The sequence below is a fragment of the Somniosus microcephalus genome, chromosome 29 (assembly GCF_052327205.1).
Source record: "Somniosus microcephalus isolate GS21.2 chromosome 29, FLI_Smic_1.0, whole genome shotgun sequence".
NCBI lineage: Eukaryota > Metazoa > Chordata > Chondrichthyes > Squaliformes > Somniosidae > Somniosus > Somniosus microcephalus.
In genome coordinates this window covers 21,536,253-22,649,089 of record NC_141015.1, presented here as the reverse complement: position 1 = coordinate 22,649,089, position 1,112,837 = coordinate 21,536,253, and the positions used below count along the sequence as shown (strand labels likewise).

General features: G+C 47.0%; 2 protein-coding genes and 1 long non-coding RNA gene across 9 annotated transcripts in view; 1 reads left to right on the top strand and 2 right to left on the bottom strand.

The window, feature by feature from the left end:
• The window catches only part of mapk8a (mitogen-activated protein kinase 8a), a 115,250-nt gene extending 15,516 nt beyond the window's left edge, over positions 1–99,734 (bottom strand). The window contains 9 exon segments of the mRNA XM_085970361.1: positions 6,183–6,307; positions 8,490–8,672; positions 11,609–11,680; positions 13,361–13,526; positions 19,463–19,601; positions 19,854–19,912; positions 24,988–25,117; positions 28,328–28,503; positions 99,536–99,734. Of these exon segments, the coding sequence (XP_085826487.1) occupies positions 6,183–6,307; positions 8,490–8,672; positions 11,609–11,680; positions 13,361–13,526; positions 19,463–19,601; positions 19,854–19,912; positions 24,988–25,117; positions 28,328–28,449 (996 nt within the window). The 5' untranslated portion in view covers positions 28,450–28,503; positions 99,536–99,734.
• Positions 99,735–140,652: 40,918 nt separating this feature from the next.
• Positions 140,653–645,869, top strand: ptpn20 (protein tyrosine phosphatase non-receptor type 20). 7 transcript variants are annotated; one of them, XM_085970355.1, is made up of 49 exons: positions 140,653–141,006; positions 218,488–218,628; positions 246,511–246,671; positions 280,098–280,163; positions 283,333–283,518; positions 320,959–321,088; positions 324,048–324,446; positions 360,033–360,111; positions 377,298–377,463; positions 383,734–383,805; positions 387,321–387,495; positions 399,949–400,099; positions 409,323–409,461; positions 415,090–415,242; positions 416,021–416,206; positions 420,552–420,714; positions 422,367–422,577; positions 425,969–426,069; positions 430,046–430,138; positions 435,890–435,997; positions 436,100–436,216; positions 439,704–439,894; positions 443,481–443,582; positions 449,109–449,202; positions 452,058–452,143; positions 457,694–457,868; positions 469,429–469,640; positions 477,429–477,527; positions 479,084–479,409; positions 499,654–499,984; positions 506,671–506,841; positions 517,355–517,529; positions 530,471–530,681; positions 546,873–546,910; positions 563,402–563,446; positions 564,893–564,967; positions 566,063–566,124; positions 566,425–566,589; positions 585,479–585,644; positions 588,560–588,670; positions 593,339–593,415; positions 595,492–595,592; positions 596,763–596,920; positions 599,822–599,970; positions 610,137–610,227; positions 616,916–617,247; positions 620,515–620,730; positions 635,905–635,967; positions 642,704–645,869. In XM_085970355.1, exons 2-49 carry the CDS (start codon positions 218,505–218,507, stop codon positions 642,791–642,793), a joined length of 7,092 nt encoding a protein of 2,363 aa, XP_085826481.1. In that variant the 5' UTR covers positions 140,653–141,006; positions 218,488–218,504; the 3' UTR covers positions 642,794–645,869. The 7 variants fall into 7 exon arrangements, with proteins under 7 accessions (XP_085826481.1, XP_085826482.1, XP_085826480.1 ...); XM_085970354.1 differs by having other exon boundaries at positions 140,654–141,006; positions 383,731–383,805; positions 566,428–566,589; XM_085970353.1 differs by having other exon boundaries at positions 140,654–141,006; positions 383,731–383,805.
• LOC147098540 (uncharacterized) lies at positions 263,533–304,664 on the bottom strand. Its single transcript, XR_015074190.1, has 2 exons — positions 304,579–304,664; positions 263,533–263,971 (listed from the first exon to the last, which is right to left on the bottom strand). It is a non-coding gene; the product is annotated as an uncharacterized LOC147098540 (long non-coding RNA).
• Positions 645,870–1,112,837: the final 466,968 nt, after the last annotated feature.

Here is a 1,112,837-nt window from a genome sequence, read left to right as displayed (position 1 = left end):
GGGAAGAGAGAGAGGGGCGGGGGGAAGAGAGAGAGGGGCGGGGGGAAGAGAGAGAGGGGCGGGGGGAAGAGAGAGAGGGGCGGGGGGAAGAGAGAGAGGGGCGGGGGAAGAGAGAGAGGGGCGGGGGGAAGAGAGAGAGGGGCGGGGGGAAGAGAGAGAGGGGCGGGGGGAAGAGAGAGAGGGGCGGGGGAAGAGAGAGAGGGGCGGGGGAAGAGAGAGAGGGGCGGGGGGAAGAGAGAGAGGGGCGGGGGGAAGAGAGAGAGGGGCGGGGGGAAGAGAGAGAGGGGCGGGGGGAAGAGAGAGAGGGGCGGGGGGAAGAGAGAGAGGGGCGGGGGGAAGAGAGAGAGGGGCGGGGGGAAGAGAGAGAGGGGCGGGGGGAAGAGAGAGGGGCGGGGGGAAGAGAGAGAGGGGCGGGGGGAAGAGAGAGAGGGGCGGGGGGAAGAGAGAGAGGGGCGGGGGGAAGAGAGAGAGGGGCGGGGGGAAGAGAGAGAGGGGCGGGGGGAAGAGAGAGAGGGGCGGGGGGAAGAGAGAGAGGGGCGGGGGGAAGAGAGAGAGGGGCGGGGGGAAGAGAGAGAGGGGCGGGGGGAAGAGAGAGAGGGGCGGGGGGAAGAGAGAGAGGGGCGGGGGAAGAGAGAGAGGGGCGGGGGGAAGAGAGAGAGGGGCGGGGGGAAGAGAGAGAGGGGCGGGGGGAAGAGAGAGAGGGGCGGGGGGAAGAGAGAGAGGGGCGGGGGGAAGAGAGAGAGGGGCGGGGGGAAGAGAGAGAGGGGCGGGGGGAAGAGAGAGAGGGGCGGGGGGAAGAGAGAGAGGGGCGGGGGGAAGAGAGAGAGGGGCGGGGGGAAGAGAGAGAGGGGCGGGGGGAAGAGAGAGAGGGGCGGGGGGAAGAGAGAGAGGGGCGGGGGGAAGAGAGAGAGGGGCGGGGGGAAGAGAGAGAGGGGCGGGGGGAAGAGAGAGAGGGGCGGGGGGAAGAGAGAGAGGGGCGGGGGGAAGAGAGAGAGGGGCGGGGGGAAGAGAGAGAGGGGCGGGGGGAAGAGAGAGAGGGGCGGGGGGAAGAGAGAGAGGGGCGGGGGGAAGAGAGAGAGGGGCGGGGGAAGAGAGAGAGGGGCGGGGGAAGAGAGAGAGGGGCGGGGGGAAGAGAGAGAGGGGCGGGGGGAAGAGAGAGAGGGGCGGGGGGAAGAGAGAGAGGGGCGGGGGGAAGAGAGAGAGGGGCGGGGGGAAGAGAGAGAGGGGCGGGGGGAAGAGAGAGAGGGGCGGGGGGAAGAGAGAGAGGGGCGGGGGGAAGAGAGAGAGGGGCGGGGGAAGAGAGAGAGGGGCGGGGGAAGAGAGAGAGGGGCGGGGGGAAGAGAGAGAGGGGCGGGGGGAAGAGAGAGAGGGGCGGGGGGAAGAGAGAGAGGGGCGGGGGGAAGAGAGAGGGGGGCGGGGGGAAGAGAGAGGGGGCGGGGGAAGAGAGAGGGGGGCGGGGGGAAGAGAGAGGGGGGCGGGGGGAAGAGAGAGGGGGGCGGGGGGAAGAGAGAGGGGGGCGGGGGGAAGAGAGAGGGGGGCGGGGGGAAGAGAGAGGGGGGCGGGGGGAAGAGAGAGGGGGGCGGGGGGAAGAGAGAGGGGGGCGGGGGGAAGAGAGAGGGGGGCGGGGGGAAGAGAGAGGGGGGCGGGGGGAAGAGAGAGGGGGGCGGGGGGAAGAGAGAGGGGGGCGGGGGGAAGAGAGAGGGGGCGGGGGGAAGAGAGAGGGGGGCGGGGGGAAGAGAGAGGGGGGCGGGGGGAAGAGAGAGGGGGGCGGGGGGAAGAGAGAGGGGGGCGGGGGGAAGAGAGAGAGGGGCGGGGGGAAGAGAGAGAGGGGGCGGGGGGAAGAGAGAGAGGGGGCGGGGGGAAGAGAGAGAGGGGGCGGGGGGAAGAGAGAGAGGGGCGGGGGGAAGAGAGAGAGGGGCGGGGGGAAGAGAGAGAGGGGCGGGGGGAAGAGAGAGAGGGGCGGGGGGAAGAGAGAGAGGGGCGGGGGGAAGAGAGAGAGGGGCGGGGGGAAGAGAGAGAGGGGCGGGGGGAAGAGAGAGAGGGGCGGGGGGAAGAGAGAGAGGGGCGGGGGGAAGAGAGAGAGGGGCGGGGGGAAGAGAGAGAGGGGCGGGGGGAAGAGAGAGAGGGGCGGGGGGAAGAGAGAGAGGGGCGGGGGGAAGAGAGAGAGGGGCGGGGGGAAGAGAGAGAGGGGCGGGGGGAAGAGAGAGAGGGGCGGGGGGAAGAGAGAGAGGGGCGGGGGGAAGAGAGAGAGGGGGCGGGGGAAGAGAGAGAGGGGCGGGGGGAAGAGAGAGAGGGGCGGGGGGAAGAGAGAGAGGGGCGGGGGGAAGAGAGAGAGGGGCGGGGGGAAGAGAGAGAGGGGCGGGGGGAAGAGAGAGAGGGGCGGGGGGAAGAGAGAGAGGGGCGGGGGGAAGAGAGAGAGGGGCGGGGGGAAGAGAGAGAGGGGCGGGGGGAAGAGAGAGAGGGGCGGGGGGAAGAGAGAGAGGGGCGGGGGGAAGAGAGAGAGGGGCGGGGGAGAGAGGGGCGGGGAAGAGAGAGAGGGGCGGGGGGAAGAGAGAGAGGGGCGGGGGAAGAGAGAGAGGGGCGGGGGGAAGAGAGAGAGGGGCGGGGGAAGAGAGAGAGGGGCGGGGGGAAGAGAGAGAGGGGCGGGGGGAAGAGAGAGAGGGGCGGGGGAAGAGAGAGAGGGGCGGGGGGAAGAGAGAGAGGGGCGGGGGGAAGAGAGAGAGTGGCGGGGGAAGAGAGAGAGGGGCGGGGGGAAGAGAGAGAGGGGCGGGGGGAAGAGAGAGAAGGGGCGGGGGAAGAGAGAGAGGGGCGGGGGGAAGAGAGAGAGGGGCGGGGGGAAGAGAGAGAGGGGCGGGGGGAAGAGAGAGAGGGGCGGGGGGAAGAGAGAGAGGGGCGGGGGGAAGAGAGAGGGGCGGGGGAAGAGGGAGAGGGGCGGGGGGAAGAGAGAGAGGGGCGGGGGGAAGAGAGAGAGGGGCGGGGGGAAGAGAGAGAGGGGCGGGGGGAAGAGAGAGAGGGGCGGGGGAAGAGAGAGAGGGGCGGGGGGAAGAGAGAGAGGGGCGGGGGGAAGAGAGAGAGGGGCGGGGGGGAAGAGAGAGAGGGGCGGGGGGGAAGAGAGAGAGGGGCGGGGGGGAAGAGAGAGAGGGGCGGGGGGGAAGAGAGAGAGGGGAGGGGGGAAGAGAGAGAGGGGCGGGGGAAGAGAGAGAGGGGCGGGGGGAAGAGAGAGAGGGGCGGGGGGGAAGAGAGAGAGGGGCGGGGGGGAAGAGAGAGAGGGGCGGGGGGGAAGAGAGAGAGGGGCGGGGGGAAGAGAGAGAGGGGCGGGGGGAAGAGAGAGAAGGGCGGGGGGAAGAGAGAGAAGGGCGGGGGGAAGAGAGAGAAGGGCGGGGGGAAGAGAGAGAGGGGCGGGGGGAAGAGAGAGAGGGGCGGGGGGAGAGAGAGAGAGAGAGGGGCGGGGGGAAGAGAGAGAGGGGCGGGGGGAAGAGAGAGAGGGGCGGGGGAAGAGAGAGGGGCGGGGGGAAGAGGGAGAGGGGCGGGGGGAAGAGAGAGAGGGGCGGGGGGAAGAGAGAGAGGGGCGGGGGGAAGAGAGAGAGGGGCGGGGGGAAGAGAGAGAGGGGCGGGGGGAAGAGAGAGAGGGGCGGGGGGAAGAGAGAGAGGGGCGGGGGGGAAGAGAGAGAGGGGCGGGGGGGAAGAGAGAGAGGGGCGGGGGGGAAGAGAGAGAGGGGCGGGGGGGAAGAGAGAGAGGGGCGGGGGGGAAGAGAGAGAGGGGCGGGGGGGAAGAGAGAGAGGGGCGGGGGGGAAGAGAGAGAGGGGCGGGGGGGGAAGAGAGAGAGGGGCGGGGGGGAAGAGAGAGAGGGGGTGGGGGGAAGGGAGAGAGGGGGTGGGGGGGAGAGAGGGGGTGGGGGGGAGAGAGGGGGTGGGGGGGAGAGAGGGGGTGGGGGGGAGAGAGGGGGTGGGGGGGAGAGAGGGGGTGGGGGGGAGAGAGGGGGTGGGGGGGAGAGAGGGGGTGGGGGGGAGAGAGGGGGTGGGGGGGAGAGAGGGGGTGGGGGGGAGAGAGGGGGTGGGGGGGAGAGAGGGGGTGGGGGGGAGAGAGGGGGTGGGGGGGAGAGAGGGGGTGGGGGGGAGAGAGGGGGTGGGGGGGAGAGAGGGGGTGGGGGGGAGAGAGGGGGTGGGGGAAGAGAGAGAGCGCGAGTGGGGGAGAGAGAGCGGGGGTGGGGGAAGAGAGAGAGCGCGAGTGGGGGAAGGGAGAGAGAGCGGGGGTGGGGGAAGAGAGAGAGCGCGAGTGGGGGAAGAGAGAGAGCGCGAGTGGGGGGAGAGAGAGAGCGCGAGTGGGGGGAAGAGAGAGGGGGGTGGGGGGGGGGAAGAGAGAGGGGGGTGGGGGGGGAAGAGAGAGGGGGGTGGGGGGGGAAGAGAGAGGGGGGTGGGGGGGGGAAGAGAGAGGGGGGTGGGGGGGGAAGAGAGAGGGGGGTGGGGGGGGAAGAGAGAGGGGGGTGGGGGGGGAAGAGAGAGGGGGGTGGGGGGGGGGGGAAGAGAGAGGGGGTGGGTGAAAGAGAGGGGGGTGGGGGGGAAGGGCGAGGGGGGGTGGGGGGGGAAGAGAGAGGGGGGTTGGGTGAGAGAGAGGGGTGGGGGTTAGGGAGGGAGTGGGAGAAAGAGGAGCTGTGCGTTAGACAATTGGGCTTTTCCAGCACCTCCTATATGACGAGAGACGAGAGAAACTGGGAATCTTTTCATCAGAAAGAGAAGGTTAAGAGGAGACCTGATAGAGGTGTTCAAAAAGTTGAGGTTTTGACAAAGCGAGTTAGGCAAAACTGTTTCCGCTGGCCAGTAAGTTGGTAACTAGAAGGTAGAAATTTAAGATCATCACCAAAGGAACAAGGGCAGAGGTTAGGAGAATTTATTTTTTATGCTGAAGGTTGTTAAAACATGGAATGCCCCAACAGAAACAGTGGTGGAAGCAGAATTCATAACTGCTTTTCAAAGAGAAGTGTATACATATTTAAAAATGAAAAATGTACAAGGGCTTGGGAAAAGGATAGGGGAACGAAACTGTGTGGAATGCTTTTTCCAGGAACTGGCAAAGGTTCAGTGCACTAAATGCATCGTTCCATGCTGTAAACCTCGGGGATTCTATTAATGCCAGGGGATCTCAGTCTACTAGAACAAGCCAAGTTTAGTATCTCACTCAAGAGATGTGCCTACCAACACAGCATCTTTGGAATTCTCCGTCCCAGAGGGCTGTGGATGCTCAGTCGTTGAGTATATTCAAGACTGAGATCGTTAGATTTTTGGACTCTCGGGGAATCGAGGGATGTGGAGATCGGGCGGGAGAGTGGAGTTGAGGTCGATGATCAGCCATGATCTTATTGAATGGCGGAGCAGGCTCGAGGGGCCATATGGCCTACTCCTGCTCCTATTTCTTATGTTATGACGTTCTTGAGGTGGTATCCAATCTGATCACTAGGACCCATAAGCAGGTGAAATAGATTTTTAAATTCTGGACTGATGAGATAAGAACATAAGAAGTAGGAGCAGGAGTCGGCCATACGGCCCCTCGGGCCTGCTCCGCCATTCAATAGGATCATGGCTGATCTGAATCTAGACTCACGTCCACTTCCCTGCCCTCTCCCCGTAACCCCTAATTCCCTTATCTGCTAGGACAATGTCTATCTCCATTTAAAATTTATTTAATGTTGCAGCTTCCACAGCTCTCTGGGGTAGCAAATTCCATAGATTTACTACCTTCTGAGTGAAGAAGTTTCTCCTCATCTCAGTTCTGAAAGGGCAGCCCCTTATTCTAAGATTATGCCCCCTAGTTCTAGTCTCACCCATCAGTGGAAACATCCTCACCGCATCCACCCGATCAAGCCCCCTCACAATCTTATATGTTTCGATAAGATCGCCTCTCATTCTTCTGAACTCCAATGAGTAGAGGCCCAACCTACTCAACCTTTCCTCATACGTCAACCCCCTCATCTCCGGAATCAACCGAGTGAACCTTCTCTGAACTGCCTCGAGAGCAGGTATATCTTTTCTTAAATATTGCTCACATTTCAGAAATTTTGCTCACATTTCAGAAATAAGTTTTAAATTGTTGACTTCATGTTCAACGCTACTCAAGTTGCACATTTACATTGACCAATTATCTGCTCAAGATAACAGTGCATAAAAAAACCAAATAAAACACTTACAGCTTCTACTTCCGCAGGATCATACCAAACATTAATGTAAGGGTGTTGCAGAGCATCATCCACAGAGATCCTCTTCGATGCATCTATTACAAGCATTTTACATAACAAATCTCTGGCTTGACTTGCTGTAACACAGAAGGGAAGCCTCCAGATAAGTATTGCATAGATCATTAACCTGAATATCTGTAACCATAACGTACATCGTGTAATAAGCATAATGAAAAAGTGATTTCAGAACTGAATTGCTTTGCTCGTCAGTAACCAGCCAGACACACCGGGATCCAAATACCTGTAGCTGGTGCTTCGGACACAAAAGAGCAATCATTATATTTGTCCAAACACATGCATGAAACTAAGTTAGTGGTGTGCAACTTAATTTCTTCAACTTGGAAAGAAGAACAAATTAACCTGCATTCATATAGTGCCTTTCATGGCCTCAGGAAGTAGCCAATTAAATACTTGTTGAAGTGTAGTCACTGCTATAATGTAGGAAAACATGGCAGCCAATTTGCACACAGCAAGGTGCCACAAAAATCAGATAAAAAGTCACACAGATTCTGTTTTTTGTTAAATAAATCGATTGAGGGCACTAGGAGAACGCCACCGCTCTTCAAAAAGGGCCATTGGGTTCTTTTACGCCCACCTGATAGAGGAAGAGTGTTTAACGTCTCAGCCAGCAGTGCAGCACTCCCTCGGGACTTTATTGGAGCATGAGCCCAGATGATAGAAACATAGAAGATAGGAGCAGGAGTAGGCCATTCGGCCCCTCAAGCCTGCTCCGCCATTCAATGCGATCATGGCTGATCATCCAAATTCAGTACCCGGTTCCTGCTTTCTCCCCATATCCCTTGATCCCTTTAGCCTTAAGAAATATATCCAACTCCTTCTTGAATATATTTAATGTATTGGCCTCTACTGCCTTCTGTGGTAGAGAATTCCACAGGTTCACCACTCTCTGGGTGAAGAAATTCCTCCTCATCTCTGTCCTAAATGGCTTACCCCTTATCCTTAGACTGTGACCACTGGTTCTGGACTCCCCCGCCATCGGGAACATCCTTCCTGCATCTAGTCTGTCCAGTCCTGTCAGAATTTTATAAGTTTCAATGATGTGCTCAAGTCTCTGGAAGGGGGCTGGAACCTATGACCTTCTGACTCAGAGTTGAGAGCGCGATCACTGAGCCAAGGCCAACACCAATTTAGAGGCACAAATTTCAGTCAACAAGCTAGGTCATCAGCTACATGGACTGTGCACACGCTAAAAGGACAGGAGAATGGGACCAAGTGGATTGGTTTTCAAAGAGCCAACACAGGTATACTGGGCTCAAAGGCCTCCTTCAGTGCTGTAAAATGTTATAATTACTCGGCATCATTTGGAATCACTGCGACTGTAGCTGCTTCAGGTCAAGCGGCTCTCACTTAAATAAGAGCTGCCATACACAATGGTCTTTCTTTGAAACTGGATAGAAAATACTGAGAAATAAAGGGTTTGCTTTTTATTAATCTATTTGGGGAGGTTACTTGGTTGCCAAGATCTCTACAAAAGTCCAACTTTTAAGATATTTTGTCTGATGTTATATCAATGGACAGGGCTCACGTGTGAACGGGGTGCTGGATGTTTCAACAGTGGAACCAACAGAACCTAGACAACAAAACAATACCAATTTAACAGCCCAGTATCTGAAATGTTACATAGTGCAGTGGCACTGTGGATGCTGCTGAAGGCATCCTAGTAGTTCAATAATTAAATGCACAATTTGCAAACAATCCAGAATTTGAGTTCTGGGCCACTGTACGAACATACCATCACCTGGGTGAATTCGGTTACTTCTCAGGCAGGCTATAAAGACTGGCCAAACAGAAGTGCGGGGTTTCGACTCCACGGAGGGACGGCGGTCAGTCAGGGCTGAGTCTACAGCACTGTGGGCTAGAAGTTCGTCTCGGGCGGTGGTGCAGGAACAGGAGGTATCGATCGGCCGCCCGTTATACGCAGAGCCTGATATAATGTTCCATTGCAGTCAATGCAACTGAATGTCAGGTGCAGCGTATAACGGGCCGCCGATCCGACACCGCCCGAGACAAATTTCTACCCCTCCCCTAAATGTTCTGATCATCTGGCTGTTGAACACTTGGGAAGAAGTGTATTTATTGGAGCCCAGGTCTACTGGGGTGACCTATATGAGCTTTGGGAGAAGTATTATTCTCTCTAAACAGTGCACTTTATTCTGGTGAGCAGCAATGCAAATATACCAATATAAAAACAGCATCTCCCCACCCCCCGAGACTGTAAAAACAAAACATTTCCATTACCTTTCAGTTTATTGTGCTCAGAGTCGGCAGGGAAGAGGACGTCTGGAAAGAGTTTCTCAAAACTGTAGCCTGTGTACTTGGGCCTGTTCTCAACGTATGTCCGAACTGTAGGCTGCAGCTTCTTCATGAACTCAGAGGCTGGCGTTCCTAATTGTTCAATCACTTTGTTCCATTGATCAATATCTAGTTAGGTAGCTGAGAAAAATACTGCAGATGTGGCACACAGGAAAAAACAGCTGAGCTGTTTCAATAACTTTAGCATTGTCACTTTGAAGTTACTTGGGTAATATTTGCTTATTCGGAACTTTAAAATATGAATTTGAAACCATTATATTAAACTGTTAAAGCATGGGACTTGATGAAATACCTCTTTTCTAAAATTAAGAGACACTGTCTCTTTTTCTTGGCTATATAGAATCTCAAAGGTTCTTAAAATGGACGAATAAAAAGCAAAATACTGCAATTACTGGTAATTTAGATATATACTTACTTTTAACCAGTTTGAATGCTGCAGTGTCATATTGAAAGGTTATACAAACAAGCTGGAAATTTCCACCGATTCAATCATCTTAAGTTTACTGTTAGCACCTTGGAAAGTTACAACCCGGGTGGTACACCGAATACAGAAACGTACGTGTTTCAAAGTTCACCACAGAAATTTCAATTAACAAAAGGGACACTGTAGCTTTAAACATGGGTTTGGCTTAGATCCCAACTAAATTACAGCTGCATTTAAATCACAGGCGTCACTAAAGCACCTAAAAACAGGAGGGCGAATGAAGTGGGAATAAAGGCGATCCAATGCAGTGACACACAACATGCAATAATGAAACAGGACAGGTTTAATATCAATACAATCGGTTTAAATTCAGAGGCTGCCTCTTTAAATTGTAAAATGTTAATACTGGCCATAAATGTTTTAGTGTATTACTGAGGTGAAGACACTTTTAAAACGATTATTCATCAGTGAACATAGAACTACAGTATATTCATAACAATTTTTCAGCTAATCTGAGAACGTGATTTGGTATTATGTCATTCTGATTAAGCACAACTGTCAGTTTTCTGGTTTATTCATTCCTGTTTGAGGAGTCCATTTAGACACATTCAATGTGCATTTAACTGCTGGTGTCAAATAGATTAAGTACCAACTGAAATAAATTCACAAGCTACATAGTTACCCTGATGGCTCAACAAGATTACAGTGAGTAGTATGTAACAGCAGGATGGTCTCGAGCTCAATCTCCGGCCCGGTCTGTGCAGAGTTCACTGATCTTAGTTGCGTGTGTTTGTGTGAGAGAGATCTCAGTCAGGGCAGTTGCAGGGTTACGACAATTGGTTTCTAAGTTCATGGATTATTAATCTTCGCTGGTTCTGTGCAAGAAAGACAGACAGATTCATGTCTGCGATACACCGGGCCTACAGTAGAGAGTCAGGGCTCAAGGATTCACGTTGGGGAAAGCACGGTTGCCTATGGAACGGCATCTCAGTGAGAAGTCAGTGTCTCTTGCGGAGGAGGCAAGGTGAGGAGAGGGAGAAAAAAATATTCATGAGGTACTGGATACCAAGAAGTTAAATCCGATTTTTAAAAAAAATGGAAATATTCCATGTTCTCAAATGTCTTGCGCTCAGGCATCTCTTAGGGCTGCTCTGTAATTGGTCAATTGCTGTTGCCAAAAAAGACGTGTGGGGAATGGCTTTGACTCCACTTGCATCGCCCCACAATAACATGGCTGAGACCAGAACAACAAACTCTTGGGGAGAGGGGAGATCAGGAACATAGGCCATGTCCTACCATTGTGTAAAACCATGTAATGGAATTTCAATGCTAAACCTGAATTTTAAATCACTTCATTGTATCAACAGAAATGCAAGATGGATTAATGACACATGCAAGGAAAATCGGATAATGCTCTAAACAGGCTGAATGTGCTATACAACTGCTTCATCCATGCAACATCCTAGCACAGGAAGGAAGAAAACAAGTACAATGGCTTGCAAACACAAGGGATTCTGGTCTACTAAACTGGACCTTTGAACACTATGCTCAAGGTCAAAGGGAAGGATACGATCTGTACCAGGGAACAACACACCACCTCTGATCATTTCTCCCATGATGCACCCAACTGACCAGATATCAACTGAAAACAAAATGCAATGACATGAAATTAACATGCAGAAATTGGATTCAAAGGAAAAGATAAAACAGACAAACAAGGACAAGTTGTGATATGACTGATACATGTTGACGAATGCTGGAGAAAGAGGCTGTTTGTGTCTGGCTCCTGAACAGCAATCTTGAATTACAAGAGCGGATCGAGGTTTACTCAAATCCTGTTCAAAAATGTCAATCTTGTGATTCTGTCCATGCAATCATCAGCTATTTCTTACCAGTGAAGACCTGCTTCAGGTTAATGTTTCTGAATGTGGTCATAAAACAGTAACCTTTAATTACATACATAGGATATACGGCACAGAAACAGGCCATTGAGTCCATGCCAGCGTTTATGCTCCACACGAGCCTCCTCCCGTCTTTCCTCATCTAAATCTATCAGCATAACCCTCTACTCCCTTCTCCCTCATATGCTTGTCTAGCCTCCCCTTAAATGCATCTACACTATTTGCTTCAACCACTCCCGGTGGCAGCGAGTGGTTTGTGGTAATGATTCCCATGAGCAAGTGGAACTTCAAGGCGAGACATCACTAAAAGTTAATAGGAATTTTACAAAAAAAAAGTTTCTTTATTGCAGCACTAACATTCTTTTGTTAGATTCTGTGGAACTGCATGGGCCAGACACATACTAGCAATGTAGGGCTTCAGGAATATGGTCACAACAGATTTAGCATAGATGGTCAGTACATATAAACTTGGAAACATCGTCAAATTAACCAGCAGAGACTGTATGTCCCATCGCCAGATGCAGCCTCTCCAAAAGAGAGATTTGCAATTAAGAAAAAACGACAGGTCCTACCTGGGTAATTTGAAATCAAGGAAAGAAAGAGCAATTTAAAACTCTTATAAAGTTAAAAAAAACTGTATCAATTGTCGAGGGCTTTGGTTTCAAATGGCAAAATGCAAGTTGCCTTAACACAACCACTGCAAGCAGCATTAAGGATACAGTCCCTTCCTGGAAAGAGGATTTTGTGACGAACCATTTCTCCCATTATGCACCCAACAGACCATAAATCCACTACAAGTTTGTAGCATAAAAGAAGGGAAAGTTATTTTGTTGCAGCAGGTTTTACCAAAATTACTGTTTAGAATCAAAACACGACAAGTCTTACATGTACTGAGTGTGCGGGACACCCAGAAACATTACACAGCTGAAAAATCATATGACATATTAATGTAGCTCCCAATACAACTCCCCCCCCCCCCCCCACCCCACACCCAACTTTGTAACTATAACAAATGCAGTAATGACGCTATGTGATGGAGCACATTTACAGCACATACAGATGGATTAATAAAAAGAACACATCTATGCTCAGCACGTCAAATTCAATGTTACCATAAAATATACATTCATTTTACATATAGCGTCCCTCAATCCACGTGCTCTGCTCTGGCAGACTTTCCTTTACTACCAATGTTCATTAAGGATTAAGAACCTCTTCAGCATTTACTGGAAATGACTTTCATGAATTTCACTAAACATATTTTAGCATCAAAACATAGTAGATTGGCAAAATACAGCACTGTGGAAATATCCGTTATTAAAATGTAGCTTCTGTTGATGCATATTTCTGGAATTCTCTACGTATAAATTGCAGATAATAAAGTAATTCATATACTTAAGATACCACTGATGACACCGCTATATTAAAATGCACTTTCCCCACACAGAATGCTGATGTTAATCTCCCTCACTTTTAAGGAGCAAACTTGTGGAAGCTGTTTAGCCGCTGCTTTCTTTTTCAGGATTAAACACTTCCATATTTCAATCGAGCTGGCCCCAAACACTCATTTCCAGGTTTTATCTCGTTAGTCTGGAATAAATTTCAACTCAGGACCCAGAGGTGAAAGGTCCATGTACTTTGCAACCCAGTGCCTGTGCCTAGATTAACAAAAAGTCACCACTAACAACAGGTCCTACATGGAGCCATCCAGGACAACACAACTTCAGTATTTTTTTTTTGTTGAAAAAAGACTGACTGCAAGCTGAAGCTTTAAGTAGTTGCTGTTGGGGATAGTGTGGAAAGGTGGAGTGGAGGTAGAAATCATCCATGATCTTACTGACTGGCAGAGCAGGCTCGAAGAGTCAAATGACCTACTCCTATTTCTTATGTTTTGCTCCAAGCTGTGCTGTATTAAATAGGACAGAGGAGTCTTTTAAACATGGCTACAAAATTAAATCTGCAAAAATGGTCTAAAATTATATAATTCTTTGGTTACTAACCAAATTCTTTCTGAAGGGAATTTTAATTAGTTGCACAATTCAATTAAGGAAAGGAGTAAGAGTTCTTAAACTAGAAAAAACATAGCCATTTTTACTGAAGTTTGGAACCAGTTTACAGCTCCTACAGAATCTTACCGATAAGAACAAGCTTGCAGTAAGTTGGTGTGTCCTTATAACCAAATACTCCTTATCCCAACACTGCAGGACACATCAAGAATTTATCTTCACCTACTCACATATTCCCATTAGCTATAATTAAATCTACATTAGAAATTATTCAAATTAAGAACACAGATGGAAAGACTGGATGAGATTAAAACCTTTCTTTTGAATTTACAGTCAGAAATGTAATTGCAGTAATTTTATCCAGAATGATTCAATAGGGTGAGGACACTACCAATTCACTGGATCCAAAGAAACAAGCTTGTCTTCTGTCCCTCCAGTTATGCACATACTTTAGTATACACTAACCATTTTCTTTATATCCCATTCCTAGAATGACCTCTGGAGCACGATAGTATCGTGTAACCACATAAGGCGTCATCAGGAAACTAGTTCCTGCTGTTCTTGCTAGTCCAAAATCTAAGATCTTCAGCGTGCAGTCTGCTTTCACTACTATGTTACTTGGCTTCAGGTCCTAAAAGTTAGAAACAAAATCAAGTTTTTATTTGGTTGTGGGGGCACAAATTCTAGCCCATTCCTAACAGCATCAAAGTACAAATGAATTGAAAACACAGAACTAGTGGTAGAATTTAATAAAAGACAAACACAATATAGTACAGTAATATGACAGAGAGGCCTGGCTAAAGAGACACTAAAGGTACAGATATCAGGCTGTTGAGTGTGATGTGAAATCAGATCAGAGTTATACTGCTGGTTGCATGTCACTCCCTGCCTAGCAACAAAGGAGCTCTGTGAATGCATGCAAATGCACATATGCAGAGCTCTGCTCACCATCTTGTTAAATTTCAAGGTCAGGACTGTGGGCTCCCGCCTAACATTAGGAGGTAAATTTTGGTTTAGAAAGTTCCCAGGTGATCCAGCTGACCACCACAAAACCTGGCTTCAGTTGTGCTGCAGCCAATCCGAAACCCAAGCAACAACGAGACTACCTACTGGGGTTGGTCTCACATCTCCTGGCTTTAGTAAACTTGGGATCAAGATTGTAGACCTAACTCCAGAGTTACACGAGTGCGTTTGCATTGATACATATCTAAAGCCACTTCACACTGAATGCAGCAGCACAGAATGCCCCTTGTATTTAAGTATTCTTCTAATTTCTGTTTCATAGGAATAGCTCTCATTAGTTGTACTATCTTACAAGTAACAATGGGCTCAGAGAGGGTGTTGCATGCATCCCTGCTGCTGTGCAGTAATTCTATCTGTTCGACTGGAAGAAAAAAGTAAAAATCATACAACTAATAATTTTCGTTAATATTCACCAAAGCCAAATTATATTTTCTTATCAAATGTTGTCCAAACACTAGAATTTAATTTACAAAGCACAGAGAGATGATTTATTATCTCAGTGGGAAGGATCTGAGCGAGGATTCAGCTGCACTGTAATTAGTTCCTTTCCTACTAGAGAAATAGCAAATATATTCAGGAAGGGGAAAGTGTTTGGAACAGCTGAAATGATTGCAAACAGGACCTACTGATAAAGCCTATGCATTGTGTTTTGCCTTTCCTTGTGCAACAGAGACTTTATCAGAGAAGTGGACAAGCTACTTTATGAACTCCCCATAGAGTCTGAATAGAGGGATACGGGGGCAGGGTGGGAAGTAGTAATTAGTGGGAGGAGGCTTGTGTGGAATATAAACACAAGCATAGACCAGTTGGGCCGAATGGCCTGTTTCCGTGCTGTACATTCTATGTATAGACCATCTTCGACCCATATAGGTCAAGAAGGGACACAAGTTCAATCCTTGGTTTGTGCCGAGTTGGCTGATCTCCCAAAGGGTTCCAGAGCGGAAAGGATCAGGTTCAGCTATAATATCCTGTAGACTGATGAGGCTCACATGGGAATAATGGGCACATTGCCAGGGCACCTGAAGGCAACCTCTGCCTATGGAACTGTACCTCAGGAAGTGAGTCACCCATTCAGAAGGAAGGAGAAAATTGCTCAGAAAATGGGAAAGGAGAAACACAACTCACAGGCTTGATCAATGTGTCCTGTTCAATCAGTCCTTGTGAAGAACATTTAAGCTGTCCCAAACACTTTCTCCGACATTTCCCCCATCCTTCCTGAAAACAGCGGCCATTCATCCAGCGGCCACTTGGCACCTCAACCAAATGATCCTTCATTTGAATCTAGAAAGTGAATGTTGGTGGACCGATTGTGGATGCAGCACAGCCAATCCTATTCTTTCCACTAACACTTACAGCAGGGATCATTAGATATCAATCAAGGGAACCCAAGCTGCATTCCCCATCCTAGCCTAGAACTGAAGTCATAGTGTCTCCACCACTCTTGTAAATGCTTCCCTCCTTATCTGTGGGACTTAGTGCCACACAATGTATTTACATAATAAGCAATGGGCAGCTCGCTCTCCAAATGGTGCAGTTCCAGAACCAAGACATTTTGGATCAACAGATAAATACTATTTTCCACTATGAGTTTATAACGATATTCTGGCATCTGTTCAGCATTCAGTGTACTTCCAAGGACATTGCCTTAATGGATCTGTTTGCTGTAGCATAATGTCTGTGCATATCTGTTCAGGAACTTATAAGCACGAGACTCTTTCAGGTAGGATTTCAGAGAAATAGCTACAGTCAGCTTTTATTTAAAAAAAGATGCAAAAAATATGCTGCAATTACAACGATAGGAGTACAGCAAACACTAACGGAGACATTAAGGAAAAGCTGTAAGAGAAATGTTTTACTCAAGTCAGCTACAGTACTTTAATCCAAAATGTAATTCATTCTCAAATGACCGGTTGTTGTAGGCGGTGTGTGGAGTTGTGCTAGTGATATTTATAAAGAATCTGACACCTTCTAGTGTAGTAAAGGTCATTCGTAATTGGGCAGAAATGATGCAAGGATTAACATCAGTACTGGTAGAGGTCCAGCATATCATCTGGGAGCAGGGGAGAAAGAGGGGCAACTAAAAGAGGCAGGACAAAATACACCTGTATCAATAGGCTTGGTCTTCAACATGGATCGAAATATCAACTGCATCGATATATGGCATGAACAACAAGATTGTGTGTTAATAAGATGCTTATTTCAAAATCAGTTTGCACAAGGTAATGTGATCTTGGGAATCATATTCACTAGGACCAGGCCAGGAATTAATTTTAACTACAACTTTTGACAACCATCAGTTGGAACATGGGAGTAAAGGCAAGAGTGCAGTTTGGGCAACACAGCGGTTTCCGTTGTACGACACTGAGGTTGATGCTAGAGGTCTCCAAGCGAATCGCACTGGAGCTGAAGCGCAACCCTCCGGGGCAGAGGTTTTCATGGCCGAACAACCGATCCCAGACCACAGTGTACTGTAGTTGGTATCAAAAGTACAGCAAGGGCACGGCTGAAACTTTGCTGACAAGTCAGGCAAAAATGGAAATTTCAGTAAATAAAAAAAATCTTTCATTAATTTTTTTTTCCTCCAGGGGGAATAAATGTAGGAAATCTTCCTATTTGCTTGTCAATCTAAGTGTTATGCATGCACACATCATGATGCAAGATCAGTCTTCACAGCGATTTAAACCCAGAAAGCAAGATTGAGTTTTGGAGCAGCCAGTGTAAATCAGCTGTCCAAACCCGAAGCCATCTCAGGTGTGATCTGCTCTCATTCGCTTTGTGCGCTACCGCTGCACCCAACAGTTCAATGGCGGAGTCTGTACTCTGCAGATAATCAGCTGCACAGGCACATCGTGCAATGCCATTCCTCATTTTTAAAAATCTGGGTCTACTTTCCAACCCGTAGGAAAGGGCACCCTCCAGTCGATGGCATGTCCTTTTACAACCCTGGGTTAAATATAACTGTATATTGCACAGAGTACAATGATAGAAGAGCCCCAAAAATAAATCTTCTGCTAAAGTCCTCGGATAATTTGCAAAGGGATTGCAAAAATAAAATTGGCTTAAGGCACTATGAATGCTTTAATATATGTTTTAAAGCACTAGGCCGTGAATTTTTCCAACAGAACTGTTCAGTTCATCGACCATCAACCTGCTTTATCACAAAGAAAACAGAGTGTTTCAAGCTGTTTTTCTATATTATCAGCAAACCTCAAGTTTCTATTGAGTTGTTACTGAAATGTACTTCCACCAAACACTGGTGAGCTGCTCCACAGAAAGGCACTGACAGGTATTAATTGTACTTCAGCTTAGAAAGACTGTTATCTTTCTATTTCTCAAGCAGCTGTCGCTCTGTGTTACTTGGCTTTATCCCACATGAACTCCCATATAGTGACTGCAGAGCACAGATTGTGTTTCAAACAAATGCGCGCACAATCCATTTTCCTATTTTAGAACTGCTGCTCTCCTAGGTTCTTTGGACATAGAGTGGAGTGGTCACCTTTTACCACGATAAAAAGGAGCTGCTTTGCTGAGAAATCTATTGATTTATCAGAGAATGTGCAAGGCTGTAGCTCCCTTAAAATAATTTCAGCAACAAAATCTTGTACTTTTTTCCCCTCTGCATTTCCTGCTATCAAACTTAGAGCCATTTTGTTTAGAAACTGGGAGAACAAGTTCAAGGCTAAAAGAATCTTTGTGATGTTACAATTAAATCTACTCATCAGCTGAATTTTAAACAGATATAACGCAATGTATAATACACCAATGAGATTCATTGTTATTTTCAAGTGCTATAATGCCAAAGTACATTTTTCTAGGTCTTATTGTGCGTAAGAGATTTGTGAAGATGGTACCAGGGATGAGGGACTTCCGTTAGGTGGACAGACTAGTGAAGCTGGGATTGTTCTCCTTAAAGCAGAGAAGGTTAAAGGGAGATTTCATAGAGGTGTTCAAAATCAAAAAAGGGTTTTGGTAAGAGTATTTCTGGAGAAACTGCTTAAAGTGGCAGAAGGGTCGGTAACCAGAAGACACAGATTTAAGGTCATTGGCAAAAGAACCAGAGGCGACATGAGGGGGAAAAAAATGTATGCAGCAAGTTGTTGTGATCTGGAACGCGCTGCCTGAAAGGGCGGTGGAAGCAGATTCAATAGTAACTTTCAAAAGGGAATTGGATCAATACTTGAAGGCGGGAACATTTTCAGAGCTTTTGAGGAAAGAGCAGGGGAGTGGGACGAATTGGATCGCTCATTCAAAGAGCCGTCACAGGCACGATGGGCCGAATGGCCTCCTTCGGTGCTGTATCATTCTATGATTCTAATTCTATTCCACAAACACACAATCTGCTCATGTTTAAAATCTTTGAAGCAAAAATGGCTGCGGCATTTCAAATAGTTTCAATGCCAGTGTCCTTCACCACTGTAAACCAGTCAGGCCCATTATAGGATGCATAACTAAAACCTTAGCCTAGATTCATTTCAGCATCTGCACTGAGCATTCTGTCTTGCAAGAAAAAGCAGAGATCAGAATTCAACCCATACTGCAGGTTTGCATTTCAACAATCGTGTAACAAGCAACAGCCATGACCTTTCCTCTCCCACCTCCAAAACAAGTGCACCACTGTTAGTTACAAAACACATTCATCCAATATATAATGCAACTGAAGAGGAGGGAACTAAAGAGGTTTGCTTTTTAAAAAAAAAATTTCAAACAGTAAATCTGTTCCAAAACAATCTGAAATCGCTTTAGATAACCCCAAAAAGTCATTTGTTTCCATAGCAAAGCCGCTTCCCTCATCAGACAACTAGCTGTTAACTTAGAGCACAAGAGTGTCTCTAGTTGTCAAATAATTCTTCCATCCCTCCTACCCTGTGGGGAGGGATTCCACCTCCCTCCACCAGTCTTAAAAGAAAGAATTGCATTTATATAGCGCCTTTCACGACCTCAGGGCATCCCAAAGCGCTTTACAATCAATGAAGTACTTTTTGGAGTGTAGTCACTGTTGTAATGTAGGAAACACGGCAGCAAAATTGTGCACAGCAAGCTCCCACACACAGCAATGAGATAATGACCAGATAATCTGTTTTAGTGATGTTGGTTGAGGGATAAATATTGGCCAGGACACCGGGGAGAACTCCCCTGCTCTTCTTCAGAATAGCGCCATGGGATCTTTTACATCCACCTTAGAGAGAAGACGGGGCCTCGGTTTAACGCCTCATCCGAAAGGCGGCACCCTCCGACGGTGCAGCACTCCCTCAGTACTGCACTAGAGTGTCAGCCTGGATTTTCGTGCTTAAGTCGCTGGAGTGGACAACCTTCTGACTCAGAGGCGAGAGTCTTAGGGAAATAAATCAATGTGGAAGATTGGTACAAACCTGCAGCTTGGGGATGCGCCTTCATAACACACTGCACCACAGCGGAACACCACCCAAAATATCGTTGCTGCCAAAATTATTTTGCCAATGGTTGGTTTCCTGGTGACCTTAACTGGTTAAATCTAGATTTAGCACAATACAAAATTCAGAAGACTCAACAATAAACATTACTTACCCGGTGTATAATGCCAGCTGAATGAAGGTGCTTGATGCCACACAGCATCTGATACAGTAGATAAGACATTCGCTCGTGGTCCAGCTCCATCTGAATCACCTGACAGAGATTGGCATCCATGAGCTCCATCACTATGTAACTGTCAGCAAGAAGTCATTCAGGGGGGGGAAAAAAATCACATTCATATGTCATTATGGACAATAATAAGGATGCATCAGAAAATTTAAATATATTGTTTCATTTAGTATCAAACTATTGTCACCATAACTAACTGCACTGCAAAAAAATTCACTAAGTGAAATGCTTTGGGACATTTCGGAAAGGTGTGATACAGTGCTACTTAAAAGTAAGCTTTCCTTCTTTATACTGCAATGGTAAATAAAATACTTACACATCTTGAAATTCCTCAAGTGATTTTTGTGGCGTAAATACATTCAGCAAACCAATTATCTGGAAGAAATTGAATATCCTGCAGTTAATGCAACAAACGTTCAATCCATGATAATTCTTAAGTTTATTTCTGTTTCATAGTCTATAATAAGGAAGAGCGTTATTAAATTTCATTGCTTAAGACATTTAAATTTAATTGCTAATAGTCATTAAGAAAACCGGCAAGCAGAACATATCACATAAAAATCATTTGCACTTCTCAAATTAGCATTTAATTAGTTAGAAAAATTGATTCCAATCAAGGAAATTGGGGAAGGTGGAGAACTACGATATATAAGACAGTCCCACCATGTCCTGTCAGAAAGGCCAGAAAACCTGAACAGGCAAAACAAGATGTTTGCAATATGGTATAATTGTTTTGGGGGGGGGAATTCCACAGCAGTATCCTTTGAAGCAGTATCCTTTGATTACTAAAGCTATTTAAGGCTTTGAATTACTTTATGCGGAGAAGCTTTAAAATGATCATGGGACGAACAGGACTTCAATCGGGTAAGAGCTTCGATGAATTCATGCAACCTACAGAACAGCTGATGTCAATTCGTTTCGAAAGCAGGTGGGAGCGTGCGTTTCTAACATGAGAAATATATGATTCTCATCTGATTTGCTGTTTCTATTATATGTTTTTTATTACAGTGGGCCAGCAATCCATTATTTTGCTGTTCCAGTAATTCCAAAGCTCAAGGCAAGAACAGAATTTATATTTTTTTAAATAGTGATTCATGGCCTTGTGGGAGAAAGGATGCCTGCTGTGATACTAAAACATGCCTGCTGTGATACTAAAACATACAGATAAGAAGGTCTCACATTTGATTCCTGGTCTATTCAACTATACTCAGCTGCTTCCTTGAGGCTTGTTTCAGAAGATCAGTGAAGAAACAAAATATTTACATGTTAAAGTTCAAGTGGGAAAAATTCGGTATTGACCATTTTAGGGCGCGAACATCACCTGGGCGCTAACTTTAGCGCCGGCGACCACAAAATTGAGTTTTAGCGCCCAAGAAGGAAGTGGAGCGCTAAATCAAGCATTCCACCTCCTTCTTAGAGCGCTAACATCAGAGCGCGGGGCAGAGACTTCAGCAGCGCTGCACACTGGGCCGTGCAGCGCTGCCACGTTCAAAGGCTCCTTCCCTCCCTTAAAAGGGCCATTGCTGCAGGCTCTGCAATTTAAAAAGTACCTACCTGGACCACCAAGGCAGCCGTGATCCCGCACGATCAGCCCGGCACTCAAGCAGAGTGCCGTGCTGATCGATCGCGGGCAGAAACCCGCGAAAAAAACTAGAACAGGAAAGTTAAGGTTTTTTTTTTCCCACTTAACTCGGCCACCTCGCCTTTAATCATCGCCCACAAAGCGGTCGGTCGCCCGATGCACGCCTCCTGCAGCTGTCGGTGTTTTTGACCTGCGCTGCTGCAGGGGGCGGAAGTCAATTTCGGGCCCGGGGCACTGCGCACAGCGATGACGTCACGATCTGCGGGCGAAGGAGATGGAGCGCAACGCTGTAGCACCACCCCAAAACTCCCGCCAAATATGGTGGGACGCGATGTCAGCGCCGCGCCCGGTCGCAAAGCCACCCAATTTCACCCCCCAAAACCTTTGTCCTTTGGGGTGATTTAATATACCACTAGAAATGGATTTCTCTTAACTGTTCATTCCTTCATAACTATTTCAGTCTCTGGAAATCTGAAGAGATGTTCATGATTTCCAGTTTAATTTGCAACACTGCATCGCATATATAGATCAAGAGAGGTTTGCTTGTGTTTACAGTTTGTGCTTTTTTCATGTAACTTCAGCACTCTTGGAGGACGAACTGAAAGTCAAAATTTAAATGTTCCAGAAAAATTGCAAACTTGACTGCTCATTTTTCATGTGTGAAACACACAGAAAGATGGAATTGTGCATTTACATTCATCGCTCTAGGATATCAGATGCATGAGATTTTTGACTATGGTTCTCAACTCATTCAGGCACAGTAAAGAATTTCCTCCAACGACTATTCCAGGCGGACTGGACACACTGAATCTTAGCTTTTTCTTTAATTGTAATTAGACCTCAAACCTAAACTTCGGGATGCTATCCAAGGAATGCCACTCGTCATTTTATGAAGCGTTAAGTTAAATTCCTGCATTTAATTCAGCATTTCTCTTGACTTAACAATCGTACTTTGTTGAATGTTAGAAGTTTTTCCAGTACTGGATTTTAAAAAAATAACTTTTAAATATAAAATATTGATTCCAAAACTTCCTATTTCTCCTCATAAAATCTTTTGAATTCAAACAGCTAATTATACAGCATTCATAAGATTTAGGTGAAAGGGAATTTTTTTTTTTTTTTTTTTTTTTTTTTTTTTTTTTAAAGTTGTTGAATCCAAAATGACTTGTATGTAAAAAGAAAAAGATTAATGAAGACAAATGTCGGTCCCTTACAGTCAGAAACAGGAGAATTTATAATGGGGAACAAGGAAATGGCAGAGCAATTAAACAAATACTTGGTTCTGTCTTCACGAAAGAGGACACAAATAACTTCCCAGAAATGCTAGTGAACCAAGAGTCTAATGAGAAGAAGAAATTAAAGGAAATTAGTATTAGTAAACAAATAGTGCTGGAGAAATTAATGGGACTGAAAGCTGATAAATCCCATGGGCCTGATAATCTGCATCCCAGAGTACTAAAAGAGGTAGCCATGGAAATAGTGGATGCATTGGTTGTCATCTTCCAAAACTCTATAGATTATGGAACAGTTCCTGCAGTTTGGAGGGTGGCAAATGTAACCCCACTATTCAAAAAAGGAGGTAGAGAAAACAGGGAACTACAGACCAATTAGCCTAACATCAGTAGTAGGGAAAATGCTAGAGTCTATTATAAAGGATGTGATAACAGAACACTTAGAAAATATCAACGGGATTAGACAAAGTCAACATGGATTTATGAAAGGGAAATCGTGTTTGACAAACCTGCTGGAGTTTTTTGAGGATGTAACTGGTAAAATAGATAAGGGAGAACCAGTGGATGTGGTGTATTTGGATTTTCAGAAGGCCTTTGATTAACCTCTTATGTGGGACTTTGTGTGCAAAATTAAAGCACATGGGATTGGGGGTAATATACTGGCATGGATTGAAAATTGGTTAACAGACAGGAAACAGAGAGTAGGAATAAATGGGTCTTTTTCAGGGTGGCAGGCGGTGACTAGTGGGGTACCGCAGGGATCAGTGCTTGGGCCCCAGCTATTCACAATATATAATGGGCAGCACGGTGGCATAGTGGTTAGCACTGTTGCCTCACAGCACCAGGGACCCGGGTTCAAATCCGGCCTCGGGCGACTGTCTGTGTGGAGTTTGCACATGCTCCCCGTGTTTGCGTGGGTTTTCTCCGGGTGCTCCGGTTTCCGCCCACAGTCCAAAGATGTGCGGGTTAGGATGATTGGCTATGATAAATTGACCCTTAGTGTTAGGGGGGTTAAATACGTGGGGTTACGGGGATCGGGTGGGATATGTGTCGGTGCAGGCTCGATGGGCCGAAATGGCCTCTATCTGCACTGTGGGGTTTCTGTGATATCAATGATTTGGATGAGGGAACCAAATGTAATATTTCCAAGTTTGCTGACGACACGAAACTAGGTGGGATTGTGAGTTGTGAGGAGGATGCAAAGAGGCTTCAAGGCGATTTAGACAAGTTGAGTGAGTGAGTAAATACATGGCAGATGCAGTATAACGTGGATAAGTGTGAAGTTATCCACTTCGGTAGGAAAAACAGAAAGGTAGAGTATTATTTAAATGGTGATAGATTGGGAAATGCTGATGTACAAAGGGACCTGGGTGTCCTTGTACACCAGTCACTGAAAGCAAACATGCAGGTGCAGCAAGCAGTTAGGAAGGCAAATGGTATGCTGGCCTTCATTGCAAGAGGATTTGAGTACAGGAGCAAGGATGTCTTACTACAGTTGTACAGGGCCTTGGTGAGACCACACCTGGAGTACTGTGGTTTTGGTCTCCTTACCTAAGAAAGGATATACTTGCCATAGAGGGAGTGCAGCGAAGGTTCACCAGGCTGATTCCTGGGATGGCAGGACTGTCGTATGAGGTGAGATTGGGTTGACTAGGCCTGTATTCACTAGAGTTTAGAAGAATGAGAGGGGAATCTCATTGAAACGTATAAAATTCTGACAGGGCTAGACAGACTAGATGCAGGGAGGATGTTTCCCCTGGCTGGGGGGTCTAGAACGAGGGGCCACAGTCTCAGGATACGGAGTAGGTCATTTAGGACTGAGATGAGGAGAAATTTCTTCACTCAGAGGGTGGTGAACCTGTGGAATTCTCTACCCCAGAGGGCTGTGGAGGCCAAGTCACTGAATATAGTTAAGAAGGAGATAGATAGATTTCTAGACACAAAAGGCATCAAGGTGTATGGGGAGAGAGCGGGAATATGGGATTGAGATAGAGGATCAGCCATGATCGTGTTGAATGGCGGAGCAGGCTCGAAGGGCCGAATGGCCGACTCCTGCTCCTATTTTTCTATGTTCTATGTTTCTATGACTTGTAGGTTTGAATTTTCCTCCTGTCACCAGAAGTGCATCAGGACAGGACTTCAACAGCAAGTGTGGTCATCAGCAGGAGATGGAAGTCTGCACAGGAGTCTGTTAGCCATTTGCTTACACCCTAAACTGTACAGGTTACATGAATAAGCAAGACCAATGGGAAAAATACTGCAAAGATTTGCTTTCAAATCAACTTATAAATATTTTGTAGATGTTAAAGGTTTTCTAAAAAAAAATTAAAAACAAAAATCAAACAATGTGCACTGGTGACATTACTGGGAAGGCGTTCGAGAAGTTACTGAATTAACATCTACTCGTCTATAGCACCCTGAATTAGATCACTCCATGTTAGGCGACCTTCCATTTACATGGTCAAAGGACTGTTTAAACAATATTCAAGAAATAGGGGGGGAAAATCAAAACATGTTCAAGTTAGTCATAAGCCTCTAATGGTTTTTTTGTAAAGAGAGGTTCTAATAGCAGGGCTCATTGGTCAACAACTTTGCCGTGACTTTGCAGGATAAAGTAACATATCAGAGCGGCTTACATTTTTATGGTTGACACACTTCATGAGGACTAATTCTCTGTAAGCCCTTTTTGCATGGGTCTGGTTTTGAAATGGTCGGCTGAGTTTCTTGATAGCCACATTCCTGTCAAGAATCGCATCGTAGGCTGCACTGTAATAGGAAAATAAAATGCCCAGAAAGACGGCGTAAGAAACAGCAGCGCACAGAAACATACTCGACTCAAATCTGGAAGTTTTCATACAACGCACGTGCTAACAGTGGACATCATGAAGGTATACTGATGCACAATACAATACTAAATTAACCACTACATACTGAAGAGAATAAAAATTGGTTGTTGTAACTTGAAGCCTTCGAACATTTCAAACAGTTCTTCAGTTACAACTTTCTCAATCATACAGAGTACTACACAATGATGTCAAAATATCTTTGTCATAGAAACTCTTGATAGACCAAAATTAAAAACAGATTTAAGTTAGCTGTATTCTGAAAATAGTTCCTTTGTCTGTGTGTAGGAAGAGAAACAACACAGGAATACCATCTGGACATCGCTATTGCTTTCAAAGGGAAGTGGCACTTTGGTCTTGGGACTATTTAATCATAAACTAATCGGATCAAATTTTTTTGGCTGGTACTTGCGGCTTGAAACAATAACATATGCGCATTTGCAACTGTGGGAGAAGGTGAACTCTTGCATGCTGATCCCATCAAAGGAATGTCACACCAGATGAACTTGCAATCAGCTTTTTTGTTTCGGCCTGGTAAACAACCAATGCCAGCCTAGGTGCTGCTATTTACACTTTATCCATTTGAGTGGTAGAAATAAACATTCAGATACCAGAAATCTGAGAAATAATCTGGTACAGGAAAAACTCAACCGGCAAAATTCCGGAGTAGGTTCAGGTAAGTTTTACTATATATTAGTGGCCATGTAACCGGGGTTCCTGCACCTGTGGCCGTGCAACAGGGACTCCTGGATCTGTAGCCATGTAACCGGGACTCCTGCACAAGTGCCGTGTAACCGGGGCTCCTGCACAAGTGGCCGTGTACGGGGCTCTCGTACCTTGGTAAGTATACCTCTCTGTAATCCGGACTTTTTGATCAACCGGCACCACGCTGGCCCCGTCGGTGCCGGATAAAAATGAGTTTTCTGTCGTTAGTTAGCCTGTCAAGAGAACATCTGGATAGCTGTCCTAGTGTGTTTGCCTGTATCCACCTTGTGGTAGTGGAAGGGGCTATATGGAGCTGAAATGCCCAAATTATATTCATCCAAGCTCAGTTAAATGATTCTGAAAGGACACAGATATCTTGGAGTTTAGATACAGTTTATTGTGCAATTCAAGCATTTTATTGCTGACTATTTTGTTTCTGTGCAATCATATTTCCTGTAAATAAATTCTACTATTTTAGACTGAATATTATGGTCCATCAGCATGGTGATTCCTGTTTTTCAGAGCGGGCAGATGTGTGCGGTGGGCAGGCTGCATAATCTCCTGTGCGAAAGACTCCAATAAAAGGGTAATTATGGTTAGGCATGTGGCACAAAGTTACAAATTTCAGATGGTAGGAGATGTGGGCTTGGTTGTGAAATCTTTCTGCTGTGAACACAAATAAAAAGAGCTAGGAACTGTGAACAGATATTTTTGTAAATCAGTTGGGGGGGGGGGGGCGGGGGTGGTGGAAACTGCCATAGCAAATTAATCTTGGGCAAAAGCTATTTAGCTATTTCTTCTACCAATTTGCTACACCAGTAGAGAGTGCTTACTGTGAAATCCCTTTTGGACTTCTACCTACAAGACCCTACGTAAGGCAGCGTGTTAGCAGCTTGACTGAGAACTATGAAAACTTGCTCTGCACATGTGATGAACTTGATTTTTTAGCTACTGCTAGAGACCAAACCTAAAGTTAACCCGCTATGGTATGTAGCCCAAACAAATGTTCTGTTCCATGTCACTGTTGCAAAAAATGTGTCAACTTCCTTCTAGAAACCTTTCTCACACTACAGGAAACTTTGTGCTATCCGGCACCGACGGGACCGAGCTGTTGCCGTTCCCTCAAAACTGCCAGACAAACCAGCGCTAATGTTGAAGCATACGGAGATTTTCAGCTCCGTATCTGGCAACAAACCCAGCTTCTAAACAGTCGGCCGTACCTTGGAAGCGTCTCTGTAGCTTAGCAACAGCTTCAGAGAGACTTTGCAGAACCTGACTGTTGAAAGAAAAGCCACGAGAAGAAAAAAAACCTAACAAAACGGCTCCTGATTTTTGCCGGTGGCTCGAGCTTGCCGGACATTTAGCCTCCGGATAACACAAAGTTTCCTGTAAATGCAGAATGCTTACAAGACAGTAAACTAATTAAGGGGTTCAGAAGGCTGCGTCTATTTGCAACACAAGTGGGTTGGACAGGTCAAAGCCGTTTGAGCTTTTTTCTTGTGGCTTGACATATCCTCAACCTCAATTAGATTATTGGAATTACTCCCAAGTCCTTTAAAACCCAGAATACCACTTCAATTCCAAGGGGGCGATTTCATTGTGCTTAAATGTGGTTTTACATCGACATAATGTTGCCGAAGGCAGGTACGTGATACTCTTCATCAACAGCCGCTATAATATAAGTGACCCAACACCGGAGACCCACATTTTTGAGAGTCTCACCAGTTGCCGCTGCAACTTTAATCAACAGTAAAGGCATGGCACAGGATTGTCTCCCTCTTAGCAATAGTAACTGCCGATCTTCGGCTTTGACTTCAAGAAAAGCAAATGGGGAGAGTGGGTCAAGGAAGTGGTGGTTCTGTATGAGCACTGCTCCCCCAGAACCGCTTCCAAAACACAGACATGCCGGTAGTCTGTTTTTGCGCCCCATTAACCTTAATGTGGGATAACACATGGGAAAAGGTTGAACCGGAGCAATAACACAATCGTATTTTGCAATAGTTTGCGGTAAGTTCACTGGACATTCTTCCTTTCTACTTGGCTCACTTTAAGGCAAATGCTGCTTGCTTGTTCTGTGCATCAGGTCTATGTTATGTGCAATGTGAAACCTAATCTGCATAATCTCACAGCGTTACCACTGACCAGAGATCAGCATTAATCAATGCAGCTACTTTCTATGCTGGCTGAATCAGTTCTAACTGGATATTTCCTACTTTATCAATTTGCTATCAGATAAGGAGCACTGCAAGAGCAAAATATTGTTTCTTTTAAAAAAGAATAATGACCGATCTAATAAAGGGAAGAAGCATAATCCCATTCTGACAACAACAGGTGGGAAGGTAGATCTGAATTAAACACTAGAGAGGCTTATGTGTGTCTGTTTTTGCCTTGCAGTGATTGAATGCAGATGTCAAAACTGCTAACTCACCATACAATCCCCTGTGCTCCCGAACCAATAGGCTTCAAGTTCTGATAGCGCTTCAGGACGGTGAAGGTTGAATCCCCAACTTCCACGCTGTAGAACTGGTTGTCGCGTTTGTTTCTGTTCATGATGTCTGAATTGGTTTGACAATATGCATTCACATATAATTGCTTCCCTCCAACCTGCAGGGATTTAAAAAGTAAATAATTAAAATGGAATAAGGAAATGATGAAAATAATTTAAATTGATCAGATATCACACTTGTTACAGGCTTCGTGTGAATCCTGAAGCAAGTTTACAGTAGTCAAGATACTCCAACTGGAATTGAAGCTATTGAACGAACGTGAAAGACTAGACTGGCTCCTGCAATTAAGCAATGCCTCAATTTAAAAATTCTCATCCTTGTTTTCAATTCCCTCCATGGCCTTGCCCCTCCCTATCTCTGTAATCTCCTCCAGCCCAACAATCCCCCTGCGCTCCTCTAATTCTGGCCTCTTGAACATCCCCGATTTTAATCACTCCACCACTGGCGGCCGTGCCTTCATCTCCCTAGGTCCTAAAGCTCTGGAATTCCCTCCTTAAATCTCGCTACCTCTCTTTCCTCCTTTAAGACGCTCCTTAAAACCTACCTCTTTGACCAAGCTTTTGGTCACCTGCCCTAACGTCTCCTCATATGGTTCGGTGTCAAATTTTGTTTTTTTGATTTCGCTCCTGTGAAGCGCCTTGGGGCAATTTTACTATGTTAAAGGCGCTATATAAATGCAAGTAGCTGTTGTTGCAATGGCTCAGCAGCTTCACACACCGAGCAGCTGAGCCAAACACACCTCGAAGGTTTACGGTTCAATACTCGGTCTGTTGTGTTCAGCACCCCCTGACTAATAGCAGAAACACAGTGAAGAATGTTCTTGCATTTCCCTCCTGTGCCTTTAAAGTTAGAAAAAGCAATTGGGAAATATAAATATAATGTATTGAAAATCTCACACCTGCACACACTTAGCTACAAAACTTTACTTCCGGTTGCCACATTTTTGTCACACTATTGTGTCAACTTTTCCCATTATAAATTCCTATATCCTCCCGATAATGGAAACTGCTCAGCTGCAAGCGAACAAGCTAAGATCAGGAGTAGGCTCATCGACAATTTTAACAGACAGTTCGAGCAAAGCAAGTGGAGAGTTATGCCCAGGCTTGGGTTGGGGGGGCACAGTTTAAATCTGTTTTAAAAATTTCTTCCTGCTTCACCAAAAGTCTAATTAATAACAGCAGCAATAATAAAAGAATAGTGTAACTGTGCCCTCTCACCAATGCTGGCAATGGAGCACTTGTTTTGCACGTTCCAGCTCCTCAGCCTGAACTGCAGAGAAATTCCTACGCTCCAACCAATTCTACGCTTCCCAAATTGCCGTCCATTTTGCTATTTCAGTATAAATAATATGAAATCAAAATATGCAAAACCAAGATCAGACTATAACTTTAAAATGGAGACTGAATTACATCTGTGCACGCTAGTCCAAATATACCCTTATCGCCTGTCACTTCAATTCTCCGCTCCACTCCGACCTCTGTCCTCCGCCTCCTACATGGTTCCAATGAAGCTCAACGTAAGCTCGAGGAACAGCACCTCATCTTTCAATTAGGCACTTTACAGCTTTCCGGACTCAACATAGAGTTCAACAACCTCTGCCCCCATTTTTTGGGACAGCAGCTGTTGATTCTGCTATTCCCATTTACACCTCCTTTAGACCCATCTTTTGTTTCTTTACTTGTCCCATTACCACCCACTTTTGCCTTGCACCATCACCCGTTTTGTCATTCAATCTCTCCTGCCTTCCACCCTATCACAGACCTTCCCTTTTGTTCTTCCCGCCCCTCCTCCTTTCCCTGCCCCTACACCTGTTTAAAACCCGTTTCATCTCTAACATTTTCCAGTTCTGATGAAAATTCATCGACCTGAAACATTAACTCTGTTTCTCTCTCCACAGATGCTGCCTGACCTGCTGAGTATTTCCAGCATTTTCTGTTTTTATTCCAAATATACCCGTGTCTTCTACATTTAGCCTCGACTCCTCCATGTGCAACACTTCAGGAGATCGAGAATTAATATGACTAATTTATGTATATATTTATATCATTGGCAAGGTAAAAGACTAGATTGGTAAGCCAGTGCATGCACTCTACAAGGTACAGCAGGCACCTAACTTTAAATCCAAGGACCGCAAGCTGGAAGTGCAAGTTAGAAAAGTAGTCAGCAAAACTAGTAGGGAGCAGAAACAAAGGCCAACAGTAAAGAGGGTCAAAGTGCAGAAAAATATTAAACAGGCAAAGTTGAAGGCACTTTATCTAAATGCACATTGTATTCACAACTAGATGGATGAATTAATGGCACTAATAGAAGTAAATGGGTATGATGTAATTGCCATTACAGAGACATGGTTGCAGGGTAACCAAAGCTGGGAACTGAATGTTCCAGGGTACTCAACATTTAGGAAGGACAGACAAAAAGGAAAAGGAGGTGGCGTAGCGCTGTCAATAAGGGATGAGATCGGTACGGTAGAGATAAAAGATCTTGGCTCGGCAGATCGTGATGTAGAACTGGAATCAGTTTAGGTGGAGCTAAGAAACAGCAAAAGGCGGAAAACATTGGTGGGAGTTGTGTATAGGCCATCAAACAGTAGTGGCAATGTAGGGCACAGTATCAATCAAGAAATTAGAAGTGCATGTAACAAAGGCAATACGGTAATCATGGGGGACTTTAATCTATATATTGACTGGGCAAATCAAATTACCACTAATGGTGTGGAGGATGAATTCTTGGAATGCATGCAAGATGGTTTCCTGGATCAGTATGTGGAAGAACCAACCAGGGAACAGGCTATTCTGGATCTGGTGCTGTGTAATGAGAAAGGACTAATCAATAATCTTGTGGTAAAGGGGCCTTTAGGGACAAGTGATCATAATATGATTGAATTTTACATTAAGTTTGAGAGTGATGTAGTCCAATCTAAACAGAGAAAACTATAAGGGTATGAGGGACAAGTTGGCCATGGTAGATTGGGAGACTACACTAAAAGGTATTAAGGTGGACATACAATGGCTAACATTCAAGGAAATAATGCATAATTTGCAACAAACATACACTCCTTTAGGGCATAAAATCCCAAAAGGAAAAGTGATCCAACCATGGCCAACAAAAGAAATTAAAGCTAGTATTAAGTCAAAGGAAGAAGCTTATAAAGTTGCCAGAAAAAGCAGTCAGTCTGAGGATTGGGATCTTTTTAGAAATCAGCAAAGGGGGACCAAGAAATTGATAAAGAAAGGGAAAATGGAATATGAGCACAAACTAGCAAAAAATATAAAAATGGATTGTAAAAGCTTCTATAGGTATGTAAAAAGGAAAAGACTGGCAAAGGTAAATGTAGGTCCTTTACAGTCAGACGGGAGAATTTATAAATGGGGAATGAGGAAATGGCAGAGAAATTAAATAAATACTTTGTTTCTGTCTTCACGGAGGAAGACACAAAAAACCTCCCAGAAATACAAGAAAACCAAGGGTGCGGTGAGAATGAGGAACTTAAAGAAATTACTATTAGTAAAAAAAACAGTACTAGCAAAATTAATGGGACTAAAAGTCGATAAATCCCAAGGACCGGATGACCTACATTCTAGGGTTTTAAAAGAGGTGGCCTTTAGGATAGTGGTCGCATTGGTTGTCATCCAAAATTCTATAGATTCTGGAACGGTTCCTGCAGATTGGAGGATAGCAATTTAAAGAAAGGAGGGAGAGAGAAAATGGGGAACTACAGACCTGTTAGCCTCACATCAGTAGTTGGGAAAATGCCGGAATCTATTATAAAAGATGCAATAACTTGTCATTTAGAAACTAAAGATTGGGCAGAGTCAACATGGATTTATGAAAGGGAAATCCTGTTTAACAAACCTATTGGGAGTTCTTTGAGGATGTAACTAGTGGAGCAGACAAAGGGGAACCGGTAGATGTGGTGTATTTGGATTTTCAGAAGGCCTTCGATAAGGTCCCACACAAGAGATTGGTGAACAAAATTAGGGCACATTGAATTGGGGGTAATATACTAGCATGGATTAAGAATTGGTTAACAGACAGAAAACAAAGAGTAGGGATAAACAGGTCTTTTTCAGGATGGCAGGCTGTGACTAGTGGGGTACTGCAAGGATCGGTGCTTGGGCCCCAGCGATTCACAATCTATATCAATGATTTGGATGAGGGGACTAAATGTAACATTTCCAAATTTGCTGATGATTCAAAGCTAGGTGGCAGTGTCAGTTGTGAAGAGGCTTCAAGGGGATCTCAACAGGCTTAGTGAGTGGGCAAGAACATGGCAGATGGAAATATAACGTGGATAAATGTGAAGTTATCCACTTTGGTAGAAAAAACAGAAAGGCAGAGTATTTCCTAAATGGTGAAAGATTGGAGAATGCAGATGCTCAAAGGGACCTGGGTGTTCTTGTACATGAGTCACTGTAAGTGAATGTGCAGGTGCAGCAAGCCATTAGGAAGGCAAATGGTATGCTGGCCTTCATTACAAGAGGATTTGAGTACAGGAGTAAAGAAGTCTTACTCCAATTATATAGGGCTTTGGTGAGACCACACCTGGAGTACTGTGTACAATTTTGGTCTCCTTACCTAAGGAAGGATATACTTGCCATAGAGGGAGTGCAACAAAGGTTCACGAGATTGATTCCTGGGATGGCGGGACTGTCGTATGAGAAGAGATTGAGTAAACTAGGCCTGTATTCTCTTGAATTCAGAAGAATGAGAGGGGATCTCATTGAAGCATACAACATTATTACAGGGCTTGATAGGGTGAATGCTGGGAGAATGTTTCCCTTGGCTGGGGAGTCTAGAACCAGGGGCCACAGCCTCAGGATAAAGGGTAGGCCATTCAGGACTGAGACGAGAAGAAATTTCTTCACAGAGGGTGGTGAATCATTGGAATTCTCTACCCCAGAGGGCTGTGGAGGCTCAGTCATTGGTATATTCAAAACAGAAGTCGATAGATTTCTGACTAGTAAAGGCATCAAGGGATATGGCGATAGGGCCGGTGAATGGAATTGAGGCAGAAGATCAGCCATGATCGCATTGAATGGCGGAGCAGGCTCGAAGGGCCAAATGGCCGACTCCTGCTCCTATTTCTTATATTCTTGTGTATATGGCTCAAGACCAGCCTAAATTTCCATCACCAGATTTGGCTATACCACCTCAAACTACAATTCTTCTCCCAGTTATGGCCAAATGCTATGACTCCAGGATCATTTTGGAGACCAAACACAAGCCCAAACTCCTCCTCTCAACCACAATCCACTTTATTTGTGCTCCTGCCCACCCATTCCTTAACTTTGCCATGCACAAAGCACGTGGACTTCTCGCTTCCAAAACTGAGGCTATTGGCTCAGTTGCCCTCGTTTCCTTTGGCCTTAGGATAGACGTATTTAAAATATTTACTGCTTATATCAAAAGTGCTCTGAAGCTTTTAGAATTATAAAAATGAGATGTGTTACAATAAGCTGCACTATCTGAATAGAGCAATGGTGCTTCTAAAGGTTGTATCTGCTGCACTGCACCACTTTCAGCTGGTTGCAATAGATGGAGTTTAAACAAGCCAACAAAAAAATACCGCTTTATATTCATATCGTCAGCTACTGGTGGTACATTGTTAAAAGCACCTTAGCGTAAAATGCTACAACAGCTAGAAATACCGCAAGCAGCATTAGGGCTTCCAAAGAATCCTAAGAGCTGCAGGTATAATTATATCACTTGAATCTACAGCAATTTAACAAACAGGCTGAACGATAATGGATAGTTGGCACCATGAAAAATGGGATCTGCTTGTTCACCACTCAAATTTTTTGTGACTGATAATGACAAAGATGCCGCATATCATATTAAGTCATGAGCCCGTAGAACCACACAGCACAGACGGAGGCCTTCAGCCCATGATGCGAGCTCCTGCATTTTGTTACAGCAAATCGAAAACCAAAACCACTCTGATCTTTCCCCATAGCCCTGCGTCTTCCTCAGCTTCAAGTAAGTATCTACAGATCTCTTAAATGATGCAATGGTCTTTGGCTCAACTATTCCCTGTGGCAAAGTATTTATCAGAATCAATCAGTCCTAAAAGATACGCCATCTTCACATCACGAGCTCCAACTGCTTAGAAACCTGAAGCTGCTGGTTCTCTCAACAGGAACTACACACAATTTCCATTGTTTTGGAGTCAGTGAGATACACTGATGAGTGAGCACCTATAACAAGAGCGGATTCTATGCAGGAGAGCACGACTTACACTGTCAATTTACAGAACCGTGACACCATCCACTGCAGAGGTCAGCCACAGAGCTGCTCAGACACCACCACTTTACACAAGTCAGGAGACCGATTCAAACTCCAGAGTGCTTGCTCCAAATGTCATTATTATAAAACGAAAGCTTGCTTGCAGCTGGTTAGAAGGCCATCTTAACTGAAATGACAGGGTCTTCACTATTGTATACTCGCACGCAATGTGCTTTCTGCCAAGACATCAATTTTATCAGCCACAACTGTCATTGGTTAACAAATGCTGCTTTCAACATTCGAACTCTGGATCTCAAACTTAGCTAAATATAGAAGCTAAATATTTGACGTTCTATTAGTAGTAGGCTATGGACAATGGTGTAGAAATTTAACAATCCACAGCTGAGTGATGGCCAAAGTGCTAGAACAATTGAACACGAGATTGAGTGATAACCAGAACTGTGCCTAGAAAACCACGGCAGCATGAGAAAACAGGAGGAGGAGAGAGAAAGCTGGCCGGCTGCAACTTGCCCCCTGTAATCCCCTGGGTTAAACAGAAAATATTTTAAAATAGTGCACTGGGCCATGCAATAACTTATGCTGGGAGGACGTACTTGAACAAAATACCGACTGGGACCAACTAAGCACAGAAGAAAGTCACTTGTTGAATAAGTTGAAGATCAGACATCAACCTACCAAAGTTGAACAGAACACACAAGGCGAAAAGGTACCCGTCAACTCTACCTGTACACAACTACAAGCCCACATCTATGCTCTCTTATATAAGCGCTCACCTTAATGAAAAGTTTTCCCCTCCATCCTGTTCTAACCTTTGGAAACCAATAAAGACCGTCAAAAAGAAACTTGCTGTGCGCCTCCTAACTTAGTGAATGGATTAGCAATCCATCACTCGATCAGGCTGAACCACATCAAGCGCCATCGGGTCTCACTCGTCTTTGCCAAGATGAACTTTGGCTTCTTTTCTCCTCTACCAACCACTCCTTTAACCCTTCTCCCCGCCCCCCCTCCACCCTCACCTCCAACAAGGAGTTCATGAGTTCATCACCAAGATTGAAACCATCCATTCAACTACCTCTGTCACGACCCTCACTCCTCCTTTTCCACCAAACCAAATCTTCCCCCAGGCTCCTGCTGCCCTATCCCTGAACGTCCGTCTTTCTCGAGTGTTGTTTCCATCTCCCCATATCCATTCTCCAAGCTTATTTTGTCCACGAGACCAAACTCCTGCTCCCTAGACTTCACTATACTGCTGACCACGCAACTTTCCTTCCTGGTCACATGCCAGCTGGCATTGGAAATGGTTCCCCCTCTCCTCAGGTACTGACCCCTCCTTAAAAACCCACTATAGACTTTGAAAACTACGACCCCATTGCCAAAGTCCTTGAACATGTTGGTGCCTCCCAAATCCAAGCTCTTTCCCACAACTCCCTGTTTGTATCTCTCCAATTAGGTTTCCGCCCCTGTCACAGCACCGAAACAGCCCAACCAAAGTCACAAACGTCATCTTCTGTGACCGTGGTGCATTATCCCTCCTGGGTTATGAGACATTGCTTGAGTGACCTCAATGCTTATATTACCATCTGGTCTTTTGCAAAGTCACATGTTGACCAAGTTTAGATAGGCAGTTCCTGATTGCATTTAAGTAGCAATGAATAGTACCAAAATATGTCTCTGAAGATGGAAGAGACCTATATTCCAAAAGATCAACTGAGGAGTTCTACAGTTAGAGCAAACCTACTGACTTGTAAATCATTACTTCATGGTTCAACAGAACATTTACTTATTGCCCTACATGGAAGCAGAACAGTTGAGAGAAAAAGGTACTGATGAAAGAGGTGCAAAGTAATGTTGTATAGCTTTTCTTTGACTAAACTGGATAGATTAAAGCCAAGACTCTGGTCTGTCCAAAAACATTTCTAACACTTCCAGACACCATCAAGCTAAGAGCCAGCCTCACAAATATCTGATCAGTTTAATTTAAATACAGCAAGGTTTTCTCTCGCTGTAGTATTCTGACTGTTTGAGCTTTTAGAATATGTGTCTCTTCCATCTTCAGAACCACGATCGGTGCCTTGCCAAGAATCATTCACTTTGTGTAGTTTATTAATACAGAAAAACATAAGAATGAGCAGAATGTGTACAAATATTGCAGAAAATGAATTAGAAAGTAAGGGGACGAAAGCACGTCTCTCCAAACTGCGACGTGCTACAGCTCTGCAAATTCGCAAATTCACTAACGCAGGACGGTAAATAGTGGTTTAAAGTTCATTGTTGAACTGCTTCGCCACTGGTGCTTCTATAATCACAAAAACACTAAAAAAAACCTTTTAGATTCAGATGCTTTAAAAATAAAAGATACATTTCCTCGAATAAAACATAAATGGCAAGCCAAGTTGCTTACAGAAATGACTGTCAGGTATCCCATGTGTATACGGCCTGGGGAGAGCAGGAGGATGCCACTCGCAGCTGAATGTGCTTCTCCTGAAGTTAGCTCCACCTGACAACGCAACAATGGAAGGGACCGCGTACAAAAGAAGAACAGAGCCCTGCTGGTCAGACAGCAGGATGATCGAAGTGGGTGAAAGCAGGAGGCCCACGCCAGAAGCTTCCATCCTTTAACGGTTCATTATGTCCTGAAAGAATTCATATTGCAGTGTTATAATTAGGCTATTTTAAGATACTAGTACAACTACAGAAATAGTAAGTCACTCTAAAGCCAACATGCTGGTGCGCGATTTTCAACTCATCACCTCAAAATACTACCCCCACAACAACTGCCATCGGACCTGTAATCACCACAACTTTGCCTTTGTGTTACACGCTGTGGCTCAAACAGCTCTACCCAGACACAACCCACATATAAAAGACTGAAGCCTATACTCATTAACACACTGGATATTTTCCACAATTCACGTGAATACAAGACAAAAAGTTCACACAAGCCACCATTCCGTTTTACTGGACTCCATTTGGTTTGGGGGGGGGGGGGGGTAAAGAGAGGTTGTGTTCAATGTAGAAATATGAACACATGCTCATCATGTTTTGCTGATCTGATTGACAAGAAATGCTCGATACAAAGTATGATTTGATGAAGGGATAACATTGCTGGTTAATACTGATTGTCGCTAGTCTATAACTAGAACAAGTAAAATAATAGAAAGTATTTTAAGGCAGGAATGTCCAAGCTTTACTCCATTGTACCATGGTCTCTTGAAGCCAGGTATAAAGTTTAAATCCATGTTCCCATTAATTTGCACAAACCAAGTTGGTGCAACTAACAGACCTTGATATTTGTCCTGTAAACATCCCTTTCCAAACCTCCAGCCCCAGAAAGTTCAAACAGGACAAACCAACAGATAAGAAATACGAGAAATATGGAGGACCGAGTTGCCTGGGCTTCAGGGGCCTATTGTCAGGGCTCGGGGCCACTTCTAAGGGGCAAGATGGAGAAGCATTTGAACAGTAACAGCCAGCACGGATTTAAAAGGGAAAGATACTGTCTGACCAACCTCAGCAACCTTCAAGGCCATACAGGTGGATAATGCAATGTTGTGACCTAGTTTACAGTAACTCCATTCAACCAAACCCATCAGAAATGAAACCTGAATGGAAGATGCTTCCCCGACCCGTTCTGCTAAATCTTGTTTGACTAATATCCTGAAACTAGTTTTCTTCATCACAGACTGAAAACAATTTAGTAGTTATCCTTGGATAGTTTTCTGACTGGATATAAAACGCACTTGTGACTTGAGTAATGTACAAGTGAAATTGAAGTTGCCACTTACGAATTTGACAAGAACTTTGTGTGGGTTGAACTGCAGCTATTGATGGCTACCTACAGGACTCGGATTGATCATTTGTCAGCCCCCTGTCGATAGCCATCAACATGTAATTATGCCATACAATTTCACAAGTACCTCTGCATAGATTCCATTCTAGTCCATTTTAAAGGGAAGCTTGGATTTCAGCTACATTGTAGCTCCAGTTATGTACCTTTTTTTAATAAATTAGATTGAAAACCGATTTAGGGATAACCACTAATCGAGAGATTGGAACGGTTTGGAACATAAAACCCCTCTATTGTCTCTCGGCTTATGTGTCAGCTGTGGCTCAGTGGACAGCACCCTCGCCTCTGACTCAGAAGGTTGTGGGTTCAAGTCCCACCCCAGAGACTTGAACACATAAATCTAGGCTGACACTCCAGTGCAGTGCTGAGGGAGTGCTGCACTGTCGGAGGCCCCGTCTGCTCTCTCAGGTGGACGTAAAAGATCCCATGGCACTATTTCGAAGAAGAGCAGGGGAGTTATCCCCGGTGTCCTGGCCCAATATTTATCCCTCAACCAACAGAACAAAAACATAACAAAAAAAAAGTTTATCTGGTCATTATCACATTGCTGTTTGTGGGAGCTTGCTGTGCGCAAATTGGCTGCCGCGTTTCCCACATTACAACAGTGGCTACACTTCAAAAGTACTTCATTGGCTGTAAAGTGCTTTGAGATGTCCGGTGGTCATGAAAGGCGCTATATCTATGCAATTCTTTCTTTCGTAGCTCCATCAGATATTTTCCCAGTTCATTCTGTAGATCGCATTTAGAATGTGACAAAAGAGTTTTTCTATACCTGTAGGAGCTCAACACAAGCGATGTACAGTGAAAGCAGTTGATCCAAACTCCTGTTCAACCAATTTATTTTACTTGAAATTTTTTGGCCAAATGAGGTTTTGCTGTAATTGCTAAAAGCTTTCTGAAAATCCAAAGTCCAACAAGAAATACACAGAATTAAAATAAAGACCACGGGGAATCCAGGATAGCATACGGGACGGGATAAGAAGTTGGTTAAAAAATTGGAAGCAAAGTACTTGTGAGAAGTGCAACGTCAGATTGGGGAGAGAGCGGAGTGAAACTCTGATTGGACCGCTGCTGTTTCTACTCTACATTTAGGGGCCAGATACCAAAACCAAATGGAATCAAATTTGCTGCTAACATTAAAATAGGGAGGGCAGTAAAGATTCACAGAAGGCTTTAGTTATACCACTGGACAGAAAACTGGCAAATGACATTTAATGTTGAACTGTAAAGTATTGCACATTTATTTTCAACCAACGTGCAAAATAACTAGAAAATAAGCAATAAATTGGCAGAGGGAAGCTTAGCAAGGAAGCTGGGAGCGACATTACACTTTCAGTATCCGGGCAATATAGAAAAGCAACACGAGTCAATAGAATGCTAGGATATATGGTGTGAAAGTCTCCAGAGGTTATGCTTGGGCTTAGCAACATAATGGCCCAGAAATTCGGGTCCCAACGGGTGAGTACGCGCTGGGTACTCGCGCGTCGGCCCAATGAAAGTGCCGGTTTCGTGCATGCGCGGGAAACCGGCACTTCTGTTCCCCTGAAACAAGGGGTTGACAGGTGGAACACATGCGCCGGAGAGGCAGCGCGTGCGCATCGAACTCACGTTTATTTCCCAGGTTTTTCCGGGAGGGTAAGTCTCCAGCAGTTACACTTTTAAAAAGCAGGCGCAAGGCCTGCTTTTAACAAGATAAGTGGTGAATTAATTAAAATTAAAACATTTTTTCCACAGGTTTATTATTTTTAAATACTTTAAAGAAAGGTAAGTTTATTTTTAGCCCCGTTAGAAAATGTAATTAATTTTTTCAAAAATTTAAATTATTGTTTAAAAGTTATTTCATGTAATTTATTGTTTATTTTAAAAATGTGATTAAAAAAAAAAATTATTTGAAGTTTTAGTGATGTTTTGGGGCTTATAGTATTTATAGGTTTGACAGCTCTTCCTGTCAAACTTATGAATGAAGCATTCCCTGCTACCATTGGCTCTCCATGGCCCACGTGATCCCAGGGAATGCTTCGAACTAACAGCGCCCCTGGGATACGCAAGCACTGCGCGCCGGCAGTTGGAGGAGGCCCAGGATCGGAATCCCACGGGGGCCCACAGCTCAACGGCCGGCGCGCAAGGTAAGTGCAGGTCAGGGGCTTGCACCCGCAGGAAGCCTCTGACCCGAATTTCTGGGCCATTGATCAGACCACACTTACACTGCCTACTGTGTTCAATTCACAACACCATAAAAAACGTACAAGGATGCAGAGAAAGGGCAAGACTGGTCCCAGGTGGAAAGGGGTTAAGGAAGGAGGATGAATGAAATTCAAGTTCTACAGTCAAGAAATGTGGCAGTGAAGACAAACGCACCAAAATAAACAAAATAATAAATAGCAGGTAAACCCAGAATATTACTTTAAATTAAAAATAATATATTGCTGGTTATGTAAAATTATTTGAGGGCACTGCAACCCTCCATGGCCCTCAGCAGCAGTTGCGCAATTAAAAACTATGCCCCATTTGGACAGTATCCCAAATACCCAGGTCATTTGAATGCTGTGACGTTTAATGTAAAGTACAAGATTTTCTGACATGAGCAAATGTACAATATTGATCGAATGACTGATTAAGTATCTCTTTGTGCATGTATTTAACCATGTAGGATGAAAAATTTATTCACAACTGTGTTTAATAAAATGAGATATATATTTTTAAATCATAAATATATATATCCGTAATTTATGGTTGTCTAATTTCCAGATAATGACAACAAATTACTTTTTAAAATTAAATTCTTCACACTATATGTACCTACTTCATTGCAAGAGTTACATGGGAATGCAAAGCATCTTTAAGCATGACTTAACATTTCGCTTCATGCTTCAGCAGATATTCGCTTTCTAATGCTATGACAACACTGCTTTAGCTGATCTAACTTTACCAGCCTATAAACCACCAAACCAATCAGGCTTTCGGCCCGTAACAATGCACATGGATGACTACAAACTACAGGCCAATAAATCCCACTGTTTTAGTGGGACACTCCAGGAAGCAAGAGGAACATCAAATGTACTATCTGGAGACACACCGGAAGGGTCGTATTCCAGAATCTCTTTTGCCTGCTGTCCTTTCCTAGTCTAATCATCGTCCTAATGTCTGACCACGGGACAGCACAGATGTCAGTCAAAGAGGAAAAAAAGTTTTTTTAATGAATACACTAATATCATTGTGTTACAGTATTTAATGAGCTAGGTCTCCAATCTCAACATAATGAACCAGATCTCAGAGAATTACTGAATGACCTCTATTGGTTTGTTGCATCAATTAACACAGCTTATGGACAATACAACCAGACTGGCATTTCCACTTAAGCAGTTAATGAACTGAGCAAACCATTAAACAGCTGCCCCAAACCCAAATGACTTCACAAAATACAAATCATTCAAGGTCATGCTTACTTGACTAGCTCCCAATATCTATACTCAATTTAGAGATGCCAATTTACTGTATCTTTGATATATGAACCTTCAACGAGTTTTATACAAGCAAAGATCAGCCCTGCTTTTATTATACCAGGGCAGTGTCCTTCAACCAGCAGTTGCCAGTTGGAGGCGCAGAGATTCAGCAGCGACTGCTTGACTCTGCAATCGAATCAGGATAGGCCTCAGACCCTGGACACATGAATGCACATTCACATGACGAACCTTCAGGTAATGCTTCCCAGCAGCTCTTGTCCCAAGCCTCAGAATTTCCTCGTCAACTATATGACGGTCAGCTTCTCGAGGGCAATTAGGGATGGGCAATAAATGCCGGCCTTGCCAGCGACGCCCACATCCCACAAACAAATTTTAAAAAGCTACTTTCAGGGTGGTGCAAGGAGTTTGGAACATAGGAATGACCAGACCAAAAACAGAAGTCTAGTTCACCTTCCACCATCCTTGTAGTCGCATGCGTTGTTAACTAATCATAGCGATCAATCTCGATCAATTAGTCTACAACAGATCCAGACATGACACAAAGAAAACCCCAGTGGTGGAGAGCTTTGGGAACCATAGGAGGAACAGGTGACTTTGAACCTAAGAATGCTACACTTACCACGTCATCTCCCAAACTGGTCATATCCTGTATCCCAGGCTATGAGCAACAGAGGACACCTGGGGATGTGACATCCACCTTGATATCTTGGAGAAAACTAAGGATCATAATTATAAGATAGTCACTAATAAATTCAATAAGGAATTCCAGAGAAATGTCTTTACCCAGGGAATGATGAGAATGTGGAACTCGATACCGCTTGGAGCAGTTGAGGTGAATAGCATAGATGAATTTAAGGAGAAGCTAGATACAGTAAGTACACGAGGGAGAAGCAAATAGAAGGATGTGCTGATAGGTAGGGTGGGGAAATGCTGGAGCATGGACCAGTTGGGCCGAATGGCCTGTTCCTGTGCCATAAATCCGACGTAATTCTATATCCAAGTACATTGCTGCATACCAGGCACATTAACTGCTTAATCCAAGTGCTCACGAGAAGTTTTAGAAGAGATCTGCCTGCCGTAAAGCCTCCTCCCCCGCTAGGGTGTTCAGCCACAGGTCAGTGTAAGCTGGAGTCCTTCCTCCCTCGAAGAGTTTCGGCATTTTGCTTTAAATCCTCCTCACAGCTTGGTCATGGATCTCACACGTGGGCTGAAGAATGCCCCTCTGTCACTAGCCTAGGAGTTCTGAACAATAAAAGGCAACTGCAGTGTGTAGACCAACAATATATTTTCGAGCACACCAAGTCCTCACACAACACAAAAACAGTCAGCATTTGGAACAGCTGAACTGCAGCCTCAGACTAGCCTACAGACAACAGCCTCAGTGAAGTCCTCACATCAGGAGCACTCAACTCCAAACTTAGTCAGATCCAACCACTGTACTTCTCCACAACTCAGGTTTACATTAGGCTTGGTTTGGGTTTATACACTAGGCTTGGTTTGGGTTTATACACTAGGCTTGGTTTGGGTTTATACACTAGGCTTGGTTTGCGTTTATACACTAGGCTTGGTTTGCGTTTATACACTAGGCTTGGTTTGCGTTTATACACTAGGCTTGGTTTGCGTTTATACACTAGGCTTGGTTTGGGTTTATACACTAGGCTTGGTTTGCGTTTATACACTAGGCTTGGTTTGGGTTTATACACTAGGCTTGGTTTGCGTTTATACACTAGGCTTGGTTTGGGTTTATACACTAGGCTTGGTTTGGGTTTATACACTAGGCTTGGTTTGGGTTTATACACTAGGCTTGGTTTGGGTTTATACACTAGGCTTGGTTTGCGTTTATACACCAACGGAACAAACTCAAATCACTTCGCCCTAGTTTTAGATATCATCACATTTTAGCAACGGAAAGATTCACTTTGCGTGGGTGCAGAGGTTAGTTTCATTTGTCTAAATACTATTTACACTGGAATCCATGTGATAGATTCTATTTATCAAAGGATCCAGCAATAATATCAATACAATAGAAATTCCAGTATAACATACATGTTGCCAAAGGACCTGAAGAATATAATTCGATACCTGATTGGCATATAAGCAGCTGGAAACCACTTAATTTGTGAACCATAAAATTACCTTTTGGTTTTTCTTTACATTGTAATCAGATTGAATGCAATGTCACAATATCAACAACCAGCTCTTTGACCAAGCTTTCAGTCACTACTCACTCCGAATACTACTTCTTGACTCGAGATGCATTTTTGCCCAATTACTCTTCTATAAAGTGCCTGGGCACATTTCTTCACATTAAAAGCATAGATAATTGCAATCTGTTGCTGAAGGAATTCCAGAGTACAGAAGCATGAAGACTGAAGGTTCTATTACTGATGGGGAAGCAGAGAGTAGGCATGCATAGGCCGCCAGATACAGAAAAGATCAGAGTGTGAGCTGGTACAGGAAACTTTGGTTTATCCGGAGGTTAACTGTCCTGAATGCTCGAGCCACTGGCAAAAATCAGGAGCCGTTTAGTTAGGTTTTTTTTCTTTTCGTTGCTTTTTTTTCCACCAGTCAGGCTCTGCAAGGTCTCGCTGAAGCTGTTGCTAAGCTACAGAGACACTTGCAAGGTACGGCCGACAGTTTAGAAGCTGTTGCTAAGCAACAGGGTTTGTTGCCAGATATGGAGCTCAAAATCTCCGTATGTTTCAACATTAGTGTTGGTTTGTCCGGCAGTTTTGATGGGACGACAACAGCTCAGTCCCGTCGGTGCCGGATAGCACAAAGTTTCCTGTACATTGAGCTGGAGGATGTTGAGGAAGGGTGAAGCAAGGCCACAGAATATTTTCCACTTGCCTGGATGAGTATAGCTGCAACAACACTCAAGAAGCTTGACACCATCAAGGACAAAGCAGACCGCTTGATCGGCACTTCACCCACTAGCCTAAACATCCACCACCTGCGCACCGCGGCTGCAGTGTGTACTATCTACAGGATGCATTACAGCAACTTGGCAAGGCTTCTTCGGCAGCACCTCCCAAACATGGAAGCTCCACCACACAAGGGCAGCAGGTGCATGGGAACACCATCACCTCCAAAGTTCCCCGCCACATCACACACCAGCTTGACTTGGTCATATAATCACTGCTCCTTCATAGTCACTGGGTCAAAATTCTGGAACTCCCTACCTAACAGCACTGTGGGAGTACCTTCACCACACAGAATGGCGATATATTTCCAATCAGGATGGTATGTGACTTGGAGGTGGTGGTGTTCCCACGCGCCTGCTGCCCTTGTCCTTCGAGGTGGAAGAGGTCCCGGGTTTGGGAGGTGCTGCCGAAGAAGCCTTGGCGAGTTGCTGCTGTGCATTCTGTAGATGGTACACACTGCAGCCATGGCACGCTGGTGGTGGAGGGAGTGAATGCTTAAGGATAGAGGAAGAGAGATAAAGCTGGGTGTCATCAGCAGACTTATCTAAAATGGCCCATACGTGTAGATGTTGTCACCGAGAGTCAGCTTATAAACAAAGGATAGGAGAGGCTTGTACTGAATCTTGGGGCATGCTGGAGGAGATGACTGTGCAGGCGTAGGAGGTGAACCCTTTGAAGGAAACGTGCTGGCTATTTTGGGTAAAATAGAAACAGAACCATGATATGGCAGTATCAGAGAGGTAGACCACAGAGGGATTCGGTGGAGGCAGATTGAATGCTCAACTGTGTTGAAGGTCACAGGGAGGGCAAGAACAGGAGGAGATTGCATTTGCACAAACCATCGTTAGTGAATTGCTCGTTATTATGGGTGGGACAGAGACCAAACTGAAAGAACTGAAACAAGGAATTAAGGGAGAAGTGAGTGATTGAGATGAGGTAGTAGAATGGTGATGATGTTTGAGACATTAAAGAGGAAGAAGTTAGAGATGGGTAGTTGATGAGAACCGAGCAATCAGGGTGAACGTGAATAAAGAAGGGAACTGATGGTGGCAGTTTCGAAGATAGTGGGAAACACAGCCAGAGAAGAGAGTACACGTAGTTGACGATGTCGATAAGCATTACGAGACTCGTTGGGTGATCAGGAGTGGAACTGGAAGGGGGACAAGGGAAGCAGGTAGTGGATATAAGATGAGTTTGATAAAGACTGAAGGAGGAGAAGATACAAAGTGCTGAGGAGTGGGGGAGCAAGAGGCAGAGGCTAAACAAAAAAAAACAGATTTTGGACTCCATTTTGGAGATGAAGTCCATAAAGCTCCTTACCATTGGCACCAAAGGCGAAGTTGGAGAAGTGGGGGAGGGAGGTTAAAAGGAGGCAGTTTGTGGTTCTTTGTAGTGAAAGGATTTGATCTTTGTTTGAGATGGCTTTCTAGCCAGATCTAGCAGTAGAGGATCAGTCTGCTTATACAGTACATCACATCCCCACTCATTAGCACACTGGACGGCGTTTCCCTCTCCCGACGGCGTTTCCCTCTCCCGCCGCCGGCGTTTCCTCTCCCGCCATTGAGGACGTTTCCTCTCCCGCCGTTGATGCAGTTTCCCAGTCCCGCCATTGATGCCGTTTCCCAGTCCCGCCATTGGATACCGGTTCCTACTCCCACCATTGGATACCATTTTCCACTCCCCCACCGTGTCTCAATACCCCTGCTTCTTACTCTCTGTCACTATTATTCAGTGTTGTGTACATACGTCTTGAGACTGCCCAACTAGCAGGCTACTGTCAGTACAGAAAAGAAAGACTTGCATTTATACAGCGCCTTTCATGACCACCGGACGTCTCAAAGTGCTTTACAGCCAATGAAATACTTTTGAAGTGTTGTAATGTGGGAAACGCAACAGCCAATATGCGCACAGCAAGGTCCCACAAACAGCAATGTGATAATGACCAGATAATCTGTTTTTAGTGATGTTGGTTAATCAGCGGGGCGGTTGGGGGGGGGGAGCTGCACATTGCACGACAGGCAACTTAAACACAGGGGAAAAGAGCTACACTGGAGAGTGAACTGCAGTTCAAGTGTCGAGGATTAGACGATAACTGCATTTACCGCAGTAACACACGGTCTGATCTTGCTGTCACATGATGGGCACTGCGCAAGTGGCTGGATCCTTCACAGGTTCTTTCTGACTGGCAATCACTATGGGAATACAGTCTGTTGTTGACGCTGGCAATGTGGGATGTAAATTACTTTTGAAATTTATTCATGAGAACTGCTCAGAATCCAGTAGTGCAGCTTTCTGGTGCAAAATTAAATACACCAATAGACATTACTACAAAACAAATATATGCGTACTAGTCAATCCAAACATATTACACTCCCACATTTCTCTGAAATGCCACCCTGTTTCAGCAGAGGTTGCAACCATTCATTTTAAACAAGTTAATGGCTCTGCTAAAATAGAAGAGAGCAGTTTCAGACAAATGCTTCAAGAGTCTGTAGGCTGGTATAATTTTGAAGCTACAGCAATTACAAATTTCTATCCTTATGTTCTACATTTTTGGTGAACTTTTCATGCTCATCAGAGAGGAGGGCTGTCAGCGCTGGAGCACCCAGTGTCAGCGTGGAGTGTGCCTAGATCAATTACAGCACAGCCTGATGTAGAGCAATGTTCCAGTACTCTGTCCCAACAGGAGTATTGCAACACCACCTATTGATCCAGTGGTTTGCACACACCAGCACACTCCAGTCTATTTTGTGCTTATACTTCTTACTTTTGGGCTACTCTTGGTGAGGTTGCCTGGAGGGTGAATAAATCCTAAATAAGGACACCAAGATCGGTTTGTGTCAACAACTTAAGGTATAGACAAAATAATTGGTTTATGAGGCTCATACCCATAAGCTTGGGAACCTTTGTTACAAGTGGCACTAATGCCAATTTTTATACTGTGTGCAGGGTGCAAACTGACCAAATACATTTTACATAGAGTCCTTAAAGATGGCAGAACATGGGAATTTTCATCCCAGCAAGACTGGATTTTAACCCATGTCCTAGAATTTAAAAGTCAGCGTGTGCAAACTAACCCACTACATTATCCAGCTCCCCAATTATTATTATAATATATATATATATACACATACATACAGGTAGACTATCCTTTATCCGAAAACCTCGGGACCAGCCGTGTTTCGGTTTTCGGAAAATTTCGGATTTCAGAAGGTATTTTATAAGACTGGGAAATTTGTCGGGGGTCGGGGTCGTCGGCGGGGGGGTCGGCGGGGGTCGGGGTCTTGCGCACGACTTACGCTGAACAAAAAAACTTTCGGTTTTTAGAAGGTTTCGGTTTTCGGAAGTTCGGATAAAGGATAGTCTACCTGTATATATATATATATTTTTTTAAGAATGCAGCGTACAGAGAAATTCCCCATGCTCCGTAATCTTTCTCTTCTATATTTCTTATAGTCAAGGCCACTCAATTCTGTAGTTCCTACAAAAAAAAACTGTAAGCTTATGAAAATGGATGCAATCGTAAAACCGTGATCCCCGAGACATCAGAAAGAAACCCGTGTACGATAAACAGTCATTGTGTCGTGGTAAAGCAGTGTTCTCCATTATGGGGGAACAGCAGTAGGCAGGGCAATCGATTTTCACACAAAAACAAATGGAATTAGAAAATGCAATCCCCCACATCACAAGTAAAATTCCAGGTTCCCATTCAATCAAGAGAGAATCTGACTTATTCAGTCACGGCAAACCAGGGGCCTTGCTTAGAATATTGAACTTTGCCAGACAATGCCTCCTGCAGATTTTCAAATTATTTTCAGAAAGCTACAGAAGGTAAATCAATCTCCACTGAAGGGATTAAAATAAGATTGGAGCTCTGCAGCTCTCTGCACCCACTGAACATCTTTGCAGCAAAAAGGATAATGTGACCAAGACCAGACTTTCTGGAAAACAGAATCTTCAATTAAGTGGAGCCCTTTGGCTGGAAAGAATCCTTAAACAAACAGGGTCGAGTTCACAACTGAAAGCAAATCGAGAGCAGGAAATCAATGTATTGATATTACACCGTTTTTCCTTCGGGCGTATTTCCTGGCACAATAATTTGCAGATTTTTACTACCTTAGATCAATGCAGACAAGGGAACGGATTGCCAAGATTAATGGAGACAAGTTATATTTTTCTTGAAACCAAGTACTAACAATGTCATTTCAATTCACCGCTCCATTCCCACTCAGACCTCACCGTCTGCGGCCTCTTGCATTGTTCCACGGAAGCTCAGCGTAAGCTCGAGGAACAGCACCTCATCTTCCGATTAGGCACTTTACAGCCTTCCGGACTCAATATCGAGTTCAACAATTTCAGATCAGAACCTCGGCCCCTATTAGATTTTCATATTTTTTATCCACACTTTTGGTTTGTGCCTTTTCCTTTCTCTCTCCCACATGGCAGCTGTCTCTCACTCTGCCAGCGCATTTCACACTTCATCTAGAGCCATTGTCTGTTTCTTTACCTGTCCTATTACCATCTCGTCTCACCTTGAATATCTCTTAATGTCTCTTCTTTCATCCCCTCCCCCATTTCCCAGCCCCCAAACTGCCTTTTAATCTTTTCATTTCCTGCCTTTTCTCTCAGTTCTGTAGAAGGGTTTCGACTCGAAACATTGACTCTGTTTCTCTCTCCACGGATGTTGCCTGGCCTGCTGAGTTTTTCCAGCGTTTTCTGTTGTTATTTCGGATTTCCAGCATCCGCAGTATTTTGCTATCGTACTAACAGTGGATATTTAGCATGAGATACAAAGTTATCTTGTTAATTCCTTTGATACACCAATATATTAAAAATCTTGTGTATGCACGCACTTCTTGTCCAACAACCGGTTATGATTTTTGCTCACGCTTTTATGCCCCAACATTTAATATTGAGAGTTCCAAGCATTCAGAGTGGAATTCCTGCATGTAAAAAGTTGTCTTTAACAATGTAGTTGCAAGCTCTGGCCAGTAGGTGGTGTCGGGGAGCTAGTTTCTTAAGTGTCTCTCCCAGCTCTGCGGCCATCTTGTATGGAGAAGAGCACATTCATCAACTGGCTATGGGCAACACCACGAGCAATTTGCTACTATTGTATTAGATATGCAGCCCTAGACATAGGCAGACTGGTGAAATGGGCAGACACATGGCAGATGAAATTTAACACAGAGAAGTGTGAAGTGATACATTTCAGTAGGAAGAATGAGGAGAGGCAATATAAACTAAACGGTACAATTTTAAAGGGGGTGCAGGAACAGAGAGACCTGGGGGTGTACGTACACAAGTCTTTGAAGGTGGCAGAAGAAGTTGAGAAGGCTGTTAAAAATGGCATATGGAATCCTTGGCTTTATTAATAGAGGCATAAAGTACAAAAACAAGGAAGTTATGATAAAGCTTTATAAATCACTGGTTAGACCTCAGCTGGAGTATTGTGTTAAATTCTGGGCACTGCACTTTAGGAAGGATGTCAAGACCTTAGAGAGGGTGCAGAAGGGATTTACTAGAATGGAACCAGGGATGAGGGACTTCAGTTATGTGGAGAGACTGGAGAAGCTGGGGTTGTTCTCCTTAGTGTAGAGAATGTTAGGAGATTTGATAGAGGTGTTCAAAATCATGAATGATAGAGTAAATAAGGAGAAACTGGTTCAAGTGGCTGAAGAGTCGGTAACCAGCGGACACAGATTTAAGGTGATTGACAAAAGAATCAGAGGCGACACGAGGAACAGTTTGTGTGATCTGGAATGCACTGCCTGTAAAGGTGGTGGAAGCAGATTCAATAGTAACATTCAAAAGGGAACTGGATAAATACTTGAAGGGAAAAAAATTACAGGGCTATGGGGAAAGAGCAGGGGAGTAGGATTAATTGGAGAGCTCGTTCAAACAGCCAGCACAGGCACGACGGGCCGAATGGAATCCTTCTGTGCTGTATCATTCTATAACTTCTAATCTGCAACTTTAGGAGCCATTTGTTATTACTACAGGGTGGTCGTGTTAAAAGTGGAAAAGCAGACAACTTGGTTAACAGTTCGAAATATACTGTGACAACAGATATTACAGTAAATCATGGTAATGTCCAAATCTATATTATGTATTACATTTGTTTTGTAGGTTAGGCACTCTTCATTTGGCCATTAGCGTCTCGATAGAATTTTCCCATTTTAAAACTGATTGTCGCAGTCTTGCCTACAGCTGCACCCTTCTACTTGATGGAGCTTCACAAACTCCAGATCCCACACCTGTATCTGCAGCATCACTGGTGTACTCTGGAGCAAGTTCACTTTGTCCTGACTAACCATTTCCAACACCACAGGCATAGTGGTTAGCACTGTTGCCTCACAGTGCCAGGGACCCGGGTTCGAATCCGGCCTCGGGCGACTGTCTGTGTGGAGTTTGCACATTCTCCCCGTGTTTGCGTGGGTTTCCTCCGGGTGCTCCGGTTTCCTCCCACAGTCCAAAGATGTGCGAGTTAGGTTGATTGGCTATGATAAATTGACCCTTAGTGTTAGGGGGATTAAATACGTGGGGTTACGGGGATAGGGTGGGATATGTGTTGGTGTAGGGGTTACGGGGATCAGGTGGGATATGTGTCGGTGCAGGCTCGATGGGCCGAAATGGCCTCTATCTGCACTGTGGGGTTTCTGTGATTTCTGTGATCTGTGACCACAGGAGATTCAATAATTACCACATAAAAATGTCAAATCCATAACAGAACTGTCAACTTGAAATAACAACAGAAAACGCTGGAAAAACTCAGCAGGCCAGGCAACATCGGTGGAGAGAGAAACGGAGTCAACGTTTCAGATCGATGACCTTTCGTCAGAACTGGAAAAAAAGCAGGAAATGGAAAGCAAGTTTGGGGGCTGGGAAAAGGGGGAGGGGGTGAAAGAACAAAAGGGAAGGGCAGTGATAGGATAGAAAGCTTGAACTCATACTGACCGATAAGGTATTTTTAAAACACCATAATCTATAAGTAACAGTATCACAATTATTCATTATATTTACTCTGTGTAACTTATGGATCCATATAATATAATTTGGGCAATTACATTAAAACTTAAAACTAAACCACTTACCTTTAGTGCTTTCCACAACAGAATCCTCTTTTCCGTTTTGTTAGATAAAATTACAAAGTTTACACTAAAATACATGGGGATAATACAACTGGAAATCCAATTCCAAAATGGCTCCCTGGCCAAGATTAGGGAAAGATTGGGCCTACAATCTTTCTTACAATAACTACTAGTTTTATTGACAATTATCTTTTAGTGATTACAGTCATTTAACAGCTAAAGCTGACATTTTGAATTATGTATTTTGCAGCACTAGGTGAAGTAACCAATCACAATACAATGTTTGCATATGAATTTCTGTTACCTTCCCCGATTGTAGGAAGACGTCCCAAAGCACTTTACACGGAGGTAAAACAGTAAATGTTGTGCAGAGGGTTGGGGGGGAAAGAGGAGGAAAAATGGAAAATGGAGAGGGTTACAGTGGGCCCTGATGAATGCCTGTTCAATGAGAAGGGTTTTGAGGAGCTTTTTGAAAAGTATGGAGGAAGGTGGCCAAGCGGGGGAACTTGGGAAGCGTTCCAGAGGGCAGCAGTGAAATGACTGAATGAGCAGCTACCAATGGTGAATCAAAGCGATCGGGGGGGACAAGGACTAGCCTGGTTTAAAAGCACCATTCCGTGGATTTTCTTTATCAACCTGATGAGATGGTAGTGAATTTGAAATGTATACTGCCACTATGATGAGATAAACCAGACAACAACTTAAATTTATACGGTGTTTTTAATGAAGAAAGGCATCCCAAGGCTGTTCACAAAGGTGCAAGGAAACAATAGACATTGAGCTAAAGAAGGAAATATTAGGAGTGGTGACTAAAGGCGAAGTCAAATAAATGGGTTTTAAGGAAGTTCTTAAAAGGAGGAGCACGAGATGGAGAGGTAGAAAATGCAGGAGCAAGGAGCTTAGACGGTTCAAGGAATGGTTACCAATGGTAGGACGAATGGAGGGGGTGGGGGATACACAAGGTAGTGCACATAAATGATTATACAAAATGTCTGATTTCAGAAAGAATCAATTCTCTTGATGATAAATTCCGACACATTGATGGACAATAATAGCATGATGTAAAATTCCAAGTTTGCAGACGACACAAAGCTGGGTGGGCGTGTGTGCTGTGAGGAGGATGCAGAGGAACTCCAGTATGATTTGGACAGGTTGGGTGATTGGGCAGATGCAGGATAATGTGGATAAATGCAAGGTTATCCACTTTGGTGGCAAAAACAGGAAGGCAGATTATCTGAACGGCAACAGATTCATCCAGACTAGAGTCGTCGTTGGCTTGTTCGCTCTACACAGATGCGGCCGGACCTGCTGTGATTTCCAGCAAAAAAAATGTTTTTTTGTCTGTTTTTTGTTTTTCATACAGACCCCAGCATCTGCAACATTTCACCCCTTGTGACCCCACCTCATTGTTCTTTGATGTAATGTTTTCCTGACTGACCTGTTTGGACACCATTCACACCTTTGATTGTTGTGATTATCTCTCTGCCGAGGTGTGATAAATGGCAGTTAGAAAGATTACCTGTAATCATCTGGCATTATTCTCTGACTATATAAGCTGTGTCTTTATGCATCTCTCCACTTCACCTGACGAAGGAGCAGCGCTCCGAAAGCTTGTGATTTCAAATAAAACTGCTGGACTATAACCTGGTGTTGTGTGACTTCTTACATTTGTCCACCCCAGTCCAACACCGGCATCTCCACACCATGGCAATAGATTGGTGAAGGGAAAGTGCAACGAGACCTGGGTGTCCTTGTGCACCAGTCGCTGAAGGTAAGCATGCAGGTGCAGCAGGCGGTTAAGAAGGCAAATGGTATGTTGGCCTTCATAGCGAGAGGATTCGAGTACAGGAGCAAAGATGTCTTGCTGCAGTTGTACAGGGCCTTGGTGAGACCACATCTTGAGTATTATGTGCAGTTTTGGTTGCCTTATCTGAGGAAGGATGTTCTTGCCATGGAGGGAGTGCAGCGAAGATTCACCAGGCTGATACCTGGGATGGCAGGTTGACATATGAGGAGACAGTGGGTCGATTGGGCTTATATTCGCTGGAGTTCAGAAGAATGAGAGGGGATCTCATTGAAACTTATAAAATTCTAACAGGACTGGACAGACTAGATGCAGGAAGGTTGTTCCCGATGGCGGGGAGTCCAGAACCCGGGGTCACAGTCCAAGGATAAGGGGTAAGCCATTTAGGACTGAGATGAGGAGGAATTTCTTCACCCAGAGAGTGGTGAACCTGTGGAATTCTTTACCACAGAAGGCAGTGGAAGCCAATTCATTAAATATATTCAAAGGAGGAGTTAGATAGATTTCTTAAAGCTAAAGGGATCAAGGGATATGGGGAGAAAGCAGGGACAGGGTACTGAATTTGGATGATCAGCCATGATCTCATTGAATGGCGGAGCAGGCTCAAGGGGCCGAATGGCCTACTCCTGCTCCTATCTTCTATGTTTCTATGATGCTTGCTAGGAGTTCAATTCAAGCCAGTGATAGGTAGAGCAAGTTACATTAGTACTCAACTTCTGTGTGCCTTACGATGGTGACATTTTCAAGGTTAGTAATTCCAGGACACAAACTTCGATTCCAATAGGAAAACACAGATTTGAATAACAAAGTACCAGCATGCTGAAGCCCGAATTCAACTCTGTCCTTGGCTATATGAATCATTTGGCACTGGATGTTGCTGTGTATTGTCATCAATATGTATGAAACTATTGCATTCAATTATTTTTAAAAAGTTGACAATTTTTACTTAGACAGAGAAGATTATTGAAGGTGGGCAGTCACCCAATTGGCAAAATCCTCTTTCTTTAATGAAGTGCTCAGATGCACATCAAGGGTAACGATTCAAAGACTGCAAAATGGCACAGCCCGAAAGGAAGCTTAGGGATTTTGTAGTCTCTTATTTTCTACTTAAGGCAACAGGTATCAGTACTGGGAGCCGGTATGCATTTTTCAGAGCACCTGTTGCCAAGTCAGGTGCATCTAGGCTTAGATTCAAGGCGGAGGTCCTCTAACCCAAGGGTAGGTGACTTGAGGAAAAACCAGCAATTCAAAGTGGTTTAAGATCACTGATTGACAATTAGAAAATGGATCGATATTCCTCCCCCCAAAAAACTTTCACTTTGGTATGACTGCAGCTTACCTGGGCAGCATCTGAATCCAGGTCCAGATCTCACCATCAGCTGCCCAACTGCTCACTGTCCCTTTAACAGCACAAGTGCATGTGGTGCTTCCATCTCGCGTACCAGACTAGGCTTCTCACACACAATTCATTTCAGGAAGCAGAACCACATTAGGTAAAGCAAACAGACGGGGCGGAGGTGTCCTAATAATGGGAACCAATTGCGCTGGGCTGCAAAGATTCACAGCCATTAATCCTTGAACTGAAGTGTACTTTTACAGAGACTGAAATCCACCAGATGAAAAAGTGTCAGGGGTTTCTCGATATTGAGGAGAAAGGTCCCATTAATTAATTAATTATTCAATCCTATCTACAAGACTATGCACAATAGAGAGCATCCTGATGAACTGTATCACAGTATGGTATGGCAGCTGTAGCTACTATGACTGGAAAGGCCTGCAGCGGGTAGTCAAAACTGCCCAATGCATTACCGGCACCCGGCTACCGACCATATAGAGCACATATACCAGAAACGCTGTTTACGGAGGTCACGGACCATCATCAAAGACCCTACCCACCCCAGCCACAGTCTGTTCGCCCTCCTGCCATCTGGGAGACGCTACAGATGCATTTGCACCCGAACGACCAGATTTAGGAACAGCTTCTTTCCCAGGGCTGTCATCCTACTGAACCCCACAAATAAACTCTAAAGCCTGCACATCTACCAATGCACTTTATTATGGTTATGTTTATGTTAATGTATTACAAGCCAAATGAATGTTGAATGTTTAAATGTCTTAATCTAAATGTACACTCTCGGGAGCCGCAAGCCTACATTTCGTTGTACTGCACTTGTGCACTAACAATGGCAATAAAGTTGATTATTATTATTACAAGACTTGGATCCTTTCTCGTCCAATTGAGGAATTGTTTTACTTTACAAGAGTACTTAGTTGCCATAAGGGGTGGCGAGAAAGGAGAGTGATCCCATGAACCGCAAAGGGAGAAGGGAGTTAAATCACCAATTTAAACATTGAATTAAATAATTATGAAACATTTTAAGCAGATTTAGCAATAGATCCACACAAGGGACCACAACTCCTTCACAAGATACGAGGGAAGATCCTCAGAATTTTGCCATGCAGTGCATTACTCAGGAGTAAAACATTCCACGGCGGCAGGAAGTATTTGGAAAAGCGCAAACACAATGGTGCTCACGGACTATCATTCCTTCTAGCATCGCCTCCAGTTCATTTCAACTCCCTCCACTGGCTTCTGATCTGAAAGTCACATATTTATTGCCAAGTGAAATGAAATGCCTTGATACATAGAGTGCAATTTTCTTGTCACTTCAGGTTAGACATCAAAAGAAGTGTAGCTGCTCCACTGGGAGTTCCATTTTCAAATCAAGTTGGCGTTAACGGGATTATCTCCATTTTGAGACCGGCGAGGCTCACGAGGGAACAGATGAGAAATTAAAGAAATGGCAGACTGCTCGAAGATGAAAGTCCAGCGGGTTGGATGTGGTCATTGTTTGCAGTTATCTCAGCTCAGTTTTTGCGCAATGCTTTCCTATGAAAGCAAGAATATATTTTTCTTACATTATCCGCCGGTTTAAATGGATCAGTGTTCACATCGCCCTCCAAATGGGCGAGAAAGCTGGACTTGTGAGGAAGATTTTCATAAGCACTTTACTGACGCGAACAGAAGGTTATTTGGGTAAAGTCTTCTACTGCCGGGATGCCTCTCGGGTCACTCAGAAAAGTGACAAATTGTGGGTTCGGAGGGGGAGGGAGGGAGGGGAAGGCACGTGTCCCCCAACCATTCAGTAAACTCCCCTTGATAGACAGGAAACTTTACAGGATTGCTCACTTAATACAATGCCTGCCTCTACAACAGCAGAAACACTCAGCATTGTTGTAAAAGAATGTTATATCTATCAAAAATGAAAGAAAGAGTTTATGGTCCTGACACATTCTACAACTGTTCACCAGAAACTTACAGCGACCGAGTACTTTACGCTGCATCTTGAAATCCTTAAGTAGTTATTAAGTTGAAAAGTATCCTATTCCACAGCACTGATGTTCCTCACCTTCCACAAAAAAGTTATCCAAAAACAGAATGAAAATACAGAAAGCTTCTTCCTCTCTTTTTTTTTACTAAAAGGGAAACGTTGCGCGTCACTTGCCATACATGTCTGCAACTCTTCTCGTCTTTTTCAGCATGTGACATTTAGCCACAACAGGACGGTCTAGACAATGGCGGCAGACCCACGATATATGCTCCGCGAATGTTTCTTTAAAAAAAAAATCTAGCTCATTGATTAATATGCCCCAGGAAACATAAATCATGGCCGACATCACCAAGGTTAACAGGCCTCTGCTTGAAACATGAATTTGATCAGCAAAAGAATTAGAGGGGAAAGAAGGGGAAATTTCTTCACACAGAGGGTTAAGATCTGGAACGCACTTACTTGAAAGGGCGGTGGAATCAGATTCCATAGTAACGTTCAAAAGGTAATTGGGCATGCACTTGAAGAGGAATAATTTGCAGGGTTATGGAGAAAAAACTGGCGTGGGACTACATTCGACAGCTCTTTTAAATAGCCGGCAAATGCATGACGGGTCGAATGGTCTCCTGTGCTGTAAGATTCCACGATTAATTTTTTAGATTTTACATAAAAAGAGTGTAGATCAAAGAGGTTTTGTAAATGCCAAGTATTGCTCAAATAACTAACTTGCGCAGCATTACCGCAAGAGGGAATCGTACCAGGCTACTTCAATGTCTTAAAGTGAGAGAAGCATTTCAAACACTGAGCTGGGAATGGTGACTCTGGAGAGCAGTATCCCACATAACTCAGTCTCCTTTCAAATAGTGGAAAGTCATACTGTATCTACACATACTGTAGATGGCTGCAGATGATGAATTGGAGGCAGGCAATCTGCATAGGATGTACTTAGCTTTCAACAAACAGGTAGAAATAGTGCACTCAAAGCACTAACAGTTCAGGAAAATCAATAAACTTTACCTTTAAATTCCACTCTCCACAAAACTGTTGAAACGCCAAATGCCGCAATGCATGCAAAGGGGATTAAAAAGTTGCAACTGTCAGCTAGGTTACAGCCTAGTACCTCATTGTGGAGGTACCCATTATAATAACCGAGATCCATATGCTAAGTACAGGTGACATTCTACAATATCTTCAACATCTTTCATATAAAAACATCTCAATATGCTTAACAAAGTGGTGGTTACTCAGCAGGAAGTGAAATTTGGGGACCAAATGCATAGTTAAAAAAAAAAAAAGAGATGTTTGAGGAGAAAAGGAGCTAGCAAGATATTGGCCTGAATTTTGCGGTCAGCGGCGAAGGAACGGTGCTCGCCGTTCCCTACACTGACAGCTACCCACAGAGCTTGTGAGTGGAGACTCGCTGTCATCGGGTGTCTGATCCAGCGCAGCGCCCTCTACAGGGGATCTGTGGCGTGTGCGAGCAGGTCAAGCAACAGCGAGGCTCTTCAACCAATCAGATCGAAGAATCCTCACAGACACGCAGAGCCTCAACCAGGAAGTATAAATTAGATTTAAATCATGTACAGAAAGCGAAATAAAGGTTGGGAAAGGAAGATGGGTTGGGACACTGGACACTGGGTTACCCCAGGGTCGCCAAACAAGAATCATCATGACAAGTGCTCCTTTTAGGGCACCACTAATTTAGGTTGGTCCAATCAAACTAAAAGATGCCAAAATCAGCATCAAGTCCCACCAATAAGAGAGATGCCTTCCCAACTAAATCATAACGTTATTATCGATGTCTACAAGACACTCTGTACCCTGCGGTGCCCACCGGTCGCAGAAGGCATCAAACGCACCAGCGGACACCTCATACTCCCTCTCCAGGGCCGCGGAAGAGAGGCAGGCAGCCAGAGCGACCCCCGCTTCCTTTTGCTCGCTGCACCTGGTATTCCTAGGCAGTCTCCCATCCAAGTACTAACCAAGCCTAAATCTGCTTAGCTTCCGAGACCCAACCGGAACGGGCGCAATCGGAGCACCGTGGAACGAGGACAAGCTAAAAACAGCATAACCACGCTCTGAAAACAATGGAGAAAGCAGCAGGCAGACAGGATGGGTAATAAGGCAATTACACAAGACCGTCAAAATAAAGCAATTACTTAAGTAGGTCTCGTTGATACCAAATCAGACAAACTGTCTGGGTTTCCTAAACTGTTATGCATCAATAAACAGAACCATTTTCTGCAAGAGCACCTGCTTTCTTTTAACCCCACATACAGTATATGGTCACAAAAGAAAAAGAAAATAGGCTACAGACAAAAAAAAAGCTTCCATCCCAGAAGACTTCAGCCTGGACAGTGAAGCGAGTATTTTTTGATTCATTCTTGGAAATTAATTTTGGGTTTCCTTACCCACTACAGTTACAAAAATAAATCCTTGCGTAAACAAACAGTTTCAAATTCTCAGTATATAAACATAAAGCACAGGTGCTTTAAATCGTGCTCACCCCCTCGGTTTATCTCTCTGAACCAGCCTGTCAATTAATAGGCTTCCTGTGAAACCTTAGCTGGAAAAAGGATCTAAAATTCTAATTTCTGTAAAAAGAACCTCCACACAATGCGCTTCAGACTGCAGCATCCTGGGAATTGCAGGCATTGGAATAGTTGATAGTTCGAGCCTTCTGGCTCACTGCCAGAGGGCTAGCTCTGGGTAGAATATCAATTACAAGCCAGGCCATCGAGAGCGGCTGAGGCCTTGGAGTAAAAATGTTAATACTAAAGATACAATAGATAACTTTAAAGGCAACTTCAATCACATTACTGTGAGAAATGTAATTTATCTTTGTGTTTCAAACTTATTTTCGCCCCTAGGTACTTGAAAGAAAACCAAAGATCTTTTAAAACTTGATCTGATTGCATCAGTTTATTTACTGGTAATTTTCATTACAGTTGGAGTTTTGATTTGTCGCCCTTTTCTGAATACAAGATTTGAGCTGGGTAGGTGCAAAAAAACTGCCAATGCCAATTGTGACATCCATTTTCATCACATTACTGTCAAATCTCCCGTGGCACTGCTCACAGCGTTAGACTCTCCTCTGAGACGAGGAGTGCTATAGCACGCAGTGCACAATGTAATATTCTGCTGAGATGGAGTCGGACCTCTTTAAAAGGAACAAAGTCAAACTTAAACAAATGAAATCCAGACCATTCAGAATTTAACCGCCATTTGATCCGGGAACTAGGTCAGAATGTGCTGGCCAATATCCAGAGGTTAGACATGGTCAGAAGCATCCAGCATTTCAAGATGGCTTAGGACCTGTAACGTGTGCACTTAAGTGATGTATCATTTTTAATAAATTACATTAGATCTCCCACAGCACTGCCCACAGCAGGTACATTAGTTTTTTTTTAAAGGGTATGCAATGAAATGTATCTTTTTTTTTTTTTTTGAGGGTCAGGATACACAGCAAGATGGAAGGGAACGATAGCAAAATACTGCAGATGTTGGAAATCCGAAATAACAACAGAAAATGCTGGAAAAACTCAGGTGGTCAGGCAACATCCGTGGAGAGAAATTTGAGTTGACGTTTCGGGTTTGACCCTTCTTCAAAACTGGAGAGAAAAGGAACTAGATCGAAGGCAGGGCTGCGATCGGACAAAAGAATAAAAGAACCAAAAGAAGTAAAAGAGATTAGAAGCTAGACGAGATGGTAATAGGCTGGGATTAGGTGTAAAGTGTACTGGCAGGGCAAAAGATAGCTGCCAGGTGTGAGAGAGAAACAAAAGGAAAGGGGGGGGGGGGGGGGGGAGGAAAGGAGTGGAAAGATATAAGTAAAAATGAAATAGGGGCCGAGGTTATGATCTGAAATTGTTGAACTCGATATTGAGACCGGAAGGCTGCAAAGTGCCTAATCGGAAGATGAGGTGCTGTTCCTCGAGTTTACGTTGAGCTTCCGTGGAACAGTACAAGAGGCCAAGGACGGTGAGGTCCGAGTGGGAATGGAGCGGTGAATTGAAATGACAGGCGACCGGAAGCTCGGGGTCACCCTTACGGACTGAACGGAGGTGTTCCGCAAAGCGGTCACCCAATCTGCGTTTGGTCTCCCCAATGTAGAGGAGACCGCATCGTGAGCAGCGAATACAGTATACTAGATTGCGAGAAGTACAAGTAAATCGCTGTTTCACCTGGAAGGGGTGTTTGGGGCCCTGGACAGTGGGGAGGTATAGGGGCAGGTGTTACATCTCCTCCGCTTGCACGGGAAGGTGCCTTCGATCTAGTTCCTTTTCTCTCCAGTTTTGAAGGGTCAAACCCGAAACGTCAACTCAAATTTCTCTCCACGGATGTTGCCTGACCTGCTGAGTTTTTCCAGCATTTTCTGTTGTTAAGATGGAAGGGAAGTTGTTCCACCTTGCAGGGAGAGAGGAGGCAATAATAGTATTGGAATGTTTTAGCAGTGGTGGAAGACTTATGGAGTAGTCTGGGAGCAAGAGGAGGGATTGGTGGGATCTGGGGGGGCATTCTGGTGTCCGTGTATATTGCAGAAGGGGATCCACAGGTCTGGAGAGGGAGTTGTGGGTCTGGGAATGGTAGGCTGCAGATGTGACAGTGGTTGAGGGGTGGAGGGATGCTGTGAGGATGGGTGTGGGAAACTGGAAGTAGCAGAGTCCTGCGTGAGAACTGGGGAGGAGTAGGGGGGGGGGTCACTGGGTGTTGGAATAGCATGCAAGGGGTTCTATCGCCCAAGAGTAATTCTAGAGGGGAGCCATGGAATGTGTCGTTCGGGTGTATCACAGATGGTCCAGGATGCAGGAGTACTGTAAAATGCAGTGCCAACATGAGAGGTTTGGGGAGAGGGGGCCTGGGACAATATGGGATCTATAAAATTCAGGTAGAGGTGCGTGTGTTTGAGGAGGAGCTAATAGCCAACAGATCAGCTGATTTATTAGCAAGATCAGATGGCAGTAAAAGTTGAAAGAAGAACTGCTCAAATGCTGGCAGCAGCGACTCCTGCTGGTCTCCCATTATCCATGAAAATTCCAGTGGATAATTGAAGAGCATAGGTAATGGGCGCTTGGGTAATCAAGGTTCCACTGCATGTCCACTTGAATTGAAAACATCCAACAGTGCAATTATACCTTCTGTCCTTCCAAACTTAAGTTATTCCTGGAGAGAGAAGTTTGGGCAATGCCACATTAGTGGGGGGAGTAATCTTTTGCCAGCAAGATCAGATGGCACTAAAAGCTAATAACGCAGCTGATCTGTCAGCTACTAGTTTTTCCATCATATACATATGCAGCTCTACCCCCCGAATTATCCATATCTCACATTGTCACAAACCCCCAGACCTGGGGAAGTGATGAATTAACATAAAACAAGAAACTATTGGTTGAAGTTTTATTTTTTCTATAGCAGAGGTTTCCAAACTTTATCGCTGAGCCCCCCCTTTGGAGATTCATGCCGCATTTGTGCCCCCCTTTTTTCAAAGAATCAGTATTTTATAGTCCACAAGAAGATGGCAGAGTTCAATCCGACTGCTTTCAAAAAGTGTGGGGAAAAATTGAGTTCAAAATGCTCACCTTGCCTTCAGTCGTGTTGGGATTGTGTACCTCAAATAGAGAACGGCTTCAGGCATCTGTACTTTTACGCAGCAATCACGAGATGCCACAGAAAGGTCTTTCTCTTTAACTAATGCAGCCCCGCAGAGCCAGTGGAGGCACATTATAGGGAGATCTCAGCACAGCGCACGATATTTGAATCCCACCAGTTTCGAGATTCAGACATTAGACCCACTTCTGGTGTATAGCAACAGATTCTTCACTGGCAGATGATGTTCGGGTTCCAGTTAACTACAACCCTTTTTACACTGCTTGGCTCCTGCCTGGATGAAAGTTTATCTACCCTGTTTAGGAGAGAGCTCTGTGCATTCCTGGGTACGTGCATATGGAGAGTTCTGTCACAACAGTTAAACGCTTGAAGAGCAGAGGGGGGAGAATCCCTGTTGTCTAAACAAACTGAGTTAAGTTCAGTTTACAAAGTGCTCATGGGGGTCCGACAAACCCTCCGCCACTTTATAAATTCAGGTTTGATACCACACTGGATTTAAACTCCATGCATTGTCAACCTTGAGACTCCCCCTCCAGGGAGTCTGGCACCAAATTTACAGTAAAACAAAAAGGCAAAAACATCAGATGCTGGAAATCTGAAATAAAAACAGAAAATGCTGGAAATACTCAGCAGGTCAGGCAGCATCTGTGGAGAGAGAAACAGAGTTAACGTTTCAGGTCGATGACCTTTTGTCAGAATGCAGGCTCACAGAGCCAGTGGGGAGGTGCATTATGGGGCGATCTCAGCACAGCGCAGGATGTTTGAACCTTTTGCCAGTTCTGATGAAAGGTCATCGACCTGAAACGTTAACTCCGTTTCTCTCTCCACAGATGCTGCCTGACCGGCTGAGTATTTCCAGCATTTTTTAAGCTTTTAATTCCAAATTTATACTGCACATTTAGTTCCCATGAGAAGTACAAATAGCTTTGCATTGATGCTAAACCTGCAGTGCAAATGCATTCTAAGTGGAATTTTTACATTTGCCACTTCAGTGATGTAGGTCGCAAGAAAGCGACCTTCACTTCCATTACTAAAGATAGTTCCCTTATCCAAAGGCAGAGCAGCAAACCCACAATAATGCACATCTGTGATTGTACTGTTGGGATAAGAGGTTTCAATAATGTAGATGCAAGGAATCAACTCACGGGGTCACTCTTCTGCATTCCAAACCACAAAAACATCTGGGGAGCAGAAACCGTGCACCATCCTTTTTAACATATTTTAAAATTTATGCGCAATGTCTTTTTCTTATGAAATGCTAGACACGCCAACGTATTGTGAATTTAAAATGGAACTGTCAGCTGCCTTATGAAAAGAATTCGGTTTCTTCTGTGGAGGAAGCGAGACAATATTCAAATCTGTCCAGAGGTATTTATGGGTTTCAGTGCAGAAGCTGCCAATTGGTTCCCCACAGTGCTGTCAATTTGCTATACTTACAAGTTAATTGCATTGGCAATTCGCTCATGTTCTTGAGATGCTCATGCAGTAAGCCTGCAATCTCATCAGTGTTAAGCCATCTGAAACCAACCAAGTTATTTAATAGGTAAATCGGGTGTCAAAACACCCAAATTTATCGAAGGTCAGAAGGCTACAGGACCACGCGCCAGCCAACGTGCTGAAAGATAACATTGATATAATAAATTATTTACACGAGAGGACAACTTTTAGATCTGGGCTATGAAAAATATGCCTACAGCAGAACAAGTGTTTCTGGCTTTCACTATTTGGCAGTCCCTTGTGGCAAAGAGGCATGGAGCAAGAGGGTAACACCGCTATGTTCCAAATGTCTGAAAGGACTAAGATTTCAGAAATTATTACTTTTGAAACAATTTGAAATATTGAGCAAATCATACATTATACTGATGATTATCTGCTGTATTTCTTTTATACTTCAGTGTAATGATCAATCTTAAATACATTGAATAATAAGTTTTAGCCTGAACAATGTGGTCTGATAGTTTGCATTCTTCCTTCGCGGTAGACAGGAGTACTCAATACAACCTCCGGTGCAAAATATTGCAGTAAAAAGGTCAGCAATTAATCCTGTGGCATGATATTCCTATTCATGGCAAGCACAAATGCGCAAGTTTTGGATCATAGGAGACCAAGATCTGCCTACGGAAAAGGCACTTTGCTTGAGAACACAAATAAAGAAAGCTGGCAGAGAGCCTGAAATGTAACAGTGCCGAATGTAAAAATGTCAAACGTTAAAGTGCCTACAGTACCTTGGATGAACATTCCAAATTCACTTTCCATGCAGGACATTCAGATTTCAAAGAAAATATTACATTCATCTATTGTAACACATGCCTTTAGTATTAAACAGTAACAATACACATTGCAGACTGCATTGTAATACTGCAGCTGAAGCAGAAATGATCCTATATACTGGATATGATTTAAGCATCGAGTATCCAAATAGTTAAGGTGGCCCAAACCCATTGCTTCTGAGCACCCCTACTGAGAATATGATAGCACTGCCCTCTACTCAGTCACACATTCATGCCATGTTATCCAATCCTGTATTTCCATTTTTATTTTCAAGAAAATCAGATGCTACTTGGCAATTTTTCATACAATTCTATTATATTCACTCAATGGCTTGCAGTAAAACTGATCCATAATAAGATTTAATTGATCATTTTCCGCCCCATTTCTGAATTCATACCAGAGTACAATACAAAGGTGACGTAATAAAACTCACTACGCACTTGGTTCGAGTATAAAGCAAGGCTTTAATCAACTTGTGTCAAAACATGGAGGTCTCGTTATCTTTCACTAGTTCCTGTTTACAAAGGCCTAGAAATTCGGTGGGCTGCGCCACCAGTTAGCGCCCAAAGAGGGCACTTAGTGGGTTTAGCGCCACTGGCCACGCCTCCCGTGAAATTTAGCGGGGCGCTAATGGCGGCGCTAGCCGTTAGCGCTGCGCCGCCACCGATGACTTCATTGGTGTGCGCAGCGCCCTGCTACCGCCCCGATCGCGAAATTTGGTAGCGCCCCCTGCTGTAACGCCGGTCGCAATTTGTGACCGGTTCAGGGGGGCCTACCTGCGGCGGTAGAGGCGCTGAGGTGCGGGGCGGCCATTTTTTTTGCTGGCCGCCTGCCAGCACCTCTTCACGCAGTCGTCCCCGGCCTTCTGAGCCGCCCCCCCCCCCCCCGCCGCCCCCGCCCCCGCATTGTGCCGGCTGTGTCCCAAGAGCCCGACACTTCTCCTCGATGCCAGGCTCTTTTGCCGGCACTCGCGATCTTAGATCGCACTGCAGCAGGCCCCTCCCCTTTAAGGGGAGGAAGGCCTGCAGTACCGCAGCGTGTGGCACATTGCGCTGCGAACTTCAGTTGCAGCGCCCCAAGATGGATGTGGGGCGCCTCGAGTAGCGCTGCGCTTCCATTTGGGGCGCTCAAACTGAATTTCCGGCGGGCGCTCACGACTCCTTCCGGGGCGGTACTTCCGGCACCTGGCGCTCCAGGGCGCCACCGAATTTCTAGGCCAAAATGTCCTGGGAAAGCTGGGCCCACGCCCGAGTATTTATACTCCTTGGACAGCGCCACCAGCTGGCAGTCCAGTGTTATTTCATGAGTCTTTCTTCATGGATCATAAGATTCATAACAAAAGGTAAGGAGCTAATGCTGGCCTTGTTCAAGATTTTAGTTAGTCTGCAGGAGTTTTTGTGGCTTTAGATACACCATTATGGGAAGGATATAAAAGCAATGGAAAAGGTGCAATGTAGACTCACCAGTGTAGATATTGCCAGAGCCGAGTTCTGAAGAGAGACTACAGATTATGGCTTTATCCCCACTGGAGCGGAGAAGGTTAAGGGTTGACCTGATAGCGAGCTTGAAGATTATGAAAGGCCATGAGAAACTAAAGAGTGACAGATTTATTTCAAGTGGTTGGCAGGACAGCAATGAGAGGGTCCAAATGTAAGAAGAATTAAAAGGGAGGTTAGAAAAATCATCTTTATACAGAAAGGGGTTAGAAGGTGGAATTCTCCGCCACAAACTATTGTTCAGCTACATCCATAATTTTTAAAAAAATAGGAATTAGATAGTTGCTTGTAAAAGAGAAATATCAAACAGTATGGAGAGCGAATGGGATATGACTAGATGGCAAGTGGAGAAAAACACCAGTGTAGAATTGATGCGACAAATGGCCTGTTTCTATGCTGTAACATTAAGAAGACATTTCTAATATTTTGGTCTCATAGCATGCAAGAAATATTTTTCATTCATCTGTGTGTTGTATTACAATAACACATTGCTGTCTATTAACCCAGTTAGAGTATGTGTGTCATTGTTTTCCCTCAATTAAAATATTGAAATTGAAAGGGCGCGTGGTTCAATTTGGTTACTGTACCACACAGCTACATCTCTTTATTATACTAATATTTGCATCGTGATAACAATCCCCTCCCCCTCTATTCAGAGATATTTGCAGTAGAAAGTTAAGCTTTCCAAATTCCACTGATTTCCCATTACAGTTGAGTTCTTTCACTTTCCTTAATCACAGAATCACAGAAACCCCACAGTGCAGATAGAGGCCATTTCGGCCCATCGAGCCTGCACCGACACATATCCCACCCGATCCCCGTAACCCCACGTATTTAATCCCCCTAACACTAAGGGTCAATTTATCATAGCCAATCAACCTAACCCGCACATCTTTGTGTGCTTTAAGTTAGGCAAGAAGTCTCCCCCAGGGTCAGTGCCGGTAGTCCCACAGTATTCACAGGGTTAGAAGTACAAACCCGACTGCACTTACACAAACAACACTGGAAACAGCCTGCTCACAAGTAAATTCTTTAACTGCTAGCCTTTCATATCCAATGCCGCATTAATACTGCACAGAAACTAACAGTGCAATGATCCCACAAGCAGGGCAAGTTGGTTATACTGAAGTTGGTATCCTCGACTGAAGAAAGCAGGTTGAGTTTGGCACACAATTTAAGCACCATTTCCCTACATTTTGTACTTCCATTTTGTTTTTTTTACTTTGTTTTTAGGATGTAAGTGATCAAGAGTCAACTACATGGCGTGGGTCTGGAGTTACATGTTGGCCAGACCCCGGGGGGGGGGGGGGGGGGGGGTTGCAGGTTAACGACATTAGCGAACCAGTTGGGTTCTTTTACGACAATTTGGCAGATTTCATGGTTATTTTCTGGTGTTAGCCCAGATGTATTGGGATCAATCCATTTTACAACTTGCCGTGATGGGATTGGAATTGAACCTCTGGGCTGCTCCTTGCCGCACTAGGCTATCATACCTGTTGATTTATGATATTTGATAACAGATAATCAAACAGAAAATAAGGTACATAGTCCAGGTCTACATTAATGCCGAGTGTTGGTATACTGCAATCCAATTTGTAACACTACATTCAATAGGAGTTGGATTTCTCCAAATTAAATTCCCTTGGCGCAATGCTGTCCATTTCTTTTTTGGAGACAGTGTATGGCATTCAATTATTTTTCAAAAACCAGTCAAAATATGCTCGATAAAATAGAAATAAAAGAAATTCAGGATAAAAAGGTTAAATCTTTGCAGTAATGAGGGTTTCAAATCTGATTGAGACATCATTCCTTTGCACCTCTGTCGTAATAGCTGAGCCACGATCTGACCTTCCATCAAGTAATGTCAAAGAGAGAATATTAACACAGTCAGCGAGGGTTCGTGATGACATTATGCATTATAGAAAATTCCATGGTAATGAACTACTAGAAAGTAATCATTAGGTTTCACTTAAAAAGAATAATACTATGCCACTCAAAGCACAAATTATTCCAGCAATCTGCAGTGATGTCCTTCCAGAACTCCTTTGCATATCAGAATATGACTCTTTTGCTAGATGTAATATGCAAAATCACAAGTTGCTCAACTCACAGAATCAAAGTTTCCATCTCACTCAGAAATTGTCTTCCTCCCTATTCTTTCACTACACCATTTTTTAAATGCATTCACAAAATAGTCTCAAATTTAAAAGCCCACTTTCCCCAAGTACATTATTAGTACTTATTTATGGCTAGTATGAATCTGAATCATCAAGGTTCTGCAGCGTATTATGAAAATACCAAAGGCAATACGTACCGGAAATGCAATGGTTTGTGAATATGAAGGACAATATATTCAGGCACCTGAATTATAGGCAACAGCAGATACCCTCAGTATAGGAAACAAAAAATGTAGGTCTGAAATACACAGCATGCGTATAAATGTTTATAGGGAACATGATGACGCCATGTAAACACCACGACAAAAGTATCACCAAAGTGACAATCAACAGGTCATCGTCACTTCGGTCAATTGTCTTGCTAGGCACCTGAACAGGTCTATAAACCAAGGGAAGCGTGATGATACACGCTTTATTAAACAAAAAATATAAAGAGGTTAGTCTTACTGGATAAAATTAAGCCGAAATAAAGAGATTAAAATACAAACCAATTTTCTTCTGCCTCCCAGGTACAGGAAACTTTGTGCTATCCGACACCGTCGGGACCGAGCTGTTGCCGTCCCATCAAAACTGCCAGACAAACCAGCGCTAATGTTGAAACATACGGAGATTTTGAGCTCCGTATCTGGCAACAAACCCTAACAGCTTCTAAACAGTCGGCCGTACCTTGCAAGTGTCTCTGTAGCTTAGCAACAGCTTCAGCGAGACCTTGCAGAGCCTGACTGGTGAAAAAAAAGCAACGAAAAGAAAAAAAACCAAACGAAACGGCTCCTGATTTTTGCCGGTGGCTCGAGCATTCCAGACAGTTAACCTCCGGATAAACCAAAGTTTCCTGTACCACTATGCATTCTGGAGGTGGGAGCAACAGCCAAACAAAATTACCCCCAGCTGAAACAGAATTCAAGAGCCTGTTTTTCAGTCAATGGAGGCTTAGGGTTGTACAGATTGATGCAACTAGGCCAGTCTTCATTGAGAATTTGTTACATCAAATACTCAAGAACTAGTGTTGAACAGATTACCTTGTCTGTGGTGTGGCTGGCCGGATTGCACCAGGACAAGGTAACTCAGCTTAGGTACAGAAGGGTTAAAATAAGTTAGAACTAAAAACAGAAAATGCTGGAGATACTCAGCAGGTCAGGCAAAAGAGAGAAACAGAGTTAACGTTTCAGGTTGATGGCCTTTTGTCAGAACTGGAAAAAAGCAGGAAATGGAACAGATCATTAAGCAAGTGAAGAGGCTGGGAAATGGGGAGGGGATGGAGGAACAAAAGGGAAGGTCTGTGATAGGATGGAAGGCGGGAGAGGTTAAGAGACATTAAGAGATATTCAAGGCAAAAGGAGATGGTAATGGGACAGGTTAAGAAACAAAGGATGGCTCTAGATGAGGTGTAAATTGCGCTGGCAGAATGAAAGACAGCTGCCATGTGGCGGAGAAGAAAGACCTCCCCCCTTCCCACTGCCCAGGGCCCCAAACACCCCTTCCAGGTGAAACAGCAATTTACTTGTACTTCTCGCAATTTAGTATACTCTATTCGCTGGTCATGATGTGGTCTCCTCTACATTGGGGAGACCGCTTTGCAGAACACCTCTGTTCAGTCCGTAAGGGGGACCCCGAGCTTCCAGTTGCTTGATATATATATATATATATTTTTTTTTTTGTCCACACTTTTTGTCTGTGTCTTTTCTTCTCTCCCACATGGCAGCTGTCTTTCATTCTGCCGGCGCATCTTCATCTAGAGCCATCTTTTGTTTCTTAACCTGTCCCATTACCATCTCCTTTTGTCTTGAATATCTCTTAATGTCTTTTAACCTCTCCCGCCTTCTATCCTATCACAGACCTTCCCTTTTGTTCTTTCATCGCCTCCCCCATTTCCCAGCCCCTAAACTTGCTTAAAAATCTGTTCCATTTCCTGCTTTTTTCCAGTTCTGACGAAAGGTCATCGACCTGAAACATTAACGCTGTTTCTCTCTTCACAGATGCTGCCTGACCTGCTGAGTATTTCCAGCATTTTCTGTTTTTATTTCAGATTTCCAGCATCCGCAGTATTTTCTTTTTTGATAAATAAGTTAGCGTGGCTTGACTTTTATACTGATCTGCATGGGGACAATTGCATACTTTCACCTATATAAGCCTTGGGTAGCTAACTAAACCTTGATCCTAATGGGATCCAAGATGTAATGTCCCACTGCAGAGATTTACAACTACAGTAAACTTTAGGAAAACTTGTAATTTCCCTGCACCTGCCAGCAGCCTACGGTTAAACTGCAATCAATAATATAATGTGATACTAACATTACTGAATTACTTGTATTAAATGTACCTACTGCACAGGTGACACATCTGCAACACCAAACTTCCCACTGGCACTATTTAGTTCAACATGCTTTCTCCAGATGAACTGTGAAAAATGCCAGTAGTTTAAGAGAGTCTAGAATCATAGAATAGTACAGCACAGGAGGCCGCCATTCGGCCCATCGAGCCTGTGCCAGCTCTTTCGAAGAGCAATCCAGTTAGTCCCACTCCCCCGCTCTTTCCCCAGATCCCTTCAATTTTTTCTCCTTCAAGTATTTATCAAATTCCCTTTTGAAGGCTACTATTGACTCTGTATCCACCACCCGGTCAACCAGTACAATCCAAATCCCAACCACTCGTTGCGTAAAGAAGTTTTTCCTCATGGCGCCTCTGGTTCTTTGGCCAATCACCTTAAATCTGTGTCCTCTGGTTATCGACCCTCGATGGGCCGAATGGCCTCCTCCTTTTCTGTATTATTCTATGATTTTAATGCCTTCTCACAAAAAAAAAGAAAGAGTTTTATAATAGAAGGGACAGAGCATATAAACATATATAAACTACATCTACATTACAGTTGTCATGTGCTAACTGGAGCAGGGACAACTTCTACATGAATGTTGGAGCCCTGAAGACAATCAACGTTGGCCAATTGGAACTTACAAACCTTTTAAAGTATAAACCAATCAATCCGTGAAGGATCTATTCCCGGCAGTAACAAATACAATCGAGAGGAAAGGAGGACAACTGCTCACGTGTCACAAGATATTCCCTATGCACCTCAGCACAGTGGTCCACACAAGCTTTATCCCTGTGGCGAATACCTACATGAACAGAATTTATTCAACACTTTACTGGCTTGTGAGTTTGATACTGCCAATAATATGACACTAAATGTCTAACAGAAAGCAGCACTGCACCATACATTTCCCATTAGAGTCTGGCAATGTTACAACCTAGTTTTTGGAGGATATTTGCTGCACTCTTATTGTTTGAGAACTGTATACCAGAATTACAGGTAGTGTCCAGCTTGTGCCTCGAATGAAGTACAGGAAACTCTTCTTTATCCGGCACCAACGGGACCGGCGTGGTGCCGGTTTATCAGAAAGTCCGGATTACAGAGAGGTATAGTTAAAGGGTACGAGAGCCCCGTACACAGCAACAGATCCAGGCGTCCCTGTTGCTTAGCAACAGCTGCAGGAACCCCGGTTACACAGCCACAGATCCAGGAATGGCCACTAATATGAAGTAAAACTTACCTGAACCTACTCCTGAATTTTGCCGGTTAACAGAGATTTCCGGTTATTTAGGTGCCAGTAAATCGAGAGTTTCCTGTACTATAGTTTATATTTCAGAATTTGGCCTTTGCTTCATTATTAAATATTGAAGTTATTCTGATTAACTCAATGGAAATGGGTTGCACATCCAAAAGCTCATCTGATACAAACACCTGCACATTCCATCCCACTGATTAATTCTAAGAGTATTTTACAACTTGACAATATTTATCTAACCTCCAATTAACCCAAATTGCACCAACTTGACCGTCTGCTAGTGCTGTCTCGCTGCAGCATTAAACATTCAGGTGACAGCAGACCTATAAATATTTTCAATCAAACGAAGTCCCTTAGCTCAATATACTCCCAGCTACAGGCTGTAAATTTCAGCGATCAGGCTTGTCATACTAAACCTGTTGAAATAGTGAAAGCTTCTCAACCAAGCCGTGCAGTGCCACGTAAATCAGCTGTGGCAGTTAGTCTTCCAGTTGGCCACTTGTTTTTAAATGAATGATGATTGCAGAATTCCACTACTAAAATCAGCCTAAAACACAAGCAAACTCTGGTATTGGAACTTACAAAACTTGGAGAAACTGGAGAAATTGTATGTATCTACTTAACTCGCCCTTCAACTTGCAAAAACATTGGTTTTAGCAAGTCCACCAGCAGTGGCCAGTGAAACTATGGCCCAGAAATTTGGGTCTCCACGGGTGAGTACGCACGGGGTACTCACGTGTAGGCCCAATGGAAGTGCCGGTTTCATGCATGCACTGCACATGCGCGGGAAACCGGCACTTCCGTTCCCCTGAAAGAAGGGGTTCAGAAGTCGAACGCATGCGCAGGAGAGGCAGCGCGTGCGCATCGAACTTACCTTCCCGGGAAAACCTGCAAAAAAAAAGTAAGTCTCCAGAAGTTAGACATGTAAAAAGCAGTCGCAAGGCCTGCTTTTTACAAGGTAAGTGGTGAATTAATTAAAATTAAAACATTTTTTCCACAGGTTTATGATTTTTAAATACTTTAAAGAAAGGTAAGTTTATTTTTAGCCCCGTTAAAAACTGTAATTAATTTTTTCAAAAATTTTAATTATTGTTTAAAAGTTATTTCATGTAATTTATAGTTTATTTTAAAAATGTGATTTTTTAAAATTTATTTGAAGATTTAGTGATGTTTTGGGGCTTACAGTATTTATAGGTTTGACAGGCCTGTCAAACTTATGAATGAAGCATTCCCTGCTACCATTGGCTCTCCGTGGCCCACGTGATCCCAGGGGACGCATCGAACTAACTGCGCCCCTGGGATACGCAAGCACTGCGCGCCGGCAGTTGGAGGCGGCCCAGGATCGGAATCCCACGCGGGCCCACAGCTCAACGGCCGGCGCGGTAGCTAAGTGCAGGTCGGAGGCTTGCACCCGCGGGAAGCCACCGACCAGAATTTCTGGGCCTATATCTTTCCTGAAACGTACTGCCTTTACTATTCAAACGGAGACAAAGAAATACCTTTTTAAATTTCAATGATCTTGCTTGCAAAAGTGAGTTAAATTTTTACAATGCTGAGAACAGGCCTAATGGTTATGATCACATTTACATCATCAGTTGCATAATGCTGGTCCTGAAAAATGAATTGGCCTGTGTACCTACCCGAGGAGACAAAACAGAGCTGTGGGATAATGACATCAGTTCTCTTAATCAGCACCGGATCACAATCTAAAGAATGTGCTAAGGAGTCATGGAGAGATGACAAAGCAACAATTCATCCAATTAAAAAAAAAAGTGAACTTTAAGCAGTTTTATAGCGGGTCTGTGGATCAATGCGAGACGGGCAGAGTTGAAATTAGCACGAGTGATTTCTTGCAGTGCTCTGAAGTAAGGTGTGGTATTTGAGAAAGTAAAAAACACCGCCATACATTTTCCAAGACTGTTAAAATGAAGATATAATGTACACAATCTCACATGTGTTTGTGGAGCTAGATACTAAATTACTGCAGCAATACAGGAAACTTTCATTAACCGGAGGTTAAAAGTCCGGAAAGCTCTATCTACCGGCAAAATTCAGGAGCCGTTTTCTATAAGTTTTTTTTACTTCTCGTTGCTTTTTTTTCCCCCCCCAGTCAGGCTCTGCAAGGTCTGTAGCTAAGCAACAGCTTCAGCTAGAGACGCTTGCAGCTGCAGCTGACTGTTTTGAAGCTGTTGCTAAGCAACAGGGTTTGTTGATTCTCACGGAGCTGAAAAGCTCTATGTTTTAACATTAGCGCTGGTTTATACGGCAGTTTTGATCTAATGGCACCAGCTCGGTCTAGTCAGTGCCGGATACCAGAAAGTTTCCTGTACTTAGTGAGAAATTCTTTAACCAATACCAGTCACCAGATTCTGAACAAGACTGGCAGAACAGCGAGGCGTTTAATTCTGGCCAACGACGCATATTTATCAGGTCTATGATAGAAATATTTCCATACTCTCGGCGAGAGATGCAAGGAAATGATACAACAATAAACTTACCCATCCTTTACGATGAGCTCCAATGTATATCTTTGTAAGATACCATGGTTAAGAGAAGTCATCACTAACACGCAAGACCTCCCAAACAGAACTGTCATATTGTCATACCAATAAATCTGGTGGCATGAAGATTTGAAGTGAATCCTGGCAGCTTCCTAACCAGTTCTATTGTAACAAGTTACTATTTCTTTGCAGTTCATACAACTCGGGTGGTGTCACAACCCATACAGGGAAGAAGTGTGTAAGCTTCTAAAGCATTTAAAGCAACTTTCAAACCAATTTCATATGTAAAATGGTCACTTGTTCTTCAGGAAAGTGGCAAAATTTTCTCCACGCCCACCAGCACTTTAGATAAATTGACTCATACCTCTCTCTTTTTTGTAACAGAGCCTGTACAAATATTACAACAACTTACATTCAATAGAGTGCTTCTCATGTAACAGAATGTCTCCGAGCTCTCTGCAAGGGGGAAAGAGGTGAACTCAGGAGGCAGGGAGACAGTTAACAATGCAGAATGATTTTCAAAGAGTTCCAGAGGGCAGGCGTATTGTTGGCTGAATGATCAGCCTTCGATGGTGGAGCAGAGAGCGCAGGGAACCTGCAATAACCCGGAATCAGATGAATACAGAGAGTGTGAAGTCGACCGCATGGCTAGAAAAAATGATCTAAACAGGGTTGGATGAGGCAATGGCGAGAGACTGGTGAAGAGCACATTAAAGAAACCAATCCTCCCGCTGAGAGAGGCATGTATAAGGGTTATAGCAATGGCAAGTGTTGAGTAGGAATTAAGTAGGCAATGTTCCAGAAATGGAAGGCGGCAGCCTTGATGATAGAGCAGACATGAAAGCTCAGTTTATGGTCCAAGGTTACACATCAAAGAATTCAGTTTGAGTGAGGAGCCAGCAAGGTTGATGGAGTTGAAGCCATATGCATGTAGGTACGTACTGGTGAGAGCTGGATATCCTGTTTCATTGTGGAAAGTTCTGACTAGTTTCAGTTCAGATCTACCAAAGATCACTCGTTTAGACTGATGATCACACAATCTAACACGGATATGTCTTTGCAGGGATAAATCTCACACCTGGCATTTTTATTTAATTTCAAAAAAGGATATTTCTATAAGCTGTACCAATGGGACGGGCTCCACCTGAACCAGAATGGGACCAGTGTCCTAGCGGAATGGAAAATAGGGAGGTAGCAAAGGCTTTAAACTAGTAAGATGAGGGGAGGGATAAACTAGTAAGATGGGGGGAGGGATCTACAAGAAATGAAACAATTTTAAATATAAATGAAACAGGAAAGGTAAAATGGGACAGATTAAACTGAGGACATAAATGGCCAGGGAATAAATAGATTTACAGAACAGGAGTGTAAAAAGATGCTTAAAAAAGTGACAGGGATGGCTATTAAAAATGAGTTAAACTGTCTGTACAGCAATGCACACAGTGCCCATAATAAAACAGGGGAACATCAGGGCTGGGAATTAAACACTTGGACATTGGAATCAAAAGCACAGTTTCTAAACTCGCTACCACAGGGAGCAGTTGAGGCAAATAGTATAGATGCATGTAAGGGGAAGCTGGATAAGCATATGAGGGAGAAGGGAATAGAGGGTTATGCTGATTGAGTTAGATGAGGAAGGATGGGAAGATGCGCGAGTGGAGCATAAACGCCGGCATGGACTGGTTGGGCCGAAAGGCCTGAATCTGTGCTGTATATTCTACGTAATTCTAAGCTCCTTTAACACAGCCATCTCGAATTTAACACTGCATTCCAAACAGTGCTACAACCTGTGTCAAACCCAATGAGATCCAGTCTTCATTTTGCTTGTACAACAGTGCAAAGAAGGAGTGCAAGGAGAAATCAGCACTGCTGGAGACATGTTTATTCACTCAAACAGCAAAACAATTTAAAAGAAACCCGAAGTGCATGATTCATTTTGATTAAAGTGAAAACATTAATAAATTAGGCCAATTTAATCAAGCTCATGTATGCTAATTATGATAATTAAACATAGGCCTGCTCATACAATGAAAAACTGCAAGTCCTGTAGCTGTTAACACAATTATGAATCTTGATGTACCATGCTAAAAACCACATATCTTTGCTCTTTGAAATGCTGATGTGCAGTCTTATATAAGTTCTGCTGTAAATACATGAATGGAGTACAGTAGACTATTTAACATCTGTTTTATAAATCAGATCTAAAGAAACAAGCCTGCATTTATATAGCCCCCTTCACATCCTCAAAACATTCCAAAGTGCTTCACAACTAATGGATTATTACAGTCCCTGTAGTCATGCAGGCAAATGTGGCAACCCATTTGTACACATTAACAAACCACAATTTCCGTCTTTCGGATGAGACGTTAAACCGAGGCCCCGTCTGCTCGCTCAGGTAGGCATGAACGATCCCGTGGCAATATTCTGAAGAAGAGCAGGGGAGTTCTCCCCGGGGTCCTGGGGCCAATATTTATCCCTCAATCAACATCACTAAAAAACAGATTATCTGGTCATTATCTCATTGCTGTTTGTGGGAGCTTGCTGTGCGCAAATTGGCTGCCGCGTTTCCCACATTACAACAGTGACTACACTTCAAAAAATACTTCATTGGCTATAAAGCGCTTTGGGACGTCCGGTGGTCGTGAAAGGCGCTATATAGATGCAAGTCTTTCCTTCTTTCCAAATGAATGAATGACCAGATAATGTGGGGGGTTTTTTTGGTGGTGTTGGTTAACAGACACTGGGAGAACTCTCCATATCTCACGGGCCCACAAATTAAGCTGGGAAAATCTTCTATGCAAAGGTTTGCTTCATTGAAGATTCTGAACCCTTGAGCAAAATATGCAAGCAGTGATCAACTGGCAAATCTAGATAGACTGCAGGGTATGTGTGGCTATACAGCTCAAAACTGGTCATTGACTACAACACTATTCTGCAAAAAATCATTGTTCATTTTGTTTGATAACCCCCACATAAGTAAATTCGAAGTACAGGGTCTCACCTACAGCTGACTATTTGCAACAGTACCCGTTGCAGAAAGATACAATGAAATTAACCCCAAATCAATGTCTTCAAACCAGCTTCCAGTCCCACCCACGTCATTTTTCCCTTGTCCCCCGCAAAACACTTTCTTCGCCATCTTGTAAGCATTTGGACATTCCTCGACACGAGGGCTGCTATTCCAATGCAAGCTTTGTTCTTCTTGTGATAGAGTATCTTGCAAAACTCAACTATAGCCGAGTCCTACAGGCCAGAAGATCCCACGTTCCATTCCCGGCCTCTGCTGAGTTGACCAATGTGGTCTCAGCATCTCTCTGGGCTGGAGAGGAGAAAACCAGCCCAAGTTCCTAACAGAGACTCCGACTGGAATGTGCGTGTGTGGACAGTAGCGAGCTCAGATGAAATAATCCCCACAGTTAAATATCCTGCAGGCACTAAGTTCGCATATGAAGAATAGGCGAGGTATCAGAAGGCAATAGGCAGTCATGAAGCTTGAACGCTTTCAAGAGACAAAATAGAAGTAATTGAAGAAAAAAAACTTGCTTATAAACTGCAATTATCAAAGATAGTGATAACTTGCTTCAAAGCAACAGCTACAGGTATAGTACTACTACAGGAAACTCTTTAGTATCCGGCACCGACGGGACCGGGATGGTGCTGGTTGATTCAAAATTCCGGATGACGGAGAGGATTATCTACCGAAGCTATTTTTAACAAACAAAAATAAAAAAACTCAAGAAAGGTGCAGTATACAGTAATTGGGTACTCACCTACAGAATGTTGTGTTAAATGGATGGTGGAAGATGCTTGATCAAGTACAGTACTGCTGGTTGAGGGGAATCCATAACTCTCTAATGACTTCCGACAGCGCCAAGAAGCTGAGTAGTGGCAGTTTGGAGAACTACCCCCACTGACTGACTCGGCCACCACGGGAGACGCGGACTCGGCAACATTGCCGGTTTTTGAGGTGCTGTTTTCGGAGTATGAATTCTGTCGGTTAATAGAGAATTCCGGATATTTAGGTGCAGTTTAAACAAGAGTTTCCTGTAGTTAGCAGGACACTTGTAGGAAGATGGCAGCAGCTTCTCCAGAGTAAGGGTCCCCAATATTTAACTTTCATTTCATACCCAAAAGCTGCAGTTTCAAATTCAGATGTTGCAAATGATTCATTTTGAAATTTCACACACAAAACCTATTGCCATAATATGAAACGTTGAGGATTTATTCTCAACAAGTCATCCTCACTTCACACTGTCCATGCAAAGTAAAAGCATACATGTCTAAACAAGAGCTTCCCTCAGATAAGGAAACAAATTCTCTGCATCACTGAAATTAGGTGTAAAATAGAGGCACAAAAATAAAATAAGTGTGGGAGTGGTGATGCTCTCTTCTTAAAAATCCTTTGAATGAACAAGTGACTGTGAAACACCAACTATTTTAAAACCGGACATCAAATCAAAATCTCAGGATCCATTCTTACACGTTGAATCATAAGTTAAATGGGAGCATTTAATAAAGGCGATTGTACAGAGGGCTTTTTACTGTTTCACACTTGCTCAACTGAAGCTGCCACAAGTGGTCTGAACTTCCAACTGCTTTTAGATTGTGCAAAGACCCATGTTAGTAGCGCTGGCTCCCAGCACAAGAGCTTGCCACCATTGGCTGCAGCCCAAATGCAAACTGGCCGCGATTTGCTAAGGCACATGGCCGGGAAGACCATTTTGTTTTGTATAAACAGTGTTGTTCTGGTCGTTGACTATAATGAACTCCGGCAAGTTTATCGGAGGGCTTCAGCTGGCTGTATGACTGGACCTGAGGAGCCAACATCACTACCATTGGCGTCACCATAATATAAACGCAGCTTATGTTACTGAAAGCGGACTTGCGATCTATTGCTGCGTACACGTGAATTCAATTCAGGATAGAAGATGCCTAGCTGTTTTAAAGAAATGCATCTCATCCCTCGACGCAACAGTATGTGCTTTAACCCAGGGCGCTACTCGTACTTGGGTCACTTTTCTCCATTTATGTCCACCGGCTGAAATTCAGCCGTTCTTTGATTTGTCAAGTCTTTCATTTATTATCACGTTCTGCAGTTATTTGGTTCGCTGGATACAAAGTTAGAAAAGCCAGATGGGAGGATTTAAAAAAATAAAAACTTGAGATTGCTTGCATCTTCATTTCTCACAGGTTCATTAATTCCGCTCATGCCAGAAATGTTCCTGTTGTCTGCAAAAAAAACTCACTGCTGTTGAAGATGCAAAGAAAAACAGCAGAGTTCAAAGGTCTGTGATGTCAATCAGCCGACCTACAATAAGTGCACTCTGCATTTCTTGCAAAAATCCGTCACCTCAGCCACCCACCCCCCCATCTGCATTACAACGTATTATAATTAAATTTGACACAAAGCATTCACCCACTGAGTAACGGTATAATTGCACATTTTCCAAATCCAGTGTGCGTAGTTTATACAGCAATGGTTTTACATATTTCAACTAGCTGTCAAAAATCACAAGAATAATACTTCCCAAAAAAAGTACATTGTGCACACAGAATGCACTAGTTGAAGGAATAAAAAGATTGGAGAGAATCAAGATGGCATGGTAACACAAGAGTATATTCTAGAAAAAGAAACACTACACAAACGGAAATTACATACTAGACGGCTCTCCTACAATTTTTCATTACATTCCGGGGGTGAACGTAAATGTTTTATGTGGTTTCGCTTACTAATGAAAATCATAAATATTATCCAGAAGTCACAATGAATTAGAGTGCATTATAACAAATGGCTACTGCATGTACTGAATAATCGTGGCATCCCCGTGATGACAAGTGGCATGTTCCTGGGTGGAGGAATAGATAGTGCCCTTTATCAAGTGGAGGAAAAAAAAAGTGCCAATATGCCAAGAATAAAAAGGTTGTTAGATTAAAAATAGATTGGTATAGAGAACACACAACAACTGAATGCGTTGAGAATCGTACAGTAGCTGGACACCAGATTGTATTTATATGCTGAAAAATATCTCCAATTTACTTCAATGAATGCAACAACAATTGAATGCACGATGACCTAGTGCGATCTAAATCTCTTTCCCACACCAAGAGTCTAGCCCCTGATCGAACTGTCTGCTGTATGATAATAGAACATCGATCTGAGCGGATATTAAATCAGTCACAGAGTACGATAGTATAGTGGTTATGTTACTGGACTAATAAACTAGAAGCCTGGGCTAATGATCTGGAGACACAAGTTCAAATCTCACCAGTTATTTAAATAAATCTGGAATAAAAAGCTAGTATCAGTAATAGTGACCATGTAACTACTGTTGCTTGCTGGTGACGCCCACATCCCGTGAATAAAAAGTCACGGTGAGGGTTTTTTTTCAATAAAAGACAAGACCTGTAACATCAAAAACGCTGAAGTTGCTGTTGTAACATGTTGTACCACTGAGTGACTGTGATATGGTGTATTTCAACTCAGCTGACCCAAGAGGGCAAGGAGGTGCCATGCAGAACGTTGCGCAGAGAGAAGAAAAAGGCAGAGTCATAGAGTTATACAGCACAGAAAGAGGCCCTTCGGCCCATCGTGTCCGCGTCGGCCATCAGGCCCTGTCTAATCTAATCCCATTTTCCAGCACTTGGTCCGTAGCCTTGTATGCTATGGCATTTCAAGTGCTCATCTAAATGCTTCTTGAATGTTGTGAGGGTTCCTGCCTCTACCACCCTTTCAGGCAGTGAGTTCCAGATTCCAACCACCCTCTGGGTGAAAAGGTTTTTCCTCAAATCCCCTCTAAACCCCCTGCCCCTTACCTTGAATCTATGCCCCCTTGTTATTGACCCCTCTACTAAGGGAAAAAAGTTCCTTTCTATCCACCCTATCTATGCCCCTCATAATTTGGTACACCTCAATCAGGTCCCCCCTCAGCCTTCTCTGCTCCAAGGAAAACAACCCCAGCCTGTCCAGTCTCTCTTCATAGCTGAAGCGCTCCAGCCCAGGTAACATCCTGGTGAATCTCCTCTGCACCCTCTCCAAAGCAATCACATCCTTCCTATAGTGTGGCGACCAGAACTGTGCACAGTATTCCAGCTGTGGCCTAACTAGCGTTTTGTACAGCTCCATCATAACCTCCCTGCTCTTATATTCTATGCCTCAGCTAATGAAGGCAAGTATCCCATATGCCTTTTTAACCACCTTATCCACCTGTTCTGCTGCCTTCAGGGATCTATGCACCTAGTGACACACACAAATGGCAAAGGTTGCAAAATGATGTGTGGGGTTGGGGAGAATTTGAAAAAGGGGAAACTAATAGAGTGGGGGGGGGGGGAAAGACTTTAATAAAATCAAAAATGTCCTTGCTGAAAAAAGCACCAAAATTTAACAGATGAGTTCATGGAAAATATGATATAAAATGTAGATGAGGCAGCTCAGTTGAAGCACACCAAGATAAAGTAAATGCACCAGTACAAAGAGTGAGGTGATGTCACTATGTTGCACATTGAAAGCAAACACACTGCCCGTCATAGAATAGCTACTGTGGACATCATCTCAAGGTCAGACAGAACAGTTTGCTTAACCAAACATGGGGAAATAGATCTCAAGTACTGAATAAAGATGGGTCAGCGACTGAAATTAACGTGAAACTGAATGGCAAATTTTGGCCATGCCAATATTTCGAACCATAGTTTTAATGCACAAGAACTATATTCAGATGAAAACAGAGAACAGATAAATCTTGATATGGTTAATCGCCAGGGTGAAGTATGACAGGCAACTCTGGATTGACTACGCCATACAGTATCTATAGGTGGTACAAGTGTGTGCCTTATTTCTACCATAAACATAACATAAGAAAGCATAGAGCATAAAAAGGTCATTCAACCCATCAAATTTCCCCAAGTTTACACACCAGTGTCGTCTACCCCATTATGGATCCTACCCCATCCATTTAACCAATTGAGGGGAAAGTGCTGCATAAATATTCCCTGTCCCCAAAGGTAATGAAGCAAAATTCTAGAACATTCACATCGACATCATTTAATCTTGGTTTCCACAAGATGACCTCACACCTGCTCCAATAGCATAAATACCACCCGTGAGTATTTGATCATTCCAGGCTATCCTGATTCCATAACCTGCAACCCCATTCCAAACCAGGTTTTTATCCAGCTCTTTTTTGTTTGAAGGAGTTGTTCAACACAGCACCAACAGCATTTGCTGGGATCTGTTTCACAGTTCCATTCTTTTGTGTGTTGGAGGTACAAGGCAGAAGAGAATGGTTTCTGAGCTTTCGTCTTGATTCAAGCTTCTGAATATTAAACCCAGAATCATCATGTATACATCAGTATTATCCTTTCTGTCCATTTTAAAGACCTGCACTACGAATCCTCTCAAATCACTTCTTTCTTCCCCCACCAAAATTTTTTAATCTCTGCAGGTCGTGCCACATACAGGAAACTTTCGATTTACCGGCACCTAAATAACCGGAAATCTCGGTTAACCGGCAAAATTCAAGAGTAGGTTCAGGTAAGTTTTATTACTTGCCTTCCTCCATCTGTTGCTGTGCAAGGGTGTGGCTGCAACTGTTGCTAAGCTACAGAGACGCTGGGAACTTTTGGCCATTGTTCTGAACCTGTTGCTAGGGTTTGTTGCTTTATACGGAGCTCTCAGCTCCGTATCTTTTACTATAGCTTTCGGTTATCTGGAATTTTTGATGAACCGGCACCATGTCGGTCCCAGATAAAAAAAAGGTTTCCTGTAATTTAGAGTCCCAAGTCCAAGAACCATCTTTGTCACTCTTCTCTGAACCTTCTCCAATGTGCCAATTTTCTGTTGACTGCAGGACACCTAAAGTTGCATATAATATCCCAAAAGCAGCTTGTTGACGTATCCCTACACAAAGGGACCATTTCAAAATAGGGCCTCCTTGTCTACGTCTTGTCCATTTCCTTATGTTTATCTACATTAAAATCCATCTGTCATTCCTTACGCCATTCTATTCATCACCTTTATATTTGTCACTTGGTCACGTAGCTTAACAAAAAACTGTTTTTACATGTCTCCTTCAAGTCATTTATGGTTTCATAAAAAGGTCATGTCTTACAAATCTAATTGTATGTTTTGAAGAAGTTACAAAGTCTACTTAGACTTCCAAAAAGCTTTTGATAACGTACCGCACAAGAGGCTTCTATAAGATTAAAGCGTCTGGTATTAGTGGCAATACATTGAGCTGGATTGAGAACTGGCTAGCAGGACGTAGGGAAAAAGTTGTTATAGATGGATCTAGGTGTAGGTGTTGGGGACATGATCTGCAAATTTACAGATGACACCAAGTGCGAGTGTTAGGACTGTAGACAATGCTCGTCTGCCTCAGGCAGATCTTAATGTGTTGGGAGAGCGGGCTCATGACTGGCCAATGATGTATAACTTGGAGAAGTGCGGCGTTATGCAAGTGGGCAGGGCGAACACTCAACATTCATACACCCTTCAGGGAAAAGCATTAAAGGTGGAGAAAGAACGATCTGGGCATACATCTCCAAAGGTACATGAGCAATGCCATGAAGGGATAACTAGAATGGGGTGCATTCATAGAACAATTGAGTACAAGACAAGGCATGCTACTTAGTCCTTGTACAAGACTTTGGTCAGGCCTTACTTGGAATACCGTGCTCAGTTTTGATCTCCTCACATGGTGGGTGATCTTGAGGCTTTGGAAAGAGTGCAGAAGAGGACCACTAATCTAATTCCCAGTATAAAGCCTTAGGCTAAAAGAGTTGGGATTCTACACTTTGAGAAGCGTAGACTTAGGGTGATCTGATTGAGGTTTATAAGACGATGAAGGGAATAGACTGTGTTCCAATTGACAATTTGTTCTGATTTAATAGGTTAGGGAGGACCAAGGGTCACAATTATAAGTGGTGTAAGGCCAGGTCTAGGATAGGTGTCAGGAAGTGGTTCTTTTCCCAGAGAGTGGACCTCTGGAACAGGCTGTCGTGTCGTGCTGTGGACGCCGATTCGCTGAATTCCTCCTTTCTCTAGAAAAGCTGAGCGGTGACTGGATAGCGGTGTTTAAAATTATGAAGGAGTTCGATAGGGTAGACATAGAGAAGATGATTCCATTTGCGGGAGGATCCAAAACTAGGGGCCATAAATATAAGATAGTCACTAATAAATCCAATAAGGAGTTCAAGAGAAACTTCTTTACTCAGAGAGTGGTGAGAATGTGGAACTTGCTGCCACAAGGAGCGGTTGAGGCGATTAGCTCTGATGTATTTAAGGGGAAGCTAGCTAAGTACATGAGGGACAAAGGAATACAGTAGAAGGATATGCTGATAGGATGAGATGAGGAAAGGTACGGTACGAGGAGGCTCGTGTGGAGCATAAACACCTGGCCTGTTTCTGTGCTGTAAAATTCTATGTAATTCTTCATATTTATTGACATGCTATATCTGCAAGTTATTAAATGAATCGGATTAAATAAATTTGGAAAACACTGAAACCTACTTCAATAAACTTCAGATGTAAGACAGTGTGAGGTATGAACCTGGCAATTATACAGCAGTTAGCTTAATTTCTGTCATAGGGAAAATACTTAATTGCGTTATGTGGGATACTATCAGTGATCATTTAATGAACTGGGAGACCATACGGTGTAGTCAGCATGGATTTAGAAGTGGCGGGTGATGCTTCTCTAATCTGCCAGAATTCTTATGCGGCAGTAACTAAACTTGTGGATGAGTGCTGGCCAGTGGACCTAATTTGCTCTTGGATTTTCAGAAGGCATTTAATGAAAGTTAAGGTTTGTGGAATTAATGACAAATTAGCGAGCTAGATTGAAATCTAGTTTGGCAGTGGACACAGAAGGCGATAATGAATGGAAATAATGCTGCCCGGGAGCAGTAACTGGTGGATTTCCACAGGTGTGTAATGTGGGTCCCTTGCTGTTACGAACAATGACGGACAAGTAAAGACCCTCTGGTTCATCCAGCCTGTCCTGTCCATTCTTCTACTTGTAACCTGACGCCACATGCTCTGACTTTAGTCATGAGCAATGTTCTGTTTAAAAAAAATTTCCCTGCGCGGGCCCTTTAAATGTGCTGCGCAGCAGCAGCAGCGCATGCACGGTATCTCATCCAGCGGCAGTAGCTGGTGACCAGCCTGCACGGGACCTCGTGATTGGTGCGCGCCCACGCACCTTAGGGAGAACATTGGTCATGAGTCTACTATGTCAGTGTCTACTTAGTGTCAGCCGTGGCTCAGTGGGTAGCACACTCGCCTCTGCGTCAGAAGGTTGTGGGTTCAAGTCCCACTTCAGGGACTTGAGCACAAAAATCTAGGCTGACGCTCCAGTGCAGTGCTGAGGGAGCGCTGCACTGTCGGAGGTGCCGTCTTTCAGATGAGATGTTAAACCGAGGCCTCGTCTGCTCTCTCAGGTGGACATAAAAGATCCCATGACACTATTTCGAAGAAGAGCAGGGGAGTTCTCCCCGGTGCCCTGGCCAATATTCATCCCTCAATCAACATAACAAAAACAGATGATCTGGTCATTATCACATTGCTGTGTGTGGGAGCTTGCTGTGCGCAAATTGGCTGCCGTGTTTCCCACATTACAATAGTGACTACAATCCAAAACTACTTCATTGATTGTAGAGCACTTTGAGACGTCCGGTCGCGAAAGACGCTATATAAGTACAAGCCTTTCTCTCTTTCTATGCGGTACCTTATCGAAGGCCTTTTAAAAGTTCATGTATATTACATCTATTGCATTATCCTCATCTACTCTGTTACTTCAATAATTCAATAACAATGGTCACAGCATAACCTTTCCTTTTGAAATCCGTGCTGACTATCCTTTATTATATCATCGGTTTCTATATGTTTTTCGATTACATCTTTGAGTAAAGATTCCAATATCTTTCCTACCACTGACATTAAGCTAACTGGTCTATAGTTCCCTGGATTTGTCCTATCTCCTTTTTTGAATATAACATTAATTGCCAATCCTCTGGCACTATTCCCTTTTTATCCTGGTGCCTCTGTTACCTCTTCATTAGATTCTTTGAGTATGTGTGTATGTAATCCATCCAGACCAGGGTTTTATCTTCTCTAAGTTTGTCTAGTTTATCAATTATCTCCCTCCTTTCTATCTTAAATGTCTTGATATCCTTTTTGATCGCTTCTTCTAATGTCATGTCCACCTCGTTAGTCTCCCTGGCAAAGACTGAGGCAAAGTAACTATTCAATATTTCTGTCATTACCCGTGAGTTTATTTTGTGCATCCCTTAATGGCACTAGCCCTATCTTAATTTTCCTTGTGTTATTTATATGTCTATAGAATGCTTTACTATTTCTATTCTTTGATAATTTCATTTTGTAATTCCCGTTTGCCTTAACAATTGTTTTCTTGACTTCTTTCCGTATCTTTTCGTATTCCTTTGTCATCCTCTCCTTTATTGTCTATATGTACTTAGTATTTCGCTTTCTTTAGTTTCAAATTTACCTTTTCTCTTTATTCATCCATGGTGTCTCATTATTGGCTGATCTGTTCTTGGTTTTTTAAGCAGAATATATTGATCAACTTTTTAAAATATTTCCCACTGCTATCTCTGTCAATATTTTTTCCCAGTTTACTTTCCCTAGTTCCATCCTCAACGCTTCATAATTAGTTTTTTCCCAATCTATTACTTTGGTCTTTAGCTTACTTATGTCTCTCAAATCATTATCTTAAACCTTATTATGTTGCGATCATTATTGCCTATATGTTCCCCCACGATTCCCTATATCCTCCCCTACCTATGCAAATAGATCATAGTCCTGCAGTAAACAAACATAATCATCTTCTCCTCCCTCAAACTGAAAGGAAAGAAGATCTTAAGCACATTTTTTTACTAACAGACACTACTTGGGACCAACATTAGTACGATAGCAAAATACTGCGGATGCTGGAAATCCGAAATAACAACAGAAAATGCTGGAAAAACTCAGCAGGCCAGGCAACATCCGTGGAGAGAGAAATAGAGTCAACGTTTCAGGTCGAAACCCTTCGTCAGGACTGAAAAAACACAGGAAATGAAACAGATTAAAAGGCCAGTTTGGGGGCTGGGAAATGGGGATGAGAGAACAAAAGAGAAGTGAAGAGACATTAAGAGGTATTCAAAACCAGACGAGATGGTGATAGGACTAGTAAAGAGACAAAAGACGGCTCTAGATGAGGTGTGAAACGCGCTGGCAGAATGAGAGACAGCTGCCATGTGGGAGAGAGAAAAAGGGGGAAGGGCACAAAACAAAGGTGTGGATAAAAAATATATATAAAAATGTAATAGGGGCCGAGGTTATGCCCGCTTCTGCCCTCACCCCTGCCCCTCCCTCCCGGAACCACGATAGGGTTCCCCTTGTCCTCACCTTTCACCCCACCAGCCTCCACATTCAACGGATCATCCTCCGCCATTTCCGCCACCTCCAGCGTGATCCCACCACCAAATGCATCTTCCCCTCCCCTCCCAGCATTCCGTAGGGGCCGCACCCTCCGAGACACCCTAGTCCACTCCTCTATCACCCCCAGCACCCTTTCCCCTTCGCCCGGCACCTCCCCGTGCAAGCGCAGGAGATGCAACACCTGCCCTTATACCTCCCCCTTTCCCACTGTCCAGGGCCCCAAACACCACTTCAAGGTGAAACAGCAATTTACTTGTACTTCTTGCAATCTAGTATACTGTATTCGCTGCTCACGATGTGGTCTCCTCTACATTGGGGAGACCAAACGCAGATTGGGTGACCACTTTGCGGAACACCTCCGTTCAGTCCGTAAGGGTGACCCCGAGCTTCCAGTTGCCTGTCACTTTAATTCACCGCCCCATTCCCACTCCGACCTCACTGTACTCGGGATCTTGCATTGTTCCACAGAAACCCAGCGTAAGCTCGAGCAACAGCACCTCACCTTCCGATTAGGCACTTTACAGCCTTCCGGACTCAATATCGAGTTCAACAATTTCAGATCATGACCTCGGCCCCTATTACATTTTTATATATATTTTTTATCCACACCTTTGTTTTGTGCCCTTCCCCCTTTTTCTCTCTCCCACATGGCAGCTGTCTCTCATTCTGCCAGCGCGTTTCACACCTAATCTAGAGCCGTCTTTTGTCTCTTTACTAGTCCTATCACCATCTCGTCTGGTTTTGAATACCTCTTAATGTCTCTTCACTTCTCTTTTGTTCTCTCATCCCCATTTCCCAGCCCCCAAACTGGCCTTTTAATCTGTTTCATTTCCTGTGTTTTTTCAGTCCTGACGAAGGGTTTCGACCCGAAACGTTGACTCAATTTCTCTCTCCACGGATGTTGCCTGGCCTGCTGAGTCTTTCCAGCATTTTCTGTTATTTCACTGCAACAACATTACCACAGAAGTAAACTGAAGAACTGGTATACCCCTTGTCCATTATGTCCTGCCTTCAGCAATTTCTATAAGAACATAAGAAATAGGAGGAGTGGGCCATACAGCCCCTTGAGCCTGCTCCGCCATTCAATAAGATCATAGCTGATCATCAACCTCAACTCCACTTTCCTGCCTGATCTCCATATCCCTTGATTCCCCATGAGTCCAAAAATCTATCGATCTCAGCCTTGAATATAATCAAAGACTCGGCATCCACAGCACTCTGGGGCAGGGAATTCCAAAGATTCACAATCTCGGAGTGAAGAAATTCCTCCTCATCTCAGTCTTAAATGGCCGACCCCTTATCCTGAGACTATGCCCCCCTGGTTCTAGACACTCCAGCCAGGGGAAACAACCTCTCAGCATCTACCCTGTCAATCCTCCTCAGAATCTTGTATGTTTCAATGAGATCACCTCTCATTCTTCTAACTTCCAGAGAGTATACCCATTCTACACAATCTCTCATCATAGGTCAGCCCTCCAAGCCCAGGAATCAATCTCGTGAACCTTCGTTGCATCGCCTCCAAGGCAGGTATATCCTTCCTTAGATAAGGAGACCAAAACTGTGCACAGTACTCCAGGTGTGGTCTCACCAAGGCCCTGTACAATTGTAGCAAGACTTCCTTACTCTTATACTCCAACTCCCTTGCAATAAAAGCCAACATGCCATGTGCCTTCCTTATTGCTTGCTGTACCTGCATGCTAGCTTTCTGTGTTTCTTGCACGAGGACACCCAAATCTCTCTGAACACCAACAGTTAAAAGTTTCACACCATTTAACAAATATTCTGTTTTTATATTCTTCCTACCAAAGCAAATAACCTCACATTTCCCTACATTATACTCCATCTGCCACCTTGCTGCCCACTCAGTCTATCTATATCCCTTTGCAGACTCTGCGGCCGCAAATTTAATAGCGCTGAGGGGGCGGGTTTGGAGGCAGGTCCACTGTCAAAATAGCAAAGATTGACAGCGGTTAGGAAACCCGCTGTCAACCCGCCTCCATGCGAGTCTCCCAGGTGTCAGCGGAGGACTGACCCGACACCAAGTGGCGAGGGATACAATTCAGCTATTTAAATGGCTTGTTAAGAGACAATTTAAGAGTACAGGAAGCTTTCTGGTATCCGGCACTGACGGGACCGAGCTGGTGCCGGTCGATCAACACTGCCGGAGAAACAAGCGCTAATGTTAAAACATACGGAGCTTCTGAGCTCCGTGCTTAGCAACAGCTTCAAAACAGTCGGTGCAGCTTGCAAGCGTCTCTGTAGCTAAGCAACAGCTTCAGCTAGACGCTTGCAGAGCCAGGAATGGAGGAAAAAAAAGCAACGAAAAGTAAAAAAAGTATCTGAACCGACTCCTGAATTTTGCCAGTGGATAGAGCATTCCGGAGATTTAACCTCCGTTTAAGCGAAAGTTTCCTGTATTTTGAGGCTTACTTCTAATTTTACCTTTTCCCCCACTGGTTACCCGCTGCTTGGGGAACACGCCAGCTCAACCTGCCGTGTTTTGAGTCTGCTCTGATGTTTGTGAAAAGCTGACAGCTGCAGAAGTGGTGTCAAGGATGCCATGTTGCAGATGGTGAGTTTCAGAGTGCAGAAAATGTTGGTTACTGCATTTTTAATACATTTGGAGATTTCTTTAGCTTACAAGTTTTTAGATTCAACTGTATGTCCACTGCCACCTCATTGGGAGAAGCTCTCTCGCCACTGACAGATCGCTTCTGTCATCTCACCTGCAGCTGCCATCTACTGCAGCAATATCGGAGACAATGAAACAATCAGACATCCGAATCCTTCCACGATCAGCCCCAACACCAACATCACCAGGCACACCAACCTCATATTCAACCTTCTCCACCATCACCTGATGCTGCACTGGACACAGGGCATCAAACCCCAACAAAATTGCTGCCCGGGACGCCAGCGATGGCATCACCATGGCCAGATTTTCTTCACTTGACGCTGTAAACCCTGGCTGCCACATGATGCGCCAGGTTGACACCATCCAACACCAGCACCGTGAAGCATCCCTTCAATGTCCAAGTCATTCCATCCATGCACACTCAGCACTATAGCCGGGGGGGGGGGGGGGGGCGGGGGAGAAGAGTTATGACTGAACAATCACTGGAACGCAGTAAGACACTTCTCAAGGTGCACTCAGATCTGTCCAATAAGGGGCACTTTTTGAAAAAGAGATTTCACTGTATGACAACACACCGGAAACTTCACATGGACATTGGCTAAACCTCTCAAGTGCCTACCCTTGTGTGTTGTTAGTTGGTATGTTTGCAGTAAGATGAGGGGGAGTGTGAGGGGTGGCTAGTGAGATGGGGAAGTGATAAAGTAGATAGACAGGGTTGGGTGGAGGTGCAAGCTAAGTTGGTGTCCTGAGGAGGTCTCTTCCGCCCTTGGAAGGGAAGACAACCTCCCTGCGTGCATATGGAGTCATTGGAGAGCCTGGGTGCAAGCGTTCACCTTTGTGCAGTGATTGTCAGTGTTTACAGCACCTCAATGCTGTCAAACACTAACAGAACAACTGTTAAACTCCATGTGGACGTGCTCCCTTTAAGGAAACCGGCGGATGACGCGTCATCAAATGACATCATCAGACCCGCTTCCCGTTAATTGGGCGGGCTTAACAAGGCCCATCAAGGGAAAATCATGTCTGCAGAGCGGACGCAGCTGGGAGCGGGACCGGAACCCGGAAACCAGTTGTCCCGCCCCCATCCATTAAATTTGCGGCCTGTGTTCTCCTCACAGCTTACTGTCCCACCTGGCTTTGTATTGTCATCAAACTTGGATACATTACACTCGGTCCCTTCATCTAAGTCATTAATATAGATTGTAAATAGCTGAGGCCCCAGCACTGATCCTTGTGGCACCCTACTAGTTACACCCTGCCAACCTGAAAAAGACCCGTTTATCCCAACTCTCTGTTTTCTGTCTGTTAACCAATCCTCTATCCATGCTACTATATTACCTAAACCCCATGAGCCCCTATCTTGTGTAATAACCTTTTATGTGGCACCTTATCGAATGCCTTTTGGAAACCCAAATATACTATATCCACTGGTTCCCCTTTATCTACCCTGCTAGTTACATCCTCAAAAAACTCTGCCAAACACGATTTCCCTTTCATAAAACCACGTTGACTCTGCCTAATCATGTTATGATTTTCTAGGAGCCCCGATGCCACTTCCTTAACAATGGATTCCAGCATTTTACCAACGACTGATGTCAGGCTAACTCGCCCTCCCTTTTTTGAACAGCGGTGTTACATTTGCTACCTTCCAATCCACTGGGACCGTTCTAGAAGCTAGGGAATTTTGGAAGATCAAAACCAATGCATCCAGTATCTCTGCAGCCATCTCTTTTAGAACCCTAGGATGTAGGCCGTCAGGTCCAGGGGATTTGTTGGCTTTTAGTCCCATTAGTTTCTCTACTTATATTAATTACGTTAAGTTCCTCACCCTCATGAGACCCTTGGTTCCCCACCATCTTTGGTATGCTTTTTGTGTCTTCTACTGTGAAGACAGATGCAAAATATTTGTTTAATGCTTCTGCCATTTCCTTATTCCCCATAATAATTTCTCCTGTCTTAGCCTCTAAGGGACCAACGTTTACTTTTGCTACTCTCTTCCTTTTTACATACTTGTAGAAGCTCTTACAATCTGTTTTTATATTTCTTGCTAGTTTTCTCTCATTCTATTTTTTCCCTTAGCATCAATGTTTTGGTCATCCTTTGCTGGTTTCCGAAACTCTCCCAATCTTCGGGCTTACTACTATTCTTTGCAACATTATAAGTTTCTTCTTTCAATCTAATGCTATCCTTAACTTCTTTAGTTAGCCATGGATGGATCACTTTTCTCTTGGAGTTTTTGTTTCTCAATAGAAAGTATTTTTGTTGAGAATTATGAAATATTTCTTTAAATGCTAGCCACTGCTTATCTACCGCCATACCTTTTAATCTATTTTTCCAATCTACCTTAGCCAACTCGCCCCTCATACCTATGTAATTGGCTTTATTTAAGTTTAAGACTCTAGTTTCGGACTTAGGCAAGTCACTCTCAACTTAATGTAAAATTCTACCATATTATGATCACTCTGTCCCAGAGGATCCTTTACTATGAGATTGCTAATTAACCCTGTCTCATTACATAATACAAGATCTAAAATAGCCTATTCCCTGGTTAGTTCCATAACGTATTGTTCTAGGAAACTGTCCCGAATGCATTCCATGAACTCGTCCTCCAGACTAACTTTGCCAATTTGATTTGTGCAGTCTATATGAAGATTAAAGTCCCCCACAATTATTGCATTACCTTTGTTACAAGCTCCTACTATTTCTTGATTAATATTCTGTCCAACAGTATAGCTACTGTTAGGGGGCCTATACACTACTCCCACCAGTGTTTCCTGCCCCTTATTATTCCTTATCTCCACCCATACCGATTCTACTTCCTGATATTCCGAGCTAAGATCCTTTCTCTCTACTGTCGTTATGTCATCCTTTATTATCAGGGCTATCCCCTCCTCCTTTTCCATTCTGCCTGTCTTTTCGAAACATCAAGAACCCTGGAACATTTAGTTCCCAACCTTGGTCACCTTGCAACCACGTGTGGTTATTAGATCAAATTCATTTATCTCTATTTGTGCCACTAGTTCATCTATCTTGTTACAAATGCTTTGTGTATATTCAGATAAAGAGTCTTTAATTTAAATGTTTTACCATTATTCCCTGCTTTGACCTCTGCTGCACTGCTTCCGTTTGTCACACACTGCTTATTTTTACCCAAATCGCTACACTGCTCTACTGCCTTGACCTTTCTCTTTAGACTTCTGAATTTACCCTTCACCTGGCCCCTCCCCCCACTTTTTTTAAAGTTTAAAGCCTTATGCTGGGGTAGAAGAATCAACCTGCAAATCTTTTCTGCTAAAACGTGGCCTCTGGTTTAGGGCCCTAAATACAGCGATGTCAGTCTTTATTATGCACAATCGATGCCGCCTACTCTTCATCAAATGGCAACAGCACATCACAAAATAGATCATCTGTCAACATACTAACACTGATCTATTACCTGCAATGCTAGCCAACTGGTTTGGGCATACTACTCAACAACCCAGAAGCAATGCTTAGGCAGATCTCCTTTGTGCTTCGCCAACCCAAAGCCACCAGATGAGAATAGATAGAATAATTGCGGTCTCACTGGGCTGATCAACAGCACAAAAGTCATCTCAAATGCCAACAAGGTTATTCTTTGAACCATCTGATCCACGTGTTTCCCAGTTCATGTAGATTAATTGATTCTACTAATGCACTATACAGTAGCAAAGCAGAGCGTCATTTAGTCTTCAAATTGCATTAGGAATGGCTTAAATATTAAAATAATTGAAATCCCTTGTTGAATACCAAAGCTACACATCAAGGGCAGGAACAAAATTAATACACAAGACATTACATTGCCTTTTATATTAGTGACGTACAAGTCAGGAACACCATTTTCTTCTGAATTGTCATTATTATCCAAGTTAGAAACGAAACAAAGGTTAAGATGGGTTCTACTTTGAAATAGTCAAACTCTACAGTGACATCTTTGGGCGCACTCCAGGTGAAAGACAGCCAAAAACCAGGCAAGCTGTTGCTCGATCAATCAGGGTATTACTCATACTTTGCACACTTATAGACGCATACGACAAAGCGCCTGCTCCACAACATTTTTGCACCTTATTGGCTTACTAAAGTTCAAATGCGAAATGCTTACATTTGCAGCAAAAAATGAAAGCACATGGGTTCCAAAGTACCCCCGCATTCTGGAAAGATACATTTTATGTTTATGAGCATCTGCAATACAGCCTTTAAACAAACTGAAAGCTGACACTTTTATGGCCATTTTTCCATATTCATTTAGTTGCTCTGTGGGCTCAATCTTTTTACAAAGTTCAAGCTGTTCTATCTCGAATAACAATCCTTTTCCTTTAAAGAGCTGTAGTGCTACATAGCTATTTGTTTTATGAAACCAATTCAAAAATTCTGCGCAAATGCAAAATTGTCACACCCCACCTGTCCAGAGACTAGCTGGATTTAAAAAACATGCATCACTCTGCCTCTATTGGAAAATTTAAGGTAGACTAGTTCATGAATACCTCACGTATTGATTCATCTCAAGTCACCACAACCCCCACTCTTATCTGTACTGATCATTATACAGTATTTCAAAAATATTCAGAAAGTCCAATGTTTTGAAGAATTTATTTACTTTACTGCTAACGTACAAAGGTGAAATCACAACTGTAAAAGGTACGGTAGAAATGTGTCAGACGTGTCTCAGTTGGTAGCACACTCTCGCCTCCGAGTCAAAAGGCCATAGGTTCAAGTCCCACTCCAGAGACTTGAGCACACAAATCTAGGCTGACACTCCAGTGCAGTACTGAGGGAGTGCTGCACTGTTGGAGGGGCCGTCTTTCGGATGAGACATTAAACGTCTGCTCTCTCGGGTGGATGTAAAAGATCCCATGGCACTATTTCCAAGAGAAGGGGAGTTCTCCCCGGTGTCCTGGGGCCAATATTTGTCCCTCAATCAACATCACTAAAACAGATTTTGGGTCATTATCACATTGCTGTTTGTGGGAGCTTGCTGTGTGCAAATTGGCTGCTGCGTTTCCTACATTACAACAGTGACTACACTTCAAAAGTACTTAATTGGCTGTAAAACGCTTTGGGACATCCGGTGGTCGTGAAAGGTGTTATATAAATGCAAGTCTTTTTTTTTTTTGCATTCACTCAAGGTGCAGATATAAGCAATTTGTGATAAAGCACCTCTGTACCATACATTTAATACAGCCCATTAATCTTTCACACCCCAAAAGGTCTCAAATTGGATTTATTGCAGAAACTACTCTACTATGGTCAGCAATACCAAGAACCTCAAATGCAAGCTTTGTTTACAAATGGGAAACGGACTCTCCTCCAGCAATCATGGAGCCAGTCACTCGCAGTGCAGAGTGCAATTCCACACCGCGTTAAAAACAAAAGCTGTATTAAAAAAGACCTGACAACACCTATAAACATGGTTCTGAAAAAAGACAGATGGCATTTGAAATCCACTGTAAGTCAGGAAATATTAGTGGAACGAATACTTCACACAATCAGAGGCTGCCAGCACTTTCTTGCACGAGAGAGATGGGGCAAATTTATGTTTGCAGTCAAATTAAATTTGCAGAAAATTAAATAAACAAATTCTAAATTGGACAGGGAGAATTTCCTGATGTACAGTTTTTTAAGGGGAACGTAACATAACCATCACCGTTATGACAAGACATTCAATAGCTATACAGTTCACTATAAAAAGGTCAATCAATGTCCCAGAACGTGTTATTAAAATATACATAAAATTAAAGTCTGCAGCCAAATTCTATTTGCCTTAAAACAAATAACATTAAACTTTCAACCTACAATATTTCTGGACCACTGCCTTTTTTAAACACCAAAATGAAACAGAATTGTAACTCAATTAAAAGCTAGGACTGAATCTGTCATTGCATTTTCCACGAGTTAAAACTCAACTAACTACCTGTAAAACACCACCTTCTGGGATAAACCACCTTTTATCATTTCTACCTCCACACAACCTGAGTAAAGATATAATTCTCCTACATTGCTGATCGCTGTATTACAGGCAACACTAAAAACCGCAAACAAAGGAATTGGGGGCGGGGGGGGGGGGGGGGGGGGAGAGACAGAGAGGGAGGAATGGAGTAAATATGACAACTCAACCGTGTAACGTTTACATCGAAGAGAAGCTGGAAAGCAACCTCCATCAAGAAAATCGTCTCCATTCGCGTCTCAACAACCAAGAAGGAATTTGAAATAAGATCGGCCATCTATTCCAAGTGTTAACATGAAAATAAATATCTGCACACTACGTATACAAAAACAGCGATTCCTTTGCAATTATGGATACTGTCAGAATCAAAAGGTTCTACAATACCACTTTTCATTGAAACAGTGTCTACGTCGCAGAATGACATTCGCTGTGCACCGAGGCTCTGTTGTCGGTCTCCTAAAATATGTTTGAATTGGAGACACTGCCGAAATTCGAGCTTTCGCTTTTACCTTCCCATCAGATCGCAAGTGACACAAACAAAAGAATCTCTCAAAATGATGGGGGCCGGAGCAGGAGAAATACTGAGCAACAATAACCAGAGGAGGGACTGTCAAGATGTAGATAATAAGGCAAGACTCCAACAACCAAATATCAAAGAACAAAGCAAAGCAACTCATGAGTTTTACTGAGCCCAAATGTATATATGAATATAGGTTATAAAAACAAGGGTTTAATCGTGCACAATTCCAATAAAAGATCATATCACTGTGAAAACCTCTTGCTGTGTCCTTGGATTGTGGCGAGAGGGTTATGTGCTGCCCCAAAACACAAGGCTGCTTGGATTGAGGCCAGTTCACACAATTACTGCACAGAGTAAACATGTTGCAAGCAATATAGACAAACCGAACTCCACTGGAATCAATCGCACGAGTGCTCTGGACCTCCAGCTCATTGCAGCTGGGGGCAAACTCGGGGGAGAGCGCCCCGGGGCTGGGAGAAAAGGGGAGAGAGTCCGACACACTGCCCGGGAGCGCTGCCGAGCAACAGGAAAAACACCCGGGAGAGGAGGAGATAAACACCCGGGGGAGAGAGGGGTCGGATAAACACCCGGGGGGGAGAGGGGATAAACACCCGGGGGAGAGGGGGAATGATCCCGGGGATAAACACCCGGGGGAGAGGGGGGGATAAACACCCGGGGGAGAGGGGGGGCAATGATCCCGGGGATAAACACCCGGGGATAAACACCCGGGGGAAGAGGGGGGTCGGATAAACACCTGGGGGAGAGGGGGAATGATCCCGGGGATAAACACCCGGGGGAGAGGGGGAATGATCCCGGGGATAAACACCCGGGGGAGAAGGGGTCGGATAAACACCCGGGGGAGAGGGGGGGGATAAACACCCGGGGGAGAGGGGGGGGGATAAACACCCGGGGGAGAGGGGGGGGGATAAACACCCGGGGGAGAGGGGGGGGGATAAACACCCGGGGGAGAGGGGGGGGATAAACACCCGGGGGAGAGGGGGGGGGGATAAACACCCGGGGGAGAGGGGGGGGATAAACACCCGGGGGAGAGGGGGGGATAAACACCCGGGGGAGAGGGGGGGATAAACACCCGGGGGAGAGGGGGGGGGGATAAACACCCGGGGGAGAGGGGGGGATAAACACCCGGGGGAGAGGGGGGGGGATAAACACCCGGGGGAGAGGGGGGGTGGATAAACACCCGGGGGAGAGGGGGGGTGGATAAACACCCGGGGGAGAGGGGGGATAAACACCCCCAGGAGAAGGGGGGGGGGATAAACACCCCCAGGAGAAGGGGGGGGATAAACACCCCCAGGAGAAGGGGGGGGGATAAACACCCCCAGGAGAAGGGGGGGGATAAACACCCCCAGGAGAAGGGGGGGGATAAACACCCCCAGGAGAAGGGGGGGGGGGGGATAAACACCCCCAGGAGAAGGGGGGGGGGATAAACACCCCCAGGAGAAGGGGGGGGGATAAACACCCCCAGAAGAAGGGGGGGGGATAAACACCCCCAGAAGGGGGGGGGGGGGAGATAAACACCCCCAGGAGAAGGGGGGTGGGGGGAGATAAACACCCCCAGGAGAAGGGGGGGATAAACACCCCCAGGAGAAGGGGGGGGGGGATAAACACCCCCAGGAGAAGGGGGGGGGGGATAAACACCCCCAGGAGAAGGGGGGGGGATAAACACCCCCAGGAGAAGGGGGGGGATAAACACCCCCAGGAGAAGGGGGGGGATAAACACCCCCAGGAGAAGGGGGGGGATAAACACCCGCAGGAGAGGGGGGGGATAAATACCCCCAGGAGAGGGGCAATGACCCCAGCAATAAACATCCGGGAAAGGGAGGGATAAACACCCGGGAGAGGGGGAATGATCTCGGGAATAAACACCCGGGAGAGGGGGAATGATCTCGGGAATAAACACCCGGGAGAGGGGGGAATGATCACGGGAATAAACACCCGGGAGAGGGGGAATGATCTCGGGAATAAACACCCGGGAGAGGGGGAATGATCTCGGGAATAAACACCCGGGAGAGGGGGGAATGATCACGGGAATAAACACCCGGGAGAGGGGGAATGATCTCGGGAATAAACACCCGGGAGAGGGGGAATGATCTCGGGAATAAACACCCGGGAGAGGGGGGGGGATAAACACCCGGGGATGGGCCACTCTCCCGGGGCCCGGCGATGTCCAGCTGTAAACGGAGCCCGGTTGTCGGGATAAAAGCCGGGCCTGAGGTAACCGCCACTGGCTCGCTGTCTCCTCACTCACCTCTCCTACTCCTCCTCCGGCCCCGCTCCGCTATCCCCCGGCACGACTGAAAGGTGAGGCGAGGAGGAGGCGGCGGCCCCGGTTCTGCGGGAGGGGAAACAAACACCACAACAACACTCGAGCGGCGGCGTATCCCCACCGGCAGCTCAGCTCAGCTCCGCTCCCTCTCAGCAACTGCGCAAAGACAGCGTCAGTCCAGCGTGCGCGCCCCCCCTCACCGCCGTGCGCGCCCCGCCGTCCCCCGTGCGCGCGCCTGCCACTCGCCGGGAGCGCGCGCTGGCCCCCTCAAGAGATTCCCTCCCTCTCCGCCTTCCCTCCTAATATGTGAAAGCCCCGTGTTTACTCGGAGCACACTCAGTGTTGGGGAGTAGGATTTGTGAGGCAACCAAATTATCAACAGATTTTTTTATATATACTCGTTCCTCCTGGGATGTGGCCAGCATTTATTGCCCATCCCTAACTGCCCCTTGAGAAGGTGGTGGTGAGCTGCCTTCTTGAACTGCTGCAGTCCGTGTGGTGAAGGTACTCCCACAGTGCTGTTAGGGAAGGAGTTCCAGGATTTTGACCGAGCGACGATGAAGGAACGACAATGGGCCAGAAATTCGGGTCCCCACGGGTGAGTACGCGCTGGGTACTCATGCGTAGGGACAACGAAAGTGCCGGTTTCGTGCATGCGCTGGAAACCGGAATTTCCCTTCCCTTGAAGGAAGGGATTCACAGGTCGAACGCGTGCGCCGGAGAGGCAGCACGTGCACCTGGAACTTCCGTTTTTTTTTTTTTTTTTTTAAACAGGTTTCTCCGGGAGGGTAAGTCTCTAGCAGCTGTGCGTTTAAAAAGCAGGCGCAAGGCCTGCTTTTAACAAGGTAAGTGGTGAATTAAGTAAAATTAAAACATTTTTTCCCCACAGCTTTAAAGAAAGGTAAGTTTATTTTTAGCCCCGTTAAAAACTGTAATTAATTATTTCAAAAATTTAAATTATTGTTTAAAATAGTTATTTTATGTAATTTATAGTTATTTTAAAAATGTGATTAAAAAAAAATTCTTTGAAGTTTTAGTTAGGTTTTGGGGGCGATCTCTATTCATAGATTTGACAGGTCTTCCTATCAAATTTATGAATGGAGATTCCCTGCTACCATTGGCATTCCATGGCCCACGTGATCCCAGGGGACGCTTCGAACTAACTGCGCCCCTGGGATACGCAAGCAGCTGGCAGCTGGAGGAGGCCCAGGATCGGAATCCCACGCGGACCCACAACACAACGGCAGGCGCGCTGGGTAAGTGCAGGTTGGGGGCTTGCACCCGCGGGAAGCCTCCGACCCGAATTTCTGGGCCATTAATATATTTCCAAATGAGGATGGTGTGTAACTTGGAGGGGAACTTGGAGGTGGTGGTGTTCCCAATACTCTCTGTTTTCTTTCTATCTTTCTATTATTCTTTCTCTCTAAATCTCCCTCCAAATCACGTCCCTCACTCTCACTCCCATATCAAATCATTCCTCTCAACCTGGCAAAATAAAAGAACAGAAAGAAAGAACTTGCATTTATATAGCGCCAATTGTTGTGTATGTACCTTTAAGAGAAGAACTGATTTTATACTGCAGTACCGGCAGTGACCACACCAGTATAAAAAAACCATTGCAGGCTTCTGTACGTCAGTCTTAAGTTTACCCTCTGTTTAGTAAATACCTGTTTTATTGTTCTCCTGCAGTCCGTGTATTATTGATACTCGGACACTACACTGGCGACGAGCAGGTTCGAACTCACCTGCAGTACTGCATCACCTCACGGGGATCTTTCCCTGAGAAGAAGCTTCTTGGAGGTCGAAGTCAGAGCAACGGGCGTCGACCGCGGGCCACCGCCCAAGGATCCATCGGTGTTCGGAGAATTGCAGGAGAGGCTGTGGCGAGCTGGGCTTGGCTCCCCAGTCAAGGTGTTCCAGCAAATAGTGCTGGTAGCAGGTAGTGCGCTGACCCTTCCGGACTGCGGCGGGCTCGAGCTCGATCGAGCGGCTCTGCAACGGGGCCGCGCAGCGTCGTCGGGAGGAAAGAGAGAGAGAGAGAGAGGGTGGAGCGCACAGGGCGCGGTCGGTGCTCAAGAACCGGGCAGCGTAGAGAAAATAAAACGAGGGGAAGGAAAAGTGAGACGCGCCGAAGCCGCGGGTCGCCGCCAATACCCTGTAGAACGCTAGGAGCAGCGTGGCAGCAAGGGGAAGAAGGAAAAGCGCGGGAGGCGCCATTTTATTCCATTGGGAAAGAAGGAAAAAGCGCGGGAGGCGCCATTTTAAATCACCCAAGATGCCGAAGAGTGGCAGTATCACTGCTTTCGACAACGAGGTAAAAGACTGGACCACGTATGTGGAAAGAATTGAAGTGTACTGCAATGCCAATGAGGTGGCCAATGGAAAGAAGGCGTCGGTATTATTAAATTTGGTGGGCGCGAGAACATACGGCCTATTGCGGAATTTAATTACCCCAGCTAAACCAATGGAGAAAAGTTTTGAAGAGATTGTTAATATCTTACAGGAACACCTAAATCCTACACCGCTGCTGATAGCAGAAAGATTCAAGTTCCAGAAAAGAAACCAGCACAAAGATGAGAACAATGCTGACTATCTTACGGAACTACGCAAGTTATCGAAGCACTGCCAGTTCGGAGCAGGACTGGCAGACACCTTACGGGATAAGTTTGTCTGCGGGCTCCAGAGTGAAGGAACCCAGAAACTATTACTTTCGGAAAAGGACCTGACGCTAGAACAGGCTTTCAGCGTGGCAGTATCCTACGAAGCAGCAGCACGGGGAGCTGCGGAAATACAACAGAAACCACAAGAATACAGCGCTAACGAAATGGCGTATGGAGCAGAAAAGTGCTATCGCTGCGGCAGAACAACCCATGATCAGAAGGACTGCTGGTTTAAGGACAAAGTATGCAGGCAATGTGGGAAAATGGGACATATAGCAAGAGTCTGCAGGTCGGGAAAGAAAACCAACACTACAAGAACTACTAAGGAAAAGTACAAGAAAGAAAAAAAAATGACAGACAGTAGTTCGGAAGATCAGGAGAGTGATAATGACTCCGGGAGCAGGAGACTAAGTTGTCTAAAGTTACACAACGTGATCGCAAAGGAGGATCACCGAACTATTTGGGTCACCCTCATGATAGCAGGGTCCCAAGTAAAGATGGAATTGGATACAGGATCAGCCCTAACTGTCATGAATCGACGCGACTATGAGCGGCTATTCTCACACATACCCTTGAAGGACACGTCCATTGTATTGAAGACATACACGGGGCAAAAAGTCTACCCCAGAGGAAAAATAAGGGTGCCAGTTAAATACAACGGCATGGAAACACAGAAACTGTATCTATATATACTACAAGATGGAGGACCACCATTATTGGGACATGAATGGATCCGAAAAATACAATTGGATTGGCATTCCATTCAGGCGCTAACTGTGACTGACAAAAAGGATGATGACGTCACACCTGGACGACTGTCAAAAATTCTAACTGACGCGAAAGAGGTGTTCCAACAAGGACTTGGGACTCTAAAAGGAGTAAAGACAACGATAAAAATCGAAGATAACGCAAACCCTGAATTTTTTAAGGCCAGGCCGGTACCGTACGCGATCCGCCCAGCCGTTGAAGCAGAACTGGAGAGTCTGGAGCGTTTGGGTGTGCTGTCCAAGGTGGACTGGAGCGAGTGGGCCACACCCATCGTTCCTGTAATGAAGAAATCATTGAGCAGCACGCCTGGGGAGCAGAAGAAGGTTCGCATCTGTGGGGACTTCAAGGTAACTGTGAACCCAGTTCTGCACACAGTACAATATCCACTTCCATGGATAGAAGATATTTTCGCCTCGCTATCTGGAGGGAAACGCTTTACGAAGATTGATCTGGCCCAAGCGTATCTACAAATGGAGGTGGAAGAAGCATCTAAGAAATACCTCACGATAAACACTCACAAAGGCATTTACCAGTACAATCGACTGGTATTCGGGGTAGCATCAGCCCCGGCTATTTGGCAGAGGGCGATGGAACAAGTCCTGCAAGGGATCCCGGGGACCCAGTGTTATTTGGACGACATCCTGGTTACGGGCGAAAATGACAGTGAACACCTTGCCAACCTGGAGCAGGTGCTCACTAGATTGCAGGAATATGGGCAACGAGCCAACTGCCCCAAATGCGAGTTCTTCAGGAGACAAATCTCGTATTGTGGCCACATGATTGAGGAGGAAGGGTTGCATAAGTCACCAGACAAGATTGAGGCTGTAGTCAAGGCTCCAGCACCGGAAAATGTGTCGCAACTGAGGTCGTTTCTCGGGTTGGTGAACTACTACCATAAGTTCTTGCCAAATTTATCTACAATTCTGCACCCACTGAACGCCCTGCTGCAAACTGGAGTAACATGGAAATGGAGTGATGAGTGTAAGCGTGCCTTTCAGAAATGTAAATGCCTAATCACTTCAAAAGAAGTATTGGCCCACTACAACCCAACACTACCAATTCGGTTGGCATGTGATGCGCCTCCCTACGGCATTGAAGCGGTGCTGTCACACAAATTCCTTGACGGTTCAGAGAGGCCAATAGCCTTTGCGTCACGCTCGTTAACCTCAGCCGAGCGTAACTACGCCCAGATTGACAGGGAGGCCCTCAGCCTGGTGTGGGGGGTGAAGAAGTTCAATCACTATCTGCACGGGCAGAAATTCACCCTACTGACTGATCATCAGCCCCTGGTCTCCATTTTTAACCCAAAGAAGGTCGTTCCGGTGATGGCGCAACGGCTGCAAAGATGGTCACTTTTTCTAGGGGCACATCAGTACGACATAGAGTACAAGGGTACGAAACAGCATGGAAACGCTGATGGGCTGTCGCGCCTACCGTTGCCTATGGTAGAGGAAGCACCTGCAGTGGACCCTGTTGAGATATCCCATGCGACCATCGTCGAATGCCTACCTGTTACAAACTCAAGTATAGAGAAGGAAACCCGAAATGACCCGACACTCTCTCGGGTCTATGATTTGACGGTGAAGGGATGGCCAGCACATGGCGACTCACTGTTGCCAGCATTCTCGCCAAGGAGAGAACAGCTGTCAGTGTGCCGGGGGACCTTGATGTGTGGATCCCGAGTGGTAATTCCACCCAAGTTGAGAGACAGAGTGCTCAATGAGCTTCATGACGGTCATCTGGGAGGGGTAAAAATGAAAAGCCTAGCCAGGGCTTATGTGTGGTGGCCGGGAATCGATAAACAAATCGAGGACCTGACCAAGAGCTGCTCAGGATGCCAGAAAGTCCAAAATGCACCACCACAGGCCCCTCTACACCCATGGGAGTGGCCCTCATCTCCATGGCAATGGGTACACATTGATTTTGCTGGTCCATTTATGGACTCAATGTTTCTAATCGCCATGGATGCCCATTCGAAATGGTCAGAGGTCATCAAAATGCCCTCCACCACCACGGAGAAAACTATTGCAGTCCTACGGACCATCTTCGCCAGGAATGGCTTGCCAGAACAGATTTGCTCAGACAATGGGCCACAGTTTGTGTCCGAGGATTTCCGGAGGTTTCTGAGGAATAATGGGGTGAAACATTACACATCTGCCCCATATCATCCAGCCACAAATGGATTGGCTGAGAGGTTAGTTCAGACCTTTAAAAAGGCAATAAAGGCGATGTATAATGACGACATACCACTACAACACAAGGTAGATAATTTCTTGTTTGCTTACCGGAATGCGACACATGCAGTCACCAACCAAGCTCCAGCCATAATGTTTTTCAACCGAAGGCTAAGATGTCGCCTGGATTTGCTCAAACCAAACATAAGACGAGATGTTGAGGATAAGCAATTCCAGCACATCAATGAGAAGCCAACCAGGAGCTTCAAGATAGGGCAACCAGTCTTGGCCCGCGACTACCAAACAGAAAAATGGCAGCCAGGAACGATATGCACACAGCAGGGACCACTAATGTACACAGTGGACGTTGGAGAGAGCATCGTGAGACGCCATGCTGACCAGATTCTAGAGTCACAGGAACAAGCCAAACCCATACCACGAGCATGTGCACCTGGTAATGAACCCGAAGTACAGATTGCGTCTACCTCAGAAGCAGTGGTATTGGAAGCTGACGAACCAACCAATGACAATGAGCCAGAATCGACTCCGCTGCAAGATAGGATACTCGAGAAAGGCGCTATCCAGTCAGGATCAGGAAGCCTCCTCAAAGACTGAACTTATAAATAATTATTTAGTTGTTAAATGAATGTTATGTACTGTTTATCTAAAAGGGGAGGAATTGTTGTGTATGTACCTTTAAGAGAAGAACTGATTTTATACTGCAGTACCGGCAGTGACCACACCTGTATAAAAAAGCCATAGCAGGCTTCTGTACGTCAGTCTTAAGTTTACCCTCTGTTCAGTAAATACCTGTTTTATTGTTCTCCTGCAGTCCGTGTATTATTGATACTCGGACACTACACCTTTCACAACCTCAGGACGTCCCAAAGCACTTTACAGCCAATGAAGCACTTTTTCAATGTGTAGTCACTATTGTAATTTTGGAAACGCCGCAGCCAATTTGTGCACAGCAAGCTCCCACAAACAGCAATATGATAATGACCAGATCATCTGTTTTTATTATGTTGATTGAGGGATAAATATTGGCCAGGACACTGGGGAGAACTCCCCAGCTCCTCTTCTTTTACATTCACCTGAGAGAGTAGACGGGATCTCGGTTTAGCGTCTCATCCAAAAGGCAGCACCTCCGACAGTGCAGCACTCCCTCAGCACTGCAGCATCAGCCTAGATTTTTGTGCTCAAGTTTCTGGAGTAGGACTTGAACCCACAACCCACAACCTTCATGACTCAGAAGCAAGATTGCTACCAACTGCCACAGCTCTAGTGTGTAAAATTACCATACACAATTCCATGTTAATAAGCAATGCTATTAAAAGGATGGTAGATGGTTTAAAGGGGAGTTGAGGAGAATTGTTTTCACCCAGAGGGTGGTGGGGGTCTGGAACTCACTGCCTGAGAGGGTGGTAGAGGCAGAAACCCTCACTACATTTAAAAAGTACTTGGATATGCACTTGAAGTGTTGTCACCGACAAGGCTATGGACCAAGAGCTGGAAAGTACGATTAGATTGGATAGCTCTTTTTCTGCCGGCATAGACATGATGGGCCGAATGGCCTCCTTCTGTACCGTAAATTTCTATAATTCGATTAAAAAAAAGCCAACTAACATTTAGGGTAAACTATGAATTCATCCCTTCAAAAGGTGCACAGACTTTTATTACAAAAGCATTTGGGAAATTTTGCATTCAAACAAAGAGTCTGCATTTAAAACACGAATCCATTTTTCTCTTTCCATGAAAAGGGTAGAAAATAATAGTTAAACCCTATATGAGAAATGAATCACCCAACAGTAACTGAACAGCACCTCATCTTCTGATTAGGCACTTTACAGCCTTCCGGACTCAATATTGAGTTCAACAATTTCAGATCATAACCTCGGCCCCTATTACATTCTTACATATATTTTTTATCCACACCTTTGTTTTGGCCCTTCCCTCTTTTTTCTCTCTCCCACATGGCAGCTGTCTCTCATTCTGCCAGCGCATTTCACACCTAATCTAGAGCCGTCTTTTGTCTCTTTACTTGTCCTATCACCATCTTGTCTGGTTTTGAATACCTCTTAATGTCTCTTCACTTCTCTTTTGTTCTCTCATCCCCATTTCCCAGCCCCCAAACTGGCCTTTTAATCTGTTTCATTTCCTGTGTTTTTTCAGTCCTGACGAAGGGTTTCGACCTGAAACGTTGACTCTAAACATAGAAGATAGGAGCAGGAGTAGGCCATTCGGCCCCTCGAGCCTGCTCCGCCATTCAATGCGATCATGGCTGATCATCCAAATTCAGCACCTTGTCCCTGCTTTCTCCCCATATCCCTTGATCCCTTTAGCCTTAAGAAATATATCCAACTCCTTCTTGAATATATTTAATGAATTGGCCTCTACTGCCTTTTGTGGTAGAGAATTCCACAGGTTCACCACTCTCCTTAATTCCTCCTTATTTCTGTCCTAAATGGCTTACCCCTTATCCTTAGACCTAAATGGCTCTATTTCTCTCTCCACGGATGTTGCCTGGCCTGCTGAGTTTTTCCAGCATTTTCTGTTGTTATTTCGGATTTCCAGCATCCGCAGTATTCTGCTATAATAACTGTTGAGTGCTGCAGTGAAAATAGATAAAAACAGGAATCAACTTCTGCAGAGAAAATTTCACTGAGCAGAATCCATTAAAAAGAGGTGGATCTGCTTGGCCTTAGCCCAGAGCCATTCTCATCTGAAGCATGGCTCCTGTTGTAATTGGCCTTTTTTCCCAGAAAGGAGATAGAGTCAGGACTCAAAGTCAAATGCCACAATAATAGAAAAAAGGAATAATAACTGAAGAAGATGTCACCTATGATGGAAAACGAGAGAGAGAAATGGATGTATATAGATAGATAAATAGATGGATGCAAGTAAAAATAGAGATAAAATAACATTTGACTGTGTTTATAATTTGCTTCACTCCTGTTGGGAACATAGGAACAGGAGTAGGCCATTTAGCCCCTCGAGCCTGTTCCACCGTTCAATGGGATCATGGCTGATCTGTGACCTAACTCCAACTTTATGTTGAACATAAAGAGAAAGCCCAGCTCTTATTCCTGGACTCAATACAGTCCAATTCAGTTGACTAGATGGGGATGGGCTGCCTCATGCACACCAGCACATTCTACAGTTTGAACTGAACCTTAGAATCTAGCACCTATGACAGAATGGTGTAAACATTAACAAAAGGATTCAGACTTTCTCACTCCCGTAAGTAAAATTATTTAAACACAAATTATGTCTTTAGCAGTGCAGACCAGGGGAGCCCTATGTTCATTTCCTAATCTATGCAAAGTTAGCTGGTCGCAGCAGTTGGGTGCATTCAAATTGAGCTCAATGTTCTTGCGTGTGGGAGGGGGAAAATTCAACCAGGCCTCCTGCGTCTTCTAACCCGGAACCTCTTCCACCTAGAAGGGCAAGGGCAGCAGGCGCATGGGAACACCACCACCTCCAAGTTCCCCTCCAAATCCCATATCATCCTGACTTGGAAATATGTCGCCATTCCTTCATCATCGCTGGGTCAAAATCCTGGAACTCCCTCCCTAACAGCACTGTGGGAGTACCTCCACCACACGCCAGGTTAAATAGTATTGATACTCTCAATCACACATGAAAAAGGCCAGCTGGATGAGATACCAAAGGGGTGATGAAGCATTTGAAGGCCTAGTACAGCCGGAGTCAGTACCTTCGGGAGGGGACAACAGAAACTTGAAGAAAAATGTCTCATCGTTTATCTCGTAAGGGCAGCCACTCAGCATAATGAGGGGTACGTGTCTCCCCTCCACCCACCAACCTGTTTAGCATGGTTTATGCCCCCTTCCTCCCCCAATTGCTCCAACTTCCCTACCCCCAACTCTCTGTACATGATTCGGACTCTGGTTCATTTTTACTGGTTCAAGGCAGAGGTAATCCAATTCATTTAAATCGGTACACTATCCTATTTATACATTGCTTTTTTCAAGGTTTGTGTAATTGTAAATATTTGAACGGTGAAGATTTATGTGATTTCGTAATTTCCTTGTGATTTTGTAATTTTTACGTCTATTCACCAAGGGAATACTAACATACAGGAGTAGCTTTCTTGCCAAACCCAATTTGATATCTTGCTTTGCTTTAACCCATGTTCCTATTAAATTGCAATTATATATTTCTCTTCTGATTTCTCTTGAACCACACACACAGGGGAAACAATACACTAGCACTCTGTAATGAAATCTGTTTGTCTTGATCCTGTATTCGTTTTGCACTCATGTATATTACCCTCCCCCACTGTGTATAGTTTCACTTCCTCTTTCCCGACTAACCTGGGAGGTTCCAGGTCTTGGCTCTTGGCTCCGCCCCTGACTTCTCTTACATAAAGATCCCAGGATCTGTATGACTCATTCCTGTGAACCAGTCGGCGTGTTGAGATGTTAGCTCTGATCTTAGTGATTAAAAGCCAACTTGTTTAAGTCTATAACTTCTAGTTTTGTGGTTATTGAAGGCCCATCAATTTTAATCACTAAAGAATACTAGGATGGATCGACTCCTAAAACCAGAGCGTCTGGACTTGGATCCACATTCTGCTGAAGCATCAAATCAATTTGGACACTGGCTCAAATGCTTCGAACTCTTCGCAGGGGCCTCATCCGCTAGCGAGGTAGATAAACTGAGTCTACTGACTACTCACGTAAGTCATCGGATTTATTCATTCATCCGGGACGCCACCTCTTACACGGAGGCCATCACTATCCTGAAGGCCCAATACCAGAGGCCGGTAAACGAAGTGTACGCCAGACATCTGCTGGCTACACGCAGGCAGTGACCAGAGGAATCAATGGACGATTTCTTACAGGGCCTAAAGGACCTGGTCTGGGACTGTAACTGCAAGGCCGTGACGGCCAACGCGTACTCTGACGAATTGGTCCGCGATTCCTTCATCACGGGCCTCAAATCGAATTATATCCGGCAGAGACTGCTGGAGAAGGAGGTCCTGGACTTAAAAAAAGGCAGTGGCCACTGCGCGATCGCTGGACGTGGCCCAGAGAAACTCTGACTCTGACTCTTATTCTTCCGGCCATGCGGCCCTCACCGCCTCGTGCGCGCCGAGGGGGCCGCCATCTTGGAATCAGCCATCTTCCCCATCCAGGTCTCAGACCAGCTCTACGCCGCCGGAGTCCCCACACAGAAGTTCACCCAGGAGTCCTACTACAGCGGCAATGTCTCGAGGCCCGAAATGCTACTTCTGCGGCCAGGCCAAGCACCCCAGACAACGATGCCCAGCGAAGGACGCTACATGCTTCAAATGTAAGAAAAAGGGGCATTTTAGCAAAGTCTGCAGGGGGAATCCAATTTCCAACTCCGTCACCGCCTCGTGCGTGCTGTGCGGGCCGCCATCTTGGGATCCGCCATCTTTTCCCGACTCAACGGCCGCCCAGGGCCCAACAGTGGCTTCGATCACGGTGGATCAATCCAGGCCACACCCGTTGACAAAATCCATGATGGACATACAGGTAAATGGGAATTTAACGAAATGTTTAATTGACTGTGGGAGTACCGAGAGTTTTATCCACCCTAGCCTGGTACGGCGGCACTCATTAACGGTAACCCCTACACGGAGCAGAATTGCTATGGCTGCTAAGCCCCACACTTCGGACATTTTGGGCTACTGTGTGGTAACACTGACTGTAAAAGGCACGGACTACAAGGATTTTAAACTCTTCGTGATGCCAGAACTCTGTGTTAATGTAATCTTGGGCCTGGACTTCCAGTGCCACCACAAAAGTGTCTCTGTAATCTATTCTGCATGTTTGGCATGCCGAACTACATACACAGCGATAGGGGGACGTCATTCATGAGTGACGAGCTGCGCCAGTTCTTGCTCTCGAAGGGGATAGCCACTAGCAGAACCACTAGCTACAACCCCCGGGGTAATGGGCAAGTGGAAAGGGAGAATGCTACTGTTTGGAAGGCTGTCACGTTAGCCTTAAAGTCAAAAGGCCTTCCGACCTCCCGCTGGCAGGAAGTCCTCCCAGACGTGCTCCACTCCATAAGGTCTCTGTTATGTACTGCCACTAACGCTACCCCTCACGAAAAGATGTTCGTTTTCCCCCGGAAATCCACCTCGGGCATATCTACCCGCGTGGCTGACGTCTCCGGGGACAGTACTATTGCGGAAGCACGTGAGAGGCCATAAAACGGACCCCCTTGTGGAAAAGGTACAGCTCCTCCATGCAAACCCTCAGTACGCCTATATCGAATACTCTGACGGGCGAGAGGACACTGTTTCCATAAAAGACCTCGCTCCCTCGGGGAGCGGAGAGAACGATGGGAGACTACCCGATGAAGACCTACACTACAAAGAGACAGGACGCCCAGAGGTATCAATACCCAACTTTAACCTGGAGGACACTGCAGATAACCTGGAAGACACTGCGGAGGCCCGGACAGCGGAGGAACCAGAATCCACTCCCCTAGAGGCACCCCAACCGGCTTTGCGCCGATCACGGAGAACTGCAAAACCTCCTGACAGACTCACTTATACCAACTTTTAAGAAACATCACCCCGATGGACTAAATCTATAGAAGGGGTGAATGTAATGAAATCTGTTTGTCTTGATCCTGTATTCGTTTTGCACTCATGTATATTACCCTCCCCCACTGTGTATAGTTTCACTTCCTCTTTCCCGACTAACCTGGGAGGTTCCAGGTCTTGGCTCTTGGCTCCGCCCCTGACTTCTCTTGCATAAAGATCCCAGGATCTGTATGACTCATTCCTGTGAACCAGTCGGCGTGTTGAGATGTTAGCTCTGATCTTAGTGATTAAAAGCCAACTTGTTTAAGTCTATAACTTCTAGTTTTGTGGTTATTGAAGGCCCATCACACTCAAACTAGTAAACGGTAATTTCAGGAAATTCTTCTTCACATAAAGAAAGACTTGGGGGGAAAAATTCGGTTGCTTTGCGCCTCCCGTTAGCACCCTAAGAGGGCACTAATGGGGTGCAAAGCAACTTGCGCCCGGGCGCGGTGCCACCAACGCCTCCCACGAAATTCAGCGGGAGGTTAGTGGCGGTGGTAACCGTTAGTGCCCCGGCCGTGATCTTCGGTAGCGCCCCCGGCTTACCGCTGGACGCTATGTCCAACGGGGTCAGGGGGGCCTACCTGCGGCCGGGGCAGCACTATTTAAAGACGAGGTGCTGGGCGGCACTTGCCTCCGCTCCCGTCCCCGGCCCCCTCTGCAGCACCCCCCCGCGGAGTGCCGGCTGCGCTCCATGAGCCTGGCACTTTTCTTGAGTGCCGGGCTATTTTGCTAGCACTCCGATCCTCAGTGGCCCAGCTGGGCCCCAGGTCACGCTGCGCAAGGCCCCTCCTTTAAGAAGGGGAGGAAGGCCTGCAATACCGTGGCACGTAGCCCCGCTCCCCTCTTGGGGTGCTACCACTCAATTTTGGCCGCGGGGGCGCTAATATTTCCAGGGCGCTAAAAGTAGCACGACTCAATTTTTCCCCCTTACATTTTTATAGCGCCTTTCATGACCTCAGGATGTCCCATAGCACTTTACAGCCAATGAAGTATTTTTGAAGTGTAGTCACTGTTGTAATGTAGGAAACACAGCAGCCAATTTGCGCACAGCAAGCTCCCACAAGCAGCAATGTGATAATGACCAGATCGTCTATTTTTGGTGATGTTGATTGAGGGATAAATATTGGCCAGGACACCGGGGATAACTCTGCTGTTCTTCTTTGAAATAGTGCCGCGGGAGCTTTTACGTCCACCTGAGAGGGCAGACTGGACCTCGGTTTAGCGTCTCATCCAAAAGACGGCACCGCTGACAGTGCAGCACTCCCTCAGTACTGCCCTGGAGTGTCAGCCTAGATTTTTGTGCTCAAGTAGTGGGACTTAGAACCCACAACCATTCTGAGTCAGAGGCGAGTGCGCTACCCACTGAGCCACGGCTGAATGATAAACATGCAGAATAGATTCCAGATGGAGTAGCAGAGGCAGAAACTCTGAAACCCTTTAGAAAACAATTGAATGTTACAATGGGGAGCCTTTAGGGTCTTTCTGGATGGACAGATTTAGGATGGGCTGAACAGCCTTTCTCATCTATAATGATCTTACCGTCAGAAAATTGAAGCTGTGCTGCACAAATATTGCTTTTTACCATTTTCTTTTATCTGTTATGGTTGCACTGAGCTGAATATTAGTGTTGGTAACAATCAAAGAACTCACTAGTGGGCTGTCGTCTGTCTACTACTCTTTGCAAAAACAGACCACACCGGCTGGCCTTTGTTTATCAGTTTTCAAGTTCTAAAACTAGCTATTTGTATCACAATAATAATCATGCAAGAACCCAAAACAATCTAAAAACAGAAAAATGTAATCAAATAAACCAAAATTATTGTTTGAATTCTACAATTAAATAAAACACATTTCACCACAGCTGCTCATTAAATGCAATACATTTCCTCCTTGAATTTCTTTACATAAATCACAATTGTTTTCCCAAAGGAGTTTAATTTTAGATTGTTTAATTTTAATCAGCATGCAACTCTGTTCACATGGCAGTCCACTTCTTGCTAAATTGGGGTTGCGTAAAGAGTGCTTAGCTGCACTTTGACCTGTCTAATCACTAACAATATTGCCCCCATGAGTGATCACAAATGTTTAACTTTATATACGTTACAAAACGTAAAGTGTGACATGAATCAACTGAGTGGCCTGCGGGTGGCGCTGTCCAGGGAGAGTATAAATACTCGGGCACGGGCCCAGCTTGCGCAGGACATTCTTAACAGGAACTAGTGAAGGACACAACTAGACCTCCATGTTGTAAAACAGTTGATTAAAGCTTTGTTTAACGCTTAGACCAAGTGCCTAGTGGTTTTCTTACGTCAAAGTGTTTATTACAAAATGCATCCATTGGTGAGTAATGTGATACTTCAGTGAAGTACTGAGTGAGTATCGGATTGTTACTGGGGTCGTCTGTCAGTTGGAGACGTTAAACTTAAGCACTGTCTCTCTGTTTAGTTGGATGTAAAAGGTCCCATGATACTATTCAAGGAAGAGCAGAGATGTCTTGCCAACATTTATCCTTCAACCAACATCACCAAAACAGATTAATAGGTCACTTAACTCATTGATGTTTAGGGGATCTTCCTGTGCGCAAATTGGTTGCCACGTTTGTCTACAAAACAACAGTGACTTCACTTCAAAAAGCAAGTGGTTGGCTATGAAGCACTTTGGGATGTCATGAAAGGCACTCAATAAAGGCAAGATCTTTCTTTCTTAACGATTCTTATTATTTCTGTTGAGAAAGACATGCTGTGATGTTACCCACCCACCTCTAGTCTATAAAGGCACGAAGTTCTTTTCAGTTACAAACATCAGCTCCTTGGCTTCTCCCTAATTAGCAGTAATCCATGTAAAATTAATGGATATTCTAGAAACGCTAAGAGAGTGCAAAAACAAATAAATGCTTAGAGATGGATGGTATTGATCCCCAAGAACTAGGACAGACAAGGGATAAGATTTGTAAGGTATTGATGGCTATAGTGCAGAAATCACTAAAAAGTGGGCAGGTCTTAGTAGAGTAGAAATGGATTAATGTAATGCCCACTTTCAAAAGGGTGAAAGAACAGATACAGGCAACCACAGACTTACTAGTCTTACATCTAGCGGATAAAATAATGGAATCAATTATCAGGCTTAAACCTAAGGATTACATGTATGATAATCTAATAAGCAGTGGCCAACATAGGTAGAAGGAGAAGATCTTTGACTTTTTTTTTGAGGATCTGTCATTCAAAGTGAACCGGGGAGAGCCTTACAGTATAGTGTGACATAGACTCCAAAAAGCACCTGCCAAAGTTCCTCATGAAACTTTAAGCTTATAATGGCAAAGGTTCAGAAGAAAACTTGGGAATGGATAAGAAATTGGTTGAAGGATAGGAAGCAGTGGGTACTTGTCAGAGGAGTTAAGTCAGGATGGGGCAAGTTGCTGAGTGGGGCAAGTGGTGGAAGGTATAGCCTGGCGGGGAGACTGCATTAAGGAGAAGGTGTCATCACCCGTCAGTCATTCCCTGTTTAAAGATATTATTGAATCTGCTTCCACCATCCTCTCCTCTCAGGCAATGCATTCCAAATCCTAACAACTTGCTGAATACAAAAAATTCTCCTCATCTCTCCCCTGGTTCTTTTGTCAATTATCTTAAATCTGTGGCCTCTGTTACTGACAGTGGAAACAGTTTCTCCCTACCTACTCTATCAAAAGCCCTCATAATTTTGAATACCTCTATTAAATCTCCCCTTAAACTTCTCTGCTCTAAGGAGAGCAATCCCAGCTTCTCTAGTCTCTCCATATAACTGAAATCCCTCAACCCTGGTACCATTCTGGCGAATCTCCTCCACACTATCTCCAAGGCCTTAGCATCCTTCCTAAAGTGTGGTGCCTAGAACTGGACACAATACTCTAGCTGTGGTCTAACCAGTGATTTGTAAAGGTTTACCGTAACTTTCTTGCTTTTGTACTCTATGCCTTTATTTATAAATGTAAGAAGTCACACAACACCAGGTTATAGTCCAACTGCTTTATTTGAAATCACAAGCTTTCGGAGCGCTGCTCCTTCGTCAGGTGAAGTGGAGAAATGCATAAAGACACAGCTTATATAGTCAGAGAATCATGTCAGATGTTTACAGGTAATCATTCCAACTGCCATTTATCACACCTCGGCAGAGAGATAATCACAGCAATCAAAGGTGTGAATGGTGTCCAAACAGGTCAGTCAGGAAAACATTACATCAAAGAACAATGAGGTGGGGTCACAAGGGGTCAAATATTGCAGATGCTGGGGTCTGTATGAAAAACAAAAAAAGACAAAAAACATTTTTTTTTGCTGGAAATCACAGCAGGTCCGGCCGCATCTGTGTAGAGAGAACAAGCCAATGTCGACTCGAGTCTGGATGACCCTACATCAGGTGGGGTTACATGTAGCGTGACATGAACCCAAGATCTCGGTTGAGGCCGTCCTCATGGGTGCGGAACTTGGCTATCAGTTTCTGCTCGACGATTTTGCGTTGTCGTGTGTCTCGAAGGCCGCCTTGGAGAATGCTTACCCGAAGATCGGAGGCTGAATGTCCTTGACTGCTGAAGTGTTCCCCGACTGGGAGGGAACACTCCTGCCTGGTGATTGTTGCGCGGTGTCCGTTCATCCGTTGTCGCAGTCTCTGTATGGTCTCGCCGATGTACCATGCTCCGGGGCATCCTTTCCTGCAACGTATGAGGTAGACAACATTGGCCGAGTCACATGAGTATGTACCATGTACCTGGTGGGTGGTGTCCTCACGTGTGATGATGGTATCTGTGTTTATTTATAAAGCCCAGGAACCTGTAGACTTTTTTTTTTTTAAAAACAGCTTTATCAACTTGTCCTGCCATCTTCAAAGATTTGTGTATGTCCTTTACCTTTGCCAATAGACACACTTACGGTTCTATGATGACCCTTGGACCCAGCAAATTCTACTTTTCATAGATCCAGATGGCTTCTCTGACCGTTTGCCGAAGTTTACAGCTTTGGTTTGTGCCATGTTACCTTGGAGCACCAACATTCAGGGTCCACCGGATCACTGAATGTCTTCCACAGCCACTGCACAGTTCGGTCTGTTTGATTTCCTGTGATTTTATCATTTAAATGTAGTTATTGTTTTTGCTTTGCTTCAAATCTCACAACAGCCTATTGCAAAATAGCACTCAATCATTGCGGACTTATTTCATGCACCAATAAGCAATATCCAATTAAGTGGGGAGGCTCAGGAATAACAGATGGATTTAGTGTGAACATAAGGGTAAGATAAGCTACAGAAATTCATTACATCGTCAGAACTCGTGGACTGCATTACAAAACTTCCAGCTGTCGATTGTGCTCTGTATCTTGTGTGCGCGTTTTTGGTACATGATAAATATCATCATCCAAAAACACGCCGTCAGTTTCCACATGTACGCTGACGACACCCAGCTCTACCTCACCACCACTTCTCCTGACCCCTCCACGGTGTCTAAATTGTCAGACTGCTTGTCCGACATACAGTTCTGGATGAGCAGAAATTTTCTCCAATTAAATATTGGGAAGACCGAAGCCATTGTCTTCAGGCCCCGCCACAAACTCCGTTCCCTAGTCACCGACTCCATCCCTCTCCCTAATATCTATCTGAGGCTGAACCAGACTGTTCGCAACCTTGGTGTCATATTTGACCCTGAAATGAGCTTCCGACCACATATCCGTGGCATAACTAAGACCGCCTATTTCCACCTCCGTAACATCGCCCGTCTCCGCCCTTGCCTCAGCTCATCTGCTGCTGAAACTCTCATCCATACCTTTGTTACCTCTAGACTTGACTAGTCCAACACACTCCTGGCTGGCCTCGCATATTTTACCCTATGTAAACTTGAGGTCATCCAAAACTCGGCTGCCTGTGTCCTAACTCGCACCGAGTCCCGTTCACCCATCACCCCTGCGCTCGCTGATCTACATTGGCTCCCGGTTAAGCAACGCCTTGATTTCAAAATTCTCATCCTTGTTTTCCAATCTCTCTATGGCCTCGCCCCTCCCTATCTCTGTAATCTCCTTCAGCCCCACAACCCCTCCCACACCACCCCCCCACCCCGAGATATCTGCACTCCTCTAATTCTGCCCTCTTGAGCATCCCCGATTTTAATTGCTCAACCATCGGTGGCCGTGCCTTCAGCTACCTAGGCCCTAAGCTCTGGAACTCCCTCACTAAACCTCTCCGCCTCTCTACCTCTCTACCTCTCTTTCCCCCTTTAAGACGTTCCTTAAAACCTACCTCTTTGACCAAGCTAATTTCTTATGTGGCTCGGTGTCAATTTTTTAAATCTTATTACGCTCCTGTGAAGCGCCTTGGGACGTTTTACTATGTTAAAGGCGCTATATAAATACAAATTGTTGTTGTTATATATAATTATGTATTGTGTTTTACTATATGATAGAAATACACTGTATAATGTGCAATGTATCTAAGAAAAGTCATAGAAGAGGAAAGGTCATTCAGCTTCTCAAAGCTCATCTTCCAACATAGCAACCAACTGGACAAACCCAATAAATCTGCCTCCATTATTCTGCCTGGAAAGATTATTCTAACTTTGCAGAATGATAGTCATAGAGTTATACAGCACAGAAAGAGGCACTTCGGCCCATCGTGTCTGCGCTGGCCATCAAGCCTTGTCTATTCTAATCCTATTTTCCAGCACTTGGTCCGTAGCCTTGTATGCTATGGCGTTTCAGGTGCTCATCTAAATGCTTCTTGAATGTTTCAGGCAGTGAGTTCCAGATTCCAACCACCCTCTGGGTGAAAAAGTTTTTCCTCAAATCCCCTCTAAACCTCCTGCCCTTTACCTTGAAGTTATTGACCCCTCTACTAAGGGGAAAAGTTCCTTTCTATCTACCCTACCTATGCCCCTCATAATTTTGTACACCTCAATCAGGTCCCCCCTCAGCCTTCTCTGCTCTAAGGAAAACAACCCCCAGCCTGTCCAGTCTCTCTTCATAGCTGAAGTGCTCCAGCCCAGGTAACATCTTGGTGAATCTCCTCTGCACCCTCTCCAATGCAATCATATCCTTCCTATAGTGTGGTGACCAGAACTGCACACAATATTCCAGCTGAATCACGATGATTCTCTCTAATACCTGTTTAATCATTAATATAACTTTGATATAACAGTACAAACTTTCAGTGCAATATAATTTCTAATAAAACTCATTCATTTTAAATGAATATCATGTAAGTCAACTCTTGTATCCCAAGAATATTAACTTAAACAAATATGAGTACAAGTTCTTTCTTTCTGCCCATTTTGGGAAATACTTTGTATTTAATACTAGCTGGGGGGGCCTGGCGTTGCCAGGGCAGTTTAGAGGGCCGCGCGGTTGACGGCCGGCCGCTACCATTCCCCCGCTGTGTGTCTCGGGCCGCGCAGTTGATGGCCGCCCGCTGCCGCTCCCCCGCTCTGTGTCTCAGGCCGAGCGGTTGTGAGGCCCGGCCCGAGTGACCCCAACTCACCTCCCACTCCGGCGGGCCAATGCAGCTGCCCCGCTCGCTGTTGAGGAAAAGCAGGGGAAAAAATGGCAGCGAGGTTTCGGGAGGCTGCAGGATTAGGTCCCGCCCATGACGCACTGATTGGTCAACCATCAGGTCACTGAACTGTAGGATTGGTCAACCATCACGTCACTCAACGCTAATGAGCGGTAGGATTGGTCAACCGCTAATGAGCGGATTTTTGAACTTTTTTGTATACTGTCCGAACAATATTTGTCTGACCAAAAAGTAAATACGCCTATGACACTCCCCTGATCATCAGCTTTCTTTTGATATAACATATGTGTAGGTACGCTCTATAACTTGAGTGTATAGCGGACAGACAGACATATAGACAGACATACATACAGACGGACAGACAAACCAACTGCTTTATATATATATAGATACAGACAGACGGACAGACAAACCAACTGCTTTTTTATTATATATATAATAATAAAATTACTTTACATTAATAGGGTATATTTTATTGTCACAGTGCTTTGGGTGCCGGTGAGCTTCACACTTGGCCACTTGCTGACCGTACCTCCCAACCCCCTGAATCTTCCACATTTGGCGCAAATTAGATATGCAGGCCAATGACAGCTTGTGGCCTTTTGGACAGGTGAGGTACAGCTATACATGCCTAACCAAGCCAGCGTGTTACCATGGCAATAGGACCTTCGCATCTGCGCAGCGTGCTTTATTTTCTTGTCTAGAGGTATCTTTCAATATAAGGTCTAGAGGTATCTTTCGATATAAGGCCAAAGAAAAGTGAGAGGGGAACCAGTAAACAGCTGGGAGGAGCTGGGAAGCCAATCTTCACTTTGACAATGCCAGCTCCTTTTCTTGAACTCGTCGGGGTTAAATACATTAGCCCCCCGAAATGGGCTGCGGGGATCGCGATGCGGGATTAACCCGCGCTCGTTCAGTGGAATGCAGGCAGGATGCCAACTTCGTGCTGCCTGCTAATTCTAATGATTTCTGCATGCAGCCAGCGCTAGCCGTGCTGTTCATTGGCTGCACGCATCAGCAGGCGGCCCAATATCATTATTAACTTGCACTACTTAAAGCTAGCCTACACTACTTAAAGTTAGCCTGCACCTCTTAAAGGGGAGGTACATTGTGGCTGGAGCAGGTGTTGGGAGTCATTCTGTAACTAAATCTGACCTGGGAAAGAGAGAAGAATGGCTGACCATGGGAGAGCGCGGGCACCCTGGTTTTCGGACGCTGCACTGGAGGTCTTGGTGGAGGAGGTGGAAAGGAGGAGAGATGTCCTGTATCCACAGGGGGGCAGGAGGCTCTCCAGACACACGATGAGAAGGGAATGGGAACAGGTAGCCGTGGAGGTCAATGCCAGGAGTTTAGCCCCAAGGACCTGGATGCAGTACTGCAAAAAGTTTAATGACCGTCTGGTTAAGGTCAGTGAATACATTTTCAAACGCCATATCCTACCAACTGCATCATTAGCCTCAGCCACTGCTCAAATCACCACACCCGGATCATTCACCTACCAAGAATTTCTATCAATCAGGACTCATAACTAACATTCATATGCTTCACCTCACCCACACACACACTTAGCATTGTTGCAAGCCTCACACTCACATCTCACAGCTTGTACACACTGCCAGCTATTCAACCACGACAGCCACACCAGCCAAACAGATTGCACGACACTCACTGACACACTTCCCTCTCTCTTGCAGGAGAAAGTGGCGCATAACCAGAGGCAGCAGGAACTAACCGGAGAGGCGCGCCTGCATGTTCTAACCCACATAGAGGAGATGGTGCTGGCCATTATGGGAAGGGCCATTGTTGAGGCCGTGGCCACTGGCGCAGCTGAAGCCATTGACAATGACAGTATCCTCATACCCAGTCCTCCTTCTCACATCCCACTTCTCCTTCATCCATTACTCTCTTCTGACTTACAAGCTGCAGATGGTGTAAGCATGCACTTCTTACTTTCTCCTCTCCCCTCACTACAACCCAGCTCTTAAACTCCTTTTCATTTCAGACACCCAAGAACTGCAACCTGCCCAGGCAATGGTGGAAAAGCATGAAGACAGTGATGATGAAGACAAACCATCACTCGCTTTCACACTCGCAGCCACCAGGTCAGATACTGATGCTGCGAGCATTTTTGAGGATGGCAGAGAGGTGGGATCGGCACGTGGTGAGACACCGGGCAACAGTGCGCCGCAGCCAGGGCAGGGGGAATGGATAGCACACCTGCCAGCTCGCCGGAGGGTGAGGTCGCACATGAGTTCTGCTGCAGGGGGCTCAGATGAGGACTTTGATGGGCCAGGCTACAGGAAAAAGCTGACAGGTGTACACACCGAAATGCTTGGTGCATTGGGAAGCCTGACAGAAAGCATGTGTTCAATGTCAAGGGGCATGGAGAAGTCCGGCACCAATTTAGCACAGGGCTTGGAGCCCATCCTTTCCAGCACGGAACTGGTGGCCAACTCCATCAACACACTTGTGGAACCAACATCTGATGGCCGATGTCTCAGCTTCCATTGCAGCAGCCACCCAACATCCGAGTGCTGCAGTGACTGCCACCATGGCTGCGGTTACCAGTGTCCTCCAGCAGATTACCGGGATTGCTGAGGCGCCATCCCAGGAGAGCGGCACTGGCTCCATGGAGCACGAACCTGCTGTTCTCTCTCAGGATGCCGAAATGGTGCAGTCTGAAGCCCAGCCTTCTAGGCCCAGAGATGTTCAAAGTCGTCCTCCAAGGCCATTGCAGTCACCTCCACTGAAAGTCAGCAGCCTTCCACCAGCCATGCTACAGACACTGGGGTAGCACCTCGTAGGAGCACTAGGACAGGGAAAGGCACACAGAAGATAGGCACTAAGGGAATGCACAAGGGTGATTAGTTTATTTTTGTATGCATTATGGCATGATTTAATTTATACATTTGAATTGGAATGTATATTTTGTGTTGGCTTTTATTTTTGCATTGTGGGCAAGAGGACAATGCGATGGTCAGTGCCAGAAGGTAGGTAAGGCGTGTGGGACTGTTGGGGAATGGGGAATTGGGGTTGAGGTTACTGGCACACTTGAATTAGTTGCTCACATACAGCCTGAGCAGAAAGGAGCTGTTTAGGTTGCAGCCTCCCTTTCTCTTCCTCCTCTTCCGCCTCCTCCTCTTCTGCCTCCTCATGCTTCTGCTCCTCAGCTTCTCACCTGATAGGTGGTGGCAAAGGCTGTTCCCTCATAATGGCAAGGTTGTGCAGCATGCAGCATACCACCACAAATCTCGAGACCCACTCAGCTGAGTACTGCAGGGCTCCTCCAGAGCGGTCCAGTCAGCAGAATCATTGTTTCAGGACACCAATGGTCTGCTCTATCAGGTTCCTTGTGGCAGTATGTAGGCCTGCAGGGCATGTGTGCATGGGTTGCGGACCAGTGTCATGAGCCATGTCCTCAGCGGATAGCCCTGGTCGCCCAGGAGCTATCCTTTGGTTTGCCGTGGTGGTTGAAGTACAGCTGGCACAGAGGACTGCCGCAGAATGAATGCATCATGACTGCTGCCAGGTTACCGGGCATTGACCTGCATGATGCACTGCCTGTGGTCACACACCAGCTGCACATTGAGGGAGTGGAATCCCTTTCAGTTCAGGTACATGGCAGGCAATGAGGCGCACGCAAAGCAATGTGCGTTCAGTCAAGGGCACCCTGCACCATGGGGAAGCCTGGAATCCTTGCAAACCCTTACACTCGCTCCATCTGCTTTTCTCTGGCGAAAGGGAATGAAATGAAGTTACCTCTCTTTGCATAGAGAGTCTCAGTGACCTCCCTTATGCAGCAGTGCACTGCAAACTGCGAGATGTTGCTAATATCTCCCGCAGCAGCCTGGAAGGAGCCAGACGCATAAAGGTTCATAGCCATGGTCACCTTCACAGCCACTGGCAATTCGGTTCTTGTGCTGCTCTGAGGTTGGAGTTGTGGCTGCAGCAGTTGGCTGATTTCAGTGATGACCTCCTTAGTGGAGCGCAGACATCTCACACATTGGTCATCGCCGAAGTTCAGGTTGGAGAATCGCTCCCTGACCACCGTGGGCGGGTATGGCCTCCTGCTGAGCGCTCTTCTCCCCCCCCCCCTCCTCCTCCTCCTCCTCCTCCTCCTCCTCCTCCGTCTTCTAGCAGCTTGTCCTGCTCTGCGTGGCCTCTGCTCATGCTCGATTCCAAGGGGAAGGCCGACTAGTGCACCCATATCTGGGAGCAACTGATTTGTGCAGAAGCCTTGAAGTCAGCAAAAGGTACTTCAACACCTGCCATGCCACTCCCTGTAGACTTTTAAAACTTGAAGCAACTATAGAAAGCGCCCAAAATGTGTAGAATTGTAGCAACAACCAGAAGAAATAAACCAGCAACTAACCTGTAAGTAGTTGATGATCCCTTTAAATAATGCTGGTGGTGGGGGGGATCCTTCATTCTGCTTAACCTCGTGGTCAGCTGTGCAAGGTTAACAGAGGGCGTAGGCTGGAGCGTGGAGCTCTAAAATAGCAGCACACACTGATTGACATCATGATCTACCTGCTTCTGGTGGACATTAGGTGTGCAAGTGCTAACCCCTTTACCAATACGGCGTCCGGTGCACTTCGCGTCAGAAGTGTGCGTGCGCATCATGGGCGCCATTTTGGAACCTTAAGGGGCCTCGTAGCGCCCAGAAAACGGGCGCTACCGAGCCCGATTTCATCCCCATTCTTCCTGATATGCATATTGTAAACCTCCATCCCTCCCTCTAATATCTCAGCCCAGGCCTCTCTCTGTCACAGTTCAAACTTACAACCGAAAACCCTGGCACATTGACATCTTATAACGGTTTCCCAAACCATCATTGAAACACAACCTAACATGCTCATGCTCATATACTGACACACAGGATGGGCTGTAGACTAGGCACACGTCTGTCACTGTATATCTCCTCCTTCAACTTACAATATGTCAAGATGACGCCTCTGCTTGAATGATATGATAGCGTACAAGATACTTGAACAGACCCAAACTAGTGGAAGGCCTTGAAACTGTAAGCTCTTGACTCCCTTTAAGGAGGCCACCCTGGACAATCATCATTCCTATAAGAGTACTAAGGATAGAACCATTCTGCTCTTATGTCTTGTTCCCTTCTCACTGACCCACACACAGTCATACAATCACCATACACAGTATCCTGCAATGTAAGCTATGTTTGAATGTGTGTCTTGGATCCAACCGTAAGAATATAGGTATGTTTATACAATGTTTTTTTAAAGACAGTAGAGGTAATGTAGCAATTGTGGTTGGTTAAACCACATGAGTAAATCAAAATTGGTTTGACCTGTATACTGGCAGAGCTTATCTTTTGAAAACAGTGACTCTCCAGGGCAAAAGCCCATAGTACAGAAATAGCAAAGATAGAAAGCTAAGGTTGCTGACCGATGAAACCTTAGACAATGTAACAGGATATTGACCAATATATGCCCCTATCTTTGTGTGCACTGAGAAATCTGTTTGATGACCTAAGGGTCATAAAACACCCAACAAAGTTAAAACTCATTGACATGAATCTTGTCATTCATGGGAAATGATTTATGAAATAATACTGGGTGGCCTGCTGGTGGCACTGTCCAGGGAGAGTATAAATACTCGGGCACGGGCCCAGCTTGCTCAGGACATTCTTTAACAGGAACTAGTGAAGGACACAACTAGATCTCCATGTTGAAAAACAGTTGATTAAAGCCTTGTTTAATACTCAGACCAAGTGCCTAGTAGTTTTCTTACGTCACTCATCAAGAATGGGACAATGAAAGTTTGCTTTTAGAATAATACACAGGACAGATACAGAGCAAAATTTGGAACTTTAGCTGGCTTCAAGGAGAACTACCTTGAACGGCCTGGCTAGGTATTGCTCACGACTCCCAGGAAGTTCTTTAAACATGTGTTTCTAGACGCAGGACTGTGTGTACTGCTCTGTATGTCGTCTTCTGGTGAATGTTTTGAAACAATAACAAATGTAATTAATTGTCAGACAGATTACTGTTTCTGTTTTCAAATCTGTTATTAAAATGGATAAAGGAAATATCCAACGCCAACATTTTAACGTGTTCTTTTTCTATAATTGTGGATGTAGAAGCACTGCCAGTGGACCAGAACAAGACAGCAGCTTACAGCACCTTGCCTCCCCTTTGCCAATGTTTTCAAGCAACAGCACAGCTACGCACATCCTAGAGTGAGCTTGAGGAAGTAGCACAGTGCACAGGTGAGTAAGAACAACTAGTGGTGACAAAGGAGGAGCAGGACCCTTCTGCTTGATGGCTTCATGGCTGCCATCAACCACTCCCTGTGCTTTGCAAAATGCAGCAGTGCAGGAAAATTGTGGAGTCGCATAAAGTGCTGGCCATGCTACAGTCGCACGTTTGGCACATGTGTGGACAGCACATTGACTGATACTACAGGTGATCCCTACGCTAACCTGGAAGGAGGCAGAAACAGAAAAGTTGAAGGCACTGGTGGCTCTGTCTTCCACTGGTAGTGCCATCCCTATGGGGCTGCAGGTATCCTTGCAATAGATGGCAGTAGTTTACAACTCACACCGTGCTGTCAGGGAGCCTTTGGAGGCAGATGTCCTCAATTGTTGCCAGATAGGTGTGCCAGTCCCTGGAGATACAGTTGGTGCCACAACGGTGGAAACCAGCAATTTGATCCCGCTGCCTACAGATTTCTTTAGAATCTTGTATTTTTCCAAACATGAAATAATTTAATAATTTTAAAGTAACCTCCATAATTAATTTTATGTTGACTTGCCATCTGGCACGAGACTCACTAGCTTACAGTCAGATACTTTGGCCGCGATTTTGCCGGCGCTCAGAGGGCGGATTTGGAGGCGGGTCAGGAGTGAAAATCTAAATGATTGACGGCGGGTTGCAAACCCGCCTCCACGCAACTTTGCAAAGTGTCGGGTCTGCGAGTCCTGATCAGAACCGACACCAAACGGCGGGAGAGGCACTTAATGCAATTAACAGCTTGTTAACTGCCTCGATAATCCGATTTTAAGAGGCTCTTCCCATTTTACTACATTTTCAATGTGCAACAAACACGCCAGATCATTGTGCCGGGTTCAGCAACTAGCTGAATACTTGACAGCTGCACTTGTAGCATAAAAGCGGACCTGTAACATTGCTGACTTTCAGATGTCAGAACTTTCTGTTTTGAGGTTTTGGAACACATTTTGCAGATCTATTGAGCTTGTAAGTGTTTTTAAGCTGAGATCCATATGCACTGTGACCTCCTTGGAAAACCCTCTCCCCACATTGACTGAGCGCTTATAACATCTCTTCCTCAACTGAGATATATACCAGCGGGATGGGAACCATTTATACTCTCTCATCCTGGTCCGCAGAATCGGAGGAAGAGCAGCCACGGCAGCGGCAGAACCAGGCACAACAGCAGCAGCAACAACAGGAGCGCCAACCTCCTCCTCACCCACCTGATGCTGCACAGGGCAGAGGGCGTCAGCGCAGGGCTGCACTGCGCCACAGGAGATACCCCCAACACAGGGTTTACAGGCCGAGGATGAGCTTCCTCAACATGACTGAGCAGAAGTGCCAAAGGAGGCTGAGACTTTCGTGAGAGGTAGTCACTGACATCTGTACAATGCTGCACCAACACCTGGAGCCCAGAGGAGTGGGTGGACACTCCTTACCAGTGGCTGTCAAAGTCACCACCGCACTCAGCTTCTTTGCTTCAGGGTCCTTCCAGGGATCAGCAGCAGACATCAGCGGCATCTCCCAGTCGGCCGCGCACACTTGCATCACGCAGGTTACAGATGCCCTCTTTGCAATGTCGCACAATTACATCCACTTCTCCACGGATGAAGCAAGTGTAACCACCTGTGCAGTTGGCTTTGCAAATATGGCAGGCTTCCCAAGGGTGCAGGGCGTTGTAGACTGCACACATGTGGCCATTAGGGCACCCCATCACAACCCAGCTGTATTTGTGAACCGCACGGGCTTCCACTCGCTTAACGTCCAGCTGGTGTATAACCACAGGAAGAACATTATGCATGTTTGCGCTAAGTACCCTGGCAGTTGCTGTGACTCGTTCATCCTGCAGCAGTCTACTGTGCCTCAGCTGTTCAATCCGCCAACACAACTTTCCGGATGGCTACTTGGAGTCAAGGGCTATCCTGTGAAGATGTAGCTAATGACACCGATGAGGTGGCCATCAAACGAAGCTGAGGAGAGCTACAATGTGAGCCACATTTCCACCAGAAGCATCATAGAGCAAACCATCGGCTTGTTCAAAATGCAATTCAGCTGCCTCGACAGATCTGGTGGAGCCCTACAGTACTCACCAGCCAGGGTCTCCAGAATCATCGTGGTCTGCTGTGCACTGCACAACATCGCACAGCAGCGTGGATTACCGCTGCCTGAGGAACAAGCGGCTCAGTGCACAGCCTCCTCCTCCTCAGAGGAGGAGGAGGAGGAAGACCTTGCGGAGGCGGATGTGCCAGTTCCACCAGCACGTGAGCACATTGCTGGCCGTGAGGCAAGGGATGCACTAATCCATGCCAGATTCGCGTAAGTTTATGCAGCAAACACATGTGGCTGGCACATGTAAATGAGTGTCTGGCCGACCTTCTTAACACACCATGCAGCACCTGTACAAAAAACTGTCGGTTCCTATCACTCTCACCACCATCATTACAGATAAAAGACGCCCTGACCCCTCACTGTGACACTTCCATTTCTGAGCATACATAGGCCAACTCTTTGAATCTTTGCCATCGCATTTCTTTATTACAATTGAAATAACGATGAGAATCTTCACTTTGTATTAGGTCAAAACACCCAAGTGACTACCTTTGTGATTTTGTGTGCTAACTTTCTCTTACGCGTGCTTCTATGTGGTGCTTCCCTTGCGGCTTCAGCAGATGTTGAACCATCTTGCTCACTTCCATGCTGCGCCTGCTTTGACGCCTTTGGCGGGCGTCCTCTGGGTTTGGGAGCCTGGGAGGGCTCAGCAACAGTCTGCTCCTCCTGCGGCTGTGCAGGGGCTGAGATGGCCATCTCAGTTGGGTGAGGAATCTGGGGCTCTGACGGAGGGCTCCGGAGTGTGAGCGCTTGGAGAGGAGCCTACACTTCCTTGATGTCGACCACCAACATCCCTCCCATGGGTCACCTGCACTTCACTGCTAACAAGTAGCTGGAGAGCACCTTGCTGCACATCAGTGGGGCCATGAGGACCTGTCTCTGTATTGACAGTCCTCATAATGGGGACGTCCATGTCCCCTCAATCTTTGCAAATCTATCCTCCATAGCAGACCATCTATTTAGAAGAGTCACCATGTTGGTTTGTGTCTGGTGATTTATGTCCTCCATGGAGGTTGCCATCCTTTCCATGGCGGCACCTACATTTGCCATTGAGTGCACCACCGCATTGCTCATGCTTGAGATGGACTCCACCATTCTCTGCACACTTGCAGTTACAGTGGTTGCAAACCCTGTGATAGACTCCTGCACTTGTTCCTGAAGCTCCAACACTGCTCTCGTTCTGGATGGACCCAGAGGCACAGCATCCACATGCAGGAGCTAGGAGCGTCCTACACCCTCCAATGAGGACTCTCCACTGCTGTCCCTGTCGCCACCATCTGCTGATGCTCACTTGTGAGCTGTGATACACCAGGTGACAACACTAATCTATCTCGCGAATGACCCACCGAGGTGCGTGTCTCTGCGCTGGTGCTGGCTGCGCTCAATTCTGCTGATACTGCACCCTCAGAGGTTGCAGCTTCCTCTGAGGAGTCTTCTGGCTCTTCCTCCTGGACAGTGGGGAGGGGGGCTCTCGATGGTTCTGTGGTGGAGTAAAGGCATTAGTTAGACATGTGATATTAATGTAGCAGACACATCCAATTGTGCAGATGATCAGAACTCAATCTGTATGAACATCAGATGCCATATAGTCACTCATGCTATCTAAACAAGAGGGTTGCAAATCTATTCTGTCACCAGCTTGCTCTACTGCGCCTGTCTCTCCGCCCCCCACTTCCAGCTCCTCAGCACCTCCGACGATGTCGATAGCAGCCTCCTCAACGGTGGTCAAGTGGGCAATCGAAGGTGGGTTTTTTATTGGGTTTCTTAGCTGGTTTTTCGCCTCTCCCGGGAGATCACGTGGGTTCGGGTGGGATGGAGAGTGATAGTAGATTTGAGGTTAGGATCAGATCAGCCATGATCTTATTGAATGGTGGAGCAGGCTCGAGGGGCCGATTGGCCTACTCCTGCTCCTATTTCTTATGTTCTTATGTGGCCCTCCTCCTGTCCTCCCCCTCTCCCTCTTATTGTGGGCTTTCTGGATTGGAATCTGGAACTCACTGCCTGAAAGGGTGGTAGAGGCAGGAACCCTCACAACATTCAAGAAGCATTTAGATGAGCACTTGAAACGCCATAGCATACAAGGCTATGGACCAAGTGCTGGAAAATGGGATTAGAATAGACAGGGCTTGATGGCCGGCGCGGACATGATGGGCCGAAGGGCCTCTTTCTGTGCTGTATAACTCTATGACTTTCTTTTCCTGCAATGAGGGACACAAGTGGAGTTTGAGCGAGAATGTGGGAGTGAGTGTAGAGAATACATAGCATAGATGCTTAGAGGGAGACAAAGATGGAGTGAGGTGCCAGTACCAAGGGCCCTTCCTGTGCGTTGTTAGTTGTTGCCATTGTATAGCAGTGAGAGCGAGTGTGAGGGGTGCTGCCACTTTAAGAGGAACGTACCGCTGGGCGGCCAGAACGCCTGCCTGTTTCAGGTGATAGGCCCCTTTTAAGATGCAAATCGTGGCATACATTGCCATTTCAGGATAGAACGGGTCGGATTCTGTCAGTTTTACTGCCGATAGAGCCAAAGAGGCCCTGGTAGGGTAAGTTTTAAACTATTGTGTTCGGGCCAGGAACGGTCCCCAGGGCCCCCCCAAAAATAATCTGGGCTGCTGCCAGCCCGGGACTCCCTCCCTCCCGCCTCCCCTAATCGCGTCACCCCCCTTCCCCTGGACTTGCTTTGCTGCCGGCCCGGCGGCCTCTGGGCTGCCCGGTATCGGGCCGGCTGAATCCAGTGAGTTGCGTCGGGAGGTCCGTTTGACGCCCGCAACTCGCCGGTTCGCCGGTCAACTGCGCAAAGGTTAAAATCAAGCCCAGCTTCCGCCTAAGCTTTGCACAATATGATGTTTAATGAAAGGGATTAATAACTGTCGGTCCATCCATTGTGCTCTGCTCCTAGGGCAGCTTCTAACTCGAGTCTCACACGTGAGATACTTGAGCCACTCAATGAGGAAGAGTAGCTGAGGTGGTTTCCCATTGCCTTCCTCGGGGTTTTTATCTTTAGAATACTTTCTCCTAGGTGGGCTGTAACCAATGGCTAAAGTGACCCATATACCGGGTGGACACCCTAACCCAACCCAAGTACCTCGTTGGATGTCAGCCCAGTATTTAGAGACCATATTCTAATCTCTGCTAGCTGGGGCGGTATGGAATGGGATGTAAACCCTTCAGCCTCTGACTAAGCCAGAGGCTCACTCCTCAACTACTATACAACTAAAGACATTGGGGGCAAAATTGGGTCGCGCCCCCTTTGGGGCGCTAACTTCGCTGGGGCGCTACGAAAAAGTTAGCGCAACCGCGCCCAAAATTCACTGGTAGTGCCCCAAGAGGGAGGTGGGGCTGCTGGAAGTGCTCCCTGACGTAAGAAAACTACTTGGCACTTGGTCTAAGCATTAAACAAAGCTTTAATCAACTGTTTTACAACATGGAGGTCTAGTTGGGTCCTTCACTAGTTCCTGTTAAGAATGTCCCTGCGCAAGCTGGACCTGTGCCCGAGGATTTATACTCTCCCTGGACAGCGCCACCCGCAGGCAGCTCAGCATCACTTCACAAGTCTTTCTTTCATGAATGGCCGATTCATGTCACTCCCCCTCCCTCTTGGGGCGCTGAGAGTGAATATCGCGGCGTTACATGCAGCAGCGCCATGCGCTGCGGTATGTCGCACCGCGGTACTGCAGGCCTTCCTCCCCTTATTAAAAGGGATGGGCCTAGTGAAATGCGACCTGGTGCCCAGCTGGGCCACCAGGGATCGGAGTGCCGGCAAAAGTGCACGGAGCGCAGCAGGCAACCCGCGGGGGGGCTTCACAGGAGGCCGGGAACAGCAAGGCGGCCAGCAACAAAAATGGCTGCCCGGCACCTCCCCTTTAAATAGCGCCGCCCCGGCTGCAGGTAGGCCCCCTTGACCCAGTCGGACATGGCGTCCGGCGACATGTCAGGGGGCGCTGCCGAAGATCACGGCCGGGGCGCGGGCGGGGCGCTGCGCACGGTGATGACGTCATCGGCGGAGGCGCAGCGCCGCGGATGCTAACCGCCGCCGCTAACCTCCTGCTGAATTTCGCGGGAGGCGTTAGCGGCGCCGCGCCCAGGCGCTAGTTGCTTTGTGCCCCGTTAGCACCCTCTTAATGGGAGGCGCAAATCAACCGAATTTTTCCCCTTTTAACTTGCTCGGAAAAATCCATGTCGACCTAACCAGACACTTGGCACATTTACTTTGTTTATCTTTACATTCTGTAAGATGTGAGCAAATATAGTACAGTGTGAGGATGCTGTGTACTTGTGAGCAAAGTAACTGGGAAATGGATTAGAATTAGGTTGAACCAATTTATCCACAGGCTCAGTTGCATGGTTGATTCCTGGCATCCAACAATTCACATTTCCAAAAATGGCAGCCCTTGAAGAATTTATCAAATGTAACTGTCGCAGTATTAAAACCACGCGAACAAACCAGTGTTCCTTTGAAAATTGGCGACTGAAGAATCAAAGCAAGGCGATCTGAGGCACATAATGCTTATTATAGTAATTAAGCTTTTAAAAATTATTAAAGGTATTGCGGCAGGATATCCCAATAAAGCTTGAAAGCTTGTTTACAATGGGTTCCTGCCCCAGGGCAGTCAGCTGACACTACACAGTGCAGGAGACAACACAGATACATATAATTATAAATGGTTGGATGAAGTTTGGAAAAATGCAGTACTCAATTTTAAATAGCATCAAAGCAGTTGTAACTAAACAAGCTGTATAAACAGAGCACAGAAACAGTACATAACAATTAGAATGACTAACACAAGTAAAAGGAAATAAACCCACTGGTGAAGTCAGCTTGCCTTTCTAGGACACACATTGCTCTCCCTTTTTAACTGAATTATTTATCCTTTGAATGCTTAAGGCACTCAGGCTGTTTTACCAGCTGCGGCAGTGCCCAAGTGGTCATTCTTCATGCATGAGCCTTGACAGCCAGTGTTGGCTATTCAACCATGAAGGGCACCACTAAAAACTTGCACTTACGCAGCACTCCTCACACCAAAGAATCACTTGGAATACTTTGAATGGGACACCGAGCAAGAAAAAGAAGGACATTTAGAGACGGAGACCGAAAGCATGGTCGAGGAAGTAGGTTTTTAGAAGGCTTTTGAAAGCCAATAGGAAGGTAGCCAGATAAAGAGCAGGAGCATCACGCAGTGGGGGCCTCAAACAGATGTTAGGCCCCTTATTTGCATATTTGCTTAACGCCTGTTTCAGGCTTGGGCACTGCGCGACGATTTCTATACTTTGCCTATATGGCGGGCGGCGAACTCTGGCCGGAAATGCCCACGCGCTTCCTGCCTGCCATATTGGTGGTGGCTTAGTAGGCCGGTTAGCGCCCGAGAAACGGGAGCTGCGTGGCTAAATTTATCGGCCTGCCTCCGCGTATTGGCGATTCGGCTTGACTTGCTGGGGCTGCTGGAGAACTGGTGCAGTTGTCAGAGTGTCTGGCGAAATTGGCAGACGCTAGCTGGGTAAGCTGAGAGCAGCAGCGCGGAAACCAGGTCATACGATGTCACTCAAACTGATGGAAAGCCTTCCTGTGGAATCACACTGGTACTATTGTAGTGCTCTAGAAACCACTGCGATTGTTTAAAAGACTTCACCCAAAGTTGATACTTTTAAACTCTGCCAAAAAAAAAGCACCGTATTGCAAAAATCACGTGGAATGTTCATCATGGCCGCCATCTTTTACTTGTTGCTATGGTAACAGCTGAGCCTGCCACAGCTCTTTTCTTCCCAGGCTCCGAATTTTTAAAAAACGAAACTGCGACCCATGCCTTGGCAATCTTTTGTTAATTTTAAAGGAACGAAATATTCCTTAACGTGGCATTGTTGGCAGCCCAATCACTAACATCGTCTGGCTTCTCAGACGTATGGCTGAATCTAAAAATACCTATTTAAAGAAACGATTATTTGGAGAGAAAAAAAAAGAGCAGAACTCCTGCGACTCTGCCACAACAACCGTGCATTTGAATTTTTGGCTGGTCTGCGAAGACTCCTGCGGTACATTTCCACCCAGGTGCAGTCTGATCCGTTTCCAAGGCAACACATGGTTCGGTAACAGATGCAATAGGCTCTATCTGGTGTCTCTCAACGTACGTCAGCAGGGTTCAGTTATTGATTTCCTAACCCATTTAAAAAAAATTATCCAATATTACCCTGAGGGCAACTAAAATTATGTTTAAAAAAAAAATACAGTGCAGTTCTATCAGGCTTCAGAAAAATATATCATTCCTTTAAAAATGAGTCATTGTACTGAAAAACGTAGATGTCTTCCCTTAAGCTAATTATTTGTTAATTTTATTACAAGTATTCAAATGAAATAGTGCACATTATGTTTTTAATTAGGTTTTTATTGTGCATTTCAACTACAGAAAAGGCGCGGGATTCTCACAGAAGGAGGTGCCAATAAATCAGTCCTATCGGAATCATTCACCAGGGCACCATAATCAATTAATCATAGAATCATAGAACAATGCTGCACAGGCGGAGGCCATTCGGCCCATCGTGCCTGTGCCGGCTCTTTGAAAGAGCTGTCCATTTAGTCCCACTCCCCCCTGCTCTTTCCCCAGGGCCCTGCAAATGTTTTCTCTTCAAGTATTCATCCAAGTTACATTTGAAAGTTATTATTGAATCTGCTTCCACCACCTTTTCAGTCAGTGCGTTCCAGATCGTAAGTGAGCTAAATACACAAATACTGTCCGTTAGTTTCAAATGGATGTAGCCTGCCTCTATTAATGAGACTGCTTGTAATTAAAAGCTAATCAAATCAAGTTTGTTTGGCCAGTACTTTCAGGTTGGTGAAGTGATAATATATGTGCAAGTTTCCCACGGTGGAGGTAGAAGTGTCCTCATTGTCTGTGATTGCTGCAATCATTAAGTGGGGGCAATAAGAGGCAGTGGGGTAAATTTTAATCCTGGCTGGTCTTTGGTCAGCGGGCAGGCGAAGCGTTCATTCCACCCCGCCAAAGTCCCTGGGGTGAGGCCCGAGCCATTTTGAGGCCTTGCCTCATTTCCATATCCAGCTCATTTGGCATTTATTTTGTGAGTCATTAAAAGCCTCACATGTGGAACATTATCAAGTGCCTTCTGAAAATCCAAGGAAGTTCGATCTACCAAGTAGCTGCCGTCCCCATGTTTAGTTACCCCCTCAAAGAATTTCTGTGGATTCATAAAACACAACTATTATGTCTAAAGGTAGCCTGGGTAAAAGATATGTGGAGAATTACCAAATTAGGTAGCGAGATAGATTGTTTGCCATTAGTTATAGTCCATTAGTCATCACTATCTGCAATAAAAGCCTTCACCTGAAATAAAACTAGTCTCTTCTCCTAAGGGCCTGAGGGGACTTTCCACAGATGGCTATTCACAGGTCTAGGGTCATGGGCAAGGTCGCTCTGGCTGTCTGCCTCTCTTCCACAGTCTTGTCCATGCTCATGTGGCCCTGGAGAGGGAGCCTGGGGTGCCCACTGGTACACTTGAGGCCTTGCCTGAGCAATGGGCTCTGAAAAGAATAGAGTGTCTGGTGGACACAGACAACAATATTATGATTTAGATTCTGAGTTTCCTTTTGTTTTGTTCCACACTAAACTTATGTCTAAATTATGTTATTAGTTGTGCCTCCTAAATATAAAGGGGGCACTTGTAGAATTGTTTTTTTTTCAGCGGCTGACACTGGGCCAACACTAGAGCATTAGAACATAAGACATAGGAGCAGGAGTCGGCCATTCGGCCCCTCGAGCCTGCCCCGCCATTCAATAAGATCATGGCTGATCTGATCTTGGCCTCAACTCCACTTTCTCGCCCGCTCCCCGTAACCCTTGACTCCCCTGTAGCTCAAATATCTGTCCATCTCCGCCTTGAATATATTCAATGACTCCGCCTCCACAGCTCTCTGGGGTAGAGAATTCCAAAGATTCACGACCCTCTGAGAGAAGAAATTCCTCCTCATCTCCGTTTTCAATGGGCGACCCCTTATTCTGAAACTATGCCCCCAAGTTCTAGATTCCCCCATGAGGGGAAACATCCTCTTAGCATCTACCCTGTCAAGCCCCCTCAGAATCTTATACGTTACAATAAGATCACCTCTCGTTCTTCTAAACTCCAATGAGTATAGACCCAACCTGCTCAACCTTTCTTCATAAGACAACCCCTTCATCCCTGGAATCAACCTTGTGAACACTCTGACGAAAGGTCATCAACTTGAAACAATAAATTCTGTTTCTCGCTCCACAGATGCTGGCAGACCTGCCAAGTGTTACATAGAAGATAGGAGCAGGAGTAGGCCATTCGGCCCCTCGAGCCAATGTTCTTCAGCATTGTCTGCTTTCATCACAGCATCACTCTTAATTGGTCAGACGAAAATAGGCATGGGTAAAGGGAAAGCACAGGTTAGCATTCCAGGTGTACAGCTTGACCTGAAGTAAGGTGTTCTCTGGTGGCCTAGTTCAGTTGGCATTTACTGGGTGTGTGAGTTTTGTCTGGATATTAGCTGGAATATTACACTGCAGTGTTGGTTTTCATAGGGAAGGGGGAGAAGCAATCAAAATTTTAGGGGAAAATAAATAGGTAAAATGCATGTAGAGTGTATAATATTCACCTGTGATCAGTTGGTATTTCCCAAAGCAAAGTGAGACTCGGCTTTGCAGAACACCTCCATTCAGTCCGTAAGGGGGACCCCGAGCCAGTCGCCTGTCACTTTAATTCACCGCCCCATTCCCACTCAGACCTCACCGTCCTTGGCCTCTTGCACTGTTCCACGGAAGCTCAGCGTAAGCTCAAGGAACAGCACCTCATCTTTCGATTAGGCACTCTACAGCCATTTGGGCTCAACATAGAATTCAACAATTTCAGATCATAACCTCGGCCCCTATCACATATATATATATATATATATTGTTCGATCCGTGTGTTAATGGAGTGGTCACATAGAAACATAGAAACATAGTGGCATGGTGGCATAGTGGTTAGCAAAATAACAACAGAAAATGCTGGAAAAACTCAGCAGGTCAGGCAACATCCGTGGAGAGAAATTTGAGTTGACGTTTCGGGTTGGACCCTTCTTCAAAACTGGAAAGAAAAGAAACTAGATCGGAGGCAGGGCTGCGATCGGACAAAAGAATAAAAGAAACAAAAGAAGTAAAAGAGATTAGAAGCTAGACGAGATGGTAATAGGCTGGGATTAGGTGTAAAGTGTACTGGCAGGGCAAAAGATAGCTGCCAGGTGTGAGAGAGAAACAAAAGGAAAGCGGGGGGGGGAAAGGAGTGGAACAATTACAAGAGAAAATGAAATGGGGGCCGAGCTTATGATCTGAAATTGTTGAACTCGATATTGAGTCCGGAAGGCTGCAGACTGCCTAATCGGAAGATGAGGTGCTGTTCCTCGAGTTTACGTTGAGCTTCCGTGGAACAATACAAGAGGCCAAGGACGGTGAGGTCCGAGTGGGAATGGAGCGGTGAATTAAAATGACAGGCGACCGGAAGCTCGGGGTCACCCTTACGGACTGAATGGAGGTGTTCCGCAAAGCGGTCACCCAATCTGCGTTTGGTCTCCCCAATGTAGAGGAGACTGCATCGTGAGCAGCGAATACAGTATACTAGATTGCGAGAAGTACAAGTAAATCGCTGTTTCACCTGGAAGGGGTGTTTGGGGCCCTGGACAGTGGGAAGGGGGGAGGTATAGGGGCAGGTGTTACATCTCCTCCGCTTGCACGGGAAGGTGCCAGGCGAAGAGGAAGGGCTGTTTGGGGTGATAGAGGAGTGGACTAGGGTGTCTCGGAGGGAGCGGTCCCTGCGGAATGCTGAAAGGGGAGGGGAGGGGAAGATACGTTTGGTGGTGGGATCACTTTGGAGGTAGCGGAAATGCCGGAGGATGGTCCGTTGAATGTGGAGGCTGGTGGGGTGAAAGGTGAGGACAAGGGGAACCCTATCGTGGTTCCGGGAGGGAGGGGCAGGGGTGAGGGCAGAAGTGCGGGAGATAGAACTGACACGGTCGAGGGCAGTGTCAACCACAGTGGAGGGGAATCCTCGGTTGCGGAAAAAGGAAGACATGTCTGAAGCACTGGTGTGGAAGGTGGCGTCGTCGGAGCAGATACGGCGGAGGCGGAGAAACTGGGAGAATGGAATAGAGTCCTTACAGGAAGTGGGGTGGGAGGAAGTGTAGTCCAGGTAGCTGTGGGAGTCAGTGGGCTTGTAGTAAATATTGGTCGATAACCTATCCCCAGAGATGGAGACGGAGAAGTCGAGGAAGGGAAGGGAAGAGTCCGAGATGGACCATGTGAAGGTGAGGGAAGGGTGGAAATTGGAGGCAAAGTGAATGAAATTGTCAAGTTCGGGGCGAGAGCAGGAAACGGCACCGATACAGTCATCAATGTATCGGAAAAAGAGGTGAGGGAGGGGACCCGAGTAGGACTGGAACAAAGATTGTTCCACATAGCCCACGAAAAGGCAGGCATAGCTAGGACCCATGCGGGTACCCATGGCAACACCTTTGATTTGGAGGAAATGAGTGGAGTTAAAGGAGAAGTTGTTCAATGTGAGAACAAGTTCAGCCAGGCGGAGGAGGGTCGTGGTGGATGGGGACTGGTCGGGCCTCTGTTCAAGGAAGAAGCGGAGCGCCCTCAGGCCATCCGGGTGGGGGATGGAGGTGTAGAGGGATTGTACGTCCATGGTGAAAAGGAAGCGGTTGGGGCCAGGAAACTGTTAAAGTGGCGGAGGGCGTCCGAAGAGTCGCGGATGTAGATGGGAAGAGACTGGACAAGGGGAGAAAAGATAGAGTCAAGATAGGAAGAGATAAGTTCTGTAGGGCAAGAACAGGCTGAAACGATGGGTCTACCAGGGCAGTCCTGTTTGTGGATCTTGGGAAGGAGGTAGAAGCAGGCTGTGCGGGGTTGGGGAACTATGAGGTTGGTGGCAGCAGGGGGAAGATCTCCAGAGGAGATGAGGTCAGTGACAGTCTTGGAAACGGTGGTTTGATGTTCGGTAGTGGGGTCATGGTCCAGGTGGAGGTAGGAGGAGGTGTCGGAGAGTTGGCGTTCAGCTTCCGCTAGGTAGAGGTCAGTACGCCAAACAACAACAGCACCACCCTTGTCAGCGGGTTTAATGACAATGTCAGGGTTGGATCTAAGAGAATGGAGTGCTGCAAGTTCAGAGGGAGGTAGGTTGGAGTGAGTGAGGGGAGCAGAGAAATGGAGACGGCCGATGTCACGGCGGCAGTTAGCGATGAAAAGATCTAGAGAGGGTAAGAGGCCAGGGGGAGGGGTCCAGGTAGAACGGGAATTCTGCAAGCGGGAGAAAGGGTCAGTTGTGCGGGGGGAAGACTCCTGGCCAGTGAAGTGGGCACGGAGACGAAGGCGGCGGAAAAAGAGCTCAACATCGTGCCGAGCTCGAAATTCATTGAGGTGGGGGCGTAAGGGGATGAAGCTCAGGCCTTTGCGGAGGACTGATCGTTCAGGGTCAGAGAGTGGAAGGTCAGAGGGGATAGTGAAAACGCGGCAGGGGGTGGGATTGGGAGAAGGGGGGTCAGAGGAAAGTGAAGGGGAAGAAGGTTCCGGAGGGGCGTTGGTGTCCAAGAGTTGATGAAGCTTGCGATCCTTGACATCGGAAAGGAAGAAGAAAAGTTTTTTGTTGAAGCGTCGGATGAGTCGAAGGATGAAATGGAACTGTGGACCCGGACAGCTTTGAGATAGAGTGCGCCGGTGTTGCTGAAGAGAGAAGTCGAGTGTGTTCATGTGGCGCCGCATGGCGTTGAGCGTGGATCTCAGGATGTGGCGAGAGCAGTAGTTCGAGGAACGATGAATATCTTGGAGATATTTGTAATCCTGGGTGGATCCGAAGCACGAAGGGTGGAAGTTTAGTTGGAATCCACGTGGAGTAAGTCGGAACCGGAGACAGTTGCTGAGGAAAATGATGTGGCTGTGAAACCGAGTCTTGGCAGATACCTGATCAAACACGAGAAGGGAAACTGAAAGTAATGAAGATGAACAAGGTTGAAGAGCCAAACGGAGATCCCGTCGAAGAGAAGAGCAGAACTTCTTCAAGGTAGGCATTCCTAGAAGAGGTGTGGCAGTGAACCAAACACTAGTACGATAGCAAAATACTGCAGATGCATAGTGGTTAGCAATGTTGCCTCACAGCGCCAGGGATCCGGGTTCAAATCCAGCCTCGGATGACTGTCTGTGTGGAGTTTGCACATTCACCCCGTGTTTGCGTGGGTTTTCTCCGGGTGCTCCGGTTTCCTCCCACAGTCCAAAGATGTGCAGGTTAGGTTGATTGGCCATGATAAAAATTGGCCCTTAGTGTTAGGGGGGGGATTAAATATGTGCGGTTACGGGGATAGGGTTTGGGTGGGATGGCTGTTGGTGTAGGGACCAGGTGCTAGGGTTTGGTTGATCAGCCATGATCTCGTTGAATGGCGGAGCAGGCTCGAAGGGCCGAATGGCCTACTCCTGCTCCTAGTTTCTATTCTTACAGTGCCATTCACACTTCATCCAGATCCATCCTTTATTCCTTGAATATGTCTTTCAATGTCTCTTAATCTCTCCTGCTTTCTATCCTGTCGCTGACCTTCCCTTTTGTTCTTTCATCCCTCCCCCTTTTCCCAGCTCCTACTTGCTTTAAAATCTATCCCCTTTCCTGTTTTTTTTTCCCAGTTCTGACGAAGGGTCTTCGACCTGAAACTCTGTTTCTCTCTCCACGGATGCTGCCTGGCCTGCTGAGTTTTTCCAGCGTTTTCTGTTGTTATTTGAGTCTTGGCATCGCGGTCTGGTCTTTTATTCCTGTTCTGTTTGTCAAATGCATCTGCTTGGGGAACTTGCACCAACTCTTCCTTGAACTCTGCGAAGTCCCCAAAGCCAAGCTCAGGCTCTCCGACTATTGGTGCTTTGGCAGAACTGAGCGTCCCATCGCCTAGGTTACTGGCCCCGCCCTTGTTTTATTTTGTCGGGGGGGGACGGCGGCGGCGGTGCCAATCAAACCCTGCCGAGAGCTGGATTGGTGGGGAGGGTGGCTGCTGCCCAGCTCGGGGGAATGGAATCGGGCGAAGTTCTCGAAGCAGGATCGCGCGTTAAGTGGCGAAGTTAAAGGGTTCGCCAGTTAGCAGGGGAAATAAGAAAGGGGGGACCAAAAAAAAACACCCCAATATGCTGGGGGATTTGGCAGGGATTTTAACACAGACTGTGCTCGGATTGAACTCCACCGGGTGGTCAAGATGAAATATCAGTGTTGGAATTTCACCTGCCAACCAGCACTTGGTTACCGTGCACAGACTGATCGGTCAGTCGTGACAAGCGCTTGGCTGGGAACCTAACCACGGTCATAAAAGACGGAGTTTGGACTGCTCGACAGGGACAGAGCGCTGCTGCAAACTCAAGTAAGACAATCCTTTCTCCTCCGTCCCTCTATTTTAACTGTTACGTGTTTCTGGTGTAAGTTGTTTGTTGCTTTGATGTGGCATTTGATCGGCGGTGGAGATCGGCTGCAATCAGTTGTGTTCGGATTGTGTTCTGCACCGTGCATGGGATGGGGGGGGGGGCCGGGCCTGAGGAGCCGAAAGAAGCTGGTGGGTGAGTGGGTGGGGGGGCCAGGTTGGAGAAGGCGACTCCTTCAAGAGGTCGTTCGGGGGTGTCTAGCTGGGAGGACGGGTTTGATGCACCCAATATTGATCCGCAGCGGTCTCCCACCTAACTTCGAATCGTGCACTCCAATTGCACAGTCATTGGCAGGGTCAGGCTGAGAGAACACAAAGGAACTGCATTTTTTTGTCAAATGTTTTTGTCTTACAATGCTCCCGTTGCAGCGCCTTGGGTCGTTTTACTGCGTTAAAGGCGCTGTATAAATACAAGTCGTTGTTGTTGTTGACTCAATTGTGTTTGCCTAAAATTGCTGCAGTTTGCCTGACTCCTGGGCTAAGGAGAAAGTTCACTTTCCTGAATGCACGTGTGAAGTTGGTGGCGATACAGCTGGGATGTGTCTTTGCTTTGTGATCTCCCACAGCATTCGCATTCCCCTCAATCCTTGGACAGAATAAGGGGGTTGGAGTGGCGGTGAAACACGCTGGGGGGGGGGATGAGGTTTTTTTTTGCACAAAGGCGACTGTGTTGCATTCTAAAACTGGAATGCTACTTGAACAGGATTAGACTTCCATTGGAAACCAACTCCGTGCTGTGGGCTTGCTGCTGGGTTTGATGCACGAATCAGTACCAGCTTCCCTTCAACAATTACTTGCCAATTTTCAATTCACTCAATGCGGATTGGAAGACCACCAAAAAAAATCCCAATATCTGCGAATGGTGTGCTGCAGAATCCTGTTCTCTAAACAACAGGTCGGCATCAGGGTAAACGCAGACTGGAATGGACCTGTGCTGTCAGTACGAATATTGGTACAGGGAGGGGGGGAAAAAGTAACAACCACCTCACAACAGGGTTGGTTCATGTTGGTTCCGCTCCTTGTGAAACTTAGCTGAGGATGCAAATGTTGGAAATCTGAAACAAGGGCAGGAAATGCTGGAAATACACCACAGGCTGCTCAGCATCTGAAAAGAGGTAAAATATGTTAATATCTGGGGTAAAGGCATTGCAAAGGGGAAGACAAGTTACAAGATGGACCAAAACAAAGAGGGAGAGGGAATAACAGATAAAGACAGATATTGTGTTAAATATGCTTGGCCTTTTGTTTTACATTTGAGGTAAGGTGTGTATTTAAAGTGTTGTTCAATGTTCTCGACCATTTCTTAAAAGATTTAAAAGACATTCTTAAAGGACGTTATTTTATTTCTTCAACTGGCTGTTTGCAAGTATGAATTTGCTCATTAACTACACCATTGCCTTGCCCAATACGGGCAACTCAAGGTGCTTGATTTTCCATGTATATTCCACGCAATCGAGTGAAAGGCAGTTTTTGGTCTTTTCATTAATTTTTTAAAAATATGTTGAGGGACTGTAGGAGATATAATTCAATGAGACATTTGTATCGTCTTTATACAGTCTCTGCTGATGTGGACTTGGTGAACAGCTCCCTCCGTCCCAAACCACCACTGCACCCTCCTTCTCCATGCAAGGCACTGATTTGTGTTGGGGTGTGATTCCACAGCATTGCTCGCCCTCCAGTAACCTTGCCCAAGTGACCTTTCTTCGCGTATGAGCTGAGAGTGCGCGGCACCAAATTATTCAACCGTTGGATGCATCACAGCTGATCCTGTTGTCAGACAACATCTAGATAAACACTCATATACCTGCGCACTTTTTAGTCGGGGCCACTGTGATCAGGAGCAGGAGCTGCAGCTGATTTTTCCCTTCGCTGGCCCAGGGTACTGAGGCCATTGCAGCATCCGTACTGCTAGTCTCATGTATATATATATTCATTCAAGAAGGAGTTAGATATATTTCTTAAGGTTAAAGGGATCAAGGGATATGGGGAGAAGGCAGGAACAGGGTACTGAATTTGGATGATCAGCCATGATCGCATTAAATGGCGGAGCAGGCTCGAGGGGCCAAATGGCCTACTCCTGCTCCTATTTTCTAAGTTTCTAGCTGAGAACAGCTAACTCGCCAGAGACTAGGGATTAGGCTGGGGCTCTCCTCATCGGTATCACTCTTGATGTCCCTTTTACTCGCTGACCCATTATGGAAGCCTAAAACAGTTCCTTAAGAAAGGGTGACTCTTCTTTCTTGGAGGAAACATTTTCCGAACAGCCGTAAAAAAACATTTTTTTTAAAAATCCATTTACATTCTTTGGCCGTATGCTTTTCAATATTAGAAGATTGAGAGGGTGATCTAATGGAGGTGTTTAAAACGTTAAGAGGATTCAATAGGGTAGATGGAGAGAAACTGTTGCCTCTGGTGGGGGAATCAGTAACAAAAGGGACATAATCTTAAAATTAGTGCTAGGTCGATCAGGAGGGAAATCAGGAAGCACCTTTTCATTCAAAGGGTAGCAGAAATCTAGAATTCTCTTCCCCAAAAGACTGTGGATACAGGGACAATTGGAGTGTTCAAGACTGAGATCGATAGATTTTTGTTGGTTAAGGGTATCAAGGGATATGGAGCTAAGGTGGGTAAATGGAGTTGAGGTACCATAATCTCATTGAACGGCAGAGCAGTTTCGAGGGGCTGAATGGCCTGCTCCTGTTCCTATGATATATTGGGTCTATTGCTGTACTGTACTCCTTTGCACATTCAGTTCGCTTCTTGGCCCATGCCAGGAGCTCATATCAAGAAATTGCGCTTGCCCACCAAGTGACTTTATGACCAATAAAATGCATGGAAGGAAATGAGGGGCTAGGCATACAGAATTGCCCGATCTGCACTCCTAGCATGCACAAGGAGTGTAAAAGTGGATATCCCTGGCCTCAGTGTTTTCCTTTTGTATGCAAGCTGATGCATCTAACAGGAAATGTGATCTCTACATTATTATCCCCATTCATTGCTATGTAAACCCAAGTTGTTTCTCTTATATGACTTTTCTGTAAGTGCTTTAATGTGCCATCATGAATTGTATCCATTTTGTTTCTGTCGTAAGCACAATCATGCAATAATTACCCAGAGTTATATCACAAACACCAAGGATGTATTCATATCGAATGTCATTTTTTTACTGGCATACACCATTTCCTACATTACAACAGTGACTACACTTCAGGAGTACTTCATTGGCTGTAAAGCGCTTTGGGACGTCCTGAGGTCGTGAAAGGCGCTGTAGAAATGCAAGTCTTTTCATTATACTTTCATTTAACTTATGAGGTGTACAGTTGCGAGCTAGGTAATTTTTCAAAAATCTGTTTTTATTCTCTCGACCTCATTACTTTCCCCAGGCTGAGCCCCTGAGCCAAGCATTGGGAGAGTGGAACAGGAGTCCATTTGCCCCATTTGGTCTTTGCTCATTTCCTCCCTGTGGGGAAACACCCCGCCTCTGCTCAGTGCCACATCTTTATGACATGGATAAGATTAGGTGCTCTCTGTGTGATTTAGGGACTTTTCCATAGCTCAATACCCAGTGCCGCAGGTAAGGTTGTCACCAGTCTTCCCTCTAAGCTGCGCTTTGTTTTTGCGCAGCCTGTTTATTTCAATGCGCTGTCCCTTTAAATTTCCAATGGAAAAGCTTGCAAGCGGCCTCCGCGGTACCTTGCAGATTACTGCGCGGCCGCGCACGCACACAGCTTCGAGCGAACATTGGTTGTCACCTTCCCACTTCTGGACTAGGCAGCCCTGTTTTTGCACACAATAAAAAGGAAAAACTGCAAATCGGAAATAAAAACAAAAAATGCTGCAGGTGCACAGCAGGTCAGTAAAGAGAAAAGGCAGGTTACAGGTGTAATGCCTACATCAGAACGCGTGAATGCTACACCTCTGACATATTAATAACTTGCTTTTCCTCTTTACAGATGCTGACTGACCCATTGCCTATTCCCAGCATTGTTTCAGTTTTTGATTAATGTGTCCATTAATTTCTGAATTTTCATTATCAGTAAAGCCGGTATCTAAACTGAAACTACGATCCCACCCCTATGATATGTTAACTCTGTCCCACATCTGGTTTTGGATCAGCCAAAAGTCTCACACCTAGACACAGAATATTAGTGCAACATTGTGCTGTTGTAAAGAGTGTCAGCCATGGCTCAGTGGGTAGCACTCTCACCTCTGAGTCAGAAGGTCGTGGGTTCAAAGTCCCCATCCAGAGATTTGAGCACAAAAATCTAAGCTGACACGCCAGTGCAGTGCTGAGGGAGTGCTGCACTGTCGGAGGTGCTGTATTTCAGATGAGACGTTAAACTGAGGCCCCATCTGCCCTCTCAGGTGGATGTAAAAGATCCCATGGCACTATTTGGAAGAAGAGCAGGGGAGTTCTCCCTGGTGTCCTGGCCAATATTTATCCCTGAATCAATATCACTAAAACAGATTATCTGGTCATTAACACATTACTGTTTGTGGGAGCTTGCTGCGCATAAATTGACTGCTGCGTTTCCTACATTATAACAGTGCCTACACTTCATAAAAGTACTTTATTGGCTGTAAAGCGCTTTGGGACGTCATGAAGGGCATTATATAAATGCAAGTCTTTCTTTTTAACAGTGCAAAGGGCATTGCACTACACTTTGCTCTGGTTTTCTAAAGTTTATTGTGCAGTGTCTTACAAGTTGCTCAAGCAGCTTATCACTCAGTATTAGCAAATACTGATATTTTAAAATGCTTCTGCTTATTGTGTGCTGCATGCATAGCAACTGGAAGGAAATAAATTGACTACGCTCGTCGAAGCAGCACATTAATTGCCTGTTGACACTTTCTATTGTGATATTAAAAGTTACTCATTTAAACTGGAAATCGATGCGCAAAACAATAACACTTCATCATAAACGTTTCAATGAAATGTGGCTCCAATATCCCAGTGAGCAGTGAGAAAGGAATGTGGGGTGGGGCAGTGACCTGATATAAAAGTTATAGGCTGAAAGCTGAATGCTCTAAACAGGGCCAACTTCTCTGTTAGCCTCTTTGAAATGCTATTTGATTGACATTTTTCTTCCATTGTTTAGCACGCTTATTCCTGCTTTGCTTTGAATAATTTGTAAGACACAGTACAGTAAACTTTAGAAAACCAGAGCAAAGTGTCGTGCCATGCCCTGCGTGGCATTAGCACAGCACACAGGTGTACCAGTGTCCCGTGGTGTCTTACCGTGCCACTCTTGGCTGGTCCCAAAACAAGTGGGCCCCACCCAGTCGTACATACAGTGCAGATCTCTCGAGTCTCAATCATCTGGAGCGAGACATTCATTTTGGTTGAAGAATGTCGCCTATTTTGATGTGCCTCACTCGACTCGTAAAATATAAACACATCTCTCCAAGTTTAAATGGGTTGTCAATGTGCCTTGAGCTTGTTTTACCATAAATCTCACTGATAACCTTTCTCACATGTTTGCAGTCCTATTATTGCCACAAGTAGATTGCTTGGGCTGCTCCATTTTTCTGATTATGTTGGAGCATAATTTTCATTAAGATTATGCTGTTAGTTAGAATGTGCCAATTCAGTTGCACTGGTGATATTAATAGAAAACATGTTAACTTCAGTTGGCAAGGACGTTCTTGCCTGCTATTTTAACAATGGTGCTAGACTTTTAAGAATAAATGGATAATACCTTCATTAAGAAGGCAGAGAAAGACATTTTTGTACAAATATATTAACCATGAACACATTTGTGCCTCGTCCCTCCTTATCTCCTCCTGCTCTACAACCCTCCGAAAACTCTGCGTTCCTCCAATTCTGGCCTCTTGTGCACCCCTGACTTCCTTCAACCTTCACTCCACGATTGGCGGTCGTGCCTTCAGCTGTCTCAGCCCTAAGCTCTGGAATTCTGACCCTAAACCCCTCTCTCTCCTCTCTACACACATGTGTGCACTTTCCAGCAATGGCGGGTTGGGGGTGGGGGGCGGGGGTGGTCACTGAATAACAATCGGGAGTGAAAGCCCCAGGATGATTTTATTTTCCCTCTTGCCAGACACCACTACACCACCACTGCATTGGCCGAGATCAGTTAACGAAGCACTGACCAGGGAATCGAAAGTGGAACTTTCCTGATCTGCATAGCGCCTTACCAATTGGTACATTTGCCTTCCAAACCACAGGATGGCAGGGGGAGAGGGCAGTATTGGGTTATCACTCTATTCAACAACTGCCTACCCGATGGGTTTCTAGCCTCATGGTGGTGGGGGGCGGGGTAAAAGTAAAGATAAATGGGCCGTATTTTCCGATCGGAGGCTTCCCGTGTGCGGACACCTCCGATCTGGAAAAAATCTACGCACTTACTTGAGGGCTCCCGAGGTGCTTATAGTTCTGATCCTGGGCCTCTTGCACTCCAAGTGCGCAGGGCCCACATATCCCAGGGGCGCAGGCGGTTCGCAAGCATCCCTGGGATCACGTGGGCCATGGGGAGCCAATCCAAGAAGGGAATCTCCCTTCATACACTTGACAGATAGACCTGTCAAATATATGAATGGAGATCAGCCCAAAAACATTTCAAAACATTAAATACATTTTTTTTTAAATCACATTTTTAAAATTAGTTGTAATTACAATAAATTAAATATTTTAAACAAAAATTTAAGTTTTTGAAAAAAAATTAAAGTTTTTTACAGGGCTAAAAATAAACATATCATTTTTAAATGATATGTAAATGGCTGAAATTAAAAAAATTTCTTTAACTTTTTTCAACTCTTATCCTGGTAAAAGCAGGCCTTACGCCTGCTTTTACCAGGCGTAAGATTTCTAAGGGTTTTCTGCGGGCGGAGGTTCTCCAGAAAGCGGAACTCTCCCCCCGCAGAGGCCCTTCTCCAGGGCAGGCGTCCGATCTGTCCAGAGCATTCTTGGCAGAATGGAAATGCCGGATTTTAGCGCATGCGCTTGGCGTGCCTGAAACCTGTTCATTGCGATCGTTGGTGGAGAGAGTTGGGGAGCTACTGTGGAGCAGAGTTTTTGGAATTTAGCATTAGATTACTTGGGACCCTCAAACCTGTCCGGAGCAGTTGGAGCACTAGACCTAACAGCCTTTTGACCAACTGGCATCGGAATGGGAGATGCTTTGGAGGGCCACGGCCTCATGGCTGAACACTATGAAGGGGCAGAAAGACAGCGGGAGAGAGGGCCGGGATTGACCAGAAGGAGGAGGGGCAATGGAGGTCGCCCAATCCGAGGGTATGCTGTGAGGGTCTTCAGGGGTCATACCTTGACATGTGTGTGTGCGAAGGCTTCGAATCGGGATGGACGTTGTTACTGAGCTGTGCCACCTGCTTACTGAGGATCTGCAGCCGCGTCTACGGTGCATGAGCTCTCTGTCGGTGGCGGCTAAACTGACTGTTGGCCTCAATTTTTATGGCAACGGATCCTTTCAGTGAGCCATTGGGGACATCGCAAATATTTCTCAGGTTGCAGTCCACTGCTGCATCCGGCAAGTTACAGCTGCCCTTTATAGGCGAAGGCGCCAATTCATCACCTTCCCTCTGACCCTGGAGAAGCAGGCGGAGGAGGAGGAGGAGCATGCGGACGAGGAGGAGGAGGAAGATGGAAGGGCTCCTGAAAGTGGAAGGGCCATCCGTCACTGGCTCATGAGGACTCGTATCGAGGCCCCTCTGGCGGAATGATGAGTGTCTTAACTGCTGCGCACTTTGGATGTTTGAAAGCATCTGAAGGCCAGCATCACTGTAATTATTCACGTACACCATAGCACATTTAAACTTCTCTTTATTGTCACAAAAGTCTTTCATTACAGCAAAACAACGTCATGTCAACAGAAACCATAACTAACAAAATAACAGTTAACTCTTCGGCAAAGCCGCCAAACTAAACAAACTATTTCCAACAATTCCAACAGGTGAGGGTCTCCTTGATTTTGGCCAAAGAAACGTCTCAGTACCTCCCTCTACTGCTGGCCCCTTGATGGAGAACGACTTCTCTTTCGCGCTCGGCCCCTTTCCTCCCTGCGGCTCCTACGTAATTGAACCCCAGTGGCGGGGTGAAGGCTGGGGGACGCCTGCTGACTGCCTGGAAGCGCAGAAGCCCCTGAGGGACGGCCTGGCCGACCTCTGGGCTTGGAGGGTGCGGACGCAGGATGCTTGATCTGAGCATGGCTGGAAGCAGTGTGCCCTGCAGGTGGTGGCAGCTGCACTGCAGACGTGCCAGCGCTGGCATGTGGAATGGTCACCTGCCGAGAGAGGACACCTGCACCATTGTCGGACGACACACTGGCTCTCTGAGGGGACCGGCTCGGCTCATCCGCCACAATCGCATGCTCCACTGATTCCTGGCCTTGTATGGGACTGGACGGGCACGGGGTGATCCTAGCTGATGCAGATAGGGTGGCTGCAGTGAGAGTTCGCGTTGCCTCAATCTGGGTGTGGACGAGGCCGGCAAGTGATTGCATGGCAGCAGTGAGGACCTGTGAGCCAGGTGCCAGTGCTTCGGAGAAGCCCTGGACAGTTCTTTCCATTGCTTCGGACAAGGCCGGTGCTGACCGCTCCACTGCCTCGGACAAGCCCTGGACAGACCTTTCCAGGGATTGTCCGAAGCCCTGAACAGTCCTTTCCATAGCGGCCTCGAAGCCCTGGACAGTCCTCTCCATTGTTGGTCCAAAGCCCTCGACAGACCTCTCCATAGTTGCCCTGAAGCCCTGGAGAGTCCTCTCCATTGTTGCCCCGAAGCCCTGGAGAGTCCTGTCCATTGTTGCCCCGAAGCCCTGGAGAGTCCTCTCCATTGTTGCCCTGAAGTCCAACACACTCTTTGCCAATGTATCTATTGACTGAGGCATCCTCCCCACTGCAGCCATCAGCTCAGTGTGCATGAGCCGGGCCTGGGTGCTCATTTCAGCCAGGCGACGGACCTCCTCTGCACTCTGTGCAGCAGTCATCACTACCTGCCTTGCCCTCTGGGGAGATGGTGGCCGAACTTGCCTACCCTCCTTGCGTTGCTGCATGCCGCTTGGTCCGGCAACTGCCTGATCCTCAGAGCCTCCCTCCCCCCCCCTCCCCTCCAGGGAACTACTATCCCCAGTCTGTACATGTGTATGCTCCTCTGAGATTGGAGCGGATGGTCCGGCTTCCTCCTGATCCTCACCTCCGGAGGCACTGGCACTGGCAGCTTCAGGGCGTGGAGCCCCAGTTGGTGATGCATCATCTGAAAGCAGGGAGGTGGAAGAGTGGCTTTAGCAAAAGGACAGGTTGGCGGGAAGGCATGGCAGATTGCAGCACACTGAGAAAGCATGCTGGCGGGGGGACCAAGTGGAAGGAGACAGCTGCAAAAGGTGAGAGCCTTACCCTCGCTGTCGAACATGGGGTCGGCAGCTGCAGTGGTCACAGGACCAGACATGCGTCCTCCAAGAATCTGGTGCACTCTCTCCTCGAGATCTGTGAGAGTGACCACTTGTGGAGGTCTGCCACCGGTTCGACGCTGGTCCTTTCGCATCGTCGCCAGCTTGGACTGCAGGGGAAAGAAGGGGAAGTTCTGTAACATGATGCCTTCTGAGATCATCTCATGCCCCCCATGGTGCAAGAGCCCTTACATGATGCCTTGAGAGATAATCTCATGCCCCCCATGGTGCAAGAGCCCTTACATGTGGCCTTGTGAGATCATCTCATGCCCCCCATGGTGCAAGAGCCCATACATGTGGCCTTGAGAGAAATGTCCATGTGTGTGCCCAGAAAGGGCCATGGGTGCTTGCTGACAGATGGTCATTGGGGCATCATGGCAACAGGGTCCTCGAAGTTAGGTGCAGATGGAGGGAATCAGAAGTTTGCATAATCAACGCTCACCCTAACGACCCGAGTGAGGTCGTTGAATTTCTTCCTGCACTGAACAGGGGTCCTGGTCGCCAAGCTGTTGGAGTTGACCCTCTGAGAAACCTCCCTCCAAGATCGCTGGTAAGCCTTTTGATTCGGCCTCTTGCCATTGTCAGGATACAGAACATCTCGACGGCGCTCAACTGCAGACACCAAGTGGTCCAGAGCCTCAGTGCTGAAGCGCTCTGCTCTCTGTCTCACCTTCTCCGTCCTCACCAAGTTTCTTGCGCCAGAGAAGGGCGAGCGCCGATTCTGAGGCCTACAGGGCGTTGAGTGTAGCAGCTCAGGCTGACTGACCCACCCCTTTAAGAGCCGGCCGGCGCCTGGAAGTCTCGTGGTCTCCGGTAATTGAGATCACCTGCGCTGCGCCCATCCGTGCCGATATTGGGTAGCGCCTGAACTTTTGCGCCTTAGGAGCCCCGTGCAACGTCTGAGTTAGCGCCTCAATCCCCTTTGGGGGCGATGCAACCCAATATCTCGCCAGGCAGCGATAAGTTTCGTCTGGCTATAAACTTTGCGCAGCGCCAGTTCTAACGCCTCAAGCGGGGCTATACCCAATTTCTAGGCCAACAGGTTTTAAGCAAGTACAGGAAACTTTGTGATATCTGGCACCGACGGGACCGAGCTGTTGCCGTCCCATCAAAACTGCCGGACAAACCAGTGCTAATGTGGAAACATACGGAGCCGTATCTGGCAACAAATCCAGCTTCTAAACAGTTGGCTGCACCTTGCAAGTGTCTCTGTAGCTTAGCAACAGCTTCAGCGAGACCTTGCAGAGCCAGACTGGTGAAAAAAAAGCAACGAAAAGAGAAAAAAACTAACGAAACGGCTCCTGATTTTTGCCGGTGGATTGAGCATTCCGGACAGTTAACCTCCGGATAAACCAAAGTTTCCTGTATAGAGGCAGCGATAGGGGAGGGGAGGAAAGAATAAAAGGGAAGGTCTGTGATCGGGTGGAAGGCAGGAGAGGTTAAGTGACAAAAGGGATGATGGTGCAAGGTAAAAGGGGCTGATAATGGAACAAGTAAAGAAACAAAATAAGGGTCTAGAGGAACTGTAAACGTAACAGTAGAACCATTACCAGCATCTGCTGTCTGGAAAAATTGCGGGTAGGGGTTATTATCTGAAATTGTTGAACTCGATGTTGCGTTCGGAAGGCTGTAAAGTGCCTAATCGAAAGATGAGGTGCTGTTCCTCGAGCTTCATTGGAACAGTGTAGGAAGCCGAGGACAGAGAGGGATTGGGACAAAGAATTAAAATGGCAAGCGACCGGTAGCTCAGGGTCACGCTTGCGGACTGAACGAGGTGTTTAGCAAAGCGGTCACCCAATCTGCGTTTGGTCTCTCCAATGTAGAGGAGACCGCATCGTGAGCAGCGAATACAGTATACTAAATTGAAAGAAGTGCAAGTAAATCGCTGATTCACCTGGAAGGAGTGTTTGGGGCCTTGGATGGTGGGAACGCAGTTTGTCAATGTTTCCTGATGAAAGGTAGAGTGGAAGGTCTCTTATTTCAGAGTTTTGCAGCCCCCTCCTCCTGCCATCCTCTGGCTTGGAAGGCAAATGTGCCACATGGTATGGCGCTAAGTCATGCAGATCTGGAAGGCTCCAGTTTCGATCCTTTAGTCTGTGCTTAGCTAGCTGATCTCAGCCAATGTAGTGGTGCCTGGACCCCTGCGCTGGCAAGAGGGAAAATAAAATCAATGTGGGGCTTTCACTCCTGATTGTTATTCAATGGCCCCAAGCTGGAAAGTGTACACATTTGCATATTGACTGTATCAAGGTGCACAGATAAAGAATGGCCTACTGGATGAGCTGTTAAGTCCTGTGTACATCCATGGCACCATATCCCAGCACTTCCAGTTTTCTCCCTTCCTCTACTGAAAGGGAAAGTATCCGATGAATTCATAATAAAATTGGGAACTTGCATTTGTATAGCGCCTTATTACATCCTCAAGACATCCCAACAGCCAACGAATTACTTAAAAAAAATTTGTATATGGAATGTGAGCGTTGCTGGCAAGACCAGCATTTATTGCCCATCCCTAGTTGCCCTTGAGAAGGTGGTGGTGAGCCGCCTTCTTGAACCGCTGCAGTCCGTGTGGTGAAGGTACTCCCACAGCACTGTTAGGGAGGGACTTCCAGGATTTTGACCCAGCGACAATGAAGGATCGGCGATATACTTCTCTAAGTCAGGATGGTGTGTGACTTGGAGGGGAACTTGGAGGTGGTGGTGTTCCCATGCGTCTGCTTCCCTTGTCCTTCTAGGTGGAAGAGGTTGCGGGTTTGGGAGGTGCTGCCGAAGAAGCCTTGGCGAGTTGCTGCAGTGCATCTTGTAGCCACGGTACGCCGGTGGTGGAGGGAGTGAATGTTTAAGGTGGTAGATGGGGTGCCAATCAAGCGGGCTGCTTTATCCTGGATGGTGTCGAGCTTCTTGAAATCTAATCACTTGTTATGTGAGCAGACATTGCAAATGAGACAATTCACCAGTTAGTCTGATTTTGGTGCTGCTAGTTGAAAGAGAAATAATTGGCCAGAACATCAGGAAAACTCACTCCTTATCTTCAAATACTGCAGTGCCATAGGATCTCTTCTGTCCCCTTGCAGGCAGACAGGTCCTTGGTTTAATGTCTCATCCACTCCATCAGCACTACACTGAAGTGAAGCCTAGATTATCTACTCAAGCCCTGGTACTTGAATTAGACGGCTTTGATTTCCGAAATCAAAGTTGCATTTTTACTTCTGTCTATTTTCCATTGATTCCTTTACCTTTGTAGATTTTAACAGTTTGATAGATCTTACATATGAACATGTAAGAGATGCCCTGCCAGTACACTTTACACCTAATCCCAGCCTATTACCATCTCGTCTAGCTTCTAATCTCTTTTACTTCTTTTGTTTCTTTTATTCTTTTGTCCGATCGCAGCCCTGCCTCCGATCTAGTTTCTTTTCTTTCCAGTTTTGAAGAAGGGTCCAACTCGAAACGTCAACTCAAATTTCTCTCCACGGATGTTGCCTGACCTGCTGAGTTTTTCCAGCATTTTCTGTTGTTATTTCGGATTTCCAACATCTGCAGTATTTTGCTATCGTACTAGTGTTTGGTTCACTGCCACACCTCTTCTAGGAATGCCTACCTTGAAGAAGTTCTGCTCTTCTCTTCGACGGGATCTCCGTTTGGCTCTTCAACCTTGTTCATCTTCATTACTTTCAGTTTCCCTTCTCGTGTTTGATCAGGTATCTGCCAAGACTCGGTTTCACAGCCACATCATTTTCCTCAGCAACTGTCTCCGGTTCCGACTTACTCCACGTGGATTCCAACTAAACTTCCACCCTTCGTGCTTCGGATCCACCCAGGATTACAAATATCTCCAAGATATTCATCGTTCCTCGAACTACTGCTCTCGCCGCATCCTGAGATCCACGCTCAACGCCATGCGGCGCCACATGAACACACTCGACTTCTCTCTTCAGCAACACCGGCGCACTCTATCTCAAAGCTGTCCGGGTCCACAGTTCCATTTCATCCTTCGACTCATCCGACGCTTCAACAAAAAACTTTTCTTCTTCCTTTCCGATGTCAAGGATTGCAAGCTTCATCAACTCTTGGACACCAACGCCCCTCCGGAACCTTCTTCCCCTTCACTTTCCTCTGACCCCCCTTCTCCCAATCCCACCCCCTGCCGCGTTTTCACTATCCCCTCTGACCTTCCACTCTCTGACCCTGAACGATCAGTCCTCCGCAAAGGCCTGAGCTTCATCCCCTTACGCCCCCACCTCAATGAATTTCGAGCTCGGCACGATGTTGAGCTCTTTTTCCGCCGCCTTCGTCTCCGTGCCCACTTCACTGGCCAGGAGTCTTCCCCCCGCACAACTGACCCTTTCTCCCGCTTGCAGAATTCCCGTTCTACCTGGACCCCTCCCCCTGGCCTCTTACCCTCTCTAGATCTTTTCATCGCTAACTGCCGCGTGACATCGGCCGTCTCCATTTCTCTGCTCCCCTCACTCACTCCAACCTACCTCCCTCTGAACTTGCAGCACTCCATTCTCTTAGATCCAACCCTGACATTGTCATTAAACCCGCTGACAAGGGTGGTGCTGTTGTTGTTTGGCGTACTGACCTCTACCTAGCGGAAGCTGAACGCCAACTCTCCGACACCTCCTCCTACCTCCACCTGGACCATGACCCCACTACCGAACATCAAACCACCGTTTCCAAGACTGTCACTGACCTCATCTCCTCTGGAGATCTTCCCCCTGCTGCCACCAACCTCATAGTTCCCCAACCCCGCACAGCCTGCTTCTACCTCCTTCCCAAGATCCACAAACAGGACTGCCCTGGTAGACCCATCGTTTCAGCCTGTTCTTGCCCTGCAGAACTTATCTCTTCCTATCTTGACTCTATCTTTTCTCCCCTTGTCCAGTCTCTTCCCATCTACATCCGCGACTCTTCGGACGCCCTCCGCCACTTTAACAGTTTCCAGTTTCCTGGCCCCAACCGCTTCCTTTTCACCATGGACGTACAATCCCTCTACACCTCCATCCCCCACCCGGATGGCCTGAGGGCGCTCCGCTTCTTCCTTGAACAGAGGCCCGACCAGTCCCCATCCACCACGACCCTCCTCCGCCTGGCTGAACTTGTTCTCACATTGAACAACTTCTCCTTTAACTCCACTCATTTCCTCCAAATCAAAGGTGTTGCCATGTGTACCCGCATGGGTCCTAGCTATGCCTGCCTTTTCGTGGGCTATGTGGAACAATCTTTGTTCCAGTCCTACTCGGGTCCCCTCCCTCACCTCTTTTTCCGATACATTGATGACTGTATCGGTGCCGTTTCCTGCTCTCGCCCCGAACTTGACAATTTCATTCACTTTGCCTCCAATTTCCACCCTTCCCTCACCTTCACATGGTCCATCTCGGACTCTTCCCTTCCCTTCCTCGACTTCTCCGTCTCCATCTCTGGGGATAGGTTATCGACCAATATTTACTACAAGCCCACTGACCCCCACAGCTACCTGGACTACACTTCCTCCCACCCCGCTTCCTGTAAGGACTCTATTCCATTCTCCCAGTTTCTCCGCCTCCGCCGTATCTGCTCCGACGACGCCACCTTCCACACCAGTGCTTCAGACATGTCTTCCTTTTTCCGCAACTGAGGATTCCCCTCCACTGTGGTTGACACTGCCCTCGACCGTGTCAGTTCTATCTCCCGCACTTCTGCCCTCACCCCTGCCCCTCCCTCCCGGAACCACGATAGGGTTCCCCTTGTCCTCACCTTTCACCCCACCAGCCTCCACATTCAACGGACCATCCTCCGGCATTTCCGCTACCTCCAAAGTGATCCCACCACCAAACGTATCTTCCCCTCCCCTTTCAGCATTCCGCAGGGACCGCTCCCTCCGAGACACCCTAGTCCACTCCTCTATCACCCCAAACAGCCCTTCCTCTTCGCCTGGCACCTTCCCGTGCAAGCGGAGGAGATGTAACACCTGCCCCTATACCTCCCCCCTTCCCACTGTCCAGGGCCCCAAACACCCCTTCCAGGTGAAACAGCGATTTACTTGTACTTCTCGCAATCTAGTATACTGTATTCGCTGCTCACGATGCGGTCTCCTCTACATTGGGGAGACCAAACGCAGATTGGGTGACCGCTTTGCGGAACACCTCCGTTCAGTCCGTAAGGGTGACCCCGAGCTTCCGGTCGCCTGTCATTTTAATTCACCGCTCCATTCCCACTCGGACCTCACCGTCCTTGGCCTCTTGTATTGTTCCACGGAAGCTCAACGTAAACTCGAGGAACAGCACCTCATCTTCCAATTAGGCAGTCTGCAGCCTTCCGGACTCAATATCGAGTTCAAGAATTTCAGATCATAAGCTCGGCCCCCATTTCATTTTCTCTTGTAATTGTTCCACTCCTTTCCCCCCCCCCCTTTCCTTTTGTTTCTCTCTCACACCTGGCAGCTATCCTTTGCCCTGCCAGTACACTTTACACCTAATCCCAGCCTATTACCATCTCGTCTAGCTTCTATTCTCTTTTACTTCTTTTGTTTCTTTTATTCTTTTGTCCGATCGCAGCCCTGCCTCCGATCTAGTTTCTTTTCTTTCCAGTTTTGAAGAAGGGTCCAACCCGAAACGTCAACTCAAATTTCTCTCCACGGATGTTGCCTGACCTGCTGAGTTTTTCCAGCATTTTCTGTTGTTATTTCGGATTTCCAACATCTGCAGTATTTTGCTATCGTCATGTAAGAGATTATGCTGCCTAGTAGAATGCAGAAAGGATTAGCTGGGCTTGCTGCATACATTCTTAGCTGAGGTGTATCCAGATTCTGGGGGAACCATGTCCTCAATGGCCACACAGTAAATGCTATAGGATGCCAAACCATAGGTGTCTTCTATACCTGTTTGCATTCTCTGCATACAGGCATCTTATGTTGGAAGTAGTTCAAGATGAAACCACCTCTTGTGATGGTATGCACAGCCTCCAGTGATGGGAGTGAGCCCTCGTTTACACTGCTGGTTTGCCAATCTACTCCAGTGTTGCTGCCACCAATGCCAAGGTGGTGCTAGTTTTCTGAAGTCATCATGCTGGGCAAGATTTCACTTGAATTCTTGAAAGCTGTGGTGAACCCGGAATAAGTAAAACTGGTGATTAATATTTTTAATATTCAGCCTACAAAATTGGACACAGTCTTTTCAAAATGGACAGTGAAAGGGATATATTTGCACACTTGTGAGTGCCACTCACTCTTTCAGAATTACTGGTTTCCAAAACTCACCATCTTGCAATATCATGAAGGTTTATTCTGAGAACAACACCAACTTGCATTTATATAGCGCCTTTAACGTAGTAAAACGTCCCAAGGCGCTGCACAGGGGCGTTATCAGACAAAATTTGACACCGATCCACACAAGGAGATATGAGGATAGGGCTTGGTCAAAGAGGTAGATTTTTAAGGAGTGTCTTAAAGGAGGAGAGAGAGGTGGAGAGGTTTAGGGAGGGAATTTCAGAGCTTAGGGCCCAGGCAGCTGATGCCATGGCCACCAATAGTGGACAGTGTGAATAGGCACAGTGAATCGTGGGTAGTGATTCCATGCACAAAGTCAATCAACCAAACCTAGATGATAAAGACAGAACCTGCATTTATATAACGCCTTTAATGTCCTCAGGACATCCCAAAGCATTTCAAACCCAATATAATAATTCTGAAGTAAAGTCACTGTTATTTCGGAGGCAAATTATGTCATGGTGTCAGTGAGGCAAATCTGATATATAGCAAAAAAATAATGATACTTTGACATTGAAGAGTTATTAGAATTTTGTTTTTATCTAATAATTTGAGTTTCTGTAAATTTGCTGCTGAGAGAAGTCATAAACTAGTATATTACCACTCAATGCCAGATACCATCAGTGCCTTTATTACCTTCTTATGTTTACCATGTTTCACTTACGTCACTATACCTCTTCCATGCTGTTTACCTACTTGTGCAGTGCTAATATTAGCTTCATGCTGCAATTTATGGTGTCATCCGAATTGCTTATTTACAGTTCAACTAGTGTAGCCTGTTGTCCATTGCTATCTGCTGTCAAATGCAAAGAGAATATTTTAATGAATAAGAGGAGCAGGACTGAAACTAACTTTCTACCTCTATACCTGTATCCAAATCTAGCCACCTAACTATCCATCAATGCATCTGTCAAACCTTTTGTGCCAATAAGTTCATAAAGTCATGGGGAGAAAAATTCAGTTGGTTAGCACCTGGCAGGGGTGCTAACGGGGTGCTGATGCAGTAGCGCCGGGGTGAGGCGAATCCAGCGACGCTCGCCAAATCCACCCCCCACCCCGTAGTGCTGCCGCTATGAGTTACCGCCAGGGACCTCAGCGCCAGGCAGATCATGACGTCAGTGAGTGTGCAACGCTCACTGGGCGCCCGATCTGCAAAATTCATTGTCGCCCCCCCCTGCTTTAGCGCCTCGCCCCAACAGCACTACTTAAAGGAATCATGAGTAATGAGTCGCAGCTGTCAGGTTAGTGCTGTTTCACTGCTTCCTTGTCAGTTTAACATTATGCAACAGTTTCATTCAGTCATTTAAAGGTTGTTTAGTATCAGGAGTGTTGTGGCTACTAAGCATTAGTTACATTTATTCTCACAATATATCAAAGTGCTACACTTGGTTACATTAATGGGGGGCTGTACTGGCAGTCGACCTCGCCCTCCAAGATCTATGGTGGAGGGAGCGGAGGCAGTGAGAAAGATTGGAACGTGTGACCAGAGGGAGGAGAAGGGCAATGAGGGCTCTCAACAGGTGGCCTTACCCTCCGAGGGTATTCCAAGAGCACTTCTCCTACCTCCAATTAAGCGAGGAGCAGTGTGTTAGAAAGCTCCGCTTCAGTAAGAAGGTGGTCACACAACTCTACCACTTCCTGCAACCAGATCTCGAGCCTCAGATCAGGGCGATCACTGCTCTCTCAGTGGCAGTCAAGGTCACCATCTAACTCAATTTATTCGCCAGCGGATCCTTCCAGTCTGCAACAGGAGATATAGCTAACATCTCGCAGTTTGCCGTCCATCGCTGCATCCGGGAGGTCACAGAGGCTCCCTACAGTAGGAGAAGGGACTACATTTCCTTCCCCATCACCAGAGAGAAGCAGGACAAGCGTGCATGTGGCTTTACTAGTATAGCGGTATTCGCCATGGTGCAGGGCACCATTGACTGCACCCACATGGCTTTGCGGGCACCGCATAACAATCCTGACATCTTCCTTAACCACAGAGGCTACCACTCACTTAATGTGCAGTTGGTGTGCAACCGCAGACAGCGAATCCTCAATGTGAATGCCCGTTATCCTGGCAGCAGCCATGATGCCTTCATCCTGCGCCAGCACTCTTCCAGCCACCACGTCAAGCTCACGGCTGGCTGGTGAGAGACAAGGGCGATCCACTCTCCATCTGGCTCATGACTCCCCTCCGCAACCCCAACACTCCTGCCCAACACTCATATAATGAGAGCCATGCTGTCACCAGGAACATCATTGAGCAGACCATCGGGGTGCTCAAGCAATGATTCTGCTGCCTTGACCGCTCGGGAGGAGCCCTCCAGTACTTAGCTGAGCGGGTGTCCCATTTCGTGGCGGTCTGCTGCATGCACCACAACTTGGCCATCATGAGGTCCCAGCCCTTGCCACCAGGGATTGTGGGACCACCTCAGGAGGAGGAAGAGGGAGAGGAGGAGGAGGAAGAAGGTGAAGATGAGGAGGAGGAGGACAAGGAACAGGAGCGAGAGAGGAGGCAGCCACTCAATCGGCCTTTTGGAAGGGCGGTCTGTGATCACCTCATCAGACTGTGGTTCCAATAAATTAAACCCCAGATCCCCGTTGCTCACCACATTCCCATCATTCCATCCCTGTCGCAGGCCATATCACAGCGCAAAGCTGAAATGAGAGACAGCACAAAATAATGCAAACTGAATGAATAAATTCATCAATAATCAGTGAACACATATTTACAGCAACAGTATTACCGATTCACCCTTGTGTAATCCCTTAGTGCCTCTCGTTACTGTGCCTTTGCCTACTCTAGTGCTCCTACGAAGTGTTGGCCCAGTGGCTGCAGCACAGCTGGTGGAAGGCTGCTGAGTGTCCATGTGGGAGACTTCAGATGGCCTTGCAGGACGCCCTCGACCAGCTCTCAGCCTGGAAGGCCCGGCTGTAGACTGCTCCACCTCAGTCTGGGCTGGCTGGTTGTCGGGCAGCGACAAGGACAATGGCGGAATGCCAGTGCTGGGAGCAGGAATGCTGTCATCCTGAGAGAGGACGGCAGCTTCCTGCTCCACTGACCCACTGCCACTTCCCTGGGGCAGCACCTCAGCATCCCTAGCAATCTGTTGGAGCATAGATTGCTGGCCTGCTGCGACACCATGAAAGCCCCAGTCGACAGTGGCAGCAGTCAGAGCTTGCGATGCGTCAAGCTGAGACTGCATGAGAGCAGTTTGAGATTGAATTCCACAAAGCATAGACTGCATTACAGCACTAAGAAGTTGCGTTGCTTCTGCCTGTGCTGCAATGGAAGCTGCCAGATCGCCCATCACACGCGGCATCAGGTCTGGGTTGCCACGGCCTCTCTGGGAGTCTACCATCCTTTGCAGACTGGAAATGATGGGCTCCATGGTGCGCGCAGAGCTTTGTGCAATGTTGGAGACGGACTCCTCCATGCTCCTTACCATTGCCGAGAGCTCTCGAGCACCCTTGCCATTGCACCTATCATCTCCGTGTGCATGCCCATTACCCTTCTTCTAAAAGCCTCCCCATCGAGATCCTCATCTGAGTCCTGTGCAGCAGAACTCGCACGCGAACTCGCCCTCCGAGGAGCTGGCCCCCGAGCTACCCTTTCCCCCTGGCCTTGCTGTAGCCCACACGTTCCCAGTGCATCACCCTGTGCAGATCCTGCTACAATACTAGACTCTAAAGAATGTGTAGTTCCAGTATCTGAGCTGTTGCCTGCGGGTGAGACATGCAGGTGTCTTCTTCCTCCTTCTCTTCTGCCTCGCTCTCTACGGTACCCTCAGGGACAGGTTGCTCAGGTGCTTGTTCATTATCTGAAAGCATAAAGGCACAAGAGTCGCGTTAAGGTGAGGGGAGGGGGGCAGGAAGGGAGAAATGCAGCATACAGCATGATTAGCTGGAAAGTGCGAAACGCTTCTGGGGTGAGGGGGAAGTGGGATGTGAGAAGAAGGAGTAGGGATGAACATACCGTTGTTGTTCCCAAGGGGGTCAACGTCGCCGGTGGCCATGGTGCCCACCACCTGCCGCCCAATAATCTGCAGCACTCGAGTTTCTAGTTCAGACAGTGGTTGGGTGTCCCCTGACTGTGCGCTCCTGCTCCCTCCTGTTGTGAGACACCTTGGCCTGCAAGAGAAAGGAAAGTGTGGGAGTGAGTGAGGAGCAATGTGTTTGGGTGTGAGTGTTGGTAGGTGGAGATTGTTGGTGGGTGAGTGCTGGGGGTGTGGTGCTTTGGGCACCAGAGTGTGAAGAGTGTGGTTCAGATGGTGGTATGTAGCATCTGTTGAAGCATTGACTCACCCATACCACCCGAGTGAGGTCGTTAAATTTCTTCCTGCTCTGTGTGTGGGTCCTGGGGACCACAGTGCTGCCCGAGACGTGCTGGGCTCCCTCGAGTTTAACGCCACTGAGCTCGGCCATTAGCGCTTGATTTAGCGCTCCACTCCTTTCTTTGTGCAATGAGACTGAATTTTGCAAGCAGTCTGAAGTATTAGCGCCTGGCGTTAATTCTCAAAGTTTTCAAAAGTTACCGCCCATTCCTGGGCTATCATGAATTTCTCCCCCATAGATATTTCAGCACGGAGGAGGCCATTTGGTCACTTATGCCTGTTGTTCAGATGTTGGTGCCATATCAGAGCATAACGGGGAGATTAGATGGTAAAGGTTATTAGAATATGGAATGAGTTGCCAGAAATGGCCACTGAAGTGGAGGCATTTATGAATATAGGAATTGCTAGATGCAAAAAGACCAAGGTCCATCTTGTTCGCCTTCTACCATCCTGGTAGTCGCATGAAACAATATTAATGTATTTGTTGATTAATCATAGTAATCAATCTCTATCAATTAGTCTACAACAGACCCAGATAGAAGAACATAAGAATATAAGAAGTAGGAGCAGGAATAGGCCACTTGGCCCCTCGAGCCTGCTCTGCCATTCAATATGATCATGGCTGATCTTGGGCTCAAAGCCACTTCCCCGCCCGCTCCCCATAACCCTTCACTCCCTTATCTTGCAAAAATTTGTCTATCTCCACCTTAAAGTTATTTAATGACCCAGCCTCCATGGCTCTCTGGGGCAGAGAATTCCACAGATTTACGACCCTCTGAGGGAAGAAATTCCTCCTCATCTCAGTTCTAAAAGGGCGACCTTATATTCTGAAACTATGCCCCCGAGTTCTTGATTTCCCCACGAGGGGAAACATCCTCTCTGCATCTACCTTGTCGAGCCCCCTCAGTATTTTATATGTTTCAATAAGATCACCTCTCATTCTTCTAAATTCCAATGAGTATAGGCCCAACCTTTTTTCATAAATTAACCCCCTCATCTCTGGAATTAACCTAGTGAATTGTCTCTGAACTGCCTCCAGTGCATGTATATCCTTCCTTCAAATAAGGAGACCAAAACTGTACGCAGTACTCCAGGCGTGGTCTCATTAATACCCTGTACAGTTGTAGCAGGACTTCCTTGCTTTTACACTCCAGCCCCCTTGAAATAAAGGCCAAATTCCATTTGCCTTTTTGATTACTTGCTGTACCTGTATGCTAACTTTTTGTGTTTCATGCACAAGGGCCCCCAGGTCCCTCTGAACTGTAGCATTTTGTAATCTCTCTCCATTTAAATAATAATTTGCTTTTTTATTTTTCCTGCCAAAGTGGATAACCTCGCACTTGTCCACATTATACTCCATCTGCCAAATGTTTGCCCACTCACTTAGCCTGTCTATATCCGTTTGCAGATTCTTTGGGCTGGATTTTATGAATGGAGACGTGTTGGAGGCGGGACTGCTGCTTGCCTGGTTTCAGTCCTGCCTCCATCATCCTTTGGCCAACCAGCGGGATTTTCCCTTGATTGACCTTGTTAAGCCCGCCCGGTGGGCTCAGCAGGCCAACTGGGGGGAAGTCAGTGCCAGAGCACGTCAATGTATGACATATCATCTGTCAATTTTTGAAAGAAGAAATGTCATCGTTTGACAGCTCTGTGAAGCTGTCAAACACTGACATTCTGTGTAGTTTGATGAGTCCTTGTGTTCAGGACTCATCAAACCTTTCTACTTTGTAGAAATCAGATGATTGTTGGATTGGAGGATCCATCAGCCAGTCTGTGATCTCTACAATGGAGATGTCGGGACGCCGGCTCCACAGTGGCTGAAGGCTGTAGGCAGAAACAAAGGTAAGTTAACATTTTCTAACACTTTACACTCACCTCACATACTTATCACTCCACACTTGCACCCATCGCTCACCTCTACATTACACTTTCAGATCCCTCCAACCCCCGCAGACCTCCTACTCGGCTCTTACAACCTGGTGGGGTTCCCCCAGGTTGGGAAGCCCGCACTTTGGAACGAAAAATGTGGATAATCCTATTTTCTGCCTGTTAACAGGCAGTTAATAGGCTTTAATCCCACCCCGCCTCCAAAAAATTTCCCAATCCTCTGGCCTCCCACCAATCTTGGCAACATCGTATGCCTTCATTTTCAATTTGATACCAGCCTTTACTTCCTTAGTTAGCCACGGATGGTGCTCCCTTCTCTTAAAATCTTTCTTTCTCACTGGAATATATTTTTGTTGAGAGTTATGGAATATCTCCTTCAATGTCCCCCACTGCATCAACTGTCTTACCCTTTAATTTATTTTTCCAGTCCACTTAGCCAGTTCTGCCCTCATGCCATTGTAATTGCCTTCGTTTAAGATCAGGACACTGGTTTGAGATACAACTTTCTCACCCTCCAACTGAATTTGAAATTCAACCATGCTATGATCACTCTTTCCTAGAGGATCCTTTTACTATGAGATCATTTATTAATTCTGTCTCATTACATAGTACCAGATCCAAGATAGCCTGCTCCCTGGTTGGTTCCATTACATACTGTTCAAGGAAATTATCCCGAATGCACTCTATGAACTCCTCCTCAAGGCTACCATGGCCAATTTGATTTGTCCAATCAATATGGAGATTAAGATCACCCATGATTATTACCGTACCTTTTTTACAGGCCTCCATTATTTGCTGATTTATACTCTGTCCAACAATATTGCTACTGTTCGGGGGCCTGTAGACTACGCCCACCAGAGACTCTTTCCCCTTATTATTTTTTACCTCCACCCAAACCGATTCTACATCTTGATCTTCTGAGCCAATATCACTTCTCACCACTGCACTAATCCCATCCTTTACCAACAATGCCACCTCACCCCCCCTTTCCTTTCTGTCTATCCTTCCGAATTGTCAAATACCCTGGAATATTCAGTTCCCAGCCCTGGTCACCTTGCAACCACGTCTCTGTAATGGCGATCAGATCATACCCATTTGTATCTATTTGTGCCGTCAACTCATCTATCTTGTTACGAATGCTGCGTGCATTCAGATATAGAGCTTTTAACTTTGTCTTTTTACCATTTCTCCTTGTTTTGGCCCCATTTTCTGTTGCACTCTTATTTTTAAACATTCCGTCCCTCCCTGTCACACTCTGGTTATTATTTCCCCCATCTCTATCCTGCTCTAGTTGTTTCTCATTTCTCATTGACATGAGGGAAACCCAGTGGTGGAGAGCTGTGGGACCCATAGATCCCAAATCACCTGATCCTCCCAAGCGTATTATACTTACCACATGTCATATCTCAAATTACTCATATCCTGTATTCTTAAATGTTAAGAAATAATTAGATAAACACTTCCTATTGCCTGGCTGTTAATACCCTGTTGCTTATTCTCAGGCTTTCTGCTCTCTTTCCTGCCTTGGTTTTGCCCTCCTGCTTTCTCTTGGGTTTCCCCATCCACCAAATTTTGCCAGGCCTCCTACTCAGCGATACTATTGGAGACGTAACATTAGTGTAGTAAAGAATAACAAAAGCCGGAGTGGGCTTTAAGGACACAATCCATCTCAGGGTTCAGATAACATTGCTAAAGTATTAAGCTTTGCTTTTGTGGTTTATAAATTTCCTAAAGGCCTGTGTGCTACTGCCTTGTTACACATTGCAGCCTTTGTGTTATGTGTTATCCTGGATGTGACTCAACCCTAGCCATCTCTTATCTTGCATTTACTGTTAATGTTGCTAAAATGCTCTGACTCCCATTTAAGATGTTTGACTTGGAAAATTCTACCTTAAAGTAAAAATCAGATTACACTGCCCAATTTTGACTGTGTGCTCTCTACCTGCCCATGTTACTCACTGGTATTGACGTAATCCTTCTCTCGCCTCTAGGCGCCAACATCTTTCTGCTCGATACAGTTTTTCATGGCTTTCTCTATTTTATTGAATGACTGTGGTTACTGCTGCTCTGAACTTTCTTCGCTTGTTCCTCCTATACTGTCCTTCACTATGTTCTACCTTCCTACATCCTCATTGTGCTGAAATAAAGAGTCATCACACCATCTTCTGCTCCAACTCAGTCTTTCCCAAGACCTCAGAAATATTGAACTCCTTGCTCTCTTCACTCTTCCCTTCCTCCAGGTTTCAAAACCTAAGGTTGGAATCATCTAACTGCTACTTCTTGACAGATCCAATCGTTAGTTCTAATATTTTCAACCTTGGTAGACATCAGGTGCGTGGGTCTTGGCCCTTCACCAATGTTTCGCCAACATATGCAACAAGAATACGTTTTAACCCTGGCTCTCCAAAATTACCATACAGGCGCTCCAAAATCATCATACAGTCCAGGCCTCCTGTAAAACAACAAAAATTAATTAATGATGACTCGTCAATTGGTATGGTGTAGTTATATTGCTATGTGGCACACTGTGCACGGGCAGTGCACAGTGCAGCGTCGGACATCTTGTATCACTCCGCACCATGCGGCAGCACTGTAACAAAGCAGAAATACAGCTGAGTAAAAGCACTAACTAAAATGAACTAAAAGTGTCTGTAATATATATAGTATATAAGAACACAAGGAGACACAACATGGTGACAGCGGTATAAGTGAGTACAAAATTGTGCTATGCGAACTACGAATAAGATGAAAAGTGATTTTATGAGCTGATTGTGAGTGCCGGTGTCTGCGGGGATTTGCACTGACTGTGCAAATGCAACCCCTCATGAACTGGGAAGCCGACGATATAGTAGAAGCATTCCGCAAGTTCAAACAGAAATGTGAGCTTACATTCCAAAGCTTCCTGAAGGGTACTACCAACGAGGGAAAGGTTAGTTACATTCTGTTGTGGACAGGAGAAAAAGGTCTAGATTTGTATAATAGCTGGAGTTTGACTGAAGAGGAAAAGGAAAACCCTGCGAAAATTTTTGATAAATTCAGCAACCATCTAGAGCCTAAATCCAATCACCGTATACACAGATACAAATTCCAGAGTCTAAGACAGGAACCCGGTGAAACAGCTGACAATTTCCTGACAAGGCTGAGAAATGAAGCCAGCAAGTGTAAATTTAAGGAAATGGAGGAAAGGCTTGTGGACCAGCTAATATGGGGGTCAGCGCATGTAGAGGTACAAAAAGCCCTGATAGGAAAAGAAAAGCTTGGAATAACAGAGGCTATAGATACTGCAAGAGCTCATGAAGCCATGAAGCAGCAAATGAAAACGCTGATTTCTCAAACGGCTGACATGCGGACGGCTTCTGAGACGGACAACAGAGTGGATGCAGTGAGAGAAAGTACAACACACAAAGACATGCACATGACAACGGGGGAAACGTGCAGAAATTGTGGAAGACCGCACGATTACACAGACAAGAGGAAATGTCCAGCATATGGAACAAGCTGCAATGCATGTGGCAAACTAAATCACTGGGAAAAGAGGTGTAGAATGAAGAAAGAAGGAACATACATCAAAAACAAAGGCGGACAGCAGAACCAGAGAAAGAAACACAATATCCATGCCATGGATGAGTAGGATGATGATGATGATCACGACAATGCACTAAACATCGAAACCATAAAGATACAGCTTCATGATATGTCCAGAGCGGAAAATACTCCGAGGACAGAATTGCACACCATCATCCAAATCAAAAAAAAGGTCAAAGGTCGGCCCACAACCATCAACTTAAAGTTGAAGCTGGACACAGGGGCTCAGAGCAACATTCTCCCATTGAGACTGTACCAGCAGGTCTTTCCCGAAAACCTGACAGAAGATGGCTACCCGAAAAATGGTTGTTTAAAGGCAAGTAATGTCACGCTGACAGCATACAGGGGGAGTGAGATTAAACAACTCGGAATAACCTTTATCAAAGGGACACATAAAAGAAAGAACATCAACTGCATGTTCTATGTCACCGACACTGAGGGGCCAGTGATCCTGGGATTAAACAGCTGCGAGAAGTTGAGATTGATCTCAGTGCATCACGAGCTGACGGAAACACCACTGAAGATAGACAGCAACACCCCACTGGAGAACCGCCCACAAATCAAGAGTAAAAAAGACTTGATAGACATGTATCCGGAATGTTTCGATGATACAGTGGGATATTTCGGAGATTTCCAATACCACATCACCATCGATCCAGAGGTAAAGCCCGTTATCCATGCTCCACGAAAAGTACCCATCGAGCTGAAGACAAAGCTTGAAAGAGAGCTAAAGGAGATGGAAGAAAAGGGAGTGATCATTAAGGTCACTGAACCCACAGACTGGGTAAACTCAATTGTGGTACGAGAAAAGCCAAACGGGCGTCTCAGAATATGTTTGGACCCCAAAGATCTAAACCAGGCGATAAAGAGGGACCACTATCCCACCCCAACGCTAGAGGAGATTACGCCATCACTGGCAGGAGCCAAGGTTTTCTCAAAACTAGATGCCAGAAATGGATATTGGAATGTGAAGTTGGATGAGGAATCAACAACACGGACAACATTCAACACACCATTTGGGTGTTACAAATTCCTGCGACTACCAGTCGGGCTAAAGGTCAGTCAAGATATCTTTCAACAGAAAATAGACGAGACATACAGAGGCTGTAAAGGAGCTATAGGAATAGCTGATGATATTCAGATCTATGGAGCAGATGAAAGAGACCATGACATGCACCTACATGAGGCCATGGAGAGTACCAGGAAGGCAGGCATCAAGTTAAATGCAGATAAGTGCATAGTTAAAGTCAAGGAATGCCAATTCTTCGGTATGATTTATACACCAGAGGGAGTCAAGCCAAATCCAGAGAAGATTGCAGCGATTGCTGAAATGAAACCACCCAAAGACAAGAAAGAGCTGGGGCGTTACCTCGGCTTGGTCCAATACATGAGTTCTTTCATCCCACACATGTCGGAACATACAACAAATCTCAGAGAGCTATTGAAAGAAGACGCCGAATGCCAGTGGTCTGAATCACATGAAAGGAATTTCAAACAACTTAAAGAACTGTTGTGCAAAGAAACAAGTATGACAGAAGAAAACCAGTCACTCTGCAAGTAGACGCTTCTACCAGAGGACTAGGGGCAGCTCTGGTGCAGGAAGGAAAGCCGATAGCTTTCGCATCAAAGGCCTTGACGTCAGCCGAGACGAGATACGCCAACATAGAAAGAGAACTATTAGCAGTAGTGTACGGATGAGAGAAATTCCATACATACCTATATGGCAGGCGATTTACAATCGAGAGTGACCATCGTCCACTAGAACAGATCTATAAGAAGAATCTGTGCAAAGCGCCTGCAAGACTGCAAAGACTACTTCTAAGGATCCAAAGCTATGACTTCACGCTTAAATATAAGCCAGGAAAGGAAATGGTGCTAGCAGATGCGTTGTCTCGATTGTCACCATATGAGAAACACGAGGTAGAGGGCCTAACAGTAAAAATCCACCACCTAGTGAATGTTACCCCTACAAAGCTCAGTCAAATCAGAGATGAGACTAGCAAAGATGAGGAGTTGCAACTACTCACACAACAAGTAATACAGGGGTGGCTGGAGAGAATCCAGCAGGTACAGGCGACAATTCGTCAATACTGGACGATTAAAGACGATATTGCAGTAGAAGACAGTATTCTCCTTGCTGGATCGAGGATCATCGTGCCAAAGACGATGCAGACACAACTTCTCCATCTCATACATGAAGGCCACATAGGAATGGAGAAATGCAAGCTGAGAGCCAGATCAGCTGTATACTGGATAGGCATGTACAAAAATATTGAACAGATGGTCTCTGCATGTGGTATATGCCAGAAATACAGAAATGCACAACAGAAAGCGGAGATGATACCTAGCGAAATACCGTCAAGACCATGGCACGCTGTTGGGGCAGATCTCTTCATGTGTAATCAAGAATGGTATCTCATAGTGGCAGATTACTATTCCAAGTTTCCTTTTGTGAGAAGGATGAAAGACTTGAGAGTCACAACTACCACCAGGATTGCAAAGAGCTTGTTTGCTGAACAAGGAATCCCGGAAAAGGTAATCTGTGACAATGGAACCCAGTTCACATCGATTGAATTCAGAGCTCTGGCAGAAAAGTATGGGTTCAAAATAGTAACCTCATCCCCACGTTTCCCAAGGGGACACGGGTTCATCGAAAGACAGATCCAGACTGTCAAGAGAACTCTCATCACAAGTAGTGAGATGGGGGAAGACCAAGACCTTGCCCTCCTATCACTCAGATCAACACCACTGAAAGCAGACATGAAATCACCTGCGGAATTGCTGAATGGGAGGAAGTTTAAGACTACACTACCAGCAAAAATACACCCTCCCCAGGACCAGGAGGACTTCAGACAAAAGCTGGCAGAAGCACAAATCGTAGGAAGCAAACATTACGATAAACATGCAAAGACGCTACCAGAATTGCTGAATGGACAATCAGTGCATGTGCAAGACCCGGTGTTGAAAACCTGGAATCCAGCCAAGGTCATTGGAAAAGCTGATACTCCAAGATCCTACTTCGTAGAGACTGAACCTGGTAACCAATACAGACGGAACAGACTCCACATCAGACCTTCACCTGAACTGGATAAGCAGCAGACAACATCAGCAACATTGACAACACCAGTTACCACAAGCAGTACAACACCAGAGACAAGCGCTACAAATCAAAAAACCACGAGCATGCACACTCCAACTCCAAAGGCAACAGCAACAACAACAACGAGAGCGGAACACACCAAAACACCGCAGAGAGGAATGGTCACCACCAAATCCACAAGATGGAGGGACAACATCCAACCACCTGAGCGATACCGCGAATAAAAAAAACCTCACGATTCTTTGTAGTTGATAATATTTTAGATATAATATTTGTTAATTTGTTAAATTTCATGTTTTAGTTTTTTGAGAAAGAGGGATGTTACATTGTTATAGTATCACATCGTTAAATGGAACTACTTTGGTATGGAACTACTTTGGTATGGTGTAGTTATATTGCTATGTGGCACACTGTGCATGGGCAGTGCACAGTGCAGCGTCAGACATCTTGTATCACTCCGCACCATGCGGCAGCACTGTAACAAAGCAGAAATACAGCTAAGTAAAAACACTAACTAAAATGAACTAAAAGTGTCTGTAATATATATAGTATAAGAACACAAGGAGACACAACAGCTCTTCTAAACTGCATTTTGCAAATAGTGTGCAGCAGGCAGTATAACTGGGTTCCAGTGGGCTCAAAATAACACATGGCAGGCACAGGTGTTATAGCACTGGTACCTGTGCTATAAAGGCAGTATTTTTCAATCTCCATCAGCTGCCCAATGCATTTGGAGGGTGATGCCATTACTATTGTTCCTCAATTGCTTTAAGCAGCAGTACACTAAAATGATGTGGGCTGGCTTGTGACTGCTGGATAACGAGCGCCTTTCCCCTTGAACTCAGTCCTGTGACAAGCAGTGTGCCACCCTTTCAGAGGCCAGTCTACTAACGTAACACACAAAGATCATTTTAGTTAAGGAATGGACAGTTACTCGGGTCAGAATCACAAATACATTTTTGAGGTTTTTTTTTCACTTAAATTTGAAACCTGCTTCAGTTAATATGGAGAACAGATTTAGTGTTACACAGTCTATGCTTGTTAATTAAAAGTCCTTTATGCTGGAAAAAAAATTAAATTATCTGGCCCTCCATTTGCCACAATACTTCTACAGCCATTGATTTGCTCAACAACTCCCTCATCTCCACCTGTGATGCCCCTGGTCCCAGCAAAACCATTACTGTCTCCCATCCCGGTCATTACCCCTGGCAAGAACCCAGCCGCCCCCCCTAACACATAGACACATAGAAGATAGGAGCAGGAGTAGGCCATTCGGCCCTTCGAGCCTGCTCCGCCATTCAATGAGATCACGGCTGATCATCCAAATTCAGTACCCTGTCCCTGCCTTCTCCCCATATCCCTTGATCCCTTTAGCCTTAAGAAATATATCCAACTCTTTTTTTTGAACCCTGCCATCTTCACTCCCTGAAGTCCAAGGGATGCAGACTTGAGCATATTTGGTCGAGAACTGGTTTATTCGTCCATCACTAGATCTGGTTGGACTACATCAATGCTATCAGGCCTCACTCTCCTTTGTCAAAACCATCCATACTCCAGGATCATCTTAGAGAGCAAAGATAACCCCTGGTTTCTTTTCTCCATAACCAACCATCTCCTTAAACCCCTCTCCACCTTCACCTCCAACAAGTACAAGGAGCTCATGGACTCCTTTGTTAGCAAGATTGAGACCCCCTATTTAGCTGCATCTGCTGTTTCCACCCTTTCCCCTTTCCCACGGTCAAACCTACCCTCAGGCTCTCCCTTGCCCGAGCCCTGAACCCGCATCTCTCTTTAGTTTCTCTCCCATTTCTCGCCATGCTCTCTCTGAGCTTATCTCGTCCATGAGCCTCACCTTCTGCTCCCTTGACCCCACGCCCACTAAACCTCTGACCACCCAACTTTCCTTCCTTTGACCCCCATGCTAGCTGATACTGTAAATGGTTCCCTCTCCTTAGGTTCTGTCCCTTTCAAAACTGCTGCCATTACCCTCCTCAAAAAATGTACCCTTGGCCCCTCTGTCCTTGTGGACTACTGTCCTATCTCCAAACCTCCTTTTCTCTTCCAATGTTCTTGAACATGATCACCTCCCAAATCCATGCCCATCTTTCCTGCAACTTCCTGTTTGAATCTCTCTAATCAGGTTTCTGCCCCTGCCACTTCACTGAATCAGCCTTAACCAGAGTCACAAACAACATTCACTATCCCTTCTCTTTGCAGCCTCTTGTAATGATCAGTAACCTGTCATTCTGGAATGGGACACTAGGTGGTGCTGTATGTATATAAGAGTGGGCTACCCAGGATGCACTAGGCTACCCACAAGGCAGCAGTCAAGATGGAGGCCTCTACAGATACTGTGCCTAGTCCACATGTGCTCAATAAAGAGTCTAGCAAAAGCTAGCTGTTCGTAACAAAAATGACTAGTTATTAATGAACATAACATGGTACCAGGATTGGTAAGATCTGCTGAATATTATGCAACGCGACATGGAGAATTTGAAGCCACCAGAGCGTTTGAAACTCAGGAAATGTCGACTATAATTGGCAGACTTTTAAACAACAATTCGAACTCTGCATTGCTGCCATCGGGTACGGTACGAAGCCAGACGCAAGGAAAATAGCGTTGCTGCTCACGGTTGCAGGCCCACAGGCGATAGAGGTATTTAATACATTTGTATTTAATCCAGAGGAGAACAGAGAAAATTTAGACGATGTGCTAAAGAAATTTGATACACATTGTTCTCCCAAAAAGAATGAAACCTATGAAAGATACATGTTCTGTTCAAGGACACAGCAGCAAAATGAGACTTTTGATAGCTTTGTGACTGATCTGAAACTGAAAGCACAGACATGTAATTTCTCTGAGCTGAAAGCATCCATGATTCGTGACCAAATTGTGTTTGGTATTCATGATAAAAAGGTCAGGGAACGTCTGTTGAGAGAAACCAAACTGACACTGGCTTTGTTGAGCTTTAGTCCATTCCGGCGTATGCTCTGTAGCACTTTAGTCAGTCTCTCATTGTGTTCTTTCAGTGTGGAGCCCTAGATGATGATGTCATCAACATAGACCCGAACTCCTTCCAGACCTTCAATTATGTGTTCCATCGCTCTATGAAAGATTTCAGATGCAGATATTATCCCGAAAGGCATTCTGAGGAAACAATACCTGCCAAATGGTGTGTTGAAGGTACAGTATAAGTCGAAGAGCCAACAGACTGGGTTAACTCCATGGTATGTGTAAAGAAAAAGAACAATGATCTAAGAATATGCATGGATCCAAAGGACTTAAATGCAAACATAAAACGTGAACACTACCAGATTCCCAAGCGAGAAGAAATCACCAGTGAAATGTCAGGTGCCAGATACTTTACAAAGCTCGATGCCTCACAAGGATTTTGGCAACTAAAACTGGATGGCGAGCACCAAATACTGTACCTTCAACACACCATTTGGCAGGTATTGTTTCCTCAGAATGCCTTTCGGGATAATATCTGCATCTGAAATCTTTCATAGAGCGATGGAACACATAATTGAAGGTCTGGAAGGAGTTCGGGTCTATGTTGATGACATCATCATCTGGGGCTCCACACTGAAAGAACACAATGAGAGACTGACTAAAGTGCTACAGAGCATACACCGGAATGGACTGAAGCTCAACAAAGCCAAGTGTCAGTTTGGCGTCCAGGAAGTCACTTTCCTAGGAGATAATCTATCTGGTAAAGGAATAGAGCCAGATATGGAAAAAGTAAACGCCATACTCAAAATGCCCCGACCCACTGACAAAAAAGGAGTGCTACGCATCATGGGGATGATAAACTTCATTGGAAAGTTCATTCCTAACTTGTCAGCCAAGACAGCCTGTCTGCGAGACCTGCTACATAAAACAAATGAGTTCGCATGGACAGAAAGACATGAACAAGAGTGGATAAACCTCAAAACAGTGCTGACAACCACACCTGTACTCACCTTCTTTGACCCAACAAAAAGAATCAAAGTGTCAACGGATGCATCAAAAGATGGCCTAGGTGCGGTCTTGCTACAAGCAGAGGGTGAAGATTGGAAGCCTGTTGCCTATGCCTCCAGGTCTATGACTGATACTGAGTGTCGATACGCCCAGATTGAAAAGGAATGTCTAGGCTTGGTAGTTGGACTAGAAAAGTTTCATGGCTACATATATGGACTTCCCACCTTCACAGTTGAGACAGCCCACTGGTTGCCATCATAAAAAAGAACCTGAATGAGATGTCTCCAAGGATTCAACGACTCATGATGAAGCTGCAAAGATATGACTTTGAACTGATCTACACACCAGGCAAATACATAGGCCTAGAAATTCAGTTGCTTGCGCCAGCCGCTAGCGCCTTAGGAGGAGGAGATGTGGGGTGCTAAGCGGCTAGCGGCCGGGCGCAGCACGATCTGCGCCTCTCGCGAACTTCAGTTAAGATTTAGCGGCGGCGCAAAACCTTTGCGCGCGCTCAGCTGCGCGCGCAGATCCTGACGTCATTTCATGGTGCAACGCCCTTTGTGCGCCCCAAACCGGAAATTCAGTGGCGCCGGCCTATTGTGCACCTGGCGCCCCTAGCGACTGGTAGAGGGGAACGGTTCCCAGTCGCTGCGGGGCACAGGGGGCGCTAATTAAAGGGCACGCCTCCTGCAGTATAAATGGCAGCCATTTTGCACCACTCCTTTGTGAGAGACGGATCTTTGGAGAGAGACAAAGGTAGAGAGCTTTCTGGTTTGGCTCAACACTCGCACAGGTACTTGTGGCTTCAGGCCACAGCTTTGCACTTGTCTTTAACTTCAGAGCCATAGCATTGATTGGAAACATATAATGGGGGCTGCAATGGGTGGAAACGTTGGGCTTCTCCATTGTATTCAAAGGGCTCAGAGACGCCGTGAGAGAGTGCCAGTCATGGCCAGATGGAGAAGGGGCAACAGGCATCGGCAAAGGAGGCCTTACCCACCCAGGGTATACCGCCAGCAGTTCTCATATCTGAACATGTCTGAGGAGCAGTGTGTTCGGAGGCTGCGATTCAGAAGGGCGGTGGTCACTGAGATCTGCCACCTGCTTCGCGGAGATCTGCAGCCACAGCTGAGGAGCAGGACGTCTCTGTCGGTGGCAGTGAAGGTGACGGTGGCGCTCAACTTCTATGCCACCGGCTCCTTCCAATCCGCTACTGGGGACATTTCCAACATCTCCCAGTTTGCGGTACATTGCTGCATCCGCCAGGTGGCCAATGCCCTTTTCAGAATGAGACGTCAGTTCATCTGCTTCTCCGTGACCGTTGACAAGCAGCAACAGCGTGCAATGGGCTTTGCAGCATTAGCGGGCTTCCCCATGGTGCAGGGCGCCATTGACTGCACGCATGTGGCTTTGCGGGCACCTCTAGAGAATGCCGAGGATTACCGCAACCGGAAGGGCTACCATTCGCTCAACGTGCAGTTGGTGTGTGACCACAGGCAGCTCATCCTAGCTGTCAATGCCCGTTTTCCAGGCAGCAGCCACGATGCCTTCATCCTGCGCCAGACTTCTGTGGCAGACATGTTCGAGGCCCAGCCTCACCCACGAGGATGGCTTCTCGGGGACAAAGGCTATCCTTTGTGCACCTGGCTGATGACCCCGCTCCGTGCGCCCAGCACCCCTGCTGAAGAGGGATACAATGACAGCCATCAAGCAACCAGGAACATCATTGAGCAAACAATCGGCGTGCTGAAGCAACGGTTCCGCTGTCTGGATCGTTCCGGAGGAGCCCTACAGTACTCGCCTGAGCGAGTCTCCCATTTCATTGTTGTGTGCTGCATGCTGCACAACCTGGCTATCCGCAGGACTCAGCCACTGCCAGCAGACATTGGAGGACCACCAGAGGAGGAGGAGGAGGAGGAGGACCAGCACAGGAGGGAGGCAGAAAGTGCAAGGGCCGCCCGTCGGCGGCTTATTGCAAGTCGGTTCTAGGCCCCCTCTCAGGGAATGGCTTGTGCCAATGGCAGAAGATGAATGTAGCCGCTCCACAAGCCCTCAGCCGAGCAGGGCAACCAGGACTTCTAAAAGAAAGCATGGACAGTGCGATTTCAGAAATTTTTTTACTATGATACCTCTGTGCCCTTCCCACATGACAAACTAATGGAGAGAAGCCCCCCCCAAAAACACAAATACACCAGTCTCGGCCTTTACAAGTAAAACAAATAGACCAGTCTTGGCCTTTACAAGTAAAACAAATAGACCAGTCTCGGCCTTTACAAGTAAAACAAATACACCGGTCTCGGCCTTTACAAGTAAAACAAATAGACCAGTCTCGGCTTTTATAAGTAAAACAAAACATTTGGCCACACCTTCTACTTTTTCCCTTGCGAGGGTGATCCGTTTCGCTTCCATGACGGGCCCCTACCCGCCCTGCAGCTCCTCCTCAATGGGACCCCAGTGGCTGCAGCAAGGCTGGGGGAAGGCTGCTGAGGGTCAGATGGTGAGATGGCAGATGCCTTTGGGGGACGGCCTGGACCAGCTCTGGGCCTGGAGGGGTCGGCTGCTGACTGCTCCAACTCTGCTTAGGCGGCAGCAGTCTGTCCAACAGCTGGTGGCAGCTGCAATGGAGGAGTGACAGTGTTGGCTGCAGGAATGCTGCCAACCTGACAGATCACAGGCACTCCCTGGTCGGCTGATACATTGGCACGCGCACGGGCCAGCACTGCAGCATGCGCAGCAATCTGCTGAGGCACAGACTGCTGGGCTGCTGCGGCACAGCGAGTGCCCCGGCGATGCCTGGCCGATCCAGCGAGTGTGGCAGCAGTTAGTGCCCGTGTGGCCCTGGTCTGTGTGTGCATGACAGCAGCCAGTGAATGCACAGCACGACTGAGCACTTGGATAGAAGCCGCCTGTGAAGCAGCGAAGTCCTGCTGACTCCTAGCCTGTGCTGCACCGAATTCCTGCACACTCCTTGCCAGTGACTCTATGGAGTCAGGCATCCTTGCCACTGCAGCCATGAGCTCAGTGTGCCTGCGCTCAGCCTGGGCGCCCATTTCCGCTAGGATCCGCACCTCCTCTGCGCTCACCGTAGCAGGACTGGAGGCCGCACTCACCCTCTGGGGAGAAGGCCGCCGAGCTTCCCCACCCCTCCCGCGTTGCTGCAGCCCGCTGTTCCCCGGAGCTTCACTATCCTCCGAACCTTCCCCCCTGCTCCCCGCCAGGGAAGACGTGTCGTCATCATGGCCATGGGCTGCCTCGGCTGAGGGTGTCCCTGATGGTCTGGCTTCCTCTTCCTCCTCCTCTATGTCTGACTCGGACACAGTGCCAGCTTGAGGGGCCGCCTCCTCACCTGGCGAGTCACCATCTGAAAGCAGGGAGGCACAAGAGTTGCTTTAGAGTGAGGACAGGGCGGCAGCGAGGGAGGCATGAGTGCTGCTATGCACTGCATTGGTCCGACAGTGGCAAAGGATGCTGGTGTGAGGCGCAAGTGGAAAGAGAGAGGTCAAAAAGGTAATGCCCTTACCATTGGGGCCCACAACAGGGTCGGCATCTCCACTGGCGACGGGGCCAATCAGCCGGCCTGACATAATGCGCTCCACACGCTGCTCCAGGTCGCTGAGCTGTTTGCGGTCAGGATGGCCTCCCCCGGTCTGACGCTGCTGCCTTCGGTTGTGCGCCAGCTTGCCCTGCAAGAGAAAGGACGGCCTCTAAGTACAGTGTGAAGCCCTGATCTTGCCTGCACTGCCTCCCATGGTGGAATAGCTCTGACAGTGTGTAAAGTCCTGAATGTGCAAGTGATTTTCATGACAGTCCCATAGCTGCTGGATGAGGGCTGGGCATTAGGGCTTTCAGGTCCCTTTGCCCATAAAGTGAGGTGCACATGCAGGGATGAGGAGGACACTGGAAAGGGTACTCACCCTGACAACCCGAGTGAGGTCGTTGAACTTTTTTCGGCATTGTACAGGAGTCCTGGCAACCATGCTGTTGGAGGTCACCCTGTTTGACACCTCCCTCCAGGCTTTCCGATAGGCGCTGGGCAGCGGCCTCCTGCCACCTTCAGGGAACAGAACATGGCGCCTGCGCTCCACTGCGCCAACCAGCACCCTCAGGTCACCCTCGCTGAAGTGCTGCACTCTCTCCCTGGCCTTCTCCATTGTCCTGGGCGTTGAACAGTTCAAGCAGCCGTGGTCAGGCCTTGCTTCAGGGCTGCAGTGTGCAGGGCGTGGCAGCCAAACAATTCCACCCTCCTCCTTTAAGAGCTGACCGGCGCCAGAGTGTCTGCCTTCAATCAGCAACTCGCCGCACCTGCGCTGCGCCCGCCCTCGGGGGTAGCGCCCTGGACCGCCGGCTTAGCGCCTAATGATAGTCGTGCATCGCCTGTTTTAGCGCAGCAGCAACCTCTTGGGGCGATGCAACTGAATATTGGCGAAGGTGGCGCTAAGTTGCGCCGGGCGCAAACTTTAGCAGCCGCCCGGCTGTAACGCCCCAAACGTGGCTATACTGAATTTCTAGGCCATAGCGTTAGCAGATGCACTATCCCGAGCACCCACAATGAGTCATGTGAGCTCTACTGAAGAAGACGTGGATGTTCATGTGAGTATGGTCACTGCTGCGCTGCCTGTGTCAGACACAAAATCAAAGCAAATAGCAGAAGAAACAGTAAAAGATACAGTATTACAAACAGTAATAGAGAACATTCATCATGGTTGGCCAAAAGGTTCCTGTCCAAAATATTTTCACATAAGGTCAGAATTGAGTGTCGCAAGTGGACTATTACTAAAACAGAACACAATAGTCATTCCACAGGCTTTACGTCAAGACATGCTCAAAAGGATTCATGAGGGACACCTCGGAATTGAAAAATGCAAAAGGAGAGCAAGAGACACTGTTTATTGGCCTGGCATAAATAAGGACATTGAGAACATGATAGGCAAATGTGAGGCATGTCAGAAACACCAAAACAAACAAGCAAAGGAACGAATGATAGTAGCTGACATACCAACAGCACCATGGCAAAAGGTTGGTATGGACCTTTTTCATTTAAATGGTAAAGACTATCTAATAGTGATTGACTACTATTCTAACTATCCTGAGATGGCGCTGCTCTCAAGCACCACAGCAAGCAGTGTCATAATGCATGTGAAATCCATCTTCGCCAGACATGGAATTCCCAGGATTGCCGTTAGCGACAATGGTCCGTGCTTCAACTGTAAGGAGTGGCAACAGTTTGCAGCACATTATGACTTTCAACACATCACATCCAGTCCTTTGTATGCTCAGTCGAATGGTAAGGCAGAGAAAGGTGTTCAAGTTCTCAAGCAGCTACTGAAGAAAGCGACAGAAAGCAAGTCTGATCCTTATCTCGCCCTGCTGAGCTACCGAGCCTTACCTTTAGACTCTGGTTCTTCACCTGCTGAACTCCTAATGGGTCGCAAGTTGCACACCACGCTACCCTGCTGTGCAAAAGAAAAGCAGAGTAAGGAACTGAGACAGAGACTTCAACTGTTAAAGCTGAAACAGAAATCATACTATGACAAGTCATCCAAAACTCTGAAACCATTGACAAGGGATGATGTTGTCAGGATTGAGGATCCAGATGCATGGAACAGGAAAGCTACAGTTCTTGAGGAAGTAGGACCAAGGTCATACACTGTCAGAACTGAGGAAGAACAGATTCTCAGGAGGAACCGCCGTTCCCTCCTAAAAACACAAGAGACTATCGAAGAGCAAATCGATGACACTGCCGCAACTGAATCTTGTCACTCACCACCAGAACAATCTAACACAAATACACATACAGGCTCTCATGAAAACACATCAGACTTACCTGTGCTGAGAAGATCCACACGTGAAGTAAAAAAGAAAACTACATTGAAAATGTATTGACTGTTGAAGATGTTTATGTTGTTATTGATTGATATTGATTGATACTGATTTTGTTTAACCTCAAAGAAAGTGGGATGTAATGATCAGTAACCTGTCATTCTGGAATGGTACACTAGGTGGTGCTGTATGTATATAAGAGTGGGCTACCCAGGATGCACTAGGCTACCCACAAGGCAGCAGTCAAGATGGAGGCCTCTACAGATACTGTGCCTAGTCCACATGTGCTCAATAAAGAGTCTAGCAAAAGCTAGCTGTTCTTAATAAAAATGATTAGTTATTAATGAACATAACACCTCTGACATGGTCGCACACACCAGCCTCCTACAATGCCTTTCCTCTGCTGCTCAGCTCAGTGACTCTGCTTTCGTTTGGTTCCACTGTTACCTATTTGATCATAGCCAGAGCATGTCCAGCTTCTCTTTCTGCCCCTGGATGGTTACATCTGAAGTCCCTCAAGGATCTATCCTTGGCGTTCTACTCTTCCTCTTCAAATCATCTGCAGATGTCAAGCAAACTTCTACATGTATGCTGATTATACCCAGCTCTACCTCTCCATCATCTTTCCATCCCTCTTTTGCCTCAGCATTGTCTGACTGTTTGTCAAACATTCAGTTTTGGATAAGCCACAATTTCCTCCAGCTAAATATTGTGAAAACTGAAGAGACTTGGCCCCCGCTACAAACTCCTTACCCTTGTCACCGGAACCATCCAGCTGTCTCGGGCTGAACTAGACTGTTTGCAACCTTGGCATCCTAATTTGATTAAAGGCGAGCTTCCGACCTTCCATCTTCTCCATCACAAAGACCGGCTACTTCCACCTCCGTAACATTACTCACCTCCGTCCCTGCCTCTGCCCATCTGCCACTGAAACTCTCGTCCATGCCTTAGCCACCTCTCCACTCGACTATTCCATTGCTCTCTTTACTGTCCTTCCACCCTCCATCCTCAGTAAACTTCAGCTCATCCAAAACCCTGCTGCCTATATCCTATCACGCACCAAGTCCCGCTCTCCCATCACCCCTATCCTTACTGACCTACATTGGCACTTGGCTCCCCAAAAATTCAAATCTAATGTCCTCACGTTTAAACCCCTTCACGGCCTCATCCCTGACTATCTCTATAACCTCCTCCAGCCCTACAACTGATCCCAAACTTTCTCATCCTGCAACTCTGACCACTTTTGCAACGCCCTCCCTTCACCCCACCATTGGCAGATGTGCCTTCAGCCATGTAGGCTCCACGCTCTGGAATTCCCTCCCTAAACCTCTCTACCTCCTTTTCCTCCTTTTAAGGCCCTTCTTGAAGCCCACCTGTCTGACCAAGCTTTTGGTCTCCCCTTCTAATGTCTCTTTTGGCTCGTTGTCCATTTTTTCATTGTGCCTCTGTGAAACACTTTGGGACATTTTTCTATGTTAAAGGATCCATTGAATCCAAATTTTTGTTGTTGTCATAGTTCCAATTAGTCATTTAATAAAGCAACACCGGAGGCTTTTATATACAACTTCAATTTGAATAAACAGATATTTCAAATTAAGCAACTTCGAATTAAGAGTACAGGAAACTTTCGATTTATCGGCACCTAAATAACCGGAAATCTCGGTTAACCGGCAATATTCAGGAGTAGGTTCAGGTAAGTTTTACTTCATATTCTACTTGCCTTCCTCGATCTGTTGCTGTGCAAGGGTGTGGCTGCAGCTGTTGCTAAGCTACAGAGACGCTTGGAACTTGTGGCCATTGTTCTGAACCTGTTGCTAAGCAACAGGGTTTGTTGCTTTATACGGAGCTCTCGGCTCCGTATCTTTTACTATAGCTTTCGGTTATCCGGAATTTTTGATGAACCGGCACCACGTCGGTCCCGTCGGTGCCAGATTAAAAAAAAGTTTCCTGTAGATTGAAATGTGTTTTTTTTAAAGTTTGTAATATTTGTTTTTCTAAAGAATGGCATTAGATCATTTGGCAAGTAATGTCACAAGGTTTCTTTAAATTAATAACACACTGCATATAAATGAACCTTATCACATGCTCTCTTAGATTATCTGTGCAAATAGATTTCAGTGGGTTAGGCTGTATGACTTAGCACTGGAACAGCACAACCTAGTAAGAGATTTACTGAGGTTTGCCAGCTCATTTATTGTTTCAAGTTGCAAGAAACAGGTAGGATTCTTATTGCATTAGTATATAAATTACTCAAAAACAGCAACAAACATCAAAAGGGGAGGGAGTCGAGTTCTACCCTGTCTGAAAATGAATTTATCAAACCAGGGGACACGTGGGTGGGGGCAGGAGATAACACTTTCACAAAGTTAGTTGAGGAAGGAAAATATCTCAATTTTTTTCCTCTGCAATATTCTCACCTTACAACTTCTCTCTTGATGTTGGCACCTCATACTGGGCATAGCACCATGATTGGTGGCAGCCTGGTGAGACGTTGCCCAAAGAATTTTTTTTTTTGCATGAGCGTGGACAGTGATCGCTGGCTGTCCATCACACCTTCAGCACAGTCATGTATGAGTTCACTTGACTTCTACACATACACACTTCCACCAAAGAATCACCGGATGGCAATCAGAGCCAGGAACCTTGATGGATTGTCTCACCCATCCCTAACCCGTGGCGGCTGACACACCTACAGAACTCCCATTAACCTCAAGTGAGATCTAACTCGGCACGTGTCATAAACTGAATCCCGGACTGTCCTGGTTGATACGGTCATCAATAGGCAGTGCATTTATCACTGATTCATTGGGGAGGTATCACTCAGATCCTTAACTCCTGTGTACTGCTGTTTCTTAACCTATCATTACATAGCATTTTTTAAATTCGTTTGTGGGATGTGGGCATCACCAGCAAGGCCAGCATTTATTGCCCATCCCTAGTTGCCCTTGAGAAGGTGATGGTGAGCTGCCTTCTTGAACCGCTGCAGTCCGTGTGGTGAAGGTATTCCCACAGTGCTGTTAGGGAGGGACTTCCAGGATTTTGTCCCAGCGACGATGAAGGATCGGCGATATATTTCTAAGTCAGGATGGTGTGTGACTTGGAGGAGAACTTGGAGGTGCCCTGCTGCCCTTGTCCTTCTAGGTGGCAGAAGTCACGGGTTTGGGAGGTGCTGCCGAAGAAGCCTTGGCGAGTTGCTGCAGTGCACGGTACGCCGGTGGTGGAGGGCGCGAATGTTAAAGGTGGTGGATGGGGTGCCAATCAAGCGGGCTGCTTTGTCCTGGATGGTGTTGAGTTTCTTGAGTGTTGTTGGAGCTGCACTCATCCAGGCAAGTGGAGAGTATTCCATCACACTCCTTACTTGTGCCTTGTAGATGGTAGAAAGGCTTTTGGGAGTCAGGGGGTGAGACACCACAGAATACCTAGCCTCTGACCAGCTGTTGTGGCCACAGTATTTATGTGGCTGGTCCAGTTAAGTTTCTGGTCAATGGTGACCCCCAGGATGTTGATGGTGTGGGATTCGGCGATGGTAATAATTTACATCACAGAACCAGGCTACTCGGTCCAACAGGTTGATGCCGGTGTTTATGCTCCACACGAGCCTCCTCTCACCATACTTCATCTCACCCCATCAACATATCCTGATATTCCTTTCTCCCTCATGTACTTAGCTAGCTTCCCCTTAAAACAGTTCAACTTTTGAATAACTTTCTTCAACGAGTTCCTAACTTAATATGACCTCCCAATCGACCAGGAGCAAAAGTTACTCATCCTGGTAGCCTGAATTCTCACAACCATAGGCCAGTGATATAAGAACCCATCTAGATTGGATGAAGGAGCAGAGAGAAAAATCATCTACAAGTAAGAAAATAAGCAAATTTACATGACTTTTACAAAAAGTTTTGGATGTATTTAATCAGTAAAAACCAATGTGTTCATTCATAAATTAAGTTCATATTGCCAGCAGCAAGATTTCACTGTCTATGACTTCCTCCTACAATACAGAATAACTTAACTAATACTTTGAAGCTTCCAGTGCACTCAATCTTGTCTTGAAAAGAAAGAGTGTGACCCTCTTTTCGACATGGCCAATAGATAACCGTATACCAGGTTGGCCACAACAGCTTGCACTTTATCTTTTGCATTTTGCCAGATTGAATCTTTAGCTGGCATTTGGATAACTGGCTAATAGCAATTTGTGTGCTAGTTATTGAAATACGAGTAAATGGCCCATGGCTGATGAATGTGTGGTTATTTTTAAATACTAGGTGGCAATGGAGAGACTTCATGGAGATACCTACTGACCAGAGCCTGTAACTATATCCTTACAGACAACTTTCCATTCTAAATGTTTACATAAGTAAATTCAATGCTAAATGTTGACATAAAAACATAACCAAAAATCTTGACAACAGGAAGCTGGACAGGAAGTCCATGCATACACAAGATCTTTAATAATATAGAAACATAGAAAAATAGGAGCAGGAGATGGCCATTCGGCCCTTCGAGCCTGCTCCGCCATTCAATATGATCATGGCTGACCCTCTATCTCAATACCATATTCCTGCTCTCTCCCCATACCCCTTGACGCCTTTTATGTCTAGAAATCTATCTATCTCCTTCTTAAATATATTCAGTGACTTGGCCTCCTCAGCCTTCTGTGGTAAAAAATTCCACAGGTTCACCACCCTCTGAGTGAAGAAATTTCTCCTCATCTCAGTCCTAAATGTCCTACCCTGTATCCTGAGACTGTGACCCCTCGTTCTAAAGCCCCCAGCCAGGGGAAACATCCTCCCTGCATCCAGCCTGTCTAGCCCTGTCAGAATTGTGTACATTTCAATGAGATTCCCTCTCATTCTTCTAAACTCTTGATGTGTTTCAATGAACTTTATTATTATAGTGCAGCTATATAACCTGACGGCTGTCCTTGCAAATCCTTTTGCTTAACCTCCAGTAAAATATTCACTGACATCAATAAACAAGGGTTGGCTCCAGCCTGTTAGCTCTGAACCTGGATGTAGGTTTTGAGCAGTATTGAAGTGGGTGAGTAGAGCTAGCGGAAACATTGCAGTAGGGTTCCTGGCATTGTGCTGCTCGTTCCCACCTTTGTGATTGAAGGGAACCAGTTGCAAATGGCGGTGGTCCATTCGATAAGTTTACAAAACTACATGCCTCCCAGCATCTGTGACGGAAAATAAAATCGTTTCAAACGGACCGATCTGCAAAGTAAGAGGTTACAATGGTCTAAATTGGAAGAGGTTTGAGTTTAAGTGTAACCTGATGCCATTCAGAGAACAAAAAACAAATCAAAAGAGAGAGCACAATACTGACGGGTTTCTCAAGCAGCATGTTCAATGCAACACTCTCCTGCAATACATAGTTCGATATTTCCTACCGTTAGACATGTGCGAGTACACTCTGTTCTTGCTCTTACAAAGTACCATTGTGACATCGGTCACTCTGAAAACACACTCCAGGCTGGACGCAAGGATCTATTTGAAACGTCTGTTTTACCGTGACATCAGTACTTGTGGCAAAGGAGGGAGGGGAATGAGTTTTTAGGTCTTAATCAAGAATGAAAGTCTAAGGAGTTGGGGTTTTTGTTTAGTGTACATTTGAGGAGATTTGATAGAGGTGTTTAAAATCATGAAGGATTTAGTTAGAGTAAATAAAGAGAACCTGTTTCCAATGGCTGAAGGGTCGATAACCAGAGGGCACAGATTTAAGGTGATTGGCAAAAGAACCAGAGGCGACATGAGGAAAAACTTCTTTACTCAACGAGCGGTTAGGATTTGGACTGCACTGCCTGGCAGGGCAGTAGAAACAGATTCAATCATAGCCTTCAAAAGGGAATTGGATAAATAATTGAAGGAGAAGAAACTGCAGGGATATGGGGAAAGAGCGGGGGAGTGGGACTAACTGGACTGCTCTTCAAAAGAGCCGGCGCAGACTCGATGGGCCGAATGGCCTCCTTCTGTGCTGTACTATTCTATGATAGCACGGTGGCATAGTGGTTAGCACTGTTGCCTCACAGCGCCAGGGACCCGGGTTCGAATCCGGCCTCGGGCGACTGTCTGTGTGGAGTTTGCACATTCTCCCCGTGTTTGCGTGGGTTTACTCCGGGTGCTCCGGTTTCCTCCCACAGTCCAAAGATGTGCAGGTTAGGTTGATTGGCTATGATAAATTGATCCTTAGTGTTAGGGGGATTAAATACGTGGGGTTACGGGGATAGGGTGGGATATGTGTTGGTGTAGGGGTTATGGGGATTGGGTGGGATATGTGTCGGTGCAGGCTCGATGGGCCGAAATGGCCTCTATCTGCACTGTGGGGTTTCTGTGATTTCTGTGATTTCTGTGATTTACAAGGAAGCCACGTGCCAGCAGTAGGTTTTGCGGTATTGAGCAGGGTTGAAAAACAACATCACTGAAAGCACTATGGCAGCACTGGGAAGCTTCTTCTTATAATTAATTCAAAATACTCTGAGAATGGTTAATGCGTGAAACACAGATTTGACATTCCTCTTATCCAGTGATGTTTGTACAAATACCGCATTCATGTTACAAGACAGTCCTTTCAGCCTGCCATTTAAGGGATTTACAATGTCAGCTTGGGTCGCTTGGCATTTTTGCCTCTGAGTCAGAAGCTTATGGGTTCAGGCCCCACTACAGAAGGGAATACGTAATCCAGGCTGGCACTTCAGTGAATGCTGCATTGGTGGAGGTGCTGCCCTTTGGATGAGACTTTAAACTAAGGCCATGTCTGTCTGTTCAAGTGGATGTAAAAGCTGTCATTGCATTACTCGAAGAAGAGTAAGGAGTCTCCTGGTGTCCGGGCCAACATTTCTCCTTCCACTATCACCAAGTTTCTAATATTGTGCTAAGGATAATGAACTCCTCAGATAATGAAGCAGTCCATGCCCACATGCAACAAGACCTGGACGACGTTCAGGCTTGGGCTGATAAGTTCAGGTAACATACGCACCACAGAAGTGCCAGGCAATCTCCAACAAACGAGAGTCTAACCACCGCCCCTTGACATTCAACGGCATCACCATCGCCAAATCCCCCACCATCAACATCCTGAGGTCACCATTGACCAGAAACTTAACTGGACCAGCCACATAAATACTGTGGCAACAAGAACAGGTCAGAGGCTAGGTATTCTGCGGCGAGTGTCTCACCTCCTGACTCCCCAAAGCCTTTCCACCATCTACAAGGCACAAGTCAGGAGTGTGATGGCATACTTGCCACTTACCTGGATGAGTGCAGCTCCAACAACACTCAAGAAGCTCAACATCATCCAGGACAAAGCAGCCGGCTTGATTGGCACCCCATCCACCACCTTAAACATACACGCCCTCCACCACCGGCGCATCGTGGCTGCAGTGTGTATCATCTACAAGATGCACTGCAGCAACTCGCCAAGGCTTCTTCGGCAGCACCTCACAAACCTGCGACCTCTTCCACCTAGACGGACAAGGTCAGCAGGCGCATGGGAACACCACCACCTCCAAGTTCCCCTCCAAGTCACACACCATCCCGACTTAGAAGTATATCGCCGATCCTTCATCGTCGCTGGGTCGAAATCCTGGAAGTCCCTCCCTAACAGCACTGTGGGAGCACCTTCACCACACGGACTGCAGCGGTTCAAGAAGGCGGCTCGCCACCTCCTTCTCAAGAGCAGTTAGGGATGGGCAATAAATGCTGGCCTTGCCAGCAACGCCCACATCCAAGGAATGAATAAAAAAAAACAGAAACCCTTTCTGTTTATTACTTCAGGTACTGGATCTATCCTGTCCCTCCACAGGAATTGTCTCCTGTCTTTGAAACATTGGAGAACAACATCAGACAACTCATTTTAAGTTTTGAATTATTAAACAAGTTTATTGAACAGAAGATCAAGAAATGAATATATTAAAGGGACATTATACTGCTGTGAAGTGTGTCATGCTGTATACTAAGCATTTAAGGGAACTATTACCTGTGGAGACCCCCAAGGATCTAACCTTGGCCCCCTCGGCGACATCATCCGAAAACACGACGACAGGTTCCACAAACACTGGCGACACCACCGCCTCTGTTGACCTCTTCACTGCCTATGAATTGTCATGTGGCTTGACCAACATCCAGTAGTGGATGAGCAGAAATTTCCTCCAATTAAATATTGGGAAGACCGATTCCATTTTCTTCGGTCCCGCCACAAACTACATTCCCTAGCCACTGACTCCATCGCTCTCCTTGGCCACTGTCTGAGGCTGGACCAGACTGTTCACAACCGTTGTCCCTGAGTTGAGCTTCTGACCCCCATATCCTCTCCATCACCAAGACTGCCTACTTCCACCTCTGTAATATTGTCTGTCTCCGCCCCGCCTCAGCTCATCAGCTGCTGAAACCCTCATCCATGCCTTTGTTACCTCTAGACTTGACTATTCCAATGCTCTCCTGGCCGATATCCCATCTTGTACCCTCTGTAAACCTGAGCTCATTTAAAACACTGATGCCCTTATCCTAATTCAGACCAAGTCCCGTTCACCCATCACCCCTGTGCTCACTGACCTGCATTGGCTCCCGGTCCGGCAACACTTCGATTTTAAAATTCTCATCCTTGTTTTTTCAAATCCCTCCATGGCCTTGCCCTTCCCTATCTTTGTAACCTCCTCAGGGCCTACAACCTTCCGAGATCTCTGCACTCCTCTAATTCTGGCCTTTTCCGCATCCCCGATTGTCTTGGCTCCACCATTGACGGCTGTGCCGTCAGCTGCCAAGGCCCTAAGCTCTGGAATTCCCTCCCTAAACCTTTCTTCCTCGCCACCGCTTTCTCCTATTTTAAGACGCTCCTTAAAACCTTCCTCTTTGACCAAGCTTTTGGGCACCTGTCCTGATATCTCTTTGAGACTCGGTGTCAGATTCTGTTTGATAATCGCTCCTGTGAAGCACCGTGGGACATTTTACTACTTAAAGGTGCTATATAAATGCAAGTTATTGTTGTTGTATTTAGAACAATGTAAGACTGCGAGTGGGAGGTAGCTCTAGTTACATAGCACTAATATAAGGTTACAGATGGGTCTCCTTCTTGGCACACCTGGTGAGGTCATTAAACTATGTTATGGCACTGCAGCCATGGTGCAGTTCGCATGTCCACTTGATAACATCTCCTGACAAACATTACATAGGCTTATCTAGGATATATGGCACAGAAACAGGCCATTCGGCCCAACCAGTCCATGCCGGCGTTTATGCTCCACTCGAGCATCCTCCCGTCTTTCTTCATCTGACTCTATCAGCATAATTTGTATCAGTCTTCATGGTAGAAGACACTAAAACCATCCCAATAACATATAATCAAGGGGCTATAGGGAGGGGGGAACTTAAAACAATCATTTTCTCTAGAGAAAAAGTACTCGGTAAAATAATGGGACTAAAGGTGGACAAGTCCCCTGGACCAGATGTCCTGCATTCTAGGGTCTTAAAAGAAGTGGCTGCAGAGATAGTGGATGCATTGGTTGTAATCTACCAAAATTCCCTGGATTCTGGAGAGGTCCCAGCGGATTTGAAAACCGCAAATGTAATGCCCCTATTTAAGAAGGGAGGGAGACAGAAAGCAGGAATCTATAGACCAGTTAGCCTAACATCTGTCATTGGGAAAATGCTGGAGTCCATTATTAAGGAAGCAGTAGCAGGACATTTAGAAAATCATAATACAGTCAAAACGAGTTAGCATGGTTTTATGAAAGGGAAATCATATTTGACAAATTTGCTGGAGCAGGGTGGATAAAGGGGAACCAGTGGATGTGGTGTATTTGGATTTCCAAAAGACATTCAATAAGGTGCCACATAAAAGGTTACTGCACAAGATAGGAGCTCACAGGGTTGGGGGTAATATATTAGCATGGATAGAGGATTGGCTAACGAACAGAAAACAGAGAGTCAGGATAAATGGATCATTTTCCAGTTGGCAAACGGTAACTAGTGGGGTGCCATAGGGATCAGTGCTGGGGCCTCAACTATTTACAATCTACATTAATGACTTGGATGAAGGGACCGAGTGTAATTTAGCCAAATTTGCTGATGATACAAAGATAGGTGGGAAAGCAAGTTGTGAAGAAGACACAGAGAATCTGCAAAGGGATATAGACAGGCTAAGTGAGTGGGCAAACATTTGGCAGATGGAGTATAATGTGGGAAAGTGTGAAGTTACCCACTTTGGCAAGAAAAATAAAAAGTAAAATCATTATTTAAATGGAGAGAGTTTACAAAATGCTGCAGTACAGAGGGACCTGGGGGTCCTTGTGCATGAAACACAAAAAGTTAGCATGCAGGTACAGCAAGTAATCAGGAGGGATATACTTGCATTGGAGGCAGTTCAGGGAAGGTTCACGAGGTTGATTCCGGAGATGAGGGGGTTGACTTATGAAGAAAGGTTGAGCAGGTTGGGCCTATACTCATTGGAGTTTAGAAGAATGAGAGGTGATCTTATTGAAACATATAAGATACTGAGGGGGCTCGACAAGGTAGATGCAGAGAAGATGTTTCCCCTCGTGGGGGAATCTAGAACTCGGGGGCATAATTTCAGAATAAAGGGTCACCCATTTAAAACTGAGATGAGGAGGAATTCCTTCTCTCAGAGGGTCGTAAATCTGTGGAATTCTCTGCCCCAGAGAGCTGTGGAGGCTGGGTCGTTGAATGTATTTAAGGTGGAGATAGACAGATTTTTGAACAATAAGGGAGTCAAGGGGTATGGGGAGCGGGCAGGGAAATGGAGCTGAGGCCAAGATCAGATCAGCCATGATCTCATTAAATGGTGGAGCAGGCTCGAGGGGCCGAATGGCCTACTCCCGCTCCTATTTCTTATGTTCTTCTGTTCATAACCCTCTATTCCTTTCTCCCTCATATGCTTGTCTAACTGCCCCTTAAATGCATCTATACTATTTGCTTCAACCACTCCCTGTGGTAGCGAGTTCCACATTCTCCCCACTCTCTGGGTAAAGAAGTTTCTTCTGAATTCCCCATTTGATTTCTTGGTGACTATCTTATATTGATGGCCTCTATTTATGCTCTTCCCCACAAGTGGAAACACTCTCTCTGTGTCTACTTTTTCATAACCTTTCATAATTTTAAAGACCTCGATTAGGTCACCCATCAGCCTTCTCTTTTCAAGAGAAAAGAGACCCAGCCTGTTCATCCTTTCCTGATATGTATACCCTCGCATTTCTGGTATCATCCTTGTAAATCTTCTCTGCACCATCTCCAGTGCCTCTATATCCTTTTTATAATATGGCGACCAGAATTGTACACAGTACTCCAAGTGTGGTCTAACCAAGGTTTGATACATCTTTAACCACTGACTTTGAGTCTTGCCATCCATCAGTTTAAAAAATGTCTTCCGTCCTCTGGCACTGTCTCCAGTAAGATGTCCAAAGCTCATCAAAAAACCTGCAAGCAATTCCGCTATTGGGCGAGTTTCCAGTGTCATTCTAATGCCTTTTCGCTCCCTGACTGAGATGATCTTTGTACATCATCCAGCACTTGTCCACCTTTTAAAAACCTATTCTCAGGCTATTAGACCCCCTAATTATTTCTTTACGATATTGATTAGCAGACACGACTCTTGACGTAGTGCTTGCTATCCCTTCCCCTCTTTGTTTTGTTCAGGCAGACTGTGAATGAAGGCCCACATGCACATGACTGGCTGAAGGATGTTAGTTGAGCTTCAAAATGAGCCTTGGATATCATTGTCTTAACTACAGGAAACTCTCATTTAAACGGCACCTAAATATCCGGAATTCTCTATTAACCGGCAAAATTCATACTCCGAAAACAACACCTCAATAACCGGAAATGTTGCCGAGTCCGAGTCTCCCGCGGTGGCCGAGTTAGTCAGTGGGGATAGTTCTCCAAACTGCCACTACTCTGCTTCTTGGCGCTGTCGGAAGTCCGAACACCTCAATACCCCTGTAACAGGAGTCTGACTCTTTGATGGTTAAAAATAGCCTCGGTAGATAACCCTCTCTGTCATCCGGAATTTTTAATCAACCGGCACCATTCCGGTCCCTTCGGTGCCGGATACCAGAAAGTTTCCTGTATATGTACCAAAAAGCCATTCAGCAGTGATGAGCTACAACATGTTAATGATGTCAAGGCCTTGGAAAGGGTGCAGAGAAGATTTACTAGAATAGTACCAGGGATGAGGGACTTCAGTTATGTGGAGAGACTAGAGAAACATAGAAACATAGAAGATAGGAGCAGGAGTAGGCCATTCGGCCCTTCGAGCCTGCTCCGCCATTCAATGTGATCATGGCTGATCATCCAAATTCAGTACCCTGTCCCTGCCTTTTCCCCATATCCCTTGATCCCTTTAGCCTCAAGAAATATATCCAACTCTTTCTTGAATATATTTAATGAACTAGCCTCCACCGCCCTCTGTGGCAGAGAATTCCACAGGTTCACCACTCTCTGGGTGAAGAAATTCCTCCTCATTTCAGTCCTAAATGGCTTACCCCTTATCCTTAGACTATGACCCCTGGTTCTGGACTCCCCGGCCATCAGAAACATCCTTCCTGCATCGAGTCTGTCCAGACCTGACAGAATTTTATAGGTTTCGATGACATCCCCTCTCAATCTTCTAAACTCCAGTGAGTATAAGCCCAATCGACACAATCTCTCCTCATACGTCATTCCTGCCATCCCAGGTATCAGCCTGGTGAATCTTCGCTGCACTCCCTCCATGGCAAGAACGTCCTTCCTCAGGTAAGGTGACCAAAACTGCACACAATACTCAAGGTGCGGTCTCACCAAGGCCCTGTACAACTGTAGCAAGACATCCTTGTTCCTGTACTCGAACCCTCTTGCTACGAAGGCCAACATACCATTTGCCTTCTTAACCGCCTGCTGCACCTGCATGCTTACCTTCAGCGACTGGTGCACAAGGACACCCAGGTCTCTTTGCACTTCCCCTTCTCCCAATCTATTGCCATTCAAATAATAATCTGCCTTCCTGTTTTTGCCACCAAAGTGGATAACCTCACATTTATCCACGTTATAGTGCATTTGCCATGTTTCTGCCCAATCACCCAACCTGTCCAAATCGTACTGGAGTTTCCCGACATCCTCCTCGCAGCTTACCCTCCTGCCCAGCTTTGTGTCATCTGCAAATTTGGAGATATTATATCCAATTCCCTCGTCCAGATCATGAATATATATTGTGAACAGCTGGGGTCCTAGGACCGATCCTTGCGGTACCCCACTAGTCACTGCCTGCCACTCGGAAAACGACCCGTTTATTCCAACTCTTTGCTTTCTGTCCGCCAACCAGTTCTCTATCCAAGTCAATACCTTGCCCCCAATCCCATGTGCCTTAATTTTGCACGCTAATCTCTTATGTGGGACCTTATCGAAAGCCTTCTGAAAGTCCAAATACACCACATCCACTGGTTCTCCCTTATCTATTTTACCAGTTACATCCTCAAAAAATTCCAGTAGATTAGTCAACCGTGATTTACCTTTTGTAAATCCATGTTGACTTTGTCCGATCCTGTCACTGCTTTCCAAGTGCTCTGCTATTACATCTTTTATAATGGACTCTAGCATTTTCCCCACTACCGATGTCAGGCTTACCGGTCTATAATTCCCCGCTTTTTCTCTACCACCTTTTTTGCAGAGCAGAGAAGGCTAAGGGGAGATTTAATAGAGGTGGTCAAAATTATGAGGGGTTTTGATATAGTAGATAGGTAGTGACTGTTTCCATTGGCAGGAGGGTCGGTAACCAGAGGACACAGATTTAAGATAATTGGCAAAAGAACCAGGGGGAAGATGAGGGGAATTTAAATTTTTTTACGCAGCGCGTTATGAGCTGGAATGCACTGCTCTAAAGGGTGGTGGAAGCAGATTCAATAGTAACTTTCAAAAAGGGAATTGGATAGAGACAGTATTTGAAAAGGAAAATTTTACATGGCTGTGGGGAAAGGGCGGGACTAATTGGAGAGCTCTTTCAAAGAGCCGGCACAGGCACGTTGAGCTGAATGGCCTCCTTCTGTGTTTGGGGAACCAAGGGTCTAGAGAGAATGAGGAACTTAAAGAAATCAGTATAAGTAAAGACATAGTACTGGAGAAATTAATGGGACTAAGTGGCGACAAATCCCCTGGACTTGACGACCTGCATCCTAGGGTTTTAAAAGAGGTGGCTGCAGAGATAGTGGATGCACTGGTTTTAATCTTCCAGAATTCCCTAGATTCTAGAATGGTCCCCAAGGATTGGAAGGTAGAAAACATAACCCCGCTATTTAAGAAAGGAGGACGAGAAAAAACGGGGAACTATAGGCCAGTTAGCCTAACACCAGTAGTAGGCAAAATGCTAGAATCTATTGACGTGGTAACAGGGCACTTAGAAAATCAAAATATGATTAGGTAGATGGTATGTTAGCTTTTGTTACAAAGGGATTAAAGTATAAGATGTAAGAAGTTTTAGACAGGGCATTGGTGAGGCCACAACTGGAGTACTGTGTCCTGTTCTGGTCTACTTACCTAAGGAAAGGCATACTTGCCTTAGAGGGAGTGCAGCGAAGGTTCACTGGACTGGTTCCTGGGATGAGGGGATTGCCCTATGAGGAGAGATTGAGTAGACTAGGCCTATATTACTTGGAGTTTAGAAGAATGAGAGGTGATCTAACTGAAACATACAAAATTCTTAAGGGGCTTGACAGGGTTAATGCTGGGAAAATGCTTCGCCTGGCTGGGGAATCTAGAACACGGGATCACAGTCACAGAATAAGGGGTCGGCCATTTAGGACTGAGATGAGGAGAATTTTCTTCACTCAAAGGGTTGTGAATCTTTGGAATTCTCTACCCCAGAGGGCTGTGGATGCTCAGTCATTGAGTATGTTCAAGACAGAAGTTGATAAATTTTTGGGAACTAAGGGATATGGGGGTAGTGCAAGAAGGTGGAGTTGAGGTAGAAGATCAGCCATGATCTTATTGAATGGCAGAGCAGGCTTGAAGGGCCAAATGGCCGACTCCTGCTCTTATTACTTATGTTCTTATGTACAGACATGGAAGAAGCATATTTCTTTATTTACATGCTGAGGAACAGCAAAAGAAGGTGGAGAAAGACATCACAATTCAAAACGTGTACTGAATCGGATTTTAACATGAATATATTCATTATATTCTGGCATTGAAATAGAGCTGTTGATTACATCGAGTCATAGAGTCATAGGGGGGAAAATTGAGTCACTCCCCGTAGCGCCCTGAAAAAATTAGCGCCCCTGCGGCCGAAATTCACCAGTAGCGCCCCAAGAGGGAAGTGGGGTGCTACTGGAAGCGCCCCGCCTCCCTCTTGGGGTGCTGCGAGTGAATATCACGGTGCTGCGGCACGTCGCGCCACGGTACTGCAGGCCTTCCTCCCCTTCTTAAAGAGGAGGGGCCTAGCATAGCGCGTCCCGGCGGCCAGCTGGGCCACCAGGGATCAGAGTGCCGGCAAAAGAGCCCGGCACTCGAGAAGTGCCGGGCTCATGGAATGCAGCCGGCACTCCGCGGGGGGGCTGCTCAGGAGGCCGGGGACGGCAACAGGGGCAGGTGTTGGCAGGCAGCCAGCAACAAAAATGGCTGCCCGGCACCTACCCTTTAATTAGCGCCGCCCTGGCTGCAGGTAGGCCCCCCCGACCCCGTCGTTCATAGCGTCCGGTGGTAAGTCATGTGGCGCTATCCAAGATTGCGGCCGGGGCGCGAGTGGGGCGCTGCGCACGGTGAAGATGTCATCCCCGGTGGTGCAGCGCCGCGATGCGTTAACAGTTACCGCCGCCGTTAACCTCCCGCTGAAGTTCGTGGGAGGCGTTGGCGACGCTGCGCCCGGGCGCTAGTTGCTTTGCGCGCCATTGGGCGCTAACGGGAGGCGCAAAGCAACTGAATTTTTAGGCCATAGAGTCATAATGGCACAGCAGGAGGCCATTTGGCCCATCGAGTCCGTGCCAGCTCTTTGTAGAGCAATCCAGTCAGTCCCATTCCCCCGCTCTATCCCCGTAGCCCTGCAAGTTTATTTCCCTCAAGTGCCTATCCAGTCTCCCCTTGAAAACATTGAGTGTCTCCGCTTCCACCACTTCCGTCGGCAGCGAGTTCCAGGTCCTCGCCACTCACTGCATAAAAAAGTTTTTCCTCACGTCCCCCCTGTATCTCTTGCCCAAAACCTTAAATCTGTCTCCCCCAGTCCTTGTACCATCAACTAGTGGAAACAGCCTTCCCCCGTCTAGCCTATCCAAACCCGTCATAATCTTGTACACCTCTATCATATCACTCCTCAATCTCCTTTGCTCTAATGAAAACAAATCCAGCTTCTCCAGCCTGTCCTTGTAACTAAGATCCCCCATCCCCAGGACCATTCTGGTAAATCTCCTCTGCACCCTCTCAAGGGCTTTATCATCCTTCCTAAAGTGTGGTGACCAGAACTGGATGCAATACTCCAGCTGTGTCCTAACCAGCGCTTTATAAACATTTTCTCTTGGTTGACCTACAGAATGATTTGCACTTGGCCTGACCACTTGTGAAGACTCCAGTCGTGAGGGGAGCAATTCCAAACCCAACGGTTTCTGCGACCATATCTGGAGAGACTTGACAGGCCAGAATGACTGGATAGACAAACTATGACAAATACCACTACAGGGCAGACCTTGTGCTCTGTAGCATTTACGAGATGCTTTGTGAGTCCCTGTTGCCTGGCTATTCTTTGCCTGTCTGATGAATGCTGGCCAGGTTCTTGGAACTTTTGTCCAATTGCTCAGGCATATTTCGTGTGTCACCATGGACTGTGCCAAGCCTATACTTGTTACAGCCTAGAAAATTTGGAGCTAGTATGCGTCATCCCTGAAAACTTGAGCCATGTTCTGAAGTTTTGAGTAAATGCTCATTGTCCTTGGGTTTGCTTTCGAATGCTTGTGTAACAATCACAGAGAATTGAAAGGGGAAAGAAGGAAAGAACATGTTTTTATAGAATTCTTTTCATGTCCTCAGGCAGTCCCAAAGTACTGCACAGCCAATGAAGTACTTTTAAAGCGTAATCACTGTTGGAATGTAGGCAACCATGACAACCAATTTGCACACAGCAAAGTCATAGGGGGAGAAATTCAGTGTGGTAAACCACTTTTATCGTTCACTATCGTTACACTATAGTTATCACTGTTGTATTGTTCTCACTGTTCTCACTGTTGTATCACTATACGAGGTCGCCTCTTGTCGCGCTGTTATACCTGGGCTGACCACCTCCGACTCCGCCCATGGCTCCACCTACCTGCCCAGGTATAAAGGTAGTCGACTGGCTGGTATTCCTCCTTGTTGGACCCGATCACCCACGAGGGTGGGCTCTGTTATTTAGTCAATAAAAACCTTTAGTTACGTTCCTAACTCGTCGCTTTTTATTGGACGAATTGATAGGTATATCAATTTTATTGACTAAATTTTAAAGATGTCTACTACTGGCCAGCCAGAAGCCCTCCCAGAAGCACAGCCACAGCAGCTTTCAGACACCGGGCTACACCAGCCACACCAGCCGGCTTGGCTGCAAGCCCTCAAACCACCGTACCTGGATCTAAACCCACAGGCAGCAAACTCAGCCCTCGACTTCAAACACTGGCTGGGCTGCTTCGAATCCTACCTGGAAGAATCCGGCGTCCCTCAGAGATCCAAACTAAGAGTTCTGAACGCCCAAGCGAGCCCGAGAGTATACGCACTCATCCAGGACACGACTACATACGAGGCCGCTATCAACCTACTGAAACAGCAGTACCGGAGCCCGGTAAATTACATGTACACCAGGCACCTCCTAAGATCCCGCCCGCAACAGCCAGGAGAGTCTGTAGCTGAATTTTTACGGGCGCTAAGAGCACTCGGCAGGAACTGTGACTTTAAAGCGGTGACGGCTGTTGAAAATACGGAAGATAATATCCGCGATGCCTTTGTGAAAGGCCTACGGTCCGACCACTCACGGCAAAGACTGCTTGAAGCTAAAGACCTTGACCTGGACAAAGCTGAAGCCCTCGCTCTCTCCCTAGAGGTGGCCCATCAGGACCAGGAGGCGTTTTCCAGGTACTGCTCGCGACCCTGGGACTCGGGCCCGACCCCTACCGCAATACCCTTCGCAGCGCCGCCCCCGGGACCTACCTCAGCGTCGGCGTCCCGGACCCGACCGGGACCGCCACCCCCGGTACCGGCTCCGACATCGGGCACCCGCGATCGGGCTGCCGGCTGCTTCTTTTGCGGCCAGGAGAAGCACCCGAGGTCGCGCTGCCCAGCCAGGAACTCTACCTGCTCAACCTGCAGGAAGAAAGGCCACTTCTCTAAGGCCTGCAGGAGCGGATCTTCAGAGGCCAGCAGTGCCTCATGCGAACTGTGGGGTCGGCCATCTTCTTTCAAGGCAACTGAGGCCAGCATCCCCACACGTGAGTCATGGGGGCGGCCATCTTTGATCAAGGCAACCGACCCCAATAGTGCCTCATGTGAGTTATGGGAGCAGCCATCTTCTCCGCCATTTTGTCCTACCTCGTGGGAGACGCCATTTTACCCACCACGCCCGACTGCCACCGGGCCTCCGGACCCGACGACCGCCTCGCCCGCAGACGACAACGACTCGCTTACCTACACACTAGCCTCCGTCACTCTGGATCAAGCCCGCCCACACCACCTGTCCAAGTCGATGATGGACATCAAAGTAAACGGCCACGCCACGACCTGCCTGTTCGACAGCGGAAGCACGGAGAGCTTCATCCACCCAGACACGGTGAGCCACTACTCCCTCCCTGTCCTGCCAACGCGCAACCGAATCTCGATGGCATCGAGGTCCCACGCCACGGACATTAGCGGCTACTGTGTTGTGACCTTGTCGGTTAAGGGTACGGAGTATAAAAATTTTAAACTCCTCGTCCTCCCCCAGCTCTGCGCTGCCGTCCTACTGGGGCTGGACTTCCAATCCCACCTCCAAAGTGTAACCCTAGCATACGGTGGACCCCTCCCCCCACTCACAGTCGACAACCAGCGAATGTTAAACCGCCCACCGCGTAACACCTGCAGCCTATCCACCCTCAAGGTGCCGCCACCTTCCCTGTTCGCTAACCTCACCCCCGACTGCAAACCCGTCGCTACCAAGAGCAGGCGGTACAGCGCTGGGGACAGAGCCTTCATTAGCTCTGAGGTGCGGCGCCTCCTGAAAGAGGGCATTATCGAGGGGAGCAACAGCCCCTGGCGTGCCCAGGTCGTGGTCGTTAAGACCGGCGATAAAAATCGCCTGGTCATCGACTACAGCCAGACCATAAACAGATACACCCAGCTGGACGCATACCCCCTTCCCCGCATATCTGACATGGTCAATCAGATTGCACAATACCGCGTATTCTCGACCATCGACCTTAAGTCGGCCTACCACCAACTCCCTATCCACCCCGAGGACCGCCAGTACACCGCCTTCGAGGCGAATGGGCGCCTATACCACTTCCTTAGGGTCCCCTTCGGTGTCACCAACGGGGTCTCGGTCTTCCAAAGGGAGATGGACCGGATGGTTGACCAGAACGGACTGCAGGCCACATTCCCCTATCTAGATAACGTCACCATCTGCGGCCGCGACCGGCAGGACCATGACGTGAATCTGGAGAAATTCCTCCGTACGGCACAACGGCTGAACCTCACCTACAATAAGGAGAAATGTGTGTTTAACACCTCGCGCCTTGCCATCCTTGGCTGTGTAGTAGAGAACGGACTCATCGGCCCCGACCCCGAAAGAATGCGCCCCCTCATGGAGCTACCCCTCCCCCACTGCCCTAAGGCACTTAAGAGAACCCTGGGGCTCTTCGCCTACTATGCCCAATGGGTGCCCAATTATGCAGACAAAGCCAGACCCCTCATGAAGTCCACATCCTTCCCCCTCACGGAGGAAGCGTGCGCGGCCTTCTCCCTCATCAAGGGAGACATAGCCAAGGCCACAATGCACGCAGTGGATGAGTCCATCCCCTTCCAAGTGGAGAGCGATGCATCCGACTTCGCCCTAGCCGCTACCCTTAACCAGGAGGGGAGGCCAGTGGCCTTCTTCTCAAGGACCCTACAGGGCCCCGAGATCCGACACTCGTCGGTCGAGAAGGAAGCCCAGGCAATTGTGGAGGCGGTACGGCGCTGGAGGCATTACCTGGCAGGCAAACGATTTACCCTCCTCGCCGACCAACGTTCGGTTGCTTTCATGTTTAATAACAAGCTGAGGGGCAAAATCAAGAATGACAAGATCTTGAGGTGGAGAATCGAGCTATCCACCTACGATTATGATATCTTGTACCGGCCAGGTAAGCTGAACGAACCCCCTGATGCTCTTTCACGAATTACATGCGCCAGCGCGCATATTGATAGACTTCAGACCCTCCACAACGACCTCTGCCACCCCGGGGTCACCAGACTTTACCATTTCATTAAGGCCCGCAACCTGACCTACTCCATCGAGGAGGTCAGGACCATGACCAGGAACTGCCAGACCTGCGCCGAGTGCAAACAGCACTTCTATAGGCCGGACAGAGCAAGCCTGATCAAGGCCACCCGCCCCTTCGAGCGCCTGAGCATCGACTTTAAGGGGCCTCTACCGTCATCTGACCGCAATGTGTACTTCCTCAACATCGTTGATGAGTACTCCCGTTTCCCTTTTGCCTTCCCCTGCCCAGACATGACCAGTACCACGGTCATCAAGTGCCTGAACGACCTCTTCGCCTTGTTCGGGTTCCCGAACTATATACATAGTGACCGGGGCTCCTCCTTCATGAGCGAGGAACTCCGTCAGTTCCTACTAGCGAGAGGTATTGCAGCAAGTAGGACCACCAGCTACAACCCCCGAGGGAACGGCCAGGTGGAAAGAGAGAACGCGACGGTATGGAAGGCCGTCCTCTTAGCCTTAAAGTCTAAGGGCCTCCCAACCTCCCGCTGGCAGGAAGTCCTCCCGACAGCGCTGCACTCCATCCGGTCACTACTTTGCACTGCCGTTAACGCCACCCCCCATGAACGAATGTTTGTTTTCCCCAGGAAGTCGACTACGGGAACCACTCTACCAACCTGGCTGACCTCTCCGGGGCCCGTCTTGCTGCGAAAGCACGTGAGGGCCCATAAAACGGACCCCCTGGTCGAGAGGGTGAACCTCCTGCACGCCAACCCCCAGTACGCCTACGTGGCTTACCCAGACGGGCGGGAGGACACTGTCTCCTTACGAGACCTCGCACCCTCGGGCACTCCGGAGACACCACCTTTACCCCCCCCCACCACCCCCCCAATTCCAGCCCAGGTAGACGGCATGCCGGAACCCCACGAGCCTTCGCCGACCACGCAGACACCAGCATTAACACCGGATAATGCAGCACCGCCGCTGCGACGATCGGAGAGGCTTACGAGGCCTCCGGACAGACTGACATACCAGAACTGGTAGTACACTTCACCCCGCCGGACTCAAATCTAAACAAGGGGTGAATGTGGTAAACCACTTTTATCGTTCACTATCGTTACACTATAGTTATCACTGTTGTATTGTTCTCACTGTTCTCACTGTTGTATCACTATACGAGGTCGCCTCTTGTCGCGCTGTTATACCTGGGCTGACCACCTCCGACTCCGCCCATGGCTCCACCTACCTGCCCAGGTATAAAGGTAGTCGACTGGCTGGTATTCCTCCTTGTTGGACCCGATCACCCACGAGGGTGGGCTCTGTTATTTAGTCAATAAAAACCTTTAGTTACGTTCCTAACTCGTCGCTTTTTATTGGACGAATTGATAGGTATATCATTCAGTATCGCCCCGTTTGGGGCGTAAGTATCGACCGGGCGCGAAATTTTGCGCCCAGCGCAAATTATCTCCACCTACTGGTAAATTGACCTGCTTCGCTCCAGGAGGTGCTTGGAGCGCTAAAACATGCGCTGCACGACTGTCTTAAGGCGCTAAGCCTGAGAAGCGAGGCGCTACCACCGAGGGCGGGCGCAGCGCAGGTGCGGCCAGTTAGCGATTGCACGCAGACACGCTGGCGCCGGTCAGCTCTTAAAGGGGAGGTTCGATCTTGGATTGCAGCCACACCCTGCGCAGCGGAGCCCTGATTCTCGGCCTGGACAGACCTGCTGCCACATTCTTACGCCTAGGACCATGGAGAGGGCCAGGGAGCGAGCGCAGCAGTTCAGCGAGGGGGCCTTGCAGGTTCTGGTTGGCGCGGTGGAGCGCAGGCGATCTATCCTGTTCCCGGACAGTGGCAGGAGGCCGCTGCCCAACGACTATCGCAAAGCTTGGAGGGAGGTGGCTCACCGAGTGACCTCCAGCAGCATGGTGCCTCGGACCCCTGTGCAATGCAGGAAGAAGTTCAACAACCTCACTCGGGTCATCAGGGTGAGTACCCTTTTCAGAATCCTCTTCATCCCTGCATGTCGACCTCACTTTATGGCCAAAGGGTCCTGAAAGCCCCAATGCCCAGCCCTCATCCAACACCTATGGGCCTTTCATGAAACTCGCACGCACATTCAGCACTTTACACACTGTAAGGGCTAATCGACCATGGGAGGCAGTGCAGCCAAGATCAGGGCTTCACACTGTAAGGGCTAATCGACCATGGGAGGCAGTGCAGCCAAGATCAGGGCTTCACACTGTAAGGGCTAATCGACCATGGGAGGCAGTGCAGCCAAGATCAGGGCTTCACACTGTGAGGGCTATTCCACCATGGGAGGCAGTGCAGCCAAGATCAGGGCTTCACACTGTACTCCGAGCCCGTCCTTTCTCTTGCAGGGCAAGCTGGCCCATAACAGGAGATAGCAGCATCGGACCGGGGAGGCTGGCCTCACCTTCAAGCCCTCACCGATCTGGAGCAGCGAGTCCAGCGGATTATGGCAGGCCGGATGATTGGCCCTGTCGCCACTGGAGATGCTGACCCCGTTCTGGACAGCAATGGTAAGGTTGTCACCTTTTTGACCTCTCTCCTTCCACTTGTGCCTCACACCAGCACCCTTTGCCACTATCGAACCAATACAGTACATTGCAGCACTCATGCGTCCCTCACTGCCACCCTGTCCTCACGCTAAAGCCACTCTTGTATCTCCCTGCTTTCAGATGCTGATTCGCCAGGTGAGGAGGCGGGCCCTCAAGCTGCCACTGTGAGTGACTCTGAAGGTGACGACGAGGAGGAAGCCGGACCATCAGTGCCACCCTCAGCCGAGGCAGCCCATGGCCATAATGGGGACACGTCTTCCCTGGAGGGGAGCAGGGGGGAATGGTCTGAGGAGGGTGAAGCTCCGGGGCCCAGCGGGCTGCAGCAACGCGAGGGGGGGTAGGGAAGCTCGGCGACCTTCTTCCCTGAGGGAGAGTCCGGGCTCGAGTCCTGCTACAGTGAGCGCAGAAGAGGTGCGGCTCCTCGCTGAAATGAGCGCCCAGGCGGAGCACAGGCACACTGAGCTCATGGCTGCAGTGGCAAGGATGCCCGAATCCATTGAGTCACTGGCAAGGATTGTCCAGGACTTCGGCGCAGCACAGGCAAGGAGTCTCCAGGACTTCGGCGCAGCACAGGCAAGGAGTCTCCAGGACTTCGGCGCAGCACAGGCGGCTGCCACACAAATGCTTAGTGCTGCAATGCAGTCAGTGGCTGGTCTCATGCAGACGCAGATTGAGGCCACACGAGCACTGACTGCTGCCACCCTCGCTGGATCGGGCACGAATCGCCGGGGCCCTCGCTGCGCTGCAGCAGGCCAGCAGTCTGTGCTTCAGCAGATTGCTCCGTATGCTGCAGTGCTGCCCCGTGGGAGTGCCAGTGTGTCGTCTGAACAGGGAGTTACTGTCCTCTGTCAGGATGACAGCATTCCTGCTGCCATCACTGTCACTTCTCCACTGCAGCTGCCACCACCTGTAGGACAGACTGCTGCCGCCCATGCAGAGTTGGAGCAGTCAGCAGCCGAGTGCTCCAGGCCCAGAGCTGGTCCAGGCCATCCCTCAAGGGCATCTGCAGTCTCAGTTTCTGTGAGGTTATGCACTTTGGCAGGAAAAATCGTAGAGCAAGTTATTATCTTAATGGCAAGAAACTGGAAAGTACTGAAGTACAAAGGGATCTGGGGGTCCTGGTGCACAAAACTCAAAAGGTTAGTATGCAGGTGCAGCAAGTGATTAAGAAGGCCAATGGAATGTTGGCTTTCATTGCTAGGAGGATAGAATATAAAAATAGGGAGGTATTGCTTCAGTTGTACAAGGTATTGGTGAGACCGCACCTGGAATACTGCGTACAGTTTTGGTGTCCATACTTAAGAAAAGACATACTTGCTCTCGAGTCAGTACAAAGAAGGCTCACTCGGTTAATCCTGGGGATGAGGGGATGGACATATGAGGAGAGGTTGAGTAGATTGGGACTCTACTCATTGGAGTTCAGAAGAATGAGAGGCGATCTTATTGAAACATATAAGATTGTGAAGGGGTTGGATCGGGTGGATGCGGGGAGGATGTTCCCGATGATGGGTGAAACTAGAACTAGGGGGCATAGTCTTAGAATAAGGGGCTGCTCTTTCAAAACTGAGATGAGGAGGAACTACTTCACTCAGAGGGTGGTAGGTCCATGGAATATGCTGCCCCAAAAAGCTGTAGAAGCTACATCATTACATAAATTTAAAACAGAAATAGACAGTTTCCTAGAAGTAAAGGGAATTAAGGGTTACGGGGAGCGGGCAGGAATTTGGACGAGTCTTGGTTCGGATCGGTCATGGCCCTGTGGGTAGCGGAGCGAGCCCAGGGGCCGTGTAGCCTGATCCTGCTCCTATTTCGTGTGTCTAATTCTGTTAGATTCAGGAGATGGTTCTGTGATAGTGGATTGGCGGTTAGGATCAGATCAGCCATGATCTTATTGAATGGCGGAGCAGGCTCGAGGGGCCGATTGGCCTACTCCTGCTCCTATTTCTTATGTTCTTATGACACTCAGCAGCCTTCCCCCAGCCTTGCTGCAGCCACTGGGGTCCCATTGCGGAGGAGCTGCAGGGTGGGAAGGGGCGAACCTCGCAAGCGAAGCAGATCATCCTCGAAGGGCAAAAAGTAGGAGGTGGCAAAATGCTGTTAAATGTTTTATTGAAGGCCGAGGATCGTGGTCATTTTTTGGTTACTGTTTTGTTCATTGTCTCCAGGTTGTGAGAGCCAGTTATGTGACTGACTGCTTTTTTTGGGGCTTCTCTTTATCACTTTGTCATGCGGGAAGGGCACACAGTTTATTAAATAAAGAAGTGTCTTTATTCAGAATGTGCATGTTTGCTCTTTGAAGTATTTGTTGCCTTGACCGGCTTAGGGGTTGCGGCACGGTTCCATTCATGTTCTTTGAATGGCAGAAGCCATTCCCTCAGAGGGGGCCGAGAACCGACTTGCTATAAGCAGCTGACGGACGGCCCTTGCACTTTGTGCCTCCCTCCCGTCTTGGTGCTCCTCCTCCTCCTCCTCCTCCTCCTCTGCTGGTGCTCCAATGTCTGGTGGCAGTGGCTGAGTCCTGAGGCTTGCCAGGTTATGCAGCATGCAGCACACAACAACGAAATGGGAGACTCGTTCAGGTGAGTACTGAATGGCTCCTCCGGAATGGTCCAGGCAGCGGAACCGTTGCTTGAGCACGCCGATTGTGTGCTCAATGATGTTCCTGGTCGCTTGATGGCTCTCATTGTATCGTTCTTCAGCAGGGCTGCTGGGCGAACGGAGCGGGGTCATCAGCCAGGTGCACAGAGGATAGCCCTTGTCCCTGAGAAGCCAACCTCCTGGGTGAGCCGGGGCCTCAAAAGGTCTGCCACAGAAGTCTGGCGCAGGATGAAGGCGTCGTGGCTGCTGCCTGGAAAGTGGGCATTGAGAGCGACTATCAGCTGTCTGTGGTCACAGACCAACTGGACGTTCAACGAATGGAACCCCTTCCGGTTGCGGTAATCCTCGGCATTCTCTTGTGGCGCCCGCAAAGCCACATGCGTGCAATCAATGGCGCCCTGGACCATGGGGAAGCCCGCTATTCTTGCAAATCCCATTGCGCGCTCTTGCTGCTTGTCCGGGGTCATGGGGAAGGAAATGTACTGACGTCTCCTTTTAAAGAGGGCATTCGTGACTTGACGAATGCAGCAATGCACCGCGAACTGGGAGATATTGGCAATGCCCCCAGTAGCGGATTGAAAGGAGCCGGTGGCATAGAAGTTGAGAGCCACTGTGACCTTCACTGCCACCGACAGAGACGTCCTACTCCTCAGTTGAGGCTGCAGATCTGGCTGAAGCAGGTGGCAGAGCTCAGTGACCACCTCCCTGCTGAATCGCAGCCTCCGAAAACACTGCTCCTCAGACATGTTGAGGTATGAAAAATGTTGGCGGAAAACCCTGGGACGGTAAGGTCTCGTGTGCTGACGCCTGTTGGTCCTCCTCCGTCTGGCCATGATTGGCACTCTCTCTCTCGGCGTCTCTGTGCCCTCTCAATGTAATGGAGAAGCCCAACGTTCCCACCCATTGCAGCCCCCACAGGCCACTCAAGGTTATGCCAGTGAAAAAGCAAACCAACTACAAAGTTCTGGTCAGAAGCCAAAAGTACCTCTGCGAGCGCTGACTCAATGCAGAAAGCTCTCTCCCTTTGTCTCTCTGCAAAATCTCTCTCTCTCTCTCTCACAGAGTGGTCCAAAAATAGCTACCACAAAGAAGCCAGGAAGAGCCCCCTTTAAATAGCGCCCCCCCAGCCCCACAGCAACTGGGAACCGTTCCAGTCAACCAGTCGCTGGGAGCGACAGGCGGCAAGGAGGGGGGCGCCACTGAATTTCCGGTTCGGGGCGCCCCAAGGGCGTTGCACCATAAAATGACGTCAGGATCTGCGCGCGCAGCTGAGCGGGCGTTGCGGTTTAACGCTGCCGCTAAATGTCCGCTCAATTTCGCGAGAGGCGCAGGACTCGCCGCGCCCGGGTGCTAGCTGCCTCGCGCCCCACTTATCGCCCTCTTAAGGCGCTAACGGGTGGCGCAACCAACTGAATTTCTCCCCCATAGAGTCATAACGGCACAGAAGGAGGCCATTCGGCCCATCGAGTCCGTGCTGGCTCTCTGTGGAGCAATCCAGTCAGTCTCATTCCCCTGCTTAATCCCCGTAGCCCTGCAAGTTTATTTCCCTCAAGTGCCTATCCAGTCTCCCCTTGAAAGCATTGAGTGTCTCCGCTTCCACCACTTCCGTCGGCAGCGAGTTCCAGGCCCTCACTACTCGCTGCGTAAAAAAGTTTTTCCTCATGTCCCCCCTGTATCTTTTGCCCAAAACCTTAAATCTGTCTCCCCTAGTCCTTGTACCATCAACTAGTAGGAACAGCCTTTCCCCGTCAACAGCCTTTCCCCGTCTAGCCTATCCAAACCCAAGTCCCACCAGCAATGACCAGATCCTTTATTTTAGTGGTATCGGTTAGATAAATAACGGCCAGGACACCAGGAGAACAGCCCAGCTCTTCTTCGAATAGTGTCATGGGATATTTTACGCTCGCTCACCTTAGAGGGCAGTGCGGCTTCAGTTTACCATCTCACCTGAAAGACGGCACTTCTGACTTTTATGTTTGTGTTTGTGTCTCTGGTGCAGGTGCTGAGCCCGTAACCTTCTGACTCCGAGGTGAGGGAGTGCTACATCTGAGCCAAGGTTGACACTAAGAACCATTTATGCGGAGGAAAAGTAATATTATGGCCTAGGCATGTGTGTGGTGGTGGAGGAGAGGGAATCAGAGCGATGGAGGGGCCAGGTGGGGAAAATAGCAAAGAGATAATGTCATTGCCTATTATGGTCTCCTCCGGTTAATTACTTAAATTCCAGGGTTCAAAAGTTTGCTTCTGTTACTGTACCATGTATCTACGTAAAGTACCGCTCCCGAATATTACTGTAATAGGAGAACATGGTTGAATATTGTGATGAAGGCAGTGCCCATGATTAATAAAAGTTAACATTGAACCCTGCTGTTTGATCATTAGTTTAGTAACAGGGAATGCTGTGCTACTGTATCATCACGGTAGGAACAGGCCTCGATCACCATGATCTAGTTAACATAATATAAGAACATAAGAAATAGGAGCAGGAGTCGGCCATTCGGCCCCTCAAGCTTGCTCCGCCATTCAATAAGACCATGTCTGATCTTCTACCTCTACTCCACTTTCCTGCACTATCCGCATATCCCTTGATTCCCTTAATATCCAAAAATCTATCAATCTCTGTCTTGAATATACTCAATAACTGAGCCTCCACAGCCCTCTGGGGTAGAGAATTCCAACGATTCACCACCCTCTGAGTGAAGAAATTTCTCCTCATCTCAGTCCTAAATGGCCGACCCCTTACTGTATTCTGAGACTGTGACCCCTGGTTCTAGACTCCCCAGCCAGGGGAAACATCCTCCATAGTGTCCGGCGGTAAGTCAGGGGGCGCTACCAAACATCGTGGCCGGGGCGCGAGCGGGGTGCTGCGCACGTCGATGACGTCATAGCCAGCGGTGCAGCGCCGCGGGGCGCTAACGGTTACCGCCCCCGCTGAATTTCGCGGGAGGCGTTGACGGCACTGCGCCCGGGCGCTAGTTGCTTTACACCCTGTTTAGGCGCTAACGGGAGGCGCAAAGCAATCGAATTTTTCCCCCTAGGAATCTTGTTTCATGGAAGTTTATTCTCCGAGGAACTTGCCAGAATTATTAGATCGTGTGGCAGGGCAACAGGGCATCAGTCACAGGAATTTTTCCTGAAATTAATTTCCACAACAGCAGCTTGCATTTATATAGCGCCTTTAAAGTCTCAAGGCACTTCACAGGAGCGTTATCAAACAAACTTGATAACGAGCCACATAAGGAAGTGTTAGGAGCCTCTTTAAGGAGGAGGGAGAGGCGGAGAGGTTTAGGGAGGGATTCCAGACACAAGAGGTTCAAATTCCTTTTATAATGTAACATGGGCTAATGCCAGTCTTTCTCCATAATTAATAAATTGCTAAAGAAAGTCACTTTCCCAGAAATTGCATGTTTGAAAGCCATGCGTTCTCAGTTACATTAGTGGGTGCTTAATGATGGGCATTCGTCTTTTTTTTGCCAAAATAAAAAGAAGAATCGGGCTGAAAATGGTTGAAGTGTCAGTTTAGCCCTTTCACTGGAGTTTTTTTCTGGAGTCAGTTCAGTGACGGTGACAGCCACAGCGGGAGTCAATCGGAGTCTAAGGGGGTTAAATTGGGCCGAGCAGTGCCCGTTTTTGTAGGTGCTACGCGGCCTCCTAAGGCACCAAAATGGCGGGCAGAAAGCGTGCGCACATTTGCGACTGGACGTCGTATCGGGAAAGGACAAATAAGTGGCGTCCTTTACCCACACCTGAAGCAGGCATTAGTTCGTTTGCATATGTTAATCTGGGGCCTAACACCTGCTTCAGGCCCCTGCTTAATGCCTCAAAAATGAGACTCCAGAATTTAATCCCGCAAGGTCTTAAACAAAGAGAAAAAACCTCGAATTTCTTGTAATTGTGATATACCGGGGGACGGTAGTTTTGTTGCTATGTTACTGTTAATCCAGAAGGCCTGGACTAATGATCTGGAACATGAGCTGAACATCCCAGCATGGTAGTTGTGGAATTTAAAATCAGTTAATTAAATAAATCTGGAATAAAAAGCTAGTATCAGTAATGGTAATTGTAAAAACCCGTCTAGTTCACTAATACCCTTTTAGGGAAGGAAATCTGTTGTTAGGGAAGGCCTATACGTGACTCCAGACTCACATTGACTCTTAACTGCCCTCTGGAATTTCATAGCAAGCCACTCATTTGTAGAAGGCGGCTCACCACCACCTTCTCAAGGGCACCGAGGGATGGGCAATAAATGCTGGCCTTACCAGCGACGCCCACATCCAATGAATAAAAAAAGGAAGAATTTCTCACAGAAAGACCGAAAAAAACATTCATTGCGAATGTCTCTTGCCAAAAGGAGATCATCACAGTCTAGTCCATCTGCTAGTTGTCAGGAGTGCCTTTGGACATTTTACTATGTATAAGGCGCTATATAAATACAAGTTGTTGTGGTTGTTGTTGTTGTTGCCCTTCTGGATCTCCTGCTCAGTAAAGTTCAGCAGATTGTTGTCAAGCAGAACAGGGATTGGCTTCCTTCCTGGCCCAGATCGCCAAACCCAGATCGGATTTAGCCAGTAGAGGGAAGGAGGCAAAACCGTTGGCGACAGAAGTTGGAGATAAATAGGGGTGGAGGGAAAACAGAAGGCGAGAAAAAATTTAACATCAGAAAGAAACGAGAGCCAAAAGCAGTTGGAAAAATTTCTCTTCGCTTCTCAGGAGAGATTTACACAAAGTAAAGATTTAAAGAGATAAAGGAGTCGGCAAAGGGATAGAGACAGGTTAAGTGAGTGGGAAAGAAGGTGGCAGATGGAGTATAATGTGACTTTGGTAGGAGGACTAGAAAAACAGAATACTTTTAAAATGGTGAGAAACAAATGCTGTTGTTCAAAGGGATTTGGATGTCGTTGCACGTGGAACACAGGAAGTTAACATGCAAGTACAGCAAGCAATTAGGAAGGCAAATTGCCTTTATTGCAAGGGGGTGGAGTACAAGAGTAAGGAAGTCTTGCTGCGATTATATAGGGCCTTGGTGAGGCCACACCTGGAGTACTGTGCACAGATTTGGTCTCTGTACCTAAGGAAGGACATACTTGCCGTAGAGGGGGTACAACAAAGGTTTGATTGATTCCTGGGATGAGAGGGTTGTTCTATGAGGAAAGATTGAGTAGATTGGGCCTAAACTTGGGGGTTTAGAAGAATGAGAGGTGATCTCATTGAAACATATAAGATTCTGAGAGGGCTTGACAGGGTAGATGCTGAGAGGCTGTTTCCCCTGGCTTGAGTGTCGAGAACTAGGGGGCATAGGGCCAATTTTGTGAATGGGGACGTTGGAGGTGGGACTGCTGCTTGTCGGGTTTCAGTCCCGCCTCCGTCGATTTGTGGCCAACCCACGCTATTTTCCCTTGATTGACCTTGTTAAGCCAGCGGGCTTAGCAGGCCAATCAAGGGAAAGCCGGTTACAGAGAACGTCAACGTATGACCTTTCATCTGTCAAAAATTTTTGACAGATGAATTGTCATCGTTTGACAGATCTGTGAAGCTGTCAAACACTGACATTCTCTGTAGTTTGATGAGGTCTTGAGTACAAGACCCCATCGACCTTCTTTCCTTTACAGAAATGAGATGTTTGTTGCATCTGAGAATGCAACGGACATCTCTCATCTACAACACGGAGGTGCGAGACTCTCCGCATACAAACCGACTGAAGCCTGCAGGAAGAAACAAAGGTAAGTATACTTTTAAAAACACTTTGCACTTACCTCAGATACTCACCGCTACACTCTTGCATCCATCACTTACCTTCACACCACACTTTTGCACCCCCCCGACCCCCGCAGACCCAGTATTCGCCTCGCTGAGCTGGAGTGTTTTGGAGCCTTCGGGAAGCCCACACTTGTGAGGGCAAAAAGGGGATAATCCTATTTTCAGCCTGTTAACTACCTGTTGATGGGACCTGGCGCGGGATGGCTACCCGCCTCCTGGGAAGATGGCATGGAGGCGGGTTGGGCACCTGCTCCCAAATTCTGCCATTTTCCCAGCAGTCCCACCTCCATACCCGCCTCCCCAGGGCTGGCAAAATTGCCCCCATAGTCTCAGGATAAGGGACGGCCATTTTAGACTGAGATGAGGAGTAATTTCTTCACTCAGAGGGTGGTGAACCTTTGGAATTCTCTACCCCAGAGAGCTGTGGATGCTCAGTCATTGAGTATATTCAAGGCTGAGATCGATAGATGTTTGGACACTAAGGGACTTGAGGGATATGCGGGTAGGGTGGGACAGTGGAGTTGAGGTGGAGGATCAGCCATGATCTTATCGAAATACGGAGCAGGCTCGAGGGGCCGTATGGCCGACATCTGCTTTTATTTCTTGTGTTCTTAAAAGAGACTCACAGCTGGAAAATAGTGCAGCAGACTCCAGGTGCAACCCAAATACCGAGCAATGACCTGAAATAGGGTATGGAAGTGATAGGTACTGGTACATTATAGCGACCACAATCAGAAGAGAATATTCTGTTACATAAGAACATAAGAACATAAGAAATAGGAGCAGGAGTAGGCCAATCGGCCCCTCGAGCCTGCTCCGCCATTCAATAAGATCATGGCTGATCTGATCCTAACCTCAAATCTTCTATCACAGAACCATCTCCTGAATCGAACAGAATTAGACACACGAAATAGGAGCAGGAGCAGGCTACACGGCCCCGGGGCCCGCTCCGCTACCCACAGGGCCATGTCCGATCCGAACCTAGACTCATGTCCAAATTCCTGCCCGCTCCCCGTAACCCTTAATTCCCTTTACTTCTAGGAAACTGTCTATTTCTGTTTTAAATTTATGTAATGATGTAGCTTCTACAGCTTTTTGGGGCAGCATATTCCATGGACCTACCACCCTCTGAGTGAAGTAGTTCCTCCTCATCTCAGTTTTGAAAGAGCAGCCCCTTATTCTAAGACTATGCCCCCTAGTTCTAGTTTCACCCATCATCGGGAACATCCTCCCCGCATCCACCCGATCCAACCCCTTCACAATCTTATATGTTTCAATAAGATCGCCTCTCATTCTTCTGAACTCCAATGAGTAGAGTCCCAATCTACTCAACCTCTCCTCATATGTCCATCCCCTCATCCCCGGGATTAACCGAGTGAACCTTCTTTGTACTGACTCGAGAGCAAGTATGTCTTTTCTTAAGTATGGACACCAAAACTGTATGCAGTATTCCAGGTGCGGTCTCACCAATACCTTGTACAACTGAAGCAATACCTCCCTATTTTTATATTCTATCCCCCTAGCAATGAAAGCCAACATTCCATTGGCCTTCTTAATCACTTGCTGCACCTGCATACTAACCTTTTGAGTTTCGTGCACCAGGACCCCCAGATCCCTTTGTACTTCAGTACTTTCCAGTTTCTTGCCATTAAGATAATAACTTGCTCTACGATTTTTCCTGCCAAAGTGCATAACCTCACACTTTCCAGTATTGTATTCCATCTGCCAAATCTCTGCCCACTTACTTAGCCTGTCTATGTCCCCTTGCAGGTTTTTTATGTCCTCCTCACTCACTACTTTCCCTCCCATCTTCGTATCATCTGCAAACTTTGATATGTTACACTCGGTCCCCTCCTCCAAATCGTTAATATAGATTGTAAAGAGTTGGGGACCCAGCACTGACCCCTGCGGAACACCACTAGTTACTGATTGCCAGTCTGGGAATGAACCATTTATCCCAACTCTCTGCCTTCTGTTAGATAGCCAATCCTCTATCCATGCCAGAATATTACCCCCAATCCTGTGATTTTTTATCTTAAGCAATAATCTTTTGTGTGGCACCTTGTCAAATGCCTTTTGGAAGTCTAAATACACTACGTCCACTGGTTCCCCTTTAGCCACCCTATATGTTACTTCCTCAAAGAACTCCAGCAAATTTGTCAAACATGACTTCCCCTTCATAAAACCATGCTGACTTTGTCCTATTAAATTATGATTATCCAAATGTCCTGTTACTGTCTCCTTAATAATGGACTCCAAAATTTTACTTACCACAGATGTTAGGCTAACCGGTCAGTCTATAGTTTCCAGCCTTCTGTCTACTGCCCTTTTTAAATAAGGGTGTTACATTAGCAGTTTTCCAGTCTGTCAGGACCTTTGCTGAGTCCAGGGAGTTTTGGAAAATTATTACCAATGCATCCACAATCCCTACCGCCACTTCCCTCAAGACCCTAGGATGTAAGCCATCAGGTCCAGGTGATTTATCCGCCTTGAGTCCCACTATTTTACCGAGTACCACTTCCTTAGTGATTTTGATCGTGTTAAGCTCCTCCCCCCCTATAGCCCCCTGTTTGTCCAGTGTTGGGATATTCTTAGTGTCCTCTACTGTAAAGACTGATACAAAATATTCATTCAGTGTTTTTGCCATCTCCATATTTCCCACCATTAATTTCCCGGTCTCATCCTCTAAGGGACCAACATTTACTTTAGCCACCCTTTTTCTTTTTATATAACTATAAAAACTCTTACTATCTGTTTTTATATTTTTTGCTAATTTACTTTCATAATCTATCTTCCCTTTCTAAATCAATCTTTTTGTTATTTTTTGCTGTCTTTTAAAGTTTTCCCAATCCTCTATCCTCCCACTAGATTTGGCTACCTTATATGCCCTTGTTTTTAGTCGAATACTATCCTTAATTTCTTTACTTAGCCACGGATGGCTGTCTTTTCTTTTACACCCTTTTCTTCTCAGTGGTATATATATTTTTTGGAAGTTGTAAAATAACTCCTTAAATGTACACCACTGATCATGTATCGTCTTACCCTTTAATCTATTTTCCCAATCCACTCTACTCAATTTCACTCTCATACCTTCATAGACTCCTTTATTCAAGCTTAGCACGCTTGTTTGAGATCCAACCTTCTCACCCTCTAATTGAATATGGAATTCAACCATGTTATGGTCACTCATTCCAAGGGGATCCTTTACTAGGACATTTTTAATTAATCCTGTCTCGTTACACAGGACCAGATCTAAGGTTGCTTGCCCCCTGGTCGGTTCAGCTACATACTGCTCAAGAAACCCATCCCTAATACACTCAATGAACTTACCCTCAAGGCAGCCCTGCCCAATTTGATTTGCCCAATTAATATGATAGTTAAAATCCCCCATAATTATAGATGTTCCCTTATTACAAGCCTCAACTATTTCCTGATTGATACTCCGTCCAACAGAGTTGCAACTGTTCGGAGGACTATAGACTATGCCCACTAGTGTTTTTTTCCCCTTATTATTCCTTACCTCAACCCAAACTGTTTCATTATCCTGATCTTTTGATCCAATATCATTTCTCTGTATTACAGTGATTCCTTCCTTTATTAACATAGCCACCCCACCTCCCCTTCCTGCCTGCCTGTCCTTCCTGATCGTTAAATAACCTGGTATGTTTAATTCCCAGGCATTGTCACCCTGCAGCCATGTTTCTGTAATGGCCACAAGATCATACCCATATGTAGTTATTTGTGCCATTAACTCGTCTATTTTGTTACGAATGCTACGTGCATTCAGATAGAGAACTTTCAAAGATGTTCTGTGACACTTAGTTCCTGCTTTTGCCCTTTTTATTACTTTACCTTTTACTCCATACCTTCTGCCCCTTCCTGACATGCTCTGGTTTTTAATTTCCCCACTGCTACCTAAGTCTATGACCTTCTCTGTTGTCATTTTTATTATTTGCTCTCTAGGAAACTCCCCCCCCCCCCCCCCCACTAGTTAGTTTAAAGCCCTCTCTACAGCCCTAGTTATATGATCCGCCAGGACTCTAGTCCCAGCACTGGCCAAGTGAAGTCCGTCCCAACGGAACAGCTCCCTCCTGCCTCAGTCCGGTGGCATAGTGGCATAGTGGTTAGCACTGTTGCCTCACAGCGCCAGGGACCCGGGTTCAAATCCGGCCTCGGGTGACTGTCTGTGTGGAGTTTGCACATTCTCCCCGTGTTTGCGTGGGTTTTCTCCGGGTGCTCCGGTTTCCTCCCACAGTCCAAAAATGTGCGGGTTAGGTTGATTGGCCATGATAAAAATTGGCCCTTATTGTTAGGGGGGATTAAATATGTGGGGTTACGGGGTTATGGGGATAGGGCTTGGGTGGGATGGCTGTCGGTGTAGGGACCGGGTGCTAGGGTTTGGATGATCAGCCATGATCTCGTTGAATGGCGGAGCAGGCTCGAAGGGCCGAATGGCCTACTCCTGCTCCTAGTTTCTATGTTTCTATGTACTGGTGCCAGTGTCCCAGGAAGCAAAACCCATTTCTCCCACACCAGTCTTTGAGCCACGCATTTAACTCTCTAATTTTATTCTTCCTAGCCAAATTCGCTCGTGGCTCAGGTGATTATTACCCTTGAGGTTCTGTTTTTTAATTTGACCCCTAGCTGCTCAAAGTCCCTTAACAGAACTGGCTTCCTAGTCCTATCTACGTCGTTTGTACCAACATGGACCACGACAACTGGATCCACCCCCTCCCACTGCAAGTTTCTTTCCAGCCCAGAGATGTCCTTAACCCTGGCACCGGGTAGGCAACACAGCCTACGGGACTCTCCCTCTCGGCTGCAGAGAACTCTATCTATCCCCCTAATAATACTATCCCCTACCACTACAACATTTCTATTTACTCCCCCCTCTCGAATGGCCCCCCGTTCCACGGTGCTGTGGCCAGGTTGCTCATCCTCCCTGCAGACCCCGCTCCTGTCCCCACAGGGAGTAAGAACCTTGAACCTGTTGGACAAGAGCAAGGGCTGCGGCTCCTCCAGCTCTACCTCCTGGATCCTCGTACCTGCCTCACTCGTAGTCGCACCGTCCTGTCCCTGACCATGGGCTACATCTGAATTAATTAACTTCATAGGTGTGACCACCTCCTGATACACAGAGTCCAGGTACTTCTCCCCCTCCCTGATGTGTCGCAGTGTCTGAAGCTCAGACTCCAGCTCATCAACACGGAGCTGGAGTTCCTGTAGCAGCAGACACTTGTCACAGACGTAATCACTGTGAGCCTCAATGGGGTTCACCGGCTCCCACATCTCGCAACAGTAACACATCACACAGCACACCAGCTGTCTCACAAACTGCTTTCTACGTGACTGGACCAAAATGAATAAATTGACACCAAAGTAATCCTTCCCAGTAAATAAAATTATTTCTTCCCAGATAGATTTTTGTTAGGCAAGGTATTAAGGGTTATGGAACCAAGGCGGGTAGATGGAGTCAAGACACAGATCAGCCATGATCTCATTGAATGGCGGAACAGACTCGAAGGACTGAATGGCCTCCTCCTGCTCCGAACCAGTGTCAGCTGTGGCTCAGTGGGTAGTGCCCTTGCCTCTGAGTCAGAAGGTTGTGGGTTCAAGTCCCACTCCAGGGACTTGAGCACATAAAGCTGGGCTGACACTCCAGTGCAGCGCTGAGGGAGTGCTGCACTGTCGGAGGTGCCGTCTTTCGGATGAGACATTAAACCGAGGTCCCGTCTGCCCTCTCAGGTGGACGTAAAAGATCCCATGACACTATTTCGAAGAAGAGCAGGGGAGTTATCCCCGGTGTCCTGGCCAATAGTTATCCCTCGATCAACATAATAAAAACAGATTATCTGGTCATTATCACATTGCTGTTTGTGGGAGCTTGCTGTGTGCACATTGGCTGCCGTGTTTCCCACATTACAACAGTGACTCCACTTCAAATAGTCCTTCATTGGCTGTAAAGCACTTTGAGACGTCCAGCGGTCGTGAAAGGCGCTATATAAATGCAAGTCTTTCTTTCTTTTAACCAGTTTCCAAAAGATAGGAGATGTAGATTCTGGAGCTGGAAAGCAATGGCCTTAAGTAAGGAGTTCAAACTCCCAGAGATAGTTGTGCCTTTACAAAGAGCCACGGCCACCTCTGTGTTTTGTCATTATTTTCAGGGATATATCATGTGCAAATAATCAACATTGCCTGTGGGTTCTAGGGTTTCACCTGTTTCAGTTCTGATGTTTGCAGTCTCACTAATTTGCTGAAGGGCTAAATAATTTATACTCCTTGTGGCCGTGCAATACCTGCGCTCGCGCTGTTTTGGATTGCTGACAAAGGCACAAGCACATACTGTACTTTGAACTCAGGCACATGAACGACAGAGACCGGGAGAGTGGGGGAAACTCTTTCCACTGGCAGGAGGGTCGATAGCCAGAGGACACAGATTTAAGATAATTGGCCAAAAGAACCAAGGGGGAGATGAGGAGACATTTTTTCACACAGCGAGTTGTTACGATCTGGAATGCGCTGCCTGAAAGGATGGTGGACGTAGATTCAATGGTAACTTTCAAAGGAAAATTGGATAAATACTTGAAGAGGAAAAATTTGCAGGGCTATGGGGAAAGAGCAGGGGAGTGGGACTAGTTGAATAGTTCTTTCAAAGAGCCGGCACAGGCACGATGGGCCGAATGGCCTTCTTCCGTGCTTTATCATTCTGTGATTTTTAGGCTATTACCAATAGCACCTATTTATGTCCACCGTTTTCTTTCTTTTCAGGGTCTCCCAGTTCAGCCATGAGTAATTCTTTTGTGACTCTGGCTGAGGTCCTGGAGGCAAGAGGAGCTCCTATAGAAGACAATGAAATCTGGGCCTTGTTATTGCAAGCCACTGAGGTCTTGCAGGAGAATGCAGTGGAAGGTAATTTCTTCTCAAATTACTGGTTCATTTACGACTTGTGTTTATATTGTGCCTTGAATGTAGAAAAACTTCTCAAGGGCTTCACCGAAATGAGAGGAAAATCACAAACATGTCTTTTGCTTCTCGTGGTTTGGGTAATTTGGGAACAGCCCTTTCACAACTGAAGCTGAGAGAGTTAATTTGTCTTCAGCACTGCGTCATAATCATCCCATTCAGCTGGAACTCAGGAAATCATCTCTTTGTCATTGTTTCTTGTGTAATATCTCAGTAAAGCTTCTAGGAGCATGATGTGTCGGATTCTGTCAAAGGTTGGGATTAGGCAAGATTCAGGTACAATTATTCCCACTGCACTCCACAGAAGTGAAAAATAAGCAGACACCAAGCAGTGTTAGGGCTGGTGGTCAAAGAGGTAGGTTTTGAAGAGATGTTGTAAGAAGGGGAGAAAAGATGGGTGGTGTTCAAGGGCAGTGTTCTAGGTTGTGGGGTCAAGATGGCTGAAAGCTCGACAGCTGATTCTGGATTGGAGCGAGAGGAGGATGGTAAGGAGGCCAGAATTGGAAGAGCTGCGAGGACATTACGAAAACTTAGAGTTGAAAGAGTTTGCAAGGGTGGAGAAGGGCAAGGTGTTGGAGAGACTTGTAGATAATGACACGGATTTTGAAAATGATGTGTTGGGGGATAGGGAGCTCATGAAGGTCTGCAACGACAGGGTGATGGGAGAATGGGATTCCTAGCTCCTATCACCCTCACTAGGGTTAGGGCATGGGCAGCGGAGCTTTATAAAGGATGAAACTTAGGAAGCCATCAAGGAGAACTTTGGAGATTGGAACTGACAAAGGTGTGGTTAAGCATTATGTTAAAAGTTTATAGTGCAAGTTGTTGTTGCTTTCTCAATACAAAGTTTGAGCCAATTAGGAAATTTGCATATATATATATAAGTATGACATCTGAAGTGTGACATAGCAAATGAGATGTGTTCGAAAAATAGTGTGTCAGACAAACGACTTATTGTACAAAATTTCTGATCAGTCTTAATATTTAAATATGTATGAAGTATGAAATGTTTCTGAACTCTTTGTCCTTCATATAGCCTGCATACAATTGTCAGTCATCTATCATACATTAAATAAACACTCTTAAAAGGCTTCAGCCCCGCATTTCCTCAAATTATCTGTCACTCTGCCGCCATAACTTTGCTGGCCAGTGTTTATTATAATGAAGAGCTTGGGAGAATTTTAACATGGGTGAGAGGGTGGGGGTGGGCGGGAGTTAAATGGGCAACAAATCGAATCGTGTTGGGAATCCGGCTCCAACTCGCTGACTTCTGGGTTTTACTGAGGCGGGACAAGGGGCGGGCAGCCAACCCGCTGCCAGGAGGCGGGTTAGCATTTTAAATATGTTAATGAGGCTGGCCGCCTCGGATTTAGCCTGCTTTGCAGGTTTTACTGTGGCCGGCCGGGTTTCCCGGGCAGGGTCGTGGAGCACTCCTTGTGGGCCAAGAGTAGCAGGAGTGCTTCCTCTCGACCCCTTGGGATTGGACCGGCCCCCCCACCAGGGTGGAGATCTCAACCTCCCCCAGCCCCCCACCCCCGGGGTCAGGGATCAGACCCTCCTTGGGATTGGATTCCCCCAGGAACGCACCCCCACCGCTGGGGTCGGGGACCAGACCCTCCTTGGGATTGGATTCCCCCAGGAACACACCCCCATCCCTGGGGTCGGGGATCAGACCCTCTTTGGGATTGGATTCCTCCAGGAACGCACCCCCACCCCCAGGGTTGGGGATAGGACCCTCCTTGGGATTGGATTCCCCCAGGAACGCACCCCCACCCCCAGGGTTGGGGATAGGACCCTCCTTGGGATTGGATTCCCCCAGGAACACACCCCCACCCCCAGGGTTGGGGATAGGACCCTCCTTGGGATTGGATTCCTCCAGGAACGCACCCCCACCCCCAGGGTTGGGGATAGGACCCTCCTTGGGATTGGATTCCCCCAGGAACGCACCCCCACCCCCAGGGTTGGGGATAGGACCCTCCTTGGGATTGGATTCCCCCAGGAACGCACCCCCACCCCCGGGGTTGGGGATCGGACCCTCATTGGGATTGGATTCCCCCAGGAACGCTCCCCCATCCCTGGGGTCGGGGATCGGACCCTCCTTGGAACAGGAAGCGAAGCGTGTCAATCCGGCTGACTTCCGGGCGGGGGACCTGTCACTGACAGAAGATGCACGCTGTGGATTTAAATCTCCCCAGCGTGGGGGAAAGGGTTCCGTGCACTACAGATCCCCCCGCTCCCAGCGTGTCGGGAAGTAAATATCACCCCGCCCCCCGCCTTTAGATTGCACTGCAACATTGGCGATTAAAAATATAAAGGCCCAAATACTACAAATTGCTTGTCACAAATAGAAATTCCAGGTATGGTATAATATTTCTTAGTAAAATAATTATGCCTGCATTGATCAGGGTTGAACTGTACAATGTACTTTGTCCATAAGATCTTTGCAACTTACCCCTCGGATTATCAGCATGTTTCTGGAGACTCCTGTCTGCCTGGGCTGACTGGTTGTGTTTGTTCTCAGGTCACACATTGTTACACTGAAAATAGTACAAATATATTACACTGCTAAAGCTACTCCAATATCAGGGGTAGCTCCCTCAGTGTGGTAGGAACTTTAAGCTTTCAAAAACATTTTTACGTAAAAATAAAGAATATTTTGACCCCGAGAACCTGCTTCACTGCCATTGCACCACTTGCTTACACGCCCAAACTAGCATCTCGGAATTCCCAGGGTCAGGCAATCGCTACACCGTGGGCAGGCACCAGTGTCAGTATTGGGACAGCTGGGGTGCCAACTGCTGCAAGGAAACCGGCTTTAAACTATCTTGCAGGGATACCTTCCGCCTTCTTCAAAGCACAGGCGCAGAGTAGGCTGGGGAGAGCCATGGCATCTTCTGCACTCAGTTAAAATGGCACCGGGGTCCTGTTGACGCAACGGGACCCCGATTACCGTTTACGCTCGAGGCTGGCGCCTGGTTCCAGTGGCCACCTCTTCGCCGCCAAAACCAACTGCGTTAAAAATCAGCGGCAACGGATAGGGAAATGGAGCCACTCTGCCACCGTAACCTCGTTAGTCATTTTTATTATAATGAAGAGCTTGCCTTTAGACTCCACTGCAGCATTGGCCATTAAAAGCACAAAGGCCCAAATACTACAAATTGGTTGTTACAAATAGAAATTCCAGATAAGGTTTTTAGCTGTTTGCCTGCTCAAAATTCTATCTGAAATCTGGTTTAATCAGCTAATTGAATGGCAAAAACTTGAACTTTGACAGGGTCACATCTGTTCAGCGTCTCGATTTGAAAATTCTCATCCTTGTTTTCAACTCCCCCCCCCATGGCCTCGCCCCTCCCTATCTCTGTAATCTCCTCCAGCCCCACAACCCTCCCGAGATATCTGTGCTCCTCTAATTCTGCCCTCTTGAGGATCCCTGATTATAATCGCTCAACCATTGGTGGTCGTGCCTTCTGTTGCCTGGGCCCTAAGCTCTGGAATTCCCTCCCTAAACCTTTCCACCTCACTACCTCTCTCTCCTCCTTTAAGACGCTCCTTAAAACCTACCTCTTTGACCAAGCTTTTGGTCACCTGCCCTAATTTCTCCTTATGTGGCTCGGTGTCAAATTTTTTGTCTTAAAATACTCCTGTGCAGCGCCTTGGGACGTTTTACTACGTTAAAGGTGCTATATAAATACAAGTTGTTGTTGTTGTTGTCATACCTGTGAAGGAGAGCGGCTCCCTGTGAGTACACTAGAAGGGAAGGGGGAGGGGGGAGGCTTGCGACAACTAGATCAGCATTGATCCAGCTTCACCACATAAACCTGACATTTTGAACAAATGCATTCAGCTGCATTGTCGTTGTCAAGTTAAGCGCTTCAAGTAGGCTGTGAAAGAAAATGTTTATTTTAACATATATACTGGCTGACTCTTGCTCACTTCATCATCTTCTGCTGAATTTTATTGATTGGTTACATCATCAGGCCTCACTCTATCGAAAAATGCCTTCGTAATCCACAACACAACAAGCTAGCCCGTGTTTGAAGATTACAGGAGAAAACAACTTCACAGACATCCCTTCCCCCTAGTTTATAAATGGGTAGCTCCAATGTCCTCAATTCTTTTGTGCCGTATACCTTCTCTCAACGGAGGAAGCAGGCATGCCACCTGTTCCTTAGTTTCTGTTAGATATTCAGACAGATAGCTAAGTGTTACCTGAGAGGAAAAGAAAAACTTGCATTTCTATAGCGCCTTTCATGCTCACCAGACATCTCAAAGTGCTTTACAGCCAATGAAGTACTTTTGGAGTGTAATCGCTGTTGTAATGTGGGAAACGCGGCAGCCAATTTGCGCAGCAGCCAATGTGCGCGGCAGCATGCCACCACAAACAGCAATGTGATAATGACCAGATAATCTGTTTTTGTTCTGTTGATTGAGGGTTAAGTATTGGCCAGGACACCAGGGAGAACTCCCCTGCTCTTCTTCGAAATAGCGCCATGGGATCTTTTACATCCACCTGAGAGAGCAGACGGGGCCTCGGTTAGACGGCATCTTCAGCAGTGCAGCATGAATTCATTCAATTCCTGAGTTCCCTTCCCCATCTCAGGAGAGGTTTCCATCTTCCATTAGGCAGCTCGCTGGGATGATTTGGCTGAGATGAGGAATTCACCGTGTGGAGGGGAATTGTAACCCATTACCGACAGAGTGGTGCAGTGCAGCAGTAAAACAGCTCACTAAGGATCCACGATGCTTGGGACCTTGATCCCACTGTGCCTTTTAAGTCAAAGTATTAAATTGGAAATGGCTGTTAGGACCCAATGACCTTTTCCTGTTCCTAAAAATTGTTATCCTGGCCCCAATGTTTCTCAGGTCATGAGTCATAGAAACATAGAAACATAGAAGATAGGAGCAGGAGTAGGCCATTTGGCCCTTCGAGCCTGCTCCGCCATTCAATGAGATCATGGCTGATCATCCAAACTCAGTACCCTGTCCCTGCCTTCTCCCCATATCCCTTGATCCCTTTAGCCTTAAGAAATATATCCAACTCTTTTTTGAATATATTTAATGAACTGGCCTCCACCGCCCTCTGTGGCAGAGAATTCCACAGGTTCACCACTCTCTGGGTGAAGAAATTCCTCCTCATTTCAGTCCTAAATGGCTTACCCCTTATCCTTAGACTATGACCCCTGATTCTGGACTCCCCGGCCATCATAAACATCCTTCCTGTATCTAGTCTGTCCAGGCCTGACAGAATTTTATAAGTTTCGATGAGATCCCCTCTCAATCTTCTAAACTCCAGTGAGTATAAGCCCAATCGACACAATCTCTCCTCATACGTCATTCCTGCCATCCCAGGTATCAGTCTGGTGAATCTTCGCTGCACTCCTTCCATGGCAAGAACGTCCTTCCTCAGGTAAGGCGACCAAAACTGCACACAATACTCAAGGTGTGGTCTCACCAAGGCCCTGTACAACTGTAGCAAGACCTCCTTGGTCCTGTACTCGAACCCTCTTTCTACGAAGGCCAACATACCATTTGCCTTCTTAACCGCCTGCTGCACCTGCATGCTTACCTTCAGCGACTGGTGCACAAGAACACCCAGGTCTCTTTGCACTTCCCCTTCTCCCAATCTATTGCCATTCAAATAATAATCTGCCTTCCTGTTTTTGCCACCAAAGTGGATAACCTCACATTTATCCACATTATAGTGCATTTGACATGTTTCTGCCCAATCACCCAATCTGTCCAAATCGTACTGGAGTTTCACGACATCCTCCTCACAGCTTACCCTCCCACCCAGCTTTGTGTCGTCTGCAAATTTGGAGATATTACATCCAATTCCCTCGTCCAGTGGCTATGCTGGCCTCGTGCCCAATGCTCCCCTAATTTTAAATTTGGGTGCGCTGTCCCTTTAACGTGCTGCACGGCCCATTCTAAGTTTCGCGAGTGCACGAAACCTCACATTGGAAAAGCCGGTCCTGGGCTGTGCGGGACCAGCCGACAGTCGTGCGTCTGCGCAGCTTAGAGGGAACATAGCTCATGCCTAATGGTGGCTGACCCTGCTAGAGATTATGGGGTCATAGAAACATAGAAGATAGTAGCAGGAGTAGGCCATTCGGCCCCTCGAGCCTGCTCCGCCATTCAATGAGATCATGGCTGATCATCCAAACTCAGTACCCTGTCCCTGCCTTCTCCCCATACCCCTTGATCCCTTTAGCCTTAAGAAATATATCTAACTCCTTCTTGAATATATTTAATGAATTGGCCTCAACTGCCTTCTGTGGTAGAGAATTCCACAGGTTCACACTCTCTGGGTGAAGAAATTCCTCCTCATCTCTGTCCTAAATGGCTTACCCCTTATCTTTAGACTGTGACCCCTGGTTCTGGACTCCCCCGCCATCGGGAAGATCCTTCCTGTATGTAGTCTGTCTAGTCCTGTTAGAATTTTATAAGTTTCGATGAGATCCCCTCTCAATCTTCTAATCTCCAGCAAGTATAAGCCCAATCGACCCAATGTCTCCTCATACGTCATTCCTGCCATCCCAGGTATCAGCCTGGTGAATCTTCGCTGCACTCCCTCCATGGCAAGAACATCCTTCCTCAGATAAGGCGACCAAAACTGCACACAATACTCAAAATGTGGTCTCACCAAGGCCCTGTACAACTGCAGCAAGACATCCTTGCTCCTGTACTCGAATCCTCTCGCTACGAAGGCCAACATACCATTTGCCTTCTTAACCGCCTGCTGCACCTGCATGCTTACCTTCAGCGACTGGTGCACAAGGGCACCCAGGTCTCGTTGCACTTCCCCTTCTCCCAATCTATTGCCGTTCAGATAATAATCTGCCTTCCTGTTTTTGCCACCAAAGTGGATAACCTCTCATTTATCCAATGGAGAGAATCCCATTTGCATGGCGCAGGCGGGTGCAAGCAACTCTTTGGGTGCATCTCTGGTGTCTGCCTGCCTCATGCCCACAGAAGTCTGCCCCTGGGGTGGTTGGGAGGTGGAGGGCGGGGCGGTGGTCAGGCCTCTTCCGCTCCTTGGCCATGTTCACCTCTGCCCTCTGAGCAAGTGGCCAATTTGGCTTTCCTGCCCTACACGCCATCGCTGGGGCCCACATGTGGAGGTCGGTATACCCTTCACTCTCTCACTGTGTCAGCCATTACTGCAACACAGGGTCCCAAATGAGAATCAGAAGACCTGGCTTAAGGAGTCTCTACCCTTGGCTATGACAAAAATCAGAGAGTCGGAATAAATGGGTCATTTCCAGGTTGGCAAACTGTAACTAGTGGGGTGCGACAGGGATCAGTGCTGGGGCCTCAACTATTTACAATCTATATTAATGATTTGGATGAAGGGACCGAGTGTACTGTTGCCAAATTTGCTGACGATACAAAGATAGGTGGGAAAGCAAGTTGTGAGGAGGACACAGAGAGTCTGCAAAGGGATATAGACAGGTTAAGTGAGTGGGCAAACATTTGGCAGATGGAGTATAATGTGGGAAAATGTGAGGTTATCCACTTTGGTAGGAAGAATAAAAAAGCAAAAATGTTATTTAAATGGAGAAAGACTACAGAATGCTGCGGTACAGAGGGATCTGGGTGTCCTCGTACATGAAACACAAAAAGTTAGCATGCAGGTACAGCAAGTAATTAGGAAGGCAAATGGAATATTGGCTTTTATTGCAAGGGGGATGGAGTATAAAGGTAGGGAAGTCTTGCTACAACTCTACAGGGCATTGGTGAGACCACATCGGGAGTACTGCATACAATTTTGGTCTCCTTATTTAAGGAGGGATATACTTGCATTGGAGGATGTTCAGAGAAGGTTCACGAGGTTGATTCCTGAGATGAAGGGGTTGTCTTATGAGGAAAGGTTGAGCAGGTTGGGCCTATACTCATTGGAGTTTAGAAGAATGAGATGTGATCATTTTGAAACATATAGGGGGGAAAAATTCAGTTGGTTTGCGCCTCCCGTTAGAGCCTTAAGAGGGCGCTAATGGGGCGCAAAGCAACTAGCACCCGTGGGCGGCGATGTTTGCGCCGCTTATGAAATTAACTAGATATTTTGCGGCGGCGCTAAGCACTACCGCCACAATCTCCTGCGCTGGCAGATCGTGACGTCAGTTGAGTGCGCAACACCCCAGTAGCACCCCGGACCGGACTTTGAGTGGCGCCCCCTGCCTTACCGCCTGCCGCTAGCAACGACAGGTTGAGGGGAGCGTTTTGCAGTCAGGAAGGGACTGGGGGAGCGCTATTTAAAGGCGGCCGTTTCCTGCCCTTTTTTGTTGGTGGCGTTTTTGCACCACGCATTCTGAGAGAGAGAGAGAGAGAGAGAGACTTCTGGAGAGATTCAACGCTGTGTGAAGGAGTTTTGGGTACTGAGCAGCACTTTGCAGGTTCATTTTGATTTGCCCTTCCTTGTATCGATTTAGAAGAGACTTTGGGGGCTGCACTCTGAGCTCTTTCCCTGGGCCTCTCCATTGTTCTTTCCAGCAGAATTGATGTACAGGTCTCTCCAGGCCGAGATTCAAGGCTGCAATGAGCAGGGTGTGGATGGAGAGCAAGATCGACCCTCCCCTTTAAGAACTGGCCAGCGCCAGTGTGTCTGTGTTCCATTCCTATCTGACATCACATGAGCTTCGCCAGTGCTCTGAGGTAGCGCCTCGCTCCTCGGCCTTTGCACCTTAAGAGAGGTGTGTAGCGCCTGATTTAGCGCTCCAATCATCTCCAGGGGCGATAAAAGCCAAGTTTACAGTTGGAGGCAATAATTAGCGGCAGGCGCTAAACTTTGTGCACGGCCGATAATCGCACCCCAACCGGGGCGATACTGAATTTTTCCCCCATAAGATTCTAAGGGTGCTTGACAAGGTAGATGCAGAGAGGAAGTTTCCCCTCATGGGGGAATCTAGAACTAGGGGGCATAGTTTCAGAATAAGGGGTCGCCCGTTTAAAACGGAGATGAGGAGGAATTTCTTCTCTGAGGGTTGTGAATCTTTGGAATTCTCTGCTCCAGAGAGCTGTGGAGGCGGGGTCATTGAATATATTTAAGGTGGAGATAGACAGATATTTGAAAAATAGGGGAATCGAGGGTTACGGGGAGCGGGCAGGGAAGTGGAGTTGAGGCCAAGATCAGATCAGCCATGATCTCATTGAATGGCGGAGCAGGCTCGAGGGGCCGAATGGCCTACTCCTGCTCCTACCTTTTATGTTCTAATGCTCTTATGTTCTCTCATCTGTTTGCAAGAGGCAGATGGAAGTCCCACTCCTTACAAGGCATTGAGGAAACACCTGGAAACGGCAACAAGACCCGACCCACATGTTGATGGGGTTAGATGTGGGAGGAGGCGCGAGTGGAGCATAAACCCCAGCATGGACCTGTTGGGCCGAATAGCCTATTTCGGTGCTGTAAATACTATGTCATACTTATGTACCATGTAACTGGATCTCCGACATATTCCTGGGGGTTCTGCTGGGAAACCGGGAGAAGATCTGCAGAATTTCAGGGCCATTAGTTCTAAAGTTCAAAGTACCTCTCTGTGGAATGAAGTACATGTTGTTTTCTTCAGCAGAGGTAAGATTTAACAAACGTGCAGGTAAATTATTAACACATTGATACCAAACTAATCTGTGTAAAACATAAGGGTTAGGGTTCAGTGGATGTGGAAAGAAGATGCTACGATCATCACGATTATGATTGGGTTAAATAATATTCCTCAACAATTCTCCTTCCCAGGCACCAGATTGAAGCTCGTTTTCACTGTTGGATCCAACTTCCCTCCAATTTTTTGCCACAGTTTGTGTGTTATTACCGAGATTAGCACCAACTGCAGGAAGCGAGAAATCAAAGACAAACCTTAGTGGGAAGCTTTCTGTTAAGTGCAGTAAGGAGCAATCAAGAGGGGAAAATAAGCACTAGGCTGTTTAAAAGGGGAAATGAGAAACCCTGTCCTCGGCAACCCTTCTGGGTCACAGTGATTGCCTGGCGCTTTACTCGTGAGATAGAACATTGTTAATAATACCAGCATTTGCAGCCAGACCTATCTGACCATTCTCTGATGATCTGAGGAGCCGCCTGTTGTTATTAATAATGCATGCCGCATTTGCTTTGAGCACAATGCACAGTTCAGAATTAAATGTACTGTGGCAATTATTCACAGAATTCAAGACAATACATTATTTAATACACAGTTGACACATTGGAATTGGCAATGAATCAGATGTTCCAGTAATGCATGGAATTGGCCTCCACATTACAAAAAGGGTATAAAAGCACTGGAGAAAGTGCAAAAAAGAAATATAAGCATGATATCAGAACTGAGAGGATACAACTATCAGGAAAGACTGAACAGTGTGGGGCCCTTTTCTCTAGAAAAGAGAAGATCTGATGGAGGCCTTTCAAATTATGAACGAGTTTGATAGGGTAGACGTAGAGAAGATACTTTCACTTGTGGGGGAGTCCAAAACTAGCGGCCATAAATATAAGGGCCCAGAAATTCGGGTCGGAGGCTTCCCGCGGGTGCAAGCCCCTGACCTGCACTTACCTAGCGCGCCGGCCGTTGAGCTGTGGGTCCGCGTGGGATTCCGATCCTGGGCCTCCTCCAACTGCTGGCGCGCAGTGCTTGCGTATCCCAGGGGCGCAGTTAGTTCGAAGCATCCCCATGGATCACGTGGGCCATGGAGAGCCAATGGTAGCAGGGAATGCTTCATTCATAAATTTGACAGGAAGAGCTGTCAAACCTATAAACTTACCTTTCTTTAAAGTATTTAAAAATAATAAACCTGTGGGAAAAAATGTTTTAATTTTAATTAATTCACCACTTACCTTGTTAAAAGCAGGCCTTGCGTCTGCTTTTTAAAAGCGTAGCTGCTGGAGACTTACCCTCCTGGAGAAAGCTGCAAAAAAAACGTAAGTTCGATGCGCACACGCTGCCTCTCCGGTGCACACGTTCCACCTGTCAACCGCTTCTTTCAAGGGAACGGAAGTTCCAGTTTCCCGCGCATGCGTAGTGCATGCACGAAACCGGCACTTTTGTTGGGCCTACGCGTGAGTACACAGCACGTACTCACCCGTGGGGACCCGAATTTCTGGGCCATTATAGTCACTAATAAATCCAATAAAGAATTCAGGAGAAACTTCTTTACCAAGAGAATGGTGAGAATGTGGAACGAATGTTGAGGCGAATAGTATGTAAGGGGAAGCTAGATAAGTACATGAGGGAGAAAGGAATAGATGTATATGTGGATAGGCTGAGATGAAGTAAGGTGGGAGGAGGCTCATGTGGAGCATAAACACCGGCATAGACCAGTTGGGCTGAATGGCCTGTTTCTGTGCTACAAAATTCTATGTAATTACTATATGAACCCTTAAAAGCACCATGCAAAATACACACTTTCTATCTTGCACCACCTAAAGCCCATTCCAGGGCTTCAATGTGTAAGCTGGGCTGACGCTTCAGTGCAGCACTGAGGGAATGCAGTCTTGTTGGAGGTGCTGTCTTTCAGATGAGATGCTACGCCGATGCCCCTGTTCAGGTGGATGTAAAAGATGGCACGACACTCTTCAAGAAAGAGAGGGAGGTTCCTCGGTGTCCGGGCCAGAATTTATCCCTCAATCAGCATCACTAAAACAGATTAACTGGTCACGTATCTCATTTTCTCTTCGTGGGATCTTGCTGTGAGCAAATTGGCTGCTGCATTTGCCTACATTGCAACAGTGCTAACACTTCAGAAGTAATTAATTGGTTGTGAAGCACTTTGGGATGTGTATGAAAGGCACTATATAAATATAATTTTTTGTTTCTTTTTCCTTCCTTTAAAAGGAAGATTTTATTTTGGATGCTACAAGAGAAAATTAGGAATAACACAAAATGCAGAATATTTGTATTTCAGAACAACTCTTTAAAAGCTCTCCTGTTTACATAGGAATTACACAGTTGTGTTTTAAGCCTGTATTTGTAGATGTGATATGGAGCTTGATTCCAGTGCAACATCTTCTGACTATTAAGTAATGTTTCCTGTGGGAACAAACTTACTGTTACACAAAGAGGAAGTTGCATACGGAAAAGACTCCTTCCCCGTCTTGCCTTAGGTGCCAGTGCAGAAAACAGAGGTGCAGTGCAATTATTTTCACGGTTTAGTTATCACTCATGGGTGCACTGATACTGTAGGAATGTCTAGTTCCTATCAAGAGACTGAGGTCGACTCAGGCGACCAAACAAACGATGTTTAATGTGAAACAAACTGAGTTCAACAAACAAATGCGCGAGAACTACAAATACAGGTCTAGTCAGTTCAGAGGCTCCACGAGGACTGCTTGGGCTGTCCTGTGGCTGGCGTCATGACGTCATCACGTTTTCCCCGCCGGTCGGGGATCACGTGATGAACGGCGTGACGTCATCGCATTTGCCCGCGCTCTTAAAGGGACCGCGCTCTGTACATGCAATCAGTATATACAAAGATGCAGACTCAGGCTGCAGCTAACATGTTGTTAAAGGGAATTATATACATTTGATCGGAGTCCCTTAGTGGCTCCGCCACAATACAACACAAGTTTTACAGTGAACAGGAGACACAAACTAGCATCCAAAGACTGGAGCATCCCAGATCCAATCCCCAATTTGTGCGGGGTTAAATGATCTCAAATAACAACAGAAAATGCTGGAAAAACTCAGCAGGCCAGGCAACATCCGTGGAGAGAGAAACAGAGTTAACGTTTCAGGTTGAAACCCTTCTTCAGAACTGAGAATAAAGCAGGAAATGAAACAGATTAAAAGGCAGTTTGGGGGCTGGGAAATGGGGGAGGGGATGAAAGAACAAAGGGGAAGGTCTGGGAGGGGGGAGGAGACATTAAGAGATATTCAAGGGGGGACGAGATGGTAATAGGACAGGTAAAGAGACAAAAGACGGCTCTAGATGAAGTGTGAAATGCGCTGGCAGAGTGAGAGACAGCTGCCATGTGGGAGAGAGAAAAAAGGAAAAGGCACAAACCAAAGGTGTGGATAAAAATATATTAAAAATATAAATGATCTCAGTTGGGCTCGGTGTTCCTGGACTAGGAAGGTGGTGGCGGGGCGGGCGGAGGGGTGGAAGGGAGGAGGGGGAACGGAAATCCAGTGACGCTTGTTGGAAAGTGTGCTTGTAAGGACTTCTGGTGCAGACAGGATCAGGCTTGGCTGTGATGCTTTATCGAAGAGGGAACCACTGATTAGTGTATGCCTTTCAATGAATTAGAACGTTTAAATGAGAGGAAAATGGCTAGTTGTTGCTCTTCATTATCCAGCAAGGAGTCAGCTGAAACGTTGAGTATTCAGGTCATACTTTAAGCGTTGAGTGGACCTTTCTACACTTGCATTTCGACTGAAGATTTTTGAAATTGATAGTTTTTTTTCATTTCTCCCCTCATGGGGGTTTCATAAGCACCAATAGCCCATCATATTCTCACCAGTATGGTCAATCTTCATGTACTGACAGCCTATTAGACTTTGGGGAGGGAGAATCACAGCCAAACCCAATCCTATCAACAGCTTGTCGGCCTTGACCCAGAAGCCATTACAAGCACACGTTCCAACAAGCACTCTTGCTCTGAGTCAGAAGGTTGTGGGTTCAAGCCCCTCTCCAGAGACTTGAGCACATAAAGCTAGGCTGACTCTCCAGTGCAGTGCTGAGAGAGTGCTGCACTGTCGGAGGTGCCGTCTTTCGGATGAGACGTTATCCGAGGCCCCGTCTGCTCTCTCAGATGGACGTAAAAGATCCCATGGCACTATTTCGAAGAAGTGCAGGGGAGTTCTCCCCGGTGTCCTGGCCAATATTTATCCCTCACACAACACCCAAAACACAAAATATGGTCATTTATTTAATTATTATTTGTGAGACCTTGCTGTGTGCAAATTGGCCATCCTATTTCCTACATTATAAAAGTGACAACACTTCAGAAGCATTGTAAAGCGTTTTGGGACATCCTGAGGTTGTGAAAGGCGCTATATAAATACAAGTTCTTTCTTTCATTATCCTTAACTTATGTCCACATGTGAGCGCTTCCAGGAGGGATCATTGGATAAGAATCTGGAGCAGGCACCCCAGCTAATACTTTCGTAGAATCATAGAAATTTACAGCATGGAAGGGGGCCATTCGGCCCATCATGTCCGCGCCGGCTGACAAAGAGTTCTCCAGCCTAATCCCACTTGCCAGCTCTCGGTCCGTAGCCCTGTAGGTTACGGCACTTCAAGTGCACATCCAAGTACTTTTTGAATGTGGCGAGAGTTCCTGCCTCTACCACCCTTTCAGGCAGTGAGTTCCAGACCCCCACCACCCTCTGGGTGAAAATGTTTTCCCCTCAAATCCCCTCTAAACCTCCAACTTTTACTTTAAATCTATGCCCCCTGGTTTTTGACCTCTCTGCTAAGGGAAACAGTTCCTTCCTATCCACTCTATCTGGGCCCCTCATAATTTTATACACCTCAATTAGGTCTCACCTCAGCCTCCTCTGTTCCAAAGAAAACAACCCCAGCCTATCCAATCTTTCCTCACAGCTAAAATTCTCCAGTCCTGGCAACATCCTCGTAATTCTCCTCTGTACCCTCTCTAGTGCAATCACATCTTTCCTGTAATGTGGTGACCAGAACTGCACGCAGTATTCTAGCTGAGGCCTAACTAGTGTTTTATACAGTTCAAGCATAACCTCCCTGCTCTTATATTCTATGCCTCGGCTAATAAAGGCAAGTATCCCGTATGCCCTCTTAACCACCTTATCTACCTGTTCTGCTACATTCAGGGATCTGTGGACATGCACTCCAAGGTTCTTCTGTTCCTCTACACTTCTCAGTATCCTACCATTTATTGTTAATTCCCTTGCCTTGTTAGCCCTCCCCAAATGCATTACCTCTCTAGCCCTGGAACACTGAGAACAATTGTAACATGTTGACCATCAACCCTGACTGAGATTGGCTAACTCAGCATAAACTAGAAACTGAACTAGCATGAGTCCTAGCTATGCTTGCCTTTTCGTGGGATATGTGGAACATTCTTTGTTCCAGTCCTACTCAGGTCCCCTCCCTCACCTCTTTTTCTGGTACATTGATGACTGTATCGGTGCTGTTTCCTGCTCTCGCCCTGAACTAGAAAATTTCATTCACTTTGCTTCCAATTTCTACCCTTCCCTCACCTTCACATGGTCCATCTCCGACTCTTCCCTTCCTCGACTTCTCTGTCTCCATCTCTGGGGATAGGCTATTGACAAACATTCACTATAAGCCCACTGACTCCCACAGTTATACTTCTTCCCACCCCGCTTCCTGTAAGGACTCTATTCCATTCTTACAGTTTCTCCGTCCCCGCCGCATCTGCTCTGACGATGCCACCTTCCATACTAGTGCTTCCGACATGTCGTCCTTTTTCCTTAACTGAGGATTCCCTTCTACCGTGGTTGACACGGCCCTTGACCATGTCCATTCTATTTCCCGCACTTCTGCTCTCACGCCTTCCCCTCCCTCCTGGAACCACGATAGGGTTCCCCTTGTCCTCACCTTTCACCCCACCAGCCTCCACATTCAACGTATCATCCTTCGCCATTTCCGCCACTTCCAGCGTGATCCCACCACCAAACACATCTTCCCCTCACCTCCCCTTTCAGCATTCCGAAGGGACCGCTCCCTCCGCGACCCCCTGGTCCACTCCTCTATCACCCCCAACACCCCTTCCTCTTCACCCGGCACCTTCACATGTAAGCGCAGGAGATGCAACACATGCCCTTTTACCTCCTCCCTTCCCACTGTCCAGGGCCCCAAACACCCCTTCCAGGTGAAACAGCGATTTACTTGTACTTCTTGCAATCTAGTATACTGTATTTGCTGCTCACGATGCGGTCTCCTCTACATTGGGGAGACCAAACGCAGTTTGGGTGACCGCTCTGCGGAACACCTCAGTTTAGTCCGTAAAGGTGACCCCGAACTTCCGGTCACCTGTCACTTTAATACTCTGCTCCACTCCCACTCTGACCTCTCTGTCCTCGGCCTCTTACTGTTCCAGTGAAGCTCAACGTAAGCTCGAGGAACAGCACCTCATCTTTCAATTAGGCACTTTACAGCCTTCTGGACTCAACATCGAGTTCAACAATTTCAGACCATAACCTCTGCCCCATATCTTTTTATTCTCTTTTTTCTCTCTCTCTCTCACATGGCAGCTGTCTTTCATTCTGCCATCGCCATGTACACTTTATCTAGAGCCATCTTTTGTTTCTTAACTTGTCCCATTACCATCTCCTTTTGCTTTGCACCATCATCCGTTTTGTCATTCAATCTCTCCTGCCTTCCATCCTATCACAGATCTTCCCCTTTGTTCTTTCCTCCCCTCCCCCCTCTCCCTGTCTCTGCACCTGCTCACAAACCTGTTCCATCTCCAACTTTTTCCAGTTCTGACGAAGGGTCATTGACCTGAAACGTTAACTCTGTTTCTCTCTCCACAGATGCTGCCTGACCTGCTGAGTATTTCCAGCATTTTCTATTTTTATTTTAGATAATCTTCCTGGTTTGTTTGGTTCAATACCATGCTGGATAGGGAATTAACCCAATGGGGAGCTTATATTTAACCAATCAGATCTGTCCGCCGTAGGTTTATCGTATTAAAGTTGTTTTGCCCCATGTTATGATAGATTGATATGTTGGTTTGCTTCTACAGCACTTGAAGTAAACTCTTAGAAACATTTCACAAAGAAACACTCACAAACTAGATGGAAGGGAAACCATTCGAGCACACACTTAGCTTTGTGCATTTAATCACAGTCCAATAACCAGGGTCAAAAATTTATGGCAGATTTTATTACTGTGAAAGCTTAGAAACATAAAATGGAATCGCATTTGGAAATATTGCTGTCACAAGACTAAGTGTTCCGAAGCATGAAAATGGCAACCCTGCAACCAATACAATACGATTCGTAAAATTACCATCTATTAAATTCAAGTACAAGCTGTCACACTATAAAGAATAAGGTCATTTAGCAATGCTGAAAAGCATCTTACAGCCTTTATTGCATAAGCTACAGGATCTCATTTGAGCCAACAAGGCTTAATCAACAATTTGCATGGGGTTTTCCAAGTCCCTTCAGGATTAAAGGCATTTTATTGCTAACAGTCTATGCATTGTCACTGCTGCGATGGCATTCCAAGGATCTGTGATCTCTGCTGTCCGCTTTCCTGCTTCCTCCAAGAAGATTCAAAAGGGATCTTTCTCTTCTTAAATGACAGCCCAACTACCATCAAATGCAGAGTGACCCAGGTCATCTTTTCACGCTTGCAATATGATCCATGGAACGTCAAGACAACAACCCTCTCTGAATATGTTCCTGAGGACTCCGTATGTGCAGCGTGGTATAACAATCGAAATCAGCTTGTGGGTGAATAAAGAAGAAATGAAAAGAACTCCTTGGAAAATCTCCAAAGGTCCAGTCACAGAGCGATTTTTGTGTCAAGTTGGTGTGAAAACTATAATGCAATGGGTAATACCCTGTCAGCACATCAAACTCTTGCAAGACCCAGCTGTTCTGACACTGCAACCAGGCAAAGAGAGGAAAGAAATAACTAAACGGCTTCAGAATTACTTGTGAAGTGTCGGCACTGTTGCTATACAGGCAAAGCCATCTCTTCAAAGCCTAGAAAAAGCTCTCGAATGATTCGCTGGGGAAGTCCACTCTTCACTAACATTTAATCATCATCCTGAGCAGCGCTGCCCCACTAGGCACAGAAACACTGAGCTTCAGTGGGTAGCACCTTTGCCTTTGAGTCAGAAGGTTGTGGGTTCAAGTCCCCACTCCAGAGACTTGAGCACAAAAATCCACTGCAGTACTGAGGGAGTGCTGCACTGTCGGAGGTGCCGTCTTTCGGATGAGACGCTAAACCGAGGCCCCGTCTGCCCTCTCAGGTGGATGTAAAAGATCCCATGGCACTATTTCGAAGAAAAGCAGGGGAGTTATCCCCAGTGTCTTGGCCAATAGTTCTCCCTCAATCAACATCACTAAAAAAAAACAGATTATCGGGTCATTATCACATTGCTGTTTGTAGGAGCTTGCTGTGCGCAAATTGGCTGCTGCGTTTCCTACATTACAACAGTGGCTACACTTCAAAAAGTACTTCATTGGTTGTAAAGCGTTTTGGGACACTATAAAAGGCGCTATATAAATGCAAGTCTTTCTTTCTTTCACTTCACCTGAGGAGAGAAGGGTCTGGGATTGGCAGCATAATTCGGTGTGGCTCTGAAACAAATGGCCACAGCAGCACTTGCACTGTAAGTGAGGTACAATCAGCACAGTTTAATAGTCTTATACTTTAATTAGCGGTGTTCATGGAAAAATGGATGGACTTGGGAATTCGATCCCAAAAATACCGCTAAAAATGCCATGGAATAGAACGGAATTTCATGTATTCAGTCAGTGGGCCTCACGAGCCGGGATATTCAGCAGCACGGGGTAAATTATTCCCATCACCGCCTGGGCAGTATTCTGCTGGCCAGGTTCCCCGCCCCATTGTAGAACCCGTCCAATTTCCATTCTAGTGAAGTCAGGCAGTGAAGATGAACCTTTACGCTATATTTTTCTGTAAAAGAGGATCCAGAATGCTCATTAGGTTTTAGTCAATGAAAAGCAGGAGATGCCTAATTGGTTAGAATACAATGAGCTCTGTTTGGATCTAGATTGGAAAGTGCGCATGTGTGTACAACTGGTGGGGGGAGGATTGGGCTTGGATGTGATGCCACCCCTGGTCGGACCACCTCTTGAAACTGTTCAGGTTCTCACGCACAGAGAGAAAGACCATTGGGATGAGGCAGCAGATGGCAATTGGCAGCCCTGTAACTCTACCACCGGAAAGGAGTCGGTGCTTTCAGGAGAGAGCAAAGGGGAGGGAGAAAAAGAGAATGACTGGGAAACATTGGGCGCCATGTGTCTCGCATGGAGTGGACAGCGAATCACTAAAAGGTATTGTAGGAGATCCTGCTCAGCCAGGGGCAGCTGCGATCAAAGGAGGCCTAGGTCGGAGAATTGGCACTACGGAGTCGTAGCCCCAATTCGCTTTCAGCGCAGTTGCCTGTGGGGAGCATGGGATCACTACGTCTACCAGAGCATGACAACGAGGCATTTTTTGAGTTTGCGCTCCCAACAGGGAGCCTTGACCACCAGGAGAGCGGGAGCAGCACGCGCCCCATTCCCAGCATGCACGGCCAGCAGTTCAGGCTTCCTGTTGGAATCACAAAGCCGAAAAAAATGGCCCCTTAAATGGTATTTACACAAGAAGCAAGCAAGAGATGGACGGGGCTTCTTAACTGATGTTAGTTGTACTTCTCCAATCTATGAGAAGGACAGGCCTGTGCAGAATGTGACCTCCAGAGTTTACAGTGAGTCTTTCCAGCACTCTTTACTGCTGGAACATACCGTTGTAAATAAATGTGATCCATTAACCAGAAAACATTTTCCAAGAGAGCTGGGTCAGGCCTCACAAATGATTACTTAACCATACTGACAACATCTTCACACAATCAAATACATTCTTCCGAGAGCCAGCTACAGGACTGCTTATTTTGCTAAGCCCTTTGCCTTTCCTTTGGATGCTGTTACATAACCACTGGACATTGCGATTTGGTGATAAGTCAAAATAAAAATAGTTTCTCGAAACTAGAACGGGTAAGCTCTGCGCAGCACATAAAAATATAACAACATAATAATTAGGAGCAGGAGTCGGCCATACGGCCCCTCGAGCCTGCTCTGCCATTCAGTGAGATCATGGCTGATCTTTGACTACAACTCCACTTCCCTGCCCGATCGGGAAAGTGCATCATAGAATCATAGAAGGATACGGCTCAGAAGGGGGCCATTCGGCCCATTGGGACTGTGCCAGCTCTTTGAAAGAGCTAAAGAAAAAAAAAGACTTGCATTTATACAGCGCCTTTCACGACCACCGGACGTCTCAAAGCGCTTTACAGCGAATGAAGTACTTTTGAAGTGGAGTCACTGTAGTAATGTGGGAAATGCAGCAGCCAATTTGCGCACAGCAAGGTCCCACAAACAGCAATGTGATAATGACCAGAAAATCTGTTATTTTTGTTATTGTAGGAGTCTCTGCACTCCTAACAAAGAATCTATAACTTACTGGAAGTTAACAAACTGAATTTATTGTCTAAGAACTTTACAAAACAAGAAACTACAGGAGAAGCTCAAAACAGGTCTTTTCTCTTTCAATCCACACGAGGACTGGCTGGCCCCGCCCTCTACCTCTGACGTCATGACGTCGTCACGTTTCCCGCCAAAGGGGATGTCACATGACCCATGTGATGACGTCATCGCGTCAGATCGCGATGTTGTCGATCTAGCTCTGTTTAACCAGAGCCAACTTGAAAGATAATAACATTGGTTACAGACAATTAATGCTAGAGGTAATAACATTGGTTACAGACAATTATGTAAGTCACTGTAAGAGTCTCTTAGTGGTTTTGCCACATTATGTTGATTGAGGGATAAATATTGGCCAGGACACCAGGGATAACTCCCCCCTGCTCTTCTTCGAAATAGTGCCCATGGGATCTTTTACATCCACCTGAGAGAGCAGACGGGGCCTCGGTTTAACGTCTCATCCGAAAGACGGCACCTCCGACAGTGCAGCACTCCCTCAGCACTGCACTGGAGTGTCAGCCTAGCTTTATATGCTCGAAGTCCCTGGAGTGGGACCCATAACCTTCTGACTCAGAGGCGAGTGTGCTACCCACTGAGCCCCAGCTGACAGTGTCCAATTAGTCCCACTCCCCTGCTCTTTCCCCGTAGGACGAAAGGCAGGTAGACCCCAGGGGTGTTGACCACCCCACTGGCTGTGCCCCAGTCAGTGTCATGGTCAAAATTCCTCAGCCAACACCCCCAGAACAGATTATTGCTCTCCGTGGAACCTTGCTGTGCATCATTTGGCTGCCATGTTTGCGTATAAAGCACTATTGACTGTACTTCAAAAGTATTTAATTTACTGTGATATGTTTAGGGGTACCCTAATGATGTGAAAATGCTATAAAAATTATTTTAATGGACTGGTTCTTGTCCTCTCCCCCGAAACATTGGCTCTTGTTGCCAGTACAACAGTGACTAAATTTCAGAATTACTTCATTGGCTGTAAAGCGCTTTGGCCCGCCTTGAGGTCGTGAAAGGCGCAATATAAATTCGAGTCTTTCTATTCTGTCCTAGTGTAATTTTTTTTTCCAGTCGGAGGGTGTTGATTTAGGCCAAGGCTTGTCTCGGGGGGGAATTTTCATCTGGCCTCTTGTTTCTCGCCTGAAAAACGGAAAAATCTGCTGGGGCCTCTGTGCCTGTGACTGCCTGATTCAATTTTTAGGCAGGCCTTTAAATGAGGGCCCAGCATGGCCTGCCCAAAACAGGCGGGAAGTTGTTTAAATACGCAAATCAACAACAACAGCAGCAGCAGCAGCCTCCGCTCTCAGCCTTTCCCCAGCCTCGCCCTACCCCCATCTCTCTCAGCCTCTCCCTCTCGGTATCCTTTCCCCGCCCTTGCTCTGCTGCCTCCTCGGCATGTAATTACCGCGATTAACGCGCATTAAAACAAAAATCAATCGCCAAAAAAAATTGAATGCGATTAACGAACTGGCATATTTTTGATCCCATGTTATATAATTCAACTGTGGTGCTGTATCACGAGGAGAGATTTCACAAACTAGGGTTGTATTCCCTGGAATTTAGAAGGTTGAGGGGTGATCTGATCGAAGTTTTCAAGATATTAAGGGGAACAGATAGGGTAGATAGAGAGAAACTATTTCCGCTGGTTGGGGATTCTCGGACTGGGGGGCATAGTCTAAAAATTAAAGCCAGGCCTTTCAGGAGTGAAATTAGGAAACACTTCTACACAGAAAGGGTGGTTGAAGTTTAGAACATAAGAACATAACATAAGAAATAGGTGCAGGAGTAGGCCAATCGGCCCCTCGAGCCTGCTCCGCCATTCAATAAGATCATGGCTGATGGAACTCTCTTCCGCAAATGGCAATTGATGCTTTTGTTAATTGTTAATTTTAAATTGGACATTGATAGCTTTTTATTAACCAAAAAGACTTGCAGTTATATAGCGCCTTTCACGACCACCGTCTAGCGAATATAAACCTAATCGACCTAATCTCGCCTCATACGTCATTCCTGCCATCCCAGGTATCAGTCTGGTGAATCTTCGCTGCACTCTCTCCATGGCAAGAACATCCTTCCTCAGATAAGGTGACTAAAACTGCACACAATACTCAAGGTGTGGTCTCACCAAGGCCCTGTACAACTGCAGCAAGACATCCTTGCTCCTGTACTCAAACCCTCTCGCTATGAAGGCCAACATACCATTTGCCTTCTTAACCGCCTGCTGCACCTGTATGCTTACCTTCAGCGACTGGTGCACAAGGACACCCAGGTCTCGTTGCACTTCCCCTTTTCCCAATCTATTGCCATTCAGATAATAATCTGTCTTCCTGTTTTTGCCACCGAAGTGGATAACCTTACATTTATCCACATTATATGCATTTGCCATGCATCTGCCCAAGCACCCAACCTGTCCAAATCATACTGGAGTTTCTCTGCATCCTCCTCACAGCACACACGCCCACCCAGCTTTGTGTCGTCTGCAAACTTGGAGATATTACAGTCTAGATCATTTATATATATATTGTGAATAGCTGGGGACCTAGCACCGATCCCTGTGGTACCCCACTAGTCACTGCCTGCCACTCAGAAAAAGACCCGTTTATTCCAACTCATTGCTTCCTGTCTGCCAACCAGTTCTCTAGCCAAGACAGTACCTTACCCCCAATCCCGTGTGCTTTAACTTTGCACGCTAATCTCTTATGCGGGACCTTATCGAAAGCCTTCTGAAAGTCCAAATACACCACATATGGAGTTAGGTCGCAGATCAGCCATGATCTCATTGAATGGCGGAACAGGCTGGAGGGGCTGAATGGCCTCCTCCTGTTCCTATGTTCCTTCACACCCTCCCATTAACTACTGAAGAGGAATAGGCACCTGCTAGCATTGCCAACTCTGATTTGCTGCAGCTTTCACCACATGACCTCCCGCCCAGTCAAACACTTTTTTTTTCCATCGCCAATATTTGTTATCACTAATAAACACAAGTGTTCAAAGTAAATAAAATCTAATGTGGAGATATGGGGGGAAAAATTCAGTTGTTTGCGCCTTCCGTTAGTGCCTTAAGAGGGCGCTAATGGGGCGCAAAGCAACTAGCACCCGGGCGCGGTGATGTTTGCGCCGCTCGCGAAATTAACTGGACATTTTGCGGTGGCGCTAAACACTACCGCCACAATCTCCTGCGCCGGCAGATCGTGACATCAGTCGCGTGTGCAACGCCCCGGTAGCGCCCCGGACTGGATATTGAGTGGCGCCCCCTGCCTTACCGCCTGCTGCTAGTAACGACAGGTTGAGGGGAGCGTTTTGCAGTTAGGAAGAGACTGGGGGAGCGCTATTTAAAGGCGACCGCTTCCTGCCTTTTTTTGTTGGTGACATTTTTGCACCACGCATTCTGAGAGAGAGAGACTTCTGGAGAGATTCAACGCTGTGTGAAGGAGTTTTGCATACTGAGTAGCACGTTGCAGGTTCATTTTGATTTGCCCTTCCTTGTACCTATTTAGAAGAGACTGTGGGGGCTGCCGAGAAACTCCAGTGTGATTTGGACAGGTTGGGTGATTGGGCAGAAACATGGCAGATGCAATATCACGTGGATAAATGCGAGGTTATCCACTTTGGTGTCAAAAACAGGAAGGCAGATTATTATCTGAATGGCAATTGATTGGGAGAAGGGGAAGTGCAACAAGACCTGGGTGTCCTTGTGCACCAGTCGCTGAAGGTAAGCATGCAGGTGCAGCAGGCGGTTAAGAAGGCAAATGGTATGTTGGCCTTCACAGCGAGAGGGTTTGAGTACAGGAACAAGGATGTCTTGCTGCAGTTGTACAGGGCCTTGGTGAGACCACATCTTGAGTATTGTGTGCAGTTTTGGTTGCCTTATCTGAGGAAGGATGTTCTTGCCATGGAGGGAGTGCAGCGAAGATTCACCAGGCTGATACCTGGGATGGCAGGAATGACATATGAGGAGAGATTGGGTCGATTGGGCTTATACTCGCTGGAGTTTAGAAGAATGAGAGGGGATCTCATTGAAACTTATAAAATTCTAACAGGACTAGACAGACTAGATACAAGAAGGATGTTCCCGATGGCTGGGGAGTCTAGAACCAGGGGTCACAGTCTAAGGATAAGGGGTAAGCCATTTAGGACAGAGATGAGGAGGAATTTCTTCACCCAGAGAGTGGTGAACCTGTGGAATTCTCTACCACAGAAGGCAGAAGAGGCCAATTCATTAAATATATTCAAGAAAGAGTTGGATATATTTCTTGAGGCTAAAGGGATCAAGGGATATGGGGAGAAGGCAGGGACAGGGTATTGAATTTGGATGATCAGCCATGATCTCATTGAATGGCGGAGCAGGCTCGAGGGGCCGAATGGCCTACTCCTGCTCCTATCTTCTATGTTTCTGTTTTCTGACAGTGCTGTAAATTGATTACTTCTTTTACTCCTCCCTGGGAATCAGTCTAGCGTGAGCAACTGCAGGAATAACAACCTCCTGCACATTGTCCCAGCAATGGTCTGGAACCCTTGCCTTGGAAAAGTACTTCACCTCCCCCTCACCTCTCCCTTCTCCCCCATCATTGGGATTTGCACTGCCTGTACTCTTGGGGGTCCCCCCGGTCCCCCAGCTTGAAGCACTGAGCCGTGAGCCAGATGCAATGGAGAGCAACCATCCTGGATCATTTGAACCCTGCTAGGTGGTGACCGAGCGAGAGAGAGAGATAAGCATCCCAGCCAACTGTGCTACCAAGCTGTTGGAAACAAGTAGATTAAGTGTTAAAAAAGAGAGGCCCTCAACCATCTGCAACTGGAGTTAATGAATTGATTTTTAAACGGCTGTGTCTTGAGTGACAGAGGCCGGAGAGTTAGGATGTTGTCAGTGTTTAGAATAGGCTCAGCCGTTATTACAGACATACCCGCCTAAGATTCACAGCATCAAACTTGGTCGTAGCAAAGGTGAAGGCAGTGAATTCAGTTTATAAACTTCTTTCTCCATGGTCACTCCTTACTCACCATTTGTGTTAAAGGCAGGGAGGGTAATTTTGACTTTGTGCGATAGTGTGACTGGGCGATAGCAGCCCGTTTGACACCTCTCCCGATGTTGAAGTCAACGGAAAGAAATTCAGGAGAGATGTAAATCAATTAATTATCGGCCAAAGTCAAAATTACAGCAAGCTCCCACAAACAGCAATGAGATACTGTAATGACCAGTTTTTTTTTTTGTTGATGTTGGTTGAATGATAAATGTTGGAAAGGACACCGGGGAGAACAAAGTACTTGGATATGCACTTGAAGTTGATATACCTATCAATTCCTCCAATAAAAGGCGAAGAGTTACGAAGGTGACTAAAGGTTTTTATTGACTAAATAACAGAGCCCACTCTCGTGGGTGATCCGATCCAAGCAGGAGGAATACCAGCCAGTCGCTCACCTTTATACCTGGCCTGGTGGGTGGAGCCAAGGCGGAGTCGGCAGTGGTCATCCCAGGTATAGCAGTGTGGCAAGAGGCGACCTCGTACCGTGATACAATAGTGGTCAGTGATACAGTTATAACGAACAGTGGTGAACAGTGCTAACTACTAACAGTGATACGATAGTGAACGTGGTTTACCACATTCACCCCTTGTTTAGAATTAAGTCCGGCGGGGTGAAGTGTACTACCAATTCTGGTAGGTCAGTCTGTCCGGAGGCTTCGTAAGCCTCTCCGATCGCCGCAGCGGTGGTGTTGCCTTATCCGGTGCTGGTGCCTTATCCGGTGTTGATGCTGGTGTTTGCGTGGTCGGCGAGGGCTCGTGGGGTTCCGGCATGCCGTCTACCTGGGCTGGGGTTGGGGGGGGTGGTGGCGGTGTTTCCGGATCGGCTGAGGGTGTGAGGTCTCGTAGGGAGACAGTGTCCTCCCGCCCGTCTGGGTACGCCACGTAGGCGTACTGGGGGTTGGCGTGCAGGAGGTTCACCCTCTCGACCAGGGGGTCCGTTTTATGGGCCCTCACGTGTTTCCGCAGCCAGACCGGCCCCGGGGCGGTCAGCCAGGTTGGTAGAGTGGTTCCCGTAGTCGACTTCCTGGGGAAAACGAACATTCGTTCATGGGGGGTGGTGTTAGTGGCCGTGCAAAGTAATGACCGGATGGAGTGCAGCGCTGTCAGGAGGACTTCTTGCCAGCGGGAGGTTGGGAGGCCCTTAGACTTTAAGGCTAAGAGGACGGCCTTCCATACCGTCGCGTTCTCTCTTTCCACCTGACCGTTACCTCTGGGGTTGTAGCTGGTGGTCCTGCTTGCTGCAATACCTCTCTCTAGGAGGAATTGCCGGAGTTCCTCGCTCATGAAGGAGGAGCCCCGGTCGCTGTGTATATAGTTCGGGAACCCGAACAAGGCGAAGAGGGCATTCAGGCACTTAATGACCGTGCTACTGGTCATGTCGGGGCAGGGGAAGGCAAAGGGGAAACGGGAGTACTCATCAACGATGTTGAGGAAGTACACATTACGGTCAGAGGACGGGAGGGGCCCCTTAAAGTCGATGCTCAGGCGCTCGAAGGGGCGGGTGGCCTTGATCAGGCTTGCTCGGTCCGGCCTATAGAAGTGCGGTTTGCACTCCGCACAGGTCTGGCAGTTCCTGGTCATGGTCCTGACCTCCTCGATGGAGTAGGTCAGGTTGCGGGCCTTAATGAAATGGTAGAGTCTGGTGACTCCGGGGTGGCAGAGCTGGTCGTGGAGGGTCTGAAGCCTATCGATATGCGCGCTGGCGCATGTCATTCGTGAAAGGGCATCAGGGGATTCGTTCAGCTTGCCTGGCCGGTACAAGATCTCATAATCGTAGGTGGAGAGCTCGATTCTCCATCTCAAAATCTTGTCATTCTTGATTTTGCCCTTCAGCTTGTTATTAAACATGAAAGCCACCGAACGCTGGTCGGTGAGGAGGGTAAATCGTTTGCCTGCCAGGTAGTGCCTCCAGCGCCGTACTGCCTCCACGATCGCCTGGGCCTCTTTCTCGACCGACGAATGTCGGATCTCGGGGCCCTGTAGGGTCCTTGAGAAGAAGGCCACTGGCCTCCCCTCCTGGTTTAGGGTGGCGGCTAAGGCGAAGTCGGATGCGTCGCTCTCCACCTGGAAGGTGATACGATACGATAGTGAACGTGGTTTACCACAGAAGTGTTGTGACCAACAGGGCTATGGACCAAGAGCTGGATAGTGGGATTCGGCTGGATCGCTCTTTTTCGGCCGGCACAGACACGATGGGCTGAATGGCCTCTTTCTGTGCCGTAAATGTCTATAATTCTATGATCGTGATCATTCCATTGTACCGCACAATCGCCATTCACCAGTTTCCAGCAACAGAAACAAAGTCATGACTGCGACATAAACAAGCTCACCACCATTCCGCCACCCTGCGCAGTCATTCCTCCAACACTTATTAGCATCGAGTTTAGTTTGTCTCCCTTGACGCATTAATCTATTGAGAGGCGAGAGTGTTACCACTGAGCTATGGCTGACACCCTAACACTCGCAGGGCATTGTGATGTTGCAATCATCCCATCAGCCTCAAAGTTTCATTCTGATTGCTTATCTAAACTCAGGGTCTTGGTGTGCAGAGCAGAGCCTGCTGATGACAGAGTCCCATTAACTGATTTACAAGGTTACATTACTTCATTAAAAGAGATTTCATTGCTGTTTTCATTTTCTGCATTACTTTACAGACGCTCCCTTCAGTTACATTATCAGTCCCTGGTCAGTGCTGCTGTCGGCTAGTGGTGGACTGTCTTTTAGAAGCAATGCCTCGGGTGGGGACCTTTACACCTTTACTGCGCCAGAAATGCTCCAGGGGAGAGGCTCGAGCTCACAAGTTGGGAGAGAAAAGGTAAGTGGAAATCCTTTATTTGATGGCATTAGCAGAAAGAGCTTTCTCATGCTCCCTCATGACTTATTGGTACACGTGCTCCCAGTGATTGGGTTTACAGATCTGGGACCCAGGTTTGATACCTGTCTGGTTTGAGGTAGCTCATGTCACTTGGTGAAGGGTCTGCAATGTCCTCCACATAAGAACATAAGAATTAGGAGCAGGAGTAGGCCATACGGCCTTCGAGCCTGCTCCGCCATTCAATAAGATCATGGCTGATCTTCTACAGCAACTCCACTTTCCCGCCTGATCCCCATATCCCTTGATTCCCTTAGTGTCCAAGAATCTATTAATCTCAGCTTTGAATATACTCAATGATTCAGCATCCACAGCCCTCTGGGTTAGAGAATTCCAAAGATTCACCACTCTCTGAGTGAAGAAATTCCTCCTCATCTCAGTCTTAATTGGCCGACTCCTTATTCTGAGACTACGTCCCCTAGTTCTAGACACTCCAGCCAGGGGAAACAACCTCTCAGCCTCTACCCTGTCAATTCCCCCTCTAGTACCGTTGTGTGAGAAAATCAGCCAAGGTTCCCATTTGCAATCCAGTGATTCTACTGGAAAGTGCATGTGTGGGGATGTCAAATGAAGGCAAGGTTGTCTCAGTTGTGATGCCCCTACCGGTCCAATGTCCCACGGTCACTCATTGATTAAGCTCACGTGTGGAAAATGGCCACATGGGTGCGATCATGGAGGGCTGCTGGTGCCCATGGAACTCGACCCCAGCGGGAGTCAGCACCTACAACAAAGGAGGGGAGAAAACTGGAGGCAGCGGGGAACTGATTTAAATGGAGGGGGAGGGGAAAGAACTGTTTAGGACATTAAGCGGAATTGTATTCCTGTTACACCACTGCTTTGTAGCATTACTATGTTGATGGTGACACTGTTGCTGTGCCCAGGTTGTGTCTTGTATTAATATAGGGTATAGTAGTGGGCTGGTTATGGTACTAGACTCGTAGCCCACAGATTGTGAGTGCAGATACCACCGTATAATATGTGAGATTTGAATTCAATTAGTTTATGACTGTGGAGGTGTTGCCCACATCCTCTGCCAGTTTGTTGCAGGAGTTCCTTGTGGTGTATGTGCCTTTAAGAGCAATTATGGTGTATGTGCCTTTAAGAGCCCCAGGTGTGCGTAATGCCGGTAATTGCCACTTGGGCTATATAAGCCTGTGTATTGTGTATATCCTTTAGAAACCCCCCCCCAGACTTGCTTAGTAAATACCTATGAACCAACTCCTGTCTTCAGTGTCTTTATCTACACACGGACACTACAGTGGCGACGAAGTGGAAACGGACTTACCTGCAATTCGGCAGCACCTCAAGGACATCGATTCCTCCAGCGTCCAGAAGACTCAAGGAAGTAAGAGAAACTGTGGTTTCACCAGCTGGCCAAGCTGGTGACAGGTACTGCGCTAATCCTTCCTGGGCATCAGGCTGGAGCTCCAGCGGCGGGCTCTACAGCTGAGACAGGCAGCAAAATCAGAGGCAAGCAATAACGGACTGGGAGGGTGCACTCGAGAGACGGCCGGCGCGGCAAGCAGGTCAGCGTTTAGACTTCCATCGGGAACGAGTCTCCAACAGTGAATAAACGGAAACCACAGTAAAACAGCATTGTTATCGGTTATCGTTGCTACAGAGGGAAAAAAAAGCGCGGGAAGCGCCATATCTTTTCTGAAATGCCTAAATCTGGTAATATTGAGGCTTTTGATGGCGAAATAGAAGATTGGACCACATACGTGGAAAGAGTAGAGGTTTATTGCACTGCAAATGGAATAACAGATGAAAAAAAAGCTTCAGTACTTCTGAACTTAATGGGCGCGAAGACATACGGGCTGTTACGAAATTTAATCACTCCAGCCAAACCAAAGGACAAGACTTTTAAAGAAATTGTTGATACCCTGCAGGAGCATTTAAACCCAACACCGCTGCTGATAGCGGAACGATTCAAGTTCTTCAAGAGAAATCAACACAAGAATGAAAGTAACGCTGATTACCTAAACGAATTAAGAAAGCTATCAAAGTACTGCCAATTCGGAGCAGGACTATCGGATTATCTTCGAGACAAATTTGTTTGCGGTCTCTTAAGTGAAGGAACACAAAAAAGACTGCTTTCTGAAAAAGATTTAACATTGGACAAAGCTTTCAGTATGGCTGTATCATACGAAGCAGCAGCAAAAGGAGCTGCAGAGATACAACAAGAGACACAGGACTTCGGCACCCATAAAATGACACAGGAGTTCGGAAGATGTTATCGCTGCGGCAGATCCACCCATAACCAGAGGGACTGCTGGTTCAAGGGCAAAGCATGCAAGCAATGTGGTAAGATTGGACACATTGCACGGGTATGCCAATCTGGACAAAATAAATCCACTGACAGAAAACAAAAAATCAATAAAGAAAAGTACAGGAAGGTACAAATGATGACGGACAATAGCTCCGAAGACCAGAATAGCGATAGCGACTCCGGAAACAAGAGACTAAGCTGTCTCAAATTACATAATGTACTTGCCAAAGAGGATTACCAAACCATTTGGGTTACCCTCACAATAGCAGGGTCCCCAGTTAAAATGGAGCTAGATACAGGATCAGCTCTAACCGTAATAAATCGACGAGATTACGAGAGGCTATTTTCGCATATACCTCTAAAAGACACATCCATTATCTTAAAAACATATACGGGGCAGAAAGTCTACCCCAAAGGAAAAATAAGGGTGCCTGTGGTATACAACGGCAAAGAAATACAAAAGTTGTATTTATACATTCTACAAGATGGTGGTCCACCGTTGTTGGGACGTGAATGGATAAGGAAGATACGTTTAGACTGGCACTCCATTCAGGCACTGACGGTGACCAGTAAGAAAAAAAACAATGATGACATCATACCTGAACGATTAAAAGACATCTTGGCCAACGCCAAAGAAGTGTTTCAAGAGAAACTAGGAACCTTGAAAGGCATCACCGCCTCAATAAAAGTGGAAGATACAGCAATTCCAAAATTTTTTAAGGCAAGACCGGTGCCATACGCAATACGTCCGGCAGTCGAGGCAGAGCTGAAGAATTTGGAAAAGGCAGGCGTATTATCCAAAATAGATTGGAGCGAATGGGCAACACCCATCGTTCCAGTCATGAAAAAAACATTGAAAAATAACTCTGAGGAACAGAAAAAAATTCGCATCTGTGGGGACTTTAAGGTGACTGTAAACCCGGTCCTTCACACGGTACAGTATCCTCTTCCGAGGATAGAAGATATTTTCGCCTCACTATCCGGAGGGAAACGTTTCACAAAAATTGACTTGGCACAAGCATATCTACAGATGGAGGTTGAGGAGACCTCTAAAAAGTATCTCACAATAAACACACACAAAGGCCTGTACCAGTACAATCGACTGGTTTTTGGAATAGCATCAGCTCCAGCTATCTGGCAAAGAGCTATGGAGCAAGTCCTGCAAGGGATTCCGGGGACTCAATGCTACCTAGACGACATCCTTATAACAGGAGAAAATGACAACGAGCACCTTGCCAATTTGGAGCAGGTGCTCACTAGGCTGAAAGAACGGGGCCTACGAGCAAATCGCCCCAAGTGCGAATTTTTCCAAAATCAGATATCATATTGTGGCCACATAATTAATAAGGAAGGGTTGCATAAGTCACCTGAAAAAATTGAAGCAGTTATAAAAGCCCCAGCACCTGAAAATGTTTCACAATTAAGGTCATTCCTGGGATTAATAAATTACTATCATAAATTTTTACTGAACTTATCAACTATTCTACACCCTCTTAATGATCTTCTACAGACAGGAGTGATTTGGAAATGGAACGAAGACTGTAAACGTGCCTTCCATAAATGTAAAGACTTAATCACATCCGAGAAAATTTTGGCTCATTACAACCCATCACTACCAATCAGACTGGCGTGCGATGCATCCCCTTACGGCATAGGAGCGGTATTGTCCCATAGATTCCCTGATGGCTCGGAACGGCCGATAGCTTTTGCGTCACGCTCATTGAACTCAGCTGAGCGTAACTATGCCCAGATAGACAGGGAAGCACTCAGCCTGGTATGGGGAGTGAAGAAATTCAACCATTACCTACACGGACAAAAATTTACCTTGCTGACTGACCATCAACCCCTCATCTCCATATTCAACCCTAAAAAAGGTGTCCCCATTATGACGGCACAAAGACTACAGAGGTGGTCCCTTTTTCTAGGGGCACACCAATACAACATTGAATACAAAGGGTCAAAACAGCATGGGAATGCTGACGGTTTATCACGCCTACCGTTGCCAACGATAGAAGAGGCACCTACAGTAGACCCAGTAGAGATATTCCACTCTACCATAGTGGAATGTCTACCGGTGACAAATTCTGCCATTGAAAGGGAGACAAGAAATGACCCTACTCTCTCACGGGTCTACGATTTAACAGTGAAGGGATGGCCAGCACATGGCGAACCACTGTTGCCAGCATTCTCGCAAAGAAGAGAACAGCTGTCAGTGTGCCGAGGAACCTTGATGTGTGGATCCAGAGTGGTGATTCCACCCAAACTCCAGGATAAAGTACTAAAGGAGCTTCACGAGGGGCATCTGGGTGGAGTGAAAATGAAGAACCTAGCTAGGGCGTTTGTATGGTGGCCAGGTATCGATGGAGACATCGAAGACATGACCAAGAGCTGCCTAGGATGCCAGAAGGTCCAAAATGCTCCGCCACAGGCCCCTCTACATCCATGGGAGTGGCCCTCATCTCCCTGGCAAAGGGTGCACATCGACTTTGCTGGTCCATTTATGGACTCAATGTTCTTAATCGCAGTTGATGCACACTCCAAGTGGCCGGAGGTAATAAAGATGTCCTCCACCACCACGGAAAAAACCATCACAGTATTAAGGACCATATTTGCCAGGAATGGGCTGCCGGAGCAGATATGTTCTGATAATGGACCGCAATTTGTGTCCGAAGAATTCAGAAAGTTCTTAAAGAACAATGGGGTAAAGCACTACACGTCCGCCCCATACCATCCCGCCACCAATGGATTGGCTGAAAGGTTTGTCCAGACCTTCAAGAAGGCCATCAAGGCCATGGGTAATGAAGACATAAAACTTCAGCACAAGGTGGATAACTTCTTAGTTGCATATAGGAATGCAATGCATATGGTTACTAACCAAACTCCCGCCATGATGTTCTACAATAGAAACCTAAGATGCCGGCTGGATTTGGTCAAGCCCAACATCCGAAGGGACGTGGAGAACCGACAGTTTCAGGGCATGAATGAAAGGCCAACTAGGGCCTTCCAGATAGGCCAACCGGTTTTGGCCCGGGACTACCGTACCGAGAAATGGCAGCCTGGAACTATCTGCACACGACTAGGACCACTGATGTATACCGTGGACATCAGAGACAGCATAATAAGGCGCCGTGCTGACCAAATCATCAAGTCATCCGAAAAGGGACAACCTACACCACCACTCTATACATCTAACGATGAAGTAGAGATACCCATATCTACCTCCGATCCGGTGATACTGGAGCCCGATGAACCCGACACTGGCCTTCAAGCCGAATCAGCCTTGCCAGAAGAACCTACTACACCACCAGAAACTACTACACCCCCGAGGCGTTATCCGGACCGAGTCAGGAAGCCTCCTGAGAGACTAACTTATAATTAATTAATACAGCAATGTATATTATTTTGCATATAACATGTAATTAATAATTACTTAAAATATGATGTACTAGAAGGGGAGGAATTGTGGTGTATGTGCCTTTAAGAGCAATTATGGTGTATGTGCCTTTAAGAGCCCCAAGTGTGCGTAATGCCGGTAATTGCCACTTGGGCTATATAAGCCTGTGTATTGTGTATATCCTTTAGAAACCACCCCCCCCAGACTTGCTTAGTAAATACCTATGAACCAACTCCTGTCTTCAGTGTCTTTATCTACACACGGACACTACATTCCTCACTGTGGTGAAGGTGGAAGAGGATTGGGGAAATTACCCTGAGTGCAGCTGACTAAATTGCCTTCTACCTGGCACCACTAATAATGCCATCTCGAGGGCATCATGGTGATAATGCTACACTCCAATTCATTATTAAATCGTGGAATTATAGAATGATGCTGCACAGAAGGAGGCCATTCGGCCCATTGTGCCTGTGGTGATTCCTTGAAAGAGCTATCCAATTAGTCCCACTCCTCTGCCCTTTTCCCAATAGCCCTACAATTTTTTCCTCCTTCAAGTATTTATCCAATTCCCTTTTGAAAGTTATTTTTGAATCTGCTTCCTCCACTGTTTCAGACAGCGCATTCCAGATCTTAACAACTCACTGCGTAAAAAAAATTCTCCTCATCTCACCTCTGATTCTTTTGCCAATTACCTTCAATCTGTGTCCTCTGGTTACCGACCCTTCTGCCACTGGAAACAGTTTCTCCTTGTTTACTCTATCAAAACCCTTCATGATTTTGAACACCTCTATCAAATCTCCTAAATAATTTTGGGATAATATTTAGGATAATTATGTCCTTATCTGGTCTTACTCAGTGACTGAAAGCTGCTGTGTGAGTCTCAATGCAAAAGGGCATTTTCTTGTCTAAATTAAGTTTTTTGTGTTATGATATAATTTACATGTATAGCTCTTATTATCAAACCCCAGATGTGTCAATAAAGACAACTGCAAGAAGCATTAACCTGTAGACCCTCGATATAAAACTGTCTTTGGGTGTGTGTGTTTTACGTTAGTAAGGGAGTCTTAATTGATATGCAAGAGAGGTTGACATATAGTGGAGATACAAACCTAGAAATAACTCCTGTGTAACATAGTGTACGTTTGTATGAAATTATTTTGCTAGCCCATTTATTTTAATACTTCTGTTAAAACAGCAGACAAACTAATTTTAATGAGGGAGTAATTTTAACGTGCCTTCAGCTGCCAAGGCCCTAAGCTTTGGAATTCCTTCCCTAAACCTCTCTACCGCGCTACCTCTCTCTCCTCCCTTAAAAAGCTCCTTAAAACCAATTTCTTTGACTAAGACTGTCCCAATATCTCCTTATGTGGCTGGGTGTCAAATTTTGTCTGATAACGCTTCTGTGAAGTGCCTTGGGATGTTTTACTACGTTAAAGGCGCTATATAAAGGCAAGTTGTTGTTTAGCAGTATTTTACAGTAATTTTGCATATTCACAAAATTCTTACACTCAACTTTTTAAACTGCTGCTTTCTGTTTTTTCTGCTCTGAGTAACTTTTCCAAGGCTAAAACCCTTGGGGGTCATTTTGACTTTGGCCGATAGTGTAAAAAGAGGTGATGTCAGATCGCACCCTTCCTGTTTAACACCTCTCCCGCGATTTACATTATCATCCGATGTCAAAACTACCCCTCGGGTTATTTTGCACATGTTCCTTTTAGATTATAAAGAAAATAAGAGCATCTCATTTTGAAAATAACAATGAAAAGTGCAGACTAAACACTTGCTTCTGGTGAGGGAGTCTTGTTAATTCTTGTCCAGGTTGATGGGCTCAGCTCAGTGTGGAGTCAATGGGAATGATCTTGGCTTTGTGCAGTAGTGTAAAGCAGGTGATAGTGAGTCGTCAACCTGTTTTACATCTCTCTCATTGGGGGTGATTTTATCAATGGGGACGTGATGGAGGTGGGACCGCTGCTTGTCGGGTTTTAGTCCCGCCTCCATCGATGTCCAGCCAACCCACGCTATTTTCCCTTGATTGACCTTGTTAAGCCTGCCCAGTGGGCTTAGCAGGCCGATTAAGGGAAAGCCGGTGACAGAGAGCGTCAGCGTATGACATTTCATCTGTCAAAAATTGAGAAGCTGTCAAACACTGACAGTCTCTGTTCTTTGGTGAGTGCTTGTACTCAAGACTCACCAAACCTCTTTCCTGAGCAGAAATCAGATGGCTGTTGTATCGGAGAATGCAGCAGCCATTCTGCTTTCTCTGCTGGTGAGATGAGGCGGCTCCACAGCCTAAAGGGATGAACAAATGTAGGAAGTCACACAACACCAGGTTATAGTCCAACAGCTTTATTTGAAATCACAAGCTTAGTTAGGCAATGCACGCGGCCTTTTTCCTTGCTTCTTGGTCTGGTCTGTAGAGGGAGAGCTTCTTGTTCTTCTGCGTGGTTGTCGAGAGAGACCTCTCCACACTTGCACCTATCACTCACCTGCACAGTGCACTTTTCGGCCCCTCTGACCCCCGCAGACTCGCCTCGCTGACCCTGGCGAGGTTCGCAGCTGTCGAGATGCCCGCACTTTAGGGCTCATAATAGGGATCAGCCAAAAAACTGCCTGTTAACAGTCAGTTAAGTGGCTGTAATTCCCTTCCCGCCTACAGGAGACGGGACCCGGCGCGGGTCGGGTACCCGCCTCCTGGGAAAATGGCACGGAGGCAGGCTGGGGGCAGGATGGGTACCCGCTCCCAGATTCTGCCATTTTCCCGGCAGTCCCACCTCCATACCTGCCTCCCCAGGGCTGGCAAAATCGCCCCCACTGACTGTAATAGAAATAAAAATCAGGAGAGATGTAAAATGGGCTGGCGATTTGCTATCACCTGTTTTACACTATAGCACAAAGTCCAAATTACCCCCTTTCGGTTTTAATGTGGGAACGGTAGTCTTGAAAGCTTAAAGTGACGTGAGAGGTCCTCCTATTTATTACATTAGTTGCAGGTGTGCAGTTCCTGTTATCGCAAGGCGAGAGGATAAAGTGCGAGCTTTGAAATGCCAGAGGCACTTGCATGTTTAACTGGAATAATGAAGAATATACAATGTCACTGAACAAGGATCTGGTCACAATGGATTGATGAGGTCAAATGTGAGGCCAGGAGAGCATCTTGGAGTACCAAGACATAATGGCCCAGAAATTCGGGTCTCCACGGGTGATGTAGAATTCGCAAAATTGAACATTGTCCTATAAGGGTCTATTGGCAGAAAAGGCCTTAATTTTAAAGACGGTTTTAAAAGAAGCCCAGAAAAAGGGGACACACAAAATGGCCACCAGACCCCGTGACCAGCTTTTGGGACACTTTAAAATGGTTCCTGCAGTCCTCAGACAGCTTTTGTGGATTCAGCCCACAGTAGGTTCTGGAAGGCAGTTTCAGGGAAAACGAAACCAGACAGAGCCCCATACATATAGATTGGATGCAGATCCGATCAGATCGGCCTGTAGATAAAGGCCACCTAAATGTTTACCCAGACAAAGGGGAACAGATTCAAGTTCGAAGAGGGACATTAAAGACAATACAGGGTCGTTCCAGACCAAAGATGGCAGTTACCGGCCATCCCGAAGATACTTTAAAAACAAAGACTACCCTGCTGTGCTACAAGCCCGCCAAAAGTTAAATAAAGACTAACCTTGATTTGGCGGGAGATAAGGGCCTCTTTGAGAAGTATAACTGGAGTCCCGGGGTAGCCATCGGGAGCTTTTTGCAGCTTTCGGCGCGCTTCTTAGCCTTCCGTTCCCTTGAAAGAAGGGGTTCAGAGGTCGAACATGTGCGCAGGAGAGGCTGCGCTGTGCACATCGAACCCCGGGAGGGTAAGTCTCCAGAAGTTAGACATGTAAAAAGCAGTCGCAAGGCCTGCTTTTTACAAGGTAAGTGGTGAATTAATTAAAATTAAAACATTTTTTCCACAGGTTTATTATTTTTAAATACTTTAAAGAAAGGTAAGTTTATTTTTAGCCCCGTTAGAAAATAAAATTATTGTTTTCAAAAATTTAAATTATTGTTTAATATAGTTATTTCATGTAATTTATAGTTTATTTAAAAAATGTGATTTAAAAAAAAAATTATTTGAAGATTTAGTGATGTTTTGGGGCTTATAGTATTTATACGTTTGACAGCCCTTCCTGTCAAACTTATGAATGAAGCATTCCCTGCTCCGATTGGCTCCCCATGGCCCACGTGATCCCAGGGGACGCATCGAACTAACTGCACCCCTGGGATACGCAAGCACTGCGCGCCGGCAGTTGGAGGAGGCCCAGGATCGCAATTCCACGGAGGCCCACAGCTCAACGGCCGGCGCGCTAGGTAAGTGCAGGTTGGGGGCTTACACCCGCGGGAAGCCCCTCCCCCATTTCCCAGCCCCCAACTTGCTTTTTCATCTGTTTCATTTCCTGCTTTTTTCTCAGTTCTGAAGAAGGGTTTCGACCTGAAACGTTAACTCTGTTTCTCTTTCCATGGATGTTGCCTGGCCTGCTGAGATTTTCCAAGTATTGATTCTATTGTCTTAAGTGGCTATTGTCAGCAGTAGCACTCTTGTCTTTCGATCAGAAGCTTGTGGCTTCAAGTCCCACTCCAGTGAGCTGAGCACAGAAATCTAGACCAAGACTTCAGTGCTGTACCGAGGGAGTGCTGCACTGTCTTTGGTGCCGTCTTTCAGATGAAATGTTAAACTAAGGCCACTCTCTGCCCTCTCAGGTGGGCATAAAAGTTATATTACTGGCCAATATTTATCTCTCAACCAACATCACTAAAAAAATGTATTATTGGCTGCTGAGTTTCCCTACATTACAACATGTCATGTCTGGGCCTGTTGTAGACTAATTGGTAGCGATTGATTGCTATTGTCGGTCAACAACACCATTATCGTTGTATTATGCAACAACCAGGATGGTAGAAGACGAACTGGATGGACCTTGCTCTTTTTTTGTCTAGCGATTCCTATGACTACATTTCAAAATACTTAATTGGCGGCAAAACGTTTTGGGACATCCTGACATTGTTTTTAAATGGCGCTATATGAATACAAGTTCTTTCCTTGTTTCTTTCTTTCATTTGCTGCTCACAGTGTGGTCTCCTTTACATACAGGAGTCCAAAACTAAATCAGGTGTTTGCTTTACCGAATACCTCCATTCTGTCTGCAAGTGTGACTCAGACCTCCCTGTGATTTACCACTAATTCTTGCCACCGCCCCTACCCCCACCCCCACCCCCATTCCCAACCTCATTCCCAGATCTTCAGCTTTGGCTTCCTACACTGCTCATCTTTCTGCTGAGCTATTTGAACCCCTCTGATCTGACCATTGACTTTGGTAACTTCAAATCTTAGCTATAGTCTCAACTTTCACTACAACAGGGGGTGTAGGGGATGTGCAGGGACGTGGCGGGGGTGGGGGAAGTGGAGCTGTTGGTGTCCAGGTGAAGGGAAGTGGATTAATGATATGGTTGTAGACCCTTTGGCAGAGCACACTTCTGGCCAGTTGGAATCTGTGCTCAGACTTTTGCCTGTGCCGATGGACCTACCGTGAATTTCCAGCATCTTGCTGTCTCATTTCACACCTCCTGAAGGCTTTTAAGTTTTTTTCCAATTTGCCCATTTTTCACCTTTTCCCTGTGTCTTTTCACCACCTTAGCCACTTGAACATAGAAACATAGAAGATAGGAGCAGGAGTAGGCCATTCGGCCCCTCGAGCCTGCTCTGCCATTTAATGAGATCATGGCTGATCATCCAAATTCAGTACCCTGTCCCTGCTTTCTCCCCTTAGCCCTTGATACCTTTAGCCTTAAGAAATACATCTAAATCCTTCTTGAATATATTTAATGAATTGGCCTCAACTGCCTTCTGTGGTAGAGAATTCCACAGGTTCACCACTCTGGGTGAAGAAATTCCTCCTCATCTCTGTCCTAAATGGCTTACCCCTTATCCTTAGACTGTGACCACTGGTTCTGGACTCCCCCGCCATCAGGAACATCCTTCCTGCATCTAGCCTGTCTAGTCCTGTTAGAATTTTATAAGTTTCAATGAGATCCCCTCTCATTCTTCTAAACTCCAGCGAATATAAGCCCATCATCCCAATCTCTCCTCATACGTCATTCCTGCCATCCCAGGTATCAGTCTGGTGAATCTTCGCTGCACTCCCTCCATGGCAAGAACACCCTTCCTCAGATAAGGTGACCAAAACTGCACACAATACTCAAGGTGTGGTCTCACCAAGGCCCTGTACAACTGCAGCAAGACATCCCTGCTCCTGTACTCGAATCCTCTCGTTATGAAGGCCAACATACCATTTGCCTTCTTAACCACCTGCTGCACCTGCAAGCTTACCTTCAGCGATTGGTGCACAAGGACACCCAGGTCTCGTATCACTTCCCCTTTTCCCAATCTATTGCCGTTCAGATAATAATCTGCCTTCATGTTTTTCCCCCAAAGTGGATAACCTCGCATTTATCCACATTATATGCATCTGCCATGCATCTGCCCAATCACCCAACCTGTCCAAATCATACTGGCGTTTCTCTGCATCCTCCTCACAGCACACACGCCCACCCAGCTTTGTGTCATCTGCAAACTTGGAGATATTACATCTAGTTCCCTCGTCTAGATCATTAATATATATTGTGAATAGCTGGGGTCCTAGCACCGATCCCTGCGGTACCCCACTAGTCGCTGCCTGCCACTCGGAAAAAGACCCGTTTATTCCAACTCTTTGCTTCCTGTCTGCCAACCAGTTCTCTATCCAAGTCAGTACCTTACCCCCAATCCCATGTGCATTAACTTTGCACGCTAATCTCTTATGTGGGACCTTATCGAAAGCCTTCTGAAAGTCTAAATATACCACATCCACTGGTTTTCCCTTATCTATTCTACCAGTTACATTCTCAAAAAATTCCAGTAGATTAGTCAAGCACGATTTACCTTTTGTAAATCCATGTTGACTTTGTCTGATCCTGTCACTGTTTTCCAAGTGCTCTGCTATTACACCTTTTATAATGACTCTAGCATTTTCCCCACTACCGATGTCAGGCTTACCAGTCTATAATTCCCCGTTTTCTCTCTACCACCTTTTTTGAATAGTGGGGTAACATTAGCTACCCTCCAATCCATGGGTACAGTTCCAGAGTCTATCGAATTTTGGAAGATGACCAGCAATGCATCTACTATTTCAAGGGCCACTTCCTTAAGTACCCTAGGATGTAGATTATCAGGCCCAGGGGATTTATCGGCCTTCAATCCCATCAATTTCCCTAACACCATTTCCCTACAAATATTGATTTCATTCAGTTCCTCCCTCTCATTAGACCCTATGTTCCCCGACATCTCTGGGAGGTTATTTGTGTCCTCCTTTGTGAAGACAAAACCAAAGTATGTATTTAATTGGTCAGCCATTTCTTTGCTCCCCATTATAAATTCCCCTGATTCTGGCTGCAAGGGACCTACGCTTGACTTCACCAATCTTTTTCTTTTCACATAATTATAGAAGCTTTTACAGTCAGTTTTTATGTTGCCAGCAAGCTTACTCTCATACTCTATTTTCCCCCTCTTAATTAATCCTTTTGTCCTCCTTTGCTGAATCCTAAAGTGCTCCCAATCCTCAGGTTTGCTGCTTTTTCTGGCCAATTTAAATGTCCTCTCCTTGGATCTTATGCTATCCCTAATTTCCCTTGTTAGCCACGGTTGCGCCACCTTTTTTGTTTTATTTTTATGCCAGTCAGGGATGAACAAATTCTGTAGTTCATCCATGCAATCTTTAAATGTTTGCCATTGCCTCTCCACCTTCAACCCTTTAAGTAACATTCCCCAATCCAAGCTAGCCAACTCGTGGCTCATACCATCGTAGTTTCCTTTATTTAAATTCAGGACCCTAGTCTCTGAGTCAACTACTTCACTCTCCATCTATCATATTATGATCGCTCCTCCCCAAGGGGCCTCGCACAACAAGATTGCTGATCAATCCTTTCCCATTACATAATACCCAGTCTAAGATGGCCTGATCTCTAGTTGGTTCCTCGACATATTGGTCCAGGAAACCATCCTGTATACACTCTAGGAATTCCTCCTCCCCACACAGTATTGTAACTAATTTGGTTAGCCCAATCTATATGTAGATTAAAGTCACCCATGATAACTGGTGTGTTCTTATTGCATGCGTCTCTAATTTCCCATTTAAAGCCATCCCCAACCTTAGCATTACTGTTTGGGGTGTGTATACAACTCCCACTAACGTTTTCTGCCCCTTGGTATTTCTCAGCTCTACCCATACAGATTCCACATCATCAGAGCTAATATCCTTCCTTACTATTGTGTTAATCTCTTTAACCAGCAATGCTACCCCACCTCCTTTTCCTTTCTTTCTGTCCTTCCTGATTATTGAATACCCCGGTTGTTGAATTCCCAGCCTTGGTCACCCTGGAGCCATGTCTCCGTAATCCCAATTATATCATATCCGTTTACATCTATTTGCACAGCTAATTCATCCACGTTATTACAAATGCTCCTCGCATTAAGACACAAAGCCTTCAGGCTTGTTTTTTTAACAGTCTTAGTCCTTTTAGAATTATTATTTACTGTGGCCCTGTATCATTTACACCCTTGATTTCTCTGCTTGCCACTTTTGCTTTTCTCCTTCCTGTCTTTTGCTTCTATCCTTGCTTCCCTTTCCTCTGTCTCACTGCACAAGTTCCGAACTCCCTGCCATTTTAGTTTAAACCCTCCCCAACAGCACTAGCAAACACTCCCGCTAGGACATCGGTCCTGCTCCTGCCCAGGTGCAAACCGTCCAGTTTGTACTGGTCCCACCTCCCCAGAACCGGTTCCAATGTCCCAGGAATTTGAATCCCTCCCCCTTGCACCATTCCTCTAGCCATGTATTGATCTGCAATATCCTTCTATTTCTACTCTGACTGACACGTGGCACTGGTAGCCATCCTGAGATTACTACCTTTGAGGTCCTATTTTAAAATTTACCTCCTAACTCCCTATATTCAGCTTTTAGGACCTCATCCCATTTTTTACCTATATCGTTGGTACCTATATGCAACATGACAGCTGGCTGTTCACCCGCCCCCTCCAGAATGCCCTACAACTGCTCCAAGACATCCTTGACCCTGGCACCAGGGAGGCAACATACCATCCTGGAGTCTCGTTTGCGGCCGCAGAAACGCCTATCTATTCCCCTTCCAACATAATCCCCTATCACTATAGCTCTCCCGCTCTTTTTCCTCCCATCCTGTGCAGCAGAACCACCCATGGTGCCAGGAAGTTGGCTACTGCTGCCTTCCCCCAATAAGCCATCTCCCCCAACAATACCCAAAGCGGTATATCTGTTTGAGAGGGGGGTGGCCACAGGGGACCCCTGTACTCCCTGCCTGCACCTACTACTCTGCCTGGCCGTCACCCAGTCCCTTCCTGCCTGTGCAGCCTTTACCTGCGGTGTGACCAACTCCCTAAATGTACTATCCACAATGTCCTCAGCATCGTGAATGCTCCAGTATGTATCCATTCGCAGCTCCAGTGCCGCAATGCAGTCTGCCAGTAGCTGCAGCTGGATACACTTCCCGCACATATGGTCGTCAGGGACACAGGAAGTGTCCCTGATTTCCCACGTAGTGCCGGAGGAGCATGCCATGGGGCGGAGCTGTGCTGCCATGACTTACCCTTTAATTAATTCAAATTAAATTAAATCAAATCAATACCACTAATTACACTACAATTAAATGATATACTCAAGGGCCCTTGTTTACTAGCACTCCCCGCTACACAACAGACCTTAGAAACTATAAACCACAAAAATTAAGTTTGGAAATAAGCGAGAAAGAGAGAAATACTCACCAACCAATCACTTACCTGATTTCTGGTGATGTCACACTTCGATTACTTTTTATTTCTTTACACTCACCGGTCCGTTGTAGCCCCGGCTCACCTTGGAAATCTCCCGAGGTTTGGCGCTCTCCAGCCGCTCTCGCTCACCTTTGAAGTCTCCCGAGGTTTGGCGCTCTCCAGCCTCTCTCGCTCACCTTTGAAATCTCCCGAGGTTTGGTGCTCTCCAGCCGCTCCCGCTCACCTTTGAAATCTCCCGAGGTTTGGTGCTCTCCAGCCGCTCCCGCTCACCTTTGAAATCTCCCAAGGTTTGGCACTCTCCAGCCACTCTCGCTCACCTTTGAAATCTCCCAAGGTTTGGCGCTCTCCAGCCGCTCTCGCTCACCTGTGAAATCTCCCGAGGTTTGGCGCTCTCCAGCCGCTCTCGCTCACCTGTGAAATCTCCCGAGGTTTGGCGCTCTCCAGCCACTCTCGCTCACCTTTGAAATCTCCCGAGGTTTGGTGCTCTCCAGCCGCTTCCGCTCACCTTTGAAATCTCCCGAGGTTTGGCGCTCTCCAGCCGCTCTCGCTCACCTTTTTAAAAATTATTTTCATCTTTTCTCCTCTCACTGAGATGACCTTCTGTCTCATTTACCAGCTTCGTACTTTTCCAATAAGCAGTTGGAAGGTCACTGAGCACATTAACTTCGTCTCTGAGACTGGGGACTTCTAAGGGATTCATTCCGCACCCGAAGCATCAACCTATCTGTTCTCTTTTTAGATGGGCTTGCTGTGTATTTCCAGCATTTTATTTTAGATTTCCAGCATCTACAATTTTTCTTTTCTTGCATTTATATCGCACCTTTTTCAAGGACGTCACAAAGCACTTTACAGACAATGACGTAATTATTGAAGTGTGGTCACTGTTGTAATGTAGGAAACGCAGCAGCCAATTGGTGCACAGCAAGCTCCCACAAACAGCAATGTGACAAGGACCAGATCATCTGTTTTAATGATGGTGGTTGAGGGATAAATATTGATCAGGACACCAGGGATAACTCCCCTACTTTACTTTGAAATAGTGCCGTGGGATCTTTTACATCCACCTGAGAGAGCAGACGGGGCCTCGGTTTAACAGCTCATCTGAAAGATGGCACCTCCGACAGAGCAGCGCTCCCTCAGCACTGCACTGGAGTGTCAGCCTAGATTTTGCACTCACGTGTCTGGACTTGGATTAGATAGACAGACAGTCCTTAATGAATTGATCCACACTCTATAAATGTCCTAACTGGTCAGAGGATTCCATACAGCTATTAACATTTAATAGTACATGTATATTACAGTCAAAGCAGTTCTTTGATAGCTTGGCCCTTTTTACTGTTTTGGAATTCTGCCCCGATTGACACTGCAGGGCAGATTTCATCACACCAGCCACAGCAGGGCATGTACACAGGCTGCATCACCGTCACCCATACCTGGGAATGATCCATACTGGGAAGCTATATTGCTGGCCTGTGTAGATCGCCTCAGCACTTCGCCTGGCTGTGACCGAACAAAATGGCGGCTGTCCCTGTCGGATGCATTGTTGACTCAGTGGCGCCATCTCTGGAGGCTCAGGGTAATGCCGCCTCTTCCTGTGGGCCTTTGATGTCTTCTGAGAAAGCAATTTACTTCAAAGTAGGGCCTTCATGTGTTGAGCACAAATTAAGTGCGCAGAGTTTTTGCTTATTTAGTGGCACCAAGTCTGAAAGTAAAATTAGAAGACAATTAAATGTCAAGCAGAAGTTGGAGTCACACAGCGATCTGCCACAGAGGCCAACTCATCATTATATTTCTGACAGTAAAAAGGCCAATTCATAGTACAGTAAGTGGTAATTGCAGTAAATCTCATAATAAACACATTTGGTCTAGCAGGATTAAAAGATTGAAATAAATCAGGAATTATCACAAATATTAGATAGGATAATCCCTACCAAGGCTTTGTTTACAGGCAGTCCTGACCAATTTGGATGTACTTACCTACACGGGGATTCTAATCCTTGCATGTCTTCCTGAGGTAAAGTGCCTTAATGACATGAAGTTGAAAGTCACAGCTGTGACTGAATTTCAGGCACTATTTTGATGAAGTACTTGATTGTGGCCCCAAAACAGGAGCTTCCAGTTTGATAAAATTTGGACTTTTGAGGCTGCATTGTTGTAGCCCTCATTCCAACCCACGTTCCATACAGGGATGGTGTTCCTTCCTTAAGAGCGTTGAATTGTGGAATACCCCCTAAAGGTGTAAATTACTCCAAGACCTTAACATCAGAAAGTACTTCATTGGCTGTAAAGCGCTTTGGGACGTCCGGTGGTCGTGAAAGGCGCTATAGAAATGCAAGACTTTATTTATTTTCTTTAATAAGCACAACAGCAACAACTTGCATTTATACAGCACCCTTAACGTAGAAAAATGTCCCTTAACCTGCTCTTTTTAAATTTGTTCTTGGCACAATGGCAAGGCCATGGGGGAAAAATTCGGTTGCTTGATGCAAAGCAGCTCGTGCCCAGGCGCTAATTAAAGGCGAGGGGCCGGGCGGCCATTTCTGTTGCTGGCCGCCTGCCAGCACCTGCCCCCGTTGCCGTCCCCGGCCTCCTCTGCAGCCCCCACACGGGGTGCCGGCTGCGTTCCATGAGCCCGGCACTTCTCTTGGGTGCCGGGCTCTTTTGCCGGCACTCCGATCCGTGGTCGCGCTGCGCAAGGCCCCTCCCCTTTAAGAGGAAGGCCTGCAGTACCGCAGCGCGTGGTGCTGTGGCACGTAGCTTCATGACATTCCCTCGCAACGCCCCAAGGAGGAGGCGGGGCGCTGCTAGAAGCACCCCGCTTCCCTCCTGGGGCACTACTGATGAATTTCAGCCGCGGGGGTGCTCATTTTTTCGGGGCGCTATAAGTAGCACCCTGGCGAAGTTAGCACCCCAAAGGGGGCACAACTCAATTTTTCCCCCCATATTTATTATCCATGAGAAGGTGTGGTAGCCATTGTTTTTTTGTAATACAGGAAACGTTGTGATATCTGGCACCGACAGGACCGAGCTGTTGCCGTTAGATCAAAACTGCCGGACATGTTGAAACATACGGAGATTTTCAGCTCCGTGTGAATTAACAAACCCTGTTGCTTAGCAACAGCTTCAAAACAGTCAGCTGCAGCTTAAAAGCGTCTCTAGCTGAAGCTGTTGCTTAGCTACAGACCTTGCAGAGCCTGACTGGGAAAAAAAAGCAACGAGAAGTAAAAATACTTATCGGAACGGCTCCTGAATTTTGCCGGTAGATAGAGCTTTCCGGACTTTTAACCTCCGGATAAACCAAAGTTTCCTGTAAGTAGCTTGCTGGGCCACTTCAGAGGGCATTACATGTCAACCATATCGTGTGGGACTGGAGTCATGTGTAGGCCAGACCGGGTAGGGGCAGCAGATTCCCTTCCTTGAAGGGCATTAGTGAACCAGTTGGGTTGTGACGACCATCCGGCATCTTTCGTGGTCATTGTTTTCTGCTGCCAGCCCACAAGCGACCAGATTCATTGAATTCAGTTAAATCACGGCTCACCATGGGAGAGCTGACCTCACGACCTGCTGGTTTGCAAATAACTATTCCATCTATGTCAAAGAGTGCACAAGGCCAAATGGTGGATGTTCTTCATCATGCTACTTCCTGTAGATGAAACTACTCTCGAGCCTTAATAAAAGACCATTCTCCCCTTCAAGCCCATTTCTTTCATAGATCAACAACAACACCCTGCATTTATATAGCAACTTTAACGTAGTAAAACGACTCAAGGCGCTTCACAGGAGCGTTATCACACAAACTTTGATCATGTACAATTTACCTTAAAATGGACTCTACCTATGAAGAGAAACTGCTGATTAAATACTGCTTGAGCCTCAAAGGTAACCAAGCCAAACTCCAAGATATTGATCCATCCCGATGTCTCCATTAGGTAACAATGGTTTCCGCATACCCCAGACAATACCAGACCAAATAGTGCAGCAACCATGATATACCATGGAGCATTAATCATTATCAGTCTATACCAAGCCTCCATCCCAATCCCAATCCCAATCAAGTAGCTATCCAACTCCTTTTTGAAGGAATGAGCACAGTGCCATCTGCTTCAGCTTGTCCTAAAGAGTACGAAGTGCGTGCATTTTAATGGCAGTAGTCCTCATTGACAGCTCCTCACTTTAGGGGAAAATTGCACTCGCATGGTAAAGAGTGGCGAAAGCAAGACCATCTGCTATTTAGACTTATGTGCTGCGTGCCCCTTAGTGTTACTGGAAATGTTCATTAATAGAGGAGTTTCACCCAGGCTAATGAGCTGGCATAATGGGCCGAGGGAGCTGAAGTGAATGCACCTTTGCTCATAAAGCAGCTCTCATTATAACCGAGGATTTGGCAGTCTCCCAGGCACCTCTTTATAACGAGGGCTTGCTGCATCTGCTTGTGTTCAGTGTTTCCTATTGTCTCGGTTTGGATTGAGTGTCTGAACGAATGACGAGATCGGCTGTGATGTAAAGAGGTACCATGCACTGCGGTGTAAAAATGTGCAAATCGGCAATTTTAATCAGAAGACGGAATCCTCAGCCCGATAACAACATTTCTTTGCAAACTAAAAATGTATTTATTAGGATTCAACTGCATTTATATATGCTAATTAAATCCAAGAGTTAATGAATGCAGATCAACAAGGCAGATCCCTCTTTATTTTGAGGCTATAAGGATAGTTCACCCTTTGTTTCGGCCGTGCTATTGACTGTAATCCCCATATTGACATGCACAGCATTCTAAAGAAAGAAAGACTTGTATTTATATAGCGCCTTTCACGACCACCGGACATCTCAAAGCGTTTTACAGCCAATGAAGTACTATTTGAAGTGGAGTCACTGTTGTAATGTGGGAAACGTGGCAGCCAATTTGTGCACAGCAAGCTCCCACAAACAGCAATGTGATAATGACCAGATCATCTGTTTTAGTGATGTGGATTAAGGGATAAATATTGGCCAGGACACCGAGGATAACTCCCCTGCTCTTCTTCAAAATAGTGCCATGGGATCTTTTACGTCCACCTGAGAGAGCAGATGGGGCCTCGGTTTAACGTCTCATCCAAAAGACGGCACCTCCGACCGTGCAGCACTCCCTCAGCACTGCACTGGAGTGAGTGCCTGGATTTAAGTGCTCAAGCTGCTGGAGTGGGACTTGAACCCACAACCTTGTGACTCAGCCTTGGCAATATATACAAGTACCTCGGACTGCATTGGCATAAATTAACAATTGATTAATAAGTGATTAAATATGGTTATAGGATGGGACGCTAGTATAATAGGCAGTCTTTAACTTCCGTTCCCCCAGTTTTCTTCCCCTCCTGTTATGTAGGTACTGACTCAGTTGATGCCATCAGCCCCTTCAACACCTCACCCTTCAACACCTCACCCATGTTGCATTCAATTCCATGGGTGAGCCTCGATGGTGAATGAGATCATCGAGCATGCAGGGCATTATAACCAAACACAATTCTGTCCTCGCATAATGTCCGCATGTTCCAGCAAGGGTCACTGGATAGTAACTATAGGGGGGGAATCATGGCGGTGTTATTCCATTCTATAGCCCAGTGGTGCGAAAGCCAATTGTAGTACGCCACGCATTTCCCCTCTGCAGTTAGCTCATTCTAGGTATCGAACCACGAGCCAACTGGGACTCTTCGGGGGACAATTTTAACCGAATTCATTCGTTGGTAAACTGACGCTGGTTTTTCACCTCACCCGATTTTAATATTGGGCGTGATGTAAAACTGACGATCCACCTAAACCCGTCAGTTTCCTGCTAGGCAGCTTAGGTTAAAATGACCCCCTTTGAGCTCATTGCAAAGTGGGAGAGGGGGGCAGTGAGAGTCAGCACCTTCAGGAGAGGAGGGGACCCATACCCCAGTGAGAGTCTGCACCTTCAGGAGAGGAGGGGACCCATACCCCAGTGAGAGTCAGCACCTTCAGGAGAGGAGGGGACCCCTACCCCAGTGAGAGTCAGCACCTTCAGGAGAGGAGGGGACCCATACCCCAGTGAGAGTCAGCACCTTCAGGAGAGGAGGGGACCTGTACCCCAGTGAGAGTCAGCACCTTCAGGAGAGGAGGGGACCCGTACCCCAGTGAGAGTCAGCACCTTCAGGAGAGGAGGGGACCCGTACCCCAGTGAGAGTCAGCACCTTCAGCAACGGAGGGAACCCATACCCCAGTGAGAGTCTGCACCTTCAGGAGAGGAGGGGACCCGTTCCCCAGTGAGAGTCAGCACCTTCAGGAGAGGAGGGGACCCATACCCCAGTGAGAGTCTGCACCTTCAGGGGAGGAGGGGACCCGTACCCCAGTGAGAGTCTGCACCTTCAGGAGAGGAGGGGACCCGTTCCCCAGTGAGAATCAGCACCTTCAGCAACGGAGGGAACCCATACCCCAGTGAGAGTCAGCACCTTCAGGAGAGGAGGGGCCCCGTACCCCAGTGAGAGTCAGCACCTTCAGGAGAGGAGGGGACCCATACCCCAGTGAGAGTCAGCACCTTCAGGAGAGGAGGGGCCCCGTACCCCAGTGAGAGTCAGCACCTTCAGGAGAGGAGGGGACCCGTACCCCAGTGAGAGTCAGCACCTTCAGGAGAGGAGGGGACCCATACCCCAGTGAGAGTCAGCACCTTCAGGGGAGGAGGGGCCCCGTACCCCAGTGAGAGTCAGCACCTTCAGGGGAGGAGGGGCCCCATACCCCAGTGAGAGTCAGCACCTTCAGGGGAGGAGGGGCCCCGTACCCCAGTGAGAGTTTGCACCTTCAGGGGAGGAGGGGACCCGTACCCCAGTGAGAGTCAGCACCTTCAGGAGAGGAGGGGACCCATACCCCAGTGAGAGTCAGCACCTTCAGCAACGGAGGGAACCCATACCCCAGTGAGAGTCAGCACCTTCGGGAGAGGAGGGGACCCATACCCCAGTGAGAGTCAGCACCTTCAGGAGAGGAGGGGACCCATACCCCAGTGAGAGTCAGCACCTTCAGGGGAGGAGGGGACCTGTACCCCAGTGAGAGTCAGCACCTTCAGGAGAGGAGGGGACCCGTACCCCAGTGAGAGTCAGCACCTTCAGGAGAGGAGGGGACCCATACCCCAGTGAGAGTCAGCACCTTCAGGGGAGGAGGGGCCCCGTACCCCAGTGAGAGTCTGCACCTTCAGGAGAGGAGGGGACCCGTACCCCAGTGAGAGTCTGCACCTTCAGGAGAGGAGGGGACCCGTTCCCCAGTGAGAATCTGCTCCTTCAGCAACGGAGGGAACCCATACCCCAGTGAGAGTCAGCACCTTCAGGAGAGGAGGGGACCCATACCCCAGTGAGAGTCAGCACCTTCAGGAGAGGAGGGGACCCATACCCCAGTGAGAGTCAGCACCTTCAGCAACGGAGGGAACCCATACCCCAGTGAGAGTCAGCACCTTCAGGAGAGGAGGGGACCCATACCCCAGTGAGAGTCAGCACCTTCAGCAACGGAGGGAACCCATACCCCAGTGAGAGTCAGCACCTTCGGGAGAGGAGGGGACCCATACCCCAGTGAGAGTCAGCACCTTCAGGAGAGGAGGGGACCCATACCCCAGTGAGAGTCAGCACCTTCAGGGGAGGAGGGGACCTGTACCCCAGTGAGAGTCAGCACCTTCAGGAGAGGAGGGGACCCGTACCCCAGTGAGAGTCAGCACCTTCAGGAGAGGAGGGGACCCATACCCCAGTGAGAGTCAGCACCTTCAGCAACGGAGGGAACCCATACCCCAGTGAGAGTCAGCACCTTCAGGGGAGGAGGGGCCCCGTACCCCAGTGAGAGTCTGCACCTTCAGGAGAGGAGGGGACCCGTACCCCAGTGAGAGTCTGCACCTTCAGGAGAGGAGGGGACCCGTTCCCCAGTGAGAATCTGCTCCTTCAGCAACGGAGGGAACCCATACCCCAGTGAGAGTCAGCACCTTCAGGGGAGGAGGGGCCCCGTACCCCAGTGAGAGTCTGCACCTTCAGGAGAGGAGGGGACCCGTACCCCAGTGAGAGTCTGCACCTTCAGGAGAGGAGGGGACCCGTTCCCCAGTGAGAATCTGCTCCTTCAGCAACGGAGGGAACCCATACCCCAGTGAGAGTCAGCAACTTCAGGAGAGGAGGGAACCCATACCCCAGTGAGAGTCAGCACCTTCGGGAGAGGAGGGGACCCATACCCCAGTGAGAGTCAGCACCTTCAGGAGAGGAGGGGACCCATACCCCAGTGAGAGTCAGCACCTTCAGGGGAGGAGGGGACCTGTACCCCAGTGAGAGTCAGCACCTTCAGGAGAGGAGGGGACCCGTACCCCAGTGAGAGTCAGCACCTTCAGGAGAGGAGGGGACCCATACCCCAGTGAGAGTCAGCACCTTCAGGGGAGGAGGGGACCCCTACCCCAGTGAGAGTCAGCACCTTCAGGAGAGGAGGGGACCCCTACCCCAGTGAGAGTCAGCACCTTCAGGAGAGGAGGGGACCCATACCCCAGTGAGAGTCAGCACCTTCAGGAGAGGAGGGGACCTGTATCCCAGTGAGAGTCAGCACTTTCAGGAATGGCGGGAACCCATACCCCAGTGAGAGTCTGCACCTTCAGGAGAGGAGGGGACCTGTATCCCAGTGAGAGTCAGCACCTTCAGGAATGGCGGGAACCCATACCCCAGTGAGAGTCAGCACCTTCAGGAGAGGAGGGGACCCCTACCCCAGTGAGAGTCAGCACCTTCAGGAGAGGAGGAAATTAAGGGATATGGGGATAGGGCTGGAAAATGGAGTGGATGTAGAAGAACTGCCATGATCTTATTGAGTGGTGCAGCAGGCTCGAGGGGCTGTATATAACCTACTCCTGCTCCTATTTCTTATGTTTGGCTCAGTCCCACACCAGGTGGAGTATTTACGTCCTATTATGTTTTGTTTTAACTTCAATTCTGCCCCTCTACAAGGGCGACTTTTCAGATTGCGGACTCCTGGCACAGAGCCTCACCCAGGGAGCGAGCAATCGGAAAATTTACCCCGCGCTGCCGTATTCAGTGGCTTAAAAGATGCCTGCTTGCCAGCGCTGCACAATCTAATAATGATCTTAGTGGACTGAAGGCAGTTGTTGAAAATCACCGCTCTCTTTATCTACAGTATGGGCAAAATCTACATCACGGCCATCCATCAGGTTAGTAGTAGTGTACCGAAACCCAGATGTGTTGCAACAGCTGTGGTAGATATGTCTATCTGCGTTCAAATTGCATGCCCTCGCTCTTGAATGGGGTGCCCTGGGCCACAGGATAAAATGTTACTCACGCACTGCAACGGGGCCTGCCACGCATACAAAACAGGCAAAAGGTAAAATTTAAAAAATAACGGCAATTTCCTTCAAAAGGAAAGATTTTTCAGGGCTATATTGTTTTTACTCAGCGAGTTAAAGAAGGACTCGCATTTATATAGCGCCTTTCACGACCACCGGGCGTCCCAAAGCGCTTTACAGCCAATGAAGTATTTTTTGAAGTGTAGTCACTGTTGTAATATAGGAAGTGCGCAGCCAATTTGTGCATAGCAAGCTCCCACAAACAGCAATGTGATGATGACCAGATAATCCTGTTTTACTGACGTTGATTGTTCCGATCTGGAATGCTCTGTCTGAAAGGGCGGTGGAAGCCGACACAATAGTAAAAGGGAATTGGATAAATACTTGCAAAGGAAAAAAATTGCAGGGCTATGGGGAAAGAGCAGGGGAGTGGGACTAATTGGATCGCTTTTTCAAAGAGCCGGCACAGGCACGATGGGCCGAATGGCCTCCTTCTGTGCTGTCAGTTTCTGTGATTCAGTTTCATACTTTAAGAAGGCGGAAAGAACACTTTCAAAAAGAAGCTAAATTGAAATAAAATTGAAAATTTATCAAAGAGGAATGAAACGATTACAAGAGAATGGGATGTGATATTAATTCAGTAGCAATTAGTGCTAAATCACAAATATTTTTATGCTGTGAACCAGCACCTGGGTTAAGACTGACCACATTAAGTTTCATTTATTATTTTAACTATTTTGTCTGCCAGGTTTTTTTTCTCCCTTCCACGCCTCTTTTAGAGGCACTGGCTCCTTACAGTGATCTGATTCCGGGAGTGCCGGTCTCCCTCCAGTAAGACAGACAGAGCAAACTTGTCTTTATATAACACCTTTCACAACCGCAGGATTTCTCCAAGTGCTTCCTAGCCAATGAAATAATTCTGAAGCGCAGCCACTGTTGTAAGGCAGGGAAACCCTGCAGCCAGTTTGTTCACAGCAAGGTCCAAGAAACAGCAATGAGATAAATGACCACATAGAAACATAGGAGCAGGAGTAGGTCATTCGGCCCTTCTAGCTTGCTCCGCCATTCAGTATGATCATGGCTGATCCTCTATCTCAATACCATATTCCCGCTCTCCCCATACCCCTTGATGCCTTTTGTGTCTAGAAATCTATCTATCTCCTTCTTAAATATACAGGTAGACTATCCTTTATCCGCACTTCTGAAAACCGAAAACCTCTGAAAACCGAAAGTTTTTTTGTGGAGCGTAAGTCGTGCGCACGACATAACCCGAGTGGCGCCAAACATGACCCGACGCGGCCGATGCTTTTCTGACCTGATTTGCGGGCCAGCTTAGCGTAGGAGTCAGCCGATGTCCGGCTTTCCCACAACTGGCGGCGGCAGTCGAGCCCCAGACCCCCGCTAAGTCAAGGAATTCAGACACGGAGCAGGGGGAGCTGTAAACAGACTGTGAGCGGCAGCACAGAGAAGCAGGAAGGGGAATGAGACACGGAACAGTCGCAAGAGGTAGCCTGAACTTTTAAAATTTATATTAAATACAAATACTAATTACCAAATTAATTTAATGTTCAGAGTTTCCCAGTCTGAAATAATACCTTCTGAAATCTGAAAACCGAAACACAGCTGGTCCCAAGGATTTTGGATAAGGGATAGTCAACCTGTATTCAGTGACTTGGCCTCCACAGCCTTCTGTGGTAGAGAATTCCACAGGTTCACCACCCTCTGAGTGAAGAAATTTCTCCTCATCTCAGTCCTAAATGTCCTACCCTGTATCTTGATACTGTGACCCCTCGTTATAGACCCCCCAGCCAGGGGAAACATCCTCCCTGCATCCAACCTATCAGAATTTTATACATTTCAATGAGATCCCCTCTCATTCTTCTAAACACTAGTGAATACAGGCCTCGTCGACCCAATCTCTCCTCATACGACAGTCCAGATGATCTGTTTTACTGATATTAGTCGTGGGTTAAATGGTGGCTAGGACACTGGAAGAACTCCCCTGCTCTTCTTCAAAGAATGCCATGGGATCTTTAACGACCAACTGGGAGGACAGACGGGGCCTCGGTTTAGCATCTCATCTGAAGGACAGCGCCTCTGACAATGCAGCACTCCCTCACTCAGCCCTGCACCTAAGTATCAGCCTGGATTACACATAGGCGCACACACATATACATATACACAAACACATAGATATACACACACATATTTTTTATTCGTTCATGGGATGTGAGCGTCGCTGGGCAAGGCCAGCATTTACTGCCCATCACTAACTGCCCTGGAGAAGGTGGTGGTGAGCCGCCTTCTTGAACCGTTGCAGTCCGTGTGATGAAGGTACTCTCAGTGTTGTTAGGGAGGGAGTTCCAGGATTTTGACCCAGCGACGATGAAGGATCGGTGATATATTTCCAAGTCAGGATGGTGTGTGACTTGGAGGGCAACTTGGAGGAGGTGGTGTTCACACACAGACACACACACCCACACACACACACTCACACACACACCATGAAGGGAGTGTCTGAAGATCTGAATTTTTGTTATAAATTCAGAGCTGTTCAGTGAGGTGGGGAAGAATAAAAGAATCAGATGCCAAAAGAAAGCAGAGCAACAGTGAGATGGCAAAGAAACAGGGATAAATGTGCTGACGTTAATCACAAGTTGATGAGTTACTTTGTATTTCTGCTTGACTCTGTGATAGGCGAGTGGTGTGTGATAATGTTCTCAAGAGTCAAAGCCTCCTCAGTTTTACTCCAGACTGAATTCTGTAATGTAAGTTCCTCTTAATTAAAAGTTGTTTCATTCATCTTATCTGATCCTTTGAATTGAGATCATGCAACAACAAAAATGCTGGATAATTTTAATTTCCCTTGGAGAAAAATAACTTTGAATTAACAGCAGTGGACTGTAATGTCACTTTGAGAATGCTACACATATCACGGAATATAAATAGATCAGCAAGAACACAGTAAAGGCACCTTTGCCCACAATGTGTTTCACGGTGGAGTAAATCTGTGGTGCAGTCCACTCCTGATAGTGCAAGGTCTTTTTCTACAGGATAAATTTCAAACTATCCAGTACTTCAAATTAACAAGTGAATTATCACAGATTTAAGGCGACATGAGGAAAAACTTTTTTTACACAGCGAGTGGTTAGGATCTGGAATGCACTGCCTGAGAGGGTGCTGGAGGCAGACTCAATCGTGGCTTTCAAAAGGGAATTGGATAAGCACCTGAAGGAAAAACAATTGCAGGGCTACGGGGAAAGGGCGGGTGGAGTGAGACTAGCTGAAGTGCTCTTGCAGAGAGCCGGCATGGGCTCGACGGGCCGAATGGCCTCCTTCCGTGCTGTAACCATTCTATGATTCTATCCAATAATTCATGTTAACTAGAAAAGAAAGACTTGCATTTATATAGTGCCTTTCACAACCAGCAGATGTCCCAAAGCGCTTTACAGCCAATGAAGTACTTTTTGAAGTGTAGTCACTGTTGTAATGTAGGAAACGCGGCAGCCAATCTGCACACAGCAAGCTCCTACAAACAGCAATGTGATAATGACCAGATTATCTGTTTTAAGTGATGTTGATTGAGAGATAAATATTGGCCAGGACACCTCAGGTGGATCTTTTACATCCACCTGAGAGCGCAGACGGGGCCTTAGTTTAACGTCTCATCCGAAAGACAGCACCTCCGACAGTGCAGCACTCCCTCAGCACTGCACTGGAGTGGCAGCCTAGATTTTTGTGCTCAAGTCCCTGGGGTGGGACTTGAACCCACAACCTTCTGACTCAGAGGCAACTGAGCCACAGCTGACCCTGAACTTACCTTCATCTGTACATCCTGATCACCACCAAGACTCCCTATATCAATCTGCACAACATTGTCTGCCACTATCTCACCCCACTAATACTCTAATTAATTAAAGCTGACTTTGCCCCCTCAAAGCTCAACTACTTCAACATGCTCCTTGCCAGTTTGCTGAATTTCACCTTGCATAAATTGCAATTGATCCAAAAATCTGTCACCTATATGCTATTGCACAATACGTTCCAGTCCCCTATCACCCTGTCTGTGCCAACCTCCATTGGCTACTCATCGTGAAAGGATAATTACAAGTCCTAGCCCTTTTCGGGCTACCCCAGATCAGGCGTATTCCCCAGACGTTCACCTTCAACTAAAGTTAGAGATAGCCAAATTCTACAAGACGCTTAATTGGGTCTAAAGGTCCAGGCTATCTTCCAGATAGCACTTTTAATAAGTTTAACTAGGCTGTAACCTTCTGGATATTATGAGGGTCCGGAAACCCCCCCCCCACAGAATTCTGCAACTCCTCACAAAAGAGTGTACAGAAATTGAGTTTGCGAGTTTGATACAGAAATACTATTTGAGACAATTCTAAAAATATATAGATTTATTAAAGAGCCGACATACAGCTAACAGTTGGTGATTCAATCGCGACTTTAACAGTTCAAAATACAAATAGCTTACATTTCTTATTCTCAGAGATCCTTATTCTTAAATCTTAACTTCGTTACATTTTTACATTTCTTATTATTTCTTAATCCAGTATATCCACCAAAATCAAATAAGAGTATCCTTTGATCCCCGAGACTCAAAGAGTTAAAAACTTAGAGCCTGCTTCTGAAGTTGAGAATCACTTGCCCCTTCCAGCAACTTCTGACTTTTTGTCTGAAAGCTCTATAGTTTATATCCTTTTTGCAGTGGTAAATCCTTTGAAGTTTTCTACTGATGTAAGCTAATTATCTCTAGTCATTCTCGGCTGACTTCTTTCTACTCTTACTGTCAATTCAGCTGTTAACTTTCAGAATCTTGTCTGCTGTATAGGTGTTTCAAAACCTATAATAAAATATGGTTATGACCGATGTATCTATTTGATGCCATTCTTACGAAGTTCTTCTATTGAATTCTAAATCACCTTAGCTGGTTATAAGCAGACGTCATGTCTCCTAACTGTTCCATTTTCAATACAAACACAATGTGATTACTTGGTGCATCTATGGATGTCATATTTACAAGGTCTTCTGTAGGTATCTTTTACAACGTGTAAATTAAAAACACTTCAACTAGGGTGTTCTATGCATTTTTTAGCTACTTCAATTGGTTGTATTACAGACTTCGGGACTCCTTGTTTCATTTGATGTTACTTTTACAAAGGCACATGGTTTTTTAATGTTCTGTGTTTCTGTCCAAAGTGTTAGTTTATAACACTTGGGCATTACTATTGTGTTTCTTCCAATGTTCAGGCATAGAGGAACCTCCAACCTGCTGTTTCAACAGGGCTATTGTCTTAGTATTAACAACCAATTCCCATTTCAAAAGCTTGTGTGGTGTTTACAACTTTTGTGTTAACACTTCATCTTATCTCAGAAGCCTGTATTCACAGCTTGTGTCGTTGAGGCTTTTTAGATTTTTAAACACAGTTTATCATGTATTAATAAAGTCAGAATTCTGTTCATAGGATGGTGTATTTTTCTGAAATATGGCTTTTCCTTTACAATCGCCCAACACATTGAATTCAGAATCCTTGTCCTTATCTACAACTCCCGCCACAGACTTGCTCTTCCCAGCTCTGCAACCTCCTGCATGAGCCAGCATGCAATTTCAGCTCTTATGTTTCTGGCCTCCTTTGCCTCTTCCCTCCCTCTGTTCCAACTTTGGTTGCAGGCCCTTGAGCCATCTTGGCCTCATACTCTGGACTGCTCCTCCTATAACCCTCTGCCCTGCCACCTCTCTTCTCTCCTTCAAAACCTACCTCTTTGACCTTGTCACATTCACAAGCCTTATCCCATCTCTTCTTGGTGTCAATTTGTCATTAACTATAGAAATTTGGAACATTTTATTATGTTTACGGAGCTACATAAATGCAACTTCTTGTTGTCGTCTTTGGCTATCCAGCCGCCCACACATCCGTTCTGTTTTGGGATCAGCTCTGAGTTTTCTTGCCTTATGACTACTGACTTCATTCATTTGCATGCATACTCTCTGGAGTTTAGAAGAATGAGAGGTGATCTCATTGAAACATATAAAATTCTGAGGGCAGTTGACAGGGTAGATGCTGAGAGGTTGTTTCCCCTGGCTGGAGAGTCTAGAACTAGGGGGCATAGTCTCAGGACAAGGGATAGGCCAATTAAGGCTGAGATGAGGAGGAATTTCTTCACTCAGAGGGTGGTGAATCTTGGGAATTCTCTGCCCCAGAGATCTGTGAATGCTGAGACTTTGAGTATATTTAAGGCTGAGATAGATAGATTTTTGGACTCTAGGGGGATCAAGGGATATGGAAATCGAGCAGAAAAGTGGAGTTGAGGTTGATGATCAGCCATGATCTTATTGAATGGTGGGGCAGGCTCGAGGGGCTGTGTGGCCTACTCCTACTCCTATTTCTTATGTTCTTATGACGCAACACAACCTTTCAAGCTTGGTGTACTTTCCAAGCAGGAGCTTGGCTTACAGGTGTTAAACCAGATCAGTTCCTTTCGTGGCAATCGGAACAATCTCAGAATTATCTACGGAACGATTTCCAATGGGAGCATGACGATTTTCAGGAGACAGCCAGAGAGTTGCCTCAGGATTGAGAGTGGGGGGGAGGGAAGAAGGATGGGAAAGAGCATCCCGTCCCACAATTCTTACAGTAATGCTGTGGCAGTCATTTCCTGGGAAGCATATATAATGAATATATTGCCCTTCTGAAAAAAACCCTCACAATTTTATTTCAGTTGGGACGTAATGTCGCCTTGCTGACACTCTTGATAGCCACTGATTCTGGCAGAGCCTATTAATATCAACCAATGAGAGAGACTCCTTTTGGAATGGTGAAGGTACAAGAGAGAGCTTTCTCCACTGCATGCGGAGTGTGAATGGCAGCGGACTAAAGCTCATGGTCTCCAATGGCTCCCGGCATCAAAATGACAAACACTCAAGCTCTTCAGCTAATGCCAGGGTTGGTATTCCGTTGCCTCGGCAACCACAGGGTTCAGTACACAAAAAGCTGTCGGAGCTAATAAGAGCGGCGTGCCAGACTTTATCTAAATTAGGCGGAGTGTGTGAACGTGAACGCAATCTGTGGCGGTGCTTCAGGAAAAGGCAAAACGGCGAAGAAAGCTTTGATTTTCTAATGCCTGCTGGATCTGAAATTCTGTTAAAACAGCTTTTCTGGTCTCCGTCATAATCATGAAGAAAGACCACGAATGGGTTATTTTTTGCAAATTCACTGCTGTCAAACATTTCATCAAAAAACCCTTGCAGAATATTTTTTAAGAAACACTCAAGGCCTCTTGCTGAAGTAACCCTGCTTGATAAATGATTTCCAAAATAGTGCAAAACTGCAGCTGCACATTATCAAAGACCCAGTGTTGTCCCACTGGAGAGGAAACTTAAGTTTTTTTTAATTTGTTTTTATGGGATGTGTGCGTCGCTGGCAAGGCCGGCATTTATTGCCCGTCTCTAATTGCCCCTTGAGAAGATGGTGGTGAGCCGCCTTCTTGAACCGCTGCAGTCCGTGTGGTGAAGGTACTCCCACAGTGCTGTTAGGAAGGGAGTTCCAGGATTTTGACCCAGCGACGATGAAGGGTCGGCGATATACTTCCAAGTCAGGATGATGTCGCCTTAATCAGTCAATGCAGGCCAAAGATTACGGAAAAAATCTGAGGCTACATCATTACAATATTTCAATTTTTGTCTCCATATATACAGGTGCCAAGGATGCCATTTAATATATTGTGCCCTTCAGATTTGCAAAATTAAATTTCCCCAGTTACATGAGTGCTCTTGTATACTAATGTAAAATGCTGCATACCATCCCTGCTTTTTATAGGGGAAAAGGGGTTTGCGATTTGGATATAGAATGATCCAAATATATATTTTCCCTTGGAAGGTGATAGTTCAACTGGATGTCAAGTGATGGCATGCGGAAGGGTTGCACGTCTTGGAAGGCTCCTGCTTTTCATGGTCCAAGTTCACTCAGTAGTACCGCAAGCTACTCGACACAGAGCCAATCTTGGGGGCCATCGCGTTACCCCGGCCAAATGGAAGCATCGAACTCCTGGATCCCGCTTTCCGCCCCCCGCTCTCCTCTCGGCTCTCTGGTTATGGTTGTGACCGAGGGTGGCACGGTGGCATAGTGGTTAGCACTGTTGCCTCACAGCGCCAGGGACCCGGGTTCAAATCCGGCCTCGGGTGACTGTCTGTGTGGAGTTTGCACATTCTCCCCGTGTTTGCGTGGGTTTCCTCCGGGTGCTCCGGTTTCCTCCCACAGTCCAAAGATGTGCGGGTTAGGTTGATTGGCCATGATAAAAAAAAAAAATTAAAAATTGACCCTTAGTGTTAGGGGGGATTGGTTGCGGGGATAGGGCTTGGGTGGGATGGCTGTCAGTGTGGGGACCGGGTGCTAGGGTTTGGATGATCAGCCATGATCTCGTTGAATGGCGGAGCAGGCTCGAAGGGCCGAATGGCCTACTCCTGCTCCTATCTTCTATGTTTCTATGTGACTGCTGCTTCACCAGGTTTATCCTTTGTTTTCAGATGCACGTGTACTCACTGGGAATGACTCTGTACTGGACAGCAGACTATCGGCTTCCTCAAACGCAGGTGAGAAGCCGCGGATTTTATCTTATTGAAACATGTAAGATTCTGAGGGGGATTGACAGGGTGGATGCTGAGAGGATGTTGCCCCTAGTGGGGGTATCTAGAACTAGGGGGCATAGTTTCAGAATAAGGGGTCGCCCATTTAAGACGGAGATGAGGAGGAATTTCTTCTCTCGGAGGATTGTCCACAATGTTCCCTCTAATTTTTGGGGGGCCTCGCAGCCCCTTTAACAGGCTGCACAGGCCATTCAAATTTCCGCGCATGCACGGTATTCTATTTAAAAGCCGGCTCACCCGCTGCGGGGGCCGCGCAGCTTATAAGGAATGTTGGTTGTAGGGCTGGAGGAAGGTTACCGAGATAGGGGAACGTGAGGCCCTGGAGTGATTTGAAAACAAGGATGAAAATTTAAAAATCGAGGTGTTGCCGAACTGGGAGCCAATGTAGGTCAGCGAGCACAGGGGTGATGGGTGAACGGGACTTGGTGCGAGTTAGGACACGGGCAGCAGAGGTTGGGCTGAGCTTAAGTTTACGGAGGGTGGAAGTGGGGAGGCTGGCCAGGAGAGCTTGGGAATAGTCACGTCTGAATGAGGGTTTCAGCAGCAGATGGGCTGAGGCGGGGACGGAGACGGGCGATGTTACGGAGGTGGAAATAGGCGGTCTTAGTGATGGAGAGGATATGGGGTTAGGAGCTCATCTTAAGGTCAAATAGGATGCTGAGGTTGCTAAAGGTCTGGTTCAACCTTAGACAGTGGCCAGGAAGAGGGATGGAGTGGTGGCTAGGGAACGGAGTTTGTGGTGGGGACCAAAGGCAATGGCTTCGGTCTTCCCACTATTTCATTGAAGGCAATTTCTGCTCATCCAATACTGGATGTTGGACAAGCAGTGTGGCAAATCAAAGGCAGTGGAGGGGTCGAGAGAGGTGATAACGAGGTAGAGCTGAGTGTCGTCAGCGTACATGTGGAAACTGACCATGTGTTCTCGGATGCTGAAGCTGAGGGGCAGCATGTAGATGAGATGTAAGAGGGGGGACAGATCCTTGGGGGAGTCCAGAGGTAACGGTGCGGGAGCAGGAAGAGAAGCCATTGCAGGTGACTCACTGGTTATGACTGGATAGATAGGAATGGAACCAGGCGAGGGCAGTCCCACCCAGCTGGACATTGGAGGAGGATGTTGTGGTCTACCGTGTCAAAGGCTGGAGACAGATTGAGAAGGACGAGGAGGAATAGTTTACCACAGTCACATTCACATAGGATGTCATTTGTGACTTTGATAAGGGCTGTTTCGGTATGGTGGCAAGGGCGGAAACCTAATTTTCACAAAGCATCATAATGAGAAAAGTGCCTTTTTGCCTGATTGAACAAATGGAATACAAATCAGCTCCGATTTCAGTCCTGCACATCTCTGTGATTACTCAACTGTCCACGAACCCATCTTCTGTCGACAAGTTTGAGTTATACCAGCTGTGTGAATGTATTTTCACTCCTTGACGCTCTGATATATTAAATAATTACAGCTTTCAGCTCAACACTCTCAGTTTCTCAGTCTGTTACTCTATAACATCCTCCATGTTTATACTGTTTAAATTGAACACTAAATCAAACTGGACCGTTTGCTCAATCCACAACTCGGGAGTGGAATTAATGTTTCTAAAATATACAAGTAAGTAATGTAAAGTTACATCGTCCCTTCCATTTCCAATCAAAACCTAATGTTCTATGAGATTCCATATCTTTTTGTGTCACTACCCTGATGTTACACACATTTAAAAAAAACGACTAGCCTTTTTTTTTTATTCGTTCATGGGATGTTGGCATCACCAGCATTTATTGCCCATCCCTAAGCCTATAACAACCTCAGGATATCCCAACACGCTTTACAGCCAATGAAGTACTTTTGAAGTCAAGCCACTGTTGTAATGTAGGAAAGGCAGTAGCTAATTTGCGCACAGCAAGCTCCCACAAACAGCAATGATATACATGACCAGATAACCATTTTTTTTTAGGTGTTGGTTGAGGGATGACTGTTGGCCAGGAGAACACCCCTGCTCTTTTTCGAAATAGTGCCACGGGACCTTTTACGTCCACCTGAGAGAGCAGGCGGGGCCTCGGTTTAACGTCTCACCTCCGGCAGTGCAGCACTCCCTCAGTACTGCCCTGGGAGTGTCAGCTTCGATTAGGTGCTCAAGTCCCTGGAGTGGGACTTGAACCTACGACCTTCTGACTACCCACTGAGCCATGGCTGGCACAGTCAAACTAGCACCCCTTTGAAAAGTCCTAAATCTTCTATTAGTAGCAGAAACCAAATGTTGCAGTATTACCACCCATGACTTTCACCTCTGCCGGGTGATCGTTCCCCTCACTAAGCAAATTTTCTCAGTAGCATTGCTTCTGAGGTGTGTTATCATTTTAAAAAGACACACACACACGAAAATCAATGCTTTTATATAAGAAAGCGTCTAAGCTTGTCTGGAATGATTATCCCTGTGTTTGCATATCCTCTTTCTTTTGTCCTTGGAGCATATGAACACATGGAAATGATGGGCAGCAACGTTCTCTATAAGCTGCGTGGATGTGCGTCTCTCTGCCGGTCCTGCACAGCCCGGGACCGGCTTTTTCCAATGTTAAGTTTTGTGCATGTTGTGAATAGAGCCCCTTAAAGGGCCGCGCACCCCCCCCCAAAAAAAGAGGGAACATTGATGGGCAGGTAAAGACCATATGGTCCATCAAGCCTGCCCAACAGAGGCAGGAAAAGGAAAACTGCGCTACTCTGTGGGGAAAGAGCAGAGGAGTGGGACTAATTGGAGAGCTCTTTCAAAGAGCCGGCACAGGCATGATGGGCCGAATGGCCTCCTTCTGTGCTGTAAGATTCTAGGATTCTTTACCACCATTACAATGGCATTTTGTTTTACAGGGAACCACAATGTATCATCAAAGGAATAGCAGGGATTTTTTAATGCAAAGTTTTTGAAGTGTGTAATTGTTCTCTTGTCAAGCATAAAAGATCCCGCTAATCACGATTCGCCACCTTCTCTCTTTTGAGAGCTGAAGATCATTATACCAAGTGCTATAGTAATCAGAGGACTCCGCAGGCTTACCGTACTGTGAATTTAACGCTTGCATTTTGAGTCCCTTGTTTTTTTTCGCTCAATCTTTTCTGTTGTGCCCTTGACAGCCAGTCCAGCTTAATGATCGGCTGAACCACCTCCTGCTGAGCATGTGCGAGGAGCTTCCGCAGAGGAGAGTCTCCTTGGAGACCATTTTAAACATCTGCAAAACGCACTGGCAGAGCTCAGGACTGCCCCCAACAAGCACGTACCTGAGGAAACTAGTGCAACTGGTGCTGGGAAGCACGGCAGAGGTTAGTAACATAAAATCAATGCTTTGCACTTATCCTTGTGTGGCTGACTGCATCCTGCCCGCATCCAACAATTGAATTGTGCCGAGCTCTGGGCTGTTTGGCGGCACACTCTAATTACCTTACAGCATTGGCGTGCTTTGTATTGGGTTATATAATTAAAACTGAAACCCAGAGGTTTGATTTAATTAGTACATTCACTAAGTACAGTGCAAGGAGGCTCCTGGTAAAACATTACGGCCACTGTGAAATGTTTTCCTCATTACTTACACTGTGTATTTATAACCGTAATTTTACTGAAGTAATGGGATTATATGTCAGTCACAGAGTTTACCTGTTATTAAAAAGCGATAATAGGTTCAAACTGCTTGGCATGGCTTGTCTTCCCCAACAGCTGGTCAGAGGTCCCTACAGGCAGTAAGTCTGCCCGTCCATGGTTTGATGAATTCTTCACTGCTGGCAGTAATTGGCAAGATCAAATGTGGGAATGGCTACCCAGGAGGGCAGTCGCTGCTGGTGGTACAGAAAGGGCAAGGGGCGGGAAAAAGGACAAGTCAGGAGTGTGATGGAATACCCTCCACTTGCCTGGATGAGTGCAGCTCCAACAACAACCAAGAAGCTCGACACCATCCAGGACAAAGCAGCCCGCTTGATCGGCACCCCGTCCACCACCTCAAACATTCACTCCCTCCACCACCAGCGTACCATGGCTGCAGTGTGTACCATCTACAAGATGCACTGCAGCAACTCGCCAAGGCTTCTTCGGCAGCACCTCCCAAACCCGCGTCCTCTTCCATCTAGAAGGACAAGGGCAGCAGGTGCATGGGAACTCCACCACCTCCCAAGTTTCCCTCCAAGTCACACGCCATCCTGACATGGAAATATATCAGCCGATCCTTCATCGTCGCTGGGTCAAAATCCTGGAACTCCCTCCCTAACAGCACTGTGGGAGTACCTTCACCACACGGACTGCAGCGGTTCAAGAAGGCGGCTCACCACCACCTTCTCAAGGGCAATTAGGGATGGGCAATAAATGCTGGCCTTGCCAGCGGCGCCCACATCCCATAAATGAATAAAAAAAGTCACAACAAGGGGAAAAATTCCTTGATGTTATAACTGTCCCCTCCCCTCCTCCGTGCTGCGAGTACAGGTGACCACAGTTCAGCTGTGCTGATGGCAGAATTCCAGCTGGTTTGGAGAGCTAACAAGCCTACACCCCCCCACATCTCTCCCCTCCTTTAAGACGCTCCTTAAAACTTATCTCTTCCTGTCCTAATATCTCCTTATGTGGCTCGGTGCCAAATTTTGTCTGATAATCGTCCCTGTGAAGCGTCTTGGGACATTTTACTACGTTAAAGGTCCTACATAAGTGCAAGTTGTTGTTGTTAGGTGAATTTAGATCGCAGAAGATCTTTGACATGAATCAGTCATTCATGAAAGAAAGACTTATGAAATAATACTGAGTGGCCTGCGGGTGGTGCTGTCCAGGGAGAGTATAAATACTCGGGCACGGGCCCAGCTTGCGCAGGACATTCTTAACAGGAACTAGTGAAGGACACAACTAGACCTCCATGTTGTAAAACAGTTGATTAAAGCTTTGTTTAACACTTAAACCAAGTGCCTAGTAGTTTTCTTACATCAATCATCCCAGTGCCTTCAGGATGGGAAAGGAAAAGACTGAAAAAAGAAGGGTCCAGTGACACTGCAATCAGTTTACATCATCTTGCTTGAGTTTTGACCGTGACCCTGCAGCTGTTGTATATTTTTCTAAAGAATCTTTTTCTTCCTTGCCAAATGAGTTTCCTCCCCTGCTTTCCTGAAGGTGTTAACTCCTTGCTCAGGTCCATGGGCACTGGGTGTCCCCACTCCCTCCAGTACTTTGCCCAAATAGCCATTATTTGCTTATGAGCCTTGACAATGGGTGTGAGCGGGTTATTTGACCATGGAGTCATCCCGTCATCATCCACCAGCCATCCGAGTAGGCAGCATGGTGGCTATGGTACTAGACTAGCAACCCAGGGGTTATGAGTTCAAATTCCTACCATGGTGAAATTTGAATCTATTATATCTAATAATATGGATTAAAAAGGGGGGAAAAACTACCATAAATACTGCTGAAATGTAAAAACCCTTCTGGTTCACCAATTCCTTTCAGGGAAGGGAACTTTTTATTCTTGGTCCTTAACTCTAGTCCATGTTATATTGTTGACTCTCAGCGGCCTAACCCTCATTCATTGAAAAAAAAAGAAAGACTTGCGTTCATGTAGCGCCTTGCATGACCTCTGGACATCCCAAAGCGCTTTACAGCCAATGAAGTAGCGTTTGAAGTGTGGTCACTGTTGTAATGTAGAAAACGTGGCAGACAATTTGCGCACAGCAAGCTCCCACAAACAGCAATGTGATGATGACCAGATAATCTGTTTTAGTGATGTTGATTGAGGGATAAATATTGGCCCCAGGACACCGGGAATAACTCCCCTGCTCTTCTTCGAAATAGTGCCATGGGATCTCTTACATCCATCTGAGAGAGCAGACGGGGCCTCGGTTTAACATCTCATCCGAAAGACGGCACCTCCGACAGTGCAGCACTCCCTCAGAACTGCACTGGAGTGTCAGCCTGGATTTTTGTGCTCAAGTCCCTGGAGTGGTTAAATCTCTAGTTTATATCAAGTAGGGATGGGCAATAAATGTGGGGATATCCTGAGAGCAAATTTTTAAAAAAACAACTGCAGGTATCGCTGGAAAATGATGAGAAGTGGGATGGACCCCTGGCCGATTTCCCTCCCCACTCTGACTTTGGAGCTCCTGAGGGCAACTATGGCATTCTTACTGTTGTCAAGGATTGAACCTTGGGAATGTTCTGTTTTCTTGTGGCTCAGCTACTCATTGGATGAACTCGCAGAGCCAATGGGGAAGCCGTGAATGCAGTAGACCATAAAAGGAACTGTGCGCAAAGCATAGAATGGTGGGAGTTGTTGACCTTAATGTGATCCCATCCCATCCATTTGTAAAGTGACGATGACGCAGTTATGTATATAACGGGAAAGGACAATCTGTTCAAAGTACTTCCTTGAGGTATATGAGCGGTTTTCAATGGCGTATTTTGCTGGTAGTCTCCCTTGGGGTTAAGCAGCTCTGGGTTCCTTTCCAGGCTGGTCCAAAGTTGAAGCTCTCATTAACACAGGAGCCCTTCCCTTTTTGTTTGACCTAAATAAAGCCTCTGTATTTAATTGAACACTTTGAATTAAATCTTACTTTCATCTTTTTTTCCATACTGCCCTGGTTACCTTTATAATTTTATTTATAGTATAAAAACTTTGAACTGCACCAATATGGAATACTGTGCGCACTTTTGGGTTCCTCGCTATTGGAGGGAGAAGGTGCAGTGTGTATTTACAAGGGTGACGCCAGGGATGAATTGTCTGGGTTGTGAGCAAAGGCTATAGCAAGTAGACCTGTATTCTCTGGAACTGAGGAGATTGAAAGGGGATTTTACAAAGATGGGAAAGGGAATGAACAAGATAACTGCTGGAATAACAACAGAACATGCTGGAAACACTTAGCAGGCCAGGCAGCATCCGTGGAGAGAGAAACAGAGTTAACGTTTCAGGTCTGTGAGCCTTCGTCAGAACTGGAAAAAGTTAGGGATGTAACAGGTTTTAAGCTAGTACAGAGGCAGGGAAAGGGGGGAGGGGAGGAAGGAACAAAAGGGACGGTCTGTGATAGGGTGGGAGGCAGGAGGGATTAAATGTTGCAAATGGGGATGGCAGAATCATCAACAGCTGCCGCCTGAGAAAATGGGGGCAGGGGTTATAGTCTGAAATTGTTGAACTCAATGTTGAGTCCAGAAGGCTGTAAAGTGCCTAATCGAAAGATGAGGTGCTGTTCCTCGAGCTTACGTTGAGCTTCATTGGAACAGTGTAAGAGGCCAAGGATGGAGATAAGATAACTACTGGATTCATTATTTCCATTCATTCAGTCAAAGGCAGCAGGTAATGATCTCAAGATAAGCAGTAGGACCATAAAGGGGGAAAGATTAGAAGAAACATTTTCACTCAAAGAATTATTGGAAGGCGGTCGCTCTCTGGCTTCGGTACCTCGCCCAAATGGCCGTACTTCAGTTATGGGTGTTGCGGGGTTATTCAGTAGTGGAGAAAGCTAATCTGCACACTTCATGGCAAGGGTCGCTAGATAGCGATGAGAAATGACAACACTGGCTAATTTTCCTCTCCCCAGACACGGAAACACAGAGGATATCTATAGTGCCTCTACAGGTCAGGGATCACATTTGGAACTGTTCTGGCCTGTACGGATGAGTGAGCCACTGGGAGAGCAGGTGGTTGCGATCAGTAAAATAGTCTCTAACAGTTTACGTCAATGCAATGATGCAGTGCAAGAGCATCATGGCTGGTGCCTCAGCATCACAGAGATGGAATATGGACGAGGGGGCAAAGTCCTTTCCCAAGGTCCTTAAAAATATATTTAATACATTAACAGATAAAGAGCTGATTAGAATTTTTCTTTGGGTAGGCTTTCATGAAGGTAGCGCAGTCGAGTGAGCACTGGGCTCAGAGCCAGTAAGTCTTGGATTCAGATCCTGGCACAGTTCACACAGCCTTCCCATTTTCTGAAGTACATCAAGCGAATAGCATCTGGGTAGAAAACTTGACAACTGCAAGGACCGAACAGGAGCTCCAGTGTATTTGGCAATGAAACAGGAATCAGCGTTCCATTCCTAATAAAGACCACCATCCCACATGTAATCTCTCTTTGTGATGCGTGTCTCAATATCAATACACTTTCTGTCCAGTGACAGTGCTGATTGCTTTAAGCACCTTTCTCTGAGTTGAATTCATGCAACCAGTTGAAACACTCTGCAGTTTACCAGCTGCGGAGGGGGATGGGTATACATCTGAGCATTAGCAATTCCAATTTAATTCTCCTGAACACAACTTTCCTTAATCTAAAGAGCCTAGTCTATGGCTAACATCACATCAAAGTGAAGGCACTCCAATAAAACCGTCATAAATTATACATTTGTTGCCTTCCTGTGTGCCATCTGTGATAATGAGACACAAGCTCAATGGCTAATGGTTGTTCTCTGCCATCAAGCCGCGAACACCATCTTGAGTCATTATTGCTGCAAGGTCTCGTCAAATCCCACGGGCGGACTGCTGCAGTTCACTGAGAAGTCCCCTTTCTCCTGAGAGTTGGACTGTTGTTATTAATTACAGAAGAGCTTGCTGAGAAATTTGGAAAAGATTTAAAAGATGGGTTTTCAGGAAGGGAAAAGCTATTTGCTTGTTTCTTGGTGTTCAATAAATGAAAGCCTTGAACCCACTTGGGATGACCCCTTAAGGTAATGCAAAACCATTAAAGGGACCCTGGTTGTCGGTCTTCCCACTGGCAAGTGGTAGCTGACAAACCACTGAATTTTGTCAGTGGTATTGTCAGTGTGAATTTTCCCAGCGTTGGAAATCCCAGGCTAGAATAAGGTATATTTCAGCATTAGCCGTTACCAAAAACTTACCAGGAAGTAGCATGTGGTATCTTTGCATGGGTGCGAGGATTTAGAAAAAGATTAACGATGTCCGTCACTTGGTGGAGGGTGACAGCACCTCACAGCAACTACTGTGGTGGCCCAGGGAAGAAAAGTTTTAGGCAGCAGTAACAGTAACATCCGCCATCTTCTCATGCCCTTCTTCTTCTCTTCTTAGGCAGTCCCTGGGAACCGAGGATGACTTGCTTCCACACTAAAAATGAGTTCTCAGGTGACTGATGAGTCCAGTGCGGGACCTACAGTCTCTGTCACAGGTGGGGCAGATGGTGGTTGAAGGGGTGGGTGGGTGGGGTGCTTGGGTTGACGTGCACTCCTTGCGCTGCTTGCGCTTGGCTTCCGCTTGCTCCCGGCCAAGAGACTTGAGGTGTGCGGCGCCTTCCCGGATGCTTCTCCTCCACTTTGTGCAGTCTTAGACCAGGGATTCCCAGGTGTCGGTGGGGATGCTGCACTTTTTCCAAGGAGCCTTTGAGGGTGTCCTTGAAGCATTTCCTCTGCCCGCCTGGGTCTCTCTTGCCGTGTCGGAGCTCCGAGTAGAGCGCTTGTTTTGGGAGTCTTGTATCGGGCATGCGGACGATGTGACCCATCCATCGGAGCTGATCGAGCGTGGTCAAAGCTTTGATGCTGGGGATGTTGGCCTGAGTGAGAACACTGACATTGATGCGCCTATCCTGCCAATGGATTTGCAGGATCTTGCGCAGTGCTTTGAGGTGCCTGCTGTACATGGTCCATGTCTCTGAGGCATACAGGAGGGCAGGTATCACTGCTGCCCTGTAGACCATGAGCTTAGTGCCAGGTTTGAGGTCCTGGTCTTCAAACACTCTCTTCCTCAGGCGACCGAAGGCTGCGCTGGCACACTGAAGGCGGTGTTGGACTTCATCATCGATGTCTGCCCTTCTTATTCGTACTTCAGCATGGTACCTCCTTCACCTCTTTCCTTCTCTTTAACGCCATTTATGTCGAATGAACGCCATTAGTGCCAGGCACATGTTTAATCCTCTCGCTGATACTAACCTACATTTAAATTTCAACAAAGCGCACATCTGCTTTTCATTTTGTATCTAAGCAATATAATTTAAAGCGTTCAACTTTCTGCGAATGAAGTGGACACTTAAGCACACCAAGTCATTTCTGTATTATGTGGTCATTGCCACAAGCTGTTTAAACGTGACATTCCACAGAGACTCGTTCAGTAACCCCATTCCCCCCACAACCATTTTTAGCTACCCCTTCCTCTTGCATCTTCTTGTCTCACACATCATCCCTCACTTTCAATTTTGGTTGGAGCTGTGATTTCAGGTCTCTGCCAGTCCCATCGTATAAAGTCACAACACAAAAACAGGCCATTCGGCCCAACCAGTCCATGCCACTCTCCATGGAAGCAAATAACTGGGAGGTTATGCTTGAACTGTATAAAGCACTGCAGCGTGCAGCTCTGGCCACCACATTACAGGAAAGATGTGATTGCACTAGAGAGGGTACAGAGAAGATTTACGAGGATGTTGCCTGGGCTGGGGGACGTTCGCTATGAGGAAAGATTGGATAGGTTGGGTCTGTTTTCTTTGGAACAGAGGAGGCTGAGGGGAGACCAAATTGAGGTGTATAAAATTATGAGGGGCCTAGATAGAGTGGATAGGAAGGACCTATTTCCCTTAGCAGAGGGGTCAATAACCAGGGGGCACAGATTTAAAGTAATTGGTAAGAGGTTCAGAGGGGAGTTGAGGAGAAATTTCTTCACCCAGAGGGTGGTGGGGGTCTGGAACTCACTGCCTGAAAGGGTGGTAGAGGCAGAAACCCTCATCATATTTTAAAAGTGCTTGGATGTGCACTTGAAGTGCCGTAACCTACAGGGCTACGGACCAAGAGCTGGAAAGTGGGATTAGGCTGGAGAGCTTTTTGTCGGCTGGCCGGCACGGACACGATGGGCCGAAACAGCCTCCTTCCATGCTGTAAATTTCTATGATTCTATGAAACAGTCCTAATCACGTTTTACCTGCCCTGTCCCCATATCTTCATCTACCCACCCAATCTAATCTTCAATGTTGACAACGTTTCTGCCTCAATCGCTAACCCTGGACGTGAATCCCACAGCCTCAAACTCCCTGTGTAAAGAAGTTTCACTTGCTCTCTGTTCTACATTTAATCTTGTATCTTTGGCCTCTCGTTCTCGACTCCACAACCATTGTTCCTTCTTATTTGTTTTTTTGGTGCGTGGTCCCTTTAAGTGGCTGCGCGGCCCATTCAAATTTTTGCGTTTTCGCAGTTACTCTCCTAAAAGCCGGAGAGCAGCCTGCACGGGATCGCTAGACCGCTGCGTGGCTGCACAGCTTAAGAACATAACATAAGAACATAAGAAATAGGAGCAGGAGTAGGCCATACGGCCCCTCGAGCCTGCTCCGCCATTCAATAAGATCATGGCTGATCTTTTACTTCATCTCCACTTTCCTGCACTATCCCCATATCCCTTGATTCCCTTAATATCCAAAAATCCATCAATCTCTGTCTTAAATATACTCAACGACTGCGCCTCCACAGAGGGAACGTTGCCCACAACGATTGGAAACAGTCTGTTTCTATCTCCCCTGATGCAGCCTTTCATAATTTTAAACACTTCTATCATATTGCTCCCTAATTTGCATTGTTCTAATGAAAAAACACAATCTTTCAAATCTTTTGTTGTATTTGTATTTCCTTATACCAGGCGGCATCTTAGTGAATCCGTATTGTACCCTTTTGAAAGCCTCACTATCCCTCCTATAGTGTGGAACTCCAGTATTGCACACAGTACAGTAACTGAGGTCTTATTAAGGTTTTATATAGGCTCATTATCGTCATTACCTCTTGTGATAAAACCAAGCTTTTTTTTTAAGGCCTTATCAGCCGGAGGTGCTATGAGCCTACAGACCCACATCCCCCTGATCATCCGCAGTTCCGAGCCTACTTCCATGAAGAACATAAAGACTGCTGTTACTTTTTTAACCAAAAAATATCACCTCACACTTACTGATATTGAATTCTATCTGGCACTTTTTAACCTATTTCCATTTTATCACTCTCCCTTTGTAGCTTTCTGTGGTATTATTAATAATTAACTGTACTTCCTATTTTGGTATCATATGCAAAGTTTGATACTACACCCTCTAGGCCCATGTTCAAATCAGAGGAAAGGACTGTGGTAAACCACTGTTATACCTGCCTGTATGAGTGTTTGTATTCCACTGTGTACATGTCTGTACATGCCTCGGCTGACTCCTCCCACGAGTCCAGGTATAAAGGTGACTGCTCCACAGTCCCTCTGTATTCTGGACTGGTCGACCACTCGAGGCACACCTTCATTCTCTTGTTAATAAAAGCCTGTTAGTTACTCGCTTAACCTCAGTCTTTTGAGTAATTGATAGCGCATCAATTTTATTAACAAGATTTTTTATAATGGAGGAGATCCTCACACCAGCATGCCTGGACTTAGACCATCGGGAGGCGGATGCATCCACCAAGTTTGCTCACTGGCTTAAGTGCTTTGAAAAATTCCTGATCGCCTCCGCTGCAACGGTCAAATCGGATGAGGACAAATTGGATGTCCTGATCTCCAAAGTGAACCACCGAGCGTACTCGGTCATCCAGGACGCGACCTCGTACACGGCTGCTCTCAAGCTCCTCAAGGACCAGTACACGCGCCCAGTGAACGAGGTGTACGCCAGGCACCTCCTGGGGAGTCGTAAACAACAACCTGGGGAATCGACCGAGGAATACCTTCAGGCACTGTCTGTGCTTGGCGGGCCTGTGGTTGTAAGGATGTAAAGGCCGCCGTGTACACAGAGGAACTTATCCGGGACGCTTTTGTGGCGGGCCACAGGTCCAATTACACCCGACAGCGACTGTTGGAGCAGAATGACCTCGACCTCAACAAGGCCTCTGAACTCGCACTATCATTGGACGCAGCCTACCGGGGCATGGATGCCTACTCCTCTGCACCGTGGACGCCGCGGGGAACGACAGCCTGGGACACGGTAGGACCGTCTCATAGCGCCGTGCCACCCCAGCCACATCCCAGCAACGGCCCAACTACTGCAGCAGTGTCCCAAGGCCAGAAATGCTACTTCTGTGGCCAGGCGAAACACCCCAGAGCGCGCTGCCCGGCGAAAAATGCGATCTGCTCGGGCTGCGGGAAGGGGGGACACTACGCCAGCATCTGCAGGGCCAAAGCCACCCCGAATCCCAGCAGCGCCACGTGTGGGCCGTGCGGGCCGCCATCTTGGGCCTCCCCAGCCATGTGCGAACCACTGGAACAGCAGCCATTTTGGACGCCTCCAGCCACATGGGGATCATGGACGCCGCCATCTTGGACGCCAGCCGCCATCTTGGCCTCCAACACCGCCTCATCTGATACCCGCAACAACACACCGACCCCTACGCTGGCCTCCGTTACGCTGGACCAAGCGAGACCGCACCAACTGGCCCGGTCCACAATGGACATTAAGGTAAATGGTCACGAAACAATCTGCCTTTTTGACTCTGGGAGCACGGAGAGCTTCAACCACCCCGACACGGCGCGGCGTTGCTCTCTCCCAGTCCTGCCTGCGCACCAGCGGATTTCTATGGCCTCCGTGTCCCAGTCGGCGGACATTGGCGGCTACTGCGTGGTGACACTCTTAGTAGACGGGACTGTGTACGATGATTTTAAACTTCTGGTCCTGCCCCACCTCTGCGCTGCCGTCCTACTGGGGTTAGATTTCCAGTGCCACCTTAAAAGTGTTACGATGGCGTACGGTGGACCCCTCCCCCCACTCACAGTCCGCAGCCAGCAGCTTCCAAATTGCCCGCTGCGCACCAGGTGCAACCTCTCCACACTCAGAGTCACCCCCCCCCCAACTGTTTGCTAACCTCACCCCCGACTGTAAGCCCATCGCCACAAAGAGCAGGCGATACAGTGCCGGGGACAGGGTTTTCATTAAAACCGAAGTGGAGCGGCTCCTGAAGGAGGGGATTATTGAGGGCAGCACCAGCCCCTGGCGAGCCCAGGTTGTGGTCGTTAAGACCGGCGAGAAGCAGCGCCTGGTCATCGACTACAGCCAGACAATAAATCGCTACACCCTGCTGGACGCTTACCCACTCCCCCGCATAGCTGATATGGTCAACCAGATCGCGCAGTACCGCGTCTTCTCGACCATTGACCTGAAAACAGCGTACCACCAGCTCCCTATCCGCCCTGAGGACCGCCAGTATACTTGTACCGGCCCGGGAAGCTCAATGAACCCCCGGATGCTCTATCGCGTGGCACCTGCGCCAGCGCGCAGATCGATAGACTGCGGGCCCTCCACAATGACCTCTGCCACCCGGGGGTCACCAGGTTCTTCCACTTCATCAAGGCCCGCAACCTGCCTTACTCCATTGAGGAGGTCAGGACCATGACCAGGAACTGCCAAGTCTGTGCTGAGTGCAAACCACACTTTTATAGACCAGACAGGGCTCACCTGATAAAAGCCACTCGCCCCTTCGAGCGCCTGAGCGTTGATTTTAAAGGGCCTCTCCCCTCCTCCGACCGTAATGTGTACTTTCTCAACATTATTGATGAGTACTCCCGTTTCCCGTTCGCCATCCCCTGCCCGGACATGACCAGTGCCACGGTCATTAAATGTCTAAACGACCTCTTCACCCTGTTCGGTTTCCCCAGCTATATCCATAGCGACCGGGGCTCATCGTTTATGAGCAACGAACTCCACCAGTACCTGCTCGCTAGGGGTATTGCCACAAGCAGGACCACCAGTTACAACCCCCGGGGGAACGGGCAGGTGGAAAGAGAGAATGCGACAGTTTGGAAGGCCGCCCTGCTAGCCTTAAAGTCTAGGGGCCTTCCGACCTCCCGCTGGCAGGATGTGCTCCCCGATGCGCTCCACTCTATTCGGTCACTGCTCTGCACTGCCACTAACTCCACCCCTCATGAGAAAATGTTTGTCTTCCCAAGGAAGTCCACATCGGGGACATCGCTACCGCCATGGCTGACGTCCCGAGGGCCGGTCCTACTGAGAAGATACGTGAGGACCCATAAAATGGACCCCCTGGTCGAGAGGGTCGACCTCCTCCACGCCAACCCCCAGTACGCTTACATTGCGTACCCGGACGGGCAGGAGGACACAGTCTCCATACGAGACCTCGCACCCTCGGGGGCCCCAGTAACCCACTACCCACTACCACCACCCCCACGATCCAATATCCAACCCCAGCAGCCTGGGCCCTGCGACCCGCTCGACACCCACGGGGACTACACACCAGTGCCCCAGCCTACGCGGGACTCGACGCCGGAAGCTTCACTATCCCTGCCGTCACCACGTCGATCACAGCGGCAGACAAGACCTCCGGAGGGACTCCAATACACAAACTTTTAATACACTTCACCCTGCCGGACTCATTTTTAAACCAGGGGTGAATGTGGTAAACCACTGTTATACCTGCCTGTATGTATGTTTGTATTCCACTGTGTACATGTCTGTACATGCCTCGGCTGACTCCTCCCATGAGTCCAGGTATAAAGGTGACTGCTCCACAGTCCCTCTGTATTCTGGACTGGTCGACCACTCGAGGCACACCTTCATTCTCTTGTTAATAAAAGCCTGTTACTCGCTTAACCTCAGTCTTTTGAGTAATTGATAGCGCATCAAGGACTTGCAATGATATCGCGCCTTTCACAATCTCAGGATGTCCCAAAGCACTTACAGCTAATTAAGTATTTTTTGAAGTGTAGTCATCGTTGTAATGTAGGGAAACAGCAGCCAATTTGTGCACAGCAATCACCCACAAACAGCAATGAGATACAGATAATCTGTATTAGTGATGCTGGCTGAGGGATAGGTATTGGCCAACACACCAGGAGAACTTCCCCTGCTCTTCTTCAAAAGTGCCATGGGATCTTTTACACCCGAGAGGGCCTCAGTTTTAACATCTCTTCCAACAGTGCAGCACTCCCTCAGCACTGCACTGATGTCAGCCTAGATTTTTGTGCTCAGGTCTCTGAAATGGGGCTTGAACCCACAACCTTCTGACTCAGAGGCAAGGGTGCTACCAACTGAACCTAGTGTCCACAGTGAACCGTCTGGCCCCAGAACTGAACCCTGTCAGACACCAACAATTCTGAAAAACTGCCCTTAACTCCTATTCGGTTTTCTCCATTCTAACCAATTTTAATCGAGGTTGCTATCCTCCCCCATGTTCCATACCTCTTAATTTTCCTGAATAATCTTCCGTGTGGTACCCTGTCAAAGGATTTCCTAAAGTCCATGTACACTACATCCATTTCAGTTCCTCCACTTACCATGTGTCTCCTCAAAGAATTCTATGAGGATTGTCACGCACATTCGTCCTTTTCTAAAATCCATGCTTGCTAGTTCTAAATATTTTTGTTTTACCTCAATATTTGGCAATTGAATCATTAAAGACTGGAAAATTTTCCCGACCACAGACCTGTAATTTCCTGAATTAGCTCCATCCCCCTTTTTTTTAAATGGGTGCTGCGTTGCACCCATCTTCAGCCAGAAGTGCCGAGTGGATGGTCCATATCGGCTTCCTCCTGAGGACCCCACCATCACAGAAGCCATTCTTCAGCCAATTCGATTCACTCCACGTGATATCAAGAAACGGCTGAGCGCACTGGATACAGCAATGGCTGTGGGCCCCAACAACATCTCGGATGTCGTGCTGAAGACTTGTGCTCCAGAACTAGCCGCGCCTCTAGCCAAGCTGTTCCAGTACAGCTACAACACTGGCATCTACCCGGCAATGTGGAAAACTGCCCAGGTATGTCCTCTCCACAAAAAGCAGGACAAATCCAACCCGGCCAATTACCGCCCCATCAGTCTACTCTCAATCATCTGCAAAGTGATGGAAGGTGTCATCAACAGTGCTATCAAGCGACACTTACTCACCAATAACCTGCTCACTGATGCCCAGTTTGGGTTCCTCCAAGACCACTCGGCTCCCTACCTCATTACAGCCTTGGTCCTAACATGGACAAAGCAGCTGAATTCCAGAGGTGAGGTGAGAGTGACTGCCCTTGACATCAAGGCAGCATTTGAACAAGTCTGGCATCAAGGAGCCCTAGTAAAACTGAAGTCAATGGGAATCAGGCTGGAGTCATACCTAGCACAAAGGAAGATGGTTGTGGTGGTTGAAGGTCAATCATCACAGCCGCAGGACATCGCTGAGGAGTTCCTCAGGGCAGTGTCCTAGGCCCAACCATCTTCAGCTGCTTCATCAATGACCTTCCCTCCAACATAAGGTCAGAAATGGGGATGATCGCTGATGACTGCACAGTATTCAGCACCATTCGCAACTCCACAGATAATAAAGCAGTCCATGCCCGCATGCAACAAGACCTGGACAACATTCAGGCTTGGGCTGATAAGTGGCAGGTAACATGCGTGCCACAGAAGTGCCAGGCAATGACTATCTCCAACAAGCGAGAGTCTAACCACCTCCCCTTGACATTCAATGGCATTACCATCGCCGAATCCCCCACTATCAACATCCTGGGGGGTCACCATTAACCAGAAACTTAACTGGACCAGCCATATAAATACTGCGGCAACAAAAGCAGGTCAGAGGCTAGGTATTCTGCGGCGAGTGTCTCACCTCCTGACTCCCCAAAGCCTTTCCACCATCTACAAGGCACAAGTAAGAAGTGTGATGGAATACTCTCCACTTGCCTGGATGAGTGCAGCTCCAACAACACTCAAGAAGCTCGACATCATCCAGGACAAAGCAGTCCGCTTGATTGGCACCCCATCCACCACCTTAACATTCACTCCCTCCGTCACCGGTGTACCGTGGCTGCAGTCTGTACCATCTACAAGATGCACTGCAGCAACTCACCAAGTCTTCTTCGGCAGCACCTCCCAAACCCACGACCTCTTCCACCTAGAAGGACAAGGGCAGCAGACGCATGGGAACACCACCTACTCCAAGTTCCCCTCCAAGTCACACACCATCCTGACTTAGAAGTATATCGCCGATCCTTCATCGTCGCTGGGTCAAAATCCTGGAACTCCCTACCTAACAGCACTGTGGGAGTACCTTCACCACACAGACTGCAGCAGTTCAAGAAGGCGGCCTCTGACACACATCCACACCCAGTTGAGCCCTGAAAAATGCGGCAGGAATTTCCTTGGTCATTCTTTCAATTAGCTGCCGTAACTTTGGTGGAAAATTGGCGGAAACCCCAATTATGCGTCAATGCAGGTTTTCTGCTGAAGTTACAGTGGCTGGTTGGGAGAATCCTGGAGGAAAGTCCTGGTGGTAAAAGTATTAGGGCCTCAGCAATTTCCCTCGTGATCCTACAATGTATCTCACTGGGCGCTGGCACCCTGTCTCTGTTTATCCTAACTAACTTATCTAGAATTTTCCTTTTATCCAACATAGTAATCGCTCATCTGGCTCTCAACCACCTCAAGGTGCATCTTCTTTCTGATATCCTTTTAGTAAAGACCGAGGAAAATGCTTATTAAATACCTCTGCCATTGTTTGATCATCTTCTACAGATTGACAAACCTCACATCTCAGGAGTCCCAGCTTGCTTTAAGAATGTATCTTGTAAAATACGTTACTGTTCCTTTTGATCTTTCTTTGAATTTGTTTCCTCTTACTCCCTCTTGGCTTTCCTTATCCCACACTTATTTTCTCATATTCTCCTTTAGCTGTATCATTATTATTATTCTCATGATACCGAGAGTGTGGGTCACTGGGCTCTTTATTTATCCGTGGCATCCTAAAGTGACTAGTAGTGTCCTTCTTTTGGAAAGGAGTTTATTTAGTCGAAAGCTTGGCATTCATTTCCTAAAAAGATCCCATTGTTGCTCTGCAGTCCTGACAACACACAGCAACTACCTGGGGTCAGTTTGCCCTGTAATGTTTGCCACCTTGGCAACAAGTCTAGGGCCCACCTTGCCTTGGCCTACATACCAAGGGAACTGGAGGCACTGACCCAAATCTGCTCGCTGGCACGACAGCTTACAAACCAAATCTACTGGGCCAACCGGCCGTCCATGGAAGTTTTTTTTTTAGGTTGGGCCTATAATGAACAGTGTCTGGACAGGGGTCTGGATGCATTCATTTCCAGGATCGCTCGTCTTGTTTTTTAGAAAGGCAACCGATTGCCACAGGGTTGTCAACCCTCCAGGATTGTCGTGGAATCTCCAGGTATTAACGACTGATCTCCAGACGGGAGAAAAACCACGGGGCATTAAAAAAAAAGTTTTTATTAAAGTTTCTTTGAACACTTTTGTTTACCAGTTATAACAATATGGGGCTTGGGAAAAAGGCTGTTTGACTGACAGTCAAGAATCATTCAATCGAACAATAAAGCATCTATTCACTTTCCAATTGGTCGCGGGAAGGCAATGTATCGCGCGTCGGGCGACCAATGACAGGAGTGTGGAGGAGGGGCAGTTGGAGGCTAAAGGTCATGTGATGACACCGCCAGGCATATTTCCAATCACGGTTGGCTTACAATTCAAAATGTTGATGAAAGCTGGATCATTCTTAGGAATGCTGCACATAGATACATTATCACTCCTGTAATTTTTACATAAAATTTACAGCTCAGAAACAGGCCATTCGGCCCAACTGGTCTGTGCCGATGTTTATGCTCCTCACGAGCCTCCTCCCACCCCTCTTCATCTCAGCCTATTAGCAGAATCTTCTATTCCTTTATCCCTCCTGTGCTTATCTAGCTTCCCCTTAAATGCATCTATGCTACTCCCCTCCCCTACTTGTGGCAGCGAGTTCCACATTCTCACCACTCTTTGGGTAAAGTAGTTTCTCCTGAATTCCTGATTGGATTTATGAGTGGCTATCTTATACTTACAGCCCGAGTTATGGTGTTACCTGTATCACTACCCCTTCCTGGTCACATGACACGATGTACCTTCCTCATCCTGTCACATGAGAGTACCAGAGTCACAGGCGGGGGTGGGGGGGGGCGTTCAGGCAGTTAAAACACCCTCAGACTTTCGATGATTTGTTTTACCGCACCGCTCCTTCCTTCGAAAGAATGTGCCTGCGATCGCTTGATAGAAACACGGAAACAACTGATGTTCTTCCAGAGCTGGTCAGTCCTGCAATTCAACCATTGAAACCAATAAGTTGGCCGTACACTTCGAAATGTTCACTGGGATATTGCAGTGAATGGTAGGGAAGTTATTGATAGACCAGCGACACATAACCGGCACTGGGACTTCACGCTTTAGAGTTTATGTCCAACAGACTGTTTTTTCTTTCATTTGCTTTATTTGAATTGTTAGTTTAAGGGAAGTAATAACATTTCTATTTGAACCTTATTACGAAATTCCTATTTAAAAGAATAGGGGGGAAAATTGGCTCGCCCTGAAAAATTTAGCGCCACCCACGCCCGAAATTGAGTGGTAGCGCCCCAAGCAGGAGGCAGGGAGCTACTGAAACTGCTCAACAGGAGTGCCGGGCTGCCCGATCGTGGCCGGCATCCTGCGTGGAGGTGAAAGGGGGCAGGTGCTGGCAGGTGGCCGAAAAAGAATGACCGCCCGGCACCTGCCCATTAATTATTGCCCCGGCCGCAAACACGGCCCCCTTACCCTGTCAGACACAGCGTCTGGCGGTAGGTCAGGGGGCGCGAGCCAAGTTTGCGGCCGGGGCACGAGCCGTGCGCTGTGCATGGGGATGAAATTGCCGGAGGCGCAGCGCCGCCGGGCATTACCGGCTAGCACTGCCGCTAACCTCGCGCTGAATTTCGCGGGAGGCGTCAGCGGCGCTGTGCCCGGGTGCTAGTTGCTTTGTGCAAAGCAACCAAATTTTTCCCCTTAGTTCTTTTGAAGTGCTTTTGTTTGGTCTGACAAGTTCATGCTAGAAGGCCGCAGTAGGGGACCGGAGAGAAGGGAGGGAGGGGGGGATTGATCGGGGGTTGGCCTGGAGAGCGAGGGGGGGGGAAGCCTTGTGATCGGGGGTGGGGAGCGGCCTGCTAATCGGGGTGGGGTGGGGTGGCCGGCCTGGATATTGGGAGGATCGACCTGGATATCAGGGGTTGGCCTGGACATAGGGGCTGGGGGGGTTATCGGATCGAGAGTGGGGATCCAGCGGATCACAGGGAGTGAGGCCGGCCGTGGCAGGGTAACTCGGGGGGGCCACGGGAGAATCACTCCTGCTCCTCCTGGCTCACAGGCAGTGCTGGAAAAGCATTTAACTGCTGGATCTGGCCGTTCTCGCCTCCCTTCAGCTGCCGGGTTTCCCGAGCCCTGGGAAACCCGGGCCGCAGCCATTAAATCTAAAAGTCTGCTAAAATCTGAGGCATGCCACCTCATTAACACATTTAAATGACTGGTCCGCCTCTCAAGGGCCGGTTACCCACCCGCCCCGCCCAACCCGCCACGGTTAAACCAGAAGTAGGCACGTTCGTGGCGGATTGGGGTCGAGTTTCAGTTTTTTAAGAATTTAGCCCCCTGTCCCTCTCCCACCCATCCTGATGGGGAGGGGGGCGGCGGGGGGGATGGGGGGCTAAAATTCCCTCCCCACCCCACAGCCTGTTGGGTTTCTAGTGAAACGCTGGAGCTGGTGGTTCCATCCTTTTCCAGTTGGATGCTGTGCCATTTTTTCAATGAGTAAGGGGAAAACCCGTTGAGACTCAGAGGCGGACTCGGCCGCAATGCTACACGAGCAAGCGTTAGCCAGTATGCTATGGTACAAAGTGCCTAATAGCCCACTTATTCACAAGCCTGCGCTGCATATCTGCAATAAATTGTCCTTCAGCCAAGGCTTTTAAAGTGCGTCCGGTTACAAATACAACTTGCTGAAGCCCACATGCACCGGGGAGACACAATCTGAAACTGTCACACTGTCATTGACACAAACTTTGAAAATGCGACCTGTGTGAGCCGCAAGAAATCAGTTCAACGGTGCGTGGCTTCAGCATTCGGTGGCAGAATCAGGCGGAGTCCCCAACACTTGAGTAGCTCATCGCTGATGCTCAGTGTCGAGGTTCCCACATGAGGAATTAGCCCCTTGAGCGAGGTATCAGAGGGTGGCCGGTATTTGTCAAACCACAAGACACGTTGAGTCAGTGCCTTCAGGAAATGAGGGGAAAAAATAGTAATTGGCTTTCGATTTCCTGATCAATATCTTGTCGAGGGTCAAATTTCCCTCGATAAATGCAAGTCTTATTATTTCTTTCTTTCAATCATAACCGACGGAGGAAAATGTGTCCAGTTCATGTCCCGATCAAATAATCTAATATGTTTAGTCCTATTAACTCCACAACGTTTCAAGAATGTAAATTAAAGAGGGTTTATACATGTCAGCATATGTTAGTGTCCATTGGACTCTGTCCATGTCACTCCCAGGACTCAAGCAATGTTTGGTCATTCGTTCAGGCCCTAGCATTATCGCAGCAGCCATTTCTGTTTAATTCAGGGTCTTTAATTCTGTTCCGAGGTCATCTTTACTTAAATGTGTTACTCTGCCCATGTCACTCCCTCCTGCCGATCCATTGTTCTCTGTGTATCAGATTAATATAAGATGGCGTCAATATCAGAGGACAGACCAACTCATTATTACTGTGCTATTGTTTCCGCTAATGCTGCATTGAAGCAATGATACGATTGCCAAGATATAACTGATATCAGCCTTGTTAAAAGCACAGTCTGATCTCTGGCCACTCTTGTCCATGTGAACTACCCTAATGTGCAGTTCATAATATATCTGTCTTGTGACATCAGTGGCAAAAATATCATACCTTTGTAAATAAAATGTAGCAATATATTGAGTCATAGGGGGTGATTTTCTCAATGGGGAGCTTTTGGAGGCGGGACTCCCACTTGTCGGGTTTCAGTTCAGTCCCGCCTCCATCAGCTTCTGGCCAACCAGCGGGATTTTCCCCTGATTGACCTCGTTAAGCCCGCCCGGCAGGCTTAGCAAGCCAATTAGGGCGGAGCTGGTTGCAGAGAACGTCAACGTATGATGTGTCATCTGTCAAGAATTTTTGAAAGAAGAAATGTCATTGTTTGACAGCTCTGTGAAGCTGTCAAACACTGACATTCTGTGTAGTTTGATGCGGTCTTGCATACAAGACCTCATCAACCTTCTTTCTTTTACAGAAATGAGATGTTTGTTGCATCTGAGAATGCAACGGCCATCTCTCATCTGCAACACGGAGGTCCGAGAGTCTCCGTATAGAAACCGACTGAAGCCTTCAGGAAGAAATAAAGGTAAGTACACTTTTACTAACAGTTAGGACTTACCTGTTAGGACTTACAGACTCACCTTTCCACTCTTGCACCCATCACTTAACTTCACAGCACACTTTTGCACCCCATCCCGCCCGACCCCCGTAGACCCAGTACTCGCCTCGCTGAGCTGGCGGGTTTTGCAGCCGTCGGGAAGCCCGCACTTGTGAGGGCAAAAAGGGGATAATCATATTTCCTGCCTGTTGACTACCTGGCGAAGGACGGCAACCCACCTCCTGGGAAGATGGCATGTGTAATGTATATACCTTTAAGGGGGGAACTACTTTTTACAGCTCATGTATACTGCAGTACCGGCAGTGACCACACCTGCATATAGCACTGAGTAGTAATCTGTACAGACCAGTTCCCGTGTGAGCCACGTTGAGTAAACACCTGTTATACCATTCTCCTGCAGTCTGTGTCTTATTATACACAGACACAACAGCGTGGAGGCGGGTAGGGGGGCGCGTTTGCCACCCGCCCCCAAATTCTGCCATTTTCCCGGCAGTCCCGCCTCCATACCCGCCTCCTCGGGGCTGAGAAAATCACCCCCATAGAGTCATAACGGCACAGAAGGAGGCCACTCGGCCCATCGAGTCCGTGCCGGCTCTCTGAAGAGCAATCCAGTCAGTCCCATTTCCCCCGCTCTATCCCCGTAGCCCTGCAAGTTTATTTCCCTCAAGTGTCTATCCAGTCTCCCCTTGAAAACATGGAGTGTGTCCGCTTCCACCACTTCCATCGGCAGCGAGTTCCAGGTCATCAGCATTCGCTGCGTAAAAAAGTTTTTCCTCGTATCTCCCCTGTATCTCCTGCTCAAAACCTTAAATCTGTGTCCCCTAGTCCTTGTACCATCAACTAGTAGGAACAGCTTTTTCCCGTCTAGCCTATCCAAACCTGTCATAATCTTGTACACCTCTATCAAATCACCCCTCAACCTCCTTTGCTCTAATGAAAACAAATCTAACTTCTCCAGCCTGTTCTTGTAGCTAAGATCCCCCATCCCCGGAACCATTCTGGTAAATCCCATATAACACAGCACAGGGTCCACACACAAATCAACGAGGTGTAGAAGGTATTGAGGAAGATTTGTGTGCTGCAAAATTAGGTATGTATTAATGATTTTGAAGAAAGACTTATATTTCTATAGCGCCTTTCATGATCACCGGATTTCCCAAAGCACTTCACATGTGCACTCACGATGCACCAATAACATTGGCCCAGAAATTCGGGTCGGGGGCTTCCCGCGGGTACAAGCCCCCGACCTACACTCACCTAGCGCGCCGGCCGTTGAGGCCTGGGTCTGCGTGGATTTCCTGTCTGGCCCGGTCCAGCTCCCGGCGCGCTGTGCTTGCGTGACCCAGCAGCGTAGTTAGTGCGATGTGTCGGCTGGGATCACGTGAGCACTGGGCAACCAATCGGAGGAGGGAAAAGTCCATTCATGAGTTTGACAGAAAGACCTGTCAAACTCATGAAAACTCCGGGCGCCCAAAACAGTACTTAACCTTAAAATAAATTTGAAAAAAACATCACACTATTTAAATCAACTATAAATAACATTAAATAACTATTTTAAACAATAATTTTAATTTTTGAAAAAAATAATTTTATAAAAAATCGGGGCTAAAAATACACTTACCTTACTGTAAAGTATTTAAAAATAATAAACCTGTGGAAAAAATGTTCTAATTTTAATTAATTGACCACTTACCTTTTAAAATGAAGTCCTTACGTCTGGTTTTTAAATGTGCAAAAAGTCGAGGCCTTCACGCACGGGCAAACCTGTAAAAAAAGAGGAAGTTCAACGCGCACGCGCAGACTCCTGCGCGCACGCATTCGACCTCTGAACCCCTTGGTTCAGAGGATCGGAAATGCCGGTTTCCCGCGCATGCGTAGTGCATGCAAGAAACCGACACTTCTATCGGGTCCACGCGTGAGTACTCCGTCCGTACTCACGCGTTGGGACCCGAATTTCTGGGCCATTATTACTTCAGATCATTGCCCTGTTAGGGTGCAGAGAACAATGGAGCCTGTACCCCTTAGTCTACTGGGTGAAGGATACAATGGACCCTATGTCCCTGGGCCTATGGGTGGAGGGTACAATAGCACTTGTGTCCCTTTTCCTGTGAGTGGAGATTACAATGGACCTGTGCCCCTTGGCCTGTGAGTGGATGGTACAATGGAGTTTGTGCCTCTTGGCCTTTGGGTGGAGGACACAATGGAGCTGTGCCCCTCGGCCTATCATGTGAACAGCACTGTATGATCTGTGGGCTTTTGAGTGTCAGTTGGAGGGCACCTTTGGGATCTGTGTCCTTCTGCCCCAGTTACTACTTCAAGTGGTTAGCAGATGGAACCTGTTTTTTGGTCAGTTTGTTCAGAATACAATATTTACCTGTTGTGTCCTTCTCTGAACTCTGGTTTTTTAATAAGATTACATGTACTGAAAGTAAGCACAATTCACCCTGTACATTGTCATAATTATTATATATTATTTGTTACACTTTAAACTACAAGTGAGACAGTGGTACTCCAACACTTACTGCTAGTAACATACCTTCCATTCCCCAAACAGTGAATTCTCAATCTCAACTGTGTCACCAGGGGAATGAGAGGGTGTAAGCAAGGGATTTCCCACGGGGAAAGAGGGAAAATCAATGGGCAGGTCAACCCTGGGTTCCTCCTAGTGTTGGGTAACGGAGCAATGTGACCTGCCTGCAGCCTGGACCAGGAGTAAAATACAACATGGAGACAGCCAGAAATGGAGAGGGAAAATAGCTAAAAAAAATAGGAAGACTTGCATTTCCATAGCGCCATTCACGACCTCAGGACGTCGCAAAGTGCCTTACAGCCAATGAAGTACTTTTTGAAGTGTTGCAATGTAGGAAACGCAGCAGTCAGATTGCGCACAGCAAGCTCCCACAAACAACATTGAGGTAAATGGCCTGTTAATTTGTTTTAGTGATGTTGGCTAATGGATAAATGTTGGGCCAGGACACCGGGAGAACTCCCCTGCTCTTCCTTGAATAGTGCCGTAGGGTCTTTGGTATCCGCCCGAGAGGACAGATCGGTTCAACGTCTCATCGGAAAGACGGCACCTCCGACAGTGACTTCTGCTGTTCTGGCAACATTCCTCCCTCAATCAACACCACCAAAAAGAGATTAACTGGCCGTTGATCTTATTTGCTGTCTGTGTGATTTTGCTGTGTGCAAATTGCCAAAAACAACAAATGGCTTCACTTCAAAAGTAATTCAGTGTCTGTGAAGCAGCTTGGGACATCTGATGGAAGTGAAAGGTGCTATATAAATGCACATTCATACTTTCTTTAGCATTGCAGGAAACCACCCAGGGATCCCATCAGTGTGCAGGGGGCGCTGCCGATTTGTATTATAACGAGAGGGTTTATTTAGCAACAAAAGGTATTTTCAGAGATTTTGAGCTGGATTTTGCCAGTGTGGGCGGGCTGGAGCATGTCAGGTGGAAATCGTGTCAGGACCCCGACTCCTAAGTGAAGTATTGAAAAAGTGGGATTTTCCCCTAATTGGGCAATTGATTTCCTGCGTGTGGGAACCCCTGGCCCAATGAGTCTTTTCAGACAGAAAGTCGCCTCCGATGACGTCATCAATGCTGCTGGATTTAAGGCCTGCAAGCAGTCTTGCTTCTTCTGGAGACTGCAAAGGCTCTGCAATTTATATGAAGGAGTTGATTTCCCGACAATGTCAACGATCAAGCAAAAGTGTGCACCTCGGTTTGATGAGCTCTCCCTCCAAGCTCTGGTGCACGGAGCCAGATGTAATAAGGAGGTGCTGTTCCCTTCCTCAGGGAGAAAAAAAGCCACCCCAGCAGACAAAAGCTGTGCGGCTGCAAGTCGCTGAGGAGGTCAACTCCATTTTGCTGAGCCGCAGAACCTGGCTGCAAATCAGGAAGAGGTTTCATGACCTTCTCCGCACAGGAAAAGTGAGTATGACTTTCCCATCACCCTCAATCTGATCCCCATCACCTCTCCTCACCAGCACTCTGCTTTGCCAACCTCTTCCTCCACATCCCACTTGACACTTACATCCCTGCACCCTTACCCATTCCCTCTCTCTCTATGGTCACATTCACTTAACTATTCGACCATGCAGCCCTCACACTCTCTCACTGTGATGCAATGACAACAACAACTTACAACACACAGGGAGGGTCCTTTGTATCCTTCTAAGCATCGATGCTATGGATTCTCTACACTCACTCTTTCATTCTCATCAAACCCCACTTGTGTCCCTCATTGCAGGAAAAGAGAGCCCACAAAAAGAGGGAAAGAGCCATGACAGGAGGAGGGCCACCCTCAGTAGCCCAGCTCACCCCCTGGGAGGAGGCGGCCCTGGAAATCACTGGGATCGAGGACGATATCCAAGTGGGGGATGGACAGATGGGCGCATCACAGCAAGCTGGTGACAGAATAGTTTGGCATCTCTCTCATTGACATTGCATAAGTCACTGATAATGATTCTGATGCTCTAACAGATTGACTTATGATCATCTGCACTATTCAATATGCGTGTAACCTTGACCTCACATCTCTAACTCTTTCCTTTACTCCCCCACAGGACCATCGAAAGCCCCCGTCCCCACTGTCCAGGAGGAACAGCCTGAGCTTCCAGACTCCTCAGAGGAAGCTACAACCTCTGAGGGCGCAGCGTCAGCAGAATTCATCGCACCCAGCACCAGCGCAGACACTCACACCTCGGTGGGACCTTCGCGAGATAGAGTAGTGTTGCCACCTGGTGTATCACAGCTCACAAATGAGCATCAGCAGATTGTGGAGACAGGGTCAGCAGTGGAGAAACCTCATCGGAGGGTGCAGGGCGCTCCCAGCTCAGCTCAGCTGCATGTCGACCCTGTGCCTCCGGATCCACCCAGAAGGAGAGTGGTGCTGGAACTCCAGGAACAGGTGCAGGAGTCTCTGGCAGGTTTTGTCTCCAGGGTCACTGCGAGTGTGGAGCGAATGGAGGAGTCCATCGCAAACATGAGCAGAGCCTTTGTGGAGGCATTGGCGCATGAACGCATCACCGCAGAAAGGATGGCAACCTCCGTGGAAAGGATGGCTAACTCCGTGGTAAGGCTGGCTACTGTAGAGGAGAGGATGGCTACGGTAGAGGAGAGGATGGCTACGGCCATGGAGGAGCTTAGTCACCAGGGTATGGAAAACATGGTAATTGTTCAGACTAGAATGACATCTCTTGAGGAGCGATGATCAGACATTGAGCATACAAACCAGACCTTCATGGAAATCCTCTAGAGTAGGACTTCCAGTGCAGAAACGGGTCCTCATGGGCCCCCTGAAGTACAGCAAGGTGCTGTCAAACCACTTGCTAGCTCTGAAGTGGGGCTGACCCACGAGAGGGATGTTGGTGGCAGAGAACAAGGAAGTGGGGGCTCCTCTCCAAGCACTCACATGACCATGCCACTGCGGTGCCCTCGCTCAGAGCCCCACCAGAGTCCCCACCCAACTGAGATGGGCGTCTCAGCCCCTGCACAGCTGCAGGAGCAGCAGACTGTTGCCGAGCCCTCACAAGTTCGCCACCCCAGAGGACGGCCGCCAATGGCGTCGAGACAGGAGCAGCAAGAAAGTGAGCAAGGAGCCTCCACATCTGCTGAAGCCACAGGGGAAGCACCATGTAGGAGCATGTGTAAGAGGAAAATAAAGCATAAGTAGTCACAAGGGTAGTCACTTGGGTGTTCTGTTGTATTTTTTTTGACAAGCCATCCATGTAATGTTATAAACAGATTTGATGGCAAACTGTTGCAGTTGTGGCCTGTGTCATTTCACAAATGGGACTCTCACATTGAGGGCTTAGGGTGCCTTGCAATTGTCAGTATGGTGGTCAGAGCGATAGGAATCCGCAGGCTCTTGTCCATTGTGGATGCTCTGGTAAGAAGGTGCGAGATAAAAGTGTTTGATTGTGCAGGCTCACCAAATCTGGCCAAGATGAGTGCGTCCCTTGCATCCCGGGCAGCAATGTTGTCGCACGCTGGCACCTTCTGGCCTGTGCAGCTTCAGGTGGGTGACTAGCAGCTTGGCGCTCCTGTTGTTGCTCCTGCTGTTGGTGGTGCTGTTGTTCAGGGTTCTGCTGCTGCCGCAGCTGGTCTTTGTCCGAATCTGATGTCCAGGAGGAAAGGAATTAAATAGTCGTCATGCTTCTGGTATATGCCTCAGTTGAGGAAGCGCTCAGTCAAGGTAGGGAAAGGGGTTTCCCAGGAGTCCACACTGGAGATGGGTGTCAGGCTCCAAACTTCCACAACAATGAGTAGGCCTGCTAAAAGCTCGTCCAGACCTGAGACAACAAAGTTCTGCCACCTGCAAATGATCATCGGTGAAAACTCCTTTGTAATGGTGAAGCTGCAGCTGTTAGTAAGCAATCCAATTGTGAGGCCGCCAGGATTACCTGGCGTGTTCCAGAGGAGGCGTGTAGGATGGGGGGAAATGTCTAAAAATCGGAAAGGCCTCTCAAAATGGGATAATAGAGGCAATTAAGGGGCTGTTAAGGGCCTTAAGGGCCTATCCCACCTCTTGGAGGTGGGATGGAAAGGGGGTCAGAAAACACGCATTTGGGAAAATTGCTCAGAGGCGGGATCGGGCCCGCCCGCCATTTTTGGTGATTTTACCACCTTGCACGCCTCCAAACCTGCCTCCTTGCGCTTGGCAAAATCGAGCCCTTTATTTAAAAGTTAAAAAAAAAACAAGCACTGGATCTCTGCAGTTGGCCTCATCATTCCTGCGTTAGGGAGGGGAGAATCAGCCAGGGTTCCTGCTCCTGATCGCTAGCCAGTGGCTTCTGCTGCTAAAGTGCACCTGTGTGGACCCAGGATGAGAACAGGATTGGGTTGAAAGAAAAAGAAAGAAAGACTTGCATTTATATAGCACCTTTCACGATGACCGGACGTCCCAAAGTGCTTTACAGCCAATGAAGTACTTTTGAAGTGTAGTCACTGTTGTAATGTGGGAAATGCAGCAGCCAATTTGCGCACAGCAAGCTCCCACAAACAGCAATGTGATAATGACCAGATAATCTGTTTTTGTTATGTTGGCTGAGTGATAAATATTGGCCAGGACACCAGGGAGAACTCCCCTGCTCTTCTTTGAAATAGTGCCTTGGGATCTTTTACGTCCACCTGAGAGAGCAGACGGGGCCTTGGTTTAACGTCTCATCCGAAAGACGGCACCTCCGACAGTGCTGCACTCCCTCAGCACTGCACTGGAGTGTCAGCCTAGATTTTTGTGCTCAAGTCTCTTGGAGTGGGACTTGAACCCACAGCCCTCTGACTCAGAGGCAAGCGTGCTACCCACTGAGCCACAGCTGACACACTTTGGGCAGTGATGCCCTCTATGTTCGAAGAGCCAAGGTAAGTGCAAATGAATGAATACATGGGCAAGGTGCCGAGTAGCTGGCAGCACCCATGTACCACACCACTGCATGGACTGAGTGCCTTCAGGAGAGAAAATTCACAGAAAAAAAGCCCCAAAAGAAACCAACACCGAGCACTTTTTTGGACACATCACGGTTACATCTTATACTCAGCGTCTGCGTATGGTTTTTATCAATGTCCGCAACCAATTAACTTGATTTATTATGCTACTGGCACAGACTTCCTTCACATGTCATGTGGTTTCTCTCTACTGTAAACATTAATACAGAACGCAGGCACTCCTGTTTGTAACTGTATTCATCTCGGAGTGAGGGCGGTAATCCATCAGTTGGCACAAGGGAGAGTTTTTTTTAAGCCTGGAGGACTCCAACTGGGAGAGAATTCCTTCATAAAGGAAGTAACATAAGGTCCAGTAACTCCGTGTGGGATAGTTCCTGATGTAGGAAAGAGGTCAAAAAGCATTTTATTTTAATAATGAAAAAATATTGTCCATGGAAAGGTCACACATCTTAACTGTGGTTAAAATCCAGAGTTATCGAACCATCTCTTAGTCATTCTTTCTATGGGGAGAGTGCTGAGAGAGTGGGAATAATTGGACAGCTCCTTCAAAGAGCCGGCACAGGGATGATGGGCCGAATGGCCTCCTTCTGTGTTGTGAGATTAGATGATTTTCCTGGACCTCCATTCCCCTTATAACCAACAAGCTTTTAAAAGCCAAGCTTGTCATTCTCTTAAACTGATAACGGGATTCGATAGGGTAGCTACAGAGAAACTATTTCCTCTGGTGGGGGAATCCAGAACAAAGGGGTATAATCTTCAAATTAAAGCTAGGCCATTTAGGAGTGAAATCAGGAAGAATTTTTTTCCCACACATAGGGCAGTGGAAATCTGGAGCTCTCTCTTCCAAAAGGCTGTGGATGTTTTTTCTAGACTGAAATTGTGATATCCGAGTGGTAAGGTCAGAAACTGAGAGAAGCGAGATATTAGGAACAAAACCCAACTGTTTATTTACACGGTGTAGCAGAGAGACATAGCTCTTACAAGCTGGAGGCAAGCACACAATTCTTACTGCACGAGCCAAGATGGAGGATGAACCTCTGAGTCATACCCATAATGCAATGCCACATTACCGTATAAACTGGTGTACCAGGACATTGAATACATGACCCATTACCTTAAATACTGGTGAATGGGAACCCTTAATATTTGGCTCCATCTGGTGGATAACTTAAACATTACATCCCAGATTACTATATCCCTCCCCTCTTAAGTTGAACATTAATTTCTTAACAACATTCTTAAAAAGTCCCATAAGGAAACTCCTTTAACGATAGTCCATACTGAACGAATCTAGCAGGTCGTTATCAATCTCTCTGGCGGCTTGTGAGTCCTTGGTGAACGTCTTACAGTCAAGTCCCTGCTTGGTTGTGGTAGAGCCACCTGCTGCTCCTGAGCAGTACTCAGAGTATCTGACTCTGCTACGATGGTTTCCTCTTGACGAAGGGGTCCAGGTGGAACTGGCTCTGTTCGTGGTGGTGGTACCACCGATGCATTTGGATAATTGGGGGCCAACTTGTCCTCCGACATCTCCTCTGGAACCTCCAGTTCAATTTCCCCTTGTCTGGTCAGTATCTGATCTACATGTCTGCGTACTACCTGACCAGTTCCCACCATGACCGTATATGATACTGGACCGGTCATTGAGTCTATGACGCCAGGAATCCATTTTGGACCATAACTGAAATTCCTGGTAAGGACCACATCTCCTTCTCCAAAACTGCGGCTCTTTGTCCTTCTGTCATGGTTCTCCTTTTGTTTGATTTGTCGGTTTTCCACCTTCCTTTTTAGGTCTGGGTGAACCAGGTCAAGAGTGGAGCGTAGTCGATGTCCTAACAACAGCTCAGCAGGAGAGAGTCCTGTGGTAGATTGAGGTGTTATTCTGTAGCTGAACAGAACTCGTGACACCTTGGCTGCCAAACTCCCTTCCACACTTTTTTTCATCACCTCCTTAAATGTTTGTACGGCTCTCTCCGCAGGTCCATTTGAAGACAGATGATATGGAGCTGAGGTCACGTGCACTATGCCATTGTTTCTCATGAATTATTTTGTTTCTGTACCCACAAAACACGTGGCATTGTCACTTACTACGATCTCCAGCAGCCCTTGATTACTAAAACTCCTACGCAGGCAGTCTATAGTAACAGTAGATGAAGCAGAATTTACAGGATAAACATCCATCCATTTGGAATGGGCATCAATGATTATAAGGAACATCTTTCCCATGAATGGACCTGCATAATCTACATGTAATCTTCTCCATGGTTTATCCGGCCACTCCCAGGGGTGGAGAGGAGCCGCTGCTGGTGCCTTCCTGTGTACTTGACAAGTGCTGCATGTCTTGACTAGATTTTCTATCTCCTCATCTAGCTTTGGCCACCACAAGTAACTCCTTGCCAAGGCTTTCATACGCAAAACTCCAGGATGACACTGATGTAGTTGCCCTAGGATAGACTGTTGTGCTGGCTGTTGAATAATCACTCGTGCTCCCCACAACACGCAACCATCCTGCACACCCAGCTCTGTCTTCCTGACACTGTAAGGTATGAAATCAGTCCCTTCCGGATGCTGTGGCCAACCCCTCATCACATATTCTCGGACTCTAGACAGTACTGGATCTTTACCGGTCCATGTCCTTACTTGTTCCGCGGTCACAATTGCCGTGTCCGTGTCCTCCAACATCAAAACTCTGTCCTCTGGAGCTGCACGGATAGGTGTACCTGGCAGTGGAAGACGACTCAAGGCATCTGCGTTCCCATGGTACTTGCCCGCCTTGTAAACGATGACATACTCATATGCCCTCAATGTCACTGCCCACCTCTGGATCCGGGGTGACACCATCTGTGGTACTACTTTCATTTCATTAAAAAGAGATAGAAGAGGTTTATGATCAGTGCATATGGTGAATTTCCTGCCATATATGTACTTGTGAAACCTCTGTAACCCAAACATTACTGCTAACCCCTGTTTATCTAACTGGGAATAGTTTATTTCCGCCGGTGTCAGAGTTCGAGACATAAACCCTATTGGTCTTTCTGTTCCATCTTCCAAGCTGTGTGACAGAACCGCCCCCACCCCGTGAAGCATCACAAGAGAGAATGATGTCTTTCTCTGCATTGTAGTGAACCAGCACATCCGAGGACAGCATCAGTTTCTTGGACTGTTCAAATGAAACCCTCTGCTCCTCTTCCCACTGCCACTGTGTCTCCTTGTGCAGAAGTTTGTGAAGAGGTGCTAACACTGTTGCCAAGTTTGGTAAAAATCTGTTATAATAGTTTAGCAGTCCCAGGTAAGCTTTTAACTCAGTCACATTGGTAGGAGCTGGGGCCTCCTGCAGTGCTTGTACCTTCTCTTTGATTGGATGGAGCCCGGTGGTGTCCACTCTGTGTCCCAGGAACACGGCCTCATTCCCCAGGAAAGTGCACTTACTCCTCTTGAGCCGTAACCCTGCCCTCTCCAATCTTTGTAGTACCTCTCTCAGAGTGCTCAGATGCTCCTGGTCAGTTCTTCCCGTCACCAGAATGTCATCCAGATAGATTGAAACATGTGGGATCCCTTGCAGTACACCCTCGATAGTCCTCTGGAAAATAGCTGGACTAGATGAGACACTGAATGGTAAGCGGTTATAGGTAAACAAACCCTTCTGTGTATTTATGGTTACATACTTCTTGGATTCCTCATCTAGTGTAATCTGCAAGTATGCATGACTCATATCCAGCTTCGTGAATTTCTTCCCTCCAGCCAGGTTTGCAAAGAGATCCTTTGTTTTGGGAATAGGATACTGTTCTAGTTTAGACACCCTATTTACTGTCAATTTATAATCTCCACAGAGTCTTACCGAATTGTCCGGTTTTAAAACAGGTACAATGGGAGCTGCCCATTCTGAACATTTCACGGGTTCCAGTATGTTCTCTCTCAAAAGACGGTCAAGCTCAGCCTCTACCTTTGGCTTCATGGCATAAGGCACAGGTCGTTGTTTAAAAAACCTTGGCAGTGCCTCCTTGTCTACATAAATCTTAGCTGGGGGGCCATTAAATGTGCCAAGTTCTTCCTTGAACACGTTCTCATGTTCAATCAACACTTCTTGCAAAGACAACTGTTTGCCTCCCTCTATTTGATTTATTGCTCCCCAATCTAATTTAAGTTCTTGTATCCAGCCCCGACCTAACAGGTTTGGTCCGGAACCCGATACTACAACTACAGGTAGCTGTTCCACGGTGTCCCTGTGTTGCACAGTTACAGTAGCTGTACCCAATGTCGCCACTCGTTCACCAGTATATGTTTTAAGCTGCATAGAGCAAGACTTTAACTCTGGAACTTTTGCACGGTTCCACAATTTTGAGTACTCCTCCCTGTTCATTATGGTTACCCTGCATCCTGTATCCATTTCAAAGTTGACCTTAGAGTCATTTACTGTCAGTTGCAAAGTGATAGGATCCACTTTTGGAATGTTCTCTACCATACTATGCATTATGAACATGTCGTCGTCTTTCTCAGCTTCTCCGCTGATGTGATGTGCTCCCTGTTTTTTCACTTCTCTTCCTAGGTTTTGCTTTCCTCTCCCTTTTGGTTTGTATTCCTCCACGGTTGCCTTTGCCCTGCATGCACATTTTATATGTCCTTTTTTCCCACACTTGTGGCACTTTTCCTCCAGAAACCTGCATTCCCTCGCCAGGTGATCGCCATTGCATCTATAACATGCCTTTACATGCTCACGTTGTGGTTTCTGATGCATGTTTAACTTGTGCACAGTAACCTGACCTGCAACTTGCTTTGTAGCAGCCCAGTCTGAACCTTGTATTTCTTTTACATCTCGGTTCGCTGTCTCTATGGCTTGAGCAAATTCCAATGCTTTTTCATATGTAAGCCCAGTCTCGGACAATAATCTCCTCTGCATTCGATCAGCCATTATCCCGCAAACTAGCCTATCTCTCAGCATGTCTTTCGGGTTGTTGCCGTAATTGCAACCGTGTGCCAATTTTCGCAACACCGCTACATAATCCAATACAGTCTCTCCCGGTTTTCTGTTCCGTGAATTAAATTTGAAACGCTGTAGAATCTCACTCGGTCTGGGATTGAAATGGTCCTTCAGCAAGGCCACTAAGTTAGCAAATGATCTGTCTCTAGGCTTTGCAGGACTGCATAAGTTTCTCATTAAACTATACGTCTGACTTCCCACGGAAGTGAGCAAAATAGCTCTCCTTTTTCCAACATCATTTATATCATTTGCGTCAAAGAAATGCATCAACACCTCGCAGTATTCATCCCAGGTCTGCGTCTGAACATCAAAAGCAGAGATCTTTCCTACCGTAGCAGCCATGATCCGTTATTCAGTGCTCTTTTTTTTTCTTCGTCAAGATGTGATCTGTTTATCCTCGTCGCCAATATGTGATATCCGAGTGGTAAGGTCAGAAACTGAGAGAAGCGAGATATTAGGAACAAAACCCAACTGTTTATTTACATGGTGTAGCAGAGAGACATAGCTCTTACAAGCTGGAGGCAAGCACACAATTCTTACTGCACGAGCCAAGATGGAGGATGAACCTCGGAGTCATACCCATAATGCAATGCCACATTACCATATAAACTGGTGTACCAGGACATTGAATACATGACCCATTACCTTAAATACAGGTGAATGTGAACCCTTAATATTTGGCTCCATCTGGTGGATAACTTAAACATTACATCCCAGATTACTATAGAAATCAATAGACTTTTGTTCGGTAAGGGTGTCATAGAAACATAGAAGATAGCAGCAGGAGTAGGCCATTCGGCCCCTCGAGCCTGCTCCACCATTCAATGAGATCATGGCTGATCATCCAAACTCAGTACCCTGTCCCTGCCTTCTCCCCATATCTCTTGATCCCTTTAGCCTTAAGAAATATATCTAACTCCTTCTTGAATATATTTAATGACTTGGCCTCAACTGCCTTCTGTGGTAGAGAATTCCACAGGTTCACCACTCTCTGGGTGAAGAAATTCCTCCTCATCTCTGTCCTAAATGGCTTACCCCTTATCTTTAGACTGTGACCCCCCTGGTTCTGGACTCCCCCGCCATCGGGAACATCCTTCCTGCATCTAGTCTGTCTAGTCCTGTTAGAATTTTATAAGTTTCAATGAGATCCCCTCTCATTCTTCCAATCTCCAGCGAGTACAAGCCCAATCGACCCAATCTCTCCTCATCAAGGTCTCCTTATTTAAGGAAGGATATACTTGCATTGGAGGCAGTTCAGAGACGATTCACATGGTTAATTCGAGATGAGGGGGTTAACTTATGAAGAAAGGTTGAGCAGAGTGGGCCTATACTCATTGGAATTTAGAAGAATAAGAGGTGATCTTATTGAAACATATAAGATACTGAGGGGGCTCGACAAGGTAGGTGCAGTGAGGATGTTTCCCCTCATGGGGAAATCTAGAACCCGGGGGCATAGTTTCAGAATAAAGGGTCGCCCTTTTAGAACTGAGATGAGGAGGAATTTCTTCTCTCAGAGGGTCATAAATCTGTGGAATTCTCTGCCCCAGAGAGCCATGGAGGCTGGGTCATTTAATACATTTAAGGTGGAGATAGACAGATCTTTGCAAGATAAGGGAGTGAAGGGTTATGGGGAGTGGGCAGGGAAATGGCTTTGAGCCCAAGATCAGCCATGATCTTATTGAATGGCGGAGCAGGCTCGAGGGGCCAAGTGGCCTATTCCTGCTCCAATTTCTTATGTTCTTATGTTCTAAGGGCGAGATAATGAAGTTGAGTTGCTGATCTGCCTTGATCTAATAGAATGGCGGAACAGGCTCGAGGGGCTGAATGGCCGTCGCCTGATCCTATCTTCCTATCTAACCACTCTTTCCTGATTTGCCTTGACATGGGCCTTAGCTCTAACCTAGGTTTCTCAGTTTAAAAAACAAATTGGTCTGACTAAGGTTTCTCACTTTTTCTGACGGGGAGGGCAGAGGTTTTGGAAAGTTACACACTTTGTGACAACATGATCCCAGCAAACAATGACCCAGAAATTCGGGTCGGGGGCTTCCCGCGGGTGCAAGCCCCCGACCTACACTTACATATCGCGCTGACATTTGAAGACTGGGCCTGCGTGGATTTCCGATATGTGGCTCGGTTCAGCTCCCAGCGCGCTGTGCGTGCGTGATCCAGCGACGTACTTAGTGCGATGAGCCGGCTGGGATCACGTGAGCACTGGGCAACCAATGGGAGTTTACAAAAGTCCATTCATGAGTTAGACATAAGACCTGTCAAACTCATGAAAAGTACGGGCACCCAAAACACTATTTAAACTTTAAATAAAAGTTTAAAAAAATTCCAATAATTAAATTAACTATTAATAACTTTAAAAAACTAATTTAAACAATTATTCAAATTTCTGCCAAAAAATTTTTTTCAAGAAATCGGGTCCAAAAATACACTTACCTTACTGTAAATTCTTTAAAAATAATAACCTGTGGAAAAAAATTTCTAACTTTAATTATTAGACCACTTACCTTTTAAAACTAAGTCCTTACGTCTGCTTTTTACATTCGTAAAAAGTGGAGGCCTTCACGCACGGACAAACCTGTCAAAAAAAACGAAGTTCAACGCGTACGCGCTGCCTCCAACGTCGCAAGGGAACCGCCTCTTAACCCCTTGGTTCAGAGGAGAGGAAATGCCGGTTTTCCGCGCATGCGCTGCGCATGCTGAAATCCGGCACTTCCAACGGGCCCACGCGTGAGTACCCCGTCCGTACTCAAGCGTTGGGACCGGAATTACTGGGCCAGTATAGCGTTGCAAAAATGTCATCTATTGCTCGTGCTTGATATCATGATACTGTACATGTCACCAATGTTCCCTGTCATTTTTTGTTTTTTGGTGCGCGGGCCCTTTAACTGGCTGTGCGGCCCATTCACTTTTTCACGCATGCGCGGTTATTTACATTGAAAAGCCCGTGAGCGGCCTGCGCGGGACCTCCAAACCGCTATGTGGCCGCGCTGCTTAGCGGGAACGTTGCATGTCACCCTGACCTCTTCTAGGCACTTTTCCTTCCCCTTGAACAATGATTCCCTTTAATTTTAGTAACCCCCCACCACCCCCCCGCTACAATTTCCTACCCACCCTTTCTGAAGGTGCTGACCCACACTGGGTTATGGGCCCACAGGCACTGGTTGCCCCCTCATGGTTTAGCAGCATGGCCACTCTTCATGCATGGACCTGGAGGTGAGGTGTCAGCAAGATTTTTACCTCATGCAGGGAATCGCAGCCAAGCCCAATCCTGTCCTCGCTGATGTTCACACGTGCAGGCATTCTGGTAGAAGCCACCTTGGCCAATTCTATACCCTTCTAATCCCGGGGTGCTGAAGCTAATTGTCTGAGAGCAGCCAACTCAGCACAGACCAGAGGTCATAGAATCATAGAAGTTTACAGCACAGAAGGAGGCCATTCGGCCCATCGTGTCTGTGCTGGCCGAAAAAGAGCGATCCAGCCGAATCCCATTTTCCAGCTCTTGGTCCGTAGCCCTGTAGGTTACGGCACTTCAAGTGCATATCCAAGTACTTTTTAAATGCGATGAGGGTCTCTGCCTCTACCATCCTTTCAGGCAGTGAGTTCCAGACCCCCACCACCCTCTGGGTGAAAAAGGTTCTCCTCAACTCCCCTCTAATCTTTCAACCAGTTACTTTAAATCTATGCCCCCTGGTTATTGACCCCTCTGCTTAGGGAAACAGTTCCTTCCTATCCACTCTATCTGGGCCCCTCATAATGTTATACACCTCAGTTAAATCTTCCCTCAGCCTCCTCTGTTCCAAAGACAACAACCCCAGCCTATCCAATCTTTCCTCATAGCTAAAATTCTCCAGTCTAGGCAACATCCTCGTTACCCTCTGTACCCTCTCTAGTACAGTACAATATGGTGACCAGATCAAACTGGGATGTACCTATGTCGCTCCGTTCAACACTGAACAGTGCATTTAGCCACCAGAGCTTCAATGATTCCCTTTGCTAACGATACAGTATAATTGGGAGCGTTAGATTTTTGTCAGGTAAGGGTATCAAGAGACATGAAGCTGAGGTCGGTAAGTGAAGTTGAGGTACAGATCCGCCATGATCTAATTGAGTGGCGGAGCAGGCTCGAGGGGCTGTATGGCCTACTCCTGTTCTGACGTTCCTACAGTATAAAGTAAGCACTCTCAAGCTTTTATTTATAATACCAGAATACCAAGCAAAAATATAATGGGATTATTTGAAAAAAAATCAAGCAATTTTTTTTGTTTGGTCTCCCATCTCCCCTTCTGTTACCTGGCTTTGACTTCCTTCCCGGTTCTTGATTATGTTCAATGATGCAATTCCCTAATGGTTCAGCGACTTGAACCATCTAAGGCAGCAAGCCCCCCCAGCTTCAATCTACAATCTGTACTGAGTTAGCGGAGGTGGCAGTGGGGTTTTACAATTATCCTCAGTGCCCTTGGGCTTAGGGAGAAGAAAAGGGGGGGCTGTGTTCCCACTCCCGTTCAGCAACCCCTGCATGGATGTTGAGTGAGGGCTCAGAGGCGGTTCCCCTCCCAGTTGAATAGCCTGCCAGCACTCAGTGTAATGGCTGTTTGGACAAGGCACTGTAGAGCATTGGGGCTACAAGGGAATCGCACCTCAGTGAGGAGTCAGCAAAGACAGGCAGGAAAACTGGTAAAAAAAAATCTTAATGTTCATTGTGATGAAGGCAACATTAGATTATTATCAGAAAGGTATTGGTATAAGCAGAACGCAGCGATATTAGTGTGAGATTGCTATCACCGGAACACAAAACACAGTCTATTAAGGAATAATTATTCCCTTTAGGCTTGTTAATAACTGCAGAATCACTTATTATACATCGTACAGTACTACGATGCTGGGACTTGTGTATGTAGTTGGTGTCTGTGAAACACAGATGAGTGGTAGTCTGCTAGCGACCTGTGACCTTTGAACTGTATAGAATAGCAACACATTGTGCACTATAACCTTGCATCCTGCATTTGATTGTAATCGTTTTTCAAATGATTTTGGATTTTTTTTTTGCAGCTTAGTGAACCGTGACAATTCCTTCCACTAAAAAAAAAACCATAATTTCCTGCTGGGTTCGAGTGATTGAGAGCTTGCTGTCCAGCAGGGATGAATATTTGTCCTGACCATGAATACATATTTCAAATCGTCTTTTCATCGCCTTTTGCAGGTAGAGCAGGCAGAGCGGAAAGACAGTGCCACGAACCAGCCTGATCGGAGCTCGGTGATCAGAGAGAGGCTCCATCGCAAAACATTGCCCGAAATGTCTGCTGTGACTCGCAGAATCATTAACCACAAAGGTAGTCTTTCAAAACGCGGGGTCTCGATAATGCTGTCACGAAGTTGCTCAGTGTGTCAGGTTTTACAGAAACCTCTGCAGCCAGGAGGGTGCCAGGCTGTTCCAAGCATGAAAGGACAGGAGATGCTATAACCCAGCAGGTTGCTTGTGCAATCTGGAGATTTTAACAGGTGATAGATCTTGTTAACCCACTCTGTGTGTCATCTTAAATGCTGCCCGGGAGATAATACTGCAAATCATCTCATTCTAAAGCTTCAGATACACCTGCTTGAATGGCAATAAGCCTCTCATTGAGCCTCCAGTTTAAACATGATTTTAATTGTCAGTGGATGCCGTTGAGAGATGAGTTGGAGACAGAACTCTCCGATCATCTTATCATCATCTATCCAGGAGACTTCTGACGGGACAGAGTTTAAGGGTTTGTACTGTAAAATAAACCTGTTCTCACCTGTTCTTCTGGGGTTGATATTGCACTGAGCAGTATCAGTAATGAATGTCCTTCTGAAATTCCTTTGCCTGCTATTTGACCAAAGGCCTGTTTAATTTAACTGGGTTAATGACTTCATCAAAGACTTTGGGCAGGATTTTCATTGGGCCGTGGAGGCGGGATTGGAGGCGTGTGAGGGGTTAAAATCTCGAAATCGGGGGGCACGAACCCATCCCGCCCCCCCCCAACCCGCCTCCATGCCCGTTTCAAAGGAGGCGGGTACCTGACCCGCGCTGGGACCCGCCTCCCCCAGGCAGGAAGGGGATTAGTGCCAATTAACTGCCTGTTAACAGGTAGTTAACAGGCAGTTTTTAGCCGAATCCCTATTTTTATTGCTGAAGTGTGGGATTCCCGACTGCTCCAAACCACACCAAGTTAGCGAGGCGGGCCGTCGGGATGAAGGGCTTGGAGGGGTCGAGATGTCCGGTGTTCAGGTGAGTGATGGGTGCATGAGTGCAGAGGTAAGTGTGTTTGGTCTGTGTAAAGTGTTTAAAGAAGTTCTATTAACCTTTACTTACCTTTACAGCCTTCCTTCCTTCAGGTCTCGGGAGTCCCTCATCTCAGCGGCACAGAAAGCAGAATGGCCGCGATCTGTCAAAAATTGCAGCATTCAGCTTTCTGTTCCGGGGAGATCTCTAAATCACCCTGAGAGGAAGGAATTCACTTAGAATACAGATTGTCAGTGTTTGACAGCTTCAAACAGCTGTCAAACACTGATATTTCATCTGTCAAAGGGTCTTGACAGATGAAATATCAATCTGTGACGTCACCTGTTGCCGGGTGGCCCTTAATTGGCCTGCTGAGCCCGTTGGGCGGGCTCAACAAGGTCAATCAAGTCAAAATCGCACGGGTTGGCTACAACTCGATGGAGGCGGGACTACAACCCCGAAAGTTGTAGTCCCGCCTCCTACCCGCCTCCTCAATGAAAATCCAGCCCTTTATGTACGTGTTAGCTGATATTGTATAGTGTGGTTTCAGCCACCTGAAGGAGCTGGCTCATGCTGAGGTAGCTTTTCGTTCAGGTGGCAGTTCCTCAGACATGGTTTTAGACAGTGAGTCCTGGCGGACTATCTGGGCATTATAGCAGAACCTGATCCTACCCTCACCTGCCCAGCACAAGTCATCAGAGGTTGTTTCATACGACGGGACAAGCTTAAATTGGGATGTCTAGATTTGCTATCCATTCGATGGCCTCCTGAGATGCCGAGTGGAGAAATGAGGTGCCTCCCGCCACAGATCTCAGCGGGCAGGTTGATGTGATGTGTTCCATGGTTTTTAACTCATGGCCACACTTTGAGTTGTCCCTCATCTTCCACTTGTGGGGCAGGTGGCCGCATCTCCCACGCTCTGTGTGTGGTCATCAGAAGTGATCAGACAATAAGGTCTCCCTTGGACAACTTCCCTCCCTATTCAAGGGACTTTGAGACCAAATGTAGTGTCTTCCTGTGGTGAGATCAGATAACTCTCTACAGATAGGGGATCGGACCTGGGACTCTACTGGCCACTCATTGGATAAGCTTACTGAGTCAAAGAGGGGAAACTGAGTTAAACACTTTGGCAGTTGTGAGACTGACTGTTTGGATCAAGTATTTGCAGGTGAGGTGTTGCACAACCTTCCTGTACAGTACTTTGCCCCAACATTCTGCCTCGGTGTAGATGCTTCCATTTTGCACAACAGACACCCTTGTGGTCCATTGCAGTGAGGCTGCCAATTCAGAATAAAAATCCGGCTGTTCCACTCCTGGAGCTCGCCAGTGGCCCACGTCAGGGAAATTGCCACTTCCCGGCCCGTGATTTTGCATCCCTGAAGGTTAATGGGTGGAAAATCCCAGGCTGGGCGGTGTGCTATGTGTTCCTGGCCGTGCAACAGAAGTGGGGCAGCGGAGATTTTCCTAACCCTTAATGCCAATTTGTGTTGTGAACCCACAGTCACTGCAGGCTGGGCTGAGACTGCTGAAATTAATTTCCAGTTAATGTCTTTCTTTAAGTTAGGGGCCAATGCACTTCTATCATTTATACATTGACTGACTGTGTGGTGAATTCAGCTTCTGTACGTACAGAAGTAAAATGTTTTCATCATCGTGACATTGGTAAATGCGGTGCAATCACCACTGGACTCGCAATAATTACTGCATTGATTCTTTTGTATGTTAATCTGTAATCAATAATCTAAAGATCACTTCAGGAGGTTGATTTTTGCAAGAATCTACTTCTGTGCGACTCAGATTTATTTCATCAACAGGTTGGCTAATTTTTTACCTGATTTCTTTTGAATGTTTTTTCAGTGTTTGAAATTCATCTTAAATCAAAAAATCAGCGTGCTAATCAGTGGTAATTGGGATTATAATAGCAAAAGAGCACGTCTCCTCTGGTAATTGCACTTGCATGCTATAAATTCAGTGGCTCAGTGAAGTGATGCTCTTTTTGTCAACAGCTTTGAGTTGACGTGAACATTTTGTGCTGATTTTTTCAGGAGAGGACAGGGTTCCGCAGACAACAGAAGCAGGCATTGACTTGTGGCTGTCCAGCAGGTCCCTTAGTTACCAGGCTTCCTCCCACTCAGGGCCCATCACAAAGAGCTTCAGCAGAGACTATCTCCTAAGGAACAGCAGTGCCACGCCTTTCGCTGTGGTTCCAGATGCTAATGGGAACTACAGTGTTTCCAAGCCTCTCATGGGGATTTCTTCCTATAGCCAGCACCTGTCAAGATCTAGGGAGTTCCTAAATGGCAGATCGCAGCCGGCAGCTCTGGGAAACAAGGAAGCCCACAGCTCTTCGGAAGCTTGCATCACTTCGGCACTAGATGCCTATGGAGGAGGCAAGGATTGCCAAGGCAGGCTGCAGAGACTGGAAAGTGCGATGCCATTGGAGGGTAAGTGGAACTGTAGATGGAATTCTCACACTGTAAACAATCTACGTCACGCTCACCACTTGTCCAGTGAAACCAGGCCATGCTGACTCCCTTGGGGATTGACTTCAGTTTGAGCCCTCTAAATCAGGCTCCAATTTTCTCCGGTTGTATTCTTCTACCTCAGGAATAAGGTTTTAGAGGAAACAGATTTTTAAATATTGTAAGAACTAAGGTGCGCTATTTGTTTCTTTCTCACAATCTATCCAAGTCTCCTTTTGTGACTTGAGGGAAGGTATTGTTACTTAATTCTTCCTTTCACGGGTTTAATTTCTGTGACCTTCCTCGCCCAGAATGACCTACTGCCCTTTAGCTGTTGTTGGTCGTGATTGTGGATTGACCCCGAGTTTAACTCCAGGTGGATTCCCTGCTCAGGCCTGAGTTAAAATTACAGTCGGGTCTCAATGATGTCATCGGGCCGCAACATGCATATGTAAGGAAGGACCCTGTTGGCCCCGGGCGTGTGTCCTTGCTGCCTGCTCAGGGGAGCAGGTTAAAATTGCAGAGGTTGCAATCATGGTGGCTTTCGGACAGGCAAGAGCCAGGACGATTTTAACTGCCCCACCCGCCTGGTTTCTGCTGAGCAAGTAGGGTTAAAACAATTGGCTCCCTTGCTGTTTGTTGCTGGTCAAATCAGGAAGGTTTTACTAACAGGGAGGAAGTAAAAGTTGACGAGAGAAAAGTAATCTTTCCAGCAATGTACCTATTTCCTTCAGGGTCAACATGCTGATATAAATGTGACCAGGTCGGTGCTCAGTCAGCTGATCTCAGTTGGAGCAGTGGTTGGGTGCCGCCATTGACATCAACAATCTTGGGTTAGAGAGGAAAAAAAATCAGCCAGGCTTTTAATCACCATCCAGTGACCTCTGTTGGGTGAGAAACATAGAAGATAGGAGCAGGAGTAGGCCATTCGGCCCCTCGAGCCTGCTCCGTCATTCAATGCGATCTGATCATCCAAACTCAGTACCCTGTCCCTGCCTTTTCTCCATATCCCTTGATCCCTTTAGCCTTAAGAAATATATCCAACTCCTTCTTGAATATATTTAATGAATTGGCCTCTACTGCCTTCTGTGGTAGAGAATTCCACAGGTTCACCACTCTCTGGGTGAAGAAATTCCTCCTCATCTCAGTCCTAAATGGCTTACCCCTTATCCTTAGACTGTGACCCCTGGTTCTGGACTCCCCGGCCATCGGGAACATCCTTCCTGCATCCAGTCTATCTAGTCCTGTTAGTATTTTATAAGTTTCAATGAGATCCCCTCTCATTCTTCTAAACTCCAGTGAGTATAAGCACAATCGACCCAATCTCTCCTCATACATCATTCCTGCCATCCCAGGTATCAACCTGGTGAATCTTCGCTGAACTCCCTCCATGGCAAGAACATCCTTCCTCAGATAAGACGACCAAAACTGCACACAATACTCCAGGTGTGGTTGCACCAAGGCCCTGTACAACTGCATCAGGACATCCTTGTTCCTGTGCTCGAACCCTCTCACTACGAAGGCCAACATACCATTTCCCTTCTTAACCGCCTGCTGCAACTGCATACTTACCTTCAGCGACTGGTGCACAAGGACACCCAAGTCTCGTTGCACTTCCCCTTCTCCCAATCTATTGCCATTCAGATAATAATCTGCCTTCCTGTTTTTGACACCAAAGTGGATAACTTTGCATTTATCCACATTATATTGCATCTGCCATGCTTCTGCCCAATCACCCAACCTGTTCAAATCATCCTGGAGTTTCTCGGCATCCGCCTTACAGCACACACTCCCACCCAACTTTGTGTCGTCTGCAAACTTGGAGATATTACATCCAATTCCCTCATCTAGATCATTAATATATATTGTGACTAGCTGGGGTCCCAGGACCGATCCCTGCGGTACCCCACTAGTCACTGCCCGCCACTCGGAAAAAGACCCGTTTATTCCAACTCTTTGCTTTCTGTCTGCCAACCAGTTCTCTATCCAAGTCAATACCTTGCCCCCAATCCCATGTGCCTTAACTTTACATGCTAATCTCTTATGCGGGACCTTATCGAAAGCCTTCTGAAAGTCCAAATACACCACATCCACTGGTTCTCCATTATCAATTTTACCAGTTACATCCTCAAAAAATTCCAGTAGATTAGTCAAGCACGATTTACCTTTTGTAAATGCATGTTGACTTTGTCCGATCCTGTCATTGTTTTCCAAGTGCTCTGCTATTACATCTTTTATAATGGACTCTAGCATTTTCCCCACTACCGATGTCAGGCTTACCGGTCTATAATTCCCCGTTTTCTCTCTACCACCTTTTTTGAATAGTGGGGTAACATTAGCTACCCTCCAATCCATGAGTACAGTTCCAGAGTCTATCGAATTTTGGAAGATGACCAGCAATGCATCTACTATTTCTAGGGCCACTTCCTTAAGTACCCTAGGATGTAGGTTATCAGGCCCTGGGGATTTATCGGCCTTCAATCCCGTCAATTTCCCTAACACCATTTCCCTACAAATACTGATTTCTTTCAGTTCCTCCCTCTCATTAGACCCAATGTTCCCCGACATCTCTGGGAGGTTATTTGTGTCCTCCTTTGTGAAGGCAGAACCAAAGTATATATTTAATTGGTCTGCCATTTCTTTATTCCCCATTATAAATTCCCCCGATTCTGACTGCAAGGGACCTACGCTTGACTTCACCAATCTTTTTCTCTTCACATATCTATAAAAGCTTTTACAGTCAGTTTTTATGTTCCCTGAAAGCTTACTCTCATATTCTATTTTCCCCCTCTTAATTAATCCCTTTGTCCTCCTTTGCTGAATCAAAAACTGCTCCCAATCCTCAGGATTATTGCTTTTTCTGAGAAAGGAATCGGGCTCAGCTGTGATGATCCCCATGAAAAGTAGCTTGTTGTCACTCACTATCTGGGCTCATACATGAAGAATGGCCATTTGGACAAGGTGGTCAACCCTAATGGAACTGAATCCCAGCATAAGTCAGCACCATCGACAAAGAGGGAGAAAGGCAGGGGGGAATCTATTGATACGGGGGGTCAGCTGCAAATTGGCACTTGGTAAACAATGCTCATTTGTGATGGAGAAGTGCTTCAGGAGAGAGATTTGAAGTATTTGGCCTTTGATGGCAAAAGTAATATTCTAGCATAAAAACCGAAAATGCTGGAAATACTCAGCAGGTCAGGCAGCATCTGTGGAGAGAGAAACAGAGTTAACATTTCAGGTCGATGACCCTCCATTTTATTTCAGATTTCCAACATCCGCAGTATTGTGCTTTTGTATTAATATTCTAGCATGATGTGGGACGGCTCTTAACATGGCAATAGAAGCCAAGTTTAAAAAATACAGTTTTCCGCCAATTATAAATAATTTGGGACGTTAGTTAAGCCATCATATAGAAAAGATACCAAGTACCATTCATTGGGCCGGAGTAGCCATTGAACTTTGATCCCAGTGGGTTTAAATATGGGCACATCTTAGGTGCCTGTCATAACGCAGGTAGGGGTGTGGTGGAAGAAATGGCAGAAGTCCGCTACTTGTGGCAATCTTGTCAATCCTGGTGAGAAACAAGTTTTAAAGGACTATCGGCCTTCTTTTCTAAGGGGGTTGATCTGCTGCCAGGGATTTCTTTTGGAGTCCAGGCCAAGAGCCAGGTCTGGACCACCAGGTGAGATGCACTTCCACTGACCCTGAGGTCGGTTCTCCTCCTTTCACCCGCCGTACTGGTCCCCAGTGGATCCCAAACCAAGGCTGTGGATAGCTCTGGCTTGTGAGTTCCCTCCCTCTTGCCACATCCCCCCGATGCAGAGGACCTTGTTTGAAGAGGATGGGCGTTCTGCTCCAAGGAAGACCCCAGGGATACAATCGGCAGAGGCCCAGACTTAGCGTTTCTAGGTACCCAGCCGATTTCACGGGCCTTCCATCACACTCCTATGCGACTTTACAATGGGAATGTTGCTAGAATCCCTACGGAAATTCAGGGCCATATACGACTCAAGTCTTCAACCCTGTTTACTTTGAGGGGTGGAAGATATGGGGGGAGGTGTGGTGAAATTGATCTACACCCAGACCTCTCTGCCGCCAAGACTACGCTCTTCCGCTGGACTAGTGATCTAGTGACTAGTGGATCGCGAGTGGAGCTCAGGGCCAGGGATCGCGAGAATCTCAGTGCTAATTTGATCCTGTGAGAGACAACATCATTCATGTCCGAGGCCAGGACCCAGAAGCGAGGACGAGCCCAGCAGCGAGGTCAAGGCCCAGGAGTGGCGCAGCGGGGTCGGGGCCCAGGGAAGTTGCGGCACGGGCCAACAGCGAGGTCGGGAGGACCACAATGCATCCTACGAAACCCAGGCAGAGAGGGCCTGCGGGAAGGAGGGAGGAGGACAGTAGCAGTATGTTTGTGTGTGTGTGCCAGGCCGTCGTAGCAGAGCCTGGTCTCCAATCGTCTTGGACCCCCTTGCCATTGGACCAAGACCTTGCTCTGTTTACGCAAATAGTACAAAATGGGCTGACAGTGCATTGGCAGCCCGTTTCATATCACATCCAATCCTTTAAAAGACAGGCGGACGTGGTATTAAACAAGCTGGTGATTCGTGCTATTGACGTAGACCAATTTCACCCTCAGTTGTGCAGATTGAAATGTTAAACTGCACAAACGTTATGGCTTGGGAAATTCTAATGAGCTGACTTCTTTATTATGATTACATAATCATTCTGAATAACGAGCATCCAGAGTTACAGCTATGGACATTGGATCCAACTTTCCATGTTTCTGTGAATGGCACATCAGTTAAAACTGGTGCTTGAGAAGTGGCTTTTTTAGTCCTTTTCAGCGCACTGTTGTGAACAACAACTTGCATTTATTTAGCGCCTTTAACATCGTAAAACATCCCAAGGCGCTTCACAGGAGAGTTATCGAACAAAATTTAACACCGAGCCACATAAGGAGGTAGTAGGACAGGAAAGAGGTAGGTTTTAAGGAGCATCTTCACACACAGAATCCCCACAGTGCAGATAGAGGCCATTTCGGCCCATCGAGCCTGCACTGACACATATCCCAGCCTATCCCCGTAACCCCACGTATTTAATCCCCTAACACTAAGGGTCAATTTATCATAGCCAAATCAACCTAACCCGCACATCTTTGGACTGTGGGAGGAAACCGGTGCACCCGGAGGAAACCCACGCAGACACAGGGAGAATGTGCAAACTCCACACAGACAGTCGCCCGAGGCCAGATTTGAACCCGGGTCCCTGGCGCTGTGAGGCAACAGTGCTAACCACTATGCCACCGTGCCCCTTTGGTTAATATCTCGATTTCTCACTCTGTCCTTATGAAACAAGAGGAGTAAGAAATGGATCATGCTCCATTAACTAAAGGAGGAGAGAGGCGGAGAGGTTTAGGGAGGGAATTCCAGAGCTTAGGGCCTCGGTAGCTTAAGGGAAGGCCATCAATGGTGGAACCTTGGAAATCGGGGATGCATAAGAGGCCAGAACTGGAGGCGTGCAGAGACCTCGAAGGTTTCTAGGGCTGGAGGAGGTTACAGAGGTAGAGAGGGGTGAGGCCGTGGAGGGATTTGGACCTAGAATGCTACCAACTAAGACAAACTGGAATGATTTCTTTCAATATGGAGTACGTTACACCTGTCTATTAAATTTAACTTTGATGGTTCTGCCCATTACAGATTTTATCTAACACCTCTTGTCAGTTTCTGGCATTTTGTATCAGGTCCACAACGTTCAGGATATACCTCTGGTTAATATCTCGATTTCTCACTCTGTCCTTATGAAACACGAGGAGTAAGAAATGGATCATACTCCATTAACTTTCAATTTTCTTTTTCTTTCCACCCCCTTGAGCTGTCTTTTGGCCATAACGAGAATTCATATTACAACATAATTCACTTTCTTCCATAGTGTACATTGTCCCTCAAGCTGGCTGACTGAATTTAAGATATGCAACAGTTTTATATGCTATATTCTCAGTCTTCTCAGGTTGTACAGTCATGCGATACTGCGTGGAAAATCTAAGGTGAGTTTAACCAATTTACCTAAGACAGCACAATCTTGGTTTTGTCACGTGGCTGGTGACTCGGGTTCAGTGTTTCAAACATGGCTCATTCATCACATTGTCATTCACGTTAAACTTCACCATGAGGTAATTCATCCAAGAGCAGGTAGTCTTTGAATTCACACAACTCCTTCACAGTTGGAGCAGTGAAAAGCAGCTAAACCTTTTGTCCAGCTCCTCCAGGCAGTTCAGCTCAGCTCTTTTCCTGATAGGGAAAGTCAATGGGATTTTACGTGGACTGATGATTCAGCTTTTCAGGGCCAGCCACAATCCTGGATCTATGAGGAGCTGCGGTGACATGTGGGAACCAAATTTCCTGTTTTTGCTCATTTTAAGGGAAAAGCAGGTGATTAACAGTGATGTTATGTAGGTAGAAAGTGCGATCAGATTATTCAATGCATGTATGGTTGTGCATCGAGGGAACCTATCCATCCATAAATGGATTAACGAACATTAGCGAAACATTAATTGAAAAAATAAGTCGATTTTTGCTTGTTAGGATGATTAATGATGAATTTGAGCAGTGTTTAACGGCTGCGCATTCAAATCAAAAATTGAGTATTTTACTTCAGGTCAGCTTAAAAGAAAGAAGGTTTTGAAGTATCATTACAGGCTTAGGAAGAGGCCTCAAAAAAGCTTGTAGATTCACCCCAATGGTCAGAAATGGGGCACGGTGCAAAATCTGGAGAAAAGATGCAAAATAAGAGTTTTCAAGTGGTGATTAAGAATTAACTACCATCTTAGTCTACCTCTGTTGGTCTTGGCTCAGTACCAGCACTCCCGCCTTGGAGTTAGAAGAAGGTTGTGGGTTCAAGTCCCACTCCAGAGCTGTAATCTAGGCTGACACTCCAGTGCAGTACTGAGGGAATGTTGCACTGTCGGAGGTGCCGTCTTTCGGGTGAGACGTTAAACCGAGGCCCCATCGGCCCTCTCAGGTGGACATAAAAGATCCCATGACACTATTTGAAGAAGAGCAGGGGATTTCTCCCTGGTGTCGTGGCCAATATTTATCCCTCAGCCAGCCTTACTAAAGCAGATTTTGTGGCTTTTTATCTCCTGTCTGCGCACAAATTGGCTGCTGCGTTTCCTACATTACAACAGTGGCTACACTTCAGAGGTAATTCATTGGCTGTGAAGTGCATTGGGATGTCCTGAGGACATGGAAGGTGCTATATAAATGCAAATTCTTTCTCAGAATCAGACAGCAGAGGATGTCATAGAGTCATAACGCTACAGAAGGAAACCATTCGGCCCATCGAGTCCGTGCCGGCTCTCTGTCGAGCAGTCCAGTCAGTCCCATTCTCCCGCTCTATCACCGTAGCCCTGCAAGTTTATTTCCCTCAAGTGCGTATCCAGTCTCCCCTTGAAAACATTGATTGTCTCCGCTTCCATCACTTCCGTCGGCAGCAAGTTCCAGGTCCTCACCACTCGCTGCGTAAAAAAGTTTTTCCTCACATCCCCCCTGTATCTCTTGCCCAAAACCTTAAATCTGTGTCCCCTAGTCCTTGTACCATCAACTAGTGGGAACAGCCTTTCCCCCTCTAGCCTATCCAAACCCCTCATAATCTTGTACACCTCTATCAAATCACCCCTCAACCTCCTTTGCTCTAATGAAAACAAATCCAGCTTCTCCAACCTGTCCTTGTAGCTAAGAGCCCCCATCCCCGGAACCATTCTGTTAAATCTCCTCTGCATCCTCTCGAGGGCCTTCACATCCTTCCGAAAGTGTGGTGACCAGAGCTGGACGCAATACTCCAGTTGTGGCCTAACCAGTGTTTTATAAAGGTTCAGCATAACTTCTCTACTTTTGTACTCAATACCTCTATTTATGAAGCACAAGATCCCATATGCTTTGCTAACTACTCTCTCAATATGTCCTGCTACCTTCAGGGACCTATGCACATTAACTCCCAGGTCCCTCTGTCCCTGCACACTCTTTAAAACTGTGCCATTAAGTGTATATTGCCTCTCCCTGTTCCTTCTGCCAAAATGCATCACCTCACACTTCTCCGTATTAAATTCCATCTGCCACTTGTCTGCTCATTCTATCTATGTACTGTTGCAGTCGATTGGTATCATCTTCACTGTTTGACACACTGCCAGGTTTGGTGTTATCGGCAAATTCAGAAATTCTACTTGTATTCCAACATCCAAGTCATTTATATATATCAAAAAAAGCAGTGGCCCCAGCATTGACCCTTGGGGAACACCACTGTCTACCATCCTCCAGTCTGAAAAACAGCCATTTACCACAACTCGCTGTTTTCTGTCCTTAAGCCAATTCCTTATCCAAGCTGCCACTGACCCACCTATTCCACGAGCCTCAATTTTGTTAACCAGCCTTCTATGTGGTACTTTGTCAAATGCCTTCCGAAAATCCATGTAGACAACATGCATTGCATTCCCTTCATCAATCCTCCCTGTTACTTCATCAAAAAATTCAATTAGATTAGTCAAACACGATCTGCCTTTTACAAATCCGTGTTGGCTCTCCTTAATTAGCTTAAACCTCTCCAAGTGTCTTGATTATTGTTTCTAAAACTTTATCCACCACTGATGTTAAACTGACTGGCCTGTGAATTAATGGAGATTATTTTGGTGGGTGTGGGGTGTCAAAGGACATGTCCCCCGATCTCCCTCCCCAAAACTGCCCCTGCCCCATTTGATCTTATAAAGCTAAATGTATTTTACTTGATAGCTGGTCATGGAACTAGATCTGTGACCCAATATTAGTAAAACGGCAACACTGTAGATTCCTCAGCAGTTCCATGTGGTTTGCGGAGTTCCCATTTCAGGTGCAAGTAGACTAGCTGGTTATAAAAGGAAAGCACTGCTTTGTGTGGTAAGAGCAAAAGTCCTATAAAATCCTGTCAGATATGTTTTGAAGTTATTGGTCTGACACATTCATGTTCATGGAGAAACAAATGAACGCACCATCAGCAGCGCAAGATAAATCTCTGATTTCGGAGGGTAGATTGTTAAAGTGAACATGTGATCCAAGTGAAGGATCCAGCTTGTTCCCAATGAATTCTGGGATACTTGACTATGTTAAACTGAAAGGGCCAGCTTGTTCCCAATGAATTCTGGGATACTTGACTATGTTAAACTGAAAGGGCCAGCTTGTTCCCAATGAATTCTGGGATACTTGACTATGTTGAACTGAAAGGGCCAGCTTGTTCCCAATGAATTCTGGGATACTTGACTATGTTGAACTGAAAGGGCCAGCTTGTTCCCAATGAATTCTGGGATACTTGACTATGTTAAACTGAAAGGGCCAGCTTGTTTCCAATGAATTCTGGGATACTTGACTATGTTGAACTGAAAGGGCCAGCTTGTTCCCAATGAATTCTGGGATACTTGACTATGTTGAACTGAAAGGGCCAGCTTGTTCCCAATGAATTCTGGGATACTTGACTATGTTGAACTGAAAGGGCCAGCTTGTTCCCAATGAATTCTGGGATACTTGACTATGTTGAACTGAAAGGGCCAGCTTGTTTCCAATGAATTCTGGGATACTTGACTATGTTGAACTGAAAGGGCCAGCTTGTTTCCAATGAATTCTGGGATACTTGACTATGTTGAACTGAAAGGGCCAGCTTGTTCCCAATGAATTCTGGGATACTTGACTATGTTGAACTGAAAGGGCCAGCTTGTTCCCAATGAATTCTGGGATACTTGACTATGTTGAACTGAAAGGGCCAGCTTGTTCCCAATGAATTCTGGGATACTTGACTATGTTGAACTGAAAGGGCCAGCTTGTTTCCAATGAATTCTGGGATACTTGACTATGTTGAACTGAAAGGGCCAGCTTGTTTCCAATGAATTCTGGGATACTTGACTATGTTGAACTGAAAGGGCCAGCTTGTTCCCAATGAATTCTGGGATACTTGACTATGTTGAACTGAAAGGGCCAGCTTGTTCCCAATGAATTCTGGGATACTTGACTATGTTAAACTGAAAGGGCCAGCTTGTTCCCAATGAATTCTGGGATACTTGACTATGTTGAACTGAAAGGGCCAGCTTGTTTCCAATGAATTCTGGGATACTTGACTATGTTGAACTGAAAGGGCCAGCTTGTTCCCAATGAATTCTGGGATACTTGACTATGTTAGCTGTTAAAGACAAAGATGGTTTTTTTTAAGTCTTCGAACAGAGACTGACAAAATGCAGCTGGGAACAGATAGCAGGGATGCAGCGAGGTCGAAAATCAAACATCAAAGACACATAGAAGTGATAAGGGCATGGGAATGTGTGTTCACAGCACCTCAGTAGAGCCATTGTCTAAACACTGCCCTGTCCTCCTAGGAGATGAGATTTAAGGCTAGGGGACAGCATTTCTGATGGGAGCCAGGGTACTTGTACCCTGAATGTTCACTCAGGCCGCGTCTGATAGTGTGCAGCTCCGATGTCCTGTCTGACCTTGAGTCAAGTTTCAAGCCCCACAGGCTGACCATCACTGAGATCACCTGTTTCCACCCTGCAATATTATACACCTCCATCCCGACTTCACCCCCACTGCCACTGAAACCCTCAGCTGTGCCTTCGTCAGCTCCAGACTCCAACGTTCACCTTCCCCATCTCCCTATTTAGCCATGAAGAAAGACTGGAGAGGCTGGGGTTGTTTTCTTTGGAACAGAGGAGGCTGAGGGGAGACTTGATTGAGGTGTATGAAATGAGGGGCCTAGATAGAGTGGCTAGGAAGGACCTATTTCCCCTTAACAGAGAGGTCAATAACCAGGGGGCATAGATTTAAAGTAATTGGTAGAAGGATTAGAGGGGAGTTGAGGAGAACTTTTTTCACCCAGAAGGTGTTTGTTGTTGTCTGGAACTCACTGCCTGAAAGGGTGGCAGAGGTAGAAACCATCATCACATTTAAAAAGTACTTGGATATGCACTTGAAGTGCCGTAACCTACAAGGCTACGGACCGAGAGCTGGAAAGTGGGATTCGGCTGGAGAGCTGTTTTTCAACCGGTGCAGATACGATGGGCCGAATGGCCTCCTTCTGTGCTGTAAATTTCTATGATTCAATGATACTTCTGCCCTTCACAAATTGTAACTTATCCAAAACTCTGTCACTTACATCCCAAGTCTCTTGCCCTTGCCAACCATCATTGACTCCCCATCCCCCGACACAGATGTCAAAACCGTTGTTCCCATCTACAATTCCTTCTGCAGCTGCTCTCCTCTGTAACTGTGCAATCTCCGCCAGCCCTCTGTCAACTCAAGCCTTCCACCCTTCCAGCTCTGGCCTCCTTTACGCTCCCCTTTTTTCCGCTCCACCTTCAGTCACACAGTCTGTAGCTGCCTTGGCCCAATCTCTGGAACATTTTCCCTACACCCCTCTGCCTTGCTACCTCTGTCTCCTCCTCAAAGCTTACCACTTTGACCATTCTTTCAGCCACCTCTGCTAACATCTCCCGCTGCTGCTTACAACAACAACAACAACTTGTATTTATATAGCGCCTTTAACGTAGTAAAACGTCCCAAGGCGCTGCACAGGAGTATTTTAAGACAAAAAACTTGACACCGATCCACATAAGGATAAATTAGGGCAGGTGACCAAAAGCTTGGTCAACGAGATAGGTTTTAAGGAGCGTCTTAAAGGAGGAAAGAGAGGTAGAGAGGCAGAGAGGTTTAGGCAGGGAATTCCAGAGCTTAGGGCCTCGGCAACAGAAGGCACGGCCACCAAAGATTGAGCGATTATAATCAGGGATGCTCAAGAGGGCAGAATTAGAGGAGCGCAGATATCTCGGGGGAGTTGTGGGGCTGAAGGAGATTACAGAGATAGGGAGGGGCGAGGCCACGGAGGGATTTGAAAACAAGGATGAGAATTTTGATATCGAGGCGCTGCTTAACCGGGAGCCACTGTAGGTCAGCGAGCACAGGGGAGATGGACGAATGGGACTTGGTGCGAGTTAGGACACAGGCAGCCGAGTTTTGGATGACCTCAAGCTTACGTAGGGTGTGACATGAATCAGTCATTCATGAAAGAAAGACTTATGAAATAACACTGAGCGGCCTGCGGGTGGCGCTGTCCAGGGAGAGTATAAATACTCGGGCACGGGCCCAGCTTGCGCAGGACATTCTTAACAGGAACTAGTGAAGGACACAACTAGACCTCCATGTTGTAAAACAGTTGATTAAAGCTTTGTTTAACGCTTAGACCGAGTGCCGAGTAATTTTCTTACGTCAGGGTGGAATGTGGGAGGCCTGCCAGGAGAGCTTAGTGCCTGATTTCACATCTGTGAAGCAGTTTAAGGCATTTTATTATGTTAAAGGTGCTATAATAATGCAAGTAGCTGTAGCTAATAATACTGGAGGCTTTCCTCCATATAATATGCTGATCATAATTAACTACATCGGCACAAATTTAAGCTTCATTTCATGCTATTGTGAAAGAAAGACTTGCATTTATATAGTGCCTTTTTACAACCTCAGGATGTCCCAAAGCGCTTTACAGCCTATGATGTCCTTTTTTGAAGTGTAGTCGCTGTTGTAATGTGGGAAACACGACAGACAATTTGCGCCCAGCAATCTCCCACAAACAGCAATGTGATAATGACCAGAAAATCTGTTTTTTTTTAAGGTGTTGGTTGAGGGATAAATATTGTCCAGAAAACCTAGGAGAAATCCTCTGCTCTTCTTCGAAATAGTGCCATGGGATCTTTTACGTTCACCCGAGAGGGCAGACGGGGCCTCGGTTTATAGACTCATCCGAAAGACGGGCATCTCCGGCAGTGCAGCACTCCCTCAGTCCTGCATTGAAGGGTCAGGCCAGATTTTGTGCTTATGCCCTTGGAGTGGGACCTTCACAACCTTCTGACATCAGAGGCGAGAGTGCTACCACTCAGCCACAGCTTACACATTGTAGTTTGTCCTTGCATCAAATAGATACCATGTGGATGATGCAACTACCAAACAAGTCAAGAACAAAGAAAGGGAGGGCAGCCATGTTTACCCCTGTCCCCAAACTCCCCACTGGTTTCATGTATATGGAAATCATGGGCGGGAATTTTCTGCTTCTATAATCCTCGTGCATGCTGGAAGAATCCTGGTGCATGCTGGAAGAACACATCAGGAAGTTCCAATGGGAAATCACGTGTACGAGTTACGGGATTTTCCAATATGTCTTTCTGACATGTACCAGCAGAACTGAAGTGGAAAATCCCAGTCTCTGTATTTACAGGGTGCAAACCCCTGCTATCTTGTTCGGGCGATGTTCCTCATCATGTAAATATGTTCAGTCACAAAATCCACGGCAAATTGAAAGCGGCCACGACACTGAAATTGAATCTTTGCATTATAAGAACGTGAGATTTAAGAGCAGGAGTAAGCCAGTCCGGCCCCTCGAGCCTGCTGCACGATTCAATAAGATCATGGCTGATCTACGCCCTCAATTTCACCTTCCCGCCCGATCCCCATATCCCTTGATTGTGGCCCATGTACACAAGTGACATATTTCCTGCACTTCAAGTTTAGCCAACAGCAAAGAACACCCATTTAACGAAGGGACAAGCGTGAAGTGGAATTTGATTAAGGCGATCATATATTCACAGTGCCCGACACTTAGATAAACCAGACGTGAATGCTTTACATTGAGTTTTTATTTTCCTGGAAAATAAGTTATGCAACATGAAAAAAAATTAAATGCTGGCTCCACATTAACACTTGTGATCTGCACAGTGGAAAGGAGCAAAAACAGCCATCGTGTTTCAGGTGAGTCTCACGGTTCTGGAAGTCAGTATCAATGAGAATTTAAATTGGTTGCCATGATCTTCAGAAAGTTTGCAGCTGTCATGTGGCTTGCAGATTAAAGGAACATCATTCGCTAGTGAGCAATCGAACTTGGGAGCGCTGTCATACAAATGGAGGTAGTGCAGCTCTGATTTAAAGTCAGTTAAGGTTCTGGCAAGTGTTGGTTACATGTTTATTTCCCATCCATCATCTCCGCTGCAGAATAGCTTTCAGCACAGGCATTTCATGGGAGCTCATCTATAAGCATGGTAACAAGCTTGATCAACAGGCATTCGAAGTCTTGGTACTCCGCAGACGCTTTGTACGTTCCGCCTTTTTTAAAGCGAAAAGACGGCATTAATAAATAGCCCAGTGGACATCATCCATTTAAGCTGTCTGGCTGCTATTTCAGCACACTTAGGCCGTGAGCAGCCTGGAATGCAGAGTACAGAGCTCTTTGAGATGAAAATGAGTTCCTGATCTCAATGCACCACAGCACTGTGCTCAAGGGATCGGTTCGAAGGACTTTTCTTTATATGGGAGGGTGTTGGGACATGGAATGCTCTACAAGAAACATTGTTGAAAGTAGAATGTGTAGCAGCTTTTAAAAAGAGAAGTGGATAACTGATTGAAAAAGACATTTTTAAAGGTTTTGGGAAAAGGGCAGGGAATGGAACTAATTGGATGGCACTTTTCCAGAGCCAGTACAGGCGTTATGGGTGTAAGTCCAACACCGCCTTCAGTGTGCCAGCACAGCCTTCGGTCACCTGAGGAAGAGAGTGTTTGAAGACCAGGACCTCAAACCCAGCACCAAGCTCATGGTCAGTTGGTGTCACAAGCTCAGTTGTGATTCCTGCCCTCCTGTATGCCTCAGAGACATGGACCATGTACAGCAGGCACCTCAAAGCACTGGAGAGGTACCACCAACGCTGCCTCCGCAAGATCCTGCAAATCCATTGGCAGGATAGGCGCACCAACGTCAGTGTTCTCACTCAGGCCAACATCCCCAGCATCGAAGCTTTGACCATGCTCGATCAGCTCCGATGGACGGGCCACATAATCCGCATGCCCGATTCGAGACTCCCAAAACAAGCGCTCTACTCGGAGCTCCGACACGGCAAGAGAGCCCCAGGTGGGCAGAGGAAACGCTTCAAGGACACCCTCAAAGCCTCCTTGAAAAAATGCAACATCCCCACCGACACCTGGGAATCCCTGGCCCAAGACCGCACAAAGTGGAGGAGAAGCATCCGGGAAGAACACCTCGAGTCTCTTCGCCGGGAGCAAGCGGAAGCCAAGCGCAAACGGCGGAAGGAGCGCACGTCAACCCAAGCACCCCACCCACCTGCCCCTTCAACCACCGTCTGCCCCACCTGTGACAGAGACTGTAGGTCCCGCATTGGACTCATCTGTCACCTGAGAACTCATTTTTAGTGTGGAAGCAAGTCATCCTCGGTTCCGAGGGACTGCCGAAGAAGAAGAAGATGATATGGGCTGAATGGCCTCTTCAACAGTAAGTTACAGAATCGATATTCCTTTCTTTTAACTGAGAGGCACAGGTGAAGGGCCAAGACCACTAGCATAGGACAGAATCGAAGCTGGAAACAGAAGAGAAAACAAAATGACACAAGAAGCGATGCTCAGGTGATGCCAAGTTCCGGCTTAGAATCCCTGTGGACTGCAAGAAGTGGAGAAAAGTGAGGGAGTTAAGGAGTTCCACCGTTCTCAGGCCCTGGGAAACGATGAGTTACAGAGAATGCAGGTTAATAGAAAAGTGTGAGATGTTCCCGCTAAGACTGCAAGGCCCCGCGCAGGCCGCTCACCGGCTGTTACATTGTCACACTTTAGCTGTCACACTTTATTCATTGCACTTTAGTGCAGCCTCTGAGCCACTGTGTGAAATGCCTTGGGGAAATCTGCTATCCTGTATAAAGTCAATTCTCAACCAATTTGTCTCCCCTTTCTCTCCTGGAAGTGTTGACTCATCAGTTGCACGCACCTTCTTGTTGCCCGCCCAATTGGTCACATTCCTTTATGAGCATTGGCAGACTATTTGATCACAGAGGGCATCCCAGCCGACTCCGATGCTGCCTTTACCCGTTGTGCACGCACTCGCACTCCAGCAGGTAGTGTCGGACAACAATCAGAAGCATGCAACCGTGGTCACTTTTCCCCTCTGTAACCCCGGGGCAGTGAAGCCAACCTCGCTGGAGCCCTACATTAGGAAGCTTAAAAAATTCTTTATCCCTCAACCAGCATCACTAAAACAGATTAGCTGGTCACTATCTCATTGCTGTTTGTGGGACCTTGCTGCCATGTGGCTGCAGTGTTTCCCTACGTTATAACAGTAACTTGATTGGCTGTAAAATGCTTTGGGATGTCCTGAGCTTGCGAAAGGAGCTAAATAAATGCGAGTTCTTTCTGTCTTTACACTAGATGGACAAATGAGTGCAATTGGCAGTTCGAATGATTCCGGCAATCCTGCTCCTAGAAAGAGGAGAGTCGTTTGGGTGTGGGACGGAAAGAGGGAAAAATGAAAAAAAATAAACGACTTATGTTCCTGTCCATTTACTATCTGTGCAGCCAGTGTACCAGCTTTTGAAAATATGCATGGACTTTGAAATATACAGTAAATTCGAGTACAGGAGCAAGGATGTCTTGCTGCAGTTGTACAGGGCCTTGGTGAGACCACACCTTGAGTATTGTGTGCAGTTTTGGTCGCCTTATCTGAGGAGGGATGTTCTTGCCATGGAGGGAGTGCAGCGAAGATTCACCAGACTGATACCTGGGATGGCAGGAATGACGTATGAAGAGAGATTGGGTCGATTAGGCTTATATTCGCTAGAGTTTAGAAGAATGAGAGGGGATCTCATTGAAACTTATAAAATTCTAACAGGACTGGACAGACTAGATGCAGGAAGGATGTTCCCGATGGCGGGGAAGTCCAGAACCAGGGGTCACAGTCTAAGGATAAGGGGTAAGCCATTTAGGACAGAGATGAGGAGGAATTTCTTCACCCAGAGAGTGGTGAACCTGTGGAATTCTCTACCACAGAAGGCAGTTGAGGCCAATTCATTAAATATATTCAGGAAGGAGTTAGATATATTTCTTAAGGCTAAAGGGATCAAGGGATATGGGGAGAAAGCAGGGACAGGGTACTGAATTTGGATGATCAGCCATGATCTCATTAAATGGCGGAGCAGGCCTGAGGGGCCTAATGGCCTACTCCTGCTCCTATCTTCTATGTTTCTATGTAAATAGCAGCGACTGGAGAGTTTGATAGGCCAGTTATACTGCAACCTTTTGCACCTCTGCAAATGGTCTAGTGTTGTTTACGGGATGGTTTCCTGGACCAATATGTCGAGGAACCAACCAGAGATCAGGCCATCTTAGACTGGGTATTATGTAATGAGAAAGGATTAATTAGCAATCTTGTTGTACGAGGCCCCTTGGGTCGGAGCGATCATAATATGATCGAATTCTTCATTAAGATGGAGAATGAAGTAGTTGACTCGGAGACTAGGGTCCTCAATTTAAATAAAGGAAACTACGATGGTCTGAGGAGCGAGTTGGGTAGGATTGATTGGGGAATGGCACTCAAAGGGTTGACGGTGGATAGGCAATGGCAAACATTCAAAGACCGAATGGATGAACTACAGAATTTGTTCATCCCAGTTTGGCATAAAAATAAAACAAAAAAGGTGACCCAACCGTGGCTAACGAGGGAAATTAGGGATAGCATAAGGTCCAAGGAGAGGGCATATAAATTGGCCAGAAAAAGCAATAATCCTGAGGATTGGGAGCAGTTTAGGATTCAACAAAGGAGGACAAAGGGATTAATTAAGAAAGGGAAAATAGAATATGAGAGTAAGCTTGCAGAGAACATAAAAACTGACTGTAAAAGCTTTTATAGATATGTGAAGAGAAAAAGATTGGTGAAGTCAAGCGTAGGTCCCTTGCAGTCAGAATCAGGGGAATTTATAATGGGGAATAAAGAAATGGCTGACCAATTATTAAATGTATACTTTGGTTCTGTCTTCACAAAGGAGGACACAAATAACCTCCCAGAGATGCCGGGGAACATAGGGCCTGATGAAAGGGTGGAACTGAAAGAAATCAGTATTTGTAGGGAAATGGTGTTAGGAAAATTGACGGGACTGAAGGCCGATAAATCCCCAGGGCCTGATAATCTACATCCCAGGGTACTTAAGGAAGTGGTCCTAGAAATAGTAGATGCATTGCTGGTCATCTTCCAGAACTCGATAGACTCTGGAACGGTACCCATGGATCGGCGGGTAGCTAATTTTACCCCACTATTCAAAAAAGGTGGTAGAGAAAAGGCAGGGAATTATAGACCGGTAAGCTTGACATCAGTAGTGGAGAAAATGCTAGAGTCCATTATAAAAGATGTAATAGCAGAGCACTTGGAAAGCAGTGACTGGATCGGACAAAGTCAACATGGATTTACAAAAGGTAAATCATGCTTGACTAATCTACTGGAATTTTTTGAGGATGTAACTGGTAAAATAGATAAGGGAGAACCAGTGGATGTGGTGTATTTGGACTTTCAGAAGGCTTTCGATAAGGTCCCGCATAAGAGATTAGCATGCAAAATTAAGGCACATGGGATTGGGGGCAAGGTATTGACTTGGATAGAGAACTGGTTGGCGGACAGAAAGCAAAGAGTTGGAATAAACGGGTCGTTTTCCGAGTGGCAGGCAGTGACTAGTGGGGTACCGCAAGGATCGGTCCTAGGACCCCAGCTGTTCACAATATATATTAATGATCTGGACGAGGGAATTGGATGTAATATCTCCAAATTTGCAGACGACACAAAGCTGGGTGGGAGGGTATGCTGTGAGGAGGATGTCGTGAAACTCCAGCACGATTTGGACAGGTTGGGTGATTGGGCAGAAACATGGCAAATGCACTATAATGTGGATAAATGTGAGGTTATCCACTTTGGTGGCAAAAACAGGAAGGCAGATTATTATTTGAATGGCAATAGATTGGGAGAAGGGGAAGTGCAAAGAGACCTGGGTGTTCTTGTACACCAGTCGCTGAAGGTAAGCATGCAGGTGCAGCAGGCGGTTAAGAAGGCAAATGGTATGTTGGCCTTCGTAGCAAGAGGGTTCGAGTACAAGAACAAGGATGTCTTGCTGCAGTTGTACAGGGCCTTGGTGAGACCATACCTTGAGTATTGTGTGCAGTTTTGGTCGCCTTACCTGAGGAAGGACATTCTTGCCATGGAAGGAGTGCAGCGAAGATTCACCAGGCTGATACCTGGGATGGCAGGAATGACGTATGAGGAGAGATTGTGTCGATTGGGCTTATACTCACTGGAGTTTAGAAGATTGGGAGGGGATCTCATCGAAACCTATAAAATTCTGTCAGGCCTGGACAGACTAGATGCAGGAAGGATGTTTCTGATGGCTGGGGAGTCCAGAACCAGGGGTCATAGTCTAAGGATAATGGGTAAGCCATTTAGGACTGAAATGAGGAGGAATTTCTTCACCCAGAGAGTGGTGAACCTGTGGAATTCTCTGCCACAGAGGGCGGTGGAGGCCAGTTCATTAAGTATATTCAAGAAAGAGTTGGATATATTTCTTAAGGCTAAAGGGATCAAGGGATATGGGGAGAAGGCAGGGACGGGGTACTGAATTTGGATGATCAGCCATGATCTCATTGAATGGCGGAGCAGGCTTGAAGGGCCGAATGGCCTACTCCTGCTCCTATCTTCTATGTTTCTATGTTTAAACGCAGTCAGTCAAATCAGAACTTTACTTAAATCTCTCTTGATATTATATGGGACAGATGTCTCTCTGTTGACATCAAAATGTAACCAGCATTCAGACATTGGTGAGCTCCATTTTCCCTGGCCAGAAATTGGCGCGCAGCTGAGAGTATAACTAGGGCGACCAGCTCAGCGTCACTCTCAGTAGATACTGGTCTTAAACCAGGACTATGACAACGGCCACCCCCGCCCACCCCCCGCAAGGTTCTTATCTCTATGACAACAAGTTCAAGGTTCACCAGAATAGGTTGGCCGCCTCGAAACTGAATGAGATAATTGGATAGGGCATCGCATTATTAGAGATAAACTGAAATCCTAACAGAATAACGTCAGGAGCTCCAGACAACTTTGTAACATTCTTGCTGTCTTTTTCAGTAAGGACATTAACACCCAGCAAGGACAAATGCATTAATGTCTTTCGTTCAGCAAGAATGATGAGACGCAGGGAACATTTAGATTGCTATGGGGAGGAAGGGCACAGAAAGGTTGTTACTGCTTTAACTGTTAAACTAGAAATTATTATTAAATGTTCGATTAACATTGGCTTTCCCTTATCTTTTACCCCACATCATTACTATTGCAATTATTAAGCTCTGTTTTCCCAGTATGGCCTTTAATCTCTTGCTGGCTGTTGCAGTCTGATTAAGTCAGTAGCCTGCAGTCAGCGAGAACAGAAAACATTCTCCAGTCTGACTGTGTGTCTTATTTTGAATGATAATCTATCTTGACAATGTTAGTAGTCCAAAGGACGAGGAATGTATCGGCAATCATTGCACGAATCCTGTCAACTAATTTAGAACTGTGAACCAGCCCACAACTGAATCGGAAAGGTTAGAAGACTCTGATTAGTCAGTCTGTCCACGTGTGTTCCTTCTTCTAATGTTTACACCAAACTAGCACAAGAATAAAATTACTGATACTTCAGGCTCCCTTGCAGTATCATTCCAAGAGACCCTTTGTGCTATGCTGTTATAACTTGGATTAAAGCATTTCACTATCATATTCACGGCTGATTGGATTTAAAATCCAGAGTTCGGAGACTATGGGCTGGATTTTCATTGGGCCGTGGAGTCGGGATTGGAGGCGTGCGGGAGGTTAAAATCCCGAAATCAGGGGTCCTGACACCATCCCGCCCCCAACCCGCCTCCATGCCAGTTTCAAAGGAGGCGGGTACCCGCCCCGCACTGGGACCCGCCTCCCCGAGGCGGGAAGGGGATTAGTGCCAATTAACTGCCTGTTAACAGGTAGTTAACAGGCAGTTTTTAGCCTAATCCCTATTTTCATTGTTGAAATGTGGGATTCCCGACGGCTCCAAACCATGCCAAGTTAGCGAGGCGGGCCGTCGGGATGAAGGGCTTGGAGGGGTCGAGATGTCCGGTGTTCAGGTGAGTGATGGGTGCATGAGTGCAGAGGTAAGTGTGTTTGGTGTGTGTAAAGTGTTTAAAGAAGTTTTATTTACCTTTACAGCCTTCCTTCCTTCAGGTCTCGGGAGTCCCTCATCTCACCGGCACAGAAAGCAGAATGGCCACCAACTGCCAAAATCTGCAGCCTCTGCTTTCTGTTCCGGGGAGATCTCTAAATCATCCTGAGAGGAAGGAATTAACCTGGAGTACAGATTGTCACTGTTTGACAGTTTCAGACAGCTGTGAAACACTGTTATTTCATCTGTCAAAAGGTCTTGATAGATGAAATTTCAATCTGTGACGTCACCTGTTGCCGGGTGGCCCTTAATTGGCCTGCAGAGCCCGCTGGGTGGGCTCAACAAGGTCAATCAAGTCTAAATCGCGTGGGTTGGCTAGAACTCGATGGAGGCGGGACTACAACCCCAAAAGTTGTAGTCTCGCCTCCTACCCGCCTCCTCAATGAAAATCCAGCCCTATGAATTAAACAGTAGAGCATGAAGAGATACTGCGGTTGCAATAGTAGTGCTTCCCCAATCAAGTGTTAGAGGTCGATAGATTTTTGAGTCGTAAAGGAATCAAGGGATATGGGGATAGTGCAGGAAAGTGGAGATGAGGTAGAATATCAGCCATGATCTTATTGAATGGCGGAGCAGGCTCGAAGGGCCAAATGGCCTGCTCCTGCACCTAATTCTTATGCTTAGTCAGGGCTGGTCAGGGTCGCCAGCTGTGGTCGGATGTATTCCTAGAGGTTTCACCACATGGCCTCCTGCCTCTTACTGCCCGCCCAGCAAAACAGCATTTTTTTCCCCTTTCTCCAATACTTTTATATAACTAATAAATGGAAGTGTTCAAAGAAAATGGAAAAAAAAACACCCTTTTTTTTTAATGCCCCTTTGATTTTTCTCCTGGAGTTGTCCAGGAGATTAACCTTCAATTCCTGGTGACTCCAGTGCAATCCTGGAGGGTTGGCACCCCTAGGGCTGGCACGGTGTGTTACTGCACCAGGGCAGTGTCGGAGCAGTAGGACATGGGTCTCATTAGAGGGCTGATTGTGTGAGTCAGTGCTGCTAGTGGGGAGCCTCGCTGGCTGGCACTACCCATCAGGAATCCGGACCACCCTTGCCCACGATTATTCAACCATTCATTTTAACAGTCAGAAAATTATGGCAACGCTTTGCCTGAATTTCTGGTGTGTGTTGGGGGCCGGTGAGTTTCCACTGGCAGCAGTGTGGACTCGGGAGTACCGACCCGAGTGTGTTTGTACTGGAGTGCAGGGTCATATTCGGTGCTCTTGCTTGAGGGTCCTGGTCTTGTGGTAAATGCCCGGTCGATATTGCAGGTTGAATTCCACAGCAACCGGAACAGCGGTAAAAACAACTCAACCCTATACAAGTGCAATTGTTTGTAAGTTGTGACTCTTTGAACATATCAGGCTGCTGTATCTTCTCCAATATAGCACTCTGACAGCGTGGCATTAACCACCTTTCAGAGTGGACAGGATAATGTCACTTAGTCTCTGAAGTGTTATACTCCGACTGTTAGCCCTGTGCTCCATCAAGTCTGCTCATTCCCATAGACCATGACAAACTACGCACCTAATCTCCGAATTAAGGGATGCAATAAATAATATAACACCTACATATTTTCTTTCATCACCAAAGCCTCTAGAGTGTCATGCGATAGATAAGGGACGAGCACCATCCTCATGTCTATCCCATTACAGTACACATACTGGCATAGGTTTTGGTGCAGAGAAGACGGGAGGCGCAAAGCAACCCAATTTTTCCCCAATGAGCGCTCATGATCAAGGGTTAATTGGTTAACCATACACAACTGTCTACAGGTAAATTCAGCACTCTATCAGAAAGCTACACTTGCAAAGAGTGCAGGTCGGAGAATTGTGGCATTTCGGTCTTGTCTACCTCCCGTGCTCCCTTGAGTTATGTGTCCCCAATGGGCTAACAGGATCACTCATTTGCTTACAATTACTTATATGTTGATTGAGCAGTGGACCAATAATCTCTAATAAGGAGAAAGATATGGTATGAATAAAGGCCATTTGGCCCATCATGCCCCTCCCTTCCTGTACACCTCGAACAATCTACCCTGCTCCAACCCATCTAATCTCCGAATTAAGGGAGGCAGTAAATGATATAAACCCCACGTATTTTCATTCACCACTAAAATACCATGGCAGAAACAGGAATGGAACACGTACCCATTTCAGTTTGCTCTGTTTGTAAGTGGTCTGCCAATGATTAAAATGCCACAGGAGGAACTGAGCGCTGCATGCTCTTGTTTACTCTTGTTGCTCTAGACACGGTGAAGCTGGTCAATCAGTCTGGGCATGTCACAGCCTGCCTGAGTACAACATGACGCCAACAGTGGACAACATCAAAACCCTTTGTAACCGGACACTGCTGTACACATTGGCTTGTAATAATGCACTGAATTTACCGTGCCCTTTAAACGCAATGAAAATAAATCTACGTTTTTAAAAATAGTACACTCAATCATCACTACTGTCTTCATAGAATACAGCAAAAGTGCTTTGATATTTTATCATTGTCGGAGGAGTGGCTGTCCAATAAATGAGGAGATAAAGTTTGTTAACCCAGGGCTGTCCAACCAATGCCACCTGAGCCCCAGCTTCAAAGCCCAGGCAGCTCAGTCCTATTTTGCTTATTTCATGTCTTTTATATCATACCGGGTAGTTTAGTGGTTATAAGAACATAAGAAACAGGAGCAGGAGTCGGCCAATCAGCCCCTCGAGCCTGCTCCGCCATTCAATAAGATCATGGCTGATCCAATCTTGGCCTCAACTCCACTTTCCCGCTCTCTCCCCATACCCCTCGACTCCCCTGTAGTTCAAATATCTGTCAATCTCCGCCTTGAATATATTCAATGACTCCGCCTCCACAGCTCTCTGGGGTAGAGAATTCCAAAGATTCACGACCCTCTGAGAGAAGAAATTCCTCCTCATCTCCGTCTTAAATGGGCGACCCCTATTATGTTACTGGACTACTTCTTATTGGTTAAAACTTAATTGATGACTGATGTCATCACCAATTAGGAGGTAGCATGTGCCCCCCTTCTTAAAGGGGCACAACCAATAAAACTGTAACTCAAACAAAATTTTTAAAAGAACAAATTAAATCAAAACTCTGTTTCTGGGGATGATGAAGTACTCCGGCCCCTCCGGTGTCCACCGGTCACGGAAGGCCTCACGCGTGCTGGTGGACCCCGCATGCTCCATCTCCAGGGACATCAAGTTACTGGACTAGTAATCAAGAGAAGGTGAGTTCAAATCCCAGTTTGAGAAGTTGAATTTCAAAAAAAATTTGTAAATATAAAAGCTTGCCGTCAGGAAAACTGACTGTGAAGCTGTCGGATTGTAGTAAAAACCCAACAGCTTCATTTCTGTCCTTCAGGGAAGGAAATCTGTCGTTCTTACCCGGTATGGCCTATGTGTGACTCCAGTCCCAAACCAATGTGTGGCCCCTGAAGCTCCATGGTAGAAGCTTAACCACCCACTGTGAGAAGCCATGAGTGAGGCTTTGTTATTCATAACTGTTTAAAAACAGCACCTCAGTGATTCACTTGTGTAAGAAAAATTACAATATCACTTTTCAGTCGTTTACACTTTCTATTGAACTGTGAGCCACAATACATAAAACAATCTGAATGTTTTGCACATATGTTTTTTTTTAAAGTGAGGGAGTTTGGCTTCGTTACAGTTAAGGACTGTGCCAAATGGTAGTTTACAAAACACGTGACTGAGGGCTACCAGCAGTTCAGGTGTCAGGGGCTGCATCAACAGCCCCAATGTCTCAGCCATCCAGTCCAATTCTTCTTGATACCCAGTAACAGGCGGAAAGAGATAAAGAGGACTGCTAACCCTAGCACCATTAGAGGAGAAGAGAAATAATCTTGCATGTACACAGTCTCTGAATCTACCCCATTCCAGACACCATTTCTCATTCTACAGCCATGATAGTGAGGATCCGGCTCCCTGGGATCTGAATTTCCATTTTTATTTTTTCCTATGTTGGCCATAGTGTTGACTTGAATTTCCCCTTGATCTAATGTATAATATTAGTATACCCAGCCCCTGTATGTAAGTGCCTTGATCCCATCACATAATTCATAAGAACGCAAGAATTAGGAGCAGGAGTAGGCCACACTGCCCCTCGAGCCTGCTCCGCCATACAGTAAGATCATGACTGATCGTCGACCTCAACTCCACTTTCCCGCCCGCTCTCCATATTCCTTGTTTCCCTAGAGTCCAAAAATCTAACAATCTCAGCCTTGAATATACTCAACGATTCAGCATCCACAGCCCTCTGGGGCAGAGAATTCCAAAGATTCACAACCTTCTGAGTGAAGAAATTCCTCCTCATCTCAGTCTTAAATGGCCTTCCCCTTATCCTGAGACTATGCCCCCTGGTTCTAGACTCTCCAGCCAGGGGAAACAATCTCTCAGCAACTACCCTGTCAATCCCCCTCAGAATCTTATATATTTCAATGAGATCACCTCTCATTCTTCTAAACGCCAGAGAGTATCGGCCCAATCTACTCGATCTCTCCTCATAGGACAACCCTCTCATCCCAGGGATCAATTCATTAAAAAAGCTCCAAGCAGAAGAAAGCCCAGATTAAAAAAAAAATCTTGTACGTTCAGTTTAAGCAAACTTAATACCCTTTAAATTACAGTCGATAGCCGTGGTGAACACTGTTTCACAGCAGCTACATGAGGTGACAGATAACACTAGCGGTTAATAGTTTGGGTGGAGAATGCAGCTGCATTGTCCCGTTATCTGAAAAGCACTTTTCTGAGAGCTACATTTCCAGCATTTCCACTCAATGCCTTGCCAACCTAACGCTGCGGCTCAGTGTTTCCACACAAGTCTCCTTTAACATATAAGGGTCAGTTTCCCGTCCCTCAGCTAAAGCTAGCTGCACCTGACAATTTACCCAGGCGCCAAGTTGAACTGCACGAGATTAGCCTCGGTCCATATAGAACTGGGCACTCGGATCCTGCTCGGAGTCAGTAGGCTGTGAGTTCAAGCCCCACTCTAGGACATCAGCAACTGAACCAGGCTGACACTTCAGTGCAGCGCTGAGGAAGTGCTGCATTGTCAGAGACGCTCTGGGATGGGACGTAAATCAGAGGCCCCGGCTGCCTGTTCAGCTGGCCATAAGACAGACAGATTTTTGAACAGTAAGGGAGTCAAGGGTTATGGGGAGCGGGCAGGGAAGTGGAGTTGAGGCCAAGATCAGATCAGCCATGATCTTACTGAATGGCGGAGCAGGCTCGAGGGGCCAAATGACCTCCTCCTGCTCCTACGTCTTATGTCTTATCTTATGTTCTTATAAAAGATCCAATCCATTTATCTCATTTGCTGTTTGTGGGATCTTGCTGTGTGCAAATTGGCCGCCACATTTGCCTATAAAACAGTGCCTGTACTCCAGACAGTATTTCTTTGACTGGGAAGCCCGTTAGGGTGCACTGAGAATGTGAAAGGTGTTATATAAACACAAACTGTTTCAGGCTGAAAGCAAGGTTGCGTTTGGCAGGAGTACTGTAATATAAAGGGCCCGATAGAGCTCTCATCAAGGAATGGAAATCATTGTGATACATTGGCCCTGATTTTAGCCACTCCCTCCCCCGCCCAGTGGGTATGGTGTGTGGGAGGGGTTGAGTTTGAAAAATTCGACCTCCCAGCTCCAACCCGTCGCCTGCTATCCTAAATCAGGCCATCCACAAGGCTCCCACAAAAGGCAGGTGGGGGACTAGATCACATTCAAAAGTCACGGCACGATGATGTAATTGGCTCCGCGATGTAGAACAAAAAGGATATAGAGGTATGGGAGAAGGTGCAAAAAAGATTTACGAGAATGTTACCAGAACTGAGAGGCTATACCGATCAGGAAAGATTGAACAGGCTGGGGCTCTCCTATCTAGAAAAGAGAAGGCTGAGGGGTGACCTGATAGAGGACTTTAAGATTATGAAAGGGTTTTGATAGGCTAGACGTAGATAAGACGTTTCCACTTGTGGGGAAGACCAGAACTAGTGGACACTAATAAATCCAGTAGGGAATTCAGGAGAAAGTCCTTTACCCAGAGAGTGGTTAGCGTGTGGATCTCGCTACCACAGGGAGTGGTTGAGGTGAATAACATAGATGCATTCAAAGGGAAGCTGGATAAGCACATGAGGGAAAACGTTAGAAGGTTATGCTGATATGATGAAGAGGAGTGGGGAGAGGCTCGTGTGGAGCATAAACACCGGCATAGATCTATTGGGCCGAATGGCCTGTTACTGTGCTGTAAATACTTTGTAATAATTTGCAACACTTTGAACGTCGGGGAGTCCCGCGCTGTCGGCTGCCCGGCAGTAGATCCAAGGTGGGAGGCGCCGACTGGCTGAGGTGAATATTAAAGATCTTCTTTTAGAACTCCTTGTAGGCCAGGAGGAGCAGGAGTGATTCCCCCGACCCCAAGCCCCTCAAGAGGTCTTTGGGCCTCCCAAGCCTTAGCTTGTGACGCCCCCCCACCCCCCACAATCTCGCTGGAACCCCCAATCCCCAGCAAAGCCCTCATTCCACTGATTGCAGGGACCCAACACCACGGCTCCAGGCTGCGGCCTCCTGCTACTTAATAGCTACTCCTGCCCGCCGGCCAGGCAGTCAATCTGGCCTGGTGTCTGGCGGGAGTCAACGAAAAGTTATTTAAGTGAGTCCCTGCCGTTGAAATTGGCAGGGCCTCCATGTCCCTGGCCTTGTCCTGCACCCTTCCCCCCTTCCAGTTAATATCAAGGCCATTGTGGCAGAGGAACACAAATAACCGAGATATCTGGGTACAAAATTCACATGCTGAGCGAGGCAGGTCTAAAATTCAGATCCAGTACAGGGGTGACTGTTCCATGATGAAATTCTGTCTGCTGTGTACAGTTACTGAATCAGGAGGCAGCTCACTGAATGTTGTGAACAGATGGTTTAAAACCAGTAAAGCAGCTTGTTCATTATTCCTGACACCCAGGGGATTGCGAGTTTTTGACAAAGTGCAGAGTTGTTTGAGGTCGGGATCCTGATGTGAGAGTGACTGTGTAACTTAGGCAAAGGGCTAGAATTCATCAAGTCATTGTTTTCAGTTATTTAAACTGAAATTAAGACTTTTAAAGTACAATTAATTCAGCGCTCAAAGGCTCAGACAGAGATTAAGTGACTAGAGGCAGTGATTTTCATTGTGAGGGACATTTTACAGCTCTTTCTGCATTGAACACGAGATTAATGCTCAGGTCCTCATTGTAAGTGAAGAGTTGTTGAGTGATCTTCCTACATTACAACAATGACTACACTTCAAAAGTACTTCATTGTTGTAATGCAGGAAGATCACTCAACAACTCTCCACTTATAATGAGGACCTAAAAAGTACTATCGATTGGGTCCGTGGGACCGGTTGGGCAGGGAGCCAGATCCCGAAGTGACACTGTGGATTCCCAGCCATCAGGGTACCGCACGTACGCGTACGTGGGATTGACATCCGTCAGTTCCACTTCGTCGACGAGGGGATCACTATTAGAGGATCGGACGAATCTTCGGAGCAGCACGGGGCCAGGAGCTGCCAACCATGATGGTTGGGACGTCCCATGAGTGGAGCAACGCTGGAACCCGAAGAATCGTTCGTGAGGAGTAGCATTGGTGGATGTAGAAAGAAGAGACCTGATGGAATGCAATGCGTCAGGGAGCATAGTTTCCCACTGCTGATCTGATAGGTTGTGTGACCTCAGTGCAAGACGAACAGCGTTCCAAACGATAGCGTTGTATCTCTCAACCTGTCCATTTCCAATAGGATGATACATTGTCGTTTTACTTGTGGCGATTCCCCGTTGGGAAAGATAACTTTTGAGTTCGCTTGACATGAAGGAGGGACCCCGATCAGAGTGGATGAAATTGGCCATACCGCAAAGGGAAAAGACCTGATCGAGGCATTTGATCACTGTGGAAGTAAGCATATTGGGACAGGGGAAAGCAAAGGGAAAGTGTGAATATTCGTCCACCATAGTAAGCAAGTAGGTGTTTCGCGCTGAGGAAGGCAATGGCCCTTTAAAGTTAATGCTGAGTCGCCGCATAGGCTGTGTAGCATGCATGAGCAAGCCAACCGACGGACGGAAGAATTGTGGTTTTAATTCTGCGCAAATTCTTCAAGTGGAGCATGTTCTTTTCACGTCTTCTGTAGAAAATGGGAGATTTTTAGATCGCACAAAGTGCAACATACGGGTAATGCCAGGATGGCACAAGTCTGTATGAAGATCCGTAAGAGTTGAAGTTGACATGGAAGAACAGAATGCACGCGTGAGGGTATCTGGGGCCACATTCTCTTTGCCGGGTCGATAATGTATGGTGTAGCCAAAGGCGGCCAATTCCATCCTCCAGAGCTGTATTTTGTTATTCTTGACCTTAGTGCGTTTCCGGTTATCCAGCATAAAGGCCACAGAGCGCTGATCAGTTATGAGCATGAAATGGCGACGAGTGAGAAAATGACTCCATTTACGTACTGCTTCGATGATAGCCGTAGCCTCCTTCTCGACAGGAGGATAATGGAGCTTGCTGCCCTGCAAAGTTCTGGACAGAAATGCAACGGGTCGACCGCCTTGATTCAAGGTAGCCGAGATCGCCACCTCCGATGCATCGCACTCGACCACGAAAGGGAAATTTTCATCGATGGAATGAAGCGTGGCTTTTTCCAGTTGTTGCTTGAGGAGGTCGAAAGCTGAAATAGCCATCGCGTCCAACGGAAATGACTTCACGTGAAGCAGGGGCTGGATCTTGTCGGAAAAGTGGGGTATCCACTTTGCATAATAGGCAAACATGCTGAGGGCCCGCCGAAGAGAGCTGAGATTTGTAGGAGGAGGGAGCTCCTGAAGCAGACGAAGTCGCTCCGGATCCGGTTTGGTGACACCATTGCCCACCCAGTAGCCAAGGATGTTGACTGATGGTACTAATTTCACAGATTTGGACTCATTTAAGGTTAAGTTGTGATGACGGTGAACGTCAAGAAATTTCTGGAGGTTGGCATCATGCTCCTTCTGGTCATGACTAGCAATGGTGATATTATCCAGATATGGAAAAGTGTCCGTTAAGTTCTCCTGTTTGACTAGGCTATCCATTGCCCGTTGAAAGACGGCCACCCAATTGGTGACCCCAAATGGAAGGCGACAAAACTGGTAAAGCCGACCATTGGCCTCAAAGGCCGTATACTTTTTGTCAGTGTCCTTTAACGGTACTTGATGGTATGCGCTCTTTAAGCCAAAAGTTGAAAATACCCTGTAGTTGGCAAGGTTATTGACCATGTCATCAACGCATGGTAGTGGGTAGGCATCCAGGTCAGTATACTGGTTAATAGTTTGCGAGTAATCGATGCAAAGACGTTTCTTGTGTTGCTTCAGAGGATTTTTAACAACGACGACTTGAGCCTGCCAGGAAGATGAACATGGCTCAATGATACCATCAGCTAGAAGGCGAGAGATTTCTGCCTCGATAAAAGATAGATCATCTTGGCTGAAATGTCGTGATTTAGTGACTATGGGCTTACATCGGGGGGAAAGATTGGCAAACAAGGAGGGCTCATCGAGCGAAGCCGCCGAAAGTGCACAAAACAGTACTTTGGAAATAGTAAGCTCCGGCTTTGGCCCTTCAAACTCGAAAGTGAGTCTTTTGTGTTGTTTCTGGAAATCCTGTCCCAGGAGCACATCACTGCATAGGTTTTTGAGCACCCCGAGCCGGGTGGAAAACTAAGTGCGGCCATTGAGAATAAGGTCAACAAGACAAAAGCCGGAAGAGTTGGTGGTCAGTGTCATCAGAGCCATTACAATTTCCCTGTCCGAGGGGTAAATAAGCAGTTTTAACTTACTGACAGCCCGCTCACTGATGAAGCTGTCAGAACTACGAGTCGATTAATGCACTCAAAATGTGTCCATTTACCGAAACCCTCGTGGCTGCATGGGACAGGCTTTGGGGAAAAACAACTGTAACACTAGTAGTAGCTCTTGGGGGAGGAGCAGTTTTATAGATAGCAGCTGTAACACTAGTAGTGGCTCTTGGGGGAGGAGCAGTTTTATAGATAGCAGCTGCAACACTAGTAGAGGCTCTTGACCGGCATATTTTAGAAAAGTGATCTTTCTTACTGCAATGATTGCAGGTTGCATTACGAGCAGGACAAAATTTCCTATAATGGAATGCACTTCCACAGAAGAAACACTTCTTTTTCGATTGCCAAGATGCCGCTAGGGCAGGGTCATCATCAGTGAGGGCTTCCGCCTGAGGCTTACCGGGGGAGTCACTAAAAGTGGTAGCAGCAGTCTGTGCATATGGTAAAAAATAGGTATCTGAATTTTTTTGAGCCAAGTCCAGAGACTATGCCTGGTTATAAGCAGCTAGTAACCCAAGAGTTTTATTCTCCAACAGATGCTGGCGTATGAGGGGAGAAGCATTTCCGTTAATAAAAGAGTCACTAATTAATTCCTCCCGGTACTGCTCAGCTGAGACAGCTTTAAGGTTACAATCTTTGCTGAGCCTGTGAAGCTCTTGAAGGAATTCGTCAAGTGATACCCCGGGTTGTTGTCGAGTTGTGGCCAGTAGGTGCTGAGCAAAAATTTCGTTTGGGGCCTTAACATATAGTTGCTGTAGTGTTTGGATAGCGGAGTCATAGTCTACACAGTCTTCGATAAAGTCAAACACATGAGGAGATTCATAATTGGCAAGCATTCGTAACTTATTAGGAACATTCTCACCACATGCCTCGGGGAAGTTGCTGAAGGTACGATACCAGTGTTTCCATACCTTAGCAGCTGTAAGTGAATTTGGGTCCAAGTCGAGACGGGCGGGTCCGAGTAGTTTCTCCATGATGGATTGATTACTACGTCCGAGTTCCCTTCTACAGTTTGAATCGTAGCTGCCTGTTCCCAAATCACTCAGAGCGTGGAGCAGGTTGCAGTTGATTAAATTGACGTAAGAAAACTACCAGGCACTTGGTCTGAGTATTAAACAAGGCTTTAATCAACTGCTTTACAACATGGAGATCTAGTTGTGTCCTTCACTAGTTCCTGTTAAAGAACGTCCTGAGCAAGCTGGGCCCATGCCCGAGTATTTATACTCTCCCTGGACAGCGCCCAATATCATTTCATAAGTCATTTCCACATGAATGACAAGATTCATGTCATGTTGTACGAATGCAAGTTCTTCATTTCCTACCATTCTGTTGAATCAGCAGTGAGTTGGGGCATGGGTGTTTTTCCAGTTTATGTAGTCTATTTTGTGATGTTCCAGTGTCCTGAGGTGGTTATCAGCCATCTCTTTTAACTGTTTGTCCCTTTCCCCCACCTAGCCCCATCTCCCCTTTGCTCTTTCACTTTTCAGTTGCTCGTTCTTTATTCAGTTTATTGGTTCCCAGGCTCTCAGTACTGTGGAACTTCTTACCTCCGTCAGTCTGCCCACCTTCAGATATTCTACCGACCAAGCTTGGCGTCATCTAACCACTGATGCCTGATTTTGGTTCTCTTGCTCGTTTCAGCCTCGATTAAGCCCGCGATGATGTGCCTTGGGTCCCCACCTAGATGTGTCAGCAACTCGATCTGAAACCTCTAAATTGGTTTCTATTTTTCCACATCTGCAATTGCCTGGTCAGTGGTCTGCTTACATGCTGGGAGTGCGGAGCCGCGGCAAGTTCCACCCCCTCAGAACATGGTGTGCAAAGTTAATTCTCCTATGGCTGCACTCAATGCTGGCACCTCAATCAGCCAGTCTCAACGTATTGTCAAATGACTAAAAAGAATTGTGACTTAACAACACCCTTGGTTTGCTTTAAGCCCCTTTATTCAATCAGCTTGTTTTTAACACTTTCACCATTGATCAGAAACTTAACTGGACCAGTCACATAAATATTGTGGCAACAGGAGCAGGTCAGAGGCTGGGTATTCTGCAGCGAGTGTCTCACCTCCTGACTCCCCAAAGCCTTTCTACCATCTACAAGGCACAAGTCAGGAGTGTGATGGAATACTCTCCACTTGCCTGGATGAGTGCAGCTCCAACAACATCCATCCAGGACAAAGCAGCCCGCTTGATTGGCATCCCATCCACCACCTTAAACATTCACTCCCTCCACCAGCGGCGCACCGTGGCTGCAGTGTGTACCATCTACAAGATGCACTGCAGCAACTCGCCAAGGCTTCTTCGGCAGCACCTCCCAAACCCGCGACCTCTTCCACCTAGACGGACAAGGGCAGCAGGCACATGGGTACACCACCACCTCCAAGTTCCCCTCCAAGTCACACACCATCCTGACTTGGAAGTATATTGCCGTTCCTTCATCGTCACTGGGTCAAAATCCTGGAACACACTCCCTACCAGCACTGTGGGAGTACCTTTACCACACGGACTGCAGCGGTTCAAGAAGGCGGCTCACCACCACCTTCTCAAGGGCAATTAGGGATGGGCAATAAATGCTGGCCTTGCCAGCGCTGCCCACATCCCACGAATGAATAATAAAAAAAAAGAATTGAAATAGTTGGAGGAATTAATCACATTGATTAATTTTCTTCACACCGTCACATTCGCTAGCTCTCCCACTATTATCATTAACAGTCATGTGCTCGCTGGCCTACATTGCTTCCTGGACTAACATCTACTCGAATCTACTCCAGCCCTACAACCTTCTGAGAACTTTGTTCCTCCAAATCTGGCCACTTGCGCATCCCTGACTTCCTTTGCCCCATCATTGGCAGCCGTGCCTTCAGCTGTCTTGACTCCAAGCCCTGGAATTCCCTCCCTAAACCTCTCCACTTCTCTTTTCTCCATTAAGATGCTCCTTAAATGCTACCTCTTTGACTAAGCTTTTGGTCACCTGTTCTAATGTCTCCTTCTTTGTCTGATTACGCTCCTGTGAAGCACCTTGGGATGTTTTACTACATTAAAGGCGCTATACAAATGCAAGTTTGTGTTGTTATTGTTGTTAAAGGGACCCCACCTTAAAGGGACCCCACCTTTGTGAATAAGTGTTTGACAATTTTATTTTCGATTGCCTACAAATACACAAAAAGAGGACACAAAGCATCATTGCATTGTGTGAGTCAGCCATTATTATGGTGGTGGCTCTTCTGATTCTTCCTACTTCTCAAACAATAAATGTTTAGCCAAACATATATTCTATTCACTTTAAATAGAACATTCACACATGCACGGATGTTAAGCTAACAATCAACAGCCCTCGGGGTGAAACAGCCTACTTAAACATTTATGTCATGATATGTCTTGTGAATAACCAGTTCTTAAATTAATCAAAATGATAAGGATGTGTTCTTGAAATAGAGGTAGTGGAGATCCTGGTCGTAACCTTTCCAATCATGTAATGGTGATAATTCTGTAGGTACTCTCGCCTCACCCAGCCTCCTCCCATTTCCCCTGTCTGTACTGGCTCCTGCTGGGAAATGGCTTTATGGATACCAGCGGTTCTCCAGTAATTCACCCAAGTGACCAATCTTCATGTGTGAGTCTGAACAGTGAGTGTCAGCAGGTTGTTTGAGCTGGGGGTGAGGCATCGCACCCATGCCCGATCCTGTTCCTCTTCTCAGCCGACAGCTACATGTGGGAATTTCCAGCCGGAGTCACTGGGATGTGATTGGGAAAGGGAGTGTGAACTGATCCGTTCCCCCCCACCCCCCCCCCCTCCCCTTGCAATAACCCTAGGCCGCTGAAGCCAAGCGTGGCACCTCAACCTCTGGTCTGACTGAGACCAACCGCTGGGAGTCAGGTGTGGGACTGGATACTTTCACTGCAACACTTGTACCTTCTGTGTTTCTCCCAAATGATGTACGCACAACGAGAAGGCCTTTAATGCATAAACTGAAGAAAAATGTATGCCAGTGGTCTTATTAATGAAAGAAAGCAGCCGGTACGTATGACTTACCCACAGATATCTGGGCGTGTGCTCAAAGACTGACTGTCTTGAAGTTCAGAGAATATTAATAAACTGTTGGGAGTTTTACTATCGTGGGTCAGTGACATTACCCAACTTCTTGGTTGTGTTACAGCCTCAAACACAATCCCAGGTGTCTGTTATCTGTGAGTGCAGCTGTTGATATAGCCTTTGATAAGAAGTAACAAACCCATAGCTTAAAAAGAAAGATTATTAGCCTCTGTCCTGCTGACTAATGAAGAGAGATTAACCGTATTATTCTCAAAGCTAAAGGGATTGCTATTTTTAGTTTTAGTTTTGTGACTGCATTGCTGAACTGGATGAGGAACTGGACGCTAACACTTTTCAGGTGGATTAAAGCCCCTTTCAAGGTACAGTGGCACAAGCGATGCCTCTGGAGAGGGGACACCACTGTCGCCGAACGCCTTTCCAAGTGCGATGCTACTGCAAATCTTTTGTCGCTTTTCGAAATGCCTTGCGTGGAATTAAGCGCGCTGTCTGGCGGTGAAGAAACCGCCACGTCCCACTTCTTGTTATTAGCGTGCAGTGTGGCTTCGTAAGTAATTGGATTTGTGTTTTTAGGGAGCTGGCATCGGCAGGAGGAGTGGAGAGCAGAGAACAGGAGTTCAATAAGAAGGCGCTATCGGCCCCTCACAGACAGGTAACTGCCACGTAACAACCATTTCACTCTCATTTTCCAAAACCTTGGCAACAGTTTTGCATTCTTATGAGAAACTATTATGTTTTCCTGAGAGTTGTATTGAAAGAACCTTGCTTCCCGTAGTTGATTCTCGTTCTCCTTCGAAATGATTGTCACAGTAATTTTGCATAATTTGAGTTCTGTCAGTGTCGGACGCAGTCAGATACTATTACTAACGTTATTACCATGGCTTTTAATTCTCAGGTATATTTACTTGTTTGGGGTTTTAATGACAATATCAGGAAATAATCTCTGGACTGTATTTTGCTACAACAAAAGAGAACATTCCTAAAATACTGGTAGATCTTCTGGGAGTGTTGCTCCTGAGCAATTTAAAATGTTAAGATTTCAACATTCTCATCCTTGTTTTCCAATTCCTCCATGGCCTCGCCCCTCCCTATCTCTGTAATCTCCACCAGCCCTAAAACCCTCTGAGATCTCTGCGCTCCTCCAATTCTGGCCTCTCACGCATGCCCGACTCCCTTCGCCCCACCATTGGCGGCCGTGCCTTCAGCTGCCTAGGCCCTCAGCACTGGAATTCCCTCCCTAAACCTCTCTGCCTCTCCGCCTCTCTCTCTCCTCCTTTAAGACGCTCCAGTGAATCTATCTCTTTCACCAAGCCTTTGGTCTCCTGCCCTAATATCTCCTTGAGTGGCTCAGTGTCAAATAGTATTTGATAGCGCCCCGTGAAGCACCTTGAGATGTTTTACTACATTAAAGACGCTATATAAATGCAAGCTGTTGTTGTTGGGCAAACGTAAAACAAAGATTGAGCTCCTCACCCACAATGGGGGATAAATAAGGAGGTAAGTTGGGCTCCTCTCATGCTGTTACATAAATCAGTGTGTGTACATGACATGCTGTAGTTACATAAATAAATGCGCGTTGTTCACTCTTTGCAGCTACATGAATAAAAACATGACTAATCTTTTTTTTAAAATGTGTTCTCGGGATGTGGGTATCGTTGGCAAGGCCAGCATTTATTGCCAGTCACTAGCTGCCCTGAGGTGGTGGCGGGCAGTGCTCCCTCGGAGCTGCACGGCGCAGATGCGCGGTGTCTGTGAGGTCCCGCGCAGGCCGCTCACCGGCTTTTGCATTATACAAACCGCGCACGCGCAAAAATTTGAATGGGCCGCGCAGCAATTTAAAGGGACCACGCATGAAAAAACACCACATTTTACAGGAAGGATGTGATTGCACTCGAGAGGGTGCAGAGGAGATTTACGGGGATGTTGCCTGGGCTGGGGAATTTTAGCTATGAGGAAAGATTGGATAGGCTGGGGTTGTTTTCTTTGGAGCAGAGGAGGCTGAGGGGAGACTTGATTGAGGTGTATAAAATTATGAGGGGCCTAGATAGAGTGGATAGGAAGGACCTGTTTCCCCTAGCAGAGCGGTCGATAACCAGGGGGCATAGATTTAAAGTAATTGGTCGGAGGTTTAGAGGGGAGTTGAGGAGAAAGCTTTTCATCCAGAGGATGGTGGGGGTCTGGAACTCACTGCCTGAAAGGGTGGTAGAGGCAGAAACCCTCATCACATTTAAAAAGTACTTGGATATGCACTTGAAATGCCGTAACCTACAAGGCTACAGACCAAGAGCTGGAAAGTGGGATTTGGGTGGATTGCTCTTTGTCGGCCGGGACAGACTCGATGGGCCGAATGGCCTCCTTCTGTGCTGTAAATTTCTATGATTCTATAACATTGGTGGTGGGCCTTCTACCAGTTAGCTAATAAGTAGAAATAGAATAGATGAGCATCAGAAACAGGTACTATATACAACATGACATTACATACAATATATGTGACATAGAAACAGTGCAATAATGGCCCAGAAATTCGGGTCTCCACGGGTGAGTACGCACGGGGTACTCATCCGTAGGCCCGATGGAAGTGCCGGTTTCCTGCATGCACTGCGCATGCGCGGGAAACCGGCACTTCCACTCCCCTGAACGAAGAGGTTCAGAGGTCGAACGCGTGCGCAGGGGAGGCTGCGCGTGCGCATCAAACTTAGGTTTTTTTTATAGGTTTTCCCGTGAGGGTAAGCCTGCAGGATTTAGAAATATAAAAAGCAGGCGTAAGGCCTGCTTTTTACAAGGTAAGTGGTGAATTAATTAAAATTAAAACAATTTTTCCACAGGTTTATTATTTTTAAATACTTTAAAGCAAGGTAAGTTTATTTTTAGCCCTGTTAGAAAATAAAATTATTTTTTTCAAAAATTTAAATTATTGTTTAAAATAGTTATTTCATGTAATTTATAGTTTATTTAAAAAATGTGATTTAAAAAAAAATTATTTGAAGGTTTAGTGCTATTTTGGGGCCATAGTATTTATAAGTCTTGACAGCACTTCCTGTCAGACTTATGAATGGAGCATTCCCTGCTCCGATTGGCTGCCCATGGCCCACGTAATCCCAGGGGACGCATCGAACTAACTGTGCCCCTGGGATACGCAAGCACCGCGCGCCGGCAGCTGGACCAGGCCCCGGATCGGAATTCCACGGGGCCCACAGCTCAATGGCCGGTGTGCAAGGTAAGTGCAGATCGGGGGCTTACACCCACGGGAAGCCCCCGACCCGAATTTCTGGGCCAATAATTGTAGAAATATGTGCAATCGCAATTGTAGAGTCAAACATGCAAATATATCAAGTTACACAGCAATCTCAAATTCTATCATGTTACATCTAATTATAAATAAATAATCCCAGCATTTAAATAGGAGATTATCGCACAATGAACGAAAACAGTCCTGAGGTGAATGCTCAGTTAATGTTTGTTTTGGTGGTGTTGGTTGAGTGAGGAATGTTGACTAGGACACTGGGCTTACACCTTGAAATAGTGTCACAAGATCTTTAGTGTTCACCCGAATGCCCTCAGCTATTTGATTATTCGAAGGACAGTATCCCCAACAATGCAAAATCCGCTCAGTCATGAACGAGAGTTGCAGCCCAGAATATGAGTTTAAACCCTAACGTGGGCCTTGAACAAGCAAACTTTTGAGTTATCTAGTATATGATATTATTAGATGTATCTATATCCGAATGGATCAAATTATTAGAAATATTATAAAATAAAAAGAAATATTGCAATTATTAATATTTGTAAAGTATACACACATATTAAATTATAAGGAGAAATGTATGAAATCTTTATGCTATATGCAAAGATAAATGCCTAGGGTTGGTGTTGGGGCAGCAAGTCAGGGTGTTGGCTGAAGGTAGTGTCTGGATAGGGTAAGACTGAACCAGATGTGGGGCTGGTGGTTGACAACTGGGGTAGCGTGTGGGGGGAGGGAGGGAGGAATAGTGTTCAGGCTGGTTTGAGGGTAGTAAATGGGGCAGAAGGTTACAGTCCCGTATTACAGGGCCCTACCGTTGTAGAGCTTTCTTTCTTTTACAAACAGTCTGTCATGAATCTTACCATTCATGTAGAAATGACGCATGAGATAACACTGGGCGGCCAGCTGGTGGCGCCGTCCAAGGAAAGTATAAATACTCGGGCGTGGGCCCAGCTTGCTCAGGATGTTTCTGTAACCAGGAACTAGTGATGTAACTAGAATCTCATGGTTGTGAAACAGTTGATTAAAGCCTTGTTTTATACTCAAACCAAGTGCTCAGCAGTTTTCTTACGTCACAGTTGCCCTTGATCAATCCAAGTTCCAAACACTTTTTAATGCAAATCTAACAGCACGGGGGAAATATTCGGTTGCTTTGCGCCTCCCGTTAGCGCCCTAAGAAATTCAGCGGGAGGTTAGAGGTGGTGGTAACCGTTAGCGCCCTCCAGTGCTGCTCCACCGCCGATGATGTCATCGCCGTGCGCAGCGCCCCGCTCGCGCCCCAGCTGCGCTCTTCTGTATAGCCCCCTGACTTACCGCCGGACGCTATGTCCGACGGGGCCAGGGGGGTCTACCTGCGGCGGGGCGGCGCTAATTAAAGGCGAGGTACCGGGTGGCCATTTTTGTTGCTGGCCGCCTGCCAGCACCTGCCCCCGTTGCCATCCCCGGCCTCCTCAGCAGCCCCCCCACGGAGTGCTGCGCTCCGTGAACCCGGCGCTTTTCTTGAGTGCCGGGCTCTTTTGCCGGCCCTCCAATCCCTGGTGGCCCAGCTGGGCCTCGGGTCGCGCTGCGCTAGGCCCCTCCCGGGGAGGAAGGCCTGCAATACCACGGCAGTACTGTGGCGATATTCCTTCACAGCATCCCAAGAGGGAGGCGGGGTGCTTCCAGTAGTGCCCCGCTTCCCTCTTGGGGCGCTACCGATGAATTTCGGCCGTGGGGGCACTAAAAGTAGCACCCCGGCGAAGTTAGTGCCCCAAAGGGGGCGCAACTCAATTTTTCCCCCCACAGCTTTTAGCTCTTCTACTCCCAGCCTATCTGGACCCTTAATTCCCCCTGAACCTCCCCTTTTTTATGCTCACCTGGCGAGGGGCTGCCTCCTCCCACTCCAGGTGCAATTATCTTTAAAGGGGAGGTTTTTAAAGCTGCCATACCCTTCCTCAGGGACCAGAGGCCTCACAAGCCTGCAGCTGGCGTATCAGCCCTCAATCACTCTGCTGCACCAGCTTCAAAGCTTAGAATGCGGCCAAGCAATATCTGGGGCCAGATGTGGGACGGCGGTCAGGTGATAATGGGAAGGCTGCTTAAAAGTGGGTCAGGTCAGTGTGAATTAATGGTCGGCCTAGTATAGGGCTGCGTGGTTATGATTGGGTGTCGCTGGAGTCGGGGTTGCTGCAGGAGTTGGCTAGGTCACGAGCAGGGAGTGGGAAGTTGCTGTAAAAATACCTCCTAGATGTGGGGGGGGGGGGTTGACAGGTCAGAGTGGATGGTGCAGGCCATGCCTGAGGCTAGGCCTTGGGTTGAAATCTATCATGGCCAGCTATAGGAGGAGCAGTCAAGCTGCGAGAGTGCATTGTGGAGGCTGTGTACAGAGTTCGGGTGGGAACAGGAAAGGCGGAGATTGACTGCAGAGTTAAGCTGGGGGAGATTGGTTGTAGAGGCGGGTGGAAGTGCGGAGGGAGGAAGTGGCTGATCTGGTTTAATGCTTGTTGGATGTGATTGGTCCCTGGTAGCCACGTGACCACGTGGTCGCACAGAGCATTCAACACGGCTTGAAGAACTTTACAATCATACCGTCTTGTAGATACAAAAAATTATGAGATACATATTAGAATTTAGTCGTGTCTGGGGAAACCTTTCCTAGATACAGTTAGGGGGATGTTCATGGAAAGGTTCTTGTTTACTGCAGGCTTTCCAAGTCCAACTTCCCAATTAGGTGACAGGTGAGTCTTTGAGAGTGACTGTTGGTATATAAGTGTTTGGAGGCTTCTAAATTGAGAAATCTATGTGAAGGACTAGGCTCATAGTGGAGGAAGCCAGCAAGAATGTAAAGCACAAGAGAGAAGACGAGACCAATCCAGCAGTAATTGTTAGGTGACTAAGTAATTGTTTTTAGAACCTCTAGATTGTAGGAGAGATTGCACTTTAAAAAAAAAGTGTTCTTAGAATGTGGGCGATGCTGACAAAGCCACATTTATTGCCTATGACTAGTTGCCCTGAGGAGATGGTGGTGGGCCTCCTTCTTTCCACGATGATGTTAGGGAGAGAATTCCAGGCGTTTGACCTTGAGACAATGATGGAATATGCCCAAGTCAGGATGGTGCGTGAGTTGGAGGGGAACTTGGATCTGATGACGTCCCCATGATCTTGCAGAATGAGGGAGGCTATGAGTTAGTCAGTTCTGGTGTCACAGCAAGGAATGAGTTCGAGTAGGAGGGAGTGCGATGAGCCTTAATTTCAACACAATCAGGATGACGAGTGTGTCAGACAGTGTGCTTGGAACTAAGGGGGAACAAAAGAGAAAAGTTCAGAGGAGCAATGAGCATAATAGTATGAAAAAAACCGAGAAAAAAAGCAAGTTTGTGATGGAGTGAGAGAGAGGAAGACGTTGGCGTCTGTCTCATTGTATTTGAGAAATGCTTCAATCTATGTGTGTGCATGTGTGAACAGACGATTAGGAATTTGACAAATGAATGAGAGAATCTGTGTGTGACAGACATACAGCCAAGCAGGTGACATAAATGAATAATAGTATAGTGATAATGAACTGAAGAGTTAACAATTGTGTCTAGCGATGTTCCCTCTGATTTTTTTTCTCGTGCGCGGCCCCGTTAAATTTGCGGTGCGGTATCTTTCAGCCGCAACAGCTGGTGGGCGGCCTGCGTGGGACCTCCGGATTGATACGCGGCCCCGCACCTTAGGGGGAACGCTGGTGCCTAGATTTTCTTTTTAAACAGAAATGAATACGTTGCAGAGGGGAGGGGAGGGTTTGATTCGATTCAGGATAGTTTCAAGAAATTACAGTAATTGCAACTATCTTAACCTTCATTTAAAAACACGGTAAGCGACTGAACAATAATGAGTAGAAAGCTGGGCTCATTTCTAATTCCGAAAAGAACATTGTGTTAATTCATACCAATAATTTATCGCATGCATTTAAATAACATAATAGAGGTCAATTGGGTTTGGTTTTCAAACTGTGCTCAGCATATTGGAATAGACATTTAGCAGGTTTTAGCAGAGCAGTATCTTGGTTAATATGCAAGTTATTTTATTGATAGTTTCCTCTGACCTGTATTTTATTAATTATTATAATATATAGATAGTGATCCGATGTATCTTCAGCTTCTATATAAGGATCAAGGGGTATGGGGAGAGAGCGGGAATATGGTATTGAGATAGAGGATCTGCCATGATCATATTGAATGGCGGAGCAGGCTCAAAGGGCCGAATGGCCTACTCCTGCTCCTATTTTTCTGTTTCTATGTTTCTATGATCATCTTCATTGCCCTGCCTGCTATATCCTACACAATTAATCTGCCCATAGCAGGTTAACAAAAATATACACATGCCACATCCAGAATGTATTAAAAGCCTTGTGTATAGATGCACTTCCTGCTGGCGCAGGGGTAATGGGCTGAATGGCCTCCTCCTGTGCTGTGAACGTGTGATTCCAACCTGTGATTCCGATAAGCATCACACTTCCTGTCGCACTTCAGACGCCACACTCTGGGGCTGCTTCTGATTCACGGTGAGCAATGCCGCGGGAGATCTGCCGGTAATAAATGTCTGGCAGTAGATTTAAGGCAGTAATTCAGTCTCGCAATCTTGGTGACATTTGTAAAATATCCAAGCTTCACTCTGATTATTTATGACACCATCAAAACTGCTCAATTACATTAATGCTTCTGAGCCATTGTCAACTCCCTGCTGATTTATATTACCACAGACAGGACATGTAGGATAATTAAACAGTTGTATATTAAAGTGCGGTTAATGTCCTTGGATTAATCAGTGGCTATAATTAGAAATATCACAGATACTCTTCATCCTTGCATTTGAAGGGTATTACTTCTATGCGATACTGTAGAATCTAATAGGGTCTCTGCCATTAGAATGAATGTTAGAACTTCACGGGTTAAATTGTGCTATCTGTTGAGTATATTAGCAACTACTATACTGGTGCACTGAATCCACGGACACTAGGTGACCTTCAACTACACACCCATGCCAACCCACTAATTGCCTACCCTTCCATAATAATTCAAAGTACGTGAGCGGATATGATAGGCCTAGAAATGCTACCGATCCTGCGTGACAAATGTGGACCATCCATTTCAGAGGACGATGTTGAAAAGAAATCCACATTTAGGGGTATCTGAGAGCTTAGTAGGAAAATACCGTGCAGGCTGTGGTACTGGGCCATCCATACACAGTTGCCCCAAATGGCTTCCTTCCGTGTCGTAAATTTCTGTGATTCTATGATACCAGAAAGGTCCCAGGTTCGTTCATTGTTTTTTGTTAAATTAGTCAGTCTATTAGGGTGGTAGTGGGGGCACCATAATTGGACTCGGCAGTCATAGAAACATAGAAGATAAGAGCAGGAGTAGGCCATTCGGCCCCTCGAGCCTGCTCCACCATTCAGTGAGATCATGGCTGATCATTTTTATGCCAAACAGGGATGAACAAATTCTGTAGTTCATCCATGCGATCTTTAAATGTTTGCCATTGCCGATCCATCGTCAACCCTTAAAGTAACGTTCCCCAATCCATCCTACCCAACTCGCGCCTCATACCATCGTAGTTTCCTTTATTAAGTCCTGGGTTAAGAAGGGGAGCGAGGAAGTCGGCTCATGGTCACTGGCCAGTGATCCCTGCTCAAAGTGGGTGTACGATGAGGAAAGGATCAGGCCCGACTTTGATCCTGGGGTTAAACATTTGACATTGCCTGCTCCCACATTGCAGTTCAGGCCCCAATGCACAATGCTGTGTCCTATAATCACCCCAAAAAGTTTTTTTTTTTTAATCTCAATGTGGACCTGGTGTGTGACCACCAGTGCAGATTCATACCTATTTCCTTGGAAGTTCTCACAAGGTCTTTACTTTAACACAATCATCTGTGCTACCTTAATGAAAGGACATTGAAGAGTGCAAGGGTGGTCTCAGAGAGACCAAGCCTACCCAGTCATGGTACGTGGCCTCATGTCCCAACCATTACCAAAATCAGAATTATCATACAGCTCACCATTGGTATCTTGAACCAGTACTTGACATATCTGCTTACAATGAGAGTTTCCAGAACAATGGTCTTTTGCTGCAAGCTTCATAACTTCACCTTAAAAATGGGCCTCAGTAGTCATCTTGATGACCAGGATGGCCAAAGCATGGCTCAGTAAGAGGGCCAAAACGCCAATGAGGAACTAGTAGCAGTACCAGCAATGCGACAAGGAAGATTGATGTACCAAGCACTAAATTCAGATGCCTTCCAAGAGGTAACACCTTTTATAAAGGGGCCAACCTTATCTGCCAGTAATAATGGCCAAAGCACCTGGTCCTATTTTATACAAAAAGAAAATACTGCCGATGCTGGAAATCTGAAATAAAAACAGAAACTGGAGATACTCAGCAGGTCAAGCAGCATCTGTGAAGAGAGAAACAGAGTTAACGTTTCAGGTCGATGACCCTTCGTCAGAACTGGAAAAAAGCAGGAAATGGAACAGATTTTTAAGCAAGTGTAGGAGCTGGGAAATGGGGGAGGGGATGAAGAAACAAAGGGGAAGGTCGGTGATAGGATAGAAGGCAGGAAAGGTTAAGAGACATTAAGAGATATTCAAGGCAAAAGGAGATGGTAATGGGACAGGTTCAGAAACAAAAGATGTTGTTCTTTCATCCCCTCCCCCCTTTCCCAGCTCCCACACTTGCTTAAAAATCTGTTCCATTTCCTGCTTGTTCCCAGTTCTGACGAAAGGTCATCGACCTGAAACGTTGACTCTGTTTTTCTCTTCACAGATGCTGCCTGACCTGCTGAGTATCTCCAGCATTTTCTGGTCCTATTTTATATTTAGTTCTTCAAATACCAAGGATTGCCGTCATGTGATGGGCTGTTACTATACTCTAATCAATAACAAATAAAAACTCAGCGCAGTGCTCAATTCAAGTGCCTCTTCGCCTTGCGTTCTTGAAGAAGGGTTTGCACTGGATTTTCTCATTAAGTAATGCCCAAACCTACAGTGATTTGATGAGTAATCAGATAGCTTTGCTTCCCCATTGCTACTTGAGATCCTTGACGGAATCTTAACTGCAGTTCAGATCTGATTTAACGATTAGTGCTGCTCTTTTCCCATTGGCTGGTCCACTGTATCAGAAAGAATGTAATCTACGCTCCTCCAATTCTGGCCTCTGGCGCATCCCCGATTTCCATCACCCCATCATTGGTGGCCGCGCCTTCAGCTGTCTAGGCCCTAAGTTCTCCGCCTATCTCTCCTCCTTTAAGCTCAAACTATCTGTTATGTCTTCTAGCACTCGTAGTGCTTTGTAAAGACGACTCTGGACTCGGTAGTTTGTATTTATAACTACTGTTTTATTTGTGTTGTAATGGCTGCCTGCCGCATGGTGCGGGGTGATATTTCCAAGTCCTGTGCGGCGTCTGCGCACTACTTTCCCAGCATCGTAGTGCTGCTACACTTGATTTGAGTGGTAGTACACTTGTACAATGTAGTCCCAACATAACTATATAATATCCCTCTTTCCCAACAAAACTAATTACATCAATTTTCTATTTTACAATGTTTCCAGTTGAATAACATTAACGAAATACAGAATGTGAGCTTTCTTTGCTCAATTTATATACAGATATTTGTCCATGTTGTTTTACTGTTCTGTGCGAATTATAATTGTCTTTATAATTATTCGCGATACCGCTCAGGTGGTTGTATGTTACTCCTCCATCTTGTGGACTTGGCTGTAATTATTCCTTTCTGCGGTGTTTTGGTGTGTTCTTTTCTTGTTGCCGGTGCTGTCGTGTTTGGCTCTGGAGAGTGCGTGTTTGCAGTTGTTGTATTTGAGGTGTTTGTTTCTGGCGTTATATTGTTTTCCGTGTCTGGTACCCTAACTGCTGTTAATGTTGTCTGCTGTTTGACAGCTTCAGGTGAGGGTCTGATATGGATCCTATTTCGCCTGTATTGGTTTCCAGGTTCTGTCTCTACCAAGTAAGATCTTGGAGTATCAGCTTTTCCAATAACCTTGGCTGGACTCCATGTTCTCAACAACGGATCTTGTATATGCACTGATTGCCCATTTAGCAGCTCCAGTAGTGGTTTTGCATGCTTGTTATAATGTGTGCTCCCCGTAGCTTGTGTTTCCATCAGCTTCTGCTGAACGTCCTCTTGGTCCTGGGGAGGATATACCTTTGCTGGTAGAGTTGTTTTGTATTTTCTACCGTTTAGTAGTTCTGCTGGTGATTTCGAGTCTGCTCTCAAAGGTGTCGATCTGATTGCCAAAAGGGCGAGGTCTTGGTCTTCTCCCATCTCCTTGCTTTTAATGAGAGCTCTTTTGACTGTTTGGATCTGTCTTTCGATAAATCTGTGTCCCCTTGGGTAATGTGGGGATGAGGTGATTACTTTAAATCCGTATTTTCCAGCCAGTGCTCTGAATTCGCTGGAGGTGAATTGTGTCCCATTGTCGCAGATGACCTTCTCTGGGATGCCCTGTTCTGCGAATAAGTTTTTCGCAATTTTTGTGATTGTTGTGGCTCTCACGTCGTTTATCCTTCTGACAAAAGGACATTTTGAGTAGTAGTCTGCTACTATGATGTACCACTCCTGGTTGCACAGGAACAGATCTGTTCCGACCGTGTGCCATGGTCTCGGGGGCACTTCCATTTGAATCATCTCCTCCTTCTGCTGTGTGTTTCGGTATTTCTGGCATATGCAGCATGTGGAGACCATTTGTTCTATGCTTTTGTACATGCCTATCCAGTACACAGCTGATCTGGCTCTTAGTTTGCATTTCTCCATCCCCATATGGCCTTGGTGTATTAAGCGGAGAAGTTCCGTTTGCATCGTTTTTGGTATTATGATTCTTGAGCCAGCAAGGAGAACACCGTCCTCCACCGAGATGTCGTCTCTGATTGTCCAGTACTGTCGGATTTGGTTTTGGACCTGCTGGATCTTCTCCGGCCACCCCTGTATTACCTGTTGCATGAGTAGTAGCAACTCCTCTTCTTTACCAGTCTCCTCTTGAATTTGGCTAAGCTTTGTGGGAGTAACATTTACGAGGTGGTGTATTTTTACTGTCAGGCCCTTCATCTCATGTTTTTCGTGTGGTGACAATCGAGACAATGCATCTGCCAGTGCCATTTCTTTCCCTGGCCGGTATTTTAATTCGAAGTCGTAACTTTGGAGTCTTAACAGTAACCTTTGCAGTCTTGCTGGAGCCTTGCTTAGGTTTTTCTTGTAAATTTGTTCGAGTGGACGATGGTCACTCTCTACCTCGAATTTGGCTATTGGTTTTCCTTCCTGCACGAGGGCTGCCCCTAGCCCCCTGGTAGAGGCATCTACCTGTAGGGTGACAGGTTTTTTTCTATCGTAATAAGACAGGCTGGTTTCTTTACATAATAATTCCTTTAGGTGTTTGAAGTTCCTCTCATGGGATTCTGACCATTGGTATTCGGTTTCTTCTTTTAGTAATTCTCTTAGGTTCACTGTGTAGTCTGACATGTTCGGGATGAAAGAGCTCATATACTGGACCAAGCCGAGGTAGCTTCTCAGCTCCTTCTTGTCGTTTGGAGGTTTCATCTCTGCTATCGCCTCGACCTTTTCAGGATTAGGCTTGACACCCTCCGGTGTGTAGATCATGCCAAAAAATTTGCATTTCATACTTTTAACGATGCACTTCTCGGCGTTCAGCTTGATGCCAGCCATTCTGGTGCGCTCCATGGCCTCGTGCAAGTGCACGTCGTGGTCTCTTTCATTTGATCCGTAAACTTGGATGTCATCAGCGATTCCAATGGCTCCTTCACAGCCTTTGTATGTTTTATCGATCTTTTGTTGGAAGATGTCCTGGCTGACTTTCAACCCGAATGGCAGCCGCAGGAATATATAACGCCCCAATGGTGTATTAAAAGTCGTCAGGTTAGTTGATTCTTTGTCCAGTTTTACGTTCCAGTAGCCGTTTCTGGCATCCAGTTTGGAGAAGACTTTGGCTCCTGCCAGTGCTGGTGTGATTTCTTCTAATGTTGGTGTGGGGTAGTGGTCCCGCTTTATTGCCTGGTTTAAGTCTTTGGGGTCCAGACAGATTCTGAGCCGCCCGTTCGGCTTTTCCCGTACCACAATCGAGTTTACCCAGTCTGTGGGTTCAGTGACCTTCGCGATTATTTCTTCCTCTTCCATTTCTTTTAGTTCGGTGTATAATTTTTCTTTTAGCTCGATGGGTATTTTTCTTGGAGCGTGGATGACGGGTTTTACCTCTGGATCTATTGTTATATGGTACTTGAACTCCCCGAAGCATCCTACAGTGTCATCAAAACATTCTGGATACATGTCCATCAAATGTTTCGTGTCCATGATTTGTGGATGATTCTCCAGTGGGGTGTTGCTGTCGACTTTCAGTGATGTTTTTGTTAGTTCGTGGTTTACCGAGATTAACCCCAGCTTCTCGCAGCTGTTTAATCCCAGGATCGCCGGTCCCTCGGAGTCGGTCACATAGAACATGCAGTTGATGTTTCTGCTTTTGTGTGTTCCTTTTATATAGGTTGTTCCGAGTTGTCTGATCTCGCTCCCCCCATACGCTGTCAGCGTGACGTTGTTTGCTTTTAAACATCCTCTTTTCGGGTATCTATCTTCGCCCAAGTTTTCGGGGAAGATCCTCTGGTATAGCCTCAGTGGAAGGATGTTGTTCTGAGCTCCTGTGTCCAACTTTATTTTTAGATTGATGGTTGTGGGCTGCCCTTCGATCCTCTTTTTAATCTGGATGATAGTGTGCCATTCTTTCTTTGGGGTGCTTTCCGCTCTGGACGTTTCTTGTAAGAGAACCTTTATGGTTTCAATGTTCAGAGCTTTGTCGTACCCGCAGCCTTCATCATCTTGCTCACCCATGGTATGGATTTTGTTTTTCTTTTGTTGGTTCTGCTGCCCACCTCTGCTTTTGGTGTGTAGCCCCTCTCTTTTAGCTCTGCACATCTTTTGCCAGTGGTTTGCTTTACCACACGTGTTGCAGCTTGTTCCATACGCTGGGCATTTTCTTCTGTCTGTGTAGTCGTGTTGTCTTCCGCAGTTTCTACACGTATTCTTCCCGCTGTCATATACTTGTTTTTGTGTGCTGTGCTTTTCGTGCACTGCATCTACTCTGTGATCCGGTTCGGGAGTTGTCCGCACGTCAGCCGTATGAGTATTCAGCGTTTTCATCTGTTGTTTTGTGGCTTCGTGAGCCCTCGCTGTATCTATGGCTTCTGATATTCCGAGCTTTTCTTTTCCTATTAGTTCTTTTTGCACTTCTGTATGTGCTGATCCCCATACTAATTGGTCTACCAGCCTTTCTTCTAGTTCCGTAAACTTGCATTTGCTGGCTTTGTTTTTTAATCTCGTCAGGAAATTGTCAGTCGTTTCACCAGGTGCCTGTCTTAAGCTTTGGAATTTATACCTGTGTATGCGGTGGTTTGATTTAGGCTCGAGATGGTTACTGAACTTTTCGTAAATCTCCGTAGGGTTCGTTTTATCGGATAAACTCCAGCTGTCATAGAGATCTAAGCCTTTTTCTCCCGCCCACAGTAGAATGTAGCTGACTTTTTCCTCATCGGAGGAGCCTTTCAGGAAACTTTTAAATGTAAGCTCGCATTTTTGCTTAAATTTCCGGGAAGCTTCCACGATATCGTCGGCTTCCCAGTTCATGATGGGGAGCATATTCGCGGTCAGTGCATTGGACGCCGCCATTTTAGCTGCCCGTACGATTCGCGGTTACAACGCTGCAGAGTTTACTTTTAAATTTCTTTCTTCAATCTGATATCGTTTTTATTTGCGTAAGTTTTACTCACTTATACTGCTGCCACCATGTTATGTCTTTTAGCGCTCGTAGTGCTTTGTAAAGACGACTCTGGACTCGGTAGTTTGTATTTATAACTACTGTTTTATTTGTGTTGTAATGGCTGCCTGCCGCATGGTGCGGGGTGATATTTCCAAGTCCTGTGCGGCGCCTGCGCACTACTTTCCCAGCATCGTAGTGCTGCTACACTTGATTTGAGTGTTAGTACACTTGTACAATGTAGTCCCAACATAACTATGTAACACTATCGGTCACCTGTCCTAGTAGCTCCTTATGTAGCTCGGTGTCAAATTTTGTTTGATAACACTCCTGTGAAGCGCCTGGAGACGTTTTATTACGCTATATAAATACAGGTATTTGTTGTTGTCATCATTTTAGAGCACAGAATGAAAACAACAAAATCATGTGTAAATGAGCAGGAGTAAATTCTCCCAGAGATTTTTAGCAACCCACATTTAACCCCCAATTCACACATGGACAGCAATTTCTAAGTGCTTATCTCCTAATTTAATTAAACTTATTTGGGAGATACATGTATCAGATTGACCCCACATCATTTTATTTAGGTGTCAGTTGTAGCTCAGTTGGTAGCCCTGAGTCAGAAGGTTGTGGGTTCAAGTCCCACTCCAGAGACTTGAGCACATAATGTACACTGACACTCCCAGTGTAGTGCTGAGGGAGTGCTGCACTGTCGGAGGTGCCGTCTTTCAGATGAGACGTTAAACCGAGGCCCCGTCTGCCCTCTCAGGTGGACGTAAAAGATCCCGCGGCATTATTTCGAAGAAGAGTAGGGGAGTTCTCCCTGGTATCCTGGCCAATACTTATACCTCAACCAACACCACTAAAAACAGATTATCTAGTCATTATCACATTGCTGTTTGTGTGAGACCTTGTTGGGAAAGTAAAGGAACACTCCAGTTCCTAGGGAGCTAAGGCTCGCCTAAGAAAATGGTTTGAGTTGCTGAACCCCAGAATAATATCTAGAGCAGCAGAGACCTAAACAAATACAATGTATTATTGTTGTGATGCGATGATCAGATTGAATGCAATTTGCTAGTTGCGCTACAATGTTTAAAGCAGAAGAGAATGGCATTTTCTTCATTATTAAGAAAGTGACTGGGGAGTCTAGAACCAAGGGGTCACAGTCTCAGAATAAGCAGGCGGCCATTTAGGACTAAGATGAGGAACATAAGAACATAAGAAACAGGAGCAGGAGTCGGCCAATCGGCCCCTCGAGCCTGCTCCGCCATTCAATAAGATCATGGCTGATCCAATCTTGGCCTCAACTCCACTTTCCCGCTCTCTCCCCATACCCCTCGACTCCCCTGTAGTTCAAATGTCTGTCAATCTCCGCCTTGAATATATTCAATGACTCCGCCTCCACAGCTCTCTGGGGTAGAGAATTCCAAAGATTCACGACCCTCTGAGAGAAGAAATTCCTCCTCATCTCTGTCTTAAATGGGCGACCGCTTATTCTGAGATTATGCCCCCTCGTTCTAGATACCCCCACGAGGGGAAACATCCTCTCAGCATCCACCCTGTCAATGCACCTCAGAATCTTATATGTTTCAATAAGATCACCTCTCATTCTTCTAAACTCCAATGAGTATAGGCCCAACCTGCTCAACCTTTCATCATACGTCAACCCCTTCATCCCAGGAATCAACCTAGTGAACCTTCTCTGCACTGCCTCCAATGCAAGTATATCCTTCTTTAAATATGGAGACCAAAACTGTACACAGTACTCCAGGTGCGGACTCACCAGCGCCCTGTAAAGTTGCATCAAAACTTCCCTACTTTTATACTCCATACCCCTTGCAATAAAGGCCAACATTCCATGAGGAGAAATTTCTTCACTCAGAGGGTGGTGAATCTTTGGAATTATTTACCCCAGAGGGCTGTGGAGGCTCAGCCGATGAGTATGTTTAAGACAGAGATCGATAGATTTTTGGACTCTAAGGGAATCAAGGGATATAGGAATAGTGCAGGAAAGTGGAGTTGAGGTCGAAGATCAGCCACGATCTTATTGAATGGCGGAGCAGGCTCGAGGGGCCCAATGGCCGACTCCTGCTCCTATTTCTTACGTTCTTATGTTATGTTTTTATTTCAGAGGCTGAGCTGAATAACTCCCTTGTGTGCAAATTAAAAAGACACAGTATCTCCATCTGTGAAGATGCTGCTAATATAACGATTGAAACCTCAGAAAATGACTCTGCACATTTAGCAGAACATTTAGTCCCAGTAGAGATGTCTTACTGGGCCAACAGCTCCTGAGCCTTGCTTGAAAGTGTTGTGAAAGCTTTTCTGAAATCATAGAATCATAGGAGGCCATTCGGTCCATCGTGCCTGTGACGGCTCCTTGAAAGAGATATCCGATTAGTCCCACTCCTCTGTTCTTTCCCCATAAGCCCTGCAAGGTTTTCCTTTTCAAGTATTTATCCAATTCCCTTTTGAAAGTTACTGTTGAATCTGCTTCCACCGCCCTTTCAGGCAGCGCATTCCAGATCAGAACTCACTGCGTAAAAAAGATGCTCCTCATCTCCCCACTGGTTCTTTTGCCAATGATCTTAAATCTGTGTCTTCTGGTTACCGACCCTCATGCCAGCGAAAACGGTTTCAATAGTATTAGTCAGTATATTTCAAGCCCGTGGAACCAGTATATTAATCTGGGTCGATTGTCTCTTTCCTGTGAAGCCTACGTTAAAGGCGCTATTTAAATGCAAGTTGTTGCTGTTGTTGAATGAGTTCGGAATAACTGGCTTTTTCCCTCATGTTTCCTTGACAAGGTCCATAAGTACACTAAGTACCAATTCCAGTGGGATGCAGCAGGAGAGTGAATGTGGCTACTTGCTGAGTGGCAGGTCGTATCCAGAAGCTGCACTTCCGAACGAGGCAAAGAATTCTCCTCAGAGAGCTGTTTCCGTTGCCTACCCATTGCACCACAGGGGAAAGGTAGGATCACGTTTAGCCTTTCCTCTCGGCCTCTGCAACGTAGGGAGCGAACAGCCAAGCGTTATGGTAGAGCAGAACTTATCACGCTGGTCTTTCCTCTTCACATGGTGCCGTGTGCATGGTTCCCAGGACTGAAAAGGATTGACCTCTTCACTCAGTCTTTACAGAGAGCAGTTGTCCATCTGCAACACAGCAGACGACACGCCAGTTACTGAACCAGGTGGAGTGAAAAGTCACATGAGCACACGTGCTCAAGGGAGCAGGGCAGGGAGACCTACATCTGATCTGAGGTAGTGCAGCATGGGATGGACATTCATTTCTCACACTGATATAAATGTTTCTAGGGATACCCGAGGGTCCTTCTTCTAATTCACAGACCTGAGACTTGTGGGCCTCCAGTGCCAAGGTTAGAAGAGGCCCAGGTTTTCATTTCAAAAAGAAACTTGTTTGCAGTTTAATATAATTCGCCTGCAAGCATATTCCTTGTAAATGCCAGCACTGCTCAAAACACATAAACGGCAGTGGTGAGCAGTGCTCATCCCTCGGGCACTTTGTTTCTGGTCCTGAGCATTCTACCCCCTTAGAAACGGAGACCGAGCTCTGCTGGGTGAAGGAAGCAGAGGGGCGGAGTTCCTCGCAGAGGGCAGTTCTTATAGGCTAAGTCAGCAATATCTGGGGGCCAAATCTGGAGATCGACACCCCCGCCCTTTGACCCTAGCTCCGCCACAGGTTAAAAACCAGATTCGAACAAGTGGGTGCTATATAAGAACATAAGAAATAGGAGCAGGAGTAGGCCAATCGGCCCCTCGAGCCTGCTCCGCCATTCAATAAGATCATGGCTGATCTGATCCTAACCGCCAATCTACTATCACAGAACCATCTCCTGAATCTAACAGAATTAGACACACAAAATAGCAGCAGGATCAGGCTACACGGCCCCTGGGCCCGCTCCGCTACCCACAGGGCCATGTCCGATCCGAACCTGGACTCATGTCCAAATTCCTGCCCGCTCCCCGTAACCCTTAATTCCCTTTACTTCTAGGAAACTGTCTATTTCTGTTTTAAATTTATGTAATGATGTAGCTTCTACAGCTTTTTGGGGCAGCATATTCCATGGACCTACCACCCTCTGAGTGAAGTAGTTCCTCCTCATCTCAGTTTTGAAAGAGCAGCCCCTTATCCTAAGACTATGCCCCCTAGTTCTAGTTTCACCCATCATCGGGAACATCCTCCCCGCATCCACCCGATCCAACCCCTTCACAATCTTATATGTTTCAATAAGATCGCCTCTCATTCTTCTGAACTCCAATGAGTAGAGTCCCAATCTACTCAACCTCTCCTCATATGTCCATCCCCTCATCCCCGGGATTAACCGAGTGAACCTTCTTTGTACTGACTCGAGAGCAAGTATGTCTTTTCTTAAGTATGGACACCAAAACTGTATGCAGCATTTCAGGTGCGGTCTCACCAATACCTTGTACAACTGAAGCAATACCTCCCTATTTTTATATTCTATCCCCCTAGCAATGAAAGCCAACATTCCATTGGCCTTCTTAATCACTTGCTGCACCTGCATACTAACCTTTTGAGTTTCGTGCACCAGGACCCCCAGATCCCTTTGTACTTCAGTACTTTCCAGTTTCTTGCCATTAAGATAATAACTTGCTCTACAATTTTTCCTGCCAAAGTGCATAACCTCACACTTTCCAGTATTGTATTCCATCTGCCAAATCTCTGCCCACTTACTTAGCCTGTCTATGTCCCCTTGCAGGTTTTTTATGTCCTCCTCACTCACTACTTTCCCTCCCATCTTAGTATCATCTGCAAACTTTGATATGTTACACTCGGTCCCCTCCTCCAAATCGTTAATATAGATTGTAAAAAGTTGGGGACTCAGCACTGACCCCTGCGGAACACCACTAGTTACTGATTGCCAGTCTGAGAATGAACCATTTATCCCAACTCTCTGCCTTCTGTTAGATAGCCAATCCTCTATCCATGCCAGAATATTACCCCCAATCCCGTGATTTTTTATCTTAAGCAATAATCTTTTGTGTGGCACCTTGTCAAATGCCTTTTGGAAGTCTAAATACACTACGTCCACTGGTTCCCCTTTATCCACCCTATATGTTACTTCCTCAAAGAACTCCAGCAAATTTGTCAAACATGACTTCCCCTTCATAAAACCATGCTGACTTTGTCCTATTAAATTATGATTATCCAAATGTCCTGTTACTGTCTCCTTAATAATGGACTCCAAAATTTTACCTACCACAGATGTTAGGCTAACCGGTCTATAGTTTCCAGCCTTCTGTCAACTGCCCTTTTTAAATAAGGGTGTTACATTAGCAGTTTTCCAGTCTGCCGGGACCTTTGCTGAGTCCAGGGAGTTTTGGAAAATTATTACCAATGCATCCACAATCCCTACCGCCACTTCCCTCAAGACCCTAGGATGTAAGCCATCAGGTCCAGGTGATTTATCCGCCTTGAGTCCCATTATTTTACCGAGTACCACTTCCTTAGTGATTTTGATCGTGTTTAGCTCCTCCCCCCCATAGCCCCCTGTTTGTCCAGTGTTGGGATATTCTTAGTGTCCTCTACTGTAAAGTCTGATACAAAATATTCATTCAGTGTTTTTGCCATCTCCATATTTCCCACCATTAATTTCCCGGTCCCATCCTCTAAGGGACCAACATTAACTTTAGCCACCCTTTTTCTTTTTATACAACTATAAAAACTCTTACTATCTGTTTTTATATTTTTTGCTAATTTACTTTCATAATCTATCTTCCCTTAATTAATCTTTTTGTTATTTTTTGCTGTCTTTTAAAGTTTTCCCATTCCTCTATCCTCCCACTAGATTTGGCTACCTTATATGCCCTTGTTTTTAGTCGAATACTATCCTTAATTTCTTTACTTAGCCACGGATGGCTGTCTTTTCTTTTACACCCTTTTCTTCTCAGTGGAATATATATTTTTTGGAAGTTGTAAAATAACTCCTTAAATGTACACCACTGATCATGTATCGTCTTACCCTTTAATCTATTTTCCCAATCCACTCTGCTCAATCCTGCTCTCATACCTTCATAGTCTCCTTTATTCAAGCTTAGCACGCTTGTTTGAGATCCAACCTTCTCACCCTCTAATTGAATATGGAATTCAACCATGTTATGGTCACTCATTCCAAGGGGATCCTTTACTAGGACATTTTTAATTAATCCTGTCTCGTTACACAGGACCAGATCTAAGGTTGCTTGCCCCCTGGTCGGTTCAGTTACATACTGCTCAAGAAACCCATCCCTAATACACTCAATGAACTCATCCTCAAGGCAGCCCTGCCCAATTTGATTTGTCCATTTAATATGATAGTTAAAATCCCCCATAATTATAGATGTTCCCTTATTACAAGCCTCAACTATTTCCTGATTGATACTCCGTCCAACAGAGTTGCAACTGTTCGGAGGCCTATAGACTACACCCACTAGTGTTTTTTTCCCCTTATTATTCCTTACCTCCACCCAAACTCTTTCATTATCCTGATCTTTTGACCCAATATCATTTCTCTGTATTACAGTGATTCCTTCCTTTATTAACATAGCCACCCCACCTCCCCTTCCTTCCTGCCTGTCCTTCCTGATCATTAAATAACCTGGTATGTTTAATTCCCAGGCATTGTCACCCTGCAGCCATGTTTCTGTAATGGCCACAAGATCATACCCATATGTAGTTATTTGTGCCATTAACTCATCTATTTTGTTACGAATGCTACGTGCATTCAGATAGAGAACTTTCAAATATGTTTTGTGACACTTAGTTCCTGCTTTTGCTCTTTTTATTACTTTACCTTTTACTCCATACCTTCTGCCCCTTCCTGACACGCTCTGGTTTTTAATTTCCCCACTGCTACCTAAGTCTATGACCTTCTCTGTTGTAATTTTTATTATTTGCTCTCTAGGAACCTCCCCCCCACTAGTTAGTTTAAAGCCCTCTCTACAGCCCTAGTTATATGATCCGCCAGGACTCCAGTCCCAGCACTGGCCAAGTGAAGCCCGTCCCAACGGAACAGCTCCCTCCTGCCCAAGTACTGGTGCCAGTGTCCCAGGATGCAAAACCCATTTCTCCCACACCAGTCTTTGAGCCACGCATTTAACTCTCTAATTTTATTTGTCCTAGCCAAATTCGCTCGTGGCTCAGGTAATAATCCAGAGATTATTACCCTTGAGGTTCTGTTTTATAATTTGACCCCTAGCTGCTCATACTCCTTTAACAGAACTGGCTTCCTAGTCCTATCTACGTCGTTTGTACCAACATGGACCACGACAACTGGATCCACCCCCTCCCACTGCAAGTTTCTTTCCAGCCCAGAGGAGATGTCCTTAATCCTGGCACCGGGTAGGCAACACAGCCTTCGGGACTCTCGCTCTCGGCTGCAGAGAACTCTATCTATCCCCTAATAATACTATCCCCTACCACTACAACATTTCTATTTACTCCCCCCTCTTGAATGGCCCCCCGTTCCACGGTGCTGTGGCCAGGTTGCTCATCCTCCCTGCAGTCCCTGCTTCTGTCCCCACAGGGAGTAAGAACCTCGAACCTGCTGGACAAGAGCAAGGGCTGCGGCTCCTCCAGCTCTACCTCCTGGATCCCCGTACCTGCCTCACTCGTAGTCACACCGTCCTGTCCCTGACCATGGGCTACATCTGAATTAATTAACTTCATAGGTGTGACCACCTCCTGATACACAGAGTCCAGGTACTTCTCCCCCTCCCTGATGTGTCACAGTGTCTGAAGCTCAGACTCCAGCTCATCAACACAGAGCTGGAGTTCCTGTAGCAGCAGACACTTGTCACAGACGTAATCACCGTGAGCCTCAATGGGGTTCACCGGCTCCCACATCTCGCAACAGTAACACATCACCTGCTCCATTCTATGTAATTAATTAAATTTTTTATTGTTAGTTATGGACACCCTCTGCCCGATTTTAGATGCTAGTATCCCCTTTAATTAATTGGATTTAAATTAAATCAATCCCTCTAGTTACACCAGTTAAATGGTTTACCAACAGTCACTCTGCACCAGAAAGGCCTTATTAACTGCAACCCACAGAGTTAAAGTTTGAAAAGAGCACCTAACACCCCACTTACCCTAACTCACACTTCCCCAAACTCACAGCACTCTTTGATGACTCGCACTCAGTGCTTGCTCGCACTAGGACTGGTCTTTTTATACTGTTTGTTTGTTTACAGCCAAATGAGTCACCCCTGCTGATTGGTTAGAAAACTGGTTTCCACTGCCTGCTGTGCCAATTTACTCCTACTGCAGTGTAACCTTGTTTTACTCTTCTTAAACCAACAGAATCCCAAATATTTAACTTTTCCCCTTTACTTAAACTGCTTAAGCAATCTTATCAAGAATGATTTAAAGAGAAATAACAATTTAAGAACTTTCACACTTACCCAAACTCACAGCACGCTTTGATGACTCGCACTCAGGATAAAACTGCAGCTGGTTGGAATATTGGTTTCCGATTAAATTGCCTTAAGTTGCATTCATTGTATCAGAGCTCAGGCAAAGTTAAAAGGCAAAGGCAAAAGCAAAATGCTGCAAACGCTGGAAATCTGAAACAAAAACAGAAAATGCTGGAAACACCCAGCAGGCCAGGCAGAATCCATGGAGAGAGAAACAGAGTTAACGTTTCAGGTCGATGACCCATGGCTTTCGCTTGCTCCCGGCGAAGAGACTCGAGGTGTTCGGTGCCTTCCCGGATGCTTCTCCTCCAGTTTGTGCGGTCTTGGGCCAGCGATTCCCAGGTGTCGGTGGGGATGTTCTGACGAAGGGTCATCGACCTGAAGCATTAACTCTGTTTCTCTCTCCAAGGTTAAAAGGCACATGCATTCCTTGGGATATCTCAGTGTCTGAAACGATTGTCAGTCTGCCAGAAGCTGAGCAGCGTTGTTGCTCTAATACAAATGCTGTCTTTTATATTGTTGTAGGTTAACTCCGAATAGTTGAACAACCTTAAATCCCAGATCTGGAATGCGCTGCCTGAAAGGGCGGTGGAAGCAGATTCAATGGTAACTTTCAAAAGGGAATTGGATAAATACTTCAAAAGGAAATATTTGCAGGGATATGGAAAAAAAATTGGGGGAGTGAGACTAATTGGAGAGCTCTTTCAAAGAGGCAGCACAGGCACAATGGACTGAATGGCCTCCTTCTGTGCTGTATGATTCTATGATTCTATTATTTGTTTCCCATTCTCTTTGGCAGCAGTATTTGGGACCGGAGTTCATTCGGATGGCTGGGGACCCTGCGATGCCTTTAGATTTACCTGGCTCCATTGTGGTGAGAAATCTGCTTTACTGCATGACCGCTTTATGTTTTTTGCAAATCATTTGTAAATTCCGTTCAGCGACATGAACGAATGACGGTGGCTTGGCGGCACTGCTGGCAGCAGCAATGCACCGCATCACCGCTCTGGATCACACGTTCAATTACTCAGGAGAGCAGCCTGCAGGCTACTTTCAAATACTTCCCAGCAGTCGGCCTCGGCAGAGGCCTCGGCAATGACAGCAATGGTCTCTTCCTTAATTGTACAAGGTGAATGGCCCAGGTAGATCAGGGGACTGGGAAGGAAAAAGGAGGATTTCAAGTCCTTGTGAAAAAAAATTAAAAAGAATATTCATGCTTTTGCGACGCCATCAGCATTTAGAAGAATGAGAGGTGATCTCATTGAAACATACAAAAATCTTACAGGGCTTGACAGGGTAGATGCAGGGAGGATGTTTCCCCTGGCTGGGGACTCTAGAACCAGGGGTCACAGTCTCAGAATAAGGGGTCGGCCATTCAGGACTGAGATGAGGAGAAATTTCTTCACTCAGAGGGTGGTGAATCTTTGGAATTCTCTGCCCCAGAGGGCTGTGGAGGCTCAGTCATTGAGTATATTCAAGACAGAGATCGATAGATTTTTGAATATTAAGGGAATCAAGGAATATGGGGATAGTGCAGGAAAGTGGAGTTGAGGTAGAAGATCAGCCATGATCTCATTGAATGGCGGAGCAGGCTCGAGGGGCCGAATGGCCGACTCCTGCTCCTATTTCTTATGTTCTTATTTGTTTTTGACACCACCCTAGTTAATGATGTCAATTTGAATGGCAACCTGGCCAGAAGATCAGGACCTCCATTGCACTTTCATTTCTTTTAGGAACGTAAAGATATTTTGGGATTGGGTTGGAAAACATTCTTTCCTCCCAAGTATCAATGCTATCTTTCAAAGAACATAAGAATTAGGAGCAGGAGTCGGCCATTCGGCCCCTCGAGCCTGCTCTGCCATTCAATAAGATCAAGGCTGATCTTCAACCTCAACTTCACTTTCCTGCCCTAGGGGTGAGACCTTCTGAGGAAAAGAAAGTGAGGTGGATTTCAACTTTGTGCGATAGTGTAAACCGCGTGATAGCGAGTCGGCAGCCTGTTGTACATCTCTTCCCGTTTTTATTTCCATTGAGCTGAATGGGAGCGACGTGAAACGAAATGCCAATTCGCTATCACCCATTTTACACTATCGCACAAAGTCAAGCTCTGCCCCAGTGGCTTTTTCCCGCTCTGTAGACACATCTTTCAGTGATGTACTGCCTGCACGGTGATGCTATCTCCTCACCTCATACACATAGCAGGGGATTTTACTGGCAACTTTCCAGATAGTAACATGGTTCCCTGGGGACGGGCAGCTCCAGAGCAGGTTTCAGGCCGGTTTGAAGTTCCACACGAGCTGTTGGCATCCTAGCTGTGCCAGGACACATGGGCACACGCCCTCTAATTGACATCACCGGAGTGGCCTCACGGGGAGTGAGGTGCCACTTGTGTGCCAGTATATGTAATCTTCTTGTTCAAAAAGGGGATATACCTTAAACAAAATGTTCTGCTCCGAGATTTGCCTTCCTCTTTAATCGAAATAAAGACTATTACTGAAACATTGCCTGGCTAAAGCTTGAATTGAACATCTGTCAACTGACCCCCACTGCAGAAACACTACCACAATCTCAGGTAAAGAGTAAAATTGCAAATGTATTCAAAAAGAACGCGTTCACGATGCACTACATAAAGTGACCTTTCCCCCATAGATCCAAGGATAACGTTATTGTACAATATGTCAACTGGTTAATCACATTTTTCATTTCAAGAGTTGTTTATTTTATCAGGGTTAGATTTTTGCACTGTTCGTGATGAGGGACATCACTTCTGGAGAAGGGAACATCTATTCCTATTTGGACACCCAGTTTCAGCATTAAGTGTCTCCAGGTCAGCCATAGCACGGGAAGTTGTAAAGTAAAGCTCCCTCTGCTCTGCTCTAGTAGAGAACCTCCAACGCACTATAGTATGATCTTTCCCTGTTGCACAAAACAAATATAGTTGACAAAAGCTATTTGGACCATCTTAGCTCATTTGTCCAGAAGGGCAAAGCCCACAGTGCTCCTATCACAGCATCCAATTGGCTCTTGAGAGACTCTATGGGCTGGATTTTCATTCGGCAGTCGGGAAGGAGGCGGGACTACAACTTTCGGGTTTTAGTCCCGCCTCCATCGACGTCCGGCCAATCAACGCAATTTTTCCTTGATTGACCTTGTTGAGCCTGCCCAGCGGGCTCAGCAGGCCAATTAAGGGCCACCCGGCAACAGGTGACGTCACAGACTGAAATTTCATCTGTCAAGAGTTTTTGACAGATAAATATCAGTGCTTCACAGCTGTTTGAAGCTTTCAAAACCTGTACCTGAAGGAAATGCTATGGGGATAGGGCGGGGGAGCAGGACTAGCTGAAGTGCTCTTGCAGAGAGCCGGCACGGGCTCGATGGGCCGAATGGCCTCCTTCTGTGCTGTAACCATTTTATGATTCTAAGTGTTAATTAATCCTGAAGCAATTAGGGGATCTTCACTCGCAAGGAATGCGAGCTGGAAAATCAGGTCAAAAATGTTATAGCCTAATCCCTAACATGCACTGACTGTGAGCAGGGTTCCTCATTGGAAGTGCAGGGATCATTATCATTCCTGATATAATCCTAAACATTGCCTTTCACTGGTTTGAACCATTGCTTCCTTTTTCCTTGGTCATGGCTTACATTGAAGTAGTGCCCTGGATTTGGTAACACTCTCATTTATGAGTCAGAAGGTTGTGGGTTCAAGCTCCCATTCCCGGACTTGAGCACATAATCTAGGTTGACACTTCGGTGTCAGGGACTGAGGGAGTTACAGGTGCCATACTTGAGAACATTAAACCAAGCCCTCATGTCATTATAATCGGTAAATACTGATAGATTGTTCCCAATGGTTGGCAAGACGTAATGAAAGGGCACATACTTAAAGATAACCACAATAAAATTAAAGGGGAGGTTAGAAAATATTTCTTTACACACATTTTGGTTAGAATCTGTAGCCACGATTTTAACCTCATCTGCCTGGCCAGAACGCGGCGGGATTGGGTTGAAAACATGATTTACACCCCACCCCATTTTATGCTCGTGGAGTGTTAATTCGGGCGGGGTGTTAATCGGGCCTCCGATCTGACCCGGCCTGTTCTCCCTGGGCTGGTTAGATTAAAATCGGGGCTTGTAATCCTCCGCCACAAATCCTTGTTGAAGCAGAACGGATAAATTATTTTCAAACGAAATACAGTCATTTCTTGAAAAGGAGGAATATAAAAGCAGCAAGCAGGGCGGGTGGTTCGTGTGGTTTAAAAAAAAAACAGCGTACACTTGATGAGATGAATGTTCTGTGACGTTCGATGATTCGCTATATTTTGTCTTGCGGTGAGTACGGTTATGATCAGGCCCTGACCTTAGTCGAGTAATAGCTCCTCTTCTTTACAGAGCAAGAAAGGAAAAGTGCATTTATCACAGCGAGAGCTCAGCGTCATCCTACCAAATGGACAGTGTTTGGAAGTAAAATGCGATGTGAAGTCTAAGGGTGGTGATGTATTTGACATGGTTGTGGCTTATACCAACCTTGTGGAACACTTCTACTTTGGCCTTGCTTATCTCAAAGGTGAATTTTGCAGCAACTACCTGCCTATCGTCAAGGGTTCTTTTGTCTCCGCTATTAGCTAGTTCTGAAACGTTGCCAGTAGATCTTGTATAAACAAAGAATAGACAATTCAGCTGCTTTATTGTTTGATTTAGAGGCAACTCAATCATCCACCTTTAAAATTCATATTTTACGAGACTCAGAAGATCCCACTGGAGTTCAATAAGCATAGTTTCAGAATAAAGGGTCGCCCTTTTAGAACTGAGATGAGGAGGAATTTCTTCTCTCAGAGGGTCGTAAATCTGTGGAATTCTCTGCCCCAGAGAGCCGTGGAGGCTGGGTCATTAAATACATTTAAGGTGGAAATAGACAGATTTTTGCAAGATAAGGGAGTGAAGGGTTATGGGGAGTGGGCGGGGAAGTGGCTTTGAGCCCAAGATCAGCCATGATCTTATTGAATGGCGGAGCAGGCTCGAGGGGCCAAGTGGCCTATTCCTGCTCCTATTTCGTATGTTCTTATGTTCTAATTGGAAAATTGCAAGTTGAATACTTTCTTGTAGAGAATGAGAGATGTGGAGGCTTGACTTTGATGTCGGGTCAAGGGAAACTCATCCCAGAAACTCTGCCCCACGACCTGACCCAGCCTATCCAGGTCCCAGCCTAGTTTCTGGTCATTCTAGCGGACTCCTGCCACAATTACGGTAGAGTGCGGTAATGGATGCAAATATCCTCCCCCCGCACCCCACAGTCTCTGATATTTACAGACTAGGATGGGCCCAGGTTTGATCTCCATTGAAGGACTTGATGTCTTCAAACAGAAAAATTTGAGTGGGTGTGCTGCAGCTTTTTGTCACAGAAAGCTAATCCTACATTTCTTTTCAAGTGTAACAATGCACTCGTACAACTAATGTCCTCAAGGACTGGTCAATGTGAGTCACCCCCTCCCTCACTTCACATTACAGAGCTCTGCATTCACTGATCTGCTAGGAATAGATAGTTGGAACAGGGAGCAGTCAATATCATCAATAGGGCCGCAGTCTTATGAAGTTTGACTTTGTTTTTTCATCAAAAGATATAACCGAGAAATCGCAGAGCGAGGCATTTTAGTGAGCATTATGACAGATTATTCACTTGTAACCATGTGGGAGCTGCACTTTTCCTGAATTATTTTTTCAATTGACGTCAAACCAAAACATGTGTTCTGCAAACAGTGTGGGGGTGAAATTATGGAGTTTTACTGTATGAAAAAACATGATCCAATTTGTCAAAGTAAATTAAGGTTTAACAATGTGCAACTGTCGCTCTCACAAGGCAGATAGCGAGGTCTGTGGCAGCAGGTGGGGCTGATAGCAAGGTAGGCCCAACACCCCATAGCTAATAACGTGGAGATAAACAAACTGAATATCTTCACTGTTCCGAGAGTACAAACGTGACACCAAGTAATTTGAAAAGCTAAAGCATCTTTACAGAGACCTTTCTCGAGCAGGGCTTTTGCAGCACTTCTTGACCACAGTTTTGTGCCGATCTACAGCTCTGGCATGAGTCCAATAAGAAAATTAAATTTCATGGCTGGCAGGGGACATCTGGGGGAAAGCGCGATCGCACAGATGGGCTACCATACTCTCCAGATGGCACGGTAGAAGCCTTCCCTCTAATTATTTTGCGCTAATTAGAAGTGCAGGCCTTTTTTGAGGGGGCGTGTCAGTCATGAGTTGTTGGAACTAGGGTGAAGATCATCAAACTCCAAAGGTAGGAAAAGTTGTTTTGTAGTGTTTGTTTACGCACATGTTTGTATTAAGGAACAGACGCCCAATGGAATTGTAAAACGAGGCTCACTGGAGTGTATCATAAATCTGATGCATACACCAACCCTTCACTCCACTTGCCTTTCTTCAGTTTTCCCTCCTTGTTTCCTGAAGACAGTGACTCATACTGGTGTAACAACAGAAAATGCTGGAAAAACTCAGCAGACCAGGCAACGTCCGTGGAGAGAAACTAGAGTCAACGTTTCGGGTGAAAACCCTTTGTCAAGACTAAAGAAGCCCAGGAAATGAAATAGATTAAGAGGCCAGGCTGGGAGAGAACAAAAGAGAAGAGACATTAAGAGGTATTCAAAACGAGACGAGATGGTGATAGGACTAGTGGAGACAAAAGACGGCTCTAGATTAGGTGTGAAATGCGCTGGCAGAATGAGAGACAGCTGCCATGTGGGAGAGAGAAAAAAGAAAGAAAGAAAGAGGGGGGGAAAGGCCCTTTCCACTTTCCACCAGATGCATTTTCTGTAAAGTTGACTCTATTTTCTCTCCACGGATGTTGCCTGGCCTGCTGAGTTTTTCCAGCATTTTCTGTTGTTATTTTGGATTTCCAGCATCTGCAGTATTTTGCTAGTGACTCATACTGGTGTGTTGTTCAATGGGTGGAAACACCCATCTGGTACCTCACTCAGGTCCTCATTCTTCATTGATCCACCACGAGCACTGAGTGTTGGCAGAAGACCCATCGAGGACATTAGAACTGACTGCAAACCTCTCCCTCACCTGATGTCCACAAGCACACTTGTATTTTTATGTTTTTGCCTTGACTGAATTCAATTTTACAACTTTCCGTGATTTGAATTTATAAACACTGGGGCCGGAATTTTCCAGGGGGTCAGCGGGCAGGATTGGTGGCAGGCCGAGTGGGAAATTTGATATTTTTGACGGCGGGATCCCAACTCGCTCCCACGTGCCTTTCCTGATGTCGGTCTGTCAGCGCTGAGCAGACCCAACAGGCAGTGGCGGGCGACCCAATTCAGTTAATCAGTAGCTTGTTTAGAGCCACTTAAGAATGATTTTCAGCTCACCTTTTGCATTTGACAGCTTGCCCACAGGGTCCACGCTGGTCATGGACCACACCTGTCAAGCTGAGGTGGGACTTCAGTGGCCATTGAATCAGCTGATGAGTTAACAGCTTCAAATGTAAAGTAAAAGCTCCCACCTTACAGAGATATCTTCCCTCAGCCACAAGCTCTTCCTCACTGCATTTCCACAACAGATTCAGCACGCTGCAAGTCTTTACACAAGTCTCCATCCCCAGTCTGACCTCATTACCTCTCTCACCATTGACAGATCGCTTCTGTCATCTCTACTTCACCTGCCATCTATTCCATCAGCATGGGTGCCCTTTATACTCTCTCACCTTGGTCCTCAGAATCCCACCACAATCAGCCCCAACAACAGCAGCACCAGGCACACCAACAGCACCAACAACAACACCAACCTTCTCCACAATCAACTGATGCTGCACAGGGCAGAGGGCATCAGCACCCGACCATATTGCTGCCCAGGAGGCCAGGGATGGCCTCACCATGACCAGATTTACTTCACTTGACACTGTATACCCTGGCTGTCACATGATGTGCCAGGTTGGCACCACCCCACAAAAAGACCATAAAGCATCCCTACAATGCCCAAGCTATTCCTTTCACACTCATCACCATTGCAGGGGGTCCGGTATTTGTGTCACCATTCACTGTAACTGATTAAGTCACTTCCAAAGGTGCACACAAATCTGTCCAAGAACACAAAGTGTTGAAAATAAAGATTTAAATTTTTGACACCACATTAACAGAAACTTTACATGAACATTGCATAAAACACCCAAGTGTCTACCCTTGTGTGTCAGTATGATTGGACTAGGATGAGGGTGAGTGTAAGGGGTGGCTAGTGAGATGGGGATTTGATAATATAGATAGAGAGGGATGGGTGGAGGTGCAAGGTAAGTTGGTGTGAGTAAAGATGTGCAGGAGTAGGGTAGGGAAGGCAGAGTGATGGTGATGTGGTGAGAGGCAGAGCAGGATGAGGTTGAGTGTGGCTTTGCAGTAATGTTTCGTGATCCAGTGAAATCATTGAAAGGTTTGCGCCACTGCACCCAGGTCCTCCTGACCACATCCCTGCTTGTGCCCTCCTCAGCAATGTGCACCCAGGCTGTGTTGATCTCCTGGGGAGGTCTCTTCCGCCCATGGGAAAGGACGAGAACCTCCCTGCGTTCTGTGACTCCCTCCATAAGCATATGGAGCAAGTCATGGGAGGGCCTGGGTGCAGCCCTGTGCCTCTGTGCAGTGATTGTCCATGTTTGCAGCACCTCAGTGCTGCAGAACACTGACGGCACAAATGTCAAAATAAATTTGGCCGTGGTCCCTTTAAGGAAACCGGCTGATGACGCGTCATCAAATGACATCACCAGACCCGCTTCCTCTAATTGGCCGGGAACCACGCTGGGCGGGCTTAACAAGACCAATCAGGGGAAATTCATTTTACAGAGCGGGATTGATCGAGCAGCGGGGTCAGGACCCGCCACTGACGTCGCCCGCCACGGACCCGCCGAGGTGAGCAAAACCCCGGCCTTGCTTGCTATTGCAGCACCATAACCACCACGCTGCCATATACACAATGTGGGCAAGAGTTTCCACGTTGGGCGCAATTGACCATCTGGGCGCAATTTGCGCTAGTTTTCAGAAGTGTTTTTTTCCCTCCAGTTTCCACTCAAACTCATTTGCATATTGCCAAATGTAAAATCTGCCGTGAAGCAGCACATTCGGGCAGCGTTTTAGAATGTATGTTTTTTTTAAAAATTTGCATTAAACAATATTTGTTGATGGAAGAATTTGCCGCAGTTTTATAAATACAACTGAAAATGGGTTTATCACAAAAAATAAGCATTTTTAATCAAAGTGTCTCGTCCACCAGCTGTGAGTAACCGATTTTAAAGAACTGAAAATGACTTTAAAAAACTATAAAGAACCATTTACTGGTTACATTGGTGTACAGTAAATTCTTAGCAACAGTGTGGTTTCTTAGTAAATTCAAAAAATAAATATTTAAAAGCTTTTAAAACGTGCCTATTAGAAACATAGAAGATAGGAGCAGGAGTAGGCCATTCGGCCCCTCAAGCCTGCTCCGCCATTTAATGTGATCATGGCTGATCATCCAAATTCAGTACCCTGTCCCTGCTTTCTCCCCATATCCCTTGATCCCTTTAGCCTCAAGAAATATACCCAACTCCTTCTTGAATATATTTAGTGAATTGGCCTCAACTGCCTTCTGTGGTAGAGAATTCCACAGGTTCACCACTCTCTGGGTGAAGAAATTCCTCCTCATCTCTGTCCTTGTGCCTAAAATAAAAGCTTAATTTTAAGAGCCTCCTCGAAGGCTCGCAAACAGGCGCAACTAGCGGAAACCGGTTGTGGTGAGTAATTCGATCTGGGGACGTTTTCCAGCTTTGCGGGCAGGGCTGGCTTCTAGCGCACCATTTTTGAAATCAGCACAAAAGATCGCGGAAACTCGATTTGCGCTGGGCGTAATTTGCGCTTGAAATTCATAAGAACATAAGAACATAAGAAGTAGGAGCAGGAGTAGGCCATACGGCCCCTCGGGCCTGCTCTGCCATTCAATAGGATCATGGCTGATCCAAATCTAGACTCACGTCCACTTCCCTGCCCTCTCCCCGTAACCCCTAATTCCTTTATCTGCTAGGAAACTGTCTATCTCCATTTTAAATTTATTTAATGTTGCAGCTTCCGCAGCTCTCTGGGGTAGCAAATTCCATAGATTTACTACCCTCTGAGTGAAGAAGTTTCTCCTCATCTCAGTTTTGAAAGGGCAGCCCCTTATTCTAAGACTATGCCCCCTAGTTCTAGTCTCACCCATCAGTGGAAACATCCTCACCGCATCCACCCGATCAAGCCCCCTCACAATCTTATATGTTTCGATAAGATCGCCTCTCATTCTTCTGAACTCCAATGAGTAGAGGCCCAACCTACTCAACCTTTCCTCATACGTCAACCCCCTCATCTCCGGAATCAACCGCGTGAACCTTCTCTGAACCGCCTCGAGAGCAAGTATATCTTTTCTTAAATATGGAAACCAAAACTGCACGCAGTATTCCAGGTGTGGCCTCACCAATACCCTGTATAACTGCAGCAAGACTTCCCTGTTTTTATACTCCATCCCCCTTGCAATAAAAGCCAAGATTCCATTGGCCTTCCTGATCACCTGCTGCACCTGCATACTAACCTTCTGTGTTTCATGCACCAGGACCCCCAGATCCCTTTGTACTGTAGCACTTTGCAGTTTCTCTCCATTTAGATAATAACTTGCTCTTTGATTTTTTCTGCCAAAGTGCATAACCTCACACTTTCCAACACTATATTGCATCTGCCAAATCTCTGCCCACTCACTTAGCCTGTCTATGTCCTTTTGCAGGTTTTTTATGCCCTCCTCACTCACTGCTTTCCCTCCCATCTTTGTATCGTCGGCAAACTTGGATATGTTGCACTCGGTCCCTTCCTCCAAATCGTTAATATAGATTGTAAAGAGTTGGGGTCCCAGCACTGACCCCTGCGGAACACCACTAGTTACTGATTGCCAGCCCGAGAATGAACCATTTATCCCAACTCTTTGTTTTCTGTTAGATAGTCAATCTTCCACCCATGCCAGTATATTACCCCCAATCCCGTGATTTCTTATCTTGATCAGTAATCTTTTGTGTGGAACCTTGTCAAATGCCTTTTGGAAGTCCAAATACATTACATCCACTGGTTCCTCTTTATCCACCCTGTATGTTACATCCTCAAAGAATTCGAGCAAATTTGTCAAGCATGACTTCCCCTTCATAAAACCATGCTGACTCTGTCCTATTAAATTATGTTTATCCAAATGCTCTGTTACTGTTTCCTTAATAATGGACTCCAACATTTTGCCAACCACAGATGTTAGGCTAACTGGTCTATAGTTTCCAGCTTTTTGTCTACTTCCCTTCTTAAATAAGGGTGTTACATTAGCAGTTTTCCAATCTGCCGGGACCTTTCCTGAGTCCAGGGAGTTCTGGAAAATAATCACCAATGCATCCACAATCCCTACCGCCACTTCTCTCAAGACCCTAGGATGTAGGCCATCAGGTCCGGGGGATTTATCCGCCTTAAGTCCCATTATTTTACTGAGTACCATCTCCTTAGTGATTTTAATCGTGTTTAGCTCCTCCCCACCCCCCCCCCCACCCCATTGCCCCCTGTTTGTCCAGTGTTGGGATATTTTTAGTGTCCTCTACTGTAAAGACTGATACAAAATATTTGTTCAGCGTCTTTGCCATCTCCATGTTCCCCACCACTAGTTTCCCGGTCCCATCCTCTAAGGGACCAACGTTCACTTTAGCCACCCTTTTTCTTTTTATATAGCTGTAGAAAATCTTGCTATCTGTTTTTATATTTTTTGCTCGTTTACTTTCATAATCTATCTTCCCTTTCTTAATTAATCTTTTAGTTATTGTTTGCTGGCTTTTAAATGCTTCCCAATCTTCTATCCTCCCACTAGATTTGGCTACTTTATATGCCCTTGTTTTCAGTCGGATACTATCCTTTATTACTTTACTAAGCCACGGATGGCTGTCTTTTCTTTTATTCCCCTTTTTCCTCAGTGGAATATATTTATCTTGAAAGATGTGAAATATCTCCTTGAATGTAGACCACTGCTCTTGTACCGTCTTACACTTTAATCTGTTTTCCCAGTCCACTTTAGTCAATTCTACTCTCATACCTTCATAGTCTCCTTTATTTAAGCTCAGTACGCTGGTTTGAGATCCAACTCTCTCATCCTCAAACTGAATTTGGAATTCACTCATTCCAAGGGGATCCTTTACTAGGACATTTTTTATTAATCCTGTCTCATTACACAGGACCAGATCTAAGATTGCCTGCCCCCTGGTTGGTTCAGTTACATACTGCTCAAGGAACCCGTCCCTAATACACTCTATGAACTCTTCCTCAAGGCTGCCATGCCCAATTTGATTAGTCCAGTCAATATGAAAGTTAAAATCCCCTGTGATTATAGCTGTTCCCTTATTACAAGCCCCAACTATTTCACAGAATCACAGAAACCCCACAGTGCAGATAGAGGCCATTTCGGCCCATCGAGCCTGCACCGACACATATCCCACCCGATCCCCGTAACCCCTACACCAACATATATCCCATCCTATCCCTGTAACCCCACGTATTTAAACCCCCTAACACTAAGGGTCAATTTATCATAGCCAATCAACCTAACCCGCACATCTTTGGACTGTGGGAGGAAACCGGAGCACCCGGAGAAAACCCACGCAAACACGGGGAGAATGTGCAAACTCCACACAGACAGTCGCCCGAGGCCAGATTCGAACCCGGGTCACTGGCGCTGTGAGGCAACAGTGCTAACCACTATGCCACCGTCCTGATTTATACTCCGACCAACAGAGTTGCAACTGTTAGGAGGCCTATAGACTACGCCCACTAGTGACTTTTTCCCCTTATTATTCCTGATCTCCACCCAAACTATTTCACTATCCTGATCCTTTGACCCAATGTCATTTCTGACTATTGCAGTGATTCCATCCTTGATTAACATAGCAACCCCACCTCCCATTCCTTCCTGTCTGTCCTTCCTAATTGTCAAATACCCTTGTATGTTTAGTTCCCAGTCATGATTATCTTGCAGCCATGTTTTCGTAATGGCCACCAGATCATACCCATGTGTAGTTATTTGTACCGTCAACTTGTCAATTTTGTTACGAATGCTGCGTGCATTCAGATAAAGAACTTTCAAATATATTTTCTGACAATTTATTCCTGCTTTTACCCCTTTTACTCCTTTACCTTTATCATTATACATTCTGTCCCTTCCTGACACGCTCTGTTTTTTAATTCCCCCACTGCTACCTTGCTCTATTGCCTTCTCCCCTGTCATTTTTATTTTTCGCTCTCTTAAAACTTGCCCCCCACTAATTAGTTTAAAGTCCTCTCTACAGCCCTAGTTATTCGATTCGCCAGGACTCTAGTCCCAGCACTGGCCAAGTGAAGTCCGTCCCAATGGAACAGCTCTCTCCTGTCCCAGTACTGATGCCAGTGTCCCAGGAAGCAAAACCCATTTCTCCCACACCAGTCTTTGAGCCACGCATTTAACTCTCTAATTTTATTTACCCTAGCCAAATTTGCACGTGGCTCAGGTAGTAATCCAGAGATTATTACCCTTGTGGTTCTGCTTTTTAATTTGGCCCCTAGCTGCTCAAACTCCCTCAGCAGAACTTCCTTCCTTGTCCTATCTATGCCATTAGTACCAACATGGACCACGACAACTGGATCCTCCCCCTCCCACTCCAAGTTTCTCTCCAGCCCAGAGGAGATGTCCTTAACCCTGGAACCGGGCAGGCAACACAGCCTTCGGGACTCTCGCTCTCGGCTGCAAAGAACTCTATCTATCCCCCTAACGATACTATCCCCTACCACTACAACATTTCTTTTATCTCCCCCCACTTGAATGGCCCCCCGCTCCACAGTGCTGTGGCCGGGTTGCTCATCCTCCCCGCAGTCCCCGTTCCCATCCTCACAGGGAGTAAGAGCCTCAAACCTGTTGGACAAGAGCAAGGGCTGCGGCTCCTCCAACACTCCCTCCTGGATCCCCGTACCTGCCTCATTTCTAGTCACACCATCCTGACCCTGGCCACGGACTACATCTGAATGAATTAATCTAATTGGTGTGACTACCTCCTGATACACAGAGTCCAGGTAACTCTCCCCCTCCCTGATGTGTCTCAGTGTTTGAAGCTCGGACTCCAGCTCTTCAACACGCAGCCGACACTTACTGCAAATGTGATCACCATGAGCATCAATGGTGTCCACCAGCTCCCACATATTGCAGCAGCAACACATCACCTGATCACCCATTCTATGTAATTAATTAAATTTATTAATATTATTCTTAAATACCCTCTGCCCCGATTCTAGATGATGAATATCGCACCTTAGAAACTATAAACCACAGAGTTTAAGCTTAAAAAAGAGAGAAATACTCACCAACCAATCACTTACACGCTTTCTGGTGACGTCACACTTGGATTACTTTTTACCTCTCTCCTTCCCTCTGAGTTCCAAGATTGGAGATTGGTAAACCTACCTGGTCTCTGGGGCCTTTATACAGCCGCTCAGCCCGCGATTCTCGCACTGAGGCCTTACCTGGGTCTCGGGAGCCTTTATACAGCCGCTCAGCCTGCGATTCTCGCACTGAGGCCTTACCTGGGCTCTGGAGCCTTTATACAGCCGCTCAGCCTGCGATTCTCGCACTGAGGCCTTACCTGGGCTCTGGAGCCTTTATACAGCCGCTCAGCCCGCGATTCTCACACTGAGGCCTTACCTGGGCTCTGGAGCCTTTATACAGCCGCTCAGCCCGCGATTCTCACACTGAGGCCTTACCTGGGCTCTGGAGCCTTTATACAGCCGCTCAGCCCGCGATTCTCGCACTGAGGCCTTACCTGGGTCTCTGGAGCCTTTATACAGCCGCTCAGCCTGCGATTCTCGCACTGAGGCCTTACCTGGGCTCTGGAGCCTTTATACAGCCGCTCAGCCCGCGATTCTCGCACTGAGGCCTTACCTGGGCTCTGGAGCCTTTATACAGCCGCTCAGCCTGCGATTCTCGCACTGAGGCCTTACCTGGGCTCTGGAGCCTTTATACAGCCGCTCAGCCCGCGATTCTCGCACTGAGGCCTTACCTGGGCTCTGGAGCCTTTATACAGCCGCTCAGCCCGCGATTCTCGCACTGAGGCCTTACCTGGGCTCTGGAGCCTTTATACAGCCGCTCAGCCTGCGATTCTCGCACTGAGGCCTTACCTGGGTCTCGGGAGCCTTTATACAGCCGCTCAGCCCGCGATTCTCGCACTGAGGCCTTACCTGGGTTCTGGAGCCTTTATACAGCCGCTCAGCCCGCGATTCTCGCACTGAGGCCTTACCTGGGCTCTGGAGCCTTTATACAGCCGCTCAGCCTGCGATTCTCGCACTGAGGCCTTACCTGGGTCTCGGGAGCCTTTATACAGCCGCTCAGCCCGCGATTCTCGCACTGAGGCCTTACCTGGGTTCTGGAGCCTTTATACAGCCGCTCAGCCCGCGATTCTCGCACTGAGGCCTTACCTGGGTCTCGGGAGCCTTTATACAGCCACTCAGCCCGCCGATTCTCGCACTGAGGCCTTACCTGGGTCTCGGGAGCCTTTATACAGCCGCTCAGCCCGCCGATTCCTCGATCTTTTGCGCTGGTTTGGCCGATTTCAGGCAAATTGCGCTGAAACTCCAGGCTGTAGCACCTTATCACATGTCTCAGAAACATCTCATGCACTTGCAATCATTTGCTTTGAAATGTAGTGACACATAGCCAAACACGGTAGCCATTTTGCACACAGCAAGATCCAACAAGCCACAAAGACATGAATGACCAGTTATTCTGCGTTTGTTAGTTTCGGTTGAGGGTGGATTGTTGGTCAAGCCATAGGGAGAACTCCCTGGCCTTCTTTGGGTAGTGCAATGCGATCTTTACTGTTCATCAGTAACACCAGAACAGGGCGTCAGGACCTCAGCTGAACCCCTCACTCAAAGGACATCGTCTCCGACTAGCCAGCACTGCACTGGACTGTCGTTTTAAATTATGTGCTCAAGTCCTGGAGTGAGACTTGAACCCAGATCCTTCTAATTCAGAGGCGACTGTGCGACCAAATGAACCAAGCTAAAATGATTGGAGAATGTTTAGGAACACAAATTCTAGCTGATTTTTCCCTTGACCAGTAAGACTTATGTAGAGCCTTGACTGCTGCCTGTCTTAGACCAACTACAGGAAACGTTGGTTTATCCGGAGGTTTATCCGGAGGTTAACTAATGCTCGATCCACCGGCAAAAATCAGGAGCCGTTTCGTTAGTTTTTTTTCTTCTCGTTGCTTTTTTTTCACCAGTCAGGCTCTGCAAGGTCTCGCTGAAGCTGTTGCTGAGCTACAGAGACGCTTGCAAGGTACGGCCGACTGTTTAGAAGCTGTTGCTAAGCAACAGGGTTTGTTGCCAGATACGGAGCTCAAAATCTTCGTATGTTTCAACATTAGCGCAGGTTTGTCCGGCAGTTTTGATGGGACGGCAACAGCTCGGTCTCGTCGGTGCCGGATAGCACAAAGTTTCCTGAAATGTAATGTAATACAGATTTGGATTAAACCTGGTGTGCAAGGCTCAGTACCACAACAGGTGCTGCACTTACCCACTGAGCCACAAGGACTGCTCCATAACGCTTTCCCGGTTGCCTATTTCGATCCATCTCCCTTTTTATCTATTTATCTATCTATCAGATCTGTCTCTGTCTCTCTCTCTATCTTTCGACCTCTCTTGCTAATTCTATCTGATTGCTCTCAGTCTTTCCATCTCTCACATTTGCTCCATCTGTCTGATCTCTTTCTCTCTGTCTCTCTTATTCTATCTACCTGTCTAGCTATACATCGTAGACCCCTGGCGCAAATTAGTACTGTGCCGAAGAATTATAACGGAGAGATCTGTTATCTGGATTTCACTAAAGATCACTCCTGTCAGTTAATGCAGCTCTACTTTTATTGTCACTCAGTTTGGTTCTAATCTGTGGGATATTGTCCCTTCTCTTTATTTTGCAGATAAGGAATTTTTTTTTCTTGACCTTTCTACCAAGGTGCACAAGGTGGCACCGAGTGGATGGAAGAACCAGCCCAAAAGGAAACGTGCAATGGTCAACTTCACACTCTTCCTAAGAATAAAGTTCTTCGTCGAGAACTTCAGTTTGATTCAGTAAGTAACGAATAAACCTTCATTCTCCGGCGGCAACTAAATGGCCGGGCTTTTCTGCTGCGCTCGCCACTTTTCACCCACTGAAAACCCCGGGCGAGATGTCTCGAAAACAGAATGCATTTCATTCAGTACCAAGGATATTTTTTTTTTGTCTTCTGTGACCCTTGAAGCTTGTCCCCTGGCACGGACCACAAACGTGAGGGGTGATCTTACAAAAATTGTGCTGCTGGTGATTTCTGTGTGCTCTGTCCATTTTAACATGAGCACCTAAATTCCCCAAATGTACGACTGTGCCCAGGCCGTGAATTTTGTAAAATTAACCCGACATGTTTGACTTAAAGAGGAAGCGCCAAGAAGATGAAACCAGCTGTGCTGAACGTTCTGCCTGATTCTCAAGGGGAATCTGACAAAACTCCAGGGCATTCCTGTAATCTTACCAACTGCACTTGAACCTCTGAACAGATGCTGTCCACGGAGATTTCACCCAGCAGTACACGAGGCTCCTTGGGGAGGGGCTACCGATGACATAATTAAATTAGAAAATTGAAACTTAAATGTTTTGAAGCTTAAGTGGCTGATGATGATTCTATCCAACTGTCCCCCGCCCAAGATTAGATTACACTCATGAACTCGCTCCCCTGTGTCTGTAATTGGTATTATATACTGATTTAATGTCACGGGGGGGGAGGGGGTGTTGTGCAGTTGGCTCCGTTTTGCTGCTTATTCTGTGTGATCTGCGCTGAAGCAAAATCACATTCACACACGCATTTAAGGGGAAGATGGTTTACCTAAGTAAGGATATACTTGCCATAGAGGGAATGCAGCGAAGGTTCACCAGACTGATTCCTGGGGTGGCAGGACTGTGGTATGAGGAGAGATTGGGTCAACTAGGCCTGTATTCACTAGAGTTTAGAAGAATGAGAGGGGGATCTCATTGAAACGTATAAAATTCTGACAGGGCTAGACAGACTGGATGCAGGGAGGATGTTTCCCCTGGCTGGGGGGCTCTAGAACGAGGGGTCACAGTCTCAGGATATGGGGTAGGACATTTAACACTGAGATGAGGAGAAATTTCTTCACTCAGAGGGTGGTGAACCTGTGGAATTCTCTACCACAGAAGGCTGTGGAGGCCAAGCCACTGAATATATTTAAGAAGGAGATAGATAGATTTCTAGACACAAAAGGCATCAAGGGGTATGGGGAGAGAGCGGGAATATGGTATTGAGATAGAGGATCAGCCATGATCATATTGAATGACAGGGCAGGCTCGAAGGGCCGAATGGCCTACTCCTGCTCCTATTTTTTTCTATGTTTAAACACGAGTGAGAAAGGAATAGGAGTTTGTGCTGAGAGGGTTCGATGAAGAAGTGGGGTGGGGGTGGGGAGGCCCATGTGGAGCATAAACATCAGCCAATGGGCCAGTGGGTTGGTGGGCTGAGGCTGGGGGCAGGGGTAGCACTCCTGCTCCTCCTGGCCCACAAGCAGTGCTGGAAAGGCCCTTACCCGATGAATCGGGTCCTTCCCGCCTCCCTTCAGCAGCCGGGTTTCCCGAACCCTGGGAAACCCGGCCTGCAGGTGCCTAAAGTAAAATTGTGGTTAAATTTGAGGCAAGCCACATCATACCAATATTTAAATGATGGACCTGTCCCCCCCAACCCACCTCCGTTAAAACCAGAAGTGGGCGCGTTGGAGATGGGCTGGGATCAGGTTTCCGATTATTGAACTTTTAACCCCCCCGCTCACCCACTAGCTCCTCTCCCGCCAGTCCTGGGGTGTTAAAATTGCTCCCACTATGTCCCAACAGCTGCTCACAGATTCTGTGTTGAGCGTATTGATGTTATTAGACTTGTGCGAAAGAAAAATAGCTCAAGATACCCTTAATGCAGAGGTTGTCCAAACTGCAGCCCCTGGTCCACATGTAGCCTGTGATCCCTGGCGATCCAGCGCTGGACGATCTATTTCCACTTAAATATTTTGTTCGCCAGTTTTGTCCTGTTTGAATCGTATGCGTCTGGAGATTTGATTCTCAGTGATGTGCCTCATTGGTGGATAAGTCCAAAATAAGACCCCCTGAAACTTGCAACTTGAGCTTGATTTAAGATTGAGATGTGCCCCCCCCCCCCCGAGGCTCCATGGTACACACCCATAGAAAGAAAGACTTGCATTTATATAGCGACTTTCATGACCTCAAGACCTCCCAAAGCACTTTACAGCCAAATAAGCACATTTGAAGTGTTGTCACTGTTGGAATATAGGAAAGGCAGCAGCCAATTTGTGCACAGCAAGCTCCCAAAAACAGCAAATGTGATAATGACCAGATATTCTGTTTTAGTGATGTTGATTGAGAGATAAATATTGGCCAGGACACCAGGGAGAACTCCCCTGCTCTTCTTCGGAATAGTGCCGTGGGATCTTTTACGTCCACCTGAGAGAGCAGACGGGGCCTCAGTTTAAAATCTCATCTGAAAGACGGCACCGCCGACAGTGCAGCGCTCCCTCAGCACTGCACTGGCGTGTCAGCCTAGATTTTTGTGCTCAAGTCTCTGGAATGGGACTATGAACCCACGACCTTCTGACTCAGAGGCGAGGGTGCTATCAACTGAGCCACAGCTGACACTATGGCCTAGAAATTCAGTAGGCTTTGCGCCCAGTTTTCGCCCAAAGAGGGCTTTTGCGCCACTTGCTGAGCTTTCGCCGATATTCAGCGCTGCGGTAATGGCGGCGTTAGCCAGTAGTGCTGCGCCGCCACCGATGACGTCATCGGTGTGCGCAGTGCCCCGCTACCACCCCGTTACCGGCCCGACCGCCATATTTAGTTGCGGCCGCCTCTTCCGCAGCGGCCGCAAACAGCGATCAGAAAACGGGGCCGTCCTGTAGCCTTAGTGGGGCGCTTTAAGGTGGAGGTGCGGCCGGCCGCTTTTTCGGCGGCCGCCTGCCCGCACCTCCTTCCCCGGCCTCCTCCACCGCCCCCCCCCCCCCCCCCCCCCCCCGTGGCATTGCCGGCTGCTTTCCGCGAACCCGGCACTTCTCCGTGGTGCCGGGCTCATTTGCCGGCACTATCCAGCGGCGATCTCCCCGTTGCAGGCACCTCCCCCTTAAGAGAAGGAGGAGGCCTGCAGTACCGCAGCCTGCCGCTCCGCAGCGGGTGGCGCAGCGGCGCCTAGAGTGCTGAAATTCAGTTTCAGCGCCCCAAGCGGGGGCGGGCACACCCTGGAATAGCGCCCGGTTCCGACTTGGAGCGCAAAAACTGAATATCTGACGGGCGCAACTGGCTCCGCGCTCAGCGCTAACTTTTGGGCGCACGCCAGCTGGTGGGCCCAAAGTGAATTTCTAGGCCTATGAGTGCATGAAGATGAAGCTTGGATGCCTCTGCTTTAAGCTGTTGATCAGTACCAGTGCAATGCCCATTCCTGGCCTGTGAGCCTTTCAATGGGAGCTGACAATAAAATAAACACACGAGGCTGTTCAGTACCTACACTCTCTTTCATTAGACTTTCACTGTGGTGAAACAGCAGCCAACTCCTGTTGAAATCAGTGCCCATGGATCATGGTATATATTACATCCATCCCAAGTCTCAGGGGCCATAGTTTGGAAAGAAACGACGTAATATTTCCTTTCCATTAAACAACAGGAAACGCTGTAAATAAGTATATTTGATGGCATTCTAATTCAGCCTACGAAATTATTTGGATGAAATAGAAACGATAACTTGAGGAGGACAGATTAGAAGCAATACCTGTTCCTAAGAGATGTGGGAATAATAAGTGTGTTCTCGGAATCCCGTGATCTATAATCTGATCCGTTGCACCATGGCCAAGGGAATATGACTATGAAGAACTATTTCCTGGATGTTTTTTGCTAGCTCAACCAGTGAGTCTGTATTGATTCAGCTTTCTATTAATTTCCAAAACAAGAGGTTCTATTGTGCCTGTCCACTCGTTAGGACTGTGGCTGCAAAGCACAGTGGAAGCCTATTCTTCGGCAAGTCAAACTGATTGAAATGTCACATGGGTTTGGAATCTCAGCTGCCCCTTTTAAACTGGCTTTTCACTATACCCGACAGCATTGCAAAAACAGACGTAAAGCACAGAGTTGGGAAGACACAGCAGCCCCCCCTCACATGCATTCATATAGCACCTTACACATCCCCAGCACGTCCAAAGGTGCTTCACTGTCAGTGCTGTTTGTGGGAGCTTGCTGTGCGCAAATTGGCTGCCACGTTTCCCACATTACAACAGTGACTACACTTTAAATAGTACTTCATTGGCTGTAAAGCGCTTTGGGATGTCTGGTGGTCGTGAAAGGCGCTATATAAATGCAAGTCTTTCTTCTTCTTCTTCTATGAATTATTTTTTAAATTACTAAATCGTGTCAGACTGCTTGTCCGACCTCCAGTATTGGATGAATTGTAATTTCCTCCAGCTAAACTTTGGGGCGACTAAAGCCATTGGGGTAAAAATTGGGTAGTGCCCTCTTTGGCCGATTTTCCCAGGTCGTTTAAACGGCACCTAAATATCCGGAATTCTCTATTAACCGGCAAAATTCATACTCCGAAAACACCTCAATAACCGGAAATGTTGCCGTGTCCGAGTCCAAGTCTCCCGCGGTGGCCGAGTTCGTCAGTGGGGGTCGTTCTCCAAACTGCCACTACTCTGTTTCTTGGCGCAGTCAGAAGTCCGAACACCTCAATAGCAGGAGTTTGACTCTTTGTTTGTTAAAAATAGCCTCGGTAGATAACCCTCTCCGTCATCCGGAATTTTTAATCAACCGGCAACACGCTGGTCCCGTCGGTGCCGGATACCAGAGAGTTTCCTGCAGTGCACCGAGAGGGAGGAGGGGCGCTACTGGAAGCGCCCCGCATCCCTCTTGGGGCGCGGCAAGCCAATATCGCGGTGCTACGTGCCGCAGCGCCGTGGTACTGCAGGCCTTTCTCTCCTTATTAAAGGGGAGGAGCCCAGCGCAGCACGTCCCGGCACCCAGCTGGGCCACCAGGGATTGGGAGTGCCGGAAAACGAGCCCGGCACTCCGCGGGGGGCTTCACGGGGACAGCGACGGGGGCAGGTGCTGGCAGGCAGCCAGCAACAAAAATGGCCGCCCGCCACATCCCTTTAACTAGCGCCGCCCCGGCCGCAGGTAGGCCCCCGTGACCCCGGCGGACATAGCATCCGGCAGTAAGTCGGGGGCACCACCCAATATTACAGCCGGGGCGCTGCGCACGGAGATGACGTCATGGCTGGCGGCGCAGCGCAACGGGGCACTACCGGTTACTGCCACTGCTAACCTCCCGCTGAATTTCGCGGGAGGCGTTGCGGCGCCACACCCAGGCGCTAGTTGCTTTGCGCCCCGTTAGCGCAACCTAATTTTCCCCCCATTGTCTTCAGCCCCCGCCACAAACTCCGTACCCTCACGACCAACTCCATCCCCTTCCCCAGCTACTGTCTCAGGCTGAACCAGACTGTTTGCAACGCTGGCATTCTGATCAACTCTGGATTGAGTTTCTGACCCAATATCCTCTCGACTGCCTAATTTCAGCTCAGCTACACTGCCTGCATCCGTCCCTGCCTCAGCCGATCTGCCGTTGAAACCCTCACTCATGCCTTTGTCACCCCTCTTCTCGCTGATCTACATTGGCTGTTGGTCCAGCAACGTCTCGAATTTAAAATTCTCATCTTTGCGTTCAAATCTCTCCGTGACCTCGCCCCTTCCTATTCCTGTAAATGCCACCTCTTAAACCAACCTTTTGGTTACCCTTCATTATATCTCCTAATTTGGTTTGTTTATCCCTCAATCAGCATCACGAAAAAGCAAATTATCTGGTCATTATCTCATTGCTGTTTGTGGGAGCTTGCTGTGCGCAGATTGCCTGCCGCGTTTCCCACATTACAACAGTGGCTACACCTCAAAAAGTACTTCATTGACTGTCCTGAGGTCATGAAAGGCGCTATATAAATGCAAGTCTTTCCTTTTCATTACAGCTCTGTATAGTGCTGTGGTCAATTTTTTATACATCAAACGCACTCTATAAATGCAAATGACCGTTTTTTATGAAGTGTAGTCGTTGTTGTTTTGTAGCTAAACGAGGAAACACACAGCATAGTCCCCAGTGAGATAAATGACCAGTTAATCTTTTTTAATGGTGTTGGTCGAGCTATAAATTTTGATCAGGACACTGGAAGAATTCCACTGCTCTTCTTAAATAGAGCCATGGGTTCTTCTACAGCCGCCTGAACAGGCAGGTGGGGCCTTGGTTTAACGTCTCATCTGAAAGATAATTGAGGACTGCGTTCCCATTCAACCACCGCATGGCTTGCTGCTTATTTGCGCCCCGCCATGGCTGTTTTTTTTTTCTAGTGATTGTTAAGTGCTGACAGAACAGTTATCCCTTTCCAATCGATTGTAACAAAAGGCACTCTGCTGGAAGGCTGGCGTTTCAAACGTAAGCATTGAAACCAGATAACTTTAGCAACAAGCAGACTTTGAGCCAGCTCCAGTTAACCTGCCAATGGGCCCAAAGCGAAGTGAAAGCAATACCTTCTCTCTGCCTCTGACTGGAGGTAACCACACTGACTAAAAGCTAGTGCAATGAGGTCTGCTGGGATAGCACTAGCACTGCTGCATCTGAGTTAAGGTGTAGTTTTTGCTGGTAGCCTTGCAATGGGTGATACCTTGGTGTCCTATTTGACCCTGAAATGAGCTTCTGACCACATATCCACGGCATAACTAAGACCGCCTATTTCCACCTCCGTAACATTACCCGACTCCGCCCTTGCCTCAGCTCATCTGCTGCTGAAACCCTCATCAATGCCTTTGTTATCTCTAGACTTGACTATTCCAACGCACTCCTGACCGGCCTCCCATGTTCTACCCTACGTAAACTTGAGCTCATCCAAAACTCGGCTGCCCGTGTCCTAACTCACACCAAGTCCTGTTCACCCATCTTCCCTGTGCTCGCTGACCTACATTGGCTCCCGGTTAAGCAACACCTCGATTTCAAAGTTCTCATCCTTGTTTTCAAATCCCTCCATGGCCTCGCCCCTCCCTATCTCTGTGATCTCCTTCAGCCCCACAACCCCCCGAGGTATCTGCGCTCCTCTAATTCTGCCCTCTTGAGCACCCCTGATTATAATCGTTCAACCATTGGTGGCCGTGCCTTCTGTTGCCGAGGCCCTAAGCTCTGGAATTCCCTGCCTAAACCTCTCCGCCTCTCCACCTCTCTTTCCTCCTTTAAGACACTCCTTAAAACCTACCTCTTTGACCAAGCTTTTGGTCACCTGTCCGAATATCTCCTTATGTGGCTCAGTGTCAATTTTTTTTATCTTCTAACTCCTGTGAAGTGCTCTGGGACGTTTTACTACATTAAAGGCGCTATATAAATGCAAGTTGTTGTTGTTGTGATAGATCTCATAGAACAAGCTCTCATATCAATACATGGGTGGGGCACTTTGGGCTTTTAAAAAGTATCCACTTAAATTAACCTTCAGCAGCTAGAACAAAGTTAGCTCATTTCAGCTGGGGTGACAGCTGAAGTCCGATGTATCCCTGGACTACAGAGGGTTAACAAAATCAGCCAGGGTTCCTGCTCGGGATCACTATCCAGTGATCCATACTGGAAAATGCCTGTGTGTAGGGCAGTGGTTGAGGGGGTATCAAGCTTGAACCAAACCAGAGCGATAGGGTTCAGCGATAAAGCATTTGCTTAAAATGAACAACCTGGCCCTCTCGAGGGTCAGCTGAAGCTGCAATGTGGCACACTGGAGCCCCCTGATATGCTCCAGCTGATTCTGGAATGCAAGTATAGTATTAGATACCTGCAGCTGAGTGAATACCTGTACTGCATCCATACCAGTTTTGGAGAACTGGAATCCCACCTAAGTGAACAAGAAAGAAAGTAAGAAAGAAAGAATGAAAACCTGCATTTATATAGCACCTTGCACAACCTCAGGATATTGCAAAGTCCTTTACGGCCAATGAAGTACTTTTTCTTTGAGGTGGGGGTCACTGGTGTAATGTAGGAAACGCAGCCTCCAATTTGCTCACAGCAACATCCCACAAACAGCAATGAGGTAAATGACCAGATAATCTGTTTTTATGTTTTATTTATTTATTTATTTATTCCTCTCTCTCCCACATGGCAGCTGTCTTTCATTCTGTGCCATTTACACTTCATCTAGAGCCATCTTTTGTTTCTTAACTTGTCCCATCCATCTCCTTTTACCTTGCACCATCTCTTAATGCCTCTTAATCTCTCCTAGCACAGACCTTCCCTTTTGTTCTTTCCTCCCCTCCCCCCTTTCCCTGCCCCTGCACTTGCTTAAAAACCTGTTACATCTCCAGCTTTTTCCAGTTCTGACGAAGGGTCATCGACCTGAAACGTTAACTCTGTTTCTCCCTCCACAGGTGCTGCCTGACCTGCTGAGTGTTTCCAGCATTTTCTGTTTTTATTTCAGATTTCCAGCATCCGCAGTATTTTGCTTTTGTCATCTGTTTTAATGATGTTGGTTGAGGGATTGGCCAGGACACCAGGGAGAACTCCCCTGGTCATTCTTTGAAATAGTGCCGTGGGATCTTTTACATCCACCCGAGAGGACAGACTGGGCCTCACCGTCCTTGGCCTCTTGCATTGTTCCACGGAAGCTCAACGTAAACTCGAGGAACAGCACCTCATCTTCTGATTAGGCACTTTGCAGCCTTCCAGACTCAACATCGAGTTCAACAATTTCAGATCATAACCTCGGCCCCTATTACATTTTTACTTATTTTTTTTCCCACCCCTTTGTTTTGGGTCTTCCCTTCCCCACCTTTCCTTTTTTTTCCTCTCTTCTCTCTCCCACATGGCAGCTGTCTCCTATCCTGCCAGTACACTTCACACCTAATCTTGTCATCTTTTGTCTCCACTGTCCTATTACCATCTCATCTGGTTTTGAATACCTCTTAATGTCTCTTTTACTTCTTTTACTTCTTTTGTTCTATCGCAGTCCTGCCTTCGATCTATTTTATTTCCTTTCCAGTTTGAAAAAGGGTTAGACCCGAAACGTCACTCTAATTTCTCTCCACGGATGTTGCCTGGCCTGCTGCGTTTTTCCAGCATTTTCTGTTGTTATATCTGACACCTAGATAGGTGTCCAGAGCACAGAAATTATCCATTTACAAACTCATTTGCCATAAGGAGCCTGCAGTGTATAGATAATGCCAGGATTTTATTGATATCCATTTGCCTTTTAGGCACAGCCTCACCAGACATCAGTATTACCTGCAACTGAGGAAAGACATCCTTGAAGAACGGTTGTACTGCAGCGATGAGACAGCCCTGCTGCTGGGCTCACTGGCTCTCCAGGCAGAGTTTGGAGATTACATTTCAGAGGTGAGTACGTGGCTGGCGACGTAACAATATTAATCATCTTTAATCTGAGCTCAGTAATGCTGTGAGCTGCCGAATCCAACCATTGCCACTGCGAGCACCTGGAATAGAGAAAGAAAACGACAAGCGCAAAAGTTCTATTATATATTGATGTTTTAACAGGGCCCATTTTAGTCGCTCTTTGCTCTGCCCCACTAATAACATTTCACTGGCTGCTTTTGCTGCAGATTAATAAAAGGAAAGTATACAGTCCACAACCTACAGCAAGTGAAGCCGTTAATATAGGCCGAGTGGCATATTAATGAGCAGATCTGCTATAAGCCATACGCGAAGGGGAGGCAGGCCACAGATGGCCCGGGGCCCACATTGAGTGCTGGATTTTTCCAACCTCGGTGGGTCCGTGGCGGGGCGACGTTACGTGACGTGTGGGGACCCCTCATCTGTCTCGATCCCGGCCTCCAAATAAGATTTTCCGTTGATGGAGCTTCTTAAGCCCCGCCCTGCGGGGTTCCCAGCCAATTAATAGGAAGCGGGTCTGATGATGTCATTTGATGACGCGTCATCAGCCGGTTTCCTTAAAGGGGCCATGTCCACAATCATTTTGACAGTTGTGCTGTCAGTGTTCTGCAGCATTGAGGTGCTGCAAACACTGACAAGCACTGAACAAAGGTGCATGGCTGCACCCAGGCTCTCCCATGACTCGCTCCATATGCTTATGGAGGGAGTCACAGCACGCAGGGGTGGAAGAGACCTCCCCAGGCGACCAAGACAGCCTGGTTGCACATTGCACAGGAGGGCACAAGCAGGGATGTTGTCAGGAGGACCTGGCTGCAGTGGTGCAAACCTTTCAATGATCTCAGTAGATCACAAAATGTTACTGCAAATCCACACCCAACCTCATCCTGCTGTGCCACTCATCACATCCCCATCACTCTGCCTTCCCTACCCTACTCCTGCACATCTTTACTCACACCAACTTACCTTGCACCTCCACCCATCCCTCTCTATCTACATTATCACTTCCCCATCTCACTAGCCACCCCTCACACTCATCCTCATTCTAGTCCAATCATACCAACTAACAACACACAAGGGTCAGCAATTGGGTGTTATCGCCAATGTTCATGTAAAGTTTCTGTTAATGTTCTGTCAAATATTGAAATCTTTATTTTTAACACTTTGCGTTCTTGGCCAGATTTGTGTGCACCTTTGGAAGTGGCTTAGTGAGTTGCAGTGAATGGTGAGACATAACGGTACTCCCCCACAATGGTGATGAGTGTGAAAGGAATGGCTTGGGCATTGTAGGGATGCTTTATGGTGTTGGTGTAGGGTGGTGCCAACCTGGCGCATCATGTGGCAGCCAGGGTGTGCAGCATCAAGTGAAGTAAATCTGGCCATGGTGAGGCCATCCCTGGCCTCCCGGGCAGCAGTGTGATCGGGTGCTGGTGCCCTGTGTCCTGTACAGCATCAGGTGATTGCAGAGAAGGTTGGTGCTGTTGTTGGTGCTGCTGGTGTGGCTGGTGATGCTGGTGTTGGGGCTAATTGTGGTGGGACTCTGAGGACCAAGGTGAGATTTTTTCAAGGGCACTGATGTTGCTGGAATAGATGACAGCTGAAGTTGTGATGACAGAAGCGATCTGTCAATGGTGAGAGAGCTTGCTCCAAGGAGGTGACACTGGATAGAGAGTTTGCTCCAAACACTTCAAACCTCCATAAAGCTGAAAAGTGTATTCCAAATCCTGAAGGCTCCAGCTTCTAAGATTGGAAATTGAACAGCTGTGAAATGGTAGCTTTTATACCACTTTTGCAGCTGTCAACTATTCACAGCAATGCAGAGTAATTGACAGCCCAACACATGATCCCCGAGCGCTGGGAAACTTGTAAAAAACATGGAAAAATCGTTCAGACCTGGTAAAATGCTGCTTAAATGCCTTTAAGCAGCTTCTTAAGTATCTCACTTGCCTGACCCGCCGCTTAGTGCCCAAATCCTGAGAATTAATTTAAAAAAATATTTAATTGTAAACGGTAGTGCAACACTGTTATCCTTGTCCCCACCACCCTACAGATTATAAAACTGACAGAACCATAACACTATCTCAGCACTTGATTCCACTGAGTGACTCACATACTCTTGTAACCAGAAGACAAATGACTTGTCTGCTTTAGGAATTATTCGTTCACGGGATGTGGGCGTCGCTGGCAATGCCAGCATTTATTGCCCATCCCTAGTTGCCCTGAGAAGGTGGGGGTGAGCCACCTTCTTGAACCACTGCAGTCCGTGTGGTGAAGGTACTCCCACAGTGCTGTTAGGTAGGGAGTTCCAGGATTTTGACCCAGCAACTATGAAGGATCGGCGATATACTTCTAAGTCAGGATGGTGTGTGACTTGGAGGGGAACTTGGAGGTGGTGGTGTTCCCATGCGCTTGCTGCCCTTGTCCTCCTAGGTGGAAGAGGTCGTGGGTTTGGGAGGTGCTGCCGAAGAAGCCTTGGCAAGTTGCTTGCAGATGGTACACACTGCAGCCACGGTACGCCGGTGGTGGAGGGAGTGAATGTTTAAGGTGGTGGATAGGGTGCCAATCAAGCAGGCTGCTTTGTCCTGGATGGTGTCAAGCTTCTTGAGTGTTGTTGGAGCTGCACTGATCCAGGCAAGTGGAGAGTATTCCATCACACTCCTTACTTGTGCCTTGTAGATGGTGGAAAGGCTTTGGGGAGTCAGGAGGTGAGACACTCGCCGCAGAATACCCAGCCTCTGGCCTGCTCTTGTTGCCCGTGCTTGTTTTATTTCACATATAAGTTACCTCACACGCATATACGCGAGGGTCACTAAAAGTGATCCTGGTGAGTGCACTTTAATTTTTTTTGTATATCCAAGAGTGACAACCTCTTACTTTCTTGCCCTTCTTGTGTCACTCACAGAAGATTATTAACCTGCAGGAGCGAGAAATTACAATGGCAAACTGTTCTCCCCGTGGCACCATTCCACTCCGTGCCATTAGCAATAAAGCGCTATTGTATTTTCAAGTCTAATACCATTGTGGGAAGAAAAATCTATGTAAAACTTGATTATCCTATTTGCTGTCTACTTATACCTGACCTAGCTCAGTGCCATTATTCTTCAGCTCATAGAAGCCATTAGGGAATTACACCCAAAGCAATTACCATATAACATTACCGTCTTTTCCCAGAATGGTTTGGATTAATCAATGCTCCCGGCTGCCATATGTTTTCTTAATGCTGCTTAGTGGGATGTCCTTCAGGTTTCCAAGTTGGATTTTACTCAGCATAGATTCGTTCCGACATATTTCACATCACTTAAATTGGCCTCACAGAATTTCTTATTGGGCCTAATGAAAATAAATGGTGTGCCGAAAACATCCCCTGCCCCCAAAGTCCGTGATTAAATTGGGGCACAGTTCCTCTCACACTTTGCTAAAGGGATCCATTTTACGTGCTTGAGTCGAGACAATAAGCGGCAGCCCGTTCTGCGATCATGGGGTGTGTCACAGACCGCTTTCAACCGTTGTCGACAGATTAGGACTGGAACAATCTAAAGAGGGACCTGAGTCTCAGGATTTCTCAGCAAGACGGCAGAGAAATATCCTTTAAAGAAAGGTGGGCAAAGGATTTGTTTGGTCACAAGGTTGAATCAATATTCTGACTTTTAGAATGAGTCATTGAGGACTGGAGTCAAAGGGGGGAAGTTTTCAGGGGGTCAGCGGGCACATTTGGTGGCGGGTTGGGTGGGAAAAATTTTTTTTGACAGCAGGTAGGGTACCCATTGTCAAACCACCTCCACACTAGTTTCCCAGATGTTGGGTCTGTCAGCGCTGAACAGACCCGACACCAAGCAGCGGGGGAGGCAATTTAGGTGATTAAGAGCTTATTAACAGCCTGTTAAAGAGAATTTTGATCTCACCGTAACATTTTGCGAGGTCGCCCATGGGTTCCACGCTACTCGGGGATCTGGTAAGCAGGTCAGGAGTTGTGTCAGCATGAAATGATCTCTTTACTTGACAGCTGCAAATGTGCTATAAAAGCTCCCATCTTGCAGCTGTTCACTTTCCAAGCTCAGAAGCTGTTGCTTACTGCATTTGGAAGACAGATTGAGCTTTATGCAGGTTGCAAGTGTTTGGAGTCAACTCTGTATCCAGTGTCACCTCATTGGAACAACCTCACTCACCACTGACAGATCGCTTCTGTCATCTCAACTTCACCTGCCATCTATTACATCAGCATCAGTAACCTTGAAACTATCTCACCTTGGTCCTCAGAATATGACCACGATCAGCGCCAACACCAGCAGCACCAACAACACCAGGGCATCAGCACCTGACCATATTGCTGCCCGGGAGGCCAGCGATGGCTTCACCATGGCCAGATTTACTTCACTTGATGCTGCACACTCTGGCTGCCACATGATGCGCCAGGTTGGCAGCACCCTATACCAACACCATAAAGCATCCCTACAATGCCCAAGCCATTCCTTTCACACTCATCACTATTGTGGGGGGTACCGTTATGTCTCACCATTCACTGCAACTCACTAAGACACTTCCAAAGGTGAGCACAGATCTGTCCAATAAAGCAAAGTGTTGAAAATAAAGATTTCAATGTTTGACAGCACATTAACAGAAACTTCACATGAACATTGGCTAAAACACCCAAGTGCCTACCCAATGTGTTGTTAGTTGGTATGATTGGACTCGGATGAGGGTGAGTGTGAGGGGTGGCTAGTGAGATGGAGAAGTGATAATGTAGATAGAGAGAGGGGGATGGGTGTAGGTGCAAGGTAAGTTGGTGTGAGTAAGGATGTGCAGGAGTAGGGTAGGGAAGGCAGAGTGATGGGGATGTGATGAGTGACACAGCAGGATGAGGTTGAGTGTGGCTTGGCAGTAACGTTTTGTGATCTACTGAGATCATTGAAAGGTTTGCACCACTGCAGCCTGGTCCTCCTGAAGACATCTCTGCTTGTGTCCTCCTGTGTAATGTGCAACCAGGCTGTGTTGCTCTCCTGGGGAGGTCTCTTCCACCCATTGGAAGGGAAGAGGACCTCCCTGCGTGCTGTGACTCCCTCCATAAACATATGGAGCGAGGCATGGAAGAGCCTGGGTGCAGCCGTGCACCTTTGTGCAGTGCTTGTCAGTGTTTGCAGCACCTCAATGCTGTAGAACACTGACAGCACAACTGTCAAAGTAAATTTGCGCATGGTCCCTTTAAGGAAAAAGGCTGATGACGCGTCATTGTAAAGCACCATCAGACCTGCTTCCTTCAATTGGCCGAGAAACGTGCTGGGCGGGCTTAACAAGCGCAATCAGGGGAAAATCATCTCATGGAGCGGGCTGGAGCCAGCAGCGAAGTCGAGTGCCGCCAGCGACCCTAGCCGCAGTGAACCCGCCGAGGTAGGTGAAATCGCGGCCAAAGGATCTGAAAGATGTGGACTAGTAATTCCCACGAGAGGTTCTCGCGATCTCCCGTCGTAACTTTGGCGGGAGTCCCAGAGCAATACGCCATTACAGCCGGAGGTTGGGGCACTTTGCGGAAATGATAGCCCACGGTGTTTAAGGGGTTGTCCTTTGCCTGAAGCACATGCTGCAGGGGGCTGATAACAGTAATCGTGTTGTGTTTGAAAGGTGCACGGCAAGAACTACTACCGGGTGGAGCACTACATTCCTCCCAGTGTGATGGAAAAGATGGCTTTGACTTGTATAAAGGAGGAGCTGCCGCGACTTCACTCCACTTACTTTGACTTGTCTGAAGAAGAGGCGGAGATGGAGTATCTGAAGGTACAGTGCACATAGCACCTTTCCCTTTTCTTCAGACTCTTTGGGGGGAAATGTTTTTGGCCAGCAATACTGGATGAATGTTTAATGTCTTCTTATACCATTCTTCTCTCTGCTTATATAACGGAGGAGTTAGCCCAAGTAAAATACTCAGGTGGTGCTGCTGGACTGAGCAACGTGTTAGGTATTTTTCTGCTTGTCGTGAATCTTATCATTCATGGAGAAATGACTCATGAAATGACACTGGGCGGCCAGCTGGTGGCGCCGTCCAAGGAGTATAAATACTCGGGCGTGGGCCCAGCTTGCTCAGGACGTTTCTGTAACCAGGAACTAGTGATGTAACTAGAACCTCATGGTTGTGAAACAGTTGATTAAAGCCTTGTTTTATACTCAAACCAAGTGCTCAGTAGTCTGTTTACATCACTGCTACTATCACTTTGAGTAAGGTCGAGCCTTGTTGATGTTAGCTGTTTGGACTTCCAACACATGTTTCAGCCGTGGCTCATTTTTAAGAGAACAGGTCAGCATTCATCCCTCAACCACCACCACCAAAAATTAGACTAAGAGATCAGTCATGTCAGTGCTGTTTGTGGGCTCGTGCTGTGCGCAAATTAGCTGCCGCATTTGCCTACAATACCGTGACTGCATTTGAAAAATAATGCGCTGACTGTGAGGCACTTCGAGACGTCCTGAGGACATGAACGGCGCTGTATAAATGCAAATTCTTTCCCTTCCTTTAGCGTGAAATGACATTTATTCGTGCTTTAACAACATGTGGCAGGTAACGCAGCAGCTTCCAGAGTACGGCGTACTGTTCCACCGGGTGGCACGGGACAAGAAAGCTACGGGGGGAGACATCGTGCTCGGAATATGTGCCAAAGGGATCATCGTTTATGAGGTGAAGAACAACACCAGAATTGCCAGCTTACGGTTCCAGTGGCGTGAAACCGAAAGGATCACATTTAATGTAAGTAGGGTCTCGTGTTCATCACCCGTTACAATAACTAAAATTAGATATTGCCCCAGTTTTTTCTTTTCCTCTCCTGCGGGCGCTGGGTCACACTGGGGTTGGGTTCCACAGCTGGCCAAATGGTTGTCCTATGAGGAGAGATTGTGTAGAATGAGCCTATACTCTCTGGAGTTTAGAAGAATGCGAGATGATCTCATTGAAACACATAAGATTCTGAGGGGGATTGACAGGGTAGATGCTGAGAGGTTGTTTCCCCTGGCTGGAGAGTCTAGAACTAGAGGACATAGACTCAGGATAAGGGGGCGGCCATTTAAGGTTGAGATGAGGAGGAATTTCTTCACTCAGAGGGTGGTGAATCTTTGGAATTCTCTGCCCCAGAGGGCTGTGGATGCTGAGTCGTTGAGTATATTCAAGGCTGAGATCGATAGATTTTTGGACTCTAGGGGAATCAAGGGATATGGAGATTGGGCGGGAAAGTGGAGATGAGGTCCAAGATCAGCCATGATCTTATTGAATGGCGGAGAAGGCTCGAAGGGGTCGTATGGCCGACTCCTGCTCCTAATTCTTAGGTTGTTATGTGTGAACCTGGACAGCGAGTGACAACAGGCTGTTTGACCGTCAAAGGCTAAGCTTGATACCCCATCAACCACTGTCCACACACAAGCGTTTTCCAGTATGGATCACGGGCTAGTGACCACGAACAGGAACCCTGGCTGATTTTTTTAAACCTCCCGGAGTCCAGGGACACATAGCACTTCAGCTTATGTTCGCTAACTTTGTTCTATCTGGTGAAGCTTAATTTAAGTGGGTATTTTAATTAAGTCCAACATCCCCCACCCTTGTATTGCTATGTGAGCTTGTTCTGTGTGTACTATCACTCATTTCTCTTCATTCTATTAAAGTTGATTTTTTAAAAAATATTTAAATGTTCATTTCTTATTTTAAGTGACGTATTCTTGCCCCAGTGAGAGCATAAATTGAGTAAATAAAGAGAAAGTGTTTCCAATAGCTGCAGGGTCAGTAACGAGAGAGCACAGATTTAAGGTGATTGGCAAAAGAACCAGAGGTGACATGAGGGAAAAATTTTTTATGCAGCATAGAAACATACAAACATAGAAGATAGGAGCAGGAGTAGGCCATTCGGCCCCTCGAGCCTGCTCCGCCATTCAATGAGATCATGGCTGATCATCCAAATTCAGTACCCTGTCCCTGCCTTCTCCCCATATTCCTTGATCCCTTTAGCCTTAACTCCTTCTTGAATACATTTAATGAATTGACCTCAACTGCCTTCTGTGGTAGAGAATTCCACAGGTTCACCACTCTCTGGGTGAAGAAATTCCTCCTCATCTCTGTCCTAAATGGCTTACCCCTTATCCTTAGACTGTGACCCCTGGTTCTGGACTCCCCCACCATCGGGAACATCCTTCCTGCATCTAGTCTGTTCAGTCCTGTTAGAATTTTATACGTTTCACTGCGATCCCCTCTCATTCTTCTAAATTACAGCGAGTATAAGCCCAATCGACCCAATCTCTCCTCATACGTCATTCCTGCCATCCCAGGTATCAGTCTGGTGAATCTTCGCTGCACTCCCTCCATGGCAAGAACATCCTTCCTCAGATAAGGCGACCAAAACTGCACACAATACTCAAGGTGTGGTCTCACCAAGGCCCTGTACAGCTGCAGCAAGACATCCTTGCTCTTGTACTCAAATCCTCTCGCTATGAAGGTCAACATACCATTTCCCTTCTTAACCGACTGCTGCACCTGCATGCTTACCTTCAGCGACTGGTGCACAAGGACACCCAGGTCTCGTATCACTTCCCCTTCTCCCAATCTATTGCCATTCAGATAATAATCTGCCTTCCTGTTTTTGCCACCAAAGTGGATAACCTCGCATTTATCCACTTTATACTGCATCTGCCATGCATCTGCCCAATCACCCAACCTGTCCAAATCATACTGGAGTTTCTCTGCATCCTCCTCACAGCACACATGCCCACCCAGCTTTGTGTCGTCTGCAAACTTGGAGATATTACATTTAGTCCCCTCGTCTGGATCATTAATATATATTGTGAATAGCTGGGGTCCTAGCACCGATCCCTGCGGTACCCCACTAGTCACTGCCTGCCACTTGGAAAAAGACCCGTTTATTCCAACTCTTTGCTTCCTGTCTGCCAACCAGTTCTCTATCTAAGTCAGTACCTTACCCCCAATCCCATGTGCTTTAACTTTGCACGCTAATCTCTTATGCGGGACCTTATCGAAAGCCTTCTGAAAGTCCAAATACACCACATCCACTGGTTCTCCCTTATCTATTCTACCAGTTACATCCTCAAAAAATTCCAGTAGATTAGTCAAGCACGATTTACCTTTTGTAAATCCATGTTGACTTTGTCCGATCCTGTCACTGTTTTCCAAGTGCTCTGCTATTACATCTTTTATAATAGATTCTAGCATTTTCCCCACTACCGTTGTCAGGCTTATCGGTCTATAATTCCCTGTTTTCTCTCTACCACCTTTTTTAAATAGTGGGGTTACATTAGCTACCCTCCAATCCATGGGAACTGTGCCAGAGTCTATTGAATTTTGGAAGATGACCAGCAATGCATCTACTATTTATAGAAACATAGAAACATTGAAGATAGGAGCAGGAGTAGGCCATTCGGCTCCTCGAGCCTGCTCCGCCATTCAATGTGATCATGGCTGATCGTCCAATTGCAGTACCCGGTCCCTGCTTTCTCCCCATACCCCTTGATCCCTTTAGCCTTAAGCCTTAAGAAATATATCCAACTCCTTCTAGGGCCACTTCCTTAAGTACCCTAGGATGTGAAGCTTTAACAGTCAGTTTTTATGTTCCCTGCAAGCTTACTCTCATACTCTATTTCCCCCCTCTTAATGAATCCTTTTGTCCTCCTTTGCTGAATCCTAAACTGCTCCCAACCTTCAGGTTTTCTGCTTTTTCTGGCCAATTTATATGTCCTCTCCTTGGATCTTATGCTAACACTAATTTCCCTTGTTAGCCACGGTTGCGCCACCTTTTTTGTTTTATTTTTATGCCAGACAGGGATGAACAAATTCTGTCGTTCATCCATGCGATCTTTAAATGTTTGCCATTGCCGATCCACCATCAACCATTTATGTAACGTTCCCCAATCCATCCTAGCCAATTCGCACCTCATACCATCATAGTTTCCTTTATTTAAATTCAGGACCCTAGTCTCTGAGTCAACTACTTCACTCTACATCTTAATGAAAAATTCGTCATATTATGATTGCTCCTCCCCAAGGGGTCTTGCACAACAGGATTGCTAATCAGTCCTTTCTCATTACATAATACCCAGTCTAAGATGGCCTGATCTCGAGTTGGTTCCTCGACATATTGGTCCAGGAAACCATCCCGTATACACTCTAGAAATTCCTCCTCCACAGTATTGTTACTAATTTGGTTAGCCCAATCTATATGTAGATTAAAATCACCCATGATAACTGCTGTGCCCTTATTGCATGCATCTCTAATTTCCCGTTTAATGCCATCCCCAACCTCATACAACTCCCACTAACATTTTCTGCCCCATGGTATTTCTCAGCTCTACCCATACAGATTCCACGTCATCAGAGCAACGAGTGGTTAGGATTTGGAATGCACTGCCTGATTGGGTGGTGGATGCAGATTGAATAGTAGCCTTCAAAAGGGAAATGGATAAATACTTGAGGGAGAAAATAGCGGGGGAGTGGGGCTAACTGGATTGCTCTCGAAAGAGCCGGTACAGCCTCGACGGGTCGAATGGCCTCCTTCTGTGCTGTGCTATTCTATGATTCTCTTCTACGATTATTGCAAGTGTCAATCTATTAATTTTCTGTGCACCAGTCCCAGTGGCATGTCCTAAACCCTTCATGTAGATCTGTACTGCAGTGATATTCATCTAGTGTTAAACAACTTTTTATCTATTACTTTTCTGCTAATTATAAGAAAACACAGAGAAATCAGTCTACTTCACCGGGGCATCTGTAGTGGTGACATGCCCAGCCAGGGGCAGTTTGTGTGTGTGTGCGCGGGGAGTGTGCTAAATTGAATGAGGAACCTGCAGTGCGCTGCTGTGATGTACTGTATGGCAGCCAAAACAAAGTGGCCATGGCATTGATCGCACTTCCCGTCCTCTTAGCTCCAGCATCCATGTGGTTCAAAATGGACTATTAGGTGACGGGACAAAGGTAATACAGGTACTAGTATACAAGGGTATATGCTCGCCAAAAGTCAGAGCTCGTAATGAAGCTGTTGACCTGCTGCTGATTGACTTGGTGTTAAATGATATAATGTGATCTGATTAGTGCTTCTCTTTAGAGAAAGAAGTTCACTGTGCAAAGCAGCTCAGACGGTAAGAAGCACGTCTTTCTCACAAACAACAGCAAGACCTGCAAGTACCTGATTGAGCTGTGCTCGGCTCAGCACAAGTTCCAGATGCAGATGAACTCCCGCCAGCTCAGCCAAGCTGCTTTTGCAAACGGTAAGTACAAAGGGCCACAATACGGGTCTGCTGTAAAGGAGGAGACGCGACTCTAACAGCAGCAGCTTTCTTTTTACCCTGAGAACGCCAGTCAGAAACGATCCTTTGCTTTTACTGGGGGGGAGAAAGCAGATTCTTAACAGCAGTTTTTATCTCAACCCTTTTAAGTAATTGGTTTTCTGCTGCTTCTGATTGGTGTAGCTGAGCACTCTCTGGGGGTGATCTTGCCAGCCCTGGGGAGGTGGGTTTGGAGGTGGGACTGCCGGGAAAATGGCAGAATCTGGGGGTGGGTACCCATCCCGCCCCCAACCCACCTCCGCGCCATCTTCCCAGGAGGCGGGTAGCCGACCCGCGGTGGGTCCCGTCTCCTGGAGGCGGGAAGGGGATTACAGCCACTTATTTGCCTGTTAACAGATAGTTAACAGGCAGATAAGATTATCCCCATTTTGCCCACACAAGTGCGGGCTTCCCGAAGGCTCCGAACCCTGCCAGGGTCAGCGAGGCGAGCAGTGGGTCTGCGGGGGTCGGAGGGGTGCAAAAGTGCACTGTGGAGGTAAGTGATGGGTGCAAGTGTGGAAAGGTAAGAATGTGAGGTGAGTGGAAAGTGTTAGAAAAAGTTTACTTACCTTTGTTTCTTCCTGCAGGCTTCAACAGTTGGGGATGCGGAGAGTCTCGCATCTCACCAGCAGAGATGACAGATGGCTGCTGCATCCAACTCAGTTTTGTTAAAGAAAGAGATTTGATGAGGTCTTGAATACAAGGACTCATCAAACAACAGAGAATGTCAGTGTTTGACAGCTTCACAGAGCTGTCAAACGATGACAATTCATCTGTCAAAAGTCATAGGCTGACGTTCTCTGTGACCGGCTTCCCCTTAATTGGCCTGCTAAGCCCGCTAGGCAGGCTTAGCAAGGTCAATCAAGTGAAAATAGCGTGGGTTGGCCAGAAGTTGATGGAGGCGGGACTGAAACCCGACAAGCCTCCAAAAGCTCCCCATTGGCAAAATCCAGCCCTTTGTTACTTATTTGGATCTCCTTAGTTGCTCTGCGACTTTTATCCTGTTATGAGGCTGAGCAGAGTGTGAACAGCGCACGCTCCGCCCAGTTGAGTCCAGTTGAAGCCATTAGGTCCTATTCAGGTCCTAGGACCCCGACTTAGATATAAAAAGGGCCTACCGACTGACACAGGTGGGCGTTCCAGTGGTCGGCCCTTGGGAAGGTTGTGTTGGCTACACCATTGGCGGGAATGGGGTAGTAAGTCCCGTGCCACCGTTTTCGGGGTGGGGGGGGAGGGGCTCCTGCCGACCTTCTACCCAGCTTGGAAATCTCACCCTATTGAGTGTAAACCCTTCATCGGAACGATTATCACCTCTCTTGTTTCTTGCTAGATCCTGTGCATTTTCCGGTTTTGCCTTAGACTTCCAGCATGTGCAGTTTTTGTTTAAAACTAAGAATGTACTGATTGACTGAGATTTTAGTTCAAAATTGCATTGCATAATTATCATCAGTCACTTAGATGAGTACTTGTTGCGCAAGCCATTGGCCGGTCTTCAAAATGAGTTTAATTATTTTGAAATTTAGTTATTCTTCGCTCAAAGCCAATTCAGCATTTTATGCCATTGTTGTATTTTATGCCGCCTTGTTTTCCCACAGAGGAACACGTTTTTACATCTACAGTTCCAAACGAGGCAAGATACGCTCAGCGCCAGCGTTTCAAGGAGATGCGCAATGTTTCCCGTTCCGAGACCGTGCTGAGCCGTCCTAACATGGACACCGTGTCTATTAGTGCACTGAGCAAGTCCTGCGACAATCTCACTACCGACGTGGCTACCTCAGGGGGTGGAGGCGGCACTAACAGGTGGAGGTAGGTTTACCTTCTGCAGTCACACCGGGGATTGCATTTCAGGCAAGTGCTTAGATTCCTTGGCAACCATACTCAGCTGTGTGGCTGTGATTCAGACCACCCATGGTGCCACAATGCAAGTGTCACATTGCATAGCTTTTGTAGGCAATATGGCATGATTTCATTTATAAGTTTGGTTTGGAATTTTTATTTTGTGGTGGCTTTTATTTTTGCATTGTGGCCAAATGGACACTGTGATGGTCAGTGACAGGGAAAGGAAGGTGTGGGACTGTTGGTGAATGGGGAATTGGGGTTGCAGTTACTGGCATCGCACTCAAATTATTTCTTCACTAAATATATTCAAGAAGGAGTTAGATATATTTCTTAAGGCTAAAGGGATCAAGGGATATGGGGAGAAGGCAGGAACAGGGTTTGGATGATCAGCCATGATCTCATTGAATGGCGGAGCAGGCTCGAGGGGCTGAATGGCCTACTCCTGCTCCTATCTTCTATGTTTCAATGTTTCTATGTTTCACGGACAGCCTGTGCAGAAATGGGCTGTCTAGCTCCTGCTCCTCAGCTGTTCACCATATAGCTGGTGCTAGGCTGATGTAACAGAGCCTGGTCTCCAATCGTCTTGGATCCCCTTGCCATTGGACCAAGACCTTGCTCTGTCAAGCCCCTGTGATAGCTGGTGTGCAACAATAAGATTGTGAAGGGGTTGGATCGGGTGGATGCGGGGAGGATGTTCCCGATGATGGGTGAAACTAGAACTAGGGGGCATAGTCTTAGAATAAGGGGCTGCTCTTTCAAAACTGAGATGAGGAGGAACTACTTCACTCAGAGGGTGGTAGGTCCATGGAATATGCTGCCCCAAAAAGCTGTAGAAGCTACATCATTACATAAATTTAAAACAGAAATAGACAGTTTCCTAGAAGTAAAGGGAATTAAAGGTTACGGGGAGCGGGCAGGAATTTGGACATGAGTCTAGGTTCGGATCGGTCATGGCCCTGTGGGTAGCGGAGTGAGCCCAGGGGCCGTGTAGCCTGATCCTGCTCCTATTTCGTGTGTCTAATTCTGTTAGATTCAGGAGATGGTTCTGTGATAGTAGATTGGCGGTTAGGATCAGATCAGCCATGATCTTATTGAATGGCGGAGCAGGCTCGAGGGGCCGATTGGCCTACTCCTGCTCCTATTTCTTATGTTCTTATGTATGTAACGGCCACCCCACGTTAAAAGAATTCCCGCACAGGCATCTTCCACCCTTTAAAGCCATCTTCGGTTCCGAGGGACTGCCTAAGAAGAAGAAGAGCTGTGGTAAAATAATGTCACACTTGAGGCAAACTCCTCTGTGTCTGTGAATGGAGACTGTATTTAAATAATGTATGCATCTTCTATATCTGAATTCAAGTCACCTCTCATGCGCTATAATGTGAAATAATCACAAAGGCAAACCAATTTGAATGAAGAGTAAAGTATTGTAGATAACATGTTATCACCAACTCGTTTATCAGGAAGTTGTTGGATTATCTTCTGACACATGTTTTGTCATATATGCGCTTGAGGAAGATTAATGATCCCAGCTCTTTCACTTTTCCACGACAAAAATGAAGTACAGGATCTTGTCTTCAATCGCAGTGTTTGATACTGGTGCTGGGAGCAATCAGTTTCTCAATCTCCATTTAATGCATGAAACATCAAATACACAATGTTGTGTTATATTCTGGTGCAATTAATTTCCTTTAGAGGGACAAATCTTTAGTAGGTACTTTGAAATGAACGCACAGCACATCATGGCGTGAACAAAGATTAATGAACTAATAAATATTTGGAATGAGATTGGCCATGAGGAAATGTCTAAGGAGAAGCTGCAGTCTGATGCAATTGGGACGCACCGATTTCATAATTGGTATCAGTAATTCATGACTCACAAGTTTGTCATTTCACATACATGAGGTAATGCTACATAATCAACATCAGCACGCTTTATCCCAGAATTCTTGTAAATCCATCAGGTAATTAGCTGCAGTTTTTTTAAAAATTGCTGAAAGGTATTGCTTTGTATTAGCAGATAGATAGAATCTCTTTTGATTTTTATTCTATCATTGTTGTATGAAGCATTGGGCAGTTCCCACTTTGAGTTGTGTGTGACCAAATCAGTGGAATGATGTTAATGCCTTTGAGAGGGTATCAGGAATTAAGTCGCAAAGAAAGATTAAGGAGTACAATGGCCTAGTGGTAAATGTATTAGATGACCAGCCCTGAGATCCCAATCCCACCATGACAAATTGTAAAATTAATCTGATGGCTACTATGGGAATCTGCCATTCCTACCCAGTCATGTTCACGCTGAGGTGCGATGGGGAGGGACTTTCCATCCACCTCTCTGGTCTCACCTGACCCCATCCTAAATTGCAAGGGTGGGGTCACCTGAACAATGAGATTGATAGATTTTTGGACTCTAGGGGAATCAAGGGATATGGAGATCGGGCGGGAAAGTGGAGTTGAGGTTGATGATCAGCGATGATCTTATTGAATGGCGGAGCAGGCTTGAGGGGCTGTATGGCCGACTCCTGCTCCTAATTCTTATGTTCTTGTGTTCTTAATGTTCGCACTTGACTCCAATCCCACAGTATGGAACTGACTCTTACATATCTCAGGGCAACCTGGGATGGCAGTAAATATGGCCTTGTCAGTGTTGCCTGCACCCCAAGAACCAATAATAACATTTTTAACTTGACATTTTAGTTATCTATGCATTCACTTTTAACTCTATTTTGATACAGCTATTCTGAGCATTAAATGTATCATGTAAAACTTAGCAACTTGAAAAGAGAGAAAGGTTTCTACTACAGAACAGTTCAACATACACCAGAGGGTGCACCAGGACATTAATATTCTTTAACTTTCGTCAACATGTGAAGCGTTACCAATTCAATTGATATTTAGAATACAGGAGATGTAGAACATGGAGGGTCCATTGAAGGTAACAATCGCACGGGTGCTAGTTCCTTCTCCATTCATTAAGTAAAACAGTGCTGTAATTAATCAGAGGATTTTTAAATATAAAGAACTGAAAATTTCCGCAGAACCTTAAGAAAGAGCTGAGGTGCAATGGGGAGGGACTTCAAGCCACCTCTTTGGCCTCACCTGACCCCATCCTAAACTGCAAGGGCGGGGTCATCTGAACAACCGAGCGTCTGTCCACATCTTGAGAAGCTGTGTCATGCAGAGCTTGTAAAAGCACATCATCAGCAAGAGACCGGAATGCCATGGTTAGCAGAGATTTGTACGACCCTGGGCTCTTTTACTAGACACAACACGCACCTTGACTAGAAGATCCCTGATAGAATCTGAACACAAGCTCGCTGTGTGACAGTCCAGGTAATCGGAAGCTGTCTTTCTCCTGCAGCGCAACAGGTGCCATATCTCAGTCAGAAATTCTCCCCGCTTTGAGAGAGAGATGCAGAAATTTGGGTTTGAATGTGACCTCGGGTCAAAGCGCCATGACTGGTAAGTTCAGAAGCGACTTCTCATAGATACTAAAGGAACGTTTTCTTAAACCCAACTCATGTTACCCGGTAAGGAGGGCAGGAGGGGCGGTTTTGTGAACTGCTCCTGGCGCGGAGTCTCACCTGTGGGGAGCGTACATTGGCATTCAGGCACAAGCCCAAATTCCCGACATAGTCATAAAATTATAGAGTTATACAGCACAGAAAGAGGCCCTTTGGCCCATCGTGTCCGCGCCAGCCATCAAGCCCTGTCTATTCTAATCCCATTTTCCAGCACTTGGTCCGTAGCCTTGTATGCTATGGCGTTTCAAGTGCTCATCTAAATGCTTCTTGAATGTTGTGAGGGTTCCTGCCTCTACCACCCTTTCAGGCAGTGAGTTCCAGATTCCAACCACCCTCTGAGTGAAAAAGTTTTTCCTCAAATCCCCACTAAACCTCCTGCCCCTTACCTTGAAACTATGCCTCCTGGTTATTGATTCCTCTACTAAGGGGAAAAGTTCCTTTCTATTGTACTCCTGACAGACTGGGTTCTGCACCGGGAGTGCTATTTGGTAATATTACCCCAGGGTGTTGTTCTTTGTGTTGTATTGGCAACGTTCCCAATACGTGGAAAAATTGCGCTCAAAATGGTGCGAAATGTGGTCTGAAAATGGGATATAGATGATGGTTGTTTGTCCTTGTGCCTATTCCCAGAAAGGGTCATTGTTATAGCTTGCAAAATTATCTCGTCCAATCGCCCTTGATATGCACTACGGTACATTACTACAGTGAGGGTTATGGTGATGTCTGTACCAGCCCATCACTAGAAATCTCATAAACAATGTGGTAACAGCGACTGAAGACCGCCTCCTCACTTACAACTGGTGCACCATCGTGGCCCAAACTTAATAGAATGGGTTCCCCTCCTATTTCTCATCTACATGTTGCCCCTCAGCGACATTATCCGAAGACATGGGCCTGGAGTTTCCACTTTGGCCGCAATCGGCGATCTGGGCGCAAATTGCTCCCAAAATTGTGTTAGTTTTCAGAAGTGTTTTTTTTCTCTCCCCCATTTCCGTTCAAAATCATTTTCATACCGCCGAACGGAAAATCTGCCATGAACCAGCGCAATCAGGCAACGTCTTAGAAAATAATTTTTTTAAACATTTTATTCGCTTTAAAAAATATTCCTTGGCATAGTTAAGAGTACCAACCTGGTTACGTTTGATTAATACAGGTGAAAACGGCTTTATCACAAACAATAGCCATTTTTAAAGTGTCAAACCATCACCTGAGAATAAACCCAATGTTAAGTGACTAAAAATGACTTTATAAAAATTATATAGAACCATTTCCTAATAATATTGGGGTACAGTCATCATTTTCTAAGTAAATTAAAAGAAATTATATTCAAAAGATTTTAAAACGTGAGTATCAGTGTTCTTATACCTAAAAGAACCAGCTTAATTTGTGGCGCCTCCTCGAAGGCCCTATCACAGAATCACAGAATCACAGAATCCCCACAGTGCAGATAGAGGCCATTTCGGCCCATCGAGCCTGCACCGACACATATCCCACCCGATCCCCGTAACCCCTACACCAACACATATCCCACCCTATCCCCGTAACCCCACGTATTTAATCCCCCTAACACTAAGGGTCAATTTTATCATAGCCAATCATCCTAACCCGCACATTTTTGGACTGTGGGAGGAAACCGGAGCACCCGGAGGAAACCCATGCAAACACGGGGAGAATGTGCAAACTCCACACAGACAGTCACCCGAGGCCGGATTCGAACCCAGGTCCCTGGCGCTATGAGGCAACAGTGCTAACCACTATGCCACCGTGCTGCCCTCCCGAGTGCAATTAGCGGAAACGCCCCAATGGTGATTAATTTGATCTGGGGTTGTGGCCAGTTTTGTGAGCGGGTCCGGCTTCTCGCACAATATTTTCCAAACCGCCGCAAACGATCGCGGAAGCTCGAGTTACGTTGAGTGTAATTTGAGCTTGAAACGGTCCTACGCGGCCGGTCCGGCGGATTTCAGGTAATTCCGCTGAAAAATACCAGCGCAGCCCAGCGGAAAGTCCATGCCCTGATGCCAGGTTCCACATGCGCGCTGACGACGCCCAGCTCTACCTCACCACCACCTCTCTTGGCCCCTCCACCGTCTCTGTGTTCACAGACTGCCTGTCCGACATCCTGTCCTGGAAGAACTGCAATTTCCTCCAATTAAACCTAGAGAAAGCTGAAGCTATTGTGTTCGGCCCCACCACAAACTCCGTTCCCTAGATACTTCGATGAGACTCCAAAAATTAAGCTGGTTCTTTTAGGCATAAGAACACTAATATGCATGTTTTAAAAGCTTTTGAATATAATTTCTTTTAATTTACTTAGAAAATGACTACTGTACCCCAATATTATTAATTCCAGCCCCTGCCTGGTCACTGTCTCAGGCTGACCCAGACTGTTTGCAACCAACCCTGTATCCTCTCCATCGCAAATACCACCTCTGTAATATTGTCCAGTTCACCTGCTCCTGAAATCCTCATCCACATTTTTGTTACCTCCAGACTCGACTATTCCAATGCTCTCCCGACCAGCCTCACATCTTCCACCCTGCATAAGGTTATCCAAAACTCTGCTGCCCGTGTCCTAACTCGCACCAAGCCCCATTCACCAATCACCCCCTGGGCTCGCTGACCTACATTGGCTCCCGGTCCACCTCGTTTTAAAAATTGTCATCCTCGTGTTCAAAACCCTCAATGGCCTCGCCCCTCCCCATCTCTGTAGCCTCCTTCACCCCTACAACGCTGCAAGAACTCTGTGATCCTCCAACTCTGGCCTTGTGCATCCCTCACTCCCTTCGCCCAATCATTGCCGGCTGTGCCCTCAGCTGTCTCGGCCCTAGCCTCTGGAAATCCCTCCCTAACACTCTTTCCCCTCACCACCTCTCTCCTTCTTTAAGGCGATCCTTCGAACCCACCTCTGACCAAGCTTTCAGTCACTGATCCTAACATCCCCTTCTTTGGTGCAGTACCAATTGTTACCTGATTACGTTCCTGCTTTGGGATGTAGTCCCACATTAAATGCCCAAGAATAGGAGGAGTAGCCTCTTCTGTCAGCAAGTCTAGGCTACAACAAGAGCAACAACTTGCATTCATATAACGCCTTTAATGTAGTAAAACGCCCCAAGGTGCTTCACAGGAGCGTAATCAGATTAAAAACCCACACCGAGCCAAAGAACGAGACATTGGGGATCAGAGGTAGGATTTTAGGAGCATCTTCAAGGAGGGTGGGAATTCCAGAGCTTGACGGCTGAAGAATCTGACTGCATTGGAGGCAGTTCAGAGATGATTCACTCGGTTAATTCCAGAGATGAGGGGGTTGACTTATGAAGAAAGGTTGAGCAGGTTGGGCTGCTCCAATACTCATTGGAGTTTAGAAGAACGAGAGGTGATCTTATTGAAACATATAAGATGCTGAGGGGGGCTCGACAAGGTAGATGCAGAGAGGATGTTTCCCCTCGTGGGGAAATCTAGAACTCGGGGGCATAGTTTCAGAATAAAGGATCGCCCTTTTAGAACTGAGATGAGGAGGAATTTCTTCTCTCAGAGGGTCGTGAATCTGTGGAATTTTCTGCCCCAGAGAGCTGTGGAGGCTGGGTCATTAAATACATTTAAGGTGGAGATAGAGAGATTTTTGCAAGATAAGGGAGTCAAGGGTTATGGGGAGCGGGCGGGGAAGTGGCTTTGAGCCCAAGATCAGCCATGATCTTATTGAATGGCGGAGCAGGCTGGAGGGGTGAAGTGACCTATTCCTGCTCCTATTTCTTATGTTCTTATGGCACGGCTGCAAAAGGTGGGATGAAGAAAGTGGGGGATGCACAAGAGGCCAGAGCTGACACATCTTTAGTCATTGGATTCTATCTAGTTTTTATTGCAGTGTTGGCATTGCTTTTTTTTTCTGGCAGCTCACTTATACTTTTTATTCACAGGTGCATCAAAGAGCAAAACAGACAACAAGCTGACTGTACCTGAGAGGGAGATTGTTTTTGTAAATCTGAAGAAAGATCCCAAAGTTGGTGTTGGTATGTGAGATAATAGATTTTCACTTTAATGGATCTTCTTATTGGCCCAAAAATTACTGTCAAAGTAATGGTGAGGCTAATGGTGCTCGTCATTATTTATGGGTAAATGCCACAGCAACTTCAGGCAAGGGTCAGATGCGCGATTAAATGCAGAAATCCAAAGGTTGCTGTCCGAGTTGCGCCGCTCCGCCATTAGCTTCGCGAACACAGCACCTCGCTGTCTGGCTCACCTTTCAAATGCACTGAACGGCGTGAAGTTCCTGTACTTGCATTGTAGATATGAACTAAACTCGCCGCAGAGAGTTAGGGGTTGTCCATTTCAGTCTAAGTACCTTTTTAACAGCACGGTACATGTTAACTACTGCCAGTCAACCTGTCCAGCACTGACAATGAACAAGTGTGGAGTCTCATTCCTTCAGGTTTTAATGGTTGTTGGAGATTTTTTTTAAATTAAATATTAAAAAAGCGTTTTTAGTTTTTCTTTCTGTCTCTTTCTTCCCTCTCTTTAATTCTCTCGCTGTACCTGATTTGACATTCTAATTGACACATCCTTGTTCAGACCCGGCGCTGTTTATTTCACAGTCCTTCAAACTGATTGGCTGAGGAGATACACAGTTGTTTTCCCTGTTCACTCAGATCCCAGATAGAAACATAGAAACATAGGAGCAGGAGTCGGCCATTCGGCCCTTCGAGCCTGCTCCTCCATTCAACACGATCATGGCTGATCCTCTATCTCAATACCATATTCCCGCTCTCTCCCCATACCCCTTGATGCCTTTTACGTCTAGAAATCTATCTATAGATGTCCTGTAGAGGGTGCCGCGCTGTTTCCATCTCGCATTTCCAGCAACCTGCAGGGCAAAATATCGTCCACATTAAGCGGGTAAGTGGAACTAACGGCGGCCACCCTTCACTGGTCTGCCACAGCAATTTTTGGCCCAATGATTCCTGCTCATTTACACATTGCGGTGTTAAAACATAAAAAAAATCATAGAATGGGAAAAGGCCATTCATCCCACCAAGCTCATCTCTTGTGTAGCCTGCTTTATAATGGACGCGACTGACTCCATTTCATCTCCAGGGTAACAGCTTTACCAACGTTCTCCCTGTTTTCTAAAGGTAAACAAAGCAAATTTCTAAAAATACCCATTCCATCTCGCATCCTTGGACGCTTGTATTCCTTGCGATGAGGGTTCCATCATTCCAACAGCTCAGAAGCCATCATGGCCTGCTCTCGATTATCTTTACCTGCACGTATCATTGTAATCCTTAATTACCCACTTATTCATCCAGCTCCTGTTCGAAAGGTGCTGATTGACACATCGTTAAGTGCTTTTGTTGGGAGTATGTTACACATATCAACAACAATGGCCCGTATTTTCCGATCGGAGACCTCCTGCGTGCGGAGGCCTCCGATCTGGAAAAAATCTACGCCCTTACCTGAGGGCTCCCGAGGTCTGGGCACTTCCGCTCCTGGGCCTCTCCAACTGGAAATGCGCAGGGCCCACGTGTCCCAGAGGCGCAGGCGGTTCACAAGCGTCCCTGGGATCTCGTGGGCCATGGGAAGCCAATAGGAGAAGAATCTCCCTTCATACACTTGACAGATAGACCTGTCAAATATATGAATGGAGATCACCCCAAAAACACTGTAAAACATTAAATACATTTTTTAAAAACCATCACATTTTTAAAATGAGTTAAAATTACAATAAATTAAATATTTTAAACAAAAATTAAATTTTTTGAAAAAATAATTCAAGTTTTTTATGGGGCTAAAAATAAACTTACCTTTTTTAAAAGTATTTTAAAATTATATATGAGTGAAAAAAAATTTAAAACTTTTTTCAACTCTTATGCTGGTAAAAGCAGGCACTTTTACCAGGCGTAAGATTTCTAAGGGTTTTCTGCGGGCGGAGGGTCTCCAGAAAGCAGAACTATCCGCCCGCAGAGGCCCTTCTCCAGGGCAGGCGTCCGATCTGTCAAGAGCATTCTAGACAGATCGGAAATACTGGTTTTCAGCGCATGCACTTTGCAGCGCGTACACACCCGTAGGCATCGGAATATATGGCCCATCATTCCTTCTATTCTAGAGCCGTGTTGTCGCTTACCAACTTTATATTCATGTCCTCCAGTTCAACAACACTAGTCGAGAAAAATTAATCATCTATAAGATCCATTCTTCTACATTTTGTAAGCATACATCATGCCACACCTCACTGCAATCAGAATCGAACATGATGAATCCTTGCACAGAATCTGCTTCAGTTTTGAGGCAAATCATCATTTTAAGAAGGACATTGACTATTACCAAATTGGAGAAAGCACTGGGCAAATATTTTATGCAGTAGTTTGTAGGTCCATTAACAAATCAACATTAACTTATTTTCATTCTTTCTTGAGATTTCTGTCTCTGTTAGGAGGTTGGGGAGTATCTTTTAAACAGCGGCAAGTTTAATATATTTTTCTTTCGCTGAACCCTTTAATGTGTGATGACCTCACCTCTGGGCCTTTGGGTACATCAGCCTGTGACTAAATTGATAGTTTGTTATGCCTCTCTAGAGGCCTAGTCAGATTTATGGCGATTTGTCTCAACTGGATTGTATATCCTGTACAAACAGTAAATACCTTTCTTTAAAAAAAAAACACGTAAGATACACAGGAGATGATATCTAACGTGCATAGAGGTCCACCTTATGCAGACCAGTGTTTTCTCTTTGAGTATGTGTAATGGTAAGGATCCGTGATGAAGCATTTGCCATCAGGCCCTGACTGATTATTAAAGTCACGGTTGAGTTGATAGACTGCTGCAGGTTACACAGCTGCACTAATGCACTGCACTATTCAACCTGCCACAATTCAATCACTCTAAATGCGACTCACTTACCTGGGATTGAAAATGTGACCAGTTTTAATGATCTCCCTCATAAAAATAAACACACCTCCACAAAATAGAACCTCCGACCTGTAAAATTAATTTGCCTTGTCTGTCCTACATTTTCCTGTGTGCCAATTTTACACAGGCATTAACTCGTGCAGGCGGCGGGGGGGAGGCGCTGAGGCGGGTGGCAAACCATTCCAAACTTGGCAGCGTGAGGACCAGGAGATTTTAACTCCCGGGCCTCATCTGCGTAGGTCCTGTCAGCAGAATGTCGGGCGGGGGAGTTTGGTAGGGTCTCACGATCCGAGCGGGGTGAGGAGGAGGAAAGCCCAGGGCAAGGGAGGCCAAAATATTCCTTGTAGGGTCTGGCGAAGCACACATGCTCCCCCTCTCCCCACTGGCCCCTCAAGGAAAGTCAAACAAAGTCAAGTCACTTATTTTTCGGGCCTCTTCTGGCCCCGACTCCTCTTCCTGCTGGTTTGGTCTGTCGGGAAAGACACAGTGGTGTGGCCCCGCACAGGATTCTAGCTAAAATAGCTGTCGGGCACCGATGATGTCATCAGAGTCAGATCTACATATTTAATGAAGGACCAGCCGGTTTCCGGCAGGTAACCCGAGCTGACACCTTAGCTGATAACCTACGGACCTATTCCAGTGGTTCAGCTGACACTCCAGTGCAGTGTTGAGGGAGTGCTGCTCAGTCGGAGGTGCTGTCTTTCGGATGAGATGTTAAACTGAGGCCCTGTCTGCTCTCTCAGGTGGATGTAAAAGATCCCGTGGCACTATTTCGAAGAAGACCTGGGGAGTTCTCCCCGGTGTCCTGGCCAATATTTATCCCTCAACCAACATAACAAAAACAGATTATCTGGTCATTATCACATTGCTGTTTGTGGGAGCTTGCTGTGCGCAAATTGGCTGCCGTGTTTCCTACATTACAACAGTGACTACACTCCAAAAGTACTTCATTGGCTGTAAAGCGCTTTGAGATTTCCGGTGGTTGTGAAAAGCGCTATATAAATGTAAGTCTGTCTTTCTGTCTTTCTTTCCTTCTTTCTTTCTTTCCTTCTTTCCTTCCTTCTTTCCTTCCTTCCTTCCTCCCTTCCCTTCCCTTCCTTTTCCTTCCTTCCTTCCTTTTTCCCTTACCTTCCCCTTCCTTTCCCTTCCCTCCTTCCTTTTCCTTCCTTCCTTCCTTCCCTCCAGTGCAGTGCTGAGGGAGTGCAGCATTGTTGTTGTTGAGTGCAGTTTTGGTCTCCTTATTTAAGGAAGGATATACTTGCATTGGAGGCAGTTCAGAGAAGATTCACGAGGTTGATTCCGGAGATGAAGGGGTTGTCTTATGAAGAAAGGTTGAGCAGGTTGGTCCTATACTCATTGGAGTTTAGAAGAATGAGAGGTGATCTTATTGAAACATATAAGATTCTGAAGGGGCTTGACAGGGTAGATGCAGAGAGGGTGTTTCCCCACATGGGGGAATCTAGAACTAGGGGCATAATTTCAGAATAAGGGGGCACCCATTTAAAACGGAAATGAGGAGGAATTTCTTCTCCTGGGGGTTGTGAATCTTTGGAATTCTCTTCCCCAGAGAGCTGTGGAGGCTGGGTCATTGAATATATTTAAGGTGGAGATAGACAGATTTTTGAACGATAAGGGAGCGAGCAGGGAAGTGTAGTTGAGGCCAAGATCAGATCAGCCATGATCTTATTGAATGGCGGAGCAGGCTCGAGGGGCCAAATGACCGACTCCTGCTCCTACGTCTTATGTTGAAGCACCTGCCCTGTGAATAACATATTAAACGGAGGCCCTCTCTGACTGTTCATGGCAGGGAGTTCTGGTCTCCTGGCCAACATTCCTCAACAACCAACCATTAAAACAACAGTTTAACTGGTCCTTCAACTCATTCAGTCAGGAGTGAAGTTAGGAAACACTTCTACACGCAAAGGGTGGTAGAAGCTTGGAACTCGCTTCTGCAAACGGCAATTGATGCTGGATGAACTATTAATTTTCAATCTGAGATTGATAAATCTTTGTTAACCAAAGGTATTAAGGGATATGGGGCAAAGGCGTGTATATGGAGTTAGGTCGCAGATCAACCATGATCTCACTGAATGCAGAACAGGTCCAAGGGGCTCAATGGCCTACTCCCGTTCCTATGTCCCTACTGTTCTTTTGTTATTGATGCATTCTCGGAATGTGGGCCTTGCTGGCAAGGCTGCCATTTATTGCATATCCTCAGTTGCAGCTTTTTGATACAACTGTGCGGCTTGCTAGACCACGTCAAATGGGGGGCCAAACGTTAACCACGTTTGTGTAAGGCTGGAGTCGTAGCCAGACCGGGTAAGGACGGCCGATTTCCTTCCTCAAAAGGTCACGAGTTAAACCGGTTGGGTTTTTACAGCAAACCCACAGCTTCGTGGCACTGATCAATGTTCGCGTTAAGGTGGAGGTCCCACGCAGGCCGATCACTGGCTTTTGAACGGACAGAACCGCGCATGCGCAGGAAGTTGAATGGGGCTGCCCGGCCTGTTAAAGGGGCCATGCACCCAAAAAAAAATTAAAGGGGACATTGGTACTGATCGTGACTTTTTTTTAAACTAGATTCAAATTCTTAACCTGCCATGGCAGGATTTGAACTTGTATTCTTTGGAGCGCTAGTCCAGTAATATAACCAGGACGCCACAGTACCCCATCTTTGTGGGAGCTGCTAGCGCAGAGTGGCTGCTGCATTTGCCTATGTCATTGTCGTCGCTGTGCTTTTTAATGTGTGAAGTGCTTCGAGATATACTGACGTGGTAAGGTGCTATACAAATGCCATTGTTGTAAATGACTGCAAAGAAAAGGGCGGACTCTCACGTTCAATATAACTTTCTTTGTAGGGTTTATGATTGTTGGAGGAGAGCGAACTGGGAAATTAGACCTGGGGATCTTTATTGCAACAGTCACACCAGGAGGGCCAGCGGCCAAGGATGGACGTGTTAAAGAAGGTGACCATCGATTCTTAGGAATGCATTTTGTCATCAAGCGCAGTTTCTTCAAAGTCTGCCGTTCACTATTCAAATGCCTTTTTCTGCTTCTCTGTCTTACAGGAGGGCGTCTGATCTCAGTGAACAATGAGAGTCTGGAGGGAGTCACTTTCAGAACTGCGACCGAGATTCTACACAACTCCCCCGATGAGGTGGCACTAATCATTTCTCAGCCAAAAGGTATTCATTCACACTCTTTTGCAATTTGCTGTAATCGGGTTTAGAACAAACCCCACCTTGCGATGTTTGTATGAAGAATGGCATTGGGCAAAAAAAACAGAGAGGGAGATGAGGAGAATTTTTTTTTTCCCCACAGCAAGTTGTTATGATCTGGAATGCACTGCCTGAATGGGTGAAAGTAGATTCAATTGCAACCTTGAAAAGGGAACTGGATAAATACTTGAAGGGGAAATAATTGCAGGGCTACGGGGACAGAGCAGGGGTATGGGACTAATTGGAGGGCTCTTTCAAAGAGCTGGCACAGGCAGGAGGGGGCAAATGACCTCCTTCTGTGCTGTACGATTCTATGAATTGATGACACTGTAGAACTCAGTGGGTGAGGGGTTTTATATATGTGTCAAGACTCTGTCCTTTTAATTCTGGGAGCAACTCCAGCCCAGACAGACGCGTCTCTCTCTCTCTCTCTCTCTCTCTCATCCAAAGACCTCAAGGATCACAATCTAAGCCCTGGTACTGTCATCCATGACTTTGAACGTGCATTAAAATAAAAATTAAATCCTGAAAAAGAGCCTGGATCATAACAGTTACGACCAGTGCCCCTTCCTCATGACCATATGGCTGCTGAGTTGCATCATATTTGTGAAGGAGATGCATTTATACCAGCCAGACTGCCCCAGAAAGCAAACTAGCAATGGATCTTGGTCAAAGGCCAGTATTTCAGAGCTGAATTGATTAACTGGCGTCACAATGACGCAGTGTCATTTGTTCCAGACAAATTCTATTTGTAGAACCGTAAGTGTTTTGAGGAGGAAACATCGCAGGGAAGGAAACCATCAATTTTGTCTGACACCAGCAAAAGGAGATGGTGAGGGGTTTCCAATTCCCACCCAAGCTGTACGGACACAAGCCCCACCTGGCATGGTGCCCATGCATTGTACCAGCCATAACCACAGGCTGGCAGCTGTGCACCCAGGCATCCTGACTTCACTTAACTCTTTAAGTGCAGGAAGCTGAGGAATAAATGAGGCTTTCACTCTCAGATCTGCATTTGAATCGAACCCAGTTGCTGGTGGAAAGCCTTCTCTGACACGCCAAGTGGCGTTGGACAGAGATTCTGATTGGCTGAAAAATATTGCCATAAAGCTGTATTTTCTCCTCATTTCTCTCTTATTAAATTATACAGTGTTATGGCTGTCACCTGCCCTCACCCAACCAGCCATTCTTTTTGGGTCGAGACAGCAGTGAGCTATTTACTCAGGGTGGGGGCATCACGGATAAGCCTTACTGGATTTTTAACATGACTGCCTTTTGTTCACAACTCTACCTTTTGAGAATGATGGAGCCTTCCCCACGACAGACTCGTGTCGGACAAGCTGATTTTGCCATTGGGGGCGTGTTGGAGGCGGGACTACTACTTGTCGGGTTTTAGACCCGCCTCCATCGACTTGTGGCCAACCCACGCTATTTCCCCTTGATTGACCTTGTTAAGCCCGCCCAACAGGCTTAGCAGGCCAATTAAGGGAAAGCCGGTGACAGAGAACGTCAGTGTATTTTTCCACAGATGAATTGTCATCATTTGACAGCTCTGTGAAGCTGTCAAACACTGACATTCTATGTTGTTTGATGAGTCCTTGTAGTCAAGACTCATCAAACCTCTTTTGTGAGCAGAAATTAGATGGTTGTTGCATCTGAGAATGCAGCAGCCATCTGTCATCTCTGCCGATGAGATGCGGGAGTCTCCGCATCTCCAACTGTTGAAGCCTGCAGGAAGAAACAAAAGTAAGTAAACATTTTCTATCACTTTTCACTCACCTCACATACTTACCTCTCCACACTTGCACCCATCACTTACCTCCACAATGCACTTTTGCCCCCGGCAGACCCACTGCTTGCCTTAGTGACCCTGGCGGGGTTTCCCGACGTCAGGAAGCCCGCGCCTCTGCTGGAAAAAATGGGGATAATCCTCTTAACTGCCTGTTAACCACCTGCAGCTGTAATCCCCTTCCCAGGAGACGGGGCCCGGCGCGGGTTGGTTACCCGCCTCCTGGGAAGATGGCACAGAGGCGGGTTGGGGGCGGGATGTGCACCCACTCCCAGTTTCTGCCATTTTCCCGGCAGTCCCGCCTCCAAACCCACCTCCTCAGGGCTGGCAAAATCCAGACGATGATGCGTATTAGCTTGATTGTGTGTTTGTGACAAGTGAGAAAAGACGTGTAAAACAGCTTTTTCATGAGGGGAAGACCCCTTTAACCTACTGTTGATTGCTAAGACATACAGCAAAAGGGGGAGAAAGGAGTCACAAATTTAAAACCCCCATCAGCAACAGAATGAAGAGAGAGGTTAGGAGAATTTTTGATCTTATGCAGAAAGAAAGAAAGACTTGAATTTATGTAGCGCCTTTCGCAACCACCGGACATCTCATAAGAACTGAAGAACATAAGAAATAGGAGCAGGAATAGGCCACTTGGCCCCTCGAGCCTGCTCCGCCATTCAATAAGATCATGGCTCAAAGCCACTTCCCTGCCCGCTCCCCATAAACCTTCACTCCCTTATCTTGCAAAAATCTGTCTATCTCCACCTTAAATATATTCAATGACCCAGCCTCCCCGGCTCTCTGGGGCAGAGAATTCCACAGATTTACGACCCTCTGAGAGAAGAAATTCCTCCTCATCTCAGTTCTAAAAGGGCGACCCTTTATTCTAAAACTGTGCCCCCGAGTTTTAGATTCCCCCACGAGCGGAAACATCCTCTCTGCACCTACCTTGTCGAGCCCCCTCGGTATCTTATATGTTTCAATAAGATCACCACTCATTCTTCTAAATTCTAATGAGTATAGGCCCAACCTGCTCAACCTTTCCTCATAAGTCAACCCCCTCATCTCTGGAATTAACCATGTGAATCGTCTCTGAACTGCCTCCAATGCAAGTATATCCTTCCTTAAATAAGGAAAGCGCGTTACAGCCAATAAAGTACTATTTGAAGTGGAGTCACTGTTGTAATGTGGGAAATGCGGCAGCCAATTTGTGCACAACAAGGTCCCACAAACAGCAATGTGATAATGACCAGATAATCTGTTTTTGTTATGTTGGTTGAGGGTTGTTAAGGCATGCAATGCCCTACCAGAAACAGTGGGGGAAGTAGATACAATAGATTTTAAAAAGGGAAGTGGGTAAATAGCTGAAAAAGCAACATGTAAAAGGATTTGGGGAAATAAAGGGTAGAGGAATTAAACCAAGTGCTAGCACAGGGATGATGGGCCAAATGGTCTCCTTCTGTGCTATAAGATTCTACGATTCTGATAAAAGTATATCATATATATTTTAAAGTTACAGTATTAAATCTGATGTTTCACATGTATAATATTTATAGCCTTTATTTCAAGTCAATGGAGCCTGGTGGATGAAATCCATTTTTTGAAAGAAAAATAGGACTTTACTCTCATCAGAATTATGTTTGTCGCTTAATAACTTGTTAACCGTGTTTTTAGGCCTGTGTGAGACTTTACGTAAGGATACCGCAAAATCACAGAGTAACGTCAGCAGCTCAGGGAGCTTACACAACTGTTGGCATGGCAACTCACCTGCAACGAAGCAAGGCCTCAACCATGACGCGTGCACACCTGAGGTGATTCCAGTGACCAATGTGCCATCTGTCCAGGTCCATGGAGCGGAAATGAAGGTAAGCCCAGGTGGACAAGCAAAAAAAATAATAAAGTACCTTGAGATGAAAGTTAAGCCTGTTCTTCAATAATGGTGTTTTCCAATTCTATGTGTGCCAGCCTGTGGTTTGCTGCCCATTCACTTTAACAGGTGATAAATTCAAATTTGGTGAGCACGGAAGCAGTAAATCCCAGCCGTAAACTGCTCATCATTTTCAAGTGCGTTCCCAATGTTTTTCAGTAGTTGTGTATTTTTGATCTAATTCCTGTTATTGTCACACAAGCAGGCCTAGCGTCTAGGTTTTCAAATTCTCATCCTTGTTTTCAAATCCTCGCCCCTCCCGATCTCTGTAATCTCCTCCAGCCCCACAACCCCCCCCGGAGATATCTGTGCTTCTGTAATTCTGGCCTCTCGAGCATCCCTGATTATAATCGCTCAACCATTGACGGCCGTGCCTTCAGCTGCCTGGGCCCTCATTTCTGGAATTCCCTCACTAAACCTCTCTGTCTCTCTATCTCTCTTTCCTCCTTTAAGATGCTTCTCCAAACCTACCTCTTTGGCCAAACTTTTGGTCAGCTGCCCTAATTTCTCCTTACGTGGCTCGGTGTCAAAATTTGTTCAATAACGCTCCTGTGAAGTGCCTTGGGACGCTTTACTACGTTAAAGGCGCTATGTAAATACAAGTTGTTGCTGTCACATTCTGGTGGTGTGTATGTACAGTCTAATGGCCTAGCTCAGTCTCGTGCTGAGGCAGGAGTCACCTAAAGAAAGAAAGACTTGCATTTATATAGCGTCTTTCACGACCTCATGTCCCAAAGCGCTTTACAGCCAATGAAGTACTTTTTGAAGTGTAGGCACTGTTGCAATGTAGGAAATGCGGCAGCCAAATTGCGCACAGCAAGCTCCCCCAAACAGCAATGTGTTAATGACCAGATAATCTGTTTTAGTGATGTTGGTTGAGGGATAAATATTGGCCCGGGCACCGGGGATAACTCCCCTGCTCTTCTTCGAAATAGTGCCATGGGATCTTTTACGTCCACCTGAGAGAGCAGTCGGGGCCTCGGTTTCACGTCTCATCTAAATACAGAATAAGCTTCAACACACTTACTGCTGGTCAGATCCTCTTAAATCCCACTGCTGCTGAACGTGTTCCCCTCTGTGGAATCAAATGGACTTATATACTTTGGTTGTACACCGTTGTAAACAGATTCTCTGGTAATTTATCTCATTGCTGTTTGCAGGGCCTTGCTTTGCTCAAATTGGCTACCACATTTCCCTGCGTAACAAGTGACGACACTTCAAAAGTACATAATTGGCTGTGAAAGGCGCTATACAAATCTAAATTCTTTTGTATAGTTACTTCAGGACATTACACAGGCAATCTGCGGTCAGCCAGCACATCATCACCAGAATGGGACATCTCTTCCTTGCACTGGTATTCAAAGCGCAAGCATTTCAAACAGTGACGTGGAGCAGGAGAAAGAACGATAATCTTTCTCCTCAAAACGGGGCAAATGTGTTGAATTTCCTTTCATTTATAAAGCACCGTGATTATCCAGACATGGAATGTAAATGGCACCTCTTGCATGCTACAGGTGATCTTGTAACAGCAGACCAGTTTGGTCTAGGTTCGCACCGGAAACATAAACTTGTCTGCGATTTTCTCCCTTTATTTTATTTTTGGGCTCGTGCATCGCTAGGTGCACACATGTGTCCAATTCTGGGCACCACACTTTAGGAAGGGCATGAAGGCTTTGGAGAGAGGGTAGAGAAGAGATTTACTAGAATTGTTTTCTTTATTCATTCACGGGATGTGAGCGTCACTGGCAAAGCCATCCGTTATTGTCCATCCCTAATTGCCCTTGAGAAGGTGGTTGGGCCTCGGACATTGTCCAGAGGAATTCCTTCTTGACAACTGAGTGGCTTGCTAGGCCATTTCAAAGAACAGTTAAGAGTCAACCACAGTGGGTCTGAAGTCACATATAAGCCAGATCATAATCATAACAGCAGATTTCCTGCCCTAAAGGACCATATGGGTTTTTATGACAATCCAATAGTTTTATGGTCACCATTACTAGCTTTTTATTCCACATTTATTTAATTAACTGAATTTAAATTCCGCAGCTGCTATCGTGGGATTTGAACTCAAGTCTCCCACTTATTAGTCGAGATTTACTGGATTACTAGTCCAGTAACATAACCACTATGTCACCGTTTCCACCAAATGGTTCCAGGGATGAGGGATTACAGTTACATGGATAGACTGGAGAAGCTGGGGTTGTTCTCCGTGGAGCAGAGAAGGCTAAGAGATTTGATAGAGGTGTTTAAAATCATGAAGGGTTTAGATAGAGTAAATAAAGAGAAATAACAACACAAAATGCTGGAAAAACTCAGCAGGCCAGGCAGCATCCGTGGAGAGAGAAATAGAGTCAACGTTTCAGGTCGAAGACCTTTCGTCAGAACGACTTCTTATGCTCTACAAACAAACCAAACACGATAAGTTACCAGGGTTTGCTGTTTTCATGTCTGTGGGACTATGGGAGCAATTTTCCCATTACCTAACTGTGGATAGAGGTACTGAATGATTCTACAGGAAACTTTGGTTTATCCGGAGGTTAACTGTCCGGAATGCTCGAGCCACCGGCAAAAATCAGGAGCCGTTTCGTTAGGTTTTTTTTCTTTTCGTTGCTTTTTTCTCAACAGTCAAGCTCTGCAAGGTCTCGCTGAAGCTGTTGCTAAGCTACAGAGACGCTTGCAAGGTACGGCCGACTGTTTAGAAGCTGTTGCTAAGCAACAGGGTTTGTTGCCAGATACGGAGCTCAAAATCTCCGTATGTTTCAACATTAACGCTGGTGTGTCCGGCAGTTTTGATGGGACGGCAACAGCTCGGTCCCGTCGGTGCCGGATAGCACAAAGTTTCCTGTACAAATTAACAGATAATTCAAGCCTCGTAACTGACATTGAACTTATGTCCAGTGAGTGCACAGTTTGATAACAAAATGTTTTTATTCAAGATTTTAAACTTTTGAACTAAATAAGGGAGTGAACCCATTTCAACTGAGCATTTTAAAAATGTGATAATGACCAAGTAATCCATATCTTTCAGTGATGTTGGTTGAGGGATAAATATTGGCCAGGACACCGAGGAGAGCTTACCTGCTCTTCTTCAAAATAGTGCCATGGGATCTTTTATGTCCACCTGAGAGAGCAGACAGGGCCTTGGTTTAACATCTCATCCGAAAGACAGCTCCTCTGACAGTGTAGCATTCCCTCAGCACTGCACTGGGAGTGTCAGCCTAGATTTTGTGCTCAAGTCTCTGGAGTGGGACTTGAACCCACAATCTTCTGACTCAGAGGCGAGAGTGCTACCCACTGAGCCACGGCTGACACATTAAGTGCTGCTGGCATAGACCAATTTCACCCTTGTGACTTTAAAGTGTAGCCCAGGTTGGAGGCAACTCATGGCAAATGTCAACCATTAACAAAATCCTTAGCGTATACTATATAGCGAATATGCAACTCCGTGACTTTTTAAACTTATAGAGAATAAATGGTTTGGGATCTGACAGAATATCACAATCAGTACTTTGTGATTTGATTGACAGGATGGAAGTGAAACTTTGCCAACAGGACAAGACCTAAAAGCAGGAGACAGATACTATGTGGAGCTGGCTAAAATAGATGGAAGCCTTGGAGTTAGCGTCACAGTAAGTGTTAAAATGTTTACTTGCCACTGACGATTATGCTAAATATTCATAATTGTGATCATGGAATTTGAAAAGGCACGGACACTGCAAACACGTTCTTTCCCAGGACATTCAAACTCTGCAACTTCTCACTTCTCTCAGTCTTCCTTTCTCTTACCAGCTAGGTCCTTTAAACCACAATTTTGGTGCCAACTTATTACTGCTCCTTGATTTAACTTGTCTTCTCTGCTTCTGATGTCAGCCCAAGAGATGTCGCCGAGGACGCTTAGGCCGGGAATTTCCTCTGAGCTGCGGTCAATGAGGTCTCTGTGAAGCCAGGATGAATATTTGAAGAATAGGAATACGGGACTATTAGGAACAGGAGTAGACCATTCAGCCCCTCGAGTCTGCTCCGCCATTCAATTAGATCATGGCTGATCTGCATCTCAACTCTATTTACCCGCCTTTGCTCCATATCCATTGATCCCCTTACCAAACAAAAATCTATCACTCTCAGTCGTGAAAGCTCCAAATGTCCCACCATCCATAGCCTTTTGTGGAGAGCGTTCCAGATTTTCATTACCCTTTCGATGAGAAAGTGTTTCCTGATTTCACTCCTAAATGACTTAACTCTAATTTTAAGATTATGCCCCCTTGTTCTGGACTCTCCCATTAGAGGAAATAGTTTCTTTCTATCGACCCTATCATATCCTTTAAAAATTCCTTTAAAAAACACAGAAAAGTGCGAAGTGATAGATTTTGGTAGGAAGAACGAGGAGAGGCAATATAAACTAAAGGGTGCAATCATAAAGAGGGTGCATGAACAGAAAGACCTGGGGGTATATTAGTACAAATCGTTGAAGATGGCAGGGCAGGTTGAGGTAGCGGTTAAAAAAGCATACGGGATCCTGGGCTTCATAAATAGATGTAAGAAGTCACACAACACCAGGTTATAGTCCAACAGTTTTATTTGAAATCACAAGCTTTCGGAGCGCTGCTCCTTCGTCAGGTGAAGTGGAGAGATGCATAAAGACACAGCTTATATAGTCAGAGAATAATGTCAGATGTTTACAGGTAATCTTTCTAACTGCCATTTATCACACCTCGGCAGAGAGATAATCACAGCGATCAAAGGTGTGAATGGTGTCCAAACAGGTTAGTCAGGAAAACATTACATCAAAGAACATGAGGTGGGATCACAAGGGGTCAAATGTTGCAGATGCTGGGGTCTGTATGAAAAACAAAAAACAGACAGCTTCTGATTTCAAATAAAACTGTTGGACTATAACCTGGTGTTGTGTGACTTCTTACATTTGTCCACCCCAGTCCAACTCCGGCATCTCCACACCATGGTTCATAAATAGAGGCATAGAGAACAAAAGCAAGGAAGTTATGATGAACCTTTATAAAACACTGGTTCAGCCTCAACTGGAGTATTGTGTCCAATTCTGGGCACCGCACTTTAGGAAGGATGTGAAGGCCTTAGCAAGGGTGCAGAAAAGATTTATGAGAATGGATCCAGGGATGAGGGACTTCAGTTATGTGGATAGACTGGAGAAGCTGGGCTTGTTCTCCTTAGAGCAGAGAAGGTTGAGAGGAGATTTGATAGAGGTGTTCAAAATCATGAGGGGTCTAAACAGAGTAGATAGAGAGAAACTGTTCCCATTGACGGAAGGGTCGCGAACCAGAGGACACAGATTTAAGGTGATTGGCAGACGAACCAAAGGCGACATGAGGAAAAACTTTTTTACGCAGCGAGTGTTTAGGATCTGGAATGCGCTGCCTGAAAGGGTGGTGGAGGCAGATTCAATTGTGGCTTTCAAAAGGGAGTTGGATAAGTACCTGAAGGAAAAAAGATTGGCAGAGCTACAGGAAAAGGGCGGGAGGAGTGGGACTAGCTGAAGTGCTCTTGCAGAGAGCCGGCACGGGCTCGACGGGCCGAATGGCCTCCTGTGCTGTAACCATTCTATGATTCTAATTTTAAACACCTTGATCAGATCACCCTATCAGGATCAGATATTCTGAACTCAGTGGAATACAAGCCACCTGTCCTTATAATTTAACCCTTTAAGCCCCGGTATCACCTGGTGAATCTGCGCTGCACTCTCTCCAAGGCCAATATATCCTTCCTGAGGTCTGGTGCCCAAAGCTGAACACAGTGACTCCAGACGGGCTCTGACCAACATTCTATACAACTGAAGCATAACTTCCTCCCCTTTGCGATAAAGAATGATACCAGCTACAGTCATACTCGGTCGGTTAAATTTTGAGAGGCTCTGCTATATTGGTGGGCGTTGCAAGCAGTCAGTGCTGGTGCACTGCCCACGGTTTTCCGCTATGTGTTGGCTGAGGGCGAGGCCTTGTTGGCAATGTGGGGCCTCTCAAAATTTACCCCAATGGCATTACCTTGAAGGGGCTGGCCAGTTTCATATCAGTATCATGTATTCAGTATGAGCGAATTAGCAATCCTGCTGGCTTGGGGGTTAGAACCATCAGTAAATAGATTACAGAAATAAAATGAACATAAATTCTAAAGGGAAAGTGGTTAGAAATAAATATTACACAGATTAGAATTAAGGTATTTTTAAAACATTTTTATATAAGCTTGTACCAGATCCAATGAAAGGTTTAAATGGTATTAGATTGGGAAATGCTGATGTACAAAGGGACCTGGGTGTCCTTGTACACCAGTCACTGAAAGCAAACATGCAGGTGCAGCAAGCAGTTAGGAAGGTAAATGGTATGTTGGCCTTCATTGCAACAGGATTTGAGTACAGGAGCAAGGATGTCTTACTACAGTTATACAGGGCCTTGGTGAGACCACACCTGGAGTACTGTGTGTAGTTTTGGTCTCCTTACCTAAGAAAGGATATACTTGCCATAGAGGGAGTGCAGCGAAGGTTCACCAGACTGATTCCTGGGATGGCAGGACTGTCGTATGAGGAGAGATTGGGTCAACTAGGCCTGTATTCACTAGAGTTTAGAAAAATGAGAGGGGATCTCATTGAAACGTATAAAATTCTGACAGGGCTAGACAGACTGGACGCAGGGAGGATGTTTCCCCTGGCTGGAGGGTCTAGAACGAGGGGTCACAGTCTCAGGATACGGGGTAGGACATTTAGGACTGAGATTAGGAGAAATTTCTTCACTCAGAGGGTGGTGAACCTGTGGAATTCTCTACCACAGAGGCTGTGGAGGCCAAGTCACTGAATATATTTAAGGAGGAGATAGATAGATTTCTAGACACAAAAGGCATCAAGGGGTATGGGGAGAGAGCGGGAATATGGTATTGAGATAGAGGATCAGCCATGATCATGTTGAATGGCGGAGCAGGCTCGAAGGGCCGAATGGCCGACTCCTGCTCCTATTTTTCTATGTTTCTATGTCACATGGCAAATTAAACACATACTTATTTGAAGAAGTATCATTGGAAACCCTACGTGAAAAACAGGCTGTACGCGGATGGAGTTGTGACTCCTCTCATCTCGGGTGGGGGTAGTCAGCAGGGGTTGGGGGGGGGGGTGCGGGGGGTGGAGTTGGGTACATAAAACAAAATCCGAAAGGTTGTACGAAGTGGATAGGGGAAGAAAGCGAGGGAAAGAAAAATGAGACGGGGAGAGATGAAAGATGAGGTAGTGTTGCAATTGTTGATTTGTATCAGTTATTACTAAGAATGCTTTGTTCTCTCTCTCTTTCTCTCTATATATAATAACTGTGTTTACAGTTTTGTCCAGAAGAGTCTGAAGACCCTGTTATCTACTGCTTGCTTCTGAATTATTCTATTAACAAATAAATATCAAGATAGAATTAAAGAGCTGGCTAGCCGCCTCTGCTTTCTATCACCTGAGTATCCCAGTCTTCCTGCAACCCTCTCTTCAGTGCCCTGGTGTATTCGGACTGTTTTATAAGCAGCGGTTTCAAAGGCTTCATAGAAGTAATAATTCAAAACCAAACAACAGCAAGGCAGGTCTAATACAGCAAAACATCAGTGTTACCCTGTTCGCTATTATGATGTTATCTTAACCTGTTTATTTGAAATTTTAAACTGTCGTATTTTTGCACTGATAGAAATAAAAGCATTGCTTCCCCTGTTACAGTCAACAAACTGTGTTGCCTGCATAGTCAAAGCAATTTGACGAGCTGTGTTGATGTACGTAAGATCTTATACATATTTGTTATTTATCTTTGTGCATTTGTGCAGGGAGGGAGAACATTGCTGGGAAATGGAACATTTTCCGCTTTGCATCCAGTGGCAGATCCAAGTTCTCCCACGTCAAGTATAACACGCAATGCAAAGCCTCCCAACATGGTTCTGGCACTACACTTGATTGTCAACTGTAGAAGTACATTGTGCTCGTGTGATCGTTGTATTTCCCAGGCCGTCTGCCTCTCACAATGTGTCATTGTGATGTGAATTCAATAATAGAAAAGTATTAATAATGATATCAAAGAGAAAAAATTGCTAGAATGTTTAGACTTCATCTATGTTTGTCATGCTGTGTGTTGGAACTTATGAACTGCTGATTGCATTGCTGAGCTCATTCAGGAGCAATGAAGATCAGCCCCCTAGGCTAGGCTGATGTGTTAGTAAAGTGCTGAAGGAGTGCTGCACTTTTGGAGGTGCCATCTTTTGGATAAATGTTAAACTCAGGCCCCGTCTGCTTGTTCAGGTAGACGTAAAAGGTCCCACGGCATTATTTGAGATTGAGGGGGGAGTCCTCCCCCAGTGTCCTGGGCAACACTCCTTCTTTAACCAACACCACACAAGAAATCAAACAGATTAACCAATCATTCACTTTATTTGCTGCAAATGGGATCTTGCTGTGTGCAACTTGACTGCTGCGTTTGCCCGCACCATAGTGATGACACCATAGTTAACAACTCATCCAAAAGAGATGATTTGCTTTTGGACATGATAAGACACTACATCGATGCAAGTTGGGAACAGGAGTAGACCATTCAGCCTCTCGCGTCTGGTCCAACATTAAATAAGATCGGCACCTCAACTCCTTTTACCTGCCTTTAATGCCTTGATTTAAAAAAAGGGCTTTCTCGCAGTTCAATCCATTCAAAGCGATGGAGGTTGATTTTCAGATAAATTCAGCTCATGATACGATGCGTTTTTGCCAACTCCAGGTGAGAGTTGCGGCAAAAAAACAGGAACGTGCTAGATCAAGACGGGAATCACGCTGGAACAGGCCAACAGAATTATCCCAAAGGAACATCGGAACAAGGTTGGAGAGTGTCTAACCAGTGAAAGAAGACCCAACTGAAGATACTGATTGGAAGGCTCGGTGCAGTTTCTTAAATTCCAATCGATATAATGAATTGATGAAATATTTTAACATTAGTAAAGGACAAATGGCAATGAACATCAAACTGAGCTTTCTCCTTCATTGAGATGATTTATCACCTAATAATGCCAGGGAGATGATTTGTTGGCTTCCTTGTTCTGACATTCTGGAGTTAAGGAGGAAGCATATGATGGATGTAAAACTCTTCAAAGGGAAGAGTCCTTTTTTAAGCATGTTCTCTTGTGCTCTGTAGGGAGGTGTGAACACCAGTGTGAAGAACGGTGGGATCTACGTGAAGGCGGTCATACCTGGAGGAGCCGCAGACCTTGATGGCCACATCAGGAAAGGTAGGGAGGGGGTTCAGGAAATGAAAAGGTGTGAATCACTCAAGAATATAGGTGACCATTCTAGAGGCTAGTTTCCCCACAGTGGCCTGCTCCAACAGATGTTCTCCAACACCTGCACTTTGGGCACTCTGGCGAGGTCTGGGAGACATGATACCTGTTGCATTAGTTGTATTAGAATGACTGTATGAACTGGGGGTCAAATTCTGGCCTTTCACCACTGGAACCTGCGTTCAAATCCAGGCTGATGGAATGAAAGTCTCCGCTGTCTTTTGGCTGTAAAAGTCCCCCATAAAATGAGTTTGGGTAATCTGAATCCATTTCTAAGTAGGCACAGACCCACAGCACAAAACTGTCCTTCATTAGATACCAATCGCCCTGTATTGAAGCCAAAGGAGAGCTGATGTGTGAAACTGAATGAGGGCACAGTGGCAGGTAGGGGCAGGACTCTCAGTTTGAGACCGAGGCATTTTATTGGGTCAGAGTAGAAGGAGATTTACACTGTATCTTCCCATGCAATACCTGATCTGAGAGGGGCCTGATACTGACACCGGGTGCCTCAGATGGAAGGTGTTCTATTTCTCAGCACCAGTGCCACTCACCTTGATGAATGCAACATTTGTTAAAAAAGCATAATGGAAGCATAATAAATGTACAGCCCAGATTTGATTGGCAACGTGATAATAACATGGGAAAAAAATTGGATAAGAAAAGCCCATTCAGTGATCAAGGTGCTCTTTCCATGGACTGTTTACAATCCACCTCATCATGGAATTGCTCCAGCCATTTAATCTCCTCGGGGAAAGATTTATGTAAACACTCCCTGGTCTCCAAAGGTACAGGAAACTTTCGATTAACCGGCCACTAAATAACCGGAAATGTCGGTTAACCGGCAAAATTCAGGAGTCGGCTCAGATAACTTTTTTTACTTTTAGTTACTTTTTTTACTCATTTCTGGCTGTGCAAGCGTCTAACTGAAGCTGTTGCTAAGCTACAGAGACGCTTGCAAGCTGTGCTGATTGTTTTGAAGCTGTTGCTAAGCAACAGGGTTTGTTGCTTGATACGGAGCTCAGAAGCTCCGTATGTTTTAACTATAGCACTCGATTCTCCGGCATTGTTGATAGACCGGCACCAGCTTGGTCCCGTCCGTGCCGGATACCAGAAAGTTTCCTGTAGTCACACAAAATGACAGATTTTCTATCCATTTCCACATCTCCGCTCTTCAACCTTATCTGGCTCTATAGACAACCCCATCCCCCACCGCCTCTCCAGCAGATATTAATCCCCTCGCAACAGGCAGGAGAGGGTCGGGTGCGGGGCGGGGGGGGGAGGTTAAAGACTAAAATATGGGGAACACATCCCCAACAAGCCATGCACCCGCCCACCATCTTTTTTACAGCTGTGGATATCAGTACGTCCGAGTGTCAACAACAACAATGTATTTATATAGCGCCTTTAACGTAGTAAAACGTCCCAAGGCGCTTCACAGGAGTATTAAAAGACAAACAAATTGACACCGAGCCACATAAGGATAAATTAGGGCAGGTCACCAAAAGCTTGGTCAAAGAGGTAGGTTTTAAGAAGCGTCTTAAAGGAGGAAAGAGAAGTAGCGAGGTGGAGAGGTTTAGGCAGGGAATTCCAGAGCTTAGGGCCTGGCAACAGAAAGCACAGCCACTAAAGGTTGAGCGATTATAATCAGGGATGCTCAAGAGGAGAGGATGGACATGGAGAGGCGGGAAAACTCATTAACATATTTAAATCAGGCTCCACAGTGCAATTGGGAGCCCGATTTAAAATTCACTGCTGATGTGCAGGTTTCCCAGGGGTCTGGAAACCCGGCAGTGAAAGGGAGGTGGCTGTTTCAGCACTCCCTGTGGGCCAGGAGGAGCAGGAGTGCTCTCCGCCTCCTCCCCCCCGACTCCCCCCGGCCCCTCAAGGAAACCTTCAGTCTCCCTCCTCCCAATCGCCAGCCTCTCCCCCCTCCCCCCCCACCACACGTTAGCCCTGATGTGTCCCCTCTCCGCCCCACCACGTTGGCCGATCTTCCCCCACACCCCACACTCCCGATTGTCGGGGTCCATCCCCAAGTATGCCTGGTTTTGTCCTCCTGCCTCTGGTGTTCCCGCCGGCCAGGCCGTCCTTCCGACCGGCGGCCGAACGGGAAACGGAGCAAGAAAACGATAAGGAGGTCAGCAGGACCTCCACGTCTCCGGCTTTGCTGGATTCTTCGGTCATTTTCAGCCTCCCGCAGCACCCCCCCCCCCGCACCCTCCCCACCTCCCCTGTAAACATCGGGGAACCTTGTGTCCGTCATGACTCCTGTAAACTTCCAGTCCGAATTTGATTCACAACCAGATCATTTTTTCGAAGGAGTGATCGATAAAGTGTCAATTGCTTTTTGACACTCGGGAAGGGAGAAACAACCCTTTGTTTTGTTTTTAATCTGCAGCCTGTTATTTGTAAACCAGGCCCGTTGCCTTCCTCACCCCATCCTGGGACTTAGCTGAGGCCTCTGATCCAAAGTATAATCCATCTGAAGGCCGAATTGCTTGTGGAGGCCCCACAGGCCCTGGCAGCTCACCCACATAATTTAGCTGAGGTCGGAGTCCCAATTTCGGGCCTCTCAGTTCAGGCGTGCGCTGCCCAGACAAATTTCTACCCCTTTTTTTGTTATCTACAAAAAAAAATGGGCCGAACCATTAATTACGAGGTATCGGCTGGGGACTGCAGCTTAATACTGGTTGATTCTGCCTTTTGGTTTTGAGTTAAAAGATACAAAGGAGCTCCTGTTGCAGTGCTTTGTCATTGCAAAATAAATAAGGTCACGCCAATCCTGACTTCTTTTTTCGGTTTGACAGGCGATCGTCTGCAGGAGGTGGATGGAGTCAGTTTGCAGGGTATCACTCATAAGCAAGCGATTGAGCGTGTGAAGGACACCGGTCAGGTACGTTCCTCCCTGCCCCTGCCACCCTGTCGGCCCACTGCATCCAGTAACAAATTGAAATTCTTTCAGTCAGCATCAACAACAGGTTAAAAAAATCCCTCACTGGAATATTGACTGATTGATAAGTCACCGTGTTTCTCACAACACTGTGCTAGCTCTCTCAGAGTGAGACCAGAACTGAAATGGAAGAAGAAAAAACCGAAGTAAACAAAATTGGGCCAGTGCAAGACAACTTGTGATTGGTTTTTCCTAAGCAATGGTAGTGTAGCTAAGTGGACTGCATCGCCAAGAGAAACTTTCATCCCAACAGTCCGGCCCGGACTCAATCCATTGTCCCATCCTAATTGCCTGAGTGTGGGGTTATTTTTTTTTCACAAATTAATACTGAATCTCATCAGTCAAATGAGAAGAGACCCTGGTATCTGCTGATTGTTTGTAGCAGTGGTCAGAGTCTGAGTGCAGCACTGAATATTTTTGGAAACCATGGCAACCGGCCTACCTCAAAGTGAGCCACACCAAGTTCTGTGAGAATGCTCTCCTGAAACATCCACCCTCGTATTGTTCAATAGCATGCTGGTGGTCAGTGAGCAGCAGAAATCTCCGTGACTCACAAGATGCATGGGGAATGCTTTGGATATTCAACTGTCCATCTCCACACACCTTTATTACCACCTCTCTTAGCTATAAAAGCACAGAGTGTATTCCAGGCCTTTGTTCATAGAGGAGCTCCCTAGATTGGGAAGGGTTAAGGCTTGATGCATGGGCAGGGGAACTATATTTATAGTTTAGTAATCATGGCTCATACTGAATTACTGGGCACCTGCACTGTCGGCAGGTTTAAATTTCAAGCTTAGGTTACCTAACCACTGCTTCTTCTAGTTACTTTATCTTCTCTCCTACGTCTTGCACTATGGGCCTCATCCCATCAGCTCGGTTTCTCAATAAACAGAACACAATGGGCCACAAACCAGGTCCCAGCATCTTGGGGATAATAGGTGTTCATTCTGAAACAAATCTGAGATTAAATTGAGGCTCTGTCCACCTGTTCACATGAATATTAAAGAGGCTATTTGAAGAAGAGCAGGAAGTTCTCCCAGTGTTTTTTTTTATTATTAATTCACGGGATGTGGGCATCGCTGGCAAGGCCAGCATTTATTGCCCATCCCTAGTTGCCCTTGAGAAGGTGGTGGTGAGCCGCCTTCTTGAGCCGCTGCAGTCCGTGTGGTGAAGGTGCTCCCACAGTGCTGTTAGGTAGGGAGTTCCAGCATTTTAACCCAGCGACAATGAAGGAACGGCGATATATTTCCAAGTCAGGATGGTGTGTGACTTGGAGGGGAACTTGGAGGTGCTAGCGTTCCCATGCGTCTGCTGCCCTTGTCCTTCTAGGTGGTAGAGGTCGTGGGTTTGGGACCTGCTGTCCTGTCCAACATTCCTCCTTCAAACAACACCATCACAAAACCAATTATCTGGTTATTCATCTCACTTGTTGTTAAATGAATGCTACATTCTCCTACAGTGACTGCAACTCATTGTATATGAAGCGCTGTATAGCATGCGATTAGCTTCTGTGTAAGGGCTTTATTGTGTTAAGTGACTCCTAATGAGTTGCTCCTTAGTTCTCACTCCCTCCGCTCCAAAATTGGTGGTTGCTATTTGAGCCACTATGTCCCTGCCCTATGCGGCTCCCTCCATGGATCCCTCCACCTTGCCACTGCCCTCTTTGCTTAAAACCCTCTTCTTCAATCGTGCCTTTGCTCCCTCCCACCTGAAACTTTTCACTTTCACTTTTCCCCCTGCTGTTCAGCATTCACTATTCTTCCTCCTCCTAAAACGTATTGCGAGACCTCTCTGTACGCGACAAGCCCTCTGGGAATGTGCGGCGGCGATTGTTCGTGTAACCCATCATAAGACCTGCTGGAAACATTCATAAAAACACCAGGGAATGTTATCCCTCTGCCCATACAGAACACAATCAACCAAAACTAAATGAAAATCATAAAGCAATTCACGGGCAGATATTTCAGCATTCACCTGAGCCTGCTGTGACTCAGTTTATGTTGTGTATTCAAATAGCTTTCTAGGAGGCTGTAGCTTAATTCGGTTAAATTTGCATGCTAAATATGCCGATCTGCATAATAATGAATATTAATGAGCTCTCTCTATATTGATGCAAGGTGCTTTCAAATTACATAAATAAATACCATTTTGTTTATTTAAATCTCAACAATGCTCTTGTTCGTAACCAAAGAAATAGATCGATGATTTTTATTCTCTATGCAAAATGTAATAAAAATTTGATGACAGCAAGTTTATTTACCATGACTGTGTAACAAATTGCTAAATATTGCTGACTTTTATTATGAAATTTCATGTTTAAAATAAACCCCAACAGACAGTTTATCATGCATAAATTTGCATACATTTGTGTGCCATCCTAATTCAGACACACATTGCGATGATTAAGTGTCATTAATGGTGGTGCAGCACCACTGTACATTGAATAAATTTGAAATGTAGTCCATCAAGCATCTGGGAATTGCTATTAAAAAATGTTACATTATCTGCCCAGTAATTGAAAATGATTCATTGGCCAGTCTTTGGTGTCGACACACCACATTAAATGTTTCTTAAAGAATTCTTGTAATCATGATCAACAGCAGCAACAACTTCCATTTATATAGCACCCTTAACGTAGTAAAATGACCCAAGGTGCTTCACAGGAGCGTTATCAAACAAAATGTGACACCGAGTCACATAAGGAGATATTAGGGCAGGTGACCAAATGTTTGGTCAAAGAGGTAGGTTTTAAGGAGCGTCTTAAAGGAGGAGAGAGATGTAGAGTGGCGGAGAGGTTTAGGCAGGGAATTCCAGAGCTTGGGGCCCAGGCAGCTGAAGGCACGGCCACCGATGGTGGGACGAAGGAAATCAAGGAGGCACAAGAAGCCAGAATTGGAGGAATGCAGAGTTCTCGGAGGGTTGTAGCGCTGAAGAAGCATAGGGATGAATTACTTGAAAGCAGCATTGAACAATAGCCGCAGCAGAGCTTAATGATGACAAGGTTTCGCAACTCACACCTACGGGCAATTTTTAGAGGTAAAAAGAAAAGAAAGTCTTGTGTTTATATAGTGCCTTTCACAACCTCAGGATGTCCCAAAGCGCTTTACAGCCAATGAAGTACTTTTGAAGTGTAGTCACTGTTGTAATGTAGGAAACACGGCAGTCAATTTGCGTAAAGCCCCACAAACAGCAACGTGATAATGACCAGATAATCTGTTTTAGTGATGTTGTTTGAGGGATAAATGTTGGGCAGGACACCGGGGAGACTCCCCTGATCTTCAAATAGTGCCACGGGATCTTTTACGTCCACCTGAGAGAGCAGACGGGGCCTTGGTTTAACATCTCATCCGAAAGACGGCACCTCCGACAGTGCAGCGCTCCCTCAGTACTGCACTGGGAGTGTCAGCCTAGGTTTTTGTGCTCGAGTCTCTGGAGTGGGACTTGAGCCTACAGCGTTCTGACCCAGAGGTGAGAGTGGATCATCGGAACATAGGGATAGGAGTAGGCCATTTAGCCCCTCGAGCCTGTTCCGCCATTCAATAAGATCATGGCTGAGTGCTACCAACAGCTGACACAAGACATATAACTCTGGGGGACACTGGAGCTACGCGATGTAGATTGCTCCTGATGGCCCAAAATCTGCACCTTCCCAAAAAAAATCTCCTCCCATGAAGGCCCCTGTAAGATTAGCCTAACGTGAGTGGCCACAAGAAAATGTTCCAATTAAATTAAGAATTTAAATAAAAAATCTCTGCTATTACTCTATTAAAATTCATTTCAATATTTCTGAGACAAAAAACTCGAGTGAGGCTAACATGCATGAACCAGGTTTCCCACTGGGTGCATCGATAAATGGAAAGACATTCGGCATCATCCCCAGCACTGCTGCCATCTAACACACACAGGCACTGAGGACGAGACGCATTAGACTAGCTGCCAGCATATAATCTCCGATGTAATAAAACTCACTACGCACTTGGTTTGAGCATAAAGCAAGGCTTTAATCAACTTGTTTCAGAACATGGAGGTCTAGTTGTACTTCACTAGTTCCTGTCTTACAAAATGTCCCTGGACAAGCTGGGCCGACGCCCAAGTATTTATACTCCTTGGACGGCGCCACCAGCTGGCCGTCCAGTGTTATTTCATGAGTAGATTCTTTATAATGATGAGATTTATAATAATCTCTATCAAATGTTTGTGTCTAACTAGACCCAACCCCATTAGGATAAGAGGTGAGAAACAGATTTTGCCAGGGAAATTTCTACAGCAAGAGGAATGGCCACGTGCTTGCTTGGGGGAGGTGCTGCTTCTCTTTGTCTATTCATCTGACTGTGAAATATGTTTTAAAAAATGGTGCTTCTATAATGCTAAATATGTTAAAAAGATTATTTTCAATTTAATTGGTATATGTAAAGCAATATTGACTCATAACCGCAACCATCTGTAAAATACTATTGCCAGGAATGAATAGAAATGTATCCCAATCCACTAAGGAGGCAGCAGGACAGGTAGATAAGGTGGTTAAAAAGGCATATGGGATACTTGCCTTCATTAGCCAAAGCATAGAATATAAGGGCAGGGAGGTTATAATGGAGCTGTACAAAACGCTAGTTAGGCCACAACTGGAATACTGTGTGCAGTTTTGGTCGCCACACTATAGGAAGGATGTGATTGCATTGGAGAGGGTGCAGGGGAGATTCACCAGGATGTTACCTGGGCTGGAGCATTTCAGCTATGAAGAGAGACTGGACAGGCTGGGGTTGTTTTCCTTCGAGCAGAGAAGGCTGAGGGGGGACCTGATTGAGGTGTACAAAATTATGAGGGGCATAGATAGGGTAGATAGAAAGGAACTTTTCCCCATAGTAGAGGGGTCAATAACCAGGGGGCATAGTTTCAAGATAAGGGGCAGGAGGTTTAAAGGGGATTTGAGGGAAAACTTTTTCAACCAGAGGGTGGTTGGAATCTGGAACTCACTGCCTGAAAGGGTGGTAGAGGCAGGAACCCTCACAACATTCAAGAAGCATTTAGATGAGCACTTGAAACGCCATAGCATACAAGGCTACGGACCAAGTGCTGGAAAATGGGATTAGAATAGACAGGGCCTGATGGTCGGCGCAGACACGATGGACCGAAGGGCCTCTTTCTGTGCTGTATAACTCTATGACTCTATCCCGTGTACAGCCTACAAAAAATCTCCAGCCACTGCCCTTCATATTCTGCAGATAATTTCAATCTTTGCTACAAATGGAAGTTAGGTGCTGCTCTGGTTGATCCAGCGCTGTTACTGATTAATGTGAAGACACAAGCGAGTCCCCGCGCCTGCATGTGCTTTCCACTGTTTGTTTTCACTTAGGAGCCCTGCACCGTGTAACGACACAGGGGCCTGCGAGGTGTGTGCGCAGGAAACCAGACGTGATGGCATAGACCGCGGTGTGCAGTCGGAACAGCTGGGTGACAAACGATTCATTCGATTGTTCTGCGTCTCTTTGTCAGGTGGTGCGGCTGGTTCTTGAGAGAGGACAGCAGGCGACAGCTGGGAGTCCCGGTTATGAATGCCAACAGGGAGTCGTTCTCGACAGTCGGCACAGGAAACAAGATGAATATCCTGACGATTCCATGGCAACAACCTTGTCTGTCGTACCCAAGGACTACAGCTTCATGACAGATGGTAGGGGCTGATGTTAAGAGAGGGAGCAGCGTGTCAGTACGGCTCTCATTTTTTCTTTTTAAGGCTAATTTATAACCTGTCTCCGTGGCAAGGAACAAAAGATTTCTGAAGGTCTATAAAGATAATCGTTAGAAATGAATTCAACTTTTGCCATCAGTGCTAGCTATTAATACATAAAGTACATCCCTTTCCTCTCAGTCACACCTCCTCCACCCTAATCAGAGAGATAAGACAACATCTCATTGAAACGTATAAAATTCTGACAGGGCTAGACAGACTGGATGCAGGGAGGATGTTTCCCCTGGCTGGGGGATCTAGAACAAGGGGTCACAGTCTCAGGGTAGGACATTTAGGACTGAGATGAGGAGAAATTTCTTCACTCACAGGGTGGTGAACCTGTGGAATTCTCTACCACAGAAGGCTGTGGAAGCCAAGTCACTGAATATATTTAAGAAGGAGATAGATAGATTTCTAGACACACAAGGCATCAAGGGGTATGGGGAGGGAGCGGGAATATGGTATTGAGATAGAGGATCAGCCATGATCATATTGAATGGTGGAGCAGGCTCGAAGGGCCGAATGGCCTACTCCTGCTCCTATTTTTCTATGTTTCTAAATTTTGCATGAATTGAGAGAACAAAACAGAATCTTTTTTTTAAAGTTCATCACGTATTCTGAATAATTGCAGTAGTGCAATAACAGTTGTACATATAAAGTGATGTGAAGTGTCAAACAGTGGGAATACCTTGATTAATGCGATGCAGATGAGTCAGTTTGATATTTTCCGAGCATTCCCTGTTAAAGGTGACCCTGGATAAATTTGATGCCACATATTGATTGCAGAGGAAAGCTGCAACATGTGGCACAGCAGCTGGAATCCAGGTTCCCTGTCAGCTGGTGTGGAGCACTTCCCCACTAAATCTTTCAGTGTGGTGAGAGTCATCGATGCTGAGCACATCTAAAGTGCAGCAGAGTGTGGAGCTTTTTGATGTATCTATGAATCTATGAATGTGAAAAGACTTGCGTTGCTATCAGGACATAGCGCCATAGGGGTTGACGTATGACGAAAGGTTAAGCAGGTTGGGCCTATACTCATTGGAGTTTAGAAGAACGAGAGGTGATCTTATTGAAACATACGAGATTCTGAGGGGTTGTATCTCCTGCACTTCTGCCCTCACCCCTGCCCCTCCCTCCCGGAACCACGATAGGGTTCCCCTTGTCCTCACCTTTCATCCCACCGGCCTCCACAAAAATCAGTCCGTAAGAGGGACCCCGAGCTTCCGGTCGCCTGTCATTTTAATTCACCATTCCATTCCCACTCAGACCTCACCGTCTGCGGCCTCTTGCATTGTTCCACGGAAGCTCAGCGTAAACTCGAGGAACAGCACCTCATCTTCCGATTAGGCACTTTACAGCCTTCCGGACTCAATATCGAGTTCAACAATTTCAGACCATAACCTCGGCCCCTATTATATTTTTATATTTTTTATCCACACTTTTGGTTTGTGCCTTTTCCTTTTTTTCTCTCTCCCACATGGCAGCTGTCTCTCACTCTGCCAGCGCATTTCACACTTCATCTAGAGCCATTGTCTGTTTCTTTACCTGTCCTATTACCATCTCGTCTCCCCTTGAATATCTCTTAATGTCTCTTCTTTCATCCCCTCCCCCATTTCCCAGCCCCCAAACTGCCTTTTAATCAGTTTCATTTCCTGCCTTTTTTTCTCAGTCCTGACGAAGGGTTTTGACCCGAAACGTTGACTCTATTTCTCTCTCCACGGATGTTGCCTGGCCTGCTGAGTTTTTCCAGCGTTTTCTGTTGTTATTTAAGATTGATGGGGTGGATGCTGAGAGGATGTTTCCCCTCGTGGGGATATCAAGAACTAAGGGGCATAGTTTCAGAATAAGGGGTCGCCCATTTAAGACGGAGATGAGGAGGAATTTCTTCTCAGAGGGTCGTGAATCTTTGGAATTCTCTACCTCGGAGAGCTGCGGAGGCGGAGTCATTGAATATATTCAAGGCGGAGATTGACAGACATTTGAACTACAGGGGAGTCGAGGGGTACGGGGAGAGAGCGGGAAAGTGGTGTTGAGGCCAAGATTGGATCAGCCATGATCTTATTGAATGGCGGAGCAGGCTCGAGGGGCCAATTGGCCGACTCCTGCTCCTGTTTCTTATGTTCTTATGTAGGACCCAAGAGATTGTGTAACAGCTTACAACACGTGGACTTCTTTGGTTGTGGTCTTTTAGATTTTTTTTCTTCCTGGAGATATTAAGGGATATGGGGCAAAGGTGGGTATATGGAGTTCGGTCTCAGATCAGCATGATCTCATTGAATGGCGGAACAGACTCGAGGGGCTGAATGGCCTGCTCCTGTTCCGATGTTCCTACCTTCCATTTGCCATTCCATCTTATGAAATTGATGAGAAATTGAAGGACACGGGGAAACTGCCTCATTAGTCGAACTGGTGATTGGAACTGTTTGTTTTTTTTTATGATAAAACGGTGAGGTCCGTAGAAACATTGGCCCTGACATTTACGGGAAGGAGGTGGCAGAGGTTGAAAAGGACCAAAGAACCCGACAAGGCCCGAGTACGCCGAGGTCCTGCCGAACTTACTGGCGTGACCGCCATATCGTTTTTTGGATCCGTTTCCCAACCAGCAGCCAACCACAGTGACAGCCGGGCCAGCGGGCGGGCGGGAGGGAACGCCAGCGGCAGGAGGGAGGGATGGGGGTGGGGGGAACAGGCCAAAGACATTCTTAAGGGGCCAGGCTGGGAGGGGGAGCACTGCCCCTCCTCATCCTGGCCCTCAAGGTGTGCTGTAACAGGCACTTACCTTGTGGAGCCGGCAGGTCCCGCCTCCCTTTCACTGCCGCGTTTCCCGACCCCTGGGAAACCCGCGCAGCAGCCGTGAATTTTAAATCAGACTGTGGGAGCACGATTTAAATATGTTAATGAAGTGTCCCGCTGTAAAGCCACAAAACCTGTCACTGTAAAAACGGGCATGTGCGCGACGGGTTAGAATCGCGTTTCGCGCATTTGACGGTTTAACCTCGACCACCTCCCACCCGTCGGGGGGGGCGGGGATTAATATCGAGGCTATTATAATTGGACCATCTCTCAAGTCTGAGCTCACACACTACCCGCCTAATTAAAATCGTCCACGGCACGATCACCTGAAGTGCTGTTGCTTTCTATAAGCTGGGTGGGAGCAACAATATAGCATGTGTTTGCAAACATAAAACGACCTACATTTGATTGCACCATCTTCAATCTACTTAAGTAAATCCCGGAGTCAAATTTCTTCATTCAGTTGAGCTGAGGCTGCATTGTAACTTTATGTCCTCTTGCTGCTCATGTCGTATCAAGATACCACGATTAAGCATTTGCTCTCATTCTCCTCATCTGTGTTCATACAAGGATTGAAACCTACAAAAATCGCCTCGAAAGGACCACGTCACAGAGAACACTGGTGAATCTTTTGCATAAAGCAGTGCTCTGAGGAGTCCTACCCCTCCTTTGTAAGTGTCAGTTTAGCACAGCCGTAGCATTTGTCTGTCAGTAGGTTTGTGGGAGTTCTCCCCGGTGTCCTGGCCAACAATTATCCCTCAACCAACATCACTAAAAACAGATTATCTGGTCATTATCACATTGCTGTTTGTGGGAGCTTGCTGTGCGCAAATTGGCCGCCACGTTTCCTACATTACAACAGTGACTACACTTCTAAAATACTTAATTATTGGCTGTAATGCGCTTTGGGACATCCTGAGGTCATGAAAACCGCTATATAAATGCAAGTCGTTTTTTCGCCAAGCCCTCCACCAGGACTTGAGCATGTAATCTATGCTGACACTTCAGCGCAGTAGTGAGGGAGTGCTGTATTGTCAGAGGTGCGTCCTATAGATGAGATGTTAAACTAAAGGCCCATCTGCCTGTTCACGTGGACGTGAATGATCTCATAGCACTTTTTCAAAGAAGGTCAGGGAGTTCTCCCTCTGTAATAAAAACAGAAAATGCTGGAAACACTCAGCAGGTCAGGCAGCATCTGTGGAGAGAGAAACAGAGTTAACGCTTCAGGTCGATGACCCTTCGTCAGAACTGGAAAAAGCTGGAGATGGAACAGGTTTTTAAGCAAGTGCAGGGGCAGGGAAAGGGGGGAGGGGAGGAAAGAACAAAAGGGAAGGTCTGTGATAGGGTGGAAGACAGGAGAGATTGAAAGACAAAAGGGATGATGGTACAAGGCAAAAGGAGATGGTAATGGGACAAGTTAAGAAACAAAAGATGACTCTCGATGAGGTGTAAACTTTAATGGCAGAATCATCAACAGCTGCTGTGTGAGAGAGAAAAAGAAAATAGAAAAAAAGAAAAAAAATGGGGGCAGAGGTTATGGTCTGAAATTGTTGAATTCGATGTTGAGTCCAGAAGGCTGTAAAGTGCCTAATCGAAAGATGAGGTGCTGTTCCTCGAGCTTACGTTGAGCTTCATTGAAACAGTGTAAGAGGCCGAGGACAGAGAGGTCAGAGTGGAAATGGAGCAGAGAATTAAAGTGACAGGCTTTGACGGTGGCAGGACAAGTTGAGAAGGCTGTTAGAAAAACACATGGAACCCTTGGCTTTATTATTAATAGAGGAACAGAGTACAGAAGCAAGGAAGTTATGTTAAACCTTTATAAAACACTGGTTAGGCCTGAGCTGGAGTATTGTGTCCAATTCTGGGCACCACACTTTAGGAAGGATGTCAAGGCCTTGGAGAGGGTGCAGAAGAGATTTACTAGAATGGGACCAGGGATGAAGAACTTCAGTTATGTGGAGAAGCTGGGGTTGTTCTCCTTAGAGAAGAGAATGTTGAGAGGAGATCTGATAGAGGTGTTCAAAAATCATGAATAGTTTTGATAGAGTAAACAAGGAGAAACTGTTTTCAGTGGCAGTGGGTCAGTCAAGGTGATGGGCAAAAGGACCAGAGGCATCATGATGAAACATTTTTTAACGCAGCGAGTTGTTGTGATCTGGAATGCGCTGCCTGAAAGGGCGGTGGAAGCAGATTCAATAGTAACTTTTAAAGGGGAATTTGATAAATACTTGAAGGGGAAAAATACAGGAATTTGGGGAAAGAGCAGGGCAGTGGGACTAATTGGATAGCTCTACCAAAGATAGGTACGATGGGCCGAAAGGCCTCCTGTGTTGTATGATTCTATAATTCTATGATTCTATATAATGTAACTAACATAGTACTGGACACAAACAATTAGATATCAATGGGAGTAGAACCCATCTGAAGTCAGCACCAGCGAAACATTGATATACGATCAAGATGCTAAGAAATGCTATTCTACTCCAAGATGCAATGCAATTTCCAGATTCAAAGGGTAGCTGGGATATGTCCAAGGTTGTTCCTACTGCTCATTATTTTTGACAAGTCTTTTCCTTTTAAGTGCCAATCTGATGGTCTCAAACATTTGGAATTCATACCTCACTGAGCTTAGAAATCTTTGAGAACTGGGACTCCTGATGAGTCATCCTATTTGAATCATAGAATAGAATCATAGAATGGTTACAGCACAGAAGGAGGCCATTCGGCCCGTCGAGCCCGTGCCGGCTCTCTGCAAGAGCACCTCAGCGAGTCCCACTCCACCCGCCCTTTCCCCGTAGCCCTGCAATTTTTTTCCTTTCAGGTACTTATCCAATTCCCTTTTGAAAGCCACGATTGAGTCTGCCTCCACCACCCTCTCAGGCAGTGCAATCCAGATCCTAACCCCTCGCTGCGTAAAAAAGTTTTTCCTCATGTCGCCTTTGGTTCTTTTACCAATCACCTTAAATCTGTGTCCTCTGGCTCTAGACCCCTCTCCCAATCTTTTGTCATTTGGGGCCAAATTGTCCCAGGCATTGATGAAAAGGCATCTTAATTGTGTGTTCTCGGCCCCCGAGCTAATAACCTCTTTTCAATGTTGCTGGTCATTATTCTCTCCTAAATCTGACTGTGATGTATTTAATTACAGTATAACTCTTCAAATGGGACATCCCCATATAATGCAAAATGTTTCCTTTATCCAATCACTTTTATTATGTAAACACAATTGACGTATTTTTTGTATTTGTTCTTGGAAGGTGGGGAACATTGGAAAGACCACATTTATTGCCCATCCCTCGTTGCCCAGATGGCATTAAGCTTCAATCACATAGAGTAGGACTGGAGTCACACGTAGGCCAGACCAGGTAGGGATGGAAGGTTCCCTTCCCTGAAGGATATATACAACCCTCCGAGATCCCTGCGCTCCTCCAATTCTGGCCTCTTGCGCATCCCCGATTTTAATCGCTCCACCATTGGCGGCTGTGCCGTCAGCCGCCTAGGCCCTAGGCACTGGAATTCCCTCCCTACACCCCTCCGCCTCGCTACCTCTCTTTCCTCCTTTTAAGACGCTCCTTAAAATCTACCCCTTTGACCAAGCTTTTGGTCATTTGTCTTAATATCTCCTTATGTGGCTTGGTGACAAATTGTGTTTGATAATCGCTCCTGTGAAGTGCCTTGCAATGTTGTTGCACTAAACCAGGTGAGTTTTTATGACAATCAAACAGCTTTCATGAGCATTTTATTTCTAATGCCAGCTCACAAATGACCAGATTTATTAAATACAATTTCACATCATGCCATGGTGGGTGGGATTTGAACACATGACTCCTGAGTTTCTGGTCTACCACTCTAACCACTCCACTACCATACCCGTTCAATGTGTGTGCGCTAATACCCACCATTTTGGAATAGACCATTAATCCCGCACCTGTAACAGGAGTTTGTGCGTGTTTGTGGTGTGTGCGCAGTGCTCCCTCCTCTCCCCTCAACTTCTGCTGTGTTCTCTAGGAGTGGGTGAATTGTAGCTCACTTCGCCCAAAATAACAGACCTTATCTGTTAGTGGGAAACAAAATCAGCACTTAGCGAAAGGGAGTCATCGCATTTGTTTGACTAATGAATTTTTGCTGCTTTTTTTAAGCGTTTGCAGTTGTCAGAAGGACACTTTCTTACATACCCTCTAGTCATGATCGCTCGTCCAGCCATTCTGGGTGGGTGACCCAGGAGGACATAAAGTCTATGGCTGGCATCACAGACCCAGTCCCATGCTGTTGATTCATTGATCTGAATCAGCATCTTAAGTATTTGGACAAGGGAACTGTTCGGTATCTGACCGCTTTTAGAATGTTATAAGTCTCACCATATCACGTGGATGAAATCTGTTTGAGAAACAGGAAAATCTGTCCTTTTAAAATGGGTTCTATTTAAACCTCTATACTGCTGATAACCACCATGTTATTTAGCACTTATATAAATTAATTAGTCCTGGCAATGGCAAGACTTCAGCATAGATCAATGCCTTTTATAGACGTCAGACAGAGACAAGATTACACAGAATAATTCATACATTTCAGAGATAGACCACCGTGGCAAGAACATTTTCACGAATTGAATTATAACCTGAAGACCTGAATAAATTAATCCATGGGGATCCACCTTTCAAATCTTAGTGCGTAACCAGATTCAAAGAGCCGCATGTCAAAGACCAGCAAATTTTTACCTTTTGTGAGCTTAATAGTAAATGGCAATAATGTGTTAATTATACCCACCAAAGAACTTATAAATCTAAATGATGTATAATCTGATTTAAATTATATTTTTATTGCTGCTGTGTATAATGACCTTTCCCCACATTATTATAACTATTCACAAAGTGTATAATATATTTGAACGTGGCGTTGGTAGCAATATATGGTACTTGTCCTGGTTATTATCTTTAGAACCACGGAACAGATTGGTGTATGATGATGGATAAAAGGATTCTCCATTACAACTTTATTAGAGTACAAGAGCCCATTATATTGCAATAATCATTGCTCCTCTTAATGGTTATTACATCCCCTAAACTCCATATATAAAAACTTACCAGAAATGCATCAAGTTATTGTTAAGATTGTGGGTTTTACATAATGCTCCTTCTTTTGAGCTACCCACTCTATAACCGCTACACACAATATAACGCTGATAAACCAGAACATTACAGAGCACAGGGCAAATCAGTAACTTGCGAATACAATTGTGGAAATATGAGTGAAAGATGCCACAGTCTGGAGTGACTGGGATCAGCTGCTCTCTTCTAGTCTGTAGCCTCGCCCCTCCCTATCTCTGTAACCTCCTCCAGCCCTACAACCCTCTGAGAACTCTGCATTCCTCCAACTCGGGCCTGTTGTGCATCCCCCACTTCCTTCGCCGCCCCCCCCCCCACAACACCATTGGCGACCGTGCCTTCAGCCGTCTGGGTCCTCTGCTCTGGAATTCTCTCCCTAAACCGCTCCGTCTCTCCACCTCTCTCTCCTCCTTTGAGATGCTCCTTAAAAGCTACCTCTTTGACCAAGCTGTTGGTCACTTGCCCTGATATCTTCTCCTTTGGCTCGGTGCCATTCTTTGACTGATTGCGCTCCTATGAAGTGCTTTGGGACGTATAACTACGTTAAAGGTATTACGTATATAAAAGCAAGCTACTGTTGACGTAAGAAAACTACTAGGCACTTGGTCTAAGCGTTAAACAAAGCTTTAAGCAACTGTTTTTCAACATGGTGATCTAGTTGTGTCCTTCACTAGTTCCTGTTAAAGAATGTCCTGAGCAAGCTGGGCCCATGCCTGAGTATTTATACTCTCCCTGGACAGCGCCACCAGCAGGCTGTCCAGTATTATTTCATAAGTCATTTCCACATGAATGACAAGATTCATGTCAATTGTTATCCGACGCTAAACATGGAGGAGCAATAGTCTGCTGTGCAGAATTTGGCAGGGTAGATGCAGAGATGCTGCGCTCCCAATAGGAGCTTTGCTTAAAGGGTGTGTCTAACAGCGTAGCGCCGATTCTCCAACCCACGCTCCCTGAGTGAGGCTCCCCACTGGGAGCACAGGATTTCTCAATTGACCCTATAATTGCAGAGGACATAGGTGGAATGCGTTGGAATAATTTGAAATGCATTTACATTCTAAAGTACAGGCTTACTTCAACAGAAGCAAAATACTGCGGATGCTGGAAATCTGAAATAAAAGCAGAAAATGCCGCAAACACTCAGCAGGTCAGGCAGCAACTGTAGAGAGAGAAAAACAGAGTCAACGTTTCAGATCGATGACCCTTCGTCAGAACTGGAAAAAGTTAGAGATGTAACAGATTTTTAAGCAAGTGCAGGGGCTGGGAAAGGGGACCGGAGAGGAAAGAACAATAGGGAAGGTCTGTGATAGGGCGGAAGGCAGGAGAGATTAAAAGACAAAAGGGATGATGGTGCGAGGCACAAGAAGATGGTAATGGGACAAGTTAAGAAACAAAAGATGAGTCTAGATGAGGTGTAAATGGCGATGGCAGAATCATCAACAGCTGCCATGTGAGAGAGGAATAAAAAGAAAAAAGAAAAAGAAAAAGTGTCTGTGATAGGATGGATGTTTCTCTCCCTACAGATGCTGACTGACCAGCTGAGTATTTCCAGCATTGTCTGTTATTACAGGCTTGCTTCCTGAGGTGTACATAAATTGTTCTTGGGCTTTACCAGGTGTATCAATAATACATGTTTCAGTTAGCTAAACATGAACACTGTCAAATGTATTTTGTGGATCAGCATTGTTTACAAACGTAAAATGCAAATGGCATAAATCGCATTCAGGTGCATTGTGCGGTTACTTGCACGTGAAGTCGCGGTGATGAAAATGAACCCTTTTTCTTGTAGCTGGTGCCCCTTTCAACATGGTAACTGCAAGCAAAGTGTGTGTTAAATTGTAAAGTTGTACATCAATCTGTACGGGTAAATGAAAACTCAGTTAGAAGCTCTAGATGAGGTGCATTATTTGATTGGATCTCGGGCTATCCCAGAGTGACTGGTAATTTCAGCACAGATGGGCACATTGTCTTGGTACAAGTTTTCTTTGACGATTTACTACAGGAAACTTTCGATTTACCGGCACCTAAATAACCAGAAATCTCGGTTAACCGGCAAAATTCAGGAGTAGGTTTCACTTCATTGTATTTGCCTTCTTCCATCTGTTGCTGTGCAAGGGTGTGGCTGCAGCTGTTGCTAAGCTACAGAGACGCTTGAAACTTCTGGCCATTGTTCTACAGTTGTTGCTAAGCAACAGGGTTTGTTGCTTTATACGGAGCTGTCAGCTCTCCCTATCTTTTACTATAGCATTCGGTTATCCGGAATTTTTGATGAACCGGCACCACGTCGGTCCCGTCCATGCCGGATAAAAAAAAGTTTCCTGTAGATCAAAGAACTTGCCTTGCATTGTTGTAGACAGCCTGTCCCCATTTTGAGCTGGTGGTCTCGGGAGGCCAAGCTACAAATTTGTATTTAAAAAAAGATACAGAATATTTTATGAATTGAAAGTGACTAATTCCTTGGGAATTAGTTGACTTAACATTATTATATAAAAAGCATATTATTTTTGAAGGAAAAGTGGAAACGCAGCAGACTATATGGAGCAATAAAGAGAAATAAAGAAAGTAATAAAAGGTGAAAAAAGGGAATATGAAAAAAAACTTGCAAGGGATATCAATGCTAACAGCAAAAGTTTTTATAAATATATTAAGAGAAAGAGAGTGGAAAAGGGGAATGTGGGTCCATTAAAGATGGATGCAGGTGAGCCTTAAATGGATAATAAGGAAATAGGGGACTAGTTAAATGAATACTTATATCCGCTTTCACAGTGGACGAAGAGAACAAAATACCAGCGGTACAGGGGAACTTAAAGTAAGTCAAGGGGATGAACTCAGTGGATTTAATATCATTTTTTTAATGTTATGGAGAAAATAATGGGACTTAAGAAAGACAAATCTTCAGGACCTGATGATTTCCACCCAAGAGTATTAAAAGAAATAGATTAAGAAATTGCAGATGCATTAGTTATAATTTTCCAAAGTTCTCTAGATTCAGGAATTGCACCTTTGGATTGCAAAACTGCAAATGTTACTCCATTATTTAAGAAAGGAGGAAGGGACAAAGCAGGTAACGACAGACTTGTAAGTTTAACATCAGTTGTGGGGAAGTTACTGGAATCTATCATCAGGGACAGAATGACTGAGCACTTGGATAAGTGTGAGCTGATCAAAGAGAGTCAGCGTGGATTTGTGAAGTGTACCATATACCAGGGCCCCACCCCCGGCCCTCCCCCAGAGCAGGTGGAAAGCCCACCGGGAGCCGCACAGCATTACTCGAATTAGGTTCCCCCAGGAAAATTCTCCGGCCTCCTCGATGACGAAGCTGGACAGGCGCAAAACAAAAGCGGAATGTCCCGGCCAACATCTTCAGGGGAGATGAGGGAAGAAAATAAAAAATGTAGCCTCTAATGGTCACCTCAGATCTCATTTACATTTTTATGATTAATTTTTATTGAAGAAAGCATGACTATTTTACCGAGAATGTTTTATACATAAACAGAGGTTCTAGGAAGATTTTTGAAGGTTTAAGAGTAATTTCTCTGTTGAAAAAAAATTTGAGTTGGAGAAAAATGTTTGCATTTCCATTAATATCAAACGATATCCTTAAACAGGCCACATGTTCAAGGTGAAGATGAAGAAGAACTCTGCGGGTTTGGGATTCAGTTTCCTGCAGATGTATCCAACAGCCGATGACCCAGGAGGGGGTTTGGTGAGAATAAAGCGATTGTTTCCAGGGCAACCAGCAGAGGAGACCGGCCAGCTTGAAGTTGGGGATGTCATTCTAGCGGTCAATGGAGCATCAGTGAAGGGGTTATCATATCAGGTGAGTGGCTTACCAGAGGCAGGTCTCTTGCGAAGCTGCTGAATCAAATTACTACAGTAACTCCTTTTCACACCGCAGAAGTAATGCAAATTCAAATCAACATGAGCTCCTGCATTGGATGTGAAACATCAAGTCTTATTTTCCATTGCAGATGAGAGTTAGGTCTGGATTGACTCGACCAAGCTCATTCATTTATTTTTAGACTTTTTAAAAATCACCTGACTGCTCTATCTTAACATGGCCGACTGACATGGTGAAGTAATAAATATCAAGGATAATTCGATTTTATAAATTATGATTTTTGCCTGTTTTCTTGGGCTCTGCCCCCTAACTCTGCATCCTTGTCATGTCCCGTAGGGTACGGTAGCATAGTGGTTATGTTACTGAACTAGTAACGGATTATTGATCCGGAGACATTAGTTCAAATCCCAGCTGGGGAATTTAAATTCAATTAATTAAACTAATCTGGAATTCAAAACTATTTCAGTATTGGTGACCATGAAACTACTGGATTGTCATAAAAACCCAACAGGTTCACTAATGTCCTTTAGGGAAGGAAACCTGCTGCCCTTACCCAGTCTGGCCTATATGTGACTCCAGACCCACAGCAATGTGGTTGACTCTTAACTGCTCTCTGCAGTTCAAGAAGGTGGCTCACCACCATCTTCTCAAGGGCATTTAGGGATGGGCAATAAATGCCGGCCTTGCCAGTGATGCCCATATCCTGGGAACAAATAAAAAAAACTCTGTCTTGGCTCACAGGTGATGATCTGAAGAGACAAGTAGACTCTTCCATGGTTGCTGTGAAAATGCTGTTTTGTTAGCCAGCTTCAAGGGTGTGTCTGAGCATGCCACCAGTGGAGTTGGCCTTCAAATTTCTTTCTATGTATATGTTTTGCCAGCACTTGACATAGCTTGAGAGAGTACAGCTGAAATTGGGAACTCATGAGGTGGCTAATCGTGGTGTTGAGGGGTGTTAAGCACTGTATTCCCTGTAAGGCCACTTTTGAACTGCACAGATAGGGGTTCACGTCTCATACTGTCCCTCTCCCCCATCCCACCCTGCCCCCCTGCTCAACACCACAAGGTAATTACAAGCAAGGACATCTTTTTCATCTAGAAAGACCCTACATACCCCCATTGCAGCATCCAATTGTTTCTCACGTCCCCCATACACACCACTCAGAATTGGAATGGAGTCAAATGTGAAACAAAGCTAATACAGCCCCATCTGTACTGCTAATTTCTGTAATTCACACCCTCTGCTGTATTTGCGATTATTACAAGATCTGAAAATGTTATCAGAAATGAGTATAAATACCGGTTTGTAGCTACATTTTTGTTTCCCCCAGTGTTTTATGTAAATTTTCATATTAGTCTGACTTCTCCATTTAACATTTAGCTCTTCATGAAACAAATACTGCATTCATTTTGTAACCGGTAAAAGATGACTAATATCCAGACCCACACTGCTTCTGTTTAGTAACGTATGAAAGAGTCAACTCACATTACATTCACAATCATAGACATTATACCAACATACGGTCTTTGTTTTTCTCTGAAGCTTCAGTCTTATACTGTCATGGATGTCTAGTCTCTCTACCATGGATAGGATCTTGGGCTGTATAGCCAGAGTAATACAAGCACAAACCTCGGGAATTGATTCGGACTTTGCACAAACTGCTGGTCTTGTGTACAACTCTGGTCACCATGTTATAGCATCCAGGCTTTGGAGAGAGTGCAGCAAAGGGCTACTAAAGTGAAGTCTGGGACTAGCCAGCAGAGCTATAGGAAGAGGCTTCAGAAGTTAGGGATGTTTGCACTGGAGAAGAGAAGGCCCAGGCGATATTCTTGAAGTAGTCAAGGTTCTAAAGGACATAGAAAACATCTTATCATAGTCACGTAAAATAAGGGGACACAACCTCACACTTAAAAGAGGAAGGGTGATAAGACAGTTGTGTAAGGCGACTAATTGCACACCACATTCAAATAGTGCGAGATGGCAATAAACCAATAAACAAAGGTGTTGCTATGGGTACCCGCATGGGTCCTAGCTATGCCTGCCTTTTCGTGGGATATGTGGAACACTCTTTGTTCCAGTCCTACTCGAGTCCCCTCCCTTACCTCTTTTTCCGGTACATTGATGACTGTATCGGTGCCGTCTCCTGCTCTTGCCCTGAACTAGAAAATTTCATTCACTTTGCATCCAATTTCCACCCTTCCCTCACCTTCACATGGTCCATCTCCGACTCTTCCCTTCCCTTCCTCGACTTCTCCGTCTCCATCTCTGGGGATAGGTTGTTGACAAACATTCACTACAAGCCCACAGACTCCCACAGCTACCTGGACTACACTTCCTCCCACCCCGCCTCCTGTAAGGACTCTATTCCATTCTCCCAGTTTCTCCGTCTCCGCCGCATCTGGTCTGACGATGCCACCTTCCACACCAGTGCTTCCAACATGTCTTCCTTTTTCCTCAACCGAGGATTCCCCTCTATGGTTGGCACGGCCCTCGACTGTGTCCGTTCTATCTCCCTCGCTTCTGCCCTCACCCCTGCCCCTCCCTCCCGGAACCACGATAGAGTTCCCCTTGTCCTCACCTTTCACCCCACCGGCCTCCACATCCAACGAATCATCCTCCACCATTTCCGCCACCTCCAGCGTGATCCACCACCAAACGCATCTTCCCCTCACCTCCCCTTTCAGCATTCCATAGTGACCGCTCCCTCCTAGTCCACTCCTCCACCACCCCCAGCACCCCTTCCCCTTTGCCCGGCACCTTCCCGTGCAAGTGCAGGAGATGCAACACATGCCCTTATACCTCCCCCCTTCCCAATGTCCAGGGCCCCAAACACTCCTTCCAGGTAAACAGCAATTTACTTGTACTTCCTGCAATCTAGTATACTGTATTCGCTGCTCACGATATGGTCTCCTCTACATTGGGGAGACCAAACGCAGATTGGGTGACCACTTTGCGGAACACCTCCATTCAGTCCATAAGGGGGATCCCGAGCTCCCGGTGGCCTGTCATTTTAATTCACCGCTCCATTCCCACTCAGACCTCACCATCCTCGGCCTCTTGCATTGTTCCACGGAAGCTCAGCGTAAGCTCGAGGAACAGAACCTCATCTTTCAATTAGGCACTTTACAGCCCTTTGGACTCAACTTAGAGTTCAACAATTTCAGATCATAATCTCGGCCCCTATCACACATATATATATATATTTTTTTCCTTCTTTTTTAATCCACACTTTCGTCTGGGCTTTTTTCTTCCCTCCCACACGGCAGCTGTCCTTCATTCTGCCAGCGCCATTCACACTTCATCTAGAGCCATCCCTCGTTCCTTGAATATCTCTCAATATCTCTCAATGTCTCTTAATCTCTCCTACTTTCTATCCTATCTCGGACCTTCCCTTTAGTTCTTTCATCCCCTCCCCCTTTTCCCAGCCCCTAACTTGCTTCACAATCTATTCCTTTTCCTGCTTTTTTTCCAGTTCTGAGGAAAGGTCATCGACCTGAAACGTTAACTCTGTTTCCCTCTCCACGGATGCTGCCTGGCCTGCTGAGTTTTTCCAGCGTTTTCTGTTGTTATTTCAAGTGAAGAGCATGCTGGATTATATTACCAAATCAGTGAAGTTTCAACCCCCAGAGGTTATTGTGAAGCCGTGCTTTGGTCAGTGAGAATGATTCCTGGTTAGAGCAGAGTTAGGGGCCCGTGTGGAGCATAAACCTCTTTGGCCTGTTTCTGTGCTGTAAATACGATGTAATGCTTTGTAAGAGCAAAGAGTTATGAGGAATGACTGGATAAGCTGCATATCTTCAAAAGGTACCTTATAGTGTGTACTTGGTAATTAATGGAACATTCAGCCCTTTGAGACTGTTCTGCTTTTCATTTAGAACATGGCTGATCTGTATCTTAACTCCACCTACCCGACTTGGTTCCATAAACCTTAATACCCTTGCGCAACAAAAATCTAGCAACCTTAATTTTGAAATTTTCAATTGACCCTCAGCCTCAACAGCTTTTTGGGGGAGAGAGTTCCAGGTTGTGAAGAAGTGCTTCCTGACATCACCCCCGAACGGCCTGGCTCTAATTTTAAGGTTATGCCTCCCTTGTTCTAAACTCTCCCGCCAGAGGAAATCATTTTTTCTCTGTCTACCCTACAAACTCCTTTAATCACCTACAACACCTCAATTAGTCTGCCATATTCAAGGGACGACAAGCCTAGTCTGTGCAACCTGTCCTCATAATTTAACCCTTTAAGCCCCGGTACAGGAAACTTTTTTTTATCCGGCACCGACGGGACCGACGTGGTGCCGGTTCATCAAAAATTCCAGCTAACCGAAAGCTATAGTAAAAGATACGGAGCTGAGAGCTCCATATAAAGCAACAAACCCTGTCGCTTAGCAACAGGTTCAGAACAATGGCCACAAGTTCCAAGCGTCTCTGTAGCTTAGCAACAGCTGCAGCCACACCCTTGCACAGCAACAGATCGAGGAAGGCAAGTAATAAAACTTACCTGAACCTACTCCTGAATTTTGCCGGTTAACCGAGATTTCCGGTTATTTAGGTGCCGGTAAATCGAAAGTTTCCTGTATCATTCTGCTGAATCTGTGCGCTGCACCCCCTCCAAGACCAATATATCCTTCCTGGGGTGCAGGGCCCAGAACTGAGTGCAGTGCTCCAGATAGAGTCTAACCAGAGCTCGGTACAGCTGTAACACAACTTCCACCTCTTTGCATTCCAGCTTTCTTGAGAGAAAGGCCAACATTCCATTAGCCTTTTAATTTTTGTTTTAATTGAATATACGAACAAAACCTAGAACAATGCATTCAGAAATGCAAGGGCGGCATGACAAGAAGACACAGGTTCAGGGGCGCGAAGGGCAAGCTTGGGACAGATGTATTTCTTTACATAGCGGGTGATAAGCCACCGGAACAAATTGCCAGGAGTAGTAGTTGAGACAAGGGCAATGGACTCATTTAATAAAGAGAAAGGTGTTGTAAAAGGGATACGGTAGGGTTGGCATTTTGGACAGATAACATCAAATTGGCCAAAGGACCTTATTACAAACCTATCTCGTGTAATCTTATGTGGTGATAATTGAATTTATCAAGTTTTAATAACATTGTCCTTCTTATTTTTAAAGGCTGTAAAACAACTCTGATTAGATTAAAACATTTATAGGTCACAGTCTAATTCCTGTCGAGTGCAAAATTGAGATTGCTAGATTTTTGTTATGCAAAGGTGGATGAAGGGAAATATTAGTCTCCTGGGTGGGTGCACCAGCACAAATATGAGATCGATTTCGTATCCTTTTAGTGTTAAGTAACAAAACATAACAGCCATTGCTGATTTTTGTTTTCCTGATCAATGATTCTCCCCTCTTCTTCTAAAGGTGGTGACTCATCCTGGGGTGGCGTGCCACAGGCACCAGCTGCCCTTGGCATCTTGCCCAAGTAATCTTTCTCCATCTGAGAGCCAAGTCAGTGAATGTAGGCAGACTGTTTGACCGATAGGAGGCGTCACAGCCCAGCTTAATCAGATCACCTGACCTGTACATGGAGGGGGGGGGTCACTGGACTATGGGGTCGATTTTCATTGACCCGTGGAGTTGGGATTGGAGGCGTGCGGGGGGGTTAAAGTCCCGAATTCGGGGGTCCCGACACCATCCCGCCCCCAACCCGCCTCCATGTAAGTTTCAAAGGAGGTGGGTACCCGCCCCGCACTGGGACCCGCCTACCCGAGGCGGGAAGGGATTAGTGCCAATTAACTGCCTGTTAACAGGTAGTTAACAGGCAGTTTTTAGCCTAATCCCTATTTTAAAGCTTGAAGTGTGGGATTCCTGACGGCTCCAAACCACGCCAAGTTAGAGGAGTCGGGCCGTCGGGTTGAAGGACTTGGAGGGGTCGAGATGTCGGTGTTCAGGTGAGTGATGGGTGCATGAGTGCAAAGGTAAGCGTGTTTGGTGTGTCTAAAGTGTGTAAAGAAGTTTAAATTACCTGTACTTACCTTTTCGGCCTTCCTTCCTCTAGGTTTCGGGCGTCCATCATCTAACCGGCACAGAAAGCAGAATGGCTGCGATCTGTCAAAAGTGACAGCCTGCAGCTTTCTGTGCCAGTGAGATTTCTAACTGAGCCTGTGTAGAAGGACTCAGGTTAGAAGTAAGACTGTCAGTGTTTGACAACTTCAAACAGCTGTGAAACACTGATATTTCATCTGTCAAAACGTCTTGCCAGATGAAATTTCAGTCTGTGACATCACCTGTTGCCGGGTGGTCCTTAATTGGCCTGCTGAGCCCGCTGGGCAGGCTCAACAAGGTCAATCAAGTTAAAATCGCGTGGATTGGCCGCATCTCGATGGAGACGGGACTACAACCCCGAAAGTTGTAGTCCCACCTCCTTCCCGACTTCTGAATGAAAATCACCCCCTATATGTTCAAAAGAGAGATCCCTGGCTGATCCTCCCGTCTGTAAGGCTAGGACATTGAGGCAAATTCTACCCCTGGCCGGTGAGCTCAGTTAGCACAGCACAGAACAAGGACTGTGCCTAGGACCTTCCTTGGCTGTTTGGTTCAGTTCCACAAGGAGCCAATTGAGCCATTGGGTGATGGTTTATTTTTGATGATTTGTGGCCAAAAATGTTCTTTCGAGTTTTGTGTCTGTAGCATGTGACTAATTTATACTGCATGACAATTCAATTCAATTCAATTTTATTTGCCATATGTAACTAGTACAATGGAATGCTTACTCCCCGTGGGGACACGTCAGCTATTCTTACAGCGCCGTGTTCAGAAAGTCAATTCTTTGGCATCCAGTGGCAGTGGGAGCACGATGTCCCTCAGCCGCTCCGTCCTCCTCGTCACCGCGGCCTCCTCCTCACTGTTGCCAGCTCGGCTCCACGTGTGCTGGCCTGCTTCTCCCGCTCACCCTCTGGCCACCATTCCCGGCTCCCCTCCTCCCAACGTGACTAGTGTATGATGGCCTTTGACCCAAGAAGGACATGAGCCCCTTTGGAACGGGCTATGAATCAGCACTGAGTCAGCACTCCGATTTTATTTACATATGAAGGAATGCGAGAATAGTTGCTATGTGTAGATGTTGTAATTTCTGCTCCAATCAGCTATGGAAATGTTAATTTTCTGTAGAGGTAGAATAACCCATTCAAACACTGTTCTGTTCTTTAGAGAACAAGCATGGCCTATTATGCAAGGTCATTGACAAGCTAAACTATATTTAATTATATCTGGCTGCACTTTTAAACAAGAACTTGTTCGTCATTTCTTGACACCAGTATTAAGTCTTTGTCAACATTTTAATGGTGCCCAGCACTGTTCCATTCTGCTGTTTATAACATTGCATCGGATATACGGCACAGAAACAGGCCATTCGGCCCAACCAGTCCATGCCGGCGTTTATGCTCCACTCGAGCCTCCTCCCATCTTTCCTCATCTAAATCTATCAGCCTAACCCTCTATTCCCTTCTCCCTCATATGTTCGTCCAGCCTCCCCTTAAATGCATCTATACTATTCGCCTCAACCAGTCCCTGTGGTAGCGAGTTCCACATTCTCACCACTCTCTGGGTAAAGAGGTTTACAGGGTTACATAGGCATTACTTCATCGTGCCAATGAAAAGTATTAATGTGATAAATTGAAGGAGTCGCAGTTCATTCTGATGAATGTCCATGCAGCCTTACGATGGTGATTACAGCTATAATTCAGTACTGCTGTAAGTAGATGGTATCTGATCAAGATTTCTGTTCCAACTGTTATCTCAATTTCGACAGGAGGTGCTGCATCTACTGCGAGGTGCTCCCCCCGAAGTCACGATGAGCATGTGCAGACCAGCACCGGGAGCCCTACCTGAAATAGACCCTAATCTACTGGTAAATTTATTGAACGTTGACGGCGTATATAGACTAATGGGCTGAGGAAGTGGGGGCCAGTGGATGGTACAGCAAATGTATACATGGGCCACAGTCGGCTTGAGCCCCAGTATGAGTTAGATAACTACACCTATGAATTCACTAGAAGTGCTGAACAGATAAAAAAAAGACTTGCATTTATACAGCGCCTTTCACGGCCACCGAACAACTCAAAGTGCTTTACAGCCAACGAAGTACTTTTTTTTTGGAGTGTAGTCACTGTTGTAATGTAGGAAACGCAGCAGCCAATTTGCACACAGCAAGCTCCCACAAACAGCAATGTGATAATGACCAGATAATCTGTTTTGGTTATGTTGGTTGAGGGAGAAATATTGGCTAGGACACCAGGGATAACACCCCTGCTCTTCTTCGAAATAGTGCCGTGGGATCTTTTACGTCCAGCTGAGAGAGCAGACGGGGCCTCGGTTTAACATCTCATCCGAAAGATAGCACCTCCGACAGTGCAGCACTCCCTCAGCACTGCACTGGAGTGTCAACCTAGCTTTATGTGCTCAAGTCCCTGGAGTGGGACTTGAACCCACAACCTTCTGACTCACAGAGGCGAGTGTGCTACCAACTGAGCCACAGCTGACACTTTAAAAGACCCTTTCTTGTACCTGCCACGTATTGGTATCCGACACTTCGCAGCACCTGCTCCGACATACTAATAACAAAATGGCTGCTTCCTACAGAATGGTTATTTGTGGTCCTGAATCTGAGCTTGGCGTACAGCTGATCTCCTACCACATTTAAATTTAAAAGAAAAGAAATAGGCCTAGAATTCCGTCTCGGGCGGTGGCACAATGCGGACGGTATCGGATCGGCTGTGCCCGTTATACCCAGCGCCTGGTATAATGTTCCATTGTGGTCAGTGCAACCGAATGTCAGGCACGGGGTATAACGGGCACAGCCGACCCGATACCGCCCATTTTGCGCCACTGCCCGCGGCGGATTTCTCGGCCATTGATTGATTTACATTGTTGGAGTTATCACTGTTTAAAGTTTTTTTTCAGAAATAGATGAAGTGTGGCTAGTTTGAATGTCTGAGTAGCTGCGGCACAACCTCCTACTGTTACCATACCCTAGAGGACAGGTTTGCTGATCCCGCACTCCCAGGAGGGAGCTATGTATTGAGAGTGTGCCTTGGAGAACGGTTGTGTCAATACTCCAACCCAAACTCCCCATGAGTGAGCCTTCCCAGGAAGTCCCAGATGGTCAATTTACCTTGGGATAAAATACAGTATTAAGAACCCTGATAATCAGTTTTATAACTTATTTCTTAATATAAATCTGTTGTGGCAGAGCTTCACAACTTTACGGGCCATTGAAATGTTTATTTACGGTCAAGGTTAGTGATGTATTTTTCATAATGTTTTCTCATGAGGAATAACTCGGAACCACAGGAGTGTTCCCGTTAGGGGGTTTCTGCTTTATATTGCGTACTGTACTTTGTTCAAAAGGCTAAGATTTAGCATCAAAGAAGTTACTCGCTGTCACGTTTTGTTTTAAAATATTAGACTCCGATTTCTTCCCCTGTGAAAGAATTGTCCGTGCTGAAGCCACCTGAGCTGCCGCTGCAAGAACTGCGCCAGCGCCAGGCAGCAGCTGAAGACAAAGATGGAGAGCGGCCCTGGGGTTTCACTGAGCAGGGCCACCCCAGCGATTCGAGCGACCAGGAGAGTGGTGATGAAGTAGCTGAGGAGTTTGTTGAGCAACACCAACATTTCCAAGATATTCCACTTGATGCAACGAACTTGGAGCTCGTTACTGCTCTGGCTGAAGACCTGAGGCAGAACTGTTACTCAGCCTGTGATTTACCTTCTGCAAGACCAAGCACAGAAAGGTGAGCATGATCACTCTCCTTTCTTTCTTAGGCAGTCTCTCGGAACCGAGGATGACTTGCTTCCTCACTAAAAATGAGTTCTCAGGTGACTGATGAGTCCAATGCAGGACCTACAGTCTCTGTCACAGGTGGGGCAGACGGTGGTTGAAGGGGCGGGTGGGTGGGGTGCTTGGGTTGACGTGCGCTCCTTGCACTGCCTGCGCTTGGCTTCCGCTTGTTCCCGGCGAAGAGACTCGAGGTGTTCAGCGCCTTCCCGGATGCTTCTCCTCCACTTTGTGCGGTCTTGGGCCAGGGATTCACTCTTCACTCTATTGTTCAATGTCTTCAAATAACCACTAAACTGTGTGAAATTCATCACCAAATAAACACATTATTCCGTGTAACAGTTTGATCCGGGCGGCAGATCTGTGAAAATCTAATCGTGTAATTGGATAAATTAGATTGGCATATTCAATTAAGCGGCACTAAAAGTCTAAATATCTGATTAGGTATTGTTGATTCAAGTGGGTGTTGTTTTCATAGCCAGGTTGAGCTCTTCATGGTATAATGTCCACCTGTTTCTCCTCTCCGATGCTATCTGCACCAGCTGCAGTGTACATGACGTCATCTCCAATTTTTTTTAAATTCTTTTGTGGGATGTGGGCGTTCTATTGCCCATCCCTAATTGCCCTTGAGAAGGTGGTGGTGAGCCGCCTTCTTGAACCATTGCAGTCCGTGTGGTGATGGTACTCCCACAATGCTGTTAGGGAGGGAGTTCCAGGATTTTGACCCAGCGACGATGAAGGAACGACGATATATTTCCAAGTCAGGATGGTGTATGACTTGGAAGGGAACTTGCAGGTGGTGGTGTTCCCATGCGTCTGCTGCCCTTGTCCTTCTAGGTGGAAGAGGTCGCGGGTTTGGGAGGTGCTGCCGAAGAAGCCTTGGCGAATTGCTGCAGTGCATCTTGTAGATGGTACACACTGCAGCCACGGTGGGCCAGTGGTGGAGGGAGTGAATGTTTAAGGTGGTGGATGGGGTGTCAATCAAGCGGGCTGCTTTATCCTGGATGGTGTCGAGCTTCTTGAGTGTTGTTGGAGCTGCACTCATCCAGGCAAGTGGAGAGTATTCCATCACACTCCTGACTTGTGCCTTGTAGATGGTGGAAAGGCTTTGGGGAGTCAGGAGGTGAGACACTCTCTGCAGAATACCCAGCCTCTGACCTGCTCTTGTTGCCACAGTATTTATGTGGCTGATCCAGTTAAGTTTCTGGTCAATGGTGACCCCCCAGGATGTTGATGGTGGAGAATTCTGCGATGGTAATGCCGTTGAATATCAAGGGGAGGTGGTTAGACTCTCACTTGTTGGAGATAGTCACTGCCTGGCACTTCTGTGGCGTGAATGTTACCTGCCACTTATCAGCCCAAGCCTGAACGTCGTCCAGGTCTTGTTGCATGCGGGCATGCACTGTGTAGGCTTTCTAAATGGACCAGATACTAGGATAGCCTTCATACAATGCAATTATAAGTTCTGTTCAGCTTCCTTTGATCTGTATCAAGGACCTGGTTACTCCAATTATGGTGGGAGTAGCTTCTTCCGTAAGCATGTCAAGGCTACACCAAATAGAACAACTTACATTTATATAGCGCCTTTAATGTAGTAAAATGCCCCAGGCGCTTCACAGGAGCGTAATCAGACAAACATTGACCCTGAGCCAAAGGAGATATTAGGACAGAGGACTAAAAGTTTGGACAAAGAGGTAGGATTTAAGAAGCATCTTAAAGGAGGAGAGAGAGTTGGAGAGGCGGAGAGGTTTAGGGAGGGAATTCCAGAGCTTAGGGCCCAAACGGCTGAAGGCACGGGCACCAATGTTCAGGAGAAGGGAGTGGGGGTGCACAAGGCTCGGATAATAAACACAACCTCTCAGTCCTGAAATGATTTATGGTTTTAGTAATCTGTGGAATCAGCAAAGAAATAGACAGAGCAGTTTATTAATAAGTAATGCTCGTCAGAATTACTGTTACCATGAACAGAAGGTTCAAAGTCTATTTACGAACACTCCCAATGGTACCTAATTTATTGTCCATGAACGCACATGTCGGAAATTGGCCGTAAGCTTTGCCATGAGTGAGTTAAACTGTGAAAATGTGCGACCCATTCAGAACGCTCCCAACATGTTGAGGATAGACACAGCAACACAAGCAAAATCACTGAGTTGAGTATTAATAACCAAGGTTGTGTGTGTCTGTCCCAGGGGTATAACTAACCCAGTGGGTTACCAGGCCTGTTGACGAATGCAGCATTTCTTTTTGATTGAGCTAAAAAGATGCCCTGTTGAACAATTTTCTGAGCACCAAGTCAGGATTCGCATATGTCTTGCACTTCACATGCACAGAGACATTGATAGACAAATACAGTATTAAGTGGCTCCTACACACGCACATAAAGTGCCAGTACCATGGAGAACTATTAGAATCGAGAAACATTGCGTGAGGTAATTGTATAGTTGGGCTCTGCAGAATTCAGTTGCTTATGTGATACAGACTTTGTTCTGCCATATCAGATAGCATTTGCTGCTTTCTGTTTATTTATCTATTTTAAGCCTTTTGTGTCTCTGTGAATGCATTGTTGCGTGTCATAGAGGTCATGCCCTCCTATCGATCAGATCACAGAACCAGAGTCCGCTGTCCCGTCAACCAGTTGCATCACAGAATTTCAATTCATTGGATCCCAGAGCCGGGAACTGATTCAGGCCCAATGAGCGTATTTCTGATTGTTGTTCAAAATAAAAATAAAATTCTACCAAGAAGATTGCAGTCCCATGACACTTCCTCACTCATCCCACTCTAAATTCTTAATGACAAAATGCTCAATTTCAGCTCTGGCTGCTCACTGCTCTTCCCGTTGCCATGGTTACGCACCTTGGGTTCCAGCTCAGGCCTGACATGGGCCCACCTGAGCTCTGCTCACTGGGCCTGGGCCCAGGTCTGGGTCCAGATCTTGGCGCGGACCCCACTTTAACTATCAGAGCTTGTAAACCATTGAAACTGCAACCAGCGGATCGTGTAAATAATTAAGAAAAAGAAGGAAGGTTCTGGGGAAGGAAGAGGGAACAATAGACAAATAAATGAAGTATTTGCATGTTAAGCAAATACATTGTGAGAGGTAAATAAATAGGAATAGAAAGTAAAGGAGGAAATGTCCCTGGCATGTTGAGCAATTTTGTACAATTGTACATAATTGTATTAATCGTATATTAATGAGCCCCATGTCTTTTATAGTATCACTAAATTGTGTAATGTTTTTGCCTCTAGTCAGCCACGTGATATATTGCTTCACTAAATTTGTTAGATTACAGCAATTGGCAAATTGCTCTTGTGGTATGCAGCATTGAGACTGCAGTTATCGATAGAAACTCCACCATAGATCATGGACTATCCATGAGCAATGCTGCAAGAGGTCTACCAGTACGTTAAAAAATATCCCTCCCCATCTTACTTTTGATGATGAATGAGTTTCAATGGACAGTATTTGAAAGTCCGTTCCCGTAGTGCCGTGTCATTAGATTGGGTCAGTGACCACTGCTGGTAAAGTGGATGAAATGCCTGCAGCAGTAAAGCAGTCCGCGCTTGTAGTAGTGGCATATAATCTAATGTCACCGAGTAAAAAGGCTTCATTTGCGATTCACTGACCAGATTAATGGATGATTAACGTTTTTTCTGGAAAAGTGCAAAAGATATTTTAGGTGGAATAAATAGACTTTGGTATCTTCAGGAGTGATGCTACACTTTTTCAACACGTGTATTGGCTCTGAAGAGTCACATCTTTCTTCCATAGGTGCTTTAATTTCTCATTACTTCTCATTTTCTTTTTCTATCTATTCTTCTTGTTTCATAAGAATGTAAGAAGATAAGAACTAGGAGCAGGAGTCGACCATTTGACCCTTCAAACCTGCTCTGCCATTCAATAAGATGAACTTCTAAAGAAAGAAAGACTTGCATTTCTATAGCGTCTTTCACGACCACCAGACTTCTCAAAGCGCTTTCAGCCAATGAAGTACTTTTGAAGTGGAGTCACTGTTGTAATGTAGGAAACACGGCAGCCAATTTGTGCACAGCAAGCTCCCGCAAACTGCAATGTGATAATGACCAGATAATCTGTTTTTGTTATGTTGGTTGAGGGATAAATATTGGCCAGGACACCAGGGAGAACTCCCCTGCTCGTCTTTAAAATAGTGCCGTGGGATCTTTTACGTCCACCTGAGAGAGCAGACGGAGCCTCATTTTAACGTCTCATCTGAAAGACGGCACCTCCGACAATGCAGCACTCCCTCAGCACTGCAGTGGAGTATCAGCCTAGCTTTATGTGCTCAAGTCCCTGGAGTGAGACTTGAACCCACAACCTTCTGACTCAGAGGCGACTGAGCCACAGCTGACACACTACCCCAATAGAAAAAACTCCACCTTCCCGCACTATCCCCATATCCTTTGATTCCCTTAGTATCCAAAAATCTATCGATCTCTGTCTTGAATATACTCAACGACTGAGCATCCACAGCCCTCTGGGGTAGAGAATTCCTCCCTTTTCCTTATTTCCTCTTTGTTTTTCACCCTTTTATCTCATCCCTTCCCTTTGTTAATGTCTTCTCTACTTGTAATCTCTCATTTTTAAACTATCCGCCAGATTCTCCCACGTAATAATGAATCCTGTAACAGTTTTATGATGGTAGTATAGTGCAATTTCTTTTACTCAGAATCTCTTTATTAATTTAACATTTCCTTGAACCAGATTGGAAGAACTACAGTACAAATCCCAATAGATTAGCTTGCTGTCCTGAGGGCTGTGGTGACCCAATCTTCTGTTGAATATAGGAATTCCCATCGATGTGGGACACTCCATAATAATGAAACAGAGCAGAAACTGATATCTCTTCTGCATATTCCCTTCACCGAGAACCTGTCTGATTGTTCATGGGATTCAGGTTGCCCCTAAACATCCCATGTCACTCAAACAACATCTGCGAGTTCTCCCAGTGTCACGGTCAATATTCCTTCCTCAAAAATCATCCTCAAACACAGTCTCACTGGTCATTATTCCAATTGCCGCTTGTGGGATTTTGCTGTATTCAAGTTGGTTTCTGTGTTTGTCGACAAAAGATCAATGACTGCACTTCAGAGTAATTCATTGCCTGTGAAGTGCTTTGGGATGGTTCCTGAGAGAACTGGAGGTGACCTGAGGAAATATTTTTTTTACGCAGCGAGTTGTTGTGATCTGGAATGCACAGTGGTAGAAGCAGATTCAATAGCTACTTTCAAAAGGGATTGGATAAATACTTGAAGGGAAAAAAATTACAGGGTTATGGGGAATTAAACTACCTGCTGTGCAGGATATCTATCCCGAGAGGTGCCGGGGGAAGGCCCTGAGAATCATCAAAGACGCGAGCCACCCCAGCCACAACCTCTTCGCCCTGCTCCCATCCGGTAAAAGATACCGAAGCATACGGTCTTGTACCAGCAGGTTTCGAAACAGCTTCTACCCCCAGGCCATAAGACTCGTGAACGAATAATTTATTATTAGTATTACTGTTGTTTTATTTATTATTACTGTATTTCTATTAGTATTTTTATAATTGCTATGCCATATTTATTCCAATGTTGGGAGGACTCGTAAAAATCAACATTTCATTGTGCAGTACACATGTCTGCTGCATATATGATAAATAAAATTGAATTGAATTGAATTGAATTGAATTGAAAGAGCAGAGGGAGTGGGGCTAATTTGATCGCTCTTTCAAAGAGCCGGCACAGGCACGATGGGCCGAATGGCCTCCTTCTGTGCTGTATCATTCTATGATTCTAAGGCCCGTATTTTCCAATGCCTACGGGTGGGTACGCGCCGTGTACACACCTGTAGGGACATCGGAAATGCCGGTTTCAGGCATGCGAAGCGTTTGTGCTGAAAACCGACACTTCTGACCTGTCAAGAATGCTCTGGACAGATCGGACGCCTGCCCTGAAGAAGGGCCTCTGCGGGGGGAGAGTTCCGCTTTCTGCAGAACCTCCAACCGCTGAAAACCCTTAGAAATCTTACGCCTGGTAAAAGCAGCGTAAGGCCTGCTTTTACCAGCATAAGAGTTGAAAAACGTTTAAAAAACATTTTTTTTTAATTCATTTATAATTTTTAAATACTTTTAAAAAAGGTATTTATTTTTAGCACCGTAAAAAGCTTTAATTATTTTTTTCAAAAAAATAAATTTTTGTTTAAAATATTTAATTTATTGTAATTTTAACTCATTTTAAAAACGTGTTGTTTTTGTTAATTTATTTAATGTTTTGCTGTGTTTTTGGAGTGATCTCCATTCATATATTTGACGGGTCTATCTGTCAAAAGTATGAGGGGAGATTCCCTTCTCCTGTTGGCTTCCCATGGCCCACGTGATCCCAGTGACACTTGCGAACCGCCTGCGCCCCTGGGATACCTGGGCCCTGTGCATTCCGACTGTGGATAGGCCCAGGATTGGAAGTGTCCGGACCTCGGGAGCCCTCAGGTGAGAGCGTAGATTTTTTTCCGATAGGAGGCATTCGCACGCAGGAAGCCTCCTATCAGAAAATACGGGCCTATGTGTCAAAGTGTTACATAACTGCATGCCCTTTCACTGTAATAAGTCTGTAGTTGACACGGACACTTGATGGTTGGTAAAGAACAGGAATCAATATATAAAGTTTCTGCTTGTCCTGTAGATTAATATTATGGTCGTGAAACCGTAGGGTGAACACATTCCTCCAAAATATTTAATGGAGATGTTGGATGGAGCCCTTTTTGCATGCATTGTGGAGATCTGCCAAAATTGCATAATTTTTGCTTGGCACTTTCGACTGACATTAAAACGCTGAGGATTTTGGCAACTATTGTTCCTTGATGGACCTATTGCTTGAAATCCCATTTGACATTGCCTCTTCTAATCAGAGTGGATTCCTACTCTTTGCAGTAAGAAAGTGTGTGACTCTTTTCCAGAAGGCTGTCATTCCACTATCCAAGCAATTTATTATCCAAGCCATACTGGGAGATGGATCAGCCTGAGGAAATATCTTATTATCTACAGTTTCAATTGATTAGATTTGGCTTTCCATTATGTATGTTGTCAAACCCTGGCAACTGCGCAACTGTCAAAGAATCCCAATGACTGCTGCACCCGTTCCCAACCAATTAGGGTTCATATACGTCTCTCAGAGCAGTCTGTTCTCAGTGTTGGGTGACATATGAGGTGATATAAAATAGCTTTACACGTCCCTATTGTGATTCAGTCTTTAACTGAAGTATCGTCCAATATAAATATTGTGTTGCTAAATAAACCATGAAAGATTCTCATTGTGTCTGAGAAGGGGAAGAATAAAATAGTTATGAATAGTTATATATGTGTTTTCTTTATTTACTTCAATTAATGAAAATATTTTAAAAATAATAAACATCAATGGAAGACCATTGTCCTCTTTAGATGCTTTTTTATTTTAAATATCACTTTAATGTGTTTTTTATGATGGTGTTGAAATTTTATTATAATACTAGCAGATCTCCTGTGGCATTGCTCACCAGTAAGTCAGAGGATGTGCTACTTTTTAATGGCAGATATATTGTAGCGTTCAAAGCACAATGGATTATACTTCTGTTAAAGTGCAATGGTATGTCCTTTCAAGGATACAAAATCCAATTGCTGCTAAGTAAACATTTGCTTCATACAAGTGGTTGCTGTTAAGTAAACACTGGGTGAGTCCGTACAGATGTCATTTAAGAGACTGCAGATATCCTGGCTCTGGCGTGTTGTGTTGCTGGAGAGTTTCTTTGTTTCTTTATGCTTTACTTTGAAAAAATATTGAGTGTGACACCTGAAGTGTGACGGAGATGTGCATTGAATAGGAAATACATGTTAAGTACTCATCTTTATAATATTATAGGTATTTGTGTCTTTTTTAATAATCATTTGATTTAGAAATAATCATATCCCTAATCAAGCCAGTCCTGTCTTTCTCTATATTATCTCTTAGTTCAGGTTCATTGATAGATGCAATAGTGAGCCTCTTTATGACGGGTTTGGATAGGCTAGATGGGGAAAGGCTGTTCCAACTAGTTGATAGTACAAGGACGAGGGGACACAGCTTTAAGGTTTTGGGCAAGAGATACGGGGGGGTGGTGTGAGGAAAAACTTTTTTATGCAGCGAGTGATGAGGACCTGGAACTCGCTGCCGACGGAAGTGGTGGAAGCGAACACACTCAATGTTTTCAAGGGGAGACTGGATAGGCACTTGAGGGAAATAAACATGCAGGGATATGGGGATAGAGCGGGGGAATGGGACTGACTCGATTGCTCTGTAGAGAGCTGGCACGGACTCGATGGGCCGAATGTCCTCCTTCTGTGCCGTTATGACTCTATGGGCTGGATTTTCATGGAGGAGACATGTAGGAGGCGGGACTACAACTTTCAGGGTTGTAGTCCCGCCTCCATCGAGTTGTAGCCAACCCACGTGATTTTCACTTGATTGACCTTGTTGAGCCTGCCCAGCGGGCTCAGCAGGCCAATTAGGGCCACCCGGCAACAGGTGATGTCACAGATTGACATTTCATCTGTCAAGACCTTTTGACAGATGAAATATCAGCGTTTCACAGCTGTTTGAAGCTGTCAAACACTGACAATCTGTACTCTAAGTTAATTCCTTCCTCTCAGGCTGATTTAGAGATCTCTCTGGAACAGAAAGCTGAATGCTGCAATTTTTGACGGCTTGCGGCCATTCTGCTTTCTGTGCCGGTGAGATGAGGGACTCCCGAGACCTGAAGGAAGGAAGGCTGTAAAGGTAAGTAAAACTTCTTTAAACACACCAAACACACTTACCTCTGCACTCATGCACCCATCACTCACCTGAACACCGGACATCTCGACCCCTCCAAGCCCTTCAGCCCGACGGCCTGCCTCACTAACTTGGCGTGGTTTGGAGCCGTCGGACAGCCCACACTTCAAGAATAAAAATAGGGATTAGGCTAAAAACTGCCTGTTAACTACCTGTTAGCTGGCAGTTAATTGGCATTAATCCCCTTCCCGCCTCGGGGAGGCGGGTCCCAGCACAGGTCGGATACCCGCCTCCTTTGAAACTGGCATGGAGGCGGGTTGGGGGGCTGGATGGGTTCGTTCCCCCCGATTTCGGGATTTTAACCCCCCACACACCTCCAATCCCGCCTCCATGGCCCAATGAAAATCCTGCCCTATGACTCTATGGGGGAAAAATTCGGTATCGCCCATTTTGGGGTGCTAATATCGGCCGGGCGCAAAGTTTAGCGCCTGGCGCTAATTATCGCCTCTGACTGCAAAATTCCCCTCTATCGCCCCCTGGAGGTGATTTGAGAGCTAAATCAGGTGCGACACACCTCTCTTAAGGTGCTAACATCGGGGAGCGAGGCACTACCTCAGAACGCTACCGAAGCTCAGGCGATGTCAGTTACCATGGAAGCCAGACAGACTGGCGCCTTCCAGTTCTTAAAGGGGAGGGGCCATCTTGCTGGCCAGCCACACCCTGCTCATTGCAACTTTGAATCTCGGCCTGGAGAGACCTCGAAAGCAATTGTGTTAGAAGCACTAATGGATAGGCCCAGGGAAAGAGCTCGGCGCTTAGGAACCTCAAAAGTGGTGCTGAGGGCCAAAACTCCTTAGGACAGCGCTAAATCTCTCCCGACGTCTCTCTCCCTCTCAACCTGCGTGTACCAAACATTTTGCTGACAAGAAAAGGCAGGAAGCGCCCGCCTTTAAATAGCGCTCCCCCAGACCCTTCCTGACATGAAAACGTTCCCCTCCACCTGTCGTTCCTAGTGGCAGGCGCTAAGGCAGGGGGCGCAACTCAATATCCGGTCCGGGGCGCTACCGGGGCGTTGCACGCTTGACTGACGTCACGATCTGCGGGCGCAGGAGATCGTGGCGGTAGTGTTTAGCGCCGCCGCAAAATGACCGGTCAATTTTGCGAACGGTGCTAAATTCGCCACGTTCGGGCGCTAAGTTCCTAGCGCCCCCCAGAGGCGCTAACGGGTGGCGCTAACCAACTGAATGTTTCCCCCATGACTACGTCTCTCAATGCTCTGCTTGAAAAACGAAGTCAAACTGGAGTCAGACAGGAGCGTGGCCTTCACTTTGCTCAGTCTGTCTATCTGCCAAATGTCAGATAACAGATAACCTTAACATTTATATTTAAATGATATGTTGCAATCTGTACAATAGTGCTGTCACATGGGCCAACGCCTCCGACCTGCAAAAAATCTACAAATGTACCTGGTGGCCCGGGAGGATCCTGGGCCTCTCCGGGTCCACGCCGGCAGAGGTCCTCGTATCCCAGGGACGCAGGCGGTTCGTAGGCGCCCCTGGGATCACGTGGGGTCGGCCCAACCAATAAAAGAAGGGAATCCCCATTCATACCTACGTGAGTTCCATATGTATCGAACTGTCAATAAGTATGAATGGGGATCACTTAAAAAATACACCAACACATAAAAAAAAAAATTTAATTACATATTTAAAATTAATTAAATGCCACTTAATTAAATATTTTAAACAAAAATTTAATTTTTTGAAAAAAAAATTATATGTTTTTATGGAGCTAAAAATAAACTTACCTTATTGAAGAGTATTTTTAAGTTATAAATGAGTTATCAAATTTTATTTTTCTATTTTTTAAAACTCTTATGCTGGTAAAGGCCTGCTTTTACCAGGCGTAAGAATTTGACAGGCATTCAGCAGGCAGAGGAAATCTCCACCCGCAGAGGCCCTTTCCCTGGGGATGCAGAGGATCTGTCAAGAGGATCGCAAGTGCCGGGTTTCAGCGCATGCGCTTCGCACGCCTAAACCCAGAACTTGCGCGGCCCCTACGGGCGCACCTCGTATGCACCCGTGGGGGTCGCAAAATATGGCCCATTGGCCCGGATTTTGCGGTCGGCGGTGTAATTAAGGATTACGCCGCCAGCATCTGTACCGAATGCGCATGTACCTGTTGCGAGGCCCCGAACGAAAAGCTGCTGTCAGATGCTGCAGAGTTGAGCGCAGTGTAGTGGCCCACGGATCCCGGGGACGCACCGTGTGCGTAAGCATGCCTGGCATCACGTAGGCCGCTGCTCCAATCAGCAACATGTCATTTGGAGAAATGAAATTGATCCTTTATCGGAACTACAATTCTTTGCAGTAGTTTAATGGCACTCAGCAGAATCAGGATGAAATTCAGTTAAATTAATATCTGCTACAATCCCATTTCTTTTAAAGAAACACAAATTGGAGACAAAATAACAACATCCACTATAGGTTATTAGATGATTCTGTGTGTATGCCTGTTAATTAATATTTGTGCTAATATTCCACATTTTCTCTGGGTGACATCCCAAATGAGATACAGGAAACTTTGGTTTATCCGAAGGTTAACTGTCCGGAATGCTCGATCTACCGGCAAAATTCAGGAGTCGGTTCAGTAAGTTTTTTTTTTCTTTTCGTTGCTTTTTTTTCACCAGTCAGGCTCTGCAAGGTCTAGCTAAAGCTGTTGCTTAGCTACAGCGACGCTTGCAAGCTACGGCTGACTGTTTAGAAGCTGTGCAATAGGGTTTGTTGCCAGATACGGAGCTCAAAAGCTCCATATGTTTTAACATTAGCGCTGGTTTGTTCGGCAGTTTTGATGGAACGGCAACAGCTCAGTCCCGTCGGTGCCGGATAGCACAAAGTTTCCCATACTCAGGTTCTACAACTTTATACATTCCTGGATGTCATCTAATAAAAAAAAAGCAACCAATTACAACAAATGAATCTGAAAAGAGCATGACTCGAGACGGACTATAAATCCATATCTATCAGAGTATTTCAGATGGCAATAGTATTCAATATTAATCGCTGTTCCACTTGGGGCTATGCTTCAGGCACCCCTGACGCTGTGCAAACAGGCCCTGCACCTGTTTGCACCAGCCGTAAAATTTTCATACATAATTGATGGGCAGTCGGTGGGCAATTAACCCAACTCTGGGCCAGCAATTAGGATTTCCATGTCGGTGTGGATCATCTGTCAAGTCGGAACTTGACAGAGCACAAGTTCGGGATTCAGCACGCATACGGAAATCCCGAACTCGCTGTCCATTTCAAACGCGGTATGACGGCGTACTCTGAGAGTACGGCATCGCACCGACTGCAAAATCCAGGCCAATGTACTTTCAATTATACCATGTATGGCTACCTGCTCCTTTGAAGAAGTAGGACAATTAAAATTCCTTTCTAATTGTAAAGTCTGTGTGTTGTATAGCGAATTAATACACAGACTACAAGAGTAAACTTTAACAGGACTTTACTATTCGAAGGTCAGGGCGAATCTGCCCAATCATTCATTACACGGCACTTATATACCGGTGTGGTCACCACCGGTATTACAGTATACAGCAGCCAAAATAAAGTAGTGCAACACCTAAAATAGTTCTCTTAAAGGTGGACGGTTACATACAATAGTTCTCTTAAAGGTAGAACGGTTACATACACAACAATCCTCCCTTTTTAGCTTACAACATACTTATGCCCCATTAAACATAACATATATCCAACTTCATGTAAAACAGTTCACAGATGTAGTCTCTGCGGAAAACAGTTCACAGATTCAGTCTCTGCGGGAAAACAGTTCACAGATTCAGTCTCTGTGGAGGCGTCTCCTGTGCTTCCTGACTTGGTCCGGACAACGCCTCGGTGTTGTAACAGTTCCCTGTGGTGTAGTCGGTTCACGTTGCTGGAGTGACTCATCCAATAGTCCTTCAATGGACTTAACAGCTTGAACTTCCGTCACTTCTGAACCAGCATTGCTGACTTCTAAAAGCTTGAGTACCTTGGAAAGTTTTTCTACTTCCGAACTGATTTGGCTCCGTTCGGAGGGACCACGTGTGTGATCTGGCAGGTGATAATGGTTCAGATGGTCATCTTCTGCTTCGACTTTTCCTTTTCTGCTTCTTGGAGACTCTCTGGGCTCCACTGTCAGCTGCCAGCTGCATGCACATTTCCTCCTTCTCTTCCTCCTTTTTCCGTAGTAGCGCCACCATCTCCCGGTGTTCCTTAGACTTTTTGTGATTCTTCATGGTTTCTGCACTTTGGGAGTTTTCATCACAAGCTGGGCAGAACAGGTCATCGTAATATTCGGTGTCGTCCAACAGGTCATGGTAATATTCGGTGTCGTCCTGAGCTAGGCCAGAGAGAGGGTCTTCTATTTCCTCCATACCCAGCTGGACGTTAGCCAGCTTTTGTTCCAAATCCAGACATTTTTCCTGAAGAGACTTCTTCATGTGTTCAGCTTCATCCAGCTTTTTCTGGGCTTTCTGCAAGTCTTTTACTAATGACCTCATTTGTGATTTCAATACTTCAACTTCATTCGGAGATTGATTGATCGGACTATTCAATCCCTCTACTGGAGCAGCTGTTTCAGCCTTCTGTTGTTCTACATTGACGTGAGTCAGCGTACTTTTGGCATCCACGGGCTGCTCTGCTGCAGTCTTCTCAGTCTGTGTTGTCACCTCAGCTATTTCAATAACTTTTGAGAGCTCCGAAACCCTTTCCTTTGAAGATTGAAGCTCGTGTTCAAGTTTTTCCCATTTCAGAGTCTTGTCCCTCAGCATATGAAGGAGTTGACTGACCGTTAACCCTTCTGACATCAGACGTTTCCCAGTATCGTCATCCTGTGTTTTTGACGGATAGGCTACAGGGCTGTTGGTAACCTTGCACTGGGGTCCCTTTGCTGCTTCTAATTCTCCATCATCTGCAGCCTCCACCATTCAAATTTCAACAAATGAATCGTTCGGTGGTGCTGCACCCAACTTCAGTAGGAGCTCGGAATTCATGGCAACCAAATCAGCCTTTTCTGCCTGCAACCTGCTAACAAGCGCCTTCAGTTGCTGAACATCTTGCTCCACCAGATTAGGGCACGCCCCTTCAGAACCCGAATCAGCTTTTATTCGTTTGGCCTCCTCGCGCAGACGGTTTGTGTGCTCCTGCTCCATTTTCTCCATCAGCTGCTTCTGTTGTCTTTCCAGATTCTCCCACTCTGTATCAAAGAACTTTTTCGTTGCATTCATCTCTTGCTCAAGACGGCGAATCATTTGTTCTAATTGTTGTTGTAGTATGAATTGGAGTTGAGTTCGAGCCCGGTGTCCCTCAGAAGTGTGCATGTCTGTAGGCTGGACAGACTCAGAATTCTCTGTCAAACTATGTTGTTGTTGCTCAGTGGAATTCTGTTCTGAAACTTTGTTCTCCTCTAAAGCATAAGCATTTATGCACTCCTTCGTTTTTCCAACATTAGTCTGCAAGTCCATTTTAGCCTTGTCTTTTGCACATGGGTTGGTCTTACCATCATCAGTTCCAGAGTCTGGGCTGATTATCTTCACCGAGTTCTCACTCTTTATGGTTTTTAGGAAGTGCCAGTCCATATTTATTTTCCTGATCCACTCCCGTCCCAGAAGTGGTGGACCCCCCTCAGGCAGTACATATAAGTCCATTCCTTGGTGTTCTTTGCCCTTGTCTCTCACCTTGACTTTTATCTTTCCGATGGGGTATACTCTTCGCCCCGTGTATGTCTGCAATACAATCTTGGTATCTCTCAAGGGAATATGTGAGAATAGCCTCTTGTAGTCCTTTCGGTTTATGACTGTTAGGGCTGATCCTGTGTCCAATTCCATTTTCACTTGGACTCCGGCTATTTTGAGTGTGACCCAGATAATTTGTAGGTCAACTTCCTTACTCGCATTGTGAATTCTCAGACTATCCAGTTCTTGGCTGTTGGAGTCTGAATCCGAATTCTGTTCATCTGAACTCTTCTCAGTCACCTTGTGTACCTTGCTGTGCTTTTCTTGCGGTGACTTTTTTTTGTTGCTGGTCTTCTTTCCTGACCGGCATACTTTAGCTATGTGACCAATCTTGCCACATTTTCTACATTCCTGGTTTTTAAACCAGCATTGGTTCTGGTCGTGTGTTGTCTTCCCACAACGATAACATTTCGTTGTACCCGAAGTCATTTGATCCACGCTGAGTACCGCTGCCTTCAGCTGCATTTCCGCCGTGCCTCTCGCTGCGGCTTCGTGCGATGCTGCAATAAGGACAGCCTTATCAAGTGTAAGATCGTTCTCTTCAAGCAGTCGCTTTTGTGTTCCTTCCTTCGACAACCCGCACACGAACTTGTCTCTCAATGCCTCTGTCAGATTTTCCCCAAACTGACAGTATTTCGCTAGTCTACGTAGTTCAACCAAATATTCCGCGTTGCTTTCCTCTTTCCGTTGCGTTCTCGCATAAAATTTGAATCGTTCCGCCAACATCAGTGGTGTGGGGTTCAAATGATCCTTCAGGACAGCAACAATATTAGCGAACGTCTGATCCGCCGGTTTAGCTGGTGATAGAAGATGCTTCAATAGCCCGTATGTCTTCGCCCCCATTGAGTTTAGTAAGGTTATAGCTTTATCATCATCTTCTATTTTATTGGCCTCACAATATATCTCGATGCGTTCTACATACGTGGCCCAATCTTCTACCTCGGAATCGAAATCGTTGATGTTACCACGCTTAGGCATCTTCACAATCTTTCTAAGAAACAACAACGAAGTTTTCCTTTAACTTTTTTTTTTCTAAAATGGCGGTTTCCCGCGCTGATCTTCTTCCCCGCCCACTTTCAAGATGGCGGTTTCGCACTTGTCTTCTTCCCCGCCTAACTGGCGGCTTCCCGCGTTTCTTCCTCTGGTGGGAGGGGTAAGCTTTGCCCTCGGGCGACGACCGCTGGTTTACGGGGTTTGCAGCCTGCGCGCCGGCTTCAGTTTATTCTGAAGCGCGCGCGAGAACAGCCGATCGCGTTCCCTTTTTCGGCAGGGGCAACCGGCGCTGGGGACAACCAGTTGGCGTCGGACAGCTCCAGCTCCCGGTCCTTCACGGCAGCCGCTGTAAGCCGCTGGCCGGAACCTCACTCGGCCCCGCTCCCCCTTCGCTCGGGCTCTGTCTCTCCCGCTCGCCGGCACGGTCTCGCTCGCTCTCTCTCTCGGGCTCCGTCTCTCCCGCTCGCTCGGCTCTCCCAGACCTCCCGCAGTCCGGTCCTTTCCTCCCCCGGCTGCGGCCGAGTCCCTCGTGGTTTATTTATTTATTTATTGCCTCCGCGCCTTATGATCCCGGTCACAGCGCCTCGCGGCCTCGGTAGGTGCCCGGCCTTTTACCCGCTGCATTCCCGCTTGTAGTCCGGTCTCTCACACCGGCTGCGTTCCCTGCACCGCGGCTGCCGTGCCCTACGCTGCCCCAGTCTCAGCGCCTCTGGCCCCGACTTCTGTCCGGCTCCTTTCCCCTGGCCGTGGTCGAGTTCACCGCCCTTATCCTCCGTTTATTTTTTTATTTTTCCCCCTACTCACAGTCAACGTGGCCGACTTGCTTCTCGTGGCTGATCGGCTCACTCACTACCGTGACAGAAGGGACGATCACTGCCTGTTGCTGATGGAAAGCCTCGTGTCAGAATTCTTCCTTCTTCCTTGCTCTGCAGACTCGAGTCTTCTCTCAGCAGAACGACGAGGGCGGATGCCTCTTCTCGACGCTTGTTAACTGCTTCGGATGTATCGCTGCCGCAGGGTAAGATCGAACTCGTCGCCACTGTAAAGTCTGTGTGTTGTATAGTGAATTAATACACAGACTACAAGAGTAAACTTTAACAGGACTTTACTATTCGAAGGTCAGGGCGAATCTGCCCAATCACTCATTACACAGCACTTATATACCGGTGTGGTCACCACCGGTATTACAGTATACAGCAGCCAAAATAAAGTAGTGCAACACCTAAAATAGTTCTCTTAAAGGTGGACGGTTACATACAATAGTTCTCTTAAAGGTAGAACGGTTACATACACAACACTAATCTTTTTGGATCTGGAGGAGCATGAAATTGCTCTCAGTATTATTTGTGATGAAGATATTGGCCCAGAAATTCAGGTCGGAGGCTTCCTGTGGGTGCAAGCCTCCGACCAGCACTTACCTAGCGCGCCGGCAGTTGTGCTGGGGGCCCGCGTGGGATTCCGATCTTGCGTATCCCAGGGGCGCAGTTAGTTCGAAGCGTCCCCTGGGATCACGTGGGCCATGGAGAGCCAATGGTAGCAGGGAATCTGTATTCATAGATTTGACAGGAAGGCCCGTCAAATCTATGAATACAATTCAGCCCCAAAACATCACTAAAACTTCAAATACATTTTTTTTTAAATCACATTTTTAAAATAACTATAAATTACATAAAATAATTATTTTAAACAATAATTTAAATTTTTGAAAAAATTAATTACAGTTTCTAATGGGGTTAAAAATAAACTTACCTTTCTTTAAAGTATTTAAAAATAATAAACCTGTAGAAAAAATGTTTTTATTTTACTTAATTCACCACTTACCTTGTTAATAGCAGGCCTTGCGTCTGCTTTTTAGAAGCGTAGCTGCTGGAGACTTACCCTCCCGGAGAAACCTGCAAAAAAAACGGAAGTTCCAGGCGTACGCGCTGCCTCTCCGGCGCACGCGTTCGACCTGTGAACCCCTCCCTTTAAGGGAACGGAAGTTCCGGTTACCCGCGCATGTGCAGTGCATGCACAAAACCGACACTTTTGTTGGGCCTACGCATGAATACCCAGCGCGTACTCATCCGTGGGGACCCGAAGTTCTGGCCCATTATTTAGTTGGTAGGAAATTTCTCTGTTCATTATTTTTACATTTGTTAACCTGTTTAAATGGGGTAACACGTATATTAAAGAGTTTAGAAAAATGAGAGGGGATCTCATTGAAACGTATAAAATTCTGACAGGGCTAGACAGACTGGATGCAGGGAGGATGTTTCCCCTGGCTGGGGGGTCTAGAACGAGGGGTCACAGTGTAGGACATTTAGGACTGAGATGAGGAGAAATTTCTTCACTCAGAGGATGGTGAACCTGTGGAATTCTCTACCACAGAAGGCTGTGAAAGCCAAGTCACTGAATATATTTAAGAAGGAGATAGATTTCTAGACACAAAAGGTGTCAAAGGGTATGGGGAGAGTGCGGGAACATGGTATTGAGATAGAGGATCAGCCATGATCATATTGAATGGCGGAGCAGGCTCGAAGGGCCGAATGGCCTACTCCTGCTCCTATTTTTCTACGTTTCTATGTTTCTAAAAGAGCACAGAGAAATTTCAGACAAAATGATATGTTTTGTTGCAAATAACACAGAGCAATTTCACCCTAAATATCGTTTGTAAATATAAATTATTGAATATAATAGGAACTAGGGACATCAGGGGCTATATACTACAACAGGGGCATATCCCATGACATTTAGAGCATTTAAGACAAAGTTCTACATTAGTCTTGCCAATGTTTCATTGACAGGGCCCCGTCTTGAAGCCTTGTATCAATACATTTCACAGCAGCAGATCTACCGGGTTGACCTCTTACAGCACCAGAGTCACGGGTAGCAATGGCTGATTATCACTTGCAGGCCCAACCGTTCCATTTTATTTCAGTCTCCACTGAATACTTGGTGAAACATGTGCTTCAGTTGGCACAAGTTTGTTCAACTTTCTGTTGGGGTATTTTATGAATCTTTTGCTTTAGTAACTACATACTTTATCCCCTCTCTCTCTCAGGCAGTCCATCGGAACCGAGGATGACTTGCTTCCACACTAAAAATGAGTTCTCAGGTGACTGATGAGTCCAATGCAGGACCTACAGTCTCTGTCACAGGTGGGGCAGACGGTGGTTGAAGGGGCGGGTGGGTGGGGTGCTTGGGTTGACGTGCGCTCCTTGCGCTGCCTGCGCTTGGCTTCCGCTTGTTCCCGGCGAAGAGACTCGAGGTGTTTGGTGCCTTCCCGGATGCTTCCCCTCCACTTTGTGCGGTCTTGGGCCAGGGATTCCCAGGTGTCGGTGGGGATGTTGCACTTTTTCAAGGAGGCTTTGAGGGTGTCCTTGAAGCATTTTCTCTGCCCACCTGGGGCTCTCTTGCCATGTCAGAGCTCCAAGTAGAGCGCTTGTTTTGGGAGTCTTGTATTGGGCATGTGGACGGTGTGACCCGTCCATCGGAGCTGATCGAGTGTGGTCAAAGCTTCGATGATGGGGATGTTGGCCTGAGTGAGAACACTGACATTGGTGCGCCTATCCTGCCAATGGATTTGCAGGATCTTGCGGAGGCAGTGTTGGTGGTACCTCTCCAGTGCTTTGAGGTGCCTGGCTGTAAATGGTCCATGTCTCTGAGGCATACAGCAGGGCGGGTATTACTACTGCTCTGTAGACCATGAGCTTGGTGCCGGGTTTGAGGTCCTGGTCTTCAAACACTCTCTTCCTCAGGCGACCGAAGGCTGCACTGGCACACTGAAGGCGGTGTTGGACTTCGTCATCGATGTCTGCCCTTGTTTATCCCCTAATCTTAGTATGTTAGGCTGGAGTGGGAATTGTCTGAGGGGATCCACGGACAATTGATGCAAAGCAAGGCAGAAGAAGATGTCTGATTTCCCTCATGGTGGGACAACTTGAATTCTAGGCAGTATTTTAGTGCTGACAGAACTCATCTGGGAGCTGTCTGACAGAAAGCAGCTTTCTGTTAGTATAATGTATTTAGGCATCCACGGGGAGCAGGTGTACAGGTAAAGGATACACAAATACCTCACATCAACTGTAGTACATTATATATATTTGAAAATACTCAGTGGAGACTGAAATAAAACGTTGGTCCGCAATCAGGCAGCTCCCAATGGAGTTTGCCAGCACTAAAATACTGCCTGGAGGTGTTGTACTGATTAATATTAATTGTCAGTCTCGCAGGCAATGAAAATGTCATTGTTGATATCGTACAATAATGTCTTGCTGGGGTTGAGGCTGAAACACATTGTCAGAACGATGGTAAAGGGACTGAGCATTGCATCTAGTCTGTGCCCTATCTGACATGTGAATGACTGATGCTATCAAGTAGTTGATGGCTGTGTCCAGAGAGATTTGAATTCCCGAGCGTTTTTCTAACTATCCTTCACTTCACTGAACAAAAATGCATGAATAAATCCTATTTAAAAAAATGATTTTTGTTGAACATCATGGACTTGACTTGCAATTACATCAAACCATTATTTTAAATGCAGCCCCACACTCAGTAACTTCCAATCTCAATGAAAATCTGCTCTTCCTAGATACAATCAATTTTATTGCGCCTTCACTGTATTGGAGAGCTGAACAATCTGTTACCTTAATAACATATTAATCTAATTCTCAGCCTTCTGTGCAGTGTGACTGATGAAAGTGACTCGAGGTCGCCAGTCTACTTTTACAAGCCTGAAGTATCTTCGCCTACACCAGTGGACGAAGACTACCTGACCATCAGCTCTACATCGGCCTCGTCATGGTGTGAAAGTCCAGACACTCAATCATCGAACATCCCTGTCCCGCAAGCCCGCTTCTCGGTGCCTTTCCCCGAGCCTTCAGGCCCAGCAGAAAAAGACACTGGTGACAAAACCGAGTGGGAAGATCTCGAGGAGATGGGTCCTGACGTGGAAGCACAAACAGGAGCAACGAATGAAGAAGACGAGGAAGAAGATCCACATTTAGTAAGTGTGGCATGAGGTGGTTCTGTAAAACAATAGAGGTTTTACATGGTTCACCACATAACAGCTCACTTGCTGCTCGCGTACTAGTGTTTATGTGAATGTCTATGCATCGGGAATTAATGGACTAAACTTTAACTTGTGCATTTTCATTGCTACCTCGATTGTTGATGCACTGAACACTTTTGCCAGCCATGGTACAAATGTTCTCTTCAGTACTCTCCATAGAAGGGCTACACTCCCAAAGTGGTATCAGCTGATGCTCATTCTTTTCAAGGATGTTTTTTTAAGACAGTATTACTGGAATTATGCCTGAGTGTTCGGTAGATAATGGCTTCATGTGACAACAGAATTTCAGAGAGATCCCGGTTTGTAAAAAAAATAATAAAAGCAAATAGCACTAAAGGCAATTGAAAACCTTGACCTAATTGGATTAGGTAACTATAATCTTTTTATAAACATTCCGTTAAATTTTTCGGTAAATATTTGTGTAATGCCGCTGAGGTAATAAAACTCACTACGCACTCGGTTTGAGCATAAAGCAAGGCTTTAATCAACTTGTTTCAGAACATGGAGGTCTAGTTGTATTCACTAGCTCCTTGTCTTTACAAAATGTCCCTGGAAAGCTGGGGCCAACGCCCGAGTATTTATACTCCTTGGACGGCGCCACCAGCTGGCCGTCCAGTGTTATTTCATAGATAGTTTCTCGATGATGAGATTTATGACAGCCGCTACCATTGAATTATATGGTGTGGGCTTACAGCCAGTGTGTGTGCAGCTCATGAAAAATTGTATTAGCATTGCCTCAGGCAGCATTCATTTCACTCCCTCGACAGTGCCATATTAAAGGAACCCTGTGCCACTAATAATGGGGCATAAAATGGCACAAGGTCTTCACACTGTGAAGTGGTGTCACCAGCAGCGAGCAAGCCATTAACGCACACTCTAAAGTCTAGAAACAGCTGCTATCAGAAAAGCCTTAATATAACCCTGAGTAACCAGCGCAGTGTGAGAAGGGAAGTATGCCAGTACAGGACAAAGGTTCCATTGCACAGCACCCTCTGCAGCTGATTTAAACAGCAGATAAAATAGTCAAATAGCTGGGAATCTGAAATATAAACAGAAAATGCTGGCACTACTCAGCAGGCCAGGCAGCATCTGTGGAGAGAGAAACAGAGTTAACGTTTCAGGTCGGTGGCCTTTGAAAATAGTCTGTCTGCATAACAGGCCATGTGAAAAAGAATCACTGCGCACTGTGGATGTTTGCGATTTTTAAGCTGGGTCTAGAGATCTTCAGCTGTCTCTGGGCACAGTCTGCCATCAGCCCCAGAATGCTGTGCCGAGCAGTAAAGCATTGCTGCAACTTTGTGCCAGCATTCTTTCCCATTCAAATTTTAAAGTGAGAAGTGGCTCCCGACAGCCCAAACTAACTCACGCATCTTGCGTTTAGCCATTATAACATTTAATTAAAGACTGTCTTCTCTCACTGGTACTATTATTTCAAACCACCAGACCGCTCCGTAGTAAGCAATTGGGAAAAAAAATATATACAAGTTTTGATATCACGTTTTGGAGACTGACGGAGCTGAGTAACTCTGTGGCATTTGATAGCTTGGAATTAGCTGCTGCTAAGGAGGGCTTGGCTTGCACACAGCCCCTCCAAGCCAACAGATGGACAGATACCCCTCTAATCACCGCCCCCCTGCTTTGCTGAAGGGGCTTAATAATCAGTGCCAGGAAGATTCTCCCATATAGGTCAAGGGCAGGCCGCTGTAGTTCAAAGCTTGTGCAATGTGTACATAAAAACTTCCTCTGTTCTTACATCTTGAAGCATTATCCCATTAAAAAAAAATTGTGATAAATTGAGCAGATTTTCAAGAAATAAAGTGACTGACTCTGTGAAGTTTATCACAATGGAATAAACGTGAGCAAGGAGGAGCCATTAATCATTGTCCGTCAAAATAAGGTGGTTTCATTCATAATTTATTTTGTTCTGATTGAAATGGAATTAAATTTATATTAAATTGAATACATGATTGCTCTGTTTCCATTATGACTGAATTTGGTATTGTTTTATATTTCAGTTACACCCATATTTCCCTAAAGTCATACTAATAGCTTTATAATTATTATATTTCATATTTGACTTTTCGCTTGCTTTTGTTCAGATGTATACTGACTAGTTCATTCTGTAGCGGGGAACGACTCTGGAGTGTGTTCCAAACTCGCGATGCCACTGTTCTAATATTTGAACCATTTTATGAGGTGCCTGATTTTTTAAAAATTTCAGTGATCTTTCCTGATGGTACGGGCTGACACCAGAGTTTTGTTTCCATCGCTATTGACAGCCCCCGCTTGCTGTACCTCATCCAATTGGCCATTTTATTATTTGTGAGCTGGACAGTGACAGTGAGCTAGCTATTCAACCAGGTGGAACCTCACAGTAGTGCATTATCCAGGCCACAGCCGATTATATTATATAACACACACCACTGGCACACAGGGCTGGATTCTGCCAGCCCTGGGGACGCGGGTTTGGAGGTGGGACTGCCGGGAAAATGGCAGAATCTGGGGGCGGGTGCCCAACCCACCTCCATGCCATCTTGCCAGGAGGCGGGAAGCCAACCCGCACCGGGTCCTGTCTCCTTGGAGGCGGGAAGGGGTTAAAGCCAATTAACTGCCTGTTAACAGGTAATTAACAGGCAGATAAAAGGATTATCTCCATTTGACCCACACAAGTGCGGACTTCCCGAAGGCTCCGAAACCCGCCAGGGTCACCGAGGCGAGCAGTGGGTCTGCGGGGGTCGGAGGGGTCCAAATGTGTGCTGTGGAGGTGAGTGATGAGTGCAAGTGTGGAGAGGGGAGTATCTGAGGTAAGTGGAAAGTGTTAGAAAAAGTGTACTTACCTTTGTTTCTTCCTGCAGGCTTCAATGGGTGGGTATGCGGAGAGTCTCGCACCTCCGCGGCAGAGATGACAGATGGCCGTTGCATTTTCCAATGCAGCAACCATCTAATTTCTACAAAAGAAAGAGGTTTGATGAGGTCTTGAATTCAAGAACTCATCAAACTACAGAGAATGTCAGTGTTTGACAGCTTCACAGAGCTGTCAAACGATGACAAATCATCTGTCAAAAATTTTTGTCAGATGAAACGTCATACGTGACGTTCTCTGTAACCGGCTTTCCCTTAATTGGTCTGCTAAGCCCGCTGGGCGGGCTTAATAAGGTCAATCAAGGGAAAATAGCGTGGGTTGGCCAGAAGTTGATGGAGGCGGGACTGAAACCCGACAAGTGGGAGTCCCGCCTCCAAAAACTCCCCATTGACAAAATCCAAACACATTCTAGAAGATAATGATCAGTAACAGGTACCCCGGCTGATCTTCTTTCCTTACCTGTTCCAGAGGCGCCGAACCAATATTGTAGCTCCTCTAGTGACACTCCGGCTGAAATCAGCCGGCCAGGCAGAGGTCAGGGATCAAAGGTGGGACTGTCCCTGTTCTGCACGGCTCTGCAGCACCGCAGGCAATCCCAATTGCACGTTGGATCCTTGGAGCAGCGTTTATTTTCATCTGTTATCGTCTCTCTGGGCCTTGCATTGAATCGCTAGTTGGGAAGGCATCCATGTGACCCGCTCTGATGTCACTGCCACTGCTGCTCTGTTAGCTGTTCATAGGAGGGGCACGATAACAGCCTGCGGTGCCGATTTTTCCCCTTCCTCTCTGCCGTGGCCTCCCCTCAATCCTCCTCTGCCATGACGGCTTGACTGAGCTACATAATTCGTTGAGGATGATGAGGCAGGGACATCACGTGGCTGGTGTTCCAACCAGTTCTCTATCCAAGTCAATACCTTGCCCCCAATCCCATGTGCTTTAACTTTACACGCTAATCTCTTATGCGGGACCTTATCGAAAGCCTTCTGAAAGTCCAAATACACCACATCCACTGGTTCTCCCTTATCTATTTTACCAGTTACATCCTCAAAAAATTCCAGTAGATTAGTCAAGCACGATTTGCCTTTTGTAAATCCATGTTGACTTTGTCCGATCCTGTCACTGTTTTCCAAGTGCTCTGCTATTACATCTTTTATAATGGACTCTAGCATTTTCCCCACTACCGATGTCAGGCTTATCAGGCTGGTGTGACAGAAGAGGCTGGAGCTGGAGTATGTAGAAACATAGAAAAATAGGAGCAGGATTAGGCCATTCGGCCCTTCGAGCCTGCTCCGCCATTCAGTGTGATCATGGCTGATCCTCTATCTCAATACTATATTCCCGCCCGCTCCCCATACCCCTTGATGCCTTTTGTGTCTAGAAATCTAACTATCTTCTTCTTAAATATATTCAGTGACTTGGCCTCCACAGCCTTCTGTCAGTACTTTTGGTACAAAGCTCCCTTAATTGGAGGAGACTTACAGCCCGCATCTCCTGCCGCAACCACTATCAGAGTGGCACCCCAGCGGGCGCTTATAAAAAGAAACGAAGATAAAACAGCTGCAAATGCTGGAAGTCTGAAATAAGGCAGCACGGTGGCATAGTGGTTAGCACTGTTGCCTCACAGTGCCAGAGACCCGGGTTCGAATCCGGCCTCGGGCGACTGTCTGTGTGGAGTTTGCACATTCTCCCCGTGTTTGCGTGGGTTTTCTCCGGGTGCTCCGGTTTCCTCCCACAGTCCAAAGATGTGCGGGTTAGGTTGATTGGCTATGATAAATTGACCCTTAGTAATAGGTGGGGTTACAGGGATAGGGTGGGATATGTGTTGGGGTTACGGGGATCGGGTGGGATATGTGTCGGTGCAGGCTCGATGGGCCGAAATGGCCTCTATCTGCACTGTGGGGTTTCTGTGATTCTGTGATTCTGAAGAACACAGCCGGTCAGTCAAGTTAATGGGAATGATTATCAGGCAGTTTCTATAGTGGGCTGGGGCTCTGCCTCGCTGGTTTACTGCCCCAGCGGCGACGATGAAAATGACCCCCACTCGCCTTTTCGCTCTACAGATGTTGGCCAATCTGCTATGTATTTGCAGCTGTTTTGCTTTTATTTTCTCGCGTGTGGATATTGTTTGCTCACGTCACTCTGCGATTGTGGCCATTGTGTGAGATTCAGAGCCTCGTTAAGGCGCTTGTTGGGTGCGTTTCTGCGCCATTGCACATATAGTCAAGCTGATATTGAAGGGTTTAGGGTTTGTCTTTATGTCGGCTGCATTTACACGGCGCCCAACCATTACAACAACACCATGCATTTATATAGCACCTTTCGCGTTGTAAAACGCCCCACAAAGGAGTTTCACAGGAGCGATTATCAAACAAAACTTGATACCGAGCCACACAAGGAGATATTAGGACAGGTGAAAGAGGGTGGTTTTAAGAAGCTTCTGAAAGGAGGAGAGGTCGAGAGGCGGAGAGGTTTAGGGAGGGAATTCCAGAGCTTAGGGCCTCTGCAGCTAAAGGCACGGCCGCCAATGGTGGAGCGATGAAAATCAGGGATGCATAAGAGGCTACACACACCACTTTGACGGTAGGAGCAGCTCTACCAGCTGGTCCCAGTATGGGCGAGGAGTCTGAATTGAAAGACTTGCATTTCTATAGCACCTTTCACGACCTCAGGCCATCCCAAAGCACTTTACAGCCAATGAAGTACTTTGTTGAAGTGTGGTCACTAGGAAATTGCTGCACACTCACCTTTCAGCATCAGTTCAATGTGTGGAGTGTGCGTTACATAAATTCTAACAAATTCAAAGCTTGCGGTGGAAGGTAATGGCCCAGAAATTCGGGTCCCCACGGGTGAGTACGCACGGGGTACTCACCCGTAAGCCCAATGGAAGTGCCGGTTTCCTGCATGCACTGCGCATGCGTGGGAAACCGGCACTTCCGTTCCCCTGAAAGCAGGGGTTCAGAGGTCGAACACGTGCGCAGGAGAGTCAGCGCGTGCGCATTGAACTTACGGTTTTTTTGCAGGTTTTCCCGGGAAGGTAAGTCTCCAGAAGTTAGACGTGTAAAAAGCAGTCGCAAGGCCTGCTTTTTACAAGGTAAGTGGTGAATTAATTAAAATTAAAACATTTTTTCCACAGGTTTATTATTTTCAAATACTTTAAAGAAAGGTAAGTTTATTTTTAGCCCAGTTAGAAAATAAAATAATTTTTTTCAAAAATTTAAATTATTGTTTAAAATAGTTATTTCATGTAATTTATAGTTTATTTTAAAAATGTGATTTAAAAAAAAATTTATTTGAAGATTTTGTGATGTTTTGGGGCTTATAGTATTTATAAGTTTGACAGGTCTTCCTGTCAAACTTATGAATGAAGCATTCCCTTCTGCCATTGGCTCTCCATGGCCCACGTGATCCCAGGGGACGCATCAAACTAACTGTGCCCCTGGGATACGCAAGCACTGCGCGCCGGCAGTTGGAGGAGGCCCAGGATCGGAATCCCATGGGGGCCCACAGCTCAACGGTCGGCGCGGTAGGTAAGTGCAGGTTGGGGGCATGCACCCGCTGGAAGCCCCCGACCCGAATTTCTGGGCCAATGTAAATGTTGCATCGCCTCCGCAGAAGGTTCTTTTCAAGGACAGGTCAATGTACAGGAGGCAAAATATTCCATTTGAGCTGCCCCTTAGTCATGGCGAAGTGATTGGATAGAGAGAGCGAATACATGTCGCATTCATTGTTATTATCACCTGCTGATTTTTTTCTTCAGCCCATTCTACGGGAATATGAAATGTACGTAACCTTGAAGAAAAATAAGAAAGGAAGCCTGGGTTTCACCATGGTGCGCAGTAAACTGGACAACTGCTATTACATTCGTGATGTGCTGGATAATCCCGCCAAGTCTGATGGGAGACTGAGAGCAGGAGACAGGCTCATAACGGTAACAAAATTATCAAAAAAGGCTGTCACAAATATCTGGTCATTCTAAGTGTCAGCATTTCACATTGACGTTAGTGTTTTGGATGCCCTGTTGGTATATCAGGACTGGCCTGCAAACACCAATGTGGGTTGGGCCACTCTCTCCCCAAGTCCCACTTCTCCTGGGTCTGGTGACTAATGTGCTGGATCAGGTCCCTGAGTCCTTTCTGCAGTGCTCCCAATGCAAACAGCTGAGATTGTGACCTCTATACTGGCAGGACCCCTGTGAGAATGGGAGTTCCTGCCTACTATATACAGAGGCCACAACCCCACCCATTAGCACTGGGAGTGGATCAAAGAGGAGACAGGTAAATTACACAGTGCATTAATCAATGAGGTCAGGTACGAGTGGGTGGGGGAGTGGACGGCAGTGAAAGGGGAGGAGTAGCTGGCATTGAACAGGGGAATAGTTGGATAGCGAAATAGGTGGGAAAGTGTCGGTGAAAAAAGGAAATGAACAGCAATGAATGAAGAGCAAATGGAGGGTAATGAAGGGGGAAGATGCTGGATGAGGTGCACTGGAATGGATGAGAGAGAGATTGCTGGCATTAGCTGAGAGCGAGCGGTGAGAGAAAGCACAATGTGAATGGGAGGGGAGGGGCAAAGAGGGACAGCATGAACTCTGGGTGGAGGGACGGGTTCCAGAATGCATCAACTAGAAGAGTGGAAGAAGAGTACCGGCTTCAATGGGTTGGAGCGAGAGAACAGGGCCAGTAGGAAGTGGGAGGGTTGGAAAAGAAGAGTTTGTCACTCAAAGAGTGGGGAGTTCAGTTCGGTACAGTGTGTGTGTGTGAGGGTGGGGAGTTGGATGGGGTACAGTGTGTGTGAGGGTGGGGAGTTGGATGGGGTACAGTGTGTGTGAGGGTGGGGAGTTGGATGGGGTACAGTGTGTGTGAGGGTGGTGAGTTGGATGGGGTACAGTGTGTGTGAGGGTGGGGAGTTGGATGGGGTACAGTGTGTGTGAGGGTGGTGAGTTGGATGGGGTACAGTGTGTGTGTGAGGGTGGGGAGTTGGATGAGGTACAGTGTGTGTGAGGGTGGGGAGTTGGATGGGGTACAGTGTGTGTGAGGGTGGTGAGTTGGATGGGGTACAGTGTGTGTGTGAGGGTGGGGAGTTGGATGGGGTACAGTGTGTGTGGGGGTGGGGAGTTGGATGGGGTACAGTGTGTGTGAGGGTGGGGAGTTGGATGGGGTACAGTGTGTGTGGGGGTGGGGAGTTGGATGGGGTACAGTGTGTATGAGTGTGGGGAGTTGGATGGGGTACAGTGTGTGTGAGGGTGGGGAGTTGGATGGGGTAGTGTGTGTGAGGGTGGGGAGTTGGATGGGGTACAGTGTGTTTGTGAGGGCGGGGAGTTGGATGGGGTACAGTGTGTGAGGGTGGGGAGTTGGATGGGGTACAGTGTGTGTGAGGGTGGGGAGTTGGATGGGGTACAGTGTGTGTGAGGGTGGGGAGTTGGATGGGGTACAGTGTGTGTGAGGGTGGGGAGTTGGATGGGGTACAGTGTGTGTGAGGGTGGGGAGTTGGATGGGGTACAGTGTGTGTGTGAGGGTGGTGAGTTGGATGGGGTACAGTGTGTGTGAGGGTGGGGAGTTGGATGGGGTACAGTGTGTGTGAGGGTGGGGAGTTGGATGGGGTACAGTGTGTGTGAGGGTGGGGAGTTGGATGGGGTACAGTGTGTGTGAGGGTGGGGAGTTGGATGGGGTACAGTGTGTGTGAGGGTGGGGAGTTGGATGGGGTACAGTGTGTGTGTGAGGGTGGGGAGTTGGATGGGGTACAGTGTGTGTGTGAGGGTGGGGAGTTGGATGGGGTACAGTGTGTGTGAGGGTGGGGAGTTGGATGGGGTAAAGTGTGTGTGAGGGTGGGGAGTTGGATGGGGTACATTGTGTGTGTGAGGGTGGGGAGTTGGATGGGGTACAGTGTGTGTGAGAGGGTGGGGAGTTGGATGGGGTACAGTGTGTGTGAGGGTGGGGAGTTGGATGGGGTACAGTGTGTGTGAGGGTGGGGAGTTGGATGGGGTACAGTGTGTGTGAGGGTGGGGAGTTGGATGGGGTACAGTGTGTGTGAGGGTGGGGAGTTGGATGGGTTACAGTGTGTGTGAATGAGTGGGGAGTTGGATGGGGTACAGTGTGTGTGAGGGTGGGGAGTTGGATGGGGTACAGTGTGTGTGAGGATGGGGAGTTGGATGTGGTACAGTGTGTGTGAGGGTGGGGAGTTGGATGAGGTACAGTGTGTGTGACGGTGAGGAGTTGGATGGGGTACAGTGTGTGAGGGTGGGGAGTTGGATGGGGTACAGTGTGTGTGAGAGGGTGGGGAGTTGCATGGGGTACAGTATGTGTGTGGGTGGGGAGTTGGATGGGGTACAGTGTGTGTGAGAGGGTGGGGAGTTGGATGGGGTACAGTGTGTGTGAGGGTGGGGAGTTGGATGGGGTACAGTGTGTGTGAGGGTGGGGAGTTGGATGGGGTACAGTGTGTGTGAGGGTGGGGAGTTGGATGGGGTACAGTGTGTGTGAGAGGGTGGGGAGTTGGATGGGGTACAGTGTGTGTGAGGGTGGGGAGTTGGATGGGGTACAGTGTGTGTGTGAGGGTGGGGAGTTGGATGGGGTACAGTGTGTGTGAGGGTGGGGAGTTGGATGGGGTACAGTGTGTGTGAGGGTGGGGAGTTGGATGGGGTACAGTGTGTGTGAGGGTGGGGAGTTGGATGGGGTACAGTGTGTGTGAGGGTGGGGAGTTGGATGGGGTACAGTGTGTGTGTGAGGGTGGGGAGTTGGATGGGGTACAGTGTGTGTGAGGGTGGGGAGTTGGATGGGGTACAGTGTGTGTGAGGGTGGGGAGTTGGATGGGGTACAGTGTGTGAGAGGGTGGGGAGTTGGATGGGGTACAGTGTGTGTGAGGGTGGGGAGTTGGATGGGGTACAGTGTGTGTGAGAGTGGGGAGTTGGATGGGGTACAGTGTGTGTGAGGGTGGGGAGTTGGATGGCGTACAGTGTGTGTGAGGGTGGGGAGTTGGATGGGGTACAGTGTGTGTGAGGGTGGGGAGTTGGATGGGGTACAGTGTGTGTGAGGGTGGGGAGTTGGATGGGGTACAGTGTGTGTGAGAGTGGGGAGTTGGGTGGGGTACTGTGTGTGTGAGGGTGGGGAGTTGGATGGGGTACAGTGTGTGAGAGGGTGGGGGGTTGGATGGGGTACAGTGTGTGAGGGTGGGGAGTTGGTTGGGGTGCAGTGTGTGTGAGGGTGGGGAGTTGGATGGGGTACAGTGTATGTGAGGGTGGGGAGTTGGATGGGGTACAGTGTGTGTGAGGATGGGGAGTTGGATGGGGTACAGTGTGTGTGAGAGGGTGGGGAGTTGGATGGGGTACAGTGTGTGTGAGGGTGGGGAGTTGGATGGGGTACAGTGTGTGAGGGTGGGGAGTTGGATGGGGTACATTATGTGTGTGAGGGTGGGGAGTTGGATGGGGTACAGTGTGTGTGAAGGGCGGGGAGTTGGATGGGGTACAGTGTGTGTGAGGGTGGGGAGTTGGATGGGGTACAGTGTGTGTGAGGGTGGGGAGTTGGATGGGGTACAGTGTGTGTGAGGGTGGGGAGTTGGATGGGGTACAGTGTGTGTGAGAGGGTGGGGAGTTGGATGGGGTACAGTGTGTGTGAGGGTGGGGAGTTGGATGGGGTACAGTGTGTGTGAGAGTGTGGGGAGTTGGATGGGGTACATTATGTGTGTGAGGGTGGGGAGTTGGATGGGGTACAGTGTGTGTGAGGGTGGGGAGTTGGATGGGGTACATTATGTGTGTGAGGGTGGGGAGTTGGATGGGGTACAGTGTGTGTGAAGGGCGGGGAGTTGGATGGGGTACAGTGTGTGTGAGGGTGGGGAGTTGGATGGGGTACAGTGTGTGTGAGGGTGGGGAGTTGGAAGGGGTACAGTGTGTGTGAGGGTGGGGAGTTGGATGGGGTACAGTGTGTGTGAGGGTGGGGAGTTGGATGGGGTACAGTGTGTGTGTGAAGGTGGGGAGTTGGATGAGGTACAGTGTGTGAGAGGGTGGGGAGTTGGATGGGGTACAGTGTGTGTGAGGGTGGGGAGTTGGATGGGGTACAGTGTGTGTGTGAGGGTGGGGAGTTGGATGGGGTACAGTGTGTGTGAGGGTGGGGAGTTGGATGGGGTACAGTGTGTGTGAGGGTGGGCAGTTGGATGGGGTACAGTGTGTGTGAGAGGGTGGGGAGTTGGATGGGGTACAGTGTGTGTGAGGGTGGGGAGTTGGATGGGGTACAGTGTGTGTGTGAGGGTGGGGAGTTGGATGGGGTACAGTGTGTGTGAGGGTGGGGAGTTGGATGGGGTACAGTGTGTGTGAGGGTGGGGAGTTGGATGGGGTACAGTGTGTGTGAGGGTGGGGAGTTGGATGGGGTACAGTGTGTGTGAGGGTGGGGAGTTGGATGGGGTACAGTGTGTGTGTGAGGGTGGGGAGTTGGATGGGGTACAGTGTGTGAGGGTGGGGAGTTGGATGGGGTACAGTGTGTGTGAGGGTGGGGAGTTGGATGGGGTACAGTGTGTGTGAGGGTGGGGAGTTGGATGGGGTACAGTGTGTGTGAGGGTGGGGAGTTGGATGGGGTACAGTGTGTGTGAGGGTGGGGAGTTGGATGGGGTACAGTGTGTGTGAGGGTGGGGAGTTGGATGGGGTACAGTGTGTGTGAGGGTGGGGAGTTGGATGGGGTACAGTGTGTGTGTGAGGGTGGGGAGTTGGATGGGGTACAGTGTGTGAGGGTGGGGAGTTGGATGGGGTACAGTGTGTGTGAGGGTGGGGAGTTGGATGGGGTACAGTGTGTGTGAGGGTGGGGAGTTGGATGGGGTACAGTGTGTGTGAGGGTGGGGAGTTGGATGGGGTACAGTGTATGTGAGGGTGGGGAGTTGGATGGGGTACAGTGTGGGTGAGGATGGGGAGTTGGATGGGGTACAGTGTGTGTGAGAGGGTGGGGAGTTGGATGGGGTACAGTGTGTGTGAGGGTGGGGAGTTGGATGGGGTACAGTGTGTGAGGGTGGGGAGTTGGATGGGGTACAGTGTGTGTGAAGGGCGGGGAGTTGGATGGGGTACAGTGTGTGTGAGGGTGGGGAGTTGGATGGGGTACAGTGTGTGTGAGGGTGGGGAGTTGGATGGGGTACAGTGTGTGTGAGGGTGGGGAGTTGGATGGGGTACAGTGTGTGTGAGAGGGTGGGGAGTTGGATGGGGTACAGTGTGTGTGAGGGTGGGGAGTTGGATGGGGTACAGTGTGTGTGAGAGTGTGGGGAGTTGGATGGGGTACATTATGTGTGTGAGGGTGGGGAGTTGGATGGGGTACAGTGTGTGTGAGGGTGGGGAGTTGGATGGGGTACATTATGTGTGTGAGGGTGAGGAGTTGGATGGGGTACAGTGTGTGTGACGGGCGGGGAGTTGGATGGGGTACAGTGTGTGTGAGGGTGGGGAGTTGGATGGGGTACAGTGTGTGTGAGGGTGGGGAGTTGGAAGGGGTACAGTGTGTGTGAGGGTGGGGAGTTGGATGGGGTACAGTGTGTGTGAGGGTGGGGAGTTGGATGGGGTACAGTGTGTGTGTGAAGGTGGGGAGTTGGATGAGGTACAGTGTGTGAGAGGGTGGGGAGTTGGATGGGGTACAGTGTGTGCGAGGGTGGGGAGTTGGATGGGGTACAGTGTGTGTGTGAGGGTGGGGAGTTGGATGGGGTACAGTGTGTGTGAGGGTGGGGAGTTGGATGGGGTACAGTGTGTGTGAATGAGTGGGGAGTTGGTTTGTCATAGAGTCATAGAGTTATACAGCACAGAATGAGGCCCTTCGGCCCATCGCGTCCACGGCGGTCATCAAGCCCTGTCTAATCTAATCCCATTTTCCAGCATTTGGTCCGTAGCCTTGTATGCTATGGCATTTCAAGTGCTCATCCAAATGCTTCTTGAATGTTGTGAGGGTTCCTGCCTCTACCACCCTTTCAGGCAGTGAGTTCCAGATTCCAACCACCCTCTGGGTGAAAAAGTTCTTCCTCAAATCCCCTCTAAACCTCCTGCCCCTTACCTTGAATCTATGCCCCCTGGTTATTGACCCCTCTACCAAGGGGAAAAGTTCCTTACTATCTACCCTATCTATGCCCCTCATAATTTTGTACCCCTCAATCAGGTCCCCCCTCAGCCTTCTCTGCTCCAAGGAAAACAACCCCAGCCTGTCCAGTCTTTCTTCATAGCTGAAGCGCTCCAGCCCAGGTAATATCCTGGTGAATCTCCTCTGCACCCTCTCCAAAGCAATCACATCCTTCCTATAGTGAGGCGACCAGAACTGCACACAGTACTCCAGCTGTGGCCTAACCAGCGTTTTGTACAGCTCCATCATAGCCTCCCTGCTCGTCTCTTATATTCTATGCCTCGGCTAATGAAGGCAAGTATCCCATATGCCTTTTTAACCACCTTATCCACCTGTTCTGCTGCCTTCAGGGATCTATGTACATGCACACCAAGGTCCCTCTGATCCTCTGTCTTTCCTAGGGTCTTACCATTCATTGTGTATTCCCTTGCCTTGTTAGTCCCTCCAAAATGCATCACCTCACACTTTTCAGGGTTAAATTCCATTAGCCACTGTTCCGCCCATCTGACCAACCCATCTATATCGTCCTGCAGACTGAGGCTACCCTCCTCGTTATTTACCACCCCACCAATTTTTGTGTCATCTGCGAACTTACTGATCATACCTTTTACATTCACATCCAAATCATTAATGTAGACCACAAACAGCAAGGGACCCAGCACCGATCCCTGTGGTACCCCACTGGACACAGGCTTCCAGTCACAAAAACAACCTTCGACCATCACCCTCTGCCTTCTGCCACTAAGCCAGTTTTGGATCCAATGTGCCAAGGCACCCTGGATCCCATGGGCTCTTACCTTCTTGACCAGTCTCCTGTGCAGGACTTTATCGAAAGCCTTGCTGAAATCCATGTATACCACATCCACTGCACTACCCTCATCCACACACCTAGTCACCCCCTCGAAAAATTCAATCAAATTGGTCAGACATGATCTTCCCTTGACAAAGCCATGCTGACTATCCCTGATTAATCCTTGCCTCTCCAAGTGGAGACTAATTCTGTCCCTCAGAATTTTTTCCAATAATTTCCCTACCACTGATGTTAGACTCACTGGCCTGTAATTCCCTGGTTTATCCCTACTACCCTTCTTGAATAATGGTACTACGTTAGCTGTTCTCCAGTCCTCTGGCACATCCCCTGTGGCCAGAGAGGTTTTGAAAATTTGTGTCAGAGCCCCTGCAATCTCCTCGTTTGCCTCACACAGCAGCCTGGGATACATCTCGTCCGGGCCTGGGGATTTATCCACTTTTAAGCCTGCTAAAACTGCTAGTACCTCCTCCCTCTCGATGCTAATATGTTCAAGTATATCACAGTTTGGGAACAGTGTGTGTGAGGGTGGGGAGTTGGATGGGGTACAGTGTGCGTGAATGAGTGGGGAGTTGGATGGGGTACAGTGTGTGTGTGTGCGGGTGGGGAGTTGGATAGCGTACAGTGTGTGTGAGGGTGGGGAGTTGGATGGGGTACAGTGCGTGTGAAAGAGTGGGGAGTTGGTTTGGGTACAGTGTGTGTGAGGGTGGGGAATTGGATGGGGTACAGTGTGCGTGTGAGGGTGGGGATTTGGATGGGGTACAGTGTGTGTGAGGGTGGGGAGTTGGATGGGGTACAGTGTGTGTGAGGGTGGGGAGTTGGACGGGGTACAGTGTGTGTGAGGGTGGGGAGTTGGATGGGGTACAGTGTGTGTGGGGGTGGGGAGTTGGATGGGGTACAGTGTGTGCGAGGGTGGGGAGTTGGATGGGGTACAGTGTGTGTGTGAGGGTGGGGAGTTGGATGGGGTACAGTGTGTGTGTGAGGGTGGGGAGTTGGATGGGGTACAGTGTGTGTGAGGGTGGGGAGTTGGATGGGGTACAGTGTGTGTGAGGGTGGGGAGTTGGATGGGGTACAGTGTGTGTGAGGGTGGGGAGTTGGATGGGGTACAGTGTGTGTGAGGGTGGGGAGTTGGATGGGGTACAGTGTGTGTGAGGGTGGGGAGTTGGATGGGGTACAGTGTGTCCGAGGGTGGGGAGTTGGATGGGGTACAGTGTGTGTGAGGGTGGGGAGTTGGATGGGGTACAGTGTGTGTGAGGGTGGGGAGTTGGATGGGGGACAGTGTGTGTGTGAGGGTGGGGAGTTGGATGGGGTACAGTGTGTGTGAGGGTGGGGAGTTGGATGGGGTACAGTGTGTGTGTGAGGGTGGGGAGTTGGATGGGGTACAGTGTGTGTGAGGGTTGGGAGTTGGATGGGGTACAGTGTGTGTGAGGGTGTGGAGTTCGATGGGGTACAGTGTGTGTGAGGGTGGGGAGTTGGATGGGGTACAGTGTGTGTGAGGGTGGGGAGTTGGATGGGGTACAGTGTGTGTGAGGGTGGGGAGTTGGATGGGGGACAGTGTGTGTGTGAGGGTGGGGAGTTGGATGGGGTACAGTGTGTGTGAGGGTGGGGAGTTGGATGGGGTACAGTGTGTGTGTGATGGTGGGGAGTTGGATGGGGTACAGTGTGTGTGAGGGTGTGGAGTTCGATGGGGTACAGTGTGTGTGAGGGTGGGGAGTTGGATGGGGTACAGTGTGTGTGAGGGTGGGGAGTTGGATGGGGTACAGTGTGTGTGAGGGTGGGGAGTTGGATGGGGTACAGTGTGTGTGAGGGTGGGGAGTTGGATGGGGTACAGTGTGTGTGAGGGTGGGGAGTTGGATGGGGTACAGTGTGTGTGAGGGTGGGGAGTTGGATGGGGTACAGTGTGTGTGAGAGGGTGGGGAGTTGGATGGGGTACAGTGTGTGTGAGGGTGGGGAGTTGGATGGGGTACAGTGGGTGTGTGAGGGTGGGGAGTTGGATGGGGTACAGTGTGTGTGAGGGTGGGGATTTGGATGGGGCACAGTGTGTGTGAGGGTGGGGAGTTGGATGGGGTACAGTGTTTCTCTTATTTGAGTCTGAAGTGAGAAGAATGCTTTTGTGAAACAGAACGATGGTGAGGAGGGGGCAGATGTGGGAGAGTGACTTTTCGAAAAGAACATGATCCCAGTGAGATGGGACTGAATGGCTTTCTGAGACATTTATGGAATCTATTTTTGGTCATTAGCATATCCTCAGTGAGCTCTGTGAGAGGAAGCGTTATAAAATCTATAAATTCCTCAGTAATATTTCGAAACCTGCTGATCAGTTTATAGAGTGCTGGAGACTTAATAACCATTATAGGGCGGTTTGCTTCAGCATTATAAGCCGTCATTGTGCGGGAAAAGCATTGTGAATAAATCCCCTGTCTCTTTATTACTCTGTAATCTGACTCATTTATGCACTACAGTGCAGAGCTGAAGGTGATAAAAAGAGGGTCAATAATCCTTTGGAAGTTAATTTATTTATTTAGTAGTGACTCACGACCAGGACTGAAAACTCCCTACGGAGCTCTAACACAGGAATGTTAAACTAGTTAAAGCAGGACGCCACTTCCCACCCTTCCCCTATATTATATCAGAAATGTGCCTAAATATAGTCACTGGAAATACAATTCAGGTTTCCAGGTGTCGTTATATTCAGTGACATTAATATTGTGTTTGTTTACTATCAGTTACTATGGAATTACTTAATCGTTGCAGTTTTACCTCTGCTGCTTTCACATTTGACATTTCCATTCTCTCTCCCCCTTCCCCCCACCTGCTTCCAAGTTCTCTCCTGTCCTCCCCTGAAGGCACTGATTCATCCTGACGTCCGGCTCCAAAATAGAAACAGGAGTAGGCCATTCAGCCCTTCGAGCCTGTTCCACCATTCAATCAGGTCAGGGATGACAAATAGCTGAATGGATAGCAAATTGGCTAAAGAAAAAAATAGAAAGCAGAGAGTTAGGGTAGTTATTCAGATTGGAGTCCAGGGACTTGAGCACCTTATCGAGGCTGACACTTCAGTGCAATACTGAGAGAGTGCCGCACTGTCGGAGGTGCCGTTTTTCAGAAGAGATAATAAACTGAGGCACGTCTGCGAATGGACCTCTTAAGGCACAGAAAAACAGCAAGACTTGCATTTATATAGCGCCTTTCATGACCACCGGACGTCCCAAAGCGCTTTACAGCCAATGAAGTACTTTTTGAGGTGTAGTCACTTGTAATGTAGGAAACGTGGCAGCCAATTTGCACACAACAAGCTCCCACAAACAGCAATGTGATAATGACCAGATAATCTGGGGGGTTTTTAGGGATGTTGATTGAGGGATGAATATTGGCCAGGACGCCAGGGATAACTCCCCTGCTCTTCTTCGAAATAGTGCCATAGGATCTTTTACGTCCACCTGAGAGGGCAGACGAGGCCTCGGTTTTATGTCTCATGGACCTTAGAGATCAGATAAAGCAAGAAAAATAATTTGAATTAATGGCAAAAGGGCTCATTTACGTTAACTTACTCCATTGTCATATAGGTAAACGATTTTGATGTCACAAACATATCACATGAGAATGCCATTGACTTGCTACGGTGTACTCCTGTCAAACTGACCCTGATGATAGGCCGAGCTGCCCAGAACCTGCTTCCAGTACTGCCTCTGGAAAAGATCCCTGACATCATCCTACAGAAAGGCCCGAACGGACAGTTAGGTATGTAGCAAAATGGTTGCCAAGAAGTGGGCCTACACGGTGCTCGGAGTGATGTCGCTTTTAATTTTTTTTTTGCCTCCGGGTAACTTCTTCAGCACTGAGAAGTGATGCTATTTTTATTAATAAAACATACTTGCTGGTGTTTTTGTAAGAACTATGCAGAGGTTGGCCATTTGTATGGAAAGAAAAACATTGTGGAAAGTTCCATGAAGTAGTATCCAGTGTTGCTCTAAAATACAGTAGGCCCTCTTGATAAGATTCCTATTGGAAGCCTCTAGTGAGATGCTTGTTTTATGGGGTGTCTCTTAATAGGGGAACCAGAAACGACAGGTAATGTGAGTGTTATGATCACCAGGCTACTCCTCTTGCATTGTTCCACGGAAGCTCAGCGTAAGCTCGAGGAACAGCACCTCATCTTTCGATTAGGCACTTTACAGCCCTCTGGACTCAACATAGAGTTCAACAATTTCAGATCATAACCTCGGCCCCTATCATATATATATTTTTCATCCACACTTTTTGTTTGTGCCTTTTTTTTTTTCCCTCCCACATGGCAGTCGTCTTTCATTCTGCCAGCGCAATTCACACTTCATCTAGAGCCATCCTTTATTCCTTAACCTGTCCCATTACCATCTCCTCTTGCCTTGAATATCTCTTAATGTCTCTTAATCTCTCCTGCCTTCTATCCTATCACAGACCTTCCCTTTTGTTCTTTCATCCCCTCTCCCCTTTCCCAGCCCCTACACTTGTTTTAAAATCTGTTCCATTTCCTGCTTTTTTCCAGTTCTGACGAAAGGTCTTCGACCTGAAACGTTAACTCTGTTTCTCTCTCCACGGATGCTGCCTGGCCTGCTGAGTTTGTCCAGCGTTTTCTGTTGTTATTACTGTTTAATATTGTTTTCTTAACATTAAAAAATGGCTGCCTTGTGTTCAAATCAAAACTCTGACTAAAGTGTTTGATTAGTTGAGTGTAATGTCTGGCTACATGGAAATCATCACAGCGCACGAGGAAATGTGACAAAAGGAGCCAGTTAAATAAAGGGCCTGAAAATTTGACACCTTTTCTACATTCCCACTGTGGCCTAATGAACAAGGCTGTGTCTGTAATTGGTTGAAGAAAGTCATCAGATTTTATATTGAACGAGGTCCATGTTCAATGTTGTGCTTTACATTTTTCTTTCGATCTTGCTGTAAGGAAGGGAGTAACATTCACGGCTTGATATCATTTGGTGCTTCAGTCCCCCCGAGCAAAGATGGTGGGCACAATTAGTATTTTGAGACACCTAGGTGACTGGCCATGCCCTACAGAGCAGGACACGGCCTGGGGTTGAACAGAGTGCAGAAGATAAGGTAAGTGGAGAAATAACCGTTTGGTGACCCCCATGCTTAAGTTTTGGGCTTTTTTCTCTGCTTTCTTACATCCAGCACAAGTGCAATTGGAAGGCTGGTTCTGCCTCCCTTTCCCAGTTTTGCTGTTCCGAGTACAAACTGGGCAAGACACGTGCAGACGGAATTCAAGCCCAGTCAGGACATCCTGTGCCCTCTCCTACCAGCTGCTTTGGCATTGATAGCCGAATCATCTTTTGAGTTGGCATTGAAAATTGTGCACTCAGATGGACTTCGTGGCTATATTTGCCATCATGGGTATTACTTTGATAGGGAAGAAATTGGGAAACTGAAAAATAAAGATCACGTCACAGAGATTAATGGATACCTGGAAGTGATGTCACAGATTAATGGATTTCTTTTTTCACTGGATGTGGGCATCGCTGGCAAAGCCAGCATTTATTGCCCATCCCTAATTGCCCTCGAGAAGGTGGATTGCCAGGCCATTTCAGAGGGCAGTTAAGAGTCAATCACATTGGTCTGGGACTGGAGTCACATACAGGCCAGACCGGGTAAGGGTGGCAGATTTCCTTCCCTAAAAGGGCATGAGGTGAACCAGATGGGTTTTTACAACAATCCAGTAGTTTCATGGTCACCATTACTGACACGACCTATTTATTCCAGATTTATTTAATTAATTAATTGAATTTAAATTCCCCAGCTCCCGTGGTGGGATTTGGACTCGTGTCTCTTGGATAATTAGTCCAGGCCTCTGGAGTACTAGCCCAGTGACATAACCACTATGTATACCCAGAAGTGATTATAAGCAGTGATCTCATTGTGGAGCTCAGATGACATCTTGGCCTAGAAATTAGGTTTGCCTCCGCCAGGGCTTTTGCTCCCGAAATTTTGCGCCCGTGATAATTGCCGCTGCGCCCGCCAAAAATTCAGCTGCCCCGCGCCCAGACGGCTGCGGGTGCTAATGGAGGGTTTCAGCGCCTCGCTATGGGCGCTGAATGCAGGTTTGCGGCGCTAATCCCCCGCTGCGGCACCCGATGCGGTGCGGCAGGCTGGGGTACTGCAGGCCTCCTCCTTCTGTTAAGGAGGAGCTGCCTGCAGCCGACCGCTGACCGGTCGATTCGCCCGACAAATGAGCCCGGCACCTCGGAGAAGTGCCGGGCTCGCGGGCCGCACACATCAGTGCTGCAGGGGGGTGGTGGAGGAGTCCGGGGAGGGAGGTGCGGGCAGGCGGCCGCCGGGAAAGCGGCCGGCCACCGCTCCACCTTAATGCGCCGGCGCTACGTGCTGCAACATCCCGTTGAACAATCGTTGGTTGCGGCTGCCACGGGCGAGGCGGCCGCAACTGAATTTGGGCGTCCGGCCGCGTTACCACGGCAACCGGGACGCTGCGCACACCGATGATGTCATCGGTGCCGGCGCAGCGCTACCGGCTAACGCCGATGGTAGGGCCCAACGCAATTTCGATCGTGGCTATAATTCCGGCGCAAGGCCCTCTAACGCCTCTAATTGGGCGCTAACCCCACCGAATTTCTAGGCCCTTAAGTTTATAGATAGAAGTCCCTGGATTTCATATCTGACCTTTGAACCTTAATGCCTGTGACATCACCTCCAGGTACCAACAATCTCTACGACATGCACCACAGAATCACTCCCTTTTGTCTCTTATTTTCATTACTACAGTAAAACGGGAACATTTCACACACAGTGTAATTTGGGCTTCTGTAGACCTGCTAGTAAACAGCAAAAATAGATATTGAGCACTTAGTAGAGAGAAGGATTTACACAATCAAAGCAGAACTGGGGTATCTCGTTAGGTAGTTACCCATATTAGCACCTATTTTATCAACCCATTGATATACCTATCAATTCCTCCAATAAAAGGCGAAGAGTTACGAAGGTGACTAAAGGTTTTTATTGACTAAATAACAGAGCCCACTCTCGTGGGTGATCCGATCCAAGCAGGAGGAATACCAGCCAGTCGCTCACCTTTATACCTGGCCTGGTGGGTGGAGCCAAGGCGGAGTCGGCAGTGGTCATCCCAGGTATAGCAGTGTGGCAAGAGGCGACCTCGTACCGTGATACAATAGTGGTCAGTGATACAGTTATAACGAACAGTGGTGAACAGTGCTAACTACTAACAGTGATACGATAGTGAACGTGGTTTACCACATTCACCCCTTGTTTAGAATTAAGTCCGGCGGGGTGAAGTGTACTACCAATTCTGGTAGGTCAGTCTGTCCGGAGGCTTCGTAAGCCTCTCCGATCGCCGCAGCGGTGGTGTTGCCTTATCCGGTGCTGGTGCCTTATCCGGTGTTGATGCTGGTGTTTGCGTGGTCGGCGAGGGCTCGTGGGGTTCCGGCATGCCGTCTACCTGGACTGAGGTTGGGGGGGGTGGTGGCGGTGTTTCCGGATCGGCTGAGGGTGCGAGGTCTCGTAGGGAGACAGTGTCCTCCCGCCCGTCTGGGTACGCCACGTAGGCGTACTGGGGGTTGGCGTGCAGGAGGTTCACCCTCTCGACCAGGGGGTCCGTTTTATGGGTCCTCACGTGTTTCCGCAGCCAGACCGGCCCCGGGGCGGTCAGCCAGGTTGGTAGAGTGGTTCCCGTAGTCGACTTCCTGGGGAAAACGAACATTCGTTCATGGGGGGTGGTGTTAGTGGCCGTGCAAAGTAATGACCGGATGGAGTGCAGCGCTGTCGGGAGGACTTCTTGCCAGCGGGAGGTTGGGAGGCCCTTAGACTTTAAGGCTAAGAGGACGGCCTTCCATACCGTCGCGTTCTCTCTTTCCACCTGACCGTTACCTCTGGGGTTGTAGCTGGTGGTCCTGCTTGCTGCAATACCTCTCTCTAGGAGGAATTGCCGGAGTTCCTCGCTCATGAAGGAGGAGCCCCGGTCGCTGTGTATATAGTTCGGGAACCCGAACAAGGCGAAGAGGGCATTCAGGCACTTAATGACCGTGCTACTGGTCATGTCGGGGCAGGGGAAGGCAAAGGGGAAACGGGAGTACTCATCAACGATGTTGAGGAAGTACACATTACGGTCAGAGGACGGGAGGGGCCCCTTAAAGTCGATGCTCAGGCGCTCGAAGGGGCGGGTGGCCTTGATCAGGCTTGCTCGGTCCGGCCTATAGAAGTGCGGTTTGCACTCCGCACAGGTCTGGCAGTTCCTGGTCATGGTCCTGACCTCCTCGATGGAGTAGGTCAGGTTGCGGGCCTTAATGAAATGGTAGAGTCTGGTGACTCCGGGGTGGCAGAGCTGGTCGTGGAGGGTCTGAAGCCTATCGATATGCGCGCTGGCGCATGTCATTCGTGAAAGGGCATCAGGGGATTCGTTCAGCTTGCCTGGCCGGTACAAGATCTCATAATCGTAGGTGGAGAGCTCGATTCTCCATCTCAAAATCTTGTCATTCTTGATTTTGCCCTTCAGCTTGTTATTAAACATGAAAGCCACCGAACGCTGGTCGGTGAGGAGGGTAAATCGTTTGCCTGCCAGGTAGTGCCTCCAGCGCCGTACTGCCTCCACGATCGCCTGGGCCTCTTTCTCGACCGACGAATGTCGGATCTCGGGGCCCTGTAGGGTCCTTGAGAAGAAGGCCACTGGCCTCCCCTCCTGGTTTAGGGTGGCGGCTAAGGCGAAGTCGGATGCGTCGCTCTCCACCTGAAAGGGGATGGACTCGTCCACTGCGTGCATCGTGGCCTTGGCTATGTCTCCCTTAATGAGGGAGAAGGCCGCGCACGCCTCCTCCGTGAGGGGGAAGGAAGTGGCTTTCAGGAGGGGTCTGGCTTTGTCCGCGTAATTGGGTACCCATTGGGCATAGTAGGCGAAAAGCCCCAGGGTTCTCCTAAGTGCTTTAGGGCAGTGGGGGAGGGGTAGCTCCATGAGGGGGCGCATTCTTTCTGGGTCGGGGCCGATGATTCCGTTCTCCACTACGCAGCCGAGGATGGCAAGGCGCGTGGTGTTAAACACGCATTTCTCCTTATTGTAGGTGAGGTTCAGCCGTTGGGCCGTACGGAGGAATTTCTCCAGATTCGCGTCATGTTCCTGCCGGTCGCGGCCGCAGATAGTGACGTTATCTAGGTAGGGGAATGTAGCCTGCAGTTCGTTCTGGTCAACCATCTGGTCCATCTCCCTTTGGAAGACCGAGACCCCATTAGTGACACCGAAGGGGACCCTAAGGAAGTGGTATAGGCGCCCATTCGCCTCGAAGGCGGTATACTGGCGGTCCTCAGGGTGGATAGGGAGTTGGTGGTAGGCCGACTTCAGGTCGATGGTCGAGAATACTTTATACTGTGCAATCTGATTGACCATGTCAGATATGCGGGGGAGGGGGTATGCGTCCAGCTGGGTATATCTGTTTATGGTCTGGCTGTAGTCGATGACCAGGCGGTTTTTATCGCCGGTCTTTACGACTACGACCTGGGCACGCCAGGGGCTGCTGCTCCCCTCGATAATGCCCTCTTTCAGGAGGCGCCGCACCTCAGAGCTAATGAAGGCTCTGTCCCCGGCGCTATACCGCCTGCTTTTGGTAGCGACGGGTTTGCAGTCAGGGGTAAGGTTAGCAAACAGAGAGGGTGGCGGGACCTTGAGGGTGGAGAGGCTGCAGGTGTTACGCGGTGGGCGGTTTAACGTTTGCTGGTTGTTGACTGTGAGTGGGGGGAGGGGTCCACCGTATGCTAGGGTTACGCTTTGGAGGTGGGATTGGAAGTCCAGCCCTAGTAGGACGGCAGCGCAGAGATGGGGGAGGACGAGGAGTTTAAAGTTTTTATACTCCGTGCCCTTAACCGACAGGGTCACGACACAGTAGCCGCTGATGTCCGTGGCGTGGGACCTCGATGCCATCGAGATTCGGCTGCGCGTTGGTAGGACAGAGAGGGAGTAGTGGCTCACCGTGTCTGGGTGGATGAAGCTCTCCGTGCTTCCGCTGTCGAACAGGCAGGTCGTGGCGTGGCCGTTCACTTTGATGTCCATCATTGACTTGGACAGATGGTGCGGGCGGGCTTGGTCCAGGGTGACGGAAGCTAGTGTGTAGCTGAGCGAGTCGTTGTCATCTGCGGGCGAGGCGGTCGGGCGTGGTGAGTAAAATGGCGTCTCCCACGAGGTAGGGCCCCATGAGGCACTATTGGGGTCGGTTGCCTTAATCAAAGATGGCCGCCCCCATGACTCATGTGTGGGGATGCTGGCCTCAGTTGCCCTAAACAAAGATGGCCGCCCCCATGACTCATGTGTGGGGATGCTGGCCTCAGTTGCCCTAAACGAAGATGGCCGCCCCCATAGTTCGCATGCGGCACTGCTGGCCTCTGAGGATCCGCTCCTGCAGGCCTTGGAGAAGTGGCCTTTCTTCAGGCAGGTTTTACATATGGAGTTCTTGGCTGGGCAGCGCGACCTCGGGTGCTTCTCCTGGCCACAAAAAAAACAGCCGGCGGCCCGATCGCGGATGCCCGATGTCGGGGCCGGTGCCGGGGGTGGCGGGGCCTGTCGGGTCCGGGATGCCGACGCAGAGGTAGGTCCCGGGGGCGGCGCTGGGAAGGGTGCTGTGGTAGGGGTCGGGCCCGAGTCCCAGGGTCGCGAGCAGTACCTGGTGAATGCTTCCTGATCTTGGTGGGCCACTTCCAGGGAGATAGCGAGGGCTTCAGCTTTTTCCATGCTGAGGTCTTTAGCTTCCAGCAGTCTTTGCCGTGAGTACTCGGACCGTAGGCCTTTCAGGAATGCGTCGCGGATATTATCTTCAGTATTTTCGGCTGCCGACACCGATTTAAACTCACAGTTCCTGGCGAGTGCATATAGCGCCTGTGAGAATTCGGCTACTGATTCTCCTGGCTGTTGCGGCCGTGATCTTAGGAGGTGCCTAGCGTACATGTAGTTTACCGGGGTCCGGTACTTCTGTTTCAGCAGGTTGATGGCGGTCTCGTAGGTAGTCATGTCCTCGATGAGAGTGTATACTCTCGGGCTCAGTTGTGCCTGCAGGACACTTAATTTGGATGCCTGAGGGACGCTGGATTCTCTCAGGTATGATTCGAAGCAGACCAGCCAGTGTTTAAAGTCTGCGGCTGAGTTTGCTGCTCGTGGGTTCAGGTCCAGGTACGGCGGTCTGAGGGCTCGCAGCCAAGCTGGCTGGTGTGGCTGTGCTCCTGGGAGCTGCGCTGGTGGCTCCTCCGCCGGTTGTGACTCGTTGTCGGACATCATTAAATTTAGTCAATAAAATTGATATACCTATCAATTCCTCCAATAAAAGGCGAAGAGTTACGAAGGTGACTAAAGGTTTTTATTGACTAAATAACAGAGCCCACTCTCGTGGGTGATCCGATCCAAGCAGGAGGAATACCAGCCAGTCGCTCACCTTTATACCTGGCCTGGTGGGTGGAGCCAAGGCGGAGTCGGCAGTGGTCATCCCAGGTATAGCAGTGTGGCAAGAGGCGACCTCGTACCGTGATACAATAGTGGTCAGTGATACAGTTATAACGAACAGTGGTGAACAGTGCTAACTACTAACAGTGATACGATAGTGAACGTGGTTTACCACACCCATTAAGCAGCCACCTGTGTTAGCTTGTTGCTCCCAAGAACGCGCTAAATGTAACAGCCCTGCTGCACTCCCCTCTGCTTCAGCTGATGTTCCAGGAGCTGATGAGCTGGCTGCTGGCACTGATCACTTCTATCTAAAATAACGACAGCAATAGAAACATAGAAAACATAGAAACATAGAAGATAGGAGCAGGAGTAGGCCATTCGGCCCCTCAAGTCTGCTCTGCCATTCAATGCGATCATGGCTGATCATCCAAACTCAATACCCTGTCCCTGCCTTCTCCCCATACTCCTTGATCCCTTTAGCCTTAAGAAATATATCCAACTCCTTCTTGAATATATTTAATGAATTGGCCTCTACTGCCTTCTGTGGTAGAGAATTCCACAGGTTCACCACTCTCTGGGTGAAGAAATTCCTCCTCATTTCTGTCCTAAATGGCTTACCCCTTATCCTTAGACTGTGACCCCTGGTTCTGGACTCCCCCACCATCGGGAACATCCTTCCTGCATCTAGTCTGTCCAGTCCTGTCAGAATTTTATAAGTTTCAATGAGATCCCCTCTCATTCTTCTAAACTCCAGCGAGTATAAGCCCAATCGACCCAATCTCTCCTCATACGTCATTCCTGCCATCCCAGGTATCAGCCTGGTGAATCTTCGCTGAACTCCTTCCATGGCAAGAACATCCTTCCTCAGATAAGGCGACCAAAACTGCACACAATACTCAAGATGTAGTCTCACCAAGGCCCTGTACAACTGCAGCAAGACATCCTTGTTCCTGTACTCGAACCCTCTTGCTATGAAGGCCAACATACCATTTGCCTTCTTAACCGCCTGTTGCACCTGCATGCTTACCTTCAGTGACTGGTGCACAAGGACACCCAGGTCTCGTTGCACTTCCCCTTCTCCCAATCTATTGCCATTTAGATAATAATCTGCCTTCCTGTTTTTGCCACCAAAGTGGATAACCTCACATTTATACACGTTATATTGTATCTGCCATGTTTCTGCCCAGTCACCCAACCTGTCCAAATCACCCTGGAGTTTCTCGGCATCCTCCTCACAGCACACATGCCCACCCAGCTTTGTGTCGTCTGCAAACTTGGAGATATTACATCTAGTTCCCTCGTCTAGATCATTAATATATATTGTGAATAGCTGGGGTCCAAGGACCGATCCCTGCGGTACCCCACTAGTCACTGCCTGCCACTTGGAAAAAGACCCGTTTATTCCAACTCTTTGCTTTCTGTCTGCCAACCAGTTCTCTATCCAAGTCAATACCTTGCCCCCAATCCCATGTGCCTTAACTTTACACGCTAATCTCTTATGCGGGACCTTATCAAAAGCCTTCTGAAAGTCCAAATACACCACATCCACTGGTTCTCCCTTATCTATTTTACCAGTTACATCCTCAAAAAATTCCAGTAGATTAGTCAAGCACGATTTACCTTTTCTAAATCCATGTTGACTTTGTCTGATCCTGTCACTGTTTTCCAAGTGCTCTGCTATTACATCTTTTATAATGGACTCTAGCATTTTCCCCACTACCAATGTCAGGCTTACTGGTCTGTAATTCCCCGTTTTCTCTCTACCACCTTTTTTGAATAGTGGGGTAACATTAGCTACCCGCCAATCCATGGGTACTGTTCCAGATTCCACCGAATGTTGGAAGATGATCAGCAATGCATCTACTATTTCTAGGGCCACTTCCTTAAGTACCCTAGGATGTAGATTATCAGGCCCTGGGGATTTATTGGCCTTCAATCCCGTCAATTTCCCTAACACCATTTCCCTACAAATACTGATTTCTTTCAGTTCCTCCCTTTCATCAGACCCTATGTTCCCCAACATCTCTGGGAGGTTATTTATGTCCTCCTTTGTGAAGACAGAACCAAAATATGTATTTAATTGGTCCGCCATTTCTTTGTTCCCCATTATAAATTCCCCTGATTCTGACTGCAAGGGACCTACGCTTGACTTCACCAATCTTTTTCTCTTCACATATCTATAAAAGCTTTTACAGTCAGTTTTTATGTTCCCTGCAAGCTTACTCTCATATTCTATTTTCCGAGTTCTAGATACTCCATTCCAGGGGAAACAGCCTCTCAGCATCTACCCTGTCAATCCCCTCAGAATCTTCTATGTTTGAATGAGATCACGTCTCATTCTTCTAAACTCCAGAGAGTATCCACAGAGATCTGCTCAATCTCTCCTCATAGGATGTTTCCCCTGGCTGGGGAATCTAGAACCGGGGGTCACAGTCTCAGAATAAGGGGTCGGCCATTTAGGACTGAGATGAGGAGAAATGTCTTCACTTAGAGGGTGGTGCATCTCTGGAATTCTCTACCCCAGAGGGCTGTGGAGGCTCAGTCGTTGAGTATATTCAAGACAGACATCGATACGTCTTTGAATATTAAGGGAATCAAGGGATATGGGGATAGTGCAGGAAAGTGGAGATGAGGCAGAAGATCAGCTATGATCTTATTGAATGGCGGAGCAGGCTCGAAGGGCCAAATGGCCGACTCCTGCTCCTATTTCTTATGTTCTTATAAGACAACCCTCTCATCCCAGGGATCAATCTAGTGAACCTTTATTGCGTGTTGGACATCAACTTCAAAGATGCCTCACGGAATGGATGCACCTGAGGAGTGATGATTGTGATGTAACCTTTGCAGATTTATTTGCTAATCATCCACAGCTGTCACCATAAATACGTTGTTGATACATTGGGGCCGAGTTTCAGTAGCTTCACCAGAATGGCCTGAAAATTATTACCCCGTTTTAATAAAGGGTCAGTGGATTGGATTGCTTTATTTAACACGAAAAGGCAAATTTTATTGGCAATGTGCAACATGACCCAGACTCTGTTTAAAATTATCGTTTGTGATTTCTTCATAACACCAGTTTATCTTCAGTCATACAAGAATCAGATAGTCAGAATTGGCAGCAGCAAGATGGCAAAGCTCAAAGTCTTCATACTGACATGGAACGTGTCATCAAGCACCATAACCCTTAAATGAAAACATTCACTGGGGCTCATTCGCAAATACAAAGGCCTCACTAACAGAACTGAGAGGTTATACTTCTCAGAAAAGATTCAACAGGTTGGGGTGCTTTTTTCTAGAATAGAGAGGGGAAAGGGGTGACCTGATAGAGGTCTTTTAGATTATGAAGGGGTTTGATTTGGTAGACGTAGAGAAGATGTTTCCACTTGTGGGGGAGACCAGAACTAGGGGCCATCAATATAAGATAGTCACTAATCAATCCAATAGGGAATTCAGGAGAAGCTTCTTTACACAGAGAGTGACCACAAGGAGTGGTTGAGACAAATAACATCGATGCATTTAAGGGGACGCTAGATAAACACATGAGGGAGAAAGGAATAGATGATTATGCTGATAGGGTTAGTTGAAGAGGAGTGTGAGGAGGCTCGTGTGGAGCATAAACACCGGCATAGACCAGTTGGGCCGAATGGCCTGTTTCTGTGCTGTAAATTCAATGTAATATGTAAGATGCGGACTGGAATCCAATGAATTGAGGTGATTATCTTCGGAGACCATGACCGGAGCTGCAACAAAGTGTGGAATTCCATACATTTGTCTTCCTTGCCTCTTACTATCTGAAATCCAAGCTTGAGATCAGCTAACCATTACTAACCATCATTCATTATTATTTTCTCTTCTACTGTTTTGAATCTTGACGATGTCCTGCCCTACAAGCCCTTGGCCCCTCACTCAGGTTTATTAAGCATAATAAACACATACTTTGAATTGGAAAGGGCAGACGTTGATGATGAAGTCCAACACCGCCTTCAGTGTGCCTGTGTAGCCTTCGGTCACCTGAGGGAGAGAGTGTTTGAAGACCAGGACCTCAAACCCGGCACCAAGCTCATGGTCTCCAGCAGCAGTGATACCTGCCCTGCTGTATGCCTCAGAGACATGGACCATGTACAGCAGGCACCTCAACGCACTGGAGAGGTACCACCAACGCTGCCTCCACAAGATCCTGCAAATCCATTAGCAGGATAGGCACACCAACGTCAGTGTTCTCGCTCAGGCCAACATCCCCAGCATCGAAGCTTTGACCACACTCAATCAGCTCCGATGGACGGGTCACATCGTCTGCATGCCCGATAAGAGACTCCCAAAACAAGCGCTCTACTCGGAGCTCCGACACAGCAAGAGAGCCCCAGGTGGGCAGAGGAAACGCTTCAAGGACACCCTCAAAGCCTCCTTGAAAAAGTGCAACATCCCCACAGACACCTGGGAATCCCTGGCCCAAGACCACACAAAGTGGAGAAGAAGCACCCGGGAAGGCGCCGAACACCTCGAGTCTCTTCGCTGGGAGCAAGCGGAAACCAAGCGCAAGGAGCGCACATCAACCCAAGCACCCCACCCACCCGCCCCTTCAACCACCATCTGCCCCACCTGTGACAGAGACTGTAGGTCTTGCATTGGACTCATCAGTCACCTGATAACTCATTTTTAGTGTGGAAGCAAGTCATCCTCAGTTCCGAGGGACTGCCTAAGAAGAACAAGATTATTTTCTCTTCTACTGTTTTAAACCTTGGCGATGTCCTGCCCTACACGCCCTTGGCCCCTCACCTAGGTTTATTTAGCATAATAAACACATACTTTGAATTGGAAAGAAGGCTGTAAATGCTCTGGCTGCAGTAATGCAACAGAGCTAGTTTCATGTAGGCCACTGCCCTTGTCAACATCGTTCCCCCTAAGATCGTGAGGTCCCGCGCAGGCCGCTCACCAGCTGTTGCCACTGGAAAAGATATCGCGCAGCAAATTTAAAGGGACCACGCACGGAAAAAAACAATTAGAGGGAACATTGCTCATCAACCCATTACATTTTTACAATGTTGATGAAGAGGAATTGTGTAATTGGAAACCGAAGTCATTCATTATGTTTGGAAACTTGATTAGAATGACACTAAGATTACCTCAATGATCTTAACTGTTTTCCATTTCTCGCAGGAAGCTGGTGATTATATTAACATGCTCCAGTGAATGTCTTACTAATATTCTTTGCTGTTGGTCTGATTCTAGTTTGTACTTGTTGCTGCAGGTTTAAAGTTAACGGGAGGAATCGGCAGTAAGTGGCAAGGTGTTTATGTGCTGGAGGTTGTGCCGGATTCCCCCGCCTTTCTGGAAGGAAGCCTGCAGCCAAAGGACAAGATTCTTTACATCTGTGATATGTGCACCATGGGCATGACCTTGGATGATGCAGTGAGAGCTTGTGACACTGAAAATGGCCAAATAAAAATCAAGGCCCTGAGGTAAGGCAGTCTCTTAGTAAAGCTTCGCAAATGGCATTGCCTGACTGTTTGCAGTTACAAGACCCAATTATAGCAAATTCCCTGGCCGCACGGCATTCGGTCTAGTGGTATGTCAATATAAAGAAAATACTCAAATCTCAGATAAATTAGACTCGCTGGGTCTTCCCTCTCAACACGCAGCCGCTAAGCTGAATTCAGCTACGGGCCAGCTCATAAGCAGCTCCATTGATATCCTGTCCATGGAAGTTCAAAAGAAAGAACGTGCATTCATATAGCACCTTTCATAACCTTAGGGCATCCCAATGTGCTTCACAGCCAAGTACTTTTGAAGTATAATCACTGTTGTAATAAAGGTAATATATCTAACAATACAGCAGCTAATTTGTGCACAGCAAGGTCCCACAAACAGCAACGAGATAAATGACCAACTAAACTGTTTTCGGGATGTTGGTTGAGGGATAAATGTAGGCCAGAACACTGGGAGTCCTGACCCTGCTCTTCTTTGATTTGTGCTAAGGGATCTTTTACGCCCACCTAAGAGGGCACCTCCGACAGTGCAGCACTTCCTCAGTACTGCACTGGCGTGTCAGCTGAGATTATGTGCTCAAATTTCTGGAAAGGGGCTTAGAACCCACAACCTTCATGACTTAAAGTCAAGAACACTACCACTGACCCAAGGCTGACACCTAGGGGTAGATATTGCTGAACCTGCCGGGAAGAAGGCGGGACTTCAACTTTCGGGTTTTTGACCTGCCTACATCGACGTCCGGCCAATCAACGCGATTTTCCCTTGATTCCCAGCAGGCTCAGCAGGCCAATTAAGGGCCACCCGGCAACAGGTGACGTCACAGACTGCAATTTCATCTGTCAAGATTTCTTGACAGATGAAATATCAGTGCTTCACAGCTGTTTGAAGCTGTGAAACACTGACAGTCTGAATTCTAACATGAGTCCTTCTGCACAGACTCAGATAGAACTCTCAGCAGCACTCAAAGCTGAAGGCTGTCACTTTTCACAGATCGCAGCCGTTCAGCTTTAAGTTCTGGCTGAGTGATGGGCTCCCGACGGCTACAGGAAGAAAGGCTGTTAAGGTAAGTACAGGTAAGTAAAAGTTCTTTACACACTTTAGACACACCAAACACACTTACCTTTGCACTCATGCACCCATCACTCACCTGAGCACCGACATCGCGACCCCTCCAACTCCTTCAACCCGACGGCCCGCCTGCTCAACCTGGCGTGGTTTGGAGCCGTCGGGAATCCCACACAAAACCCCTCAAAATAGGGATTAGGCTAAAAACTACCTGTTAACAGGCAGCTAATTGGCACTAATCCCTTCCCGCCTGGTTTCGGCGGGTCCCAGTGCGGGGCAGGTACCCGCCGCCCCTGAAAGTTGCGTGGGCGGGGTTTTGGGCGGGATGGTGTCGGGACCCCCAAATTTGGGATTTCCGCCCCCCCCACACGCCTGAAACCCCACCCAATGGCTCCAGGAAAATCGGGGCCCTAAAGTTTATCACTTTGGCAGAAGGAACAGGGAGAGGCAATATACACTTAATGGCACAGTTTTAAAGAGTGTGCAGGGACAGGGGGACCTGGGAGTTAATGTGCATAGGTCCCTGAAGGTGGCGGGACATATTGAGCGAGTGGTTAGCAAAGCATATGGGATCTTGGGCTTCATAAATAGAGGTATTGAGTACAAAAGTAGAGAAGTTATGCTGAACCTTTATAAAGCGCTGGTTAGGCCACAACTGGAGTATTGTGTCCAGTTCTGGTCACCACACTTTAGGAAGGATGTGAAAGCCCTTGAGAGGGTGCAGAGGAGATTTACCAGAATGGTTCCGGGGATGGGGGATCTTAGCTACAAGGACAGGTTGGAGAAGTTGGATTTGTTTTCATTAGAGCAAAGGAGGTTGAGGGGTGATTTGATAGAGGTGTACAAGATTATGCCGGGTTTGGATAGGCTAGACGGGGAAAGGCTGTTCCCACTAGTTGATGGTACAAGGACTAGGGGACACAGATTTAAGGTTTTGGGCAAGAGATACAGGGGGGATCTGAGGAAAAAAAAATTTACACAGCGAGTGGCGAGGACCTGGAATTCGCTGCCGACGGAAGTGGTGGAAGCGGAGACACTCAATGTTTTCAAGGGGAGACTGGATAGGCACTTGAGGGAAATAAACTTGCAGGGCTATGGGGATAGAGCGGGGGAATGGGACTGACTGGATTGCTCTAGAGAGAGCCGGCACGGACTCGATAGGCCGAATGGCCTCCTTCTGTGCCGTTATAACTCTATGACTTCCTTACCTGTTGGATATTGCTGTCTGATTAGCCATTCTTGTCCACTTTACACATATGCAACAACACAGCAAAGGACTGAATTTCCCATAACTTATAGAAAGAAAGAACTTGCATTTCTATAACGCCTTTTACGGCCGCAAGATGCTTCACAGCCAATTATGTACATTTAAAGTCTAGTTACTGTTGTTATGTGGGGAAAGGTCGCAGTCAACTTGTGACTTCAAGGTCCCACAAACAATAATAAGATTAATCTGTTTTAATGATGTTGGTTGAGGGATAAATATGAGTCAGGACACCAGGGAGAACTCCCCCACTTATGGGGTCCTGGTGTGTTGGTGGAAAGGAGATTATTGTGTTGTATGCCTATAATACTCGTGACTATCCTCATTGGAGGTTTGGGACAGGTAAGCAGGGTTTCTCTGGGGTAGAGGTGGCTGCAAGATGACGTGTCTGACAAACAAGTCAACCGTCCATACAAGTATCAGTAATCTAATTCTGTACCAGGCAGGCCTACAACACTCCAGAGCACTGTTGATGATTGACCTGCCAACTAATGGAACCTGGAGGGATAGACTTGTCACTGGGTGTGGGGCAGCATTTTTCCAGCCTCGCTCCAGATAGACCCTGCCAACCAGTGCCCAGTAGATGGTCCTACTTGGACATGTAGCAAGAAGCTTACCAGAGCTCTAAATTGATAACTTACAAGCTTTTAGCTAGTTACCCAATGCAAACTGAGAAGCTCCTAAATCTTGGCCCTGCCAAGTGTACTTTAGCTATTTGGATTTGGTCAGCAGGATCCCAAGGTACTTTACAGGAGCGTATTCAGATAAAAATTTACACACAGACAAAGAAGGAGATATTAGGAAGAGTGATCAAAAGCTTGGTTAAAGAGCTGGATTTTAAGGAGAGTCTTAAAGGAAGAGAGGGAGGTGGAGAGAAAGAGAGATCTATGGAGTGAATTCCAAGATGGGGGCCTAGGTGGCTGAAGGCATGGCCACCAATGGAGGGTGAAGGAAGTGAGGAACGCGCAAGAGGCCAGCGTTGGAGGAACGGAGCCCTAATAAACACCGTCAACAATTGCAAATTTCTGCTTTCACTGAGCTGAGCACTAATGCAACTGGGTTTGTTCAATTTGAAATGACTTGACAAGCTTGCTCGCTGCTCAGAGTTTACGCAGACACGTTAAAGCTTTGCTTTCTAACTACAGTCCAGGTTTCTTTGGATCTCCATCCATTTTGTTGTGTTGCAAGTTGCAGCTGCTTTTTTGTTTTTAAAAATTTCATGCACTTTGCATTATAATCTCCAAAGGCAACTAGCCTCAGTTATTAATGCAGATTCACGTGGTGATGTCACTGGTGCGTGGTGATGTCACTGGTGCGTGGTGATGTCACTGGTGCGTGGTGATGTCACTGGTGCGTGGTGATGTCGCTGGTGCATGGTGATGTCACTGGTGCGTGGTGATGTCACTGGTGCGTGATGATGTCGTTGGTGCGTGGTGATATCATTGGTGCGTGGTGATGTCACTGATGCGTGGTGATGTCACTGGTGCATGGTGACGTCATTGGTGTGTGGTGACATCATTGGTACGTGATGATGTCACTGGTGCATGGTGATGTCATTTTCCCCGTTGTACCCATTGACAGCATCAAGCATAGACCTGGTCAGGTGTGATTCAGTGCTTCATGTATATTGGCCCAACAATAGCAATGACAATCATCCCAACTCACGATGCTATCATTGTTCTAGGGCGAATACAGCTGTCCTGGTGGCATTGGCCGCTCCACAGGGAGAGCAGTGGAGTTCTCCCCGGTGTGCTGAACAACAATTATCCCTCAACCAACACCTAAAAACAGATTATCTGGTTATTATTTGGCAAGGACACGCAAGGATGCTTACTGGTAACCATGGAATATAAATGCGAGACGGTCACTAGGAATTTTCCAATACTGGTGAATATTCCCGGATAATCCACCTAACTTTCTCAATTGTTATGTGTGAAGTTTATCAGTGACCGATTTATTTTTGCTATTGGCAGCCTGTCCATCATTTTCATCAGTGGTGCCCATTCACGAGGGTGTTTGAAGTTGTTCTGGAGGCAGTGGGCGCCGTGTGATGTCATCACTTAATGATCTGAACAAACTAGGGCACTTGACACTTTGATGCAAACAAAGAAATTCACTGTCTGAGGACCTAGTGGACAAAGGTACCACCCAGTGCAGTACCGAGTATACAGACCAGAAGATCTTGTGGCGTACCGATCACAGAAAGGACACAATCCGCTTTTCGGTCCGTAGACTATAAATCAGGCGTCATGCCTTTAAGAAGGATCACACCTTTAAGAAACTCGATCTGCAACATAGTTAAGCCCAGAGCGGGGGAGGGGCAGTCGAAGCTGTGGACTGATGAAAAGCAGTCAGACTTGGTGTAAGCTCTGACGCCATTTTGTGTTCAACATGTAGCCTCAACAATTAAACCTTTTCTGTTGAACCTCTCCGAGTTCAGTATTTTTTGCTAGGAGTACGTAGACTCCTACATTGGTGACCCCGACGCTCAGGACGACTCCTAAGCGTAACCATGGCTGACACAAACGCAGTTTCTGTGAAGCTGCCGGAGTTCTGGGAGAACCTAGCCACCGCCTGGTTCCTTCAAGCCGAATCGCAATTCCGACTCCAAGGCATCACCGCTGACGCAACGATGTACGACTACCTCCTCGCCTCCCTAGGCAGCTCCACAATCACGAAAGTCTGGACAACACTACAAGAGCCTCCGGAGGAAGGCAAGTACGCACATCTCAAGGCCGCGCTCCTCAAAAAATTCACAGCCTCCCAATTTTTGCGCAACTGCCACCTCCTCGACCTCCCGGGCCTCGGTGACTCCACGCCGTCAGACTTGCTCTCACACACGCTTGCTCTGACCGACGAGAAACTGCCCGGCTCCCTCTTCCGCACGCTCTTTATCCGCCAACTACCTCCCAGCATCCGCCCGGCGATCGTGGCGTCCAGCCTCACGGACCTCGAGGTCCTGGCCGACGAAGCCAATAAGCTCCTGTCCGCCGGCTCCAACCACGCCGTCACCCCCGACCTGGCCTCCGCAGCGTCGGCGCGCGCTCCACCCTCTATCGCGCGGCCACTCAGCTCGGCCACGAGGCCCCCCAGGCCCCCACGTCCCCCAAGCCCTCCGACCCAGGGCTACTGCTACTTCCATACCCGGTTCGGCGCACGTGCACGCCGCTGCAGCCATCCCTGCACGTTTCCAACCACCCCCACACCGGCCTACATGATGGCCGTGGGGCAAGCAGGCGCGCTGCTGTACGTTACGGACAGCGCCTCCGGACGCCATTTCCTATGTGACACAGGCGCGCAGCGCAGCATCATCCCGCGTCCGCCCTCGAGATCCAGCGAGGCGGCCGCGGCCCTGCGCTGGCTGCCGCCAACAGCACCGACATCCGGACGTACGACACCCGTCACCATCGACCTCGCAGGCCGCCGCTACCACTGGGAGTTTATCACCGCCAAGGTGCTCTCCCCGCTCCTCGGTGCGGATTTCCTGTGCGCCCACGGCCTGTTGGTCGACATGCCTCAGCGCTGCCTCGTGGACATGAACACCATGTCACCTATCCCGGGCGCCATGGCCCCCCCTCAACCCACCGAAATGGCGTGGCAGTGCCGCGCCCGCTCAACGGACGACTACTCAGCACTCCTGGCTGAGTTCCCAGCATTTACTAACCCGACCTTCTCTGCGAAAGTTGCTAAGCACGGGATAGAATACTTCATCCCCACCACAGGCCCACCGGTGTATGCCCACGCCCGCAGGCTGGACCCGGCCAAGCTGGAGATCGCGCGGGCCGAGTTCGCCACAATGGAACAGCTCGGCATCATCCGCCGCTCCAACAGCCCCTGGGCCTCCCCACTCCACATCGTCACCAAACCCGACGGGGGATGGCGCCCCTGCGGGGACTACCGGTGCCTAAACGACGCCACCACGCCGGATCGGTACCCCATACAGCACATTCAAGACTTCTCGGCTAGACTGGCCGGCCGCTCAGTCTTCTCCAAAGTCGACCTGGTGCGCGGTTACCATCAGGTGCTAGTCCACCCCACGGACGTTCCCAAGACGGCCATAATCACCGCTTTTGGACTATTCGAGTTCCTCCGAATGCCCTTCGGCCTCAAAAACGCAGCCCAGGCCTTCCAGCGGCTCATGGACTCGGTCCTCCGGGACCTGAAGTTCCTCTTTGTCTACCTGGATGACATCCTGGTAGCTAGTTCCTCCAAGCAGGAACACATCAAGCACCTCCACACCCTGTTCCAGCGGCTCAGTGAGCACGGGCTCATCATCAGCCCAGCCAAGTGCCAATTCGGCCTCAGCAGGATCGAATTCCTCGGCCACCACATCACGCAGGACGGAGCCATTCCCCTGCCCGCCAAGGTGCAAGCCGTCCAGCAGTTCCCCCGGCCTACCACCATCAAAGGCCTCCAGGAGTTCTTGGGGATGATCAACTTTTACAACCGCTTCTTTCCCAGAGCGGCCTCCCTCATGCGGCCCCTATACGAAGTCCTCCGGGGTAAGAAAGACAGAATGGCGATCGAGTGGTCAGCGGACATGTTGACCGCTTTCGACTCGACCAAAAAGGCGCTCGCCGACGCCACCATGCTCGCTCACCCACAGCCCAATGCCAGGGTGGCCCTCACCACGGACGCCTCCGACCACGCGGTCGGCGCCGTGTACGAACAGTGGGTCGACGGGGCCTGGCAACCGCTGGCCTTTTTCAGCCGCCAACTGCACCCCCCGGAGGCCAAATACAGCGCCTTTGACCGCGAGCTCTTCGCACTGTACCTGGCAGTCCGCCATTTTAGATTTCTTCTGGAGGGCCGCCCCTTCACCACGTTTGTCGACCACAAACCCCTGACATTCGCGATGGCGAAATCTGCTGACCCGTGATCAGCCAGGTAACAACGCCAGCTCGCCGCGGTGTCCGAATTCACCACGGACATCCGGCATGTCTCCGGTCGAGACAACGTGGTGGCCGACTGCCTATCCCGCCCCACCGTCCACGGCGCCCACCTGGCAGTGGACTATGCTCAACTGGCAGCGGAGCAACGCACCGACCCCGATCTGCTCTTCGCGCCCACAACCCTCCCAGGGCTGCGACTGACCGACGTCGCCTGCGGCCCGTCCGCCGTCACAGTCAAATGCGACACCTCCCTGGCGCAACCCCGCCCCGTAGTCCCGGCGTCCTGGCGAAAACAGGTGTTCGACATCGTCCACGGTCTCTCACACCCCGGCACCCGCGCGTCCATTAGACTGGTGGCCAACCGATTTGTCTGGCGCGGCCTGCGCAAAGATGTGCGCGTCTGGTCCAGATCCTGCATAGCTTGCCAGCGTGCCAAAATCCACCAGCACGTCAAAGCCCCACTCGAGGAGTTCACCGTGCCAGAAAGAAGGTTTGACCACATCCACATCGACCTCGTCGGCCCCCTGCCGCCATCACAAGGTCACACGCACCTGCTAACAATCGTGGACCGTACCACCCGCTGGCCCGAGGCCATTCCACTGACGTCCACCACCACCGCCGACATCGCGAGGGCGTTCATCGGTACCTGGGTCGCTCGGTTCAGCGTCCCCTCCGACATGACATCGGATAGAGGCCCGCAGTTCACCTCTGATCTGTGGGCCGCCATCGCCCGAAACCTCGGAGTGGCCGTTCACCGCACCACGGCTTACCACCCCCAAGCCAATGGACTGTGCGAGCGATTCCACAGGTCCATGAAGGCGTCCCTCCGCGCCAGCCTCGAGGACAAGGCTTGGATCGACCGCCTCCCGTGGGTGCTACTTGGCCTACGCTCCACGGTCAAGGAAGACCTGCAAGCCTCGGCGGCGGAACTCGTGTACGGCCAGCCGCTGCGCGTACCCGGAGAGTTCCTGCCCACCGCCACGACCCCCTGGTCGGCTGACCAGCAACGCGCGCTTTCGCCAACCGAGCACAACAGTTCGCTCCGGTGCCCACCGGCCGGCACGGCGAACCAGCAACCCGCGTACCACCTAGCCTGCACATGGCCAAATTTGTTTTCGTGCGCCATGACGCCCACCGAGGACCTCTACGGCCCCCATACGACGGACCCTACAAGGTACTCCAGACGGGGAACAAGTTCTTCCTCCTCGAAGTGGGCGGCAGAACTGACAAGGTGTCGTTCGACCGGCTCAAGCTGGCGCACCTAGAGCCCGACGAACCCGTTCAAGTGGGCCAACCCCCACCGCGGGGCAGACCGCCTAAGAGCCCGACGCGTCCGACTGCCCCGCTCCCGACACCAACTGCCAAGAGCCGTTCCAGCCATGCCATCAAGCCGCCACGCCGGTTCGTACACTCCCTACTAGCGGATTCTGGGGGGAGCTGTGTGGCGTACCGATCACAGAAAGGACACAATCCGTTTTTCGGTCCGTAGACTATAAATCAGGCGTCATGCCTTTAAGAAGGATCACACCTTTAAGAAACTCGATCTGCAACATAGTTAAGCCCAGAGCGGGGGAGGGGCAGTCGAAGCTGTGGACTGATGAAAAGCAGTCAGACTTGGTGTAAGCTCTGACGCCATTTTGTGTTCAACATGTAGCCTCAACAATTAAACCTTTTCTGTTGAACCTCTCTGAGTTCAGTATTTTTTGCTAGGAGTACGTAGACTCCTACAATCTGGTCATTATCACATTGCTGTTTGCGGAAGCTTGCTATGCGCAAATTGGCTGCCGCGTTTCCTACATTATGACAGTAACTACACTTCAAAAGTATTCAGCTGTATACGTGGCTAGAGAAATGGTGCAAGGGGGAGGGATTCAAATTCCTGGGACATTGGAACCGGTTCTGGGGGAGGTGGGACCAGTACAAAACAGACGGTTTGCACCCGGGCAGGGCCGGGACCGATGTCCTAGGGGGAGTGTTTGCTAGTGCTGTTGGGGAGGGTTTAAACTAAAATGGCAGGGGGTTGGGAACCTGTGCAGTGAGACAGAGGAAAGGGAAGCAAGGATAGAAGCAAAAGACAAGAAGGAGAAAAGCAAAAGTGGCAGTCAGAGAAATCAAGGGTTTAAATCAAACATGGCCACAGTAAATAATAATTCTAAAAGGTCTAAGAGTGTTAAAAAAACAAGCCTGAAGGCTTTGTGTCTTAACGTGAGGAGCATTCGTAATAAAGTGGATGAATTAGCGGCGCAAATAGATGTAAACGGATAAGATATGATTGGGATTATGGAAACATGGCTCCAGGGTGACCAAGGCTGGGAACTCAACATCCAGGGGTATTCAATATTCAGGAAAATAGGCAAAAAGGAAAAGGAGGTGGGGTAGCATTGCTGGTTAAAGAGGAGATTAACACAATAGTAAGGAAGGATATTAGCTCTGATGATGTGGAATCTGTATGGGTAGAGCTGAGAAATACCATGGGGCAGAAAACGTTAGTGGGAGTTGGATACAGACCCCCAAACAGTAATGCTAAGGTTGGGGATGGCATTAAATGGGAAATTAGAGATGCATGCAATAAGGACACAGCAGTTATCATGGGTGACTTTAATCTACATATAGATTGGGCTAACCAAATTAGTAACAATACTGTGGAGGAGGAATTCCTGGAGTGCATATGGGATGGTTTCCTGGACCAATATGTCGAGGAACCAACTAGAGATCAGGCCATCTTAGACGGGGTATTATGTAATGAGAAAGGATTAATTAGCAATCTTCTTGTGCAAGGGCCGTTGGGGCGGAGCGATCATAAATATGATAGAATTCTTCATTAAGATGGAGAGTGAAGTATTTGACTCAGAGACTAGGGTCCTGAATTTAAATAAAGGAAACTACGATGGTATGAGGCGCGAGTTGGATAGGATGGATTGGGGAGCGTTACTTAAAGTGTTGATGATGGATAGGCAATGACAAACATTCCAAGATCGCATGGATGAACTACAGAATTTGTTCATCCCTGCTTGACATAAATATAAAACAAAAAAGGTGACTCAACCGTGGCTAACAAAGGAAATTAGGGATAGCATAAGATCCAAGGAGAGGACATATAAATTGGCCAGAAAAAGCAGCAAACCTGAGGATTGGGAGCAGTTTAGGATTCAGCAAAGGAGGACAAAGGGATTAATTAAGAGGGGGGGAAATAGAGTATGAGAGTAAGCTTGTAGGGAACATAAAAACTGACTGTAAAAGCTTTTATAGATATGTGAAGAGAAAAAGATTGGTGAAGTCAAGCGTAGGTCCCTTGCAGTCAGAATAAAGGGAATTTATAATGGGGAACAAAGAAATGGCAGACCAATTAAATACATACTTTGGTTCTGTCTTCACAAAGGAGGACACAGATAACCTCCCAGAGATGTCGGGGAACATAGGGTCTAATGAGAGGGAGGAACTGAATGAAATCAGTATTTGTAGGGAAATGGTGTTAGGGAAATTGACAGGATTGAAGGCTGATAAATCCCCAGGGCCTGATAATCTACATCCTAGGGTACTTAAGGAAGTGATCCTGGAAATAGTAGATGCATTGCTGGTCATCTTCCAAAATTCTATAAACTCTGGAACAGTTCCCATGGGTTGGAGGGTAGCTAATGTTACCCCACTATTCAAAAAAGGTGGTAGAGAGAAAATGGGGAATTATAGACCGGTAAGCCTGACATCGGTAGTGGGGAAAATGCTAGAGTCCATTGTAAAAGATGTAATAGCAGAGCACTTGGAAAACAGTGACAGGATCGGACAAATTCAACATGGATTTACAAAAGGTAAATTGTGCTTGACTAACCTACTGGAATTTTTTGAGGATGTAACTGGTAGAATAGATAAGGGAGAACCAGAATTCTGGAGAGATTCAACGCTGTGTGAAGGAGTTTTGGGTACTGAGCAGCACTTTGCAGGTTAATTTTGATTTGCCCTTCCTTGGCCTAGAAATTGAGGTTGCGCTGCGCCGGGGCTTAACGCCGGAAATTTAGCGCCGGTGCTAAGTCGCGCTGTGCGCGCCAAAAATTCAGTAGCGCCACGCCCAAACGGCTGCCGGCGCTACTGAAGGCTGTTTGCGCCTGAAAACTGGCGCTACGCGCCGCATTGCGGCGCTATTCCGGCGCTGCGGCGCCCGATGCGGTGCGGCAGGCTCGGGAAGTGCAGGCCTCCTCCTTCCATTAAGGAGGAGCTGCCTGCACCCGGCCGCGGCCCGCGCAAATCTCTGCAAAAATGAGCCCGGCACCTCGGACAAGTGCCGGGCTTGCATCTGTTCCGGGGGGGGTGGGGGAAGAAGTCCGGGGAGGGAGCTGCGGGCAGGCGGCCGGCGGGAAAGCGGCCGGCCGCCGCGCCTCCTTAAAGCGCCGGCGCAGACTCCAGCAACACTCGTTTGCCGGAGTCTTAGTTGCGGCTGCCACTGGCGAGGCGGCCGCAACTGAATTTCAGCTTGGGGCCGGGTTACCACGGCAACCGGGACGCTGCGCACACCGATGACGTCATCGGTGCCGGCGCAGCGCTACCGGTCTACCGCCGCGGAAGGGCCCCAGGCAATTTAGGAACCGGCGCCAATTGCAGCGCTAGGCCCTCTAGCGCCGCAAAATCGGTGCTAAGGGCACTGAATTTCTAGGCCCTTATATCGGTTTAGAAGAGACTGTCGGGGCTGCACTCTGAGCTCTTTCCCTGGGCCTCTCCATTGTTCTTTCCAGCAGATTTGATGTACAGGTCTCTCCAGGCCGAGATTCAAGGCTGCAATGAGCAGGGTGTGGATGGAGAGCAAGATCGACCCTCCCCTTTAAGAACTGGCCGGCGCCAGTGTGTCTGTGTTCCATTGCTGACTGACATCACATGAGCTTCGCCAGCGCTCTGAGGTAGCGCCTCGCTCCTCGGCCTTTGCGACTTAAGAGAGGTGTGTAGCACCTGATTTAGCGCTCCAATCATCTCCGGGGGCGATAAAAGCCAAGTTTGTAGTTGGAGGCGATAATTAGCGCCAGGCGCTAAACTTTGCGCCCCAAACGGGGCGATACTGAATTTTTCCCCCTTAGCCCCTTGAGCCTGTTCTGCCATTCAATGAGATCATGGCTGATCTGTGACCTAACTCCATATAGGCAGTGCCAGTGTTTGAGCCCCCTGACTGAATAAACAGAGTGCCGTACATTGATTCTCTGCTTATTAAGAAACAGCAATGCCAATAAACTTTGTGTTGTCTTGATGACATTTTGTTCGATGCAATATGGCTTGGTGCCAATGAACAGATGAAATGGTTATCAGAGAGGTTTAGAGGTGAATGATATGCTTTTTGCGTTGTGTAAAGCTACAATGCAGTTTGCAACACTCCTTCATCCCACTCCGTAACATGACGTTAATGATGCGAGCAAAAGTGTAAATAAAGAGAAACTGTTTCCAATGGCGGAAGGGTCGATAACGAGAGCACAGATTTAAGGTGGTTGGCAAAAGAACCAGAGGCAACATCGGGGAAAACGTTTTTATGCAATGAGAGTGGTTAGGATTTGAAATGCATTGCCTGATAGGGCGGTGGTTACAGATTTAATTGTAGCCATCAAAAGGGAATTAGATAAATTCATGAAGGAGAAAAAATTGCAGGCATATGGGGAAAGAGCCGGGGGAGTGGGACTAACTGGATTGCTCTTCGAAAGAGCCGGCGCAGACTCGATGGACTGAATGGCCTCCTTCTGTGCTGTACTGTTCCATGATTCTATGATGCAGGAAAGTGGAGTTGAGGGCGATGATCAGCCATGATCTTATTGAATGGCGGAGCAGGCTCGAAGGGCCGAATGGCCTACTCCTGCTCCTATCTTCTATGTTTCTATGTTTATCAAGGGGACGAGAAATGAGACATGAATGGGAGTATTTTTTCAAGCCAATAATTCCGGTTATTAACATAAGAACATAAGAAATAGGAGCAGGAGTAGGCCATATGGCCCCTTGAGCCTCCTGCGCCATTCAATAAGATCATGGCTGATCATCGCCCTCAACTCCACTTTCCTGCCCCATCCCCCATCCTTTGATTCCCCTAGAGTCCAAAAATCTATCTATCACAGCCTTGAATATACTCAATGACTGAGCATCCACAGCGCTCTGGGGCAGAGAATTCCAAAGATTCACAACACTCTGAGTGAAGAAATTCCTCCTCATCTCAGTCTTAAATGGCCAACCCCTTATCCCTGAGACACTGCCCCCTAGTACTAGACACTCCAGCCAGGGGAAACAATCTCTCAGCGTCTATCCTGTCAATCCCCCTTCTGGGATGATCACATTTTATTGATTGGCTTGGAGTAATGTAGGCAGGGTTGGTGTTGAGCTGAGTCTGTTGAATGCAAGGGTGTAGAGATCCTTTAAATGGACCACATGAATAAATTGCATAAACAGAATCTTTGAAGCATTCTTTGTTTATTTCATACCCATATTGTAACTCAACTATTTGACTCTGTGCTCCTCTAATTCTGGGCTCACCTCATCACTGACTTCCTTCGCTCCACCATTGGCGGCCGTGCCTTCAGCTGCCTAGGCCCTAAGCTCTGGAATTTCTGCCCTAGACCTCTCTACCTCTCTCTCCTCCTTTAAGACGCTCCTTAAAACCTACCTCGTTCACCAAGCTGTTGGTCACCTGTCCTAATATCTCCTTATGTGGCTTGGTGTCAATTTTTGTCTGATAACGTTCCTGTGAAGCACCCTGGGATGTTTTTCTACGTTAAAGATGCTATGTAAATGCAAATTGTTGTTCTTCTTGTCTTGATAACTTAATTGAGCAGGCGTTGTGATTGGGGAAAACCCTACTACTGTCACTTTCTGCCATTTTGGTTTTTTTTATTCCCCCTCCCCAAAAATATTCTCTTTTTCCCTCCCTTAAAGGCACTGACTCAGGCTGGGACACAGTTGCATGAGTGTCAGCCGGTCTTTCCCAAGTAGCCCGTGCAATTGGCAGATTTTTTTCAAACATCTGCGTCTGATCCTGCCTTCACCTGATGCCCACACACTCACACTTTCCAGCCGGCATCACTTACAAAGGGATCAGGAGCCAGAACTCTGGCTGATTCCTTCCCTGTCTTACCCCAGGAACATCGAGGCTAATTGCTGCATTCCAATGCCATCCCAGCTAAGATCATTTGGGTCAGTGTTGGCCATGAGTTAAGCCCGGGGCCCTTTTTGATCTGTAATAGCTGTTTTACATGGTGCCTGCACCAGCCTTGTTGCCAATATTTTGCAGGCCAGATGGAAAGTGGCAAGAAAAAGCTTCCATTGTATTGGCATTAAAGGTGGTTGAGAATGTATCAGGTACATGCAGTGTTCCACATGAGTATCTGTTTTTGTTACCGTTGGCCCGGATTTTACAGGGCCTATGACCACGTACACTGTACGTGCCCCTCAAGTTCCGGGTTTCCACGTGCGATGCGCATGAGTAAAATCCCGGAACTTGCGATCTGTCAAGTTTCTCTTTGATAGATCCTCCGCATCCCTGGGAAATGGACACTCGCTGGCGGAGAGTCGGGCTATTTACCCAACTACTGCCCAGCGAATGCCCACGAAACCCTTACACCTGGTAAAAAGCAGCGTAGGGCCTTCTTTTACCAGTGTAACGGTTTAAATAAATATTAAAATAAACATTTTTAAATCATTTAAACATTCCCTTACATTTAAAATTAGTTTAGGTTATTTTTGTCCCATTTAAAAATGTTTACATTTATTTTTCAACAAATTACATTTTTATTTTAAATGTTAAATTGAATGGTACAGTAAACTCTTGTTTAAATGGCACTTAATCATCCGGAATTCTTTAATAACCAGCAAAATAGATAACCGGTAATCTTGCCGAATCCATCCAGCACTCGTTTTGCCGAGTCCGAGTCTCCCACGGTGGCCGAGTTAGTCCGTGGTTTTTATTTTTGTTTGTGTTAAAAATTGCCGTGGTAGGTATACCTCTCGGTTATCCAGAATTTTTCATCAACCGGCACCATCCTGGTCCCATAGGTGCCGGATACGAAAGAGTTTACTATATTTTAATTAATTTTGAACCTGTGAAGATTTATTTTTATTTAGGTTGTGTGAAAATGTGTTTTTTGGGTGATTCCTATTACGCTTATGGTGATTCTGTACGTAAATGGAATCCCCCATAAGCATAATGGAGATCCCTCTTTCTCATTGGTAGGGCCGGCCCACGTGATCCCAGGGACGCTTGCGAACTGCCTGCGCCCCTGGGATACGTGGGGCCTTTACGCAGGTGTATGCCCGCAGGCCCAGGAGCGCGGGTCTTTGAAGATCCGGAGCAATCAGGTAGGCGCGGAGTTTTCTTGCGGTTGGGAGGGGTTCGCCTGCGGCAAGCCGCCGACCGCAATTTCCACCCCACATCATTACATTATGTCCCAGTTGTACAACAACAACAACAACAACTTGTATTTATATAGCGCCTTTAATGTAGTAAAACGTCCCAAGGTGCTTCACAGGAGTATTTTAAGACAAAAAATTTGACACCGAGCCACATAAGGAGAAATTAGGGCAAGTGACCAAAAGCTTGCTCAAAGAGGTAGGTTTTAAGGAGCGTCTTAAAGGAGGAAAGAGAGGTAGCAAGGCAGAGAGGTTTAGGCAGGGAATTCCAGAGCTGAAGGCACAGCCACCAATGGTTGAGTGATTATAATCGGGGATGCTCAAGAGGGCAGAATTAGAGGAGCGCAGATATCACAGGGGGTTGTGGGGCTAGAGGAGACTACAGAGATAGGGAGGGGCGAGGCCATGAAGGGATTTGAAAACAAGGATGAGAATTTTGAAATCGAGGCGTTGCTTAACCGGGAGCCAATGGAGGTCAGCGAGCACAGGGGTGATGGGCGAACGGGGCTTGAGACTTGTACAGGTAGATTGTTTGCATTTCCCATTATTCCAGCATCTGAACCATTTTGATTTTGTTTTCTCAGGGATGGTAAGCCAGTGGTAACTGAAGTACAAAAGACTGGTAAGTTGCTGTCTCCAACGTTAGTGTGTTCAAGCAGTAATGATTAGCATGGGTTAATTACAGTGCAGGATTCCTAATGTGTATCACATCAGCTCAGCTGCTCCTTCTAATAACCAGACAGATGGAGATAACTACTTGTGTGTGTGACTGAGTATCAGCAGGGGAGGCGGCATCTCATTCATTGCCATTAGGTGGTGTAAGTCTGAGCGTTGATTTTACTGATGAAAATATTCACTCCGAACCAGTCCTGGGCCGTGGTTTTCACACATTTGTGTGTGACCTACAACAACAGCAACAACTTGCATTTATATAGCGCCTTTAACAACAACAACTTGTATTTATATCATGCCTTTAACATTGTAAAACGTCCCAAGGCGCTGCACAGGAGTATTTTAAGACAAAAAATTTGACACCGAGCCACATAAGGATAAATTAGGGCAGGTGACCAAAAGCTTGCTCAAAGAGGTAGATTTTAAGGAGCATCTTAAAGGAGGAAAGAGAGGTAGCGAGGCAGAGAGGTTTAGGCAGGGAATTCCAGAGCTTAGGGCCCAGACAACAGAAGGCACGGCCACCAAAAGTTGAGCAATTATAATCAGGGATGCTCAAGAGGGCAGAATTAGAGGAGCACAGATAACATAGTAAAACGTCACAAGGTATTTCACAGGAGAGTTATCAAACTAAATTTGACACAGAACCCCATAAAGAGATATTAGGAGGGATGACCAAAATCTTAGTCAAAGTGGTAGGTTTTAAGGAGTATCTTAAAGGAGGACAGAGAGGCGGAGAGGTTTAGGAAGGGAATTCCAGAGCTTCGAGCCTAGGCAGCTGAAGACACGGCCACTAATGATGCAGCGTTTAAAATTGGGGATACGCAAGAGGCCCGAATTGGAGGAGTGCAGAGATCTCGGAGGGCTGTAGGGCTGGAGGAGGTTACAGAGATAGGGAGGGGCGAGGCCATGGAGGGATTTGAAATCAGGGATGAGAATTTTTAAAAGGTATTGATCCGTTCCCAAAGACCCCTGCTCTAGCTTCCAAACGACAGTCAGTGACTCAAAGGGACAATAGCATCAGTGCAGAAAATGTCCCTATTTGTTAGTATAGTGGAGTGGAAATACATTAAGACAGCGAATACAGAAAAATTCTGAAACCTGACACAAGGGGCAGAAACCCAATGACCTCACAAGACTCACTGGTTCTCTCCCCTGGCATCCTCCTTATGGATCGCTCATGGCCTGTTTGAAAGCCTATGGTCTTAGTTATCGATGGTAGGTGTCCCAAGTGACATTGCCCATTCTGAGTTTAGTGGAAGGTAACCAAAGCTGAAAAAGTAGATTTTGATTCTGCGAACGTGAGCAGGCTCACTAGGATGACCAAAGTGGATAAATTCAGCTTGCACACTTTACGATGGAAGTCCTTTCACATCCCATCCCTTCCGTCCTGTCACGTGTGCCTTTGGCAAAGTGTAGACTGTGCGTTTTAGCAGCCAAGGCCATTAAAATAATGTATTTACAGTCTCAAAAAGTAGGTTAGAGTGATTGATCTGGTAATCAATCAGATGGTGGCGGGGTGAATAGAGGTAATTTATGCTGCGTCTCCAGGTAGCTGCACAGAAGCCTTTCAATAGAAGGTCATGTGGATAAATTTAATTGTTTACAGAAACGCCAGCCCTCTTTATGGATTATGGGATGCAATCGCTCTGCGCACACAGTGCGCAATGAACACGGTGAGCTGACCATGCCTAAATCTGCATGGTCAGCTCAAATAAATAATTTGAACATGCTCCATGCAGACACTGGCCCAGACATCGGGAGCGTAACAGATTACGGAGTGCGATATGCAGCGTGACTCAACAGCAAGAGACTGCTGCCAAAATTTAAAAGGATGCAGCCATTTAAAGGTAAGTGGCCACGTAGGGGTGCAAGAATTATTTCAGCTTCTAGAAATACTGAAAGATTTGTCAGCTGTCTCAAAGACTTTTTTTATTAGTTCATGGGATGTGGGCGTCGCTGGCAAGGCCAGCATTTTATTGCCCATCCCTAATTGCCCTTGAGAAGGTGGTGGTGAGCCGCCATCTTGAACCGTTGCAGTCCGTGTGGTGAAGGTACTCCCACAGTGCTGTTATTTAACACTAAATAACACCACAATATACAAAGTCCCATAACCATATCAGAAATCACTTAAAACTTCAAGTAAACTACTTTTAACCAGAACCCGAAACTTCTTCAACAAAACAAGTAAATACCAGTTCAACGCCAGTCCTATTGGCACTCTAATAACTAGGGAGTTCCAGGATTTTGACCCAGTGACGATGAAGGATTGGCGATATATTTCTAAATCAGGATAGCGTGTGACTTGGAGGGGAACTTGGAGGAGGTGGTGTTCCCATGAGCCTGCTGCCCTTGTCCTTCTAGGTGGAAGAGGTCGCGGGTTTGGGAGGTGCTGCCGAAGAAGCCTTGGTGAGTTGCTGCAGTGCATCTTGTAGATGGTACACACTGCAGCCACGGTACGCCAGTGGTGGAGGGAGTGAATGTTTAAGGTGGTGGACGGGGTGCCAATCAAGTGGGCTGCTTTGTCCTGGATGGTGTCAAGCTTCTTGAGTGTTGTTGGAGCTGCACTCAGGCAGGCAAGTGGAGAGTATTCCATCACACTCCTTAAATGCAGCAACATAGTGAAGTTGGGCAGACATGTCATGCCGCTGTTCCTCTTCAATGGGAAAGATGAAACTACTGGCTGCACTGACTGATCCCTCCGTCACCTATTTGAGACACGTGTGCCCAGCCCATTAGCGGTTACAGCAGTGCGAGCCTGGAATGAACCAGAGGCAGAAATGCTGAGAATGGTAGCGACTTTACCTACCACTGACAGTGCCATGCCAACTCTACAGGTTGACTGTAGGTATCCTTGCAGCAGGTGGCAATGCAGCAACTGGAGCCTGCAGGGGCAGCTGTCTTCCATCATTGGCAGATAATTGTGCCACAGCCTCCTGTTATGGTTGGTAGCATAAAGCATGGCAGCTCAGATACTTGCTGATCTGCTTGGCATGCCTTCTTTAATCTTGTCCCACTTTGACTATAAAGCATTGGGTCCAATCTTACTGGAGAAATAGCAGCGTGTTAACAACACATGCCATTATTGATGCGTAAATCAGCCGACAATTTCAGGGGATATGCCATGAGTTGTGAATCTTCAGAACTTGCTTCACACAAACGGCATCTCGCCCTTAGCCTCCCCTTTATTTTTAAGAACTTGGTGGATTTGCACATTAGCTTCCCACTAAACTCACCACATGAAGTTACGTCTGGTATTTAAGAGTGTAAGTACCCTATTAATGACTTGGCAATTGTTAATGCCCAGAAAGGGAACTTGCATCTAGACGCCTTGATATTGGGACAAGTCTTTCTATTTGTGTTTCCCTCTTTTCTCCTCTGTTCCTGTTCAGCTGAAGTCCTATAAAAGTTTCACCTACCCTCTACATTCCAGGGATATACTGGGTACTAGTGGACACTTGTATTTTTGGAGAAAAAAAACTTACCAAAATGACCGAATACAAAAATTTATTCCAAATAAAATTAAAAATTTAAAAATGTTATAAAACTTGCAATAAAAAACAATGTACAGAAAGAGAAAGCAATATCCAAAATGTTACCCTTTACGAGCTCCATTGTACTTGGAGATTGTGTCGTGCCCGTTGAAAAGAGGCTTCGAAATCTCAAAGAGCAAACGCCAGGGAATTAAGGGGTCAATTTTAAGTTTGGGCGGACTTCGAGGGGCTGCAGGGGGCACTGTGATTGAGCCCCCTGCCCAATGTCCCTGCCAAGAGGCCCGAGCCATTTTGATGGCTGAGCCTCATTTGCATTGATCAGGTGAGTGCCAGTCCAGCGCCCATGGGCAGCTTGCCCACTGGTACAGGAAACTTTGTGCTATCCGGCACCGACGGGACCGAGCTAATGCCGTCCCATCAAAACAGCCGGACAAACCAGCGCTAATGTTGAAACATACAGATATTTTGAGCTCCGTATCTGGCAACAAACCCTGTTGCTTAGCAACAGCTTCTAAACAGTCGGCCGTACCTTGCAAGCGTCTCTGTAGCTTAGCAACAGCTTCAGCGAGACCTTGCAGAGCCTGACTGGTAGAAAAAAAAGCAACGAAAAGAAAAAAAACCTAATGAAACGGCTCCTGATTTTTGCCGGTGGCTCGAGCTGGAGTTAACCTCCAGATAAACCAAAGTTTCCTGTACCTAGAAATTGCGGCTGGGGGGAGCTGGGAGGGGTCCTGTGTGTCCGCCACAGGACCCAGATTAGCATATTTGAATGAGGCTGCCTGCCTAAAACAGGTGGGTACCTGACCGCTCACACAGAGACCCCCCCGTCCACCCCACCACCCCCGGAAAATGGCAGCAGGGTGCGAAGGGGGTGGTACTACAGCACTGGGACTTTTGGTGCTGCTTCAACCTTTCTCCCACTGGGTGGAGTGACTTCAACTCACGCCCACACCCCGTGTTCACTTAAATCGTTTTGCAAGCATTCTGGAGCCTTACTGAGGTGATGGCATCAAATATGCACAGTCGTTCTTGTATACAAGATGCAGTCGGCTGAGAAGTGACGGGAAGAAGGAAATGGGCTTAAAACATGCCTTAAGGGCAGCTCATCCAATTTACTGATCCCACTGCGCCTGTGCGACTGACACAGTTGGGCTTAGATTTGGCCCCTTTTAAGTGGAGGGTTTCTGACTCACATTGAACTTATTAGCATGTTTAGTCGGTTCAAGACAATAATGACATCCTGAAAACTCAAATTAGCTTAATTATTAACTGTAGTTACTAATCAGCAGAATTGCTTTGAAGAGGCTGCTGAGCTTTTGATAGATGTGAAATTGCTGGAGCATTCGAAGCAAAGCTTTTTATTGGAGAAGCTAAGGTAAAGACCCAAGGACTGACTCCCGCAAAAGAATGCAGGATTCCACTGGATCCTCACAGAGAAAAGGAGGGGGGCTCTGTTAATACAGTGCTATGGAACCATTAACGGGGGCACTCCTGATTTCCCACATGGCCATTCCGTCCCTGCCCAGGGCCCATGGTGTAGGACGTCACTAGGGCTGAAAATATAAAGGGAAAAATCGGGAAGTACAGATTAGGTGACAGCAATCTGAGTTGTGAAAGGCCGAACGCGGTAGGACAAAGAAGACTGAGAGAAATCGCGAGTTCCACAGCTTCATTGTCCTGTTAAAGAAAGAGTTGAGAATGGGCCTTGATTTAAGCCAGGTTCACAATCAGGAACAAAGGGACATCAACTCATGAATATTACAGGTAAAACAAAGGGTGAAAAGTTAGAAGAAATGTTTTCACACAATTGGAATGCTTTTGACACAAGTGGCACTCGAGACAGAGACAATTATGTTACTTAAAAAAGAATTAGATAAGTATTTGAAACCAAAGGTGGTAAAGGGTACAAGAGAAGAGTGGGGATGTAACTGTCGTTAAAGAGCCAACACCAGCACAGGCTGAATGGGCCTGCGATTTCTCTGAACACCAGGAGGATGTAGGGAGGCAGAAGAGCAGGTAAGGGCAGGATATTTGGAGCGGAGATGGGGGGAAAAAAGAGGGAAAATCTCAGAAGAACACCGACCAATAAGATAAGGAAAGACAGGAAAGGCTGCGATAGAGGGAGACAGGCAGACAGAAAGAGAGAGAGCTTTGAGGTTAGAGATAAGTGTGGGATCAGGAGAGTGCGATCATAGAACGATACAGCACAGAAGGAGGCCATTCGGCCCATTGTGCCTGTGCCGGCTCTTTTGAAAGAGCGATCCAATTAGTCTCACTCCCCTGCTCATTCCCCATAGCCCAGCAAATTTTTCCTTTTCAAGCATTTATCCAATTCCCTTTTGAAAGTTACTATTGAATCTGCTTCCACCACCCTTTCAGGCAATGCATTCCAGATTCCCCTCATTCCCCCTCTGGTTCTTTTCCTAATTACCTTAAACCTGTGCCCTCTGGTTACCAACCCTCCTGCCAGTTTCTCCTTATTTACTCTATCAAAACCCTTCATAACATTGAACACCCCTATTAAATCTCCCTTTAACCTTCTCTGCGCTAAGAAGAACAATCTCAGCTTCTCTAGTCTCTCCACATAACTGAAGTCCCTCAACCCTGGTATCGTTCTAGTAAATCGCCTCTCCAAGGCCTTCCTAAAGTATGTGCCCAGAATTAGACATTTGACCCCGATTTTAACTCCAGGTGGATTCCCCGCTCAGGCCTGAGTTAAAATTACAGTCAGGTCTCGATGATGTCATCGGTCCGCAACATGCATATGTAAAGAAGGACCCTGTTGGCTCCGGGCGCGTGTCCTTGCTGCCGGTTCAGGGGAGCAGTTTAAAATTGCAGATGTTGTGACCATGGCAGCTTTCGGACAGGTAAGAGCCAGGGCGATTTTAACTGCCCACCCGCCAGGTTTCTGCTGAGAGGGTGGGGTTACAATCGCCCCCAGTAGAGGCCTAACCAATGATTTATAAAAGTATGGCTTAATAAATATTGCCTAATAGAAAACAAACTGCTGTAGATTCGATTCAAGTTGGCTCCATCCCTTACAATATTGAAGCAAAATTTATTGCTAATAACCACGTTAGTGTCATGCCCTATGGGGGGAGGGAATCAGCGAGGTTTCAGGTACGGATCAGAGTAGCTTCCCCTCAGGTTAATCAGCTGAACTGACTGACAGCGTCTTATTCTCTGAAGGAGGTTGTTTAAGTGGTTGCACTGGTTTGAATCTTTCCTGTGAGAAGACTGTGATCTCCGCGGGAGTGACATAAACGAGACAGAGCCGTCTCTGCACTGGCAGCAATAACTGAGGCGTAATTGAAGCTTCGCTGACTGAATACAAGCAGCAGACTAGTTGTGTAGGCGTGCGTTGGAGACAGCTCCACTCCAGTCCTCTCACTACCAGATGCCTCACGCAATGAAGAAATTATGTTGGAGATCAGTTCATTTGGTCCTCTTAGCCTTGACATTTGGCTATCAAACTATTTTAATTTTTAAGAAGAGCCTGTAAAAATTCTCTGCTCTGCCATTCATGTGTGAAGGTATTAGGTCAGCTACCTATCCCATAATTTCAGTGTTGTCCTCAGTCTAGTTCCCGTGTCCGAGCATGACCTCTTGTCACACTGGTTTACCTATATATTGCAGAGCCATCACAGCACTGACCCTAATATAAATGAGATGGTGCCCGTGCTTCTGGACTAGTGGACGACCTCAGGAGCTACTACCCCCCAACACAATTGCAGTCGGCAATGCAGGCTGCCATTTCCTGGCCGCAAGAGGTCAGCACAGCTCAACAAAGCGGTTTTCGATTTAGTACAGACATTTCCCCAAAATTTGGAAAAGTGCACACAGAATGGAAATGTCTCATTGTAAACTTTAAGCAATTGTGCGTGTGGAATTGCTTCTGCATTGCCAATCAGTCCACAGTGTGCAAGAGGTGGCTTTGACAACGCCAGGTGCCACAGCACATTGCAAAACCAATTCAGCAGAATGTGTTCTGGAGTGTGCAGTGAGTAGAACATGACAGCTCTCTGGAGCTTTGAATCTGGGACCTCATATCTATCATTGGCTCGAACCCCACAGTCACACTGTTCCTGTCTAGGTATTAGGCTGTAATTAAGATTAATACCCACTCTATTATCTTAGCAACATGGATAAAATTACCTAAAAGGGAAAGGAACGTCAAGGAGGAATGCTTTGTTTATAGGTGGCAGTATACGTCGATAAGGCTGTTAAAAAAAGCGTACAGGATCCTTAGCTTTATAAATAGAGGAATAGAGTACAAAAGCAAGAAGGTGGGTGGTAGGTCCATGGAATATGCTGCCCCAAAAAGCTGTAGAAGCTACATCATTACATAAATTTAAAACAGAAATAGACAGTTTCCTAGAAGTAAAGGGAATTAAGGGTTACGGGGAGCGGGCAGGAATTTGGACATGAGTCTAGGTTCGGATCGGTCATGGCCCTGTGGGTAGCGGAGCGGGCCCAGGGGCCGTGTAGCCTGATCCTGCTCCTAGTTTGTGTGTCTAATTCTGTTAGATTCAGGAGATGGTTCTATGATAGTAGATTGGCGGTTAGGATCAGATCAGCCATGATCTTATTGAATGGCGGAGCAGGCTCGAGGGGCCGATTGGCCTACTCCTGCTCCTATTTCTTATGTTCTTATGTAAGGTTACCTTTATAAATCACTGGTTAGGCCTTAGCTAGAGTATTGTATCCAATTTTGGGAAGGATGTCAAGGCCTTGGAGAGGGTGCAGAGGAGATTTACTAGGATGGTACCAGGGATGAGGGACTTCAGTCATGTGTTGAGGCTAGAGAAGCTGGGATTGTTCTCAGAGCAGCGAAGGTTAAGGGGGGGGATTTAATAGAGCTGTTCAAAATTATGAGAGGTTTTGATGGAGAGAATCTGTTTCCACTGGCAGGAGGGTCAGTAACCAGACATAAATTTAAGATAACCGGCAAAAAATCCAGAGAGGAAATTAGGAGAATTTTTTTTACGCAGTGAGTTGTTGTGATCTGGAATGCGCTGCCTGAAAGGGCGGTGGAAGCAGATTCAATAGTAACTTTCAAAAGGGAATTGGATAAATACTTGAAAAGGAGAAACTTGTAAGACTATTAAGAAAGAGCAGGGGAGTGGGACTAATTGGACACAGCTCTTTCAAAGAGCCAGCACAAGCACGATGGGGCGAATGACCTACTTCTTTGCTGTATGATTCTATGATTTTATGATTCTATGAAAGTGCTCAGCATTTTATAAAAGAATATACTCACCAGAAATTTCTTCGGATTTGAAACAAAATGTCAATTTTGATGTCGACACGGGGACCCTTGAGTTAGGCCTCTCTTGCTGCTAGGCCGCTCTAGCGACATCACGGAAGGGAGCATCTGGAACAGCTCCATGGGAACCAGTGTAGGGGGAGGAGGTGACTTTAGACAAGCCCAAGGGCTGATGTGGAGCTGGCCGCTGTAGGAAACCATGCTACTGGGTAGGATGTTTGCCTTTCCAACTTGGAGTGTGGTTTCCCAGGGTGAGGCAGACTCAGAACCACTTTCAGGCCAGTTGGAAGCTGCGGCTGATTCCACCCCGTTTCCTATGGAGCGCCTGCGATATACACAGGGAGTGCACCACATTTTAGGGTGGGCGTCAAGGTCTTGCAGAGGGTGCAGAGGAGAGTCAGAAGAATGGTGCCAGGGATGAGGGACTTTAGTTATGTGTTGAGACTCTTAATGCCATCACCGGCGTGTCCTAGTAGGGAGGGAGACCTGGCCTGAATGGCTCTGTCCAGCATTAAAATCAACATTTTTGAAAGAATTATATATTATTTTCTTCTGTAAAAGAATGACAGAAAGACTTGCATTTATATAGCACCTTTACGACCACCGGACGTCTCAAAGCGCTTTACAGCCAATGAAGTACTTTTGGAGTGTAGTCACTGTTATAATGTGGGAAACAGGTGGTAAAGAGGGAAGATTTTGAACAAAAAAGTGCTTGTGACTCTCTGACCTTTTAAAAGTCAGATCTGAATGACACAGAATTATGCTAACAATTAAATTGCAAAATTGAATAATCATCTGCTGATCACGACAGCCGGTATCACGTATCTCACAATTGTGTGATACTCCACAGGGTTACATTTACAATAATGAATAACCCACCCTTATTTGCATGTGGCAATGCACCTCATTGCAGGCTGGCTGTGAGTCACTTTATCCAGTGATTTGTTAAATCTTGTCTGTCTCAGTTCTTGTGCAGTCCCGCACCAATCCTGTGACTGTAGTCAGCCAAACCCCAGAACCCCACATCAAGACTGATTGCATTACGTGGGGGGCAGCGGGGTAGAAGGTGGGGGCTACCGACCTTGATTAATAAACGCATAGACTTGGTCATAGTTGTGCCAAGTTGTTCTAGAATTCAGAACTAAGATTTCAGAGATAACTGAGCACCTGCCCTTATACCTCCTCCCTTCCCACTGTCCAGGGCCCCAAACACCCCTTCCAGGTGAAACAGCGGTTTACTTGTACTTCTTGCAATTTAATATACTGTGTTCGCTGCTCACGATGCGGTCTCCTCTACATTTGGGAGACCAAATGCAAATTGGGTGACCGCTTTGCAGAACACCTCCGTTCAGTCCGTAAGGGGGACCCTGAGCTTCCGGTCGCCTGTCACTTTAATTCTCCGCTTCACTCCCACTCTGACCTCTCTGTCCTCGGCCTCTTGCATTGTTCCAATGAAGCTCAACGTAAGCTCGAGGAACAGCACCTCATCTTTTGATTCGGCACTTTACAGCCTTCTGGACTCAACATTGAGTTCAACAATTTTAGACCATAACCCTTGCACCCCCCCCCCCGTCGTGTATTGATTGCGAGTTTGACACCAGTCAATACGGTAATGTAATGTGCGAGTTTAACACCAGTTAATACGGTAATGTAATGTGCATTGCATTATGGGAATTACCCGGGAAAGCAGCAGTCAGCCATTTTACTGAGTAAAGAGAACATCGTAGTTGTAAGCCTGTCTGCCTGGTTCTATGCTTGAATGCGTTCATACAACATTGGTGACGAGGATAATGAACGGAATCATTTTTAGATAAGTAGTTGCCCAAGTTTTAGTTAGCTAGGATGGAGAAGACCGGCATTCAAAATTTTGCATGCTTCGCCGAGCCAGCCACGTTGGGTCCAAGAAGGACAAGGTGGTTAACGTCTTTTGAGCTTTATGCCGACGGCAAAGGACTCATTATCGACGATACCTCTACAGCTGCCACAAAGCAGAGGAGAAGAGCTCTACTTCTACACCTAGCAGGACCAGATGTCCAGGATATCTTTTCAACTCTACCGGACACAGGAGAGCCAGCAGACTACACGGCGGCGGTTAGTGCTTTGAATCACTACTTTGTGCCCCAGGTCAACGCAGCATTTGCTAGACAGACTTTTCATAAGTTGTCCCAGAAGGCAGGTGAGACTGTGCAACAATTTGCTATTCGCTTGCGGCAGGCTGCTAAAGACTGTGCTTTTGGTGGGGATGCGGATAATCAAATAAGAGACGCTATCCTGAGTAGGTGCATGTCAGCCTATGTGTGGAGGAAATTGCTAGAGGAAGGGCATGGTCTAACGCTCGCCCGCACGTTACAATTCGCCTCACAATGTGAAAACGTCGAGGAGCAGATGTCAGCCATGTCATGTACAGAGAAGGCGGAGACAGATACTGTTCGTCGTGTTACACAGAAAAGAGGGTATTATGCGAAAAGCTCGACAGAGAAACCAAAGGGAAATGGTGATAGGAACGAAAGGAAATGTTACAGATGTGGACACACAGACCACATGTGCAGAGATCCGAAATGCCCAGCACGTGGACAAACGTGTCATAAGTGCAAGGGAAAGGATCATTTCTCCAAAGGATGCCGCACAAAGGGTACAAAGAAACACAGTGTGAACAATGTAGAACATAAGAACATAACATAGAGGAACAAAATAACTGTGCATTTGCTGTTGCTGGAAATAACGTGACAGAGAGACTTACCTTTTGTGTGGGGGGAGTAAACCTGAGAATGTTAATTGATTCGGGTGCAACTAGTAATGTGATAGATGAGAATACATGGGAAGGATTAAAGTCAGAACACATTAAGTGTCAGTCACATGTCCCTAAGACAGAGAGAAAGTTATTCTCTTATGCTTCTAGCCGACCACTGTCAGTTAAAGGTGTATTCACATGTGGGATTACAATAGGTAAGAGAACTGAGCAGGCGGAGTTCATTGTGGTTAAAGGCCATGGAGAGCCATTGCTAGGAAGGGAGACAGCCATGAAACTGGGAGTTTTAAAAATAGGCGCAGATGTCTCAGCTGTGGTAGATGTAAGACAGCTACTAGAACGGCAGTATCCAAAGGTGTTTCAGGGAGTAGGAAGGCTGAACACAAAACTGATCAGTTTGTATATCGACCCACAAGTGAAGCCTGTGGCCCAGCCACTCAGGCGTATACCATTCAACTTAAGGGGGGCAGTAGAGGCCAAAATAAAACAATTGAGGGACACGGGCATTATCGAACCTGTAACTGGTCCCACCCCATGGGTAAATCCTGTGGTTATTGCACCAAAAGCGGATAAGGATGTAAGGTTATGCCTAGACATGAGACGAGCAAACCAGGCAATAGTGAGGGAACGATATCCAATCCCCACCGATGATGAGATACTCCAAGGTATGAACGGCTCGACGGTGTTTAGTAAGCTAGACCTGAAATGGGGTTATCACCAGCTAGAACTGACCCCTGAGTCACGAGAAATCACAACGTTTGCAGTACATAACGGAGTATACAGGTACAAGAGGCTGGTATTCGGTGTATCTTCAGCTAGTGAGCAATATCAGCACGAGATAGCTAATGCCTTAGCTGGAATAGAGGGTGTTTAAAACATCTCAGACGACATTATCGTGCATGCACATGACCAGGAAATGCACGACAGATGCCTGCACGCTGTCATGACGAGACTAATGGAAAGTGGACTGACACTAAACTCAGAGAAGTGCCAATTCAACATGGACCAATTGATTTTCATGGGAATCTTGTCTGAAAAGGGCATCGGACCAACAGCAGAGAGAGTGCGAGCGGTGGCAGAAGCTCGGGAACCAGAGAATGCTACAGAGGTGAGGAGTTTCTTGGGACTCGTTGGGTACAGTAGCAGATTCATCCCGCAGTTTGCAACGCTATCAGAGCCACTGCGACACCCGACAAGAAAAGACACACCATTTAAATTTGGATCACAACAGAGACAGTCATTCAGTGCACTCAAGGAAGAGTTGGCCAGAGCTGGCACTTTAGCATATTTTGATAAGGATGCACCAACCAAGGTGATAGCAGATGCCAGTCCTGTAGGTTTAGGCGCAGTACTAGTTCAGGACCAACAGGGACAAGAGGTGCCAATATGCTATGTAAGTCGTAGTTTAACAGACTGTGAGAGGAAATACTCTCAAACAGAGAGAGAGAGAGGCCTTAGCTCTTGTATGGGCTTGTGAGAGGCTGCATCCATATGTGTATGGCCGAAAATTTAACTTGGTAACTGACCATAAGCCATTGCAAGTGATATACGGCCCACACTCTAAACCCTGTGCCCGTATAGAGAGATGGGTAATTAGATTACAGCCGTACGATTTTAAGGTGATACACATTCCAGGCAAGCAAAACATTGCAGACCCACTGTCACGATTGCTGGGGGAGACAGCAAAACAGGAGAGACATTCTCATGGCTCAGATGAATACGTGAGATTTGTAGCTGTGAGTGCGACACCAAAAGCACTCACTACTAGAGAGGTGGAGGAAGCCTCTGCTACCGACCCAGAGCTGATTGAGGTACGGAAGGCAATCACAAACGGACATTTTGAGAACTGTAAAGCTTATGCAGCAATTGCAAACGAGCTGTGCGTAGTGGGGTACCTAGTTCTTCGGGGAACACGCATCGTGCTACCCACAGTGTTACACGCACGAGCCCTGGTGTTAGCACATGAAGGACACTTGGGAATAGTTGGAACAAAGCAACATCTCAGGACCAAGGTTTGGTGGCCTGGCATGGACAAGGCAGCTGAAAAACACTGTAAAGCGTGCCATGGCTGTCAGATAGTAGCCAGACCCGACCCACCTGAACCGTTGAGACCAACACCATCACCGGAGGGCTCCTGGCAGGATGTAGCTATAGACTTACTGGGACCCTTGCCATCCAACCACTCCATTCTTGTAGTAGTTGATTATTATAGTCGCTACTATGAACACGACATCATGACCTCCACAACAACAGAGAAGGTTATTGATAGTTTAGAGTCAATCTTCAGCCGTCATGGTTTGCCAATCACCTGCAATCTGAAAATGGTCCCCAATTCAGATCTGAATTATTCAAAGAATACTGTGAAAACAACGGGATCAAACACCTGAAAACGACAGCAAAATGGGCTCAGGCTAACGGAGAAGTCAAGCGCCAGAATGCATCGCTGATGAAGAGAATCAGAATTGCTCAGTCAGAAGGACTAGATTGGAAACGTGAACTTAGAAAATATGTGACTGTGTACAGGAGCATTGACCATGCCACGACAGGAAAGAGCCCGGCAGAGCTGCTTATTCTGCCCTTGCAGCGCGTTCCTATCCAGAGCTAGACAGGTAGCTAACAACTTGATATCTTCCCATAAAAATCACAAGGCTTGACTTTTCTTGTAAACTTTACTGAAAGATTCTTATTGTGAAACTGAAATACAATACAGAAGTGGAAGCATACATTAGTACACAAGCACATAACTGATATGCATACACAAACTTAGGTAAGCGTGAGCAACACAGTACATTTGGCATGTAACTTACCAAAACACGTGAAAACACAGCTTACTGTGAATATACATTTAGCAAACTGAAAGGCATTCTCTTACATTCACTTTAAATTAGCCCTGTACATAGTGCATCAAAATACAGCTACAAGTTAACCAGCTAGATACAGAGAGCGAGCAATTCACGGCTAGCTGTGTAGGTTTGCTTACAGAGAAAGGTTACAAACTAAACATTTTCTGCAAAATATAGTGTACACTAATCATCTATAACATTCTCAAGTACTTACAGGCAAATAGTGTCCAAGGCCGAAGCGTAACAAGAAAATAACTGCAACACCATGTGTCAAGCTGCAGGTCTTGTGATATACAGCAATTTTACTTTACAGCAATTTTACTTTACTGCGCTTTACTGCACTTACTAGGTACCAAATATCCACTAGGTGGCGGCACACAATGGGAATCGACCCAAATTACTCAAACCCCTGAATTAACTTGAAAACTAACATAAATTCCTAAAGGAAGGCAGCACACTGCTCTTTAAACAGAAAATGAGAGGAAAGCTGCCAGACATCACAGAGTCGCGCGCAGACATGGAAGTACGTGACCGGGACGCTGAACAAAAAGGCAAGTCCAAACTCTACGCAGATGAACAGCGGAGAACACAATACTCAGAGGTGGAAGTTGTCGACATGGTGCTGGTACGGCAGGACAAAGTGGACAAGTTCACCACTCCTTTTAATGCCACACCCCACAAAGTTTTGAGTAAAACAGGGAGTCAAGTAGTAGTAGAATCTCCAGATGGAGCACGCTACTCGAGAAACACTACGTTTGTGAAGAAATACAGAACCAATGGACCAAAGGAGACACTCAATGAGCAGGAGGAAACACAAGGGACTGAGGACAGCATAGTAGACCCTGACACACATACCACTGTGACACAGGCATACCCACTGACACCAACATGTCAGACATACCCAATACAGCCAGACCTCAAAGGGTTAAAAGAAAACCCCAAAGACTGTCTGATTATGTCACAACATAAACTGTGCGAGAACTGCATGGGTGATGTTAAATGTTTAAACCTGGGAATTATTTAGTTGTGTGGTAAGACACAAGTTTGTAAACAGTTTATAAACCAAATAATTATGCAGTGTTATTGTAAGCAATTGTTTGTAAATTGCAAGTTTGTTTCCAAGGAAAAGGGGGATGTCGTGTACTGATTACCGTATTGACTGGTGTCAAACTCGCAATGTAATGTGTGAGTTTAACACCAGTTAATACGGTAATGTAATGTGCATTGCATTATGGGAATTACCCGGGAAAGCAGCAGTCGGCCATTTTACTGAGTAAAGAGAACATCGTAGTTGTAAGCCTGTCTGCCTGGTTCTATGCTTGAATGCGTTCATACAACACCGCGTCCCCCCCCCCCCCCATTTTTTCAGGCGGCAGCTGTTGATGATTCTGCCATCCCCATTTGCAACGTTTAACTACTCCTGCCTTGCATTCTAGCACAGACCGTCCCTTCAGTTCCTTTCTCCCCTGCCACCGCACCCCCCCCTGCCTTCCCTACTTCTGCACCTGCTTAAAATCTGTTACATCTCCAACTTTTTCCAGTTCTGAAGAAGGGTCATCGACCTGAAACATTAACTCTGTTTCTCTCTCCACGGATGTTGCCTGGCCTGCTGAGTGTTTCCAGCATTTTCTGTTGTTATTTCAGATTTCCAGCATCCGCAGTATTTTGCTATTGTATTAAAATATCTATTAATAGGAATGACCTTGTCAGTATTCATCATCAAGTGGATTCCAAGCGGTTTGCAAGTACCAGTGGTGGCGGAGTTACCTCTACACCATATGGTTATAAGTTTGAATCCAGGGGCAGTCAATCATTTGAAAACTGGACGCTCTCCTGAATTTAATCCCCAATAAGTCTTTATTTGTTGCAAACATCCTATGTACTCTCTGGCTCTAAATTCAGACTCGTGCAAACACTGGAGTTGTAATCTATCAAAGTAGCAGAGCTGTAGGTTCTGCTGTGTCCCTCTGGAATCAGGGCGGGCTCTGTCAACTATCTGTTTTACTCTCTACAACTGTGACCCTCTTTTGTTTCCCTCCTTTTCTTCACTACTATGCTGTCTTTTTTTATCTTTTATTCTCTTAATTTCCAGGAACTACAAACAGAAAGAAAATTAAAAATTGTTTGGCACTAAAAGGCAAGTGCAAATATTCTGGATGTGCGATTGCCCCGTGTTGTGTGATTTTCTTTTCCTATTTCTTCCATTTAGATAGTGCTGCCTCATGTCAAAACATCTCAAAGCACTTCACACAATGCAGTAATTTTTGAAACCTATCGACTGTTATCATGTAGCAAACACTAGTTATTCCGTATCCCACAGCAACAGAGGTGAGCGAACAAAGAGTCTGTCTTCTTTGGTGGTACTGGTTGAAGGAGGACTGTAGGTCAGGCCACTGGAGAAATTCCTGCTCTTCTTCAAACAGTGCTACCTGACCTGGAATGTCCACCTCAATCAGCAAACAGGACCTCAATTTAACATCTCATCTGAAGAACACCACCACCAGTAATGACACATCCATCTGCCTGACCCACAGCATGATGGCCAGAGCATCACGAATGCACCTAATCTTCATTCATTTAAGGAGAAAGATAGATAGCCCTTGGATGAGATGCTACAGTTTCAAAGAAGCATTCAGAGTAGATGTTGTATGGACTTAATAGAGTGATATACATAGACACAATGAACACTCAACATAGAAACATAGAAGATAGGAGCAGGAGTAGGCCATTCAGCCCCTCGAGCCTGCTCCGCCATTCAATTAGATCATGGCTGATCATCCAAATTCAGTACCCTGTCCCTGCCTTCTCCCCATATCCCTTGATCCCTTAGCCTTAAGAAATATATCTAACTCCTTCTTGAATATATTTAATGAATTGGCCTCCACTGCCTTCTGTGGTCGAGAATTCCACAGGTTCACCACTCTCTGGGTGAAGTAATTCCTCCTCATCTCTGTTCTAAATGGCTTACCCCTTATCTTTAGACTGGAAGTTCTGGACTCCCCAGCCATCGGGAACATCCTTCCTGCATCTAGTCTGTCTAGTCCTGTTAGAATTTTATAAGTTTCAATGAGATCCCCTCTCATTCTTCTAAACTCTAGTCTTCTAAAGTATAGTTTTTCCTTGGAGATCTACTATTAAAGGCATGTGACAAATCATGTTCCTAAGTACAACAAATACTCCCAATGATGTCACCCAATAAAAGAGCTTTGATATTCTTAAAAGAGGTAAGGGAGTAACAGTGATTGAAAAGTTGATGCAACAAATCTCACAGAGATGGAAGGATTACTCATTCATTCCCCATACCCACCTACTAACCTGTCTGGGGAAGTCTAGCTGCCTGCTCCTTTACTGCTTAATTAAAAACAAGGAGCCACGAAACTAAAGGGCAAACTGGCTATGGGGATTCCAAATTCCCCATTCACTGCCCTTTCCATTCCATTACAAATGAGAAATTGGGAACAATTAGCATCGTGAGTGCCCAGGGAACGGGTTCGATCCCCTATCTCTGTTAAATGGTGACCTGCTTTCTTCGTTTTTTTTGTGCAAGTTGTGAATTATACATGTTTTTCTTTGTGAACTTAAGGCTTCGGTGAATATAAGCTGACATCAAAAGGAGGACAAAGCCAGGCCGAACAGGAGAAGCGGCGGACTCTCGATGGTAAGGGAGCCTTCCCATTGTCTTAATCCAGTTTTATCTATTTTCTCTCCGCTTCAGTAACCAGGCCTTCTGCTGAAAGAAGAACTTGCTGAGTTCCGGCTCCCATTTATTGGGAGGATTAATTATTACCAAGCTGTTTGTCTCCGGCTGTGGTATTAGAGCACATTTCTGCATCTGATCTAGTGCCTGACTGATCCCTCCTGGGCTGACGAGCAGCATTGAGAGGTTGCTGAGTCACAGCAAGCCAGGAGGCAGAGCGTTAAGGTACTTGTTATATAGAATATAGGGAAACAGCGAAAGGAAACACAGAACTGGAAAAGATCTGAATTACTACAAGGTTGTAAGTTATTCAAAATCTCAGCAGAGATTAAAGAAAAGTATTTTAATGCATTTAATATATATGTTTTTAAAAAATGAATTACTCTGGTTTGTTAAGTGGATTTATCCCAGAATATTAGCATAAGTATACAGAGCTAGCAAAGATTCGCTCAAGGGGAAATTATATATGGTCAACATGTTTTAAGAGAGTATGTAGATAAATATTAAAGTATTTATAAATTGCTGTTTGCACCCATTTTAAATCACTAAATGTTGATTTCTGTAACTATTCAGTCCACATATTGGTTTATCCTCTCTACCATTTAAGGAATTGACTCTGTTAACTACAACATCAACAACAGTGCCTTTAACCTAATAAACTGTTCCAAGGCACTTCACAGGAGCGGCTATCAAACAAAATTTAACAGTGAGCCACATAAGGAGAAATTAGGGTAGGTGACCAAAAGCTTGGTCAAAGAGGTAGGTTTTAAGGAGCGTCTTAAAGGAGGAGAGAGAGGTGGCGAGGCGGAGAGGTTTAGGCAGGGAATTCCAGAGCTTAGGGCCTAAGCAGCTGAAGGCACGGCCACCGATGGTGGAGCGATTTAAATCGGAGATGTTGAAGGGGCCAGAATTAGAGGAGCGCAGAGATCTCGGTGTGGGGGGGCTGAAGGAGGTTACAGAGATAGGGAGGGGCGAGGCCATGGAGGGATTTGAAGTCGAGCGTAAGCAATGTTATTCCATTTGGAAGGTTTTTTTTCACGTTATTCTATTTTTTAGGAAACCAGTCTGAGGATTATGTGCGATCTCAAACTAACTCCACTCTGCCTGCAGAATCTGAGGTATCCTGCTTTTCTAATATATGTTTATAAGAGTGATACTGTAGGCGTGCCTGATAGCTGTAGGAATTATTATTTCACAGTATTTCTTATTTTATGTGTAACTTTGCATGCATCCATCAGTGCAAAGTTGCTCTGTGAAGTAAGTAGTAAGCCATTAGTAAATGCGGTGTAAATTTTGAATGGCTGTTCTTTACATGTAATCCAGTAACAGGACCGAAGCATATCTTACTGAAGACTCACCCCTCCCCTACAATTCTGGAGGTGTTGAGTGAAACCACAGCTACCCTTTTTATCTCCCAGCAGAGCTCTATAATCCACATTGAATTGGAAAAACCAACAAGCGGCGGTTTGGGCTTTGCACTGGTGGGCGGTGACAACGGAACTGCTGCGCTGGTGAAGGCGATTAGCCCGGGCGGTCTGGCAGATCTGGATGGGAGACTCAAAGTCCAAGACAGTCTTCTACAGGTAACCTGCAGCTCTTGTTGCTGCGAACAGCACGTCGATTGATTCATGCCAGTCACGAGAAAGAAATACCTTGCATTTATATAGCCGCCTTTCACGACCTCAGGACGTCCCAAAGTGCTTTACAGGCAATGAAGTACATTTGGAGTGTAGTCACTGTTGTACTGTGGGGAATGACAGCCAACTTGTGCACAGCAAGCTCCCACAAACATCACTGTGATAATGACCAGATAATCTGTTTTAGTGATGTTGGTTGAGGGATAAATATTGGCCAAGACACCGGGGATAACGCCCCTGCTCTTCTTTGAAGTAGTGCTGTGAGATCTTTTACGTCCACCTGAGAGGGCAGACAAGGTCTTGGTTTAACGTCTCATCCGAAAGACAGAGGACGGCACCTCCGACAGCGCAGCACTCCCTCAGCACTGCACTGGAGTGTCAGGCTAGATTTATGTGCTGAGGTCTCTGGAGGGGCTCCTTAAAGCGCTACGGGATTACTATTACAGTATTTCAAAGAATGCGATAAAGTTTTGAATTTTCCCAATCGTCTGCTGTAACTTTGGTGGAAGATCGCCAGAAAAAAGCCGTTTACGCAGTTTCTCTGGAGGTTCGCCAATGTTTGGTACGGCAGACAATTGGGGACAACTCCCGCGGACATTACTGATGCCGCAAGAAAAGTCTAAAAGGAAACTATTCTAGATGAAATTAAGCTTATGTTTGCGCAGCAGTCTAAAGTTAAAAGATAACTCCTGAGGTGGTTGTAGATGAATGGAACTGTATATATTATATATTATATTTATATATTCATTATCAATTGGAAAAGTATATATGTAATATTGATATAATAATTATCAATATTTAATTTTGAGTTTGTCTCCAGCTATAAGCAGCTGGCTCTTTTCAAGTTGGTATGTGTGTGTGATAGGGAGCACAATACAGTCAGTAAAACTGGATTCAGGATTTAGACAATTCATTTTTTGTAACTGCTATTGAATAAGTAATGCAAGTTTCCAATCAGACACAGGTTATGCTCCTGAAAGTATAATATAGTAATTAACTCTTCGCTGCTTAGCGTACAGTAAGAAAAATAAAAGTGAAGCCTGAAGGATATTTGAAACCATGTGCTTATTATGAAGACTTCATTTTAAATAAACAGAAAGGTTTGGATATTCTTGCAATGGAGAAATATATCAAACCTCACCCCATTACTGAAGAGGGGATTTGTAGGATAAATAGAAGCAAAGCCAATAAGATAGGATTGGGTTAAAACATTCCTTGTAAATGGCCCTTTACATTCCTTGTAATTATTTGATCATCGTGAAATGCATGCCAGAAATCCCAAGGAAACTAAATCAGGGACAGGGACTCAATAAAATTAATGTAAGTAAAATAACAGTAATGAAGAAAATAATGGTACTAAAGAGTGACAAATCCCCAGGGCCAAATGGTTTCCATCCCAGGGTTTTAAAGGAAGTAGTTGAGGGCGTTGCAGATGCCCTAACTATATAATATTCCAAAGTTCTCTTGATTCAGGAACCGTTCCTTTAGATTGGAAAATTGCACATGTCACTCCGCTATTTAAAAATGGTGAGAGAGGGAAACCAGGGAATTATAGATCCGTTAGCCTAACATCTGTTGTCAGGAAATTGTTGGAGTCTATAATTAAGGATAGGGTGACTGGGCACCTCAAACTTTCAGTTGATCAGAGAGATTTGTGAAAGGTGGGTTATGTCTGACAAACCTGATTGAATTTTTTGAAGAGGTGACTAAAGTAGTGGACAGGGGAATGTCTATGGATGTTATTTATATGGACTTCCAGAAGGCATTTGATAAAGTCCCACATAATAGCCCATGGAATTGAGAGCAAGTTATTGACCTGGTTAGGAAATTGGCTGAGCGGCAGGAGACAGGCAGTAGGGATGATGGGTAGGTACTCTAATTGGCAGAAGGTGACTAGTGGTGTCCCGCAGGGATCTGTGTTGGGGCCTCAACTGTTCACAGTATTTACTAATGACTTAGATGATGGCATAGAAAGTCATATATCCAAATTTGCCAATAACAGAAAGATAGGTGGAATTGTAGGCAGTGTCGATGGAAGCATAACATTACAAAGGGATATGGACAGATTAAGTGAATGGGCAAAACTGTGGCAAATGGATTTCAATGTAGGCAAATGTGAGGTCATCCAGTTTGGACCTAAAAAGGATAGAACAGGATACTTTCTAAATGGTGAAAGGCTAAAAACAGTGGATGTCCAAAGAGACTTTGGGGTCCAGGTACATAGATCATTAAAATGTCATGAACAGGTATAGAAAATAATCAAAAAGGCTAATGGAATGCTGGTCTTTATATCTAGAGGCCTAGAATACAAGGGGGTAGAAGTTATGCTGCAGCTATACAAAACCCTGGTTAGACCACACCTGGAGTACTGTGAGCAGTTCTGGGCAGCACACCTTAGGAAGGATATACTGGCCTGGGAGGGAGTGCAGCGTAGGTTAACCAGAATGATACCCAGACTTCAAAGATTAAGTTACGAGGAGAGATTACACAAATTATGGTTGTATTCGCTGGAACTTAGAAGGTTAAGGGGTGATCTGATCTAAGTTTTCAAGATATTAAGGGGAACAGATAGGGTAGATAGAGAGAAACCATTTCTACTGGTTGGGGATTCTAGGACTAGGGGGCAGAGTCTAGAAATTAGAGCCAGACCTTTCAGGAGTGAAATTAGGAAACACTTCTACACACAAAGGGTGGTAGAAGTTTGGAACTCTCTTCTGCAAATGGCAATTGATGCTAGATTAATTGTTAATTTTAAATCAGAGATTGATAGCTTTCTGTTAACCAAAGGTATTAAGTGATATGGGCCAAAGTCGGGTATATGGAGTTAGGTCACAGATCAGCCATGATCTCATTGAATGGCGAGCAGGCTCGAGGGGCTGAATGTCCTGTTCCTATGTTACATATAGATGTATCAGTATGATGAATCTTATCAACAGACATGTCATAAGCTAAAAGCAAAGCCAAAAATCTTGAAATGGGGATGTAAATCAGACAAATGAAGACCCAATTCAGCTCAGAGAGAGGAATCTTAAAGTATTGACCAGTCAAATCTATCATTTATATTCTCGAGCACTAAGAAATACAAGGACCAATTTTAGATCCGCTGGACAGGAGCTAGGCGCACGGGTTAACTCACTTCATTTGCATTGAAGAAATAAGCCAGTGTTTCTGAGGCTCCGCTGATGGCCAGTGTGGAACTCATGAAAACTCCAAGTTTGATGTAAATGGGTCCCTCGTTGGATCTGGTCCTTTCTCACCATTTCTTCGCCATCGGCGTTGCTCGTTCATTTGAAACTATTGTAGCAGGATGACCAGGCCTGTGGGAGTAGGCTTCTTAAAGGTGAGTGTTACTTTTCAACTTTTGGTTGTCAAGGTAGTCTTTTTTTTAAGTTTGTTGATTTAGCTGCATTTTTATTCCTGCATTAATATTTCTCGCTGTTTGGGGCTGATATTTTGCATTACAAGACTTTTATTTCCAAATCCATATCTTACAACCATCTTGCTTGCTATTTCACTTGCAGCAATCAAAGTGGGATGGGGAGTCCTTTGGAGATTCCAATGGCACTTCTCGATTTGGGGGGAGGGCGAGTGTTTCTGAGGGGACAAGGAAGGCAGGCGCCTCTGTTCCTTATATTTTTTGTACACACCCATCTTTACCCCAGAACCCACATTTATTGGCACAGTCAGCCCATCCTACACAATTTGGAGGAGATTCTTCTTCTCTACCTTCACTTCATAAAGGGCTACCATGATGCTATGCCATCGCTTGGACCACAACTTAAGACACACCGATGCACCTCTTCCGTTGGCAATTATTAAGTTTTTACACCAGCTTGCAGATCCTTCCAAGCCACCGGTGGTGGTGACATGCCAAATCAGTTAATCAGCTGTCCACAGACGCACCAAGCAAGTGATAGAGACACTGCTTGCAAGGGACAGCACACGCACCATTTATCCTGTGGAAGCGGGGGGGGGTGGGGCGGGCATCAGCTTGCCAGCCACAGGATGTCCACGGTGCACTTGGATGGCGCCCTTGCATAGTACAGATGGTTGAGCCTCGCCAGCATGTCCTGCCTGGTAAGGTGCACTGTACTCCAAAGTGCCAAACAGGGCAAACCTGTTCTCACTCAACTCATACAGCAGCATGTTCACTTTGCCAGCCATCACACAGGTTGGGCTATTCTATTCTACCACTTGCCTATAAACTTTGTCTCCGCATTGGATGTGCTTTCACTTCATTTTTGCCTGGTGCTTCTCGCTCCTTATCCTCCCCTAGCCTTGGCAAAGGTTTAAAAATATTTAAAAAACCATTTTGAAGCTTTATCAAGGTTTTAACAATATTTGCCACCCTTCCATATTGAGCCACATATGTTTAAGCGCATACTTCTTTAACCTTGAGCTGCTGACTAGCTTCCGTGCATCCCCATTAGGCTGGCTGTTGGCACAAGGCCAAAGTTGTGCTCGGAGCTGATGCTAATTATTCAAACGAGTTGACCGAACAAAATTAGGCGACTTCGCTTCAGTGAGCTATCTTGGGCCAGGCAGCCAGCTATTCCCAGCACAGATTAAGCTGAGACAATAGACTATGTAAAATAGATTAAATAAGTACATGCATGGGATGAAGCAAAAGAAAGAAGATGTTGGATGAAGCAGGAACACTGGCAATCATGGATGACTTGGTCGAGGCAGAACCTTGAAGGCATCATCAACGGCTGCAAGGAGAGACAAAGCCAGACATAAGAAAGGATGGAACGTTGACCCAACATTATAACCATTTCCAAAACAATGGTCATAAGCCTTTTTACTGATATATAAGCTGAATTGGAGAGGATGCATTTTCTATCAGTTGCTTGGCTATAACTACAAGATGCAACACACAGTATCATCTTTGAGAGCGTAATTCTGAAACTGGGCTCTCTGTTATGTTGTATTCAGTTGAACCCAGCTAATGCTGTGCTGTTGTAATCCTGAAGCCAAGTCAATGAGCTATTTGTGAAGATCACTCCGATAACCTTGTTCTGCATGTGTCGAGTAAGGAAAATAAAGTAGTGTCAGAGGTACAATTTTGTGTCAGTATTTATTTCCTGATCTCTACTAAGCCAAGAGTTAAATGGTTTTCAATCAATGCTGCATTTGATTCAGGTAATTGGCAGCATATTTCCGTAAGATTATTTAAGTTGGTAATGGTAGGGCATGCTGATGAACCAAACTTTACGTCATACTTGGACCATAAATTCTGATATACTGGAACATCAGCCATTTCCAGTTCATCAGCCCCATCTTAGTTTCTGGCTGGCACCCAAAAGTTATGGCCCAGATTTTGCTGGAGCAGGACATCTTGTGGCATGCCCCGTTAGTTAGACTTGTTTGTGCATGTTTAGGTTTAACATTTTTTGCCCACAATGTTGCTGGAAGTGTGAGCTGATAACAGCACGGTGAGGGTGACAGGACATCCGGGACCTTGGTAAACAACAGGATCAGCAGTGTACGATAGCAAAATACTGCGGATGCTGGAAATCCGAAATAACAACAGAAAACGCTGGAAAAACTCAGCAGGCCAGGCAGCGTCCGTGGAGAGAGAAACAGAGTTAACGTTTCTGTGAGGGTGCCGGTTAGTTCCCTCAGTAACCCCTAGATGGCACCTTCACTTGTTTTTTTCCCTTTGCTAATTGTTACTAGTTTCTCCTGTGTTTATTACTTAACTGCCTTTTATCAGGTTTATTGGTTTCACCTGTTTTTGCTTGTATTTAAGTTCTGTGGTTTCTTCCCTCTGTGCTCAGTCTTGACAAGCCATTTGCCTAGTGGTAGCTTGTCTTGAGCTCCTATGTTTGTAACTGTTCACCTGTGTGATTCTAGTAAAGTACTTTTATTTAAGACTGCATACCTGCTTCTCGCCTCGTCTGTCTGCACTTGGGTCCAGAACCAGCCTCGCCCTGACAGTTTCAGGTCGAAACCCTTCTTCAAAACTGAGAAAAAAGCAGGAAATGAAACAGATTAAAAGGCCAGTTTGAGGGCTGGGAAATGGGGGAGGGGATGAAAGAACAAAAGGGAAGGTCTGAGAGGTGAAGAGACATTAAGAGATATTCAAGACGAGACGAGATGGTAATAGGACAGGTAAAGAGACAAAAGATGGCTCTAGATGAAGTCTGAAATGCGCTGGCAGAATGAGAGACAGCTGCCATGTGGGAGAGAAAAAAAGGAAAAGGCACAAACCAAAGGTGCGGATAAAAAATATATAAAAATATAATAGGGGCCGAGGTTATGATCTGAAATTGTTGAACTCGATATTGAGAGACTTATAATTAAATAAAAACAGAAAATGCTGGAAATGCTCAGCAGGTCAGGCAGCACCTGTGGAGAGAGAAACAGAGTTAACGTTTCAGGTGGCTGACCTTTCGTCAGAAGTTATAATTGTTCACTTTCTGGGCAAGAGAGGTTGATTGGCAGTCAGTAACAATTATCATGTTGTTAAAAGGGTACTTATGCTGTTAATTTCTGTGACTTAACTAAAGACTTAGGCCTAGAAATTCACTATGGCCCTGCCAGCTGGCTAACGGCCAAAAGTTAGCGCTGGGCGCGGAGCCATGTGCGACCGTCAAATATTCACTTTTCGCGCCCCAAGTCGGAACCGGCCGCTATTCCAGGGTGTGCCCGCCCCCGCTTGGGGCGCTGAAACTGAATATCAGCGCTCTAAGTGCCGCTGCGCCACCCGATGCGGTGCGGCAGGCTGCGGTACTGCAGGCCTCCTCCTTCTCTTAAGGTGGAGGTGCCTGCAACGGGGAGATCGCCGCTGGATTGTGCCGGCAAATGAGCCCGGCACCACGGAGAAGTGCCGGGCTCGCGGAAAGCAGCCGGCAATGCCGAGGCCGGGGAAGGAGGTGCGGGCTGGCGGCCGCCGAAAAAGCGGCCGGCCGCACCTCCACCTTTATGCGCCCCAGTAAGGCTGCAGTAAGGCCCTGGTCTCCGGATGTTAGTAGCGGCCGCCACGGAGGAGGCGGCCGCCACGGAGGAGGCGGCGGCAACTGAATATGGGCGTCGGGCCGGCATCGGGGCGGAAACGGGGCACTGCGCACACTGATGACGTCATCGGTGCCGGCGCAGCGCTACCGGCTACCGCCGCCATTACCGCCGATCTCAATATCAGCGCAACCTCCTATACTGGCGCAGAAGCCCTCTTTAGGCGGCAACTGGGCGCAAAGCTTGCAGCGCCTTACTGAATTTCTAGGCCTTAACTTTCTGTGGCCAGTTTAATGGGCAATTAATGTGCAAATGCAGCAACTTCATGAAACTCACGGGGTGGTTAAGGACGAGATACCATTTTCGTAACGCCGGCAGCTTGTTGCGATTCGCTATTCACGGGGTATCTCTTCCTCGCCACAAGTTGCGGGACGATTTGTGCATTGATAACGGTGTGCGTCATTCAGACGCCGTTTTTTATTCAGCAAAATCTGGGCCAGTATGTCCAATCTTAATGGGGGCTTGGATATTTATTAATGAGAACAACATTTGGGACTCAAACTTAACAGAGAAGGAAAATTAGTGTTGCCCTTGTATTGTAAGACAGCCAATTGCAGCTAATTGCTAATTCATTTTAACTCTTGCTGAGAATCAAGGATGATCTTGTAAAGTTTATATTTGTACTGTTTGGTTACAATTTTATATGAATTGATGATGTTTGTGAAATGTTGCTTGATGAGCAGTAACTTGTTAAGAGTATGATGTCTTCCGAATGACAAATTGTATGAAGGTCATTTTTGGATATATGAATATTAATGCTGCTGTTGTGTAGTTTAGCCAAATGATTAGAATGCCAGAAGTTTGATGTGTGACTGCTGAATGTTAAAAGTAGATATTTTAACACAAGTCAGCTTAAAGTTAAAGGGGTTGGATTTCCATGGAGGTTCCCCCCATTGTCCACCATAACATCGCTGGAAACCCCAGAGAAACAGCAGACGATCGGGAGAATCCCAACAGAAATCCAACCCCAAGGTCTGCATTGTTTGACTGAACCAGACGGGGTTGAACTGCAGTCTGCTTCACTCAGTAACTTTAAAGGGGCAGTTCACGAATTTGGCCAAATGCATTTTGACCTGAGATTGGAACATATTTCACGGTTATAGCGAATATGATTTAATTTGGTATTACACGATAGATAACTTTGCTCCTTTAGTTATAAATTCTATCCTTGGCCCTCTGAAAGCTGCTGTCGTTTGTTGATACTGGATTAGAGAATAGCTACCAGTGAAGGAGTGGTGGAGTGTAATAAATAGCAGTATTGAAAAGCTTATGAAGGCACACACGAGGAAGCTATGGACAAAGTGTCAAAAGAGAATAAGAAAAGCAAGCGGGAGTGTCTGCCATTGCTTCACTGCTCTATTTTCAAGTAGAATGCTTTTCGCGTAGTCACAAACAGGAAAGAAAAAGAATTAAGGACTTAAGCAGCAAGGAATCCAGAACAGAGCACGGAGAATGATCGCATGTGAGGAAAGTAAAAGAAAGACTCACATTTCTACATTGCCTTTCACAACCTCAGGACATCCCAAAGCCCATTACAACCAATGAAATACTTTTTAAGTGCAGTCACTGTTGTAATGTGGGAAACGCGGCAGCCAATTTGCACACAGCAAGCTCCCCACCAACAGCGATGAAATAAACGACCAGATCTTCTGTTTTATTAGGTGTTGGTTAGAACATAAATGAGCAACTCCAGCAGAAAGAGACATAGTATGCCTGGGAGTTGGAGCAGCCGGGCCAAGGGAGAGTTACGAGCTTCCAGCATCACCTTGCTCAGGCTATGGGAGATCACATATGTAAAGAGGATGCCAGAACTGAGGCTGCTTGCAAAGTGTAACAATTAAAAGGATGCATTGGCCACAGCAAGAGTGTAATTGCAAGGAAGCAACTAAAAACAGCTTCAGGATCAGTTCACCGAAGTTCTAAAGACAAAATATCAATGGAGACATATGCCTAAATCCAGGATGAATTAACCTAGGGCAAGAAGGAATGCCTACAGTCAGACCGATTGAAGAACTGCGATCTGTGTTTATTCAAGCAAAGGGCACCATAGGCTGTGGTGGTGGGAAGTTCCCTGAATGGAGAAGGGCTAGAATCTGTCCAGCGTGCTCTGAAGGAATAAAATTCAATCTTTTTATGGTCAATGATCAGATACAACGAGCCATCCCGAAGAAGTGGAAAGCCTGCATCATTTATAGAGCTCCCCTCTTGACAGGATAAAGCAGTTAAGAGCATTTCAAGAGCAGTCATTCTGGTCAATGGTTCTGAAATACAAGTCCCCAGCACAGAAGGAGACTCTATCTGAATGAACCACAGGGTCAATCAGGCAAAGATAACTCCAAGATACTAGAAGGAGTGGAGAAATTAAGCAAAAATTGTGAAAAAATGCAACAAATCCAAGGCTCTCCTGTGCCAGCAAATATGAGTGGGCGGGAGGTCACAAATAGCAATGACATCCTCTTCAAACACTTTAAATTCAAATACCCATATATGACTACACCCAAATGCCCTAACTCAGATGGAACAGTCAGCTGGGCTAAGAGATTCCCAAGAATTAGGGATAAGAGAAGTTTTATCAGTAGAGGATGTTGAAGAGGTGACCAACTCCTATCATATTTGTTGGATTAATCCAGATGACTTTAAGTACAATTGAAGGTTTTGGTTCAAGTGAGGATAGTCCAATTATTAGCTTAACCAATGAAAGCACTGACAAGACCCACAAAGACATGACCTACAATGAACAAGCTATGACACGAAGATTGGAGGAGAATGAAAACCCAAGGGTATTCTCCAGTTATATCTGGGAGACCTTATTATGAATGGAATCATACAAGAAGATCCTTTGTGGATGTACAACTTCAGGGAATTAGGAACTGTGAAACTTTGGAAGGTTCAGGATCACAAATGATGATAAAGACATTGATTAATTGATTAGTAACAACCGTCTTTCAGATGAGACGTTAAACCGAGGCCCCGTCTGCTCTCTCAGGTGAACGTAAAAGATCCCGTGGCACTATTTCGAAGAAGAGCAGGGGAGTTATCCCCAGTGTCCTCACCAATATTTATCCCTCAATCAACATAATTAAAAAAGCAGGTTATTTGGTTTTTATCACATTGTTGTTTGTGGGAGCTTGCTGTGCGCAAATTGGCTGCCGTGTTTCCCACATTACAACAGTGGCTACACTTCAAAAAAAAGTTCTTCATAGGATGTCCCAAAGCGCTTTGTATCCAGAGGTCGTGAAAGTCACTATATAAATGCAAGTCTTTCTTATATAAAGCTCTCTCCTACTAGTGCCAAGTTCTTTAGAAATGGTGGTGAAGGCCAAGAAACAGTTGGACATGCTTGGATCCAATTTACATTTGAAGCTGTGAGTGTACATCATGCAGAGTATGAGACCCTGTGCAAGGGAAAGGAAATCTTTCTCAACAAGGATTTGCTGAGGAGAGCCTGTCCCCTTTTGGACTGATCTGGCATCGTGTGAGCTCAAACAAGAGATCCCTTTCCACATGGAAATGGGCAAAGGCAGCAAATTTCAAACCTAAAGATGGGGAGACCAGAGAAAAAAACATCTGTATTGTGGATGAAATTCTTGGATTATTCACTACCCATGATAGGTGGCACAGAAGAATTGATATGGTACTGACATCAAGGAAACATGTCTTCACAGTATAGCTGCCCCTGGAGTTCAGAAGAAACCAGAGTCTCGGGTAAATGGAAGAACAATGTTCAATTACGTCTGGAAGAGATTGATGAGAAGTTCGCTCATCTTAGGCCCAGAATGGCCATTATCCTGATCAGGAAGGAAACCAAAGACAGAGGCTTGACTTGTGTATGACAACTGAGAATGATAGAATTCAAGGTTGCCAGTTGCAACTAGAAGGTGAAGCTGAAGAAAAAGATGAGTATAAAATGCTGTATAAATGTCATAACAGTCAATTAAAACATTGAATAATCAAAGCTAATTGTACAATCTTTGTGACAGATCAAACTTGTAGGTTTAATTATCCGCTGAAAACCAGTTCTAGCTTTAGGAGCAGCAAGATTAGAAGCAGTGAGGGTGAAACATTTACAAGAGAAAGAATCTCACTCACTTACATTTAGTTACACAACCCATTGCTTTAATGGGATTATATTAGTTCTACTAAATTTGATTGATATTTGTCCATACAGTAACTTTGGCATTCTAATTAACATGTTACAAATATGAACTTGTATGATTCATGCTCTGTTGTGGGAAGTGACTTGGCTGATGTAATAGATAGTTTGCTATATGTTTGTCTACATTAATAATCTACACTGATGTTATGATTGCAACTGAAGGTTACTTGACCAGCTTAAATGAATAGAAAAGGTCTTGCATTAAAGAAACGTATTGAACCTCTCCTATTGTCAAAGGGGGAACCGTGTGAAAACTAGGAGCAAAGTCAACACAATCGGACAGGCTTAAAGTTCCATTGACACTAAGCAATTCCTATAAAGCAGAGGTTTCACGTGATTTGAAAACTGCAGGCCTGGACAAAGAATGGAACCAGGAAGTCTTACTTTCCCTATGTTTAGAACTCTTCTAATGACTCTTCAGAGCCCATGAAAACAACAGCGACTTTCCTGCTAGGTCAACAGCTAGTCAACCCATATAAGGGTGTACTTCTTGCAAAAGTTGACAAGTTTTCCAATGTGCAATTGTTTGACTGTGGTTAGACATCTGGATGTATCAATACCTCAAACCTCATCAACAAATGTTTCAAAGACCTGCCAAAAAGCAAGGCCAAAAAAATCCTCAAATAGGGACGGGTGATAAACATCTCCTCAGGCAGACTTTGGTCAGACATTTAAAAAAATGTGACTTTATCCCATTGTGTTAGTTAAGATTGAATTAGAGAAAATGTTACTGGAGAAAGAGCACAAGGGCGGGACAGTTTTTACCATGGCATATTCAGACTAAGGTCTAAGTCAGACAACACTCAGTTCAGCTCAGAGAGAGATCTTTTAAGTATGACCAGACAGTTCCATAATATAACGTCTCAAGATAAAAGACATGTAGAGTAAATGCAGAAGTACATGCATGGGGTAAACCAGAAGAAAGGAAGCAGAAGACACCAGATAAACCAAGAGTTAGTAACGATTATGGAGGACCTGGAAGATGCATAACCTATATGCCATAGTCAGCAACTGAAAGGAGAGACAAAGCCAGACATGGGAAAGGATTGAACATTGACCAAGCAGTGTAGCCATATCTGGAATGAGGAAGTTGTAAGCCTGTTTACTGATATGATGGGAGTCATTTTCACTTTCACCACTTGGGCGGAAATAATAATGGCCCGTAATTTCCGATAGGAGGCTTCCTGCGTGCAGATGCCTCGTATCGGAAAAGAATCTACGAACTTACCTGAGGGCTCCCGAGGTCCGGAAACTTCCGCTCCTGGGCCTCTCCACTGTCAAAATGTGCAGGGCCCGCGTATCCCAGAGGCGCAGGTGGTTCGCAAGCGTCCCTGGGATCACGTGGGCCAGGCCAGCCAATAGGAGAAGGGAATCTCCCTTCATATACTTGACAGACAGACCTGTCAAATATATGAATGGAGATCACCCCAAAAACACGCCAAAAACATTAAATAATGTTTTTAAAAAACCATGACATTTTTAAAATGAGTTAAAATTACATCAAATTAAATATTTTAAACAAAAATTTAATATTTTGAAAAAAATAAATGAAGTTTTTTACGGGGCTAAAAATAAACTTACCTTTTTTTTGAAGTATTTTAAAATTATAAATGAGTGAAAACATTTTTTTTTACTTTTTTCAACTCTTATGCTGGTAAAAGCAGGCCTTACGCGTGCTTTTACCAGGCGTAAGATTTCTAAGGGTTTTCTGCGGGTGGAGGTTCTGCAGAAAGCGGAACTCTCCCCCCCGCAGAGGCCCTTCTCCAGGGCAGGCGGAGGATCTGTCCAGAGCATTCTTGACAAATTGGAAATGCCGGTTTTCAGCGCATGCGCTTCGCATGCCTGAAACGGACATTTCCGATGTCCCTACGGGTGAGTACACAGCCCGTACCCACCCGTAGGCATCGGAAAATACGGGCCAATGTGAGTCTGTAGCAGGTAGGCGAGCCACTCAGCCAGTTTCCCACCCAAACCTTAAAGGTGAAAATTAACCCCCTTTGACTTAAACAGAGCATACCACTGCTGTGGGTTTCTTGGTTATACAACTCCAAGAAATTGTACAATTCTGAAACTGGGCTCTCTTATGTTATATTCAGTTGAACCCAACTAATGCTGTGCTGTTGTAATTCTGAAGCCAAATTATTGAGCTATGTGTGACGGTCCCTCCAATAACCTTGTTCTGCACGTGTACAGTTAGGAAAATAAAGATACAATTTTGAGTTGCTGTTTATTTCTGGTTAATGGTTTTCAACCAATGCTGCATTTTGTTCAGATTAGCAGCGGACGCATTTCCTTAATGTTATTCAGGTTGATGAATGCAGGGCATCCCGATGAGCTGAACTCGGCATCATTCATTAAACTCCAGGCGTGCGAGATAGATTCTGATATATTTCCTACATCGTTTGTAGGCAGTTGGAGCACTTGGATTTTTCAGCCCCAAAGATTGTATATCGAACCTGATCGGGAGTTTGGAACTTGGGTCTGAGACGCTCATTAATCATTACAGTGCTCACGATCACGCGATTCTTGCAGCTAATTTATAGAATGTATAATCTGTGCTGCACACTTGCACCTTTTAAAATCACTCGACTTTTTAAAAACCTGGACAACTGGATTTACACCTAGTGACGGGCAGTAATCAGGAGAGTTGCCTTCATTCTGATACTTTATAGTTGCTTTTTCCCACAAACAAGGAAGCAAATTTGGAAGGAGGGAGCCAGATCCTGAAGATTTGAAATAAACGTCTATTACTCGCTGATTTTATGTCAGTGCTCTAGTTTTGAGGAGTATCTCACATTAATTTTCTGAATATTTTAATCGTCGCATTCCAAAAATGTATGCTGTAATTGCGGGTCAAATTGTTTATCTGATCAATGCCATTAATTATGTGACAGACCAGAGTAACGCAGCTTTCAACAGATCAGTTTTTCAAGGATTCTTGAATAAGAAGTTGATACAGGTATAATGATAATTAATGTAGAATGAACTAACCACAATGTAGCCTGGGGGCCATTTGTAGCCTACTTTCCCTTTCACATGAGACTTACATTTTTCCTTGAGCTTCCATTCATGGCCTGTTTGACTAAGGGAACGGATAATACTGCTCTTTGGGCACTCTACATCCATCTGGTGCTTCCTCCTGACTTCTCCCTTTAACGTTATCAGCTCATTCCAATCAATATGCAGCACTCCTGGTGCTCAGCACATGACATGCTGGAGTGTCATTCAGTAGGGGTGGATTTATCCAGGACCAGCAGTTCTTAAAGGGCTGCAGATCACCCTTGAAGTTGGGCTGCAACTGAGGCAGAAAATGGCTGGGGGCCAACAAGGGAGGAACTGCACCAATCGGTGATGCTACTTTGGAGGTCCTGCCGAGAAGGATTTTTGGAGGTGAAGGCCACCCTTTAATAAAGAGCAACACCAGAGCAACATGGATGGATGTAAGGTGTGGACCCGGGAACAGACAATGATGACATTTTCTGGGCTGTGTAAGGTTGTCAAGCTAAGAGCTCTGACACATGGCTTCATTTTACAATGTTGGCTGACATCGCCTCTGCCCTTCACTTCAAACTTGGTGGGGCATCACGGAGAGAGAATGCACCGAACTTTGTCAACAGTTCAGCTTTTTAAATGCACTGGCTTGCTGGGCACCGTGCAATGCTGCCAAAGCAACGCGGCCCATTAAATGTAGCAAAAATGCAAATGCCACATACTGCCAGCGAAAGAACCTGAACGTTACAGGTTCACACGCTCTAAAGGCGGGCACATCCCCCCTTTCTAATACTTGTCCCTTTTATACTTACTGGTTGGAAAAGGCTGCAAATAACAAGAGGCGGCACATGCGGACAGGAGATGGGCGGTTCACCAAAACTGCAAGCCTTGGCTTGTGTGGAGAGGGTATAAGAGATTCTGGGCATGGGGGCAATAGAGGGAGTGGGATTATTTGGAGACAGCCCCAAGCTCGTGGCTAGCACCTTTTGATTTTCATTCTTTATCTCCTTATTCTCTCACTCATTCACTCCTTCACACACAGGCAGCCCAATACACCCCAATGTCTGATCATGTGAAACTATGTTACTGCCAATATTCTAAAATATGCTTTTTTTTTGCTCCTTTAGATGGTGAAGGTGGCAGAACCCAATAAACAGCTTCAATCGAGTACCTCATAACATCCTACATCACTCCTTTCTACAATGGCAAGCACCATCATAGATAAATCCACTGCAGGTGGATCAGTAGGGAGCACTTGGTGAATCGCAGAGTACAAATATGGGGGAATTGTAAGAGATGCAACCTGATGGTTGAAGGGCCAACATGAGGGCTCTTTCAGCTGCAGAGACCAGGGCCTGCCTACAAAAGCACTCTGGTGGCTCAACATCACCACCTTATGGAGTTATTCGAGAGCATAGCATGTAACAGGTACAGTTTGGGGGCGTGTATAGAGGAAGCCACAACCTGCATCTGTTCAAGACCACCTGATTGAGCTGTAGACCATCAGGATAAAAGCCCCAAAGTGGAGTCCCTCTTGGAAGAGGTCCTGGAAGTGCAGGCTTTGCTTCCATTGGGAATGCTTTGATTGGGACTCTCAAGAGCTTGGGCTCCAGTTTACAACAGCATGGTCTTATCTGCATTCATCACGTTGGGTGCTCCCGTGCCCTGCTCCTCAACTGGGACTTGGCATAGAGTCGGCGGAGGTATGCTGCTCTCACCAGGCAAACTTTTCCAACACCTGCTGGAAGTGCAGACCTCCTGGGGTGGGGGGGGGGGGTTCAGGTTGGGATCGCGGATTGGACCCTTAAAAATCAGGACCACACATTGTTTTTCCCAAGTCGGCCCCGATGTCAGGAGCAGCAGCCTTACCTTTCCAGGGAAGGGGGTGGGAGTCAACACTCACCCCTGCCCTGGCGAGATTCGGCCAACGTTTCTGGCCTCTTTGGTGGGGGAGGAAGGTGTCACAGATGTCCCCAAAATCGCCAAAGCCCTGCTCCTCCCAGCCGATCCCCAACCTCATAAACTTTGACGGGGTCATCAGCGGAGTTGAGTGGCACAACTGCCGGGAAGGAATTTGCAGGCCAGTGACTTGGAAACAGGCACACCAAAAACCATCAGTGTACCTTTAAGTGCAAGGATCCTAATGAAGGGAACAGACCTTCCTTGCAGGACCCATTTTGCGCAGCCCCCGCCCCCCCCCCCCCCGGCCGAGCCTTCGCCTATTACTCAGGCTCTTCACTCGCATGACACAGAAACCCACCAGCCCCATGTATATCAAAACTGAGTGCAGGATGGTGCAGGGACCTTAATTTCCAGGCATAACATGAGGAGCTTGGCAACTGATACACAACGGCGTCACAAGTGCTGATTGAATGAGCTCGGAGTCAGTGCTTTTTCCTCTCCTATTCTTGCTGTCCAGCAAAAGGATGCAGGGGAATGCTATTGGGATGCAGGGGTGTCCCACATCATGCGTCGGCCGTGGCTCAGTGGGTAGCACTCTCGCCTCTGAGTCAGAAGGTTGAGGGTTCATGTCCCATTGCAGAGACTTGAGCACAAAATCTAGGCTGACAATGGAAGTGCTGCACTGTTGGAGGTGCTGTTTTTCAGACGAGATGTTAAACCGAGGTTGAATATTCCCATTTAGCTGCGCGGGCTGCGCAGAGATTTGCAGGTCCCGCGCAGCCGGCTCCATGCAATTCTAATGGCAAAAACTGCGCATGCGCAGTAATTTGAATGGGCAGCGCAGCCCCTTAAAGGGGCCTTGCACCCAAAAAAAAAATTACAGGGAACATTGCCAAGGTCCCGTCAGCCCTCTCAGGTGGACCTGTCTTAAAAGGAACTATCCGATAGCTTTTTCTTCCCCCTGGGGAGAAGCCTGGCCTCCACTTGCCTCATGCTCTCAGACCCACATCTCATCACTCTGTGATGCAGTGTGGGTGTGATGCATCGCTCTGCAAGTACCCCTCAAGCAAGGTGATGGCCAGGATGGTGCAGTAGCACGAAGATTGCTGTACTAAAGCTGGGCTCTGCTGAGTGGCAAGACTCAGCCTCATACACAAGTGAGTAACAGATCCCGTTCCATCCCTGGGGGAAATGGATTTCCCAATTCCTGTCCAGGAGCAATGCCAGAGGAGGCCAGTGGTATATATTACTGATCCTCACATGTTGGTGTTACTTGTTTTATAGTTTGCAGTGTGTAGTAACAGACAAAATACAAAATAAATAAAACAGAAGTGGACTCATTTTTGAAGACGTGCCAATCCTTCTGACCACTCCTCCCGGCCAGCCAGTCTGCATGCTCATCATGAGCCAGCTCAGCCTTGAATACACCAAGCACGGCCTCGATGAATCTCTTAAAGCTGGTGTAGTCTTCCTCGTTCAGCACTGAATTAATGTTGTTGCTGTAGGTTAAAAGCCAAGACCTGACACGAGCCCCATCACTCTTAGCGATGGCCTGTCCACTGACACCTGCAGTATCTCCTCCGCCCCCTTGAAATGATCATTCTTCATGGAGCTGCAGCTCAGCTAGCAGAATCCAATAAATAAATAGCAGCAACGGCACACTGGGGAAATTAACCATCTAAAAATTCAGTGCCTGAGCCAGGAAACAAGACACAGCTTGATCTCCCCCAACAATGCTCATGGGCGGAAATGGAGATTGGGCTGTAACTCTGGTAAGGGCTGGGAGGGGAGTACAGGCAGGTTCAGGAATTTTAAAAAAATCATTTATGTGATGTGGGTGTCGCTGGCAAGGCTGGCATTTATTGCCCATCCCTAGTTGCCCTTGGGAAGGTGGTGGTGAGTCGCCTTCTTGAACCGCTGCAGTCCGTGTGGTGAAGGTACTCCCACAGTGCTGTTAGGGAGGGAGTTCCAGGATTTTGACCCAGCGACGATGAAGGAATGGCGATATACTTCCAAGTCAGTGACTTGGAGGGGAACTTGGAGGTGTGGTGTTCCCATGCGCCTGCTGCCCTTGACCTTCTAGGCAGTAGAGATTTGTGAGGTGCTGTTGAAGAAGCTATGACGAGTTGCTGCAGTGCATCTTTTAGATGGTGCACACTGCAGCCACGGTGCACCGATGGTGGAGGGAGTGAATGTTTAAGGTGCCGACCAAGCGGGCTGCTTTGTCCTGGAAATTCGCTCAGTGTCTTGGCCAACAGTCATTCCCCCAACAAACACCACCATGAAACAGATTATCTGGCCATTCACTGCTGTTTGTGGGATCTTGCTGTGTGCAAGTTGGCTGCCACATTAGCCGGCAAAAACAAGTGACTACGCATGAAAAGTAATTAATTAGGCTATGAAACGCTTTGAAGCATCCTGAGGCTGTGAAAGATGCTATATTAATACAAGTTCTGTAACACTTCTATCGAAAGCTTCCATCTCAATTTGAGCCTGGGGGAAGGTGGCTGTATCTCGCAGAAGATTTTGTTTTGCTGAAAATACGATTTGGGAGAATATTGAAATCGGACAGAAATAGCCTGCGTAATATAACTGATGAATAATTAAGTAGAAACCAATTAGAAAGACGAACAACACAGATCTAAGAACGAAAGAAGTGCACAAATTGGCCAACGGTTCAATGTAGACAACAGACTTGATGTGCGGGCGGGACAGAAGGCATTTTTTAATGACAAATATGATTTAAAAATCGCAATGCTTCCTTCTCAGGTGAATGGGGAGTGTGTGTCTGGCCTGACTCACGGCGAGGCTGTTGACCTTCTGCGCAGAGTCCAAGGTTCTGTGAGGTTGACTGTCAGCAGAAAGCTGCCCGTGCACATGGACAACCATCAGCCTGAAATGAAATCTTTCTCCAAAAAACAATTACTATTCGCTGGTAAGAAACGGGAAATCCTCAGGATTTTGTCAAATCTTGATGTTAACACCAAAATATTGTGAAATGAATAACGGCAAGTATTTATATAGCGCCTTTAACGTAGGAAAACGACCCTAGGAGACAAAAAAAATTGACACATGAGAAATGAGGGCAGGTGACCATGAGCTTGGAAGAAGAGAACAACAGAACAACGGGTGTTTTACTGAGGGCTAGACAAAGCTAAATAACATTTAAGGGGAGTATTACTTGTTTAAAATACCCCTTTATTAAAAACAAATTATTCTTACCAGCTAAATTATACTCCACATTTTGCCTAGAGCGTTTTTTTTCCAGCGGTGGTTTCTGATTGGCTCACAGCCTGGTTTGAAGTTGCAACTATCATCACGATGAATGGAAACGCTTTGGGAAATGTCCATCAGGCATGTCGCCAAAGCATCTCTGGGCTGAAATGGTGGGGTGGTGTCCACCGAGGCAGGAAATCACCCAGTTCTGAGGCTCAACAGATTGGCGTTGGTCATTCATCAAATTTACATTGACAGCCTCACTGCTTGCCAGCACTCAGTAAGCTTTGAATCCTGACAGGGGTTCACTCAAGCCTTCCATCCTTTCAGTGTGCATAATATAAGTAATGCATTTCAGGAGGGGGGAGAACCAGCAACAGCGCGGACAAAGTGGCACAAGTGCTGTCTTTGTGTTCTTGCCTGAAGGTAATAGAATTAATGCTACCATCTAGTGGTGAGATGATGGTCTCTCTGGTTTTCTCTCTCTGTATCTCTCGCTGTCTCTTTGTTTATTTCTCGGCTTCTCTCTCTCTCTCTGCTTATCTAGCTGCTGCTGTGAGTGATTCCAGCCACAGTATGCTTGACCTCCTGAGAGTTCCACCCAAACTGTGTGGCGGCCTGACTCATGCACAGCAGCAGCGGGACAGGGTGGAGGCAGGGTCTGGTCTGTGCTGCACACGGACAGGCGGACTGGGGCCATAAAAGGCTGATGTCTGCTTAAAATGCGGAAGCTTGGCATGCACTTAATCCCTGAAATAATTGGTTAATAAATAGAGGTCAACAAGTCAGCAAATATAAAATCAATGTAAAGATTTAACAAATCAACATCAAATTTCGCTGCTTAATGTGCCCTCACGAAGAGAATAATTATTTATATAGACTGATGATATATCTAAAAATGTAAGGACTTTCTACATGCAATTCACAATTGACTAAATGCACTCCTCAAGATGAATCCATCTTAATGAATCAGAAATCCCGTATCAGCATTTAATAAATACAAGGTCCTTGAGCACAAAAATCCAGGCTGACACTCCAGTGCAGCGCTGAGGGAGTGCTGCACTGTCGGAGGTGCCGTCTTTCGGATGAGACGTTAAACCGAGGCCCCGTCTGCTCTCTCAGGTGGACGTAAAAGATCCCGTGGTGCTATTTCGAAGAAGAGCAGGCGAGTTATCCCCGGTGTCCTGGCCAATATTTATCCCTCAATCAACATCACTAAAATAGATTATCCGGTCATTATCACATTGCTGTTTGTGGGAGCTTGCTGTGCGCAAATTGGCTGCCGCGTTTCCCACATTACAACAGTGACTACACTCCAAAAAAGTACTTAATTGGCTGGGAAGCGCTTTAGGACATCCGGTGGTCGTGAAAGGCGCTATATAAATGCAAGTCTTTCTTTCTAAGAATGTAAAACACAAATTTAATAATGATCGGGGGTGATTTTAACCCTACTCGCTCAGCAGAAACCGGGCGGGTGGGCAGTTAAAATCGCCCTGGCTCTTACCTGTCCGAATACCGCCCTGATCACAACATCTAGCAATTTTAACCCGCTCCCCTGAACCGGCAGGAAGGACAGGCGCCCGGAGCCAACGTGGTCCTTCTTTACATATGCATGTTGCAGCCCGATGACATCATCACGACCCGACTGTAATTTTAACTCAGGCCTGTGCGGGGAAGCCGCCTGGAGTTAAAATCGGGTCCAAGTGTGATGAATTGAGCTTCTTTATTCATATCTGTTTTTTTCACTAATCTTACTATTAAATTCTGGGATTTGAAAGTAATTATTGAATTCGTATGTGAAGCACATTTTGATTCTATGAATAACTGATTTACTGAATCAAAGTATATCACTGCACTACTTGTGAATCGTGCATGCTAAGGGCATATTCACAATGGGAAGCGATACTGTATAGAAAAAGTTAGAGATGGCAGAGAGAGGCAGAGAGAACAGCAGAGAGAGGGAGAGACAGGGCAAAGAGAAGCAGTGGGAAAAGAGGTAGAGTGAAACCGTGGAAAGAGAGGAACAGAGAAACTGCAGAAATAATGGAAAGAGAAGAAAAAGGAGCTATATTGGGGAAGTAAATAAACAAGTGAATCAGTTTACCAGCAAGGGGCAGAGAGAGGTAGAGAGGCGGAGAGGTTTAGGGAGGGAATTCCAGAGCTTAGGGCCCAGGCAGCTGAAGGCACAGCCACCAATGGTGGAGCGATTAAAATTGGGGATGCTCAAACTGCCAGAATCGGAGGAGCGCAGAGATCTCGGAGGGTTGTGGGGCTGGAGGAGGTGACAGAGACAGGGCGAGGCGAGGCCATGGAGGGACTTGAACGCAAGAATGAGAATTTTAAAATTGAGGCATTTTAAAAAGTCACCAGACAACAGGCCAATGTCCTTTTCCTCTTCTGAACCACTCTGCCCAAAAGCCATCTCAGTGTCGGGTGTCTGATTTGCAATCCAGCCGTCTGCCTTTGTAACTTAATCCTCTAACTGTTTGTGAACTGTACCCGCTGGGGCAACCAATTCACCTCAAACCAGGGGACATGTTACAAACAGAAAAGGGTATTCACTGCTAAAAGGCGACTAGCTGTAAATATAAGTGCTGTGCAGTGGTCTAAGCACTCTGTATTTTATCAACACAGTTGCTGAAACGACGTCAATGGAAAGGAACTCCTCCAGCAGCGACATTCCTAGAGGTGGCCGTACCCTTCGGTACTGCACAAATGGCAAAGGATCATTGAAACAAAATAAAGGTAATCTCCTGGAATAGTTTCATATTGTACACAAAAGAACAGGCATTCGATGCCTGTAACATTTACTTTTATTTCAAAATTATTTGTTGAAAAATGAGAAGTGGGTTTAAAACAGAGTTTTTAAAAAAAACAAAATGGACTTAATGGCCTCATTCTGTGCTGCAAGACTCGCACTGAGTATCGCTCACCCATCTCTCTTTGCTCACTGATCTACAGTAGCTCCCACTGGCTTAGGAAACGGTGGTGTAGTGGTTATGTCACTTGGACTAATAATCCTAGAGGTCTGGATTTAATAATCTGTGTGAGACATGAGTTCAAATACCCACCACAGCAACTGGGGAATTTAAATTCAATTAAATAAATCTGGAAATTTTGAAAAAAGCTAGTATAGTGACCATGAAACTACCTGATTGTTGTAATAAACCCATCTGGTTCACTAATGTCGTTTAGGGAAGGAAATCTGCTGCCCTTACCCGGTCTGGCCTACATGTGACTCCAGACCCACAGCAATGTGGTTGACTCTTAACTGCCCTCTGAAATGGCCCAGCAATCCACTCAGTTGTTCATGGGCAATAAATGCCGGCCTTGCCAGCAACTCCCACATCCCATGAACGAATAAAGAAAGAAAAAGTTAAGCAACGCCTCAATTTTAAAATTCTCGTCCTTGTTTTCAAATCCCTCCATGTCCTTGCCCCTCCTTATCTCTGTAATCTCCTCCAGCCCTAGACCTTTGCGCTCCTCCTATTCTGGCCTTTTGAACATCCCCGATTTTAATCGCTCCACCATTGGTGGCTGTGCCTTCAGCTGCCTAGGTCCTAAGCTCTGGAATTCCCTCCCTAAACCTCTCCGCCTCTCCACTTCACTTTTCTCCTTTAAGATGCTCCTTAAAACCTACCTCTTCGACAAAGCTTTTGGTCATCTGCCCTAACATTTTTTATGGCTCGGTGTCAAATTATTGTTTTTGATAACGCTCCTGTGAAGCGCCTTGAGACGTTTTATTACATTAAAGACGCTATATAAATACAAGTTGTTGATCCTATGGGGGTAATTTTAATCTAATTTGCCCATCGGGAAACTGACGGGATCAGGTTCAATGTTGGTTTTACACTCCACCAGGTTTTACACTCCAATGAAGTCAGTTGTGAATAATATTGGGCGAAGTGTTAAACTAGCGTTCCACCCAATCCCGTCAGTTAGGCGGATTAGGTTAGAATTCCCATAGAATCGTAGAATCTTGCCGCACAGGAGGAGACCATTCGGCCCATCATGCCTGTGCCAGCTCTTTGAAGGAGCTCTCCAATTAGTCGCATTAGTTACAATTAGCGGAAACACGCCATGGTAGTTAATTCGATCTGGGGGCATGGCCGGTTTTGTGTGCAGGGCTGTCTTCTAGCGTGATTTTTTTTTAAACTAGCGCATAGATCGTGGAAACTCTACTTGCGCTGGATGTAACTTGCGCTTGAAATTCCTCGATCTTTTACGCTGGTTTGGCCGATTTCGGGCGAGTTGCGCCGCGGAAACCGGTGTAACCTAGCGGAAACTCCAGGCCCTCATCTTTGCAGAAAGGCCTGGAGATGCCTGCAGTGGAGAAGCTGATCTCTGATATGCCCGTACAGGAGTGGGCCACCTGTCCCAACTAAGCTGATGACCCGATCTTCAGGACTGTGAGCCAACTACGTAGGTATCCAGGAGTTCCAGACTGTTGCACTTCTGCTGGCAGAGATGGGACTCTGAAATTTTGGGCCTAGAGAATTTTACAGCACAGAATGACGGCATTCAGCCCATCGCACTTGTGTTGGCTCTTTGAAGGCGCTATCCATTTTGCTCCACTACCCTTCCCTTTCCCTATACCCTTTTACATTTTTGTTTTGAAATATTTAGGCACCTCTTTCAAAAGCTGTTCTGGATTCTGCTTCTACTATTTCTGGTAGGGTATTCTATGTCCTAACTGCCATCTATGTAAAAAAAAAATTGAACCTGTCCCATCATTTCTTTTGAGATGATCGGAAATCTATGCCCTCTACTTACTGACTCACTGACCAGCGGTGATAGCTTTTCAGATTTACCTTATTAAAATCCATCATCATTGTGAACACCTCAATCAGGTCACATCTCATCTCAAGAGCTCCAGTTAGTGTGGCCTCAAAAATTAGGTTTCTGATTCTTGGCATCGATCACAGGTATGGGAAAAAATAAAGATCTTAAGGGGGAAAAGGCGCCAGCGTTGATGGGGCGCTAATTTTAGCGCCCCGAAAAAGTTAGCGCCCCTCCCCAGTAAATTCAGTAGTAGCGCCCCAAGAAGGAGGTGGCACGCTACTGGAAGAGCTCCACCTCCTTCTTGGGACGCTACTACTCAATGTCGCGGTGGCACGTAGCGCCGCGTCATTGCAGACCTCCTTCCCCTGATTAAAGGGGAGGGGCCTAGCGCTGCATGCATTGGGGCCCTGCTGGACCACCGGGGAGCGGGGTGTCGTGTTAACAGCCTGGCACTCGAGGAGTGCCGGGCTGAGCGATCGCAGGTGCTGGCAGTCGACCAGAATAAAAATGGCCACCCGACACCTGCCCTTTAAGTAGCACCGGCGCTCACTACCGCTGCTGCAAAACCTCCTGCTGATCCTGTCGGTCCCATCACCCGGCGATAGTTCAGGGGCCGCAAGGGAAATTTGGGGCCGGGGCGCAAACGGGGCGCTGCGCGCGGCGATGACATCATCATCACCGGCGCAGCGGAGCGGGACGCTACCGGATACCGCCGCCGTGAAACTCCCGTTGAATTTCACGGGAGGTGTTAGCGGCGCTGCACCCGGGCATTTGCGCCCCATTAGCACCCCCCCCCCCCGGGGGTGCTAACGAGAGGCGCAAAGCAACCCAATTTCTCCCCCTCAATAGCTTAAATAGTAACATGATAAATATTTAAGTTTGCAGTTACATTGCTAGTTTTGTGTCAATGTGAAGTCGTTTCAGGTGTACAAAGCATAGCTGCTAGTGTACCTCGGGCAGTGAATTCCAATTTGACTATTGAGCCAAATGATGTGTGATCTCTTCTGGGAGGCCATATAACACCACTTGGGTTAGCTGGACTATAACTTCAATCTAAGAACCTTGGACCTCTTGGGCACTTTCTAAATTTAGTATTGGGTCTTTTTGATATCCTGAGAAAGCAAATGGTCCAACTCATGGTCTGACGAAAGGTCATCGACCTGAAACATTAACTCTTGTTTCTCTCTCCACGGATGCTGCCTGACCTGCTGAGCATTGCCAGCATTTTCTGTTTTTATTTCAGATTTCCAACATTCGCAGTGCTTTGCCTTTGGTCCCACTCACCCTCCTATAACATCAGAAAGTAGCCACTGGGGCATTGCAGCCTTCCGCCTGTAATGTGGCCAGGCAGAGAACGAGCCTCAGTCTGCAGTATAACGCCAGTCTTTCCATTGGCATTTGTGCTTGTGCAGCTCCCAGTCTTAGACCTGCAGAGCTGTAGAGTATTTTGATGCTGGTTTTTGCACGATATCTGGAAACACTCAGCAGGTCAGGCAGCATCAAGGAGAGAGAAACAGAGTTAACGTTTCGAGTCAAACCCTTCGTCAGAACTGGAAAAGGTTCGGGAGGAGAGATTTTCAAGCAGGGGCAAAGAGGAGGAGGAGAGAAAGAACAAAGGGAAGGTCTGTGATAGGATGGAAGGCAAGAGAGATTGACTGACAAAAGGGATGATGATGCGAGGCAAAAGGAGAGGTAATGGGACAAAAGATGGGTCTAGATGATGTGTGAATGATGATGGCAGCAACACTAACAGCCACCATGTGAGGAAACAAGAGGAAAAAATATATAACGAAATACAGGGGCCAATTTATAGTCTGAAATTGTTGAACTCGATGTTAAGTCCAGAATGTTTTTCTCTCTCCTCGATGCTGAGTCTTTCCAGCATTTTCTGTTGTTATTTCAGATTTCCAGCTTCCGCTATGGAAATGCTATTGTATTTGCACGATATCTGTTGTGCTCACGTGATGCTGGATTCTTAAGTGGTTGGTCTATTCCGCAGTGGCGATACACTCTTTGTGTCCTATTGCTTGTAGCTCCTCACGTCACAGACTCTTTTGAGACTGACTGGTCTGCTTTGTACGTTAGTCAAAAAGTTGCCAATGTTAATCAGCCGTGACTCAGTTAGTAGCACGCTCACCTGTGAGTCAGAAGGTTGTGGGTTCAAGTCCCACGACACTGGAACTTGAGTACATAAATCTAGGCTGACACTCCAGTGCAGTACTGAGGGGGTGCTGCACTGTTGGAGGTGCTGTCTTTATCACTCAATCAACATCACTAAAACTCATTATCGCATTGCTGTTTGTGGGAGCTTGCTGCGCACAAATTGGCTGCCGCGTTTCCTACATTACAACAGTGACTACACTTCAAAAGGTACTTCATTGGCTGTAAAGTGCTTTGGGACATTGTGAAAGGTGCTATATAAATGCAAGTTTTTTTTCCCTTTTAAATGAGCATTTTTATCAGTTGTGATTTCTTATTTCATACAATAGAGAAGAAATATTCGTGATTTTCATTTTTTTTAATATGGCAGTGTTCATGCTATCTCCTGCAATGTTATTTTAAACTCTGTAATCATACACCAGATAGATTTGTATAAATATTCGATGCTAATGTAGATTTATTACTTGCCAGGGGTACAATTCCTACAGCACAATTCACAAGTACTTGACACTGAACACCCAAGTGGAGGCCCTGGAGATTCCTGTGAGGTAAGGGAAAACCTACCCGTCAAAAGACAAAGGGGTCAAAAGACCTCCGCCTCACTCCGCCAACACAAATGTAGTGGAGCAGTCACCGGTGACCTCTGCCCCTGACCCCGCCAGAGTTTCCAGGGTCAGGGCAGGACCAATGAAGGTGAACACTGGCAGCAGGTGCCCGCACAAATCTGGGCACATCTTGCTACAGGAGGGGGTTGCGGGGGGGGGGGGGTAATGGGTCCATGGACGGTCACTTGTGAAAGCCATTGGTTGGACCCCAGTTGGCGCACAGGCAGCTCGACCCCCTTTATAGGAGGGCCAATTCAATCATTTACAATTTTTAGGGTAATCTCGGCCTGGAAATGCCAAACGCCCCACACAAGAACATAAGAAATAGGAGCAGGAGTCAGCCATTCGGCCCCTTCAAGCCTGCTCCGCCATTCAATAAGATCATGGCTGATCATCAACCTCAACTCCACTTTCCCGCCCTATCCCCATATCCCTTAGTGCCCAAAAATCTAATGAGCCGACCTGTGCACCAGGTTCGTCTCGGCGGTAGGGAGGCTGGGACCAGGAAAATTCCCGACGTGAGGAAGTCCCTCTTCTCAGCCCAATCCCTCTGATATCAGAGCCCATGTGTAGAGTGGGCACGAGTTCCAGCCACCCCTGGCTGCAGGCAAGATTCTGAACAGAAAGGCAACATTCCCAGGTCCCATCAGTGTCAGCCGTGGCTCAGTGGGCAGCACCCTCGCCTCTGAGTCAGAAGGTTGTGGGTTCAAGTCCCACGCCAGGGACTTGAGCACTTAAAGCTAGGCTGACACTCCAGTGCAGTGCTGAGGGAGCGCTGCACTGTTGGAGGGGCTGTCTTTCAGATAAAATGTTAAACCGAGGCCCCGTCTTCTCTCTCAGGTGGACGTAAAAGATCCCATGGCACTATTTCGAAGAAGAGCAGGGGAGTTATCGCCAGTGTCCTAGCCAATATTTATCCCTTAATTAACAAAAAAAAACAGATTATCTGGTCATTATCACATTGCTGTTTGTGGGACCTTGCTGTGCGCAAATTGGCTGCTGCATTTCCTACATTGCAACAGTGACTCCACTTCAAAAGTACTTAATTTGAGATGTCCGGTGGTCGTGAAAGGCACTATATAAATGCAAGTCTTTCTTTTTCTTTTCATCCTACTATTTCAGACCTCCAGTCCCTGACATACCCTGAGGATTTGGGGTCCAGATTGTAGGGCTCGGTGTAGATCCTGCCATGTATAGAGAGTAAAGAACAGCCATTCACCCTCTGCTGCCAGAATAACATTTGCGATTATATTATTTATATACAAGAGCCTCGTGTCATTAGAGGTGGCCCGGGGCTCCTTTGAATAAATGAACAGTAGCTTCCTTTTTGTTTGCCTGTGTAAGGAGCCGCTAGGTTGGAATAGCAGGAGTGCGGATGTGACAAGTACCAAATTTTAATTCACTCATAAAAATAACTCCCATCTTTATGATGCTCCTGGGAACAGCGTTTAAAATTTGTCATCATTTGCATATGCAAAGTTAATTAGATGACAACCTTATTTTGCTAAAAGTTTTTTCATAAATCCCGTCTCTATTTAGACACATGTTAAGCTAAAAGGAGAATAAATAAAGCCTGTATAAGCAAGCATAATTTGCATATGTAAATTAGGCCAGTTACCAAACCCTTTCAGGTCGTGCATTCCAGATCATCATAACTCGCTGTGTAAAAGAAAAACGCTACAACTCGCCTCTGGTTCTTTTGCCAATTATTTTAAATCTGTGTTCTCTGGTTACCGACCCTCATGCCAGTTTTTCCTAATTTAGTTATTTAGGAAAGACTGCATACTTGGAGCCGCTCTAGAGGGGAGTGTGGGTAGCAGAATGGACCCTGCCTCTGACACGTTCCCATCTAGCGAGGTTCCTCTATAAGTTAGCAATCGATTCCCCTTAGTTTCAAATTTCTAAAGCTTTGACGGTGAACGTTCTCAGCTGGGGTAAGTAGTACCTCTTTGATTGGCGCCTCGGTTAATCTGCAGATTGTGGGCAGTTTATCATCTTTCTTCTTCTGCCACTTTGCAGAGTGCCGGGAATAATGGTTTTCACCTAATGCATTCCACTCGAGAGCAGAACGGAAAACCCAACCTCGATGTCACACAAAGCCTCAAACACAGCATCAACTGGTAAAAAAACGAACAATTCATTCTGTAATCTTAGCTGTGATGTTTGAAAATGTCACTAAGACCCTCTGGCTGAGTGCAGCTCCAACACTCAAGAAGCTCGACACCATCCAGGACAAAGCAGCCCACTTGATTGGCACCCCATCCACCACCTTAAACATTTATTACCCATCCCTAATTGCCCTTGAGAAGGTGGTGGTGAGCCGCCTTCTTGAACCGCTGCAGTCCGTGTGGTGAAGGTACTCCCACAGTGCTGTTAGGGAGGGAGTTCCAGGATTTTGACCCAGCGACGATGAAGGATCGGCGATATATTTCCACGTCAGGATGGTGTGTAACTTGGAGGGGAACTTGGAGGTGGTGGTGTTCCCATGCACCTGCTGCCCTTGTCCTTCTAGGTGGAAGAGGTCGCGGGTTTGGGAGATGCTGCCGAAGAAGCCTTGGCGAGTTGCTGCAGTGCATCTTGTAGATGGTACACACTGCAGCCACGGTACGCCAGTGGTGGAGGGAGTGAATGTTTAAGGTGGTGGATGGAGTGCCAGTCAAGCGAGTTGCTTTGTCCTGGATGGTGTCGGGTTTCTTCAGTGTTGTTGGAGCTGCAACCATCCAGGAACAAACCTGCCACTTATCAGCCCAAGCCTGAATGTCGTCCAGATCCTGTTGTATGTGGGCACGGACTGCTTCATTATCTGAGGAGTTGTGAATGGCGCTGAACACTGTGCAGTCATCAGCGAACATCCCCATTTCTCACCTTACTGTTGCCCTGAGAAGGTGGTGTTGATTGATACAAGGTCATTTTGGAGGGCAGTTGGGGTGGGACTAGACTTATAGGACAGACCGGGTAAGGACGGCAGGTTTCCTTCCCTAAAGGGCATGAGTGAACCAGATGGTGTTTTACGACAACCCGATAGTTTCATGGCCACTTTTTGTTTTTATTGAAACCAGTTTTTTTTTTAACTGCAAACTGCAGGCTGTGCTATTCTGTTACATACGTATTTTCTTTATTATTATTATATAAGGCACCATTCTCAACGCAATAAGAAATTAGTTCTATTCCAGCAACCTGTCTTGCGAAAAAAAAGCCTTTAATTGATTTCAAAACCCTTACAGGATTAGTAAGTTATGAACTTTGTATACACTAAACACAGCCATTCATTTTTCTCTTTTATTTTAAAGCTCAGCGAACTGCAACCAGAGTCCCTCAGGGGCAAAGTTACACATTGGTAAGTATGAAGATCAAGGAAGGGATGAAGAGAAGAGATATAACTCGGATGGCTGGAGCAGTGATGAGGATATGCCTTGCTCCTCTTGCAGAGTACCTGCTCCCCCTACAGGTGAGCTTCAGCATCAGAAGCCTTTCTGCTGTAACAGGAACATGATTCTCAAACACTGAAAATAGAGGGCAAGAGCTGTGACTGCTTTAGAAAAGAAAATGGATTCTGTGCTAGGAAAATTGTAAATTGAAGTAGCACTCTGTAAAAATTGGTTACAAAGAATGGTTAGAGTTGTTAATCATTATTTTGAAGTTTACTACACACATGTAAATTGAGATGAGGTACAGATCAGCTATGATCTCGTTGAATGGCGGAATAGGCTCGAAGGGCTGAGTGGCCTCCTCCTGCTCCTGTTTATAAGTAGTGTGGGTTTGACAAGCTTCTCTAAGACCACCTAGTGTATTACTGATCCACATAGACCAGTAGGTCCTGGTTCAGTCGCTGGTGTGTGTTGAGTTAGCTGATTATAGCTTTAGAAAGGGCACCTCAATTGGTTTTATTGGCCCATGGCAAGGTAGGGGGGTAATCAACAAAGATTCCTGCTCCTGATCACAATCGGTACAAAATTATGAGGGGCATAGATAGGGTAGATAGAAAGGAACTTTTCCCCTTAGTAGAGGGGTCAATAACCAGGGGGCATAGTTTCAAGGTAAGGGGCAGGAGGTTTAGAGGGGATTTGAGGAAAAACTTTTTCACCCAGAGGGTGGTTGGAATCTGGAACTCACTGCCTGAAAGGGTGGTAGAGGCAGGAACCCTCACAACATTCAAGAAGCATTTAGATGAGCACTTGAAATGCCATAACATACAAGGCTACGGACCAAGTGCTGGAAAATGGGATTAGAATAGACAGGGCTTGATGGCCGGCGCAGACACGATGGGCCGAAGGGTCTCTTTCTGTGCTGTATAACTCTATGACATGCCATTGATAATCTGAAAAGAAAATCTATCAAGGTTCAAGGTTATTTCTCAGTAAATGCATTTATTTGACACACATTTATTTGAACGACAGATTGAACAGTTATGAATGGCTTTAGTTCTCATGTTAACTCGCTACCTCTTTGCGGTCTCTTCGCTCCATTTTTTGGACAGACTGCAGCGATACATTTCGCATCCAGCTATGAAGTAGATCTATGGCGTCAGTCGGTAGCACGCTCACCTCCGAGTCAGAAGGTCAAGGTTCGGGTCCCATTCCAGAGAACTGAACACATGATCCAGGCTGTCACGCCAGTGCAGTACTGAGGGAGTGCTGCACTGTCGGAGGGGCTGTCTTTCGGATGAGACGTTAAACCGAGGTCCCCATCTACCCTCTCAGGTGGATGTAAAAGATCCCATGTCACTATTTTGAAGAAGAACTAGGGAGTTCTCCCTGGCCAATATTTATCCCTCAATCAACATTATTAAAACAAATTATCTGGTCACTATCTCATTGCTGTTTGTTGGACCTTGCTGTGCGCAAATTAGCTGGCGCGTTTCTCTATATTAAAACAGTGACTGCACTTCAGAAGTACTTCATTGGGTGAAAGCCACCTTGGAACATCCTGAGGTCGTGAAAGGCGCTATATAAATGCAAGTTCTTTCTTAATCAAGAACCCGCTGAAATGACATAGTGTCAGATTTCTGACAGTAAACATGGTCTGATTTGGTTCTACCTCAGTGGATGAGATACTGATAACACCATTTTGTGTAACTTTTCCCAACACAACAATGGTCAAAATAATTCACTGTTGTCCCAATACTCCGCTCTCTGGCACCTGGGTTCTGCTCATTTCCCAAATGGTACAGAGAGGTAACGGTAGTGGCGATCCCATGACATCGGATCTCCAGCCCCTTTACGCTGGCCTGAGATTGCCAGAGCTTTCCAAAATGGCGCACTTGGTCCTCCACCTGCAACAGGTATAGCCCAGCCTTGCAATGTTCCTCACTACAGGAAACTTTTTTTTATCCGGCACCGACGGGACCGACGTGGTGCCGGTTCATCAAAAATTCCGGATAACTGAAAGCTATAGTAAAAGATACGGAGCTGAGAGCTCCGTATAAAGCAACAAACCCTCAGGTTCAGAACAGTGGCCACAAGTTCCAAGCATCTCTGTAGCTTAGCAACAGCTGCAGCCACACCCTTGCACAGCAACAGATCGAGTAAGGCAAGTAATAAAACTTACCTGAACCTACTCCTGAATTTTGCCGGTTAACCGAGATTTCCGGTTATTTAGGTACCAGTAAATCGAAAGTTTCCTGTATATGATTAAGGGGAGCCTATTTCCAGTGGTACCGCCACTGGGCCCAGCACTTAGATTCCCCACACAGGCTCAGAGGGTCTGAGAGGGAGTGGCAGCAAGGCACTGTATCAGTAAAGGTAAGTCAAAGATTTATTAAACAGTGACTCGCCGTACCTTTAGTCCTTGGATCTGTTTGGTTGTTACTGGAGAAAAGCAGACGGCTCCAAACCCATCAACCAGGCCTGCATATACAAGCCTCTTGGGTCTGTGCTGTTGACTCGGCCTCCGATTCCCTGAGCCAGGCCTTGTTGGGAAGTGTGACCGGGCTAACAGTCTGGGACACCACATTCAAGTGTACCACTGATACGCTTTGCCTGTTTTACACCCAGGCAAGGGATGTGGAGGAGGAACATCAGGGCCTGTAAAGGATTATGAGAAGTTTGCAGGAAGTGTGATACTGCACTATCTAAATGTAATTTCTGCTTCTTAAAAGCATTTCCTTTAGCTTATTATATAAACAGATACTGCGTTCTCCTGAAATACTCCACAAAATTAAAGGGGGTAGAAATTCATCTTGGTTGGTCACATAAAACGGGCGACAGCGAATCTGCAGCCCATCAGTTGGAAAGAAAAGTGTAAAACGAGCTGCCGATTGTCCAAGATGAGTTTCTACCCCAAGGTCTTTCTAACGCAAAACTGCTTTCAAACTTCACCGAGCACTGTGTGTTTTCTCTGCCTCCATTAGGTAAGCCCATGGTGTCAGAGGTTGAGTTGATGAGTTTGCCCGTGGTGAAGACTCCAGTGGGCAGTAGGTACTCGGGAGCGAGGCTGGAGGCGCTCGTTGGAAACCTTCGACAGCAGTTGGAGCAGCAGCAGCCTCTTAAAGAATTCATGGTAGGTCAGCGAGCTCCACGGGAATCGCCCGTCACACTGCATGTGCTTATTCCCGAGATGTTTGGTCGCACGGAAAATATAATTGAGGGCCGAATTTCCTCGGAGCTGCTCCCGCTCCATAACTTCGCCAGGGGTGCGACAGATCCCCGATTTACAACCGTTAATGAGGTTTCGATCATACCTGCGACCAAGTTACAGCACCAGAGCAGGACACACACCGAGGGAATTCCCAACCATCGTGTTTCTTCCATGCCACCCCCCTCCGCCCCGCCACCCCCAGTTGCTCTTAAGAAGGCGGTGGTGGGCCTTCTATTTGAACCGCTGCAGTCCGTGCGGTGAAGATGCTCCCACAATGCTGTTAAGTAGGGTATGCCTCCAACAAGCACAACCATCTTCCTTTGTGCCAGGGCTGACTCCTTTTCCCCACTGACTTCAGTATTACTAGGACTCTTTGGTGCCACATTCGGTCGAATGTGGCTTGATGTCAAGGGCAGTCACTCTCGCCTCACCTCTAGAATTCAGCTGCGATGAGGTCTGGAACGGAGTTGTCTTGTGGAATCCAAACTGAGCATCAGTGAGCAGGTTATTGGTGCGCTTGATAGCACTGGTGATGACTCCTTCCATCACTTTGTTGAGGATTGGGAGTAGGCTGATAGGCAGTAATTGGCCAGGTTGAATTTGTCTTGCTTTTTCTGGACAGGACATACCTGGTCAATTTTCCACAGTGTCGGGTAGATGCCAGTGTTGTAGCTTTGCTGGAACAGCTTGGCTAGAGGCACGGCTAGTTCTGGAGCACAGGTCTTCAGCACTACAGTTGGTATGTTGTCGGAGCTCATAGTCTTTGCTGTGTCCAGTGTCCATCAAGTCAGGAGAGCAACAAGAGTTGGATCAATAGACTTCTGGCCAAATTTACAGCCTTCTGGGCTCAACATTGAGTTCAACAGTTTCAGATCATAACTACTGCTCCCATTTTTTCCAGACGGTAGCTGTTGGCAATGATTCTGCTATTCCCATTTACATCTCCTCTAGACCCATCTTTTGTTTCTTTACTTGTCCCTTTACCATCCCCCTTTGTCTCGCACCATCACCCGTTTTGTCGTTTAATCTCTCCTGCCTTCCACCCTATCACAGACCTTCCCTTTTGTTCTTTCCTCCCCTTTCCCCCCTTTCTCTGCCCCAGCACCTGCTTAAAACCTGTTACATCTCTAACTTTTTCCAGTTCCGATGAAAGGTCATCGACCTGAAACATTGACTCTGTTTCTCTCTCGCTCCACAGATGCTGCCTGACCTGCTGAGTATTTCCAGCATTTTCTGTTTTTCCCCCATTGGCAGTATTTTGTTTTTGTATTAGCTCAGTTTTTTTATTCAGTGCTACACTGAATGGTACCTTTGTCCACTGGCAGGCTTTAATTCATTTTGAAGTTATTAATCAGAGCCTTTCTGTTGACATAATTGGCACAAGCCTAGACAAGTGGTTAGGTTACTAAGACATGCTTGTGTATTGGTTTATCTAGAGGGCTTTTTTTTTGTTTGCTGTGTGAAGATATATCAACTAGTTGACAATTATAAAATCCAAATCTTCAGGCTATATCATTGATATCCAAGACCAATTAGCCAGTTATAGTAGAACCTTGATTATCTTCTCTCCCATAAACCACAAAATTGAATCAGGGCCAATTGGGAAGGTAGCCAGAGTCAGGGCAGGGTCAAGAGGTCAACAGTTTTCTGGAGTGGGATTGGAGAGCAATGCATCAGGTCGGGAGAGCAACAAGAATTGGGGCGATGCACATGAGGATTAGGGTACTAGGTTGGGAGACCAATGAGAGTTGGGTCAATAAACCTGCAAGGGTAGAGATACGAGGTTGGGAGAGCAGCGAGGGTTGGGTTGATAGACCTATGAGGGTTGAGATACCAGGTTGGGAGAGGAGTGAGGGTTGGGTTGATAGACCTATGAGGGTTGAGATACTAGGCTGGGAGAGCAGCAAGGCTTCTTCAGCAGCACCTCCCAAACCTGCGACCTCTTCCACCTAGAAGGACAAGGGCAGCAGACGCATGGGAACCCCACCACCTCCAAGTTCCCCTCCAAGCCACACACCATCCTGACTTAGAAGTATATTGCCGATCCTTCATCGTCGCTGGGTCAAAGTCCTGGAACTCCCTCCCTAACAGCACTGTGGGAGTACCTTCACCACACGGACTGCAGCAGTTCAAGAAGGCGGCTCCTTCTCGAGGGCAATTAGGGATGGGCAATAAATGCTGGCCTTGCTAGCGACGCCCACATCGCACAAATGATTTTTTTTTTAAATGTTCTCCTGTTGATCGAAATGCCACTGCCAGAATCTTGCAAAACTTACCCCTTAGTGTCACAGGTTAAACATCTGATGGAAGCGTACAATAACTTAGAAAGCATAACATGTTAAAAGCTCTTGAAAGATGAGTCCTTTACAATGGACTTTACTTCATGAAAACTAAAGATAGGTTAAATGCAGGGAAGAGGTTGAAACATGAATAGTTTTCGTGTCATTTACTCTCAATGAGCTGGGCTACTGACTGTACCACAATGAAATATATAGACAGAAGGTTGTACTGTTCCGAGTCTTTGATTGATCTTATCTTATGGTATCAGTTACCGGTCAATGCAATAAATACAGACAGCCGATACTCACTTGTTTCATTCACCTGCTCTTATAGTGCTGTCTTTCAAATTCAACTTAAATACACGAACAGCTACACTCTGCAGTATTCACTACATCCATACATTTTTGTAGGATTTCTTGTAGTAAAATACTCATCGATTTGTTTACTAGGTAAACCTTGTAAAGGTCTTGTGACAGGATTATCCAGCTCAGCAGGCTGAAGACAAGTTCTCTATTAGCAGTCTGTCTGAATCAATTAGGGAAAATGGTTTTGCCAGCCAGATTAGTAAAGTATACGGACTGGTCATGTGATCAGCAATACCACCCGGTGAATATGAAAGGTGACACTGAAGGGCCGAATTTCGCAACGTTTACTCCCATTGCGGCGCCTCCCTCGCTGGGAAATCAGGACATCACGGGTGTCATAAATCACAACTTCTACAAGAAGTAACTCAGGAAGTACTACTGAACGGCCAGCTGAGGGCGCTGTCCGAGGAGTATAAATACTCAGGCGTGGGCCCAACTTGGCCAGAGACAGTCTGGAAACAGGAAGCTAGTGACTACTAACTAGACCTCCATGTTTTGTTACAAGTCGATTAAAGCCTTGCTTTATGTATAACCAAGTGCGTAGTGAGTCTTTATTACGTCAATGGGTGTGCGCCCCAATGATTTTTTGCATTTTTTAAGTTTAATGGAAAGAAACTAGAGGTCATTGATTGAAAATAATTGGCAAAAGAACTAGAGGAGAAATGAGGAGAAATGTTTTTCACACAGAGAGTTGTTAAGATCTGGAACGCACTACCTGAAAGAGTGGTGGAATCTGATTCCATAGGGACTTTCAAAAGGCAATTGGACATGTATTTGAAGAGGACTAATTTGCAGGGTTATGGGGGAAAAGCTGGGGTGTGGGACTAAATTGGGCAGCTCCTTCAAAGAGCCGGTGGAGGCTCAATGGGCCAAATGGCTCTGTCTGAGCTGTAAGATTCTAAAATCGCGGGGCGTGCACCCCTGGGTGGGCCTCCACATGGAGAGCACACTTTTGGAAAAATCAGGTGTGAATAGTGGCATGTACCCATTAAAGATCTGTGGCTAGATGTCTGTTTGCAAATTAATTCCATTACAGGTTGAGCGTCCTGAATCCGGCAACATCGGGACCGAGGCCGAGTCGGTTTTCATGTTTTTCTGGACTTCGGAACGTGTTTCTGATGTCCGAAGTCCGGAAATATTGCAACCTGAGCTCGGGCGTTTCCGGACATCAGAAACACGCTCCGAGTCTGGAAATGCCTGGGCCGCTCCCACGTAGCGCTGACGCGTTTCTCTGCCCCTCCCCTTCTGTTAAAGGGGAGGGACGCTGCGAGCTCTGCAGAGCATCCGATGGCCCACACTAGGCCACCAGGGTGGCGTGGTGCCGTGGCCGCAGCCTGGCGGAAACACTAAGTGGAGCTGTGCAGATTAAGGAGGATAAAACACGACACTAAAGTTTTATTGCATCGCTCGCATTTTTCATACGATTTTTCAAAAAAAGACAACAAAAGTTAATGGCTTTTTGAAGCACAGGTTGAGCGTCCAACATCCGGAGTTTCGGATTCTGGATTTACGGATTCCGGACGGCCCTGCCACCAATACATTCTGTATTCCAGAACTACGGATTTTGGACGCTCAACCTGTAATAAATTGAATCAGTATTAATTTGAATTCAAAAAAATTTAAGGAAGAGGCAGAAAAGGATTCTCCTTAACCCTTCCAATACTGTGGACATTATTGCTTTTCAGCACTCCCTGTTTTTGATGTGATGTTTGTGTCAAAGATGGATTCCACCAGTTCGGTTGCAGAAATGAACCTTTGAAACTGGTTTCAGCTGCCGAGGCCCCAAGCTTTGGAATTCCCTCCCTAAACCTCTCCGCCTCTCTGCCTCTCTTTCCTCCTTTTAAGATGTTCCTTTAAACCTACCTCTTTGACCAACCATCCGTCCTAATGGGGGTATCTAGAACTAGGGGGCATAGTTTCAGGATAAGGGTTCGCCCATTTAAGACGGAGATGAGAAGGAATTTCTTCTCTCAGAGGGTCGTGAATCTTTGGAATTCTCTTCCCCAGAGAGCTGTGGAGGCGGAGTCACTGAATATATTCAAGGCGGAGATTGACGGACATTTGAACTACAGGGGAGTCAAGGGGTATGGGGAGAGAGCGGGAAAGTGGTGTTGAGGACAAGATTGGGTCAGCCATGATCTTATTAAATGGCGGAGCAGGCTCGAGGGGCCGATTGGCCGACTCCTGCTCCTGTTTCTTATGTTCTAATATCTTCTTCTGTGGCTCGGTGTCAAAAATGCTTTTATTGATATCGCTCCTGTGAAGTGCCTTGGGACGTCTTGCTATGTGAAATGCGCTATATAAATGTAAGTTGTTGTTGTTTCAGGGAATAATAGAGATCTCCCATCTACAAAATACAGGAAACTCTTTTTTTATCCGGCACCGACGGGACCGGCGTGGTGCCGGTTTATCAAAAAGTCCGGATTACAGAGAGGTATAGTAAAAGGTAGGAGAGCTCCGTACACGGCAACAGATCCAGGCTTCCCTGTTGCTTAGCAACAGGTGCAGGAACCCCGGTTACACAGCCACAGATCCAGGAACGGCCACTAATATGAAGTAAAACTTACCTGAACCTACTCCTGAATTTTGCCGGTTAACAGAGATTTCCGGTTATTTAGGTGCCGGTAAGTCGAGAGTTTCCTGTAGATTGTGGATACAAAAAAGACATGTATAAGATTTAAAACATAAATAAAAAGTTATATTAAATGGAAAAGAAACAATAAAAATCGACAGAGAACATAAAGAATATAGAGAAAAAAGGGCAACTAAGGTAAAGTATTTTAATATTTTATATTTTTATTATCTAAAATGAAGTTTAATGAATATTATAATAACAAAGCTTTTTCCTGATACTTGAGTGGTGTTTATATTTTATATTAGGATTTATATTCGATACTTGAGCTAAAAATAAATCAGCCCAGGGAGACAGGCATTTCCCTGAATCCAGTGGCAATTGAAGAATTAAATGTGGGTGTGTAATATTATTCCATAATACTCAGCATGTCTAACCTCTGTGAAAAGCATCACTGGGATCGCAGAATCAGTTTGAAGAGTTATTTAATCATGTAATTAGATTTCAGTGTATAATTACCGTAAGGTACATAGCCCTTTAAATCTGGACATCTTATGCCACAGTCACATCTGCGCTACTGTCAGAGGGAGAAGTAATGCGGCCTTGGATTTAAACAGGCATTACTAACAGGCCTTTAATCTAATGTGTGGTTCCAAGGTTGACCAGGGAGATCCACTCTGAAAGGATGCGAGACAAAGATCATCTTTCAGTGACGAGTACTGATTAGATTTGCTCCCGCTATGCCAAATAGTGGTCCGTGCTACCCAAAAAAGGAGCCTCGCTCCTCATTCCGGGCTCTAATGAGCGTGGGGCATGTGACATAAATCAAGCGATGCGGCGGACAGAGTAATGGGTGGCTGTGGGTGAAAGGAGAGGTGGGACCGAATCAGCCAAACTGGTCGTAGATGTTCGGGTCGTTAAGATGATGAAAATTGAAATCGCTAACCATGATAGGGTTATGAGTGGTAGCCAATCGGTTCCAGTTCAACTGAAATATCATCATTGGATGTGACTCAAGTGTCTCGGAGATTGGTAAGTGGAGCAAAGCAGAATAAATCTGCGTCTTCAGAAAACGTGAACTTCACATACAATTAATTCAATAATGGAACTGAATGAGAAATGACAACCTGCCTTGGCACTTTGCTGCCTCTAACTTTTTTTAAAAAAAAGCAAGGATTAACTACGTTAGAATACAAACGAGCAGCACGATTGGCGCTTATTATGGCCTTTTGCTCATACGAGCTTTTGGGTTGAATTATTCACCGGTGGACATTATAACGAAATGCTGTAATATGTGTAAGGATATTTGAGGCTTCACCAGTGTGCCATTTGCAGCGGCGTGTGCCTGGCAAGAAGCTGCTCGAGTCCTGAAGTCACCCTGCAGCAGTTGGCGCTGTCTGTCTGCATCACTTGGTGCTGTTCGACACCTTGTTAACCCAATGTGAATAACTATCAATTGGGAACCCTTCACGCCAAACTTAATACTACGTGTTTGGCCATGGGAAATGGAATTGAGCTTATTTTCCTCAGCTACACAATCGACTTGTGATTGCACTGTTTATCAGTTACAGTGAAGTCAGGTCATCCAGGGAATATTTTCTGTATTCTAGATGGCCATGTGCTGTCGCTATACTGTAAATACAGGGTCTACAGACCTTGCATGCCCTGGTGAGGCTATCATTGACTATCGCCAACCAGCTCCCTCCGATTTGTCTTCTGACACTCACTTTCTGCTTGGTTTCTCTCCTCCATACATCAGTCTCACTGATGTGCCTTCCTTGCCCTACTTATCTTTCATACTGCTCTTTCCGTCTCAGTCCTGTCCATTCCACTTTCACTTTAGAGGGGGTCATCACTGCTGTGATTAAGCAGCTCAGTTGGTTGAATGCCAGACTGGGTGGCAGCAGGTCTTGGGAGCAAATAAGGCAGGATTGAGTTAATCATCCAAGGCGTGGGGGAAAACCAGGAGACTGTGTAGTGTGTGCCACACTGCTACAGCAACCCAGTTATCAGAAAGAGAGAGATTATTATGAACCCGTCTTGTTTTAGATCATAAGAATCTCTTAGTGTCAGCTGTGGCTCAATGGGTTGCACTCCTGTCTGAGTCAGAAGGTTGTGGGTTCAAGTCCCACTTCAGAGACTTGAGCACAAAATCTAGGCTAACACTCCAGTGCAGTACTGAGGGAGTGCTGCAGTGCTGGAGGTGCCGCCTTTTGGATGAGACATTAAACCTAGCTGGATGTGATAGATCCCACGGCCATTATTTCGAAGAAGAGCAGGGGAGTTATCCCCGGTGTCCTGACCAATATTTATCCCTCAATCAACATCACCTTCTCAAGGGCAATTAGGGATGGGCAATAAATACTGGCCTTGCCAACGACACCCACATCCCATCAACGGATACATTTTTAAAAATAGATTATCTGGCCATTATCACATTGCTGTTTGTGGGAGCTTGCTGTGCGCAAATTGGCTGCCGCGTTGCCCACATTACAACAGTGACTCCACTTCAAAAAGTACTTCATTGGTCAGATTTTGTTTTTGTCTTATAACACTCCTGTGAAGCACCTTGAAATGTTTTACTACGTTATAGGCGCTGTATAAATACAAGTTGTTCTTCTTGTAAAGCGCTTTGGGACGTCCTGAGGTTGTGAAAGGCGCTGTAGAAATGCAAGTCTTTTTTCCTTTTACGCTATATTTTTTAAAAGAAGGATTTGTAGCTTGTCGGCATTACAAACATCTTTTAATAATCTATTTTCTTTCTCCTAGAACACACAGTTGACTGTCCTTGACATTAAAGTGCAGGGGGGAGTTGGTCTGCCTTTTGACTGTAAAGAGTCCCTCATCAGGTTTAGACTGATTGAAAGAGAGATGTCAAAGTTCAGGCTGGTGTCTTGTCATAACAAAGGGAGACATTTGCTGCTATCTCTAAATGGCTATTCTATCAAAAAATGAGTGTAATGTTTCAAAAGCTAGTTACATAGCCACTGTGTCCACATAGGCTAGTTGAAAAAAGACAGATATTTAGATCGTTCAGTAGAAGTTGAGCCTAGGTGATGGGCCTATTCAAGCTTTATCACAAGGTTGTCCATCGCCTATTCATGAGGTTTATTGAATTGTGTCTTTGAACTCTATTTTTGATAGTCGGTTGTGAAAGCACTTCTTTTGTCACCCTGGATCAAAGGGAGGAAGGGCAAATAATCAAAGCTGGGTCCTTAGTCGCCAGTTTTCTTTTCGCTGGTCTGCTGTATGGGACCGAGGTGTCAAGGATTCCATAGAGCTCTCTCTCTGCTGAAGGTTTCCATCATGGATACGTGGCCCAAAGTTATTGAAGAGATCAACAGAGTCTTTAGAGTTTTTATTGTTTTGGAACTGGTGAGAAATCAAGTATTCTATTACTATAACAACGGCAAGATACTGGAAACCTGAAATACAAACAGAAAATGCTGGAAATACTCAGCAGGTCAGGCAGCACCTGTGGCGAGAGAAACAGAGTTCCACGAAAGTTCATCGACCTGTAACCTTAACTCCGTTTCTCTCTGCAGAGATGCTGCCTGACCTGCTGAGCGTTTCCAGCATTGTCTGTTTGTAATTCTACTACTAGAACTAGTCTGTTGATTGAGCCATCTTGCTGTGGTGTTATTTTTTGCCTCGATAAAGACTAACTCTCATCCTGGGTGTGTCAGCATGTTACTGTCTGCTGAGTTTGGAGAGGCCAGAAGTTCTGGAATAAACAATAATGGTTCCAGTCTATACACCAACAGTAAATTGGCTCATTGTTCGACCAGGGCATATCGTGCCCTAGATGTAGCACGCATATAATCCCGTTTCCATTCATAGGGAGCAAATGCTTTTCTTATGGCAGTAGACGTTTGGAATGAGCAGGCATAAAAGTAGTATCAGGCAGGAGAAGGAATGAATTGTAAAAATCAACAACATTTCATGCTACTTTCTTATGTTACCAGTCCTGGCCTGTGAGTAGAGTGACCTGTAATTAGGACAAGTGATTTGTCATCACACAGATCCACTCAGAAAGCAGCATTTTGCCTACGGTACTTTTTTTTTAAAGCAAAATGTTAGTAATTGGACAGAAAACTATGGTACACTCTGTCCATTGCAATCCACTTGCTCTACCCATAATTCCAAGCAGCCCCTAGTGACAATGATCCCTCATGGGCTGAGACACCAAATGAGCCAGTCAATCAATGATGCGAACGAGCAATGACGGACAGGTAAACAGCCTCTGGTCCATCCAGCCTGTCCCACACAGTTGCGATACCTTGTGCATCATAACATGTACACCCCACCCTACCCGAAACCATGTGATCTCCTGGGCGAGGCAAAAAAAATTAAAAAATACCCAGGCCAATTTGGGGGGGGGGGGGGGGAAATCTGGGAATTTCCTCTCCGACCCATCTAGACGATGGAAACTAGTCCGGGAGCTCACACTGGTCCTGAATTCCCTGCCTACCTTCTGTAAGAGGTGGTCTTTGCTCCAGCCCGAAACACAGTAGTGTCATTAGAATAGTTCCCCTTTCAGAGTTCCCTCATAAATGTGTGGCATTTGGTGCTAGATCACAATCAAGTGAACCATTTTGTGAAGTTTGCAATGATGACACATTTTGAATTTAGACTATGTGAGCTCAGGTCCTGGCACCATAGAGAAACAAGAAGAGTAGGAGGGTAATAGCTGAACCTGGTCAAGATGTAATCAATTTCTTTGCTCAATATGTCACTCCACAAACAATGCTACAGATGTGAGTGCACCTTTAACACAATTAAGAAGGGGAAAAAAAGGCGGCAGTTGTCCATTTTGCATTTAGTGAGTGATTGTGAATTACATCCCTCACACTTCTCCCTCTCTCTTAAAGGCACTGGAACATCTGAAACCTGTTGATGACTGTACGGTGGGAAAAGCTCCAGAAAACAGGGAAAAGAACAGATATAGAGACATCCTGCCCTGTAAGTAATTTCACCGGAACAAGGACCATCCAAGAAGCAGGAATCCTCATCATACAATGGATGGTGTTTTACTATCAACTGACATCTGTACAATTACTTTGTGCACTATTGATAAACCATCAGTAATATTAGGCTGATATGTGAGATCACCGTAAAACCCTTACAACTCTAGCCAGGGAGTCTTTCGGATGGAATGTTGACTCGAGGCCCTGTCTGCTCTCAATTCAATTCAATTCAATTCAATTCAATTTTTATTTGTCATATATGCAGCAAACGTGTGTACTGCACAATGAAATGTTGATTTTTACGAGTCCTCCCAACATTGGAATAAATATGGCATAGCAATGATAAAAATACTAATAGAAATATAGTAATAATAAATAAAACAACAGTAATAATAATAAATTATTCGTTCATGAGTCTTATGGCCTGGGGGTAGGAGCTGTTTCGAAACCTGCTGGTACGAGACCGTATGCTTCGGTATCTCTTACCGGACGGGAGCAGGGCGAAGTGGTTGTGGCTGGGGTGGCTCGCGTCTTTGATGATTCTCAGGGCCTTCCCCCGGCACCTCTCAGGTGGACCTACAAGATCCCATGGCACCATTCGAAGAAGAGCAGGGCAGTTCTCCCAGTGTCCAGCCCAACATTTTTCTCTCAACCAACATCCGTAAAACAGATGATCCCGTCATTTATTTCATTGCTGTTTGTGGGAGCTTGCTGTGCGCAAATTGGCTGCCGCGTTTCCGACATCACAACAGCGGTTACACTTCAAAAGTTCTTTATTGGCTGTAAAGCACTTTGGGACGTTCGGAGGTCATGAAAGACGCTGCATAAATGCAAGTTCTTTCTGAGATGTTTTTTCTTAAATTTTCAAATTGAGGGATATCAAGATTCAGAAAAAAAAATCCACTTTTTGTGCCCTGTGTCACATTGTCATGAACTCTCAGATTATGTACATAAGGATAGAGAGTAAAGGTTCCCTGTACTCTAACTCAATACACTTTGATCCCAGTGCTTAAGGGACCACCCCTACTGCATTGATGTATCAATCATTAGCTTTCCTAATTGGTAGCACTTGCCTTGTGTCGGTCCCAGGAGATGAACACATCGTCTAGGCTGACACTAAGGGAGTGCTGCTTTGATGGAGGTGCTGCCTTTCTGATTTCATTTTAATCCAATCTGCCTGCTCGGGTGGATGCAAAGGATAGCGTGGCACTAGTCTAAGAAAAATAGAAGAGCTCTGGCAGTGTCCTGGTTGACACTGCTCCATTGACCAGCAGCCCATCAACTCGTTATTTATTCCATCTGCTCATTTTGTGCTCATGATGTGTTCAAATGGCCTACATAACAGTGGTGACACTTCAAAAGCAATTCATTGGCTACAAATTATTTTTTCTACCAACCAATCTTATGATACGAAGGTTGATAATCTATGGATGTTGCAATAATGATGCATATTTATTAGCTGTCACAGATTCTATTCAAATTAAAACAAAGGAAGTGCATCAAAGCAAACTTTCCACTTTGGAGAAAGGTTCTCATCCTCGTGATTAGAAAGGCTCATTGCCTCTTACTGTGAAAACCCATTTAGTACCAATTGGTATTAGATAAATGGCACCTTTGTGCTATGGAGTCGTGTCTTCTGGAAGTCTCATGGGCTGAGACACCAAATGAGCCAGTCAATCAATGATGTGAACGAACAATGACGGACAGGTAAACAGCCTCTGGTCCATCCAGCCTGTCCCACACAGTTGCGATACTGTGGGCTTAGCAGGCCAATTAAGGGAAAGCCGGTGACAGAAAACGTCAGCATATGACGTTTCATCTGTCAAGATTTTTTGGCAGATGAATTGTCATCGTTTGACAGCTCTGTGAAGCTGTCAAACACTGACAATCTGTCTTCTAAGTTGAGTCCTTTACTCAAGACTCACTTAGAAAGCTTTCCTGAGCAGAAAACGGAAGGCTGCTGCATTTAAGAATGCAGCGGCCATTCTGCTTTCTCTGCCGGTGAGATGAGGCAGCTCCGCAGCCTAAAGGGATGAAGCCTGGAGGAAGAAGCAAAGGTAAGTAATCTTATTAAAACACTTCACACACACCTCACACACTTACCTCTCCACACATTGCACTCATCACTCACCTGCACAGTGCACTTTTCGGCCCCGCAGACCCACGGCTCGCCTCGCTGACCCTGGCGAGGTTCGGAGCCGTCAGGAAGCCCACACTTTATGGCTCAAAATAGGGATTAGCCAAAAAACTGCCTGTTAACTACCTGTTAACAAACAGTTAATTGGCACTAATCCCCTTCCCACCTCTAGGAGACGGAACCCGGCGTGGGTACCCGCCTCCTGGGAAGATGGCACGGAGGCAGGCTGGGGGCAGGATGGGTACCCGCTCCCAGATTCTGTCAATTTCCCGGCAGTCCCGCCTCCATACCCGCCTCCCCAGAGCTGGCAAAATTGCCCCCTCCAATTCTAACAAAGAAAATGTAGAATCACAATTTTACAACGGTACACAAAGATGTTGATTTAAAAAGGAGGCAGAATGCTTGGTAAATATTAGCCACAATATGACACCTTTATCTTCAAATACAGATTTTGTGATTGAGAAAAAACATTAAAAAGGACAAAAATAACAACAGCCATCCCGATCTGTCAAAGATAAAAGGAACCAGGTGGTATAGTTAGTTGAGAACTGACCTTTTTCACTCAGAGACCTGGATTCAAAAGCAGCTCACACTGAAGAGATGAAGAACTCTCTCCCAGTGTCTGCCACAAGGATCCCATGTGAAATGCATTGACCTACTCTCAACCTGGTTCCTATTGGGTAGAATTACACCACAAAATTCTATAATTTAGCATGAATGCGCACTAAGTTAGCAATTTGTACTCATGTCGGGTGACCGGGATGGCTGAATGTGGGAGATCTAACACTATCGGGTGAGCACCATCAGCACAAAGGCCTAGAAATTCACTGGCCTTAGCGCCGCTTTTGAGGCGCTAGAGGGCCTAGCGCCGAAGTTATGGCCAGTTTAGAAATTGACAGGGGCCCTAAATCGGCGTTAGGCCGGTAGCGCTGCGCCGGCACCGATGACGTCATCGGTGTGCGCAGCGTCCCGGTTGCCATGGTAACCCGCCCGAACTCGGAAATTGAGTTGCGGCCGCCTCGCCCGTGACAGCCGCAAGCAACGTTCTGGCAGAGGTGCCTTACAGAACTTTGCGCCGGCGCATTAAAGGCCCCGCGGCGGCCGGCCGCTTTCCCGCCGGCCGCCTGGCCGCAGCTCCCTCCCCGGACTTCCCCCCCCCCGGAACAGAAGCAAGCCCGGCACTTGTCCGAGGTGCCGGGCTCATTTTTAAAAAGATTATCGCGGGCCGCGGCCGGGTGCAGGCAGCTCCTCCTTAACGGAAGGAGGAGGCCTGCACTTCCCGAGCCTGCTGCACCACAGCGGGCGCCGCAGCGCCGGAATAGCGCCGCAATGCGGCGCGTGGCGCCAGTTTTGAGGCGCTGAGACCCCTCAGTAGCGCCGGCAGCCGTTTGGGCGTGGCGCTACTGAATTTTTGGCGCGCGCAGAGGGACTTAGCGCCGGCACTAACTTCCGGCGCTAAAGCCCTCGCTGCGCCAAAACCGAATTTCTAGGCCAAGGACTTTAATGGTCAAGGTGGCCCCCTAACTTCTCAGGGCAATAGATGCGGCCTTGCCTGTATCCCCCACATGCCAAAATAACACTCAGGAATGTTTTCAGAAGTCGGCACTTTTTTACGGTCGGGGTTAAGGCACATTGCTGGAAAACAGAACTTTACTCACATCTGGCCAAAGCTGACCTAGGAGTGATTGATGGAGACAGTGGGGAGTAGAAGCTCTGATCAGCAAAGTTGACATACTAATGCTTAGCCCACTCGCGGTACATTTCTGTGTGCATTATTTTTTAACAGGTAGTAACTGATTTGGAATATGGCCAATGCCTGTGTAAAAATATCGCACATAGGTATGTCGTGGCAGCACATTGAGCATTCATTTGTGAACTTGGCTGATTGGCATTCAAGGATGGAAGGCCGTGCCAAAGCCCTAAGCTCTGGAAATTCCAAGAATTCCATCCTTGAATGCCAAAATTGGAACCATTTTCCCTTCGTCAGGACTGATGCCCCTCAGGCCTGTGAGCACAATCATTTATTACAGGAGGAAAATGTAATTTATGCAGCAAATATTAAGGGGTGGGTGGTGTAAATTCAAAACGAACCTGTGGAAACAATATTCCAGTGAGCGAGTGGTCAATCTATGGAACAGACTCCCAAGGGAGATGGTGGAAGCAGTTAGTATTGATTCATTCAAATGGAAATTAAATAGATTTCTTTCAGAAAATAATATTTTGGGATACAGTATATGAGTAATTTGAGACATAACGTGTGTGGTGAGTATAACATGCTTGGGAGGAGAAAGGTGACTTTGGACCTATGGTTCCCAAAGCTCTCCACCACTGGGGTTTTCCTCACGTCATGTCTGGGTCTGTTGTAGACTCATTGATCGAGATTGATTGCCATGATTAATCAACAACTCCATTATCATTGTATCATGTGACGACCAGGATGGTAGAAAGTGGACGAAATAAACCTTGTTCTTCTTTCATCTAGTAATTCCTAACTTATTATGCAGCAAATGCAAGATGGCACTACTGAAGGGAACAGAACAAACTCTATCAATTTTTAGTTTAAATAGCATTGTAACACTGGTTGGATTGATGGATTTTTACCCCTTTTCCTTAACAGCACTAATATCTTATGCCATCATTCACTGGTGTTACACAACAGCTCACGAGACTGTAAGCTTGAGTTCCGTCAACCACAGTTCAACCAAAACCGTATCCTAACTCCCACTAAGTCCCATTCACCCATCACCCCGGTGCTCGCTGACCTACATTGGCTCTCGGTCCGCCAATGCCTCGATTTTAAAATTCTCATCCTTGTTTTCAAATCCCTCCATGGCCTCGCCCCTCCCTATCTCTGTAATCTCCTTCAGCCCCACTACCGCCACCCCCCCCCCGCCGAGATCTCTGCGCTCCTCCAATTGTGGCCTCTTGCGCATCCCCGATTTTAATCGCTCCACCATTTGACGGCCGTGCCTTCAGCTGCCAAAGCCCTAAGCTCTGGAACTTCCTCTTTAAACCTCTCCGCCTCGCTTCCTCTTTCTCCTTCTTTAAGACACTCCTTAAAACCTACTTCTTTGACCAAGCTTTTGGTCACCTGCCCTATTATCTCCTTATGTGGCGTGGTGTCAAATTTTGTTTGATAATGGTACTGTGAAGCGCCTTGGGACGTTTTACAATGTTAAAGGCGCTATATAAATGCAAGTTGTTGTTGTTGTAAGGATAGCACACCAGTAATAAAACCTAACTTGGGGTTAATCCGGTGCTCTCAGACTTCCAGCGGGGAAGCCATGCTCACAGGAAGCGTAGGCCAGGGATGGGGCTCTGGCACTGCAGCTCCAACCTACGCTCTCGTTCGATTGCAGCTCCCTGCTGGGATCACAGAGCCTCGGAATTCGCCCACAAGTCTCTGTGATCCGAAAATCATGAACAATTTGGACTCGGGAAATCGGAAGTACAGATACACAAATCACTAAAAGTTGCGACGCAGGTTAATAAGGCCATTAAAAAAAAGCAAACCAAGTTCTTAGGTTCATTTCTAGAGGGATAGAATTGAAAAGTAGAGAAATTAAGTTAAACTTGTATAGTACCTTGGTTAGACCACACTTGGAGTACTGTGTGCAATCTCGTCTCCATATTATAAATAGGTTATGGAGGCACTGGAGAAGATGCAAAAAATGATTTACAAGAATGGTACCAGAACTGAGTGGTTATACCCATCAGGAAAAATTGAACAAGCTGGGAATCATTTCTCTAGAAAAGAAAAGGCTGAGGGGTGACCTGATCAAATGAGGTCTTTGCCCCATCAAATCCTTTCATATTCTTAGACGTAGAGAAGATGTTTCCACTTGTGGGGAAGCCCAAGACTAGAGGCCCATAAATAGAAGATAATCACTAATAAATCCAATAAAGAATTTAAGAGAAACTTCTTTACTCAAAAGAGTGGTGAGAATGTGGAACACACTACCACACAGTGTAGTTGAGGAGAATAGCACATCTTCATTTAACTGGAAGCTAGATAAGTACATGAGGGAGAAAGGAATACAGGAAACTCTCGATTTACCGGCACCTAAATAACCGGAAATCTCTGTTAACCGGCAAAATTCAGGAGTAGGTTCAGGTAAGTTTTACTTCATATTAGTGGCCGTTCCTGGATCTGTGGCTGTGTAACCGGGGTTCCTGCACCTGTTGCTAAGCAACAGGGACGCTTGGTCTGTGGCCGGGGTTCTTGCACCTGTTGCTAAGCAACAGGGAAGCCTGGATTTGTTGCTGTGTATGGAGCTCTTGTACCTTTTAACTATACCTCCCTGTAATCCGGACTTTTTGATAAACCGGCACCACACCGGTCCCGTCGGTGCCAGATAAAAGAGAGTTTCCTGTAGAAGGGTATGCTGATGGGGTGAGATGAAGAAGGGTGGGAGGAGGCCTGTCTGGAGCATAAACAACAGCATGGGCCTGTTGGGCTGAATGGCCTGTTTGGCGCTGTATTTTCTATGTAATTCTATGTGAAACGCTCTGCCGCTGTGAAATGCATTTGTTCTCAAATCCGCAGATGATAAAACCCGGGTTCACATCGGGGAGCGCGGCTATATCAACGCAAGTTACATCAGGATGCCGATCGGCTCCGAGGAGTACTTATACATCGCTTGCCAAGGACCGCTGCCAGGCACCACACACGACTTTTGGCAAATGATCTGGGAAAACAAGGCTGACGTCATCGCTATGATGACCCGTGAACACGAGCGGGGGAAGGTCAAGTGTCATGGATACTGGCCTGACCAAATGTACCAACCAATGAGAGTCGACAAGTACCACCTCGCCCTGGAAAACTACCAGGTGCTGGATTCTTTCGAAATAAACAGCATGAAGATGACAGACAGCGAGGTAAGGAATTTAAAAAAAAACCCACAATAATGGAAAATAATTATAGAGTATATTCCTGATTTCCAAAGAGTTATATTTTAGTTTGATGCAGTAGGTGTTTAAAAAAGTTTTTTTTTATAATCAACTAAGTCTATACAGAGTTTAAAGAATGACATCAGTTCAGCCTGGGGCAAGTTTTCCTATTCCTGCTTCCGGGTATATCGGCTCATCTGGTCCAGCGCATACAGGAAAACTGGGTGGGAGAACCGATTGTTCAAAGTCGTGAAGGGTTTTGATAGAGTAAATAAGGAGAAACTGTTTCCTGTGGCAGAAGGGTCGGTAACCAGAGGACTCATAAAGGTGATTCACAAAAGAACCAGAGAACATAAGAACATAAGACGTAGGAGCAGGAGTCGGCCATTCGGCCCCTCGAGCCTGCTCCGCCATTCAATAAGATCATGGCTGATCTGATCTCGGCCTCAACTCCACTTCCCTGCCCGCTCCCCATAACCCTCGACTCCCTTATCGTTCAAAAATCTGTCTATCTCCACCTTAAATATATTCAATGACCCAGCCTCCTCAGCTCTCTGGGGTAGAGAATTCCAAAGATTCACGAATTCCTCCTCATCTCCGTTTTAAATGGGTGACCCCTTATTCTGAAATTATGCCCCCTAGTTCTAGATTCCCCCACGAGGGGAAACATCCTCTCAGCATCCTCCGTGTCAAGCCCCTTCAGAACCTTATATGTTTCAATAAGATCACCTCTCATTCTTCTAAACTCCAATGAGTATAGGCCCAACCTGCTCAACCTTTCTTCATAAGACAACCCCTTCATCTCCAGAATCAACCTCGTGAACCTTCTCTGAACTGCCTCCAATGCAAATATATCCTTCCTTAAATAAGGAGACCAAAACTGTATGCAGTACTCTAGGTGTGGTCTCACCAACACCCTGTACAGTTGTAACAGGACTTCCCTACTTTTATACTCCATTTCCTTTGCAATAAAGGCCAACATTCCATTTGCCTTCCTAATTACTTGCTGTACCTGCATGCTAACTTTTTGTGATTCATGTACAAGGACCCCCATATCCCTCTGTACCTCAGCATTTTGTAATCTCTCCCCATTTAAATAATAATTTGCTTTTCTATTTTTCCTGCCAAAGTGGATAACCTCGCATTTTCCCACATTATACTCCATCTGCCAGAATCCTGCCCACTCACTTAGTCTATCTATATCCCTATGGAGATTCTTTGCGCCTCCACACAGTTTGCTTTCCCACCTATCTGTGTACATCAGCAAATTTGGCTACATTACATTCGGTCCCTTCATCCAAGTCATTAATATAAAGGCGACATGAGGAAACATTTTTTTTTACACAGCGATTCGTGATCCGGAATGCACTGCCTGAAAAGTTGGAGGAAGCAGATTCAATGGTAACATTCAAATGAGAATTGGATAAATGTTTGAAGGGAATTAAATTACAGGGCTATGGGGAAAGAGCGGGGGAGTGGGATTAATTGGGCAGCTCTCCCAAAGAGCCGGCACAGGCACGATGAGCCACTGGCCTCCTTCTGTGTTGTATCATTCTATGACTCTATGACCTGCAAGAGAGCCTGGTCAATTTTTTTGTCCATTCAGTGGATGGAAAATTGGGAGAGTTGAGTTACGGGCGTGGGATCCTCCCCATCCAATTTTCTTCTGTATGCTGCGTCCAGGGGATTCAATAAGCCCAGGTGCCGGAACCCAGAAATCGATTGCACCACATCCCAGCAAAGTGCCTGTTAATACGGACGGTGGGAATGAAACCTCATTACACCACAATGACTAAAACATATAGTAGCTTCAACTGATTTTCTTGGGCTACAATCACTACCTTACAATGACCTTGCTTCCAGTTGAAAACACACCACACATGCTACAAACGGAAGGTGCCAAGATCGGACGCCTCTGTCATATTATATGCTTTGCTCATTGGGAAAAGCTGCATTAAAATCAGAGTGGAGAAGTGTGAGGTAATGCATGTGGGGAGGGCTAACAAGACAAGGGAATACATTATAAATGGTAGGACACTGAGAAGTGCAGAGGATCAGAGGGACCTTGGAATGCATGTCCACAGATCCTTGAAGGCAGCAGACCAGGTAGATAAGGTGGTTAAGGTCCCTGGATACTTGCCTTTATTAGCCGATGCATAGAATACAAGAGCAGGGAGGTTATGCTTGAACTGTATAAAACACTAGTTAGGCCGCAGCTAGAATACTGCGTGCAGTTCTGATCACCACATTACAGGAAAGATGTGATTGCACTAGAGAGGGTGCAGAGGAGATTTACGAAGATGTTGCCTGGGCTGGGGAATTTTAGCTATGAGGAAAGATTGGATAGGCTGGGGTTGTTTTCTTTGGAACAGAGGAGGCTGAGGGGAGACCTAATTGAGGTGTATAACATTATGAGGGGCCTAGATAGAGTGGATAGGAAGGACCTATTTCCCTTAGCAAAAGGGTCAATAACCAGGGGGCATAGGTTTAAAGTAATTGGTCAGAGGTTTAGAGGGGATTTGAGGAGAACTTTTTTCACCCAGAGGGTGGTGGGGGTCTGGAACTCACTGACTGAAAGGGTGGTAGAGGCAGAAACCCTCATCACATTTAAAAAGAACTTGGAAGTGCCGTAACTTACAAGGCTACGGACCAAATGCTGGAAAGTGGGATTAGGCTGGATAGCTCTTTGTCGGCCAGCACGGACACAATGGGCTGAATGGCCTCCTTCTGTGCTGCAAATCTTTATGATTCTATGATGACTTTAGATTATTTTGAATGTTTGTTAAGCGGGAAGGTAGTTCAGGTGCTAAGTGCCTGGTGTGGTCTAGTACTGAGCCGCACAAAGCAGCTCCCAGGTGTGATCACTGGTCAGTGCTACACTAGTTAATCCCAGCTGGGACAACAGAAGAGTGAACAGTGCGACACTGACCTTTAGTGTCCCTTGGGCTGGGGGGGGAAAGCATGGGAGAAATCTGCACGTGTTCCTGGTCACGACTGATCTCCAGTGACCCAGCTTGCAAAATGCACGTGGGTGAACGTGGGGTGAGGACGATGTTTTGGCTCAGCTGCGATGCCCTCCCAAGTTGAATAGGCTGCCCAGCGCTCAACGTCAAGGAAGGCTCCTTAGGTAAAGTAGCCAAGGGCTGGCAGTACCCGGGAGTGTGGTGCAGTAAGAGGAGGGGGAAAAAACTCAGGTTCAAAAAATCAAACACAATTCTGCAACGAGTTTGATTTGTGCCTCGTTACATATTTCAGACAGGAGAAGTACATTACGTCAAACATCTAAAATTTATTACATGGCCTGACCACGGGACACCAAACTCATCAGAGCAGCTTGTACGTTTTATTCTCTACATGAGGGAAGTACATCACCTGGGACCAATGGTCATACACTGCAGTGCTGGTATCGGAAGAAGTGGGGTGCTGATCTGCACGGACGTACTGTTGAGCCTGATTAACAAAGAACTCAACGTAAGTAAAGGAAATATTCTTGTGACGGGGTTTTTTTTTGTCTAAAATGCACCCATCTATAATTATCTTCCTTTTCCCCTTATACACAATTCTCCCGTGTTTCAAGGCTGCACTAACCAGCCCCTATCGATACCATCACTTGCTCAAACACAAGTAGGTATATTTAAGCTTCCCGATATGGATTTCCTCCCCTCCCCACACCCCAGATCATTTCCTTTTTCTCAATCAGACCTGCCGGAATCTTGGGAAACTCTGGGTGCATACATCATCCAAGCATGGGATTCACAAGAAATAGGAGCAAGAGTAGGCCATTCGGCCCTTCGAGCCTGCTCCGCCATTCAATAAGATCATGGCTGATCATCGACCTCAACTCCACTTTCCTGCCCTATCCCCATATCCCTTGATTCCCTTAATATCCAAAATTCTATCGATCTCTGTCTTGAATATACTCAACAACTGAGCCTCCACAGCCCTCTGGGGTAGAGAATTCCAAAGATTCACCACCCTCTGAGTGAAGAAATTTCTCCTCATCTCAGTCCTAAATGGCCGACCCCTTATTCTGAAACTGTGACCCCTGGTTCTAGACTCCCCAGCCAGGGGAAACATCCTCCCTGCATCTACCCTGTCAAGCCCTGTAAGAATTTTGTATGTTTCATTGGCCCAGATATTCCGATCCCTACGGGTGGATACGCGCTGTGTACCCATCCGTAGGGACATCGGAAATGCCGGTTTCAGGCATGCACAGCGCATGCGCTGAAAACCGGCATTTCCGATCTGTCAAGAATCCTCCCCATCCCAGGAATCAGCCATTCGCGCGCAAGTCTCTTTGTTGAATTCCCTAACATGGCAGGTGCTGAACACCAACTTCATTCTCCATGAGGGAAGATTCTACTAGTTTGCGTGGAATTTATTAAACTCAAAAGGGTAGTTGAAATCTGGAACTCTTTCCCACTAAAGGCGGTGAATTCTGGCCCAGTAGGAGTCATCAAGACTGAGATCGTGAAGGGCCCAATGCCTCCTTTAGGCAGCCGCCGGGGACACCTGAATATTGCCCCACTGCAAATGGGGTCGGACGTGTTGGAGGCGTGAGACATTGCACCCTGAAACTGCTGCTTTTTGCCCCATTTTCCATCTCGAAAATGGGTGCAACGAGGTCCAATTTCTCCCCCCAATATGTCAGCCTCCACGAGACTGCAAAAAGCCCAGCATCTTTAGTACAAGGCTTTAGTTATGATCCTATATTAAGAAAAATGCATCCCCAGACTCTCCTTTGCAGACAAGGAAATGAGTCATTGCAGATGTTATTGAGTTTTTTTGTAGCTCATTAAATGGAAGAGTGGGAACGCTGTCCCAATATTTGAAAATGAACAGAAGCTGATGGTAGGAGTTATTAGATAAATGTACTGATCCCACAACATTATGGCACTGATTCTTCAAACAAGTCTTCCCACAGCGAGTGCGGGATCAGTAAATATACCCTTATCGGTCTATTAGCTTGACATCTATAATAGGAAAACCTTTGAAGTCTACTACAAAGAAAGCAATTCAAGCACATTTAACAAGGGCAAAGGCTAGAATTCAAAGGCACTTGGATTTATGAAAAGCAAGTGATACAGAATGAAGTTATTGGAATTCTTTGAAGATGTAAAAGGATTAATTGATAAGGATGATGCAGCAGATATTATATCAAGACTTTCAGAAGGCATTTGATAAAGTGTCTCACAAGAGACTTGCAGCGGAAATGAAAGGTCCTGCGATAAAAGGGGAAACAGAAGATTGGATAATAAATTGGCTAAATAATGTGAAACAAAAGTTGGTGATCAATGGTGGGGGGTCTAATTGGACAGCTGCTCCCAGTACAGCACCCTAGGGATCAATCCCAGGCTTTCTGCTGTTCATAATGTTTATAAAAATGATCTTGATAAAGGCATTAAAGCTGAGCATCCAAGCCTACAGTAGACACCAAGTTGCGTGGGAAAGGCAGAATGTTCAGAGGCAAGGGATAACATTCAAAGATGTCTACAGAGAGAGTGTTATCAACTGGACTGATGAATTACAAATGGTGTTTGATGTAGAGAAATGTGAAGTAATCCATATTGATACTAATAATGGTTGAAAAATGAATAGCAGTTTTAAGATGTCAAGAAAGGGTGATGAGCTATATAACTTTGTGTCCAGTTTTTTTCTCACACTCCCCCTCCGTTCCTGAAAGTGCTGATTTATGCAAAGTTTGGCCTCCACGGACACCTAGACTCCCTCCAGCACCTTGCTCACGTGGACAGTCTTCATGCGTCAGGTATAATGGTGCCAATCGGCACTTTAAATGTTGGGGTTATCACAGCTGAGCGCAATCCTGTCATCGCCTGGGGTCTACAGGTGAACTTGTCAGCGGAGCCTTGAGAGTGTTCTTCCCATCCCTCCCCGACCTGGGAGCAGCGCCCTCCATTTGTGCCTTTACTGCTGCCCTTGTTGGGTTCAACTAACTCCCTTGACCATGTGCCAAAATAGGGAGATTTCTATATTATACTTTTAAATAATTGTCGATAGGACAGGATTAAATGGCGGACAAATTCGGTTGCTTTGTGCCTCCTGTAAGAGGGCGCTAACGGGGCGCAAAGCAACTAGCGCCCGGGCACGGCGCCACCAGTGCCTCCCGCGAAATTCAGTGGGAGGTTAATGGCGGCAGTAACTGTCGTGCGCAGCGCCCCGCTCGTGCTCTTCAGTTGCGCCCTCTGACTTACCGCTGGACACTATGTCCGACAGGGTCAGGGGGGCCTACCTGCGGCCGGGGCAGCACTATTTAAAGGCGAGGTGCCGGGCGGCCGTTTTTGTTGCTGGCCGCCTGCCAGCACCTGCCTCCGCTCCCCCACCCCAGCCTCCTGACGGCCCCCCCCCCCCCCATGGAGTGCCAGCTGTGCTCCATGAGCCCGGCACTTCTCTTGAGTGCCGGGCTCTTTTGCTGGCACTCCGATCCCCGGTGGAGGAAGGCCTGCAATAACGCGGCACGTAGCGCCATGATATTCCCTCGCAGCACCCCTAGAGGGTGGCGGGGCGCTTCCAGTAGTACCCCACTTCCCTCTTGGGGCACTACCACTCAATTTCGGCCGCGGGGGCGCTAATTTTTCCGGGGCGCTAAAAGTAGTGCCCCGGCGAAGCTGGCGCCCCAAAGGGGGCGCGACTCAATTTTTCCCCCATTGTGTTTTAAACATAACCCGAGTTAAAATGGAAGCTGCCTTTCATGACTAAATTTCAAAATGGAGACCAGAGCCATTTTGTCTGTGCGATATAGGACAGATTGTTATGCCTGTATATTCGTCTGGAGACAAAGGCTTCGTCTTAAGTGCTAGTTGAGCTGTACTTGGTCAAGATATTTTACAGGTTCGAGGTAAACAAGCAGTGTGGAAGCACCAATTGGTCAGTCATTCTACGTATAGCAAGTTCCATTGTGAATTTAGTTACGGTTCCTTGGCCAATCTATCCACAGAGGCATTTGGTCTGGACTATATACTGATAATGGCCCTGAATTTGCGGTCGGAGGCATACCTCGGGAGTGTGCCTCCAACCCGTGAAAGATCTACGAACTTACCTCCGGGCTCCACAGCTACAGAGCGTTCAGGGCCTGGGTCTCCAGGCGTAAGCCTGCGTAAAGGCCCACGGGTCCCAGGGACGCAGGCAGTTCAGAAGCGTCCCTGGGATCACGCGGGCCAGGTCCTCCAATGAGAAAGGAGGATTCCATTTATGAACAGAATCCCCAATAAACCCGACTGGAGTCCCCAAATAATTAAACAATTTAAACAACTGTAATAAAAATAAATGTTCTGATTTTCAAATTTAATTTTAAAAAGTCCCTTCATTGCAAGAAATGCAATAAAAATTTAATTTTTTGAAAAATAATTTTAAACATTTTAATCCGGGCCAGTATTTGTAGAAATTAATTTTAAGTCTTTCTGCATTTTTTAATTTAAGATTTATAATAACCCTTACGCTGATGAAAACAGGCCCTGTGCCTGCTTTTACCAGCCGTAAGAGTTTTGTGAGCAATTGCTGGGCAGTAGTTGGGCAAATAGACAAATAGCCCAACTCTGCTCCAGCAAAAGTGAATTTCTAGTCAGTTCGGATGATCGGTCAGGGCAGATCCCAAGTTCCGGGTTTTCGTGCATGCGCAGCGCATGCGGAAGCCTGGAACTTGCGGGGCCTTTCAGAAGGCTCACGCTGCGCCTGCGCCGTTACGGGGACATAAATTCCGGGCCAATGAATTCCAGTATTTTACATAAATTCCACTTCTGTAATATCGCCTGTCTCCACCTCTGCCTCAGCCCATCTGCTGCTGAAATCCCTCATCCATGTTTTTGTTATCTCCAGACTCGACTATTCCAGCGCTCTCCTGGTCTTCATCCCATCTTCCACCCTCCATAAACTTGCGTCATCCAAAACTCTGCTGCCCGTATTCTAACTCGCACCCACCAGCCCTGTGCTTGCTGACCTCAAATTTAAAATTCTCATCCCCGTGTTCAGATCTCTCCGTGGCCTCGCCCCTCCCTATCTCTGTAACCTCCTGCTGCCCCATAACCCTCCGAGAACTCTGCGTTCTCCAATTCTGGCCTCTTAGGTGTCTCCGATTTCCTTCTTCCTGCTATTAGAGGTCGTGCCTTCAGCTGTCTAGGCCCTAAGTTCTGTAATTCCCTCCCTAACCGTCTCAGCCTCTTCACCTCTCTCCCCTCTTTTAAGACACTCTTTAAAACCTACGGCCTAAAAATTCAGTTGCGTTGCGCCTAAGAGAGCGCTATTGGGGTGCAAAACAAATAGCGCCCGGGCGCGGCGCCGCCAACACCTCCCGCGAAATTAAGCGGGAGGTTAGCGGCGACGGTAACCGTTAGCACCCCGCGGTGCTGCGCTGCCGGCAATGATGTCATCGCCATGCGCAGCTCCCCTGCCGCGATCTTCAGTAGCGCCCCCTGACTTACCGCCAGACGCTATATTCGACGGGGTCAGGGGGGCCTACCTGCGGCCGGGGCGGCACTAATTAAAGGGAAGGTGCCGGGCGGCCATTTTTGTTGCTGGCTGCCTGCCAGCACCTGCCCCTGTTGCCGTCCCCGGCCTCCTCTGCAGCCGCCCTCCCCCCCTGCGGGGTGCCGGCTGCGCTCCGTGAGCCCGGCACTTCTCCAGAGTGCTGGGCTCTTTTGCCAGCATGCTGATCCCTGGTGACCCAGCTGGGCCCCGGGTCGCGCTGCGCAAGGCTCCTCCCCTTTAAGAAGGGGAGGAAGGCCTGCAGTACCGTGGCGCGATGTGCCACAGTAGCGCCACGATATTCACTCGCAGAGCCCCAAGAGGGAGGCGGGGCACTTCCAGTAGCACCCCGCTTCCCTCTTGGGGTGCTACTGATGAATTTTGGCTGCGGGGGGCGCTAATTTTTTGGGGGCGCAACTCCATTTTTCCCCCGTCTTTGACCAAGCTTTCGGTCACCTGTCCTAATGTCTCCTTCTTTGGCTTAGTGTCAATTTTTTTGTCTGATTACGCTGTTGTGAAGCACCTTGGGATGCTTTGCTATGTTAAAGATGCTATACAAATGCAATATATAAATGCAAGTTGTGATAACATTTATGTTCTAAAGAGGGCATTCTATCCCTTGTGGACTGATTCTATTTACTCTTTCTATGTGTTATGTTAATGGTAAAGAAGTCTATTTGTTCAGCTTGAACACAACAATCCAACAGTCTGGTATTTCCCCAAATTTTGGAGAAGACAGAATAATATGGTAGGCACCCCACATGATTTCCAATACACCATACCATAGTTAGTCCTGTGGCATGCAAAGGGGCATAGGTTTTAGTTTGTAGTAGCTTCAGCCTGAGCTATCTTTATGTGGTATGTGTCAGCCGTGGCTCAGTGGGTAGCACTCCCACCTCTAAGTCAGAAGGTTGTGTGTTCAAGTCCCATTTAGAGTCTTGAGCACAAAATCTAGGCTGCAGTACTGAGGGAGTGCTACACTGTCGGAGTTGCCGTCTTTCAGATGAGACGTTAAACCGAGGCCCCGTCTGCTCTCTCAGGCGGGCATAAAAGATCCCGTGGCATTATTTTGAAGAAGAGCAGGTGATTTCTCCCCAGTGTCCTGACCAATATTTATCCCTCAACCAACATCACTTGGTCATTATGACATTGCTGTTTGTGAGAGCTTGCTTTGCACAAATTGGCTGCCACATTTCCTAAATTACAAACAGTGATTGCACTTCAAAAGTACTTAATTGGCTGTAAAGTGCTTTGGGGCGTCTTGAGGTCATGGCAGGTGCTATATAAATGCAAGGCTTTCTTTATTTCATACAAGTGTACTCTTTTAGTGTGGGTGGTTAAAACAAATCAACTGTAAATCAATAAAAATTTAAATAAAACTTAAAAAATTAAATTAAAATTTGGTTGGCCAGGTTGATGATGCGCTCCAGTCCCCGCGGCGCCCACCGGTCGCGGAAGGCCTCAAGCGTGCCGGCGGACACCGCGTGCTCCATCTCCAGGGCCACCCGGGCGCGTTTATACAAGTGTAAGGTTGACTCGGAATTGCAGGAGACACAGGTCCACTTACAGGAGTGACCATTCAGACTGGCTGATGCATTCCAAAAGCTATTAAAGTAGTGGCTCCAAGTTTATTAATAGGAGAGCACTGCTTGTGTTTACCTGCTGTTCACAAGGCATGGAAACCCATCAATAAGTCAATCCAAAGGCTTTGTTTTTGGTAGGCACTTGTCAACGGATTTTCTAGTTTCAAAGAAACGCTTGCATTTGTACAGCACCTCGACGTCTCAAAAAACTTCACACAATGAATTACTCTTGAAGTGTAGTGACAGCAGTTATGTAGGAAAACATATCCGATGTCAGGAAATTCCTGTATTAGATGATCCATTCACAAATATCTTAAATACATGTGAATGAGCCAGAATTGTTTACTTACTGAATGTCTCGTGTGAGGCCAATTGACACCTCCATGAAGATGACGCCAATGTGAGTCTTAACTAGACATTCCTATTGCAGTAGCTCATGCCTTGAAAAATCTCTATTGATAAGGAAAAGTATGAATCACAGATACTATTAATCCTGTGTAAATAATAAGCCTGAGAAGCTGTCATTAATAATGAGTATATGTTGCACAGGACTGCTTCAACCAGAAGTAGTTCTGTTTGCTTTGGCTCCCGATGCTTTGGAATTTATCCTGTTTATCCTACGGGTAGGATTCCACGATCTCAGTGGCAGCACCAAAATTGTACTTACCTCACTTCTGTCAGCTTAGCTCAGTTGGTAGCGCACGCTCCTCTGAGGCAGAAGGTTGTGTGGGTTTGAGTTCCACTCCAAGCTCTTGAGCATGTGACCTGGACGAGCACTTTTTCCAGAGGTGCTATCTGTTAGCTGAGACAATAAACCAAAGCCTTGGCTTGTTTTAGGGGATGCAAACGATCTCCTGGCACTATTCGAAGGAAGACAGGGAGTTCTCCTTGTCAGATGGCCAGCATTTCTCCCTCAACCAGGCTCACCGAAAATTCATCAACTAATCTCTTATCTCAATTGCTAATCGTTGGATCTTGCTGCGTGCAAATTGACTGCGGGTTTTACCCACTTAACAACAGTGACTGCACTTCAAAAATAATTCATTGGTTGTGTAGTGCTTTGAGACATCCTAAGACACTATATAAATGCAAGTTCTTCTTTATTTCTGGATCTCTGCTGCATTATTGCCCTAGAGTAGGCATTAGTGCTTAGCTTGCCTGACAATGATTGGCTACTCACACTATTGATGGCAGCTGTTTATGTTGCTGTACTAACTACTGTCTCTGGCAGGAAGGGTGAAATACAGCTTGAGCTAATTGTGCTATTGAGCCAATAATGTCAACTCATTTATCTTAGAGTTGCCACTGAAATTGGAACTGTTGCTAATGGCAGTACAGGAAACTTTGTGATATCCGGCACCGACGGGACCAAGCTGTTGCCGATCTATCAAAACTGCCGGACAAACCAGCGCGAATGTTGAAGCATACGGAGCTTTTCAGCTCCGTATCTGGCAACAAACACTGTTGCTTAGCAACAGCTTCTAAACAGTCCGCCGTACCTTGGAAGCATCTCTGTAGCTTAGCAACAGCTTCAGAGAGACTTTGCAGAGCCTGACTGTTGAAAAAAAAGCCACGAGAAGAAAAAAAACCGAACAAAACGGCTCCTGATTTTTGCCGGTGGATCGAACATTCCGGACAATTAACTTCCGGATAAACCAAAGTTTCCTGTACTATATGTGTCAGCTGTGGCTCAGTTGGGAGTTCCCTCACCTCTGAGGTCAGAAGGTTGTGGATTCAAGTCCCACTCCAGAGACTTGAGCACAGAAATCTAAGCTGACACTCGAGTGCTACACTGCCGGAGGTGCCGTCTTTCAGATGAGACCTTAAACTGATGCCCCCGTCTGCCCTCTCAGGTAGACGTAAAAGATCCCATGGCACTATTTTCGGAGCTATCCCCGGCCAACATTTATCCCTCAGTCAACATCACTAAAACAGATTATCTGGTCATTATCACATTTCAATTCAATTCAATTCAATTTTTTATTTGTCATATATGCAGCAGACGTGTGTACTGAACAATGAAATGTTGATTTTTACGAGTCCTCCCAACATTGGAATAAATATGGCATAACAATGATAAAAATACTAATAGAAATACTAATAGAAAGACAGTAATAATAAATAAAACAACAGTAATAAATAATAAATTAATCATTCATGAGTCTTGTGGCCTGGGGGTAGAAGCTGTTTTGAAACCTGTTGGTACGAGACCGTATGCTTCGGTATCTCTTACCAGCCGGGAGCAGGGCGAAGAGGTTGTGGCTGGGGTGACTCGCGTCTTTAATGATTCTTTGTGGGAGCTTGCTGTGCACAAATTGGCTGCCACCAATTACAACATTACAACAGTGACTACACTTCAAAAAGTACTTAATTGGCTGTAAAGTGCTTTGGGATGTCCGGTGATTGTGAAAAGCGCGATATAATTACAAGCCTTTCTTTACCGTAAGCAGTGGTAATAATGGTAATTTTTTTTAAGAAGTAGGTCTTGGATGTCAGCCTTGGCTCAGTGGTAGCACTCTCACCTCTGAGTCAGAAATTCATGGTGTCATAGAAATATAGAAACATAGAAGATAGGAGCAGGAGTCGGCCATTCGGCCCCTCGAGCCTGCTCCGCCATTCAATGAGATCATGGCTGATCATCCAAATTCAGTACCCTGTCCCTGCTTGATCCCTTTAGCCGTAAGAAATATATCCAACTCCTTCTTGAATATATTTAATGAACTGGCCTCCACCGCCCTCTGTGGCAGAGAATTCCACAGGTTCGCCACTCTCTGGGTGAAGAAATTCCTCCTCATCTCAGTCCTAAATGGCTTACCCCTTATCCTTAGACTATGACCCCTGGTTCTGGACTCCCTGGCCATCGGGAACATCCTTCCTGCACCTAGCCTGTCCAGACCTGACAGAATTTTATAGGTTTCGATGACATCCCCTCTCAATCTTCTAAACTCCAGTGAGTATAAGCCCAATCGACACAATCTCTCCTCATACGTCATTCCTGCCATCCCAGGTATCAGCCTGGTGAATCTTCGCTGCACGCCTTCCATGGTAAGAACATCCTTCCTCAGATAAGGCGACCAAAATGGCACACAATACTCAAGGTGCGGTCTCACCAAGGCCCTGTACAACTGCAGCAAGACATCCTTGTTCCTGTACTCAAACCCTCTTGCTACGAAGGCCAACATACCATTTGCCTTCTTAACCGCCTGCTGCACCTGCATGCTTACCTTCAGCGACTGGTGCACAAGAACACCCAGGTCTCTTTGCACTTCCCCTTCTCCCAATCTATTGCCATTCAAATAATAATCTGCCTCCCTGTTTTTGCCACCAAAGTGGATAACCTCACATTTATCCACATTATAGTGCATTTGCCATGTTTCTGCCCAATCACCCAACCTGTCCAAATTGTACTAGAGTTTCACGACATCCTCCTCACAGCATACCCTCCCACCCAGCTTTGTGTCATCTGCAAATTTGGAGATACTACATCCAATTCCCTCGTCCAGATCATTAATATATATTGTGAACAGCTGGGGTCCTAGGACCGATCCTTGCGGTACCCCACTAGTCACTGCCTGCCACTCGGAAAACGACCCGTTTATTCCAACTCTTTGCTTTCTATCTGCCAACCAGTTCTCTATCCAAGTCAATACCTTGCCCCCAATCCCATGTGCCTTAATTTTGCATGCTAATCTCTTATGCGGGACCTTATCGAAAACCTTCTGAAAGTCCAAATACACCACATCCACTGGTTCTCCCTTATCTATTTTACCAGTTACATCCTCAAAAAATTCCAGTAGATTAGCCAAGCATGATTTACCTTTTGTAAATCCATGTTGACTTTGTCCGATCCTGTCACTGCTTTCCAAGTGCTCTGCTATTACATCTTTTATAATGGACTCTAGCATTTTCCCCACTACCGATGCCAGGCTTACCGGTCTATAATTCCCCGCTTTTTCTCTACCACCTTTTTTGAATAGTGGGGTAACATTAGCTACCCTCCAATCCATGGGTACTGTTCCAGAGTCTATCGAGTTCTGGAAGATGACCAGCAATGCATCTACTATCTCCAGGGCCACATCCTTAATACCCTAGGATGTAGATTATCAGGCCCTGGGGATTTATCAGCCTTCAATCCCGTCAACTTCCCCAAAACCATTTCCCTACAAATACTGATTTCTTTCAGTTCCTCCCTCTCATTAGACCCTATGTTCCCCGACATCTCTGGGAGGTTATTTGTGTCCTCCTTTGTGAAGACAGAACCAAAATATGTATTTAATTGGTCAGCCATTTCTTTGTTCCCCATTATAAATTCCCCTGATTCTGACTGTAAGGGACCTACGCTTGACTTCACCAATCTTTTTCTCTTCACATATCTATAAAAGCTTTTACAGTCAGTTTTTATGGTCCCTGCAAGCTTACTTTCATAATCTATTTTCCCCCTCTTAATTAATCCCTTTGTCCTCCTTTGCTGAATCCTAAACTGCTCCCAATCCTCAGGTTTGCTGCTTTTTTTGGCCAATTTATATGTCCTCTCTTTGGATCTTATGTTATCCCTAATTTCCCTTGTTAGCCATGGTTGAGTCACCTTTTTTGATTTATTTTTATGCCAAACTGGGATAAACAAATTCTGTAGTTCATCCATGTGATCTTTGAATGTTTGCCATTACCTATCCACCGTCAACCCTTTGAGTGACATTACCCAATCAATCCTACCCAACTCGCATCTCATACCATCATAGTTCCCTTTATTTAAATTCAGGACCTTAGTCTCTGAGTCAACTACTTCACTCTCCATCTTAATGAAGAATTCTATCATATTATGATCGCTCCGACCCAAGGGGCCTCGCACAACAAGATTGCTAATTAATCCTTTCTCATTGCATAATACCCAGTCTAAGATGGCCTGATCCCTAGTTGGTTCCTCGACATATTGGTCCAGGAAACCATCCCTTATACACTCCAGGAATTCCTCCTCCACAGTATTGTTACTAATTTGGTTAGCCCCATTCTAAAGACTTGAGCACATAATCACACACTTCAGTACAATTCCAGCACTTCTAGTTCCTGATACTAGAGAGAGTTTACTCCCTCATGAGCTGCTTCGTAAACACAATTACCAAAGCCTTGCCTACAAGGATTGTCTTTGTTGGTCTTCCTGCCACTGGCCTCTTTGGAATTTACTCACAGAGCTTTGCCAATGAAACAAATAAAATATAAAAGAGCTTCCCATCTGCTTTTATTCCCCGAGTCAGTCAGACCAAATATCTTCAAGTCCTGGAGTGGAACTTAAAAGCTCAACTTTCTGACTCAAAGGTGAGACTACAACCGACCGGTCCAAGTTAAGAGAGGTGGGTGAGTCTCCATGTTGGAAAGCTATCCGCTAAGGCCTTTGTATTTAAAGTTCCAATACAGTGCTCCCCTGACTCCACAGTCCTGGTGATCGCCCCCCATGTTGCCCGATCCAATCCCCCTCCTATGAGGGCCACTGCTGTCAACAGAAATCAGCAGCTCACCTGGAAGATGTAGATGAGGCCCGAGGCCCAAGGCCCAGTTTTGGGATGGCCTCAGGCTTCTCTGTTTGCGTAACTCCGAGTCTGGGCCCGAAAATGGGCCTTGACTATTTTCTACCCCACTGTACCCCCCTCCAGCTCCCCACCCTTTCACTGAGGCACTTTCTCTTCCTCCCACCCTACCAATTCTTACTGGCATTCTTCTTTCCTCTTCCAGTTGAATTTCCCCTGGCTCTCTTCTCCCCCCTCCCTCTATTCAAGCTGGGACTCTTTCCAATCCCTGCCCCCGCTGAAGCTGGCAATGTTTTCTACCCCTCCTTGCAGCTAATGGAAGCGCCACCCACCAGCCTCCCCAAATTAATATTGATATTTTCCCACCCTCACTTCCAAAGCGCTGCTGTGGTCTCCTGCGCTCTTCCTTCAACCTTTCATGTCCACCCACTTCCCTCAACACTGCTCTTACCCTCGTCACTGTCCCCCACCCCCCACCCCCGAGTGTTACTTGCTTTTTAAAGCGATCTTGGCTGATGGATGTTGCAGGCAGAAAATCCTGTTCTTGTGATAATTCTCACCCACAGAGGCTGGGATCACTTCAAAGAGCAGAACTTGGGTAGCAGTGATAGTGAGAGAAGTGCTGATTATTGTCACCTAATGTCCTCAGCGTGAAATGCCGATGTTTAGCATGTATTTTCCTTCGTTGTTTCAATCTGATTTAATTTTCAACTTTATCTTGAACCTTGTCTGTGACTGTGTGGCATGCCTATAGGCAGAACCGATTATATTTTTAGTGTGGAGTGTCCCAGCCAAAGAAATACAAGCCTGTTATATTCTATGTCTTGCCTCATTGCACAATAACTGCAGCAGAACCAGTGTCAGCTCAGCATTTTGTATCGGGTGAGAAATGGCCTTCAGGAGGCTTCATGGTCTCGCACCATGTTGGTTACATAGGATATACGGCACAGAAACAGGCCATTCGGCCCGACCAGTCCATACCGACGTTTATGCTCCGCTCGAGCCTCCTCCCGTCTTTCCTCATCTAACTCTATCAGCATAACCCTCTATTCCCTTCTCCCTCATATGCTTGTCCAGCCTCCCCTTAAATGCATCTATACTATTCGCTTCAACCACTCCCTGTGATAGCGAGTTCCACATTCTCACCACTCTTTGGGTAAAGAAGTTTCTTCTGAATTCCCTATTGGATTTATTAGTGACTATCTTATATTGATGGCCTCCAGTTATGCTCTTCCCCACAAGTGGAAACACTCTCTGTATCCACTCTATCGAAATTTTTCATAATTTTAAAGACCTCTATTAGGTCACCCCTCAGCCTTTTTTCTCAAGAGAAGAGACCCAGCCTGTTCATCCTTTCCTGATATGTATACCCTCGCATTTCTGGTATCATCAATCTTCTCTGCACCCTCTCCAGTGCCTCTATATCCTTTTTATAATATGGCGACCAGAATTGTACACCACTCCAAATGTGGTCTAACCACGGTTCGATACAGGTTTAGCATAACATCCCTACTTTTCAATTCTATCCCTCTAGAAATAAACCCTAGTGCTTGGTTTGCTTTTTTTATGGCCTCGCTAACCTGCGTTACAACTTTTAGTGATTTGTGTATTTGTATTCCGAGATCCCTTTGTTTCCTCTACCCCACCCAGACTCACACCCTCCAAGTGATAAGTGACCTCCCTATTCTTCCTACCAAAATGTAATACTTCACATTTATCTGTGTTGAACTGTGTTGGCCTCTCAGCCGTTTCTGTCTAGTCAGAACCGATGTAAAGCATGCTTTCTTGACCAACCTCCCACCCTCCATAAACTTCAGCTCATCCAAAACTCTGCTGCCCGTGTCCTAACTCGCACCAAGTTCTGTTCATCCAACATCCCTGTGCTTGCTGACCTACATTGGCTCCTGGCCCAGCACTACCTTGAATTTAAAATTCTCATCCTTGTGTTCAAATCCGTTTTTTAAAATGTACCTCTTTGACCAAGCTTTTGGTCACCTGTCCTAATATTTCTGTGTGGCTAGAAGTCAAATTTTTGCCTGTTTCCGTTCCTGTGAAACTCCTCGGCACGCTTTACTGTGTTAAAGGCGCTATATAAATGTAAGTTGTTTTTGTTGTTTAAACTGTTTACGATGAGGGCAGACTCTCTATAGGCTAGCCCATAAATTCCTAATCTTGGAGAAGAGCTGGCCACCCCATTGGTTCTTGGTTAACATTACAAATATCACTGGCAGTTGAATGAGAAGGCTTGTACCTGCATTTAAAAGCGCATGTTCTGGTTTGCCTGACCAGAGGATGGTACCGACATGACAGTACAGCTCAATGCTATCCACTGGCACCACTCAAAGAGTGTCAACCAATACTTGCTGTATAACTTGCTCAATAACCTTGATTCAGTGCCTAGTTGCACAACATAATTTTTGAAGACAATTTGTGCAGCTAACAATACCTGGGGGTGAATACCTTAACAATGCTTGTCCTAGTGGATTGGAGCAATTCCCTTTCAACTCTTGGATCTGGGTTCCAATCTAGCGGAGACTATTGGGATGAAATCCCTTCTAGCCATGAAGCTTGCAGATGAAATATTTTCTAGTCCCATTGGCAGAACCCATGGCACAAAATGAGAGGTCATTGGAACAGCTAGTACTGAACATTAACTGTACATTTGTGCAGTGTGGGGTCTTTTTCTGAGGTTGGGGCCAAGGTTCATTATTAGGGGTAATGGAAAGAGTATCTCGCCCAAGCTATATCTGCCCAAGGGTCTGCTTGCATCCGACACGTGCTGCCAACATCAACATAGATATCCCTAATGAGCAGCAAAGCTTTACCCCAAAAAGTGCAGCAAGGTAACTGATCATTAGATATCAGTGAAAGTCAATTTCTATTCTATTAGCCAGTACTGGGCACTTTGTCATCTGCTATTGCTCGAAGGAAAACAAGTCAACATTTTATAGATAATTAATGAGTCTGCTCACTGAATCCACACAGATACTAATTCTAAACTGTCCAGGGGTTTGTGCTTATAAATCACACTGACAGTTTGCAATAATGTTCCTCTTTTATAGTTTGACATTATGGACATAGTGAGGGAAATGAGAAAACAACGGCATGGAATGATCCAGACCAAGGTAAGCCTCGCAATATGCTGGATGTGGGTCTTTCTGAAACCGCTTTAGGCAAGTCGTCCTGGCAGAACTCCAGCCTGCCAGTCGACCCGGGATGTTTTACTATGTCCAAGGCGCTATAGCATATATAAATGCAAGTTGTTGTTGTTGGATGTACAACCGTGAAACAACATAAATCCTAAAACGCAACAGAGTGCCTGCTGCAATAGTTGATTAAAATCATCGAGTTTAAAAATCCCAACATACAGTAATATATTCGCGGTTCTCCAACTTTATCAGGCAGCACCTCACCAAAGGATTCTCACAACCTCTCGCATCTCACGCGCTGTGGATAGCAACTATGGTCAATTTAATTCATTGAAATAAAAAACATTGAATCCCATTGACTAATTCAATGTATAATCTGTCGAGTTTGTCTTTATAAATGTGGGTTATTCATTAATAGGAAAAGCCCATGGGTTTTACAGGTTATAGAATACGACATGGCCTTTAATCCAACTGGAAACTCCTAGTTCCCCCTCTAGTCTCTGGAGGAATACATTGCACCATTGCTTTCCTTTCAGGTAGACACAGCATTATTTAAAAAAAACACATTGGGCCGTATTTTGCGAACCTCCACGGGTGCCTACGAGGTGTGCATGCGCCCGTAGGGGCTCCGCAAGTGGTGGGTTTAGGCATGCAAAGCGCACGTGCTGAAACCCGGCACTTGCGAATCTTCTTGACAGATCCTCCGCATCCCCAGGAAAAGGGCCTCTGCGGGTGGAGAGTGGCGCTATTTGCCCAACTTCCACCCGCTGAAAGGCCGTGGAATTCTTACGCCTGCTAAAAGCGTAAGGCCTGCTTTTACCAGCATAAGAGTTTTAAAAATTAGAAAAATAAAATTTGATCACTCACTTATATACATTAAAAACCTTGTCCAATAAGGTAAGTTTATTTTCAGCCCCGTTAAAACATATTTTAAAAAATTAATTTTTGTTTAAAATATTTAATTAAATGCCATTTTAATTAATTTTATATATGTAATTAAAAAAAAATTATTTCATGTGTTCGTGTATTTTTTAAGTCATCCCCATTCATACTTATTTACAGTTCCGTACGTATGGAATCGCCATAAGTATGAATGGGGATTCCCTTCTTTCATTGGTTGGGCCGGCCCACATGATCCCAGGGACGCCTACGAACCGCCTGCATCCCTGGGATACGTGGGCCGCTACGCATTTCTACCAGGAGAGGCCCAGGATCGCAAGCCTCCGTATCTCCCGGACCACCAGGTAACTGCGGAGAAAGTTTGATGATCGGAGGCATCCGCCCGCGGGAAGCCTCCGATCACAAATTCAGGCCCATTATCAGACATTTTAGTTTCCACATCTGCTGTATGATCAGTCGGATTAAGTGTTCTGGCCGGTTTTCAAAGCTCATTTAAGGTGCGCTCTTTCCCCAGAGCTCGTTAATACAAAATCTTAGACAAACAATCTTCTGTGTTTTGATTTCCTGAGCTGCACCAGTCAACCTACATTTTGCTGCTTGTCGATGGAAATGTGTGTATAAAGCATCTACTGATATATTCTTGTGCCATTCAGCCTGTAGAGGTATAACTGCATAAATACGTTGCGTTTTGCTAGGGAGCAAAATGCTAAATTAGGACTTCCTTAGCCTCATTACAGGCTGCAGTATCCAACCATGTGTTGAATAAAGAAGGCTGAGGGGTGACCTAATAGAGGTCTTTAAAATTATGAAAAATTTTTATGGAGTGGATACAGAGAGAATGGGCTAGATTTTCGGGGAGCCGTCAGGCGGGGTTTCAGGCGTAACAGGCAGTTAACAGGCAGTTTTTAGCCTTATCCCCATTTTGAGGGGTTTCATGTGGGTTTCCCGACGGCTCCAAACCACGCCAGGTTAGAGCAGCGGGCCGTCGGGTTGAAGGAGTTGGAGGGGTCGTGATGTCGGCGCTCAGGTGAGTGATGGATGCATGAGTGTAAAGGTAAGTGTGTTTGGTGTGTCTAAAGTGTGTAAAGAACTTTTACTTACCTTTACTTACCTTAACAGCCTTTCTTCCTGTAGCCGTCGGGAGCGCATCACTCAGCCGGAACTGAAAGCTGAACGGCTGCGATCTGTGAAAAGTGACAGCCTTCAGCTTTTAGTGCTGCTGAGATTGCTAAATGAGTCTGCGCAGAAGGACTCATCTTAGAAATCAGACTGTCAGTGTTTGACAGCTTCAAACAGCTGTGAAACACTGATATTTCATCTGTCAGGAATCTTGACAGATGAAATTGCAGTCTGTGACGTCACCTGTTGCCGGGTGGCCCTTAATTGGCCTGCTGAGCCCGCTGGGCGGGCTCAACAAGGTCAATCAAGGGAAAATCGCGCGGATTGGCTGGACGTCGAAGTAGGCGGGCCAGAAACCCGAAAGGGGAAGTCCCGCCTTCTTCCCGACAGGTTCAACAAAATCGACCCCAATGTTTCCACTTGTGGGGAAGAGCATAACTAGAGGCCATCAATATAAGATAGTCACCAAGAAATCCAATAGGGAATTCAGAAGAAACTTCTTTACCCAAAGAGTGGTGAGAATGTGGAACTCGCTACCACAGGGAGTGGTTGAAGCGAATAGTATAGATGCATTTAAGGGGAGGCTAGACAAGCATATGAGGGAGAAGGGAATAGAGGGTTATGCTGATAGAGTTAGATGAGGAAAGACGGGAGGAGGCTCAAGTGGAGCATAAACGCCGGCATGGACTGGTTGGGCCGAATGGCCTGTTTCTGTGCCGTATATCCTATGTAATCCTATGAATATATCTTGCAAATGTTCTCCCCATAGCATAAAGGTAATGCTGTCTTTCATGTAGTGTTGGTGATATCAACACCCATCATGGCACCCTCGAACCATTTCACCCATTCCTCCCACCTTAAAGGGACTAAAGTAGGCTTGTTGTTTAGGTTGAATGGGGGTATATGAGGCATTCCTGAGACCATATTACGAGTCCAACTGTATTGTTACTTAGTTGGATACAGTTCGATACACTGGATCGATGGATATTGACCATGCACACGTGAACATACAGCTAAGTGAAGCCAGTGTAACATACAGGAGTTAATTAATTACATTCCATACCTCCTGAACTCATCCTCAATTCCTCCTAAATTATCCACAAACCTTTAATTAATAGTCTTGAACCATTTCTGTCATTAAAGTGCAGTGTTTGTCATTATAAGCACAAATTATACAATCCAACATGGTCTTTGTTTTAACACAAAACTCACAGTTTCCCCTCTGGTAAACTGGATGAATACACAATAGCATTGAAGATACAAATATCATTAAGCATTCCATATATATAAATATAGATAGATCATTTTAATAGATAACTATGAAAAGGCATTGCTTTTTTTAATTAAAGAATTAAAATACAGAAAGTGGTGAAAAGCATAACTGTTAATAGGTTCTAGCAAACTATTTATGGAGTCATTTAAAAAAAAATTCATTTATTGATGTCACTCTGGTCCTTTGTACAAAAGATTAATGTAACTGTCTGCGTGTAAAATCCATGCACTAAAAGTGGAATCAGCTAATGTAGATATTGGCCCACAGTTTAAACAGGGTGGTTTCTACAACACTGGGAGTTGAAGCCAATAGTGGGAGGATAGAAGATTGGGAAAACTTTAAAAGACAGCAAAAAATAACTAAAAGATTGATTAAGAAAGGGAAGATAGATTATGAAAGTAAATTAGCAAAAAATATAAAAACAGATAGCAAAAGTTTCTATAGTTATATAAAAAGAAAAAGGGTGGCTAAAGTAAATGTTGGTCCCTTAGAGGATGAGACCGGGAAATTAATGGTGGGAAATATGGAGATGGCAAAAACGCTGAACAATTATTTTGTATCAGTCTTTACAGTAGAGGACACTAAGAATATCCCAACACTGGACAAACAGGGGGCTCTAGGGGGGGAGGAGCTAAATACGGTTAAAATCACTAAGGAAGTGGTACTTGGTAAAATAATGGGACTCAAGGCGGATAAATCCCCTGGACCTGATGGCTTGCATCCTAGGGTCTTGAGGGAAGTGGCGGTAGGGATTGTGGATGCATTGGTAATAATTTTCCAAAACTCCCTGGACGCAGCAAAGGTCCCGGCAGATTGGAAAACTGCTAATGTAACACCCTTATTTAAAAAGGGTAGTAGGCAGAAGGCTGGAAACTATAGACCTGTTAGCCTAACATCTGTGGTTGGTAAAATGTTAGAGTCCATTATTAAGGAGACAGTAACGGGACATTTGGATAAACATAATTTAATAGGACAAACTCAGCATGGTTTCATGAAGGGGAAGTCATGTTTGACAAATTTGCTTGAGTTCTTTGAGGAAGTAACATACAGGGTGGATAAAGGGGAACCAGTGGACGTAGTGTATTTAGACTTCCAAAAGGCATTTGACAAGGTGCCACACAATAGATTATTGCTCAAGATAAAAAATCACAGGATTGGGGGTAATATTCTGGCGTGGGTGGAGGATTGGCTCTCTAACAGAAAGCAGAGAGTTGGGATAAATGGTTCGTTCTCAGACTGGCAACCAGTAACTAGTGGTGTTCCGCAGGGGTCAGTGCTGGGTCCCCAACTCTTTACAATCTATATTAACGATTTGGAGGAGGGGACCGAGTGTAACATATCAAAGTTTGCAGATGATACAAAGATGGGACGGAAAGTAATGAGTGAGGAGGACATAAAAAACCTGCAAAGGGACATAGACAGGCTAAGTAAGTGGGCAGAGATTTGGCAGATGGAATACAATACTGGAAAGTGTGAGGTTATGCACTTTGGCAGGAAAAATCATAGAGCAAGTTATTATCTTAATGGCAAGACACTGGAAAGTACTGTAGTACAAAGGGATCTGGGGGTCCTGGTGCACAAAACTCAAAAAGTTAGTATGCAGGTGCAGCAAGTGATCAAGAAGGCCAATGGAATGTTGGCTTTTATTGCTAGGGGGATAGAATATAAAAACAGGGAGGTATTGCTGCAGTTGTACAAGGTATTGGTGAGACCGCACCTGGAATACTGCATACAGTTTTGGTGTCCATACTTAAGAAAAGACATACTTGCTCTCGAGTCAGTACAAAGAAGGTTCACTCGGTTAATCCCGGGGATGAGGGGGTGGTCATATGAGGAGAGGTTGAGTAGATTGGGACTCTACTCCTTGGAGTTCAGAAGAATGAGAGGCAATCTTATTGAAACATATAAGATTGTGAAGGGGCTTGATCGGGTGGATGCAGTGAGGATGTTCCGAATGATGGGTGAAACTAGAACTAGGGGGCATAATCTTAGAATAAGGGGCTGCTCTTTCAAAACTGAGATGAGGAGAAACTTCTTCACTCAGAGGGTGGTGGGTTTGTGGAATTTGCTGCCCCAGAAAGCTGTGGAAGCTACATCATTAAATAAATTTAAAACAGAAATAGATAGTTTCCTAGAAGTAAAGGGAATTAAGGGTTACGGGGAGCGGCCAGAAAATTGGACATGAGTCTAGGTTCGGAATGGTCATGGCCTTGTGGGTAGTGGAGTGGGCCCAGGGACCGTGTAGCCTGGTTCTGTTCTTTTATTCCTGTTCCTGGCTGGGGTGGTGATCGCCTTTACAGAAGGTAAGTACTGTAGAAAATATAGGGACAGAGTGATCTCCTGGATGAGTTTCGATCGCCTAGATGGGTCGGAGAGGAATTTCCCAGATTTTTTTCTCCCAAATTGGCCATTGGGTTTTTTATCTGGTTTTTCGCCTCTCCCAGGAGATCACATGGGTTCGGGTGGATGGAGAGTGATAGAAGATTTGAGGTTAGGATCAGATCAGCCATGATCTTATTGAATGGTGGAGCAGGCTCGAGGGGCCGATTGGCCTACTCCTGCTCCTATTTCTTATGTTCTTATGTAATATTGCGAAACCACTTCAGGTGTCGCACTATAGATCATAGAAATTTATGGCACAGAAGGAGGCCATTCGGCCCATTGTGTCTGTGCTGGCCGACAAAGAGCTATCCAGCCTAATCCCACTTTCTAGCTCCTGGTCCGTAGCCTTGTAGGTTACGGCACTTCAAGTACGTATCCAAGTACTTTTTAAATGTGAGTTCCAGACTCCACCACCCTCTGGGTGAAAAAAGTTCTCCACAACTCCCCTCTAATCCTCCTACCAAGTACTTTAAATCTATGCCCCCCTGGTTATTGACCTCTCTGCTAAGGGAAATAGGTCCTTCCTATCCACTCTATCTAGGCCCCTCATAATTTTATACACCTCAAATAAATCTCACCTCAGCCTCCTCTGTTCCAAAGAAAACAATCCCAGTCTATCCAATCTTTCCTCATAGCCAATATTCTCCAGTCCTGGCAACATCCTCGTTAATCTCCTCTATACCCTCTCTAGTGCAATCACATCTTTCCTGATCTACCAATTTACTTTATTTATGCATTATGACAAGTAATAAAATGCAATTAAAAATGAAAGGAGATCAGTTCTCCTTGGTGCTTCCTATCTAATGTCTTCTTTTATGATTTCCTACCCGTTGGGAGAAATTCGCGATGACAGTCATGGCTCAAAGAGTGAGCCACTTAACTGAGATGGCGAGAATGGGCAGCCTTTTCCTTCCTGGACACTGGGGATAGACACTCATACCTCAACCCATTACTGCCCGAGTGTTGTCAAGGTCTGTTACACTGACATTAATAAGTTGTGAGAGGAGAAGTTAACTCTTTCTTTGTATTAACGTGCAGGATCAGTACTTGTTCTGCTACAGCATCGTGTTGGAAATTCTAGCAAGCATTCAGCAGCTGAACCGACAGCAAGAGGAGAACCTGTTGTGAGAAAGTAGTCCATGGCAGCTGGGGTCAGAGTGCACAGACCATAGGACTGGGAATATTGTGAGCAACACACTGAAAATACCACTCAACTGTAACTGGATCAAGGAAAATGATGTAATGCCACAGCAATGACAAAGAAGTAACTGTGATTTCAGAATCATGCTCATTAATAACTAAAGGGATTATACTGAAAACTGAGTCTCTTCATAACATAAACGACCCCTGCCAACATGGAGAATTTATGTTGGTAGTTTTCTAGTTGACGTTTCTCTGAATTGAAGTTAAATGTATTCAACAAAACTAAACAAAGTTGCTGTGCACTTTGTGCGAAAAACATTTAAAACTACGATTGAATCTCCCCGGGTCTTGCTCCTGGTAATTTGGAGGGAATGTTATGTCTTCGAGCTGTGCTTATTGTAACAGGCTAAAATCATGCCACAGCACCACAAGTGGTGGGAATACTGACTAGCAGATGTTACCTATTGTAAATAATACAAGTAGCCATTACCAATATGACTAAAGCGTCACTAAATTGTGACAACAGGAAGTGAGGTGTGACAAACAGGATGTCTCAAAAATGTTGCTTATAGATAATTGTTTTGCATCCTTCATAGAAGTTAACCCAACTGCAGTTATTGCTGTAAATACAATGGGATTTGTACATTTCTGGAATAATCCCATTTTATGCACTGTAAACTTTCTTTCCAAGTATTTAGTTTTGATTGAATGATTTTGTTACTAACTGTAAAATTCCATGAACTTTATGTTTGAATCAGGTATATTTTATACTAGAGGTTTGGTACCTGATTAAAAATGTTGTACAATCTATTTGCACAGATGATTCAAAGACTTCAGCCGTTACTTTACTGTGGCAGGTATGAATTAGTACGTGGATATTTGTTGAATTCAACACGATTAGCTCAAGTCAGTAGAATTTTTTTCATCATTATGATAAATCAGAGCATGATTTAAAAAGATTTTTAAAATGTAGTCAACTCAAGCAGGTGAAAATGCCAACCAGAAGATCACCAGTTTAAGTCAATGGCATCTTCGATGCTCCAATTCGAACATACGAAATTGATGCTGGTCTACCAAGCTTGCCCACACCATCATGACTAAACACTTCCTTACTCACCACCCACACCCTGCGCCGCCCCCCGCAACCTCCCATCCCACCTCGTAGCCATATAATCTGGGAGAGGCAAAATACAGAGAAAAAATAACGGCCAATGAGGGGGAAAATGCTTTAGGAAATTCCTCTCCAATGCCTTCAAGCAATGTTCCCTTTAATTTTATTTGGCCCTGCGTGGCCCCTTTAAGGGGCTGCACAGGCTGTTCAAAATACCGCACGCGTGGGTTCCCTGGAGCGTCGCGCTGCCGCGCGGCTTACCACAAGCATTACCCCCAAGCGATCAAAACCAGTCAAGAACCGGCCCAGCTCCCTCTTGAAGGCAGAGAGTCAACACCCACCGCACCAGCCGACAACACATTTCAGAGGCTCACTGCTCTCTGGGAAAAGAAAAACCACAAAGAAGAATTCATAAGAACATAAGAAATAGGAGCAGGAATAGGCCATTCGGCCCCTCGAGCCTGCTCCGCCATTCAATAAGATTATGGCTTATCTTGGGCTCGAAGCCACTTCCCCGCCCGCTCCCCATAACCCTTCACTCCCTTATCTTGCAAAAATCTGTCTATCTCCACCTTAAATGTATTTAATGACCCAGCCTCCACGGCTCTCTGGGGCAGAGAATTCCACAGATTTACGACCCTCTGAGAGAAGAAATTCCTCCTCATCTCAGTTCTAAAAGGGCGACCCTTTATTCTAAAACTGTGCCCCCGAGTTCTAGATTTCCCCACGAGGGGAAACATCCTCTCTGCATCTACTTTGTCGAGCCCCCCTCAATAAGTTTCAATAAGATCACCTCTCATTCTTCTAATTCATTTGTATGTTGAGCCATTCTTGTCTTACCACAGCCACTAGGAGGTAACCCTTCTTAGGGAAGAAAGGGAAAACTAACCCATACCATTTGCCCCCCTTGAAACATGCTGACCTATCATAACCTTTTTACCATCATCCGCCAGTCAGCTGATGAACTCAGCACGTAGACCACAGACTTCTACACAATGTCTGGTACAGATGTTGCTTTGTTGCTCAGCTGGCCGATATGCTTTGGGCCAAAGCAGAATTTTCATAGGCTGTGGTTCTCCCACCCAAACAAATAACTTAATTTCACATCTTGGTACAAGTACTTGGAGTAGTCTCTTGCTAAGTTGAGCAGTTGGCACTGACCCTTGGGGTGAAATCAGTGGACAGTACAATCTACTGTACTGTATCAACGCTGGCAACCATTACGATAAAGACATGCCAAGCATTCTTTTATCTACTGTCAATTTAAATTGACCGGTGTAATTCTACGACCATGTCATTTTAATTTCAATCTCGCCATTGCCACTCCATGTTTCAATAGAGAGGTATTCTTTAGCATGCGCCAATTTGAAACTATAGTTAAAAAAAACGATTATCCTCACGGGTTAGTAGAACGTAGAGTTCATTCCTAATTCCCCACATGGCAAGTTCCCAATGCACACACCATACTCAATATCTCAACAGTTGTAGCAATAAAAGTATCCAGTTTCAATTCACATATTGTTCTGGGTACCACTGATGCAACCATATTTAGAATGAGGTAGTATTCAACACTTACACAAATCAGACAGGAATGTAAAAACAGATAATGCTGGAAACACTCAGCAGGTCAGGCAGCATCTGTGGAGAGAGAAACAGAGTTAACGTTTCAGGTCGATGACCCTTCGTCAGAACTCTCTCCACAGATGCTGCCTGACCTGCTGAGTATTTCCAGCATTTTCTGTTTTTATTTCAGATTTCCAACATCCGCAGTATTTTGCTTTTGTATTAGACATGAATGTTACTTGAATATCTTTACCTTTATAGTTAATTGTTTAATGTCGCCATGTACCTGATATTTTTAAGTTATGTTATGCTCTTTTGTACATATAACTGTATATTTATAAACCTGTCTTTAATAAATAACAGCAATTAAATAATTATCTTTTTACAAAACTGCATTGACTTCTGCTGTTCCAAAGTTTCTTTTTTTTTTTGCCGGCATTTCTTCCCTCCTCTCCTTTACGTTGCCGACTTTTCCCAGACACAGCTGGTTCCATTGGCACCATCAATGGTCCTGTGCCTTGGCCAAGTAGCTGGTCCTCACGTCAAGGCTTATACATGGAGGGGCCGGTAGCGTGGTCCCCGTGCAGTGCGGCCACTGTTCCCGGGGCTTCGTGTGCCTGTGGAGCAGCTGACCCTGGAAAAGTCTGCAACTTCATGTGAGGTCAGCTCATCCGAGTACAGGAAACTCTTTGGTATCCGGCACCGACGGGACTGGGATGGTGCCAGTTGATTAAAAATTCCGGATGACGGAGAGGGTTATCTACCGAGGTTATTTTTAACAAACAAAAATTTAAAAAATCAAGAAAATGTGCAGTATACAGTAATTGGGTACTCACCTACAGAATGTTGTGTTGAATGGATGGTGGAAGATGCTTGATTAAGTACAGTACTGCCAGACTTCTGACAGCGCCAAGAAGCCGAGTAGTGGCAGTTTGGAGAACTACCCCCACTGACTAACTTGGCCACCGCGGGAGACTCGGACTCGGCAACATTTCCGGTTATTGAGGTGTTGTTTTCGGAGTATGTATTTTGCCGGTTAATAGAGAAATCCGGATATTTAGGTGCCGTTTAAACAAGAGTTTCCTGTACTTGACAGCACTCTCAGTGCGTCGTGCAAGGTATGTTGGAATGCCAGGGGCCGGGAAATTCAGGTGCCAGCAGCCAGTCAACAACAACAACAACAATATGCATGTATTTATACAGTGCCTTTAACACAGTACAATGTCCCAAGGTGCTTCACAGCAACATTATCAGACAAACATTTGACACTGAGCTCCACTAAAGAGATATTAGAACACGTGACCAAAAGCTTGGTCAAAGCAGTAGGTGTAAGGAGCGTCTTTAATGGAAGAGAGTGAGGTAGAGAGATTTAGGGGGGGGGGAATTCCAGAGCTTAGGGCCAAGGCAGCTAACGGCACGGCCACTAATGGTAGGGTGATGGAAAAGGGGTGGTGACCACCGCAAGGATTTTCTGGCAGGTTGAGTGGGGGTGGTGGGGGATGTGGTGGAACAGCACTGGTGGGGATTTTATTTCAGTACCCATTCCAAATGTCTGTAGTGGTAAACTGGAGAGCTGCTTAGGTGCTACGATTACATTATAGGGAGACAGCCGCCCCCCCCCCCCCCACTCCCTGCCACCGCCAAACAACATTTAAGAAATAAATCTTGCTTATAGATCGTACATGGGCTCCCATGTGCTGGCGAACCACATTGGTGTACACTTGGCACCTCAGGTATGTTAGAGGCCTCAAACACCTCTGTGCCTGATAAGGCAGGCACCTGCCATCCCACTAGGAGCATCCAAGGGTTTTTTAAAAATTCATTCACAGGATGTGGGCGCCGCTGGCAAGGGCAGCATTTATTGCCCATCCCTAATTGCCCTCGAGAAGGTGGTGGTGAGCCGCCTTATACAACCAAGTGACTTACCAGGCCAGTTAAGAGTCAACCAACTGCATTGCTGTGGGTCTGGAGTTACATATAGGCCAGACCAGGTAAGGACAGCAGATTTCCTTCTGAACCAGATGGGTTTTTAACAACAATCCAGTAGTTCTATAGTAACTATTACTGATACAAGCTTTTTAGCCCAGATTAATTTAATTAACTGAATTTAAATTCCCCAGCTGCCATGGTGGGATTTGGACTCATGTCTCTGGATCATTAGTCCAGGCCTCTGGATTACTAGTCCAGTAACATAACTACTATGCTACCATACCCTGTAGGAGGGAGAAATCATAGCAGAGCCACATCTTGTCGTAATCTTATGACCATGCACGTGCATTTTCCAACAGGGGTCAACTTGATAGTGATCGACTGTGAAAACCTTACCCCTACACCGCCACCCCCCAGAAGGAAGGGCTGTGGCCAATTAAAGGATCCAATTGCGACCTGGCTAAGATCTAACTCAGAACAGAGGGGAAGTCAGATCTGGGGCAGATCAGACACACACTGATCTTACCAATTGGGGTTTCTTGATTTTTGATCTCTCAACACAGGTTATTTTAAAATCTCCAAGAATGGTGTCTTTCGATGCAGAATTGAACAAATTAATTCAGCAAAAACTATATTCTGTTGGTCAGTTAGTGTGGATCTCCAAAGACTTAACTTGATTCCTGAGACGACTGTTTCATAGAAACATAGAAAATAGGAGCAGGAGTAGGCCATTCGGCCCCTCGAGCCTGTTCCACCATTTAATGCGATCACTGCTGATCATCCAAATTCAGTACCCTGTCCCTGCCTTCTCCCCATATCCCTTGATCCCTTTAGCCTTAAGAAATATATCTAACTCTTGAATATATTTAATGAATTGGCCTCAACGGTCTTCTGTGGGAGAGAATTCCACAGGTTCACCACTCTCTGGGTGAAGAAATTCCTCCTCATTTCAGTCCTAAATGGCTTACCCCTTATCCTTAGACTGTGACCCCTGGTTCTGGTTTCAAACTCTTGCATGTTTTATTTTGGCCAACACGAGCTCAGAGAATGGTTTTTATTCCCCCAATTCTTCCTCTGTGGAGCTGTTTGGAATCTTTTTCTATGCTAAAGCTACTACATAAATGCAAATTGCTGTTGATTTAACTTATGAAAATATTTCAGCCAAACGCACCAAGGCAGACTTACTAAAATCTAGATGTCATATGCTCATTGCACCCACGCCAGATGCAACACCAGCTCCATATTTTGAGTTAAACTAAAACAAAGAGCTTGCATTGATCGAGCAACTTTTCACATATCTCAAAATGTCCCAAAGCACTTCACGTACAAGGTATTGTTTCTGAAGTGCAGCCACGATTGTTACGTAGGCTAAGAATCAGCCACAGCGCACGCAGCCAGGTCCCATGCACAACAATGAGATGAATGATCAGTTTGTAGGAACGGCTAGATTCCTAACTAAAGGACTGAGATCGAGTCAGTCTATTAAACAAACGATGTTTAATACTAATAAACAGAGTTTAACACTAAAACATAGGAAAGCTGGATAACAGGTCTGTACTGGTTGCTAGCTCCACGAGGACTGACTAGGGCTCCTCCCTGGTCGGACGTCATGATGTCATCACGTTTTCCCGCCGCTGGAGGATCACGTGATCAACGTGATGACGTCATCGCGTTGGGTCTCAATCTTAATGGGACCGCGCTATGTACATGCGATAATATGAACAGAGATACAGATTCATTCTGTAGCTAACAATTAGTTAAAGATAATTATGTACATAAGATCAGAGTCCCCTTGGTGGCTCTGCCACAAGTTAATCTATTTTGGTACCAATGGTTGCGGGAACAATACAAGCACTCTTGCTTTCTTCAAACAGTGCCATGGGATCTTTACTTTGCATTTGAACCACGGCAACTGGGCCTCAGTTTAGCATTTCATTCCAGAAGAATCATCCCTTTGCTACTGTACTAAAGTGTCAGCTTGTATTATTTTCTTTCCACCCTTTGAGTGTACTCTTTTTGATGGGACCATAAACAAAAAATACTGTAACTAATAAAACATTAAATGAAACTTAACAACTTAAATTAAAATTTGGTTATCAGTGGTGATGATGCACTCCAGTCCCTGCGGCGCCCACCGGTCGCAGAAGGCCTTGAGCGTGCCGACGGACACCGCGTGCTCCGTCTCCAGGGCCACCCAGGCGCGAACGTGGCCGTGGAAGAGAGGCAGGCAGTCGAACGACCCCCTCGACTGCCCGCTGCCTGGACCAGTTAATGGCCACTTTGGCCAGTTGCAGGAGCAGTCCCACGAAGAGGTCCTCTGATCTGCCCGCTTCCCGCCGCACCGGGTGACCAAAGATCAGGCGCGTGGGACTGAAGTGCAGCCAGAAATCGAGGAGCAGCCCCTTCAAATAATGGAAGAGGGGCTGCAGCCTCTTCAACTTGCATTATTACGTAGAATCTACAGCACAGAAACAGACCATTATGCCACTGCTTATGCTCCACACAAGCCACCTCCTCCCACTCTATTTATCTCAACCTATCCTTCTATTCCTTTCTCCCTCATGTACTTACCTAGCTTACCCTTAAAAGCATCTATGTTACCTCGTTTTGTTATTTGCAGCGATTGGTGACAGGTGTCATCGTCAGTAGGAGTTAGCAAGTGCCCCCTTCTTAAAGGGCCACAACCAGTAAAGTGTAAATTAAACAAATTTTAAATAAAACTTAACAAATCAAATTAAAAATTGGCTGTCGCGTTTCCTACATTACATGAGTGTCTAGTTGTTGCACGGAGCAGTCCCGTGCAATATGGTTTTAAGTTGGTTCACGGACTCCCAGGCCGCCTGCCTTTTCTGCGGCCTGGAGGAGTCCGTGTTCCATGTCTATATAGAATGTGAGAGGCTGCAGCCCCTCTTCCATTAATTGAAGGAGCTGCTCCTCAATTTTTGGCTGCACTTCAGTCCCACGCTCCTGATCTTTGGTCACCCGGTGCAGCGGGAAGCGGGCAGATCGGAGGACCTCCGCATTGGACTACTCCTGGGCCTGGCCAAAGTGGCCATTAACTGGTCCAGGCAGCAGGCAGTCGAGGGGATCGTTCGGCCCGACTGCCTGCCTCTCTTCCGCGGCCATGTTCGTGCCCGGGTGGCCCTGGAGATGGAGCACGCGGTGTCCGCCGGCAGCTTGAGGCCTTCCGCAACTGGTGGGCGTCACGGGGACTGGAGTGCATCATCACCCCGGCCAACGAAATTTTAATTTAATTTGTTTAAGTTTTATTTAAAGTTTTATTAGTTACAGATTATTTGTTTAACCACCCAAAACCAGAAGAGTACACGAGTGTCTACACTTCAAAAGTACTTCATTGGCTGTAAAGCGCTTTGGGATGTCCGGTGGTCGTGAAAGGCGCTATAGAAATGCAAGTCTTTCATATTGCTTCATGCCTGTTGGAACTACAGGAGTGACATCTGTAGAATGGAATCTAACCAGTCAGCCCTGAACAATGCAGCTGGTAACATTACATTGACATCCTGGAGTTCTGCTCAATTATCTTCAGGGTCAGGGAGAAATTTCAGTTTTCTCTTCCGCAAGTTTTACTTCTTGGTTATTGACCTCCTGTGAAGGAGTAAATAAGTTAGGGGAGGGGGGGTGGTGAAGATCCTGTGACAAGTACAAATTGCGTGTGGTTCATTGGAAAGAACAGGTAGCCTTTTCCTATTCCATAACTGCTTATAACATCAGGATGTCGCCACTCCAGGAAAGGAAAGTGCAGCTAATATTACAAAACCTCTTTTTTTCCACAGTGAAATCTCATTACTATAAGTTTGATTGTATCTGAAGCCAGCTGGCTATTAGTGACCAGTCTGATGGACTGGAGAAAGCAGCAAGTTTAAGTTACAGTAAGCTATCAGATCAACTTCAAGTGTCTGCGTTCCCAACATTAATGATTCAGTGACCGTCTGCAGACTAAGCCACCAGCTCCTGCTCCTTCAGGTTGTGAGCTTGGCGTGAAAGCAAGTGCATGCCTTGTGAAAACAACAAGTCATCCTGAGATGGCTTTCCGCGGCTTCAGCTTGCGCAGATTGAGGGATTCAATCAGTTCACAGACAGATTAAGTGTGTTACGGCTGAGGCCCATCTCCATTGACCCATTAAAGTGCATTCCACAGCTTCTGAAGAGCTACACACCGTAAGGCTGCGAAGATTTGCGGCTGAACCGCTGATGGTAACTCTACCAAAGGTACGTAGGAACAGGAGCGAGGCCGTTCAGCCGCTCGAGCCTGTTCCACCATTCAGTTAGGTCGTGGCTGATCTGTGTCTTAACTCCATTGGTAGTGCGCACCACCGACTCATTTCAGCTGGTGCCACCTGCACCGCCAACACAAAGGCGAAACGGGTTTGTTGTCAGGAGGTAGCCACATGATTCGGCTAAATGCAAGCTGAGTGGTTGAAGCCCTGTACAGGCCAGCGCAGTGGTTTCACACTTGCTCTGCTGCAGGGACCACAGCAGATAATCGCCCAACATGGACGTTGACTTTGGAGCGGTCCGCACGTGATTGTTTCAAAGGTGGAACCAGCTGCTATAGAAACTGGCCCTCGGAATAAACCGAGCAGCTTCATCCGCACTGGGATTGGGAGCTGGTACTGTGGAAGGTGGACACTCAGACTTCCACTACTCGTGAGCAACTTGGGGCAGGATTTTCATTGTGCCGTGGAGTTGGGATTGGAGGGGGGGTTAAAAATCCCAAAATCAGGGGTCCCGACCCCTTCCCGTACCCAAACCCGCCTCCATGCCAGTTTCAAAGGAGGCGGCTACCTGCCCCGCACTGGGACCCGCCTACCCAAGGCGGGAAGGGATTAGTGCCAATTAACTGCCTGTTAACAGGTAGTTAACAGGCAGTTTTTAGCCTAATCCCTATTTTTGATGTTGAAGTGTGGGATTCCCGATGGCTCCAAACCACGCCAAGTTAGCGAGGCGGGCCGTCGGGTTGAAGGACTTGGAGGGGTCGAGAAGTCGGTGTTCAGGTGAGTGATGTGTGCATGAGTGCAAAGGTAAGTGTGTTTGGTGTGTCTAAAGTGATTAAATAAGTTTAACATACCTTTTCTTACCTTTTCAGCCTTCTTTTAGGTTCCGGGAGTCCCTCATCTCACCGGCACAGAAAGCAGAATGGCTGCGAACTGTCAGAAGTGACAGCCTGCAGCTTTCTGTGCAGGAGAGATTTCTAACTGAGTCTGTGGAGAAGGACTCAGGTTAGAAGTAAGACTGTCGGTGTTTGACAGCTTCAAACAGCTGTGAAACACTGATACTTCATCTGTCAAAACGTCTTGACAGATGAAATTTCAGTCTGTGACGTCACCTGTTGCCGGGTGGGCTCAACAAGGTCAATCAAGTTAAAATCGCGTGGATTGGCCGCATCTCGATGGAGGCGGGACTACAACCCCGAAAGTTGTAGTCCCGCCTCCTTCCCGACTCCTGAGTTAAATTCCTGCCCTTGATATTTTCACTCTAGTAAAAGTATTGATCCATTCAGTGGCTCGGTAAGGAAACTGGGACCCTGACATGCTTCCATTAGAAAAATGGCTTTTCATTAAAGCAGAGTTCATACATGCAGATTCCACTATTTAAATTTTTGATTTTCAATAAATGCTTTATCAGAGCCTGTTGCCAGCACCTAATCACAGGCACGCTGCCCACAATTCTGGTGGGTTAGCTACCTCACTGCCAGAGCATAATAAGGAAATATACCCCTTTACGCCAGGTGCTAGGTCTTGCAAGTGGTAAAGGACTCCATCAATGGGTGCTCCATATATTTCACATGAAACTCCTACCCAAAGGAATATAGCTCAAGACCATTGGCAGGATAGGCGCACCAACGTCAGTGTTCTCGCTCAGGCCAACATCCCCAGCATCGAAGCTTTGACCACGCTCGATCAGCTCCGATGGGCGGGTCACGTCGTCCACATGCCCGATACGAGACCCCCAAAACAAGCGCTCTACTCGGAGCTCCAACACGGCAAGAGAGCCTCAGGTGGGCAGAGGAAATGCTTCCAGGACACCCCCAAAGCCTCCTTGAAAAAGTGCAACATCCCCACCGACACCTGGGAATCCCTGGCCCAAGACCAGAGCACAAAGTGGAGGAGAAGCATCCGGGAAGACGCCGAACACCTCCGAGTCTCTTCGCCGGGAGCAAGCGGAAGCCGAGCGCAAACAGCGGAAGGAGCGCACGTCAACCCAAGCACCCCACCCACCCGCCCCTTCAACCACCGTCTACCCCACCTGTGACAGAGACTGTAGGCCCCGTATTGGACTCATCAGTCACCTGAGAACTCATTTTTAGTGTGAAAGCAAGTCCTCCTCGGTTCCGAGGGACGGCCTGAGAAGAGCTCAAGACACTAAAGGGCACAATTAGAATGTTAATACTCAAGACTTTGCTTCATTTAACTTTTGTTACAAGAGACTTGTCCCAACTGTTGGGGAAGTTCTGACCCAGACCTTGCGAAGCGTTGCTGTCCTGTTCCATCCAGAGCCAGTTTCAAGCCCCACATCCCATCCATCACCGAGCCTGCTTATTTCCGCACTCCACACATTCTCTGCTTCCACTAATACCTCAGCTTCTCCACCACGAAAGCTCTTATCCATGCTTTTGTCACCTCTAGACTCAATTGCTACAATGTCCTCCTCGCTGGCCTCTCACCCTCCATAAACTTGTTGAGACTAGAGCAGGCTATATCCTGTCTTGCACTAAGTCCTGTTCGTCCCACCACTTCCATCCTCGCTGACCTATGTCCCTCAATGTGCTCAATTTCAAATTGCCAACCTTGTCTTCAAATCCCTCCATGGCCTCACCCCACAGTGTCCCTGCAATCTCCTCCAGCCTTATGTCCCCGCACCACCCCCCACACCCTTCAATGCCCCTGAAACTGGCTTTTTGTGCATCTCCCCTCTCCGACCATTGGTGGCAGAGCCTTCAGCTGTTTTGGCCCTCCCCCCCCAAACCCCTTTGTCTCTTCGCCTCTCTCCTTTGAAAAACCTTCTCAAAACCCCATTTCTTTGACCAAACTTCTCGTCACCTCTCCTAATCTCTCTCCATGGCTCGGTGCCTGTCTCTCTATATAAATATTTCTATTCGTAAAGTGCATTGGAACTTTCTTTTACATTAAAGGTGTTATATAAATGCAATGTAAGACCCTTGAGCTGAGCACTTGGAAAACAGTGACAGGATCGGACAAAGTCAACATGGATTTACAAAAGGTAAATCATGCTTGACTAATCTACTGGAATTGTTTGAGGATGTAACTGGGAAAATAGATAAGGGAGAACCAGTAGATGTGGTGTATTTGGACTTTCAAAAGGCTTTCGATAAGGTCCCGCATAAGAGATTAGCATGTAAAGTTAAGGCACATGGGATTGGGGGCAAGGTATTGACTTGGATAGAGAACTGGTTGGCGGACAGAAAGCAGAGAATAGGAATTAACGGGTCTTTTTCCGAGTGGCAGGCAGTGACTAGTGGGGTACCGCAGGGATCGGTCCTTGGACCCCAGCTATTCACAATATACATTAATGATCTAGATAAGGGAACTAGATGTAATATCTCCAAGTTTGCAGACGACACAAAGCTGGGTGGGCGTGTGTGCTGCGAGGAGGATACCGAGAAACTCCAGGATGATTTGGACAGGTTGGGTGATTGGGCAGAAGCGTGGCAGATGCAATATAACATGGATAAATGTGAGGTTATCCACTTTGGTGTCAAAAACAGAAAGGCAGACTATTATCTGAATGGCAATAGATTGGGAGAAGGGGAAGTGCAACGAGACCTGGGTGTCCTTGTGCACCAGTCGCTGAAGATAAGCATGCAGGTGCAGCAGGCAGTGAAGAAGGCAAATGGTATGTTGGCCTTCATAGCAAAAGGGTTTGAGTACAGGAGCAAGGATGTCCTGCTGCAGTTGTACAGGGCCTTGGTGAGACCACACCTTGAGTACGGTGTGCAGTTTTGGTCACCTTATCTGAGGAAGGATGTTCTTGCCATGGAAGGAGTTCAGCGAAGATTCACAAGGCTGATCCCTGGGATGGCAGGAATGACGTATGAGGAGAGATTGGGTCGATTGGGCTTGTACTCGCTGGAGTTTAGAAGAATGAGAGGGGATCTCATCGAAACTTATAAAATTCTGACAGGTCTGGACAAACTAGATGCAGGTAGAATGTTCCCGATGGTCGGAGAGTCCAGAACCAGGGGTCATAGTCTAAGGATAAGGGGTAAGCCATTTAGGACAGAGATGAGGAAGAATTTCTTCACCCAGAGAGTGGTGAACCTGTGGAATTCTCTACCACAGAAGGCGGCTGAGGCCAAGTCTTTAAATATATTCAAGAAGGAGTTAGATATATTTCTTAGAGCTAAAGGTATCAAGGGATATGGGGAGAAGGCAGGTACGGGGTACTGAGTTTGGATGATCAGCCATGGTCTCATCAAATGGCAGAGCAGGCTCGAGGGGCTGAATGGCCTACTCCTGCTCCTATCTTCTATGTTTCTATGTTTCTATGATGAACTATATTATAAATTCTTGTCACATTATATTCTAGTATTATAGTTTGCCATATTTTATAATGTGACCTGATTCTGCAAATAAATTTGACTAGTTGCTTTAGCCTGTCAGATTTGGTGTTTGTGTAACATTTTCCATCTATCTGTACCGAGTGTGAGCGTGTAGCTGAGGGCTAAGATCCATCAGACGATTGTTAATCCTTGGGTCCATGCACTCTACAGGACAGAAAATTAAAAGATGCACTTTTCAGATTATAAAAGACACTTAAGGAAACCTCCATCTGGCCATTGAACTGTAACTATAATCAATCCATTGTACAGTGTAGGTAACCTTTATTAAAAAAAAAGCAATATTATGGGAGGAAGGCATGACTAATATATAAAGGGCTGTTGACCTCTATAGCGTACAAGTACAGTATTGAAAAGGAGCTCCATTTAAAACAATAAAAAGAACAGATGAAACCAACAACACTAAGCTCTAAAAGTATCCCAGTGCTAGGGTAACACTCCATCAAAGGCTTCTGGCAACACTTCAGAGGATTGCCGACTTAGACAATAAACTACCACCTGGTGCAATGAGATTGAAACCAGCAGACCTGACATGGGAGAGAATATGGGCAAGCCAAACACACACACACACAGACCTGGGCGAAAATAATAGTCAAATGCAAAGTTATCAAAAAGGATTGTGTTAACAGAGACAATTTGAATTCAAGTAGGCAGCCAGGATAATAGTGCCCATTTTCACTGTTAGTCTAAAAATCTATTTGTCATGATTAAGATGCGCCTAATGGATTTTTCCTCATTATTTTATTAAATTTTGATATCCTCAGCTAAAATTGAATATCATTGATTGAAAAGGCATTGGCACTAAATACCGGAGCATCATTGCGCTGCAACAAGGCCAACTCATCTTTCACTTTCTCCCATCCCCCAAACGGTATCTTGGGGGTGATCCGTGGATTTGCTTCTTCCACTGAGGAGCAACACTGTCAGGGAACACATCGAAGGGGAATTGCTGCTACACATTCCGTGACACCCATTATGGTTGTATGTGTGCCTGCAATTTCCCAAGGGGCAATCCCCATGAGTGATACTCTTATAAGAACATAAGAACATAAGAAGTAGGAGCAGGAGTAGGCCATACGGCCCCTCGGGCCTGCGCCGCCATTCAATAGGATCATGGCTGATCCGAACCTAGACTCACGTCCACTTCCCTGCCCTCTCCCCGTAACCCCTAATTCCCTTATCTGCTAGGAAACTGTCTATCTCCGTTTTAAATCTATTTAATGTTGCAGCTTCCACAGCTCTCTCTGGGAACATTGGATTGCAGAATTGTCCTTCAGTTGCTTCCCCCCCCCACCCCCATAACAATGCATTGGAGTAGGTAATCAATTCTCCTCCCAACCACTCCAACCCTCCAATGTGGTGGAAGTGCCAATGGACCACATCACCATTAAAGGGGCACTGTCCTTTTGTACTTTGGTCCCAAATGCCAGGAGATAGAAGTTAAGATAAGAAACTAAAAAGTAACTGCTGCCACCCAAAAGGGGTGTGAGTTGTGGAAGAAGTTACAAGGGGAGGTCATTGATGAGGGCAGCATCATCGGGTTCAAAGGACAATTAGACATGTTCCTGGACAGAGAAGTGATTCAGGGAAATGGCGGGAAGACAGTTATGTGTCTTCCCGCCCTATAACGTGGATAAATGTGAGGTTATCCACTTTGGTGGCAAAAACAGGAAGGCAGATTATTATTTGAATGGCAATAGATTGGGAGAAGGGGAAGTGCAAAGAGACCTGGGTGTCCTTGTGCACCAGTCGCTGAAGGTAAGCATGCAGGTGCAGCAGGCGGTTAAGAAGGCAAATGGTATGTTGGCCTTCGTAGCAAGAGGGTTCGAGTACAGGAACAAGGATGTCTTGCTACAGTTGTACAGGGCCTTGGTGAGACTGCACCTTGAGTATTTTGTGCAGTTTTGGCCGCCTTACCTGAGGAAGGACGTTCTTGCCATGGAAGGAGTGCAGCGAAGATTCACCAGGCTGATACCTGGGATGGCAGGAATGACGTATGAGGAGAGATTGTGTCGATTGGGCTTATACTCACTGGAGTTTAGAAGATTGAGAGGGGATCTCATCGAAACCTATAAAATTCTGTCAGGCCTGGACAGACTAGATGCAGGAAGGATGTTTCTGATGGCCGGGGAGTCCAGAACCAGGGGTCATAGTCTAAGGATAAGGGGTAAGCCATTTAGGACTGAAATGAGGAGGAATTTCTTCACCCAGAGAGTGGTGAACCTGTGGAATTCTCTGCTACAGAGGGCGGTGGAGGCCAGTTCATTAAATATATTCAAAAAAGATTTGGATATATTTCTTAAGGCTAAAGGGATCAAGGGATATGGGGAGAAGGCAGGGACAGGGTACTGAATTTGGATGATCAGCCATGATCTCATTGAATAGCGGAGCAGGCTTGAAGGGCCGAATGGCCTACTCCTGCTCCTATCTTCTATGTTTCTATGTGTGATGGACCTGTGAAAAAGAGCAAAATTCATTGGGCTTAATGACCTTTTCCTGTTGCCAATTAAAAAAAAAATTCTCCAGTAATTTGCAGTAGAGCCAGAGGTGAGTTGAAGAGAACGTTTTTTTACGCAGCGAGTTGTTATGATCTGGAATGCACTGCCTGAAACTTTCAAAAGGGAATTGGATAAGTAGTTGAAGGGGTGAAAATGTGCAGGGCTATTGGGAAGGAGCTGGGAGAGTGGGACTCATTGGAGAGCTCTTTCAAAGAGCCAGCATAGGCAGGATGGGCCGAATGGCCTCCTTCGGTGCTGTAATATTCTACAGGGGAAAAATTTCGCGGGAGGCGTTAGCAGCACCGTGCCTGGGCACTAGGGTATTTGTGCCCCATTAATGAGAGGCACAAAGCAAGCCAATTTCTCCCCCTATATGAGTCTATAAAGCAAACCCTATTGTAATGAAAATGAATACAAAAACAAACCTTCTCTGACTTTCTTTTCCCCAACAGAATAAGGATTGCTTGATTTTCACAGAGGCAATGCCTCTTTCAGATTATCATGTCAGAATAACACCTGCAGAATGTCTGCCTTTCACACTATGTTAGCACAGTGGTTATGTTACTGGTTTAGTAATCCAGAGTCCCGGACTAATGATCTGGAGACGCCAGTCCAAATCCTACCACGGTAGCTGGGGAATTTAAATTCAGTTAACATAACTGGAATAAAAAGCTAGTAACTAGCCTGCTCGTCTTCGATAAAGTGCCATGGGATCTTGTTGTAAAAACCCATCTGGTTCACCAAAGTCCTTTAGAGGAAGGAAATCTGCTGTCCTTACCCGGTCTGGCCTATATGTGACTCTAGACCCACAGTAATGCGATTGACTCTTACCTGTCCTCTGAAATGGCCTAGCAAGCCACTCACTTGTCAAGAAGGCGGCTCAACACCACCTTCTCAGGGGTAATTAGGGATGGGCAATAAATGCCAACCTTTCCAGCAACGCCCACATCCCGTGAATGAATTAAACAAAAACACCAATCAGTGGAAAAATGTATTACCAACTGCATCATTATGCTACATTAACTGGGTTGTACTCTTAGTGCTAGACTCACAGGCAGGTTGCTAGGCTGCTGCCTAGCAGTCACAACTTATTAATAAAGTATTCTGAGCAACAGAGATAAAATCAGACAACTGGAGCCACCCGGCAAGGAAAGGGAATGCAATTAGGCTCACGTGTCTATAGTGACTGAGGAAGGACGAGGGATTAAAACATTGTCAAATCGCACTCTGGCCCATCCCAATGCTGTAACTCAGGATTCGAAAGGAAGATGTCGCCTGACATCCCATGGGACTTGACAGAGGGTTAGGTTCAATTATTGGGCGGCTGTATTTTTTAAAAAGTCTAATTCTGTCTGTACCAGCTCTTGGGTTGAACTCTGTTCATACACTACCTAATCCGAAATTCTACAGCAACGTATTGATGTAGAGTTTTGGAAGGAAAACTTAACAGTATGTAAAATATTGTACTGATAAACAAACTTCAGGTAATCCAGTATTAACCAGCTGTAAGTACCCCATGCAGAGATTCACATATCTCCGCGCCCTTTCATTTCATTCACCAATAAATCAGACTGTGATCTATATTCACTGATAATTCTGTTATGCAAGAATGACCCCTCCCCAGGCACTTATAAATTACAGTATAGATCCGAAACAAGGCAAACAAAACAGAATTTATTTTAAAAAATTCCCACAGCTACCAAAATGTGCCAGTCTTGTTCAAACAGGTAACACCCTGCCACTTTATGATCTACAAACCCTCGTTCTGTTAGAGCAGGACCAGCCCTTTATCCCCGTCGTTCTCTTTCGTTTTTGCAAGTTTAAAGAAAAAAAGAAAGACTTGCATTTATATAGCGCCTTTCACAACCTCTGGACGTCCCAAAGCGCTTTACAGCCAATGAAGTACTTTTGGAGTGTCACTGTTGTAATGTGGGAAACGTGGCAGCCAAATTGCACACAGCAAGCTCCCACAAACAGCAATGTGATAATGACCAGATAATCTGCTTTGTGATGTTGATTGAGGGATAAATATTGGCCAGGACACAGGGAGTAACTCCCCTTCTCTTCTTCGATATAGTGCCATGGGATCTTTTCGTCCACCCGAGAGAGCAGACTTGGTTTAACGTCTCATCCGAAAGACGGCACCTCCGACAGTGCAGCGCTCCCTCAGCACTGCACTGGGAGTGTCAGCCTGGATTTTTGTGCTCAAGTCTCTGGAGTGGGACTTGAACCCATGACCTTCTGACCCAGAGGTGAAAGTGCTACCCTTAGACAATGCATGGTCCGATTTTCTCTGTACTTTCATTCTAACGCAGTTTAACTGTTTACTGCAGATAAACTTTACTCAGCTATTTGCAGCAGTTTCAAAGTCATTTTGACCTTTCATTGGCATTTCTATCAGCTCTTTTAATTGTGCCAACTGATTTGTGAAGTCGTTACTTTCATTACCTTTTTAGTTTCAGCGAGGGTCCATTTGTTTGTCTTCTTTCAGCAAAGCTCTAAGGCCTATCAATTTTCCATCGCTGTGCTTTCATTGATTGGATTGCGGAAGGATTTTAAAGCTGTATGTAATGTTGTACTTGCATACATATTTCAGAAGTGAAAGCATGCTCATTTACAGTCACTTAACGCAAAACAGATTCACAAGTTACAGAGTTACCTTGAGTAGTTTAGCCTTCTCCCTATTGCGTTGATGGTTAAGACCATTTTCCTTCCGATTAACGTGCGCTAAAGTCATTGCTGTTTGTGGGAGCTTGCTGTGCGCAAATTGGCTGCCGCATTTCCCACATTACAACAGTGACTACACTTCAAAAGTACTTCATTGGCTGTGAAGCGCTTTGGGACTTCCTGAGGTCGTAAAAGGCGCTATATAAATGCCAGTCCTTTTTAAAATCAACAGAGAGAATATGTATAGCAAATAACATAAGCAATTGTGTATGCACTAATGTCGCCTCCGTGACATTGTGCGACGGATTATTATGCTGTTTTATAAGGACAGGAGTGTTAACACACAATGTTAAAAATTGCCAAACATTTATTGATCCCTTTACATTAATGACTGTGATGCCAATGATCAGCTCAGCGTCGGAAATTTCAAACCAAAAAGGCCAACCTCTCAACCCGATTAGGATTAGTGCCAGTGGGTGGCACTGTAGACAAGGTTTTTGCATCTCTCCAGCTAATGAGAAGTCTGAGGAAGAGATAGCTCGAAATGCTGCACAGCTTTTTCACTTGTACGCCTCCGATCTTCTTTCACTGCCCAGAGACACCGAGCCTTTCGTTCAGCCATTTCCCGGCCCTTCATCACTTGCTTCAGCAGGATATCCCCTATCATTGATTGCAGCTGCTCCTGCCTCTGGTGGGCCTGGCTCGGAAAAAAAGTGAAATGCAAAAAGGAGAACTCTTTGCAAATTGAACGATGCTCCACAGGTATGTGTCGAATGCCATTTTCTTCCATTGAGGCACTCCGACATAAAAAAGTAGCATGCAATAGAAATAAACGGGATCACTGCACAATTATAAAAAAGATGTGGAGATGCCGGTGTTGGACTGGAGTGGACAAATGTGAGAAGTCACACAACACCAGGTTATAGTCCAACAGCTTTATTTGAAATCACAAGCTTTCGGAGCGCTGCTCTTTCACCTTCACCTGACGAAGGAGCAGCGCTCCGAAAGCTTGTGATTTCAAATAAAGCTGTTGGACTATAACCTGGTGTTGTGTGACTTCTCACAATTATAAACAAGTTTGCCAAGGATAGGAAATGAGGAGAGACTTGAGAGACTGGGGCACTTGAAGAGAGCAGATTAAATACACGTTTTTAAAATTATGAAGGATTTCGATAAGGTGACTAAGGAATTTTTTCCCCAACTGTGGGAGTCAGCGATAAGGAAGCATCAATTTAAAATTGTTATTGGGAGAGTGAGGAGAGAGTTAAGGAGAGATTTCTTTACACGGGTTTGTTGATTATGGAATGCTTTGCCACAGTTGAGGTAGAAGCCATTGCATCTCTTAAGGGAAAAGTGGATCAGCATTTCAAGCAGATAAGGTTGTGGGGAGACTGCAGGACTGTGGACTAGTTTTGAATTGTCTTAGCAAAGAACTGACACAGATACAAAAGAATGAATGACCTCCTTCTGCACACTTTTATGGTTCCACATCTCATTTTTCTTTGACTTCAATTGCTCTGAGACCAGAAAACAACTTCCTACATGTTAAAGAAACCTCTCAGGACATCCCCTGATGAAGTCTGGCTGATGACCCATCCAATTGATTTATCTATGCACCTTCACTTCCTAGGACTTGAATTGTCTTTACAAGCAATTTTCTAAAAATGCCGCTGTGATTTCCTGATTTCAGCTCATAGAGGTACTGTTATTTCCGCTGCTGTGTGCTTCCATGGTCCACCAGAAAATATGGCCTGTAATTTGCGGTCAGCGGTGAAGCAAATGCGCTCGCCTCTGGCTCCCAAAGAAAGCTGCCCAGAGATCTTGCGATCTCTATGGTGAAAATTTGAGGTTTCTCGACGTGTAATTGATTGTAGCATTGTGAATAGCGAATTCCCATGGCAATGCCGCAGCGATGTCAACAAGCTGTCTAAGCAGCCAATCACATTGGCCCAGAAATTCGGGTCTCCACGGGTGAGTACGCATGGGGTACTCACCCGTAGGCCGAATGGAAGTGCCGGTTTTCTGCATGCACGCGCATGTGCGGGAAACCGGCACTTCCGATCCTCTGAACGAAGAGGTTCAGAGGTCGAACGCGCGCGCAGGAGAGGCAGCGCGTGCGCTTTGAACTTCGTTTTTTTTTGCAGGTTTTCCCAGGATCGTAAGCCTGCAGTATTTAGAAATGTAAAAAGCAGGCGTAAGGCCTGCTTTTTACAAGGTAAGTGGTCAATTAATTAAAATTAAAACATTTTTTCCACAGGTTTATTATTTTTAAATACTTTAAAGCAAGGTAAGTTTATTTTTAGCCTTGTTGGAATATAAAATTATGTTTTTCAAAAATTTAAATTATTGTTTAAAATAGTTATTTCATGTAATTTATAGTTTATTTAAAAAGTGTGATTTTTAAAAAAATTATTTGAAGGCTTACTGCTATTTTGGGGCCGTAGTATTCATAAGTTTTGACAGGTCTTCCTGTCAATCTTATGAATGGGCTTTTCCCTCCTCCGATTGGCTGCCCATGGCTCACGTGATCCCAGGGGACGCATCGCACTAACTGCGCCCCTGGGATACGCAAGCACTGCGCGCCGGCAGCTGGGCCAGGCCCCGGAGCGGAATTCCACGGGGCCCTACAGCTCAACTGCCGGCACGCAAGGTAAGTGCAAGTCGGGGGCTTGCACCCGCGGGAAGCCCCCGACCCGAATTTCTGGGCCAATATTGAAGAATTCTCACAGGAGGCAAACCAGGAAATAAAAAGTGGCTTTTATTCTCACTTGTTAAAAAATGTTACAGGGAGCAAAATAAAGATTGGAACTTTCACATGGGTTTAAGATAGCAGCTGAAATATCATGAACAAACTTTAAAAAGTTTTTTTTTTATCATGATGGAGAAGTTTGACATTCCACAAATATAAAAATTAGTTTTTCAGGGCCATAACTGTTGTTTAGCAGTTAATACGCTGTTAACACCCCAGTTGTATCAATTCCAACAAGGCTTAACATTTAATGGGGGAAGTTAACAGCGATATTAGCATGGAAAAACTCAGGTTTTCGTCAGTTCCATTGATTTCACGGATTACCTGGGCCTTAATCATCACCTGGGTATTAAGCATCACCTGCCTGCCTCAGGACACACCAATCTGGCAATGGCGGCCTCAAACAGGTGTTAGGCAGTGCCCACAGTTGAAACAGGTATTCGGCCCTTTGTGTATGCAAATCATTTTTTTTTGCCTACCCCAATATGGTGGGAGCCGGACGTCTCTGTCGGTGGCAGTGAAGATAACAGTGGCTCTCAACTTTTATGCCACCGGCTTATTTCAATCAGCTACTGGGGACATCGCCAATATCTCCCAGTTTGGGGTGCATTGCTGCATCCGTCAGGTCACAAATGCCCTCCTTAAAAGGAGACTAGAGTACATCTCTTTCCCCATGACCCCGGACAAGCAGCATGAATGCGCAATGGGCTTTGCTAGGATAGCGGGCTTCCCCATGGTGCAGGGCGCCATTGACTGCACGCATGTGGCTTTGCGTGCTCCGCATGAGAATGCCGAGGATTTCCGCAACCGAAAGGGCTTCCATTCCTTAAATGTTCAGTTGGTCTGTGACCACAGACAGCTGATACTCGCTGTCAATGCCCACTATCCTGGCAGCAGCCATGATGCCTTCATCCTGCACCAGACTACTGTGGCAGAACTTTTCCAGGCACCGCATCACCCAGGTGGTTGGCTTCTCGGGGACAAGGGATATCCTCTGTACACCTGGCTGATGACACCGCTCCGTACGCCCAATACCCCCGCTGAGCTGCGATGCGAGAGCCATCAAGCTACCAGGAACATCGTTGAGCACACAATCGGTGTGCTCAAGCAATGGTTCCGCTGTCTGTACCATTCTGGAGGAGCCCTGCAGTACTTGCCTGAGCGAGTCTCCCACTTCGTTGTTGTGTGCTGCATGCTGCATAACCTGGCAATCCTCAGGACCCAACCAATGCCACCAGGCCTTGGAGCACCAGCGGAGGAGGAGGAGAAAGAGGAAGAGGAAGATGAGGAGGATGATCATCAGCAGCACCAAGGCGGGAGGGAGGCACACAATGTAGAAACTGGAAGGGCCGTCCGTCCAAGACTGATAGCAAGCCGCTTCTAGGCCCCTTCTGAGGAAATGGCTTCTGCCATTGAGAACAACCTGAATGAAACCAACCCGCAACCCCTAAGCCAGTCAAGGCAACAATGATTGCAAAGACCAAACATGTACATTTTGAATACAAAATCTTATTTATTTTACAAACTCTGTGTGTGACATTTCCGCATGACAAACTAATAGAAAGAAACACAAAAAAAAAAGCCATTAACATAACTGGCTCTCACAACCTGGAGACAATGTCCAAAACAGTAAAAAAAATTTGACCATGAACCTCGGCCTTTAATAAAAAATGAACAACATTTTGTCACACCTCCTACTTTTTGCCCTTTGAGGGTGATCTCCTTCCCTTGCGCACTTCCCCCCCTTCCCACCCTACAGCTCCTCCGTAATGGGACCCCAGTGGCTGCAGCAAGGCTGGTGGAAGGCTGCTGATTGTCACAACCTTAGACTGCAGATGCCCTTGAAGGACGGCCTCGACCAGCTCTGGGCCTGGAGGGCACAGCTGCAGACTGCACCAACTCTGCATGGGCGGCAGCAGTCTGTCCTACAGGCGGTGGCAAGTGCAGTGGAGAAGTGACAGTGGTGGCAGCAGGAATGCTGTCATCTTGAGAGAGGACAGCAACTCCCTGCTCGACCAACACACTGGCACTCCCACGGGGCAGCACTTCAGCATCCGGAGCAATCTGCTGGAGCACAGATTGCTGGCCTGCTGCGGCGCGGTGAGAGCCCTGGGGAAATGTGTCCGAACCAGCGAGGATGGCAGCAGTCAGTGCTCGCATGGCCTCAATCTGAGTCTGCATGAGAGCAGTCAGAGATGGGCTCATGGCAGCCAGTGACTGCATCGCAGCACTACAATTTGCGTGGCATTCGCCTGTGCTACAGCGAAGTGCTCCACACTCCTTGCCAGTGATTCAATGCATTCGGGCACCCTTCCCACTGCACCCATGAGCTCAGTGTGCCTGTACACCGCCTGGGTGTTCATTTCAGCGAGAAGCCGCTCCTCCTCTGCGTCCAGTGCAGTAAGACTCGCTGACATGCTCTCCCTCCGGGGAGAAGGCCCTCGCGCTTCCCTACACCCATCGCGTTGCTGCAGCCCGCTGGGTCCTGGAGCTTCACCCTCATCAGACCATTCCCCCCTGCTCCCCTCCAGTGAAGGAGTGTTCCCAGTGTGGGCATGGGCTTCCTCGGGAGAGGGTGGCACTGATGCTCCAGCTTCCTCTTCCTCCTCGCCTTCAGCTTTACTCACACTGGCAGCTTGAGGCCCGTCTCCTCAACTGGTGAATCACCATCTGAAAGCAGGGAGGTACAAGAGTGGCTTTAGCGTGAGGACAGGGTGGCAGTAAGGGAGAAATGAGTGCAGCGATTTAGTAAGTTGGATTGAAGGTGTCAAAGGCTGGTGTTGTGAGGAACAAGTGGATGGAGAGAGGACAAAAAGGTGATGACCTTACCATTGCTGTCCAGAACGGGGTCGGCATCTCCAGTGGCGACGGGACCAAACACCCGACTTGCCACAATCTTCTGGACGCACACCTCAAGATTGCTGAGGGGTTGCAGCTGAGGCCGCCCTCCACCCGTCCGTTGCTGCTGTCTCCTATTATGAGATAGTTTGGCCTGCAAGAAAAAGGACGGCGTCAGTAAATATACAGCCATGGTCTTGCCTGATGTGCCTCCCATAGTTGAATAGCCCTTACTGTATGCAGCCATGGTCTTGCCTGATGTGCCTCCCGTAGTTGAATAGCCCTTACTGTATGCAGCCATGGTCTTGCCTGATGTGCCTCCCATAGCTGAATAGCCCTTACTGTATGCAAAGTGTGGAATGTGCGTGTGTGTTTGATGAATGGGCCACAGGTGTTGGATGAGTGTTGGGCATTGGGGCTTTTAAGACCCTCTGGCCATAGAGTGAGGTTGAGATGGAGGGATGGAGAGGTTCTGAAAAAAAGCCACTCACCCTGACGACCCGAGTGAGGTCGTTGAACTTTTTTCTACATTGGATATGGGTCCTGGGCACCATGCTCCTGGAGGAGACGCTCTGAGCCGTCTCCCTCCACACTCTTCTGTACTCACGTGGCAAAGGCCTCCTGCCACTCTCAGGGTAGAGTATAGATCTTCTGCGCTCCACCGTGCCAACCAGAGCCTCCAAGGCCCGCTCGCTGAAGCACTGTGCTCGCTCCCTGGCCCTCTCCATAGTCCTTGCCTGCAAGATTTAGCCACAGGTCTGTCCAGGCCGAGATTCAAGGCTCCAATGAGCAGGGGTCTGGCTGGAGAGCAAGATCAACCCTCCCCTTTAAGAAATGACCGGCGCCAGTGTGTCTGTGTTCAATCGGTAACTGACAGCACCTGTGCTGCGCCCGCGCTCTGAGGTAGTGCCTCACTCCTTGGCGTTAGCGCCTTAAGAGAGGTGTGTAGCGCCTGATTTAGCGCTCCAATCACCCCCAGGGGCGATATAGGCCAAGTTTGCCGTCAACGTGAGTCACACTCAGTACGATGCTGATCAACGTGAGTCACACTCAGTACGATGATGGTCAACGTGAGTCACACTCAGTACGATGATGGTCAACGTGAGTCACACTCAGTATGATGATGGTCAACGTGAGTCACACTCAGTACGATGCTGGTCAACGTGAGTCACACTCAGTACGATGCTGGTCAACGTGAGTCACACTCAGTACGATGCTGGTCAACGTGTGTCACACTCAGTACGATGCTGGTCAACGTGAGTCACACTCAGTACGATGCTGGTCAACGTGAGTCACACTCAGTACGATGCTGGTCAAAGTGAGTCACACTCAGTACGATGCTGGTCAACGTGAGTCACACTCAGTGCGATGGTGATCAACGTGAGTCGCACTCAGTACGATGGTGGTCAATGTGAGTCACGCACAGTACGATGCTGGTCAACGTGAGTCACACTCAGTACGATGCTGGTCAACGTCTGTCACACTCAGTACGATGCTGGTCAACGTGTGTCGCTCTCAGTACGATACTGGTCAACGTGTGTCACACTCAGTGCGATGGTGATCAACGTGAGTCACACTCAGTACGATGCTGGTCAACGTGAGTCACACTCAGTATGATGCTGGTCAACGTGAGTCACACTCAGTACGATGCTGGTCAACGTGAGTCACACTCAGTGCGATGCTGGTCAACGTGAGTCACACTCAGTACGATGCTGGTCAACGTGTGTCACACACAGTACGATGGGGATCAATGTGAGTCACACTCAGTACGATGCTCGTCAATGTGAGTCACACTCAGTACGATGGTGATCAACGTGTGTCACACTCAGTACGATGGTGATCAACGTGAGTCACACTCAGTACGATGCTGGTCAACGTGTGTCACACTCAGTACGATGCTGGTCAGCGTGAGTCGCACTCAGTACGATGGTGACCAACGTGAGTCACACTCTGTACGATGCTGGTCAACGTGTGTCACACGCAGTACGATGGTGATCAACGTGTGTCACACTCAGTACGATGCTGGTCAACGTGAGTCACACTCAGTACGATGGTGATCAACGTGAGTCACACTCTGTACGATGCTGGTCAACGTGTGTCACACTCAGTACGATGCTGGTCAAAGTGAGTCACACTCAGTACGATGGTGATCAACGTGTGTCACGCTCAGTACGATGCTGGTCAACGTGAGTCACACTCAGTACGATGCTGGTCAACATGAGTCACGCTCATTACGATGCTGGTCAATGTGAGTCACACTCAGTACGATGCTGGTCAACGTGAGTCACACTCAGTACAATGCTGGTCAACGTGAGTCACACTCAGTATGATGCTGGTCAAAGTGAGTCACACTCAGTACGACGGTGATCAACGTGAGTCACACTCTGTACGATGCTGGTCAACGTGTGTCACACTCAGTACGATGCTGGTCAACGTGTGTCGCTCTCAGTACGATACTGGTCAACGTGTGTCACACTCAGTGCGATGGTGATCAACGTGAGTCACACTCAGTACGATGCTGGTCAACGTGAGTCACACTCAGTATGATGCTGGTCAACGTGAGTCACACTCAGTACGATGCTGGTCAACGTGAGTCACACTCAGTGCGATGCTGGTCAACGTGAGTCACACTCAGTACGATGCTGGTCAACGTGTGTCACACTCAGTACGATGGGGATCAATGTGAGTCACACTCAGTACGATGCTCGTCAATGTGAGTCACACTCAGTACGATGGTGATCAACGTGTGTCACACTCAGTACGATGGTGATCAACGTGAGTCACACTCAGTACGATGCTGGTCAACGTGTGTCACACTCAGTACGATGCTGGTCAGCGTGAGTCGCACTCAGTACGATGGTGATCAACGTGAGTCACACTCTGTACGATGCTGGTCAACGTGTGTCACACGCAGTACGATGGTGATCAACGTGTGTCACACTCAGTACGATGCTGGTCAACGTGAGTCACACTCAGTACGATGGTGATCAACGTGAGTCACACTCTGTACGATGCTGGTCAACGTGTGTCACACTCAGTACGATGGTGATCAATGTGAGTCACACTCAGTACGATGCTGGTCAACGTGTGTCACACTCAGTACGATGTTGGTCAAAGTGAGTCACACTCAGTACGATGGTGATCAACGTGTGTCACGCTCAGTACGATGCTGGTCAACGTGAGTCACACTCAGTACGATGCTGGTCAACATGAGTCACGCTCATTACGATGCTGGTCAATGTGAGTCACACTCAGTACGATGCTGGTCAACGTGAGTCACACTCAGTACAATGCTGGTCAACGTGAGTCACACTCAGTATGATGCTGGTCAACGTGAGTCACACTCAGTACGATGGTGATCAACGTGAGTCACACTCTGTACGATGCTGGTCAACGTGTGTCACACTCAGTACGATGCTGGTCAACGTGTGTCACACTCAGCACGATGGTGTTCAACGTGAGTCACACTCAGTACGATGCTGGTCAACGTGTGTCACACTCAGTACGATGCTGGTCAACGTGACTCACACTCAGTACGATGCTGGTCAATGTGAGTCACACTCAGTACGATGGTGGTCAAAGTGAGTCACACTCGGTACGATGCTGGTCAATGTGAGTCACACTCAGTACGATACTGCTTAACGTGAATCACGCTCAGTATGATGCTGGTCAACGTGTGTTACACTCAGTACGACGCTGGTCAACATGAGTCACCCTCAGTAAAATGCTGGTCAACGTGTGTCACACTTAGTACAATAGTGATCAACGTGAGTCACACTCAGTACGATGCTACGTCAACGTGTGCCACACTCAGTATGAGGGTGATCAACGTGAGTCACACTCAGTACGATGCTGGTCAACTTGTGTCACACTCAGTACGATGGTGATAAACGTGAGTCACACTCAGTATGATTCTGATCAACGTGTGTCACACTCAGTACGATGCTGGTCAATGTGAGTCACACTCAGTACGATACTGGTCAACGTGTGTCACACTCAATACGATGCAGGTCAACGTGTGTCACACTCAGTATGATGCTGGTCAACATGAGTCACACACAGTACAATGCTGGTCAACGTGAGTCACACTCAGTACGATGCTGGTCAACGTGAGTCACACTCAGTACGATGGTGATGAACGTGTGTCACACTCAGTACGATGGTGATCAACGTGTGTCACACTCAGTACGATGCTGGTCAACGTGAGTCACACTGAGTACGATGCTGGTCAACGTGAGTCACACTCAGTACGATGCTGATCAATGTGATTCACACTCAGTACGATGCTGGTCAACGTGAGTCACACTCAGTATGATGCTTGTCAACGTGTGTCACACTCAGTACGATGCTGGTCAACGTGAGTCACACTCAGTACGATGCTGGTCAACATGTGTCACAATCAGTACGATGCTGGTCAACGTGAGTCACACTCAGTATGATGCTGGCCAACGTGAGTCACACTCAGTACGATGCTGGTCAATGTGTGTCACACTCAGTATGATGGTGATCAACGTGTGTCACACTCAGTACGATGCTGCTCAACGTGAGTCACACTCAGTACGATTCTGGTCAATGTGAGTCACACTCAGTACGATGATGGTCAATGTGAGTCACACTCAGAACGATACTGTTCAACGTGTGTCACACTCAGTACAATGGTGATGAACGTGTGTCACACTCAGTACGATGGTGATCAACGTGTGTCACACTCATTACGATGGTGATCAACGTGAGTCACACTCAGTATGATGGTAAGCAACGTGTGTCACACTCAGTCCGATGCTGGTCAACGTGAGTCACACTCATTACGATGGTGATCAATGTGAATCACACTCAGTGCGATGCTGGTCAACATGAGTCACACTCAGTACGATGCTGATCAACCTGTGCCACAATCAGTACGATACTGTTCAACGTGAGTCACAATCAGTACGATGGTGATCAACGTGAGTCACACTCAGTACGATGCTGGTCAACGTGTGTCACACTCAGTACGATGCTGGTCAACGTGTGTCACACTCTGTACGATGCTGGTCACCGTGTGCCACACTCAGTACGATGGTGCTCAACGTGAGTCACACTCAGTACGATGCTGGTCAACGTGAGTCACACTCAGTACGATGCTGGTCAACGTGAGTCACACTCAGTATGATGCTGGTCAACGTGAGTCACACTCAGTACGATGCTGGTCAACGTGAGTCACACTCAGTACGATGCTGGTCAACGTGTGTCACACTCAGTACGATGCTGGTCAAAGTGAGTCACACTCAGTACGATGGTGATCAACGTGTGTCACGCTCAGTACGATGCTGGTCAACGTGAGTCACACTCAGTACGATGCTGGTCAACATGAGTCACGCTCATTACGATGCTGGTCAATGTGAGTCACACTCAGTACGATGCTGGTCAACGTGAGTCACACTCAGTACAATGCTGGTCAACGTGAGTCACACTCAGTATGATGCTGGTCAACGTGAGTCACACTCAGTACGATGGTGATCAACGTGAGTCACACTCTGTACGATGCTGGTCAACGTGTGTCACACTCAGTACGATGCTGGTCAACGTGTGTCACACTCAGCACGATGGTGTTCAACGTGAGTCACACTCAGTACGATGCTGGTCAACGTGTGTCACACTCAGTACGATGCTGGTCAACGTGACTCACACTCAGTACGATGCTGGTCAATGTGAGTCACACTCAGTACGATGGTGGTCAATGTGAGTCACGCTCAGTACGATGCTGGTCAAAGTGAGTCACACTCGGTACGATGCTGGTCAATGTGAGTCACACTCAGTACGATACTGCTTAACGTGAATCACGCTCAGTATGATGCTGGTCAACGTGTGTTACACTCAGTACGACGCTGGTCAACATGAGTCACCCTCAGTAAAATGCTGGTCAACGTGTGTCACACTTAGTACAATAGTGATCAACGTGAGTCACACTCAGTACGATGCTACGTCAACGTGTGCCACACTCAGTATGAGGGTGATCAACGTGAGTCACACTCAGTACGATGCTGGTCAACTTGTGTCACACTCAGTACGATGGTGATCAACGTGAGTCACACTCAGTATGATTCTGATCAACGTGTGTCACACTCAGTACGATGCTGGTCAATGTGAGTCACACTCAGTACGATACTGGTCAACGTGTGTCACACTCAATACGATGCAGGTCAACGTGTGTCACACTCAGTATGATGCTGGTCAACATGAGTCACACACAGTACAATGCTGGTCAACGTGAGTCACACTCAGTACGATGCTGGTCAACGTGAGTCACACTCAGTACGATGGTGATGAACGTGTGTCACACTCAGTACGATGGTGATCAACGTGTGTCACACTCAGTACGATGCTGGTCAACGTGAGTCACACTGAGTACGATGCTGGTCAACGTGAGTCACACTCAGTACGATGCTGATCAATGTGATTCACACTCAGTACGATGCTGGTCAACGTGAGTCACACTCAGTATGATGCTTGTCAACGTGTGTCACACTCAGTACGATGCTGGTCAACGTGAGTCACACTCAGTACGATGCTGGTCAACATGTGTCACAATCAGTACGATGCTGGTCAATGTGAGTCACACTCAGTATGATGCTGGCCAACGTGAGTCACACTCAGTACGATGCTGGTCAATGTGTGTCACACTCAGTATGATGGTGATCAACGTGTGTCACACTCAGTACGATGCTGCTCAACGTGAGTCACACTCAGTACGATTCTGGTCAATGTGAGTCACACTCAGTACGATGATGGTCAATGTGAGTCACACTCAGAACGATACTGTTCAACGTGTGTCACACTCAGTACAATGGTGATGAACGTGTGTCACACTCAGTACGATGGTGATCAACGTGTGTCACACTCATTACGATGGTGATCAACGTGAGTCACACTCAGTATGATGGTAAGCAACGTGTGTCACACTCAGTCCGATGCTGGTCAACGTGAGTCACACTCATTACGATGGTGATCAATGTGAGTCACACTCAGTGCGATGCTGGTCAACATGAGTCACACTCAGTACGATGCTGATCAACCTGTGCCACAATCAGTACGATACTGTTCAACGTGAGTCACAATCAGTACGATGGTGATCAACGTGAGTCACACTCAGTACGATGCTGGTCAACGTGTGTCACACTCAGTACGATGCTGGTCAACGTGTGTCACACTCTGTACGATGCTGGTCACCGTGTGCCACACTCAGTAGGATGGTGCTCAACGTGAGTCACACTCAGTACGATGCTGGTCAACGTGAGTCACACTCAGTACGATGCTGGTCAACGTGAGTCACACTCAGTATGATGCTGGTCAACGTGAGTCACACTCAGTACGATGCTGGTCAACGTGAGTCACACTCAGTACGATGCTGGTCAACGTGTGTCACACTGTGTACGATGCTGGTCAACGTGAGCCACACTCAGTACGATGCTGGTCAATGTGAGTCACACTCAGTACGATGCTGGTCAATGTGTGTCACACTCAGTATGATGGTGATCAACGTGTGTCACACTCAGTACGATGCTGCTCAACGTGAGTCACACTCAGTATGATTCTGGTCAATGTGAGTCACACTCGGTACGATGATGGTCAATGTGAGTCACACTCAGTACGATACTGTTCAACGTGAGTCACAATCAGTACGATGCTGGTCAACATGTGTTACACTCAGTACGATGCTGGTCAACGTGAGTCACATTCAGTACGATACTGGTCAACGTGTGTCACACTCAGTACGATGCTGGTCAATGTGAGTCACACTCAGTACGATGATGGTCAAAGTGAGTCACACTCAGTATGATGCTGATCAACGTGTGTCACACTCAGTACGATGCTGGTCAACGTGAGTCACACTCAGTCCGATGCTGGTCAACGTGAGTCACATTCAGTACGATACTGATCAACGTGTGTCACACTCAGTACGATGCTGGTCAACGTGAGTCACACTCAGTACGATGCTGGTCAACGTGTGTCACACTCAGTACGATGCTGGTCAACGTGAGTCACACTCAGTATGATGCTGGTCAACGTGTGTCACAATCAGTACGATGCTGGTCAACGTGAGTCACACTCAGTACGATGCTGGCCAACGTGAGTCACACTCATTACGATGCTGGTCAATGTGTGTCACACTCAGTATGATGGTGATCAACGTGTGTCACACTCAGTACGATGCTGCTCAACGTGAGTCACACTCAGTACGATTCTGGTCAATGTGAGTCACACTCGGTACGAGGATGGTCAATGTGAGTCACACTCAGTACGATACTGTTCAACGTGAGTCACAATCAGTACGATGCTGGTCAATGTGTGTTACACTCAGTACGATGCTGGTCAAGGTGAGTCACACTCAGTACGATACTGGTCAACGTGAGTCACACTCAGTACGATACTGGTCAACGTGTGTCACACTCAGTACGATGCTGGTCAATGTGAGTCACACTCAGTACGATGCTGGTCAAAGTGAGTCACACTCAGTATGATGCTGGTCAACGTGTGTCACACTCAGTACGATGGTGATCAACGTGTGTCACACTCAGTACGATGCTGGTCAACGTGTGTCACACTCAGTATGATGCTGGGCAACGTGTGTCACACTCTGTACGATGCTGGTCAACGTGTGCCACACTCAGTACGATGGTGATCAACGTGAGTCACACTCAGTGTGATGCTGGTCAACGTGAGTCACACTCAGTACGATGGTGATCAACGTGTGTCACACTCAGTACGATGCTGGTCAACGTGAGTCGCACTCAGTACGATGCTGGTCAACGTGAGTCACACTCAGTACGATGCTGGTCAACGTGAGTCACACTCAGTACGATACTGGTCAACGTGAGTCACACTCAGTACGATGCTCGTCAATGTGAGTCACACTCAGTGCGATGCTGGTCAACGTGTGTCACAGTCAGTACGATGCTGGTCAACGTGAGTCACACTCAGTACGATGCTGGTCAACGTGAGTCACACTCAGTACGATGCTGGTCAATGTGTGTCACACTCAGTACGATGGTGATCAATGTGAGTCACACTCAGTGCGATGCTGGTCAACGTGAGTCACACTCAGTACGATGGTGATCAACGAGTGTCACACTCAGTACGATGCTGGGCAACGTGAGTCACACTCAGTACGATGCTGATCAGCGTCTGTCACACTCTGTACGATGCTGGTCAACGTGAGTCACACTCAGTACGATGCTGGCCAACGTGAGTCACACTCAGTACGATGCTGGTCAATGTGTGTCACACTCAGTATGATGGTGATCAACGTGTGTCACACTCAGTACGATGCTGCTCAACGTGAGTCACACTCAGTACGATTCTGGTCAATGTGAGTCACACTCAGTACGATGATGGTCAATGTGAGTCACACTCAGTACGATACTGTTCAACGTGAGTCACAATCAGTACGATGCTGGTCAATGTGTGTTACACTCAGTACGATGCTGGTCAAGGTGAGTCACACTCAGTACGATACTGGTCAACGTGATTCACACTAAGTACGATACTGGTCAACGTGTGTCACACTCAGTACGATGCTGGTCAATGTGAGTCACACTCAGTACGATGCTGGTCAAAGTGAGTCACACTCAGTACGATGCTGGTCAACGTGTGTCACACTCAGTAAGATGTTGATCAACGTGTGTCACACTCTGTACGATGCTGGTCAACGTGTGCCACACTCAGTACGATGGTGATCAACGTGAGTCACACTCAGTACGATGCTGGTCAACGTGTGTCACACTCAGTATGATGCTGGGCAACGTGTGTCACACTCTGTACGATGCTGGTCAACATGTGCCACACTCAGTACGATGGTGATCAACGTGAGTCACACTCAGTGTGATGCTGGTCAACGTGAGTCACACTCAGTACGATGGTGATCAACGTGTGTCACACTCAGTACGATGCTGGTCAACGTGAGTCACACTCAGTACGATGCTGGTCAACGTGAGTCACACTCAGTACGATGCTGGTCAACGTGAGTCACACTCAGTACGATACTGGTCAACGTGACTCACACTCAGTACGATGCTGGTCAATGTGAGTCACACTCAGTACGATGCTGGTCAACGTGAGTCACACTCAGTACGATGCTGGTCAAAGTGAGTCACACTCGGTACGATGCTGGTCAATGTGAGTCACACTCAGTACGATACTGGTCAACATGAGTCACCCTCAGTAAAATGCTGGTCAACGTGTGTCACACTTAGTACAATAGTGATCAACGTGAGTCACACTCAGTACGATGCTAGGTCAACGTGTGCCACACTCAGTATGATGGTGATCAACGTGAGTCACACTCAGTATGATTCTGGTCAATGTGAGTCACACTCGGTACGATGCTGGTCAACGTGAGTCACACTCAGTACGATACTGTTCAACGTGAGTCACAATCAGTACGATGCTGGTCAACGTGTGTTACACTCAGTACGATGCTGGTCAACGTGAGTCACACTCAGTACGATACTGGTCAACGTGAGTCACACTCAGTACGATGCTGGTCAACGTGTGTCACTCTCAGTACGATGCTGGTCAATGTGAGTCACACTCAGTATGATGCTGGTCAACGTGTGTCACACTCAGTACAATGGTGATCAACGTGTGTCACACTCAGTACGATGCTGGTCAACGTGTGTCACACTCAGTACAATGGTGATCAACGTGAGTCACACTCAGTACGATGCTGGTCAAGGTGAGCCACACTCAGTACGATGCTGGTCAACGTGAGTCACACTCAGTACGATACTGGTCAACGTGTGTCAAACTCAGTACGATGCTGGTCAACGTGTGTCACACTCAGTACGATGCTGGTCAATGTGTGTCACACTCAGTACGATGCTGGTCAATGTGAGTCACACTCAGTACGATGCTGGTCAACGTGTGTCACACTCAGTACGATACTGGTCAACGTGAGTCACACTCAGTATGATGCTGGTCAATGTGAGTCACACTCAGTACGATGCTGGTCAACGTGAGTCACACTCAGTACGATGCTGGTCAATGTGTGTCACACTCAGTAAGATGGTGAGCAACGTGTGTCACACTCAGTACGTTGCTGCTCAACGTGAGTCACAGTCAGTACGATGATGGTCAACGTGTGTCACACTCAGTACGATGCTGGTCAACGTGAGTCACACTCAGTATGATGCTGGTCAACGTGAGTCACACTCAGTACGATGCTGGTCAATGTGTGTCACACTCAGTACGATGGTGATCAATGTGTGTCACACTCAGTACGATGCTGGTCAACGTGAGTCACACTCAGTACGATGCTGGTCAACATGTGTCACACTCAGTACGATGCTGGTCCACGTGAGTCACACTCAGTACGATGCTGGTCAATGTGTGTCACACTCAGTACGATGGTGATTAACGTGTGTCACACTCAGTACGATGCTGCTCAACGTGAGTCATACTCAGTACGATTCTGGTCAATGTGAGTCACACTCGGTACGATGATGGTCAATGTGAGTCACACTCAGTACGATACTGTTCAACGTGAGTCACAATCAGTACGATGCTGATCAACGTGAGTCACAATCAGTACGATGCTGGTCAACGTGTGTTACACTCAGTACGATGCTGGTCAACGTGAGTCACATTCAGTACGATACTGGTCAACGTGTGTCACACTCAGTACGATGCTGGTCAATGTGAGCCACACTCAGTACGATGATGGTCAAAGTGAGTCACACTCAGTACGATGCTGGTCAACGTGTGTCACACTCAGTACGATGGTGATCAACGTGTGTCACACTCAGTACGATGCTGGTCAAAGTGAGTCACACTCAGTACGATGCTGGTCAACGTGTGTCACACTCAGTACAATGGTGATGAACGTGTGTCACACTCAGTATGATGGTGATCAACGTGTGTCACACTCAGTACGATGCTGGTCAACGTGAGTCACACTCAGTAAGATGCTGGTCAACGTGAGTCACACTCATTACGATGGTGATCAACGTGAGTCACACTCAGTATGATGGTGATCAACGTGTGTCACACTCAGTACAATGCTGGTCAACGTGAGTCACACTCAGTACGATGGTGATCAATGTGATTCACACTCAGTACGATGCTGGTCAACGTGAGTCACACTCAGTACGATGCTGGTCAACGTGTGTCACACTCAGTACGATGCTGGTCAACGTGAGTCACACTCAGTACGATGCTGGTCAACATGTGTCACAATCAGTACGATGCTGGTCAACGTGAGTCACACTCAGTATGATGCTGGCCAACGTGAGTCACACTCAGTACGATGCTGGTCAATGTGTGTCACACTCAGTATGATGGTGATCAACGTGTGTCACACTCAGTACGATGCTGCTCAACGTGAGTCACACTCAGTACAATTCTGGTCAATGTGAGTCACACTCAGTACGATGATGGTCAATGTGAGTCACACTCAGTACGATACTGTTCAACGTGAGTCACAATCAGTACGATGCTGGTCAATGTGTGTTACACTCAGTACGATGCTGGTCAAGGTGAGTCACACTCAGTACGATACTGGTCAACGTGAGTCACACTCAGTACGATACTGGTCAACGTGTGTCACACTCAGTACGATGCTGGTCAATGTGAGTCACACTCAGTACGATGCTGGTCAAAGTGAGTCACACTCAGTACGATGCTGGTCAACGTGTGTCACACTCAGTACGATGGTGATCAACGTGTGTCACACTCTGTACGATGCTGGTCAACGTGTGCCACACTCAGTACGATGGTGATCAACGTGAGTCACACTCAGTACGATGCTGGTCAACGTGTGTCACACTCAGTATGATGCTGGGCAACGTGTGTCACACTCTGTACGATGCTGGTCAACGTGTGCCACACTCAGTACAATGGTGATCAATGTGAGTCACGCTCAGTGTGATGCTGGTCAACGTGAGTCACACTCAGTCCGATGGTGATCAACGTGTGTCACACTCAGTACGATGCTGGTCAACGTGAGTCACACTCAGTACGATGCTGGTCAACGTGAGTCACACTCAGTACGATGATGGTCAACGTGAGTCACACTCAGTACGATACTGGTCAACGTGACTCACACTCAGTACGATGCTGGTCAATGTGAGTCACACTCAGTACGATGCTGGTCAACGTGAGTCCCACTCAGTATGATGCTGGTCAAAGTGAGTCACACTCGGTACGATGCTGGTCAATGTGAGTCACACTCAGTACGATACTGCTTAACGTGAGTCACACTCAGTATGATGCTGGTCAACGTGTGTTACACTCAGTACGACGCTGGTCAACATGAGTCACACTCAGTAAAATGCTGGTCAACGTGTGTCACACTTAGTACAAAAGTGATCAACGTGAGTCACACTCAGTACGATGCTAGGTCAACGTGTGCCACACTCAGTATGATGGTGATCAACGTGAGTCACACTCAGTACGATGCTGGTCAACTTGTGTCACACTCAGTACGATGGTGATCAACGTGAGTCACACTCAGTATGATTCTGATCAACGTGTGTCCCACTCAGTACGATGCTGGTCAATGTGAGTCACACTCAGTACGATACTGGTCAACGTATGTCACACTCAATACGATGCAGGCCAACGTGTGTCACACTCAGTATGATGCTGGTCAACATGAGTCACACACAGTACGATGCTGGTCAACGTGAGTCACACTCAGTACGATGCTGGTCAACGTGAGTCACACTCAGTACGATGGTGATGAACGTGTGTCACACTCAGTACGATGGTGATCAACGTGTGTCACACTCAGTACGATGCTGGTCAACGTGAGTCACACTGAGTACGATGCTGGTCAACGCGAGTCACACTCAGTACGATGCTGGTCAACGTGAGTCACACTCATTACGATGGTGATCAATGTGAGTCACACTCAGTATAATGGTGATCAACGTGTTTCACACTCAGTATGATGCTGGTCAATGTGAGTCACACTCATTACGATGGTGATCAATGTGAGTCACACTCAGTGCGATGCTGGTCAACGTGAGTCACACTCAGTACAATGCTGATCAACGTGTGTCACACTCTGTACGATGCTGGTCAACGTGTGCCACACTCAGTACGATGGTAATCAACGTGAGTCACACTCAGTACGATGCTGGTCAATGTGTGTCACACTCAGTACAATGCTGGTCAACGTGTGTCACACTCTGTACGATGCTGGTCAACGTGTGCCACACTCAGTACGATGATGGTCAAAGTGAGTCACACTCAGTATGATGCTGGTCAACGTGTGTCACACTCAGTACGATGGTGATCAACGTGTGTCACACTCAGTACGATGCTGGTCAACGTGAGTCACACTCAGTATGATGCTGGTCAACGTGAGTCACACTCAGTACGATGCTGGTCAATGTGTGTCACACTCAGTACGATGGTGATCAACGTGTGTCACACTCAGTACGATGCTGGTCAACGTGAGTCACACTCAGTACGATGCTGGTCAACATATGTCACACTCAGTACGATGCTGGTCCACGTGAGTCACACTCAGTACGATGCTGGTCAATGTGTGTCACACTCAGTATGATGGTGATTAACGTGTGTCACACTCAGTACGATGCTGCTCAACGTGAGTCATACTCAGTACGATTCTGGTCAATGTGAGTCACACTCGGTACGATGATGGTCAATGTGAGTCACACTCAGTACGATACTGTTCAACGTGAGTCACAATCAGTACGATGCTGATCAACGTGAGTCACAATCAGTACGATGCTGGTCAACGTGTGTCACACTCAGTACGATGCTGGTCAATGTGAGCCACACTCAGTACGATGATGGTCAAAGTGAGTCACACTCAGTATGATGCTGGTCAACATGTGTCACACTCAGTACGATGGTGATCAACGTGTGTCACACTCAGTACGATGCTGGTCAACGTGTGTCACACTCAGTACAATGGTGATGAACGTGTGTCACACTCAGTATGATGGTGATCAACGTGTGTCACACTCAGTACGATGCTGGTCAACGTGAGTCACACTAAGTACGATGCTGGTCAACGTGAGTCACACTCAGTAAGATGCTGGTCAACGTGAGTCACACTCAGTACGATGCTGATCAACGTGTGTCACACTCAGTATGATGCTGGTCAACGTGAGTCACACTCAGTACGATGCTGGTCAACGTGTGTCACACTCAGTACGATGCTGGTCAACGTGAGTCACACTCAGTACGATGCTGGTCAACGTGTGTCACAATCAGTACGATGCTGGTCAACGTGAGTCACACTCAGTACGATGCTGGCCAACGTGAGTCACGCTCAGTGCGATGCTGGTCAATGTGTGTCACACTCAGTATGATGGTGATCAACGTGTGTCACACTCAGTACGATGCTGCTCAACGTGAGTCACACTCAGTACGATTCTGGTCAATGTGAGTCACACTCGGTACGATGATGGTCAATGTGAGTCACACTCAGTACGATACTGTTCAACGTGAGTCACAATCAGTACGATGCTGGTCAATGTGTATTACACTCAGTACGATGCTGGTCAAGGTGAGTCACACTCAGTACGATACTGGTCAACGTGAGTCACACTCAGTACGATACTGGTCAACGTGTGTCACACTCAGTACGATGCTGGTCAATGTGAGTCACACTCAGTACGATGCTGGTCAAAGTGAGTCACACTCAGTACGATGCTGGTCAACGTGTGTCACACTCAGTACGATGGTGATCAACGTGTGTCACACTCTGTACGATGCTGGTCAACGTGTGCCACACTCAGTACGATGGTGATCAACGTGAGTCACACTCAGTACGATGCTGGTCAACGTGTGTCACACTCAGTATGATGCTGGGCAACGTGTGTCACACTCTGTATGATGCTGGTCAATGTGTGCCACACTCAGTACGATGGTGATCAACGTGAGTCACACTCAGTGTGATGCTGGTCAACGTGAGTCACACTCAGTACGATGGTGATCAATGTGTGTCACACTCAGTACGATGCTGGTCAACGTGAGTCACACTCAGTACGATGCTGGTCAACGTGAGTCACACTCAGTACGATGCTGGTCAACGTGAGTCACACTCAGTACGATACTGGTCAACGTGACTCACACTCAGTACGATGCTGGTCAATGTGAGTCACACTCAGTACAATGTTGGTCAATGTGAGTCACACTCAGTACGATGCTGGTCAAAGTGAGTCACACTCGGTACGATGCTGGTCAATGTGAGTCACACTCAGTACGATACTGCTTAACGTGAATCACACTCAGTATGATGCTGGTCAACGTGTGTTACACTCAGTACGACGCTGGTCAACATGAGTCACCCTCAGTAAAATGCTGGTCAACGTGTGTCACACTTAGTACAATGGTGATCAACGTGAGTCACACTCAGTACGATGCTAGGTCAACGTGTGCCACACTCAGTATGATGGTGATCAACGTGAGTCACACTCAGTACGATGCTGGTCAACTTGTGTCACACTCAGTACGATGGTGATCAACGTGAGTCACACTCAGTATGATTCTGGTCAATGTGAGTCACACTCGGTACGATGCTGGTCAACGTGAGTCACACTCAGTACGATACTGTTCAACGTGAGTCACAATCAGTACGATGCTGGTCAACGTGTGTTACACTCAGTACGATGCTGGTCAATGTGAGTCACACTCAGTACGATACTGGTCAACGTGAGTCACACTCAGTACGATACTGGTCAACGTGTGTCACTCTCAGTACGATGCTGGTCAATGTGAGTCACACTCAGTACGATGCTGGTCAACGTGTGTCACACTCAGTACAATGGTGATCAACGTGTGTCACACTCAGTACGATGCTGGTCAACGTGTGTCACACTCAGTACAATGGTGATCAACGTGAGTCACACTCAGTACGATGCTGGTCAAGGTGAGCCACACTCAGTACGATGCTGGTCAACGTGAGTCACACTCAGTACGATACTGGTCAACGTGTGTCAAACTCAGTACGATGCTGGTCAACGTGTGTCACACTCAGTACGATGCTGGTCAATGTTTGTAACACTCAGTACGATGCTGGTCAATGTGAGTCACACTCAGTACGATGCTGATCAACGTGTGTCACACTCAGTACGATACTGGTCAAATTGAGTCACACTCAGTACGATGCTGGTCAATGTGAGTCACACTCAGTACGATGCTGGTCAACGTGATTCACAATCAGTACGATGCTGGTCAATGTGTGTCACACTCAGTAAGATGGTGAGCAACGTGTGTCACACTCAGTACGTTGCTGCTCAACGTGAGTCACAGTCAGTACGATGATGGTCAACGTGTGTCACACTCAGTACGATGCTGGTCAACGTGAGTCACACTCAGTATGATGCTGGTCAACGTGAGTCACACTCAGTACGGTGCTGGTCAATGTGTGTCACACTCAGTACGATGGTGATCAACGTGTGTCACACTCAGTACGATGCTGGTCAACGTGAGTCACACTCAGTACGATGCTGGTCAAGATGTGTCACACTCAGTACGATGCTGGTCCACGTGAGTCACACTCAGTACGATGCTGGTCAATGTGTGTCACACTCAGTACGATGGTGATTAACGTGTGTCACACTCAGTACGATGCTGCTCAACGTGAGTCATACTCAGTACGATTCTGGTCAATGTGAGTCACACTCGGTACGATGATGGTCAATGTGAGTCACACTCAGTACGATACTGTTCAACGTGAGTCACAATCAGTACGATGCTGATCAACGTGAGTCACAATCAGTACGATGCTGGTCAACGTGTGTTACACTCAGTACGATGCTGGTCAACGTGAGTCACATTCAGTACGATGCTGGTCAATGGGAGCCACACTCAGTACGATGATGGTCAAAGTGAGTCACACTCAGTACGATGCTGGTCAACGTGTGTCACACTCAGTACGATGGTGATCAACGTGTGTCACACTCAGTACGATGCTGGTCAACGTGTGTCACACTCAGTACAATGGTGATGAACGTGTGTCACACTCAGTATGATGGTGATCAACGTGTGTCACACTCAGTACGATGCTGGTCAACGTGAGTCACACTAAGTACGATGCTGGTCAACGTGAGTCACACTCAGTAATATGCTGGTCAAAGTGAGTCACACTCGGTACGATGCTGGTCAATGTGAGTCACACTCAGTACGATACTGCTTAACGTGAGTCACACTCAGTATGATGCTGGTCAACGTGTGTTACACTCAGTACGACGCTGGTCAACATGAGTCACACTCAGTAAAATGCTGGTCAACGTGTGTCACACTTAGTACAATCGTGATCAACGTGAGTCACACTCAGTACGATGCTAGGTCAACGTGTGCCACACTCAGTATGATGGTGATCAACGTGAGTCACACTCAGTACGATGCTGGTCAACTTGTGTCACACTCAGTACGATGGTGATCAACGTGAGTCACACTCAGTATGATTCTGATCAACGTGTGTCCCACTCAGTACGATGCTGGTCAATGTGAGTCACACTCAGTACGATACTGGTCAACGTATGTCACACTCAATATGATGCAGGTCAACGTGTGTCACACTCAGTATGATGCTGGTCAACATGAGTCACACACAGTACGATGCTGGTCAACGTGAGTCACACTCAGTACGATGCTGGTCAACGTGAGTCACACTCAGTACGATGGTGATGAACGTGTGTCACACTCAGTACGATGGTGATCAACGTGTGTCACACTCAGTACGATGCTGTTCAACGTGAGTCACACTGAGTACGATGCTGGTCAACGTGAGTCACACTCAGTACGATGCTGGTCAACGTGAGTCACACTCATTACGATGGTGATCAATGTGAGTCACACTCAGTATAATGGTGATCAACGTGTTTCACACTCAGTATGATGCTGGTCAATGTGAGTCACACTCATTACGATGGTGATCAATGTGAGTCACACTCAGTGCGATGCTGGTCAACGTGAGTCACACTCAGTACAATGCTGATCAACGTGTGTCACACTCTGTACGATGCTGGTCAACGTGTGCCACACTCAGTACGATGGTAATCAACGTGAGTCACACTCAGTACGATGCTGGTCAATGTGTGTCACACTCAGTACAATGCTGGTCAACGTGTGTCACACTCTGTACGATGCTGGTCAACGTGCGCCACACTCAGTACGATGGTGATCAACGTGAGTCACACTCAGTATGATGCTGGTCAACGTGAGTCACAATCAGTACGATGGTGATCAACGTGTGTCACACTCAGTACGATGCTGGTCAACGTGAGTCACACTCAGTACGATGCTGGTCAACGTGAGTCACACTCAGTACGATGGTGATCAACGTGTGTCACAATCAGTACGATACTGTTCAACGTGAGTCACAATCAGTACGATGCTGGTCAACGTGTGTTACACTCAGTACGATGCTGGTCAACGTGAGTCACACTCAGTACGATACTGGTCAACGTGAGTCACACTCAGTACGATGCTGGTCAACGTGTGTCACACTCAGTACAATGGTGATCAACGTGTGTCACACTCAGTACGATGCTGGTCAACGTGTGTCACACTCAGTACAATGGTGATCAACGTGAGTCACACTCAGTACGATGCTGGTCAAGGTGAGCCACACTCAGTATGATGCTGGTCAACGTGAGTCACACTCAGTACGATACTGGTCAACGTGTGTCAAACTCAGTACGATGCTGGTCAACGTGTGTCACACTCAGTACGATGCTGGTCAATGTGTGTCACACTCAGTACGATGCTGGTCAATGTGAGTCACACTCAGTACGATGCTGGTCAACGTGTGTCACACTCAGTACGATACTGGTCAACGTGAGTCACACTCAGTACGATGCTGGTCAATGTGAGTCACACTCAGTACGATGCTGGTCAACGTGAGTCACACTCAGTACGATGCTGGTCAATGTGTGTCACACTCAGTAAGATGGTGAGCAACGTGTGTCACACTCAGTACGTTGCTGCTCAACGTGAGTCACAGTCAGTACGATGATGGTCAACGTGTGTCACACTCAGTACGATGCTGGTCAACGTGAGTCACACTCAGTATGATGCTGGTCAACGTGAGTCACACTCAGTACGATGGTGATCAACGTGTGTCACACTCAGTACGATGCTGGTCAACGTGAGTCACACTCAGTACGATGCTGGTCAACATGTGTCACACTCAGTACGATGCTGGTCCACGTGAGTCACACTCAGTACGATGCTGGTCAATGTGTGTCACACTCAGTACGATGGTGATTAACGTGTGTCACACTCAGTACGATGCTGCTCAACGTGAGTCATACTCAGTACGATTCTGGTCAATGTGAGTCACACTCGGTACGATGATGGTCAATGTGAGTCACACTCAGTACGATACTGTTCAACGTGAGTCACAATCAGTACGATGCTGATCAACGTGAGTCACAATCAGTACGATGCTGGTCAACGTGTGTTACACTCAGTACGATGCTGGTCAACGTGAGTCACATTCAGTACGATACTGGTCAACGTGTGTCACACTCAGTACGATGCTGGTCAATGTGAGCCACACTCAGTACGATGATGGTCAAAGTGAGTCACACTCAGTACGATGCTGGTCAACGTGTGTCACACTCAGTACGATGGTGATCAACGTGTGTCACACTCAGTACGATGCTGGTCAACGTGTGTCACACTCAGTACAATGGTGATGAACGTGTGTCACACTCAGTATGATGGTGATCAACGTGTGTCACACTCAGTACGATGCTGGTCAACGTGAGTCACACTAAGTACGATGCTGGTCAACGTGAGTCACACTCAGTAATATGCTGGTCAATGTGAGTCACACTCATTACGATGGTGATCAACGTGAGTCACACTCAGTATGATGGTGATCAACGTGTGTCACACTCAGTACAATGCTGGTCAACGTGAGTCACACTCAGTACGATGGTGATCAATGTGATTCACACTCAGTACGATGCTGGTCAACGTGAGTCACACTCAGTACGATGCTGGTCAACGTGTGTCACACTCAGTACGATGCTGGTCAACGTGAGTCACACTCAGTACGATGCTGGTCAACATGTGTCACAATCAGTACGATGCTGGTCAACGTGAGTCACACTCAGTATGATGCTGGCCAACGTGAGTCACACTCAGTACGATGCTGGTCAATGTGTGTCACACTCAGTATGATGGTGATCAACGTGTGTCACACTCAGTACGATGCTGCTCAACGTGAGTCACACTCAGTACGATTCTGGTCAATGTGAGTCACACTCAGTACGATGCTGGTCAATGTGAGTCACACTCAGTACAATGTTGGTCAATGTGAGTCACACTCAGTACGATGCTGGTCAAAGTGAGTCACACTCGGTACGATGCTGGTCAATGTGAGTCACACTCAGTACGATACTGCTTAACGTGAATCACACTCTGTATGATGCTGGTCATCGTGTGTTACACTCAGTACGACGCTGGTCAACATGAGTCACCCTCAGTAAAATGCTGGTCAACGTGTGTCACACTTAGTACAATGGTGATCAACGTGAGTCACACTCAGTACGATGCTAGGTCAACGTGTGCCACACTCAGTATGATGGTGATCAACGTGAGTCACACTCAGTACGATGCTGGTCAACTTGTGTCACACTCAGTACGATGGTGATCAACGTGAGTCACACTCAGTATGATTCTGGTCAATGTGAGTCACACTCGGTACGATGCTGGTCAACGTGAGTCACACTCAGTACGATACTGTTCAACGTGAGTCACAATCAGTACGATGCTGGTCAACGTGTGTTACACTCAGTACGATGCTGGTCAATGTGAGTCACACTCAGTACGATACTGGTCAACGTGAGTCACACTCAGTACGATACTGGTCAACGTGTGTCACTCTCAGTACGATGCTGGTCAATGTGAGTCACACTCAGTACGATGCTGGTCAACGTGTGTCACACTCAGTACAATGGTGATCAACGTGTGTCACACTCAGTACGATGCTGGTCAACGTGTGTCACACTCAGTACAATGGTGATCAACGTGAGTCACACTCAGTACGATGCTGGTCAAGGTGAGCCACACTCAGTACGATGCTGGTCAACGTGAGTCACACTCAGTACGATACTGGTCAACGTGTGTCAAACTCAGTACGATGCTGGTCAACGTGTGTCACACTCAGTACGATGCTGGTCAATGTTTGTAACACTCAGTACGATGCTGGTCAATGTGAGTCACACTCAGTACGATGCTGATCAACGTGTGTCACACTCAGTACGATACTGGTCAAATTGAGTCACACTCAGTACGATGCTGGTCAATGTGAGTCACACTCAGTACGATGCTGGTCAACGTGATTCACAATCAGTACGATGCTGGTCAATGTGTGTCACACTCAGTAAGATGGTGAGCAACGTGTGTCACACTCAGTACGTTGCTGCTCAACGTGAGTCACAGTCAGTACGATGATGGTCAACGTGTGTCACACTCAGTACGATGCTGGTCAACGTGAGTCACACTCAGTATGATGCTGGTCAACGTGAGTCACACTCAGTACGGTGCTGGTCAATGTGTGTCACACTCAGTACGATGGTGATCAACGTGTGTCACACTCAGTACGATGCTGGTCAACGTGAGTCACACTCAGTACGATGCTGGTCAAGATGTGTCACACTCAGTACGATGCTGGTCCACGTGAGTCACACTCAGTACGATGCTGGTCAATGTGTGTCACACTCAGTACGATGGTGATTAACGTGTGTCACACTCAGTACGATGCTGCTCAACGTGAGTCATACTCAGTACGATTCTGGTCAATGTGAGTCACACTCGGTACGATGATGGTCAATGTGAGTCACACTCAGTACGATACTGTTCAACGTGAGTCACAATCAGTACGATGCTGATCAACGTGAGTCACAATCAGTACGATGCTGGTCAACGTGTGTTACACTCAGTACGATGCTGGTCAACGTGAGTCACATTCAGTACGATACTGGTCAACGTGTGTCACACTCAGTACGATGCTGGTCAATGGGAGCCACACTCAGTACGATGATGGTCAAAGTGAGTCACACTCAGTACGATGCTGGTCAACGTGTGTCACACTCAGTACGATGGTGATCAACGTGTGTCACACTCAGTACGATGCTGGTCAACGTGTGTCACACTCAGTACAATGGTGATGAACGTGTGTCACACTCAGTATGATGGTGATCAACGTGTGTCACACTCAGTACGATGCTGGTCAACGTGAGTCACACTAAGTACGATGCTGGTCAACGTGAGTCACACTCAGTAATATGCTGGTCAAAGTGAGTCACACTCGGTACGATGCTGGTCAATGTGAGTCACACTCAGTACGATACTGCTTAACGTGAGTCACACTCAGTATGATGCTGGTCAACGTGTGTTACACTCAGTACGACGCTGGTCAACATGAGTCACACTCAGTAAAATGCTGGTCAACGTGTGTCACACTTAGTACAATCGTGATCAACGTGAGTCACACTCAGTACGATGCTAGGTCAACGTGTGCCACACTCAGTATGATGGTGATCAACGTGAGTCACACTCAGTACGATGCTGGTCAACTTGTGTCACACTCAGTACGATGGTGATCAACGTGAGTCACACTCAGTATGATTCTGATCAACGTGTGTCCCACTCAGTACGATGCTGGTCAATGTGAGTCACACTCAGTACGATACTGGTCAACGTATGTCACACTCAATATGATGCAGGTCAACGTGTGTCACACTCAGTATGATGCTGGTCAACATGAGTCACACACAGTACGATGCTGGTCAACGTGAGTCACACTCAGTACGATGCTGGTCAACGTGAGTCACACTCAGTACGATGGTGATGAACGTGTGTCACACTCAGTACGATGGTGATCAACGTGTGTCACACTCAGTACGATGCTGTTCAACGTGAGTCACACTGAGTACGATGCTGGTCAACGTGAGTCACACTCAGTACGATGCTGGTCAACGTGAGTCACACTCATTACGATGGTGATCAATGTGAGTCACACTCAGTATAATGGTGATCAACGTGTTTCACACTCAGTATGATGCTGGTCAATGTGAGTCACACTCATTACGATGGTGATCAATGTGAGTCACACTCAGTGCGATGCTGGTCAACGTGAGTCACACTCAGTACAATGCTGATCAACGTGTGTCACACTCTGTACGATGCTGGTCAACGTGTGCCACACTCAGTACGATGGTAATCAACATGAGTCACACTCAGTACGATGCTGGTCAATGTGTGTCACACTCAGTACAATGCTGGTCAACGTGTGTCACACTCTGTACGATGCTGGTCAACGTGCGCCACACTCAGTACGATGGTGATCAACGTGAGTCACACTCAGTATGATGCTGGTCAACGTGAGTCACAATCAGTACGATGGTGATCAACGTGTGTCACACTCAGTACGATGCTGGTCAACATGAGTCACACTCAGTACGATGCTGGTCAACGTGAGTCACACTCAGTACGATGGTGATCAACGTGTGTCACAATCAGTACGATACTGTTCAACGTGAGTCACAATCAGTACGATGCTGGTCAACGTGTGTTACACTCAGTACGATGCTGGTCAACGTGAGTCACACTCAGTACGATACTGGTCAACGTGAGTCACACTCAGTACGATACTGGTCAACGTGTGTCACTCTCAGTACGATGCTGGTCAATGTGAGTCACACTCAGTACGATGCTGGTCAACGTGTGTCACACTCAGTACAATGGTGATCAACGTGTGTCACACTCAGTACGATGCTGGTCAACGTGTGTCACACTCAGTACAATGGTGATCAACGTGAGTCACACTCAGTACGATGCTGGTCAAGGTGAGCCACACTCAGTATGATGCTGGTCAACGTGAGTCACACTCAGTACGATACTGGTCAACGTGTGTCAAACTCAGTACGATGCTGGTCAACGTGTGTCACACTCAGTACGATGCTGGTCAATGTGTGTCACACTCAGTACGATGCTGGTCAATGTGAGTCACACTCAGTACGATGCTGGTCAACGTGTGTCACACTCAGTACGATACTGGTCAACGTGAGTCACACTCAGTACGATGCTGGTCAATGTGAGTCACACTCAGTACGATGCTGGTCAACGTGAGTCACACTCAGTACGATGCTGGTCAATGTGTGTCACTCTCAGTAAGATGGTGAGCAACGTGTGTCACACTCAGTACGTTGCTGCTCAACGTGAGTCACAGTCAGTACGATGATGGTCAACGTGTGTCACACTCAGTACGATGCTGGTCAACGTGAGTCACACTCAGTATGATGCTGGTCAACGTGAGTCACACTCAGTACGATGGTGATCAACGTGTGTCACACTCAGTACGATGCTGGTCAACGTGAGTCACACTCAGTACGATGCTGGTCAACATGTGTCACACTCAGTACGATGCTGGTCCACGTGAGTCACACTCAGTACGATGCTGGTCAATGTGTGTCACACTCAGTACGATGGTGATTAACGTGTGTCACACTCAGTACGATGCTGCTCAACGTGAGTCATACTCAGTACGATTCTGGTCAATGTGAGTCACACTCGGTACGATGATGGTCAATGTGAGTCACACTCAGTACGATACTGTTCAACGTGAGTCACAATCAGTACGATGCTGATCAACGTGAGTCACAATCAGTACGATGCTGGTCAACGTGTGTTACACTCAGTACGATGCTGGTCAACGTGAGTCACATTCAGTACGATACTGGTCAACGTGTGTCACACTCAGTACGATGCTGGTCAATGTGAGCCACACTCAGTACGATGATGGTCAAAGTGAGTCACACTCAGTACGATGCTGGTCAACGTGTGTCACACTCAGTACGATGGTGATCAACGTGTGTCACACTCAGTACGATGCTGGTCAACGTGTGTCACACTCAGTACAATGGTGATGAACGTGTGTCACACTCAGTATGATGGTGATCAACGTGTGTCACACTCAGTACGATGCTGGTCAACGTGAGTCACACTAAGTACGATGCTGGTCAACGTGAGTCACACTCAGTAATATGCTGGTCAATGTGAGTCACACTCATTACGATGGTGATCAACGTGAGTCACACTCAGTATGATGGTGATCAACGTGTGTCACACTCAGTACAATGCTGGTCAACGTGAGTCACACTCAGTACGATGGTGATCAATGTGATTCACACTCAGTACGATGCTGGTCAACGTGAGTCACACTCAGTACGATGCTGGTCAACGTGTGTCACACTCAGTACGATGCTGGTCAACGTGAGTCACACTCAGTACGATGCTGGTCAACATGTGTCACAATCAGTACGATGCTGGTCAACGTGAGTCACACTCAGTATGATGCTGGCCAACGTGAGTCACACTCAGTACGATGCTGGTCAATGTGTGTCACACTCAGTATGATGGTGATCAACGTGTGTCACACTCAGTACGATGCTGCTCAACGTGAGTCACACTCAGTACGATTCTGGTCAATGTGAGTCACACTCAGTACGATGATGGTCAATGTGAGTCACACTCAGTACGATACTGTTCAACGTGAGTCACAATCAGTACGATGCTGGTCAATGTGTGTTACACTCTGTACGATGCTGGTCAACGTGTGCCACACTCAGTACGATGGTGATGAACGTGTGTCACACTCAGTACGATGGTGATCAACGTGTGTCACACTCAGTACGATGCTGGTCAACGTGAGTCACACTGAGTACGATGCTGGTCAACGTGAGTCACACTCAGTACGATGCTGGTCAACGTGAGTCACACTCATTACGATGGTGATCAATGTGAGTCACACTCAGTATAATGGTGATCAACGTGTTTCACACTCAGTATGATGCTGGTCAATGTGAGTCACACTCATTACGATGGTGATCAATGTGAGTCACACTCAGTGCGATGCTGGTCAACGTGAGTCACACTCAGTACAATGCTGATCAACGTGTGTCACACTCTGTACGATGCTGGTCAACGTGTGCCACACTCAGTACGATGGTAATCAACGTGAGTCACACTCAGTACGATGCTGGTCAATGTGTGTCACACTCAGTACAATGCTGGTCAACGTGTGTCACACTCTGTACGATGCTGGTCAACGTGTGCCACACTCAGTACGATGATGGTCAAAGTGAGTCACACTCAGTATGATGCTGGTCAACGTGTGTCACACTCAGTACGATGGTGATCAACGTGTGTCACACTCAGTACGATGCTGGTCAACGTGAGTCACACTCAGTATGATGCTGGTCAACGTGAGTCACACTCAGTACGATGCTGGTCAATGTGTGTCACACTCAGTACGATGGTGATCAACGTGTGTCACACTCAGTACGATGCTGGTCAACGTGAGTCACACTCAGTACGATGCTGGTCAACATGTGTCACACTCAGTACGATGCTGGTCCACGTGAGTCACACTCAGTACGATGCTGGTCAATGTGTGTCACACTCAGTACGATGGTGATTAACGTGTGTCACACTCAGTACGATGCTGATCAACGTGAGTCACAATCAGTACGATGCTGGTCAACGTGTGTCACACTCAGTACGATGCTGGTCAATGTGAGCCACACTCAGTACGATGATGGTCAAAGTGAGTCACACTCAGTATGATGCTGGTCAACGTGTGTCACACTCAGTACGATGGTGATCAACGTGTGTCACACTCAGTACGATGCTGGTCAACGTGTGTCACACTCAGTACGATACTGTTCAACGTGAGTCACAATCAGTACGATGCTGATCAACGTGAGTCACAATCAGTACGATGCTGATCAACGTGAGTCACAATCAGTACGATGCTGGTCAACGTGTGTCACACTCAGTACGATGCTGGTCAATGTGAGCCACACTCAGTACGATGATGGTCAAAGTGAGTCACACTCAGTACGATGCTGGTCAACGTGTGTCACACTCAGTACAATGGTGATGAACGTGTGTCACACTCAGTATGATGGTGATCAACGTGTGTCACACTCAGTACGATGCTGGTCAACGTGTGTCACACTCAGTACGATGCTTGTCAATGTGAGCCACACTCAGTACGATGATGGTCAAAGTGAGTCACACTCAGTACGATGCTGGTCAACGTGTGTCACACTCAGTACGATGGTGATCAACGTGTGTCACACTCAGTACGATGCTGGTCAACGTGTGTCACACTCAGTACAATGGTGATGAACGTGTGTCACACTCAGTATGATGGTGATCAACGTGTGTCACACTCAGTACGATGCTGGTCAACGTGAGTCACACTAAGTACGATGCTGGTCAACGTGAGTCACACTCAGTAAGATGCTGGTCAACGTGAGTCACACTCAGTACGATGCTGATCAACGTGTGTCACACTCAGTATGATGCTGGTCAACGTGAGTCACACTCAGTACGATGCTGGTCAACGTGTGTCACACTCAGTACGATGCTGGTCAACGTGAGTCACACTCAGTACGATGCTGGTCAACGTGTGTCACAATCAGTACGATGCTGGTCAACGTGAGTCACACTCAGTGCGATGCTGGCCAACGTGAGTCACACTCAGTGCGATGCTGGTCAATGTGTGTCACACTCAGTATGATGGTGATCAACGTGTGTCACACTCAGTACGATGCTGCTCAACGTGAGTCACACTCAGTACGATTCTGGTCAATGTGAGTCACACTCGGTACGATGATGGTCAATGTGAGTCACACTCAGTACGATACTGTTCAACGTGAGTCACAATCAGTACGATGCTGGTCAATGTGTATTACACTCAGTACGATGCTGGTCAAGGTGAGTCACACTCAGTACGATACTGGTTAACGTGAGTCACACTCAGTACGATACTGGTCAACGTGTGTCACACTCAGTACGATGCTGGTCAATGTGAGTCACACTCAGTACGATGCTGGTCAAAGTGAGTCACACTCAGTACGATGCTGGTCAACGTGTGTCACACTCAGTACGATGGTGATCAACGTGTGTCACACTCTGTACGATGCTGGTCAACGTGTGCCACACTCAGTACGATGGTGATCAACGTGAGTCACACTCAGTACGATGCTGGTCAACGTGTGTCACACTCAGTATGATGCTGGGCAACGTGTGTCACACTCTGTATGATGCTGGTCAACGTGTGCCACACTCAGTACGATGGTGATCAACGTGAGTCACACTCAGTGTGATGCTGGTCAACGTGAGTCACACTCAGTACGATGGTGATCAACGTGTGTCACACTCAGTACGATGCTGGTCAACGTGAGTCACACTCAGTACGATGCTGGTCAACGTGAGTCACACTCAGTACGATGCTGGTCAACGTGAGTCACACTCAGTACGATACTGGTCAACGTGACTCACACTCAGTACGATGCTGGTCAATGTGAGTCACACTCAGTACAATGCTGGTCAACGTGAGTCACACTCAGTACGATGCTGGTCAAAGTGAGTCACACTCGGTACGATGCTGGTCAATGTGAGTCACACTCAGTACGATACTGCTTAACGTGAATCACACTCAGTATGATGCTGGTCAACGTGTGTTACACTCAGTACGACGCTGGTCAACATGAGTCACCCTCAGTAAAATGCTGGTCAACGTGTGTCACACTTAGTACAATAGTGATCAACGTGAGTCACACTCAGTACGATGCTAGGTCAACGTGTGCCACACTCAGTATGATGGTGATCAACGTGAGTCACACTCAGTACGATGCTGGTCAACTTGTGTCACACTCAGTACGATGGTGATCAACGTGAGTCACACTCAGTATGATTCTGGTCAATGTGAGTCACACTCGGTACGATGCTGGTCAACGTGAGTCACACTCAGTACGATACTGTTCAACGTGAGTCACAATCAGTACGATGCTGGTCAACGTGTGTTACACTCAGTACGATGCTGGTCAACGTGAGTCACACTCAGTACGATACTGGTCAACGTGAGTCACACTCAGTACGATACTGGTCAACGTGTGTCACTCTCAGTACGATGCTGGTCAATGTGAGTCACACTCAGTACGATGCTGGTCAACGTGTGTCACACTCAGTACAATGGTGATCAACGTGTGTCACACTCAGTACGATGCTGGTCAACGTGTGTCACACTCAGTACAATGGTGATCAACGTGAGTCACACTCAGTACGATGCTGGTCAAGGTGAGCCACACTCAGTACGATGCTGGTCAACGTGAGTCACACTCAGTACGATACTGGTCAACGTGTGTCAAACTCAGTACGATGCTGGTCAACGTGTGTCACACTCAGTACGATGCTGGTCAATGTGTGTCACACTCAGTACGATGCTGGTCAATGTGAGTCACACTCAGTACGATGCTGATCAACGTGTGTCACACTCAGTACGATACTGGTCAAATTGAGTCACACTCAGTACGATGCTGGTCAATGTGAGTCACACTCAGTACGATGCTGGTCAACGTGATTCACAATCAGTACGATGCTGGTTAATGTGTGTCACACTCAGTAAGATGGTGAGCAACGTGTGTCACACTCAGTACGTTGCTGCTCAACGTGAGTCACAGTCAGTACGATGATGGTCAACGTGTGTCACACTCAGTACGATGCTGGTCAACGTGAGTCACACTCAGTATGATGCTGGTCAATGTGAGTCACACTCAGTACGATGCTGGTCAATGTGTGTCACACTCAGTACGATGGTGATCAACGTGTGTCACACTCAGTACGATGCTGGTCAACGTGAGTCACACTCAGTACGATGCTGGTCAAGATGTGTCACACTCAGTACGATGCTGGTCCACGTGAGTCACACTCAGTACGATGCTGGTCAATGTGTGTCACACTCAGTACGATGGTGATTAACGTGTGTCACACTCAGTACGATGCTGCTCAACGTGAGTCATACTCAGTACGATTCTGGTCAATGTGAGTCACACTCGGTACGATGATGGTCAATGTGAGTCACACTCAGTACGATACTGTTCAACGTGAGTCACAATCAGTACGATGCTGATCAACGTGAGTCACAATCAGTACGATGCTGGTCAACGTGTGTTACACTCAGTACGATGCTGGTCAACGTGAGTCACATTCAGTACGATACTGGTCAACGTGTGTCACACTCAGTACGATGCTGGTCAATGTGAGCCACACTCAGTACGATGATGGTCAAAGTGAGTCACACTCAGTACGATGCTGGTCAACGTGTGTCACACTCAGTACGATGGTGATCAACGTGTGTCACACTCAGTACGATGCTGGTCAACGTGTGTCACACTCAGTACAATGGTGATGAACGTGTGTCACACTCAGTATGATGGTGATCAACGTGTGTCACACTCAGTACGATGCTGGTCAACGTGAGTCACACTAAGTACGATGCTGGTCAACGTGAGTCACACTCAGTAATATGCTGGTCAAAGTGAGTCACACTCGGTACGATGCTGGTCAATGTGAGTCACACTCAGTACGATACTGCTTAACGTGAGTCACACTCAGTATGATGCTGGTCAACGTGTGTTACACTCAGTACGACGCTGGTCAACATGAGTCACCCTCAGTGAAATGCTGGTCAACGTGTGTCACACTTAGTACAATCGTGATCAACGTGAGTCACACTCAGTACGATGCTAGGTCAACGTGTGCCACACTCAGTATGATGGTGATCAACGTGAGTCACACTCAGTACGATGCTGGTCAACTTGTGTCACACTCAGTACGATGGTGATCAACGTGAGTCACACTCAGTATGATTCTGATCAACGTGTGTCCCACTCAGTACGATGCTGGTCAATGTGAGTCACACTCAGTACGATACTGGTCAACGTATGTCACACTCAATACGATGCAGGTCAACGTGTGTCACACTCAGTGTGATGCTGGTCAACATGAGTCACACACAGTACGATGCTGGTCAACGTGAGTCACACTCAGTACGATGCTGGTCAACGTGAGTCACACTCAGTACGATGGTGATGAACGTGTGTCACACTCAGTACGATGGTGATCAATGTGTGTCACACTCAGTACGATGCTGTTCAACGTGAGTCACACTGAGTACGATGCTGGTCAACGTGAGTCACACTCAGTACGATGCTGGTCAACGTGAGTCACACTCATTACGATGGTGATCAATGTGAGTCACACTCAGTATAATGGTGATCAACGTGTTTCACACTCAGTATGATGCTGGTCAATGTGAGTCACACTCATTACGATGGTGATCAATGTGAGTCACACTCAGTGCGATGCTGGACAACGTGAGTCACACTCAGTACAATGCTGATCAACGTGTGTCACACTCTGTACGATGCTGGTCAACGTGTGCCACACTCAGTACGATGGTAATCAACGTGAGTCACACTCAGTACGATGCTGGTCAATGTGTGTCACACTCAGTACAATGCTGGTCAACGTGTGTCACACTCTGTACGATGCTGGTCAACGTGTGCCACACTCAGTACGATGGTGATCAACGTGAGTCACACTCAGTATGATGCTGGTCAACGTGAGTCACAATCAGTACGATGCTGGTCAACGTGTGTTACACTCAGTACGATGCTGGTCAACGTGAGTCACACTCAGTACGATACTGGTCAACGTGAGTCACACTCAGTACGATACTGGTCAACGTGTGTCACTCTCAGTACGATGCTGGTCAATGTGAGTCACACTCAGTACGATGCTGGTCAACGTGTGTCACACTCAGTACAATGGTGATCAACGTGTGTCACACTCAGTGCGATGCTGGTCAACGTGTGTCACACTCAGTACAATGGTGATCAACGTGAGTCACACTCAGTACGATGCTGGTCAAGGTGAGCCACACTCAGTACGATGCTGGTCAACGTGAGTCACACTCAGTACGATACTGGTCAACGTGTGTCAAACTCAGTACGATGCTGGTCAACGTGTGTCACACTCAGTACGATGCTGGTCAATGTGTGTCACACTCAGTACGATGCTGGTCAATGTGAGTCACACTCAGTACGATGCTGGTCAACGTGTGTCACACTCAGTACGATACTGGTCAACGTGAGTCACACTCAGTACGATGCTGGTCAATGTGAGTCACACTCAGTACGATGCTGGTCAACGTGAGTCACACTCAGTACGATGCTGGTCAATGTGTGTCACACTCAGTAAGATGGTGAGCAACGTGTGTCACACTCAGTACGTTGCTGCTCAACGTGAGTCACAGTCAGTACGATGATGGTCAACGTGTGTCACACTCAGTACGATGCTGGTCAACGTGAGTCACACTCAGTATGATGCTGGTCAACGTGAGTCATACTCAGTACGATGCTGGTCAATGTGTGTCACACTCAGTACGATGGTGATCAACGTGTGTCACACTCAGTACGATGCTGGTCAACGTGAGTCACACTCAGTACGATGCTGGTCAACATGTGTCACACTCAGTACGATGCTGGTCCACGTGAGTCACACTCAGTACGATGCTGGTCAATGTGTGTCACACTCAGTACGATGGTGATTAACGTGTGTCACACTCAGTACGATGCTGCTCAACGTGAGTCATACTCAGTACGATTCTGGTCAATGTGAGTCACACTCGGTACGATGATGGTCAATGTGAGTCACACTCAGTACGATACTGTTCAACGTGAGTCACAATCAGTACGATGCTGATCAACGTGAGTCACAATCAGTACGATGCTGGTCAACGTGTGTTACACTCAGTACGATGCTGGTCAACGTGAGTCACATTCAGTACGATACTGGTCAACGTGTGTCACACTCAGTACGATGCTGGTCAATGTGAGCCACACTCAGTACGATGATGGTCAAAGTGAGTCACACTCAGTACGATGCTGGTCAACGTGTGTCACACTCAGTACGATGGTGATCAACGTGTGTCACACTCAGTACGATGCTGGTCAACGTGTGTCACACTCAGTACAATGGTGATGAACGTGTGTCACACTCAGTATGATGGTGATCAACGTGTGTCACACTCAGTACGATGCTGGTCAACGTGAGTCACACTAAGTACGATGCTGGTCAACGTGAGTCACACTCAGTAATATGCTGGTCAATGTGAGTCACACTCATTACGATGGTGATCAACGTGAGTCACACTCAGTATGATGGTGATCAACGTGTGTCACACTCAGTACAATGCTGGTCAACGTGAGTCACACTCAGTACGATGGTGATCAATGTGATTCACTCTCAGTACGATTCTGGTCAATGTGAGTCACACTCAGTACGATGATGGTCAATGTGAGTCACACTCAGTACGATACTGTTCAACGTGAGTCACAATCAGTACGATGCTGGTCAATGTGTGTTACACTCAGTACGATGCTGGTCAAGGTGAGTCACACTCAGTACGATACTGGTCAACGTGAGTCACACTCAGTACGATACTGGTCAACGTGTGTCACACTCAGTACGATGCTGGTCAATGTGAGTCACACTCAGTACGATGCTGGTCAAAGTGAGTCACACTCAGTACGATGCTGGTCAACGTGTGTCACACTCAGTACGATGGTGATCAACGTGTGTCACACTCTGTACGATGCTGGTCAACGTGTGCCACACTCAGTACGATGGTGATCAACGTGAGTCACACTCAGTACGATGCTGGTCAACGTGTGTCACACTCAGTATGATGCTGGGCAACGTGTGTCACACTCTGTACGATGCTGGTCAACGTGTGCCACACTCAGTACGATGGTGAGCAATGTGAGTCACACTCAGTGTGATGCTGGTCAACGTGAGTCACACTCAGTCCGATCGTGATCAACGTGTGTCACACTCAGTACGATGCTGGTCAACGTGAGTCACACTCAGTACGATGCTGGTCAACGTGAGTCACACTCAGTACGATGCTGGTCAACGTGAGTCACACTCAGTACGATACTGGTCAACGTGACTCACACTCAGTATGATGCTGGTCAATGTGAGTCACACTCAGTACAATGCTGGTCAACGTGAGTCCCACTCAGTATGATGCTGGTCAAAGTGAGTCACACTCGGTACGATGCTGGTCAATGTGAGTCACACTCAGTACGATACTGCTTAACGTGAGTCACACTCAGTATGATGCTGGTCAACGTGTGTTACACTCAGTACGACGCTGGTCAACATGAGTCACCCTCAGTAAAATGCTGGTCAACGTGTGTCACACTTAGTACAATAGTGATCAACGTGAGTCACACTCAGTACGATGCTACGTCAACGTGTGCCACACTCAGTATGATGGTGATCAACGTGAGTCACACTCAGTACGATGCTGGTCAACTTGTGTCACACTCAGTACGATGGTGATCAACGTGAGTCACACTCAGTATGATTCTGATCAACGTGTGTCCCACTCAGTACGATGCTGGTCAATGTGAGTCACACTCAGTATGATACTGGTCAACGTGTGTCACACTCAATACGATGCAGGTCAACGTGTGTCACACTCAGTATGATGCTGGTCAACATGAGTCACACACAGTACGATGCTGGTCAACGTGAGTCACACTCAGTACGATGCTGGTCAACGTGAGTCACACTCAGTACGATGGTGATGAACGTGTGTCACACTCAGTACGATGGTGATCAACGTGTGTCACACTCAGTACGATGCTGGTCAACGTGAGTCACACTGAGTACGATGCTGGTCAACGTGAGTCACACTCAGTACGATGCTGGTCAACGTGAGTCACACTCATTATGATGGTGATCAATGTGAGTCACACTCAGTATAATGGTGATCAACGTGTTTCACACTCAGTATGATGCTGGTCAATGTGAGTCACACTCAGTACGATACTGGTCAACGTGTGTCAAACTCGGTACGATGCTGGTCAACGTGTGTCACACTCAGTACGATGCTGGTCAATGTGTGTCACACTCAGTACGATGCTGGTCAATGTGAGTCACACTCAGTACGTTGCTGGTCAACGTGTGTCACACTCAGTACGATACTGGTCAACGTGAGTCACACTCAGTACGATGCTGGTCAATGTGAGTCACACTCAGTACGATGCTGGTCAACGTGAGTCACACTCAGTACGATGCTGGTCAATGTGTGTCACACTCAGTAAGATGGTGAGCAACGTGTGTCACACTCAGTACGTTGCTGCTCAACGTGAGTCACAGTCAGTACGATGATGGTCAATGTGTGTCACACTCAGTACGATGCTGGTCAACGTGAGTCACACTCAGTATGATGCTGGTCAACGTGAGTCACACTCAGTACGATGCTGGTCAATGTGTGTCACACTCAGTACGATGGTGATCAACGTGTGTCACACTCAGTACGATGCTGGTCAACGTGAGTCACACTCAGTACGATGCTGGTCAACATGTGTCACACTCAGTACGATGCTGGTCCACGTGAGTCACACTCAGTACGATGCTGGTCAATGTGTGTCACACTCAGTACGATGGTGATTAACGTGTGTCACACTCAGTACGATGCTGCTCAACGTGAGTCATACTCAGTACGATTCTGGTCAATGTGAGTCACACTCGGTACGATGATGGTCAATGTGAGTCACACTCAGTACGATACTGGTCAACGTGAGTCACAATCAGTACGATGCTGGTCAATGTGAGCCACACTCAGTACGATGATGGTCAAAGTGAGTCACACTCAGTACGATGCTGGTCAACGTGTGTCACACTCAGTACGATGGTGATCAACGTGTGTCACACTCAGTACGATGCTGGTCAACGTGTGTCACACTCAGTACAATGGTGATGAACGTGTGTCACACTCAGTATGATGGTGATCAACGTGTGTCACACTCAGTACGATGCTGGTCAACGTGAGTCACACTAAGTACGATGCTGGTCAACGTGAGTCACACTCAGTAATATGCTGGTCAATGTGAGTCACACTCATTACGATGGTGATCAACGTGAGTCACACTCAGTATGATGGTGATCAACGTGTGTCACACTCAGTACAATGCTGGTCAACGTGAGTCACACTCAGTACGATGGTGATCAATGTGATTCACTCTCAGTACGATACTGTTCAACGTGAGTCACAATCAGTACGATGCTGGTCAATGTGTGTTACACTCAGTACGATGCTGGTCAAGGTGAGTCACACTCAGTACGATACTGGTCAACGTGAGTCACACTCAGTACGATACTGGTCAACGTGTGTCACACTCAGTACGATGCTTGTCAATGTGAGTCACACTCAGTACGATGCTGGTCAAAGTGAGTCACACTCAGTACGATGCTGGTCAACGTGTGTCACACTCAGTACGATGGTGATCAACGTGTGTCACACTCTGTACGATGCTGGTCAACGTGTGCCACACTCAGTACGATGGTGATCAACGTGAGTCACACTCAGTACGATGCTGGTCAACGTGTGTCACACTCAGTATGATGCTGGGCAACGTGTGTCACACTCTGTACGATGCTGGTCAACGTGTGCCACACTCAGTACGATGGTGATCAACGTGAGTCACACTCAGTACGATGCTGGTCAACGTGTGTCACACTCAGTATGATGCTGGTCAACGTGTGTTACACTCAGTACGACGCTGGTCAACATGAGTCACCCTCAGTAAAATGCTGGTCAACGTGTGTCACACTTAGTACAATAGTGATCAACGTGAGTCACACTCAGTACGATGCTACGTCAACGTGTGCCACACTCAGTATGATGGTGATCAACGTGAGTCACACTCAGTACGATGCTGGTCAACTTGTGTCACACTCAGTACGATGGTGATCAACGTGAGTCACACTCAGTATGATTCTGATCAACGTGTGTCCCACTCAGTACGATGCTGGTCAATGTGAGTCACACTCAGTACGATACTGGTCAACGTGTGTCACACTCAATACGATGCAGGTCAACGTGTGTCACACTCAGTATGATGCTGGTCAACATGAGTCACACACAGTACGATGCTGGTCAACGTGAGTCACACTCAGTACGATGCTGGTCAACGTGAGTCACACTCAGTACGATGGTGATGAACGTGTGTCACACTCAGTACGATGGTGATCAACGTGTGTCACACTCAGTACGATGCTGGTCAACGTGAGTCACACTGAGTACGATGCTGGTCAACGTGAGTCACACTCAGTACGATGCTGGTCAACGTGAGTCACACTCATTACGATGGTGATCAATGTGAGTCACACTCAGTATAATGGTGATCAACGTGTTTCACACTCAGTATGATGCTGGTCAATGTGAGTCACACTCATTACGATGGTGATCAATGTGAGTCACACTCAGTGCGATGCTGGTCAACGTGAGTCACACTCAGTACAATGCTGATCAACGTGTGTCACACTCTGTACGATGCTGGTCAACGTGTGCCACACTCAGTACGATGGTAATCAACGTGAGTCACACTCAGTACGATGCTGGTCAATGTGTGTCACAGTCAGTACAATGCTGGTCAACGTGTGTCACACTCTGTACGATGCTGGTCAGCGTGTGCCACACTCATTACGATGGTGATCAACGTGAGTCACACTCAGTATGATGCTGGTCAACGTGAGTCACAATCAGTACGATGGTGATCAACGTGTGTCACACTCAGTACGATGCTGGTCAACGTGAGTCACACTCAGTACGATGCTGCTCAACGTGAGTCATACTCAGTACGATTCTGGTCAATGTGAGTCACACTCGGTACGATGATGGTCAATGTGAGTCACACTCAGTACGATACTTTTCAACGTGAGTCACAATCAGTACGATGCTGATCAACGTGAGTCACAATCAGTACGATGCTGGTCAACGTGTGTTACACTCAGTACGATGCTGGTCAACGTGAGTCACATTCAGTACGATACTGGTCAACGTGTGTCACACTCAGTACGATGCTGGTCAATGTGAGCCACACTCAGTACGATGATGGTCAAAGTGAGTCACACTCAGTACGATGCTGGTCAACGTGTGTCACACTCAGTACGATGGTGATCAACGTGTGTCACACTCAGTACGATGCTGGTCAACGTGTGTCACACTCAGTACAATGGTGATGAACGTGTGTCACACTCAGTATGATGGTGATCAACGTGTGTCACACTCAGTACGATGCTGGTCAACGTGAGTCACACTAAGTACGATGCTGGTCAACGTGAGTCACACTCAGTAATATGCTGGTCAATGTGAGTCACACTCATTACGATGGTGATCAACGTGAGTCACACTCAGTACGATGGTGATCAATGTGATTCACACTCAGTACGATGCTGGTCAACGTGAGTCACACTCAGTACGATGCTTGTCAACGTGTGTCACACTCAGTACGATGCTGGTCAACGTGAGTCACACTCAGTATGATGCTGGCCAACGTGAGTCACACTCAGTACGATGCTGGTCAATGTGTGTCACACTCAGTATGATGGTGATCAACGTGTGTCACACTCAGTACGATGCTGCTCAACGTGAGTCACACTCAGTATGATTCTGGTCAATGTGAGTCACACTCAGTACGATGATGGTCAATGTGAGTCACACTCAGAACGATACTGTTCAACGTGAGTCACAATCAGTACGATGCTGGTCAATGTGTGTTACACTCAGTACGATGCTGGTCAAGGTGAGTCACACTCAGTACGATACTGGTCAACGTGAGTCACACTCAGTACGATACTGGTCAACGTGTGTCACACTCAGTAGGATGCTGGTCAACGTGTGTCACACTCAGTACGATGGTGATCAACGTGTGTCACACTCTGTACGATGCTGGTCAACGTGTGCCACACTCAGTACGATGGTGATCAACGTGAGTCACACTCAGTACGATGCTGGTCAACGTGTGTCACACTCTGTACGATGCTGGTCAACGTGTGCCACACTCAGTACGATGGTGATCAATGTGAGTCACACTCAGTGTGATGCTGGTCAACGTGAGTCACAATCAGTACGATGCTGGTCAATGTGTGTTACACTCAGTACGATGCTGGTCAAGGTGAGTCACACTCAGTACGATACTGGTCAACGTGAGTCACACTCAGTACGATACTGGTCAACGTGTGTCACACTCAGTACGATGCTGGTCAATGTGAGTCACACTCAGTACGATGCTGGTCAAAGTGAGTCACACTCAGTACGATGCTGGTCAACGTGTGTCACACTCAGTACGATGGTGATCAACGTGTGTCACACTCTGTACGATGCTGGTCAACGTGTGCCACACTCAGTACGATGGTGATCAACGTGAGTCACACTCAGTACGATGCTGGTCAACGTGTGTCACACTCAGTATGATGCTGGGCAACGTGTGTCACACTCTGTACGATGCTGGTCAACGTGTGCCACACTCAGTACGATGGTGAGCAATGTGAGTCACACTCAGTGTGATGCTGGTCAACGTGAGTCACACTCAGTCCGATGGTGATCAACGTGTGTCACACTCAGTACGATGCTGGTCAACGTGAGTCACACTCAGTACGATGCTGGTCAACGTGAGTCACACTCAGTACGATGCTGGTCAACGTGAGTCACACTCAGTACGATACTGGTCAACGTGACTCACACTCAGTATGATGCTGGTCAATGTGAGTCACACTCAGTACAATGCTGGTCAACGTGAGTCCCACTCAGTATGATGCTGGTCAAAGTGAGTCACACTCGGTACGATGCTGGTCAATGTGAGTCACACTCGGTACGATGCTGGTCAATGTGAGTCACACTCAGTACGATACTGCTTAACGTGAGTCACACTCAGTATGATGCTGGTCAACGTGTGTTACACTCAGTACGACGCTGGTCAACATGAGTCACCCTCAGTAAAATGCTGGTCAACGTGTGTCACACTTAGTACAATAGTGATCAACGTGAGTCACACTCAGTACGATGCTACGTCAACGTGTGCCACACTCAGTATGATGGTGATCAACGTGAGTCACACTCAGTACGATGCTGGTCAACTTGTGTCACACTCAGTACGATGGTGATCAACGTGAGTCACACTCAGTATGATTCTGATCAACGTGTGTCCCACTCAGTACGATGCTGGTCAATGTGAGTCACACTCAGTACGATACTGGTCAACGTGTGTCACACTCAATACGATGCAGGTCAACGTGTGTCACACTCAGTATGATGCTGGTCAACATGAGTCACACACAGTACGATGCTGGTCAACGTGAGTCACACTCAGTACGATGCTGGTCAACGTGAGTCACACTCAGTACGATGGTGATGAACGTGTGTCACACTCAGTACGATGGTGATCAACGTGTGTCACACTCAGTACGATGCTGGTCAACGTGAGTCACACTGAGTACGATGCTGGTCAACGTGAGTCACACTCAGTACGATGCTGGTCAACGTGAGTCACACTCATTATGATGGTGATCAATGTGAGTCACACTCAGTATAATGGTGATCAACGTGTTTCACACTCAGTATGATGCTGGTCAATGTGAGTCACACTCATTACGATGGTGATCAATGTGAGTCACACTCAGTATGATACAGGTCAACGTGTGTCAAACTCGGTACGATGCTGGTCAACGTGTGTCACACTCAGTACGATGCTGGTCAATGTGTGTCACACTCAGTACGATGCTGGTCAATGTGAGTCACACTCAGTACGATGCTGGTCAACGTGTGTCACACTCAGTACGATACTGGTCAACGTGAGTCACACTCAGTACGATGCTGGTCAATGTGAGTCACACTCAGTACGATGCTGGTCAACGTGAGTCACACTCAGTACGATGCTGGTCAATGTGTGTCACACTCAGTAAGATGGTGAGCAACGTGTGTCACACTCAGTACGTTGCTGCTCAACGTGAGTCACAGTCAGTACGATGATGGTCAACGTGTGTCACACTCAGTACGATGCTGGTCAACGTGAGTCACACTCAGTATGATGCTGGTCAACGTGAGTCACACTCAGTACGATGCTGGTCAATGTGTGTCACACTCAGTACGATGGTGATCAACGTGTGTCACACTCAGTACGATGCTGGTCAACGTGAGTCACACTCAGTACGATGCTGGTCAACATGTGTCACACTCAGTACGATGCTGGTCCACGTGAGTCACACTCAGTACGATGCTGGTCAATGTGTGTCACACTCAGTACGATGGTGATTAACGTGTGTCACACTCAGTACGATGCTGCTCAACGTGAGTCATACTCAGTACGATTCTGGTCAATGTGAGTCACACTCGGTACGATGATGGTCAATGTGAGTCACACTCAGTACGATACTGTTCAACGTGAGTCACAATCAGTACGATGCTGATCAACGTGAGTCACAATCAGTACGATGCTGGTCAACGTGTGTTACACTCAGTACGATGCTGGTCAACGTGAGTCACATTCAGTACGATACTGGTCAACGTGTGTCACACTCAGTACGATGCTGGTCAATGTGAGCCACACTCAGTACGATGATGGTCAAAGTGAGTCACACTCAGTACGATGCTGGTCAACGTGTGTCACACTCAGTACGATGGTGATCAACGTGTGTCACACTCAGTACGATGCTGGTCAACGTGTGTCACACTCAGTACAATGGTGATGAACGTGTGTCACACTCAGTGTGATGGTGATCAACGTGTGTCACACTCAGTACGATGCTGGTCAACGTGAGTCACACTAAGTACGATGCTGGTCAACGTGAGTCACACTCAGTAATATGCTGGTCAATGTGAGTCACACTCATTACGATGGTGATCAACGTGAGTCACACTCAGTATGATGGTGATCAACGTGTGTCACACTCAGTACAATGCTGGTCAACGTGAGTCACACTCAGTACGATGGTGATCAATGTGATTCACTCTCAGTACGATTCTGGTCAATGTGAGTCACACTCAGTACGATGATGGTCAATGTGAGTCACACTCAGTACGATACTGTTCAACGTGAGTCACAATCAGTACGATGCTGGTCAATGTGTGTTACACTCAGTACGATGCTGGTCAAGGTGAGTCACACTCAGTACGATACTGGTCAACGTGAGTCACACTCAGTACGATACTGGTCAACGTGTGTCACACTCAGTACGATGCTGGTCAATGTGAGTCACACTCAGTACGATGCTGGTCAAAGTGAGTCACACTCAGTACGATGCTGGTCAACGTGTGTCACACTCAGTACGATGGTGATCAACGTGTGTCACACTCTGTACGATGCTGGTCAACGTGTGCCACACTCAGTACGATGGTGATCAACGTGAGTCACACTCAGTACGATGCTGGTCAACGTGTGTCACACTCAGTATGATGCTGGGCAACGTGTGTCACACTCTGTACGATGCTGGTCAACGTGTGCCACACTCAGTACGATGGTGATCAATGTGAGTCACACTCAGTGTGATGCTGGTCAACGTGAGTCACACTCAGTCCGATGGTGATCAACGTGTGTCACACTCAGTACGATGCTGGTCAACGTGAGTCACACTCAGTACGATGCTGGTCAACGTGAGTCACACTCAGTACGATGCTGGTCAACGTGAGTCACACTCAGTACGATACTGGTCAACGTGACTCACACTCAGTATGATGCTGGTCAATGTGAGTCACACTCAGTACAATGCTGGTCAACGTGAGTCCCACTCAGTATGATGCTGGTCAAAGTGAGTCACACTCGGTACGATGCTGGTCAATGTGAGTCACACTCAGTACGATACTGCTTAACGTGAGTCACACTCAGTATGATGCTGGTCAACGTGTGTTACACTCAGTACGACGCTGGTCAACATGAGTCACCCTCAGTAAAATGCTGGTCAACGTGTGTCACACTTAGTACAATAGTGATCAACGTGAGTCACACTCAGTACGATGCTACGTCAACGTGTGCCACACTCAGTATGATGGTGATCAACGTGAGTCACACTCAGTACGATGCTGGTCAACTTGTGTCACACTCAGTACGATGGTGATCAACGTGAGTCACACTCAGTATGATTCTGATCAACGTGTGTCCCACTCAGTACGATGCTGGTCAATGTGAGTCACACTCAGTACGATACTGGTCAACGTGTGTCACACTCAATACGATGCAGGTCAACGTGTGTCACACTCAGTATGATGCTGGTCAACATGAGTCACACACAGTACGATGCTGGTCAACGTGAGTCACACTCAGTACGATGCTGGTCAACGTGAGTCACACTCAGTACGATGGTGATGAACGTGTGTCACACTCAGTACGATGGTGATCAACTTGTGTCACACTCAGTACGATGCTGGTCAACGTGAGTCACACTGAGTACGATGCTGGTCAACGTGAGTCACACTCAGTACGATGCTGGTCAACGTGAGTCACACTCATTATGATGGTGATCAATGTGAGTCACACTCAGTATAATGGTGATCAACGTGTTTCACACTCAGTATGATGCTGGTCAATGTGAGTCACACTCATTACGATGGTGATCAATGTGAGTCACACTCAGTGCGATGCTGGTCAACGTGAGTCACACTCAGTACAATGCTGATCAACGTGTGTCACACTCTGTACGATGCTGGTCAACGTGTGCCACACTCAGTACGATGGTAATCAACGTGAGTCACACTCAGTACGATGCTGGTCAATGTGTGTCACACTCAGTACAATGCTGGTCAACGTGTGTCACACTCTGTACGATGCTGGTCAACGTGTGCCACACTCATTACGATGCTGCTCAACGTGAGTCATACTCAGTACGATTCTGGTCAATGTGAGTCACACTCGGTACGATGATGGTCAATGTGAGTCACACTCAGTACGATACTGTTCAACGTGAGTCACAATCAGTACGATGCTGATCAACGTGAGTCACAATCAGTACGATGCTGGTCAACGTGTGTTACACTCAGTACGATGCTGGTCAACGTGAGTCACATTCAGTACGATACTGGTCAACGTGTTTCACACTCAGTACGATGCTGGTCAATGTGAGCCACACTCAGTACGATGATGGTCAAAGTGAGTCACACTCAGTACGATGCTGGTCAACGTGTGTCACACTCAGTACGATGGTGATCAACGTGTGTCACACTCAGTACGATGCTGGTCAACGTGTGTCACACTCAGTACAATGGTGATGAACGTGTGTCACACTCAGTATGATGGTGATCAACGTGTGTCACACTCAGTACGATGCTGGTCAACGTGAGTCACACTAAGTACGATGCTGGTCAACGTGAGTCACACTCAGTAATATGCTGGTCAATGTGAGTCACACTCATTACGATGGTGATCAACGTGAGTCACACTCAGTATGATGGTGATCAATGTGTGTCACACTCAGTACAATGCTGGTCAACGTGAGTCAAACTCAGTACGATGGTGATCAATGTGATTCACACTCAGTACGATGCTGGTCAACGTGAGTCACACTCAGTACGATGCTTGTCAATGTGTGTCACACTCAGTACGATGCTGGTCAACGTGAGTCACACTCAGTACGATGCTGGTCAACATGTGTCACAATCAGTACGATGCTGGTCAACGTGAGTCACACTCAGTATGATGCTGGCCAACGTGAGTCACACTCAGTACGATGCTGGTCAATGTGTGTCACACTCAGTATGATGGTGATCAACGTGTGTCACACTCAGTACGATGCTGCTCAACGTGAGTCACACTCAGTACGATTCTGGTCAATGTGAGTCACACTCAGTACGATGATGGTCAATGTGAGTCACACTCAGAATGATACTGTTCAACGTGAGTCACAATCAGTACGATGCTGGTCAATGTGTGTTACACTCAGTACGATGCTGGTCAAGGTGAGTCACACTCAGTACGATACTGGTCAACGTGAGTCACACTCAGTACGATACTGGTCAACGTGTGTCACACTCAGTACGATGCTGGTCAACGTGTGTCACACTCAGTACGATGGTGATCAACGTGTGTCACACTCTGTACGATGCTGGTCAACGTGTGCCACACTCAGTACGATGGTGATCAACGTGAGTCACACTCAGTACGATGCTGGTCAACGTGTGTCACACTCTGTACGATGCTGGTCAACGTGTGCCACACTCAGTACGATGGTGATCAATGTGAGTCACACTCAGTGTGATGCTGGTCAACGTGAGTCACAATCAGTACGATGCTGGTCAATGTGTGTTACACTCAGTACGATGCTGGTCAAGGTGAGTCACACTCAGTACGATACTGGTCAACGTGAGTCACACTCAGTACGATACTGGTCAACGTGTGTCACACTCAGTACGATGCTGGTCAATGTGAGTCACACTCAGTACGATGCTGGTCAAAGTGAGTCACACTCTGTACGATGCTGGTCAACGTGTGCCACACTCAGTACGATGGTGATCAACGTGAGTCACACTCAGTACGATGCTGGTCAACGTGTGTCACACTCAGTATGATGCTGGGCAACGTGTGTCACACTCTGTACGATGCTGGTCAACGTGTGCCACACTCAGTACGATGGTGATCAATGTGAGTCACACTCAGTGTGATGCTGGTCAACGTGAGTCACACTCAGTCCGATGGTGATCAACGTGTGTCACACTCAGTACGATGCTGGTCAACGTGAGTCACACTCAGTACGATGCTGGTCAACGTGAGTCACACTCAGTATGATGCTGGTCAACGTGAGTCACACTCAGTACGATACTGGTCAACGTGACTCACACTCAGTATGATGCTGGTCAATGTGAGTCACACTCAGTACAATGCTGGTCAACGTGAGTCCCACTCAGTATGATGCTGGTCAAAGTGAGTCACACTCGGTACGATGCTGGTCAATGTGAGTCACACTCAGTACGATACTGCTTAACGTGAGTCACACTCAGTATGATGCTGGTCAACGTGTGTTACACTCAGTACGACGCTGGTCAACATGAGTCACCCTCAGTAAAATGCTGGTCAACGTGTGTCACACTTAGTACAATAGTGATCAACGTGAGTCACACTCAGTACGATGCTACGTCAACGTGTGCCACACTCAGTATGATGGTGATCAACGTGAGTCACACTCAGTACGATGCTGGTCAACTTGTGTCACACTCAGTACGATGGTGATCAACGTGAGTCACACTCAGTATGATTCTGATCAACGTGTGTCCCACTCAGTACGATGCTGGTCAATGTGAGTCACACTCAGTACGATACTGGTCAACGTGTGTCACACTCAATACGATGCAGGTCAACGTGTGTCACACTCAGTATGATGCTGGTCAACATGAGTCACACACAGTACGATGCTGGTCAACGTGAGTCACACTCAGTACGATGCTGGTCAACGTGAGTCACACTCAGTATGATGGTGATGAACGTGTGTCACACTCAGTACGATGGTGATCAACGTGTGTCACACTCAGTACGATGCTGGTCAACGTGAGTCACACTGAGTATGATGCTGGTCAACGTGAGTCACACTCAGTATGATGCTGCTCAACGTGAGTCACACTCATTACGATGGTGATCAATGTGAGTCACACTCAGTATAATGGTGATCAACGTGTTTCACACTCAGTATGATGCTGGTCAATGTGAGTCACACTCATTACGATGGTGATCAATGTGAGTCACACTCAGTGCGATGCTGGTCAACGTGAGTCACACTCAGTACAATGCTGATCAACGTGTGTCACACTCTGTACGATGCTGGTCAACGTGTGCCACACTCAGTACGAAGATAATCAACGTGAGTCACACTCAGTACGATGCTGGTCAATGTGTGTCACACTCAGTACAATGCTGGTCAACGTGTGTCACACTCTGTACGATGCTGGTCAACGTGTGCCACACTCATTACGATGGTGATCAACGTGAGTCACACTCAGTATGATGCTGGTCAACGTGAGTCACAATCAGTACGATGGTGATCAACGTGTGTCACACTCAGTACAATGCTGGTCAACGTGAGTCACACTCAGTACGATGCTGCTCAACGTGAGTCATACTCAGTACGATTCTGGTCAATGTGAGTCACACTCGGTACGATGATGGTCAATGTGAGTCACACTCAGTACGATACTGTTCAACGTGAGTCACAATCAGTACGATGCTGATCAACGTGAGTCACAATCAGTACGATGCTGGTCAACGTGTGTTACACTCAGTACGATGCTGGTCAACGTGAGTCACATTCAGTACGATACTGGTCAACGTGTGTCACACTCAGTACGATGCTGGTCAATGTGAGCCACACTCAGTACGATGATGGTCAAAGTGAGTCACACTCAGTACGATGCTGGTCAACGTGTGTCACACTCAGTACGATGGTGATCAACGTGTGTCACACTCAGTACGATGCTGGTCAACGTGTGTCACACTCAGTACAATGGTGATGAACGTGTGTCACACTCAGTATGATGGTGATCAACGTGTGTCACACTCAGTACGATGCTGGTCAACGTGAGTCACACTAAGTACGATGCTGGTCAACGTGAGTCACACTCAGTAATATGCTGGTCAATGTGAGTCACACTCATTACGATGGTGATCAACGTGAGTCACACTCAGTATGATGGTGATCAATGTGTGTCACACTCAGTACAATGCTGGTCAACGTGAGTCACACTCAGTACGATGGTGATCAATGTGATTCACACTCAGTACGATGCTGGTCAACGTGAGTCACACTCAGTACGATGCTTGTCAACGTGTGTCACACTCAGTACGATGCTGGTCAACGTGAGTCACACTCAGTACGATGCTGGTCAACGTGAGTCACACTCAGTACGATGCTGGTCAACGTGAGTCACACTCAGTACGATACTGGTCAACGTGACTCACACTCAGTATGATGCTGGTCAATGTGAGTCACACTCAGTACAATGCTGGTCAACGTGAGTCCCACTCAGTATGATGCTGGTCAAAGTGAGTCACACTCGGTACGATGCTGGTCAATGTGAGTCACACTCAGTACGATACTGCTTAACGTGAGTCACACTCAGTATGATGCTGGTCAACGTGTGTTACACTCAGTACGACGCTGGTCAACATGAGTCACCCTCAGTAAAATGCTGGTCAACGTGTGTCACACTTAGTACAATAGTGATCAACATGAGTCACACTCAGTACGATGCTACATCAACGTGTGCCACACTCAGTATGATGGTGATCAACGTGAGTCACACTCAGTACGATGCTGGTCAACTTGTGTCACACTCAGTACGATGGTGATCAACGTGAGTCACACTCAGTATGATTCTGATCAACGTGTGTCCCACTCAGTACGATGCTGGTCAATGTGAGTCACACTCAGTACGATACTGGTCAACGTGTGTCACACTCAATACGATGCAGGTCAACGTGTGTCACACTCAGTATGATGCTGGTCAACATGAGTCACACACAGTACGATGCTGGTCAACGTGAGTCACACTCAGTACGATGCTGGTCAACGTGAGTCACACTCAGTACGATGGTGATGAACGTGTGTCACACTCAGTACGATGGTGATCAACGTGTGTCACACTCAGTACGATGCTGGTCAACGTGAGTCACACTGAGTACGATGCTGGTCAACGTGAGTCACACTCAGTACGATGCTGGTCAACGTGAGTCACACTCATTACGATGGTGATCAATGTGAGTCACACTCAGTATAATGGTGATCAACGTGTTTCACACTCAGTATGATGCTGGTCAATGTGAGTCACACTCATTACGATGGTGATCAATGTGAGTCACACTCAGTGCGATGCTGGTCAACGTGAGTCACACTCAGTACAATGCTGATCAACGTGTGTCACACTCTGTACGATGCTGGTCAACGTGTGCCACACTCAGTACGAAGATAATCAACGTGAGTCACACTCAGTACGATGCTGGTCAATGTGTGTCACACTCAGTACAATGCTGGTCAACGTGTGTCACACTCTGTACGATGCTGGTCAACGTGTGCCACACTCATTACGATGGTGATCAACGTGAGTCACACTCAGTATGATGCTGGTCAACGTGAGTCACAATCAGTACGATGGTGATCAACGTGTGTCACACTCAGTACAATGCTGGTCAACGTGAGTCACACTCAGTACGATGCTGCTCAACGTGAGTCATACTCAGTACGATTCTGGTCAATGTGAGTCACACTCGGTACGATGATGGTCAATGTGAGTCACACTCAGTACGATACTGTTCAACGTGAGTCACAATCAGTACGATGCTGATCAACGTGAGTCACAATCAGTACGATGCTGGTCAACGTGTGTTACACTCAGTACGATGCTGGTCAACGTGAGTCACATTCAGTACGATACTGGTCAACGTGTGTCACACTCAGTACGATGCTGGTCAATGTGAGCCACACTCAGTACGATGATGGTCAAAGTGAGTCACACTCAGTACGATGCTGGTCAACGTGTGTCACACTCAGTACGATGGTGATCAACGTGTGTCACACTCAGTACGATGCTGGTCAACGTGTGTCACACTCAGTACAATGGTGATGAACGTGTGTCACACTCAGTATGATGGTGATCAACGTGTGTCACACTCAGTACGATGCTGGTCAACGTGAGTCACACTAAGTACGATGCTGGTCAACGTGAGTCACACTCAGTAATATGCTGGTCAATGTGAGTCACACTCATTACGATGGTGATCAACGTGAGTCACACTCAGTATGATGGTGATCAATGTGTGTCACACTCAGTACAATGCTGGTCAACGTGAGTCACACTCAGTACGATGGTGATCAATGTGATTCACACTCAGTACGATGCTGGTCAACGTGAGTCACACTCAGTACGATGCTTGTCAACGTGTGTCACACTCAGTACGATGCTGGTCAACGTGAGTCACACTCAGTACGATGCTGGTCAACATGTGTCACAATCAGTACGATGCTGGTCAACGTGAGTCACACTCAGTATGATGCTGGCCAACGTGAGTCACACTCAGTACGATGCTGGTCAATGTGTGTCACACTCAGTATGATGGTGATCAGCGTGTGTCACACTCAGTACGATGCTGCTCAACGTGAGTCACACTCAGTACGATTCTGGTCAATGTGAGTCACACTCAGTACGATGATGGTCAATGTGAGTCACACTCAGAACGATACTGTTCAACGTGAGTCACAATCAGTACGATGCTGGTCAATGTGTGTTACACTCAGTACGATGCTGGTCAAGGTGAGTCACACTCAGTACGATACTGGTCAATGTGAGTCACACTCAGTACGATACTGGTCAACGTGTGTCACACTCAGTACGATGCTGGTCAACGTGTGTCACACTCAGTACGATGGTGATCAACGTGTGTCACACTCTGTACGATGCTGGTCAACGTGTGCCACACTCAGTACGATGGTGATCAACGTGAGTCACACTCAGTACGATGCTGGTCAACGTGTGTCACACTCTGTACGATGCTGGTCAACGTGTGCCACACTCAGTACGATGGTGATCAATGTGAGTCACACTCAGTGTGATGCTGGTCAACGTGAGTCACAATCAGTACGATGCTGGTCAATGTGTGTTACACTCAGTACGATGCTGGTCAAGGTGAGTCACACTCAGTACGATACTGGTCAACGTGAGTCACACTCAGTACGATACTGGTCAACGTGTGTCACACTCAGTACGATGCTGGTCAATGTGAGTCACACTCAGTACGATGCTGGTCAAAGTGAGTCACACTCAGTACGATGCTGGTCAACGTGTGTCACACTCAGTACGATGGTGATCAACGTGTGTCACACTCTGTACGATGCTGGTCAACGTGTGCCACACTCAGTACGATGGTGATCAACGTGAGTCACACTCAGTACGATGCTGGTCAACGTGTGTCACACTCAGTATGATGCTGGGCAACGTGTGTCACACTCTGTACGATGCTGGTCAACGTGTGCCACACTCAGTACGATGGTGATCAATGTGAGTCACACTCAGTGTGATGCTGGTCAACGTGAGTCACACTCAGTCCGATGGTGATCAACGTGTGTCACACTCAGTACGATGCTGGTCAACGTGAGTCACACTCAGTACGATGCTGGTCAACGTGAGTCACACTCAGTATGATGCTGGTCAACGTGAGTCACACTCAGTACGATACTGGTCAACGTGACTCACACTCAGTATGATGCTGGTCAATGTGAGTCACACTCAGTACAATGCTGGTCAACGTGAGTCCCACTCAGTATGATGCTGGTCAAAGTGAGTCACACTCGGTACGATGCTGGTCAATGTGAGTCACACTCAGTACGATACTGCTTAACGTGAGTCACACTCAGTATGATGCTGGTCAACGTGTGTTACACTCAGTACGACGCTGGTCAACATGAGTCACCCTCAGTAAAATGCTGGTCAACGTGTGTCACACTTAGTACAATAGTGATCAACGTGAGTCACACTCAGTACGATGCTACGTCAACGTGTGCCACACTCAGTATGATGGTGATCAACGTGAGTCACACTCAGTACGATGCTGGTCAACTTGTGTCACACTCAGTACGATGGTGATCAACGTGCGTCACACTCAGTATGATTCTGATCAACGTGTGTCCCACTCAGTACGATGCTGGTCAATGTGAGTCACACTCAGTACGATACTGGTCAACGTGTGTCACACTCAATACGATGCAGGTCAACGTGTGTCACACTCAGTATGATGCTGGTCAACATGAGTCACACACAGTACGATGCTGGTCAACGTGAGTCACACTCAGTACGATGCTGGTCAACGTGAGTCACACTCAGTACGATGGTGATGAACGTGTGTCACACTCAGTACGATGGTGATCAACGTGTGTCACACTCAGTACGATGCTGGTCAACGTGAGTCACAATCAGTACGATGCTGGTCAACGTGTGTTACACTCAGTACGATGCTGGTCCACGTGAGTCACACTCAGTACGATGCTGGTCAATGTGTGTCACACTCAGTACGATGCTGGTCAATGTGAGCCACACTCAGTACGATGATGGTCAAAGTGAGTCACACTCAGTACGATGCTGGTCAACGTGTGTCACACTCAGTACGATGGTGATCAACGTGTGTCACACTCAGTACGATGCTGGTCAACGTGTGTCACACTCAGTACAATGGTGATGAACGTGTGTCACACTCAGTATGATGGTGATCAACGTGTGTCACACTCAGTACGATGCTGGTCAACGTGAGTCACACTAAGTACGATGCTGGTCAACGTGAGTCACACTCAGTAATATGCTGGTCAATGTGAGTCACACTCATTACGATGGTGATCAACGTGAGTCACACTCAGTATGATGGTGATCAATGTGTGTCACACTCAGTACAATGCTGGTCAACGTGAGTCACACTCAGTACGATGGTGATCAATGTGATTCACACTCAGTACGATGCTGGTCAACGTGAGTCACACTCAGTACGATGCTTGTCAACGTGTGTCACACTCAGTACGATGCTGGTCAACGTGAGTCACACTCAGTACGATGCTGGTCAACATGTGTCACAATCAGTACGATGCTGGTCAACGTGAGTCACACTCAGTATGATGCTGGCCAACGTCAGTCACACTCAGTACGATGCTGGTCAATGTGTGTCACACTCAGTATGATGGTGATCAGCGTGTGTCACACTCAGTACGATGCTGCTCAACGTGAGTCACACTCAGTACGATTCTGGTCAATGTGAGTCACACTCAGTACGATGATGGTCAATGTGAGTCACACTCAGAACGATACTGTTCAACGTGAGTCACAATCAGTACGATGCTGGTCAATGTGTGTTACACTCAGTACGATGCTGGTCAAGGTGAGTCACACTCAGTACGATACTGGTCAACGTGAGTCACACTCAGTACGATACTGGTCAACGTGTGTCACACTCAGTACGATGCTGGTCAACGTGTGTCACACTCAGTACGATGGTGATCAACGTGTGTCACACTCTGTACGATGCTGGTCAACGTGTGCCACACTCAGTACGATGGTGATCAACGTGAGTCACACTCAGTACGATGCTGGTCAACGTGTGTCACACTCTGTACGATGCTGGTCAACGTGTGCCACACTCAGTACGATGGTGATCAATGTGAGTCACACTCAGTGTGATGCTGGTCAACGTGAGTCACAATCAGTACGATGCTGGTCAATGTGTGTTACACTCAGTACGATGCTGGTCAAGGTGAGTCACACTCAGTACGATACTGGTCAACGTGAGTCACACTCAGTACGATACTGGTCAACGTGTGTCACACTCAGTACGATGCTGGTCAATGTGAGTCACACTCAGTACGATGCTGGTCAAAGTGAGTCACACTCAGTACGATGCTGGTCAACGTGTGTCACACTCAGTACGATGGTGATCAACGTGTGTCACACTCTGTACGATGCTGGTCAACGTGTGCCACACTCAGTACGATGGTGATCAACGTGAGTCACACTCAGTACGATGCTGGTCAACGTGTGTCACACTCAGTATGATGCTGGGCAACGTGTGTCACACTCTGTACGATGCTGGTCAACGTGTGCCACACTCAGTACGATGGTGATCAATGTGAGTCACACTCAGTGTGATGCTGGTCAACGTGAGTCACACTCAGTCCGATGGTGATCAACGTGTGTCACACTCAGTACGATGCTGGTCAACGTGAGTCACACTCAGTACGATGCTGGTCAACGTGAGTCACACTCAGTATGATGCTGGTCAACGTGAGTCACACTCAGTACGATACTGGTCAACGTGACTCACACTCAGTATGATGCTGGTCAATGTGAGTCACACTCAGTACAATGCTGGTCAACGTGAGTCCCACTCAGTATGATGCTGGTCAAAGTGAGTCACACTCGGTACGATGCTGGTCAATGTGAGTCACACTCAGTACGATACTGCTTAACGTGAGTCACACTCAGTATGATGCTGGTCAACGTGTGTTACACTCAGTACGACGCTGGTCAACATGAGTCACCCTCAGTAAAATGCTGGTCAACGTGTGTCACACTTAGTACAATAGTGATCAACGTGAGTCACACTCAGTACGATGCTACGTCAACGTGTGCCACACTCAGTATGATGGTGATCAACGTGAGTCACACTCAGTACGATGCTGGTCAACTTGTGTCACACTCAGTACGATGGTGATCAACGTGCGTCACACTCAGTATGATTCTGATCAACGTGTGTCCCACTCAGTACGATGCTGGTCAATGTGAGTCACACTCAGTACGATACTGGTCAACGTGTGTCACACTCAATACGATGCAGGTCAACGTGTGTCACACTCAGTATGATGCTGGTCAACATGAGTCACACACAGTACGATGCTGGTCAACGTGAGTCACACTCAGTACGATGCTGGTCAACGTGAGTCACACTCAGTACGATGGTGATGAACGTGTGTCACACTCAGTACGATGGTGATCAACGTGTGTCACACTCAGTACGATGCTGGTCAACGTGAGTCACACTGAGTACGATGCTGGTCAACGTGAGTCACACTCAGTACGATGCTGGTCAACGTGAGTCACACTCATTACGATGGTGATCAATGTGAGTCACACTCAGTATAATGGTGATCAACGTGTTTCACACTCAGTATGATGCTGGTCAATGTGAGTCACACTCATTACGATGGTGATCAATGTGAGTCACACTCAGTGCGATGCTGGTCAACGTGAGTCACACTCAGTACAATGCTGATCAACGTGTGTCACACTCTGTACGATGCTGGTCAACGTGTGCCACACTCAGTACGAAGATAATCAACGTGAGTCACACTCAGTACGATGCTGGTCAATGTGTGTCACACTCAGTACAATGCTGGTCAACGTGTGTCACACTCTGTACGATGCTGGTCAACGTGTGCCACACTCATTACGATGGTGATCAACGTGAGTCACACTCAGTATGATGCTGGTCAACGTGAGTCACAATCAGTATGATGGTGATCAACGTGTGTCACACTCAGTACAATGCTGGTCAACGTGAGTCACACTCAGTACGATGCTGCTCAACGTGAGTCATACTCAGTACGATTCTGGTCAATGTGAGTCACACTCGGTACGATGATGGTCAATGTGAGTCACACTCAGTACGATACTGTTCAACGTGAGTCACAATCAGTACGATGCTGATCAACGTGAGTCACAATCAGTACGATGCTGGTCAACGTGTGTTACACTCAGTACGATGCTGGTCAACGTGAGTCACATTCAGTACGATACTGGTCAACGTGTGTCACACTCAGTACGATGCTGGTCAATGTGAGCCACACTCAGTACGATGATGGTCAAAGTGAGTCACACTCAGTACGATGCTGGTCAACGTGTGTCACACTCAGTACGATGGTGATCAACGTGTGTCACACTCAGTACGATGCTGGTCAACGTGTGTCACACTCAGTACAATGGTGATGAACGTGTGTCACACTCAGTATGATGGTGATCAACGTGTGTCACACTCAGTACGATGCTGGTCAACGTGAGTCACACTAAGTACGATGCTGGTCAACGTGAGTCACACTCAGTAATATGCTGGTCAATGTGAGTCACACTCATTACGATGGTGATCAACGTGAGTCACACTCAGTATGATGGTGATCAACGTGTGTCACACTCAGTACAATGCTGGTCAACGTGAGTCACACTCAGTACGATGGTGATCAATGTGATTCACACTCAGTACGATGCTGGTCAACGTGAGTCACACTCAGTACGATGCTTGTCAACGTGTGTCACACTCAGTACGATGCTGGTCAACGTGAGTCACACTCAGTACGATGCTGGTCAACATGTGTCACAATCAGTACGATGCTGGTCAACGTGAGTCACACTCAGTATGATGCTGGCCAACGTGAGTCACACTCAGTACGATGCTGGTCAATGTGTGTCACACTCAGTATGATGGTGATCAACGTGTGTCACACTCAGTACGATGCTGCTCAACGTGAGTCACACTCAGTACGATTCTGGTCAATGTGAGTCACACTCAGTACGATGATGGTCAATGTGAGTCACACTCAGAACGATACTGTTCAACGTGAGTCACAATCAGTACGATGCTGGTCAATGTGTGTTACACTCAGTACGATGCTGGTCAAGGTGAGTCACACTCAGTACGATACTGGTCAACGTGAGTCACACTCAGTACGATACTGGTCAACGTGTGTCACACTCAGTACGATGCTGGTCAACGTGTGTCACACTCAGTACGATGGTGATCAACGTGTGTCACACTGTACGATGCTGGTCAACGTGTGCCACACTCAGTACGATGGTGATCAACGTGAGTCACACTCAGTACGATGCTGGTCAACGTGTGTCACACTCTGTACGATGCTGGTCAACGTGTGCCACACTCAGTACGATGGTGATCAATGTGAGTCACACTCAGTGTGATGCTGGTCAACGTGAGTCACAATCAGTACGATGCTGGTCAATGTGTGTTACACTCAGTACGATGCTGGTCAAGGTGAGTCACACTCAGTACGATACTGGTCAACGTGAGTCACACTCAGTACGATACTGGTCAACGTGTGTCACACTCAGTACGATGCTGGTCAATGTGAGTCACACTCAGTACGATGCTGGTCAAAGTGAGTCACACTCAGTACGATGCTGGTCAACGTGTGTCACACTCAGTACGATGGTGATCAACGTGTGTCACACTCTGTACGATGCTGGTCAACGTGTGCCACACTCAGTACGATGGTGATCAACGTGAGTCACACTCAGTACGATGCTGGTCAACGTGTGTCACACTCAGTATGATGCTGGGCAACGTGTGTCACACTCTGTACGATGCTGGTCAACGTGTGCCACACTCAGTACGATGGTGATCAATGTGAGTCACACTCAGTGTGATGCTGGTCAACGTGAGTCACACTCAGTCCGATGGTGATCAACGTGTGTCACACTCAGTACGATGCTGGTCAACGTGAGTCACACTCAGTACGATGCTGGTCAACGTGAGTCACACTCAGTACGATGCTGGTCAACGTGAGTCACACTCAGTACGATACTGGTCAACGTGACTCACACTCAGTATGATGCTGGTCAATGTGAGTCACACTCAGTACAATGCTGGTCAACGTGAGTCCCACTCAGTATGATGCTGGTCAAAGTGAGTCACACTCGGTACGATGCTGGTCAATGTGAGTCACACTCAGTACGATACTGCTTAACGTGAGTCACACTCAGTATGATGCTGGTCAACGTGTGTTACACTCAGTACGACGCTGGTCAACATGAGTCACCCTCAGTAAAATGCTGGTCAACGTGTGTCACACTTAGTACAATAGTGATCAACGTGAGTCACACTCAGTACGATGCTACGTCAACGTGTGCCACACTCAGTATGATGGTGATCAACGTGAGTCACACTCAGTACGATGCTGGTCAACTTGTGTCACACTCAGTACGATGGTGATCAACGTGAGTCACACTCAGTATGATTCTGATCAATGTGTGTCCCACTCAGTACGATGCTGGTCAATGTGAGTCACACTCAGTACGATACTGGTCAACGTGTGTCACACTCAATACGATGCAGGTCAACGTGTGTCACACTCAGTATGATGCTGGTCAACATGAGTCACACACAGTACGATGCTGGTCAACGTGAGTCACACTCAGTACGATGCTGGTCAACGTGAGTCACACTCAGTACGATGGTGATGAACGTGTGTCACACTCTGTACGATGCTGGTCAACGTGTGCCACACTCAGTACGATGGTGATCAACGTGAGTCACACTCAGTACGATGCTGGTCAACGTGTGTCACACTCTGTACGATGCTGGTCAACATGTGCCACACTCAGTACGATGGTGATCAATGTGAGTCACACTCAGTGTGATGCTGGTCAACGTGAGTCACAATCAGTACGATGCTGGTCAATGTGTGTTACACTCAGTACGATGCTGGTCAAGGTGAGTCACACTCAGTACGATACTGGTCAACGTGAGTCACACTCAGTACGATACTGGTCAACGTGTGTCACACTCAGTACGATGCTGGTCAATGTGAGTCACACTCAGTACGATGCTGGTCAAAGTGAGTCACACTCAGTACGATGCTGGTCAACGTGTGTCACACTCAGTACGATGGTGATCAACGTGTGTCACACTCTGTACGATGCTGGTCAACGTGTGCCACACTCAGTACGATGGTGATCAACGTGAGTCACACTCAGTACGATGCTGGTCAACGTGTGTCACACTCAGTATGATGCTGGGCAACGTGTGTCACACTCTGTACGATGCTGGTCAACGTGTGCCACACTCAGTACGATGGTGATCAATGTGAGTCACACTCAGTGTGATGCTGGTCAACGTGAGTCACACTCAGTCCGATGGTGATCAACGTGTGTCACACTCAGTACGATGCTGGTCAACGTGAGTCACACTCAGTACGATGCTGGTCAACGTGAGTCACACTCAGTATGATGCTGGTCAACGTGAGTCACACTCAGTACGATACTGGTCAACGTGACTCACACTCAGTATGATGCTGGTCAATGTGAGTCACACTCAGTACAATGCTGGTCAACGTGAGTCCCACTCAGTATGATGCTGGTCAAAGTGAGTCACACTCGGTACGATGCTGGTCAATGTGAGTCACACTCAGTACGATACTGCTTAACGTGAGTCACACTCAGTATGATGCTGGTCAACGTGTGTTACACTCAGTACAACGCTGGTCAACATGAGTCACCCTCAGTAAAATGCTGGTCAACGTGTGTCACACTTAGTACAATAGTGATCAACGTGAGTCACACTCAGTACGATGCTACGTCAACGTGTGCCACACTCAGTATGATGGTGATCAACGTGAGTCACACTCAGTACGATGCTGGTCAACTTGTGTCACACTCAGTACGATGGTGATCAACGTGAGTCACACTCAGTATGATTCTGATCAACGTGTGTCCCACTCAGTACGATGCTGGTCAATGTGAGTCACACTCAGTACGATACTGGTCAACGTGTGTCACACTCAATACGATGCAGGTCAACGTGTGTCACACTCAGTATGATGCTGGTCAACATGAGTCACACACAGTACGATGCTGGTCAACGTGAGTCACACTCAGTACGATGCTGGTCAACGTGAGTCACACTCAGTACGATGGTGATGAACGTGTGTCACACTCAGTACGATGGTGATCAACGTGTGTCACACTCAGTACGATGCTGGTCAACGTGAGTCACACTGAGTACGATGCTGGTCAACGTGAGTCACACTCAGTACGATGCTGGTCAACGTGAGTCACACTCATTACGATGGTGATCAATGTGAGTCACACTCAGTATAATGGTGATCAACGTGTTTCACACTCAGTATGATGCTGGTCAATGTGAGTCACACTCATTACGATGGTGATCAATGTGAGTCACACTCAGTGCGATGCTGGTCAACGTGAGTCACACTCAGTACAATGCTGATCAACGTGTGTCACACTCTGTACGATGCTGGTCAACGTGTGCCACACTCAGTACGAAGATAATCAACGTGAGTCACACTCAGTACGATGCTGGTCAATGTGTGTCACACTCAGTACAATGCTGGTCAACGTGTGTCACACTCTGTACGATGCTGGTCAACGTGTGCCACACTCATTACGATGGTGATCAACGTGAGTCACACTCAGTATGATGCTGGTCAACGTGAGTCACAATCAGTACGATGGTGATCAACGTGTGTCACACTCAGTACAATGCTGGTCAACGTGAGTCACACTCAGTACGATGCTGCTCAACGTGAGTCATACTCAGTACGATTCTGGTCAATGTGAGTCACACTCGGTACGATGATGGTCAATGTGAGTCACACTCAGTACGATACTGTTCAACGTGAGTCACAATCAGTACGATGCTGATCAACGTGAGTCACAATCAGTACGATGCTGGTCAACGTGTGTTACACTCAGTACGATGCTGGTCAACGTGAGTCACATTCAGTACGATACTGGTCAACGTGTGTCACACTCAGTACGATGCTGGTCAATGTGAGCCACACTCAGTACGATGATGGTCAAAGTGAGTCACACTCAGTACGATGCTGGTCAACGTGTGTCACACTCAGTACGATGGTGATCAACGTGTGTCACACTCAGTACGATGCTGGTCAACGTGTGTCACACTCAGTACAATGGTGATGAACGTGTGTCACACTCAGTATGATGGTGATCAACGTGTGTCACACTCAGTACGATGCTGGTCAACGTGAGTCACACTAAGTACGATGCTGGTCAACGTGAGTCACACTCAGTAATATGCTGGTCAATGTGAGTCACACTCATTACGATGGTGATCAACGTGAGTCACACTCAGTATGATGGTGATCAACGTGTGTCACACTCAGTACAATGCTGGTCAACGTGAGTCACACTCAGTACGATGGTGATCAATGTGATTCACACTCAGTACGATGCTGGTCAACGTGAGTCACACTCAGTACGATGCTTGTCAACGTGTGTCACACTCAGTACGATGCTGGTCAACGTGAGTCACACTCAGTACGATGCTGGTCAACATGTGTCACAATCAGTACGATGCTGGTCAACGTGAGTCACACTCAGTATGATGCTGGCCAACGTGAGTCACACTCAGTACGATGCTGGTCAATGTGTGTCACACTCAGTATGATGGTGATCAACGTGTGTCACACTCAGTACGATGCTGCTCAACGTGAGTCACACTCAGTACGATTCTGGTCAATGTGAGTCACACTCAGTACGATGATGGTCAATGTGAGTCACACTCAGAACGATACTGTTCAACGTGAGTCACAATCAGTACGATGCTGGTCAATGTGTGTTACACTCAGTACGATGCTGGTCAAGGTGAGTCACACTCAGTACGATACTGGTCAACGTGAGTCACACTCAGTACGATACTGGTCAACGTGTGTCACACTCAGTACGATGCTGGTCAACGTGTGTCACACTCAGTACGATGGTGATCAACGTGTGTCACACTCTGTACGATGCTGGTCAACGTGTGCCACACTCAGTACGATGGTGATCAACGTGAGTCACACTCAGTACGATGCTGGTCAACGTGTGTCACACTCTGTACGATGCTGGTCAACGTGTGCCACACTCAGTACGATGGTGATCAATGTGAGTCACACTCAGTGTGATGCTGGTCAACGTGAGTCACAATCAGTACGATGCTGGTCAAGGTGAGTCACACTCAGTACGATACTGGTCAACGTGAGTCACACTCAGTACGATACTGGTCAACGTGTGTCACACTCAGTACGATGCTGGTCAATGTGAGTCACACTCAGTACGATGCTGGTCAAAGTGAGTCACACTCAGTACGATGCTGGTCAACGTGTGTCACACTCAGTACGATGGTGATCAACGTGTGTCACACTCTGTACGATGCTGGTCAACGTGTGCCACACTCAGTACGATGGTGATCAACGTGAGTCACACTCAGTACGATGCTGGTCAACGTGTGTCACACTCAGTATGATGCTGGGCAACGTGTGTCACACTCTGTACGATGCTGGTCAACGTGTGCCACACTCAGTACGATGGTGATCAATGTGAGTCACACTCAGTGTGATGCTGGTCAACGTGAGTCACACTCAGTCCGATGGTGATCAACGTGTGTCACACACAGTACGATGCTGGTCAACGTGAGTCACACTCAGTACGATGCTGGTCAACGTGAGTCACACTCAGTACGATGCTGGTCAACGTGAGTCACACTCAGTACGATACTGGTCAACGTGACTCACACTCAGTATGATTCTGGTCAATGTGAGTCACACTCAGTACAATGCTGGTCAACGTGAGTCCCACTCAGTATGATGCTGGTCAAAGTGAGTCACACTCGGTACGATGCTGGTCAATGTGAGTCACACTCAGTACGATACTGCTTAACGTGAGTCACACTCAGTATGATGCTGGTCAACGTGTGTTACACTCAGTACGACGCTGGTCAACATGAGTCACCCTCAGTAAAATGCTGGTCAACGTGTGTCACACTTAGTACAATAGTGATCAACGTGAGTCACACTCAGTACGATGCTACGTCAACGTGTGCCACACTCAGTATGATGGTGATCAACGTGAGTCACACTCAGTACGATGCTGGTCAACTTGTGTCACACTCAGTACGATGGTGATCAACGTGAGTCACACTCAGTATGATTCTGATCAATGTGTGTCCCACTCAGTACGATGCTGGTCAATGTGAGTCACACTCAGTACGATACTGGTCAACGTGTGTCACACTCAATACGATGCAGGTCAACGTGTGTCACACTCAGTATGATGCTGGTCAACATGAGTCACACTGAGTACGATGCTGGTCAACGTGAGTCACACTCAGTACGATGCTGGTCAACGTGAGTCACACTCATTACGATGGTGATCAATGTGAGTCACACTCAGTATAATGGTGATCAACGTGTTTCACACTCAGTATGATGCTGGTCAATGTGAGTCACACTCATTACGATGGTGATCAATGTGAGTCACACTTAGTGCGATGCTGGTCAACGTGAGTCACACTCAGTACAATGCTGATCAACGTGTGTCACACTCTGTACGATGCTGGTCAACGTGTGCCACACTCAGTACGATGGTAATCAACGTGAGTCACACTCAGTACGATGCTGGTCAATGTGTGTCACACTCAGTACAATGCTGGTCAACGTGTGTCACACTCTGTACGATGCTGGTCAACGTGAGTCACACTGAGTACGATGCTGGTCAACGTGAGTCACACTCAGTATGATGCTGGTCAACGTGAGTCACACTCATTACGATGGTGATCAATGTGAGTCACACTCAGTATAATGGTGATCAACGTGTTTCACACTCAGTATGATGCTGGTCAATGTGAGTCACACTCATTACGATGGTGATCAATGTGAGTCACACTTAGTGCGATGCTGGTCAACGTGAGTCACACTCAGTACAATGCTGATCAACGTGTGTCACACTCTGTACGATGCTGGTCAACGTGTGCCACACTCAGTACGATGGTAATCAACGTGAGTCACACTCAGTACGATGCTGGTCAATGTGTGTCACACTCAGTACAATGCTGGTCAACGTGTGTCACACTCTGTACGATGCTGGTCAACGTGTGCCACACTCATTACGATGGTGATCAACGTGAGTCACACTCAGTATGATGCTGGTCAACGTGAGTCACAATCAGTACGATGGTGATCAACGTGTGTCACACTCAGTACGATGCTGGTCAACGTGAGTCACACTCAGTACGATGCTGCTCAACGTGAGTCATACTCAGTACGATTCTGGTCAATGTGAGTCACACTCGGTACGATGATGGTCAATGTGAGTCACACTCAGTACGATACTGTTCAACGTGAGTCACAATCAGTACGATGCTGATCAACGTGAGTCACAATCAGTACGATGCTGGTCAACGTGTGTTACACTCAGTACGATGCTGGTCAACGTGAGTCACATTCAGTACGAAACTGGTCAACGTGTGTCACACTCAGTACGATGCTGGTCAATGTGAGCCACACTCAGTACGATGATGGTCAAAGTGAGTCACACTCAGTACGATGCTGGTCAACGTGTGTCACACTCAGTACGATGGTGATCAACGTGTGTCACACTCAGTACGATGCTGGTCAACGTGTGTCACACTCAGTACAATGGTGATGAACGTGTGTCACACTCAGTATGATGGTGATCAACGTGTGTCACACTCAGTACGATGCTGGTCAACGTGAGTCACACTAAGTACGATGCTGGTCAACGTGAGTCACACTCAGTAATATGCTGGTCAATGTGAGTCACACTCATTACGATGGTGATCAACGTGAGTCACACTCAGTATGATGGTGATCAACGTGTGTCACACTCAGTACAATGCTGGTCAACGTGAGTCACACTCAGTACGATGGTGATCAATGTGATTCACACTCAGTACGATGCTGGTCAACGTGAGTCACACTCAGTACGATGCTTGTCAACGTGTGTCACACTCAGTACGATGCTGGTCAACGTGAGTCACACTCAGTACGATGCTGGTCAACATGTGTCACAATCAGTACGATGCTGGTCAACATGAGTCACACTCAGTATGATGCTGGCCAACGTGAGTCACACTCAGTACGATGCTGGTCAATGTGTGTCACACTCAGTATGATGGTGATCAACGTGTGTCACACTCAGTACGATGCTGCTCAACGTGAGTCACACTCAGTACGATTCTGGTCAATGTGAGTCACACTCAGTACGATGATGGTCAATGTGAGTCACACTCAGAACGATACTGTTCAACGTGAGTCACAATCAGTACGATGCTGGTCAATGTGTGTTACACTCAGTACGATGCTGGTCAAGGTGAGTCACACTCAGTACGATACTGGTCAACGTGAGTCACACTCAGTACGATACTGGTCAACGTGTGTCACACTCAGTACGATGCTGGTCAACGTGTGTCACACTCAGTACGATGGTGATCAACGTGTGTCACACTCTGTACGATGCTGGTCAACGTGTGCCACACTCAGTACGATGGTGATCAACGTGAGTCACACTCAGTACGATGCTGGTCAACGTGTGTCACACTCTGTACGATGCTGGTCAACGTGTGCCACACTCAGTACGATGGTGATCAATGTGAGTCACACTCAGTGTGATGCTGGTCAACGTGAGTCACAATCAGTACGATGCTGGTCAAGGTGAGTCACACTCAGTACGATACTGGTCAACGTGAGTCACACTCAGTACGATACTGGTCAACGTGTGTCACACTCAGTACGATGCTGGTCAATGTGAGTCACACTCAGTACGATGCTGGTCAAAGTGAGTCACACTCAGTACGATGCTGGTCAACGTGTGTCACACTCAGTACGATGGTGATCAACGTGTGTCACACTCTGTACGATGCTGGTCAACGTGTGCCACACTCAGTACGATGGTGATCAACGTGAGTCACACTCAGTACGATGCTGGTCAACGTGTGTCACACTCAGTATGATGCTGGGCAACGTGTGTCACACTCTGTACGATGCTGGTCAACGTGTGCCACACTCAGTACGATGGTGATCAATGTGAGTCACACTCAGTGTGATGCTGGTCAACGTGAGTCACACTCAGTCCGATGGTGATCAACGTGTGTCACACACAGTACGATGCTGGTCAACGTGAGTCACACTCAGTACGATGCTGGTCAACGTGAGTCACACTCAGTACGATGCTGGTCAACGTGAGTCACACTCAGTACGATACTGGTCAACGTGACTCACACTCAGTATGATGCTGGTCAATGTGAGTCACACTCAGTACAATGCTGGTCAACGTGAGTCCCACTCAGTATGATGCTGGTCAAAGTGAGTCACACTCGGTACGATGCTGGTCAATGTGAGTCACACTCAGTACGATACTGCTTAACGTGAGTCACACTCAGTATGATGCTGGTCAACGTGTGTTACACTCAGTACGACGCTGGTCAACATGAGTCACCCTCAGTAAAATGCTGGTCAACGTGTGTCACACTTAGTACAATAGTGATCAACGTGAGTCACACTCAGTACGATGCTACGTCAACGTGTGCCACACTCAGTATGATGGTGATCAACGTGAGTCACACTCAGTACGATGCTGGTCAACTTGTGTCACACTCAGTACGATGGTGATCAACGTGAGTCACACTCAGTATGATTCTGATCAATGTGTGTCCCACTCAGTACGATGCTGGTCAATGTGAGTCACACTCAGTATGATACTGGTCAACGTGTGTCACACTCAATACGATGCAGGTCAACGTGTGTCACACTCAGTATGATGCTGGTCAACATGAGTCACACTGAGTACGATGCTGGTCAACGTGAGTCACACTCAGTACGATGCTGGTCAACGTGAGTCACACTCATTACGATGGTGATCAATGTGAGTCACACTCAGTATAATGGTGATCAACGTGTTTCACACTCAGTATGATGCTGGTCAATGTGAGTCACACTCATTACGATGGTGATCAATGTGAGTCACACTTAGTGCGATGCTGGTCAACGTGAGTCACACTCAGTACAATGCTGATCAACGTGTGTCACACTCTGTACGATGCTGGTCAACGTGTGCCACACTCAGTACGATGGTAATCAACGTGAGTCACACTCAGTACGATGCTGGTCAATGTGTGTCACACTCAGTACAATGCTGGTCAACGTGTGTCACACTCTGTACGATGCTGGTCAACGTGAGTCACACTGAGTACGATGCTGGTCAACGTGAGTCACACTCAGTATGATGCTGGTCAACGTGAGTCACACTCATTACGATGGTGATCAATGTGAGTCACACTCAGTATAATGGTGATCAACGTGTTTCACACTCAGTATGATGCTGGTCAATGTGAGTCACACTCATTACGATGGTGATCAATGTGAGTCACACTTAGTGCGATGCTGGTCAACGTGAGTCACACTCAGTACAATGCTGATCAACGTGTGTCACACTCTGTACGATGCTGGTCAACGTGTGCCACACTCAGTACGATGGTAATCAACGTGAGTCACACTCAGTACGATGCTGGTCAATGTGTGTCACACTCAGTACAATGCTGGTCAACGTGTGTCACACTCTGTACGATGCTGGTCAACGTGTGCCACACTCATTACGATGGTGATCAACGTGAGTCACACTCAGTATGATGCTGGTCAACGTGAGTCACAATCAGTACGATGGTGATCAACGTGTGTCACACTCAGTACGATGCTGGTCAACGTGAGTCACACTCAGTACGATGCTGCTCAACGTGAGTCATACTCAGTACGATTCTGGTCAATGTGAGTCACACTCGGTACGATGATGGTCAATGTGAGTCACACTCAGTACGATACTGTTCAACGTGAGTCACAATCAGTACGATGCTGATCAACGTGAGTCACAATCAGTACGATGCTGGTCAACGTGTGTTACACTCAGTACGATGCTGGTCAACGTGAGTCACATTCAGTACGATACTGGTCAACGTGTGTCACACTCAGTACGATGCTGGTCAATGTGAGCCACACTCAGTACGATGATGGTCAAAGTGAGTCACACTCAGTACGATGCTGGTCAACGTGTGTCACACTCAGTACGATGGTGATCAACGTGTGTCACACTCAGTACGATGCTGGTCAACGTGTGTCACACTCAGTACAATGGTGATGAACGTGTGTCACACTCAGTATGATGGTGATCAACGTGTGTCACACTCAGTACGATGCTGGTCAACGTGAGTCACACTAAGTACGATGCTGGTCAACGTGAGTCACACTCAGTAATATGCTGGTCAATGTGAGTCACACTCATTACGATGGTGATCAACGTGAGTCACACTCAGTATGATGGTGATCAACGTGTGTCACACTCAGTACAATGCTGGTCAACGTGAGTCACACTCAGTACGATGGTGATCAATGTGATTCACACTCAGTACGATGCTGGTCAACGTGAGTCACACTCAGTACGATGCTTGTCAACGTGTGTCACACTCAGTACGATGCTGGTCAACGTGAGTCACACTCAGTACGATGCTGGTCAACATGTGTCACAATCAGTACGATGCTGGTCAACATGAGTCACACTCAGTATGATGCTGGCCAACGTGAGTCACACTCAGTACGATGCTGGTCAATGTGTGTCACACTCAGTATGATGGTGATCAACGTGTGTCACACTCAGTACGATGCTGCTCAACGTGAGTCACACTCAGTACGATTCTGGTCAATGTGAGTCACACTCAGTACGATGATGGTCAATGTGAGTCACACTCAGAACGATACTGTTCAACGTGAGTCACAATCAGTACGATGCTGGTCAATGTGTGTTACACTCAGTACGATGATGGTCAACGTGAGTCACACTCAGTACGATACTGGTCAACGTGTGTCACACTCAGTACGATGCTGGTCAACGTGTGTCACACTCAGTACGATGGTGATCAACGTGTGTCACACTCTGTACGATGCTGGTCAACGTGTGCCACACTCAGTACGATGGTGATCAACGTGAGTCACACTCAGTACGATGCTGGTCAACGTGTGTCACACTCTGTACGATGCTGGTCAACCTGTGCCACACTCAGTACGATGGTGATCAATGTGAGTCACACTCAGTGTGATGCTGGTCAACGTGAGTCACAATCAGTACGATGCTGGTCAATGTGTGTTACACTCAGTACGATGCTGGTCAAGGTGAGTCACACTCAGTACGATACTGGTCAACGTGAGTCACACTCAGTACGATACTGGTCAACGTGTGTCACACTCAGTACGATGCTGGTCAATGTGAGTCACACTCAGAACGATGCTGGTCAAAGTGAGTCACACTCAGTACAATGCTGGTCAACGTGAGTCACACTCAGTACGATGCTGCTCAACGTGAGTCATACTCAGTACGATTCTGGTCAATGTGAGTCACACTCGGTACGATGATGGTCAATGTGAGTCACACTCAGTACGATACTGTTCAACGTGAGTCACAATCAGTACGATGCTGATCAACGTGAGTCACAATCAGTACGATGCTGGTCAACGTGTGTTACACTCAGTACGATGCTGGTCAACGTGAGTCACATTCAGTACGATACTGGTCAACGTGTGTCACACTCAGTACGATGCTGGTCAATGTGAGCCACACTCAGTACGATGATGGTCAAAGTGAGTCACACTCAGTACGATGCTGGTCAACGTGTGTCACACTCAGTACGATGGTGATCAACGTGTGTCACACTCAGTACGATGCTGGTCAACGTGTGTCACACTCAGTACAATGGTGATGAACGTGTGTCACACTCAGTATGATGGTGATCAACGTGTGTCACACTCAGTACGATGCTGGTCAACGTGAGTCACACTAAGTACGATGCTGGTCAACGTGAGTCACACTCAGTAATATGCTGGTCAATGTGAGTCACACTCATTACGATGGTGATCAACGTGAGTCACACTCAGTATGATGGTGATCAACGTGTGTCACACTCAGTACAATGCTGGTCAACGTGAGTCACACTCAGTACGATGGTGATCAATGTGATTCACACTCAGTACGATGCTGGTCAACGTGAGTCACACTCAGTACGATGCTTGTCAACGTGTGTCACACTCAGTACGATGCTGGTCAACGTGAGTCACACTCAGTACGATGCTGGTCAACATGTGTCACAATCAGTACGATGCTGGTCAACGTGAGTCACACTCAGTATGATGCTGGCCAACGTGAGTCACACTCAGTACGATGCTGGTCAATGTGTGTCACACTCAGTATGATGGTGATCAACGTGTGTCACACTCAGTACGATGCTGCTCAACGTGAGTCACACTCAGTACGATTCTGGTCAATGTGAGTCACACTCAGTACGATGATGGTCAATGTGAGTCACACTCAGAACGATACTGTTCAACGTGAGTCACAATCAGTACGATGCTGGTCAATGTGTGTTACACTCAGTACGATGCTGGTCAAGGTGAGTCACACTCAGTACGATACTGGTCAACGTGAGTCACACTCAGTACGATACTGGTCAACGTGTGTCACACTCAGTACGATGCTGGTCAACGTGTGTCACACTCAGTACGATGGTGATCAACGTGTGTCACACTCTGTACGATGCTGGTCAACGTGTGCCACACTCAGTACGATGGTGATCAACGTGAGTCACACTCAGTACGATGCTGGTCAACGTGTGTCACACTCTGTACGATGCTGGTCAACGTGTGCCACACTCAGTACGATGGTGATCAATGTGAGTCACACTCAGTGTGATGCTGGTCAACGTGAGTCACAATCAGTACGATGCTGGTCAAGGTGAGTCACACTCAGTACGATACTGGTCAACGTGAGTCACACTCAGTACGATACTGGTCAACGTGTGTCACACTCAGTACGATGCTGGTCAATGTGATTCACACTCAGTACGATGCTGGTCAAAGTGAGTCACACTCAGTACGATGCTGGTCAACGTGTGTCACACTCAGTACGATGGTGATCAACGTGTGTCACACTCTGTACGATGCTGGTCAACGTGTGCCACACTCAGTACGATGGTGATCAACGTGAGTCACACTCAGTACGATGCTGGTCAACGTGTGTCACACTCAGTATGATGCTGGGCAACGTGTGTCACACTCTGTACGATGCTGGTCAACGTGTGCCACACTCAGTATGATGGTGATCAATGTGAGTCACACTCAGTGTGATGCTGGTCAACGTGAGTCACACTCAGTCCGATGGTGATCAACGTGTGTCACACACAGTACGATGCTGGTCAACGTGAGTCACACTCAGTACGATGCTGGTCAACGTGAGTCACACTCAGTACGATGCTGGTCAACGTGAGTCACACTCAGTACGATACTGGTCAACGTGACTCACACTCAGTATGATGCTGGTCAATGTGAGTCACACTCAGTACAATGCTGGTCAACGTGAGTCCCACTCAGTATGATGCTGGTCAAAGTGAGTCACACTCGGTACGATGCTGGTCAATGTGAGTCACACTCAGTACGATACTGCTTAACGTGAGTCACACTCAGTATGATGCTGGTCAACGTGTGTTACACTCAGTACGACGCTGGTCAACATGAGTCACCCTCAGTAAAATGCTGGTCAACGTGTGTCACACTTAGTACAATAGTGATCAACGTGAGTCACACTCAGTACGATGCTACGTCAACGTGTGCCACACTCAGTATGATGGTGATCAACGTGAGTCACACTCAGTACGATGCTGGTCAACTTGTGTCACACTCAGTACGATGGTGATCAACGTGAGTCACACTCAGTATGATTCTGATCAATGTGTGTCCCACTCAGTACGATGCTGGTCAATGTGAGTCACACTCAGTACGATACTGGTCAACGTGTGTCACACTCAATACGATGCAGGTCAACGTGTGTCACACTCAGTATGATGCTGGTCAACATGAGTCACACTGAGTACGATGCTGGTCAACGTGAGTCACACTCAGTACGATGCTGGTCAACGTGAGTCACACTCATTACGATGGTGATCAATGTGAGTCACACTCAGTATAATGGTGATCAACGTGTTTCACACTCAGTATGATGCTGGTCAATGTGAGTCACACTCATTACGATGGTGATCAATGTGAGTCACACTTAGTGCGATGCTGGTCAACGTGAGTCACACTCAGTACAATGCTGATCAACGTGTGTCACACTCTGTACGATGCTGGTCAACGTGTGCCACACTCAGTACGATGGTAATCAACGTGAGTCACACTCAGTACGATGCTGGTCAATGTGTGTCACACTCAGTACAATGCTGGTCAACGTGTGTCACACTCTGTACGATGCTGGTCAACGTGAGTCACACTGAGTACGATGCTGGTCAACGTGAGTCACACTCAGTATGATGCTGGTCAACGTGAGTCACACTCATTACGATGGTGATCAATGTGAGTCACACTCAGTATAATGGTGATCAACGTGTTTCACACTCAGTATGATGCTGGTCAATGTGAGTCACACTCATTACGATGGTGATCAATGTGAGTCACACTTAGTGCGATGCTGGTCAACGTGAGTCACACTCAGTACAATGCTGATCAACGTGTGTCACACTCTGTACGATGCTGGTCAACGTGTGCCACACTCAGTACGATGGTAATCAACGTGAGTCACACTCAGTACGATGCTGGTCAATGTGTGTCACACTCAGTACAATGCTGGTCAACGTGTGTCACACTCTGTACGATGCTGGTCAACGTGTGCCACACTCATTACGATGGTGATCAACGTGAGTCACACTCAGTATGATGCTGGTCAACGTGAGTCACAATCAGTACGATGGTGATCAACGTGTGTCACACTCAGTACGATGCTGGTCAACGTGAGTCACACTCAGTACGATGCTGCTCAACGTGAGTCATACTCAGTACGATTCTGGTCAATGTGAGTCACACTCGGTACGATGATGGTCAATGTGAGTCACACTCAGTACGATACTGTTCAACGTGAGTCACAATCAGTACGATGCTGATCAACGTGAGTCACAATCAGTACGATGCTGGTCAACGTGTGTTACACTCAGTACGATGCTGGTCAACGTGAGTCACATTCAGTACGATACTGGTCAACGTGTGTCACACTCAGTACGATGCTGGTCAATGTGAGCCACACTCAGTACGATGATGGTCAAAGTGAGTCACACTCAGTACGATGCTGGTCAACGTGTGTCACACTCAGTACGATGGTGATCAACGTGTGTCACACTCAGTACGATGCTGGTCAACGTGTGTCACACTCAGTACAATGGTGATGAACGTGTGTCACACTCAGTATGATGGTGATCAACGTGTGTCACAATCAGTACGATGCTGGTCAACGTGAGTCACACTAAGTACGATGCTGGTCAACGTGAGTCACACTCAGTAATATGCTGGTCAATGTGAGTCACACTCATTACGATGGTGATCAACGTGAGTCACACTCAGTATGATGGTGATCAACGTGTGTCACACTCAGTACAATGCTGGTCAACGTGAGTCACACTCAGTACGATGGTGATCAATGTGATTCACACTCAGTACGATGCTGGTCAACGTGAGTCACACTCAGTACGATGCTTGTCAACGTGTGTCACACTCAGTACGATGCTGGTCAACGTGAGTCACACTCAGTACGATGCTGGTCAACATGTGTCACAATCAGTACGATGCTGGTCAACATGAGTCACACTCAGTATGATGCTGGCCAACGTGAGTCACACTCAGTACGATGCTGGTCAATGTGTGTCACACTCAGTATGATGGTGATCAACGTGTGTCACACTCAGTACGATGCTGCTCAACGTGAGTCACACTCAGTACGATTCTGGTCAATGTGAGTCACACTCAGTACGATGATGGTCAATGTGAGTCACACTCAGAACGATACTGTTCAACGTGAGTCACAATCAGTACGATGCTGGTCAATGTGTGTTACACTCAGTACGATGATGGTCAACGTGAGTCACACTCAGTACGATACTGGTCAACGTGTGTCACACTCAGTACGATGCTGGTCAACGTGTGTCACACTCAGTACGATGGTGATCAACGTGTGTCACACTCTGTACGATGCTGGTCAACGTGTGCCACACTCAGTACGATGGTGATCAACGTGAGTCACACTCAGTACGATGCTGGTCAACGTGTGTCACACTCTGTACGATGCTGGTCAACCTGTGCCACACTCAGTACGATGGTGATCAATGTGAGTCACACTCAGTGTGATGCTGGTCAACGTGAGTCACAATCAGTACGATGCTGGTCAATGTGTGTTACACTCAGTACGATGCTGGTCAAGGTGAGTCACACTCAGTACGATACTGGTCAACGTGAGTCACACTCAGTACGATACTGGTCAACGTGTGTCACACTCAGTACGATGCTGGTCAATGTGAGTCACACTCAGAACGATGCTGGTCAAAGTGAGTCACACTCAGTACGATGCTGGTCAACGTGTGTCACACTCAGTACGATGGTGATCAACGTGTGTCACACTCTGTACGATGCTGGTCAACGTGTGCCACACTCAGTACGATGGTGATCAACGTGAGTCACACTCAGTACGATGCTGGTCAACGTGTGTCACACTCAGTATGATGCTGGGCAACGTGTGTCACACTCTGTACGATGCTGGTCAACGTGTGCCACACTCAGTACGATGGTGATCAATGTGAGTCACACTCAGTGTGATGCTGGTCAACGTGAGTCACACTCAGTCCGATGGTGATCAACGTGTGTCACACTCAGTACGATGCTGGTCAACGTGAGTCACACTCAGTACGATGCTGGTCAACGTGAGTCACACTCAGTACGATGCTGGTCAACGTGAGTCACACTCAGTACGATACTGGTCAACGTGACTCACACTCAGTATGATGCTGGTCAATGTGAGTCACACTCAGTACAATGCTGGTCAACGTGAGTCCCACTCAGTATGATGCTGGTCAAAGTGAGTCACACTCGGTACGATGCTGGTCAATGTGAGTCACACTCAGTACGATACTGCTTAACGTGAGTCACACTCAGTATGATGCTGGTCAACGTGTGTTACACTCAGTACGACGCTGGTCAACATGAGTCACCCTCAGTAAAATGCTGGTCAACGTGTGTCACACTTAGTACAATAGTGATCAACGTGAGTCACACTCAGTACGATGCTACGTCAACGTGTGCCACACTCAGTATGATGGTGATCAACGTGAGTCACACTCAGTACGATGCTGGTCAACTTGTGTCACACTCAGTACGATGGTGATCAACGTGAGTCACACTCAGTATGATTCTGATCAACGTGTGTCCCACTCAGTACGATGCTGGTCAATGTGAGTCACACTCAGTACGATACTGGTCAACGTGTGTCACACTCAATACGATGCAGGTCAACGTGTGTCACACTCAGTATGATGCTGGTCAACATGAGTCACACACAGTACGATGCTGGTCAACGTGAGTCACACTCAGTACGATGCTGGTCAACGTGAGTCACACTCAGTACGATGGTGATGAACGTGTGTCACACTCAGTACGATGGTGATCAACGTGTGTCACACTCAGTACGATGCTGGTCAACGTGAGTCACACTGAGTACGATGCTGGTCAACGTGAGTCACACTCAGTACGATGCTGGTCAACGTGAGTCACACTCATTACGATGGTGATCAATGTGAGTCACACTCAGTATAATGGTGATCAACGTGTTTCACACTCAGTATGATGCTGGTCAATGTGAGTCACACTCATTACGATGGTGATCAATGTGAGTCACACTCAGTGCGATGCTGGTCAACGTGAGTCACACTCAGTACAATGCTGATCAACGTGTGTCACACTCTGTACGATGCTGGTCAACGTGTGCCACACTCAGTACGATGGTAATCAACGTGAGTCACACTCAGTACGATGCTGGTCAATGTGTGTCACACTCAGTACAATGCTGGTCAACGTGTGTCACACTCTGTACGATGCTGGTCAACGTGTGCCACACTCATTACGATGGTGATCAACGTGAGTCACACTCAGTATGATGCTGGTCAACGTGAGTCACAATCAGTACGATGGTGATCAACGTGTGTCACACTCAGTACGATGCTGGTCAACGTGAGTCACACTCAGTACGATGCTGCTCAACGTGAGTCATACTCAGTACGATTCTGGTCAATGTGAGTCACACTCGGTACGATGATGGTCAATGTGAGTCACACTCAGTACGATACTGTTCAACGTGAGTCACAATCAGTACGATGCTGATCAACGTGAGTCACAATCAGTACGATGCTGGTCAACGTGTGTTACACTCAGTACGATGCTGGTCAACGTGAGTCACATTCAGTACGATACTGGTCAACGTGAGTCACACTCAGTACGATGGTGATGAACGTGTGTCACACTCAGTACGATGCTGATCAACGTGAGTCACAATCAGTACGATGCTGGTCAACGTGAGTCACACTGAGTACGATGCTGGTCAACGTGAGTCACACTCAGTACGATGCTGGTCAACGTGAGTCACACTCATTACGATGGTGATCAATGTGAGTCACACTCAGTATAATGGTGACCAACGTGTTTCACACTCAGTATGATGCTGGTCAATGTGAGTCACACTCATTACGATGGTGATCAATGTGAGTCACACTCAGTGCGATGCTGGTCAACGTGAGTCACACTCAGTACAATGCTGATCAACGTGAGTCACACTCAGTACGATGCTGGTCAATGTGTGTCACACTCAGTACAATGCTGGTCAACGTGTGTCACACTCTGTACGATGCTGGTCAACGTGTGCCACACTCATTACGATGGTGATCAACGTGAGTCACACTCAGTATGATGCTGGTCAACGTGAGTCACAATCAGTACGATGGTGATCAACGTGTGTCACACTCAGTACGATGCTGGTCAACGTGTGTCACACTCAGTACGATGGTGATCAACGTGTGTCACACTCTGTACGATGCTGGTCAACGTGTGCCACACTCAGTACGATGGTGATCAACGTGAGTCACACTCAGTACGATGCTGGTCAACGTGTGTCACACTCAGTATGATGCTGGGCAACGTGTGTCACACTCTGTACGATGCTGGTCAACGTGTGCCACACTCAGTACGATGGTGATCAATGTGAGTCACACTCAGTGCGATGCTGGTCAACGTGAGTCACACTCAGTACAATGCTGATCAACGTGTGTCACACTCTGTACGATGCTGGTCAACGTGTGCCACACTCAGTACGATGGTAATCAACGTGAGTCACACTCAGTACGATGCTGGTCAATGTGTGTCACACTCAGTACAATGCTGGTCAACGTGTGTCACACTCTGTACGATGCTGGTCAACGTGTGCCACACTCATTACGATGGTGATCAACGTGAGTCACACTCAGTATGATGCTGGTCAACGTGAGTCACAATCAGTACGATGGTGATCAACGTGTGTCACACTCAGTACGATGCTGGTCAACGTGTGTCACACTCAGTACGATGGTGATCAACGTGTGTCACACTCTGTACGATGCTGGTCAACGTGTGCCACACTCAGTACGATGGTGATCAACGTGAGTCACACTCAGTACGATGCTGGTCAACGTGTGTCACACTCAGTATGATGCTGGGCAACGTGTGTCACACTCTGTACGATGCTGGGCAACGTGTGCCACACTCAGTACGATGGTGATCAATGTGAGTCACACTCAGTGTGATGCTGGTCAACGTGAGTCACACTCAGTCCGATGGTGATCAACGTGTGTCACACTCAGTACGATGCTGGTCAACGTGAGTCACACTCAGTACGATGCTGGTCAACGTGAGTCACACTCAGTACGATGCTGGTCAACGTGAGTCACACTCAGTACGATACTGGTCAACGCGACTCACACTCAGTATGATGCTGGTCAATGTGAGTCACACTCAGTACAATGCTGGTCAACGTGAGTCCCACTCAGTATGATGCTGGTCAAAGTGAGTCACACTCGGTACGATGCTGGTCAATGTGAGTCACACTCAGTACGATACTGCTTAACGTGAGTCACACTCAGTATGATGCTGGTCAACGTGTGTCACACTCAATATGATGCTGGTCAACATGAGTCACACACAGTACGATGCTGGTCAACGTGAGTCACACTCAGTACGATGCTGGTCAACGTGAGTCACACTCAGTACGATGGTGATGAACGTGTGTCACACTCAGTACGATTGTGATCAACGTGTGTCACACTCAGTACGATGCTGATCAACGTGAGTCACACTGAGTACGATGCTGGTCAACGTGATTCACACTCAGTACGATGGTGATCAACGTGAGTCACACTCAGTACGATACTGGTCAACGTGAGTCACACTCAGTACGATGCTGGTCAACGTGAGTCACACTCAGTACGATGCTGGTCAATGTGTGTCACACTCAGTGCGATGCTGGTCAACGTGAGTCACACTCAGTACGATGCTGGTCAACGTGTGTCACACTCAGTACGATACTGGTCAACGTGAGTCACACTCAGTATGAAGCTGGTCAACGTGTGTCACACTCAGTACGATGCTGGTCAACGTGTGTCACACTCAGTACAATGCTGGTGAACGTGAGTCACACTCAGTACGATACTGGTCAACGTGAGTCACACTCAGTACGATGCTGGTCAACGTGAGTCACACTCAGTACGATGCTGGTCAACGTGAGTCACACTGAGTACGATGCTGGTCAACGTGAGTCACACTCAGTACGATGCTGGTCAACGTGAGTCACACTCATTACGATGGTGATCAATGTGAGTCACACTCAGTATAATGGTGACCAACGTGTTTCACACTCAGTATGATGCTGGTCAATGTGAGTCACACTCATTACGATGGTGATCAATGTGAGTCACACTCAGTGCGATGCTGGTCAACGTGAGTCACACTCAGTACAATGCTGATCAACGTGAGTCACACTCAGTACGATGCTGGTCAATGTGTGTCACACTCAGTACAATGCTGGTCAACGTGTGTCACACTCTGTACGATGCTGGTCAACGTGTGCCACACTCATTACGATGGTGATCAACGTGAGTCACACTCAGTATGATGCTGGTCAACGTGAGTCACAATCAGTACGATGGTGATCAACGTGTGTCACACTCAGTACGATGCTGGTCAACGTGTGTCACACTCAGTACGATGGTGATCAACGTGTGTCACACTCTGTACGATGCTGGTCAACGTGTGCCACACTCAGTACGATGGTGATCAACGTGAGTCACACTCAGTACGATGCTGGTCAACGTGTGTCACACTCAGTATGATGCTGGGCAACGTGTGTCACACTCTGTACGATGCTGGTCAACGTGTGCCACACTCAGTACGATGGTGATCAATGTGAGTCACACTCAGTGCGATGCTGGTCAACGTGAGTCACACTCAGTACAATGCTGATCAACGTGTGTCACACTCTGTACGATGCTGGTCAACGTGTGCCACACTCAGTACGATGGTAATCAACGTGAGTCACACTCAGTACGATGCTGGTCAATGTGTGTCACACTCAGTACAATGCTGGTCAACGTGTGTCACACTCTGTACGATGCTGGTCAACGTGTGCCACACTCATTACGATGGTGATCAACGTGAGTCACACTCAGTATGATGCTGGTCAACGTGAGTCACAATCAGTACGATGGTGATCAACGTGTGTCACACTCAGTACGATGCTGGTCAACGTGTGTCACACTCAGTACGATGGTGATCAACGTGTGTCACACTCTGTACGATGCTGGTCAACGTGTGCCACACTCAGTACGATGGTGATCAACGTGAGTCACACTCAGTACGATGCTGGTCAACGTGTGTCACACTCAGTATGATGCTGGGCAACGTGTGTCACACTCTGTACGATGCTGGGCAACGTGTGCCACACTCAGTACGATGGTGATCAATGTGAGTCACACTCAGTGTGATGCTGGTCAACGTGAGTCACACTCAGTCCGATGGTGATCAACGTGTGTCACACTCAGTACGATGCTGGTCAACGTGAGTCACACTCAGTACGATGCTGGTCAACGTGAGTCACACTCAGTACGATGCTGGTCAACGTGAGTCACACTCAGTACGATACTGGTCAACGCGACTCACACTCAGTATGATGCTGGTCAATGTGAGTCACACTCAGTACAATGCTGGTCAACGTGAGTCCCACTCAGTATGATGCTGGTCAAAGTGAGTCACACTCGGTACGATGCTGGTCAATGTGAGTCACACTCAGTACGATACTGCTTAACGTGAGTCACACTCAGTATGATGCTGGTCAACGTGTGTCACACTCAGTATGATGCTGGTCAACATGAGTCACACACAGTACGATGCTGGTCAACGTGAGTCACACTCAGTACGATGCTGGTCAACGTGAGTCACACTCAGTACGATGGTGATGAACGTGTGTCACACTCAGTACGATTGTGATCAACGTGTGTCACACTCAGTACGATGCTGGTCAACGTGAGTCACACTGAGTACGATGCTGGTCAACGTGATTCACACTCAGTACGATGGTGATCAACGTGAGTCACACTCAGTACGATACTGGTCAACGTGAGTCACACTCAGTACGATGCTGGTCAACGTGAGTCACACTCAGTACGATGCTGGTCAATGTGTGTCACACTCAGTGCGATGCTGGTCAACGTGAGTCACACTCAGTACGATGCTGGTCAACGTGTGTCACACTCAGTACGATACTGGTCAACGTGAGTCACACTCAGTATGAAGCTGGTCAACGTGTGTCACACTCAGTACGATGCTGGTCAACGTGTGTCACACTCAGTACGATACTGGTCAACGTGAGTCACACTCAGTACGATGCGGGTCAACATGTATCACACTCAGTACGATACTGGTCAACGAGTGTCACACTCAATACGATGCAGGTCAACGTGTGTCACACTCAGTACGATGCTGGTCAATGTGAGTCACACTCAGTACGATGATGGTCAAAGTGAGTCACACTCAGTACGATGCTGGTCAACGTGTGTCACACTCAGTACGATGGTGATCAACGTGTGTCACACTCAGTACGATGCTGGTCAACGTGTGTCACACTCAGCACAGTGGTGATGAACGTGTGTCACACTCAGTATGATGGTGATCAACGTGTGTCACACTCAGTACGATGCTGGTCAACGTGAGTCACACTAAGTACGATGCTGGTCAACGTGAGTCACACTCAGTAAGATGCTGGTCAACGTGAGTCACACTCATTACGATGGTGATCAACGTGAGTCACACTCAGTATGATGGTGATCAACGTGTGTCACACTCAGTACGATGCTTGTCAACGTGAGTCACACTCATTACGATGGTGATCAATGTGAGTCACACTCAGTGCGATGCTGGTCAACGTGAGTCTCACTCAGTACAATGCTGGTCAACGTGAGTTACACTCAGTATGATGCTGGTCAACGTGAGTCACACTCAGTACGATGGTGATCAACGTGTGTCACACTCAGTACGATGCTGGTCAACGTGAGTCACACTCAGTACGATGCTGATCAGCGTGTGTCACACTCTGTACGATGCTGGTCAACGTGTGCCACACTCAGTATGATGGTGATCAACGTGAGTCACACTCAGTACGATGCTGGTCAACATGTGTCACACTCAGTATGATGCTGGTCAACGTGTGCCACACTCAGTACGATGGTGATCAACGTGAGTCACACTCAGTACGATGCTGGTCAACGTGAGTCACACTCAGTACAATGGTGATCAACGTGTGTCACACTCAGTACGATGCTGGTCAACGTGAGTCACACTCAGTACGATGCTGATCAACGTGAGTCACAATCAGTACGATGCTGGTCAACGTGTGTTACACTCAGTACGATGCTGGTCAACGTGAGTCACACTCAGTACGATACTGGTCAACGTGAGTCACACTCAGTATGATACTGGTCAACGTGTGTCACACTCAGTACGATGCTGGTCAATGTGAGTCACACTCAGTACGATGCTGGTCAACGTGAGTCACACTCAGTACGATGCTGGTCAATGTGTGTCACACTCAGTACGATGCTGGTCAACGTGTGTCACACTCAGTACAATGGTGATGAACCTGTGTCACACTCAGTACGATGGTGATCAACGTGTGTCACACTGAGTACGATGCTGGTCAACGTGAGTCACACTCAGTACGATGCTGGTCAACGTGAGTCACACTCATTACGATGGTGATGAACGTGAGTCACACTGAGTATGATGGTGATCAACGTGTGTCACACTCAGTACGATGCTGGTCAACGTGAGTCACACTCATTACGATCGTGATCAATGTGAGTCACACTCAGTGCGATGCTGGTCAACGTGAGTCACACTCAGTACGATGCTGATCAACGTGTGTCACACTCTGTACGATGCTGGTCAACGTGTGCCACACTCAGTACGATGGTGATCAACGTGAGTCACACTCAGTACGATGCTGGTCAACGTGTGTCACACTCAGTACGTTGCTGGTCAACGTGTGTCACACTCTGTATGATGCTGGTCAATGTGTGCCACACTCAGTACGATGGTGTTCAACGTGAGTCACACTCAGTATGATGCTGGTCAACGTGAGTCACACTCAGTACAATGGTGATCAACGTGTGTCACACTCAGTACGATGCTGGTCAACGTGTGTCACACTCAGTACGATGCTGGTCAACGTGAGTCACACTCAGTACGATGCTGGTCAACGTGAATCACACTCAGTACAATGCTGGTGAACGTGAGTCACACTCAGTACGATACTGGTCAACGTGAGTCACACTCAGTACGATGCTGGTCAACGTGAGTCACACTCAGTACGATGCTGGTCAACGTGTGTCACACTCAGTACGATGCTGGTCAACGTGAGTCTCACTCAGTACGATGCTGGTCAACGTGAGTTACACTCAGTACGATGCTGGTCAATGTGTGTCACACTCAGTACGCTGGTGATCAATGTGAGTCACACTCAGTACGATGCTGGTCAACGTGAGTCACACTCAGCACGATGGTGATCAACGTGTGTCACACTCAGTACGATGCTGGTCCACGTGAGTCACACTCAGTACGATGCTACATCAGCGTGTGTCACACTCTGTACGATGCTGGTCAACGTGTGCCACACTCATTACGATGGTGATCAACGTGAGTCACACTCAGTACGATGCTGGTCAACATGTGTCACACTCAGTACGATGCTGGTCAACGTTTGCCACACTCAGTACGATGGTGATCAACGTGAGTCACACTCAGTACGATGCTGGTCAACGTGAGTCACACTCAGTACGATGGTGATCAACGTGTGTCACACTCAGTACGATGCTGGTCAACGTGAGTCACACTCAGTACGATGCTGGTCAACGTGAGCCACACTCAGTACGATGCTGGTCAACGTGAGTCACACTCAGTACGATGCTGGCCAACGTGAGTCACACTCAGTACGATGCTGGTCAACGTGTGTCAAACTCAGTACGATACTGGTCAACGTGAGCCACACTCAGTATGATGCTGGTCAACGTGAGTCACACTCAGTATGATGCTGGTCAACCTGAGTCACACGCAGTACGTTGCTGGTCAACGTGAGTCACACTCAGTACGATGCTGGTCAACGTGAGTCACACTCATTACGATGGTGGTCAACGTGAGTCACACTTAGTACGATGCTGATCAACGTGTGTCACACTCTGTACGATGCTGGGCAATGTGTGCCACACTCAGTACGATGGTGTTCAACGTGAGTCACACTCAGTATGATGCTGGTCAACGTGAGTCACACTCAGTACGATGGTGATCAACGTGTGTCACACTCAGCACGATGCTGGTCAACATGTGTCACACTCAGTACGATGGTGATCAACGTGTGTCACAATCAGTATGATGCTGGTCAACGTGAGTCACACTGAGTACGATGCTGGTCAACGTGAGTCACACTCAGTATGATGCTGGTCAAGGTGAGTCACACTCATTACGATGGTGATCAACGTGAGTCACACTCAGTATGATGGTGATCAACGTGAGTCACACTCAGTACGATACTGGTCAACGTGAGTCACACTCAGTACGATGCTGGTCAACGTGAGTCACACTCAGTACGATGCTGGTCAACGTGTGTCACACTCAGTACGATGCTGGTCAACGTGAGTCTCACTCAGTACAATGCTGGTCAACGTGAGTTACACTCAGTATGATGCTGGTCAATGTGTGTCACACTCAGTACAATGGTGATCAATGTGAGTCACACTCAGTACGATGCTGGTCAAGGTGAGTCACACTCAGTACGATGGTGATCAACGTGTGTCACACTCAGTACGATGCTGGTCAACGTGAGTCACACTCAGTACGATGCTGATCAGCGTGTGTCACACTCTGTACGATGCTGGTCAACGTGTGCCACACTCAGTACGATGGTGATCAACGTGAGTCACACTCAGTACGATGCTGGTCAACATGTGTCACACTCAGTATGATGCTGGTCAACGTGTGCCACACTCAGTACGATGGTGATCAACGTGAGTCACACTCAGTACGATGCTGGTCAACGTGAGTCACACTCAGTACAATGGTGATCAACGTGTGTCACACTCAGTACGATGCTGGTCAACGTGAGTCACACTCAGTACGATGCTGATCAACGTGAGTCACAATCAGTACGATGCTGGTCAACGTGTGTTACACTCAGTACGATGCTGGTCAACGTGAGTCACACTCAGTACGATACTGGTCAACGTGAGTCACACTCAGTGTGATACTGGTCAACGTGTGTCACACTCAGTACGATGCTGGTCAATGTGAGTCACACTCAGTACGATGCTGGTCAACGTGAGTCACACTCAGTACGATGCTGGTCAATGTGTGTCACACTCAGTACGATGCTGGTCAACGTGTGTCACACTCAGTACAATGGTGATGAACCTGTGTCACACTCAGTACGATGGTGATCAACGTGTGTCACACTGAGTACGATGCTGGTCAACGTGAGTCACACTCAGTACGATGCTGGTCAACGTGAGTCACACTCATTACGATGGTGATCAACGTGAGTCACACTGAGTATGATGGTGATCAACGTGTGTCACACTCAGTACGATGCTGGTCAACATGAGTCACACTCATTACGATCGTGATCAATGTGAGTCACACTCAGTGTGATGCTGGTCAACGTGAGTCACACTCAGTACGATGCTGATCAACGTGTGTCACACTCTGTACGATGCTGGTCAACGTGTGCCACACTCAGTACGATGGTGATCAACGTGAGTCACACTCAGTACGATGCTGGTCAACGTGTGTCACACTCAGTACGTTGCTGGTCAACGTGTGTCACACTCTGTATGATGCTGGTCAATGTGTGCCACACTCAGTACGATGGTGTTCAACGTGAGTCACACTCAGTATGATGCTGGTCAACGTGAGTCACACTCAGTACAATGGTGATCAACGTGTGTCACACTCAGTACGATGCTGGTCAACGTGTGTCACACTCAGTACGATGCTGGTCAACGTGAGTCACACTCAGTACGATGCTGGTCAACGTGAATCACACTCAGTACAATGCTGGTGAACGTGAGTCACACTCAGTACGATACTGGTCAACGTGAGTCACACTCAGTACGATGCTGGTCAACGTGAGTCACACTCAGTACGATGCTGGTCAACGTGTGTCACACTCAGTACGATGCTGGTCAACGTGAGTCTCACTCAGTACGATGCTGGTCAACGTGAGTTACACTCAGTACGATGCTGGTCAATGTGTGTCACACTCAGTACGCTGGTGATCAATGTGAGTCACACTCAGTACGATGCTGGTCAACGTGAGTCACACTCAGCACGATGGTGATCAACGTGTGTCACACTCAGTACGATGCTGGTCCATGTGAGTCACACTCAGTACGATGCTAGATCAGCATGTGTCACACTCTGTACGATGCTGGTCAACGTGTGCCACACTCATTACGATGGTGATCAACGTGAGTCACACTCAGTACGATGCTGGTCAACATGTGTCACACTCAGTACGATGCTGGTCAACGTTTGCCACACTCAGTACGATGGTGATCAACGTGAGTCACACTCAGTACGATGCTGGTCAACGTGAGTCACACTCAGTACGATGGTGATCAACGTGTGTCACACTCAGTACGATGCTGGTCAACGTGAGTCACACTCAGTACGATGCTGGTCAACGTGAGCCACACTCAGTACGATGCTGGTCAACGTGAGTCACACTCAGTACGATGCTGGCCAACGTGAGTCACACTCAGTACGATGCTGGTCAACGTGTGTCAAACTCAGTACGATACTGGTCAACGTGAGCCACACTCAGTATGATGCTGGTCAACGTGAGTCACACTCAGTATGATGCTGGTCAACCTGAGTCACACGCAGTACGTTGCTGGTCAACGTGAGTCACACTCAGTACGATGCTGGTCAACGTGAGTCACACTCATTACGATGGTGGTCAACGTGAGTCACACTTAGTACGATGCTGATCAACGTGTGTCACACTCTGTACGATGCTGGGCAATGTGTGCCACACTCAGTACGATGGTGTTCAACGTGAGTCACACTCAGTATGATGCTGGTCAACGTGAGTCACACTCAGTACGATGGTGATCAACGTGTGTCACACTCAGCACGATGCTGGTCAACATGTGTCACACTCAGTACGATGGTGATCAACGTGTGTCACAATCAGTATGATGCTGGTCAACGTGAGTCACACTGAGTACGATGCTGGTCAACGTGAGTCACACTCAGTATGATGCTGGTCAAGGTGAGTCACACTCATTACGATGGTGATCAACGTGAGTCACACTCAGTATGATGGTGATCAACGTGAGTCACACTCAGTACGATACTGGTCAACGTGAGTCACACTCAGTACGATGCTGGTCAACGTGAGTCACACTCAGTACGATGCTGGTCAACGTGAGTTACACTCAGTATGATGCTGGTCAATGTGTGTCACACTCAGTACAATGGTGATCAATGTGAGTCACACTCAGTACGATGCTGGTCAAGGTGAGTCACACTCAGTACGATGGTGATCAACGTGTGTCACACTCAGTACGATGCTGGTCAACGTGAGTCACACTCAGTACGATGCTGATCAGCGTGTGTCACACTCTGTACGATGCTGGTCAACGTGTGCCACACTCAGTACGATGGTGATCAACGTGAGTCACACTCAGTACGATGCTGGTCAACATGTGTCACACTCAGTATGATGCTGGTCAACGTGTGCCACACTCAGTACGATGGTGATCAACGTGAGTCACACTCAGTACGATGCTGGTCAACGTGAGTCACACTCAGTACAATGGTGATCAACGTGTGTCACACTCAGTACGATGCTGGTCAACGTGAGTCACACTCAGTACGATGCTGATCAACGTGAGTCACAATCAGTACGATGCTGGTCAACGTGTGTTACACTCAGTACGATGCTGGTCAACGTGAGTCACACTCAGTACGATACTGGTCAACGTGAGTCACACTCAGTGTGATACTGGTCAACGTGTGTCACACTCAGTACGATGCTGGTCAATGTGAGTCACACTCAGTACGATGCTGGTCAACGTGAGTCACACTCAGTACGATGCTGGTCAATGTGTGTCACACTCAGTACGATGCTGGTCAACGTGTGTCACACTCAGTACAATGGTGATGAACCTGTGTCACACTCAGTACGATGGTGATCAACGTGTGTCACACTGAGTACGATGCTGGTCAACGTGAGTCACACTCAGTACGATGCTGGTCAACGTGAGTCACACTCATTACGATGGTGATCAACGTGAGTCACACTGAGTATGATGGTGATCAACGTGTGTCACACTCAGTACGATGCTGGTCAACGTGAGTCACACTCATTACGATCGTGATCAATGTGAGTCACACTCAGTGCGATGCTGGTCAACGTGAGTCACACTCAGTACGATGCTGATCAACGTGTGTCACACTCTGTACGATGCTGGTCAACGTGTGCCACACTCAGTACGATGGTGATCAACGTGAGTCACACTCAGTACGATGCTGGTCAACGTGTGTCACACTCAGTACGTTGCTGGTCAACGTGTGTCACACTCTGTATGATGCTGGTCAATGTGTGCCACACTCAGTACGATGGTGTTCAACGTGAGTTACACTCAGTATGATGCTGGTCAACGTGAGTCACACTCAGTACAATGGTGATCAACGTGTGTCACACTCAGTACGATGCTGGTCAACGTGTGTCACACTCAGTACGATGCTGGTCAACGTGAGTCACACTCAGTACGATGCTGGTCAACGTGAATCACACTCAGTACAATGCTGGTGAACGTGAGTCACACTCAGTACGATACTGGTCAACGTGAGTCACACTCAGTACGATGCTGGTCAACGTGAGTCACACTCAGTACGATGCTGGTCAACGTGTGTCACACTCAGTACGATGCTGGTCAACGTGAGTCTCACTCAGTACGATGCTGGTCAACGTGAGTTACACTCAGTACGATGCTGGTCAATGTGTGTCACACTCAGTACGCTGGTGATCAATGTGAGTCACACTCAGTACGATGCTGGTCAACGTGAGTCACACTCAGCACGATGGTGATCAACGTGTGTCACACTCAGTACGATGCTGGTCCATGTGAGTCACACTCAGTACGATGCTAGATCAGCGTGTGTCACACTCTGTACGATGCTGGTCAACGTGTGCCACACTCATTACGATGGTGATCAACGTGAGTCACACTCAGTACGATGCTGGTCAACATGTGTCACACTCAGTACGATGCTGGTCAACGTTTGCCACACTCAGTACGATGGTGATCAACGTGAGTCACACTCAGTACGATGCTGGTCAACGTGAGTCACACTCAGTACGATGGTGATCAACGTGTGTCACACTCAGTACGATGCTGGTCAACATGAGTCACACTCAGTACGATGCTGGTCAACGTGAGCCACACTCAGTACGATGCTGCTCAACGTGAGTCACACTCAGTACGATGCTGGCCAACGTGAGTCACACTCAGTACGATGCTGGTCAACGTGTGTCAAACTCAGTACGATACTGGTCAACGTGAGCCACACTCAGTATGATGCTGGTCAACGTGAGTCACACTCAGTATGATGCTGGTCAACCTGAGTCACACGCAGTACGTTGCTGGTCAACGTGAGTCACACTCAGTACGATGCTGGTCAACGTGAGTCACACTCATTACGATGGTGGTCAACGTGAGTCACACTTAGTACGATGCTGATCAACGTGTGTCACACTCTGTACGATGCTGGGCAATGTGTGCCACACTCAGTACGATGGTGTTCAACGTGAGTCACACTCAGTATGATGCTGGTCAACGTGAGTCACACTCAGTACGATGGTGATCAACGTGTGTCACACTCAGCACGATGCTGGTCAACATGTGTCACACTCAGTACGATGCTGGTCAACGTGAGTCACACTCAGTACAATGCTGGTCAACGTGAGTCACACTCAGTACGATACTGGTCAACGTGAGTCACACTCAGTACGATGCTGGTCAACGTGAGTCACACTCAGTACGATGCTGGTCAACGTGTGTCACACTCAGTACGATGCTGGTCAACGTGAGTCTCACTCAGTACAATGCTGGTCAACGTGAGTTACACTCAGTATGATGCTGGTCAATGTGTGTCACACTCAGTACAATGGTGATCAATGTGAGTCACACTCAGTACGATGCTGGTCAACGTGAGTCACACTCAGTACGATGGTGATCAACGTGTGTCACACTCAGTACGATGCTGGTCAACGTGAGTCACACTCAGTACGATGCTGATCAGCGTGTGTCACACTCTGTACGATGCTGGTCAACGTGTGCCACACTCAGTACGATGGTGATCAACGTGAGTCACACTCAGTACGATGCTGGTCAACATGTGTCACACTCAGTATGATGCTGGTCAATGTGTGCCACACTCAGTACGATGGTGATCAACGTGAGTCACACTCAGTACGATGCTGGTCAACGTGAGTCACACTCAGTACAATGGTGATCAACGTGTGTCACACTCAGTACGATGCTGGTCAACGTGAGTCACACTCAGTACGATGCTGATCAACGTGAGTCACAATCAGTACGATGCTGGTCAACGTGTGTTACACTCAGTACGATGCTGGTCAACGTGAGTCACACTCAGTACGATGCTGGTCAACGTGAGTCACACTCAGTACGATGCTGGTCAATGTGTGTCACACTCAGTACGATGGTGATCAACGTGTGTCACACTCAGTACGATGCTGGTCAACGTGTGTCACACTCAGTACAATGGTGATGAACCTGTGTCACACTCAGTACGATGGTGATCAACGTGTGTCACACTGAGTACGATGCTGGTCAACGTGAGTCACACTCAGTACGATGCTGGTCAACGTGAGTCACACTCATTACGATGGTGATCAACGTGAGTCACACTGAGTATGATGGTGATCAACGTGTGTCACACTCAGTACGATGCTGGTCAACGTGAGTCACACTCATTACGATCGTGATCAATGTGAGTCACACTCAGTGCGATGCTGGTCAACGTGAGTCACACTCAGTACGATGCTGATCAACGTGTGTCACACTCTGTACAATGCTGGTCAACGTGTGCCACACTCAGTACGATGGTGATCAACGTGAGTCACACTCAGTACGATGCTGGTCAACGTGTGTCACACTCAGTACGTTGCTGGTCAACGTGTGTCACACTCTGTATGATGCTGGTCAATGTGTGCCACACTCAGTACGATGGTGTTCAACGTGAGTCACACTCAGTATGATGCTGGTCAATGTGGGTCACACTCAGTACAATGGTGATCAACGGGTGTCACACTCAGTACGATGCTGGTCAACGTGTGTCACACTCAGTACGATGCTGGTCAACGTGAATCACACTCAGTACAATGCTGGTGAACGTGAGTCACACTCAGTACGATACTGGTCAACGTGAGTCACACTCAGTACGATGCTGGTCAACGTGAGTCACACTCAGTACGATGCTGGTCAACGTGTGTCACACTCAGTACGATGCTGGTCAACGTGAGTCTCACTCAGTACGATGCTGGTCAACGTGAGTTACACTCAGTACGATGCTGGTCAATGTGTGTCACACTCAGTACGCTGGTGATCAATGTGAGTCACACTCAGTACGATGCTGGTCAACGTGAGTCACACTCAGCACGATGGTGATCAACGTGTGTCACACTCAGTACGATGCTGGTCCACGTGAGTCACACTCAGTACGATGCTGATCAGCGTGTGTCACACTCTGTACGATGCTGGTCAACGTGTGCCACACTCATTACGATGGTGATCAACGTGAGTCACACTCAGTACGATGCTGGTCAACATGTGTCGCACTCAGTACGATGCTGGTCAACGTTTGCCACACTCAGTACGATGGTGATCAACGTGAGTCACACTCAGTACGATGCTGGTCAACGTGAGTCACACTCAGTACGATGGTGATCAACGTGTGTCACACTCAGTACGATGCTGGTCAACGTGAGTCACACTCAGTACGATGCTGGTCAACGTGAGCCACACTCAGTACGATGCTGGTCAACGTGAGTCACACTCAGTACGATGCTGGCCAACGTGAGTCACACTCAGTACGATGCTGGTCAACGTGTGTCAAACTCAGTACGATACTGGTCAACGTGAGCCACACTCTGTATGATGCTGGTCAACGTGAGTCACACTCAGTACGATGCTGGTCAACGTGAGTCACACTCAGCACGATGCTGGTCAACGTGTGTCACACTCAGTACGATGCTGGTCAACGTGAGTCACACTCAGCACGATGCTGGTCAATGTGTGTCACACTCAGTACGATGCTGGTCAACGTGAGTCACACTCAGTACGATGCTGGTGAACGTGAGTCACGCTCAGTACGATGGTGATCAACGTGAGTCACACTCAGTATGATGCTGGTCAACGTGAGTCACACTCAGTACAATGGTGATCAACGGGTGTCACACTCAGTACGATGCTGGTCAACGTGTGTCACACTCAGTACGATGCTGGTCAACGTGAATCACACTCAGTACAATGCTGGTGAACGTGAGTCACACTCAGTACGATACTGGTCAACGTGAGTCACACTCAGTACGATGCTGGTCAACGTGAGTCACACTCAGTACGATGCTGGTCAACGTGTGTCACACTCAGTACGATGCTGGTCAACGTGAGTCTCACTCAGTACGATGCTGGTCAACGTGAGTTACACTCAGTACGATGCTGGTCAATGTGTGTCACACTCAGTACGCTGGTGATCAATGTGAGTCACACTCAGTACGATGCTGGTCAACGTGAGTCACACTCAGCACGATGGTGATCAACGTGTGTCACACTCAGTACGATGCTGGTCAACGTGAATCACACTCAGTACAATGCTGGTGAACGTGAGTCACACTCAGTACGATACTGGTCAACGTGAGTCACACTCAGTACGATGCTGGTCAACGTGAGTCACACTCAGTACGATGCTGGTCAACGTGAGTCACACTCAGTACGATGGTGATCAACGTGTGTCACACTCAGTACGCTGGTGATCAATGTGAGTCACACTCAGTACGATGCTGGTCAACGTGAGTCACACTCAGCACGATGGTGATCAACGTGTGTCACACTCAGTACGATGCTGGTCCACGTGAGTCACACTCAGTACGATGCTGATCAGCGTGTGTCACACTCTGTACGATGCTGGTCAACGTGTGCCACACTCATTACGATGGTGATCAACGTGAGTCACACTCAGTACGATGCTGGTCAACATGTGTCGCACTCAGTACGATGCTGGTCAACGTTTGCCACACTCAGTACGATGGTGATCAACGTGAGTCACACTCAGTACGATGCTGGTCAACGTGAGTCACACTCAGTACGATGGTGATCAACGTGTGTCACACTCAGTACGATGCTGGTCAACGTGAGTCACACTCAGTACGATGCTGGTCAACGTGAGCCACACTCAGTACGATGCTGGTCAACGTGAGTCACACTCAGTACGATGCTGGCCAACGTGAGTCACACTCAGTACGATGCTGGTCAACGTGTGTCAAACTCAGTACGATACTGGTCAACGTGAGCCACACTCTGTATGATGCTGGTCAACGTGAGTCACACTCAGTACGATGCTGGTCAACGTGAGTCACACTCAGCACGATGCTGGTCAACGTGTGTCACACTCAGTACGATGCTGGTCAACGTGAGTCACACTCAGCACGATGCTGGTCAATGTGTGTCACACTCAGTACGATGCTGGTCAACGTGAGTCACACTCAGTACGATGCTGGTGAACGTGAGTCACGCTCAGTACGATGGTGATCAACGTGAGTCACACTCAGTATGATGCTGGTCAACCTGAGTCACACGCAGTACGTTGCTGGTCAACGTGAGTCACACTCAGTACGATGCTGGTCAACGTGAGTCACACTTAGTACGATGCTGGTCAACGTGAGTCACACTCGGTACGATGCTGGTCAACGTGTGTCACACTCAGTACGATGCTGGTCAACGTGAGTCACACTCAGTACGATGGTGGTCAACGTGTGTCACACTCAGTACGATGCTGGTCAACGTGGGTCACACTCAGTACGATGCTTTTCTCCACGGTTGCCACCAGTGGTGCTCAGAATCAAAATTAAAGTCCGCCAATGGCCGATTTATGACATATTCCAACTGGGTTTTTGCATTTGGAGCTGTAGTTTCTCAAGCAGAGTAACTTTAGATGATTAATGTCTGTCTAAATGTTCAGCTTTGTGGGTCAATGTTAGCTCATTAAATTGACTCATTTCCATTTCCACCTTTCAGTAAAGCACAGGAAGGATATGCAGAGAACCCAATCAGTAATGTCTCGTTATAGAAATGAGGACTTGCGATTACTGGGCATCAATTCATCACCGTTCATACACCCAGTACACTGCAGACTTCCTGTGTAAATCTTTGGCAGTCTGGATCGCCACTCGTCCCTGTAACAAATGAGGTCTAGTCAACTGTTGAGATATTCAAACAGCTCAATATGAAGAACTACCTGTACATTGAATTCTAATTCTACTGAATGCTTGTGAACAGAGCAGAGTGCTTTATCATCCTGAAGCAAAAATAATAAACTCATGCGGGAGAAAGAAGTCGAACGATATGTTGCTGGGGTGAGATGAAGAAGGGTGGGAGGAGGCTCGTGTGGAGCAGAAACACTGGCGTGGACCTGTTGGGCTGAATGGCCTGTTTCTGTGTTGTAAATACAATGTAGAATCATACAATAGTACAGCACAGAAGGAGGCCATTCGGCCCATCAAGTCTGCGCCGGCTCTTTCGAAGAGCAATCCTGTTAGTCCCACTCCCCCCGCTCTTCCCCCATATCCCTGCAACTTTTTCTCCTTCAAGTAATTTGAGTCCAATAGAATTTCCACTTGTTAAAATGAAAATGTAATTTGATTAATACAACCTCAATTCCCAGGCTCTTGGTGCAATGTGGAGTTGTTTACAAATGGGAGGTGGAGCAAGGTACAATTGTGATCCTAAAATATAACAAAGAATTCCGGGCATTCGGTCTTTCATTGCCACGTAATGAATTTATTCAACCATCCCAGCAGCTGTAAATCCTGCACTTGTCATTTGAGCTCTTTCTTCCCTCACCCTTTGATATGGAAGAATAATTATTTTTAGCTTAAAGGTGGACATTTACATGGAGCATTTCCCCGGCATGTCACTTTATTGTGCGCCTTTAAAAATAATTATTAATATTCACCTCATCAAAATGAATCTGTTTTGATATCAGGAACGAGTTACTCATGCACCACGGCGGTGACCTGTCCTCTGGGGAAAGATATGTGAGGCTATCCTGAGGAACATGCTCAAATCTTACTAACAATCAGGCACTGAAAGACTTGGGAAACAAGGAGAATTAGCTAATTGTCAGCATGTTACGAAAGTTTGACACTTTTGGATGGTAGATGGAGGATGGTAGACAGTGGTGTTCCCCAAGGGTCAGTGCTGGGGCCACTGCTTTTTTGATATATATAAATGACCTGGATATTGGAATACAGAGTAGAATTTCTAAATTTGCCAACACCATCATCAAGTTTGCAGATGATACCACGGTAGTAGGCCAGATCACCGACAACGATGAGTCAGCCTACAGGGAGGAGGTCCAGCATCTCATGAAGTGGTGCGCCGACAACAACCTGGCCCTGAACATCAAGAAAACCAAAGAAATCATTGTGGACTTCAGGAAGTCTAAAGGCGGAAGTCACACCCCCATCCACATCAATGGGGCTGTGGTGGAAAGGGTGGACAGCTTTAAGTTCCTCGGAGTCCACATCACGGAAGACCTCTCCTGGTCCCTTAATACCTCCTCTCTGGTGAAGAAGGCCCAGCAGCGCCTATATTTCCTAAGGAGGCTGAAGGGATGTAACCTGTCACCCCTGATCCTCTCTAACTTTTACCGCTGCACAATAGAGAGCATCCTGACAAACTGTATCACAGTATGGTATGGCAGCTGTAGCTACTATGACCGGAAAGCCCTGCAGCGGGTAGTCAAAACTGCCCAACGCATTACCGGCACCCGGCTACCGACCATAGAGCACATATATCAGAAACGCTGTTTACGGAGGTCACGGTCCATCATCAAAGACCCTACCCACCCCAGCCACAGTCTGTTCACCCTCCTGCCATCTGGGAGACGCTACAGATGCATTCGCACCCGAACGACCAGATTTAGGAACAGCTTCTTTCCCAGGGCTGTCATCCTACTGAACTCCACAAATAAACTCTAAAGCCTGCGCATCTGCCAATGCACTTTATTATGGTTATGCTTATGTTAATGTATTACAAGCCAAAAGTATGTTGAATGTTTAAATGTCTTAATCTAAATGTACACTCTCGGGAGCCGCAAGCCTACATTTCGTTGTACTGCACTTGTGCACTAACAATGACAATAAAAGTTGATTTGATTTGATTTGATTTGATGACACCAAACTTGGGGGTGGGGCAAACAGTGAGGATGATACCAGTAGACTGCAACAGGGCATAGAAAGGCTAGCAGAATGGGCAGACAAATGGCAGATGGAATTTAATACAGAGAAGTGTGAGGTGATGCATTTTGGCAGAAGGAACAGGGAGAGGCAATATACACTTAAGGGCACAGTTTTAAAGAGTGTGCAGGGACTGAGGGACCTGGGAGTCAATGTGCATAGGTCCCTGAAGGTGGCAGGACATATTGAGCGAGTGGTTAGCAAAGCATATGGGATCTTGGGCTTCATAAATAGAGGTATTGAGTACAAAAGTAGAGAAGTTATGCTGAACCTTTATAAAACGCTGGTTAGGCCACAACTGGAGTATTGTGTCCAGTTCTGGTCACCACACTTTAGGAAGGATGTGAAGGCCCTTGAGAGGGTGCAGAGGAGATTTACCAGAATGGTTCCGGGGATGGGGTATCTTAGCTACAAGGACAGGTTGAAGAAGCTGAATATGTTTTCATCAGAGCAAAGGAGGTTGAGAGGTGATTTGATCGCGGTGTACAAGATTATGACGGGTTTGGATAGGTTAGACGGGAAAAGGCTGTTCCCACTAATTGATGGTACAAGGACTAGGGGACACAGATTTAAGGTTTTGGACAAGAGATACAGGGTGGGGGGAACGTGAGGAAAAACGTTTTTACGCAGCGAGTGGTGAGGACCTGGAACTCTCAGCCGACGGACATGGTGGAAGCGGAGACACTCAATATTTTCATGGGGAGACTGGATAGGCACTTGAGGGGAATAAACTTGCAGGGCTCCGGGGATAGAGCAGGGGAATGGGACTGACTGGATTGCTCTACAGAGAGCCGGCACAGACTCGATGGGCCGAATGGCCTCCTTCTGTGCCGTTATGACTCTATGACTTGCTTTCCCATAATACACATGGTCACCAGATCACACAGTTGCACCAGGGGTCCACACCTGTTTTGTTCTAATTTTGTTCCAATACAATAACTAAAAATAAATTTCCTTCCCCTTTAAGACCACTGGCTCTTAGTGTGATGTTGTCACATACTCATGATGTGGTGAATCTTTCATTTTATTTATACGTAGCACCTACGTAGGGTGCAATTTATATCGAAGTTTCCAAATGAGACTAAGATTATATTCCACAAACACCGAACAGTCAGCATCATAGAATATACAGCACAGAAACAGGCCATTCGGCCCAACAACTCCATGCTGGTGTTTATGCTCCACTCGAGCAGAGGCACCAGCCTCCTATATTGTAGATTGAGCCAATAACCGAATATTTCTCATGGAATTTGGTAGAATTCACACTACACTCCTCGCCCAATATTCAGTTCCATTGACGCCAACGGCAAGCCTGCAAAATTGAAAGTTTTTAAAATTTGTTTATGGGATCTGGGCGTCGCTCTCAAGGCCAGCATTTATTGCCCATCCCTAGTTGCCCTTGAGAAGGTGGTGGTGAGCCGCCTTCTTGAACTGCTGCAGTCCGTGTGGTGAAGGTACTCCCACAGAACTGTTAGGAAGGGAGTTCCAGGATTTTGACCCAGCGACGATGAAGGAACAGCCGATATACTTCTAAGTCAGGATGGTGTGTGACTTGGAGGGGAACTTGGAGGTGGTGGTGTTCCCATGCACCTGCTGCCCTTGCCCTTCTAGGTGGAAGAGGTCACGGGTTTGAGAGGTGCTGCCAAAGAAGCCTTGGCGAGTTGCTGCAGTGCATCTTGTAGATGGTACACACTGCAGCCACGGAGCGCCGGTGGTGCAGGTTTAAAAAGTGCTCCCCGTGTACTTTTACAGAAAGTCATGTTCAGGAAATGCTCGAAGTGGGGTAGAAGGGGAGAAATGTGTTTCTCTTTCCGGATTAATTTTTTGGAGTGAATTCTCTCACACTTCCCACCTCAAAAGAAACTGCAATCGGATCAGCATGGACCTGGATCAGAAAGAGGGGAGTTCACTTTAGGTTCAGGAAAAAAATGAAGTGAGTTGGTCTGGAATCATTGAGACCAACTTCTTACGCCAAGAACCAGACTTGGAGATTTGGTCACAACCCTAATAAGGAGGCAGCACACGGAGATTGTAAAGCTAGAGTACTTTTTCTTTTGTAGTTTGTCTCCTCTCCTGCTCCAACAAGAAAGAAAAGGAACTCACATTTCTATAATAGCAACAGAAAATGCTGGAAGCACTCAGCAGGCCAGGCAGCATCCGTGGAGAGAGAAACAGAGTTAACGTTTCAGGTCGGAGACCCTTCGTCAGAACTGGAAAAAGTTAGAGATGTAACAGATTTTAAGCAGGTACAGAGACAGGGAAAGGAGGGGGGGAAGCGGAGGAAGGAATTGAAGGAATAGTCTGTGCTAGGGTGGGAGGCAGGAGTGGTTAAATGTTACAAATGGGGAATGGCAGAATCATCAACAGCTGCCTGAAAAATAGGGGGCAGGGGTTATAGTCTGAAATTGTTGAACTCAATGTTGAGTCCAGAAGGCTGTAAAGTGCCTAATCGAAAGATGAGGTGCTGTTCCTCGAGCTTACGTTGAGCTTCACTGGAACAGTGTAGGAGGCGGAGGACAGAGAGGTCAGAGTGCGAGTGGAGTGGAGAATTAAAATGACAGGCGACCGGAAGCTCGGGGTCACCCATACGGACTGAACGGAGCTGTTCCGCAAAGCAGTCGCCCAATCTGTGTTTGGTCTCCTCAGTGTAGAGGAGACCGCATCGTGAGCAGCGAATACAGTATGCTCACATTTCTATAGCTCCTTTCACAACCTCAGGACGTCCCAAATCGCTTCACAGCCAATGGAGTACTTTTGAAGTGTAGCCACTGTTGTAATGTAGGAAACGCGGCAGCCAATTTGCTCACAGCAAGCTCCCACAAACAACAATAAGATAAAGCTGTTTTAGTGATGTCGATTGAGGTAAATGTTAGCCAGGACACCAGGATAATTCCCCACTTTTCATCACAAACTACCATGGGATCTTCAGTGTAAACCTAAGAGGGCAGTCAGTTTAACATCTCATCCAAAAGATGGCACGTCTGACAACGCGGCACTCCCTCAATATGCGCTAGAGTGTCAGTCGAGATTATGTACTTAAATCTGGGGCTGCGACCCATGACCTTCTGACTCAGAGACTAGCATGCTAAAGCAGAGCCGAGGCTGACACATAATTAGTTACTTTCCCAAAGTTAACATTTCACCAAAGGTATACATTACATTCATAAATAAGTCCGTTTCTAAAATAAGTTACAGGAAATCTGCTGGCAATTACGCCATAGCGCTTGCAGTTAAAGCAAATCTTTGGGCACTTTCAGCAACACAGTCGCTGTTGTTCTCCTAGGGCAATCCCATTGCCTCGTCTATCCCGGAAAGGGATGGGTGTTAGCGTGAACCCTTCTCCTTTTACCAAGGTTTTAAGGGGAATGCCTTCCACCTCAGAGGTGCACGGGGCAAATACCGGGCTGGATCACAACCATCGCCTGGAACTACAAAGGGGATGGAAACAGCGACCAACTGCACGTGAGCAGTTTTACAGGAAAAGTATAAACCGAACGACTTTCCCCAATCTTGCAGAGCCACGGCAATAATTTAATGGCTCAGATTTTCCTGTCAAGGTAATGGTGAGGCTAATGGTGCTCCCCGTTAGTTATGCGCAAATGCTACAGTAACTTCAGGCGAGGGGCAGATGCGCGGTTAAGCTCAAATATCCAAAAATGGTTGGCCGAGTTACTTCGCGAAAACGGCATCTCGCTGCCTGGCTCACCATTGAAAGGTGGCGAAAGGCGCTATAGAAATGCAAGTTCTTTCTTTCTTTCTCTGCCCTGCCCCAGCTCAACTCTTCCACTGGAGCCCCGATATCCACCACGACCTACCCAGGCCTCATCCTCATCCTGGCAGCAGTGCGGCTGGAAAGTAACGAAATAAAAATAACCTGAAGCGTAAGAGAAGAAAAGGCCACTGTGCACATCAAGCCCATTCCTTTCACAGGTTGTGCACAGTGCTCTCTATCATGGGCTCTACCCAACCCATTTAATTGCCCCCAGTTTGCAGCGGTGCATCTTGAGGTTGCTGTGGGCAAGTTCAGTATCAAAAACTTTTATTGAACTCTCCCCTTTTAAACGTGATTCACATGTCTCTGAGGATCGCGAAAGTACTCAAAGGAAACGTGTCAGGAACCTCTTGGGCTGCAGTAGGTTGTTTACCACCAATTGACCGCTGAAGCGATATTGTTGTTCCGCAGTATTTGCATATCTCATTCAGCTTTTCTTCTGCATTCAGTGGCTGGAACTGTGTTGGTTAATGGTCTAGAACAGTGTCTTCATTTAGCACAGCGCTGGTGTAAATTCCTTTCTTTGTGACTCATTGACATGGTAAATATTGACTTATTGACACTGTAAATATTACATTTCAGCAGGACCAGCAGGGACTGAACCAACCTGTTTCCTGCACTCAAAAGTTAGTGCCAAGGCGGAGTGTCAGCGCTGATAAAATGTATTTATTTTTCTTAATTTATTTTTAAGAGTACCAAAGCATTGGGGAGCTAGAAATTTAAACTAAAGAAAGACTTGCATTTATACAGCGCCTTTCACGACCACCGGACGTCCCAAAGCGCTTTACAGCCAATGAAGTACTTTGGAGTGTAGTCACTGTTGTAATGTGGCAAACGCGGCAGCTAATTTGCGCACAGCAAGCTCCCACAAACAGTAACGTGTTAATGACCGGATAATCTGTTTTAGCGATGTTGGCTGAGGGATTAATATTGGCCAGGACACCAGGGATAACTCCCCATCTCTTCTTAGAAATAGTGCCATGGGATCTTTTAAGTCAGAGGTGGCGCCTTTCGGCTGAGACATTAAACCGAGGCCCCGTCTGCTCTCTCAAGTGGACATAAAAGATCCCGTGGCACTATTTTGAAAAAGAGCAGGGGAGTGATCCCCGGTGTCCTGGCCAATACTTATCCCTCAATCAACATCACTAAAAACAGATTATCTGGTCATTATCACATTGCTGTTTGTGGGAGCTTGCTGTGCACAATTTGGCTGCCACGTTTCCCACATTACAACAGTGACTGCACTTCAAAGGTACTTAATTGGCTGTAAAGGTCTTTGGGACGTCCTGAGGTCGTGAAAGGTGCTATAGAAATGCAAGTCTCTCTTCTCATCATCCCTGAGCTAGGGAGGGTTACAAAATAAAACAGATAGAATTCCTGCTCCTGGCTGGCATTTGGCAACGGTTGTTGGAAAGAGGTTTGTGTGGACATCAAGTGAGGACTCTGGGAGACTCGGCTCTGACACATTCCACAGTCCTGGCAGAACTCACTTTCCGTGCTCACAAGAACACCTGGATAAGATACCAAAGAGCAACCAGCACCTGTGAAACTGGATCACAATGTGAGTCACAAACTTCAAGAAAGAACTTGTATTTATATAGCAACCTCAGGACGTCCCAATGCGCTTTACAGCCAATGAAGTACTTTTTGAAGGGTAGTCACTGCTGTAATGTAGGAAAGTTGGCAGACAATTTGTGCACAGCAAGCTCCCACAAACAGCAATGTGATAATGACCAGATAATCTGTTTTTTTTAGTAAATGTTGGTTGAGTGATAAACTTTGGCCAGGACGCCGGGGAGAACTCCTCTGTTTGTTTTCAAAATACTGCCGCGGGATCTTTTAAGACCACCTGAGAGAGCAGACGGGGCCTCGGTTTACCGTCCCGTCTGAAAAAAACAGCAGCTCCGACAGCGCAGCACTCCCTCGGTGCCGCCAGCCTGAACGATGTGCTCTCGCCTTGAACCCAAAACCTTCTGACTCACAGGCGAGAGCGCTGCCCGCTGAGCCACGGCTGACACCTTGAGAAAAAAACAAATTATTAAAAAAAAGGCCACATTTTCTGCAGCGCCACTAACAAGCACTGTTACGGTTACCGCGCTTTGACATTTGCCTTTGTATCGTGTAACAGAAAGGTTTTTTTTTCCCCCTCTTCCTCTAACTCGATTGCAACACTAGATCAAAGGATCTCAGTGGAAGATGAAATACACGGGCATCTCACTTAACAAGGAGGCTGTGTTTTACTGAAAAATAATACACTTTCCTTTACTGGGTTATAATCCCCCTGTATATGTGTTACAGGATTATTGAGCGTGGCTGAAATATTCAGCGAGGCTGAAATGAGCACCAGTGGCACAGGACTGAGTAGCTTAGAAATGCACACCACTTGCTGCAAATCTTTGCCTTCTATTTAGTCTGTGCTCTTAAACTGCTTACCCAGCTTAGAAAAATACAGAATAAAAAGGAAAACTATTTAGTAGCAAATAGGGAGACCTTTTACTTGTGTGAAAAGACCCACATAGCTCACTTGTGCCTGCAGTGTTTGTGAGTTATGGGCCTTTTACACTGATGAAAGATCACCTGTATTTCACTGCTCCCTGGGGAGGAATCCTGCATAGCCTTCCAATGAGGCTTAGTAACTAAAGTTCTTGAACTTCACTTCAGTAAATACCAGCATTGTGTGTCTGGTGTTAGCTGCTACTGCACGTAATATGGATGGATGGACCTACATAGAAAGCCTTAAGAGGGCGCTAATGGGGCACAAAGAACTAGCGCCCGGGCGCGGCGATGTTTGCGCCACTCACGAAATTAACGAGGCATTTTGCGGCGGCGCTAAACACTACCGCCACGATCTCCTGCGCCAGCAGATCGTGACGTCAGTCGAGTGTGCAACACTCCGGTAGCACCCCGGACTGGGTATTGAGTGGTGCCCCCTGTCTTACCACCTGCCGCTAGCAACGACAGGTTGAGGGGAGCGTTTTGTAGTCAGGAAGGGACTGGGGGAGCGCTATTTAAAGGCGGCCGTTTCCTGCCTTTTTTTGTCGGCGAAATTTTTGCACCACCCATTCTGAGAGAGAGAGAGGCTGCAGGAGAGATTCAACGCTGTGTTGAGGAGTTTTGGGTACTGAGCAGCACTTTGCAGGTTCTTTCTGATTTGATCTTCCTTGCATCGATTTAAAAGTGACTATGGGGGCTGCAATCTGAGCTCTTTCCCTGGGTCTCTCCTTTGTTCTTTCCAACAGATTTGATGTACAGGTCTCTCCAGGCTGAGATTCAAGGCTGCAATGAGCAGGGTGTGGATGGAGAGCAAGATCGACCCTCCCCTTTAAGAACTGGCCGGCGCCATTGTGTCTGTGTTCCATTGCTGACTGACATCACATGAGCTTCGCCAGTGCTCTGAGGTAGCGCCTCGCTTCTTGGCCTTTGCGCCTTAAGACAGGTGTGTAGCACCTGATTTAGCGCTCCAATCACCTCCAGGGGCGATAAAAGTCAAGTTTGCAGTCGGAGGCAATAATTGGCGGCAGGCGCTAATCTTTGCGCCCAGCCGATAATTGCGCCTCAAATGGGGCGATACCGAATTTCTCCCCATAGAGTCATAGGGGGAGAAATTGGGAATAGCCCCATTTGGGGCGCTAGTTCTGGCGAAGCGCAAAGCCTAGCGCCAGTTGCGATTTAGCGCCGCCTGGCGCGATATTGGGTCGTTGCGCCCCTGAGGGTGATTGCGGTGCTAAATCAGGCGCTGCACGAGGCTCTTAAGGCGCTAACCCGGGGGCGCAACCCAATTTTGCGGTGGCGGGGCGCAGCGCAGGTGCTTTCAATAATCACTTTCCCTGAGACACACTGGCGCCGGCCAGCTCTTAAAGGGGCAGGTCAATTGGCATCACCAGACACACTCACTGCCTTGTAGGCCTTCAAAGCGGTGGGAGCCTACCTGTGGCGCACCAGCCTAGCAAGAAATGGAAAGGGTGAGGCAGAGGGCGGAACGCCTCACTGATGGGGCATTGGATGCTTTGGTTGGCGCAGTGGAATCAAGGCCAAGGAAGATGGTCGGAAAGTGATTTATGTTTTGGACAGTCTCCCGGGTGTGAGAGTCAGTGATGTGTCAGTGTATTAGTTTTGCTTTCTGTTGCCATAGCTTTCTCATGTTTGAAGGAACCACAGTTTGTGTAATGAAACACTTTCTTCATTTACAATGGCCATGCCTTCTATTTACATGCATCTTGCCCTTCACAGGCTTGGGGGTATCAGACCGGTTCCATTCCTGTTCTTGGAATGGCAGCAAGCATTCCGTGAGAGGGGCCTAGAAGCTACTTCTGATCAGTCTCTGACGCGCAGCCTGAGAAGAGCCGCTCGCGTAGAAGTTCAGGCCAGCAGGCATCTTCTCAGCCACCGACAGAGATGTCCTGCACCTTATCTGAGGCTGCAGATCTGGCTGAAGCAGCTGGCACAGCTCAGTCACCACCTCCTTTCTAAATCACAGCCTTCTGACACACTGCTCCTCCGGCATGTTCATGTACGAAAACTGCTGTCGGAAAACCCTGCCAGCGTAAGGTCTGCTGTGGCGACGTCTGTTGGCCCTCCTCCACCTGGCCTTGCCCGCCCCCCTCTCCCAGCGTCTCAGTGCCCTTTCCAGATGATTCATCAGCATGACGTTCCCCTCCAATGCAGCCCCCATAATAAGTGCCCACAGGAAGGTTCCCCGTTGTCAAGGCTCACCAACAGCAAGGTGATGGTCAGAAGGCTGAAGATCGTCTGCCTGCGCTGGCTCAGTGGTCAAATGGCTCTCAGTGTGCAGCTCAGCAACTCTTTGTAGCTCTCGAGGAAGTTGTGCACCAAAAATGGCTGCTGCTTTTAAAACACACCAGTCCCCTTTAAATAACACTCCTCCAGCCCGAGAGCGACTTGGTAAGGTCCAGGTAAGCTGTCACTATTAGCGCCAGGCGCTACAGAGGGGGGCGCCACTGAATTTCCAGTCCGGGGCGCCCAAAATGCGTTGCACACTCAAATGACGTCATAATCAGCCTGCGCCCATGAGCGGGCGCTAAGATTTAGCGCTGGCGCTAAATGCATGCTCAATATGGGCTGAGGTGCTAGGCGCCTTGCGCCCACCCGGAAATTGGCTAACGCCCCACTTCTCGGCCTCTTTAGGCGTTAATCGGTGGCGCAACCAACCGAATTTCTCCCACTATTTTACAGCACAGAAATCGGCCCTTCAGCCCATCGTGTCTGCGCTGGTCATCAAGCCCTGTCTATTCTAATCCCATTTTCCAGCACTTGGTTCCTAGCCTTGTATGCTATGGCACTTCAAGTGCTCATCTAAATACTTCTTGAATGTTGTGAGGGTTTCTGCCTCTACCACCCTTTCAGGCAGTGAGTTTCAGATTCTAACCGCCTTCTGGGTGAAAAAGTTTTTCCTCAAATCCCCTCTAAACCTCCTGCCCCTTACCTTGAAACTATGGTTATTGACCCCTCTACTAAGGGGAAAAGTTCCTTTCTATCTACCCTATCTATGCCCCTCATAATTTTGGACACCTCAATCAAGTCCCCCCTCAGCCTTCTCTGCTCTAAGGATACAACCCCAGCCAGTCCAGTCTCTCTTCATGGCTGAAGCGCTCCAGCCCAGGTAACATCCTGGTGAATCTCCTCTGCACCCTCTCCAATGCAATCACATCCTTCCTATAGTGTGGTGACCAGAACTGCACACAGTATTCCAGCTGTGGCCTAACTAACATTTTGTACAGCTCCATCATAACCTCCCTGCTCTTATATTCTATGCCTCGGCTAATGAAGGCAAGTATCCCATATGCCTTTTTAACCACCTTATCTATTGTCCTGCTGCCTTCAGGGATCTATGTACATGCACACCAAGGTCTCTCTGATCCTCTGTCCTTCCTAGGATCCTACCATTCATTGTGTATTCCCTTGCCTTGTTTGTCCTCCCACTTTTCAGGGTTAAATTCCATTTGCCACTGTTCTGCCCATCTAACCATCCCGTCTATATCGTCCTGTAGCCTGAGGCTTCCCTCCTCGCTATTTACCACTCCACCAATTTTCGTGTCATCTGCGAACTTACTGATCATACCTTCTACATTCATATCTAAATCATTAATGTACACTGCAAACAGCAAGGGACCCAGCACCGATCCCTGCGGTACACCACTGGACACAGGCTTCCAGTCACAAAAACAACCTTCGACCATCGCCCTCTGCCTCCTGCCACTAAGCCAATTTTGGATCCAATGTGCCAAATTGCCCTGGATCCCATTTTCATAGAGTCATAGGGCCTAGAAATTCAGTGCCCTTAGCGCCGATTTTGCGGCGCTAGAGGGCCTAGCGCTGCAATTGGCGCCGGCGCCTAAATTGCCTGGGGCCCTTCCGCCGCGGTAGACCGGTAGCGCTGCGCCGGCACCGATGACGTCATCGGTGTGCGCAGCGTCCCGGTTGCCATGGTAACCCGCCCGAACTGGGAAATTGACTTGCGGCCGCCTCGCCCGTGGCAGCCGCAAGCAACGTTCTGGCAGAGGTGCCTTGCACAAGTTTGCGCCGGCGCATTAAAGGCCCCGCGGCGGCCGGCTGCTTTCCCGCCGCCCGCCTGGCCGCAGCTCCCTCCCCGGACGTCCCCCCCCCGGAACAGAAGCAAGCCCGGCACTTGTCCGAGGTGCCGGGCTCATTTTTAATAAGACTATCGCGGGCCGCGGCCGGGTGCAGGCAGGTCCTCCTTAAGGGAAGGAGGAGGCCTGCACTTCCCGAACCTGCCGCACCGCAGCGGGCGCCGCAGCGCCGGAATAGCGCCGAAATTCAGCGCATAGCGCCAGTTTTCAGGCGCTAACAGCTTTCAGCAGCGCCGGCAGCCGTTTGGGCGCAGAAGTAGTGAATTTTTGGCCCGACCAGCGCGACTTAGCTCCGGCACTAACTTCCGGCGCTAAAGCCGTTGCTGCGCCAGAACCCAATTTCTAGGCCATAGAGTTTTACAGCACAGAAAGAGGCCCTTCGGTCCATCGTGTCTGCGCCGCCCATCCATCCCTGTCCAGTCTAATCCCATTTTCCAGCATTTGGTCCATAGCCTTGTATGCAATGGCATTTCAAGTGCTCATCCAAATGCTTCTTGAATGTTGTGAGGGTTCCTGCCTCCACCACCCTTTCAGGCATTGAGTTCCACATTCCAAGTTCCTCCTCAAATCCCCTCTAAATCTCCTGCCCCTTACCCTGAATCTATGCCCCCTTGTTATTGACCCCCCCACTAAGGGGAAAAGTTCCTCTTTATCTACCCTATCTATGCCCCTCATTATTTTGTACACCTCAATCAGGTCCCCCCTCAGCCTTCTCTGCTCCAAGGAAAACAACTCCAGCCTGTCCAGCCTCTCTTCATAGCTGAGGCGCTCCATCCCAGGTAACATCCTGGTGAATCTTCTCTGCACCCTCTCCAAAGCAATCACATCCTTCCTATAGTGAGGCGACCAGAACTGCACACAGTACTCCAGCTGTGGCCTCACCAGCGTTTTGTACAGCTCCATCATAACCTCCCTGCTCTTATATTCTATGCCTCGGCTAATGAAGGCAAGTATCCCATATGCCTTTTTAACCACCTTATCTACCTGCTCCGCTGCCTTCAGGGATCTATGTACATGTACACCAAGGTCCCTCTGACCCTCTGTACTTCCTCGGGTCCTACCACTCATTGTGTATTCCCTTGCCTTATTTGTCCGTCCAAAATGCATCACCTCGCACTTTTCAGGGTTAAATTCCATTTGCCACTTTTCCGCCCATCTGACCAACCCGTTTATATCGTCCTGTAGCCGGAGGCTTTCCTCCTCGCAATTTACCACCCCACCAATTTTCGTGTCATCTGCGAACTTACTGATCATACCTTTTACATTTTCATCCAAATCATTTATGTAGATCACAAACAATAAGGGACCCAGCACCGATCCCTGAGGTACCCCACTGGACACAGGCTTCCAGTCACAAAAGCAACCTTCGACCATCACCCTCTGCCTCCTGCCACTCAGCCAGTTTAGGATCCAACGCGCCAAGGCACCCTGGATCCCATGGGCTCTTACCTTCTTGACCAGTCTCCTATGCGGGACTTTGTCAAAAGCTTTACTGAAGTCCATGTACACCACATCCACAGCATTTCCCTCATCCACCCCACTAGTCACCCCCTCGAAAAATTCGATCAGATTTGTTAGACATGATTTACCCTTAACAAAGCCATGCTGACTATCCCCGATTAATCCTTGCCTCTCCAAGTGGAGATTAATTTTGTCCCTCAGAATTTTTTCCAATAATTTCCCCACCACAGATGTTAGACTCACTGGCCTGTAATTCCCTGGTTTATCCCTGCTACTCTTCTTGAATAATGGTACTACGTTAGCTGTTCTCCAGTCCTCTGGTACATCCCCTGTGGCCAGAGAGGTTCTGAAAATTAGTGTCAGAGCCCCTGCAATCTCCTCCCTTGCCTCACACAGCAGCCTGGGATACATCTCGTCCGGGCCTGGGGATTTATCCACTTTTTGGCCCGCTAAAACCGCTAGCACCTCCTCCCTCTCGATGCTAATATGTCCAAGTATGTCACAGTCCCCTTGCCCGATTTCTATGTCTGCATCGTCTTTCTCCATAGTGAACACAGATGCAAAAAATTCATTTAAAACCCCGCCTACATCCTCTGGCTCTACACACAGATTGCCACTTTGGTCCCTAATGGGCCCTACCCTTTCCCTGGTTATCCTCTTGCCCTTAATATACTTATAAAACATCTTAGGATTTTCCTTTATTTTGCTCGCCAGTGTTATTTCATGGCCCCTCCTCGCCCTCCTAATTTCTTTTTTAAGTATGCCCCTGCACTTTTTATACTCCTCTAGGGCTTCTTCTGTCTTTAGTCTTTTGTAACTGCCAAAAGCCCCCCTCTTATTTCTAATGCATTTTTGTATATCCCTTGTCATCCAAGGTTCCCTTTGCTTGTTGGTCCCACCCTTGACCTTTACAGGAACATGTTGGCGTTGTACTCTCTCTATTTCCCTTCTGAAAGTCTCCCACTGTTTTGATGTGGATTTTCCTATAAGCAGCTGCTCCCAGTCCACTTTGGCCAGATCCTGCCTTATCATATTAAAATCGGCCTTCCCCCAATTTAGAACCCTTATTTCCGGGCCGTCTTTGTCTTTTTCCATGACCACCTTAAATCTCACCGAATTATGGTCACTGTCGCCAAAATGCTCTCCTACTGACACTTCCACCACTTGCCCGGCTACATTCCCCAGAATTAGGTCCAGTACCACCCCCTCTCTTGTAGGACTTTCTACATGTTGGCTCAAAAAGCTCTCCTGGATGCACTTTAAGAATTCTGCACCCTCTAAGCCTTTCACACTCTGACTGTCCCAATTTATATTGGGGAAGTTGAAATCCCCCACTATTATTACCCTATTATTTTCGCACTTCTCTGAGATTTGCCTACATATCTGTTCCTCTATCTCCCCCTGACTGTTTGGGGGCCTATAGTACACTCCCAGCAAAGTGCTTGCCCCTTTTTGTTTTTAAGTTCTACCCATATGGCCTCATTAGAGGAACCCGCTAATATATCATCCCTCCTTACAGCAGTAATTGACTCCTTAATTAATATTGCAACACCCCCTCCCCTTTTACACCCCCCTCTGTCTCGCCTGAAGATTCTATACCCCGGAATATTGAGCTGCCAGTCCTGACCCTCCCTCAACCATGTCTCCGTGATAGCAACAATATCGTACTCCCATGTGTTCAACAACAACTTCAGTTCATCCACCTTATTTGCAAGACTCCTTGCATTAAAATAAATGCCTTCCAGCCCTGCCATATTCTCTTTTGCCTTCACATATTTGCTCTGCCTTCCCAGCTGACTTGTTTTTCCCTCTGTATTTGGCCGTAAATCACCCCCTACTATAGCTCCACTCTGTACCCCAACCCCCTGCCAAGTTAGTTTAAACCCTCCCCAGCAGTGCTAGCAAACCTCCCCGCAAGGATATTGGTTCCCCCCTGGTTTAGGTGTAAACCGTCCGACTTGTACAAGTCCCACCTTTCCCAGAAGCAGACCCAGTGATCCAGGAAACTAAAGCCCTCCCCCCTGCACCATCCCTTTAGCCACGCATTCATCTGTTCTATCTTCCTATTCCTATACTTACTAGCACGTGGCACCGGGAGTAATCCAGAGATTACAACCTTTGAGGTCCTGCTCCTTAATCCTTCACCTAGCTCCCTAAATTCTTGCTGCAGGACCTCATCCCTCTTTTTACCTATGTCGTTGGTACCAATGTGGACCACGACCACTGGCTGTTCTCCCTCCCCCTCCAGAATGCCCTGCAGCCGCTCAGTGACATCCTTGACCCTGGCACCAGGGAGGCAACAAACCATCCTGGATTCACGTCTACGGCCACAGAAACGCCTATCTGTTCCCCTTACTATAGAATCCCCTACCACTATTGCTCTCCCACTCTTTTTCCCCCCTTCCTGGGCAGCAGGAGCACCCCCAGTGCCAGGAAGTTGGCCGCTGCTGCCTTCCCCTGGTGAGTCATCCCCCTCAACAGTATCCAAAGCGGTATACTTGTTTGAAAGGGGGATGTCCGCAGGGGTTCCCTGCACTACCTGCCTGCCTTTGTTGCTCCGCCTGATGGTCACCCCCTGTGCTGCCCTACCCTGAGGTGTGCACAACTCGCTAAACGTGTTATCCACGAGCCTTTCAGCATCGCGCATGCTCCAAAATTCATCCACCCGCAGCTCGAGCGCCGCAATGCGGTCTACAAGTAGCTGCAGCTGGATGCATTTCCTGCACACATGGTCATCAGGGACACTGGCAGCATCCCTGACTTCCCACATAGAGCAGGAGGAGCAGAGCACGGGTCTGAACTCTCCTGGCATGACTTACCCCTTTAATTTCTTAAAAAATTTATTCAATACCCCAGTTACAGGTATGCTCTAGGGCGCTTTATTTACCAACTATCCCCACTACACCACAGAAATTTAACACCACAGAATTCAAGCTTGTATTGAAAAAAGAGAAATACTCACCAACCAATCACCTACCTGCTCCCTGGTGACGTCACACACTGATTACTTTTTACCTCTCTCCCCGCTGCTGAGTTGGTCGGGCCTCGCCTCTCTCCGGTTTTTATACCGGTCTCACCACACTGCTCCCGACTGGTCTCGGGCCTCGCTGGTCGCCGGGTTTTCTCCCGAGCTCCTCCTCGCTGCTCCCGCTGGTCCCGACTGGTCTCGGGCCTCGCTGCTCTCCGGTTTTTATACCGGTCTCACCACACTGCTCCCGACTGGTCTCGGGCCTCGCTGGTCGCCGGGTTTTCTCCCGAGCTCCTCCTCGCTGCTCCCGCTGGTCCCGGGTTTAGAACAAACAGGCCATGTAACGTATACAATTCTGACAGGACTAGACAGACTGGATGCAGGGAGGATGTTTCCCCTGGCTGGGGGGTCTAGAACGAGGGGTCACAGTCTCAGGATACAGGGTAGGACATTTAGGACTGAGATGAGGAGAAATTTCTTCACTCAGAGGGTGGTGAACCTATGGAATTCTCTACCACAGAAGGCTGTGGAGGACAAGTCACTGAACATATTTAAGAAGGAGATAGATAGAAATCTAGACACAAAAAGCATCAAGGGGTATGGGGAGAGAGCGGAAATATGATATTGAGACAGAGGATCAGCCATGATCATACTGAATGGCGGAGCAGGCTCGAAGGGCCGAATGGCCTACTCCTGCTCCTATTTTTCTATGTTCTATGTTTCTATGTAACTAATGCACATGACAACACCGCACACCATCAAGGGCTAGAAAAAAACTGGGACAAACAAGTATTAAGAAACCTTTGCCCTGAAAAGACTATAAAACAGATTCTAATTAAAATGACCTTGATTTGGAGAGCACAGATACGATAAGGTTGAAAAAAAAACTTCATGTAAAAACAAGTTTGGATTTTCTATTTTTTTTAAAAGCCACGTTAATTTTGTGCCACAGTTCCTAGCTTGTCAGTAGGCTCATATCTGGGCCGTGTGCATGGATGAAGACACCAGCTGAAGCGAAGGCTAATTTTATCAAGGCTGGTAGCGGCGTGTGTAACAGCTTTGAGGTATCTTCACCCGATATCGCACTGGCTCAAGTGTTGTTCTTCATACATTTAATGCACTATTTCCATGGCTGTTTGAGATAAGAGTACTTTGTGTCGGCTTATCTAGTATATAAAGCAGAGTCACAAAACTGACCAGCAGCTTTCAAGTGCTAAGCTGAACCATCGCCCTTATCACCCTAAGGACAAAGAGGCAACCTGTGGGTCAAGAGCAACAAAAAATTCTTTGCCGTTAGATACAAGTCGAAGCCTACATTCCATTAAGTTTATTAACCTTCAGAGTCAGGAAAAAGGAGAATACCGGAAACTCTCTTTTTACCAGCACCTAAATTAACCGGAAATCTCTCTTAACCAGCAAAATTCAGGAGTAGGTTCAGGTAAGTTTTACTTCATATTAGTGGCCGTGTAGCCAGGGTTCCTGGATCTGTGACCGTGTAACCGGGGTTCCTGCACCTGTTGCCATGCAACAGGGACGCCTGGATCTGTTGCTGTGTACGGGGCTCTCCTACCTTTTACTATACCTCTCTGTAATCCAGGCTTTTTGATCAACCGGCACCACGCCGGTCCCGTCGGTGCCGGATAAAAAAGAGTTTCCTGTATTATAATTAACCTTATTGTAATAAGGTTAATTCCAGAGATGAGGGGGTTGACTTATGAGGAAAGGTTGAGCAGGCTGGGCCTATACTCATTGGAATTTAGAAGAATGAGAGGTGATCTTATTGAAACATATAAGATACTGAGGGGGCTCGACAAGGTAGATGCAGAGAGGATGTTTCCCCTCGTGGGGAAATCTAGAATGCGAGGGCACAGTTTTAGAACTGAGATGAGGAGGAATTTCTTCTCTCAGAGGGTCGTAAATCTGTGGAATTCTCTGCCCCAGAGAGCCGTGGAGGCTGGGTCATTAAATACATTTAAGGTGGTGATAGACAGATTTTTGCAAGATAAGGGAGTGAAGGGTTATGGGGAGCGGGCAGGGAAGTGGCTTTGAGCCCAAGATCAGCCATGATCTTATTGAATGGCGGAGCAGGCTCGAGGGGCCAAGTGGCCTATTCCTGCTCCTATTTCTTATGTTCTTATTATTAAAGGGAGAATATTATTAATATTATTTCTACATTACAACAGTGACTACACTTCAAAAGTACTTCATTGGCTGTAAAGCGCTTCTGGACGTCTGAGGTGGTGAAAGGCGCTGGAGAAATGCAAGTGTTTCTTTTTAATCCTTTGGTTTTGCCAATCCAAAAGTGTTGTGCTCCAGAATCTGTCTTATGCACCCATAAAGAAATAAAAAGTTTGATCCTACAAACGCCCTTCCAGCTATCGAATGGCACTTAAAATCAGAGCTTGGGAGGGAGTGCCGCGACTTGACTTGAAGGAAGCATTGATACTGAACCTGGGCTCTGGACTGCTTCATGGCTGCGGCCTCGGCTTTTATTACAGATAAGGGAAAAATCCTAAGCCTCAACGCCTACAGGTTTACATGTGTAAAAAAAAAATTCCAAGGATTTAACACTTAATCTATTTATTCCTATTTTCGAACCGTGAAGACAGGCATTGTGCTAGTTAGCTACGAGCAACTATCAATCATCATTGTAGCTATTTGGGTAATGAGTCCCAAAGTTGAGCCGAGCTAAATGGAGACATTAAAGATGTTGATCACAGGAAAATAAAATTCTTAAAAGCACGGTAGAACACAGCTATTCAACTAGCTGCTCCACAGCTAACTCTTAATAAGGCCTCATGCTTATTAAGCTGGTGATTTTATGCGGCCACTTTCATGTTATTGTGCCTCTAATGCCCAACTCAGACACAATGCTGACATTATCACCACATTTAAAAGTTTTTACAATCACATTTTGTCACGTTAGTACTGGGGAATGAAATACTTTCCTATTTCAGGTGCCCAGGGTTGCACCTCGGCCTACGGGACATCTTTGAGTCTCACTTTATTTGCAGCCTGAGAAAAACCAGCGAAAGGAGAGAAATGAAAGAAAAGATGTTGGTGGCCTCGCAGAATACACTGAGGAAGAATTTGGCGGAAACACCAGAGGAACGGGCCAAACGGCTGTTTTCGAACTGCTACTGCCGGGGTTTCTGCCGATCTTCCGACGTTACAGCGGGAGATCGGGAATATCGCCACGGAAAATCAGCCCCATTTTGTTCATTCTTCAAATAGGAATTCCTAATTGAAAATTCGGATTTGTCTGTAGTGATTCAAATAGCACTTTGTGAGTGCAGGCATGCTAGTTTATGTTAATGGGGGGAAAAATACCACTTGAACGTCATTAACCCTTAGACTGCCAACTGTTCCAGGAAATTCCCTGTGGACTAGTTTTGCTTGTTTTCAAGTCACGCTGTGACTAATTTTACATTATTTGAGCTATTTCAATATCAGGTGTACAATTATTACTCTGACATTAACGCAATAGAAGTAAAATATACATTTTAAATACAATTCTATTAATTAAAAAACATCTATTTACCCTATAATCCTAATTTTCCCCGATTCTTCTTTCCCGTCCTATTTTATCTTTAATTTATTTTTCTTCTAGCTGATCTAATCTAATCTGTCCTATCTTCCTCAATCCGTAATCCTTAAAACGTCAACGTTTGTCACAAGCTTCTTTCTCACATTTCATCTTGCAGGCAAGTTTAGAGAAAGAGATTTGTTCATTGGCTGATCACCCATCATTAAAAGCCTGCTTGTAGCCAATAAAAAAAACCCTGGTCTGGGACAACTGACCTGGTCAATTAGAGGTGCAACCTTTGACTTATTTCGACAGGTTGACCCAGGCTCGCTGAACCAGTGTAGTCACCATCAGCCCATAGGAATCTCACAGCTACCAGCCAACGAACCTCAGCCACAACATTGTACATTTGTCCTTCTTAAATGTTACTTAAAAGACAAAATTGCAGTTCTTTCCAGTTGGTTCCCGTTTATATTTCATGCTTTTTTATTGATAACTCTTGCCTGTTGTCACTTTGAATGCATATTTGGTTATGTCAATAAATCTGCTTATATTATTGTCCATTGGAACGGGTCCATTGGGATTGCTTCTTTGGGACTGTTTCATCCTGAAGGTATTTTGGAGGAAAGTAATCCGAGCAAGATTAAGACCCTGTTATTGTCTCCTGATTTTAACTCCCTGTTGATGGCAGTTAAAATAACGCTGTGTCCTGATATTAACCTGCTCTTATGAGCAGGTGAGTGGGACACTCACAAGAAGGAAAGGGGGGATCCTAATTTAAATATGCAGATCGGGTCTGATGATGTCACCAAGACCTGATCTGCAATTTTAGGTGAAGGTCTGAGCTGGGCGAGCGGGGTGAGGAGGTAGTGGGGGAGGGGGCAGCGGAGGAGGGATTAGGGGGGGAGGGGCAGTGGGGGTGCAGGGAGGGGGGACAGGGGGACGGGGCATCGGTGGGGGGAGCAGGGGAGCTGGGGGGCGAACAGGCAGTGACGGCATCCCCATCAACAACAACAGCAACTTGTATTTATACAGCGCCTTTAACATAGTAAAACATCCCAAGGTGCTTCACAGGAGTATTATAAGACAAAAGATTGACACCGAGCCGCACAAGAAATTAGGGCAGGTGACCAAAAGCTTGGTCAAAGAGGTAGGTTTTAAGGAGCATCTTAAAGGAGGAAAGAGAAGTAGCGAGGCGGAGAGGCTTAGGCAGGGAATTCCAGAGCTTAGGGCCTCAGCAGCTGAAGGCACGGCCACCGATGGTTGAGCGATTATATTCAAGGGTGAGCGAGAGGGCAGAATTAGAGGAGCGCAGATATCTCGGGGGAGTTGTGGGGCTGAAGGAGATTACAGAGATAGGGAGGGGCGAGGCCACGGAGGGATTTGAAAACAAGGATGAGAATTTTGAAATCAAGGCGTTGCTTAACCGGGAGCCAATGTAAGTCAGCGAGCACAGGGTGAACGGGACTTGGTGCGAGTTAGGACGCGGGCAGCCGAGTTTTGGATGACCTCAAGTTTACATAGGGTGGAATGTAGGAGGCCTCTGCAGAGATTTATTCAAACGGCCCTGCCATTAAGATCGGCAGGGTCTCCACATCCCCAGCCTTGCTGGGTTCATTGCCCACTAATGGGCTCCAGCGCACGCTTCCCACCTCCCCGTTAACATCGAGACCTTACTGTCTGCCAGTTCCAAACTAACAATTACCGGAATCCACAGTACTGCATTAACCAGGTTCTCCCAACTAGAGGATAGTTTCATTTTGCCAAGGTCTTTTCCCGTTACATTTAGGAAAAGGAAAAACTTTTTGTAACTTTCAAATGTGTCATGTTCTTCGTGAAACGTACACTTTCACATTTGCCTTTCAAGCAACATTTCGACAGCTAAAGCAGCTAATTATTTGTTGTTTGCCTGCATATCAGATTAGCCTATTTTGACATCATGTAATTATAAAGGGCAGCTGGCAACATGACTTCCTGATGTCGCTTTATTGTAAATGATCTTTAATGGCCACCAGGTTTCATTAAGAATTTAATCAGCACCTGCTGCAAATTAACTAATTTTACAGCATTACAGCGCGAGGACGGGAGGTTATCGTTAACACGGCGCCTTCAATTAGCAGAAATCATTAACCAAAGTGAGGAATCCGGTACTGTTTGAGGGAAGCCATTTATCTTCATCACACACATCCTTCTCCGCACAAGTCAGCACAAGGAGCATCTAATTGAAGGATGATTAGTCGTGTTATCGTTAAGGAGTGGAATAATTTATTACAGTCGGGATGATGAGCTGGGGGAGCGATTTGTATTCATTAAGAAGCGGGCCGCATACAGCTAGGTGATGAACACATGACTTTGACAGGCAGCAGGGGGGGGGAGGCTGTGCTGCTGCAGGAGGTCAGATAGGGCCTTGGCCGTGGGTCACTGGTTCAACCTATTACAAGCTGATAATAAAGTAATGCGGGCCGCATGAATGGCTTGCCAACTGCAGTGGATCATTATAGTCAATTATTAGCCTCAGACGTGCAAAGTGAACAGTTATTAAAGCCACTCTTTCCATTACAATGCTGCAGCTGTGTGGCGCTGTTTACTAAGTGCTGAAGAGGATGAATTGTTACAGTGGAACTTGAAGCCAATGCACTTTGACTCTCAAATGGTGTTAAGTGTTGTTTTATTTAAGGGTTGTAATGGAATAGATGCAACATAGGAACAGGAGTAGGCCACTCAGCCCCTCTAGCCTGTTCCGCTATTCGATTAAATGACGATTGGTCTGTACCTCAACTCCAGTTACCTGCCTTTGCTTCCTGTCCCTCGATTCTCTCACCTAACAAAAATCTATCCATCTCAGAATTGAATTTTTCAATTGACCCCCCCAAGCTCAACAGCTTTCTGGGGGAAAGAGTTCCAGATTTCTACTACCCTTTGTGTGAAGAAGTGCATCCTGACATCACCCCTGAACGGCCTGGCTCTAATTTTAAGGTTACGCCCCCTTTTAAAATTCTGACAGGGCTAGACAGACTGGATGCAGGGAGGATGTTTCCCCTGGCTGGGGGGCTCTAGAACGAGGGGCCACAGTCTCAGGATACGGGGTAGGACATTTAGGACTGAGATGAGGAGAAATTTCTTCACTCAGAGGGTGGTGAACCTGTGGAATTCTCTACCACAGAAGGCTGTGTAGGCCAAGTCACTGAACATATTTAAGAAGGAGATAGATAGATTTCTAGACACAAAGGGCATCAAGGGGCATGGGGAGAGAACGGGAATATGGTATTGAGATAGAGGATCAGCCATGATCATATTGAATGGTGGAGCAGACTCAAAGGGCCGAATGGCCTACTCCTGCTCCTATTTTTCAATGTTTCTATGTTTCTATGTTTTCTGGATTCCCCCCACCAGAGGAAATAGTTTCTCTCTCTCTACCTTGTCAAATCCCTTAATCATTTCAAACACCTCAGTTAGGTCACCTATGTTCAAGAGAATATGAGCCTAGTCTATGCAGATGGTTTAAAATAAAGCAATGTATTTTTTTTATCCATTCTTCTCATGATGGTTTATGCTTTCCTTTCTTTTAACCTAACCTTATCGCTTGGAAAGAACTGTTAAGTTACAGGTAAAATGCCATAATATAAAAAGATAGAGTGAGAGTATTCTCACTTCAATGAACTTGCAATGCGACTGATAAAATGAGCTTGGTGATAGAGTGAAACATTTTGACCAAAGTATGTCATCATGTTACAGAGTGTTTCCAAAAATGTCTCATTTACTAAACAACCTTCTGTGTCTGTGCTATTTAAAGCATTCGTTTCAGATGTACATGAAGAACTGGATCAATCAAACTGAACTGAACCACGGTAATGGAGAGTGGCGATAAGATAGTCAGCACAATAAACTGATTCTCGATCAATTATGTTATACTGTATCACTAAATTTAGTACATAGGATTACATCGGATATTCGGCACAGTAACAGGCCATTCGGCCCAACCAGTCCATGCCGGTGTTTATGCTCCACTCGAGCCTCCTCCCGTCTTTCCTCATCTAAATCTATCAGCATAACCCTCTATTCCCTTCTCCCTCATATGTTTGTCCAGCCTCCCCTTAAATGCATTATCCAGCATTCCACTAGACATAATTCCCAAAACTATATCCAAACTTATACCTGCCCATTCCTTCACTTGCTGAAAATAGTCCATTTTGAAATAATCTATCATCACAATTACAGTAATAAGTTTATTCTTCAAGCTAATTACTCTAAAAGAGAAAATCTTTCCCCTTATCTCTCTTTTGTAGTCTCCTCTTATAAATACCTGGGAAGATGTGAAGTTAAGGTCCACTTCTTAATAATAATAATTCAACTTTATTGTCATTGTACAATGCACAAGTACATGAACAACGAAATGTGATCTTGCAAGCTCCCAGGAGTCCAGTACAAATAACATTAACATTAAATGTAAATAGCACTGTCCTGGGAGAAGCAAAGCCACTGCGTCTGTGTGCGCCGCCATTCCATTTCCACCATTCCTCCTGTCTGACAATCTTCAGCCCAACGCCTGGGCCTGCACACCAGCCACCCCTCCTGGGGCTCCTTCCGTGACCTTCTCACCAACCGCCCCTCCTCGGGGCTCCTTCCGTGACCTTCTCACCAACCGCCCCTCCTCGGGGCTCCTTCCGTGACCTTCTCACCAACCGCCCCTCCTCGGGGCTCCTTCCGTGACCTTCTCACCAACCGCCCCTCCTCGGGGCTCCTTCCGTGACCTTCTCACCAACCGCCCCTCCTCGGGGCTCCTTCCGTGACCTTCTCACCAACCGCCCCTCCTCGGGGCTCCTTCCGTGACCTTCTCACCAACCGCCCCTCCTCGGGGCTCCTTCCGTGACCTTCTCACCAACCGCCCCTCCTCGGGGCTCCTTCCGTGACCTTCTGCACCTGGTCTACCCCTGATGGTCACCCCTCCAGGTACTAACCAGGCCTGGCTCTGCTTAACTTCCAAGCCTTGTGCCAGTGACCCTGTCCCTAGTCCCAGGAACAGGGCTTCAAAGAGCCATGTAAAATCCACCCAATCCCAAAACTCTACCTCACCCTTTCATTCTCCTGAAAGACATTAGGGCCTAGAAATTCCCTTGGGTTTGCGCCCATTTAGGGGCGCAAGAGTGGGTTGCGCCGGAAGTTGCGTCGCCGCTGAAATTAGGTGGGCCTTTAAATCGGCGTAAGCCGGTAGCGCTGCACCGGCACCGATGACGTCATCAGTGTGCGCAGCGCCCCGGTACCGCCCGAAACCACGCCGATCCCCATCTTCAGTAGCGGCCGCCTCTTCCCTGGCGGCCGCTAACAACGTTTTGAAAACCTGGCCGTGCTGCAGCCTTAGAGGCGCTATTTAAAGCGGAGGTGCGGCCGGCCGCTTTTTCGGCGGCCGCCTGCCCGCACCTCCTTCCCCGGCCTCCTCCACCGCCCCCCCCCGCTCCATTGCCGGCTGGCTTCCGTGGAGCCTGGCACTTCGCCGTTGTGCCGGGCTCTTTTGCCGGCACTTTCAACGGGGCTCCGGCCGTTGCAGGCACCTCCCCCTTAAGAGAAGGGGGAGGCCTGCAGTACAGCAGCCTGCCGCTCCGCATCGGGTGGCGCAGCGGGACCGGCAGCGCTGAAATTCACTTTCAGCGCCCCAAGCGGAGCGGGCACACCCTGTACCAGCGCCCGCTTCCGCTTTGGGGCGCTGAAAGTGAATTTGGGACGGGCACAACTGGCTCGGCGGCGGGCGCTAAATTTCCGGCGCAAACGTGCTGGCGGGGCGTCACCGAATTTATAGGCCTAGGTGTTTCCATGATCCCCAAAGGTTATCAAATTAATTCTTAGGAGTATTCATCGCATTACTTCTCATATCTCTACCGAAAAACCTTGGCTGGCCCTGGCTAATACCAATCAAACATTTCTCCTTCGCCCCTATAGGGAGTGGCACCATAGTGGTAACGTCACTGGGCTTGTAATCCAGAGGTCTGGACTAATGATCCGGAGTCGTGAGTTTAAATCCCACCACGGGGAATTTAAATTCAGCGAATTCAATAAATCTGGAATAAAAATCTAGTATTAGTAATGGTGTTCATGAAACTACCTGATTGTTGTAAAAGCCCATCTGGTTTACTGATGCCCTTTAGGGAAGGAAATCTGCCATCCTTACCTGGTCTGACCTATATGTGGCTCCAGACCCACAGCAATGTGGTTGACTCTGAAATGGCCCAGCAAGCCACTCAGTTGTAACAAGCTGCTACAGAAAACAACAACAATAATAAGAATAAAACTGGGCGGACCACCCGGCATTGGCATTGACTTTGGCCATGACAACGGCACACCCAGCCCAGTCAACAACGTCCTCCTCACTAACATCTGGGGACTAGTGCCAAAAGTGGGAGACTAGTCAAGCAACCAGCCTGACATAGTCATCCTCACAGAATCAGACCTTTCAGCCAACGTCCCAGACTCCTCCATCACCATCCCTGGGTATGTCCTGTTCCACCGCCAAGACAGACCCTCCAGAGGTGACGGCGCTGTGGTATACAGTCATGAGGGAGTGGCCCTGGGAGTCCTCAACATTGACTCTGGACCCCAGTGAAGTCTCATAGCTTGGGCAAGGAAACCTCCTGCTGATTACCACCTACTGCCCTCCCTCAGCTGATGAATCAGTACTCCTCCATGTTGAACACACCTTGGAAGAAGCACTGAGGGTAGCAAGGGCACAGAACGCACTCTGGATGGGGGACTTCAATGTCCATCACCAAGAGTGGCTCAGTAGTACCATTGCTGGCCGACTCCTGAAGGACATAGCTGCCAGACTGGTCCTGTGGCAGGTGGTGAGAGAACCAACACAAGGGAAAAAGCTACTAGGCCTCATCCTCACCAATCTACCTGTCACAGATGCATATGTCCATGACAGCATTGTTAGCAGTGACCAGCGCACAGTACTTGTGGAGATGAAGACCCATCTTCGCACTGAGGACACCCTCTGTTGTGTTGTGTGGCACTACCACCGTGCTAAATGGGATAGATTCATAACAGATCTAGCAGCTCAAAATTGGGCATCCATGAGTCACTTTGGGCCATCAGCAACAGCAGAATTGTACTCCACCACAATCTGTAACCTGTCATTTCCCTCACTCTACCATTACCATCAAGCCAGGGGACCAACCCTGGTTCAATGAGGAGTGTAGAAGAGCAGCACCAGGTGTACCTAAAAATGAGGTGCCAACCTGGGAAAGCTGCAACACAGGGCTACATGCATGCTAAAAAGCAAAAGCAGCATGCTATGAACAGAGCTATGCAATACCACAATAAATGGATCAGATCAAAGCTCTGCAGTCCTGCCACATCCAGTCATGAAACTAGTGGACAATTAAACAACTAACAGGAGAAGGAAGCTCCATGAATATCCCCATCCGCAATGATGGCGGAGCCCAGCACGCGAGTGCAAAAGACAAGGCTGAAACGTTTGCAACCATCTTCAGCCAGAAGTGCCGAATGGATGATTCATATTGGCCTCCTCATGACATGCCCACCATCACAGAATACAGTCTTCAGCCAATTCGATTCAATCCATGTGATAGCAAGAAATGGCTGAACGCACTGGATACAGCAAAGGCTATAGTCCCCGACAACATCCCGGCTATCGTGCTGAAGACTTGTGCTCCAGAACTAGCCGCACCTCTAGCCAAGCTGTTCCAGTGCAGCTACAACACTGGCATCTATCCGACAATGTGGAAAACTGCCCAGGTATGTCCTGTCCACAAAAAGCAGGACAAATCCAATCTGGCCAATTACCACCCCATCAGTCTAATCTCAATCATCAGCAAAGTGATAGAAGGTGTCGTTGACAGTGCTATCAAGCAGCACTTACTTACCAATAACCTGCTCACCGGTGCTCAGTTTGGGTTCTGCTAGGACCACTTGGCTCCAGACCTCATTACAGCCTTGGTTCAAACATGGACAAAAGAGCTGAATTCCAGAGGTGAGGTAAGAGTGACTGCCCTTGACATCAAGGCAGCATTTGATCGAGTGTGGCATCAAGGAGCCCTAGAAAAATTGAAGTCAATGGGAATCGGGGGAAAACTCTCCACTGGTTGGAGTAATATCTAGCACAAAGGAAGCTGTTTGTGGTTGTTGGAGGTCAATCATCACAGCCCCAGGACATCGCTGCAGGAGTTCCTCAGGGCAGTGTCCTAGGCCCAACCATCTACATCAATGACCTTCAATCCATCATAAGTTCAGAAGTGGGGATGTTCGCTGATGACTGCACAGTGTTCAGCGCCATTCACAACTCCTCAGATAATGAAGCAGTCCCTGCCTGCCTGCAGCAAGACCTGGACAACATTCAGGCTTGGGCTGATAAGTGGCAGGTAACATTCATGCCAGGCAATGACTAGCTCCAACAAGAGAGAGTCTAACCACTACCCATTGACATTCAACAGTATTACCATCACCGAACCCCCCACCATCAACTTCCTGGGGGTCACCATTGATCAGAAACTCAGCTGGACCAACCACATAAATACTGTGGCAACAAGAGCAGGTCAGAGACTAGGTATTCTGCGGCAAGTGTCTCACCTCCTGACTCCCCAAAGCTTTTCCACCATTTACAAGGCACAAGTCAGGAGTGTGATGGAATATTCTCCACTTGACTGGATGAGTGCAGCTCCAACAACACTCAAGAAGCTCGACACCATCCAGGACAAAGCAGCCCGCTTGATTGGCACCCCATCCACCACCTTAAACATTCACTCCCTCCACCACCGGCGTACCGTGGCTGCAGTTTGTACCATCTACAAGATGCACTGCAGCAACTCGCCAAGGCTTCTTCGGCAGCACCTCCCAAACCTGCGACCTCTTCCACCTAGAAGGACAAGGCCAGCAGGCACATGGGAACACCACCACCTCCAAGTTCCCCTCCAAGTCACACACCATCCTGACTTGGAAATATATCACTGATCCTTCATAGTCGCTGGGTCAAAATCCTGGAACTCCCTCCCTAACAGCACTGTGGGAGTACCTTCACCACACGGACTGCAGCGGTTAAAGAATGCAGCTCACCACCACCTTCTCTAGGGCAACTAGGGATGGGCAATAAATTCTGGCCTCACCATGTATGCCCACATCCCAGGAACGAATACATTTAAAACTTCAACATCATGTCTTGTGGAGTATTCGATGATTTTCAAACCAGATGAATTGCTGTTCTATTTTTTTAATGTTGTGCTATGTCTTTTTGTTTCTGTGTATTATTTTGCATGTAAATAAAGTTGACCAACTATTTTAGCCTGTACACATTAGTGTGGTAGCTTGTTGTTTCCTGCCTCTGAAGATAATGTAAGAACATGGGGGACATTTTATGCATTCTTTGGCAAGCAATATACTGTGATTAGGGGTTAGATGTTAAATCTGAGCACAGTGACACAAGATAGGCACAAGTAAAGGTTCATAATGGAATTGGTCTGTTCGTGCAACGTTCCAACTTTTATACTAAATGCTCTCAGGATGTGGGCGAGACTGAAAAGTCCGAATTTTTTGCCTATCTCTAACTGAAGGGAGAGGACAATATTAGGCTTTCTCCTTCCATCCTGGGACTTTGAGGCCTTTCCGCCATGGGGCTACTATCAGAGTTCTCCTGCCGGTCCTCCAGAGAGGCAGTAAGAGGGGTAGATTCGGCAGGGAAATGGGCTGCCAACCTGGGCCTTGCCTCCCCACCGGCCTTTGTATGCAGTTCAATTTCCTAAGGGAACGATCCCCGGCAGGAGGTAAGTAGAGAGTGACAGGGAGGCCCGGAGGCGATCTCAATCGGGGGATTGATGGAAGCCCAGAGCAGGGGAGGCACAAGGTATCCCTGTGGAGGACTCCTGCTCCCCATGGCCGACAAAGAAACCTTCAAACTTACCTAGGCCTCTTCTAGCCACAATCTTGCCTGCCGTCAGTTTTCACTGGGAGCTCCGGCACTGGGCGCGGCAGCCACGACCTAGAGTTAAAATCACATCAGGGCCTGAATGACATCATTGGACCCTGACATTTTAATATCGGTGAGGCCCCCGCTTGCCTCCATCGGACCACAATCAGCGAGGTTAAGGTGGCAGTGGACGCGAGCCATTTGAACGTCCCTGTCTGCCCCAGGGTAATAATCGGGCCTGATGAGTCTCCACTGGAGACCAAAATGAATCATAAAAACAATTGCAAAGTAGGAGACATTCACATGATGTATTTTGCATCATATAGATGGAATGAGCGTTTTATCCTAAGCACAAGCCTCTTCGCTCTTTCCACAACAACATTTATGCAGTGCTTCTCGTGTAGGTCTCAGAACCAAGATTTCTGGTATAAGGTTAGAAGAAGCCATATATTCTAAAGCTGCCATGATGTTTGCTTGCCCTATTGTTATAATGAATTATTAAGAAGAGATGTCATTTTGACAGATTAGCATATTTGATGCCCAGTGCAATATTGAAAAGCATCGAGGAAATAGACGCGACAGGAAAATGCTCCAGGAAGCAATTGCAACACTTTCAGGAAGTCCAGGCATTTTAATATATTTTGGCACTCACAGGATTGCTTTATTTTTCTTGGAGTTCACGCCGATTCAGATTCTGACAGGGCAGCAAACAGTGACCACAATATAATTGTAAGAAGTCACACAACATCAGGTTATAGTCCAACAGCTTTATTTGAAATCATAAGCTTTCGGAGCGCTGCTCCTTCATCAGGTGAAGTGGAGAGATGCATAAAGACACAGCTTATATAGTCAGAGAATAATGCCAGATGATTACAGGTAATCTTTCTAACTGCCATTTCTCACACCTCGGCAGAGAGATAATCACAGCAATCAAAGGTGTGAATGGTGTCCAAACAGGTTAGTCAGGAAAACATTACATCAAAGAACAATCAGGTGCGGTCACAAGGGGTTAAATGTTGCAGATGCTGGGGTCTGTATGGAAAACAAAAAACAGACAAAAAAACATTTTTTTTGCTGGAAATCACAGCAGGTCCGGCCGCTTCTGTGTAGAGAGAACAAGCCAATGACGACTCGAGTCTGGGCGACCCTACGTCAGGTGGGATTACATGTAGCGTGACATGAACCCAAGATCCCGGTTGAGGCCATCCTCATGAGTGCGGAACTTGGCTATCAGTTTCTGCTTGACGATTTTGCGTTGTCGTATGTCTTGAAGGCCGCCTTGGAGAATGCTTACCCGAAGATTGGAGGCTGAATGTCCTTGACTGCTGAAATGTTCCCCGACTGGGAGGGAACACTCCTGCCTGGCAATTGTTGCGCGGTGTCCGTTCATCTGTTGTCGCAGTGTCTGCATGGTCTCGCCGACGTACCATGCTCCGGGGCATCCTTTCCTGCAACGTATGAGGTAGACAACGTTGGCCGAGTCACATGAGTATGTACCATGTACCTGGTGGGTGGTGTCCTCACGTGTGATGATGGTATCTGTGTTGATGATCTGGCATGTCTTGCAGAGGTTGCCGTGGCAGGGTTGTGTGGTGTCGTGGTCGCTGTTCTCCTGAAAGCTGGGTAATTTGCTGCGAACGATGGTCTGTTTGAGGTTAGGCGGCTATTTGAAGGCGAGTAGTGGAGGCGTGGGGATGGCCTTAGCGAGGTGTTCGTTGTCATCGATGACATGTTGAAGGCTGCGAAGAACATGGCGTAGTTTCTCCGCTCCGGGGAAGTACTGGACGACGAATGGTACTCTGTTGGTTGTGTCCCGTGTTTGTCTTCTGAGGAGGTCTATGCGATTTTTTGCTGTGGCCCGTCGGAACTGTCGATCGACGAGTCGAGCGTCATATCCCGTTCTTACGAGGGCGTCTTTCAGCGTCTGTAGGTACCCATCGCGTTCCTCCTCGTCTGAGCAGATCCTGTGTATTCGCAGGGCTTGTCCATAGGGGATGGCTTCTTTAACGTGGTTAGGGTGGAAGCTGGAGAAGTGAAGCATCGTGAGGTTGTCCGTGGGCTTGCGGTAGAGTGAAGTGCTGAGATGTCCATCTTTGATGGAGATTCGTGTGTCCAAGAATGGCAGTTAGAAAGATTACCTGTAATCATCTGGCTTTATTCTCTGACTATATAAGCTGTGTCTTTATGCCTCTCTCCACTTCACCTGATGAAGGAGCAGTGCTCCGAAAGCTTGTGATTTCAAATAAAGCTGTTGGACTACAACCTGGTGTTGTGTGACTTCTTACATTTATTCACCCCAGTCCAACACCGGCATCTCCACACCATGCACAATATAATTGTAAGACTGCAATAGCCCGAATGCAATATTGTATCATCGCGTTCTTAACTGAATGGCATGGTGCCACCTAACCTGGGCCAGGAGATATTCAGCAGCTTGTAGGGCACTGCATTGTCTTGTACAAACTGACAGCTTTAAATCTGAGGTGACAAGCCAACATTATTTAAAACAAAATCTAACGGTGCTATCTCATTTTACCAGTGACACACTTTAATCTCCAACAGGGGGAGTTTAATGTTGTCCCAGAGTACTTGAGATTATTACTTTTACATTCAACACAATGATCCAATTTGTCGCAACACCTCGAATTATATTTGTTTAAAGTACACTATTGCGCCTGTACTGTAGGGTCGGAGAATGACAGACCAATTACCGCATCTAATTTTTCTTGCTGAATGCATGTCATTTTACATTTAATAAGGTTTAGCTTTTTCCCTACATACCTCGTTTATACAGCGCCAGATAATCTCAGTGATGTTGGTTAATAGACAAATGTTGGCCAGGACACCAGGGAGAATGCCAATGCGCTTCTACGATAAGTGCCATGGGTTCTTTTACACATATCATCTTGCCTACAATGTCAGCTGTGGCTCAGTTGGTAGCACCCTTGCCTCTGAGTCAGAAGGTTGTGGGTTCAAGGCCCACGCCAGGGACTTGAACATATAAAGCTGGACTGATGCTCCAATGCAATGCTGAGAAAGAGCTGCTGTCTTTCAGATGAGACGCTAAACCGAGGCTCCGTCTGCTCTCTCATGGTCGACGCAAAAGATCCTATGGCACTATTTCAAAGAAGTTATCCCCAGTGTCCTAGCCAATATTTATTCCTCAACCAATATGATTAAAACAGATTATCTGGTTGTTATCACACTGCTGTTTGTGGGAGCTTGCTGTGCGCAAATTGGCTGCTGTGTTTCCCACATTGCAACAGTGACTCCACTTCAAAAAGTACGTCATTGGCTGTAAAGCGCTTTGAGATGTCCGGTGGTCGTGAAAGGCGCTATAGAAATGCAAGTATTTCATTTTCTTATCCGAAAGAGGGCACATCCGATAGTGAAGCACTCCCTCAGCACTGCACTGGAGTGTGAGCCTAGATTTTGTGCTCAAGTCTCTGGAGTGGGACATGGGACTTGAAACCCACAACCATTCTGACTCAGAGGCGAGGGTGTTACCAGCTGAGCCACAGCTGACACGCCGCGATGAGTCAATATCTCAGTACAGCCCACCAGAGCCCCTATAACTACCGCCAGAAGTATGTGACCTAATGTTCATTAGTCAGAGGGTCAGAAGATGAACCACACACAACCCATGGATTGCACATTTTGTTTTTAAAGCTTTTCAAAGCAGGAATAGCTTTAAAGAAATGTTATTACAGGAAGAAAGCATTGCGCAAAATTCCTCCCAGGCTCATTCACTATTCATAGCCAGACCGGTGGAAATGGCAGGATTTGTAGATAAAAAATTCACTCCGGGGAAAGTCTCTTGATTTGGGGCCCATGTGGACAAGGTTAATTTTAATCACCTCTGCAGCATTACTCTACTTGCATCAGGGAGCAGTGACGTTCCACCCAGCCATGGCAACACTTGGTTTAGGTTAAAAAAAGTTCTCACAATGTCATGTTTTTTCTCGCTGACGGACTGTCACAAAGATCTTACTTCATATGCTTCCTAATGACTGGCTGTTGCTGCATTATGCCCAGTGGAGATTTACAGCAGCTATTAGCTGACATTACCGTTCCCAAAAAGGAAATAACCAGTTTATTTACTTATTAACACAGTGTAACCCATTAAGCCACGAGGCCTACGACAATCATATGAGATTCTTGGCCTTACCACAAAATATGGGCCTAGAAATTCAGTAAGGCGCTGCAAGCTTTGCGCCCAGTTACCGCCTAAAGAGGGCTTCTGCGCCAGTATAGGAGGTTGCGCTGATATTGAGATCGGCGGTAATGGCGGCGGTAGCCGGTAGCGCTGCGCCGGCACCGATGACGTCATCGGTGTGCGCAGTGCCCCGTTTCCGCCCCGATGCCGGCCCGACGCCCATATTCAGTTGCCGCCGCCTCCTCCGTGGCGGCCGCTACTAACATCCGGAGACCAGGGCCTTACTGCAGCCTTAGTGGGGCGCATAAAGGTGGAGGTACGGCCGGCCGCTTTTTCGGCGGCCGCCTGCCCGCACCTCCTTCCCCGGCCTCCTCCACCACCCCCCCCCCCGCGGCATTGCCGGCTGCTTTCCGCGAGCCCGGCACTTCTCCGTGGTGCCGGGCTCATTTGCCGGCACAATCCAGCGGCGATCTCCCCGTTGCAGGCACCTCCACCTTAAGAGAAGGAGGAGGCCTGCAGTACCGCAGCCTGCCGCACCGCATCGGGTGGCGCAGCGGCACTTAGAGCGCTGAAATTCAGTTTCAGCGCCCCAAGCGGGGGCGGGCACACCCTGGAATAGCGCCCGGTTCCGACTTGGGGCGCAAAAAGTGAATATTTGACGGTCGCACATGGCTCCGCGCCCAGCGCTAACCTTTGGCCGTTAGCCAGCTGGCGGGGCCATAGTGAATTTCTAGGCCATGGTGTCTGGTTCATTGTATACCTGCAGGTTGGTGGAGCTAATAAGTCTTTCATATTGAACTGCAAAACATAGTTCAGCGATTGCTCGTCCCGCTTTCTTACCAGGTACAGCAGAACTTTCATCTGTTTGCCTTGCATGTACTGCGGACGGGTGTCAGCCTTCGTTCAGAGGTAGCTCTCTCGCCTCCAAGACAGAAAGTCGTGGGTTCAAGTTCCTTCGCTGGAGACTTGAGCGTATGTAGGCCGACACTTCGCTGTAGTACTGAGGCACTGTCAGAGGTGTGTCCTTTCAAATGAAGCATTAAACCGAGGCCCAGCCTGCCTTCACAGGTGGATGTAAAAGATCCCATGGCACTATTTTGAAGAAGAGCAGGGGAGTTCTCCCTGGTGTCCTGGTCAGTATTTATCCCTCAACCAACATCATATAAAAAAAATCCCATCACACTTTTTGATCCAGGCCAATATTTATGCCTTAATGCATTCTGCCCAAAACAGATTGTCTGGCCATGGATCTCATCGCTGTTTGTGGGGCCTTGCTGTGCACACACTGGCTGCAATGTTTTCTGATATTACAGTGACTGTACGTCAAAAGTGCTTTATTGACTGTGAAGTGCTTTGGGATGTTCTGAGAACATGAAGGCCACCATAGAAATGCAGTTCTTTCTTTCTTTGTACTGAAGCAATTTTTATTAAGAGAAGACGTGTTAGCAATGGGTGGAATTGGGATCAGGTTTGAAACTGAAAATCATTAAGTCGTGCGTTCTGACAGAGAAAACTCATCAGTTTGCTTAAAGGGAAACTGACCTAGTGAAACAAAAAAAAATTAGCCAACCACTTTTCATTCCTTTGAGGGCTTTTTTTTGATTCTGCATAGCCAGGAGGGTTGTGCTTGCAGAGAAAGCGGAGGCGAATTTGTCAATGGGGGCGCGTTGGAGGTAGGACTGCTGCTTGTTGGGTTTTAGTCCCGCCTCCATCGACTTCTGGCCAACCCACGCTATTTTCCCTTGATTGACCATGTTAAGCCCGCCCAGTGGGCTTAGCAGGCCAATTAAGGGGAAGCAGGTTACAGATTTTTGATAGATGAATTGTTATCGTTTGATAGCGCTGTGAAGCTGTCTAACACTGACATTCTCTGTTGTTTGATGAGTTCTTGTATTCAAGACTCATCAAACCTCTTTTGTGAGCAGAAATTAGATGGTTGTTGCATCTGAGAATGCAGCAGCCATCTGTCATCTCTGCCAGTGAGATGCGAGAGTCTCCGCATCCCCAACTGTTGAAGCCTGCAGGAAGAAACAAAGGTAAGTAAACATTTTCTATCACTTTCCATTCACCTCACATACTTACCTCTCCACACTTGCACCCATCACTTACCTCCACAGCGCACTTTTGCACCCCGCAGACCCCCGCAGACCCACTGCTCGCCTCGGTAACCCTGGCGGGGTTTCCCGACGTCGGGTAGCCCGCGCCTCTGGTGGAAAAATGGGGATAATCCTCTTAACTGCCTGTTAACTACCTGTAATCTCCTTCCCTCCTCCAGGAGACGGGACACGGCGCTACCCGCCTCCTGGGAAGCTGGCATGGGGGCGGGTTGGTGGTGGGATAGGCACCCGCCCCCAGATTCTGCCATTTTCCCAGCAGCCCTGCCTCCATACCCGCCTCCCCAGGGCTGGCAAGATCACGCCCACAAGGCCGGAGTTAGGGTTACAGAACTGTAGCTCTGATTCTTTGACCCAGGCTTCCTACGAGCCAAGCTCGCAATTGGGAGTGGGAGGGGTGTAATCACCCCTAGAATGCAGAGACATGGGTTGCAACACCATGTCACTTGTGCATGACATCAGTTAGAAAAATGAACCATAGCACTTTGGACCCAACTCCCTCCCCAAACAAAAACTGGTTAACACTTTGACTTATAAAGAGTGTGTACCTTTATACCCCCCATTTGGACGTATTAGTAACATGCTCAAGCCAAGGCAACACATAAATAAATTAGATGTCATTGTCTGGTCTTCATTAGGAAGAACGTAAACTTGAACATGTTTATTTTCCAATTTTTATTTCCTTTTTTTATTGCTTTATTGGTTACCTAGTAGCTGAACATAAAAAGAAATAAGTTGTAACAAGCAATTGTATGTCAACTAGAAATCGTTCCGTTTCTCCCAAAAAATAGGGGCATACTTGGTAATGAAATGATGCTAACAGATTGCTGCATCCATATTCTGGAGGCAAAACCAACTACTGATATCAACGTGAAAATAAGCTTGTTACTGACGTGCACTGTGGTCAATATCAACCTGAACTGTATAGGGGTAAAGTCTTGCAATTGTCCTATTAAACGGCACAAATCTGCAATAAGCCTTAAATACAAGAGTAAATTCAGGAGCAGAGCCTCACTCGATGGGTGCAAGAATGGATCAACAAACATTAGAGAAATCTGAGAGAAAGAAAGACTATCGTTGTACTGAGGGAGCGCCGCAATGTCGGAGGGGCTGTCGGAGGGGCAGTGCTGAGGGAGTGCTGCACTGTCGGAGGGGCAGTACTGAGGGAGTGTTGCACTGTCGGAGGGGCAGTACTGAGGGAGTGCTGCACTGTCGGAGGGGCAGTACTGAGGGAGTGCTACACTGTCGGAGGGGCAGTACTGAGGAAGCGCTGCACTGTCGGAGGGGCAGTACTGAGGGAGTGCTGCACTGTCGGAGGGGCAGTACTGAGGGAGCGCTGCACTGTCAGAGGGGCAGTACTAAGGGAGTGCTGCACTGTCGGAGGGGCAGTACTGAGGGAGTGCTACAATGTCGGAGGGGCAGTACTGAGGGAGTGCTGCACTGTCGGAGGGGCAGTACTGAGGGAGTGCTGCACTGTTGGAGGGGCAGTACTGAGGGAGTGCCGCACTGTCGGAGGGGCAGTACTGAGGGAGTGCTGCACTGTCGGAGAGGCAGTACTGAGGGAGCGCTGCACTGTCGGAGGGGCTGTACTGAGGGAGTGCTGCACTGTCGGAGGGGCAGTACCGAGGGAGTGCTACACTGTCGGAGGGGCAGTACTGAGGGAGCGCTGCACTGTTGGAGGGGCAGTACTGAGGGAGCGCTGCACTGTCAGAGAGGCAGTACTGAGGGAGTGCTGCACTGTCGGAGGGACAGTACTGAGGGAGCGCTGCACTGTCGGAGAGGCAGTACTGAGGGAGCGCTGCACTGTCGGAGGGGCTGTACTGAGAGGGTGCTGCACTGTCGGAGGGGCAGTACTGAGGGAGTGCTGCACTTTCGGAGGGGCAGTACTGAGGGAGCGCTGCACTGTCGGAGGGGCAGTACTGAGGGAGTGCTGCACTTTCGGAGGGGCAGTACTGAGGGAGTGCTACACTGTCGGAGGGGCAGTACTGAGGGAGTGCTACACTGTCGGAGGGGCAGTACTGAGGGAGCGCTACACTATTGGAGGGGCAGTACTGAGGGAGTGCTGCACTGTTGGAGGGGCAGTACTGAGGGAGCGCTGCACTGTCGGAGAGGCAGTACTGAGGGAGTGCTGCACTGTTGGAGGGGCAGTACTGAGGGAGTGCTGCACTGTCGGAGGGGCAGTACTGAGGGAGTGCTACAATGTCGGAGGGGCAGTACTGAGGGAGCGCTGCACTGTCGGAGGGGCAGTACTGAGGGAGTGCTGCACTGTCGGAGGGGCAGTACTGAGGGAGTGCTGCACTGTCGGAGGGGCGGTACTGAGGGAGTGCTGCACTGTCGGAGGGGCAGTACTGAGGGAGTGCTGCACTGTCGGAGGGGCAGTACTGAGGGAGTGCTGCACTGTCGGAGGGGCAGTACCGAGGGAGTGCTGCACTGTCGGAGGTGCCATCTTTCAGATGCGACATTAAACCGAGGCCCCGTCTGCCCTCTCAGGTGGGCTTAAAAGATCCCATGGCACTATTTTGAAGAAGAGAAGGGGAGTTCTCCCCGGTGTCCTGGCCAGTATTTATCCCTCAATCAACATCACTAAAAACAGATTATCTGGTCACAATCACATTGCTGCTTGTGGGAGCTTGCTGTGTGCAAATTGGCTGCCGCGTTTCCTACATTACAACAGTGACTACACTTCAAAAAGTACTTCAGTGGCTGTAAAGTGCTTTGGGACGTCCGCTGTTCGTGAAAGGCGCTATAGAAATGCAAGTCTTTCTTTTCCTTTGATACAGAGCCTTTCACATTCTCTGGCCATCTCAAAGCGCTTCACAGCCAATGAAGTACTTTTCAAAGTGCAGCCACTGTTATTTTGTAGGAAAATACGGCAGCTATTTTGTGCACAGCAAGGTCCCACAAACAGCGATGAGATAAATGATCAGATAATCTGTTTTTTTGGCAGTGTTCGTTAAGGCATAAATATTGGCCTGGATCAAAGAGTGTGATGGGATTTTTTTTTGCATCCAGGAGGTTTAACGTTTCATCTGAAAGATGGCACCTCTGACAGTGCAGCACTCCCTCGGCACTGCACTGAAGGGTCAGCCTGGATTATGTGCTCAAATGCAAAGTGGGAGAAAGCGAAAGTTAAGGCTTTGTTCAGGTCATTAATGACGAACTTTCCCAGCATTCCACATCTGCATAGTCAATCAAAAAGTGAATGTTTTACCTTTGGTCAGAGCTCCAGCCAGTGACCTTAATGAGTGGGCAGATTTCACAGGACGGTAGCAGCAGAGACAGTAATAATAATGTAGAGGAGGTTTTTGTAAGAGAACATAGGTGGGTATAGTCTCCAGGAATTAAAGATTAATCTCCAGGACACTGCTGCGAGCAGCCAAGAAGAACAATCATAGGGACATTAAAAACAAGTTTTTTTTTACATTTTCTTTGAATGCATTTGTTTGTTAGTTGTAAAAGTATTGGAGTTGGGGAAAAAGGCTGTTTGACTGGGCAAAGTAGTTGGAGATGGGAGGTCAAATCAAATCAAATCAAATCAAATCAACTTTTATTGTCATTGTTAGTGCACAAGTGCAGTACAACGAAATGTAGGCTTGCGGCTCCCGAGAGTGTACATTTAGATTAAGACATTTAAACATTCAACATACGTTTGGCTTGTAATACATTAACATAAACATAACCATAATAAAGTGCATTGGCAGATGTGCAGGCTTTAGAGTTTATTTGTGGAGTTCAGTAGGATGACAGCCCTGGGAAAGAAGCTGTTCCTAAATCTGGTCGCACGGGTGCGAATGCATCTGTAGCATCTCCCAGATGGCAGGAGGGCAAACAGACTGTGGCTGGGGTGGGTAGGGTCTTTGATGATGGACCGTGACCTCCATAAACAGCGTTCCTGGTATATGTGCTCTATGGTCAGTAGCCGGGTGCCGGTAATACGTTGGGCAGTTTTGACTACCCGCTGCAGGGCTTTCCGGTCATAGTAGCTACAGCTGCCATACCATACTGTGATACAATTCGTCAGGATGCTCTCTATTGTGCAGCGGTAAAAGTTAGAGAGGATCAGGGGTGACAGGTTACATCCCTTCAGCCTCCTTAGGAAATATAGGCGCTGCTGGGCCTTCTTCACCAGAGAGGAGGTATTGAGGGACCAGGAGAGGTCTTCCGTGATGTGGACTCCGAGGAACTTAAAGCTGTCCACCCTTTCCACCACAGCCCCATTGATGTGGATGGGGTGTGACTTCCGCTTTTAGACTCCCTGAAGTCCACAATGATTTCTTTGGTTTTCTTGATGTTAAGGGCCAGGTTGTTATCGGCGCACCACTTCACGAGATGCTGGACCTCCTCCCTGTAGGCTGACTCATCGTTGTTGGTGATCTGGCCTACTACCGTGGTATCATCCGCAAACTTGATGATGGTGTTGGAACCATGAACAGCCACACAGTCGTGGGTGAAGAGGGAGTAGAGGAGGGGGCTCAGCACACATCCTTGTGGGGCCCCCGTGTTCAGGGTCAGGGGGCGGGGAGGTGTGGTTACCTAATTTGACAGACTGGGGTCTGTTTGTTAGGAAGTCCAGGGTCCAGTTGCAGAGGGAAGTGTTCAGGCCAAGAGTTTGGAGTTTGGTGGCCAGCTTGTTGGGGATGATAGTGTTGAATGCTGAGCTGTAGTCTATGATGTGATGAACCCTCCAGGAATATGTCCAATCAGAGTTGGCCACCCTATTCCTGGATGTTTTCGCTTGCGGGCGAGAACAGAACTAGGGGCCATAGATATCAGGTAGTCACTAATCAATCTAATAGTGAATTCAGGGGAAACGTTTTTACCCAGAGAATGGTGAGAATGTGGAACTCACTACCACAGAGAGTGGTTGAGGCGAATTAGCATAGATGCATTTAAGGAGAAGCTAGATAAGCACATGAGGGAGAAAGGAATAGAGGTTGTGTTGATGGGGTTAGATGAAGAGATGAAGAAGGGTGGGAGGAGGCTCATGTGGAGCATAAACACCGGCATGGACCTGTTGTGCTGAATGACCTGTTTCTGTGCTTTACATCGGATTACATCGGATATACGGCACAGTAACAGGCCATTTGGCCCAACCAGTCCATGCCGGCGTTTATGCTCCACTCGAGCCTCCTCCCGCCTTTCCTCATCTAAATCTATCAGCATAACCCTCTATTCCCTTCTCCCTCATATGCTTGTCTAGCCTCCCCTTAAATGCATCTATACTATTCGCTTCAACCACTCCCTGTGGTAGCGAGTTCCACATTCTCACCACTCTCTGGGTAAAGAAGTTTCTTCTGAATTCCCTATTGGATTTTTTGGTGACTATCTTATATCGATGGCCTCTAGTTATGCTCTTCCCCACGAGTGGAAACACTCTCTCTGTAAATGTTATATAATGGGGCAGTAATCCTCCCCAAACGCGTGAGTACGGAAGGGGTACTCACGCGTCTGGCCGGAGGAAATGCCGGTTTTCAGCATGCACAGCGCATGCGCTGAAAACCGGCATTGCCTCTCCTCTAACCCAAGAGGTGAAGAGGCTAGCGCGTGCGCTGTAGGGGGCAGCGCGTGTGTCTTGGATTTCCTCCGTTTTGGGGGATTTGCGCATGTCTAAAGGCCTCCGGTCTTTATGCTTGTAAAAAGCACACGTAAGTATTTATTTTTACGGGTAAGTGGTGTTTTAGTGTAATTTAGAATTTTTTTCCACAGGTTTATTATTTTAAAGAATCTACAATAAGGTAAGTTTAGTTTTAGACCCTTTTTATTAAAAATTTATTTTTTTCAAAAAAAAAAATTATTGTTTAAATTATTTTTTTAAACTTATTTATACTTAATTTAATGATTGGGATGTTTTTTAAATGTTTATTTAAAGTTTAAATAGTGTTTTGGGCCCCTGTAGTTTTCATGAGTTTGACAGTTCTTACTCTCAAACTCATAAATGAACCTTCCCCTCCCCTGATTGGTTGTACAGTGCTCACCTGATCCCAGCCGGCACATCGCACTAACTACGCCGCTGGATCAGGTAAGCACTGCGCGCTGACATCTGAACCGGGCCTGTGACAGGAAATGCAAGCAGGCCCGGGCTTCAGATGTCAGCGTGCAGGGTGAGTGCAGATCGGGGGCTTGCACGCACGGCAAGCCCCCGACACCAAGTTCTGGGCCAATATTGCAGTAGAGCAGGAGGAAGGGGAGGATGAGAGTGAGGAGGACATAGGTGGCGCATGACTTGCAGTGGTCACTATCGCCTGCTGTGGCTGGTCCATCACAGCAGTGTCACTACCGAGGCAGGACAGGGGACCACTGCAGAAGGAGGCTCAGGCTCACCAGAGAGGCTACGGCTGAGGCGAACTACTTGGTCTGTTTCACACTGTAACCTCCAACTAATTAATTGAAAGGTTTCCAGTTGGGTAGAGAAAAGGAATGAGGAGCATTTTTCTATTTTTCAGTGAACCTGGTAAAAAAATCAGATTGAGAGCATGGAAACAGCTTTTAGCTGTCTCCCTACATCATTGATATTGTACATGTGTTTTGTTATCTATTCAAGGTAAATATTAGCATCGGGAAATTCTTGGTGGGAGACCGCCAGATAGCGAAGACACTTTGTTCCATGCACATTCCTTTTTTATACTCAACTAGAAACTGTCTGTAGATGCAATGGTCATGACTGATCCCAATGGGCGAAGAAGAGATGGCAATTCAGAGGAACAGAATGGTGCCTCTAGTTGCCTCTTTGTAGATAGCCTTGTGTAATCAGCAGGCTATGTGCATCCTACCATCAGTTGTCTTTCATCTGCATTATTCAAGAGAGCTTCAGTGCCCTCAGCTCCCTATGATTTAAGGGGAATCTAGATAAGTACATGAGGGAGAAAAGAAAAGAAGGTTATGTTGATGGGGTTAGATGAAGAGATGAAGAAGAGTGAGAGGAGGTTCGTGTGGAGCATAAACATCGGCATGGACCTGTTGGGACGAAGGGCCTGGTTCTGTGCTTTAAATGGCTGCAGTATGTACCATCTACAACTCGCCAAGGCTTCTTCGGCAGCACCTCCCAAACCCGTGACCTCTTCAATCTAGAAGGACAAGGGCAGCAGGCGCTTAGGAACACCGCCACCTCCAAGTTCCCCTCCAAGTCACACACCATCCTGACTTGGAAGTATATCGCCGATCCTTCATCGTCGCTGGGTCAAATTCCTGTAACTCCCTCCCTAACAGCACTGCGGGAGTACCTTCACCACACAGACTGCAGAGGTTCAAGAAGGTGGCTCACCACCTCCTTCGCAAGGGCAATTAGGGATGGGCAATAAATGCTGGCCTTGCCAGCGACACCCACATGCCATTGAACAAATTAAAAAAAATATTGCAGTGGATAAGGAGGATGAGAGCAAGGAGTCTTACTAGCTTCAGCTACCCTTCATACCCTTTAGTCAGCTTCATGCCTTTTCTCACTTCGGGTAGGTTACACGCCACCTTTTTGAAATGAAATGTGTTATCAAGTTCTTGTACAAACTGCTGAGGTTTCGATGCTTTTATCTGGCTAATTGCATTAAATGACATTATAGATATTACACATCCTCTTCTGTTAAACAGGTAGCTTACAGCACTAGCCACTCAAGATTGAACTTTCACTGCCAGCAATGTAAGCTGGGCTGTGTCACATGAATTTCTATGTAGATCTTCGACTTTGCTTCATTTTTCATGAAAGGGAGACATTTCCGTTGTCGCAAGCAAACGCGCTGATCCATAACTCACCGAGAGACCGAAACATCTCACCTGGAAGTTAATCAAAGTCAGTCAAAGAATATGAGCAAAAGTCTAACTCAAACATCACCAGAACCGACTCCTGTGCTGGCTATTTACCAGGGCTCGGAGGATTCAGCAACTCCTCAAGGCCAATGTCTGTGCCAACCCAGTTAAATTCTACATCGCAGGAATGTGGAATGTAGAATCGTGGCAAATATGCCCAGGGTTTCGGGACATCTCAAATTTCTTTCAAGAAAAACACATAATAAACGCAGTGCCGAACTGCTGGCATTTGTTTTGAAAAATGAACATCTTGAACGTGTTTTATGTGCCTCTCTTTCCCCAGTAATGTTGTGACTTAACATGGAACACAGCCTCGCCGGATGTTTCTCTAGCCAGGTGAAGTAGCTGGATGTGCAGCAGGCGGTTAAGAAGGCAAATGGTATGTTGGCCTTCATAGTGAGAGGGTTTGAGTACAGGAACAAGGATGTCTTGCTGCAGTTGTACAGGGCCTTGGTGAGACCACACCTTGAGTATTGTGTGCAGTTTTGGTCGCCTTATCCGAGGAAGGATGTTCTTGCCATGGAGAGAGTGCAGCGAAGATTCACCAGACTGATACCTGGGATGGCAGGAATGATGTATGAGGAGAGATTGGGTCGATTAGGCTTATATTCGCTAGAGTTTAGAAGAATGAGAGGGGATCGCATTGAAACTTATAAAATTCTAGCAGGACTGGACAGACTAGATGCAGGAAGGATGTTCCCGATGGTCAGGGAGTCCAGAACCAGGGGTCACAGTCTATGGATAAGGGGTAGGCCACTTAGGACAGAAATGGGGAGGAATTTCTTCACCCAGAGAGTGGTGAACCTGCGGAATTCTCTACCACAGAAGGCAGTAGAGGCCAATACATTAAATATATTCAAGAAGGAGTTGGATATATTTCTTAAGGCTAAAGGGATCAAGGGGTATGGGGAGAAAGCAGGGACAGGATACTGAATTTGGATGATCAGCCATGATCGCATTGAATGGCGGAGCAGGCTCGAGGGGCCGAATGGCCTACTCCTGCTCCTATCTTCTATGTTTCTATGTTTCTACGTAGAACCATGGGTCACAGTCTAAGGATAAGGGGTAAGCCATTTAGGACTGAGATGAGGAGGAATTTCTTCACCCAGAGAGTGGTGAACCTGTGGAATTCTCTGCCACACAGGGCAGTTGAGGCCAATTCATTAAATATATTCAAGAAGGAGTTGGATATATTTCTTGAGGCTAAAGGGATCAAGGGATTTGGGTGGAAGCAGGGACAGGGTCCTGAATTTGGATGATCAGCCATAATCTCATTAAATGGCGGAGCAGGCTCGAGGGGCCGAATGGTCTACTCCTGCTCCTATCTTCTATGTTACATAGAAACATAGAAACATAGAAGATAGGAGCAGGAGTAGGCCATTCAGCCCTTCGAGCCTGCTCCACCATTCAATGAGATCATGGCTGATCATCCAAATTCAGTACCCTGTCCCTGCCTTCTCCCTATATCCATTGATCCCTTTAGCCTCAAGAAATATATCCAACTCTTTCTTGAATATATTTAATGAACTGGCCTCCACTGCCCTCTGTGGCAGAGAATTCCACAGGTTCACCACTCTCTGGGTGAAGAAATTCATCCTCATTTCAGTCCTAAATGGCTTACCCCTTATCCTTAGACTATGACCCCTGGTTCTGGACTCCCCGGCCATCAGAAACATCCTTCCTGCATCTAGTCTGTCCAGGCCTGACAGAATTTTATAGGTTTCGATGAGATCCCCTCTCAATCTTCTAAACTCCAGTGAGTATAAGCCCAATCGACACAATCTCTCCTCATACGTCATTCCTGCCATCCCAGGTATCAGCCTGGTGAATCTTCACTGCACTCCCTCCATGGCAAGAACGTCCTACCTTAGGTAAGGTGACCAAAACTGCACACAATACTCAAGGTGCGGTCTCACCAAGGCCCTGTACAACTGCAGCAAGACATCCTTGTTTCTGTACTCGAACCCTCTTGCTACGAAGGCCAACATACCATTTGCCTTCTTAACCGCCTGCTGCACCTGCATGCTTACCTTCAGTGACTGGTGCACAAGAACACCCAGGTCTCTTTGCACTTCCCCTTCTCCCAATCTATTGCCATTCAAATAATAATCTGCCTTCCTGTTTTTGCCACCAAAGTGGATAACCTCACATTTATCCACATTATAGTGCATTTGTCATGTTTCTGCCCAATCACCCAACCTGTCCAAATCGTACTGGAGTTTCATGACATCCTCCTCACAGCATACCCTCCCACCCAGCTTTGTGTCATCTGCAAATTTGGAGATATTACATCCAATTCCCTCGTCCAGATCATTAATATATATTGTGAACAGCTGGGGTCCTAGGACAGATCCTTGCGGTACCCCACTAGTCACTGCCTGCCACTCGGAAAACGACCCGTTTATTCCAACTCTTTGCTTTCTGTCCGCCAACCAGTTCTCTATCCAAGTCAATACCTTGCCTCCAATCCCACGTGCCTTAATTTTGCACGCTAACCTCTTATGCGGGACCTTATCAAAAGCCTTCTGAAAGTCCAAATACACCACATCCACTGGTTCTCCCTTATCTATTTTACCAGTTACATCCTCAAAAAATTCCAGTAGATTAGTCAAGCATGAGTTACCTTTTGTAAATCCATGTTGACTTTGTCCGATCCTGTCACTGCTTTCCAAGTGCTCTGCTATTACATCTTTTACAATGGACTCTAGCATTTTCCCCACTACCGATGTCAGGCTTACCGGTCTATAATTCCCCGCTTTTTCTCTGCCACCTTTTTTGAATAGTGGGGTAACATTAGCTACCCTCCAATCCATGGGTACTGTTCCAGAGTCTATTGAGTTCTGGAAGATGACCAGCAATGCATCTACTATTTCTAGGGCCACTTCCTTAAGTACCCTGGGATGTAGATTATCAGGCCCTGGGGATTTATCGGCCTTCAGTCCCATCAATTTTCCTAACACCATTTCCCTACAAATACTGATTTCTTTCTGTTCCACCCTTTCATCAGACGCTATGTTCTGCGGTATTTCTGGGAGGTTATTTGTGTCCTCCTTTATGAAGACAGAACCAAAATATGTATTTAGTTGGTCTGCCATTTCTTTGCTCCCCATTATAAATTCCCCTGATTCTTATGTTTCTATGTTATGTGGCAGCTAAGTGTTGAGCAGTAGGTAAGCAATACCTAGTTTTCTGAATTGGAATGGCATCAATTGACAGCAATCTTCTAATCCTCAATTGATGTTTTAGTTTGTAAATCTCCATGCATTTCACACCTTGTAGATTTACCTGCTTAAACTGGGCTCAGCAATTCTCCAACACCATCTGGGATCAGTGAGGATCGTGCATTTCAAACCTTGCACACTTCAGATGCAGATCTTTTGCCCGGTGTGAAATGTATGGCGGTTAAGGAGTTGTATAGCAACGGGGATTAGAGGCGTTGTTGTCACCAGATACCAGACAGAGCCGGGACAACGGAGCAGAAATGCCACATTGAGCGCTCAATTCTGCAGTGACTTCCATAACGGAGAATAGGAGGACATGCTGATTGCCCATCCCAGTCAGTGTCAGTTGGAGAAGCACTCTGCGACATGGACACTAACAACAGGTCTTGTCCATTCCAACATAACGAAAACACATCTACCGACAATGGTGCCAGGTTCTCATTCATTTGTTGTAAATCTGCTGTTGAGAGAGAGAGGATCTGTTGGTGGGATTCAGCACCACGATGTTTAATACATCTCAGAAAGGTTACCAGAGAAACCGTGGCCGTTTGAACCCGGCTATTTCTGTGCTGCTTTATGTACACTGTCCGCTGATTACACTGTCTGAGATCGACCACACTTTCAATACAGAGGAAAATAAAAACGAAAGCTAAGCAAGTTTTCTCCAGCTAATGCACTTTTCTGAAGGTTCATTCGCCTCCTTGTTTTGTGCTGAATTTTTGCTTCGTCTTACACTAAATCGCTCTTCCATTTGGATTTTATAAATAGGGGATAGTGTAATTCCCGGAAAGTGCAAGAACGGTAGCTAAAGCCTTTCAATAAAAAGGACAACAGCATTTCGGTTTTATAAGTGGTGCATTGAAGAGTAAAGATTATTGATAAATTTATACACACCACGGCTATGTACCGTTTTGGAAGTCCCATTATAGAAAGGACATTAAAGCCTCAGAGAGTGTATGGTGTAGATTCACCAGGGAGAGGAAACTAGAGTTACGAGGAGAGGCTTGAGATACTGAAAATATTTCCACTGCAACAGAGAAGGATGCGAGTTGATTTAATAGAGGTTTTTAAAAAAATGATGAAGGGTTTGGGGGGATGAATAGGGAAAGACTATTTACTCTGGTTGGGAGTCAGTGATGAAGGGGGTCACCAATTTGTAAGGAAAGAGTAAAAGATTAGGAGCCACGTCTTTTTGCCGTGAGTTTTCAGAGCAGGTACTGTTCTGCCGCAGAGAATGGTCGAGGCAGTTACCACCGCATCTTTTAGAGGCAGGTGAATGAGCGCTTCAAACAGAGGAAGGTACAAGGCTATCAGGAGAGCAAGAGGGCAGTGGGACCGGTTTTGGATTGCAAAGAGCCAACACAGACATGATGGAGCAAATGGCCTCTACCTTGTCGAGCCCCCTCACGAGGGAAGAATTGCTGTAAACATCTACAATTCTGCTGCTACAGCAAAAAAAAATATCCTTGGATAGAAAACCCACCGGGTGGCCTTTACTTTTAGTGGTGCCATTGTTTTACAGTGCGTAAATCAACTTTGTTTTTTTACTGCTGGGGATTCCGGGAATTTTGCCTGTGGTTTGGAGGTCTTACTAACTGGACTCACTCGGTTCATGATAACTGAATGAACCAAATCCCATTCTTTATTACATGGGGTTCCGGAAATTTCTCGGAATTGTGCTGGTACTTTGGGGACCGTACTCCATAATTCATTCATTTTTCTGCGAGAACTGTCTTGGTGATATTTCCTATTCCGTTGGTTCAATGCTTTGCATTACAGAACGGTTGTGTATTTTGAGCAAGGCAGGTGAAGTCAGCGTTCAGCGTTTGTTTTCGGTGATTAAGTACCACAGCACATAATCTAGGTTGACATTTCAGTGCAGCACTGAGGGAGTACTGAACTGACCAAATAGCCGTCTTTCAGGTGAGACATTAAACAAAGGCCCTCTGGGCCCTCTCACGTGACGTAAAAGATCCCATGGTACCAAAGGAAAGCAGGAGAATTTTTCCTGGTGTCCTGGCCAACATTTATCCAGCAACCAACACCAACAAAACCAGATTAGCTGCTCATTTATCTCATTGCTGTTTGTGGGACCTTGCTGCCTGCAAATTGGCTGCCAAGTTTGCCTACATTATAACAGTGACTACACTTCAAAAGTGCTTCATTGACATGCAAAGTGCTTTGGGACGTCCTGAGGACTTGAAAGGCACTGTATAAATGCAAGACCTTTCTTTTTCTTCAACAGATCAATTAGTTCCAAATGAAAAATTGTTCAACATTAATAATGATCTAATCTCTGGGGTTGGGATACATCTGGTGTTACGCCTACCTTCTGTCACAAATGAGGGGGTTGACTTATGAAGAAAGGTTGAGCAGGTTGGGCCTATACAACAGGAAACTCTCGTTTAAACGGCACCTAAATATCCGGAATTCTCTATTAACCAGCAAAATTCATACTCTGAAAACAACACCTCAATAACCGGAAATGTTGCCAAGTCCGAGTCCGAGTCTCCCGCGGTGGCCGAGTTAGTCAGTGGGGGTAGTTCTCCAAACTGCCACTACTCTGCTTCTTGGCGCTGTCGGAAGTCCGAACACCTCAATAACAGGAGTCTGACTCTTTGGCCTAGAAATTCACTGGCCTTAGCGCCGCTTTTGAGGCGCTAGAGGGCCTAGCGCCGAAGTTATGGCCAGTTTAGAAATTGACAGGGGCCCTAAATCGGCGTTAGACCGGTAGCGCTGCGCCGGCACCGATGACGTCATCGGTGTGCGCAGCGTCCCGGTTGCCATGGTAACCCGCCCGAACTCGGAAATTGAGTTGCGGCCGCCTCACCCGTGGCAGCCGCAAGCAACGTTCTGGCAGAGGTGCCTTACAGAACTTTGCGCCGGCGCATTAAAGGACCCGCGGCGGCCGGCCGCTTTCCTGCCGGCCGCCTGGCCGCAGCTCCCTCCCCGGACTTCCCCCCCCCACCCCCCGGAACAGAAGCAAGCCCGGCACTTGTCCGAGGTGCCGGGCTCATTTTTAAAAAGATTATCGCGGGCCGCGGCCGGGTGCAGGCAGCTCCTCCTTAACGGAAGGAGGAGGCCTGCACTTCCCGAGCCTGCCGCACCGCAGCGGGCGCCGCAGCGCCGGAATAGCGCCGCAATGCGGCGCGTGGCGCCAGTTTTGAGGCGCTGAGACCCCTCAGTAGCGCCGGCAGCCGTTTGGGCGCGGCGCTACTGAATTTTTGGCGCGCGCAGGGGGACTTAGCGCCGGCACTAACTTCCGGCGCTAAAGCCCTCGCTGCGCCAAAACCGAATTTCTAGGCCTTTGTTTGTTAAATATAGCCTCGGTAGATAACCCTCTCCGTCATCCGGAATTTTTAATCAACCGGTACCATCCCGGTCCCGTCGGTGCCGGATACCAGAGAGTTTCCTGTAATTGGAATTTAGAAGAATGAGAAGTGATCTTATTGAAACATATAAGATTGTGAGGGGGCTCGACAAGGTAGATGCAGAGAGGAAGTTTCCCCTCGTGGGGAAATCTAGAACTTGGGGCATAGTTTCAGAATAAAGGGTCGCCCTTTTAGAACTGAGATGAGGAGGAATTTCTTCTCTCAGAGGGTCGTAAATCTGTGGAATTCTCTGCCCCAGAGAGCCGTGGAGGCTGGGTCATTAAATACATTTAAGGTGGAGATAGACAGATTTTTGCAAGATAAGGGAGTGAAGGGTTATGGGGAGCGGGCGGGGAAGTGGCTTTTAGCCCTAGATTAGCCATGATGACAGTGAGAGAAAGTATATGACAGCCATGCTGAGAAAGAATCATTAAGTCAAGTGAGTTGAAAACAAGCAAAATGACAAGAATCAGAGTGGGAGACCAATAGAATTTTTTTTTTAATATTGTAAATGAGCATCCGCATGGGAGATCAACTAGTTAATATAAAATATTACAAAAACAAACCTGTGTCAGCCGTGGCTCAGTGGACAGCACCCTCACCTCTGACTCACAAAGGTGGTGGGTTCAAGTCCCAACTCCAGAGACTTGAGCACAAAAATCTAGGCTGACACTCCAGTGCTGTCTGCTCTCTCGGGTGGATGTAAAAGGTCCCCTGGCACTATTTCAAAAAAGAGTAAGGGAGTTATCCCCAGTGTCCTGGGGCCAATATTTGTCCCTTGATCAACATTAAAACAGATTATCTGGTCATTATCACATTGCTGTTTGTGGGAGCTTGCTGTGTGCAAATTGGCTGCTGCAGTTCCTACATTATGACAGTGACTTCACTTCAAAAGTACTTAATTGGCTGTAAAGCACTTTGGGATGTCCAGCGGTTATGAAAGGCGCTATAGAAATGCAAGTATTTCCTTAAACATGTCCAAAGTAGTTTATAATGGACGCAAGAGTCTTTTCCTGACTATCATTACTATTTCAGTGACCTGTTAGCTTATATCAGACTCACTGTAATGTTTGGCATGAAAATATGTCCGTGACAGCCACAAGTACTGTTTGCTGTGCTCGAACCAGTCAGCTCATTTGGTTGTAGTGCCGAAACGGAGCTTAAGACAAAACACTTGCATTGCCTCAAACAGCTTACTTAGCAACATACTGAAAATGTCTTCTTATATGAAATGGACCCCTTTAAATTCAGACAGCTTTTGAAATAGTTGGATTTGAAAGATAAAGGCAATAAAAAAGGATCCAGCAATAAAAAAGAGATATTGATGGCGATGTTGGAGTATAAAATATTGAAATATAAGATTCAAAGTAATTACAAAAACATACCTAACTGGAAGATGAAAAACAGCTGGTAGGAGCTTAATCCAGGGATATATTTGGATTCATAGAATAAACGTCTACACAAAAAAAAGCTTGCAAAATAACAGACACAAAATTCTAATGTTAAATGATCCTGACAGAGTCATGGAATGTTGGGAAGAATGGTACAAGGGGGTTTTAATGGACAGCAGACGTTTTGCAATTTCAATACTTATGTAGCCCAGCTACCACGCAGAAGATAAGACTGCAATAATAAATCTAAGAGAAACTGTGCTCCTGGCTTTTATAACATGCTGATCGAATTACGTAAAGCTGAGAGTGGACTGGTAGCACACAGTATTGACGCGGAGCTGCAATTCGCCACACAGTTAATTCTCGATCCCAGGTGGGCTGTCAACTGGTACGAGGGCGGAAACTGAGCAAAAAGGTACGGAAGTTCCTGAAAGAGATGGAACAGAATTCAGAAGGTGAGTCAGTCACCTCCTACCACTCACGAGTTGCAGGCTCGTACGAGCCTGAGGAAGAGGCACCTGCTGACTTTCTCAGTCACCGAATAAGGTTTTGGTGTAAAATAACTGAGAAGAAAAGGGTGTAAAAGAAAAGACAGCCATCCGTGGTTAAGTAAAGAAATTAAGGATAGTATTCGACTAAAAACAAGGGCACATAAGGTAGCCAAATCTAGTGGGAGGATAGAGGATTGGGAAAACTTTCAAAGACAGCAAAAAATAACAAAAAGATTGATTAAGAAAGGGAAGATAGATTATGAAAGTAAATTAGCAAAAAATATAAAAACAGATAGTAAGAGTTTTTATAGTTATGTAAAAAGAAAAAGGGTGGCTAAAGTAAATGTTGGTCCCTTAGAGGATGAGACCGGGAAATTAATGGTGGGAAATATGGAGATGGCAAAAACACTGAATGAATATTTTGTATCAGTTTTTACAGTAGAGGACACTAAGAATATCCCAACACTGGACAAACAGGGGGCTATAGGGGGGGAGGAGCTAAACACGATCAAAATCACTAAGGAAGTGGTACTCGGTAAAATAATGGGACTCAAGGCGGATAAATCACCTGGACCTGATGGCTTACATCCTAGGGTCTTGAAGGAAGTGGCGGTAGGGATTGTGGATGCATTGGTAGTAATTTTCCAAAACTCCCTGGACTCAGCAAAGGTCCCGGCAGACTGGAAAACTGCTAATGTAACACCCCTATTTAAAAAGGGCAGTAGACAGAAGGCTGGAAACTATAGTCTGGTTAGCCTAACATCTGTGGTAGGTAAAATATTGGAGTCCATTATTAAGGAGACAGTAACAGGACATTTGGATAATCATAATTTAATAGGACAAAGTCAGCATGGTTTTATGAAGGGGAAGTCATGTTTGACAAATTTGCTGGAGTTCTTTGAGGAAGTAACATATAGGGTGGATAAAGGGGAACCAGTGGACGTAGTGTATTTAGACTTCCAAAAGGCATTTGACAAGGTGCCACACAAAAGATTATTGCTTAAGATAAAAAATCGCGGGATTAGGGGTAATATTCTGGCATGGATAGAGGATTGGCTATCTAACAGAAGGCAGAGAGTTGGGATAAATGGTTCATTCTCAGACTGGCAATCAGTAACTAGTGGTGTTCCGCAGGGGTCAGTGCTGGGTCCCCAACTCTTTACAATCTATATTAACGATTTGGAGGAGGGGACCGAGTGTAACATATCAAAGTTTGCAGATGATACTAAGATGGGAGGGAAAGTAGTGAGTGAGGAGGACATAAAAAACCTGCAACGGGACATAGACAGGCTAAGTAAGTGGGCAGAGATTTGGCAGATGGAATACAATACTGGAAAGTGTGAGGTTATGCACTTTGGCAGGAAAAATCGTAGAGCAAGCTATTATCTTAATGGCAAGAAACTGGAAAGTACTGAAGTACAAAGGGATCTGGGGGTCCTGGTGCACGAAACTCAAAAGGTTAGTATGCAGGTGCAGCAAGTGATTAAGAAGGCCAATGGAATGTTGGCTTTCATTGCTAGGGGGATAGAATATAAAAATAGGGAGGTATTGCTTCAGTTGTACAAGGTATTGGTGAGACCGCACCTGGAATACAGCATACAGTTTTGGTGTCCATACTTAAGAAAAGACATACTTGCTCTCGAGTCAGTACAAAGAAGGTTCACTCGGTTAATCCCGGGGATGAGGGGATGGACATATGAGGAGAGGTTGAGTAGATTGGGACTCTACTCATTGGAGTTCAGAAGAATGAGAGGCAATCTTATTGAAACATATAAGATTGTGAAGGGGTTGGATCGGGTGGATGCGGGGAGGATGTTCCCGATGATGCGTGAAACTAGAACTAGGGGGCATAGTCTTAGAATAAGGGGCTGCTCTTTCAAAACTGGGATGAGGAGGAACTACTTCACTCAGAGGGTGGTAGGTCCATGGAATATGCTGCCCCAAAAAGCTGTAGAAGCTACATCATTACATAAATTTAAAACAGAAATAGACAGTTTCCTAGAAGTAAAGGGAATTAAGGGTTACGGGGAGCGGGCAGGAATTTGGACATGAGTCTAGGTTCGGATCGGACATGGCCCTGTGGGTAGCGGAGCGGGCCCAGGGGCCGTGTAGCCTGATCCTGCTCCTATTTCGTGTGTCTAATTCTGTTAGATTCAGGAGATGGTTCTGTGATAGTAGATTGGCGGTTAGGATCAGATCAGCCATGATCTTATTGAATGGCGGAGCAGGCTCGAGGGGCCGATTGGCCTACTCCTGCTCCTATTTCTTATGTTCTTATGAGAAGACGCAATAATGGTTGAAGGTGAAAGAAAATAAAGACTTGCATTTATGTAGTGCCTTTCACGACCGCCGGACGTCCCAAAGCCAATGAAGTACTTTTGAAGTGTAGTCACTGTTGTATTGTAGGAAACGCAGCAGCCAATTTGTGCACAGCAAGCTCCCACAAACAGCAATGTGATAATGACCAGATAATCTGTTTTAGTGATGTTGATTGAGGGATAAATATTGGCCCCAGGACACTGGGGATAACTCCCCTACTCTTCTTCAAAAATATGCCATGGGATCTTTTACATCCACCTGAGAGAGCAGACGGGGCCTCGGTATAACGTCTCATCCAAAAGACGGCACCTCCGACAGGACAGCCCTCCCTCAGCACTGCACTGGGAGTGCCAGCCTAGGTTTTTGTACTCAAGTCTCTGGAGTGGGACTCTGAACCCACAACCTTCTGACTCAGAGGCTGGAGTGCTGCCAACTGAGCCACGGCTGACACTTCCTAGGTAAGGAAGTGATGATATTACATGAGAAACAACGGAGACATTCAAGTGCTGAAAGCAGTGTAGAGAGGAGCCATGAATCTGATTCCCAGCATCAGGGGTGTGAGTTACAAGGAAAGATATAGCCAAGGAATGGGCAGTGTTTAGATTTAAAATGGTGAATTAGCACCAGGTGAAAATCGCCTAGGCTGCACGCAAAATTCGTCCACACTCCTCATTAAAATGATTGGAGCTATAAATCTAATCTAAAAACCCAAACTCATTGGCATTACACTGAAAAGATGGACCAATATTGGGTGTAGTCTAAACGCAAATAATGATTGCCACAGGCTTTTTTCACAGCTTAAAGGGGAGGCCCATTGATGCTGCAGCACCTCATTCTCAGCATTGTTGGGTGTACAGCTGCCTCAGCTACCATAAGAAGGTCAAAGAGAAGACACACTTATTAACAAATGCTGATGGCAGATTGCCACCCCAGGGGGTTTTCTGAGGAAACTTTGGAGGCATTGGCTTTAACGGTGGAGAGAAGGCGGGCGGTCCTGTACCAACTGTTGGGAGGCCCTAGCCAAAAGTCTGCCAGACTATGTGAGGGAGGTGGCACACCATGTCACAGGCAGCACTGTGGTCCCCATGACCCACATCCAGTGCAGGAATAACTTTAACGAGCTCACACGTGTGGGCAGGGTGAGTGAAGGCTTCAACAAATGCTACATACCACCATCTGTACCACAAGCTTCACACACTGCTCAATGCACCACGCCCCCAGCACTCACTCACCAACAATCTCTACCTACCAACACTCACACCCACATCTTACACCATGCACGCAATGACAGCTATTCAAATATGGCAGGCACAAGGGTCATTATTTATTAGAATGCATGTGATATGTGTGATATGTTTATGCATAAATTTATTAATAGAGTTTGGAATATTTTGTGGTCTCTCTCATTTCACCCTTGCGCCTAGGAGAACGCTGTGATATGACATGACACAGGGATGGTATGATGGGGATGTTGTGAGTAATGGGGATCTGGGTTTATAGATTCTTGATAAGCAAGGGGGTGAAAGGTTATTGGGGGTATGTGGGGAGGTGGAGTAATCAGATCAGCCACGATCTTATTGAATGGCGGAACAGGCTCGAGGGGCTGAGTGGCCTACTCCTAATTCGTATGTTCATATGTTTGTATGTTTCTTCAAATCAGAGTCTGATGAGCTGGTCACGGACCGCTCGTCCGGAAGCCCAATTGTCTGGCTGGCTCCTCCCTCCCTCCTGTTCCTCATCTTCTTCCTCCTCGTCTTCTTCCCCCTGCCTCTGCGCACATGTTCCCATCTTCCTTGTTGCCTCTGCTTCCTCCGTCATAGATCCTGGAGGGCAAGGTGGACTGCCAGTACAGCCCCCATGACTTTTAGCAAGTGTTGTAGGTTGAATCTTTCAAGGATAAATTTTGCACTTTTCTACTTGCCACAACACTCCTGATACCAAAGAACCTTCAAATCACCAAATAAAACTGTTGCAGTATCAGGAACTAACACACAGGCACTGAAATGTCACTAACTTGTCAGGTGTGAGTGATTGGGGCTGATCCCTTTAAATAACGTCCCTGGAGCAGGCTTCCTGGTGCTGCACTCAGCTCTCCCTGTCGTTGTTAACTGTGGCGTTGCACACTCACTGACGTCATGATCTCACTGGCGTTGAAGTCTCCGGTGATCGCTGTTACCAGCAGCGCTATGGGGGTCCTGATTTGGCATGAGTTCGACAGGAGCTGTCATTACAGCTCTCAATGCCGCATTAGTGTCATCTACTGGCACTAACAGGTGGCGCTAAGGGGACGAATTTTTCTCCCTTGAGCTTTTTAGCCTGCAAGGTAGGGTTCTTATATAGAGCTATACAAGATAGTAAATAGTCTGGAAAAAAGTCAATCCAGAATACTACTTTAAATTAAACAGTATAGTAGAACAAGGGATCACAGCTTCAATTAGTAAAAGGAACTTTAGGACTGATATCATGATGTTGTCCACACGCAGAGAGCGATCAACATTTGGAATGGACTTTGGACAGAATGGTGGAGGTGAAAACTCCAGGATCATTTAAGAAATAACTAGATTTCTTTGGAACATAGGAGACTGAGGGGAAATTTAATTGAGGTGTATAAAATTATGAGGGGCCTAGATAGAGTGGATAGGAAGGACCTGTTTCCCCTAGCAGAGAGGTCAATAACCAGGGGGCATAGATTTAAAGTAATTGGTAGAAGGATTAGAGGGGAGCTGAGAAGAAATTTTTTCTGGTGGTCTGGAGGGTGGTAGAAGCAGAAACCCTCATCGCATTTAAAAGGTACTTAGATATGCACTTGAAGTGCCGTAACCTACAGGGCTATGGACTAAGGGCATAAAGTGGGAATAGGCTGGATCGCTCTTTTTCGGCCGGCTGGATGGCCCCCCTCTGTGCCATAAATTTCTATCATTCTATGACTGTAGATGCAACAATGGGGAGAGCAGAGGGCTGTTCTGGATGGTTGGATTAAGGAATATCTTCTGATGAGCCACTTTTTAGACAAACTTATTCAGATCGGCGCAGAAGCTTTCCTGCTAACTCAGGCAAGTGCCTTATTCTTTCAATCTGCATGGGCGATGGAACTTCTGACCAATTCACACTGCCACACAAGGCACGAGTCTTGCAGCCAGATCCCGAGGAAAGACTGCATTAATAGCCGGTCACTAAAGAGGAAAAATAACAGCGATCTGCCCTTGTTGTTCCAGTACTGACCAGATTTTTACCATTAAACAGTTAGCCCAGAAATACCATGACCATGATGAAACTCTTAAAAACTTTATGAACTGTAAGCCAGCGTCTTGGGTCCATATGGTAAGATGATATGTATTAAGATTATTTTTGGAATACCAGAAAATATCATAAAGCAATTTTTTTTCTGACTCATAAGCAACAATTGTTCCAGACAGACCATCCACAGACTAAGGCTTCTCCAATAACTAAAAGCAATGAGTAATGTGGACTATTCTTGTCTCTAATTTCTTACTTGGGGCGCTTTATGATTTTGGCATTGGAAAAAAAAAAGTACCTTTTGAACTGAGGTCAATGTATGGGGATAGATTAGTAATAATTAGAATTTTGCTGATTAAGCCAACACAAAGTTTCATTCAGCACTGGCTTTGTAGATACCAGCCAACTCAGTTGAGCAGACGTTGCCTGCAACCATTTTGGAATGATTGTTCCTCTAAACCAGACAGTAATCCTGGTTGCATTGAAAAGATCCTTGGACAAATTAGTATCGTAACCAGCAATGAGAATCTTGAAGCAATCAATGCGTTACGTTTTCACCTTCATCGGCCGGGAGGTAAAGCCCTTGTGGAATCTTCCCAACATTTGTTTCCATTGAAGTCAATGAACGTCGGGCGGTGTCTATAATGGGTGATGGATCTGCTTTGCCCGTTTACCGCCCGACTGGTGAAGGTGAAAATGACGCCCCCCCACCCCGTAAGCTTGTTTACTTCAGTCGTAAGATCAGAGGAAAGGTGAGCAGCAGTGAAGAACTCACTCAAAATGGGAGTGTAGCCTTCAGCTGACAGCTGCACAGAAAAACAGGGAGCTCCCCATTACCAAGCTGAGGATGCTCACTGCCCCAGTCATAGTGGTAGCTTTGTACAAAAACAAGATCTGGGTCTTTAAGGTTATTCGCTCCACACGTACTTAGCATTCGCTAACACTGCTCTTTATTAGTCTGTTACGCACTTAAATGTCAACTGGTAGACATCTTGCATCTGAGTCAGGAAGATGTAGGTTCTGGTTTCAAGCCCCACCCCAGGGCCTGAACACAGAATCTAATCCCGGATGATGGTATAGTGCAATGCTGAGGATGGTACTGCACTACTGGAAGTGATGGCTTTTGAATAGTCCTAGCTACCTGTCTGGTTATGCAAGAGCATTTTAACCATCCCATGGCACTATCTGAAGACGTGTCGGTTAACAGTCTTCCCTCAAACGAGACTATGTAAAAACAGATTTAATTGGCGATTGATCTAATTACAGTTTGTGACATCTTGCTGTGCACAAAATGGTTCCTGAGTTCGCTTGTAGTGTCAGCTGTGGCTCAGTTGGCAGCACTCTCGCCTCTGAGTCAGAAGGTTGTGGGTTCAAGTCCTACTCCAGGGACTTGAGTACATAAAGCAATGCTGACACTCCAGTCAGTGCAGTGCTGAGGGAGTGCTGTACTGTCGGAGGTGGCGTCTTTCAGATGAGACGTTAAACCGAGGCCCTGTCTGCTCTCTCAGGTGGACATAAAAGCTCCCATGGCACTATTTCGAAGAAGAGCAGGGGAGTTAGCCCCAGTGTCCTGGGCAATATTTATCCCTCAACCAACATAACAAAAACAGATTATCTGGTCATTATCACATTGCTGTTTTTGGGAGCTTGCTGTACGCAAATTGACTGCCGTGTTTCCCACATTACAACAGTGACTCCACTTCAAAAATACTTGATTGGCTGTAAAGCACTTTGAGACGTCTGATGGTCATGAAAGGCGGTATATAAATGCAAGTCTCTCTTTCTTTCTATATAAGAAGAGTTACTGCACGTCATTATATGTAAACAGCTTTAAAATATTTCCGAGAGAGATGATAAAGCATTCAATGAATGCAAGTCTTCCTTTTAATTTATGCAATGTATCCTCTCTGTCTGCATTCCTCTTCCATCCATCAATACTCCCCTATGAATTCGTACAATAATTATTGGACTTTAGACACTGCGTTTCTGCCAACTTTTTGTTTAATTTTGTACTGTTTACACTCCAAATGACCGATTTCCCCTAAAGCGGAACAATCACTCACAGGGGTCTGGGTAGGAAATTAAGTGAGTAAATCATAAAACTATGGTAACGTTCCTGGTTTTAAACATAATGCTGAAAGCCAGCCCTGATTTTTACTGCATTTCTAACACCAGTTATCTTAAGACTTAAGAGTAAAGTTTTCAAATGTATTAATACTGCCGCAGAGCCTCACCCACTGTGGGTGCGCATTGGAAACATGGATACTACATCAGTAAGCCCTGTAGGATTTTACATCAGAAAATAGATAGCCTCCCAAAGCGGACCCCCATTAGGAAGCGTTTCACACTGTAGCACAAATTTGTAAAATGATCCCTTTAATTTTTTTTAAAATTATCCATATCCCCTAATTAAATATAACTTTGGTGTGGAGATGCCGGAGTTGGACTGGGGTGGACAAATGTAAGAAGTCACACAACACCAGGTTATAGTCCAACAGCTTTATTTGAAATCACAAGCTTTCGGAGCGCTGGACTATAACCTGGTGTTGTGTGACTTCTTACATAAATATAACTTGTAATCAGTTTTAGTATCCATGAGTAAAAGTAATGTCCTCATTTTAAATTTCCATCGATAGATTTTGTCCCTTTACAGGACTGGGCTGCTGTGTAACACAAAACTCTTGTACTTGCCCTTTTTTTTTCGTTCCTCTTCCGCTAGAGAGAATTTTTTTTAAAAGCTCTAAAACATTTCCGGCAATAGATCTTTCATGTAGTGATTACATAAGAGCGTAAAAATTAGGAGCAGGAGTAGGCCATACGGCCCCTCGAGCCTGCTCCGCCATTCAATAAGATCATGGCTGAACTTCTACATCATCTCCACTTTCATGCACTATCCCCATATCCCTTGATTCCATTAGTATCCAAAAATCTGTCGATCGCAGTCTTGGATATGCTCATCGACTGAGCATCCACTGCCCCTGGGGTAGAGAATTCCAAAGATTCACAACCCTTCTGAGTGAAGAAATTTCTCCTCATCTCAGTCCTAAATGGCCAACCCTTAAGGTTCTAGATAAATCAAGGATTAGCACTTTCAAGAGGACATCTAGTTAAAATAATAAATCACCTGCTGTCTCCGCATAACAAATGTAGAAGGATCCCAGCAACACACAACGGCCTTTGTTAAAAACGAATTGACATCGGATCTGCTACCACATCCTGGGCTTCTTGTCTTGAAGGAGATCGTTTTCAAAAATGGAACGAAATCATTTATAAATCACTGGTGAGGCCCCAGCTGGCATATTGTGTCCAATTCTGCGTACCACACTTTAGGAAGGATGTCAAGGCCTTAGAGGGGATGCAGAGAAGATTTACTAGAATGGTACCAGGGATGAGGGACTTCAGTTGTGTAGAGAGACTGGAGAAGCTGGAGTTGTTCTCCTTAGCGCAGAGAAGGTTAAGGGGAGATTTGATAGAAGCATTCCAAAGTATGAAGGGTTTTGACAGAGTAAGTAAGGAGAAACTGTTTCCAGTGGCAGAAGGGTCGGTAACCAGAGGTCACAGATTAAGATAATTAGCATGAGGTGACGAGGAGAATTTTTTTTAATCGCAGCGAGTTGTGATCTGGAATGCGCTGCCTGAAAGGGCGGTGGAAGCAGATTCAATAAAACTTTCAAAAGGTAATTGGATAAATACTTGAAGAGAAAAATGGAGGGCTATTGGGGAAAGAGCAGGGGAGTGGGACTAATCGGACAGCTGTTTCAAAGAGCACAATGGGCCAAATGACCTCCTTCTGTGCTGTAAGATTCTATGATTCTATGAAAAGGAAAGTACAAAATGAAGCAACTACATCTCTTCTTCATCAAAAGCTTCACTGACGTCATCGGCAACAGTGAACCACAGACTGAACTGGGTTGAGATGGTCCCTTCATCTAAGCTGGCAAAAGTACCAAGAAATTTGGGCTCCCTCTTGGAGATCTATACAAGGGCCCTCACTAAAATGTCACTGAGGTGAGGGGACACAAGTGGGAAAGAGAGAAGCATAAATTCCATTTTCCCTGGACCCCTCAAGAATGGAGCCACCCAGCTCCACTCCTATACAAGATATATGTCTAGCATACGCCATGCCAATCCATCCCTGTGGCCACCAGCAAAATACCATGCTGCTGAATTGTGTAACACTATTACACTGACATCTACAACTGGACCAGGCTCTCTGGGGTAGATATTCCACTTTAGCATTTGAACGTATAGCATCACATGGGTCAAGCGCCTGTCGGAAAATTGGGTCAGCGGGATTGGACAGCCATGATACAGCCTGCCCACTTTTTCATATATTCCTTTAAACAGACGGAAGGTTGCCCGGTCTGTGTTATGGGCAGTTGGTCCTCCTTGCCCAATTGCTCTACTTACACACCAACCGTGCAATGCTTTACACTCAAGTGCTGAATAGGCTAATCTGCGCCATTGCATGAATGGACGGTTCTGCAAATGATTCACAGGTGAAAAGTAAAACTTATGCATGCAAGCCAATGGCAAATGTCAAACAATAATTACCGGTGGAAGATGGTTTGTGGCCTCACTGTAATAACAATCCACGTGTCCACGAATGTCATGATGCCTACATTACAACAGTGACGACACTTCAAAAGTGCTTTATTGGCTGTAAAGCACTTTGGGATGTCCTGAGGTCGAGAAAGGCACTATATAAATGCAAGTCTTTCTTTTTTCAATACATGGTATTCATCTTCCAAATCAAAAAAATAAATGATGCTGAAATACTAAGGCTATCTACAACTATCTATCTGTATTACTGATGGCAGGTGAGACTGTGTAAAAAAAAGACTTGCATTTATATAGCGTGTTTCACGACCACCGGACGTCCCAAAGCGCTTTATAGCCAATGAAGTACTCTTGAAAGTGTAGTCACTGTTGTAATGTAGGAAACGCCGCAGCCAATTTATGCACAGCAAGCTCCCACAAACAGCAATGTGGTAATGGCCAGATAATCTGTTTTTATTTAGTGATGTTGATTGAGGGATAAATATTGGGCCAGGACACCGGGGATAACTCTCCTGCTCTTCTTCGAAATAGTGCCGTGGGATCTTTTACGTCCACCTGAGAGGGCAGACGGGGCCTCGGTTTAACGTCTCATCTGAAATTCGGCACCTCAGACAGTGCAGCACTCCACTGGAGCATCAGCCTGGCTTTTTGTGCGCGAGTCTCTGGATTGGGACTTGAACCCACAACCTTCAGAGGCGAGGGTGCTACCCACTGAGCCACGGCTGACACATAAGTATTGGATAATCTAGAGATATTGGTATTGTATCTCTCCATATTTTGCTAATTATTCTTTGTGAGCCTGTCGCAGCTGTTTTTTCTTAGTGCTTTGCCAACTTTGCCTGCTCTCATAAACTTTCTAGTTCAATACACCGGAGGTTTCCTGTTGCAATAAAGCAGAGCTGTTTAATATCTAGCCTTGGATGTTACAGAACACAAACAATGGTGCAGCTGTCATAGATTCACTTAGTCAAGTTGCAAGACACAGCCATATGCGAACACACAACAAACAACATAAAAATAGCATATTTTGAATCCTGTGATTACTGGATGTCAGGGTATGGAAGATAGCGACACACTGCACCCTCACAGTAGTCGGTATTTGCAGAGGCCTGGAGAATGCTCAAACAATAACAAACTTTTTTTTTTGGGTTGCAAATTCATCACCCGAGTGCAAGTGTCGTGACACCTCTGCGGGATGCATCAACATTGCTGGCAGGAAGCATCTCTCATTATTGAGAATATCTCGTTTAATTTGGGTTGTGACGGTAAATGTTTCCTGGGTGAGTTATGTGGCCTCACAGACCTTCTGTTACTGGCTGTGCTGCAGCGCGAAGGAAGCCTATTCCTCTCGAAATGGATCCCGCCAGGTCAAAGGGCCAAGACAGTTCGAACTTGACGGCCTGGATTCCATGGTGGGTGCTTGGGGGGCGCAGCGGGTGTGGCCTGCAAGACGGGGAGGGTAGGCCTTGGCTGTCAGCGCTGAACTCCTGATTCTACGGGAGGTAAAGTTATTCCGTTTCTGGAGACAGCCTGCGGGCGAGCAATGGTCTCAATGTGTTATTACAAAGAAAGAAAAGAGCTTGCATTGATATAGCAGCACAAAAGCAAAATACTGCGGATGCTGGAAATCTGAAATAATAACAGTAAATGCTGGAAGTACTCAGTAGGTCAGGCAGCATCTGTGGAGAGAGAAACAGAGTTGACGTTTCAGGTGGGTGACCTTTCGTCAGACTTTTCATCATCCTACTTGTTTTGACAGTGATAACCAGAGATGGAATGTCTAGATACGTCATAAGAGGCATATATCAATAGGTATGCACTGCCTGAAAGAGCGGTTGAAGCAGATTCAATAGTCACTTTCAAAAGGGAATTGGATAAGTACTTGAAAAAGAAAAATGTGCAAGGTGAAAGAGCAGGGAAGAGGGACCAATTGGGTAGCTCTTTAGAGCAAGGAAAACCACGATGGGCCGAATGGCCTCCTCCTGTGCTGTATGATTCTTTCGGGGTCGCATGTCATTGATGAAAGTTCATCGGCCTGAAATGTCAATTCCGTTTCTCCCTCCACAGATGCTGCCAAACTTGCTGAGTATTTCCAGCATTTACTGTTTTTAATTGCACTTTTCACGACCAGCGGACGTCCCAAACCGCTTTACAGCCAATGAAGTACTGTTTGAAGTTTAGTCACTGTTGTTATGTGGCAGTCAATTTGTGCACAGCAAGCTCCCCAAACAACAATGAGATACACAACCAGATAATCTGATTTTTTTAGTGATGTTGATTGAGGGATAAATATTGGCCAGGACACCGGGGAGAACTCCCCTGATCTTCTTCGAAATAGTGCCGTGGGATCTTAAACGACCACTTGAGAGAGCAGACGGGGCCTCGGTTTAATGTCTCATCTGAAAGACGGCGCCTCCGACAATGCAGCTGTCCCATGGTACTGCACTGGCGTGTCAGCCTAGACTTTTGTGCTCAAGCAAGTCCTGGAGTGGGACTATGAACTCACAAACTTCTGACTCAGAGGCAAGAGTGCTACCCACTGAGCCAAGGCCCACACTACAAATTGCGGCCATTCTGGATACCCATCTGCCTTTTTGGGCACGGCTCTTGATTTGCTTAAAGCCTGTTTAAAACGAGTGCCTTGAGGCCTGCAAACTGCTGGTTGAAGAACTCCACCACTTAAAGCGAGGCGGCCATATTTGCATTCCGACTGCTGTTTTTGACGTGAGGGAGAAAAGCAGCCAGAAGGCCCCAAAATCCAGAAACTACTGTGAGTCACTGGCAACAAAAAGGTTTCCGCCTGCCTGTGGGGCTCTCTTTTGACTTGTGGCTGAGTGCCTCAGACTCACCAGTCGGAGGAGTTCCTGGCAAACGGCCCACTGCCAGCTTCTTAGGGCACCCGACCCTGGGTGCCCCAGGCTGCAAGGTCAGAGAATTGAGAAGGAAGGCCAGGTACACTGGGCCCTCATCTATCACAGGAGCAGGCCCAGCTTCGCCTCACGGCAGAAGCCCTTGGGCAAACAGCAAACAGTGGCGGAGACTTTAAATACAGGAAACTCTTTGGTATCCGGCACCGATGGGATCGGGATGGTGCCGGTTGATCAAAAATTCCGGATGATGGAGAGGGTTATCTACCGAGGCTATTTTTAACAAACAAAATAAAAAAATTAAGAAATGTGCAGTATACAGTAATTGGGTACTCACCTACAGAAGGTTGTGTTAAATGGATGGTGGAAGATGCTTGATTAAGTACAGTACCGCCAGTTGAGGGTAATTCATAACTCTTTGATTACTTAACAGTAAAACAAAACTTATACAGTAAACAGAAAAATGGCGGATCGGAAGAGACTACCGGCAGTTAGTGAGGTGTTCGGACTTCCGACAGCGCCAAGAAGCCGAGTAGTGGCAGTTTGGAGAACTACCCCCACTGACTAACTTGGCCATCGCGGGAGACTCGGACTCGGACTCGGCAACATTTCCGGTTATTGAGGTGTTGTTTTCGGAGTGAGAATTTTGCCGGTTAATAGAGAATTCCGGATATATTTAGATGCCGTTTAAACGAGAGTTTCCTGTATTGCAGCTCTGCCCTCTTTTTCCTAACCTTTGCATCCAGGAAGTAAGTGTTCCCTGAGGGAAAAGGTCAGGAAAATCTGCCCCACTGGATTTTATTTGTAGACCTCTAGGGCAAATCTCAACTGAAACTTTGGCTTCAGCCTGTTCACCTACCATCTTTCAAATTTCTCGCCTGAAAGATTCTGCTCTCTGGTGCAAAATGCAAACAAGTGATTTATATTAATTGGGCGATGCTGAACTTTCATCATCTTTGCAATGCAAAATGCTTTAGTTCACTGTGGCTGATCGCTTATGATCTGTTTCTGTGTAATGTACGAGAAGCGCTGCATTCTCTTTCTTGTTTGTGCACTCCATTTGCCACTGGATAGCGTGCAAGCTGCAATTTGACATTAATCATCAATCACATAATTTTCTTTATCTTTTTCCCAGTGAGCAGTGAGCTTCTGGAATGCATTGCCAGCTGGTGCGGTGGGTGTTGACTCTCTGCCTTCAAGAGGGAGCTGGATCGGTTCTTGACTGGGGCAGAGATCACATCATAGAGAAAGTAAGTGGCTTTGCAGATAACACATGATCCAGGTGATCTCCAGGACTGGTTTCGATCACCTGAGCGGGGTCGGAGTGGAATTTTCCAGGGTGCTTTTCTTTCTCTTATTTGGCCCTGGGTCTTTCTCAGTATTTTGCCTCTCCCAGGAGATTACATGGCCGCGGGGGGGGGCGGTGGGGGGGGGGAGGTAAGAAGTGTCTAGACATGATGCTCCAGCCATCATGGGGTGTGGGACAGGCTTGATGGACCAGCTGGTGTTTTCCTGCCCGTCAATTTTGTATGTTCATATGTAACCAATGAATGCAGTAGGACAGGTAATAAAACATTCTGTACTTCACTGCTGCCACCCTTTAAATGGTCGCAGCAGCACTCAGAATGCTTCTTTCCTGCATACAAGATCTCAGAAGCAGCACACTGCATGGCAGGAGCTTTTTCGTTTCATTCACGGGATGTGGGCGTCGCTGGCAAGGCCAGCATTTATTGCCCATTCCTAATTGCCCTTGAGAAGGTGGTGGTGAGCTTCCTTCTTGAACCTCTGCAGTCCGTGTGGTGAAGGTACTCCCACAGTGCTGTTAGGGAGGGAGTGCCAGGAATTTGGCCCAGCGATGATGAAAGAATGGCGATATTTTTCCAAGTCAGGATGGTGTGTGACTTGGAGAGGAACTTGGAGGTGGTGGCGTTCCCATGCACCTGCTGCCCTTGCCCTTCTAGGTGGTAGAGGTCGTGGGTTTGGGAGGTGCTGCCGAAGAAGCTTTGAGTGTCTTTGGGATGAGGCATCGCAGCATACGCACTGATGTGTGCCTGCCCCAGGCCTCCACCACTGATCCCGCCAATGTTTGTGGGGTCAGGGGAGATCCCTTCATTATCATTTGAATGGCTAGGCGGGGCACACCAGGACCACCCACCATTGGCATAAGGCTGGACTGTCTGATGTACGAATGAAGGGCTAGGGGCTACCAGGTCCCACTACTGGAAGAAACCTGTTGGTGCCCCTGCAGGCTTCTTACAAAGGGGACTAATTTATAAACTTAAAATAACATTTAATGCCCAGATCTTGAGGGGTCCAAACCTTGACCTGGCCTGGACTTCCAGGTAGTCCTCAAATCCACTGGTGGTCCAGGAGATGCCCCTGATCTTGTTGGGTCCCTCTGAAATGGGAACAGGAACTCCCAATATAGGGAACCCATGCCCCATTGCTTGAGCTCCCTCCCCCTCCCCACCCCACCCCACTATGATGGCTTCATAAAGGGTTGGCAGAGGCTCTGCAAGCCCACAAGCCCATCCTGGAGAATTTGACACGAGTTTGCCACGCGGTGTAACCAGGTCTCAGCCTAGTTCTCTGCAGTTCTGGTTTACGGCGGGAGCACCACTACAGATTTGTGGGACCAAAATATTTAAAAACCTTTATTTCCCTCTAATAGTAACATTTCCGTGGCAAGCGAAATGTCCTTTTATTGGATAAAAACTATGGAGAAAAATAAATCATCTTAAGTACTGATTCTCCCTCTGGCAATAACGTCTCCTCCAAGTGGCCAAGATGTAACTCCATATTGGCAGTAATAGAGTTGGTAAGTGCTCAAGCACTGATCTCCGATTGGCAGTAGCACCTCATCCAAGGGCCCAGGTATCAGTTTCCCTGTTGGAAGTAGCATGTCCTGTAAGTGCCTAGGCAATTGGCCATAGTGCGTTCACAAAACGCCAAGAACTAAAGCCATTAAAGCAAAGCTACTGTTGGAGATGAGCTAAGTAATAAACAAGGGCAATAGAAATTTATGGAAAATCTAAGCAGAGCCTGTGGGGGATTATTAGGAAAAATGCAGGGCACCATTGGCACATTCTTGACTGTAAAGAACTCTGTGCATTCTGTTGGAAAGAAAATATGCCCATTTTTGTCAATTGGCCATTGCCTTAGTGTAACTTGCCCATGGCTCCCCTGATGGCTCCGTTGAATAGCCAAGCCGTACAGACCAGGAGAGTGCCAGGTTTGATCTCTGGTCTGTGCTGAGTTAGATGATTTCAAGCCTGCCTTGTAGGAGTGCTACAACTGGTCTTGGTGCCTTAGGATTGGAAAGACAAAATCAGCTAATTGTTGATCACTAATAGAAACATAGAAACATAGAAGATAGGAGCAGGAGTAGGCCATTTGGCCCCTCGAGCCTGCTCCGCCATTCAACGAGATCATGGCTGATCATCCAAACCCTAGCACCCGGTCCCTACACCGACAACCATCCCACCCAAGCCCTATCCCCGTAACCCCACGTATTTAATCCCCCCTAACACTAAGGGCCAATTTTTATCATGGCCAATCAACCTAACCCGCACATCTTTGGACTGTGGGAGGAAACCGGAGCACCTGGAGGAAACCCACGCAAACACGGGGAGAATGTGCAAACTCCAGACAGACAGTCACCCGAGGCCGGATTTGAACCCGGGTTTAATCAGCACCCCCCCCCCCGCCATTTGCTGGAAGTGCATGTGTTTTGATCCAGCTTGGCTGTGATGCCCTATGTGGTCGAAGAGCCTGATTGACACTCACTGTCTGGGCGCCACACTTGAACGTAAAGGTACGACGATGGCAGAGGAGATCCAGTATTTGCGAGGGGCTGATAATTAGGTGAGAGGCAGTGACACATACTGGGAGCCGACAGTTAATGCTGCTTGTTTTCATGTAAGCATGAAAACCGCTTGCCAGCAAGGATCTTTCTTGCACTTTCTAATTGTCAATAGAAATCCAGCCAGATTTGCCGCTGACACTCTATAAGCGGATTGCAAGTCCCTGGAGTTTGTTTCTGTTTGGAACAGTTTGGGTTGTGCTGGTAACGGGTTCTTTTAAAGAGGGAATGGGGAATCATATTAAAGAATGACGACAGTGTGAGAAAGGAATCAAATTCAAAAGCCAATGAAAGAAAAAAAATGTTCATTTGTTTTACTGAATCGAGTGTTAAAGAAATATGCGCTAAAATGGTGACTGCATTGTGTAATGCAAAAAATACGCACCGGTTTACGCCTGTACTGGCAAGTTTTAGTACAAGAATAGGCTGTACAAATAGGTTCTGTAATACACAGAGAACCATCTATATATGATGTATGTGTAAAACGACTAACCAAGACCTCTGACATCCATTGTTCACCTCCTGTGTCTCAGTGGGTAGCATTCTCGACTCATGAGTCAGAAGCTTTTGGATTCAAGTCCCTCTCCAGAGGCTTGAGCGCATATTATAGGCTGGCACTCCCAGTGCAGTACTGAGGGAGCGCTGCACTGTCAGAGGCGCAGCCTTTCTGCTGAGACGTTAAATCGAGGCCTCGTCCGCCCTCTCAGTTGGACGTAAAAGATCCCGTGGCACTATTTTGAAGAAGAGCGGGGGAGTTCTCCCCGGTGCCCTGGCCAATAGTTATTCCTCACCCAACACTTGAAAAATCAGATGATCTGGTCATTATCACATTGCTGTTTGTGGGAGCTTGCTGTGCGCATATTGGCTGCCGCGTTTCCTACATTACAACAGTGACTACCTTCAAAAGTACTTCATTGGCTGTAAAGCGCTTAGGGACGCCCTGAGGTCGTGAAAGGCGCTATAGAAATTTACAGATGTGTTATATAATATAATAAGGTCTGTCCGTCTGTTGTGTCCTGCCCCAGGACAGGTCCGAACTCAAGTGTCACACATGAGATCCTTGAGCCTCACAATGCTTTTCTTTGGAGCGCCTTCTCCCAGTTGAGCTGCAACCAAGGTTAAAGAGCTTCACCTACCCTTTACAATAGTGTCAGCCGTGGCTCAGTGGGCAGCACTCTCACCTCTGAGTCAGAAGGGAGTGGGTTCATAGTCCCACTCCAGGGACTTGAGCACAAAAATCTAGGCTGACACTCCCAGTGCAGTGCTGAGGGAGTGCTGCACTGTCGGAGATGCCGTCTTCCAAATGAGACGTTAAACCGAGGCCCCGTCTGCTCTCTCAGGTGGACGTAAAAGATCCCATGGCACTATTTCAAAGAAGAGCAGGGGAGTTCTCCCCGGTGTCCTGGCCAATATTTATCCCTCAATCAACATCACTAAAACAGATGATCTGGTCATTATCACATTGCTGTTTGTGGGAGCTTGCTGTGTGCAAATTGACTGCCACGTTTCCTATATTACAACAGTGACTGCACTTCAAAAAAGTGCTCTGTTGGCTGTAAAGCACTTTGGTATTTCTGGTGATCGTGAAAGGTGCTATATAAATGCAAGTCTGTCTGTGTGTGTCAATGGAGGGCCGTTGGGTGGGGGGAACCATTTGCACTCATGCCCCCAGGGATGTTACTCCAGTATTCAGAGCCAATGTTCCAGTCTCCACTTGCTGGGGGTGTCTGGAGTTGCTCCTGAATCCAACTCTTCCTGTTAGATCCGTGATTCTGAGAGGATGATGTTTTCCAATAACTACACGGATGCTGTAACTTAACAATCAACAGGTGTTTACTGGAGTAGGGTAGTCTCTAGACTGGGGGTACAGAGGCATGCTCAAGGCTTATATACAGGTGTGGTCACTGCCGGTACTACAGTATACAGGAGCTGTAAAAGTAGTTCTCTCTTAAAGGTACATACACTACAATTCCTCCCCTTTTAGACTGGCAGTACCCATAATATTCAAATAACAATTAACACTTTAACATGCACATTAAACAACAATAGTCCATTTATAGATTCAGTCTTTGGGGCGGCTTCCTGATCCTTTCGGGATAGCGCCTTTCCTGAGGTTCTTGTTCTTGGTGCGGAGGCGATTCTGGCCCCTTTTCGTCGGTTAGTTCATCAGTTTCCACTGCTACTGGTTCTGAGGTAGATGCTACCGGTATGTTGGGTTCATCCCCAGGTACGCGAGACATGGGGTTGACTCGTTCCTGTGACGCTAAGATCTGATCGACGTGGCGTCTCACAATGTTCTCCCCGACATCCACTGTGTACATTAATGGCCCCTGCCTTGTGCATATCGTTCCGGGTTGCCATTTCTCTGTTCGGTAGTCACGGGCCAAGACTGGTTGTCCTACATTGAAGCTCCTTGTCGGCTTCTCATTGATGTGCAGGAATTGTTTATCCTCAACATTTCTTCGCACATTTGGTCTGAACAAATCCAGACGAGATCTCAACCTTCGGTTAAAGAACATCATGGCCAGGGTCTGGTTGGTAACTGCATGTGTCGCATTTCTGTAGGCTAATAGGAAATTGTCCACCTTATGCTGCAGTGGAATTTCATCGTCGCACATGGCCTTTATCGCCTTTTTAAAGGTTTGTACGAACCTCTTAGCCAATCCATTTGTGGCTGGATGATACGGGGCGGATGTGTAATGCCTTACACCATTCCTTCTCAAAAATTTCCGAAACTCTTCAGACACAAACTGTGGTCCATTATCAGAGCAAATCTGCTCTGGCAAGCCGTTCCTGGCAAATATGGTCCGTAGGACTGCAATTGTTTTCTCTGTAGTGGTTGAGGACATTTTTATCACCTCAGGCCATTTCGAGTGAGCATCCACTGCTATTAAGAACATTGAGTCCATGAATGGACCAGCGAAATCAATGTGCACCCGTTGCCATGGAGAGGAGGGCCACTCCCATGGGTGTAGAGGGGCATGTAGTGGTGCATTTTGGAACTTCTGGCATCCTGAGCAGCTCTTGGTTAGGTCCTTGATTTGTTGATCGATCCCCGGCCACCACACATAAGCCCTAGCAAGGCTTTTCATTTTTACCCCTCCCAGATGACCTTCATGAAGCTCATTTAGCACTCTCTCCCTTAACTTGGGTGGAATCACCACTCTGGATCCACACATCACTGTCCCCTGGCATACTGACAGCTGTTCTCTTCTGGATGAGAACGCTGGCAACAGTGAGTCGCCATGTGTTGGCCATCCCCTCACCGTCAAATCATATACCCGAGACAGCGTCGGATCATTGCGGGTCTTCTTCTCTATATCCGCGTTAGTTACTGGCAATCGTTCAATTATTGACGAATAAAATATCTCGATAGGGTCCTCTGCTGGTGCTTCCTCCACAGTAGGCAGTGGCAGGCGTGATAGCCCATCAGCGTTTCCATGCTGTTTCGTGCCTTTATATTCTATTTCATATTGGTTCGCCCCTAGAAAATGGGACCATCTTTGTAACCGTTGTGCAGTCATCACCGGAACGCCCTTCTTTGGATTAAAGATGGAAACAAGTGGTTGGTGGTCAGTCAGCAAGGTGAACTTCTGCCCATGCAGATAGTGGTTGAATTGTTTTACTCCGCATACTAGGCTGAGGGCCTCCCTGTCAATCTGGGCATAGTTGCGCTCGGCTGAGGTTAGTGACCGAGACGCAAAGGCTACTGGCCTCTCCAACCCGTCTGGGAATTTGTGCGACAGCACCGCTCCAATACCATAGGGTGATGCATCACATGCCAAACGAATTGGTAGTGCTGGGTTGAAATGGGCCAACACCTCTTTTGATGTGGTCAATTCTTTGCACTTCTGGAAAGCTCGTTTACGTTCGTCATTCCACTTCCATGGTACCCCTCTTTGCAGTAGGGTGTTCAGTGGGTGTAATACTGTAGACAAATTTGGTAAGAACTTATGGTAGTAGTTCACCAGCCCGAGGAATGACCTCAGTTGTGACACATTTTCCAGTGCTGGAGGCTTGACTACTGCCTCAATCTTTTCAGGGGACTTATGTAACCCCTCTTCATCAATAACGTGGCCACAATACGAGATCTGCTTCTGGAAAAACTCGCACTTGTGGTGATGAGCGCGTAGCCCATATTCCTTTAATCTAGTGAGCACCTTCTCCAAGTTGGCGAGGTGATCACTGTCATTTTCGCCCGTGACCAGGATGTCGTCCAAATAACACTGGGTCCCTGGAATCCCTTGCAGGACTTGATCCATCGCCCTTTGCCAAATAGCCGGAGCTGATGCTACCCCGAACACCAGCCGGTTGTATTGGTAGAGACCTTTATGAGTGTTGATCGTGAGGTATTGTTTCGAGGCTTCTTCTACCTCCATTTGCAAGTACGCCTGGGCTAGATCAATTTTGGTGAAGCGTTTACCTCCAGATAGCGAGGCGAAAATATCCTCAATTCGTGGAAGCTGATATTGTACCGTGTGAAGGACTGGGTTCACTGTCACCTTAAAATTCCCACAGGTGCGGACCTTCTTTGGTTCCCCAGGCGTATTCTCAACGAGCTCTTCATTACAGGAACGATGGGTGTAGCCCACTCGCTCCAGTCTACTTTGGACAGTACTCCTGAACGTTCCAACCCTTCCAGCTCTGCTTCGACGGCTGGTCGGATCGCATAAGGCACTGGTCTGGCCTTAAGAAACTTTGGGCTTGCATTTTCCTCTATTTTAATCGTTGCTGTTATGCCTTTTAGTGTTCCGAGTCCCTCCTGGAACACTTCTTTTGCGTCAGTTAGCATTTTTGACAGTCGTCCAGGTGTGACGTCATCATCCTTTTTGGCCTCAACCTTCAGTGCCTGTATGGAATGCCAATCTAATTGTATCTTCTGGATCCATTCACGTCCTAGTAGTGGTGGTCCTCCATCTGGCAATACATATAGGTCCATTTTTGGTATTTCCTGGCCTTTGTATATCACTTTCACCCTTATTTTTCCTTTGGGGTAGACTTTTTACCCTGTGTACGTCGTCAAGATAATCTCTGTAGCTTTCAAGGGTATATGTGAAAATAGCCGCTTGTAGTCCCTTTGGTTTATGACTGTTAGGGCGGATCCTGTGCCCAATTCCATTTTCACTTGGACTCCGTCTATCTTGAGTGTAACCCAGATAGTCTGGTGATCCTCCATTTTGGTTACCTTATGTAGTTTCAGACAACCCAGCTCCTTGCTTCCGGAGTCTGTATCACTTTTCTGTTCGTCTGAACTACTGTCCATCACCTTATGTACTTTTTTGTACTTCTCCTGTGGAGATTTCTTGCTGTTGGTTTTCTTCCCAGACCTGCAGACTCTTGCTATGTGTCCTACTTTTCCACACTGTCTGCACACTTGGTCCTTGAACCAACAATCCTTCTGGTCGTGTGTTGTTCTGCCGCAGCGATAACACTTCCCTGTTCCATATGACATTTCATTGGTGCCATATTCTTGCGGTCTCCGTTGTATCTCTGCAGCGCCCCTTGCGGCTGCTTCGTGTGCTACTGCCATGCTGAAAGCCTTGTCCAGCGTAAGATCCTTTTCTGATAGAAGCCGTTTCTGGGTTCCTTCACTTTGAAGCCCACACACAAACTTGTCCCTTAACGTATCTGCTAGTCCCACTCCAAACTGGTAGTGTTTCGATAGCTTGCGCAGTTCCGTTAAGTACTCAGCATTACTTTCATCTTTATGCTGGTTCCTTTTGTGGAACTTAAATCTTTCTGCTATCAGCAGCGGTGTGGGGTTTAAGTGGTCCTGTAGGATTTCTACTATGCTTTCGAAATTCTTATTCACGGGCTTCTCTGGGGTTATTAGGTTTCGCAGTAAGCCATAAGTTTTTTGCACCCATGGAATTTAACAAAACCAGTGCTTTCCTAGCATCTGGCACTTCATTCGCCCTGCAGTACACCTCAATACGTTCCACATATGTCGCCCAATCTTCGACTTCATTGTTGAACGTAGAGACACACTTCGGCATCCCTGGGTGTGATTTAACTGTCAAAAATGGTGTCTCCTGCGCTCTCCCTTCTTCTCCACTGGCACAAAATGGCGTCTCCCGCGCTTTCCTTTCTTCCCGTGCTCGCCCTTCTTCTCCGCTGCGGCTTCTAAAAATGGCGTCTCCCGCGCTCTTCCTTCTTCTCCGCAGCTCAATGGCGTCTCCCGCGCTCTCCCTTCTTCTCCCCGCGGACACTGTTCAGCCCTTGAGCCCTGGCTGTGCTCTGCGCGTTTTTTCTGTGCGCCTTTCCCATTTCCGCTGCTCGGTCCTGAACCCCGGCTGCTGCTTTACCCTCTCTCTCTCTGTTTTGTTTTTCCTTGACGCCGCTCGGTTTTCAACCCCCGGCTGCGCCCTGTGCGCTTCACCCTCTCTCTTACCCCGTCGACGCTGCTCGGCTTTTTCTCTGCCGTCGGTCGGCTCCAGCTGCCACTGTCCGGGAAGTGTCTGCGCTGTACCTGTTGTCAGTCTGTTGCTGATCGTCGTGGCTGGGGAACCAAGCCTGGCTCTCAACAGCCTCCCCTGCGATGTTCACTCTCTGCCGGACGACTGGGCGGTTGCTCGTGGTCGACGCCCGTGCTTCTGGCCTCGACTTTCTTCCACCGCCCTCCCGGAGCGAATCCTCGAAGGGAAATGCAGAGTTGCAGGTAGATTCGAATCGACACTCGTCGCCACTGTTAGATCCGTGATTCTGGGAGTATGATGTTTTCCAATAACTACATGGATGCTGTAACTTAACAATCAACAGGTGTTTACTGGAGTAGGGTAGTCTCAAGGCTGGGGGTACAGAGGCATGCTCAAGGCTTATATACAGGTGTGGTCACTGCCGGTACTACAGTATACAGGAGCTGTAAAAGTAGTTTTCTCTTAAAGGTACATACACTACACTTCCGACTCAGAGACAGGAATACCAACACTCAGCCAGTGGTCACTCCGCCCGGACATGAGTATCCTGCTGGATAGCAACCCAGTATTTACAGACCATATTTTAGTTTCCACTTGCCGGGGCTGTCTGGAGTGGAACTCGAACCTTACACGTTCTGACTCGGTGGCAGGAATGCTACCACTTAGCCAAAGGCTCCCTCCTATATGCTATGGTACTGTATGATATAGGATATACTCTGCTACTTATGATAAGCTGTCAGCAACTGACCCTTATCAACCTTACATATTTGGCCATTAACTTTTAGTGAAAGGCTCCTGTGATACACAAGCCTCGTGTTGCTTTTATCAGAAATCATTAATATATATCATTAGGATCCCTAGTTTTACTCAGCAACTGGTTAATATTAATATTAATGGTTACCATTTACAGGCTTTCTTATTAAAGCCACTCCAATAGCCACTGGCTATTTGGCACTTTACAGTTCTTAATGTTTCTATCCGTTTTCCACCCCTGAAGCTACAGGCTATTTATAGTATCAGGCTAACTCTTAAACTTGGGGCAGGTTTTCCTGTTATTGCGCCTGGTATAAAGGGCCAGCTCAGCACAGTGCATGCAGAGAGAGAAATCGGGCAGAGAGGATCAAGTAGCCATAACAGAACCTGACTGAGTTTCCATTCATTTAAATGAATGGATAGAAAATTGAATGGACTCCATTTCAGGTTTATCCTCCTCACCAGATCTTACCCCCGATGCTGCACCTAAACCATCCTTTACATCGTGCACAATAATGCTGCATAGCATCCATATTACCCTTCTCGAAGGCTGAATCACTCCAGGCTCTTTATTTCATTTTGTCCTTACACCTAGGTCCTCCTCAGCTCTGATTCTTTGTCCTGGTCTAGTCTTCCCTTGATTTTTCTTTCTTTTATTTTTTGTTCACACTCTTACCTTCTAATTGATCATGTCGTGTAAGGTGTTTGATGTCTGCTAGTCCTGTGGGGTGGGGGGGGGGGAAGTGGGATAAAACGAACCACCCTTGTAGCCTACTAAAAAGGATAATTGTTTCATGCTAATGACAGAGCCATATGATCCCTGGTATTCGAGTGGGGTAACGGCGCATTCAAGCTCTGCTGTTGTACATTTTCCTAATCTACTGATATAGAATCAGAATCATACAACACTGAAGGAGGCCATTCGGCCCATCGTGCCTGTGCCGGCTCTTTGAAAGAGCTCACCAATCAGTCCCACTCTCCCTGCTCTTTCCCCAGAGCCCTGCAAATTTTTTCCCCTGCAAGTATTTATCCAATTCCCTTTTGAAAGTTACTATTGAAATTGCTTCCACCAGCCTTTCAGGCAAAAGCACAACAGACGTTGGGTTCTGATTTGACTTCCTGATTACTCATAGTTAATAACCTGAATTCAAACCACCATGATTAATATCCTCCCAAAAAGGCATGGGGGTAAAACTGAATATTGGGCGGGTTGTATAACGGGAGGCCGATGTGACAATGACCATTTTGCGCTACTGCCCAAGGCAAATATCTATCCATTAAATAACAACAGAAAATGCTGGAAATACTCAGCAGGCCAGGCAGCATCCGTGGAGAGAGAAACAGAGTTAACGTTTCAGGTCTGGGACCCTTCATCAGAACTGGAAAAAGCTGGAGATGTAACAGATATTAAGCAGGTGCAGAGACGGGGGGAGGGGGGGGGTGGTTTAGGAGCGGAGGAAGGAATAGAAAGAATATCCTGTACTTTTGTAAGAGGCAGGAAAGATAAAATGTTGCAAATGGGAGTGGCAAAAATCACACTGCATGAAAAATGGAGGCAGGGATAATTATCTGAAATTGTTGAACTCAATGTTGAGTCCGGCAGACTGCAAAGTGCCCAATCGAAAGATGAGGTGCTGTTCCTCGAGTTTACGCTGAGCTTCCGTGGAACAATGCAATAGCCCGAGGACGGTGAGGTCTGAGTGGGAGTGAAGCGGTGAATTAAAGTGCCTTGGGCACTTTGCAGGCTGCCGGACTCAACATTGAGTTCAACAATTTCAGATAATTATCCCTGCCCCCATTTTTCATGCAGTATGATTTTTGCCATTCCCATTTGCAACATTTTATCTTTCCTGCCTCTTACAAAAGTACAGGATGTTCTTTCTACTCCTTCCTCCCCTCCTAACCCCACCCCCACCACACCCCCTGTCTCTGCAGCTGCTTAATATCTGTTACATCTCCAGCTTTTTCCAGTTCTGATGAAGGGTCCCAGACCTGAAACGTTAACTCTGTTTCTCTCTCCACAGATGCTGCCTGGCCTGCTGAGCATTTCCAGCATTTTCTGTTGTTATTTCAGATTTCCAGCATCCACAGTATTTTGCTATTATATCTATCCATTAAAGTCTTTCATTACAGCTGGAAGCTATGTCCTTTTAGAGATCATCTGGAGTTCCTTGCGTATGCTTCTTGATCATCTAGATTACAACTAAACTTTCTAAGCTACCAGTGACTGGATTAGCATGCTAGTAAATCAAACACATAGGGGGAAAAATTGAGTTGATTTGTGCCCCGCTTGCCCCCCGGCCACAGACTTCCCTTGCGCCCCCTGACCTATCACCGGATGATATGTGCACCAGGGTCAAGGGGCATTGTTGCGTCAGAGGCAGCGTTACTTAAAGGGGTAGGTGTCGGGCGGCCATTTTTTTTGGCCGACTGCCACTACCTGCCCCCTTCCCCTTTTTTCCTCGGGGTGCCGGCCGCGATCGCTCAGCCCGGCACGCCTCATGAGTGTCGGGCTGTTTTCACGGCACCCCGCTCCCCGGTGGTCCGGCAGGGCGCCATCCAATTTCCCCCCCCCCGCCACTTACTGGAATTGAATCCATATCGGCAGCCTATTCGGAAAATAGTTTAACTAGGCATTAAAAAAAGAGCTTAGGCCAAAAGTAATGCCACCTAGCTCTAGTCACAGCCATCAACACTGAGAAACTTACCAAATCCAGTCCAACTGATCACTTCCCTCCCTTTCCCCTCCCTTGGCATTGCATTATATTTTGTTCTTTTAAATAAAGGACAGGTATATTCGAAGGCCAAAGAATTTGGGGGAATAAGTGGCCAATTGGACCAGATTTGGGTATTTGTGAATAAATTAGAAATGGGCCGCATTGAGATACTTGGAATTTCAAATTCAGTTCTGTGCTAGTCTGCAGCTAATGGCCTGCTGTAATTCCAAGATCCTGTACTGTTCCCTTTTAATCAACCTTACCTGTAATCGAGGGAGAAGGACCGCAAGTATTTCTGCTACCCTGTCAGCTCTAGGGCTTGAACTAATGAGCTGTTTATCCGAGATCCCAGAAGGTTCGATTTTATTTTTTTTGTGCGGTTATTAAAACCAGCAGTCTTTCCATTAGAGAGCGTAAGGAATGAATGCGAGTCTGAGCAAACGGTGCCGTCGACCAAGAATTCCTATCAACAAGATGTCTGTTAGCGAGTGTGCATTATAAAGGCTCGACAAAGGTTTTGTATTGTTTTAGGGCTTGTTAGTGTTCCGAGTATAAATGCTCTACTGCTGGTAAAGGAAACTGCGGCTTAGTCTCTGTAACATTTTATAAGTATTAAAGCCATGCATTCTTTCCATACACCGTGGCAGGATTATTGTTTTTTTTAAATTTCCAGGTACACTTGCCTTTCGAGCTCCCCTCGCAGCTGAGGTGATTAGGATTAATTCAATGTAGAATTTTGTTTTGTTGTTGCAAACTTTTAAAACGCTTGTTTTCCAGCGCTCACGTTGGCCAGGGCAGACTGCCACCCCCTCCCCAGCCAAGGTGGATTAGAGATGATTCCAATCTGAGCTGTGATTGAGCTGAAGCAGATTCTGGAGGCCAGCAATGAGTGATTGTAGGGCTGGAAGAATTTGCGCCGTAAGTCCATTCACATTATTGATACCAGTGATAGTAAACCAGGGCATGGCAACGATCAAATGACACACTACAAGGAAATGAAAATGAGAGTCTCACTCTCGGGGGCTAATGTCATATCAAAAATTCTTGGGTGATTTTTTTCTTTCTATTTTTTGACCAACTAGTGACTGATTATCTTCCACAAGGGATGCGGGAGGTAAGTGGAGTCTCTTTGGAGTCAAGGTGGAACCAATCGTCCGCATGCCCGATATGAGACTCCCAAAACAAGCGATCTACTCGGAGCTCCGATACGGCAGAGGAAACGCTTCAAGGGCACCCTCAAAGCCTCTTTGAAAAAGTGCAACATCCCCACCGCCACCTGGGAATCCCTGGCCCAAGACCGCACAAAGTGGAGGAGAAGCATCTGGGAAGGCGCCGAACACCTCGAGTCTCTTCGCCGGGAGCAAGCGGAAGCCAAGTGCAAACAGCGGAAGGAGCGCACGTCAACCCAAGCACCCCACCCACCCGCCCCTTCAACCACCATCTGCCCCACCTGTGACAGAGACTGTAGGTCCCGCATTGGACTCATCAGTCACCTGCGAACTCATTTTTAATGTGGAAGCAAGTCGTCCGAGGGACTGCCTAAGAAAAAGAAGGTTCCAATACCCGGTAATCGAAGTCCAGGACCAATTCAACCCTATTCAGGTCTGTGTGAGCCAAGCAGAGTTGCAGTATTTCAGGGCTCTGCTAATGATTGAGGAAACAGTCTAAATCACCAGTGGAAACTGGAGGTTTAGGCATCTCACTGTGGGCTGGAGTTCTTGCCACTTAGCTCTGAATAATCCTGTAATCCAATGACCTAACAGGCAGGAAAGTCCTGGCTAGACAGGCAGCGGGGAACTTCCCAACGCTGGGAACTAGTAAGCCGCTCAGTTTAGCTGGTTAAACTCCAATAGTACCCCTGAAGGTCCCTGTGTTCCTAAATCTTGGCTTTGGAAACCTGTGCCTAAATTCTCTGGACTTAGCCAAGTGGGGTGCATCACTACGGGGAGAGTGTGTGCGCTCTGTATCAAAACTTTTAAACATGGTAATGGGTTTTCATGCATGTCAGACACCCAGCTAAGTATCCTTTGCAACATCTAGCTGCTGAGAAAAGTCTAACAACATACAGTGTAGTAATATATTGTTGTGTTTATTCCTTATGTACAAAAGCTTGGGGGCAAAAATTTGTTCAGCCCATCAGGTTTGTTTCTTCTACAGACTATGTACCATTTTCCCCCGATGGACTCCATCCCAAGAATCTTGTCCCCTGAGGGAAAATTCCCTGTAAATAATCCCTCATCTCCAAAGTCTCATTTCCAGGCTTGTCTACTTTATAAAGCTCTGTGCCAGTTACAGTGTATGCTTGAGGTGGCTTATATCACCAAAAGGGGCCACCCTAGAGATGGTATCAAGTCCCATTAAGGTGTCAGTCTTGGCTCAGTGGTAGCACTCTCGCTTCTGGGTCAGATGGTTGTGGGTTCAAGTCCCACTCCTGAAATTTTAACACATAACCTAGGCTGACACTTTAGTGCAGAACTGAGGGAGTGCTTAGTAGATGCAATTTGAAATATTTAATGTTGTGTTTCCCATCACCTCACTCCCAAAACTTCAATTAAGTAAGTTTGAATTAATTTAATAAAGGGCTGACGAGTGTAGAACACTACAGAATAAAATGGTTTCTGTAATGAATTTTCATAATTTTGCACATTTTTTTATTAATGACCTGCAACTTACAAAGTCAGGTTGCAAGCTGTAGAATTTATATTTTTATTATTTTGTTTCATGTCCCATTGCACATCACTGCATCAGATTTTGGAAAATGGCAAAGCAAAACTGTGATTATTCCTATGGCACTACATGTTCCTTATGCTGCCTGACCTGCTGAGTATTTCCAACATTTTCTGTTTTTGTTTCTGCATTCTTTATAGCTATTTTCAATATTTGCCTAAGCTTTTAAGACATGCCCAATCCCTGAGATAAAACAGAAGGTAATTTTCTCTGGATTATAGTGTCAACATTTCCACTGCTATCATATGATTCCTCTGTGGGCATGTAATGTGAATTACCATTCACAGTTTTTAAATAGAATTACATAGCATTTATAGCACAGAAACAGGTCATTCGACCCAACAAGTCTATGGTCCGCACGAGCCTCCTTTCACCTTACTTCATCTCACCCTATCAGCATATCCTTCTATTTCTTTCTCCCTCATGTACTTATCTAGCTTCACCTTATATATATCGATGCCATTAGATGTTCAGTTCTCCATCCAAACTCTCGTAAGTCCAAGGAGCTGGGTGGTCTTAGACATTGGCCTCTGGGACTTGGATTCAAGTCCAGCCCAAAGTGCTTGGACGAAAGTCTTCTCTGCCTGTTGGCAGTAAATGGTCCTTATGTAAGTGGAGTTTGGGCATTCGTAATCCAGGTCCTAGTGTGCATGAGCCTGCAGCACAAAGCTGCCTAATTTGGCACTACAGGAAACTTTCTGTTTACCAGCACCTAAATCACAGGAAATCTCTCTTAACCGGCAAAATTCAGGAGTAGGTTCAGGTACATTTTACTTCATATTAGTGGCAGTGTAACCAGGGTTCCTGGATCTGTGGCCGTGTATGGGACTGTCGTACCTTAGTAAGCCTACCTCTCTGTAATCCGGACTTTTTGATCAACCGGCACCACGCCGGTCCCGTCGGTGCCGGGTAAAAAAGAGTTTCCTGTAATTGGCTATCTCACTGAGAGAGGTCGTTGGATGGCTGGTGTGGGAAATGGGAAAATGCAATACTGGTGCAGTAGATGGTGTTATTCTGAGGTTGGGGACGTGCCATGCTATTGGGGCAGATTAGAGGGAGCTTTACTCTGCCTCTAGCTGTGCTATACCTGGCCTGCGAGTGATCAGTGTTGAAAGGGGGTTGTCTGAAATGGGAAGAATGCCTAAATGAGCAGAAAAACTTAAGGAGAAAACAAACATTTAAGTAAAGGCTTACAGAAATCAGAAGTAAACCAACAGTTACCCCGGCTTAGAGCACATGAAGGAAATTCTAGCCAAAAATACTGATGCCACTCAAGAAATCCCCAGGGGTTTCTCCCATCCTAGGGGCAGCAGCTGAATAGAAATATGAGGACACAATAACTTGCATTTATATAGTGCCTTTAACGTAGTGAAATATTCCAAGGGACTTCACAGGAGTGTTATCAAACAAAATTTGACACTGAGTCATATAAGGAGATATTAGGGCAGATGACCAAAAGCTTGGTCAAAGAGATAGATTTTAAGGAGCATCTTAAAGCACGGTGGCATAGTGGTTAGCACTGTTGCCTCACAGCGCCAGGGACCCGGGTTCGAATCCGGCCTCGGGTGATTGTCTGTGTGGAGTTTGCACATTCTCCCCGTGTTTGCGTGGGTTTCCTCCGGGTGCTCCGGTTTCCTCCCACAGTCCAAAAGATGTGCAGGTTAGGATGATTGGCTATGATAAATTGACCCTTAGTGTTAGGGGGATTAAATACGTGGGGTTACGGGGATAGGGTGGGATATGTGTTGGTGTAGGGGTTACGGGGATCGGGTGGGATATGTGTCAGTGCAGGCTCGATGGGCCGAAATGGCCTCTATCTGCACTGTGGGGTTTCTGTGATTTCTGAGGAGATTGAGGTAGAGAGGTGGAGAAGTTTATGGAGGGAATTCCAGAGCTTAGGGCCTAGCCGGCTGAAGGCACGGCCATCAATGGTGGAGCGATTAAAATCAGGGATGCGCAAGAGTTCAGAATAGGAGGTGTGGAGAGTTCTCGGAGGGTTGTAGGGCTGGAGGAGGTTATAAAGAAAGGGAAGGGCGAGGCCATGCATGATGCATGGCACCGCTGCACAATGATCAGACATCCATGTTTCAGAGTATGCAAGTAGCCTCTGCACTGTTAGATAAGATTGACTCCAATTTACCTCCTGACTGCATGAGATCACAAGTGTTCAGCCAGCTGAGGGATGTCGCCAGCTCTTTGGTGGGATTTTGGGTGCTGCCTGGAGTGTTAATGGCCCTGCCCTTTGGCAGTTCCTTCCACAAATTCAGTTTTGAAACAGTTGCTGAAATGGTATAGTTAAGATTGTTTTTCAAATGTATAAGTTAGAACAAAAAATATAACATGCTCCCCTGCCCGGCCCCCCACCTTGCACCCTCCATAAACTTGAGCTTGTCCAGAACTCTGCTGCCCCTATCCTAACTTGCACCAAGTCCCGTTCACCCATCACTCCTGTGCTTGCTGACCTTCATCCGCTCCCGTTCCGGCAACGCCGCAATGTTAAAATTCTCATCCTTGTTTTCAAATTCATCCATGGCCTCGCCCTTCCCTTTCTTTGTAACCTCCTCCAGCCCTACAACCCTCCGAGATCTCTGCACACCTCCAATTCTGAACTCTTGCACATCCCTGATTTTAATCGCTCCACCATTGGCGGCCGTGCCTTCAGCCGGCTAGGCCCTAAGCTCTGGAATTCCCTCCATAAACCTCTCCACCTCTCTACCTCACTCTCCTCCTTTAAGATGCTCCTTAAAACCTATCTCTTTGACCAAGCTTTTGGTCATCTGCCCTAATACAGGAAACTTTTGATTTACTGGCACCTAAATAACCGGAAATGTCGGTTAACCAGCAAAATTCAGGAGTAGGTTCAGGTAACTTTTATTACTTGCCTCCCTCCATGTGTTGCTGTGCAAGGGAGTGGCTGCAGCTGTTGCTAAGCTACAGAGACACTTGCAACTTGTGGCCATTGTTTTGTTGCTTTATACGGAGCTCTCAGCTCTGTATCTTTTACTATAGCGTTCGGTTATCCGGAATTTTTGATGAACCGACACCACGTCGGTTCCGTCCGTGCCAGATAAAAAAAAGTTTCCTGTATCTCCTTATATGACTCAGTGTCAAATTTTGTTTGATAACACTCCTGTGAAGTCCCTTGGGACATTTCACTACGTTAAAGGCGCTATATAAATGCAAGTTATTGTTCTTTATTGAAGACTTATTCATTGAAAACACTTTTGCATTTTACTTAGTTCTGGTAGCCAATTACCATTTCATATTTTTCTGTGCGTGTGTTTTTTCGGGTCACTGCTGGAGAATGAAATATGTTTTTGCAAAAAACTTTCCAGTTTTTAAAAGTTTGTTCCCAGAATGTGGACGACAATAGCAAAGTGAGATTTATTGACCCACCCCTAGTTGGCATGAGAAGGCCTTCACCCTGAACTGCTGCCAACCTTGTGTGAATGATGCTCCCCCGATGGTGTTTTGGAGGAACCACATAGGTATCAGCAACAATGAAGGAATGGCAATATTGGTCCACGTCGGAATGGTTTGTGGCCTGGCAGTGATGGTGTTCCCACAATTCTTATACTTCTTGGTGGTAGAGCTTGTAAGGGAGGTGCTGCCAAAGTCACCTTGGAGAGTTGCTGCATTGCATCCTGGCAATGGTTACATACTGCGGCCGCATTACGCCAGTGATGGAGGGGGTTGGATATGGAGCCTGGTGAACGGGGCACCACGTCAAGTGAACTGCTCTGTCCTGGATGGTGTCGAGCTTCTTGAGTGTTTCTGTGGCTGCAGCCATCCAGCCGAGTGGTGAGTATTCCATCACACTCTTGACTTGGGCTTTGTAGGTGGTTGGTAGGCTTTGAGGAATCAGGAGTATCCAAGCTCAGCCCTGCTCTTTTAGCCATGGTGCTGATATAAATGGTCCAGATAAGTATCTGGTCAATGGTGACCATCCCCAATATGTTGACTTAAAAAATGTTAAGCTTCTGCTAAGTATGGGTATTTTTCTCTATAAATGGGGAACACTTTAGACAAGTGTACATTCAACCCTCCTTGCTCCTTAAGTCAAAGATAATTGAATCTCATTTAACACATCTGATTATCCTCACCCCCAACAATACAAATATGTGGGACAATATGAAAAACATACTGCAAATGTTATAAACATAATTAATCTGATTCCCCTCTCATTTAACTTCACATTGACAAATTTTCATCAGGAATGAACTATTCTATCATCACCCGTAGGACCTCAGAACAGATGAAGTCTTTGATGAATTTCCTGCAGCACCAAACACTCAGAAAACCTTTCAGGTGCCTCAGACTGCAACAATAAACGATGATTAATAACTACTTGTGTGCTCTAGTTTTAAAGAATTGGGTCTTTTGCTCCACAACTAACTCCCCCTGCTTCAGCTCGTAATACACGCAACAGGATGTAGGCACTGTGTTTAAATTTAACAGAGACTAAGCCAACTCCTTCTTAATACATAGAATTCCCCTTTAATACCATTCACTTGCATCGTTCCAACTGCACAGAGTAAGTAGGTTAAAGGTGAAAGCTTCCCCCATTTCCTGAAAGTGCCCATTGATTGAGGTGAGGACATTATTAGCAACCTTTTGAGAATGAGCTGCACTCCAGGACGACAGCCCATATCTAGGTTAATACTCCTGTGGAGGATGGAGTTTTTCAGATGAGTTGTTAACCTGAGGCCCCATTTGCCTGTTCAGCTGGATGTATAGATACTGTGGCACTATTTGAAGTACAGCAGGAAATTTGCCCAGCATCCTGGACAGCATTCCTCCATCAAACATCAGCAAATACAGATGATCTCATCATTCATTCATTTGTGGAGCTATGCTTTAAGTAAATTGGCTGCCACATTTGCCTACACAATAAGAGTGACTGCACTTCAAAAGGAATCCATTAGTTGTAAAGCACTTTGGGACACCACAAGGATTTGTTTAATTCATTCTTGGGATCTGGACACCACTGGCAAGGCTGGCATGTATTGCCCATCCCTAGTTGCCCTGAAAAGGTGATGGTGGGCCTTCTTCTTGAATGGCTGCAGTCTATGTTCGCAGTGGTTTGATACAACTGAGTGGCTTGCTAAGGCAACCACGCTGGTGTGGGTCTGGAGTCACATATAGGCCAGACTAGGTAAGGACGGCAGGTTTCCTTCCCTCAAGGACATCAGTAAACCAGATGGAGTTTTATGACAATCTGACAGCTTCTTGGTCACTTTTACTGATAGCAGCTTTTTATTTACAATTTTTTTGAAAGATTTTTTTCAACTGAATATATAATTCTCAACCTGCCATGATGGGATTTGAACTCTTGGGCCAGAATTTTTCTTACCTTGGTGGGTCCGGTGTGGGCAGTGTCTGTGGCGGGTCTCGACCCCGCTGCTGGCTCCATCCCACTGTACAAAATGACCTTACCTTAATGGGGCCTATTAAGCCCGGTTAGCACATTACCCGGCCCAATTAGATGGAGCAGATCTGGTGACGTCACTCATGACACGTTTTAAGCCGGGATCCTTAAAGGGACCATGGCCACATTACATTTTAAGTTTAATCTAAAATAGTGGGTGTTGAATCTTTACTGTACAAACAATATAATAAAAGTTATATATGAGTGACAAAGAAATATTTAAATAATATTATCATTAAATAATATGACTCCATCTGTAAATACGATCAAGAACATAATTTTAAAAGTACATTAATTGTGAAGTTATTGGTGCTATAGTCACAAATCTATACTTTTGTAACAGTAACTGGTACAAAAAAAAAGATATGAGTATATAGGTAAAGTATACAATTAAGCAGATTTTAAATGTAATTGTAAAGGGGTGGATTTACAATTTTATGCAAGTTCAGCAGAAGAATTGCGGAATCCCTGACAAACAGTGTAAGTGGTGCTTACAATGTATTTCTGGGATTTCTGCAGCTCTTCTGCTGAAGTTAACAATGGACAAGTGAGAGAATCTCTGCAGAAATTCACCCTAAAGTCTCAGACTGAAAAATTCAGGGATTGAAAGTAAATTGAACCAGTGGAATGAGTGGTGAGAAAGAAATTGTTACGGTTGATGACTTGATTTAATGTGTAACTGGACAATCACAGTATACTGTGAGAAAAACCCAACCAGAAATAACACAAAAATGTATTTAAATGGAATATGTCATTTTTTTATAGTGCAGATCAATTCACTGCAATTACTGTTGAGTTGGAAGGCAACAGTTGAGAATGGCCAGTGAAAAATTAACATTTACCAGTAGCTTTTCAAGCAGAACAGAATCTCCATCAATCTGTTAGCTGATGTAATCAACATGTTTTTATCTTGGTTTGTTGTTCATGCTGTCAAGTAATCAGCTGGAGCAATGGCCACGGAACTCCCGCCTCAGGTTGACAGACGTGGTTCCCGAGCTGCGTGAATCCCGTGGCCATACAGGGAAATTTAAAAAGTAAGTGAAAAAAGGCTCTTAAGTGCCTGTAAAGTACCTCATAATGATTTCAATTGGGTCGCCCGCCGCTGCAGGCCGGGTCGGCTCCATGATGACAGACGCGCCTGGGGGAAAGGCGTGTGGGAGCGAGTTGACAGCGGGTTCCCAACTTTCCCACCCGACCCACAACCAATCGTGCCCACTACCACCACGGAAAATTCAGCCCATGTTCTCTGGATTATTATTCCAGTAACATAACCACTACAATACCGTACCCGTAAAGGTATGACAAGGTGTTATATTTTACTTCTTTCTTTTCTTGATGATGATTGCCAGTGCTGGGTAAAGTATGTAGAGCAAATATAAATCCAGACACATATTAAAATAACAAGCTTTTATTAAGGATTAAACAAAAAGAATTGTGTGCCAGCCAATGAATAAACTGGAATTCTGATCAAAGAATTTTTGAAATGCTTAACATAGGGAGCTCTTAAAGTTCCAAGAAATTTTAGCCAGAAGCAAGCAGTGTTATCCTATGATCTTGTAACAAAACTACCTGTACAGTAATCTAGGGTTCTCATTTATCTGGTTGTGAATTGAGCAGTACAGTTCTTAAGGGAGTCGGAAAATTTCTAAATTGTAAACCAGACTGTGAAAAGCCTTTCCGTTTAATAGAAGTCTGTTTTAAATCCTTGTCGTCATCTACAAACCACTCCATGGCTTTGTCCCACGCTGCCTCTGTGACCTCCTCCTCCTTTATTCCCCAGCCCAAAACCCTTCACTCCTGGAACAGTGACTGCCTGTGCATTGCTCCTCCATCTATTCCTCCATCGGTGGTGGAACTTTTAGCTGTTTTGACCCTGTTATCTGAAACTCCCTCTCTAAACTACTCTGTCTTCCTTCCTCTTTGTCAGTCTTTAAATGCCTCAGAGTCAGAAGATCATGGATTCAAGCCCCACTCCAGAGATTGAGCACATAATCTATGCTGACACTTCAGCGCAATGCTGAGGGGGTGCTGCGCTGTTGGAGGTGTTGTCTTTCAGATGAAGTGTTAAACCGAGGCCCCATCTGCCCTCTCAAGTGGATATAAAAGATCCCATGGCACGATTTTGAAGAAGAGCAGGGGAGTTATCCCCGGTGTCCTAGTCAGTATTTATCCCTCAATCAACACCATGAAAGCAGATTATCTGATCATGTATCTCATTACTCTTTGTGGGACCTTGAATTTCCCTTCATCACAATTTAGTGACAACACCTCAAGAGTACTTCATTGGCTGTAAAGCGCTTTGGGTCATCCTCAGGTCATGAAAGGTGCTATATAAATGCAAGTTTTCTTTGCTTATACGTTCTCAAAACCTAATTATTCAACCTAGTCTTTGGTCCTCTTTCCTAACTCCCTAATTTATGCTCAGTGTCCATTTATGCCCCTCTGTGAAGCACCTTGGAATATTTTTCTACATTTAAAATGTTATATAAATGTAAGTTTGTTGTTTTTTTCTGCATATTCTGTGCCTTGTAATGCAGAGGCATCAGTTTACTAAGATTAAAAATGTAATCCGCCATTCAATAAGATCATGCTTTCCCGCCTTATCCCCATATCTCTTGATTCCCTTAGTGCCAAAAAATCTATCTCCATTTTGAATATACTCATCGACTGCGCATCCACAGCCCTCTGGGTAGAGAATTCCCAAGGTTCACAACCCTCTGAGTGAAGGAATTTCTCCTCATCTCAGTCCTAAATGGCCGACCCCTTATCCTGAGACTATAAACCCTAGTTCTAGACGCTCCAGCCAGGGGAAACAGTTTCTGTTCCGAATGTATATTCATTGAGAATTATGAATTATTTCTTTAAGTGTTTGCCATTGCTTTACCGTCATATATTTTAATCTAATTTCCCAATCTACCTCAGACAACTCACCCCTAATACCTCCATAATTGTCTTTGTTTAAATTTAAGACCCTAGTTTCGGACTTAACCACATCACTCCCAAACTTAATATGAAATTCTATCATATTATGATCACTCTTCCCCAGAGGATCATTTACTATAAGATTACTAATTAACCCTGTCTCATTATGCAATACCAGATCCAAAATAACTTGTTCCCTAGTTGGGTCCTTGACATATTGTTCTAGAAAACTGTCTCGAATGTTTTCCATGAACTCGTCCTCCAAGCTACTTTTGCCAATTTGGTTTGCCCAGTCTATATGAAGATTAAAGTCCCCCAGGATTATTGCATTACCCTTATTACATGCTCCTCTAATTTCCTGATTTATACTCATTCCAACACTATGATTACTTAGGGGGCCTGTAAACTACTCCCACCAGTGTTTTCTGTCCTTTGTTATTTATTAGCTCCATGCATACCAGTCCTACACCTGATTTATTGGGCTAAGATCCTTTATCTCATCTTTTATTATCAGGGCTACCGCACCTCCTTTTCCATTTTGCCTACCTTTTCTAAAAGTCAAGGAGGGCTATTTTCCCCACATAATTTAGGCGCTTAAGAGCCTCCAAGGTGGCCAAGGTGGGGCCTTAAGCTGAAATGCCGGTTTAGCCCGCGTTTAATGCAAGAATCCATCTTGGTATAGGAGTTGAAGCCTGCGCTAGGAATGTTAAGCAGCTTTTTGCCACTTAAATTGCCTGCTAGCGCTCATTAAGGAGGCTGCATGGCGTTTTGGCAGCTAGCACTGGCCCTCTCCTAACAACAACCAGCTGATTGGGAGTAAACTAGTCATTGCTGAGGATTTCGAGTGCCACTTAAAGGTAAATCACCTTTTACTGTTCACTTTGCTGCTGGAGGTTTGAAAAGGACTTTTGAAACACATCAGGGGACTTTCTGGGACACTTTATCAAGACTTCACCAACACTCGAGCAACATTATTCCAGAAATTAGCTTAGAATTTCACCTAAAAAGAGTAAGTGCTGTGCTACTCTACCTTATTGGACACCTTATAGGAGTCACCAGGAGAAAGGCAGTACTTGGTCATTTACATCTTGCTAGGAGTCCCCTTTGATCTGCAGGAGGAATGGGAGGAGGACATGAGGTCAGGCAGAGCAGCACCAGCTGCTGCAGGAGAGAGGGACAGAAGGGCAAGGTGGGCTCCTTCCCTCCCTGCAGGTACAGGTCATCCTTCCTCCTCTGGACCTCCTCCAGCAGGACCTTCAGTGCCGCGCCCGAGAATCTGTGCACCCTTTCCCTCGGTCCCTGAGCCACACCTTCAGTGCAAGTGGGTGCGAGGAGCCCACTTATACTGCTCCATGAAAATTGCATCTATTCAGCACTTGAGTGCTAGACCTGCAGATGTCTGGGTTAGCACCTCCAGGCAAGTTCAAATTATGGTAATCAGCAATTAGGACCAAAATCGTGGGCTAAAACCAGACTTTCAAACAGGCGTGTCTTATTAGCACAGCAACCATTTAGTGCCTGTATCACCCTTTCACCAAAATAACTCCAACGTAACCTGGAGTATTTAGTTCCCAATCTTGGTCACCCTGCAACTACGGGCTGGATTTTCATTCAGAAGTCGGGTTGGAGGTGGGACTACAACTTTCGGGGCTGTAGTCCCGCCTCCATTGAGATGTGGCCAATCCACGCAATTTTAACTTGATTGACCTTGTTGAGCACGCCCAGCGGGCTCAGCAGGCCAATTAAGGGCCACCCGGCAACAGGTGACGTCACAGACGAAATTTCATCTGTCAAGACGTTTTGACAGATGAAATATCAGTGTTTCACAGCTGTTTGAAGCTGTCAAACACTGACCGTCTTACTTCTAACATGAGTCCTTCTCCACAGACTCAGTTAGAAATCTCTCCTGCACAGAAAGCCGCAGGCTGTCACTTTTGACAGATCGCAGCCATTCTGCTTTCTGTGTCGGTGAGATGAGGGACTCCCCGAACCTAAAGGAAGGAAGGCTGAAAAGGTAAGAAAAGGTATGTAAAACTTATTTAATCACTTTAGACACACCAAACACACTTACCTTTGCACTCATGCACACATCACTCACCTGAACACCGACATCTCGACCCCTCCAAGTCCTTCAACCCGACGGCCCGGCTCCTCTAACCTGGCGTGGTTTGGAGCCGTTGGGATTCCCACAGTTCAAGCTTAAAAATAGGGATTAGGCTAAAAACTGCCTGTTAACTACCTGTTAACAGGCAGTTAATTGGCACTAATCCCTTCCCGCCTCGGGTAGGCGGGTCCCAGCGCGGGGCGGGTACCCGCCTCCTTTGAAAATGACACGGAGGCGGGTTGGGGGTGGGGTGGGGTCGGGACCCCCGATTTCGGGAATTTAACCCCCCGCACGCCTCCAATCCCGACTCCACGGCACAATGAAAATCGAGCCCTACGTCTCAGTAATGGTTACTAGATCATTTGTCTCTATTTGTGCCAATAATTCATCCTGTTACGAATGGTTTGTGCATTCCGATATAGCGCCTTTAATTTTAACATTTTGCTATTTATCCCTGATGTAGCCTTAGTCACTAATGCCCTATTATTATTGTTAAACTCTGTCCCTTGCTGACACAATTTTACCCATATCGCTACTCTGCTCTACTTCCTTGTCTTTTCAGGTTTCAGGTTTATAAAAACATTTTTATCATTAGCAAAGCCAATGTCAAAATACTCACGCTGTTATCTCACCCCTCCTTCACTACTAACCTGCTCCCCGTTAGGTTCTGGAGTTGGTAAACGTTGGCCATTTTTAATATATCAAAGGAAAACTGTTCCGGGCTGGAGTTTCCCTGAATCAGTTAACTCAGTTATTCACTTTCTGACTCCCTCCCATGGATCTTCTCAGCTGATACCACTTCAAAACTCTTCAGCTAATTGATTTCACTCTGACCCATGGCCCTGTCTGATTTAGTCCTACTCCATCCCTCTACAGCAACCAATAGCTCCACTTAGCATTTTCAACAGCAACAACTTCTATTTATATAGCACCTTTAACAAGGCGCTTCACTGGAGTATTAAAAGACAAAAAATTTGACACCGATCCACATAAGGTGAAATTAGGGCAGGTGACCAAAGGCTTGGTCAAAGAGGTAGGTTTTAAGGAGTGGCTTAAAGGAGGAAAGCGAGGTAGAGGGGTGGAGAGGTTTAGGCAGGGAATTCCAGAGCTTAGGGCCTAGGCAACTGAAGGCACGGCCACCAATGGTTGAGTGATTATAATCAGGGATGCTCAAGAGGGCAGAATTAGAGGAGCACAGATATCTCGGGGGGTTGTGGGGCTGAAGGAGATTACAGAGATAGGGAGGGGCGAGGCCATGCAGGGATTTGAAAACAAGGATGAGAATTTTGAAATCGAGGCGCTGCTTAACCGGGAGCCAATGTAGGTCAGCGAGCACAGGGGTGATGGGTGAACGGGACTTGGTGCAAGTTAGGACACGGGCAGCCGAGTTTTGGATGATCTCAAGTTTACGTAGAGTAGAATGTGGGAGGCCAGCCAGGAGTGCGTTGGAATAGTCAAATCTAGAGGGAACAAAGGCATGGGTGAGGGTTTTGGCAGCGGATGAGCTGAGGCAAGGGCGAAGACGGGCGATGTTATGGAGGTGGAAATAGGCGGTCTTTGTTACGCTACGGATATGTGTTCGAGGTGTAAAGTGGCTCTGTATTGATTGTGGTATGGCATCAGAGGTGGTAGGGTTATTAATGGTCCACTTCTAGGTGTGAAATTAAAGGGATTACTGTTGGCTTGGATTCAAAGCAGCCAGACACGTTCCCTTGCAGCCCTAAAGTTATTCCCATAAAACCCAAACTCTTTGGATTTGGCAGGTCTGTTACATCCCACTTTCTAAGTGTTAATCTGAGGAGTTACTGCAAAAATATTGCAGCTCACGCAATGATTTTGCTCAACTATCCTTTCAATTCTTCAAGCTTCATATTTCCCACTTGTTGGCTGTGTGGAGGAGGGATTCCCTGAACTGTGACCCAGTTAAAAGTTTTAATGAAAATAAAATGCTGCACAAACCACAGCCGACTTGTGGCTTAATCTTCGTGCATCTGAAAAGTGGCTGCTGCATTCGCTGCTCCAATGTGAACCCGACTCCATACCGCACACTAGAGGCTGCTGTGTAGACTATGAGGGAGACTGCAGCAACGCTCTGGAACAGCACCTCGCAGCCTCATGTTCTAACCCTTAATATTAGCAGCGGCAGGTCAGCAGGGATATGATGGGCAAGGCAGTTCTTCCCATGTTCCTGTATTGTGCTGAACCTTCTCTCATATGGACTGTGCCTGTGAGAGTTAATCACCCAGCTCAGAGGCAGGTGAATCCAACAAACAGCCCACCGAATTTCGCAGCTCAGGGAGGAGATAACTGCAAAACAGATTTAGTTTTATTCCACAATTCTGGCAAAGCGGAGGCCACTTTGCATTGGCTTTTTGTTGCTGGTTGTTTGGGACTGATGTATTTTTGGTGCCGATATATCTTCTGATAAATGTTCCTTTTTGAAAGTCTGAAGCTGAAAGCTGGCCCAGATCATTAGTCTAGCTTTCTCCTTAAATTGATGAATTATGGTCCGGCGGTGGGATACAGAACGGTTAGAGACGAGTTCATTCTCTTTCTTTGTTCCCTGTTACCAGATCCTTGTAGGACTTATCAGCAGCTTTCAAAAATAAAACCTATACAGAACAGCCTGACAGGTTCTGTGTGTAATATTAAAGATTTGCGCATTAACATATGTTTCCATCAGCAACTGCATAATCTGTCATTACAAGGTCAGATGTAATTTTTAGTAACCATGGTAGGAGGCAATTATTTTGCGTGTTGTTGCGGCATAATGCGTATGCTTCTAGTATTAAAGAAAGACTTGCATTTACGTAGCACCTTTCGCGACCTCCGGATGTCTCAAGGGTGGTAGAGAGAAAACATTACTGTTGTAATGTAGGAAACGTGGCACCAATTTGCACACAGCAAGCTCCCACAAACAGCAATGTGGTAATGACCAGATCATCTGTTATTGTTATGTTGGCTGAGGGATAAATATTGGCCTGGACACCAGGGATAACTCCCCTGCTCTTCTTCGAAATAGTGCCACGGGATCACTTACATCCACCTGAGAGCAGACCGGGCCTCAGTTTAACATCTCATTCGAAAGACGGCACCTCAGACAGTGCAGCACTCCCTCAGTACTGCACTGGAGTGTCAGCCTAGCTTTATGTGCTCAAGTCTCTGGAGAGGGACTTGAACCCACAACCTTCTGCCTCAGAGGCAAGTGTGCTACCAACTGAGTCACAGCTCATACTTTTAAAAGACTTCCAAGATTCTATAGATCTGGAACAGTTCCCATGGATTGGAGGGTAGCTAATGTAAACCCACTATTTAAGAAGGGTGGTAGAGAGAAAACGGGGAATTATAGACCGGTAAGCCTGACATCGGTAGTGGGGAAAATGCTAGAGTCCATTATAAAAGATGTAATAGCGGAGTACTTGGAAAACAGTGACAGGATCGGACAAAGTCAACATGGATTTACAAAAGGTAAGTCATGCTTGACTAATCTACTGGAATTTTTTGAGGATGTAACTGGTAGAATAGATAAGGGAGAACCAGTGGATGTGGTGTATTTGGACTTTCAGAAGGCTTTCGATAAGGTCCACATAAGAGATTAGCGTGTAAAGTTAAAGCACATGGGATTGGAGGTAAGGTACTGTCTTGGATAGAGAACTGGTTGGCAGACAGGAATCAAAGAGTTGGAATAAACAGGTCTTTTTCCGAGTGGCAGGCAGTGACTAATGGGGTACCGCAGGGATCGGTGCTAGGACCCCAGCTATTCACAATATATATTAATGATCTAGACGAGGGAACTAGATGTAATATCTCCAAGTTTGCAGACGACACAAAGCTGGGTGGGCGTGTGTGCTGTGAGGAGGATGCAGAGAAACTCCAGTAGGATTTGGACAGGTTGGGTGATTGGGCAGATGCATGGCAAATGCAGTATAATGTGGATAAATGCGAGGTTATCCACTTCGGTAGCAAAAACAGGAAGACACATTATTATCTGAATGGCAATAGATTGGGAGAAGGGGAAGTGCAACGAGACCTGGGTGTCCTTGTGCAACAGTCACTGGAGGTAAGCATGCAGGTGCAGCAGGCAGTTAAGAAAGCAAATGGTATGTTGGCCTTCATAGCGAGAGGATTTGAATACAGGAGCAAGGAAGTCTTGCTGCACTTGTACAGGGCCTTGGTGAGACCACACCTTGAGTATTGTGTGCAATTTTGGTCGTCTTATCTGAGGAAGGATGTTCTTACCATGGAGAGAGTGCAGCGAAGATTCACCAGACTGATACCTGGGATGGCAGGAATGACGTATGAGGAGAGATTGGGTCGATTAGGCTTATATTCACTAGAGTTTAGAAGAATGAGAGGGGATCTCATTGAAACTTATACAATTCTAACAGGACTAGACAGACTAGATGCAGGAAGGATGTTCCCAATTGCGGGGGAGTCCAGAATCAGGGGTCACAGTCTAAGGATAAGAGGTAAGCCATTTAGGACTGAGATGAGGAGGAATTTCTTCACCCAGAGAGTGGTGAACCTGTGGAATTCTCTGCCACACAGGGCAGTTGAGGCCAATTCATTAAATATATTCAAGAAGGAGTTGGATATATTTCTTAAGGCTAAAGGGATCAAGGGATATGGGGAGAAAGCAGGGACAGGGTACTGAATTTGGATGATCAGCCATGATCTCATTAAATGGTGCAGCAGGCTCGAGGGGCCGAATGGCCTACTCCTGCTCCTATCTTCTATGTTTCTATGTTTCTCGATGGTGCTTACAACTCCTGAGTTTTGCCACAGCATCGCCTTCCTGATATGATCAGTTGCAAAGTGTGTCTTTCCCTTCCTCCAACACCCCCCACCCACCCCACCGCCCCCACCAACACAAACTCAAATAAATTGCTTCTGCTCCCTATGTGTTATCTTTAGAATTGATTCTTCCCGCAGGGTGCTCTTCCAGTGCACAGGTCCTACATGACCAGCATCCAGTTGAGCAGACAACAAGTGGCCATTTTGAGCAGCTCTAAGTCGATATAGACAGTCCCAAAGCCTGGACCCTTGTGCATCTTGTGGTAGCCACACTTGCTGCCTCCCTTAACAACAACCTGTATTTATATAGCGCCTTTAACGTAGTAAAATGTCCCAGGGCGCTGCACAGGAGTATTATAAGTCAAAAAATTTGACACCGAGCCACATAAGGATAAATTAGGGCAGGTGACCTAAAGCTTGATCAAAGAGGTAGGTTTTAAGGACCGTCTTAAAGGAGGAAAGAGAGGTAATGAGGTGGAGAGGTTTTGGCAGGGAATTCCAGAGCTTAAGGCTTAACTTCAATTCCATTACGATTAAGCAGCGCCAGTCCGCTATTTTTTAAATGCGTCAGTCTGGTAGCCACTGCATTGTTTAGGAGGGCAATTAATGATATCAGCTTCCTCATGACCCAGTTGCATTTACAGTCATGAAACAGGAGTTCTATTCTTCTGCTAGCTTTTCCACTCTCGGGGGAGTCCTGGACTACACATGTTTCCAAGCACTTTTAGCGAGTGAAAATATTTACTGGGACAGGAAAAGTTTAACAGTCATTGGCTATGCAGCTTACAAAGTTGCTTGTACCTCTATGTTCTGAGTGTATCTTAGCCCTGACTGAATACAAATGGCTATCTGTGTAGGGTCTGAGAGATCTAGTCCTCCGAGCTTCCCAGTATTTCCTGAGTCTGGGGGACTTTTTCCAACTTTTTTACCTGGAATTTAGGTCATAATATTTCTAGAGTCGGGTAGATTGTAGCGAGAGCACGTAACATAGCAAGTTAGGAAGATAGGAACAGAAGTAGGCCATTCAGCCCCTCGAGCCTGTTCCGCCATTCAATTAGGATCATGGCAGACCCATCCTCTACATGGCTGTAGAAGATGGGTCTGCAATTGTACGCACTCCCAGGGAATTCATCATCCATGCTATAGGTATCAACAGTCTCTTCTCAGTCTTAGGCAGTCCCTCGGAGCTGAAGATGACTTGCTTCCACATTAAGAATGAGTTCTCAGGTGACTGATAAGTGCAATGCGGGACCTACAGTCTCTGTCACAGGTGGGGCAGACAGTGGTTGAAGGGGCGGGTGGGTGGGGTGCTTGGGTTTGACAAGCGCTCCTTGCACTGCTTGCGCTTGGTATCAACACAACGGGCATCACTAACAAGGGAAATTTGTCTGTTGAACATTAATTATTAGCAGCGACTGCTGCCAACGAAGTTGAAGTAGTTGCGCATGCACGGTCTAAGTGTTTTTTTGGCTGTTCACTTCTCTGGCATTGTTCACGATAGTTCAGCTGATGTACTGTTTTATCCTCCGCCTGATACCTCCACCTATGGATAGAATGCTTTCCTACTCTGCATCTCCAAGAGTTCCCTCTGAATTGTTTGCCCACTCCTGAGTCCGCCTTCCCCGCCAACTCCATGCATTGTGACCTCGCCTCCCTCTGTACCTTTAAGATCGCCCTCTACTGTTAGGTCTATGAGATGTTCCCCTTTCTTTATGTCCATGATCTCCCCTCTTCCCTCCTTGGCTGATGGCTCTTCTGTGTCCTCCCTCAATCCGTCATTCAGTGAGGTTTACCCATGCCGCCAAAAATGTGTCACCCGATACTTTGGGCCATTGATTAATTTGTGCTTCAACCCGACTGCCTGCTCTGCAGCCATTGCCTCTCCCCCAACGACCACTCTTTTATCTGTGACTAGCTGAAGTGCCCGGTGGTGCCGAGGGATTTTTGAGGGCATGTTGTTGTTGGAAGAGAGAGAGAGCGACTGGGGGGGAAGAGAGAGAGCGACGGGGGAAGAGCGAGAGCGACTGGGGGGAAGAGAGAGCGCGACTGGGGAGAAGGGGGGGAAGGGGGGGAAAGGGAGGGGAGGGGGGGAAGGGGGAAAGGGGAGGGGGGAAGGGAGGGGGGAAGGAGGGGGGAAGGGGGGGAAAGGGGGGGGAAGGGGGGGGAGGAGGAGGGGGGAGGAGGAGGAGGGGTAGGGGGAGGGGGGGGTGGGGGGAGGAGGAGGGGGGGGTGGAGGGGGTGGGGGGAGGAGGGGGGGAGGAGGAGGGGGGAGGGGGGAGGAGGAGGGGGGAGGGGGGGAGGAGGAGGGGGGAGGAGGCGGGGAGGGGGGAGGAAGGGGAGTGGGGGAGGAAGGGGAGGGGGGAGGAGGGAGGGGGGCGGGGCAGGGGGAGGAGGGGGGCGAAAGGGGAGGGGGGAGGGGGGGAAGAGGGGGGAGGAGGGGAGGGGGAGAGGGGGGAGGAGGGGAGGGGGAGAGGAGGGGAGGGGAGGGGGAGGAGAGGGGGAGAGGAGGGGAGGGGAGGGGGAGGGGGCGGGAGAGGGGGGAGGGGAGGGGAGGTGGGGGAAGGAGGGGGGAGCCAGCAGACCCTCTCCCCTCTGCCAGCGATGGGAGGAAGGGGGAAGGAGGGGGAGAGGGGGGGATGGGGGAAGGAGGGGGAGAAGGGGGGAGGGGGGGAGTCCCCGAGCCCTGCCCCCCGATCTCCCGATGTCCCGAGCCCCGCCCCCCCGATGTCCCGAGCTCCGCCCTCCCGAGGCCCGATCTCACGAGGCCCGATCTCCCGAGCCCTGCCCCCCCATCTCCCGAGGCTCGCCCCCCCCCCGATCTCCCGAGGCCCGATCTCACGAGCCCCGCCCCCCCCCGAGCCCCGATCTGCCGAACCCCGATCTACCGAGCCCCGCCCCCCACCCGAGCCGGCTTCAAGAGCAGAGAGAGAGCCACGCAACCTACCGCGTGAGGCCCGGCCGGACTCAAGTCGCGCGCGCTGACTCCTGCCCCACCCGCCTTTACTAAGATGGCGGCGGTGGCGACGCTCAGCTCAGGCCCGCCCCCTCCAGCCTTCACAAAGATGGCGGCGATCGCGAGCCGCTTGTTGAGCGCGACGGGAGGTGCCTAGCTCGGGTGTGGCTGGGCAACAGAGGCCCAGGCTTACAGGCCTGGAAAAACGGTGAAAGGTAGGAAAATTCTAGATGTTAGAGAAAAGATTTACAAATTAATTAACTTTTTTAAAAAACAATTTGTGTTTTAAAAGCAACTTTTTTTTTGCTGGAAATGTAGATTTGAAAAGAAACACGCAGAAAGTGGGAAAAAGAAATGAAAAGTTTGGAATCAAGATGGCGGCGACTCACCTCGGTTCAGAATGATAAGGCCCGCCCACACACGCACCGATTGGTCAACCGTCAGGTCACTGAACTGTAGGATTGGTCAATCATCACGTCACTCAACTGTAGAATGGCCCGCCCGCACACACAATGAACCCGCCCCCACTCGATGCAAATGAGCGGATAATGAGAGGAATTTTGAACGTTTTTTGGATACCGTCGGCACAATTTTTGTCCGACCGTCGGCACAATTTTTGTCTGAGCAAAAAGTAAATACGCCTACAAGAGTCCCCTAATGATGAGCTTTCTTTTGATATAACATATGTGTAGGTACGCTCTATAACTTTTGATTGTATAGCCGGCCAGTGAGACAGACAGAGAGACAGACAGAGAGACAGACAGATAGACATATCCTTTTATATATATAGATTACAATTCCCTTGCTTCAAAACAACAACAGCTACTTGTATTTATATAGCGCCTGTAACATAGTAAAACATCTCAAGGTGTTTCACAGGAGCACTATAAAACAAAATTTGACACCGAGCCACATAAGGGGATATTAGGGCAGATGAAGGAGGTAGGTTTTAACGAGCGTCTTAAAGGAGGAAAGAGAGGTAGGGAGGCGGAGAGCTTTAGGGAGGGAATTCCAGAGCTTAGGGCCTAGGCAACAGAAGGTACGGCCACCAATGGTGGAGCGATTAAAATCGGGGATGCTCAAGAGACCAGAATTAGAGGAGCGCAGAGATCTCGTAGGGTTGTGGGGCTGTCGGAACTTACAGAGAGGCCATGGAGGGATTTGAAAACACAGAGGAAAATTTTAAAATTGAGGCGTTGATTAACCGGGAGCACAGGGATGATGGGTGAACGGAACTTGGTGCGAGTCAGTGAAAGCAGTTCCTTCATTGTCTTTAAGGATTCTGGGATGCTCCCTGTGGAGCTCGCAGTCACTGTAATAGCAAGGCTGAGAGGAAGCAGCAATGGAGGGGAAAATAGGACACAGCCAGGCAGGAGGGAATTCAAATGTTGGGTCATGCCAAAAAAGGAGTGGAACCCAGTCATTCAGCAGGCAGGCAAATTTAATCATAAAATGATCAGAACATTAGGAGCAGCTGGTGACCCTTATATATACATATTAATCAAAAAGGAGGAGTAATTCATTATAACTATGGCCACTGAACCCCAGGAACCGCATCATGGCTTTGTCACTGAGAGCCTGGCCCCAAAATTCCACAAATCACTGTAATAAAAACAGAAAATGCTGGAAATATTCAGCAGGACAGGCAGCATCTGTGGAGAGAGAAACAGAGTTAACATTTCAAGTTGAAGACCTTCCGTCAGAACTGGAAAAAGTTAGAGACGTAACAGGTTTTAAGCAAGTGCAGAGCAGGGAAAGGGGGAGGGGGGAAAGAACAAAAGGGAAGGTCTGTGATGGGGTGGAAGGCAGGAGAGATTAAAGGACAAAAGAGATGATTGTACAAAGCAAAAGGAGATGGTAATGGGACAAGGAAAGAAACAAAAGATGGGTCTAGAAGAGGTGTAAATGGGAATGGCCGAATCATCAACAGCTGCCATCTGAAAAATAGCAGCAGTGGTTATGATCTGAAATTGTTGAACTCGATGTTGAGTCCAGAAGGCTGTAAAGTGTCTAATCGAAAGATGAGGTGCTGTTCCTCGAGCTTACGTTGAGCTTCGTTGGAACAATGTAAGAGGCCGAGGACAGAGAGGTCAGAGAGGGAGTGGAGCGGAGAATTAAAGTGACAGGCGGCCGGAAGCTCGGGCTCATGCTTGCAGCCTGAACAGAGGTGTTCCACAAAGCGGTCACCCAATCTGTGTTTGGAAACTATCTGTGCCTGTTATCCATTGCAGAATTGGCGATCCTTATCTATGCTTCCCCCACAGTCTGCCCACTGAGTCATCATGGTGCTTAGTTAAATATATTAAAACTAGCTGGGGGAGCCCGGCTTTGCCAGGGCTGTTTTGGGCCGGGCGGTTTAAATCGAGTCCCAGGCTTTGGGGCCTGTCTGTCTGTCCCTGTGTGAATCTGCTGCCGGGCAACATTTCTACCTTTTAATAGCTTCAAAGATGAAAGTGAAAGTACTTATTAAACATTTTTGGTAAATGTTATGTTATTTTTAAAAGAGATACTAACTTTTTCGAAGCTGGATTAGCAGATTTTGAGCTGGAAGTAGTGAAGCAATGGCTGCCCGATGCCTGAGTTGAAAAGCATTAGTCCCACCCACAGACGCAGCGATTGGCCAACCATCAGGCGACTGAACTGTAGGATTGGTCAATCGTGACGGCACAGGATTGGTCGACCTTGACGTCAGTCAATCAATGCTATTAGCAGATAATGAGTTTAATTTTGAAGGTTTTTTGCATAACGCGCGAACAATTTTCGTCCGACCGAAACGTAAATACGCTTATGACGGTTCTGGAATTGTAAGCTTTCTTTCGATGTAACACACGTGTAGGTACGCTCTATAACTTTCGAGTTTATTCAATACAGACAGACAGACGGAATGACAGACAGACATCATATATATAGATGAGTGTCAGTTACATCGGCATGCCAAAATCCTGGAAGTTACATTTGGAATGCACCAGGGGTGATAAGTTTGTTTTAAGATGGACCTCAGCTGAGAATGTGGCAGTGAGGAAGTTTTGAGACTGGAGTGTTGAAAGTTTATCCAGGGATTACTAGAGCTGGAAATGAGCTTTTGGAGCAGAATTTTAGGGCCCCTCTCTCCCCAGCATGCGTGTTGGTGTACATCTCACTACTGCCGCATACATCTCTGGTAGCCATGAGTTATGGGGAAAGACCCTGTATCAGTCATGATGGTTCTTTACAAAGAGTGCTTGGCATTCACCATCCTGGTATTAGCTCTACCTACAATCTCACCTGGAACAATCTTACACATCTTCAATTTGTCCATGATGTACTGTTGTTAATTATTAAATGATATCCCACAGCCGCCTCATTTTTCTTTTTCACTTACATTGAGTCCGTAGGCAGATTGGTTATCAATCACCTCTACGGAGCGAGTCATTTTGCTGAACTCCGTTGGGATTACCCCGCTTCTCTTTCGAATATGATCTTGTGTCCATTCCTCCTTTGGTGCAGATTAAAACTGATTAATGTTGTAGCTTGATCACTGCTCTGTTGCTAGGTGACAAAGGAACCTATAATCCCACATTGAGAATCACTCAAACACGAGCTGACCTGCCAGAAGCAGAAACAAAGTGAAAAGGTACTATTGTTGGGTGAAAGTGGAAAGGGGAAAGGGTAATATGAGGAAGGGGTGATACTATGGGGTCTTGGTCTATTGTGGTACAACATTCAACAAATGCAGCTGAGTTCCTCTTCTTTCACCCTCAAGACACAGTCTGAAAATATTCCTTTGAAGCACCTCAGTACACAAGATTTTAATTAAAACTGACAAGACAAATTAAGCTAAGGTCTTTACTATAAGCCTGTGAAATCACTGGTGTGGGCTGAGGTGGATATAAGAATAAATTGATTTTGTTCAAACAGGTACCTTCAAGGGCTGATGCATGGTTCCGGAGTTGTACTAATGATATTTAGTAAACACTGAAGTATCAGGGGTTACATTACTGGAATGTCTTCATAATGAGCATTTAAAGATTAAGACCTAGATTGTCCTCACTGGCTAAGTTTGGCAGAGAACTAGTAAACTGGTGAGCAAACTAATTGGAAAGTAGTAATGCACCATCTGTCCAATCCCATTTCTGGAAAGTGTTGAAAGAAATGACTGCCGGCAAAACCTTTCATGTTAAGGATTGTTAAACCTTCGTTTGAGGATGATCTACAAGGTTATCATCAAAATGATTCCGGGGCTAAAAGGGTTAAATTATGAGGACAGGTTGCATAGACTAGGCCGTGAGCAGAGAAGATTAAGGGGGCGCTCTAATTGAGGTGTTTAAGATGATTAAAGGATTTGATAGTGTAGTTAGAGAGAAACTATTTCCTGTGGTGGGGGAGGCCAGAACAATGGGGCAGAACCTTAAAATTAGAGATAGGCCGTACAGGGGTCATGTTAGGAAGCACTTCTTCACACAAAGGTTAGTGGAAATCTGGAACTCTCGCCCTCAAAATGCTGTTGAGGCTGGGGGTCAGTTGAAAATTTCAAAACTGAGATCGATAGATTTTTGTTAGGCGAGGGTATTAAGGGCCACGGAACCAAGACGGGTAGATGGAGTTAAGATACAGATTAGCTATGATTTAATTGAATGGCAGAACAAGCTTGAGGGGCTGAATGTCCTACTCCTGTTCCTATTTTCCTATGCTTGATTTGCATTCCAATGAAAGTCAGGCGGGTTCTATAACAGGTGGGCGATCCACTCTGTCAGGTTGCTACCCAGGCCATGAAGACAAATATCTACCCCTTGACCTTACTTTGTGGGATACTGCTTAGCTTGTTCATATGAAATACCTCTCTCGCTTTTTAACAGGGGCGTCGACCCATTTATTTTAAAGGGGCTATACCTCTGACAAAATAATGGAAGGAGGGATTTCGAATGACCTCATTAAGTGTTCGTATGCTAGTGCCCCACAGCACACAAGGGGATTGGCGCTCCCAGCACATAAAATGAATGGATCGAAACTCGTCAGCTGAAGGGGTGCATTTTCCTGCTATGTGTTCCCAGCATGTGCTGGGAATGCCAAGGGCGAAAATCTCCTCAATTATTTCAAAAGCCTCTGAGAATTGTTCAGCTCAGGCTAACGAAGGAGGTTTAGATACGTCCTCACATTCGGGCCCATGGGTTCATTATGCAAAGGACAGGCAAGATGCCAAAGTCTGAACAGAAGCTCAACAGGATGCAGAGACGGGTCGAGGGTGAATGAGGTTGCACCCCATATATTAACCCAAATCTCGCTGTCATGCTTAGATGAAAGAACTTGTCTGCCCTGCTAGTATAGAAAAGGTGGCCACATAAAGGAGATGAAAGTATTAGTTTTGTAAATGTATGAACAAAATGTAAAAAATAACTGCTGGTTTACTCCTAGATGCCGCTAAGGATCCTGTATAATCAGTGGAGGGTGTAGTGTATGTACCTTTAAGAGAGAACTACTTTTACAGCTCCTGTATACTGTAGTACCGGCAGTGACCACACCTGTATATAAGCCTTGAGCATGTCTCTGTACTGTTAGTCTTTAGACTACCCTCCTCCAGTAAACACCTGTTGATTGTTAATTTACAGCCTCTGTCTAGTTATTGGAAAACATCATACTTTAAGAATCAACGGATTCAACAGTGGCAATGAGGTCGATTCGAATCTACCTGCAACTCTGCATTTCCTTTCAAGGATTCGCTCCGGGAGGACGGTGGAAGAAAGTCGAGGCCAGAAGCACGGGCGTCGACCACGAGCAACCGCCCAGTCATCCGGCAGAGAGTGAACATCACAGGGGAGGCTGTTGAGGGCTGGGCTTGGTTCTCCAGCCACGACGTTCCAGCAACAGACTGGCAACAGGTACAGCGCAGACCCTACCCGGACAGCGGCGGCTGGAGCCGACCACGGGGTAAGAGAGAGGGTGAAGCGCACAGGGCGCAGCCGGGGGGGTTGAAGACCGAGCGGCATCGACGGAAAACAAAAAGAGAGAGAGGGTAAAGCACAGGAGAACACGCAGAGCGCAGCCAGGGCTCAAGGGCTGAACAGCGTCCGTGGGGGAAAGAAAAGAGAGCGCGGGAGACGCCATTTTAGAAGCCGCAGCAGAGAAGTGCGAGCGCGGGAAGAAAGAAAAGCGTGGGAGATGCCATTTTGTGCCAGCGGAGAAGAAGGGAGAGCGCGGGAGACGCCATTTTAGACAGTTTAATCACACCCAGGGATGCCGAAGAGTGGCAGTATCACTGCGTTCGACAATGAAGTCGAAGATTGGGCGACATATGTGGAACGCATTGAGGTGTACTGCAAGGTGAATGAAGTGCCAGATGCTAGGAAAGCACTGGTTCTGTTAAATTCCATGGGTGCAAAAACGTATGGCTTACTGCGAAACCTAATAACCCCAGAGAAGCCAGTGGATAAGAATTTCAAAAGCATAGTGGAAATCCTACAGGATCACTTAAACCCCACCGCTGCTGAAAGCAGAAAGATTTAAGTTCCACAAAAGGAACCAGCATAAAGACGAAAGTAATGCTGAGTACTTAACGGAACTGTGCAAGCTATCGAAACACTGCCAGTTTGGATTGGGACTAGCAGATACGTTAAGGGACAAGTTTGTGTGTGGGCTTCAAAGTGAAGGAACCCAGAAACGGCTTCTATCAGAAAAGGATCTTACGCTGGACAAGGCTTTCAGCATGGCAGTATCACACGAAGCAGCCGCACGGGGCGCTGCAGAGATACAACGGAGACCGCAAGAATATGGCACCAATGAAATGTCATATGGAGCAGGGAAGTGTTATCGCTGCAGCAGAACAACACACGACCAGAGGGATTGTTGGTTCAAGGACCAAGTGTGCAGACAGTGTGGAAAAGCAGGACACATAGCAAGAGTCTGCAGGTCAGGGAATAAAACCAGCAGCAAGAAATCTCCACAGGAGAAGTACAAAAAGGTACATAAGGTGATGGACAGTAGTTCAGACGAACAGAAAAGTGATACAGACTCCGGAAGCAAGGAGCTGGGTTGTCTGAAACTACATAAGGTAATCAAAATGGAGGACCACCAGACTATCTGGGTCACGCTCAAGATAGACAGAGTCCAAGTGGAAATGGAATTGGACACAGGATCAGCCCTAACAGTCATAAACCAAAGGGACTACAAGCGGCTATTCTCACATATACCCTTGAAAGCTACAGAGATTGTCTTGAAGACGTACACGGGGCAAAAAGTCTACCCCAAAGGAAAAATAAGGGTGAACGTGACATACAAAGGCCAGGAAATACCCAAAATGGACCTATATGTATTGCCAGATGGAGGACCACCACTACTAGGACATGAATGGATCCGGAAGATACAATTAGATTGGCATTCCATACAGGCACTGAAGGTTGAGGCCAAAAAGGATGACGACGTCACACCTGGACGACTGTCAAAAATACTAAGTGATGCACAAGAAGTGTTCCAGGAGGGACTCGGAACATTAAAAGGCATAACAGCGACGATTAAAATAGAGGAAAATGCAAGCCCAAAGTTTTTTAAGGCCAGACCGGTGCCTTATGCGATCCGACCAGCCGTCGAAGCAGAGCTGGAAGGGTTGGAACGTTCAGGAGTACTGTCCAAAGTGGACTGGAGCGAGTGGGCTACACCCATCGTTCCCGTAATGAAGAGGTCGTTGAGTAATACACCTGGGGAACCAAAGAAGGTCCGCATCTGTGGGGATTTTAAGGTGACAGTGAACCCAGTCCTTCACACGGTACAATATCCACTTCCACGGATTGAGGATATTTTCACCTCGCTATCTAGAGGTAAACGCTTCACCAAGATTGATCTGGCCCAGGCGTACCTGCAAATGGAGGTGGAAGAAGCCTCGAAACAATACCGCACGATCAACACTCATAAAGATCTCTACCAATACAACCGGCTGGTGTTCGGGGTAGCATCGGCTCCGGCTATTTGGCAAAGGGCAATGGATCAAGTCCTGCAAGGGATTCCAGGGACCCAGTGTTATTTGGACGACATCCTGATCACGGGCGAAAATGACAGTGATCACCTCGCCAACCTGGAGAAGGTGCTCACTAGATTAAAGGAATATGGGCTACGAGCTAATCGCCACAAGTGCGAGTTTTTCCAGAAGCAGATCTCGTATTGTGGCCACGTTATTGATGAAGAGTCCCCTGAAAAGATTGAGGCAGTAGTCAAGGCTCCAGCACCGGAAAATGTGTCACAACTGAGGTCGTTCCTTGGGCTGGTGAACTACTACCATAAGTTCTTACCAAATTTGTCTACAGTATTACACCCACTGAACACCCTACTGCAAACGGGGGTACCATGGAAGTGGAATGACGAATGTAAACGAGCTTTCCAGAAGTGCAAAGAATTGATCACATCAAAAGAGGTGTTGGCCCATTTCAACCCAGCACTACCAATTCGGTTGGCGTGTGATGCATCACCCTATGGTATTGGAGCGGTGCTGTCGCACAAATTCCCAGACGGGTTGGAGAGGCCAGTAGCCTTTGCGTCTCGGCCACTAACCTCAGCCGAGCGCAACTACGCCCAGATTGACAGGGAGGCCCTCAGCCTAGTATGGGGAGTAAAAAAATTCAACCACTATCTGTATGGGCAGAGGTTCACCTTGCTGACTGACCACCAACCACTTGTTTCCATCTTTAATCCAAAGAAGAGCGTTCCGGTGATGACTGCACAACGGCTACTAAGATGGTCCCTTTTTCTAGGGGCGAACCAATATGAAATAGAGTATAAGGGCACGAAACAGCATGGAAACGCTGATGGGCTATCACGCCTGCCACTGCCTACTGTGGAGGAAGCACCAGCAGTGGACCCTATCGAAATATTTTATTCATCGATAATTGAACGATTGCCAGTAACTAACGCGGATATAGAGAAGGAGACCCGCAATGATCCGACACTGTCTCGGGTATATGATTTGACGCTGAAGGGATGGCCAAAACATGGTGACTCACTGTTGCCAGCATTCTCATCCAGAAGAGAACAGCTGTCAGTATGCCAGGGGACAGTGATGTGTGGATCCCGAGTGGTAATTCCACCCAAGTTAAGGGAAAGAGTGCTCAATGAGCTTCACGACGGCCATCTGGGAGGGGTGAAAATGAAAAGCCTTGCCAGGGCTTATGTGTGGTGGCCGGGGATCGATCAACAAATCGAGGACCTAACAAAGAGCTGCTCAGGATGCCAGAAGGTCCAAAATGCACCACCACATGCCCCTCTACGCCCATGGGAGTGGCCCTCCTCTCCATGGCAACAGGTGCATATTGATTTTGCTGGTCCATTCATGGACTCAATGTTCTTAATAGCAGTGGATGCGCACTCAAAATGGCCTGAGGTGATCAAAATGTCCTCCACCACTACAGTGAAAACGATTGCAGTCCTACGGACCATATTTGCCAGGAACGGCTTGCCAGAGCAGATTTGCTCTGATAACGGACCACAGTTTGTGTCCAAAGAGTTTCGGATATTTATGAGAAGGAATGGGGTAAGGCATTACACATCCGCCCCGTATCATCCAGCCACAAATGGATTGGCTGAGAGGTTCGTATAAACCTTTAAAAAGGCGATAAGGGCCATGTGCGATGATGAAATTCCACTACAGCATAAGGTGGACAATTTCCTGTTAGCCTACAGAAATGCGACACATGCAGTTACCAACCAGACCCCGGCCATGATGTTCTTTAACCGAAGGTTGAGATCTCGTCTGGATTTGCTCAGACCAAATGTGCGAAGGAATGTTGAGGATAAGCAATTCCAGCACATTAATGAGAAGCCGACAAGGAGCTTCAACGTAGGACAACCAGTCTTGGCCCGCAACTACCGAACAGGGAAATGGCAACCCGGAACGATATGCACACGGCAGGGGCCACTAATGTACACAGTGGATGCCGGGGAGAACATTGTGAGACGCCACGTCGACCAGATCCTAGCGTCACAGGAACGAGTCAGCCCCATGTTTCGCGTACCTGGGGATGAACCCGACATACCGGTAGCATCTACCCCAGAAACAGTAGCAGCGGAAACTGATGAACTAACCGCCGAAAGGGAGCCAGAATCACCTCCACACCAAGAACAAGAACCTCAGGAAGGGCGCTATCCAGAAAGGATCAGGAAGCCGCCCCAAAGACTGGATCTATAAATGGACTATTTCAGTTTAATGTGCATGTTAAAGTGTTAACTGTTATTTGAATGTTATGGGTACTGTTAATCTAAAAGGGGAGGAATTGTAGTGTATGTACCTTTAAGAGAGAACTACTTTTTACAGCTCCTGTATACTGTAGTACCGGCAGTGACCACACTTGTATATAAGCCTTGAGCATGCCTCTGTACTGTTAGTCTTTAGACTACCCTCCTCCAGTAAACACCTGTTGATTGTTAATTTACAGCCTCCGTCTCGTTATTGGAAAACATCATACTTTAAGAATCAACGGATTCAACAGAGGGCATCTTCCAAGTACGTTGTCAGCATATTGGAGAATGGTGGGCAGTACACCAGAGGTTTCCAGCACATTGCCAGCAGGAGCAATTTCTCATCTTTGTCCTGGGTAAAGTACCCCAGTAAGTGCTGAGCATTCAAGTTCATTTGAGCTTTTAATTTGGATTCCAAGGGTCTAAAGTCAGGTTCTTCCAAATAGAAATTTGAGGTTTTGATGAGACGTTGCAGATGCCAATCTGATCCAAGGGAGTGAATGGCCCATCTGCGGTGTATGGGCATACAGACCTTTGTGAGCCTGTTTTACGAGTCAGGCTTTTAGAACACGCTGAGCAGTCATTTTACATAGAAATGACAACATGGAAACAAGCCATCCAGCCTAACCAGTCCATGCTAGTGGTGGTAGTTTACATGGTTTATGTGTCAGCTGTGGCTCAGTGGGTATCACACTTGCCTCTGAGTCAAGAAGGTTGTGGGTTCCGGTCCCACTCCAGGGACTTGAGCACAAAAATCTAGGCTGACACTCCAGGCGAGAGCTTCACTGTCAGAGGTGCCATCTTTCAGATGAGACATTAAACCAAGGCCCCGTCTGCTCTGTCAGGTGGCTGTAAAAGATCCCATGGCACTATTTTGATGAAGAGCAGGGGAGTTGTCCCCGTGTCCTGGCTAATATTTATCCCTCAATCAACATCACAAAAACAGATTATCTGGTCATTATCACATTGCTGTTTGTGGGAGCTTGCTGTGCGCAAATTAGCTGCTGTGTTTCCTACATTACAACAGTGACTCCACTTCAAAAAGTACTTCATTGGCTGTAACATGCTTTTGGACATCCTGAGGTTGTGAAAGGCGCTATATGAATGCAAGTCTTCCTTTTCTTTTTTTGTCCTCCACATGAGCAGCAGTCCTAATCTCGGGTGTACGACCTGCCCCCATAACCCCTTCATTCTCCTTTCCTTCAATCTAACCTATTCTTAAATGTTGACATGGTCTGCTTCAATCCACAGCCTCACAACGCAACTGTAAAAATGTTTCTCCTGCTCTCGGTCCTAAATCTTTCATTTAATCAAGTCTACGTCCCCTCATTCCGGCCACCTCAACCACCAGAAATAGTCACAGTTTCTATCTACCACCCCTTCATAATTTTAAACACCTCTATCATATCACCCCTTAATTTCCTCTGTTCTAATAAATCAGACCTAATTGTTTTAAGTCTTCCTTCGTACCTGTATTTCCTCACACCGGGCAGCACCCTAGAGATTCTGCGCTATACCCTCGCTGAAGCCTCAGTTGTGGTTGACCCTTTGTCTCACCTGCTGTGAGTTATGGCCAAGGAATCCCTTTGTACCGTTCTCTGCTCTTCCTCCGCCTCTTCCTGCTGCACTGAAAGGTACCCACCAATGTCCACATCACCCATGCTTTGGGGCAGAAACTCCAATTCATTTCTTTGAACTGCTTTGGTAATACTTAGAAACCTGTCCTTTTAATAAACTAGGAAATTCCGGGTGTGTGCCCTGTAGTGAAATACTCACTTTTCAGATCCATTGTGCAGCTTCTGAATGTTACATGAGTTCATCATTAATTATCTTAACAAAGCCTCAAAAAGTGAAAATCGGATTTGTTTCCTCATTATTCACTCATGCTCATTACTTTTGACAGACGTTATATGATTTTGTTTTTAATCACGTCTACTTTTCCACTAAGAATAGTGAGGGGAAGGGCAGTAATAAGGCCTCCTTAGTTTTCATTGAAAACAATTCTGCCTAAGAATTCAACTGATGTTGCATTTACACGGCAGTACCAATCTGAAGCTGATCGCTGCAGTTGAGGTTCCAGCTAGCAGTGAATTTACATTCCTGCCTGGATGGAACTCAACCCCTCCTGCCCAGGAGTGAGCTTCAGGCATGCCTGGCTACTGCTATGTGCAGAGCTGTCTCCCAACCGTTTAAATGGTCAGAGAAAGTGGAGGGGAAAGTCGCTGCTCTCTAACCATTTACATTGAGGACGGTTACGTTTACAAATTGAAACATAGAAACATAGAAGATAGGAGCAGGAGTAGGCCATTCAGCCCCTCGAACCTGCTCCGCCATTCAATGAGATCATGGCTAATCATCCAATTTCAGTACCCGGTCCCTGCTTTCTCCCCATACCCCTTGATCCCTTTAGCCTTAAGAAATATATCCAACTCCTTCTTGAATATATTTAATGTATTGGTCTCAACTGCCTTCTGTGGTAGAGAATTCCACAGGTTCACCACTCTCTGGGTGAAGAAATTCCTCCTCATTTCTGTCCTAAATGGCCTACCCCTTATCCTTAGACTGTGACCCCTGGTTCTGGACTCCCCGACCATCGGGAACATCCTTCCTACATCTAGTCTGTCCAGACCTGTCAGAATTTTATAAGTTTCAATGAGATCCCCTCTCATTCTTCTAAACTCCAGCGAGTACAAGCCCAATTGATCCAATCTCTTCTCATACGTCATTCCTGCCATCCCAGGTATCAGCCTGGGATGGCAGGGGGTTCCTATGGACCCTCTGAGCGCTCTGTAAACCAGGTTTGACACTACATTAGATTTACACTCTGCATTATGTGAACCTAAATGGTACCTCCAGGGAGCCCCACTCCAAAGTTAGGTTGGGACCATACTCCAGATTTATGCAGCAAAGAAGTAACAGGGAGGATTGATGAAGGGAATTTTTTTTAAATTTTTTTTATTTCATTGATGGGATGTGGGTGTCGCTGGCTAGGCCTGCATTTAGTGCCCATCCCTAATTGCCCTTGAGAAGATGGTGGTGAGCCGCCTTCTTGAACCGCTGCAGTCCATATGGTGTAGGTACACCCACAATGCTGTTAGGAAGGGAGTTCCAGGATTTTGGCCCAGCGACAGTGAAGGAACGGCGATACAGGTCCAAGTCAGGATGGTGTGTGGCTTGGAGGGGAACTTGTAGGTGGTGATGTTCCCATGCGTCTGCTGCCCTTGTCCTTCTAAGTGGTAGAGGTCGCGGGTTTGGAAGGTGCTGTTGAAGGAGCTTTGGCGAGTTGCTGCAGTACATCTTGTAGATGGTACACACTGCAGCCACAGTGCGCCGGTGGTGGAGGGAGTGAATGTTGAAGGTGGTGGATGGAGTGCCACTCAAGCGGGCTGCTTTATCCTGAATGGTGTCGAGCTTCTTGAGTGTTGTTGGAGCTGCACTCATCCAGGCAAGTGGGGAGTATTCCATCACACTCCTGACTTGTGCCTTGTAGATGGTGGAAAGGCTTTGGGGAGTCAGGAGGTGAGACACTCGCCGTAGAATTCCCAGCCTCTGGCCTGCTCTTGTTGCCACAGTATTTATATGGCTGGTCCAGTTCAGTTTCTGATCAATGGTAACCCCCAGGATGTTGATAGTGGGGGATTCAGCGATGGTAATGCCATTGAATGTCAAGGGGAGATGGTTAGAGTCTCGCTTGTTGGAGATGGTCATTGCCTGGCACTTGTGTGGTGCGAATGTTACTTGCCACTTGTCAGCCCAAGTCTGAATGTTGTCCAGGTCTTGCTGCATATGGACACGGACTGCGTCAGTATCTGACGAGTCTCGAATGGTGCTGAACAGTGTGCAATCATCAGCGAACGTCCCCACTTCTGACCTTATGATGGAGGGAAGGTCATTGATGAAACAGCTGAAGATGGTTGGGCCTAGGGCACTGCCCTGAGGAACTCCTGCAGTGATGTCATGTGACTGAGATGAATGACCTCCAACAACCACAGCCAACTTCCTTTGTGCTAGGTATGATTCCAACCAATGGAGAGTTTTCCCCTTGATTCCCATTGACTTCAGTTTTGCTAGGGCAATGGATGTTGTCGACATGAATTTTCAGAAGGCGTTTGACAAAGTGCCACATAGAAGGCTGGTTGACAAAATTGAGGCTCATGGAATAGGTGGGTCAGTGGCAGCTTGGATAAGGAATTGGCTTAAGGACAGAAAACAGCGAGTTGTGGTAAATAGCTGTTTTTCAGACTGGAAGATGGTAAACAGTGGTGCTCCCCAAGGGTCAATGCTGGGGCCACTGCTTTTTTTGATATGTATCTATATATATAAAAGGATACATCTGTCTGTCTGTCATTCCGTCTGTCTGTCTGTCTGTCTGTATTGAATAAACTCGAAAGTTATAGAGCGTACCTACACGTGTGTTACATCAAAAGAAAGCTGACGATTCCAGAACCGTCCTAAGCATATTTACGTTTCGGCCGGACAAAACTTGCGCCCGCGGTATCCAAAAAACGTTCAACATTCCGCTCATTATCCGCTCATTAGCATCGAGTGACGTCGAGGTCGACCAATCGTACGGCGGGTTCCTGGCGTGTGCGGGCGGGCCCTCCTACGGTCGAGTGACGGGACGATTGACCAATCCTATGCTTCGGTGACCTGACAGTCCACCAATCGGTGCGTGTGTGGGCGGGCCTTATCGTTCTGAACCGAGATGAGTCGCCGCCATCTTGATTCCAAACTTTTCATTTCTTGTTCCCGCTTTCTGCGTGTTTCTTTTCAAATCTACATTTCCAGCAAAAAAAAAGTTGCTTTTAAAAGACAAATTGTTTTTATAAAAAGTTAATTCATTTGTAAATCTTTTGTCTAACCTCTATAATTTTCCTACCTTTCACCGTTTTTCCAGGCCTCAAAGGTCTGTTGACCAACCACGCCCGAGCTAGGCGCCTCCCGTCGCGATCGACAAAAGGCCAGCGATCGCCGCCATCCTTATGAAGGCTGGAGGGGGCGGGCCTGAGCCGAGCGTCGCCACCGCCACCATCTTAGTAAAAGGCGGGCGGGGCGGGAGTCAGCGTCCGCGTCATTTTCCGCCCGGAGCGCGACTTGAGTCCGGCCGGGACTCACGCGGTAGGTTGCGCGACGGCGTCTCTCTGGTCTTGAAGCCGGCTCGGGCAGGGGGCGGGGCTCGGGAAGGCGGAGCTCGGGAGGGCGCGCGCGCGGGGGTCGGGGCTCGGGAGAGCGCAGCGGGAGGGCGGGGCTCCGGAGATCATGGGGGGGCGGGGGGGGCGAGCTTCGGGAGATCGGAGGGGGGGGGCGGGGCTCGGGAGATCGGGCCACGGGAGATCGGCGCTCGGGAGGGCAGGGCTCGGGAGATCGGGCCTCGGGAGATCAGCGCTCAGGAGGGCGGGGCTCGGGACATCGGGGGCGGGGCTCGGGACCTCGGGGGCGGGGCTCGGGACATCGGGTTCGGGGCTCGGGACATCGGGGGGCGGGGCTCGGGGACTCCCCCCTCCTCCCCCCCTCTCCCTTCCCCCCTCCCTACCCCCTTCCCCCATCCCCTCCCCCCCACCCCATCCCCTCCCCCCTCCTCCCCTCCCCCCTCCCTCCCCTCCTCCCCTCCCCCTCCCTCCCTCCCCTCCCTCCCCTCCCCCCCTCTCCTCCCCTCCCCCCATTCCCCCTCCCTCCCCTCCCCTCTTCCCCCCCTCCCTCCCCCCTCCTCCCCTTCCCCCTCCCCCTCCCCTCCCCCCTCCCCTTCCCCCTCCCCTCCCCTCCCCCTCCCCTCCCCCTCCACTCCCCCCTCCCCTCCCCTCCCCCTCCCCTCCCCTTCCCCCCTCTCCTTCCCCCCTCCCCTTCCTCCCCTTCCCCCCCTCTTCCAGCCCCTCCCCTTCCCCCCTCCCCTTCCCCCCTCCGCTTCCCCCCCTCTTCCCCCCTTCCCCCTCCCCTTCCCTCCCCTTCCCCCTCCCCTTCCCCCCCTCCTCCCCCTCCCCTTCCCCGCCTCTTCCCCCCTCTTCCCCCTTCCCCCCAGTCGCTCTCTCTCTTCCCCCCGTCGCTCTCTCTCTTCCCCCCAGTCGCGCTCTCTCTTCCCCCCAGTCGCGCTCTCTCTTCCCCCCAGTCGCGCTCTCTCTCTCTTCCAATAACAACATGCCCTCGAAAAAGCCTCGGCACCGCCGGGCACTCCAGCTAGTATTTATCTATATATATATAAAAGGATACATCTGTCTGTCTGTCATTCCGTCTGTCTGTATTGAATAAACTCGAAAGTTATAGAGCGTACCTACACGTGTGTTACATCGAAAGAAAGCTTACAATTCCAGAACCGTCATAAGCATATTTACTTTTTGGCCGGACGAAAATTGTTCGCAGCGTTGTGCAAAAAACCTTCAAAATTAAACTCATTATCTGCTAATTAGCATTGATTGACTGACGTCAAGGTCGACCAATCCTGTGCCGTCACGATTGACCAATCCTACAGTTCAGTTGCCTGATGATTGGCCAATCGCTGCGTCTGTGGGCGGGACTAATGCTTTTCAACTCAGGCATCGGCCAGCCATTGCTTCACTACTTCCAGCTCAAAATCTGCTAATCCAGCTTCAAAAAAGTTAGTATCTCTTTTGAAAATAACATAACATTGACCAAAAACGTTTTATAAGTACTTTCACTTTCATCTTTGAAGCTATTAAAAGGTAGAAATGTTGCCCGGCAGCAGATTCACACAGGGACAGACAGACAGGCCCCAAAGCCTGGGACTCGATTTAAAATGTTGCCCGGCAGCAGATTCACACAGGGACAGACAGACAGGCCCCAAAGCCTGGGACTCGATTTAAACCGCCCGGCCCAAAACAGCCCTGGCAAAGCCGGGCTCCCCCAGCTAGTATATATATAAATGACCTGGATATTGGAATACAGAGTAGAATTTCTAAATTTGCCGATGACACCAACTACAGGGAGCCGGCGTGGAATCGATGGGCCGAATGGCCTCCTTCTGTGCCATTATGACCCAATGACTCTATGACTATGACTTCTCACTGATGCAGTGTTGCAGTGTAAATGCACGCACACAGCATCATTGCAGTTGCAGCAGCTTCAAGGGGGTGCAGAAACCCTGGTGCAATGCTTGGCAATACTATTCTGACTGAAGCAATACCCTTTCAGCGCTAAAGATCTGAGTTTGACCATTCGAGGAAGATGAGGAAGATTTCATATCATCGGCAGCTTCAGTTCCCAGTGAACAGAAGTCAACAGAATGGGAAATATTTTAAATTAAAATGTCGTACTCACGTTGTAGGCAAGAGGAAGGTCATTTCTAGATTGGAGTGTAGAACGTTGGTCTTCAATCAAACAAGGTACATACTAGGAATGTCCTCCCCCTGGAAGAAATCAGGGTAATACCAATTCACAACAAAATTTGGAGTAATTTCTAATCTGAATTTTAAAAGACTGTAGGGGTAAAATTCAACTTTGGCGAGGGCACAAAATGGGAGGTAACAATCGGCCACCTGTTATAACACCCCTCAGTGGAGAGGAACATCAGGTGGGGTGTATATCAGGCGGATGATTTGCTACCACCTATTCTGCGCCCCCGCCAAAGTTGAATTGATCCCCACGGTCTTTCAAAATTTAGATGAGAAATTACTCCAGACTTTGTTATGTATTGGCGTTACCCCAATTTCTCCTCAGATTTTAAGCCGTTACTCTTCACCCTGTTACGGTAGGTAGCCTAATGGTTACAGTATTCAGACCAGCAACCCAGAGGCAGGGAGTTCAGAATCCCACCATGGCAAGTTGCGAAACTGAATTTAACAGATGAGGTAATTCATATACTTGCACTAGAAAAATGAGAATGAAAAGTTGCTGGATTGCTGTAAAAACCCAATGGGTTCACTAATGCCTTTGCAGGGAAGGGAACCTACCACCTCTACATGGTCTTCTCTTCTTAGGCAGTCCCTCGGAACCGAGGATGACTTGCTTCCACATTAAGAATGAGTTCTCAGGTGACTGATGAGTCCAATGCGGGACCTACAGTCTCTGTCACAGGTGGGGCAGACGGTGGTTGAAGGGGCAGGTGGGTGGGGTGCTTGGGTTGACGTGCGCTCCTTGCGCTGCTTGCACTTGGCATCTGCTTGCTCCTGGCAAAGAGACTTGAGGTGTTCAGCGCCTTCCCGGATGCTTCTCCTCCACTTTGTGCAGCCTTGGGCCAGGGATTCCCAGGTGTCGGTGGGGATGTTACACTTTTTCAAGGAGGCTTTGAGGGTGTTCTTGTAGTGTTTCCTCTGCCCACCTGGGGCTCTCTTGCCGTGTCAGAGCTCCGAGTAGAGCGCTTGTTTTGGGAGTCTCATATCGGGCATGCGGACAATGTGACCCGTCCATCGGAGCTGATCGAGCGTGGTCAAAGTTTCGATGCTGGGGATGGTGGCCTGAGCGAGAACACTGACGTATCTGCCTCTACATGGTCTGGCCTATATACGACTCCAGTCCCACACTATGAGCTTGACTGTTAATGCCCTCAGGGTAACTGTGGATGGGTAATCAGTACTGCCTTGTTAGTGTTGTTCACTTCCCAAGAGGGGAAAAAAATGACAAATGCAAGAAATTCGTCATTGTAAAAATTAGATGAATTTTATCAAAATGTTCTGAACCATTTCCAAAATATAGACGGTTTCTTACTCCCTGAAAGAAAGAGGGAAAAAAAGTGCTTTAAATAACGTGCAGCCAATAAATGCATTGAGTTATAGCTGGGAGCTAAGCTCAGGTATCTCAGGAAGCTGTACCACCAGGACTGCTGCTTCTGGAGTCTGCAAGTCGCCCATTGTTCTCAACAGAGATTTGGGTGAGTCCTTTGACAGAAGAAGTCACATATATGACAGACTGATAATGAATCTGACACCATAACGTCTTTTCTGTCACCCAGTCTAAAGATTAATATTCTCTCTGGAGCTATGGTATACCAAATATAATAGCCAGCTGCAATTGGGAATGAACAACAAAGTGTAATTTGAACCATTAGAACTCTCTATAAATTAAATTAGATTGATTAGGTGTTGGAATTTGATTAGTGTCAAACCCAAGAGGTTTATCTCACTTTATGTTCTCAATACCGTCTATATTTTGGAATTGGTTTAGAACATTTTGATAAAATTCATCTAATTTTTTAAATTATGCTGCTTTGATCACACAGACATGTCTACTAGCTATACTGACAATGATTTCCTAGTTAATAGTTGTCTGGGACACTGTTACATTGCAGCAAAGCTTTGTTCCTTCAAAAGTTCATTTAGCAGTGTTCATTTTTTTTTAGAGGTGACCATTATCCTTTGAAACTTCGCAATAATGTCAATGGAAACTGCTATCTTCCTTCTGATGGATGCCATCTGCGGTAGTTCAGCCCATTCCGACTAGCAACCAGTTATCTAATTTCACGCATGCTTAAGTGATAATCTGAAGGGAATACTTATCAATGTGTTCTATATACCGACGTGAGAAAAAATAAGTACAAGCTGAATATGTTTTTTTTTTCTGTAGCTGGTTAGAAACTGAAAACGTGGTCCACGTTGTCCAAGGCCTTGTCATGGATTTTGATAATCGGGGGGCAGTACTGTGTGGCAGGGGCAGGTTGGTAGAGGACCTTTGTCTTACGGATGTTTAGTGTAAGGCCCATGCTCTCGTACGCTTCGGTGAATTACAAGAGAAATGCAGGGAACAGCGCCAACTGCTGTACATGGTAATTTCTATGGGTGAGACGAGACACTGGGGCCCTGAAATTCAGAGTTCTGCGATCTGCCACCAGATGTGTGGTGAAGTGGGGCTTCTGCCAACCCAAAGGACCCATTGCTGATTCTGCCAGGAATAAGTACAAAATAAATAGGAGCAGGAGTAGGCCATACAGCCCATTGAGTCTGCTCCGTCGTTCAATAAGATCATGGCTGACCTTCTACCTCTACTCCAGTTTCCTGCCTGATCCCCATATCCCTTGATACCCTTAGAGTTCAAAAATCTAACGATCTCAGCCTTGAATATACTCAATGATTGAGCATCCACAGCCCTCTGGGGTAGAGAATTCCAAAGTAGATTTAGCAATCCTACTGATCCATTGGAGAACAGATTGATGGACTGCTGTGAAAACCTGGAAGCCCCTTTGAACACTGGTATCCAGAGCCATGATGGCAGCAGTCTGAGCTGCCACTGCGGCAATCAGGCATTGGGTGGCTGCTGCTTGTGCTGCAATGAAAGCTGAGACATGGGCCATCCGACATTGCATCATGATTGGTTCCACAAGTGCGCTGATGGAGGTGGCCACATGTCCCCTGCTGGAAAGGATGGGCTCCAAGCTCTGTGCCAAGTTGGTGCCTGGCTCCTCCATGCTCCTTGACATTGAACGCAGGCTTTCTGGCAGGCTTCCCAATGCACAAGTATTTTAGTGTGTGATGTAAGAAAACTACTAGGCACTTGGTCTGAGTATTAAACAAAGCTTTAATCAACTGTTTTTCAAAGTGGAGATCTAGTTGTGTCCTTCACTAGTTCCTGTTAAGGAATGTCCTGAGCAAGCTGGGCCCGTGCCCGAGTATTTATACTCTCCCTGGACAGCGCCACCAGCAGGCTGCCCAGTATTATTTCATAAGTCATTTCCACATGAATGACAAGATTCATGTCAGTGTGTACACCCATTAATCTTCTTCTGTAGCTTGCACTACTTAAAGTTAGGCTGCACCTCTTAAAGGGGAGGTGCATTGTGGTTGCAACAGGTGCTGGGAGTTCTCATCTCTGTCCTCTGCAGCAGAACATGTGTGCGACCTCGCCCTCCAGGGAGCTGGCACCTGCTCTCTCCTTTCCCCCTGTCCTGGCTGCAGCACACTTGTGCCCAGTGTCTCACCACATGCAGAGCCCACCTCTATGCTATCCTGTAAATTACAGCAGAGTGTCAGTATCTGAGCTGGTGGCTGCGACTGTGAAATTGAGTTATGGTGTGTTTTCACCTTCACTGTCTTCCTGCTCTTCCACCACTGCCTGGGCAGGTTGCAGTTCTTGGGTATCTGAAATGAAAAAGGGACAAGGGTTGGGTTGTGGTGAGGGGAGAAGAGAAAGTAAGAAGTGCATGCTTACACCATCTGCAGCTTGTAAGTCAGAAGAGAGTTATGGATGAGGGAGAAGTGGGATGTGAGGAGGAGGACTGGGTATGAGGATACCGTCATCGTCAATGGCTTCAGCCCCGCCGGTGGCCACGACTATCCTCAACTGAATCCCCTGTGATTGGTGATTCTGCAGGATCAGTGCACTGTGCAAGTGGTCTTAGGAAGCGTCAAGTGATAGAAGGGAGCTGTATGAGAGCGCTGCGGGAATGCAAAGCACGGTTGCTCTCTGCGATGAGAAAGCTTAGTGCGAGGGATGAGCAGATTAGTCATGTTCCAAGCACTGAGGTTCAGTTCCTACTCGGACTAGTCCTCCGACAGAATCAGCCTATTGTCTCACAACCTGGAGTTTATGACACTGCCACAACATCAGTTACATTGGCTCCTGCTTTATGAAGGAAAATGTGTCAAGGTGAGCAACCTCAACTGGGTCAGAATAAATAGGGAACCTTTGCAGTAAAAATATAACGTAATTTCATACTTTATAATTAGTCACCACATACTGATGTAGACTTTAATTCAGCAGCAGTCGTCTACGCCGCTGCCTGTTCTCCTTAGATTTAAGTAAGGTCTGATTCAGATATGTAACTGTCACCATGAATAGTATTTAGAAGGTTAACTAATAAAACCCAGCTTTTAAAACCTGATTTTGTTTCCCTCTCTGTTTCCTCCATTGCCAATCTCTCTGAATATCTAGGGCTAGATATTCGGTGTATTTGTGCCTCTCGTTAGCTCCCCGGTGGTCCAGGTAGGGCCCCGCAGAGTTGTGGGCTTGGGTCCTCCCCTTTAATGAAGGGAGGAGCCCTTCCATGCAGCAGCGCTATGTGGCCCAGTGTGTAGGGCCAGGAGACCATGGGATAAATTTTTGATCTTCACTGCTTGGCTGGCAATCTGGAGAAGTGATCATTGGCCATTATTGAACCCACCAGATTTTCATCCCATTGAAGTCAACGGGTTCAAGAATAGGCGAGCGATTTGCTTCACCAGATTACCATCAATCTGTCTTTCGGATGAGACATTAAATGGAGGCGGACATAAACGATCCCATGGCACTATTTGAACAGGGGAGTTTTCTCCTGTGTCCTGAGCAATATTTATCCCTCAATTAACGTCACCAAAAAGCAGATTATCTGGTCATTATCACATTGCTGCTTGCTGTGCGCAAACTGGCTACCTTGTTTCTTTACAACAGTGACTACACTTCAAAAGTACTTCATTGGCTGTAAAACGCTTTGGAACATCCTGAGTTCATGAAAGGCGCTATAGAAATGCAAGCAACATTCCCGCTAAGCTGCGCGGCCACGGTCTCGAGGTCCCGCGCAGGCCGCTCACCGGCTATTCAATGCAAGAAACCAGGTATGCGAGAAAATTTGAATGGGCCGTGCAGTCGGTTAAAGGGACCGCACACCAAATTACAGGGAACATTGAATGCAAGTCTTTCTTTCTTTGTAGTGAAGATGAGAATTTACCCACAACTGTTCTGAAAATGTTATCTCATGATCTTGAAATTTGAAGTCTTAAAATTAGATACTTTTTCTTTTGCCCTCTCTTTTTCCCCAATTTTCACCCCTTCCTTCTTGAGGACCTTGTCTCCTTGCTGGGGTACAATACCACAGTTGCTGGTCATCCTCTGGTAACTCACCCAAGTGACCATCCTTCTCACGTGAGCCTAGACGGTGTGTGCGGGCAGGCTATTTGACCACGCAGTGGACTACAGCAGAGCGTGATCCCACCCTAACACAACGCCCACGTACGTGCACTTCCAGAAGGCGTCACCGGACAGCGATCAGAGCATTGGAGAAAATTCCAGAATCCTTCCCAACAGACCAGCTGAGATCAGCTCGCTCGTTGCACGCAGGGGGGTTGTACGTCCAAACTGTTCCACCATGTGCACTTACCAACTGAGCTATTGAGGGACCAGAGGAATCATTGCTCCCACTGAGGAAAGAAGCTTGGAGATCTCATTTATTCCAAGTTTTTTTTTACATTACATAAAATGCTGCTCTGCTCCTACAGGAGGATAATACTCTTGTAATGGAAATAGTGCATAAGAAAGGTTAGTAGATCCACGAGAATGGTTATGCAGGACGTCTTTGCGTAGTCTGGCTATTGGCTTCAATTCTGTCTAAGAGTTAACAAAACTGTGAGATAAGGTTCTGTAAATAGGGTCCAGTGAAAAGAAAGAAAGACTTGCATTTATATAGCGCCTTTCACGACCACCAGACGTCTCAAAGCACTTTACAGTCAATTAAGTACTTTTGAAGTGTGGCCACTGTTGTAATGTGGGAAACGTGGCAGCCAATTTGCGCACAGCAAGATCCCACAAACAGCAATGTGATAATGACCAGATAATCTGCTTTTTGTTATGTTGGTTGAGGGATAAATATTGGCCCCAGGACACCGGGGATAACTCCCCTGCTCTTCTTCGAAATAGTGCCATGGGATCTTTTACGTCCACCTGAGAGAGTAGACGGGGGCCTCGGTTTAACATCTCATTCGAAAGACCGCACCTCCGACAATGCAGCGCTCCCTCAGCACTGCACTGGAGTGTCAGCCTAGATGATGTGTTCAAGTCCCTGGAGTGGGACTTGAACCCACAACCTTCTGACTCAGAGGCGAGGGTGCTGCCCACTGAGCCACAGCTGACACTTGTGGAGAAAAAGAAGCCCCTTTTATTGAAATCAGACCCCAGAACTTTGTTAATTAAAATGAATATTTCCTCCTAGTGGTGCAACAATATATTTTTCATATGCGGTATTACAAGGACACCCAATAAGATGTGGATGTTTTCAAAAGATAGAGCTAGCATTGCAGTCCTTACTTGTTTATTTTGCATTTTTAAGTCAATTTTAGGGTTTTTCTGATAACAGCATTTTCAGAAATTGAATGATGCATGACTAAATATATCTGGTGATAGTCTCTTGTAATTTCATGGCACACTGAACATTCAATGTGCGTCTGAGTGAGTCACTGCTCACACTAGGGAGCTCGACGGTGAGAAATCAGGATGTGACACAGAAGGAAGCGTGAGATGGGTCCATAGAGAACGACGGCCAAAAGAGAAAAGAAGAAAGGCCAAAAATCTGGCCAAGTAGCTGAAGGAAAACAGGTGGTGAGAAGCAGAAAAGTAAGTCAGGAGAGAGACTGCAGTCTGCTTTAAAATTCTCGCCCTTGTTTTCAAATCCCTCCATGGCCTCGCCCCTCCTTATATCTGTAATCTCCTTCAGCCCCACAACCCTCGTTCCCCCATTGGTGGCCGTGCCTTCAGCTGCCAAGGCCCTAAGCTCTGGAATTCCCTGCCTAAACCTCTCCGCCTCTCTACCTCTCTCTCCTCCTTTAAGACGCTCTTTAAAACCTACCTCTTTGACCAAGCTTTTGGTCACCTGCCCTACTATCTCCTTATGTGGCTCAGTGTCAAATTTTGTTTTGTAACGTTCCTGTGAAGCACCTTGGGACGGCTTACTATGTTAAAGGTGTTATATAAGTACAAGTTGTTGTCGTTACAGAAGGACAGAACAGGAGATTAGCAAGGCAAAGGGAGAATGCCAATATTTACAGAGGAATGAAAAGTGAGAGATACAAATGTCAACAACTGAAGGCAGATAAACTTCTGGAATCACAAGTTTGCTATAAATTATTCTCACAATCTATTCTACAAAGGTACTGGTGATGAACAAGGTCACTGATTCATGATATTCATAGAAAATTGGGTACAATCACAGAACAGGAACCTCAAAATCCCAGACATGACCACACGAAAAATGACAGACAGGAAAAGACCACTTGGACCCTCCAGCCTGTCTCATGTGGTTCTGATGACTTGTGCATCACAATACAGACACTCTCCACCCCATCATCTGATCCCCTGGGAGAGGCGACAAACCAGATGAAAACCCAGGTCAATTTGGTGGGGGGGAAATATGGAAGACCCCCCTTAAGGCAATTGAAACTAGTCCAGGAAACCACCCTGACACTGACCCCAGTCAAGGTTGCAAGCTACCTACCTCTTGTGCCAGGTGATCGCCGCCCCAGCCAGAAACAAGTCCAGCCCTCGTTTAAAGGGATTCAGTGCTCACTGCAATAATAACACCATTGTCCACATAGGAGAAAAATGAACTTTGATTCATTGCGGCAGATTTTAAACCTGTTGCCCTGGCGTTAAACTGGCATAGTGGATCAGCCGCCCGTTATAGAAATGGACCCATTTTAATTTCCGTTGATTTCAGCGGCAGTTTTACAGCTGGGCATCAGGTTGAAAATCTATCCCATTCGCTCACCAATAAACCAGTGCGGGGAATTGTAAGTGGAAAGGAATTCGGAATGCCAAACCCAAAACACTGGGGAAAAATCCCAGAATCCCATCAAGACTGTGATTGCTAGATTTTTGTTAGTTAAGGGCATAAAGGCATACGGACAATGTTTCCTGCCAATTCTTTGTTGGGGTGCACGGCCCCTTTAACGGGCAGCGCGGTCCATTCAGTTTCTCGCGCGTGCGCGTTTATTTCAATTGTAAAGCCGTTGAGCGGTCTGCATGGGACCTTCCGATCCCTGCGCGGCCGGGCAACTTAACAGGAGCATTGAATACGGAGCAAAGGCGTGTAAATGGAGTTTGCGGTGCAGGTCAGCCGTGATCTAACTGAGTGGAGGAGCAGGCTCGAGGGGCTGAAGGGCCTCCTCCTGTTCCTATGGAATAGAAACAAAATTTGACTGATTCGGTCATCAGAAACCAGTGCCCTGGCAAAGAGTAAGTTTTTTATATTCGTTCTTGGGATATGGGCGTCGCTGGCAAGGCCGGCATTTATTGACCATCCCTAATTACCCTCAGGAAGGTGGTGGTGAGCCGCCTTCTTGAACCGCTGCAGTCCGTGTGGTGAAGGTACTCCCACAGTGCTGTTAGGGAGGGAGTTCCAGGATTTTAACCCAGTGACGATTAATGTTCTATTCACGAGGACTCTCACCATATAGGGGTAAATTTTACAAGTTAGCGCTCCCAGTGCAAATCCTTGCACCCACACAGTGTTACTGGATGAAAAATCACGTAACCCAGGATTCGGGTGATCGGACCTCCATGTCTTATTTCCTGATCTGCAGTCGCGTCACACGAGGCTCTGCGCTGGGACCACTAACCCATAAAATGCATCCGATAATACACTAGAATTGATTGAGAGCCAGCATCAATTTAAAAAAAGCACCAGATTAAAAGCCTTTGAAAGCAAAATTCCACTGATGTCCATTAGCAATTTGGAAGCAGCACAAAATATTTCTCAAATTAAATGTTGATAAGTGTTTAAAAAAATACATGCACCTATTTAAATATATATACATGTACACACACAGGGCTCTTTAAAAGCTGCCTTCTCCAGCTATGTCAGTTGACAGCAGTCTCTTAAATTAGCTCTATTGTTACCTCTGTCACATCTAATCTTCAATCTTCTCAATGGCACCTTCTTGACAGGAGATGAGCAGTGAGCTGCTGATGTGATATATTTGGCATCCGCTTGAGTTATATGTGAAATTCAAGATGGGGATGAATCTCTGTGATGTCTATTGTAAACGCTACCATTAATCCCAACAGATGTGCTTTTAAAAAAGCATTAAATCTTCTTCACTTAACGTGCTTCAGACACATTAGTTTAAGGAGGCAGTGCATTTTAATGCCTCGGTCGCAATAGCCTCAAAACTTTCCATGAAACTCGATGGTGTGGCAGTATTAATTACAAGTGAAAGAAACTGTGCATTCAAAACAGGGAGAGCTTTTTAAAACACAGCTGCGTGACTGCTGTGCGAAGGAAACGAAAAAGCAATAGCAGCTTTTCTCTATCGTGATGTCCGGGCACAAAGCGAGGGGAGACAGAGGGAGCGTGTGTGAAAAGGTGGGCAGGGGGAGGAGAAACAAACTCAATGTTTTCACGACCCTGGCGCTTAAGCTGTGGCCAAATGTTTTCCCAGTATCCAATATTTTCCATACACGTTTCGAGAGCATCGAGAGCACACACACCCTGGCTTTCGGACGTAATTTACAGCAGTGGGTTTGTGCCTCTTGCAAAGTTGAAAGCAAAGTTTCCAGGAGGTTTGTTTTTTAATTCCTCCATTCGTCATGAAAGGACAATATTTCCTTCAGGCACTCGTTAAAGAGAATGACTCAAATCAAACATTTCTAAATGACCAGTGCAGCCGAGATTCTGTTTCTCTTTCGAAATATAAGCTATTCAGTCGAAAATTGAACACAACTGGGGGCTTATTAGGGCCGAGAGCATGAACTAATGCATTATGAGGAAAAGGTATTCCATAAAAACATGACCAGTTAAGGTGCTAAATACACAAGTACGTTTGGCTATTGAATTTTGTCTTGATCAAAATCACAGGGATAGTACAAACATTGCAGCAGATATGGCCCATTGGTAATAATTGGTTACAAGCCATGATTTACAGCCAGTCTCTAATAGTTTTGACACTTATCTGTTGGAATGATATGGTCAGTTATCTTCCTCTTCTTAGGCAGTCCCTCGGAACCGAGGATGACTTGCTTCCACACTAAAAATGAGTTCTCAGGTGACTGATGAGTCCAATGCGGGACCTACAGTCTCTGTCACAGGTGGGGTAGACGGTGGTTGAAGGGGCGGGTGGGTGGGGTGCTTGGGTTGACGTGTGCTCCTTGCGCTGTTTGCGCTTGGCTTCCGCTTGCTCCCGGCGAAGAGACTCGGAGGTGTTCGGTGCCTTCACGGATGCTTCTCCTCCACTTTGTGCGGTCTTGGGCCAGGGATTCCCAGGTGTCGGTGGGGATGTTGCACTTTTTGCACAGTTATCACTCAGTTGTCACAGGGCTTTGTGGAAGGATAAGATGGCATTTGGTAACAGACTTAGAGAGTTAAAATTGGGTCTTTATAGGAGCAAAGAGAATGCCAATTAGGAAAGTGAGCTGCATGCCTGCTTTGCTATCATTGCAATGGATCAAAAGGCTGGCTGTTTAATCGTCCGGACAAAACTAGTATTAATCTATAGCAATGGCCACATTAATTTAAATGCACTCTTGACTAGACTGCTGCACACCTATTTGGGGGAAAGGAATAATGCACAATTTAAGCACTTTGCTCTGCACCCGACTTTCAGTTATTCACCAGTTGCTGCTGCTGGACAAGATGGTCATTCTGCACGAGTTTGGGGTGTATTAAAAACGCGGACTTGTTTATGTCCCCTTCTCTTCACTGGCAATAGTACAATAGCACAAGCACCGTGAATCCCCTCGGGAGCCTAGGGATACATTTTACAAAGGCCAGAGTCAGCTTTGGATAGCACAAGGAATAGCAGGGAATTGCTAACTTTCATCAGCGACCGTCAAGAAAGGCTGACAGAAATGACACAAAAGCAAAATACCACGGACGCTGGAAATCTGAAATAAAAACAGAAAATGCTGGAAATACTCAGCAGGTCAGGCAGCATCTGTGGAGAGAGAAACAGAGTTAACGTTTCAGGTCGATGACCCTTCGTCAGACCTGGAAAAAGTTGGAGATGGAACAGGTTTTTAAGCAGAGGCAGAGAAAGGGGAGAGGGGAGGAAAGAACAAAAGGGAAGGTCTGTGATAGGATGGAAAGCAGGAGAGATTAAGAGACAAAAGGGATGATGGTGCAAGGCAAAAGGAGATGGTAATGGGACAAGTTAAGGAACAATATGAAGAACAACAAGAAGGCCCCAAACACCCCTTCCAGGTGAAACAGCAATTTACTTGTACTTCTTGCAATCTAGTATACTGTATTCGCTGCTCACGATGTGGTCTCCTCTACATTGGGGAGACCAAACGCAGATTGGGTGACCGCTTTGCAGAACACCTCCGTTCAGTCCGTAAGGATGACCACGAGCTTCCGGTCGCCTGTCATTTTAATTCACCGCCCCATTCCCACTCAGACCTCACTGTACTCGGGATCTTGCATTGTTCCACGGAAGCCCAGCGTAAGCTCGAGGAACAGCACCTCATCTTCCGATTAGGCACTTTACAGCCTTCCGGACTCAACATCGAGTTCAACAATTTCAGATCATAACCTCGGCCCCCATTACATTTTTACTTATTTTTTATCCACACCTTTGTTTTGGTCCTTTCCCCCCCCCCTTTTTTCTCTCTCCCACATGGCAGCTGTCTCCCATTCTGCCAGCGCATTTCACACCTAATCTAGAGCCGTCTTTTGTCTCCACTAGTCCTATCACCAGCTCGTCTGGTTTTGAATACCTCTTAATGTCTCCTCTTCTCTTTTGTTCTCTCCCAGCCTGGCCTTTTAATCTATTTCATTTCCTGTGCTTTTCCAGTCTTGATAAAGGGTTTGACCCGAAACGTTGACTCTATTTTCTCTCCACGGATGTTGCCTGGCCTGCTGAGTTTTCCAGCATTTTCTGTTGTTATTTTGGATTTCCAGCATCTGCAGTATTTTGCTATCAAAGAAGAAATTATATGTTTGCAATCATATATGCCTTAGGGCAAAACTGAAAATGTAACCGCCCCTCCCCCAGGCACCACATAACGTGGCACTGAGCCCCACACGCGAGCGAAGAACATCCTCGGCCTGTGCTGAGTTTACCAAAGCTCAGCTGCAGCGACCAGCCGAGGTGCTAAGATTAGCCTGAGCCAAGTAAGGAAAGGAAACATCGCCTGGGATTCCTACCGCTGACCACCGGCCAACACCTTCTGGACAGTGAGCATCAGAGTCAAACATGGCCTTGTCCTCACTTAACGCTGGCATCTGTACACTTCAAGCAGGGGTCATCAGAGAGCGTAGTTCATCGATGAAGTGGCTTTATTGCTTGAGCGTTTTGTGGCAACACTGATTATCGGTGGACTTGCTCCTTTTAACGTGTGATGACATCGTACTGAAAAAAGCATTAGCGATCGTGACATTACTGATAATTTATCACAAAACAGTTGATTTCCGAGCGATTCTATAGTCTGAACATATTGGATGATGTAGAGGCCAGAACTAACACGTGTAACCCACTCCGCCCCTGCTGTCTCTGTGCAAGCTGTATTTCTGCTTTGTAACTACCTTCTACCCATTTGCTGTTCTATATAAGACAGCGAGGATTTAATTGGGGCACTTGCGTGTGTTGCAATGGTAGGGTTGTACACTTCAAGACCGGAGGTGGCAACCCCTCAGCCCCACCTACAAATATGTGCAATGAGTTTCATCAGTTTTAATCTGGCCCCTACATAACTTGCATCAGCAGGAGGGCAGATAGTGCCACCTGCTTCATGCATTTGGCTAACTGGGATGCAGAGCATCAGTGGTGTCATGTACAAACTAGATGTCCTTCATTCCCTGCAGTTGAACCTCAATAAAGGAAGCAATTGTTGCAGTTATTGATGGGACATAATTTACAGTGTAAAATTGAAACATCTTTAAACTTATTAAGAATATTCAAAGGTACAAACTCTTCTGTATAAAGAACTTGCATTTATGTAGCGCCTTTCATGACCTCAGGATGTCCCAAGCTGCTTCACAGTCAATGAAGCACTTTGAAGTGTAGTCACTGTTGTAATGTAGGATATACAGCACCCAATTTTTGCTCAGCAAGATCCCACAAACAGCAATGAGATAATGACCAGATAATCTGGTTTTTTTTAGTGAGGGATAAATATTGGCCAGGACACCGGGGATAGCTCCCCTGCTCTTCTTCATAACAGTGCCATGGGATTCATTTTTTCCACCTGAGAGAGCAGATGGGGGCCTCGGTTTAACGTCTTATCGAAAGACGGCACCTCCGACAGTGCAGCACTCCCTCAGTGCTGCACTGGAGTGTCAGCCTGGATTATGTGCTCAAGAATCTGGAGTGGGACTTGAACCCACGACCTTCTGATTCAGAGGCAAGAGAGCCACAGCTGATATGTTACTCACATACATCACTGTATAACACAGAATGGCTGTTGTGAGTTCTACCTATTAAATGGTGTGGCCACTGATTTTTACAGTGCTTTTATACTCCATCTATGAAACTTGGAGCGATGTCAGACAGATACCTCCGCAGCCAAGTCTATTTTCCTTGGTGATGCCTTTGGTGGCACTGTTGCCACCACAGACCCAATTCATGTACGAACCGGGGCCAAGCAAGGTTGTGTCATTGCACCAATGCTCTTCTCGATCTTCCTTGCTGCAATGCTCCATCTCACCCTCAGTAAGCTCCCCGCTGGAGTGGAGCTAATTTACAGAACAAACGGGAAACTGTTCAACCTCAGTCGCCTCCAGTCCAGATCCAAGGTCATCCCATCCTCTGTCGTTGAATTACAGTATGCAGGCGACACTTGCGTCTGCGCTCACTCGGAGGTCGAACTCCAAACCATCATTAACACCTTCACCGAAGCGTACGAGAGCATGGGCCTTACACTAAACATCCGTAAGACAAAGGTCCTCTACCAACCTGCCCCTGCCACACAGTACTGCCCCCCGATTATCAAAATCCATGACAAGGCCTTGGACAACATGGACCACTTTCCATACCTCGGGAGCCTACTGTCAACAAGGGCAGACGTCGACGACGAAGTCCAACACCGCCTTCAGTGTGCCAGTGCAGCCTTCGGTCGGCTAAGGAAGAGAGTGTTTGAAGACCAGGACCTCAAACCCAGCATCAAGCTCATAGTCTACAGAGCAGCAGTGATACCCGCCCTTCTGTATGCCTCAGAGACATGGACCATGTACAGCAGGCACCTCAAAGCACTGGAGAGGTACCACCAACGCTGCCTCCGCAAGATCCTGCAAATCCATTGGCAGGATAGGCGCACCAACGTCAGTGTTCTTGCTCAGACCAATATCCCCAGCATTGAAGCTTTGACCACGCTCGATCAGCTCCGATGGACGGGTCACATTGTCCGCATGCCCAATACGAGACTCCCAAACAAGCGCTCTACTCGGAGCTCCGGCACGGCAAGAGAGCCCCAGGTGGGCAGAGAAAATGCTTCAAGGACACCCTCAAAGCCTCCTTGAAAAAGTGTAACAACCCCACCGACACCTGGGAATCCCTGGCCCAAGACCGCACAAAGTGGAGGAGAAGCATCCGGGAAGGCGCCGAACACCTCGAGTCTCTTCGCCGGGAGCAAGCGGAAGCCAAGCGCAAGGAGTGCACGTCAACCCAAGCACCCCACCCACCCATTCAACCACTGTCTGCCCCACCTGTGACAGAGACTGTAGGTCCCGCATTGGACTCATCAGTCACCTGAGAACTCATTTTTAATGTGGAAGCAAGTCATCCTCGGTTCCGAGGGACTGCCTAAGAAGAAGACTGTTGGAACGTCATGTCGCCATGGCACCTGCGTACCAAACAATTAGGTAGATTGCGGAGGCAATGCAATTATTTTTAACGTTATGCCGGGACAACCAATGGAGTAAAGATTTCAGGGATTAGTCACAAGGGCTGCTGAGCATTATCCCACTGGGACTCAAACTGCAGAGAACCCTGTTCAAGCCATGGACGGAGACCTCCAGCATGTGCTGGTTGCAGCCTAACAATCGCTTCAATCTGCCACCGACCCTTTTTACAGCCCATCTTTGTCTAAAGATGCGAAGCGAATGCACCTTTAGTGCGCCACACTTGTTCTATATTAGCTGCCTAGACAACAGGGTATCATTGGTGCAGATCAACCATGGTAGGATACACGTGTTCAATAAAGAGAATGATCAGCCATGATCTCATTAAATGGCGGAACAGGCTCGAGGGGCCGAATGGCCTACTCCTGCTCCTATCCTCTATGTTAAACTGTGCAATTAGGCAATAAAGATTCTTTGATTGAAATCCAAAGTTAATGTTTCAAGCAGCTGATGATTTTATAGGGATTCAAAACCTTTTCACAGGAGGAAGTCCCAGTGTCTGTTACTATATCAACCCGGACTGTAAATGTCACACGCAAAGACTGTCAAAATGTCACACCATATTCACCATGACCGCGGGCAATAACTGAAATTAAGCAAAGCTTCTTGGCTCCTCCGAGATTCTTGCTATCACCAGGTTTTGTCCGATTCATGTCAGGAGTTCAAAGTGCTGATTGATAATGTTGTAACGATATCCCAACCTGTTTCTTCGTGCAAGCTGTGAAGTTCACACTTTGAGACTGAATTAAAACGCTGCTACTCTGATAATCACGAGGCTTGCTTCGCTTTCTGAAGTCGAAAGGATCTGCCCTCAAGCTATGCAGGTTCCATACCATCTGTTGCAGCTTCCGCTTGCCAAGGAATAATCTCTCCTGAATTCTACAGGGACAGTTACACAGTCCGCTGTTAAATAGGTCTGATTTAATAGAGACCTTCCCGAATTACTTGTACCAAACTATTTAAATTTCCGAACAAATTAATACTGCTGTCTAAACAGCTAGGTTATGGCGATTGGTTTATATGGGTTGTCTTTTGGGTTATTTAATGTACAATTATCTACACACTCGCCTCTGAGTCAGAAGGTTGTAGGTTCAAAGTCCCACTCCAGGGACTTGAGCACAAAAATCTAGGCTAACACTCCAGTGCAGTGCTGAGGGAGTGCTGCACTGTCGGAGGTGCCGTCTTTCAGATGAGACGTTAAACCGAGGTCCCGTCTGCTCTCTCGGGGGCGTAAAAAATCCCATGGCACTATTTCGAAGAAGTGCAGGGGAGCTATCCCCGGTGTCCTGGCCAATATTTATCCCTCAACTAACATATCAAAACAGATTATCCGGTCATTATCACATTGCTGTTTATGGGAGCTTGCAGTGCGCAAATTAGCTGCCGTGTTTCCCACATTACAACAGTGACTCCACTTCAAAAGTACTTCATTGGCTGTCAAGCACTTTGAGGCGTCCGGTGGTCGTGAAAGGCGCTATAGAAATGCAAGTCTTTCTTTTCTTTCTTTTTGAAAACATTAAATTTACTATTCAATGCATTTAAGTTAAAGATGCATTGACATGGCCATTCAATCTGAAAGATTGCTGAATACTTGCAAGTCTGCTATCTGAAGAGGCATCATATTACCTCTGTTATTGGCCAGTGTATAGTCCTTTGTAGGAAAGAGTTATGAAATATGCTCTTTGACACAGTCTACTTTCCCCTTCTTGGCATCCACCAACAAATGACAGATAGTGATCTTGTAAGACACAAAGTGAATGCCCAAAGGGACATCAGGTGGTGTTTCTGGCCTTTGTTTTCCGCTGGAAACAGGAAGACACACACCAAAAGCTCTTAGCGAGAGAAGCAACAGAACAAATTAGTGGCCAGGGGCTGAAGGACAGATAGAGAGAGAGAGAGAGAAAGAAGGTTTGTTGTGTGAGAAGTTAGCTGGCTCCTGTAACCCGACGCGAGCACTCACATTCATTCCCATGGTCGGCCTGCGAGACAAGACAAGCAAGTCCAGAATGAGAAAAAAAATCCCTGTGGAAACAAAAAAAGTGTCGTAGGAAGTATTTTGATATATAATTTCAGCCAGCTAATTACCGTCTATGACATTATCAAAGTCATTCAATAACACGCAGCATAATAGTGACCGTCCTAGACTAGGTGGAGAGGTGAATTTTGTTAATTACATTACAGCTGAGTAGGAGACACAATCCCGTGAAATATTAAGCACTTCGCAAGCTTCAGACTGTTATGGTGATTCCCGGTTGGGTGGAATGACTGTGAAGAACATTGAGCTGTTTAATGACGTGCCCTATAAACGTCGCAGTTCCCGGAGCTCTGTATCTGATGTTTGCACCAGGGTTGATTTAGGTCTTGTTACCCAAGATTAGCTAAGGTATTGTATCACAAGCAGCTAGGCCCTAACAACCCTACCCTGTAACAGGGGGACTGTAACTAATCGTGTATAGAAAGATCCGACACTCTTAGCCATTGGCATCTGCTGTGTGTTCAGCACAGCAGGGTGAGAGGATGGGTCGTGAAAGCTGGCTCCTCTTTCCACCCCCACCCTGCCATCTCTGTCGCGTTCCACCAGCTGGGAGCAGACAGAAACGGATTTGTTTTGCGTTTTTTTATTAGCAAACCTCTCTTTCTTTGAAAGCACTAAGATCCTCACAAGACACAAAAGTTTGCCCACGAGGGAAGGAAAGTTTCGGGTCTCCCGGCAACATCACTGCTAATATCAGACGTGAAGGTGAAGCACAGATATTGGAAGATATTCAAATAACTGACAATACCACGGTATTTTAAAACTCAATCCAGTCCTACTCCAGAGACTTGAGCACAGAATCTAGGCCGACACTCCAGTGCAGTACCGAGGGAGTGCTGCACTGTCGGAGGTGCCGTCTTTCAGATGAGACGTTAAACCAAGGCCCTGTCTGCCCTCTCAGGAGGACGCAAAAGATCCCATGACACTATTTTGAAGAAGAGCAAGGGAGTTATCCCTAGTGTCCTGGCCAATATTTATCCCTCAACCAACATCACCACTAAAAAAAAATGGATTACCTGGTCATCACGTTGCTGTTTGTGGTAGCTTGCTGTGCGCAAATTGGCTTCTGCATTACAATAGTGATGACACTTCAAAAGTACTTCATTGGCTGTAAAGCATTTTTGGAAGTCCTGAGGTTGTGAAAGGCGCTATATAAATGTCTTTCTGTCTTTGACGTCCAAAAGAATTTAAAATAAAATGAATGCAAAATCAGTAGAGGCATCAAACCAAGCACTAGCGTTTATTTCTAGAGGGATAGAATTGAAAATTAGTGAAGTTATGCTAAACCTGTATCGAACCTTGGTTAGACCACACTTAGAGCACTGTGTACAATTCTGGTCACCATATTATAAAAAGGATATAGAGGCACTGGAGAGGGTGCAGAGAGGATTTACAAGGATGATACCAGAAATGCGAGGGTATACATATCAGGAAAGGATGAACAGGCTGGGTCTCTTTTCTCTTGAAAGAAGGCTGAGGGGTGACCTAATAGAGGTCTTTAAAGTTATGAAAAATTTTGATAGAGTGGATACAGAGAGAATGTTTCCACTTGTGGGGAAGAGCATAACTAGAGGCCATCAATATAAGATAGTCACCAAGAAATCCAATAGGGAATTCAGAAGAAACTTCTTTACCCAAAGAGTGGTGAGAATGTGGAACTCGCTACCACAGGGAGTGGTTGAAGTGAATAGTATAGATACATTTAAAGGGGAGGCTGGACAGGCATATGAGGGAGAAGGGAATAGAGGGTTATGCTGATAGATTTAGATGAGGAAAGACTGGAGGAGGCTCGAGTGGAGCATTAACACCGGCATGGACTGGTTGGGCCGAATGGCCTGTTTCTGTGCCGTATATCCGATGTAATCCGATGTAATCTTCCAAGTTCGCCCGTTGGCTGCACGTATCCAAGAATTGCGGGCGCACTTGCCCATAATTCCGTGCTCATTTGAATGGCGAGAGCGTGGTTGCAACATCCCAATATCATGGTCGGTGGGTGGGGCTCTGTTCTGGCAGCATGAGCGTGCAAAATCATGCCTTGCGTCTCTTGCATGGCTTGAATCGAACATGTGGCAAAATGAGATACTTAACGATGTTCTGAAATTTTTAACAGCAACCTATCATTTGTGAATTTTTTAAAAAGATAATTCGGGAATGGTGGAAATTCCGAAATGAAAACATGAGACCGGGAATTTCCTGGCAGCTGCTCCCGCCACTGACCAACAGCGGAAACCCCTTCTGGCAAAGTTACTGCGGAGCAGCTCCCAGGGAATTTCCAGCCGGAAAAACGCTGGAGATACACAACGAGTCAGTCAGCACTAAAGAGAAAAGGCGGATTAATGTCAATTCAGGACAGAGGGAGCTCCCGCCCATTAGTGGTGATGTTGCACCTCCCAAACCCGCCACCTCTACCACCTAGAAGGACAAGGGCAGCAGGCGCATGGGAACACCACCACCTCCAAGTCACACACCACCCTGACTTAGAAGTGTATCGCCGATCCTTCATCGTCGCTGGGTCAAACTCCTGGAACTCCCCCCCCTAACAGCACTGTGGGAGTACCTTCACCACATGGACTGCAGCGGTTCAAGAAGGCAGCTCACCACCACCTTCTCAAGGGATATTAGGGATGAGGCAATAAATACTGGCCTTGCCAGCGACGCCCACATCCCGTGAGTGAATTTTAATTTTTTTTTAACCTTCTCTGTTTGAGTAGCTGAGTTCCGTCACCATTTTGTGTGTGTGTTTTTCTTGTTCTGGCCGTTTGCAGGTTTTTCAGGTTTAAATGCTTTGAATGCAAATAAAATCAGATTTGGAAATAGCAATGAGCCTCTGTCAGTTATATTTATATCTGAATAAATAGCTTGCTCCATAGCTGTTCAGCTTCACAGACTCACGCTGTTTGACTGGCTTTGCACAGAGCCAACGTTCCTTCTGAACGAACTACAATACATTAAGAATGAGAACACTTTCCCATTGTATATATAAATGGATATCTAAATACAATCGGGTCTGTTCTAATGTTTTATACACATTAAGCTCCATGTAACAATTCCCAGAAGCAGCGGAAAATCTATTTACAAATGAAAGCAAATAAAACTGGGCAGAAATACTGCAAATGTAATCCTTGTCCTAATTTAGTTTTAAAAAGTTGCTTTCTACAATTTTCCTTATGTTTCCAAGTATGAAGCACATTTCATTTTAAATTTGTATTAAATGGATCATCAATTGCACTTGACATTACAAAAGAGCCTTTGTATAACTTCGAACACTGAAATTACAATATCTTGCCTGCAACTTGAAAAGGAACACCTATATTAAAATCGCCTTGATTTTAAAATTCTCATCCTTTTTTCAAATCCCTCTGTGGCGTCATCCCTCCCTATCTCTGTAATCTCCTCCAGCCCTACAACCCTCTGAAATCTCTGCACTCCTCCCATTCTGGCCTCTTGCACATCCCTGATTTTAATCGCTGCACCACTGGCGGCCGTGCCTTCAGCTGCCTGGGCCCTAAGCTCTGGAATTCTCTCCTTAAACCTCCCCGCCTCTCTCTCTTCCTTAAAACCTACCTCTTTGACCAAGCTTTGACCAAGTCACCTGTCCTACTATCTCCTTGTGTGGCTTGGTGTCAAATTTGTTTGATAACGCTCCTGTGAAGTCTTGGCATGTTTTGCTACATTAAATGCACTATATAGTAATTCCTCCCCAACCGCGGGGGATATGTCCCTGAAAACCCCCGTGGTTAGTAAAACCGCGGTTGGCAAATACAGTATAAATGTTCAAATAACACAATAAAAAAGAATATAAAAGCAATAAAATCATGTTAATGTTAAAACTTAATCCTAAATTAAAAACTGCGTATATGCAAAATTCACTGCTGCAGTTGGCAAAAGTTGTCGCAGATAGGACACCGTGTATACTTGAAATCCGCGTACGGCAAAGCCGCGGTTGGGGCGGGATTCCTGTATAAGTACAAGTTGTTGTTGAGTTAAATGACTCGATGTATTTCAATATGACCTTCTAAGCAACCTATGTTATAGTGATATTACTTCAATCACTATCGCTAAAACAGATTGGCCTAGAAATTCAGTATAGCCACTTTTGGGGCGGTAAAGTCGGGCGGCCGCTAAAGTTTGCGCCCGGCGCAAAGTCGAGCCCCCTTCGCCGATATTCAGTTGCATCGCCCTAAGAGGTTGCTGCTGCGCTAAAACAGGCGATGCACGACTATCATTAGGCGCTAAGCCGGCAGGCCGGGGCGCTAACACCGGAAGTTGGGCGCAGGGCAGGTGCGGCGAGCTGCTGATTGCCGGCAGACACGAGCTCTTAAAGGGGGAGGGTGGATTTGTTTTTTTGACAGGCCGAAACTAGTGTATTTGTGTTTCTGGGGAGGGCTTCTCTCCATCACTTCCACTTCCTCCTCCTCCTCCTCCTCCTCCTCTCTCCTCCTCCTCCTCCTCCTCCTCCTCCTCCTCCTCCAGAAGGAGTGTTCGCAAAACGGCTGCCTTTTCTACTGCAGGAGTGCCCTTTAATTTGCGCTCCCCGTGGCCCGCCTCGGCTGTGTACCGTTCCACTTCACAGTCGTTCGGGCCGCCCGGCGCACAATGGCGCGGCGCGAGTGAAGTTCCGGTTCCGGGCGCACAAAGGGTGTTGCACGACGAAATGACGTCATGATCTGCGCGCGCAGATGAGCGCGCGCAATGACTTTGCGCCGGCGCTAAATGTCTACTGAAGTTGGGGCGAGGCGCAGATCGCGCTGCGCCCGGGCGCTAAGCGCCTAGCGCTCGAGATCTACTCCTCCTAAGGCGCTAACGGCTGGCGCAGCCAACTGAATTTCTAGGCCATTATCTAATCATTATCTCATTGCTGTTTGTGGGAGCTTGCTGTGTGCAAATTGGCTGCTGCGTTTCCTATATTACAACAGTGACTCCACTTCAAAAGTACTTCATTGGCTGTAAAGTGCTTTGGGATGTCCTGAGGTCATGGAAGGCGCTATACAAACGCAAGTCTTTCTTTAGGAACATAGGAACAGGGGGAGGCCATTCAACCCCTCGAGCCTGCTCCGCCATTCAATCAGATCATGGCTGATCTGTATCTCAGCTCCATTTGCCCACTGTAGCTCCTTATCCCTGGATACCCTTACCCAACAAAAATCTGTCGATCTCAGTTACTTGATTTTGTCAAGCTTACAGCAGCTTCATTGGTGAGGGCTGGTTGCATCTAAGTAACATTAATCATTCTGTGACCAAAGTAAAACACCAGTTAGCAACTCCAGTTTTGTGCGTATCAGCCCGAATCCAGCTCAATAGTCCTGATATCAAAATCATTTTCCCTCAGCTCTTCCGGGGGAACAGGAAGTAGTTGGAGTCGAGACGAAGGGAAATGCAATTCTCCCTCCTTACTTCATCTCACCCTATCTGCATAACCTCCTATTCCTTTCTCCCTCACGTGCTTATCTAGCTTCCCCTTGAATACAGCTATGCTAATCGCCTCAACCCTGCCATGTGGTCATGAGTTCCACATTCTCGCCACTCTCTGAGCAAAGAAGTTTCTTCTAAACGTTGCATTAAAAGAATCAGGAGGCTATGACACACCAGAAAGCGGCTAAGAAACGTTCTGCAGCCACTCAAATCTTAGAAGGAACTCCAGAAACAGACTTCCAATCGCCAACTGGACTGTTGCAACTGTTACAGTGACTGACCTCCACTGTGAAAAGGCCTACGGGAAGAAAAATCCCTGCTCAGTAGAGCTGTGTTACATTGTTATAGTATCACATCGTTAAATGGAACTACTTTGGTATGGAACTACTTTGGTATGGTGTAGTTATATTGCTATGTGACACACTGTGCACGGGCAGTGCACAGTGCAGCGTCGGACATCTTGTATCACTCCGCACCATGCGGCAGCACTGTAACAAGGCAAGAATACAGCTAGTAAAAGCAGTAACTAAAATGAGCTAAAAGTGTCTGTATTACTTATAGTATAAGAACACAAGGAGACACAACAAGCTGCAAAGCAGGATTTACAATGGTGGAACAATAGCATGGTTCCAAATCAGGTCATCCCTATATTCACATGAACACAGATGCTTTTAGCTTTATGTTGGGGGGGGGGGGGGGTGGCGGCACACAAGCATGAGGGGCGTGAACTAAAAGATTACAATTTCCAATCTTAGCGAAATGTTTTGCAGTTTTATGCTCTACCACACATTTTCCACCGTCTGAGAGGACAGGCTACCACATTTCAGCAGTGACAGCGGGAATCAAGCCAAGAGATATCAAAGCTGGTCACAACAATTTAGAGTGTAGCGCAAACTACAGCGATAATGTGCTTTCTGCCAGACACATAGGTCAACAAAATGCAAAAGCAAAGGATTTTGTTCAGGTTTGAATAGAAACCAAGTCCCTAGGGTCTTTGCATAGTTGGACAAGAAATGGAACCCACATATAATTCTTCTGCCAGACTTGCCTGTCCAATCCAGTCAACTATAATTAGGCTTACATATTTGTAGGATCATTTAGGTGCGGAATCTATTCAATAGCTCAGATATTATGATTCTAATGATCGCATTTGTGAAGTCTACAGACATGATGGGGGTGAAATTGGATACGACCTGAAAATGGGTGCGGGGCTGGCGGTACGCGATTAACCCACACCCATTCATTGCATTGCAGGCAGCAGAGTAACTTTGTGCAAAGTAGTTTAATCATAGGTCCCAGCGCGCACGCACGCACACACGTCGAGAGTACTTCTGATGTGCAATACAACCGGTGTATTAAAGTAGCCAGTATACAGAATCCCACTGTTGCCTCTACAAGTTTACAACCAAATGAACATGTGCAAGTCTAATAGGCGCTGGCCTCCTAAGCTAAACTCAAATTGAGACACTTTGGTTAAGTGGGACGTGGCACCTTTCTTTACTCTTTTAAAGCACCAGCAAATTTTAAATCTTTAATTTTCACCTTCTTGTTACGTGAGTAGTGATGTGCCTCAATGAATCCGAGACTCAATGTTAACGGAACAAAGCAAGGCTTTTATTAACTCAGAAAGCAATACACATTGGAGAAGTGTCTCTCATCCAGAGATCTGCTGTACTGTCTGAGAGACACGCTGGGGCTTGCTTAAGTAGGGGCCAGGTATGGGTGGAGCCCTACACACAATACAATCCAGGTAAGGAAATGAAACTGAAACTAAACTAAACACAGAGAATACAGTGCCTGATGAATGGCATATTTCAGCACAAGTAGATTACTATTGGTTCTGCCCACAATAAAATGGAGGGAGTATGGAGGTGGGATGGCTAACATTCCAATAAGGGCATCTCCTCCGGGGAGAAGACAACAGGTTGATGGAGGGTTAACAGTCTAAAAACTTCCCTCACCTTCACATGGTCTATCTCCGACTCGTCCCTTCCCTTCCTCGACTTCTCTGTCTCCATTTCTGGGGATAGGCTATTGTCAAACATTCACTATAAGCTCATTCACTATGAGTTTCTGGTCGCCTGTCACTTTAATTCTCCGCTCCACTCCCACTCTGATCTCTTCGTCCACGGCCTCTTGCAATGTTCCATCGAAGCTCAACATAAGCTCGAGGAACAGCACCTCATCTTTCGATTAGGCACTTTACAGTCTTCTGGACTCAAAATCGAGTTCAACAATTTCAGACTATAACCTCGACACCTATATTTTATTTACCCCCTTGTCTTCTCACATGGTAGCTGTTGATGATTCTGTCATCACCATTCATACCTCATCTAGAGTCATCTTCTGTTTCTTAACTTGTCCCGTTACCTCTCTTTAGGCCTTGTACCTTCCCTTTGATCCTTCCTCCACTCCTCCCTGGGCCTGCTTAAAAATCTCTCTTCTCTACCTTTTCCAGTTCTGACCCGAAACGTTAACTCTGTTTCTCTCTCCTCGATGCTGCCTGACCTGCTGAGCATTTCCAGCATTTTCTGTTTTTTATTTCAGATTTCCAGCATCCGCAGTATTTTCCTTTTGTAAAATCTTATGATAATGACTAAATGTTTAACGGGATTTAGTTTGGTTTTATTCAGGGAAATACTCTTAATAAATAAATAAATCCTCACTTTTTCACCACATTACAAACTGTAAATGTTGTGCCTTTTTACATTTAAGATAATAAAATAATCAGCCATGGCCAGTCGTGGTTTAATCAGGGTAAGAGCTTTGTTCTGGGTTTTAAGCCCATGGACCATACTTCAAATAAGCTCCACCGACTCCTAATTAACAGAATTAGCTGCGCTTTTTCTGAAGATAATTGATTGTCCTCGGTTGTGTAAAACCTCGCATTTTATAGCAGCTGGAACATTAGTGTGTATGAAATTTTGTTTGTAAGAAAGTTATTGTGGATGGTGGTTGTTCCTTGTAAATAATGGCTGTCCAACAGGCATGAAAGTGGCCAGGTGAAACAAAGCAACAACATTTGCATTTATATAGCGCCTTTAACGTAGTAAAATGTCCCAAGGGATTTCACAGGAGCGTTACCAGATAGAATGTGACACCGAGCCACATAAAGAGATATTAGGGCAGATGATCAAAAGCTTGGTCAAAGCGGTAGGTTTTAAAGGAGAAAAGAGAGGTGGCAAGGCCGAGAGGTTTAGGGAGGGAATTCCAGAGCTTAGGGCCTCGGCAGCTGAAGGCACGGCCACCAATTGTGGGGCGATGAAAATCAGGGAAACGCAAGAGGCCAGAATTGGAAATCTCGGAGGGTTGTAGGGCTGGAGGAAGTTGCAGAGATAGGGAGGGGCGAGGGCCGTGGATGGATTTGAACTCAAGGATCAGAATTTTAAATTGAAGCATTGCCGGACTGGGAGCCAATTTAGGCCCCTGATATTTATGGGGCGTCAGGGGAGGGAGCAGGATGAGGGGCAGCTTTGCAGTTGGGAATCCCGGAAGAATGGGTTTCCCTCAGGTCCTGCCGAATTTAACGGCAGGATTTGATCACCATTTTTGAAATGCGCCTCCCGGCCGCAGCCAGTCTGATTGGGAGGCTGGCTGGCTGTCGGGCGAGTAAGCCTGTGGGTCCAAGCGGCTACCGGGGAGCATAGCGGAGGGCCAGAGAGACTGGGGGAGAAGGGGAGAAGATCAGGGAGTGGGGGGGGGGCAGAGAGATCGGGGGGGAGAAGAGAAGATCAGGGGGGTGGGGGGTCCAGAGAGATTGGGGGGGGAGGGGAGAAGAACCGGGGGGGGTGGGGGGCCCAGAGAGACTGGGGGAGGAGGGGAGAAGATCCGGGAGGGGGGTGCAGAGAAACTGGGGGGGAGGAAGGGAGAAGATCACGGGGGGTGGGGGGGGGACAGAGAGATCGGGGGGGCGGAGAGGAGAAGATCCCGGGGGGGGCTGGGCAAAGAGACCAGGGGGGACGAGAGAAGATCCCGGGGGGGCCAGAGAGATCGGGGGGGGGGAAAGAGAAGATCAGGGGGGTGGGGGTCACAGAGAGATTGGGGGAGGAGGGGAGAAGATCCGGGAGGGGGCGGCAGAGAGACTGGGGGGGGATGAAGGGAGAAGATCATGGGGGTGGGGGCAGAGAGATCGGGGGGGAGGAGAGGAGAAGATCCTGGGGGGTGGGGGGCAGAGAGACCGGGGGGTATGAGAGAAGATCCCAGGGGGGGGTCGGAGAGATCGGGGGAGGAGGGGAGAAGATCACAGAGGGCCCGTGGAGGCCATGGGGGAGGGGCCGGGAGGAGATCGCCAGCCATGGAGGTGATTGGGAGGACATCGAATTGGGGGGGGGGGTTCCGATAGCTGAGGAGGTTAACAGGTTTGCTTGGTGGGCTGGAGGATACATTCCTGCTCCACCTGGTCCACAAGCAGTGCTGGAAAAGCACTTGCCTATTCCATGCAGTAGCTCTCACCTCTCTTTGGCTGCCGAGTTTTCCGAGGCTCGAGAATCCCAGCCGGCCAGTGTTAAAGCTGGAACAGAGAAAAAATCCGAGGCAGGCAGCCTTATTAAAATATTTAAATGAGGGACCCGCCTCCTGCGAGAGTGTTGGTTGCCCGCCCCCAGTCCTGCCTCCATTAAAACTGGACGTGGGTGGGTACAAGGCAGGTTGGGGTCGGATTTGACATTTTTAACATTTTCACTTCCCACCGGACCCAAGTCAACTCATTCTTGGGAGTTAAAATTCCCCTGCATCAGCGAGCACAGGGGTGATGGGCGAACAGGACTTAGCGCGAGTTAGGATACAGGCATCAGAGTTTTGGATGAGCTCAAGGTTAATGGATGGCATTAGTATTGTCCTCTGGTGTTACAAACACTGATGTGTTGAGCCAGCTAAGATGCTCGATAATATGGGGTGAATTCTTCGGCAATGCTCCCAGAGCATGGGTCAGAGAATCGGATGCAGAGCGTCATCACATCTGATCTGCGGTTGCTTCCAATTTTCCTGCGATTAAGATTAATCACTGGAAAATCAGGAGTGCATTAAATTGAGTGTGCTGGCCTCTGGGGCGCTATTCTCTGATCAGCATCAAGCTAGGCATCGAGCCTCACAAAACTTAAGGGGACAAATTGGGTTGATTTGCACCCCCCCCCCCCGGGGGCGCTAACGGGGCACAAATCCCCCAGCGCCCGGGCGCGGCGCCGCTAACACCTCCCATGAAATTCAGCGGGAGGGGAGCGGCGGCGGTAGTAGCCGGTAGCACCCCGCTTGCGCCCCAGCCGCAAACACCCCTTGTGCTCCCCCCTGACCTATCACCGGAAAATATGCCCGACGGGGTCCTGGGGCGTTTTTGCAGCGGTGGCGGCGCTAGTAAAAGGGGCAGGTGTTGGCGGCCATTTAAGAATTGCTGTTGCACGTAGCACCACGGTCTTCAGTTGTAGCGCCCCAAGAAGGAGATGGAGCGTTTCCATTTGCACCCCACCTCCTGCTTGGAGGAGCTACTACTGAATTTCCACCGGAGGGGTGCTAAAATTAGCGCCTTGGCGACGTAAGCGCCCAAAAGGGGGCGCCACCCAATTTTTTCCCCTTAACCTCATAAGAACATAATTAATAGGAGCAGGAGTCGGCCATTCGGCCTTTCGCGCCTGCTTCACCATTGAATAAGATCATGGCTGATCTTCGGCCTCAACTCCACTTTCCTGCACTATCCCCATATCCCTTGGTTCCCTTAGTATACAAAGATCTATCGTTCTCTGTCTTGAATATACTCAACGACTGAGCATCCACCGCCCTCTAGGGTAGAGAATTCCAAAGACTCACAATCCTTTGAGTGAAGAAATTTCTCCTCATCTCGTTCCCAAATGACTGCTCCCTTATTCTGAGACTGTGACCCCTAGTTCTAGACTCCCCAGCCAAGGGAAACATCCTCCCAGCATCTACCCTGCCAAGTCCCTTAAGAATTGTGCACATTTCAATGAGATCACGTCGCATTCTTCTAAACTCTTGGGAATATAGGCTTAGTCTACTCAATCTCTCCTCATAGGACAATCCCCCCATCCTAGGAAGCAGTCTCGTGAACCTTCGTTGCACTCTCTCTAAGGCAAGTATATCCTCATGTGTTTACAAGCTTATTAGCATTCCACGGGCTTTTCTTCACGACATTAAAAGAAATATGAAGAGAATCTGCGCTCCAGTCAAGAGTCAAAACAGTACTGTTGCTTTGATCACAATTGATTGACAGGCCTATCTCTAAAACGAACTCAAGGTCTAAAAACTGGTTCCACTCACCGCTGTGAAAATAGCAAAGACGGATTTGGTACAAACTTGTTAAACATTTGTACGACAGCATCACCAACACTGATTTCTACCCTAGTTTTTCTGGGTCAGGAATTGTGTGCGTCTTTTGTTAATGATCACATACAGAAGTTTTAATTCATTTAGAAACCTCGTTTAAAATGGAAAATAAACAGTTTTGACGATCATCCATTATAATCTTTGAAGCAGCTTACTAAAAAAATGCACAGCTTCCTTTTAAATGCTGCTGAATAAAGCACTTTTTAAAGCACACGCAGTATTTCCAAAACTTAGGTCACGCGCTTCCTTCTTTGCCAGTCGCCGATGTCTTTTGAATTACAGCGGCACTAAATCACTCACTTTGAACTGTTCTTGATAAATGTTACCTATGGTCGAGTATGCTTCACTGATACAATACACAGCTTTTTCTGAAGTCTGGAAGAAAAAAATTAAGATCCGAAATAAAAATGAAGTGAGTTCTTATTTAAATGGCATCACAGACATGGAAACTGCCAGAAAACCTGGTGCCTCATTTGATCTCAAGTACATTCAAGCCATAAACCTTATTTGGGAAATTCGCTGGTGGAATTCATCTCAGCAACCAAGGAGATAAATGCGACATTATTGAGATAAGGGATTCAACAGCTTTGGTTGACATATTTGCATGTTTAACTGTTTTAATGTTATCCCAAAGTCTGGGACAAGCTTAGTGGGGCTTTTAGGAGTAGGAAAGGGTTGCAAGGCCTAACAGTCTTTTTGAAAATCTCTACCTCACTCATTCCCTCCCCTTATCGCCATATCCCACAATCACTTCTCTCGCCAGTAGCCCCACCGAGTTTCCTCTCGACTCCATTTGCATTGTCCCCGTGGAGACAGTGTGGGGTAGAAGCAGCACCAGGAATGGATGGCCTGTCTCGAGGTATGAATTAGTATAGAATGGATGGTGTCCAGCAAAGCTCAGTGGCCTGGAACTTCCTGCCGCGGTATAATCGGCAAGTTATGCCAAAAAATTTATGCCCGCGGTATTCCCATTTTGCGAATGGCAATTTCCGCCGAAATTTCCTGCCGGTCTCATTGGCAAACGGCGGAATGTAAAAATCGGCGCAAATAATCAGGGCCTGAAGGCAAGTGTGCAACTCACACCATGGGGGTGATTTTGCCAATGGGGGCGCGTTGGAGGCAGGACTGCTGCTTGTCGGGTTTTAGCTCCACCGACTTCTGGCCAACCCACGCTATTTTCTCTTGATTGACCATGTTAAGCCCGCCCAGTGGGCTTAGCAGGCCAATTAAGGGGAAGCTGGTTACAGAGAACGTTAGTGTATGACGTTCCATCTGTCAAAAATTTTTGACAGATGAATTGTCATCGAAGCTGTCAAACACTGACATTCTCTGTTGTTTGGTGAGTTCTTGTACTCAAGGCTCACCAAACCTCTTTTGTAAGCAGAAAGCAGATGGTTGTTGCATCGGAGAATGCAGCAGCCATTCTGTCATCTCTGCCGGTGAGATGCCGGAGCCTCCGGATCCCCAACGATTGAAGCCTGCAGGAAGAAACAAAGGTAAGGAAACTTTTTCTAACACTTTCCACTCACCTCACATACTCACCTCTCCACACTTGCACCCATCACTCACCTCCACAGCGCACTTTTGCACCCCTCCGACCCCCGCAGACCCACTGCTCGCCTCGCTGACCCTGGCGGGGTTTCCCGATGTCAGGAAGCCCGCATCTCTGATGGAAAAATGGGGATAATCCTCTTAACTGCCTGTTAACCACCTGTTAACAGGCAGTTAAATGGCTGTAACCCCCTTCCCGCCTCGGGGAGATGGGACCTGGCGTGGGTCGGCTACCCGCCTTCTGGGAAATGGCACGGATGCGGGTTGGGGGCGGGATGGGTACCCGCCCCCAGATTCTGTCATTTTCCTGGCAGTCCCGCCTCCAAACCTGTTAAGTCTGTGTGTCCCAGTTATGGTTAATATGAATCACTGCACACAGACCACAAGAATAACTTTAACAGGTCTTTACTAGTCGAAGGTCAGGGCTTAACTACCCAGCAAATTACTACACAGCACTTATATACCGGTGTGGTCACCACCGGTATTACCGTATACAGCAGCCAGAGAAAGTAGTACATCTCTTAAGGTGGAACAGGTTTAAGTTCTCTTAAGGTGGAACAAGTTACATACACCACAATCCTCCCTTTTTAGCTTAACAGTTATATCCCCATTTAACATAACATAATAACATATATACATATACAACTTCATGTAGAAACAGTTCAAAGGTTCAGTCTCTCAGGAGGCCTCCTGATTCGAGTTGGATAACGCCTTTCAGGGGTCATTGATTCTTGTTGCTGAGGTGGCTCCTCTAGTTGGTCTCTTATGTCTTGGACATCATCATCAGGTACATTCACTGCCGAGGTAGATGCTTCAGGTTCACTAACTTCTTCCACGGTTGTCTCTGTCGTAACCATGGGTTCGACCCTTGTTCTCGATTCTACCAGTTGGTCAGCATGACGCCGTATTACATTTTTACCAACATCTACCGTGTACATCAGGGGTCCTTGTCTGGCCCGAATTGTTCTGGATTGCCATTTCTCGTTTCCATAGTCCCTGGCCAACACTGGTTGTCCTACCTCGAAACTCCGAGTGGTCTTGTTATTTATATGCTGGAACTGTTTGTTTTCAACTTCCCTCCGCACATTTGGTTTTAACAAGTCCAACCTGGACCGCAACCTCCTGTTATAAAACATCATGGCAGGACTTTGGTTTGTCACTGCATGAGCGGCGTTTCGATATGCCAGTAGAAACTTGTCCACCTTATGTTGTAGTGGAATCTGATCTTCGCTCATGGCCTTTATTGCCTTTTTGAATGTTTGTACAAATCTCTCGGCCAACCCATTTGTAGCCGGATGATATGGGGCAGAGGTATAATGTTTCACCCCATTCTTCTTTAAGAATTTTTGGAATTCTTCTGACACGAACTGTGGTCCGTTGTCGGAACATATTTGTTCTGGCAATCCGTTCCTTGCGAATATCGTTCTTAACACCGCAATTGTCTTTTCTGAAGTAGTGGTAGTCATCTTGATCACTTCTGGCCATTTAGAATGTGCGTCCACCGCAATTAGAAACATGGAGTCCATGAATGGACCAGCAAAGTCAATATGTACGCATTGCCATGGGGCTGAAGGCCATTCCCATGGATGCAGCGGTGCAATCGGAGGTGCATTTTGCACTTTTTGGCACCCTGAGCAGCTTTTCGTCAGCTCCTCTATCTGTTGGTCGATACCCGGCCACCACACATAAGCCCTAGCAAGGCTTTTCATCTTGACTCCCCCCAGATGACCTTCATGCAGTTCCTTTAGAACTCTTTCCCTTAACTTAGGAGGAATAATCACTCTTGTTCCATACATCAATGTTCCTTGACAGACGGACAGCTGGTCTCGTCTTGCCGAGAATGCCGGTAACAGAGAATCACCATGTGCTGGCCATCCCTTCACTGTCACCTCGTAGACTCGGGACAGTGTCGGGTCGTTCCTGGTTTCTCTTTCAATACTTGCATTGGTGACTGGTAAACACTCGATGATGGTCGAGTGAAATAACTCAACAGGGTCAACCTTCGTTGTCTCCTCTTCTTCAGGTAGTGGCAGGCGCGACAGCCCATCAGCATTACCATGCTGCTTTGTACCTTTGAATTCTATCTGATATTGATGTGCCCCTAGGAAAAGGGACCATCTCTGGAGTCTCTGTGCTGTCATCACCGACACACCCTTCTTAGGGTTAAAAATGGATACCAACGGCTGATGGTCTGTCAGAAGCGTAAACTTTTAGCCCTGCAGGTAATGATTAAACTTCTTTACTCCCCACACAAGGCTGAGAGCCTCCCTATCTATCTGAGCATAGTTGCGCTCAGCGGAGGTCAATGGTCTGGATGCGAACGCGACTGGCCTCTCCGTGCCATTTGGCAACTTGTGTGAGAGTACTGCCCCAATACCATATGGAGAAGCATCACAAGCCAAACGAATAGGCAGTGTTGGGTTGAAGTGAGCCAACACTTCCTCTGAGGTTATCAATTCCTTGCTTTTGCGAAAGGCCTTCTTACAGTCCTCGCTCCACTCCCATGGTACTCCCTTCTGCAAAAGAGCGTTCAGCGGGTGCAGTACCGTGGATAAATTTGACAGAAACTTATGGTAATAGTTAATCAATCCTAGGAACGACCTCAACTGAGATACATTAACCGGAGCGGGAGCCTTCACAACCGCTTCGATCTTGTCAGGAGACTTATGAAGTCCCTCCTGGTCAATGACATGGCCACAGTACGAGATCCGCTTCTGAAAGAATTCACATTTCTGCCGATTAACTCGAAGTCCATATTCTTTCAATCTGATGAGCACCAGTTCCAAATTTGCGAGGTGTTCCTCGTCACCATCTCCTGTAATCAGAATATCGTCCAGGTAACATTGTGTGCCTGGCATTCCCTGTAATACCTGCTCCATGGCCCTCTGCCAAATTGCTGGAGCCGATGCCACTCCAAAAACCAGTCTATTATACCGGTACAAGCCTCTATGCGTGTTGATCGTGAGGTACTGGCGTGACTCTTCCTCAACTTCCATCTGTAAGTACGCCTGCGCCAGGTCTATCTTGGTGAAGTGTTTCCCGCCCGACAATGAAGCGAAGATATCCTCAATCCGCGGAAGCGGATACTGCACCGTGTGAAGCACCGGATTAACAGTGATCTTGAAATCTCCACAGATGCGAACCTTCCCTGGTTCTCCAGGCTTGTTGCTCGAAGGACGTTTCATCACGGGAACAATGGGCGTAGCCCACTCACTCCAGTCTACCTTAGACAGTACTCCTGAACGTTCTAGCGCTTCCAGCTCCGCTTCCACAGCAGGTCGTATCGCATAGGGTACCGGTCTGGCTTTGAAAAATTTTGGTTGTGCATGTTCTTCAATCTTGATGTTTGCCGTAATTCCTCTCAGTGTTCCCAGTCCCTGCTGGAACACCTCTTTAGCATCGTCCAATATTCTGGACAATCGTTTAGGTTTGACATCTGTTTCCCTGGCATCTACCGTTAGTGCTTTTAAGGAATGCCAGTCCATATTCATTTTTCTAATCCACTCCCGTCCCAGTAGTGGTGGACCTCCTTCAGGTAGCACTTATAAGTCCATTCCTCGGCTTTCTTTGCCCTTGTGGACCACCTTTACCTCTATCTTTCCGATGGGGTATACTCTTTGCCCCGTGTATGTTTTCAATACAATCTCCATATCCCGTAGGGGAATATGTTGGAATAACCTTTTGTAATCTTTCTTATTCATGACCGTCAATGCTGATCCAGTGTCCAATTCCATCTTCACTTGGACTCCTGCTATCTGAAGTGTGACCCAAATTGTCTGGAGGTCTGCTTCCTTACCAACGTTGTGTACTCTTAAGCTACCCAGTTCATTACTGCTGGCGTCTGAATCTGACTTCTGTTCATTCGAACTGTTCTCTGTCACCTTGTGTACCTTTCTGTACTTTCCCTGCGGTGACTTTTTGTTGCTGGTCTTCTCTCCTGACCGGCATACTTTAGCTATGTGACCAAGCCTGCCACATTTTCTGCATTCCTTATTTTTGAACCAGCACTGGTTCTGATCGTGCGTTGTCTTTCCACAACGATAACATTTTACTGTACCCAAGACCATTTGATTTGTGCGGAGTTCCGGTGACCGTAGCTGCATTACCACCATGCCTCTCGCTGCGGCTTCGTGCGATGCTGCCATAGCGACAGCTTTATCAAGCGTCAGCTCATTCTCCTCAAGCAGTCGCTTTTGTGTCTCTTCTTTTAACAATCCACACACAAATTTATCTCTTAGCGCATCTGTTAGTCCTGTTCCAAACTGACAGTACTTTGCTAGCTTACGCAATTCAATTAAAAATTCAGCATTGCTTTCATCTTTCAGCTGCTTTCTGCTGTAAAATTTAAATCGTTCCGCTAGCATCAGCGGCGTGGGGCTTAAATTATTTTTCAGGGCGGTAACAATATCCGCGAAAGTCTTATCCGTCGGTTTCTCTGGTGATAGAAGGTGTTTCAATTGCCCGTATGTCTTCGCACCCATTAAGTTTAATAAGGTTAGTGCTTTATCCTCATCTGATATCTTATTTGCTTTACAATAAACTTCTATGCGTTCTACATACGTGGCCCAATCTTCAACATCGGCATCGAAATCATTGATGTTACCACGCTTAGGCATCCTTGCAATCTTCTTGAGAAACAAAAACAAAAATTATTTTATTTTTTTTAAATTTTATTTTAAAATGGCGGTTTCCCGCGCTTGTCTTCTTCCCCCGCCTACGAAAATGGCGGCTTCCCGCGTTTGCCTTTCTCCCCTGCTGGCTGTAATGGCGATTGCCGTATTGCTGCCGTTCGCGCCTCCCCAGCGGTTCTCAATTCATGCCTCCCAGCCCCTCTTGCAGTCCGGTCCTTTCCACCGGCTGCGGCTGAGTTCTCCGCGGTTTTTTTTTTTTACTTCCTCCCACGCTTTACGCTGTCCCGGTCGCTGCGCCTCGCGGCCTTGGTAGCTGCCCGGCCTTTTTCACTGGTCGCGGTCGAGCTCTCTCTCGACGCTGTTGCGTCTCCCAGCCTGCTTGCAGTCCGGTCTTTTACACCGGCTGCGTTTGCATTCACCGCGGCTCCCGTGCCTTACGCTGCCCCAGCCTCAGCGCCTCTGGCCCCGACTTCTGTCCGGCTCTTTTCCCCGGCCGTGGTCGAGTTCTCCGCCCTTATATCCTCCGTTTTCCCTCCCCTACTCCACAGCCAACGTGGCCGACTTGCTGCTCGTCACTGATCGGCTTACCCACCACCGTGGTAGAAGGGATGATCACTGCCTGTCACTGATGGAAGGCTTCGTGTCAGGATTCTTCCTTTGCTCTTCAGACCCGAGTCTTTTCTCAGCAGGATGATGAGGGCGGATGCCTCTTCTCGACGCCCTTAAACTGCCTTGGATGTATCTCTGCCGCAGGGTAAGATCGTACTCGTCGCCACTGTTAAGTCTGTGTGTTCCAGTTATGGTTAATATGAATCACTGCACACAGACCACAAGAATAACTTTAACAGGTCTTTACTAGTCGAAGGTCAGGGCTTAACTACCCAGCAAATTACTACACAGCACTTATATACCGGTGTGGTCACCACCGGTATTACCGTATACAGCAGCCAGAGAAAGTAGTACATCTCTTAAGGTGGAACAGGTTTAAGTTCTCTTAAGGTGGAACACGTTACATACACCACAAAACCTACCTCCCCAGGGCTGGCAAAGTCGCCCCCCATATAACCCATCACAATGTATGAACATTAAAGTATGAAGCCATCTAACCATCATTTAGGCACATTAGGCTCTTGGGGGTAGAGTTTCTGCTCGGTCGCGCTGGGTTTTTTTTGGTGCCATTTGCCTGAAAATGGCGTAGCCCGTGCAAAAGATCGCGGAATTTTAAGCGCAAATTACGTTCAGAGCAAATCGAGTTTTCTGCGAGCTTTGGCGCTGGTTTAAAAAACATCGCGTTAGAAGCCGGCCCCCGCCCGCAGAACTGGCCACACGCCCCCAGGATAAATTAATCACCGTGGCTAGTTTCCGCTAATTGCGCTCGTTTGCAAGCCTTTGAGGAGGCGTGAAAAATTAAGCTGGAACTTTTGGGCACAGGGACACTAATAGGCGCCTTTTAAAAGCTATAAAAATGCATTTGAAGAAACAGAAAATATAGAGCAGCTCTCGGTGAGGTACATTTTTAAAGATCGCTTAAAAAGAAATCACCATAATATACCAGAAAGATGGCCTTAGGCCATGCTTTGCCGACACTGTTGGGTGTAAATTTGCACCTTTTTTGAATCACCGTAATCACAGAAAATTTGCATGTCCTGCTCTTCCATGGTGTGGGGGGTCGGAGCCATGATAACAAGCCACAGAGCATCCAGGCGCAGGTGAATGAGTGAAAATGATCAAGCAAATTAAGTACACCCGAATTTCCTCGTTCTTTTCTGCCCCGGAAATTGGCTTTACACCATGATTAAACATTTCTTTGGGAGGAAATTAACAGGAATATCCGGGTCAATGTCATGACCAAGTATGCTGTAAGGCTGAAATCATCACCTGGTCTACTATGCAAAACAGGTTGAGCGTCCCGAATCTGGCAACCTCGGGACCGAGGCCAAGCCGGTTTTCGTGTTTTTCCGGACTTCGGAACGTGTTTCTGATGTCCGAAGTCCGGAAACGCCCGAGCCCAGGTTGCGATATTTCCGGACTTCGGACATCAGAAACACGTGCCGAGTCCGGAAATGCCTGGGCCCAGGTTGCGCTATTTCCGGTTTTTGGTACACCTCCCTCAGGGTGTCCGGATTCCAGAACATTTTACGGATTCCAGACGACCCTGCCACCAATCGTCCCAGAGTCCGGATTCCGGAACTCCGGATTTTGGACACTCAACCTGTACTGCGTTATGATCCTGATATTCTCTGTTGTTTACACATCATTTGGAACTCTGAGAATTAGGATATACGGCACTATTTCAAAGAAGAGCAGGGGAGTTCTCCCCAGTGTCCTGGCCAATATTTATCCCTCAACCAACATCCCAAAGAGAAAGATTATCTAGTTATTATCACATTGATTTTCGTGGGAGCTTACTGTGCACAAATTGGCTGCCGCGTTTCCTAAATTGCAACAGTGACTACACTTCAAAAGTACTTCAGTTGGCTTTGGGACATCCTGAGGTCATGAAAGGAGTTATATTAATGAGAGTTCTTTCTTCTTTCCTTCTTTATATAAAACCACTCACAACATATTTTTCATCTAACAAAACAAATCTATACGATACTAATTATATTGGAGGGATACAAAGGATGATGAGTAAAAGTCCGCTCCCGTGACCCCGCGATGGACACGAGTTCATCTTTGAAGTAATTTTGAAACCATTAGGAAAACAAGAAAGTGTGGTCGCAGTTTCAAAATGTGACTAAAAGCAAATATGATACTGTAAACTTGATAACAAATGTTAGGGATAAATTGTAAAAGGATTCTGATCAGGTACAATTCTAGCCAGTTCAGATTTATTGAGCAATATTTTGGTTTGGCCCAGTTTAGCTGTGCTCATATTTATAATTACCAATTCTTCTGAGAAAAAAGGTTCTGACATCAATGCTTGCATCAAGGCAGAAAGGGAAAGAGCCCTCTAAAGGGAGGTGTTTTAAAAAAAATCATTCTTTTGTCTGGTTTAGTGGTAAGTATCCCTCCATGGCCTCGTCCCTCCCTATCTCTGTAACCTCCGCCAGCCCTACAATCCTTAGAGATCTCCGCACTCCTCCGATTCTGGCCGCTTGCACATCCCCGATTTTCACCACTCCATCATTGGCGGCCACGACTTCCGCTACCTGGGCCCTAAGCTCTGGAATTCCCTCCCTAAACCTCTCCGCCTCGCTACCTCTCTCTCTTCCTGTAAGACGCTCCTTAAAACCTACCTCTTTGACCAAGCTTTTGGTCACCTGTCCTAATAGCCCCTCATGTGGCTCGGTGTCAAATCTTGTCTTGGGCTGTTTTACTAAGTTAAAGGCGCTATATAAAAGCAAGATGTTGTTGTTGATAATGACTAAATATTTAATGGGATTTCATTTGTTTTTATTCAGGGAAGTGCTCTTAATAAATAAATCCTTACTTTTTCACCTTGTTACAAACTGTAAATGTTGTGCCTTTTAATATTTTAATTAATAAAATGCTCAGCCATGGCCAGTTAGGGGTTCATCAAGGTAAAAGCTTTGTTCTGGGTTTTAAGCCCATGGTCAATACTTCAAATGGGCTCCACTGCCTCTTCCTAATTAACAGGATTAGTTTCTACAAAGCACACGTCTTCTCCTACCTTGAGTGTTAGGACAGTTCTCATCACAGTACCACAGGGGGGGAAGGACATGTCATAGAGTCATAACGGCAGAGAAGGAGGCCATTTGGCCCATCGAGTCTGTACCAGCTCTCTGTAGAGCAATCCAGTCAGTCCCATTCCCCCGCTCTATCCCTGTAGCCCTGCAGGTTTATTTCCCTCAAGTGCCTATCCAGTCTCCCCTCTCAAACATTGAGTGTCTCCGCTTCTACCACTTCCGTCGGCAGCGAGTTCCAGGTCCTCACCACTCGCTGCGTAAAAAAGTTTCCCGTCACATCCCACATTGCCCAAAACCATAAATCTGTGTCCCCTAGTCCTTGTACCATCAACTGGTGGGAACAGTCTTTCCCTGTCTAGCCTACCCAAACCCATCATAATCTTGTACACCTCTTATCAAATCACCCCACAACCTCCTTTGCTCCAATGAAAACAAATCCAGCTTCTCCAACCTGTCCTTGTAGCTAAGTCTGCTTTGAAGAAAGACTACGGGTACTAGAAATGTTTCTATCAGAAAAAAGGAAACTTAGAAGTAATCTTATTGGTGTATTTAAGATCTGAAAGGGAATAAATAAACTAGATCCCAGAGAGATATTGGGGGAAAAATTCAGTTGTTTGCGCCTCCTGTTAGCACCTTAAGAGGGCGCTAATTGGGTGCAAAGCAACTGGCGCCCGGGCGCGGCGATGTTTGCGCCGCTCGCAAAATTAACTAATCATTTTGCGGCGGTGCTAAACACTACCGCCACGATCTCCTGCGCCGGCAGATTGTGACATCAGTCGAGTGTGCAACGCCCCGGTAGCGCCCCAGACCGGATATTGAGTGGCGCCCCCTGCCTTACCACCTGCTGCTAGCAACGACAGGTTAAGGGGAGCGTTTTGCAGTCAGGAAGGGACTGGGGGAGCGCTATTTAAAGGTGACCGCTTCCTGCCTTTTTTTGTTGGTGACATTTTTGCACCACGCATTCTGAGAGAGAGAGAGAGAGAGAGACTTCTGGAGAGATACGACGCTGTGTGAAGGAGTTTTGGGTACTGAGCAGCACTTTGCAGGTTCATTTTGATTTGCCCTTCCTTGTATCGATTTAGAAGAGACTTTGGGGGCTGCACTCTGAGCTCTTTCCCTGGGTCTCTCCATTGTTCTTTCCAGCAGATTTGATGTACAGGTCTCTCCAGGCTGAGATTCAAGGCTGCAATGAGCAGGATGTGGATGGAGAGCAAGATCGACCCTCCCCTTTAAGATAAAAACAGAAAATGCTGGAGAAACTCAGCAGGTCAAGCAGCATCTGTGAAGAGAGAAACAGAGTTAACGTTTCTGGTCAATGACCTTTCGTCAGACCTCCCCTTTAAGAACTGGCCGGCGCCAGTGTGTCTGTGTTCCATTGCTGACTGACATCACATGAGCTTCACCAGCGCTCTGAGGTAGCGCCTCGCTCCTCGGCCTTTGTGCCTTAAGACAGGTGTGAAGCATCTGATTTAGCGCTCCAATCACCTCCAGGGGCGATAAAAGACACGTTTGCAGTCGGAGGCGATAATTAGCGCCAGGCGCTAAACTTTGCGCACGGCCGCTAATGGCGCCCCAAACGGGGCGATACCGAATTTTTCCCCCATTGAAAATTAAGTTGTAGAGCAGTGGTGGGGGGCGGGGGTGGGGGCGGTGTAATGGGGAATAGCTCACCCAGGAAAGTAGTGGAAGTAGAAGATGTTATATATTTCAAGAGGATGATGGATACATTTTCAGCAAACGGGGCTATTGAAGTGTATGAGAGCTGAAGTAGGATATGAGGTCTATGAAGTCTGGGATTGGCCATGGTGGAAAGAAATGGTCTTTTTTTAGTCCTGTAATTCCTATGGCCTAGAAATTCAGTAGCGTTCGCCAGCCGTTAACGCCTTAAGAGGGGTAGATTTCCAGTGCTAGGCACTTAGCGCCCGGGCGCAGTCCGAGCTGCGCCTACGCCCAACTTCAGTTGACATTTAGCGCCGGCGCAAAGTGTTTGCGCCCGCTCAGCTGCACGCGCAGCTTATGACGTCATTTCGTCGTGCAACGCTGTTTGTGCGCCCCAAACCGGAAATTCAGTGGCGCCCGCCCAATGTGGGCGTGGCGCTGTTAAGAACTGTGAACTGGAACGCAGCAGAGGTCCTGCGGGCCTCGGGGAGCGCTAATTAAAGGGCACTTAGACTGAACTATAAAGGCCAGCCATTTTGCTGCCATGACTTTAGTGCTTTGGATTTCTGGACAGAGACCAAGGAACAGACCTTACTGAATTGGGACAACATAGGAGAGGTATTTTTGGCTTCTGGCCAGAGCTTGGAAATTAGACTTATTGTGATTTCACTGTTTGCAAGTTTATTATGGGGGCTGCATGGGGTTCCAACCCTCAGTTCCAGCATTATGTGCGAAGGGCTCGCAGACGCTGTGTGAGAGGGCCAGCCATGCCTAGACACAGAGGGGCCATCAGGCGTCGGCAACGTAGGCCTTACCCACTCAGGGAATACCGGCAGCAGGTGTCCTATCTCACCATGACTGCCGCGCATTGTGTTAAGAGGCTGCGCTTCAGAAGGGAGGTGGTTGCAGAGATCTGCCAGCTGCTTCACAGAGATCTGCGTCCACAGCTGATGTGCAGGACGTCTCTGTCGGTGGAAGTGAAGGTCACGGTGGCTCTGAACTTTTATGCAAGCGGCTCCTTCCAAGCCGCTGCTGGGGACATAGCAAACATCTCCCAGTTCGCCGTGCATCGCTGCATCCGGCAGGTCACCGATGCCCTTTTCGCAAGGAGACACCAATTCATCTCCTTCCCCATGACCCTAGAGAGGCAGGAGCAGCGTGCAGTCGGATTTGCCAGGATCGCCGACTTCCCCATGGTGCAGGGCGCCATTGACTGCACGCATGTGGTTATGCGGGCACCTATCGACAATGCCGAGGATTACCGCAACCGGAAAGGCTACCATTCCCTCAATGTACAGCTGGTGTGTGACCACAGGCAGCGCATCCTAGCTGTCAATGCCCGCTTTCCAGGAAGCAGCCACGATGCATTTATCCTGCGCTAGACTACTGTGGCTGACATGTTCCAGGCACAGCCTCCACCAAGGGGATGGCTTATTGGGGACAAGGGCTACCCTTTGTGTACATGGCTCATGACCCCGCTCCGCGCGCCCAGGGCCCCTGCGGAGGAGGCATACAACGAAAGCCATCAAGCCACAAGGAACATCATAGAGCAAACGATTGGTGTCCTCAAGCAACGGTTCCGCTGCCTGGATCGTTCCGGCGGATCTCTACAGTATTCGCCGGATAGAGTCTCCCAGTTCGTCGTCGTTTGCTGCATGCTGCACAACCTGGCTATCCGCAGGACTCAGGCACTGCCACCTCGCGTTGGACCACCACCTCAGGAGGATGAGCAGGAGGACCATGAGGAGGAGGAGGAGGAGGAGGAGTACCAGCCCAGGAGGGAGCCACAAGGTCCAAGGGCCGTCCGCCGGCGGCTTATTGAACGACACTTCTAGGCCCCCTCTCAGGGAATGGCTTGTGGCAATGAACGCACCTGAATGCAGCCGCTCCGCAAGCCCTCAGCCGGTTAACGCAACAACCACTTGAAACATGACACCTGGACAAGCTGAATAAATAAAAAGCTTTATTTAACAAACTCAGGGCCCTTCCCACATGAAACACAAAAACAGACAAGACCCCCAAAAAACAGTCAAAAACATATCTCACTCCCACAACCTGGGGAGGAATAACAAAAATTGTCCTTCCAATTGGCCTTCATCCTCGGCCTTACCAAAATAAACCCCCCCCCCTCCAGAACACAAACACCCCCATATAAAAAAACATTTGCCTTCATCTTCGGCCTTACCAAAATAAGCACCCCCCCCTCCAGAACACAAACACCCCCATATAAAAAAAACAGTTGGCAACACACTCTACTTGGTGTGCCGAGAGGGCGAGTCCTTGTGCAGGCTTCTCCGGCCCCTGCCCGACCTGTTGCTCCGCCTCAACCTGGGCCCTGTGGGTGTTGCAAGGCTGGGGGAAGGCTCCTGAGGGGCACAATGCGTGACGGCAGATGCCCTTGGGGGTCGGCCTAGACGAGGTCCGGCCCTGGAGGGGCCGGCTGCTGACTGCTGCAGCTGTGGCTGACCAGCATCAGTCTCTCCAGCAGCTCGTCGCACCTTGGCTGGGGGAGTGGCAGTGGCAGCTGCAGCAATGGGGGCAAGCTGGCTGATGCCAGGCGCTCGCTGGTCGCCAGAGACACTGGCACTCGGCCGGCCTGGCACTGCAGCAAGCGCAGCAATCTGGTGAAGGCCAGACCGCTGTGCTGTAGCAGGGCGGCGGGTGCCCTGGCGATGCTTCCGTGACACCGCGAGTGTGGCAGAAGTGAGTGCGCGAACTGCCCTGGTCTGTGCCCGCATCAGATCAGCCAGTGTCTGGACGGCACCACTCATGAACTCGCGACTCGCGTCCTGTGCTGCCGCGAGTTGGTCGACACCCCTGGCCTGTGCTGCCGCGAGTTGCTCGACACCCCTGGCCTGTGCTGCCGCGAGTTGCTCGACACCCCTGGCCTGTGAGTCCCCGAAATTGGCCACACTATGAGCCAGGGACTCAATGGCCTGAGGCAACTGTCCCACAACCCCCATGAACTCGTTGTGGCGCCGCTCCGAGGCCGCGGACATTTCATCAAGGAGGCGCACCTCCTGGGCGAGGACCGTCTCCGGACTGGAGGGCGGACTCTCCCTCTGGGGAGAAGGCCGCCGAGCTGCCCGACCCTTCCCGCGTGCCTGGACGCCACTGGGCCCAGCAACTGCCCTCCCCTGCAACACTTCCCCCCTCTGGGGAGAAGGCAGCCGTGCTGCCCGACCCTTCCCGCGTGCCTGGACGCCACTGGGCCCAGCAACTGCCCTCCCCTGCAACACTTCCCCCCTCTGGGGAGAAGGCAGCCGTGCTGCCCGACCCTTCCCGCGTGCCTGGACGCCACTGGGCCCAGGAGCTACACCCCCCTGCAACACTTCCCCCTGGCTCTCCTCCAGGCAAGACGTGTCCCCTCCATTGCCATCCCCTGGCGCGGATGAGGGTTCCCCCGATGTGCCGCCTTCCTCTTGGTCCTCGTCGTCCTCCTCTTCCAAGGGACTGGCACTCTCAGCATCAGGGACCTCCTCCTCACCAGCTGAAAGCAGGAAGGCACAAGAGTAGCTTTAGAGTGAGGACAGGGCGTCAGCGAGGGAGGCATGAGTAGTGCCATTATGCGCATTGGTGGGACAGTGGCAAAGGATGTAGATCTGAAGCGCAAGGGGAACCAGAGAGGTCCAAACGGTCATGTCCTTACCATTGGGTCCCAGCACAGGGTCGGCATCTCCAATAGCAACGGGGCCAGTCACCCGGCCACGCACGAGTCGAGCCACGCTCTCCTCCAGCTGACTGAGCTGCTGGAACTGGGGACGGCCTCCCCCAGTGACAGTCTGGCTCTTCAAATTCTGCGCCAGCTTGGCCTGCAAGAGAAAGGACGGCCTCTAAGTACAGTGTGGTGCCCTGTTGTTGTGTGCACTGCCTCCCATGGTCGAATAGCTTGGCCTGTGTGTTAAGTGCAGAGAGTGCTATTGATGATCATGCCAGTGCCATAGCTGTGGGAGGAGGGCTGGCCATTAGGCCTTTGAGGTCCCTTTGCCCATAATGTGAGGTGCACATGCAAGGATGAGGAGGACACTGGAAAGGGTACTCACCCTGACCAACCGACTGAGGTCGTTGAACTTCTTGCGGCATTGGTCAGCAGTCCTGGGGACATCGCTGTTGGCTGACACCCTCAGGGCGATTTCCCTCCAGGCTCTCCTGTACTGCCTCCTGGGAGCCTTCTTGCCACTGTCCGGGCACAAGATCTCTCTGTTCTTTTCCAAACCCCTAAGCAGCACCCTCAAAGCATGCTCTGAGAAGCGCTGCGCTCGTTCACGGGCCTTCTGCATGGCTTCAGGCGCTATTTGGGTCCACCAGCAGTGTTCAGGCCTAGCTGCAGGGCTCCACTATCCAGGGCGTGGCTGCAGACAAAGTCGACCCTTCCCTCTTTAAGAGCTGGCCGGCGTCAGGGTGTCTGCTGTCAATCAAAACATGACCGCACCTGCGCTGCGCCCGGCCTCGGCGTTATCAGTCCGCACCGCCGGCTTAGCGCCTAAAGATAGGAGTGCAACGCCAGTTTCAGCGCTCGCCCAAACTCCTTGGCCAAAGCTACTGAATTTCGGCGAAGTGGCCTCCACTTTCCGGCGGGCGCTAACTTTAGCGCCCGCCCGACTTTACCGCCCCAAAATGGCTATACTGAATTTCTAGGCCTATGTTTCGAACAGCTTTGGAGTATATTGAGAGGGTGTGGGTAATATTACACATGAAGTGCGCCGAATAATGCGTCAAGGATAACCGTGATCTCCTGGAGCTTGCTCGATTGCCATCGGGCGACGGGAGCAATTCATCAGAGATTATCCTGAAATTGGCCAGTAGATTTTCTGCTCACCCCAGGATTGAGTGTTACTCGTGGTTGGAGAAGGTTGTTTCATGAGACTGTACCATCAAACTGATCGGGCGAGCAGTGCTAGGCCTAATGGTCCTTTCCAACCCTTCATTCCGCGTTATTTTAATATAAAAGTGAGTTCTAACAATAATCTTCTGTTCACAATTATTATTCGGACGCATTATATATGATGTTATTTTCTTACATTACAACAGCGACTACACTTCAAAAGTACTTCATTGCCTGTGAAGCCCTTTAGTACATCCTGAGATTGTGAAAGACACTCTATAAATGCTCGTTCTTTTTCGCTCTTTTCACATATTTTCACATCAACACACGCACAAGAACAAACCTGGTAACTGGCTTACCAGAGTCACGCATGCATGTTGACACTTTCCATACCTCGGGAGCCAACTGTCAACAAGGGCAGACGTCAATGACGAAGTCCAACACCGCCTTCAGTGTGCCAGTGCAGCCTTCGGTCGTCTGAGGAAGAGAGTGTTTGAAGACCAGGACCTCAAACCCAGCACCAAGCTCATGGTCGACAGAGCAGCAGTGATACCCGCCCTTCTGTATGCCTCAGACACATGGACCATGTACAGCAGGCACCTCAAAGCACTGGAGAGGTACCACCAATGCTGGCTCCGTAAGATCCTGCAAATCCATTGGCAGGATAGGCGCACCAACGTCAGTGTTCTTGCTCAGGCCAACATCCCCAGTATCGAAGCTTTGACCACACTCGATCAGCTCCGATGGACGGGCCACATCGTCCGCATGCCCGATACGAGACTCCCAAAACAAGCGCTCTACTCGGAGCTCCGGCATGGCAAGAGAGCCCCAGGTGGGCAGAGGAAACGCTTCGAGGACACCCTCAAAGCCTCCTTGAAAAAGTGCAACATTCCCACCGACACATGGGAATCCCTGGCTCAAGACCGCACAAAGTGGAGAAGTATCCGGGAAGGTGCCAAACACCTCGAGTCTCTTCGCCGGGAGCAAGCGGAAACCAAGCGCAAACAGCGGAAGGAGTGCACGTCAACCCAAGCACTCCACCCACCCGCCCCTTCAACCACCGTCTGCCCCACCTGTGACAGAGACTGTAGGTCCCGCATTGGACTCATCAGTCACCTGAGAACTCATTTTTAATGTGGAAGCAAGTCATCCTCGGTTCCGAGGGACTGCCTAAGAAGAAGATGTTGATATACAGTTCAACTGCTCATCTGTTCATCTAACTTTTATGTGTTCGCTTTCACCACAATATATCTCAACATGGAAGATTGGAATACAATAGAATAGAAACCACCCAATAGGGGCTGATGATACAGCAGCTGCTTATACACATGGCTGTGGTTATTTGCACCAGAAGTGGGCTGTGAAGGTTTCCTCACTGTTTTATTGGCTGTGAAATTAAAAACGAGTTTTTATAGTTGATTTACTCCAGATAATGCAGAGTGGAAATTTCCCCCTCATTCAGGTGTTACCTGTGTGATTTGTGGTATTAAAATAAAGGTTCAGTAGGTGTACAGTTTGACTTATAAAAGGCCAATATTGAACCTGTGGGTTTTGTTTGTTCATTGTCTTTTCAAATCCCTCCATGGCCTCGCCCCTCCCTATCTCTGTAACCTCCTCCAGCCCCACAACCCTCCGAGATATCTGCACTCCTCCAATTCTGGCCTCTTGAGCATCCCCAATTTCCATCACTCCACCATTGACGGCCGTGCCTTCAGCTGCTAAGACGCTAAGCTGTGGAATTCCCTCCCTAAACCTCTCCACCTCTTTTCTTCTCTCTCCTCCTTTAAAAACGCTGCTTAAAACCTATCTCTTGGACCAAGGTTTTGGTCATCTGTCCTAATATCTCCATATGTGGCTTGGTGTCAGATTTTGTTTGATAACGCTCCTGTGAAGCGCCTTGGGATGTTTTACTATGTTAAAGGCGCTATCTAAATACAAGTTGTTGTTGTCCAATATCGCTCGTTTTATTCCATCGCTAAAGGTTAAGATTACCCCCGCTGTGGCAATGTGGAACGCTTGCAGTGTGAGAAGGCAATCAGGACTGTGGATCCTGGGCAATTTCCTCCAGAATAGCCTAGGGATACTGAGCTTAATTTTAGTATAGACATCGTGCGTTGGCTGAAATTGGCCAATGCAACACAGAACAGAGATCTAACCAGGAACCTTCAAGTTTAAAGGGCTCCGCACCACAGCCATCTCAGTATTTTCATTGTGTGCGTTGGATGGCTTTGCTCATGAGCAGTCTTGTTCAGCTTTATATAGCAGACAGCAGTAGAGTAAGGGTCCGACCACAACTGAAATCATGCAAATATAAACTTTTGCATACGTTAATCAAATACTCAGGCCAGGTTAATAAACTCTTTACAGTCTCTACATTTGGTAACAGTCATGTATTCTTACATGGGAAGAGGGGGAGGGGAATGGAGAGACTGCTCAGGATTCATGGCTCACCAAAGAGGAGAGAGGACACCTGAGAATTCATCTGCCTTTATACCTCAGGCTATGCTGTAGGCCATCAATCAAAAGCTGCCAGAGCAGGGCCACGAGTAAGGCACAGCTCCAAGTGTGTCTTCTCCAACATATGCATAGTGTGCTGATTGTAAGTCTCTGAGATCCTCAGTGATCGTAGCAAGGTGGCAGGATAGTCCACTTCAATCAGCAGAATCTGAATGGCGGTGAAATGGGCTGCCTGAGGTATTTTTTTAAAAAAAGCGTGCCAGATACTGGCTGCAGCCAAATAACGTCGAGCCCTCGCTGTGCCAGACCAGCTCTTCCAGGTGATGTGCTGCTGATGCCAAGGCTACATTCCTGTGTGGATCCCTCATCCTGCACGACTAAAATTAGAACAGTGCAAAAGATCATGCCACAGCAATGCAAAATGTGTAATGTAACAGGGGTGTTCGGTGACAAATGCTCTTGTCAGGTGAATTAACAGCTGGTTTCATGAATGGTTACAACTACAGAATGCCCTTCATTCAACTAGTTGAGATCATATGACCATTTGACCGTATCAATGATAAGTTGGGGGGGAAATATTTACAAAATATATTTTACATAAATAAATTGCAAAAACTGATGTACTGTCATGCCCGCAGATATTTTTAATTTTATACAGACACTCACTTGTTTATACCTAGGAAGTTCTGTCATGCAAGGTATTGATTTCCACTGATGATTTTGCTTTAAAGAATTTGTAGACAGCTTGAAACAGGAAACTGATCACAATCACTACACAAACAGCAGCAGTTCAAGAAGGCGACCCACCACCACCTTTTCAGGGAAGCGCTGCGGGAGCGCCGCACTGTCGGAGGTGCCATCTTTCAGATGAGACGTTAAACCGAGGACCCGTCTGCTCTCTCAGGTGAATGTAAAAGATCCCACGGCACTATTTCGAAGGAGAGCAGGGGAGTTATCCCCGGTGTCCCGGGCCAATATTTATCCCTCAATCAACATCATCAAAACAGATTATCTGGTCATTATCACGTTGTTGTTTGTGGGAGCTTGCTGTGCGCAAATTGGCTGCTGCGTTTCCGACAGTGACTACACTTCAAAAGTACTTCATTGGCTGTAAAGCGTTTTGGGACGGCCTGAGGTCGTGAAAGGCGCTATAGAAATGCAAAATAACAACAGAAAATGCTGGAAAAACTCAGCAGGCCAGGCAACATCCGTGGAGCGAGAAATAGAGTCAACGTTTCAGGTCGAAACTCTTCGTCAGGACGAAGGGTTTCAACCTGAAGCGTTGACTCTGTTTCTCTCTCCACGGATGTTGCCTGGCCTGCTGAGTTTTTTCAGCATTTTCTGTTGTTATTTCGGATTTCCAGCATCCGCAGTCTTTTCCTATCATATAAATGCAAGTCTTGCAACTAGGGATGAGCAATAAATGCCAGCCTTGCCAACGACGCACACATCTTGAGAACAAATATAATAAGATACTTTGAGCCAGTGCTATTCCATTTGAAACGATCCCGCAAACTTATGACTCCATTTTAGGGCCTGCAAAATAGCAGCCAGTAGAAGAGAGACAATTCAGATGAAAGTGGGGGAGGAGGAGGGGTGGGGGAGTGTTAACGTGTCCTTAAAATTAACACAGACTAAACAATAGGCACCAGCACAGTCTTTCTATGCAGAGGACCTTTGTGATATGCTTCTGATTTTATCAGTCCTGAGTTACTAATTCAGATAATAAATTGGGTGCCCCACTGTTCCTCTCAGGTAGCCACTTTCACATATAATGGCCTGGAATTTGCGGTCGGAATGACGCCAAACTGGGCAGTGTTCACCGCCATTCCGCCTTTGAAACTGACCGCTACTTCGGGATTTGGCGCATGCGGGAAATCCTGATGTTGCGGTCTGTCATTCACGGCTCTGACACAGGCTGCTCTGTGCCCGCCAACCCCTGCCAACCCCCACCACCCGCCACCCCCACCGCCCCGCCACACAGAGCCGGCAATCTGTGTAATCAGCCAAGTCAGGGAAACTGGTGAAAACGTCAGCTCTTCCGCAGTAATACCGCTGTTAAATTCCCCACTAAAAGTTAGACCCAAAGGGGATGAGGTGTAACTGGGGATTTGACAGTGTATTGACTGCTAAACAAATGTTAAGAGCCTGGAAAGCTAACTTTAATTTTGTGCAGTGTGAAATTTGTTCATTTTAATAAAAATTTTAATTTTTAAGAAACTTTTCAAAAAAAAGATTTTTTTAAAAAGTTTGTCCATCTTTATTTCAGGTTTGCCTTTTTCCCCATGCACGGGCCCCAATCTTTGTTTTGCTCTCTCTAACTATTGTAAAAAAAAGTTCGAATTTTAAGAGCTTCCTTGCGTTCGCTGTGTGTGAGAATTCTGCCTTTTGATTGGTTGCTCAGGCAGCCTGTTGACGTCACAGCAGGTCGCACCAGGGGATCCCCACTACAGTCCATTGATTTGAACTGAAGGTCGGAAAGCCCGAAGTTCTTGACACGGGGGGATCACGAGATCCTTGCGCGGAGCGTGCTTCGGGGGCCAGCAGCGGACGCCTTCGCTTCGCCGCTGACCGCAAATCCCGGGCCAATATTTCCGCAGTAGCGTTCATTATGTTTTGCTACTGTGCGGCCAAGGACTTTTCATTCTTTTACAGCAGGGCCCAGTTATAAATATCACTTACAACCACTGATTTCAAATGCTGCTCATAAATAACTGCAGCCAAAAAAACAATATTTTGTTGAAATCATTAGTAATTTAAACGAAACCGCGGCACTTCATAAATCTCAACATGTTTCAATCAAAGGCAGAGGGGAAGAAACGCTATACTTTGGGCAAGCTGCACTCTCTCGCATGGCAATGTATCCCCACTTTATTTAGCTTGGGCAGCCTTTAGCAGGTTACTGAGGTTACCACGAAACACAAGGTAACAGTCGGCAATGTGGATGATTGAAAAGAAACATCTCTGCATGTTTTGGAACCTTCCCAGCTGCAGGGAAATTTCATGTTTCACTAGATCCTCGTGATTTATTGCAAAGCAATTGCCAATTTGGTCCGCATTCATTCGCATGCTCGAATTTTGCCATTACTCATTTTTGCATTGTAAATCATGTGGCTGCATTTTTGCAGACTCGTTTTGAATTTTTTTTTTTTTAATATTAATTTATCGCCCCCTTTTTCCGGGAGATGTAATTATTCTGTCAAGCACCTGTCAGCTGTGTGTTGCTCACTGAGCTTTGCATCTCCTCATTAGTTTTTCCTGATTAACTCTTTCCCCCAGCTCCATTTCCACCCAGCCCCGGCAACAACATGGCACAAACTTGCAGCGTGGTTTCTGCAGTGCCGTGCACGCAGTTTACCAGAGGCCGGCTCCACTAACTTGATGAAGCCATTCTATTGCGGAAAAAAAAACACTCACGCCCAGCTGGCCTCGCTCGATCGGTGAATGAAGAAAGCTTTGTGAACTTCCAGAGACCCGCTGGGTTCTTTCAAAACACATCAGTAGGACAAGGAGCTGGGAAAGCGAATGCCTCGACAGACACACAGGGCCTCTGCCAGTAAACAAGGGGCAGCACTCAGCTACGCCAGCAGCAGGTCCAAGAGACAGGGCCCGCTAACAATTTCCGCAGGGTTAAAAACGTGCGCTCGCTGGGGTCCCCAGCAAGTGTTGAAATCAACAATCAGTCAGCTGAAGGTGTTGCAGTGTGTAAAAAAAGAAAGACTTGCATTTCTATAGCGCCTTTCATGGCCACCGGACGTCTCAAAGCGCTTTACAGCCAATGAAGTACTTTTGGAGTGTAGTCACTCTTGTAATGTGGGAAACGCGGCAGCCAATTTGCGCACAGCAAGCTCCCACAAACAGCAATGTGATAATGACCGGATAATCTGTTTTAGTGATGTTGGATTGAGGGATAAATATTGGCCCAGGACACGGGGGAGAACTCCCCTGCTCTTCAAAATAGTGCCGTGGGATCTTTTACGTCCACCTGAGAGAGCAGACGGGTCCTCAGTTTAACATCTCATCCGAAAGACGGCACCTCCGACAGTGCAGCACTCCCTCAGCACTGCACTGGAGTGTCAGCCTAGCTTTATGTGCTCAAGTCTCTGGAGTGGGACTGTGAACCCACAACCTTCTGACTCAGAGGCGAGTGTGCTACCCACTGAGCCACGGCTGACACTATCACTATAAATACAGCAAGACAGGCAAAGTGATTGCTCCTACTGGAGTTGACTCATGAACTTGCAACCCGTGCCCCTGACCAGAGGGTAATGACTAGCGGTGGTACAGTAAGCTGTCCCCAGAATTACACCTTTGAGGTTGAAATTCAGTGATTGATGGCTGGTGCCATCACCAGTAAGCCAGTAAGCAGAGGCCCCCTTTTAAAGGGGCACGACCAATCAACCGCAAATTAAACCGAATTTAAATGTAACTTAAATCAAATCCAAATGCTAATCCCAGAGGTGATGAAGCACTCCAGTCTCTCCGGTGCCCACCAGTCGCGGAAGGCCTCGAGCATGCCGGCAAACCCCGCGTGCTCCATCTCCCGGGCGCGAACGTGACCGCGAAAGAGAGGCAGGCAGTCGGGCCGAACGACCGCCCTCGACCGCCCGCTGCCTGGACCAGTTAATGGCCACCTTGGCCAGGCCCAGGAGCAGTCCAATGAGGAGGTCCCATGACCTGCCCGCTCCCCTCCGCACCGGGTGACCAAAGATCAGGAGCGTGGGACTGAAGTGCAATATAACGGATTGATTCCACTGGCCCTGTTCTCCTGAGCTGAAGAATCACTCGCACGTAAATGACTCCATAGATATAGAGGACTGAATGTCAGAAGTGGAGTTTGAGCCCACGCCTCCAGGGTATACTGGGACATGAACGCAGAGCCTTGGACCACTCGTCCATCTTGCCACCTCCCAAGAGTTACAAGAAGTGCAAAGTTGTTTTGACTACTTAACATAGAGAGACATTTCTTTACAGCATTGCATACAACACACTATAAGCTGTCCTCAATAATTCAAACAGACTTTTTAAGAGAATGCATTAAAATAGTTACACATACTGCAAGATAACTTGCAGAAATTCTCTCATTTTTGGTCTGTTATATTGAAGTGCAAGTCAAAACAAGAAACACTCAACCAACTTCTATGACGACAGCGCAGAATGGATCTAAGTGAGTGGACCACCATCCCTTTCTTCTGCACTCTCTTTCTCCCGCCCCATTCCCCCCCCCCCCCCGACCCCCCACCACCCCTCCCCAGTTCTATCAGACTGAGCCTGCGGTTGAGAAGATTTGAAAAATGTGCAGCCCTGCGAGAATGTTTTTTTTTGTTGTAATTCAGCAAACGGGAATGCCTGCCTTGCACAGCAGGCTTGCTCGAGTGTAGCCGAATCAAATTTGCCAATCTGCATCAAAAGGCTGGATGTGAATTATAACTTTTAATTAAACAACATTGTACAACCAACAATGACATGCTTAAATGAGATTGCCACCCTGCAAAAGAAGCCAGACGACAACGTTGGAATGATAAATACCAGTAAATATAAATCCTTTTGATTTTAATATTCTTTCAGCGTGCTCAGTGACACATATGATAGATTAATAAACAGCCCTCAGCATGAGTACTTGGCTGGTTGTCACCCTTCAGCAACCTTGGGCAATGCACAATGACAGTCTTATGTGAAAATGCTGCACACCTGGCCTATGCAGCACATGGAGTCTCGATGTGCTTTAAAGCCACTGCTTACACCTTTTGCCAGTTACTCATGCATGGAGGAACCCCTTCTGAAATAGCAACACATTTCCCAGGTTGTTCATTCAACGCACCATGAATAAGAGTTAAATATTACCAGAGGCTAACGTGAATGGGATCCTTCTCTCAGCAACAGTGCAAAACAACCCATTAGCCAGCATAAATTTCAGGCACTGAAGGCGAGTTGACTTTGGAAAGTGCTGGTATTTTTACACCTTTAATAACAAGTCTCAGGACTGAGACACTTGAACTGTAGAATCATCACAGACAAAAATATTCTATTCTAGCAAGACTTTTTTTTTGTGTGCTGTACAGCGAATAAACAAACATTCAACCAATTCCCATCTGGAAACTTGCATGCAGCATGACCCAAAGACCTTTCATTCAAAAGCTGCCACCCACTCGAAGCCGACAATTTGGCAAACAATTTGGATCATGATGGGGATCCGCACAGATCTTACAACTGAACCTTGAGGATTTGAAAGATCTGGGTTCATAGAACAAAGCACTTGGCTCAAGCTCTTGGTTACATAAAATCTGTTTAGCGATGTGGGTGCCATAATGGTCATTGTAAATGTGACTCATGAGAAGTTTGCATATATTGCTATAAGGTGATGGATTTCACCATTGCTACGAAATAAGTTCTATACATTTCAAAACAACTTTATCATATAGTGTAGGTACAACAACAACAACATGCATTTATATAGCGCCTTTAATGTAGTAAAATATCCCAAGATGCTTCACAAGCTTGTTTTTAAGCAAAATTTGACACCGAGCTACATAAGGAGATATTAGGACAAGTGACCAAAAACTTGGTCAAAGAGACTTTAAGGAGCATTGTAAAGGAGGAGAGAGAAGTAGCAATGCGGAGAGGTTTAGGGAGGAAATTGCTGAGCTTAGGGCCCAGGTCGCTGAAGGCACGGCAGCCAATGGTGGAACGATGAAAATCGGGGATGCGCAAGAGACCAGAATTGGAGGAGCGCAGAGATCGCGGAGGGTTGTTTGTAGGACTGGAGGAGGTTACAGAGATAGGATGGGGAAAAGCCATGGAGGGATTTGAAAACAAGGATGAGAATTTTAATACAAAAGCAAAATACTGCAGATGCTGGAAATCTGAAATAAAAAAAGAAAATGCTGGAAATACTCAGCAGGTCAGGCAGCATCTGTGGAGAGAGAAACAGAGTTAATGTTTCAGGCAGATGACCCTTCGTCAGAACTGGAAAAAAGTTGGAGATGGAACAGGTTTTCAAACAAGTGCCGAGGCAGGGAAAGGGACAAAAGAATAAAAGAGAAGGTCTGTGATAGGATGGAAGGCAGGAGACATTAAAAGACAAAAGAGATGATGGTGCAAGGCAAAAGGGGGTGGTAATGGAACCAGTAAAGAAATAAAAGATGAGTCTAGATGAGGTGTAAATGGGAATGGCAGAATCATCAACAGCTGCCATGTGAAAAAAAAATAGGGGCCGAGGTTATGGTCTGAAATTGTTGAACTCAATGTTGAGTCCAGAAGGCTGTAAAGTGCCTAATCGAAAGATGAGGTGCTGTTCCTCGAGAATTTTAACATTGCAGCGTTGCCGAACCGGGAGCCAATGTAGGGCAGTGAGCACAGGGGTGATGGATGAACGAGACTTGATGCGAATTAGGACACGGGCAGCAGAGTTTTGGATGAGCTCAAGTTTACGGGGCGCAAGGTGGGGCGGCCGGCCAGGAGAGGGTTGGAATAGTTGAGTCTAAATGTATGGTTTAATGTCATAATAACATAGGAAACCTTTCATTCATATAATTCAGTCTAAATTCTCCACTGAATGTAGTTCCTTCATTATCCTCTACATATTATTCCATTTCAGAATCACCTGTATCAGGATTCACATCAGTACGGCTTTCATCAGCACAGCTCATGGGCAATTCAAAGAAGCAATGAATTCCGATGGTTGTAAGAGGGATCCTAATGGTTTTGATGTTGTCCCTATAATAATGATTTCAAGTGGGTGATAGAAGACAAGCTAAGGTGACTAAGACATCTAAAAATTGCGAATGAAAAGTTCAATGATAGAATAGATGGGAAGGCTCGCACTGATACCAGTATTAGATCGATAGCAAAATACTGCAGATGCTGGAAATCCGAAATAACAACAGAAAATGTTCGATCGCAGCCCTGCCTTCGATCTATTTTCTTTTCTTTCCAGTTTTGAAAAAGGGTTTCGACCCAAAACGTCAACTCAAATTTCTCTCCACGGATGTTGCCTGACCTGCTGAGTTTTTCCAGCATTTTCTGTTGTTACCGGTATTAGATGTTCCCTTTAAATATAGATCGAGGTGGGGAGAGAACATAGAAACATAGACATAGAAGATAGGAGCAGGAGTAGGCCATTCGGCCCCTCGAGCCTGCTCCGCCATTCAATGAGATCATGGCTGATCATCCAAATTCAGTACCCTGTCCCTGCTTTCTGCCCATATCCCTTGATCCCTTTAGCCTTAAGAAATATATCTAACTCCTTCTTGAATATATTTAATGAATTGGTGACAACTGCCTTCTGTGGTAGAGAATTCCACAGGTTCACCACTCTCTGGGTGAAAAAATTCCTCCTCATCTCAGTCTTAAATGGCTTATCCCTTATTCTTAGACTGTGACCCCTGGTTCTGGACTCCCCCGCCATCGGGAACATCCTTCCTACATCTAGTCTGTCTAGTCCTGTTAGAATTTTATAAGTTTCAATGAGATCCCCTCTCATTCTTCTAAACTCCAGCGAATATGAGCCTAATCGACCCAATCTCTCCTCATACGTCATTCCTGCCATCCCAGGTATCAGTCTTGTGAATCTTCGCTGCACTCTCTCCATGGTAAGAACATCCTTCCTCAGATAAGGTGACAAAAACTGCACACAATGCTCAAGGTGTGGTCTCACCAAGGCCCTGTACAACTGTAGCAAGATATCGTTGCTCCTGTACTTGAATCCGCTCACTATGAAGGCCAATATACCATTTGCCTTCTTAACTGCCTGCTGCACCTGCATGCTTACCTTCAGCGACTGGTGCACAAGGACACCCAGGTCTTGTTGCACTTCCCCTTTTCCCAATCTATTGCCATTCAGATAATAATCTGTCTTCCTGTTTTTGCCACCAAAGTGGATAACCTCGCATTTATCCACATTATACTGCATCTGCCATGCATCTGCCCAATCACCCAACCTGTCCAAATCCTACTGGAGTTTCTCTGCATCCTCCTCACAGCACACACGCCCACCCAGCTTTGTGTCGTCTGCAAACTTGGAGATATTACATTAAGTTCTCGTGTCTAGATCATTAATATATATTGTGAATAGCTGGGGTCCTAGCACCGATCCCTGCGGTACCCCACTAGTCACTGCCTGTCACTCAGAAAAAGACCCGTTTATTCCAACTCTTTGCTTCCTGTCTGCCAACCAGTTCTCTATCCAAGTCAGTACCTTACCCCCAATCCCATGTACTTTAACTTTGCACGCTAATCTCTTATGCGGGACCTTATCGAAAGCCTTCTGAAAGTCCAAATACATCATATCCACTGGTTCTCCCTTATCTATTCTACCAGTTACATCCTCAAAAAATTCCAGTAGATTAGTCAAGCATGATTTACCTTTTGTAAATCCAAGTTGACTTTGTCCGATCCTGTCACTGTTTTCCAAGTGCTCTGCTATTACATCTTTTATAATGGACTCTTGCATTTTCCCCACTACCGATATCAGGCTTACCGGTCTATAATTTCCCATTTTCTCTCTACCACCTTTTTTTAATAGTGGGGTAACATTTGGTATACTCCAATCCATGGGAACTGTTCCAGCGTCTATAGAATTTTGGAAGATGACCAGCAATGCATCTACTATTTCTAGGGCCACTTCCTTAAGTACCCTAGGATGTAGATTATCAGGCCCTGGGGATTTATTGGCCCTCAATCCCATCAATTTCCCTCACACCATTTCCCTACAAATACTGATTTCATTCAATTCCTCCTTCTCATTAGAGCCTATGTTCTCCGACATCTCTGGGCGGTTATTTGTGCCCTCCTTTGTGAAGACAGAACCAAAGTATGTATTTAATTGCTCAGCCATTTCTTTGTTCCCCATTATAAATTCCCCTGATTCTGACTTTAAAGGACCTACGCTTGACTTCACCAATCATTTTCTCCTCACATATTATTTGAAGCTTTTACAGTCAGTTTTTATGTTCCCTGCAAGCTTACTCTCATAATCTATTTTCCCCCTCATAATTAATCCCTTTGTCCTCCTTTGCTGAATCCTAAACTGCTCCCAATCCTCAGGTTTGCTGCTTTTTCCGGCCAAATTATATGTCCTCTCCTTGGATCTTATGCTATCCCTAATTTCCCTTGTTAGCCTCGGTTGAGTCACCTTTTCTGTTTTATTTTTATGCTAAACAGGGATGAACAAATTCTGTAGTTCATCCATGCGATCTTTAAATGTTTGCCATTGCCTAGCCACCGTCAACCCTTTAAGTAATGTTCCCCAATCCATCCTAGCCAACTCCTGCCTCATACCATCATAGTTTCCTTTATTTAAATTCAGGACCCTAGTCTCTGAGTCAACTACTTCACTCTCCATCTTAATGAAGAATTCTATCATATTATGATCGCTCCTCCCCAAGGGGCCTCGCACAACAAGACTGCTAATTAATCCTTTCTCATTACATATTACCCAGTCTAAGATGGCCTGATCTCTAGTTGGTTTCTCGACATATTGGTCCAGGAAACCATTCCGTATACACTCTAGGAATTCCTCCTCCACAGTATTGTTACTAATTTGGTTAGCCCAATCTATATGTAGATTAAAGTCACCCATGATAACTGCTATGCCCTTATTGCACGTGTCTCTAATTTTCCATTTAATGCCATCCCCAACCTCAGCATTACTGTTTGGGGGTCTGTATACAACTCCCACTAATGTTTTCTGCCCCTTGGTATTTCTCAGTTCTGCCCATACAGATGCCACATCATCAGAGAATATCCTTCCTTACTATTGTGTTAATGTCCTCTTTAACCAGCAATGCTACTCCACCTCATTTTCCTTTTTTCCTGTCCTTCCTGAATATTGAATACCCCTGGATGTTGAATTCCCAGCCTTGGTCGCCCTGGAGCCATGTCTCCATAATCCCAATTATATCATATCCATTTACATCTATTTGCGCAGTTAATTCATCCACCTTATTACGAATGCTCCTCACATTAAGACACAAAGCCTTCAGGCTTGATTTTTTAAATACTCTTAGTCCTTTTAGAATTATTATTTACTGTAGCCCTGTTTGATTTACACCCTTGATTTCTCTGACTTCCACTTTTGCTTTTCTCCTTCCTGTCTTTTGTTTCTATCCTTGCTTCCCTTTCCTCTGTCTCCCTGCACAGGTTCCCAACCCCCTGCCATTTTAGTTTAAACCCTCCCCAACAGCACTAGCAAACACTCCCCCTAGGACATTGGTCCCGGTCCCGCCCAGGTGCAAACCGTCCAGTTTGTACTGGTCCCACCTCCCCCAGAACCGGTTCCAATGTCCCAGGAATTTGAATCCCTCCCCCTTGCACCATTCCTCTAGCCACGTATTCATCTGAAATATCCTTCTATTTCTACTCTGACTAGCACGTGGCACTGGTAGTAATCCTGCGATTACTACCTTTGAGGTCCTATTTTTTAATTTACCTCCTAACTGCCTATATTCAGCTTTTCGGACCTCATCCCATTGATACCTATATGCACCACGACAACTGGCTGTTCACCCTCCCCCTCCAGAATGCCCTGCAGCCACCCTGAGACATCCTTGACCCTTGCACCAGGGAGGCAACATACCATCCTGGAGTCTTGTTTGCGGCCGCAGAAACGCCTATCTATTCCCCTTACAATAGAATCTCCTATCACTATAGCTCTCCTGGTCTTTTTCCTCCCGTCCTGTGCAGCAGGACCACCCTAGACTTTTCAAAGAACTTTCCTACACCCATATTAGACTACTGGGGAACTACTGGAGACCACACTTGGAGTACTGTGTACAATTTTGGTCTCCTTACCTAAGGACGGATATGCTTGCCATAGAGGGAGTGCAATGAAGGTTCATGAGATTGATTCCTGGGATGGCAGGGCTGTCGTATGAGAAGAGATTGCATAAACTAGGCCTGTATTCTCTTGAATTCAGAAGAATGAGAGGGGATCTCCTTGAAGCATACCATATTAGTACAGGGCTTGATAGGGTGGATGCTGGGAGAATGTTTCCCTTGGCTGGGGAGTCTAGAACCAGGGGCCACAGCCTCAGGACAAAGGGTAGGCCATTCAGGACTGAAATGAGAAGACATTTCTTCACACAGAGGGTGGTGAATCTTTGGAATTCTCTACCCCAGAGGGCTGTGGAGGCTCAGTCATTGGGCATATTCAAAAGAGAAGTCGATAGATTTCTGACTAGTAAGGGCATCAAGGGATATGGCGATAGGGCCGGTAAATGGGGTTGAGGCAGAAGATCAGCCATGATCTCATTGAATGGCGGAGCAGGCTCGAAGGGCCGAATGGCCGACTCCTGCTCCTATTTCTTATGTTCTTATGTTCTTAAACCATTCTCCAGTAGAGTACTAGGGACATGCAGCTCCTCTCCATTAGACTAACAATTAATACTCAGGCATTACAGAAGTGAAATCTTAGGCATGTGGCATATATGAACTTAAATCGTCTAAATCGAGCCACAAATTGAGTTTTCCAGCATTACTCTAAATCAGACACATTGAGGCAACTTCAGGTTTCATAGTCACACCCACAAATGGAGATAAAGCTTACCATGGAAACCTGCTTGAGCACCAGCAAACACTATTGTAACACCAAAATAGTACTGGGTGCATTACTTCAGAGCCAGAACTACCATGTGCCTGTGTTCCTATTGCTAACTTATGGTCACAGAATCCACGCTAATCAGAACTCGCCATTCTACCGTGCAATATCAAACTACTGTAGACTTATCACAGGATGCCACTGTCTAATCAATGAGTCACCATGTAGAACTGCATCACCATAGGAGTAGAAGTTTCAGCCATATAAAAATACGGCAGATAATAGCAGGAAATACAGTTAGATCTCCAAGTAATGACTGTTTAACCTGTTATTGCTGCATAATAAGGTCGACTGGACCACTTTCAATGCTTCTCCATAGCCACCCATATAGGAGATATGATTCAAGTGGGTCTGTTGGACAATATCAGTTAAATTGAATTCAATGAATCTGGTACTAGAAAAAGAATGACTATGAAAGCTGCCAGCTTGTCATAAAAACCCAACTGGTTCATGGATATCCTTCGGGGAAGGGATCCGGCCGCCGGTACCTGGCTTGTTCTACATGTCATTCTAGTCCCACACTATGGGAGGAGTTTCGCCAGCCCTGGGGAGGCGTGTTTGGAGGCGGGACTGCCGGGAAAGTGGCAGAATCTGGGAGCGGGTGCCGAACCCGCTCCCAACCTGCCTCTGTGCCATCTTCCCGGGAGGCGGGTCCCCGAGTCGCGCAGGGACCCGTCTCCTCGAGGCGGGAAAGGGATTACAGCCATTTAACTGCCTGTTAACAGGTAGTTAACAAGCAATTAAGAGGATTATCCCCATTTTACCCCTGCAAGTGCGGGCTTCCCGACGGCTGCAAACCTCACCAGGGTCAGCGAGGCGAGCAGTGGGTCTGCGGGGGTGAGAGGGATCGAAAAGTGCGCTGTGGAGGTGAGTGATGGGTGCACGTGTGGAGAGGTAAGTATGAGAGGTGAGTGTAAAGTGCTGGAAAAAGTTTCCTTACCTTTGCTTCTTCCTGCAGGCTTCAACCCTTGGGGATCCGGAGGTGCCTCATCTCAATGGCAGAGATGGCAGAATGGCTGCTGCATTCTCAGATGCAACAGCCATCTGATGTCTGCGGAGGAGAGAGGTTTGGTGAGTCTTCAGTACAAGGACTCACCTTAGAACAGAGATTGTCAGTGTTTGACAGCTTCTCAAAGCTGTCAAACGCTGACAATCCAGATGAAACATCATACGCTGACGTCCTCTGTCACCGGCTTTCCTTTAATTGGCCGGCTAAGCTCGCAGGGCGGGCTTAACAAGGTTAATCAAGGGAAAGTAGCGTGTGTTGGCCGGACGTCATTGGGGGTGGGGCTAAAACCCGATAACCAGCAGTCCCGCCCCCAATGCACCCCCATTGAGAAAATCCAGCCCTAAGTGATTGACTCTTAATGTCCTTTGAAGTGACCTTAGTTAGTTAATGGGGTTACAAAAAGATGGCCAACAAATGCAACCATGCTGCATCGCCCACATCCCAAGACCAAAAACTTAAAAGAAAAAGTCTTTACTTGCCATGGCAAAATACCTCAGTGCTGTACGGTGCTCCATTGAGGGGGGGTCAGTCAATGATTGATGATATCTGACTAACTGAGTCAAGCAGATCCAAGTAACAGGTAACCATAGTTATAGGGGTAATCTCATGGGCCTGGATTTTCCAGGGTCTATGACCACGTATGCTGTAAGTGCCCCGCAGGTTCCGGGTTTCCATGTACGCTGCGCATGTGCAAAAACCCGGAGCTTGCGATCTAAGTTTCAGCTCGATAGATCCTCCGCATCCCCGGGAAATGGACACTCGCTGGCAGAGAGTTGGGCTATTTGCCCAACTACTGCCCAGTGAATGCCCACGAAATCCTTACACCAGGTAAAAGCGGGCGTGGAGCCTTCTTTTACCAGCAAACGCTTTAAATAAGTATTAAAATAATTTTTTTTACTTAAAACATAAAAAAGCTTTAAAATTAGTTACAGTTTATTTTTAGCCGCTTTAAAACATTTACATTTATTTTTCAAAAAATTAAATTTTTGTTTTAAATGTTTAATTTAATTGTATTTTAATTAATATTGAACATGTAATGATTTATTTTTATTTAACTGGTGTGTAATTGTGTTTTTTGGGTGATTCCTATTATACTTATGGGGATGCCATAGGTAACTGGAATCACCCATAAGCATAATAGGGAGTCCCCCTTTTTGATTGTTTGGCATGGCGCACGTGATCCCAGGGCCACTTGCGAACCGTGTGAGCCTCTGGGATACGTGGGCCTTTACGCAGGCCTACGTGTAGAGGCCCAGGAGCACAGGTCTACGAACCTCCGGGACCATCAGGTAGGTTCGTATTTTTCTTGCGGTTCGGAGGCATTCGCCCGCGGGACGCCTCCAACCACAAATTCAGGCCCATGAGCTTCTGATCAGAAGCCAAGCATGCAACCACATGACCTTCCATGCTTCCTTTGTGTCCATGTTGTGTAATACTGAAAGCCTCCTGGGTTATTCGTCCAAACTATGGCTTGAATCTTGCATATAAATTTTATCTACTTGTGGTACACAACTTAGATACACTTTGATGTTCACAAGAACAAATCAGTTCTATGTAGACACCATGGATTAGGTGCAAGTTAATTGCAAGTTATTGCAATGCAATTTGTGGATTATTGGGACTAGTTACAAAATCAGCATCTGGAATGGAAGCTTTTTTATCCAGGCTGTGACTTCCTAATGTAATGGTGACAATGACTGGCTTAAAAACAAACAGTTATCTGTGTGTTTCCTATGTAGCAGTAACCAAGCTTGTTGCATTCATACTAACAGCATTGTGGGTGTACCTACACCATATGGACTGCAGCAGTTCAAGAAGGCGGCTCACCACCATCTTCTCAAGAGCAATTAGGGATGGGCACTAAATGCAGGCCTAGCCAGTCAGCGACGCCCACATCCCATCAATGAATTAAAAAAAAAATACTGCAGTACCCCTGGCAGTCTCTTTCTGAGCGCAATTGATTGACTTACAGTATGATTCATCAAAGACAGTCAGGGGAAAGGGAAAGAATCTTGTGGCTCAAATACAATGGATTCTGAGCACACTGGGCTGGATCGTGCTGGAGCCAGGCATCTCGCGGCGTAGGCCACTAGTTAGATTCTTTTCTGCACCCTTCAGGTCAAAAATTCGTGCGCAAATCCAGCAAGTTCTTAAAAATAACGGGGAGGCGAAGGGCGAGATGGTGCTTTGTGCAAAGCAAATGGCGGAGTGGTGTAAATCGACCAGCGTGCTCTGGAGATTCGCGACTCATGGCGTATCCCTCAGTCCCCTGAACTTGCTGGCTGATTTGTACATTAATAACGGCGTGCGTCATTAACACAGCATTATTTGTCCAGCAAGACCCGGCCCATTGTGTCAATGTGTAATGAGTGCAGTGCATTGATTTCAACACATGATGTGGCAGGATAAGTCTCCTTACTGTCGAAATCTTGACTCCGAGTAAGACTCTAAAACACAAGCAGTACCGTCAGATTGTTAGTTTAATTTTTACTTGTACAAGGAGACAGCTGCCTGGACAAAGGCTAGGCCAACATCTCTACCGAACATCAGTGAATGCAGCATATTTATACACTCAAACAAGCAAGCGTTCCATAAATCACGTGTAATGGTATTGTATCATTTTAAACACATTAAGAGTTTGCACAAGGACAATCAAAAGGTCAGCAGGACAGAATTATCTCCAGACAAGGTTAGTTAATCATATATTCTGTCAAGAGGTTTTGTCTCAATCTTGTTACCAAAATGATTTACTTACTCATGTCTGATCATCTTGTTACCAAGATGATTAGCTTACTCAATAGTTTTTCTTCTTTGTCTAGCGACAATCATTAATAGTTTATCTATTCTATAGCCTTATGCCTCCCTTGTGCTAGTGAGTCAATTATAGCTGTTATCACATCCTCAATGTGGGTGGGTATTATGAAAGATCTCTTGGTCCTAGACACGTTGTGACACATTTACTTTTTCTTGCTTTAGCTACAACCTAAGCAAGTTTGTTCTTTTACTTGGCCATTTTATTCTACCCAGCATGCTAAGTATAATGTCAATTTCCACATTACAGATGTGAGCCTTTAGAGAGCAACTGTAGAATGAAAGATTATTTAATAAAATGTTGTTCAAATTAAACTCTGAATAATCAGAGGTGCCAGCTAATTGGGATTCTGTTCCCAGTGATTGGAATTAAGAGGAACAGACTATTTCTATGTAAGACAGCTAGTTGGTAAAGATGGCTCATATAATCTTGTGTTTTTTGTGTGTGGTACATTGGGTGGAGCAACACAATAGTACTGATTTCTTAATCCCCAGTGTCCTGGCCAATATTTATCCCTCAATCAACTTCACTAAAACAGATTAGCTGGTCATTATCACGTTGCTGTTTGTGGGAGCTTGCTGTGTTCAACTTAGCTGCCGCATTTCCTACATTAAGAACATAAGAAATAGGAGCAGGAGTCGGCCATTTGGCCCTTCGAGCCTGCTCCGCCATTCAATAAGATCATGGCTGACCTTCTAGCTCATCTCCACTTTATAAGACAAAAAATTTGACACCGAGCCACATAAGGGAAATTAGGGCAGATGACCAAAAGTAACTTTCAAAAGGGAATTGAATATATACTTGAAAAATTAAAATGTGCAGGGCTATGGGGAAATAGCGAGGGAGTGGGACTGGTTGGATCGCACATTCAAAGAGCCGGCACAGGCACGATAGGCTGAGTGGCCTCCTTCTGTGCTGTGAGATTCTATGATTTACTATGAATATATATATTACATTACAGTAATTTATTTGTTTGCTCATCCATTGTTTGATGCATTTATTTGTCAATTAAAGCCTGATATAAAGACTGTTGTTAATGCTACTCAGTCACATGAGGCTAAAGAAATCTAAAGAAAGGTTGTCTGTTGATTATCCTGGGCATACTGTCAAAACCTCCCTAGATATCAGCACCAGTGAAGATACTTTTAATGATATAGGGAGCTAAGACTGTCTAAAATATAGACACCATAATATCTAGATTAAGCAGGGCAGAAACACCCAGAAATCTGATAATATGCACCAATATTTCAAGACCTTACTCCTCCTCTGATACCTCCAGTATGTTCCCATTGTTCACATAAGAACATAAGAAATAGGAGCAGGAGTAGGTCATACGGCCCCTCGAGCCTGCTCTGCCATTCAATAAGATCATGGCTGATCATCGACCTCAATTCCACTTTCGTGCACTATCCCCATATCCCTTGATTCCCTTAATATTCAAAAATCTATCGATCTCTGTCTTGAATATACTCAACGACTGAGCCTCCACAGCCCTCTGGGGTAGAGAATTCCAAAGATTCACCACCCTCTGAGTGAAGACATTTCTCCTCATCTCAGTCCTAAATGGCCGATCCCTTATTCTGAGACTGTGATCCCTGGTTATAGACTCCCCAGCCAGGGGAAACATCCTCCCTGCATCTACCCTGTCAAGCCCTGTAAGAATTTTGTATGTTTCAATGAGGTCACCTCTCATTCATCTAAACTCTAGAGAATATAGGCCTAGTCTACTCAATCTCTCCTCATAGGACAATCCCCCCATCCCAGGAACCAGTCTGGTGAACCTTCGTTGCACTCCCTCTATGGCAAGTATATCCTTCCTTAGGTAAGGAGACCAAAACTGTACACAATACTCTAGGTGTGGCCTCACCAGGGCTCTATATAATTGCAGTAAGATGTCTTTACTCTTATACTCAAATCCTCTTGTAATAAAGGCCAACGTACCATTTGCTTTCCTAATTGCTTACAACAGTGACTACACTTTAAAAGTACTTCATTGGCTGTAAAGTGCTTTGGGACGTCCTGGGGTCGTGAAGGGATGCAAGTATTTCTTAATCATACGAGTGATGGAAACATCGTATATGATCTGAAATGCTATAGAATAACATGGCTCTCTCCTGTTAAGTGGATCAGCTGAATGGTTTTCAAACATTCGTCAAGCAGAGACAATGTCTAAAATGCTGCATCTATTCACTGCCTTGAAAAGGGATGGTAAGACTTAATGATCCACAGCCCATTAACTGCAGCATTCAATCGCTCCACAGTTCCTTTTATAAACAAGCTTTTTCTTGGGTTGAAAGGAGGAGTTGAAGAGACACTTGTGTCACCTGCCTTTCACCGAATGTCCCAGATTCCTACTGCTGGCAAAGTTTAGTGAAGCATTTGGATTTTCAGGCGCTTAGAAGATTGAATGCGGTGCAGCGCTGCTTGAAATAACCTGTTTGATTAAACTGGGAACAGATCCACATATCAACTAAATGAAAGATTCATGAAGGTGCCTTAGTCGGAAAAGAGAGAGAGCGCGGGTTTTAATTAGATACTTCACATACAGGAGCCATGAGAGGAATTACAGATTTTCACAATTCATTCAATTATTTTCAGTAATAGAACACCTAACATTCTATAAGTGTCAGAATAAGCACTGCAAACAGGGCATTGACACACACTGTTTTTTTAAATGTTAATTAGAGAACAGTTCATTGAAAGGAAACAATGAGTAGTTAATTAAAAAAAAAGATATTCACTACCAGATGGGAATCAGTGCTGTGCCGTAGGCTTTTGTGTTCGGTCTTGTTTATCATTGGCACTAATGATGTAGAGGCTGGAGGAGGTTCAAGGATATCTAAACTAGCATCGACCCCGAATGGAAGCACTGGCAAATGATGAGAAGTAGGCTTTCACAAATTGAGCAGGATTTGGAGACGCCAGCCCCTGAAAATCCACAAACGTTCTTGCCATGGAGGGAGTGCAGCGAAGATTCACCAGGCTGATACCTGGGATGGCAGGAATGACGTATGAGGAGAGATTGGGTCGATTGGGCTTATACTCACTGGAGTTTAGAAGATTGAGAGGGGATCTCATCGAAACCTATAAAATTCTGTCAGGCCTGGACAGACTAGATGCAGGAAGGATGTTTCCGATGGCGGGGGAGTCCAGAACCAGGGGTCACAGTCTAAGGATAAGGGGTAAGCCATTTAGGACTGAAATGAGGAGGAATTTCTTCACCCAGAGAGTGGTGAACCTGTGGAATTCTCTGCCACAGAGGGCAATGGAGGCCAGTTCATTAAATATATTCAAGAAGGAGTTGGATATATTTCTTAAGACTAAAGGGATCAAGGGATATGGGGAGAAGGCAGGGACAGGGTACTGAATTTGGATGATCAGCCATGATCTCATTGAATGGCGGAGCAGGCTCGAGGGGCCGAATGGCCTACTCCTGCTCCTATCTTCTATGTTTCTATGTTAAACCAGCTTCATTGCTGTAACAAGAGCAAAATACTGCGGATGCTGGAAATCTGAAATAAAAAACAGAAAATGCTGGAAATACTCAGCAGGTCAGGCAGCGTCTGTAGAGAGAGAGAAACAGAGTTAACGTTTCAGCTCGATGACCCTTTGGGCTCAGGCAGTTTCAATAAAGTGGGCGGGTATCAGTGTCGCTCAGGCACCGGCTGGGTGGGTGGGGGAGGAAGTTGCATCTGCTGGGTTGGTTAGCAGATCAGGCCAACAAAAAAAAAAATCCCTGTGAGATGGCGTGGTGAACCCCTTTCGAAGAAGGCCCCTTTCCTTTAGGCAGCCAGTTGCTTTCCAACCGGAAACCTGCCTTTCTAGAGTTGGTGGGCACCCCTTCTGCCACCTGGCAGTCCCGTACGTTGCACGCAGGCAGTACGCTGGGGGCTCCAGATGCAGAACTGATGGAAATTCTGTCAGAATTCTGTCAGTCCCACCTCCTTCTTTGAAATCAGGTTCAAAGGGCATGAGTGAAAGGAATCACCCCCCGCCCCCCCCCCACCCTCCACCCTCCCCTCCCCAGGGACAGTGGGTGGTGATCTGGCCTAAGTGGGTCCAATTTCCAGACCCACTAGTCCCTACCCACCTGATAATGCCCCCACATTGGCCTAAAGACCGAAGAAATTCAGGGACACTGGGGGCAATTTTAACCCTACTCGCTCAGCAGAAACCTGACGGGCGGGCGGGCGGGCGGGCAGTTAAAATCACCCTGGCCCTTACCTGTCCGACAGCCACCCTGATCGCAACATCTGCAATTTTAACCCGCTCTCCTGAGCAGGCAGCTAGGACACATGCCCAGAGCCAACAGGGTCCTTCTTTACATGTGCATGTTGCGGCCCAATGACATCATCGAGACGCGACTGTAATTTCAACACATGATGTGGCAAAAAAATGCCAGATGTAGTTTAATGCAGGTAAGGACAAAATGATCGCATTTAGCAAAAGGAAAGGTAATGCATCAGTGTTGAGGCCTCAACTATTTACAATCTATTTTAGTGACCTGGATGAAGGGACCGAGTGTAACGTATCCAAGTTTGCTGACGATACAAAGCTAGGTGGGACAGTAAGCTGTGAGGAGATCACAAAGAGTCTGCAAAGGGATATAGATAGACTGAGTGAGTGGGCAGTAAGGTGGCAGAGGGAGTATAATGTAGGGAAATGTGAGGTTATTCACTTTGGTAGGAAGAATAGAAAAACAGAATATTTTTTAAATGGTGAGAAACTTTCAAATGTTGGTGTTCAGAGAGATTTGGGTGTCCTCGTGCAAGAAACACAGAAAGCTAGCATGCAGGTACAGCAAGCAATAAGGAAGGCAAATGGCATGTTGGCCTTTATTGCAAGGGGATTGGAGTATAAGAGTAAGGAAGTCTTGCTACAATTGTACAGGGCCTTGGTGAGACCACACCTGGAGTACTGTGCACAGTTTTGGTCTCCTTATCTAAAGAAGGATATACTTGCCTTGGAGGTGATGCAATGAAGGTTCACTAGATTGATTCCTGGGCTGTCCTATGAGGAGAGATTGTGTAGAATGGGCCTATACTCTCTGGAGTTTAGAAGAATGAGAGGTGATCTCATTGAAACATACAAGATTCTGAAGGGGATTGACAGGGTAGATGCTGAGAGGTTGTTTCCCCTGGCTGGAGAGTCTAGAACTAGGGGGCACAGTCTCAGGATAATGGGTCAGCCATTTAAGACTGTGATGAGGAGGAATTTCTTCACTCAGAGGGTTGTGACTCTTTGGAATTCTCTGCCCCAGAGGGCTGTGAATGCTGAGTCTTTAAAGGGCCAGATTTTCAGTGTACCGTGAGGCGGGCTTTTAGGCGTGCGGGGGGCAAAAATCCCGAATTCGGGGGTCCCGACACCATCCCGCCCAAAACCCGCCTCCACGTAAGTTTCAGAGGAGGTGGGTACCCGCCCCGCACTGGGACCCGCCGACCCGAGGCGGGAAGGGATTAGTGCCACTTAACTGCCTGTTAACAGGTAGTTAACAGGCAGTTTTTAGCCTAATCCCTATTTTGAGGGGTGTCGTGTGGGATTCCCGACGGCTCCAAACCACGCCAGGTTAGAGCAGGCGGGCCGTCGGGTTGAAGGACTTGGAGGGGTCGAGATGTCGGTGTACAGGTGAGTGATGGGTGCATGAGTGCAAAGGTAAGTGTGTTTGGTGTGTCTAAAGTGTGTAAAGAAGTTTAAATTACCTGTACTTACCTTAACAGCCTTTCTTCCTCTAGGCGTCAGGAGTCCATCACTCAGCCGGCACTGAAAGCTGAATGGCTGCGAACTGTCAAAAGTGCCAGCCTTCAGCTTTCAGTGCCGGTGACAGTTCTAACTGAGTCTGTGTAGAAGGACTCAGGTTAGAAGTCAGACTGTCAGTGTTTGACAGCTTCAAACAGCTGTGAAACACTGATATTTCATCTGTCAAGAACTCTTGACAGATAAAATGTCAGTCTGTGACGTCACCTGTTGCCGGGTGGCCCTTAATTGGCCTGCTGAGCCCGCTGGGCGGGCTCAACAAGGTCAATCAAGGGAAAATCGCGTCGATTGGCCGGACGTCGATGGAGGCGGGACTAAAACCCGAAAGTTGTAGTCCTCCTTCCCGACTGTTGAATGAAAATCCAGCCCTTTGAGTATATTCAAGGCTGAGATAGACAGATTTTTGGACTCTAGGGGAATCAAGGGATAAGGAGATTAGGCAGGAACGTGGAATTGAGGTCGATGATCAGCCATGATCTTATTGAATGGCGGAGCAGGCTCGAGGGGCCGTATGGCCGACTCCTGGTCTTATTTCTTATGTTCTTATGTGAACAATGGGAACATACTGGAGGTATCAGAGGAGGAGTAAGGTCTTGAAATATTGGTGCATATTATCAGATTTCTGGGTGTTTCTGCCCTTCTTAGTCTAGATATTATGGTGTCTATATTTTAGACAGTCTTAGCTTCCTACATCATCAAAAGTATCTTCACTGGTGCTGATATCTAGGGAGGTTTTGACAGTATGCCCAGGATAATCAACAGACAACCTTTCTTTAAATTTCTTTAGCCTCATGTGACTGAGTAGCATTAACAACAGTCTTTATATCAGGTTTTAATTGACAAATAAATGCATCAAACAATGGATGAGCAAACAAATAAATTACTGTAATAATATATATATTCATAGTAAATCATAGAATCTCGCAGCACAGAAGGAGGCCACTCAGCCTATCATGCCTGTGCTGGCTCTTTGAATGTGCGATCCAACCAGTCCCACTCCCTCGCTATTTCCCCATAGCCCTGCACATTTTAATTTTTCAAGCATATATTCAATTCCCTTTTGAAAGTTACTTTTGGTCATCTGCCCTAATTTCCCTTATGTGGCTCGGTGTCAATTAAAAAAAATCTTATGACGCTCCAGTGAAGCGCCTTGGGACGTTTTACTACTTTAAAGGCGCTATATCAATACCAGTTGTTGTTGTTGTTGTAAAGCTAGTCAAATCTGCCTCATTTCCGTCGGAGATTGGTCCCCAGCTCCATCGACCCAGTGTTCACGAGCAGTACAGAAAGTTGACCAAGAGCTGAGTTGCACTGCAATGGGGATAACATGCCAGGAGAGGTGATTTGTAAAATTGGCCCACGTGATGACATATCCGGAGTAGTCTGTCCACTTTTCTCCCGCCAGATTATTGCAATGAATTCAATTATTCTCAGTAAAGCGCTCTCACGCCCAACGTCAGCCGTGGCTCAGTGGGTAGCACTCTCGCCTCTGAGTCAGAAGGTTGTGGGTTCAGGTCCCACTCCAGAGACTTGAGCACAAAAATCTAGGCTGACACTCCAGTGCAGTGCTGAGGGAGTGCTGTACTGTCGGAGGTGCCGTCTTTCAGATAAGACGTTAAATCAAGGTTCCCCTCTCAGGTGGATGCAAAAGATCCCGTGGCACTATTTCGAAGAAGAGCAGGGGAGTTATCCCCGGTGTCCTGGCCAATATTTATCCCTCAAACAACATTGCTAAAAAGCAGATTTTCTGCTCATTATCACATTGCTGTTTGTGGGAGCTTGCTGTGCACAAATTGGGTGCCATGTTTCCCACATTGCAACAGTGACTACTGTAGTGTATGTGCTTTAAGTCAGAACTACTTTTTACAGCTCCTGTATACTGTAGTACCGGCAGTAACCACACCAGTATATAAGCTGTGCGCATGCCTCTGTACTCCAGTCTAGAGATGACCCTCCTCCAGTAAAGACCTGTTGTTTGTTTATATACAGCATCCATGTAATTCTTTATCCACTGAACCACGGACCTAACAGTGGCGACGAGTGTCGATGCGAATCTACCTGCAACATTAAACAAAAAAAACAAAAAAATAGTCGAGTCCAGGAACACGGGCGTCGACCGCGAGCAACCGCCCAGCAGTCAGGCAGAGATCCAACTTCGCTGGGGAGGCTGTGGAGAGCCGGGCTTGGTTCCCCAGCCACAACAAGCAGTAAGAGACTGACGACAGGTCCTGAGCAGACCCTTCCCGAGCAGCGGCGGCTGGAGCCGACCGACGGCAGAGAGAGAGAGCTGGGCAGCGTCGACGGGGTAAGAAAGAGGGTGAAGAGAGCAGGGCGCAGCCGGGGTTTGATCACCGAGCGGCGTCGAGGGAAAATACTGCAAACCGGAGAGAGAGAGGGTAAGAAACAGCCGGGTTCTAGACTGAGCGGCGTCAACAAATATCAAGAGAAGAACGCGCAGAGCACAGCCAGGGATCACGGGCTGATCAGGGTCCGCGGGGCGAAGCAAGGGGAGGCGCCATTGAGCCGCGGAGAAGCAGGGAGAGCGCGGGAGGCGCCATTGAGCCGCGGAGAAGAAGGAAGAGCGCGGGAGACGCCATTTTGCGAAGCCGCAGCGGAGAAGACGGGTGAGCGCGGGAAGGAAGGAAAGCACGGGAGACGCCATTTTGTACCAGCGGAGAAGAAGGGGAAGCGCGGGAGGCGCCATTGGGGATAGTTAACGCACAACCAAGGATGCCGAAGAGTGGCAGTATCTCTACGTTCGACAATGAAGTCGAAGATTGGGCAACATATGTGGAACGTATTGCGGTGTACTGCAGGGTGAATGAAGTGCCAGATGCTAATAAAGCACTGGTTCTGTTAAATTCCATGGGTGCAAAAACTTATGGGTTACTGCGAAATCTAATAACCCCAGAGAAGCCGGTAAACAAGGATTTTGGAAGCATAGTAGAAATCCTACAGGACCACTTAAGCCCCACACCGCTGCTGATAGCAGAACAATTTACGTCCCATAAAAGTAACCAACACAAAGACGAAAGCAATGCTGAGTACCTAACGGAACTGCGCAAGCTATCGACATACTGCCAGTTTGGAGCGGGACCAGCAGACACGTTAAGGGACAAGTTTGTGTGTGGGCTACAAAGTGAAGGAACCCAGAAACGGCTTCTATCAGAAAAGGACCTTACGCTGGACAAAGCTTTCAATATGGCAGTATCACACGAAGCAGCCGCAAGGGGCGCTGCAGAGATACAATGGAGACCACAAGAATACGGCACCAACGAAATGACCTATGGAACAGGGAACTGCTATCGCTGTGGCAGAACAACACATGACCAGAAAGATTGTTGGTTCAAGGACCAAGTGTGCAGACAGTGTGGGGAAGCAGGACACATAGCAAGAGTCTGCAGGTCTGGGAAGAAAACCAACAGTAAGAAATCTCCACAGGAGAAGTACAAAAAGGTACACCAGGTGATGGACAGTGGTTCAGACGAACAGAAAAGTGACACAGACTCTGGAAGCAAGGAGCTGGGTTGTCTGAAACTACATAATGTAACCGAAATAGAGGATCACCAGACTATCTGGGTTACACTCAAGATAGACGGAGTCCAAGTGGAAATGGAATTGGACACAGGGTCAGCTCTAACAGTCATAAATCAAAGAGACTACAAGCGGCTATTTTCACACATACCCTTGAAAGCTACAGAGATTGTCTTGAAGACGTATACGGGGCAAAAAGTCTACCCCAAAGGAAAAATAAGGGTGAAAGTGACATATAAAGGTCAGGAAATACCTAAAATGGATATATATGTATTGCCAAATGGAGGACCACCACTGCTAGGACGTGAGTGGATCTGGAAGATACATTTAGATTGGCATTCCATACAGGCACTGAAGGTGGAGGCCAAAAAGGATGACGACGTCACACCTGGACGACTGTCAAAAATGCTAACTGACGCAAAAGAAGTGTTCCAGGAGGGACTAGGAACACTAAAAGAAATAACAGCAACAATTAAAATAGAGGATAATGCAAGCCCAAAGTTTCTGAAGGCCAGACCAGTGCCTTATGCGATCAGACCAGCGGTTGAAGCAGAGCTGGAAGGGTTGGAACGTTCAGGAGTACTGTCCAAAGTGGACTGGAGTGAGTGGGCTACACCCATCGTCCCTGTAATGAAGAGGTCGTTGAGTAATACGCCTGGGGAACCTAAGAAGATCCGCATCTGTGGGGATTTTAAGGTGACAGTGAACCCAGTCGTCACACGGTGCAATATCCGCTTCCACGAATTGAGGATATTTTCGCCTCGCTATCTGGTGGTAAACGCTTCACCAAAATTGATCTAGCCCAGGCGTACTTGCAAATGGAGGTAGAAGAAGCTTCGAAACATTACCTTACGATCAACACCCATAAAGGTCTCTATCAATACAACCGGCTGGTGTTTGGAGTAGCCTCGGCTCCGGCTATCTGGCAAAGGGCAATGGATCAGGTCCTGCAAGGGATTCCAGGGACCCAGTGTTATTTGGACGACATCTTGGTCATGGGCGAAAATGACGGTGATCACCTCGCTAACTTGGAGAAGGTGCTCGCCAGATTAAAGGAATATTGGCTACGAGCTAATCGCCACAAGTGCGAGTTTTTCCAGAAACAGATCTCGTATTGCAGCCACGTCATCGATGAAGAGGGGTTACATAAGTCCCCTGACAAGATTGAGGCAGTAGTCAAGGCTCCAGCACCGGAAAATGTGTCACAACTGAGGTCGTTCCTCGGGCTGGTAAACTATTACCACAAGTTCTTACCAAATTTGTCTACGGTACTACACCCGCTGAACACCCTACTGCAAACAGGGGTACCATGGAAGTGGGATGACGAACGTAGACGAGCTTTCCAGAAGTGTAAAGAATTGATCACATCGAAAGAGGTGTTGGCCCATTTCAACCCAGCACTACCAATTCGTTTGGCATGTGATGCATCACCCTACAGCATTGGAGCGGTGCTGTCGCACAAATTCCCAGACGGGTTGGAGAGGCCAGTGGCCTTTGCGTCTCGGTCACTAACCTCAGCCGAGCGCAACTACGCCCAGATTGACAGGGAGGCCCTCAGCCTAGTATGGGGAGTAAAAAAATTCAACCATTATCTGCATGGGCAGAAGTTCACCTTGCTGACTGACCACCAACCACTTGTCTCCATCTTTAATCCTAAGAAGGGCGTTCCAGTGATGACTGCACAGTGGTTACAAAGATGGTCCCTGTTTCTAGGGGCGAATCAATATGAAATAGAATATAAAGGCACGAAACAGCATGGGAACGCTGATGGGCTATCGCGCCTGCCACTGCCTATGGTGGAGGAAGCACCAGCAGTGGACCCTATCGAGATATTTTATTCGTCGATAATTGAACGATTGCCAGTAACAAACGCGGATATAGAGAAGGAGACCCGCAATGATCCGACGCTGTCACGGGTATATGAATTGACGGTGAGTGGATGGCCAACACATGGCGACTCACTGTTGCCAGCATTCTCATCCAGAAGAGAACAGCTGTCAGTATGCCAGGGGACAGTGATGTGTGGATCCAGAGTGGTGATTCCACCCAAGTTAAGGGAGAGAGTGCTAAAGGAGCTACATGAAGGTCATCTGGGGGGAGTGAAAATGAAAAGCCTTGCTAGGGCTTATGTGTGGTGGCCGGGAATCGATCAACAAATCGAAGACCTAACTAAGAGCTGCTTATGATGCCAGAAGGTCCAAAATGCACCACCACATGCCCCTCTACACCCATGGGAGTGGCCCTCCTCTCCATGGCAACGGGTGCACATTGATTCCGCTGGTCCATTCATGGACTCAATGTTCTTAATAGCATTGGATGCTCATTCAAAGTGGCCTGAGGTGATAAAGATGTCTTCAACCACTACAGAGAAAACGATTGCAGTCCTACGGACCATATTTGCCAGAAACGTGTTGCCAGAGCAGATCTGCTCTGATAATGGACCACAGTTTGTGTCCGACGAGTTCCAAAAATTCATGAAAAGGAATGGGGTAAGGCATTACACATCCGCCCCGTATCATCCAGCCACCAATGGATTGGCTGAGAGGTTCGTACAAACCTTTAAGAAGGCGATAAAGGCCATGTGCGACGAGGAAATTCCACTACAGCATAAGATGGACAATTTCTTATTAGCCTACCGAAACGCGACACATGCAGTTACCAACCAGACCCCGGCCATGATGTTCTTTAACAGAAGGTTGAGATCTCGTCTGGATTTGCTCAGACCAAATGTGCGAAGAAATGTTGAGGATAAACAATTCCAGCACATCAACGAGAAGCCGACAAGGAGCTTCAATGTAGGGCAACCAGTCTTGGCCCGTGACTATCGAACAGAGAAGTGGCAACCCGGAACAATATGTACAAGGCAGGGGCCATTAATGTACACAGTGGATGTCAGGGAGAACATTGTGAGACGCCACGTCGATCAGATCTTAGCGTCACAGGAAGGCGTCAACCCCATGTCTCGAGTACCTGGGGATGAACCCGACATACCAGTAGCATCTACTTCAGACCCAGTAGCAGTGGAACCCAATGAACTACCCGATGAAAAGGGGTCAGAATCGCCTCTGCACCAAGAACAAGAACCTCCGGAAAGGCGCTATCCCGAAAGGGTCAGGAAGCCGCCCCAAAGACTGAATCTATAAATGGACTTTTTGCTATTGAATGTACATGTAAAAATGTAATTGTTATTTGAATATTAAGGGGGTATTATTAATCTAAAAAGGGAGGAATTGTAGTGTATGTGCTTTAAGTCAGAACTACTTTTTACAGCTCCTGTATACTGTAGTACCGGCAGTAACCACACCGGTATATAAGCTGTGCGCATGCCTCTGTACTCCAGTCTAGAGATGACCCTCCTCCAGTAAAGACCTGTTGTTTGTTTATATACAGCATCCGTGTAATTCTTCATCCACTGAACCACGGATCTAACAACTACACTTCAAAAAGTACTTCACTGGCTGTAAAGCGCTTTGGGACGTCCGGTGGTTGTGAAAGATGCTATATTAATGCAAGTCTTACTATTATTTGAGAGTGTGCTATAATGTGACCAGGTAGTCATTCGGTTGCCAATTCAACTGGAAGTAATTCAATGACGGAGTAGTTAAACTCTTCAGCAGAGAACTTGGATGGGGCTGCAGTTGTTATATTAAGTGATTCACTGTTGCTGCTGGTGAGAGACAGCTGTCTGAGTGTGCAGGCTTCGCCACAGCCTACGCACCCGCCCCAACAACTACTATCGAGCTTTTAAGCAGCGTTGCTTGTCAGCAATTTAATTCACTGAGTAACTCCCAGCTCCGGACAATATAAACAGATGAGCTGCAAAATGCACTGCTCAACCATACACTTCATTCTCCCTTATGGGAAATCAGAAATCCCATAGTTTGGCTGTTTAAATTCATCAGTACAGGTACAAGGTAAACTCGATTAAACATTAAATTAGCTGAAATATAGAGGGGAATTTTGACCTGGAGGAGCGTGTGGGTTTGGGTGCAGGTGGGGGTTGAAAACCGGGAAAAAATGTCAGTGCGTCGGGAAGCCAGCTCTAACCCGCCAACTTCCGCATTTGACTCTGGCGCGTTAGGCTGTGTGCGCGCCACCCCCGTGGGAGAGGCCAGTCGCCTATTAACATGCGGCAATTGCTCAATTGGAGCAATATTTCAACACACTTTTAAATTTAACGCCGCATCCACGGGTTTCCTGGGCTTCCTGGAACTCGCCAGTGAAAGCAAGGCGAGAGCACAGCGGCAACTGAGGGGACCAATCAATCATGGAAATACTGCACTAAATACTCAGTACTCACCGCTGCTTTGTTACCTGCTAGTGGGAAAGGGTTTGTTCACAGTACTTTTGCTGAGCGGTTACTTTCTACACGTTGGAGCTTTTCTCAATCACATCAGAATGGGTGGTGCCTCGACTGCCTTAGATTGGACCTTGGGCAAGGTCCAATATGACCAGCAGAGAGGGGAACAGCAGAGGGGTGCAGCTCACAGGAGGCACTACCCGACACAGGGTGTATAGGCAGAGGCTGAGTTTCCTTGGCACGTCCGAACAGCAGTGTCTCGGGAGGCTCAGGTTGTTGTGTCAGGGGTGGCAGATATCTGTAGCCTGCTAGAAGAAGACCTGCTCCCTGCTGGACCTGGCGGCCATGCATTTTCAGTGGCTGTCAAAGTCACCGCCGCTCTCAACTTCTTTGCCTTCAGATACTTCCAGGGCTCCGCTGGAGACATATCCAGGATCTCCCAGTCGGCGGCCCACAAATGCATAAGACAAGTGACTGATGGCTTGTTTGCCATGGCTGGCAATTATGTGACCTTCGCCTGCGGTGATGCTAGTCAGAATGAGCGGACATTTGGGTTTGCATCTCTCGCTGGCTTCCCACAGGTGCAGACTGTCATTGACTGCACACACGTGGCAATCCGGGCACCCCCAGGTCAACCCTGAGTATTCATCAACTGCAAGGGCTTCCACTCCATGCAACCACAAAAAGATATTTATGCAGGTGTACCCAAGATTCCTGGCGAGTTACCATGATGCTTTAGTCCTGTGGCAGTCCAAGCTCCCTGACGTCTTCAGACCTGGAAGCAGACTTAAAGGGTGGCTGCTAGGAGACAAGGGATACCCACTTCAAACTTGGCTGATGACATTCGTCAGAAATCCGACCAATGAAGCCCAACAGCGATACAATGAATGCCATATGACCACCAGATGTGTGATCAAACAAGCCATGCTGAAGATACACTTCAGGTGCCTGGACAGATCTGGAGGCGCCCTTCAGTACACACCAGCCAGGGTGTCCAGAATGGTCGTGGTGTGCAGCGCTCTGCACAACATTGCACAACAGCGAAGTTTTGATCTGCAGGAGGAACAAGGCACAGAGCTCAGATCCTCTTTGGATGATTCCGAGGAGGAGGAGGAAGATGAGGAGGAGGAAGGTGATATGGGCAATGCGCCACCAGCTGCTCACATTGCTGCCCGGGATGCCAGGGATGCCCTTATTAATACCAGGTTGACTTAGGTTGCACCAATGGACCAATGTCAGAAGCACATGCAATGGCCACTCTTCACCCCCACCCCCAATGTCACTGACACAAAGCAGTCCTGCAAACAAACAACCACCCCTTGCACATCCCCCCATTGGTTGCCATCAATTCATATCCTCCTATTCATCATTAAACAACTTAAAAGGCGATTTGCCACCCAGCAACCAAGAATGGGCAAGATGGGAAAGTGGTACAAAAGAATAACATTTATGTGCTTTAACTAACAACATTACATTTTATCATACACCCATGTGCATAGCCTTATGCAGCTACAAAGCTTTACTCTTCATTTTCCTACTGCTCCTACGTGGTGCAGCCCCTGTGGCTTGAGCAGAGGTAGAGGTAGGCTGCTCAGATCCCTGCTGTGATTGCTGAGATACTCTCGGCCGACGACCTCTGGGTTTTGGAGCTTGCCAAAGATTGCTCCACCTGCACCTGTGCAGGGGCAGCCTCGGCCATCAGGACAGGACGCAGCATGCCGGGTACTGACTGAGGGGAGGCAACGGGTGAGAAGTGGAAGCGCTTTGAGTGGAGTCCCCACTTCCATGCCCCCTTTCGCCATCATCCCTCTCATGGGCCAGCTGCATTTCACTGTTACCACTGTACTGGAGAGCATTTTGGTGCAGATCAGTGCAACACTGTAAGGCCAAGGCTAAGGACTATGTCATCCTATTTAAGGTGGCAGATGGCAGACATGTTATTAACCAAAGTCTGCATGGCCATGGTCAAGGCCTGCATGGACTCATTTGATTGGAGTGTTTAATGTTCTATGGAGCTGGCCGTTCTATCCATGGAAGAACACATCATCGCAGTACCCTGTGATATCAACCCACTCCTGCTCCTCCATCGGCCCTGCAATTGTGGTCAGTGTGCTTGGAAGGCCTGTCAGTACATCGCACATTCTCTGCTGCGCCTCAATGATTCTCCTTCTTATCAACGGCCCCCCAGGGTACAGCCTCTGTGTCCAGCTGGGCAGAGCTTGGAGAGGGCAACGCCCTCCGGCGCGGACTCTCCACTGCTGTCACTGCCACCACCATCTGCTCTTGCTCACTTGTGAAGCATGAATCACCAGGTGAAAACCCAACTATCTGTCTAAGCAGTCCCACTGAAGTGCGAATATCTGAGCTAGTGCACGGTATCCATGAGTCCTGTGACGGTGCACCCGCGGAACAAATCAGCTCCGCTGAGGAAACATCGTCCGCGACCTCCACCGGCTTCTGCTGCTGCGTTAAGCCCCTGTCAGAGATAAAAGACATGAATTAGTCCTGGCAAGGTCAGAATGTTGCAACTTATCACTATGAGGATGATCATATTTCACTCAAAGTCAGCATGACTGACTGCCGCATGGCATGTGGATCGCTGATATTTAATTGCCATCAGGTAGCTGGGAGCTCCCCATCTCCCCATCTACATTGGCTAAGGATGCCGAAACCCCACTGATCTCCAGCACCTCTTCCTCTGCACTTGTGAGCTGGGAAGTGTGTGGAGGCCCACCTCCGGTTCACTCCCTCTCCCTCGTGTTCTGTGCTCTCTTCTGCAACAAGGGAAAGAACAGACCTATGAGTGACTACAATGGCATGTGTTCACTGGATGGACGCAGTCCATTTGGTGAGGGTGACTATCAGGGAGAGGCATGATGCTGCATAAGGTGAGTGGGAGTGGTGGATGGGTAGATGGGGATGTGAGGAAGTGCATAAAAAGAGAAGGATGGGTGTACGTGCAAGGTAAGTGGGTGCGAGGAGTGATGTGATGTAGTGGGCTTGAGAAGGCAGAGTGAGGGGGTGAGGCGATGCACACAGCAGGATGTAGGTGAATGTGCAACACACCTTTCCTGACCTGGTTAGGTCATTAAAGCACTTCCTGCACTGAATCCAGGAGCGTGGCACTATGCTGCTGCTGCTCACCCCCTTTGCCACCTCCAGCCATGCTTTCTAGATTTCACCAACAGGTTTCTTCCTCCCCTTGCTGGGGAAGGGTGTCTCTCTCTGACTCCCTCACAGCCTCCAGCAGCACATAAATATAGAAACATAGAAGATAGGAGCAGGAGTAGGCCATTCGGCCCCTCGAGCCTGCTCCACCATTTAATGCGATCATGGCTGATCATCCAAATTCAGTACCCTGTCCCTGCTTTCTCCCCATATCCCTTGATCCGTTTAGCCTCAAGAAATATATCCAACTCCTTCTTGAATATATTTAATGAATTGGCCTCAACTGCCCTGAGTGGCAGAAAATTCCACAGGTTCACCATTCTCTGGGTGAGGAAATTCCTCTGCATCTCAGTCCTAAATGGCTTACTCCTTATCCTTAGACTGTGACTCCGGTTCTGGACTCCCCCGCCATCGGGAGCATCCTTCCTGCATCTAGTCTGTCTACTCCTGTTAGAATTTTATAAGTTTCAATGAGATCCCCTCTCATTCTTCTAAACTCTGGCGAATATAAACCTAATCGACCCAATCTCTCCTCATACGTCATTCCTGCCATCCCAGGTATCAGTCTGGTGAATCTTCGCTGCACTCTCTCCATGGCAAGAACATCCTTCCTCAGATAAGGTAACCAAAATTGCACACAATACTCAAGGTGTGGTCTCACCAAGGCCCTGTACAACTGCAGCAAGACTTCCTTGCTCCTGTACTCAAATCTTCTCGCTATGAAGGCCAACATACCATTTGCCTTCTTAACCGCCTGCTGCACCTACATGCTTACCTTCAGCAACTGGTGCACAAGGACACCCAGGTCTCATTGCACTTCCCCTTTTCCCAATCTATTGCCATTCAGATAATAATCTGTCTTCCTGTTTTTGCCACCGAAGTGGATAACCTCGCATTTATCCACATTATACTGCATTTGCCATGCATCTGCCCAATTGCCCACCCTGTCCAAATCATACTGGAGTTTCTCGGCATCCTCCTCACAGCACACACGCCCACCCAGCTTTGTGTCGTCTGCAAACTTGGAGATATTACCTTAAGTTCCCTTGTCTAGATCATTAATATATATTGTGAATAGCTGGGGTCCTAGCACCGATCCCTGTGGTACCCCACTAGTCACTGCCTGCCACTCGGAAAAAGACCCGTTTATTCCAACTCTTTGCTTCCTGTCTGCCAACCAGTTCTCTATCCAAGTCAGTACCATACCCCCAATCCCATGTACTTTAACTTTGCACGCTAATCTCTTATGCGGGACCTTATCGAAAGCCTTCTGAAAGTCCAAATACATCATATCCACTGGTTCTCCCTTATCTATTCTACCAGTTACATCCTCAAAAAATTCCAGTAGATTAGTCAAGCATGATTTACCTTTTGTAAATCCAAGTTGACTTTGTCCGATCCTGTCACTGTTTTCCAAGTGCTCTGCTATTACATCTTTTATAATAGACTCTAGCAAGGGAAGGGAACCCACCACCCGCACATCAAGGGAGGCGTCATTGAAATGCGACGCAGCCTTTGCCCGTCTCAAATCCATTCTTGAACTTCCTCTTGTCCACTTACCAACTCCTCCAAATTCCATCTCCGGATTGGCCCTTTAAATACTGGAGCTGGTATCGCGTCACGCGGGTCCTCATCACGCGCCCGCTGCCGCGGCTTAGACGCCAGACCCGGAAGTAAAATGCCAATGAGCTGGCTCAGTTAACAAGCCACTGACAGACGCGCTGAACTTACTTCTGGGTTTCCCGCGCGATATCGGACATGCCCCCACCACCCCCACTCCCAACACGGCTCCCAGTTAATATCGGGGGCCATAATTTTCCAGCCAATCCACCAAAGCAGACAATTGAGGCGATTATTAAAACCAACATTGTGGCTTACATTTTATTTCAGACTTCAAAACACAAGAGATCAGTTACAGCCAGAAGAGCAAATATTTTGGTTTGAATACCACAGCTCTATAAATTCTTCTTTCAAAGCCAGAAATAGTCACTAAATCAGACTGTACAGATTCACTGCTGTGCTTAATTTTCTTGTTTTCCGCTCTCCAGAGCTGGATTAAAGTCTTTGGTCGTTACTTTGCTAGTTAACTGGCTAGCAAACCACTGTGAGAGGCATGAAATGAGCAATGACCAGGTCGGGCTGACAAAATCCTGTCCAACTCACCCAGCAGGAAGCCAAAGTAATTAGTGTTTCTATTAATTGCTGTTAACTTAAACAAAAGCACGGTGGCATAGTGGTTAGCACTGTTGCCTCACAGCACCAGGGACCCGGGTTCGAATCCGGCCTCGGGTGACTGTCTGTGTGGAATTTGCACATTCTCCCCGTGTTTGCGTGGGTTTCCTCCAGGTGCTCCGGTTTCCTCCCACAGTCCAAAGATGTGCGGGTTAGGTTGATTGGCTATGATAAATTGACCCTTAGTGTTAGGGGGATTAAATACGTGGGGTTACGGGGATAGGGTGGGATATGTGTTGGTGTAGGGGTTACGGGGATCGGGTGGGATATGTGTCGGTGCAGGCTCGATGGGCCGAAATGGCCTCTATCTGCACTGTGGGGTTTCTGTGATTCTGTGAAAAGTGCCGAGGCTAAAAATAAATGGGAAACACCCTCCTTGGCCATTTACCCTGGTCTGATTCTGGAAATGAAAGTGGTTGGCCTTGAAGGTGAGATTTATGTTAGCTTCGAACTGAGATTACAAAGAATTCCTTCAAGTGAGAGCTGGACCTGTTTCTGGCTGGGGCACAGATCACCTCTTACTAAAGGTATGGTACTGCATAGAATGATCAGGGCCAGAGTGATCACCAGGACTACCTTCAATCATCAGAGAGGAATTTCCCCAGAATATCCTCCCCCCCACCCCCCTTCAAATTGGCCTGGGCTTTTAGCTGTTTTTTTTTTCACCTCTCCCAGCAGATCACAGAGTTTGGTGTCTTGGGTGAATGTTTCCCCTCCCCACACATACAATAGAACACCAAGCGCCTGCTTTGACGTGAGCACAAGAGATTTGACGAGTGCAAAAAGCCACTCAGCTGGAGGAAGGATTGCCCAGGCAAGACCCGCTTACAGCGTGCGACCTGCGCTCGCTTCTTGAATGGTGGCTGGCGCACTGAGATAAGACAGTGACGATCACTTTTGTTAACGGGCCTGCAATAGGATAATTGACTGAAAGGATAAAGTTGTGAACTCCACTTACTATCTCCTTGGTGCTCACATGATATTGGATACTGATATTGGTTTAAACTTCCTTGATCTCACCTCCTTATAACGGTTTTATTAAATCACTGCCTTTGATGATGCACTTGGAAGCACGGCCACTGTTCTAAAGGTTACCATATATATTTAGTACGGTTAGAGTTCTTACAGCTAACCAATTCCTTTATGGTCGGCTGGAGTTTGTGCTTCATATTGCTAGATGAAGAAAGACCAAGATCCATCTAGTTCGCCTTCTACCATCCTGGTAGTCACATGATACAATGATAATGGAGTTGTTGACTAATCAAAGCAATCAATCTCAATCAATGAGTCTACAGCAGACCCAGGCATGGCATGAGGAAAACCCCCAGTGGTGGAGAGCTTTGGGAACCACAGGTCCAAAGTCACCTGTTCCTCCCAAGCATGTTACACGCACCACACGTCGGGGGTGATTTTGCCAATGGGGAACTTTTGGAGGCGGGACTCCCACTTGTTGGGTTCTAGTCCCACCTCCATCAACGTCTGGCCAACCCATGCTATTTTCCCTTGATTGACCTCGTTAAGCTAACCCAGCGGGCTCAGCAGGCCAATTAAGGGAAAGCCGGTTACAGAGAACGTCAACGTATGACTTTTTTCTGTCAAAAATTTTTGACAGATGAATTGTCATCGTTTGACAGCTCTGTGAAGCTGTCAAACACTGACATTCTCTGTAGTTTGATGAGGCCTTGAATTCAAGACCTCATCAAACCTCTTTCTTTTGCAGAAATGAGATGGTTGTTGCATTGGAGAATGCAACGGCCATCTGTCATCTCTATCGCGGAGGTGTGAGACTCTCCGCATACCCACCGACTAAAGCCTGCACGAAGAAACAAAGGTAAGTACACTTTTTCTAACACTTTCCACTTAATTCAGATACTCACCTCTACACACTTGCACCCATCACTCACCTCCACAGCACACCTTTGCATCCCGCAGACCGACTACTCACCTCGCTGACCTGGTGGGGTTCGGAGCCTTCGGGAAGCCTGCACTTGTGTGGGCAAAATGGTGATAAGCCTATTTTCTGCATGTTAACTACCTGTTAACAGGCAGTTAAGTGGCTGTAATCCCTTCCCGCCTCCAAGGAGACGGGACCTGGCATGGGACGGCTACCCGCCTCCTGACAAGATGGCACGGAGGCGGGTTGGGGGGCGGGTTGGGCACCCACCCATTCTGCCATTTTCCCAGCAGTCCCGCCTCCATACCTGCCTCCCCAGGGCTGGCAAGATCGTGCCCAAAATATTATGCTCGAGAGGTTTTTCTGTTCGGCTTTCTCCCCTCCTGGCCTCGAGGCACAGGCTCTCGCTGGGAAACGTTCCCTGTGCCTAAACTATCCAGTATCTCCCCCAAGTGGGCATTCTTCTTGCGTGAGCTGAGGTGGTGAGTGTCAGCAGGCTATTTGACTGTGGGGGTCACTGGATAGCAATCATAAGTGCAAACCCTGGCTGACTTTGATCCCCCGCCCCTTGCGAAGGAGCACTAATTGTAGAGTCCTAACCCGCTCAGGACGTCCCAAAGCACTTTACAGCCAATGAAATACTTTTGAAACATAGTAACTGTTGATACAAGGAAATGTGGCAGCCAATCTACGCACAGCAAGCTCCTACAAACAGACTTGAGATACTGACCAGATCATCTGTTTTAATGATGTTAATTGAGGGATAAATATTGGGCAGGATGTCAGGGTTAACTCCCCTGCTCTTCTTCGAAGTGGTGCCATGGGATCTTTTATGTGCACTTGACAGGGCAGACGGGGCCTCGGTTTAATGTATCATTGGAAAGACAGATTATTACCAAGTGTCCTTTTAAAAAAAAAAATGTTTAACTATATCTTTATCAAGTTTCGTCATGACAAAAGGACTTTGTAAGAGCCATTCCTTTAACTCCTGTGCTGAAAACTTCACCAGAAGCGTCACGCGTAGCTGTCAAGATTTTGAGATATCCAAGCAGTTACTGGTACATTTGGTAAGATGGTAAATAAAATATTTCTTCTAAGTGTAGGGCAAAGAAAAGAAAACTTTAACAAAATCAGTCATCACACTGACTTCCCTTAAGTGCGCACATGTTTTATGGCAGGTTGCTGTTAAGTGAAGTCTTTTACATTGACACTTGAACCATTCTCTACATTTTTTTCTATATTCCTGATGCTCTTTTTTCCTGCAGGTTACATAAAGAAATATCCGTCATCTACTTTCAAAACAGCGGGAATGCCCATTTTTGCTGATTAATTTATTATTCGTGATGAACTTTGTTTTATCTCGTTGTAATAGGCCTGATGGTTTTCAACAGTCTATCTGCAATGAAACCTGCTCATTCACCGGGCTGTTTCAGCACCATTGTACAATGAAGCTGCTTTATGCACTTATGTATTGAACTCAGAACTGCTGCAAATGTACAATACATTAATGCCAATAGAGTAATGCACTGTCCTTACGATCTGGATAAATTTATGAGGGGTTTTGATGGAGTAAATAGGTAGAAACTGTTTCCACTGGCAGGAGGGTTGGTAACCAGAGGACACAGATTTAAGATAATTGGCCAAAGAACCAGGGAGGGGATGAGGAGAATTTTTTTTAGCGCAGTGAGTTGCAGAAACATAGAAAAATAGGAGCAGGAGTAGGCCATTCGGCCCTTCGAGCCTGCTCCGCCATTCAATATGATCATGGCTGATCCTCTATCTCAATACCATATTCCTGCTCTCTCCCCATACTCCTTGATGTCTTTTGTGTCTAGAAATCTATCTATCTCCTTCTTAAATATATTCAGTGATTTGGTCTCCACAGCTTTCTGCGGTAGAGAATTCCACAGGTTCACCACCCTCTGAGTGAAGAGCTGTCTCCTCATCTCAGTCCTAAATGTCCTATCCCGTATCCTGAGACTGTGACCCCTCGTTCTAGACAACCCCCAGCTAGGGGAAACATCCTCCCTGCATCCAGTCTGTCTAGCCCTGTCAGAATTTTATACATTTCAATGAGATCTCATCTCTTTCTTCTAAACTCTTGTGATCTGGAACGCGCTGCTTGAAAGGGAGGTGGAAGCAGATTCAATAGTGACTTTCAAAAGGGAATTGGATAAATACTTGAAAAGGAAAAATTTGCAGGATTATGGGGAACGAGCAGGGGAGAGCGGGGACTAATTGGAGAGCTCTTTCAAAGCACATGGGTTGAATGGCCTCCTCCTGTGCTGTAAGATTCTATGTTGCCACCTGATACCCACACTTGGCTGGATAGCAATCAGGAAACAGGAGCCTTGGCGATTTTTTGCTCCCTAACCCAGGAGCGCTTGAAGCCAACCATATCATCCCTAAAACTGCCCCATCTGAGATCAGCTGACTCAACATAAACCAATGGCTGAAGCTGGGTTTGTTAAGAACATTAGAATCAGGAGCAGGAGTCAGCCATTCGGCCCCTCGAGCCTGCTCCACCATTCAATAGGATCATGGTTGATCTTCGACCGCAACTCCACTTTCCCGCCCTATCCCCATATCCCTGGATTCCCCTTGAGTCCAAAAATCTATCAATCTCAGCCTTGAATATACTCAACGACTGAGCATCCACAGCCCACTGGGGCAGAGAATTCCAAAGATGCACCACCCTCCAAGTGAAGCGTTCTGCTTTGTACGGCTTAGCTACAGACTGGGTAAACTTGCTGAGCGATCGAAGAACCAGGAAATTATTATAACCTTGCCCAGAAAGAGCTACCACCCTTTGTGCCGCGCTCACTATCCCCATGCAAAGGGAACCATTTTCTGAATCTCTGGAACCGAGGCTGAGTTACTGGACCATGGATGATTAATTCTAGCTAGTACTTAAAAATGAAATTCTCCGCACTTTTATATTTGAACTTTTATTTTTAAACATTCCCCCCAACATCAAATAGCAGATCCGACTCTGGTTTTAGGGAGGCATCCATTCCCTTATATCATTAAATGCTTTTCAACAAAATAAAGATAACTGGGATGGCAGGAATGACGTATGAGGAGAGATTGGGTCGATTGGGCTTATACTCACTGGAGTTTAGAAGAATGAGAGGGGATCTCATTGAAACTTATAAAATTCTAACAGGACTAGACAGACTAGATGCAGGAAGGATGTTCCCGATGGTCGGGGAGTCCAGAACCAGGGGTCACAGTCTAAGGATAAGGGGTAAGCCATTTAGGACAGAGATGAGGAGGAATTTCTTCACCCAGAGAGTGGTGAACCTGTGGAATTCTCTACCACAGAAGGCAGTAGAGGCCAATTCATTAAATGTATTCAAGAAGGAGTTGGATATATTTCTTAAGGCTAAAGGGATCAAGGGATATGGGGAGAAGGCAGGAACAGGGTACTGAATTTGGATGATCAGCCATGGTCTCATTGAATGGCGGAGCAGGCTCGAAGGGCCGAATGGCCTACTCCTGCTCCTATCTTCTATGTTTCTATGTTTCTATGTTTTAAATTTTTTCCTGGAGGGAGATTGGCAGCAGGGTCTTAATGGAAACTCCACATTCTTGTGGAGAGGAGAAGGGGAGCAGCAGAGGAGTCCTCTTGGGGAGGGAGGTTGTTTAAAAGCCAAACCCTTGTCCCAGACCAGTCTGGTCCACTTTAACTATTGGTAGCAATGTTCTCGTCGTCTGGAGGACCCGGGCAGGCTGCTTGCCAGCTTTACAATAGGAAAAACCGCGCATGCGCGGAGATTTGAATGGGCCGCACAGCCCGTTAAAGGGGCCGCGCACTCAAAAAATAATTAAAGGGACCATTGATTGGTAGTGGTGGAATTTTTTTTCACAAGCACTGAGACATTTGGATTGGAGCCTAAAAGTCCAGTAAAATGCTGCTACATCTAGTTCTGTCTTATGAGTATTAATGTGAGATGGAGAGAGGTCAGCTCACTGTGCTTTTGTTCCGCCTTAACATCAAACCCGTTTTGTAACTACTTTTTATATTTAAAAGGAAACCTTTAGCAGCACTTGAAGCCATCTATTATTTTTATTGTTTGAAAGGAGCTCTCTGTCAAGTTAGCTCACTTCAATCAGTAGGAAATACAGCAGTAATACAGGAGGCACTCATGCGTTGAATTCTGTTAGCCCCACAGCAGTGCGAGCAGGTAATAAAACCAGAGACAACAATAGAAAACGCTGGAAAAACTCAGCAGGCCAGGCAACATCCGTGGAGAGAGAAAGAGAGTTAACGTTTCAGGTCAAAACCCTTCTTCAGAACTGAGAAAAAAAGCAGGAAATGAAACAGATTAAAAAGCAAGTTTGGGGGCCTGGGAAATGGGGGAGGGGATGAAAGAACAAAAAGGGAATTTCTATGAGAGGTGAAGAGACACTAAACCAGAGGCTCCCTGCTCATAGCTCTGCTCAAACATTATCAATGCCTCACTGGCGTTCACAGCATAAGACACATTGCAAGTGACAAAATATCCTGCCAATTTAGTACAACCACTCTGGTGTTGGTTCATCCAACTTGGTAATTACAAAAAGGTATAAATACAGGTACAGTAAATGGGAAGTTGAAGGTTTAACCAGTGTGATTATCTCCTGACTAAAACCAATTAACTTAGTTCTAAGTTAAAACTAAGAACTAAGTAGAGGTTGCTACCACAGGGAGCCGGCTTCACGACACGCTTGGAAATTTTGCCCATTTAGCCCCACCAACCCAACCGCTCACCCGTGTTAAAATCCCCCACCCCCCCACAGAGTCCAAACCAGGAAGTACAAACCAGGAAATGTAAATTAGATTTAAATGATGTACAGAAAGCAAAATAAAGATTAGAAAAGACAGATGGGAGGGAGATAAAAGAGACAGACAGAAAAGATTTTTTTTAAATTAATTTTTAAAAATCTCCAACACTAATTTTCTTTTGAGGGAATGAGGCTCCACATTTGTAAAAATTTTTTTTTCAGGGCCAGAGAGGTTGTTCAGCAGTAATTATCACTTATCACACCATTAAAAAGTCACTCCTGAATGCAACAGCTCTAAATTTTCCACCTGTTTTTAGTGCGGAACTAGTGGGCAAGTACAGCAAGTTCAGACTCGGCATTTAAATAAATGCAACATCGGCGAGGACTACAACAGTGCACCCTGTGGTGGAACAGGGTATCTCTGACAGCAACTTCTGGATTTCTGTGTTTTAACTGCGCATGTGCCTACTCCAAAATTTGCTGTCAGATTTCCTCCATTATAACGGCAAGCGCTGATAGCCAGCATAGTTAATTCTCATTGCAAATTTTGGGCCTATGTCAGGGTACAGTTCCACCAATGCCTACCACTCTCTCCTACTTTATCCAATTGCCTAATTGCCTAGTTGGCCGTATTCCCAGAGGTTTCATCTTATGACCTCCCGCCTCCAACTGCCCCGCCTCCACACTCCTGCCTTTGGTCGCCCGACACGTCCATCCACAGGGTGCACCACCCTCCCATGCCAATTGGAAAGTGAACAGACTCCTCGCTACCCGATTGGATGGTTCTTGACTGTCAGTCAAACAGCTTTTATTCCCACACCTCCAGTATTTTTATAACTGAAAAACAAGTCCTCAAAGAAAAAAAGACACGATTGGTTTGTAATGCCCCTATGATTTATCTCCTGGTTGCTCACAGCAGTGTCCAGGAGATTATTCTTTAATTCCGAGAGACTCCAAAACAACCCTGGAGGGTTGGCAAACCTAATATTCGGGAGCATCGTAAACATGGCCAATCCTGTTTTCGCCTGCTGACAACACACATGTACTTACAGCAGGAGTCACAAGATGCCGATCAAAAGTGGGAACATAAAGAAAGACTTGCATTTATATAGCGCCTTTCACAACCTCAGGACGTCCCAAAGTGCTTTACAGCCAATGAAGTACTTTTTGAAGTGTAGTCACTGTTGTAATGTGGGAAACGTGACAGCCAATTTGCGCACAGCAAGCTCCCATAAAACAGCAGTGTGGTAATGACCAGATGTTCTGTTTTTTAATGTTGGTTGAGGCATAAATATTGGCCAAGACACCGGGGCGAACTTCTCTGCTCTTCTTCCAGTAGTGCCATGGGATCTTTTACATGACCCCGAGAGAACAGACATCTCGGTTTAACGTTTCAACACCTCAGATGGAATCTGGAACAGTACCCATGGATTGGAGGGTAGCTAATGTTACCCCACTATTCAAAAAAGGTGGTAGAGAGAAAACGGGGAATTACAGACCGGTAAGCCTGACATCGGTAGTGGGGAAAATGCTAGAGTCCATTATAAAAGATGTAATAGCAGAGCACTTGGAAAACAGTGACAGGATCGGACAAAGTCAACATGGATTTACAAGAGGTAATCTACTGGAATTTTTTGAGGATGTAACTGGTAAAATAGATAAGGGAGAACCAGTGGATGTGGTGTATTTGGACTTTCAGAAGGCTTTCGATAAGGTCCCGCATAAGAGATTAGCGTGTAAAGTTAAGGCACATGGGATTGGGGGCAAGGTATTGACTTGGATAGAGAACTGGTTGGCAGATAGAAAGCAAAGAGTTGGAATAAATGGGTCTTTTTCCGAGTGGCAGGCAGTGACTAGTGGGGTACCGCAGGGATCGGTCCTTGGACCCCAGCTATTCACAATATATATTAATGATCTAGACAAGGGAACTAGATGTAATATCTCCAAATTTGCAGACGACACAAAGCTGGGTGGGCGTGTGTGCTGTGAGGAGGATGCCGAGAAACTCCAGGATGATTTGGACAGGTTGGGTGATTGGGCAAAAGCATGGCAGATGCAATATAACGTGGATAAATGTGAGGTTATCCACTTTGGTGGCAAAAACAGGAAGGCAGATTTTTATCTGAATGGCAATAGATTGGGAGAAGGGGAAGTGCAACGAGACCTGGGTGTCCTTGTGCACCAGTTGCTGAAGGTAAGCATGCAGGTGCAGCAGGCGGTTAAGAAGTCAAATGGTATGTTGGCCTTCGTAGCGAGAGGGTTTGAGTACAGGAACAAGGATGTCTTGCTGCAGTTGTACAGGGCCTTGGTGAGACCACATCTTGAGTATTGTGTGCATTTTTGGTCGCCTTATCTGAGGCAGGATGTTCTTGCCATGGAGGGAGTTCAGCGAAGATTCACCAGACTGATACCTGGGATGGCAGGAATGACGTATGAGGAGAGATTGGGTCGATTGGGCTTGTACTCACTGGAGTTTAGAAGAATGAGAGGGGATCTCATTGAAACTTATAAAATTCTAACAGGACTGGACAGACTAGATGCAGGAAGGATGTTCCCGATGGTCGGGGAGTCCAGAACCAGGGTCACAGTCTAAGGATAAGGGGTAAGCCATTTAGGACAGAAATGAGGAGGAATTTCTTCACCCAGAGAGTGATGAACCTGTGGAATTCTCTACCACAGAAGGCAGTAGAGGCCAATACATTAAATATATTCAAGAAGGAGTTGGATATATTTCTTAAGGCTAAAGGGATCAAGGGGAATGGGGAGAAAGCAGGGACAGGGTACTGAATTTGGATGATCAGCCATGATCGCATTGAATGGCGGAGCAGGCTCGAGGGGCCGAATGGCCTACTCCTGCTCCTATCTTCTATGTTTCAGACAGTGCAGCACTATTTTGTGAATTTTGTGTTCACGTTTCTGAAGTGGGACTTAAACCCATGCCCTGCCAGCTCAGATGTGAGCTTGCTACCAACTGAGCCACAGCTGGCATTTAACATGAGCTGGATTTCCCCCCCAAGGTGGTTGAGGTCATTTGTAGCTTCCTGCTGGGATTAATTAACTGTGCAGAGAACACGGAAGACTATTTTCCTGGACAGATATTAGCCCAGATTTTCTGGATGCACTGCCCACGATTTTCCGATATGCAGTGGGGCTGGTGAGGCTTCCCACTGTGCACACTTGGATCATTAACCCAATGGGTTCTAGCGTAGAAAGCCCAATTATGTTGATCAGTTTATAGTGGCTCTGCCCTGTCCTACAGCGCAACACATGTTTATAAACTTCATCACATTTAATTTATTTACAGGTCTTGAGTCTTTGCTTGTGCGCTGCTTATTTTTGTTATATAATGGAATTAATTATGCTTGAAGAAACAGTTGCTTTATTTAGCCTGAAGCAATGCATCACCGCCAACAACATTAAAATACGCCTTTCACCAAACACTCGCCTCACAAATGCTTTGTGTGATTTTCATCCAAATTCTGTTGAATTTTTTTTTCTTCTTCACTCCAGAAGTGAAAGCCCAGGGTTAAAGGAGCAGCCACAGATTTTACACAAAAAAATATCTCGCTAATGGTCAATTCCTCACACCACATTAGAAAAGAGAAATGTTTAGCACCAGTGATTGTAAGTACTTGAGATTCCTTATCGGAGGAGAGCTGGGGCGGATCTTATCTTTAAAAGACTGTTAATTGCTCTCTTATCTCCTGTTGATTAGCTTACTTTCTTACACTCTGCAAACAGAGCAGAACAAAAGTTTCCAGTAACTTCATTTGTCAAAGACCTAATGGGAGAGTGGACACTGGCTAAAATAAACTGTCAAGTGAGCTTAAATGCCTGGAGAATGCTGCTAAGAGGAGGCCTCATGTGGGTGTAAAGCTAAACATTTACTTAACAATTCGGGCACTTGATAGTGGACCACCAAAACTGATCAAAGCTTTAAGTTTCCCGACAAAATTTTCACATCATTCCACAAAATACTTTTGGATTAAAAAGTGAAAATGCAATGGATCGCACTTATTGTCGCTCTCTGAGTCAGAAAGTCATGGGCTCAAGTCCCACTCCAGGGACTTGAGCACAAAAATCTAGGCTGACACTCCGGTGCGGTACTGAGGGAGCGCTGCACTGCCGGAGGTGCCGACTTTCAGATGAGATGTTAAACCACTCTCAGGTGGACCCAGAGATCCCATGGCACTATTTGGAAGAAGAGTAGGGGAGTTCTCCCCGGTGTCCTGGCCAATATTTATCCCTCAATCAACATCACTAAAACAGATGTACGATAGCAAAATACTGCAGATGTTGGAAATCCGAAATAACAACAGAAAATGCTGGAAAAACTCAGCAGGTCAGGCAACATCCGTGGAGAGAAATTTGAGTTGACGTTTCGGGTTGGACCCTTCTTCAAAAGTTTTGAAGAAGGGTCCAACCCGAAACGTCAACTCAAATTTCTCTCCACGGATGTTGCCTGACCTGCTGAGTTTTTCCAGCATTTTCTGTTGTTATTTTTATCACTAAAACAGATGATCTGGTCATTATCACATCGCTGTTTGTGGGAGCTTGCTGTGCTCAGATTGGCTGCCACATTTCCTACATTACAACACATGACCACACTTCAAAAATGGCCTCCTTCTGTGCCATTATGACTCTATGATTCTATGACTCTATGGCTAAGTACTTCATTGGCTGTAAAACACTTTAGGACGTCCTGAGGTCATGAAAGGAACTATATAAATGCAAGTTACATCTCTAACTTTCTCCAGTTCTGACGAAAGGTCATCGACCTGAAATGTTAACTCTGTTTCTCTCTCCACAGGTGCTGCCTGACCTGCTGAGTATTTCCAGCATTTTCTGTTTTTATTTCCGATTTCCAGCAACCGCAGTATTTTGCTTTGCTTTTTTTATTATATAAATGCAAGTCTTTCTTTCTTTGCTTTCTCTCTATGTGCCGGCAAACAATGTCACTGAGCATGGAGTAAGTGTACAAGAGAGGTGAAGTCGGGATTCTCTGGTGCCCCCACGTTGTACTGACTTTAAGCAGCGGTGCTATAATGTACTGGGGTTCCTGGTGCTGAGGGGTGTCCGTCCCACTAACATTATGGGGTGGATTGCCCGGCACCAGCAGCAACAAAAATCATGACCACGGATTTAGTTTCCTGGCTGCGCACCAACTCTTGTGACTGTGCAAGGCCTCGGGAGGGTAGCAATGGGAAGACTGCATCCTCGGCACGAAAGGACAGGCTGAGTACTTGGCCCATCTCCAGCCGTAAAAAATAAGGGTCATTCCCACCGCCCGTTTACATTCGTCAGCAGTGGTAAAAGAAAGAAGAGAAAGACTTGCATTTCTATAGCGCCTTTCACAACCTCAGATGCCCAAAGCCTTTTACAGCCAATGAAGTACTTTCGAAGTGTAGTCACTGTTGTAATGTGGGAAACGTGGCAGTCAATTTACACACAGCAAGCTCCCACAAACAGCAATATGATGGTGACTAGATGTTGGTTGAGGGATAAATATTGGCCAGGACACCAGGGATAACTCCCCTGCTTTTCTTCGAACAGTGCCATGGGATCTTGTACGTCCACCTGAGAGAGCAGACAGGATCTTGCTTTAACATCCAAAGTACACCACCTCCAATAGTGCAGCTCTCTCTCAGTACTGCCCCTCTGACAGTACAGCACTCCCTCAGTACTGCCCCTCTGACAGTGCGACACTCCCTCAGCACTGCCCCTCCGACAGTGTGGCACTCCCTCAGTACTGCCATTCCGACAGTGCGACACTCCCTCAGTACTGCCCCTCTGACAGTGCAACACACCCTCAGTACTGCCCCTCTGACAGTGCGGCACACCCTCAGTACTGCCCCTCTGACAGTGTGGCACACCCTCAGTACTGCCCCTCTGACAGTGCAGCACACCCTCAGTACTGCCCCTCTGACAGTGCTGCACTCCCTCAGCAATGCCCCTCCAACAGTGCGGCACTCCCTCAGTATAGCCCCTCCGACAGTGCGGCGCTCCCTCAGTACTGCCCCTCCAACAGTGCGGCACTCCCTCAGTATGGCCCCTCCGACAGTGCTGCACTCCCTCAGTACTGCCCCTCCAACAGTGCGGCACTCCCTCAGTATGGCCCCTCTGACAGTGCGGCGCTCCCTCAGTACTGCCCCTCCAACAGTGCAGCACTCCCTCAGTATGGCCCCTCTGACAGTGCGGCGCTCCCTCAGTACTGCCCCTCTGACAGTGCGGCACTCCCTCAGTATGGCCCCTCTGACAGTGCGGCGCTCCCTCAGTACTGCCCCTCCAGCAGTGCGGCGCTCCCTCAGTACTGCCCCTCTGACAGTGCGGCGCTCCCTCAGTACTGCCCCTCCGACAGTGCTGCACTCCCTCAGTATGGCCCCTCCGACAATGCGGCGCTCCCTCAGTACTGCCCCTCCAACAGTGCGGCACTCCCTCAGTATGGCCCCTCCGACAGTGCGGCGCTCCCTCAGTATGGCCCCTCCGACAGTGCTGCACTCCCTCAGTATGGCCCCTCCGACAATGCGGCGCTCCCTCAGTACTGCCCCTCCAACAGTGCGGTGCTCCCTCAGTATGGCCCCTCCGACAGTGCTGCACTCCCTCAGTATGGCCCCTCCGACAGTGCAGTGCTCCCTCAGTATGGCCCCTCCAACAGTGCTGCACTCCCTCAGTATGGCCCCTCCGACAGTGCTGCACTCCCTCAGTACTGCATTTAAGGGGAAGGCTGGACCAGCATATGAGGGAGAAGGGAATCGAGGGTTATGCTGATAGATTTAGATGAGGAAAGATGGGTGGAGACTCGTGTGGAGCATTAACGCCGGCATGGACTGGTCGGGCCGAATGGCCTGTTTCTGTGCCATATATCCGATGTAATCCGATCTAATCCTGTGTACTGCCCATCTGACTGTGCAGCACTCACTCAGCACTGCACTGAAGTGTCAACCTGGATTTTTGTGCTCAAGTCTCTGGAGTGGGACTCAAACCCATGACCTTTTGACTCAGAGGTGAGAGTGCATTTAAACTCACTGGTCAGGCTATTTATTGGTATGCCCTGGAACAAGGTGTGAACAATTGCATTTATAATTTGCAGTTGTACCATCTGGCCCCGATATTTACTGGGGTGGGGTTTTGGAGCGGCGGAGCACGGGGTGGGGGAGGAGTTATGGTCGGGAACGGCGTGATGTTTTAACTCCATGGTGTGCGTGCTTCTTTTTAACAAATTCCTCACTCGGAAGTCGGCCTGATTGACAGGCTACGCTGCCTGGCGGGTGGAGAGCGCTCCAGAAAAGGCCGCAGCCCAGGAGCAGGTAGCCTGAGCAGTTGTTGGGGTTAAAGATCACGGTGGGGTGGGGGGTAAGTTGGGGTACTGGGTAGCGTGTGGTTAGAGGGGTCTGGGGGGAATCGCGGTGGGGTCTAAGATCATGGGGAGTCAGGGGTGATCGCAACAGGTTGGATGTTCATGAGGGATGGAAAGAGATTGGAGCAGGGAGCAGCACGGTGGCATAGTGGTTAGCACTGTTGCCTCACAGCGCCAGGGACCCGGGTTCGAATCCGGCCTCGGGTGACTGTCTGTGTGGAGTTTGCACATTCTCCCCGTGTTTGCGTGGGTTTCCTCCGGGTGCTCCGGTTTCCTCCCACAGTCCAAAGATGTGCGGGTTAGGTTGATTGGCTATGATAAATTGACCCTTAGTGTTAGGGGGATTAAATACGTGGGGTTACGGGGATAGGGTGGGATATGTGTTGGTGTAGGGGTTACAGGGATCGGGTGGGATATGTGTCGGTGCAGGCTCGATGGGCCGAAATGGCCTCTATCTGCACTGTGGGGTTTCTGTGAGCCGGAGATCAGGAGAGTCGGGGATCGTTGGGGGGGGGTTCGGGGAGAGATCAGGGGGGGGGGTCAGTGATGGGGGGGTCGGTGATCACGGTGGGGGCAGTTGGTGATGGGGGCGCTCAGGAGAGATCGTGGAGGTAGTTGTGGGGGCGGAGGTTTACAGGGTAAGCTTGTTGGGCCTGGAGGAAACACTCCTGCTCCTCCTGGCCCACAAGCAGTGCTGTAAATGCACTTACATAGAAACATAGAGATAGGAACAGGAGTAGGCCATTCGGCCCTTCGAGCCTGCTCCGCCATTCAATGAGATCATGGCTGATCTTCGTCTGAGGTCATAGCTGATCTTACCAGTTCAGTACCCCGTCCCCGCCTTTTCTCCGTAACCCTTAATCCCCTTAGCCTTCAGAAATATATCCAATTCTCTCTTGAAAATATTTATTGAATTAGCCTTCACAGCCCTCTCTGGCAGGGAATTCCACAGGCTCACCACTCTTTGAGTGAAGAAATTCTTCCTCATCTCTGTTTTAAATGATTTGCCCGCTATTTTTAGACTGTGGCCCCTGGTTCTGTGCTCCTCTGCCATTGGAAACATTCTCTCTGAATTCAGCCTGTCCAGGCCTGCCATAATTTTATATGTTTCGATGAGATCCCCTCTCAATCTTCTAAACTCCAGTGAGTACAAGCCCAAGCTATTCAATCTCTCCTCGTAGGTCATTCCCGCCATTCCAGGTATCAGCCTGGTGAATCGCCGCTGCACTCTTTCCATGGCAAGAACATCCTTCCGCAGATGGGGCGACCAAAACTGTACACAATACTCCAGATGCGGTCTCACCAGCACCTTGTACAGCTGTAGTAAGGTATCCCTATTCCTATACTCGAACCCCCTTGATATGAAGGCCAACATACCATTTGCCTTCTTAATCGCCTATTGCACCTGCATGCTCTCCTTCAGTGACTGGTGCACAAGAACACCCAGGTCCCTCTGCACTTCCCCATCTCCCAATCTATTGCCATTTAGATAATAATCCACCCTCCTGTTTTTACCCCCAAAGTGGATAACCTCGCATTTATCCACATTATAGTGCATCTGCCACGTATCCGCCCATTCCCCCAACCTGTCCAAATCGCACTGTAGCCTCCTGACATCCTCATCAGAGCCCACCCCTCCTCCTAGTTTAGTGTCGTCAGCGAATTTGGAAATATTGCATCCAATTCCCTGATCCAGATCATTTATATATATTGTGAACAGCTGGGGTCCCAGGACAGATCCTTGCGGCACCCCGCTGGTCACTGCCTGCCACTCCGAAAACGAGCCGTTTATTCCAACTCTCTGTTTTCTATCCGCCAGCCAGTTCTCTATCCACGTTAATACTTTGCCCCCAATCCCATGAGCCTTAATTTTGCATGATAATCTTTTGTGTGGAACCTTATCGAAGGCTTTCTGGAAGTCAAGGTACACCACATCCACTGGCTCTCCCCCATCTATTTTACCAGTTACTTCCTCAAAAAATTCCAGCAGATTAGTCAAACACGATTTACCCTTTGTAAATCCATGTTGACTCTGTCCGATCCTTTCCCCATTTGTCAAGTGCTCCGCTATTTTATCCTTAATAATGGACTCTAGCATTTTGCCCACAACCGATGTAAGGCTTACTGGTCTATAATTCCCTGCTTTCTCTCTACCCCCCTTTTTAAATATTGGGGTAACATTAGCTACCCTCCAATCCACGGGTACTGTTCCAGAGTCAATGGAGTTCCGGAAGATGATCCTTAGAGCATCTGCTATCTCCAGGGCCACCTCCTTAAGTACCCTAGGATGTAGTTTATCAGGCCCCGGGGATTTGTCGGCCTTCAGTCCCCTCAACTTACCCAACACCATATCCCTAGAGATACTAATTTCTGTCAGCTCCTCCCTCTCATTAGTCCCTATGTTTGTCGATATTCCTGGGAGGTTATTTGTGTCCTCCTTTGTGAATACAGAACCAAAGTATGAGTTTAATTGGTCTGCCATTTCCTTATTCTCCATTATATATTCTCCCGAATCGGACTGCAAGGGACCGACTTGGGATTTTACCAGTCTTTTCCTCCTGATATACCGATGGATCCAAACCTTCTCGCCACCTTTTAACTGCCAGGTTTCCCCAGGCCAGGGAAACCCAGCCAACATGAGTTAAAAATAGAAATCCTGTTAAAATGAAGGCATGCAGCCTCCTTCAAAGGTTTCAATGACCGACCTGCCTCCTGAGAGCGGGTTGGTCAACACCCCTCGTCCCTCCTTCGTTAAGACCGTAAGTGGGTGGGTTCAAGGCAGGCTGGGTTCCTGTTTCAGATTTCGAACCACCCGACACCAGCCCACCTGATTTGGGGGGTTAAAATTCCCCCCACTCTCTCTCCTGATTTATGTAGACATGCTTAAAACTGCAACGGTAGACAAATATTATTAAATCAATGATTGCACCCACTTGATTAGCCTTATTTACAACAGCATCACATTGACTAAATACTTTAAGCCCGAAAAGTTGCTGAGAGTCAATCCTTACTCAAAGAACAATTGTCGGGGGAGCTGGGGCCAGGAGTCTACAATTGCTTCCAAAGGTGGCCATTCTTTTCAAACAGGACCCCTGCTGACTTTAGCAATGCTGGCATTCATTTCGTAGCTGGTAGACTGGAGCTGAGTTGAGGTGAGTTCCTTATTTAAGAAGATTATTTATGTATGCATTTCTGGGCAGTGAGGGTATTTTTGAAATGGTCTGCTGGTTTAAAATAAAATTAACACCTAATCACAGTAACGCAAGAGGTTTCAACTTTTAGAGAATGGTTGAATGTAGAGGGGGCTCTGAAAACAGGAAAATTGTAATAATGAGCCGATTAAACACACTAACTAATCAGCAGCCACTTGGATCAGGATAAATTAGTACAGTCTTTGCACGTTCCAATCTGCAGTTCCTCTGTAGTTGCGTTGTCTCTGTGCTTCCAAGTAGTAAAACTGCCTTTTCTCATCAGACTTGCAGATCTCAAATCATAATAACCCTAGCAAATAGTTTTAAAATGCTCTCAAATATCTTTTCATAATCCCCAGGGAGGTTAAGCTTTGGTAGAAATATACAGTAGCTCATTGAATACAGGAGTGACAAGCTAATTCAGTGCCAATGTTAAAGAAAGGGCAGAAATTGCAGGCCGGTTAGCTTAGCCATAAAAATATTTGAGAAGATTATAAGGGACATAATTCAGGATCGTTTATCAAAAGTAAATATGACTACGGAAGGCCAACATGGATTTATGAAGAGAGGATCGTGCTTTTTAAATTTATTGAGGTTGCAACTAAGTTACCAGATGGGGGCAAGCCAAAAGATATTTTTTCATCTCAATTTTCAATGAAATAACTCACAGGAGACCAGTACCAAAGGTGAGAGCTTGGGGAATAAAGAGGAAGCAGCAAAAATGGACCACAATCTACCTAGATGTTAAGAAACAGATGGTCATTGTAAATGGGAATCATTCAAGCTGGGGAGAGGTGACGTGAACCTTCCTCAGGGTCTGGTCCTGTACTTTGTACAATGCACAAGAAACAACTGTGAGATGCAGGACTGCAAACTCTCACTAAAGGCTTGGGAGGGGGCCTGGGATTTTGCATATTGGTTTGTAGCAATCAGCACATGAAAGAAACATAAACCCAGCAGCGGACAAACAAACAAGTCATTAACATCAATACAAAAGCAAAATATTGCGGATGCTGGAAATCTGAAAGACAAACAGAAAATGCTGGAAACACTCAGCAGGTCAGGCAGCATCTGCGGAGAGAGAAACAGAGTTAACGTTTCAGGTCGATGACCCTTCGTCAGAACTGGAAAAAGCTGGAGATGGAACAGATTTTTAAGCAAGTGTAGGGGCTGGGAAAGGGGGGAGGGGAGGAAAGAACAAAAGGGATGATGGTGCAAGGCAAAAGGAGATGGTAATGGGACAAGTTAAGAAACAAAAGATGGCTCTAGATGAAGTATAAATGGCACTGGCAGAATGAAAGACAGCTGCCATGCAAGAGAAAGAGAAAAAAAGTAATTAACATCATTAGATCAAAAGCGAAGAGCTACGGGAAATAACTGGAACTTGAAGAGAAAGTGGCAATAAGAAAAGTACCATAATTAAACTCTACTGTAAGGATCTGCCCCATGACATAATATTAACAGTCCACCAGAGGTACAATCCTGGAGCTCATTAGTACTTGAATCCAGCAAACATGGTTGTAATAGGTTCTGTCACGTCTTGGCTGGGATACTAGTTGGTAAGACTCCTGGTTGCTACCATTTTACTTTTTGGAAAGGGACAACCGACATTGCCAGTCATAGCTTGCTTTTACCACCCAGCAAACATGTGAACTAAGCTCTCTCTCACTTTTCATTGATAATTACAGAAATTTGTAAATGTAGGTACAGTAAATGAGAAGTTGAAGTTCTAACTCAGAACTAAGTTAATTGGTTTTGGTCAGGAGATAATCACACTACCAAAAAAGAGCAAGGTGAATGGTTCTGCAGCACATCCAAGCCAAGATATATAAAGGCGATGTTTGCGCCGCTCACGAAATTAACTAAACACTACCGCCACGATCTCCTGCGCCGGCAGATCGTGACATCAGTCGAGTGCGCAATGCCCCGGTAGCGCCCCGGACCGGATATTGAGTGGCGCCCCCTGCCTTACCACCTGCTGCTAGCAACGACAGGTTGAGGGGAGCATTTTGCAGTCAGGAAGGGACTGGGGGAGCGCTATTTAAAGGTGACCGCTTCCTGCCTTTTTTTGTTGATGACATTTTTGCACCACACATTCTGAGAGAGAGAGAAAGAGAGACTTCTGGAGAGATTCAATGCTGTGTGAAGGAGTTTTGGGTACTGAGCAGCACTTTGCAGGTTCATTTTGATTTGCCTTTCCTTGTATCGATTTAGAAGAGACTGTGGGGGCTGCACTCTGAGCTCTTTCCCTGGGCCTCTCCATTGTTCTTTCCAGCAGATTTGATGTGCAGGTTTCTCCAAGCCGAGATTCAAGGCTGTAGGATGTGGATGGAGAGCAAAATCAACCCTCCCCTTTAAGATAAAAACAGAAAATGCTGGAGAAACTCAGCAGGTCAAGCAGCATCTGTGAAGCGAGAAACAGAGTTAACGTTTCAGGTCGATGACCGTTCGTCAGAACTCCCCTTTAAGAACTGGCCGGCACCAGTGTGTCTGTGTTCCATTGTTGACTGACATCACATGAGCTTCGCCAGCGCTCTGATGTAACGCCTCACTCCTCGGCCTTTGCGCCTTAAGACAGGTGTGAAGCGCCTGATTTAGCGCTCCAATCACCTCCAGGGGCAATAAAAGCCAAGTTTGCCGTCGGAGGCGATAAAATTTGAGCACGGCCAATAATGGCGCCCCAAATGGGGCGATACTGAATTTTTCCCCCGTAGAGTTTTATGGAGATTTTGCTCACAAATTTGGCAATAGCTGTAGGTAGTTTTTTCCAAATATTGCTGGTTACACCAAGCATCTCTGGCATATCAAGAACAAACACTGCTTCATAGCCTACAAATTCTGCATGCTTTTTCAAGAAGAGAAAACAAAACAATAGCTCTGAAAGTCCATAGGGATTCTCCCAGTCTTCCGCCATAACTCCAGCCAGAGACCAGCAGAACCCCCAGAGAAACTGTGTAACTGGCTAAAGACACCCGTTTACTTCGATTCCCGAGGGATTCTGCCATTACTGGTAAAGAGAGTAGAAGTATTAAGGCAAGATGACCAATGAAGAATCTGGACACTTGAATATAGCAAGATGTGAACAATAAACAATCGAAACCCTCCAAGGACAGGGCTGACTCATCCTCACCCGGCAATAAATACAACAGGAAGGAATATTCCAAGGAAAGTTTGATTTTAGATTCATATTCCATACTACCACAACCAAACATCATCTCTACTTGGTTTGACTGACAACCAGAGAAGGAATGCCTAGATATGGCATGAGAGGCACATATCACTAGGTATGCACTGTCTGTAAGGGTGGTCGATTCAATAGTCACTTTTGAAAGGGAATTGGATAAATACTTGAAAAGGAACAATTTGCAGGGCTATGGGGAAAGAGCAGGAGAGTGGGACTAATTGGGTTGCTCTTTCAAAGAGCCGGCACATGCAGGATGGGTTGAATGGCCTCCTTCTGTGCTGTATGACTCTATAGGGGCTGCATGTTCAAGGGGCAGTCGCTGTATTAAATAGATGTCCAAATATATCTGTTTCTGTGTTGCCAAAGCAAAAATGTCAGAAAATTACTCTTTTGTTTCCCACAGAAGCAAAATACGGGACTGAGTTGAGATCCAAACAAGAACTAGCACATTAAAAGAAAATGAAAAAAAATGGAATTAAAACTGGATATTTGAGATAAAAACTGAAAATGCTGGAAATACACAACAGGCCAGTGAGTATCGGTAAAGAGAAGAGGCGGGTTTCGGTTGTGTACCCTTCATCAGAACTAGCTCATTAGCTTGTAAACTATATCCTAGCAGAACAACAACTTGCATTTATATAGCGCCTTTAATGTAGTAAAATGTCCCAAGGTGCTTAACAAGAGCGTTATCAAAAAATATTTGACACCAAGCCACAGACGGAGATATCAGGACAGATGACCAAAAGCTTGGTTAAAGAGGTAGGTTATAAAGAGCATCTTAAAGGAGGAGGAGAGAGAGGTAGTGAGGAAGAGAAGTCTAGGGAGGGAATTCCAGGACTCAGGGTCAAGGCAGCTGAATGCATGGCCGCCAATGATGGAGCAATTAAAATCAGGGATGCACAAGTTGCCAGAATTGGAGGAGCGCTGAGATCTCGAAGGCTTGTAGGGCTGGAGGAGGTTACAGAGATAGGGAGGGATTTGAAAACAAGAATGAGGATTTTAAAATCGAGGCGTCGTTGGACTGGGAGCCAATGTAGGTCAGCGAGCAAGGACAAGAGCTTTATCATGGGACCAAGGAATTCTACCTTCATTTGAAGAGCGATGACTGCTGTAAGTAAAAATCAGTCTTCATTCCAGATACTCCATGAGTAGCCCTCCCATGGTACAGTCTCACAGAGAAGGAGGAGTCTTTCCTGGTCCTGAAATGATTCTGTGGGATGCGAGCATGCTAATGTTTAATACTTTTGTCAGTAATTTCTCCCTTCCCATTTTAGCGGAGGTGTTAACCTATTTATAATAAACGGATCAACACCTTTGCTAAAATAGCCAAGAGAGGAATTTCAGATGAAGACATTAAGCATTTCTGCACTATTATCTTACAGTGTAATTTTAGGGTCCCTATTTTCTTTAGCAGTTAGTTCAGTGTATTAGTGCTTGATGAGGGTATGCAGGTTACTGCAAGTAATTGGCCTGCAGATAGTTAATTCAAGGAGTCATACCTGAGCAGTACCATCATTTCAGTTACAGTAGTCATTAAACTTCAAATTAATCTCCACATTTTCTAGTTCCCACCTTCTTCCCCAAAGGCTGCTCAGGAATTTCCTTGGCTGTGAGTATTGTTTGAAATGTGTCACTGGATTTTATTGAATACTAATCCATATAGGCATTTTTTAAAATATCTATATTCCAAATTGTTTAAGTTTGAAGTTCTTTAAACAGATCCCTTCTCCCGGAGGATTCCTGACCCATTTTAGTACCGCTTTAAAGTTTTTAATTTTAAATAATGCATTTTTTTAACTTTAACAACCATACTATAGATTTCATTTCAATTCAGGTCTCCCACTAGTTTTAATATATTACTGTAATCTCTAGATTACACTGAAATATAGGCAGGAAACATAAAAAGAAACAATGCAATCCAATTAAGAAGAATTTAGATACTTTAGGAAATTGGGCCAATAGGTGGCCAATGCAGTTAAACGTGGATAAATGTAAAATCATTAATGTAGGAGCAAAGAAGGGAGTCTGTTGAATCGAACAGGGGTACCATGTGAATCAGAAAAAGGAACTGGGTTAAAGTGGAGAGGTCTTTGAACGTGCCAGCTCAATGTCTACCTCCAGCAGAAATGTCTAGTAAAAGATATTGAGGTAAATTTTAATTTTCACCCGCAGCAGAGCAAATCACCCATCCTTTACAGAACCTGCCCAATTTGGGTGGATTCTGCTAGTGGGTGGGGGGGGGGGGTGCGGTGAGAGGGTGACCCACTTCGCTAGATTACTGCCCAGGGGTGAAGATGAGCATTTATCCCATTAGGTTATGTTGTGACTGAGTACAAATCAAGACGTGTAATGTTCCTTTTCTGCTATTTTAATAAATGTTGCTTAAAATGGCTGCACTAAAAATAGGAATCAGAGTCATTTCATACGGATACATTGTTGGCCCAGATTTTGCAGTAGAAATAACGGTGAGGCTATCGGCGCTCACCATTATTAAGGAGATAATCAGACAGCAACTTCCTGCATCCACACATGTGCAGTTAAACGCAGAAATCAGGAAGTTACTATTCGAGTTGCCTTGCTCCATCAGAAGCTTCGCTATAACAGTATTGTGGTAAACCACTGTTTGTATTCCACTGTGTACATGCCTGGACATGCCTCGGCTGACTCCTCCCACAAGTCCTAGTATAAAGGTGACTGCTCCCCAGCCCCTTTGTATTCTGGACCGGTCGACCACTCGAGGCAGACCTTCATTCTTTTGTTAATAAAAGCCTTTAGTTACTCTCTTAACTCTCAGTCTTTTATGAGTAATTGATAGCGCATCAATTTTATTAACAAAATTTTTATAATGGAGAAGATCCTCACACCAGCATGCCTGGACTTAGATCATCGGGAGGCGGACTCATCCACCAAGTTTACTCACTGGCTTAAGTGTTTCGAAAAATTCCTGACCACCTCCGCAGCAATCAAATCGGACGAGGACAAACTGGATGTCCTGACCTCCAAAGTGAACCACCGAGTGTACTCGGTCATCCAAGACGCGACCTCGTACGCGGACGCTATCAAGCTCCTCAAGGACCAGTACACGCGCCCAGTGAACGAAGTGTACGCCAGGCACCTTCTGGGGAGTCGTAAACAACAACCTGGGGAATCGACCGTGGAATACCTTCAGGCACTGTCTGTGCTTGGCCGGGCCTGTGGTTGTAAGGATGTAAAGACCGCCGTGTACACAGAGGAACTTATCCGGGACGCTTTTGTAGCGGGCCACAGATCCAATTACACCCGACAGCGACTGTTGGAGCAGAGTGACCTCGACCTCAACAAGGCCTCTGAACTCGCACTATCACTGGATGCAGCCTACCGGGGCATGGATGCCTACTCCTCTGCACCGTGGACGCCGCGGGGAATGACAGCCTGGGACACGGTAGGACCGCCTCATAGCGCCGTGCCACCCCAGCCACACCCCAGCAATGGCCCAACTACCGCAGCAGTGTCCCAAGGCCAGACAGCAGTGCCCCAAGGCCAGAAATGCTACTTCTGTGGCCAGGCAAAACACCCCAGAGCGCGCTGCCCGGCGAAAAACGCGATCTGCTCGGGCTGCGGGAAGAAGGGACACTACGTTAACGTCTGCAGGGCCAAAGCCACCCCGAACCCCAGCAGCGCCGCGTGTGGGCCATGCGGGCCGCCATCTTGGGCCTCCCCGGCCATGTGCGAACCACCGGTACAGCAGCCATTTTGGACGCCTCCAGCCACATGGGGATCATGGACGCCGCCATCTTGGACGACAGCCGGAACGCAGCAGGCCCCCAACACCGCCTCATCTGATACCTGCAGCGACACACCAACCCCTACGCTGGCATCTGTTACACTGGATCAAGCGAGACCGCACCAGCTGGCCAGCTCCACAATGGACATTAAGGTAAATGGCCATGATACAATCTGCCTTTTTGACTCTGGGAGCACGGAGAGCTTCATCCACCCCGACACGGTGCGGCGTTGCTCTCTCCCAGTCCTGCCTGCGCACCAGCGGATTTCTATGGCCTCCGAGTCCCAGTCGGCGGACATCGGCGGCTACTGCGTAGTGACACTCGCAGTAGACGGGACCGTGTATGATCATTTTAAACTTCTGGTCCTGCCCGACCTCTGCGCTGCCGTCCTGCTGGGGTTAGATTTTCAGTGCCACCTTAAAAGTGTTACGATGGCGTACGGTGGACCCCTACCCCCACTCACAGTCCGCAGCCAGCAGCTCCCAAATTGCCCGCCGCGCAACAGGTGCAACCTCTCCACACTCAGAGTCACCCCCCCCCCCACTGTTTGCTAACCTCACCCCCGACTGTAAGCCCATCGCCACAAAGAGCAGGCGATACAGTGCCGGGGACAGGGTTTTCATTAAAACCGAAGTGGAGCGGCTCCTGAAGGAAGGGATTATTGAGGGCAGCACCAGCCCCTGGCGAGCCCAGGTTGTGGTCGTTAAGACCGGTGAGAAGCAGTGCCTGGTCATCGACTACAGCCAGACAATAAATCGCTACACCCTGCTGGACGCCTACCCACTCCCCCGCATAGCTGATATGGTCAACCAGATCGCGCAGTACCGCGTCTTCTCGACCATTGACCTGAAATCAGCGTACCACCAGCTCCCTATCCGCCCTGAGGACCGCCAGTATACTGCCTTTGAGGCAAACGGCCGCCTCTATCACTTCCTTAGGGTTCCCTTTGGCGTCACCAACGGGGTCTCCGTCTTCCAAAGGGAGATGGACCGGATGGTAGATCAAAATGCGTTGCAGGCCACTTTCCCATATCTGGACAATGTGACCATCTGCGTCCGTGACTTGCAGGACCATGACGCAAACCTCGAAAAATTCCTCCGCACCGCCCAACTCCTGAACCTGACATATAACAAGGAGAAGTGCATATTCCGCACAAACCGCCTCGCCATCCTTGGCTGTGTTGTGGAACACGGAGTCATCGGCCCCGACCCCGACCGGATGTGTCCCCTTATGGAACTCCCACTGCCCCACTGCCTCAAGGCCTTGAAGAGGTGCCTAGGGTTTTTCTCCTATTATGCCCAGTGGGTCCCCTACTATGCGGACAAGGCCCATCCGCTGATCAAGTCCACCTCTTTTCCCTTGACGGCAGAGGCCCGCTTAGCCTTCCACCGTATCAAGGAAGACATTGCCAAAGCCACCATGCACGCAGTGGACGAATCCATCCCCTTCCAGGTGGAAAGCGACGTGTCCGACTTTGCCCTGGCCGCTACCCTCAATCAGGCGGGGAGACCCGTGGCCTTCTTTTCACGAACCCTCCAAGGCCCGGAGACCAGACACTCCGCTGTTGAGAAGGAGGCCCAGGCGATTGTGGAGGCTGTGCGTCATTGGAGGCACTACCTGGCCGGAAAACGATTTACCCTGCTCACTGACTAACGTTCAGTTGCTTTCATGTTTAACAACAAGCAGAGGGGCAAAATCAAAAATGACAAGATCTTGAGGTGGAGAATCGAACTTTCCACCTACAATTACGAGATCTTGTACCGGCCCGGGAAGCTCAATGAACCCCCGGATGCGCTATCGTGTGGCACCTGCGCCAGCGCGCAGATCGATAGACTGCGGGCCCTGCACAATGACCTCTGCCACCCGGGGGTCACCAGGTTCTTCCACTTCATCAAGGCCCGCAACCTGCCTTACTCTATTGAGGAGGTCAGTACCATGACCAGGAACTGCCAAATCTGCGCTGAGTGCAAACTGCACTGTTATAGACCAGACAGGGCCCACCTGATAAAAACCACTCGCCCCTTCGAGCGCCTGAGCGTTGATTTTAAAGGGCCTCTCCCCTCCTCCGACCGCAATGTGTACTTCCTCAATATTATTGATGAGTACTCCCGTTTCCCGTTCGCCATCCCCAGTGCCACGGTCATTAAATGTCTGAACGACCTCTTCACCCTGTTCGGTTTCCCCAGCAATATCCATAGTGACCGGGGCTCATCGTTTATGAGCGACGAACTCCGTCAGTACCTGCTAACTAGGGGTATTGCCACAAGCAGGACCACCAGTTACAACCCCCGGGGGAACGGACAGGTGGAAAGAGAAAATGCGACAGTTTGGAAGGCCGCCCTGCTAGCCTTAAAGTCTAGGGGCCTTCCAACCTCCCGCTGGCAGGATGTGCTCCCCGATGCGCTCCACTCTATTTGGTCACTGCTCTGCACTGCCACTAACGCCACCCCTCATGAGAAAATGTTTGTCTTCCCAAGGAAGTCCACATCGGGGACATCGCTACCGCCATGGCTGACGTCCCCAGGGCCGGTCCTACTGAGAAGGCACGTGAGGACCCATAAAACAGACCCCCTGGTCGAGAGGGTCGACCTCCTCCACGCCAACCCCCAGTATGCTTATATTGCATACCCGGACGGGCGGGAGGACACAGTCTCCATAAGAGACCTTGCACCCTCGGGGGCCACAGTAACCCACTACTCACTACCACCCCCCCCCCACGATCCAACATCCAGCCCCAGCAGACGGCAGGCCTGGGCCCAGCGACCCGCTCGACACCTACGAGGACGCGACGCCTGTGCCACAGCCTACGCAGGACTCGACGCCGGAAGCTCCACTACCCCTGCCGTCGCCACGCCGATCACAGCGGCAGACAAGACCTCCGGAGAGACTCCAATACACTAACTTTTAATACACTTCACCCCGCCGGACTCAATTTTAAACAAGGGGTGAATGTGGTAAACCACTGTTTGTATTCCACTGTGTACATGCCTGGACATGCCTCGGCTGACTCCTCCCACAAGTCCTAGTATAAAGGTGACTGCTCCCCAGCCCCTTTGTATTCTGGACCGGTCGACCACTCGAGGCAGACCTTCATTCTTTTGTTAATAAAAGCCTTTAGTTACTCTCTTAACTCTCAGTCTTTTATGAGTAATTGATAGCGCATCAAGTATCTTGCCAGAGACTCGGTATTCAAATACATGAAGGGCCTGAAGTTGCAATACTTACATTTTAGATACCCACTAAACAAGCCAGAAAAAGTTAGGGCTTGTCCATTCAAGTGTAAGTGAATTTTTAACAGAGTGATAAATCTTAATTACTGCCAAACAACCTCTCTGGCATTGAAAAGTAACCTTTTATAAGTGTAGAGTCTCATTCCATCAGATTTTAATTATTGTTGGAGATTTTAAAAAGAAATGTTTGTACTTTGTCTTTCTGTCTCTTTTCTCTCTCTCTCTCTTAATCCCATCTTTCTTTCCCTCTCTTTATTTTGTTTTCTGTACATGATTTGGCATTAAATTAAATGTTCTAGCTTACACTTCCTGGTTCCGATTCTGCGTGCCTCAGGAAGGATTCATCAATCGGATTGGTTGAGGAGACACACAGTTGCTTGCCCTGTTCACACAGGTCCCAGGTCCCCTGTAGAGGGCGCCGTGCTGTTCTGGATTTCGAATCACAGCAAGTTCCCGTGTAGAAGCCCACTGAAAGTCTGTGGGCAAGTGGAAGTGTAATGAACGGCTGGCACCGATCGTTCACTGCTGACCGCAACATCCGTGCCAATGTGTTTGTTGCTAATATTGCAGAGAGCAATTTCAATCCGCTAGATATTTAATTTAATGTAGCACATTGGTTAACATGTTTGTGTAAAATTCCATTGTGCTACCAAAAGAAATTAAACCACTTAACCACATTCAAGTCTTGAGCTTTTAAGTCAAATAGTCAGATTATAATAGTCTGAATAATTTAGCTGTAAGTTGTGACCTCTTTGATTGAAAATTCTCAGGTTTATTTGCTTGTCTCAAATTCTCTGATTAAAAGACACACGGATAGAGATTCCTCTGTGTGCTATATTTAGCACACTGGTTAACGTGTTTCCATCAAATCCTTACCTGTGCTATTTTAAAATAGTCATTAACCCGTTTAAAATGAAGGGATTAACAACTTCTTGCATTACAGCAGTGACTACATTTCAAAAGTACTTAATTGGCTGTGATGCGCTTTGGGACGTCCGGTGCTCGTGAAAGGCGCTATAGAAATGCAAGTCTTTTCTTTTTTCTTTGAAACACAGCACACAGAACTTGATGCAAACCTGTTATCTAAAAATAGCACAGAGAAGAACTGAACTGGAGTAAGTGAACTACAGGTTCTTTGTTTAAGAATATTTAAAAATTGACATTAAACACATGACCAGGAGATGAGATTTCTCAAGCAGAATTAACCACTACGTAAATGCAAGTTGTTGTTGTTGTAGCAGTAGTGATAATATTGGAAACACTCTGGGGGGAATTCTGCCAGCCCTGGGGAGGCGGGTTTGGAGGCGGGACTGCCGGGAAAATAGCAGAATCTGTGGGCGGGTGCCCACCCCGTGCCATCTTCCCAGGAGGCGGGTAGCCGACCCACGCTGGGAAGGGGATTACAGCCACTTAACTGCCTGCTAACAAGTAGTTAACAGGCAATTAAGAGGATTATCCCCATTTTACCCCTGCAAGTGCGGGCTTCCCGACGGCTGCGAATCTCGCCAGGGTCAGCGAGGCGAGCAGTGGGTCTGCGGGGGTCGGAGGGGTCCAAAAGTCCGCTGTGGAGGTAAGTGATGGGTGCAAGTGTGGAGAGGTAAGTGTGTGAGGTGATAGAAAATGTTTACTTACCTTTGTTTCTTCCTGCAGGCTTCAACAGTTGGGGAACCGGAGGCTCCGGCATCTCACCGGCAGAGACGACAGAATGGCTGCTGCATTCTCCGATGCTACAGCCATCTGCTTTCTGCTCGCAAAAGATGTTTGATGAGGTCTCGAACACAAGGGCACATCAAACAACAGAGAATGTCAGTGTTTGACAGCTTCACAGAGCTGTCAAACAAAGACAGTTCATCGATCAAAAATTTTTGACAGATGAAACGTCATACATTGACGTTCTCTATAACCGGCTGCCCTTAATTGGCCTGCTAAGCCTGCTGGGCGAGTTTAACAAGGTCAATCAAGGGAAAATAGCGTGGGTTGGCCAGAAGTTGATGGAGGCGGGGCTGAAACCCGACAAGTGGGGAGTTTCGCCTCCAAAAGCTCCCCATTGGCAAAATCCAGCCCTCTGGTTCCCACTGGCACCAGGAGCAATAATCAGTGACTGAGGCACTGTGAACAGACAGGGATAGCTGTGCAGAGGTGTGACAAGAGGTATGTACTCGGGGCTGCACAGGTTAAGTCAATAACACCGTCAAGAAAGTTTGTGATGTTATCCAGACATCTCTCCTCCACAAGGGGCGCCGAATTCTCTTCAATAGGCACAGCACTTGCATTCATACAGCCCAAGGCGCTTCACAGAAGCATGAGGAAGACAAATGCCAAGCCAACAACAACAACTTGTATTTATATAGCGTCTTTTTTATTCGTTTATGGGATCAGGGCATCGCTGGCAAGGCCAGCATTTATTGCCCATCCCTAATTGCCCTCGAGAAGGTGGTGGTGAGCTGCCTTCTTGAACCGCTGCAGTCCATGTGGTGAATGTACTCCTATAGTGCTGTTAGGGAGGGAGTTCCAGGATTTTGACCCAGCGACGATGAAGGATCAGCGATATATTTCTAAGTCAGGATGGTGTGTGACTTGGAGGGGAACTTGGAGGTGGTGGTGTTCCCATGCGTCTGCTGCCCTTGTCCTTCTAGGTGGTAGAGGTCACGGGTTTGGGAGGTGCTGCCGAAGAAACCTTGGCGAGTTGCTGCAGTGCATCTTGTAGATGGTACACACTGCAGCCACGGTGCGCCGCTGGTGGAGGGAGTGAATGTTTAAGGTGGTGGATGGGGTGCCAATCAAGCGGGTTGCTTTGCCCTGGATGGTGTTGAGCTTCTTGAGTGTTGTTTTGAGCTGCACTCATCCAGGCAAGTGGAGAGTATTCCATCACACTCCTTACTTGTGCCTTGTAAATGGTGGAAAGGCTTTGGAGAGTAAAGCCAAAGGACAGTGACCAGGTACTTGACCAAAGAGGTAGATTTAAAGGAAGGTCTTAAAAGAAGAGAGGGCAAGGGAAAGAATTCAAACATCCAGCGGCTAGCTTGATAAGCAGAACATCTCTGCTACATTGGAGCAAGCAGATGGCAAAAGCTGATAGAAACTTCAGAGTCCTGAAGAAATGAGTCCTACTGGTCACAGTTGTTTCACGTCCTACCCATATCAAACTTTTACCATGATAGTTACTCAGAGAGCAAATACTGCAGCCCTGAAGACTGGAGAAAACCCATCACTTGACATGACAACTAAATGAAACATTGGCTTTCTCATAGGGCCCTGGTGAGACCACACCTGGAGTATTGTGTACTGTTTTGGTGGTCTTACCTAAGGAAGGATATACTTGCCATAGAGGGAGTGCAACAATGGTTCACCAGATTGGTTCCTGGGATGGGGGGATTGTCCTATGAGGAGAGATTGAGTAGACTAGGCCTAAATTCTCTAGAGTTTAGAAGAATGAGAGGTGATCTCATTGAAACATACAAAATTCTTACAGGGCTTGACAGGTTAGGTGCAGGGAGGATGTTTCCCCTGGCTGGGGAGTCTAGAACCAGAGGTCACAGTCTCAGAATAAGGGATCGGCCATTTAGGACTGAGATGAGGAGAAATTTCTTCACTCAGAGGATGGTGAATCTTTGGAATTCTCTATCCCAGAGGGCTGTGGAGGCTCAGTAGTTGAGTATATTCAAGACAGAGGGCTAAATTTTTGGGGAGCCGTCAGGCGGGGTTTCAGGCATGTGGGGGGGGGGGGAAATCCCGATTTTGGGGGTCCCGCCACTATCCCGCCCAAACCCCGCCCCACGTAAGTTTCAGGGGCAGCGGGTACCCGCCCCACACTGGGACCTGCCGACCCGAGGCGGGAAGGGATTAGTGCCAATTAACTGCCTGTTAACAGGTAGTTAACAGGCAGTTTTTAGCCTAATCCCTATTTTAAGGGGTTTCGTTTGGGTTTCCCGACGGCTCCAAACCACGGCAGGTTGGAGCGGCGGGCCGTTGTGTTGAAGGAGTTGGAGGGGTCGCGATGTCGGCGCTCAGGTTAGTGATGGGTGCATGAAATCACAGAAATCACAGAAACCCCACAGTGCAGATAGAGGCCATTTCGGCCCATCGAGCCTGCACCGACACATATCCCACCCGATCCCCGTAACCCCTACACCAACACATATCCCACCCTATCCCTGTAACCCCACGTATTTAATCCCCCTAACGCTAAGGGTCAATTTATCATAGCCAATCAACCTAACCCGCACATCTTTGGACTGTGGGAGGAAACCGGAGCACCCGGAGAAAACCCACGCAAACACGGGGAGAATGTGCAAACTCCACACAGACAGTCGCCCGAGGCCGGATTCGAACCCGGGTCTCTGGCGCTGTGAGGCAACAGTGCTAACCACTGCAGTGCAGTGCAAAGGTAAGTGTGTTTGGTGTGTCTAAAGTGTGTAAAGAACTTTTACTTACCTGTACTTACCTTCACAGCCTTTCTTCCTGTAGCCGTCGGGAGCGCATCACTCACCCGGAACTTAAAGCTGAACGGCTGTGATCTGTGAAAAGTGACAGCCTTCAGCTTTGAGTGCCGGTGACAGTTCTAACTGAGTCTGCGTAGAAGGACTCAGCTTAGAACTCAAACTGTCAGTGTTTCACAGCTTCAAACAGCTGTGAAACACTGATATTTCATCTGTCAAGCACTCTTGACAGATGAAATTGCAGTCTGTGACGTCACCTGTTGCCGGGTGGCCCATAATTGGCCTGCTGAGCCCGCTGGGCGGGCTTAACAAGGTCAATCAAGGGAAAATCGCGCGGATTAGCCGGATGTCAAAGTAGGCGGGTCAAAAACCCGAAAGTTGAAGTCTCGCCTTCTTCCCGACAGGATCGCCAAAATCTACCCCAGAGTTTTTGAATATTAAGGGAATCAAGGGATATGGGGATAGTGCAGGAAAGTGGAGATGAGAAAGAAGATCAGCCATGATCTTATTGAATGGCAGAGCAGACTTGAAGGGCCAAATGGCCGATCCTGCTCCTATTTCTTATGTTCTTATATTCTTATGTTGGGATGCCTAATATCCCACCTTCCCAATATTCTGTTGCTAAAACTTTGGCAAAGGTACGAAGTGGCGATTTAAACCCTTATCTTCGCCTTCACTCACAGCCTTTCTTTGAATGGAAAAGGCCCTTAAAATGACCAATTCTCACTTGGTCAGGGAAGTTCTAAATGCAAAATAACCAAAGTCAGCAGGACAGCCCCAGAAATTCGGGTCGGGGACTTCCCGCGGGTGCAACCTTGCGCGCCGGCCGTTGAGCTGTGGGCCCCCGTGGAATTGCGATCCTGGGCCTGCTCCAGCTGCCAGCGCACAGCGCTTGCGTATCCCAGAGTTCGATGCGTCCCCTGGGATCACGTGGGCCATAGGGAGCCAATCGGAGCAGGGAATGCTCCATTCATAAGTTTGACAGGAAGAGCTGTCAAAACTTAGAAATACTACAGGCCCCAAAACATCACTAAATCTTCAAATAAATTTTTTAAAAATCACATTTTTTAAATAAACTATAGATTACATGAAATAACTATTTTAAACAGTAATTTAAATTTTTGAAAAAAATAATTTTATTTTCTAACAGGGCTAAAAATAAACTTACCTTGCTTTAAAGTATTTAAAAATAATAAACCTGTGGAAAAAATGTTTTAATTTTAATTAATTCATCACTTACCTTGTAAAAAGCAGGCCTTACGCCTGCTTTTTATATGTATAAATTCTGCAGACTTACCCTCCCGGGAAAACCTGTAAAAAAAAAACGAAGTTCGATGCACACTCGCAGCCTCTCCTGCGCACGCGTTCGAACTCTGAACCCCTTCGTTCAGGGGAACGGAAGTGCCGGTTTCCCGCGCATGCGCAGTGCATGCAGGAAACCGGCACTTCCATTGGGCTTACGGGTGAGTACCCCGTGCGTACTCACCCGTGGAGACCTGAATTTCTGGGCCAATAATATTTCCTCAAGGTGATAGAGTCAGATTCATTGTTGCTTGGAAAAAGAGTCAAGTATGAAGCAGTGCCTGTACCTGCGGATGGCCATCATAATTTTAATTGACTCAGGCAGAAAGCCCAATCCCAGGTTTTCAATTATTGAGAATATGATCATTTTTTTTAGTGAATACTTCCCTTTTCATATCAGATATCACTCAAGTGACAATGTGATACTGTACTATTGTTGTCCTATCTGATTGCAAACTTCAAGAACCATGGAAGACCCTACCTTATTGAAAATCTGCCTGTCCTTGACTTCACAGTCTCAAAAACAGCTGATACCATCACACCTAATGAAAGGAGAAATCCAACAATAGACGGCACATCAAAGGCCTGAGAATTTGGAACTCCAGGACCAGTTGGTTCAGTAGCATTACTGAGAACAGCCATTTCTTTGAATTCAACAAAGAAAGGTGTCAGCTGTGGTTCAGTTGGTAGCACCCTCACCTCTAGATATCAGAAGGTTGTGGGCTCAAACCCCACCTCAGAGACTTGAGCACATACTCCAGGCTAACATTCTAGTGCAGTACTGAGGGAGTGCTGTGCTGTCTTTCATAAGAACATAAGAACATAAGAAATAGGAGCAGGAGTCGGCCAATTGGCCCCTCGAGCCTGCTCCGCCATTCAATAAGATCATGGCTGATCTGATCCTAACCGCCAATCCACTATGACAGGACTATCTCCTGAATCTAACAGCATTAGACACACGAAAACAGGAGCAGGATCAGGCTACACGGCCCCTGGGCCCACTCCACTACCCACAGGGCCATGTCCGATCCGAACCTAGACTCATGTCCAAATTCCTGCCCGCTCCCCGTAACCCTTAATTCCCTTTTCTACTAGGAAACTGTCTATTTCTGTTTTAAATTTATGTAATGATGTAGCTTCGACAGCTTTTTGGGGCAGCATATTCCATGGACCTACCACCCTCTGAGTGAAGTAGTTCCTCCTCATCTCAGTTTTGAAAGAGCAGCCCCTTATTCTAAGACTATGCCCCCTAGTTCTAGTTTCACCCATCATCTGGAACATCCTCCCTGCATCCACCCGATCCAACCCCTTCATAATCTTATATGTTTCAATAAGATCGCCTCTCATTCTTCTGAACTCCAATGAGTAGAGTCCCAATCTACTCAACCTCTCCTCATATGTCCATCCCCTCATCCCCGGGATTAATCGAGTGAACCTTCTTTGTACTGACTCGAGAGCAAGTATGTCCTTTCTTAAGTATGGACACCAAAACTGTATGCAGTATTCCAGGTGCGGTCTCACCAATACCTTGTACAACTGAAGCAATACCTCCCTATTTTTATATTCTATCCCCCTAGCAATGAAAGCCAACATTCCATTGGCCTTCTTAATCACTTGCTGCACCTGCATACTAACCTTTTGAGTTTCGTGCACCAGGACCCCCAGATCCCTTTGTACTTCAGTACTTTCAAGTTTCTTGCCATTAAGATAATAACTTGCTCTACGATTTTTCCTGCCAAAGTGCATAACCTCACACTTTCCAGTATTGTATTCCATCTGCCAAATCTCTGCCCACTTACTTAGCCTGTCTATGTCCCCTTGCAGGTTTTTTATGTCCTCCTCACTCACTACTTTCCCTCCCATCTTAGTATCATCTGCAAACTTTGACGTGTTACACTCGGTCCCCTCCTCAGGGTAGATGTTAAGCCGAGGCCCCATCTGCTCTCTCAGGTGGATGTAAAAGATCCCATGGCACTATTTCGAAGAAGAGCACGGGAGTTCTATCCCTGGTGCCCCTCAATCCAACATCAATAAAACAGATTATCTGTATCTATATCGTGTATCTCATTGCTGTTTGTGGGACCTTGCTGTGTGCAAATTGGCTGTCGCCTTTCCTACATTACAACATTGACTGCACTTCAAAGGTACTTCATTGGTTGCATCTGCTTTGGGATATCATGAAAGGCGCTATATAAATGTAAGTTCTTTCTTCACAATCATTGTTGATAATTTGGATTGACATTCCAAAGTCAAATTAAAGGGCAACAGGAAACACCTAGTTCTCTGATAACCAGTCATTCTCTTGCCTCTTTCTGCCACAGCCTTTGTTATCATCCTGTAGGTATTCGGGTTCACCTAAGTAGGTATTGGACGAATTCCTACTAAATAATCGAGTTTGACTTCAGGAGAACAATCAAGAAGTTCTTTAATTCAAGAATAACCGAATTCCAACAGGTAGGTACAGGAAACAGATGAAATACAGCAGGTAAGAGAAATGGATGCAGGAGAGCCTTGGAGTAGGTCTTTCCCCAGCGGGGATGCCACGAGGACTGAGTCCGCAGTCCCGTGGATTGCGTGATGACGTCATCATGCTCGGCCGCGTTTTCCCGTGCTTGTGTGGTCACGTGACCGCGTCGTGACATCAGCGCGTTTGCCCGCGCTTGGGCGGCCATGTGACCTGCATCATTACGTCGGCGCGTTTACCCGGCACTGAGGCTGGCCGTTGCGGCCGAAGTCGTGAGAGCGGGAGGCCGAACCGGGCCGGCGGCCATCGCGGGAGCGGGAGGCCGAGCTGTGCCGGCGGCCGTCGCGGGAGAGGAAGGCCGAGCTGGGCCGGCTCGCATCTGGGTGCGTCACGTCACGCGCGCCGTGACGTCAGTGCGTTAGGTCGCGTTCTTAAAGGGGCAACGGCCTGAACAGGTAAGCTATATATATATACATAGTTAAGTTAAAGGGAATTTTATGTATTATAAGTAAGGGACATCCGGTGGTACCGCCACAGTCCTCCATTTTATCGATACTATCACTGTCACTGCTTCTCTGGAATTTCCTCTCTCATTCCTCCTAAATTTCAAATATACATTTTTCCTCCTCTCTTAATCCTCATTGTGCTGAAGTTCTGATTCTTTGCAATCTTGGTTGTGTCTTGTATTTGGCTTTTCCTCTCGATTGCTCAACTTAAAGAGAAGACTGGCAGATTTGATGACCTATTTTTTAAGAATAAAATGTCCGCGGTGTTATCTTGCGGTTCTTATTTTTGTTGAAACGCTCGAGCATCTTAGGTGACAAGGATGTGAATTCAACCATAGAACTGGAGCTCAACCTTAAATAAACCCGACATTAACATGATACAGCCTGATTTATGAAAAAAAACATTTTGAAGCAGAAATATTTTTGAATACTCTGATAATTTTGTTAACGTTTGCTTTTCGACGTGTGAACTTTGACAAATGGTAACCAAAACAGAGGCTGGTTGGTGGGCAACTATGAAAAACATCATTTATTCCGTTATGCTGGACCACAGAACCCACAAACTATGAAGGCAAGAGTGCATTATGTGGTAGTTAGGTTCATGGCGGAATATTTTCCATGGTCACCGGCCATTTATTCTAGATATGCCATCCGAGTATTGCAAAACCAAAGCAACTTTGGAATTTTTCAATCATTTCATTTTATCCCTCTTTTGGCGCTTGCTCCTGTGAAGGTAAAATAATATCCGACATGGCCTAGTAATGTGGCCAGATGTGTGTGGCGCACTTATGCGCTACAGTTTGTGGGGCCACTTTTGTGAGAACGTACATTTTTTACATTGATAAAAAGTTTAAGAACCAGATGTCAAATAAGGCCAACCTCTCCCTACCAGGTTCTTGTGAAACATTCGAAAGACTTCAATTTATATAGCGCCTTTCACGACCACCAGGCATCCCAAAGCACTTTACAGCCAATGAAGTACTTTTGAAGTAAAAACAGAAAATGCAGGAAATACTCAGCAGGTCAGGCAGCACCTGTAGAGAGAGAAACAGAGTTAACGTTTCAGGTCAATGACCCTTCGTTAGAACTGGAAAAAGTACTTTTGAAGTGTAGTCACTGTTGTAATGTAGGAAATGCAGTAGCCGATTTGCACACAGCAAGCTCCCACAAACAGCAATGTGATAATGACCAGATAATCTGATTTTGTTATGTTTATTAAGGGATAGATATTGGCCAACACACCAAGGATAACTCCCCCCTGCTCTTCTTCGAAATAGTGCTGACATGAATCTCGTCATTCATGTGGAAATAACTTATGAAGTAATACTGGGCGGCCTGCTGGTGGTGCTGTCCAGGGAGAGTATAAATACTCGGGCATGGGCCCAGCTTGCTCAGGACATTCTTTAACAGGAACTAGTGAAGGACACAACTAGATCTCCATGTTGTAAAACAGTTGATTAAAGCTTTGTTTAATACTCAGACCAAGTGCCTCGTAGTTTTCTTACGTCAAGTGCCATGGGATCTTTTATGCCTACCTGAGAGAGGCGACAGGGCCTCAGTTTAACAACTCATCTGAAAGACAGCACCTCCGACAGTGAAGCACTCCCTCAGCACTGCACTGGAGTGTCTGCCTAGATTTATGTGCTTGAGTCTCTGGAGTGGGACTTGAACCCTGAACCTCTGACTCAGAGGCGAGAGTGCTACCCACTGAGTTACAGCTGTAGGGAACCCAATGTTTACCTTCATTTCCCCCTGCTGTCAGTTCATAGACCAATGGCCTTGGTCTAGCCTATCGTTGCTGGTTGAATGAGATGCAGCCCCAGTTTCCTTTGCTTTTCAAACAAGCAGGGCCAACTGTTTAGGTAAAATACTAATCAATCTCCCATGGCCTTGCACATGGGGAGTTAAGACCAAGTGTAGTCTTCAGATAAAACAAGATTAAAGGGTGGGGATAATTGCAGCAAGGAATGCAAATGTAACGCAGTCCCATTTTAATTCTGTCCTTATATTTATATTGTTTAATGTTATGTTATTTAAATAGTAAATCATGTGACAATTTAGGAAGCAGAGAAGTAGATTTCGTTGGAGCATAGGAATTTCTCTAAATACAGGCTGAGGAGCTTCAGATGCAACAGAGAGGTACAGCACCACCACTGGCAGCAGGGTGCAATTACAGGGTGACAAGTTTACATAGGATTACATAGGATATACAGCACAGGCCATTCAGCCCAACCAGTCCATGCCAGCGTTTAACCTCCACTCGAGCCTCCTCCCGTCTTTCCTCATCTAACTCTATCAGCATAACCCTCTATTCCCTTCTCCCTCATATGCTTATCTAGCCTCCCCTTAAATGCATCTATACTATTCCATAATACATAAGCAGTTTCCATTATAAATATGGACATAGCAATTTGTAACAGAAAAACTGTGACAAAAACATGATGACAGCAAGTACGGCCTTGTAGGAAGTGCATTAAGATTTTTACTATGCTATAGATATTTGACATTAGTTCAGCTATATGCTATACTCTGAGTTAGCTTTCACACATTAGCTTTACAAATAATCCCCATGGTTTTGCTAAATATTGCCTGATAATTTATTTTAACCTAATTTGATTCAAAACTAAAAGTGCATTGCCAAATGATATATTATGTAATCTTCTAGATCAATCTTTCTGAAAAAAGATCTACATTTTTCTTCTATTTCAGGCCAGGTTTAGAATGCGCTATCCCTTTAAGAAAATGGTGGCTTTCATGTACGGTGAGACAATGGGCAGGATTTTCATTGGGCCGTGGAGGCGGGATTGGAGGCGTGTGTGGGGTTAAAATTGCAAAAACTGCCATGCAGGCCCAACCCTGCCTCCAAGCAATTTTCATTAATTCGTGTCTAATGGTCCTATCTCCGTCCCGCCTCCAAGAGGCGGGATAGGCCCTTAAGGCCCTTAACAAGCACTAAATTGCCTCTATAATGCCATTTTGAAAGGCCTTTGCAATTTTAACCCTTTTCCCACGTGAAACACGCCTGTTCTGAAACACGACGGTGAAACCTGGTAGGAGCACCATTGGATTGCTGACTATCAGCTGCAGCTCAACCATTAAAGAGGAGATTTGATCAGCCATCATTTGCAGGTGGCAGGACTTTGTAGTCTCAGGTCTGGGGGAACTTTTAGAAGGCATAACCACAGCTGTGGAAGTTTGGAGCCTGACACCCATCTCCAGTGTGACCTCCTGGGAAACCCCTCTCGCCACCTTCACTGAGCGCTTCCTCAACTGAGGCATCTACCAGAAGCATGGGAGGCCTTTTTTTCCTTCCCTTCTGGACATTAGATGAGGACGAAGACCAGCCGCGGCACCAGCAGAACCAGGAACAACAGCAGCACCAACAGCAGCAGCACCAGCAGGAGCGCCAAGCTGCTGCTCACCCACCTGAAGCTGCACAGGCCAGAAGGGGCCAGTGCATGGAAGCCCGTTGGCACAGGAGATACCCCCCAAACAGGGTCTACAGACACAGGGTCAGCTACCTCAACATGTCTGAGCAGCAGTGCCAAAGGTGGCTCCAACTTTTGCGAGAGGTAGTGGGTGACATCTGCGCAATGCTGCAACAAGACCTGCAGGCCAGAGGACCAGGTGGACAACTCTTACCAGTGGCCATCAAAGTCACCACCGCACTCAACTTTTTTGCCTCTGGCTCATTCCAGGGATCAGCAGCAGACATCAGCGGCATCTCCCAGGCGGCTGCACACACTTGCATCACGCAGGTAACCGATGCCCTCTTTGCCATCGCGCACAATCACATCCATTTCACCAAGGATCAAGCAAGTGTCACGGCGCGTGCGGTTGGATTAGCTAATCTGGCAGGCTTTCCAAGGGTACAGGGCGTCGTTGACTGCACACATGTGGCCCTTAAGGCACCCCATCGCAATGCAGGTATTTTTGTCAACCGCAAGGGCTTCCACTCCCTTAACGTTCAGCTGGTGTGTGACCACAAGAAGGAAATTTTGCATGTTTGTGCCAAGTACCCTGGCAGTTGCCATGACTCCTTCATACTGCACCAGTCTAGTGTGCCTCCGCTATTCAGTCTGCCAGACCAACTTAATGGAGGGCTACTTGGAGACAAGGGCTATCCCCTGAAGACATGGCTAATGACGCCGTTGAGGAGCCCATCCAACGAAGCTGAGGAGAGCTACAACTCCAGCCACATGTCCACCAGAGCCATAATCGAGCAAACCATCGGTTTGCTGAAGATGCGCTTCAGATGCCTGGATAGATCAGGTGGAGCCCTGCAGTACTCAGCAGCCAGGGTCGCCAGAATCATCGTGGTTTGCTGTGCACTTCACAACATGGCACAGCGTCGTGGCTTGCAGATTCCTGAGGACCAAGTGGCTCGTCACATATCCTCCTCCTCCTCCTCGGAGGAGGAGGAGGAGAGCGAAAACGAGTATCTTGCAGAGGCCCATCAACCAGCGGCAGCAGTACGCGAGAACATAGCTGCCCGGGATGCAAGGAACGCACTCATCTTGGCCAGATTTGCTTAGCCTAGCCAATCAAGCACTTTTGCCTCGCAGCTTCTTACCTGAGCATCGACAATGGCCAAGGACCAGTGGATTCCTAGCAATTTGACCACCATACTGACAATTGCAAGTAATCCTTAGCCCTCAATGTGAAAGTCCCATTCACGAAATGACACACGCCACAACTATAGCAGTAGCCATCAGATTTTTTATTTACATTATTCACCTGATGGTTTTTTCACAGAAAACATCAAATTTCACCCTTGTGGCTACCCTTGTGACTATTTGTGCTCTTACGTGCTGCTTCCCCTGTGGCTTCAGCAGATGTCAAGGTCCCTTGCTCACTTTCCTGCTGCTCCTCTCTCGACACCTTTGGCGGGCGTCCTCTGGGGTTGTGAACCTGTGAGGGCTCGGCAACAGTCTGTTGCTCCTGCGGCTGTGCAGGGGTTGAGACGCCGATATCAGATGGGTGTGGACTCTGGTGGGGCTCTGACCGAGCTCTGCAGTGGCATGGAAGTGTGAGCGCTTGGAGAGGAGCCCCCACTTCCTTGATGTCTGCCACCAACTTCCCTCTCATGGGTCAGGTCCCCCTCAGCGCTTGCAAGTGGCTTGAGAGCACCTTGCTGCACATCAGGGGGGCCATGGGGACCCATATCTGCACTGGCAGTCCTACTCAGAAGGACTTCCATGAAGGTCTGGTTTCTCTGTTCAATAGATGACCATCGCTCCTCCAGAGATGTCATTCTATTCTGAACACTCACCATGTTTTCTGCACTCTGGCGACTTATCACCTCCATGGAGGTTGCCATCCTTTCCATGGTGATGCGTTCATGTGCCAATGACTCCACAAAGGCTCTGCTCATGTTTGCTATGGACTCCTCCATTCGCTCCACACTCGCAGCGACCCTGGAGACAAAACCTGCCAGAGACTCCTGCATCTGTTCCTGGAGTTCTAGCACCGCTGATCTTATGGATGGACCCAGAGGCAGAGGTTCGACATGCAGCTGAGCCGAGCTGGCAGAGTCCTGCGCCCTCCGATGAGGACTCTCCACTGCTTTCCCTGTCTCCACAATCTGCTGATGCTCACTTGTGAGCTGTGATACACCATACTCTGTGTCCCGAAGGTCCCACCGAGGTGTGAGTGTCTGCGCTGGTGCTGGGTGCGCTGAATTCTGCAGATGCTGCGCCCTCAGAGGTTGCAGCTTCCTCTGAGGAGTCTAGAGGCTCATGCTGTTCCTCCTGGCTAGTGGGGACGGGTGCTTGCGATGGTCCTGTGAGGGAGTAAAGGAAAGAGTCAGAGATGTGATGCCAAGGTTACATGCACCTTGCATATTGCAGATGATCATAAGTCCATCTGTTAGAGCTTCAGAATCATTATCAGTGACTCATGCAATGTCAATGCGAGAGATGGAAAACTATTCTGTCGCCAGCTTGCTGTGATGCACCCCTCTGTCCATCCCCCACTTGTGCATCTTCCTCCACTCCTACGATCTCCAGGACCGCCTCCTCCCAGGAGGTGAGGTGGGCTACTGAGGGTGGCCCTCCTCCCGTCCTCACTCTTTCTCACTTATTGTGAGCTCTCTTCGCCTGCAATAAGGGAGACAAGTGGAGGTTGAGTGAGAATGAAGGAGTGAGTGTAGAGATTCCATAGCATAGATACTTAGAAGGAGACAAAGATGGAGTGAGGTGGAAAGACCATGGGCCCTCCCTGTGTGTTGTCAGTTGTTTTCATAGCATCACAGTGATAGGGAGTGTGAGGGCTGCATAGTCGAATAGTTAGGTGAATATGAGCATAGAGAGAGAGGGAATGGGTAAGGGTGCATGGATGTCTGTGTCAAGTGGGATGTGGAAGAAGAGATTGCTAAAGCTGAGTGCTGGTGAGGAAAGGCAATGGGGATCAGATTGAGGGTGATGGGAAATCCATACTCACTTTTCCAGTGCGCAGAAGGTCATGAAATCTCTTCCTGCATTGAATCCAGGTTCTGCGGGTTACTGATAATGAGTTGACCTCCTCTGCCACCTGGACCCACACAGCCTTGGTCTGCTGGAGAGGCTTCTTCCTCCCTGAAGAAGGGAAGAGCACCTCTTTATGAGCTCTTGCTCCCTCAACTAAAGCCTGCAAGGCAACGTCATCAAACCTGGGGGCAGACCTAGGTCTCTAGCTGGTCATTCTTCCTCCAGGTCCCTGTAGCATGAAAGGCCAAAAGCTTGGCAGTCTGCAGAAGAAGCAAGGCTTGTTGCAGACCTTAAATGCAGCAGCAATGATGACGTCATTGGAGGCGACTTTCAGACTGGAAAAACTCATTGGCCATGGGTTCCCACACGTTGGAACTCAATTGGCCAATTAAGTTAAATTCGCATCAATCTCCCACATCGATTTAGATTCGGGTGGATAACACGAAATACGGATTACACGACCCCAGCCCGCCCCTGAATTAAAATCCAGCCCAATGTGTTGCTTTTAGTAAAATTTTGCACATGATCAGTGTGATTGTAATATCTGACCATTCAGTTTATCAACTACAACAACAACAACTTGTATTTATTTAGGGCTAGATTTTCAGTTGATAGCGCCAGCAGTTAGCGCCTTAAGAGAAGTGATTTTCGGGCGCTATGCGTGTAGCGCCCGTGCGCAGCGCAGTTTGCGCCCCGCCCCAAATTAAGTTGCCCGTTAGCGCCGGCACAAAGTTTAGCGCCCGCCCGGATGCGCGCGCAGAAAATGACGTCACATCCTCGTGCAACGCCCTTTGTGCGCCCCGATTCCAAACTTCAGTCGGACCGCCCCATTGTGCGGCTGGCGGCCGGAGCGTTTGGAAAAAGGAACGCAACACAACCAGCGTGGGCCCCGGGGGGCGCAAATTAAAGGGGACGTGCTCTCCAGTATAAAGGCCAGCCTTTTTTCAGAAAACACTCTTGTGCAACGCATTTCTGGAGACACAACAAGGAGGATAGCTAACTGGTTTCAAGCAGCAAGAGCTCAGGTATTTTTGGACTCAGGCCAGAGCGCTGCAAGTGGCCTTTTGGAAATTTGAGTGTTTGCCAGGATTTGATGGGGGTTGCATGGGGTGCCAACGCGGAGCTGCAGCTCCATGTCCGTAGGGCTCGCAGACGCATTGTGAGAGGGGCAGCCCTGGCTAGAGGCAGAGGGGGCTACAGGCGTCGGCCACGTAGGCCTTACCCAGTCAGGCTATACCGCCAGCAGCGCTCCTACCTAAACATGAGTGCCGCGCGATGTGTTAAAAGGCTCCGATTCCGAAAGGAGGTGATTGCAGAGATCTGCCACCTGCTTCGCCAAGATCTGCGGCCAAAGCTCAGGTGCAGGACGTCTCTGTCGGTGGAAGTGAAGGTGACGGTGGCATTGAACTTCTATGCCACCGGCTCCTTCCAATACGCTGCTGGGGACATAGCAAACATCTCCCAGTACGGCGCGCATCGCTGCATCTGCCAGGTGACCGAAGCACTGTTCAGAAGGAGAAGCCAATTCATCTCCTTCCCCATGGCCCTGGAGAGCCAGCATCAGCGCGCATTGGGATTTTCCAGACTCGGGGAATTCCCCTTGGTGCAGGGCGCCATTGACTGTACGCATGTGGCTTTGCGGGCCCCTCTGGAGCATGGCGAGCAGTATCGCAACAGGAAGGGCTACCATTCTCTGAATGTGCAGCTGGTCTGTGACCACAAGCAGCGCATCATGGCAGTCAATGCCAGCTTCCCAGGCAGCAGCCACGATGCCTTTATCCTGCGGCAGAGTACTGTGCATGACATGTTCCAGGCACAGCCTCCCCCAAGAGGATGGCTACTCGGGGACAAAGGCTATCCTTTGTGCACCTGGCTCATGACCCCGCTCCGCGCGCCCAGGACCGCTGCTGAAGAGGCCTACAACGAGAGCCATCAAACCACCCATAACATCATCGAGCTAACTATTGGGGTCCTCAAGCAGCGGTTCCGCTGCCTTGATCGCTCCGGAGGAGCTCTCCAGTATTCGCCGGACCGGGTCTCCCAATTTGTGGTGGTTTGCTGCATGCTACACAACCTGGCTATCCGCAGGACTCAGGCACTGCCACCTGACGTTGGACCAGCACCTCAGGAGGAGGAGCAGGAGGAGCATGAGGAGGAGGAGGAGGAGGAGCAGGAGTACGTTCCCAGGAGGGAGCGACCAGGGCCAAGGGCCGCACGACGCCACCTTATTACACGGTACTTCTAAGCCCCCTGTCAGGGAATGGCCAGGGGCCATGAGGGAAGATGAATGCAGGCGCTCCGCAAGCCCTCAGCCGGCGAAGCCAACAAACACTAAGAAGAACAACCATGGAGACTGCATGAATAAAGATAATTTTTTATTACACAAAAATGAAAAGCCCTTCCCACATGAATCCCCAAAAACAATAAATGGGCCCCACAAAAAGCCCAACAAACGACTCACTCCCACAAACTGGGGAGGAGTCACTCCACCTTTCTTCAAACCGGGCCTCAACGTCGGCCTAACGCAAAAAATAAGCCCTCCAACAACACAACCATGGGCAAAATAAAGATGGCCACCGCCATATAAAAGGAAAGCTGGCCACACCCTCTACTGAGTGGCCCGCGAGGACGAGACCTTGCCCAGCCTTTTGCCTCCCCTGCCCGGCCTGCTGCTCCTTCGCAAGCTCTGCCCAGTGGCTGCTGCGAGGCTGGGGGAAGGTGCCTGAGGCTCAGATGCCCTTCCGCCAGATGCCGCTGGGGGGGCGGCCTACACGGCGTTTGGGCCTCGAGGGGCCGTCTGCTGAGTGGCGCACCTGAGCCTGGCCACCATCAGCTACAGCCGCTTGCCCTTGACGCCCCAGTGGGGGAATGGCGGCGACGGATGGCGCAATGTGGGCCAGCTGGCATCTGGGATGCGCTGGCTGGTGCTGTGGCGCGGTGGCACTCGGCCGGGCCCGCACTGCAGGATCCGCAACAATTAGCCGAGGGGCGGCTTGCTGGGATGGTCCAGCGCGGCGGCTGCCCTGGCGATGCCTGCCTGAGACAGCGCATGTGGCAGCAGTGAGTGCCCCTGTTGTCCTGGTGTGCGCGCGCATCACATCCGCCAGGGTCTTGACGGCATCAGTCAGCATGCGGCCACTCGCGCCAGTTGCTGCCCCGAACTCGCGCACACTGGTCGCCAGCGACTCGATGGCCTCAGGCATGTGCCCCACCACGCTCATGAGCTCCGTGTGGCGCCGGTCCGAATCCTCGGCCATCTTATCCAGCTTCCGCACCTCCTCCGAGGTGAAGGTGTCCGGACTGGAGTCGCGACTCTCCCGCTGGGGAGGAGGGGGCCGAACTAAGGGACCCTTGCCACGTTGGTGGCGGCGAGTGTGCCGATCAGCAGCACTCCCCTCTGATCCTTCCCCCCTTTGGGGGGAAGGCCGCGGGCCACACGCACGGCTCCTGGGTGGCTGGACGCCACTGGTCCCAGAAGCTGCATTGCCCTGCGACAGTTCCTCCAGGCACTCGTCCAGTGAGGAGGTGTCAAGCATTTCCTCCTCTCCTGCGGGACGTGACTGTTCCCCCGATGGTCCGGCTTGCTCCTCCTCCTCCTCCTGCTCAGAGGTGCTGTCACTGGCAGCTTCAGGGTCCTGGTCGTCACCAGCTGAAAGCAGGAATGCACAAGAGTAGCTTCAGAGTGAGGAGACGGCGTCAGCGAGGGAGTTAGGACTGGTGGCATTCAGCGCATTGGTGGGACAGTGGCAAAGGAGGTAGCTCGGATGGGCCAGTGCGACGCGAGAGGGCCAAAAGGCGAGGTCCTTACCATTGCCGGGCAGTGGAGGGTCGGATACTCCGCACGCTGTGGGGACGATCACACGGGCTCCCATGAGCACACACACGCGCTCCTCCAGCCGAGTGAGCTTCTGCAGCTTGGCGCGGCCACCCCTGGCACGGGCCTGGCGATTAAAGGCTACTTTAGCCTGCAAGAGAAAGGACGGGCTGTAAGTGCGCAGTGTAGCCCTGATGTAGTGTGCACTGCCTCCCATGGTGGAATAGCTTGGCCAGAGTGAAGCCCTGATGTAGTGTGCACTGCCTCCCATGGTGGAATAGCTTGGCCAGAGTGAAGCCCTGATGTAGTGTGCACTGCCTCCCATGGTGGAATAGCTTGGCCAGAGTGAAGCCCTGATGTAGTGTGCACAGCCTCCCATGGTGGAATAGCTTGGCCAGAGTGAAGCCCTGATGTAGTGTGCACAGCCTCCCATGGTGGAATAGCTTGGCCAGAGTGAAGCCCTGATGTAGTGTGCACAGCCTCCCATGGTGGAATAGCTTGGCCAAAGTGTAGAGTGCCGAATGGCCATTTGATGCTCATGACTGTCCCAATGCTGCTGGCTGAGGGCTGGCCAATAGGACTTTCAGCTCCCTTTGCCCATCATGTCAGGTGTACATGCAAGAATGAGGAGGAGACTGGAAAGGCTACTCACCTTGACAATCCTGGTCAGGTCGTTGTATTTTTTACGACATTGTTTGTGGGTCCTGGGGGCATCGCCGGTGAACGTCACCCTCTGGGCGATCTGCTTCCAGGCTTTGGTGTAGTCGTGGTGGGTTGGATTCCTCCCACTCTCTGGGAACAAGATCTTGCGCCTCACCTCCAGAGCTGTGACCATTATGTCCAGATCACCCTCTGAGAAGCGCAGGGCACGCTGACGGGCCTTCTCTGGCGTTGCCATGACTCCCTGGGGCTGAGCAGCAGTGTTGAGGCCTCTTTGCAAGGCTGCAGTGTGCAGGGCGTGGCAGCAGACCAATTCGTCCCTTCCCCCTTTAAGAGCTGGTCGGCGCCACGGGGTCTGCTGTCAGTCCAAAAATGACCGCACCCGCGCTGCGCCCCGCCTGGGCGCTATCCCTCTGGACCGCCGGCTTAGCACCTAAAGATAGTAGTGGAACGCCTCTTTTAGCGCTCCACCAACCTCTTAGGGCGAAGCCACTGAATTCCCGGCAACGGGGCACTACTTTGGGGCGGGCGCTAACTTCGGGCGGGCGCTAAGGTTAGCGCCCCAAAACTGCCTATACTGAAAATCTAGCCCTTAGCACCTTTAACATCGTAAAATGTCCCAAGGCGCTGCACAGGTTATCAAACGAAATTTGACACCGAGCCACATAAAGAGATATTAGGGCAGAGAGGTAAGTTTTAAGGAGTGTCTTAAAGGAGGAAAGAGAGGCAGCAAGGCGGAGAGGTTTAGGGTGGGAATTCCAGAGCTTAGGGCCTTGGCAGCTGAAAGCACAGCCGCCAACGGTGGAGCGATGAAAATCAGGGATGCTCAAGAGGCCTGAATTAGAGGAGTGCAGATATCTCGGAGGGCTGGGGGAGGTTAGAGATAGAGAGGGGCGAGGCCATGGAGGGATTTGAAAGCAAGGGTGAGAATTTTAAAATCGAGGCCTTGCTTAACTGGGTGCGAATTGGGTCAGCGAGCACAGGGCTGATGGGTGAACAGGACTTGGTGCGAGTTAGGACACGGGCAGCAGAGTTTTGGATGACCTCAAGTTTACGGAGGGTAGATGAGTGAATTGTGCAGCCACCTTCTCTGATAGTATGTAAACAGCAGAACCTTATTTACCCAGCTCTTGAGAGACCCACCCATTTTGATTGGTTGGCCACTATCTTGTGTTACACGTCCCTAAAGTAATACCTCAGAGGAAAGGAAGGTGTCCCCATGAAGTGGAGGATCCAATGCATGACTACATGTTGGAATTTACCTGGAGGATATAATGACCATCAGCACAAGAACTCCCCGGGTCGCTCAAGTAAGTTCTGGGGATGTGAGACCCTTGAGTATCTGCTCGTCATATGACTGTAAATGTACAACAATAGTGTGAAAAAGCCGACAGAAATTGAGGCAATACTTGAAGGAATCTAATTTACAAGTATCACCCTAATGGCTCCAACCAGGCAGGGCAGTTCTTTAAAATGGGCTCATCTGTTGATTTTTTAAATCTGTGAACAGGGGGTTTTCAGTAAAACAACCTGTTATATTTGTAGAATTTATGTCCTGCACTTTGCTTCATTGATCATTTTTTTTGGACATTTACTTTATCTGAAAGCATTGTTTTTACTTTTAAAGAAAGAACTTGCATTTATATAGAAATAAAAATCAGTTGAATTCTTTCTTATCTTTCTTGGGGAGTCTAAAACTAGGAGCCATAAATATAAGATAGTCACCAATCAATCCAATAAGGGATTCAGGAGAAACTTCTTTACTCAGAGAGTGTTGAAAATATGTAGCATGCTGTCACACTTGCCTGGATGAGTGCAGCTCCAACACATTCAAGAAGCTCGACACCATCCAGGACAAAGCAGCCCGCTTGATTGGCGCCCCATCCACCACCTTAAACATTCACTCCCTCCACCACTGGCGCACCGTGGCTGCAGTGTGTACCATCTACAGGATGCACTGCAGCAACTCGCCAAGGCTTCTTCGGCAGCACCTCCCAAACCCGCGACCTCTTCCACCTAGAAGGACAAGGGCAGCAGGCTCATGGGAACACCACCACCTCCAAGTTCCCCTCCAAGTCACACACCATCCTGACTTGGAAGTATATCGCCATTCCTTCATCGTCGCTGGGTCAAAATCCTGGCACTCCCTACCTAATAGCACTGTGGGAGTACATTCACCACACGGACTGCAGCGGTTCAAGAAGGCGGCTCACCACCACCTTCTCAAGGGCAATTAGGGATGGGCAATAAATGCTGGCCTTGCCAGCGACACCCACATCACATGAACGGAAAAAAAAACATGGTGTGGTTGAGGGGAATAGTACAGATGTATTTAAAGGGAAGCTAGATATGTACATGTGGGAGAAAGGAATAGAAGGATATGTTGATAGGGTGAGATGAATAAGTTGGGAGGAGGCTCATGTGGCGCATAAACACTGGCATCAACCTGTTGGGCCTAATAGCCTGTTTCAGTGATGTGAATTCTATGTAACTATCCGTTCTGTGTCATTACATTAGTATTTCCAAGTTACAGCTAATTCTGAGTTATGGACTCCATTCCGAAGCTGTGCGGATAACTGAGGTTCTGCTGCATGCTTACATTTCCTGAGAGGACATGTCCTTTAAGAACATAAGAACATAAGAACATAAGAAATAGGAGCAGGAGTAGGCCAATCGGCCCCTCGAGCCTGCTCCACCATTCAATAAGATCATGGCTGATCTGATCCTAACCTCAAATCTACTATCACTCTCCATCCCATCCGAACCCATGTGATCTCCCGGGAGAGGTGAAAAACCAGATTAAAAAAAACAATGGCCAATTTGGGAGAAAAAATCTGGGCAATTCCTCTCCGACCCATCTAGGCGATCGAAACTCGTCCAGGAGATCACTCTGTCCCTATATTTTCTACAGTACTTACCTTCTGTAAAGGCGATCTCCACCCCAGCCAGGAACAGGAATAAAACCATCTCCTGAAATCTAACACAGAATTAGAACACAAAAAGTAGGAGCAGAACCAGGCGACACGGCCCCTGGGCCCGCTCCACTACCCACAGGGCCATGACCATTCTGAACCTAGACTCATGTCCAATTTCCTGCCCGCTCCCTGTAACCCTTAATTTCCTTTACTTCTAGGAAACTATCTATTTCTGTTTTAAATTTATTTAATGATGTAGCTTCCACAGCTTTCTGGGGCAGCAAATTCCACAAACCTACCACCCTCTGAGTGAAGAAGTTTCTCCTCATCTCAGTTTTGAAAGAGCAGCCCTTATTCTAAGATTATGCCCCCTAGTTCTAGTTTCACCCATCATTGGAAACATCCTCGCCGCATCCACCCGATCAAGCCCCTTCACAATCTTATATGTTTCAATAAGATCGCCTCTCATTCTTCTGAACTCCAATGAGTAGAGTCCCAATCTACTCAACCTCTCATCATATGTCCACCCCCTCATCCCCGGAATTAACCGAGTGAACCTTCTTTGTACTGACTCGAGAGCAATTATGTTTTTTCTTAAGTATGGACACCAAAACTGTATGCAGTATTCCAGGTGCGGTCTCACCAATACCTTGTACAACTGCAGCAATACCTCCCTGTTTTTATATTCTATCCCCCTAGCAATAAAAGCCAACATTCCATTGGCCTTCTTGATCACTTGCTGCACCTGCATACTAACTTTTTGAGTTTCGTGCACCAGGACCCCCAGATCCCTTTGTACTACAGTACTTTCCAGTTTCTTGCCATTAAGATAATAACTTGCTCTATGATTTTTCCTGCCAAAGTGCATAACCTCACACTTTCCAGTATTGTATTCCATCTGCCAAATCTCTGCCCACTTACTTAGCCTGTCTATGTCCCTTTGCAGGTTTTTTATGTCCTCCTCACACTCACTACTTTCCCTCCTATCTTTGTATCATCTGCAAACTTTGATGTTACACTCGGTCCCCTCCTCCAAATCGTTAATATAGATTGTAAAGAGTTGGGGACCCAGCACTGACCCCTGCGGAACACCACTAGTTACTGATTGCCAGTCTGAGAATGAACCATTTATCCCAACTCTCTGCTTTCTGTTCGAGAGTCAATCCTCTATCCACGCCAGAATATTACCCCCATCCCGTGATTTTTTATCTTGAGCAATAATCTTTTGTGTGGCACCTTGTCAAATGCCTTTTGGAAGTCTAAATACACTACGTCCACTGGTTCCCCTTTATCCACCCTGTATGTTACTTCCTCAAAGAACTCAAGCAAATTTGTCAAACATGACTTCCCCTTCATGAAACCATGCTGAGTTTGTCCTATTAAATTATGTTTATCCAAATGTCCCGTTACTGTCTCCTTAATAATGGACTCTAAAATTTTACCAACCACAGATGTTAGGCTAACAGGTCTATAGTTTCCAGCGTTCTGCCTAATACCCTTTTTAAATAAGGGTGTTACATTAGCAGTTTTCCAATCTGCCGGGACCTTTGCTGAGTCCAGGGAGTTTTGGAAAATGATTACTAATGCATCCACAATCCCTACCGCCACTTCCCTCAAGACCCTAGGATGTAAGCCATCAGGTTCAGGGGATTTATCCGCCTTGAGTCCCATTATTTTACCAAGTACCACTTCCTTAGTGATTTTAATCATATTTAGCTCCTCCCCCCCTAGAGCCCCCTGTTTGTCCAGTGTTGGGATATTCTTAGTGTCCTCTACCGTAAAGACGGATACAAAATATTTGTTCATTACGTGTTAGCGACATCATAAACGTAGCAGGAAGATCGCCTCTGATTGTAGTTTCTAGTGAAACGGTAACTGGTCATTTTGAAACCCTGTTCTAACTCCGCTAGAAATATTAAATTGAGGGCAGGATCACCGTGAGTATCCTCTCGCTCTCCTGCCGTAACTTTGACAGAAGATGGGCGGAGCGCCTGGGAAGTAACGCAAACAACTGTTTACGGCGATCTCTGGGGGTTTCCGCTGAAGTTAGGGTGGGAGATCGGGAGGACTCCCACGGATATTCTACTCCGTGAAATCTTCAGTCCCTGGCAATATACAGGAAACTCTTTTTTATCCGGCACCAACGGGACCGGCGGGTTGCCGGTTTATCAAAATTTCCGGATGACGGAAAGGGTTATCTACTGAGGCTATTTTTAACAAAGAAAAATAAAAAAATCAAGAAATGTGCAGTATACAGTAACTGGGTACTCACCTACAGAATGTTGTGTTAAATGGATGGTGGAAGATGCTTGATTAAGTACAGTACTGCCAGTTGAGGGTAATCCATAACTCTTTAATTACTTAACAGTAAAACAAAACTTATAAACGACAGTACAGTACAGTATAAAGTACTGTGGTTGACTGTACACTTATTCCAAGTCAGCTGGTTCATCAGGAATATCCATGTCAGCTGGGTCATCAGGATCATGCACTTCAACAGATTCTTCAGGCACTTCCACTGATTCAACTCTTTTGGAAGCTTTCCTAAACATGTCCCAGATGTCTGCTTGCTTAGTGGACTCTTGCCTTTTTTGTAGAAAGGTGGAATGCAGAATATGGAGGTGCATAACTTCGTGGGCAGAATAGCAAGGCTGCCTTTCAGCATGTTTGAGGAATGAAGCAAATCCTTCTGCAGCTTTAGCCCAAGAAATCTTCTTCTCTTCAGAAATCTCATCCTCTTCACTTTCCATCTCACTTTCCTTTTCTTTCTTTGGATTCAAAACATTCTCAATTATTTCATCACCACTTAGCATATGCACAACAGCAACTTCTCTATCTGCACCAACCCACTGCTCAATATCACTTTCACTGAGGTGATGCGGAGGGTTTGCTGGGCCTACATTTTTCACCATGCCAGCCATTTCCATTACTGTACTCCTCTTGGGACGAACATTGAACCCATGAAAGTCCTCCTCCGAAGAAGAACCTTCAGCAAACATTACAGGAGGCCACAATTTGCACCAGGCTTGTCTCAAAGTGTGACCTTTCACCAAGTTCCAGGAACATGCAGCATTAAAGATGGCGGCCTAGAAATTCAGTTGCGTTCACCAGCCGTTAGCGCCATAAGAGGAGTAGATTTCGAGCGCTAGGCACTTAGCGCCCGGGCGCAGGTCGATCTGCGCCTACGCCCAACTTCAGTTGACATTTAGCGCCGGCGCAAAGTGTTTGCGCGCGCTCAGCTGCGCGCGCAGCTTATGACGTCATTTCGTCATGCAACGCCGTTTGTGCGCCCCAAACCGGAACTTCAGTGGCACCCGCCCAATGTGGGCGTGGCGCTGTTAAGAATTGTGAAGTGGAACGCAGCAGAGGCCCTGCGGGCCTCGGGGAGTGCTAATTAAAGGGCACTCAGACTGGACTATAAAGGCCAGCCATTTTGCTGCAATGACTTTAGTGCTTTGGATTTCTGGGCAGAGACCAAGGAACAGACCTTACTGATTTGGGACAACATAGGAGAGGTATTTTTGGCTTCTGGCCAGAGCTTGGAAATTTGACTCATTGTGATTTCACTGTTTGCAAGTATATTATGGGGGCTGCATGGGGTTCCAACCCTCAGTTCCAGCATTATGTGCGAAGGGCTCGCAGACGCTGTGTGAGAGGGGCAGCCATGCCTAGACGCAGAGGGGCCATCAGGCGTCGGCAACGTAGGCCTTACCCACTCAGGGAATACCGGCAGCAGGTGTCCTATCTCACCATGACTGCCGCGCATTGTGTGAAGAGGCTGCGCTTCAGAAGGGAGGTGGTTGCAGAGATCTGCCAGCTGCTTCACAGAGATCTGCGTCCACAGCCGATGTGCAGGACGTCTCTGTCGGTGGAAGTGAAGGTCACGGTGGCTCTGAACTTTTATGCAAGCGGCTCCTTCCAAGCTGCTGCTGGGGACATAGCGAACATCTCCCAGTTCGCCGTGCATCGCTGCATCCGGCAGGTCACCGATGCCCTTTTCGCAAGGAGACACCAATTCATCTCCTTCCCCATGACCCTAGAGAGGCAGGAGCAGCGTGCAGTCGGATTTGCCAGGATCGCCGACTTCCCCATGGTGCAGGGCGCCATTGACTGCACGCATGTGGCTATGCGGGCACCTATCGACAATGCCGAGGATTACCGCAACCGGAAGGGCTACCATTCCCTCAATGTACAGCTGGTGTGTGACCACAGGCAGCGCATCCTAGCTGTCAATGCCCGCTTTCCAGGAAGCAGCCACGATGCATTTATCCTGCGCCAGACTACTGTGGCTGACATGTTCCAGGCACAGCCTCCCCCAAGGGGATGGCTTATCGGGGACAAGGGCTACCCTTTGTGTACATGGCTCATGACCCCGCTCCGCGCGCCCAGGACCCCTGCTGAGGAGGCATACAACAAAAGCCATCAAGCCACAAGGAACATCATAGAGCAAACGATTGGCATCCTCAAGCAACGGTTCCGCTGCCTGGATCATTCCGGCGGATCTCTACAGTATTCGCCGGATAGAGTCTCCCAGTTCGTCGTCGTTTGCTGCATGCTGCACAACCTGGCTATCCGCAGGACTCAGGCACTGCCACCTCACGTTGGACCACCACCTCAGGAGGATGAACAGGAGGACCATGAGGAGGAGGAGGAGGAGGAGTACCAGCCCAGGAGGGAGCCACAAGGTCCAAGGGCCGTCCGCCAGCGGCTTATTGAACGACACTTCTAGGCCCCCTCTCAGGGAATGGCTTGTGGCAATGAACGCACCTGAATGCAGCCGCTCCGCAAGCCCTCAGCCGGTTAACGCAACAACCACTTGAAACATGACACATGGACAAGCTGAATAAATAAAAAGCTTTATTTAACAAACTCAGGGCCCTTCCCACATGAAACACAAAAACAGAGAACACCCCCAAAAAACAGTCAAAAACATATCTCACTCCCACAACCTGGGGAGGAATAACAAAACTTGTCCATCCAATTGGCCTTCATCCTCGGCCTTACCAAGACAAACCCCCCCATACAGAACACAAACACCCCCATCTAAAAAAACATTTGCCATCATCTTCGGCCTTACCAAAATAAACCCCCCCCATACAGAACACAAACACCCCCATCTAAAAAAACATTTGGCAACACACTCTACTTGGTGTGCCGAGAGGGCGAGTCCTTGTGCAGGCTTCTCCGGCCCCTGCCCGACCTGCTGCTCCGCCTCAACCTGGGCCCTGTGGGTGTTGCAAGGCTGGGGGAAGGCTCCTGAGGGGCACAAAGCGTGACGGCAGATGCCCTTGGGGGTCGGCCTAGACGAGGTCCGGCCCTGGAGGGGCCAGCTGCTGACTGCTGCAGCTGTGGCTGGGCAGCATCAGTCTCTCCAGCAGCTCGTCGCAGCTTTGCTGGGGGAGTGGCAGTGGCGGCTGCAGCAATGGGGGCAAGCTGGCTGATGCCAGGCGCTCACTGGTCGCCAGAGACACTGGCACTCGGCCGGGCTGGCACTGCAGCAAGCGCAGCAATCTGGTGAAGGCCAGACCGCTGTGCTGCAGCAGCGCGGCGGGTGCCCTGGCGATGCGTCCGTGACACAGCGAGTGTGGCAGAAGTGAGTACCCGTACTGCCCTGGTCTGTGCCCGCATCAGACCAGCCAGTGTCTGCACGGCACCACTCATGAACTCTCGACTCGCGTCCTGTGCTGCCGCGAGTTGTTCGACACCCCTGGCCTGTGAGTCCCCGAAATCGGCCACACTATGAGCCAGGGACTCAATGGCCTGAGGCAACTGTCCCACAACCCCCATGAACTCGGTGTGGCGCCGCTCCGAATCCGCGGACATTTGATCAAGGAGGCGCACCTCCTGGGCGAGGACCGTCTCCGGACTGGAGGCCGGACTCTCCCTCTGGGGAGAAGGCCGCTGAGCTGGCCGACCCTTCCCGCGTGGCTGGACGCCACTGGGCCCAGCAACTGCCCTCCCCTGCAACACTTCCCCCCTCTGGGGAGAAGGCAGCCGTGCTGCCTGACCCTTCCCGCGTGGCTGCACGCCACTGGGCACAGGAGCTACACCCCCCTGCAACACTTCCCCCTGGCTCTCCTCCAGGCAAGACGTGTCCCCTCCATTGCCATCCCCTGGCGCGGATGAGGGTTCCCCCGATGTGCCGCCTTCCTCTTGGTCCTCGTCGTCCTCCTCTTCCGAGGGACTGACACTCGCGGCTTCAGGGACCTCCTCCTCACCAGCTGAAAGCAGGAAGGCGCAAGAGTAGCTTTAGAGTGAGGACAGGGCATCAGCGAGGGAGGCATGAGTGGTGGCATTATGCGCATTGGTGGGACAGTGGCAAAGGATGTAGATCTGAAGCGCAAGGGGAACGAGAGAGGTCCAAACGGTCATGTCCCTACCATTGGGGCCCAGCACAGGGTTGGCATCTCCAATAGCAACGGGGCCAATCACCCGGGCACGCATGAGTCGAGCCACGCACTCCTCCAGGTCACTGAGCTCCTGGAACTGGACACGGCCTCCCCCGGTGACAGTCCGGCTCTTCAGATTCTGCGCCAGCTTGGCCTGCAAGAGAAAGGACGGTCTCTAAGTACAGTGTGGTGCCCTGTTGTTGTGTGCACTGCCTCCCATGGTCGAATAGCTTGGCCAGTGTGTCAAGTGCAGAAAGTGCTACTGATGATCATGCCAGTGCCATAGCTGCTGGAGGAGGGCTGGCCATTAGGCCTTTGAGGTCCCTTTGCCCATAATGTGAGGTGCACATGCAAGGATGAGGAGGACACTGGAAAGGGTACTCACCCTGACCAACCGAGTGAGGTCGTTGAACTTCTTGCGGCATTGGTCACCAGTCCTGGGGACATCGCTGTTGGCTGTGACCCTCTGGGCGATTTCCCTCCAGGCTCTCCTGTACAGCCTCTTGGGAGCCTTCTTGCCACTGTCCGGGCACAAGATATCTCTTCTCTTCTCCAAACCCCTAAGCAGCACCCTCAAAGCATGCTCTGAGAAGCGCTGCGCTCGTTCACGGGCCTTCTGCATGGCTTCAGGCGCTATTTGGGTCCAGCAGCAGTGTTCAGGCCTAGCTGGAGGGCTGCAGTATCCAGGGCGTGGCAGCAGACCAAGTCGACCCTTCCCCCTTTAAGAGCTGGCCGGCGTCAGGGTGTCTGCTGTCAATCAAAACATGACCGCACCTGCGCTGCGCCCGGCCTCGGCGTTATCACTCTGCAGCGCCGGCTTAGCGCCTAAAGATAGGGGTGCAACGCCAGTTTCAGCGCTCGCCCAAACTCCTTGGCCAAAGCTACTGAATATCGGCGAAGTGGCCTCCACTTTCCGGCGGGCGCTAACTTTAGCGCCCGCCCGAATTTACCGCCCCAAAAGTGGCTATACTGAATTTCTAGGCCAGCATCTTTATGATTGTATTCCTTCTGAAATGCGTGAATATTGTCATCTTGGCTTATCAGTTTACGTAGGAAGTCTTTCTTGTAATGACACTTGAGATTTTGGATAACGCCCTGGTCCATGGGTTGTATGAGAGAAGTTACATTTGGTGGCAAATAAATGGTGAAAATATTTCCCGAAACCAACTCGGATTCATGCGGATGGGCTCTACAATTATCAAGCAATAAAATGCATTTGCTATCTTCAGGTTTCCCTATTCTACGGAAATGTCCCCTCACAGATGGAACAAAAATATGATGGAACCAATTCGAAAAGATTTCCTTATCCATTCAAGCATTTCTTTGAGCTTTGTACTCAACAGGTAAGTGCCTCAAATTTATTAATGCACGGGGATTTTTATACTTCCCAATGACAAGAAATTTAACCCGGTGTGATCCAGCAGCATTCGCACATGTTAGCACAGTTATACGATCTTTATTTTTCTTGTAACCTGAAGCATTAGCCTCACTAGCCCCAGCAAGCGTTGATTCTGGCAAAAACCTCCAAAATAAGCCAGTTTCATCGGCATTGTATAGCTGTGCTGGCGACAAATCATGTTGTTGCACAATCCGATTGAAATAATCGCAGTATTCTTCTGCGGCATCATGATCACCTGATTTCTTCTCCCCGGAAATATCGAGTCGTTGTATCCCGTGCCGTAACTTGAAGCACATTAGCCATCCCTCGGAGAAAGCACACTTGTCAGTGAGCTCCATCTTTACATAGAAATCCTTCGCTTTCTCGATTAGCATGGGTCCGGAAAGTGGAACACCCTCTGAACGCTTAAGAGAAAACCACTCATAAAGCACGGTATCCAGCTTTTCAAGCTTAGGCTTACGAAGCATTCGCCGTTTCTCTACACCCTTAGATGTCTCCGAGCTTGAATAAAACTTGAGCAGCTTATCCTTCTGCAATTTGATGTCGTAGATTGTTGACGAACCGATTTAGAATTCATTCATAATGTTGATACGCTTCTCTCCCCTTTCTAGTCATTGGCATATGTCGATTTTCTGTTTTAAAGTTAACACCACTCTCTTCCTTTTGCTTGGACCAACTTTTGGGATTTCTATAATGCAATGCAATGTCTACCAGCAGCGTGGGAGACAAACTGTACCCCTGTAAAATGGCGGATCAGAAGAGACTACTGGCAGTGCGGGAGAGTCAGACTCCTGTGACAGGGGTATTGAGGTGTTCCGACAGCGCCAAGAAGCTGAGTAGTGGCAGTTTGGAGAACTACCCCCAATGATTAACTTGGCCACCGTGGGAGACTTGGACTCGGCAACATTGCCGGTTATTGAGGTGTTGTTTTCAGAGTGAGAATTTTGCTGGTTAATAGAGAATTCCGGATATTTAGGAGTTGTTTAAACTAGAGTTTCCTGTATTAGATTTGTATCCAAATTCCCTTTGCAACCTGATGAAAGGTAGGAACTGAAAGAAATCAGTATTTGTAGGGAAATGGTGTTAGGAAAATTGATGGGACTGAAGGCCGATAAATCCCCAGGGCCTGATAATCTACATCCCAGGGCACTTAAGGAAGTGGCCCTAGAAATAGTAGATGCATTGCTGGTCATCTTCCAGAACTCGATAGACTCTGGAACAGTACCCATGGATTGGAGGGTAGCTAATGTTACCCCACTATTCAAAAAAGGTGGTCGAGAAAAAGCGGGGAATTATAGACCGGTAAGCCTGACATTGGTAGTGGGGAAAATGCTAGAATCCATTATAAAAGATGTAATAGCAGAGCACTTGGTAAGCAGTGACAGGATCGGACAAAGTCAACATGGATTTACAAAAGGTAAATCATGCTTGACTAATCTACTGGAATTTTTTGAGGATGTAACTGGTAAAATAGATAAGGGAGAACCAGTGGATGTGGTGTATTTGGACTTTCAGAAGGCTTTCGATAAGGTCCCACATAAGAGATTAGCATGCAAAATTAAGGCACATGGGATTGGGGGCAAGGTATTGACTTGGATAGAGAACTGGTTGGCGGACAGAAAGCAAAGAGTTGGAATAAACGGGTCATTTTCCGAGTGGCAGGCAGTGACTAGTGGGGTACCGCAAGGATCGGTCCTAGGACCCCAGCTGTTCACAATATATATTAATGATCTGGACGAGGGAATTGGATGTAATATCTCCAAATTTGCAGACGACACAAAGCTGGGTGGGAGGGTAAGCTGTGAGGAGGATGTCGTGAAACTCCAGTACGATTTGGACAGGTTGGGTGATTGGGCAGCAACATGGCAAATGCACTATAATGTGGATAAATGTGAGGTTATCCACTTTGGTGGCAAAAACAGGAAGGCAGATTATTATTTGAATGGCAATAGATTGAGAGAAGGGGAAGTGCAAAGAGACCTGGGTGTTCTTGTGCACCAGTCGCTGAAGGTAAGCATGCAGGTGCAGCAGGCGGTTAAGAAGGCAAATGGTATGTTGGCCTTCGTAGCAAGAGGGTTCGCGTACAGGAACAAGGATGTCTTGCTGCAATTGTACAGGGCCTTGGTGAGACCGCACCTTGAGTATTGTGTGCAGTTTTGGTCGCCTTACCTGAGGAAGGACGTTCTTGCCATGGAAGGAGTGCAGCGAAGATTCACCAGGCTGATACCTGGGATGGCAGGAATGACGTATGAGGAGAGATTGTGTCGATTGGGCTTATACTCACTGGAGTTTAGAAGATTGAGAGGGGACCTCATCGAAACCTATAAAATTCTGTCAGGCCTGGACAGACTAGATGCAGGAAGGATGTTTCTGATGGCCGGGGAGTCCAGAACCAAGGGCCATAGTCTAAGGATAAGGGGTAAGCCATTTAGGACTGAAATGAGGAGGAATTTCTTCACCCAGAGAGTGGTGAACCTGTGGAATTCTCTGCCACAGAGGGCGGTGGAGGCCAGTTCATTAAATATATTCAAAAAAGACTTGGATATATTTCTTAAGGCTAAAGGGATCAAGGGATATGGGGAGAAGGCAGGGACAGGGTACTGAATTTGGATGATCAGCCATGATCTCATTGAATGGCAGAGCAGGCTCGAAGGGCCGAATGGCCTACTCCTGCTCCTATCTTCTATGTTTCTATGTTTATAAACGAGTCTGATATCTTTGGTGGACCAGGAACACTCTGCCCTCCCACATGTCAGGCATGTTATTTTGGATAACCTCCAGTATTCAGATCTGAAGCTTGAATTAATCAGAATATTCATCCCCGCTCCTGACTATACACTTCACAAGAATCTGTACCAAACTGCAATGGGGAGCCAGGCTTTACATTGTCGATGTTGAATCTCAGACAGAGGGGGGATAATTCAGTTGGTTAGCGCCTCCCGTTAGCGCCTCCGGGGGGCGCTAATGGGGCGCTAAGAATTTAGCGTCTGAGCGCGGCAGTTTTAGCGCCGTTCGTGAAATTGACCAGTCGTTTTGCGGCTGCGCTAAACACTACCGCCACGATCTCCTGCGCCTGCAGATTGTGACAACAGTCAAGCGTGAAACGCCCCAGACTGGATATTGAGTCGCGCCCCCTGCCTTAGCGCCTGCCGCTCGGAACAACAGGTAGAGGGGAACGTTTTCAAGTCGGGAAGGGGCTGGGGGAGCACTATTTAAAGGCGGGCGCTTCCTGCCTTTTCTTGTCGGCAAAATTTTTGGTTTTATCGCTGTCCTAAGGAGTTTTGGCCCTCAGCACCACTGTTGTGGTTCCTAAGCGCTGAGCTCTTTCCCTGGGCCTATCCATTAGTGCTTCCAACACAATTGCTTTTGAGGTCTCTCCAGGCCCAGATTCAAGGTTGCAATGAGCAGGGTGTGGCTGGCCAGCAAGACGGCCCCTCCCCATTAAGAACTAGGTGGCACCAGTCTGTCTGGCTTCCATGGTAACTGACATTGCCTGAGCTTCAGTAGCGCTCTGAGGTGGCGCCTCGCTCCCTGATGTTAGCGCCTTAAGAGAGGTGTGTAGCGCCTGATTTAGCACTCAAATCACCTCCAGGGGGCGACAGAGGCAAATTTTGCAGTCGGAGGCGATAATTAGAGCCGGGCGCTAAACTTTGCGCTCGGCCGATATTAGCCCCCCAAAATGGGCGCTACCCAATTTTTCCCCCAAATTGTCTTTGACGTGAAGGACCGGTAATATTAATTTAATAACATATCGTCTCTCTGCCTGTGCGCAAGCTTGTTCCTCACAGCGATTGAACTTTATTCTATCTTACTCCTTGTTTTTTGTTTCTGTCTTTTAAAAAAATATATATATATATCCGTGGAAAAATAAAGAGGTCTCTTGTTCAACTTTTTATTTTCCAGTAAAACACCCACGTCTCTTGTAAAAGAGGAAAAGAAACCAAACCACCAAAAGTCTCTTGTAAGGAAAACTGATCAGACCAGCGAAATGGTCCCCAGTGTAAAAATAAAAATAAAAAAGCTCCTGAAAAACAGAAAGGTCTCGGGTTCTTTATTTTTTAAAGTCTTTTTTATTTTTGGCGTTTTACAAGAGAGACTATTTTTCTAATGTTCCAGCTGCATCTGTGGAGTCCACATTGTTAGTAAGATATGTGCAGTCCTTTCTTGAAGATATTTGCGTACAGACTCGGGAAAAGAACTGCTCACCAGTGGGAGGCTTTCTATTCTACTGAACAATGGTCTTCTTGTTGCTTCTGGTGCCAAGTAGAACTGGGATTAACCTCCACAGCAAGGATGCAACCAAGCTGCTTCTTTGCCCCATTGCCTCTTGTGGTTAGAATCATCAGCTACTCAGCCAAGAGGGCCACTGACCCATTCCAAACACAACCCAAGGCAGAGGTACAATAATTATCGAGGTATTAGAGGCTATCCTCGGTCCTGGGATGGCAGGACTGTCGTATGAGGAGAGATTGGGCCTGTACTCACTAGAGTTTAGAAGAATCCCCTCGTGGGGAAATCTAGAACTCGGGGGCATAGTTTCAGAATAAAGGGTCGCCCTTTTAGAACTGAGATGAGGAGGAATTTCTTCTCTCAGAGGGTCGTAAATCTGTGGAATTCTCTGCCCCAGAGAGCCGTGGAGGCTGGGTCATTAAATACATTTAAGGTGGAGATAGACAGATTTTTGCAAGATAAGGGAGTGAAGGGTTATGGGGAGCGGGCAGGGGAGTGGCTTTGAGCCCAAGATCAGCCATGATCTTATTGAATGGCGGAGCAGGCTCGAGGGGCCAAGTGGCCTATTCCTGCTCCTATTTCTTATGTTCTTATGAATGAGAGGGGATCTCATTGAAACGTATAAAATTCTGACAGGGCTAGACAGACTGGATGCAGGGAAGATGTTTCCCCTGGCTGGGAGGGTCTAGAACGAGGGGTCACAGTCTCAGGATACAGGGTAGGACAGTTAGGACTGAGAATGAGGAGAAATTTCTTCACTCAGAAGGTGGTGAACCTGTGGAATTCTCTACCACAGAAGGCTGTGGAGGCCAAGTCACTGAATATATTTAAGAAGGAGATAGATAGATTTCTAGACACAAAAGGCATCAAGGGGTATGGGGAGAGAGCGGGAATATGGTATTGAGATAGAGGATCAGCCATGATCATATTGAATGGCAGAGCAGGCTCGAAGGGCTGAATGGCCTACTCCTGCTCCTATTTCTCTATGTTTCTATAATTCTTAAGAGTCAATGGCCTAGAAATTCATCTCGGGCGGTGATGTAACGCAGGCAGTATCGGATCGACCGCCTGTTATGTCCAGCGCCTGATATTCAGTTGCATTGACGGCGGGCGCTGTGTATAACGGGCAGCCGATACCGCCCGTTTTATGCTACCGCCCAAGACGAATTTCTAGCCAATAAGCTTGGTTGGGGAAATGGTAAAACAAACATGAGGCAATGTAGACCTAGGTTTATCAGTAGTTTGGTTTTACCATCTTTTTTCATATGTCTAGAGACCGTGGGGACATGACCGTAAAGCATCAGCTTTCATACGAAAGTGAATAGAAGGTATAACTAATATATAGAAGGTCTGATATTATCTGCATCAGTCAGTAAAATGCTACATAAACAGGACCCATCAATGCCGACAATGACACTCACACTAGCATCTGAAACTAAAATAGAAAAGCTTTCTGCATACCGCACTCTAGGTTGTATTCCAAGACAATATCACATCTTGGGGTTCAGACCTGATGTCATTCCAACCCCTCGATGCCTTACTGCCTTATAACAGGGGTGCTCAAACCTGCAGGATCACATGACAATCCAGCCCTTGATGTTCAGGCAACTCAGTTCCGCTGGTGGGTCCTGTTTGAACGTTGTGGGCTTGGAGGTTTGGAAAGGGCTGTTTATAGCACTGTTGCTTCATTGGTGGATAGATCTTAAGCCAGAACACCAAGAGCTGTGAGTAACATCAACCTGGGATACATGCAAATTAATAGGAACTTGGATTTCAACTTTATCTGAGGGTTTGTGGTGCACACTTATGCACCCCTGCCTTATCATATACTCCTGACTGCGTACTAGCAGTCGTATATGTTGAGACTGAGGTTGGCTTTAAGTCCATTTCCATCCTGATACACAAGTAAAGAAAGAAAGACTTGCATTTATATAGCACCTTTAACGACCACAGGGTGTCCTAAAGCACTTTACAATAATGTACTTTTGAAATGTAGTCACTGTTGCAATGTAAGAAGTACGGTAGCCAATTTTGCCCACAGCAAGGTCCCACAAACAGCAATATGAGAATGACCAAATTATCTGTTTTTAGTGACGTTGGTTTGAGGGATAAATATTGGCCAGGACACCGGGGAGAACTCCCCTGCTCTTCTATGAAAAGTGTGGAGGTTTTGGGTCTACCTGTGAGAGTTGGTTTAACGTCTCATCCGAAAGACGGCACCTCCGACAGTGCAGCACTCCCTCAGTACTGCACTGGGAGTGTCAGCCTGGATTATGTGCTCAAGTCTCTGGAGTGGGACTTGGACCCACAACCTTGTGACTCAGAAGCGAGAGTGCTACCAACTGAGTGACAGCTGACATCCAAGTATAAAAGGATCACTGCACAATATGAGTACTGCAATCTTCTTTACTTTTTGACTACTTTTAATAGGTAACAATTTACTAGTATACAGAGTCTGTAGTAGTTGATTTCTTTGTTGGCGCAATGGTCTCAAGTTAGTAGGAATGGTGAGAGTAACTGCCCTCAACATCAAGGCACGATTTGACTGAGAAGCCCTAGCGAAATGGAGGTCAATAGAGGTCAAAGGGTAAACCCTCGGGGTCGGAGTCATACCTGATACAAAGGACGCTAGCTGTGGATGTTAAAGACCAATCATCACAGCCTTAGGACATCACTGCAACAGTTCTGCAGGAAAACGTCCTGGTCCTAGTTATCTTCCACTGTTTCATTATTGGTCGTCCCTCTATCGTAAGGCCAGGAGTGAGGCTGTTCATCGATGATTCCATAGCATTCAACTCTATTCACAACTCTTTCAATAACGAAGCAGCCCATGCAAACATACAACAGGACCCGGATAACATCAGGTGGCAGGTAGCATTCGTGTCACTTAAGTAATGAACGTCTGGAACAGAAGAAAGCCCAGCCATCTCCACCAAGCTTCAACAGCATCATCAGTGCTGAGTCTCTCACCATTCACATCTTGGCGGTCACCATTGAACAGAAGCAGAACTGGAGCAACCATATCAATACCATGGCTACACAAGGGAGACTGAGGCTCTCCTTCTCTTTCCAAGATCAAAATTGGGACATCTGTAACAACTGTTTCCTGGACTACTTGCATACTTTTGGTACAGTCTGTATCTCCCTGCTGGCTCACAAATTTCACCATTGTGGTGCTTCTTCCAGACCGAGATGAATAGTCTCTGTCTCGAGTATTAGAATTACTGTAGTCATCAGGCTGCAGTGATCAAAGTCCCTGAGTCCATCTGTCTCCCAGAAAAACTCGCACCTAAACAATTAAGCAGTTACAGCACCGGACAGAGACATCAATAACGCCTGCTGTACACGGCCAATCATCCAGACACAGCCTGACCTGTGGGTGCACAGAATCACCATGTTAAATTTCCTCTTTTTGAAGGAGTGGTTCAGATTAGAATCATACAATCATAGCGATTTACAGCACAGAAGGAGGCCATTCGGCCCTCTTGTCCATGCTGGCCGACAAAGAGCGAATCACCCTAATCCCGCTTTCCAGCACTTGGTCCGTAGTCCTGTAGGTTACGGCACTTCAAGTGCATATCCAAGTACTTTTTAAATGTGATGAGGGTTTCTGCCTCTACCACCCTTTCAGGCAGTGAGTTCCAGACCCCCACCACCCACTGGGTTAAAAAAATTCTCCTCAAATCCCCTTTAAACCTCCTACCAATTACTTTAAATCTATGTCCCCTGGTTATTGACCCTTCTGCTAAGGGAAATAGGTCCTTCCTATCCACTCTATCTAGGCCCCGCATAATTTTATACACCTCAATAAGGTCTCCCCTCAGCCTCCTCTGTTCCAAAGAAAACAACCTCAGCCTATCCAATCTTTCCTCATAGCTAAAATTCCCCAGCCCAGGCAACATCTTCGTAAATCTCCTCTGTACCCTCTCTAGTGCAATCACGTCCTTCCTGTAATGTGGTGATCAGAACTGTACACAGTACTCTAGCTGAGGCCTAACTAGTGTTTTATACAGTTCAAGCATAACCTCCCTGCTCTTATATTCTATGCCTTGGCTAATAAAGGCAAGTATCCCGTATGCCTTCTTAACCACCTTATCTACCTGTCCTGTTACCTTCAGGTGCCTCTGATCCTCTGCACTTCTCAGTGTTCCACCATTTATTGTGTCCTACCATTTATTACTCAGGTCAAGAAATAGGTCTGACATTCTCTGATCTTTTAGGGATGGGGGACTCAATGGAACATTGAGGGAAGATTAGCAGGACCACCCCCCCCCGCACCCCCCAACCCCGGAGAAACATTGTGCTCAAAATGACGCAGTATCTCGGGGCAGGTGATGGAAAGAAAAATCATTCTGGTTTTGACTTCACCTGTGGCACATGAAGGAGAACCACTGGATGCAGTAAAATGTCCCCACTGTTCTCTCCTCCCTATCTCTCCTGAAGGCATTGACTCCCACTGGGCTATGATTCCAGGTCACGGGTGTTATGATCACAGGTAATCCAGTGAAGCAGTCAAAGGCTTGGAAGTTGTCATTATTAAGTATTAAGGCTTGAAAGGGTGATGTGTGAAATCATTTGCCGTCAGCAGAAATACAAGGGGCTTTGAATCCAGGAGGTGAACGTCTTGGAAACATAAAACTACACGGTATGTATCCCCCTAAATATTTTCATTACGGAAGCTACTATACATGTCTATACGAGAGGCAAGCACTTCGCATTATGCAACAGATCTACCCCTTTGCTGAAAAAGTACCAGTGAAGAACAAAACCAGCATGAACTGCACTCAGATATTAAAGGGGTAATAAAAGTGTTGAAAACTGCATGGAAAAGTATTTCAGGAGGAAGGAGTGCCAAAACAGCAATGGCGACAGCGTGCAAACAGTGTGATGAAACCATTTTGACACCACTTATAGCATGTCCGACGGTTGCAAACACATTTTACAACAATCACTTTGTTGCTTTAAAGCTATGCATTAAAAATATAAAGTACAACATTTCTAAAGTCTTGTTGCACAAAGAATGTTATCCCCCAGTTATCTGTGGGCTATTGTGTTGTGCATCTGAAGAACTCCAGTTTGCAGCATTATGTTTTTCACCACCAGGGGGCTCCAATTGCTTCTTCTTTGTGCAATGTCTTCTGGGAAGGATGACATCAGTTTGCTTAGCTTGATGCTCTATTATAGCCACGTTATAAAACTTTCCACAGAACGCTAGAACATTTTAAAAAACTAATAAATATCAGGTTTGTTTGTGAGCCAAAATTCCCTGGAAACTTTTGTAAAACAGCGAGAGAGTGTGATCTGACTACAATGAGTGTGTTCCCAGAATGCACTGTGAATCAGAGCAGCAATGGCATCGCTTGGCGATAAAGCAATGCAGTGTTAGGAAAAATACAAAGCTGATGGGCAGGAAAAGACCAGCTGGTCCATCACTTGCCTGGATGAGTGCAGCTCCAACAACACTCAAGAAGCTCGACACCATCCAGGACAAAGCAGCCCACTTGATTGGCACCCCACCCACCACCTTAAACATTCACTCCCTCCACCATTGGCGTACCGTGGCTGCAGTGTGTACCATCTACAAGAAGCACTGCAGCAACTCACCAAGGCTTCTTCGGCAGCTCTTCCCAAACCCGCAACCTCCACCACCTAGAAGGGCAAGGGCAGCAGGTGCATGGGAACACCACCACCTCCAAGTTCCCCTCCAAGTCACACACCATCCTGACTTGGAAATATATCGACCGATCCTTCATCGTCGCTGGGTCAAAATCCTGGAACTCCCTCCCTAACAGCACTGTGGGAGTACCTTCACCACATGGACTGCAGCGGTTCAAGAAGGAGGCTCACCACCACCTTCTTAAGGGCAATTAGGGATGGGCAATAAATGCTGGCCTTGCCAGCGACGCCCACATCCCATAAAAACGAAATAAATAAAAAAAATCAAGCCTGCCCCACACTCATCATGGCTGGAGCAACATGACTAAACACTCACCCCCTCCCTCGCTCCCTCCCCCCACACTGCAGCCAGGTAAACTCCTGGGAGAGGCAAAAAAAAGAGAAAAAACCCAGGGCCAATAAGGGGGGGGGAAATAGTAATTAAACGCTGTACTTCTTCATAACCCAGTGGCACATGGCTCATAACACTTGGCAGAGGATTGGGTTTGTGAGTAAAATATTGACATTTATTATTTAAGGGAAAAAAAAACACAACACAGGGTTCTGTTTTTTTAAAACCCTTGAACGTGCGCTAATGTGTCACAGTTGCGCCTTTCTGCACAATCAACAATTCACATTTGACATCCTAAGAAGCATGGCAGCCAAGAACGCCTGGCGTTTGGCCACAGTCATTTCTGAGGCACGGATTGGCTCAGGGAAATAATAGAAGAACAAAAAGAAGTAACGTTTACACATTAGTCATTGTGCGCAGAAATAAGTATGATGTTGTACTGTCTGGATTCTGCGTGTGTGTGTAGCTGCGAATTGAGACCAAAGCAATCATTATGAAACAGAGCTTCAGACTGAACAGCACTCCTGTAGTTTAATGCCAAGAGTTACACTGATAATTAAATGTGCCCATGGACGTCGGATAAAAAAAGCACTGATGCAACCATGTTTTTTAAATTACACCTACTATTATAAATGCAACATTGTTTTAACTTCTTTGGAATTAACTTTAATTTGTTGAGACTTGGGGCTTAAACCGTCTCGACTGTGTGTGTGTGTGTGTGTATAGGAGCTCACTTCCCGACCTCTTCACGTGACCAATAAAACAGCAACAGAAGCAAAAAGTATCGCAGTGTATAGTTTCTGCGGGCCTGTGATGTGTAGGGTCCTGTAGTGACTCCATACAGGGCTTCATTCTCTCCTGGAACAATGAACCGCTGTTCGTTTCATATTATCATGCACTAAACCAACAGTGCAAACCAGTCATTAGTAGGCTAATAAAATATTTTTCTTCCCTTCCCTGAAGCTGTCACAATAAATAGATGCACTTCTCCCCTTTTTGTCCCCCCGATTTCGCATGATCGATATCGCTCGCCTAAGTGCAGGTGGTCGTGAAGCCTGAAATGGGTCTTGTTTGAGAAGTGGCAGGGAATACTGGCTAAAAGGTTGAACTAATTTGCACCAACGATTGCCCTGCCTTGCACATGTGGAAAAATACGTCAACTAGCACAGCGGCTCTTCATTTTTTTTTAATTGCTACGTGACATTTTAATGCTGCACTTTAATTATGTTCCACTGCTGTGTACAAAATCCACCAAGGCCAATAAAACACTAAAGGCCTGTTTTGTAGATTTAATTTTTTTTTTTTAAAACCCCTGGAAGATGGTGTTTGAATCGATGTCTATTTCTTTGGGCATTCTTTGAGAATCAGCAATATTGATAGTGAGTACACAACATTATGGCAGCGGTGGTGTCTATTCACATGGGCTACAGATGGCAGTGGTCTCCACTGTTCATCTCTCAATAGCTACTTTATGTGTGACAGAACGCCAATATTTACACTGGGATGTATTGCCTTTAAACCTGATGGCTGATTATTTTTTGTGGTTTATGCTCAAGTCAAGATTCAAGGGGAACGAGACTTCCTTTCCTAAAGACATAGTTTTAAGTTGCTAAAATAACTGGCAAAGGTTTGATGAGATCATAAAGATTGCGAGAAAAAAAATGTTACAGCCGAATTTGTTGGACGCCTAAAATGTGAAATAAAAATGAGACATCTTTACAGAGGAGTGAACGAGGGGCCTTAGTCTTTTGAGCTCGCCTTTCCTTCCTCAACTCAATTCACAGGAAAGCATCTAGTCTAAAATGTCTAGCTACTTGATTCTTGGCAGTAAAATATAATAGAATACTGATATACAGGGTAACTCATTTGATCTTGGTTTGTGGAAACAACTTGTTGTGTACATAGGCTGCACAAAATGCTTTATGAGAATACAACTTGCAGTTGTTTCATGAGGGACTTTCTATTATCAGGGGGCCAGTAATGGTCTATAATTACATCATGTGGGAGCATTAAAATGCAGAACGTAGAAATATAATACTCACAGTTCCTTAAACTCATGTATGGGTTTGCAAGTATATGCTGACGTAATAAAACTCACTACGCACTTGGTTCGAGTATAAAGCAAGGCTTTAATCAACTTGTTTCAAAACATGGAGGTCTAGTTATCTTTCACTAGTCCCTGTTTACACAATGTCCTGGGCAAGCTGGGCCCACGCCCGAGTATTTATACTCCTTGGACGGCGCCACCAGCTGGCCGTCCCATGTTATTTCATGAGTCTTTCTTCATGGATCATAAGATTCATAACATATGCATTCCTTCTAGAATTCTGAACTTTCTAAAAAGTAATAAATGCAATATTAGATGGTGCTTGCTGTTTAATAAATGATTAGTTAATATCCTACAATAGTTGTTATTTCTCCATTTAATCATAATCATATTCATAATAATCATAATCAACTTTATTGTCATTGTTAGTGCACAAGTGCAGTACAACGAAATGTAGGCTTGCGGCTCCCGAGAGTGCACATTTAGATTAAGACATTTAAACATTCAACATTCATTTGGCTTGTAATACATTAACATAAACATAATAAAGTGCATTGGCAGATGTGCAGGCTTTAGAGTTTATTTGTGGAGTTCAGTAGGATGACAGCCCTGGGAAAGAAACTGTTCCTAAATCTGGTCGTTCGGGTGCGAATTGGAAACGTAGGTGCAGGTTAATCTATATGATTGCATCTGTCTATCAGTATTGACTAACTGCAATGGTAAGCAAATGACATTTTCTTTGCTTATTGTTAGCACAAGAGCAGCTTGCTTAGGCATCGCACCTTGGAACTAGGATCAAAGTTCCCAGTGTTTTATTCATTGGCCAATTGAGGTGCTAAAGCGTTGCATCAGAAGCGGCTGGGGGCATAAATTGGCACCAAAGGCTATACTTTCAACAAAATGTGATTAAGGTGATTATTTGGATTTTGACAGACAATCCCAAATTACATTTCAGAGATAAACCACTTGTTACAAAAATGCATAATCTGAACAACCCAGGGCAAAGACTTGCACAGAAATACGAGACATACATGTCTGTCTCCTAGAAAGGAACATAGAAACCCATAGCGAGAACGCAAACTGCTATAGATTAGCATGGGCTATCGAGGTAGTTCTAAGAACATCCTCCCTGCATCCACTTCGTCAAGCCCCCTTAGAATTTTATATGTTTCAATAAGATCACCTCCCATTCTTCTAAACGCCAATGAGTATAGGCCCAACCTGCTCAACCTTTCTTCATAAGACAACCCCTTCATCTCCGGAATCAACCTCGTGAACCTTCTCTGAACTGCCTCCAATGCAAGTATATCCCTCCTTAAATAAGGAGAGCAAAACTGTATGCAGTACTCCAGGTGTGGTCTCACCAGCGCCCTGTACAGTTGTAGCAAGACTTCCCTACTTTTATACTCCATCCCCCTTGCAATAAGGGCCAACATTCCATTTGCCTTCCTAATTACTTGCTGAGATTAGGGACATGATAACTATTCAGCTGCTGAAGTCTGGATAAAAAGGGCTCTGTATCATCTAAAACTAAGACCTATCTAAATATATCTTTTCAACTCTGCTCTCCTCTTGAGCTCCCTCCCTGCTGTTGTCCTCTCGCAAGTTGCTGTTGTCTGTGTTTGAGTCAGGCGAGTGTCAACAGATTAGCCAACTGTGGAGGATATTACAGATAAAGCCCATCTTGCCCTCACCCAAGATCCAGACATTGACATTTTAAGTAGAGATTGCTGTATAGAGAGCAGAAGCAAGAACCTTGGTCCCTTTCCCCTTTCCTAACTCACGGCTGCTGAGGACTATTGTAGTGCTTCTATTATTGCCCAGCTTGTTCCCAGCTAAATCAGCACAGACTGGGGATTGAACCCGGAAGCTCCCTAGTCAATATGGCTCAGAGATGGCCTTACCTCCAAACCATTGGAAGAGGCCACATGTCCGCACTTTAAGCTAATTCCTAATTAATTCAGCATTTGTATATCCCTGAGCACTGACAGAAGCTTTTAAAAACCCTTTTAAATTTTGCATGACATTGGCAACGAGCGTTTTTATTTTTCCATTAGCCCGGCTGTGACTCAAGGTAAGATGCAATTTTCACGGGCACCCAGCAGGTTTCTGGTATCTTGCCCACTCTTCATTCGTGAGTCCAGCCAATAAGGCTTGACAGACCATTGAACATAGTCACATCTGACCCTGACCTCACCCAACACCCACTCATGTAAGCACTTGGCCAGCCGGACTCACAGCGTAACAAACAGAAGTAGGAGCCATTATTGATCTTTCCTCTTCTTCGTGCGAGGGTTCTGAAGCCAATTGTGCCAACTGCCCCAGCTAATTCACCAGAAAGCAAGGGGTTGATCCTGTGACTGTTCCACACTGTGTTGGCTGATTATCACCCCAGGCAGTGTATTTATCTTCATTTACTTTACATGAAGGATGTGATGAAGTAGAAATGAGGAAATATACGGTGCTGTAAAACTTGTTTGCATCCATGGGACTCTTGCAACAACGGAAATGAAAGACATGTTTTGCTGGTGTAGCAGGAGTTTCAAATTCAATACAAGCGATCCAAGTGTAAATGGCAATATTTACCTGATTCAAATAATCAGTGTGGACGCCAGTGTGTCTAAGAACATTATACATGAAGCATTTATCCTGGTCCTATGCCTAATCTGGTCTCGTGTTTTCACTCTACCTACCTTGGAAAGACATCAGAGTTCATTCCATTTGGTAACAGGACAGCTCTGTTCTCCGTTGACGGCGTACAAAGTCTCCCAATTTAGATTTGCGCCGTTGACTTTGATGGGCTGACATAAATCATGCAAAGAAAGACAGACTTGCATTTATATAGCACCTTGCACGGCCTCAGGACGTCCCAGAGCGTTCTGCAGCCAATGAAGTACTATTGAAGTGTGCTCAGTGTTGTAGTGTAGGAAGTGCTGCAGCCAATTTGTGCACAGCAAGGTCCCACAAACAGCAATGTGATAATGACCAGATAATCTGTTTTAGTGATGTTGGTTGAGGGATAAATATTGGCCCAGGACACGGGGGAGAACTTCCTTGCGCTAGCACTTACATCACCACGACAACAGCGGAAACATGCGAGACGCCAGTTCTAGGAACATAGAGCAGGAGGAGGCCATTCAGCCCCTCGAGCCTATTCTGCCATTCAATGAGATCATGGCTGATCTGTATCCTAACTCCACCCACCTGCCTTGGCTCCATATACCTTAATAGCCTTTGCCAGCAAAATTCTATCGATCTCAAATTTAAAATGATTAATTTCTGCTAGCATTTGCTTTTCATGGTAGAGAATTCCATACTATTACCACCCTTTGTGCAAAGAAGCATTTCCTAACTTTTCTCCTCACAGGCCTGGCTCTATTTTAAAGGTTATGTCCCCTTCTCCTCGACTCCCCCACCAGCGGATAAAGTTTCTCTCTATCTACCCCATCAATTCCTTTCAAAATCCTAAAAACCTCAATCAAATCTACTATATTCCAGGGAATACAAGCCTAGTTTATGTAATCATTCCTCATAATTTAACCCTTGGAGCCCTGGTGACATTCTGGTGAATCTACACTGCACTCCTTCCAAGGTCAATATATCCTTTCTAAGGTACGGTGCCCAGAACTGTACACAGTGCTCCAGATGTAATCTAACCAGGGCTTTGTACAGCTGTAGCAAAACTTCCTGCCCTTTATGCTCTAGGCCCCTAGTTATAAAGGCTAACATTCCATTAGCCTTTTTGAATTTTTTTTTTGTACCTGGCCACTACATTTTAGTGATCTGTGTACATGGACCCCTAAATCTCTTTGGACCTCCACTGTTCCTAGATTTTCACCATTTAAAAAATACACAGATCTGTGGCGGAGACCACATAGGGACAATAACACAATGTATAGCCAATGCTGTTATATGTACCTAAACACAATTCACTTTGTACAGCAATGTTGTGATATGTACATGCTGGGTTGGGTTATTGGTGCAGGGTCCCTTTAAGAGTGTCGGGAACGTGATGACGTCATGACGTCGGTTGCGTGATGACGTCATAGCCCCTGCACGGGGCTGAGCCTTCAGACCTCGTGGAGATTGATTAAAGTAAGACACGTTTTGTTTTTGCCTAAAGAAAAGTCTCAGCCTGTTGATTTCTGTCGACTCCAACAGATCTATCCTTTTTTTGGTCCAAAATGGATGACCTCACACTTACCTGCGTTGAAATCCATCTGCCACAGTTTAGCCCACTCACTTAATCTATCAATGACTCATTGTAACCGGCAACATTACTATGCCAGCAATCTTTGTTTCATTGATGAACTTGGATTTTGGGCTCTCTATTATTTTCTCTGTCATTAATAAATATAGTGAATAACCGAGGTCCCAACACAGCCCCTTGTGAGACACCGCTAGTCACTTCCTTCCAATTCGAGTGCATACCCATTGTCCCTACTCTCTGTCTTCTACCGCCTAACGAATCTCCTAACCAAGTAAATAATTTGCTTTCAATTCCATGAGCTTTAAGTTTAGCTAAGTCCCTTATTGAGTACCTTCTGGAAATCCATATAAACTACACCATAGACATTCCCCTGTCTACTACTTCAGGTACTTCCTCAAAACATTAAATTAGGTTCGTTAGACATGACCTACCATTTACAAATCCATGTTGGCTCTCTTGAATCAGCTCAAATTTCTCTAAGTGCTCAGTCACTCTGTCCTTATAGAATCCAATAACCTCCCCACAAAAGATGTTAGACTAACAGGTCTATAATGTCAACTAACAACAGAAAGTGCTGGAAACACTCAGCAGGTCAGGCAGCATCGAGGAGAGAGAAACAGAGTCAACGTTTCGGGTTGAACCCTTCGTCAGAACTGGAAACTGTTAGGGAAGAGAGGTTTTTAAGCAGGGGCCGGGAGGAGGGGAGGAAAGAACAAAGGGAAGGTCTGTGATAGGATGGAAGGCAGGAGAGATTGACTGACAAAAGGGATGATGGTGCGAGGCAGAAGGAGAGGTAATGGGACAAGTTAAGAAATAAAAGATGGCTCTCGATGAGGTGTGAATGATGATGGCAGCAACATTAACAGCTACCATGTGAGGAAACAAGAGGAAAAATACATAAAGAAATACAGGGGCCAATTTATAGTCTGATAATGTCTATAATGTCCTTGTTTCTTTCTCTTTCGTCTTTCTTAAATAATGGAGTTACATTTGTAATTTTCCAATCTAAAGGGACAATTCCTGAATTGAGGGAGCTTGGGCAGATTATGGCCAAAGCATCTGCAATGTCCTCACCTACTTCCTTTAAAACCCTGGGGTCGAAACCACCAGGTCCTGGGTGGGGGTTTGTTAGTCTTTAGTGCCATTAATTTTTCTAATACTGTTTTCTTGCTTACATTAACTTTAGTGAGTTCCACTCCTTGATTCATTATTAGCTTCCCTGGAATGTCAGGTATATTAAGTAATTATTCAGCAAGTCTGAGAAGCTCTTACTATCTTTTTTTTGTCTTCCTTTGCTGTTATTTATATATCTCCCAGTCCCCTGGATCTACACTATTCTTTGCACTTTTAGATGCTCTTTCCTTTAGTTTTATGTTATCACGGAGCTCTTTTGTCAACCATGGCTGTTTTATTTGATAAGTAGAGTTCTTCCCCTTAGAGGTATACACTGGTCCTGTATTAAGCTAAATAATTTTTTGAACACCACCCACTGTTCATCTGTCATATTACCCGACAATAGTTTTGAGCAGTTTGCTGTCGTCAGTCTTTTGTCTCATTCCGTTAAAGTTAGCCTTACCAAAATCTAGAATCTTAGGGGGTGATTTTGGCAATTGGGAGCTTTCGGAGACGGGACTCCCACTTGTCGGGCTATAGTCCCGCCTCCATCGACTTCTGGCCAACCCACACGATTTTCCCATGATTGACCTTGTTAAGCCTGCCCAGCGGGCTTAGCAGGTCAATTAAGGGAAAGCTGGTTGCAGAGAACATCAACGTTTGACGTTTCATCCGTCAAAAATTGTAGACAGATGAATTGTCATTGTTTGACAGCTCTGTGAAGCTGTCAAACACTGACATTCTCTGTAGTTTGATGAGTTCTTGAACTCAAGACCTCATCAAACCTCTTTCTTTTGCAGAAATTAGATGGTTGTTGCATTGGAGAATGCAACAGCCATCTGTCATCTCTGCCGCGGAGGTGCGAGACTCTCCGCATACCCACCCATTGAAGCCTGCAGGAAGAAACAAAGGTAAGTACACCTTTTCTAACACTTTCCACTTGCCTCAGATACTCACCTCTCCACACTTGCACCCATCACTTACCTTCACAGTGCACTTTTGCACCCCTCCAACCCCCGCAGACCCACTACTCGCCTCGGTGACCGCGGTGGGGTTCGGAGCCTTCGGGAAGCCTGCACTTGTGAGGGCAAAATGGGGATAATCATCTTATCAGTTAAGTGGCTGTAATCCCTTCCCGCCTCCAAGGAGACGGGACCCGGCGCGGGACGGCTGCCCGCCTCCTGGCAAGATGGCACGGAGGCGGGTTGGGCACCCGCCCCCAAATTCTGCCATTTTCCTTGCAGTCCTGCCTCCATACCCGCCTCCCCAGGGCTGGCAAGATCGCGCTCTTAGTCAATGTTACGTTACTCCTTTTCAAACCTGACATTGAATTTGATCATGTTCTGATCACTGTTAGATAAATATTCCCTTACTGTCAGATTATTAACTAAGCCTGGCTCATTACTCATTATTAAACCTTGTATGGCCTGCAACACCCAATCTTTGATGATGTTTCGATGCCATTATGTACCTAATGTGAAATCCATGAGGTGATCTTATATTTTTGGAGAATTTTCAGGCATATCAAGGTGAGGGATGTTGGTGGTGGGTACTCACCGCATTTTGTCCTTTCAGGCATTAAACACTTGCAGATGAGGCATCGCCCAGCCAGCTGCAAAGGAAAGCTCTCTCCACTGTAACAATGTGGCTCACCACCAATTCTAGATAAACACCACCCAGGGGGGCGGTCTGACATTTCCATTTTTTGCACCATCATCCCTGTGGCCTCGCAGAATAAGATTGCTAATTAGGGACATTGCGGTAGAATTTCCACAGGGGTTCCTCCCGATCTTCCGCCATAATGTTGGTCCAAAAGCCGGTGAAAATGGCTATTTCCGCCCTTTCTCTCGGGTTCCCACTGATCTTAGGCTGAGGTTACAATAGGAGAGTGGGAGAACTCCGGTAGAAAATCCATCCCATTTTTTGGGCTGTCCACTAAGGATCTAGCTCGAGACAGCCAAAACTCATCTCAAGTCGGACCTTCCTGGAGAGGGCTTTGTTTTGTAACTAGCTGGTCTATACCGAAACCAACGTGCTTGATGTTGACAACAAAGGCTCACAACATGAAAGTGCCACAACCCTTTGTTTCGGCTGGATTGGGCTATAGGTCCCAGGGTGAAAAGGGTAGCGTGGTGACTGACGTAATAAAACTCACTACGCACTTGGTTAGAGTATAAAGCAAGGCTTTAATCAACTTGTTTCAGAACATGGAGGTCTAGTTGTACTTCACTAGTTCCTTGTCTTACAAAATGTCCCTGGAAAGCTGGGGCCGACGCCTGAGTATTTATACTCCTTGGACGGCGCCACCAGCTGGCCGTCCAGCATTATTTCATGAGTAGTTTCTTGATGAATGATGAGATTTATAACATTCTTCCTGCCTAAAAGATTTGGAAGTCCAACGACTTCCTCTTAGCGGATCAGGCGGACCATGAATAGCCGCAGTCTTTTAGATTTTTGTTTATGGCTAGAAGGCACATCCCCCGGACCGTGTCTTGGTCCCTGGGCCGCTTGATCCGTACCGGTGGATCAACAGGGCCCGTGTTGCTCTGATCGACCCGAGGGAGGCTGGGGAGATCGTGACTCCGGGTGCGGGTCCCCACAGGCGCAGAACTGGCTTCATCCTGTTGGATAGCCAGGGATTGACCGGCGTCCTGGCCTCGGGTGGCCATCCCACGGGGAGCGCGCGGCTCTCCAAGTGGATCCGGTGGGGCAGCTGGCAGATCTCTCGATGCCCCAGGTAGTGCGTCTTCTTCAGGGGAGCGCAGAGTGTCGGCATCTTCCACCTGGATCCCTGTATCGGTTGGGTCCGTGGAACCGGCCGGACAGGGAGCCAGGTCCCAGAGCGAAACGGTGGACTCCCGGCCATCCGGGTACCGCACGTGCGCGTACGTGGGGTTGACTTCTGTGAGTTCTACCTTGTCGACGAGATTTGGTTTTAGATGATCGGACGAATCTTCGGAGCAGCACGGGGCCGGGAGCTGCCAACCATGATGGTAGAGACGTCCCATGGGTGGAGCGACGCTGGAAGCTGAAGAATTGCTCGTGAGGTGTGACATTGGTAGATGTAGAAAGGAGAGACCTGATGGAATGCATCACATCAGGGAGCATAGTTTCCCACTGCTGGTCTGGTAGGTTGCGTGACCTCAGCGCAAGACAAACAGCGTTCCAAATGATAGCGTTGTATCTCTCAACCTGTCTGTTACCGATGGGATGAAACGGTGTAGTTTTACTTGTGGCGATTCCCCATTGGGAGAGATAATTTTTGAGTTCGCTTGACATGAAGGAGGGACCCCGATCAGAGTGGATGAAATTGGCCGTACCGCAAAGGGAAAAGACTTGATCGAGGCATTTGATCACGGTGGAAGTAAGCATATTGGGGCAGGGGAAAGCAAAGGGAAATCGTGAATATTCGTCCAACATAGTCAGTAAGTAGGTGTTTCGCGTTGAGGAGGGCAATGGCCCTTTAAAGTCAATGCTGAGTCGCTGCATAGCGTGTATGAGCGAGCCATCCGATGGACGGAAGAATTGCGGTTTTAATTCCGCACAAATTCTACAGGAGGAGCACGTTCTTTTCACATCTTCCGTAGAAAATGGGAGATTTTTAGATCGCACAAAGTGCAACATACGGGTAATGCCAGGATGGCATAAGTCAGGATGAAGATCCGCCAGAGTCGAAGTTGACATAGAAGAGCAGAATGCACGCGTGAGGGTATCCGGGGCCACATTCTCTTTGCCGGGTCGATAATGTATGGTGTAGCCAAAGGCAGCCAATTCCATCCTCCAGAGTTGTATTTTGTTATTCTTGATCTTAGTGTGTTTCCGGTTATCCAGCATAAAGACCACGGAGCGCTGATCGGTTATAAGTGTGAAATGGTGACGAGCGAGAAAATGACTCCATTTACATACCGCTTTGATGATGGCCGTAGCCTCCTTCTCGACGGGAGGATAATGGAGCTCGCTACCCTGCAAAGTTCTGGACAAAAATGCAACAGGTCGACCACCTTGATTAAAGGTAGCAGAGATCGCCACATCCGATGCATCGCACTCGACCACGAAAGGAAGATTTTCATCAATGGAACAAAGCGTGGCTTTTTCCAGTTGTTGCTTGAGGAGGTTGAAAGCTGAAGTAGCCGTTGCCTCCAATGGAAATGACTTTGCGTGAAGCAGGGGCTGGATCTTGTCGGAGAAGTGGGTTATTCACTTCGCATAATAGGCGAACATGCTGAGTGCCCGACGAAGAGAGCCGAGATTCGTAGGGGGAGGGAGCTCCTGAAGCGGACAAAGTCGCTCCGGATCCGGTTTGATGACACCGTTGCCCATCCAATAGCCAAGGATGTTGACTGATGGTACTGATTTCACAGATTTGGACTCATTTAAGGTTAAGTTGCGACGACGGAGAACATCAAAAAATTTCTGGAGATTGGCATCATGCTCCTTCTGGTCATGACCAGCAATGGTGATATTATCCAGATATGGAAAAGTGTCTGTTAAGTTCTCCTGTTTGACTAGGCTATCCATTGCCCGTTGAAAGATGGCCATCCCATTGGTGACCCCAAATGGAAGGCGACAAAACTGGTAAAGCTGACCATTGGCCTCAAATGCCGTATACTTCTTGTCAGAGTCCTTTAACGGCACTTGATGATATGCGCTCTTTAAATCAAAAGTTGAAAATACCTTGTAGTTGGCAAGGTTATTGACCATGTCATTGATGCGTGGTAGTGGGTAGGCATCCAGGTCGGTATACTGGTTAATAGTTTGCGAGTAATCGATGCAAAGACGTTTCTTGTGTTGCTTCAGAGGACTTTTAACAACGATGACTTGAGCACGACAGGAAGATGAACATGGCTCAATGATACTGTCAGCTCGAAGGCGAGAGATTTCTGTCTCGATAAAGGATCGATCATCTTGGCTGAAACGTCGTGATTTAGTGACTATGGGCTTACATCGGGGGGAAAGATTGGCAAACAAGGAGGGCTCATTGAGCGAAGCTGCCAAAAGCGCACAAAATGGTACTTTGGAAATAGTAAGCTCCGGCTTTGACCTTCCAAACTTGAAAGTGAGTCTTTTATGTTGTTTCTGGAAATCCTGTCCCAGGAGCACATCACTGCATAGGTTCTTGAGCACCCCGAGCCGGGTGGAGAAATAAGTGCGGCCATTGAGAATAAGGTCGACAAGACGAAAGTCGGAAGAATTGGTGGTCAGTGTCGTCAGAGCCATTGCAATTTCCCTGTCCGAGGGGTAAATGTGCAGTTTTAACTTACTGACAGCCCGCTCACTAATGAAGCTGTCAGAGCTGCATGAGTCGATTAGTGCACTCAAAATGTGTCCATTTACCGAAACCTTCGTGGCTGCATGGGACAGACTTTGGGGAAAAACAGCTGTGACGGGAGGAGGGGCAGTTTTACTCTTGACAGCTGTAACCTTAGTAGTCGTTCTTGGGGGAGGAGCAGTTTTATAGATAGTAACTGCAAAACTAACAGGAGCTCTCGACCGGTATACCTTAGAAAAGTGGCCTTTCTTACTAACAGAGGCTGTTGACTGGCATACCTTAGAAAAGTGATCTTTCTTGCTGCAATGACTGCAGGTCGCGTTACGAGCAGGACAAAATTTCCTATAATGGAACACACCTCCACAGAAGAAACACTTCCTTCCAGATTGCCAAGATGCCGCTAGGGTGGGGTCGTCATCAATGTAGGTTTCTAGGGTAGGGTTGTCATCAGCTGGGTTGGAGTCATCATCCATGAGGGCTTCCGCCTGAGGCCTATCGAAAGAGTCACTAAAAGTGATAGCAGCAGCCTGTGCATGTGGTGAAAGTTAGGTGTCTGCATTCCTCTTTGCTAAGTCCAGAGAACATGCCTAGTCATAGGCAGCCTGTAACTTAAGGGTTTTATTCTCCAACAGACGCTGACGTATGAAGGGAGACGCAATCCCGTTAATAAAGGAATCACGAATTAACTCCTCCTGGTACTGCTCAGCTGTAACAGCTTTAAGATTACAATCCTTGCTGAGCCTGCGAAGTTTCTGAAGAAATTCGTCAAGTGATTCCCCGGGTTGTTGTTGAGTTGTGGCCAGTAAATGCCGAGCAAAAATTTCATTTGGTGACTTGACATATAGCTGCTGTAGTATTTGGATAGTGGCGTCATAGTCTACACAGTCTTCGATATAATCAAACACATGAGGGGATACGTAATTAGCAAGTATTTCTAATTTATCAGGAACATTTTCACCACACACCCTGAGGAAGTTGCTAAAGGTACGATACCAGTGTTTCCATACCTTAGCAGCTGTAAGTGAATTCGGGTCCAGGTCGAGACGGGCGGGTCTGAGTAGTTTCTCCATGATGGATCGATCACTTGTCTGAGTTCCCTTCTACGGTTTGAGTCGTAGCTGGCTGTTCCCGAAATCACCCAAAGCGTGGAGTCGATATCAAAGTTGATTAAATTGACGTAATAAAACTCACTACGCACTTGGTTTGAGCATAAAGCAAGGCTTTAATCAACTTGTTTCAGAACATGGAGGTCTAGTTGTACTTCACTAGTTCCTTGTCTTACAAAATGTCCCTGAAAAGCTGGGGCCGATGCCCGAGTATTTATACTCCTTGGACGGCGCCACCAGCTGGCCGTCCAGCGTTATTTCACGAGTAGTTTCTTGATGAATGATGAGATTTATAACAGTGACCAATTGCTCAATCGGGTCATCCATAAAGTGATTTCTTATGGCAGTTTCACATTGGAGATTAAAAGACGAGGGAGCCATTTTAACCTAAAGCGACCGACGGGGAACCCCACAGGATCAGATGGAACGCTGATTTAACACCTCGCCCAATATCGCTCTTCACTTAATTCGAAGAGAGAAAACTCAGACAGGGAGTAAAACCAGCGTTGCCCCCGATCCCATCAGTGTCCCGATGGCCGGGTTAGCTTAAAATTTTCCTCCAAGTGTTTAGATTACCAATTTTATTCTTGATTGGAATATTTGATTCGGCCTGGAAAATTGGCAGTGTCGTGTGTGCATTCCAGCTTCTGCCCTGCGGTTACTGTGAGCTGACAGTCACCTCAGATTGATTACCGCCATCCTCTGATCAGATGTAAATGAATTTAATCTGGATGCAAACACGGCAAAAATGACTTTGGATTTGGAAGGCAAACGAATTCCAGATGGAACAAATCATTAATTCTCAGAAACCGAAGAATGTCTGGTCAGATTATCCTGCGTGTTATTTAAAAAGTGAACCTCACCTGACATTTAGAAATATGGAAGAACATTGAATAGAGTTGCAACAGAACAAATAGCCCAGGAATTATGGCTGGCGAATTAACATGTGCTTGACGTGTTCATCTGAAATTTCTCTCTCTGCTATCTTTGTGTAGGCGGTAACCAATTTAAATGGGTAAATCCCTGTTTATAAAATAGCAGACAGAGGAATGGCATACAAACATGTTAAGTGTTGGCCCACTTTAATGTCTGCCGTGGCTCAGTGGGTAGCACTCTCTCGCCACAGACCGCAAGGCTCTACAGATGGTGGTGAAAGCTGCACAACATACTATAGGAATTAAACTACCTGCTGTGCAGGATATCTACCCCGAGAGGTGCCGGGGGAAGGCCCTGAAAATCATCAAAGGTGTGAGCCACCCCAGCCACAACCTCTTCGCCCTGCTCCCGTCCGACAAGAGATACCGAAACATACGGTCTCGTACCAGCAGGTTTCGAAACAGCTTCTACCCCCAGGCCATAAGGCTCATGAACGAATAATTTATTTATTATTTATTACTGTTGTTTTATTTATTATTACTGTATTTCTATTGGTATTTTTATCATTGCTATGCCATATTTATTCCAATGTTGGGAGGACTCGTAAAAATCAACATTTCATTGTGCAGTACACATGTTTGCTGCATATATGACAAATAAAATTGAATTGAATTGAGTCACGGGTTCATGGGTTCATAGTCCCACTCCAGAGACTTGAGTACATAATCCAGGCTGACGCTTCACTGCAGTACCAAGGGAGCGCTGCACTGTCGGAGGTGCCGTCTTTTGGACGAGGCATTAAACCATTACGCTCTCTCTCTCGAGTGAGCGTAAAAGATCGCACGGCACTATTCGAAGAAGAGCAGGGGAGATCTCCCCGGTGTCCTGGCCACTATGTATCCCTCAACCGGCAACACTAAAACAAAAGAGATTACCTGGTCGTTATCTGTATCATTGCTGTTCGTGGGACTTTGCTGTGCACAAATTGGCTGCTGCGTTTCCTACATTACAACACTTCAAAAGTACTTCATTGGCTGTAAAGCGCTTTGGGAAGTCCTGAGATTGTGAAAGGCACGATAGAAATGCAAGTCTTTCTTTTTTACTTAAATGGCCAATAGTTATTTCTAGGCTTCCAGGGTGGGTGCTGACATCAATTCATAATACATGGTGGAGATGTTGTTTTAAATTGATAACCTGGGACGGTAAAGCGGATGCAGAAAATGTGTAAGTCTTCAAATCAATAAACAGAGTAAACTTTGCAAAGTGAGACCCAAGTGATCCTGAAGCTGGGAGCACCGTGAATTGGTCACTCTGACCTCCACACTCAATTCTTTGCGTTACGTTCATGGCGTATAGGACTGCACTCCAGGAAACTTGTCTCAAGAAAACCACCGCGAGTTGTGTGATGCAGCAGTTTTCAAAATTATATTTCAATTAAAATTTGAATTGTAACTCATTTTTCTCTTTAGTAGCCGCCCATCAAAAAAAGGGTTGGATTCAGTTACGTTTGGAAATGAAAAGTTAGTACATAATAATGTTTCCTTTATGCTTTAAGGCCGCAATTTCTTCTTCCCTGTCAGCAACACAGTGCATTGCCTGAGGTTCTTCATGGCAAGAGGATTTGAGTACAGGAGCAAGGATGCCTTACTACAGTTGTACAGAGCCTTGGTGAGACCACACCTGGAGTACTGTGTGCAGTTTTGGTCTCCTTACCTAAGAAAGGATATTCTTGCCATAGAGGGAGTGCAGCGAAGGTTCACCAGACTGATTCCTGGGATGGCAGGACTGTCGTATGAGGAGAGATTGGGTCGACTAGGCCTGTATTCACTAGAGTTTAGAAGAATGAGAGGGGATCTCATTGAAACGTATAAAATTTTGACAGGGCTTGACAGACTGGATGCAGGGAGGATGTTTCCCCTGGCTGGGGGGTTGAGAACGAGGGGTCACAGTCTCAGGATACGGGGTAGGACATTTAGGACTAAGATGAGGAGAAATTTCTTCACTCAGAGGGTGGTGAACCTATGGAATTCTCTACCACAGAAGGCTGTGGAGGCCAAGTCACTGAATATATTTAAGAAGGACATAGATAGATTTCTAGACACAAAAGGCATCAAGGGGTATGGGGAGAGAGGGGGAATATGGTATTGAGATAGAGGATCAGCCATGATCATATTGAATGGTGGAGCAGGCTTGGAGGGCCGCATGGCCTACTCCTGCTCCTATTTTTCTATTTTACTATGTTCTGCATTCACAAGACGTGTACACGGCAATCTGCTATTCTTTCCAAAATCCCCCAATTACACTTCTGCCTGAATGGCTCAGCGCAGTTCTGTGGTCCCGCAGACGTTACTGTTCTGCAGGTGCCTGCCCGCTTGACTCGAGACGCACAATCACCTAGCAGGGTTGTTGATGCCGTCTCACCACACTGGCTCCTCCAATCCCTGATTCCCCGATACGAGACTCCCAAAGCAAGCGCTCTACTCGGAGCTCCGACACGGCAAGAGAGCCCCAGGTGGGCAGAGGAAACGCTTCAAGGACACCCTCAAAGCCTCCTTGAAAAAGTGTAACATCCCCACCGACACCTGGGAATCCTTGGCCCAAGACCACACAAAGTGGAGGAGAAGCACCCGGGAAGGCGCCGAACACCTTGAGTCTCTTTGCCAGGAGCAAGCGGAAGCCAAGCGCAGGCAGCACAAGGAGCGCACGTCAACCCAAGCACCCCACCCACCCGCCCCTTCAACCACCGTCTGCCCCACGTGTGACAGAGACTGTAGGTCCCGCATTGGACTCATCAGTCACCTGAGAACTCATTTTTAGTGTGGAAGCAAGTCATCCTCGGTTCCGAGGGACTGCCTAAGAAGAAGACATTGGCACCTCCAATCCCCTGGAGGCGAATGGAGCAGATCAAAGGCAGGCTTCAGGATCAGTGCGGGGATGTGTTTACACTGCACCAACACTGAATCCCACAGCCAGAGGCTTGACCTTTTGGTATTGGTGCAGCACCAGCATGATGGGTTTATGCCGCAACATTTCCTTTGGAGTTCAGACCTGGCGGCATGCCCTGTGATGTAAACATTCTTGTGTAAAGACAGGGATAAAAATGATCCTTTCTACTTAAGACAAAACTCACTCCAAAAATGCAAATAAAATAAAATAGGGTAGGCCATTCAACCCCTCAAGCCTGTTCTGCCATTCAATCAGATCATAGTTAATCTGTCTCTTAAGTCCATCTACCCATCTTGGTTCCGTAACCCTTAATATCCTTGCCTAATAAAAACCTATTGCTCTCAATTTTGAAATTTTCCATTTCAATGACTTAGTGTGCCCTCACTAAACTGATCAGAACTGTAGTCTATCCAGTCCAACATTACACTTCTTTAGCACACGAGCCCTCACACTCTGTGGCAGCTGATGTTGCCTCTAGCTGCCCGGGCACTGCTCTGTGTAGAATCTAAACCACTTACCCAGCAGGGTAGATTCCAAAGCACTGCCAACAAGTAAACAACCGGACATGAGTAAGTTTGCACACGCACAGTTCTTATTAACTTTTATTTCTGTGCCGTGGACCTTCGTTGATAGCTGGGGAAGATCCGTTCAAGCTGACGATACGAAAGCTGGCCTCTATCAGCTGAACGGTTGGCAGTAAAAAATAAAATGGCTGCCAGTGGCCGTCCACAATCTCACTGGCAGCCACAGGGAACAATGCCTCTCGAAGTCATGATAGATGAGACTAAGGAGGTCAATTCTATCGGAAAATTCTAAGCACGTTCCCTGGAGGTGTCTATCAACCGATATCTCCCCATCTCTCCTGAAGGTGATGACTCATGCTGGGTTACACTTCCACATGCAGCAGTACCTCACGTGAGAACTCAGGCAGTGAGCGTTGATGGGCGATTCGATCACCCTGAGCATTGCGGTTGAGTCTGATCCTGTTCTCGGCTGCCTTTGTTACCTCCTTCCCTTGCCCTTGCCCAACAAGCCAAATCTTCACCCAGGACACCGTTACCCTAACCCTGAACCCTGTCTCGGTCTAGCTTCTCTCCCATCTCCCCCCCCCACCCTCCCCCATGCCCTCTCTCATTTCATCCATGGGATGAAAGATAGGTGGGAAAGCAAATTGTATGGAGGATGCAAAGAATCTCCAAAGGGATATAGATAGGCTAAGTGAGTGGGCAAAAATCTGGCAGATGGAGTTTAATGTGGGAAAATGCGAGGTTATCCACTTTGGTAGGAAAAATAAAAAAGCAAATTATTATCTAAATGGGGAGAGACTACAGAATGCTGAGGTACAGAGGGATCTGGGGGTCCTTGTACATGAATCGCAAAAAGTTAGCATGCAGGTACAGCAAGCAATTAGGAAGGCAACTGGAATGTTGGCCTTTATTGCAAAGGGAATGGAGTATAAAAGTAGGGAAGTCCTGTTACAACTGTACCGGGCATTGGTGAGACCACACCTGGAGTACTGCGTACAGTTTTGGTCTCCTTATTTAAGGAAGGATATACTTGCATTGGAGGCAGTTCAGAGACGATTCACGAGGTTAATTCCTGAGATGAAGGGGTTGTCTTATGAAGAAAGGTTGAGCAGGTTGGGTCTATACTCATTGGAGTTTAGAAGAATGAGAGGGGATCTTATTGAAACATAAGATTCTGAAGGGGCTTCACAGGGTAGATGCAGAGAGGATGTTTCCCCTCGTGGGGGTATCTAGAACCAGGGGGCATAGTTTCAGAATAAGGGGTCGCCCATTTAAAACGGAGATGAGGAGGAATTTCTTCTCTCAGAGGGTCGTGAATCTTTGGAATTCTCTTCCCCAGAGAGCTGTGGAGGCGGGGTCATTGAATATATTTAAGGTGGAGATAGACAGATTTTTGAACGGTAAGGGAGTCAAGGGTTATGGGGAGCGAGCAGGGAAGTGGAGTTGAGGCCAAGATCAGATCAGCCATGATCTTATTGAATGGCGGAGCAGGCTCAAGGGGCCAAATGACCTACTCCTGCTCCTACGTCTTATGTTCCTATGTATTCACCACCTATTCCCGTGACCTAATTCCAACGAAACAACAGGTCAACCAAATTCCCTTTCTGGCCCCCATGCTAAGTGACATTGTAAATGTTTATCTTTCCTCCAACACTCTCCCCACTCCCTAAAACACTGTCTTTATGCCTTCTTCAAAAACCCACCCTCAACACCGCTGTCCTTGAAAACTATCTCCTACCTCACTTTACTCCCCCAGATAATCACTCATTTTTCCCACTTCTCCTCGTTTGAATCTCTCAAACCAGGATCTTGCCCTCCCCACAACACTGAAACAGCCCTGATCCACATCATGGACAACATTCCCTGTGACTGCGACCATGGAGTATTAGCCTTCGTCATCTTCCTCAATCTCTCTGCTGTCTTTGTCATGGTCCACCACACCATCCTCCTCCAATGCCTCTCTCCCATCATCCTGCCCTTACTTGGTTCTACTCTAACTAGCCAATCGTACCCATAGCAGCTCCAGCAACATCTTCTCTTCCCATCCCTGTACTGTAACCATTGGAGGATCTATCCTTGGCCCCTTTCTCTGCCACACGTATTTGCTGCCCATTGGTGATATCACCTGCAGATATGGGGAGTTAAATTGAATATCTGCAAAAAACAGTTCTGGGGATCACGTTACGCAATTAACCCGCACCAATTCGTTGTGTTGCAGGCAAGCACATTAAATTCGCTGCGTGCAGTCAACGCTACCCATGCTGTTGCATCAGCGGGGGCCAGATATCGTGAGTGGCTAGTGCTACTTAAAGGCAGCCTGCACCTCTTAAAGGGGAGGTGCATTGTAGCTGGAAGAAGTAGTGTTTTTTGTGAACAGAATCTGTGCGGTAAAAGATTGAAGAATGGCTGAACATGCGAGAGAGCATATATCAAGGTTTTCCGATAATGCACTGGAGGTCTTGGTGGAAGAGGTGGAGAGAAGGAGAGGCATCTTGTATCCACAGGGGGGGCAGGAGGTCCTCCAGACATATGCTCAGAAGGCAGTGGGAAGAAATAGTAGCAGATGGCAATGCCAGGAGAGTTGCTCCAAGACCATGGAAGTGCAGGAAGAAGTTTAGCAATCTGACATGAGTTGTCAAGGTGAGTGAGTTCAATTTTCAAATGGCATATCCTACCAACTGCACCACCAGCCTCATCCACTGCTCAATTCATTACACCCCATCACTCATCTAACAATAATCTCTATCAATCAGTACTCAACCCTCTACTTCATATGCTTTACCTCACCCTCACACACATAGCACTGTTGCAAGCCTCGCACCCACAACTCACAGCTCACACACAGTGGCAGCTATTCAACCATGACAGCCACATCACCCAAACATATTGCAGGGCACTCATCTTTCTTGCAGGAGAAGGTGAGGCATAACAGGAGGCAGCAGGAAAGAACTGGAGGAGGACAAGAGCACCTGCATGTTCTAACCCCCATGAAGGAAACAGTGCTGGCCATCATGGGAAGGAGCATCACTGAAGCTGTGGCCCCTGGTGGCACTGAAGTGATTGATGATGAGGCTATCAGCATACCTAATCCTCCTTCTCTCATCCCAGTTCTCCCTCATCCCTCAATCTCTTCTGACTCACAAGCTGCAGATGGTATAAGCACGCACTTCTTACTTTCTCTTCTCCTCTCACTGCAACCCAACCCTTGTCCTTCTTTCATTTCAGATACCCAAGAACTGAAGCTTTTCCAATCAGAGAAGGAGCAGGAAGAAGAGGGTGAAGATGAAGAGACCTCATCACTCAATCTTACAGTTGCAACCACCAGCTCAGAGACTGACACTGCGTGTATTTTAGAGGCTAGGGCAGAAGAGGGATCTGCACGTGGTGAGACACCATGAACAAGTGCTCAGGAGCCAGGACGGGGGGAAAGGATAGCGCAGGTACCAGCTCGCCAGAGGGCGAGGTCGCACACTAGTTCTGCTACAGAGGAGTCAGATGAGGACTTTGATGGCCCAGGTTACAGAAGAAGGCTGGTGGGTGTATACAACCAAATTCTTGGGGCACTGGAAAGCCTGTCAAAATGCCTATGCTCAATGTCAAGGAGCATGGAGGAGTCCAGCACCAACTTGGCACAGGGCAGAGCTTGGAGCCCATCCTTTCCAACATGTATCGGGTGGCCACTTCCATCAGCACACCTGTGGAACCCACCATACAACGTCTGATGACCGATGTCACAGCTTCCATTGCAGCACAAACAGCTTCCATCAACGGTCTGAGTGCTGCTATGCAAGCTCAGACTGCTGCCATCGTGGCTCTGGATACCACTGTTCAAAGGGGCTTCCGGGGTGCCACATCAGTCCATCAATCTGTTCTCCAACAGATCAGTAAGATGGTGAGGCACCACCACAGGAGAGTGTCAGTGGCTCCATGGAACACAAACCTGCTGTACTCTCTCAGGACGACAGCATTCCTGCCCCCACCCCAGCCATTCCACCAGTGCCCTTGCTGTTGCCTGTCAGCCAGTCCGCCAAGACTACTGCCACGCAGGCCGAGATGGTGTAGTCTGAAGCCAGGTCTTCTAGGCCCAGAACTGCTTGAGATCATCCTCCAAGGCCAACTGCAGTCTCCTTAATTGAAGATCAGCAGCCTTCCACCACCCATGCTGCAGCCACTGGGGAAGCACCTTGTAGCAGCATTAGGATAGGCAAAGGCACATGGAAGACAAACACTAAGGGAATGCGCAAAGGTGATTAATTAAATTTTTTATGCATGATTTAATGAGTGAATTTATAAAATTGGATTGAAATGTGCATTTTCTGGTGGTTTTTACTTTTGTGTTGTCTGAAAGAGGATGATGTGATGGTCAGTGATAGAGGAAAGGTAAGGAGTGTGGGACTGTTGGTGAATGGGGAGGTGTAGTTGATGTTACTGCTATCGCTCATGGATTATCTGATCATGTAGAGCCCGGGCTGAAAGGGGTAGTCTACGTTGTGGCCTCCCTTCCTCTACCTGTTGTTCCACTACATTTTCCACTTCCTCCTCCTCGTGCTCCTACACTTCTCGGCAGATAGATGAGGGAAAGGGCCGTTCTCTCACAATGGCCAGGTTGTGCAGCATACTACCACAAATCTTGAGACCCACTCAGCTGAGTACAGTAGGGCTCCTCCAGAGCGGTCCAGGCAGCGGAAGCGTTGCTTGAGGACGCCGATGGTGGGCTCTATAATGTTCCTTGTGGCAGCATGGCTCTCATTGTAGGCCTGCTGTGCATGTGTGCGTGGGTTCCTACCGGAGTCATGAGTCATGTCATGAGGGAATAACCCTTGTCACCCATTAGCCAGGTCTTGACTTGCCATGGTGGTTTAAATACAGGTGGAACAGAGGACTGCCGCGGAATGAAGGAATCGTGACTACTGCCAGGGTAACTGGCGATCACCTGCATGATGCGCTGCCTATGGTCGCCCACCAGCTGCACATTGAGGGAATGGAAACATTTTTGGTTCAAGAAAATAGGCGAGTTCACGTGAGGCGCACGCAAGGCAATGTACGTGCAGTCAACGGCAGCCTGCACCATGGGGAAGCCTGCAATCCGTGCAAGCCCTCGTGCTCGCTCCACATGCTTGTCTGTGGCAAGAGGGAATGAGATGAAGCTGTCACTCTGTGTATCGAGAGCCTCAGTGACCTCCCTTATGCAGCAGTGCACTGCAAACTGCCAAATGTTTTGCTTATATCTCCAGCAGCAGCCTGAAAGCAGCCTGATGCATAAAAGCTAAGTTCCACGGTCACCTTGACAGCCACAGGCAATGCTGTCCTTACCCTGCTTTGAGGCTCCAGCTGTGGCTGCAGCAGCTGGCAGATTTTACTCATGACCTCTTTTCTGAAGCGAAGATGTCTCAAGCATTGGTCTTCGCTGAAGCTCAGATAAGAGAATTGCTCCCTGAAGACCCGCTGGGGATATGGCCTTCTCCCCCTCCTCGTCCTCCATCTTCTAGCAGCTTGTCCTGCTCTGCATGGCCTCTCTTCATTCTCTCAGTCATGCTGAATTCCCAGAGGAAGCCCTACCAGGCCATCCATGTCTGGAAGCAACTTCTTTCCGCACAAGATTTTAAATGACAAAAAAAGAACCGCAAAACCAGCCAGACCACTCCCTGTAGAGTGTTCAAACTTTAGCCATGTATAGGAAAGCTCCAAAAACAATAGCACCAGCAGCTGTGTGATGTTAAGACAGGGCATTGGCTGATGTGTGGTGTTCGATAATGGCAGCGGTGGCTTCACATCAGTGTTGCACACTGATTCACGTCATCATCCTGCTGCTCTGCATGCTGCCGGCGGTCGATAGGCGCGCACATGCAAACTCCTTTCCCAAGGTGGCGCCCTGTGCACATCCTGTCGGAAGTTCTCAGATCCCATTTTCAACCCTTATGTGGCCACGTAGCACCTAAAAACGGGCGCTACTTGGCCCAATTTAGACCCTATGGAGCCAGCTTCCATATATATGCTGATGACACCTAGCTCTACCTCTTCCCCCACCTCACTCGATCCCCCTACTGCCTCTGTGCTGTCAGACTGTTGGGCCACGATTTTGCCGGAGGGCGGGTTCGGAGGTGGGTCAGCTATTAAATTAGATCTGATTGACGGCGGGTTGGAAACCCGCCGCGATCCCGCCTCCGTGTGAGTTTCCAAAGTGTCAGATTTGTGATTTCAGAACAGACCCGACACCAAGCGGCGGGTGAGGGATTTAAGACACTTAGGAGGCGATTTTGTGAATGGAGGCGTGTTGGAGGCAGGACTGTTGCTTGTCGGGTTTCAGTCCCGCCTCCATCGATTTGTGGCCAACCCACGCTATTTTCCCTTGATTTACCTTGTTAACCCCGCCCAGCGGGCTTAGCAGGCCAATTAGGGGAAAGCTGGTTGCAGAGCACGTCAACATATGAAGTGTCATCTGTCAAAAACTTTTGACAGATGATTTGTCATCATTTGACTGCTCTGTGAAGCTGTCAAACAGTGACAATCTCTGCAGTTTGTTGAGGTCTTGCATACAAGACCTCATCAACCTTCTTTCTTTTACAGAATTCAGATGTTTGTTGCATTGGAGAAAGCAACGGACATCTCTCAAATGCAACACGGAGGTGCGAGACTCTCCGTATAGAAACCGACTGAAGCCTGCAGGAAGAAACAAAGGTAAGTACACTTTTAAAAACACTTAGGGCTTACCTCAGATACTCAACTCTACACACTTGCACCCATCACTTACCTTCACACCACACTTTTGCACCTCCCCGACCCCCGCAGAGCCACTACTCGCTGAGCTGAGTTGGCGGGTTTTGGAGCCTTCGGGAAGCCCGTACTTGTGAGGGCAAAATGGGGATAATCCTATTTTCTGCCTGTTAACTACCTGTTAACAGGCAGTTAATAGGCTTTAATCCCTTCCCACCTCCAAGGAGACGCGACCCGACGCGGGACAGCAACCTGCCTCCTGGTAAGATGGCATGGAGGCAGGTTGGGGGCGGGTTTGCCACCCGCCCCAAATTCTGCCATTTTCCTAGCAGTCCCGCCTCCATACCCGCCTCCCCAGTGCTGGCAAAATCGCCGCCTTAACGCCTTGTTAAGTGCTGGTTAACTACTATTTTGACAGGTTTTTCCTATTTTCGTACATTTTCAACTTGTTTCACGACGTTCGGAGATCACATCAGGTGAGTATGTCAGGAGTACCAATGAGTTGAATAGTTCACAGCTGCAACTGCAGTATAAAAGCTGAACTCACATCTGTTCACTTTCAAATATCAGAGTTTGCTGATTTCAGGATTGGGAAGACACATTTGATCTGTCTTGAGGCTGTAAGTGTGTGGTGTTAACTCTATATGCACAGTCACCTCCTTGGAATAACCTCTCTCCCTATTGACTGATTGCTTCTAACATCTCATCCTCAACTGCCATATATAACAGCAGAATGGGAACGCTTTATACTCTCTCATCCTGGCCCCCAGAATCTGAGGACGATCAGCCACAACACCAGCAGAACCAGGCACACCAGCGGCAACAACAACAAGAGCGCCAACCTTCTCCTCAACCACCTGATGCTGCACAGGGCAGAGGCCATCAGCGCAGGACTGCCCCGCGCCGCAGGAGATACCCACAACACAAGGTTTACAGGCCGAGGATGTGCTTCCTCAACATGACCGAGCAACAGTGCCAAAGGTTGAGACTTTCGCGGCAGATTGTCGCAGACATTTGCGCAATGCTAGATTAAGACCTGCAGCTCAGAGGAGCAGGTGGACATGCCTTACCAGTGGCTGTCAAAGTCATCACTGCCCTCAACCTCTTTGCGTCAGGGCCCTTCCAGGGATCAGCAGCAGACATTAGCGGCATCTCGCAGTCGGCCGCCCACAGATGCATCATGCAGGTTACTGATGCCCTCTTTGCCAAGTCTGCCAATTCCATCCACTTTTCCACTGATGAGGCAAGTGTTACCGCGCGGGCGATAGGCTTTGTCAATCTGGTTGGTTTCCCACGGGTGCAGGGCGTCATCGACTGCACACATGTGGCCATCAGGGCACCTCATCAGAACCCAGCAGTATTTGTCAACCGCAAGGGCTTCCACTCCCTTAACGTGCAGCTGGTGTGCAACCACAGGAAGAGCATCATGCATGTGTGCGCCAAGTTCCCTGGCAGCTGCCATGACTCTTACATCCTGCGCCAGTCCACTGTCCCTCAGCTCTTCACTCTACCAAACAAACTTTCTGGCTGGCTCCTTGGAGACGAGGGCTATCCCCTGAAGATATGCCTAATGACACCGTTTAGGAGGCCATCAAATGAGCGAGGAGCGTTACAATCAAAGCCACATTTACACCAGAAGTGTCAAAGAGCAAACAATAGGGTTGCTCAAAAAGCGCTTCAGATGCCTGGACAGATCTGGTGGAGCCCTTCAGTATGCACCAGCCAGAGCCTCGAGAATCATCATTGTCTGCTGTGCCCAGCACAACATCGCACTGCAGCGAGGATTAGCGCTGGATGAGGAACAAGATGCAGAGCGCACAGCCTCTTCAGAGGAGGAGGAGGAGGAGCAGAATGAGGTCCCAGATGAGGAATACCCGGAGGAGGCGCCTGACCCATTGTGACCAGCACGCGAGCACATTGCTCCCAGGGATGGCCTAATCAATGCCAGATTCACCTACATTTATGCAGCACAGACATGTGGCTGCCACATGCACACGAAGGTTGCCATGACTACAGTTCAATACCATAGAGCATCTCTACAATGATCTGTGCATTCCTTGCACTGTCACCACCATTGCTGGACATAAAAGACGCCCTCACCCTTCACTGTGCCACTCCAAATTGTGACCACACATATAGCAACGAATTCAAACATTCACAGAACATTAATTTATTACAACAGAGTAAAAGAACAGAAACTTAACATTGATTTCTAGCAGACCACCCAAGTAAGTACCCTTGTGACTATTTATGTGGCAGCTTCCTCTTACATGTGCTTCTACGTGGTGCTACCCCTGTGGCATCAGCAGATGTAGAGGCAGCCTGCTTAAACGCCTTTGGCGGTTGTCCTCTGTTTTGGAGGCTGTGAGGGCCCCGCCAAAGCCTGCTCCTCCTGCGGCTGCACAGGGACAGACTCGGCCATCACTGTTCGGGGAGGCATCTGTGGCTCTGACCGAAGGGGATGGCAGTTTGAGCGCTTGGAGAGAAGCCCCCACTTGCATATCCCCTCCCACCATCATCCCTCTCATGGGCCACCCGCACTTCTCTGCTAGCAAGTAGCTGGAGAGCACATCAGTGGGGCCATGAGGACCCGTGTCTGTACTGACATTCCTCATAACGGGGACGTCCATGAACCTCTGGTTTCTCTCTGCGATATCACTGAGATCAACTTTTTCTCCCCAGATTTTTTTAACTGAATTCCAATTTAATAATAATAATAATTCAACTTTATTGTCATTGTACAATGCACAAGTACATGAACAACGAAATGTGATCTTGCAAGCTCCCATGAGTCCAGTACAAATAACATTAACATTAAACGTAAATAGCACCGTCCTGGGAGAAGCAAAGCCGCTGCGTCTGTGCGCGCCGCCATTCCATTTCCACCATTCCTCCTGTCCGACAATCTTCAGCCCAACGCCCGGGCCTGCTCACCAGCCGCCCCTCCCGGGGCTCCTTCCGTGACCTTCTCACCAACCGCCCCTCCTCGGGGCTCCTTCCGTGACCTTCTCACCAACCGCCCCTCCTCGGGGCTCCTATCCATGACCTTCTCACTAACCGCCCCTCCTCGGGGCTCCTATCCGTGACCTTCTCACCAACCGCCCCTCCTCGGGGCTCCTATCCGTGACCTTCTGCACCTAGTCTTCCCTGATGGTCACCCCTCCAGGTACTAACCAGGCCTGGCTCTAGCTTAACTTCCAAGCCTTGCCAGTGACCCTGTCCCTAGTCCAATTTAATCCAGGCCTCTGAATTACTAGTCCAGTAACAGAACCACCATGCTACCACACCCTGTATTCATGTATACAAAACATTCTTAATTTTGTAACAAGCTCTGCTCATTACCAAGTTATACAATTGTGCTCGCCAGAAACATTGGTGCTATCACCATAGAAACATTTAGGAATTGACCTCTCAAAATTTTATTTAAAAAAATTCCCAAAACATAAAATCCGCTGACTGGTATTTGAGAGGAAAACACATTTTTGTGTTGGATGAAGTGAGGTGTACCACACTAAAATAACTTGTGAATTATATGTTATTGTCAGCAGATTGTCATAACTTGCTACGGCAACTCTGCATGGAAGTAATTGCTCTACAGCAAGCAGTCGTGTGCCAATCTGTCACATATGGTTTTCATCATTTTTCATGATACCCAAATGTGGCTTTTTTTGGGTGGATGAGGCTCTAAGTTAGTTTTCTCAACCACTGTTTAGAAAGACAGTGTTTACAACTCCCTGTTGTCCCAGTTACTAAGTGTGTTGCCCCATGCGGAACTGAATCATATAGACCAGGAACAGCCCAGGTCTGTGCTGAACTACCTGAACTCAGGTGGAGCAAGGCCCCTAACAATCCATCACAGTGACCCCCAGCTTGGAAGGATTTCTTGCTCCTAATCACTATCCAATGGCCGCCCCCCCCCCCCCGCAACACCCTCCTGCCTTCACAGCCGAGAAGTGCATGTGTGCATCGACAACGGACATCAGGTCAGGGCATGTTTGAGCTCAGCTGTGAAGCTTCCCACGTTCACGTAGCTTGCCCACAACGACGGCCTAGGTTCACACATGAACAACTGGTCGCTTGGGCGAGACGTGCAAAGGGTGGCCGTTGCCAGTGTGAACAAGGGTAAACAGAAACAGTTCCCATTTCAGTTATCCTCTAAAGACTCGTGCCACAATACAGTTGGGTCAACGGACACCAGTCATTCTCTCGTACCTCGTCAAAGTCGCCGTCCTTCGTGTAATGAATGCTGCCAGGCTGTTTGCCCATGGAGCGCAACATGGCCAAGCCTGATCTTCTTCTCAGCAGATGTCCACTGCTGCACGTTCCAGCAGAGAGCATTCGGAGAAAAAAAAGAATGACTTGCATTTCTATAGCGCCTTTCACGACCACCGGATGTTCCAAAACGCTTTACAGCCAATGAAATACTTTTCTGAAGTGGTCAATTTGCACATACAGCAAGCTCCCACAAACAGCAATGAGATAACGACTATGATAGTCTGTTTTAATGATGTTGATTGAGGGATAAACATCAGTCAGGACACCAGGGAGAGCTCCCCTGCTCTTCTTCGAAATAGTGCAGTGGGATCTTTGACATCCATCTTAGAGGGAAGGCTGGGTCTCGGCTTAACGTCTCATCCAAAAGACAGCACCTCTGATGGTGCAGCTCTTCCTCAGTACTACACTGGAGTGTCAACTTGGTTTTGTGCTCAAGTCTCTGGAGTGGGATTTGAACCCACAACCTTCGGACCCAGAGGCACAGATCTTCTGGCTCAGAGGTAAGGGTGCTACCAACTTTTTAAAAAATATATACTTTATTGAACATTAGGAACATTTACAACATCCGTGATCATTTCATTGTATCATACAAATCAATTCTGCCGCTCTGCACAGCCATTCCACCACCACATTTTAACATCAAAACCTGAAGTTTAATTTATCTCCTGTAACATATATTAATCAATTGTACTTTAAGAATTGACTGTAAAATATTATCTTTAAATTCTTTTCTGAATAAAACATCCACAGAGCCTTATAATAATCTTTTAGCTTATATTTCAAATACTCTTTTAGATTGATTCTCCTCCCCTTAAAAAACAGAGCATTCCTTCTTTGCACAATCACGAATCTAGGCAAACTGAACATTAAATTAATTGCCGCTCCGCTAGACTCGAGCAGACTCTCCTGCAATCCCCATCTCAAAATTGAGTCCCACGGGATTCCCATTCTCGCTCTTCGGTCCCCACCCAGCAAAAAAGCTTCACACAACTGTCGCACATAGTACTTAAAATCATTTAACTGCGGACATAACACCAGTAAAAGGGACAGAGTCTCATCCCGTGTCCCACACACTGGGCAATTGCCCCCTCCACTCATCCAATCTTGCACAAGACCGTCATGGTAAAGATCTGGTTATGAGCCAATTTGAAATCCAGTTCAATCCACTCTGGACATTTAAAATTCGCCCACACTCCCTTCCAAATCCTGTTGAAGTCCAGCTTTGGGTATATACTCTGCCAAAACTCCTGACCAGCAGGTGTCTTGAAACTCCATTCTCTAAATACCTCATAGAAATCCCGAGTATTACAGTTGTCAAATTGGACCAACTCTCCCCCTTTCTCCAGCAGAAAGCTTGGAAAAGCGGGACGTATTTTACTTCCTTTGGAGATTTCCGCATTTATTTCTTCCATCCAATCCTGTGGCATTGCCCTCACAATCTTCTCATACATGATCCCTATTGCTTTTTCCTCTACCTCCTGATCCTCCTCCCACACCATGTCTCTCACTACCGCTTCCGGCAACTTTCACACATATAATACCAGCTTGTATAAAAGCTTGATTAAATAAAACCTCTCCTTCGATGTTGACCCACCTGTTCAAAAATAAGGACTGTTCTAAAAATTCCTCAGCGCCCTTGGGCATAAACTGCACACTTTTTAAAAATTGGGCCCAAGGCTCTACAACCCCCTTATAAAACCTAGGGAGAAGTTTAATCGATTTCAAAAACATATTATTATATTCCATATACAATATCCCCTGCCCTCCTATCCCATTTTGTTTTAAAAAATGCTCAATACAACTCTTCCAAAAACTTGTATTTGACTTCTGAAGAAATCTCTTCACCCATTTGATTCTAAAGGATTTTTTCTTCAAATCAATATCTGGGAAATTGAGTCCTCCTTGATTTCTCCGTCCAATGATGGTATTGTAAGCCACCAAGGCTGGTTTCCCTTCCCATAAAAACCTCACACAAGCCTCTCGGATGGACTTTTCCGCCCACTCAGGAATATCCTCCATCGTCAATAAGTACCATAGCTTAGATAGCAGAAGAGCGGACACCACTGTCGCTCTTCCTTGCACTTTCAACCACCTTCTTTCCCATCTTCCCAAAATCTTTTTAATTTTCATAACCTTCGGTTCCCAATTTAATCGATCCACTTCATCCCTGTCTTTCTTTTACCCCATGTACACCCCAGAACTTCCAAAACCTCCACCACCTTAAAGGGACTTTCCTCCAACCATTCCCCCCTACCCCTTCCTGCAACCAGGCATTGGGACTTACTATAATTCACTCTGGCTCCTGAAGCTCTACAATATTCCTCCACTACATCCATAGCTTTCCTCACTGACTCCCCATTTCTCAAATTTATTGGTGTATCACCGACACCAGGCCGGAACTGGGAACCACAATCCCAACTACACATTGTTTCTTTTGCATCATGTAACCTAATGGTACTGCTACCAATGTGTACAACAATGGGGACAGGGGACAACCCTGTCTCACTGATCTCTGTATTGGAAAATACTCAGATAAAAAACCATTACATTTAACACAGCTAAATATGTTTGAATAAAAAATCCTTATCCACTCAATTAAATTTTCCCCAAAACCAAATGCTTCCAAAACCTTCAATAAAAACTCATGAGAGACCCTATCAAAGGCTTTCTCTTGATCTATCTTTAATACATAAGCCGCCCTCCCACTCTCTTCCATGAGCTCTATCGCATCTCGGATTGAGACCAGTGGTGTCCCGGCCTATGACTCCATAGGACTGAGAGGGCAAAACTATCTGCGGCAACACCTCCTTCATACGATTTGCCACAACCCTCGCCAAGATCTTATAATCCACATTTAATAATGTGATGGGCCTCCAATTAGTCAGATCCCTTCTATCCCCTTTATTTTTATATAAGCTAAGCTTATGACACCTCTCCTCATAGATGGGGCCAGGCTTCCCTCAATTTTAATTTCCTTAAAAACTCCTAAGAGCAATGGACTTAAAATCTCAAAAAATTATTTCTAAAATTCTGCACTTAGTCCATCGGACCCTGGGATTTTCCCCCCTTCATTCCACTTATTGCTACTTTTATTTCCGCTAATCCTACTTCTTTGTCACACATGCTTCTCTCATCCTCCTTTAAACCTACTTCAATAAAAGCACTAACCTTCTCCATCGCCAAATTGGAAATGTCTTCTTTTGTAAATAACTCTTGATAAAAGCTGCTGGCCGCCTCTAAAATCTCCCCACTTTCATGAATGATCTTCTCCCCAACCTTCAACTCTCCAATTAATGATAATCTCTGTCGCAGCTTCTCTTGCTCTAGAAAATATCTAGTGCATCTTTCGCCCTCCAATGCACCTCTAGCCTTTGCACGGAGAATGGCCCCCTTGCATTTTTCAGCTTGCAATAATTCCCACTCTTCCTTTAGCACCCGGAACTTAGTCTCAGCTCCCTTATCCCCTCCGTCAACTGCTTTACAGACATCCGTAAACCTTTTGTTAATATTCTCTTCTCGACGCCGGTTAGCTGCCGCTCTCTTTTTCCCATAATGTACCGAAAAAACTTTTACCTCATATTTGAAATTGTCCCACCAAACTCTTCTTTCTTTCAAGAACAAATGTTCCTTCCAGTGAGTGAGAGAGAGGCGGGTGAGGAGAGGAGAGGAGAGGCGGCCGGCGCCAGCCGCGGTGAGCAGGCCCGGGGAGAGTCCGGGGCCTGAGGCCCGGCGCTGCGCTGCGGACACCAACCTCCCTCAGGCTCAGGCCGGGCCGACGATCTGAGGCCGGTGCCACCCGCCGGCAGGAGCGGCTCCTCGGCCCCGGCCGCTGGGCTCAAAGGAGGCCGAAGCTTCAGCTGTTGGAGGGATTGAGAGCGGATGGGCTGGATGTGCTGGAGCAGGGACTGATGGGCTGAGGCTGAGTGCTTGGGATGTGATGGGAGTTGGGGAGTTGAGTGTGAGGGAGTGTGTGGGGGTGAGGGGAGTGTGTGGGGAGTGAGGGGAGTGTGTGGGGGCTGAGGGAGTGTGTGGGGAGGTGAGGGGAGTGTGTGGGGGGGTGAGGGGAGTGTGTGGGGGGGTGAGGGGAGTGTGTGGGGGGGTGAGGGGAGTGTGTGGGGGGTGAGGGGAGTGTGTGGGGGTGAGGGGAGTGGGTGGGGGGTGAGGGGAGTGGGTGGGGGGGGTGAGGGGAGTGGGTGGGGGGTGAGGGGAGTGGGTGAGGGGAGTGGGTGAGGGGAGTGGGTGGGGGGTGAGGGGAGTGGGTGGGGGAGGGGGGGAGGGGAGTGGGTGGGGGGGAGGGTGTGGGGGGAGTGGGTGGTGGGGGAGTGGGTGGTGGGGGGGGGAGTTGGTGGGGGGGTGAGGGGAGTGTGTGGGGGGGAGTTGGTGGGGGGGTGAGGGGAGTGTGTGGGGGGGGAGTTGGTGGGGGGGTGAGGGGAGTGTGTGGGGGGGGAGTTGGTGGGGGGGTGAGGGGAGTGGGGGGGAGTTGGTGGGGGGGTAAGGGGAGTGTGTGGGGGGGGAATTGGTGGGGGGGTGAGGGGAGTGTGTGGGGGGGAAGTTGGTGGGGGGGTGAGGGGAGTGTGTGGGGGGGGAGTTGGTGGGGGGGTGAGGGGAGAGTTGGATATATTTCTTAAGGCTAAAGGGATCAAGGGATATGGGGAGAAGGCAGGGACGGGGTACTGAATTTGGATGATCAGCCATGATCTCATTGAATGGCGGAGCAGGCTCGAAGGGTCCGAATGGCCTACTCCTGCTCCTATCTTCTATGTTTCTATGTTTACGAGCATTCATTATTATATTTAAAATCCCTTCTTTATAAGCAATTTCTTTCAGGTATTGATTGTTTAAAATCCACAGCCCTGAACCGATCTTAACTCTGCTGTTCCTAATTCTAAGAACCAAAGCCGAGTGGTCACTAAAAAATACTTTTTTATAATAAATCCCCATCACCTCAGAACTTAACCCTTCCCACATTAACACAAAATCTATTTGGCTCTGTTTTAAAACATCACCCACCCAACTTGTTCTGGAGAACCCCCTTTTTATGGGGTTCCGGTCCCTCCATAAGTCTCTCAAATTTAAATTTGCCATCATTTTTACAATCATCCCTCTGGAGTTATCATCCTTAAAGGTCATCTGGGCTGAAATGTCCATCCAAGATAAAAATACATTAAAATCCCACACTATACAAGGATTTTCCACCTCTGCCACTTCAGTGAATAACCCCCGAAAAAACTTGCGACGCTTGCAATGGTCGTTCGGTGCATAGATATTAAAGAGATCGCAATTAAATTCCTCCATTTTTACCCTTAGCCGTAAAAATCTCCCCTTAGTGTCATTGTCCACCAAGGCAACGGTCTCTTTTATGGACGGACTCACCAAAACAGCCACCCCTCTACGGTTATTGTTTGCACAACTTGCAAACACCTCTCCCTTCCAAACCGTCTGAACTCTTTCGAGGATATCCTCATCCCAAAAGGTTTCTTGCAGACACAACGGGCTCGAATTTCATCGGGCCGTTGAGGCGGGATTGGAGGCGTGTGGGGGGTTAAAATCGCAAAATCGGGGGGCACAAAACCATCCCGCCCCCAACCCGTCTCCATGCCCGTTTCCCAGGAGGCGGGTACCCGACCTGTGCTGGGAGCCGCCTCCCCGAGGCGGGAAGGGGATTAGTGCCAATTAACTGCCTGTTAACAGGTAGCTAACAGGCAGTTTTTAGCCTAATCCCTATTTTTATCCCTGAAGTGTGGGCTTCCCGACGGCTCCAAACCACGCCAAGTTAGCGAGGTGGACCGTCGGTCTGAAGGGGTTGGAGGGGTCGAGATGTCCGGTGCTCAGGTGAGTGATGGGTTCAGGAGTGCAGAGGTAAGTGTGTTTGGTGTGTGTAAAGTGTTTAAATAAGTTTTACTTACCTTTACTTAATATTACAGCCTTCCTTCCTTCAGGTCTCGGGAGTCCCTCATCTCATCGGCACAGAAAGCAGAATGGCCGCGAGCTGTCAAAAGCTGCAGCCTCTGCTTTCTGTTCTGGAGAGATCTCTAAATCAGCCTGAGAGGAAGGAATTAACTTAGAGTACAGATTGTCAGTGTTTGACAGCTTCAAACAGCTGCCAAACGCTGATATTTCATCTGTCAAAAGCTCTTGACAGATGAAATGTGAATTTGTGACGTCACCTGTTGCCGGGTGGCCCTTAATTGGCCTGCTGAGCCCGCTGGGCGGGCTCAACAAGGTCAATCAAGTGAAAATCGCATGGGTTGGCCACAACTCGATGGAGGCGGGACTACAACCCAAAAAGTGGGAGTCCCGTCTCCTACACGCCTCCATTGATAAAATCCAGCCCAACAAGTCCGTGCCTTTAAAACCCTGCAACAACTGCTGCAATTTCTTCTCACCCCTCAGTCCGTTCACATTAATCGAGACCAATGTAATCATGGCTTTAAAGAAGGGAAGTATTCCTGATAATCTCCCCATCATTTAATCTCTGGCCCTTCCCTCCTCACATGCTCCTTCCCAACTTTTTGGCCAGCTGTTGCTTTTTCCTGCAGCCTCCGACTCTTTTTCACCTCCTGTTTGAACATTCCCTGCTGTTTCAGCCTCTTCCTTGCATTAAGTTTGGGCCCAGGAGCTGCCCTTTCTCCCTCCTTCTGCCCCTCACTAACCTTTCCCTTTCTACATGATGCCACCATACCCCCACTTCCATGTCTCTGTCCCACTCTAATTCCTCACTCTCAAGCTTTTCTGTAACCCTCTGTGCCTGCTCCCCGTCAGATACATAATCCTGCTCCCCGTCAGATACATCATCTCCCACAGAGTCTTCCTGCTATCGCGGTTTCTCCAACAGTGCCGCTCCCTTCGACCTCATCTCCACCTCTGACCCTTGCTCCCTGATCCTTCTCTCTGGGGCAATGGCGCACCTATATTGCTCCCTTCTGCTGTCTTTGTCTCACTGCTCCTGTCCTGCTGCCCCTTTAAGGCTCCTGCCTCTTGCACCCTCTCCTTGTCTTGCCCCCTCCTGCTTACCGAGATGTCCGACTTCCCATCTTTCTTTGGAGTACTTACATTTACCACGCACCCCGCTCCCACCTCCTCTCCCCCCGTGGACACCAGATTCTTTAGGGAGAGCTGAACCGTATTAAGGCTCGAGTCTGCACTCGACGCTTGCTGCCCTCTGCTGTCTTTGTTCTTTTCCACTGTACTTGGTGTGTTTTCCACCATCTCCATCCTGTTCTCTGCTCTGCAATTTTCTGCCTCTTCCTGTGCCCTTTTCTCCTTCAATTTACCAGCGGTGTCCTCTGACTGCTCCGCTCCTCCGGCCGTTCCACTCACACCTCCTGCTTCTTCTCCCATCTCCTCGTCACTCATAGAGCTTCCTTCTGCCTCACACTCACAGCGGGTGGGGCCTTTGTGACACACCCCACAGCTCTCCACCTTGCAGCTCTGAGTGATGTGTCCAGACTCACCGCAATTATAACAGTACAAGTCTGGACAGTTTCTTACAAGATGGTCGTGTCCAAGACAATAACAACAAACCTTCACTTGGTTATCATGCAGTACTCGGAAGTACTGCACTCCTTCCATTGTCTTGAATTTCATGCTGTACGGTAATGACTTCACCCCCTCTGGGAACTGTACCTTTACGTAACGGGTTCCATCTGCTACCCATGTTCCTGGATAGTATCTCCTCTTTATTGCTGAGCAAATTTTAATGTCCCACGACTCCAACTTTTTGGTTAGCACATCTTCCTCAATATAAACTGGCAAGTTTAAGAATGAGACCACCACCTCTTCCGAATATAGCAGAGATACCTCCAAAAATTTATCGTGAACTTTCAAACTGAGTAGAAGTCTTTCCCCCTCCTCTCGGCCACTGACCGTCACCTCGAACCCAACATTCGGCTTTGGTCGGCAGGCAAAACAGCTTCCCTCGCCACAGTCCTCCTGTACCACTTGGATAATATCCCAAGCTCGTATCTCCTTATCCTCGCACTGAACCACCACCGTGTTTTCTTTTCCAAACCTCCTGGGGTCCCGGCCCAAATCTTTGGGCCTTTTTCGTTCCCTTCCAACCACAGTTTCTTCCCTAATTAAATTCCTCTCAGGAACACTGTCCTCTGAGGGGCCCGGCACTCTGGACCCCTCAGCAGCCATCTGGCTGTTGTTTATGGGCCAAAAAGGTCCTAAAACCTGGAAGAAAAAAACACCACCAACTTTTTACATATTCACTCCAACTCCCTGCAGAAATAGGCAACCTGTAACACCTGCTCACTCCTAGCCCCTCCCACCTAGAGAGTGCTACCAACTAAGCCACAGCTGACATGATTACAGTTAGGAGCAGAAACCCTAGTGGATTGTTCCCCATCTCTCGCTCAGGTTCACTGAGAACAATGGTAACATGCAACCATGTCCAGACAGGCCAAGAATGGAACATGGAGCCACTCGTTCTGGTTTAAGACTACACCAGGTGCTCTCTTTATTCACTAGTCCATGGTAGGAATTCCACTTTCTTTTACTTGATAACAACCTTATCTCAGATTGCTATTGAATATAACATAATAATATTTTCTTAAAATGTACCAAGATTGACATAATGAATTTTACATGAAGTGTGCTCACAAGGGAAAGAGTGGGTGTCTCTTTAAATCTAGGCGGTTAAATTCCTTGTGTCGATAATTTTTTGGTGGAAAAAGTTGGACTTTCTATCTTGTATTCTTTGTAAAATTATTGCATGGAATTTCACCGCCCGTGTTCAACGGTGCTTTCAGCCTTCAAATAGGCCTGGAGTAGAATTGATCAGTTTACGCAGAAATATTGTGACCATTTGAAATAATTATATGGTACATTGCTGGGTTGCAAAAAAGTATCAGCAAGCATGAATACGCACATACATCCACGAGGCTTTACCACATTAGAGTGAGAAACCACAATTGTTTTGGCATAAGGCAAAGCCAAGTGCTAAAACAGACATCGGTATGTTAAAAGTTCCAGTAGGCACATGCCATCCATTTTAACACTACAGTGAGAGTACAAGGCTTTTAAAAGTATGCTTTTGGAATAGTAATATGCTGATATAAATTAAGCAGATACTTAACTAAAAAATTATTCCCCATCAGGCAATGACAGCTCATTGGAATTATACACAGCCTTGACCGTTGGGATTAGCTTTTGGTCACCCTGTCTGATCTCGCCTTCTTTTGCTCTGCAATCATTTACCTCACGCCTCCGTGAAACACCTTTCGGACATTTTTCGACTTTAAATTGTCAAGTTAGTGAATGTCACCCTTGGAAAGGTAGCGATTCTGCAACAAAAACAACAACTTTCATTTATATAGTGCCTTTAATGTAGCTAAACGTCCCAAGGTGTTTCATCGGAACAAGTTTGACACCGAGCCACGTAAGGGGATATTAGGACGGGTGTCCAAAAGCTTGGTCAAAGAGATAGGTTTTAAGGAGCATCTTAAAGGAGGAGGGAGAGGTAGAGAGGGGGAGAGGTTTGGGAGGGAATTCCGAGGGTTAGGGCCCAGGCAGCTGAAGGCACGGCCGCCAATGGTGGAGCGATTAAAATCAGGGATGTGCAAGAGGCCAGAATTGGAAGAGCGCAGAGATTTTGGTGGGTTGTAGGACTGGAGAAGGTTGCAGAGATAGGGAGGGGGGCGAGGCCATGGACGGATTTGAAAATAAGGATGGGAATTTTAAAATCAAGGCATTGCCACACCGGGAGCCAACATAAGTCAGCGAGCACAGGGGTGATGGGTGAACGGAACTTGGTGCGAGTTAGGACACGGGCAGTCGAGTTTTGGAAGAGTTCAAGTTTACGGAGGGTGGAAGCGGGGAGGCCGGCCAGGAAAGCGTTGGAATAGTCGACTGCAAATTTTGGGGGTGGTTTTCATCCGATCCAACAGTGAAGCCATTTCGTAAGATGCTGAACCTGCTGAGACGTTTTACTTTAGATAACATTTGTCAATTTCTAAATTCAAGGTGGTGTTGAAGGATGTACAACTTAGATGCCACAGACAAAGGTAATGGTCCAATCAAGGTGCGGTGGAATGCATTGCTAATGAATACAGGCAGCCACCAGGTTCAGCAGGAATCAAAGCACATCCCCACCCAAAATAAACCATAAGGGAGATTGTTGAGTCTGTGTGTCCCAGTTATGCTTATGATCAATCACTGGACACAGACAACAAGAATAACTTTTAACAGGTCTTTACTATTCGGAGGTCAGGGCTGAACTGCCCAGCAAATCCCTACACAACACTTATATACCGGTGTGGTCACCACCGGTATTACAGTATACAGCAGCCAAGAGAAAGTAGTACATCTCTTAAGGTAGTTCTCTTAAGGTGGAACAGGTTACATACACCACAATCCTCCCTTTTTAGCTTAACAGTTATATCCCCATTTAACATAACATAATAACATATATATATATACAACTTCATGCAAAACAGTTCAAAGATTCAGTCTCTGAGGAGGCCTCCTGATTCGAGTTGGATAACGCCTTTCAGGGGTCTCTGATTCTCGTTGCTGGGGTGACTCATCTAGTTGGTTTCTTATGGATTGGACATCATCATCAGGTACATTCACTTCTGAGGTAGATGCTTCAGGTTCACTAACTTCTTCCACGGTTGTCTCTGCCGTAACCATGGGTTCGACCCTTGTTCTCGATTCTACCAGTTGGTCAGCATGACGCCGTATTACATTTTCACCAATATCTACCGTGTACATCAGGGGTCCTTGTCTGGCCCGAATTGTTCCAGATTGTCATTTCTCGTTTTTATAGTCCCGGGCTAACACTGGTTGTCCTATTTCGAAACTCCGAGTGGTCTTGTTATTTATATGCTGGAACGGTTTGTTTTCAACTTCCCTCCGCACATTTGGTTTTAACAAGTCCAACCTGGACCGCAACCTCCTGTTATAGAACATCATGGCAGGACTTTGGTTTGTCACTGCATGAGTGGTGTTTCGATATGCCAGTAGGAATTTGTCCACCTTGTGTTGTAGTGGAATCTGATCTTCGCTCATGGCCTTTATTGCTTTTTTGAACGTTTGTACAAATCTCTCGGCCAACCCGTTTGTAGCCGGATGATATGGGGCAGAGGTATAATATTTCACCCCATTCTTCTTCATGAATTTCTGGAATTCTTCTGACATGAACTGCGGTCCGTTGTCTGAACATATTTGTTCTGGCAATCCATTTCTCGCAAATATCGTTCTTAGCACCGCGATCGTCTTTTCCGAGGTAGTGGTAGTCATCTTAATCACTTCTGGCCATTTAGAATGTGCGTCCACCGCAATTAGAAACATGGAGTCCATGAATGGACCAGCAAAGTCAATATGTACACGTTGCCATGGGGTTGAAGGCCATTCCCATGGATGCAGCGGTGCAATCGGAGGTGCATTTTGCACTTTTTGGCACCCAGAGCAGCTTTTCGTCAGATCCTCTATCTGTTGGTCGATACCCGGCCACCACACATAAGCCCTAGCAAGGCTTTTCATCTTGACTCCCCCCAGATGACCTTCATGCAGTTCCTTTAGAACTCTCTCTCTTAACTTAGGAGGAATAATCACCCTTGTTCCAGACATCAATGTTCCTTGACAGACGGACAGCTGTTCTCGTCTTGCTGAGAATGCCGGTAACAGTGGATCACCATGTGCTGGCCATCCCTTCACTGTCACTTCGTAGACCTGGGACAGTGTCGGGTCGTTCCTGGTTTCTCTTTCAATACTTGCATTGGTGACTGGTAAACATTCGATGATGGTCGAGTGAAATAACTCAACAGGGTCAACCGTCGGTGCCTCCTCCTCTGTAGGTAGTGGCAGGCGCGACAGCCCATCAGCATTACCATGCTGCTTTGTACCTTTGAATTCAATCTGATATTGATGTGCCCCTAGGAAAAGGGACCATCTCTGGAGTCTCTGTGCTGTCATCACCGAAACACCCTTCTTAGGGTTAAAAATGGATACCAACGGCTGGTGGTCTGTCAGAAGCGTAAACTTTTGGCCCTGCAGGTAATGATTAAACTTCTTTACTCCCCACACAAGGCTGAGAGCCTCCCTATCTATCTGAGCATAGTTGCGCTCCGCGGAGGTCAATGATCTGGATGCGAACGCGACTGGCCTCTCCAGGCCATTTGGCAACTTGTCTGAGAGTACTGCCCCAATACCATATGGAGAAGCATCACAAGCCAAACGAATAGGCAGCGTTGGGTTGAAGTGAGCCAACACTTCCTCTGAGGTGATCAATGCCTTGCTTTTGCGAAAGGCCCTCTTACAGTCCTCGCTCCACTTCCATGGTACTCCCTTCTGCAAAAGAGCGTTCAGCGGGTGCAGCACCGTGGATAAATTTGGCAGAAACTTATGGTAATAGTTAATCAACCCTAGAAACGACCTCAACTGGGATACATTATCCGGAGCGTGAGCCTTCACAACAGCTTTGATCTTGTCAGGAGACTTATGAAGCCCCTCCTGGTCAATGACATGACCACAGTACGAGATCCGCTTCTGAAAGAACTCACATTTCTGGCGATTAACTCGAAGTCCATATTCTTTCAATCTGGTGAGCACCAGTTCCAAATTTGCAAGGTGTTCCTCGTCATCATCTCCTGTAATCAGAATATCGTCCAGGCAACATTGTGTGCCTGGAATTCCCTGTAATACCTGCTCCATGGCCCTCTGCCAAATTGCTGGAGCCGATGCCACTCCAAAAACCAGTCTATTATACCGGTACAAGCCTCTATGCGTGTTGATCGTGAGATACTGGCGTGACTCTTCCTCAACTTCCATCTGTAAGTACGCCTGCGCCAGGTCTATCTTGGTGAAGTGTTTCCCGCCAGACAACGAAGCAAAGATATCCTCAATCCGCGGAAGCGGATACTGCACCGTGTGAAGCACCGGATTAACAGTGATCTTGAAATCTCCACAGATGCGAACCTTCCCCGGTTCCCCCGGCTTGTTGCTCAATGAACGCTTCATGAGGGGAACAATGGGTGTGGCCCACTCACTCCAGTCTACCTTAGACAGTACTCCTGAATGTTCTAGCCCTTCCAGCTCAGCTTCCACAGCAGGTCGTATCGCATAAGGTACCGGTCTGGCTTTGAAAAATTTCGGGTTTGCATGTTCTTCAACCTTGATGTTTGCCGTAATTCCTCTCAGTGTTCCCAGTCCCTGTTGGAACACCTCTTTAGCATCATCCAATATTCTGGACAATCGTTTAGGTTTGACATCTTTTTTACCGGAATCTACCGTTAGTGCTTTTAAGGAATGCCAGTCCATATTTATTTTCCTAATCCACTCCCGTCCCAGTAGTGGTGGACCTCCCTCAGGTAACACATATAAGTCCATTCCTCGGCTTTCTTTGCCCTTGTGGACCACCTTTACCTCTATCTTCCCGATGGGGTATACTCTTTGCCCCGTGTATGTTTTCAATACAATCTCCGTATCCCGTAGGGGAATATGTGGGAATAACCTTTTGTAATCTTGCTTATTCATGACCGTCAATGCCGATCCTGTGTCCAATTCCATCTTCACTTGGACTCCTGCTATCTGAAGTGTGACCCAAATTGTTTGGAGGTCTGCTTCCTTACCAACATTGTGTACTCTTAGACTACCCAGTTCATTACTGCTGGAGTCTGAATCTGACTTCTGTTCGTTCGAACTGTCCTCTGTCACCTTGTGTACCTTTCTGTACTTTTCCTGCGGTGACTTTTTGTTGCTGGTCTTCTTTCCTGACCGGCATACTTTAGCTATGTGACCAAGCCTGCCACATTTTCTGCATTCCTGATTTTTGAACCAGCACTGGTTCTGATCGTGCGTTGTCTTTCCACAACGATAACATTTTACTGCACCCAAGACCATTTGATTGGTGCTGAGTTCCGGTGACCGTAGCTGCATTTCTGCCGTGCCTCTCGCTGCGGCTTCTTGCGATGCTGCAATAGTGACAGCTTTATCAAGCGTACGATCATTCTCCTCAAGCAGTCACTTTTGTGTTCCTTCTTTTAACAATCCACACACAAATTTATCTCTCAGCGCATCTGCTAGTCCTGTTCCAAACTGACAGTACTTTGATAGCTTACGCAGTTCAATTAAAAATTCAGCGTTGCTTTCGTCTTTCAGCTGCGTTCTTCTATAAAATTTAAATCGTTCCGCTATCATCAGCGGCGTGGGGTTTAAATGATTTTTCAGGACAGTAACAATATTCACGAAAGTCTGATCCGCCGGTTTATTTGGTGATAGAAGGTGCTTCAATAGCCCGTATGTCTTCGCACCCATTGAGCTTAATAAGGTTAGTGCTTTCTCATCATCTGGTACCTTATTTGCTTTACAATAAACTTCCATGCGTTCTACATACGTGGTCCAATCTTCGATATCGCTATCAAAGGTATTAATGTTCCCATGTTTAGGCATCCTTGCAAGTTTTTTAATTTTTCTTTTTCTCAAAATGGCGGCTTCCCGCGCTTGTCTTCTTCCCCCGCCTACTAAAATGGTGGATTCCCGCGCTTGGCGGTCTTTCCCGCGCTCGTCTTCTTCCCCCGCCGACTACAATGGCGGATTCCCGCGTTTACCTTCTTCCCCCGCTGGCTGCAATGGCGATTGCCGTACTGCTGCCGTTCTCGCCTCCCCAGCAGTTCTCAATTCCCCGACGCTGCTTTGCCTCACAGCCCCGCTTGCAGCCCGGTCCTTTACACCGGCTGCGTTTGAGTTCTCCGTGGCTCTCGTGCCTTAAGCTGCCCCAGTCACTGCGCCTCTCGGCCTCGATTGCAGCCCGGCCCTTTTTACCGGCCGTAGTCGAGTTCACAGAATCACAGAAACCCCACAGTGCAGATAGAGGCCATTTCGGCCCATCGAGCCTGCACCTTATAAGTTCTCCGCCCTTATTCCTCCGTTTTCCCTCCCCTACTCCACAGCCAACGCGGCCGACTTTCTACTCGTGTCGCTGATCAGCTTACCCACCACCGTGGTAGAAGGGATGATCACTGCCTGTCGCTGATGGAGGGCTTCGTGGTCAGAATTTTTCTTTTTAACCCGGGTTCTCGATGCCTCCCGTGCGATGGTGCTCAGCAGGATGATGAGGGCGGATGCCTCTTCTCGACGCCCGTTCTGAGGACGAAGCTGCCTTGGATGTAAAACTGCCACAGGGTAAGATCGGACTCATCGCCACTGTTGAGTCTGTGTGTCCCAGTTATGCTTATGATCAATCACTGGACACAAACAACAAGAATAACTTTTAACAGGTCTTTACTATTTGGAGGTCAGGGCTGAACTGCCCAGCAAATGCCTACACAACACTTATATACCGGTGTGGTCACCACCGGTATTACAGTATACAGCAGCCAAGAGAAAGTAGTACATCTCTTAAGGTAGTTCTCTTAAGGTGGAACAGGTTACATACACCACAGAGATCAGCTCACTTCAATACGTAGGGGGAAAAATTGGGTTGGTTTGCGCCTCTCGGGGAGTCCTCTAGCGCCCGAGGGCAGCGCCACTAACGCCTCCCGCAAAATTCAGCGGGAGGTTAGTGGTGGCAGTAGCCGGTAGCGCTCCGCACCGCTGCACCGCAGGCGATGACGTCATCGCCGTGCGCAGCGCCCCGCTTGCGTCCCAGCCACAAACTTCCCTTGGGCCCCCTGACCTATCGCCGGACGATATGTCCGACAGGATCAGGGGGCGGTTTGGCAGCAGCAGCGGCGCAACTTAATGGGCAAGTGTCGGGCGGCCATTTTTATTTTGGCCGACTGCCAGCACCTGCCCCCCTTTCCCTTTTTTGAGTGCCGGGCTGTTTCCACGGCACCCTGTTCCCCGGTGGTCCGGCAGGGCCCCGGTGCGCACAGCGCTAGGCCCCTCCCCTTTAATCAGGGGAGGAGGCCTGCAATGTCACGGTGCTACGTGACGATGTGTGTGGCGCTGTTGCACGTAGCGGCGTGACATTGAGTAGTAGCACCACAAGCAGGAGTTGGTACATTATCCAGCAGCGCCCCACCTCCTACTTGGGACGCTACTACTAAATTTCTGGCGGAGGGACGCTAACTAAAATTAGCTCCCCGGCGACGTTAGCGCCCCAAAATGGGCGCCACCCAATTTTTCCCCTGTAAAGTTTACGCCTGCAAGTTGCTTCGCTGGGGCATATTTTGACCTCTGAGAAATTCAAGAAGCTGAGACTAACAGAGCAAGTCATCAAACTGATTGTAAGGGAAATGCTGAGTTGGTGATCTTCAATTCTTACAACCACTAAAGCTGAAGGAACAGCCTGGGAAGAGGTCACTGGGCGGCTCAGTGACATTTCTTACAAGAAAAGTGACCTGGGGGGGATGTGAAAGCGCTGCCCAGAGGACTCGAGTTAAAACACTGGGTTGAACAACAAGGCTGAAGGAGGAACTGGAGGAGGATTTCATTCCTCTGAGACTGCTGGTGGCTGCAGAGAAAGAGGGAAGAATTTCCTCGGCGGTTCTGCCGATCGCCCACCATGACTTCAGAGAAGGCAGGGTGAGCAACCCGGAATAACGACATGAACAAAATTTACGTCATTTTCTCTGGGGTTTCTGGAGCTATTCCGCTGATGTTCTGGTGGACGATCAGGAGAATCCCCACGAAAATTTAACCCCTAAGTGGCAAAACTAGTTATCATAGAATGTACTTAGAATCATAGAATCATAGAAAGTTACAACACGGAAGGAGGCCATTTCGGCCCATCATGTCCCTGCCGGCCAACAAAGAGCTATCCAGCCTAATCGCACTTCCCAGCTCTTGGTCCGTAGCCCTGCAGATTAGTGCATCCCAAGTGCACATCCAAATACTTTTGAAATGTGGTTAGGGTTTCTGCCTCTACCACCCATTCAGGCAGTGAGTTCCAGACCCCCACAACCCTCTGGGTGAAGAAATTTCCCCTCAAATCCCCTCTAAACCTTCCCCCAATTACTTTAAATCTGTGCCCCCTGGTTTTTGACCCCTCTGCTAAGGGAAATAGGTCCTTTCTATCCACTTTATCTAGGACCCTCATAATTTTATACACCTCAAAAAGGTCTCCCCTCAGCCTCCTCTGTTCCAAGGAAAACAGACCCAGCCTATCCAGTCTTTCCTCATAGCTAAGATTCTCTACTCCCGGCAACATCTTTGTAAATCTCCTCTGTACGCTCTCTAGTGCAATCACATCTTTCCTGTAATGTAGTGACCAGAATTGCACGCAGTACTCTAGCTGAGGCCTAACTAGTGTTTTATACAGTTGAAGCATAACCCCCCCGCTCTTGTATTCTATGCCACGGCTAATAAAGGCAAGTATTCCGTATGCCTTCTTAACCACCTTATCTACTTGGCCTGCTAACTTCAGGGATCTGTGGACATGCACTCAAAGGTCCCTTTGTTCTTCTACACTACTCAGTGTCCTACCATTTAATGTGTATTCCCTTTCCTTGTTAGCCCTCCCCAAATGCATTACCTCACACTTCTCCGGATTGAATTCCATTTGCCACTGTTCTGCCCACCTGACCAATTTATTGATATCTTCCTGCAGTCTACAGCTTCCTTCTTCAGTATCAACCACACAGTCGATTTTAGTATCATCTGCAAAGTTCTTAATCATACTCCCCTATATTCAAGTCAAGATCGTTGATATATACCACAAAAAGCAAGGGACCGAGTACTGAGCCCTGCGGAACCCCACTGGAAACAGCCTTCCAGTCACAAAAACACCCATCAACCATTACCCTCTGTTTCCTGTCTCCAAGCCAGTTTTGAATCCAACTTGACACCTTGCCCTGGATCCCATGGGCTTTTAACTTTGTGACCAGTCTGCCATGTGGAACCTTATCAAAAGCCTTGCTAAAGTCCATATACACTACATCAAACGCATCACCCTCATCGACCCTCCTTGTTACCTCCTCAAAAAATTCAATCAAGTTTGTCAGACACGACCTTCCATTAACAAATCCGTGCTGGTTATCCTTGATTAATCCGTGTATTTCTAAATGAAGATTTATCCTGTCCTTCAGAATTCTTTCCAATAATTTTCCCACCACCGAGGTTAGGCTGACTGGCCTGTAATTACTCGGTCTATCCTTTTCTCTCTTTTTAAACAAGGGTACCACATTAGCAGTCCTCCAGTCCTCCGGCACCACACCTGAAGCCAGAGAGGATTGAAAAATGATGGTCATGGGCCTCTGCTATTTCCTCTTTTGCTTCGCTTAACAGCCTGGGATACATTTCATCCAGGCCTGGGCATTTATCCACTTTTAAAGCTGCTAAACCCCTTAATACTTCTTCTCTCACTATGTTTATTTCATTTAATATTTCACACTCCTCCTCCCCGATAGCAATGTCTGCTTCGCCCCTCTCCTTTGTGAAAACAGACGCAAAGTATTCATTAAGAACCCTACCGACATCTCCCGCCTCCACACACAGATTACCCTCATGATCTCTAATAGGCCCTACCCTTTCTTTAGTTGTCCTCTTACTCTTAATATACTTATAAAACATCTTTGGGTTTTCCTTGATTTTACTTGCCAAGAATTTTTCATGCTCTCTCTTTGCTTTCCTAATATCCTTTTTAATTGCACTCCTGCACTTTCTGTACTCCTCTAAAGATTCTGGAGTATTTAGCCCTCGGTATCTGTCATACGCCTCCCTTTTTTCTTTATCCTACCCTGTATGTCTCTAGACATCCAGGGGGCTCTAGATTTGTTAGTCCCACCTTTTTTCTTTAAGGGCACATATTTGGTCTGAACCCTCCGGATCTCCTCCTTGAATGCCTCCCACTGCTCTGACACTGATTTACCTTCAAGTAGCTGTTTCCAGTCCACTATGGCTAAGTCCCCTCTGAGCTTAGTAAAATTTGCATTTCCCCAATTTAGAATTTTTATTCCTGGTCTATCCTTCTCCTTTTCCATAACTACCTTAAATCTAACAGAATTATGGTCATAGCACCAAAATGCTCCCCCACTGATATGCCTTCTACCTACCCAGCTTCATTCCCTAAAACTAAGTCCAGAACCGCCCCCTCCCTTGTTGGGCTTGCTACATACTGGCTAAAAAAGTTCTCCTGGATGCATTTTAGGAATTCCATACCTTCTATACCCTTCACACTAATTTTATCCCAGTTAATATCGGGGTAGTTGAAATCCCCTACTATTACTGCCCTGTAGTTTTTGCACTTCTCAGAAATTTGTCTACATATTTGTTCTTCTATCTCCCTCTCACTGTTTGGGGGTCTGTAGTACACACCCAGCCCCTTTTTTGTTTTTCAATTTGACCCATATGGCCTCGTTTGATGATCCCTCCAACATATCATCCCTCCTCACAGCTGTAATAGTTTCTTTAATCAATACCCCCCTCCCTTTTTACCTCCCTCTCTATCCCATCTGAAAATCCTGTAACCAGGAATGTTGAGCTGCCATACCTGCCCCTCTTTCAGCCACGTCTCTGTAATAGTTATAATATCATAGTCCCAAGTATCTACCTGTGCCCTCAGCTCATCTGCCTTGTTCGCTATACCCCTTGCATTGAAGTATATACCATTTAGTACAGGCAAACCTCCTTGTTGACTACTATCTAGCCCTTGATTCCCCTGTCCTTCCAATTTACTTTCTATGTTTTTGTTTTCCAATTCCATTGTTTCTTCCCTCCCTGTTGACTCTATACTTAGGTTTCCACCCCTCTGCCAAGCTAGTTCAAACCCTCCCCAACAGCACTAGCAAACCCTCCCACTAGGATATTGGTCCCGTTCCCATTGAGGTGCAACCCGTCTGGCTTGTAGAGGTCCCACCTCCCCCAGAAATGGTTCCAAATCCTCAGGAATCTAAAGTCTTCCCTCCTACACCATCTTGAAGGGATAATTACTAGTCCTAGCCCTTTTCGGGCTACCCTGGATCAGGCGTATTCCCCAGATGTTCACCTTCAACTAAAGTTTGAGGTAGCCGAATCCTATAAGATGCTTAATTGGGTCTAAAGGTCCAAACTATCTCTCCCTAAAGGAAAGGAATGACTTGAGGATGTTACCATCCTCCAGATAGCACTTTTAATAAGTTTAACTAGACTGTAACCTTCCGGATATTATGAGGGTCCAGAATACTTCCCCAGAATTCTGTAACTCCTCACCAAAGAGTGTACAGAGATTGAGTTTGCGAGTTTGATACAGAAGTACTCTGTGAGACAATTCTAAAAATATATAGATTTATTAAAGAACCTACATGTAGTTAACAGCTGGTGATTTCAGTCACAACATTAACAGTTCCAAAAACAATTAGCTTACAATACTTATTCTCAGAGATTCTTATTCTCAAATCTTAACTTCGTTACATTTTTACATTTCTTACTTATTTCTAATCTAGGATATCCACCAAAATCAAATAAAAGTACCTTTTTGATCCCTGAGACTCAAAGAGTTAAAAACTTACAGGCCTAGAAATTCAGTTGCTTGCGCCAGCCGTTAGCGCCTTAAGAGAAGTGAATTTCGGGCGCTATGCGTGTAGCGTCCGGGCGCAGCGCGATCTGCGCCTCGCCCCAAATTAAGTAGACATTTAGCGCCGGCGCAAAGTTTAGCGCGCGCTCACCTGCGCGCGCAGAAAATGACGTCATATCCTCGTGCAACGCCCTTTGCGCGCCCCGATCCAGAACTTCAGTGGGACCACCCCATTGTGTGGCCGGCGGCCCGCACGCTTGTTTAGTGGAACGCAACAGAGCCGACGCGGGCCCCGGGGAGCGTAAATTAAAGGGCACTTACCCTGCACTATAAAGGGCAGGCATTTTGCAGCAAACACTCTTGTGCAACGGATTTCTGGAGAGAGACCAAGGAAGACAGCTTTCTGGTTTGGGCCAACACTAGCTCAGGTATTTTTGGCTTCAGGCCAGAGTGTTGCAAGTGGCCTCTTGGATATTTGACTGTTTGGCAGCATATTATGGGGGCTGCATGGGGTGCCAATGCTGAGTTTCAGCGTCATGTCCGTAGGGCTCGCAGACGCGGTGTATGAGGGGCAGCCCTGGCTAGACGCAGAGGGGGCAACAGGCGTCAGCAACATAGGCCTTACCCAGTCAGGGCATACCGCCAGCAGCGCACCTACCTCAACATGAGTGGCGCGCGATGTGTAAAAAGGCTGAGATTCCGAAAGGAGGTGGTTGGAGAGATCTGCCATCTGCTTCGCAGAGATCTGCGTCCAAAGCTCAGGAGCAGGACGTCTCTGTCGGTGGAGGCGAAGGTGACGGTGGCCTTGAACTTCTATGCCACCGGCTCCTTCCAATCCGCTGCTGGGGACGTTGCTAACATATCCCAGTTCGCCGTGCATTGCTGCATCCGCCAGGTGACCGATGCCCTTTTCAGAAGGAGACGCCAATTCATCTCCTTCCCCATGGCCCTGGAGAGGCAGCATCAGCGTGCACTGGGATTTGCAAGATTCGCGGCCTTCCCCTTGGTGCAGGGCGCCATTGACTGTACGCATGTGGCTTTGCGGGCACCTGTGGAGCATGCCGAGGATTACCGCAACCGGAAGGGCTACCATTCCCTCAATGTGCAGCTGGTGTGTGACCACAAGCAGCGCATCCTAGCTGTCAATGCCCGCTTTCCAGGCAGCAGCCACGATGCCTTTATCCTGTGGCAGACAACTGTGCATGACATGTTCGAGGCACAGCCTCCCCCAAGAGGATGGCTTCTCGGGGACAAAGGCTATCCTTTGTGTACCTGGCTCATGACCCCGCTCCGCGCGCCCAGGACCCCTGCTGAAGAGGCATACAACGAGAGTCATCAAGCGAGCAGGAACATAATTGAGCAAACAATTGGCGTCCTCAAGCAGCGGTTCCGCTGCCTGGATCGTTCCGGCGGATCTCTGCAGTATTCTCCGGACCGAGTGTCCCAATTCGTCGTTGTTTGCTGCATGCTGCACAACCTGGCTCTCCACAGGACTCAGGCACTGCCACCTCACGTTGGACCGCCACCTCAGGAGGAGGAGCAGGAGGAGCATGATGAGGAGGAGCAGGAGGAGGAGGAGTACCATCCCAGGAGGGAGCGAGAAGGTCCAAGGGCCGTCCGTCGGCGGCTTATTGAACGTCACTTCTAAGCCTCCTGTCAGGGAATGCCTTGTGGCCATGAAGGAACATGAACGCAGCCGCTCCGCAAGCCCTCAGCCGGCGAAGGCAACAAACACTTACAGCAACAAACATGGACACTCTCTGAATAAAGAGAAATCTTTATTTTAGACCAATGAAACCCCTTCCCACATGAAACCCAGAAACATTCAACGGCCCCAAAAAACAGTACATCAAATGACTCACTCCCACAACCTGGGGAGGAATAACTGAACATTTGTTCAAAAATGGCCTTCATCCTCGGCCTTAACCCAAAAAACATCCCCAGAAACAAAACAACCATCCCCAAAAGAAACATAGGCATCGCCATATAAAATAACACTTGGCCACACCGTCTACTTATTGGGCTGCGAGGGCGAGACCTTGTCGAGCCTTTTGGGGCCCCTGCCCGGCCTGCTGCTCCTCCGCAAGCTCTGCCCAGTGGCTGCTGCGAGGCTGGGGAAAGGCTCCTGAGGGTTAGATGTCCTTCCGGCAGATGCCCTTGGGGGGCGGCCTAGACGGGGTTTGCCCCTCGAGGGGCCGGCTGGTGATTGGCGCAGCTGTGCCTGGCCAACATCATTCGCAGCCGCTTGCCGTTGAGGCACCACTGGGGGAGTGGCGGTGACGGCTGGAGGAATGTGTGCAATCTGGTGGATGGTCGGCCCTGGCTGGTGATGTGGCACTCTGGCACTCGCACGGGCCCGCACTGCAGCATGCGCACCAATCTGCCGAAGGGCAGCCCGCTGTGCTGCTGCAGCGCGGCGGGTGTCCAGGCGATGCCTGGCTGACGCAGCGCGTGTGGCAGCAGTCAGTGCCCCTGTTGCCCTGGTCTGCGACTGCAACAGTGCAGCCACTGTCTGGACGGCATCACTGATCAGCCGGCCACTCGCGGCATGTGAGGCCCCGAACTCGCGCACACTACTAGCCAGGGACTCGATGGCCTCAGGCATCCGTGCCACTACCCCCATCAGCTCGGTGTGCCGGCGATCCGAATCCTGGGCCATTTGATCGAGGTGGCGCGCCTCCTCTGAGTTGAACGTGGCCGGACTGGAGTCCGGACTCTCCCGCTGGGGAGCAGGGGGCAGAGCTGACCGACCCTTGCCACGTTGCCGGCAGCGACTGGGCCCAGCAACTGCACTCCCCTCCGATCCTTCCCCCCTCTGGGGGGAAGGCCATGGACCAACCGCAGCCCTCCTGGGTTGCTGGACGCCACTGGTCCCAGCAGCTCCACTCCCCTCCGACACTTCCTCCAGGCTCTCCTCCAGGGAAGACGTGTCCACTACTTCGGCATCTGCAGCCGCACCTGACTGCTGCCCTGATGGTCCGCCTTCCTGTTCCTCCTCCTCCTCCTCCTCGGAGGGGCTGTCACTGGCAGCTTCAGGGAGCTCCTCGTCACCAGCTGAAAGCAGGAAGGCACAAGAGTAGCTTTAGAGTGAGGAGAGGGCGTCAGCGAGGGAGGCATGACTGGTGGCATTCAGCGCATTGGTCGGACAATGGCAAAGGAGGTAGATCGGATGCGCAAGTGCGACGAGAGAGGTCCAAAAGGTGATGTCCATACCATTGTGGCCCAGAAGAGGGTCGGCATCTCCACAGGCGACGGGCCCAATCACCCGGGGTCCCATGAGGCGACTCACGCGCTCCTCCAGGGGAGTGAGCTCCTGGATCTGGGGGCGGCCTCCCCCGGTCTGCTCCTGGTGCCTTCGGTTGTTGGCAAGTTTTGCCTGCAAGAGAAAGGACGGCCTGTAAGTACGGTGTGTAGCCCTGATGTGGTGTGCACTGCCTCCCATGGTGGAATAGCTTGGCCAGTGTGTAGCCCTGATGTGGTGTGCGCTGCCTCCCATGGTGGAATAGCTTGGCCAGTGTGTAGCCCTGATGTGGTGTGCGCTGCCTCCCACGGTGGAATAGCTTGGCCAGTGTGTAGCCCTGATGTGGTGTGCGCTGCCTCCCACGGTGGAATAGCTTGGCCAGTATGTAGCCCTGATGTGGTGTGCGCTGCCTCCCATGGTGGAATAGCTTGGCCAGTGTGTAGCCCTGATGTGGTGTGCGCTGCCTCCCATGGTGGAATAGCTTGGCCAGTGTGTAGCCCTGATGTGGTGTGCGCTGCCTCCCATGGTGGAATAGCTTGGCCAGTGTGTAGCCCTGATGTGGTGTGCGCTGCCTCCCATGGTGGAATAGCTTGGCCAGTGTGTAGCCCTGATGTGGTGTGCGCTGCCTCCCATGGTGGAATAGCTTGGCCAGTGTGTAGCCCTGATGTGGTGTGCGCTGCCTCCCATGGTGGAATAGCTTGGCCAGTGTGTAGCCCTGATGTGGTGTGCGCTGCCTCCCATGGTGGAATAGCTTGGCCAGTGTGTAGCCCTGATGTGGTGTGCACTGCCTCCCATGGTGTAAAGTGCAGAATGTGCAATTGATGTTCATGACTGTCCCATAGCTGCTGGCTGAGGGCTGGCCATTAGGGCTTTCAGGTCCCTTTGCCCATCATGTCAGGTGTACATGCAAGGATGAGGAGGAGACTGGAAAGGGTACTCACCCTGACAATCCTGGTCAGGTCATTAAACTTCTTCCGGCATTGGACATTGTCCCTGGGGGCATTGCCGGTGGCCGACACCCAGCGGGCGACCTCCCTCCAAGCTTTCCTATAGACGCTGGTGGGAAGCTTCCTGCCAGTGTCCGGGAACAAGATGTGCTGTCTCTTCTCCAAGGTCCTCACCATCACCTTCACCTTGCTGGGAGTGTACTATAGGCCCCCAAACAGCCAGGGGGAGATAGAGGAACAGATATGCAGGCAAATCTCAGAGAAGTGCGAAAATAATAGGGTAATAATAGTGGGGGATTTCAACTTCCCCAATATAAATTGGGATAGTCAGAGTGTGAAAGGCTTGGAGGGTGAAAAATTCTTAAAGTGCATTCAGGAAAGCTTTTTGAGCCAACATGTAGAAGGTCCTACAAGAGAGGGAGCGGTGCTGGACCTAATTCTAGGGAATGGAGACGGGCAGGTGGTGGACGTGTCTGTAGGAGAGCATTTTGGCGATAGTGACCACAATTCGGTGAGATTTAAGGTGGTCATGGAAAAAGACAAAGACGGCCCGGAAATAAGGGTTCTAAATTGGGGGAAGGCAGATTTTAATAAGATAAGACAGGATCTGGCCAAAGTGGACTGGGAGCAGCTACTTATAGGAAAATCCACATCAAAACAGTGGGAGGCTTTCAGAAGGGAAATAGAGAGAGTACAACACCAACATGTTCCTGTAAGGGTCAAGGGTGGGACCAACAAGCAAAGGGAACCTTGGATGACAAAGGACATACAAAAATGCATTAGGAAAAAAAGGGGGGCTTTTGGCAGTTACAAAAGACAAAAGACGGTGGAAGCCCTAGAGGAGTATAAGAGGTGCAGGGGCATACTTAAAAAGGAAATTAGGAGGGCGAGGAGGGGCCATGAAATAACACTGGCGAGCAAGATAAAGGAAAATCCTAAGATGTTTTATAAGTATATTAAGGGCAAGAGGATAACCAGGGAAAGGGTAGGGCCCATTAGGGACCAAAGTGGCAAGCTGTGTGTAGAGCCAGAAGAAGTAGGTGGGGTTTTAAATGAATTTTTTGCCTCCGTGTTCACTGTGGAGAAAGATGATGTAGGCATAGAAATCGGGCAAGGGGACTGTGACATACTTGAACATATTAGCATCGAGAGGGAGGAGGTACTAGCGGTTTTAGCAGGCCAAAAAGTGGATAAATCCCCAGGCCCGGACGAGATGTATCCCAGGCTGTTGTGTGAGGCAAGGGAGGAGATTGCGGGGGCTCTGACACAAATTTTCAGAACCTCTCTGGCCACAGGGGATGTACCAGAGGACTGGAGAACAGCTAACGTAGTACCATTATTCAAGAAGGGTAGCAGGGATAAACCAGGGAATTACAGGCCAGTGAGCCTAACATCTGTGGTAGGGAAATTATTGGAAAAAATTCTGAGGGACAGAATTAGTCTCCACTTGGAGAGGCAAGGATTAATCGGGGATAGTCAGCATGGCTTTGTCAAGGGTAAATCATGTCTGACCAATCTGATTGAATTTTTCGAGGGGGTGACTAGCTGTGTAGATGAGGGAAATGCTGTGGATGTGGTTTACATGGACTTCAGTAAAGCTTTTGACAAAGTCCCGCATAGGAGACTGGTCAAGAAGGTAAGAGCCCATGGGATCCAGGGGGCCTTGGCGCGTTGGATCCTAAACTGGCTGAGTGGCAGGAGGCAGAGGGTGATGGTCGAAGGTTGCTTTTGTGACTGGAAGCCTGTGTCCAGTGGGGTACCTCAGGGATCGGTGCTGGGTCCCTTGCTGTTTGTGATCTACATTAACGATTTGGATGAGAATGTAAAGGGTATGATCAGTAAGTTCGCGGATGACACGAAAATTGGTGGGGTGGTAAATTGCGAGGAGGAAAGTCTCAGGCTACAGGACGATATTAACGGGTTGGTCAGATGGGCGGAAAAGTGGCAAATGGAATTTAACCCGGAAAAATGCGAGGTGATGCATTTTGGACGGTCAAATAAGGCAAGGGAATACACAATGGGTGGTAGGGCCCTAGGAAGTACAGAGGGTCAGAGGGACCTTGGTGTACATGTACATAGATCCCTGAAGGCAGCGGAGCAGGTAGATAAGGTGGTTAAAAAGGCATATGGGATACTTGCCTTCATTAGCAGAGGCATAGAATATAAGAGTAGGGAGGTTATGATGGAGCTGTACAAAACGCTGGTGAGGCCACAGCTGGAGTACTGTGTGCAGTTCTGGTCGCCTCACTATAGGAAGGATGTGATTGCTCTGGAGAGGGTGCAGAGAAGATTCACCAGGATGTTACCTGGGATGGAGCGCCTTAGCTATGAAGAGAGACTCTACAGGCTGGGGTTGTTTTCCTTGGAGCAAAGGAGGCTGAGGGGGGACCTGATTGAGATGTACAAAATGATGAGGGGCATAGATAGGGTAGATAAAGAGGAACTTTTCCCCTTAGTAGGGGGGTCAATAACAAGGGGGCACAGATTCAGGGTAAGGGGCAGGAGATTTAGGGGGGATTTGAGGAGGAACTTTTTCACCCAGAGGGTGGTTGGAAGCTGGAACTCACTGCCTGAAAGGGTGGTAGAGGCAGGAACCCTCACAACATTCAAGAAGCATTTGGATGAGCACTTGAAATGCCATTGCATACAAGGCTATGGACCAAATGCTGGAAAATGGGATTAGACTGGACAGGGATGGATGGGCGGCGCAGACACGATGGGCCGAAGGGCCTCTTTCTGTGCTGTAAAACTCTATGACTCTATGACTCTATGACTCATGGGCTGAGAAGCGCAGGGCACGCTCACGGGCCTTCTGTACCGTTGCCATGGCTCCTTCTGATCACCAGCAGTGTTCAGGCCTAGCTGGAAGGCTGCAGTGTGCAGGCCGTTGCAGCAGAGCAAGTCGACCCTTCCCCCTTTAAGAGCTGGCCGGCGCCACGGTGTCTGCTGTCAATCAAGAAATGACCGCACCTGCGCTGCGCCCGGCCTCGGCGCTATCCCTCAGCACCGCCGGCTTAGCGCCTAAAGATAGGCGTGCATCGCCAGTTTTAGCACTCAAGCAACCTCTTAGGGCGAAGCTACTGAATATCGGCGAAGTGCCATCGACTTGGCGCCGGGCGCAAACTTTAGCGCCCGCCCGACTTTACCGCCCCAAAAGTGGCTATACTGAATTTCTAGGCCACAGAGCCTGCCTCTGAAAAGTGAGAGAATCACTTGCCCCTTTCAGTGACTTCTGGCTTCCTATCTGAAAGTTCCATATTTTATACTCTTTCTCAGTGGTATGTCCTTTGAAGTTTTCTGCTGATGTAAGCTAATTATCTCTAGTCATATTTCTGTTGATTTTTTTTTCCATTCTTACTGTCAATTCAGCTGTTAGCTTGCAGACTTCTGTTTCCACCTTTAGGTGTTCAAATCTTATCATAAAAAACGGTTATAACAGATGTATTTATTTGATGCCATTCTTACGAAGGTCTTCTTATTCAATTCTTAAATCACCTTAGCTGGTTATAAGCAGATATCATGTCTCCTAACTGTTCCAAGTTCAACACAAACACAATGTGATTGCTTGGTGCATCTATTGATGTCATATCTACAATGTCTTCTGTTGGTATCTTTTACATGTAAATTAAAAACACTTCAACTAGGGTGTTCTATGCATTTCTTAGCTACTTCAATTGGTTGTATTAAGAATTATGTCACCTGTCTTTCATTTGATGTCATATTTATCAAAGGCACGTGGTTTTTTAATGTTCTGTGTTTCTGTTTGAAGTGTCAGTTTTTAACACTTTAAACTGGGTATAGCTATTGTGTTTTTTCCAAACTGCAGACTTCTTGGAAACTCCAACCCTTTGCTTCAATAGGGCCATTGTCTCAGTTTCAGCAACCAATTACCACTTCAAAAGCTTGTAAGGTGTTTACAGCTCTGCGTTAACACTTCATCTTATCTCAGAAGCCTGTATTCTGTTTACAGCTTATGTCACTGAGGCTTTTAGATTTTTAAATCCAGTTTTCTTGTTTTAATAAAGTCAGAATTCTGTTCATAGGATGGTGTATTTCTTGGAATATGGCTATTTCCTTAACAATCTCTCCAGCCACGCATTCATCTGCTCATGGCACTGGTAGTAATCCGGAGATTACTACTTGTGAGGTCCTGCTTTTTAACCTCTTTCCTAGCTCCTACTTGAAAGAACTTACATTTATATAGCGCCTTTCACAACCTTAGGATGTCCCAAAGCACTTTACAGCCAATAAAGAACTGTTTTCTTGTTTAAAAAGTGTAGTCACTGTTGTGACAGGGCTTGATAGGATAGATGCTGGGAGAATGTTTCCCTTAGCTGGGGAGTCTAGAACCAGGGACCAGCCTCAGGATAAAGGGTAGGCCATTCAGGACTGAGATGAGAAGAAATTTCTTCACACAGAGGGTGGTGAATCTTTGGAATTCTCAATCCCAGAGGACTGTGGAGGTTCAGTTGTTGGGTATATTCAAAACAGAAGTCGATAGATTTCTGACTAGTAAGGGCATCAAGGGATATGGCGATAGGGCCGGTGAATGGAGCTGAGGCAGAAGATCAGCCATGATCTCATTGAATGGAGGAGCAGGCTCGAAGGGCCGAATGGCCTACTCCTGCTCCTATTTCTTATGTTCTTATGTAATGCTGGCAACACGACAGCCAATTTGTGCACAGTAAGGTCGCATAAACAGCAACGTGGTAACGACCAGATAATCAGTTTTAGTGATGCTGGTTGAGGGACAATTATTGGCCAGGACACCAGGGCGAACTCTCCTGTTCTTCTTCGAAATAGTGCCATGGGATCTTTTACGCCACCTGAGGGGGGACAACGGGGCGTGGGTTTAACGTCTCATCCGAAAGATGGCACCTCGGACAGTGCAGCACTCCCTCAGCACTGCACTGGAGTGTCAGCCTGGACTTTGTGCTCAAGTCTTTGGACAGAAGGCCAAGAATCAGCTCCAGCATGAGGATATTGTGGGCAAAGAGTGATGCATTTCAGTGCCATTTGTACAATGTGCTGGGAAATAAATGAACAAGGATTTGCCAAACTGCAATGTGATAATGACCAGATAATCTGTTTTAGTGCTGTGGGTTGAGGGCTAAATATTGGCCAGGACACTGGGGAGAACTCCCCTGCTCGTCTTCAAAATAGTGCCACGGGAACTTTTATGTCCACCTGAGAGGGTTTAACGTCTCATCCATCAAGGTTGATGAGAGAGTTGCTGCCGATGAGGTTGTTGTTGCAGCACCGATTCTGGTGCGTTTCTTCAGATACATATAAAGGGCAAACAAATGGCAAAGTAGATTGGGAGACCGCTTTGCAGAACACCTCCGTTCCGTCCGTAAGGGTGACCCCGAGCTTCCGGTCGCCTGTCACTTTAATTCTCCGCTCCACTCCCACTCTGACCTCTCCATCCTCAGCCTCTTACACTGTTCCAATGATGCTCAACGTAATCTCGAGGAACAGCACTTCATCTTTCGATTAGGCACTTTACAGCTTTTTGGACTCAACATCGAGTTCAATGATTTCAGACTATAACCTCTGCCCCTATCCTTTTTTTTCTTTTTTTTTCTCTCTCACATGGCAGCTATCGATCATTATGTCATTGCCATTTATACTTCATCTAGAATCACCTTTTGTTATTTAACTTGTCCCATTACCATCTCCTTTTGCCTTGCACCATCATCCCTTTTGTCTTTTAATCTCTCCTGCCTTCCATCCTATCACAGACCTTCCCTTTTGTTCTTTCCTCCCCTCCCTCCTTTCCCTGCCCCTGCACTTGCTTAAAAACCTGTTCCATCTCCAACTTTTTCCAGTTCTGACGAAGGGTCATCGACCTGAAACGTTAACTCTGTTTCTCTCTCCACAGATGCTGCCTGACCTGCTGAGTATTTCCAGCATTTTCTGTTTTTATTATAAATGACAATGTATGTTGCTACAGACCCTATTCTGGAATACTAAAACTGTGCACCTTTTCACTAATCTCTCTCAGTAAGCATGTAACTAATATTGTACAGTGAAACATGAGGTCATGAAAATATTATCAAGCAGTTCATTATCTCTCTATATAGAACAATTTGGACTATCAGAGTCGAAGAACAGGAAATGCAACCGGTGAATCTTGTCAACCCCTCAGCAGAGTTTTGGATGACCTCAAGCTTACGGAGGGTGGAATGTGGGAGGTCAGCCAGGAGTGCGATGGAATAGTCAAGTCTAGAGGTAACAAAGGCATGGGTGAGTCAACAACAACAACTTGTATTTATATAGCGCCTTTAACATAGTAAAACGTCCCAAGGCGCTGCACAGGAATATTTTAAGACAAAAGATTTGACACCGATCGACATAAGGATAAATTAGGGCAGGTGACCAAAAGCTTGGCCAAAGAGTTAGGTTTTAAGGAGCATCTTAAAGGAGGAAAGAGAGGTAGTGAGGCGGAGAGGTTTAGGCAGGGAATTCCAGAGCTTAGGGCCTAGGCAACAGAAGGCATGGCCACCAAAGGTTGAGTGATTATAATCAGGGATGCTCAAGAGGTCAGAATTAGAGGAGCGCAGATATCTCGGGGGGTTGTGTGGCTGAAGGAGGTTACAGAGATAGGAAGGGGTGAGGCCATTGAGGGATTTGAAAATAAGGATGAGAATTTTGAAATCGAGGCGCTGATTAACCGGGAGCCAATGTAGGTCAGCGAGCACAGGGGTGATGGGCGAACGGGACTTGGTGCGAGTTAGGACACGGGCAGCTGAGTTTTGGATCACCTCAAGTTTATGTAGGGTGGAATGTGGGAGGCCAGCCAGGAGTGCGTTGGAATAGTCAAGTCTAGAGGTAACAAAGGCATGGATGAGGGTTTCAGCAGCGGATGAGCTAAGGCAAGGGCGGAGACGGGTAATGTTACGGAGGTGGAAATAGGCGTTCTTAGTTATGCCATGAATATGTGGTCTGAAGCTCATTTCAGGGTCAAATATGAAACCAAGGTTGCGAACAGTGTGGTTCAGCCTCAGACAGATGTTAGGGAGAGGGGTGGAGTCAGTGGCTCAGGAACGGAGTCGGTGGCGGGGACCAGAAACAATGGCTTCAGTCTTCCCAATATTTAATTGGAGCCATACAACATCGAGGCAATATATTGTCCCAGGGCTATGTTGGTCTTACCTTCAGTGAAATAAAACAATCTGAGGCATCGACAGAATGGAAGTTGACATAGGAGGTTTGTGGTCTTTTGTGTTGTCTGACCACATGGAGCGCAATCACTGTGGAAGGTGCAGTGCAGTCCTGTAAATCAGACATGCAAGGCTCCATAGTTGGATTCCATGATTATGGAATGTGATTTTTTAGGACCTCAGCTCTCTCTGAATGTTAGTATTTATTTACCCTACATTAACAGATATTTCCATTCTATCTGGTGTGTAGGATTCTCAGATATTTGAGGTGGCATCCAGATTGGTTACAACCAGACACTTAATAGGGTGCCAGAAAATGTTAGGGTCCCATGCACAGGTCACCTCACACTCTCTACTCTCAGTTGTTCCTCAGTTGGTAGCACTGTTACCTCTGAGTCAGAAGGTTGTAGGCCCAAGTCCCAACCCAAGACTTGAGCACATAATGTAGGTTGACACTTCAGCCAGGCACTGATGAAGTGCTTTATTGGTGGAGGTGCCACATTTCAGATGAGATGTTAAACCATGGTCAGCCTACCTGTTCAGATGGATGTAAAAGAACCCATGGAAGTCCTGGCCAAAATTCATGCCTCACCCAGCACCAGCAGACTAGAGTAATTCATCGTTTATCTAATTTGCTGTAGAGGGACCTCGCTGCACATAAATTGGCTAATATGTTTATCTACAAAACAGCAGTGACTGCACTTCAAAAAAGTACTTCATTTGCTGTGAAGCACTTTGGGATATCCTGAAGATGTGGAAGATGTTATATAAATGCAAATCTTTTTTACTTCCTGTAATATCCTATTAACATAAGAACGTAAGAAATAGGAGCAGGAGTAGGCCATTTGGCCCTTCGAGCCTGCTCCGCCATTCAATAAGATCATGGCTGATCTTCTACCTCATCTCCATTTTCCTGCTCAATTCCATAATCCTTGATTCCCTTAATATTCAAAAATCTATCGCTCTCTATCTTGAATATACTCAACAACTGAGCTTCCACAGCCCTCTGGGGTAGAGAATTCCAAAGGTTCACCACCCTCTGAGTGAAAATATTTCTCCTCATCTCAGTCCTAAATGGCCGATCCCTTATTCTGAGACTGTGACCCCTGGTTCTAGACTCCACAGCCAGGGGAAATATCTTCCCTGCACCTACCCTGTCAAGCCCTGTAAGAATTTTGTATGTTTCAATGAGACCACCTCTGATTCATCTAAACTCTAGAGAATATAGACCTAGTCTACGCAATCTCCCCTCAAAGGACAACCCCCCATCCCAGGAATCAGTCTGGTGAACCTTCGTTGCACTCCCTCTATGGCAAGTATATCCTTCCTTAGGTAAGGAGACCAAAACTGTACACAATACTCCAGGTGTGGTCTCACCAGGGCCCTATATAATTGCAGTAAGATGTCTTTACGCTTATATTCAAATCCTTTTGTAATAAAGGCCAACATACCATTTGCTTTCCTAATTGCTTGCTGTACCTGCATGTTAACTTTCAGTGATTCATGTGCGAGGACACCCAGGTCCCTCTGAACACCAACATTTCCCAATCTCTCATCATTTAAAAAATACTGATTTTCTATTTTTCCTGTCAAAGTGGATAACTTCACATTTCTCCACATTATATTCCATTTGCCACGTTCTTGCTCACTCACTTAGCCTGTCTATATCCCCTTGAAGCCTCCTTGCATCCTCCTCACAACTTACATTCCCACCCAGCTTTGTATCATCAGCAAACTTGGATATATTACATTTGGTCCCCTCATCCAAATCATTGATGTAGATTGTGAATGGCTGAGGCCCAAGCACTGATCCTTGCGGTACCCCACTAGTTACAGCCTCCCAACCCGAAAATGACCCATTTATTCCTACTCTCTGTTTTCTGTCCATTAACCAATCCTCAACCCATGCTAGTATATTACCCCCAATGCCATGAGCCCTCATTTTGTTTAATAACCTCTTATGACACCTTATCAAATGCCTTCTGAAAATCCAAATACACCACATCCACTGGTTCCCCCTTATCTATTCTGCTAGTTACTACCTCAAAAAAATTCTAACAGATTTGTCAAACACGATTTCCTGATTAACTTTCACCCTTTTTTCCCCTTGCTGCCTCCTAAATCTTTCTGTACTTTATTTACCCAAGAGATAACCTGCTCACAGGCTGGAGTAATTATTTCGATCGCTAGTATTCAAATCTTTCCTTTAGGAAAGAACCTGCCATTGACTCTGTGTGGGTGATTTTCTCAATGGGGAGCTTTTGGAGGTGGGACTCCCACTTACCTTCACACCACACTTTTGCACCCCCCTCCCTGACCCCCGCAGACCCACTACTCGCCTCGCCGAGCTGGCGGGTTTCGGAGCCTTCGGGAAGCCTGCACTTGGGAGGGCAAAAAGGGGACAATCCTATTTTCTGCCTGTTTACTACCTGGTAACAGGCAGTTAATAGGCTTTAATCCCTTCCCGCCTGAAAGGAGACGGGACCCGGCGCGGGACGGCTACTCGCCTCCTGGCAAGATGGCACGGAGGCGGGTTGGGGGCGAGTTGGGCACCCGCCCCCAAATTCTGCCATTTTCCCGGCAGTCCCGCCTCCATACCCGTCTCCCCAGGGCTGGCAAGATCGCACCCTGTTTGTCCTATTGATGGCATAGTTGAGATAAAGAATTGAACGTAGAGGGGAAATCTCAAGCACAAACCTATACCCATAACACAACCAGCTGGAGCTCTGATGCACCACTGTGCCAAAAGTCATTTCAATGGTGGAACTTGCAGGTGTCTTATAGGAGACAAAATCCAAAGAGCTGAAACCTATAATCCTTAACTAACATTGATCAGATTCTTAAAGTTATCCATCACCCCCAAATCTCTTACTTTCTCCTTTCTATCAGACCTGCCCTGCACCCCATTCACAATCTAATGTGGGTGTTCAGATGACTTACCCCACCACCACCGCCGGCACCACCACCCCCCTACCCCCCGCCCCCCCCCCACCACCCCACACCTCCACACCAATGCTGCTCTTCAGCCAGCCACTAGGTGGTGTGAGAGAACGATGGAGGCTGAATTTCCTCCCTGTGTGTCAGCTCATCCTATCCTTCTGATGGCATAGTTGACATCAAGAATTTATGACGTGGGAATATTCTCTGTCAGGCCCACCACGCCACTCTGTATTACGGCGCGAACAATCACACTGCGACATTGTGTCAACCCTGGCCACTCGTAACACTGTCTGCGCTGAAGGCAACTTAAATCAACAAGCTTTTGTGTATCACTGTGCACTGGATGAACAAAGAACATTTCACAGTAGTACGCCATGGGAACAAAGAGTCCTCTCCCTCTGTGAAACCCAGATTGGGTTTGAAAAGAAAGACAAGACTAAGATTGTAGATTGGAGGAGAAAGATAACACTAAGGGAACTAACGCGCGTTGTGGTCCATTTTTCATGAAATATGAGCCCACTGAAAAAGTGTTTTAATTCACATTTTGTTTCAAATTTTTCTTTTTTAAAAAGTCCTTTATTTACATCTTGCAACTTTGCTTTTCAACCCTTACGATCTCCAGAAGCAGACACCGGGTGAGAGGTAAAAGACGTTTGTATAATTCTTCACACTATTCAAAGTCATGACTCGCATCAACCCTGACTCAGTGCTAGCTCTCTCGCCTCTGAAGGTTATGGGTTTAAGTGCCACTCCAGAGACTTGAGCACATATAACAACAACAACAACGTGTATTATATAGCGTCTTTAACGTAGTAAAATGTCCCAAGGCGCTTCACAGGAGTGTTAGTCATAGAGTTATAGGGCAGGATTTTCATTGGGCCGTGGAGGCGGGATTGGAGGTGTGTGGGGGGTTAAAATCCTGAAATCGGGGGGCATGAACCCATCTCGCCCCCAACCCGCCTCCATGCCAGTTTCAAAGGAGGCGGGTACCCGACCCGCACTGGGACCCGCCTCCCCGAGACGGGAAGGGGATTAGTGCCAATTAACTGCCTGTTAACAGGCAGTTTTTAGCCTAATCCCTATTTTCATTCTTGAAGTGTGGGGTTCCCAATGGCTCCAAACCACGTCAAGTTAGCGAGGAGGGCCGTCGGGCTGAAGGGCTTGGAGGGGCTGAGATGTCCGGTGTTCGGGTGAGTGATGGGTGCATGAGTGCAGAGGTAAGTGTGTTTGGTGTGTTTAAAGAAGTTTTACTTACCTTTACAGCCTTCCTTCCTTCAGGTCTCGGGAGTCCCTCATCTCACAAGCACAGAAAGCAGAATGGCTGCGATCTGTCAAAAATCTGCAGCATTCAGCTTTCTGTTCCGGAGAGATCTCTAAATCTGCCTGAGAGGAAGGAATTAACTTGGAGTACAGACTGTCAGTGTTTGACAGCTTCAAACAGCTGTGAAACGCTGATACTTCATCTGTCAAAAGCTCTTGACAGATGAAATATCAATCTGTGACATCACCTGTTGCCGTGTGGCCCTTAATTGGCCCGCTGGGCGGGCTCAACAAGGTCAATCAAGTGAAAATCATGTGGGTTGGCTACAACTCGATGGAGGCGGGACTACAACCCCGAAAGTTGTAGTCCCGCCTCCTACATGAAAATCTAGCCCATAGAGTTATACAGCACAGAAAGAGGCACTTCGGCCCATCGTGTCTGCACCGGTCATCAAGCCCTGTCTATTCTAATCCCATTTTCCAGCACTTGGTCCGTAGCCTTGTATGCTATGGCGTTTCAACTGCTCATCTAAATGCTTCTTGAATATTGTGAGGGTTATAAGTGTTATAAGACAAAAAAAAAATTGACACCGAGCCACATAAGGAGAAATTAGGGCAGATGACCAAAAGCTTGGTCAAAGAGGTGGGTTTTAAGGAGCGTCTTAAAGGAGGAAAGAGAGGTAGCGAGGCGGAGAGGTTTAGGCAGGCAATTCCAGAGCTTAAGGCCTCAGCAACAGAAGGCACGGCCACCAAAGGTTGAGTGATTATAATCAGGGATGCTCAAGAGGGCAGAGTTAGAGGAGCGCAGGTATCTTAGGGGGGTTGTGAGGCTGACGGAGATCACAGAGATAGGGAGGGGCGAGGCCATGGAGGGATTTGAAAACAATGATGAGAATTTTGAAATTGAGGCATTGCTTAACTGAGAGCCAGTGTAGGTCAGTCAATGTAGGGAGTCAATATACTAAACTAACATCCCAGTGCAGTACAGAGGGAGTGCTGCACTGTCGGAGGTTCTGTCTTTTGAATGAGATGTTAAACCGAGGCCCCGTCTGTCCTCTCAGGTAGACCTAAAAGATCCCACGGCACTAGTTTGAAGAAGAGCAGGGGAGTTCTCCCCGGTGTCCTGGGCAATATTTATCCCTCAACCAACATCACTAAAACAGATTATCTGGTCATTTTCACATTGCTGTTTGTGGGACCTATCTGTGTGCGAATTTTTTAATTTTTTTAATTTGTTTTATGGGATCTGGGCGTCACTGGCAGGGCCTGCATTTATTGTCCATCCCTACCTGCCCTCGAGAAGGTGGTGGTGAGCCGCCTTCTTGAACTGCTGCAGTCCGTGTGATGAAGGTACTCCCACAGTGCTGTTAGGGAGGGAGTGTCTTGTTTTGCACACTTTGTACAAAAATAATAAATTGCAGGACAACAGAGTATTACAGTTTAAACTGTTTTAATGAAGCATCAGGTCTGTAAGCTTTCTCAATCAATACAGCACCGTGTGTACAAGATGGAGACAGGACCCCTGGGTCTTCTAAACAATAGCAGTCTTTACAGATGCCTGCAGGCCAATGACAACTCAGCATGAGATCACATGTGAATATAATAGGTATTCCTTACAGATGCCTGCGGGCCAATGACAATTCAATATGCAAATGTTACAGGGAGTTCCAGGATTTTGACCCAGCGATGATGAAGGATCGGCGATATACTTCTAAGTCAGAATGGTGTGTGACTTGGAGGGGAACTTGGAGGTGGTGGTGTTCCCATGCTGCCTTTGTCCTTCTAGGTGGAAGAGGTCGCGGGTTTGGGAGGTGCTGCCGAAGAAGCCTTGGCGAGTTGCTGCAGTGCATCTTGTAGATGGTACACACTGCAGCCACGGTACGCCGCTGGTGGAGGGAGTGAATGTTTAAGATGGTGGATGGGGTGTCAATCAAGCTCAATTGGCTGCTGCTTTTCCTACATTACAACAGTGACTACACATCGAAACGTACTCCATTGGCTGTAAAGCGCTTTGGTGCATCCCAAGGTTGTGAAAGTTGCTGTAAAAATGCACTGTTTAAAAATAAGTGGTCACCCATTTAAGACAAAGATGAGGAGAAATTTTTTCTCACAGAGGGTCGTGAGTCTTTGGAACTCTTTTTCAGAGGGCGGTGGAAGCAGAGTCTTTGAATATTTTTAAGGCAGAGGTAGATAGAGTCTTGATAAGCAAGGGGGTGAAAGGTTATCGGGGGTAGGCTGGAATGTGGAGTAATCAGATCGGCCATGATCTCACTGAATGGTGGAGCAGGCTCGAGGGGCCGAAGTGCCTACTCCTGCTCCTAATTCGTATGTTCGTATGTAAGTCTTTCTTTACTTTCTTTACATACATTTCCTCATCTTTATTCCTGTTTTGTGAGTGATACACTGGTCCTTGACTTTTACTATGACTACTATTATGGTAAAGGAATTGCTTTACAATCTAAACTACCACTCATGTCATTAAATTGGTTCCAAACCGCAGTAGGGAATTCATTTAAAATATCAATCATGCCACATCATTTTTATATGTCAACCACAATAACATGTGGAATAAATAGACAACATGTTGGGATATATTGGAGTTAAAAAGAATCTTTGTGTTACAACTCACATACAGCGCTCGAGTTGTGTTGCCCCAGGTGCCACTGGGTATATTTTCTGCAACTCACTGCTTCCTGATACGTATCCTCATTATAACCCAGCTTTCCTGTGGCCTATGTTTGTCACCTACAGATTCATTCTACCACAGCAAACAAAACGTAGGCGATATAAGGTTGTTCTCCTTGAAGCAAAGAAGGTTGAGGGGAGATTTGATAGAGGTGTACAAGATTATGATGGGTTTAGATAAGGTAGACAGAGAAAGGCCGTTCCCACTAGCTGATGGTACAAGGACTAGGGGACATTGATTTAAGGTTTTGGGCAAGAGATACAGGGGAACGTGAGGAAGAACTTTTTTACGCAGCATGGAACGCGCTGCCGACGAGGGTGGTGGAAGCGAAGACAATCAATGATTTCAAAAGGAAATTGGATAGGCACTTGAGAGAAATAGACTTGCAGGGCTACGGGGATAGAGCGGGGGAATGGGACTGACTGGATTGCTCTACAGAGAGCCGTCACAGGCTCGATGGGCCGAATGGCCTCCTTCTATGCCGTAATGACTCTAGGGCAGGATTTTCATTGGGCTGTGGAGGTGGGATTGGAGGTGTGTGGGAGATTAAAATCTCAAAATCAGGGGTCACGAACCCATCCCCGCCCCCAACCCGCCTCCATGCCAGTTTCAAAGGAGGCGGATACCCGACCTGTGCTGGGACCCACCTCCCCGAGGCGGGAAGGGGATTAGTGCCAATTAGCTGCCTGTTAACAGGTAGTTAACAGGCAGTTTTTAGCCTAATCCCTATTTTTATTGCTGAAGTGTGGGATTCCCGATGGATCCAAGCCACGCCAAGTTAGCGAGGCGGACCATCGGGCTGAAGGTCTTGGAGGGTTCGAGATGTCGGTGTTCAGGTGAGTGATGGGTGCATGAGTTCAGAGGTAAGTGTGTTTGGTGTGTGTAAAGTGTTTAAAGAAGTTTTACTTACATTTACTTACCTGTACAGCCTTCCTTCCTTCAGGTCTCGGGAGTCCCTCATCTCACCGGCACAGAAAGCAGAATGGCCATGTGCTGTCAAAATCTGCAGCATTCAGCTTTCTGTTCTGGAGAGATCTCTAAATCAGCCTGAGAGGAAGGAATTAGCTTGGAGTACAGATTGTCAGTGTTTGAGAGCTTCAAAGAGCTGTCAAATGCTGATATTTCATCTGTCAAAAGCTTTTGACAGATGAAATGTCAATCTGTGACATCACCTGTTGCCGGGTGGCCCTTAATTGGCCTGCTGAGCCCACTGGGCAGGCTCAACAAGGTCAATCAAGTGAAAATCGTGTGGGTTGGCCACAACTCAATGGAGGCGGGACTATAACCCCGAAAGTTGTAGTCCCGCCTCCTACACGCCTCCTCAATCAAAATCCAGTCTATGACTCTATAAGAGGAGGCCTCAGGGTTCATTTGTAGCTACAATAAAGACAGAGTGTTATTTAATCTGTTTGCTACCTCTGAATTGCTTTACATGAACACAAGAGGCTTTTGGAACAGAGTAATAGCCATTTGGTTCAACAGGCCGAACCTTCATTCACAGATCAATCCCACCTGCCTGACCGCACCATAATTCCCAATCCCTTCTCTCTCCTGAACCACATCTAATTGTATTTTGGGCCTATTATGATATTCATTTCAATGGCCTTCCCTTTATTTCCCTCTATTCCAACAGCGACTACACTTCAAAAAGCAAATCATTGGCTATGAAGCACTTTGGGACATCCTGGGGTCGAGAAAGGTGTGATATAAATGCCAGTTCTTCTCTCTCCTCCTCCTTATTTCACAAGTCTACAAGCTTTGGGCAGTGAGGTTCTTTCTGATTCTCCGTCTTATTCCTTACGTCCTCCTTTTTGGGGATGCATTTACAATGTGGCCCTGAGATTCCACGGGGTTCTCTCACGATCTAATGTTATAACTCCAGTGGGAGACCAGTGGAATCTACCCACCTCCCGCCCACCCCCACCCCTCCCCACCCACCTCCCCAGGGAAACAGCATTTTCACCCGCTTATGTTTCTCTGGAGATTCCACTGGTCTCCTGCGGGAGTTATGATGAAAGGTCAGGACAATCACCATATAATTTCAGGGTCCTCAAGCTTAGTACCAGTGCAAAGCTTCACACCAACTCTCGATTATGTAGTGTATTTGTGGGGGAGCCCAAAACTCGGGACCATAAACTATGGGCCAGAACTTCGGGTCCCCACGGGTGAGTACGCGCTAGGTACTCACGCGTAGGCCCAACGAAAGTGCCGGTTTCGTGCATGCACTTCCGTTCCCTTAAAGGAAGGGGTTCACAGGTTGAACGCGTGCACCGGAGAGGCAGCGCGTACGCCTGGAACTTCCATTTTTTTTTACAGGTTTCTCCGGGAGGGTAAGTCTCCAGGAGCTACACTTCTAAAAAGCAGTCACAAGGCCTGCTTTTAACAAGGTAAGTGGTGAATTAAGTAAAATTAAAACATTTTTTCCACAGGTTTATTATTTTTAAATACTTTAAAGAAAAGTAAGTTTATTTTTAGCCCCGTTAGAAACTGTAATTAATTTTTTCAAAATGTAAATTATTGTTTAAAATAGTTATTTTATGTAATTTAGTTATTTTAAAAATGTGATGTTTTTAAAAAAAAATTATTTGAAGTTTTAGTTATGTTTTGGGGCTGAATTGTATTCATAGGTTTGACAGCTCTTCCTGCCAAATTTATGAATGGGCATTCCCTGCTACCATTGGCTCTCCGTGGCCCACGTGATCCCAGGGGATGCTTCGAACTAACTGCGCCCCTGGGATACGCAAGCACTGCGTGCCAGTAGTTGGAGCAGGCCCAGGATCGCAATCCCACGCGGGCCCACAGCACAACGGCCGGCGCGCTAGGTAAGTGCAGGTCGGGGGCTTGCACCCGCGGGAAGCCTCCAACCCGAATTTCTGGGCCAGAAGATAGTCACTCATAAATCCAACAAGGAATTCAGGAGAAGCTTCTTTACCCAGAGAGTGGTGAGAACGTGGAACTCGCTACCACATGGGGTGGTTGAGGCGATTAGGATAGATACATTTAAGGGGAAAGTTAGATAAGTACATGAGGGAGAAAGGATTAGAAGGATATGCTGATAGGCTGAGATGATGTAAGTTGGGTGGAGGCTTGTGTGGAGTATAAACACTGATATAGACCTGTTGGGACGAGTGGCCTGTTTCTGTGCTGTAAAATTCTATGTAATTCTATGTGAATCAGGTGCCAAGGCTCTAAAGTGAAACACAGTGAGACTACCTCCTCCAAGGAGTCTTGATTTCCTTTGTTGTGTTGTCAGGCTGGACCCTGACTTCAGATTCAAGCTGTATGTGAACTATAGTGTCAGCTGTGGCTCAGTGGGTAGCACACTCGCCTCTGAGTCAGAAGGTTGTGGGTTCACAGTCCCACTCCAGAGACTTGAGCACTTAAAACTAGGCTGACACTCCAGTGCAGTGCTGAGGGACTGCTGCACTGTTGGAGGTGCCATTTTTCGGATGAGACGTTAAACCGAGGCCCCGTCTGCTCCCTCAGGTGGATGTAAAAGATCCCATGGCACTATTTCGAAGAAGAGCAGGGGGAGTTATCCCCGGTGTCCTGGCCAATATTTCTCCCTCAACCAACATAACAAAAACAGATTATCTGGTCATTATCACATTGTTGTTTGTGGGAGCTTGCTGTGCGCAAATTGGCTGTCGCGTTTCCCACATTACAACAGTGACAACACTTCAAAAGTACTTCATTGGCTGTAAAATGCTTTGAGACGTCCTGTGGTCATGAAAGGCGCTATATAAATGCAAGTCTTTATAACTGCAGCATTGGTGCACAGTTTCGTCACACCGTTACAGTGTGAACGCACTCTGTGTAGTTTAACCCAGAAATAGTCAACAATTGGTCCGTATCATCTTTGTGAATTTCCTTCATAAGCTTCAAAACCTCAATTGGGTCACCTCAAATTCCTCTCTTTACAAAGAAAACCCAACTTCCTTAACATTTTTCGATTCAAAACAATACCAATGAGCTTTGGTGATGATTGTTTTGTGTGGGATTGTAGCAATGGGGATGGGACACTTTCCCATTCCCGGGACCAGTGTCAGTATCGCACACTCCTCGGTCATCGAGAACATGGATCAGTGGTGAGAAAAACCCGCTCCGTTCTGCTCTAATAATGTGCCTTCTCACCATCAGAAGAGCAGCTTCGACTGCACCAGTGTCTCATTTCCAATTCTGACGTCAGCCATCTTGTGACCTCTCTGAGTGAGCTTGCCAATGAATGTTGTAATGGGGGCCGGGTTTGCCCATCAGGCAGCCCATTTTAACACATCTGTTTATTTCTACTTCTTTCTTGCTTTTTGTTTTGAATATTTTTTGTTTAGGTGATAAATACTGATTATATTGGCCCAGAAATTTGGGTCTCCACGGGTAAGTACGCATGGGGTACTCACCCATAAGCCCAATGGAAGTGCCGGTTTCGTGCATGCACTGCGCATGCGTGGGAAACCGGCACTTCCGTTCCCCTGAAAGAAGGGGTTCACAGGTCGAACGCGTGCGCCGGAGAGGCAGCGCGTGCGCCTAGAACTTACGTTTTTTTTGCAGGTTTCTCCGGGAGGGTAAGTCTCCAGCAGTTACACTTTTAAAAAGCAGGCGCAAGGCCTGCTTTTAACAAGGTAAGTGGCGAATTAATTAAAATTAAAACATTTTTTCCACAGGTTTATTATTTTTAAATACTTTAAAGAAAGGTAAGTTTATTTTTAGCCCCGTTAGAAAATGTAATTAATTTTTCAAAAATTTAAATTATTGTTTAAAATAGTTATTTCATGTAATTTATAGTTATTTTAAAAATGTGATGTTTTTTAAAAAATGTATTTGAAGTTTTAGTGATGTTTTGGGGCTTATAGTATTTATAGGTTTGACAGCTCTTCCTGTCAAATTTATGAATGAAGCATTCCCTGCTACCATTGGCTCTCCGTGGCCCATGTGATCCCAGGGGACGCTTCGAACTAACTGCGCCCCTGGGATACGCAAGCACTGCGCGCCGGCAGTTGGAGGAGGCCCAGGATCGGAATCCCACGGGGGCCCACAGCTCAACGGCCGGCGCGCTAGGTAAGTGCAGGTCGGGGGCATGCACCCGCGGGAAGCCCCCGACCCGAATTTCTGGGCCATCGTCAGAAGGACTGGTCTGCAGGACAATGAGATGATGCTGAGCTGACATGGGCAACTGGAGATGTCCCAGCTAAATGCCTTTATTGTTACGGAGATCAATTCATCATTTTCTAAGAACCATGCGAGTTTATATCATGGAAGGAGGCCATTTGGCCCATTGTGTCTGTGCCAGCTCCTTGCTAGAGCAATCCAAGACTAACCCACTGCCCCATTCTCTCAACATAGCCCTGTATCTTTCTCAGCTTCAGATATATATCAAATGGTAATTGGTATTTTGTCATCCCTGAAGCTTGATTTTCTCATGGTGCAATCAAGTCGCAGCAAATGGAAATATTCATAAAATCAATAAAAAATAACTAAAACAATATGTATCTATATTCAAGTGAATATAGAATGATACTTAGGAAAAGATTGTTTCAATCTAAAGTATCCCGAGCCCCAAACTAAACCACAAAAATAGATTAGAGTTTTCCCGGAGGTAAAATAAGTATGTTACTGGGTAAGTTTTGTGACTTCTTTGAGAATTATTCATTTTTATGCATTTATTCTGCTGTAAATTTAATTTTTAGAGGCACGTGATGGCTCACAAAGCAACATGGCCACCATGAGAAGTTGTAGCAAGCTCAAGCAACTGGATTGATCGGTTTTTCAGGAGATGCTGGTTTGTGAATGGCAGCTTTGAAAAAATGCTGAGCAAGTTCATTGGTCGCTTTTGGGGTGGTTGTTGATTGGTAGCTTTTCCGACCTGTCTAGCAGATGGAACTGGTTTTTGGTTGGTTTGAATTTAGCCAATTTGGACCAACGAACATGGTCAGCTTAACACATTGGTTCATTTTGGTGTTGTACTTTGAAGATGATAGGTTTATTCTAGAAACAAGACTTAATTATATCGATTTTTAAAAAGTGTCATGTGTCAGAACATTTTCACATCCATCTGGTTTTACCTTACATTGTTTTAAAGGTTGGAAATATGAACAGAAGATTGCTCAAAATTGGCAGAACAGTTGTGGGGGTATCCTCTAATAGAAAGCAGATGTCAAGCAATCCTCCTCACCAGCTTGCTGGCAATAATGGAGAATTCCCCACTACTGTTTATGCCCAGTGTTACAAATTTGGAGCCTGCCCTTAGATACTCTCTGGGTTCAATGATGTCTCTCGTAAGTGGTCCTTGCCTCTTAGGTTCAACAGAGGCTCTGAATTTTTGGTCGGAGGTTGCCAACGGGGAAATGCCTCTGATCCGCAAATAAAATGCCTGGGGCCTCGGGCTCCACGGAGACTCGCACTCCTGGGGCTCTCCGGGTACCCGTGGGTAGAGGCCCACGTATCTCAGGGGCGCAGGTGGTTCACGAGCGCCCCTGGGATCACGTGGGCCAGTCCAACAAATGACAGAAAGGGGATCCCCATTCATGCTTATGGGGATTCCGTATGTATGGAAACCCCATACGTATGAATGAGAACACACAAAAAATACACCTAGACATCAAATAAAGTTAAAAAACCCATCACGTATTTAAAATTAGTTAAAATAGCTTTTAATTAAATATTTAAAGCAAAAATGTAATTTTTTGAAAAATAAATTCACATGTTATAAAGGGGCTAAAAATAAACTTACCTTATTTAACAAGTTTTTAAATGTATCAATTATTGATAAACTTTTATTTTTCTGTCTTTTAAAGCTCTTACGCTGGGAAAAGCGGGCCTTATGCCTGCTTTTATCAGGCGTAAGAATTTCACGGGCATTCCCTGGGCAGAAGTTGGGCAAGTAGCCCAACTCTCCACCCGCGGAGGCCCTTTTCCCGGGGATGCGGAGGATCTGTCAAGAGACAGATCGCAAGTGCCAGGTTTTAGCGCATGCGCAGCGCAGGCCTAAACCCAGAACTTGCACGGCCCCTACGGGCGCGTACGCACCTCGTACAGAGTGTCTGTACTGCCCAATATCTCATATTTCTATAGCATAACCCAGGCATGTAAGAACATAAGAAATAGGAGCAGGAGTAGGCCATATGCTCCCTCGAGCCTGCTCCGCCATTCAATAAGATCATGGCTGAACTTCGACATCAACTCCACTTTCCCGCCCTATCCCCATATCCCTTGATTCCCCATGTGCCCCAAAAATTTACTGATCATTAACATTAGCATAATGTGTAACATTAGTTCCTCCTTGTGATCTGAACTTCTGAACTGGATGCTGTGGGGATCACACGTGCCCTCTTGTGCACTTCTTCACCTTTTCAGCATGGACTTAAAAATGAGGCCACATCTCAATCGCTAATCTGCTTGATTTTGAGTGACAGTTATAATCAAAACTTAGTTACTTCACTTAATCTCATGAACAAGAGAAAAAAAATAATAAGCCGCATCATACTATCCCATGCTCGTCCACTAAATTAACTTTTCCTGGTCAAGCCTTCTGGTTCTGAATGGCCTAGAGCTTAATATGAGTGCGTTTTCCCTTGCTGGACCTGGTTCCCTTCTCAGACCTAACTGAACTGACTTGACTTTACATGTGTCCCTTGGCCCTTTTTCTCCCTGTGTACCCAGGAACTGGGAGGACTGTCCCCCTGATCTTTTCCCCTTCAGGGATTCACCAGTCAGCTTGCCAACCAAACAGGCCAACCCTTCCCAGCACGGTGGCATAGTGGTTAGCACTGTTGCCTCACAGCGCCAGGGACCCGGGTTCGAATCCGGCCTCGGGTGACTGTCTGTGTGGAGTTTGCACATTCTCCCCGTGTTTGCGTGGGTTTCCTCCGGGTGCTCCGGTTTCCTCCCACAGTCCAAAGATGTGCGGGTTAGGTTGATTGGCTATGATAAATTGACCCTTAATGTTAGGGGGATTAAATACGTGGGGTTACAGGGACAGGGTGGGATATGTGTTGGTGTAGGGGTTACGGGAATCGGGTGGTATATGTGTCGGTGCAGGCTCGATGGGCCGAAATGGCCTCTATCTGCACTGTGGGGTTTCTGTGATTTCTGTGATATTCTCAGCAGACTACGCTCTGTTGGGTGTCCAAGAATACCATCTCAACTGATTGGCATATACTGGTAGTCTGAAGCAAGATTTTTTAAAAAACTTATTGCCCCCTGGTCATTGTGGAAAGATAGTTGGCTCATGAACACGTCAATCCCAACTTTGCCTCAGGTAAGCAGGATATTAAATCGGTGCAGATGCACTTAATTTCAACACAGAACACTTGCACGTAACTTATTCCCAAAGCCTTTCTATGGAAAAATGGTCAAAAGATCTTGAAATGAGACACCAAATTCTTTTGACAGCTGCAAAGGACTGGAAAACTATAGTAACAGAAACTCTGGATAAATATTAATAATCATCGCAATCAGTGGCATGCTTTAGAACTGAGGGATTAAAAAGGCAACCAGAAACGGAGGCTATGCAAAATGAAATGTTTGTCCACTTTTATTCTTGTTTTTGTTTAGTTTTCAAGAGCAGTTTTAAATGCCACACTAAATATGTAGCTTAAACCTTTCTCGAAGTCCGCATGCTTGTTTAGAGACGGGGCAAATATGCCACTCTTGTGCTCACCAGCCCATGGCTTTCTGCCCATTCACTTTAATGAAGGGAAAATCACTGTGTGGGGAGTACAGGAGTGGAACTTCCACCCTGACTTGTGTGGCTTGCTGGCGCTGTACCTCTTTGAAGGGGGTAAAGCATGTTGATGTGCAAAGCTGATGTAGCTCAAGAGCACTTCCCATTAACTATTCACATTAACTGTTAACTATTCTTACAAGTTGCTTCTCGATGGGATTTGCCAGACAATACTTTGTTACCTTGTTGTAATAGTGTATCAGGATGAGCTGCTGAGAGTTACCCCCAAAAAAACCTGCAATTAGAGCAAACTGGAATCCTGGAAACAAATGTTACAGAACTGCCAATTATGACTCAGTTCAGTTTGCTTTGCTGTGCTGAACAGGGACGAATTATGGTTAGGTAATTCTTACAAAGATTATATTCTGTTTTCATAGAGGAACAAGATCGCTTGCTTCTTTCCAAGAAGTATGTCATCTCAAATTATGGTTCTCAAGTTCTCATCCTCGTGTTCAAATCTCTCCATGGCCTCCCCATCTCTGTAGCCTTTTCCAGCCCTTCAATCTTCCAAGAACTCTGTGTTCCTCCACCTCTGGCCTCTTATGCATCCCCCACTTCCATCATCCCACCATTGGTGGCTGTGCCTTCAAGCCCTAAGCTCTAGAATTCCCTCCCTAGATCTCTCCACCTTTCTCCTCCTTTAAGAACCTCCTTAAAATCTATCTCCTTGACCAAGATTTTATCACCCCTCCTAATAGCTCCTTCTTTTGGCTCACTGTCAATTTTTGTCTATTACAATTCTGTGAAGCGCCTCAGGACATTTTCCTACATTAACAGTCCTAGAACAAAACAAGCTCGAGGAACAGCACCTCATCTTTTAATTAGGCACTCTACAGCCCTCTGGACTCAACATAGAGTTCAACAATTTCAGACCATAACCTCGGCCCCTATCACATATATCTATCTTAGATATATATAAACCGGTACGTCTCTCTGTCTGTCTCTCTTGTCTGTCTCTCTCTGTCTTTCTGTCTGTCCGGCTATACAATCAAAAGTTATAGAGCGTACCTACACATATGTAATATCGAAAGAAAGCTTATCGTTAGGGGACTCTCATAGGCATATTTACTTTTTTGTCAGACAAAAATTGTTTGGACAGTATACAAAAAACGTTCAAAAATCCTCAAAAATCCACTCATTAGCGGTTGACCAATCCTACCTCTCATTAGCGTTGAGTGACGTGCTGCTTGACCAATCCTACAGTTCACTCACCTGATGGTTGACCAATCAGTGCGTCACGGGTGGGTCCTAATCCTCCAGTCTCCCTAAACTTCGCCGCCATTTTTTCCATCCCCACAGGCACAGCGGCAGCAAAAGAAACCCCCACATTGCGTCTCCCAATCCCACTCCTGCCCCGCCGGAGTGGCAGGTAAGTTGTGCTCACTCGGGCCGTGCCTCGCAACCGCTCGGCCCGACACACACAGCGGTCGGGGGAGCGGCAGCGGCCGGCCATCAGCCGCGCGATCTGCGGGGGAGCTCAGCTCGGGTCCGTCTCGGCCCGACAGCCCGGCCGTGCCTCAAGCGCTAGGCCCCGCACGGCCGCTATCACAACAGCACCAGGCCTCAGGCGGTAGGCAGGGAGAGGGGAGGGAGGGGGAGGGGAGGGAGGGAGAGGACAGCACAGGGAGAGGGGGAGAGGGAGAGAGAGGGGGGACAGACAGGGGCAGGGAGACCACGCAGCCCAAAATTGTCCTGGCAACGCCGGGCACCCCCAGCTAGTATATATATATATATATTTTTTTCCCTTTCTTTTCTTTTTTTTTAATCCACACTTTCGTCTGGGCTTTTTTCTTCCCTCCCACACGGCAGCTGTCCTTCATTCTGCCAGGGCCATTCACACTTCATCTAGAGCCATCCTTTATTCCTTGACTATCTCTTAATGTCTCTCAATGTCTCTTAATCTCTCCTGCTTTCTATCCTATCTCGGACCTTCCCTTTTGTTCTTTCATCCCCTCCCCCTTTTCCCAGCCCCCACTTGCTTTAAAATCTATTCCTTTTCCAGCTTTTTTTCCAGTTCTGATGAAGGGTCTTCGACCTGAAACATTAACTCCGTTTCTCTCTCCACGGATGCTGCCCTGGCCTGCTGAGTTTTTCCAGCGTTTTCTGTTTTTATTTCGGATTTCCAGCATCCGCAGTATTTTGCTATCGTAAGTTGTTGTGATTGTTGTTATGTAAGAATGATTCATAGGATATACGGCACAGAAACAGGCCATTCGGCCCAACCAGTCCCTGTCATCTCAAATTATGGTTCTCAAGTTCTCAGGGTCTCGTTTGACGAGTTTGTTTGAGTAATTTGTTGTGAACTATTTCTGGTACGCTAGTAATGTTTAGGATTGTTCAATATCTCATTTATACTGTTGGCTTTTGCAAATAACTCTACTTGAGAATAAACCTGATTTAGTAGTTGAGCCTGGATCTTTCAGTCTCACTTGAACAGGCAGTGTATCGTCTCATCCGAAATGCGGCACCACTGACAATGCAGCACTCCCTCAATACTGGACTGAAGCGTCAGCCTAATTAGAGGGCATAGTCTAAAAATTAGAGCCAGACCTTGCAGGAGTGAAATTAGGAAACACTTCGACACAAAAAGAGTGGTAGAAGTTTGGAACTCTCTTCCGCAAACGGCAACTGATGCTAGATCAACTGTTAATTTTAAATCAGAGATTGATAGATTTTTGTTAACCAAAGGTATTAAGGGATGTGGGACAAAGGCGGGTATATGGAGTTAGGTTGCAGATCAGCCATGATCTCATTGATTGGCGGAACAGGCCCAAGGGGCTAAAGGGCCTTCTCCTGTTCCTACGTTTCTAATTACACGTTTAAGGCTTAGAGTGGGGCTCGAACCCACGACCTTCTAAATCACAGGCGAGAGTGCTATCCAGTGAGCCTGGCTGACATTATAGGGGAGATTTTCCAAAGTCTGGAGACCAGGCTTGCTGAATCACCTAGATGCATGGAATACTGGACAAGTTGTAGCATGCACCTACAAAAGTACACGCTCGATTCTCCTTCCATTTACAGGCGCGCACTCCAACATGCTCAATCTTCTGATATTCGCTGTACCCAGTGTACCCGGGCGCAGACCCAGGGAAATCGCCCCTAACACACGGGTACAAAGAACACTCAGCGCAATGCATGCTGGAGCATCAGGAATTTAGGCGCGTGTCAAAGACGTCACTCAAGCGCAATGAAGCTCCCCACCTGTTTCGGGTAAAACCTTCCTGTCCCCGTTCAAAGCCAAAAATAAAGATCACGGGGGCATATTGGAGAGGGGTAGAGATGCAAAACAGGCAGAATTGTATTGGTTGACCATTAGGTGACACGCGGGACATTCTGTTCTATTGAAGCCATTGGGAACGTATAACGGGCAAGCGATGCGATACCGCCTGTTGTACGCTGCCGCACATGTCCACTTTCACCCCCAATATCCGGTGTTACGGATATCCACCCAATTTTCCGGCCGTGTTTGGGCAGCTCATCCTGGTTTTATCGGGCAAAATTAGTCAGAAAATGTACCCTGTCCAGGAGAGAGTTTGGGACCCAAACAGATGCGGACACCGCGGGAGGCTCGGAGGTTAGACCGCGTGGAAGGAGAGCCAGGGAGAAGCAGGCCCCGGGACATCGGTACCACGGCGGCTGAAGATTGTCGGGCAGGAGTGCGGAAAAGGCGGAGCGAAGCGAGAGCGGACCCTATTGTGATGGCGCCGATGAAGATGGCTGCCATCCTTGCGGGCTCCGTGCGTACCAGGCAGCTAAGTGTCCTTTGCTGATTGGTGCGCTCGGCTCGTTAAGAAAAAAGCATTTCACTGACTGAATTTCACTTGTTGTATTTGGTTATGTGACAAATAAAATTGAAATTGAGAAGAAATTGTTTTCCTGCAGCAGCCGATCTTCACATCCCAGCCCTTTTCCCTTTTACTCTCAGATATTTGGGGTTTTAACTGAGCTCTCAGACATTAGAAAGTAAAGATCACGAGACAGTGCTGTACAGTTTAAGCACCGGAGCAGATGCTGTAAGACATCGGGCAGCTATAATTCATATTGCACCTTGTATTAGTGTCGTGCTGATACTTTTGGTAAACTGATGTTAAAAGGAGAATGTCAAGCTGTCCATTACAGATTAAAAATGAAGCAAATAAGAACAGCTCTGAAAGTGGTTCCACTTCATTCCAATCCATACCAGTGGCAGGGAGCCCACATTTATATTAAGTTAAAAAAACATTTTAAACTTCTAGGTCGATAAGGTGGTTAAGAAGGCATGCAGGATCCTTTCCTTTATTAGCCGAGGCATAGAATATAAGAGCAGGGAGGTTATGCTAGAACTGTATGAAACACGAGTTAGACCACAGCTAGAGTACTGCGTACAGTTCTGGTCACCACATTACAGGAAAGATGTGATTGCACTAGAGAGGGTACAGAGGAGATTTACGAGGGTGTTGCCAGGACTGGAGAATTTTAGCTATGAGGAAAGATTGGTTAGGCTGGGGTTGTTTTCTTTGGAACAGAGGAGGCTGAGGGGAGATTTAATTGAGGTGTATAAAATTATGAGGGGCCCAGATAGAGTGGATAGGAAGGAATTGTTTCCCTTAGCAGAGAGGTCAATAACCAGGGGGTATAGATTTAAAGTAATTGGTAGAAGGATTAGAGGGGAGTTCAGGGGAAATATTTTCACCCAGAGGGTGGTGGGGGTCTGGAACTCACTGCCTGAAAGGATGGTAGAGGCAGAAACTCTCATCGCATTTAAAAAGAATTTGAAGTGCCGTAACTTACAGGGTATGGACCAAGAGCTGGAAAGTGGGATTAGGCTGGAGAGCTCTTTTTCAGCCGGCACTGACACGATGGGCCGAATGGCTTCCTTCTGTGCCGTTAATTTCTATGATTCTAGTGTATGAATCTGTCACCTGCGGTACACCATTTAATTTAAGTACATGCTGAAAAGGGATAACGATCAGATCAGTAAAGACTGACCGCAGCCTGAGGCAGGTAATCAGCGCTGCCAGCCTGCATTTGGCGTACAAGCCTTGGGCTATGACTTGCCCTGATCCACAGCGATAATAGTGTGCTTTGTTTCACAAAATGAAGGAATGGGAATTCCCTCCCCAAACCTCTCCACCTCTCTCCTGCTTTAAGACGTTGCTTATAAACGACCTCGTTGACCAAGTGTTTGGTCACCTGTCCTAAATGTTCCCTTCTTTGGCTCAGTGTCAATTTTTTGTCTGTTTACGCTACTGTGAAGCACCTTGGGGCATTTTTACTACATTGAAGGTGCTATATAAATGCAAGTTACATCAAATTTACAGCACAGAAACAGGCCATTTCGCCCAACTGATCTATGCTCCACTCCAGCCACTTCCCACGTTACCTCATCTCAGTCGATCAACATATCCTTGTATCCCTTTCTCCCTCAAGTACTTGCAGGAAACTTTCTGGTATCTGGCACGGACGGGACCGACGTGGTGCCGGTTCATCAACAATTCCAGATAACCGAACACTACCGTAAAAGATACGGAGCTCAGAGCTCCGTATAAAGCAACAAACCCTGTTGCTTAGCTTCAAAACAATGGGCACAAGTTGCAAGCGTCTCGGTAGCTTAGCAACAGCTTCAGCTACACCCTTGCACAGCAACAAATGGAGTAAAAAAAAGTAATAAAAGTAATCAAAGTTAGCTGAACCGACTCCTGAATTTTGCCGGTGGATAGAGCGTTCCGGTTATTTAGGGGCTGGTTAATCGAAAGTTTCCTGTGTCTAGTTTCCTCATAAATACATCATTGCTAATCACCTCAACTACTCCTTCTGGTACCAAGTTCTCCATTCTCACCACTCTCTGAATAAAGCAGCTTCTCCTGAATTCCTTATTAGATTTATTGGTCACCATCTTATATTTATGGCCCCTAGTTTTGGACTCCCCACAAGTTGTTGTTGACTACAGCTCCCTGTGCAAATGCTGTTAGTATTGTGCAAGAACAACATCTGTAAAATAATTTTGCCCCCATTGGCTGCCCTCCTCTTCTAGAGGCGTTGCAGTACAGTTCAACGGGCATTGGATTCTCTGTGGTCCCTCACTGAGATGGCTTGTCTGCACAGACAGTCGGGCCGCCAAATTCCTGGGACCTAGCGGTATGGTTTTCGGGTGCACTGGCAGTGATGGGTGGTGGGGCGCACCAGATCCAAGCCAATCCAAGGCGGGCCCCTTTTCCATCCTGTCCAAAACTCCACACTTACAAGTGTGAGCCCATTCATACCTCACCCACAAATGGGTTGGGACATTATAAAGCTACGTAACTGAGGGAAGCGCGCATACCACACAGTTTCCTCACTGACAATCTTAACAGCGCTGGGTGCCAAGGATGGTCGTGCTTTGGTAGGGCCACCTGTAGTGTATGTGCTTTAAGTCAGAACTACTTTTTACAGCTCCTGTATACTGCAGTACCGGCAGTAACCACACCGGTATATAAGCTGTGTGCATGCCTCTGTACTCCAGTCTAGAGATTGCCCTCCTCCAGTAAAGACCTGTTATTTGTTTATGTACAGCATCCGTGTAATTATTTATCCACTGAACCACGGATCTAACACCACCTGTGGGGTGTGAATTAAAAAATTCAACAGCTCGTTTCCGATAAGCAAATCAATTGCATTGACGGGACCAGCAGAAGAAGGATGGCAGGCGTTTGAAACTGTTTTATTCTGATTTCCGGAGCCGTGCGAGTCCACTATCATTGCACAAAGGAGCAGGAAGATCCTGCCCCACCCCTTGCCAACATTGCTCCCCCCACCCTAGCTCAGGTGGGCATTCCCAGCTCACACGCTTAAATGACCCCG

Coding starts and splice junctions, on each gene's coding strand:
- ptpn20 (XM_085970353.1), top strand. CDS start 218,505: ATGAGTAATTCTTTTGTGACTCTGGCTGAGGTCCTGGAGGCAAGAGGA. Junction 280,164..283,332: donor ATCGGCTTCCTCAAACGCAG/GTGAGAAGCCGC, acceptor TGCCCTTGACAG/CCAGTCCAGCTTAATGATCG. Junction 439,895..443,480: donor TCCATGGAGCGGAAATGAAG/GTAAGCCCAGGT, acceptor TTTGATTGACAG/GATGGAAGTGAAACTTTGCC.